Raw genomic sequence first — 1153433 nt, forward strand, 5'->3', positions numbered from 1 at the left:
TTCTTCAATACTGCAGTATTCATGCTTTTTGTGAATGTTCCCACAGAATAAGAGCCCTTTTTCCGCAAGCAAAACGGGACTGAACGTGGACTGAAAGTGGACTGTGATTAATTGTAAAGGAGGGAGGTGCAACATCCTTATTTCCTACTGGATCCCTGTCAAAAGTGATTGTTGATTTATGAGGCCCCAAAAAGTCTATCTACTTGTCTTGTTGTTACCATGTTCATTTTAGCTGTTCCTCTAAATATGGAACATCCCAACGCTTCCAATACTATCTTTTCAAACTCATAAATGTTTGTTCCTTTAAATTGACCTGTGTCATTGTCGTTCCAATTTTCATGAAATAGCGCTCTCAATGATGCATAACATGCAGTGCTAAGTGGTAAAGGCTGTACATACCAACCCATTCCTTTTCCACCGTGGTGGGGTTAATGGGAACAGACCCTACAGTTTGACCTGTTCAGGATTGCATGTGTAGTGTTCATAATCAATAGCAGAGTATTATTATCGAAACCTTTCTATATATTACTTCCTCTGAGGGGAGGGTGTAGGAGAGCACGTGTACTGTGCTGCTTGTAGCAGAAATATTATTAATAGGCATAAGAGACTTCAAAGGATGTACAGCTTCCAGATACCAGAATGTGAAGATCAGTGTAATCAAAACGCACAGGAGTATCATAATTATTAGCATACATTTTCCAAACCATGATTGTCTATGAACGGGCTCAGTCTCTATTTCTATAGTATCATCAGCATTGGTGCAGGAGGGAGCAGAGGTCAGTGTATGCATTGTCTATAGTGTTTATTTCAGTAAAAGTTTTCAATGTTCGTCACAGAAGAATTCTCCACCGCAACACACGTATCCAGCAAAGCATCCAAGTAGCAGAAAAGTGTTAAGGCCACTTCTGGCTAGCCTGCTGAATAAATGACAGCAACCCGGTGTGACGTTACACAGAGCTCCAAAGAGGCAGGAGCAAGCATCAATGTATGTCGGTACCATATGCCTCCCCTCTTGTCCGTACAGGCTCGCACTGGTCCTTCACTTTTCAAAGGTAGCACCGGGAAACCGCGTTTCAGAGCTTTCAATTTTGATGCAGATTGATACAGCTCATACGCTCCATTTCCCTAGGCCTCCGTTTCCCACTCCATCCATGTTGGATACAGAGGCAAAAACAAATGCGTAGATCACTTTTGATTTTGAGAACGTAGATTGTATTTTATGGCTCCAGGTACGACGTGATCAAGGAACAACGCACTCTCATTTCCAGATGCAGGGTCAGTGCCAGGTTGTAAGGCAATGAGTGATGATGCAGCAGCAGTCGAGCAAGGCTGAAGCACTTTTGTCCTCTCCATCTTTGTTGCAATCTCCCCAGGCCCTTTCTCGGGCTTAGGAACTACCTCTGGGAAGGCGTTGACAATTGTATCTTTAGAATCAAGTGCAGCTGTATTTCTTTCGGCGTCAGGATCAGGCAGCTCTTTCAAAGAAGACGAAATTTTCTTTGTATGCGTCGCGTGGATCTATGATTTGCGGCCCTCCACTCGGACTGCAGTCTGCGTGGCCAGAAGCACCTGATAAAGCCCCTTCCAATGCGGTGCAAGCAAAGACTTCCTTTCAAAGTTCTTTGTCAGTATCCTTTCGCCAGGCTGCAGACAATGGGCCTCATCACGACTTCGGCGGTAATGCAGCAGTTTTCCAGCCGGACGTAAATAGCGCTAACACCATGGCCCCCGGCGGACAATCCGCCAAATCACGAGTCATAGTGCACGCGCCCCGGTCTGTTAGGCAGAAACCTGTGCAGTTCCCTTAGGGACCACTGCAAAAGATTTAAGACTACAGGGGTTTGGCAGTAAACCCACTTGGTAGCAGTCTGTACCAGGGGTTTGGCAGTAAACCCACTTGGAAGCAGTCTGTACCACACAGATTCACTTGGTAGCTGTGGCTGAGCAGTCAGACTTCCCTCAAGAAGAGTTAGGCAGTATACAGAGCATACAAAATAGGTACAGAAATACAGTAGCACAAGCAAACACTGACCAGAGCTTGGGTGTAAAGAATATACTTATTTATTTAATACACTCTTATAAAACACACTAGCACTAAATTGGTAAGATAAGTTCTAAACACAATCACTATTATCATATGTACATCCCTGATTACTTGTTGGACAAGTCTTAGTTAACACCACTTATTTCCAGACAGAGGTGAGCGCTTAACATTCGATGGCACTCCAACAAGTTAAATAAAGAGGGAGGGAAAAGCAGAATTATGGAAGCATACACACTAAACACTTTTTAAAGACCCACAGCAAGTTTTAGGAAGGCACAGTCTACTGGTGTGCAAGGAAGTTTAGGCGCCAGGCCCACTTTCAAGGGAGCCGGGCGGAAGATGCCCAAGATCAGACAGTTACACAGAGTCTTCGAAGTTTGTGGAGGTAGTTCGAAAAAGGTTTAGTTCAATGCAGAAAAGTTAGCTAAGGTGTCCCAGGCTAACCCAGGTTTGAGAGACGAGGATTTAATACACCCCGTTCAAACGGTGGCAAGGGAAGCCAGGCGGAACACGGTACCTTAAATGGAGAGGATCCTCCAGTGGGGGCAGTTGTTCCTGGCAGCGGGTGCAAGTCACAGCGTCGTCCAGAGGAAGAGAAGATCTCGTCGTGGAGGAAGGATGAAGGTCGTTGCACTGCCAGGAAAGAAACCAGCCGCGGAGTTCTCCAGTACAAAGGTACTACCCTTTTGGTTCGAGGTAGTGGTGAAAACGTGGTATCTCGGTTGCCGGGGTGCTTGGCACAGGCAAGGCGGCCACAAGATGTTCCAGGAAGGCGAAAAGAAGGTAGACTGGTTATCCCCACCAGTCGAAGGAAGAAGACTCTCCGGGCTGGAGATTTCCTCTGTCGTTGGGAAAAGTGGTGAGACGGTTCAGCAGGGCTCCACCGGTGGTGTCGTCGTTGCAGGCCGGCTCAGCTTCTCCCTCCTCGGATTCTTAGGTCCTGTGGCGACTTCTGAAGTTCCAGTCCCCAAAGCCCTGCTTTTATGCAGCACACCCCCATTCACTCAGCCTAGCTGTCAATCAAACATGCTAAGCGGTGAGCCGGCCGGCTCACCACTTGGGCCAATCACACAAGAGTGCGACTTGAGTTACCAAGGTAACTCAGTCCAGGGTGCCTAAACCCCCTCCCACGCCCCATGTGGTACCCAGACAGAGTGGCACCACTTTTGGAGGCTTCTGTGGAGAAGCCCGCCAAAAAGTGGAACAAAGGGCTCGACTTGGGTTGGAGTCACAGAAGAGAACACAAACGCCATTTTAGAATCGAGTTCTGGCAGAAAATACCAACCGGCGAATTAATATTAAATAAATAAACCGGCGGTACGTTCGAGGCTATAAGAATTAAATAATTAACGTTGGTAGCCTCGAACAATGGGAAAATCCCATAGAGATATATTTGCGGTCGAATATAAAAAGTAGTATCCACTGCCACCAGCCAAAACTCGATCAGGGGGGATGGAGACGTGCCCCCTCGAACAACAGACCCCGGGGCAATCGAATTGCCCCGACCAGTACGTCCACAATATGATGGTTTGTACTGGTTTCTGTTCATAATTTGGGACTAGAAAAGCCAATGGTGACTTTACATGCCCTGGGAGAGAGTAGTCAGTCCCAGGGTATGGAGTCTATGTTGGGGGGTCGCTACGACACCCCTGTGTTACGGTACGGAGGGTGCTGTGTAACCCACATCAAAAAAACACATGAGACCCTATGGAGTAAAAGACCCCATAGCCCATAAAACACATGGAAAGTTAAAGGAACACCTCAAATCATGTCTAAGAGTGGGAGCAAAATAATCCCACTCTTAGCAGGAGAGAAAAAAATAAACCCCAAAAAGCCAGCAAAGTTGCTGGGGGACGCACTAGGTTTGGGGAATTAGCCTTACAGAGAATTCTCCCTAATACTCACCCCCCCGCCCCCAGACTAAGGGACAGGAGGTATTAATCCACTCCTGGATGAACCTCATACCTCTAGTCGATGATATACATCCTAGAGAGTCCATCAGCATTTTGATGGTGACACCCTGACCTGTGCTCAATGGTGAAATCAAACCCTTGTAGGCAGATTGACCCTCTCAATAGTTTTGGATTTTCTCCCTTCATTTGCATTAACCATCTCAAGGGTTGGTGGTCAGTCTGAATAACAAAAGTAGAACCATACAAGTATGGCCTAAACTTCTTCAGTGCCCACACAATAGCAAAGCATTCTCTTTCGATTGTTGCCCACCTTGTCTCAGGATCCTTCAGTTTTGGGGTGCTCCCTACCCTTCTCATCCAGTTGGCTAAGGACTGCACCTATACCTACATTTGAAGCATCTGTCTGCACAATGAAAGTTTGGTGGTAGTCAGGAGCTCTCAGTACTGGTGCTTGGCAAAGAGCCTTCTTCAGGTTTTCAAAGGCCTGATTGCATTCCTCATTCCATTTGACCTTCTTAGGGAATGTTGGGGAGGAGATCACATTCAGTGGAGAAGCTATGGTCCCATAGTTCTGAATGAAATTCCTGTAATACCCAATGAGGCCTAGGAAAGCTCTCACCTGGGTTTGAGTAGTAGGTGTTGTCCAATTTTGCATAGCTTCAATCTTACTGAGCAAAGGCCTTATTTCTCCACCTCCTACCTCATGCCCAAGGTAAACCACCTTACTCTGACCAATTTGGCATTTACTTGCCTTTATGGTCAGATTGGCCTGTCCAAGAGCCTGCAACACATATCCTAAGTGGTTCACATGTTCTTCCCAGGTTTGGCTGAATACTGCAATGTCATCCAAGTATGCCATGCAGAAGTCCTCCATCCCATTCAGAACCTGATTCACCATTCTTTGGAATGTAGCAGGTGCATTCTTCAATCCAAAAGGCATAACCTTAAATTGGTATAAGCCAACTGGGGTAGAAAATGCAGTCTTTTCCTTGGCATGGTCTATCAGGGCTATTTGCCAATAGCCTGACGTAAGGTCAAATGTGCTGAGGAACTTGGCTGAACCAAGTCTATCCACCAACTCATCTGTCCTTGGGCATCAGTCTTGGTGACTGCATTAAGAGCTCTATAGTCCACGCAGAATCTCAATTCTTTGGATCCTGCCTTTGGTACTAACACAACTGGGCTAGACCATAGGTTAGTAGAGGGCTCTATTACCCCGAGATCAAGCATCTTCTTGACCTCCCCTTTAATGTGGGTTCTTACATTTTCTGACATTCTATATCCTCTGCTTTTGACTGGCAGACAGTCACCAGTGAGTATATCATGCTGTCACCAAGGGGTCAAGCCTGGTGAAAGTGAGAACAGAGAGGCAAACTGATTTAACATGGCTTTGCACTCTTCTTGTTGCTCAGGTGTCAGATTTGAAGAGAGATTTACTCCTTCAATCTTTTCGTCTAAAGGTAAGCCTCTGAGGAGGTCAGGTAGAGCTTCGCTCTCTTCTTCCTCTTCTGTTGAAGCTAGAAGCAAGGCTCCTACTTCAGGTCTGGAGACATACGCCTTTAGTCGGTTGGTGTGGAAGACTCTAGGAGCCTCCTTGGGATTGCCCAAGTCCACCAGATATAGTTCACCTCTCCAAGTTTACCCACAACCTTGAAGGGTCCCATCCATTTATCTTGCAAGGCCCTCTGCCTTGTTGGGATCATAACTAGAACTAGCTGTTCTTGAGTGAACTCAACCATGTTAGTCTTCTGGTCGTGCCAATGTTTGACCAGGGCTTGTCCAGCTTTCAGGTTATCACTAGCTTCTGCCATCATTTGTGACATTCTCCTTCGGAGACCTATCACATAGTCAGTCACTCTGACTGGCTTGGGGGAAGGAGCACTCTCCAACCCCTCCTTAATCAGGGCCAATGGACCTCTGACTGGATGGCCATAGAGAAGTTCAGAGGGAGAATAACCTACTCCCTCCTGAGGGACTTCTCTATAAGCAAAGAGAAGGCATGGCAATAGAAGGTCCCAATTTCTCTTAAGGGGGTCCGCTAAAGCACCTATCATGCTCTTCATGGTTCTGTTGAACCTTTCTACCAGTCCATTTGTCTGAGGGTGGTAGGCGGTAGAGAACTTGTAAGTAACTCCACAGGTTTTCCACATAGCTTTCATGTAGTGGGACATAAAATTTGACCCCCTGTCAGCGATTACTTCCTTAGGAAACCCAACCCTGGTGAAAAAACCAAGGAGGGCCTTAGCCACAGCCTGAGCTGTAACAGTCCTCATAGGAATTGCCTCAGGGTACCTAGTAGCATGGTCTACTACAACAAGGATAAACCTGTTGCCTGAGGAGGTTGGGGGATCAAGGGGACCAACAATGTCAATCCCTACCCTCTCAAATGGGACTCCCACTACTGGGAGAGGCACTAAAGGTGCCACATTCTTGGACCCAACCTTACCAGAAGTCTGACAGGTATGGCAGCTCTTGCAAAACTTATCTACTTCAGCCCCCATTTTTGGCCAATAAAAGTAGAGTGAGAGCCTTTCCTTGGTCTTCTTGAAACCCAAGTGACCAGCCAAAGGAATCTCATGGGCCAGTTGCAAGAACTGTTGTCTGTTTTCTTGAGGTACTACAAGCCGCTTGTAGTCTCCAGGTGCAGACTCAGTTGGTTCACTGTAGAAGAGGCCATCTTCCCAGTGCAACCTATACTTCCCAGGCTCTTTCCCATCAGCCTGAGAAGCTGCCTGGTGGCGAAGACCTTCCAGAGTTGGAAATTCTCTCTGTCCCTTACTGAAGTCTGCCCTGTTGGGTCCACCTTCTGCCAGTAAAGACTGCAGCTCAGGATGGTCAACAGGATCCAGATCTCCAATGAGTTCCTGGCCTTCCACTAGCTCTTCTTCAGAGTCTAGTTCCACCATACAGGGTTGTACCTCCCTCTTAGCCTCAGCTGGAGGTGGAGTTACAGGTGTAACTTTGAACAACCTCGGGGAAGTGCTTGTTGGAAGCACTGGAGTGCTTGCTGTTGGCTGTTTCTTGAAAGTCTTGGGTTTCCCCTTTGCTTCTTTTTGTTCAGTGATAGCAAGTTGTAATTCCAGTGGTGTAGGAGTGATATCTTTCTTCATCATCTCCTGGGGAGTACCTCTCATGGTTCTCTCCCTTGCAGGTCTGGTGAGCTCCTGTAACCTTTTACTCGGCGGTCTGGGGGTATGTGACACTAGTCCAAGATTTTTCAGGTCATTACCCAACAGAACCCTTCCTGGCAGCTCACTTTGTATGCTGACAGGTATCTTTACAGTCATGTCATTACACTGGATGAGAACTGGTAATAGGGGAAGTATCTGCACAGGCCCTCCAGCTAACTTGGTGAGGCGTTTGGGTGCCTTAGCAACATCCTCAGCCTGAAAAAAAGATTTATCCACCACAGTTATGCTGGCCCCAGTGTCCCTAATGGCAGGAGTCTCCTGGCCATTCACCTGGACACTGTCCTTATAATACTCTTTAGTATTATCTGGGATAGAGTTATAGACATCTAAATTATGTTGTTCGCACAGACCCAGAGACATTAAAGAAACACTGGCTGAGACTCCAATGGGTTCATCAGCCAGCAGTAGAAAGTTTCCACTTGCCATTTGTACTTCCTCTTCTAGGGCGAAGGCTAAGGAGACAAGCTGGACCCCTGAAGGTTTACCCTTACATCTGGGATCTCCTTTCACATGGTCAGGCGAGCCACAAACAAAGCATTTACCAAATGCTTTCTGGAATGGTGGCTTGGTCTGACCTCCTTCTGGTTTACCACCAGAGGGTACACTACTCTGATTTGGGTTTCCTTGTGGTCTACCCTTATTGTTCTGTTTGGGGCCCTCTTTGGGATTGGAATTATTAGAATTCTCTTTGGAGTCCTTTTTTGGCTGCTTTCCCTCATCCCTTTTCTGAGTTACCCCAGAGTCCTTGTGAGTAGCCCTGTTGGCAACCCACAAGTCAGCAGCCTTAGCTAGTTTCCTGGAATCTAATTCCTTTGAATCAGCCAAGTGCTGTCTGAGCTCAGGAGAGCAGGCATCATAAATTGACTCCAACATCGCAAGATTCTTCATTCCCTCATAGGTGTTCACCTTGTAACCTTTAATCCATCCCTCTAAGTTCTTCAAACTTTCACTCACCCAGGTAGCCCAAGGGGTACCATCATGCTTTTTGAGGGTCCTAAACCTCTTAAGGTACTGGGAAGGGGTCTTCCCAAATCTAGCTATCAAAGCTAGTTTCACACATTCATAATCCATCTTATCCTCCTACCCCAACTCCATTACCACATCAGTTGCAACAGGGGGGAGCCTAGAGAACAACCAGGAAAGTAACTCATTTCCTGTAATGTTCGGGAGCCCATGATTTTATTCAAACCAACTCAACCAGTCCAACACATCCAATTTAGGTTCATACATACCCACCAACTCCTTAGGCATCCGGGGTCTTTTGGGACTGGAACTCCTAGAGGATTCTGAGAGAGAAGCACTTTCCACAGACAATTTTTTCATTTCTAGCTCGTGGTTGAGCTCCATTTCTCTGAGCCTTAGTTCTTGGTGCCGCTGTTCTGTTTGAGCATTAATTCTTTTGAATTCTAATTCAAGCTTCATTTTTTCTAGTTCCATATATTGAGGATTAAGTGTGGGACCTGGTAAGGGTCCAGTAGGCACAGCTGGCAGGGCAGGTAGAGGCCCAGGGGAGACAACTCTAACATCTTCCACCCCTTCTTCTGCTTCTGACTCTAAGTTATCAATACTAACATTCATATCAATATCATTGCTGTTATCTACAGTTGCTGGAGTGGTAGGTTCCTCTGAACCACCATCCAGACTTTGGTTTGCTAACAACCTTTCTATTAGCTCCATTTTCTTGCCTTAAGTCAGGAGATTCTTATGCTTACAGAGAACTCTTAAACAATCAGCAGTTTTTGTAGCAAGGGACTCTTGACTATAACTTTCCATAGTTGACAGGTTTTTAGAAAATACTTCTTTTAGTGCTAAGCTTTGTGGTTAGTTGCACTAAGGTATCTTTACACTGGAGGAGGTCCACCACCACCCCCACCCCCACCCAAACTCACACCTTGGGAGGAGAAAATGAGTGCCCTGATAGATGTTGGCACCATCGAGGACATAGGTGGAGTGGAGGCAGGCACTGGCATCGATCCAACTGCAGGTGAGTCCCACCCCCCGAATGCATGCAGCTGAAAGTACCACAAAGCAGACCCTGAGTGAATGAATGCAAAAAAATGTGTGTGAGGAACTGCATACACCCATAAGTGAGGCCTACATCCATTGAACCGTAGTGCTGCCTAGACGACCCTGCACGTGCAGTGCATGAATGACAGGGGCAGGGGATAGACATCCATAGCCATAGGACAGCTACGTAGAGTTTGAGTGTGCATGAATACACCCCTAAAACCCTGAGCGCAGTGCACCCCAACCAGGCATGCAATCTTGTCACTCCGACATTCCCATGCAGTGTACCTCCATACCCACTCACAACAAGCACCACATGGCGACTGAACAGAATGCAAGTTGAATGCGTGATTGATACTGTCTTCAATCACACTTGTTGGCATGAACTGCATCACACAAATATATGTAGCATTGAACTCAAACCACACCCTATGTACCCCACAGGCACACGTCGATCCCAATAGGACGAAGATGATGGGGAGGAGGCCACACCAACACAGCGCCCACGGCAGCGGGCCTCCACCAGCACCACCACCCCACAAAGAGGCCGCACAGAAGGGAGACGACCCAGGCCAACCCCCACTTCACCCCAACGCAGCCCTACCAGACAGCAGCAGCAGCCACATGCCCGCAGGGAGGCCACCACCAGCTTGCCCCAAGCCACCAGTCACAGCCCTAATGCTGAGGGACAGAGCTGTGGATCGGAGCCCGACGTGGAAGCAACACCTCCACGTGCTCATCATGCAGGAGGACAGCACTCTCCCGGAAGCAGTGAGGCCGAAGGGATGGTCACACCCCAGGGAAGCCCAAGGCCAGGCACACAGCATGCACAAAGTCCACATGTGCCTGTGCGTCGGGTCCGCACACCACAGCCAGACGAGGGCCAGACGAGGACACGCCATCATATGGCAGCCCAGAAGACCGGCACTCAGAGCCAGGCAGCCAAATCCAAGCTGTCGCCATGTCCCCATGCAGCCCCCCCCCCGACAGCGCACAAGTCGCAGGCCAGCACATGACACACCAGGGGTGCCCCTCGTCACAGGGGCAGCAGTGATGGGCCGACTAGACATCATTGAGGCCAAACAGGCCAGGGTGCAATCAATGGCCAAGGTGCAGAGCCGGCACATCAAGGCTGTCAGTGCATCTATACGGCATGGGTGCAAATACGTAGCGCTTGACAATGCGCGCACACGCAGAGTCGTCGAACAATGTACCGCTGCCCTGACAGGGTTTTGCCAACGAGTGAGGGAGTTGAGCGAGGCAGTCTCAGCACTTGCTGAGCAAACAAGGGAGGCTAACAACCTCATGCGACAGCACATGCTGGCCGCCGCTTCAGTCCCTTTGACATCAACCACACCCACGATGGGTTCCCTCGAGCCATCTCCTAGGCGCCGGTCTATGCGCCACCTGAGGGCACGCACACCAGAGGGCCCCGGAAAAGGAAAGCGCCCACGACCATCCTAGTGGTGCATGGCATTGTTGTTGGTGCCCTGATAAGACACATGCGCCTATCTGCACAGTTGAGGGTAGTTCACTGGGGGCAGGGGGGATTGTGTGCTGGGAGTTCACTGGGGGGAGGGGGGATTGTGTACTGGGAGTTCAGTGGGGGGAGGAGGGCCTCCACCAGCACCACCACCCCACAAAGAGGCCGCACAGAAGGGAGATGACCCAGGCCAACCCCCACTTCACCCCAACGCAGCCCTACCAGACAGCAGCAGCAGCCACATGCCCGCAGGGAGGCCACCACCAGCTCGCCCCAAGCCACCAGTCACAGCCCTGATGCTGAGGGACAGAGCTGTGGATCGGAGCCCGACGTGGAAGCAACACCTCCACGTGCTCATCATGCAGGAGGACAGCACTCTCCCGGAAGCAGTGAGGCCGAAGGGATGGTCACACCCCAGGGAAGCCCAAGGCCAGGCACACAGCATGCACAAAGTCCACATGTGCCTGTGCGTCGTGTCCGCACACCACAGCCAGACGAGGGCCAGACGAGGACACGCCACTATATGGCAGCCCAGAAGACCGGCACTCAGAGCCAGGCAGCCCAATCCAAGCTGTCGCCATGTCCCCATGCAGCCCCCCCGACAGCGCACAAATCGCAGGCCAGCACATGACACACCAGGGGTGCCCCTCGTCACAGGGGCAGCAGTGATGGGCCGACTAGACATCATTGAGGCCAAACAGGCCAGGGTGCAATCAATGGCCAAGGTGCAGAGCCGGCACATCAAGGCTGTCAGTGCATCTATACGGCATGGGTGCAAATACGTAACGCTTGACAATGCGCGCGCACGCAGAGTCGTCGAACAATGTACCGCTGCCCTGACAGGGTTTTGCCAACGAGTGAGGGAGTTGAGCGAGGCAGTCTCAGCACTTGCTGAGCAAACAAGGGAGGCTAACAACCTCATGCGACAGCACATGCTGGCCGCCGCTTCAGTCCCTTTGACATCAACCACACCCACGGAGGGTTCCCTCGAGCCATCTCCTAGGCGCAGGTCTATGCGCCACCTGAAGGCACGCACACCAGAGGGCCCCGGAAAAGGAAAGCGCCCACGACCATCCTAGTGGTGCATGGCATTGTTGTTGGTGCCCTGATAAGACACATGCGCCTATCTGCACAGTTGAGGGTAGTTCACTGGGGGCAGAGGGGATTGTGTGCTGGGAGTTCAGTGGGGGGAGGGGGGATTGTGTACTGGGAGTTCAGTGGGGGGAGGAGGGTTTGTTGGACTAAAAATAAATCACGTTTCAAAAATCACAAGGCATGGACAGTAGTGATTGTTTACAAATCCAATTTAATGTTGAAGTGACATCTGTTCAATTAACCCATATCCTGTGTTAGAAAAATGCATCAATCAATCCCTGTCTGGCCAACCTACCCTCCCTCAGCCCAACCCTTTGTGCACGTGCAACACCTTCAGGCACGTCATCACCCTCACTCCCATCCTCAGGTGGCTGCACATGAGCATCAAGGGGCAGTGGCACATTTCTGTGACAGCAGATGTTGTGCAGCATGGGACATGTCAGCACAATTTTGCCAACTTTTTCTGGTGCATACATCATTGCCCCTCCCGTGCGGTCGAGGCACCAGAAGCGTGCCTTCAGCAGTCCAAATGCCCTCTCGTCGCAGATCCGTGTACAAGCATGGGCAAGGTTGCATGCCCACTCCGCTGCCATGTGTGGATGACGCACAGGGGTCATGAGCCACGTGTACTGGGGATATCCAGAGTCACCTGCAGGGGAGAGAAAGCCGGTATGGGGCAAGCTAAGTCCAGTGGGTGTACAGAGCTCTGTCATCAGTGTCATTTTGCCATACTTTTCATTAGGTCTACAACATTGTTCTACGGGCACAATTGAATCAATGAGGTACTCCCAACTTGGTACACCGATGTTCTGGATGTAACAGTACTCATTCACTTGTCGCTGGGTAAGGGGGCCCTTCCATCTACTTCTGCATGACAGAAGTGGCTGCCTCATGTGTCATTGCAATTCCATTCGGTTGCAGTTGCATTTGCTGGTTGTCACTATTGTGTACTGTTCTCCATGCATTTGCTTGTCCATTCTGGGGACAGTGTTCGTCGGATGTACATTGCCATAACTTAGGCTATTCATGTGTGGTGCATTTGTGGATGTGCCAGTTTATGGGTTAGAATTTCATTACTGTCGGGTGGGCAGGGTGGGATTTCTGTACTGTGTCAGTGTTGGGAGCCATGGTGCTACTCACACAGGAGGCTTTATGGTGGTGGGGCTTCCACATGTCACTGTGCCGCCACATGTCTTTTACATCCTGCATGGGTGTGTTCTGCTGTGTTGGACATGTCCAAGGTTTGTCGTGCAAGCTGCTTGAATGTGAATGCTGCAGTAATGGTGCTGCCTATTGGGAATCATGGATTTCGTGACAGGCATCATCAGTTGTGGATTGACATGCATTATGGTATACATTTGTACTCACCCAGCAGCCATGTGTTTTGACCTCGGTGCCTTTCCATGTACGCCGGCAGGGTACTGTTGCGGAGGACCATGGAGTCGTGGGTGGATCCTGAGTAGCCAGCACAGTAGTGGCTGAAGGCGAGGTCAGGACCACATGTCATCTGCACATTGAGGGAATGGTACTGTTTCCGTTTTCTGTAGGCTGCCTCATGTGCCTGGTGTGGTACGAGTGCCACATGTGTGCAGTCCAGGGCTGCTATTACATTCGGTACTTGGGCAATGGCATGGAATTGACCCTTCAGCTGGTGCACCTGTGCCTGTGTGGCTGGCAATGCAATGTGCTCGTTCACATGATTCAACAGTGCATCGAGCACCTGTCCCAGCATGGCACTGAATGTGGACTGGGCCATTCCATGCATCATGGCAACCGTATGTTGGTAGCTGCCAGTCTCAAGGAATTGAAGCACAGACACGACCTTCACTAGGGGAGGTACTGCTGTGCTGATGGCTATGCGGCTGCCAATGTCGCCCTGGATTGTGTCCAGCAATTGGGTGATGGTTGCCCTGTCCAGCCGATATTCTGTCACCAACTGGCCGTCAGTCAGGGCCCAGGGTGTTGGCCTGACTCTGGGGATGGCTGGCTGCCTTGCTGGTGCTGCTCTCCTCCTCCTTCTCCTCATGCCCACTACCCCCTGCACTCCCAGGGCCCTGCCCTGGTTGGCTGGCCTCTGTAGCTCCAGGCGCAGCAGGTAGAAGTCAACATCAAGGCTCCCGGCTCCAAATGGCAGCATGGTGTTGGGGAGGGTGTGTTGTGCATGGGTGGGTCCTTTGTAGGCCTCTGATTTGCATTGGTTTCACCTGGGCCCTTATTGCTGTCTCCTCCCTGCTCCTGCTGGTGTAATGGTGTTGGGGAGGGTGTGTTGTGCATGGGTGGGTCCTTTGTAGGCCTCTGATTTGCATTGGTTCACCTGGGCCCTTATTGCTGTCTCCTCCCTGCTGGTGTAATAGTGTTGGGGAGGGTGTGTTGTGCATGGGTGGGTCCTTTGAAGGCCACTGATTTGCATTGGTTTCACCTGGGCCCTTATTGCTGTCTCCTCCCTGCTCCTGCTGGTGTAATGGTGTTGGGGAGGGTGTGTTGTGCATGGGTGGGTCCTTTGTAGGCCACTGATTTGCATTGGTTTCACCTGGGACCTTATTGCTGTGGCCTGTGTTGTGTTACCTCCAGCTTTTTGCTGGAGGTATTTTCGGCGGATTATCCGCCGCTTTTCTGACGCTAATTGCACCTACGCCAGACTCGTGATTGCTGATGTTTTAGCGCGAATGGTTACTGGCGCTTTTACAGCCGACGCTTGTAAGGCGGCTGTACTTGTGCCGGCTGTAATGGCGCTGGCGGTATTTGGACTTGTGATCCGACGGGCCCTTAAAATCTGCGCTGATAGCGTTACTGCCGATTTTAAGGGTTACCGCCAAAGTCGTGATGAGGCCCAATGTCCTGGGCCGGTATATCTGACAAGAAGAGCCTCCTGCGCCTGCTGATGAATCAAACGCAAGTTTTGAGTTAACTGTTTACAGTAACCAATGAGCAAAGGGTATTCAATGTCCCTAAGACGCTTCGGCTGCGGAGCGTTCCAAACATTCGCTGGCCTCCCCATTATAATTTCATAGGGGGAGAGTCCAGTCCTTGCCTGTGTAGAGGTCTGCATGCATAATAAAGCTATGGGCAATGCATCGGGCCATCTCCGATTATGTCCCTCACATATCTTGCTTATTTTATTCTTTAAAATACCGTTCTGGTGTTCCACCAGACCGGCACTCATCGGGTGTCTGGCCGAATGGAATCTCTTGTTTATTTGGAGACCTGCACAAATCTGTAGTATTACGGCTGCAATAAAATGCGGGCCGTTATCTGACCATAGGACACGGGGTAGGCCGAAACGGGAAAAGTACTCTTTTAACATGACTTTAGCTGTGGTCATAGCTGTACAATCTTTTAGGGGATAGGCTTCTACATACTTGCTAAACGCGCAGACTGCCACAAGCACATACTTATAATTCTGACACCTTTCCATTTCTATGAAATCAAAATGGATCACTTCAAATGGCATGGAGGGAGGGCCAAAACTTCCTATTGGTGTGGCTGTTCCTTTCCCAATGTTATGTTGTAAACAAGCCATGCAGTTTTGGACCAATCTGTCAGCAGTTGCTCTGATTTTGAGATTCTGCCATACTGTGTCTAGATGCTGAATCATTTTTCTAGCACATATGTGTTTAGGACTGTGGGCCATGGTGACCATCGCCAGTACATAGGCATTTGGCAACATCCATTTTTTATTCTTTTTGTCCACCCAACAACCTTCAACGTCTAATTCTGCTGGACCATCAGACCATGCTTCTGCTTGCATTTCCTTTACTGAGGCAATCCCATTTTCTATCATGCAGGGTACCTCTTTCATTGTCTCTACAAACATTTTTGTGTGTAAGTCAGTGGCAGTTTGTTACGCAATTTTGTTTCGCACTTTTGTCTGCAAATGCGTTTCCCTTTCCGACATTACATGTTACCCTTTTATGTGCTTCACATTTCATTATTGCTAATCGTTTGGGAAGCTCAAGTGCAGACAGCAGTCTCACTATCAAAGTGCCATGTTGGATTTTTGTCCTGTGCGATGTCAAAAAACCCCTCTCTGCCCATAATCAACCAAAATTGTGTACCAATCCAAATGCATACTGACTGTCAGTGTATATGTTTACATTCAGGTTTGCAGAGATTTCACATGCTCTAGTTAACGCTGTTATCTCTGCCGCTTGTGCTGATTTGTATGGGATTCTTTCGCTTTCTGCCAGAAGGAAGGTTTTGCTTTCTACAATGCTTTTCAGTGTAGTGATGGCATAAGCAGAATTTGATGTACCATCAGGCAATTTAAAACAAGAATCGTCACAGAACAATTCTCCATCTGGATCTTTCTGTGGTGTATCAGTTAGATCAACGCTCCCTTTTGTCTCCTGTTCAGTAACCATTATACAATCATGGAGGAATTCTTTCTCACCCCCTTTCTCATTAGGAGGGGGCATCAACTCGGCCGGATTTAAAGCGCAACACTTCGAAATTTGAATATGCGGAGCAAAAAGGACAATTTCGTACCTAGTTAATCTGGCTGATGTAAGGTGTTGCGTCTGCTTTCTATTTAAAAGAACGTCTACTGCATGGGGCACCATGACGGTTAAAGCGTGACCTAAAACCATACCCTCGGTTTGTTTTACTGACGCGGCAGTTGCAGCAACAGCTCGCAAGCAGCGCGACAAAGCACATGCGACAGGATCCAACGTGGAAGAGAAGTAGCCGCATGGTGTATTTCTCCCTCCTTGTTCCTGAGTCAAAACAGCCAAAGCACATCCACCACTCTCATGCACAAACAGCTTAAAACTCTTGTCATAATTTGGTGTGCCCAAAACTGGAGCTGAACATAATGCAGTTTTGAGCAGATAAAATGCTTCTTGACATTCCTTGTTTCATAGCAAAGGCAAGGTAATGTCTTTCCTTGTTAATGCCACAATTGGTTTCACAATCAACGAAAAGTTCGCGATCCACTGCCTACAATATGAAGCCATGCCAATTAAAGCCCTGACTTCCTTTTGCGTATTTGGAATAGGCATATCAGAGACGCTTCTTATCCTGTCTGGTGTCAATCTTCTACCCTCCTTCGAAAGGAGGTAGCCTAAAAAGGATACTTCCTTTCGACAATACTGGAATTTTTTTAGCGAAGCTTTGTGTCCATGCATTGCCAAATGCGTCAATAATGCAACTGTACCCTTTTTACAAATCTCTTCCGTATCTGCTGCTATTAGTAAGGGTGTCCAGTCAACTGGTCGACAACAAACTGGTCGACTGCAATTTGGTCGCACCATTTGGTCGAATGCCAAATGGTTGAATTATTTTTTTTTTTTATATATATGTGTTTTGTGGGTTTTCGTGTGGGGAAAAAAAACAAAAAAGAAAAAAAAGGGGGTTGGGGGGGGGACCCCCCCAAAAAAAACCAAAAAATGGGTAAAAAAAAAAAAGAAAATTCGACCATTTGGCATTCGACCAAATGGTGTCGACCAAATTGTCTGTCGACCAAATGTTTTCGACCATTTGACTGGTAACCATTAGTAAGTCATCAATGTACTGTAGTAAAACACAGCCTGCTGGTAGTTCCAGCATGTCTAGTTGTTCCTTTAAAGCTCGACTGTAAATGCTCAGACTTTCAGTGTACCCCTGTGGGATTTGTGTGAATGTAAATGAATGACCCCCTACGGAAAAAGCAAATAAATATCTGCTATCTGGATGTACTGGAATGCTGAAGAATGCATTCTTCAAATCTACAACACTAAAATACGATGCAGATGCTGGGATCATAGTCAAAATTGTAGTCACATCCGGGACTAATGGGAATTGCGATTCATCAATTTTATTTACCCCGCGCACAATTATAAACTGATACGGTATATCATTACCTCCTTTCTTGTAAACCGGGAGAATCGGACTATTGCAAGTGCTACCAGAAATTTCTTCAATTACGTTTCTCTTAATCAAATCTGACACAATGCATTTCAATGCATGCTCCCCTTCAGCCGAAATGTTATATTGCGGAATACGCGGCAAAGTAATTCCCTCCTTTAAAGCAATCTTTACTGGCTCTACTTTCAAACAACCAACATCGTTATCGTTAACCGCCCATATACAAGTCGGTACTTTACTCAATTCAGTTGGTAATGGTTTGGATAAAAATTGTGACACCAGAGTCTTTTGTGGTGATATCGTCAAATATACTCCATCGGGGGAACAATAAATAACTGCATTCAATTTCTTCAACAAATTCAATCCCAACAAATTTTCACCGCAATCTTTCATCAACAAAAATGGGCAAGACTCGGAAAATGGACCTAGTGTTATAGGGACGGATTGTGACACTGGACTAACTACTGGTGTACCTGAGAACCCTACTGAAACTTTGTCATGCCCTGACAGTGGTATATCTGGAACCTGTTGATGGTCAATCGAACATTTTTGTTCACCTGTGTCCACTAGAAAAATGTGCTCCCTATTCCCGACCTTCATTTCTACGTAGGGCCCTTTCTGGTCTATGGGAATAGATACTGGTTCCAACCGCTGCCCTGAGTTGACCTAGTAAAACAATACATCATCCAATGTAAAGTCACCAGTGTAATATGCATTGGCCTGATTGTCAAAAATATTTCAATCATTCGTACTGTTTCCCTGCTGCTGATTCTGATTCTGATTATTCTCAAATTGTGGCACTCTTTGGATTCTATTCTGTCCTTGTATACCCTGGCGACCTCTATTCTGTCTTCTCAGGAAAACCCTATTCAGATTCTGAATCTGCGGGCACTGTGCTCGCCAATGGCCCTCTTGCCTACAATAGGCGCATTGATTAATTCCCATTGGGCCTCCTTGCATGTTGGAAAATTGGCCTCTGGATTGTGCGTTCCCACCACCTCTATTATTATTCGCTACTTGTTGCATTAACAGTCTTGTTTTCAAATTCCCTTTGTCTCTTATTTCTTTGTCCTTCTCTGCATTCACTCTATTCTCATAGTATTGGGCCATGTGTAATACTTCACTTTGTGTCTTTACTTGCCATGCACTTTCAGATGTCATTATTAAGTTTTGAATTTTTGGTAACAACCCTTGCACAAACTTATCAACAAACAATCTTTTCCCGGGTTCAGTACTCAAGTCTTGACCACTAAAATCTGCAAATACTCCTTCAAATCGATTAAAATAATCAGTCGCTCCTTCATCCTTGCCCTGTAAACAAGCAGTTAATTTATCCCAGACTATTCTCTTTTCGGGTACGAAAGTTTTCAATTTCTGTACTATTTGCGCGGGTTAAGCCAACATAACCGGCGGCGGTTTCTCTCCAGCCTTTCTCTCGCTAGCAATTCTAGTCAAATTCTCCCATGTGTCACCTAATATTGCTGCATCATTTATATTTCTAACCTGTTTCCATATATCTACAGGAAGAATCACGGGAAACAATAAGTCGATGTCACTCAATGTAAAAACAGAGGAATTCAAAACTGATTCAATTTCTTTATAGAATCCTGACGCGTTTTTCCTAATATCGGGGATCGTCTGTCTGATATTATTTACCTCTTGTCTAGAAAAAGGGACATGTAAAAACTATGCGGTATAATGGGCTTCTATCGTGTGCGCTGCGATCGATCCAGCTGCAGAAACCTCCACTTTCGGGACAAACGTGGGAGGTACCTCTCTCATGGGCAATTGTAAACTAGGTGTTTCTTCATTCGTTCGTTTACTAAGCAACAAAGCTAAATCAAGAGAAAAAGCTGTCACCCCAGTTTCAGGTGAAAATGCTCTTTTGTAAATTGTCATTAAATCAGCGGGACAACATGTCATTTTTTTCATACATTCATCTTGTAAATACTCAACCATCACTTGTAATACCTTTCTCTGCATTTCTGGTGTATAGTGACTAAACGTATCATGCACTTCAATTAGGGAAATGGTGGCATCTGAAATCCATCTGAGCGCATCCCGCGTACAAATCCTCATCTCTTCACTAACAGGTTTCAACGGTGGACAAAACCGCTGGACATATGACATGCACTGTTTATCTTTCTTCCTCGTTTCCCTAAGCAATTGATCAAGTTCATATTTAAACTCAAACATATGGCCTACATGTTCTTGTACATTCGACGCATTATCCCGCAAACGAGAAAGAACAACCAAGTCACGCAGCCCTTGCAGCGCTAATGTGTCCGTTAAGTCACTCCATTTTTTCAAAAGATAATTCCCCATACATTCCAACAATGCCTGTTGTTCACCAAGGCCTCTATAATCAGATATGGAGCTTTGCACGGCTGCTTCATCACCTTCAATATACATTTCTGCTCAAGTCCTCAGCTCCTCTTTCCTGTCATTACTAACTGTACTGCGAGTCACTCTACCGCTTCCTTGCACAGGCCCCTTCTCTGAAGAACTGCCCATAATAGCGGTTAATTCATGCTCAGAAGGCGGTGGAGGAAATGGTGTCACAGGGGGAGGAGATGGGGCTGATGGAACTACGGGAATGGTTGGTACATATGGACGAGATGCAACTGGGTCAGTATTATTTTGAGATTCATTTCTTCGTTCACTCAAAATTTAGTTTATTACCTCATCTGATGTATGTAAATTGGATTGGTGGGATGTATGCAGTTCTTGTTGTGGATATATTTTCTGCATACTTAATTGGAAAGCCCTATCCATTCTCCTTATACCCTCTGGCTGTTGCTGTTGATCAAGCTCTAACGCTTTTTCTGCATTCGATTTATGTCTGCGCGCATGTTTCTCTCTACTTCTCAAACGAAGATTAGCTTCCTTCCTCCAATCTCTTATAACGTTGAATGCCGCTGGTTTGGCCTTCTTATGTAGCAATACTGATTCTAGGTGCTCTATACGTTCTAATTCAAAGATCCCATTATCAGGCCACTGCAAATCTTCTACATGTCTGGTTTGTCTATGCCAAATCGCATTAAACATTATTGCCCCTATACCATACTTCACATACATTTGAAATGCCGGCGTCCCCTCAGGTGGCGCGACCTGGCCAGTTTCCAAAGATTGTCTACAACAGTGGAAAAACCCCACTAGACAGGAAGACAATTTCCCAGGCATAATTAATCCTTTACCGTTCTTACCCTGGGCGTTTGATCTTGCAAGAGCAACACTCGATCAATATCAGGATGATTTAAGAATCGGGGCATGACTCACCTGATTATTCAATTCGTCACTTAGGACACAATTCGTCCGTTCACGGACGCAAGCAAGAATCGTCGTGACTGGGTGTCTGGCTCAATCTGCCTCGTTTCAGGATCCTTGCCTCGATGCTCTTTGGGTTCTGCTCGTCGATCAGGGATCGGCTGCGTACAGATCTGTAAAGGAGTCTCTCATCACTTCTACAGGGGCGCTGTAACGCTTACCTTAACTCTGCAGGAGCACACAAGGAACCAGTCCAGTACTCTTCTCTGATTGCGATGTTCCTCAATCTACACTTCTTCTGTGAGAGCCTTTTTCGAATAAAACACAAGCATTTCCAAAATTAGCAATAAACCTAAATGTAGTACTATCTCCACCAAGCTTGCCTTCCTCAGAGAATTATCTTACCAAATGTACTTTTGTAGTGGGCTCTCCATCCTGCATCTGTGCAGGGGCTCATGTCCTGAAGAATTCTCAGTGTGGAGGTGAGACAGAAAAGGAGCGTGAACTCTAGCCCCACTAAGTAGATGAGAGCATAGGCAGGAACAAAAGTATTAGCTTGAAAAGGTAAATTTCCCACACCTCTCCAGTGACTGGTGACCCGATAAGCTAGGAGAAACCTGCATTGTTGTGACTGGAAAATAACCCCAAGACGACGGGAAGGAGGGAAGGAAAAATGTGCTGCTAATGAAAAGGATGCAACACTAATGGTATCGCAATGTTAGCGAAACGTTTTTTTAACCATGACACAATATTAACAAAGGCACAAAACTTGACTAGTTATGTAAAGCAGAAAATGCAACAAGATCCGCTATTGTGTGCAATGTTCAAAACCCAACGCCAACGAGGCTACACATGAACTACTGCTGCACAACTCCTGAGGAAAAAAATGTACTTGCTGTGACCGCTGAAAGGCGAAGTTCGTCCAGAGCGCAGAGCGTTCCTCAACCGCACACACAACAGCTGTGACAGGAAAACGCAGAGAAATTAATGTGCAGCGATTAATTGAGGAACTGCTACAACGCGCGGAACTTCACAAGGCAACGCAGAAAAGGCTGCCGACAGACTAAATTCCAAACTTAAATGACAATAGGCACACACCGTGACAGGAAAGTATTTTTTCAAAAGAATTCCTCAGTGAACGAGGAAAGAACTGTGAAACATATGGCTACAATGTAACAGTGGACGAACTGGGAAAACTAAATATTCAAAGGATAAACGGAGAGCTGGACTGAGGTAAGCGTTAGTCTGAAAACCACGACGCAAAGCCCGGTTCACACGCTGAGAGGGGCTTAAGTATCTCAGGAGTGCAAAACACTAAACCTACACTGAACCACCCGGGAACAAACAGAGCAACCATGTTAAGGAGTCAGGAAGTGATTACTGCGACCTGTTCTCAACCCTGTAATGCTGACCCACCATCCAACTGTGATAGGCAAGTGTCCAATTCTTTTTTAGGGTAACTCTTGGATACTTTGCTGTGATCATGACAGTATTCCCCCCCAAGACCCCTCCTAGGTGGGAACTCCCCTTTCCAGGTTTGCTTGGGTAGTTCTGATGGAAGGCCCTTATTAATTTGGGTGCATGAATGTTCTCAACGGGTTCCCAAGATCTATCCTGTGGCCCATAACCCTTCCAATCCATCAAATAATGCAGCTTCTTTCGAACCACCTTGGAATCCAGTATAGCCCTAACCTCAAACTCAGGCTGATCATCTTCCACCAGAATTGGGGCCGGAGGCTTTTGGACTCAGGTATGAGGATTAACAGCCTTCAACAACGACACATGGAACACAGGGTGTATTTTCAGATTTTCTGAGAGAGTTAGCTTCATGGCCACTGGGTTGATGATTTTTTCGATCTTGTAAGGACCCAAAAATCTTGGAAGGAACTTACGAGCTCCTTTTAAAGCTAGATTCTTGGTTGCTAACCAAACTGCATCCCCCACCTTGTATTTTGGAGCTTCCATTCGTCTGCGATCTGCAAACATTTTCTGAGTGGTTTTTGCCAACAACAACTGATCTTTTGCTTTTTTGATTGCTGTGACTACATTATTATGCAAAGTCTCTACTGCTGGCATTTCCAAAGCTTCTGGTGGATCATAAACTGAGGTTCGAGGATGCCGGCCATAAGTGATGAAAAATGGACTCAAACCCGTGGAAGAATGAACAGAATTGTTGTAAGCATATTCCGCTATCCATACAATTTTAGACCAAGTATCTTCTGTTTGGTGAAGCATACACCTGAGGTACTGTTCTAACGTTTGATTTGTGCGCTCAATTTGTCCATCCATTTGGGGGTGGTAACTGGTGGATAAGCGCACATCAATCTTGGCCAATTTACAACATTTACTCCAGAATTTTGAAACAAACTGGCTTCCCCTTCAGAGATCACAACAGAAGGAAAGCCATGTAGCCGTACAATATTTTCCGAAAAGGTTTTTGCCAAGACTGTTGCTGATGGAACTCCTTTCAGGGCCACAAAATGCACCATCTTTGAAAAAAGATCGACCACCACCAATATGGTGTCAAATCCATTACTCTTGTGTTGACGCCATGTGATTTCTGCCCAGTGCTCTGAATGTGAAAGTGAAGAAATTCAATGGAGCGCGGGTAAACGGCGGGAGTAACTATGACTCTCTTAAGGTAGCCAAATGCCTCGTCATCTAATTAGTGACGTGCATGAATGGATGAACGAGATTCCCACTGTCCCTACCTACTATCTAGCGAAACCACAGCCAAGGGAACGGGCTTGACAGAATCAACGGGGAAAGAAGACCCAGTTGAGCTTGACTCCAGTCTGCCACTGTGAAGAGACATGAGAGGTGTACGATAAGTGGGAGGCCCTCGGGCCGCCGGTGAAATACCACTACTCTTATCGTTTTTTCACTTACCCGGTGAGGCGGGGGGCGAGCCCCGTGGGGCTCTCGCGAGCCATTGGCCATATGGCTTCGCCAGAGCACATCCTGGGTGGGATTCAGATGGCCAGAGGGTCACGAAGATCGGATATCCCTATACGCTGACGACCTCCTGATATACCTGGGAGACCCCACCCAAACCTGCCCCATAGTGACCCAGATTCTTGTCCAGTATGGGGAATTCAGCGGTCTAAGGATCAACTGGAGGAAATCTGTTTTCTTCCCGGTGAAGGGAGGGGGACAGCCCGACCCGAGGGAATGCCCATACCAAATAGAACAACTTGGCTTCCGATATCTCGGGATCTGGATAACGACAGACCTAACTAGTTATAGCAAGCATAATCTCCAACCAATCTTGGACCGATTCTCTAACGACGTACAACATTGGAAGCTTCTCCCCCTGACCCTTATGGGCAGAGCCGCTCTCTTCAAAATGTTGGCCCTCCCGCAATTCCTCTACGTCCTTCGGAGGACTGGCACGCATAGCACTGGCCACACTTCAGAGGTCTGTATGGGAGGGTGGGATCGGAGTGCCCCGCCTTCAAACCTACTATTGGGCCTCACAACTTGCAGTGATCAATGACCTACTACGCGGGGACCGGGAACTACCCCATATCAAAGCCGAAGTGGCTCCCATGCACGACACCGACCCAATACAGCTACTGTACCAAGCCCCCCCCAGACCATCCCCACCAACAACAAGAGCACAGATTACCACCATCTGGAAGAACGTACATAAGTTTGTGGTATGGGGAAACAAGATATCAGCGGTGCAGCCCCTATGGCGTAACGCCAACCTGAGAGAAATTGCGAGGTTTGAACCTTGGCCATCCTGGGTGAGAGCGGGGATTCAGAAAGTGGGGGATGTCCTGAAAGACGGGAATCTTGCCCCGTTTGCGGACCTACAACACAGATTTCGGCTCCCGGACACTGAAAGATACCATCACATGCAGATGTCCCACGCCCTAAGAGTCCACATAGCGACAGAAGACAACACCCCGCAGTACTCACCTATAGAACGCACCATTTTTCCCAAATTTATCCCCTCCAAATGCACATCCATCCTTTATAATGCCATCACATCTTTTGCGACCCCTGAATTGACCAATTCTTAAAGCCAAGTGGGAAACAGATGTAGGGGATATCGACCATGAGGGCTGGATACGGGTATTAATGCACCCACGGGAAACTGCCATATCCTCGAGACTCAGACTGGTGCAACTCAAAATACTGCACAGAGTGTACTACCCTAGAACTGCACTGTTTGGGTGGAAGAAAGCAACGAACCCGAACTGTCTCAGGTGTGGGGGCGAGGAGGGGACCTTCTTCCATATTCTGTGGTCCTGCCCCCGCATCCAAACTTTCTGGGAGGCCTGCTGTCGGGAATTGGCCCGGATACTTTCCAAAACATTTGTTCTTGACCCGATGGTCCTGCTCCTAGGAGTGCCAGGGGAGCACAAACTGAACAAATGGGAGGAACTGTTACTGCACACGGCGGTCGCCCTAATGAAGCGAAACATTGCACAGAAATGGGGTGTACCGGAGTCTCCGACAATGGAGCAGTGGGCGCTGGACATGGACACATGTGCTATGCTCGAAAGATGGATCTATAACGCAAGGGGCTGTCCTAACAAGGCCTCTAAAATATGGGCGGCATGGGAGGAAGGAGGGCCCTGAAAGACATTGAAAGGCATTGGGAGAAATTGACCTGGGGACGCTAATCAGAACATCTACATTGTGTATTGTAGTTCTGCTCCGTAAGAATGGTGATCTAAGACTTATTATTACTACTGCTTAACGGGCTGTGTCGGCCTCATTTGATGTTGCTGCCTCTTCTTTCTTTGTTCCTCTCCCTTGGTTTTGGTTGTCTTGACTATGTTATGACTAATTGATAAATAAAAAATGTCTTATCAAAAATGAAATCCATTACTCTTGGGTAGATCGGTGATGAAGTCCAAGGAGAGGGTGTGCCAAGGAAAGGGTGGCACTTCCAAAGGTTTGAGAAAACCAGCCGGATTTGTCTTCTGAGATTTGTTCTGAGCGCAAATTCCACAAGTCTTGATGAATTGAATAACATCTTTTCACCAGGTCGGCCACCAATAAGATCTCTTGACCTTCTCCAAGGTTTTGGTGACTCCAGGATGACCTTCCAACAAGGCACTATGATAACTTTCTATCACTTGTAATTTACAGGTTGGTAAATACAAACGTCCTTGATAAAATGGTAAACCATCCAACACCTCATCATACTTGCTTGCCGATTTCCATTCCTGCAATTCTGTTGGACTCATGCTTGCTTTGATTTCATTTCTAACTCCTTCAAACAACAGATCTGAGGTGTTCATGACTCCCAACACTCTCTCGCCAGCAATTATTTCCCCAGGGGTGGATGCAATGTAAGCTTCTTCTCCCTTGCCAATTCTGGACAAAGCATCAGCCTTACCATTACGAATTCCAGGGCGAAAGGTGATAACAAAGTCATACTCTGCAAAGAATAGGGCCCATCTTAGTTGTCGGGCAGATTGCGCCTTAGCAGAACGTAAATACTGCAAATTCCGATGGTCCGTGAAAATGGTGACTGTATGCCTGGCCCCAAGCAGATGGTGTCTCCATTCCTTCAATGCACATTTTATAGCCAACAGCTCCTTGTCAGTGACAGTATAATTGAGCTCTGCCAGAGAAAACTTTTTGGACCAGAAGGCCACAGGATGAAGCTCTTGAGAGGCTGGATCGCCCTGGGACAGAACCGCACCCATAGCCACACTTGATGCATCAGTTTCGACCACAAAAGGAAGATCAGGTCTAGGATGTTGTAAAACTGGAGCAGTAGTAAATCTCTCCTTCAATTTTCGGAATGCCTCTTCAGCCTCTATATTCCAAACAAAGGTTTTATTCTTTCGAAGCAAGGACGTGATGGGATGAACAAGTCGTGAAAAATCTGACACAAATCTTCGATAAAAGTTTGCGAATCCCAAAAAACTTTGAACTCCCTTGATTGATGTGGGAGCTGACCAAGACAGAATGGCATCAACCTTCCTATTGTCCATTTTTACACCTAGTGATGACAATACGAATCCCAAAAACTCGACCTCGGGAACATGGAACTGGCACTTCTCCAATTTTACATACAAGGAGTGTTCTTCAAGTATTTGAAGAACTGCCGACACATGATCCACATGCTCACGAGGGTTAGCTGAGAAGATCAAAATGTCATCAACATAGACCACCACACAAACATCCAAGAGTTCGCGGAAGATGTCATTCATGAAGGCTTGAAAGGCCGCTGGTGCATTACATAGCCCAAAGGGCATCACCTGGTATTCAAATAGTCCGTAGCGGGTGCGGAAGGCCGTCTTCCATTCATCTCCTTCTTTTATTCAGATGAGATGATACGCTCCTCGGAGATCAAGTTCAGTGAAAATGTGAGCTCTTTTCACTTGGTCCAGTAATGTGGAAATGAGAGGCAGAGGGTAACGGTTTTTGACTGTGATCTGATTCAAGGCCCGATAATCTATACATGTTCTCAATTTCCCTTCTTTTTTGGCACAAAGAACAGAGGTGAAGCTGCTAGAGACTTTGATGGTCTGATGAATCCATTTGCCAAATACTGATCAAGATAGGTTCTCAAATGAGAGTTCTCCTTTTCCGCATAAATACGATTGCAAGGAAGCTCCGCACCTGGAACTAAATCAATTTGGCAATCATAAGGTCTGTGCGGTGGTAAGATCTCTGCTTGCTTCTCTTCTTGAAAAACATTCTGAAACTTCCGATACTCAGGTGGCAGAGAACCAAGAAGCCCTAAGGTGACCTCAGTAGTGTTCTTAGGTATTTCCGAATTCACAGAATCCTGTAAAATTTTACAAGTCTGGTTGCACTCCGAACAGAACGTCAACTCGATAGCGGGATTGTGCTTCTCCAACCAAGGAATTCCCAAGATGATTTGAAACTGTGGTGCCTGAATAAGGTCAAAGGAACTCCCTTCCTCGTGTCCTCCCTGGCAGAGCATAATTAGATCGTTGGTGCACTGTGTTACAGGGCCTGACACTAAGGGAGTGCCATCCACCCCGGAAACATTCTCAGCTTCCAATTTCTTCGTTAAAGAAAATTCCAGCTTGCTCGCCAAGTGTAAATCCATGTAGTTGCCAATTGCTCCACTGTCTATATAAGCATTCAATGCAAATCGTTTCATGGGCAATTTCTGACTATACTGGACGATTGGAAACACGAAGTGTGAGGTCAGAGAAACCTTCTTCACGCTCGACAAGCTGACCTCTATGCTTGTCGGGCACTTGAGTTTTCCGGACTCTGATCTTTCTTTTCCTGTTTGATTCCTCCCAAAGGTCTTCTCGACGGCTTCACAGGACAGTCCTTCAAAAAGGGGCCAGCCTTCCCGCAGTATAAACACAGTTGCTGCTGGCGCCTCTTATCTCTTTCAGCCTGTGATATAGGTCCCCGAAAGCCCCCCAACTGCATGGGTTCAGGAAGAGCCTCTGACGACAATTTCCCCACCGATTCCCTGGGGCGAACAAAATATGCTCTTCCTTCAGGACGAGCACAATCAGTTCTTTTATCTTGCAGGCGATGATCTAGCTGTATGGTCAAGTCTATGAATTCAGTAATTCCCTCTGACGGATTCACCACCTGTGCTAAAACGTCCTTCAACTCACTCCTCAATCCACGATAAAGCAAGGTGGTTCTTTTTTTCGAAGGTCAATTGGTTTCAGCCAACAACCTATTAAAGGTAGCCACATAAGCCAGCAAATCTTGAGAGCCCTGTTGAAGAGATAGCAATTCATTATCAAAGGCTTGCCCTCTGGTGTGAAGAGCGAAAAGTTTTTCCAGTTCTCTTTGAAACTCCTGAAAATTTCTCAACACAGGATCATCTCGGTTAACAAGGGGTATGGACCAGTCAGCTACATATCCCCTCAGGTAAGATAACACAAATGCCACCTTGGATTGATCATTGGGAAAAACTCCTGGCCTACATAGAAAATGTAACCTGCATTGATTCAAAAACACTGCAAACCTTTTTGGGTCCCCCGTGAAACACTCTGGAGGGGCCAAGGGAATATTTCCTGGAACCACCACTTGAACAGGCACTGTAGGAGCAATGGGAGCTGATGCATGCGGATTACCCACGGGCAAGGGAACCTGCCCAGCCTGCGTTTGTAAAAGTTGTCGGGCTAATTCGTCTGTTCTTTCCCTATTCCCCACCAACTCTTTTCTCAGAACGGGCAGCATGAACCTCTGCTCTTAATTCCCCCAATAATTGAACCAACTAGTCCACCTCTGGAGTTCCCATGGTGCTCGGGCAGAGTATATTTCAGCACGGCTTTGCGTTCTGTAACGCTTACCTTAACTCTGCAGGAGCACACAAGGAACCAGTCTAGTACTCTTCTCTGATTGCGATGTTCCTCAAGCTACACTTCTTCTGTGAGAGCCTTTTTCTAATAAAACACAAGCATTTCCTAAATTAGCAATAAACCTAAATGTAGTACTATCTCCACCAAGCTTGCCTTCCTCAGAGAATTATCTTACCAAATGTACTTTTGTAGTGGGCTCTCCATCCTGCATCTGTGCAGGGGCTCATGTCCTGAAGAATTCTCAGTGTGGAGGTGAGACAGAAAAGGAGAGTGAACTCTAGCCCCACTAAGTAGATGAGAGCATAGGCAGGAACAAAATTATTAGCTTGAAAAGGTAAATTTCCCACACCTCCCCAGTGACTGGTGACCCGATAAGCTAGGAGAAACCTGCAGTGTTGTGACTGAAAAATAACCCTAAGACGACGGGAAGGAGGGAATGAAAAATGTGTTGCTAATGAAAAGGATGCAACGCTAATGGTATCGCAATGTTAGCAAAACGTTTTTTAACCATGACACAATATTAACAAAGGCACAAAATTTGACTAGTTATGTAAAGCAGAAAATGCAACAATATTCGCTATTGTGTGCAATGTTCAAAACCCAACGCCAACGAGGCTACACATGAACTACTGCTGCACAACTCCTGAGGAAAAAAATGTACTTGCTGTGACCGCTGAAAGGCGAAGTTCGTCCAGAGCGCAGAGCGTTCCTCAACCGCACACACAACAGCTGTGACAGGAAAACGCAGAGAAATTAATGTGCAGCGATTAATTGAGGAACTGCTACAACGCGCGGAACTTCACAAGGCAACGCAGAAAAGGCTGCCGACAGACTAAATTCCAAACCTAAATGACAATAGGCACACACCGTGACAGGAAAGTATTTTTTCAAAAGAATTCCTCAGCGAACGAGGAAAGAACTGTGAAACATATGGCTACAATGTAACAGTGGACGAACTGGGAAAACTAAATATTCAAAGGATAAACGGAGAACTGGACTGAGGTAAGCGTTAGTCTGAAAACCACGACGCAAAGCCCGGTTCACACGCTGGGAGGGGCTTAAGTATCTCAGGAGTGCAAAACACTAGACCTACACTGAACCCCCCGGGAACAAACAGAGCAACCATGTTAAGGAGTCAGGAAGTGATTACTGCGACCTGTTCTCAACCCTGTAATGCTGACCCACCATCCAACTGTGATAGGCAAGTGTCCAATTCCTTTTTAGGGTAACTTTAGGATACTTTGCTGTGATCATGACAGGCGCCCCGAACACCTTCCGATCCCGGCTCGATGGCTTTGTCCTCGACTCGTTTTTGCTTTCTTCAAACTTAACGTATACGACAGAGCAAAAAGGGGAGGGTCCCTGTTCGGGTGCCATATTTGCTAGGCCGTAAAGACCGCTCATATGGAAACTAAGGCACAATCACCATACGCAAGTGACATGACAGACACGAGGTTCGTTTTCCAAACAAGTCTGGTTTATTTCAAAGTATTCTCAGTCGGCCGAATGGGGTCTAACGTCTCGCAGCGTGTGATACCCAGACCTTGTGAGACGCAAGAGAGCGAGCAACGCTCTATCAACAATATTTATACATTACATACAATCTCTAGTAGGCAACTCAAACCGCCCATAATGTATCTTTCAGGCTAGAGTTCGATGACTGACAATTATGACACGTTATGACAAGTCCCTATTCAGTCTAAATATACTTATTCTAGCAACAGTTGCAGAGACAGTTCTTTGTTATGGAGAACATAGAGCTCTCAATACGGCAAGATATCATGTTCGTAGGAGAGAAACATTCTTTAGCACATTATCTGTACGTTTCTATTTATGCACCAAAGGTCAGACAGTTCTGGGGCAGCAAATCCCAAACTCCGTGGAGGAGCACCGCTAGAAGGAATATAATTCATGCTTTAACTGCTATTGCTACAGAGCTTGCGGGACAGGCCGGCACCTGGGCCGCAGATTAGTTGCAGTTTCAGCTCGCCTTCAAGGACGATGTGAGGGAGGAAAACAATGTATTTCTGTATCGTCTGACATTCCTGTCTGTATTGGCCTTTCAACATTCAGACAGTGGCCTCGCGCCGTGCATGAGCTTGAAGTGTAGAATGCATTTTAGCAAAGCAGTTTTATAGAAAAGAAAAAAGCAAATGATAGATAATTCATAAAATGGACGCTCTATGGTTATATTGATGATTTCATGTTGGCGATGTATGCTGTATGATGTGATTGGTTTCTGGCCAACATAATATACATATCGTACGTACTGTAGGGTCGTTTCTGGACTAACAGGTGCGCCCCCCTATTTGGCGCTGAGTTAGCACCTTTAGTACATTCCCCCTTCGATTGATCTTTTGATCGACACTTCTTTATCTTTCATTTCCTTAGCTTTCTACTTGTGCACCCACAACCGTGTGACCCTGTTTATGTCCCCCTCTTCTTCATACCCTTCTATATACTTTCCGAAAATGTGTATTTTTGTCCCATCAGATGAGCATTCTCCCCATAATGCTTCCTAGTTTCCTAAATCCTGCAGGGGTGCCATGAATATTAGTTCCTCATTACCATTATCACTCTCGTTCACACTGGGCAGGTCCTCACCTAAAACTTTGTCAAGCTCAAATGTATTCAGTGCCATTACATGGCGTCCCTTATACTGGTGGCATTTACACCAACCGATGACCCACCGGCCGACACAGGTGGCGATGATGATTGCGACAAGCAGAGGGACAGTTATTTTGAACATCGCTGCAAGCCAGTTGGGCACCCAAGCCAAAAGTGCATCCAGCCAGGTGCTTGAAGTAACTTCCTGTGTCTCTCTTTTCATCTTCTCGTGTATTGCTTTCATTTTTTTGTCAGCATCTGTGAGTGTTCCATTTGCTGCATCATTTGCTGGAATTGCCGTGCAGCAGGTGCTGCCAACTTTGTGCAGATGCCCCCTTCCATTGCAGTCATGAGGTCCAAAATATATCTGTTCCGGCGGGCCATTAAACGTAGTACCCGAAGCTCCTCCAGAACCGCATTTAATCCTCTCTCAGTTGCATTAGCCAATTGGAGCAACTCATACCTGGTTATCTGCAGCCATTTCACATTGACTGCAGTTTGCATTGCAGGTAGCAGGAGAGAGGTGAAGAACACGGATGCCTTGTAGAACAATCTCAGATGGGGCGGAATGTCCTCCAAGCTCTTTGTGGATTCTGCCGATACATAATTGCTGGACCTCTTCCACCTCATTATCTTTTGTTGTTGTTCTTTCTTTTCCTGCGCTGATGGTTTGTTGAATGGTATCAAATCTGCACGAGGCAAGACCAAAGCAGGGCTGTGGAGGGCCACCAATGCACATACACCTCTCCAGTCTGGTGGTAGCTAGGCATAAACATTTGTTCCACACGCCCACCACAAGTCCATCATCACTGCTGTTCCCTTCTGCAGCGCCGCAATGCCCATCATCCTTTTGCAGCTGGTGTTCATCCCCAGCACCAATGTCCCGTTTGCTCTGAAACACAAAAGAGTACCGTGTAAGTGATTTTATGTACACTGGGTGATTGTTTTCATCTATCCAAGTTAAAGCATGGACATTATCGTTCCATATCTTCCTACACCCTGCATCTAGCTTTTTCACCACATTCTGTTCAAACCTGACCAGCCACTCTGCACGACACTGTACCATCCCTCTTTCCCATCTACCATTGTACATCACTGAACCCTGGATTTGCATTAAAGGCCTGGTATGGTACCATGGCGCATCGTCTGGTGGAAGTCTTGCACTTTATCCTTTTATGGGTCACAAGCACCTGCTTTCCTTTTTGTGCTCCTTCAGTTTTATATTCCAGTACCGTGTGCTTGGTCTTTTCTCCCCGGGCCATGCTTTCCATCTGTATATAATTATCCACATACACCTCTCTCCCTTCATCTATCCATTTCACCTCCACTGTGTGCCCCTGGAACATTCCCCTGGTTTTGCACAAGGACATATGCATGAGACAACCTCCCTCCCCTATGATCACTTCTTGTGGTAGGAATTCTTTTGGTGTCCATGCTAGGTGTGGGATGAGTGAGCACACGTAGCATGTGCCATTGGTGCTCCCTCGCCCCACCTTCTTCATCTCTTTATACCAGACGTTTTCTGATGCCAGGTCCCCTCTCTCCCCAACTGCATTATAGTACTCTGCTATACTTGATATACTCCACCTGGTGCGTGTCTCCCTTCCACCGTCAGCGGTGTGCTTGTGTAGCTCTTATGTATCAAAAACCAGAAGAGAAGAAGAAGAGAGAAAAGAGAAACACAAAACAACCCAATCCCTATTATATTTACATCACTTTTTGTTCTTACCCCATTTCCCCTAATGTATTTGTGCCCCGCTCCTCTGTCATTTGCGGCCCTTCTAAAGAACCTTGCTGCAGTACATAATGTTAATGTAATTTCATAAATACTCCCCATCAGGTGACTCTTTCTGACATGTTGCTGGGGTCTCTCTGTACGTCTGAAAGGTGAATCATGTGCGTCGTTCTTTGATCTTCACTGCCATTGGGGTCAAGTAAACAGCCTCATAGGGGCAGCAGAACCTGGGCTCCTTCTACTTTCTCACTGTATTCCGAATCAATATTCTGAATCAAAATGTGATCACCAAGGTAAACTGGTTGTGCTTGCGGAAAGTCCTCCCCTTGATGGGTATGCACGCTCTTGTGAATGTTGGTCGGCTGACTTGTTGGTCGCTGAACCTGGCGGGAATCTTAATTAAGCACTCTTTCATTTCATTGCCGAGGATTTCTGAGCTCGGGTTAGTATCCGAAATTGAACGTGAAGGAGGGACAGGGGCATGCATCCTCCTACCCGTTACAATTTTGTGCAGTGATGATCTGTCACGACGTGTACCTTCACGGCGTGTAGACTCCGGTGTACCCTCCCTAGGCCCCTCCTCACCTCCTCCAGATGAGCATTGCCGGTCCTCGGAGGAAGATTTGTAGCGAGTCTTTCTTTGCTCCTTAGTCTTCCTGGGCTTCCTTTCCTTCTCGGTGTAAACGTAAGGTCTGGCTCCCCTGGAGACCACCCTGGCAGGATTTAGAGTTCAAGCCAAAGGGGAACCCTGCGGAGCCAACCCCAAACACAGGGAAAAAAGCTTGAAGCACCAAAAAAACCTTGCAGTTGTTGTAGTCCTGGGAAATGCCTTGAAAAGCTGGCGGTAAAGTCCACTCCTTATCAATGTCGGTCACGGACTCCGCAGGAGCGGGCGAAGGGATCCTTTGACAAGGTATATCCACGAGCCAAAAAGAGAAGGAACACGACGTCAAAAGGTAAGTATCAAAGGGCTGCAGATCATACATAGAACGAGGATGAGATAAATAGTATACATTGAAGGGAGAAAAGAAGTGAGGAAGAACATCAGAGTGGCTTTAGGATGTACAGAAGTACAGGAAAGGTGGAGAAAGGTAGAACAGCAACAGTCCAAACAAAAAAGAGGACCGCCGAAGACGGAACACTAGGAGACGGTATTGGAGAGAGTACTGATACAAAGTAATAAGAAGAATCAGAACGAGGGTCAGAATGGAAACAAGGAGGTATCACAGTTAGAGAGAGCAAAAGAGGAACTAAACACGGGGGAAGCAATTCAGAGGTAGGGAACCGCAAGGATACAGCAGCGGAATACCCGGAAGAGACGGATACAAAGCACCCCGTGTACCGAGTGAGGCGTTGTTATAGTGACGTCGGACGGCCATCTTGGGTGAGGGCTAGTCCGTTACAGTCACTTCTGGCACCATTGTAGATGCTCCATACCGTTCGATGTTGGAACTTCCATCGAGGCCACAAACACCACGGCTGGCGCATGATAGTATGACCTCCTCCTCTCGTTACCCCCCCCAGGCTTCCCCGGAAAATGCCTATGGTCCCTAAGCAGTAACTGGGGGGCATGGATATGACTTCTGGGTTCCCAAGTCTGTTCGGCTTCAGAGTAGCCCTTCCAATGAATCAGGTACTGCAGAACGCCTTTTCTTTACCTAGAGTCCACTCTCCGAGAGACCTCATATTCCCTGGGTTCAATGGGAGCCTTGGTCCGAAAAGTCTTTCTCTTCCTCTGGAATGGATCAGGTATGTATTCTTTCAGTAAAGAGGTATGAAAGACTGGATGGACTCTCTGAAAACTCTTGGGAAGTCGGAGCCTATAGGCCACTGGATTGATTCGTTCCACTCCAGGATAGGGACCAAGATACCTAGGAGAGAATTTTCCAGTATGAACCTTCCTAGGTAAGTATTTGGTAGCCAACCATACCAGAGTGCCAGGTCTCCAATCGGGATTAGTTCTCCTTTTGCGATCAGCCTGATCCTTGTATTCTCTTCTGCGCCCTTCCAGTGATTCTCTGGCATTCTTATGTGCTTCCTGTATGTTATGAAGCAACTGGTCTACTGAAGGAGTATTAGTAGCAGTTAAGTCCTTCCAAGGTAGATGTCGGGGGTTAAAGCCAAAGGTGCAATAGAATGGACTCATACGGATGGCTGAGTGGTATGTGTTGTTGTAAGAAAATTCTGCTAATGGCAGTAAGGTAGACCAGTCGTCTTGCTCCCGATTGCAGAAGCAACGTAAATACTGTTCAAGTGTAGCATTTAACCTCTCTGTCTGACCGTTGCTCTACGGGTGGAACCCAGAGGAGAGAGCTCTCTGCATCCCCAATTGGACATATAAGGCTGACCAGAATTTTGAAGTAAATTGCGGTCCTTTGTCAGAGAGGAGAGTCCTTGGTACACCATGCAAATGGACCACATCCTTCAGAAAGACCAAGACCATCTTGGGGGCCAATGGCACCCCCAATGCATGGCAGAAAAATGTGCCAATTTACTATAGGAATCAACCATTACCATAATTGCCCGATTACCATTAGAAAGCAGGAGATCTACCACAAAATCGGTTGAAACGTGTTCCCAGGCACCAAATGGTAAAGAAGGTTGTTGCAATTGTCCAATGAGATGACCCGTAGTGGTTTTACTGGAAGCGCAGACCAGACATGACCTGACATATTTTTTCACATCTCTGTTTACTGTAGGCCACCAGAAGGTCCGTTTGACCAGATCCAAAGTCCCCTTCTGCCCCTTGTGACCTGCTAAAGGAGACTCATGGCACCAAAAGAGGACAGTCTCTTGTAAGGGCCTGGTAGGTACGAACAGAGCCGAATCATGAAACAGCAGACCGTCTCTCTGGACTAAGTGAGAAGGATAGGTAGTCCTCTTCCGGTTCTCTTTCCAGACTTCCTGTAAAAAACTGGACACCAGGGCAATGAACTTCTTTCTCGGTATGAGTGGTTCATGGTACGATGGTAACTCGGACGTCAAACGTGGACTCCTAGAGAGAGCGTCTGCTACCTGGTTCTGAGATCCTGGGATATAAGTACATAGAAAGTCGTATTGGGAGAAATAGTACGCCCATCTGGCGTGTTGGGCTTTGGAACATTCCATTTGTTGCAGAACTCTAAGATTGCGATGGTCAGTTCTGATCAGAAAAGGCAAAACTGTGCCTTGCAGAAGATGTCGCCACTCTTCGCAAGCCTGCTTGATGGCCAATAGTTCCTTTTCGAGTACTGCGTAATACTGTTCACTGGCTGTAAGGGTTCTTGAGTAATATGCTATGGGTGTTCTTGCCCATCTGCTGCCTTTTGAAGAAGTACGGCTCCCAGCGCACCATCGGAGGCATCAGCCTCAAGAATAAACTGGCGGGTCTGGGTGGGTTGAGCAAGTATCGGTGTTGTGGTACACAGGGTCTTCAGATGTTGGAAAGCCTTGACAGCCTCTGATTCCATGTGAAACACCGCTCCCTTCTTGAGCTGAGCTTTTATAAGTAAGACGATCTCGGAAAATCGAGGAATGAATCGCCTATAAAAGTTCGCTAGACCCAAGGATCTCTGTATTTCCTTGACGCTCTGGGGTATAGGCCATCGTAAAATGGCGTCAACCTTGCTTGGGTCCATTTGATCTCCAGCCTCTGACAGGACATACCCCAAATATGATAAAGATGGCACATGAAACTGGCACTTCTCTGGTTTGGCAAAAAGTCTGTGGTAGTGAAGTCACCTCTACACCTCTGTGACATGTCCACAGTGCTCCTCTTCCGAGGAAGAGAAAATAAGTATATCATCTAGATATACCACTACAGATCCGAACAACAGATCTGAAAAGATCTTGTCAACAGATCTTTGAAATACAGCAGGTGCATTCACAAGTCCAAAAGGCATCATTTTGTATTCAAAGAGGCCCAGGGGGGTGCAAAAAGCCATCTTCCATTCATCCCCTTTCTTGATCCTCAGGAGATGGTAGGCTCCCCTAAGGTCAAGCTTGGTGAAGATTACGGCACCCTGAATGGCCTCCAGATATCCCGTACCAGGGACATGGGATATCTGTCTCGCTTGGTAATACGGTTGAGACCCCAGTGATCGATACAGGGCCTCAATTCTGTAGTACCCCACCTGGAAATAAAGAAGAGAGAAGCACCTCCCGGAGACTTAGATTCTCTTATTAAACCATTCTGCAGGTTGTCTTCAAGGTACTCACGGAGTGCCTTTCGCTCAGGTAAGGACAGAGGAAACATACGGCCAAAAGGTACTGCCACTCCATCGTGTAAATCAATAGAACAGTCCTCAGGTCTATGAGGAGGCAGTAATCTAGGCTTCCTGTCCTCAAACACTTCGGAATTCTTCTGGTATTGGGGAGGTATGGCAGATACCACTGGATGTGATACCGGAAGAGCCTGTCCCTCGTGTGTCTCTTCGGTTTCGAAGGGAAGTAAGCAGTGCTGATAACAATGAGAAAAGTCAAAACTGAGAATGTTCTTCCTCCAATCTATCCTAGGATTGTGTCTACGATGCCAAGGGATACGTAGGATTATCAGAAAGTGTGCAGCCCTTATGATGTCAAACTTCAATTCCTGATGTCTTCCCATCCGCAGCTGAAGAACCTCTGTTTCTTTGATTATGGGTCCCGAGGACAGTGGAGAGCCGTCCACGCCTTCTACAGGAATTGGCCTTAGTTTGTCAACTAAAGAGATACCTTGATCCTTTACCCAGTCCACATCAACAAAGTTCCATGCGGCTCCGCAGTCCAACATGGCTAAGACCTCTACTTCTTTTAGAGAGTTGCTCTGTAGGTGCACAGGAAACACCATCAGTCTTGTGTCTTCTTCTGGTCTGGTTGCCTGAGTGTGGTTGCAGGGGTTAGAATGTTTTCCCCCGATATATCCACTGCATAGGATTGAGGGCTGTAGTTTCCCTTCCTTCTGGGAGGGACTTACGGGCAGTTTCTCAATAGATCTTTAGCCGAGCCACAATACATACAGAGACCAGATTCTCTCCTCTGCCGTTCTTCTGGAGTCAAAGGTCCTTGAGTTATTCTGATCTGCATTGGTTCTTCCAAGGAACGATCAGGTGGCACTGCTTCCTTGATCGGAGGAGGACGACCAGTCTGAGGAGTGTAAGTATGGGTACTTCGCTTCTCTTGTTTCCGCTCGCTTAAACAGTATTCGATCTGCAGGGTCAGGGTAACAAGCTCCCGAAACGTAACAGGCCTGGCTACCCTGGCTAATTCGTCCTTTAATTCCTCATAGAGCCCGCTCTGGAATAATGTCTGCTGAGCGGTATCTAGCCATCCGGCTTCTGCTGCTAGCTTCTGAAAGCGCGAAATAAAAGTCTGTATATCTGAAGTACCTTGATGAAGGTCTAGCAGGGCTTCATAGGACGTGAAGAGGACCTCAGGTCTTTCAAATCTTGTTTGAAACAGTTGTAAGAATTGGGTGTAATCTTGTAAAGCCGGGTCATTGTTGGTGACCAACGGGGTAGCCCACGCTAGGGCGCTACCCGTGAGATTAGATACTAAGAATCCTATTCGAGATCGCGCTGTCTCAAAAGTCCTGGGGCGAAAGGTGAAGTACGCCTAACATGCGTCCATGAATTCTTTGATCATTCGTGGATTCCCATCATACTTCCCGTACGGCAGAGGGATATGAGGCAGGTCACCTCTAGCTTCATCCCTATTAGCAACCTGTTGCTTGAGTGCAGCGTTCTCTGCCCGTACATTCTGGACTTCAGGAGTGAAGCCTTGTATAGCCGCTACTAATTACTGGTAGTGTTCAAGAGACGCCATACTTGTTATTGGGCGCTGTATACTGTCACGACGTGTGCCTTCACGGCGTGTAGACTCTGGAGTACCCTCCCTAGACCCCTCCTCACCTCCTTCTCCAGATCAGCAATGCCGGTCCTCGGAGGGAGATATGTAGCAAGTCATTCTTTGCTCCTTAGTCTTCTTGGACTTCCTTACCTTCTTGGTGTAAAGGTAAGGTCTGGCTCCCACGTAGGCCCCCCTGGCAGGTTTTAGAGTCCAAGTCAAAGGGGAACCCCAGGGAGCCAACCCCAAACGCAGGGAACAAAGCTTGAAGCACCAAAAAAACCCTGCAGTTTTTGTAGTCCTAGGAAATGCCTTGAAAAGCTGGTGGTAAAGTCCACTCCTTATCAATGGCGGTCAGGGACTCCGCAGGAGCGGGCGAAGGGATCCTCCTTTGACAAGGGATATCCATGACCCAAAAAGAGAAGGACCAGGACGTCAAAAGGTAAGTATCAAAGGGCTGCAGATCGTACATAGAAAGAGGACGAGATAAATAGTATACATTGAAGGGAGAAAAGAAGTGAGGAAGAACACCAGAGTGGCTTTAGGATGTACAGAAGTACAGGAAAGGTGGAGAAAGGTAGAACAGCAACGGTCCAAACAAAAAAGCAGACTGCCGAAGACGGAACACGAGGAGATGGCATCAGAGAGAGTACCGATACAAAGTAATAAGAAGAACCAGAACGAGGGACAGATAGGAAACGAGGAGGTATCACAGAGAGAGAGAGCAAGGGAGGAACTAAAGGGGGAAGCAGTCCAGAGGCAGGGAACCGCAGGATGCAGCAGCGGAATACCCGGAAGAGACGAATACAGCGCACAGTGTGTACCGCGTGAGGCGTTGTTATAGTGACGTCGGACGGCCATCTTGGATGAGGGCTAGTCCGTTACAGTCACTTCTGGCACCATTGCAGATGCTCCGTACCGTTCGATGTTGGAACTTCCATCGAGGTCACAAACGCCATGGCTGGCGCATGACATGATCTGCACCGGGTGTGTTTCGTAGGGCAAAGAGAGCAAGAGGGAGGCAAGAAAGCCAGTTTTGACATAGGGTAGATGCCCTTTTAGTAATCCATTGAGCCTTTCGGCACACTGTGAAAAGCTTGTGCTTTATCCTTAGTTGCTGCGTTATTTCTTCAAAAAGGTCATTGGCAAAGTGCTGGCCATTGTCCGACCTTATCTTTTCGCACACCCCCACCTTGGGAACACTTTTATGTATTTATTTATTTATTTATTTATTTATATTTATATTTATATAGCGCACAAGCAGCCCCGGGGCATTGAGGCACTGTTACTTGCAAGAACTTAGTTACACAGGTACAGGCATGGTAGCGGTCGTTGACACATTGTGAATACTACAAAACATCATACTGTTGTTACAGATATTGCACATAGTCATTATATTACAACTTGTGCAACGGGTCATATGATAAGTATTCATGCTGATGTGTAGGGCCTTATGTGAAGAGGATGGTTTTCATGGCTTTGCGGAAGGTGGTGAGGGAGGCCTCACCTCGGATAGTGGGAGGTAGGGGATTTCAGTGAGTGGGTGCGAGAAAAGGGAAGCTGGATCCGCCCGCTCTGGCTCTTTTTACTAATGGCACAGAGAGCATGTTGGTATACGGTGATCTGATTGGCCTTGTAGTGGAGACGGGGTGGATCCTTTGTCAGAGGTAGGCAGGAGCAGTGAGGTACATGCACTTGTGGGTCAGTGTCAGGGCTTTGAAGACGATCCTTTCCTTTATTGGGAGCCAGTGGGCTAATTTTCTGGCCTCAGAGATGTGTTCTCTTTTAGCAATGCCTTGGGCTGCCCGGAGAGCATTGTTCTGTATGACTTGTAGTCTCTCTAGGTTTCTATTCCTAGAAAGAGTATATTGCAATAGTCTAGCCTAGAACCAGTGATGGCTCTGGCTATGTTGGTGCAATTCTCTTTGGAGAGAAAGGGTCTGACTGCGTTGATTAGTTTGGCATGATAGGCAGCTGCGGAGGCTATTGCGTTGACTTGTCTATCCATGGATAGGCTGGAATCCAGGTAGACTCCAAGAGTTTTGACAGAATCTGAGACAGGAATTTTGATGCTGTCAATGGTGAAGTGCAGAGTCGGACTGGGACAAGAAATAGGCCCGGACAACAAAAAAAAAAAGGCCCACCCCTCGCCTCAAAAAAGTGTTTCAGGCACGAAAGAAAAAGTGGCCCACAATTGCAAATGGCTTTTCATTCCTTTTGTGATACTGTTTGAATAGTACCCAGGCGGAGCTTTTTGATAAAGTGACATGCAAATTGTATCTTTTAAAGAATATTTATTCAGCAATCAACACTGGTCAAAACTACTAGTCGCAGTGTGAATTAACTCCTCAAACTGGCCCACATGGGGCAATAAGGGTCCCACTTTGGCCAAAAAAACGGTCCCACACCAGCATTTTGTGTTTCTGGTTGACCCTGGGCCTATTGTCCTACAGGCCAGTCCGAGGCTGCTCCCAGCTCAACGGACTTTTCAGTACTAACACTTTTTCCCTCATCTTTTCCCCCAGTTGTAACCCCTCCCCACAGAAAAAAAGTCATGTTTTACCATGGTCAGGGCCACAATCCATCTCTATCAAGGAAGCCTAAATGCTTTGAGAGCAATGTAGCAGCATGCAATACTCTTTACCTAACTATTCATGCCAATGAACAGGTACAGCCAGCTTCCAAAACGGATACAGTTACATTTCGCTCATGCCCACATTGCCCAACAAATACAACCAGCTCTGATGCCCAAGGGGCCGTACAGCATAACTGGTACAGCCTGCTCCCAGCTAAGCTAAAGCCAGCTCAAACACAATCGGCTCCTGATCATTCTCTGTGAACGTTGCTGCACCCATTTAGTAACAGGTAGAGGAGCGAATTCCCACATATGTCAGGCAATAGATAGCGCAAGGTAATGAAACGGGTATTTGTAAATCAAACCACATCTGGCAGGGATGTCATGTAGGGGTTGCCAGGGCTCTGCCTGGTGACCCCTGAAGCCTCCCTTGCTACCCCTGTGGTCTCCCTTGCTACCCCTAATTTAAAATTGGGGCTCCTGGGCTGTGGTCAGCAGCATTGATGTGGCTCTGTGTTTCTTAAGTGGCTAGTTTTCTGATAGCAATAGCCGGTAAGATAGCTCACTGGGTTCAGCGCTCACTGCTGCAATGTGCGTGTGCTCTGCAGGTTGCAGGTTCAGCTCCCAGAGAGGTCAACTCAGCCTTTTATCCTGCTGAGGTTGAGTGAGTACCAACACAGGTTGAGTGACTTTGTAGGTATATTTGGTCTATATGAAGCTCTTACAAGTAAGTGCTATATAATAACACAACATTATCATTTGGCCTTGGACATCTGCTTGCATTCACAGTAATTTGGTAAATTGGCCCATATGTGCTGATATACTGGTATGGAAACACGCTGCACCTACTAAGGCACGTAGGTGGATAACACACACCAGCAGATACCCAAACCAAATGCACACATACAGCAGACAAAGATTTGACACACACACACACAGGTGCCTCCATAATGCATATTAACAAGGGGGGACCTGGGAGTCCCTCTGCCAGACATTAGTCCTGGTTACGAGAGACTTACCCAGAGTCTTAGCTCACTATCTTTCACAGAGAAGAAATATCCAAAACATATCAGTCTTTGTCTTACCCTGGGGCAGTCCAGCACCGAAATGCTAGGCAATTCTCCTCTGAACAAGAGTACCAACAGAAACCCCAGACACGTTTTTCGGTCTGGTTGGACCTCATCATTAGGGTGGATCTGTGACTCTCTAAGAATAGTGATCACAAACAAATACTCAGAACACATACTCCGTCTCCGCACACCTACACCACGACATACCATCCACAACATAGATACACACGAAACACACACACACACATACACATTACACGCTTGATTGTTACACTAACAAAACACATGTTTGCATGTCGCATCTACATAAGCATAGACCAACTCACAGACACATCCAAGATACACATTCTCTGCAGAGACATACACAGGCAGACACACACACACACATATATACTGCGCCAACCAACCACATACAGACATGAGCAACATAAACTATATATTAACACATAATCACGCACAGTACATATGTGGTGCACCCAACACAATCATGAACGTCCAGTACCTCACACGCGATAGTTACTGCACGTCCACCACATATACCCTCTCAAACATATACAAGGTGAACTCGGGCAGCCAGATGCAAGAGACGCAACTAAACATACCCCCCCAAACCGCAGCACACAGCTCCGAGCCTATCAACATTGTAATGAAGTCCTCATGCGTTTAAATATTGACAGTATTTATTTTCACATTCCATTGAAATGCAGTTGAGATCAAATGGGGCATCATTTTTGTGTGGGGTGGCCGTGGAGGGGTCACAGGCGGGATATGGCCATTTTATAACTAAATATGAGTGTAAAACGCTGGCCCTGACTTGCAAAGGAAGGCGATTTCAAAGCTATGCATAGAATCACTTGCACACACTTCCATCGCTCCAGGACGTCATTATGGCGGGTGTAGGTGTGTGCAATGTAAATGTTTATAAATGTGTACATTTGTCACAGTGACCCCAGACGATCACAACAGAACGAACAGAGGGTAGACGGCACACTGATGATAATAAGTAGGAAAGTCACCAAGGAAATGAGTGCCATAAAGTTGTTCCTTTATAGTTAAGAGTTTTGCCGGGACTGTCCCGTAATCGGGTGCTCTGCTCTGTCCCCCTTTCTCAAGATTATTTTTTTCACTGCATTGTTCCCGGTTTTTGGTAGTAGGTCTTCTTAGCTAGCAGGCAGGAATGCACAATATCAAACAGTAGGAATGTGACATTTTACAAATTAAGATTGTGATTGTAATTATTTGTAAAGCGCTTAAATACAAGTGTAGTGCTTCAAAGCTAGTGGTAATTTGTGATAAAATAATTATAATATGTGTTTATTCCACCAATAACACTTGAACCTCCTTCTGCTCCAACCACTATTGAAATGTAGTGCCTTGACAGCCACTTTCATGCGCTATTCCTACTTTTATGTTAGTTGCCCTGTCCCGGTCTGTTACTTTTTAAATCTGGTCACCCTATTTATACTACCTATTATATGGAGAGAGAGAGAGTGAGAGAGAGAGAGAGATAAAAGGAGAGAGAGAGAGAGAGGGGGGGAGAGAGAAAAAAAAAGAGAGAGAGAGAGAGAGAGAGAAAGAGAGAGAGAGATAGAGAGAGAGAATGTGACTTCATCAAGGAGATTTGATCGACTCCAAATCCATCGAATATTTTGTTCTTTTAAGCCATGTTTCATGTTTCATGGCCCACCTTGCCCCCACCTCAATTATTACCCTTAACCCCTCTCCCCACATACGTTTACAGGCAGGTCACGGAGTCGTAAAAAAACGCACTCATTTTGAAATACTGCTGCGATGCTTTAACATTCAAATTTGGAAAAACCAAAAGGCGGTCCTAAGTCTCTATGTGCAGGTTACTGCCTTTTCTGGCTTACACATTTTCTGAATTTGACCTTTTGCAGCCAAGCAGAGAAGAAACGCGAAAAGCAGTACATTCTTGTAACGTAGTCCTCTCACTCTGACCGATCCATCATTACAGAAGGCGCGCCGCCCACATGTAATGCACACACGCGTCCTCTCCTACAAATGAGCCATTTGCCCTAGACATAACTTAAACCGTTCCCATCTGTAGACCACTGGGTTGCTTTTACCACCTAGCCACATTTCACCTCCTCGCTCCGGAAACGGCTAAAATCCCGGCTCATCCAGACCCTGCGCTCTTGTTCATAGTAGCGCCTAATGCTAGTTTTTGTGGTCTCTGCACCATCCAAGCACTTGAATATGTACTGTACATCTTAAACAAATAAATGCGTGGGCTTTTCTAAAATAAAACAAAGTGAAGGGTAAAGGGGTGGGTCAAGTCATTGAGACAAATAGGATGCAGGAATTAAGTGGTGCGATTCTGGGCTTGTCCCCCCCCCTTCATTCGTTTCCTGTAAAGTGTACTAGTAATGAATTCATTATGACTTGACCAGGTCATCTGCCCTGACAATATTCCATTCATGGATCCCAGCACTGCTGGTTTGTATGGCCAGTGTTCCACACTCCCTCTTTTCTGGAATTCGTATAGCCCCCATACTTCACATGGCAGGCAGTACAGCAGGTGCCTAGTGTCACTGGCGTTAAAACAAATCAAAACAAAAAAATCAACCCAAAAAAAACCACAGTGATGAATGAAGCGAAATGCTCAGGGAGCGGACCCGGCCATTTGCGGCCTAATCTGCGTGAAGGAATCGGCTACTGTCGACGAATGATGCCCTGCTCAAGAGAAATGGGAGGCGAAACGTGGGTTATGTCACTTATGTGAGATTCTGGCAGGAAAGTGGGAGGAAAAAAAGCAGCCGACGCAAAATGGCCATGGTTTAAAGTTGACAGCTTTACTCAACGCTGCCTGGAAGTATTTTTTTTTTGTTCTCATTTGAATTTCTGAAGATTTAATGCACTGCACAGCGGTACATGAGTTTTATGTACTCAGATGAAATGCTTGTTTCCGTGAAATGACTGTGAAATGGATTGTTCAACAAATTCATACAGCCGGTAAGATAGCTCAGTAGGTTGAGCTCTCGTTTGTGCAATCTGTTTGATTCACAGGTTCAAATCCCGGCAAGGTCGACTCGGGCTTTCTTCCTGAGTAACATCTTCTATTGGGTAATATAAATGTATGTAACATTTGTTCTATGTAAAGCGCTTTGGGTAAAAGCGCTATGTAAATAAAAAAAGTTATTATAATGTACTTGTCTCTCAGGTAGGTTTGCCGTCAGGTCAGAGGTTAGCCGTTGTGCTCTGTTCTGTTCTAATGATTTACACATGGTTCTTTTTATGTCAAAGCAGGTAGAGAGAGTTTTTTTTTCTGGAAACTTCTAGAAGCTTTGTATATCTAAAATAAAGAACTTGGGGACAAATTGTAAAATGTAAACATGAATAGAGGGGGAATTTACACCCAGTCTTAATAATTAGTACCCAGAACTGTTGAATCATTAGAACTTGCATTCCTCTACAGAACCCTGCAGCTCCCGTTCTGCAGCCTGTCAGGCTATTAAAAAGGGGGAAAAAACATGTGCCAACCAGGCTTTGTCTCGGGAGGATAGCTCAGGGGCAACGCGCTCACCTTGGAAGCAAGACGACACAGAGCAACACAAGTTCGATTCCCCCGGTCCGCGCTTAGAAACCTTCGGGTATGGAGAGCGTTATAAATAACCTATCATATCATATCAGGCTTGGCTCCACCCCAAAAAGGACGGGCCAGCTCAAACTGCAAGATCCCAGCCAAATTCAGTTGAAAAGATTCAATGGATTTGGCTTTGACCAAATCTCCTGCCAGTAAACCTTTGGCTGGCTGCTCGGATTTGGGTGAAGTATTCCAAACAAAAAGCTTCTAATGCCCCTCCAAAACTGGAAAGATTGGGAAAGATCCATTAAAAAATGTTAAAGTAGCACCTGCAGTGATATTAATGATACATATGGTGATCCATTCTTGTATCACTTCACACAGCAGACCTGCATGCAGCCCCCCTAACCCCTGCCCCACCCCAGGCAAACTCACATGGCATGGCATGGCATGGCATGGCAGGGAAAGCCCCTGAAAAGACAGTCCACTCCTTACCTCAGTTGGCTGGCTGTTGGCTGGGCTGCCTGCTGCTGTCTGTGTGGCCGGCACTGGCACTGGGCACTCCACTGTCTGCTGGCTGGCCGCCTCAGTGCTGCCTTGTGGTCCTCCTGTCCTGTATGGGCTGTGGGCACTGGCACTGTCGTCGCTCGTCGGTCTCGAGAGTCGAGGTCCACTGCAGACGGTGTGTGCTTCAGTGCTTGTGTTGTGGGGCACTGGGGCTCATACAGCAGCAGCCCAGCCACTCCAGCAGCATAATGTATGAATGCATTTGGCGGCAAATTGGGAAGGCATTCGTCCACGGCGCCGGCGGCCCCGGGGCCCAGCCCAGCCCCCAGGCACACAAGTTGAAGACAGTTGCTAACTTGCTTTCAACTTTGCAAAGAAGTGTTACTTCCTGCAGCAAAGTTGAAAGCAAGTGTGAAATCAATGTGGAGTGTCAGTCACTGTGTTTACAGTGCTGGGCTCAGCGCCTCAGCCCCAGCTCAGCGGAGCCCGCAGGCAGGCTGCACCCCCCAGGGTCAGGAGGTCTCGGATGGGGGGAGGAGGGAGGTAGGTGTTACAATTGCTTTGGTCGGTGTACCGTGTTTGCAATTGCTAAGGTCAGCCTGCCTCCCTCCCACAGTACAGATTCACAACTGTCGTTCTCTCTCTCTGTGGGCTGTGGCCGCCGCAGCCGCAGGCCAGAGGCTCGTGAGCTGACGGCAGGCGCACCGGCCCCCTGCAGTGGCACTGGCGGGCGTCCAGCAGGCCCACCGACGCGACACCGGCCCATGAATTATGCACATGCCTCTGCATCTGCATGCATCATAAATTATGATGCATGCATGATGCAGATACAATCATCAAAGCAAGGTAACATCTAGTGACTACTAGTGTTACCTTGCTATGGTGATTGTGCAGAGCAGCCGGCGCCGCCGGCGCGCGGCACCTCCCCCTCGCCTCTCCTGGCTGGCTCCCGCCTCCCGCCTCCATGCCCTGCTCCTCACTCACACCAGGGCACTGGCAGGCGAGGCGACTCCCTCCACCCCCCACCCCCCTCCGGCCATCCCCATCTGACTTGGCCGCGCGCGGGCGGTGTCGCCGCGAATACTCGCGGCTCGGCGCACTGTCTGGTGCGCACACACGCAAAAAAAAAAAGACATTATTTTTTTTTTTTTAAACCGGCCCAGAGGTGGCTGCCGGAAAACCGGCCCCAGGGGATCCCAAAGTCGTTCGGCCACGGGCCGAAAGACCGAAAGGGCCAGTCCGACCCTGGTGAAGTGACTGAATTGGGAGTCTAGATTTTTTAGCGTGTCGGGGGAACCTACCAGGAGGAGTTCAGTCTTGTCAGAGTTGAGGCATAGTCCATTGTCTGCCATCCAGGCTTGGATGGTGTTGTAGAGGTTTTTGAGGGTCAGGGAGTCAGTGTCATAGTTCCCAGTGAGGGTGAGGTGGATCTGAGTGTCATACGCGTAGTTGGTGTAGGAGATGCCCATAGCGTCGAGGATGAGGAAGAGGGGTCGTGTGAAGATGTTGTAGAGGGTGGGGGAGAGGCAGGAGCCTTGGGGCACCCCACAGAGTATGATGGTTGGTGAGGCGGAGGCTAGGTCAGAGAATACTTTCATGGTTCTGTCTTGTAAGAAGGAGGTGATCCATGCTGTGGCCTCTGGGGAGAATTTGGCAGTAGAGGAGAGGTGGTGGCATAGGACACCATGATCTACGAGGTCGAAGGCCGCAGATAGATCAAGGAGTAGGAGAAGTGCTGGTTTACCCATGTCTCTAGCATCATCCATCTGTTTTTTCAAGTCAAGTAGGGCGGTTTCGGTCCCGTGTCTGGGACGGAAACCAGATTGGCGGAGTCCAAGAATTTAGTTCTCTTCAATGAAGTGCTGATCCTGCAGGTAGGCTGCTTTGTCCAGTATTTTGAGGAGGAAAGGGACAGTGGTGATAGGTCTGTAGTTGTTGTGGGAGATGGGATTGAGAGTTGTTTTTTTAAAAGAGGGCAGACCCAGGCTTCCTTGAGGGAGGCGGGAACTTTCCCTGTGGCAAAGGATGCATTAGCAAAGGCTGTCAGGAAGGGAGCTAGCGTTTCAGTGCAGTGTTTGATAATGGAGGCTGGGCATGCATCACCTTTGCAGTTCGAGGGCTTGATGTTCCTCATTATGTTGTTGATGTCTTTTTCCTGAATGGGTTTGAAGGAGAAAGGTTGGGGGGCGTCCGGGGCATGTGGTGGGATAGGGATGAGCTTATTAGGAAGGGCTCGGTTAGTGGCTAGTATTTTGATTTTGAGGAGGCTTAGTTTGGTTTGCATGGCCGTTTGTATTTCATCACACCAGTCTTTGTCTTTGGGGAAATTCTGGGGGGCAGGAGTGGGTGTCTCGAGCTCCCTAAAAATGGCAAAGATTTCTTTTGTGCTAGATTGGGCTTCCGAGATTCTGGATTCAAAAGATTTGGCTTTTGCTTGGGTGATTGCATTTTTGTATTTAGTGGATTGGGCCTTAAAGATCATCTTATCATTGTCAGAGTGGGACGTTTGCCACTGTGTGAGTGCAGCCTTTTTCTCATTGCGGAGTATGAGGAGGTCAGGGGTGAACCATGAGTTAGAGTTGGTAGTGGGTTTGGATTTGCGGGGTTTGAGAGGGGCAATGGAGTTGATAGCTGCTTTGATGGCAGTATCATAGGCTGTTGCGAGAGTTTCTGGGTCTGTGGAGAAAGGTGGTCTGAAGGCTGGGCCTTGGAGGAAGGGCAGTATCCTTACCTTTGTGAGCTGGCGGGAGCTTCTGGCGAGGCAGGGTGGGAGCGGTTGCGGTGAGGGGGCAGCAGAGGAGCTAGTTGTGAGGATGTTAAAGGTGATGATGTGGTGGTCAGACCATGGGGTGGGAGTGTTTCCTATGATGATGAGTGGCCAGTTGTGCTGTGCGATCCAGTCGAGAGTTCTGCCCTGGGTGTGAGTTGGGCTGAGGATGGTGTTCTTGTAGCCTAGAGCCTTGAGAGCTGAGTCAAGGGATTTGGCTGCTAAGTCCTTACTATCCAGGAGACCTAGGTTGACATCCCCAAGGAGAATGGCTTTAGACTGTTTTTTGAGGTTGTCAGAGAGGAGGTGGATGAGAGAGGCTTGAAAGTCTCCTGGTGTGCCTGGAGGGCGGTAGACAGTGTGCACAGTAATGGTGCAGTGGGGAGAGAGGGTTATTTTGACTTGGAGGTAGTCGCTGTTGTTATGCAAGGATTTCTCTACCTTTCTGATAGAGAGGCAGTCTCTGGCAATAATTGCTACACCTCCACCTTTAGAGAGGCGATCTTGTCTAGTGATGGAATAGCCAGGGGGTAGGGTGAGGGAGAGCACAGGGCCGGGGGCCTCATGTAGCCAGGTTTCTGAGATCATGAACACATCGAGGTCATGGGTGGTTAGGAGGTCATGGATGTCTAGAGCGTGAGCATTAATGGACCTAGCGTTAATCATGGCGCATTTCAGATGGGGTTCAGTAGTGGCTGGGAGGGGGGTTCATGCAGAGAGAGGGCGAGGTGGAGGGGGTGGTTGCACTGTGGGAGTTGGGGGATTTGCAGATTACAGGTTTTACACTGGGGGGCTCATTTTCAGTGGTGGTGGACACATGTGGAGTAGCATTTTCAACAGTAGCATTCAAAATGGTGGTAGAAGAATTGCACATCACAGATTTTACACTGGGGGGCTCATTTTCAGTGGTGGTGGACACATGTGGAATAGCATTTGGCACAATAGCATTCAAAATGGTGGTAGAAGAATTGCACATCACAGATTTTACACTGGGGGGCTTATTTTCAGTGGGGGTGGACACATGTGGAGTAGCATTTGGCACAGTAGCATTCAAAATGGTGGTAGAAGAATTGCACATCACAGATTTTACACTGGGGGGCTCATTTTCAGTGGTGGTGGGCACATGTGGAATCACATTGATTATGGAGGCAGTACAATTGTATGAGGGGATAGATACTTCATTTGGCGCTACATTGGCAGTACTTGTAGCGGCTGTGGGCTTTGAAGTTGGGTGTTGGAGTCTGGCCCTGTTAGCAGACTGAAGGGGTTGCACGGTACGTGAACATAGCCGGGCATTACGGGTGCTCGTGGGGATGGGCTGTGATCTGACGGTGGCTTGCAGAGTACGGGCGCGCAATCTGATGCGTCTTGAGGTAGAGCATGGGTTAGTGAGAAGCTTGCAATGGATATGCTTCTTACCTTCCAGATGCGGCATAGTTTTGGGGCAAACGGCAGACGAGCAGCGAAGAGCTGCAAAGAGGAGTGCAGGCCTTGTCCTCTGGCCTTCTCCTAGCGGCTTTGCCTTGCGGCTCACTGCCTCTCCCTTTAAAGCGGGGGGAGGAGCCGGCAGTGCTGTTGGGCGCAGGAAGGCTGGTGATTTCGGCGGGAAGTTAATGCAGGGCTGATGCTGGCGTTCCTTGTAGCAACTGGGCCCTCCATGATGAGGGGCTCTGCTGTGTGCATGGAGCACGATGCGGCTGGGGCACCAAAAGAAATAGAATGTTGGGAGATCAGCTGTTGAAGCTGATCGGCCTGAGGCACTTGCAGCGGAGCTGCAAAGAGGCGTGCAGGCCTTGTCCTCTGGCCTTCTCCTAGCGGCTTCGCCTTGCGGCTCACTCCCTCTCCCTTTAAAGGGGGGGGGGAGAAGCCGGCCGTGCTGTCGGGCGCGGGAAGGCTGGTGATTTCGGCGGGAATTTTGAAAAATAATGCAGGGCTGATGCTGGCGTTCCTTGTAGCAGCTGGGCCCTCCATGATGAGGGGCTCTGCCGTGTGCATGGAGCACGATGTGGCTGGGGCACCGAAAGAAATAGAATGTTGGGAGATCAGCTGTTGAAGCTGATCAGCCTGAGGCACTCGCAGCGGAGCTGCAAAGAGGATGCAGGCCTTGCCCTCTGGCCTTCTCCTAGCACTTCCCTTACTAAAAATGTTGCGGCTGATTCTGCGTCATTCTTTGCACAGGGTCCCACCTCAAGCCAACGTGAGAATGGACAGACGACCACAATGAGTTACCTATAGGAGGCCCATCTTTCTTGCATGTTGACATAGTCGATATGCAAGTGCCACAAGTGCCCTTCTGACCGAGGTATGGTTCCCTTCAGTGTCTTCAATGTGTGATCGGACAAGAATTGCCGACAAACCATGCAATTTCCCATAAACTCAGCCACTCTTTCATGCAAGTTCAGCACATACCACCCTTCATCCAGTTCTGCTGCTATACTTTCTTTTGATGCGGGAGTTGGAAAGTGCAGCTGTTCCAATGCTACACTTAATAGTTTTCTGGGCATCACCGGTTTCCGTCTGCTATTTTGTCACCAAATCAGGTCGGTAGGAGAAAGTGAGCATCCCCTCCTTATCCATAGGTCCTTTTCCTCTTTTGGTACCTCTCCTTGTAATTCTGTTATTTAGACAATGGGGATGTTGTTAAAACTCTCCTCTCTTTCTTCTTCCCCACCCACTTTCCTTTCTGCTGACATAAGTGGTACCTTTTCCTCTTCCCCTGGATATCTTCTCATACTTCCCTTGGTTAAATATGCTGCTTCTGTTGCTGCCCTGTCAGCCACTTCGTCCCCCAGTGAAATTCTGTCTAACTTCCCTGCTTGGGTGGCGCATTTTATTATTGCCACTTCCATTGGTACTTTCAGTGCTTCAATCAATTGCTTGAGTAATTCTGCATGTTGCACAGGGGACCTATCACTTCTCTTGAACCCTCTCCTATCCCTTCGGGCCAATCCCAAATGTATTGTTAATGTGACATAGGCAGGGGGCCTGATTCTGAGGGGCATGCAAAAATAGAAAAGTGTCCTTCCTTGAAGTAGAGACACTTTTCAAACATTGCACCAGATTCATTTGCAATACAAAAGTGGCGGATTGCAACATTATCCATCACTTCTGTTCTCCAAGCCACGTCCTCACTTTATGGCTTGGCAACGGTGCTAGTGGCCACACCAAACGCTGAGCAGCAAGAGCATGTGTATTCTGCTCACCTAACACCAGATTTGCACTTAAAAATATAGGTGCTAAAGTACCGTTGGGATAGAAAAGAGGTGGCATCGATTCCAAAGTCTAACTGCAAGGACTTTGTAAAATATGTTTGCAATTCAATTAGTTAGCGCAACATTTCTACATTACAGAAAGTGTTGAGCAGATCTGCAGAACTCTCCGACACTTTCTGTACTGTAGAAACATGTCTTTGACGTTTGCATTTGGGTCATCTGTGCTCTGCGCACGTTAACCCTGCAACGCTTCATCCGCGCACTTTTAAAATCAATTTTCTTGCCTTCTGCCACGACAACTCTCCTCCACTTCTACCTCCACCTCAGAATGGAGGTGAAAGGATCTCGAGGAGGGAATGTCGCATTGAGCACCATATCAGAATAGGGCCCAGAGTCCGAAAAGATATTAGCTGCGTGACCTTCCATCATGTTCAGTGCTTTTATAATTGCCACTAGCTCTGCTGCCTGTGCTGAGTGGTGTGAAGGTATCCTTTGCTGAGATGCTATTACATATTTCCCATTTATGTAGCATGCTATTACTGCACCTGTATGTCTTCTTCCTGTATCTGGATCAATACTTGATGATCCATCAATGTAGACCATGCCAGCCCCTGCCATTTCCTCTTCCTTTACCTGTATGTTCCCTTCCATCCTGTTCCTGTGGGCAGCACAGTCGTGTGTGTAATCCCCTTCCTGTATAGGTTCTGATATATATGTGGCTCGGTTGACCACTCGGCACCTTACTACCTCTATCGCAGGGTTTGTTAGGGTCACCTCATATCCTGATGCCCTTTGTGTTCTCAATGTGCTTTTGGATTTCTCAAGGATGGTGAATAGTGAGTGCTCTACATACAATACTGTAATAGTTGCTGCTTTCTGTATTGCAAATGCGGCTGCTGCAAGCGCTTGTTTGCAAGGGAAGTGTCCCTGCATCACTGGGTCGAAAAGACCACTGTAATAGGCCAATGAATGATGTCCCTGTGGCATCTTTTGCATGAGGACAGCCGTCATCACTGAGCCATCTGAATGTCTCTGTAATTCGGGGGAGACAGCACTGGTTCGTGTGCCTATGCGTCTTGCAACTCTGTGAAACGCTCCTTCATTTCCGATGTCCATTTTAGGTCTCTCTTTTCCTTTTGTGCATCCTTAAGGCCCTGTAATAGGGGTGTGGTGTATGAGGAGTAATCAAATACTGATGTTCTGCAGTAATTGCATAGTCCCAGAAATGTCTGCATCTCTTTCACTGTGCGTGGGCCGGCTGTTGAGTGAATAGCCTGTACTCTTTCCGGTGCTATCCTGCGCCATCTATGGATATTAATTGTCTCAGGTATACAACTTCTTCCTGACAATACTGTAATTTTGCTTTGTCCACCTTGTATCCTTTTTCTGCTGGCAATGTCAAAATGTGTTCTGAATCTGCTGTACACTCTTCTTCTGTTTCACTGCATATCAACAAATCATCAACATACTGAGTCACCATACTTGATGTTTGTATGTTACACAAGTCCATCTGTATCACCCTGTTAAAGATGATGGGTGACTCGCAATACCATTGTGGTAAACGAGTGTCCTTGAACCTGGTACCGTAATACGTAAACGTGGTCAGGTATCTTGGTCTGGCTGCAGAGGTATGGAAAAGAAGGCGCTTTTCAAGTCAATTACTGTAAAGTACATTGTATTTGTCAGTATATTGCACAATATTGTGGCAGGGTTCGGAACTACAGGACATTCTGCCTCAACCACATCATTCAGTGGGCTTAAATCCTGAATAAAGCACCACGGCCCAGCCTTGGATTTCTTTATTGGGTATATTGCTGTATTGCATGGCAAAGTGGATGCCTGGATGATGCCCTGCTGCCATAATGCATGTAAAGTGGAGTATATCCCTTCATCTGCTTCTCTGGACAATGGATATTGCTTTGCTGGGGCAATAGTCCCCCCCAATTTTATTTTCATTGCCCGACCCCTTTCAATACCCCTACATCATGGGGCCCATTGGTCCATAAGTTCTTGGTACTTTTTTGAGATCCTCTTCTGTGTGTCTGTTTTCCCTTTTCACTACCTGTGTTAGAATTGCTAACAGTTTTTCCATTATCTGAACTGGGCAGGGTGTCTGTATCTGAAAGACCATCTCCCCTTCCTCGTCGGAGAACAGCTGTTCATCCAACACTCTGATTGTTAGTGTTGGGTCGATGCACAGCACCGTACACCATTCCATATTATCTTTGTCTGTCCCACACAATATCACCATGTCTTTACATATTACTACTTCTTCCAGGTGTAACACCTCTGTGGTTCCCTTCAAGTCATCTTTCTGACACTGTGGTCTGAACAGGAATTCTGAAGCCAATCGAAACACATTCCCCAGTATTCCCGGGACCGACCCTGGCAGGATTTCGAACCCGTACAGGAACATGCTCGGGTACAGTGGTTGTGCTTGCAGGGAGCTTTGAGCGTGCGCTGTCAAGAGGAGGGCGGCCACACACGCATAGTAAATGCCAGGCATAGTGCACACCATCCCCCTCTCTGTGAATGACATTGTGGAATTTAGTTTGCTGAGTAATCTCTTTCTAGAATATTGATAGGAGTATCTTTGGAATACAGTAATGGTGCTTCAAGGTGTTGTGTTCCTATTGTCAGTGGTAAATCTTTCATAACTAGAACCGTGACCACCGCCCCAGAGAAGCACTGCGTATCCATTAGCTTGCTGGATAATGGGAATCCCCCCTCTCTGATGCAGGATTTTGTTGCTCCTATGTCTATAAGAAAGGAGAATTCTCTTGGTCCTATTTTCACTGCCACCTCAGGTTCCTCTTCAGGGTCATCAGTTACTGCTAGAACTGTACATTCTCAGGATTTCTGTGGGCCACCCTATTGTTGCGGGTTGATTGGTGAGAAAGGGAATGGGTTTCCCCCTACAAAGCTGATCCCAGTGTAGTGGGTTACTATGTTTTGTCCCAATACCATGGCTCTTCCTGCTGCCACTGCCGATGGTTGGATCCCAGTGGGCACTGCTATCCCGCCGTCATCGGTCCCCCCTTGTATCGGCGTACCTCCCTGAGGGATGTCTGTACCTGTGGTGATTGCCCCGGCAGGTGCTGCATCTGCTGCCACTGGGGTTGTGTCGTACTGATCCCCTGTTGCTGTGCCGCTTGGATTGCTTGTGCCTGAGCTTGCTGTACAAATAGACAGGTTCGCACCAGATGTTCCATGTTTTGACATATGTAACATGGTCCGAAAACTCTATATCCGAATCCTCCATATCCCCCTTTCCACGCTGCGGGTACTCTCTTCCCACTGGCTAGAATCCCCATGGATGTAATTTCCCTGTGGAGCACTCCCCATTGTGGTATGTAGTGGGGCTCTATGTAACCTCCTTGCTGTGTTATGTTCCCTGTGGGAAATCCTCCTTGTGGTGCTGGTGCCACTGCAGCAGCATCTGGACAAGCATTGCCCCCTCCATTGTATGCTTTGCTAATTTCTGTTGCACCAATTTATTTTCCGCCTTGGCAGCATTTTCTGCTGCCTGTCTCTCACTTTCTTGTTTTCGCTTACAATAGTGTACTATTGTTGCCTGTATTTCGGGCCAGCCTTTTGCTTCAATGCCCACTTATTTGTTCAGAGATGCCTGTACTTTGGCCAGCAAACCTTTTATCAGAATGTGATAGAACAGGGGTATGCATTTGTGCCAAGGCCTTTGCATCTCTTGCATCCATAAGTCTTGTACTCATTTTATATGGTCTGCTGGGTCATCGTTGCTTTTCATTTTATGGGCCATTATTGTCTCCAAGTCTGGATACATACTACTCAGGACCTCCCACACATGTGCTCGGCAGATATTAAACAGAGCCCTGTCATGAGCATTTGTGTTTAATTTTACTCCTTTGTAACCTGCTTGATTCCATATTTTATCTGCCTGTACTCCTATGATTGCGGCTAATAAAAAGTTCATATCCCCAACCGCCAATCTCACCCCACCATCTTTTCTCAAGCGCCTGTATCCATTTACTGGCTCCAGCCATGAGGGAGGGCAGGCTGCATATTAGGTTGTCGCGGTCCATTGTTTGCCATGGTACATATTGCACACCACTTCTCCCTTTCTGTAGTAAGGGCATTACTTGTGTCTTGGGTCCCATTCCTCCCCCTAAAGTAGTCTGTTAATCCCATTGTCACTTTTCCCGCCCTGCTACGGAGAGAGGTGGCCCAGTCCCTGTCACTCCCGTCACTATCCTTCCTTTTCTGCTCTTTTCTCCTCCTTCTTTTTCTTTTGTCGGTTGTCAACTCGTCACTATCCCCATCACTCCATTCGTCCCCCAATAGTACTTCGCCAGAAGCTGCATCGTCCCCTTCCTCTGCTTTTTTCTGTTTTTCTTCTTCTCCCTCGTCATCTAGTTAAAATTGTATTCTCCCTGATAGTCAGTCCCCTTTATCGCCCTGCTCTTTCTCCTTACTTCCTCCTCTATCACACGTTCGGCCTCATTAAATAACGCATCCACTTGTTGGAGCATATTTTTTTCTATGTCTGCTAGATATTTCCATTCTCCTTTTATGTGTATTTCCCGTCTTTGGGCTTCTCTATCTTTTTCCCCTGTAATTTTTCCATGGTCTCCCCCAGGGTATCTCACTGGGGGTTAGTATAACCCACTGCGGGTCACAATGTGGGATATAGACCATAGGGTGGGGCAGACAGCTCGGACTGCTCCCTTCCGCTGTCTCCTCTTTTTCTTTTTTTCCTTATTAGTTTCCTCCTATAACTTCCAATGCCCCAATATGTTCTGTCTACTCTTTAACTTGGAGCTCTTGTATTTGGTTAACAAATATGAGAATGCATTTTCCATAATTTTACTGTCAAATGTACCTTCCCTTGGCCATGCATGGAAGCACTGATCTGCATATATGATATGATATATTTATAACGTGCCTGAACACAAGTGTTTCTGGGCCCCAGTCTCCTGAGCCCGTTGAAAATTGTATTCTAGTAATTTCTCGCGATACTGGGGCAGTTTTCGACACATGTGATCCAGGGGACTATCCATATAAGCCATTATTATTTACCTTTGTGTTCCTTTGCCCCCTATCACACACTCGCCCCTTTTTAATGTTCCCTCTGCCCTTCTCCGCAGGCCCAACCAGTCACTCTACTCGTCACACTAGCCCTCTCCACAAGCCCAACCACTCATTCAGTGTCAATATCCATAAGCCTCTCCACGTGCTCACCGTTCCCTATGTTAATGTAAGTCTGTGCACTGTATCTCCCTTGCACCGTCTGCACACACACATCGTCACTATAAATGCCAAGCGCCTTATTTACACTTGGTACCCCCTGGTGCGTACTCTTCCACCATGAGTCCACACCATAAGACAGCACACTACCGCACGCGTGTCCCTCTCTATACCCCCAATAGCAATAAAACACATCTCAACTCTTCCCCCAATGCCGCAACTATACAATCGTCGGATCTACACGCAACTCACATCAAACGATGTGCGCCACACACTATGCATTGTTCTAGCTCTAATGCAGAGACACTCACACCTGCGTCCACTCCCTAATGGGTGGCCCGCGCTAATTTCTACACTACTACGGCCGATCGTCCTCCCTCCTTGAGGATGCGTCCTAGACACCGTAAAAATCTATTCCTCCCCCTCTTGTGGGCATGCACCACTATACAGCGTGTTCTTACTCGGTTATGCTCACGTCCTAGAGACTCCACGAGTCCCCTCGGCACCGAGCCTTCAGCACGTGCTTGCCCCTCCCACTGAGCGCAGGGGGGTTGATCAGGTCTGCGTCGCTGGACCCACGCCTCGTCGGAGGGCAGCCTGGATACCCTCGGCCTGGATACATAACAGTGGAACAAGTCTGATTGAAATGAGCTGACATCGCAATGCACCATGGTCAGTAGTTTTATACCATAGAACACAATAGTCGGAAAAAATATGCAATTTGATATAATCTCATGCTCAACGTTTTCCAGGCATTTCATTGGCTGGTGTGCATCATATCCTTAGTGCTAAACGTACGTTAGTGTAATACAATTGGACCAAACAGTTTAATACTACCCCAACAAGTCGCCTCCCCATGTGGTGCGACATTGTTTTTCAGGCCCCCCGAACCAATTAGTAACTAGTAAAATAACATTTGTGCTGAGCGCCGGAACTTTAATACACTGCCATTGGTCAGCACCATTTAGGACGGGACACGGGACACCCTGCTTCTAGTGGAAAAGGAGACACTCACACAACACATGCTTGATGGCAACCTTCACAAGTACAGTGGTGGATATTCCAAAGGCTGGCCACCTCCTTGGAGCACAGTAACTTACCATCTGATTGGTTCTCCCAGGAACTCCACTATCTCCAGTGTCCTTTTCCCAGAGCCACCTGCCAATGGGCACGGGTGGACATGTGACTAGTACACTGGATCAGGTTCATTTACCGTGCACCCCATGTGACTGCTGGATTGACAGACCACGCTGTAATTATGTCACCTTATGCTTGTTCTAGCTGCTTCGATTCACCCGTAACGAGCAACTTGTGCTCCGTCTCCCTCCTCCCAGGCTCTTGGTGGGTGGGTCATGTGTCTGAGATCGATTTTTCCCTGGTTGGGCCCGCCCCGGTTTTTCCCCAACACTTGCATGTACTGACGATGTGATGTTTTCCTCATTCTTGTGCTATTTAAATAAAGTCCCTTGGGTTATGTGTACGCACGCTGCATATCTTTTTTTTTCTTTTTAATATTTTGTTTATTAGCATTTAGTAACATAAAAAACAAACACGCAGCACTTCGTGCTCACAAACCCCCCTGTAGCCCCTCCCCCAGCCTAGGTACACCCCCACTTTCTCCAGGATACATCACTGTCCATGTGTCCTTGCTTACATATATTCCATGTAATGATTTGCACCAATCTTGTGCTTTCAAGTGTAGACATCAGAGTTCTTCCTCTATCACAGCATAAATCCCAGCGCTACGCTGTAATGCATTGCTCGCTACATTTAACACCGGCATCCTGTGTAGACGACACTCCCACCATATCCTGAGGTTGTTGGATCAGGAAGTGCGTGTACGCATCCCAGATATCACCGACGTTGCCTCTATTTTTGTTCAAAGATCCCCAGCCATTTTCCATATCAACGCAATACATTATGGGGGTAATTCATAGATTCCAGCGCAGAGGCAGCGCCCGCGAGCAGCGCAGAGAGGGAACATGCGCCCGCGTGCGCCAGCTGTGTGCGCTAAAGGCATTCTGGCGCACTGCGTATTCATGGAATTCCCAAGGCAAAAAGAGCCCTGGCGCAGAGAACATCCCGCAGTGCCAGTTACGTCCCCAAGAACACCCCTCGCGCAAGGAAAAGCCATCAAAATTCCCAATCCAGCGCAAAGGGCTGCGCTAACCCTGGACCAGTTTACAGGGCCGCTACACAGCAAACGCCGAGCGGGGAACGTGTATTACTGAGGTACACAGGGAGTTTCACACACGGTAGGCCTTGTGCGAGCGGGGTACGTGTATTTGGGGTGTACGCGGGGACAATCACACGCGACAGTCCTTGGCCGAGCGGGGCACGTGTATTACTGGGGTTCGCGGGGAGTTTCACACGCGGTAGGCCCTGTGCGAGCGGGGTACGTGTATTACTGGGGTTCCTGGGGAGTTTCACACACGGTAGGCCCTGTGCGAGTGGGGTACATGTATTTGGGGTGTACGCGGGGACTATCACACGTGATAGCCCTTGGCCGAGCGGGGCACATGTATTACTGGGGTTCGCGGGGAGTTTCACACGCGGTAGGCCCTGTGCGAGCGGGGCACGTATATTACTGGGGTTCGCGGGGAGTTTCACACGCGGTAGGCCCTGTGCGAGCGGGGTATGTGTATTACTGGGGTTCGCGGGGAGTTTCACACGCGGTAGGCCCTGTGTAAGCGGGGTACGTGTATTACTGCGGTTCGCGGGGAGTTTCACATGCGGTAGGCCCTGTGCGAGCAGGCTACGTGTATTTGGGGTGTACACGGGGACTATCACACGCAATAGTCCTTGGCCGAACGGGGCACGTGTATTACTGGGGTTTGCAGGGAGTTTCACATGCGGTAGGCCTTGTGCGAGTGGGGTACGTGTATTAATGGGGTTCGCGGAGAGTTTCACACGCGGTAGGCCGTTTGCGAGCGGGGTATGTGTATTTGGGGTGTACACGGGGACTATCACACGTGATAGTCCTTGGCCGAGCGGGGCACGTGTATTACTGGGGTTCGCAGGGAGTTTCACACGTGGTAGGCCCTGTGCGAGCGGGGTACGTGTATTTGGGGTGTACGCGGGGAGTTTCACACCTGGTAGGCCCTGTGCGAGCGGGGTACATGTATTACTGGGGTTCGCAGGGACTATCACACGCGATAGTCCTTGGCCGAGCGGGGCACGTGTATTACTGGGGTTCGCGGAGACTATCACACGCGATAGTCCTTGGCCGAGCGGCGCACGTGTATTACTGGGGTTCGCAGGGAGTTACACATGTGAATTGGCAGTGTGGATCCTCCCAGGTGTGCCCACTACCCTCTCCACGTCTCCTGCAGGCAGCCCACTACCATGCACCCCTGGTCATGTTACACATGCAGCCCATCCACCATGGGCATGCCCCCCAGCAAGCCCACATGTCACCTTGCATCAATGATCACCAACTCATGTCCCCCAGCACCCCCAGCAGTGAGGGCCACCTGCCAGCAGGCCCCGACTCATGTCCCCCGGCACCCCTACCCCCAGCAGTGAGGGCCTCCTGCCAGCAGGCCCTGACTCATGTCCCCCGGCACCCCCACCCCCCAGCAGTGAGGGGCACCTGCCAGCAGGCCCCGACTCATGTCCCCCGGCACCCCCAACCCCCAGCAGTGACATGCCTATCTCATGACACAAACCAAAAGTCACCTATGTACATCAACACATGTCTGTCACACACACACACTGGGTGGCATTGATTGTGTAAACCCACATTTTGGCATGCATGAACCCAATGAGCAAATTCCACACATGGAAGTTAAATATCAAAATTTATTATTTAAAAAAAGAATGACATGAAATGAAAGCATGAAAAAAGTCAAACATGAAATGAAATGCATGTCCAAAACAAGATAAAATGAAATGTAGAAGAAATCCAAAGAAATCCAAACGAAAAATCTGCCAAACTCACCGTCCACCAAAATCCAATCCAAAGGAAACGTAAAATGAAAAATCCATTGCTCCATGGTGAATATAAAAAAATAAGTAGTCATCAATCCAATGTTCAACTATGTACAAAGTATTTTTCAAAGGGTCCATGAGCCCAACGAAAGAAATGAAACCTATCCAAAAAACTACCTAAGAAATAACTATATACAAAAGTGTGGGGCATAGTCCAACCACCCCAAAATAAAGGAAAATGAAAATGAAACCTAACACTAAAAACTATATACAATGGCGGCGGGCTAGTCCGACGGCTCACTTTTCGATTTTCCAGGCCAGGGCATCATCAAACTCCACCTCTATGTCCTGGAGGCGGTCCTCTTCCATGGCCCCGAGGTTTCGCAGGGAGGATTCCATGTTCAACTCCAACTCCCTGCGAATTGCCTCGAGGCACTCGGCCCGCCTCACCGCCCTCTGCATGGAGTTCTCCGCCCTGACCATTGTGAGCCGTGCCACTTCCGCCCGCCGCCTCTCCGTATCTATGGCATGGCCCAACCGCTGCCACACAGAAGACACTCCCAATCCTGGGTCCTCCTGCCCTTTGGCCGATGCCTGCCCCTCGGATGTTGACAGCCCCGAGCCATCATCGCTCCCACCTTGTGCCTGCTGCTGCTGTGCCTATGCCCTGCCTTGTGGTGCCTGCACGTCCTCCTCCTGCTGGTGTCCAGTTGTTGGGGTGGCCACCCCTGCTGGACCTCCGACTCCCGACTGTGGCAGGGATGTGTCCTCCACCAGCCCAGCCGCTGGCTCAGGGGCAGCTCCACAGGGTTGCCCGGTGACATTTGGGCCAGTAGATGGCACAGAGGACGACTGGCGCATAGAGGGTTCAGTTGAGGAGGGGATCGAGTGAACACCCAGCACACGGAGGAACACAGTGTCGGTGACCTGTCCCAATAGGTCGACATACTCATGGAGAGATGGGAATTGACTTGCATTCTCCTCACGAGAAGCCTGCAAGTCACTCCGCATCTCACGTTGAGTCAACGCCACCCCAGCTAGGACAGGCTCAAGCCGGTCACGGATTGCCACGTCCGCAGGGAGAGGAAGGCCAGTTGTTGTCTGCGGATCCCCTCCCTGAAAACGGGTCTGGACGTAGGCATCCCTGGTGGAGCAGGATGATGCAGTCACAGGATCGGGGACAGGATTACACACAGGCACCTCTGCGGTGGCCTGTGCTGCCTCCTGTCCCTGCCCCTGAACTGCACCACTTGCACCACTGGAATCCCCACCTCCAGGCCCCATGCGTGGGCCTTCCACGGCCTCCTCCTCAATCAAACCCTCCACCAACCTGGATGACTCTGTGCCATCTACCTCCATAGCCTCCTGTGGGGGCTCAGCTGCCCCTTCTGCTGCCGAGGAGTCCACCTCTGATGTCACCCTCTTGGACCTCCCCTCGGCAGTTGCGGCCCCGGCACCAGACTCCTCACTCCCGGTAGAGATGGTAACCTGGGAGGGGAGCTGGGCCCTGCGTTTCCGGCTGGCGGTGGGATCCCTGCCGCTTTGCTCCACAGCACCGTCTCCGCCCTCTTCTTCACTCGACGCTGCATAGAGGGAGACATAGAACACAAGCATCAGGGTACTGTACAATAGTCCCCTAGACAGGAAGCAACAACACATGAGTGGCACTGTGAAACGTCACTTCCATCCTGTCCCTCAACTACACATGGGTCAATGCAGGCAACACACATGCAGAAACAGGCACGGCGCATGCAATCAACATCATCATCCATGTACAAGGGCCTCTATTGACATACATGTTGGCTTCAAACTCACATGCATCATGGCTCATACTGATCCCATGCACACACATCACAGGAGGGTCATGCATCTGGGCTCCTACACCACAGACACAGTGGATACAAGGATGACTAGACTGCATAAGTGAATGAACACATCGTCACGGACATGTGTCATGCATCCATGGCGTTTCAAAGTCACACACACGCTTCTCAGACACACAGACATGTACACCATACATGTACATGAGAGCAGCACCCATCTCTCATACCCATCCATGTCCAACAACAGAGACAGGCATGCATTCATGTGTGCATTCCACATACTGCTCCCCATGATGCATTGTAACACATGCACCATCCATGTGGTTCACGCATGACTGGTCTCATATGCATTACCATGATGTCCCTTCACACACACATCCATACATGGACTATGTCACACATACAGGCAAGTAGCTGAGTAACAGCACACTGCAACATGCCCTGTTTCACACAGCAATGCATGGCCACTTACCGCTCGACTCCAGACAGACCTGCATCCTGAGGATCTGGTGGTGAAGCACTGGGCGAATGCTTCTCCCAGCACTTCTGGACGTGTTTGATGTTGCGGGGTGCCACCGCCTTCGCGTTGATGGCACCCACTATGTCCGTCTATATCCTCCTCTGTCCTTCCTAGTCGGCGCGTGATGGTGTGAAGAGGGCATCATAATGCCCCAGGACTTGCTCCACCAGGATACCAACTTCCTCATTGGTGAAGCTGGTAGCCCTCTGCCTCTCTGGCTGGGGGTTGCCAGTGGTGCCAGATGGTGTTGTGTCCGACATGGCAACCCCAGAGGCAGGTGCAGGTGGGCAACTGGGTCCTGGGGCTGGGCTGTGGACCAATGGAATACCAGTCGGGAGTCTTCTGTTACAGCAGGGGTGGTCAACATCTGGACCCCTGCAGATGGCTGATGTGCAGGCACCAAAAAGCAGGGCAGGTGTTTTGCAGGCAGGCAATTGGGAGCGTGCTCGGGGCTCTGGGGGGCAGGAAAATGGCCTTCAGGGCAGGAGCGTGGTCTTCCATGTATTTTCGCGTGGCCAGCTTGATACGGAGTGATTTGGCACGTGAAAAAAGTGCATGTCAGCGTGAAATCAGAGGAAAGGCCCTTAGCGCATAAGCGTGTCTGTGACGTTATGCGCGTGGGCGTTGCCCACAACACGGGCGCGTCTCTGATGTGACGCGCAAGGGCGTTTCCCTTAACACGGGTGCATCTTGATTGTACACGTGCAAGAACTGCACGTCCGAGTGTCAGCTCGTGTAATTGGAGGAAAGCCTTAGCGCGTACACGCGTAAGTGACGTTGTACGTGTGGGCCGGTTTAAAAGGTATGTGTAGGATGCCATTTTCTTGTACGTGCTTTTTGTGGAGAGCGAGTGGGTGAATTTTGTACTTCTTGTCGGTTCACACGCGATTACTTCACAGCGTTTCAAGTTCGTACTCCCTGTTACCCCTGACAGCGTTCTATTTTCTTTTTTGGGCCTGTTTCTTCAAACAGCGTTCACTTCTTCTTTTGTCCTGTTTCCTCAGACAGCGTACAATTCTTCTTTTGGCGGGGGTGTTGCCAACGCGCACACGTGCGTCTTTTTCACGTTCTTTTTCCAGGCAGACGGTGAGTTGCGCACATATTTACCAACTGTGCTTGCCCCGTGTGTCGCATACCCCTTCAGAGGTCATGGTAGGCTGCGTGTATTACGCGTACGCTTATTTTTGTGTTTCTGGGTGCCACAGCGTAGTGCGGGTTCATTTTTCCACGCACGTGGTCTACGAGGGGTTGCGTGCACGTTCATTTTTGTTTTCGGGGTGCCTGTGCATTGAGTGACCCGTCATCTCCCCCAGGGGTCACAGACAGCCTTGCTAGAGCACTAGGGTACGAATTACATCTAGTACCCTACCCCTTTCACCCCCAATTGCCCAGGACAATAGTTTACTGCTACTCCCATACGCACAAGAACACCAGTGCCATGGTTGGGAGGCAACCAAGCGGTAAAGGAGGCAAAGGTGGCCGACCTCCAAAAGGTGGGCGTGGTGGGTGCGGTAGGGGACGTGGCCAGGATTTGCAGGGTGCCCCTAGACCCCTGTGTGTGGAGGACCAATCAGGGACACCCATGCCCCCACCCCCTAGTTGTGGGAAACGTAGCTGACACCATCCCAGCTCAGCCCTTGTTGGACCAGCCCATTTTGGCACCTGAACCGGCACAGGATGACTCCCAGGCTGATTTCCAGGTCAGCAAGTCTAAGCCATGTGTGGCGGTGCAAGTTGCTGTCACCAGGCCACGTGGATCTGGGGCAGCAATGTCATCTGCTGCCCCAAGTAGGCAAGGTGGGGAGGCTGCAGGGGCAGCTGCAGCTCTATCCACCCCAGCTCTGAGTCTCCCAGCCGGGACAGTGTCGGTCCAGGTCCATCAAACCGACGTTGGCCCTGCCAACATCACCCTGCAGCCAATGCCTGTACCAAGACCTATGGTCATTGTGCATTCGCACACTCCTAGTACCCAGTTCACCAACGCTTCTGCCCCTACTGACCAGAGCGGCGTAAGCCACTCAGGATCCGCACCACCTTTGAAAAAGAAGAAGAAGGGTGCTCTTCCACTTCAGGCTGAAAACTCAGGCACGGCTACACAGTCCGGCACGTCAAGGAAGCCTAGCTTCAATGACACAGAACTAGATGCACTTGTGGGCTATATGTCGGGCCACAGTCGCAAAATGGTGGTGACTGCAGGCTGCAAGACTACGCCTGCTCAGCGTAGGGCCCACTGGCAGACCATTGCAGACCGCATTAGTGCCCTTGGATTTGTGAGACGCACAGCTGATGATTGCTACAAGCGGTGGAATGACCTGAAACGCAGAGCAAAGAACAAGCTGGCTTCCAATCATGCCTCTACTCTGGTGAGTCTGTTGCTGGAACCTTTGTCACAGAGGAACCGATCCAAGGCGTGGGAGAACTACCAGATTATGAAGCATTGTCCGGTGAGTGCCCATGCATGTGTGTAATCCATGTGTATTTTTGCTTAGGTGACGTGTTCAGATTGTGTGCCAGATGAGGGTGTGTACTCATGAGTGGTATGGGTCACCCATGTGCTTCCTCCAAACCATTCACTGGCCTTGAATTTGGTTATGACAGGATCACAGTAGCCAATTAGCAGCACATTACTCCAGTTGCCCTTGAACTGTCATCTTGCAACTACATTGTTCAGGGTTTTCAGTATTAATTCAGCGTGATTGTTTCAATCCTCCCATTTTTACTACGCATTTATCTGCCCTGATTCCACATATGTGACATGCTTCTGTCATAGATGACACCCCACAATGGGCCACATTCATTACCTTGTTATGGGAATGGTTTGTCCATTCAGGCTGAGAGAGTATTGGCCTGCTCACAGTGATTCTTGGGCCCTGTTTGTATGTGGAACATGACTGTTGTCTCCTGTCATGTTGCTGTGTCCAACCATTGATGTATCCATCTGCCTGCCATCACTGTTTCATTGAACAGTGGATGTGTTGCAGTGTGTGGCACATGCGTATTTTGTCACACCTTTTTGCGTTTTTCATCTCATCATGTCCATCTCATATGGATGGGTGACAGTACTCATTCACCAACAAGTGGCTGTAGTTTTGTAAAGTACCAGGCCTATGCTATGTGCCATCTATGTGCTGGCATGTGTCATGTATGTGTATTGGCCATGCCACTCACAGGCTGATGTGTGATGCCAGTGCTATCCAGCATGCAGCAAATATGTTGCTTTTCCATCTTGGAGTCCTCAGTATCTGCTTTTGACCTCCCCTTACAACTCATTTACAGTGCATGCATGCCAGGGTTATAGTCATGTGTGACATGTGTAATTCATGTTCTGGATCTCCTGCTTGTCAGGCCTATGTGTGTGCTATGGTGCTAATGCCTGTTTCCATTTGTTGACTTTCATGTTTTTGCAGGTGATGACGCACTTGATGCTGTTGAGGTGGAGGAGATGGTGCAGACCCAGGAGGAATCTCAGCCACAACCGGGCAGCAGTGGAGGATGTGGGGTGGTGGTGAGTGAAAACCCATTCCTCCTGCAGACCATACTGTCAACGGGTGTCTCTGGGTGCGGCTCCGCAGACCTCTATGAATCTGGTGCTGAATCGGACGATGAGACATATGTGGCGTCGCAGGTGAGTGTTTCTGGCAGGGATGCTGTTCTGGCCGACCCACCTGCACTTGGGGTAGACCCCTCTATGGGGATGTCAGTGTTGGTAACTCCGCCTTTGGCGGTTACGGATGCAGGGTCACACTCCACAACATCTGATCCTGTTCCTGGGCCAGCAGATCGGAGGGGGAATGCAGTCCTGCAGCCTCAGGCAGTCCCAGCACAGCAAGGTGCAGATAGCCTTGCCCCACACAGGTGTGGTGCCCGCCAACGCGGTGGCCGTCCACCACCAGGCAATACTGTATGGGAAAACTCCATTTACGGTATAGCAGCCCAACAGGGAGCATCGGTAGAAATGATGGCTCAGGCAATGGAGAGGCTGGCCACTTCCATTCTCTCCCCTGAAAGGCAGATGGAGCAACAACAGCAGGCAACAGACTCCATTTGCCAATCACATAGGGAAGACATGTTGGCGTCCAACAGGGACCGACGGGCGGCACTGGAGACTCTGCGCGAAGCCATCTCTGTAGAGTCACAGGGCCCCAGGGAAGCCCTGAGGGTAGAACTCCATAACTTTTGGTCAGAACAGCAGCTGTAGCAGCTCACACGTTCACTCTCAGCTGAGCTGCAGGCAACTCGGGAGGAGATCCGGGCATCACGCGAGGCCATGCGTGCAGAAATGCAGGCAACCCGTCAGGTGCTGCATGGGATCTCCGTACTATCATCCTCCAGAACAAGACCTACCACACCCGCATGCTTGCTGCCATGGAGGACCATACCAGGGCTTTGTGTGGGCTGCCTCCCATAGCACAGCCACCTCCTAATGTAGCGGCAGAGGGTGAAGAGAGCGACAGCAGCAATTCTCCCACATTAGCCTAGCCATGCAGGCCATGAGCCCATGGAGGTGTTTTCTTTTCGCAACATCCACACAGGTGGGTGTTGGTGTGCACCCTGTCCTCGGACCTCCTCGGTAGCCTACCCCCCACCTCCTGGCCCACACATGGCCATTTTCGATTTTTTTTTGCAGTGTGTTGCCTTGTGTGGCTCCCGTGGGCATCCACTGTGTATTCCGGCTGGGCACATGCAGGCTTGTCCTGTCTTTGGGTTAGATGCTTTGGTTCCTGACACACACACCCCTCCTGCTCCCCGTTTCATTGGGGTTGCAAAGGGGGTGACCAAGTGACAGTGACTTACACAGTGACATTGGGCTCCCATGAGCTGTGTGGGCAGTCTGTAGTCATAACTGTGTGGACATCCCTAGTGGGGTTTGTTATAGTATTGAACACTGCACGGTGTATTGATATGTGCTTGTGCATCCATGTCTTCCTCCTTATTGGCAGGTACCTTCTTCACGTCTTCACAAGGCCGCCTCCTTTGCAGATGAAGTTCATGTTGTATGCAGTACACTGACACATTTGCCTGACAGCAACACTCTGCAGTTGGAAGGGGTCGATGTGCTGGCTTATTCAGGTTGTAAGACTTGCACTACTTTGAGTTTGTACTGTCATATTTTGCCAATGTTTCATGCTGTGTTGCTGTATTGTGTTGCTGGTAAGTATTTGGTCATGTGTGCTGTTTGTTATTGATTACTGGGAGCATATTGTCTGTGGCCTCTTTCCATTTGGGACAGTGCACTTTGTGACACTTGTGTCATGTGTTGTGCATTCCTTTGTTTGCTTTCACATTGCATGACATACCATGGTGTGTTGGGTGGCGGAGATGGGGAGGGGTTGGGTGACATGGCGCTATTTTCATGTTGTATTTTGCAAGGGGGTAGTCATTCATGCAGCATAAATGTGTGTCTTTTTGTGACACAGCATTGGTTGTGTTACGGTAGGTAGGGATGCACACAAAGTGACTCTTCCAGGTGAACAATCCAAGGCTGGTATCGTTGTGACAGTTGACTGTCCCTTATGTCATCATCATTGTCAGCTGGTATGTGCCAGGGCTGTATGCACTCCACAGGGGTGTGATTTTAGGTGAAGTAATTAGCCACCAGCTGCGTACGGGCTGCCTCATCACGTGCCCTTTCCCCTCCCATGCGCAGCGGCCGTGCATGTGGTTGGGGATGTGGGGGCACCACCATGTCCACCGACAGGCCCCGGTGGGTTGCAACATTGTGCAGGACACATGCTGCCACTATGATTCTGCACACTACTGGGGGCGCGTATAGCAGCTGCCCACCAGAGCGGTCAAGGGAGCAAAAGCGTGACTTGAGCACTCCGAATGTGCGCTCCAATATGCCCCGAGTTGCAATATGGACTGTGTTGTATCTTACCTCGGGTGGTGCGGTGGGGTTCTGAATTGGCATCATCATGTGGGTGCTCAGAGGGTAGGCACTGTCCCCTGGGGAGGTGATGATGGGTATCATTAGTGGGGTTGTGACATTACTCAGTATCTGACATGCATGCATGTGCAAAGGCATTTATACTCACCAAGCAGCCATGTATCGCCATGCCACCCAGCTTCTAGGTCCTGGTTTAGGGTTGACATTCTGTAAATGAAACTGTCATAGGTGGACCCTGGATAGTTGGCATATACTTAGGTGATGATTCCCTTGGCATCACATACTACCTGCACGTTGATGGAATGCCAGTGCTTGCGGTTTCTATAGATGTACTCAGTTGCCCTGGGAGGTCATAGAGCCACATGGGTGCAATCAATGGCACCTAGCACTTTGCGGAAGTGTGCCACCCCGTAAAAATCCTGGACGGCAGCCTGCCTTTCTGCAGGTGTTCTGGGCAGGTATATGTGCCTGCGGACTGAGGGGCATGCAGTCATGATGGCCAACACCTGGTGCAGGCAGTGTGACTGCGTGGCCTGTGACACTTCCCCCACTATGGCACTTGTGCGCTGAAATGAACCAGTGGCCAAGAAGTGCAGCACATTGAGCACCTTTTCCAAGGGGCTGAGTGCTTGGGAGCACAGAGTGGGTGATGTGAGGTCATCCTCCCACTCACTCACCAACCTGTACCTCCCATACACCTGGTCATCACGCTTCCCAAAAAGGCTGGTCCTGGGTGTGAAAATTCTGGCCCTGACTATCCTCCTCCTCCTGCGGTGTCCCATGACGACTGCTGCGAGGAACGGTATTATTCATCGTAGCGTCTGAGCTTGTTTGTTGTTTGCGCGCACTTTTATGCTGCGCGGGTCCGCGTACGCCTGCTTCCTGCTGGCGTACGTGTTTCCGGATTAGCGTGTCTTTTTTGGCGCACGCGTTAGCCCTGTTCGATTCCATGAATATGTGTTGTCGGCGCCCGTGTGGCCATTCCGCGCATTCGCCTTCTGTACTTCCCCCGTAACGCCTACATTTTCACGCGTTGTTCCCCATTCCGCGTGTTACGCCCCATGTTACGCCTACTTTTGTTGTGTGCACCGCGCTATGTGCGCTTTCGCTGTGCGCGTAGCACACGCCGTTTGATGACTTGTGCGCCGGCGTGCGCCAGGCAGGATTTTAGCGTACATCCCATGATTTACACGTGCACGGACTTCCATGAATCAATGTGCACGGCTTTCGCAGGCTTGCACTGCGATTTTCGGCACTTGCGCTGCGATTTGCACACTTTCGCACGCTTGCGCAGAGATTTTCGGCGCACATTACTTCCATGAATCGGCCTGTATGTCTGACTTCCTTTGCGAATGAGTAGGGTCCCCCCCGCCCCCACTGCCTCCATTTGGCCAATATCAGTAGTAAACTGATCAATTTCCTGGTGTATTTGGGCATCTCTTTGGTGTAGCCCAGTACCTAATAATGGTTCTGGTCGCGTCATTTGGCCTGTAACTCCACTAACCATCTCAAATACCTCCTCTCAATATCGTTGAATAGTCGGACAATCCCAAGACACATGAAGAAAATCTGCCTGTTCAGTGTTATACCTGTTGCATCTCCCCGTTGCCTCTGGCAAATATTCTTTGAGTTTAGCCAGGGTATAATAAAACTGGATTTTGCGTTAATGGCCCCTTTTCTGATCCCTGTACAACAGTATGTCCATACATCATCCGGGATTTCCCTCCCCAAGGTTTTTTCCCAATTTGCTTTTGGTGATGATCGGTCCCGACCCTTTGTGTGCATGTACATAGTGTACAACCCAGATGTCACTTTACTACCTATTATACCCTGTAGTAGTTTGTCCAGTATGGGGGAGATCTGAGGTTGTTCAGGGAATGTCATAAATACCTGGTTCTGGCTCAGCCTTAAGCGGTAATATACGAATATGTCCAAAGCAGACATTGCCCCCTTCTCTTTCAGCTCCTCCAAAGTTATAAACTTCCCTTCAGGGAAAAGTTCCTCGAGATTTGAGACCCTCAGCCTCCTCATCAGAGCCACAAAGCCTAATTCTGCAGTGATTGCGATCCCTGGCACATGCAGCACAGGAATCCTGGGCGAGTAAATGACCTCCCCCTTCTTTTTATGTTCAAGGCGTGTCCATGCTTTGCAGGTCACCTCAACCAGGTTCTGTGTCAGATGCACTCTGCCTGGTGCTGTAAGAATGACTGATCTTAGGAGGTCTGGAGCCGCCACTGCTCTCTCCACTTCCACATGCCTCCTCTCTCCTTGAGCTTCATACCAGTGCCTAAGATAGCCCACCTGTGCTACAGTATATATGTTTTGAGGTCGAGTAGTGCCAGTCCCCCTTCAGGAATAGGTGCCACCAACTTATCCCACAATACTCTAGCAGGTTTCCTAGCCCACAAGAACTGCGAGATTGTTGTTTTCGCGTTATGAAAATATTCCCCGGGTATACCTATTGTGTGTTCAGAAATACATAGAGGAATCTGGGGAGTAGCATCATTTTGACAAGGGACACCCGACCATACAGGTTAAGAGGAAAATTCTTCCAGCGCATCATGGCCGCTCTACCTTGTTCTAGAACCCTCAGATAGTTGCTATGTTAAACCACTGTTTCGTCCCTGGCAACATTGATTCCCAAATAGCGAGTCTGAGTAATGTGCCACTGGAATCCCCACCTGTCATGGTATTGCTCAACCGTTTCCGTCAATGGGAAGAGTACCGACTTGGAGGCATTCACTTTTTAGCCCAGATATTTCCCCGAAGCTCTGGACATCCCTCATTATTGGGTCCAGGTTGACTTTGGGGTCCTTGACGAACAACACCATGTCGTGTGCGTATAGCAAAATTACTATTTTGTGGGTGTGTAACTGTAGCCCACGGTGCATATGTAGTTCTCGTATCCTTTCGGCAATGGCTCAATCGCTAAGGCGAAAAGCAGTGGCGTTAGCGGGCACCCATGTCGGGTTTCCCGCTCCAAGGCCATGGGCAGTGTCATCTGACTGTTCACTCTCACTTTGGCCACTGGCCGCGTGTACAGTAGCTTGACCATAGCGATATAGTTTCCCCTCAATCCCATCCGCCGTAGTACTGTGAACAAAAACGACCATTCGACGGAGTCAAACGCCTTAGTAGCGTCTAGTAGGCCCGCCACTATCGAGTCCCCAGGTGGTACTGCCCCAATCATCCAGAACATCCTCCGGAGACCATACGAGGTGGATCTCCCCGGTATGAACCCTGCCTGGTCCGCTCGTCCCATCGTTGGCATCATTGGCGATAGCCGTAATGCCAGGATTTTTGCCAAGATTTTATTGTCTATGTTCATTAGCGAAATCGGACGGTAAGAGGAACAATCGTTACTGGGTTTATACCCACTCTGCATATCTACCCTCGCCCTTCGCAGTGATGTCTTTTATTTGTGAGAGGATGGTTACTTTGTGTACCTGGTGCATTTGCTCCCACAAGGTGTCTCGTCACCCCCATCCCCTCTTCCTTACTCTCGAAGGGACTAGGTGCGCCACCCTATTTGTTGCTGAATTAGCACCTTTAGTACAAGGGCATAGTCAGAACGAAGGCTCAAATTTGTAACTGAGTGCGATTCCCAAAGCTGGATGCCAGAGTGGAAGCAATTGTGTTCTCAAGTCTCCTGTGCCAAGCAACAGGTGCACTGCAGAGACCTGAGCCAATCAAGTCAGGCCTGAGGGGCACCTCATGATGGGAAACAGCATTGATTTCTGCTCCATACAGGAAGGGACATATCTCCTCATGGCCATCGACGACTATTCACGCAGTGGTGATAATCTCATTCAACGGCAGTGGAAGCAGTGCTGCTGGCACTTGAGAAGATGTTTGCGACACATGGGCTACCCAAATCCATAAAAAGTGACAATGGGCCCCCGTTCCAGGGCAGAGAATTTGCAAAGTGCGTGGACGACTTCCACATACACCACCACCTCATCACACCTCAATGGCCCCAAGCAAACGGGGATGCCGAGCCGTTCATGACGACGATCAACAAGCTCCTCAGGATCGCAACGGCTCAAAATGCCCCATGGAAATCTGAACTATACCGTTTCCTCACCTGCATAGTACGACTCTGTGGGAGGGTGCCATCCCGCCCACCAGAGCTTGACCTGGTGGGCAGAATGGCACCCGCCCGCAGAGTTTCACGGAAGCACCGGCAACGTTATTAACGGTGCCGGTGCTTCCATGGTCCCCATTCCCATTGAGTCCAATGGGACTGAAATGGGAATGGGGACTTAAAATTACCGGCGCCTGACTTCCCGGAACGCCAGGGTTATAATCCCCTAGTGTTTCTGGCAAGCCTGGCGCCGGTAAATATTGCAAGTCCGGCATCAACCTGCCAGTTTTACCGGCATGGTTACTGCCAGACTTGTAATGAGGCCCTATGTGTGTTAATCTGGGGACTGTAATGTGAAAGACAGGAATAAGGGCTAATTTGTATATAGTTTGTCATGGGGAAAGAAGAGGGATGTTGTATCTACACCACATCACTGCGCACAGCGGCACATGGAATAAACGGCGTGATGTTGGGACTTCCTCACGGAAGCCGGCAGACATGCACCGACACTGAACCTGGCTGGGAGTCTTTCTTTCAGCGCTCCTGCAGCATGCGATCGCTCTTGGCCCCCACATGCACAGGTGCCGGAGCTACCAGGAACGAGAGAGTTCCAATAGAACAAGCACAGTACTCCTCAACCACCACAAAGTGTCAGTTCAATACCTCCTAACACATCATGGAAGGTTCTTCACGCCTCAGCAGGGGAGACGAGGTCGTATGTACTGTGATGAGGAATAGGACCTGGACTAATGAGGATTACCGATAAGTAACTGGGTCATTACATCTACATCCCTCTTCCTCATCCCAGTACTTACTTGTGAGGCATACCAAAGACAGCAATGAAAAAATGATCCATGAACAAAAAAACACACACCAAAAAGTGCAGTGCCAACACCAATCACTAATTTATTACCAAACACCATAACAGATCACCCTTGAATATGTGTACTAGCACTCAACGTCCCCTCTCCGGAGGCAGAAGAACCTTGCATATGCAAGTTGGGGCAACATCGTCTGGTGAACATATTTGGGGTTTCCCATGTTGCTGCCCTGTAGATGTCCTGAATCTGCATTCCCTCTGCCTCAGTCCAAGACGCCATCGTGCCTCTAGTAGAGCGATCCTAAACAGAAGCTGGCAAAGAAACCTGTGCCTCAGAATACGCGAAAGCAATTGCCTGCCAAATCTAACAGCTAATCGTAGGAACAGTCACCTTCATGCCAGGTTTAGGACCACCAATTGTCACAACTGTTCGACTGCCGAAAGGATGACGTTCTGTCCAGGTACGCTAAAACAGACTGCTTAATATACAATTTGTGCCACTGCTCCTTGTCTGGAGAGACAGGACTGGGCAAGAAGGATGGAAGCACAATATCCTGTGCCTGGTGAGATTTAGAAATTACTTGAGGAAGGAACTCCAGATGACACTGTTGAACCAGAAAATCAGAGAGAACACGCAGGAATGGAGCAGTACACAACAATGCTCCAATTTCCCCCAGCCTCCTACTTGAGATTATAGCCACAAGGAATATCACTTTCCATGGGAAACTGAATGTCGACCAACTCTACTGGTTCAAACGGAGAGCCCTGTAAAGCCTGCAAAACCAGGATAAGGTGCCAGGGAGGCACCCCAGCACACACCACGGGCTAGGTCAACAGGAAACTCCAACAGGTGTATGACCAATGGCTCACAGCCAGAACCGAGAACCTAGGGCTCCTGAAAATCCCAGATCACCGCCCACTGGGCCTCAAATGATGACACCGCCAGACCCATGTCCCAGCCGTCTTGCAAGAACTGAAAAATCATTGGCACAGAGTAGTCCACTGCGCACACAGATTTCCGTGCGCACCACAATGCAAAGTTCCTCCAATGCGCATCATAGACTTTCAGTCAAAGGCCGCCTGGACTTCTGCACAGTCATTGCCAACTGCAGAGTCAAGCTGTGTCTGCGCAACCCCTGCCTTTCAACTTGCAACCCCCCCCCCCCCAACTCCGAATCTGAGAGGCAGAAGAGCCCAGTCCCATCCTGAGAGGGCATGGAGATGAGGGCAGGAACCATCCTGAAGCACCTGCCAGGTCGAGCAGAAGAGAATACCAAGAGAGCCTTGGCCACACCACCACCATCAGAATCAACTCTGACCCTGCGTCCCAAATCTTCAGCAGGACCTCAGGAAGCAGAGGTATCAGAGGAAGTGCAAAGGAAGCTCCTTCAGCCAGTCCAGAGTCAAGGCATCCATTCCCCAAGGCCCCGGAGATGGGAATCTGGAGGAGAACCGGGGCAGTTGAGCATCTAGAGATTAGACAAACAAGTCCAGGACTGGCATTCTGAACCTCCGGCAGAGCAGACGAAACACAGGTCTGCGCAAGATTCAACAGGACGAAGGGAAAACTCTGCTCAGGCTGTCGGCTTGGACGTTGTCTACCCCCCTGACATGAATCGCGTGTAAGGACAGCAGGTTATGCTCCAGCCAGCATCCTAACTGGAATGCTAATTACTCTAGCTAATGTGACTTAGTACCACCCTAGCGATTCACATATTCCCTATGCATTGCCCATAAATCATTACATGGACATGGAACCAAATTCATCCAAGCAAAAAGCACCAGATAACAACCCAGAAGAGTCTTAAGATCTAGCACCGGCCTCCAAATAGAAACAAGACACTAAGAGAAAATAAAGTTCGGAGGATCCACCTTTTGTTATCTGATAGTCAAAATATGGAACTTAATCCCAGAAGAAATAAGAATGACAGAAAACCACCTAACTTTCAGGAAACAACAAAAAAACTGGCTATTTAACTCGCCGAGATAAACATAGAACAACTATGCAACAACCACCCTTACAAGCGGTCTGCTAAACCCATACAAAGACTGCTTCTACAAACCATAAACTGGAAACAAGGAAACAAATGATACATACAGAATAAAAACAATAACATAGCTACAAATACCCAGAGATCACCCAGAACCCACTAACCACTTCTGTCTTCCATAGAGCCCACACTCCCCACCGAGAACACATGCCCAGTGGGCTAGTAAATTACCTCACCACAACACACAAATCACAGATCACTCTCTAACCAATCTACAAACGCAACAACCACTGACAACAAACAACTCAAACACAGCCAGAAAACTCACACACACAGGACACCAGTTCCTTGTGGTTCTACATGCATCAACAGATGAGCACAACATCTATCATATCCCCCTCTCTGTCACAAACCAACCAATCCCACTTTTACTTAAAGGGCCACGTGATCATTAAAATGGCATTGGTGCGCAATATAAATAAAGTGAACATAACATGCCAATGCCAATGAGCTGTTCATCCGCACCATCACAGCCGACCCCCGGGTGGAGCTGGAAAATGTTTTCAGAGCCAGGAAGATCACTGAGAACTTCCCTGGCCGTAACCCAGTCCCTGTCCAGCAGACCCTCCCAAGAGACGCTGCAGGCAGACTGCCCAATCGATTGGCAGTCATACCGACCCATTCGTGGTCCAAAAATGTGCCCCTATGTACCGCAGATCCTGGGATGGCTCCAAACAAGATTTGTCCAAATTGAGCATGACCCCCAGAGATTTCAACACTTTGGGGGTGACTGCCACATGCTTTATCAACAGCACCCTTGAAGAAGCCTTGAGAGCAGCCAGTCTTCCAGGTAAGGAAATACCTTGGCATGAAGGAGTCCTATCACAGGAACCAACACCATTGTAAACACCATGGGAGCAGTCTTGAGGCGCAATGGAAGAGTCCAGAATTGAAATTGCCCATGAAGAGACAGATATTTCTGATGTAAGGGAGGCAAGATATCACAAGTATGACACGGACACAATGGATTCAATTTCAAAACCTTTATTCAAATTTAGGGGTTTGGAGAAACTCCTACTCTACCCTATAGCTAGGATGGGAGTAGTCTCCACCATCAAAATAATAAAGAAACACAGCCCTAGTCAGTCTCTATCAAATCAAAGATGCCCTATACTAACAAAACCTAATGCCTGCCCTATCTCTTATACAAAAAGTGTGTAAAGGGGAATATGTATGCAAAGGTAAATCAGTGTCGTAACATAAAGAATCAATGTGGCTCAGTCAGCTCTCCTTTCCACATTGGACAGCATGGAGTAAGGTGGGCCCCGTAAACAGCACAACACACTCTGGGCTCAGGTTCTCAAAACAAAGGCAGTTCCAAAAACGTGGATCAAGGCCCGCTTGGCCTTCCACGTTAAATCACTTATTCCAGCTTTTACCAGTTCTTTCACAGCAAAAGGTTCACGTAGTTTCATGATGCCTACCCCCGGGGACCCAGACCAAGTCCAGCAACCCCGGAAGCAGGCATCAAGTTATCCCAAGCAAGCCCAACAACCCCTGCTAGGGGCTATTTGGGTGCAGTCCTGGCGTCTATGGCGCCAGGCTCATATGGAGAGTCAGTCCTGGCGCCATAGGTGCCAGGCTCATAGATTAAAACTTACCTGATGTAGACCATGCTGCAAACTTACCTGATGCAGACCATGCTGCAAGAGCTCCAAGCCAAAAGAGGCTTGGAAGGGACTACTTTACCTAGGGACTATTTTTTACTCGGATGGGGCTGGGGAGGAATACTTACCTGGCACTACTTTGGAGGCTATTTAAACCTCACCCAAAGAGCAGCACACGCTTCGCGTTATTCTGCATCCAGCAGCGTAACGCTCACAGTGCCTGCAAGTCTGTATCCAGTCTTCTGCCACGCCCGCCTCGAGTCTGGACCTCCTAGAAAAAGGGAGAAAGAAGGAGAAAAGGTTAGAACAAGAGCAATACCTTTGATCCTTACCTGAATTCCTGATCCATCGCGCCTTTGAGCTGGAAGAAAGAAGTTATTTTATGCGCGTCGCCTCGCCTGCTGCAGCGCCGCGCTGAACTCACCGGCCTTCGCAGCATCTTCACATTCCACCGCATCCTCCTGCATATTCCCGCCGCACTCCGGCACCTAAGGGGAAGACAAGAACAGCAAGGTGAGCCAAGGGCATACACAGAGGCAATATTAGTTACCCCCCATAGACTTACCTGATTTACCACCGGGGGTACTATTCCTCTTCACGGGTCGGCGGGGCTTCCACTGCATCTTCGCCGAACCCCAGCCCCTAAGGGGAAACAAAAGGACAGCAAGGTGAAACAAAGGGACAAACAAGGGGAAACCTTCTCACCACAATAGACTTACCTGATTTTACCGCCGGAGGCATTATTCCCCGAGACTTCATACTTTCTCTCAGCGCCTGAATAAGGGAGAAAGCAACAGGTTACATATTGACATTATTTTATTGAACTGTGTTGGATAATACAAATTCTTACCTGAATATTACCGGTTGCCACGAGGAACTCTTCGCTAGGGTCAAGCTGCAACCTGCAAGGAATCGGATAAGAGTGAAAGTCAGACATTTGAACTCTTACGAACTACATACTTACGGCGTCTTGCCGGGAATCTCGGAGTCAATATTGTTCTGGAACTCACCAATTCCTTCGAGCCAGTGAAGCAACTGGTTTTCTACGCGCCCCTGCGCTCTATGCAGGATGGAGAGCTCATCTTTCCAAACCATCAGGTGAGAATATAAGAGGGGACACCAAAGGTGATCAGTGGGGAGAACAGCGGAGTGCGGGAGTGTTAACGCTCAACTCCACCGGTGGTTAATTCCCTTTCTCCATTTGCAGAAGAATATTCCTACTGGCCAAGCAAACAAAGCTAGGTGGGCCAGTCCAGTCCGTCATCTCGGCACTACGCGTCACATTGGTGGAGTCCGCAGCTGTCCAGTTCAAATCGACGCCCCTGTGGGAGCCAGGTGAGCGTAACACGTAGGTCACCCTTGATCGGACTCAGACCTTTTAATCACAGCACTTGTAGGGGTTCCCTTCCCCAAGTTTAATTCACATTTGTTAGGGGTTCCCTTCCCCTAACTTATCACACTTCCGGTCTGCCTCAGTCGGGCTCAGACCTTTTACTGATGTCAAAAGACTTTTGAATGTGCAAGGCTGTTGCTATAGACCTCCGCAGGACCACTTCGACTTTCCCGTTAGATCAGACTCTTGTGTTATCTGCCCCAGTGTTTCTTGGTCTGGGTAGTTCAGTATCAAAAGCACAGAAGTTCAACATTCACCTTGTCACTTCCCCTTTTGTCGGGATTATTCTTGATCATTACGTATTTTAGAGTTCATTCACTTTGTCGCTTTATAACAAACAATTCACCTTACGCTGAGACGTTCGAGTGGGCTACTTCCTTTTGCCGGACCACTCTGCTACTTTGTATTGCTGGCTTCACAGTTATCAGTAATGAACAGTTCTTCACAGGTCTGCCTTCCTTTGTGTCTCATCTACATGCATGCAACCTTCAATTGTGAGATATATTGCTGCACTTTCAATCTTTCTTAAACAGACACTGGCCTTTTCATGTCGCTCACCAACTCACTGGCTGTGTGCATGCCTTTTTTGTCTTTTTTGTTTCAATTCACGAGTCAAGCTTAATACCACAGGCTTGGACTCGGCTCCCAACTCCGTCGTTCACCCGGGAGGGTCGCTGGCGCCTTTGAAATACAGTGCAGTCTTTTTGTCTGGGATTTGGCCTTCTCCACCTATCTTTCGCGGCTCTTCAGAGGCAAAACCTCCTGTAGGGATCTCATGAGTCTCTCTACCCTTTGCTCTCGTCCCTCTGTCGGTCGTTCTGCTCCAGTAGGTTTGCATTGGCCCTGGAGTTTCTGCTCCTTCTCGTGTGCCACCTTGCTCAGAGTGTGTCTCTATGTTCCGCCTTTTATCTGTGTGGGGAGAGTTAATGGGTGTCAGATCTATGTAGTTAAAGTCAAATGCCTGACTTTGCCTGACCCGATTAGTGGGACATGTCCAATGTAATGTGTAAGGGTTAGCCTCTTTACTCTCAGTCGCCATCTACCTTGGCCCAGTGTTTGTATAGAAAAGGGGGGGAGTTGGGACATTGGAGGATCCTATAAAATAGGATGGTTCATGGGTAAGGGAAATGGGTAAATACTGCGTCTCACCATCGGTTGTCTCACCCCCATTCCCCAAAGGCCCCTCGCCCAGGTGATCCTCCCGCACTGGTCCACCCCCAGGGTCTGGATCCAAAGGCGATGGCTGTGCCCTGGCCACCTGAGAGAGAGATCCCCGGGGACTAGTAGGTGAGACACCCTTTGGTTTCTCACACTGATGAGAATGCTGAATGGGCACATGTATGTACCTTGAATATGTGTACTAGCACTCAACGTCCCCTCTCCGGAGGCAGAAGAACCTTGCATATGCAAGTTGGGGCAACATCGTCTGGTGAACATATTTGGGGTTTCCCATGTTGCTGCCCTGTAGATGTCCTGAATCTGCATTCCCTCTGCCTCAGTCCAAGACGCCATCGTGCCTCTAGTAGAGCGATCCTAAACAGAAGCTGGCAAAGAAACCTGTGCCTCAGAATACGCGAAAGCAATTGCCTGCCAAATCTAACAGCTAATCGTAGGAACAGTCACCTTCATGCCAGGTTTAGGACCACCAATTGTCACAACTGTTCGACTGCCGAAAGGATGACGTTCTGTCCAGGTACGCTAAAACAGACTGCTTAATATACAATTTGTGCCACTGCTCCTTGTCTGGAGAGACAGGACTGGGCAAGAAGGATGGAAGCACAATATCCTGTGCCTGGTGAGATTTAGAAATTACTTGAGGAAGGAACTCCAGATGACACTGTTGAACCAGAAAATCAGAGAGAACACGCAGGAATGGAGCAGTACACAACAATGCTCCAATTTCCCCCAGCCTCCTACTTGAGATTATAGCCACAAGGAATATCACTTTCCATGGGAAACTGAATGTCGACCAACTCTACTGGTTCAAACGGAGAGCCCTGTAAAGCCTGCAAAACCAGGATAAGGTGCCAGGGAGGCACCCCAGCACACACCACGGGCTAGGTCAACAGGAAACTCCAACAGGTGTATGACCAATGGCTCACAGCCAGAACCGAGAACCTAGGGCTCCTGAAAATCCCAGATCACCGCCCACTGGGCCTCAAATGATGACACCGCCAGACCCATGTCCCAGCCGTCTTGCAAGAACTGAAAAATCATTGGCACAGAGTAGTCCACTGCGCACACAGATTTCCGTGCGCACCACAATGCAAAGTTCCTCCAATGCGCATCATAGACTTTCAGTCAAAGGCCGCCTGGACTTCTGCACAGTCATTGCCAACTGCAGAGTCAAGCTGTGTCTGCGCAACCCCTGCCTTTCAACTTGCAACCCCCCCCCCCCAACTCCGAATCTGAGAGGCAGAAGAGCCCAGTCCCATCCTGAGAGGGCATGGAGATGAGGGCAGGAACCATCCTGAAGCACCTGCCAGGTCGAGCAGAAGAGAATACCAAGAGAGCCTTGGCCACACCACCACCATCAGAATCAACTCTGACCCTGCGTCCCAAATCTTCAGCAGGACCTCAGGAAGCAGAGGTATCAGAGGAAGTGCAAAGGAAGCTCCTTCAGCCAGTCCAGAGTCAAGGCATCCATTCCCCAAGGCCCCGGAGATGGGAATCTGGAGGAGAACCGGGGCAGTTGAGCATCTAGAGATTAGACAAACAAGTCCAGGACTGGCATTCTGAACCTCCGGCAGAGCAGACGAAACACAGGTCTGCGCAAGATTCAACAGGACGAAGGGAAAACTCTGCTCAGGCTGTCGGCTTGGACGTTGTCTACCCCCCTGACATGAATCGCGTGTAAGGACAACAGGTTATGCTCCAGCCAGCATCCTAACTGGAATGCTAATTACTCTAGCTAATGTGACTTAGTACCACCCTAGCGATTCACATATTCCCTATGCATTGCCCATAAATCATTACATGGACATGGAACCAAATTCATCCAAGCAAAAAGCACCAGATAACAACCCAGAAGAGTCTTAAGATCTAGCACCGGCCTCCAAATAGAAACAAGACACTAAGAGAAAATAAAGTTCGGAGGATCCACCTTTTGTTATCTGATAGTCAAAATATGGAACTTAATCCCAGAAGAAATAAGAATGACAGAAAACCACCTAACTTTCAGGAAACAACAAAAAAACTGGCTATTTAACTCGCCGAGATAAACATAGAACAACTATGCAACAACCACCCTTACAAGCGGTCTGCTAAACCCATACAAAGACTGCTTCTACAAACCATAAACTGGAAACAAGGAAACAAATGATACATACAGAATAAAAACAATAACATAGCTACAAATACCCAGAGATCACCCAGAACCCACTAACCACTTCTGTCTTCCATAGAGCCCACACTCCCCACCGAGAACACATGCCCAGTGGGCTAGTAAATTACCTCACCACAACACACAAATCACAGATCACTCTCTAACCAATCTACAAACGCAACAACCACTGACAACAAACAACTCAAACACAGCCAGAAAACTCACACACACAGGACACCAGTTCCTTGTGGTTCTACATGCATCAACAGATGAGCACAACATCTATCATATCCCCCTCTCTGTCACAAACCAACCAATCCCACTTTTACTTAAAGGGCCACGTGATCATTAAAATGGCATTGGTGCGCAATATAAATAAAGTGAACATAACATGCCAATGCCAATGAGCTGTTCATCCGCACCATCACAGCCGACCCCCGGGTGGAGCTGGAAAATGTTTTCAGAGCCAGGAAGATCACTGAGAACTTCCCTGGCCGTAACCCAGTCCCTGTCCAGCAGACCCTCCCAAGAGACGCTGCAGGCAGACTGCCCAATCGATTGGCAGTCATACCGACCCATTCGTGGTCCAAAAATGTGCCCCTATGTACCGCAGATCCTGGGATGGCTCCAAACAAGATTTGTCCAAATTGAGCATGACCCCCAGAGATTTCAACACTTTGGGGGTGACTGCCACATGCTTTATCAACAGCACCCTTGAAGAAGCCTTGAGAGCAGCCAGTCTTCCAGGTAAGGAAATACCTTGGCATGAAGGAGTCCTATCACAGGAACCAACACCATTGTAAACACCATGGGAGCAGTCTTGAGGCGCAATGGAAGAGTCCAGAATTGAAATTGCCCATGAAGAGACAGATATTTCTGATGTAAGGGAGGCAAGATATCACAAGTATGACACGGACACAATGGATTCAATTTCAAAACCTTTATTCAAATTTAGGGGTTTGGAGAAACTCCTACTCTACCCTATAGCTAGGATGGGAGTAGTCTCCACCATCAAAATAATAAAGAAACACAGCCCTAGTCAGTCTCTATCAAATCAAAGATGCCCTATACTAACAAAACCTAATGCCTGCCCTATCTCTTATACAAAAAGTGTGTAAAGGGGAATATGTATGCAAAGGTAAATCAGTGTCGTAACATAAAGAATCAATGTGGCTCAGTCAGCTCTCCTTTCCACATTGGACAGCATGGAGTAAGGTGGGCCCCGTAAACAGCACAACACACTCTGGGCTCAGGTTCTCAAAACAAAGGCAGTTCCAAAAACGTGGATCAAGGCCCGCTTGGCCTTCCACGTTAAATCACTTATTCCAGCTTTTACCAGTTCTTTCACAGCAAAAGGTTCACGTAGTTTCATGATGCCTACCCCCGGGGACCCAGACCAAGTCCAGCAACCCCGGAAGCAGGCATCAAGTTATCCCAAGCAAGCCCAACAACCCCTGCTAGGGGCTATTTGGGTGCAGTCCTGGCGTCTATGGCGCCAGGCTCATATGGAGAGTCAGTCCTGGCGCCATAGGTGCCAGGCTCATAGATTAAAACTTACCTGATGTAGACCATGCTGCAAACTTACCTGATGCAGACCATGCTGCAAGAGCTCCAAGCCAAAAGAGGCTTGGAAGGGACTACTTTACCTAGGGACTATTTTTTACTCGGATGGGGCTGGGGAGGAATACTTACCTGGCACTACTTTGGAGGCTATTTAAACCTCACCCAAAGAGCAGCACACGCTTCGCGTTATTCTGCATCCAGCAGCGTAACGCTCACAGTGCCTGCAAGTCTGTATCCAGTCTTCTGCCACGCCCGCCTCGAGTCTGGACCTCCTAGAAAAAGGGAGAAAGAAGGAGAAAAGGTTAGAACAAGAGCAATACCTTTGATCCTTACCTGAATTCCTGATCCATCGCGCCTTTGAGCTGGAAGAAAGAAGTTATTTTATGCGCGTCGCCTCGCCTGCTGCAGCGCCGCGCTGAACTCACCGGCCTTCGCAGCATCTTCACATTCCACCGCATCCTCCTGCATATTCCCGCCGCACTCCGGCACCTAAGGGGAAGACAAGAACAGCAAGGTGAGCCAAGGGCATACACAGAGGCAATATTAGTTACCCCCCATAGACTTACCTGATTTACCACCGGGGGTACTATTCCTCTTCACGGGTCGGCGGGGCTTCCACTGCATCTTCGCCGAACCCCAGCCCCTAAGGGGAAACAAAAGGACAGCAAGGTGAAACAAAGGGACAAACAAGGGGAAACCTTCTCACCACAATAGACTTACCTGATTTTACCGCCGGAGGCATTATTCCCCGAGACTTCATACTTTCTCTCAGCGCCTGAATAAGGGAGAAAGCAACAGGTTACATATTGACATTATTTTATTGAACTGTGTTGGATAATACAAATTCTTACCTGAATATTACCGGTTGCCACGAGGAACTCTTCGCTAGGGTCAAGCTGCAACCTGCAAGGAATCGGATAAGAGTGAAAGTCAGACATTTGAACTCTTACGAACTACATACTTACGGCGTCTTGCCGGGAATCTCGGAGTCAATATTGTTCTGGAACTCACCAATTCCTTCGAGCCAGTGAAGCAACTGGTTTTCTACGCGCCCCTGCGCTCTATGCAGGATGGAGAGCTCATCTTTCCAAACCATCAGGTGAGAATATAAGAGGGGACACCAAAGGTGATCAGTGGGGAGAACAGCGGAGTGCGGGAGTGTTAACGCTCAACTCCACCGGTGGTTAATTCCCTTTCTCCATTTGCAGAAGAATATTCCTACTGGCCAAGCAAACAAAGCTAGGTGGGCCAGTCCAGTCCGTCATCTCGGCACTACGCGTCACATTGGTGGAGTCCGCAGCTGTCCAGTTCAAATCGACGCCCCTGTGGGAGCCAGGTGAGCGTAACACGTAGGTCACCCTTGATCGGACTCAGACCTTTTAATCACAGCACTTGTAGGGGTTCCCTTCCCCAAGTTTAATTCACATTTGTTAGGGGTTCCCTTCCCCTAACTTATCACACTTCCGGTCTGCCTCAGTCGGGCTCAGACCTTTTACTGATGTCAAAAGACTTTTGAATGTGCAAGGCTGTTGCTATAGACCTCCGCAGGACCACTTCGACTTTCCCGTTAGATCAGACTCTTGTGTTATCTGCCCCAGTGTTTCTTGGTCTGGGTAGTTCAGTATCAAAAGCACAGAAGTTCAACATTCACCTTGTCACTTCCCCTTTTGTCGGGATTATTCTTGATCATTACGTATTTTAGAGTTCATTCACTTTGTCGCTTTATAACAAACAATTCACCTTACGCTGAGACGTTCGAGTGGGCTACTTCCTTTTGCCGGACCACTCTGCTACTTTGTATTGCTGGCTTCACAGTTATCAGTAATGAACAGTTCTTCACAGGTCTGCCTTCCTTTGTGTCTCATCTACATGCATGCAACCTTCAATTGTGAGATATATTGCTGCACTTTCAATCTTTCTTAAACAGACACTGGCCTTTTCATGTCGCTCACCAACTCACTGGCTGTGTGCATGCCTTTTTTGTCTTTTTTGTTTCAATTCACGAGTCAAGCTTAATACCACAGGCTTGGACTCGGCTCCCAACTCCGTCGTTCACCCGGGAGGGTCGCTGGCGCCTTTGAAATACAGTGCAGTCTTTTTGTCTGGGATTTGGCCTTCTCCACCTATCTTTCGCGGCTCTTCAGAGGCAAAACCTCCTGTAGGGATCTCATGAGTCTCTCTACCCTTTGCTCTCGTCCCTCTGTCGGTCGTTCTGCTCCAGTAGGTTTGCATTGGCCCTGGAGTTTCTGCTCCTTCTCGTGTGCCACCTTGCTCAGAGTGTGTCTCTATGTTCCGCCTTTTATCTGTGTGGGGAGAGTTAATGGGTGTCAGATCTATGTAGTTAAAGTCAAATGCCTGACTTTGCCTGACCCGATTAGTGGGACATGTCCAATGTAATGTGTAAGGGTTAGCCTCTTTACTCTCAGTCGCCATCTACCTTGGCCCAGTGTTTGTATAGAAAAGGGGGGGAGTTGGGACATTGGAGGATCCTATAAAATAGGATGGTTCATGGGTAAGGGAAATGGGTAAATACTGCGTCTCACCATCGGTTGTCTCACCCCCATTCCCCAAAGGCCCCTCGCCCAGGTGATCCTCCCGCACTGGTCCACCCCCAGGGTCTGGATCCAAAGGCGATGGCTGTGCCCTGGCCACCTGAGAGAGAGATCCCCGGGGACTAGTAGGTGAGACACCCTTTGGTTTCTCACACTGATGAGAATGCTGAATGGGCACATGTATGTATGCATGCTGGAGACCCAGGGACACCAAAATGTCCAGCTCCATAATCAACAGGATTATTCTCTTGTGAGGAGCCAGAAATGAGACATGGATACAGAGACTGCATAGTTTTGTCAATAGACTTTTATTTCAAATGAAAAAAGGGTTGGAAAATGCCTTGCTGTCCCTACTCTAAAAGGTATTTCCCTGCCTAAAGCAAAAACGAAGGGTCTGTCCAGTGCCAAGATGTCCAAAGCAAAATGCCCTGTGTCTAAACTACTATTCTGGCCCTCACATTATAAAATAATAAAGGTGAAAGGGGAAATGTCTTTAGCCTTGAAAGTGTACAGATGTTCAAAAAGGAAGGCATACCTACAACACAAAAGTTCCCAATGGATAAAGTTCACAGTTCTAGAGGAGGGCTCCCTTCCCCTGGGTTCCATGCACTTTAAACTCTTAAGGATATGAGTTTTCCCAGGGCCTCTCTGGTCAACAAAAATAACCTGTATGCAAAACAACTTGGCTATTAGTCTTAGATTTGTGGGATACCTGGTGTCTTCCAGGTTTCTTCTCCTTTTAATATAAACGCAACATAGTCTTTGGCTATACCTGATGTATCCTCATATCAGGACTTCCTCATGTGATTTACTTTACACACCGTCCAACTTGACTTTGCCTGGTATACTCTCCTGCCAGGGCTTTCTCATGCACTTTACTTGACACACTTGCAAACTTGAATCTGCCTGATATACTCTCCTGCCAGGGCTTTCTCATGTATTTCACTTGACACACTTGCAAACTTGAATCTGCCTGGTATACTCTCTTGACAATATCTGGTATACATTCTGTTATTTTTCTTTTGAAAATATCGAGTCTCACATTCTTTCTTATATGCTTCATTTATTCTTATTTGCCTTCGGTAGGGTTGCCAAAGTGCCCCGGTATCCCAGCTTCCCCATGGTGGACACACCGGCTCTCTGTGGCATGATTCAGTGCTCCTGCGGTAAGCGTACAGTGGCTTTTCGGTGTCCTATTCCTTCTCCCCGGGTTCGCCAATCTTGCTTTGTGTCTTCTGCGTCCCTCGCGGTTCCTGCTTGCCTGCGAGGTGCTTCTCTGTGCTCGAGTGGTGTGTGGGCTACTCTCTGGTACCCACGTACACCAGGAAGTCTTCCCTTCTCTTCCTCTCGTGGCGTCCTCTCGGCAGAACGGCTCCTGCAGTCTTTTCCCCTTGGCCTTCTCCATGAGCCTTTTGGCTCCCCGGTCTTCTCTGCAATACAGTGGTCCCTGGGTCAGCACAGAGAGGACAAGATTCTACCAGCCAGCGTCTGCCTCCTATTAGCTGGTTCTGTGTTTTAAACTTCCCGGCACCAATTTTGCGCTACTAGAGCGCACCATGTATTTCTGGTCTTCATTGATCTTCAATACACCCCTCAGCTCTCTCGTCACGGTACTTTTACATTCATGGGAAGGGAAGTCAGTTCTTGGTGACTTATATACAGAGCATGGGAAGGTATTATTTGTTGCTTCCATGGTGGGTGAAGGGAGTTATGACAATATGCCATAAGGGATTGGGGTATTATAGGGTTGTTATTAGTCTTGATAAAAAGAGGGCATTTTCATGCTTCATCTGGCAAGTCACCCATATCTCCATGAGAGTCATCCCCTTCTCCGTGATCCTCCCTCAAATAACTGCCTTACCCAGGCCACATTAGGGGGGCTCTGTGAGACAGGCATGGTATCATGAGAGATGACAACATATGTACAGTTTCAAACAAAACTTTATTAATAATCAGGATGATGTAATGCCTAACTTGCCCTATAAAGAAACTAAGGAAAGTCTGTTTTTGCAAGTGCAAAATAAGAATCTGTCTGTGTCAAGACCTATGCTTGTCCTCGGGAATCTTCTCAGAAAACTATAAGTGTTCTAAAGTAAAGGTTCAGCTACTTGCAGCTTGAGTTCTTCTTGAGTTCCCTATCTCAATACAGTTCGAATACAGGTTCACTTCAATAGAGTTTGGTCAAGTTCTGAAATTACCTTCTTCAAGTTCGAGTACATCACAATTCACACCAAACGAAGGTCCTGGGCTTCCCTTCCCCAAGTTCAAAGGTAGCACAGTTCACACAAAACGCTGAGGTCCTGGGATTCCCTTCCCCAAGATAACGTTTTCTGGTTGTTTGGCTCTCAGGGTTACTTCCCCAAGATTGTAACTGAGCATTCACATTGTTTCATCTGTTCACAGTTCACAAGAAAACACTGGGTCCCCTTGACCCACCTTCAGGTTGCTTCACCAATTGTTAAACACTTCTTTGCAGCTTGTTCACCATTCAGGGTGTCCTGGTCTAGGGGCAGTTATCAGACCACACGGTCCACCCATCAAAGGCCACGCAACCAGTAACCCTATACTTCATCTTTGGCTTGATTTTTGATGCTGGTAATTTTCATATTAGGAAACGTTCTGGTCTGGGCGCAGTTGTCATAGGCACGGTCCACCTAGCACAGGTCGTGCAACCATACATCTCCTCAAAGCTGTTGCCTGGCGATGCCTGCTGATGCTCCAAACAACTGTTCAATTTCATCATAAATCTTTAATTCTGTTCATATTGCGTTTTACTGTCAGTGTGTCACTTGATATGTCTATTTGACTTAAAGTGTTCATTCACCACTCAGCAGCACATTGTAGTTTAGTCAAATAGCAGCTTTCTTTCAGTTCAGTATTCAACATATGCAGCATTGACTTGTTCTCACAGTTAGCCCTCCTAGGACACCCCCGCAGGTAACCAAGAGAAATTTAAGGTTTCCAGATCCCAAACCCAGGGGTACATCTACAAGGGAGAATCACTTGGGCGGAAGGTCCTTAAAGAATAGGAGTGGAGTGCCTAAAGGTGAGACATGGTATCCCCCCTTTTCCAACACTGATTTACCCTACTCTCCCTCAGTTGTTATAGAATATTGTCATTCCTATCCTGTCCTACTCTCTGAAAATACACCTAGTACTGGCACGAGGAAGAAGCCTCAAAGAGTAATGCATAACTCCCTTAGGAAACACCAATATAGTAATGAGATGAGGAAGAGGGCTATGGAGGAATAGTATGACTCAAACCAAACATGTCCCATTAATAGGTTCAGGTAAAGTCAGGCAATTGAGTCTGAAACCTATTATTGATTGGCAGCTGTATAAAAGGAGAAAGCCCCAAGGGCAAAAAGAAGGCATTGGGAGAGGAGCAGAAAGGAAGCCAAGCCGAGCTGTCATGGAGTGGAAGAAACCAGAAAGCCAAGACACTGTAGTGAAGCAGAGAGAGGTAGTCTGCAGGAGCATGGCAAGTGAATTCAGTCTCCGGGCAGTTGACAGCATTAGTGAAAGAAGGCCGTGTGAGCAGGCGGTCCCTTACTGGCAGCTTCAGAGTGCTCGTCCCCCTGGGTGGAGAAGTGACCCATGCGTGCCTACGGGCAGAAACTGTGGAAGCAAAGCAGCAGCAAGAACCCACAGAGCGACCAGTGAGTTTCAGTTTGTTCAGAAACCCAGTGCGCGAGTGAATGCAAGTAACTGGATACAGTGTAGCGGAGTGGTCGCGTGCAGCCAGCACTGTGAAAAACCAGAGGGTGTTTCACAACCTAGTTCTCGGGAATCCTGTACTCGGGTGGCCAGGGAAAGGCCATTACTTTTTGATCCCGACCCTAGGGGCGAACAAGAGAGGGAGAATCACCTGGGTAGGGGGTCCTCAGGGAGTGGGGGAGCTGTGCCCTGTGGTAAGACATGGTATCTGTCATGCGCCGCCTCCGCACCTGGCGTCTTTGGCCCCGCTGCCGCTTAGGGACTTCCTGATTCCCGTCACGCTGACGCTACGTTCTCTCTATGCGGTCTAGTCTTCTCCGCCGTAGCGCTATTTAACCACTCCTCTCCCTGAGCACAGCGCGTTGCAACCTTCCACGGTCAGCTGCTTTTCCTTGCTGCCGCGGTCTTGCTACACGCTGTTTACCTTTTGCTCCTCGAGCATTTTTTCTCTTACTCTTTCCGTCCTTATTACCGGTCCTTCTCCGGTCCCAGTCTTTCGTTTCCTCTCTACCTCCATTCCTTAGTTCCAGCTCTTTGCCTTTACTTTGTTTTCTTTACCTTTTGGCGTTTTTCGCTGCATTATAATTCCACCTGGTTCCGGTTGCTGCCTTCTCCCATCATTCATCTGCATACACGTCCAGCGGCCATCAGGATACTTACCGGTCCAAGGGGTTTTTTGCCTACTCTGGCTTTTTTCCCCCTTCCTGTCTCTCCCGGGAGGGGGACACGGTCAGGGCGCATTTACACGCTCTCACTGTGGCTTCCTCTTGTGGGAGACACTCTCAACCTCGAAAAAAGGAAAAGGATTATACGGCGCATCGAGCACTCAGTCCAGCTGAAGAGGATTTCGACTCCACAGGTGAGGAGGTTGAAGAGAGAAAGAAGGGTATTACACCAGTGGTAGAATCGGAAGCTGACAGTTTGCAACGCCAACAAACACCAATCATGGCTACTCCTGAGCAAGTGCAGGAACTAATCGCTGCGGTACAAAGCCTTTCTCTAGAAATGCAGAATATGAAAACTGAAAACAATCTGTTAAAACAAATGGTGGCAGTAAGGGAGCCCCCCAACACAGACCTGCCCCCTATGCCTTTGTCTTGGTTCCCCCAAGACCCTAAAAGAATTTCTTGACGCTTGCAGGGTGTATTTTTCCTTCAGAACCCGCACCTACGCCTCAGATCATGCCAAGGTTGGATTCCTGGTGTCTAATATGACAGGGAACGCTCTAGCTTGGGCCACCCCTCTAGTCACCGGAAATGACCCTGTCCTTCAGAATTTCGATGCATTCATTGCTTTTGTTAAACAAACCTTTGAGAGACCCGAAGTCTCAATGGCAGCTGGTGAAGACTTGATGGACATTCGTCAAGGACAGTTTGATGTGCTGTCTTATATCTCCTCATTTAAGAGATTGGCCATGGAGACGGGTTGGTCTGAACAGTCTCAATTTATTTTGTTCCGCAGAGGACTTCGAGAAGAATTAAAAGATGAAATGGCTCACTTTCCTCGGCCTACTTCCCTGCAGGATCTTATGACGGCCGCCCTTCAGATGGAGTTCAGGATGCAAGAAAGGCGTCAAGAAAGAAGAAAAGCACGTACCTCCTTTTCAAGGACCTCCTCACCTCCTTCGGCAGCGCCCAAACCTCACGATGAGCCCATGCAAATCGGCACTACTCGCCGTTCTTTAACACCTGAAGAAAGAAGGAGGAGAAGGGAACAGGGCCTATGTGCCTACTGTGCCTCTGATCGCCACACGGTGCATAATTGTTCTGAACTAACCAAGAAACCGGCGGAAAACGCAAACCCTCGAACCTAGTGGGGACGGGTTATCGAGGGCAATCTTCCAGTCCCTACGTTACTATGTCTATTGATTCCTCGAACCCTTCTGAAGATTCCCGCCTGATGGTTATAACGGTCCAGGTTACTATCAATGGCAGCCCCGTAGAGACGCTGGCTCTCTTGGATTGCGGTGCCGCAGGAAACTTCGCTGACACCCTTTGGGTAGACAAAGTGGGTGCTTCACGGATAGACCGCAGCCACGGTCAGAAAGTAGAAGGAGTAGACGGCACACCTTTGAGTTCAGGACTCATTGTTCAGACAACCGAACCCCTTCCTCTGACTATATTTCAACATTCAGAAGTCATTACTTTTGACATCATTCGAGCAGCCCATTTTCCTCTTATCTTGGGGATTACCTGGTTGCGACAACATAATCCCCATGTCGACTGGAAGTCTAACACTTTGCAGTTTAATTCCAGCTTTTGCCAGACACACTGCTTTAAAGAAGCACATTACCAGGAGGTAAAGATATCTCCCACTGTTCTCCCCACGAGTATAGGGGTGCTTTCCATTGACTCGGTATTGGAAGAATACCCTATGGTGTTTGCTGAATCCGCTCCAATGGCATTACCACCTCACAGACCGGAGGACTGCTCTATCGAGCTAATACCTAATGCCCTGGTCCCATTTGGACGAATGTTTGCTTTATCCAAGACTGAAAAGGACGCTTTACGAAAATATCTGGATGACAACTTGTGCAACGGTCTCATCAGACCCTCTAAATCCCCGGCGGGTGCTCCCTTGTTTTTTATTCCAAAGAGGGATTCTAAGGACCTCAGACCATGCATCGATTACAGGGGACTCAATAAAGTCACTTGTAAGGATAGATATCCCATGCCCCTCATTCCTGACATTTTGGAATCTGTACAGGGAGCAACAGTCTTCTCTAAATTGGATCTGCGCAATGCATATCATTTACTCAGAGTGAGTCCAGGAGATGAATGGAAGACGGCTTTCAGGACACCATTCGGCCTATACGAATACTACGTTATGCCTTTCGGACTGGTCAATGCTCCCGCTATATTCCAAAGGTTCATAGACCGAATATTCTCTGATTTATTGTTTATTTCAGTTGTGGTTTACCTTGACGACATACTTGTTTTTTCACAGTCTATGTCAGAACATCTACTACATCTCACTGAGGTCCTGGAGCGCCTTAAAAAACATCATTTATTGGCCAAACGTGAAAAGTGTGTTTTTGGGGTATCCTCGATCCCTTACTTAGGGTTTATCCTCTCACCACAAGGAGTACAAATGGATCAAAAGAAGGTTGAGGCCATTCTCCATTGGCAGGCTCCTTCCTCAGTCAAAGAAGTTCAGAGATTCCTGGGCCTGGCTAATTTTTATAGGCGTTTCGTGCCAGGTTTTTCCAACACTGTCCTACCAATTACCAATTTGTTAAAGAAGACATCTGTGCCTTTCATTTGGAGCCCACAGGCTGAAGAAAGCTTTCAACTCTTGAAGAAGAGCTTCTGCAGCGCTCCCATCCTATGCCAGCCAGACCAAAGCAAACCTTTTATTGTTGAGACAGATGCCTCTGCCGCAGCAATAGGAGCAGTTCTACTACAAGAGCATGACAACGCGGAACACCCAATAGCATATCTATCAAAAACTCTCACTCCGAGTCAACGGAATTATTCAGTAATAGAACGTGAACTACTAGCCATGAAAAAAGCCTGTGAAGTCTGGAGACACCTCTTACAGGGGTGCAACCACCCTTTTGTAATCCGGACCGACCATAAGAATTTACAAGTTTTACAGTCAATGGATTGCATCAATTCCAGACAAGCCCGGTGGGCGCATTTTTTCTCACAATATGACTTTACCATCACATATATTCCTGGAAGCCAAAACACTTTGGCAGATGCTCTGTCCAGAAAGGCTTTCTCCTCCCATGTTGCCTCATCCTGCCCGGAAAAGTTGTTTCCCAGGAACCGCATTGTTGCCACTATCTCTTCCCTGTTTCAACGGATAAAAGAAGCTGTCTCCTTACATCCAGAACCTCGCGGCATGATCCAAAAGGATGGTTTGTTCCTGAAGAAACAGAGGATCTGGATACCATCCAAACCTCTTCAAAAAGACATAATGTCCTGGTGCCATGATCACAAGACAGCAGGCCATAGGGGACAAACCAGCACCTTGGACTTGATTAGTAGAGCTTTTTATTGGCCTAATATGTCTAAAGATGTTAAACATTATGTCAAGTCCTGCAGAGTCTGCTGTCAGAGTAAAAACAACACAAAGAAACCCATAGGTCTGCTACAACAAGATGCCATCCCGGAACGTCCGTGGAGTCATATATCTACAGATTTCATTGTGGACTTACCTTTGTCCCACGGATGTACATGCATAATGGTGTCCATCGACTCTCTCACCAAGATGGCTCATTTTTCTCCACTCCCTGGTATACCAACTGCCGATGGTATGGCATTAGTGTTCATTAAAGATGTGTTTCGACTCCATGGTCTCCCCGACAAGATTGTATCAGATCGAGGAAGCCAATTCGTCTCCAGATTCTGGAAGTCCTTATGCGCCGCTCTTAATATTCAGCGCGCTTTGTCATCAGGATATCATCCCCATACCAATGGGCAGACAGAGCGGTTAAACGCCACCTTGGAACAATATTTGCGCAGCTATACCAATATGGAACAAGACAACTGGGTGGATATGCTGCCGACAGCGGAGTTCGCATATAATAATGCCAGTCATTCCGCAAGCAAAATGTCTCCATTCTATTGTTCATATGGCTTTCATCCCCGAGCCATCATTCCACATTTTTTCTGCAAACCTGCACTTCCGGCGGTAGAAGAGACACTTATCCGAATAAAGGACATCCAAGACAAAGCCAAGTTGAATCTCAGAGATAGCCTCCAGGCTTACAAAAGGCAAGCTGACCGGCACCGGCAGGTTGTACCTGATTGGGAGGTTGGTTCCAAGGTATGGTTATCTACTAAATACCTTCCTAGATGGTCTCGCCCATCTAAACTGTCCCCCAGGTTTATCGGTCCCTATCCCATTTCTGCCAAGATCAATCCAGTGGCCTTCCGCCTTAAGCTGCCACATTCTCTTAGGCGGATTCACCCAGTGTTTCACGCATCTCTTTTGAAGAGTGCCGAACAGTCATTAAGGGCTCGTCCTTTCCCCACTCTTTCTCACTCACCTGATGCTCCTGATTATGAAGTGTCCGGGTTGCTGGACTCCAGATACCGCAAAGGGCGCCTGGAATACCTGGTGCATTGGAAAGGTTTTTCACATACTGAGGACTCTTGGGAACCAATTGCACACATCCACGCTCCTATCCTTCTCCGGAAGTTTCACCGTTTGCATCCCGGCAAACCGGGTGGCCTGGGCCTTGGCAGGGGGCATACTGTCATGCGCCGCCTCCGCACCTGGCGTCTTTGGCCCCGCTGCCGCTTAGGGACTTCCTGATTCCCGTCACGCTGACGCTACGTTCTCTCTATGCGGTCTAGTCTTCTCCGCCGTAGCGCTATTTAACCACTCCTCTCCCTGAGCACAGCGCGTTGCAACCTTCCACGGTCAGCTGCTTTTCCTTGCTGCCGCGGTCTTGCTACACGCTGTTTACCTTTTGCTCCTCGAGCATTTTTTCTCTTACTCTTTCCGTCCTTATTACCGGTCCTTCTCCGGTCCCAGTCTTTCGTTTCCTCTCTACCTCCATTCCTTAGTTCCAGCTCTTTGCCTTTACTTTGTTTTCTTTACCTTTTGGCGTTTTTCGCTGCATTATAATTCCACCTGGTTCCGGTTGCTGCCTTCTCCCATCATTCATCTGCATACACGTCCAGCGGCCATCAGGATACTTACCGGTCCAAGGGGTTTTTTGCCTACTCTGGCTTTTTTCCCCCTTCCTGTCTCTCCCGGGAGGGGGACACGGTCAGGGCGCATTTACACGCTCTCACTGTGGCTTCCTCTTGTGGGAGACACTCTCAACCTCGAAAAAAGGAAAAGGATTATACGGCGCATCGAGCACTCAGTCCAGCTGAAGAGGATTTCGACTCCACAGGTGAGGAGGTTGAAGAGAGAAAGAAGGGTATTACACCAGTGGTAGAATCGGAAGCTGACAGTATCCCCCTTTTTCCACAACGCATCTAACCCCTATCCCTGTTTATTTTATGGGCAACTAGAACTCCCAAAATTCCTCCCCACCTTGTCTTGACAAAAGTACTGCACCAAGGAAGATGAGGAATGAGGACAGAAGGATTACCTCCCCTGACTTGCACTGCCCTGTCCCCCCTGTAATGAGGCTAGGCAGAGTCAGGCACGCAGTTCTAAAAATGTACACCTGCCACTTTTTTAATACCACCTAAAAGGTGGCGTGCACAGACACACTGAACGGGGCTGGGTACGAGAAAGAACAGCCCTCTGAGGCTGATGCGAACCAGGCTGTGGGAGTTGGAAGGCCAACAGGCTGATCAGCAAGTGAGAGGATCGAGAGAAAGCCAGGCAAGATTTCCATGCTTTTGGGAAGCCGTGAGTGTTCGAGAAAGGCAAAGCCGAGCGAGCGGAGGAAAGAAACCTTCAAGGTGCTAGGAAGCGCCCCCGACCCTCGCGGGTGAACAGCGGAGTTGGGGAGGAGCAGAGGAGGCGTTGGTAACAGCCTTGAGCTGCGAGGAAAAGATGAAAGACATTCATTTAACACAACCAGTGGGTTATCGAGCACAACAAAAGTCTGGTTGATGTTAAAGGGAAAGTGACTGTGATTTGAAAGTTGAAGGTTGCGCGTGTGCCGATAACACGCAAACGAAAAGAGCTATTGTTAAGAGATGAAGAGTAGTAGAGTGATCCTGCGAGAGGAAGTCGCACATTCAAAAGTGAATTTGGAAAGATATTACAAGTGGAGATCAAAGGAAAGAAAGTTAAATAAGAGGAAAATGAAATATGTGAAATGTGAGACAAGCCAAGATGGCAAAAGTAAAATATAAGAACTTTGGAAAAGGCCCAGAAGGCAAGTGAAAGAGAATAAGAACCACAAGTACCAAGAAGCATTGGTGGGAAAGAAATAAAAAGAAGTATTGGTGTTGAATATGAACTTTGGAAAAGGCACAAAAGAGTAAGAACTACAAGTGCCAAGAGGCATTGGGAGAAAAGAAATACCAAGAGGTATAGGTTTTACACATGAATTTTTGAACAGGCCAAGAGGGCAGACTAAAGAGAGTGAGAATTAGGAGTACCAAGAAGTATTGGTGTCACAAGATGAGTATGGATTGTGAATTGAAGGAAGATTGAAAGAGAGGTTGAAGTGGTCATGCAGAGGTTCATGTTAAATTTTTGCAGTTTCAAAAGTCTTCGACAGTGAAAGATCTTAGATAAAACGTGGGGAAGAGTGTCAGGTTCAGGTTCAAACTCCCCCTTCTCCTCACCTGAGTCCTCAGAGGAACGATCCTTAAGTATGGTTTCAGGCTTCTTATTGTCCTTCTTCCTTGCCTTGGGTTGGTTATCCCTTAGTTTCCGACCTCTTCTTTCATGTAAATAAGGTCTGGCCCCTCCAGAGGCCACCGTGACAGAGATGAGAAACTGCCCAGGGAGGCCCCCAGGAGGGCCAGCCTCGCCCCAGGGAAAAAGCCGGAGGGCAGAAAAAACCCTGGTTCTGCAGCGGAACGTAAAAGTTGTTTCCAAAGACCAAAATCTAGTAATGAATCTCGTACTGCAAGATGTGAATGGCTCAATTACACAGAAGAATATTCTGAACTGAAATTCAGGGGAAAAGTACTGGAGCGGACAGGAAATGTAAATAAAGTATAAACTGTGGAAAAGAATCCCCTAATACCGAAAGAATACTAAGTTAAGTAGGACCGGCTAGTTGCCGGGAGCAAGTAAGAAAATTAAATGTAAGTCGCATGTTAAATAAAAGCGGCAGGGTTAGGATGGCAAGGCGCCGTGAATGCAAGCAGGGAGGATGAAAGAATAGCAACAGAAGGCAATCAGAAAATGGGTAGCAGTTAAGCAGGCAGGAGTCCGTACAAAGAGCAAAGAAGAAATAGAAAACACAGATACCAAAATAGATGGCCCCCCAGGAGGAGGGCCGGAATGCTATGGAGTAATCACAAGAAAAATGCACAAGAGTAGCACCGGAGTGCGAGCGAAGTAGCAAGAGGAAAACAGATACAACGCACCGGCAGAAGGGGAGGAGCCGGAAGTTATAGTGCAGACCGCCATGTTGGATGAGGACTAGAGCGCTACCCAGAATCGAATTAATGCCGCCAGTAATTCCACACTTTCCAGCCACCGATCCTGACAGTATACCCCCTTCTCCTCGGGGGTCCCCCTGGTTTGCCCGGGTGGAAGTGGTGAAATCTCTTAACCAATCGGGGAGCATGAATATGGCTCACTGGTTCCCAGGATCTCTCATCCAACGGATAACCCTTCCAATGCACTAGGTATTGTAACCTACCCCGGCGGTACCGGGAATCAACCAAATAGGCCACTTCATATTCTTCAGGTGTTGGTTTAACTTGAGCACGTACCCTGTGGACTGGTCTTTGGAAAGGATCTTCCTTGTATTCCTTGAGTAAGGAGACATGGAAGACCGGATGTACCTTCTTGAGGTAATCAGGGAGTTTGATCTTAAAAGCAACAGGATTAATCCGTTGGACAATGGGGAAAGGTCCGAGGAATCGGGGGGAAAATTTACCAGAATGGACCCACCGGGGCAGGAAACGGGTAGACAACCAGACCAATTGACCCACCTGCCAAGTAGGGTTAGGGCTTCTACTTTTGTCTGCCCATTTCTTTTGAGCCTGTTGACTGACCAGGTGTGCCCTTTGCGCAAGTACATGTACCTCCTGTAAGTCCTTCAGAACCCCGTCCACAGCAGGAATCTTGGTGGAAGGTGTACTGAACCAGGGCAAATGTTGGGGATTATACCCATAGGTACAAAAAAAAGGACTCATCTGGATGGACGTATGAATGGCATTGTTGTAGGCGAACTCTGCTTGTGGAAGGAAGCGATACCAATTCTCCTGCTGAGGACTACAAAAACATCTTAGATACTGTTCCAGACTGGCATTCAATCTCTCGGTTTGTCCGTTACTCTGAGGATGGTAACCCGAAGAAAGAGCTCTGTGAATTCCCAGTGACTGGCAAAGAGAAGCCCAAAATTTCAAAGTAAATTGAGGTCCTCGATCTGAAACCACAGTCCGAGGCAACCCATGTAAGCGGACTATATCCCGGAGGAATACAGCTGCTGTCTCTGAGGCTGATGGAACATGCTTGAAAGCGGAGAAGTGAGCCAACTTACTGAAGGAGTCGACTGTTACCATGATCACAGACATATCATCCGACGGAGGGAGATCCACGATAAAATCAGTGGAAATATGTTCCCAGGGACGTTCAGGTAAGGAGTCTTGCTGTAGTAGTCCTAGCGGTCTTCCTGTTCGATGTTTGTTGGAGGCACAAACCGAACAGGTAGAAACATATTGGCAAACGTCGTTCCGCAGAGTAGGCCACCAAAAGCCCCTGCATAGCAAGTTATAAGTCTTCCTGACTCCTGGGTGTCCTGTTAAAGGGGAGTCGTGGCACCAGGACAGGACTGGAGTCTGAAGCTTCTGGGTGGGAATGAACAAGGCATCACCATGATAATATAACCCATCCTTGCCTTGGATGACAGAGGATGGAGGATCCGAGCCTGTCTGATATTGAGGTATCAAATCTTGAAGAAAGGATAGAGTGGATGCAACAATCCTAAGCCCTGGGAAGACCAATTCGTGTCCCCTATAAGTTCCAGAGCCTTCCCCTAGACTACGAGACAAGGCATCCGCCTTCAAATTTTCTGTACCCGGAATGTAGGTGATGTTAAAATCATATTGCAGGAAGAAATAGGCCCACCTAGCATGGCGTGCATTGGTGCATTCCATTTGTTGTAAGACCCTAAGGTTACGATGGTCAGTTCTGATTTCAAAGCTGTGAGCGGCCCCTTGCAACAGATGACGCCACTCTTGACAGGCTAACTTGATTGCCAAAAGTTCCCTTTCCAGTACTGAATAGTTGCGCTCACTAGTCGTAAGGGTCTTAGAAAAATAGGCCACAGGATGTTCCACATCGTCCTCTGACTTCTGTAGTAGGATAGCCCCGACTGCACCTATGGAAGCATCCGTTTCCAAAATGTATGGTTTAGTTGGATCTGGCTGTATAAGTATAGGTGCCTTAGAAAAGCATTCCTTGAGTGTGATAAAGGCTCTTCTGGGTTGCTCATCAAAGATGAACCTTACACCCTTCTTCAACAGAGAGGTAAGCGGAAGCACAGTATTCGAAAAATTGGATATAAATCTCCGATAAAAGTTTGCTAAACCCAGGAAACTCTGTAGCTCCCTTATATTGGTAGGTTCCTTCCAGCCTTTGATAGCCTTGATCTTCATTGGGTCCATCTCTATACCCTCCTTAGATAGGATGAATCCTAAGTAGGATACTGATGTAGCTTCAAATTGGCACTTTTCCGGCTTGATAAGCAGCTGATGGAACTTAAGGCGCTGCAACACCTGTACAACTAGTCTTCTGTGTTCTGAAAGCGTCTTGGAAAATATCAAGATGTCATCCAGGTAAACCACCACTGTTATGAACAACATATCGGAAAACACCTTATCCATGTATCTTTGGAATATCGCTGGAGCATTTACAAGGCCAAATGGCATGACCCTATACTCATATAGACCAAATGGGGTGCGGAATGCCGTCTTCCACTCGTCTCCTTGTCTTATCCGCAATAGGTGATAAGCCCCTCTTAGGTCGAGCTTAGTGAAATAGACCGTTCCTTGTACGGCTTCTAATATATCCCTTATAAGTGGCATGGGATATCTGTCACGGATGGTAACCTTATTCAAGCCTCGATAGTCTATACAAGGACGTAACTCTACAGAATCCTTCTTAGGGATAAAGAATAACGAAGCCCCACAAGAAGACTTTGATTCTCGGATAAGGCCATTCTGTAGATTAGCATTCAAGTATTCCCTAAGTGCATTCCGTTCCAGAAGCGATAACGGATACATGCGTCCAAAGGGAACTATGGCTTCTGGTATCAAGTCGATGCAGCAGTCCTTAGCCCTATGAGGAGGCAGAATCTTGGGTATGGTATCCAGGAATACTTCGGAAAACGCCTGATATTGAAGAGGGACAGAAGAAATGATCATGGGATTGAGGGTAGATCTTCCTTCTTCCAATCTAGTATTGGTGGTTTGGGTAGTAGGCAGGTCCATACAGTTGGTCTTACAAAACAGTGAATCAAAGCTCACCTTATTGTCTGTCCAGTTAATGTGCGGGTTATGCCTTCTTAACCATGGGATCCCTATAACCACAGGAAAATGAGCGGCTCTGATCTGATCAAACACCAAGATCTCTTCATGGTGGACCATCTCCATCTTCAGCGGGAAAGTCTCTGAGGTGATGGGTTCAGATGATAAAGGCCTGCCGTCAACCCCTTCTACTGAAATAGGAGTTGACTTGAGTCTGGTCGCCACCTGGTGTTCCTTAGCCCATCTAATGTCCATGAAATTACCTGCTGCTCCGCAATCCAACATGGCTAATACCTGCGTGGGGGCAGAATTAGACAGCCACAGTTTCACCTTGAACACCATCAGACTGTTCTCTTCCGTGATATCTAGGGTTCTTGAGTTATTGCAAGGGTATTTGTCAAGTCCCCCGACACTTCCCTTGCAGCAGAGCGGGGGCTGAAGTTTCCCTTCCGTCGAGGAGGTACCTCCGGGCAGTCTCTCAGAAAATGTTTGGAAGATCCACAGTACATACACAATCCTATGTCCCGTCGTCTTCTTCGCTCGTCTGGAGTCAGGGGACCTCGAGTGGCTCCTATCTGCATGGGTTCTTCTGCCAAGGCTGAGGGTCTTGCTTGAGGAGAAGGGGAAGGGAGACTCATGGTCTGAGGAGTTCCTCTGGTTCGTCTTCTTTCTTGTCGTCTTTCCTGTAGGCGAAATTCTATCTGGAGAGACAATGATACTAAGTCTCGGAAGGATGCTGGTCTGGCAACTCTAGCAAGCTCATCCTTAATTTCGTCGTGAAGACCTCGTCTGAAAATGGTCTGTTGGGCTGAATCTGGCCAGTCAGCCTTAGCTGCTAATCTCTGGAAGCGGGAAACGTAGGTTTGAAGATCAGAGTTTCCTTGACAAACATCCAGAATGGCTTCCAAGGAGGAGTAGAAAACCTCCGGTCTGTCAAACCTTTCCTTGAATAGTTCAACAAAACGGTCAATCATTTAGGGACGGGTCATTATTAGTAACCAACGGTGTGACCCAGGATAATGCGTTTCCGGAAAGGTTTGCGATGATGAAACCGACCCTTGATCTGGCCGTTTCATAAGCATGGGTCCTGAAGGCAAAGTACACCTTACATGCATCTAGAAAGTCCTTAAGACCTCCAGGGTCCCCGTTGTACTTGCCGAAAGAGAGTGGCATAGAGGGCAAGTCACCATGATCATCCTGACGTAAAACTACCTGTTGTCGGAGTGCAATATTCTCCGTTCTCAGGGCCTGAACCTCCACAGTTAAATTCTGCATTGCAGCAAACAGTTCTTGGTATTGCTCCAATGATGCCATAGTGTGAGTTGGGCGTTGTATGCTGTCAGGTTCAGGTTCAAACTCCCCCTTCTCCTCACCTGAGTCCTCAGAGGAACGATCCTTAAGTACGGTTTCAGGCTTCTTATTGTCCTTCTTCCTTGCCTTGGGTTGGTTATCCCTTAGTTTCCGACCTCTTCTTTCGTGTAAATAAGGTCTGGCCCCTCCAGAGGCCACCGTGACAGAGATGAGAAACTGCCCAGGGAGGCCCCCAGGAGGGCCAGCCTCGCCCCAGGGAAAAAGCCGGAGGGCAGAAAAAACCCTGGTTCTGCAGAGGAACGTAAAAGTTGTTTCCAAAGACCAAAATCTAGTAATGAATCTCGTACTGCAAGATGTGAATGGCTCAATTACACAGAAGAATATTCTGAACTGAAATTCAGGGGAAAAGTACTGGAGCGGACAGGAAATGTAAATAAAGTATAAACTGTGGAAAAGAATCCCCTAATACCGAAAGAATACTAAGTTAAGTAGGACCGGCTAGTTGCCGGGAGCAAGTAAGAAAATGAAATGTAAGTCGCATGTTAAATAAAAGCGGCAGGGTTAGGATGGCAAGGCGCCGTGAATGCAAGCAGGGAGGATGAAAGAATAGCAACAGAAGGCAATCAGAAAATGGGTAGCAGTTAAACAGGCAGGAGTCCGTACAAAAAGCAAAGAAGAAATAGAAAACACAGATACCAAAATAGATGGCCCCCCAGGAGGAGGGCCGGAATGCTATGGAGTAATCACAAGAAAAATGCACAAGAGTAGCACCGGAGTGCGAGCGAAGTAGCAAGAGGAAAACAGATACATCGCACCGGCAGAAGGGGAGGAGCCGGAAGTTATAGTGCAGACCGCCATGTTGGATGAGGACTAGAGCGCTACCCAGAATCGAATTAATGCCGCCAGTAATTCCACACTTTCCAGCCACCGATCCTGACAAAGAGAACCCCCTGTAGAACAAGACAGGCTTGAGCCCGGCAGAGGGAAGCCTGTGCAGAATTGTGAGAAATTGAGAGCATATGAATTGAGTATTGATGACAAGGCGCATGAAGCCTAAGGAAGTGATAGAGTTCTCAGAAATTGAAAGCCCAAGATTGAACTGTTGAACTGTACCAGTAAGCCAAATTGTGCAAGACTGATAGAACTGTGCCATCCATCTATTCTTTGTTTATTAGGACACTCTCTAGACCCCGTGGGGTTGAACCTGGGGAAGGGGGTTGGTGCAGAAGCCATTCTGACATTTCTTCTTGACACTCTATTTTCCTTTTTTGTATTCCCTTAGCACATTTGTTATCTATAGAAGGAGGGTAAGGTTAGGTTTTCTTAGTATAGGCCTTTTTATTTTCACCAGACTGACTTGGACCTATTTGTTATTGTTCAATGGTCGAGATTACTCCCATTTTAGAGTTAGGGCCACATCCCAAGCAAATTCGTAAATAAAGGTTTTTGAAACTTGTATACATTGTGTCTGAGTCTACTGCTCAATACCATGCCTTCCTCACGGCACATTGTCGAAAGTCTCTGAATGAAGGCGGGAAGTTTTAACAAGAGGACCATTGAGTGTAGAAGCGAACAATGAACTGAATGATGTGAAGGAGCACAGGAAAGTTAAAGTGTGTGGAACATTGTATCAGAGTGACCACGTGTAAGCAAGGACACTTGTTTGAAGAGTTCTGAACAATGGGCAAACACTTGCAAGTATCATGGAAGGATATTGTGCAGCAGAAAAGGGGAACAGATTAAAGTGTGAGCAAAATAAGGAAAAGCAATGTAAAGGGGAGCCAAAGAAAGGCTATTGTTACAAAACAGAAAAAGAAATTAAGAAATACAGAGAACTGAGTAATTAGTGAGAAACATGAGTGAAACATGAGGAGAGCTTGAGAAGCTAAGGCATATGGTTGCGCGACCTGTAATGGTTAAACCGTGCGGTCTATCAACTGCACCTAGATCAGAGGACCCCAACCATCTATGAAAGTAATTAATGAGAAGAAGAAACCTGTGGTTGAATATTGTGACAATGTGCTTTATGAAAGTAATTAAGGAGAATCCAGCTGAACAGTGTGACAAGAGACTTTGAACTTTGGAAAGGAGAACCCAGAGTCCTGTTGAATACTGGAGAAAAGTTGTTGAACCTTGTTAATCAAAGTGCTTAAAGCTCAGGGAGATGAACGCTGAGAAACCCATTGAACATTGAAAACCAGAAACATGAGCTCCTTTGGAACATTGTGTTGTGAACCAGTGATTAAAACTTGGGGTAAGGGAACTCCAAGCTGTTTTGGAACATTGTTTTGTGAACCTGTGATTGAAGCTTGGGGAAGGGAATGCCAAGCTCCTTTTGAACATTGTTTTGTGAACCTGCGATTAAAGCTTGTGGAAGGGAACCCCAAGCTCTTTTGGAACATTGTGTGGTGAACCGGTGCTTGAAGCTTGGGGGAGGGAAGCCTGAGCTACTTGAGAGCATTGTCTTTGGAACCGATTTCCATTGTGAAGCCAATTCTCGGGTTGCAGGTGTTTACGGTAAACCCTTGGTGAACTTCCTTGATGTCACGGTGGAACATAAGTAAGACAGACCCACCAGAGGGGAAAAAGGAAGTTCATGGGAATAGAACCATAGAATCAATCAATGGAATAAGCTGCGCGCTGTGAGGGAGCTACATATGGGGACAGATCAGGTCAAGGAATCATAGAGATATATTCAATCAATCTTTAATAAACACATATATAATTGCCATACAATTAAAAACAGCTTAAAAACATATAATTGATACTAAACATATCTAGTTAAAGTGCATATTATTTTACTAAACATCCTAGGATGTAAGCAAAAGTGCAATGTGCCTAACTTAGTACAAAAGTGCATAAATTCCGTAGACAGTAAAGAGCCTCAATTGAACCCCAAATTGTATTTAGCCAGGGGGATATATTATAACTAATCTCTGTATATATGTAAGAGTTAGTTAGTGAGGCTTAAAGAGTTATGTAGGACACCAAAGTCACGCAGATCAACAATAAACAATATTTTCTGCGAGATGAAGAGGGTTGTACCTTAGTCCAGCCCAACATTTCTTTATAGAGAACAAACAGCAACCTGTGCTTGTCTCCAATCTGACCAAAATAGTCAACAACCGGTACCTAGTACAGCTCCCAAACGTATCGTGGGCTGTACTGGTATCTGAACATAGGTAGTTTTGACGATCAAATAACAATGTCTAAGCTGTCTATCTCTCGTCGTAGCAGGAGAGAGAAGGCTTGACAATCGTCTTCCTCAGGACAGGGCAGATTAGGTGATAAATTCTAAAATCTAAACATACAGATTCTCTACATTTGAATAATCAAGAACCGTCTGGGGCCACCTAGTACAAACAATAACTTTCTAGGGCCACATAGTACAGATAGTGTCTTTTGAATTTATTCCATATATCCGATCTTCTTCAGTTAGTTCTTCCTTAATGCACCCAGATGTTCAATAAATTCCCTTTTGTTGATGTTCGGAAGTAAGGGTTGCATTGAAGATGGATATATAAAAGACCAAGGGAGAGAAAAGAAAAAGGGAAAAGCAAATGTAAGGCAACACATAAATCAAAAAGTGTGTATACAAAAATGTATTTTGATTAAAACATTCCTTGACCCGATCTAGCAACCCCACATGTAGCATCCTCCATGCAGTTGAATAATCCTAGGTTCCTTAGTAATAATCCAGGATATGCCCCATACACTGTACGCAAATCAGACAAGGGGAACCCAATTAAATTAGTAAAAAGTAACAGGGGGGCTTGTAGTCCCTATGTCAAAGCCATGAATATACCAAAGAAATTTGTGTAATCCAACATGGCATGGGAGAGGGAAACCAGAGTCAATATGAGAATCCACTATCATCCCGGTGGCAATAAAGCTAAAATGCAGAGTGAGAGAATTCCCGGCAGTCCCATACATGTATAAATACCATTTCCATACCTTTGAAGGGAGAAATTCCCATTGGGTGTATTTCGAAAAATAGCCATCAGGGTAGAGAGAAGAAATAAAATTTCTCTTGATGACACTCCCCTGGGATCTTGTCCAGGTGCACAGTAGTTCAGGCTAAGTGGGGAGAAAACATCCCATCAACCGGTAATCCTGTGCAGATCCGAGCCTGCATAGAAGTAAGGAAAAGAGATGAGCATAGAATAAAATGGGAAGGAGTTATAGAAGGGAGCCATGAGAAAATCACATGCGCTCAAACATATCATTCCTTCCTAAAAATGGGCCCTCAGTCTCAACGGCATTAGTAATAGACATGATAAGTGCAATAGATACAATGCTGGAAAAGCCTCTAAATCTCATTCTCCTCAGGTAGGACAAATCTACTCCAGGCGATATTTCTGGACGCTGGATACTCCACTCAAGCAGTATGTCTCCTGTAGCTCCAGAAGTCATTATATAACGGGAAAGCCAGGAGGCAAGACGAGAGAAAAAGAAACGGAAAGAGATTAGAAAATGAAAAAAAATGAAAAAAAGGGAGGAAAAGAGAGAAATGGCACCCACAATGGAGTCTAGCCCCTTCCCTTATCTCTTCCTACATTGGTTAATACTAGGGAACAGGCAACAGAATCCGATAAATTCGGCACATAAGCAGCGACAGAAAAAGAAATACAGACCAAATAGAAGCGATCTTACCGTGTCGGCATATACGACGTAATACGAGCGGTCGCAGAGCTGTCTGGCAAACATATGAAACAAAAATCTTCCGAAAACCCACAGATGTGAAAAGTTGTCTGCATTATGCAAGCATCACCCAAAACATTTAAAAGACAATTTACTGTACAGTCAGCTGTTACGACTTAAAAGAATCACCTTTGAAACTGATACACTACAGGAAGAATACAATACCATGAAGAAAGGGTTTTTAGATACAGGATTTCCTCTGGAGACTATCGACAAAGTAATTAGACGTACTGAGACACACGACAGAAATGTTCTCTTACAGGGCAATCGCAAGACAGAAGATCAAAACCTGATACATACGCTCAAGTACTCGAGCCAAAGCTTCCAAATTAAAAAAATTATACTTAAAAATTGGGACCTAATCAAATCCGACGAAACCCTATCACATCTATTTCCAGATCCACCCATGATGGCTTATAAACGAGGAAAGAATTTCAGAGACCAATTGATAAGAGCAGAAAGGAGTAAACCAACAACCCAGAGGACCGTAAGCAAACCAAAAGTTGGCACTTTTGCCTGCCTACGATGTCAGCATCGCAACAACTTGATTAAAGGAGACCACATTCGCCACCCACACACCGGAAAAAAGGTCATGCTGAAAAACTTCGCAACATGCGCCACAAAGAATGTCATCTATGCCATACGTTGCCGGCAAAACTAACAGAAGGGCCAAAGATAGATGGACGGAACATAAATCATGTATCAGGACACAGAACATCAAATTACCCATCTTCAGACATTTCCGCGACATGAGACATAATGTCTCCCAAATGCGATTAGCAAAGTTGGAAGTCCTGCATCCATTTAGCAGGGGAGGAAACCTACCCAAACTATTGGCTCAGAGAGAACTGTTCTGGATTAACAGACTTGACGCAATGACCCCATTAGGCCTTAATGAGGACTACTACTTAGGTCCATTTTTATAGCCACAGAGTAATACACAAACCTAGATATTTTTTGACCTATGTCTAGTATCATGTGTATTAGCATCTAAGGTATAAATGTGTATAAAGTCTATCAAAATGTGCTGACAGTAGACTGTACACCCATCCGTTTTGGGGTAGACAAATTGTAAAGATGTTAATTCTTATGATCTTTATTGACATACGAAATACTAGCCTTATAGTAGGATGAGTGTTTTTGTGACATAACAATGTCTATCTGCACATATTCCGACCATTATCTGCTCAGAGCCATATCCATTACATGTAACAAGCATCCCTAGCCGCCAATATTCTTTATTTATTTTTAATTTTTAATTTTTTGAGTTAACATTTAATATTTTATTACTACTTTCCTGTGCTTCAACTTGGTAGTTCCTTTGCACAACTGACGAATTTTTAGCTTCATTACATTACGAGCACGCATCGATTTTTTTCTATGCCTGACACCAGGTCTCGAGTATTCTATCCGACGTAGATATGCATTATCCCTTGACCATTAAACATTCACCTTTATGCTATTTAAGAATGGCACTTCAGTCGATTACCTATTTTTTAGAAATGGCATGGATTCATTCACATGAGCTTTTGTTATCTGGTCACAGAAAGGCTCATTATCCTTAAGTGCGCACGCGCGGGAGTGACGTCACGCCACTCACGCATGCACACAACACAACATACTTACAAACTTCAGTCAGTGTTACATTGTATCACTATTTGTTCGGCACACTCATCTTATCTACAAACCGCTTCCTGTGGTTTGCTCTTTTTATTAGACCTCTTGTGCGTTCGTGAGTGACGTCATTTCCTATGACGCTGCCCACGCAAGCGCACAAGCCTTTATATCTCTGTACACCACAAAAACCCCTCCCCATGGTTTTCCTTACACTACGCTGCTCGCGAGTGCGCAAGTGATGTCATTGCTTATGACGCCGCTCACGCATGCGCAAATGACGTCACCACTCTAAAAATTAGCATATATAAACAGTCCGCGCGGATGCGGTCGGAGAGCACTGCTTCCTGACCACATCCCCACCGTGGACTGCCACATCTACATCATTTCCATGTAAGTCTGGCTTTAATTTTTGGGCAATCTTTGTGCCCATAGATACTTCAGTATATTCATGCTCTTATTCTCCCTTAGGAGAACGGAGCCAATCACCTTTCTACCCAACATGACAAAACTACCAGACCACATCATGTTGCATCAACATTAAGTTGTGAAGCCTTTAGTATTCCCTTTGGAAAATCGTCTTCTACAATCTGTTTTAGAAGAAGGGTGCGTTTGATTAGATTCTTCACATTACTCTTCCCCCTGTGTTTACAAACCACCTTACATAGGCATTGTTGTGTCTGAATGCACTATATCCCTTTAACTACCCGGATTTAAGGTCCAGATGTTCTTTTATTTTTCTGATTTTTCTATTTGTTACTTTAAAATACTGTGGAGTATGCAATAGAAGCAAGTGACTCATAAGTAATATATATCCTTTGTTGTAAATTTTTTTTTTTTAAATGTTGTACATTATAATATCAGGTTGAGAGTGACACTTGTAACAGGATAGCCATCCAAAAAGTTACTTAACTCTGTTATCTTATTTTCAATTATTGTTAACATGAGTAAATGTTTGATTGATTTCTGTTTCTATAGATCCATGTGAAAATTTCCTGTTGGAATCTATGCCCCTGATGAAGAGAATGTGAATCTCGAAACGCGTTGGGCCACCTCGAAAATATTAAAAAAGAGAAGACCTCTGTTTCTCTAACCAAAAGGAGTCATTGAATGTATTTTCTGAATGAACTTATTTACAGAGCACCTTTACTCGTTTAATTATCAAATTCCTGATGTCAAAAAGCTATTCAAACTAAACAAACTAGTCAAAATATATTTTATAGGCTTATTTCCCTATGGAAAGTGTGCAGGGGACGTAGCGTTCCATAACTTGGATTTCTCGTGAGGGCAAGCATAGGTTTTGACACTGACAGACTTTTGATTTGGATTTACGGACACAGACTTTCCTTAGTTTCTTTAGGTAGGGCAATCCCCACCATAGTTATACAGCAAGTAAGGCGTTACACCCATCCTGACATTTTAATAAAGGTTTTCAAAACTGTTACATCTGTTGTCTGTTCTTTCAGTTCAGAATTTAATATATGCAGCATTAACTGGTACTCCCTCAAATAGCACCTTTATTTCAGTTCGGTATTCATTACATGCAATATTTACTTGTGCTCACTCAAATAGCGACTTTCCCGAGGTTCGGTATTCAATAGATGCAGCATTCTCTTGTGCTCACTCAAACAGCAACTTTCTTTCAATTCAGCATTCAATAAATGCAGCGTTCACTTGCGTTTGTGGACCGTTACTTATTTTCGGTCTGTATGAGTGTTCCGGTCTCCCCAGGGTCTTCTGACACTTACCGGCTCTTCGCAGCTCCTCTCGGCGGCTCTCCCGAATAGGAAACCAAACCACCCGTTCACCGGGCACATTGCCACGCACACGCCGGCTTCTGTGCTCTGCTCCGACTCTGCTATACGCCAGCGCCTGCTGTCTGCCTTCCCAAACGAGGGTTCCTGGTCCTGCCCAGTCCCTCTGGCAGGTCTCCTGGGATTGTTGCTGGTGACTTGGCTTCCTGGTACTCCAGCACAGCAGATTCGTTCCTCTCTCTCCCTCCTGCTGCTCTCTGTATGCTTTTGGGCTTCATCTTTTATATTCTTTCTCATCCTTAAAAGGCTCCAGGCGAAGTGAGGTAAACTCAATTGCCTGCCCTTGTATAAGCCTGATCTTCATTATTGGATGCCTCCAGGCCCCTCTTCTTCGTCCCATCACTAGAGTGGTGTTTGCAATAGGAAGTGTGCACTACTCTTAGCTGTTTCTTCCCCTTCTCAGTACTTGGTGGGAAACTACAGGGAAGGATGGAATAAGATTGGCAATATCCCATGAAGACTGAGGTAGGTGTCATGACCCTTGCCCCTGGCCCTCACTGGCAAGTCAGCCTTCCAGTTAGGGCCAGGTCAAAGGCCTTAAAACCTCATCCAAGACTCTCTTGGAATCAGCCCTGGTGCCTTTGGCGCCAGGCTCATAACCATCATGAAGACCAACATTAGAACGGGACTATTTAACTTGGGGGGGGGGTTCAGCCAACATGGAGGCACACACATAGCTCAGTTACAAGGAACTGAGCTATGCGGTCTAGTCGTTTGGGTGTGGCATGCTTGGGACTACTTTACCTAGACTACTTTGGATGTGGCAGGCCTGGGACTATTTTACCTGGACTACTTTACCTGAGACTATTTAAACCACACCCAAACAGCAGAACATGCTTTGCGTTATTCTGCTGTGGGCAGCGTAACGCTCACCGTGTCCAGTACTTTGATGCCAGTTTACCTGAAACCAAGCACCTGCAGAGAGAGAAAGAACACTATGAAACTTACCTGGAACAGTATCCTGTCTTCAATCCATCGCCGACTTCAGTTCCACTCACCTGAAGGTACGAACTCCATCATCTGGAACCGCATGCGTCCTGGAATACCATAACCTGGAAAGAGGAGAAAGAAAGACAGCATTAGTAAGTGTTTACTCATGTTTCCTCCCGAATGAAGAAAGCCACACAATTCTTACCTGGGTAGTCATCTCCTGGTCAGTATCATTGCTGGAACATTACGGCGCTCGGCGAGGAACATTGCAACCTGCAAGGAGAGAAAGGACACAGGTTAGCAATATAAAAGGCGAAACAGCGCAGTGCATCGCGCATTACTCACCGGACAGCATCGCGCACACCGCGCTTTCGCCTACCGGCCCATGCTCATCTTCAAACTGCATGACAACACCAAAATACCTTTCCCTACCTAAAAGGAAAGAAGCAAGACATTATTATTCGAACTAAGTGGAACATAAGAACTGCATATAAAGACTGTAAAGCAGCAAATCTACGGAGATTCCCACAGGGGGGCATGCACCAGTGAAGTAACTTGGTCGCTGCTCGCCCCCACATCTACGCGCCCCTGCCACGAGGAGCAGGACGGAGAATCCACCTTTTACAATATTAAGGTGAGGAGAAGGCCCAAGGGGGAGGACGGAGTTGAGGCCAAGGGAGGTGGGAAAACAAAGACAATCTGGTATTGAATCCAGCTCTCCTATATTGCAGATCCATCTTTAACCAGAGGCCTTACAAAGAGACCAGGTTCGAGAGTGCAAATCATCCAACCACGGCTGGGTGGCGTCCCCGTGGATACCAGGTGAGTGTAACAGTAGGGTCAGGTAGGTCAGTGGTAGTGAAGGGGGGATACCATTGCTTGCCTTCAGGTACCCTCTGTCCAATCCCCAAGGACCCTCCACCCAGGTGATCCTCCTTCGTTTGTCCACTGCCAGGGTTGGGATCCAAAAGTGATGGCCCTTTCCATGCCACCTAAACAGAAGATCCCTGGGGAGTAGATGTGAGAGTACCTTCAGGTTTCTCACAGCTCCCCCCCATGGACACAGTGATGATTCATCACACTCTGCAGACTCTGATCTTGAAATACAGGGTCTGCACAAATACATTAGCTTGAGGTTCGTGACCAGCTTGAACTTGCCATTCGGTTTGGGCACCACAAATATGACAGAGTAAAATCTCAGAGCCCTCTCCTTCAGAGGAACTTCCCAGATCGCCACTTTCATCAACAATTCCAGCACACCCTGTGTCATTGCCAGAGCGTATTGTGGCCTCCTGGGAATAGCAGTAGCCAATGCCCTGAGAACGGGGGAGGCGAGGTAAACTCGATCTGGTACCCCCTCAGAACAATCTTGTTCACCCAAACATCAGAAGACACAGCCCTCCATGCAGGGCAGAGCTAGCAGAGCCTAGCCCCTATACATTGGCATCAGGACCTCTTTGATAATACCTGAACAAAGGGTTTTGCAGACTTTTGTGGCACTTCATCCTGCTCACCCAAACGTCAAAAGACACAACCCTCCATGCGGGGCAGAACCAGCAGAGCCTGGCCCCTATACATTGGCATCAGGACCTCTCTGTTAACACCTGAACAAAGGGTTTTGCAGACTTTTGTAGCACTTTATCCCGACTCCCACCAGAGGGCTTCCGATAACTCCCTTTGGACACAGTGTGACTCCGAAACATTTTATACCCACCAGATGTACCGGCCCAAGGTTTAACCTCAGAGTGCCTTTGTAGCTTGTCAGCCTTGAACACACGATGCACCATGTCCTTTAGTTAGTCACCAAACAACATCTTTTCTTCAAAAGGAATCTTCAGTGCAACCGCCTTCTGATGCCCATCAGAATTCCAATTCTCAGAGGTGCAAGTGATGGCGGGCCGGCACCACAGCCCCCATGGTCGCCGCCACAGCTCAGACACTAGCATATGCCAAATCCTACAGGAAATCCACCTGTGAGGACTGCATAACCTGCAGCAGAGGTGCACAGTCTGCCCCTTGCTGCACAAGCTCTGCCAAATTCCAAAAGCCACCCAACGCAGTCTCAGTCGTGCAGGAGGCTTATGGCGCAGCTTGAAAGGCAATGTGCTCCTCTTTCAAAGCCAAATCCACCTTTTTGTCTAGGATCATGGTCAGCCACCTCCACAACTGCAATCGACGAGTGACACACGAGGCTCGATAGGATAATATGCACCTGAAGTGTCTGTGGAAGCGCTCACTCCTCCCCATATAAGGGATAAAGCTTGGACATAATAAACGAGAAACCTCTACTTTTTCCCACTTTTGCCAGTCTCTAAGTACTTCATCCCTAATCTCTGGAAGCAACAGCAGATCCACCATGACTGTATGTTTAAACTGTTACAGAGGGGGCTGTGACCCATACGCCACACTAGCCGTGGCAGGCAGCTGCTGAAACCCCATGCAGTCCGCCATCTGCACCAAGACTGCAGCCAGAATCTCCTTGTCCAGATATTTCCCTTTAGGCTCCTCAACATCACCAGACTCTGCCTCAGAAGAGAAGATGAGGCCTCCCCCCTCAGAAGAAGAAGCAGAAGGCAGCACAAAGCTTTAGACCACCTGGACTTCTTTAGTACACTAACCACCTGTCTCAGGGCTTTCCGGTAAATGCAGACCAACTGCATATCTGGCACCTGTAAGGGTGCAGAAGAAAGAGGCTGACACAAAGGTGGCATATGTATGATGGTTCAGGAATGCGAGACGGACACAAAGGTAGTTTTCTCATACTAAAATACACAACAAAATTATACAAAGTTAGTTTGGCAGTCTTAAATCCCACAAAATAATTTACCAGTTCAAACGCAAAGATTGTGAGAAGGACTCCTTGTTTGTTTGTTTGTTTGTTTATTTAGTAATGAACACCAAACCCTTAGGTAGCCGGGTGCAGCAATATACACAAGAAGTCTTAAGCTTAGTTAGAGTACTTGGCACAAGTATATACAACACAGAGGCAAAAATACATAAAAGTGCAGGGCATAGCTTATCTATATAGACCTATATACAACCATATTTATAAATCAATCTCTTATATCTATGTAGCATATAGAACCTTATAAGTGGTCATGCATGCTCAGTTACCTAGAGTACAGTGTAGTTCACAGATGCAAAGGTTCGGTATGGGCCAGGTGTGGTAGGGGAGGTGTAAGTCAAGTTATGTATTGTTGGTGCGCAGCCATTTGAGTATCTTATGTCTAAATTTAGAGTAAGGTTGTTCAAGTCTGACGTCAAGTGGTAACTTATTCCAACATTGTGCAGCTTTAACAGGAAAGCTAGTTCCTCCCGCTGTTGATCGTTTGAACCTAGGAGTCTCTCTAGCTAGAAAGTGTTAGCAGTTCTCATAGGGCGGGTGGCTGTTTTCCTAGTGATTTATTCCACTAGATACGGGGGAGCTAGGTTGTTCAGGAATTTGGATGTAAGGGAAGCTGTTTTGAGGAGGATTCTATCCGTTATCTTCAGCCAGTTAACCTCTTTCCTGAATTTGGTAATATGCTCTCTATAAGGGATGTCCAATGCTGCTCTCAAGGCGTTATTCTGCAGTCTTTGAATTTTATCTGTGATGTATTTATTGGCTCCTGAGTACAGGGCATTGCAATAATCTAGTCTTGACATGATAAGAGCATTGGCTAGAGTGGTGCAGCTAGCACTAGAGAGGTACGGTCTGGATGCACGGATAAGTTTGCAAGTGTATGTGGTAGAGGAGGCAGGGGAGTTAACTTGCTTTTTAAGAGTGAGGGAGGGGTCCAGGTAGAATCCAAGAGTTATAACCACAGACATCACCTTGATAGGATTGTTATCAATGTTGAAAGATGTGTAGTATGGGCTTAGTGTTTGGATGTTGGCTTCAGAGCCTAAGATTAGTATCTCCGTTTTATCGTCATTCAGGCAGAGGCCATGGGATGCCATCCATGCCTGAATGAGGGTGTAGATCTTGTTCACCAAGGCTGAGTCTTCCTCGAAGATGCCCGAAAGGGGTATGAGGATCTGGGTGTCATCTGCATAGTTTGTGTAGGTGACACCCAGTCTGTCCAACTTGTCAAACAGAGGCTTGGTGAAAATGTTGTACATGGTAGGGGAGACACAAGGTCCCTGTGGGACACCGCAGGTTATTTTGATAGGGTCAGCAGAGGCGAAGGTGGAGAAGACTCGCATGGTGCGGTTGGCTAAGAAGGATTGGACCCAGGCTATAGCATCTCCAGTGAAGTTGGCGGCAGATCTGAGGTGGTTGCATAAGACTGCATGGTCCACCAAGTCAAAGGCTGCCGACAAATCCAGTAGGAGAAGCAAAGCTGTTTTTCCATTATCTTTTAGTTCCTCAATTTGTGTCTTAAGGTCTAGCAGAGCTGTTTCCGTGCCATGGAGGGGGCGGGAACCAGATTGCCTTGAGGCAAGCAGGTGGTTAGCTTCCAGGTAGTCCTGGATTTGTATGTAGGCAGCTTTATCTAGGATTTTAAGTAAGAATGGCACGGTGGTAATCGGTCTATAATTGGTAGGGATGGTGGGGTCTAGGGTTTGTTTTTTGAGTAATAGGAGGACCCAGGATTCTTTGAGAATGGCGGGTACCGTATTTGATTTAAAGGAGGAGTTTATAAGTTTGGAAATAAAGGGAGCTAGGTCCCTAGCTGCGTCCTTTATTATTTGTGCTGGGCAGGTGTCGCCCTTACAATTTGAAGGTTTGAGGGAGAGTATTATTTTTTCTGTGTCAATTATGGAGATAGTCTTGAATCTGAAGGGTGTGGTTGTCCTATTCTCCTGAGGTTGAGGTGTTTGTTGATCCGAGGATGACAATGTGGCCTTTTTGTTTGCAATTTTGCATTGGAGAGAGGAGATTTTGTTCGATAGGGCATTTTGTATGTTGGTGCACCATACTTTGTTTTTAGGGGCGTTGTCTATCGGTTGAATTGGGGATTCTAATTCACGGAGGATGGAGAATAGCTCTTTAGTATTAGAGTTAGCTTTCGCAATCCTGTCATTGAAGGTGTTCTACTTGGTTTTGATTATTTCTTTTTTGTAGAATTTGGCAAATTCAGTTAGGTTGTTTGTGTTGTTTTCAGAAGGGGTGTGACGCCAAATAGATTGGAACTTTCTTTTTTGTAATCTTAGAGATTTGAGATGGGGCATAAACCAGGCATTTAAATGGGCTTCCTGTTTAGCTTTGAGCAGTTTGGCAGGAGCAATTGCGTCCAGTGCATTAGTCATAGCATCATTAAAGGTGTTTACTAAGGTGTCAGGATTGTTACTTTCCGATCCAGAAATAGCAGGAAGGAGAAGAGGGATACGTTTTTCAACAGTTATATCCTTCTTACTTCTGGTCAGGAGAGGGGGTACCATATTGTTAGTCTTGGGGCTGAGAAGATCTAGTGTGGCGGAGAAGGTTATTAAATAATGGCCTGTCCATGTTTGTGGAGCAATATCGGTAATGTTGATGTTGCAGTTCAGTTCAGATACCCAGTCAAGGGTCCTTCCTTTAATGTGGGTAGAGGAGAGGACTTTCTGATCAAGACCGCGGTCATTTAGCAGGGCTGCAACTAACTCTGCATGTTTGTTATCAGTATCATTAAAGCCGAGATTAAAATCTGCCATCAGTAGAGTATGGGAGTGGTCTTTGGTGTTGTTGGCTATAAGGCTAGTTAGGTCGTCTTCAAAAGTGCCTAATGGTACAGGGGGTCTGTATATCAGGTGGATTGATAGCGTGCGGTTATTAGAGAGGGGCAATTTAGCTGGGAGTGTTTCACAGGATGATTAGGAAGCTGATGCAGCAAGTTTAATAGGATGGGTAGATTTGAAGATGATGGCTAGGCCGCCACCTCTGGCATTAGGCCGGCCAGCTCTAAGGATTTGATAGCTATCGGGCACTGCTAGCGTTAGAGTCGGTCCTGCCGCCTCGTGTAGCCAAGTCTCAGTTATGGCCAATAGGTCCAGGTTATCATTATTTAGGATGTCTGCAATTACCGTAGCATGGGCTACCACTGATCTAGCGTTGATGAGGGATCCTTTTAATGTTAAGGAGCTGTTAGGTTTAGCTGTTTGAAGGGTTTTAGGTGGTAAGGTATCTTGAGTTGTGTGAGTGTTGGTAAGGGTTTGAGCGCAGGTATGGGTAGACTGTTTTACTGTTAGAAGAGAGTTCTTAGGCTGGGTAATAGTGCGTCGGTTGGCATTATTAGGGTGGTTTCATATAGGTTCATAGATGCTAGGCAGTCTAGACCTGAGTCTCAGGTTTCTATCCTTAGGGGGGCTTATTTTGATAATAAGGGCCATCATAATAACCATAGCAAAGGTAAGTAGTAGGGTCTGAGCGACTTCAGTGGAACAGGCAGGGGACATTTTCTGCCTATGCTAGGAGCATGCTATGTGCTAGCATTTGGGTATTTCCAGTGTGGATAGCAAGGTAAATTTCTGTGCTATATCTGGGAGGTGCTATTTACTGGTATCTAGATTCAATTTTGGTACAGGGGGCCTGAAACACTGGTGACTAGAGTATACAGTGTGCTAACATTTAGTACATTTGTATTGTAAAAATGCAGAGAGAAAAATTCTAACATCTAGATTCGATTTACAGTGTGCTATCATCAGAATAGTAATATAATCTAGTCTGGATGGCAGGGAACACTCATACTATAAGCGGGTCATGTTGAGTACTGGTATCCAGCTACAGTCTAATGTAGGCAACGCTAAAGGAAGCAAATCTCCCTTCATATTGTGCCTAGAACATACATTTAGGACCGTGCACATGTAAGGGTAAAGCACTTTAAACAGACAACATTATGGGGCAATGCATACAGATAGGCAAAGAGCGTCAGGAGGTATGTTCTTAAGTGGGCGAATTTTGCAGGGGGCAGGACAGTTCACCACACTGTGCTAGTCGGCGCACTCTCTAGTGAGTAGTGCTCAGAAAGTACCTTGTGTTTTGTTCCGGCGAGCAGAGTAACCGGCTGACGGCTGGGAAGGCGTGGACAGGCTGGGGCATGTGATGGGACTGGAGCACTTTTGTTAAAATGCATCAAAAATTGAAATTTTTTGTCCCTCTCTTTTTACGCAGGGTAGCGCACGCGGCCGTAACTCCACCCTCCTGAGCTCCGCCACGTGCATCGCTCTTCAATCCTTTTCTCCTCGGGCTGCTGTCGGTACACATTACAGGGCAATTCAGTGTGACTGCAGACTCACTCAGCTGACAGACAGTGGCCAACTACGAGTGAGAACTGAACATGGAGGTTGTCTCCAACATCTTTCTGTAATAATTCTGTTCAGTTTCTTTCGTTTCCAGTTATAATTATGTTTCCCTATAAACATGCACCCACTGACCTGATCCTGTAGCCTGGACGGGTGGAATATGAGAAGCCCCCCCGGGGGAATCCCCTCCTATCCCGTGATAGTTTACACCAGGAAGGAGTGAACTCCCCAGGGAAACCCTCTGGGGAAGAAAACCCTGTCCGCCTCAGTTGTTGGAAGTCTTCTCTGTGAGCAGGTAAGGGCAAGTCTTTAACACATTTCCAGGGGACTGGATGCAGGTTCCATAAAGAAAAATAAGAAAGGCACAGATTAGAGATAGGTAAGTATGTGCTTAACACAGAGTAGGAGCGGATGTCAGTAGCCTAATAGTTACCAGTGTAAAGAGGATAGAAATCTATATTGCCTCAAGATTGTATCCGTTCGGATTTCATCTGTGAAACGTTGAGAGTGATGACTCGTGGATAACGCGATGTAACTTCGGGAGCCTAATATATATAAAAGGAAACGTGAGGAAACTAGAAGGGAGGAAGTGCGGGCAGGTAGTTCTAAATAACGAGAAGAGAAGGAGAGAAGGGTACCTGGCAGCAGATTTGAATCAAAGCAAAAACCTTATGAACAATGCGGCTGGGAGATGAGTGAACCAGCTGACTCGAATCAAGGTGTGTACACGGTTCAACCTGGTGTAAATGGAAGCGGTTGTCGAAGACAGGAGAGGGATCTGTATTGATCAGCACTGGAACCCGTAAATAGAGTTTAGGAAGCGGAATCTCTGTCTTTAGAGTGCAACAAGAAGGTTTGAAGCGCTGACTGGGAAGAGTAGCAACGCACTCGAGCGTTGTGCCTGCCGTAAGATATCCGGATCTCTGCTGAGGAGGAGGAGCCTCCACAGCCCGCAACTCTTGCAAGACTGGAACACCTCCCTCGGACGGCGCCGCCATCTTGGGAGAAAAAATGGCCGCCACCCGTGATTGGGCCCAACGGCGCCACAATGACCATCTTCTTCTATGGAATATGACAGTATGCCCCCTCCAAAGGGCTGACGTACCCGGTTTGCCTGGATGAGAACGATGAAAGCGGCGAACCAGTTGCGGAGCATGAACGGCAGAAGCCGGTTCCCAGGACCGTTCAGCCGGCGAATACCCCCGCCAATCCACCAAGTACTGAAGACGGCCCCGGTGGTAACGGGAATCGCAAATGCCGGCAACTTCAAACTCCGGCCCCGAAGGAGTCGAAACAGGAGGAGGATGAGCCAACCGACGACGGGAAAAGCGATCCGCCACGTCCTGTTTAAGCTGAGAAACATGAAATACCGGGTGAATCCTGGACCAAGAAGGAGGAAGACGTAGACGATAGGCTGTCTCCCCCAGACATTGAAGCACAGGAAACGGACCAAAATATTTAGGAGAAAGTTTAGAAGGCACCAGGTGTCGAGGAAGAAAACGAGAGGCCAACCACACCCTGTCCCCGGGTGCAAAAACCGGAGCTGGAGAGCGTCTGCGATCAGCAAAACGTTTGATTCGTTCCTGAGCGTTCTGAAGAGAAGTTAAAGCCTTCTGATGACCCTGCTGGATATCCTGCAGCAGACAGACTACATCCGGGAAAGAAGATGCAGACGACACCTCCACAGGGAAGCAGGTAGGATGGAATCCATAGGAACAGTGAAAAGGACTGGATCCCAAGGATGTGTGATGCGCATTATTATAAGCAAATTCGGCCAACGACAATAACTCCGTCCAATTGTCTTGAGATGCTGAAACATAGCATCTAAGGTAGCCCTCAAGGGTCTGATTCAATCGTTCCGTTTGTCCATTGGTTTGAGGATGGAAACCCGAGCTCAAGGCGCGGGTAACACCAAGCATTTTGCACAGTTGCTGCCAATATCTAGACGTGTACTGGGGACCTCTGTCCGAAACGATAGTATCCGGCAAGCCGTGAACAGAAAAGATATGTGTAATAAAGATCCTTGCCATCTGTGCTGCGGTAGGTACTCGAGGCAAGGCCACGAAGTGGGCCATTTTAGTGAAATAGTCAATAGTGACCATAATGGTCGTACATCCTGCTGAATTAGGAAGGTCCACTACAAAGTCCGTGGAAATGATCTGCCATGGACGAATCGGCACGGGCATTCTCGTGAGTAGACCTAAGGGGGAGCCTCGAGGTGCCTTTGATTGTAAACAGACGGTACAGGCAGCCACATATTGTTTAACATCTTCCACAAGACTAGGCCACCAAAAGTTGCGACGGACCAGTTCCACCGTATTGTTGACTCCTCGATGACCAGCTATGAGTGAGTCATGACACATTGTAAGAACAGATTTTTGGAGTTCAGCTGAGGGTAAAAACAGTTTCTGACGTCGGTAAGCACAGTCTTGAAATACCGTGAGTCCCAAGGCCCGAAAGAGGTCAGGGTTAGCCTGTTGGAAAACGTATGTAGCTCTTGCTACGGACTGAAGAAAACTGGATATCACATGCACAAAACGAGCATTGGGAAATAAAGGTTCGGGCCGGAAATGAGCCCACTCAGTAGATTCTTTCCTAGATAAGGCATCAGCCTTTAGATTACTTTTGCCAGGAATGAAAGTAAACACGATCTCATATGGAGAGAAAAAATGAGCCCAACGGGCCTGTCTGCTATTGCGAGTTTGTGCATTCTGAAGGGCTCGAAGTTTGTGATGGTCAGTCCGAACCTCAACCGGAAATTGGGCTCCTAGCAGTAAATGTCGCCATTCCTCAAAAGCCCGTTTGATGGCAAGTAACTCCTTCTCAAGGACCGTATAGTTCAGTTCTGAAGGAGAAAGGGTCTTGGACATATACGCCACGGGACACTCCACCCCCTGATCATCTTCTTGAAGAAGGATAGCTCCAAGGGCAAAGTGGGAGGCATCCGATTCTACAATAAATCGTTTTCCCTGATCCGGAGAGAGTAGAATAGGCCCGGTCATGAAACAGTCTTTCAGGGAGGTGAAAGCTTCTTCTGCTTGTTTGGACCAATGGAATGGAACCCCTTTCTTGAGGAGAGCCGTTAACGGTAAGATGATCTCAGAGAATCTGGGAATAAATCGCCGATAGAAGTTGGCAAACCCCAGGAAACGTTGGATATCCTTCACGCAATTTGGAGAAGCCCAGTCTCGGATAGCAGAAACTTTCCGGGGATCCATAGAAACCCCATGAGCGGATAGAATGAAGCCCAAATATGCCACACTGTCTCGATGAAACTCACACTTGTCCAGTTTACAGAACAAATGATTGTCTAGAAGGCGCTGGAGAACATCCGTAACATGACCAATGTGTTCAGTGGGAGTATTAGAAAAAACCAAAATATCATCGAGATATACAATAACAGAATGCAGGAGAATGTCAGAGAATAAATGGTCCATAAAGCGCTGAAAAACTGCCGGAGCATTGGACAATCCAAAGGGCTTCACGCGATACTCATAATGACCAAATGGCGTCCGAAAAGCCGTCTTCCATTCATCACCTGATTTGATGCGGATGAGATGGTAGGCTCCTCGCAGATCTAGCTTGGTAAAAATCTTGGCTCCTTTTATGGCTTCAAGGATGTCAGTTATTAGGGGCATTGGATAACGATCAGGAACCGTAATCCTGTTCAATCCGCGAAAATCTATGCAAGGTCGGAGTTCAGCAGAGTCTTTTTTGGGAATAAAAAACAAGGAAGCCCCCGCAGGGGAGGAGGATTCGGCAATGAGACCATTGTGCATGTTCTTGCGAAGATACTCTTTGGGAACCTCCTTTTCTCTTGCAGATAGTACGTACAAGCGACTGAATGGGATAGGGAGGTCCGGAAGTAGATCTATGGCACAATCATCCCTGCGATGAGGTGGCAGTTCAGCATATTCAGTATTAGAAAATACTTTATGGAAAGATTGATAAGGTTCAGGAATCCCCTGAATCTGATTTAGCACAGTGGTTCTTAATCCTTCCCCTTCGCGTGACGAGGCAGAAAGTAGTTCACCAGTACCACGAATAAAACAATGAGCTTGACAGTGAACAGAACCCAGAAAAAATGTTCCCGCTGACCAATTGATGTAGGGGTTGTGCACTCTTAGCCAAGGTAAACCCAATATCACCGGATAATGGGCAGTCCGGATAATGTCTAATGTGATGGTTTCCCTATGATTACCTATAGACATCTGTAAAGGAACTGTTTGCTCCTTAATGGGACCTGAGACCAACGGACTCCCATCAACTGATTCAACGGGAATAGCCATAGATTTGGAAGAACGGGGAATTCTAAATTGAGTCGCCCAAACGTCATCAATAAAGTTGCCTGCTGCCCCGCAGTCCACCAATGCGGGAACCTCAACCAAACCCAAAGAATCACAAGAAAAAGTAACCTTAAGAACCAACATAGAGGTGTCAGGGACGTCAGTACCATTGGATGAAATGGAGGAAGAAGGGGAACCGCTCACTGATTCCCTAACCGCGGTTCCCCTGACGGTCGGGTTCGAGCGTTTCCCTGCTTCCGGGAGAGAATTATCGGACAGTTTTGTAAAGAATGCTCCTTGGAACCACAGTACATACATAGCCCTAAGGTGCGACGTCGAAGCCGCTCCTCAGTGGACAAAGGACCCCGAGCAGCTCCTATTTGCATAGGTTCGTCAGATAAGTGTCCCTGAGGGGAGTTAACTGACCTTTCAGGTTGAGACCTAAAATGCTTTTGCCGTCTTCTTTCCTGACGTCTTTCCAAAATTCTATAGTCCATCTGCATAACCATGGATATTAATTCGGCCAAATTAGGGGGGCGAGGAACTCTAGAGACCTCATCCTTTAGTTCCTCATTCAAGCCCCGTCTAAAAAGCGTAATCAAGGCGTCATCTGCCCAAGCTGTGCCTGCCGCTAATTGTTTGAAACGGGTAATATACACCAAGAGATCCAAAGAACCCTGACGGAAGTCCAATAGTTGTTCTTGAGCTGATACTGTGACCTCCTGCCTCCCGAACATGGTCTTAAGACTATTCACAAAGGCGGGATATGAATCTAATATTGGATTATTTGAAGTGACTAAAGGGGTAGCCCAGGCTAGAGCGGGACCGGTAAGGTGAGCAATCATGTGTCCCACCTTATCCCTATCAGTGTGAAAGAATGCCGTCTTAAACGTAAACTGCACTGTGCAAGATTCTAAAAACTCTCTCAGCTTATGCGGGTCTCCATCAAAGCGTCCCCCTGGTAAAGGTCCAGGAGGTAGCTCGGAACAACTAGGAGACCTCCCCATGTGTTGCCGTAACACAGCATTCTCTTGTTTAAGTGCCTGGACTTCGGCCGTTAGTGACTGGACCGCCGCCAATAATTGCTGTTGTTGAGCCGGATCCATCTCAGTGTGAGCGTAAGGGGAAGAACAATTATGCCTGGAAACCGAATGGAAGTAAAAATGAAAAAAGAGACTAAGATAATCTCTATATATAATTAAGGCGTTGCTAACTGTAATAATTCTGTTCAGTTTCTTTCGTTTCCAGTTATAATTATGTTTCCCTATAAACATGCACCCACTGACCTGATCCTGTAGCCTGGACGGGTGGAATATGAGAAGCCCCCCCGGGGGAATCCCCTCCTATCCCGTGATAGTTTACACCAGGAAGGAGTGAGCTCCCCAGGGAAACCCTCTGGGGAAGAAAACCCTGTCCGCCTCAGTTGTTGGAAGTCTTCTCTGTGAGCAGGTAAGGGCAAGTCTTTAACACATTTCCAGGGGACTGGATGCAGGTTCCATAAAGAAAAATAAGAAAGGCACAGATTAGAGATAGGTAAGTATGTGCTTAACACAGAGTAGGAGCGGATGTCAGTAGCCTAATAGTTACCAGTGTAAAGAGGATAGAAATCTATATTGCCTCAAGATTGTATCCGTTCGGATTTCATCTGTGAAACGTTGAGAGTGATGACTCGTGGATAACGCGATGTAACTTCGGGAGCCTAATATATATAAAAGGAAACGTGAGGAAACTAGAAGGGAGGAAGTGCGGGCAGGTAGTTCTAAATAACGAGAAGAGAAGGAGAGAAGGGTACCTGGCAGCAGATTTGAATCAAAGCAAAAACCTTATGAACAATGCGGCTGGGAGATGAGTGAACCAGCTGACTAGAATCAAGGTGTGTACACGGTTCAACCTGGTGTAAATGGAAGCGGTTGTCGAAGACAGGAGAGGGATCTGTATTGATCAGCACTGGAACCCGTAAATAGAGTTTAGGAAGCGGAATCTCTGTCTTTAGAGTGCAACAAGAAGGTTTGAAGCGCTGACTGGGAAGAGTAGCAACGCACTCGAGCGTTGTGCCTGCCGTAAGATATCCGGATCTCTGCTGAGGAGGAGGAGCCTCCACAGCCCGCAACTCTTGCAAGACTGGAACACCTCCCTCGGACGGCGCCGCCATCTTGGGAGAAAAAATGGCCGCCACCCGTGATTGGGCCCAACGGCGCCACAATGACCATCTTCTTCTATGGAATATGACACTTTCGCCAATGGGGCAATCCAGAAGTGGACCTTTTTGCGACTGCCACAAACAGACGGATCCCTCTTTATGCATCCAGGAACAGTCTCGGGGATGCTCCCGAGATTCTGTGGCACAACATGAGGGCATATGCCTTCCTGTCTCTTCCTCTGATTCATCGGTCACTCTGCAAGCTAAAGAATGCATCAAATTGCACTCTCCTGCTCATAGCTCCTTGGTAGCCAGCCAGATTCTGGTTTTCGGAGCTTCAGCATCTGTCGATTTGTCCTCCGATCAGACTGACGTTGAATCCCAACCTGCTTCACCAGTGTGATCAGCAGATGTTGCACCCCTCTACATAATCATTCAGCTTGGCGGCCTGGTGACTGAATTCAAGTCCCTAGCCCAGTTTAACTTGTCCGAGGACAATATGCGCATTATCTAAGCGGCCAGTAAGCCTTCTTCGAGGTCTCAGTATAGGAGCAAGTGGCTCCGGTTTTGTCACTGGTGTTTGGCTAAGCAGCTAGACCCCAAACATGCTGTCCTTTCGTTTTTTTCTCATCCGGCCGCTTCGGGTATTCATGTTCTGTCTTGTAGGACTTACTTGTCGGCTATTGCCGCTTACCTGTCCACTGACAACTGTTCCTTTTCTTTGACCAATACAGTAATCAAAAGGGAGGTTTATTACATCTTTTTCCACCTGTACGCAATCCTCATCCAAAGTGGGATTTAAATGTGGTCCTGACCGCCTTATGCCATAAACCATTTGAACCCATGGCTACGACGGATCTGAAGTACCTTTCTTGTTTCTTGGAAGGTTGCCTTTTTGATCGCAGTGACTTCGGCAAGACGTGTAAGTGAGCTTCAAGCTCTGTCCATGGAACATCCATTCCTTACCTTCCATAAGGATAAGGTTATGCTCCGCACTCTTCCTTCTTTCCTTCCTGTCTGACTGATTTTCATTTGAATCAATCTATATCATTGCCTGTCTTTTTTCCAAACCCGGCCTCAGATGCCAAGAGAGTGTTACACAATTTAGATGTCAGACGAGCTCTGAAGTTTTATCTGGACAGAACATCTGAACTCAGAGGCTTCTCGCAACTCTTTGTTACGTTCGGAGAACCGAAAGGGAAACCTGCTTCAAGGGCTACTATCTCCCGATGGATTGCCTCCTGTATTTCAGAAGCGTATACCATTCAGGGCATTCAACCTCCGAAGGGCATTCATGCCCATCTTGTATGTGGCAAAGCAGCTGCTGTTGCCTTCCAAAAATATGTTCCCTGGGAAACCATTGCCAAGGCAGCTAAATAGGCTTCCCCATCAGCTTTCTGTAAGCATTACTGCTTGGACTTGAGCTCTAGGGCCGATGCTCAATTTGGCCAGGCTGTCCTTAAAAACCTTTTTCAGTAGGGGAGTTCCATCCACCTGTATTACCTGTAAGGAGTGCTTTGGAATCTCCCACAAGTATGGAGGAAAGGGGACGGGACGTAGGAGTATAACAAAGTTACTCACCGTAGTGACTACCTTACTCCTAGTCCATAGTCCCCTTTCCTCCATACGCTGCCCACCGTCCCCTCTAATAAGTATCCTTTATTATTGCTTAAATGGTCGCAGACCTGGCAATAGAAAAGGACTGAAGGGCGATGCGCGGGTGGAGCTCAGGAGGGCGGGGTTACTGCTGTGTGCGGTACCCCGCGTAAAAAGAGAAGAAGGACAACAATTTTCAATTTTTGATGCTTTTTAACAAAAGTTCTCCGGTCCCATCCCGAAGCATGGAATGTTCCACAAGTATGGAGGAAAGGGAGCTATGAACTAGTAGTAAGGTAGTCACTATGGTGAGTAACTTTGTTAGTCTCCCAATTGGCATCCCTTTTTAGGAGAGTTGTGCCCTGTTTGCCCTTGTATCACTCTTCTGCTGGTTTGGCAATGCGGGTTACAATTGTCCCCTAATTGATATCCATGATTAGGAGAGTTGTGCCCAGTTTGCCTAAATATCAATCTTCTTTGGCTTTGGCAATGCGGTTTACAATGGTCCCGTAATTGGTATCCCTTATTAGGAGAGTTGCACCCAGTTTGCCTTAATAACACTCTTCTTTGGCTTTGGTAATGTGGGTTTAAGTGGTCCCCTTTTGGTATCCCTTATTAGGAGAGTTGCGCCCAGTTCACATCAGTTCATTCATTCAGTATTCAAAATAGTTAATTTCGCCTAGCAGTCTCCTTCAGAGCGCCCCGGGGTCACCTGCTTAAGGTCAACTCACTGGTACGCCTTGGTGTCTCCTTCTGACTCACTGGTCCTTCCGCTGTTCTCTGCTGGGCCTTCTCTGCTTCTGCCAGCTCCGCTGTGACTGCCGCCGCGTGCACAGTTCCACAATGGAGCTCTGGCAGCTCTGTGTGATAGCCGGTGCGTCTCCCGTACCGGAGCAGTTCATGGCGTGTCAGGAGCTCCTCTCCCACACGGCGTGGCTGGCTTCAGAACTGCTTCTAGTTGCGCAGACTCTGCATGGCCACGCTTCACCAGCATCTACTGTGTCTTCCGCACAGTGTCCTGCTGCAGCCACGACCAAACCATCAACTTACCCTTGTCCTTGCACCCGATGTCCATTTACACTTTTAAAGACCCCGCTCATGTGCTTTCTCTCCAAATGACTAGACCGCTCATGATCTTTCAGCAACTCTGAGTCCCTCTTCCTCGTCCTAGTACTACGTGCATTATGGGACTTGGAGTCCATAATGGTTTTGTTAATTTTATAATCAGTTAACTTGATCTGATTAGTTAACAGAGTGTTCAAACTTATTAGAGGTTGTTAAAGGAGTTGGTATTTTAACCTTGGTTTTAGGATCTTGACAGAAGACAGAATCATAACAATTGGAAGTTGTGAAATTAACTTCCTGAACCCCCAATGCACCACTTTTAGGCTGGTTAAAAGAGTTTTAATGTTCTGTACTTTGGGTAGTTCTGTGAGAGGGAACTGTACATTGACAGTATGTCATTATGCATTTATGTATCAGGTGAAACTCATCCTCCTATCGAAGTCACCCCTTGCCCCTGACAGCAGTCTCCTCCCATGTAATCCTCCCTCGTTTTACCACCCCCAGGGTTAGGATCAGGTAGCAACTGCCTTCCCCAGGCCACATGGGAGGTGACATTAGGCTGGGGTTTAGTGATGACTCTGCAGGATTCATCACACGTGTTTGGGGCTAGAGACTTTTATTGAATAGGAAAGAAAAAGGAAATGTAACCATCCCTATTCCTAAGAGGGGTTTCCCTGCCTCAAGAGATAAGGTGACAATCAGGATGTCTGCCAACTCAAAAGTGTCCACCATCCTGTGTCAAGAAAAACCTTACTTCTGTTCCTTATGCTAGAAACTAAAGAAAAAGGCAGTACTGTCCTTGTCCCAGGAGAATGCCTCTCTTCTCCTGGGTTAAGGTTCCTGGTTTGGTGAAAACGATTCCCAAGTCTTAGAACAGTCTCATGTCTCCACACGTTGTCAGGGGGAATGACTCCCTTCCCCATATAGTAAAGTTCCAAACAATACTTCTAATCTTCTTCTGGACGGACCAGGAGAAGGTCTTACTTCTCCTGGCGCCTGGTCTCACATAGTCTGGGGAAATGACTCCCTTCCCCAGGCTTTTGGACATTACTTCCGGTCCGGGTCACCAGGAGAATGCTTCCCTTCTCCTGGTACCTTGTTATCAGTTCCTTACAACCAGGGGGAATGACTCCCTTCCCCTGGTCTTCTTTTCATTTGGCTTCACATCTACAACACTGAATTCTGAGTGTTAGGAGGGTCCATGACCCTGGCTTGTCTTCTTCTTTGATTTGACTCTGTTGGTTCACTACTTTGCCAAGCACTGCCACGAGGAAGATGACTCATATCACTTTCTTGCTTTGGGTCTCAGAACCTCTTTTGGCTGGCAATGAGCTTATCTCCGCCACTGTCGTGAGGGACACTGTTTCAAGTTCTCTTTTACGGTGCTTGGGGTCCTCGACCATTCACTAGTGGTCAACAGGTTTTGTTCTGCCACTGCAATGAGAAGGAGAAGGTTTGCAGGGTTTTTGCAATTGCAGTGCCACCCAAGCGTTATGATTGCAAAGGGGCCTAGCGACAACTGAATGTGCCCTCTTGTGAGCCACCCTGTTCCCCCTCCGGGTTTCCCCAGCCACCCATTAGCTTGTCGGGGGTTTCAGCACGTTGCTGGGGCTTCCTGGGATAGCAGGCATTCGGCACGGCTTCTCCGAGGTCTTAGTTTCCCTGAAACTGTGCAACAGCGTTTTCTGCTGCCATCAGCATTCCTTCCTCCTCTCGATAAGGCTGTGCACAAGTTCGCTTCTGCGGACTTTCCAATCATCAGATGCAGCGGACTGCCAGCGTCCTTGGAGCTCTCTCCCTTCTGATCAGCAAAACAGGTTTGAATCTCCCGCATTTGGTGCGCAGCACACCTGCAGTCTCCCGCGGCTGCCTGAGACCAAGTGTTTAGTCCATTGTTGATCTTTATACAATGTTACCAGCAGTGTCTGAGGACATTTTGTAAGTTATTTGGCTCTTACATAGGTTCTATCCTTATTGTGCCACGGGTCTGTTAGGCATCATGAAGCAAGACGCAGACAACAGATTCAAAGTTCAAACAAAAATGGTTATATCAAGATGGTTGAAGGCCTAACATGCCCTATAGTAAGGTGGTATTTCCCTACCTAAAGAAACTAAGGAAAGTCTGAGTCAGTAAGTTCAACTTAGAAGTCTGTCTGTGTCCAAAACCTATACTTGCCCTCACAACTAACGCTAAACAATGTGTAGGGATGCCAACAAAACAAGTAGTGTTTCAAATAAAGTTTGGAGCTTCTTCCAGCTCCTTGCTTAATTTCCAGCTCCCTCCTCCCCCCAAGTTCAACACAGTTCCACAAAATCTTGGCGTTCACTTCCCCAAGAATACTCTCTAAGTTCAGGACTTTTCTACAAAGTCTCGAGATTATCTTTCCGACAAAGATAAACAAACAAACAAAAAGACAACGCTGTTCAAAAGAAATCTCAGGTTTCCCTTCCCCAAGAAGACCACACAGTTCTCCGAAAAATGGCCACATGATTCCTTTGCTCACCATAGCAACAAAGTTCATAAAGTCTCAGGTTTCCCTTCCCCAAGACTTCAGCTTGCCCACTTGTACTTAGTCTCTGTCTTTCAATGTTCAAAACCAATATCAGGTCAACTTTACACTCCTTCTGGTTCCTTGACAATTCATACAAATTGCTTTTCTTCTGTTTCACTTCAGCAATCTCTTTCATACACTTGCGTTGATTCTCTGTATATTTCTGTAGCCTTCACAGATAGGGTATCCCTGGTCTAGGCGCAGTTGTTGGACCACATGGTCCACCCATTACACGTCACAGAACCGGTAACCCTAAGCTTTCTTGCCCACACATATTCTTCTGTACCTGTGTGCTGGTTCACATTCACTTGGCTTTCTTCTTGCCAGCCTTTTGGCTTTGACACAATGTGGTGTCCTTGTTGCCAGTCTCTTGAGTTTGCCACAATGTGTTTTCTCATACTGTTCACTTTGTGGTGCTCGTATTCCTTTCACAGCATTGCTTTCATACTCTTCAGCAATATGTCATACTTGCTTTTCACTGTAGTTCAAACAATTTGCTCTTTGCTTTCAATTCACTGTACGTGTAATTCACACAAACTTACCATCTATTCTTAGAGTTGTCACAAGCTTTCATTTAGCTTGGTATTCAATGATTTGGATCTTTTATTCTGTTGCTTATAGTTCATCTTGTCCATATTATTCCTCACAACCCGTTGCTTTGGGTTCCTTGCATCTTGTACATACTCTTTCATTCATTCGGCATTTAATTTGGCTTTCTAACAGCCCCAAGACTGCTCCAGTTCGAGTGCTCTATCTTTTCCACTCACCGGCCTTTGGCGTCTCCTCCGGGCAGCTGCTGCCTCTGCTTCTGCTTTTGCTCAGCCGCTACGGTTTCTTCGGATTGCAAGCCCCACTCGCACTGCGCCTTCTCTCAGTGGGTTGCCAGCAGCGCTGCTTGCTTCCCGCAGACACTGCCGGTAACTTGCAGCGTTCAGATCACTCCTGTGTCCGCAGCTCCTGCCCCTGACACCAGACCAATGAGGCTCACACCTCTGTGGTCCTCTTGCGGCCTGCCTGGGCCTCGGCTTCACAGCTCCTTGGGGTTCTTTTTCGGCATCCTGGCTGTCCAGCAGGACCCAACTCGGCTGCCTTCTTCTGTACAGCATTCTCTCTTTCTGCCTCGTTGGACCCACCTTTTATACACCTGCAAACATTTGATAGGTTGCAGGTGTAAGTCCCTAGGCCCAATTACCTGACCATAATTAGTGGAGTACTTTGGACATGCTTGGCCCTTACAACAGTCTGCATGGCTCTTCCTTGTCTCAGTACTAGAGTGGTGAAATGATATGTTAGTCAGCACTATTCCTAGTCTCCTCTTCCTCGTCCCAGTACTGTAATGGTTTGAATGAGGAGAAATGAAGGAAGATGGTTTACAACAGCCTATAAAGGCAAGGGGAGGGTGAAGTGGATTCTCACAAGGAAAAGGGGGTTACCATGTCTCGCCTGTGGACCACCTCTTCTTCTCCCTCTTCCTAGTGTTTTTATATCGATAATGTTTTCTGGGTTATCTCAGCCAGAGGAAAAAGGGTAGCATTATCCCATAAAGGCGTCAGCGACTGAGGGTTCATCATGGAATGGATATGGGGGATACCACGTCTCACCTAAGGACAGCCCCTATGATTGCCCATGTCTCCCCTATCCAGGTGATCCTCCCTCGCATCTCCACCCGCAGGGTCGAGATCCAAAAGCAATGGCCTTCTCCTGGCCACCTGAGCAGAGTATGTTGGTGAAAATGAAGTGAGGACACCGTCAGGTTCCTCACAGGTCCAACTCATTCCAGTATTTGGATTCGTAGGTTCCTGTTGTTCTTCTTCGTCTCAGTACTTTCAAGAACCTTGAGGTACTCTGCCTTATAACAGCACATAGGTTGACTGTCTACAAAGAGGCGAGTAGAAAAGGAGGGTGTTATGCTCACCTGGCTCCCACAGAGGCGTCGATCTGAACTGGACAGCTGCGGTCTCCACCAATGTGACGTATAGGGCCGAGATGACGGACTGGACTGGCCCACCTAGCTTCGTTTGCTTGGCCCTTAGGAATATTCTTCTGCAAATGGAGAAAGGGAATTAACCACCCGTGGAGTTGAGCGTAAATCCCCCCCACCCCCGCTGTTCTCCCCACAGATCACCTTTGATGTCCCCTCTTATAGTCTCACCTGATGGTTTGAAAAGATGAGCTCTCCATCCTGCATTGAGCGCAGGGGCGCGTTGATAACCAGTTGCTTCACTGGCTCGAAGGAATTGGTGAGTTCCAGAAGAATATTGACTCCGAAAAATATGTAGTTCTTAAGAGTTTACATGTCTGACTTTCACTCTTGTCCAATTCCTTGCAGTTTGCAGCTTGACCCCAGCGAAGAGTTCCTCGTGGTAGCTGACGAAGTTCAGCTAAGTATTTGGCTTATCCTACACAGTTCAATAAAATAAAGCCAGAATGTAAGCTACTTGTTCCCTTATTCAGGTGTGGCGAGAAAATATGAAGTTCGGAAAATTATGCCTCCGGCGGGAAAATTAGGTAAGTCTATTGCGGTGAGAAGAGTTCCCCTTATTTGTCCCGTTGTCTCACCTTGTCGTCATTTTGTTCCCCTTAGGGGCTGGGGTACGGCGAGGATGCAATGGAGACTGCACCGACCCGTGAAGAGGAATAGTACCCCCGGCGGTAATCAGGTAAGTCTATGGGGGTAGTTACTATTGCCTCTGTTTATTTTCTTGGCTCACCTTTGCTGTTCTTGTGTTCCCCTTAGGTGCCAGAATGCGGCGGCAACGTGCAGAAGGATGCGGTGGGTCGTGAGGATGCTGCGAAGGCCAGTGAGTTCAGCGCAACGCTGCAGCAGGCGAGGCGGCGCGTGTAAATGCTTCTTTCATCCAGCTCGAAGGTGCGGTGGATCCGGAATTCAGGTAAGGATCGAAGGTTTGCTCTTATTCTAACTTTTTCTCCTTCTGTTCCTCCCTTTTTCTTGGAGCTGCAGACTCGAGGCTGGCGTGGCAGAAGACTGGATGCAGGCTTGCAGACACGGTGAGCGTTACGCTGCTGGATGCAGAATAACGCGAAGCGTGTGCTGCTCTTCGGGCGTGGTTTAAATAGTCTCCAAAGTAGTCCCAGGTAAGTATTCTTCCCCAGCCCCACACGAGTAAAAAATAGTCCCTAGGTAAAATAGTCCCTTCCAAGCCTCATTTGGCTTGGAGCTCTGCAGCATGGTCTGCACCAGGTAAGCTTGCAGCATGGTCTGCATCAGGTAAGTTCTACTCTATGAGCCTTGGCGCCTATGGCGCCAGGACTGACTCTCCATATGAGCCTGGCACCATAGGCACCAGGACCGCACCCAACAGTCCCTAGCAGGGTTATTTGGGCTTGCTCAAAACAACTTGATGCCTGCTTCCGGGGTTGCTGGACCTGGTCTGGTTCCCCGGGGGTAGGCATCATGACAGAGGGGCTAGAGTATGCGGGGGTGTGATGTTCTCATAAGGGCTATATCCTAGATGGTCGTCCTTATCGCCAGAGGGGGAGTCCCTCCCCATGAGAGCCTCCCACATTGTACCACCACAAGGAGCACTATCGGGTAGCAGCCTCACCTGCCTGGCCTCATGGGAAAGGGTTGCCCATCAGGGAGAAGTGGCAACATCTAGTGAATCGTTGCATACTATTCCCCTAATGCTGCTGGCTTCCCCATCTCCTTTCATAGGAAAACAGGACAGATAATCCACATTCCACTGCTCTTTTCCCTTCCTATGTTCTACATAAAAAACAGAAGGGCTGTAGGTCCAAGAACCAGCGCATGATCCTAGGGTTGGTAGCCTTCCGAAGGCTAAGCCAAGTAAGGGGTGAATATTCAGTGATAAGCCTACATTTTCTACCTATTATATTTCAGATACCCTATGGCCCACATAATTGTTAAAGGATAGTTCCGGGACTTTTTTTTTATTGTTCCTATGGTTCGGCCATGTGTTTTTAAGCATAAATCGGTAGATCGTAGAAAACTTTCCTATGGACCTTACCCGACTTTTCGTCCATTAACGCACTCGAAAACATCCGCCATTTTATGATAATCCTCTCACTTGCCGCATCGCCCTGGCTCACCTGCTTTTGCGGCACTAAATCAAATCCCCCGCCCCTGAGCCTGACATCAGCAGACGCATACCGCCCATTTCCCGTTTCGTGTCAACAATCGCTGCGCCTCAGCTAATGAAGTGTCGCCATGGAAATGGCAGGACGCCTCTTTCCTCAATAAGTATAAACAGACCGTTTCACAACACACAGCAGCAGATTTTCGAATCCATTCCTCTCTCTGTGTTACTTTGAGTATTCTGTGACTCGTTTCTGTGCTCTGGTCAGCTACCTTCGTTGATTGTAGCCCGTGTGAACAGATACCAGTACCACCGCTATAAATTATTTTACTTTCTTTACCACATAATGGCTACAATAATGCCGTATATGTACGAGCCCGAGTACACCGAGGAAGAACTACTGGAAAGGCAAGCACGCGAAAACGACGGGGATTCGGACGGCAGTTGGGAGGACCAGTCAACGGATGAAGAGCCTGGACCATGTCGCATGGACGGCGTCTCCACCTGGTGCACGTGCAATCGGTGCGAGCTAATGCCAACTGAGGAGGAGAACTGCTGCTGCCGAGAAAACTCGGGATGCCTGGCCTACATTTCGGAAGGCGAGCAAAGTCTGCAGGAAGGCGAGCAAAGTCCGCAATGCATCACCGAGCTGCCAGAGTTCAGGGAAGCCTGCCTCTCACGGACCGTGTTGAGGATGATGATGGTGCTTATGCACGAACTTCGCGGCACTGTTCGTCCGCGTAATCCGAGTAACGAGTAAGTATACTCTGGTTGTGATGTCAGTGATGCCACTACTATGTCATGGTCGTCTCCCACATATAAAATTACATCTACATATCATTCGAATGCATGTAAATTGGTTCCATATTGTGCATTTTCTAGATAGAATTTTTTTCAAAGCAGAATGACATTTTTTACCTGAATCGATAGTGATAAAGTTTTGTCATTTTAATACAGTTTGCATCTTTCATTTTCACAGGTGGTACAGGCTGGTGGCCTATCGTTGCTTCACCTGGTGGCTTCACGGGAGGCTCGGACACCGCGTTCGGAGAGTAATACCTGCCTGTGCGGTACTTGCCATTAGACAACATTTCCCCAGCGACAGTGGACAATACCGCGGATTTTCCCTGGATGTGCTGCAACCGCAAATTTACAATGTGTAATGTTTATTATTTATGTTCAATTGAAATTAAGATCCAAAATAAAACCCAATATATATTTTAACAATGGTTGTTTTGATTTGTCCAAGCGTTGGCAATAAAAGGAAGGCCGTTGTATTTTATTGATACAAAACATGGTTATAGGTAAATATGGTTGATCATAATAAATCATCCTTTTGGTCACCGGGTACAGAGATGACCCCCTCTGGCCCGTGCCGCCTTGCCACCACAGGCCAGCCTGCTGCTGAGTAACTGCCTAGGCATCCAGGGTCTCCAGGGTGAACTGCACCCATATATTCTCCTGGGAGGGTGAGGTATTTATAAACTCACCCCCCTGCCTTCCATGTACTAGATCCTGCAGCCAGCCTCTTACATGCAGTTAGATGGCCTCTCCTTGGTGAGGCCCTGCGGCAAACGAGTCTTGTCTGCACGACCACCGCCCCAATCCACCCCCCGCCCTATCAAAGGCAGTTCGCACCGGGGTACTTGTGCAGGCAACTGGAGCAGTCAGGGAGCGATAAAGGCCAAGAGGTGCCAAAGACCATGTACACTTCAAAGTGGTCTATAGAGCATGGGTTGTTGTTCCCATGTCTACCTCCAGACCCCGTGTCTCCTGCCAAGCATCCCCCCTCACGCTGGACGGCCCCCTGCAATCCACATAAGTGTGTCTCCATTCACGAGTCTTCCTGTGTCTTGTCTGCACGACCACCGCCCCAATCCACCCCCCCGCCCTATCAAAGGCAGTTCGCACCGGGGTACTTGTGCTGGCAACTGGAGCAGTCAGGGAGCGATAAAGGCCAAGAGGTGCCAAAGACCATGTACACTTCAAAGTGGTCTATAGAGCATGGGTTGTTGTTCCCATGTCTACCTCCAGACCCCGTGTCTCCTGCCAAGCATCCCCCCTCACGCTGGACGGCCCCCTGCAATCCACATAAGTGTGTCTCCATTCACGAGTCTTCCTGTGTCTTGTCTGCACGACCACCGCCCCAATCCACCCCCCCGCCCTATCAAAGGCAGTTCGCACCGGGGTACTTGTGCTGGCAACTGGAGCAGTCAGGGAGCGATAAAGGCCAAGAGGTGCCAAAGACCATGTACACTTCAAAGTGGTCTATAGAGCATGGGTTGTTGTTCCCATGTCTACCTCCAGACCCCGTGTCTCCTGCCAAGCATCCCCCCTCACGCTGGACGGCCCCCTGCAATCCACATAAGTGTGTCTCCATTCACGAGTCTTCCTGTGTCTTGTCTGCACGACCACCGCCCCAATCCACCCCCCCGCCCTATCAAAGGCAGTTCGCACCGGGGTACTTGTGCAGGCAACTGGAGCAGTCAGGGAGCGATAAAGGCCAAGAGGTGCCAAAGACCATATACACTTCAAAGTGGTCTATAGAGCATGGGTTGTTGTTCCCATGTCTACCTCCAGACCCCGTGTCTCCTGCCAAGCATCCCCCCTCACGCTGGACGGCCCCCTGCAATCCACATAATGCCACGACATATACACGTCATTCATTCACAAACACACCCCTGTTTCGAATTCTTTATAACCCACTTCATATTTCTAATGAGCACTTCTTTGCGCTTTGCTAGTCAACCCGTGAAGGTGCTGGTTATCTGCTCTTCGTCTCTGTGAACTTCCGTGACCACTTCGAGGAAACTCGTCAGATTGCAACCTGTGAACTGCTCCCTGTTCTACGACAAGAAACTACTCTGATCCCTGCATCTAACTGTTTGTTCGTCAAGGTAAGGCCATGTACCATAATCATTTTGCGTCCAATTTCTTTTCGTTCAAGACAGTACATGCAAGGAACTAGTCACATGTTCTGAGTTTACATTGGTATTCATAGAGAATTGTTGATCTTTTCTTTTCAGAACTTTCCACAATACCTGCCTGTTCCATTGGCGGTTGTCCTTCGAAGACCCATAATAAATCAGAAGGTACTATAATGCATGTTTTCCCTAAGACAACAGATCAGATAAGAGAATGGGTCCGATATTGCGGATATCCACCGTCTGAGCTTGAAAGTAGAGTCCTAGAGGTCTTTGCGGACAAGAGGGGTGATCGATACCGCATCTGCAGCAGGCACTTTACCTCTGACATGTACTCCACATCATTGCTAATAAAGAAGAACACACCGCGAGCGAGGCGAAAATTGCTCTCAACCGCTATTCCCACTCTATTCGTCCACATCCCTACACTGGTGAGTCAAGTTTACGTATTTATCTCTTGGCCTTGCGGTAGTGTGTAGCATTAGCTAACAATAATTTCCCCATTTATGTATCCACTCAATATGTAGGCGGAAGATTCTCCATCCGTGTCATTATTGCAGTCATCAGCCACTTCAAGCGCCTATCGGGTAATCTTACTTGGCTATTCTGCCACTGACTTGTTTTAGGCATGTAAATCAATAGTTTTAATTTATCGTGTAATTATTTTACCTAATGGTACACCCTTGTACTCGTCCTCTAGTCTTTCTTTTCAGTTATAATTATTGTTATCCAAAATAATGCAAGTACGGTCTTTCAGGGAGATGCTGAGGAGTCCAACGTATTGACGAATACCGTTGATGTCACTCAGATGCTCGAGGTACGTTTCAGGACAGTTCCGTCGCCCTCCTATGTGTCTTCTTTTTTCAATTTTGTGTTCATTACTAATGAAAGTCCTATGTTTCAGGGAGTCGATGGAGCATTAGTCCAAGAAGAAGGGGGAGCATGCAGTTACGGGTCGGCGCAACAGCTTGCAGAAGTGTGCACCGCAGTTACATCGTCCCTTGATGTTCTTATGCATGTCGAGGTATGGATACTGACAGTTCGATCAAGCAAAATTATATGACGTGATTACATCCGCTATACTTCCTTCTTTATTAACGCTAGTACTATGTTTCAGGGAGATCACGGAGCTTCTTCTACAAGAACATCACCCCTAGTAGTTGATGCAGATCTCTGGGTGGTGACACTTCCAACGATCAAGCAAATCGAATCATATTTACATATCCATTATTTATTTTAGACAACTGATCATTTGTGCAGGTCTATTTTAGATGAGCCGTTCACGCCTGCACAAAGTTTCTGTTCTTTTTATCAAAATAGAAAACCATACTAATGCAATTACTGTGTTTCAGGGAGTCACTGAAGCATCATCTTCAATAATATCATCAATGGAAGTCTATGAGGAGCCCGAGGTATGGATCATGACAGTTCCATCTAACTAGATCAACAATGCGTGAATAATTGTCGTTTGAATGTTCTACACAAAGCGTTCATTCGTGTTTTGCTATTGAGATGTACGTGGGTATTGGTCCCCAAGTACATTTTGTGTTTTCAATATTATTATACATACTAATGAAAGTTCTATGTTTCAGGGAGTCGATGGAGCGTCAGTGCGTGATGGATGTGCTATCATGAAAATGTAGTCGTTGCAGCGCAAGAGGAAGTGGAGACATGCACACACGAGTCGGAGCAACAGCGTCCTGATGTTGAAGTTCGAGGCAAGAAAGTTTCAAAGAAAAGAAAGCAAAAGAAGGTTAGTGTCCTGGTCACTATATTATGTTGTTTTTCACTGTTAATAGTTCAATACTGTACGTTGAGTTTAAACTGAACATCCCTTTTCCAATCTGTCCTCTAGTTGCGAGTGGGTGTACGAACTAGATCTACACAGACAGTGAAGCGAACGAGAGATGTTGCTTGTCAAACCTTTTGGCAGGGACTTGAGACTGGAGATGCATCGTGCCAATGGGAAGAATATGAAGTGATTGACAACGGAGCTATACCACCACCAGCCATTGATAGTGAATGTCCTCCTGGTAGTTCGGATGCAGTTGTAGATAAATTCACAGAATCCACACCCGCAAAAACTAAGACCGCGAGAAAGTTGAAGAAATTGTCCTATTCACCCATTGCCGGAGAAGGAACAGATGTTGCAATGGAAGAGAATGAAGTGGACTACAATGAAACACCTTCAATATCACTGAACATAGCGGAAGACGATATCAGAGATTCTACCTTTCATGTGAGTGACATGTCCTCAACGTTACAGGCCGAACCAGCTGGGATGCAGAGTGACACTATAAGGAAAGAGGCCAAATTCATTGTATTCGATAGTTGTTTGATTGATATTATTATTCGGTTGAAATGTGGGCATTCGGTAGGTGGGGAAGTATGTGGGGAGCCATTGATTAATGTGACTCGTGCAATTCGAGGCACTAACCTTAAAATACATGCCACCTGTACAAAATATCATCATTTCTCATGGTCTGCACAACCCATGCTGGGACAACTGCCAGCAGGCAATCTACTTTGTGCAGCGGCTGCACTTTTTAGTGGTTCAAGTTTTAAAAAATTAGAGTCTTTCTTTCAGTTTGTGGGAATCCGTTTCATTGCGAAAACTCAGTTCTACAAATACCAAACCGATTATCTATTTCCAGCCATTAGCGAAGCTTGGAGAATGGAAAAAATGTCTATTGATAGTTCATTTGCGGGCAAACGGTTCAGGCTAGCCGGTGATGGACAGTGCGACAGCCCAGGATTTTCAGCCAAGTACTGCACCTACCACTTTCAGGACATGGAAAGTAAGAAAATTGTGAGTTCGGTGGTTGTGCAGGTGTCACAAAGTACATCCTCAGTGGCCATGGAGAAAGTTGGCTTTGTAGCATCATTGCAAGAACTACAATCGCGGGGAATGGTGATCGACCTGATAGCCACGGACAGACACGTTTCAATTGCCAAGACAATGAGAGAAGAGTACAAAAATATAAATCACCAATTTGACGTTTGGCATCTTGCAAAAACAATCAATAAAAAAATGTCTGCTGCAGGTAAAAAAAAAGAAACGCAAGGTATTTCACAGTGGTCCAAGTCAATCAGCAACCATCTTTGGTGGAGCTCAAAAACATGTGGAGGGTCGTTGGAAATTCTACTGGAAAAATGGCGGTCAGTAATGCCACACTGCACAAACGTTCATCGTTGGAACACAAACCGACATTTCCACAATTGTGAACATGGCCATTTGTCCACAGAGGAGGCACGGAAGAAGAAGTGGTTGATTCCTTCATCACCCACTCACAAAGCCATTGAAAAGATTGTATTTGATAAAACTATAACAAGAGATTTGAGGGGACTCACGGAATTCTGCCACACAGGAGATTTGGAGGTGTTCCACAATATGTGCCTAAAGTACAGGCCAAAACGATTGCATTTTGGCATGGAGGGCATGATAAATCGGACTCTTCTAGCGGTCTTGGCACATAACCATAACGTTGGACGTCAACAAAGTAGGACGACCGGAACTTTAGGGACGCTTCGCTACAATAAGGCCTTCACTAAAAGAAGTAAACAATGGGTGATCAAACCAGTGTTTGAGGATATGCAATATGAGTTTATTGAGAGACTTATTGTTGACGTCCTAGATAGGCACATAAATGGAGTTGTGAACGAACCTGTGCAGGTGACAACTGCATTGCCACCCAACATTGCCTCTGTTCCATGTCCACCTAAAGAAGAGCTCATTGAGAAATACACATCACGGTTTAAATGATTGTAATTTGATTGTCTGTTCTCTCGAGTCTCCTCATGTCGCAGGCCCATTGAATATGTTTATATATCCAACCTTGTTCATTTGCGCATTAAATTAAACCAAACAGTAATATAAATTATTTTTCCAAAAATATAGAATGTCTCCGTATTTATGGTTCTGTGGGGCAGCAAAGCAAGCAGACAAAATGCAAAGATGGAGTGTAAATTTCAAGTCCTGTAAAACGGCCGTACACTGAATTTAGCTAACTAGGAATGTGTGTTCGTTCAAAGTGAAGGTCAGCTGCTTTGATTTTTTCTCGAGTGCCAGAATGGCCCACGACTCAGTATAAGGTTCTATTGTTATTTGACCTTGACAGGCCGGGACCACGTAAGAAACGATAATGAATATAATTTCAGAAACGAAAGCCATTTCATGTTCGTTCATTAGAAGAAATAAAACGTCGGCATAGAAGGAGTGGTATTTCGGGGCTGCCCTACGCACAGACACAATGGAAAATGCAAATATAATGTAAGTAACTCTTTAGATGAGTTTATACCGCAATTTAATTACTATACAGTAGCTTTAAAGACGGGTTAAGTTGTACTTGTTCATTCTATGTGGCATATTGTTTTGTACCGCGCACTATCTTGGGGAGAACCGTCTCCTTTTACGGAAGCACCTCCAAACCTTCCTCTTTGCTTCTGCTTTCTCTCTCCCTCTCCCCTGCTACAACTTGTCCACTGTCTGCGACCTCGGTCCTGGGCCCTTCCACTCTCCACCTGCACTCCCTGTCAACCCCTGCACTGGGGGACTGTCTCAGTATCCTACAGCCCCCCTTGACGTATAAAACCCAGTTGCACTGTCCTAGCTATGAAATAATTTCCAGACCTAATATATAAAATGAATAATTTTAATAAAGATCTGATGGTGAGACTAATTTCCTTTTTTTATGTTTTTCAAATAGATACATCATGCATTACTGCATGTGTCACGAGTACCAGACACCGGCGGATGGGTTTTTCAACCGCCAGGTGCTTCTCCGCGTGAACAACGTTAGCACCCTGACCATTTTGTGCGACGATCGCCAAGTACAAGTATGCCCTTACGCGGTACTAGCGGCTAGATGCAACATACAGACCCTTGTGGTGCCCTAGTGCCTCGTTGTTGGAATAGCCATGCGATTATCAGTGCGACCGAAGAGCTTATTTTATCGTAAACCAACACCCTGTCTACTGCACACGAACATCGCTTGCCTCAAGACGAAATATTTTGGATCGAGAGCAAATAAAAATGCAAATCGCTGAATATTCTCAAAACATTTGATGTCAAATAAATGTACTTTGCCAAATGTACAATCTTGCCGTTTGCTTTTAAACCACCGTTTCATATTCCGAATTGTGGCGCTGTATTGTGAGATGATCTAAGACCCTGTGTACAGCAAAGGAACATCGTGTGCCTCGAAACAAACTTTTTGGAACGTGAGCAAATAAAAATGCAAATCGCTGAATATTCTCAAAACATTTGATGTCAAATAAATGTACTTTGCCAAATGTACAATCTTGCCGTTTGCTTTTAAACCACTGTTTCATATTCCGAATCGTGGCGCTGTATTGTGAGATGATCTAAGACCCTGTGTACAGCAAAGGAACATCGTGTGCCTCGAAACGAACTTTTTGGAACGTGAGCAAATAAAAATGCTAATCGCTGAATATTCTCAAAACATTTGATGTCAAATAAATGTACTTTACCAAATTTACAATCTTGCGGTTTAATTTAAAAGCACAGTTTCATATTCCCAATTGTGGCGCGCTGTGTTGTTTGAGCTCATCTGTGTTGATTTCCTGGTTCTGTGTGGAGTCGCGTAGAAGACGCCTGGGCGCGTTTGCCTACGCAGCTCAGTCACGTCACGGATAGAGGCGGGGAATATGAATGTTTTGATCAAGTCTGTTTCAGGGGCGGGGGATTTGATTTAGTGCCGCAAAAGCAGGTGAGCCAGGGCGATGCGGCAAGTGAGAGGATTATCATAAAATGGCGGATGTTTTCGAGTGCGTTAATGGACGAAAAGTCGGGTAAGGTCCATAGGAAAGTTTTCTACGATCTACCGATTTATGCTTAAAAACACATGGCCGAACCATAGGAACAATAAAAAAAAAGTCCCGGAACTATCCTTTAATGCCTCTAATTCGATGGTGGCATAATTTTTGTCTCTCAAGGAACTAACTTCTGGCAGATATATAGAACAGGATGTTCCACACCACCGTATTCCTGAGATGATAATGCACCTATCCCGACCTTAGAAGCGTCAGTTTGAAGGATGAACTCATTATTGCAACTGGGGACCTTTAAGACTGGTTTACTAAATAGGATTGATATCAAGGTGTCACAACTGGCTTGGTCTTCCTTCAGCTAACGCCGTTTGTGTGGCTCTGCATTCTTTAACTTATCGGTTAGGCAGGAGTTGATGGCGGAGTAATTGGGGAAAAAAACTCCTGTAATAACCGGTAAGTCCTAAGAAGGCCCTTCGGTCTTTTTTTGTTTTTTTTGAGCCGGTGTTTCCTGGGCAGCACAGACCTTTTCTAACTGGGGTTGAACCAATCAATTCCCCACAAAAAATCCCAAGTATTTCACCGCCGACTGGGCTAAGTGGCATTTTGTGGGGTTTGGCGGTTAGGCCGGCACGTCACAGGCCTCTAGTGATTTCATAAAGATGGAACATATGCTCTTTCCAGGACTGACTATGAATGATTATGTCATCCAGATAGGCGCCACAAAAGCTGGAATATGGTTGCAAAATCTGATTAGTCGCTGGAAAGTAGCAAGGGTGCCATGGAGTCCAAATGGGATGACTTTAAAATTAAATAGTCCTCCTAGAGTTGTGATGAATCTGATGATGTCACCACTCCTTTCCCAGCAGTAGCCTCTCCCCATGTGGCCAGGGGATGGCAGCCGCTACCTAATCCTGACCCTGGGGGTGGCTATATGAGGGAGGACCACATGGGGGAGGCAGCTCCAGGGGGAGTAACACAACATCATCAGATGAGACATGCTATCCCCCTTTTTCCTTTTAGGGATAGCCCCTACATTCCTTAAGCTTTGATGGCATATTGTGATGGCTCCCTTCAACAATCCATGGGGACTACTGTTGACACTTTTCAATGTTCTGTACAGAAAATATCAAGAACTGTCTGTTAATCCCATACATGTGAAAGTACTGGGACGAGGAGGCTCAATGGAACAATGAGGATCAGTCAGAACCAGAAACAAACACTGAACGTGCTCTAGTGGTTGCGACATATGATAGGTGCTGGGACATTTAAAACCGTGAGCAAGCATGAAGGAGGGAGACGCTGCCTGGGGAAGTTTCTCCCACTCTGTGCTGACTGAGGGACTGACAAGCTGCAGGGAGGATGGTGGAACCAGCCAGCTCAGGGACAAGGCCAAAGAAGGAGGACTGTAGGTGCCGGTATGCTGTGTGGAGACCGTGAGAGGAGGAGGTGGAGTGACTTTGCAACGGTCACGGGACCCGGAGAGCAGTATCTGCTCTGCCCGAACAAGACAAAGCATTTGGCAGGTAAGCGGGAACCGCAGAAGACGTGGAAGTCCATCAGCGAAGCCGGCGAGCCCGTAAAGTGGAATTGGGAATCCAAAGCGCTGCTTCCAGTTTACTGCAAGTGAGCTGAAACATACCACGGAAAACCGATGAATCCTCAGGAGGGATTCTGGTACACTGGGGCGTTTCGGCAACACAGATAAGAGCAAGTGGAGTGAATGAAAGGAAATATGAGACCCAATATTTCCAAAGGAAGAACAATAGAGTGAACTCAGCAAAGTCAAGTTTCCAAGTGTGTAAAGTGAATCTCATGAGAAAGCCTCGAGTTGGGCACTAAGCGGGCGCTATTTCTGCCGAGCGGAAATAGCGTTACCACCAGGGCCCCTGGCGCAAATAGCGCTGTATCACAAGTACACAAACACACGCATCGGGGTCTGGTGGTAATGCTAATTGCGGTGACGGAAACAGCACCGAAAGACTGCCACGGCTGAAAAATTCAGCACAATTAGCGGTACCGTCCTCTGGCGGCGCAATCAGGCAGGGCTATTAGCATATCACCGGTGGAATGGGAAGCACTGCAGCTGCCATTTTTAAAATCACAATCCATCAAAGATCAGAGCCCCCAGCAGCCATCCACTCTATCTAAACAGACACAATGTCCCAGGAGAGGATCAGGGGCACAGCTGCACAAGATCGGCTAAGAAAGCCAAAATGAACAGAGGGAGAGCTGGTGGATGCGGTTGTGGCCCACCATGAGGAGCTGTATGCTGTGAGGCAGCGTAACACCTCTGCCCAGTGCTGCACCAACATGTGGCAGTTGGTGAGCCAGAAGGTCACCGCATTTGCCCGCGTCCCCCGGGACATGGACGACAGCTGGCCCAGCACAGGCAGGATAACATGGCCACCGGTGGAGGGACAGTGCCACCACTTGCACTGACGCTTTGGGAGAAGAAGTGCAGCTTGGAGCTTGATATGGGGGCTGTTGGCAGTGCAGAGGTGGCTGAAGGCAGCCAGGAAGCAGAAGGTGAGTCAACCTCCCTCCGCAATCATAGTGTAGAGAAGGAGCTGAGTACCCCCACCTCAACCATCTCGCCCATATTGCCTATATGTTGGGAACCAGAGTGTGAGACATGTGCAGTACCAGTAAGAATACCGATACCAAGGAGAATCCTGGAATCAAGGTTCCCATTGAGAAACAATGAAAGAGCAGATTGGTGACGTCACACAGAGCCAGAATGACGTACATAAAAAAGATGCAGAGACAAGAGAATGTGAAGTGTTGGATGAGTGTTTCTGACCTGGGACCTGTGCATTACTCTGTTGCTGAGTAACTCTTTCATTGCCATTGTAGCTGCTGGAGGCTGGAGGCGGACCTTGCTTCAATAAAAGCTTCACTCCTGGCGTGGAGCGTCCGCAGAGTGTTGGATGACTGTTTCTGACCTGGGACCTGTGCATTACTCTGTTGCTAAGTAACTCTTTCATTGCCATTATAGCTGCTGGAGGCGGACCCTGCTCAAATAAAAGCTTCACTCCTGACATGGAGCGTCCGCGGAGTGTTGGCCTAGTGTTCGACGAGGGGGCGCAGAGGGGCTGCAGAGGGGTGCCATGGAGCCAAATGGAAATTCATTGGACTTGCCTAATTTACAAAACATACAAGCCCCTCGGACTCGGAGCCGAGCGAAAATGCCAGCTGCAGGTGATCCAATCGGAGTCCATGAGGAGGGAGTGGGGAGCTCAAGGAGCAGGCCCGCACTAAAACAGGCGTGTAAGATGGCCGCATGTGAACATCGAGCTTGCCGAGCAAGTCCTGTGGCCAACCAACAGCAACATGACTTAAGCTCCCCCTCCCCTCTCCTTCTCCGATGGGCGGACCCAAAGAACAAGGTACGTGTAAAGGCGCGATCATTGCACAGCCCGCCATGTGTATGGTCCTTAGAGACATTTCCTCCCCCCACGTATCTCCCCGCTTACCTGATATGCGTGCGTTGCTAGATACTGAGGCACACAGCGCGATTGATCGAGATTGCCTGCAGCAACCTCCGGTTGGCGTGACTGCCGAGGCGAGGGACTCGCGCATGCGCGTGAGGTACTGGCAGCGCCAAGGAGCAAGTCCGCTGAGAAAAACAAAGTAGCAAATGGAAATAACGGGCTAGACCCGACACCTTAGGAATTAGGGTCAGCGGCAGAAGGCGAAGAACCCTTCTGCTCACCTGGTGAAGAGGCTTTCTTTCATTTCAAACAAGGGACAATAAAGGCTTGAACAAAAACATCGAGATCAAGCCCCTATCGAGACAGTCTTGACTCCCCAGCCTATGAAGACGCTGTGGAGAGACCTCCCAGCCCAAAAAAGATTCAGATGACAAACCAAGGAACAAACAACTGCTTGGGAAATGGAAAAGGCGCAGTTGCAAAGCCACAAAACTCACCAAATACCATACAAAAAAGTAAGCCCAGTCCACAGAAGAATGAAAAAACAAAGGTCATGGAAAAGGGAAGTCAACAAACCCCCACATAGAAGACCATAAAAGTACTGTCACTAGACAAGCAAATGATTAAAAAAACTACGTGAACCACGGAGTTAACCTGCTACAGAAACAAATACCTACTCAAAAATACAGATCAAGAGCGAACTCGCTAACAGAAGCAAAATCAATAAGATGTCACTTCAAAAAGAGAGAGCCACTTGTTTCATTAAAACAAAATTTTGACATACGACAGGAAATAATGAAAAAGGGTTCTAAAATACAGTGAGCAGAATTTGAGGTGTTGGATCATGATCTTATTCTATCATCTGGGAGATGTGAGCTGACAGATTGTCACCATGAACTGACGGAGCTGGAGCAAAGCGACAACATAAACATCATAAAGGGCACAAATGTAAATATTTGCGGAATAACAAACGAAATGGCAACATTGAATACTGAAAACAGAATTGCCCTTTTAGTACACATTGGTAATCAAAACGAGAGTCAAAATCAAGCACCCCGTGAAACAAATACTGAGGAGGATGCACGGATGGACTTTAAACACCCAGCAAAAACATCCACGCCCCACACTGCGAGAGTGAAAAGAACCATTGGAGAAGTGGAAGCAAATAAATCCACACTGGAAATGGCCCCGGAAAAAAAAAAAAACCTGAGGAGAACAGCGCCATATACCTTGTAGAAAGTACAAACACTAGGAATAAGCCCTCAATCAAAATCACTTAAGCTTCCATAACCCAGCTACAAGTGTTGAAAAATTGCAAGAAGAGGATCTTGGCGTAACTACATTGGACTCACAAAGTGGGGAGGAAGAAGAAGGGAGCAAACAAAAACGGCTCCAACAAAAAGGCACGTTGAGGAGAACAGGCAAGAAGCAGCTGGCCCAGAACATCATAGGACCAACGTGGAATTCTGTGCCAACATGCAAGCGGCAGTCGGCTCAATGCTGACGATAACACTGGCCCCATTCCTCAAATTATACGAGGCCATCCATGAAAACTATAAAGATCAGTACACCTTATTGGCCCTCATGCAAAACAAATAAATATATGTAGAAAATGATATTGAGGCCACCAAAGAAAGTACGGCCCCAGAAAAGGACTCTGAAAACGTTATCTTCAAGACTCTTATATATTTAAAGGAAGACGCAAGTGATGACAAAAGAGCTTTTTTTCATTTTTTCAGTGATATCATTACCCTGCTTAAATCTGAACCTAGTAAACAAAAAGGTTTGACCCTGAACAAAAGCACATCAACGGAAAAAAAGATATAGGGCATAAAGACCCACAAGAACCAGAAAGAGAAAAGGTAGGCAACAACGAGCAAACAAATAAAAAAGAGGTTGATACCAGAAGAGTGACATCTAACATTGAAAGGCGAGACGAGATGGAACTCTCAAATGGATATGAGCAAAGACAGACAAACCAACTGGAGAGAACCAACCATGCAACAGGTCAGGACCAAGAAGCAGGCGCCCATAACCAAAATAAAGAATTGTTTCCTTTGTTCAACGTAGAAAGCACAACGGAATTAAAAGAGAAGGATATGGGAGCCAGGGCTAAACAGCCTTTAGAAAAACAAAATAAAAAGCAAAAAATGGCACCTGAAAATTCAAACAAAAATACAAAAAACCTGCCAAATCAAAAAGGTGCTACGAAGGATGGAACACGTAAGTTTATTCGCAATTTAAAATCCTTCGAAAATGTGTCAGCGACCATGGAACAAAAGGTCAACGTGGATAAAGACCAAGAAGGTGGGAATAAACAAAAGGGACAAGCGCGAGAATATATCAGAGGCTTAGACATAGGAATCATGGAAGAAAGTGACATAATTGACTGACGATCAAGAAGCATTGTTACTCTTATCAGTCCACGATGATGAGAGTCTACAAGAAATGGATGAACAGGAAATCAAAGTTAAACCGCATATGGAGAACAGCAAAACAATAGAAGAGCCCGAGTGTATAACAAGAAGCCCACCGACATTTGTAACATTACAAGAAAAAAAGAGATCAGGTAGAGGCAAAAAACACAATCTATATAAATACAAATGTAAATGTTCGTTTGTTCGAAATCTTAAATCTCTGGAAGTTCTTCACCGATTGCTTTGAAATTTTGACACAACATTGCATTCGAATAGGCGCATATTTTTATATACCTGCTATAGATAGATGTCACACCTGTGACAGGTAAAAACATGCTTTTTCTGAAAAACAGCACCATCTGTTGGATGTAAAAGCAACACACGCTATACTAAACATTTTACTGCAAAACAGCGCCATCTGTTGGACGTAAAAGCAACACACGCCATACTAAATATTTTACGATTCCATTTCAATGTTTCCGATTTAGAATGGCTCAAATACGTGCCGTAGCAGCAGAGCGACGTGCAGCCAGACTTCAGGATGCACGGTTGCGAGCACGGCGATCACGTTCTGCAGCTTCAAATCTGCTTTGTTCTCAACAGAATGAATGTGACAGGCTAAGAATGGCTGAAAGACGTCAAGGAGAAACAGCAGATCAGCGTCACACACGACTCCATGCTCAGCAATCATGCGATTACAATCGCCTTGCATTCCGGTACAACCCAGCTGATGATTATAGTTTGAGCCGGCATGTTCTCATCAGCACCATGACTGAAGTGTGTCCTTATTGCAAGGCTCTGAAATTTAATGGAGAAACTAAAGGAATGTGTTGCGCCACTGGGAAAATTAAACTGCCTCAACTTGGAGAACTGCCAGAGCCATTGTGAAATTAAACATATTAGAAATGTGCGCTTTCTCTTTTCTTTCTTTTCCATTTAACCAGACTGAGCCACAGCAACGCGTGGCCGGGGACAGCTAGTAGAAAATAAAAAACAAACTGTTAAAGGCAATGATAGATCAATCAATGCAAGATCGAGAAAGAAAGAGAACATACTCAAACACGAACAAACCACCAAAGGAAATACAGAAGCAAAGAGAAAGTAAGGAGACAACTAACGGTAAGGGGAGCCGTGGACAAATTGAAAATAAGTGTAATACATACAAGTTACTATTGGAGAGAGTATTGAAAGCAAATGATGGACTGATCCTAAACAGATCAAATCTCATGAAACTCTTGCATAATGTACCACAATTGCGAGTTATCGAACCAAAGGACATCAGAATTGTGGCCTTCCCCAAAGAAGAAGAAACGGATCGAATTTGTATTCATCTTATCTCAAAAGCGGTTATGAATCTAATATGGTCAGCAACGGATGAACTCAGTGTTCGATTTTGACATCAAGATGCATGGAACAAATCCTCTAGAACAAGAACCAAAAGTAGGCCCGAGAAAGACTGGTACTTAGATGAAAAGACAGACCAGAGGATATAAATCATATGCCAATAAGATTCTCTCCAACAGTGTTGCGGGGTCCAACCGCTCTTCGCATGAGAATAAAAGGATGCGACGATAACATGGCAGACGTGAAGAAGACCACCGCTCCACAAATGGAGACAAAAAGAAAATGCTAGACCGAAAGCCGAGTTACCCCAGAAATGATTTGCTTTGCCTCCTGGAATACACAGGGATTTCGCCATCTGTTTGAAAACATAAATGAAGAATTGTTGATGGCCGACATCATTTGCATCCAGGAATGTTGGTTGCAAGAGACCCCAAATATAAACGGGGCATCATGTCTATTGAACAAAGCATACAAAGGTCAAAAGGTTAGACCATCTGCAGGCCTTTTAACCATCATAAAGAACAACTATAGCGGAAACATAGTGTGCATATTACAACCATCTCTTATTCAAATAATTATAATACAGGAGGAAATAAACGAGAAAGAGGAACAAAAAGAACAAAAAACCCAAATCATTTTCAATCTGTATTGGAACATAAAGGCCAAAGATGGTGAAACGTTTCTGGAAACAGTCATTAAACACATAGATGCGTTAAGAGCGGAATATCAAAGTCCCGCTATTATAGTCCCGCTATTACCATATGCAGTGACTTGAACATAGACTGCATGAATAAAAAAAAAATCCCAAGGGGGCTTCACAAGCCAAAACCGGCAAAAACAGTCGAGAACACAAAAATGGCCAACGGAGATGAAAATTCGAGAGATTTTACAGGTAAATGGGAATGTAAGTTCAGATTTGGAAGGGAAGCCTACTTGGACATTTTATAACTCAAGTGCAACTTTAGACTATTTCTTTGCTGACCGTGAAAGTTTCAACAGAATATCCTCCTTAATAATCCTACCTACATCAAGCAGTGACCATGGAGTGCTGATCCTCTTCTGTTCTGTCCCAGTACTACATCATAAAGGTGATATGAAAACCAAAAAAACTTGGGAACACAAAATAAATGTGAACAACGGTTTAAACAGATTGAGATTATCAACAAAAATTACTCCAACGCTAGTAAAATCAATAAAAAATGGGAAGCAGCAACAGAAATAAGTGTAGAATACGAGGCTTGCCTTACAGTATTCAGAGAAACTAACGGTGTAAAGAGAGAGAATACAAAGATGAGGCTACATGAACACAATCCTGAAATAGCAGAGAAAAAACGACAACTAGCAATAGATTTGAAGAAGTTGCGAACAAACAGAATGTACAGTGTTTGAAAACCAAAAGGAAAGCCCTTAAAAGAGCATATCGAAATTGGGCTAAATCACACAGAGCACTCCTCTTCCAAAAGGATTCCGAGCAAATGATGATGGCAATCAGCAACAAACATGCCAAATTCTTGTGGTCCCTATTAAACCAAAAAAGAATTCCTCAGCCCTATTCATGAAGCAAAATGGATACAACATTTCCAAGACCTATATAGCCACGAGTCCATCAAGTGTGAACAAACACAAGAAAAACCGGCAGAAACTGGATGGAACGTAGAGTTCACGAAGAGCGAAATTCTATCACTAATCGGCAAAGCAAGTACATCGCATGCTCCAGGGCCCGACGGCCTAACCAACGCAATACTAAAGCAGGCCCCGGAAGTATGGGCAGATGTGTGTCTAGTGCTTTTTACAAGAATTGTTAATAAGAGAAAAATCCCTAATTCTTGGACCACAGCAATAACTATCCCTATACATAAAAAGGGAGATAGAGCACAACCAGATAACTACCGCCCTATATCTCTATTAGATGTGATTGGTAAACTCTTCGAGGTATATTCTCGAAAAGACTGAAAGAATGGATAAAAGCTTCAGGGAACTACAATCATAGGCAAGCTGGATTTGTTGAAAATGTAGACTGCAGCCTAAACCTGTTGACTTTCAACTTATTAAAAGCGAAAAACCATTCAAGAAAATCAAAAGCTGTTCCTTGCTTTCATAGATATGGCTGCAGCTTTTGACAGAGTAGACCGACAAATCTTGTGGACAAAGATGGAGCAGAAAGGTTGCCCGATAGATCTGATAGCAGCAATTAAAGCGCTCCCCACAGATACATCAATCCAAGTAAGATTGGACCAAAAGGGACACTTGACCCAAGCAATTCCTACGAAAAGAGGGCTAAAACAAGGCTGCCCACTGGTGTCAGTACCCTATAACTTCTATATCTTGGAAATAAAGGATTGGTTAGTACCCCCTAGAGCTTGCTCGCCGAAAATAGGCGAAAGCATGATAGGGCACCTGCTATATGCAGATGACCCGATTGTGCTGGATAAGACGCCCATAGGCCTGCAAAAAGAGTTGGAGGCTCTAAATGCATATGTTGAAGAAAACAAGCAGAAAATCAATCCAGAAAAATCGGAGATAATGGTAATCAAAAAGTCAAGAACAATAATGCAAAAAGCATTCATATGGCACATAAATAAGAAGGCCCTGCCAATAGTGAAGAGTACAAAATACATGGGCAACTATAAGTGCTGATTAGAGTGAACAGCCCTGTATTGACCATCTCCAGCATAAAACCAACCAACTAACAGCACAAGCACTGATATTGAAAAGAACATTTTGCAAATTTTCAATTCAACCCCCAATAGATTTCTACAATGCGAAAGTCATTCCTACAATAACATATGCAGGTGACACAGTGCTGAGAATCCCGTGGGAAACATGGGATAGGTTGGAAGCCAGGTTTTGGAGAAAGGTTTTGAGAATCCCGACCTGTGTACCGATGAGCACAATTCGACATGAACTGGGGCTGCACTCTATGCAGGTACAATTTGTGTGGAAAGCTCTAGCTACTTTTAGAAAGATAGCTTTGCCAAACTGTCCTCCTCAATACACAATCTTGAAAAGGGAAATCGAAAGAATACCATTCTGGCCGCTAATCGAGTGGAAGAAAAAATGCAATGAGATCTTGCAAAATTTGAGTGCATCAATAGAGGCTTTATGTAAACAGCCGAAGAAGGTCAAAATACTGCTGCTGTCAATTGACTGGGCGCAAACAGAAAGTGTGCGAATAGCCTCTAAATTCCACATTTTATCAACAAAGATCACCAGATTCCCAAAAAGCATGCCAGGGTACCTAGAAAAGAGTGCAAACCAAAATTATAGAGACCTAATCTTACGGTTCTGTCTCAACATCCTGAGAACTAAAACGAACTTGTTTAAATATGGTCTAGTGACTGAAAAAGAATGTCGGCTGTGCAAGCAGGACGAAGAAACTACATGACATTTGATCTTGTTTTGCCCCGACTCCGAGTTGAGAAGAGAAAGGGAAAAACTTTTACAGCCAATATTAATGCCAACATGTGACCTGGACCCCGAACAATGGCGGTCAGCCTTATATGATGAGCCAAACCAAAAAATAACAAGAGGGCTCGGAATATTCCTGGAAACCATGCTAAAGAGATTGGCACAGATTTAAAAACAGAGAACCAGGATAACAGAACCAACGCGACGCAGGGTTGGTCTGAAAGAAGTGAATCGCACTGCCAAACCTGAACAAAAAGGACAGAAAGGAGGTAGCTCTTAAAAAGAGCAAACAAGGAAAAAGATAATTGGGAGCGGTTTGGCTGTGTAGAGACTGCAAAAACAAACGTTATTTTAAAAGCAAAAGTTTGTATTTATTTACGCTGAATGCTTAAAAAAATATATTCTATAAGGCATCAAGAAAGTATCAAAGATAAGCGACATCTCGGGCTTGAGGTGTGGAAACTTCTGCTACAGAAACGATGAAGATATCAAGTCATTTTATATGTGGACAGATGCAAAGTAACGCAAGCAGACAAAGGGTCTCATTACGAGTCACCCGGTATGGAAATAACGGTGTCGTGAAACCCGCCGCCACCGTTGTTTCCATACCGAGTGATCTCGACTTCTGCAGGCGGGAGGTGTCCCGCCAGGTCTGACCTGATGGTGGCGGTGTTTCCACTTCCCGCTTCCCCATTCCCATTGAGTCCTTTGGGTCCTATGGGACTCAATGGGAATGGGTATTTACTGAATTCCACCTCCGGAATTCCCAGGTCACCGGGGTCGTAATGCCCCGGTAATTCCGGGAATCACGGAGGCGGAATGGTAATACGAGTCCGGCGGTAACCTGCCAGAATTTCAGGCACGGTTACCGCCGGACCCGTAATGAGGCCCAAAGTATTCTTGAGGCTAGCTATGTAGTGAATAGATTGCGGCAAGCGCCAACGCATACATATAGGAGCAAGTAGTGTGGATGCTTCCACTACGTATTGTAGCAGTGCTGGACAAGAAAAAGAAGGCCTTTTTCCAGTTTGTCGCAGTGAAAAACAAATCGAAATACAGAAGTGAATCTCTAAAGGGGAGGTTGGATCAACCCCAAGAAGCCAAGGTCGTATCGAGCTAAGATGAGCAGAAGTAGTTACAATCGTGTGAAAGACTGAAAGTCCTGTTCAGAAGACATGGACGAGAACAAGAAAGACGTCAGAGGTCTATTAAAAAATAGTATTTTAAATGCACCAGAGCTCAAATTTGTGGTCTTGTCACGTGGAAGGATAAAGTTGGGCAAACATGACGAACCACAGCTACGCAGGGAGGCAGAGAGTGCATCTACTTCCCTGGAATCTCCAGAGCAAAGAACATTTCCAAGGCCGAGTTCAAAGGCTTAATTGACAGCAGACCATTGAGGTGATGATAGATGATGTGCTAATTGGTGAGAAGCAATGGTTATGACCAGCTCACCAACACCTGGAAGTCCAGCCTGTGTGCTGCTAACGTAGGTGGAAAAGTACTGACGGGGGTAAGAGAGCCAACCAATTGTAGGGGGCCACGTAATTAAGGGTCCTATAGTTTGTGTAACCAATGGGAAGTCGTACATTTAGTGATGTTCATAGTGACATGTTTGAGGGGAGGGCTTAGTTGCCCCACCTGATGTTAAGGAGCCTATCACTGTCTTGGACTAGTATGGAACGTATACTTAGATGTTCCTTTAGACCCAATCACAATTGCCACTAGGTTTCTGTAGTTTGCCACGTAGGATGACGTTAGTAATACATAGGTTAACGTCATCAAGGACGAGTTTTCACTATAAATATGATGCTTTTTATGAAAATCATTGAGATGTCCGTAGATGTCTGTTGTACTCCCTGTTTTAGATAATAGACAATAAAACAGTCAGTTTTGGGAACTTCATGAGTCGTTTCGATTATTGATGTTTGAGTATCTTCTGCGTCCCCATTCACCTCATAGTATTGCTACCTTGTCTTAAAGGGCTGGGACGGGTGTCTCGGTTCACGTGGTAGCAGAGGATGGTTAAAAATCCATCGAGAAAGTAAGTTTTGGGTTCCCAGTAATATCGAACGTCCTCTGCCATTTAACTGAAAGGACATGAAGCTCCCTGTAGATAGCAGAACTAGTTTTTTAAGATCAGACTTGCAAGTGCAGGTTAAACAGGGTCCCTTGTTTTCAGGCAGAATACCCCTCCCATAGTCTACAGGAAGCTTAGCGGACAGAAAGTTGAAGCAGCCGATAAAGAGGCGACGATCTCGAGAGTCAGAAGTCGAAAAAGCGAATGGTGAGTAAAAAACTGAGCGAGTTGGCAAAATTGTGAATGGGCAATAAGTGAAAAGAGTGATAAGGGGAAAAGGAGGTTGGGGAATAAGTGATTTGAGACGATGAATGTTTTTTAATTGTCTTGAGGAGAGGAGCCAAGCAATTGAGAAACTGTGAGATGAGGAGCCTCACAGTAGAGTACACCCAGTATCCTGCGTCGTAAAGACGTAACAGAAGGAACCGTAACTAGGGTCCCATTAGCGGATGACATAGAAGACAGACTCGTTTAACCTCTTAAGTGCCAAGGACGAGAGAGCTCGTCCTTTTTGGCACTTTGTTTTGTGCGATCCCTGCAAAACAGGGATCGCACAAAACTAAAATCCAACCCCCAGGCTATGTGAGGAGCAGGTTCCTCCTCATAGCCTGGAGGTTGGATTTCTTTCAGTTTCACGTCGACGTGCGTAACGCACGCCAACATGAACCTAAAAGTAATGTTCACTGCGGCAGCCGAAATGGGCTGCCGTGGTGAAAATGAAAGGTGAGTTTTCACCTTTCTATTCCCCTCGATCTGCTGCACTATTGTGCCATTCAGATCGAGGAGGGTGTCGTTGGAAAGAGAAGACTCTCCCCTTTCCAACTACTTTCCAACTACACCTTTTTCTTTAAGCATTGCTGGGTGCGGATCGGGCGCAGAGTGCTCGATCCGCGCCCAGCAATGTCCACTAGACACCAGGGATCTGTGTTTGAAGTTGGGGGAGGGGCTGCTTTCTATGTAAGCAACCCTCCCCCCCCCCGGACCCCAAAGCATGGGGCCAATATCCTGAGGGCAGATGGGTGATCATTGGGGCAAACAAAAAAATAAATACAACAAAAAACAAAACAAAAAACAGGGTTTTGGGTGGGGACCAATAGGCCACCAGGAATTTTATGGGCAAATGAAAGGGGGGTGGCCCTCTCCCCCCGCACCCTAAGTGGATGGGGGGCAACTCATGTAGGCCTCGCTGGGGGCAGATTTCTGCCCCTCGGAAGGGGTACACGAGTTGCCCCCCATCCGTTTGGGATGGGGGTGGGGCCACCAGAAATATTGGTGCAGGCCCTCCCCAAGCCTTGGGAAGAACATCTGCCCATCTGCCCCGAGGGAAGGGGCAAAAAAATAAATAATACAATTTAGCCTTTTCCCTTTTGAACCCAGGTAGGTGCACCCACACATCTGAGGTACCGTTTTCGTCGGGACACCTATGGGAACGCGGGAAGGTAGGACATATGGTGTTGGCGGCGTGTTTCGGTGGGTGGCCAGAGTGAAATGTCTAAAAATTGTGGGGTTTTTTTGCCACATTTCAGACTTTGCCGGGAATTGTCGGTAATACATTCTGGGCCGATTTGCGCAAGTCAGACCTCTGTGGATTCCCACGGTGTCTTCTTTTTGGAAATGCATGGGGTTCCCTATTTTCCTTGGTTGCTTCGACACCCTAGGCCCAAATCTGGAGGTTGTCTACATGAGCAAAATCTGCTCTGCCGCAAGACTTGGCGCTACCAGTGGTTTAGCCTTTTCTCTTTGCGCTTAGGTAAGTGCATCCACACATGTGAGGTACCGTTTTGGTCGGGACACCTGTGGAAACGTGGGATGGTAGGACATGTGTTGTTGGCGGCGTGTTTCGGTGGGTGGCTAGAGTGAAATGTCTGAACATTGAGTTTTTGTTCAGTCATTTTCCCGATTTTTCCCCAAACTATGGAATTTGTCCCTACATTGTTGTTGTCTGACCTGTGCAAATCCCCCATTCCTTAACTTTCCTAACCTTCTCTTCCATTCCGTCCACGCATGTCCTATTGGACAAAAAAGGCCAAAATCGCCTACCTCTCACAAAACGGCTCGTAACCATATCAAAATATGTTTTTTTGGTTTTCACTCAACCTGTTCTTGAAAGCCTGGAAAATGGCAAATTCAGCACCGCAAACCATTTGTTCCTAGCTCTTACAAGGAAAAAAACCACAGGCTTCTTTGTACATAATTTTATTGGCATTTTCTGAAAAAACCCAACATGTTCACCCTTTTTGGTTATTTTCACTCACCCTCCCCCCCTACAGCAAACTAGGATTCCTTGATGGCGTTACGACCGCTTACATGTGGGATAAAAAGGGGCCACATTTGGCAAAGATATCTCTTGTAACAAAAAAGTTACAAGGGATTGAATGGAGACATACCAAAATCACCAAAAAAGGCCTTGGCACTGGGGGGAAAAACCCATGGCAGTTAAGTGGTTAAAGACTTGTCTAAAGAGAATGGTTCACATCTCAATAGGGATATTTTTAGGGGTAGGATAAGTCTCGAGGATCGTAGACTGAGATGTGTGGCCAGTCGAGTATGTTTGTTTGTCTGTTTTATGTGATAAAAAAAAATATATATATATATATATATATATATGGTGACGACATAATAGACCAATTAAGAGAGGTGAATAAGGAAATAACGAGATTTAAAGAGTTAATTATTCATTTGTTGAACTTGAATTGATGGTGTTTAAATGAACAAAGTAGATTGGAGTAAAAAACGTGATATAGAGGGTTTGGAGCTGCGACGATTGGTACACGCTCATATTGTTTTGTTTTTCTGAAACATATTTATTTGCTAAGAGTAAAGGTGAGTATTGACAGTCAAGTGTGACGAGTCAGAATGGAGCATATTACTCCACTTGCACATCTCTGCAGACAGCTGCCAAAACACACACCTAAGCTTAAACAGTATAGTGCAGAGTGGGTCAAAGGCACGTCAGATAAGATATTCATGCCGTGGCCATAAGGGGGATCAATTTGGAAGGCAATTCTGCAGCACATGATGACATATTTGCATGCAGCATACACGGGAAAAAAGTTAGATAAAAGGCTAGCAAGCTTAGAGCTCTGGAAGATGTACCAGGAGGTACCGGTAGAGCCGCCTCCTGAGGATTGGATACTTAACATATGCAAAGAGGGGGGTGAGGGACCCTCTGCTCCCCCCGCCATGCCTGAAATAAATGGCAATAGTAAGGAAAATGACAGAGTGTACCCATTAAGAGAGCATAAGGCTGCGACAGGGGACAGCAATCTAGCATATGATTCACCTCCACATAGCAGTGACGAGGGCCCAGAAAAAAATACTGATAGAGATAACAGCCTCGAAGGACAAAGAGAGAAGTGATCGACCAAGTACATCCTCAGCTATAGGAAGAGAAATAAAGAGATGGAAAGGAGAGAGAGATAAGGCTGATGAGGTAGCGCTCATACAGAACGACTGGATGGTTGGTCAGATTTTGCTCAAACTCGATGGTAAATCATTGAGGACGTAAGGCAAAGGGAAGATCGAGACGAACAGGACAAAAAGGACAGGGAATGAGAGGAACAATTGAAAGAAGATGGGGCAAAGAAGAAGGATAGATAAAGACGGGAACAGTTGTATCAAGACGAACAACTGAAAAAACAGGAGAGGGCAGAGGAGCAAAGAAAATATGATAGCAGACAGAGGGCAATCGAAGAAAGAGAAAATCTAGAAAGAAAGGAGGAGGAGGAAGAACAGAAGTTAAGGGATAAAAGAATACAAAGGCGAAGAGATAAAGAAATACGAATAGTAAATGAGAGAAAAGATATGAAAAGAAAGGAAGAAGAAAAGGTGAGAGATGAAGTGAGGAAGCAGAGAGAGTTTGATGATGAAATCGAACGAAAAAGGAGTCAAAGAGCACACGATCTTGAGCGTGTAGAAAAGCCTAATCCAGTAGTGGAATGAGAGGACATAGAAGAATTCTTCCCAGAGCACAAACCAATGCTAGGTCCGTGTAGAGCAAATCTAGAGGATGAGTTTGACTCTAGAAGCATTGGGGATGCGTTCGATAAAGTCTATCGTGCGATGAGGTCTAAGAAAGAACGCAGTTATACGACAGAAAGGGAGGCTTGTGTAGTTTTGAGCCCAAGGAGTTGTCTTTAGACAGGCTAACTCTGAATAGAGACGAAGAGGAGAGAAGCCATACAAGTTGGGGACAGGATATATTAGACGAAGACAGAGAAACCTTCCGGGGGGAGAAGGGAGGTAATGCATGTGGCCCGAAGGATATTCTTCGATGGACAAGGAAGTAAAATGGTCGGATCTAGACCTCCCTATATCTCGGGTGTCAGACCCTCTGATGCGGCTAGATCAACCTAAAGGCCGATCCCATGATGAGAGGGGGGACTCGCCACCTTATGTGAGCAGGTTAAGGTTGCTGCCAGGAAGAAAACTATGCAGAACCATTGTGCCTGCTATGGATGGACAGACGATGGGGGTGGATGTGAGTTTGGGATTTCACAGTTTCCTTTGTTAGAGAAAGGAGGAGCCAGACCACAATATATACCGCGGCCACAGATGGATAAGGTTCATTTAAGGTGTAAACTCCTGAGCTTAACTTCGGTCGCTGGGAAATGGGTACATGAGTTAGAAAAAATGACAGGAGGAAACACGTTAGCTATAGGGGACATTAAAGGTCTTCTAGTCACTATTCTTGGGCAGAGAGTTGATGACGTTTGGTCAAGGACTGGGTATTCAAGTGTCACTGCACACGGCTCATGATGGAGCACTGTTTAATAACTGTAGGGCGGCATTCTGGAAAGCGCTTAGAGTGCTGTATCTGGACACGTCATATATGGGAGCTATAATGATGAAAAAGATGCAGGAAGGGGATGATCCTCTTGTTTACATTCAGAATCTTCAGGAACAGTGGACCTTGGAGACTCAAGAGCCTTGGGGAAAATCTATACCTGTATTTTACCATATATTATGCCAAGGGCTGCCAGAGTCAGTGCAGAATCAGTTCAAGAGGTTAGTGGGCATGGAAGCGAAGCCATGGTCAGAGATTCAGTTGACCATTGCACATTATTGCAGACTATTGCAAGAGAAGAAGCGCAAGAAAGATGATGCTAGGAAAGGTGAAGAGGCTAAATTGGTGCAGAAAAAATTGTCAAAATACGCCATTGAAGGGGCGATGTTGACGGCGATGTTGACTAGCGGAGAAGGGCCGGGTTCGCAGCAAGCAGCAGGTATGCCACAGGTGAATAACCAAAGGCAGTATGATCAAGGTAAAAATTGGTTTGAGTCACGAGGTAGGGGAGGTTTTCGAGGAAGAGGCTTCCAGAATAATTAAGGGAGCTTTCAGAATAATCAGGGAAATTTACAGAATAACCAAGGTGGGTTTTCAAACATGCAGAATGATAGACAAGGCGTGCAAGATGGGCTAATAAGGAGGCCTCCTGTATGTTGAACATGTGGTATGTCAGGGCATCTTGCACGCACGTGTAGGAGTCAAGGGTTTGTAAAAAACTGGCAATTCTCAAGAGGGGGGGACACATACCGCCAGCAAACACTCAACAGAATGTAGATGGATTTGCTAAAAATCAGACAGTGCAGCAGACACAAGCGCCGAGAGTGCAGCAAGATTTACAAACACAACAGCCAGCAATGAATCCGCCGCAAGGGCTAATGACTCCTAGGATAAGGAGGTGTCACTGTTGATGGAGGGAATCCTTTCACAGGTACAGAGATGAGAATGTATCCACAACAGGACAGCTCGCTGGGAGACTTGATGTGTTCAATACTATCTGTAACACCTAATCCTCAAGATGAACGGAGGGTAGACGTCACTATAGGGGGCAAACGTTTTTCTTTTTTAGTAGACGCGGGTGCAACACTCTCATGCATACGAGAGAGGAAATGTACATTATCTCGGAATGCCATGAATACTCAAGGTTTCACAGGAGCTACAAGTAGAGTTCCTTTTACTGCAAAGTTGCAAGTCTCCATAGGAGAATGTGACATGTCTGTTCCATTTATGTATTTGAGGCAGACATCAGTTAATATACTAGGTCAAGATTTAATGACGAAATTAAACATGACAATCTCATTCACTGATGAAGGCATAGTGTGTTCAACACCAGGAATGCATTATTTAAACGTGAGTGACTTTATCATGGCGTTTTCAGGACAAGTGGCCATACGAGCAACACCATTAGAGCCAGTGGTCTTTCGCTATGGGGTACGCATTCTGTTAACATGGCTACCAGGTTTAGTGGGAAAAACCGTGAGGATCCCTGATGAATTTCTGTTTAGGCCAAGGATACCTATGGATGAGGAGGGGGGACAAATCTTACCCTTAGAATTACAAGCAGCCACAGTGCGAGGATAGATGGCTTGGCTTGAAGGAACCGATAATGAAGGTAGACAATGGTACACAGTGATCGCCATTGGGGAAGGTTACAGATTGACTGATGTCACTGATGAGGATATGTTTAGAGATCATCCATCAGATGATGACGGAGTATTCGAAATGAGTATTACTTATTGGGTAAAAGCAATTAAACGTGAGGTTCCTCAGAAAATGTTGCTAGCATTGAAGCATCCCGAGTTTTTTGATGAAGACATGCCGAAAGTGCCAGCTTCATTATGGACAACAGGCCCCTATGACATAGGCCTATTCAAAGAGGCTGGAGCTATTCTACCTCGTGGACGACCGTATCCCATGTCTCGAGAGGCAGATGAAGGTATTTTCAAGAGGATTTCCCCCATAATGGAACAACGTATCTTAGTGATATCAGAATCACTGTGTAATACGTCAGTGTACCGTATCAAGAAATCAAAGGGGAGGTTGTGGCGCTTAATTCAAGATTTACGCCTGATTAACCAGTTTGTAGAGTCCGAGTTTCCTCTAGTTCCTAATCCTGCGACAATTCTATGTAGGATCCCTGTTGAAGCATGATATTTCACGGTGATTGACTTGAAAAATGTGTTTTTCTCAATCCCATTGCATAAGGACTCTCAAGAACTGACGTCATTTACGTTCAGACAACAGAGGTTAAAAAGCACGAGATTGCCTCAAGGGTACTGTAAGTCTCCATCGATTTTCAAGACTTAAGCAATATTGATTTGCAAAGTGTTGTTTTGCAATACGTAGATGACATATTGGTCTGTAGCACCTCAGAGGAAGAGTGCAGATGTGATTCTGTTCAGCTGATGATTATTCCTGCTGAAAAAGGATATAAAGTAGATAAAGCGAAATTGCAGTATTGTCAAGAGGAAGTGCTGTATATGGGCCAGTTAATCTCGCATGAAGGAAAGAAGGTTACTCCAGAGAGAGCTGAGACTATTTTGAAAACAACAAAGCCACACACGATAAAGCATATGCAGACATTTTTGGGGCTATGTAATTATGTGAGAGCATGGGTCGTTGGCTGCAGTTCATATAGAAGGCCCCTGTTGCAAGCTCTGAAAAAAGCACAAGTAACTCAGGAAAAAATGGTCTGGACTGAAGAAATGGAGGAAGGGTTTGATGAGTTGAAAATGGCAATTTGCACAGCTCCTGTTTTAGGGATTCCTAAGTATGCTGAGGAATAATTTTTGTTTTCACATATGAATGGCACTGTCATGACAGCAGTACTCACGCAGAGAACTACATTGGGGTATAAGCCTGTAGCTTATTACAGTGGGATTTTTGGACCCAGTCATGAGGGGTCACTTTCCTTGTGAACAATCTTTGGCAGCCGCCGCGTTTGCAATTGAGAAGGCTGCAAGCATAGTAATGGGATGTCCTATGACGTTATTTGTTGAGCATGCTTTTTTTGCCATTTTGGAAAAACCAAAAGGTATGTTGACTTCTCAGAGGGCTTCTGCCTATGAGGTAGTCATATCGAATCCAGCGATTAAAACAGTTTGGTGCAGAATAGTCAACCCTGCCATGTTTATAGCTGAACCATTGGCAGAGGACGAGCATGCACATGACTGCTCGAACTATGAAGAATTCTATGAAATCACGAGGGTGAAAGAGAATGCATTAGCAGCTGGGGAAATTCTTTTTATTGACTGTTCTTCGAGAATCGATCACAATGATGGACAGAGATATACAGGTGCTGCTGTGGTAAAGCACATGGCCAAGGGGGAGTTTCAAGTATTGGTAAGTGCATGACTACCATTTTCAGCACAGGCTGCAGAATTAGTGGTGCTGACAGTCGCGCTCGAGAATCATGCAGATCAGGAAGTAACTGTGTGACGTTGATGGTACACGCAGGGCTAGCACGTTGGAAAAGGAGGGGCTACCTCAGAGCGGATGGCACTCCAGTGACCATGCCACCTTATTGGATAGGCTTATTAGGTCACTACAACTCCCAGTAGCCATCACAGTCGTTAAATGCGTATGTCACACTAAAAGGGCAGACGTTATCTCACTAGGAAATCAAACTGCCGACGAGGAAGCAAAACGTATTATTTATTCAGAAGCATTATGAAATTTGACATGCCTGATGTGAATGAAAGTATGGCGGTGATGATGAGTGTGTCTGAAAGTTAGAACAAACTGTCTAAGACTCAGTTAATGGAGATACAGGGGGAAGCACTGCAGGATGAGAAGGACCTGTGGGCGCAGAGATGGTGTTCTTTAAACCCTTCCGAAGCACTGTGGTGACAGGACAGCACTGGTAAACTGGCGATGCCTGTAGCCTTATTAAGGGAGGCGTTATAACAGCTACACTACCCTGCACATGTAACTAGAGCGAGCCTCACTGCAACTATTGCAGAGGAATGGTTTGTACCGAATTTGGTAGAACACGTTGCATTTTACATAGTAAACTGTATCATATGTAAAAATGTTACTGCTGGGCACAAACTGCGTACAGTTAGAGGAGTTATCCCGAGACCTAATGGTCCTTTTCAGCATTTACATATCGACTAGGTCGACATGCTGCAAGTCTGTAATGGATATAGATACATGATTGTAGCAGTATGTCCCTTTTCAAGGTGGGTTGAAGCTGGTCTGTGTACACACCCAGATTCCACCTGCACAGCGAAAGTTCTAGTACCAGAAGTGTTTCCTAGATGGGGAATATGTGAAGTATTGAGATCAGATAATGGCCCTCATTTTGTTAATGAAGTCTTTGAACAGATATGCTTGTTACTCAGTAGTTAGGAATTTTACTCGCAAGTGGCACGAGCCACGATTTAATGGCCCATTCATAGTGGAAGATGTGACACCGTCAGCAGTGAAAGTGATCGGAAGACGTGCTTGGATATTTCTTGGAGATGTAAAGATGTATGCTGGAGAGAGACCACTTCACCCCCACCACTGTAGGAAGCAAGCATCAGGGAAGAACCTCAGCATGTGCAGACTAGGTCCATGATGAGGAAGAAGGACGCAGAGACTGTCCAGTGAAACAAATAAAGAGTACTTTGGACTGTGGCTTGTTTCGGAACATTCGTTTAGCTACTAAAAAGGAGCTAAGGGAAGTTATTTGCTCTTGGGCCACATGAATAAGGAGAAGACGGAATGAATGATCATGGGTAATACTGTGATAATAGCCAAGCTGGATCCTGCTTACAGATCCTTTAGGCTGGGGGACGACAATATCACCCCCCTAGCCAAAATAAAAATTCTGAGGGTGATTCTTTATCAGACTTTGTCCATGAGGTCTCATGTTGCCAGCGTAGTCTCTGCGGCCATTTACTATGTTAAACTTCTGTCGCACTTGAGACCACTTATCTCACAAGCAAACGCAGAAACCATAGCCAGGGCCATTATCAGGGCAAAGATCGATTACTGCAGTAGTCTCTTGATCGGTCTTTGCAAGCGGGACTCAAACAGACTACAGATTGTTACAAAATGGGGCAGTCAGAGTGGTGGTTGGCTTGTCCCGCCGAGATCACGTTTCAGAGGCCATGCGCTCTCTGCATTGGCTAACGGTAGAGGCTCGTGCCAAGTTCAGACCATTGGTTATAACATTCAAATGTAGACTTGGCCTTATGCCATTATATTTGCAGACCCACATCATCGAGAACGTCAACGGCAGAGCACTTAGGTCCTGCTGTCAAAACTATCTGTTTGTTCCTCATAGTAGAACTAAGAAAGCAGAGAACAGGGCATTCTACCTGGCTGCCCCCAAGCTATGGAATCAGTTGCCTCCAGCTCTACGAACTCACTCCTCCTTGACGGCATTCAAGAAAGACCTAAAACACTGTTATTTTCTTAATTCACTGGTGCCGTCAACCTCACAGACTTTGCCCCATAGCGCTCCCCTGCGGACTGCGGTATTTCCCTTTTGTTTACTTGTCTGTCTTGTCAATTTTGTTCGTCCCCTAATGCACATGGGCTTAAGGTGCGCACTACAAGCGGCTTAAAGTAAAGTAAAGTAAAGGAGCTTGTTAACATTGGACTGAGGCATGCTTAAGCCTTGATCGAGAACGAAAGAATGCCAAATCTGGATTTCCTTTTTGACGAATGGAAGAGGGAACAGTTCCCTGATTCCTTTCTCAATGAGTTTCTTTTCGGAGGTGCCCATGGTGGTGCCCAATGGCAACGTTCATCGGATCATCCTTGCTGTGTTTGTCTACATTCTTTGTTTATGCCTTGCGTTAGTGTGGAGAACTTTTGCCGTTCACAATTTTCTGCAAGATCCTAAGTCTGGTCCGATCACGAGGAGACTGCTCACAGCCATAATAAAACAAGTACTCCAGCTTCCTGAGTACAGTGGTGAAAACACAAATGCCCCTATCAGATGCTCATGTGAAAAGACTAGTGGGTATGGTCTTTTACTACCTAATAGAAACATGCCTGCATCTTGTTGGAAGACAAACTAATGTTCAAACCTTTTTAAGAGACCCGAGGAATACAGTGCCGCTGAATGAACTTTTACCTGACATCATCGAGCAGGTCTATCTTTATTCTGAGAGAACACTGAGAACATCTTAAAGGAGACTTTTGAGTGCAGACATCGAGAACATACTTTCCTTTGTTTTCTATTATCTACTAGAGAAGCACCCATATTTCGTCTGGCGAAAGGACGATTCCTTTTTCTACTTAAAGAACCTGGTTAGTCGTCCTGCAATCAGTCAGCTGATCGAGGAGCTTGTGGAGAAAATTCAGCAGCTTCCCGAGTACTGCATGATGTTGCCCGAATAAAGATTATTTTTTCTCTCATTAAAAAAGATTAAGAATGGGCAGCGTCAATAGCAATAATATAGTGGCTAATAAGGAGAGACCTCCACGATGTGCAAGAAATTATTGTTTTAAGAAGTGGGCGTAAATATACATCATGTACATGTGTTTTTTGTTTATAGTGATACTTCTCTCACTTACAGTGCACACTGCATATTACATGGATCCAAATAGAGCAAGGATTCTTACGTATCTTCCTATACAGAAGGAGGGTACAGATGTGGCAACTACAAGGCAGCCGAGACCTTTTGTAAATGTTCCTACTTTGAAAGTACCTACTTCTGAGATAGATAAACCTAGGTTAAGTTTTGGAGGGAGGTCACGCATGGAGATTATAGCAGACTCCCTGTGGCCGTCATTCTCTGCTGCTAAGAAAAGGCCTCAGAATAGGAAGAGTCTTTTGGATCTTTCTCCTACACAGGTAGCACACGTAAACGCACCAAATTCACTGACAAATGTTTCTATGATTGGTCCAGTAAGAAGGAATTATGCTGACATACTTCATGAGATGATTATAGAGGCTCATAAGTAAAGAATGAGACCCAAGAGAAGTACTGGGGAGGATGATCATGAGTTAAAAGATTACTTGGACAGTACAGCACATTTAGGGAATAACATATGGTATCAGCATATGAAATAAGTGGGAAGGAGAACCTCAAAGGAGGAATGCTTTATATGTGCATTCCTGCCTTATAACATGGGGAAGTCTAAAATCTCCATAGCTATTGAAATAGACATCCAGACAGCACATTGTCTATCACACATAGCACTCTGCCGTACAAGGGGTCAGTTCTTGGGCCGAGATGCCTATCTCAAATGGGCAACTGAATGGACAGATGATTATGGGCAAGACTCGAAGACAAGAGACAGGACACACACCAAGAATCACGTGATCAGATACGAAAAGCCTGGAGTAAAAGGAGCTGGGATCAGATGGGAGGTAAACAGAAGATTTGAAAGTCCAGGAAAATCTGCAGATGATATTCGGAGATGGAAGAACAGAGGCCAAATGCAGATCTGGGGATCAGTGCTATCACCAGATGGATGGGAAGGAGGAGTGGTTATCTGCAGAGCTTGGGCAATAATTGGATTCCACGAACCAACAGTTAACCTTGTACAGAATGGATGCAAGCCTCTATGACCGAGACTTGCCAAGCTACGGACATGGGTGGAGGATAAAGGAGGACTTTTGCAGATAGTACCATTGAAGAGTGCAAAATTGTGCTTCAGAAACAATGGCACAAGGAGAGTTGGAGAGAATCATAACTGTGGTAGGATTTTTAACGTAACAGGAATGAAAATTGGAACAGCAGTGATAATGGATCACTACTGGGCTTGTGGATCCAGAGCTTACATGAAGCTACCAGAGAATTGGGGAGGACTTTGCTCAATAGTAAATGTCCATGTTCCAGCATTGGCGATTCCTAAAAGTAATTCGAACCTTCACAGTTTCCCGAAAGCAGATGCTCACCTGAGCAAGAAGAGATCTGTGGAGTTGATAAGTAGAATGAAAATAGAACTATTTCTCAGCAAAATCAATCGAAGCTTTTGATGCCATTCCACATGAGCACAGATTGTTCAGTCAGACTTCGTTGATATTCACGTTGATCTTTATGCAGAGTATTCAGATTGGAGCAAATACCAAATGGCTGCAGATTACCAGATGGGAATTGCTGGAGACGATCAACACTACCATAAAGGGATTCAATGCTATCTGAGAAGAACTGAGAGCCATAAGACTGATGATGTTACAGAATAGATATGTCCTAGACATGATCACATCTATGGATGGAGGTGTTTGTGCAAAAATCGGAGAATAATGTTGCACATTTATACCTTCTCATGATGACGAGCATTGCACCTTGACAGAGGCCATAGAGATGCTGAGGAAGATACACGTCAAATGGTAGACTAAGTGGACGATATTGCTGATGACAGTTGGTTTGGATCGCTCTTTACTGGATTCCACAATGGATGGCAGCATTTTCAAGTTCCTTGGAGCCCTGATAGTGATGATATTGCTTGGATTCTGTGTAATCAAGATAATGATCTCACAATGCAAGAAGACGGCAAAGAATGCAATAGGGATGAAGATCATGATTGATGTTGAATCAGGATGGAAAGCCAAGGATTTGACAGATGAAGAAATCAGAGATTTTTTGTGAAGATCAGTATCCATGCACCTGAGGGAACGAAGTTCCTGTATCCAAAGAACCATAAGTACATGGTACAATTTGTAATAACATTTAAAAGACGTTTGTTAAAGATCTGTCAGAGCCTTGGAAGATTTGAACCGGTCTGTTCTTTTCAGAAATGTTTCATCTTAATGGGAAGGTTCTCCAATGGTCTCAAGGTTTCAATAATTAATTCATCTTTTATAATGCGCTCAGGAGCAGCTTTTAATTCCAAATACTCCATCACTATATATATATATGTGACGCTCACCTGATTCCCACGGAGGCGCCGACCTGTTCTGGACTGCTATGACCTCTTCTAAGGTAATGCGCAGGACTCGGAAGACGGACTGGACCGGACCCCCAAACCTCGCCTGTCTGGGCCGTAGAAGAATCCTTCTGTAGATGGAAAAGGGGATTAACTGTCTGCTGGATAATGTGTCGGATTCCCCCCCTTCCCCTCTCACACTCCTTGAACCCCCTCTGCGATTCACCGTAGAGTCTCACCTTAGAGTCTGAAAGGACAAGCTCTCCATCCTGCTTCCGATGCAGGGGCGCGTTGATTTCCAGTTACTCCACTGGATCTCGGGTTTGGTGAGTATTCAACTTCGCTTGACTTTTCCGATATGAGGCCGTAAGTATTCAGTTGCAAAAGTTCAAGCCTTAATTGTCCATTGTCCTTTTCTCTATTTCAGATGCAGGATGAAGAATCCGCGTAGAGGAATGGATTCGCCGAAGGTAAACTCTGGTGAGTCTTTTTGATGGATGGTTCCCTTAGTGATCTTGCTTTCACCCACTAATGTGTGTGTCTTTTTTCCCCTTAGGGGCCGGGGTACGGAAGTGCCAAAGAAGCGGCGCCGACCCGAGGTGAGGAAAGATTGTCCCAACAATAATCAGGTAAGTCTTAAGGTGGAAGAATCAGGCCTTCCTCAATCTGTTCCTTCGCTCACCTTTGTTTTGTCTCTTTTTCTCCTTAGGCGCTGAAAGGCGATGGATGGTGCCAATGGTCGCTGAAGAGCCCGAGGGCGCCTCGTGAAGGTGAGTGGAATGCGGCGCTGCAGCGAGCGATGCGATGCGCTTCTAAAAATAATGTCTTTTCTCAGGATCGTCGGAGTGATGGTTCCGGACTCCGGATGGAGGTAGGTAAAGTTCAATTATTCACCTTTCTCTCCTTTCCTTCCTTTTCAGGTGTTCCAGGTTGCAGGCGGGCATGGCTGGAGCCAGGATGCAGGAGCAGACACGGTGAGCGTCCAGCTGCTAGATGCAGAACAACGCGAAGCGTGAGCTGCTGTCTGGGCGTGGTTTAAATAGCCCCCCAAAGTAGTTCCAGGTAAGTATTCTTCCTCAGCCATGCCCGAGTGGTAAAATAGTCCCATAGGTAAAATAGTCCCTTTCAGACCCCAAGGAGGTCTGGATCCGGCAGCATGGTCTGCATCAGGTAAGTCCATCCAAGCACTCCCATAATGAGCCTGGCGCCTATGGTGCCAGGACTGATGCCTTCTATGAGCCTGGCGCCAAAGGCGCCAGGACAATGTCCAAAGAGCCCCTATAAGGGGTTGCTGGGTCCCTCCCTGGGGACATGATGTCTGCTTTCGGGGACGCTGGGCCTGAACTGGCTTCCCAGGAGTAGGCATCATGACATATATATATATATTACAGGGCCCGCGGCAGCAGCCGTGTAGTTATGGTTAAGTTGCTAAACCCATAGGAAGACCACTTTTTGGGCGGCTTTATGGCTTTGCTCCCCGTGGACAAATTTTCTATATACTGAATGGGGAAAAACTTTGCGCACGGCTACAGGCCAAACGGATTTTCACCAAATGTGCAGCAGGAGCGGGGGCTTGGTTGAGAAAGTGTGCTTTTGTGGGTTTGGTGGAAATCCGACCAATACTTTTGTTGCAAAGAACTGAAATGTACGTCTCAAAAAATGAGTGATATCTGGCTCCGCTCCGCAGACCAATTTCCCTGTTCGCTCCGCGGACAGAAGTCTCATTGGCTTGCAGTACCGCCGTGATGTCGTCGAACATTGGATGCGACCGGTGGTTGGCTGGAGGGAAGCATGCTGTGTGTCAAAATATTTGGGAAATGCCGCCATGGTGAATCGGAGGATAGTGTTGTGGTGTGTGTGCCAAGCCCCTAAGGCATTGTGAGCATGGCTGGGGCTCTTCTACACAACAGTGTGCCCACTAAAATTTGTAATATCTGGCTCCGCTCCGGCGTCCCATTTCCCTGTTCGCTGCATGGTCAAAAGTTGAATTGCACTGCAGGGTGCAGTGACGTGATGTGCGTCATAAGTTTTGGATAACGCTGGCATGTTGTATCCGAGGACACTATGGCAGCAAAAGGGCCTGGAAAACATACTTTACGGCATCTGGTGGTGGGAAGAAGGGATGGAAAAGGTGGGGGAGTGAGAAGTGGTACATCTGATATATCTCATTAGAAGACGGTGGTGTGCCAGTGATATCCGTGTGTACTACGCAGATTTGTGGTTACCTGAACAGGCAACAACCTTGTGTGGTGATTGCAGGCAGCCTTTGTTATGGCATGTCAGCTCTAGCGGTGATCTCTTCCTGTGATGAGTGATAGCATGCTGAATTGCAGAAGGGGAGTGCATTCCACATGACATGAACATTTAAACATAGCGTGTAATATGGTGTGTTGTGTGTGGTAAGTCTGTAGCCCCTTTGATGCATGGCTGGAGCCCTTGCACAGAAAAGTATGTTCACTAGTTGAAATGGTATGTCCACTGGTTGCAGTTAGGTTTGACACTGTTGCTTTGTGTGTGTTTTGGCTGCATTGCATACATTTTTGTTTCCATGGGTGTGGTGATTGTTAGAACATCCTACAGTTGTCGGTGTATGGGTGGAGATGCTCCAGTGAGCAGTCTTGCAGTGTGTCCACTGGGTGCAGTGTTGGAAAAGTGTCCATATAGAAGAGGGTACAGTTGAACTGCTTCTTATATGTGCTTGGGTAGTCTGCATAGCGCAGATTAGTACGTGTTGTACTGCACTATGCAGTATTGGTTCTGTGCACTTACTGTGTTGGGAGTAATAGAATGCTTTGTGAATGGAAGTTGGTAGCAGTGCCAAACACTGTGGTATGTTTGTGGATTATGGTAACTGGAACATGTCTGCTTGCATCCCTGTATTATGGTGCGGCGGTTGGGTAGGAGTGCTGGTGCCTATGTTGCCTTTGTGAATTCTGGCACATGTTCGCCTGCAAGGCTCTGTTATGTTGTGGTGGGTGTGGGCAAGGCCTAGACTGTTGGGTGCATGGCCGAAGGCCGTAGGCCATGCACCCAAGAGCCTAGGCCTTCACCACAGCCACCACAACATAATGCACCATGCAGTTGTAACTCTGCATGTCTTCGAAGGTGGGACCTGTACACAATGGTTGTGGAGGACATAGTACACTTGGTGGAACAGCAGAAGTGAGCTGCTATGTGTACATTAGCATGTGGTGTAGGTCATTGCACGTGTTGCACATTAGGGAGTCCCATGTGACCATTTCTGTTTGCTAGGGTTTGCCCTTTATAAGACCCTTCCTATGTTGTGTTGGATGCATGGCTGGAGCCCTTGCACCAACAAGTATGTCCACTGGTTGCAAGTAGGTTTGACATTGTTGGTTTGTGTGTGTGGTTTGGCTGCATTGCATAGATTGTTGACTCCCTGGGTGTGGTGATTGTTAGAACATCTTACAGTTGTCGGTGCATGGCTGCAGATGCTGCAATGAGCAGTCCTGCAGCGTGTCCACTGGGTGCAGTGTTGGAATAGTGTCCATATAGAAGAGGGTATGGTTGAAGTGGATTTTATATGTGCTTGGTTAGTCTGCTTTGCGCAGATTAGTAGGTGTTGTACAGCACTCTGCAGTATTGCTTGTATGCAGTTACTAGAGTGTTGGGAGCAGAACCAATGGTGTCAAGACTTTGTGGTTTGATTGGCAGTAATACAATTTTATGTCAAAGGAAGTGGGTAGGGGTGCCAAACAGTGTGGTATGTTTGTGGATTATGGTAACTGGAACATGTTTGTATGAATTGCTGTATTATGGTGCGTTGGTTGGGTAGAAGTGCCGGTGCCTATGTTGCCTTTGTGATTTCTGGAACCTGGCTACATGTTCACCTGCATGGATTTGTTATGTTGTGGTGGGTGTGGGCAAGGCCTAGACTGTTGGGTGCATGCCCAAAGGGCGTAGGACGTAGGTCATGCAACCAAGAGCCTAGGCCTTCACTACAGCCACCACAACATAATGCAGGCATGCAGTTGTAACTATGCATGTATTTGAAATTGGTGACTTTTATGCAATGGTTGTGGAGGACGTTGTAGAATTGGTAGAACAGCAGAAGTGAGCTGCTATGCATACATTAGCATATGGTGTAGATCATTGCACCTGTTGCACATTAGGAAGCCACATGTGAATTTGCGTTTGCTATGGTTTGGCCCGTATAAGACCCTTTCTTTAGGAAGTGTTTTAAGATATTGCACCATGAAAGGAAGTGCTCAGCATCACACATGTAAAATATGGACAATGTACACAGCCACCTACATACCGTTCAGCACACCCAATGCAATGTCATGCAGCCATGCATGCAAATATCTGGCCAGGGTGAAACTGGCAGGCTCAATTGCACACGGGGAGTGCATTGTACAGGACATGAGCATTTAAACATAGGGTGTACCATGGTGTATTGTGAGGGTCTGGCACATTGGATGCATGGCTTGAGTGGAAAGGGAAGGAGGACTGTCCCTGCTTTACTGGGGCGCGGCCCTCGCTGTAGTGGGGATCACGTGGCACATCCTGCCCTTTTAAGCATGGTGGCCATGGAAATGGAACTCTGTGAATTAGCCAATCAGGTGTCGAGGGTGTGGCTCACATGAAGGGCCAGTACTATTTTCCCCCATTAGTCTGTGTAGTGAGGGTGGCAGGCAAAGATGGAGAGACCCAGAATGCTAATAGTGAGTGATACCGTTGTGCAAGATATGTACAGGTATGCTGCGCAAAGAGGCATGGCTGCTAGCTGCTAAATTTGCGTTGGAAGGAGTGGAGGCTTTCTGGGGCACTGTCTATGAGGGAAGTTTTGGCGGCATGCTTGATATTTGCAAATGTGTCGCCTCTGTCGGTACTGTTGATGTGGTCATGTTGCATTACGGAGCTGTACATTTGGGGTACATGTCGTGTGGACTTTTGCTCCGTCGCCTAAAGAAGTTGATGGAAGTGATGCAGATTTTTCCCAGTGCCAAGGTGGTTTTCTCAAGCATACCACCAAGATGAGCATGGGACCATGCCGGTGTAATTTGTCCCCAGCCAGAGGTCGGAAGGTGTTTCATAAACATATTTTGTGCAATCATTTTTCCTAACTTTGTAGTAAGTGGGATGCTGCGGAAAAAAATTCTGTGAAGGGTGCAATGTAAGTGGCAGGCATCCTGTTATGAATGCAATGTATTTTTCGCTCTGACCATAGAACCAATGGCGGAATTCATACGTCAGAACCACTCACACAGAGGTCTTAGGATGACCGCCCCCCCCTCAGATAATATCGCTTTACGCGGACGACACTTTACTATATGTCCGTGATCCCTAAGAAAATGTGCAACACATCATGTCGGACATACATGAATTCTCAGAATACTCGGGATATAGAATTAATGTACCGAAGTCAGAAATATTTCCCCTTACTGACGGCACGGAGACCTAGCTGAAATAGAGTGATTTAGACCTGCCCCCAACAAGGTACGCTACCTAGGGATAATGGTTGCCAGAGATAAAAACCTGCTATATACACACAATCATGGGGAACTGTTGTCAACCCTTTCGAGCAAATTTCAGATATGGGCTAGCCTTCCACTATCCCTGTATGGCAGAGTTGCGCTACTCAAAATGGTGGTCCTTCCCAAGCTCCTATATTACTTCAATAACATCCCAATTTGGCCTGGTAGACCCTTCTTCTCGAAACTTAAATCACTCGCCTCCTCGTTTATATGGAATGGGAAGACTGCCAGGATGGGTTGGGATAAGATGGTTGAGCCTTTTGTGCAGGGAGGCATCGCGGCACCAGACTTCGAGCTCTATTACCTATGTGCGCAAGCTCAATTTGCAAACATTGGTTTGACCCAGAGGAAACTGCCCCCCACATATTGATTGAAAAGCACTCTGTTTGCCCAAACGACATACGCTCAGTCCTTCTTAACCCAAGCTATGGGGACATATGCCCGTTCGATCCGGTATACAAGACCACTCATGCTTGGGCCAGAATTTACAAGAGACTAGGTCTGGAACCCCCCTACGACCCGGAAGTCCCCCTATGGGACTTCTCCAGCATTTCCCCCTCATTTGATCGAGCCCTCCAGCAGTCCTGGGACCCTAACAAACTTTTCACACTGCACGACATGTTCCCAGATGGTGAGTTCTGTGACCTCACAGGCTTTATTGAAGCAGTGGGGAGGGGCCAGCTTAAACGCCTTCAATACTACAGGATGAGGGCTGCTTTTTCGGCGAAGTGGCCAACATTTCCGCAAGAACCCCAGTCCCATGCATGCATTAGGTCAATAGTGTCTGTAGACAGCCACGGCAAGGGGGTCTCTATGCTATATTCATTGGTGCAGACCCATTCCCCATCGCGCAACACGATGAGAGAAGTCTGGGAGCGAGACGTGGGCACTCAGATAGATGAGGTCCGCTGGGCCCGGTATTGTCAACTTACTCGATCAGTGTCCATGAATGCTGGGCTCCGGCTGATTCAGTTCAAAGTTTTAAACCAACTACACTATTCCCCTGCCAGATTGGCTAAATTTGTGGAAAATTGCACAGGTGCCTGCCCCAAATGTAATGCCCCCACGATGCGGGGCCTTATCATATGTACTGGTCATGTCTGCTAATTGTGGAGTTCTGGAAGGAAGTCGCGAGGCTCCTTGAAGACATCACGGCCATTCCGGCGACTCTCTCCCCCCTGAAATACCTATTGGGTGATATAGGCAAGGTAAAGGAACTACGAAGCGATTATTTAACATCTCTTGCATTATTGGCAAACGCTGTATTCTTAAGTGTTGGAAGTCCTCCACCGCCCCAACCGGAGCCACTTTCTTGAAAGACCTTTGTATGGTGAATGACGATAAGAAACTATTTGAACTGTTGGTTCTGTCACCATGTCGCCCCAAGGATATTTGGTCATTGTTACACTTTTACCTGTGCGACCTGGACTCAGACTTTGATGCAACACCCGGGCCCTCGCCTTGATTTGCAATGTCTACTACTCTTGTACTGATTGCTCTCATGTGCGAAAACTATGGTATCTTCCTCTTCCCCTCCTTCCTTAATTTGAAAGCTGTAAGATAAGTTAAGCTATGCTTTGATATGTCTATGTTGTGTCATGCTGCTGACCTACTCTCTCAATAAAAATATGTTTAAACAAAAAAAAATGAATGCAATGTGTGTCTGATATGATGCGATATTGAATGATATGCCATTTATAGTGAGCATATACACAAGTTTTAGAAGGCGCCACGAGACAAGGAAGGGGGAACAGAGGGGAGACGGACACCGAACCTACTAGGCCAGGTGTCACTCAGATCGCCCAAGTGCATGGGGAAGGTGAGGAGAAAGTGCAGTACATGGGAAGAAGAAAAAATGACAAGTAAAATTACGGCCCGATGGTAGCAAGTGCAAGATAAGTGCAGACATTGGGGACTGTTTTCTGTGGCCTCACAATTTCACCACCACCTAATTGCAGGGTTTGCCAGAAAGGCAGTGCAGGGGTGCGACTGGTGGTGGGAGGTGGCCTGGGGCCAAGATCAGAGGGTGGCCAGGTAACCAGCGCAGAATCAGTTTCAGCCAGGAAGTCAGCAGGGGAGAGGAGAAGAAAAAGCAGAGGCAAAGAGAAAGATTTTGAGGTGCTTCTGGAACCGGCGATGGTTCTCCTCAAGTTTCAGGGAGGCAGGGAGGCTGTTGCAGAGGGAGGCCCCAGCCGAAGAAAGAGATCTACCACCAACTGGTTGCTTGCAGAAGCGAGTGACCGTGAGGGAGTTGGAGGAGGATGAGGGAAGAGCTCGAGCACGGACATATTTAGGAAGTGGGATTTGGAGGTATTGAAGCCCCAGGGCCCAGAAGGCCTTGTGCATAATGAAGAGGGTTTTCACCTTATTCCTCGCAGCTACTGGGAGCCAGTGCAGACATTTCATTCCTGGAGAGATACCATCCCTGGGCTTGAGGCCAAGGATTAGGTGTGCAGTCCTCTTCTGGATATGTTGCAGAGGGCAGAGAGTAAAAGCAGGCAAATTTAGAACGAGGCTGTTGCAATAGTCTAGCCTAGACAGAACCACAGCTGTGGAGACGGTGAGCTTTTTGGACCTTGCTTTAGGTTGGTAATATACATTCAGTGCTGGCTTGGTGCCATGTTCTTACGATTTATGTAGGAGATGGGTTATTGGGGAAAATAAATTGTAGTATTGTTGGAAGGAAAGAAGAGAGTTCCTGTTTCGATATTACAATGGGCGATATTGGTAAATGGAAACTTTGCAAGCATATACAATTGAAGTGTCACTTGATGGTAGTGGATGGTAGAAAAAAACAGTAACCTTTTTAAGAACGTAATGGACGCTCAGTGGCAGATACTGTGTGCACAGGCACTTATAACTGAGTTGTAAACATACTGCAGAAAAAATATTCATACCTCCGCTTTGTGGTGATGGGTGCTCATGTGGATGAATGTTGATGCACAAATCTTGCATTCTTTTACTGAACTTTCTACTGGACGTGCTTTCCAATGACACAACACTTGGAGGCTGAATGTGTAACGGTACATATGAAGCGTTGTACAGATGTGACAGTGTTAGATGCTAACATCTTGGATGCCATTGGTGGATGCGTGTGTGACTATTTAACAGTACCCAAGGAGGTAGTGATAGACACAAATTAGTGGAAAGGGAAGGACTGCTCCTGCTTTACTGGGGCGCGGCCCTCGTAGTACTTGGGGAAGCGCACATGCCATATTCTGTGCTTCTCACCATGCTGGCCAATGGAAAGGGGACTGTGGGGATTGTCCAATCAGTGTGTGTGCCACAGGAAAGGGCGGCAATATTTTTTTTCATTACTCTCTGTAGCGAGGCAGACAGAGTTGGAGAGACGCACTGTTTTCATCATGGGGGATGCCTTTGTGGAAGATCTGTTCCGGTATGCCGTCGAAAAAGGCTTTTATGGCAATTTCGATTTGGGGGGCATGGAGGCTTTGTGGTGCAGTGCGATGTGTGCAGTTTCGGCGTTGTGCTTGCAGAATGTCGACGAGTGGCCACTTTCGCAACTGTACATGTTGTGGTCGTGCACGATGGAGCCTTGCATTTGGGTTCCATGGCTTGTTCACATATGTACCGTCAACTGAAGAAGTTGATGAAAGCAGTGAAGCATATTTTTCCTACTGCAAAGGTGCTTTTCGCATGTATAACACCAAGAATAGTATGGGACTATTCCAATGAATGTTGTCGTCAGCCAGAGGTCGGAAGGGGTCTTATCAACAGAAGCATGTGTGACTTCTTGAGTGCTGCTGGGATGTTCTCCTGTGAGAATGACAACATTGGTTCTCGATATGTACACCTTTTCAATGCAAATGGCATTTCTTTGTCGATCAGTGGCAATGATATTTTGTTTTACAATCTATAGGCTGCACTGAAGACCCTATTGTAAGAATGTGAGGCGAACTACAAAAACACTTCTAAAAACCAGAAAAAAAAGGTGTTTCTATGGAAGTAACTTTAAAAAAAATAAACAAAAAAGGCTCTTTTCAGAGCCACCACTACAAACGAAATCGCCTACCCTGGTTGAAATGTATTCCCCCACACCCGCGCGCACGATAAGTCAGCGGACATCGCGTTAGTTGCACAGTTGCACGGTTGCACATGCCACATCTGGCCCTTTTGCCGGTGGCGGCCATGGAAATAGGCCTCTGAAGGTTACGGGATTGCTCAATAAGGTTTCTTGGTGTGGTTTGTACGCACAGCCTGTGGTACACAGTGTATTTGTCTACATAAATGCAGAAGGTGCAGTTATGGCTGTGTGTTTCACGAGCCGCAGCGTACGGTTTTTGGGGGAGTTCTGAATACATTGATTGAAAGCGAATGGAAAACACTGTGCAGTGGCTGCTCAATTTGGATTCTATTATGTGGATTTGTACTGGCATGGAGTACCTGCAATGAAGAGACTGATTTTGGTTTGTCTTTGTGAGACTTGCGCGATCATGCCGACATTATTGTTCTTCATGTGGAGGGAAAAGTTCACAACATGTTACCAGAGTTTCAGTGCCATTTGCGATGAAGGAGGCACTTGCCGAGGTCATGCGTATGTTTCTGATGTCCTGCATAATTTTGTATCGCATTACGCAGACACATATGTGGCTGTGTTATTTTTCATTTGGTCCGGAAATGGAGAAAGCACGGTACATTGTGAAGTCTATTTGTGCCTTTTTACGACATGTGACAATGTCGTACATTCGAAAATGGGAATATGACCTTTCACAGCACCAAGAGTTTTTCCCACAAATAGCGTTCATCTTACTATTCCTGCCATTCCGATTTTTGCACGACCTATCCAAAATGCCTTGCTGCCCTTCTTGGAAGTACAGGAAGAATTTGGTTAGTAGGTGTTGCGCACTTAAAAACTTCAAAACGCACTGCAAGCTGGAAAAAACCCTCTTTTTACAGCCAGCCCTTTCTACCAGATTCCACTACAGTGTTTTCCACAGAGCCACGCCTCTCTTTATTTAGTGCACATTCTGGGGCGTGTATTCGGTGCACGGCGCTCTGCATCCGTTCATTGGCAATTCCATTTTTCAACTATGAAAGGAGCTTTCTTTATTTAACTTTTTTCCTTTTCCAGTTGGTTTCTCTTTATTTTGGTCTTGTAACACATGGCACAGAAGGAAAGGAAGGCAAGGGCCGGTAGGGAAGGGGCAGCACCCACAGGCATAACATAGGGGAGGTGCAGAGAGAGGGAAATGTTGGGTGGCCCTCACCTAAATAGGCGGCAGTCATTGTCATGCTATGACTGCCATGCTCCTGGACCGGCCCTTCCCAAGCACTTCCAAGTAGCTTCCCTCTGGTTTGGTTTTTTATTTGTATAGCGCACACAGCCCTTGGGCATCTTGGCGCTTAACTTAGGCATGTGGTTACAATAAGTGCAGTACAGTAATTATATAATAGGCGAACATTAGGACTGGGTAGTGCAGGAGAATACATACATGGAAAAGCTTTGCAAATTCATGCAAAGAGCTACAACAGGTACATTTGAGGTCATGCAAAATGCAGCACAAAATATATGCTAGGGAAAGCTTGCCTCTTGTTATGGGGAACTACCTCCAGTATATATTAAGTCAAAGTAGGTACTGAGAATATGTCCAGGACAACTCAACTCAGGTTACAGGGAGCTGTAACATTAGGTACATATTTGGTAGTGAAAAGGGTGCTGCAAGGCATCATCATACAGATACAAATGTTAAAGAGGCGGTTTACCTGCATGGAGCCTACCCCATGTTACAGGGTGGAAGCATCACACAGATACAAATGTCAATTAGGCTGTTTACCTGCATGGAGCCCACCCCATGTTGCAGGGTGGCAGCATCACACAGATACAAATGTCAATTAGGCTGTTTACCTGCATGGGGCCTACCCCATGTTGCAGGGTGGCAGCATCACACAGGTACAAATGTCAGTTAGGCTGTTTACCCACATGGAGCCTACCCCATTTTGCAGGATGGCAGCATCACACAGATACAAATATCAATTAGGCTGTTTACCTGTATGGAGCCTACCCCATGTTGCAGGGTGGCAGCGTCACACAATTACAATGTCAGCATCAGCGGTTAAATAACACTAGATTTGGGTGTGCAAAACAAGATGAGGGTCCGGTCCACATTAATGGCACGATGTAAGTCATAGAGATTGTAACAAGGGTCGTTGCAAGAAGGACATATTGTGTAGAATGCAATCGTGATGATAGGCAGTTATGGAGTTGCAAAGCAGTGACTGAGTCATTAAGGTAAAAGTTCAGCTGTGGAGGATCAAGAAGGTACAAGTATAAGACGTGGTCGAATCAGCGATCCGATCATTGGTAACATCCAAAATATACCAGGCGGTATCAGGAGGGGCATGGAGAGGCGTAAATGGTGCAGAGTTTGCGCACTCACGGAAGAATGAAGAGGATAGTGGATGTATTTACATTATGTGATTTAGGTCGGGTTTGAGGCGGCGGTAGTGGTTGAATACACCTTACCTGGCGAGAGCATCAGGTACGCTTTAAGGCTCAGACGGGACGGGTGTTAGACGATGCAACTCCGGGCAACTCCCGGGCAAAGACACGGAAAAGAATGCTGGCCTTAAAAATCAGGCCTTTAAATACCGGGCCCAGCATCGTCTCACGGCTTGGCTGGGCCTTGAAATTTGATCTATGCAAGAATCCAATCAGGTTGCGGAATGTACCAGAGTGCTACTCCAGGCAAGGACAGGCAAGGCAGGCAGGTTGTAGATCAGGAAGAAGAAAGCGGCGGCCATCTTTCCGTTGTTCCGAGGTCAGCGTGCAGTAGATAAGACTGCAGGCTCAGTCCCTTGATGGTATGGGACATCCTTCGTGGCCGGGCGAACAGGGAAAAGACTGCTGGCCTTAAAAATCGGTCCTTTAAATACCAGGCCCGGCTTCGCCTCACGGCTTGGCTGGGCCTTGGTATTTGATGTATGCAGCATCCAATCAGGCTGCGGCATGTAGCAGAGTGCTACTCCAGGCAAGGACAGGCAGGTTGTAGATCAGGAAGAAGAAAGCGGCGGCCATCTTTCCATTGTTCCGAGGTTGGCGTGCAGTAGATAAGACTGCAGGCTCAGTCCCTTGATGGTATGGGACATCCTTTGTGGCCGGGCAGACAGCAACGAACAGGGTAGAGTAGAGTCTCTGTAGAGTAGCGCATCACAGTACATTCACAATACAATGCCCTTTGCCAGGTAAGGGTCAGCAATGCAGCTTATGGTCTGCAAGGATGTTTTAAAGATCCGCTGCCCTACAGGAGTGTCCCTGTTGTTGGCTGGAGCAGATGTGCAGAATGCAGTACATGAAATTACCCTACTGCATTGTTGGAAGGGCAGTACCATGCCCACTGGTGCCTTGTGCTTTGATTTCAGTTCTCATCACATGCAGTACGGACACTTAATGGTACGGCATTAGCCGTAGGACCAGCATTAACGGAGATGAATACATTCTGAAATACAAGAATGGTTACAACAAGGAGAAACGCAGCTTCATTACGTGGAGCAGGAAGATAATTATTCAGCAAGACCCATGCGGCTACAGTACTTTTCTAACCACCAGTGATATACTTTGCGCTCCGAAGAATCTGCTGTTTGCTTACTTCTCTTTACATGTGCGTGACCAAGCCCCACCAGGTTTGCCATTTTGCAGATTCACTACAAACGGTCACACCTGCAGTTAAATGTTTTCTCTAACTCCACGACCCACAGGCAAACTCTTGACAGTTTCCATCACAGTGCTCAGTGCAGAGACGGTGTGTCTGTTTCACGGGTCATGGAAAGGCAAGCAGCACATCAATCAAATTAATGCAACATTTAACGACACCCACCGTACACTGGAGGTTGCTGTTCCTTGTTTTCCAGTGGGCCTCATAGAGCCAGGCGTGCTGCAGCCATAAATTGGTAGGTTTGTACAGCAACCCACGTAGTCGCCAGAACTGCTTGAAATGCGGTAGCCTACCGTATGAATCTGTAGGGATGGCGACAGGGGTGGTGTTACCAGCAGACAGAGGATGCCCTACGCATGCGCATAGCTGTGCAACGGACAGACGTGCACTCCCACAACTAATTAAACGTGCATTAGAAGATGCGACCATGTGGCCAGTACTGTAGTCCTACGGATATCTGCATTGTGATTGCACATACGCTGACCAGGTGCAGTCTCCTTAGGAAACCTCCACATTGCTTACCTTCAGCCATCTCGGACAGTAATGTGCGCCACAGACTCACCATGAGGCCCACTGGAAAAGATGCGACCACGCACGTGAACAAACTGGTCGAATTTCTGGAGGGTTTCGGTTTTACTTGTAACCATAGTATGGATAGGTTGTTAGTGCAAAGTAACTAAAACGTCCCTGTAACAAAGTTTTTGCACTGAATTTGCTAGGTTGTTCTTAGGGCAACTGAAGCAGAACGTCCCTTTACCAACGTTTTTTCACTGAATTTGATAGGTTTTTAGTAGGGCACTGTAACATGAACTTTCCTTTAGCATCGTTTTTTCAATAAAGGGGATAGGGTTTTAGTAGCGCAACTTAACCATAATGTCCCTTTAACAATGTTTTTTTGTTATATTTATATGTATATATATATATCAATGAGGCTTTTCCCATGAACAACTTGTGGTTTTTATCCTCTGGATACATATATTTCAGCACAGTGGAATTTGTTATCCTATATTCAAGTGGGCAACTAAGTTCACCAGATTCTCTTCAATGTCCTGTTGAGATTGTGCAAGTTACCATTATCAGTCTCTGCCCTCACTTTGGGCATGCAGCCTCCTAGTGTTTGTTTTGATTGGCTAATGCATGTCCTTGGCTATCCATCAATCATTCCTCAAACTTCAATGTTTATCATATCATCCTAATATCCTAAAATGTTTAGTGCATGCATACTAGCCTTCATGACGTATAGGGAGAGGTGAAGTTGTACCCTGTAGGCTGTAGCTGCTTGGGATGTTTAGGGATTAACAAATGGATGCATAAACCCACCATTCCCAATACTGCTCTAGAACAGGTTCTTCTTTTTCCTCCAGAAAGGAGTACTTTTCTCTAGCCAAAGAACGGGTCAAACCCCAAAAGCTAATCCCCAATAATAGTCATGATAAAACATTGTACTCTAAGAAGGCTCTTTATGCAGAATTTCTCACGCTCCTCAGAGCTGTAATAAGAGATCCCTTCTCCCTTTTTCAATGTTTCTCGGACATCTCTTTCCTTTCAACTTTCACAACGTTTTAGGGAGTGCAGTTTCATTTGTACCATGCACGCTGTTAGGACTGATTTTCTATGCTCTGTCCTGGTGGACAGATCTATAGAAGGCCAACCTATATTATGACAGGTACAACTCTGGGGAGCTGTAGCCAAACCATTTCAAGGTAGCAGTGATGAGGGTCTAGGCTAAGTCTCAAGAGGTGGTGAGTTTGTAAAGGGTCTACAATGAGTACACCCAATGGGAATCACAGATTACACTTCGACAGTATGTATAAAAATACAGTTATTTATTTAGGGTCAAGCAACACTAAAAATGACTACTAACATTTAGCAACATCACACAACACTAATAATAAATTACATATATACAGTCACTGGTTTAGGGCATAATACAAATCAAACCCCTGTAAAAGAAAGTACAGATTAGATTATGCACCAATAGTCCACTGAGAGTTAACTCTAACTTCAACTGTCCTTCCCTAAATTGTCTGGGGCCTGATGCCAAAAAGTTCAGGAAAGTTCTGACAAAGTTTGTGAAGGTGGAAAAAATGAAGGTAGGGTCTGTAGAGTCCAGTGAACAGTTCCAAGGGTTAGAGGACAATGTATTCCAACTAATACAAGTGCCCCCAACTTTCGGAATGCTTGTATCAGCAAGCTATGGTAAAACCAAAGTATATTAAAAGTTTTTGTAAAAGTTAGGAAAACGTTTAAAGGGAGTATGGGGGCAGGTAAGAACAACTGTAACTTACCCCCTGTACTCCGATTCTTCCCCATACTTGGCAGGTCAATGGAAGAGGGTCAGAGGTTGCTTTAGCCGTCGTTAGTTGCAGTCCTCGATTCGCAGGGGGTTGCAGGTTCGAGCTGAACTCCGGTTTGTGTCTTTCACTGGTGCAAGGACTCTCGGATGAAGAATGCAGTAAAACTCGATGCAGGACCCCTGTCAGGACTGGACTCGGGTCAGGCAAGCGATTACAGACGGTGGTCAATGCAGCACGGCAACGCAAAGGGCCTCACTTGTCACGGTCAGACTTTCCCTCCTATCTAGTGTCCCCTTGATGCTAGGACGCCGAAATTTCACTGAGATGAGTCTTGTGGGACAGGCTGAGGATCCCACAAGTTACAGGTTGAAACTCGGAACGGCGGGGTACCGAGCAGATGTCAGGAATGGATGTTCTCTCCACTCCAAGGGTCGCAGCTCCCTCGCAGGACTGCTGAAGATCACGGGCAAGACAGGGCTCCACCAGGACAGCAGCAGAAGTTGATTGACCGACCTTCTTCAGTCAGGTCTCTGGTCTCTTCACAGGTCTCACAGCTGGACAGGAGTCTTGGCTCCATCAGGTTACTCCAGGATCTCTGAAGAATGGGTGCATGGGTCCTCTTCTTATCCAAAAAAGCCAGGTAGGAGCAGAAACTCCCACTAGCCATTAGCAGGACTAACCCACACACAAACCCCAGCAGTGGTCCAAACAGGACCACTGGCGGGAACACTCATGCATAACACTCACACACTGAAACCAGTTTGCAGATTGGGACCAGACAGTCCCAGCCCACATCCTGCCGGAAAACATACATAGCCCTCCAGTAGCCCGCCAAAAGCTTCTGCTTTCCTGGGCACTGGAAGTCCATATAAGGATTTTCTTGGCCTCACAGGCCAGGAAGAAGGCTAAAGAACAAGATGGCCAAAGGACAAGCGAAAACCCATGTGGCACGGCCATGTTTGGACGACACTAGCCACAGTTAGTAGCCAAACGTGGCAAACACAGTAAGGCTAAAACGAAAAGCACAAACAAATTGATAAAAAGTCACTGCTGCCACACGCTTGTCCAGTTAGAACACCTAGAGTAACCAAAAATCCTTTGTGTTAGTCTATGATAAACAAAAAGAGTACCCAATTGTACTGCATTTTAAGATGCTTTGTACAATGATAAAAGTTACCACTAGTTAAAACAAGTTACTAAAAGTAGTAACAAAGTCGCAAGACTAAGGGAAACAGTGTTTCCCAGTACTGACAGCCTGAAGGACATGTCAGTTTCCCCATAACAGATGAGCAAAAGACAATGTAGTGAAGCTTAAGGCTTCACTGCACTGTAAAAAGTACAGGTCAGGATAAAAAATGAAAGCAAAACGTTTGGGGGTCCATTAAATTGGAAGGAAATGTGCAGCAAAGAGAAATCTTTCCTAACACTCCCCCCATCCCCCGCACCCCCATATTAGGTACAGGGGGGGAAATAATCCACCCCTGGATGGGTACTCTGTTCAAGTCGGCTATCCCAGTTGGACAGCCCATCAAAATTGCTACATTTGGGATCTGGCCTATGCCCAATAGTGAAGTTCAAGTCCTGCAGACTCATGAATCACCTGAGCCACTTTGGATTCTCTCCCTTAATATCCACCAACCACCTCAAAGGCTTGGGGTGAGCATACACAGTGAATTGAGTCCCATGGCAGAAGGCCCTCAACTTCCTAAGGCACCATATAATGGAAAAACATCTTTTCTCCGCCTGGGGCCGCCTGAGTTCTCCACTCCTAAATTGGTAGCTGATGTGACATATATTGGTTCTACCTCACCTTTGTCATCAAGCTGTGAAAGTTTCGCAACTATCCCAGTGTCATAGGCAGCTGCCTGCACTAAGAACGGGCTCTTCCAATCAGGTGCCCTTAAATCAGCGGCCTGACCTAAGGATTCTTTCAGGCCAGTGCAGGCCTTCTCACACTCAAGCGTCCATAAGAATTATTTAGGTCCCCTATGAGCAGTGAGGGCAGTCAGAGGGGCAGCTATATTGCTATAGCCTTCTACTTTGCTCCTGTATTTCCCAGTGAGGGTCAGGAAGGTTCTAAATTGGGCTTGGGTAGTTGTGGTTGCTCAATTTTGTACATGAAGTACTTCACTGACAAGATGTTGCATCTTGTCCCCACATACACCAACTTTCATGTGCAAGGAAGGCCAATGGGTCCTGTTCAGTTTGACACTTGGTTGTCTCTCTGAACAAGTTGGCCTGATGAAGGCCCTGACACCCAGTCTCTCAAGTTATTCCCAGTTCCTTCCAAGTGGGGGTTGAATCTGCCATGTCATCCAGACATGTATTGCTGAGATCCATTTCCCCATTCAGAACAGGGGCTAAACTCATTTGACAGGTGTCAGTTGCAGCCACCAACCCAGATGTCCATACACTGAAGTAGGGATCTGAACAGGCCAAGACTGCGGTCTCCTCCTCAGCATAGACTGCAAGGGATATGTTGACATATCCGGCAGAGAGATCATAAAATCAACTGTACTTTTCAGTACAGAGTTTATTCACCAAGTTGTTATCACTTAGTGAAGAGTGTGTCTCTGTCTTGGGGACATAATACAGAGCTCTAGTGCCCATACAGAATCCCAAACTGGCTTTACCTGTATGTCCCTCCAGATCCACAGAACTGGACTCTGGACAGGTAGAGTGCTCAACCACTCCTTGTTCCAACACCGGGTGGATCTCACACCAACTGTCAGAACTTCTTGTTTGGTCTGAACCACCACAACACCCAATCCTGGTGGGTTCACCTGCTCCCAGAATACAGTCTGGTTTACACCAATCTGCTATAAAGGGTTGCAGTGACAACAAAGGGAGTGGGGGGTGGTGGGGTTGCCTCAGCAAAATCTCCAGCTCACCTTGCTGATTTGAGGTCAGGTGAGAGGACACTGGGTCATCCTCACTGAAGCCATAAGAAGGGCTGCTTTGGCACAGGGCAAGGAGACATACATATTTCTCGGACTCACTCTCTGTAGCCATAAGCAGGGCTCCTATTCTATCTCTCAAGATAGAATCCTCCATACTATTCATAGGAACATCATGGAAACCTGGACAGGTCCACCAAGGCCTTCTGAATAGTTTAGCGTGTCAAGTTGTGAAACATGACAAGGCCCAGACCACTCATATGGGTTCAGGGATTTAAATAAGTTTGACAGGAGAAGGTCCCACCTCCTTCTCTGGGGCTCACTGAGGGCTCCAATCAAACTTACGAGAGATCTGACAGATCTCTCTCTCAGGCCACCTTCCTGTGGATGACAATTCAGTGACACTTGACAGGTCTCTTCACTCTCCCTCCACTGGGTCTGACCACTACTGAACACAGCAGAGGAGCTACCTCTGGGCCTGTCATTCAGTATGGCATTAAAGACTGACTTGGTAGTCATTTTCTGTGGGTTGGCATTAAGGCATATAGTGTTGTGATAAGCAACCACCATTTTCAATTTACCGTCTGAGGTTTCCAAGGTCAAAGGGCACAACAAAGTAAGCCTGGCTTCTGGTACAAAGGAGTCCACTCCTATAAGTGAACTCTGGAGTATGTGAATACATGTTTTCACTCCTGTCAACCTGGTGACAGGGAGGGAGATTCCTGCAGTGGGTTTTTTCTGGGACCCCCATCATGGGCCAGTAAGGAAGTGTGTTAGACCTCTCCAGTGGTATCCTGACACTAGGATGAACCACTAGGGGACGGTCACACCCGAACTGTAGGAGGAAGGGCCTCCCCTCCTGAGAAACATCCAACCTCTCAAGGTTTTCTCTGGTGGGGTCCGTGGGCTTACTTTCCAGTAACCCACCTTACTTTTGTATTCTTTGCTTCACTGGAGGGGAACCCTCCCACCGGAAGCAGGCCTTTCTTCGTAGGCCTATATAGGATGGTTTCTTTCTGTGTTGGCCCATACTAACCGCTCTCCTCGGGATCTCCTCTACCAGCATGCTAAGTAGTTCAGGAGCCCTATAGGACACACACGATTTTCTGGTAGTCTTTCTTCCAAACCAGGAATAGGGACTCTACCAACTACCTCAACAGATGTTGTAGGTAGGACAGGGGAATATTCTCTTTCCCTCTGCCTCTTTTTCTGACTCCTCTGGCCATGGGTTTCCCCTTAGGCCTAGGCTTTCCCTTAGGCTTTGCTAAGGCAGTCTGATTCTGAGACTAAGTGCTTGAAGGGTCTGGTGAGTGTCTATCAGGACCTAGGTCTTGAAGACTAATCGCACCCAGAACTCTTCTAGAAACAGCTGTCCTAACCAGTTCACTATTCACAGCTCTGACAGGTGCTACTGGAACATTGAGAGAGGGCCTATCAGTCAACTGAGTATCCCTCACAGGACTTCTGGCAAGGCCCTCTGGGTTTACCATGGAGGAAGCTACTTGTCATGATCTCTGCTTCCAAAAAGTCAGGGTTTTCCCAACTCCCTTGGAAGCAGATCCATAACCCAGGTTCCGAGTGCCAACCAGTCCCAATTGGGACCTTTTGGACCCATTCCTGGTGCCAGTGGCACCAGGCTCATAAATATGCCCAGTCCCAGCGCTGGAAGCGCCGGGCTCATAATGCTTGGGTGGACTTACCTGCAGCAGACCATGCTGCTTACTTGCCTGCCAGTTGAGCCTCTGATCCTCTTCTGTTTGGAACTACTTTTCCTGTTGGGTGGGGCTGGAGCCACTCCCTAGATTTAGAACACTGGAACTCTTCTGGAAGGCAGGAACTCTTTTCTTACCAGGAACTCTTTTCTTACTTAGGCGTGGCTGTGGAAGGAGACACCTAAGCACTACAGGAGGCTATTTAAACCACACCCGGTGGATGAATCTTGCTTTGCGTTATTCTGCACCCTCTGCAGCAGGACGCTCATCGTGTCTTCTGCATCCAGTCCTGGGCCTAAGGAAAAAGGCTTACCATCCTGAATCCAGTCTTCAGCAACACCTATAAAGACAAGAAAGAACAGGTTAGCATTCCGGCATCTGAAAGGCAAAGGCTTACCATCCTGAATCCAGTCTTCAGCAACACCTATAAAGACAAGAAAGAACAGGTTAGCATTCCGGCATCGGAAAGGCAAAGGCTTACCATCCTGAATCCAGTCTTCAGCAACACCTATAAAGACAAGAAAGAACAGGTTAGCATTCCGGCATCGGAAAGGCAAAGGCTTACCTACTCTTCGTGCGCTCCGGAGGTCTTCATACTGCATTCCGGCATCTGAAAGACAAAAGCTTACCAACTCTTCGCACGCTCCGGAGGCCTTCGGCGCTGCATCCGCATCTGAAAGACAAAACAAGGTGCGTTTAAAGACATTGGGGAACTTTAATACTCACGTGCCATTACTCCTTTCCACATCTAATCCAGTGGGTATTCCGGCACCCTGCAGCCGCTCCGAACTCGTACCTGCAAAATAAAAAGACAGTTAGAGCGCATCGTGAAGCAGGCAACAAGCGCTTACTCACGTGCTTCCAGGCGCTTCTATTCATCACACGGGCTCCATCTTCAACTCACTTCAGCCCGTCATCCGCCATCGCCGGAACCCTGCAAAACAAGAGACATCATTACTAAAGACTTTAAAAAGACATTTGAATGACTCGAAACTTACCGTTCGTGCAGTAAACGACGGACAGCAGTCCTCTGAAGTCAAGAGGCCTGCGCTACCTATCCAGTGAAGAAACTGGCTACAGCACCCTGCCCCGAGGCAGATGGAGAGCTCGGCATTCACTTACCTAAGGTGAGAGCGTTAACCTTTGGGGTCTACAGGAGAGGAGAAGAGGAAAGAGATAGGGACACCCCAATAACCCCAGTTCATTAACCCCATATTTTCTATCTGCAGACATCTTACTCTACACGTCAGGCATACAGTGCACAGAGGTCCAGCCCAAAGAGCCAACCGGGTGCTACACATCACCTTTGAAGATACGGTAGTCGCCCAGTCAAGACCGGCGCCTCTGCGAGAATCAGGTGAGCGTTACAGAACGCAAAGCCAACCGCAAAACTCTCGCCCAGGCGCTATGGAAACCTCGGATACTGACCCCCTAGCCCGGTTACTTGGGGAACTAAGGGCAGAAGTGCATGCAACTCGTCAGGAAACGAATGCTCTAAGAAGGGAACTAATTATTTCCAAGGAGAGAACAGACAATCTTGCTAGACAAGTGCTACAGTCACAAGCCGGACAGACCCCGTTACCCGCATCAGGGGCAAATCTTCCTTCAACATCCTCTATGAATCCAGTGCAGATCAACCTACCTGGGAATGTACATCTGGCTCCGCCCGAGCGATTTTCTGGTGACCCAAAGAGGTTTGCAGTATTTATCAATCAGTGCCGGTTGCACTTCTTATGCCGGCCAGCAGCCTTTCCAACTGATCAAGCTAAAGTAGCTTTTGTACTTTCGTACCTTAGTGGCAATGCGGCAGACTGGTCGATCCCTCTAGTTCATCAAGATGATCCGGTTCTCCATGATTTTCAAGCCTTTCAGCTTAGTATGGAAAAACTGTTCGCAAGACATTCACAGGGACAGGCCTTGGACAATGAGCTTCTTTCGTTGCGACAGGGTAATCAAGACCTTTTGGCTTATATTGCATCTTTCAATAGACTAATAGTGGAAACTCAATGGCCTGAGGACAAAAGGATTACGCTGTTTTATAGAGGTCTACGTGGAGAGCTCAAAGACTTTTTAGCCCAAGTAGTGAATCCCCCACAAGACTGTTCGGATTACATAGACTTGGTCGTTCAAATAGATCACAGGCTGCAGAACAGGAAGGCCGATCGTTCCAAGTTTGATGCTCGAGTATTTTCCAAACCGCCAACTCCTTCCAAAGGAGTAGACTCCGGGGAATCCATGCAAATAGGGGGTCTGAAAGGTCCTCTAACACAACGGGAGCGGGAAAGGAGGAAACAGTTGCAATTATGCCTATATTGCGGAAACTCAGGGCACTTTCTTCGAGACTGTCCGGTGAAACCTGCCAAGAAGGCAGTAGGAGCTGCAGTTACCAAAGTTACAAACTCTGAGCAGGGAAACGACCTCGCCCGACAAGAATAGAGGTCCTCTTGCCGAGCGTAAAAACCAGTTCCGTGACCTCGCATTTCGTGATACCTATGGTCCTCATTAGCCCTGATAATCCGGATCGATTACATGCAATTGAAGCTTACGTCGACAGCGGTGCCATCGGCAATTATGTGGATCATGAAATGGTTTTGAGGATGAATCTAACTCTTTGTCCCAAGGCTGTAAAGGACGTCATTACTATGGTGGATGGTACGGAGATAGCCTCCGGGCCAGTAACGCATACCACTCAAGAAGTGACGCTAGTAAGTCAAGATGGACACCATGAGAAGATCGTGTTGGATGTGATCAAGGCCCCTCAGTTTCAGATTATTCTAGGAATACCTTGGTTAGAGAAACACAATCCTCTGATCGATTGGTGAGCAAGAACGGTCCAGTTTCCAGAATGTGTCTCTACTTGTCACCCTCCACCTGGTGTTGCACTGGCCGCAATTTCTTCAGAGACTCCCCAGTTACCTCCCGAATACCTAGAATACCAAGATGTTTTCCAGAAGGATCAGGCTAACTCTCTACCTCCTCATAGGTCTTATGACTGCCAGATCGACCTGATACCTGGATCTACTCCTCCTTGTAGTAGAATTTATGCCCTCACCGAGCCTGAGAACCTTCACCTTCGACAATACCTGGATCAATACCTGGCAAATGGGTTTATTCGTCCTTCCAAGTCCCCTGCTTCTTCAGCTTTGTTCTTCGTTCCAAAAAAGGAAGGAGACCTTAGAACTTGTATCGATTATCGCTCCCTGAACCAGATCACCGTTAAGAATAGATATCCGTTACCTTTGATCCCTGAACTCCTGGACCAAGTCAGAAAAGCATGCATATATACAAAGCTGGATCTTAGAGGAGCTTACCACTTGGTACGAGTAAAAGAGGGCGATGAATGGAAGACGGCCTTCCGCACCAAGTATGGGCTATTTGAATATCAGGTCATGCCCTTCGGACTTTGCAATGCCCCGGCCGCCTTTCAATATTTTATGAACGATGTCCTCAGAGAGCTCATAGATGTATGTGTTGTTGTTTACATTGACGACATCCTCGTTTATTCTTCATCGGAATCTGAACATCGGAAACACGTGAAAATGGTCCTCGAAAGATTGCGTCAACACAAACTTTTCGCTAAATTGGAAAAATGTGTTTTCAACGTGACTGAAGTTGAATTCTTGGGATTCATATTATCACCTGGCGGGGTGCGTATGGATTCAAAGAAGGTCGATGCAGTTCTCAAATGGCCATCACCATCCTCCGTAAAAGGTGTGCAAAGCATGTTAGGCTTCGCTAACTTTTACCGCAGGTTTATCCCCGAGTTCTCTCGAATAGTCCAGCCCATCACTGCCTTGTTAAAGAAAAACAAACGTTTTGAATGGTCTACCGAGGCGGAACAAGCTTTCCAGGATTTGAAGACTAAATTTATCTCTGCACCAATCTTAAAACACCCTCGCCCCGAACTCCCCTACATCGTGGAAACTGATGCTTCAAGCCTTGCCATGGGGGCAGTTCTATCACAAAAGGACCCGGTAACCAATCAGTTGCATCCCGTGGCATTTTGGTCCCGCAAATTCTCGCCTCCTGAAGTCAATTACACGATTACTGACAAGGAACTTCTGGCTATCAAGTCTGCCTTTAAGGCTTGGCGGCATTATCTGCTGGGGGCCCGACACACCATTACTGTGATTACGGATCACCGAAACCTGCAATATTTGAAAACCGCAAAAGCCCAATCCTCTAGACAACTCCGTTGGGCATTATTCTTTGCCGAGTTTGACTTCATAATTACCTATCGACCAGGTACAAAGAACGGTAAAGCCGATGCCCTTTCTCGGATGGGAGTGGAAGAACACTTGATCAACCCTAAACCTGTACCAATCATTCCCGAACAAAGTATTCTGGGTGTAATCGCCACAGAATCCATAGAGGAAGTTAAGGATAAAGCCAGGCAACTTGTAACTCCAGCAGATATACAGAATTGGCATCTGCAGGGAAAGGACTTTGCAGTAAAGGACAATTTATTGTATTTCCAAGAACGATTATACCTACCCAGCACAGATTTACAGAAAAAAGTAATCTCTTGTTATCACGACTCTTTAATGGAAGGTCATCCCGGTATAGCCAAGACCTCAGAAAAGATCAAGCGCTACTTCTGGTGGCCGTCTTGGAAAAAAGATATCAGAGACTTTATAATGTCCTGTGGAGTATGCGCCCAAAACAAGAGTCAAAAGGAAAGACCAGCAGGCCTCTTACGCCCTATTGACATCCCACCTCGCCCTTGGCATACGCTTTCTATGAAGTCATCACCGATCTACCTCCATGCTCCGGATACAATACGATTCTAGTAATCGTGGACTTATTCTCCAAGATGGCGCATTTCATTCCGCTCAAAGGCTTGCCAACAGCAGCAACTCTGGCCCGAGAATTTCTCGAAAACATCGTCCGACTGCACGGTTTTCCTTCGGTTCTAATTTCGGATCGAGGTAGTCAATTTATTTCTCATTTTTGGCGAAGTTGCTGTCGGTCGGCTCAAATTGATGTGAGACTATCGACCAGTCACCACCCTCAGACCGACGGACAAACCGAGAGGACCAATCAAACTCTGGAACAGTATTTACGCTGCATGCTGCAACAAACTGAAAAAACTTGGAAAGATACCCTTTGGATAGCCGAGTATGCCTACAATAACTCTGTCCACTCGGGAACTGGGAAAACCCCGTTTTTTCTTTTGTACGGCAGTCACCCTCGAACCTCGGAGTTGGATCCCCTCCAAGATCTTGAAACACCAGCAGTAGACTACCTGCATTCTACAATCACCCAAGCCTTTAAGGAAGCTGTTTCTCACCTTCAAAGGGCTAAAGAACAATACAAGAAAGGAGCAGATCAACATCGGAAGGAAGCCCCTCACTATCAAGTAGGGGATCAAGTCTGGTTATCCACCAAATATCTATCTCTAAAAGGGCCACGCACATTCAACCCAAGATACCTTGGTCCCTATTCCATCACTACCATAGTAAACCCAGTAGCGGTCAAGTTGGACTTGCCCCCGCACATGAAGATACATCCGGTCTTCCACGACTCTCTATTAAAACCCGTGCAACCTCAAACCCGACTAACCAAATCTCCAAAACCTATCCTAGTGGATGGAGAACTCGAGTTTGAAGTCAAAAGCATTCTGGACTCCAAGATCTCCAAATCTAAACTATTCTACCTAATTGACTGGAAAGGCTACGGCCCCCAAGAGAGATCCTGGGAACCTGCTGAATATGTCCACGCTCCTCGCCTAATCAAAAGATTTCACCGAACATTTCCTGACAAGCCAAAACCCCCGGAGAAGCCCGGTTTGGGAGGGGCCTTGAGGGGGGGTACTGTCATGATCTCTGCTTCCAAAAAGTCAGGGTTTTCCCAACTCCCTTGGAAGCAGATCCATAACCCAGGTTCCGAGTGCCAACCAGTCCCAATTGGGACCTTTTGGACCCAGTCCTGGCGCCAGTGGCACCAGGCTCATAAATATGCCCAGTCCCAGCGCTGGAAGCGCCGGGCTCATAATGCTTGGGTGGACTTACCTGCAGCAGACCATGCTGCTTACTTGCCTGCCAGTTGAGCCTCTGATCCTCTTCTGTTTGGAACTACTTTTCCTGTTGGGTGGGGCTGGAGCCACTCCCTAGATTTAGAACACTGGAACTCTTCTGGAAGGCAGGAACTCTTTTCTTACCAGGAACTCTTTTCTTACTTAGGCGTGGCTGTGGAAGGAGACACCTAAGCACTACAGGAGGCTATTTAAACCACACCCGGTGGATGAATCTAGCTTTGCGTTATTCTGCACCCTCTGCAGCAGGACGCTCATCGTGTCTTCTGCATCCAGTCCTGGGCCTAAGGAAAAAGGCTTACCATCCTGAATCCAGTCTTCAGCAACACCTATAAAGACAAGAAAGAACAGGTTAGCATTCCGGCATCTGAAAGGCAAAGGCTTACCATCCTGAATCCAGTCTTCAGCAACACCTATAAAGACAAGAAAGAACAGGTTAGCATTCCGGCATCGGAAAGGCAAAGGCTTACCTACTCTTCGTGCGCTCCGGAGGTCTTCATACTGCATTCCGGCATCTGAAAGACAAAAGCTTACCAACTCTTCGCACGCTCCGGAGGCCTTCGGCGCTGCATCCGCATCTGAAAGACAAAACAAGGTGCGGTTAAAGACATTGGGGAACTTTAATACTCACGTGCCATTACTCCTTTCCACATCTAATCCAGTGGGTATTCCGGCACCCTGCAGCCGCTCCGAACTCGTACCTGCAAAATAAAAAGACAGTTAGAGCGCATCGTGAAGCAGGCAACAAGCGCTTACTCACGTGCTTCCAGGGGCTTCTATTCATCACACGGGCTCCATCTTCAACTCACTTCAGCCCGTCATCCGCCATCGCCGGAACCCTGCAAAACAAGAGACATCATTACTAAAGACTTTAAAAAGACATTTGAATGACTCGAAACTTACCGTTCGTGCAGTAAACGACGGACAGCAGTCCTCTGAAGTCAAGAGGCCTGCGCTACCTATCCAGTGAAGAAACTGGCTACAGCACCCTGCCCCGAGGCAGATGGAGAGCTCGGCATTCACTTACCTAAGGTGAGAGCGTTAACCTTTGGGGTCTACAGGAGAGGAGAAGAGGAAAGAGATAGGGACACCCCAATAACCCCAGTTCATTAACCCCATATTTTCTATCTGCAGACATCTTACTCTACACGTCAGGCATACAGTGCACAGAGGTCCAGCCCAAAGAGCCAACCGGGTGCTACACATCACCTTTGAAGATACGGTAGTCGCCCAGTCAAGACCGGCGCCTCTGCGAGAATCAGGTGAGCGTTACACTACTTCAGTTAGACTGGGACCAGTGTTCCTAACAGTAGAGGTACTTACACCTTCTACCTGAACATTATCCTCAGAGAATACATGACTAAGGGGCAGTTCTGGGACGGGAGCACAAGCTCCAGCACTACTATATTCCAAGGGATCTACTCTATCTTCAGATTCTTCACCTGAGGGGAAGCAATCTAAAGGAAAGGACACCCCTGCAAAAACCTCTTCCTCATACTGAGAGAAGGCCAGACTTGCAGAGTGGACCCCAAGGTCTTACCCTTACACTTGGAGTACCCCTTCCTGTGGCACTGGCTCTACAAGTGTAACAAGTCCCACTGGATCTTGACACATATGGAGGCTTAGAGAAACCACTCATGCATAGGAGTATTAGTCCCACTACCCTGACTTGACTCTTGTGACTTCCCCTTATTAAACTTTTTGTGGGCCTTTTTGGACAAAGTTTCATCAGTACCCCCACCCTCTTTCTCTTGCTGCTTCTTTCCCTCCTCCTGCTTACCTGAAGTAGGCATGTCCTTATGGGGCACTCTATGTGAAACCCATAAATCGGCAGCAATGGCTAGTTTTTTTGGATTTAACTCCTTTGAGTCAGCCAAATGCTGCTTAAGCTCTGGGGAACAAGAGGCAAAAATATGCTCAAGCATGACCAAATGAATCATGCCCTCAAAGGTGGTTACCTGATGACCTTCTACCCAGCCACACAAGTATTTCAAAGAATCTGCAACAAAAGTAACATAAGTCATACATTCTTTCTTTTTATACTCTCTAAATCTCCTTAAGTATTGGGCAGGAGTCTTCTCAAATTTTTAAGATGAGAGTTTGCTTAGGTTTTGCAAAATCTTGCCTGTCAGCTTAAGCCATTTCCATTATGGCACTGCAGCCAGAATGGGGCATCCTGCTGAGCAACCATGCAATTCTATCAGCATCACCCACTCCTTGACTCCTTGTACTTCACATGCATACTCAAAAAGATACAAGCCATTCAATTATATCATTCTTATCCTGATAGATACTTAGAAGATCTTTTGGCAATCTAGGACGTGAAGAGGGCCCAGAACCATCTACAGATCCTCTGGAAAAACCTGGTGAAGCCTGAATCTTGGCAAGCTCTTGGTGATCTCTGTCCTTCTGCCTTTCAACTCTCTCAAACTCTAACCTGGCCATATTGAACTCACGCTCTTTTTCCTTGTGCCTGAGCTCCTTTTTCAGGTCAAATAATGCCTCAGCATCTGAGGTGGTGACAGACAAAAGTGCAGAAGCCTCACTTTCCTCCTCTTCCTCACCATTAGAAACTGCACTGGCAGCAACTCCATTACTGATGCTGGGTCCATCCCCACTACCAGTACCACTTCTCTCCTCATTTCTAGAGACTACAGAGTTCTTTGACCTTTCTCAATCTGGCTTTCGGCCAAACCGGGGCAGAGAGAGTGTCTTGGTGTCTGTCATGGATAATCTGACTGGGCTGGTCGATGCAGGTGGGGGCCTTGATTTTGCTTGACCTGTCTGAGGCTTTTGATACCGTCGACCACCCCCACTCTGCTGGCCCGCAATGCTCAAGCTGGTATATCCGGCCAAGTACTTGCCTGGTTTGCCTCATTTCTGGCAGAGAGAGGCCAAATTGTTCTACTGTCTCTTCTGTTTCTTTCACCCTCCTGCTCCCTTTCTTGTGGTGCTCCCCAAGGTTCCGTCTTGTCCCCTATACTTTTTAATATCTATATTCAGCCACTTGTGTCTCTCATCCGCTCCTTCGGCGTGAGATGCTACTCATATGCAGACGACACTCAGATCCTGGTTCGGCTAGATCTTGAGCAGGCTGAGATTTTGTCACGCCTTTTTCAGTGTCTCTCTGCCGTGGGAGATTGGATGAACCACAACTGGCTGAAATGTAATGGTGACAAGACCGAGGTGCTGGTGGTGCCCTCCCCGTCCTCTGGATCCTTCACTCTGGGCATCTTCTTTTTGGCCATTCTCCCTTGGCTCCCTTCCTGTTCCTGTTACCACCGTAAAGAATCTCGGGGTTGTTTTCTCTTCATTGCTTTCGTTGGAGCACCAGGTTTCGGCGGTGTGTAAAGCAGGTCACTTTCATTTGAGGCTCCTAAGGAAGGTTCTCCCTCTAATTCCCCCTAATCTTAGGACTCCAGTCATAGCCGCTCTAGTCCTGAGTCGGCTGGACTATTGTAATGCCCTTTATCTTGCTCAGCCAAAAGGTCTCATCCAGCAGCTTCAGCGCTCACAAAATCTTGCCGCTAGGCTGGCCACCGGATCCCCGTATGGAGGTTATATCACTCCAGTCTTGCGCATACTACATTGGCTACCCATTGCTCAGTGCATGAAGTTTAAATCTCTGTTTGGTTCACCAGGGCCCTGGCAGGCTTAGGAGCGGAATATCTCTGGGACAAATCCAGCCGCTATGTCCCTAATCTGTGTCTGCGCTCTGGGACTGCTGCCTTGCTCTGTGTACTGTCCTTCCGCCATTCTCGAGTGGGAGGACAGGCTTTCTCAGTGGCGGCAGCTCAGCTGTGGAATGACCTGCTGCTGGCACTTATAACTATCTCTAACCTTCTACATTTCAGGCAATCCCTGAAAACTATTCTTTTCTAGACTTCAGTGCTTAGCTACGTGTGTTCCCAGCGCCAAGATACCTCTGTGTGAAAGTGCGCTATATAAACTTTAATAACATAACATAAGAGGTACACATTTGCTTTTCTCAAAATCAAGAATTTTCACAATTAATTCTGCTTTAGTGCCAGAGACTGTTTAGCCCTTTTCACTACATAACATTAAATGATCCACTTTAGAAGAACTTAAAGTAGTAAAAGTAACGGTTTGCATGTTATCCATATCAGTAGATGACTATAAACTACTAAGCAATCAAAAATTACAGTGTACTGTGTAAGTATTATCTGGACACACCACCAGTGCACTACACTGAGGTACCTAATACTGATCCTTTTCACAAAACACCCAGATGTTAAGTGGAGAGGGTCTATCCCACCACTGTACACCAATTTGTTAGGACTGATTTTGTATACTCTGGCCTGGTGGACAGATGTATAGAAGGCCAACCTATATTGTGACAGAGACAACTCTGGGGAGTTGTAGCCAAACCAGTTCAAGGTAGCAGTGACAAGGGTCTAGGCTAAGGCCCTCATTACGACCCTGGCGGAAAGTAACTGACATGACCGCCATAGCGTAAATAGCGTTTCCGCCATTGCACGATGGAGCAAAGTGAGGCCAATTCCGACCCATCGGGCACGAGCACCACGCCATGGCGGAAGTGCAAAGTCCGCGATGGCGGAAATGACCCCAAAACGGCCCATTCCGCCGTCGTACGGCGCCCTAGGTGCAATTCCGCCACCCATCTTAGCGGTCACCGTAATGAGCGGTCAGCGCAAATTACGGTCACCGTAAATATACGGAAACGGAAGTAAAAACATGGGGCCGGAACGGGAAACAGGACGCCGTACACCTATAAATTCAGAATCCCAACACAACCATAAAAAACCGACCCTGAGACACATCCCAACCCGTTAGCCACCCCATAATAAAAAAGAAAAATGGGAAAAGTTGCTAAAAAAGCGTGCGATCGCAAGCGGCAGGTCCACTTCTCCCATGAGGAACTCACCGTGCTCACAGAGACCCTCCAGGAGAACGCTGCCGTCGTCTTCTCGACGCAAATGACCAGGACGGCACTTGCGAACAAGAGGGACATATGGGCCCTGGTGGCACAGCGGGTAAGTGCGGAGGGGACCGCACCCCGCAACCCACAGCAATGCAGGAAGCGATGGGACGACTTGCGGATACGCGTCCGGAGCATACTTTCAGCCAACCGCAACATTGCCACAGCTACCGGGGGAGGATCTGATTCACCCATCAAGTTGACCCCCTGGGAAGAAATCTGTGCCTCCACCATTGGAATGGAGAGCATAGAGGGAGTCGGAGGGATGGAGAAAGGAGTGCAGACATCCGAAGAATCAGGTAGGTGGGCCAAATTAAACAACGCTAAATCCACAAAGTCCAATCATGTGAAGCACCATGTGTCCCCATAGTGCAATAGAAACACATGTCCAGGAGAACGTCCACATACATTGCCATGATGGCGCCCTGTAAAAGTCAGATTAAATACATAAATAAGTAAAAATCCTAAAAACACCCTCTGCATGTGCAGCATGCACACCCTAACTGCAGGCTGCAAAATAACTGCACCCTCAATCCACACGAAAATGAGACCTCCCCCAAGGCCCTGACCCAAATCACCCTCAGGTACCACCCCAATGCATGTGATACATTGCCATTCCAATTACAACAGACCCATAAATAACGCTTGCCCTCCTTTACTCCACCACAGGGTCCGAATCAAACGACGAGCTTCAGGACACCCCTACCAGCACACCTGCAAAGAGGGCCAAGACCAACGGCCACAGACCCTCCACCTCAGCTGCACGGATCAAGACACGTCAGCAGCACGAATCGAGTGGCAGCACACTGGAGGGGACATCAACAGGCACCCCAGCAGCCAGCATGTCCACAACAGCAGCACCACAGGTCCCCCCCAATGGATGCCACAGAAGGCACTGCTTCTGGTGGCAGCAGCACCATAGGTGACACTGCTTTCATGCCAGCATGCTCCGACACAGAAAACGGTGCTGTAGATGTAGGATCCATCCATGACCTGTCCCAATCCCCCTGTATGTTTCATCCCGTACACCATGAGGACACCACGCAGGGGCACCCACAAGACGACGACTGGCCAAACCCCACAAGGCCTGTGGCAAGGCAACATGAGGTGATCAGCCCCTCTGTGACACCACCGCAAATGGGCATGGCCCAGCAGAGGCAACAGTCCCTCGAGCAGATGATAGTGCAACAGCAGCAACTGGCCACGCTCCTCAAGGAGCATGCTGATGAATGTGGGGGTTCTAAGGCAGCCATTGAAACATTTACTGAGACACTTAGGGCAGAAATGGAGCGAAGTACAGAGACACTAAGGGCACAAATTGAGGGAAGCACCGAGAGCCTGAGGGGACAAATGGAGAGAAGCACCGAGAGCCTGAGGGGGGAACTGCATGCGACGTCCAAAGATGTATGTGGTGAACTTGCCGCTGTGCGCCGTGTGCTCACTGAGCTCTCACAAACCCTTAGGGACATGCATGGACGTGAGCAGGCAGAGACATCATCCGTTGCAAGTTCCGTCCAGGGCAGCCCCCAACGCAGATCTGGGAGGAACCTGTGCTCCACAGGCAGGGGTGCCCCTGATACCCGGAGAGGGGGCTTGCAATAGCGTCTGACCAATGACAATGAGCATCTCTGGACACTGGTGTTCTGGGGGGAGGTAGGAGGGTGGAGGGGGTGTGTAGGGTTCTTCCGGGTGGCGGGTCGATTGGGTGTGTAATACCATTTCACATTTGCAATACATATATACACATTAATCCAATGAGATGTGTGGACATTGATCTTTGTGTACGAGGCCTTTCTTGGCGTACAGGCCACATTGTGCATGTTCCCGACACACACAGTGCCACAAGTCCCGTGTCCATGTAACAGCCACCAGGCGTGAGTACTAGAAGCATGCATCTATGATATTCTGACGAATCTCACGGGCCTCCTGTGCCTCGCGGACTCCTTGAGGTGCTGCCACATCCCCACCCTCATCATGACCATCTTCAGGTGCTTGCAGTTCTGCGTCAGGGGGCATGGCCACATTTCTACGTACGCACATGTTGTGTAGCATTACACATGCCATGACCATCTTTGCAACCTTCTCATGGCGGTACAGGAGTGCCCCGCCAGACCTGCTGAGGCATCGGAAACAAGCCTTCAGTAGGCCGAATGCCTGTTCTATGACTACATGGGTACGTGAGTGGGCATGGTTGTAGTCCTCCTCATGCTGGTTCTGTGGGTTCCGGATTGGTGTAAGGAGCCATCTCTTCAGTGGATACCCGGCATCACCTGTATGTGGACAAAGAAGGATGTTTGTGGAATAACATTGCTACGTACGCACCCCCCCCTTCCTGCCACGTCATTGACGCATCACCTACCCCACATTCACATGCATTAAATGAGACTCACCGAGTAGCCAGGATCGGTGCCCTGCGTGTCGCTCCATGTAGCGTGGTACTGTAGAGTTCCTCAAGACCATAGAGTCATGGGTTGATCCTGGAAATCGGGCACAACAATGTGTAAAGATCCTGTTGGAGTCACACACCATTTGTACATTGATGGAATGATATTGTTTCCGGTTGCGGTACTGGACCTCCATGGCATGTGGGACAACCAATTCCACATGGGTGCAGTCGATGGCACCAATGCAACCCGGTATGCCGCCAAGTGCATGGAATCCCACTTTTGCGTTTGTGAGCTCCTGCTCCGAGCGTGGTAAACAGATGTAGTTGTCTGCGTGCTTCAGGAGGGCATCAAGCACTTGGAATAGTGTCCGTGACAATAGTGGCTGTGAAATGCCATGCAACTGTCCGACTGTGTGCTGGTAGGTGCCTGTGGCCAGGAAGTGGAGTACAGACACCACCTTCAGTAGGGGTGGGATGGCGGTTGGGCTATCTATCATGCTGACAAGGTCAGCGTGTGTCATGTCGACAATGGCGGTTATGGTGTCCCGGTCCAAACGGTAGAGGGTGTGGATCTGCTCAGCAGTGAGGTTGAACGGATTGGCACGGAGGCGTGGGATTGCGGGCTGCCTGCGTGGTGGTAGTGGCTGTGCTGGTGGGCCTTGCTGCCCCTGCCTTGCCCTCCTCCTCCTCCTCCTCCTGCGTCTCCTCTGTGCGGCCGGTTGTTGCAGTCGTTGGTGTTCGTCTTCTTCTTGAGGTTGGAGTACTTGCAGTGCTATCAGGTCCCCCAGGCCCAACATCGCTAGTCCTGTCGGTAGCATTTGGGAGTGGGTGTGGTTGTGGGAGGGGTTTGGGTATGCAATTTATGTGTTTTCAGGCTGTATAGCCTCCACCTGTGGTGATTCATTTCACCTGTGCCAGCTGCAATTACTTTTGGGCGAGCACGTCCCGCACACAACGCTGCTATTTGACGCATGGCATCTTGCAATTACAATCATGTATGTGATCCCGATGGCAGTGAAATATTGGTTAATATGTTGATTCTGCTATGGTCCCATTGTTTCACATACTATTTTTGCAGTTGCGGACAAACTTGTGAAGGGTCAGTGGAATGTAGTACTCGATCAACGGTGGACCCTCATGCAGCACTGTACCGACGTTCACCGACGGGCGGGGAGTCCCATTAGTGATTGAAGCCAGTTGCCATTTTCACACACAGCCGCACTACATAGATGTATTTGTGAATCCAAGCGTTCACAGATGCCTTTTCGACGTGATGTTGCAAATGAGGAATTCGAAGGACAGCGCTTTTGGTTTTCAACTAGCGGAGAGGAGACGCCCACAGGTCTGACTGGAAATGTAACGTTCTATTGTTGAATGTCCTTGGGACAGGGCCCATGACGAGAATGCAATGATTGATGTGAATTGAATGGGATGCGCAATAGCGTAGTGGACGATGAGGCAGGACGTCCCCAAATACATGTTACTTCACTACACTAGTGAACCGGGCAGGAGCACAGTGGATTTTGCAGACTGCATTCCGCACAGACTCAATGGAAATTTCAAATGTAATGTGAGTAAATATTCAGGCGTTTCTATTCCGGGATGAGGGAATGATGAATGGATGCATGGACAGATGATTTAATCGAGAGTTTGTCATATGCATGGCTTTTTGATATCTATCCCCTTCCCCTGCGCTATGTGATGCAAAGCTGCCATAGTGGGTCCATCATCTGTCTGCCCTTGTTGAACCCTCCCTGTCTCGACGCGCCTTCAAACACTTGTGTCTGTGCACGTTACTAATCACATCTAATGGATTCTGTTTTGACAGACGCATGCACACATACACTCGTTAGTAATAGTGTATTGAGCTCGATTCATGTCGTTATGATTCGCAAGTGATTTTTTGGTGACATTAATCCTTTTGAGTGTGCTAGCATGCATATGGTTGTATATTTTGTGTGTTGAATGAACTGAGTAATTCATATGAAGTTCGGATGCCCATGCTATTATTTTTTTCTTTTGGGTGACAGGTATCTCCTCCCCTTTTGCCGCTGCCATCTGTACGCCACTCCGGCAGATGGCTTTTTCACTCGACACCTGCAGCTTCGAGTTAATCAGTGGAGCACCATTACGATCTTATGGGACGATCGCCAATGGGCCACATGCCCTTACGCAGTACTAGTGGCTAGGAGCAACATCTGTACCTTTCAGCTGGACTAGTGCCTACTTCATGGGACTGCCCTGCGGTTCTAGGCGCTTCCGTGTTGCCTTTTTGGTCGTAAATGTAGGCCCTGTGTACCATGAAGGAACAGGGCGTCACACAAGTAGAAGCTGGTCATTCATTGCGGATGCAGCCCACAGTGATGGAAATCATTTGGGAGTTAGTTTGCGAATAGCTGTATGGGCTTGGTGATTTGGATGTGCATCAAAATTATGTTCAGATATTGACCGTGTGGCCTTATTCTTTACTAGTGATGTTGCATATTCCGATTTGTGGCGCGATGTATTATGAGATGATCTGCATTGGGTTCCGGCTTCTGAGTGGAGTTGTGTGGTACTGTACTGGCCGCGTTTGCCTACGAGGAGTTGTGCAATGTGGGCAGGGAGTGGAGTACAGGCACTCAGTAGGGCCATGTACGGTTGGTTTGCGATGCCGTAATTCTCACCATGGCGGAAAGGTACTTTCCGCCATGCTTGATGGCGTGGAGTACATGTCCGCTAGGGTCAGAATTCGCGTACCGTTGCGCCATGGCGGAAATTACGGTTTTGCAAGGCGCGCGTGCGCGTGCTTGGTGCAGTTAGCGTTGGCGTTCACTACGGTGTCGCTAATGGCATCGTACTTTACGGTGACGGGTCATGATTGCAACGAGCGGTATTCGATGGCGGTATTTCATTTCCGCCTTCGTTTTTGGAATTCCGCCAGGGTCGTAATGAGGGCCTAAGTCTCAAGAGGTGGTGAGCTTGTAAAGGGTCCACAATGAGTACACACAATGGGAATCACAGTTTACACTTAGACTATATGCATAAAAATACATTTATTTATTTAGGGCAAACAACACTATGAAAAATGACTAACAAGTAGAATTATCACACAACACTAATAATAGATTACATATATACAGTCACTGGTTGAGGGCATAATACAAATCAAACCCCTGTAAAAGAAAGTACAGATTAGATTATGCACGTTCCGACAAAGTTTGTGAAGCTGCAAACAATGAAGGTAGGGTCTCTGGGGTCCAGTGAACAGTTCCAAGGGTTAGAAGACAACGTATTCTAACTAATAGAAGTGTCCCCAACTTTCGGAATGCTTGCGCTAGCAAGCTATGGTAAAACCAAAGTATATTAAATGTTTTGTAAAAGTTAGGAAAACTTTTAAAGGGAGTATTGGGGCAGGTAAGAATAACTGTGACTTACCCCCCTGTACTCTGATTCTTCCCCAGACTTGGCAGGTCAATGCAAAAGGGTCCGAGGTTGCTTTTCCCGCCGTTAGTCGCAGTCGTCGATTCGCAGGGGTTGCAGGTTCGAGCTGATCTCTGGTTGGTGTCTTTTGCTGTTGCAAGGACTCTCGGATGAAGAATGCAGCAAAATTCGATGCAGGACTCATCTAGGACAAGACTTCGGTCATGTAAGCAATTTCGGATGGTGGTCACCGCAGCACGGCGATGCAAAGGGCCTCACTTATCACAGTTAGACTTTCCCTCCTATATCGGGTCCCCTTGAAGCTAGGACACTGGATTATCGCTGAGGTGTGTCTTGTAGGATAAGATGAGGATCCTCCAAGTTTCAGGTCGAAACTCGGAACAGCCACATCGACAGCACGGTAGCCCAAACTCAGAGCTGGTCAGCCACAGGACGGTTCTGGGAAACTTCCGAAGACTCTTCTTTGCAGGGTACTGAGCCGATGTCATGAATGGATGTTCCCTCCCCTCTAAGGGTCGCAGCTTCCTCGCAGGACTGCTGAAGATCACAAGCAAGTCAGGGCTCCACCAGGACAGCAGCCGAAGTTGGTAGCCAGGCCTTCTTCAATCGGGTGTCTGGTCTCTTCACAGGTCTCACAGCTGGACAGGAGTTTTGGCTCCATCAGGTTACTCCAGGATCTTTGAAGAATGGGTGCAGGGGTCCTCTTCTTATCGTAAAAGCCAGTTAAGAGCCGAAACTCCCACTAGCCAATAGCAGAAGTATCCCACAAACACACTCCAGCAGTGGTCCAATCAGGACCACTTGCAGGAACATTCATGCATACTACTCAGACACACTGAAACCAATTTGTGGATTGGGACCAGACAGTACCAGCCCAAATCCTGCCAGCAAACACACATATACCTCCAATAGCCCACCAAAAGCTTCGGCTTTCCCAGGCACTGAAAGTCCACATAAGGATCTTCATGACCTCACAGGCAAGGAAGAAGGCTAAAGAACAAGATGGCCAAAGGACACGATTCCAGAATGCAGGCAGCAGAGGCAGCAGCATAATCCTGTAGCTCCTGGCCCTCTCCTTCTACTGATAATATTGGGATTATCAACTCAAAGAAAAAGATTGCTATTGCTGAAAATCCAATCCCTAAGAAGTCCAAGCCAGCTTCAGAGATGGGCGAGGTTCCTAGCACACAAGATATCTATTCCTTGCTTCTAAAAGTGGCTCAAGATCTGGGAAAACTGGCTCAAGATGTGGGGGATGTTAAATCCTACATGGATGATCTTTCCCTGCAGGTCTCCCAGCTAGACAGCCGAGTTTCTGTCTTAAAAAGTGTCTCAACCTCAATGACTAAAGAAATTGCAGGAAGTTTCAGGGCATATAACAGCCTGAAAGATGAGTTGCAGAAAGGAAGAGAGAAGAGCTTGGAGTTGGACTTAAAAATTAGAAGCAAGAACCTGAGACTGGTGGGGATTGAGGAAAATACCAATGAGGACTTGTTCCACTTGGTGATGGATATACTGAAGGATTGCTACAGTTGTGATCAAATTGTCCCAGGAGATATAGATAATGTGTACAGAGTGGGCAGGAAATCTGGCCCAAGGGCTAGACAGATTTTGATCTCTCATGAATACTAGGACAAAGGAGGACATCCTGAGGGCAGCAAGAAAAAAAGGCAGTGCCTGCTTGTTATTCTTGAACTAAAATGGCGCTGGTGCGCAGTGTATTCTGGGAGCGCTCAGAGCCATGATGGATATTTACTTCATGCCGCAGTGAAAAGCTGCACACATTTTGCTGAGTGTTAGATTCATTGTGCTGAGGAAAACATGCTTTCCCAAACCTGGTATGTGGTCAAGGACATTTCTGCTGGGAAAGCTAACTTTGTCATGGTTTGTTACTGTTCTCCGTGGAGCGTGTTTTTAGAGGAGGGAGGCCCTCTGCTCCTTGAGGGTAGCTCTCGATTGACCCAGCTGGCAACCGACGGCTGCTCATCAACTGCGCAAGTGCCATTTCCAGAAGGTTCGAGAACTGCCATCCCTTTGCGGAGTGTGTATGTATGCGGAAACCCGGAGGTGGTCAGGTGAGACTTCAGCCGGAGAAGGACGCTTACGTCCGGCACACCTGTGAGCTGTGGTGCTCTCGACCTGGCTGTTCCCGGGGTCTTCCAGCCGCTTCTGGGCGAGATGAGGAATCTTGTTACGCTCACAGCGATGTATTTCCTTTTGAATTCTTTGCTTCTTCTGTGATTTATGTCTATATTACTTCTATGAGTTATTTCTACGTTATAATTGGTTGCTTCTATGCTTTGAATAAATAGCCGTATAAGAGACGATTATCTTCTAAGAGTGTGTGGTTGTGAGTTATTGCATGTGTCTCCGTTCAAAGTATTTGCTCTGTAATGGCATTGGTGATTTATGTTTTTCCGTGCCCTCTGGGGAGAGCAATACACTGCTTCAGAGGTAATCAGATTTTCGTGTATCCTGACTATTCTAAGGAGATTCCTTTAAAGATGCCCAGGATTTATCAACACTTGTGGGTGTGAATGAATTTCTTAACAGAGCTAACTTGCTGACTCTAGCTCTGCCTGATGGTGAGAGGAGAACATCTGACCCTAAGGAAGCTATGAGATGGCTGCAGTCTTTGAAAGATGAGTGCAATTGAGACTTTAAATGTGCTGATTTAACATTATCCACACAAGATTAGAAGTCTGAGCCACACTGTTTGAAACTTTCTTTGATACAGATTGCATTTTATTTGATTAAAATGGCTCCGGCGCATGGAAACCGTTAAACAAACTCATTATAGTTCAAAGAACGCTTACCGAGTCAGTGGATTACTCGTCGTTGTTGAGCTGAGCGATTCTAGCAAAGAACCCTTCAGCGTGCCCATTGCGTGAGTCAGCTGACTTGAGGGAAGGGCTTAACAAGGAAGTGCTACTGACCCTAGATACTGGCGATGCCCTCAATCAATCCGCTTATGTGAAAAGTTAATGTGTCAGCTTATCGGCGTCTAGTTGTCTGGCGCCTTAACCGCGGACTGGATCGGTGTGTGACTGGCTAACCCGGTTAGATGATGATCTTGAGGACAGGCGCATTCTGCTAAGATGTGCGGTCCCGGATTTGCTGATATTGCGAGTCTTGGACTGCAAAATAGCTGATCACGGCTTTCAACGTTTCATTTCCAAGACTCCAGAAGGTGAGAGCCTACAGCTTGCAAGGAGCCCAGTTGAAGTTTTGAGACCATTTATTTATGTACTGACAATAGGCTTCTCCAATGTGCAATGGATGCAGATGAACTCTTAATACTGTATGGATGGACCTATCTATGAACCAGATTGCAAATGGGTTGGGCACTCGGGTGATTTATATTTTTACCCCACACTGGAACTTTTAAACACTGCGTCCAATTAAAGGTTCGAAGCCATCAAGATTGGGGAAACCATTTAGCTAGTGCACTTAATTCATATTTTGAACAGTGAACACTCGCATCGCCCTGATAATTTCAGAGTGAAAATCTTACGGGGAAGGAGATTGAGAGTTGGGCGATTGCTTCTGGGGGCCAAGTGACTGTTCTCTCTTGCTTACTCTAGAGTCTCCTATATGGTTAAGAAATATGGAGCGAGAGTTCTTACAAAGTCTTGTCACTATTGACTCCTATCTGTTGATTGCTATCCATGGGAGAATATTTACATACCATTCTCCATGTACGCTATGAATATGTTTACATTGGAACGTTGAGTATATTTGCAATGTTTTCTTATGTAATTATAATAAGTAACCAAGACAATGCTAGAAATATACCTTTTTGTGTGCACGGAAGATGAAATGGGTGTGTTGGAAGTACTGAAATAATAGGATATCTGGGGAATTGGAGAATAAGATGTAGTTTCTGGACTGGATAAATTGTTTAATGTGAATGATAGTGATTTAGGCTGCAACTGGCGCACTTATGATGATTTACTTATATCACCTACTTCTATTAATGCTTGGTCGGTGTGAAATGTAACGTCACTGTCTGGCCTTGGCCCAGTTATAATATATGTGTAAATGTCGATATTTTGGTTGGGATGAGTTAAGGATGCTTCATTAAAACGAGGGATGTATGTGGAACATTGATGTTGCGTCAGATTCTGACTTTAATGGTTGGTTACCCCCTATTACACTATCTCTTTATGGTGAGGAGATTGCGTTCACTATACCAAAGCGCTGCACTAGGAGTGGTCTGCCGTAGATTAATTCTGGGTGTGATGTGACATATGCTCCCTGCGCCAATTTTGTTTAGTCATTTACGAACGCTTCCAAATGCACATATTCTTTTAGACACCTAAGGTATCAGTCTGACTTGCTGCAGATGGATGATTCTTCCGGATGTTTGTGTGTGGATTCAAACCTATAAGTTGCTCTATCACTTCCCTGTAGAGATGTATGTTCCCATGTACCTGTTCAAAAACTTGAAATGTTGTGCAGACAATATATTTTTAGTGTCCTCTAGTCTAGGTGATCGTAAAATACAATTACTCTATATGTTATGGGGATTGGAAGGGATTTGATATAGTGTACAAATTAGTTTAGAAGCTTAAGAGGCAGGTAGGTGTTGATGGAAATCAGAGGAATGTAGAACTCAGAGGCTTAGGGGATAGAATATGATGTAGGCTGGGTCGAAAATATGGAACGTGAAGGGTAATGCGTACTGTAGCTTGCACTTATACTCGATTATGCAGAATCCACTACATTGTTTTATTTATGGCGCAGCATTTGTTGCGGATATGGGGAGAAGGTCTAGTGGTCTTTAAGGTACAGCTTAACTTGCAAAAGGGATATGGTGACTAGCGCTACACTAAACTGCTAGGATATTTATGAGAACATCTGTGGAGGATAAAAGCTGGGGTAATCTTTGTATAGGGGTTCGAGGTCTTAAATGAGGTGTGTACACGCTGAAAGCAGTGTGGGAGGGATCTGAGGCTAAACCGGATGAAGACCAACATATGGTAGATGTTGAAGAATGTAGAGAGCTAAGGGTTGAGTTAAATGTGATACACTAAAAGTGAGGGCAGCTGTAAACTCATTATACCCACACAGTACGATCATTTACGGTTTAGTTCAATTCAATGTCACTAATTGAATTCATAATGAGCAATGTCGCTGAGCTCGGGTGATTATTAGTGGAATGAGAATGGACCACAGTTTAATGCTTTGGGGTAGCTAGTGGAGGGATTGATGATGTTGGGGACAATGTATGAATCAGGTGTGGGTTTACAATAAACTATTGACTTATGCATAGGGAGATCTTACATATATAGGAGAGGTGTCCAGGGCACTGGACTGTTTGAAATGTTTTATTTAGTTTATAAAATACAGCTATTGTTGGTGACTTGCTTCTGTTTCAGAGGGGGAGGGTTTGTGTTCACATTTGTAAATCATTTGAGTTGTATTTGCATGCGCTGTTGGACATAACTGGAGTGGAAATGATGGGGGATGACTTGCGTGTGGTAACATGGAATGTTAATGGTCTAAATAATACGAATAAGAGGTTGAAGATTATGACCTACTTGAAGGAGCTAAAAAGTGATGTATGTTTCATTCAAGAAACACATCTTCTAAAAGAAGAAATTGAGAACTTGAAGAAAGGTTGGATTGGGAAGGTTTATGGTTCCTCATTTACTTCACGATCGAGAGGGGTTGCAATTCTGATTAGGAAAAATGCACCTGTGAAAGTATTAAAAAACATTTCAGACCGTGAAGGACGGATTGTTGCATTATTGGTCAACATTCAAGGTTATGAAGTTACATTATGAAATATTTATGCTCTGTCAGTGGACGATGGGTCTTTTTTCAGGAAAGTGGCACAGACTATACAAGATTTGGGATCGACCAGCATCATTCTAGGTGGAGATTTCAATGTTGTACTGGACAAGGGTTTGGACAGAAGTGTGTCTATGCAATGTAAACAAAATAATCGTCATTACCTAGCTTTGAAAGACCTACTTCATGAGTACAATTTAAAGGACTGCTGGAGGTTAGAGCACCCTTCTACTAGAGAATATCGTTTCTTTTCAGGAGCACATTCAGTTTATTCCAGACTTGATATGTTGTTAACAGCAGGAAAAGTGACCGAGAACTACAAGACAAGTGAAATTGGTAACATACTATTGACGGACCACGCTCACGTAATTAGGTACTTAAAATTAGATTATGTCATAGATAAACAATATACCTGGAGGCTGAAGAGCTCGATCCTACAAAGTGAGGATGTGTTGGAGAAGCTGAAAGCTGAAATTGAGTTTTTTGTGACGGAAAACCACAAGGAAGAATTAAGACCAGAGATTGTGTGGGAGGCTTTCAAGTGTACCATGCAGTGATATCTGATTAGTGTAGCATGCGGTCAAAAGAAAAAGTGTGATAAAAGACAACTAGAGCCTGAGAAGAAAATTAGTGACTTGTCACGAAGAACCATAGCAGATCCACAGAATTCAGATACTATTCCAGAGCTATTGAGACTAAAGAGAGAACTAAAAAATATAATTGAGGACCGAGCAGACCGGAAATACTATCACCGGAAATGTGCATATTTCGAGAAGGGGGGGAAATGTGACCAGTGGCTGGCATACAGACTGAGGAAGAGGGAGTCGAAACAATCTATTACGTCTATTCAAGGCAAAGATGGACATATTAGCTTTCACCCAAAATAAATCGATAATGTCTTTCGGAATTTCTACATGGAACGATACCAGAATTAATTGAACATCACCGGCAAAGGAAATCATTTCCTAGAAAGAACGAAGATTCTGAAAATTGCTGAGTGTGACTCACAACTACTTGAAGAGGATATAACGCTCGACGAAAACAAACAGGCAATTAGCAGACTGAACACAGGAAAGTCCCCGGGTCCGGACGGCTTTCTGGTGGAATTCTATAGATTGCTACCGAACTGGGCTCTAGAACTACTGAAAGACATGTTTATGGCCTCTATGATGAAAGGCCTACTACCAACAACTACGACACAGGCGATGATCTCTGTCTTTCCTAAGAAAGGGAAAGACGATACACTCCCTACGAGCTACAGACCAATCAGTCTGATTAATTCAGACAATAAGATCTTGGCTAAAGTTTTGGTATTAAGATTGGAGAATCTACTCCCGGCATTGATTCATGAGAACCAATCAGGTTTTGTGAAAGGAAGGAAGACCTCGAGTAACATTAGGAGGCTATGCCACACAATCTCGAAGGCGACTGACCCACTGGATGATACTGCTGTCCTTTTCCTCGATGCCGAGAAGGCTTTCGACCGGGTAAACTGGGATTTCCTCTTTTCGGTCCTTGAGAGAATGGGATTTGGGGAGAAATTTAGGTCATGGATTAAATTACTTTACACAGAGCCAACAGCTGATGTTAATACAAACGGCTTGCGTTCTGATCCCTTTGAGTTGAAAAGAGGAACAAGGCAGGGGTGCCCCCGCTCCTCTTTTTATTTATTATTGTGAAAGAACCTCTAGCTGCTGCACTTAGGCAAGACCCAAGAGTTCTGGGATCGTCATGTTGGGGTTTACAACAAAAACTGTGGCTATTTGCAAAGGACTTGCTTTTGGTGCTCAGAGATTTGGGACAATCTTTGCCGGCGCTAATGGACATCTTATCATTATTTCATTTATCCTCTGCTACAGAATAAATTGGACTAAGCAGAAGCGCTGCCCCTGGTTCCTTGTTGTGATAAACAGTTTATAACAAACTTGGGGTTCAGGTGGTATGCAGAAAAAATGTTATATTTAGGGATCTGGATTACTCCTAAAATCACTGATTTGGTGAAGGAAAATATGAAAATGATTTGTGCATACTTCAGAACTGATTTGGAAAGCTGGGGTTTATTACCCCTGTCGCTATGGGGAAAGGTAAATGCGCTGAAGATGGTCTCAACCCCTAAGATCAATTATGTCCTGAGCATGATCCCAATGAATATAGACTCAAAATACTGGGATGAGCTGGACAGGTTGCTTCAAGCTTTCGTTTGGGATAGGAAACCGCCAAGATTAAAATTATGGAAGCTGCAATTACCATTGGCGAAGGGCGGGCTAGGGGTCCTAATTTTAGGGCCTATCATCTCGCATTCATTTCTAACTTTATGGTTCAATTCCTTGCAGCATCACCGGATGAATGTGCGTTTGCAGAAACGAGCTACAATGGACCTCTGACGCCAAGAACGATATTAACCTCAGTATCAAGGTCGGGATGTGTAAAGGATCCTTTGATTGCTTGTCTGAGAAACTCTTGGAGGAAGTTGAGTGAACTGTTAAGGATGGATGCGTGTAAAGACCCTGGTGCTTCAGTATGGATGAATCCAACTATTAGAATAGAAGGTAAAGTTGCTTTTTGGCCTGAATGGCTTCTGGGTGGTGTCAGGTGGATTGATGATCTCTATAAGAATGGGAAATGGATGACTGCTAGAGAAGTACAGCATCAATTTAGTATTGAAAATGTCAGAGTCTCAGACTACAGGAAACTCAGAAGTGCTATTGGTGAGATTGATTTGAAGGCAAGATTGAATCTAGAATTGTTCACACGAAAGTCAATGGTTGGGGAAGACGGTTGTTAGGGAGAATTCTCTGTTTAGGCTGAATTTCCTAACCTAGTGAGTCCCCCAGCAGCTTTGCTGGGTTCTTGGGGTTTCTTCTTTTCTTTTTCTCCTGCCAAGAGTGAGACTCTTTTACCCTCACTCTTGGGCATGATTTGAGTGTGTTTCTTTGACTCTAGCTGTGTTTAATGGGCTATGGGGTCTTTTACTCCATAGGGCTTCATGTGGTTTTGTGATGTGTGTTACACAGCACCCTCAGTGCAGTAACACAGGGGTGTCATAGTGACCCCCCAATATAGACTCCATACCCTGGGACTGACTACTGTCTCCCAGGGCATGTAAAGTCACCATTGACTTTACTAGTCTCAAATTCTGAACAGGACCAGTACAAACCATTATATTGTGGATGTACTGGCCGGGGCAATTCGATTGCCCCGGGGTCTGTTAGTCGAGGGGGCACGTCTCCGTCCCCCCTGATCGAGTTTTGGCTGGTGGCAGTGGATACTACTTTTTATATTCGAGCGCAAATATATCCCTATGGGATTTCCCATTGTTCGAGGCTACCAACTTTAATTATCTAATTCCTATAGCCTCGAACATACCGCCGGTTTATTTATTTAATATTAATTCTCCGGTTGGTATTTTTTGCCAGAACTCGGTTCTAAAATGGCGTTTGTGTTCGCTTCTGTGACTCCAACCCAAGTTGAGCCCTTTATTCCACTTTTTGGCGGGCTTCTCCACAGAAGCCCTCCAAAGTGGTGCCACTCTGTCTGAGTTATTTAGGGGGGGTAGAGGAGGATTTAGGCACCCTGGACTGAGTTGCCTAGGCAACTCAAGTCGCACTCCGTCCTGATTGGCCCAAGTGGTGAGCCGGCCGGCTCACCACTTAGCATGTTTGAGTGACAGCTAGGCTGAGTGAATGGGGGTTTTCTGCATAAAAGCAGGGCTTTGGGGACTGGAACTTCAGAAGTCACCACAGGACCTAAGAATCCGATGAGGGAGAAGCTGAGCCGACATGCTACGACGACACCACCGGTGGAGCCCTGCTGAACCGTCTCACCACTTTTCCCAACGACAGAGGAGATCTCCAGCCCGGAGAGTCTTCTTCCTTCGACTGGTGGGGATAACCAGTCTGCTTTCTTTTTTCGCTTCCTGGAGCATCTCGTGGCCGCCTTGCCTGTGCCAAGTACCCTGGCAACCGGGATACCATGTTTTAACACTACCGCGAATCAAAGGGTAGTACCTTTAACCGGAAAACTCTGCAGCTGGTTTCTTCCCTGGCAGTGCAACAACCTTCATCTTTCCTCCACGTCAAGATCTTCTCTTCCTCTGGACGACGCCGCGACTTGCACCCGCTGCCAGGAACAACTGCCCCCGCTGGAGGATCCTTCCCACATAAGGTACCGTGTTCTGCCTGGCTTCCCTTGCAACCGACTGTACGGGGTAGATTTAGCCCCCGGCTTTCGAACCTGGGTTAGCCTGGGACACCCTGGCTAAACTTTTCTGAGCCCAACTAAAACATTTCTGAACTCCCTGCAAGACTTTGTAAGCCTGTTGTCATTGTGTGATCTTGGGTGCATTTGTGCCCTGCTCTCTCCAAGAGTGGGTCCGGCCTATGGACTTTGGCTTACAAGTAACTTTTGACTTTCCTGCCTTGCTTAAGAGTTCCTAAGTATTAGTTTGGTGTATTTTTCTACATTCTGCCTTTTTCCCTCCCTTTTTCGTTAACTTATTGGAGTGCCATCTATAGTTAAGCGCTCACCTCTGTCTGGAAATAGGTGGTGTTAACTAAGACTTGTCTGATAAGGAATAAGGGATGTATATATAATAATAGTAACTGTGTTGAGAGTGATTTACAATAATAGTGCTGGAGTGTTTCAATCAGTATGTTTTTAAAAAAATAATTATATAGCTTGATACCAAAGCTCTGGTCAGTGTTTGCTTGTGCTATTGTGTCTGAGTGCCTATTGTGTATACTTTGCATACTGCCTAACTCTTCTCGAGGGAAGTCTGACTGCTCAGCCACAGCTACCAGGTAATTCTGGGTGGTACAGGCTGCTACCAAGTGAGTTTACTGCTAACACCTGTGGTCCTAAATCTTTTGCAGTGTTCCCAAAGGGAACTGCACAGGTTTCTGCCTAACAATGGTTTACCCAGTCGAGTTTACAATTTGATTGCGGCGGAATATAAAGACAATGACTTGCTGAGAGAAGAGTGGAGTCGAAGGATTGGCTCTGACATTACAGTGGAGTTGTGGGGGCGAATGTGTGCGAATGTTCAATTATGCTCACTGGGATTGACTGAGAGATCACAACAAATTAAGATTCTGAATCGGATCTACTGGACCCCCGGAAGGTTGTGGAAGAAAGGTCTGATGGAAAACTCTGATTGTTGGTCATGTGTTCATGAATCTGGTACCCTTGAGCACATGCTGTGGGATTGTAGAAAGGTGCGAGGTTTTTGGATGGAAATGGGTGCGATTTGTGAGAGGGTGCTAGCGGAGAGGATTGTATTTGATTTCAAAACATTGAACCTGGGGAGTGATGAAATCTTGGAGGAACTCACTCAGTGTCAGAAAAAGTGCTTGTTCAGAGGTGCCATGATTGGGAAGAAAATAATACTAAGTAATTGGAAATCTGCTGTTACCTTGACAAAAGATGTATGGATCACGGATATGCAAACCCTGGCAGGTGTATTGTACAGAAAAGAAGGAAAAAATGCGCTGTTTGAAAAGATCTGGGGGAAATTTCTTTCAATGTACTAAACCGAATATATATAAGATGTGAAACATGAGGGTTGGGTTGGGGGCTTGGGAGTGAGGGCGTGGGGGGTTGGGAGGTGGTTGGAGTGGGAGGGAGTTGCGGTTGAAATTGAGAAGGGAGATGTTGACATGTACTTCCTAAAATATTTTCATAGTTATGCTGTTTATTTGTTAATTGTTTCTGAAATTGTTAAAAGATTTGTACAATTCTGAAGCTCACTGTTTTTTAAAATTGAAAATAAAGGTTAAAAAAAACAGATGGCCAAAGGACAAGCGAAAAACCATGTGGCCCGGCCATCTTTGTACACTAGCCACAGTTAGTAGCCTAATGCGTTAAACGCAGTAAGGCTAAAACGAAAAGCACCAGAAAAATTATAAAAAGTCACTGCTGCCACCAGCTTGTCCAGTTAACCAAAAATCCTTTGTGTTAGTCAGGGATAAAACAAAAAGTGTACCCCATTGTACTGCATTGTAAGATGCTTTGTACAATGATAAATGTTACCACTAGTGATAACAAGTTACTAAAAGTAGTAACAAAGTCGCAAGACTAAGGGAAACAATGTTTCCCAGTACTGACAGCCTGAAGGACATGTCAGTTTCCCCATAACCATGAGCAAAAGACAATGTAGTGAAGCTTAAGGCTTCACTGCACTGTAAAAAGTACAGGTCAAGATAAAAAATAAAAGCAAAACGTTAAGGGGTCCATTAAAATGGAGGGAAAGGTGCAGTAAAAAGAAATCTTTCCCAACACACCCACCTGTGGGTCTCCTTTCTAGAGGTCGAGAATATTCTGATGAGAGGTGGTATGGTTGGGTTCTAGCATTGAGAAAGAGAACAAAGGACTGACTGCACAAGCTTTTATGGGTTCGGACATTTATAATGGTTGGTTGTTCTGTGTTCATGACTCCGGGTTTAATAAGTAGCTCAGTTGTGTTCTTCTCAACACTGGTAATGATACGCATGCAGTTTTTTAAAAAGTGTATTTTCTTTGCTACTAGATGACCGAGTAAAGATGATAGTGCATAATGCTCGGCTACATGTCTTTAACATGATCTAAGCCCCCACTCACGACAGTCAGGGGTATTAGTCATAAATATGTATGCACACTGCAAAAGCTTCTCACTATAAAAAGAAAGATAGCTCTATTACTGATTTAAGTAGAAACTGACAAACGTATTGGTAGGTTGCATAGTTTAATTTTCAAAATAATAACAACTTGACCTTTTAGGAGAGGTAGAAGGAAGGAAGGGCTCAAGTAAAACAGTTCATTAAAAAAGCATAGGGCACATTTCGTACAAAACAAACGCCTTTCCCATGTCAAAATCTTCCATGTGTAGTCCAACTCCAGCAGTGGGTGCAGCTTGACATTTGAGTCAGGCCTATGCATGGATGATGGCCATTATAAAAGTCCACAGGCTGTCAGAACAGGTCTCCAGTAACATGGGATTTCAGTGGTTCCTAGTGTAGATCTTTCTTGTGGGAAAAGTAAAAATCCACCCCTCTGTTTTTGTGTTGCTTCGGGGTGTAGGGCTGTCCCCGTGTTCTCCTCCCAGTTGATCCTCGGTCATTCTGTCGTTAAAAGAAGGTAAAGTCGTTTAGTCTACTTAAGCAACAGTATCATTACTGGCTTTACAAACAAATACTTTCAATGTTATGGTGGTTAACAAATTAAAATAAATCCAAAGTTTGCAGTATAAAACACTCCCGTCCAACCGCGAAGACCCTTAACTAGATACTTCACCCCAGAGAGAAGGCACAGGAAGATTTGGCCATCATCATTTTACAGATGACCCACTGCAGTGATTTGGACATTATCTCACTTATTTATTGTGCTTTTATACATCAAGTAAATTGTGTTTTCAAGCGCCCAGAGGGAAAAGGAAGGGAACATGGGAATGAAACAAATAAAACAATGAGAGAAAGAGGCGCACCTGGTAGGCCTTGTGAGCATTCAGAATGCGCAAGTGCAGGGAGAGAGAGGGGAGTGGGGGTGGCAGTAAGTGCTAGTTGTATCAAAGGAGGGGGAACTGCTGGGAGTGAATAGCTCTAAGTGCATGGGTGGAGTGGTCAGCCGACAAATAAGTAAATGCAGGCCTGTGGTGACATAGGGCAGTGGGTGCCAAGGCAAAGTGCAGCGAGGCTGTAGGCGATTGGGTGTGGGAGGCCAGGACCCAGGAGGACACACAAGAACCCTGGTCACCAATCTCAGCAACTGTGGGAATTTAGCAGAGGAGGGAGGAAGGGAAGGAGGAGGTGAAAAGGAAAGTCTTGAGGAGCTTCTGGAATTTGAGGAGATCTGGCTCAAGACGAAGAAGAAGAGGGAGGCTGTTCCAAAGGAGGGAGGCTGTTCCAAAGGAGGGAGCCTGCTCAGGAAAGAGATCGGCCAGCAGTTTACAATTCAAGGACTACTTGTGAAAGGCTGTTTCCAATATTACCATCCAAAACATTTGAGGCCCTTTAAATAATTCATCTTCACTGTGTTTGGAAACTCTCATAAATGCACCTTTTTGCATTCTAGGGTCTTAGGCCAATGGTATCTCATACCCCCGGGAACACTTTTCCAAGAATAATTTAATCATGGTAATAACTCCTGGTGTATAGGAGGGTATTCGATATGAGAGTCAAGAGAACAGATGGCCTAGCATGTTACAATTTACAACCCTAAACTATTCGAAGCCGGCATTAAAATGGAGTCTCTCACCCCAGTTTTGGCCCCTTGTTACCAATTAAACTCCTGTTATTTCAGTTCCCCTTTCCTCACGTGGAAGTGAAAACTATATTATGTCAGGACACAAGGGAGTGAAGGTGAGCCATATGACTGAGGATCAAGAAAACAGGAGTACCTATGGTGAGCAATTTATACTTAATCTTACATACCACCTCTTCCGTCCTTGGAAGAGGAGGGTTAGCAGAGCTAAATGTTTACCACATGTGGTGAAATTCTGACCTTCAGAAATGATCTGGCCAAAAGTGTTCTTCAACTTGGCCTAACCAAACTGAGTGGCAACCCCGTTGCAAGCGTTCAGTACTAAGCATTTTCCAAAACATGCCTTAAGTAACAGACTGCCTTGGCTCTTGCAGCGCAAGCAATGGCAGCTGTGGAAGGAGGAACTTGAAGGTAGCAGCATCAATAATTCAGGGAACTAAACCATTAGCCATAGAAGAATTGTTTCTGTTCTAGTAGAGGATCCACTTTAGGTGACAATGGGCCTAGATCAGGAAAGAAGTCATTTGAGCTAAATCGTGTAGAACTCAATTAACATGCACGTTGTGTAGAATCCCGATTGGCTTCATATGGGACCTGTGAAAGTATGGAAAAGGCCAGGAAAAGTATTTCTGAAGTCTGCATCTGCTTCAGGCTCGCATATAATAAAAAGTTTGCCATCTAGAGAATGACAACTTGCTTATTAAGATTGAGTTTACGTGTTGGCAGGGGTGTTCCTGTAGCAGAAACCATGTTTGTGGTGTGCCCAATACCCACGATCCTCCTTTCATTCGACCCCCTCCTATCATCGTTTAATTATACCTGTGTGTATCGAATATGTGTGTGAAACGCATGTCTATATTTGTACATTGTACATATAATAGCGCCTCTAGTAAAACATGTTTATTATGCAAATGTTATCTCTATGTTTGAGAAAAATATATTTATATATTGTGATGAAATCCCCTTCTTGGTTTTGTGGACAACCAGGCTGGTGACTCAGAGGATTTGGTGCCACTGCGAGCCAGTGGATTTTGGGCCCAGAGGTGGTATGGAGAGGATCCCCTGGTCACTGTGGCTGATCACAGGTCGGTCTTGGGGGCCTGACCCTCCCCACCCCCGCCCCAGAAGAACAGTAGCGCAGGCCAGCCCTAAGAGCTTTAACCATGCCCAAACCCCTTGTGAGATGTTGCAAGGTAATACTAGTGCACCCCCTCCTCAAGGGAGAGAGCCGAAGCTCTTCCATTGACAAACCCAAAACAGCACAGGAAAAGAGAGCTTTCCCTTTAAAGTACATCACGTCTCTTCACTTGATGATGGTATGAATTGTTTTGATACTATTACTGCTTCACCCAGTACACCAAAAGAATAATTTCACAATGATTGGCGGACCCACAGTGCACCTCACGACTCTGCAAATAAAATGTTATCAATCTGTGAGTTCCCAAGATCTTGTCAGGTAAACAAAGTTACATAACCAATTTTGCCTGGCAAAAGGTTCCCTTGCCGAGGATTCAATGCTTCCGTTTCCTCGCATGCTCAACCTAAAAATAGAAAACAAAGTATTCTAAAAGCTTACCCAGTTTGTTTCCAGCCTCCAACACACATGCTGTAAACAATGAAGATTAGCACGGCATAGGCATCTCCACAGAGGGCCAGGGAAGAAAGATTATAATCCAAGATGGCTGTAGTCCAGTTATAGGCTTGGTCAAGGGCCTTGAACTAAAAGCAAGCCTGGGTACAGGCAGCCACAAGTGCAGACCCTAACTGAAAGGCCCATCCAGGGGGAGGAGGAAACGCAATATAAAGCACCCAGCCCCAGTTGCTCAGTGTGGATTGCAGGAGCGAGAGACCCAAGTTTGGAGAAGGCTGGATAGAAGAGAGCGTTGGAGGGAGCAGAGGTTTCCGAGATGGAAGAGTTGTGAGATGGCAGAAGTAGAGAGATGCAGGTGATGGTGAGAGCTGAGAGGGTTAAGGAGTAGATGGTAGCATCAGAGGCTCAGTGTAGAGAGGAGGAAGTGGTGCGAGTTAAGGTGCAGGAGGTGTGGGTAACAGAGAAAGAGAAATAGAGGAAAGGTGGAGGTGGTGAGGGTTAAGAGAGTGACAGAGGAGATTGTAGCATCAGAAGGAAAGTGACAGGATGAGATCAGGACCCAGATGGAAATCAATAAGAGATTTTAAGAATTAGGGTGCAGGAGGGGGTGGTGAAATCCAAGGAGGAGGAGGAGGTGATGGCATCAGAGGCCAGAAGTGACATCTGAGGCAATATCAGGAAGAGATAGTAATAGAGAGTAGGTGGGGGCAGGAGCACCACAAGGTGGAAGTAAAACTGATGGTGGTATGGAGTGGCAATAACCACAGTTAGAGAGACCAGAGCAGGCCAGACGGTACCATCCCAAGTGGTCGAAGGAGAGATAAGACCATCAGGAGGTGAAGGAAAGTGAGCTGGTTAGCTATCCAGAGCAGATTGCAGCAGGCTTCATTGGCTTAAGGCAGGACTAGAGAGTGAGATAAGAAATGAGTTGGGGACAGGGATATTCTAGTGAGCTCTTAGAGGTGGGGAACAAGAAATAAGGAGGAAGTCCAAGACAGGCTGCACCCCAGGATTCTCTTGCCAGCTTTCCCGGCTGGCCACGTCCACTGATCCGCCTGCTCATGAGATGTTACATCAGAGTGTCAACTGAGGAATGCAACCCTGCATCTAGTTCCGACCAAGTAAAAGGGTTCGGGTCACCCTAAAGCCTACAACCCTTGGAAGGGCTGAGCCAACCTATTTTTGAACTGTATTGACTGGGACACTTGCTTCAGAGACAACATATGTCCTCCAACTTGTGGAACTCTCCCGTCCCTTGCACACCTGTTTTTTGTTAAAAAACTACAAAGTAATAGTCTACTAGTTTTTAAGTAGAAATATATAATATATTTTAATGTTCACATTGAAATGATAATATCGCATATTTTCAATTGTTCATCTCGGTTACACAATGTTTCAGAGTACATAGGTATCAATATACAAGTTAATTCTTCAGTTCAACAGTTTGTTTTTCAGAAAAGGTCAAATAAATGAAAATTTCTCCATCAATTATTCACAATGAATTATGTTGACACATTCTTTAGATTCTATTATCTCATGGATTTGCTCAAAACTTTTCGGGAGATTGATCCCTTAATCAGGAGCTCTTTAGTTCCACATCTGTCTTTACCATCCACTATACCTAGAAAAAATTATATCAAAAATATAATCAGCAAATCATTCTTAATCGGATTTTTAAATGTTAAACATATTCCTGTCATGTTTTTTCAACATAATTCATTGTGAATAATTGATGGAGAAATTTTAATTTATTTGACCTTTTCTGAAAAACAAACTGTTGAAGAGAAGAATTAACTTGTATATTGATACGTATGTACTCACACATTTTGTAACCGAGATGAACAATTGAATATATGAGGAGATATCATTTCAATGTGAACATCAAAATATATTATATATTTTTACTTAAAAACTAGTAGACTATTACTTTGTAGTTTAACACAAAACGGGTGTGCGAGGGACGGGAGAGTTCCACAAGTTGGTGGATATCTGTTGTTTTTCAATTTGAACACCATCTAGTGTCAGGGTTGGTTAATCTCCCTTGCACGCCTCCAATCTAATTAATTATACAAGAATTTCCATAGAATTTTATGAGTGCTCCTATCCAACAGGAGTAGAACACTTGCTTCAGATGCCATGAAGATCTAAGAGCATGCATTCTGCAGAACTGACACTGGACAAATGGTGAGATTCTGAAGGCAACAGGGCCTGATCACTTGGAAGAGAACCACCCTGAACACTGTTTGTTTAGAAACATCCCATTTTCAGTTAAGTTGCCTGTAACAAATCGCCTGATAAAGACAGTAAACTACACCATTTGGTCCTGGTGTCCTTCTTGGTTCCAGGCATGTGACACATATGTTTACTTATTTGACATCTATAACAATTCTATTTTTCTTTTTTTGTTGTTCTTTCCTATGACATGCATTACTCACCGTAATAGCATTTCTGATGATTGTATCTGCTTAGATTCACATGCTGTGCATATAGTCCGACATCCAGTGGTAACTGCAGAGTATTGCAATTTGTCTTTCGAGGATCGAAAGGGGATGTCGACATGGGCGTGCCTGTAACACTATCCCTAACGTGACGTGTAGCGTACCCAAAATCCCTCACGCATCAAGGTCTCACCGATTGTATTTTTTCTGCCATGAGCAAACCTAATGACTATCGTGAGCGAGTATAAAAAAGAGAGAGAAGTAGTAAGACGTCTATGTTGCTTACACCCAAGTGGGGAGGAAGGGTGGGCGCAAGTGAATCTAAGCAGATACAATCATCAGAAATGCTATTACGGTGAGTAATGCATGTCTTCTGATGCTTGTTAATCTGCTTAGTATCACATGCTGTGCATAGACTAGCGAGCAGTACCTGGAGTTGGAGGTGGGTTGTGAAAAGGAACAATAGTTAAAAGATGTCTTGGTACTGCTTGTCCCACCTGAGAATCTGACCTAGAATGAGTGTCTAAGCAATAGTGTTTTGTAAAGGTGTGTACAGAACTCCAGGTTGCCGCTTTGCAAATGGATTTGAGGGGAACATTTGCAATGAATGCTATGGAAGCCCCAGAGCCCCGAGTAGAGTGTGCTCTAGGCTTGAAGGGCAGCCCTCTCTTAGCAAGAGAGAAACAGAGTGTAATGCAATTGACAATCCACCTCGAGATGGCTGATTTAGAGACAGGATCCCCTTTTCTACCAGCTGCCACTGAGACGAAAAATGTATTTGTTTTCCTTAGTGGTTTGGTTCTTTCCAGGTACTACATGACTGCCCTGCGCACATTTAGTGTGTGTAGGCTTCTTTCTGCCACGTTAGTGGGGTTCTGGAAGAAAGTAGGCAGTTGTATGGACTGGTTCACATGGAACTTGGAAATCAATTTAGGCGCAAACCTAGAGTGAGTGCGCAGAACCACCTTATCTCTGTGGACTGTAACGAAAGGGTCTAGAACTTAAAGGGCCTGTAGTTCACTAACTCTTCTTATAGAAGTGATAGCCACTAGGAAGGCTGTCTTATAAGTAAGATCCTTGAGACTTGCTTTATGCATAGGCTCAAAGGGAGACCCCATAAATCTAGTCAATACCACGTTAAGGTCCCATCCGGGAGCCGGGTTAGAAATGGGGGGATTCATTCTTTTAACCCGTCCATGAAAGCCTTAATAACTGCCATTTTCCACCACAACACCTTCTGTTGTGATGTAGCGTAGGCTGAGAGTGCAGCTAGATGAACCTTCAGGGAATTAAAGACCAGACCTGAATCCAGTAGGTGAGTCAGGTACAACACAATGTGTGTAGGAGAGCAACCAATGGGGTTGATGCTCTTGGAATTGCACCAGATGACAAAGCGCTTCCATTTACTGGAGTAGCCATATCGGCTATTAGGTTTTCTCGCTTCCCTAAGTATGTCCATGCATCTCTGAGGGAGTCGTAGGTGCCCGAACTCTATGACCTCAGGAGCCAGGCCGCTACGTTCAGTGTTTGCGGGCATGGGTGAAGTGCCTGTCATGATGCCTACCCCCGGGCATCCGGATCCAGCCCATCAGCCCCGGGAGCAGGCATCCAGACATTTACAAAAAGCCCAGCAGCCCCAGCTAGGGGCTGTCTGGGTTCGGTCCTGGCGCCGTAGGCACCAGGCTCATAGACATTACTTACCTCATGCAGACCATGCTGCAAATAAATTCAAGCCAATGTGAGGCCTGGATGGGGCTATTTTACTACAGGGACTATTTTTTACTCGGGTGTGGTCCTGGGGAACTTCTTTCCTGGGACTACTTTGGAGGCTATTTAAACCACGCCCGAACAGCAGCACATGCTTCGTGTTATTCTGCATCCAGCAGCGTGACTCTCACCGTGCCTGCAGCCAGCATCCAGTCTTCTGCCACGCCCGCGTGCCTACAGCCAGCATCCAGTCTTCTGCCACGCCCGCCTCAAATCCGGAGCTCCTAGAATAAAGAGGAAGAAAAGGACAAGGTTAGAAAACGAACTTATTTCAAATTCCTCACCTGATTCCGGATCCATTTCATCTCCAGACCTGGAAAGTACATCAGTCCTGCATGCGTCGCTTCGCCAGCTCCAGCACGGCGCCATACTCACCAGTTCTCACAGCATCTTTCGATCCGGCACTGTCTCCATCATTTCTTCGCCGTACTCCGGCACCTAGGGGCACAAGAATAACAAGGTGAGCCAAGGGAATCAACAAATACCTCTTACCACCATAGACTTACCTGATTTACCACCGGCAGTATTATTCCCCATATCTTCATATGCCGCATCTGTAAAGAGGGAGAAAAACGCATGCAATAGTTACCGGACAGCGTTGGGTAACACAGACTCTTACCTGAACGCCAGCAGCAGCTACGAGACCTTCTTCTCACAAACTCAGTTGGAACTTAAGGAAGGAAAGGGACAAGAGTGAACATCGGGCACATTGAACTCTTTGAACTTGATACTTACCAATCCCACCTGGGACTTCAGAGTCAATGCTTACCGGAACTCTCCCAACGCCTTCAAACCAGTGAAGTAACTGATATCTACGCGCCCCTGCAAGAAACGCAGGATGGAGAGCTCATCTTTTACAAACATAAGGTGAGGTTACTAAGGGGATATCGGAGGTGATTAGTGGGGGAGATCGAGAACAGTTGGGAGGCCATCACTAAAACCCACAGGTGGCTAATCCCTGTGTCCGATCGACACCCCTGTGGGGTCCAGGTGAGCGTAACAGTGCCTCCCCCTTGTCTTGAGATAACATGTTGTACGAGCAAGGCAGTTTCATTGGAGGAGATAGGGACATCTCCATTTGATGAGAGAACCAGGGTTGGCGGGCCCACATGGGGGCCACCAATATCATGGTGACTGGTTCCTGGTGCATCTTGTGCACTATCTTGTTGAGCAGGGGAGTTGGGGGAAAAGCGTGAACAAATTTCCCTGACCATGTTATCCACAGACCGTTCCCCTTGGATCGGTTCTGGGAGTACCAGGAGGCATAATCTTGGCATTGAGCGTTCTCCAGAGTTGCAAATAAGTCGAACACTGGGAAGCCCCATAGTGCGAAAACATTGGAGACAATGTCTTCCTGTAGTCGCCACTCATACTCTACGGGCAGTGGGAAATCTCTGCTGAGCACGTCTGCCAGAAGATTGAGTTCCCCTGGAACGTGTTGGGACAACAGGAACATCTTGTGTTTGAGAGCCCATTTCCAAATGTTCCGGGACAGCTTGGATAGCCATGGAGAGTGTGTGCCCCTTGCTGGTTTAGGTAGTACATGGCTGTGGTGCTGTCTGTGAGGATTTGAACTGTCTTCCCCTGTAATTGTGTCTGAAAGGCTTTCAGTGCTTTGAGCACGGCCAATTGCTCCAATAGATTTATGTGGTTTGACGCTACTTCTGGGGCCACATGCCGTGCACCATCTGCTGAAGAAGGTGAGCCCCCGACCCCGTGAGAGATGCGTCTGTCGTGAGAGTGGCTTCTACTGCGGGGTGGTGAAGGTCTTCCACCTCAAGAGGTTTTCCCTCGACCACCACTGCAGAGCGAGAACGAGGGCTGGCGAGACAACTACCAGATCTTCCCATAGTCTGCTGGCCTGACACCACTGGCTGTTGAGCCACTCTTGCATGGGACGCATGCGCAGATGCGCGCGAGGGGCTTAGTAAATGCAGGACACCATCATTCCTAACAGTCGCATGGCTTTGCGTACCATCACCTCTCAACCGGCTACATATTGAGGGATCTGAAAAAGCATGTTTTGGACCCTCTCGTTGGAGGGGAAGACAAGCCCGTTTTTTGTCCGAATCAGAGCCCCTAGAAATTTTTTGACTTGACTGGGGTCTAACCTGGATTTCTTCTCGTTGATGGAGAAGCCCAGGCTGAACAAGAGGTTTATCGTCTTTTGCATGTTTAACAGACATGTTTCGTAGGAATCCCGTTATGAGCCAGTCAGCGAGGTAAGGGTAAACCGGTACGGATTCTCTGCGCAGGTGCGCTGCTGCCACTGCCAGTAACTGCGTAAAGACCCTTTTCCTGCAGGATCTCAACCTCTTCCAGCAGGATTCGTAGGTGTTCCGGCGTCAGGCGTCTTGATTTTGGCGGTCTGAACTGAGGTGGTCAGAAAAATTCTATGCAGTACCCGTGGGTGATGGTCTTGAGTACCCGCTGGTCTGTCGGGATCCCCTCCCATGCATGAAGGAAGATGTTAAACGTCCCCCGACTGGGGTGGCATGGGAGGGGACTTGGATCTGAGGGTCATTTCTGACCTGCGACTGGAGAGCCTCTGGGAGTGGAGCCCCGGCCTCTACCCCTTCCCCGCTGCTGTCCTCTAGGTGGATAGGTGGTGGTGGTGTTAGATCCCTAACCAGAATAGTTGTTTCCCGAACCATACTGGTTTTGAGGAGCGGGATTGCCCACGAAAGGACCACCAAGTGCTGCCCCCTCTCTGTTGTGAAGGCTTTCAGGTAATCTGTTGTCAGGACTTGAGTCTCATGTTCTTTCTTGGCTGTCTCAAGTGCTTCGTCCACCGCTTTACCGAACAAGTTGGTTTCTTCAACTGGTTTGTTTATTAAGGCTGCCTGGGTGTCAGGTTTAAAACCAAAGTTTCGCAACCAGGCCTGCCACTTCAGTAAGGTACCCTGGGCCAAGGTTCTACCCGCTGTCTCAGCTGCGTCTTAAGTGTTCTTAAGAACATTATGATTGACTTGCTAGCCTTCCAAGACGATGGCAAGAAACTTAGCCCACATTGGTTCAGGTACCTCCTGAAGGCCTACTTGCAACAAGCTCCACTGAACGGCTGCATAGCTAGCTAACAAAGTGATGTTATTGGCTATTCGAGTGGAGAATGCAGCAGCAGTCATAATCCTCTTTCCCAGTGCATACAACCTTTTGGATTCTCTATCAGGCGGTGCTTCACCTGTAGACAGGGGTACCCCCACCCTTTTTCTAGTGGTGGTAACTGCCAGTGAATCTGGAGTGGCATGGCCCTTGATGTAAGTAGGGTCGGTAGGAGAAGGATGAAACAACTTCTCTACCCTGGGATTAACTGCTCTGGTCTGAGCTGGTGTCAACAATGAAGGTGCCAGTCTCCTTTTGATAGAGTTCAACAAAGGAATTTCCTGGCTGGCAGGGGGCTTTTCCTTCAGTATGTCCTCCACAAACTCAGAATCCGGTAAGGCCTCCTGTGTGACGATCTGAAAATGATCAGCCGCCTTTTTCAAGATGGCGTTAAACGCCATCTGATCATCCACAGGTGAGGCTTGGCGGACTGGAGGGGAGGAGGGGGGGAATCCATACCCAGGGCGTCAGGTTAGGGGGGCGGACGCCCAAGGTTGACAATCCAACTGATGGTTGTCATCACAATTCTCTATTGGATCTGCAGCATCATCAACAGGGTCTCCAAAGTCATCCTGCACATAGATGTCCATACGGACTTTGTTATCATTAGGGTCATAATATTTTTCTTGACGATCATTAAATGTCCTCTGAAATTTGGCCTCAGGAGTCTAAGGAAGGTCTTTACGAGTCCTTTTGGGAGCAAACCTCTCAAAAAATGATACAAACTTCTCTAGTCTGTCCATACAGCCATCAAACTTCTCCCTGGTCCAGGAAGATGAACCAGAGGAGTCCAGGGGAGGAAAGGGGTAATTTCGACTCACTTCCTCTATAGAGCGTCGAGATGTGTTCCTTAAATTACTAGACAGAGTAAAAGGGCTCTCAGAATAGTCCTTGCCAGGTTCTGGGCGTTTTGACGTATCTCTAGGCCTTTCCTTCTTTTTCGACATTTCCTTCGAATGTTCTTTATGTTTAACCGCTGTAGTTATCCTTGCGATAATTTCGGCGATGACCCGGTCAGTATGGAGGTGTGCGGTGTCAGCGCTTTCTTCTTTAGCGTCTCGACAGCCGCGTGTGTTTTGGTGCTAGCGCCCTTTACTTTAGAATGCCCAGTCGCAGGCTGCTGCAGCGGTTGCGGGGAAGGCTGCCAACCATAAAGATCAGCGGACTCCGATGGAGAATCCGACGGGTTCGTTAGTGCTCTAGAAGGCTTTGACTGTACCGCCGAAGCAGAACCCTCGGTTGTGTGTTTAGTGTGTGAACTATGTGCGTCCCTTTCGCCAGGTGTTTTCCCCATTGCGTGTCTCATGTCAGGCCTACCGGGGTCGGGGACGGACACTGTGGATCGAGGACTCTCCGCCGTCAGGTCAATGGCCTCCGAAACGGAGCCTTGGTCATCGCTAGTCCCTTCATCACAATCGGTGGTCGTGGGGGCGGGGGAATTACTTTCGGCCTGCGACATACCGTAGGCCGGCCACCGCTGCAAGCGGCACTCCTTAATCGTCTTCGGACAGAGGAGTTTACAGGCCGCTTCATTGTGGTTTAGGGGAAGGCAATTATTGCACCTACGGTGCTAGTCTTTCCACGGATATTTGGCCCTGCACGAGGGACGAAATCTAAATGGAGTCTTGTCCATAGCACAAGAAAAGTATAGCGATAACAAAACCCAGGGAACAAACGGAGGAGAAAAGGAAAGGCATACTTATAAAGAATATGACCACCCTGACCCCATTCTCCCTACTGTACAGGCCGGCCAGAAGGCACGGCCACGTGGTCGGCAGCGCCGTCAGTAACAACAGGCATTGAAATTCCGCAGCAGTCTTCTGCAGTGCACAGGATTCAACCGTCCAGGTGACTTAACAGGAATAAACGACCATGGGTCAGAAATATACAATAACGCAATCTCTTATGAAGAGCTCTGCATTAGGGTGACCAGATAACTGGGCGGAAAAAAACAATCTGAAGGACTTCGACGCAAGAGGGATTTTGGGTACACTACACGTAACGTTAGAGATAGTGTTACAGGCACGCCCATGTCGGCATCCCCTTTCGATCCTCGAAAGACAAGATGCAATACTATGAGGTTACCACTGGATGTCAGACTATATGAACAGCATGTGATTCTAAGCAGATTAACAAGCATCAGAAACCTCTTTTGAGAGAGGTTGGGTTGGGCGAATTTGACTCAAACTGATATAGGCTGCAACAATACTGTTCTTGGTAAGTAACATTTTCTTTCTGCAGTTTCTTAATCTCTTTCAGATTCACGTGCTGTGCATGGATTAGTGAGCAGTGTGTCCTTGTGGAGCAGGGTGTGCAAAAGAATAGTAGCAAGGACAATTCTTAATAATGCTTCTGCCACTTGAGCGTCTGCTGTTGGTTTTGAGTCCATGAAGTAAGGCTTGGTGAAAGTATCCACCAAACTCCATGCTTAGCTTTGCACATAGTAGAATAGTGACACTTTTGTGTCTCTAGTTGCCCTTGATTGTGAATGAATGTTGATGGTGCCTTTGTTGCATTTAACAGCAGTTTGTTTGCTAGCTGATAGCATTCTTGTATGCATTGTACAGACAAGGCCTAGTAGGACTGCCTCTATCTGTTTCATCATTGTTATTGTATTTGCCTTTTTTCCCCCGTTTCCTCCTCTTTGCCTTGTGGGCGCTTTGACAATGTCTTGCTGTACAAGTGACTTATAAATGCACAATAAATAAATAAATATTGATACCTCAGCTTTGATAACAGGATACACTTTTTGAAGGATGCTGAAAGCGGCAAAGAACTCGCAAATTTTCCTGACCATTTTGATTATGCCTACTCAAAACATAGCCTACATCAAGGGGCGTGGTCAGCGGGCGTAAGATGAGGACGTGATCCCTCGCCGCTCCCGGCCACCAGCCCAATCCTCCACTCATCCTGCTCTTAAAATACAACTGCGAAGTCCCAAAACTATTGCAGAGACGTCCGAAACTTTGCTGCTTCGATCCAGAACATCCCGGATCAGAATTGGTGCGAGCTGTGAGAGATACAGCCCGCGGAGATCACAGACAACAGATCGTGGTGGGTGACCAAGATGGCCGCCTGAGGACACGAGAGGCGGAGATCGCGAGGCCTGGAGCTGCATCAGGCCCAGGAGAGAACGAGCGACACGCAATCACCCACCCATCGGCTCCGGAAAGGGAATCAACTGCTTCGAGCCGGCGCTCGCCCGCCTCCCCAGCTGCGGGGCTACACCGACTATCTGGGGCGGTGTCGGGCGCTCACACGCGCGCGACTGCGAGGGGAGACCCTCCCGCCGCATCTGGGCGGCTGCCGGCGGACGTGCGGAACACACAGCCTGGTGCCCATCTCGTCGGAAGGAGCCTGAGGAGAATCGAGCTGTCACCCTATCGGGCGCGTGGGAAAGCGCAGGAGAGCCCCTCCCATCCCCCCTTCCCCGGAGGGGGCCAACGCGAGACGGAATCCGACGGCCCCTGTGCTGCGGATGTGGGCGCTCCGCTCCTCGTAGAGCGCCTGCACGTCCTCCCCGGCTGCCTAGCTGCAGACAATCCTATGCCGGTAAGGAGAGGGGAGGGAAGGAGAACTGATCCTTGTCCCCTGGCGGGTGGCATTGGACCAACTCGGCTCGAGGCGGACCCTGCTGTTTCCCACATAAGCCGCAGGAACCCCATCATTACTAGACACGTGGAGAGATCAGCACGGCAGTGAAGCTGCAAAACAACACGGGTGCCCCGTGCCGCGGGGAGCACCCCAACAGCTCCTACGCCCATCTCGCCGGCGTCCCTGGTGGCGCTGGGAGCATCGAGGACATGGGATAGAACCCGGTCATCCTGTGTGACACTGCCCAGACGTACATGAACAAAGACCATGTTCTGAATGGCATAAAAGCACTACTAGGCCACTAAACCAGCTCCCAGCCCCAAAAGCTACCAATCTAGCGCGTATTGCCAGCAAGCAACGGCGAGAAAGTCCAGGCTATCTTGACTATACACCAGAAGGAGTTCAACAAAACAACCACGCCGTTGCTGCGGGGCCCTGCGTGACGGCTACCCCTGTGCCTCCTCCTCCCTGTGCGCACTCATAGGGCTTCCATACACCATTGTGAGAGGTACTAGAAGCAACTCCCACGGAATCGCAGTGCGTAAAATTGTCCCCGACACGCACCCAGGAATTGTAAACATCCCTACTGCATAGAGTTGAAAGAGCGGACCTACCATACCGGAATCTCCCTCCCATTCAGCAATACTTGTCTCCCTGCCTTCCACCGGGCCCCCCCTTCCAGGTAGGCCTTGGACCTGCAAAGCCACTTCACCAAAATACCTGCAATGGGGAAAGATAAGCCCAGAAAGACCACCATACAAAGCAGGATTGAACAATATGCAACTACACCAATGTCTCGTTCCCCAGAAAGACCACTACAACAAGACTCGGATTGCATGGAAGAGAATATCTCCCTCAGAGACATTATGGGTGCCATTGCCAGCTCTAGAACTTCCATGGAGAAAAAGATGGACAGTATAGGTGCAGACGTATCCTTGCTAAGGCATGACCTCCAGAAGCTAACATCACGCAACGGGGAGGCGGAGATGCGGATCTCCGAAACTGAGGACAACCTCCGTGGAGTTAACCGTCAGATGGCTGGCATGATGGCACGAATAAAGCTCCTGGAAGCAAGAGCAGATGATAGTGAGGGCAGATCAAGGCGCAACAATGTCCGTATTATCGGCCTTCCAGAAAAGGCAGAAGGAGACTGTATGGAGCTCTTCCTGGAGGGGTGGCTTGCGGACATATATGACGCACAGTTCTTCTCCAAGTTCTTTTCCATTGAGCGTGCCCATCGTATTCCTACCGGCAAGATCACACCGGGAGAACCGCCTCGTACAATTATAGCAAGGTTCCTAAACTATAGAGATAGAGATACAGTACTGCAGCTGGCGAGGTCTAAAGGAACTATTATGTACAATGGATCAAGAATTGCTTTTTTCCCTGACTTCACCAGGGAAGTTCAGAAAGCGCGTCAATCCTTTGACCCCCTCAAAAAATGCCTCCAATCAATGGGAGTTAAATATGGGCTCATATTCCCCGCCCAACTTAAGATATTTCAGAAAAATACAACAGTACACTTCACTGATCCAAGGGAGGCGTGGAGGTGGGCTGAAAGGCATATAGAAGGCGACTGGAGTGCCGACGGAAGACGGAGAGGAGAACGGAATAGGCCTCGTCCTGAGCGACCACCTGAACATGAACCGCAACAACAACAACAGCAGATTGGAATCCCACAACAGGTGGAGGATTAGTAAACATTGCCAAGATCCTGGACACATCACTACAAATATACTGCAAAATGCTGCATCGCATACTGCAAAAGTGTCGACGTCGGCAACCCCGGCTGGCGGCCACCCAAACGGCGGTCCCTTCTCCCACCGGGCATAAAGCAAACTCGGAGCGCCCATAGCGGAGCTCCGCTGCCCTGCCCTGTGTTGCTCTCAGCGACACCTGGCACACCTGTGCTCTGGACTCGGATTGTCACAGGGCAGATTGATGTAGTTTACAGTTAAGTTGTTTAAAAGTTAAACAATGGGTCGACAGATGCTTCAGTTGTGGGTGGAGTATGGGGAGGGGGGAGTTGGATTTATTATATGTATTCAATGTTCAGCATACAGAGGCAAGATGGGTACGATATGCAGACTAAGCATGATGGATATAACGGGTATGCGACCGAGGAGATCCACCTGTGAAAACAAATCCCAGAATAACAATGGCAGCTGAGAACACTCCAAACCAGAGAAAACTCAAACTCCTGGTATGGAATGTGAACGGATTAGGTAATAGCATCAAAAGACGCCTGGTCCTCCAGCATCTAAACAGACACTCCCCAGATATAGCCATGTTGACCGAAACGCACCTAGCCGGAAACATATGCAAATTCTTCCAAAGATCAAACTACCGCACCGCGGTGCATGCTGGCTTCTCTATGGGCGCGAGGGGGGTCCTTATACTAGTTCACAAGTAGCTCCCTTTGGTAATCACGAACACAATGCAAGACACAGGAGGCCGATATGTGTACATTCAAGCAACGCTATGGAATGAAACACTGGCACTCATGGCAGTATACTCCCCGCCGGCTCTCCTTAAGGACCTGCTAAACGAAATTACCCCCATCGTGGCAACGGGACTTGCAGACACAATGGGGATTGGGGGTGACTTCAACGAGGTCATGGATTATACCCTGGACCGTACACACCTGAGGGCCAGAAACCCGGCCACCACGACTAGATTGGCTTCCTTTGTGTCAGCAATGGGCCTATGTGATGCGTGGAGAGCCCTTCATGCTCAGACACGACAGTACTCCTTCCATTCGGGGGCCCATGCCTCGATGTCTAGGATAGATTACTTCTTCCTCCCACATCAATCTATTCACAAACTAAGCAGTGCATCCTTCCTCCCTCGTGGAATCTCCGACCACTCCCCACTCCTGCTTGAATTGGAAACGGCAAGACCATGACTGCCACCCTCATGGCGGTTGAACTCCTACTACCTAGGATTCCCAGAATTTCAGGAGATGGTGGAGACAACTACCTCAGATTATTTCGAACTTAATGCAGATTCGGTGGATAATCCCAATACATTGTGGGAGGCGTATAAATCAGTTCTTCGCGGAGAAATTATATCATGGACGTCCCATAAAAAAAAGAAGCACCGTGAAAAAAATCATCGAGGCGGAGAGTGCGGTCGTATCCAAAGAGATGGAACACATAGCCAGTGACACCCCAGAGACGAATAGGGCCCTATTGTTGGCACGGAAAAAGCTGCACAATCTGTCTCTGGACTGTGCTAGGAAAGCACACGCTGCAATGAAGGCACGTGTATATGAGACAGGAGACAAGGCAGGCAAAATGCTTGCGTGGCTCGAAAAGCGAGACGAAGGACAACAGAAGGTGAATCATATTAGAACTTTTCAACGCAAACTTAGTTCACACTGATGCAGAGATTGCAGAACGCTTTGCCGAGTTCTATGAAGACCTATACAAACCCCCCATCATTGTCATAGATACTACTATACTAACCAATATTGCCCTCCCAACACTCACCACAGATCAAATCTCCGCTCTAGACAGCAAAATCACTACTACTGAAATATCAACTGCCATTGGGCAACTCCAAGCAGGCAAGACCCCTGGCCCGAACGGGTTTCCAGTTGACATCTGGAAAAAGCTAAACCATCTAGATATACCCGCTCACCTGCTCAATGTGTTTGAATACTCCCTAAAACATGGCGAGCTCCCAACAGATCTCCACAAGGCCACCATCATAGTAATTCCCAAAAAGGATAAGCCCCCAGAAGAATGCACCTCCTATCGACCAATATCACTCATTAATAGTGAAGCTAAAATACCAGCTAAAATACTAGCCAATAGATTACAAGTAGTCATTACATCTTTGATCCATCCGGACCAATGTGGCTTCATGCCCCAGAGGTCGACCAGAATGAACATTCGTAGATTGCATCTCGCACTGGAGAGAGCACCGGCCCTACAACAATCCCTGGCTCTGTTGGCCATAGACTTTGAAAAAGCATTTGATTCTGTTCATTGGGAGGCACTATGGGCCATAATGCACAAGATGCAATTCAGGGAACCGTTCATACGATGGGTACAACTCCTATATAATAACCCTCTGGCCGAAGTTAGAGTAAATGGGTGGCCGTCGCGCATCATCCGATTAGGCAAGGGAACCAGTCAAGGTTGCCCACTTTCGGCAATGCTATTTGCACTAATAATAGAACCATTAGCAGCCCTCCTGCGAGACACCAACACGTGGACTGGCTTCAGATGGGGCCCGAATTGGGAAGATAGAGTATCCCTCTATGCAGACGATCTCCTAATATACTTGGGCGACCCAGCGTTCTCCTGCTCTGTGGTCACACAACTCCTAATAGATTATGGAACCTTTAGCCGACTCAAAGTAAATTGGTCTAAATCCGTGTTGTTCCCAGTTAAAGGGGTAGACTGTATACCGACATCCGGCTCCCCATATAAGGTTGAAACCAATCAGTTCCGATACTTGGGCATTTTAATAACCAACGGGCTAGATAGCTACATAAAACAAAACCTACATCCAGTTATTAGAAGATATGAGCAAGACGTAGTCCACTGGCAGGCGCTACCACTGACACTGTTAGGAAGGGCGGCACTCTTCAAGATGTTGACCCTACCCCGCTTCTTATAGATTCTCCAGAACGCCCCCCTACATGTTCCCACTGCGGAATTCCACAGAATAGATACCACAACACGTATACTCCTGTGGGGTGGGAAACGCCCGAGAATTGCCCTCTCAACTCTCCAGCGCTCGGTATGGGAAAGGGGAATTGGACTCCCGAATATCCAGATCTATTATTGGGCGACTCAGATGGCAACAGTCAATGACATATTACACGGAGACCCGACCATCCCACACATAAGAGCAGAGCTAGCAGCGAGACACGGTATGTCCCCACTTGAGAGCCTCTACTGTAAACAAACCCGCCCGCCTGAATGCACAATAGCAGTACATACAGCCTTGGTATGGAAGGAAGTGCACAAACATTTAGGTTGGGACAACAAAATTACCCCAGTCCAACCCATATGGAACAATGCTCGGCTCCCAAATCTTGTCGTTCTCCCGAAATGGCCAAACTGGGCCGCAGCTGATATACAGACAATCCAACAGATAATCGTGAATGACCAACTAATACAGTTCCCTGAGCTCGCTATCGCATATGGCCTCCCAGAGACTGAACAATATCACTATGGGCAATTGCAGCACGCACTTGCTTTGCACAGGACCCAACTTGTGGACATGCCAGAATGCACGCCAATAGAAAGAAATATAGTTGTTGACAGTGTGAGTAACAAAGTTACATCTACCATGTACAATGCCATTTCTTCATTTGCCACAAAGGAACTACAGAATCTGAAGGTGAAATGGGAAATGGATATTGGCCCTATATTACCTGAAGACTGGATTGAAATCCTGATGTACCCTAGAGAATGCGCAATCTCAGCACGCATTAGATTAGTACAACTTAAGATACTCCACAGGATATACTATCCTCGAATAGCTCTGTTCAATTGGGGCAGAACATCCGATCCCAATTGCCTACGGTGCAAACAAAAAGAAGGATCCTTCTATCATATCCTCTGGCAATGCGCACGCATACAACGATTCTGGCACAAATGCAGCGCGAGACTCTCCAGGGCCATATGCCGCCCGATTCCAACGGAGCCCAAACTCCTTCTATTGGGCATCGCTGATACAGTAGAATTGTCACGATTTGAAAAATTACTTGTTTCAACAGCCACAGGAATTGCTAAAAGGAACATCGCACAATTGTGGGGATCAGAAAACACCCCAAAATATGGTCACTGGATAACTGACGTGGATTCAGCCATCCTGATGGAACGCCGAGTCTACCAAGCTAGAGGCTGCCCGGGCAAAGCAGATAAGATCTGGGGAAAGTGGGAACAGACTATGTAACTCTGTTATAATATCGTCAAATTGTATGGTTGTGAAAGTGTATAAGGCCTACACCCGCTAATACCATCCTCTCAGAGGTCTTGAACAGTACCATGACGCACAAACTGCCAACTATCTTACAGTCAAATGTATTTACACTACTGGTATTTCTACGGTTGCTTATATCTAAATATACTTATCCGTGCTACTCTGTCACCTGTATGCGAAGTCTTACAATTAAGGTTTGGTATTTTGTTGTTTTATTGCACAAAATGTAATAAAATGTGTTATCAAAAAAAAAAAACATAGCCTACATCTACTGTGTGTAGACTTCCTCTGCATTTGGATGCAACCGAAAAACATTGGCAATTTGATTGTTGTTCCGTTGACGAGGAATATAGAGATACATTTTGGTGAGAATCTGAACACCACCTGATCTTTATGTATCACCAGGTGCGTTTCAACAACTGATAGAGATTGCTCATCACTTATTATTGATATTGAGAATTTATTATGCTCATATCATTACGGAACCAAGCAGCAAACCTTGCATCTAGGCGCTGATGATAACTTGACTTGCTCAGGTAACTACCTTCAACTGTTCCAGATTCAATCAAGCAGGTACGTTTTCAACTTAGAACGAAAAAAAGCAAAATAAGTAATGTTTCGTAGAACAGCCAGAAGTACATTCCATAGACGAAGGCCCCTGATGGAAAAACAGCGGCCCCCCGGGTAGCATAGTGGGATGAGGGAACAAGTAACATGTTTTTACCAGATGATCGCAGGGTTCGGAGTGGCAGATGGGGTTGCATTTTTACCACTAAATACCTGGGTTCTAAGCCTTGGATACATTTATGTACCAGAAATTCGATCCTTCTCCTCACTGGACGGCAGTGCAATCTTCTTCGATGGACAGAAATGGGGGCTCTCTTAGGTAGATTTTAAAAATCAGACTGACGGCGGCATTCTGGGCTACATGGAGACTATGTATTTGAGTCTCCGGGGCTCCCAGAAGAACAGTACCGCCATAATCAAGCCTGGAGTTCACCATTGTCCCTACAACTCCTGCACGTTCAGTTCTGGGTATAAATGGCAAAATGGGTTTCAGAAGTTTAAGTTGAAAAAAGACCCCTTTCACTACTTCAGAGAACTGGGCTTTATAATCCAATGAGGTTTGCCATATGCAACCAAGATTTTTCACCTTACTAGAAAAAGGGGTATCTGTGTCAAATATTCTCAGACAAACATTAGAGTCAAGGTAATTATTGAGAAGGTGTTTTGGGCCAAGTACCACGACCTCAGTTTTTTTTGTTTGGATTAAGCTGAAGCTTGCTTTCAGTCATCAGGGTTTTAATCGCATTGGCACATGCAATAACTTGGTCAGTTGCTTTGGGCGCAGATTTTAGTCTAACATAAAATTGTGTGTCGTCAGCAAAGGAGTGATATTGCAAGTCAAACTTTGAAAACAATTCCGGTAAAGGTCGGAGATACACTTTAAATAATATTGGGGACAGGGATGACCCCTTGTGGTACTCTACATTGGACAGGGAGGTCATCAGAGTAACAATGACTGCTTAGGTCCTATGCTGTAGAAATGTGGACTACCATTTCAACGCACCTTCTGACACCCGAGCAACCTCCGACACTTTATTTAATAGTAGGTCAAAATCCACTGTGTCAAAGGCCGCTGACAGATCGAGCATGATCAACATGGTCAGATCACCATCATCAGTGGCCCGTAGAATATCATCCCACCGTCACCAGAGCGGATTCAGTCCCATGACTGGGTCTGAAACCGGATTGATATCTATCCAGAATAAAATGATCTTCTAGATGATCTTGTAAGTGTGTAGTAATCTTTTCCAGGATGTTCACAGTCCATGGTAAACCTGCAATAGGTTGATAGTTTTCCAGTGCATGGTGATCCAAATGGGTTTTTTTCCACGAAGGCGTAAGGACAGATTTTTTTAAATCACAGGGCACAATGCTCTGAGTCCGGGAGGCATTCACAAAATCAGTTAGAAACAATTTAAGAGATGATTCTGATTGCACCGCCAGATAGGCGGGGATGAAGTCCTAGTCAAAATTGGTTGGTTTCAGTTTCTGAATTAAAGTTTCAATATCTTCTGAGTTTATCAATGAAAAAGAAGGAACAAGTTACTTACCTGTAACTGTTGTTCTCCAGCATGGGTCTGGCATGGATTCACATGCTCATGAATATTCCCCGCGTCAGGCTGGGAATCCTCGGTAAAGAAAAAATCAGTATCAGTTTCGTTTCTGATCTTTCTTTCTTAGTAGTAACCAATCACTGGTCTCTGGGTCATACTGTCCCCAGCCAATGACTGCCCTCTCCCTAAGCCCCTCCCCTGGCAGCCATTCTCAGATTTGGTAGCACGTAAAGTGGCAGTATGACCAAGTGAACAGAGGGGGGTAGGAGGGAGGGTTCGCATGTGAATCCATGCCAGACCCATGCTGGAGAACAACAGTTACAGGTAAGTAACTTGTTCCTTCTCCAGCATGGGGTCTGGCATGGATTCACATGCTCGTGAATATAGGAATACATAGCATTACAGACATGCACAACCACAGGAGGTGGCAAGGCTCAACATCAAGCATTACATAAACTCAACATTAAGCAACTCTTACCTCCTCACCAGGCCCACCTTCAGGCGAACAGGTTGCGCAGCACTTCTTGGTCGACCCTGGACTTCTCCCTGGAATCCCGGTAGACGCAGTAGAACCTCGTGAAGGTGTGCGTCGACCTCCACGTAGCAGCCCTGCAGATGTGCAGCAGGGGCACACCAGACAAGAACGCCGTAGTGGCAGCGATCGCTCTGGTCGAATGGGCTCTCGGACGGCCGGGCAACGGTCGGTTTGCCAACCAGTGACAGTGCATGATGCAGCCGGAGAGCCATCTGGAAATGGACGCCTTCGATAGGGCCTTCCCTTGGTTCACAGGTCCAAAATTCACAAAAAGTTGTGACGTCTTCCGAAAACTCTTTGTGCGGTCCACGTAGAACTTCAGCGCTCTAGCCACATCCAGCGAGTGCAAAGTCCTCTCGGCCTGCGACGAAGGCGACGGGAAGAAAACTAGCAACACCAAGGGCTTGTTGAGGTGGAAGTCCGACGGCACCTTGGGCATGAAGGAGGGGTGCGTCCTCAGCACCACCCTCATCTCGTGGAAAGTCAAGTATGGAGGCTTACAGGATAGGGCCTGGATCTCTCCCACCCGTCGTGCGGAGGTAATGGCCACAAGGAACGCTGTTTTCCATGACAGGAACTTCAACGGAGCCTAACGCAGAGGCTCCAATGGCGGCCCCATGAGCCTGCTCAGCACCACGTTGAGCTCCCACGCAGGGGCCAGAGTCTTCACCGGCGGGAATGATCGGAACAGTCCCTTCATAAATTCCTTCACCAGGCGATGAGACCAAAGGGACGATCGTCCCGTAGTCCTGGTGTATCTGGAAATCGCTGCTAGATGTATCATGATAGAAGCATGAGCTAGCCCAGCCTTGGACAGCGACAGCAGGTACGGCAGCCCTTGAGGGGCTGTAATTCGCAGAGGGTTAATCTTCTGTGCTCGGCACCAGACAGAGAACCTCTTCCACTTGTATCCATAGCACCTGAGAGTTGAGGATGACCTGGTCTTTGCAAGCACCTCCTTGCAGTCCGCCGGGATATCATACCCTCCAAACTCTAGCGCTGCAGGAGCCAGGCCTGCAGGTTCAGCGACTCCGGGTCGTGATGGAGAATGGCGCCCCCTTCTCTGGAGAGAAGATCTGCATCCGTCGACAGCTTGACTGGGGGGGGGGGACGCTGACAAGTCCAGAAGGTCCGGGAGCCAGATCTGCCTCGGCCACGCCAGTGCGACGAGGATCATCCTGCACCAGGAACTCTCGAGTTGGTTGACGAGTCGCAGCGGCAACAGCAAAGGGGGGAACGCATACAGGAACAGGCCGTCCCAGGGGAACAAGAAAGCATCTCCCATGCTCCTCGGCTGGGGGAACCTGCTGGCGAACCTCTGGCACTTGGAGTTTGTCGCCGTCGCGAACAGGTCGATCTGCGGTTTGCCCCAACATTGAAAGAGATGATCCACTTGATGCTGATGCAGCTCCCACCCGTGGCACGAGCGCAGCTCCCTGCTGAGTGAGTCGGCGATGGTGTTCTTTATTCCTGTCAGATGGAAAGATACCAGAAACATCCCCTGGGCAACGGCCCAGTGCCACAGTTCTTGGGCCCCCTTGGATAGGGCTGGGGATCTGGTGCCTCCCTGCTTCCGGATGTAGAACATCGTGGTGGTGTTGTCGGTGAAGACCCTCACCACCTTGCCTTTGAGGGACGGGGGAACGACTTGAGTGCCCAGAACACGGGTCGGAGCTCCAGGATGTTGATGTGGAGACCCCTCTCCTCCGGGAGCCAAAGGCCTCTTGCGTGGAGATCTCCAGTGTGCGCACCCCAACCCTCCAGGGAGGCGTCCCTCATCACCGTCTTCTGATGTGCCGGGGTCTGAATGTCTGTGTCCGCCGTGAGGTGCACGCGGGTGCCCCACCACAAAATTGCTCGACGGAAGGCCTCGTTGAGCGGGATCCTGTCTTCGAAGCTGCCCGCCGCTTGTACCCAGCGGGCATCGAGGAACTCCTGTAGAGGGCACATCCGTAGCCTGCACAGGCGCACCAGGTAGATGCATGACGACATCATTCCGAGCAGGGACTTGATGGATCTCACCCTGGCCATGTCCGTGGACAGCAGGTGCTGTACCTTGCCCAAGATGGCCTTTGTCGTTTCCTCCGACGGAGAGGCCAATCGCGCCACTGTATCGAGCTTGGCTCCCAGAAACAGTGCGACCTGCGACGGAACCAGGTGGGATTTCGAGTAGTTGATGGAGAATCCCAGCTCCGTGAGTAGGTGGACGGTCTTCGCTGTGTGCTCGACGGCGAGTTCTCTTGTCCTTGCACGGATGAGCCAATCGTCCAGGTAGGGGTAGACGTGGATCCCCTGCAGGCGCAGCCGCGCCGCCACTGGTACTAGGCACTTGGTAAACACCCTGGGTGCCGAATGGCAGGGCTTTGAATTGGTAGTGCCGTCCTTGGACTACGAATCTGAGAAACTTTCGGTGTCTTTTTAGGATGGGGATGTGGAAATACGCATCCTCCAAATCCAACGACGATAGGAAGTCGCCTTCCTCCAGCTGTCCCAACACGTGCTGGAGGGTGACCATCCTGAACTTCTGGGCCTTCATGTATTTGTTTAACCGACGCAGGTCCAGGATGGGGCGCCAACCGCCTGTCTTCTTTCTGACGAGGAAGTATCTTGAGTACACTCCAGAGCCTCTTGGGAATGAGCTCGATGGCACCTTTCTTGAGCATCGCCCTTACTTCTAACAGCAGTTGAGGGACGTGACTTTCCTTCCTGGCCACGGGAGGAAAGCGGGGGCACTTCTTTAGAAATTCGAGAGTGTGCCAGTGGGCCAGGGCATCCAGCACCCAACGGTCTGTGGAGATGGACTCCCACACGCTGACGAACTTCGCCAGCCGGCCTCCCACCGGGGTGCTTCGGTGGGGGCCCGACGCTACGGCCGGTTCAGTCCTGCTTGGCGGCCGCCTTGCCGCCCTGGCCTCCTTGGCGACGGCGACGAGATCCTCCCGACTTGCCGTGTCCTCTGTAGGCCTCCTGCGATGAGGAGCGGGCTGCCTGGCGGTATTTAGAGGAGTCGCCGCCGGAACCCTTGGAGGCACCCTGTCTGCCTCCGAAGTTCCGAAAGGGCGGTCGTCGTCGTTGCAAAACTCCCAAGGCCTCAGCCTTGATGGTCTGAAGTGACTCATCCACTGTTTTTCCAAACAGGTTGTTCCCGTCGAAGGGCATGTCCAAAACTCTGGTTTGCACGCCCTGACGGAAGTCTGTCACCTTGAGCTATCCCCGCCGTCGAAGGCAAACGCCGTTGCCCAACTGGCGGAACCCGGTGTCAGCAATGTCCGTGGCCACCATTATGGCGGGGTCCGACACCACCTCACCTTCCTGCAGAATCTCCAGGGCCTCAGCCCTCTTATCGTCAGCAGGAAGTCCAGCAAGGGAGCGATCTTGTACCACAACTCCCTGTCGTATCGGGCCACAATCGCTAGGGCGTTGGCCGCCTTAATTGTCGTTGCCGCCGACGAGATGACTTGTCGTCCCATGGCGTCCAGTTTCTTTCCATCGCCCTTGGGCGGGGAGATAAAAGTTGAAGCCGTCGCCCCCGCCGCTTTCTTCTTGGGCGCCGCTGTGACAACCGAATCCGGGGTCGGCTGCGCCCCAAGGCACAAGGGGGCGGCATCAGGGACCTGGTACTTCTTCTCGTACCGATCCCTCTTGGCAGGCGTCGTGGACGGGTTCTTCGGGAGCGCAAGCCCCTCGTCCCAGATATCGTTGAGCAACGGTACCGCGAGGACTGTTTTTCTCTTAGCCTCACACCGTTGATAGAGGAAGCCTTCCTTCTTCTGTTCCTTGGGGCAGAGCTGGAAGAGCTCGAATGCCCTGGCAATCATGGCGTGGAAGGAGCCAATTTCGTCGGGCGGGGAAGCCCGAGGGGGTGGTGATGGAAGGTCCATCCCGTCGTCATCAGTCCCCATTGTCGTATCCGCCGCCCTGTCATCCCTGGGATCCGGGGAGGGAGATGAAGGCTCCACGGGCCGCAAGGGCTGGAAGGGTGGGGGGGGGAACTCTCCTCCGCTTGTTTGGAGGGCTTCCCGACGGGCCCAGTTCTGCTGGGTCATCCGCCAGGGTTAGTGGCAACCTCGTCCTCATCTCCGTGCTTAAGGTTTGGATTGTCATCAAAATGGCCGCCGAGTTGTCCTGAGGCTCGGGCACTGGTTGCGACGGGCGAGATGGTTGCTCCTTCACGCCTCATCAGCGCCACCATCGCTCACTTAGACCACCTCATCGGGATCTCTCCCATGGGATCGGACCTTCTCGAACCTCTTGCGGAGGCCCTTCACGGCTTCCAGCAGCTCCTCCTCAGAGGCTGTATCCGTGTCCATAATGGCCACCGGCCCCCCCCTCTTTTTCCACCAGGGTCTTCACAGGGGTATTGTCGATGGGCTGGAAAGAGGATTCCCTCTGCGGTGGCAGGGAAACTCTGGGCCCCGAGGTCGCCTCCACTAGTGTAGCCTCCACAGGCTTCGCCAGGGCCGCCGCGACTCCCTCGATAGAGGCCTTAGCCGGGTGAATCAAGGCCCTCACCACCTTGGGCGCGCTTGGGGCCTTCACCTTGGGGGGAGGGTCACCGCCTCGCTCCCCCTCGGCTGATCCCTTCGAGATCGACCGGGGCCTCTCCAGAAGCTTACCCGGGTTCTCGGATTTTCTCTTCCCCGAGCCAGAGCGTTGGCTCGTGGTTGATGGCGCCGATGAAGGTGCGCCCTGCCTGGCAGCCAAGGAGCCCGACCCTTCGGCGCTCCCGGTGCCCGCGGACTCACGGTGCTTTGCCTTCTGTTGGGCCCCCGTCGCCGGGGCGCCCTCAAAGGATATAGAAGACCGCTCGGACTTCTTCTCCCCTGCTGGGCCCTTCTCCAGCCAGCTGGCGAGGCAGATCCGACGATCCTTCATGCGTTTTGTCTTCATGAAGGCAGTAGAGACATCTCGAATGCTCATCCTCCTTGAAAACATTCTGTAATCCGCATCCAGGGCAGTTCCTGAACAGCTTGGATCCGTGCGTCGAGCTTCCCTTGTCCTGGGCCGGTATCAGGTAATATTTTCGCCAGCAAAAATATCGCTGTACATATGGTCGTCGGGAACGGCCATAGGCGATATTTTTGGTGGCGAAGATATTAGTTGCGGGGGTGTCCCCCGCACATAAAAAAATGATGCAGGGGTGTCCCCTGCAGGGTCCATGTGTTATTTTCGCTGCAAAAATATGGTGATATTTTTGCATCGCGATATTTTTGCGGCGAAAATAACACATGGAACCCCTGGGCCATGTCCATGAGGTAGGCCTCAGATCTTCTGGAATCCTCCAAGAAGCGTACTCGACGAAATGTTTGCCCTTGAGGGGTGTAGAAAATTCTGAAACGGGTCCTCGTTGATCGGAAGTAAAGACGGTGGAACTTGAGACTCGATTGACCGAAAAAAGGAGATGAAACTTTGAAAAATCGCAAAACGCAGAAAAAGCTCGAGAGCTATAGCACGAGGACTCCCAACACTTGAACGTGCGGTAAAAATCTGAGGATGGCTGCCAGGGGGGAGGGGTTTAGGGAGAGGGTAGTCATTGGCTGGGGACAGTATGACCCAGAGACCAGTGATTGGTTACTACTAAGAAAGACAGATCAGAAACAAAACTGATACTGATTTTTTCTTTACCGAGGATTCCCAGCCTGACGACGGGGAATATTCATGAGCATGTGAATCCATGTCAGACCCCATGCTGGAGAAAATTTGGGTAGCCTAGAGGTAGATGCAATCGCACAGTTTTGAGGTAAACAAATGGAGGTAGAGGAAGATTGTGAATCAATGTTTGTACGGACAGAATGAAACTCGTCATAAAAGTAAGCATTGAACTCATTTTCCAAGGTATAAAATGGACATAGTTTGAAATTAACACAAGATGGAGATGTGATATTTTTAATTATGGCAAATAGTTCTTTCGATTGATTTTTCAAAGAAGCAATTTGATGTTGAAAAAAAAGAGGTTTTTCCCTGCACAATACCTTTTTTTTAATAAATAACCAATGCTTCTTTGGCTACTTGACGCAGAAGGGATCATTTGATTTTTGCCCATTTCTTTCCTTTCTTCAGTAATTGTGTTTTAATACTCTTAATGAGTCTGAAAACCAGGCATTGTTTTTTGTTTTACTCCGTTTCTTTAATTTCAGAGGTGCCCTAGCATCGCAATAATTTTTCAGCGATGTTGTATTGACCTTATAATATCCTGAACTTGGCAGCAAATTTGTGGTCTATTGAGGTCCTGAAATTGTGCCCAGAGTCTGCGCGACAGGACATGATTTATCTGAAAACTTTTCTGAGAATCTGCATACTCTAAGAAGGTGGAAAAGGTCACTACCATGTACTCTGTGAGGAACTCATGGTGACAACAAGTAAGACACACAAGTGATCACAGTTCAAAGGTGTTTATTGAACAATGAATGCTGCATGCAGGATGGAAAAACGCCTAATTTAAACTTAAATCTAAGATGAGAGCAAGCATCAACCATCAAATGAAAAATAAGGCAGTCCTAGATAGCGTTGTGTCAAAATAAAAAAGGGCCTATACTAATAAACTTATTGCCAAACCTCACAACTAATACAAAAAGGGGTGTGGGATAGTTCTCAAGAAAAGAAAGAAGTGTTCTCAAATAATATGTCAGGATTCGGTATCCTGGGTCTCCCTTCCCCATGTTTTGGACACGGGGTAAAATGGGAGCTTGGAGCACAGTACAATCTCAGGCCTCTCCAGCACGAGACAACAGTTCCGATGGCAGTTCTCAGGACCATCGATGGACAAGTCTTTTTTCCTTAGAAAGTCTCTTGCCTGCGGGGCCCAATGTGTTCAACTAAAAAAAACAAAAGTTCCTTTAACCAAATAAATGTTTGCTAGGGTGATTCACCCCTGGGTCCCCTTCTTGGCACTGACCCTTCTCAACTGTAATCCACAGTTCAGATTGGATAATGATTTCACCCCTCGGTCTCCCTCTTCTAGGCGCTGACCCTTTATGTACAGTATTTCAAAATGTATCACAGTTCTTTTATGCATCAAATTTGGGTGACAGCTTCACCCCTGGATCTCCCTCGGTCGGATTTGGACACCTCGTCTCTTCATCTTCTTGGGTGATGGATTCACCCCTGGATCTCCCTCGGTCAGGCCCGGACCCCTCTTGACTTTAACGGGATTAAATTCCCTTGGTTTCTCAATGTTCACTTTTATTGTGGGATTCACTTCCCTTTCTCTCATTGTGCTTGTAGATCAAAATCTTTCGATTGTACAGGGATTTTGCTTGAACCTCTGTATGACCACCTTGACCTATTTCGCTGGCCCTCCTACGGCCTTCTGGTATTCGTAGTTTCTCTCATATGGGGCTTGACCAGAGTCTTTTTCTTTAGCACCCATGTGGTGCCGGTTTCCCTCTGCAGCTGGTCTCCCCTTCACACTTTTTACAGTTCATTCAAAAGTTCATCAGCTTTGGTTCAAAACTTGCCACTTTGTGATTCTCACTCAACACAGCCCGGTTATTATCGGATCTCCCCTCGACTCACTGGTTGTGATGAACCGCTTGGCTTCTGACTTCTCTGGAGTCAAGGCCGGTACCACAGGCGCAAGAGCTTCCCTCGCTCCCGCTTTTCAGCATAGACTTGCCCCGTGTACCATTGACATCTGCTGCAGGACACTTGTGCAATTGTTTGCGGTCTTAGGTTCCACAAAGGTTCACTGAACTGGGATGAAAAGGGCAAGGTTACTTCTCTCCTTGCCACCCTCTCAGTTCCTGCCGCCTTTCTCCTTCTCTTGAACTGCAGCGTGGTAGCCGTCTCATTGTGCTGTCTGCTGTACTCACCTTACTCGTCCTGCGCCCTCTTGCTCCACCTTTTATCCCTGTGGGGAAAAGGAAGGGCCGTCAGGTGTGTGTGGCTCAAGTCAATTGCCCGACTTTGCCTGACCCTTCTGTCAGGAGATGTCAGGTACACAGTTCTATTACAAGACCATAAACCAGTGTTCATGTCGGAAAAGGAAGGGGTTGGAGAATCGGAAAAAGCGGTTGGTAGAGTTTCCAAACATCCTACAGAGTCGGAAGGGAATTATAGCCTTCGTATTTGGGTTTGGGGTGCTCTCGGAAGGGTAGGTTTTGGAGGGTTTGTTAAATGGGCGAGAATGACCGGGATGGAGAACAGAACATAAGGGATTGTGAGAATGCTAGTATTCTGTCATAGTAGATTGGGATTTTGGAAGATGACAATCAGAGGGACGGGTTTGGTGGGGTTTGCGTGGAAAATGTGAATAGTAGGGGCCGTGAATAAACAAGAGGGATTGTGAGAATCGTAGTGTTTTGTCTGATCAGGCTGGGTATGGGGTAAATAATAATCAGAGGGATTGAAGGAAGAGGGATGGGGAGTATTCGATCACTTGGGGCATTCCTCTGAGCATAACCCTGTGCACTCCTATCCAGGGGATCCTCCCTCGCTCGTCCACCCCCAGGTTTGGGATCCGAGAGCGCCAGTCCTCCCCTGGCCACATGACTAAAGGTTTCCCGAGGTCTACTTGAGAGAACGCCCTCAGGTTTCTCACATATCTGACTAGCTTAGTAGAAAATGTGATTGATGACGCAGAGTCAACCCCATATATAAACCTATATCTAAACAATGACCTTGATTATGTGAAGCAGAAGAGTTTAACAATGTAATGTCATGTACAGTTAAAATTTCCCTTAATCAAGACCAATCCATATTATGAGGGTTGTTGCACCAAACATAAAAATCTCCAAGAATCAATCATTTTAAACTTTGAACTACCTCTGATGCAAGAAATAAATTAATTTGTTTGAAGAAAGGGCCGCTAGGGCAAGGTTGTCGGTAGCATTGGAGCAATCGCATAGATTTATTTGGAGAGGTGGATACTGCAAGGAAGGCATGGCATCAACAGTAAGGTAGACAAGTGACCACAGTTCAAGGGTGTTTATTGAACTTCAAACAGGGTATGATAAACGCCTATCTAAACCTAAATCTACAGATGGGAGCAAGCTACGACCACCAAATAATAACGCAGTCCTAGTGGTGTCTTGTCAAACAAGAGGGCCTGTACTAAAAAACGTATTGCCAATCCTTACCTCTAAATACAAAATAGTGAGGGAAATAATGTAATGAAAAAGAAAGTGTTCAAAAATGATGTGTCAGGCTTTCAGGTCATTGGCCTCCGTTCCCCACCTTTTTAGCACAGGATAAGGCGGTTCACTCGAGCATAGCAGTCTCTGGCTTCGTTAGCACGAGGTTACAGTTCACTCATCAGCATCAGGGCCTACAGAGCGTAAGTCTCCTTGCTTCTCTTCACTCAAAGGGCCTGATGCAACCAGATATACAACCAGTTTTTTCCCCCTTTCAGATTTTCACAAGTATTCACATTGTGTGATTCAATAACCACCAAGGTTTCCCCTGAACTTTTAGCATAATGTTCCGCACAGGCTTCCCTCAGCCGGGCTCGAGCCTGTTTCTTACTTTTCACTTTGCTCACAATGTTCGTAGATTCTTCCTTTTTCGGGTGACTCATGGTTCACCCCGGATCACCCTCTCCCGGGCTTGAGCCTGTCTTTCACTTTTCACTTTGCTCACAATGTTCGTAGGTTCTTCCTTTTTCAGGTGACTCACGGTTCACCCCGGATCTCCCTCTGCCGGGCTCAGATCCCTTCTACACCATTAGTATCCCTCAGCCGGGCTCGGCCCAATGTTAATTTTACAACAAATATCGAAGACTTTTGACTGTGCACAGGATTTGGCTTGACCCATTGCAGGACCATTTCAATTTCACAATTCACTTTCTTTTAACGTTCACACCCTTCCGGATGGATAACTAACAGAGACCTTCGAAAGAGCACCCATGTGATGCCGGACCACACAGTCTACAGTATCGTATTTTAGCTTCAAAGTTCATTCTCTCATCTGCTGTCTAAATAATCTTCTTCATACAATGTTGCTGCTTGCAACCTTGATTTCCACACAGACAGGTCTGGTATCCATCTCCCCAACTCACTGGCTGTGCTGCTTTGTTGTAGGAGCCAGTTACAGTACCACAGCAGCAATCGCCTCTCCTCGCCTTGACTATCGACGCGGGAGAGCCCGGGGTACCTCCGACACACAATGCAGGATTCTTTAGCTTCTATTCCAGGTCTTACGCTTTCTACTTTTGAAAAGCTCATGGAAGATGCGGTTTGTCGGTGAAAAGGCCAAGGGTTTTTCCCTCCTTGCAATCCTCTTCGGCTTTGTCGTCTTCCACCTTGTATCCTGGAACTGCTACTTCCTTGTGTGCTTTGCCTTGCTCAGAGTGTGATTTTGTGCTCTCCCTTTTATCTGTGTGGGGAGGTGTGACGGAAGTCAGGTGTGTGTAATGATCAGTAATTGCATGACCTTGCCTAACCATTGTATTGGGACATGTCAGGTATACTGCTCTGGTGTTAGTTTGTTTTTGCTCACGGTGAACTGTCAGTGAGAAAGTGTTTGTGTCGGGAAATGGGGTGCAGGACTTGAATTCCCAAGTATCCTACCGGGTACGAAGGGGTTAAGGTATGACAGGGAAGGGGATACCGCGCCTCACCGTCCGATGTCCCACTCCCACAAGACACCCCATTCAGGTGATCCTCCCGCACTGGTCACCAGGAACTGGACCTAAAAGCGATGGCCATGTCCTGGCCACCTGGATGACAGATCCCCGGGGACTAGTGGGTGAGACACCTCCAGGTTTCTCACAAACCCTTCCCCTATGTGATGTAGCCACATCTGTTTCACAAGGGAACCAAGAAAGGAAATCTACGTTCCCTTTATCTTTACCTTTTCATTGCTCCACAGTGAAACAGTGGGGTTGTAGGTCTAAGAACCATCGCATGACTCGAGGGTTAGAATCTTTCCGTTTACTGATCCAAACTAGTGGAGAGTGATCCATGACGAGTTTGAACCTTCATCCTAGGAGGTAATATCTAAGGTGAGCAATGGCCCACTTGATGGCAAGGGCCTTCAATTCCAGCATAGAGTAATTCTTTTCACGTAGAGTTATTAAAATAGGAAGTTCCCATCCGTCACAAATTTGCGACAAGACTGCTCCTAGCCCTGTAAGGGAGGCGTTTTCCTGTAATACAAACACTTTTGAGAAATCTACTACCTTTAGGATCGGATTCTGGCACACGGTTTGTTTTAGGTTGTTATAACACACATCGTCCTTGTCAGTCCAATGAATTTTGTGGGGATTGGCGTTCTTTAATTTGTCTGTCAGTTTATCTGTCCTGTCCGTGAAGTTGGGGATAAACCCACGGTAATAACCAATTAACTGTAAGAATGCTCTAAGGTCCTCTTGGTTATAGGCATTGGGGCATCTTGGGCAGCCTTCACTTTCTCGCGTTGAGGTTGGACACTACCATTCCCTACAAAGAAGCCAGGGTATTTCATGGCTGATTGGGCTAGCCTGGATTTGGATGGATTGGCAGTTAAGTCGGCTTCCCTGAGGGCTCTCATAATAGTAAAGAGGTGGAAAAGGTGGTCTTCCCAGGTTTTACTATAAATCACTATTGTCAATATGAGCTCCACAGTAATAAGAGTAGGGTTGTAATATTCTATCCATAAGTTGTTGGAAGGTGGCGGGGCCCTGTGTAAGCCAAAAGGGAGGACTTTAAACTGAAACAGCCCCAGGGGCATCAAGAAGGCGGTCTTCTCCTGATCAGGTCCATGTACTGGGACCTGCCAGTACCCCTTGGTTCGGTCTAGGGTGGATAGAAAGGTGGCGTTTTCCGGATTTATCAATCAAGTCGTTGATGCGTGGCAAGGGATAGGCATCGAAATTGGAGATGGCATTAACTTGGCGGAAATCTATGCAAAACCCCCAGGAATGGTCCGGTTTGGTGACAAATACTATAGGCGAGGACCAAGGGCTTGAAGAGGGTTCGATAATATTCACCCTTAACATTTTATTTACTTCCTCAACCACTATCTGTTTACGGGCTTCCAGGAGTCTACTTTTCCTTTAGGTGTTCTAATAGAACGATAGGTGCCCTTCACTCTTCCTGGTTTTTCTGAGAATACATCGGGGAATGATATAACTAAATCTTTTAAATCTTCTTGTTGATTAGATAACTCTTGGAGAATTAAGTCAAAGTTATCTATTTCTTCTGGCACAAAACAGGATAGTATCATGGCATTAGCAGCTGAAGGATTTTCCTTCCACTCTTTTAAGAGATTTGCGTGATATAGATGGGTCTTTTGTTTCCTGTCGGTTTGGACTACCTTATAAGTACTGTTTCCTGTTTTTTCCAAAATTTCATATGGCCCATGCCACTTACAGACAAGTTTCTTTTCCGAAGTGGGTAGGAGGCCCAAAACTCTTTGTCCTATGGAAAATTATCTCAGATTTACTTTTTTGTCTTAAGTAGACTTTTGTTGTGCTTGGGCTTTTTCTATATGAGTATCTACTAGATTCCAAACAAGTTTCATATGCTTTCGCAATCGGGTAGCGGTTTGCGAAAGGGGAATGGGTGCCTCTTGTCTTTCTTCCTAGGTCTCCCCGAGCATGTCCAGGACATCTCTGGGTTCTCTGCCATAGAGTAATTCAAAAGGAGAGACTCCAGTGGATGCCCAAGGGGTTCTCCTTACTGCAAATAGTGCCCAGGGGATCATACGGTCCCAGTCCTTCCCATCCTTATCTACCAACTTTCTCAGGATCATTTTGATTGTTTTATTGAATCTTTCTACCAATCTGTCTGTTTGGGGATGGTAAACTGAAGTCCTTAAAGTGGTGATATGGAGTAGATCCTGGACTTCACCCATCCGTCAGGATTTCCTTAAGAAAACCCACTCTAGAGAAATACGGTAATACAGGTTTTAAAATCTGCTGGGTGGTGGTGTTCCTCATAGGAAATGCCTCAGAATATCTAGTCGCATAATCGACAATCACGAGTACATATTTGTTACCTAATCTAGAGGTTTCCAAAGGACCAATGATATCAATCACAATCCTTGGGGAAAGGAATTTCTATTGTTGGTAAAGGGTTCTGAGGGGCAGGCAATGGAATATGAACACTGGCTTTCTGACATATTTCACATGTTTGAATAAAATGTGTTTATATCAGTATAGATACCTGGCCAGTAAAACATCCCACTGATATGAGCCTGGGTCTTAGATTGTCCTAAATGTGCCCCTGTCAGATGAGAATGTAGAATATCTAGTATGAGCTTCCGGTAGATTTTGGGTATTACTGAGTTTTACTTATGCATTCTGTGGATGTTTCCTTTCTATACAGTAAACCTTGTTTTAGGAAGGAAAAAGGCCTTTTCTTTTCTACTCCCTCTCCTTCCGCTTCTAGGAAAGCCTCAGCGAGAGCTGGATAATTTTGCTGAGTGAAGGCTAGATCGGGAAAGATGGTAAGCTCTTCTTCTGCAGTCGAAAAAGGTTCATCAGCTTCCCCAAAGCCTAAGGTACCTCTCTCAGTATCTTCAGGTTCACTTTCTTCAAAACGAGGAAATTAGCCTTCTCAAGAATTTCCTGTGCGGATTCCGGAATGGTGAGCGGTGAAGTAGCAGCCTAGTACAGCAGCTCCTGGACCTCTCCCTGAAGATATTTTTATGAGATTATGAACTCAAAGAAGAAGATGGAAGAGGGTGAGAATCCTGCTTCAAAAAAAACCCAAGCAGATTTTGGAAATGGGTGACAATCCTAACATTCAGGATGTCTATAAAGTTCTTCTACAAGTGGCCCAGGATATCAGTGATGTTAAACTCTCTTTGGCAGATCTTAACCTGAAAGCTTGCCAACTTGATGGCAGAGTGACAGTCCTGGAAAAATCCTCATTATCTATGAGCACAGAAATTGCGGGCAGCTTCCAGGCTTACAACAATTTGAAGTCTGATTTACAGAAAGAGAAAGAAATGCGCATGGATTTGGAAAAAACTAAGGGCGAAAAACCTCAGACTGGTTGGCGTGGAAGACATAGCTGATAATGAAGACTTGATTCCCCTGGTTGTTCACATTTTTAAGGAGAGTTTCAATTTTGGCTCCATTTCCTTGAGTGACACTGACAACACCTTTAGGATTGGGAAACACTTGGGGGCTAAGGCAAGACACATTCTGGTCAAAACACATTCTGGTGACTTTCATGAATCTCAAGACAAAAGAAAGCCTGGTGAACTCAGCCAGATTGAAAGGAAGGGCCTTCTTTAAAGGTAAACCAGTTTTTATTTACCCGGATTACCCCAAAGAAATCTTACTCTTGAGGAAATCGTTTAAGGGTGCTAAAGACTTGGCCAAACAGCTGAATCTGAAAGCATATTTGAACAAAAGTAATGTGTTAACTATTGTGATGCCCGATGGTGAGAAGAGTACTTCTGATCCTGTACAAGCCATGTGCTAGTTGCAACAACATAAAGGGGAAATGGCAGTCTCTACTTAAGTCAGTATGTGAAGACTTTTTGGATCCCTGATGGCCTCCCTGGTTTTATTCTATTTTCATCATTTTACACTGCGTGAGCTAAGAAGCCTCCTTGGACCGACTAATTACAGTAGGGAGTTCATTGAGGATTACGCAGAGATCACAAGACCCCTGATCCATCTGTTGAAGGGGGAGTGGGAGATCAAGTGGGAGTGGGGTCCAGAACAAGCCGAGGCAGTAAAGCAACTCAAAAGAAGCCTCTCACAAGCGCCTTGTCTATCTTACCCTGTCAAAATCAAGGAGTTCTTCTTGGAGACAGGGTTCTCGAATACATGCTTGACAGCAGTAATATATCAAAAGCATGACAAGGTCAATAAAGTCCTCTCCTATGCAAGCAAGACGTTATCCTCTGTGGAGGAAAAATTCAACGATTGTGAGAAGGCACTCCTGGCAACGGTGTGGGCATTGAAAAATTACCGCCCGTTCATCCAGGGAGAACACATCATAGTGGAGACTCCACACCAACCTTTGCAATACCTCCAAAGTGACAGAATCAGGGCCGGAAATGTGAGTAATTCCAGAATTACTTCCTGGAGTCTGTCAATGCAAGGCTTTCCTGTGAAGGTCAGATATGGCCAAAACAACACTTGCAAGATTGTGCCAGAGAAAACTGTCTTGAGGACGAAAGTCTTAAAACCCAGGACAACATGGAGGCGTACCTGAATTCCCTGCACAAAGTCTATGAAGAAGACAAGTGCGAGGGAATGCCCACAGTTTATGTGGACGGGTGCTCCTACCATGTTGATAACAGGGAAAAGGAACTGGTGGCCAGCGTTGGGAATGCCTGGGTAAATGATGCCCCGGAACCCTCTGCTGGGTACAAAATAGGTCCCCGTAGTAGTCAGGTGGCGGAGTTGATGGCGGTTCATCAAGCCATCCTCATTGCCGTGCAACACCAACTCCACGAACTGGTCATAATCACTGATTCAGATTATGTTCAGAACGGGTTCGTGGAGCACCTGGTTAATTGGAAAACCAGAGGCATGCTATGTGCTAATAACAAACCTCTCAAACATGGCAAGCTAATCCAAAATATTGATCTGGTCACCTCTAGTGGGATGACCATCTATTGGAAGAAGATCAAAGGTCATTCCCGAATAGAGGGGCCAGACAAAACTGGAAACAACCTAGCTGATCAGTTGGCCAAAACCGGAAGCATCCAGAGGGATCTTCATGAGATAGAGTCCCTGTTGGTGGAGATCCAGGTCACTGCTATCACTAGGTCCCAGACAAATGCTCACAATGAACTCTCAACTGCCCAATGGAGTAAGGAGACCCCAGATGCTGATTTAATTACGGCACAAAAAGGGGATCCGATTATTGGTAAATTTTATCAACACATTGAGGACCCTGAGAACTTTCCCCTGACGGATACCGATTACATTGGGAAAGAGGAACTCGGGGTGTTGATGAAATGTCTAAACATTTTCCAAATCCAAGACTGTTTGTTGGTAAGGAGATCTATATCTGGCTGTGACCAGTGGGTGGTCCCTACCGCATTCCGAAGCTAAGTCACGCCCATGACGCGGCCACAACCGGTCATCAGGGTTTTCACACTACTTTAGAAATCTTGGGAGAGGTTGCATACTGGCCACACTTGGGGCAGGACATCGACCAATACTTGAAGGGATGTCTTGTGTGTGCACAATTTCAGCCAACATCACTCACACAGAAGAGGGGGATGACACTGCCTTGGTCAGATTTACAAGTAGATTTCATCGGGCCCTGTGATTCGCTCCTCTAGGGGGAACAAGTACATGTTAACCGTAACATGCTTGTTTACCAAATGGGTGGAATGTCTCCCGGCTCTAAATTGCAAGGCAGAAACAGCAGCTGCCCTGATGATCAACCACATCTTCTCGCGTTTTGGCCTACCCCAAAGGATTAGTCAGACCGAGGTTTGTCACTTTACCAGCGAAGTGATGACAAAGATGTGGGAGATAATTGGGGTAAAAAGGAAACTTCACATTGCATACTGCCGCCCTCTAGTGGTGGAGTTGAGAGGTACAATAAAACCACTTTGAGCATTCTAAAAAAGTTTGTGGCAGACTCTGGATCAAGTTGGGACATCTGATTACCGCTTGTCTTGATGGCCATCAGATCTACATCTTCTTCTGCAACGAAGATGTCTCCATCAGAGCTGATGACTGGACGAAGGATGGTGTTACCTCAGCATTTGCTCTATAGAACACAGGAGCAGAACTGATAAATGCCTCCACAACTCATGAGTATGTTGAGAACCTAAGAAACACCTTCAACATGCTTTTGCGTACGCTCAACGGAATCTAGAAAGATCTGCAGAGGGCATGAAGACTCAATATGATCTAAAAACAACCAAAAAGGAATACCAAGTAGGAGACAGTGTCTACTTGTATCATTTCCAAAGGAACCAGACCAAAGAGTGTACATTTTTGCCTGGTTGGCACGGGCCTTTTGAAATTTTAGATCAAATTTCACCTGTCGCCTACAGAATCCGAATCCCCAAAGGAGAATTGACAGAAGAGAAATGGGTCCATATTAATCAGCTAAAAAAGTTGTCACCCTAGGCACCCTTTGCACCAAATTGAGGAGCCCAGAGAGAATCAAATAGAGGAGACATCTGAAACCTGAGAATAAGAAAAAGAAGAACCAGAAGGGAACAGATAGGATTTATAAATATAATTATGTAAGGGAGTATTTTTCTTCATTGTCAACTGTCAGTATTGAACGTATGCGTATCCCACTGCTGTCAACCCTATTGGAGGGCAGTTAGTGGGTAATTGTAGTAACCGGTTTGTGTTTCTTTCATAGATTTGTACTGGTTGCTCCTTCACTAACAAGGAGGACCTCCCCAGGGACCGGGAAAGACGAAACTAAAGGAAATCCGGGGGTGTCGCTCAACACCATAAAGGAAGACCACAGGGAAAGCTGTGGGTGTCGGTCCACATCCCAACCAGAGACAGCGAGAGGAGCGTGACGCACCGCTATCTGATGGAAGAAGGACTCATACCTGACTGATCCTGCTTTGCCCCATTGAGGAATCCCATTTGCCCGATTCTCCCTCAACTTGGAATCTCAGAAGAAGTCGGGGAGGAGGGGATATATTGATCCACTCAACAGTATTTCTCCACATCACCAAGCTGCAGTTGCGCAGATACAGCAAAATGGCGGCGCTGGCTCCTGTGAGTGCCAGGGCCTCAAAACTGCATTTTGCAGCAACAACAAAAAATGGCTGCACCGTCCTGCCAAGCACACATCAGGCAGGATGGAACCAGGGGACACACTGAAGGAGCGTGCCAGTGTGTTCTGACACATACAAACGGAATAAAGTGAAAAGGCAGCATTGCTTTGCTGAAACCCCAAAATCCCCATTGAAAAGGAAACTTTTTCACCTTTAAAAAATGCTGCTTTGATGCCAATTCCATCTGTTCTTCCTTAAACCACCGGGATTAATAAGGCCCTGCCATGCACATTCATATCCCCATTGTGCTTCAGCAAAACCAGCATGACCCCTGAATGACAGGCTCTGTTAAGTCAAATCTGAAAAAAAAGGCCCAAGAAACTTCACTTTCTGCCGTGCACGGGAAGCGCTTTATTTTGTGCTACAAAGTGTCAAAGGAATGAACCCTGAAAAAGAAATCATAGCTGTGTGCACATGTCCATTCCAGGAAACATTTGCCTTGTACAGACTTGTGTACAAGAAACTAACTATGGCTGCAAGACAATATTGGGAAGTCAGGTGGCAAAATCGAATTTAAAAGGAAATGCTAGCAGTTTTCACCACATGTGTAAAATGGCCTTTGCAAACCAAAGAAAAATAAAGGCCCGTTTTAAAGGAAAAGTAAATTGTTGAATGAAAGCTTGTCTGTGCCTAGCAATGAGAAGGGGTTGGCTGCTGGGAAACACATATGGGCTATTTTTATTCCACAGGCTTGTTTTTTTTTATTCAGGACCAAATAAAAGAAAATAAAGATTTTAAACTGATTTGGCTAGATTTTGCAAGCTTCCAAAACAAGTTATTCTAGTTGGCAGAGCTAAATCTTCCCCCAGAGAAGGGAGCCACCATAAACTTCCAGGACACGGAAGTGATAATTGCTAGGTTGGAAAACTGTGACTGACCAGGACAAAAACTTCACATACTAATCAGACTTCAGTTTGGGCAGGGGCCTCTTTCAATAGAAATTCTGGGACATCAAAGTGTGAAGTTGATAAGGGGCAATAAACCTTCAATCAAGCTGGAAAAACCCATCCTCCCTTTGGGGGAAATGGAAGTTGGTGGTAGCTGAAAAAGAAAATAAATGGTCCAGTGCAGGACAAAGGACTCATTTGCTTCCAAAGACTATTTTATAAATAAACTTTAAAGACTTTGATCTCTGTAGCAAGACTTTGTAAAAATGTAAAAATCTCGCAGTTTAAAAGTGATTTTGTGTTTTATAATTTGAGACATTGTAGAAGTCACTGACACCTTTGGAATAGAAAAGGCAAAGAATCAGGGATTACAAGGAAAGTATCCATGATGCCAATGCACATTTGTATACTTGCATCCCATATGATAAACCACACTTGTATAAAGACTCAAAATTACCAAAATGTATCAGAGGGGCGAAACAATGTCTCACAGAGTTCAGAGTTGGAGTGGAATGGTCTGCATAAAATAAAATATGCATAAAATATGTAACCTGCTCATGTCATTGGGTAATATGCCACAACTGTACAAATGTGTAAATTCTGTTATGACTGATTTTTGGCAAAAAGGTCTGTGGGAAGTCTTTTCACCTCATCAAAGTGCAACCCCTAAACTGAGTCACATCCTAGGAGAGGCAGCCAACATTGATTGCTGTTAGGCAGAATCTTGTGCAGTTCCCTTAGGGCGCTCTGCAAGAAGATTAAGACTACAGGTGTTGGCAGTAAACCCAATTGGTAGCAGCCTGCACCACCCAGATTTACCTGGTAGCTGTGGCTGAGCAGTCAGACTTCTCGCAAGATGAGTTAGGCAGTATATAGAGTATACACATTAGGTACAAAAATACAGTAGAACAAGCAAACACTGACCAGAGCTTTGGTAAAAAAAAGTATATCATTATTTATTTAAAACCCACTTTGTAAAATACACTGGCACTAATATGTCAAGCAAGTTCAAACACAGTCAGAGAAAGTATATACACCTCCCTAGATAACTTATTCGACAAGTCTAGGTTAAGACACCACTTATTAAAACAGAGGTGAGCGAGTAACCTTAGATGGCACTCCAATAATTTGGTTAAAAAGGGAGAGAAAAGGCAGAATATGGAAAAACACAATAACCACACTTTTTAAGGAACCACAGCAAGGCAGAAAAGGGAGGGTCGACTGTAGAGACAAAAAGGTCATAGGCCAGGCCCACTCTTAGAGAGAGCAAGGCTGAATGTGCCCAAGTTTACGCAGTAGAAATGCACTTTAAAGTCTTTGTAGAAAGTTCAAAAAGGAGTTGGATCAGTTCAGAAAAGTTAGTTAACAGGTCTGGAGGCCAACCCAGTTGGAAAGCCAAGGATTTACGGGACACCTTGGACAGTCCGTTGCAAGGGAGGCCAGGCGGGACACAGTACCTTAAAGTGGAGAGACAGCTCCAGCGGGGGTAGTTGTTCCTGGCAGCGGGTGCAAGTCGTGGTTTCGTGTAGAGGAAGAGAGGATCTCGACGTGGAAGAAAGCTGAAGATCATTGCACTGCCAGGGAAGAAACCAGCCGCGGAGTTCTCGATTAAAAGGTGCAACCCTTTTATTCCCGGTCAGTGGTGAACGTGGCTATCCGGTTGCCGGGGTGCTTGGCACAGGCAATTCGACCACGAGACGTCCTGGAAGGTGAAAAAGGTGAACTGGTTGTGCCCACCAGCTCGAAGGGAAGAAGACTCTCCTGGAAGAAGATCTCCTCTGATGTTGGGGAAGTGGTGAGTTGGTTACAGCAGGGCTCCACCGGTGGTGTCGTAGTTGTAGATGGCTCAGCTTCTCCCCTCTTCGGACTCTTTAGGTCATGTGGCGACTTCTGAAGTTCCAGTCCCTAAAGCCCTGCTTTTATGCAGAAAACCCCCATTCATCAGCCTAGGCTGTCACTCAAACATGCTGGGCCAGTCACACAAGAGTGCGACTTGAGTTGCTGAGGCAACTCAGTCCAGGGTGCCTAATCCCCCTCCCACACATCCTGTAGACCCCAGACAGAGTGGCACCATTTGGAGGGCTTCTGTGGAGAAGCCCGCCAAAATAGTGGAACAAAGGGCTCGACTTGGGTCAGAGTTACAGAGGCGAACACAAACACCATTTTAAAACCGAGTTCTGGCAAAAAGACCCAACCGTGAATTTATTAAATAAATAAAGCGGCGGTATCTTTAACATTGCACCAAAAATTGGTGTGTTTAAAATCAATGGGAAAATCCCATAGTAAATATTCCAAAGGAATATTTAGCGTGGTAACCACTGCCACCAGCCAGAAACTCAACAAGGGGGGACTGCACAGTGCCCCCTCGAAAAACAGACCCAGAGGCAACCTAATAACCCCTGTCCAGTACTTCCACAATATGATGGTTTGTACTGGTTCTGTTAATAATTTGAGACTAGTAAAGCCAATGGTGACTTTACATGCCCTGGGAGACAGTAGTCAGTCCCAGGGTATGGAGTCTATGTTTGGGAGTCACTATGACCTCCCTGTGTTACTGCACTGAGGGTGCTGTGTAACACACATACCAAAACACATGAAGCCCTATGGAGTAAAAGACCCCATAGCCCATAAAACACATTCAAAGTCAAAGGGCATTCTCAAATCATGCCTAAGAGTGAGATAAGAAGAGTCTCATTCTTAGCAGGAGAAAAAAATAAACCCCAAAAATCCAGCAAAGCTGCTGGGGGACTCACTAGGTTTGGGAAATTAGCTTTAACAGAGAATTCTCCCTAACAATTGCCCAATCACGTTGGTAGATGCGTGTTTAGCAGACCCTGCCCAGCCATATACTTCGATGATGTCACTATGCATTATAAATAAGAGTCCCTGACAAGACTCTAGACATACACTCTTCCTGAACTTCCTGCGCTGCGTTCCTGTTCCATTCATCATCCAGATTCCAGACCCCAACTACAAGGCCAAAGCATTGCTGACCCTACTCCAGGGCCCACTGCATAACCCAAGCAGTGCTGAACCTATTCCCAGCAAGGCCTCAAATCTGAAAGCCTACTAATCTCCCATTAAAAAGGGGAAAGCTGTGGTACCTTTTGCATCCTGAACCAGCTTGGCTTGCTGCCCACCAACTGCGTGCCCGCTGCCATCCAGCTGACCTTTAGTATCCAGTGACCAGAGTTGCCATTCCAGTCCTTGCCATCCGGTGACCAGAACTGCCCGGCTGTTTGCCAGGTGCCACCATGTAGTGACCAGACCCCATTGACGGTCCAAAAATCCCAAAACTAAAAGTGGACTGTGAGTATAAATCACCACCCCATAGAAACCCATAGTATACCTTGTCTTGCCTTTGTCCTTATCACACTCTCCAAGCCATCCTATCCTTATAACTTGTAAAACTGTCAGAATTATCCGTGCAACCCTGCCCTTGATTTCTAGTGCTAGCGCCATCTCTCTTTTCAATTTTGTCTTGTGTAATCCTATGCCATTAGTCATATTTCGATTGATCGGACTGGTTTCCACCAAGGTTGGGCACTGGTGTGATAGGGTTGAACTCGCGAATCAACCTTCGATCTTACTGTGTCCATCTTTGGTGGTCTAGCCTGAATACTCTAGTTTAAAGTAAAACTGTTCTTGTCACAACTGATTTCCTTTCCTATTTCACAGCCTCATTTTACTCAAAGCGCACCTTTTTATATCTTGTATAACTCCTCCAATTTACCAGCTAGAGACTTACTCTCACTTCTAGAATATCCCTGTGATACACCTCTATCCCTCAGCACTCCAAATCAGTGTATTTTACCTGTTTTTATTAGAAACCGTTAGGAAATTTAAGGCGGGAATTGAAAAATGCAACTTTTACACGTGTCATTTTGCTGCAATCTGTTTTAAACTTTCCACTGATTTTCGAACTGTATGCTTTTGGTAATCGATTCTTTGTGATTGTTAGTGTTTTTGCATTGTTGCTTTAGTGAGGAATTATATTTGCTTCAAGGTTTTTAACACACATTCATTATTTATTTGTCCCTTTCCGAGCATCATTTCATAACATTACAAGGGTTTTTTCTCTCTTATTTGGGGCGGGAAGGTCAGATTTGGATTCCGTCTCCTGTTTCTTATTCCTGATTACCTGCAGCTTCTGTTTATCCACTAAGAATTGATGATTTGTGGGTTGAGGGAACATTGCAGGGGGAAATCCTAACATGGGTGCTATATTTACTAAACCAAAAAGTGCTCCTATTCCGCTGTGCTGTGTATCGGTTCACTAGAAGGTTAAACCCAGTGAATTGCTCACATTCGCATTGTAATTATCACCCCATTGGTGATTGCTGCCCCATATTAAAAAGTGTATGATTTCTTTTGAATTTTAAAATAAATAAACTAAATATTGCATTTTACCAACCAGCCTGGTTCATGGTCCATTGTGACCCGTGTATTTGAAAAGGAGGTGTGATATGAGTGGTGTACCATCTCAAAATTGAATCTGCATCAAATAAGGAGAAAAGCATCTCAATTGTGCGTTACATACTAGGCCGAGACCAAGGTGTGTGTCGCTTAATTGAAATCCTTAACAGTGGTCCTAGTGGGTGCGGATGAATGGTACTTATCTGGTGGGGTGATGTGTGAACATTCAGTAATGACCATATGCTTCAAAGGTACTGAACTTCATCACTAGCTTACGATGGTTGAGGGGTGGTGTATTTCACTTCAATACTAATAACTTCGCTCATACTTTTGATAGGCAACGGAATGTAACCATTTGTATTTTTGAGCATGATTGGAGTTTGCTGACTGAGTAGCGTTAAATCTTTTTAATGTTTTGTACATGGGGTATGGAATGAATGACTGGTGGTGGTTAACCAGAAGGGATCTACAGGAAGTCAGTGGTCAAGCATACACTCCTTCAGTATTATGTTGAGGATAGGGAATATTATTGATTATTTACATTATAGCATGCATTGTTGGATGGGGTGGAAAGGTCACGGGGGTTCACCAAGTATACTTTACCATCTACTACTGACTTGTATTATTCTTTGAGTTCTATTGGGGAATCGGGAGAGGTCCTAGAGTTTGTTCCCTATTAATGTTTCGTTCGTTGTTGTCTACTTTGCATTGAATTCGCAGTTTCAACAATTTCTCTGAAGGGTGTTTTTTCTATTTTTGTTTTTTATTTTTTGTTTTACTTTTCTCTGGTGAACGTGAAGCGATGGCTGTGATGTCAATTGGTAAGAACAATGAAGATTTGTGTGTGGTGTCTTGGAATGTGACCGGAATTAACAATCGCCTTAACAAAAAGAACATTTTTACCGTCCTGGATGAAATGAGGGCAGACATTTGCTTTTTGCAAGAAACGCACATTTTAGCTGAAGAGATTAAAGGCTTGGAGAGATTGGGTTGGTTTTGCTTTTGGCTCCTCTTACTCAGCTAGATCTAGGGGGGTTGCTATAATGGTTCGTAAAAAGGTACCCATAAAAGTTTTGAAAGAATGTGCAGACAATGAAGGAAGAATGGCTGCTTTGTTGATTGAGAATCAGGGTGAGCTAATGATTTTATGCAATGTGTACGCTCCTTCCATGGATGACGGCTCATTTTTTAGAAAGGTTGCCCAGACACTTCAAGATTTGAACTTTTGAACTCACCAAATATCCTCCTTGGGGGTGATTTTAATACCATTTTAAATCCAGTAATTGATAGAAGCTTGTCTAGAAGAGCTGGTCGGTCAGACCCTCATCGTGCACTCATGGCACTTTTAGATGAACATAACTTAAGATAATTGCACCAAGAACACCCCGAAGGGCGTGAATATAATTTTTTCTCAGGAGCGCATGGATTGTATTCCAGGTTAGACATGCTTTTCACCAGTGGGGCTTTGACAGAGTTTCATTTCTTGTGATATTGGGAATATTTTGGTGAGCGACCATGCTCCCGATCACAATGCATCTAAAACTAAAATGTGAATGTTGTAGATCATTTTCATGGAAATTAAATACTTCAATTTTGTTGGATGACGAAATATTGGACAAAATTGTGTCTGAAGCCAATTACTTTGTTGAGGAGAATCGTACTAGTGACGTTAGTTTACAAAGTATTTGGGATGCTTTCAAATGTTCTATGCGAGGAATTTGTCTTGGATTGTCAAGTAGTAGACGGAAAAAGGAAGATAAGCGAGCAATGAACTTAATCAGAGAATTAGAGAAATCTCTCGGGATTTAATGCGTGACGCGACTGATTTTATAAAAGCTGGGATATTAAAGAAACTAAAACTAGAGATGGAGGACATCTTGTCGTTGAAGGCAGAACGTAGTCTATTCTATTCTCAGTGTGCTTACTTCGAAAGGGGTGAAAAATGCGACAGATGGCTCGCGTATAGATTGAGAAAGAAAAACTCTGAATCGGCTATCACTTCAATCACTGAATCTGATGGTAGGATCACATTTGACCCACAAACGGATAAATATGGTGTTCCGTCAATATTATATGGATTTATATCGTAACGAGTCAGGCATTTCTGGAAAAGGGAGGGATCCCAAAGATTTCAAATGCTGAGAGTTCGCTTCTAGGTGCAGATCTGTCAATTGATCTGTCAATTGATGAACTGAATACGGGTAAATCCACTGGCACGGACGGGCTTCCGGTTGAATTTTTATAAAATACTTCCAAATTCGGCTCTTGAACTACTGAAAGATATGTTTTTGGCGAGTAAAATAGAAAAACCGCTACCTGCGAGTACGAGTCATGCTTCAATCTCAGTTTTTTTTTAAAAGGGCAAAGACAGCCATCAACCATCTAGCTACCGCCCTATTAGCCTTATTAATACTGACAATAAAATCCTGTCTAAGGTTCTGGCATCGAGAATTGAAAAGTTTCAAATTGATTGGTGACGAGCAATCTGGTTTTATGAAACACAGGAGCACTTCCAGCAACATCCGCAAACTAAGGAAAAAGCAAATGATTGTGATATTGATGCTGCTGTCTTTTCCCTTGACGCCGAAAAGGCGTTTGATAGAGTAAACTGGGAATACCTATATACAGTTTTGAAGGAGATGAATATTGGTGATGAGTTCATCTCATGGATTGAGTTGTTGTATGCCAAACCAACGGCCGATGTGAAAACGAATGGAGTTATATCAGAATCCTTTCGTGCGTGGCACCAGACAGGGTTGTCCACTTTCACCACTTTTGTTTGTAGTGGCAATCGAGCCGTTGGCTATTACTCTCAAGTGTGAGCCTAGGATGTTTGGTGTCAGCTGTTGGGGAGTTATGCAGAAAGTTTGGTTTTATGCTGACAATCTTTTACTTGTCCTTCAAAATTTAGATGTTTCTCTCCCATGCCTGATGCAGACTCTGACTAACTTTCACGAAGCATCAGGTTACAGAGTTAATTGGCTTAAATCAGAGGTCTTGCCACTCACTCATAGATGTAATAAAGCTTTAGTTACTGGCTTGGGTTTTAGGTGGTGTGATGTCAGAATGCGCTATTTGGGTATCGGGTTGACGCCGTCTGTTTGTAATATGGTTGAGGAAAACCTGAGAGAGATTAGTAAAGACTTCAAAATGGATCTAGAAAGATGGTCACTCCTAAATCTGTCGCTCTGGGGCAAGGTCAACGCCCTTAAAAAGAATTTGGCTCCCAAAGTAAATTACATAACTGGCATGTTACCGTTGAAAATCAGTAATCAGTACTGGAAGGAACTGGAGCGCATGATGCAGGAATTTATTTGGGATAGGAAGCCTCCAAGGCTTAAAATTTTGAAATTACAGCTTCCTGTTGATCAAGGCGGATTGGGGGTTCCAAATTTTAGAGCGTATCACTTGGCCTTTTCGGCTCAGTCATTCATTCCTTTTTTGAGTGAGGTGCCATACCGATGGGCGATTGTGGAATCTAATGCCTATGGACCGCTTGGTCCGGAGGCTCTGTTAACTACTATTTCAAAAGAGCGTGGTAGTATATCAATTGTTACAGGATTTCTGCGCACTGCATGGTGCGATTTATTAGAGCTGTTGGGGACAGATGCTTTTAAGTCTCAGCAGGTATCAATCTGGATGAACCCAAAGATTAAAGACAATACTAGAACACCTTTCTGGCGTGAGTGGCTTCTATGCGGAATTAGAAGGATAAGTGATCTTGGAAAGGATGGTAGATGGCTTTCAGCGAATGAGGTGAGAGAGAAGTGGGACATTGGGGGCTTTTCAGAAACTACCTGCAGGCGTTTAAAGAAATCGGTTGGTAAGGTTGATTGGACTAATACTCTGGATCTGGATTTTTTTTTGGCAAAACCTAAAGAGGGAGAGGGTGGACTGGCTAGCAGAATATATAAAATGCTTGTGGCAAACTATCACGGTAATGACAGACTGCGAGAAGAAGGGAGTAGGAGGATTGATTTTGATATCTCACCTGAGATTTGACACAATATGTGTAGGAATGTACTTTTATGTTCGGTGAACCTAGGAGACAGATCTCGACAAATAAAAATACTGAACCGAGTTTATTGGTGTCCAGAAAGATTGAAAAAAAGAGGTCTGTCAAATACAGATGAATGTTGGGGCTGTGTACAGGATGTTGGCTCCATGGAACACATGGTGTGGAGTTGTGTACAAGTCTGTGGATTTTGGGCAGAGGTGTGTGAGGCTTGTGTTAAAATTCTGGGTGTGAGTCTAGATCTGGATTTCAAAACATTGATACTAGGAGATGATACAGAGTTAAATGAACTGAGTTCAGCTCAAAAGAAATGGCTGTTCAGGGACGCAATTGTAGGCAAGCGCCTGGTTCTTCGAGGATGGAAAACTAAGATAGCTCCATTACTAGACGAATGGGTTGAGGAAATGCACAAACTTTCAAAGGTGGAAAGGATGATCTATAAGCTGAAAAACAAACTGACCTCTTATGACATGATCTGGGGAAAATGTATTGATTTTTATTAGTACTCATTTTTTTTTGTTTGGGGTGGGTTGTGGTTGGGTATTATTTTATATGTATTTGCTGTTTCCTGTGTACATGTACATTATTTCTGTAACCCGACTGTGTTCTTGTTTTCAGAATTGTTAATGTTATGTATATAAAATGTAAATAAATAAAAAAAATGAGAAAAAAAAGAATTCTCTGTGCACTGCTACGCTCATCTGGTTCCTGTGGAGGCCTTGGGGCATGGTTGCAGCCCTCGCTGAACTTGAATCACCCCCTTCAGGCCCTCCCCCAGTAGAAAAGCTGTGAGCGGTGGTACGTGGTGATACTGCTCCTGCGTGGAGATAAGAGTGTGTGAGTGTGCCAATCTGTGATTGTTGTACCTCTCGAACCCTTCACCCCAAAGTACGGTTTCTGCGAGCATACGCCGGCCCATAAAGCTCACCTGTGAATTATGGAAGATAAGCTCTCTGCCCTGCTACTTCTGGCAGGGGCGCGTGGAATGGGATCTAGTTCCTTCACTGATCCCTGAAAAGGATTAGTCCAGTCCAGCAGCGACTATGCTTCTCCTTATGATTGGTAAGTCTTTCTTGAGCTCGTGTGATGCTGTTCGTTCTCTTTAATGTCTGTATATGTTGATCCTATTTATGCCCGCAATAATGTCTCTCTTCTATTTTCCTCCCTTAAATGGAAATGCGGCCTCAATGCAGCTGTGAGATGCGAGACGCAGCCGGATGGAAGATGGATGCAACCGCAATGCCCGACAGCAGGTAAGTGATGGTTTAAGGGAAAGCGCGAAGTATGGTGAAGCACAACCTTAAACTGACTGTTTTTTTCGATGTCTAACCTTGTCTTCTGTTTTTCCTTGCAGGTGCTGCTGTCGATGATGGAGCGTGTCGTGCTGCGGTGCCAAGATGAAGATTTCGGCGTTCCGGAAAGTGTAAAGATGAATACTTGGTTCGCCGAAGAGATGTACAGGTAAGAACAGCTTCCCCCAGTTGTTAAGTATGCTGGCAGGAAGCAGGATGTCCAGGAAGCAGGATCTTCAAAGGTAAGTCTGACCTCAGGCGACGTGAGCGTTACACTGCTTGCAAGAGCAGAATAACGCGAAGCGTCTGTCTGTGAGGATCGGGGCAGCTTATATAGCTGAGATCGTGGGCACGCCCATTAGGGCCGGCTTACCAGCCACACCCTGCCACTCCTAGAGAGTGAGCACATGCAAAGGCAATCCATTAGCAGCCACACCCAAGAATACACTTGGGGCTGCTTAATGGATGGAATGTTCAAGGTTAATCCATCCTGCTTAATGGAAGGAATATTCAATGTTAATGCATCTGAAGTGCTATGTCCATGATAAAAGTCTTTTGGTGTTAAATGGATGTTCTTGTTTACTTTTGTTCATGAGCCTGGCACCAAAGGCCCCTGCATGCCTGTGCCCCTGACTTCATGACCATGACATGCAATTTTGTCCCCACGATGTACCTGAAATGGAAATGTCACCATGGTTCTGTAAGAGAACCTTTATGTCTCCCCGGAAGTTGGGCTCTATGACACCCACTAGAAATTCTAGACCGAACTTGCAGGCTAGGCCAGATTTTGGGGCCAATCTAATAGAACACCCAAGAGGGGGTATCAAATCTGTCTGTGGGAATCACCTCTTTTACTGGGAGGGATAGTAGCTTCTCTGCTGCTACAGATATCAAAGCTTATTGATTCTTTCGTGGCAACGGATAGGTCCGAGGCTCTATGACTAAGCTTGTGGAATTTTGTGTTCCCCAATTTGTTTCAATTGAGACACATCCCACTTCTGACACCATATGTAAGGAAGGCATGGCATCAACAGTAGGACATACACAAGTAACCACAGTTCAAGGGTGTTTATTGAACTTAAACAGGGTATGATAAATGCTTATCTAAACCCAAATCTACAGATGGGAGCAAGCTACAACTATCAAATAATAATAACACAGTACCAGTGGTGTCTTGTCAAATAAAAGGGCCTATACTAAAAAACCTATTGCCAGTCCTTACCTCTAAATACAAAATAGTGTGGGAAATGTTATGAAACAGAAAGAAGTGTTCAAAAATGATATGTCAGGTTTTCAGGCCGTTGGCCTCCCTTCTCTGCGTTTTTAGTACAGGATACGGCGGTTCAAACGAGCATAGCACAGTCTCTGCCTTCTTTAGCACGAGGTTACAGTTCACTCATCAGCATCAGGGCCTACGGAGCGCAAGTCTCCTTGCTTCTGAAAGTCTCTTCACTCCAAGGGCCTGATGCAACCAGAATACAACCAGTTATTTTACCCTTTCAGATTTTCACAAGTATTCACATTGTGTGATTCAATATCCACCCCGGATACCCTTCAACCAGGCTCAGATCCTTTTAGCATAAAGTTCTGCAAAGGCTTCCCGCTGCCGGGCTCGAGTCCGTCTTTCACCTTTCACTTTGCTCACAATGTTCGTAGGTTCTTCCTTTTTCGGGTGACTCATGGTTCACCCCAGATCCCCCTCTGACGGGCTCAGATCCCTTCTACACCATTAGTCTCCCTACGCCAGGCTCAAACCAATGTCAATTTTACAACAAATATCGAAGACTTTCAAATGTGCTCAGGGTTTGGCTTGACCCGTTGCAGGACCACTTCGATTTCACAATTCACTTTCTTTTAACGTTCGCACCCTTACGGATGGATACCTAACAGAGACCTTCGAATGAGTACCCACATGATGCCGAACCACTGTCTATGGTATTGTATTTTAGCTTCAAAGTTCATTCACTCATCTGCTGTCTTAATAATCTTCTTCATACAATGTTGCCATACAGACCGGGTTGGTATCCATCTCCCCAACTCACTGGCTGTGCTGCTTTGTTATAGGAGCCAAGGACAGTACCACAGTGGCAATCGCCTCTCCTTGACTATCGATGCAGCAGAGCCCCGGGTACCTCCGACACACAATGCAGGATTCTTTAGCTTCTATTCTGGGTCTTACGCTTTCTACTTTTGAAGGCTCATGGAAGATGCGGTTAGTCAGGGAAAAGGTCAACTTCTTTTTGCCTCCTTCCAATGCTCTTCAGTCTTGTCGTCTTCCACCTTATATTAAACTGCCATCCTGGAACAGCTGCTTCCTGGTGTGCTTTGCCTTGCTCAGAGTGTGCTTTCGTGCTCTGCCTTTTATCTGTGTGGGGGAAGTGTGATGGAAGCCAGGTGTGTGTAAAAATCAGTAATTGCCTGACCATTGTATTGGGACATGTCAGGTATACGGCTCTGGTGTTAGTCCGTTTTCACTCACGGTGAACTGTCAGTGAGAAAGTGTTTGTGTCAGGAAGGGGTCGGGGTTGAGTTTCCAAGTATTCTACTGTGCAGGAGGGGGTAAAGGTGTGACAGGGAAGGGGATACCGCATCTCGCCATCCGGTGTTCCACTCTCTGAAGACCACACCCATCCAGGTGATCCTCCCGCACTGGACCACCCCCAGGAACTGGATCCAAAAGAGATGGCCGTGTCCTGGTCACCTGGATGACAGATCCCCGGGGACTAGCGGGTGAGACACCATCAGGTTTCTCACAATACTGTGCAAACGACAATCTGGGATTGATTATCCCATTTAAGTCCCTGAAATTTAAAGATTTCAAGTTATTGAAGTGATCCCTACTAAGTAGGAGACCTTGAAAGTGTAATGCTTTAACAAGTATTTTTATATCGTTTTAAATGTTAGAAATATTAGCCTGGGCTGAAACGTGCTCAGGTCCCAAGTTGGTGTTTGTCGATATAGAGGTGGATCTACACATTTGATTCATTCGATGAATCCCTTTACCACTGGGAACTTCCCCCATGTGACTTCATGTTGTGATATAGACACCTAGTGCTGGTAGAGGAACCTTGAGTGAATCATATGTCAATTCACTATCTAAAAAGTATTTAATAATGTATGTTTCATCGAAGTGGGTGAAACTGTTAGGCATACTCCTGCGACTTATTGAAGCAGCAGAACCTTTTACTTGTTGTGCGTGCTCCCATTCACTTTTGAGTTACGTTTAAATGAGTGAACTCTATGACCTCATAATCCTAGCTGCCAGGTTGAGTGGACACAGGTTGTGATGCGTTACCTCATGTTGTTCATGTGTGAGAAAACTTTGATGCTTATGCAGCTTGTTAGGTGCTGCTAGTGCCAAGCGCAACCGGCGTGGGGACCACACCAGTCCCACTCATGTTGGTGCAATGAGTAGGATTGCCATGTGTAACCGCTTCATTTTCTGGCTCGGTTTGGTATCCCAGGTGCTAGTGGAAAAGCATGTGCAAATATTCCTGACCAGCTAATCCATGCAGCCTTGTCGAGTGACCCTTGCTGTTGATACCTGGAGACGAAAGTATGGCATTTTGCATTAGTTCTTGTTGCGAATAAATCCATATCGGTTACCTCCCATGTGTGGACGATTCTTGAGGGTATTTTTAAGTCTAGCTCCCAGTTGTGGCCTTGCTGCTCTTAGTGACTGGAGCAATCTTCTAAGCAGTTCTCTATGACTGATAGAGTGTATGCAACTAAAGGTATCTTCATATGAAGACACAAGTGCAAAATAAAATCATTTGTGCTAATTGTGACACATTGCGAGAATGTGTTCCAGATGGGTTTTTGATGTAAAACATTGTTATGGAGTTGGCAGTTCTGACTAGTATGTGTTTTCCTCAAACGTGTTATGAAAACTGCAAAGAGCTAGAGCTATTACTAGTCTCAATATACATACATTTGCAGAGTCAGTATGTCTGTCCATTTCCCTTGTACTGTAACTGACAGTAGGCAAAGAATCCAACCTGTAATACATGCATCTATTAGGGTTCCTTGAAATGCTGTGGACGGACTGTGCAAGGTCATTCTCTAATGAGGTTCTTTTCATTCCCCCATCTTAGCGACTTCATGACCTTTGGTGACAACATTTTTCCAGTACAACTCCGCCTGTGACCATTGAGCACTGAGCCACTCTTGCATGTGTCCCATGTGTAGCTGCGCATTTGGTTACAAGTGGCTCCATGACATCATTCACAATAGTTTCATGAGAGTCTCAGTTAGAGGGGAATTGTTGCCTTAATGACATGCATCCTTTCTGGTGAACGAAAGGTCATCATCTGCTGGGCCTCTAGCATGGGTCCCAGACGCCTCTAGTTTTAGTTGGGCATTAGAATGGATTTCTTGACATTGATCATGAACACCAAATTATGTACGAGTTGCATTGTTGTTTTTGTTGTTGATTGCACTGAGTGGCTGTGTTCTCCGTTACAAGCCAGTAAATTGGGTGTGGGTACATATCTACTGATTGTCTGCGTAGATGTGCGACAACCCACAAGAAACACCTTTGTTTAGATTCGTGGAGCTTAGGTCACCCTCAACAGCAGTACTTTGAGCATTCACCATCAATCGAAGATATTTTCAATGTTTGGTATACATGGAAATATGACATTATTCATGTCCATCATGGCCATGTAGTCTCCCTTCATGAGAAGAAGTATTGCAACTTGGATTGCTGTACTGTGAAATTGTTGTCCTTGATGAACCTTTTTAGGGCCTTCGATTTAGGGATCAAAAGCACTCAACACAGAAGTGAAAGTTCAACACCAGCAATAACGTTGTCATGATGGGTTTGGAATAAACTCCTAAAAGGTTAGGGAGCATTTTCACAACAAAACAGTATTTCTCCTCGAAGATAAACTACACAAAACGGGGTGAGGATTGAGTAACTTAAAAGTGTCTCAAGGGTCTAACCAAGGGAATGCTACCCAAAATGTGCCTAAGATAATACACAGTTACAGGGTTATAGCATGCAGCAGGCTTCTTGCGTCTGTAACAGACTCAGAGTGGTAGCACCCCAGCCAATTCTTGACAGCCTTAGTCCTTGGGCAAGGTGTCTAATCTGGCCCCTGGACCAGCAGAGCAGACCATTGGATGAGCCAAAGGAAGTATCTTTGAGAACTCAAATGCTAATGCTATAAACCAGTAACAAGAATTAAGGAGTGAGTTCATAAGATCCTTCAGTAAATGCATTGGTTTTAATATTGTTTAAAAGACTATTACTGTGTCCACGCAATTTTGTTTTTCACTAGCATTCTGATTTTAGACAATGCAGGAGGTTCATCCTCCTTTAAACCAAGCATTGGCAAAGCCAATAGTTTTGGCATTTGTAGTTTGTTGCATTTAGCATGGAGGGAAGGAATGAGGAATGACAGCATAGGGAGGAAGAAATGACAGTCTGGGAGGGAGTGAAGGGCAGCGCTGGGGGGTGAAAGAAGCACTGTGGGCGGGGGGGGAAAAAGAAATGGTAAAACAAGGAAGAAAAGAAAAATCCAATGGATGAACGATAGGCCAGCAAAGGTACAAAGGAGAATTGCACAGCATTTGAAGGAAGGAGTGACAGTGCAAAGGTGGGCGAAGCGACACCGCTATAGGGGGAAGGCAGTGCAAGGGGGCAGGAGTTACAGCGCAAGGGGGCAGAGGAGTTACAGCACAGGGGACAGAGGAGTTACAGTGCAGGGGGCAGAGGAGTTACAGTGCAAGGGGGCGGAGGAGCAATAGCGCAAGGGAGAAGGAGTGACAATGCAACAAGGGGAAGGAGCGACAGCGCATGGGGAGGAGGGACAGTACAAGGGAGGAGGGACAGAGCAAGGGGGAGGAGAGACATCGTAAGGGGGAGGAGAGACATCGTAAGGGGGAGGAGAGACAGCATAAGGGGGAGGAGGGACAGTTCAAGGGGGAAGGAGGGAAATCGTAAGCCAGGAGGAGGCAAAGCACAAGGGGGAGGAGGGAAAGCACAAGGGTGGCAGCGCTGGGGGAAGAGGGACAGTGCAAGGGAGGAGTGACAGTGCAAGGCGGTAGAGGGGACAACACAAGGGGGAGGAGGGACGGCACAAGTAGTAGTAGTAGTCATTTATATATTGCATTTTCCCATTTGCATGTCCTCAACAGGCTTTGTGGTATGAATGCCCTTGGGTACTGAAGTTCAGGTATGGAAACATTCTCTGAAAAGACAGAGTGCGTGTGTGCATTTGGCCAAAATTAGACATTAGGTGTGCTGGCTAGGCTCCAGTAAGCAACCCAAGAGGTCAGGCATGTGCATGGGTATTGAGGGAGGTCATGACAGAGCGCTAGTGTAAGTCTCGATGTGTGACCAGCTAAACCGAATGTTGTCATGGGTTGTCGTTGTATCCTAAGGGCAGAGGTGTTGAGGCAAGTCTGATGTAAGGGGCACAGCCATTACGTGTCCCGCAAGACCGAATTTGTCATAGTCGTAGCTGCATTCTGAAGTGTGTGGATGGATATCCATGCCTGTGGCAGAAGTCCACCGAAGTGGTGTGTTTATACATACCTTAAGCTCAGATGGAGTTCATCTTTGATCTCGCATATGCTCTTTTGGGCACTATAGAGAGGCTACTCTCAAAGACCTCTAAGCGCAAATAGACTGGCTATCTTTTACCGTCTTCTAGCCGTGGCAGACTGCTTTAAGAACAAGGGTCATAGGATTTTCTAGCACAATGGACAGGCTATCTTTGTAGTCTTACTCTATATCTTCCAGGTTCCATAACAGGCTACCATCAGACATCATCTAGTGCAGTATCTAGGATACCCGCATATATCATTATGTGTTACAATGGCTAACTTATAGATATTCTAATTGCAATGGATAGGTTACCATCATATATCTTTGAGCACAATAGACAGGTTAAGATAAGAAGGTGCTGCCCAAAGTGTCCACCCACAGATCTATCTGGGTGTAGCACATTGCCCATTCTTCAATCCGTCTAACCTTCACAGATCTTCTAAGTGAAATACATGTGCTAACCATCACAATCTCTTCTAGACTGAGACCGTAAATAAAGAATTAGGACACATCTAGATATAATGGATCATAGATAATGGGCAACACGTTGTGTGCATCTAATGCAGAGGTTAGATTTGCAGTGTGCTGTGCACACACCCCAGGTTCCATAGTGATTGCTCCTGCCTATGGGGTGATACCCGACTCCCATCAGCTGGTTTTAGCTCCTGCTCATCAACTCTGAATTTCGAACCCAGTCAAAAACATTCCATTTAGGTGGCTGTGATAAGATTAACACTTGTGATTGCATGCAAAACCAACGATATCTGGCTGATGAATGTTAGGGAGAATTCTCTGTTGAGGCTAATTTCCCAAACCTAGTGAGTCCCCCAGCAGCTTTGCTGGATTTTGGGGGTTTATTTTTTTCTCCTGCTAAGAGTGAGACTCTTTTTCTTCCACTCTTAGACATGATTTGAGGTGTTCCTTTGACTTTGTATGTGTTTTATGGGCTATGGGGTCCTTTACCCCTTAGGGCTTCATATGTTTTTGGTATGTGGGTTACACAGCACCCTCCGTGCAGTAACCCAGGGGTGTCGTAGTGACCCCCAAACATAGACTCCATACCCTGGGACTGACTACTGTCTCCCAGGGCATGTAAAGTCACCATTGGCTTTTCTAGTCTTAAATTGTGAACAGAACCAGTACAAACCAGCATATTGTGGACGTACTGGTCGGGACAATTCGATTGCCCCGGGGTCTGTTGTTAGAGGGGGCACTGTCCAGTCCCCCCCGACCGAGTTTTGGCTGGTGGCAGTGGATACTACTTTTTATATTTGACAGCGAATATATTCCTTTGGGATTTTCCCATTGTTCGAGGCTACCACTTTTTAATATAGCCTCGAACATACTGCCGGTTTAATTAATATAAATTCACTGGTTGGTATTTTTTGCCAAAACTATGTTCCAGAATGGCGTTTGTGTTCGCTTCTGTGACTCCAACCCAAGTCGAGCCCTTTGTTCCACTTTTTGGCAGGCTTCTCCACAGAAGCCTCCAAAAGTGGTGCCACTATGTCTGGGTACCACAGGGGGTGTGGGAGGGGTTTAGGCACCCTGGACTGAGTTGCCTCGGCAACTCAAGTCACACTCTTGTGTGATTGGCCCAGTGGTGAGCCGCCCGGCTCACCACTTAGCATGTTTGAGTGACAGCTAGACTGATGAATGGGGGTTTTCTGCATAAAAGCAGGGCTTTGGGGACTGGGACTTCAGACATCACCACAGGACCAAAGAATCCGAAGAGGGAGAAGCTGAGCCGACCTGCAACAACGACACCACCGGTGGAGCCCTGCTGAACCGTCTCACCACTTTTCCCGACGACAGAGGAGATCTTCATTCCGAAGAGTCTTCATTTGACTGGTGGGGATAACCAGTTTGCCCGCCTTTTCGCCTTCCCGGATCATCTTGTGGCCGCCTTGCCTGTGCCAAGCACCCCGGCAACTGGGATACCACGTTTTCACCACTACCGCGAATAAAAGGGTAGTACCTTTTAACCGGAGAACTCCGCGGCTGGTTTCTTCCCTGGCAGTGCAACAACCTTCACCCTTCCTCCACGTCGAGATCACCTCTTCCTCTGGACAACGCCGCGACTTGCACCCGCTGCCAGGAACAACTGTCCCCGCTGGAGGATCCTCTCCACCTTAAAAGGTACTGTGTCCGCCTGGCCTCCCTCGCAACGGTCTGTGTGGGGTGACTCTTAAAGCCTCAACTTACCACTTGGGTTGGCCCTAGGCTGGCTAACTGAACTTTTCTAAACTGAACGGATTCCTTTCTGAACTCTCTGCAAGACTCTCCAAGCCTTTTAAACTGTGTGATCTTGGGCGCATTGGTGTTCTACTCTCTCCAAGAGGGAGCCTGGCCTCTGAACTTTTTGCTTACAAGTAGACTTTGACTGTCCTGCCTTGCTGAGTGCTTCTAAAGGATTGTGTTGTGTGCTGTTCCTAATTTCTGCTTTTTCCCTCCCTTTTTCTTAAACTTATTGGAGTGCCATCTTTAGTTAAGCGCTCACCTCTGTCTGGAAATAAGTGGTGTTAACTAAGACTTGTCTAGTAAGGAATAAGGGATGTATATATATTAATAGTGACTGTTTTTGAACTTGCTTATAATAATAGTGCTGGAGTATTTTCTAAGTGTGTATTTAAATAAATAATTATATACTTGATACCAAAGCTCTGGTCAGTGTTTGCTTGTGCTACTGTATTTTGGTACCTATCTTGTATACTCTATATACTGTCTCACTCTTCTTGAGAGAAGTCTGGCTGCTCCGCCACAAAAACCAGGTAAATCTGGGTGGTACAGACTGCTACCAATTGGGTTTACTGCCAACACCTGTAGTCTTAAGCCTTTTGCAGTGAACTGCACAGGTTTCTGCCCAACAATGAAAATTACCCTTTAGTGGGGAGGAGGGGACGCACAAGGGGGGAGGAGGGACAGCACAAGTGGGGGAGGAGGGACAGCACAGTGTGGCGGAGGTAGGGGAGGAGGGGCAGCACAAGTGGGGAGCGACATATGTTGGTCATATGTATAATTGCAGTCTTTGGCTGTAGTTGTCTTATATTGTAGTTTTGATCTCAGTGTGATTTCTTACAAGGACACCTATTTGTTGTCAGTAGTACTACACCTATCCAATGATCTACAACATGCAGATGTCCCCCCGACCTTTTTTATTGGAGAGGTGCAGTACCACTAACATACAGATGTCCTAATAAGAAATCACATTTGAGATTGGAGAGATGCAGTACCAGTGACCACATACAGATGTCCTGAACTTCCTATACATACATACAGATGAATCTGAGATTTCTTTTGAGGACATCTGTACATTGTCAGTGGGGTACTGCAACTCTCCCAAAAATAACTGCTTGTATGGTAACAGTATCCAGAAAGAGAACCCCAACTGTCGCCCAACGGGGCCAGGAGAGTAGCCCAAATATAGCCCAACTCCCCCTGACTGCGAAAGTGTAGACTCAGTGTATGGTTATGTGAAACATGTCCCACCTTCTTTTTCCTAACACCCATAAAGCCCCCTTTTCCTTAAAAATTATGTCTTGGAACATTGCAGGCCTGGAGAGGAGATTGAGTGATCCTGAGTTAATGGACTTTTTGAGTCAGCTTGATATTATTATGCTCCAAGAAAACTAGTCTGCTGCTCCCCCAGACCTAATGAATTATTTAGTGTTTCTTGTCAGTGCCACTCATAGTAGATGGGGGAGGAAGCGTGCGAGGTTGGCCATTTATATTTCAGCACGGTTGGGCAGTGTAAACATAAACGTTGTTTTCATCTGATGCCCTTTTGATTGTAGATATTACATTGCCTATTAAAAATTGAGTTTGTTCAACTTTTATAATGTAAAGGGAGGGAAAGACATGGGGGCCCGCTTGAGGAGTTACTTTACGAAGCGGAAGGGATGCCTATCAGTGATAATTCCTAAGGTAAACCCTCATACTGCATAAAATGGGACTTTAACTTAAAGATGGGAAATTCACTATGTGCGATGGCTTCACAAAGTGAAGAAGATACCGCCTTGCATCTCCCCACTCCGGTTTTGTCCGACCTAACCTCTGATGCTCCTGGTCGGGAATTCCTGCTAAAGTTGTACGAGTTGGGGCTACGTCCTGTAAATGGCAGATGCCCCTCTTATGTTCCAGCTAGGTGTACCTTTAGTAATTCCAAATATAGTTCTATTATTTACTATTTTATTATGGCTATATCTAGCTGGAACTTGATTTATGATTTTGAAGTGCTTCCTCATTTGGAAAGTGATCACGACCCTTTGATTTTGACTATTCAGTTTCTGTTGCCTCTGAATAGTAGACAATCTTGTTATAGGGAATTAGAAACTATTGTTAAAGACATTTGTAAACCATTCTTGTGGCCTCAATGTGATCATGAACATTTGATGTTGACATTTATTTGTAATGCCCTGCCTTGCCTTGAAGTGTGTCTGAATCCCCTTATCCACTCAAACAGGGTGCTAAATTAATGGGGCCTTATAATGAGGTTTGCAGGTGATGCCTTTGTGGGTCCCAAAAGGAAGCTAAGGTATAATAATAAACGGCTAGGCTGGTTTGGAAATGAGTGTAGGTCTGCTAAGCAGTCACTCCTCATAGCCTTGACGTGCCCAATTAGGTGCAGCAGAGAAATTACAGCCTTTAGGCAGCTATACAAAAATGCAATTATCAAGGGGAAAGCTGACTGCACAGACATGGTAGGAACTGGAAATGGCTGCTGTCTCCGGTGATCCCAAATTATATTGGAGAACGATTGCTGCGGGCTTAAACAACAATTCCAGCAAAGATCGAGTGGGAGCTGCGGAAATTTCAGCAAAGAGCTGGTTTGAACATCATTCAAGAACATACTATTACTGAGAGGTCTGTGTACATGGCTACCAGCAGATCTAGTAAGGAAGATGGCATGCCAAAGGATTTTAGATATGTCCACAGTTTACCACGATTTACGCAGTCGAAAGATGTGCTTAAGTCCATAAAGGCTACATCAGTGGGGACCCTATAGCCATGGGTGTATTTTCCCCAAGATAGGGGACAAGTTCAGGATTTGGTCAGCCGTCCCCACGCCTTTACAGAAACCATATTGGATATCTGATACAATAGCATTCTACTCTACCCAGTCCATGATTTTCCTGTGGAGTGTCTGGCCGAATCATTTAGCTGTTGTATCAATTAGGGAGATGGGACGATAGCAAGTTGGGTCTGCAATGTTCCCCTTCTTAAAGATCGGAAGAACGATAGCCTGGTTCCAACTGCAGGGGATGGTCTCATTCCGTGAAATAACGTTACACACTCTAGTGAATAATTGTAACCAAATCTCCCGTTCATTTTTAATCAAATTCTATTGGGACCAAATGTGGACCAGCAGCTTTCCCGTTAGATACGTTTTTAAGTGCATTACCTAGGTCCTTTATAGAAAAACTAAGATCATCATCTTGCACAGGGCTAGGAGCTGCTCCATTTGTTACACTTGGGGGACCTTAATACCGTGCTGGATGAATGATTGCTGAAATTATACATGTTAACGCATCAGGGGAAGTTATCAGACTCTATAAATTCAGCTTGTGGCGTTAGACAGGGATGCGCGATGGCCCCGTTGCTTTTTAATTTGTATATCGATTCATCGTCTGCCACTCTAGATGATCTCTCAAGTGATGTACCTAAGCTAGCTGGAAGGCGCCTGCCAGTATTAATGTTCGCTGATGATGCGTTGCTTATTGCTCTCCAGCAGTTACTGAAGGGCTTTTGTAATTACATGTCCGCAAGAGATCTGAAAATGAATGTTGCAAAATCAAAAGTAATGTGTATCAGGACCACAAAAAGTAAAACTTAGAACCATATTAGCTGAAGGGCATGCCATGCAATGGGTTAGCTCCTTCCCGCACTTGGGCGTGAAGATTTCAAAAGGCCTCGAGTGGCACTTGCATATTGAATCTCAGGCCGGTAAATGTGCCCAAATAAATGGCTCCATACTGCGCTATGGATACAGCATGGCGGGCTTCCCAGCTGATCCCGGCATACGTATTTATAAAGCAAAGTCTGTGCCGGTGGCCACGTATGGAGCAGCAGTCTGGGGGCATTAGGTGCCATTGTCAATCAGTTCCTTAAAGGAATTATGGGGGTTGAACCAGGGCTTTCTGGGTTTCATAGTACACCAGGAATGTAGCACAATGTTTGCTTTAGATCTTATTCTGCTCCAACCACTGTTGTACTGGCTGCGTCTCTGGGGTAATCCAGCTTTGTCGTTGACAAGGTCATTAATTCGGGACATTTTGGACAATACAAGTTAAATGGCTAAATTATATAAGCGTAACTCCTGAAAAGCTTGGTCTGGCGGACTATTTTCATGGTAAATCAGATAGGGAGGTGGGGTGGGGCAGCAGAAACTCTGACCAAGGTCTTTTTTAAACCATGTTTATTTTTGGTTCGAAGGCATATAAGCAATTACAACATAGCATTTGACAACATTAAACTCTTATGCTCTACATTTTACTCATGTTCATGTCTTACAAATCGTTATAATTCGCATTACCTCCAAAAATGTCCCAATTCTCTCCCTCCCTCTTCCCGCCTCCCCCATTCGCCCATTTCTTTTTATTAACCCCTCAACCTCTATAAGATCCTCTCCCCCCCAACTGTAAGTATTATTTTACATTTTAGATTCTAGACTTTTAAAGTTTTCTCCCCCTTCTTAACCTCAGCGTCTCATTATCTTTGTTTTTGAGGGAGTTCAAGTTACATGTGTGTTTTGGAGCAAGCAGGGTTTGAAGAAATGGGCTTCTCTGTCCCGTACATGTTCATGAAATGGATTCCATGTAGTTAGGAATCTTAGGTATTTACCAGTGCTGATGGCGCATATTTTCTCCATAGCCATCACCCACCAGATCTTAACCCACCAGCATGCTGAGATTGGGCCTTCTTTGTTTTTTCAATTTTGTGCAAGAATCATTCTGGCTGCTGATAGTAGATGGGTGATATGTTTGGCTGTCGCTCCTGACATTGCGTATTTCCCTTCTATAGGGACTCCTAAGAGAATTGTCTTTGGAGATCTCGGCAGATCCACCCCTGAGAGGTCTTTTATGTAGCTTAGTATTTCCTTCCAGTAGGCAACTGCTTTAGGACACGTCCACCACATGTGGAACAGGTCTCCCTTCTCACTGCAGTTCCGCCAACAGTTTGGTAAGACTTTGCAATTTTGTGAATGCGTTTCGGGGACATATACCATCTGAGGCACAATTTGTACACAGATTCCTTTATTGTGGTGCATCTGGAGGTGCTGTGTGCACGTGCCCATATTTGGTACCATTCCTCCTCCGTTAGTGACTCTTGCATATCTCTTTCCCAATACATTTTGTATGCGAGATGGTAAGTTTGCTGTTCATTGGGGAGGAGTTTGTAGAGTCTAGAGACCCTCTTTGCCGTGTTGCCTTCTTGAAGCGACAGTTCTAGGCCTGATGGCGTTCTCGTGCCCGCCTTCTTCACCGTTGGGTGGGTAATCCAGTGCCTGATTTGCGCATATTTATAGCGTTCATTTTCCCCTATATTGAATTTCAACTGGCAATCTGTGAAGAGCAATGGAGCGCCGTCTTTGTACATGTCTTTCAGGTGCGTCGTTTCTGCCCCTGACCAGCCCACCCAATATCCTCGTTGGAGACCCGGTGTGAAATCTGGGTTGCCCATCAGTGGCGTATATGGACCCATTCCACCAGGAATGCGTTTCATTTTCCGGGCTTTGTCCCAACTTAGTAGAGACCATTTCGTAATTTCTACTAAGGCTTCTCGGTTTCGGTTATCTTTGCTCAGGCTCAGAAGGGCTATTAGGGGGACGATGAGGCTGTTTGTTCGATTCTGCACCATCCTTTATGATCCTCTGGTTTCACCCATCTCAGCATTGGTGCTAATTGTGCCGCCAAAATATATCTGTCCATTTCTGGAACTCCCAGACCGCACAGAAGAGGGGAGCGCATTAGGATTTGTTTCTAGATTCTAGGTTTCTTATTATGCCATATGAATTTGAATACCGCGTCTTGCAGCTCTCGGATCTTGGCTGGTGGTATTGGTACTGGCAGTGAGCTTACTACATAAAGGAGGCGGTGGAGAATGGTCATTTTGACCGCTGTGATGCGGGCGAACCATGACAGCTCCTGGGAGTCCCATCTGCACATGTCTTCCTGTAATTGTTTCCACACCGGCGCTGTTTGACTGATATAGTTTGTGTGGATCGCTGGCAAGGTGAATCCCTAGTTATTCCAGTTTTCTTTCAACCCAGCACATCAGGAATGATCTCGCCAATGTCTCGATATCTTCTTTCCTTGCCGTTATGTTCATTGCTTTCGATTTGGAGAAATTTATGGAGAACCCCCAAGACCTGTCTGAATTCCTCCAACTGGGCCATAGCTCTGGGCATTGTATTTTTTGGGTCTCCCATGAAGAGCAGGATGTCATCTGCATATAGGGCTATTTTGTGGGTTTCCTGACCTATTGTAACTCCCTTGATACTGACGTCCTGGCGGATCTGCATTGCACATGGTTCCATTGCCATTGCAAACATTAGGGGGGGAGAGAGGGCAGCCCTGTCGTGTGCCCCTTCCGATCTCCATGAATTCTGTGCCCTGACCATTGATCCTGAAGCTTGTCGATGGATGCTGGTAGTTGGCGAGCACCATTTTCGTAAATTCTGGAGCGCAACCAAACCGCTCCAAAATCAAACTCAGATAGCCCCAGTCCATGCTGTCGAAGGCCCGGGTGGCATCCAGAACCGCTACAGCAATTGATTGTTGTGTACGTCGCCCAGCATCTATGACATCTACTGCCCTTCTGACGTGGTCTTGTGTGCGTCTATCGGCGATGAACCCTGCTTGGTGATCCTGTATTATGTTTAGAAGGATTTCCATTAGACGGGTTGCTAAAATTTTCGTGTAGATTTTTACATCTGTGTTCAGCAGTGCTGTAGGCCAATAGCTTGCACAGTTTTTGGGATCTTTGCCTGGCTTTAGCGGTAGTATAGTTATGGACTTTCCCATATCTTGCGTGACCTTCCCCTCTTCTCTAATTGTATTGAATAGTTTTGATAATGGACCTAGCAATTGTGTATGGAATGTCTTGTAATAGCCATTGCCAAAACCGTCTGGGCCTGGAGTCTTTTTGCTGATAGTGCTGTGATAGCGTCGCTGATTTCTTGGGCCGTAATTGGTGACCAAGGTCTTTTTAAGAGAGGCTTGTGAATCTCATAAAACAACATTGTGGGTTATCTTAGAAGGAGGAAAGATCTGGGACTGTCAAAATAAATGGGCAGTCTTCCTTCACTTGAGGTCCAACCTACTTTTTACAAAAGGCACTTTGCAGGATGTTAGGCAAAGTTTATATGCAGTACCCTTTGGGTGCACTACACACAACTCAGACTACAGGTATAGGAAACCCAACCTTTGGTACAAGCTTGTACTACACAGTTTTGGTAGCGTGTTGAGTAGCCAGGCTGATCTCAAGAGGGGTCAATGTGAGCTGTAGGGGAGTTACACAGAGATTCGCAGTGACAAGTTTCAAATATACACTTACACACACGATTTCTTGAATAAACAATTATTAATTTATTTATCAGTCAGTTAGAGTAAGCCTTCTTCAGAAGGGAGCAATATAACAGTAACTCGAATACACTTCAAAACACACACTATTAGCTTCTAAATCAGTAAAGTCCCTTTTGGGATGACCCCCAGACACAACCTACACCCTCAGGTGACTTCAATAGCTAGGGTGCTGGGGACATTAATATCTTACTGTTTGCATTAGAATACTGTTGAAGTTAGGAAAAGGTTTTTAGAACAACAAGAGACCACAAATATTCCTAAGCAGGCAAATACTTTTGGATCCCCTAAGCAGAGTCATTCAGTATAATAGGCTGGGCAAAAGTCTTACATAGGATGAAGCACTTCTGGTAAGTAGAAAAGTCTTTGCACAATGTTTTAGAAGTCTTTGAAGAAAGGAATAATCAAATGTAGGGCCACAAGCTGATTAGACTTATGAGTGGTGGAAGATGCAAGCAACTCTACAATGAGAGCTAAGTTCTCTCAGACTTTACCAGTACCTTTGTATTGAAGAAAAAGTGTAGATGACTTCTGATCCTGTGCAGCTCAGCAGATCTCACTGTTCCTGAGCCTCAGTCGAGGGGACAAGAGGGAGGACTTCGGGGGACTCCTGCTTTGCAATGGGACGGTCAATGCTCGGAACCAGCAATCTTTCCAAAAAGTGGAACTTTGGTGTTTCAGCTCCTCGTGACTACTGCAAATAGCAACACTGTGGTTCCTGGCTGTTGAGATGGCCTTTTCTTGCTTCTGGGGTCCCGCACTCTGTTGAGGGGGCTCAGGCTCGGTCAAGTCCTGCTTCTTGTGAGTCCCGAGGCTCTTCCTGGAGCTCTTGGCCAACTTAAAAGCAACACACACAATCTGGTGTTCCTCTTCCTGGCTATACGGTTTCCAGCAGCAACTCTGTGGAAATTCAACCAGCTCCGAGAAGGATGTCCAGGTGGCTTACTTTGGAGTCGATTGGTCCCACTAACTCAAGGGGAGAAGTCGTCCTTGAAGGGGCTTCTCTGTCGATACGAATTTGGAGTTTCAGCACAGCAGCAGGGCTTCACCGGGCAAACCAGCGGTCCAGGAGTTGCAGCAGGCGTTCTCTTCAAGTTCTTCTTCGGTTCCTTCGTCCAGTGGTCGACTCTGCCTTCCAAGCCAAAAGCCTCACCTTTTATTCAGTTCTCTCCCATTCATTCCAGCCTAGCTGTCAGTCACCCAGCAGGGTGGCTGTCCTTGCCAGACAGTCAGCCGGCCAATCACTACAGAGTGCATTTGGGTCTCCTAGGAGACTAAGCACAGGGGAGTTTCGGGCACCTCCCTCACTTCCTACCCCAAACACCCTGGAGCCAGAGGCGGGCTTCACTCGTTAATCCAGCCAAAGGCAAAGCGAACAATGGGACCAAACCTGGTTTGGCGCGCCGAGTAAATCTCAGGAAGGACCTTTCCACGAAGAAATGGCAAAAAAAGAAGACCGGGCCATTTTGACAAAACTGCATCCTTGGGTGCTTCACTGCAGCTGCGAACGCACCCCGCAGTAAATGCACACCACGATAGTTAAAACGAAACCACTGCCACCAGCCATTCAGTGAGGAAAGGGTAACAAAAATGTTACATGGGAAGTTAGACAAAAGGGGATACTAGGTAGCTCCTCCAGCACCCTATTGTAAGATAGTGTGTGCTGGGTCTAGAAAGTTACAAATGTAAGTAAAGTCAATTTCACTTTACTGCTCTGGGAAACAGTAGTTTATCGCAGAGAATGTATTTAAACCTTTAGGAAATCTGAAAGACTTCCCTGTGCCACTGCACTGAAGGTGCTGTGTGCCACAATGTAAAGATGATGCCTATGGAGTTTGTCAGACTCCACAACCAAAAGAAACACAAATTCCAGAAATCACATTAAAATACATGAGAGAGTGGGGAAAAAGGGTCTCACTCTCAAGTCCTCAAAATCCAGCAAAGTTGCTGGGGGTCTCTAAGGTGGATGTAATTAGCACATTTCTGAGAATTCTCCACAACACAGGACAGAAGAAGGAACGGTTTAAATAGATGCCTTTGTAATCGGCATGATGTGGATGATCTGTTGTATTGCTTGTTAATATGTCCTCTATATGCGAAAAAAGCTGGGCAAATTTCTCTGTCCATTGTTTAGTGCACGTATGTCGTTTAACATGATTTTATCTCCTCCGAGTATTATCTATGCACAAATAAGGTATACTTATGTTGAGTATGCGCTGGAATTGAGAGCGCTTTTACTGTAGTATATGTAATTTTATTGTGGTGTTTTATATTTTATAGCTATTGCATTGAGGCGTATACTATCTGTGTTGTGGGGCTCTAATGTACTTTTATGGGCATTGCACGAAATAAAGTTTTATCTATCATCTTTTTATAAATAAGAAGCAATGCCTTCAAAAAGGAAAAACATGTAAGCCACTGTGTACAAAGGCAGCATTTGGTTTTCTTTGAGTGTTTGAGTGGCCCACACCGGATGTATGACTAGAGCAGCAACAGGTTGCATATGCTGAATTTTTAAAATGCACGTGTGACACATTACACTCTATTTTTCTGTCTTTTCATACCAAGTGCTGACATATTCATTACAGCTCATTTCGCCAGAATGGGTAAGTGAAGAGATAACTTGTAGCCATCCATTACATGCCTTTATTTAGGGATGCTACTGTGAACGTGTAAGGGGACACTAGTGAGATCATACTTACCGGTTTCTGATTAATATGTCTGCCCCACTCTGGTGCTGTGATGATCGGTAGTGGGTAGGTCTCCCCAAGAGACACATTTGCTTTTGCTAAGGAAGCACTACTGAGTGCCCAGGGTGTGTGTGCATCTCCTCCACTCACACCTTGCAATTCCGGCACCCAAAGCCGGATGTATTCACCCTAAAACAAAGATGATGAAGGACGTTTTGGTTAATGGATTTTGCAATACAACTGAACACGGACTGTACACTAGATAGTTTACTTTGAATTCCCAACTGATCTGAAGCATGTGCATCAATACAGACCCCCCCATTGACTTTTCAATCAGACCGCCAGGCGCAGCACATAACACAGCCGGTACAGATTCTAGTTATGTTCACCTGTGTATTTTCAAGTAATTGTGCACCTGCAGCAAATAAGCATGACCATGTGTGCTATACAGCCAGAGAAGATGTTTTTAAAAATACAAAGCAATATGGCCACTGATGTTGCTATGGCTACTATTTCTATAAGCATTAAACATAACTTTATCTAATGCCCACTGAATGGTGAAACATTTTGTGGCGTGCAAAATAGGTGCTACTCAATGTTACATATTGTTATCAACAAAAGGATAAATCATTCTTCTGCTTTCTTGATCCAAACCTGTGATGTGCTGGTTCTGCAGAGATCTTTGCAGCGAGTGCTGAACCCATTGAAGTAGCTTAGAGGAACACGCATTTGCTGTGTCACCTCTAACACCAATCCTTGTACTTTGTATGGCAATAACCACCGAGCCGGCGGGCCATTACCGCCTAAGGTAATTCCCCCGGGGCCTTAACGGTGGCATTACCTTAGCCGGTAATGGCCCGTTGGCGAGGCAGTTGTTTCCATTAGTATTCGAGGGTCTGCAGTCTCGGGATACTAGATTCCCGGAGTTTGCAGCCCCAGAATACTAATGCACTGACGAAACCTTTTCAAGCGGCATTTCTTTTTCCGTTTGAAAGGATGTCGTCGCAGTACGCGTTAGTTCTATGAACAGTAGAACGCGCATACTGCTTCATTAGTACGGAGAGACAGGGCGCCATTATGGGCCAACTTGCTCCGTACTAATAAATGGGAGGCAACTGGCCACCTTGGAAAAGGGAGAAGGGACGTTCCATGGTCGCCAGAAAAAAAAGAAAAAAAGAAGAGAATGTACCCGGCGCATGATGCACGTAAGTGCGTCCACGGGATTAGACTGTGGTATGGCTCGGAAACGAGCCAATCCACATTAGGTGTATCCAGTGGATTCACTGCGCCGGGTACTAATTGGGCCTCATTACGACCCAGGCGGTAAGTTACCGCCTGGGCCGTGACTTTACCACCATGGCGTAAACTATGTTTACGCCATGGTGGTTGGCGGACTTACCGCCCCATTCCGAGGTCGGCGGGGCGGTAAGTCCCCAATCCCCATTTACCCTTCCCCATTCCCATTTTTGCCCCATAGGGCATAATGGGAGTGGGGAAGGCGTTAATTACGCCACCGTAAATTACGGTGGCGTAATTAACATCAAGTTCCCTTACCGCCATGGTTTTTTACACCCGCTAGAAGCAGGTGTAAAATCCGCCATGGCGGAAAGGGAACTCGTGATTGGCGGTAAGGGGTCGGCGCAGCTAACGCTGGCGCTAACCCCTTACCGCCAGGGTCGTAATGAGGCCCAATATCCCACTACAAACCTGCCCCTATTGATAGATTGCTCCTCTGGAGAAGCTGCTTTTTATGTGGTCCTTTGTAGAACATTAATAAATGCAAAAAAAAAATCATGTTACATGTTAAGAATGTGGCCTTCCATACAGACCCATGATCAAGTAACATTTTAAACGACAGACGACAGACAGACCTTCTGGCTGTGACAGATCACAAAAAAACAAATGCCACAGTAGCCTATTTCACTAACATCATGGCATTTCTAAGCATGTGTTTTGGGATAAACTCCTATGAGTAAAATGGCCCTTTTAACAACAAAAATAAATATTCTTCTTTTGTGGTGTGGGAATGACATAAGTGAGGACTGTTAGGGCGGGGTCAAATGTAAAGTTTCAGGATTCCTGATCTAATAGGTATATTGTTCCTCTTAGGTTCTCTCGTCTATCGGCCCAGCTCTGGGTATAGTACCTGGAAAGTGCCTTGTCTATAGTCCACGAACAAGGGTTAGGGGTGAACGCCTATAGCGTTTGGGGTTTGTCTAGAACATAAATGGGATTCCCTCCTTGGGGTTTATCTCCTTTCAACAATGCTGGGTGGGGTTAAACAATGCAGTGGTGAGGGTATGCCATGAGGGTACTGTTCTCCCCCAGTCTTCATTGCTAAAGCGCTCAGCTACTTCTTTCATTTAATTATAGTTTTAAGGTTTAAGCACCCAGCTTGCTTCTTTGCTTTACTCCATCTCAAGGTTATACCACTGGGCCTGCTTCTTGGACTCGTCTTCTAGCAAGTACTTTCACCCACTTGTTTTAGGGTACAGGTCAGGCTCGGATATTATCCCCCAGCCACAAATTGCCATCCTGGGCTGATGATACTAACAGCAATAATTTCTTAACCCTTGTTTAAGGTAAAGATTTGGGCACAGATATTATCCTCTAGATGCAGGTTTTGATCCTGGGCCGTTAATGATGGTTTTGGAGGACAGGAAGGAGGCCAAGAGGACCTCCCATCTTGTGCCAGCACTAATGGGTGAGGAGGAAAAAGGAGAGAGGGAACTGAGGCCATATGTAGGATTCCAAAGGTTGGGAGAGGGAACAATAAAGAGGACGTCAGTGATTGTCTGTCTGGAGGAAGCACTGATGTAGGTATCAGCGAGAGGAAGGCCTGGATTGAAGACCAGGATATCCTTCTTGAATTTCTTCCTTCCAGACTTAGTGGGAGGCAAAGGATAGGTGATAGAAAAGCAGTTAGAGAAGATAGCTGAGTAGAGAGCACCATAGAGGGGTGCAGGGAGAAAGTTTGGGAAGAGTGTGCGGGGAAGAGAGGAGAAGAAAACAGCATAGGGCTATGCCACAAAGCAAAAAACACAGATTCGACTTTCCTAGAAAGAGGGAAAAAGCCCCAAGGTTAATTACGACAGTTCACCTAATGCCAGATATGGATAACAAACAACTGTGACGTGTAGCAGATTGCAAAAAAACAGAAGTAATAAGAGAGGAGGGACAGTTAAATAGGGAGCAGTAATGGCTGTTCCCCCTGCCCCACCTTTCTTACCTTGACAGTCGCTGCTGGTTGACGGCTGCGCTGCATGCTCCCAACGCGAACACCAGCAAACGGATCCAAGTGATCCGACCACGGCTGATTTTGCCACGGTCGGAGCGTTTGCATGAGAAAGGTGCGAACTACCAAAGGTTTGCACCCTTCTCATGCGAACACACGTACATACTACGGGGGATGCAGGGGTTTCCCCAGCAAACCCTGCTCACTATACTGTAAAGTATAGTGAGCGGGGTGTTGGGGGACGCCCCCGTTTTTTTTCTTTTCTTTTTTCCTTTTTTACGGGTGTGCTGCAGGGGGGGATCCCCCTCAACACCACACTCACTATACCACACAGTATAGTGAGCGGGCTGTTGCGGGACACAACCATGCAGTCTTTTTTTTTTAAAACTTACCTGCAATGCTACCACCAAAGGTTCGAACTTTTGGTGTTCGAATCTTTGGGTGGTAGCATTTTTAGAACTTTTGGTCCTTGCAGACCTTTATTGACGGTAAAAAAGTACAATTCCCAGCAAACACCCGCTGGAACTGGAACTGTGGGCGCTGTCATTTGCCTCGGGGCACCTAGCCACAAGGGGCTTCAATGGGCAGTGGGGCTACCCTAATGGGTTCACATAAGGGGCAGAGCACCCAATTAGGGGTCAGGAGGGAACAAAGAAAGGAGGGGAAGAGGCACAAAGGAGCCGCGATGCGGCAAAGCCCCGGAAATTAAACTTTTTTTATCCACACTGCTACGTAGAGCGCACAGTTCAAAAATACACACTCACCCAGATGGAGGAAGCAAGGGAAAATTAGAATATAAGAATGCATTGGCACGCAAGGCCCGGTTTAAACTTCTAAAAGAGAAACAACCAGAGTGTTACAAAGAGCAGGCTGTAGGAGAGAGGTAAAAACGAACATAAGCTGGGTGGACCCTGCCAACAACCATATTTGAAGACCACATGAGACTTTTTTTTATAGTAGCCAGAGCCGACAAACTTCCTCTCCGCAGCAATCAAAAAAGACGTCATCCTACAAACAGTTGGGTTTAAACAAAAGCCAAGCATGTGAAGAAACCTTATCACACTTTGTTCAGGCAACAACCACCTAACAAGCAAACTTATTGACCCATATTTACGACGAGAAGACTTACGAAAAATGTGTAGCAGCATTAAGCCATTTCTTGGGGGGTGGGGGGAGGGCTTTGAGTAGACTATTACCAGGATGATGGCATCCGTTTTGGCTGCAGCCTGGAAACTACTGGAAAAGAGTGTGTACCAGTTTTCATATCTGGCCGTCATTCCACTCACCTAAACAAAAGATTATTTTCTGGAGGCTGCCAGGGGCTCCGAAGCTAACAATATATCCCTCCGATGTGGGTATACGTGTTTCCCTTTAACTCCCAATTTAATGAACTTGAGGGCTGCAAGGGAAATACAGTGCTCTGGGTACCTCTCCCTCTCGCTTTATCACGTTTTAGAATTCTTTATCTATATTATGTGCATGGTGGTGTTTGTTTTTTGATCTTGGACATGTTTTAAATTCATAGCGTATTTGTTTCTGTTAAGAAAGGCTCATGGAGCCGAAAGTGTTAATAAATACATTTTAAATTCTAAAACCAGACTGGGAGTTAGGCTTATTAGTTTAGAGTTCTTAGGGGGGGCTTCAAGAAGACAACGTAGAGGAGCAGATGATGTCATCGCTAGTGCCCGCCCCCTCACCTCCATCATACTGGAAGCAAAGCAGGAAGACTCTGTGCATGGCACCAGGTATCGTTCCAATACCACACCAAAGATATGAGAGACGGTATGCACTCAGACAACCATATCGAATGTACCCTCGCACTGAAGGTGGAAGGATGTCGGCATCCACCATTAGACATAGAAGAGCTTTTAGTGCGAAGACAGGAGGAAAGTAATGTCATAAAGGGAAGACACAATGACGTACAGAAACAATGAATACTTAAAGAATGAAGGTGTAATCCAAGTAACAAAGTAATAAAGTATAAAGAGATGAAGAAATCATCTTTACCAAGAAGACAAGTGAGATGAAGCTCAATGAATGTATATATGCAGAAACGCAAGGTAGATGCGTTACATAGAAGCTTGCTGCAGTAGAAATTATAACATGAGTAAAGCGGACATGATGGAAAGATGGACGTTGGATCGTGTCAAAATGACCCCAGAGACAAACAAGGGATGCAAATCAGAAATGCTGCAGAAAACAGCTTCCTGTGAGAAACAAAGAATATCTGTTTTACTGAGACTAAGGATGACACAGCAAGACATTTGATTTGATTTTTGATTTTATAATGCGCAAATCCCACAAGAGAACCTGGCAGCGAACTGCATCTAGGCACCGATGGATTTGTAATGAGCTAACGACTTTTGACTATGCCAACTGACTCCGAGAACTACACAAACAAGTGTGTTTTCAGATATTTCCGAAAGATAGTTAAAGAGTTTATTTGCCGTAGATGTAAAGGGAGGGAGTTCCAGGCTCGAGAACCTGCAACGGAGAACTGTCTATCGCCCCAGGTAATAGTTCTGGAGGGGGAACTGCCAACAGGCCTTTCTCCATACATTGTAATGTACGGGTAGGCCAGTGATTTACAATTCTAGATGTTAGATAACCAGGGGTGAGGCTGTGAATGCACTTAAAGACAAGGCACAACAACTTAAACTGTATTCCCTCCAGTACTGGAAGCCAGCGACGGTTCCTCCGGAACTCTGAGATCGACGTTTACTGTGGTAATGAAATTATTAATTGCACTGCAGAATTGTGTGACCTGAAGCCGTTGAAGTGGGTATGTGGGTATGCCAACCAACAGGGCATTACAATAGTCCAGCTTGGTGTTCGTAAGAGATCCCACCACGATTGGACGGTCCTTCTCAGAAATGATCGAGAGTTAAGGTTTTAGAAGTTTCATCTGGTAACAAAAGGCCTTGATGATCTGATTTACCTATGGATTACAACTCGTACTGGATTACCAGATAACAATTAGATTTTTTACTGTCTGTTTGTACAGGGTTGAACAGGGTACCAAGTCCATGTTGGTCAGTTTCTTTTTAGGACTAAGGACAATAATCTCTGTCTTAGAAGGATTTAGTTGGAGTTTATTGTTCAGCATCCAGATTTGGATTTTTTCGACGCATTTTAATATGCGCTCAACTACCTCCACTGGCTGGCTTAGTCGTACATATATCTGCGCATCATCTGCATATGAGTGGTAAAACAGATTAAATTGAGCAAACATATTGAGTAATGGGCAGAAGTATAAATTAAACAATATTGGGGACAGGAATGAACCCTGCGGGTCTCCACAAGTGACGGGCAGAGGTTCGGACAGGTATGAGCCAGCCCTATTGCACGCGATTGGACAGGAAAGATGTAAACCATTGAATGGCTAGATCGGACATCTGTGCCAGTGATGAGAGTCTAGTTTTGAGTATGCTAAAGTCCACAGTATTGAAGGCTGCCGACAAGTCAAGCATGACCAGCATGCTGATGTTACCTTTGTTGGTAGTCTCTAGAAGATCATCCCAGGCAGTAATGCGGTCTCGGTCCTGTGACCAGCTCTGAATCTAGATTGGTAGGGATCTAGAATGTCATTTTCCTCCAAAAAACTGTGTAATTGGGAGGGAACGACCTTCTCCAGGATTTTTGCCGGCCACAATGGGACGATAGTTAGCTAATAAGTTCTGATCTAAAGTGGGCTTTTTTAGCAGTGGAGTTAAGTACGATTTCTTTAGTTCAGCAGGAACAAAGCCTTGTGCAAGTGAGGCATTCACCAGGAACTGAATAGGTTTGCAAAGCGCACAAGCATGCTTCTTGCCCAAGTAGGTCGGAATGGGGTCATAATTATGGATAGTAGGTTTTAACTGATCGATCAGGGATTCAATGTTCTCAGCTGTAACTGGGGAAAAGGTAAATTTGTGTACATTTTCTTGTTTGTCAGAAGCTACATTCTCCATGGCATCCTCCGCACATGGTGTCGTTGCATGGGTATCAAAGTCATTTTGGATTAGGTTGATTTTTTCTGTGAAGAACATGTTAAAATCATTCACCATCTTTTGAGATGCCGGTAGACTGACTTGTGAACAAGTAGGGCAGGAGAAATTTCTGATAACTGAAAATTGTTCGCAAGGTCAATCTCTTTCTGGAGACACTGGGCCTTTAGCCAATAATACCTCCTCCTTATATAGTCTCAAAGCAACCTTATCCACAACATAGTTAGCATCAGTTCTGGCCCTGAGCCATTTCCTCTCAGCCTTCCACTATTGTCCTTTGAGCATTTTCAACTTTTCGTTAAACCAACGATTATTCTTCTTGCACGCTGGTGTAAACATTTTTAACGGAGCTATCCTGTCACAGGCTGTAATTGTTGCATCAATTTTGTATATGATACTGCACAAGTGGTATCAGTTTGAACCAAAATATTACTCAGAAGTTCATCATCCGGAATACGATCCAGATCTATTCTCCGGCGACGCAGTTCTGGGTTTATAAATGGCTTCGAGCTGCATAACTAGTGGTTAAGTGCCATGGCAAAGAATACCATAAAATGATCTGACCAGCTAATTGGCGCATTCTCTACATGCCATAATTTGAGACCTCTCGACAAAATAGGGTCCAAGCAATGCCCCCTCCTGTGAGTTGGCAATGTAGAAAGCATGCTTAGGTCATGAGATTCAAGAATATCGCTCAAATGTTTAAAATCAGCTTCCTTGGGCTCATTGCACCAGATGTTTAGGCCACCAAGGATAATCATCTAATCATTTTAGAATAACAGAGAGCTTCTGTCCCAAGATAAACATCCAGTGCATTCAAAAATCAAAAAAAGACTAGCTGACCCGGGGTGTCTGTAGCACAAGATAACATGACAAGTCATTGGGAAACAATAAGAATGTGCAGGCCAGGACCTGCGAGGTAGTATCCCAAATCTCGGTGCAGATGTTAAGTAGTGTAACAGTGTCTTTATACAGTATAGCTACCCTGCCTCCTTTACCATTCTCCTTATTGAGCGACTTAATCTGGTAGTTGGCAGGTACCAGAATGTGAAAGGAGGTAGTACTAGTGGAAGTAAACCAAGACTCAGTTATAAACAGTACATCCAAGTCAGTAGTTAAAATAAGGTCATATATAGCCGTGGCACCTTTAATAGCAGATCTGGCATTAACCAAAGCTATAGTTGGTTTGGAGTCCGTCTTAGGATCTGCATTAATCGTGTATTGGGCATTGAGAATCTCGAAGGACCTCATTTTATTCAAGACACGGAGTGACAAAGTTCCAAGTTGTAGGTCCCTGAAGGACAATAATATGTCCTGTAAGTAGCCCATTTGCCTGGCAATTGCTTTGTACTCGCCAATAGTTGGTGTGAATAGCCAGTGTCTGCAGGGAATATAGAGATTTTAATATCACCGAGTGGGTAAAAAGCCACAAGGAACCTTACCCTGCAAAGACCACAGGCTTGTCAGGAGCAGAGTCTTCTGTGTACATCTGTACGCCACGGATCGCCACAGAAGGGCTTGTCGGTGTCGCGCTGGTGCTGTCGCGCCTGTTGGACAAGAAGTACCGGCAAAGGACTACAATTCACTTGGGATTTGTAGTTTCTTGCTCGGGGAACGCATGTGGCAAAAGAGCTCCACGCTCTACCAAAGGTTATGCGCCGTCTGCAATTCGAATCTAGGCAGATTGTTGAAAACAGATGCAATGTTAACTACAAATTATTTTCAAGGCACAAAATACATGCACCCCACTTGATTTGTATGAGCTAAAATGACTTAGCACAGTATGCACACAGAGTTAAATAACAATTTAAAAAGCTTCTTAGCAGTACTCTAATTCAATGGCATTTAAGTATCACACCATGTGGTGCATTCGCTAATTGGAAAGTACAAAGGAAGTTAACCAGGATAAGCTATGAACGAAGGGCATATTTTTCTTAGATTAAGATTAAGCAGAAACATCTGCAAGTGTCAAGTATTGGACAATCAAGAGTGCAGAAAGCATAAGTAAGACGGAGCAACCAAGTCTCCATAGGCCAAGAGAAGTAATAGCATCCAGTATAATTAAATCAAATAGCAGTAAATAACAGGTCAAAATTGACACATTTGTGGTCTTTTGACCGTGGTGCAAGATTTTCGAAAACAAGGTCTATTCATTAAATCTCAGACGAAGAAAGTGGTGTACCCTGACTTCCTTAAAATTCCCAGAGAAGAAAACAGCCAGCAAGGTAAACTACAAAGGAGAAGTCTTAGCTCATTGATGAGAGATGGTAGGCTAATTGATCAATGTAGGCAGTGGTCTGATGTTGTTCTCTGCACCTGGGTTTGGTCCTGTTCACGTGCTTCTAGCAAGCCGAATGTCCAAGTTTGGGAGAGTATGCCAACCAATCATGAGTGGCTATGTTATGTTATGTTACTTGGCCTTTATATAGCGCTCTATATATCATTGCTATGATCTCAAAGCGTTGGTAGGTTGAACGCCCTCTGGAACTGCAGTTCTGGTCAGTAGAGGGAGATAGTGTCTTAGGGTGCGTGGGTGCACCAGATATGTGTGCAGCTGATGTAATTGCTGGATGGTAGCTCCATCCTAGCGTTAGGTGTGGTGCAGAAGATATCAGTACGATGTGTGCAGTCTGGTGGGTGGACACCCAGACTGGATTCTGGCTGTGTTAGGCCTGAAGGTCGCATTATGTGAGCAGCAAGGCCGGAATGACATCGGCTAGCTGCATTTTATTAGGGTGATGAGGGGTTCATGGGGTAGTATTCGTATGTGGACAGCTAGGCCGAATTTGTCAGGGGTATAGCTGTGTTCTAGTTGTGTGATGGTGTATAGTAGGGAGTAAGCGTAGTGATGTGATATGATGGTTATCTTTAAAGTGCCCAAGCCCAGGCACGTGAACAGGATGGCAGGGGACACCGCGACACACGGACACACAGTGACAGGGGGTTGGGATTACAGTGACAGGAGGGGGGCATACAGATATATAGCAACAGCATGGGGAACAGGAAAGCAGGGTACACAGTGACACACGTGTGAGGCATGCTAACATTTACATTCGCATTTCTATCTAGGTGCGATTCAGGCTAACGTTCACAACTCCACCCAAGTGAGGGACATGCTAACATTTGCATTTCTATCCAGATGCGACTCGGGCTAATGTTCGCAACTTCATCTAAGGGAGGCACATTAGTGGAGGCACATTTAACATGTAGCAACATTGTTAGGCAAGATTGTATGCAGTACCCTTTGGGTGCACTACAACAACCCGTACCTCCTGGCAATAGGAACCCAACCTTTGGTATAAGTCTGTAATACACAGGTTGGTCGCGTGTTGAGCAGCCGGGCTTATCTCAAGAGGGGTCAATGTGAGCTGTAGGGGAGTTACACAGAGATTTACGGTGACAAGTATTCAAATAAACTCTTACACACAAGGTTTCTTGATTAAACAATTATTCATTTATTTAACAGTCAGTTTGAGTAAGCCTTCTTCAGAATGGGGAATATAATAGTAACGCACAAATGCACTCCAAAATACACACTTTTAGTTTCTCTAAATCAGCAAGTACCAATTCCAGATGGCACACAGACACTGCCTACACCCTAGGGTGACTTAAATAGCTAGGACACTGTGGACATTAATATATTACTTTTGCATTTAGAACAATACTTAGGAGTATGTCAAAGAAAAAGATTATTAGGATAAAACAAGAGATCTCACAAATATTCTGAAGCAGGTAAGTACTTTTGGTTACCCCCAATGCAAAGTAAGTAAACCAATTCCTGGAAGGAGAGCTAAACACAGAGTCAGAGGGAAGAAGAGTTATTCAGGCAGCCAGGCCAGGCCAAAGCCAATTGGGCAAAAGTCTATGTGAGCTAAAGCACTTCTTGTAGGTAGGTAAAAGTCTTGCACAATGTTTTAGAAGTCTTTGTAAAAAGAAAAGAAATCAAAGTAGGGCCACAAGCTGATTAGGCTTGTGAGGTAAAGAAGCTGATAGCAACTCTACAGAAGCAACCAAGACAAGTCTCCACTGAGAACAAGTGAGGTTACACCACACGAGGTAAATTCTCTTAGACTGTACAGTACCTTTGGTTAGAATAAATGGTTCCAGCTGGCTTCTGTTCCTGTTCAGCTCTGCAGATCCTGTGTTCCTGGGCCTCAGTCGTGGGAACAAGAGGGAGGATGTCTGGAGGACTCCTTCACTGCAACGGGACGGTCAGCGACAGAAAAGGACCAACTTCTATTCAGTGGCACTTTGCAGTATCAGCTCCTCGTGTCGAAGCAAATAGCAGCACCGCAGATTCTTGCCTGTTGAGATGGGCTTTCCTTGCATCTGGGGTCCAGCACTCAGTTCAGGTGGCTCAGGCTCGATCAGTCCTGCTTCCTGGGAAGATTGGGAGGATCTTCCTGGAGCTCTTGGCCAACTTAAAAGCAACACACACAATCTGGTGTTCCTCTACCTGGTTCTTCGGTTCCAGCAGCAACTGCAGTGGAATACAACCAACTTCGAGAGGATGTCCAGGTGGCTTACTTTGGAGTTGAATGGTCCCACCAACTCAAGGGGAGAAGTCGTCCTTGCAGGGCTTCTCTAGTCGAGGCGAATTCGGAGCTTCAGCACAGCAGCAGGACTTCACCGGGCAAACCAACGGTCCAGGAGTTGCAGCAGGTGTCTCTTCCAAGTTCTTATTCGGATTCCTTCGTCCAGTGGTCAACTCTGCCTTCCAAGCCAAAAAGCCTCACCTTTTATGCAGGTTTCTCCCATTCATTCCAGCCAAGCTGACAATCACCTTTGGGTGCATTTCTGTAACCAAGGGGATTAAGCACAGGGAGTTTCGGGCACCTCCCTCGCTTCCTACCCCCGCCAGACATACTGGAGCCAGGAGCGGGCTTCACTCGTGAATCCCGCCAAAGACAAATCAAACAAAGGGACCAAACCTGGTTTGGCGCGTAGAGTAAATCTCAAGAAGGACCTTTCCACAAAGAAATGGCAAAAAAAGAACACCGGGCTATTTTGACATAAATGGCACCCTTGGGTGCTTTACTGCAGCAGCAAAAGCAGCTCGCAGTAAAAGCACATCACGGTAGTTCAATGTAAACCACTGCCACCAGCCATTCGAGGAAAGAGTAACATAAAAATGTTATATGAGAAACTAGAAAGTAACCCCTCCAGCACCCTATTGTAAGATAGTGTGTGCTGGGTCTAGAAAGTCAAAATGTAAGTAAAGTCAATTTCACTTCACTGCTCTTGGAAACAGTAGTTTATCCAAGAGAAGGTATTTAAACCTCTGGGAAATAGGAAAAACTTCCCTGTGCCACTGCACTGAAGGTGCTGTGTGGTACCATGTAAACGATTATGCCTATGAGTTTGTCAGACTCCACAACCAAAATAAAACAGTGCTCAAGTCATAGCAAAAATACATGAGAAGAAAAGGGTCTCACTCTCTCCAGGTAAACAATTAAAGTCCTCAAAATCCAGCAAAGTTGCTGGGGGCCTCTAAGGTAGAAAGGAATTAGCACATTTCTGAGAATTCTCACTAACAGACATGTTATACAATGTTGCAGAAGCCAATCCGCTGTAAATTATTTCATAAGATGTATTATACGTATTTCGAGGTGTGCCTACTAGATAAGGGACAGCCACTCAGGTCATTAATACATGCATACAATAGGTATATATGTTCCACTAACCAATCCCTCCCCTTGATAGGTTTTACTGTTTTCCACGTAGAATGACGTCATAGCTGACGTATTTCGAAGTATCAAGTCTTTGTGTAAGAGAAAAAGTAACCGAGAGTGTGTGAGCTGCATTTTGTATGGTCACTAGATTCCCCTGCTTTATTTAAGCTGACAATAAAGTAGTACTTTGCCATATTCTTTGAGTCTGTCCGGTTATTTGGGTCTGAGGTCATTTACTATGGTAATTGCATTCTGCACATGAGATATGCTCCAATGTGCTACTGCACAGCAAGGTGGCCATTTTGAATACATGCCATGTGCTTTTGATGTTCGTTTGCTAAGCAGCCCGTTTCTCTCACTCATGAGCTTGATGCTTTCTTTTGCGTGTACAAGACCTGCTGATGAAGAATGTAGGATGGTGGTATCTCCACTTTGCTGTTCTGGCTGAGTGAGGGGCATGTACTGTACACACCAGCATTTATAGCAGTTCCCCACTAGGACATAATAAAGGGTTCATTGTCCAAAGCTGCAGTATTCACTCACGTCCACCTTCCATACACAGGGCTTGAGCCGAGCATCTGGAAATAGACTGAATGAAGAATGCAACATTGTGGGTCACCATATGTCGGTGAACCAAACAAACTCAACCAGTGGGTAGGTGCAGACTATCATGGCTCCTTACTCTATTACAAAAATGAATTGGGGCTGGGAACCTACGACAACTGACTAGCTTCTGGGCCTTTCCTGTGATCTCTGATTGCTTCACCCTCTCCAAGAGTTACGCTATGGGGCTGGCTGCGGCTTATGGTAGCAGCCCCAGAGTGATTGCGTCTGTCTGCTTGGTCTTGTTACCATTAGCTCCATAGCACTCCCCACTCACTGGGGTGCTGCGAAACGGATTCAGGGATACCCCTCTACCACCTTATGCCCTGCTTGGGATTAAGAGCCTCTGCCTAGGTGGCCCTGCGCTACACTGCAGAGTGTGTGGCAGATTTTTTGGTATCTGTAAATCAACAAGTATTACAAACTTTGAGTTGCTAAAAATTGGGATATAAAGCAGAGTGACTGCTACCACTGATGAAGAAACCTGCCTGATTCGGGGGACCAGCACGGTGGTCACTCAGAGGGCCAGATGCCAACCTGTCACACCTATAATGTAGTTTCTGCTGACTTAGACGCCATCCGTCTTCCACTGGACCCTAGGAACCCCGGATGAACAACACACCATAGAGTTCCAGTGCCCAGTGGAGGCCGAGAAGACAAAACAAGGAAAGGTCAGGATCTGGCTGTGCCCTAGAGCCCCGGTAGAGGGCTTACGGACACAGTGCGGTGCCGACACTCACCTGAACCTACCAGTCTCCCGTAGTACAATGATATGGCAGGCAAATACCCTGGAGGTCCAGGGAAAAAACAGCTTAGAAATATACAGTATTGATAGCGGTATGCAGACACTCTAGAAAGAAGCTTACAGTGAGGTTATGGTGGGCCATCACTAATAGCGAAATGGAAGGAAAGGGGTGCTGGGGGCAGAGGTGCTTGATGGGCATCGCAGCTCGGTAGAGTCAGGTGAGCGTGGGAGGAGCCACAGGGACGGTTGGGAGACAGATGCGGGAAGGAGCATCATAATGGAGGGGGTAGTAGGACTTGCTGATCTTTGCGGAGGCAGAAATAAGAAGGGACATGAAGAGAGGGCAGAATTTAGAGGGGGCAAGGTGAAAGGGCAAGTGGAGCGATAGAGGGAAGAGTCAGAGAGGAAAAACAGGGTAAGACTTCGGCCTGGCAGAGGGGCGGCCTAGACTGTCAAACAAATCTAGATGTAAGTAGCGAAGTAATCCGTAGGGCGCTGAAATGGGACTGTGAGAAAGATCCACCGAAGAACATTGCCAAGCAATTCTCTAATGCCAATCCTATTATTTATAGTCCAGTCAAATCCCCATGCATGCTAGTCCTTTGTCTATGTTTCTGATATATGTCTAATCTGGCATCACCTTGGAATGGTGACTGAAGCACAAGAATACCTTCCTCAGAAGCTAATGGGAGTTGTTTACCCATTGGTCTCCTCACCTCATTTTTGCCCAATTTCCATCTAGGCCAGATTTTCTTTTTGTACTCCTTTTCCTTTAAACGTCCCCCTCTGCTTACTTCCTGTCCCTTGGATCCTGACACCATGATACAGTGGATGCTAGGCCTAGAGGAAGCAAAAATAGGATTGCCTGGTCATCCCATCTTCGTCCCCATCGCTGGCAGGGACAATGACATTGCCGAATCACAGGCCAGTCTTGGGGGTTCAGACCTTCCCCACCCTACTGTTCCAGTAGAGTAGCTCAGTGCTGAAAGCCCTCACACTGTCCAAACCCGTGTGAGACCTGTCAAGTTTACATTGGTGCACTCCGTCCCCAAGCCCAGCCTCTTGAGCCCAAAACAACCTCAGGTGCACTCAGTGAGTGTAGCCAATCACATCCCTTGCCAAATCATAAACCGCAGGTGCAGACCATCACTAAAAGACTGACAAAATGACTACTGCCCTGCAGGTGAACAGGGATGAGTAGTGGTTTCTAAACTCATACTCAGTCCCACACAACTAGTAGAGCAGCAGTAATGAAACGGGTACAACGTGAATGGTAACCTCCTTCCCCTCATAAGGTGGCATGGGCCCAGGACAGGCTGTGGTCTTCAAGAGGGTGTGAGCCAGCATGGTAGCCTCCAAAACGACAACAGTACAGTAGGTACCAAAATAAAAGAAATATCTGATTTAAGTTCTATACAAATAAGACTTTAAACTAAAAGGACAAAAACTATTAAAAATACCAACAACTCACCCAATGTAATAAGATACACAATGAAAGCACATTTTGGGAGAACGGGGTACTCTGGGTAATGAAGGACAGACATCTGCAGGTAAACAGGCTTGTAGAAAAGCCAAACAAAGTCATATATATGCATTCAAGGCATAAAATGAGGCCTTAAAAGTCTTGTAATTGGGCCAGGGGGACAGAACCACTGATGTATACCTTATTGTCTTCTTTCATGAGCTTGACAAGGTGGTTTTTGGGCATTTACGAGGGAGTCAAATCAGGTATTAGCTGTCGAGCTGGTTCAAAGAGATTTTTTTTTTTTTTTAAACTTTATTTTATTAACATTTTCATAATATAACAAACAGGCTGGAAGCATTACCATAGATTCAACATGTCATCAGCCCTCAAAGAGGAAGAGCCCCCCCCCCACCCCCCCAGAGAAGAAAAAGGAAGAAAAAAGGAAAAAACAAACCCTCCCCCCCATTAACTTGGATCCAGTAGAACCTCCTTTGCAGGGAGATGCGTTGCAAACTTTGTATGACCGGAGTTCGGGAAAAAAAGCAAGAAAATTCCAACTGCGTGATAGGCTGTATGTCGTCCATTCTCCCCCGGGACGTGGGTCCTCATTTCCATCCACATTCCCTCCTCGAGCCTCAGTGGACCTCCCATCCCCAGATCTGCTGTACTCCGTACCAGTTAGCCTGAAAGGAGTTCATGTCATTGTTCATCATCGCTGTTAGTTTGTCCATCAAGAACATGTTTTTAACCTTGTGTGTCCAATCCTCCTTTGTGGGCATCCCCCTGCTCTTCCATTTCTGGGCCAATGCCACCCTCCCGGCCCTCAGCATTGTTTCCCACATCCTCGGGTATCTGTGTACCTCCGTATCCTCTCGGGGGAGGCCCAGCAGTATTGTTAGGGGATTGTGGGGAAGCGATTCCTCCGTGACTTCGGCGATCCAGCCCCTTACCCTCTCCCAGTATGTTTGCGCTTTCGGACAGTGCCACCACATGTGGCCCCTCGTGCCTGGTTGGTCACATCCCCTCGGGCAGGCGGGGGAAATTCCCGTGAACATTTTTGACAGTTTGATGGGATCTCTGTGCCACCCCTGTAGAATTTTAAGATTGTGCTCCATGTCTGCAGTGAACAGGTTCCCGTGGAATGCTATTTTGAATATCCTCGACCAGGAATCCTCAGATATTTCTTCCGCGGCCAGCTCGTTCCAGAAAGTTCGGAACCCCCTCCTCTTCTCCAGGTCAACCGTGTTGAGGATTCTGTACATTGCAGATACCGCCCCCTTCCTGGAGGTTGCAGTATCGAGTAGTTTCTCGAAGGGGGTCATCTGCCTCTTTAGCCGCTGGCCCCATGCTTGATCGCACAGGATACCCTTCAATCGGAGATACTGGAATATGGAGATTGTCTCCGGGCCGAGGGCGGTCTGCAAATCCTCGTATGGCAGGAAATCTCCCTCTTTGAACAATTGTCCTGCCCATTCCAACCCTGAGTCCGACCAGGACTGTGCATTACGGAACCCCTTGTTTCCCAGTCTAAATGGGTGGCCCCAAAGGGAGGACATCGGGGACGGCCATGATGTCAGGTGTGCCGTTTGGGGGCCCTCCCTCCATATTGCCCAGAGAACTCCCAGTGTTGGGTGGGATTTGAGTCTGTTCGGGATGAATTTAGGTGGGGCCCATAAGAGGTCGCGTACCTTAAGTGGGTGCGCATCCATATCCTCCAGATACGACCAGTATGTGCCCATCCCTTCCCTCATGTGTTCCAAGAGGACGCGCAATTGAGCGGCGCGGAAATAGAGGTGAAAATCAGGGAGCCCGAACCCCCCCTCCTCTCTAGGTAGGGTAAGAACGGTCTTCGCGATTCTCGGGGTCCTACCCTGCCATACAAACTCGCGCACCGCGTTCTGGAGGACCCTGAATGTTTGGTCGGGGACGATGGCGGGGAGGGCGGTGAAAAGGTATAGTAGGCGCGGGAGTATATTCATCTTCACTGCCGTCATGCGGCCATACCAGGACAGGATCGTGGAGCCCCATCTCCTTAAATCGGCGGTGATCTGTGACATAACAGGGTCATAGTTGGCAGGGGCGAGTTTGTGCAGGTCCCTGGTCAGGAGGATCCCCAGGTATCGAATTGAGGTCTTCCCCACCGCTATTCCCCCCAGACTGTCCCGGGAGTCTAGTCCTGGGTCCTGAGTTCTCATAGGGAGGAGGACTGATTTAGATGTATTGATCTTTAGGCCTGAGAATCTCCCAAATGCGGACAACAGGGACAGGAGAGGTGGGAGTGAGGATCTTGGGTCCACCAGATAGGCCAGAATGTCATCTGCAAACAGGGAGAGCTTGAATTCTACATCGCCTCTCCTGATCCCCTTGATGTCTGGGTGTGATCTGATTGCTATTGCTAGGGGTTCCATAGTTAGGACATAAATCAATGGGGATAGTGGGCATCCCTGTCTTGTTCCTCGCGATAGAGGGAGTGGGGCCGTCAGTCTACCATTCACTTGGACTCTGGCCCTAGGGGCCCTGTACAGTGCGGCCACCCAGTCCCTAATGTGGGTCCCGAAGCCCATCTTCCGGAGAGTGAGCTCCATAAACCTCCACTCGACCCTGTCGAATGCCTTTTCTGAGTCCAGGGAGAGGACGCTCGCATCTAGGTCCGACACCTGGGCGTAATGAAACAGGTCTATGGACTTGCGAATGTTGTCCGAGCCCTGTCTCCCCCTAACAAACCCCACCTGGTCCCCATGGACCAGCTTCGGTAGGACCCCCTCCACCCGGCTCCCGATGACCTTGGCCAGGATCTTGACATCAATATTCAGCAGGGAGATCGGGCGGTAGGAGGAACACTCCGTGGGGTCTCTACCGTCCTTGGGGAGCACTACAATGATTGCCTCCATCATGGAGTCCGGGAGTGGACCACCCTCCAGGACCGCATTGAACACCCTGACCAGGTGGGGGGCGAGGGCCGACCGAAACCTTTTATAAAAGTACACTGAGTATCCATCTTCGCCCGGGGAAGTGCCCACCTTCATGCCGCTGATCGCATGTTCCACCTCCTCCTCAGTCACCGGACCCTCCAACCCCTCCGCCATCTCCCTAGTCAGAGACGGGACCTGTATGGAGTTTAGGAATTCCTCAATCTCCCCCCCGTCCCCTCTGTACTCAGACGAGTATAGCCTTTCGTAGTATCGGCGGAAGGCCTCTCCAATGTGAGGAGTGTCATGCCCCAGCTCCCCCACCTCGTTCTTTACTGCCTTCACCATTCTACTCTTCTGTACTTCCCTCAGCCTCCAAGCTAGAATCCTGTCCGCCCTGTCCCCCTTTTCATAGTACTTTTGTTTAATCAGGTGGAGGCTTCTCTCTGTTTTGTGGAGGAGAAGGTCTTTTAGTCGGAGCCTATAGTCGTCCAGGGCTGCCACCCGGTCCCGGTCTAAGGGCTCCGTGGGGGAGCCTCCCGGTTGAAGTTGGGCAATTTTTCCCCTCAGATGCCTCTCCTGGGCTTCCCTTTCTCTTTTCCTCCGGGTTCCCAGTCGGATCAGGACTCCCCGCAGGGTTGCTTTAAACGCGTCCCACAGGGTGTGTGTACGCACCTCACCGTTGTCATTGAATTCAAAAAATTCTGTAATGGCGTCAAGGACTTCCTGGGCTAGGACCTCGTCCTTCAGGAGGGCGTCGTTACACTTCCATCTTCCCCTGTGTTCATTAAAGCCCCCTCTCGCTATGGTGACTCGAACCAGGTCGTGGTCGGACCAGGGGACTGGGTCCACCCTATGGCCAGAGATAAATGGGTACAAGGTTTCATCCACCAGGACATAGTCTATCCGGGAAAATGATGTGTGTACGGATGAGTAGTAAGTGAATATGGGGGTGTCCGTTCTAGGGGACGGGACCGTGTCCACCAGGCCCAGCTCCGAGTTGACCCTCTGGAAGCCCCGTGCCATGATCTCATCGAGTGCCCTGGGGGCCTGGGGACCGACTCGTTTCCTGTCCCGTATTGGGTCCAGGACCATGTTGAAATCCCCCCCCACCACCACCGTCCCATGGACAAAGCCTTTAAGTTTATCCCTCACCTCTTCCCAAAACTGGATTTGGCCCTCATTTGGGCCGTAGACGACGGCTAGGGTGAGTGGGGCTCCCTGTAGGGTTCCCCGCACCATCAGGTAGCGCCCCTCAGGGTCCTTCAGCACTGCCTCTTTCTCAAGCCCCACGTTCCTCGCAACCAGGATGGCCACCCCTCTCTTTTTGTTTTTATGGGAGGCACTGAAGACCTCCCCGATACCTCCTCCCCGGATATTGGGTTCCTTCCCCCGTGGCCAGTGGGTTTCCTGCAAGAAGAGGATGTCGAGGTTGGCCCTTCTGAACTCTCTACAGACCAGGGATCTCTTTGTGGGCGTATTCAAGCCTCGTACATTGAGGGATCCCACTCCCAGGGCAGGTAGACTGTCAGCCATAGTCCCAGGTTCCCTCCCTCTCAGTCATTACCCACGTGTCTCTCTCCTTCGCATGCTCCCTTGGTTCTACTTTACGGATCTCACCCCCTCCCCCCCGGTGGGCCTGAAACTCCCCAACTGCCCACCGTGTCCCAACAGTGTCTGAACAACCCCTACTCCCGAATATGCCCCCACCCCCCTCCCCGGCGTCCAGCCAATTAGTTCTGCCATTGCTGGCTTTTGGCCGAACCACCAGCCTGCCCACCTCGGCCAGGCATTTCACCCATAAAGCTCATCCCCTCGAGCCCCTAACGGTCCCCCCCGGTCGTATCTCGACCATGTGACCCCTGTACTTGCTGTTCGTGGAGACGGTGGTAATGGTACACTCTCCGAATCTGCGCATGTCCGTCCCGGATTCAGTAGGTCACCCCCGTTCTCAGTCCTCGGAGTCGTGCCGTTCTCCCTCTTTTGCTGGAGATGGAGTGTTCATTTTCCGAAATTTCCTTGCGCCGGTGCGCCTTCTCCTCTCCCCGGATGGACCGGGGCTGTTCGTTCTGAGGTTTTCTGGTCCCACTGGACCTCTCCGGGGGTGCGGTTCTGCTGTATATTCTTGAATAGCGTTCCGGATGTCGTCTTCCGTGATCAGGGTTGAGCGTCGGCCCTTGTATTCAAAGCTCAGGGAGAAGGGGTAGCCCCATCTATAGCGCACGCCCTGCTCCTTGAATAGTAGTGTGAGGGGTCGGCATGATCTGCGCTTGGCCAGCGTGTAGGAGGAAAGATCCTGATATATTGAGACCTGGGCGTTGTTGTAGGTGATTTCTCTGGCCTTTCGGGCCTCCTCCAGCACCTTTGTCTTCTCGGAGTAATAGTGGAAGCGGACCAAAATAGACCGGGGGGCCCCCGCTCTGCCCCCCGCCCTATGCACCCTGTCGAATGTTGGCTCGGTTGTCATTGCCTCTGCGAATAGGAGGGTGATGATATCCTCCACTATTCGAATGACGTCCCTCTCCGTCTCCCCCTCCGCTTCAGGCACACCGAAAATTCTGAGGTTGTTCCGCCTCTCTCTGTTTTCAAAGTCGTCCATCTGTCGAGCCCTTTCCTCGTCCCTCTTCTCCAGGGCTTCCAGCCTCATACATAGTTGTATGTCCTGGGCTGCTGTCGATGATTGGTTGGCCTCCACTTGTAATAGTCTATCTTCGACCTTGTCCACCCTCTGGTCCATTTTTTCAAATTTCTGGGCTATATCTGAACGCATGTCCCTGATTTCCTGCAAGATCGAGGCAAAGCCTCTTTCCATTGCTGCCGACGAGGGGGCCGCATCTTCCTGTCGGGCCATGGTTTCCTTGGGGTCCGCGCTCATGTTGCCTCTGGGGGTCTCCTGGAAACGGTATCCCTGTAGGGCTTCCCGCCAGTTCATCTGATGTTCACCTGCACTTAGCAGTGTCGAGCCCCACCCGCTCCGGGTCAGTATCCGAACTCCCTCCGCGGTTCAGATGGGGGCTAGGCTCATTCCTGGGGGTTGGCCTTTGCCTAGGGGGGGCGGGCACACGCCCCACCCGTTCCTGGGTGGGGGCCTCACACCCCTCTCGATGTCGTTCCCCGTGCTCCGGGGCTTCTTCTGGCCCGTGCGGGTGGAATCGGTATGTCCCGGGGGTCCTCCCCGCGGCGTTCCGGGGGGGGGGGGCCTGGGCGGACCCCTCCGTGTTGCTGCTGCTCACTCTTCTCGCCCCCCTCCACCGGGACTCCGCGGTACGCTTCTTCTGGCCCGTGCGGCCTGGGCCCGTGGGCGCGGAGGGCTCCTCCGCCTCGGCGTTGCGCCCGAGGGATCTTGTGGTGTGTGGGGAGGTGGGGGCGGGCACACGCCCCACCAACGGCGGGCGGGGGCCTCTCACCCCGTCCGCCCTGAGTTCTTCCTTCCGCAGGGGGGGGGGGCAGGGCGGAGTCGATGCACCACGGGGGTCCTCCCCGCGGTGTTCTTGAGGCGCGGGTGGTTGTCCCCACTCGCGCCAGCGGGGGGGAGGGGGGCAGGTCTGGGCCCCTCCGCGTCGTTGTCGCTCACTCCCCTCGCCCCCCTCCTCCGGGACCCCGCGGTCCGCGGCAGCCCGATGGGGGCGGGGAAGGCCGAGCGCCGGACCTCTCCGCTCGAGCGGGGCCAGCCACGGGGGCTCCTGGCCGGTCGCTGTGCCTCCTTTCCTCTGTTCCGGGTGGTGGGGCGAGGGGGGAGCCCGTCTCCCAAGCCGCCGCCGGGCCTCCGGGCCTACGGCTACTCGTCGCGGCGAGGGGGCCTCAGACGCGGTGCTCGCTCGGACGCGTTCACGCGTCCGGGCCGCGTCCTCCTCCGCTGTGCCTTCCTCGGGAACCCCGGGGTCTGCGGGCTCCGTTCTTTTTCCCACGGGGGGCCCTGGGGGTTCACCCGCTCCGTCCGCCGTGTTGGTCCCGCCGGGGGGGTCTCGGGGGGGGCTCGAATCCCGCTGGACGCCTGGCTTCGGGGAGAGCAGCACGTTCAGGCAGCCATTGCCTGCGCGCCCCCTGGTGGCCTCTCCAAAGAGATTTATTAACAGTGCAACGCACAAAGTGGAAACAGCCCTAGGCTCGAAGATGATCAGGAGAGACAGGCAATATTTGGGTCTTCACAGCTGGAAAAGCACTTGAAATGGTTCAAAGTGTAGAGTGCCAAAGGCAGCTCTCTTGTGTCTTTGCAGTGGCTCAAAGGCGTACCAAGTGCTCACAGCAGCTCAAATTGGCTGGAAATGGCAGATAGGGCTAAAGGCATTTTATCTAGATCCATTGGGCACACAGGGGCGAGCCTTCATCTGGGGTCTGCGGAACGTCGAGTCCATCTTCTGCCACTTCCCAGCTAGGAAGGTTGTCAGGGACATTTGCAGGACTGTTACTTCAGCAGGCAGAATGCTGCGTACCAGTGCCCAGCAGGAGGCATGCTTTCCTCTAGCAGATTACTTTAATTGTTCCCCTGAAGTATTTAGGGGGAAGAGTCTACACTCTCCTTGTTGGGTGGGCAGATAATTGTATTCAGCCAATGGATGGGACTTTGAGCAGCCTTTACCCAAACAAGGTTCTTGTGAAATCTTCTTCAGAGAGGATTCGACTCCAGTAATTATCTCCCTGGTGTGACTTCCCTATTCTGTTGCAGAGGCTATTTTGAAGCTCCCAGCCCGCCACTAGAGGCTGTAAGTCCTGTTCTCCTTGTAGAGGTATCAAATCTTTCCAGAAGAGGAAAAAAGGAGCATCCTGGGCAAGGCTCATCACACGTTGTGGTTGAAACTTCTAGGTCAGACACAATTCTTCCTCGTCTGCTAATATATCAAACCTCGATATAACATCATAATTATCATTAGCCAAAGCTCTACCACCAGGCAAATGAGGTTATGCAGATAAAAGTATTTGCAATAACTGTTGGAATTAATCTGATTCTACCCGACTGTTTTGGGATGGCATATGTCATCCTGTAGCAGCCATGATGCCAAATCACATAGCAGCTGTTGGTGTGCCAGGAGGCAGGGCCCAGCAAAGTACAGTTGTGTTACCTGTACTTTTCAACATCGACATTTTGAAAGTGAGGTCTGTTTAGCAGAGCCCACTTTCAGAGAGAGTAAAACACCATTATTATGCATAGCAAAACTAAAAAAATGAATGATTACGTGGGTTGCAGGAGCCGCAGGGTGCATTTGGAGAAAGCTATATACTGGACAGTGTCAGAAGGAGAAGAGGCTGGAAAGTTGGAGGCGAGCAGAGAGGAGGCAGTGGTGAGCAGAAGTCGGAAGCGAGAGCTAAGTGTCAAGGAAGAGGCAGTGACATCTGATGGTAAGAGAACTAAGTTGGAGTCATGGTGCAGGTGGTAACAACAGAGCATTAGCGGGAGAGTAGGAGGTTGTGGTGAGAGTTAAGGGAATAGTAGAGGCGGTAGTAACATCAGGAGAAAGACTGTGGCAGGTGGAAGAAGTACCATCAGGACAGGATAGTGAAAGCCGAGAGGAGGTGGTGGAAACCGGGGTACAGAGGAAAAATGGTAATATCTGGGAGTGGAGGTGGCATCAAGGAAAGACACTGGTACAGCAGAGGTACAAGAAACATCATGTTGAGGTGGCAGAAAAGGTCGTAGTCAAGTGACACAGAGGTGACTGGGAAGATATCAGGAAGCGAAAGGAAGGATGAGATAAAAACATCAGGTGATAAGGATAGGACCAAGGAGGATCAAGACGATCAATACCCTCTAAGTAAGAGCATGCAGGTTCGGGCCTGGCAGCCCTAGGATGGACCAGATGATGGCAGGCGGTAATAAGCTCCAGACAAGCTGCTTACTGTGCGTCTAGAGAAGTGGGTAAGATAAACTAGAAGGAAGCCCAAGCCCAACCAGACTCCAGAGGTACCTCAAGCTCTGTCTGCCTGCTAAAGCCATCTGCTCACAAGACTTGATAACAGAATGAGACCTGGGATAGGACACCCAAAAAGCATTGCATCTAGCTCAGACCACGAAGTAAGGTTCGGTTCAACCCGAAAACCTGCAACACCTGAAAGCGGCAAGGTAACTCACTTTGGCCTGTACAAACTGGGAAACTTGCTTCTGAGGCCAGGAAGGCCCAGATATCTGCACCTTGCAGAAGAGACTTTGGGCAAGGGGAGGCATCTGAGGAAGAAGAGATCCAACCCCCATTGAGGAGAGAGCCACCCTAACTTGTATTTCGCAATCTTGCAACCACAACTCCAATAAGATAGGCACCTCTGACATATGTGAAAAACCTGAGGGCGGTAATGTTATTTAACTCCATTGCCATCCTGATATTATTTGACACACTCTTTTGTTTTGACATAGCCCCATGCACATTATCATTGTAGAATTAAGTGAGGGCAAGATTAGGTTTGACAATGAAACCTTTATTATTTTGACAGACTGACTACTCCCATTATAGAGATAGAGCCATATAGAAGTCTCCAACCCCTGGTAAAGATAAATAAAGGTTTTTGAAAATGTTAATTTGTGTCTGCCTTTGAAAACCATGCCTATCTCACATATACAGCTAGGTTGAATCCTGTGACAAAGAAGTCCAAAAGAGGTTGGAGAGTTCCAGAACATGCAGAATACCATGAATGCTTAGAGTCCTGAATGGCCAGAAACCTGTTAAGCCACAGCTGAGACAAGGAACACTGTGTGAGCGGACTGTAATGAAGGGACCAATAAAACAAACAAAAGAAATATGCAGTCCAACAACCTAATTGTTAAATACAAGCAGCGTTGCAAGATGTTCTGGAGGTCTAACTAAATTCAAAAAGGACAACTCTTAGGTGTGTTGTAGGAACTTAAAAGTAAGAGGCTCTGCCCTATCTTTCCTTGTTTTTAGGACAGTTTATTTAATAAAACAAACTATTATTAAAGCATTCAGAATGGAAAATGAATAGAGAAAGGTGCAATGACTTATCTAGGTACCCGTCATTCTTTCAGGAATCCCTGGTCAAAAGTACACTATATGGGATATAGCGCCTGTTCAGCTCAAAACTCACTGTTTCAGTGTTATACGCCCAGCTCGCTTCTTGACTTCACATTCCCACGGTTACTGTTAGGTGAGAATTTAATTTCTAGGGGTTGTGTTTTATAACTCAGAGGCCTCTCATCTTTGTGCTGTACTCATCTGGCTTGCAGGGCAGGGGTTAGCCTTAAGTACTCCATGTTGTCTCTTGTTGAGTCTTTACACTCAAAGTGTGTTGGGGACTAGGTTTATGGGAGCAACACATTGAATTTTTATCTACAACAGTCTATAGCCTTTCTACAGTGTCGGTTCTGTAACCAAATGGTCATACATGGTGGCAATTGGGCTACAAACGCATTGTAAAAATCGTACCTCCCAGCCATTGTGTTTTGTTGCCTTTCTTTGCTTCAAAAACCATGATGAATTGTCAAAATGCCAGTTTTGCCCACAGGGTCTTGGGAAAGAGCTACCCAGGCACCCCATGAGTGAATAGTATTCAGTTTAGACTTGTTAAGTGTGTTGTAGACACTGTGATGAATCCTGTGGTGTCGTCAATTCTCCTCGAGAGGGAGACCCTTTCCATGAGGCCAGGGAGGTGAGGTCGCTACCCAATAGTCCCCTTGGGGGTGGTACTCAGCGGGAGGATCTCATGGGGAGGGATTCCCCCTCTGGGATATAGTGAGGACATCAGGGACAGGTGTGATACCTTCCCCATTTCACACCTCCCTCCTTATCGCCCTCTACTCATACCAGTTTCCCTATGTACTTATGCCAGATCAATAGTACCTGTAGTACTGAGACGAGGAAGAACTGAGATGAGGGAGAGTAGGCTTGACTCCACTGAACTATCATCTCAATATACTGGGATGAGGAGGATGTGCAGAGTAAGGAACAATGCTCAAGAGAATTGGAATGAACATTCCAGTTGTTGCAATCCATTCAGAAACCGTAAAAGGAAAGAAGGACTTACAAGAGAGTTAGTACCTCCCCGGAGGCACTGTGTGCGAAGTCCCAATCCTGCGGGCGGTGAAGCTGAACCTGCAGTTGCTGACTGGGATGTGGCTGGAAATACAGCGTCCCTACCTGCTGCAGAGAAGGATGAAGAACCGAGGCGGGGGTTCCAGGCACGGAACAGCATTGTGGGAAATGGTCCAGCTAGGTATGCGCAGCCCGGCTCCCCCGAAGTGCTGAAAAGCCACGTACGGCAGCACGAAAACAGGAAGCAAGTCCGAAGAACCATTGGAAGACACGAAGAAGCCGGAGGTCGAGTTGAGCCAGCGGAAGTCCATATAGAAGGTATAGGGGCAGCCCAGGAACCTCGAGGGGGCGAGAGAAACCATATAAAAGGGGTGTGGGACCCGAAAAAGAGAAGCCAATATAAAGGGGTCTGGCACCCGAGAGCGAGAAGTCAATTTGAAAGGGTCTGGACTCGAGAACGAGAAACCAAGTTGAAGGGGTCTGGGACCCAAACAAGAGAAACCATATTGAAGGGGTCTGGGACCCAAACGAAAGAAGACAAGTTGAAGGGGTCTGGGACCAAAGGCAGTACACCTGGCAGGGCAGTGTACCAGGTCTGCCCGCCGAGCCATTGAAGCGACTCAAAGTACAAGAGAAGTTCTTTGAAGGGGTCTGGGACCCAAGGCAGTACCTGGAATGTGAGTAGTAAACCACTTTAGTTTGTTTTCAAGTGTAAGGGGATAGAAGTGGAAGTTTCCACACTGGACGGTGGACACTTCATGTTTCGGATATTCTGACATTTCCTTTAGAGATTAGCAGAGTCAGGGAGTCCCCTCTTATATTCAAATAAAAGTCTTTGCCCAAAAGCATGCCGCCAGTGTGTCAGTCTCCTTCTTCCACAACCTTACAACACCTTAATCCACATTGTGTGTATGTGTACCGAAGTGTATGGCTTTTGGCTGGCCAAACCCAATATGATGGATGGCAACATTTTAAATCATAAATGGTTTTGTTGGTGGGCAGGGATGGCCCTGCTTCTGGGTATACGTATATAACTTGGAAGATCGTGGGCCATTCAAGAGAGCCTTGCTGACTCTTACCTGTAAGAAGCTTGAAAGATGGTAGGTCTAAGGAGGACCTTGCTGCAGCGGTACTGGCCCAAGGTCGTCCTGCTGAGCCTCTCTGTGCTGGAGAATCACGAACACAAGCCTCCCCCTTGTAATCCAGACAGCCCTCTATATGGGATCCTCCATACCTGCTGCCTCTTGTGTACTCCTGAAGCCACCCAGTCCTTGTGTTGCTCAGGACCCGAGGTGAGGGCCCATGTTGCCGGTCTGGATCCGAGTGGCTTGCTGTTATTCTGCCACTTCCTCTGTTCTGTCATGGTCGTGGGACAATATGCCTTGCACTCATGCAGCTATTCTTCATTGGATGACAGTTCCTGCTGTCTTATCCTGAGAATCTTTTCTCACTGAAGCCATCTGTGATATGCCTTTGTGGGTCACCCTTGTGCCTCCATTCCCTGCTGCCATGCCTACCTCACTGCAGGCCATCTTGGAGATATCCCACTTCATGCTGGATCTTGTGGTCCTCGCTCTGGTCTCTGGAAACCGAACCATAGCTATGAACCACTGTTCAGCCAGAGCCAATCCCAACATCCTATAAGACCACATTACCTGTGCCTACTATTTGTTCCCAGCAGAACCCTAAGCCGCAGTCACCAGTCCTGGGTCTTCTGACCCCCAGCTGGTTGCTGGACTTGTTATTCAGGTTCCCTGGGCAGCGTGTGCAGTCCTTCGTCTGGTTCTCCATGTTCACCCCCACAATGCAAATGTAAACTGGATGGTTGCAGCCATTCCCCTACCTCTGACTTTCAAGTAAAACAAGCTTACTATTTCAATATAACCACTAGAGACTGTTTTGTCGGCCTAATATTAGTAATACTGGAGACTATTGCTATATGCACCATACTCTTTAATCATCCTAAATCAACTGTCCATTGTACATTCCATATCAGATTCCATCCTTCCAATTATGAAATGATGAAATTCCTCACACGCCCACACAGCAGCTAAACTCACTCTCTCTCTGCCTGCGAATATGCTTGTTCAATCTTGCTTAATGCTCTACTAGCATACATTATGACATGTCTTGCATCCTCATTCCCTGGTTCAATTTGTGCAATAATTGCTCCAAGTCCCACAGGACTAGCATCCACAATGACTTCCGTTTCCCATTCAGGGTTGTAATAAGCCAACTGTCGACCATTGACAAGTTCTTTCTTTATTAATTCAAAGCTGCTGTTGCAATTTTCATCCCACACAAATATTGTTTCTTTCTGCAACAGCCGCCGCAGAGGATCTGTTAATGTCGCAAATTCAGGCACATAACGAGCACAGTATCCTGTCATTCCCAGGAATGATCTTAATTCAGTCAAATCCCTTGGTGGTTTTAAACCAAGAATGGTGTTCACCTTGTTTGAATCTGCTCTTATTCCCTTTCCAGAGAATATGTGTCCAAAAAAACGCAATTCTTGTTTATTCCCTTACATTTAGATTAATTTAAAGTCAGTCCGCTATTTTGCAATGCCATACACACTTCCTCCAATGCCTCATCATGTTGTTTCTGAGTAATGCCATATACTAATATGTCATCACTTTAATTGAATGTATTTTTTACAGGAGCAATAACCTTCCTGATCGCCTCCTGAAATATTTCCGCCGCCGAAGATATTCCGAAGTGGAGTCTTTTACATCTATACAGACCCTCATGAGTTTTGAATGTAGTAATGTATCTAGATTCAGGATCAATTTCAAGTTGGTGATAACCTTGATTTAAGTCAAGTTTTGTGAATCTCGCTCTATTTAACCGAATAAGCATATCTTCAATGCTAGGTCCAGGATGTCTCTCCCTTTGTATAGCAACATTGGGGACCCTCATGTCCACGCGTAGGCGAATACGACCATCAGCTTTTGGAACCACTACTAATGGTGACGCCCATGGCGTCGGCCCACTTTCCACCTTTTCGATTATATCATTGTCAATTCATTGTTTTAGCTCATTGGACACTTTTTCTTGGAGATGCAACCCTATTCTTCTTGGATGTTGAGGAACTGGCTGAATCTGCGAGTCAATGTGAAGAAGTATTGCATCTCCCTTTAATTTCCCTACTCCTTTAAACAAGTTAGGACATTTTCCTTCCACTATTTCTATGCTCATTCTGTTTTCAGATATAGCTTGTATGTCATCCTGTTTTTGAGGAGGAGTACCCTTTATCATTTCCAATTTGTCGTAGTTCACATTGATGATCTTTAAGCTAGTTGCAGTTTTACAGCTAATGAGACACCTTCCTTCTATAGGGCTATATATAACAAACATTTCAACAGGCATGCGAGTATTCTTGTGTATTAGGTCACAAGTGAACTTTCCTCTTACAGTCAACGGTTTTACAGCTCCCCATTGAAATATGTTTGCTTTTGTTGTTTGCAACGGGTATAAATGTGCTATTTTTCCATATGCTTTGTTGCTCATTACATCTACCGTTGCTCTCGTGTCTACCAGGAATGGTATATCTTTATTTCCTAGACGTATTGTGATCTTTATGGCTCCGTTTCCCTCTGCCACATCATATATCAGTCTCACGTATTCTTTGTTATATATGTCGTAGTCCAGATATCCATTCTCTATGTCCTTTCTATCTTCAATTCGGGGATTTTCATAAGGATCATTGTATATTTTGTTCGTGCATTCTTGATCGTTATTTATTCGTGGCATGAGTGTTTGCTCAATTTCTTTTTGTTTGGTCTCATTCTCTTCTTGATTATCCATGCTTCTTACAAATCCTGGTCGGCGTTCTGATTGATTCAAGAAAGGTCTTCCATTGCCACTTGGTCGTTCAATGTTAGTTCTCACATCAAATTGTCTTTGGTTCTCATATCTTCGAGTTGGAAATGATTGAGTATTTGATTTTATCCGTGTCCAGGGTATTCTTTCCCTGCACATGTTTTGGAAATGGTTTTCTTGTCCACACCGAAGACACATATGCCCTAGTGCCGGACATTGACCTCTGTGTGGAAATTCGAAACCACATATGTAGCATTGATTTTCTGCACTACCACCAGTCCTGCGACTGTTATTCCAAAAGGGTTCATTCCTCCTTTGCCACTGTGTGCCTTGTCTTTGATTCATTATAGCAATGGTATCCAGGCTTTTGGGGTTTTCAATGTTGGCTGCCTGTGTATCTACTCTCTCATAAATTCGTGCTAGCTCAAGTACTTCTTTCAGCGGAAGGGACTTCTTTAGTAAGTGTTTTCTAAACTGTGATGATAGGCATCCTTTGATAATTCGTAGTCTGATTGCTTCAGCATCATTGAAATGTGAGAAATCACAATATATTGCTTTCCGTTGTAGATGCAATGCAAATTGCGCAATGATTTCACTTGGGCTTTGAGTGCACTGATTGAAAATATAACTTTCATAATCTCTATTTGATGGTACAACAATCCTTGTGTTTATTGCTGTTATCAACAGTGGGTATGTCGCCTTTTCATTTGGTGGTATTGTTTTAATAACACTTTTCATTTCTCTCCCTACCGGGTTCGTGAACATATCCAGTTTGTGAGTGGCATTTTGATTGCCTACTGCTCTCAGAAATTCTTCAAATTCATCCACCCATTCTTGCCATCTTTGCCCTTGGTCATCTTGGGGTTCCAAGTTAAAGGGCGTGGGTTTCCTTAAAAAATGTGTTCGGTCTATAGATATAACTGGGTTCATAGATGTGACTTGTGAAGAGGCACTTGTATCTCCACTTGCGTTATCTGACCACATTTTCTTTATTTTTTTGTACTGTATATTTTGTTCTTTGTTGTTCTTATTTATCCGTTTTCTTTATTTGTAATTTATTTATAATTGCCTTTATTTGCTTGTTATTATAAGTTACTGCTGCTTTGTTGTGTTGATTGAGCCTTATGATGCTTTGTTGTCTTTGTTTTGCAGCGTCCTGCTGCCTCTGTTACTATTTCTTCCCGTATGAAATGCTGGTATTAGGTTGCTATAGCAACGTTTCTCATTCACTGTAATATGTTTCTAAAATGGCGGCACGTTATGAGCACGTCGTTAGGTGCTCTTTTCTAATGTTTTTGTCTCACTGGAGGCACGTTTCAGCACGTTTTTCGGTGCCTTTTTTGTTTTTTTCACTCGTGCTCTGTAGATTTGCGTGCGCACCCTCGGTACTCACGCTCTATAGATTTGCTCGCGCACCCTCGGCTCCCCACTGCTCGCGCTCCTACTGTTACACCATGTGCGGGTGAGTCATTTGAATTGTTTCACTTGTGCGCTGCTTATTTCTTCATTTCTTTGTTTATTTCAATGCTGCTCGCTGCCTATATTGTTATAAGTGAAGTGTTCCTTACCCTGGATGTTTGTTCCTTGTTCCGCCTTAGCTCTCGATTCTCCGCTGTTTATGTTTGATACTTCTGTGAGTTCCGCCTTCCTCAGGTTCCGTCTCTTCTAAGCTCCGCTTTCTTTGGTCATCCTTTTCTTGTTTTGTTTATCCTCGTCGCCATTGTTTTGTCAGCCTAATATTAATAATACTGGAGACTATTGCTATATGCACCATACTCTTTAATCATCCTAAATCAACTGTCCATTGTACATTCCATATCAGATTCCATCCTTCTCCCTATGACCTAGTAGCATTCCAACATTCTAAAATCATTAACAATACAACAGAGACCTATTGGATTGGTCCCATATAACCCTAAGGACAAGCATTCATGAACACCTTTAAGTTAATATACTGGAAGCAATGCCTTACCTGTGAAACCTCAGTATGTCTGTTTCCCCATGTGGCCATGGATTTTGTAAAAACGTTTGTATTTTGAGTGCATTCTTTTATATAACCTATTGTTAGATAATGATTGAAATGCACTCTGTTAAAGCCTTTGTTTATTTATTTTAACAATGCTAATATTACACTTTTATTCAAAGTGCTGAACAAAATAAAAATGGACGGTACAATAATAATGCACAATGTTAAACAAGCCTGGTCCAAAGAAATAGTTCATATGATAAATGAGATAACCAAGTAACAATTTAGGAAAAGGCAGTCTGTAATAAATGAGATGTAAGTCGCTTTTTGAACTGAAATAAAGGAGGGCAGGAATGAATATCCAAAAAATAAACAGTTCCAAAGTTTCAGGACAAGAATTTGAAGTGAAAGAAAACTGGATATTGCACAAGGTGGACGAGGGTCAGACAGAAGATATTCAGAGGCTGAATGAAGCTCTCCGATAGAATGATAAAGGGACATCAAAGGGCAAAGACAGCCAGGATCCAACGCTGAATACGTTTGAAAAGTAACCAAGAAACTGAAATCACTGTTTGACCGGCAGCCAATGAAGGTGAGCTAGTTAAGTGGAAACATTAGAATGTTATGTTATGTTGAGTTATACCACGCACCGTAAAAATCTGCATGGTCTCCAGGCGCTCACATGGCTGGAAAGCAGGTTTGGTAGGTTAGTGAGGGAAGAGGGGAAAGGAGAGTGTTTGTGGTCTTCTGTTGGTGCTTGTAGAACCAGGAGAAACTGGCATCTGTGCGGGTTGGCTTTCTGTGTGTGTTTGGACAATGCGCACTGGGGTTAACGTGTCCGGAAGGGCAACATCCAGTGACTGGGTTGTTTATTTGCGTCAGTTGGTTCGTGTGTCAGATGTGTGGGTTGTGTTTGTGGGATTTGCCAGTGAGGTATGTGTGGAGTATGCTGGAGAGGTGCGAAGATCAGGGGTGGGTACTGTGAGAAACCTTGGGGTGTTCTCACATCTACTCCCCTGGGATCCTCTATGCAGGTGGCCACGGAAAGGACATCGCTTTTGGATCCTGCCCCGGGGGTGGACAAGCGAGGGAGGATCTCCAGGCTAGAGGTCCTCTGGTATTGGAGGTGGGATACCCTTAGGTGAGACACAGTAGTCCACATCCTATTTTCAGAAAGGAACCCCTATCCCAGTAGTAGCTATGGGATATTGTTCACCTTGTTCCCTCTGTTAGGCAGAATCCTGTGCTGTTCCCTTAGGGAGCACTGCAAAAAGATTAAGACTACAGGTGTTGGCAGTAAACCCAATTGGTAGCAGTCTGCACCACCCAGATTTACCTGGTAGCTGTGGCTGAGCAGTCAGACTTCTCTCAAGAAGAGTTAGGCAGTATATAGAGTATACACATCAAGTACAAAAATACAGTAGACAAGCAAACACTGACCAGAGCTTTGGTATAAAAATATATAATTATTTATTTAAAACACACTTTGTAAAAATACACTGGCACTAATATGTCAAGCAAGTTCAAACACAGTCATAGAAAGTATATACACCTCCCTAGATAAATTATTCGACAAGTCTAGGTTGAGACACCACTTATTGTCAAAACAGAGGTGAGCGTGTAACCTTACATGGCACTCCAATAATTTGTTTAAAAAGGGAGAGAAAAGGCAGAGTATGGAAAAACACAGTACCAACACTTTTGAAAGCACAGTAAAAGGCAGGGTTGACTGTAGAGTCACAAAGGTCATAGGCCAGGTCCACTCTTAGAGAGAGCAAGGCTGAATGTGCCCAGGATTACACAGTAGAAATGCACTTTAAAAGTCTTTGTAGAAAGTTCAAAAAGGAGTTGGATCAGTTCAGAAAAGTTAGTTAACAGGTCTGGAGGCCAACCCAGTTGGAAAGTCAAGGATTTACGGGACACCTTGGACAGTCCGTTGCAAGGGAGGCCAGGCGGGACACAGTACCTTAAAGTGGAGAGACAGCTCCAGCGGGGGCAGTTGTTCCTGGCAGTGGGTGCAAGTCGTGGCTTCATCTAGAGGAAGAGAGGATCTCGACATGGAGGAAAGCTGAAGATCGTTGCACTGCCAGGGAAGAAACCAGCCGCGGAGTTCTCGATTAAAAGGTGCGACCCTTTTATTTGCGGTCAATGGTGAACGTGGCTATCCGGTTGCCGGGGTGCTTGACACGGGCAATTCCACCACGAGACGTCCTGGAAGGTGAAAAAGGTGAACTGGTTGCGCCCACCAGCTCGAAGGGAAGATGACTCTCCTGGAAGAAGATCTCCTCTGTCGTTGGGAAGTGGTGAGTTGGTTACAGCAGGGCTCCACCGGTAGTGTTGTCGTTGTAGATGGCTCAGTTTCTCCCCTCTTCGGATTCTTTAGGTCCTGTGACGACTTCTGAAGTTCCAGTCCCCAAAGCCCTGCTTTTATGCAGAAAACCCCCATTCATCAGCCTAGACTGTCACTCAAACATGCTAAGTGGTGAGCCGGCCGGCTCACCACTGGGCCAATCACACACGAGTGCGACTTGAGTTGCCGAGGCAACTCAGTCCAGGGTGCCTAATCCCCCTCCCACACATCCTGTAGACCCCAGACAGAGTGGCACCATTTGGAGGGCTTCTGTGCAGAAGCCCGCCAAAAAGTGGAACAAAGGGCTCAACTTGGGTTAGAGTTTCAGAGGCGAACACAAACGCCATTTTAAAACCGAGTTCTGGCAAAAAGACCCAACCGTGAATTTAATATCAAATAAATAAAGCGGCGGTATCTTTAACATTGCACCAAAAAGAGGTGCGTTTAAAATCAATGGGAAAATCCCATAGAAAATATTCCGAAGGAATATTTAGCGTGGTAACCACTGCCACCAGCCAGAAACTCGACAAGGGGGGACTGCACAGTGCCCCCTCGAAGAACAGACCCAGGGACAATCTAATTACCCCTGTCCAGTACTTCCACAATATGATGGTTTGTACTGGTTCTGTTAATAATTTGAGACTAGTAAAGCCAATGGTGACCTTACATGCCCTGGGAGACAGTAGTCAGTCCCAGGGTATGGAGTCTATGTTTGGGAGTCACTATGACCTCCCTGTGTTACTGCACTGAGGGTGCTATGTAACACACATACCAAAAGCACATGAAGCCCTATGGAGTAAAAGACCCCATAGCGCATAAAACACATACAAAGTCAAAAGACATCCTCAAATCAAAATGGGATAAAAAGAGTCTCACTCTTAGCAGGAGAAAAAAAATAAACCCCAAAAATCCAGCAAAGCTGCTGGGGGACTCACTAGGTTTGGGAAATTAGCCTTAACAGAGAATTCTCCCTAACACCCTTGTCTCTGAGAAGGTTAGGAGATATCATCCCAGACCTGTTAAACAGAGGAGGAGAAAGATTGGGGATGAGGTACCGTGGGACAAAAACACAGTATCCCCTGGTCCTTGGGACAAACTGTCATGACCAAACGATGGAGCCTTTGGAGATGCTGGCGGCCGAGCTAAGGTTCCATCACGTTCTCATACCGAACAGACATCAGCGGTCTAGTGTTCGTCCAAGATGGCCGCCATGTGCATTTCCTTCGTTCCGTCCCTCGGAGCACTGCAACCCTCATTTTTCGGGTAAGAGGCTGCCGAGTTTTCGTTTGCTTCCTTTCTTGCTCATTGTGTCTACGCTTACTATTTTCCTGCCTCCGCTTGCTGGCTTCCGGCTTGCTGCTCCATTCTGTTTGTCTGCGCCTCCTTTCCTCCCTTGCTCGCTTTTCCATTTGCCTCTTGCTGTTTACCTTCGACCACGCTTCAATCTCTCCTTCCCGATTCACCGTACCAAGATCAAATTACGGAATTGCCTGTATTACGTTCCAGGGATTGTTGACTTCTTCTTCCTGGTCAGCTACAGCCACAGATCAGCTACAAGTCTATTACATCAGAAGCTACATCAGAGAGATCAGGGTTTTTTATGTCGCAAGGCTTTTTCCCTGTTTTGAGGGGTTGGCTCCACGGAGTCCCTACTTCCTGGCTTGTTGTACAACCATGTTTTATCAAAAAGGGCACCTGGTTGATGCCTTACTCCGCCCAGGCGGGTAACACGGTGAAAAGAACAAAATTGAGTAAGGACATAAGAGTCTTACTGCTGAGTACTTAAGATAAAAACACTCCTAAGGGAAAGCCACCTGTGAGTATTGGAGTTTCTTACTATAATGAATATTTGTAACAAATATTTTGATGAGATGATTCAGTGAGCTGCAATAGGGTTTTAATTAGATTGCAGCGGGTGTTTACAATACACGTAATCATGAGCACAAGATACATCAGCCAGTGTACATTTTTGAGGTCAATTAACCAGTTAGTCGGGTACAAATGCTGGATATTTGTAGTCTCAATCAGTTGCTTCTTTGTCCACTAAGGTGTCCTTGGGAAGGAGACCAGCGGACTTAGTGATGTGATAGCACATAAATAATCAGAACATTGTAGGGTTGAACAACAACAGCACACAAAAATACAGAAAGTCAACACAACAGTGTTTCGGCCAGGGAATGAGCTAGTTGAGCTCTGGTAGGACGGCCTTCATCAGGACAAGACGATTCCAAGGGCAGAGGTATCTTGAGAGGTCGGATCTTGAGAGCGCAGTGGCTCGGAAGGAAAACAGTGTCCAAATACACTGTGAGGGTTACGAGGTCTATTTGATCCTATAGGTAACCTGAGGCTGGGTGTTCCATCAGGCGGGCGTAGGGTGACGCTGTGTCAATCCTCCAAGGTGGATGACTCGAGGTTGGAGACAGAACGCCTGCAGCTAAGTGTCTGTAGACAAGCACGAGACCCATGGATGGCACACCGTGTCGGATCCGGTTTCCAATCACAAACATCTTGGGATGCAGGGCGGAGATCCCATTGAAGGGAAGGCGGGCAGCAGAGGCTGTTGGAGAGCGGAGGCGAATCAGCGCACGAGAGTGTGCCAAATGGAGCACCCGGCTAACAGGCTTTCTCGCGAAGGGAGAGAAGCCGGGAAAAGGAGCTGGCGAGTCCGGGTACGTGTCAGGGACACTTAAATCACTGGGGCACTCGAAGAAGACCACGAATGCAGTAGCGGTCAATAAAATAAGCAAAGTTACCTTTCTTTGAATACCGAAACTGAATGAAACAAGCAAAACAACGTTTATTGAACACTGAATTGAATGAAACAAACAGAACTACCTTTATTAAATACCGAAGTGAACGAAATAAGCAAAGTTTCTGTAAGAACGCACCTCCGCGCTTCTTCTTGTTCTTAATGTATGTTTATTAAATATCTTGCAGAGCAGACACCCAGCACTTCCAATCTCCAAGGCTAACAGCAACGACTATGGAGTGGAATCCGGTCAAAGCTAAACAATCCAAACATTCCAGTAAGCTCATTATTTACATACCAGGCTGACATCACCACAGCATTCTAATCTCTATTTCACAGCTCTAATATATAATAGTTACGTTTATTGAACACCAAACTGAATGAAACATGCAAAGTTGCCTTTATTGAATACCAAATTGAAAGAAAGACGCAAAGGTACACTTAAGTGAAAGCATTTATGGAAAACTGAACTGATTGACTGAATGAAATAAGATAAGCTGCATTTTGTTGAATAATGAACTGAAAGAAAATAGAAAGCCAAGTTTAATGAAAGACTGAATATAAAGTGGAATCTAGATTGAGAAACCACTCGTATGTTAAAGTTATGAAGCTCCTTTTGAGAAACTACTTGTTTGGCTGATTATTGAATTTTACAAGGAGACCTGGAAGTTCCTGGTTGCGTGACCTGTAATGGGTGGATTGTGTGGTCTGAAACTGCGCCAAGACCAGAGGGCTACTACCTGTTGAATAAAAAGATCTGTGGAAAGTGAATGCCAGGTCCCTGGTTGCGTGACCTGTAATGGGTGGACGGTATGGTCTGAAACTGCACCAAGACCAGAGACCCCCTATATGCCAACAAGGAAGTTTGCTGTGGTGAAAGAAGGAAAACAACTATCAGTGAATACCATACCTGGGGAAGGGAAACCTGAGTTGTACAGATTTGTGGAAATCAAGTGGAAAGACAAAGCTTCAAGTTACTTCTTTTATGTTATCCTTTTAATCTCAAACTTGGGGAAGGGTACCCTGAGACTTATTGCCCTGGAACTGTGTTGAACTTGGTGAAGGGCATGCTGACCTTCACAAAAGTCTGCAACTGTATTTCTACAAATCCAAACGTAGGTAAATTGAACACTGTGGTGAATCCAATTGACATTGGGGAAAAAGAAGCTAAAGAATAAGCCCGAGCTGGAAATAGCTCAGAACTGTTTGGAACACTGCTTTGGTTTATGGTTGATATCCCTACATATTGTTGTATCTTAGTTTTGAGGGTAAGTATAGGTTTTGCACACAGACAGACTTTTCTGTTGAACATACTGATACAGACTTTCCTTAGTTTCTTTAGCATAGGGAAAGTTAGGCCTTACTCCATCCTGACCTTTTTTTGAAATAAAAAACCTGTCGTTACCCATACAGGGGCTGATTCATGGAATTAATGTGCGCTGAAATTTTCAGCGCAAGCGTGCAAAAGCATGCGAAAGCATGCGAATCGCAGTGCCAGTGCGAAAATCGCAGCGAAACCCGCACACAGCGATTCATGGAAGTCCGTGCGCGTGTAAATCCCAGGATGTGCGCCAAAATTCTGCATGGCGCACACATCTCCAAACAGCGTGCACTACACGCACAGCGAAATCGCATATAGCGCGGCGCTCACAACTAAAGTAGGAGGAACAGAGGGCGTGACACACAGAATGGCGAACAACGCGTGAAAATGTGGGCGTCACGGGGGAAGTACAGGAGGCAAATGCGCGGAACATCCACACGCACGTTCAAAACACGTATTCATGGATTCGAACGGGGCTAACCCGTGTGCCAAAAAAGACGCACTAATTCGGGAACACGTACGCCAGCAGGAAGCAGGCGTACGTGGACCCGCGCAGCATAAATGTGTGCGCAAACAACAAACAAGCTCAGACATCAGTATGAATATACCGTTCCTAGCAGCAGTGGTCGTGGGATACCGCAAGAGGAGGAGGAGGATAGTCAGGCCCAGAATTTTCACACCCAGAACCAGCCTTTTTGGGATGCCCGATGACCAGGTGTATGGGAGGTACAGGTTTCCCCCTCACATAATACTCGACCTGATCAGTGAGTGGGAGGATGACCTCACATTACCCACCCTGTGCTCCCAAGCACTCAGCCCACTGGAGAAGGTCCTCAATGTACTGCACTTCTTGGCCACTGGATAATTTCAGCGGACAAGTGCTATAGTGGGGGGGGGTGGCACAGGCCATGCAGTCACGCTACCTACACCAGGTCTTGGCCATCATGACTGCACACCCATCCGTCTGCAGGCACATATACCTGCCCAGAACACCTGCAGAAAGGCAGGCTGCCGTCTAGGATTTCTACGGGGTGGCACAATTCCCCATTGATTGCATCCATGTGGCTCTACGTCCCCCCAGGGCATCAGAGCACATCTATAGAAACCGCAAGCACTGGCAAGCATGGCGAAACATGGCTGCTCAGTGAGTATAAATGCCACAGCACATGCATGCATGTCAGATACTGAGTAATATCACAACCCCACTAATGATACCCATCACAACCTCCCCAGGGGACAGTGCCTACCCTCTGAGCACCCACATGATGATGCCTATTCGGAACCCCACCACGTCACCCGAGGTAAGATACAACACAGCCCACATTGCAACCCGGGGCATAGTGGAGCGCACATTCGGAGTGCTCAAGTCACGCTTTCGCTCCCTTGACCGTTCTGGCGGGCAGCTGTTATACGCTCCCCCCAGTAGTGTGCAGGATCATAGTGGCAGCATGTGTCCTGTACAACGTTGCAACACGCCGGGGCCTGCCCGTGGACATGGTGGTGCCACCCGCTGCGCATGGGAGGGGAAAGGGCACGGGGTGAGGCAGCCCGTACGCAGCTGGTGGCTAATTACTTCACCTAAAATCACACCCCTGTGGAGTGCACACAGCCCTGGCACATACCATCTGACAATCAATGATGATGACATAAGGGACAGTCAACTGTCACAACCATACCAGCCTGAGATTGGTCACCTGGAAGTGTTACATTGTGTGCATCCCTAGCTACACAAACACCACCAATGCTGTGTCATCAAAAGACACACTTCTATGCTGCTAAATTCATTACCCCCTTGCAAAATACAACATGACAACAGTGCCATGTCACCCAACCCCTCCCCAGCACCGCCACCCAACACACCATGGCATGTCATGCTATGTGAGAGCAAACAAAGCAATCCCCAAAACATGACACAAGTGTCACAAAGTACAGTGTCCCTAATGGAAACTGGCCACACACAAAATGCTTCCAGTAATGTAGAACTAACACACATGACCAAATACTTACAAACAATACAATGCAGCCACACAACCTCAAACATAGCATAAACATGACAGTACTAAGTTAAAGTAGTGGTAGTCTTACAACCTGATTATGCCAGCACATCGACCACTTCCAACTGTACAGTGTTGCTGCCAAGCAATTGTGTAAGTGCACTGCTTACAACATGAACTCCATCTCCAAAGTAGACGGCCTTGTGAAGACATGAGGAATGAACCTGCAAATTAGGAGGAAGACATGGATGCACAAGCACATATCAATACACCATGCAGTGTACATTACAACAACAATATCCACTAGGGATGTATACACAGTATTGACTACAGACTGCCCACACAGCTCATGGGAGTCCAACGTCACTGTATAAGTCACTGTCACTTGGGCACACCCTTTGCAAGCCCATGGAAAGGGGAAGCAGTGGGGGTGTGTGTCTCACGAACCCAAGCATCTAACCCAAACTCAGGACAAGCCTGCATGTGCCCAGCCGGAATACAGCAGATGCCCACGGGAGCCACACAAGACAACACACTGTAAAAAAAAAAAATCAAAAATCAAAAATGGCCATGTCGGGGCCGGGGGGCCACCCAGGAGGTCCGAGGACAGGGTGTGCACCAACAGCCACCTGTGTTGATGTTGGGAAAAAAAAACACCTCCATGGGCTCATGGCCTGCACGGCTATGCCAATGTGGGAGAACTGCTGCTGTCGCTCTCATCACCCTCTGCTGCTGCCACAGGAGGTGGTGGTGCTATGGGAGGCAGCCCACGCAAAGCCCTGGTATGGTCCTCCATGGCAGCAAGCATGCGGGTGTGGAAGGTCTCGTTCTGGAGGATTATAGTGCGGCGATCCCCATGTACCACCTGACGTGATGCCCGGATCTCCTCCCGAGTTGCCTGCATCTCAGCTGAGAGCGAACGTGTGAGCCACTCCAGCTGCTGTTCTGTCCTCAAGTTAGTGGAAGCCTCAAGGTCAACAAGAGTCTCCCTGAGGTGATGGAGTTCTACCCTCAGGGCTTCCCTGTGGCCCTGGGACTCTATTGATATTGATTGGCGTAGAGTCTCCAGTGCCCCCCGTCTGTCCCTGTTGGACGGCAACATGTCCTCCCTGTGTGATTGGCAAATGGAGTCTGTTGCCTGCTGTAGTTGCTTCATCTGCCTTTCAGGGGGGACAATGGAAGTGGCCAACCTCTCCATTGCTTGAGCCATCATCTCAACTGATGCTGCCTGTTGGGTTGCCATACCGTACAGGGATTGTTCCCATGCGGTATTGCCTGGTGGCGTACAGCCACCGCGTCGGCAGGCACCACACCTGTTTGGGGCAAGGCGATCTGCGCCTTGCTGTGTCGGCACTGCCTGAGGCTGCAGGACTGCATTCCCCCTCTGATCTGCTGGCCCAGGAACAGGATCAGATGTTGTGGAGTGTGACCCTGCATCCGTAACCACCAAAGGCGGACTTACCAACACGGACATCCCCATAGAGGGTTCTACCCCTGGTGCAGGTGGGTTGGACAGAACAGAGTCCCTGCCAGAAACACTTACCTGCGACGGCACATAGGTCTCATCATCCGAATCAGCACCTGAATAGAGGTCTGGGGAGGTGCACCCAGAGGCACCCCTGGACAGAATGGTCTGCAGCAAGATTGGGTTCTCACCCACCACCACACCACGTCCCCCACTGGTGCCCGGTCGTGCCTGAGATCTCTGCTGGGTCTGCACCATCTCCTCAACCTCAACAGCATCAAGTGCGTCATCCCCTGCAAAAACATGAAATACAAAAAATGGAAACAGGCATTAGCACCATAGCACACAAATAGGCCTGACAAGCTACAGAACCAGTACATGATTTACACATGTCCCACATGACTATAACCCTCCCATGCATGCACTGTCACTGAGTTGGAAGGGGAGGCAAAAGGCAGACACTGAGGACACCAAGATGGAAGAGCAGCACATTTGCTGCATGCTGGGTAGTATTGCCATCACAAATTGGCCTGTGAGTGGCATGTCCAATACACATACATGACACATGCCATAACACAGATGGCATGTACCATAGCCATGGTACATTTCACAAGTACATCCATATGTCAGTGAATGAATACTGTCAGCCATCTATGTGAGATGGACATGATGAGATGAAAAATGCTACATAGTGTGACAAAATAGGCATGTGCCACACACTGCAACACATCCAGTGTACAAAAATACAGTGATTGCAGGCCGATGTACACATCAATGGTTGTGAACTTCAACATGACAGGAAACAACTATCATGTTCCACATTCAAACAGGCCCCAAACATGTATGTGATCAGGCCAATACACAATCAGCCTGAATGGTCAAATCATTCACCTACCTATCAAGCTAACACATGTGGGCCAATGTGGGGTTCATCAATGACAGAAGCATGTCACAAATGTGACAATAGGGCTAAGAAATGCGTAGCAAAAGTGGGATAATTGAAACAATCAGCCTGAACGAACACTGAAAAATACAAACAATGTTGTTGCAAGATGCCACTTCAAGGGCAACTGCCGTAATGTTGCGCTAAATTACTACTGTGGGCAGAAGGGATACTGTCACACCCAAATCCAAGGCCGCTTAATGTTTTGGATGAAGCACATGGGTGACCCATACCACTCAGGCACACACACCCTCACCTGGCACTCAATCAGAACCCGTCACCCAAACAACATACACATGCATTACACACACATGCATGGGCACTCACCGGACAATGCATCATAATCAGGTAGTTCTCCCACACCTTGGATCTGTTCCTCTGTGACGAAGGCCCCAGCAAGACTCATGTTCAGTGAGTTCGTTGTCCTCTTGTGGAGACCTACCGCCAGTCACCAGAGTAGCGGCATGATTTGAGGCCAGCTTGTTCTTTGCTCTGCGTTTCAGGTCATTCCACCGCTTGTAGCAATCATCAGCTGTGCGCCTCACAAATCCAAGGGCACTTATGCAGTCGGCGATGATCTGCCAGTGTGCCTTACGTTGACCAGTTGTGGTCTTGGACCCTGCAGTCACCAGCATTTCGTGGCTATGTGCCGACACATAGGCCACAAGTGCATCAAGTTCCGGATCATTAAAGCAAGGCTTCCTTGAGGTACCGGAGTGTGTAGCCGTGTCTGGGGTCTCAGCCTGTCGTGCCTGAGCACCCTTCTTCCTCTTCTTTAAAGGTGGAGCAGAGCCAGAGTGGCTTACGCCGCTCTGGTCAGTAGGGGCAGAATCACCGGTGGACTGGGTAGTAGGAGTGTGGGAATGCACAATGAGCATAGGTCTTGATGCAGGCATTGGTTGCAGGGTAATGTTGGCAGGGGGAGCGTCAGTTTGATGGACCTGTACTGACAGTGTCCTGGCTGGGAGAGTCAGAGCTGGGGCGGATGGAGCTGCAACTGCCCCTGCAGCCTCCCCACCCTGCATACTTGGGGCAGCAGATGACATAGCTGCCCCAGATCCAAGTGGCTTGGTGAAAACAACTTGCACCGCCATACGTGGCCTAGACTTGCTGACCTGGAAGTCAGCCAGGGAGTCATACTGTGCCAGGTCAGGTGCCACAATGGGCTGGTCCAACAGGGGCTGAGCTGGGATGGTGTCAGCCACGTTTCCCTCAACCATGGGGGGGGGGCATGGGTGTCCCTGATTGTTCCTCCACACATGGGGGTATAGGGGCACCCTGCAAATCCCAGCCACATCCCCTACCGCGCCCACCACGCCCATCTTTTGAAGGTCGGCCACCTTTGCCTCCCTTACCACTTGGTCGCCTCCCAACCATGGCACTGATGTTGTTGTGCGTATGGGAGTTGCAGTAAACTATTGTCCTGGGCAATTGGGGGTCAAAGGGGAAGGATACCAGATGGAATGCGTACCCTAGTGCTCTAACAAGGATGTCTGTGACCCCCTGGGGGAAGATGACGGGTCACGCAACGCACAGGCAGCCCAAAATCAAAAATGAACGTTCACGCAACCCCTCGTAGATCATGTGTGTGAAAAAATGAACCCGCACTACGCTGTGGCACCCAGAAACACAAAACTAAGCGTACGCGTAATGCACGCAGCCTACAATGACCTCTGAAGGGCAACGCGACACATGGGGCAAGCACAGTTGCCAAGTACGTGCGGAATTCACCGTCTGCCTGGAAAAAGAACGTGAAAAATACACGCGTGTGCGCATTGGCAATACCCCCGCCAAAAGAAGAATTGTACGCTGTCTGAGGAGACAGGACAAAAGGAGAAGTCAACTCTGTTTGACGAAACAGGCTCAACAAAAAATCAGAAAAGAGCGGTCAGAGGTAACAGGGAGTACGAACTAGAAACGCTGTTAAGTAATTGCGTGTGAACCGACAAGAAGTACAGATTTCACCCACTCGCTCTCCACGAAAAGCACGTACAAGGAAATGGCGTACTACACGTAGCTTTTAAACCGGCCCACACGTACACGTCAGATACGCGTGTACGCGGGCGCTTTCCTCCAATTACACGCAATGACACTCGGACGTGCAGTTTTTCCACGTGTGTTCTGTCATCACGTGCTATGAGGGAAATGCCCGCGCGCGTAATGTAACTTACACGCTAAGTGCCTTTGGTCCAATGGAATCGCGTGTGTGTGCTGATGCACTTACGCGCTAAGGCCCTTTCCTCGAATTACACACTAACGTGCACTTTTTTCACGTGCCAAATCACTCCGTATTCACGTGAAAACACACGGAAGACCACGCTCCTGCCCAGAAGGCTGAATTACTGCCCCCCAGAGACCTGAGCAAGCTCCCACCTGCCATCTGCTGCTGCCTGACTTCCTGCTGCCCACGTGCCCTGCCATTTGCTGCCTGCACGTCAGCCAGCGGTGTAGTTGCTGTGACCACCCCTGCTGGAACCGAAGAATCCGCCCTCTTCTTCAGTTGACGCTGCAGACAGGGAGAGATAAAACACAGGCATCAGGGTACTGTACAATGGACTGATACACACATGACAGTTGCACATGAGTGTCATTGTTTAACTACAGACACGGCATCACACTCCACGACACACATGTCATTTTAACTCACACACATGAAAATTTCTACAGCAATATTTCACCAGGCAGCACCATCCATACACATACAACAGCATGAACAGCCAAAGGTGAGCCTGACATCACATGAAACACAAGGAGTGCACTAGACATGCACACACGTCACCACACTTACATGCATGTCTACATCTCCTCCAACTGTTGCAGTGATGAGATCGCCATACATGTCACATCTGCCATTCAACCTTCTACATATCAGTGTCACGTGCATCCATGTTGCATCACAGTTGCACACTTGTCAGATAGACATACATTCACATGTACACAGTGCAGATACATGCATTATGAACCACCATCCATGCCACAACCATGCCAATGTACATACACAGAAATTCAAACATGTGTGCTCCCACACCTGCATTTGCCCAGCATGCTTACCAACACATACACCATCAATGTGTCTCACAACTGAGCTCACATGTGGCAGCCTCACGCCCATGTTCATACACATCCCTACATGGCCCTACATAAAAACATGTGCAACCTGCACACTACTGGCACACCACGACACGCACAGCATACTATCAACATGCATGTACACTTACCGCTCGACTCCAGACGGGTCTGCCTCTCAAGGATCTGGACGTAGAGCGCTGGGCATATGCGTTCCAGGTCCCTCATTTGATGGTTCGACAGCTGGCCCCGGTGCCCCTTGGCATCCGCTGCCTTAGTGAGGCGCCGGGCCTTGTTGAGGGTCCTGGACCTGAAGTCCTCCCAGCGCTTCTTGACATGATGTAAGTCACGGACTGCCACCCCCTCCGTGTTGATGGCAGTCACGATGTCCATCCAGATCCTGGTCCGTCCTTCATTGTCGGCGCGCGAACTTCCAAAGAGGGCATCATGCTGCCCCAGGACTTGCTCCACCAGGACACCAACTTCGGTGGAAGTGAAGCTGGTGGCCCTCTGCCTCTCTGGCTGGGGGTTGCCAGTGCTGCCAGATGGTCTTGTGCCGGACATGGCAACCCCAGAGGCAGGAGTGGGTGGGCAACTGGGTCCTGGGTCTGGGCTGTGGCGCGATGGTATCCCAGTCGGGAGTCTTCTGTTCCAGCAGGGGTGGACACAGCAACTGGACCCCTGCAGATGGCTGATGTGCAGGCACCAAATAGCAGGACACGTGGGCAGCAGACAGTCAGGCAGCAGCAGGTGGGAGCGTGCTTTTTCATTGCGCAAGGGCGTTCTTGGGGGCGTAACTGGCACTGCTGCAGGGTCGCTGCGCCACTCTGCGCCACGGCTGGTTTTGGAGGCTAAAATCCATGAATACGCTGTGCGCGGAAATCTCTTGTCTGGGTCTCCTTCCATGATGCCAATCTAACAGTACAGAGTTTTTAGTTTTATTGTTGGGTCCAGAATCCGTACTGTCATTGGATTGTCTCGGGTCTAGGAGATATTGCGGGCATTGCTTGTTTTATGCTAATCACTGAGTTGCATAGCCAGGTTTTCAGTTGTTTTCTGAAGGTCAGGTGGTCTTTGGTCATTCTCATCTCCTTCGGGATTGAGTTCCATATATTGGCAAGTAGACATGAGAATGTAGTTCCTCTGGATTTCCTTTTTTCGTAATGTTTTTCGTTTCAATTACGAGGTTGTCACTTGATCTTAGGTTTATTCCTGGTCGGTAACAGTTGATCTTGGCTTGGAGGAATTAGGCACCTTGTCCATATAGGGATTTGTGGGCAATGCAGCGGACTTTGAAGTTAATGTGTTTTTTTTATTGGGAGCCAGTGTAGGCTTCTCAGGGGTGGGGTCACGTGGTCACTTCTGTTTAGACTCAGGAGTATACTTGCTGCAGTGTTTTGGATGTGTTGGAGTTTTTTTAGTGAGCCGTTCCGGCGTTCCAAGGTAGGGGCTGTTCGCATTGTCTATTCTTGAGAATACGAAGAAGATGATTGTGAGGGCTCTTTGTGGGAAGAAGAGCTAGGGGAGGATCCCTCTAATTAGTCCCAGGAGGTAGAAGCATTTATTTGCTATTCTAGTGAGAGTCTGTTGCCCATGAGTATTCCCAGATTTTTTTTTAATCCTGTAAGAGGCTTGTGGTTGGGGTCTGTGAAGGCATCTTACATCTAAGATACAGATTCTGAATGAACAATAACAATTTATTAACTTAAAAGTCAGGATGGGAAAACGCCCATCTTGCCCTATCCGATGGTAGGATCTCCCTACCAAACCAAAACTAAGGAAAGTCGAAGTCCATAATGTAAGGACGGCATGGTATCAATAGTAGACACAGACACAATAGATGCAAGTTTCGAAAACCTTTATTTTGGTTGGGATGGTAGAATTCTTAACTGGCCCTAACTCTAGAATGGGAGTAGCCTCGACCATTAAACAACTTTAAAAAAAGTCCAAGTCAGTCTAGTCAAAATAAAAAGGCCTATACTAAAAAAAAAAAGAAAAAAAAGAAAACAAAAAACCTTGCCCTCCTTCTCAATTGACAAATGTGTTAAGGGAATACAAAAGGAAAAATAGTGTCTCAAAAGAAATGTCAGAATGGCTTATGTAACAACTCCCTACCCCACGTTCAGCGCAGCACAGGGTCTCGAGAGTTTCTTTAAAAGAATAGGTGGATGACAGTGCTATCAGTCTTGCACACTTTGGCTTCCTGGTACAATTACTGGGCTTCAAGCTTTTGACAGTGCAATCAGTTCCTTAGGCTTTGTCCAACCTTGTCATAAATACACACTTCTACTCTTGACTTTTACTTTGCCACAACTCAACACAGGCTTCCCTCCGCCGGGTTCCCTTCCCCACATTTTGTCTTTATATCTTTTTACTGTAGAAGATTTTCGAAACTGCAAGGATTTTACGTAGACCTCTGCATGATCACTTCGACCTCTCTTTAAACAATTCAACAATCAACAATCTTCCTCACCTCACAACACCAATGCCTCTTAGTACTTGTAGTTTATTGATCTCTTTACTTTGCACTTTTGGCATCTTTCAAAGTTCATATACTTTGCCCTCTTGGCATATTCAGAGTTCACATACTTTGCTTTTCACTTATTCAACTTTCGTTCGGGATCGCAGTTACTTTCTTGCCTTCGGTTCCCGTTTAAATATATTTCAACTAAGAACATTTCACAGAGACTTTCGCATGTGGGATACCGCCTGGCAGGACCACTCTGTTACTTTGTATATTTTCTTCACAATTCAGCAATTGTCCTTTCCATTATGTGTTTTATCGGCACAGCGCAACCCTTTAACGTTTGGTTACAGTTACTTTTGCTTGTAACACAAACCGGCTTTTGTTGCCTTTGATAACTCACCGGTCATGTTAATTGTGCTTTTTTCTTTTAACGCCTTTCATGTAACAGTTAAGGCTGTTACCAACGCCTGCTCTGCTCCTGCCCAACTCTGTCCTTCACCTGGGAGGGTAGACGGCTGCTTTGAAGCACCTTGAAGGTTTCCCCTTTCCACTCACTCGGTTTCAGTCTTGGAACGCTTACGGCCCCCGGAAAAGGGGGGAATTCTCACCTGGCTCTATCTCATTCCTCGTTACTGCAGATCAGCTCCTTGGCCTTCCAACTTGAATAGCCTGGTTCGCATCAGCCCCGAAAGAGCTGCTCCTTCTCGTACCCAGCCTCACTCAGAATGTGCCTGTGCGCGCCACCTTTTATCCTGACAGAGTGTTAACAAGTGGCAGGTGTGTATAGTTAGGAATACGTGCCTGACTCTGCCTGCTCTCATTAAAGGGACAGAGCCATTGCAAGTCAGTAGAGGTAATCTTCCTGGCCTCATTCCTCATCTTCCTCAGCTCAGTAGTGTTGTCAATGTGAAGTGGGGAGGAATTATGGGAGCTGTAGTTTCCCATAAAATAAGCAGGGATAGGGGTTAGAGGGGTTGTGGAAAAAGGGGGATACAATGTCCCACCATCAGGTGCTTCTCCCCCACTGTTAGGAAAGATTTCCTTAAGTGCAATTTTCCCTCCATATTATGGACCCCCCCCAAACCTTTTGCTTTTGTTTGACTGACCTAACCTGACTTTTTCCAGTAGAGCAAAGCCTTCAGCTGTACTCCCCTGGGCTTTTGCTCATTTGTTATGGAGAGCCTGACACTTCCTATGTTTCCCTTAGTCTTTGAATACGTTGCCCTTTCTTGGTAACATTTTATCTGTGCGCCAAGTACCTTACTGTACTGCGCACAGGGGTCTTCATTTTTATGGCCCTAGACAGCCTCAAGGAATTTTTTGGTGGTTATACAAGTGTGTCTAGGACAAACTAGTGGCAGCAGTTTACTTTACTGGTATGTTTACTTCTTTTTATTACACCATACCACGTTTATTGTGTTTGGTCCCTGGCAGTGGGCAGTGCTGAAAAAAGGCTGTGCCACAAAGTCTTTTGTTCTGTTCTTTGGCCATCTTGTCCGTAGACTTCACCCAGGTCGAGCTGACCCGGGACCTCCCTATTTGGGCATGCAGCCTCCCTCAAAAACCGCATCTTTTGCAGGCTCCGGTATGTCACGTGTGCTAGTGCCCAGGAAGAGGACTGACTGTGACTGCCTGGTCCCGATCCACACTACTAGTGCCAGGAAGACTGGTGTGCCTGAATGACAGATCACCATGGGCCATGATTGCCCCACGCCTGGCATTCATGCAAGAGAGCAGATCTTCCATTGGTTATCCCAGATTTGAGCGTGAAACGAATCTTTGATAGGGCACTGCATCCATTCCAGGTCGATCAACTGAAGTTCACTCCGAACTACAGAAGGATCCAAGTATCCTGAAACGCTGAAGCAGACCTGTGCAACCGCTGGAGACACACAAAGGTTTGGCACCCTGAGCCCGCTGCTGTCCCGTCGGATCCCTGCTTTTGGCATCGATCATGAAGGCCTGCAAGGGCGCTTCGACCCTTTGAAGTAGTGGGAACAACTACTCTTGGCACCTCCTGATTACCTGCCAAAAGAGCCTTCTCTGAGGTGTTCCTGAGCCGTCCAGTGAACTGACCAGCTCTACCCCAGGGGATAACGGTAGCGACAGCATAGGAGTACCGTCATCTCGAGTTGACACTCAAGACTTGGGGAATCGTTAGCCTGCGGTCCTCGGCCCTCTCCTGCCAAATTTCTTAGTCCTAGCTGCTCTGAGTCACGAACAAAGAGAGTGCACCACGCTGCAAGCCTTTGTGATTCCTACGTCACTACGTTGTGGTGGCGGTAGCTGTAGGTGCTTTGCCTATCTGCCCTCCTGTGTCCTGAAGCCTGCTGCATTGAAATTGACTTCCTCTCTTTTTTGTGAGCTGAGAAAAGGCTACTGTCCCGTCACTGACTATCGTCCTGCCCCGCAGCCGCCGAAAGCCGGATCGCTGAGAAATTGCAGAGCTCGAACCTACAAGCGACCTCGACTAAACTGGTAAAGTTTGGTCTGACCTGTGTGAGAAACCAGAGGGTATTCTCCCCAGCAGACCTCGAGAATCTCTTAATCAGGTGGCCAGGAAAGGGCTGACACTCAAATCCCAACCCTGAGGGTGGACGGACAAAGGAGGATCACCTGGATAGGGGAACCTGGGGTTATGCTCAGGGAAATACCCGAGGTGAGACGAGGTATGGCACCAGAGAGAAAGAAGGAAAGGATGACGAAATCCCTAAGATCTTTGTAGGCTGTACCTCATCTGCCTCCCTTCCTCCCATTGAATCTCTCTCACCCAAATCCACCAACCCCTCTGTATGTTACACATCCCCTAGGATCCCAAACCCTGTTGCATCCAAAAACTCTCTCTCCCAAAATCCTGGCTTTTCTGTGTCTTATCTGAATACTCCCAGTCCTTCCTTTCCTCGTCCCTCTGATCATTCATTCCGATAATTCATTCCTGAACACTGAGTTTACCTTGACAAAACACTTGCGTTCTCACAATCATCTCTGTTAATTTCACAATCCTGGTCATTCCCGTTTGCTTGACAAACCCTACCAATCCCATCCCTCTGACTATCATTGGCCAAACTCCCTGTCGAAGGTAACCAGCGACTACAGTTCCCACAAACCCTCCTACTCATTTCACAAACCTTACAAAACCTACCCTTCCGAGATCACTATAAACCCTAATACGAGGGTTATAATTCCACGTAATGACTCTTTCCCTTCCTACCCCACAGAATATTCAGAATCTCTACCTCTCCCTCTCCCCTTTCCCGACATGAGCACTTTCTCCCGATATAAAACACAAAGGTTTAACAATAAAACCGTTTACTTGACATGTCCCGACACAAGGGTCAGGCAGAGTCACGCAATTGACCAGAATCACATACACCGGACGGCCCTTTCCCACAGGGATAAAAGGTGGAGCACGAAAGCACAATACCAGCAAGGCAGACTGCACATCGACACAGCTATCCAGACCTGGCAGTTCAAGAGGAGGAGAAAGGCAGCAAATATCGAGAGGCTGACAAGGAGAGACACAAACTTGCCCTTTTTCGGCAAAACCTCAGCAGACAGAATCGTAAGACCGAGGACAATAGCCGAAGTGTGCTGCAACAGATGCCGACGGTACACATAGCGTGTCTATGCCGATAGGCAGGAGCGAGGGAGGTTCCTGCTGACGTGGTACCAGCCTTGACTCAAGATACAAGGAAAAGCCCAGCGGTTCATCACAGCCGGGGAGTTGAAGGGAGAGCCGATAAGAACAGGGCTGTGGTGAATGAAAGTGGCAAAGTGAGAGAAGTTCTAAGAACTGTAAAATTGTAAAGGGAGACCAGCTGCAGAAGGTGACTGGCACCACGTGGGTGCTGCTTCGAGAAACTCTGGTCGATCCCTGGTTGAGTGGAACTACAGATTCCAGAAGGCCATAGGAGAGCTGCCAACTTGGGTCAAAGTGGTCATACAGGAGGTCAAGCAAAATCCCCGTACAGTCGAAAGCCTTTGACATAAGAACTAAAGAGGAAGCAAGGGAAGTGAATCGCGCTTTGTGAGAAAGCAAGGGAAGTGAATCCCATAAACATTGAAAACAAATGTGAAGTTGGCAAGAGTGAATCCGGAAGAGGGACGCTGACGAAGAGGGGTAAAAGTCTAAAGTCCCAACAAACAGTGTGTTGACAAGAGTGAACCCGGCCGAGGGTTGTCCACTGGAAATGTTTAAAAAGACATCAAGATTTGTGAAGCAAGGAGTATTGCAAGACAAGGGGAAGGGAAGCACCCTCTTGTCATTTGGGATCCGAGCCTGGCTGAGGGAGATCCAGGGGTGGAAAGTTATCACCCAAAGTTCACTGAGAAGGGAACTGCCTTGTGAATTTCTTGAATACGATAGTGTGAAGGGTCTGCGCCTGTAAGAGGGGGGACCCAGGGGTGAAGTCATCACCCAAAGTCTACGTGAAGCAGAACTTTGTGTTTGTTTGTCGAATACATAAGGCCTAGAAGGAAAGAGACTTTTATTGAAAAGAGACTTTACCATCGAAGAACCTCATAGCTGGAACGGAACTGTCAGCTCGTGCCGGGAAGGCACGAGCGTGTGCTGTGCTCCAAAGTCCCACCCATGCTAAAAACATGGGGAAGGGAGACCTCAAGGCTCACATTGCGACTTATTATTTGAACACTGTTTCCTTTATTTCGATACCCTACACCACTCTCTTTCTGTAATTAGTAGCAAGGAATTGCTTAAAAACAACAAATTAATCAGGAAGAGAGAACATACACACTTTCACATTTGAATACCTACAAAAGATCAAATGAATTCCAAAATCTTTTTTTTGGGCGGTCAAAGAAGGAAGAAATCAATCTCAGCCCAGTAATTTTTATCAATATTTGTTTATCAAAGTAGAGGAAAAACCCATGGACACTTATCAATTCACTATTCTGGACAACATATAAATCGATACAGTCCAGTTTTTGGTAAAGATACAATTTAGCAAATAACATGTGAGCACAGAAACATGTTTGTAGTGAACAAATACGTGTTAGTGGTAGACACTGAGGAGGTCAAAAGGACAACCTTTTTACCTCTTCAGTGTCTACCACTAACACTGCTGTTCTCTCACCCCGATTAATTTGTTGTTTATAAGTGTATACCCACCTGGGCAAATCAGGGCCTAGCCAGGTGCCCTTTTATTACCTGTAGCAATGAATTGGCAATAGGTTTTTTCTTAGCATTGGACCTTTTATTTTTGACACAACGGCACTAGGACTGCCTTATTTTTCATTTGATGGTCGACGCTTGCTCGCATCTTAGATTTAGGTTTAGATTAGGCATTCGTCCAACCTGCAAACAGTTTAATAAACACCCTTGAACTGTGATCACTTGTGTCAGTCTTTACTGTTGCCACCATGAGTTCCTTACACCTGTGCCGAGCGGCGGTGAGTACTTGCTTCACTTACCGGTGGCCCCTGGCACAGCCCGATACATTTTTACGCACGAGAATCCCTTAAAAGATCCTCACTTGGCTAGGCTAGCCTGTGCCCCCTAGCTATTCCCGAACATCGAAAGTCGCTCTACCTGCAAGGGTTGACCCTCCTTGAATAAAGGGACCTTATTCCACATCACCTCAAGCCACTTCCTGAACTGCTACAGCCCCCTGAAGAGGTACTGTTTTCGCTCTTGCTCGCGCGTTGTAAACACACTGCTGTACCTTTGAGCGCAAGGCTCCCCACTTCGTAGGGTTGGACTGTTTAAGTTAGGATTTGGATTCTGAAGATCGCCCAATGCAATACTTGTGTTAGCCCCCCTTCCCTTAAGGTTGTGGATGTGTTTTCCCCCCATCTTGCATTAGGCTAAAAGCAATTGTATATATGTAACGTAGTGAGACGCTTGTGTGGTAATTGTTTCTTATTACTGTGGTTATTGGTGTTTGATTATAAGGTCTGCAATAAATGTATGACATGCATTACTTACCGTAAAAACATTTCTGATGATTGTATCTGCTTAGATTCACATGCTGTGCATATGGTCCGACATTCAGTGGTAACCGCGGAGTATTGCATCTCGTCTTTCGGGGGACCGAAAGAGGACGTCGGCATAGGCGTGTCTGAAACACTATCCCTATCGTGACTTGTGTAGTACCCAAAATCCCTCACGCGCCGAGGTCCCTCAGATTGTATTTTTTCTGCAATGAGGGAGCCCAAGGCTATATAGTGAGTGAGTACATGAAGAGAGAAAGTAGTAAGAAGTCTATGTTCCTTCCACCCCGAGCGGGGAGGCAGGGAGGGCGCATGTGAATCTAAGCAGATACAATCATCAGAAATGCTTTTACGGTAAGTAATGCATGTCTTCTGATGCTTGTTAGTCTGCTTAGAATCACATGCTGTGCATAGACTAGCGAGCAGTACCCGGAGTTGGAGGTGGGTTGTGAGAAGGAACAGTAGAAAAAAGAAGTCTTAGTACTGCTTGCCCCACCTGAGAATCAGACCTGGAATGAGTGTCTAGGCAATAGTGTTTTGTAAAGGTGTGTACAGAACTCCAGGTTGCCGCTTTGCAAATGGACTCTAGGGGAACATTTGCAATGAATGCTATGGATGCCCCAGTGCCTCGAGTAGAATGTGCTCTAGGCTTGAAGGGCAGTTCTCTCTTTGCAAGAGAGAAACATAGTGTGATGCATTTGACAATCCACCTTGATATTGCTGATTTAGAGACAGGGTCCCCTTCTCTACCAGCTGCCACTGAAACAAAAAAATGTTTAGTTTTCCTCAGGGGTTTAGTTCTATCCATGTAGAACATGACTGCCCTGCGCACATCTAGTGTGTGAAGGCTTCTTTTGGCCATGTTAGTAGGTCTCTGGAAGAACGTGGGTAGTTCGATTGACTGGTTCACATGGAACTTCGAAATACATTTCGGCGCAAATTTGGGATGAGTGCGCAGAACTACTTTATCTTTGTGGACTGTAACAAAGGGGTCCAAGACCGAGAGGGCCTGTAGTTCGCTAACTCTTCTGATAGAAGTGATAGCTACTAGAAAGGCTGTCTTGTAAGTCAGGTCTTTCAGACTAGCTTTATGCATAGGCTCAAAAGGGGGGTCCCATGAGCCTAGTTAAAACCACATTTAGATCCCACCCAGGGGCTGGGTGAGTGATGGGGGGATACATTCTTTTAACCCCTTCCATAAAGGCTTTAATCACAGGTATTTTCCAACACGACACCTTCTGCTGTGACGTGGTGTAGGCGGACAACGCCGCTAGGTGAACCTTTAAGGAATTGAAGACTAGTCCAACAGATGGGTTAGATATAACACAATGTGTGAAGGCGAACAATCGGAAGGATTGACGCCTTTGGAACTGCACCAAATGACAAAACGTTTCCATTTGCTGGTGTGTTAGGCTTTCTTGCCTCCCTCAGTATGTCCATACATCTTTGAGGGAGTTGCAGATGTCCAAACTCTATGACTTCAGGAGCCAGGCTGCTAAGTTCAGAGTTTGTGGGCATGGGTGCAGAGTCTCCCCCCTGTCCTGAAACAACATGTTGTACGGGCGGGGCAGCTTGACTGGTGGGGAGAGGGACATTTCCATCAGGTGCGCGAACCAGGGTTGGCGGGCCCACATGGGAGCCACCAGATTCATGGTGACTGGTTCCTGGTGTATCTTGTGCACTATCTTGTTCAGAAGGGAAGGGGGGGAAAGCGTGAACAAATTTCCCCGACCAAGTTATCCAGAGACCGTTCCCCTTGGATCGGTTCTGGGGGTACCTGGAGGTATAATCTGGGCATTGGGCGTTCTCCTGAGTAGCGAACAAGTCGATCTCTGGAAACCCCCATTCTGCGAAGACGTTGGATACAATGTCTTCGTGCAGACGCCATTTGTATTCTTCTGGCAGAGGAAAATCTCTGCTGAGTATGTCTGCCAGAAGATTGAGTTCCCCTGGAACATGCTGGGATATAAGGAACATCTTGTGTTTGAGAGCCCATATCCAGATGTTTTGGGACAGCTTGGATAGCCCTGGTGAGTGAGTGCCCCCCTGCTTGTTCAGATAATACATTGCTGTTGTGCTGTCGGTTAGGACCAGCACTGTCTTCCCTTGCAGTTGCTCCTGAAAGGCCTTCAATGCTTTGAACACTGCTAGTAGCTCCAGTAGGTTTATATGGTTGGACGCTACCTGAGGGGACCACACTCCGTGTGCTGTCTGTTGAAGCAGGTGAGCCCCCCACCCTGTGAGAGATGCGTCTGTCGTGAGAGTGGCTTCCACTGCAGGGGTGGTGAAGGTTTTTCCCCTTCAAGAGGTTCTCCCTCGACCACCACTGCAGAGAGAGAACGAGGGCTGGCGAGACAACTAACAGATCTTCCCATTTTCCGCTGGCCTGACACCAGGGGTGGACTGGCCCATAGGGAACTCTGGAGATTTCCCGGTGGGCCTCTGCACCCTGGGCCTCTGTGTGGTATTTCCAAATTTTCTCAGAGGAAAAGCATTGGGCTTCCTGAAAATGTTTCATATGGGGCCACTTTGAACTTTATTTCCAGGGCCTCTTTTGGTCCCCAGTAATTATTTCCAGGGCCTCTTTTAGTTCCCAGTCCAGCCCTGCCTGACACCACTGGCTGTTGAGCCATTCCTGAATGGGACGCATGCGCAGCCGCGCGTGGGGGACCAAGTATATGCATGACGCCATCATCCCTAGCAAACGCATAGCTTTGCGTACCGTCACCTTCCGACTGGCTACATACTGAGGAACTTGAGAGAGCATGTTCTGAACCCTCTCGCTGGAAGGGAAGACTAGACCGTCTTCCATGCAAATTAGAGCCCCCAGGAACTGTTTTACTTGGCTGGGGACTAAGCTGGATTTCTTTTCGTTGATAGAAAATCCTAGGCTGAACAGTAGGTCTACTGTCTTTTGGGTGTTCGAAAAACAAACGTCGAACGAGTCCCCCGTGATGAGCCAATCATCGAGGTAAGGGTAAACTGGAACTGAAAGTCTGCGCAGGTGTGCTGCTGCCACTGCCAGGACCTTGGTAAACATCCGTGGCGCCGAGGCTATGCCGAAGGGGAGTACTTTGAACTGGTAGTGTTTGTCCTGAATCACGAACCTTAAGAATTTTCTGTGCGCTGGCAGCATTGAAATATGAAAGTATGCATCTTTCATATCCAATGTTGTCATTAAGCCCCCTTGTTTTAGCAATGGGATCACCTTTTGAAGTGTTACCATGCAAAACTTCTGGGGCTTTATGAACTTTTTCGCTGGGCGCAGGTCTAGAACAGGACGCATGGTGAGATCCTTTTTGGGTACAAGGAAGTATATTGAATAAATACCCTTGTTTACCTGAAGAATCGGGGCGGCTTCTATGCGTCCTTTCCCAGCAGCGCCTCCACCTCTTGTACCAGGATCTGCAGATGTTCCGGTGAAAGTCGTCGATGTTTCGGCGGTCTGAACTGTGGGGGTCGGGCGAATTCCACGCAATAACCGTGGGCGACCGTCTTTAATACCCACTGGTCTGAAGTTATCCCCTCCCATGCCTTGAGGAAAGATGTTAATCGCCCCCCGACCGGGGAGGCATGGGAGGGGACCTGAACTTGGTGGTCATTTCTGACCCGAGGTTGACGCACCTCTGGAATTGGAGCCTCTTCCTCTATTCTTTCTGCGCTTCTGACCCCTCTGGGGGTAGTAAGTGGGGCTTGCAGCCGGTTGACTTGCGTTGAAGTTGCCCGTGCCGAAATTATTTTGAGCGGCGCGGGCTTGTCCTCGAAAGGACTGCCGAGAATTGCTGCCCCTCTGTGAAGAGGGTTTTTGGGAAATCTGGTGCAGCGACTTAATAGTCTCATGCTCCTTCTTGGCTGTCTCCAACGCATCGCCTACCGCCTTCCCGAAGAGGACTCCGGCCTGAAACCCGACGTGCGCAGCCACGCGTGTCTCTTTAGGAGAGTACCCTGTGCGAGAGACCTGCCTGCTGTCTCTGCGGAGTCCAGGGTATTCTTTACAACATTTTGATTGGCAAGTTTACCCTCCGAGACAATGGCGAGAAGCTTGGCTCTAGTTGGTTCCGGAACCTCCTGGAGGCCTTCCTTGAGTAGGTTCAATTGGGCGTCGACGTAGCTTGCCAGTAACCTTGTGTTATTGGCAATCCGGACGGTATAAGCAGCCGCCGACGTGACCCGTTTGCCCAAGGCATACAACCTATTGGACTCCTTGTCCGGGGGTGACTCTCCCGTGGCAAGGGGAACCCCTGCTCTCTTGCGAGTGTTGGTCACCACCAGCGAGTCTGGGATTGCGTGCCCTTTGATGTAAAGCGGGTCAGTGGGGGAGGGCCGGAAGAGTTTTTCGACCCTTGGGTTCACAGCCCTCGTCTGAGCGGGTGTGAGTAAAGAAGGGGCCAGCCGTCTCTTTACAGAGCTCAAGAGAGGGATAGACTGGCTAGCCGGAGGCTTGTCATTAATAATGTTTTCCACGAAATCCTGTTCAGACATTGCCTACATCGTGGCAATTTTAAATAATTCCGCTGCTTTTTTCAACGTGTTGTTGAAAGCCATTTGATCATCCACCGGGGGAGCCTGTCTAACCAGTGTGGATGGGGGAGAGTCGAGGCAAACGATATCAGAATTGTGATCGTCCTGCTGGGTGTCCTCCCAGTTGTCCGTTGCGCATTGATCTTCCCCACAATTGTCCAGAAAAGAAGTCTCCTCTTCTTCTGTATAGATGTCTCTATACGTGTCCTTCTGGACATCTTCTTGATAATCAACATAGTGTTGAACATCTAGGTGTTGGGCAACTTGTGTATGAGGGTTAGGGTCTACCCGAGCTTTTTTCGGCAGAGGTTGATCAGAAGCCCCAAAAATCTGCTGCAGCCGATCCATATACCCCTCAAATTGCTCCGTGGTCCACTTGGCGTTCAGAGGATCTCCTCAGGGTGCTTGAGAGGGGTACTTGGCTCTGTTCGCAAGAGTCCTCAGGATCGTCTTCCAAAACCGTGGAAAACCTTTCGGCGGATTGGCCCATAACTGTGGGCGAAACCGGTACTAGGCCCACCGCCGTAGCAATCCTGTTGATGCTCTTACTGATAGTTACCGACTCTTCGGGGGACATCGCCTCCGATGATGGCTTTCTGGGTAGAGGCCTAGTTAGAGGCCTACTCATAGTTTTCGGGCCTGCACGGGCCTTGAAAGTCGTTGAAGTTTCTTGTTCAGAAACTTCGGTGTGTGTAGTTTGGGGAGTAGCGCCTTTGTTAAGTTTATTAAGCCCAGTCGTCATGCGCTGCTGCGGATGCGGGGAAGGCTTCGGATCATATTGATCCGATGGCGCTTGCGCCTTCTTCGACGTTGTCGAGGAGGGCGCTTTGGTTGTGTGTTTTGTGTGGTGCGATTGTACGTCCCCGTCACCGGGTGTGGTCCCTGTAGCAAGACCGGAGTCGAGCCTGGAAGGGTCGGGGACGGGCGTGGCAGCTCTAGAATCGTCCGCCTCAAGGTCTACAACGTCCGCATTGGACGTTTGGTCATCCGATGTACCCCCGTCACTCTCGGCTGGTGTCGCGGCAGGGGAGAGAGGCTCCACGCGTGACATACCATATGCGGCCCACTGCTTCAACGGGTGCTCCTTAAGGGATTAGGTTTAGGAGTTTATACGCCGAACACTGCTTTAGTGCTCTAGGGGGAGACAAGCATACACGAAGTGTGCTCGTCTTTCCACGGATATCTGACCCTTCACAGAGGGCAGAATCTAAATGGAGTCCTTTCCATAGCAGAAGGGAAGGGTGACCATACCAAAAAGGAAAGAAGTGGAAAAGAGGAAAGACATCATAGCAGTATGGCAAACCCCGAGCCCACTCTCCCTACTGTGTAGGCCGGCCAGAAGGCCCGACCACGTGGAGGTCCGAACGCCGGATCTTAGGTGCCGGAATCCACATCCGTAGACGGTTCCCCCGTAGTCTTCGTCGAAGATGTTCTTGATAGACGAAGTGACTTAACAGGGATTAAACCGACAATTCTGTAAGATAAACAATGTCTCATGAAGAGCTCCGCTATAGGGCGACCAGTTATCTGGGTGGAAAAAAACAATCTGAGGGACCTCGACGCGTGAGGGATTTTGGGTACTACACACGTCACGATAGGGATAGTGTTTCAGACACACCTATGCCGACGTCCCCTTTCGGTCCCCCGAAAGACAAGATGCAATACTCTGCGGTTACCACTGGATGTCGTCATATGCACAGCATGTGATTCTAAGCAGATTAACAAGCATCAGAAATGTATTTTTGATATACACCTGTCTAAGAGTAACCTGTGGCTCGTTACTGTATGTGCTCATTGTGGGCTTCCGATCACTCTCACCCCTCTTGAGACTTAGTCTTGACCGCCACCAAGCTACCTTGATTGGTTTGGCTTGTCCAGAAGGTTCCCCTGTTCCACTAAACTGGAGGTGGCCTCCTAAACCTCTGGCCACCAGGTCAGAGTTTAGAAATCCATCTCAACACCCACTCCCCGAGGACCTCCTACCCAGGTGTTCCTCCCTCGCTTGTCCACCCCCAGGGTCGGGATCCAAAAGCTAAGGCCTTTCCCTGGCCACCCGAGTACGGGATCCCGGGGACTAGCTTGTGAAACACCCTCTCACAATAAGTTCAACTTAGGAATCCGTCTGTGTCCAAAGCCTATACTTGCCCTCACAACTAATCTATACAATGTGTAGGGATTTCAGCAACCAATAAGACGGTGATCGACAAAGTTTGGAGCTCTGTCCTGCTCACAGCTTTCTTTCAGCTCCCTTCCCCAAGTATAAATCAGTTCAAATAAATGTCTCAGGATTGCCTTCAGATATAAAGTTAACCAATACTCGGGGTTCCCTTCCCCAAGTTCCAAAACACAATACCAAGCACAAAAGCACATTAAACCTCAGTGTTCCCTTCCTCAAGATTTTCCTCCAAAAAAAAAAGACATTTTCCAGCTTTCTTAAAGGTCTGTGCAACACTTGCGCCCTCTGGTTGTGATTGGTCTTGGTATAACAATATAATTGGCAGAAAGTTGTCGTTCAAACATTGATTGGAGTTCATCTCCAAAGTTCCATTCACTTGGATCCTAAAGTATTATTGGTTCACTTGTATAAAATTCCTTTGCGATTGCTAAACTTCTGTTTAAAGTTCACTTGTGAGTACAAATTACAATTTCTATTTGAAAAGTTCATTTGGAAGTTGCATTCAGAAAAAGATATTTGGGTACGGTATTCATCTATGTCTGAACTTCATAGGTATTAAAGGTCTTCATTTAGTTTGCAATGATGTTATGTTTCATTGTAGAATGCTTTAAACAAAGTGCCCTGCACTCAGAGATGTTCGTAATAATTAGGAAAGGTTTCATCCATTTCATCTTGGGTTTTAAGTCTCTGTATGGTGCCTTTATCATGCGCCCCGCACTCAAAGGCCTTTGTTACAATTAAAGACAGTGTCATTCATTTAGTTTCTTTGTTAGAATCTTGTGAAAGTTACCTTTGTAACGTGCACAGCACTCTGAGGCTTTCGATAACGTCCCTTCTCATGCACATGACCACTCTGATATAAAGTATACTTATTAGTTCAAAGATTAATGCGTATTTCATTCGGAGACCTTCGACAGCACGACTTCTGCACGTAATCACTCTGATACATAGTAATCCTCCGCAGAACTCACTCGCACACCAGGTTTTCTTTTGCATAGAAACTCAACGTTTTCTTATTTTGATGTTTCCGCAGCACAAACGTCTCAGCCTTTGGTACGCAGCTTCAGGACTGTTTCAGCCCCTCAGGCACTGTTGGGTCACTGTCCGATTCCAGGAGAACTAGCACTGTGAACGCCTTGAAAAGGGGCAGCCTCCAGGCACGGCTCCCCTTTGATTGGCTTGGTCCCATGGAGCCGCAGCACCTGGGCTGTACTCCTGTGAACCCTTAACGTGCTGCATACACACAGCTTCCTGCTGCTTTCTCTGGTCTCTCCGCTGCTCCTCCCTCAACGCCACAGCTTCTCCTGGTTCACCCTCTCCTAGTGACCTACTGAGCCTCCTCCTGCAACTAGATGGGGCCTTTTATACACCTGCAACCCCCACCTCCCCAACAGGCTGCAGGTGCTGTTGTACAATTAGCCCTGCCTGAACATCATTAAGGGGACATGCCTTACCTGCACTACTCTCAGCAGGCCTCTTCCTCGTCCCAGTACCAGAGTGGTAAAAGCATGAGGAAGTCGGAGAAGTTGAGTCAAAATACTCCATAAAGGTGGTGGAAGGGTTGGGTTGATCAGTCATAGGAAAAGGGGGATACCCTGTCTCTCCTAAAGGTATTCCACTCCCATTCCTCACAGACTCTCCACCCAGGTGATCTTTAACCCTTTCTGCTCTTTTCCAAACATTTTGGACTGAGGATATCCCATTTTTCTCGGCCAATGGGACGTGGCTAACAATAGCCTATAATGTTCCTCAGAATAAGGGATTCTACTTGGATGGGGAATACCACATCTCCCCTGAGGGTGCCCCACTTCCAATTCCCAAGGTCCCTTCAGCCAAGTGATCCTCCCTCGATTGTCCGCCTCCAGGGTCAGGATCCACAAGCAATGGCCTCAGGTTTCTCACAGGTTTCTCACAGGTCCTATGCCCCGTGGCCAGTTCAGTTGTGTGTCTGTTGCATTTCCCTCTGAGGGTGAAGGGGGGTGAAATCATTATTTCTGTTTTGGTTGGATTCAGCTTGAGGTTGTTGGTCATCATCCAGGAGTATATGCCAGTGAGGCATTTGTTGAGGGTGTGGGTCTGCGTAGTTGTAGGCGGTGAGTCCATGGTTTCAAATGATTTTCATTAAGGGGACATGTATGTGGGGAGAGGCTAGAGACTTGTGGTATGTCACAGGAGATGTTTTTGACGTTAGAAGTAAATGGCGATAGCCAAGTTCTTTCAGTTCGGTTAGTGAGGACAGATTTTAGCCTTTGTAGAGCAGAGTCTTTTACGGCACATTCCTCCAGTCTCTTGATTAGTGTTGTGTGTCGGAATGTTATGAACACAGCTGATATATGCAAAAGTATGACTGCAAATTGTGTACTGTTGCCTAAATTTATTTTTAGGTGTTGCATTTGGATAAGAGTACTGATTCCGTTCCTGAAGTCGACTCGCGAGTTGTCGAGTATTTCGTTCGGTTCTACGTGGTTGAGTAGGATTTTGTAGACGTGGTCCTCCAATAGCTTCCTGGGTAGGATACATTTGATATAGGTCTGTAATTGGTGGGATCTTCTGCACTTCCCGTTTTTTTTTTTTAGGTGTGGCTTAATGTATGCCAATTGGAAAGATTTAGGTACTATTCCTGTGTTTAGGAATAGGCTCATCAGTAGCCAGAAGTAAGATGCTGGGGTGCTTTGGTTGAGGATTCCTTTGTAGATTCCACGGGGGCATGGATCAGTGGGGATCCGGCGAGGTTGGTGTCATTTATTAGTGTGGTGTGTGAATGAAAAGGTAAACCAAAGAGAATCCTTACTGCAGAATCTAAGATGTAGCGTATAGAATAGCGAGCTCAGTTAGGAAGGCCCACATATAGAGTGGAGTGGAGATAGGATAAGACAATAGTTCACAAAAAAGTTTTAGCAGAGGCAAAAGTCAGCAAGTGATCAATTTCTATATTAAAAAGTTGAAAACGGCAAACTACAGTAACAATCTGGCTTGCAGTGGAAAGTCAAAGATAAAATCAAGATTGTGTGATTGATCAGCAATGGGCAGCTGGAGTGGAGGAAATTAAATTCAAGTAGGCATAAAGATCGAAGAAGGAAAAACAACATTAAGACAAAGGAAACAGGAGGACATACCAGCGTTAACTGCTGAAAGACAAGAGCAGAATCACTGGTTAATAGAATCGGTAAAAGGAAAAGTAAGCAGAGTATGAGTATTATGGGCATAAAGATACACCTTGAAACCAGCATCTGAAATTAGAGATGTCAAGGAAGAAGTGCAGAATGTAATTAAGAGTGCAAGAGTGGAAAATCGAAGTGGATAGGATTGTGCCAATGTGATTCTTGTTTCCCTAGTTGTGGGTGTGAGTAGAGACCTTTCGGGGCCCCTTTTCTGTTTCTTAGCTATACCATTCCAAAACATACTTGCCTTTAAGGTATGCTCCTCATTACATGACTTTCTAATAAAAAGAGTACATATTTTTCAGTGTATACTATTAGGAGTATATTGTATTCCGCTTGCATTTGCACAATCTGAATGACACACGGCCTAGTATTATCTTTTGTTTATTTCCCCTTTGCCCCCCCCTTCCTTGTCTTGTCGCGCCTAGAAACACTCGTGCACAGGCGCATTATAAATGACTTATCATATCATATGCTTGTGTGAGAGTAACTGTAGCTTGATACATGCCATCTCCCCTCCGAAGAATGAAGCCAGATTTCTCGGTTACATTACCATTTGGAGTGTTTGGATAACCCGGTTGACACCCTGTTCAGACACTAAACGTTTGGTCCTCTTGAACCCCTCAACAAAGGGTTTCAGAAGAACCTCTGAAACAGCTATAGTACTAAAGCTCATTATATAACCTCTTCATCTCAGGGCTATAGCTTGATACACCTAACAGCAAGTGTTTCCCCCTTGCCTAAGGTTATTGTCATATTATATAATTTTAACCCAACAGTCTTGGGTCACCCTCCCGGACCAAGGTCTTAGCCCTCAACAGGCTTTTACTTCTCCTTCCTGGTCCGAGAAATAAGCCCCTATAGGCTTGCACCTTCAATCTGAAACTTTGGCACTCCCCTTGGCTTCTTCTCAGTGTCTGGTTCTCCCCTAGGAATGTCTCTAAAAAAATCTGGTTTGCTCCCTGGTTTTGACTTAATCCCACGGTCCCTTTTAACCATTTAAATGTTATAGTGCCGTGGTCTTTTGAGACACTCCAGGGTCTTTGCACCTCTGAATCTTTGCATGTCCTCATGTTTTTTAATTGGAACTGGTCTTGCCACTCTACAGTTCATTTCTGCTGCTTTTTCCTAAGGAAGAGCTTCCTTATTCTCCCTGGTACGGGTGGCTACCACCCCAACCCTGATTGACTGGGATGGTAAGGTGTTCCTTTCCTGCATTGATCTGACTGAGCGTGAGGCTTTATAGTTCAGAACTAATGGGGAGGGTATTTAAAAAGGGTGGTCATTTTGAATCATGCCATCAGCTTTTGTGCTCTTGGTGTCTGATTGTTAAGGAGCCTGTATAATTATTGCCACATGGAATGGTTGAGCACTTTTTGAGGGCAAATGAGATTTGGTAATATTTGCCATCTAACTATGAAGCCAAGTACAGTACTTTGACAGAAAATGCTGTGACGAATCTGGGCTATTCGTCCCTTCTCCACGGGGTGGAGGGCACCCTCTTTGAGGCTAGGGAGGTGAGCTTGCTAACCAAGACCCTCTCTAGGGGTTTGGGAAAGTGGGACCTCACTGAGAGTGACTTTCCTCTAGGGGACAAGGACCCCCATTCCTATAGGGAACTCCCTATCAAGCAGACACTGGGCCTCATTACGAGTCCGGCGGTAACCGCAGCGGTAAAACCGCCTGGTTACCGCCAGACTCGTATTATCATTCCGCCTCTGTGATTCCCGGAATTACCGGGGCATTACAACCCCGGTTTCCCGGGAATCACGGAGGCGGAATGGTGTTAATCCCCATTTCCATTGAGTCCTATGGGACTCAATGGGAATGGGGATCATGGAAACACCGGCAGCATCTCGTAATGCTGCCGGTGTTTCCTCGTCCGCCTGCAGGCAGGCAGTGTTAAACCCGCCAGGTCAGACCTGGCGGGAACATCACCTCCCGCCTGCAGGAGTTGTGATCGCCCGGCATGGAAACAACGGTGGCGACGGGTTTACCGCCACCGTTGTTTCCATACCGGGCGATTTGTAATGAGGCCCACTGTCTGCATTTATGGGGATAGAAAAGACTGATGTTACTTCTGTTTTGAATCTAACAAATAGTGACATTATGTCATGCCACGACCATGGACGCTCTGGCAAAGGTAGAAGTTCCAACACAGAGCGATCCAGTCTCTCCGTCAGAGGTTGCGCTCCAGTCCTCATCCCACATGGCTGCCGCAAGTATAACAACGTAACGTGCCGTTTCGCCGGTGCGTTGTATTCGTCTTTCTTTGGAGCTCACTGTTGTGCTACCACAGTTCCTCGTAGCTGTTTAGATAACTTTTTCTCCCTCACCGGTTCCCTGCCGGTCGCTTCCTGGACTCTTCCGCCTTGTTTCCAGTCCTCATTTTTCTATCCCTTTTCTCTTACTGCTCTTCGCGGTTATCTACTCCGGCCTCCGTTTTTGTCAGCTTTCACATCCGTGTCTCGCTTCACGGATGTGCCATCTCAGTTTTCAGCCCTTGGGCTGCTTTTCCTTTCTCTATTTTCATCTCCAAGTTCGATCAGTCCTTTCGACTGATCTTCTGTCGGTACTCAGTCTACTTTACTTTCTCGCTCCCTTGTGTACTGATTCTGCGAATCTTCGCTCTCACTCTTACCGGTCTTTAATTCTGCTTCCCTCCGTTCACACAGGAGAATTTCTTTCTTTCGTTTACCTGCTCCGGGCCTCTCTGTCTGCAGCAATCTGTCGGATTCCTTTCCGGTTGAAGCACTTTTAGCGCATTGGGTTCCAGGGTCATTGCGCTCCTCCCCAGGAGTTTGTCAAATGCTCCCATCATCTTCCCTGTTTGTGTGGAGTTAGTCAACTATCCAATTGAACACTGCCGTTTGTTTCAAGGACTTGTGAACATTCTGCCTATGCTTGAATCATGGAGGTTAAACAGCCTAACCTACAGTAGTGTGTCATCAGAGTATTACAGCGGAAGACCATTTGAAGACACTCCAGTTAATTCCTACCAGGGTTTTTTGGCGCTTAAGGGCTTATTCCCTGGCTCTGGGCTTGCTCCTCAGTTCTCTTTGGCTTGGGTTCCTTCCCCTGCCAAGGTGGACTCTGGGGGAGCTCGACCCTACATGCACGATAAAAAGATAAGAAGACCAAATAAAAGAAGACTAAGGAAGCAAAGAAGTCAAGAAGAATGGAGCAGCCAGAGACCCGAGACAGCTCATCTGAAGACAGAGATGAGGAGGCTCGGGAGGGTTCACCAAATCACAACACATTACTTCAACCTCTTTGGCTTCAGGTAATGCTGGATTGTCCTTGAACTCGCAGTCAATGAAGAACTACATGACCATTCAAACACAGCATTGAAAAAAAGAGAGACAAGGAACCTTCAGAGGAGGAGAGAGAATCCTACGGAGAGGCGAACCTCTGACCTGAGAATGTCCTGGAGGGGTGGAGCTGCACTGCAGAGACAGCGGTAGCCTAGCGAAAGAGAGAGCAAGGAAGAATGCCGGATGCCGACACAGAGCATGGCAAGCAACCCACGACGAGACAAGGATGGAAGTACCGCCTCTCCTGGTGGCGTGACCACGCTGCAGCCATGGTGATTCTGGGGCCTGCATAACGATGCCAAAACCAGGGTTACATGGGAGGAACAAATCCTCTTCTCCGAATACGAGGAAGGAGATTGCTGAGATGCAAAGAGTACAGAGAGCATGCACTGACATACCGGAGGAGCCAGCGAGGAGAAAAAAAGAAAAAAGAAAATCACCATGCTGAAATGCTATCCCGCTGGAGCAGACCAGACTGTAACAGAGGAACCACAGTTGCCCGGGACCGAGGGAGGCAAAGGGAAGGAAGAGACCAGGAAGATCTAATGGGTTTGCGGAGCACTTTAAACCGGAGGCTTGAACACTGACCATGGCCAAAGGGATCAACCAAGCTAGAAAATCAGGATAACTTTATTGAAAAAAGTGACACTGTACATTATCTTAGTAGAAGTGAACCTGGAGGGTTCGAACAAGCAAAACAAAAGCCAAGACGCAAACAACAAAACTGATGTAAAAGGGATGAAAGAAACATCCCTCCGTTAAAGGATACAAGACTTCGGATTTATATCACGAGTTGCAACTTTTCCTAAGGAAATTTAAGGGGGAGTTATGATATGTTTTTTCATTTATAACGCGCCTGTACACAAGTGTTTCTAGGTGCGACAAGACATAGGAGGAAAGACAGAGGGAGGACAAGAAAAATGATCCTACTCGGCCTTGTATCATTCAGATCGTGCAAGTGCGACAACGCAAAGTGCAGGGGTAAGGGAGAGAGGAGAAGTGTCAGGGAGAGGGAAGGGGGAAGTGCAATATGGGCAGCATTGCTCTGACTAAGTGCAGCCAGGGCAGCATGGCTCTGGGTAAGTGCAAGGAGGCAGAAGACTGTAGAGGTTATAGTTACAGCCCCTAAGTGAGTGGTAGGCCCAGAGGCAGTGCAGGGGAGCCTGATCATGGAGGAACCTGGTACCCAGTGAGACTCTGAGTAGCCAAGCACCCAGTCGGTGCCACAGACAGGTGATCAGCAGGGGAGGGAGAGAGAGAAAGCAGAGGAGAAAGGGAAGGTCTTGAGCTGCTTCCAGAACTTCAGGTGGTACGGCTCAAGTTTGAGAGGGACAGGGAGGCCATTCCAGAGGGTGGCACCTGCAGAGGAGAGAGATCTAACCCCGCTCTCTGCCTGGAGAAGCGTCTGACCCTCAGAGAGTTGGAGGTAGCTGAGTGAAGGACTTGAGAAGGAAGGTGTTTTGGAAGAGAGTTGGATGTAGTGCAAGCCCCAGCCCAGAATGCCTTGTGGACAATGCGTAGGGTTTTGAACCTGATCCTTCCAGCCACCGGGAGCCAGTGGAGAGATTTCAGGGCTGGAGAGATACAGTCCCTGGGCTTGAGGCCAAGCATAGGTGTCGCAATCCTGTTCTGTATTAGAAGGTTGGAGCTTGGAGAAAATTGGCGATTCAGGAAGGAAGTGGGTGAAAGAGTTTGGCGAGAAACTGGAAAGTGCAGACGAGCCTGGAGACCGAAGGGGGACAATAAGTAGAAACTGTATGTGGTAGGGGAGAGATAACAGTAGGTAGTAGAGGGAAGACAGCAGAAGATGGTTGAAAGGGGGAAGGCAGGGGATGGTGGCAGGAAAACATCAGGAGGTGACAGGAGGAAAACAAAAGGAGGTGGTTGCTGGAAGACAACAGGAGTTGGTAAGGGGAAGGCTGCAGAAGGCAGCAAGAAGAGGAAATCAGGAGGTGGTAGGGCAAAGAAACCAGGAGGAGGCTAGCAAACAAGAGGAAGCATTCAGTGCTTGTGCGGGGTTATATAGTGAGAGCAGGAAGGAATGAGAGGGCACACATTGCCCAAGGCAGGGGTTAAAGTTCAGATCCTATCAAGGATTTAAACTCACGGTGGGAGAAGGATCAAGCACATGGTGTGGCATTGAGGAAGTCAAGGAACAGAAGAGGCGTAAAGGGAAGATAAGAGGGCAGTGAGAAGTCTGGTACAGACAAACCAAGTTGGTTTTGTGTTCAAGTTAAGAAGAAACACACCTGCTTCTGGAAAAAATGTCTACAGGACCAGCGGGTGGAATGGAAATGACCCACCATCACCTTCAAACAAGCCGGAGCCCTCTTCAAAGGACCATAGATACTGTGATTAACTGGGAGGTGCCCTGACATCTGGTGATAACTTACAAAGAGACCTTCAACAGAGTGACCCTTGTTGAACAAGATCTTTGGAACCGATCAGAGGACTCTAGAGAAGAGTAATGAGAGAAAAACCCTGAAACGAACAAGCTTCTCACACAGTAGGGAAAGCGAAATCTTCCTGACCGTTCTAGGAAGAACTAATTCTTTGTTATTGTGAACTGGTAATCAGTTTGAAGAATCTGCGGAAAAAAGTGCCAACCTAAGAGGACTTTGGAGTAGGGAATTAGGTTGGAGACCCATCCAAGATTGTTATCACTACAGTGATGCATTGAAAAAAGCTCCTTATATCCTGAAACCAGGCTTGGCTTGTCTCTTTATCAATGCCCATGATATAACACTTCCCAAAGTACTAGTCATCTAAAATGCAGATATCGGAGTGATTGACACTTTAATGTCAAGCATTAGCAACTTCAATTTTGGGCATTCTCAAAAAAACTATTTCCCTTGGCATCTGAACGCTCAAACATCAGAATGTTTTACATATTGAGGCCACCTTTAGTGGCCAAAGTGACTCTCTATTCTTGCCTTGTGTAGCTTCCAGTGGAGATTGCAGTTATTGGAACCTGCTCCCAGACATGAACAAGGACACATGCTATTTATACAAGTTCAGAAAAAATCTCCAAAATCACCAAAATACCGCAAAAATGTATTTTGTAAACTGTTCATTTGGGTGGAAAAGTACAGTGAATTTCAGACTGGAGTCTTTTGATACTTACATTGCAATCATAATCCAGCCCCTGTTTGATCATGTTGAACTTCCTGTTCTCTCTTGGATCATTTCCAATCCCAGCACTGTAGAGCCAATTACCATAATTGCTACACACGTCATAGTCCACCTAAAGGCAAAAGATGTGTTTTTGAACTTGTAAACAAACCAGGCATAAAATACACTACTGGTGGAATATGGACTAACATTTAATTTAACATTATATGCCCAGAGAATAGGGCGAGATTTAGCCATGCTCAATGAAACGCTAACACAGGATAAAAAAGAGGCTGCAGACCAGTCTTACACTTACAATTTGTAACCAATCACACTGCCACTCTTGTTGTAAGGAGTATTTCTCAATTTTAGTTAGTGACAGGACATTAGGTGAAATCACATCTGATGAAAGGTACACATAATGTTCTTTTTTTGTTGAATTTAAAAAACTTGCAAATACTAAACAGTAATCCGACTAATATATATTACATTGCCATGAGAGGAGGGCTTTCTCTAATATCCCAGAAGACAAAGCAATTCATTAATTTACGGCAAGCTCCCCACATTTGCTCCAGAAATGTATCCATAGGTGCAGGGGTTACGTGTATATGTTAATGTCTATATGTTGGGGGTGTCCATTCTGTCCATTTCTTTAGTATGAAGTTGCAATCCTAGTAAAGAAATAAGACCGAACGCTGGAACGAGAGGCCAGCAGAAAAGGCAGAAATTAAAAACAAACAGAAAAAGAGGGGAGAAGTAAGAGGGACGTGAAAGGGAAGTTTTCACCACCAACCTGCCACCTATATACATTACTGTTCTGTAAAGTTTTTGGATGCATCTTCATAACCCTCCAGTTGATCCTCTTCGCACACTACTCTCTGCTCTAGAGCCACCAATTCAGATATATCAGAGCCATGTCGCCACAATCATGCATCCTTCTAATCCTCAACAACCTCAGGATACCTTTTTGCATAGGTTGTTTCCAGAGAAGTCACTTTCATTCATGGTTATGTCAAGTTTTTTTGTTGACGGTGTTCCCCACTAACAGTCTACAATCTGCCCACCCCCACCGGATCAGGTTAATTCCGTCTGAAACCTCTGTCCAAAATGGGACTTGTGGAAGTGGGAGGCAGGCCCAAATGGTGGAGGTCGTGTGGGAGACCCCAATCCGGGCCATAGATTTGAACCAGGGAGTCAACAGACCCGGTGGGGCTGCGTTGTGTGTGCAGACGGACTGGTTCCCCCCTATGGCAATAACAGGCAGGCTACAGTGAAAAGTGGGAACACAATGAAGGCACCAAAGTCTTTGTAGAAACCAGGAACAGATTTATTACAGGAAGAGAAGTAAATTAATTGCCATTATGATAAATTAGACACACTGGACACAGGTGATTGTCTGAACTGGTCTGCGGACACAAGGCGGGGCATTGATGGCAGGCACACTAGCTAGGCACACCCACTGGCATCGAACCCGTGGGCCCGGGAAGTACCCTTGGATGCATGACTAGAAGGGAAGGGTTGGAGAGGAAGTGGGAGAGGGGTTGGTAGAGACAGAGGGCTGAGAGAGGGAGGACAAAAGGAGAAAGGAAGGGAGCGAGTGCACCCAATGAGAAAAGGTGGCGCCAGTGAGAGAGAGGACACCCAGTGAGAGGGTGCACACAGGGGCACGAGGGAGAAAGAGAAGGAAAAAGACACACACACACACACACACACACACACACACACACACCGAAGGAGAAGTAGAACAGTTTTGGGAAGGGGGAGAAAATGAACGGTAGACTGGGGACAACGGTACGCTAGATAGGGGGCCTCTCTTCCCTCAACCCCCACGGTAAGCACACACCGCCAGCAGCCAAAAAAGAAGAGCCTCCTGTTCTCTCTCCACAGGTCTTATAAAAGGCTGTCGCTCTCACCCGGGAACACAACTTGTGGTTACCAGGGATACGTTTGTGTGGTTTACAGGGGAGTGGAGACCAGGCAACAGGCTTGTTTGGCTGTTGCAAGTTTTTTTGTGGTTTCCAGGGGAGTGGAGTTGGTCACACATTTTCTGGTAATTACAAGGTGGAGGAATTCTAGAGCCCACCCCCATCCATTCCCACAGTAAGGAAAGCTAGATTCTGCGTGAGAGTCAGTTTGACCCTAAGGTGGAATTAAATGCCAGTCTGAGGAATGGAGGAGGTTCACAGAAATGGATCATTACATGGTGTGTAGGACAAGTGGCTTTCCATTGCTCCCCGCCCACCCCCCCAACTATGATGACACAACAAGTGGACTAACAGGGTGTAAAAGGGCAGGTCAACTGTCACTGGGTAGTGGAGGGTCTCAGAGAAGGGGAGTAAAGATTGAGACGTAGGTGGCAGATTATACTGGGGCTGGTTCCTGTTTTAGGGAGGCTGCTGAACAGGTTTTCCGACAGGGGAGTTGGCCAGGCCTTTGGGAGGAATGTGATCCCTTTGTTACTGGCTGCGAGTGGAGTCCCCAGGGGAGCAATGTCCAGTGTGCCAGAAACAAGATTATGAAGGTACAAAATATAGTGATCAGGCAATGTTGGAACCAGCACAAGCCTTGTTAATGCAATAGTTAAATACAGGACAAAATACACAGACGGGAACATGCAAGAACTTGACAGAAATAAACAGCTAGCATAAACAATGCAGTGAATATACAGTCCTATACAGTGCAAGGTGGAAAATACATTGTGGAAACATGAAAGTCTCACACAGTCATTTTCCCCAGACAACTTGTGTCAGGTCTACAGCCTGTGCAGCATTTTTGTTTTAGGCATAGCACACAACTAGTACTTATCGGATTTAGCAATTTCTATCTTAAACATCTTGTCCTGTTTTCAGTATAATCAAAAAAGGGATTTTGTCCCCACAAGTCTGGTCTTTAATATCATATGAATGCTGCTCAATATTTTGTAGACTAGTTGTTCTTTCTCTGTTTACTATCCCTATCCCAAACTCTTTCTGCTCCTTTGCTCTCATGGGCGTGAGGCCTTCCTGACTCTGACCTTTTGGAAGGAGGTTTCCCTCTCCTGTAGTGATCTATAGGACTCCCTTGCCTCCACTTTGGAATATCACTCACTCGTTTCTCTATACAGTGAGTTCTCTGCCCATCAGGTTGTAGTTTGTGTGTATTACTGGCCAGCGCAAACCAAACGGGGAGGAGGGAGGTTCAAAAGCTATAAGGGATCTCAGGACCCTGCACCTCTAGAAAAGTAAACAGTGCCAAGTGACAGATTATTGGTGAAGACTTGCCTCTACATGGTGGTCATCCTGCAGGGTCATCGGGTTGAAGGTTCAAAGGTGACCATTGCTGTCATCTCTTGGTTTCACTGGAGACAATGGACAGTTGGGAGGGCACCCAAATTTGATTCCACGATGAATGGGAGACCCTCACAAATGACTTGGCTGATGCACGTCTGCATTGATCCTAGGAAGGGTCAGGAGGCTCTCAGCAGTTGGACTTTGGGCTCTCAACAGGCCCATTGCCTGATGAAGGTCACCACAGTGGGTTTCCAGCATCAGAGCAGAGCTGTGAAGATAGCCACAAAGAATCCCAGCTGTTAGGTCCAGACAGAAGCCCTTGCAACAAGATGCAGGTTGATCCAGGACTTTCAGAAGAAACGCAAAGATGCAAGCTCCAACGACCAAAAACATGTGATGAATCTGGATCAGAATATCTGACCGGTTGGTCACCCCAGTTAAAGAGAGGAAGGAACCATAAAACATCCACCCTGTTGATTAGAAGGTCAAGGTTCATGATGCAGGAGAGTTTACTGATCCAATGCCGGTTCCTGCAGCAGTCCTCTAAATTCCCATTGCCAGTTGAGGCAACCTCACACAGGGCCGGCTGGTAAAAGGATGAAGGACCACAGGAGTTCAGCGCCACCATGTTTGGTAGAGGTCAGCAGCAGCAAAGCAGCAAGGGCCCATGCTTACAACGAGGATGCACTGCAAGATTCATAGCAGCAGGTTGTCTGTTGATCCCAGCAACCAGAGACATACCGAATTTGGATGCTGTGGTCTAGAGACAGGACCATTGCTCCTTGGGGCTCCAGGAGGACGACAAGAGCTATCCAGTACTTGGAACTGGTTAGGCCCATCAGTTCCAGGTAGATCGACACAATGGAAGGTCTCCCCCGTGACTGACAAACAGAGCTTTGCCTTGCAATGGAGGGCTTGGACTGCAGTGGTAGACTAAAGAATGGCTACGGATCCTCTACGAATATCTAACCATATGCTGAAGAACAGGGAATCCTCTATATTCAAACTTCTTGGAGGCTATCATCCAGTCAAAGACAGAAAGCTCCGGTACGAACATGAACTTTAAGGTTTGCAACGTTTAGTAGGACTATATGCAGCCTCATACCCAGTCCAAAGCAGTTCCTTGCAATCAAAAAAGCGACTTCCCGGGTTCAAGCCTAAGCCTGTGAAGATGCCCATATATGACCACATCCTAATTGTGCCCAGGAAGAAAACAGTCAAAAAAGGACAGTGAAACACAAAGGCAGGGTTTCAAACAACATGGCCAGACATCTTGAGCACAGTAGTGAATAATCTGACGTCATGCTACAAAAATGAGCAGGCGCATGCAGCAAAAATTTCAAGATAAAAGGTAGCAATACCATCAGCGTGTCTGGCTTCACTTAATATGGCAAAACTCCCAAAAGAATGGGAAAACAATGATTCCCAGCACTAATGTCCTCGAAGGAAGGGGATAGTGGTGTGGCAATAGACAGACAGAGGACTGGTTCCCCTGCAATGGTAGGTTTAAGGACGGTCCAGTGCCCGAAAAATGAAATGAGTTGGGTCAGAGAGTAAGGTTTAAAAATACCTCACTCAAAAAATTAGGTTAGGGTCTCAAGACAATCAGCAGATATGTTGGGAGTCCCACTGAAGTGGATAGAATAGCTGTGAAAAAACGGTTTTCCCCAATGGGTAACCTCAGCATCTATTTGGCTATTGCTTCCAATCCAGGACCTCAACCCAGGTGCTTTAAAATTGTGCACACCGGATACACTTAGCCCCCTTCCAGCACCAGAACATTCTTCAGAATTTCAATCATTTTCTGGGGGTCGATAAATGGTGTTTTGTCACTCCTGCAACACGAGTGATGTATGCGACGGCTACTAATCCGCCCACCTTCGACCTTCCACCTTTGAACCTTCACTTGATGCCCCCATCAAATTTAGGTTTGCATTTTGCATTGACCATCCATCATAGTCTCCATTAACCTATGTTTATCTATTTTTATACATGAGCCTTCACTTAACCAACCACGAATGGGGCAGGTTCCAATTGGAGGTTTGTGTAGTTGAGAGGCGAACAGTAAGCTCATTTCAATTGTTTCCACACCTCCCACTAGGGAAGCTTACTAACAAAAGCCTAATGAACCCCCTCCTGAGAATTCCACTGATGCATTCCACCATTTATCACACTTCTTTACAGTAAAACATATTTTCAAGCGAAGCAGATTGCACCCCATTATCTGTGGTGACCTCTTCGGGAAATACAGAAGGCAGAAAAACGTCCTCTATGAAATCTAGAACTCCATTAGTCATCGCCTTTGACTATTTGAAACTAAAACCACATGGAGCCCATTCATACAATGCAATATAAACTCAGAGATCCAGACCAAAGAGCTAATGTCCCCTCAGTGCCTAGGTGGAGAGATCACAAACTGAGTTCTGGCCTCTCACATGATGCAAGTTCGAATCCTGCAGCATGGCTGACTGAGCCCTTCATACTTTTGAGGTTAATAAATGGAGGACAATAGAATTGGGTAATAAGAACACCTGAGGAATCCAGCCTGAAGAGCTATATAAAAACAAAAAAATTAACCGTTTAGCCCACAAAAATATGCATTCGATGCCTGTTCTTTCGTTGGAAAACCCTCGATGGAAATACCAATCATTGTAACTTGCACTGCTAGTTTTCTGCAGGGTTCAGCTGGCACAGCAACTGGTGACAAAGGTGCTCGTCAATGTGTGTCTTGTCCATGGATCTACGCTTAGGATACATCCTAACCATCCTCGCCACTGCACTGACCAGGATTGGCCATCCAAACCTTTGGCACACTTTTTTGGTAAATGTTCTGCCTAAGTATCTCTTGTGGCAAAGCTTTATTTGTACTCTCACCCCTTTAGGAAGCCCGATTTTGATGTTCCTGTTCACTGCACTCATGGATGTGTTGGGAGTCAAATCCAGAACATTATTTTATTTTTATTTTGCTTTTAGGCCTTACATTCACAATACATACTCTCTAATCATAAGGCGACCTCAGGATACCCCATCCTCTTCCGCATCTCTATACACTTTGGTCTAAGAAGACTGGTAACTCCGCAGATGCCACCACTGCTTTAAAATCTACCCCTCGTTGTTGTTCTTCTCAACGTTCATTGGCATTGAGATCGCCTGCAGCAGGATTCTTTCACCCCGGCAGAGAAGCCACGTCAAAATTGTAGCATTGCCACCCAAACATGTAATGCTGGGCACAGCCTCAATCCATCAAACTATCCACAGAAAAAAAAAAATGGCATATACATTTTTGATCCAAGCGAACAATACATGGATGCCAACCACAAGTATGATTTTGAGCATTTGGTATCCATGCTCACTGATAAAGCCTCCCTTTCAAGCACTGAATACCTGCACTCTACCCCTTTCAAGGCCTGTGAGGCAAATGCAGCAGTTTACTTCCCCATTTACAACCCGTGCCAACGTGGTTCGGTTCTTGCACCTATGCCACTAGCATCCAGTGTGAGGTAGTCCTGCCACCCGAACATAATCTGCCCACACTGGGCATATTCACTATATCCGTCATGACACTCATCAGTCCAAGTTTGCCCTGTTGCAAAAATACATTGAGCGTGTATGTTTCTTGCACTGCAGCAGTTTTTGCCCTAGTGGTAATACAGTGTAAATTTGCATATGCCATGGTGCAACTATTTTCCATTATGGCCCCATTGTTTTGTGCACTAGGGCAAACTGCGAATAGCATGTAAAATTGCACTTGCAACGGTTCAAAGTCCCTGTAATCTGGCCCAAGGTGAGCAGGAAGCAGCCAAAATAGACCAACTGGCATAAGAGAACAGTAAAGATCAGAGAGGATACGATGATCCCACACACTTAAGAGCAGACAGAACTCTGAAACAGAGCCAGATCACTGGTGGTGAATATGGGGAGTGGGACAAATAGAGAGATGTGGGAGCAGAAGCAGTGGAAAGACAGCTTTTGGGAATATTCTATCAAAGGAGGAGGACAATCAAGATTAGCCGGTAAGGAGACACTGTTGCAAGTTAAAATGCCATGTTGACTACATTAGCCTTGGTGGAAAAGCACTTTACAAGCAGGGGTGGACTGGGCTTCAGGGAACTCTGGAGATTTCCAAGCCTCTGCGTCCTGAGCCTCTTTTTTGTGGCAACTAATTTTATTTCCAAATGTTCTCATAGAAAATGATTGGGCTTGCTGAAAACGTGTAACATGGGGCCACGTTGTAAATGATTCCCAGGGCCTCTTTTGGTTCCCAGTAGTCCACCCTGTTTAAAAGTACTGGCGAACTACTTTACACACGGTGTTGTAGGACTCACGGCTGTGATACGTTCAGAGAAAGTGGTGAAAAGAAAGGGAATTATGAGGAAAGGTTAAGTGCGAAGGCCCTGTGCTTTAGATTGTGATGTCGATACCGCTTGCCAGTATGACTAAGAGGATTGCAAAGGAAGTGTTGACACTTTATTAAGACCTATGTGGTTTTGATACCACCGTGACAACCAGAACAATTTTATGTTGGAGTTGAATTGATGATAAACTATAAAGAGATTGAGAACCACAAACATTGCATACTGGGAGTTGTAGTTAAGAGCGATTGTGCACCAGAGTTCCGACCACCGACGAGGGCCACCAACAGCTGTGCACGAGTGGGAAGACAGGGTCCAGACTTCCACCGTCGTCAGTGAAGTAAACTGAGGCACGGTAATGGCGTTTACTGCTTTATTCTGGACCCAATAGCAGGTAAGCCGCCACCAGGCACCAAAACACCAACGAACTGGCCCGTGTGGAATGTTGATCCATGAATGCAGAACAACATTCCACACGTGCGATCGTACAAGATACAACACACAAGGAGAGTTCTAGTGAAGACAAACTACAAAGAGATTGAGAATCCTGGCACGCGCATGCTGAAAACCAACTACAATAATACTGACCATCCTAACTCTTACTGGTGAACTCAACTACAGGCACATTGATAATCATCACTCTTGCATAGGAATACATTGAGTGAAAACAAACGACAGACTGTCATGACAGCATCATAGATATGTTCTCTCTTGGCACCATGCAACTGGCCACCCTCTGTCCTCCGGGCCCAGGTACCTGCTCACCCTGCCACCCTCCCGCACTGCCTCCGGCCCACCCCTTGCACTGGGGTCTGTATCTGTATCCATACAACCTCCTGCCCCCCCTTTTTCTTCCTGCACTTATCAGACCTACCCTGTCTGCTGCCTTAAACCTAGCACTTGCAAATTGCTGGCTGCACTACCACTGTTTGTTGCCTTTATTATTTATTTATTGTTATTTATCTGTTTCTCCTCTGCTTCGCACTTTCCACTTCTCCCCCCTTCCATGCACTTTTCCCCTACCCCTCGCCCATGCACTTGCGCGTTCTCATTGTCACTGGGCCTAGTAAGATCGCTGTTTTGTTCTCCCCTGTTCCCCTCCCTTGTCTTGTGGCGCTCTGAAACACTTGTGTACGAGCGCGATAGAAATAATATATCAATAGCAATACATTAAAATTCCTTAGCATGCGTCATTCCATTCTTGTCCAATCCAGAACCTAACATGGCATCCTGGAAGAGCACGTCGTACACTTCCAAACTACATGTTGTAGAGTGCCGGTGCGGCATCCACATTGGGAAAAGGGCTGGCATTCGCAGCCAAAGTGCGTGAGTGGGAAATTCAATGCACAGGTGTGGCACTGCAAGTGCCACACTTGCCCAGAGTGATCTGGTTCTAGCACCCTTGCTTAAATTCCCATCCCAATGGTATGGAGAAAAGGCAAGCGATGTAGGAATACATAACCAAGTCCCCTTGTGATGTCAAAGTGTCAGAGTGTTGTTAAAAGATGGAACGTTTACCACACTGAACGGCACACCTTTTAAACCATCGTTGGCCTTCAAAGAGGCAGAGCTAAGCCTGCCTGGATTAAAGTAGGTTTAACAACAAAGAATAATCTAAACTTTAGGGCAAAGGCTAGCTAAACTGTCAACTAGAAAAAGTATTCCAGATGTGATAATGTTCTTTTAGATTTGTAAATGCCGTTCTAAAAAAAAAAAAACAATGTTTGAGCCAGGGTCTTCATCCTGGTTTAGAAGAGGGACCGAGAATGGACTACTGCCAAGTACCTGGATGGAGAGTACAGTTATATCTATATATAAAAAAAAGCTTTGAAGGCTTACGCAGGGAATTGTTGCATGAAAGGTTTGCTGGATATGACCAGTGAGGTCTTTGCCGTCTCATTGGTTCCACTATCTTATGGATTGGTTAGAAAGTAATAACATACTGCTGCGTGCCCAGAAGCGCTACAGGAAAGGCTTTTCTAAGAGTATCAATGTATTAGGGCTTCGAGCACTATCTGATCAAAGCGCTGTTAACCAGTCAACCACCACTTTACGTGGCGTTTATCGACTTTACAGAGGTGTTTGACCGGCCGTTGATAGAGCAAGCCAATGGTGTGAACTTTTGGCATGGGTAACTTTCAGCCTGGGGAATGCTCAAGGCCTTTTGAAGCCAATAATGGTCCTCACCACAAATACCAGTTCACGTGTTAGGATTGACATAATGGGGATGCAAGCTCAGCTGTAAACACAGAATGTGATTGTAAACAGAGGTGCATGTTGACACACCAGCTTTTCAATCAATAGTTCTAGATTTACCAACCCCTACGCAAAAACTATGCAACGAACTTGCCAACCACAAGAACAAAAAATCACTAGCATCCAGCAACTCATAAAAAACAAGCCAAAAAGCTCCAGTGACCACCTTAACCAGCCAACAGTGGAACCACTGACTAGACTAAACCACCTCCTGCTGACTGACAGATCCTTTCAATAGTCTGTTGAGTTAAAGCAACAGAGTGCCCAGTCCAGCAGACCTATGCCCACCCAACGTCTACAAGATCATCCTCACCAAGAGAACAACGGCAGAATACTACATCAATCTCTTCAACCATTCACTAGCAACAGGAACAATGACACAAACTTTCAAATCAGCTTACATCAAACCACTCCTCAAAGATACTTCCGGAAACACAGACCCTAACCAACTACAGACCAATTTCAAACATCCCATACCCGTCAAAACTACTAGAAAGCTACATCTATGAACAAATCTTGGAATATGTAGAAAGCAATAAGCTGTTGGATCAGGCACAACAGGCTTCAGACCCATGAGAGAAATGGAAAGTGCACTACTATCCTTATGGGACGATCTAAAGAACAACGTAGACTCCAACGTCAACTCAGCACTGATGCTACAGCCTTCGACACAGTCAACCACAGTCACACTCATCAAAAGACTAGAAGATATTGGGATTGGCAACACAGCTCTCCTCTGGCTAAAATCCTTGACAGAAAGAACAGAAACAACCTGGATAGCGCTATTGAAGTCAGGAGCTCGAAAAACAACATGCAGAGTCCCACAGGGCTCAGTGCTATCCCCATTACTCTTCAACACCTACATGAGCACCCTTATTCCTAGTCAAAATACATGGCCTCACCTGCTATAACTACATATATGACACTCAAATCATCTATAAAATCAACGACAGCGAAGAACTAAACCCAACACTCACCGACTGCCTCACTGACAAACTAGTGGATGAGCACCAACAGCCTTAAATTCAACCTCAACAAAACCGCAATCATGATCGCCCCAAACAATCTGTTGAACAACCATCAAATTCCATGGCCCACCGAGCTGGGAAACCCACCAGAACCATCCAAATCTGGTCACAAATCTTGGAATCCTAATGGACAACTAACACACAATAAAACCACAAGTCAAAAAAGTAGTTAAGATATGAGGCTTCCACCTACACACGACCAAGAAGATATTTCCCACTCCTCCACACACAGAACACTCCATCTCTCTCATCATGTCAAGAATACACTACGCCCTCAACAGTATCTACCTTGGAATGCCAGAATAACTCATGAGGAAGCTACAATGAATACAGATCGCAGCAGCAAGACTAATTCTTAGACTCACTAGAAGAGAATACATTACCCCAGCACAAAGAGCACTGCATTGGTTACCAGTCAAAAAACACATCTTCAAAATGTTCTGGATAACACACAGAGCGATCCATGGCTAAGGAGCGGAATTCATACAGGAAAATAAATCACCAATGTTAGGGAGATTTATCATTTTTGTGCTTCATCCTCTCTTCTAGTGAGAACGCCAGCACTTTTTGTTGTACTTTTGGACCTTTTTCTTTAAATCCTGAATGAGTGGAGCCTTTTTTTCCACTCATTCATTCTTGTGGGCTCTGTCTTTTGGAAACTCTATTCTTCGTATTCTTCCTGTACCATGGAGTCTGTCTGCTCCATAGCTCTTAAAGGCATCTGTATTTTACTACTGCAGCACACAGCTCCTTATGGGCGGTGTTGGTGGGGACCGCTAGGGTCCTCCTTTGAGATTATTTTTCTTATCCTCAAGTCAACTACAGTTCTTCAGGGTAGAGGGATACCTAGTATCTCTTCTAAAACTTTATATCCTGAGAGATTGCCACACACCACCTTATGTGGAGTGCCAAAGGGATACCTAGTATTCCCCTTATCTCTGCTCCTGTGACTTTTTAGTCACATAGACACTCTCCTAGTTATGGCTGGTGGCAGTGGACGCGTTCTACCAGCTATTGTGTCATTTGTGTACCGCAGGCTATGTACATAGTCTCTCTTGGGGCCCCTGCTTCTTTTTTCGCCTTTACTAGTGTGGTTGTTCTTTGTCAGTCCTTCTACCATTCTGGGATGGGAAGGCCTGTGTGTGTGTTTTGGTTTGGCGGGAACACTTGGGTGTCCCCACCTATGCTCCAGAGTGTCTGGACAGGCAGGAAGTGGGGGAGGAGTTTTCCACCCCCCCTGTCCTTTATCTGCCAGAGTGCCTGAGTAGGACAAGCTCGTACAGAGGTTCTTGGCTGTCCTATTTGGACAGCTAAATGCCCCTTTCTGTAACCTGCCGAGAGAGATTTCAGAGGAAAATGTTCTGTAACTGTATAAAAGGTGAGGCTTCTGGAGTGAAAAGCAAGTTGACCACTGGAAGCTGAAGTAACCAAAGAAGACGACGACCAGAGACACCTGCAGACCCTTTGTAAAACCGTTAAGCGACCACTGCTGTCCTGACCCCGTATTCTGTGCGACAGAGGAACTCTGAAGAGGATGACTCCTTCCCTTTGGTTGGCCGGACCAACCAGTCCCAAGACAAATTTTGAACTGAGCCATCTCCTGAGGTCCTAGGAGTTTCCAGAGCTGCAGAACCCCAATACCAGGAGACCTGCTGCCCATTTTGAAAGGCTGAATACGTCCAGATCTTTGATGAGCCCTCAAGGACACTCCAGAGACCAATCCAACTCACCCAAACCCCCTCATCAGAGCGTGGAAGTGAAGAAGATTGACCGGGCGATCCATGTTCTTTGATGGTGCTGCAGAAAAGGCGACAAAACCGCAGAGTGAACCAAGAAGTTGTTGAAAGTCGTGCTCTAGGTCCTCTCTCGAGACTGCTGCTGAAAGACCCCATCCAGTGTCCTGCCTTCAGTCATCAGACCAAGGAATCCGGAGGTCGGGTCCAGAGCTGCAACTTCACGGAGCATCCAGCACAGACACTTGCTTCTAACCTAAGGTACTGTGGGAGAAAAAGGTATTGCTTACCTGATTCCAGAAAGTCGCTCCAGAGCGTTGGAGTGCACGTAGAGCTGTCCAGGGCAACCCCCTCTTACCTCCGACTCAAGCTGCTGCTTGTGTCCATTCATCGAGTCCTAAATAGGGAACCCTCCATCATTAGTTATTAACTTCTGCTTCTAAAAGACTAGAGACTTGAAGAAATATACAGAAACTCTTCATATTCTGCTGCTTGTTAAGACTTTGAGCCCTCTCCGAACCGCCTTTAGCTAGGGTTGCGATTTTGGACTTACTTGCTGTGCAAAGAAACCTTCTCTAGCACCTTGAACTAGACCAGTTTACTCTATCAAACCATATCCCTTCCTTTAAGTTACTTTCTAGTATGTGTTTGCAGAGTAAATGTCTTACTGTAAATCTGCTAAGAACCGCTTGTGCGCGTAATTACCGATAATACAATAGCATTGTCTTTTCCCTTTCTAAAGTTTCAACAAATGTAACCGTGAACAAACACAAAAAGGAAAGTGGCCTTTGAAGTATATTCCAAAGTCTTCTGAAGTGTTCTAGTGTAAACGTATGAGGTATAGAAGATCACCTACAATTCAGGAAGCTATTAAAAAAATGTCTCTTTGCCGCACCAAGCTGAAGTAAAACACCGGAGAGAGAAACCCCACCGCAACGCAAGAAAATACTTTGAAACTGGATCACCCAAAGAAATATTAGACGCTAAACTGAAAAGGAATAAAGTTGAAGGGTTGACCCAATGTGAAACAACCCAGACAACCCCCGACTTGGCTGCTAAAAACTCAGGAACACTCTGCAAACCTGCAATTATGGGATAGTTTTACTATCAGTAGGACTTTAGGAGTAGGTGATCTCTTCTTTGGGAGCGAGTTCCACTGCTATGAATGAGGATGCAGAGCCCCCGAATTTTTGTTTTGTGCATTGTTTCGGTTCCAAGTGTATGTCGTTGCTTTTTAGGGGAGTTTTCCTAAAGTCCTACTGATAGTAAAACTTTAGTAAGCTATCCCAGTGGTTTGTAGATCCCCAACTCTTAGTATTAGTCTGTACTAACTCAGGACCTTGGTAGAGTGGCAGAGCAGTCAGCTTATTTTAAGAGGAAGATGTGAGCTGTAGGTAAGCATGCTGAACACAGTTAGACATGCACATCAAAGAAGCCCTCAAACTTATTCATATAAAATTATAGTTTTATTATATTTACACTAGAACCACTATACCTCAATTTTCTAAAGGCACAAGCTGACATACCTCTTTGCCTCTCACGCTGCTCCGCAACGCTTTGGACTTGTGCATCCTTCATTGCCACTGAACGTGTTTAAATAGCCGTTATACGGCTTGAACTGCTGAGGCCCCGCCCCTTTGGCCAACAAGCGGTTAAATTCAACAGGCAGCGCGCACCAGGCGAAGTACCTGAAGTATCTCTTTGCCTCTTCGCCGCTGCGTTGCGGCGGCGCGGCATTGAGGTACTTCGGGTGTCTCCGTCTCGTGCTTTTGGGGGGGTAATGCAAATGCGTTCCTCTAGGACGTGTGTGTGTGTTACAATCATATGCAAGCCCCCGTTTGGTTCGAGGGAGAGGCATGTCGGAGTCTACTGGGCTTTTATGCGCTGCCAGTCGCTTGTCTTCAACTCTGGATGCCCGCAGAGCCCGGAGACCGCTGAAACCAGCTGTCAAAGTCTTAAGGAACTCTGACATTCATGCCTTTTGTAAAGACAACACGGGGAGGCTCCCGGAAACCAGCAAAGCTGTGGAAAACACAGAACTTTCAAAAGTGGCATCGGTCCCTTTTAAGTCCACCTCTGCAAAATCATTGAAAACAAAGGCTCTCATAGACTCTAAAGGTGAGCCTTTAGAACGGGTGGAGATTAGTAAGTTGTCCCCTTCTCTTGCTTCTGTTGTGGGAAACATGGGTGAGTCTGATACTTCCAATGATGTTAAAATGGCACCTAAAAATAATTCTTCATTAAGTGACAGCATTATGTTAAAAGCTTTGCCTCCAAATGCCAAAGTAAATACAATTAAGGAATTGGCTGAAAAGTCTATACATGATGTACCGGTTATTGATCTTGATGACGATGGGTCTGGTTTCTCAGGGCACACTCTACCTGACAATTTGTCGGCGTCGCCTGTTCTCTTTGAAACACCCGGTTAATTACACCAGTTCTGCCATAAGTGTATCCTTCATGCATCCCACTCCAAGGAGACCTATATCTCCGTTAAGCAAAAGGAGTACAGTACAATCAGGCTTGCAAAATGAGCGGTTACTTGACGCGACATTGCAAGCTATGAATTTTGCCATTCAAACACTAGGGAAACTATTTGAGACACTTGAAATCAAACTAGCAAAACCGGCTGATCTGTTAGATCGCATGCATACATGGCAAGATACCATTGGGTTGGGGATTGGTTCTAAATTACATACGCCTTGTATGGTGAGAGTTAAGGAGACAGCAACGTTGTCAGTTGTTGTTCAAACGTCTGCAATAATATAGAACGTAGACTTTGTCATTCCCCACATTGATGGGATTATTGTTGAAACCTTCCCAAGTGTAGGAGCTTCTACGCAAATTGAACCGTTGAACATCACAAACTCGTTTGGCTGCTTTTACATTGACAAAAAAAAAGTGTACACTATATTTACCCCTGGTAGTGAAATCAAATAAAAAAATTCCCAGTGGTAGATTACCTAAAAATCACAGTGCACCTAAACTAGTGGCTAACTTGAGCTCCAAGCAATTTTTCAAGGCACTTACGCTTCCTAAAAAAAGCATGTTAGCGGCATCACAGGCTATAAAAAAAAATATAAACAGATGCATGCTAAAGCCATTGAGTGCAATCCCTCTCCGCGGACCACAGAGTTTGCCCCCTTAGATGCACTGGTAAACGAAGTGAACCAACACAATGCTCTAAATCAACAAAAATTAAGTGGTGAGGGTCCAACAGGGTCCGTTAATGCATCTAGATCCACTGTGACAGCCTTGAGCAACCAGGAAGCCCTTGAGGCACACAGACATGAAATAAGAATGGCAGTTGATGCCTACATGTCTGGCCACCGTTTGCAACTACCACTAAATCTGGGTGTTGAGTCTCCAACACTCCCATCCACAGCCAGTAAATCTTTGGCGCAGGATTTCAGTTTGGAGCCACACAAAAACTGTGCAAAAAACTTGGGGTCTCCCCAAAATAGAGTGGGTGGGACACAAAGGAACACACCCCAAGTTCCAGCTTTACTCTTACCTACTCCCTTGTCAGTAGGAGGTGGTAGAGAGCTAATGGCAGGCTCGCATAAGAAAACAGATTCTCTAGATTCTTTATGTCAAGGCTCGGATATGGCATCTGAAATGATGGATTTAGAGACTGCTCTAAGAAAAATACAGGCGAAAACAAAAACGGATTTATTAAGAGATAACAACAATGACAACCAGATGTCCAGGGCTGCCATGCCAAAGCCAGAAGGAAAAAAAAAGACCGCCACCTTAGTCCTTAATTTTGGCCTGTAGACCAGTAACTTGCAAGCAATATGACCTTAACAGAAGATCTGTTCTAGCAGTCTTCTCTGAAGTTGTCCAACGAGAAGACATCAACTCTGCTGACATGGAGTATGTGGAGTTTTTGAGGGACGATAGTCTTAATATTGTGAGATTGTGGCTTAACTCCCGGGTGGTGCAAAATCTCATTTGGTCAACAAAAGCCCATCTGCATGATCTAGGTTTTGACCTCATACTAGAATCACATATACCAGTTCGACTTTCTGATAGTTCCCAAGTACATCCATCTAAACAAACAGGGGGAACCTTTAAGCGGGAAGGAATTGTGGTCAAGGCAAATCTCAGTAAATGCCCGTGCAAATGCTCCCAGGAACAGCTTTAACTAGATCACCTACATAAGCAGGAGCGGAGTTCCTTGTTGAGCTGGAACACCAGAGGTTTTACTCACGTCCTCAACAATGACCCAAATCAGATTAGGTTTGACCTCATTTTATTGCAAGAGACCTGATTTATAGATCCTCAGGTGTGGAATGGATTTGATGTTCATCTCAATCCTGCATATAAGCCATCCTCTGGAAGACCATCCTCTGGCCCAATAACTGCCGTAAAAATCAGAAATGGAATGTCATCCGAATTTTGGGCTTGCCCAAATAATCATATGCTTTTAGTAAAGGTAATGGTTGAGGGAACTGAATATGCTGTATTTAACATATATTGGAATTCAGTGGCTATAATGGACAAGGTATTTTTTGAGGATCTAACAAACCTACTTGATTTGGTTGCCCTAGATAATACAGTCTCTCATCTAGTTTTAGCTGGAGATTTGAATATCAATGCCCTGAACAAAAATAATTTACCTACTGGGGGAAGAGCACATAGATGGAACATGTTCATTAAATCTCGTAATCTATATATGCTAAACGGTATGTTCAAAGAGGACATTCCCCCAAGGGCAACTTGGTGTAACGGGCAAAGGGAGTCAATCATAGATAACATTTATGTGAGTCACACCTTGCTGTCATTTGTCAATAATTTGTGATCATTGACGTCAATCAAAGCGATCACAATATTTTGGCAATTAAATGGTGGGATGGATATGTAAAAAAAAAAATAGGTGAGAACGTACATCGAGAAGGGTGTTTACTTGTTAATCCCGGGCTTAATAGTCTCGGATGGTCGGAGGATGCTTTACAACACTTTAATCAATATCTGGCAAACTCTATCAACCAAAAACCTACTGATGTGAGTAACATGGGTATTCAGTATGGTAACACAATGCAACTGTTTCAGAACCCAAGATCAAAAATGCGAAGTAAAGTTAAACATCGGCATCGTTTTGATCAGGTGATGAAAACAAGGAAAGCCGTGCATCGTGCTGAATTGAGGCAAGCTTCTAGGCATCCTCCTGATATCAGGGTCTTACTTGTGAGAAAAACCAAAACGAAGTATGCAAACTGAGTAAAAAGTCATCGCTCACAGTTGTATCAAAACGATGGTGCCATTATGTTGAGTACCTTGGCAACAAAGAACACTGCCAAAATGTGGAATATTATCAATCATGCCACTGGGTCCTCGCATATCGCTTCACAATCTAATGAGGTTACTGAACAATCTTGGAGACAGTACTTTTCCGACTTATACTCAGCTCCCCAAGGTTCCAAAAGTTTTGATATTTTGGAATTGGATGGTCACTTTCATCTTGATTTTGATCATGAAGATGTATTATTACTAATCAAAACAGCATCCAATTCCAAAGCTGCTGGACCAGGTGGTCTTTCAAACTACACTTTAAAAATATTTAAGAAGGGTGATCGGCAAGCTCCTAGTAGCTATCGACCGATTTCCCTCCCGGATGTGCCAGGAAAAATCTTTGGTAGATTGCTGTTAAAGGAATTTAATCTATGGACTATGCAAGAACAACTAAGAGATTGTCATCAATCTGGCTTTGTATCTGTGTTAGGGACAATACCAAATATACTATGTTTAAATTTGATCAAATTGCAATACGCTGGCCGTGGAGAGCCGCTTCACCTAGCGTTCATTGATTTTCGGGCAGCGTTCGATTCCATCGATCGAGCATTAATGTATAAGAAACTCAAAAAGCACAATTGTCCAAATTCATTATTAACTTTACTGATGCTATTTCATTCGGAGACAAAAATGCAGGTACGCCTAACTTTTGAGGGGATTCTTTGCAGCAATTGCTACTAAGAGGATTGAAACAGGGGTGTACGTTGGCCTCAAGCTTATTTAACTTTTGTATATTTGATATGGGAGAGATCTTTACTAACATCTGCTGTGACCCCCCACCCCAAAGTTGGGAAATAACAAAATCAAGTATTTACTTTATGCAGATAATTTAGTTCTGCGGTCCTAAACGCCATACGGCCTACAACAAATGTTAGATAAGCTGGAACAATACACTGTAGTTAATAACTTAAGAATAAATGGAACTAAATCTCAAATTGTAGTGTGCGACAACACTCTCAAGCGCAGGAAAAAGAGAGATTCTTGGACACTTCAGGACAAGGTACTTGGGTGGTGGAACAATATAAATACTTGGGTTTCATCTTTACGAATTCCATCACTCCAAAAGTCCAGAACTGGGAACTGAAGTCTAAACTACAAGCTCTTACTTCACAGGCCAAGATTCTTGCCTATAGATTCGGCAAATTTTCATTTAGGCATATATTATCTTTCTTTCAAATGAATGTAGTGCCAATAGTCCTCTATGGGGTTGAGGCCGGGAAGTCCACAAAAGCGAGAATTCTGGAATAAAAGAGTCTTAATTCTGGAGGCAAGTGTTACAACTACCTAACTGCACCCCGCTGCCCATGATACGTTTTGAGCTGGGCTCATTATCCCTGCACTCGCAGGCTTTGTGGAAAATGTGTGCGTTATTGCTGAAGTGTCTCTTGGGTCTAAATGCACCTAATGTATTAAGTACATTAGCACATTACTTGTTGTCAACACTAACTGGGTTCCCTAGTAAGTGGTGCACAGTCCTATTTAGTGCTATGGCCGATGCTGCCATAAGCATTGAGATGTTGGTGTCCAATCCAGAACTAGCAAAAAAAAAAGATCTATGAATATGACTGGATAGTAAATCTGGATGCTTGTCAAACATATAAGGATTTTGATGCCTCAGTATTTGGGACGAAAAGACACAGAGTGATGGCTGAATACTTAATTAAATGTCCCTCGTCGCATATTCAACAGCAATATATGCGGTTTCGTCTCAATTTATGGCCCACCCGAGAGGTTCTCCAGAGGAGAAATGCAATTATGCCAAAGCATCATTTTTGTCGATATTGTTTAAATATGCAACAAAAAGAATCTCTTCAACATCTGATAATGGTATGCCCTGGTCTAAGTTCGCTTCGTATGAAATTATTTCAAAATGTTTTCACTTTATATTCCGACTTGGATGAAATGGTAATTTGGAGATTGATGTTTACAAGCCCAAAATTGGCTGTAAAGGTTGCTATTGTGCATTTTCTTGAGGCAACTGTCCCTGATTTTGAGTCCATAAAAATTCATGAAAAGTAAAGCATCAAAATGGCAAAGAGGTCACTAATTACTGATGTCTTGATGTGACCTTCTGGGCGCATAACATACATTTCCTTTATGGTAGTTTTCAATTTTCACTCTTTTAATGTGTTGCTGTGTTAACTTTTGCCTATGGGGTAATTTGTTGACCCTTTATACATTGTATACTGTATATTTTAATTATGTATATGTCATTTTGTTTGTCTTTTTTGATATATGTGTAAATGCAAAAGATTTGAAAAGTTGTTTTTAACAACTAAAAAAAAAAAGTTTTCTAAACCCAAAAGGTATTACCAAACTCTTAGTTTGTAACAAGGCTGAGCAGTAAGGCTTGGACCTAGAAGATCACGGGTCTGGTGTGAAGTACAGTTACAAGTACAAGAGATTTGCCAGTATAAGAATGTTCACAAAGTTGTATTTACACAATATAGCACACTTGTATTACATGTAATAAACTACAAACTAAGTAAATCAATAGCTACACTTATATATTAGAGTGTGGTAACCATCAATGGGCTACAAATCACTTCAGCATTAACACGGTTTCATTGAAAAGAACACCAACTGTTCCTCAAGTGAAGACAACAATGTTAAACATAAATTCCAGGCATTCTAAGGTTATAAGGCACCACCAACCCACAGCAAAACTTAAGACGTTCTAACCCTATCGTACAACAGTGTATTCAGCAGTGTTACAGATAGGGAACCCTTGTTGCACGCTTTATTTAGGTTGAGGTCGACTAGAGAAAATCAATGGGCATGAAAGCAAGTCTTTAGAGTCAAGGTAAAATTCATATGATCTCAAATATAGGTTTCCTGCAAAAGACAGTTCAGACTACAAGCCCTATATGTTCAAGATGATCCCAGGCAGTTCTCTCATGACCAGACTCCACCATCTATGGCAAGGCAAGGATATATGCCAAGTGAACATCACATCATATGGGGGATGGTGGTGGCTCAAGGACATATAGACAACCCGGCACCCTGGACTCTGAGTGAAAGAACCAACAATCTCAGGCAACAGAGTATCATTTGAGAGAACTGTGATCACGGTTTGATCTGCTGCAGGAGGCTCACTGGTTGTGGGTGAAAGATGCCTTCCAACTATTTGGTCAGGAAGCAGCCGGTACCCCTGGATGCAGTGAAGACGGATCGTCCTGGATTCCTACAAATCAGAAGGAGCAGACGAAATGAGCAGTTCCAGTGTCTCCACAAATGGCCAGGAGGCCCTTAACTGCTGCTCTGTTGGTTCCAGGCTGGCCTTACTTCGTGTTAAAAGAATGCAGCAAAGGTACCATTGTGCAGAGAAGAGGCTTGCAAAGCTTTCAGCCCCCAGGATAGATGCTGCCCATACACCGTGGCCGTCAAGACGAAAGAGGACCAAAGAGGATGACGACAATTGAAGCCCCACTGACTCTTCCAAGCTCTAAGTGATGAGGACAGGAGAGCAGGCTTGCTGACTGGTTATGCTCACCAGTCCAACAAAGGAAGCACCATTTCCAGGACTCGCCAATCAATTAGAAGGCAGAGAGTCGCTAGGCGGTGGCTGGCTTTGTCAACATAGGTTGCAGCAGTAATCGTCCAATGTCCATCTATTGGTCCTTCAGCAACGGATACTTGGCTCCAAGGGTGGACATCTCGAATGGCACCAGAGCTGCTTCGTTTATCCAGAAATCCTGGGCTATGGAACTCCAGCTAATTTGAAGATGAATTTGCAACATTTAAACGATAGTGGCTGTCCAATGCTGGACAATCGGCTCCCCAAGCAACTGCCACCACATTCGGGCTGAAATATGTATCAGGACAAGAAAGCTCCTCTACCCAGTTTCAGCCATTTCAGATACATACTGTGCCTTCTCCGGGCATCTGCAAGACACCCACAAAATTCCATGATCATTTATGGTCATTTCCAACCTGAAAAGGGAAAAGGACAGCCAACAAAGACGATGCATCAAATATGGTATAAATCACAACGGTCAGTCATGTTGAGTATACGGCCACCCAAAAGGCATTACCACAGTCAAATTAATGGTGTTTCCCACTGAAGCAGACTCGCAGAGAGGAGGAAAATGTCATGGCCCACGGAGGGAAACTCACAAACAATAGTTGAAGTGACTGAATGAATTAACAAACAGTCGAGAGTCACAGGGTCAGATGGCAGTGAGCCAGCACTAGTGTCCAGAAAGAGACCGGCTCACTGAGCAGATGCTGAAGTGTGGGAAGAGATGCAGTGAGCCAATGCCAAAGTACTGAATGTGAGAGACCCAGTGAGAGCACACCATAGTGCTTTGCATGAGGGGGCAAAGCCTGGGAGACTTGATAAAGATAGTGAGAGACTTGAGAGGCGTAGTGAAGGAAAGCACTGGACCAAAGAAGTGAATATAGGGATCTGCCGTCCAGACACTCCTAAACTGCAGCACAAAAGGGCGAGCTAGAGTGCCAAGAGCGCCAAAAGCCAGACCAATGAAGTGCATGCTGGGAACTGCAGGTCGGGCACTCCCTAGTGCAGGGCAAGAGCCTCAGAAAAAAGAGAAACGTGCCCAATGCGCTATGAGGCTGACTAAATAAAGGTATGCTGGGAGTTGTAGTCCAGGCATTCCTCAACAGAATGTAAACGACACAAATAGGGAAAATGGACAAGTTATGCTAAAAGTTTGAAAATAAGTGTTTATTGGAATGTGTGGTTCTGGATCACCAGGCAAAGCTTGCGTCACTCAAAGGCCCCCATAGAACCAGAGGGTGCTGTTTGACACAATAGGTGCAGGGAAAGAGAAGAACAAACCAAAGAAGTACCTATTGGAAGAGTGGTTCTGGCATCCGTCAGGCAGAGCAGGTGGCCCAAAAAGGTCTCGAGAGAACCAAAGTTAACTCCTGGGTACAAGAAAGGCTGAGGACAGAGTGCACCCATGAAGACGTGTTTACTGGAAATTGTGGCTCTTACACTTGAAGGAGCTCTGAGAAAGCAAGAGTCAGTGTTCACAGAGGAGAGGCTTGTTAGACATTCCAAGAAAGACAATCTATGAATGGCAATTATAGACAAACTGTGGGGAATCTAGAAATACTGAATAAAGATGAACTATGGTACCCGCTAGATATAGCGAGAGCTAGTTGAGAGATAAAATACACAGAAAAGAACCTGAGACATTATCGGCATAGCAAGAGATAGCCAAGGGAGAAAATAGCTAACATTCGGAAAGAGGACCAGAGACTTTATGAAAATAACTATCGTTTTGGGTGTAAAATAAGGAAAATAACGTTTAAGAACTTTAGATGACTAATGATGTTATCACTAATGGCCATCCGCCACAGTAGAGAATATCAAGAAGAGGGTTGTAGGTCAAAGGTGTCCAGTCAATTGGTCGACAGCAAACTGGTCGACTGCAATTTGGTCGACACCATTTGGTTGAATGCCAAATTGTCGATTTTTTTTTTATATATATATATATATATGTGTTTTGTGGGTTTTCGTGTGGGTAAAAAAAAAAAAGAAAAGAAAAGGGGGTTGGGGGGGGACCCCCCCAAAAAAAAACAAAAAAAGGGGTAAAAAAAATAAAAAAAAAAATTCGACCATTTGGCATTCGACCAAATGGTGTCGACCAGTTGTCCTGTCGACCAAATGTTTTCGACCAATTGACTGGGAACCTAGGTCAAATGGTCGAAAACCTGTGACCTGCTAAGATCTTTATTACTGGGGGTGGGCGAATCTGCCCAAATTAACTCAAGCTGAGAAATTGTAATTCTGGACAAAAACAACCCAATTCACCAATTTCGGTGTGCAGCGAAATTATCCATTTAATTCATTTTCCTGCCCGAAATGTCATATTTTTTCCTGAAATTTAGCATTTTTAGACAAAGTTTTAGCCAATCAGGGGGCTACAAGAAGTATCAGCACCCTAACTATCAGAAATGTAGACAATGTTTTAGCCAATCAGGGGCTACAAGAAGTATCAGCACCCTAACTATCAGAAATGTAGACAATGTTTTAGCCAATCAGGGGCTACAAGAAGTATCAGCACCCTAACTATCAGAAATTTCATGCAAAAATCCCAACAAAAATCCCAAAATAAAAATCCACAAAAAGTAGCGAATTATGGAAACAAATGTGGTCTGGTGGTGAAGCGAAATTGGGGTGAATTTCACCAATTTCACTTCACCAGCTGTTATTGTACGCACCCCTATTCATGGCGATGGTTGTATGAGAGGTTTAACCCCTCTTTCTCTGAGGTTGGGCTCTTCTTGGGTGTCCGGTCAAATGGTCGAAAATAAAAGATCGAATGACCATTTGATCGAATCAAAATGGTCGAAAAAAAAAAAAGGTCGCATTTATTTATTTATATATATTTTTTAGTTTTGGTTGCTTAAAAAATATGTTTAATAAAGAAAAAGGGGGGTTGTGGGGGCAACCCCCCATAAAATAAAAAAATAAATTAAAAAAAAATTCGACCTTTTTTTTCGACCATTTTACTTCGATCAAATGGTAATTCGACTAGTTTTCTGCCTTGCAGGATCTGTCCATTCAGGCTCTAGGCTAGGGAGCAAGTGGGAAGATATTTACTCTCATTTCCCCTATGCATTGTGCAACACACCTAGACACCCTCTCACAGACATTGCATTTCAAAAGGCCTCAAACCCTCACTTACATCATATTATAGGCCTTTGAGTGGCAAGCATGTGAGGTTGTGCAAATCCATTAGTCTTTAAACAATGCTAGCACAAGACAGCCTGGGCAGGGCCACGCCATCCCAAACTTTACATACACCCATTCCTCTACGTCCCCACCAACATTTTTACAGTGTTTGCTCCCCTGACCTTTGACTTTGCCTTTCTCTTGATCTGGACTTTGCCTTGGTCTTCATCCATTGAATGATGTGGTGGCCTCAAGACCGCAGGCCCGGTCTTTTACCCGTCTTGCCCTATTGGTTTCTCCAGTGCGTTACCAGTGCAAATCTTGTAACTTGTCCTAGTGGTTTTTCTTTTCGTTTCGATTACACATTCTCCCCACTATCTGGGTACTTCACTGTATGATTTTCTACCCTCCTACCTGGTTTCTCAAAGATGGGTAAAATGCTTTGGTTGGGCTGGTAGATCCCACAGCTGGCTTCTCCCAAACTGCTGTTCTCAATGTGTGGCTCCTGCCAGACTTAGTCTGTTTTCTGCTGTGTTTTATTTGCCACAGCCACCTCGTGTTCAAGCTCCCTCAATCTAGTTGGCTTCTTTGGTTTTGCTAACACACGTTTTGTTTCTCTGCTGCTACTACTCCTCCTCCATTCACTGTAACCCAAATTCTCCGAACACAATTCTAACCAGAAAGCTCACTCATTCGGAAGGCTTCTATGTATGTAGTGACAGAGTAATTGCCCTAAGGAGTGTTCTGATTGGTGGGCCCATTTTCCTAGTGGTGACATTGTTCATGATAGGTATTTATCTGTTGATTTCACTTACTTCCAATGTGCTTGGGTCTGCGTTTCACTTAATTTCAGGTGTGGTGCCTCCATCAATGTTTCCTATCACCTGTGCCTTGATCCGAGTGGCCTATGAGCCATGTTGGAATCAAGCAGTGTGTAATGGCGGTTTGATGATCTCACTTTCCTGTTCCTCTCTATGCTAGTGCGTTTGTTTCTATGGTTCCAGTGCACTGGCACCTACTACGGATGCTCGTGCTGCCAGATTTCTCATGTTGCTGTAGGTTTTGCATCCAACTCTGTCCCACGCACCATGCCAGCGCTTGCAAACCTGAAATGTACTGCCCGATCCATGGATCGGGCATCAGGAGCTGAATGGCATGGCAAATCACTTACTAATGGCCAAGGCGCCCCACTGTACCCTATTTTACCTGTCCAATTAAGCATGTTTCTACTTGCAGAATAAAAGAGGCGAGTTTTGACATGGCCTGCTGTTGACTCTTGATGGCTTGGGCGAGGACTGGGGGCGCCCAGGTGGCTGGCCACCAAAATTCCCTAGACTCCCTCACTGGGCGACACACAGATGACAGTCCCAGTAACGAAACCAGTCTAATGTGTGCACAAGCCAATCTGTTTTTACTTAAGTCGCCGTCTGGATGAAAGCAAATTGATTAGAACTGAATCCAGACAAGGAGCCAATAATTGATTTTGAAGGACCCTGGATGTTGGGTCTGGGACAGTGCAAATTACCAATAATTAATGGTGCGTAACCCTACCCGTTACCCACGTGTTCATCCTCAGCGCCCTGTTTGATCATGGTCTTAATGTGGGTGCACAAGGTACACAGCAGAAAAGGCTGGGTAGGTTTATTTCAGGACAGTCAGAGGTTTGGGTCCCCTCCCATCATTGATTTTGGGTTGGTAGACAATGAGATTTTTCGTCTATATCTTCAGTACAGAAATGCACTATTTGAACAGCTCACTGTATGTGTAACACAGAAATGTCAGCTGGTACAGAGCCAGGTTGCTCGAATGGTGCTGTGTGCCTTGTTCTTTGAGCATACGGTTTTATCCTCCGTCTTTGGATTCTGCATTGGTTACTAGTGTTTTCCATGTGAAATATACACGGCCACTATATGTGGGCATATATCTACGGGCTAAAATCCTAAAGAGTCCCCTTCATTCAAAGGTGTCTAACCCAAAAGTGTGTCTTCTTGAGGCTGGCTCCAGTAGTTTGGAATACTCTGCCACTGCACGAAGATCCTCACCGACACAAATCTTGTTCTGGGCTTGTAAGGACAATTTTACCAATGGATCTTTCCACCTGGATGTAAACTGCATTGCATAATGTGTCTTCTATACAGTGTCCAGTTGCCCCTTTCAGTACGGGTGTTGCACATTAATGGAAGAAAAATGTTATGCTCTTACCAACAAGTATTCAAACCATTCAGCTCCCATCCGCCAGTCCAAGCCCAGGTCCTTGGTAAGGAAGCTTGCAACATTCTGCCGCCCTCTGTTCGACATAAAACCGGTCATGGCCAGCTCGCGCATGTTGGCATCCACAAATGGCACACCAGTTCGACCTTCTGAAAACGGATAGGATAAAAACAATCAATTGGAGGCAACAAGGATCTATAAAGCCACACAGAGCATGACATTATTTCTGATTTCAATGCAACTATAAAGAATGGAGTCTATAACAATTCACCAGTCTTCACTTCTAATCCTGCTGTCTGGAAAGAAACTTTCAGGCTCTTTACCTCCCTTAAAGGCCACCCTAAAATAGTTACATTATGTGGCCAGGCAGTACAGGGTCGAGTCCATTTTCTTTCATGAAACCAATTGCACATGACTTTACACATGCTTTGATCTGTTTTTGCCTGCAGAGTTATCATTTTTCTTACAATTGGGAACTTCCAAATTCTACAGGATTTCTTTCCCATACATTTGGCTAGAGCTACCCTTCTATTGGAAAAAGGGCACAAAAGATTTCCCATTAGAATAGATCTCTTCACATCCCATACAAGAGGACTGTCGAAAAAAATCACCAACAGAAGACTTTCATTAACCGGATGTTGTGTGGAAAAGTGAAAAAGTCCTAAGAACCTGCGAAGATTCATAAATGGAAAAAGCTAAACTGGAGAGGAAAAGAAGCTGAATGCTGCAGACCACAAACTAAGAGTGCCAATGCTCCGTTAGATCTGCTTGTGGATCAGATCCACATAACAGAACCTTCGTCTTGGAATAATATAGCAATCACCCCCGAGTCGGGGGGCATACATGGCCAGTAATGTCCTGCCAGCACGAGCCTATGCCGGCACGTGCAAAGCGAGGGCCTCGTGAGGGCTGTGGCCCATTACCGGCCATGTACACACCCTGACAAGGGGGGAAAGTGATTTGCACCCCAGGGTTTGCCGGGTGCAAATAGTTTTTTTCTTTTTCCTGGAGATGGGCTGCGTGTGTATTACGCAAAGCCAATCTCTCGAGAAAAAAACAACAAATGGCCACGGGCGGGAGAAGCCAGGACCGGAGCACAAAGCTCTGGTCCAGCAGGTAAGTGGGGAGGGTTGAGGTGGGCAAAGGGTATGTTTTGGGGTTTGGGAGAGGGTGGGTAAGTGGTAAGGCAACAGGCTCCCTGTTGCCTCCCCACAATCAAGATGGCTCAGTGTGTTCTCACCCGCTGTTTCAGCCACCCGAGTGGCTGAGCACCCTTTCCCTGGTTGCGAATTGACAACACTGGCTCAGGTTCGGAAGGAGCAAGAAGTCAGATCATCACTCTTTTCCAGTGTTGCAAGCATGGTTTCCAATTATTCTGGAACTTATCACGGATTTAACGATTCTCATTCCAGACTGCCCACATAAGTCTCACAGATCACAAAGGCAATCCACATCCGGTGGGACAAGATCTTTCCCTAGTGGCCTGGTGCATTCCATATATTGCTAGAGATAAACCAGATTTTTGACGAAGACTTTACTCATGGAAGATTCTTTGGCCCTCATGACAGCTAAAAGCTTTACAGTCGCTTGTGTGATAGGACTCTACTGGTGCGTGAAACCTGGTTTCAATTCAGTTTCAGCACATGCTGAATGCCCTTAATTTTCCAGCTACTCCGGGAGTAGAAAGGGCAAGTCATTCAGTATCTGCCTGGCACAAGGTCCTCCAAGTGCTAGTATTCTCTCAACAAGCACCCCTTAGTTCTTCATTACTTGGCCAATCCTCCAATATCTTTTAATGCCCTTTCAGGTAAGCTGGCTATGCTCCTTTATTGGATTTCTTCCTAAAGATTTTCAGATGCCAGGGTTTTGGATGTTTATTGTAGTATGTTCTTCACCTGCTTTTAATATGCCAAGAAAAAACAAGACTAATACAAAGTTTGTCTCTTAGGCGGTCTTTCCGGATTGTTCTAATTTATGTGAGGTTTGTTGACAGAAGGAGTACGAAAGGAGAACGATTTGTACTCTTCCTCTGGGGGTAAAGCAATGCCATGTAGAAGTCCCTTAAGACAGTTACTTTGCCACTTTGGCCAGAAAGGGGGAAAAGCATGATGGTACTAAAAGAAACAGGCATCTCAATTCTTTTGGTAGCATTATATCAGCAAATGTTGATAGCGATCTTGGGTATTTGCAGCGGGTGAACGTTTGGAAGACTTCATGGGGACTGAAGATTGGTGCCTCTGTGTCTTTTACAGAATCAGACTCCCTGTACTTATCAGCCTGCAAAGGCTTCCCAACACCGTCTGGTCTCTTGCCAGATGGATAAATATTATGTGGCATAACTATCATTAATCCTCTTTGTCGTGGATCTTTAACTAGTGCAGACTTGCACAGCTGATTGTGTTTCAGAAGTAACTGAAATCAAACTTGATGTGTATTGCTGTACGATCCCTCGAGAACCACAGACGCTCCCTTGCATGCAAGCACTCCCTCTGCTCTGAAGTGCGATTATGACATGTTGTGCATTACAACAGAACTGATAAAATGGACACTCTAATTGAGGATCCATTTAACAATTCCTCCCTCAAACCTCCTTTCAAAGGCTTTCCTTACTTGCTAAGCATGCAGAGAGATTCAACAAATCCCTCTTTTAAACTCATTCAGGAGTATTTTGTTACTGCTGAACAAAAGGGAGACAAAACCCAAACAGTGTTTACTACATTGCATTTTACTGTGCTGCTTCCTTTTTACTTCCTCCCTAATCTCTTATCTCAGCCGTAAGTTCCCCTTTGCTGAGCGCAGAAAATACAAGGCGCACACAACCTGTCCCCTGCCCCATGGTGTCCTTATCCCTCGAACACCTTCCGAAGTATTTTAGAAATCATTTAAGGCCAATGTACCGAGGAATCGCAGGATTCAGTCACTTCTCCCCAGACAGAAGCCTCTTCCTGTGAGGCTAGGGAGCTGAGCTCGCTACTGATTGGCAATAGAATAATTAATAAGTGGCATTTCCAGGGCAACATTACCAGTTCATACCAGGGTACTTGTGTTTGAGCATAAAAACAGGGCACGTTTTTGTTGCGCTTGCTAAACCACTAAAATCTCTTTTTCCAAACTCCTCTGCCAAACTACCCAATTAGAAGTGCCCTAACAATATCTGCTCCAATCAGCAGCTTTGAAAGAAGCAAGTTAGGTGCTGGGATTTTATATTGGTTTATTTTGTGTTTTTTCACAGACAATTGGGCTATTTCGGGCTACTTTTGATGACCAATCTGTTTTTTGTCCTCCTGAGTGTGCCTGTCTACATACCCACTAACCCACCCCACGCTCACTCAAAACTACCCCCCATGCCCACACCAACCCCACTCCTGAGCTCTACCCCGACTCGCCCATCCCACCCCTTTACGTGTTGTTTGGGTTTTGTTTGGGCTATTTTCGGCTACTTTAGACAAGTCCTTCGGAGGCTGCTTTATTCTTCATGTTTTGTGCCCACAACCAACTACCATCAACCCAAAGTCTCTCTACCCCCTCTCTAACCTCAGCCACCCAATCCCCATCCTCTCTATTTCTATTAATTTCTAATGCGCCGGTAACTCGCAAGTCTCGGGGCGCAGATACATGGACACAAAGTACTTAGAAAAATGAACGAGACAGGCAGAAAAGGAATGACTTGGCGATTTTAAGAAGACCGTTAGTTAAAGATATGCGTCTTCACCTGCTTACGAAAACTCAAGTAATTCGCCTCTTTTCTTATGTAAATGGGCAGGTTATTCCATAGACCTGCTGTAGCAGTCGGAAAGGATTTACCTAGACCTAGCTTATGTTTATGCTTTGCTACCGCAACCTTATTTTTATCTGCTGATCGTAGAGTGCAGGTAGGTACATGTGTGTATTTTTTTTTTCAAGTACCCTGGTGCCTTCCCATGGATACAACGATGTGCTATGGTGAGAGCCTTGAGAGAATTGAATTCTATTCTCAACTTTAAGCCAGTGCAGCTCTTTCCTGGAGTTGCTGATGATGTGGTCAAATTTAGGTATGCTCTTAATAATTCTGACTGCATTATTTTGTATGATCTGGTAAACTTGGAGACATTTGTTGTTTGCCCCTACCATCAGGGCATTACCATAGTCCAAACGAGATAAAATGGTTGCCCTAGAAACTGCGGCTCAGTTGTCCTCTGGTAGGTAAGGTCTAATAGCTTTAAATTGATATTGATATTTTATTTTTAACGTGCTCGTACACAAGTGTTTCAGAGCGCGACAAGGCAAGGGGGGGGGGAACAGGGGAGAACAAAACCGCGATCTTACTAGGCCCAGTGACATTGAGAACGCGCAAGTGCATGGGAGAGGGGGAGGGGGAAAAGTGCATGGATGGGGGGAGAAGTGGAAAGTGCGAAGCAGAGGAGAAACAGATAAATAACAATAAATAAATAATAAAGGCAACAAACAGTGGTAGTGCAGCCAGCAATTTGCAAGTGCTAGGTTTAAGGCAGCAGACAGGGTAGGTCTGATAAGTGCAGGAAGAAAAGGGGGAGCTGTATGGGTACAGATACAGACCCCTGTGCAAGGGGTGGGCCGGAGGCAGTGCGGGAGGGTGGTAGGGTGAGCAGGTAACTGGGCCCAGAAGACAGAGGGTGGCCAGGTGCACGGTGCCAAGAGAGAACAGATCAGCAGGGGAGAGGGGGAGCGAAGGCAGATGAAAAGAGGAAGGTCTTGAGGTGGTTCCGGAACCGGAGATGGTTCTCAAGTTTTAGAGTGGCAGGGAGGCTGTTCCAGAGGGAGGCCCCAGCCAAAGACAGATCTACCCCCAGCTCGTTTCTTTGAAAACCGACTGACCCTGAGGGAGTTGGAGGTAGAGGAGTGAAGAGCTCGAGAGGGGATGTATTTGCAGAGGGATAGGTAAAGGAGTCTAAGGTAATAAATACATTTTTTTAATATATATTGCGACTGTGCTTTGGCTCCTAATGATGCTTCCATCATCATGCCCAATGTTTTAACTTTGTCGAGGACCTTAATCTGTGCGTTTTCGATCTCTAATAATTGTATTCTGGGGAGAGGGAGTTTCTGGCCTGCTGGGAGCCAAAGACCATCAACTCGGTCTTCTTTCCATTTAAGCACATCCAGTTTGTGTCCATCCATTATTCTATGCTGGAATAGATTTTAAGTAGGTTGTCATTATCTTTTTTATGAGCACCACAGAGTTCCATCACTAGCTGAGTATCATCAGCGTAATTAGTAAAAAATATATTTAACTGATCCAGTACGTGGCAGAGGAATCTAAGATATAGGTTGAACAACAGAGGGGAAATGCTAGCTCCTTGTGGAACCCGCTGAGGATTTCTCTTTCTGACGAGAATTTGTCTCCCCAGTGAACCCGTGATGTCCTATTTTTTAGGAATGACATTATCCACCCTTTAGCTGCTGATGAGCAATTGACAGTTTTTTTCCAGAGCAACTTCAAGGAGATCATGATCAAGAAGGTCAAATGCAGCACTAAGATCCAGGAGGATGAGAAGGCCTGGTTTCCCCTTGTCCATGATCCTGAGCATCTTTGTCTGAAGATCTATCATAGACGTCAGGGCCGGTCTTTGCATAAGTCCGTGCAGGCGACTGCCTGACGTGCCAGCCTCTAGTGGGCGCCAAGAGGATTAATACACACACACACACTTTTACATCATTTAATTCCAAGAAATAGTACGTAGGGTAATGTTATCGATGTAAAACAAAAAAGTGCAACTGGAATTTGAAATCAGACTCAGTCTGAGAGTGAGAACACTGACTCACAGCATGATGCCTGGGTGCTGGCCTCTGCTGCTGTCCAGCAAAGCAGCCAGGCTAGCACCACATGCTTGTATAAATGAGTTCCTTCATACTTATCAACCTTTGCAAACTCCAACAGATCTTGGCTGGGTATTGCAGACTTTCTTTTACTTCAGCTGTTTAGAGTGAGTCTTTCTTTTGCTCCAGCTGTTTAGTGGGACATGACATATGCAAAGGAAAAGGAAGCCTCTGTGGCAAAGGGTTATCTTTTCCATTTTGTCTTTATCTTTAGAAATACAAATACCAGAAAGGCAAGGAAAAGAATTGATGGCTTCCTTGCCCATGAAACTAGTAAACTTGAGATCACTGGGCAAGTTGGTAAACACAGGTATTATTTAAGTTTTGTTTTTTAGTGTGTCAATCGTCAAGGTGGGCTCAGGGGCCTGTTTTCCCCGGTCTCACAATGGAAAGCAGTTGAAAGATGTCTTGAGAGCCAGGTGCACCAAAGCAGGCCTCAGCACCAACACACTCCCCTCTCACTGCCCTCGTAGGAAAGGAGGCCTGTTGCCAGTGCCGCCACCAGCCTCCGCCAGCACTGACTCCAAGTGGGCCGTGGCTGGTGACAGCAAATACAGAGCCATGAATAAGGTAAAATCAGCTGGTCTTTAGGAGGCCCAGCCGGCGTTGATTCCTTCTTTGCTCAGGGCAGTGGTTTTTGCCCTGCAGCAAACAAGCATGCAATTAGCAATTACATCATGGGCCTCATTACGAGTCCGGCGGTAAAACCGCCTGGGTACCGCTGGACTCGCATTACCATTCCGCCTCCGTGATTCCCGGAATTACCGGGGCATTACAACCCCGGTTTCCCTGGAATCATGGAGGTGGAATGGTGTTAATCCCCATTCCCATTGAGTTCTATGGGACTCAATGGAATGGGGATCATGGAAACACCGGCAGCATCTCGTAATGCTGCGGGTGTTTCCTCGTCCGCCTGCAGGCGGGCGATGTTAAACCTGCCAGGTCAGACCTGGCGGGAACATCACCTCCCGCCTGCAGAAGTCGGGATCAGGCGGTCCGGAAACAAAGGTGGCGGCGGGTTTACCGCCACCGTTATTTCCGGACCGCCTGATTTGTAATGAGGCCCCATGATTTTAACAAAAATTGATTCACAAAGCAGAATTATTTCCTCTTACTGGACACCACCAGTTCACATCTGTAGCCATGATGAGGACAACCTAGAAGTGGCACTTCTCGGAGCAAAGCCACTGTGGAGAGAGTCCCAGAGTACACTGCTGCAGGTGCAAATTCACTTGACAAAAGACACCAGGCGACACCTAGAGCAAAATCACACTGGAGCAAAACAGTGGCAGAAGGCATCCTGGAGCAGGTCACGTTGGACTGAAATAGAATTGGTGAACTTATTACGTACTACAATGTTTGGTAGACTAGGGGGCTTGCCTGGGGCGTGATCCTTGACTGTATAGGGAGTCTGCCAGCGTGCCTCCCTTACCCTAGGAGGTTACTGCATGAGGGCATTCCGAATGCAGCCAGGAACATGTGGCTGGTGAAGGTTTAGCGTTCATTGCTGAGGTGATCTTATTCTGAAGCAGCAGAAGTGGCAGAGTCAGTACATCGAACCCAACCTTGGTGCAGTCTCCATGGGTACACTGCATGCTCTGCATGCCTGGGGCGATTACAAGTCACCTTAAACGAGCTGTGTCATTGAACCTCTCCGGAGAGTGGAAAAGTGGTGCACTGCCTAGTGCCTTCCGTTAAGTGCCTGCCACAATGGTCACACACTGCAGCCCAAGCAACACTTTCAAACTCCACTTTCAGTGCCGTGGTTCATTAGGGAGGCCTCCTGTTGGAACTAAGCAATCTGCTCAGCTCAGGGTGCTAGTGTCTGTGACTTTACAATGCTGTTAGCCCTTTTTTTATTTCTCAGCAGGTGGTGGTGGTGATGAGGAGGATGGCTATTTTAGCATGCTGGTGGTTGATGGAGAGACATTGATGTATTAGCACTGAAATTACTTTTACATTCAGTGGATCCAAAATTAATAAAAATAACCTTTTTGAAGATGTTTAATTATAGATTTGGGACAAAAGTTACTTTTGTATGTTAAGATGTGCTCTGTCCTTGGAATCGGTTTACATTTTGTCTGCGGACACACATATAAGAGAAGACCCAGTATCTTTGTGTTCACAATTGTTTGACAGGGATGGTGTCAGGGCCTTTCATTTTTTTCAAATGAAGGGGGCCTCGAGCCTCAGGGGGCCCCCAGCAACTGCCCCCAGAGTTCCAGTCAGCAGTCTTTCAATATATTAATTTTTCTATTTTCGTTCTGGGACTTAAAATATGCTCTTTGCAGTGCTCGCATTACAAGCTTGTTTTCTCTTCCCACAGGATATACAGAAGTGTTATCACCTCATTGCCTTCTGACATTGGTTCCTCCACATCAACCATTTGCTGACAAAGAATTGTTTGGAGCTCTTCATTGGGCATTTTGGGTTTGAGCTTCCTGACGGCAAAGGGCAACATCAAGAAAAGTTACTTTTTGAACACATAATACAGGTAACATTCTAAAACTGACATGTAGTATCTAAATTATGCATTTTCTATTGCATTTGTATTTCCATCTAGTTTTTATCGAGTACCTTATTTACAACATTTGTAACATACATTTTTGTTGTCATTATTGGGGGGTGACAAGGATGCTTCCTGCCTGGGGTGCAATCTGGTGTAAAACCGGCCCTGATAGAAGTCTCCGTGCTATGAGCAGGTCTGAAGCCCGACTGTTGGGGATGAAGGGATTCCGACACTTCTACATGCGCCTGTAGTTGTGATGTAGCCATCCTATCCATGATTTTTAGTAGGAAGTTACAATTGGTAATGGGCCTGAGATTGCTGTGGTCTCTGGGGTTCAGAGACCTCTACCCTCATCCACCCACCCTACCGCCACCCTCTCTACCCAGTCAACCTACCCACACTCTCTACCACCACACACTCTAAATACAATCTCTACCACCACCCACCTAACCAGCACTCTGTACCCCACCCACCCTCCACACTTTCTACCTCCACCTACCATAACCCCACTTGATCTACCTACACCTGCCAACCCTAACCCCACTCTCTACCCCCACCCTATGCTCACCCTCTACAACTACACCCACCTACCCACAAAACCCCACTCCCTCTACAACCCACTAACACCCACCCTACACCCACTCTCTTTACCCCCACCCGCCCAACTCTCTCTGCAAATGACCTAGCACCACTCTCTACCCCCACTCATCCTTCCCCTCACAGCCTCGCTTTTTCTCTTACCCTATGTAAGGGGATGGAAGGAGGAGATGGATACACAGGTGGCATGATTTTTGCTAAATATTTTTTATTCTTGAGTAAATAAAAGGAAAAACCCTATCTAACCCCATTACTAACTCAATACTAAGGATGGCAGAATGTCTGTAACCAAAAGTCCACTGTGCTGCTCCTGAAACCTATTTCCTGCCCTTACACTTCTAACTAATCTAAAAGGTTGGTGACTCTTAATTCAGAAGAATGGCTGCCTTCTCCTGTGGATTATAGTGCTAGTTGTTTAAAGGGACTTTTTCCTGAGGGAATGGCTCCCTTCCCCAGGTTGGAGTTCTTTTCAAAAGCATCACACAAAGTTCCAGAATGAAAAGTCTCAGTTCACAAATAACTCGAAAACCTTGACGTCAAGAGAATTACTACCTTCTCTTCACCTTTCTCAGGCTTCCCAAAATGTTCACAAACAGCAGGGGGAATGTCTCCCTGCCCAAGGCCTCCTTTTTAATGAATATTACTGATTGTGGGTCCATGACCCAGGTTTCTCCTGTGGCTCGTCTGTGCAGAGCTGGTTCACTATCCTGCCAGGTACTGCCACTATTAGGATGGGAAGGGGAGGCTCTCCTCCACTTCACGTTGCGGGTTCCTGACCCGTTTCTCTCTCTACTGTGTCGTCTTTCCACGCTACTTGGGTCACTCTCCTATCAGGTATTATATTGAGCATTAGGGTCCCAGACTTTAGAGTTATATAGTGTATCTTTCTTGTATACCACAGCCTTGCTTCAGTCCATCTAATCATTTTATGTTCCAATGTCTTACAGATTGTCCGTGTTGACTAGAGTGCTGATCATGGTTCCGTGGGGAATTCTTTATGACTGTGTACCTCTTCTTCATCTCAGTATTGGTGTTCTCATCCTCAGCTGGGTTAGTTGTATTCTTCATCCCACTGTCCATATAGGACTCACCTAAGTAATCCCTACTCTTCCTCGTCTCAGTACTTTTTAGGGATGCCAGATCATCTACCCTACAGAAGTACATGGAAGTGTGTGGGGCAATGGGACTCTGTATAGGGTTGGAGGATGAGGCAGGTGGTGATATGTTTTGGGGGGTTCATCCAAAAAGGCTGATAAAATTGCCCAAATGCGTGATTTGGCCAATTTTCGGATGTTCCAAATTTCTGAATGGCCGAAAAAGTTCGATCAAATCACCCATTCGGTGCTGGGGCCTGAGGGGGTGTCCCCGGCACCCTTGCTCACTATATTGTGAGCGTGGGTTGCGGGGGTGTCCGCACCGGTTCCCGACCACAGAAGTGAAAGGGAACAGGCATCGCAGGGACCAGCATGTCAAAACCAAGGTAAGTAGGGGGGTAGGGTGGTGGTGTGTTGGGGGTGTGGGTAAGGGTGCGTTAGGGAGAATTCTCAGAAATGTGCTAATTCCCTCCACCTTAGAGACCCCCCCCCCCAGCAACGTTGCTGGATTTTGATGACTTGATTTTTTTTACATGGAGAGAGTGAGGCCCTTTTTCCAACTCTCTTGTGTATTTTAATGTGATTTTAAACACTGTCTTTCTTTTGGTTGTGGAGTCTGACAAACTCCTAGGAATATTTTACATTGGGTCACACAGCACCTTCAGTGCAGTGACACAGGGAAGTCTTTCAGATTTCCCAAAGGTTTAAATACCTTCTCTTGGATAAACTACTGTTTCCAAGGACAGTAAAGTGAAAATGACTTTACTTACATTTGTAACTTTCTAGACCTAGCACACACTATCTTACAATAGGGTGCTGGAGGGGTTACTTAGTATTCCCTTTGTCTAGCTTCTCATGTAACATTTTTATGTTACCCTTTCCTCGATGAATGGCTGGTGGCAGTGGTTTCATTTTAACTATCGTGGTGTCCGGCAAGGACAGCCACTGTTAGGCAAAGTTTGTATGCAGTACCCTCTGGGACCACTACACACAACTCTGACCACAGGTATAGGAAACCCAACCTTTGGTATAAGCTTGTACTACACAGTTTTGGTAGCGTGTTCAGCAGCCAGGCTTATCTCAAGAGGGGTCAATGTGAGCTGTAGTGCAGTTACACAGAGATTCACAGTAACAGGTATTAAAATAAACTCTTACACTCAAGGTTTCTTGCATAAACAATTATTAATGTATTTATCAGTCAGTTAGAATAAGCCTTCTTCATAAGGGAGCAATATAATAGTAACACACAAATACACTTCAATACTGTACACTCTTAGTTTTCTAAATCAGTAAAGACCCTTTTGGGATGGTCCACAGACACAACCTACACCCTCAGGTGACTTCAATAACTAGGTTACTGGGGACATTAATATCTTACTGTTGGCATTTAGAATACTCTTAAAAGTTGTTAAAAGGCAAAGGTTGTTAGGACAACAAGAGACCACAAATATTCTTAAGCAGGCAGATACTTTTAGATTTTCCTCGAAGAGTCATTCAGTTCATTAAGCTAGGCCAAAGTCAATGGGCAAAAGTCTTGTATACGATGAAGCACTTCTGGTAAGTAAATGGAAAAGTCTTTGCACAAGTTCTTAGGAGTCTTTGATGAATAGAAGAATCAAATACAACCCACAAGCCGATTAGACTTGTGGGTTGCAGAAATTGCAAGCACTCTAAAGTAAGTGGTAAGTTCTCTCAGACTTTTTACAGTACCTTAGAAATGAAGAAAAGAGGCAGCTGATAACTTCTGTTCCTCTGCATCTCTGCAGGTCTCATTTTTCCTGGGCCTCAGTCGTGGGGACAAGAGGAAGGACAGTCGTGGGGACAAGAGGAAGGACGTCGTGGGACTCCTGCAATGCACTGGGATGGTCACAACGTGCAACCGGCAAACTTCACTTTCAGTGGCTGTTCAGTGTTTCAGCGCCTCGCGTCTAGCGCAAATAGCAACACTGCGGTTCCTGGTTGTCGAGATGGACTTTCCTTGCTTCTGGGGTCCCACACTCTGTTGAGGGGGCTCAGGCTCGGTCAGTCCTGCTTCCTGAGAGTCCAAAGGATCTTCCTGAAGCACTAAGCCAGCTTAAAAGCAACACACACAATCTGGTGTTCCTCTCCCTGGCTATACGGTTTCCAGAAGCAACTCTGGAAATTCAACCAGCTCCGAGATGGATGTCCAGGTGGCTTACTTTGGAGTTGATTGGTCCCACCAATTCAAGGGGAGAAGTCTTCCGTGCAGTGGCTTCTCTGTCGATGAGAAGTTGGCATTTCGGCACTGCAGCAGGGCTTCACCGGGAAAACCAACTGTCCCGGAGTTGCATCAGGCGTCCTCTTCAAGTTCTTCTTCGGTTCCTTCGTACAGTGGTCGACTCTCCCTTCCAAGCCAAAAGAATTTTATTCAGTTCTCTCCCATTCATTCCATCCTAGCTGTCAGTCACCCAGCAGCGTGGCTGTTATGGAGAATTCTCAGAAACTCCCTCCACCTTAAAGACCCCCAGCAACTTTGCTGGATTTTGAGGACTTGATTTTTTTTAACCTTGAGAGAGTGTGACCCTTTTTCCCACTCTCTCATGTATTTTAATCTGATTTATACAATGTGTTTCTTTTGGTTGTGGAGTGTGACAAACTCCATAGGCATCATCTTTTACATTGTGTCACACAGCACCTTCAGTGCAGCGACACAGGGAAGTCTTCCAGATTTCCCAAAGGTTTAAATACCGTCGCTTGAATAAACTACTGTTTCCCAGAGCAGTGAAGTGAAATTGACTTTACTTACCATTGTAACCTGCTAGACCCAGCACACCCTATCTTCCAATAGAGTGCTGGAGGGGTTACCTAGTATCCCCTTTGTTTAGCTTCTCATGTAACATTTTTTATGTAACCTGAAGATTAGGAACACAAATAGAAAGTAGGGAAAAAGTTACTTACCTGTAACTTTTGTTCTCCAGCATGGGTCTGGCATGGATTCACATGCTCATGAATATTCCCCGTGCTCAGGCTGGGAATCCTCGGTAAAGAAAAAATCATTATCAGTTTCGTTTCTGATCTGTCTTTCTTAGTAGTAACCAATCACTGGTCTCTGGGTCATACTGCCCCCAGCCAATGACTGCCCTCTCCCTAAGCCCCTCCCCTGGCAGCCATCCTCAGATTTGGTAGCACGTAAAGTGGCAGTATAACCAAGTGAAGAGCCGCAGAGGGGAAGGAGGGAGGGTTCGCATGTGAATCCATGCCAGACCCATGCTGGAGAACAACAGTTATAGGTAAGTAACTTGTTCCTTCTCCAGCATGGGGTATGGCATGGATTCACATGCTCATGAATATAAGAATACATAGCAGTACACACATGCACAACCACGGGAGGTGGCAAGGCTCAACATTAAGCATTACATAAACTCAACATTAAGCATCTCTTACCTCCACACCAGGCCCACCTTAAGCGAACAGGTTGCGCAGCACTGCCTGGCCGACTCTGGACTCCTCCCTGGAATCCCGGTCGACGCAGTAGAATCTCGTATCTCGTGAAGGTGTGCGTCGACCTCCACTTAGCAGCCCTGCAGATGTCCAGCAGGGGCACACCAGACAAGAACGCCGTGGTAGCAGCGATCGCTATGGTCGAATGGGCTCTCGGACGACCGGGCAACGGTCGGTTTGCCAACCAATGACCGTGCATGATGCAGCCGGAGAGCCATCTGGAAATGGAAGCCTTTGAGAGAGCCTTCTTCTAGTTCACAGGTCCAAAGTTCACAAACAGCTGTGATGTCTTCCGAAAACTCTTTTTTCGGTCCACGTAGAACTTCAGCGCTCTAGCTACATCCAGCAAGTGCAAAGTCCTCTCGGCAGGCGACAAAGGCGATGGGAAAAAGACTGGTAACACCAAGGGCTCGTTGAGATGGAAGTACGACGGCACCTTGGGCATGAAGGAGGGGTGCGTCCTCAGCACCACCCTCGTCTCGTGGAAAGTCAAGTATGGATGCTTGCAGGATAGGGCCTGAATCTCTTCCACGCGTCGTGCAGAGGTGATGGCCACAAGGAACGCCGTCTTCCACGACAGGAACTTCAACGGAGCCCAATGCAAGGGCTCGAATGGCGGGCCCACGAGCCTGGTCAGCACCATGTTGAGCTCCCACGCCGCGGCTGGTTCTTCACCGGCGGGAACAATGGGAACAGTCCTTTCATAAACTCCTTCACCAGGCGATGAGACCACAGGGACGTCCGTCCTGCAGTTCTGGTGTATCAGGAAATCGCTGCCAGATGTATCTTGATGGAGGGATGAGCTAGTCCAGCTTTGGCCAGCGACAGTAAGTACGGTAGCACTCGAGGGGCTGTAATCCGTAGAGGGTTCATTTTCTGTGCATGGCACCAGACAGAGAACCTCTTCCACTTGTGTTCGTAGCACTTGAGAGTTGAGGATGCCCGGGTCTTTGCAAGAACCTCTCTGTAGTCAGCTGGGATATCGTACCCTCCAAACTCTAGTGTTGCAGGAGCCAGGCCTGCAAGTTCAGTGACTCCGGGTCGTGATGAAGAATGGCACCCCCTTCTCTGGAGAGAAGATCTGCGTCTGTCGACAGTTTTCCGAGAAGGGACTTGATGGACCTCACTCTGGCCACGTCTGTGGCCAGCAGACGCTGTACCTTGTCCAGGATGGCCTGCGTCCTTTCCTCTGACGGCGAGGCCAACTGCGCTACTGTATCGAGTTTGGCTCCCAGAAACAGTGCGACCTGCGACCGACCCAGGTGGAATTTAGGGAAGTTGATGGAGAATCCCAGGTCCGTGAGCAGCCGGACGGTCTTTGCTGTGTCTTCGACGGCGAGTTCCCTTGTCCCTGCTCGGATGAGCCAGTCGTCCAGGTAGGGGTAGACGTGGATCCCCTGCAGGCGCAGCCGCGCCGCCACTGGTGCTAGGCACTTGGTGAACACCCTGGGCGCCGACTTTAATGCGAATGGGAGGGCCTTGAACTGGTAGTGCTGCCCTTGGACTACGAACTTGAGGAACTTTCAATGTCCTATTAGGATGGGGATGTGAAAGTATGCATTCTCCAAATCCAACGACGATAGGAAGTCGCCTTCCTCCAGCTGGCCCAGCACGTGCTGGAGGGTGACCATCCAGAACTTCTGTGCCTTGATGTATGTGTTTAGCCGACACAAGTCCAGGATGGGACGCCAACCTCATGTCTTCTTTCTGACAAGGAAGTATCTTGAGTATACTCCGGAGCCCCGGAGCCTCTTTGGGACGAGCTCGATGGCTCCTTTCTTGAGCATCGCCCTTACCTCTAACAGCAGTTGAGGGACGTAGTTTTCCTTCGTGGCCACAGGAGGAATTCAGGGGCACTTCTTTAGGAATTCCAGAGTGTGCCCGTGGACCAGGGCATCCAGCACCCAATGGTCGGTGGAGATGGACTCCCACACGCTGACGAACCTCGCCAGCCAGCCTCCCACCGGGGTGCTGCGGTGGGGGCCCCGACGCGACAGCCGGTTCAGTCTTGCTTGCAAGCGGCCTTACTGCTTTGGCCTCCCTGGCGACGACGGCGAGATCCACCTGACTTGCCTCGTCCCCTGTAAGCTTCTTGCGACGAGGAGCGGGCCGCCTGATGGTACGTCGAGGAGCCGCCACCGAATCCTTTGGAGGCACCTTGTTTGCCTCCGGAGTTCCGAAAGGGCGGCCGCCAGTGCTGCAGAGCTCCCAGGGGCCGAGCCGTCTCTGTGTCGGTCTTGATAGTCTGCATTGACTCATCCACTGTCTTTCCGAACAGGTTGTTCCCGTCGAAGGGCATGTCCAAAACCTTGGCTTGCACGTCTTGGTGGAAATCCGTCGCCTTGTGCCACCCCGCCGTTGAAGGCAAACGCTGTTGCCCAACTGGCGGAAACCGGTGTCGGCAATGTCCGTGGCCACAGTTATTGCATCGTCCGACGCCACCTCACCACCCTCCTGTAGGATCGCCAGTGCCTCTGCCCTCTTGTCATCTGGGAGAAAGTCCAACAGGGGGGCGATCTTGTACCACAACTCCCTGTCGTAACAGGCCACAATAGCTAGGGCATTGGCCGCCATAATCGTCGTCCCATGGCATCTACTTTCTTTCCATCGCCGTCCGGCGTGGAAGTTGAAGCCAAAGCCCCCCCCACTTTCTTCTTGGACGCTGCCGAGACGACCGAGTCCGGGGTCGGTTGTACTCTAAGGCACAAAGGGGCACCGTCGGAGACCCGGTACTTCTTCTCATACCGGTCCCTTTTGGCAGGCGCCGTGGACGGGTTCTTCAGGAGAGCAAGACCCTCGTTCCAGATGTCATTCAGCAACGGCACCGCAAGGACCGTCTTCCTCTTGGACTCGCGCCGTTGGTAGAGGAAGCCTTCCTTCTTTTCTTCGGGGCAGAGCTTGTTAGGCAGAATCCTGTGCAGTTCCCTTAGGGAACACTGCAAAAAGATTAAGACTACAGGTGTTGGCAGTAAACCCACTTGGTAGCAGTCTGTACCACACAGATTTACCTGGTAGCTGTGGCTGAGCAGTCAGACTTCTCTCAAGAAGAGTTAGGCAGTATACAGAGCATACACATTCAGGTACCCAAAATACAGTAGTACAAGCAAACACTGACCAGAGCTTTGGTATAAAAGTATATAATTATTTATTTAAAGACACACTTGTAAAATACTCTAGCACTAATATGGCAAGCAAGTTCAAAACACAGTCACAATTACTATATTTACATCCCTGATCACTTATTGAACAAGTCTTAGTTAAAAAACCACTTACTTTCAGACAGAGGTGAGTGCTTAACTCAAGATGGCACTCCAATAAGTTAGTTAAAAAGGGAGGGAAAAGGCAGAATTAGAAAGCAAACAATACCAACACTCTTAGAAGAACCACAACAAGTCAGAAAAGGCAGAGTCTACTGCTGAGCAAGAAAGTTCAAGGCCAGGCCCACTCTTAGAGAGAGCAAGGCGGAATGTCTCCAAGATCACACGGTTGAATGCACTTTAAAAAGTCTTTGTAGATAGTTCAGAAAGGGTTGGATCAGCTCAGAAAAAGTTAGTTAACAGGCTAACCCAGGTTAGAGAGTCAAGGATTTACCGGTCACCTCGAACAGTCTGTAGCAAGGGAGGCCAGGCGGGATACAGTACCTGAAATGGTGAGAACGCTCCAGCAGGGGCAGTTGTTCCTGGCAGCAGGTGCAAGTCGGTGTTTCGTCCAGAGGAAGAGCAGGTCTCGACATGGGGGAAAGTTGGAGGTCGTTGCACTGCCAGGGAAGAAACCAGGCGCGGAGTCTCTCGGTTAAAAAGGTACTACCCTTTTATTCGTGGTAGTGGTAAGACGTGGTTATCCAGCCACCGGGGTGCTTGGCACAGGCGAGTCGACCACGAGATGGTCCAGGATGGCGAAAAAGAGGGCGAACTGGTTATCCCCACCAGCTCAGAGGAAGAAGACTCTCCGGGATGAAGATCTTCTCTGTCGTCGGGACGTGGTGAGACGGTTCAGCAGGTCTCCACTGGTGGTGTCGTTGTTGCAGGTCGGCTCAGCTTCTCCCTCTTCGGATTCTTTAGGTCCTGTGGCGACTTCTGAAGTTCCAGTCCCCAATGCCCTGCTTTTATGCATAAAACCCCCATTCATTCAGCCTAGCTGTCAATCAAACATGCTAAGTGGTGAGCCGTGCGGCTCACCACTGGACCAATCACACAAGATTGCGACTTGAGTTGCCAAGGAAACTCCGTCCAGGGTGCCTAAACCCCCCCCACCCCCACACATCCTGTAGACCCAGACAGAGTGGCACCACTTTGGAGGGCTTCTGTGGAGAAGCCCGCCAAAAAGTCGAACAAAGGGCTCGACTTGGGTTGGAGTTACAAAAGTAAACACATACGCCATTTTGGCACTGTGTTTTGGCAAAAAATCTGAACCGGTGAATTTATATTAATTTAATAAACCGGCGGTATGTTTGAGGCTATGTTAAAAAGTGGTAGCCTCGAACAATGGGGAAATCAAATAGGAATATATTTGTGGTCGAATATAAAAAGTAGTATCCACTGCCACCAGCCAAAACTCGATCAGCAGGGACGGAACAGTGCCCCCTCGATCAACAGACCCAGGGGCAATCGAATTGCCCCTTCCAGTACGTCCACAATATGATGGTTTGTACTGGTTCTGTTCACAATTTAAGACTAGTAAAGCCAATGGTGACTTTACATGCCCTGGGAGACAGTAGTCAGTCCCAGGGTATGGAGTCTATGTTTGGGGGTCACTATGACACCCCTATGTTAGTGCACGGAGGGTGCTGTGTAACACACATACCAAAAACACATTAAACCCTATGGAGTAAAAGACCCCATAGCCCATACACACAGACAGTCAAAGGAACACCTCAAATCATGTCTAAGAGTGGGAGTAAAAGAGTCTCACTCTTAGCAGGAGAAAAATAATAAACCCCAAAAATCCAGCAAAGATGCTGGGGGACTCACTAGGTTTGGGAAATCAGCCTTAACAGAGAATTCTCCCTAACAGAGCTGAAAAAGCTCAGATGCCCTGGCAATCATGGCGTGGAAGGAGCCAATTTCGTCGGGCGGAGACGCCCGAGGAATCAGAGACGGGAGGTCAGTCGCGTCGTCACCGCCATCGTCATCCGTCCCCATCGTGGCCGTGTCCGTTCCCGTGTCATCCCTCGGGGTCGGGGACAAAGGCTGAGCAGCCGGGGCTGGATGAGTCTTCCTCCTCTTGCTTGGAGGGCTTCCCAAGGGACACGGCGCTGTTGGGTCGTCCGTCGGGGCATGGGCAATCTGGTCCTTCTCTGTGCATAAGCCCTGGATTGCAGTCAAAATGGCCGCCGAGTTGTCCTGTGGCTCGGGCCGAGACGGGTGCGACGGTTGCTCCTCTTCCACGGGAACCTCGTCGTCGCCATCCTCATTCCCGTGTCATCCCTCGGGACCGGGGAAGGCGACAAGGGCTGAGAAGGCCCTGAGGGCTGAAGTGGTTGGAGGGGAGCCGGATGAATTTTGCCTCCTCTTGTTTGGAGGGCTTCCCGATGGACCCAATTCAGTTGGGTCGTCCGTCGGGGGTAGGGGCAGTCTCGTCCTCATCTCCGTGCATAAGGCTTGGATTGCCGTCAAAATGGCCACCGAGTTGTCTTGTGGCTCGGGCTTTGACAGGCGTGCCGGGAGTGACGGTTGTTCCTTCTCCACGGGAACCACGTTGTCGCCACCCTTGCTCTCGTCGTCCCCCTCATCGGGATCCCTCCTGTGGGACCAGGCCTCTTCCAAATTCTCGGTCAGTTCCTCCTCAGAGGTTGCGTCCTTGTCCATAACGGCCACCGGCCCCCCCTCTTTTTCCACCGGGGTCTTCACGGGGGTCTTCTCGATGGGCTTATAAGAGGATTCCCTCTGCGGAGGCAGGAAACTCTGGGCCCCGAGGTCGCCTCCACTGGGTTAGCATCCACAGGCTTTGCCAGGGCCGCAGCGACTCCCTCAATCGAGGCCTTGGCCGGGATCAAGGCCTTCACCACCTTGGGTGCGCTTGAGGCCTTCACCTTAGGGGGGAGGGTCACCGCCTCGCTCCCCTTTGGCCTGTTCCTTTGAGATCGACCGGGGCCTCTCCAGAAGCTTAGCCGGGTTCTCGGGTTTTCTCATCCCCGAGCCAGAGCGTTGGCTCGCGGTTGATGGCATCGGTGAAGGTGCGCCCTGCCTGGCAGCCGAGGAGCACGATCGTTCGGCACTCCCGGTGCCTGCAGACTCGCGGTGCGTTGCCTTCTGTTGGGCCCCCGTCGACGGGGCGCTTTCACAGGACTTAGAAGACCGCTCAGACTTCTTCTTTTCACCTGCTGGGCTCTTGCCTTCCAGCCAGTTGGAGAGACGGGTCCGACGATCCCTCATAGTCCGATCCGACACGTTCCTGCAAACCACACAGTCCTTCTCCACGTGCGTTTTGTCCTCGTGGAGGCAGTAAAGGCATTTTGAATGCTCGTCCTCCTTGAACACATTTTGTAGGTTGCATCCAGGGCAGATCCTGAACAGGTTGCCGGGAGTCAAGCTTCCCTTCTCCTGGGCCATGTTCTTCTCGTCCGCGATGTAGGCCTCAGCAACTTCTGGAATCCTCAAAACGTAACTCGACGAAAACTTCACGCTTGGGGGGCGTAGATAAAGCTGAAACGGGTCCCCGTTGATCGGAAGTAGAAACGGTGGAGCTTGAGGCTCGATTAAACCCAAAAATTAGATAAATCTCTATGAAAAAGTGCAAAATGCAGTAAAAGCTCGAGCGCTATAGCACGAGGACTCCCAACGCTTGAACGTGTGGTAAAAATCTGAGGATGGCTGCCAGGGGAGGAGCTTAGGAAGAGGGCAGTCATTGGCTGGGGCAGTATGACCCAGAGACCATTGATTGGTTACTGCTAAGAAAGACAGATCAGAAACAAAACTAATTTTTTGTTTACCGTGGATTCCCAGCCCGACGACGGGGAATATTCATGAGCAGGTGAATCCATGCCAGACCCCATGCTGGAGAATACAGCTTCACCCTTCTGATGAGGCCCAACCAGACCGAAACACGTGTCCGGGGTTTCTGTTGGTACTGTTTTTCAGAGGAGAATTGCCTCGCATTTCGGTGCTGGACGGCCCCAGGCTGATATGTTTTGGCTATTTCTCCCCTGTGAAAGATAGTGAGATAAATATTCTGGGTAAGGCGCTCGTAACCGGAACAAATGGCCCGCAGAGGGACTCACAGGACCCCCCCTGGCTTTGGTATATATGGGATACATTACTCACCGTAATCATATTTCTGATGCTTGTATCTGCTTAGATTCACATGCTTATGCATAGGCCGACATCTAGTGGAAGCTGCAGAGTATTAGAGTTTGTTTTTAGAAACTCGAAAAAGGGCGTCGAACTAGGGCGTGCCAGTAATACTATCCCTAGTGTGACATCCCATGTACCCATGATCCCTCAAGCGTGTAGGACCCTCAGATTGTATTTTTTCTGACATGAGGTTGCATGAGGAGTAGCGTGAGTACAGAGTATCCAAGCAGATAAGAAAGATAAGACTACAAGCATCCATTCGCCTTCTCTCAGAGGGGAGGAAGGGTGGGCGCATGTGAATCTAAGCAGATACAAGCATCAGAAATACAATTACGGTGAGTAATGTATCCCTTCTGAGGCTTGTGGAATCTGCTTGGATCACATGCTGTGCGTAGATTAGCGAGCAGTGTTAGAAGAAGGAGGTGGGATGTGAGAAGGTTCATGAGCAAATAAATGTCTTAGAACCGCTTGTCCCACTTGAGTATCTGTCTTGGAATGAGTGTCAATGCAGTAGTGCTGAGTAAAGGTGTGACTAGAGGTCCATGTAGCTGCTTTGCAAATGCTGTCAAGGGGTACATTTGCAATGAAAGCCAGAGTGGCTCCAGTACTTCTTGTAGAGTGGCCCTTGGTGCAAAATGCAGTGTTTTATCCGAGAGGGAATAGCACAGTTGGATACATCTGACTATCCATTTAGAGATGGCATTCTTTGAGACATGATCTCCTTATTTGCCTAGAGATATGGAGACAAACAGTTGATCTGTCTTTCTTAGCAGTCTGGTCTTGTCTACATAGTAGAGGACTGCTCTCCTCACATCTAGTGTGTGGGCTTTCACCCCAGCAGAGCTTTTGGGTTCTTGGAAGAAGGCCGGTAGCTCAATGGACTGGTTAACATGGAATTTGAAAATGAACTTAGGTGAAAACCTAGGGTGAGTGCGTAAAACCAGTTTATCCTTATGAACAGTAAAGAAAGGATCCTGCACTGACAGAGCTTGAATTTCACTGACCCTTCTTATAGATGTGATGGCAACTAAGAAGGCAGTTTTATAAGTCAAGTGTTTGAGACTAGATTTGTGCATGGGCTCAAAGGCGGGTCCTATGAGCTTAGCAAGTACCACATTAAGGTCCCAACCTGGTGGTGGGTTAGAAATTGGAGGGTGGAGTCTCTTTACCCCTTCCATAAATGCTTTGACAACTGGCACTTTCCATCATGACACCTTGTTATAGGAAATGGTGTAGGCTGATAAAGTTGCCAGGTGCACTTTAAGTGAGTTAAACACTAACCCTGCATCCAATAGTTGGAGCATATAGGTGACGACATTAGAAGGAGTACAATCAACTGGGTTGATGTGCTTAATCTGGCACCAAATAACAAATCGTTTTGATTTGTCATAGTGACAGTGTCTTGTGTTAGGTTTTCTTGATTCTTTCGAGATATCCATACATCTCTGGGGTAAATTGAGATGCCCGAACTCTAGGACCTCAGGAGCCATGCTGCCAAGTTCATTGAGTTGGGTTGAGGATGCACGGTTAGGCCCTTGTGCTGGGAGAGTAGGTTGAATCGGCACGGGAGCTTGATGGGGTTGCACACCGCTAATTTGCATAGGTGTGGGTACCACGGTTGTCTCGTCCACATAGGAGCAACTAGGATGAGCGTCATAGCTTCCTCATCAGAGGGGTTGGTGGAAAAGCATAGGCAAACATTCCTGACCAATTCATCCATCGGGCGTTCCCCTTGGAGCATGGCTGGGGGAATCTGGATGCGAAATCTGGGCATTACCTGTTTTCACTTGTGGCGAATAAGTCTATAGTGGGGAAACCCCAACGAGAAAAGAGGTCTCCTACAACTTCTCCGTGTAGTGTCCATTCGTGTTCTTCTGGAAGGGGATCCCTGCTCAGAGCATCTGCTAGCGAGTTGAGATTCCCTGGAACATGTTGGGATGACAGGTAAATCTTCCGTTTAAGTGCCCATTTCCAAATTTTCTGAGCAAGCTTGGACAGATTTGGTGAACGAGTGCCCCCTTGTAGGTTTCAGTAAAACATTGCCGTTGTGCTGTCTGTTAGGATCTGCACTGACAGGTTGGATAGGAGGGGTTCGAATGCACGAAGTGATCTGAAGACTGCCAGAAGTTCTAGCAGACTGATGTGGTATTGAGCCACTGTGTGAGACCAGAGACCCAGAGCTGTGTGGTGAAGGTAGTGGCTCCCCACCCTGCTAGGGAGGCGTCTGTTGTGACAACGGCCTGTATCTCTGGATCGTAGAAGGGATTCCCCTTCATAAGATTCTCTCTTGTCCACCAGCGAAAACTTTGTACTAGTGTTAGCGAAACTACCACTAGATTGTCCCAATGACCACTTGCTTGAGAACACTGTTTCGCCAACCATTCCTGCATGGTGGGGAACCAGGTAATGCAAGATGCCATCATGCCTAGCAAACGCATTGCTTTGCGCACCCTTATTTGGTGACCAGCCTGATATAGAGGAATTTGCAGCAGCAGATTCCGAATCATTTCCTCTGATGGAAAGGCCAACCCCTCTTGGGTGTTTAGGACAGCTCCTAGGAACTGTTTTGAGGTGCTTGGTACCAGGCTTCATTTTTTCTCATTGATTGAGAAGCCCAATTGGAAGAGGAGGTCAATTGTTCTTTGAATGTTTAGTCTGCAAATTACGGGGGTTTCCCCTGTGATGAGCCAGTTGTCCAGGTAAGGTTACACTGGGATTGCCTTCCTGTGTAGGTGCGCCGCCACCACCGCCAGTACCTTGGTGAATACCCTTGGAGCCGAGGCTATACCGAAGGACAGCACCTTGAACTGGTAATGCTGGTTGTCTATCTTGAAACGCAAGAATCTTCTGTGCGCTGGGGACATTGAAATATGAAAATAGGCATCTTTCATATCCAATGTTGCCATGTAATCCCCCTTTTTTAGTAGGGGGATTACCTCTTCGAGTGTAGTCATGCAGAATTTTTGTGGCTTGACATACTTGGGCGCAAATCTAATACTGGGCGCATTGTTAGATCTTTTTTTGGCACAACGAAGTAGGTCGAATAAATACCCCCATTTACCTGGTTGCTCGGGATGAGTTCTATGGCGTCCTTTGCAAGTAGAGTGGCGATCTCCTCGCAAAGGATTTTCTGGTGCTCCAACGAGTGTACCTTCTGCCTTGGAGGATGGTTGTGGGGGCACGCTAGTAATTCTATACAGTATCCTGAGGACACTGTGGACAGCACTCATCTGTCCGAAGTGATCCCCTCCCATGCGTGGGTGAAGGTGGAAATGAGCCCCCCTCCTGGGGGTGCATGGAAGGGGACCCGAAGCGGAACGTCACGGTTTACTATGTGGCGTAACACGTCTGGCGGGGCTGCTTCTACGCCTACTGCGGCCCCTGCGCTGGCCTCTGGTGAATCCCTGTTTATTTTGAAATGTTTTTCTCGGCATTTGTATAGTTACAATCACGCATCTTGGTTCATGTATCACATGCCTATGTTAATTAACAACAACAAACAACCATTAGCAAACAACTTCCTACATGTGCTTGTGCTGTGCTTGGTCTTGCTGGGTCGGGTGCTTCCGTGTCTGGGTCTGAGGTTACAGTTACAGTGCTTCTGTTGGGGGTGCGGTTTATCTGGTGAATCCCTGTGATGTTTGGAGCTGATTGTTGCCCCATGAGGTTCCTTGATTCTGGTAGTAGTTGGAACCCCTCTGGGAGCTTTGGCTGCGAAAGCGACGAAAACTATTATTTCCCCTTTGACTTGGGGGTTTATTTGTGAGTTGTCCGAGGGATTTTAGAGTCTCGTACTCATCTTTAGCTGTCTTTAGTGCCTCTTCCAGTGCCCTGCCGAATAGAACGTTCGGCTCCACCGGCATGTCTATAAGCGTGGCTTGGGTCTTGGGTTTGAACCACGACTGCCTTAGCCAAGCGTGGCGCTTCATTACTGTGCCTTCGGCTATTAATCTTCCAGAATTATCTGCTGCATCAAAATTTGTCTTAAGGATGCATCTAGATACGGACCTTCCGCCTGCTGCAATTTGGGCCAGCTGGCCTTTCAGTGGTTCAGGTGCAGAGGCTACTAGAGCAGCTACTTGTTCCCACTGATGGCAGTTATAGCTTGCTAAAAGAGTGATACTGTCAGCAATAGGTGCCCGATAGGCTGACGTGGAGGCAACTTTCCTACCCAGAGCATATATTCTTTTGCTCTCCTTATCAGGAGGAGCTTCTGGAGAAGCTAGTGGTGTACCTGCCCTCTTTTTGGTGGTTGTTATTACCAGGAAGTCGGGTTTTAATTGACCCTTTATGTACATGGGATCGGAGGGTGCGGGCCGGAATAATATTTCCACTCGTGGATTCATTGCACGAGTAAGATTTGGGGTTACCAGCGAGGGATCAATTCTATGCTGGATTGATTTTAATATTCGGATAGCCTGGGTAATGGCTCTCTTGTCCCCTAGGATTTCTTCTGCAAAATCGCCTTCTTCTTGGACACCCTGTGTGTCTATTTGAAAATGAGCTGCTTTAGAGCCAGTACCTCATTGAGGAGTGGCTGATTAGCAAATTGGTGAGTCATTCACCAGGGGGTCCCTAGGAATTGGGGAGTCAAGACTGTAGGCTTCCGCCTCATCCTCCTGTTCCTCTTCCTGGTCCTCGTCATACCCATAATAAGAAACCCCTGTCTGGTCTTCCAGCATATGTGTTTCTGTCTCCTCTACATATGACTCTCGATGGTAAGGTTCAATTAGCAAAGGGTCTGAAACCAATCCCTGAAGAGGAGTCTCAGAGCGGAGCCTTTTAGTAGGGGGTTGAGAGTCCTTGGACCCCGAAGGGGCAGAGGTAGGTGGTGTGTTGGCATAGCTATGGAAATAGTTAGGGTCTTTCTTATAGAAGTCTGCAAAAAAAGACATCCTTCTCATCATCCCATCACCCTATCAATGTCGGCTGAGTTCCATTCCTTGGAACTGGGAATAAACATCTCCTGTTCTGGTTCCTCATCCATGCCCATATTGTGAGGAGTGGGAGGGACAATTTCCAAGGCCCAAGGTCTGTGGTGTAGTTTTTGATGGCTGGTTCCCTCGATCTCCGCTGACGTCGATCTTCGGCGTAGGATGGAAGATAAAGGGGAAAGATTTTAACAATATTTAGATATAATTGGCAAATGCCAAGGGAACTCCGCAACATGCGTCCGACTATTATGGCGGAAAAAACAATCTGAGGGTCCTACACGCGTGAGGGATCATGGGTACATGAGACGTCACACTAGGGATAGTATTACTGGCACGCCATAGTTCAACGCCCCTTTTCGAGTTTCAAAAAACAAACTGTAATACTCTGCAGCTTCCGCTAGATGTTGGCCTATGCACAGCATGTGATCTAAGCAGATTCCACAAGCCTCAGAAATATATATACATGCAAGTGTAGAGCAGGGCCTGATGTTGGAGGCATTAGATTGAATAGAAAATAATAGTATGATGTGGTATGTTGGGCCCGGTTTTGGAATGGCTGAGGAGTGTTCGCATGTAGACATCTAGTTGGTATTGGGCAACTGCCGGAGAAATGAGATAAAAATATGGCAACCCAGGCCTTATGATAAGAGTTATATGAGTTGCCAGGAAGTGTAATTAGGGGTAGTGAAAAGACCTTTGTGTTGTAGCGGGTGTATAGTGGTCGGCCTTCTAGGTCACGTTGTATTTGGACATTTCATGGTTGATATTGCAACAGATTTAGGCATATACACAGAGACGAGTATCGAACCGGGCCTTGTGTAAAAATTGAGTGGAAGGTAATAGCAAGGGGTGAGCCCCATCCTGGAAGGTAGATGTGGGGTAGTCCTTCTGGAGGACGTATAGGTCTGGCAGTTACCAGGCATATGCAAAAAAATGGCATACGCAAGCCCCAGGTTGGCCTGGTACAGGTATGTGGGGGGAGGCTAGATTGGGTGAAAGCCTGGGCCGGTGTGCTGACACATGGTAACGTACGCCATGTTTGGAGAGCTGACTGTCTCTGAGAGTACTGTTAATGGTAGTTCAAAGGAAAACATTAAGTTCATGTTTATTATTCAAGCCAGTACTGACCCATCTGTATTTGCATATCAGTCTGGCTTCTCTTTGACACAGTCTTAACTCTCGGACTCCACAACTTGTGTCACATTTGACTATTAACAGACCGATGAATTGGGTGCTTTGTTTGTTCTCCAGTGGTGCTCGTCTTGCCAGTGTGCTGCCAATGGATATCTTGTGTCCTGGGAGCTTAGCAGGCTGCGAGGTTCACAGATTATTATCCAAAGCTCCCCATTGTTTAGCCTATGGCCTGAAAGTGTGAACACTGAAAACTGTTCTACCTGCAGCTGTAACTTACCTACTAAGACTATAGACAATAGCAGAGACGGAGGGTGGACTGTAAAGAACAGAACAAGGGTATAGCAGGTTGCTTGGAAGCCGTTGACTAGAGGTTACGCATGTGTCTATTTAATATGTGGACCATTTAGCAAAGGAATGCAAGCAATACAATAGAAAAGGGGCATAAAAGACAAGCTACCCATCGTTGGAAGAGATGTCCTTGCCAAATGGGCTATGCTGCTCTGTGCCAATCTCAATAACACTTATTTTACCCAATGATATTTGTTTTCAGCCCTCAAAACTCTGCACACTAACTCACTCACCTTTCCAGGCATCGAACAGCTGTATGTCCTTTTTCCAAGGCACCTCTTTATCTTGAAGACCTAGTATAATGATCATAGAGAAAAAGCATAATTGTAAGCACTTGTTCTGTTCAAGGAAACCTGTACAAAGCTAAGGTCACTCAGTGGGAATTGCAGGTATTCCACACGTTTTTGAAATGTAACTCCATATGAAAGTATGCGCGGAGCAGCTCCCACTCTCCCCTAACTTCACTGCCGACTTTGGCATTTGGGAAACCCAGAGAGGAGATGATACATTTTCAAAAACTTTGATCAAAGGAGACAGACACCCGCTACTATCTACCTAAGCAACATATTTCCTGTGTGATGTCTGTTAGGATAATTTTTCTGAAGTCCAACTAATGGCTTAGTAAAACCATTCAACTGAGGCAGTACAAGACTCACACTTAGTATAAGGCTGTACCACCCAAGTATAAGGTAGCATAGACAAAACAGCCAGGCTTATCTTAGGAGGGAGAGAGAGCTGTAAAATCAGTACAAAGAAATTGTAATACACATTTGGTCCAAAGAAACACAGACACACTATGTATTGTAAAAATAAATGGTTTATTTAAATACAAGTAGGCCCAGATAAATCTTGGGGGAAATAAGTACTATCACATTATATATAAACACAGTTATAAAAACACAACACTATGCTTGAATGTACACAGAACAAAGCATACAACCCTATTTGGAACACCCAACAGGAGTTCTAGGGAAGTCAAAACCATTAGTTACTTTTGGATTACTTTACAGTTATACAAGGGTAGTAGACCCTAACAGTTGTACAGTGACACTCAGCAAGAAATCACATAGTAAGTCAACTGGACAATGTACTTTTGTGAATAGTGACAGACATTCTAGGAACAGTCTAAACCTATAACTTCTTTTGGGATAACTCAGTTATTCTCAAGGTAAGTAACCCCTTTTGTGTAACATACCATTACAGCTACTTTTCAGCTCAGTGACACACTAACTCAAGGTAAGTTAAAATTCTATTCTTTTGTAAGGAGCTACCAGCAACCTAAAAGCTAAGTATAACCTAAGCAGTCTTATTCTGTACAGCCTAACAGCAAGTCAGGGGAAGGAAGGCCTAATTGGGGACACTCATACAATTATCCCAATAGGAATAAAAAGTGAAACCAACAGAATTACTTTTGGGAAGAGGGGAATTCACAGGTGAGTAACTTAACCATCAGTCTACTTTCAGTTAGAATGGCGCAACAGTTTCTAAGGAAAGCAAGATTTAGAGATGTCTTATTTAAGAAGGCACACAGCTTATTCAAGATAAGTAAATACTACATATATTTGTCAGCATGGCAGAACACAGATAAGATAGGTAATAACTAACTATTCATTCATAGAGTTTAAAGTTACCAACTAACTCATTTACAAGTAAGTACCCTTTTCAACACTTGTTTTACTTTAAGGCTGACAAATTATCTAGCCCTTCCCAATTCTAGTACATGAGTTCTCTCAGAGGCAGAAGAGGGACCCTAGTGGTCTGGGCGCCAGCAGTAGGCAGGGTGAGATAGGGCTCAGTTTCAGGCAAAGTCAAGGTTCCTGAGGAAGACTGGGCAAACAAGTAAGCAGTTCACTTTGAAAGTTAGTTAGGGTCCAGGGACTTCAGATAAGACAACCTAGTTGGAATCTAGCAGTGGGCCTGGGTGAACTGGACGAGAGACCTCCCAATCACAGTAGCACCCCAACGATATACAGGAATCACAAGAGACTGAAGGTAAGTAAATACCCTAGCCAACACAGTACCTCATCACAGAAGAAGTGTTGCAGCAGGAAGACTTCAGGCTATGCAGCCAAAAGCCTGGTCGATAGATTCCTTTGTCTACAAGATGGAAGACATTTGCAGCAGGGATCACGGAAGAAGGCTCCAGGCAGGATTTTCCTTGAAGCTGGATGCGGCTCTGTGGATCTGGTGCCTTTTCAGGAGCACAGAAGAAGAAAGGATTTTGCGTTGTCGGTTTCTCATTGTTTGCAAGGTCCAGAACTCTGATGAGGGGACTTTTTGGACTCGATTCGCATCTCTGGAGGTCCAGCAGGATGCCCACAAAGTTTCATCAAGATTCAGAATTATGAACAATGGCTCGAGCTGCCAGGGTATTGGGGTATTGTAGCCCTGCAAGGCTGCAGCACAACGTGGGATGGCTCACAATGCAGGTCTTCCAGAGTCTAGTGGGTCTCACTAGGCTCTGGGTCAGAGAAGTCTGTTTCGGGATCCCTAGGTCGATTAGAAGGAATAGCTACAGCAGGCTCCAGTTACAGAGCAGGCTCTCCGGTCTCTGTAAATCGTCTCAGCCGCGTTCGCTTCATCATCCGCTTCGGTTTTGTTTCCAGTGGTCGACTTGTCAGCAGCTTCCAAGTTCAGAGTTTTTATCAGGAACTACAGCACAACCTGTGCATTCTCTCCCCGCATTTTACAGAAAGGGGTGGTCTGGCTGTCCATTTTAGCCAGAGGTTGCCTTTCAGGCAATGTGGAAGAAGAAGGGCTGCAGAGTTTTGGACTCCTCCATCGCTTCCTGCGTTTCCAGGCACTCTGGCACCAGGGTGGGAAATCCACAGGATTCCCACCAAAGACAAAACAGCCACTGAGGTTGTGCTTGCCCAGAATGGCAGGGGGAAAACCTCAGAAACAGCAAGCACACAAGAAATGTCGAAAAAAGAAGACGCCCACCATTTTGAAGGAATTATGGCCCTTCGGTGCATTACCAAGACTGAATTAACAGCCTGCGAGTAATAAAGACTAAAAGTCATAAAGGTAAAACCACTGCCACCAGCCATTCATTTAAAACTCACAATTGTAACAAAATGTTATCAGGTAAGTAAGAAAGGGGATACATTGTATCTCCAGTGAGAAACCTGAAGGCTTCTCACCCACTAATCCCCGGGGATCGGTCATTCAGGTGGCCAGGACACGGCCATCGCTTTTTGATCCAGCTCCTGGGGGCGGACCAGTGCGGGAGGATCACCCGAATGAGGGGTCTTCGGGGAGTGGAAGTGAGACACCGGAGGGTAAGACGCGGTAGCCCCTTACTTGTAACACCTTTTCCCCTTACTACCAGGTAGGATACCTAGGAACTCAACCTACCCGCCTTTTCAGGCATAAACTTTCACCAGAGATGTGTATACCTGAAATGTCCCAACACTATGGTCAGGCAAGGTCGGGCAAATACGGATCATTACACACACCTGACTTCCATCACATTTCCCTGCACGGATAAAACGCGGAGCATGAAAGCACACTCACACGAGGAAACACTAGTTCCAAGGTGACAGTTCAATACAAGGAGAAAGATGGCGAGCCCAGAGAGGGTTGAAAGGAGGGAATTACCCCTGTGCTGCAAAGACCGTTACTTTTGTGAGCCTTGGAAAGTAAGAAACCGAAGACCAGGAAATAAGGCTGATCAAACCTTCACAGTGTGTCAGAGGCACCTGGGGCTCTCCTGTCTCGATAACCAAGGTGGGGAGGAGCAATTGCTGCTGTGGTACTATCCATTGCTACTGCAACAAAGCCGCATCAGAAAAGACAGCACAGCAGGTGAGTCAGAGAGACTCATACCAAACAAGCTTGTGTTTTGAACCTAGGTTGCAAGCAGCAACACTGTATAAAGAGAACAGTGTGTGAGGTGTTTGGGATGAGCAACGCAAATACAATTGGAAGCCAAAGAAAGTAGTTGAACTTTTTAATTGAACTTTGGGAGGCCAAGAAAAGATATCATACAGAGTGGTCCTGCGCCATGTGGGTGCTCATTTGAAAGTCTCTGTTAGGTATCCAACGGATGCTGTGTGAGAGAAAGAAATATTGAGATCGAAGTGGTCATGCATTGGGTTAAGCTAAACCCTGTGCACATTTGAATGTATTCTTTAGTGTAATGTACGTCACAATTGGTCCAAGCCCGGCTGAGAGACTAATTGAACGAAAAAAAGGCATCTGAGCCCGGCAGAGAGGGGTCCAGAGGGAACCGAGAGTCACCCGAAAAAGTATTCTCTGAACCTTGTTTTGAAAAGGATCCAAGCCCGGCTGAGGGGGAATCCAGGGTGAACACCCAAACTGAATACTGGCAAAAAGGAAAAAGAATGTTTGCGTGTTGTTTTTGGTACAGTAGGCCCTTGCGGGTCAAGAGACTTGCAAGAAGTAAAGAGACTTGGACACAGAAGATCCTGAACTGCAAAAATTGAACTGTATCCTTGTGCAGCAGAAGCCAGAGTGTGTGCTTTGCTCGAGTGACCCACCTTGCCCGCTGAAAATGTGGGAAGGGAGGCCAATGGCCCAAGCATCCTGACATTTTATTTTGAGAACACTTCTTTCTTTTTCATGAACATTACCCCACATTATTTGTAAATCAGTGGTAAGGATTGGCAATATGTCGTTTAGTATAGGCCCTTCTATTTTGACAACACTGCATTATTATTATTATTCAATGGTCGTAGCTTCATCCCATCCGAGGATTTAGGTTTAGATAGGCGTTTATCACACCCTTATGCAAGTTCAATAAACACCCTTGACCTGTGGTTACTTGTGTCTGTCTTACTGTTGATACCATGCCTTCCTTACATCCCCCAGCACTCCACATAAGGTGGGGTGCGCTGGCTCACTATATAAAATGTAAAGAGGGATTGAAATCCCTCTTTCCTACCTGCGAACTGTAGTTCACCCAAGTACATGAAAGAGAAATGAACACATAGGGGCAACCCAGCTTAAGCCCAAACGTTGTAGGAAACCATAACTTCAACCACTCACTATGGAGAGACATAAAAAGTCACCCATAAAAATAGTAAAAGACTAGGTGAGAGGGGAACAAGATTCCTCTTCAACTAGGGACAAGGTAAAATCGTCACCTAGCCAAAGCAAAAGGTTCTGGGGTTGACACAGGTCAGAAATATTTTTACTTGATATGAAAATCTTATCTAACAATGTCTCAAGTTAAGACAGCATAGAATTGCAAGAATCTGTCCCACATGTCCTTGTGACCCTCATGTGCAATAGCTGCTGCATAGTGACAAGCCCAATAATGGAGGAATGATGTCCGGATCAGAACTGTGTTACAGGAATAACACCAGTTGGCACTCAAAATTGAATTATGCAGGAAAATGCAAAAGTGTACAAAATAATTACAAAAAACCCAGTAGGAAAAGATCTGCTGCCACCAGCCCAACATGGACAAATTAAAAATATAACACAAACATTAGTAGAAGAAAAAGAAAAGGGGTTACACTTCAGCACTTCACTGTAAGGCGATGTGCAGTACATTAAAGCAACAAGGAATATCAAAAAGTATGAAAGATTCTCCCTGCGCTAGTATCCTTAGACGGACCATTGCCCCCAAAAGCGATGAGCTGAGCAAGGTAAGTAAAGCAAAAAGACTTTACTCACCTCCAAAAGTCAGGACAGGGTTAAAATCATAGCAACAAGTTAGTGGGCCCTTTGATGTCAATGGCGGGAAAGCTGCAAAAAAGAAAATCGTTCCTAATATTGTGTGATTAACCTTTATTTCTAGGGGAGTCAAAAGGTCCAAATATTTGGTACAGAAATGAGGACTAGTGCTTGGAGGCCAATATGCAGTTACAATGATACAATGGCATTGATAACAAATTTGCAAAAGTGTTTTTGAAAAGAGCGATAAATGGCGGTCTGCAGCAGGGTTAAGGGGAATTTGGAATTGAAATCTGGTGTGACTTGGTTATTTTAATTTGCACGATTGTGATTAAAACGGTGAAGTACTGGGGGAGCATGGTGGGGATAGCAGTCATTTAATTGTGGGTGAAGCAGGTTTCTGACATAGCCTGAAAGTCTATATAAATTCAGAAATAGAAGGTTGGCTGCAAGCTTGATGGCATCAAAGCGATTGCGGGAGCTGACGCAAATGTGCCAGGGTTCTTGAGAAGTGGGTCAGTGTCAGGAGGGGAGGGTGCAAGTTTACTAGAAAGGAGGGAAGAATAAGCAAGAGGGGACAGAGTAGGAGAAGAAGTGGTAGGGTCTGGGTCTGCCTTGGTGAGGCACGACATTGGAGGTGGAAGGGAATGCTGTAGTGATATGGGCTTTGAAGGGTGGCGGGGCTGATGGGGGCATCCCTTGGTCACGTTCAGAATGTGAGGAATGTGGAAGTCAAGTTTGCTGAATGTCGAGTGTTTGGCTCACAACATTATAGTGCCAGTGTTATGGTCATCTTACCTCTTCTAAAATCAGGAATGAGAGTCGTCCAGTGTGAAGCAGTGCTGTATTGGATTGATTTGTAACACGTTACTTACAGAACAAACTGTATCAAGGCGCAGAACTGAACCCTGGATTGCTGAAAACAGGAAAGAAAGAGTTAACAGAAAAGCCAATGGGTTTAAGGCTCTCTGAAATTTAGAGAACTAGTCTATGGATCTAACAGAGAAGGGAAGGCCATTTCGTAGATGCTGAGCAGCAACTGCAAATCTTTCTTTTACATTTGTTTGGAGGTACGAAGTGGCTGGCCCCTGAAGACATCTGAAAACCAGGCAAAGGACCTAGTTAATGGCTGTCTCTGGTTTATGTTTTGGCTCCAGAAGAACAACCTCTGGTTTATTTGGATCGAGTTGAAGGGCATTTTCCAGCATCCAATCCTCATTTTCTTCTACTCAATTAGTCATCTTACTGTAAGTGGTATCCAGGCTATTTGCATTAATAGATGTTTGAGTGTCACCTGCATTGGGAGATGGTTACAATTATTACAAAAATCTTGTTTATTAAATTAGATTCTGCACATTTGCCAAGTTATCCTCTTCCAACCATCCTTCCAGATGGTCAAGGAAGTTTTTGGCAGAATCTGGAGGCTGAGGAAAAAACATTGCTGTGAAAGTCCTTTGTTCGTCTAGCGTTTTCTTTTAGTAAAATACATTCTTCTGCATTATTGCAGTCTGTTTAAAAAATAGGTTTAACTTCAAAACAGATTAGTGCAATACCTGCTCCTGGAGCAGTCGAATATTGAGCTGGGAAAAAAGTATGAGACAAAGTTTTACAGTTATCTCCTAACGAGCATTCATTTAAAGAAAGGAGCACATCTAGTTTGTGGTCAACTAAGACGTAAACATCGGATGAATGGTTTATGAGCGATCTAGAGTTTATTTGAGGACATTTGAAATGTGAATCGATTTGTCCTTCATGACAGTAAGGATACTCTCCAGCTTTTTTGGAGAGTGTGAGGTCTTTTGCAATGTTGACAACATAGAAGAGTTAGTCTTAGAACACAGTATGTTAAGAATAGCTGTATAAGTGACAGAGCCCTTGCCATTATTGAGAAGATTTAGTTGATGTCATGGTAATGGCAGTTCGCTTTTAAGAGTCAGGTCAATTAGAATTCTTAAAGGAAATATGGGCAGCTAAGATGTAATAGATGTACCAATTCTAAATAGGGAAAGCTCAGCTGATTATTTTTTAAAACAAAAGTTACTTACAGGTTGACATCAATGAGGAAAGATCTCGAGCTGTACCATGCCGTCGACTGAACAGGCTTGGCATCAGCACTGTGTGCCAATGTGAGCCAATTAAGTCCGAGTGTCTCAGGAAAATGACAATACAAGAAGGAACCAACAGGGGAGCTGGCAAATGTAGCGTGTGTTAGCCGTGTAAGGAAAGAAAAAAAGTAAAATCCTTACTTTCTAACAAACAATCTGTGATGCGCGAATAAAGGTGTGCCTATGGGCTAGAAGACCCCACTGATCAAACTAGATGGGCGTTATATGAGAATACAAATTGATCAATTACAATTAATAAATAAGAGTGCTTCAGCACGAAGCAGCGTTGACATATGTGGATTGGGGAAAGTTGAAATAGGTGATTGGAATGCATGAGCAGGTTTAGTTTTTGTGTGAAAAGGCAAGGATGTCAGTGCAGAGTTCCATATAGCAGCTAGTTCTGTCGGTATATGCGAAAGAGCAGTCCGGTTTGGCAGCAATTGTAGCGGTTTCAAAATTCCTCTTGCCATTCTTCCCGGTGATGTGAGGAGGGACAATGACGTTAGGGCAATGTGATAATTCAGGGAGAGGGAACATTGTGGTAGTACGGAACAGTGACCTGGTTTGTTCAGAGCGTATGAAGAGGAAATCAGAAGAAAAAAGCCATGGTATAATAGGTGAAAACAGTAAACAAAAAATCTGGAGCCAGTTGTGCTTGAATGATGGTGTGTAGTGGAAGGAACACATGGTAGCAACAGTAAAGACAGACAAGTGATCACACTTCAAGGGTGTTTATTAAACTGTAAAATGCAGGGTGGACAAACGCCTAACCTAAATCTAAGATGGGAGCAAGCTTCGACCATGAAATGAAAAATAAGTTAGTCCTTGTGGCGTTTTGTCAAAGTAAAAAGGCCTATACTAAAGAAATGTTTGCCAAATCCTTACAACAAATTATAGAAAGAGTGTGGGATAGGGTTTTCAATAAAGAAATAAGTGTTCACAATAATAAGTTAGGATGTGATTGCCAGGGGTCTCCCTTCCCCACGTTTTGAGCAAGGGACAAGATGGATCTCCTGAGCACAGCACACACTCTAGCCTTTCCAGCAAGAGTCGACAGTTCCGTACCAGCTATCAGGTTCTTCGATGGTCAAGTCTCTTTCAAATAAAAGTCTCTTGCCTTTGAGGGCCTGATGTGTTCAATATAACAAACAAACAAAATGTTCCTCTTCAAAGGAATGTTGGGGTGATGCCTTTTCACCCACTGGATCTCCCACTGCCGGGCTAGGATCCTAATGTCAAGGGGGACAATCCACTTCCCCTGGTCTTTCAATCCTTTTTGCAATCTTTATTGTGAACATCCCTCCATCGGGTTCATTCCTGTCAACACACTGTTCATGGGACTACAGGCTTCGCCCCTTCTCGTTAGCATCCCTCCCCCGATTCACACTTGCCAACCTCTACGCCACACAGTTCATACGCTAGTTTCACCATGCGGGACTCATCGCCCTTCTTTTCACAATCGTCTGTCGGCCAAAGACTTTTGACGGTACAGAGGATTTTTACAAGACCCCTGTATGACCACTTTCACCTCTTCCCATGGTCTTCTGGTTATAGTAGTCTCTACCATCGGGTTATCGCCCAGAGTTTCCTGCGTGAGCACACACGTGGTGCCGGACGCCTCTGTTGCTGGTTTTCCCCCGCCTTCATCAATAGTTTCTTTAAACCTTTCAAAGTTCAAATTAGCTATTGCCTACTTTTCTTTCAACACAGTTCGGTTTCTTATCGACTCTTCCCTCGACTCACCGGCTGTGATGAACCGCTTGGCTTTCTCTCTCTTTATGTTGGTACCTCAGAGACAAGCATCTCTCCCCGGTTTGGTAATCAGCGGAGGAGGGTCTTGTGTACCGCTGACACCTGCTGCAACGCACGCTGGCTATTGTTTGCAGTCTTATGCTTCCGTCTGCAGAGGTTTCATGGGCCTTGATCGGAAAGGGCTAGATCGCTTCTCTGCTTGTCATCCTCGTGGTATTCGCTGTCTTTCGCCTCCTCTAACTGCCTTGCTGGGTTACCTCTCACGTCGTGCGATCTGCCTTGCTCGACCTGTGCGCTAATGCTTCACCTTTTATCCCTGTGGGAAAGGTAAAGGGCCGTCAGGTGTGTGTGATTCTGGTCAATTGCCTGACTCTGCCTGACCCTTGTATTGAGACATGTCAGGCAAGTGGCTCTGGTGTTAGTCCGTTGTCTTTCGTGTTGTGCGAAATTGCTTGTGTCAGAAAGGGGGGCAGTGTCTTGGAATATCTTACGTGGTAGGATGGGAAAAAAGGTGTTGAAAGAAGGGGGATACCGCGTCTCACCTGTCGGTGTCCCATTCCGCAAGGACCCCCCATCCAGGTGATCCTCCCTCACTGGTCCATCCCCAGGAACTGGATACAATAGAGAAGGCTGTGTCCTGGCCATCTGGATGACAGATTCCCAGGGACAAGCTAGGGAGACACCTACAGGTTTCTCACAGTAGGAAATAATTCTGAGAGTAGGCCTTCCACAAGTGACTAATCGATGCAAAGCGGCTAGATGGATGAGCATGGATAAAGGAGCATTTGCTAGCACCAATCAGTAATGGCAGATATGCAACATCTGCATCTTTAGAAAACAAGCAAATGCAATGTGGGAACACACAGGTTTAGATAATCAAAGTATGCAAGTGGATAGAATAGGAGTTCCTAAGTGGTGGCATGTAGACAAGTCAGGTAAGAAAGTTTAATCTTGGAGGACAGGATCCTAGGTGAAAGCAGAAATACAAGTGAATTAGCAAATGCACTAGAAGAGCACACATATTCCTTAGTGAGAGCAGATCCACAAGTTAATCAAGCACTAACGGTGTGAGAACATATGTTTCAGAGTGACAGCTGGACTACAAGATTACCAAGCTAATGCAATGTGGGAGAACACAAGTTCCCGGTCATATAAGTTGAGGCCATTTTGTTAATGCAGTATGGGAGAACAAAGGTGAAAATGATGAACAGGCAAGTACAATGTGGGAGCCCAGAAGTTCTTGCGTGCACTCAGATGTACAAGGTGAACAGGTGAATGTAATGTGGGAGAAAACAGGTACCATGCCTTTCCAAGGCGAGGTAATTCAAGGGGTCTGTAGTTGCTGGCTGTTGGGGCGAATTCTCAAAAATGTTCTAATTCCTCTCTACCTTAGAGACTCCCAGCACTTAGACCGTTTTCCCACTCGCTCATGTATTTTTCTGTGATTTGAACTCCGATTCTTTTGGTTTTTGGAGTCTGAAATTCCACAGGCATCTTTTTACATAATGACACACAGCACCTTCAGTGCAGTGGCACAGGGAAGTCTTTCAGATTTCCCAAAGGTTTAAATACCTTCTCTTGGATAAACTACTGTTTCCAAGAGCAGTAAAGTGAAATTGACTACTTACATTTGTAACTTTCTAGACCCAGCACACACTATCTTACAATAGGGTGCTGGAGGGGTTACTTAGTATCCCCTTAGTTTAGTTTCTCATGTAACCTTTTTATGTTCCCTTTCTACGATTAATGGCTAGTGCCAGTGGTTTACTTTTAACTATCGTGGTGTGTCTTTACCATGGGCTGCGTTCGCAGCTGCAGTAAAGCACCCTTCGGTGCCATTTATTTGTCAAAATGGCCCTGGTCTTCTTTTTTCGCCATTTCGTTGTGGAAAGGTCCTTCTTGAGATTTACTCTGCGTGCCAAACCAGGTTTGGACTCCTTTGTTCATTTTGTCTTTGGCAGGGTTCACAAGTGAAGCCTGCCTCTGGCTCCAGAGTGCCTGGCAGGGACAGGAAGTGAGGGAGGTGCCCGAAACTCTCTGTGCTGTATTCCCTTGGTTACAGGAATGCACCCAAAGGTGATTGGCCGGCTGGCTCTCTGGTAAGGACAGTCAGCCTGCTGGGTGATTGGCAGCTAGGCTGGAATGAATGGGAGAAACCTGCATAAAATGCGTGACTTTTTGGCTTGGAAGGCAGAGTCGACCACTGGACAAAGGAATCTGCAGAAGAACATGGAAGACATGCCTGCAGCAACTCCTGTACCGTTGGTTTGCCCGGTGAAGCACTGCTGCTGTGCTGAAACTCCGAATTCGCCTCGACTAGAGAAGCCCTGCAAGGACGACTTCTCCCTCAACTTCAAAGTAAGCCCGTCTGGACACCCTCTCGGAGCTGGCTGTATTTCCACTGCTGCTGCTGTTGGAACCGAAGTGTCAGGGAGAGGGACACCAGATTGTGTTTGTTGCTTTTAAGTCGGAACCAAGCTCCAGGAAGATCCTCCGGACTCCCAGGAAGCAGGACTGGCCAAGCCCGAGCCACCTCAACAGAGTGCTGGACCCCAGACGAGAGGAAAGTCTGAAGTGGTATCCGAGAACCGCGGTGGTGCTATTTGATTGAGACGCAAGGAGCTGAAACTGTGAAGTGCCACTGATTTGAAGATTGCTAGTTGCTGTCGTTGACCTTCCCATTGCAGTGCAGGAGTCCTCAGAAGTCCTCCCTCTTGTCCCCATGACTGAGGCACAGGAACAACAGGAGCTGCACGGGAACAGAAGTCAGCTGACACCATTTCTTCTAACCAAAGATACTGTACAGTCTAAGAGAACTTATCTCTTGCTGTGTAGCCTTACTTGTTTTCAGTTGAGACTTGTCTTTGTTGCTCTGTAGAGCTGCTTGCATATTATATTCTCACAAGCCTAAACAGGATGTGACCCTACATTCATTCTTCTTTTCTGCAAAGACTTCTAAAACATTGTGCAAGACTTACTTACCTGCAAGAAGTGCTTCAGCTCACCTAGACATTTGCCCAATTGACATTGGCTGGCCTGGCTCCCCGAATGACTCTTCTCCCTTCTGACATTGTATTGCACCCATCCTTCCAGGAAGGGGTTAACTTACTTTGCATTGGGGGGTTCAAAAAGTACTTACCTGCTTCAGAATATTTGTGTGATATCTTGTTTATTCTATTAACCCTTTTCTTTGACACTCATTTCAGTACTGCTTTAAATGTACCCATGATAAATTAATGTCCACAGTTTCCTAGCTAGTTAAGTCACCTGAGGGTGCAGGAAGTGTCTGTGTGCCATTGCCAATGGGTACTTGTTGATTTAGAGAAACTAAGAGTGCGTATTTTGAAGTGTATGTTTGTGTTACTGGTATATTGCTCCCTTCTGAAGAAGGCTTATTCAAACTATTAAATTAATAATTGTTAAATCAAGAAACCTTGAGTATATATGTTTATTTGGATGCTGGTCACTGTGAATCTCTGTTTAACCACTCTACTGCTCACATTGACCCCTCTTGAGATAAGCCTGGCTGCTCAACCACACTACCAACCTTTGTAGTACAGACTTATATCAAAGGTTGTGTTCCTATTACCAGGAGGCCATGGTTGTGGCAGTGCACCCAAAGGGTACTACCCCCAATCTTTACCAAACACTGGTGGCAGGCGGTGAGGATCTATTGTAGAGTTGTTACACTAAGTATTTGCTTTGCTTGTGTTCAACTAAAACCTTCACAAGGCTAAGCTCCACTAGAACAGCAATTGCAACATGCCAAATATGGATAACTTCAGTCAGGAAGCCCTGATCATTTTAACAGTAGATCAACTGAAAGAAATGTGTAAGGTCAGGAATCTCCCTGTTAAAGGAAAGAATGAATTGAATGCAAGATGGTTGAATCATCAAAGTCTGGGTAGTAGGCCTGTCGCACCTCCTAACCCAGGAAATTTGGAAACTGATAATTCCGAGTCTAACTCTAATGTCTTAGAAGAGTCAGAGGAGGGAGAGGAGTCCCAAGAAGGGAGGTAACCTTCTGGCATTTACTCTCTTGCCAGACAGCTGCGCACTTCTAAATTGATGATTGCAATTCTGTTTAAAGTAAGTATTAAACTTGAAATACTTAATGTTGCAACTTAATGCTCCTTATTGCTCGCGCCTGTTCCTACTGTTAAGCTTTGTGTTGTGTTTTCTGCTAGGAGAGCAAGAAGTCTCAGAAGTGAAAGTTGTGCTTTGTGTGCGTGAACTACATTACCCACAATTCTAGTGGATAAATAGGAAGTTCAGGCGCTTCAGCGCCAGCGCTTCTGGGACGTGCCGGTCTTCACCGGTCATCGCCGCAGCTTGCCGGCTTGCTGGCACCTACTCCCTGCTAGGCTTCCGTTTTCCCTCCAGAAAGCCAGATTGATCGTTGGACAAACGCACTAGAAAGTTCGCCACTCACTCACTCACTCTTAGTGGACGAAGTGAAAGGTGTTTACAAACTCAATCATGTGCTTAGACAAAACCGCGCGCATGAATGCTGAAACTGTCTCTAACATTGCGACGCTGCTAGTACGGTCTCTTTCCTTGCTCAACACTCGCTCTTTGTATAAGCATGGCGTTGAAATTGCAGACCATGTCAATGAATGTAATCCTGATTTTTTTGGTATCACTGAAACATTGCTTAATTCCAATCAGCCTACTCAAGCAACCCTTTGAACCCCAGATGAATACACTCTGTTTAGAGCAGATCTCTCCCAAGGCAAAGGAGGCGGAGTGGAACTCATGTGCAAATCCAGCCTCAATTGCCATGTAATACCACACAATTCACCCGATGGTTGTGAATCACTTTGGGTCAAAATTAAGACATCCCCTCACTCATCTTTTAATGTACTTACCATCTTTCGGCCACCCAAGGACATGCCCCTTTTTGAAGAACAACTTATTGATCTTATCACACATATCAGTAACAGTAAAAGCCTTTTCATCATCATGGGCGATCTTAACTATTGGGCCAACGACCAACTTGACAAAGCAGGACTTAGTCTAGAGGACTCAATCACCTTTTTCAGACTAACTCATGGTTTAAATCTCCCACACAAAAAAGTGGACACACACTTGATTGGCTTATCTCACAAAAAGCTACTATTTCTGACATTTTGGTTACACCATGTATATGGTCTGATCATTCTCTCAGTCAGGCAAAAATCTCACTACCAGGTTCTCCACCTAAACTCAACACCTATCCGCGCTTGCGGAAACTGACTCATAATTTGAAAAATATCACATCTTTTAAATTCTCATCCCTAGTAGCATCCCAGCTACACCCTATATCCAGTTTAGCAGACTCTTCCGCCCTAGTCAACCATTTGACTCACTATCAAACAAGCTGTGAATGAACTCGCACTCATGAAAATGAAATCTATCAAGTCTGAAGTTATCAAAAACACCTGGTTCTCAGATGATATCGTTAGGGCCAAACAAAACAAAAGGGCTCTTGAAAGATCCTGGGGAAAGAACCCTAACAACAACACACTAGATGCCTACAAAAATCCACACACGTATACAAAAAAAAAACTTATCATTAATGCCAAAGCCACACATTATAATAAAAGAATCACTAAAGCTCAATCCAGTGTCGGTGAACAGTTTAAAATCTTAAATGACTTTCAGGCTCAGCCTCCACCTTCCAATAACATAACCAAAGACTCTAAATGGCGCCAAGACAACCATGATGCTCTCCTCTCTAAAATCGACTCCCATAAGGAAAAAAATCAATCAAGCCCTCACCAATGTAACACAGCCACTACCCTCCAGAAATATCACACATCCCAATAAGACCCAAGGTGGAATACCCCAATTCGCCTTTTCCCACTATTCTGAAAAAGAAGTGCTTAAAGTTATACAAGATCTTAAAGCGATCACCTGCCCTGGTGACGACTGTCCAACAAACATCTTCAAAGAATCAACTGACTTGCTGATACCCTGGATCACTAAGTTGATAAACTTATCTTTTGAAGAAGGCGTGGTACCAGATGCTCTTAAATCCGCCTGGATAACACCCTTGCTGAAAAAAGAAAATCTAGACCCACCAACAAAGATAATTACAGGCCAATAACCAACGTACCTTTCAAATTGTAGATACTAGACAAGTTAGCATACAAACAACTTCAGGCTCATGTTGAAGAACACAAGATTCTCGGCACTCGACAGTCTGGATATAGGGCTCGGCATGGAACTGAAACAGCCATGCTCGACCTTAGGTCCACCCTGGCGGGCATTGCTGAAAAGAATCAAGCCACATTATTGATGCTACTTGACCTTTCTGCAGCTTTTGATCTGGTTGATCACAGCTTACTAGTGACAAGGCTCGGAGAGGTCGCAAATTGTTCCTCGATGGCATCAAAATGGATTGCCTCCGTCTTGGGCCCTCGCGTGATTAGGGTTAGTGTAGGTAGTCATCACTCCCATCTCTCAAAACTGTGGTGTCCCACAAGGCTCCTGCCTGTCACCATTACTTTTCAACATGTACATTCGACCTCTTCTAGACCTCTTGAATAAGGTAGGTGTTCAGTATACTAACTACGCAGACGACACACAGGCCGTCATCCAGTTAAGCGGTCAGTACAGAAATGATGTTGATGACATCAATAACATCTACAAAGCCATCCAGGATTGGATGGCTTGTAACTCAATAGCTTTATACAACAGCAAGACCAAACTAATGATAGTATCCTCCAAGAACACCCAGAGCAAACTAGATACTAACTACTCCCATTTCCCTATTGCAGACAACATCATTGCTGTCCAAAGGAAGGTAAAAACTCTGGGAGTTGTCTTAGACGACGAATTATCCATGAAACCGCATGTCTCTAACATCAGGTCCAGCTGCGGACTGATCAATAAGCGTATAAATTACACCCGGCCTTTTATAACTACTGAAAACTGCGCACTTCTGTCTACAGCACTTATAAACTCCAGAATAGACTATTGCAACAGCCTACTGTCTAGCACTACTGCCGCAAATATACAATCCTTACAAGTGGCACAGAACAATGCTGTACGGACCATTTTCAATCAATCTCGCCGTGCCCATATCTCCATCTTCAGGAAGAAGCTTCATTGGCTTCCTGTTAAACATCACATTACACACAAAATGCTCACTACGACACAAATGCCTCTCTTTCAGTAGCCCCATCTAACTGTCTGAACGCATTCACATCAAGAGCAATGGAAGAAATCTTCGCTCCTCCTCTGCTATTTTCCTTGCTCCCCCCAGTTTTAAGACTGCTACATTTGGTGGCACTACTCTTGAAGTTCAAAGCCCTTTACTCTGGAACGCCCTGTCGGCTGGGCTACGACAGATCCAAAACAACCTCCTATTAAAAAAAGCCATAAAAACTCACCTTTTTAACATGGAGTAATCTTTTATGACACCCTTTCAGCTCCTACTTGCTTCTTTGTTGTCCTGTCTTGTCTTGTCTTTTGTGCGCCCCGAGGCCCACGGGCATGCGGCACGTTATAATAATTAAAATAAATAACCCCTCTATGCCCCAGCCTGCCCTTTTGCCTGAACCTGTATCCACTGGGACCCCACAAGGTCCATCACTAAGTCCAGAATGTGTGCCTCTTGAAAAAATGCGACTTGAGTTGGAATTTAAAAGATTACATATCCACGCTGAAACCAAACATCAGGACATCCAACTCAGGGAGTTAGAAATGCAGCATGCTCTTGAAATTAAGAAATTGTCTCTTGAAAACATATCTCTCCCACAGTCCTCTAGGTCTTGCAGTCCAAAGAGGCCTCGCCTTCCCAAAGAAACAGCGAGTATGTATGATGTGAAACTTGATATTTTGGATTGGTTGGGTGCTTTTGAATATAATCATGGGATTCAGGGTCTCACAGGGAATCAGTTGATTCCTTGGATTTTGTCTAGGCTCCCCCAGGTTGCAGCTGATGCTGTAATGGAGGTGGGGGAACTTGAAAGATTGGAGTATGAGAATGTGAAGCTAGCGTTGATTGCTAGTATTTGGGAAAACTCCTTCCCAGTACCTTAAGAGGTTTAGGATCCTCAAAAAGACTGATGGTACCCCTTGGGCTACCTGGGTGTGTGAATGTTTGAAAAACGTAGATGGTTGGATTAAGGGTTACAGAGTGAACACCTTTGAGAGAATGAGAAATCTATTTTTGTTTGAATTTATTTTTGATGCCTGCTCTCCTGAGCTGAGACAGCACTTGGCTGACTCTAAAGAGATTGATCGCAAGTAGTGAGCAAAGGCTGCTTACTTGTGGGTTGCCAACAGGGCTACTCAACAAGGATTCTGGGGCCACTCACAAGAAGGATGAGGGGAAGCAGCACAGAAAAGATGAAATAATTCTAAAAGCTCCCATCCAAAAGGGGGCCACAAACATAAGAAGGGTAAGCCATATGGGAAACCAGGTCAGTCTAGTGAAACCTCTGGTGCTAAACCAGAGGGAGGTCAGCAGAAGCCCCCATTTGCCAGACCATTTGGTAAATGTTATGCTTGTGGGTCAACTGACCATGTGAAAGGGGATCCCAGAATCATGGGTAAACCTTCAGGGGTCCACACTGCCTCCTTAGCCTTCATCCCTGAGGGAGAAGTTCATATGGCAGGTGGAACCTTTCATCTATAGGCAAAAGACCCCATCTCAGCCAGTGTTTCTTTAGTATCCCTGGGTCTGTGGGAACAACAGAATTTAGATGTGTTAACTCTATTCCAGATAACACCAAGGAATATTACAAGGACAGTGTACTTGTGAATGGTCAGGAAACCCTTGCCACTAGAGACACTGGGGCCAGCATTAGAGTGGTGGATGAAACCTTTTGCAAACCAGAGGATGTTGCAAAGGCACCCAAAGGCCCCACTAAGCTTGCTGGAGGCCCTGTCCAGATGGTTTCAATACTACCCGCTCTCATCCAGTGCAATAATAGGACTGTTAGAAGACCGGTCGGTGTACAAAATGAGGTGCTTGGGAGAGTCCTGTTATGGAATGACTTAAAAGCTTTTGGAGTTGTATCAAGCACCCCGAGGCCTCCCAGTAAAAGGAAGCAGGAGCAAACTAGACTGGCCAGAGAGCAAACTTTGAGTCACTCTCAGTGGGAAGTTACAGAGATACCTATAACTCCCAGTCCACAGGAAGAAAACCTTCTGATTCCAGGAAGAAAGAGGCAAAGGAGAAACCCAAGGTCTCAGGAAAAAAGAAAAGTATCACACCTGTGCACAAAACCAGGACATCCCCGAGAGGACTGAACTGGATGGACCCCAGCAGGCCCATAGGACTGGGGGTCTCCACACAGCCCTTTAAGATGAGTAGCAGCACCCTGGAGATAGATGGGGATGCAGATTTGTACTCTCACATCAAATAATAATGACAACTAAACAGTTTGGCAAAAGGAGTCCGTTTAATGACAAGTACAGAAAACGGGGAGTTCAATGAACATCAGCAACCGCTCGATCTTCCTTCTCGCTTAAACTCCGATTAATTTCAGAAAACCTACAACATTTATACCAAAAACTCGTCATCAGTGACGTGTAACCTCAAAAAACCTAATATTCAACTTGATTGGTTTTAGTAAGGTAACTTTAACATAGGTACCATATCGGTCTATGGTAGCGGGGAGCGGGGATTGGATAATGTTAAGTGGGGCAACTAAGCCCTTCCTTCGAACTGGCTACTATGAACGTCACTAAAAGTACAACGTCCCATTGGTTTTACTCTCTATCGGATCCTAGATTATATGGTCCACTATGATTGGGTTGGCATTGATCCCACACATTATTTTCCGCTTGCGCTTAGCAGCATGCAGAATAATTAGCCAGGTGCAGGGAGTAAGCCTGCACCCCAGCTTCACCTCAATTTATGGTACAACTACTCATCACTTCAGTGGCCGAGTGTCAATTATTGCTTTGTAGTTTGGCCTTGAGGCTGCCTCTTGGCTTGAGAAAGTTTAAGGTGTATTGGAATGACAAGGCTCCATGCGTAGGTGTGAAAGTCGCATCCTTTTCTGCCGCCTTGCCACATGACTAGGACACCGTGAAATCGGCCTCTTCTTCATGCAATTTTGTGTATTTGATTTAGTCCTGTCAGTCGTATACCATCTGCGGCTTATCTCGACCTTGCTGAACAGGAGACTCTTATTCTTCTCTTTAACTGTAGGCATTGCTAGGCTGTTCCAGCCTGATACAACTTTGGCCTCTTTGCAGGGTTATCTTCAGCGGGGTTCTCTCTGTCTTTCCTTCTTGATTTGTGGCTGCGGCCCTTTCCTTTTGAGGCCTTTAGAAACCTCTATTCAATTCTGTTCATGTGCTCAGTGGATTTCCGCTCATCTAATCATGCTTTTTAAGGTAGATATGTATAGTTGGCGCTTGCCGCAATCTATTTTACTATTAATCATAAGCAAGCTGAACGATTTCTTTGTTTCTCGCTGTTTCTTGCGTATGTACATGTTTAAACTGGCTTAATGTCTTCATCATGCATGTGGCATAAGTTTCTTTATCTTGAAATCACCTGTTTCACCTTAGGCCCAAGATGTCACTTATCCATGGCGTTTCGTTTCTTTATCAGCATTCCTGGGTCATCATACATCCTCTCTGTGTGTCAGTCCGATCTCTAATGACGTCACCAGTCATCTTCTTTTAGTATCTTCTTGGCTTCTTCGGGTATTCCGTTCTGACAAACGTCCTTTTGTCGTATCTGGATATGGATTTCTCAGTGGGTACCTTGCTCTCCAGGTTTGCTTAAGTGTCGGTACTTCAATAGGTGCTGTTCTTCTGATAGGCACTGGGTAGCGCCCCTCTGGGGCTCTCTGCTATCTACGTCACATATTTTGGCATGAACGTTCCTGGCACTTCGAAGGGGGTGGCTGGGGTGCGGCTGATACTTGGCACTTCCTCTTCAGGACAGTCCAAGTTCACACCTGTGACCCCTCTACCAGTTGAGGCTGAGTGTGAGGACCAACCAGAGGATGATGAACCAGCTACTGATGACACAGAGCTAGAAGAAGCCCTTCCCCCTGTTGGAGATCTGGATCCTAAAGACCATTCTGAGAATCAGACTTTGCTTGCAGAAGGTGGCCCCTGTAGGGCAGACTTCAGCAAAGAGAGTGTCCTACTCTTGAAGGACTTCGCCAACAGCCAGCTTGCTAGCTGGCAGGGCAAGAGCCAGGGAAGCACAGGCTGTACTGGGAGGATGGCCTCATTTACAGTGAGCCTATAGAGTCTAGCCCAGGGGACTACAGAATACCTATAGTGCCTCAGGAGTTGAGATCCCAGTTTCTACAGATAGCCCATGAGATTCCTTTGGCTGGTCACTTAAGTATTAAGAAGACCATGGAAAGCATTTCTCTATATTTCTACCGGCCCAAGATGGCATCTGATGTAGATAAATACTGTAGAAGCTGTCACACTTGTCAGATTTCTGGCAAGAGTGGAGCCAAGAATGTGGCACCCTTGGTGCCTCTCCCAGTGGTGGGAGTTCCTTTTGAGACCATAGGGATTGACATTGTTGGCCCCTTAGACACTCCCCCCATCTTCAGGCAACCCATTTATATTGGTTGTGGTAGACCATGCTACCATGTATCCTGAAGCCATACCTATGAGGACTGTTACTGCTCAGGCAGTGGCTAAGGCCCTCCTTGGTATTTTTACCAGGGTTGGTTTTCCTAAAGAGGTTATCTCAGACAGGGGAACCAATTTTATGTCCCACTACATGCAAGCCATGTGGTAAAACTGTGGAGTGACCTACAAGTTCTCAGCAGCCTACCATCCCCAGACCAATGGGTTGGTGGAAAGGTTTAACAGAACTACGAAGAGCACGATAGGCACTTTAGATGAACCCCTGAGAAGAAAGTGGGACTTCTACTACCATGCCTTCTCTTTGCTTATAGAGAAAACCCTCAGGAAGAGCTTGGCTTCAGCCCCTTTGAGCTCCCCTATGGTCATCTGGTTCGAGGTCCATTGGCCCTAATCAAGGAAGGGTTATGGAGTGCTCCTTCCCTCAAGCCAGTGAGAGTCACTGACTATGTGTTAGGTCTCCGAAGGACAATGGCACACACAATGACAGAAGCTCCAGATAACTTGAAAGCAGGTCAGGCTCTGGTGAAGCATTGGCATGACCAGAAGGCCAGCATGGTTGAGTTTACTCAAGACCAGCTAGTTCTAGTTATGGTACCTACAAGGCAGAGGGCCTTACAGGACAAATGGATTGAACCCTTCAAGGTTGTGGGAAAACCTAGAGGGGTCAATTATTTGGTGGACTTGGGCAATCCCAAAGAGGCCCACAGGGTCTTTTACATCAACCGCCTAAAGGCATATATCTCTAGACCAGAACGGGGAGCTTTGCTTCTAGCCTCTGCTCGGGAGAGGGAGGAGAGGGAGCCTCTACCTGACCTCCTCAGGGGACAACCTTTAGATGGAAAGATCGAAGGAGTTAATCTATCTTCTTATCTGACTCTGGAACAACAAGAGGAGTGCAAAATTCTGTTACATCAGTTTGCCTCTCTGTTTTCATTGACGCCAGGCTTGACCCCTTGGGGCCAGCATGAGATACTTACTGGTGACTGTCTCCCTGTCAAAGGCAGGGTTACAGAATGTCAGACCATGTAAGAACCCACATAAAGGACGAGGTCAAGAAGATGCTTGATCTTGGGGTAATAGAGCAATCTACAAGTCCATAGACTAGTCCAGTAGTAGTGCCAAAGGCAGGATCCAAGGACTTGAGATTCTGTGTGGACTATAAGGCTCTTAATGCAGTCACCACGACTGATGCCCATCCTTTACCTAGGACAGATGAGCTGGTGGACAAGCTTGGTTCAGCCAAGTTCCTTAGTACATTTGACCTAACCTCAGGCTATTGGCAACTCACTCTGACTGACCATGCCAAGGAGAAAACTGCATTCTCCACTGCAGGCGGCCTCTACCAGTTTAAGGTTATGCCTTTTAGACTAAAGAATGAACCTGCTACATTACAAAGGATGGTAAATCATGTCCTGAATGGGATGCAGGACTTCTGCATGGCATACATGGATGCCATTGCAGTGTTAAGCCCTACTTGGAAAGAGCATATTGACCACTTAGTATATGTTTTGCAGGCTCTTGAGCAGGCCAATCTGACCATAAAGGCAAGTAAATGCCAAAATGGTCAGAGTAAAGTGGTCTACCTTGGACATGAGGTAGGAGGAGGTGAAATGGGGCCATTGCCCAGCAAAGTACAAGCTGTACAAGACTGTGCCACCCCTACTACTCAAACCCAAGTGAGTGCCTTTTTAGGTCTCGCAGGTTACTATAGGAATTTCATTGAGAACTATGGGACCATAGCGTCTCCCTTATATGTAATCTCCTTACCCACATTCCCCAAGAAGGTCATGTGGAATGAGGAGTGCTCTAAGGAATTTGAAGGACTTAAGAAAGCCCTTTGTCAAGCTCCAGTCTTAAGAGCTCCCCACTACAACCAATCCTTTATTGCACAAACAGATGCTTCCAAAACAGGTTTTGGTGCAGTTTTGAGTCAGCTGGATGAGAAAGGCAGGAAACACCCAATCTGCTTCATCAATAGGAAACCGAAGGACCCTGAAACAAGGTGGGCAACCATAGAACATGAATGTTTTGCCATTGTGTGGTCTTTGAAGAAGTTTAGACCATACTTGTATGGATCTACATTTGTAATTCAAACGGACCACCAACCCTTGAGATGGTGAATGCAGATGAAGGGGGAAAATCCTAAATTGTTAAAATGGTCTATCAGCCTTCAGGGGTTTGATTTTACCCTAGAACACATGTCAGGGTGTAATCACCAAAATGCTGACGGTCTCTCCAGTATTTTTCTGTGATTTGAACTCAGTGTTTCTGTTGGTTTTTGGAGTCTGACAACCCCCATAGGCATATTTGTACATTGTGACACACAGCACCTTCGTGCAGTGGCACAGGGAAGTTGTTCAGGTTTCCCAAAGGTTTAAATACCTTCTCTTTGATAAACTACTGTTTCCAAGGACAGTAAAGTGAAAATGACTTTACTTACATTTGTAACTTTCTAGACCCAGCAAACACTATTTTACAATAGGGTGCTGGAGGGGTTATTTAGTATCCCCTTTGTTTAGCTTCTCATGTAACCTTTTTATGCTACCCTTTCTACGATTAATGGCTGGTGGCAGTGGTTTACTTTTAACTACTGTGGTGTGTCTTTACCGCAGGCTGCGTTCGCTGCTGCAGTAAGGCACCCTTCGGTGCCATTTTGTCAAAATGGCCCTGGTCTTTTTTCATAATTTCTTTGTGGAAAGGTCCTTCTCGAGATTTGTTTGTTTTGTCTTGTCTTTGGCGGGATTCACGAGTGAAGCCCGCCTCTGGTTCCAGAGTGTCTGGCAGGGGATGGAAGTGAGGGAGGTGCCTGAAACTCCCTGTGCTTAATCCCCTTGGTTACAGGAATGCACCCAAAGGTGAATGGCTGGCTGGCTGTCCGGCAAGGACAGCCACCCTGCTGGGTTATTGGCAGCTAGGCTGGAATGAATGGGAGAAACCTGCATAAAAAGTAGAGGCTTTAGGGCTCGGAAGACAGAGTCGACCACTGGACTAAGGAATCCAAAGAAGAACTTGGAAGAGACACCTGCTGCAACTCCTGGACCATTGCTTTGCATCGTAAAGCTCTGCTGCTGTGCTGAAGCTCTGAATTTGCCTCGACTGGAGAAGTCCTGCAAGGACGACTTCTCTCTTTGAGTTGGTGGGACAAATCAACTCCAAAGTAAGCCCGTCTGGACACCCTCTCGGAGTTTGCTGTACTTCCACTGCTGCTGCTGTTGGAACCGAAGTGCCAGACAGAGGGACACCAGATTGTGTGCGTTGCTTTTAAGTCAGACCCAAGCTCCAGGAAAATCCTTCAGCACCGACCAAGCCTGAGCCATCTCAACAGAGTGCTGGACCCCTGATGCAAAGTCCAAAGTGGTATCCGACATCCGCAGTGGTGATATTTGCTTGAGACGCGAGGAGCTGAAACTGCGAAGTGACACTGATTTGAAGATTGCCGGTTGCTGTCGTTGACCGTCCCATTGCAGTGCAGGAGTCCCCAGAAGTCCTTCCTCTTGTCCCCACAACTGAGGCACAGGAATAACAGGATCTGCAGAGCTGCACAAGAACAGAAGCCAGCTGACACCATTTCTTCTAACCAAAGGTACTGTACAGTCTAAGAACTTACCTCGTGTTGTGTAGCCTTACTTGTTCTCAGTTGAGACTTGTCTTGGTTGCTCTGTAGAGTTGCTTGCATCTTCTACTCTCACAAGCCTAAACAGCCTGTGGCCCTTCATTGATTCTTCTTTTCTGCAAAGACTTCTAAAACATTGTGCAAGTCTTTTACTTACCTGCAAGAAGTGCTTTAGCTCACCTAGACTTTTGCCCAATTGACATTGGCTGGCCTGGCTCCCTGAATGACTCTTCTCCCTTCTTACATTGTATTGCATCTATCCTTCCAGGAAGGGGTTAACTCACTTTGCATTGGGGGGGGTTCAAAAAGTACTTACCTGCTTCAGAATATTTGTGTGATCTCTTGTTTATTCTAATAACCCTTTTCTGTGACACTCGTCTCAGTACTGCTCTAAATGTACCAGTGATATATTAATGTCCACAGTGTCCTAGTTAGTTCTTCTGTTAATATTTAATAAATTGGTTTATAGAAAAGAAAAAAAGAAAAAAGTCACCTGAGGGTGTAGGAAGTCTCTGTGTGCCATCCCCAATGGGTACTTGCTGATTTAGAGAAACTAAGAGTGTGTATTTTGAAGTGTATTTGTGGGTTACCAGTATTCTTCTCCCTTCTGAAGAAGGCTTATTCAAACTGACTGTTAAATTAATAATTGTTTAATCAAGAAACCTTGAGTATAAGTGTTTATTTGAATACTTGTCACAGTGAATCTCTGTGTAACTACTCTACTGCTCACATTGACCCCTCTTGAGAGAAGCCTGGCTGCTCAACCACACTACCAATCTGTGTAGTAAAGACTTATACCAAAGGTTGGGTTCCTAATACCAGGAGGCTAAGGTTGTTGTAGTGCACCCAAAGGGTAATACCCCAAATCTTTACCTACCACTGGCTTACATTTTTGGTAGGAGGGCAATGTGGGCATTTCTTCAAGGTATGGAAATGTGCAGTGTGACGATTCCTGGGAATTCGTCCCTTCTCGTCAAGGGGGAGCCACCCCCTTTGGGACTAGGAAGTAAAGAACGTTATGCTTAACATCCCCTATGGAACAGGGCAAGCGGGATCTCACTGGGAGAGACTCTCTCTTAAAGGACAGGGAATGCTCAAGCAGGGTTTTTACTAATCATCCCTCCCATATAGAACACCATTTGTTTGTTGATTATATGGGCATTGAGCAGGACAATGATCTACAAGGCTCAAAAAGTGGCTGATGTGGTTTCTGATCCTTTATTGTTGCCATCCTTGCCTAAAGAGCAGAACCAATGGGGAGCCCATGTCTTTGCAGGAACAACCATAGCAATTCAGTGAAACTGACAAAGTGGAGAAGCAAGAAAGGAAGAGGGACACAGGGGGCATTCCCCCCTATGAGAGAACGCCCACCTTCGAGCGAAGCCAGTAAGCAGCACCACACACAAGGCATTGAGAGCGGATGAGCGAGAAAGCCAATGGCACGCTGCTGCCTTTATCAAGGCTGGGGGCCAGACGAGCTAAGGGCCTGCCGAATGGAGAAGAGATGTGACCAGGCAGAAGCGGTCAACCAGTGCTTACCAGAGCAAATACCGAAATCTTGTCGCGCAGCGATCGGAGGAACCGATGCAAGCAAACTGACGAGAAGGACCAGAGGGAAATGGGAGTCACGGTTCTGCAGTGGCCAAGAAGACTGCCTCCTAAGGCGAATGCTGCCACAAAGCACAAAGCATGCAGTGGGACCCGGGAGCAGGGAGGAGCGCAGTAAGGCCGGACGATAGCCCAGTCCATAGCGAGCTACAAGATAACTAGAGACAGGCTTAGAAACCAGACAGCCAAAGGCAGGGTGAGGTACAAGCCAACCCAAAAAGGGGGGAGATACCTGACATTCCAAAAAAGGGTGAGATATCAGATACCGCAAGAAGAGGTGAGAAACCAGACAACTCTAGAAAGGATGAGAATCCAGAGTGCCCAAAAAGAGGCAAGATGCAAGGTACCCCAAGACAGGGTGGAAGGCAAGAGAGCGCAACACTAGGGGTGAGAGAGGAAACCATTTTACGGGCTAAGAAACAGGAGACCACAGGATGGGGTGTAAGGTCGAAGACCGTGACAGGGTGTAAAAAGCAGGACCCCAAGGCAATGTGCGAACAACAATCCTCCTAACAAGGGAGAAGAAAGAGAAACCCTAAAACAGGGTGAGAGACACAATAGTTCAAGGCTGGGTAATTACCGGGCGACACAAAGGAACATAGATTGCCACCCAAGGCAGAAAGAAAGGATACAGAGACACTGGGTAAACCTGAAGCTTGAAGTGTATGATGAGGCAGGTGGCCTGCGAGAAGGTAGAGAATGGGGTCCAGGATTCAGCACCACCAAGGAAAGAAGAAGACTTAAGCGATACTCTAAACTTTGTAATCAGCCACGTGGCCTGAGGGAGGCCAGAGAGACATTTGGTTGGGGGTCAGAAACCAGCCACCATTGAGAAGGTTGAGAGAAAATCCTTTATAGACATTAATGGTTGACCGTATGCTAATTATGTGTGTTAGTGGTAGGGACAGACCATTTGGTGAGATTAGTTTTTGGACGGAGGACTGAATTTTAGTTGTAAGAAATCCTAACAAGCACTCTTTATTATTTTCCTTAAATAGGGCAAAGCACTACCTTAGAAGTAGGGACAGGGTAAGCCATATTTACCTTGGTGCAATAAAACCCACGTTACAAATCATGACCTCTCGTCCATCGTCAGAGGCCGATTTACAACAGCGGGTGTTGCTAATCAATATGAACAATTGCACAGGATTACAAAGTCCAAGTAGTCTGAAGCTTGAGGAATTGAAGTTATATGCACAGAGCTGATGTCGACCAAATACAGAAATTGTTAGGTGCAGGGCCGGAGTGTACAGAATCCCTAAAGTTGAAAGGCGAAGAGGTAGTCACAGAGGCTGGCACATGCTGCCATTTGACAGTGGCCGTTGGCGTGCCGTTCTGAGATAAGCCAGTTCCAAGTGAGCAGCAAGCACTGTTGTAGATATTAGATGACCATTTTGATGTAAGGTCCAGAGGTATTGCAAGTCTTTGTAATACCATCATAATGTTGGGCTAAGGGGGTGGTGTCTATAGATGGGTGTAGCTCAGTGAGCTCTTAACAGATTAGGGATTCAAAATTGGAGCTATGGTAGACTTTCTTGCAAAGTGTTTTGTGAGGGAGGTTATGGGGGATTTGAAGTTGATTTTAAATAAAATTAACTTGTGGTCAGATTACGTATGTTCAATGTTGAGGTTAGCGTTAGTCGATAGTAACAGCATGTTCAGTCTAATGTATGCCCTTTGTTTTGCTTTGTGTGTTTTCTCAGTTGCTTCAGGATTAATGGCTAGTTGTGGCTTATTATGCGGTTTATGAAAGTAACTTGTAGCTGGTGAGGTTCAGGAAAGAGGTTAAAGTTTCTCATAACTGGTAGGTTGTTCATGAGAGCAGACAGGTGGAGTGGACAGTGCTTAATTTGTGGGGGTGTTTGCCAGGGCTCAGCTCCGGCACTTATTTCTGAGACCGGTTTGATGAATTTGTGATATTTTGGCAACTTTATTATTTTAATTGTCAGTTAGTCGTAGTAATACAACAAGCAACAACAGTGTGGCCTAGGTTGGCAGGTCATGGCTAATTATGAATTTTCATGAATAACAGTGATTTGAAAGGTGACAATGCTGGTCACTCATGCAAGCCATACCTGCACACTCCTCCACTCACCCTGCATGACATTGGTGAACATTCTCTACCTTAATCAGTGGCACTGCCATAGCAGGGTGGGTTCGCACCAACACGACGGCCACAAGATCAGTGAATAGGCCAATGTCGAAGAGGAGTGCCTGTCACGAGTGACAACCTATAAAAGAAGACCTTACTGCAGTGTTTGGCAGGAAATTTCATTAGCTCAGTAATAATTCTGCCAGTAGTTGCTCATCAATTCACCACAGGAGGAAAGCATGTTCGCTCTTTTGTCTGTGGTTAGATGATCAATATGTTCCACTTGCCACTAATAGAATTAGAGCAAAATAAAGGATGAAGTGTTTTAAAGAAACACAAACATTTATGTTATTTCGAGTCACAACTAATATGTTATGTCGACACTGCCAGAGTCACACTATTCGTCACCTTCAATGTACCAGTGGCAAATGCAGATTTACTACCAAATATGTTGACAGTACATGGAGCAGACGTGGGTGGTGTCCACCCCGGTGTGTCACAGGCATGCTAGAAAATATTTGGTCCCTTGCACTTATTTTCTTACAAATTAAGCACTGGGAGTGTAGGGCTACGAGCTGACTATGTGTGCTTAAAAGAAATGTGTATAGCAGTATCAGCTTGAATGGTGTGATGGAGTTGGTTGCAGCTTTGTTGCATTATGTTGAAATGATATGTATGTGGCAAAAGATAATGGGTGGGATGTACATTTCCTGACGTTGACTAGGCTTTCTCCAACACCTTGATGGCATTGATCTTCACATAGCATGTTGGAGCAAGTAGAGATAGTACAGATTATGTTAGCCCAGACAAGTCAACCTTCTGCATTGCGGTTTTGCAAAGAGAAACACAGAATTTAGAATGGTGCATATCCCTCCAAAACCTTACATGAGCAGGTCTACATGTGGATGGCCTGAGAAGAGCCAGTACTGCTGTTACCACAGTGCCTTCCCAGTGTGCCTCAGATTGCTCACCTAGCGGTAGGTCAGTGGAAAATTGATAAGGAAAATCAGGTCCTCTACTTATTAAAATATTGTTTGTTCAGGAAAAAGAACACAGTATGCAAAGTGGTGCCTAAGATTAAAGTGGTTGGTGTGTGGAGGTGGGCTCCCTAGCAACAACAACTGTAATCAGACCACCAAAACATCACACGCTGTACACTCCACAACTTCAACAATGGGTTTCGGCCATTGCCAACATGGACCTGTAAAACTGACAATTTTGCATATGAAGACTGTAGACTCCACCACAGCAACAAACTTTAATGCCCAATTATATAACAATTATGGTATTTATCTTATTTCCCACTTTTCGGCTGTAACAAGAGAGTCATGCCCATTAAGGAGCGCTAGAAAATTTGGAACACAGAGCTTTTGATCCTTTAGAAAAACAACCTACTATTGTTAATACTACATTTAAATATCTTTTGCTACTCCATCGCTTGTATGGATCACGTGTGTCACCTCGAATTATCCTGTGGATTACATCTCCACTGGTAAGTCCTCTCCTGTTTGCACCTCATGCTTTATTCTTCCCCAGCACCAGCGCACCACTGTGTTATATTTAGCTGCCTTTTGCGCATATACACAATCATATTTAGCTGCTTTTTGGGAATATCCACTGTGTAGAATTAAGCCTGACTTAAAACTCGCCCCATTCAAACCTAGCTGACTTTAGTACAGCCATTGGGTTATATGTAGCCATAATTTGTGTGTAGCCACTGTGTCATATTTAGCTGTTTTTTGAGTATAGCCTCTGGCTCATATTTAGCCACATTTTTAGAATATCCAGTTTCCCTTATTTAGCTGCATTTTTTAGTATAGCCACCGTCTACTCTTTAGCTGCATTTCCGAATATAGCCACTGTGTTATATCCATCCGTAATTGGAGTATAGCCACTTTGTCATTTAGCTGCTTTTTCAGTAAAGCCACTGTTATATCTAGCTGGATCTTTGGGTATAGCCACTGGGCTATAGCTGGCTGTAATTTGTGTATAGCCACTGGGTCATATTTAGCTGACTTTTTGGGACTAGACAACTCGTATTTAGCCGCCTTTTCGAGTAAGCCACTGTCTGATATTTAGCTGCATTTTTTAGTATAGCCACAGTCTCATATTTGGCTGCATTCTTCAGTAAAGCCTCTATTTTATTTAGCTGCATTCTTTGAGTATAGCACTGTGTAGCTTCACTTAAAACTCATCCCCATTTAAACCCAGCTGCTTTGAAGTATAGCCACTGTGTTATACTTTGCTGCATTTTCTCCAGTATTGCCACAGTGTGATATTTAACTGCATTTTTTAGTACAATCACTATTAAACTTGGCCATAATTTGAATATAGCCACTGTGTTATATTTAGCTGCCTTTTGAGTAAATCCACTATGTCATATTTTAGCTACTTTTCTGAGTATAACCACTGTGGAGAATTTAGCCCCGTTTAACCTAGCTGCCTTGGAGTATAGCCACAGTGTTAAACTACTCCCGTTAAGTATAGTCATTGTGTTATATTTAGCTGTTTTTGAGTACAGCTAGTGTTATATTTAGCTGTTTTTCGAGTATGACCCTGTGTTATACTTAGCTGCATTTTGAGTTTAGCCACTAGGTTATATTTAGCCACACTCTAAGTACAGCCTCTGTTATAATTAGCAACATTTACGAGTATATCCACAAAGTTTATTCAGCCGTATTTTGAATAGTGCCACTATGTAGAATTTAGCTGTGCTTTGAATTCACTCACTTTATATTTAGCTCGATCTTCGAAATCAAGAAACCAGCCAGGACACACAGGTAGAATTCACACTCCATGCTCATGGAAAATAGTGGAAGGCACGGCCACCCAACCGCACACATCTGTTATCATACCGTACTCCAAGACACATTGCATAAAATCTCTACCATAAGAATGAAACCATCCCCCACAACAAAAATCCCGTCTAGCTGCACACAATGATTCTCCTGCTCTCGTTTACTCTTCAAACTACCTCACAGCACCCATCCACATGCCAACTCAACATGGGTAGCTAACAGGGACTTGGCCAACCCTACATACCTTCGTATTGGCTAATATCCACACACGCATTCAAAACTTCCCTGACGAATTTCCCATACCTGAAATTCAGTCCCCCAAGGGCGTTCAACCTACAATGCTACGAGACCATACCATTGGGGAAATGCACTATACAAATGACAATTACATAACATTTTTTTTTAATTAAAAAAATCACTTCATCATTCAATTGTAAGACCTTTGTTTTGAGTGGTTGTGCTGTTAAGATTATTGTATTTGCGACAGAGTAGCTGTGTTTATCGAGTGAGAATAAGGACACAGTTCAATGTTAGTGAACAGAGTAACTGAAGTACGTCTATTATAAGGGGGCGTGATCACCTGGGAATTGCATGCTGAACTTGAGGGGCCTATGAAGAGAGGCATATATAAGTCATGTGGTATTGCCTCTGGGATTATGGAGGGACCTTTTTGATGTCTGTCCATGTATCTGAGAGCAATTTGTAATTGGTCTAATGGCCCATGTGGATACCTGCTCTCTGAATGAATAGTGAATCAGAGGCGAATCGACATGTGGTGGACTTCATCCAACGATGGTGGGAGAGAATGCTGATAAGAGTCAGAAAGACAGAAATGCCAGCCACCGTTAGGTGATTTTAAGAGCAGGTCCAAGGGGAAAACCCAAAGATAAATGTATCTGTAGGCCTCCAGAGAGTCTCCCTTCTACACCAAATAGTACCTAGAGGTCATCTTGTTAAGAGTTGGACACAGGAGATTTTTTCTGTCTAGGTCTATGCAACTGTTAAACTCTTTCACTAAGACAAGATCTGGAGTAGACAAGAAGAGGCTGTGGTGAAAGGGGGACACAACAAAGGTGAAAGGAAAACACTGCCTGCACTATGAGGGTGTGCTGCTCAGATGTGAAAGGTCATATCGCAACACTTGGTTTCCATTCGGGCAGAGTTACCAAAGCTGGGGTCCCAGACCATCATTAGCCCTGGTTTCGCTCAGAGAAGAAATAAAACGGGAATCGGTAGCATGTCGGCTACTGCAGCGAATGCTACACCAATATTGAAAATGTATCATGACAATGTCCGCACACCAGATCCACTGCAAATGATGAAACGATTTCATTTAAAGGCAGTCCCTCATTCATTCTGACATGCAAGACCCCCCTTCATTACTGAAGATCTTGTAGGTCAAACTCACCGTTCAAAAAGAAAATCTTCCTCCCGTACTTGAGAGCCACAAATCGGAAATAGTCTCTCCAAAGAAGTTCAAAAATGACCCTGAAATATAGATAAAAAAAGTTTAACTGAAAACTACGTTTATTCACATAGAGGAACGCATGTACATTTATAGGTCAAAATTAAACTTCATACTGAGATTTTATATTTGCTGTTTTGCTTCTCGATATGGATATTTAGAGTGAATCAATGTATTATTATTGATGAATACCATGGACGAGCGACAGGACGTGTTCTGTATTATACGGTCCTTGTGCTGGAGTCAAATGAACACATTGGCCAAATCAAGGAACATGGTGACAATCAATGAACACATGCCAACACTAGTTATAGGTTCTTATCTGCAGACCATGGTTGGGTTTGTCTCATTTGTACTCTCAGATTAGGTGAGCGGTCAGAGTATCATTTTCAGTAACCCAAATAAGACAGAACATCAGGGCAGCCACACCTAAAGCAGAGAGGGCGGTGGTGGACGCAGGGGAAGCGGAGCATTCAAACTCTGAAAAGAGGAGAAGCCTCTTCTCAGCCATCTCCATTTTTCTGGTGCTTTTTCAAGTGGCAGGAAGTAGCTATAGGACTACAGAGACAAGAAGTGGAAAGATAGTTTTGAAAACAAAAAAAATAAGTAATAATGTGTTTATTTTCAGTTTAAAGTTGAAACTGCTGAAGAGTAAATTAGTTTATTTTCAGTTTAAAGTTGAAACTGCTGAAGAGTAAATTAAAGAAGTTAAATCATAACGCTTGCCTGTGGTCTTCCCCTAGAATGGAGTGACTGCAGATTTTTGAAGAATGCATTGCCTTGGCTGATGGCGTGAGGGGCAAATAATGGGTGAATGTTTACACAAATATTAGCGAGGTTTAGTGTCAGAAGTTATTTCCAAATCTGTCTAGTGCAATACGCAATCAACTGCAAAGGCCCAATATACCGAACCCTGAAAATTCAAAACAACTATTTGCAGATTCCCATGATGACAGGATGAGGTCAAAAAACAACCGGAAATTTTGAAAGGGAACAATTTCTTCCTAAATAAGATTGCATTACGGAATACTATACTGGATGAATTGAGAATGAGGTGTAGGAGAACCATCCCGATTGCAGAAAAAAATAGGAACATGCTAATTCTTGCCTAGATTTGGCACTCTTTGCATTGAGTTTGGCTAGTTTACATACAGATTAGCACAATTAAGTCAGGCTTTCAGGGTGACAAAGAAAATAATTACATGCATGTTTTTCTCATACATATTCAATGTGGATAGCCTGAAATCCACAACTGGATAGTACAATTCACTGGGTGGTTGATCCCAGCCATGCCTAAATTCAGCTTTAAGGAAATTATGATGTAGCAACTCATATAGATTACAATTATTATATATCATAATCATTATTAAGGTATTTATTGAACACATCCTAGTTTCGAGAAGCAACGGAGCGCTTCACAGAGAATAGATATACAGCAATATCTGAAGCTCTCTCGGAGATGATTGGGACCCCGCTGGGCCTTGATCCCCTAGCTTTACTTTTCGGACTGTGGACTGGGGTAGAGGAAAAGAAGATGTCTACATTTCTAAATGTCAGTGTCATGGTCACTGGAGAAAGGACCAGAGAGCCCAGAACACTGCACGGAGCTCCAGAATGTTGATGTGCAGCGGCTTTTCCTGCGGGAGCCAAAGGCCTCTCGCGTGAAGATCTCCGGTGTGTGCTCCCCACCCCTCCAGGGAGGCATCGTAGTCACCGTCACCTGGTGAGCCGGGGTCTGAAAGTCTGTGCCTGCTGTCAGATGAGCGCGGGTGCCCCACCACCGGATCGCTTGCCGGAATGACTCATCGAGAAGGATCCTGTCCTCGAAACTGCCTGTCCCCCGGATCCAACGGGCATCGAGGAATTCCTGTAGAGGGCACATCCGAAAGCCTGCACAGGTGCACGCGTTATATGCAAGAGGACATCATCCCGTGGAGGGACTTGATGGACCTCACCCTGGCCACGTCCATGGCCAGCAGGTGCTGCACCCTGCCTAGGATGGCCTGCAGGCGCAGCCGCGCCACCAGGCACTTGGTGAACACCCTGGTGCCGACCTCAATCTGAACGGGGGGGCCTTGAACTGGTAGTGCCAGACCTGGACCACGAACCTGAGGAACTTTCTGTGTCCTTTTAGAATGGGGATGTGGAGGTATGTGTCCTTCAAATCCAACGACGACAGCAAGTCGCCTTCCTCCAGCTGTCCCAGCACGTGCTGGAGGGTGACCATCCGGAACTTCTGTGCTTTGATGTACTTGTTCAGTCGACGCAGGTCCAGGATGGGGCGCCATCCTCCTGTCTTCTTTTTTACGAGGAAGTATCTGGAGTAAACGCCGGAGCCCCGAAGCCTCTTTGGGACAAGCTCTACGGCACCTTTCTTGAGCATCGCCCTTACTTCCAGCAGAAGTTGAGGGACGTGGTTTTCCTTCCTGGCCACGGGTGGAATGCGGGGCACTTCTTCAGAAACTCGAGGGCGTGCCCCAGGCCAGGGCGTCCAGCACCCAACGGTCGGTGGAGATGGACTCCCACACACTGACGAACTGCGCCAGCCGGCCTCCCACTGGGGTGCTTTGGTGGGGGCCCTACCAAACGGCCGGTTTAGTCCTGCTTGGAGGCCGCCTTGGCCTCCCTGGCGATGACGGCGCGATCCTCCAGACTTGCCTCGCCCTCTGTAGGCTTCTTGCGACGAGGAGCGGGCCGCTTGCCAGTACGTTGAGGAGCCACCGCCAAATCCCTTGGAGGCACCTTGCTTGCCTCCGGAGTTCCGAAAGTACGGCCGTCGTTGCTGAAGAACTCCTAGGGCCAGAGCCGTCTCCGGGTCTGTCTTGATGGCCTGGAGGGACTCATCCACTGTTTTCCCAAAGAGATTATTCCCGTCGAAGGGCATGTCCAATACCTTGGCTTGTACGTCCTGGCGGAAATCCGTCGCCTTGAGCCACTCTCGCCGTCTAAGGCAAATGCTGTTGCCCAACTGGCGGAAACCGGTGTCAGCAATGTCCGTGGCCACCGTTATGGCGTGGTCCGACGCCACCTCACCTTCCTGCAAGATCTCCAGGGCCTCTGCCCTCTTGCCGTCCGGTAGGAAGTCCAACAGGGGGGCGATCTTGTACCACAACTCCCTGTAGGGAAACTCTGGGCCCCAAGGTCGCTTGCACTGGGGTAGCCTCCAACGGCTTCGCCAGGGCCGCAGCGACTCCATCAATAAAGGCCTTGACCACCTGGGGCGCGCTTGAGGCCTTCACCTTAGGGCGAGGGTCACTGCTTCACTCCCTTTCAGCCGGTTCTTTTGAAATCGACCGGTGCCCCTCCAGAAGCTTAGCCGGGTTCTCGGATTTCCACTTCCCCAAGCCAGAGCATTGGCTCCTGGTTGATGGGGTCTGTGAGGATGCGCCCTGCCTGGCAGCCAAGGAGCCCGACCGTTCGGTGTTCCCGGTGCCCGCAGACTCGCTGTGCTTTGCTTTCTGTTGGGCCCCTGTCGCCGGGGCACCCTCACAGGACTTAGAAGACCACTTGGACTTCTTCCTCTTCTTCTCACCTGACGGGCTCTTTCCTTCCAGCCAGTTGGAGAGACGAAGATGGCGATCCTTCATGATCCGTTCCGACATGTTCCCACAAAATGCGCAGTCCTTCTCCACATGCGTTTTGTCCTCATGAAGGCAGTAGAGGCATTTCGAATGCTCGTCGTCCTTGAACACATTCTGTAGCTGGTATCCAGGACAAATCCTGAACAGCTTCCTTTCTCCTGGGCCATGTCCACGAGTTAGGCCTCAGAAACTTCTGGACTCCTCCAAGAAGCATAGCTCGACGAAAACTCCACCCTTGAGGGGCGTAGAAAATCCGAAACGGGTCCCCGTTGATCGGATGAAGAAACGGTGGAGCTTGAGGCTCTATTTAACTGAAAAATGAGAAAATCTCTTTGAAAAAAGCACGAAAACGCAGCAAAAGCTCGAGAGCTAAGCATGAGGACTCCCAACACTTGAACGTGTGGTAAAAATCTGAAGATGGCTGCCAGGGGCGGGGCTTAGGGAGAGGGCAGTCATTGGCTGGTGGCAGTATCACCCAGATACCAGTGACTGGTTATTACTAGGAAAGACAGATCAGAAACGAAACTGATACTGATTTTTTTCTGTACAGAGGATTCCCAGCCTGACGACAGGGAATATTCATGAGCATGTGAATCCATGCCAGACCTCATGCTGGAGAAGCAATATTAAGCTTTCCAACAAGTTTGCTCCACTAATTGACACAGACAATGACCCAAACAACAATGTTGAGAAAATTAAATCTCGGTCAGTCAAAATGAGACCAATCACCAATCACGGGATTCCATCACTTCTGCCCACGGGGGAGGCTCTCCCTGTGAGGCTAGTTATGTTAGCCTGCTCTGCAATACCCTTCCTAGGGTTAGAGGCAAGCGGGACCTCACCGGGAGAGAGTCGCCTTCTGGGGACAAGGACTCCTGTTCTTATGAGGAACTCCCTACGCCACATATCACTAATGCACCTTCAAAATCGTTTTGTGAAAAATGATATAATAACAAACCAGAATCTGTTATTGTCAGCCAAACCCTCTGATAGTACCTGTGAAGGAATACTTATATTGTACTGAGACAAAGAAAACCACTTGGAGAATAAAGATTTGAATCAAACTGAGAAAGACTGAAACTACGCCAGGGAATTCCCATAGCAGTGTCATTAAATTTTGAGGCGGAGATCTTGAGAGAGAGAGAAACTGCAAGTTTTGAATGAGCTGGCAGGAGGAGGCTAAGGAAAACTTGGATGTGCAGCGTCCGAGGCTAGAGAGAAGCCCAAGTGCAGCTCCAACGAGGTGCGTTGGGAAGGAGAGGGGACGCGAAAGCCTGATTGAGAGAAAGGTGATGGTGTGACTGCAAACAAGTTGTGGTGGACCTGGAGGTCCATGAACAACATGGATACTGTAAGGGTACAGATAAACAAGCAAGTACCAGCTTTTTCCCCAGCACTCACCAGTACCGAGCAGGTGGAAAATGATACAAGCTGAGACAGCCTGTCAGGAATGCCTTCCTCTGTGTTTGTGGACTCACTCTCAAAATCCCCCTCCTCCTCCTCACATGATGTGCTGGGTTCTGGAGATGATATCTTCTTTCTTCTGGTCGGCATCTCCTATTTTATTTTTAAAGAAGATAGGGTCTGCCACAGGAGGAAGCCACTGTGACCGTGAGGTCTCAGCAGGCCAGTGGCCTTGCTTCCGGAGCAGCCGTGTTGTGGGGGAAAAAGCCTCTAGGCATAAAAAACCCTGGTAGATTCCAAGATGTGTATATCCCAGCTGGTAGCCACAGGTAACTTGTCAGAGGTGGATCTGCCCTGGGATACCCGGTAACTTGTCAGGAATATTGGCAACACAGCTGATAGACTGTCAGCAAGGAAGGTGTTGTGAGGAACCTGCAAAGGCCAGCAACGGCAGGTTGTGCAAAAAGCCCCAGGGGACCCAAAAAAGATACAGGTCCTATGGGAAGAGGAGAGAGACCTCTGAAGAGTCTCCGGTTGAAGCAAGCGCCGAGAAGGTAAACAGAGGTACAGACTCAGTGAGAGCTCGAAAGCGAGCGAAAGTGCCCAGTGAGCCACCCACGCGGAAGAGAGAAACAAAAACAGCTGAAAGGCAGAGGCAGCAAAGCGAGAGAAGGAAAGGAGCAAAGCAGGAAAGCGAGCCGGGAAGCACCCCAATAGAGAGCAAGAGGGAGATGATGGGCAAGAGGGAAAGGGAACGAGATCCACGAAAAGAGACGAAGTCGAGAAAACAGGAGAGCAAATAGTGGAAATCAGGGAAAGAAACAGCAGAGCACCGCACAAGAGAAATGATAACACAAAGCGTGACAACTAGCAGAGGAAAACCTAGTTTGTTGCAACGCGCCGGCCTCCGGGAGGGATAGGAATATGAACCTGCGGGCAGCGGCCATGTTGCAAAAGAACTAGACCGCGCGGAGACGTGCGGCCAGGAAACGTGATAGGAAAATCAATGGAGCCGGTGTCTCCAAAGACTCCAAAGTTGCCATCCCCCTGGATGCATGACCCAGCCTTACTCCATTCCAGAAACATAAAAGTGAAGAGAGCACATGCGCTAAAAGCAGAATCATTGACTTACACCTAAATAGGCAGCACATGTAAACTGCCATAAAGAAATAGTTAGCTTAAATGACATTCGTGTAGGAACTCAAATGAGATTAAAATAGAGCATAGTGTTGACACCATGATAGGGAGGAGCCAGGTACCAGCATTCAAAAGAGGGACTCACTACACTTCCGGGAGCAGATTAAAATGCATGCAGGGATAGATGCAGCATGCATTTACAGTTAAATCAGCTTATGGCAGAAAATGTATTAGATTACAGTAGAATACAGCAGTGAAATGCTAGCATGAAGAGTACATGTGATACAGTCATTGCCATGTTTAAAACATTGCAAATTGACAGCAAGACTGGCTTTACAAATTGAGCTAGGCCTCAAATGGGCCATGGAACAAATAAATCTCAGCAGCATGCGGGAGCCGCACAGCCGCTCGCTAGAAAAGAAAGTCAAGGTTGCAGGGAGGTTTTCACAGAAACAGAAAAGACAGAAAACCGAATGCAGCATGGTGAGTGTACGACCGTGCACACATGCTCAAGTAAAATAAAAATCCTGCTGACGTAATGATGAATGCCTCAAGAAGTCAGCCAGGCAAGTTGCGCATGTTTAAAGCTAGATACATCTGAATAAAATGTAAAGGTTTGAAAATTGAAACACGGTCCAGTAGCATGCGATTTAAAGCTGCTGTTATTTACAATGGGCCAATAATGAGATCATGCACCTGCAAGGGGGTGCCTCAAAGACAAACTTCCAGCGACAGGCTTGGATCTTCATAGACATTCCGCTGGGATAATGAGACATGTTGTTTAATTGGAAATAGTGGTACACTGATTGCTCTAACCCCATTATGCATCTCCATATTCATCACACTTTATCAATGCCCAAGGTTGGCCACACTATCTGCCAATGAAAGCCCATACTTACCCCAATTCAGTGCCAATGAATGAAGCTTATTAATGGTGATGTAGCACATGTGTTATCTGAAGTGGGTACCCCCCAGGGTGGAGATATTAGATAGGGGGCTTCCCATCATGACTGGTATACCTATATTAAATATACGCAGCCTAGTAGTGTGAACCAATGAATGTTAGAGATAGGTTTTGCAACTTGTTTGCCATCATGACATCAACAGTGACAAATCAGCACTTCAAAAACTGTTGTAATCTATTGGAAACTTGAACTTGAATGAGAGCTTATCTGTTAATCCGGTTTCCCCCCAGCTTTGTGTATTGGGAATAAAGGTCGGGTTTACATTGCATCCAGCATACTCCATCCTCTGTCGCCTCTTTTGTTGGCAAATACCTGATCAAGGGCTGTCTCACTTTTGGGTCCAGGTGAGCAATACAACTTTAATTAAGGTATTGCGGAACGAACAAGTCAAAGAAAGAACGGAGAAACTTTATGACAGTTCCAAAGAAATCAGAAGCCAACCTGATCGAAGGAGAGGGTCTAAGCCTGTTAGAAACCCTGGTGACATTATCCGTGAACAATCCAGGTAAAGGGAAAAGCAGGAGGCCCAGGAGGAGGACCAAAGATAATGACTGGAACGCTCATACTCGTCCCAGTCAATACAAAGCATCAAGAGTACATGCAGGGAGTGAGAATCATTACTGGAACACTCGTACTCGTCCCAGTCGAGATAAAGTACCAAGAGTAAATTAAGAGAGTGAGAATCATTATTGGAACGCTCACGCTCATCTCAGTCGTGAGATAGTATTAAGAGTGAATGAATGACAAAAGAATTAATACTAGAACCCTCAAGCTCATCCCAGTCAAGATAAAGAGTGGACATTGAAAATAGGGAAACCTTAAATCTGAATAAAGAGAAAGGAATAAACTTGGCCTGTGGACGGAATGGGATAAACCCAACTAGAGTAAGAGAAGAAGAGAAAAGGAAGGAAAGAAAGAGTCATTGAATGAAAGACGGTTGAGATCTTGAAGAACCCAGTATCAGAACTGTGTGATTTGTTAAGAACTACCTAAGGATTGTGACGATTCAGTAGATGACGAAACCTCTCCCTGAGGGGGAGCCCATTCCCATGAGGCCAGGGAGTTGAGGCCGTTACGCGATATTTCCAGGGGGTAGTATAATGTGTGGGGATCTCATGGCGAGGGCCCCACCTCAGGACAAGGACGACCATCCGGGGTACAACCCTTATGAAAACATCACAGCCACACATACTCTGGGCTCTCCCTCCTCTACATACCTCTTTTGTAGTGTGGAGAACCCTGTGGATCCCCCACTAAAACCCTGCATAAAGGTTCGTCCCAGGTGGCCAGGAGAGAGCAGACGCTTCCTGATCCACATCCTGGGGGTGGTGTACTGTGGGACGATTACCTAGGTGGAGACAAGGCCCAGGGTAGTGGGGAAATTGCACAAGGTGACGCACAGTATTTCTTCTTCAAGAGGAATACTCTTACCGCAGACTTAGTAGGAGGCCGAGAATTTATCAAAAGGGTAATAAGCTTATTCCTCCGCTAAGGATGGAAAGCTAAATTCTAATATAGTATTGAACAAAAGAACCAATCCCTTATAACACTAAATCCCCATATCCTCCACAATACCAAAGGTATGCCAACAGGAACGTTGAATATGTGCCTTTTACTGTACCATCTATCTCTATAAAGGTTCAACCCTATAACTCCTTTTTTTTTCAACATGTCTTTTTATTGGCATTTATAAATTACAAAAGCTTTATTGTGCTTTATGACATGCTGTTAAAGTGTAACATAACAATAGTCAACATCGCCTCAACTGAGGCGAATGTGAACACGGGGGCGGGGGGATGTTTTCTGGGGTGGTTAGGAGGGGGATGCAACCATCTCGTATCAGTGTTACAGGGCTTTAGTTCAATGAATGCGGTTGGTTAGACCGCTCTGTGGCCAGGCCGGGGGGCCATTCGTCTGTTAGTCCATTTTGGTCAGCCAACGGAGAGATTGTGGTTGTCTGGCCATGCCTGGGAATTTCAGCACAAAGTCGAAAAAAAGGTCCCAGGTGTTGTGAAACTTGTTACTGTTGCCCAGGTGGATGGCTGTTATTTTCTCGGCTGCAGCGATGTCCCAGCACTTTACCCACCACACCAGGATTGATGGGCCCTCCTGAAGTTTCCATAGCTTGGCGATTGAGATTTTAGGTGCATGCAGAGATTCGCCAAATTACCAGTCATCGGGAACTGTCCTTCTCCTGTGTCTCCCAGTAGAATAAGGCCTGGGTCCCACAGGAACCATAGGCCTGTGATCTGTCGGATCTGTTCCAGGACCTCCCTCCAGAACCTTTCCGCTTTTGGGCATGACCAGAGGAGGTGAAACAGCGTTCCGGTCTCTGCGTGGCCTCTCCAGCAGTTCAGCAGTATGGCGGGGTTGCATTTGTGTAGCCTTTCTGGTGTCATGTACCACCTGTAGCAAACCTTAATGGCTCCCTCTTTATTCGTCACACATTTGGAGGTCTGGTGGGTTCTTGTCCAGAATAACTCCTCTTTTAATAACACCAAAGGAGGAAAAATCATCTTCATGCCTTTTAAAGAAGTCGGACAAATGAGTTATTTTAATATGAATCCATCAGGGACTGTGACGAAGAAGAGGGTTGAAGAGGCATGTAGGAGCCAAGGCCAGGCAGGCAGGCCCAATAGCTATTGGCAAGGTCAGGCAATCAGCCCTAAGGGCCTGTACCTGAAGCCAATTAACCCATCTGAGGGGCATAAAAGATTGCAGCAGGAGGGAGCAGTACAAAGAAGCTGCAGCAGGAGCTGGAAGGTCAGCAGAAGCAGAAGAAGCAGAGCACGAGGATGGCAGTTCACTAGGAAGTGTGACCACAGACGGGACGCCGGAGCCCAGGATGAGCAGATTTCACCTGCAGGCTCCGAGTTGGTCCTGTGCTCACAAACCCTGTTTGGCTGTGCAAGCATTGGAAGAGACTGGGAGAAAGAGGCATTCTTTCCAGGTGCGCCTAATTTCTGTGAATGCAAAGCTCAAGTCGTGCATCCACCCGAGGCCCATGTGCAGGGGCAAGCCGAGGGAATTTGTCAAAGGGAAAACACTCCATTAATGAGGCCGGATCAGAGACACCCATGTTGCAGAGGGGTGTGGGTCCCAAGAGTGCCCGTTGCAGTAGCAGCAGAAGAAATGAAGTTCGAGAAGTGGAAGCAGCCTGCAGTCGATGTGATTGTGGAGTCGGTGAAGGAAGCTACATACTCGAATCATCAGGAATACCTTGCTGGTAACTGTAACCATCTTAATTCATACTTCCGTGCATAGTAAAGGGAGTAAAAGTTGTTTGCAGAGTGGAAAGTCATTCTAACAAGGGAATTGTATCACACGCTTATACCAACAAAGCTAAAGTACCCACGTTTAGAGAAAGCTGCTCTTTTCCCCATTGTTAGAGGTAAACTGTTGCTGAACAGTCACATGTCTCCTATTAAAGAGGAGAATGTTGTCAGTAAGCCTTACGAAGTAGAAGTCGACTTGTACGCAATGTTACAAGCCTACATAACATCAAAAAGAGGTCACACACATGAAACTGTTTCCCAAGTTCTTTTGAAGCATAACGCTGACAGAAAACAGGGAACACACATCTTTAAAGTGGTAGTTTATCATCTAACTGAAATGCATAATTTACTTTCTTCTGAGAAATGTATTGCTTGTAACATACTGAACAATTATGTAGCAGTTTTAGAAGTTGGTGAAGTCAAACGAAGAACAAGTATTACCTAAGCCAGTAGTCCAAACCCATTTAAAGTGAAACCAGCTCAATTAAGAACAGAATACCAGCGTTATAAAGTTGTTGAATCTGTTGAAAACCCGGAGTGTCCTGATACAAGGGTGACATGGTTATTCAAGGCAGGAATATTGGCAATACAGATTTGGGGTAACTATTGGAGACAAGAAGGTGTATATGAAGCTGGGGAAGGGAGCTGGGTAATTCTTAAAGAAACTCATTCTAAATCTGTAAAGCTGAGACTGTTTAAGCTAGGAAGAAGCAGATTGTGTGGTAGCTACAAGACAGAAAGGAAGGCAAAGAGGTTGCCCTTTCTTGCCATACAAGAGAGAGGAGTGTCTTGCCAACCTGCAGAGGTCGAGGAAGTCTTGTTGAAGTTGAAAACTTTAAGTTGCAGTAGAACTGTGGTTTTCTATACTTTTGCCAGAACATTATTATTTTGTAGTATAAGCAGAAGCACACTTTGGGACAAGGGAGTCTTCTCTCACAGTATCAGTGCAGAAGGGAATTGCTAGAGAGAGAGCAAACCCTGAGAAGAAGCATCCTGACAAACTGTATTTAAAGACACTGCAGATGTTACAAGAAGAGTGGTTGCTAAGCAGAAGTAGTACTTTTGTCTTAAACTTTACCCATTCTTTCCTGGAAGGAGGCTATCCAGGAACACCATTCATGCTGTTGTCTTCTTTGTGAAACTTGGAAAGGGGATCTTTTCATCAAGCGAAGAAGGAACTATTACTAGTGGATTTTTGTTTGTGTGAACTTTTGTTTCTCAGGAACTTTTCAAGACTTTATTCAAGATTTTCTTTTTCTTGGAGGAAATTGACTTTGGGACATTTCTGGGTGGTGGGGGTTGCAGGGTCTGCCCAGGACAAATAGAAGTCATCCAAGACACTGGTTATTTGGTAACCCTTTTTTAAATTTATGTTGTTTATATGTTATATTGAATGTTTCCATTTATTGTGAGGGTTAGTTTTGTGTATGCTAGGAGGTTTTCCCTTAGATCCTAGATTATGTATGGAATTCCCTGGTAGAGTAGATTTATTTAGGTTTTTTTTCTATTTTTGTAGATAGTAGATCTATGTACTGTTCTAAGTCAGAGTACCTCAGGGTTCTTGAAAGTACTGCGATGAAGAGGAACAGGAACCAAGGTGATCTCAGTACTGGGGCGAGTTGACCCCACAGAACAATGAAGATGAAACACGTGAAAGAGACAAAGGACTTATACAACGGGCCCAGACACTATTACATAAAAATGTACAATGGACTAAGCACTGTGTCTCGGGCAGCCGCGGAAGCCTGCAGGTGTGCTGCGCACCGAACGCAGGAGATACAAACCTGCATCACCGATCTGGAGAGAGAGAGAGCTCCAAGTACTTTGGCAGTGCTCTGCCTGTGATGATCGGAGTGTCTGCAGGAGCAGATTGGTGCACAGCAGCATTGAGAGGAGGAAGGAATGCAGAAGGCAGCTGCAGGGAAAGCAAGATGCCGAAGCAGCCTAATGGAACGGCCTCTATCCCGGGAAGACCCAGTGACATGCCAAAACTCTCAACAAGGCAAACAGTGGCACAGGAGGACTGGAGGGGACGCGGGCGGCTTACCAAGAGGGTGCATCCAGTTGTCCCTAGCCCCCTTTACAACCATAAAGCTTGGGTGGCACGGCAGGGGCAGAAGGCCTACAATCCTTTTTCTCTTCAAGGTAGGGGTGGAACAAAGCCTGTTGATCACCAGGTAGGGGGTTAAAGGCCCTAAGCACCATTAAGAGAACCTGAGAGGTAGTGTCCCGCAGGACAGTGGCAGGGATAAACTCACTAACAGAGAAACTAGGGCCTGGCATCCTAAAGAGAGAGTATGAGTCATCTTCCTCGTGGCAGTACTAGGCAGGAGAGAAAACAAAGTGGACCAGTGCAAAGGTTAAAGGTATTTATACCGCACACCATCAGGCGGATCTGTAGAACAAGAAGGCGGGCGGGTTAGGTAAGTCACGTGAAGAGGGAGTAGGAAGTAGGAACGTAAGAGAAGTGGTGTGCTGTTGGCAGCTTCAGTTCGGTTTTCACAGTGCACTGAGCTTTGGTGTGAGAATCGGACTGATGCGAGACCTTGTGTGCTGTTGGTGCGGTTTATGTGTTTGTTGTTGTTGTTGCAGTGTGGTGAGGTGCTTGCGGTTTTCTGGGCGAGAAACGGTTGTGTGGATTTTCGGTTTGGATTAGGTATGCTGCAATTTGAGCTTGGGTTAGTAGGTTATATATCCTAGTCCTTGCAGATCTATTTATCTAGCATTAATGTAGGTCAGCTTAATTGCCACTTTCCTTTCTCGTCCACCTAACTGTTGTGATTGACGGCATGGGGCGTTCTCAGCTCTGTTGTATTTGAACTTAGTGAAATGGGGTGGGGTGTGTCTAATCCCCCCTCAGTATTGGTGCTGTAGATTGGCAGTCCCCTACTCTCTTGCTATCTATTCCGTCAGTGGTCCGTTGGTGCTTGTGTGTAATTGGAGGCCAGGGTGCGATTGATGAATCATCCTTGTCCTTCCGTCCTGGTCTAGCTGTGTATTCAATCTTTAGTTTTGTCTTGTAGCTATTTCTCAGTTGGTAAGTTTGGTATGTCTTAGAAGGTCTTCCTTAGGTTCTGTTTGTAGTAGGTTGCAAAGAAGAAGAGAAACCAGGGTCTGGGACCCAAAGCATGAGAGTAATACGTGTTATCTTCCTCATGGCAGTACTTGGCAGGGAAGTATACTGAGTGGGCTGATTCAAGGAAGGAGAGAAACCAGGGTCTGGGACCCAAAGCAAGACAAGTCATCTTCCTCGTGGCTGTACTTGGCAGGGAATTGAACCAAGTGGGCCAGAACACAGGGTTGCGGATCCTCTTAACACTTAGCATTGGGTGTTGTAGGTGTGAAGCATAATGAAAAGACCACCAGGGGAAGGGACCTGGTTACAGGGAACTAAAAACAAGAGGTAAGAAGAAGGGAGTCTTTCTCCTGGTAATCTGGACTGGCAGTAAGGCACAAAAAGGCCTCGGGAAGGGAGTCATTCCCACGGGCTATCTGAGACTGGATGTCAGGAGACGGGAGGCATTCTCCTGGGCCACCAAGGAAGTATTAAATATTGTTTGGAACTTTACCATCAGGGGAAGGGAACTATACCCCCTGACCACATGTGAGACACAAGACTGTTATAACACTTGAGAATTGTGGCAACCATCTAGGAACCCCAACACATTCTCCTGGGACCAGAACTGCTTTATTCTTTAGTTTCTAGAGTAAGGCATAGAAGCAAGGTTTTCTTTGGCACAGGACGGTGGGCACTTTTGAATTGACAGACATCCTGACAGACACCTTATCTTTAGTTGAGGCATAGAAACCCCACGTAGGAATAGGGATAGATAGGTTTTCTCTCCCTTTTGTTTTAATAATAGTCGCTACCCCCAAACGTGCTACCTTTGTGTCAGTCTCCTTCTTCTGCACCCTTACAGGATACTTTATTGAAATGAATTTGCTGAAAAACCATCTCACAGAGAAGGGAACCATTCTCCTGCGCTTTTGTTGTTCTAATAGAGGTAGGGTTAGGATAGGTTAGTTTGGACAGTGGACTGATCTTGATTTGGACTGATGACTGGCGAGCACCGTAGTTTTGTTAGGTAGGGACATTCTCTGCATAGGGAAAGATGGGAGTTTCCACCTTAATTTAATAAACATCAGCAGTGAGATGGAAAATCAGTCTGTTCTTCTTCTGACCCGCCACAGACACCTAAGAGCACAGACCACCCACAGATGTTAACCACTCATTTTTATAATAATGAATCTCCCTCTGCTAACTGCCCTAACCCTTATCCTAGAGGTTAAAGGTCTGCATGTACTTATAGAAGATCTAACCAAAACTGTATGTTCCCTTACTCAGGAAATCTGTATTCCGAAGGTGGGAATCCCCTCACCCCAACTACAATATTGAATCCCCCAGAATTACTCACAGAGGAACCTGCAAATGGTAGTCCAGCTGCTAATCTGGGAAACCATTTCACCGCTAATCGAAGAGTCATTGGGGATTTTACCAGAAACCACCCACCACCATTAGGGAAGCAGAATGTAGAGCACAAGCCTTGCACTGGCCATGTCCACCAAGCAACCAGGCCCATTAGGGGGATGTAGCCAAGTGGGTGCAAGTTCCAGTAAATTGCCCTATGCGCCGTGCCAGTCTTCCAACTGAGACCCCAAACAGCCTGGAGGCCCACAAATGAGGATGCATCCTATATGGTAAATGCTCATAAATTAACAGAGAACCATAGAGAAGGGGCAGATTCACTAAAAAACAAATGCATCCACTGAATTAGAAGTAAGAAGGGCTTGTCATAGATGACACCAAGTAAGCGGGCCACTGCCAATATCTAGTGCATGCAGAGTTTGATTGTACAAAAATAAGTTTTTGTGAGGGACATGACCAAAAACATCTTAACCATTCATAATCGAACAGTCCCCCCACTTAGGCTGAACAACACTATCAGGAGGGAAACCCGCCCCCCGAACGCGCCCACCCTAATGACAGAAACCTGAGCATCGGTGAAATTGCCTAACACCCTGACCCCACACATGGTACTTCACACCCTTGGAAGTGCCCACATGCTCCCTGAAAATAAGCTGTCTGGGGATCGTAAGGTACTCTGTTGGAATATAGCTGGACGTTTGAAACACACAGATGAGATGTATTGGTCCAATTTTATTATTGCATATGACATAATTTGTTTCCCAGAGACATGGGCCAGCAGCGGGGTATGCCAACTTGGACATCCCCGGCACCTTTGGGTTTTGCTGCATGGATTCTGAAGTTGGCATACCCCGCCATATTCACAGGGCTGCAGGCCCATGTCTCTGGGAAACAAATTATGCCCGAGTATATGGGTGAAAACAGCATTGAATGCACAGGTTCAAGTCCTTGCCCATTTTAGTGCGCATCGAATGTGCCTCAACATCCACTGTTCCAACCAACAGGGCTTGTTTCTAGCTAATAGCCATAAGTCCTATGGTAGGAATTGTCTTCAGACTTTACATAGCATTAAAACCACATTGGCAGAATGGTTGCACACAAACACGAGCAAGGGCATTGCTCGGATAACGGGTGATTTCTAACTGTAATATGAACCACAGCAAGAACTATTCGATTTTCTTGGAGAAGAGGATGAAATGTGGGACATCCCCACTCTTGAGTTTTCTGAACCATGTAGATAATACAAATATGCCTTGGAAACAGCACAAATCCTGTTCAGAATGGGCATATGGGCATGTAATAGATGTGTGACTGGTGATGTGCCCCCTGAAGCTACTTATCACAAGGGGAAGATCAAGGTTCACATTGATTACATCCTCTTCGATATCCTGCATTGGGAAAATTGCCAGGGAAGTAAACGTCTTACCCAGAAATTAAAGTGACCATTTCCCTATTGCAATTTTAATCAATACAGTGGTCCCAAAGAGCAAGAAGGGACCTTTGTTAGAACTTTCTGCCCCTTTCTGTTCCAATAATAGAAAAAGATTGAAATGGGACATAGTAGATTTGGAGGTTACCATGCCCAGAATTTTCTATGACATACTGCCATGTTTGGAGATGGTACTTGCCCACGGATCTGCCAATGATGAGATGCTCTGGAAACTGAATAGTCAAACCTCAGTCATTCTAAATCATCATTTGACAAAACCTTGGAAAATCCTGAAGCTCAAGAGCACTCACAAAAAAACCCTGGTTGGTTCGAGGCAGAATGCAGAAATAAAAAGCGTGATTTACTATCAGCTCCAAAATGATCCAACTCTTCTGACCAGAGATGATCGCCCACTATCAGAAAGGAATATGAACTAGAAAATAAAAAAAAAGAAGCCAAGGCATTCACTAGATGGGAGAAATTGATCGCTGCCAAAAGGAAGAAAGACCAAAAAGCATTTTGGCAAATCGCCTTTTTAGGCGATTGTGATGAGGGCTCCCCTTTTGAGTTTGGCATCACTGAAGATGTTTGGCACAATCATTTCTTTCAACTATAGAGGACAGATTGGCCTACCTCGAACTAAGGGGAATAGACAACTCCTCGTTAGCACTTGGTGTCAGAGGAAGTTCATTTAGTATTTACGCTCAAGGAAGTGGCTGAGGCCGTAGCATCCCAATTTGGAGGGTGGGGAGAAGGACCCTCACCCTGATAAAATCACGGTATAGGTTTAGAAGCAGGAACCCAAAGGTATGGGTCCCCCATCTCCAGCTGGTGTGCAACCTTTTTGCAGGATAAAAAAATAAAAATGTTAAACAAAATTAAATAAAAGTCCCTCTAACTTGGACTCAGGCTGATATCGTCCCTGTCTACAAGAAGTGGGGCAGGGATGATCCAGGAAATGACCACCCTATTTTCCCGCTACAGGCCTCACGGACGATATTTAGTAAGCTAGTACTTAAAAGATTAGAGCAATGGGTAGAAGACTCCAACTGTATTAGCAACCTCCAACAGGCTTCAGGAGATGTCAGCAACACGGAATAGCCTTTAAGCCCGGTACCCAGATACAGAAATATGTTGCCCTGGGTTCTGGTATGCTGTACCTACTCTTTGTAGCTCTTAAGACAGCATTTGATGGCATTCCCCATTCTGAGCTCTGGAAGTCACTTAACAACAAGAATAGCCCTAGTCCCCCGCTTAGTGCCAGTTTATAGTTGTACACTGGAAACATGGCCACGGTTAGATGTGGGAGCAGTGGGGAGTGCACTAGATATTTCCCAGTAGAGAACAGAGTATGACAGATCTGTGTGCTGGCCCCCGCTTTCTTCTCTATCTAAGATATGGCATTGTTAACTATCTGGCAATAGATTTTGCTGATTCATCTCGGCTACGAGGGGAAAATCAACATCTTACTGTACACAGACAATGCCGTTCTCGTCTCTTGAATCCCCAGTGGCCTTACGAAACTAGTTGGTCAGCATGTCAAGTTTTGTGACAAGAAGGGTTTAGAGGTGAACAACAAAACAAAGGTTATGCATTGTGGCAAGAAGATGAAGAAACACAGCAGCACACCATTCATATTAAAAGGCAGCATGGTAGAGGAAGTCACTACATTTGATTATATGGGGTTTAGGCTGTTCAATAATGGCTAATGGGGCAAACGCATAAACAAGCAGACCTGGCATTGACACATAGATGCTCAGCAATTCTGAAATTCACCAAGATGTTGGTAACAATGTGGTCAATCCTGCCCTGGAAATGTATAGATATCAGGCTGTCTAGACAGCAGCTTATGGGGCAGAACTCGGCGGGGCCTTTGCAGACTTTCCTGCATAACTATCACAGAAAATCTTTTTCTTCAAAAGCACTCCTAAATTACTGTCACACCTTGAACTAGGATTGGACAGTATTAACAAACCAATAATCCTCAAATGTCTGCTATATTGGGTTAAGCTCTGGTCTGACTAAGAGTTGAAAAACTACTGTGATGCTTGCAAGGACCTGGTGAGATGTGAAGGTGCCAATAGCCTTCAAAGGCTAGCCCAAATCAGGTCAACACTTTTCCTTCTGAAGTTGTGGTATCTCTGGTCTGACTGAGACGTATCCTGGGGAATAGCAGTAGTTTGATCATGGATGTGTCTACAGAATGGGTGCGCTGTAAGAAGGCCTCTGACTGTCAGCTGTGTGGACGTACCTGGCAAATAAAACTAGTTGGAATTGTGAGAGTTATCTGATGGATATAAAATCTCCATATGTGCACTCCTTTATGGAATTCCGTTTTAATACTCTTCCACTTGCGCCTCTCATGATCCTCTAGTATAAAACAGAGAATGTTACTTGCATTATCTGCCAAGGTGTACTATCGAAAACCTCCAACATGTTTTGTTTACCTGCCCAGGATACACTAAAATCTGCTCAGGTAATTTGAGAACCAGTCTCAATAATCCCAGATTACGCACGTTGAACGGCACAGAGAGTTTGTGCAGGTGTTCTACCCTCCCCTATGTGGTATTTGCTGTATCACATTTTTTAGCCAGGGCTTGGAGAAGAAGAAAAGCTGAATTGATTAACTCTTTATCAATGGTTTGTGACAAATACGTTTTTAACCATGACAGTTGAGCTTAATGAATTTTTATTTCTCCAGCATGGGGTCTGGCATGGATTCACATGCTCATGAATATCCCCGTCGTCAGGCTGGGAATCCTCGGTAAAGAAAAAATCAGTTTCCGTTTTGTTTCTGAACTGTCTTTCTACTAGTAACCAATCACTGGTCTCTGGGTCATACTGCCCCCAGCCAATGACTGCCCTCTACCTAAGCCCCTCCTCTGGCAGCCATCTTCAGATTTTTACCGCACGTTCAAGTGTTGGGAGTCCTCGTGCTGTAGCTCTCGAGCTTTTACTGCATTTTGTATTTTTCCGAAGAGTTTACTCTTATATTTTTGGTCAATCTAGCCTCAAGTTCCACCGACTTTACTTCCGATCAACGGGGACCCGTTTTCGGAATTTTCTATGCCCCTTAAGGGCATCTTTTCGTCGTGTTTTCTGCTTCTTGGAGGATTCCAGAAGATCATTGAGGCCTACACAGTGTGGACATGGCCCAGGACAAGGGAAGCATGACGCCTGTTGGATCCAAGCTGTTCAGGAGCTGCCCTGGATGTGGACTTCAGAACGTCTTTAAGGAGGATGAGCACTCTCGGTGCCTCTACTGCCTTCACAATGACAAATTGCACGTGGAGAAGGACTGTGCATTTTGTAAGAACATGTCTGAATGGACAATGAAGGATCGTTGTATGCGACTCACCAACTGGCTGGAGGGGAAAAGCCCAGCAGCGGGTGAGAAGAGGAAGAAATCTGAGCGGTCTTCTAAGACCTTTGAGGGCGCTCCGGAGACTGGGGGCCCAACAAAAGGCAAAGCACTGCGAGTCTGCGTGCACCGAGAGCCCCGATCGATCGGGCTCCTCGGCTGCCAAGCAAGGCACACTATCACTGACGCCATCAACAACGAGCCAACGCTCTGGCTCGGTGAAGAGGAAGTCTGAGAACCCGGGTAAGCTACGAGAGAAGCCCCGGTCGATCCCGACGGAGACAGCCGAGGGGGAGCGAGGCGGTGACCCTCCCCCCAAGGTGAAGGCCTCAGGCATGCCCAAGGTCGTGAAGGCCCCAATTCACCCGGCTAAGGTCTCGATTGAGGGAGACTTCCCCAGTGAGGCTTCCCCAGTGAGGCGACTTCAAGGGCTAGAGTTTCCCTGCCACCGAGGAGGGAATCATATTTTCTGCCTATCGAAAAGACCCCCGTGAAACCCCAGCAGGAGAAAGAGGGGGGCACAATAGCCATAACGGACACGGATACCACCTCTGAGGATGAGTTGGCGAGCATCCAAAGGATCCTGGACAAGAAGTTTGAGGAATCCAGGGCCCACAGGAAGGATCCCGATGAGGCAGACGAGGAGAGCAACGGGGGGGCCGACGAGGAAGATAGAGCCATGGAGGACCCCACGCCCCAACCGTCGATCCCGTTGCAGCCGGTGCCCCTACCACAGGACAATTCAGGCGCTATCTTGATGGCTATACAGACCCTGTGTGAGGAGATAAGGACAAGGATGCCCCCCCCCACCGATGACCCAGTGGGGCCTACCCGTCAGGGAGCCCACCTAACAAGCAGAGACGAGTCCATCCTCCTCCCCCCTTCCAGCCTTCACCCCCATCCCCTCCTCTGAGGGATGAGACGGGAACGAGACGGCAACGACGGGGTCGGACGACAACGGTGGTGACAACGGAATGGACCTCCCCTCACCACCTCCTCGGGCCTCCCCCTTGATGAAATTGGCTCCTTCCACGCCATCATCGCCAGGGCATCTGAGCTCTTCCAGCTCTGCCCTGAAGCACAGAAGAAGGAAGATTTCCGCTACCAACGGCGGGAGGCCAAGAGGAAGGCTGTCCTCTCATTCCCGTTACTGGACGACATCTGGGAGGAGGGGCTAGCGCTCCTGAAGAACCCGTCCACGGCTCCTGCTAAGAGGGACCGGTACGAGAAGTAGTACCGGGTCCCGAACTCCGCCCCTATGTGCCTCAGGACAAAGCTGTCGCCGGATTCAGTGGTCTCCGTGGCAAAGAAAGCGACGGGAGCGACAGCTTCAACTTCAACATCCCAACCGGACGGCGAGGGGAAGAAGCTGGACGCCATGGGACGACGGGTCATCTCATCGGCGGCGACGATTAAAGCAGCCAACACCCTCGCGATCGTGGCAGGCTACGACAGGGATCTGTGGTTCAAGATCGCTCCCTTGCTGGACTTCCTCCTGGATGACAAGAAGGCTGTGGCCCTGGAAATCCTACTGGAAGGCGAAGTAGAGTCAGACCACGCCATTACGGTGGCCACGGACATCGCCGACACAGGCTTTCGTCAGATGGGCAACAGTGTTCGCCTTCGCCGGCGCGGTTGGCTCAGGGCCACCGACTTCTGCCAGGACGTGCAGACCAGGGTTCTGGACATGCCCTTAGACGGGAACAGTGGACGAGTCACTAGAGGCCATCAAGGCGGATACCGAGACGGCTTGGCCTTGGATGTTCTTTACCAACGACGGCCGTCCTTTCGGATCTCCGGAGGCAAGCAAGGTGCCTCCAAAGGATTCGGAGGCGGTTCCTCATCGTACCGCCAAGCGGCCCGCTCCTCGTCGCAGGAGGCCTACAGAGGACGCAGCTCGACAGGAGGATCCAGTCGTCGCCAAGGCGGCAAGGCACGACGAAAGAGGATTGAAACAGCCGTGGCGTCGGGCCCCCACCTGAGCGCCCTGGTGGGAGGCCAGCTGACAAAATTTGTCAGCGTGTGGGAGTCCATCTCCACCGACCGTTGGGTGCTGGATGCCCTGGCCCACGGGCACACCCTGAAATTTCAAAAGAGGTGTCCCCGTGTTTCCGCCCGTGGCCAGGAAGAAAAACCACGTCCCTCAACTGCTGCTGGAGGTATAGGCGATGCTAAGAAAGGGAGCTATCGAACTCTTCCCAAAGAGGCTCCGGGGCTCCGGAGTGTACTCGCGATACTTCCTCGTCCAGAAGAAGACCGGCGGTTAGTGACCCATCCTGGACCTTTGTTGTTTAAACAAGTACATCAAGTCCCAGAAGTTCCGGATGGTCACCCTCCAGCACGTGCTGCGACAGCTGGAGGAAGGCGACTTCCTATCGTCGCTGGACTTGGAGGATGCTTACTTCCACATCCCCATTCTAAAAAGGAAATAGAAAATTCCTGCGATTTGTGGTCCAAGGGCAACACTATCAGTTCAAAGCCCTTCCCTTCAGACTGAAGTCGGCGCCCAGGGTGTTCACCAAATGCCTAGCACCAGTGGCGGCGTGGCTGCGCCTGCAGGGGATCCACGTCTACCCCTACCTGGACGATTGGCTTATCCGAGCAAAGTCAAGAGAACTCGCTGTCGATCACACATCGAAGACCGTCCAACTGCTCACGGATCTGGGATTCTCGATCAACTTCGCCAACGCAAGTTGCCCTGTTCCTGGGAGCCAGGCTCCACACAGTGGCGCGACTGGCTTCGCCGTCGGAGGAAACGACGAAGGCCATCCTGGGCAAGGTACAACGGCTGTTGACCATGGATGTGGCCAGGGTGAGGTCCATCAAATCCCTACTCGGCATGATGTCATTGTGCATCTACCTCGTGTTCCTATGCAGGCTGCGGATGCAACCTCTGCAGGAGTTCCTCGACGCCTGTTGGATGCAAGCGGTGGGTAGCTTCGAATACAGGATCTCACTCAACGAGACTTTCCACCAAGCGATCCGGTGGTGGGGCACCCGCGTGCATCTGGCGGTGAGCATGGACTTCCAGACCCTGGCACATCAGGAAACGGTGACGACGGATTCCTCCCTGGAGGGATAGGGAGCGCACACCGGAGATCTCCACGGAAGGAGAGGTCACTACACATAAATGTCCTGGAGCTCCGAGCCATGTTCTGGGCTCTGAGGTCGTTCCTTCTGTCCCTCAAGGGCAAGGTGGTAAGGGTCTTCACCGACAACACCACCATAATATTCTACATCAGGAAGCAAGGGGGCACCAGATCCCCAGCCCTATCCAAGGAAGCGCAGGGCCTGTGGCACTGGTCCGTCGCCCAAGGGATGTTTCTGGTACCCTTCCATCTGGCAGGAATCAAGAACACCATCGCCGACTCACTCAGCAGGGAGCTGCGCTCGTGCCATGAGTGGGAGCTGCAGCAGGATCAAGTGGATCCCTTATTCCGACGATGGGGCGTTCCCCAGATCGACCTATTCGTGACAGCGACAAATGCCGAGTGCCGGAGGTTCACCAGCAGGTTTCCCCAGCTGGGGAGCATGCGCAATGCCTTTTCATTCCCCTGGGACAGCCTGTTCCTGTATGCGTTCCAACCGTTGGCGTTGCTGCTGCGACTCATCAGTGAACTCAGACGGTCCCGGTGCAGGATGATCCTCATCGTACCTGCGTGGCCGAGGCAGATTTGGTTCCGGGACCTTCTGGACATGTCAGCGTCCCCACCCCAGTCAAACTATCGACGGACGCGGATCTTCTCACCAGGGAAGGAGGTGCCATCCTCCACCACGACCCGGGTCGCTACACCTGCAGGCCTGGCTCCTGCAGCGCTAGAGTTCAGAGGATACGATATCCCGGCGGACTGCAAGGAGGTGCTTGAGATTAACCCTCTGTGGATTACAGCCCCTCAGGTGCTGCCATACTTGCTATCGCTGGCCAAGGCGGGGTTGGCACATGCCTCCATCAAGATCCATCTGGCGGCTTTCTCCCGCTACACCAGAACTCTAGGGCGGTCCTCCCTATGGTCTCATCGCCTGGTGAAGGAGTTCATGAAAGGACTGTTCTGATCGTCCTCGCCGGTGAAGGCTCCGGCCCAGGAGTCGGAGCTCAACGTGGTGCTGACCAGGCTCATGGGGCCACCATTCAAGCCTCTGCATTCGGCATCGTTGAAGTTCCTGTTGTGGAAGACAGCGTTTCTTGTGGCCATCCCCTCCGCACGACGAGTGGGAGAGATCCAGGCCCTCTACTGTAAACCTCCAAACCGACATTCCACGAGACGAGGGTGGTGCTGAGGACGCACCCCTCCTTCATGCCCAATGTGCTGGACTTCCACCTCAACAAGCCCTTGTTGTTACCCGTTTTCTTCCCATTGCCTTCGTCGCAGGGCTGAGAGGACTTTGCACTCGCTGGATGTGGCTAGAGCGCTGAAGTTCTATGTGGACCGCACGAAGAGTCTTCGGAAGACATCACAGCCGTTTGTGAACTTTGGACCTGTGAGCCAAGGGAAGGCCCTCTCGAAGGCTTCCATTTCCAGATGGCTCTCCGGCTGCATCATGCACTGTCACCGGTTGGCAAACCAACCCTTGCCCAGCCGTCCGAGAGCCCATTCGACCAGAGCGATCGCTGCTACTACGGCGTTCTTGTCTGGCATGCCTCTGTTGGACATCTGCAGGGCTGCTACGTGGAGGTTGACACACACTTTCAAGGGATTCTACTGCGTCAACCGGGATTCCAGAGAGGAGTCCAGAGTCGGCCAGGCAGTGCTGCGCAACCTGTTCGCCTGAAGGTGGACCTGGTGAGGATGTAAGAAGTGCTTAATGTTGAGCCTTGCCACCTCCCGTGGTTGTGCATGTGTGTACTGCTATGTATTCTTGTATTCATGAGCATGTGAACCCATGCCAGACCCCATGCTGGAGAAGGACCAAGTTACTTACCTGTAACTGTTGTTCTCCAGCATGGGTCTGGCATGGATTCACATGCGAACCCTCCCTCCTACCCCTCCGCGGTTCTTCTCTTGGTCCGACTGCCACTTTACGTGCTACCAAATCTGAAGATGGCTGCCAGAGGAGGGACTTAGGTAGAGGGCAGTCATTGGCTGGGGGCAGTATGACCCAGAGGCCAGTGGTTGGTTAAAAGTAGAAAGACAGTTCAGAAACTAAACTGATTTTTTCTTTACCGAGGATTCCCAGCCTGACGACGGGGAATATTCATGAGCATGTGAATCCATGCCAGACCCATGCTGGAGAACAACAGTTACAGGTAAGTATCTGGTTCCTTACGTGACCCAATTTAGTGTATATACTCGTAAGGGCCGTTTATGACTGCAATTTTATTTATGTCTGTCTTTATGGTATTTTATTGGAATAAAGTGTTTTTGATGGACTGATTATTATAGGTGCTTCAGTAACTAAGCAGTGATATGTAAGGGGGCATAAAACACAGGGGAACGACTCCCTATAGGAATGCTGTTCACGCCTCATGGCCCCACACATTTTAAACTGTCAAAGTAATTCTACTGTAATTCCGCAAAAAAAGCCCCATTGGGTCTAATGGAGCCAAAATAAATGGGGAATTCCACCGCCATCACCACTTGTAATCAGGCGATAACGGTAATTCCTCGGGGCAATTTTTTTGAGGATTTACCACCGAACTAGTAATGAGGCCCATTATGTTGCATTCTTAAATTGCAGTTGGTATAATGGAAGGAAAAGAAGGAAAGTCCTATGATCGTGTTTTGGAGACGATCAGTGCTAGAGTTACTTATATACATAGCATAATGAGCTCTGGGTAATATGCTATGTAATAAATTAGATGAAGCTTTTGTAAGGCAAAGCACAGGTCAAATCTCGATGCAATTCCAAAATGGCCACCGAAAACATGTCGGGCGCTCTCCGTCTGAAACATCCATCCGGAACTCACTTCAAAACACTTCCTAACCCTTGGGTGGCTACAACAAGGGTTACTTTATACCCCCGCCCCCACCACAGCGACATTAACATACAGCAGTGGAATACCGCTGAATAATCAAGCAACGAGGACTGACCACGCCCTTGGACGTAGGTCCCCGCAGCCTCACTACCAGCCAGAGATAGTCGTGGGCGCTCTGGCAGGACTCGGGAGGCACATGGGGATAGAAGCAACATCGCTCCACAAAGAGGGACGACTGCAGCCGAAAGCACTCACAGAGCGGGTATCCTGACTACAACAAGTTCCGAGAGCACTAAGCTTAGCAAAAGTCTCCCGTAGGCCGCATCAAACCGTCTTAAGAGTGGAGACCCCGCCCCAGGGATTTACTCCTAGGTGTACTGAGTACTCTCTGGGTATACAGAGGAAGGTGATTGAAGCGGCCAGCAACCTACACTAAAAGCAGAGGCTGGAAACCGCCATCACCTATTTGAATTGTTAGCTGACCTCTTCAAGCGATCTCTCATCGGAGATCCTGTGGTAACTGTACAATGCGAACAATCGCGCTGCTCATTCCAATCTGCAAAGGGAAGCGCTGACTTACCTGGACACGCGCAAGTTGCGGCACACAGAGCCTTGGCAACTCCATAGAGAATCGACTATCAGTAAGTAGCCGCATTCTTCAATACGCCCCATTAACAAGAAGAACTAGAATTTGCTTTAGTGGTGGTGCATCCTCAGCTTTTTACCAATTGGCTAATCCTCGCTACTGATCCCCTAATAACAAGTCTCCAGCCTGGGTCAAACATACAGCTGCACAATTTGCTACTGGGAATAAAGGTGCTGTGCACACGTGTCAAGGTGACAAGCTTCTGAAACAACTAGGTCCATAAGGGTCTCCCACAGTGGGTCTTGGGTTTATTGGTACATACCTTTTCTGGCACAAAGGCCTGCGAAATAAAACCTTGGGTGCAGCCAGGCAGTGCACCTGCAACCTAAACACCAGGAGAATTTTCCCAAGACTTCTACACCAGCTGATATTTGTCGGGAGCGGAGATAAACGTAGTCCAGCTGGGCAACTCCAACCTCAACAGATCACAAAAAACTTTGGGCAAGCAATAAAATCCTCCCTGGACCCACAGCCATGACAAAGCACCCTACCTCACCAATACAGCAAAAAGCACCCCCTGACATGGCGGCCTCTAGGGAAGACTTTACTATATATTTTCAAGAATTTCAGAATCGGTTCACCTGGAACTTTCTATCACAATTTACAGCATTTACGGATGATATGAGGAACTCACTTGCCGAAGTCAGTGAAGAAATTACATCCTTAGCTGAACGTGTCGATTTAAACGAACAAGCCATCCAAACTCTGGAAGCAGACTGCAAACAAACAGATGTAGTAATAGAAGACCTATCTAGAATAACTCATAACCTAGAACTTCAATATGAGGACTTGGAAAACTGATCACATCGATCCAACATCCGGATCAGCGATCTTCTGGAAACAATCTTATATTCGGATTGAAAAGAAGCCACAGTCCAGATATTTGCAAATCTCCTAGCCGGAGAGGAACCCATTGATATACCGCTTGACAGGGTCCACACGTTTGGACCGAAAAGAATCGAACCCGGCTCCTACCCCCGAGATGTTCTGGCAGCCTGTGCACTCTATCCTCAAAAAGAACTTATTCTCAAGGAGGCGAATGCCTCTGAGACGATATCATACAATGGAACTGAAATTCAATTATATCAAGATCTCTCAAGGATAAACCACCAAAAATGCAGACACATCCATGATGCGGTGCGAGTTCTTCAAATCCGGGGTGTAAGATACAGATGGACTTTTCCTTTCGGACTATAATTTAACCTGGATGCAGGCAGCAAAGAATAACGTCCAGGAAGGCAGGCCTGAACCTCTTATGTTATGTTAACAGAACTTGGGTAGTGCACATACACCCTAAGGCATCTTGGCGCTGGTAGCGTGAAATGACGTCTTAATGAAGGAGCTACATTTTTTGAAATAGAGTCGCTTTTAATATCCGTCGAAACGAGAGGTGATCAGCAGTGCCACGTAGCGCAAGAGGGAGGTCATTCCAAGCTTTTGCAGCTGGCATGGAAAAGCCATGTCCTCCTGTTCGAGCAAGTCGGTAGCGGGGAACAGCTACCAGGAGAGCTGAGTGGGAGCGCAAGGATCGAGTAGGCACATAGCGCGGAAATTTAGTTTGAAGGTATTCTGCTCCGATGCCGTAAAAGGCTTGGTGTACTATACACATGGACTTGAAAGAAATCCAGTCTGCTACAGGAAGCCAGTGCAGTTTCTTGAGCAAAGGAGATTTATGCGCTCCAAATGGAGGATGAAGAATAGCTCTGGCCGCTGCGTTCTGCAGTAGCTGTAGCCTCTTAATCGAGTAGCAGGGCTGAGCCAGGTAGAGCGAGTTGCAGTAGTCCAACACACTGAGGACCAGAGCTGCAAACACTGGGGCCTGGCAAGCTGCTGGGATAAAAGGGAGACCCTGATACAAATAGAAGAGTCCACAGGTGTGTCATCGGAAAGCACTCAAATTAACCCAGCAACAAAAAGGCACACAATCTAAGGCCGGGGAATGGCAAATCAGCACACAGCAATGAAAGAAGCGCAGGGACCTGCAAAAAGAGGAATGGCGTTCATGACTGAGGTACCCGATCCCTAAATAATCATCATCATCATCATAATGGCTACAACTGGCCGGACTCTATTGCGAATTTCCGCCGGATGGATCAATCCATGGATCCCCAATATGCAGCAAGATGGAGCGTGACTTACCTATTTGGAATCTTCTGTTCTTAGTAACAGATGAGGGAGCTAGGACTTCCTGCACTTTTTACACAGTTTAAAAGTGGATAGCAGCCGGGTGAGTTTATCCCGGAACACGTCAGGATCTGTGATTCACACCTGGGATCCCCTGGGTGGGGGTGGGATATAAGGGGTCGGGAAAAGGTTTTACCTGATAGCAGTTACATTGAAGGGCTATCAGGGGGTGGGGGTACTTAGTTGGGGTGTGTGTCGCACCTGCATTGCAAAAGTATGCTATTTATTGATATGCAATATCAGAAATATACCAATACCTATCAGCCCTATGTCGTATTTAAGACACAACCAAAATTCAGTGTCTGACATAGAATGTAAGGGGGTTTAATAGGCCACAGAAATGTAGGAAGGTGGAGTCTTTCTTGAGGCGGCACCAACCAGACTTGGTGGCGCTTCAAGAAACTCATACCTTTAAAACTGACAGAAGCAAACTCTGGCTACGCTACTACCCTACAATAATACAGACATGTGCTGTGAGCAAAACAGCAGGAGTTTTGATAGTGGTAAAGGAGCGATGTGGTGTTCAAATAATCTGCGCTAAAATACACAGAGAGGGCAGATATGGCTTTGCGGTCCTCAGTGTACCCTCTGTCAAATTAACAATAGCATCAATATATGTCCCTAATTCTGGGCAAGAAGGATCTATTTATGGATGGAGCGCTACTAATCTTTGGGGATTTTAACTTGAATTGGGATCCTGCACGGGACAGAAGCAGGTTAACTCGTTGGGCCACACCCTCCCCCTCGAGTGAGCTGCAATGTACACTCGCAGATTTATCCCTAATACATATTTGGCTCACACTGAAGGGGGAAGAGAAAGGGTAATCTTTTTATTCACATGTGCACAGGTCATTTTCCCATATAGATTACGCTTGGCCCTCCAGCCCACTGTTGGGATGTGTCGTAATTTGTGTTAGTTTTCCCATCACCGTCTCAGATCATGCCCCGATCACACTAACACTTGACATCACAACGGATAACTTGCAGCTCTGGTCTTGGAAATTTCTGCTTGCTTTATTGCAAGATCAAGTTATCACTGATGAAGTAGCCGCACACATTACTGAATACTTTGACCTGATTCCGACAGGGGGGACCCTACTAAATATTGCCTGGGACATGTTTAAAGCTACTATGAGAGGTGTCCTTATAGCTGCACAAGCTAAAAGACAAACAGATCATGGCCCTCGAATTAGAGCTAGAGGAGTTATTATCTCTTATGAAAAAAACCGGACTCAATTCGGGCCCAGGTATGCCGAAAGCATCTCAGGCTAAATCACTACCTAACAAAGCAGAAAAAGCCCTCTGATTACTCAGAGATACTATATCAAAGCTAACAAAATGGATCACCTGTTGGCAGCCAAGCCTCATCAAAGGGCGGCCTCTCGGGTCGTACAACGAATCAAGCTGTCCTCAGGGAGATGACCTCTGAAACCACAGGTATCCTTAAACAATTTCATACATTTTATTTCAATATATACAAATCTGATTTGCCGGATCCTACTACACAAACAAAGTATCTGGAGTCGGTGGAACTCCCCAGGCTCTCGTTGGCGAATGGTCACATTTTACAAAAACCTATCATGTCAGATGAGTTGTTACGGTTTAACCGGTAGCTCTCATTAAATAGGTCGCCTGGCCCAGATGAATTTCCGGGCAGGTTTTACAAAACATGGCAATATTTTAGCTCCTATCCTAAGTAAATTGTTCCATTCCTTTTCAAATGGGGGACAAATCTCGCCCTCCATGGAAGTAGCGAAAATAGTTTTGTTCCCTAAAAGGGGTAAAGACCCAACAAACTGCAGGTCCTATCGTCCAATTGCACTTAACATAGACACACACATGTTCACCAAGGTGTTGGCCAATCGGATTGTAAACCTTTTACCATCATTAATGCACACAGATCAGACAGGCTTCATTAAGTCAAGGCAATCACATGAAAATATACGTAGAGTATGCCACATTGTAATGTATTGTTATATTTTTTATTTATTAATAATGCACGCCGGGCCCGTGGCAGGGGTGCAGGGAAGGTTACATAGTTACATATGGCATGGACATCAGATATGAATATATACAGATAAAATAGGTGGCAGACATGGAAATAAATACAGTTAAATGCTGATACAAATTTTGTGGCAGCAATGTACATATATACAATAGAAAGTATTTCTCTGGGTACTGTTTCTTATTTAGTTATTGTAGCAGGAAGATGTACTGGATAGTTGACCGAGGGGTCACAGGTCTTGGGAGTGCAACCACTTCCTGACGCTATTGGATTGCGCTTTTCTGATAGGTCGTTCTGATGTGCGTTTGGTAAGTCTGTCACAGAGGTGTAGGGGAGCCTTGTTGGACAGGCATTTGCGAGTGAGGTTGAGTGATTTGAACTTGATTCTGTTTATCGCGAGCCAGCTGATGGCGCGTCTCACGTGCGATATATGCTGTGTTTTGGGTATGCATAGAGCTGCTCTAGGGGCATTGTTTTGGATTGTCTGGAGTTTGTTAGTGTTGCGTTTACTGGTGCCTAAGTAGAGGGCATTACAATAGTCTACTTTGGAAAGGATTGAGGCCCTTGCAATTGTAGTAAGGCTATCTGTGGACAATATCTTCTTCACAGGTCTTGGAGAAGAGATCTTACAGAAGATGGAGAAGAAACCTATCCCTGCAGTTCTGGTTTCTATAGACACCGAAAAGGCATTTGATCGAGTAGAATTCCTGTTCCGGACACTAGAAAAAAATGGGATTTGCACCAAACTATATATGATGGAACAGGGCAAACTACCAAAATCCTTCTGCAAGACTGTCAATAAAAGGCTCTTCTGTTATTTCCCTTCAGCAAGGTACTAAACAGGGGTGCCCTCTTTCCCCTATGTTATACACGTTACACTTGGAACTCTTACTGGGCAAAATTAGACAGAGAGAATAAAAGGTGTTCCGTTCGGCTGAGCTATGCACAAAATTATGGCTCAGGCAGACGATATGCTACTTATGGCAACAAATCCATCAAACTCGATACGGGAAGTGTCACACGCATTTGAAAAAGTCGGTGCCGTGGAGGGATTAAAAATAAATACGCACAAATCGGAGATCTTAAATCTATCATTATCTCCAGACCTGCAGGAAGGGACACAATGTGGATGGGCCAAAGATGGAATTACATTACATGGGGTAAGAATCACTCCATCCCTCAAAGATGTATATGTAGCTAACTATACTCCCCTACTAAAAGATATTCAATCTCAATTGAAAAATGTGACCCACTTACGATCTCATGGTTGGGTAGAATTAACTCTGTGAAAATGGTCTTTCTCCCTAGAGCACTCTACTTATTTCAAGTACTACCCACCAAGGTACCCCAATCCCTTTTTCCCTAAAATACATAGGGCAGTTTCTTCCTTTGTTTGGCAAAACAAAACCCTGTGGATAGCCTTAACTACGTTAATGCTGCCACCAGATAAAGGTGGGATGGGACTTCCTAATTTCCAGACATACTATAAAGCGGTGCAAATCCGGGTGATAAAGGAATGGTCCGCGGGCATGGATCTATGTGATTATTGCGACCCCCACAATTGCGACGGCCGAAAATGCAGACTTTTTTTTAGAACCCCCTTTACACCACATGTATATGTGGGGGGAGACCCCCCGCAGTACCCCATATTAATATTATATTATATACCCCCCCACATATATATGTGGTGTAAGGGGGGGTAAAAAAGTCCACATTTCGGCCTTCTTAATTGTGAGGGTGAAATTTTGGTACAATTCCGCAGGCACAATTGAGAAGTGCTGGGTACAGATGGAACTAGCTGTGGGGTGGGACCTAGACTAACTGACATACTGTGGTTACCGAAATCTGATCGCCCTCCCAACATACAAATGAGTGAAGTTATACACAAGGTGGAAAATACCTGGGATGAGGTAGTCATAAAGCATGGCATAACGACGTTTCCTTCTCCTTTCACATCCCTGTTTTTTAATCCCCAGTTTAGTCCGGGCCTACAACCCAATGCATTCACGGAAGGGAAGGCGGCTCGGTGTGTAAAGCGGAGTGATATGTGTTTGGGGGAAACAGTAAAACCATTTATACAATACAAACAGGAGTTGGGGCTACATGAGGAATCTAGGTTTCAATATTTCCAGGTGAGACACTGGATTGTAGCGCCTCTGACAAAGGTGGCAGCCACCAGGGAATTAACATTGTTTGAGCAATATCTCTATCTTATATAAAATATGAGGGCAAGGGACAAACAAAACTAAGATCAGTTATAAAAAAACGTTAGCTGGTTACAGTGGGGGAAGAAGTCACTGATCAGGCATGGGAGAAACTTTGGAAAACAATTCCCAAACTTGCCAGATCAATTCAAATTAAAGAATTCTGGCTCAAACTCATGGTCCAATGGCACTACACACTAGCCCGCCTTGCTCAAATGAAGCCTACCATATCTGACAAATGCTGACGGGAATGTGATCATGTGGGAAACTGGGAACATATATGGTTCAGCTGTCCGAGGCTGGCAAATTATTGGGGAGAGGTGAATTCAGATCTGTGTGAAATCTTTTCTATTCATACACCTCTCTACGTACTTTTGCTAGTCATGATGGATGATGACTTTAGACAACGGCTGAAAGCAATCCAGAAAGCTTTTGTGATACTCCTTAAAGCACTAAGTACTCTCAATACATCATTAATGGTTTAGGTACAATTCGGCAACATGCAGAGTTAAAGGTAAAAACCTAAAAAAATAATGAGAATGTTTAAGCACATACAGAAGTTTGCAGACTTTTTTTGCCTAAAGCTTAGACCACAGCAACAACCAACATGGGAATATAAGCATAGGTAGAGGGGAGCATGGGCTTAAAGGGGAGGAGTTGGTCATCATGGACTTAGACCCCCTGGTTAAAAGTGCTAAATAAAATTAAATAAATATAAATACGTTTTTGGGTGATCTCCCTTCATTTGCTAATATTCAAAAGAGCTGGTCTTTTACATAATCACGTAAACCCTTAAAGTTATCTTTCAAAAATAGGGCCCAGGTGCTGGATCTTTAATGACTAATTAGAATGTATTTATTTCATGGTCCTCTCATGGTCCTCATTCATTTGATAAGAAAAATGCCATTACAATGAGCACAACTATAAGAATCACCCAAATAAATAGATACAATCAAAATCGATTGATTAGAAATTTGTTATGCCATCCTCTCCACCAATAATTTTTTTCTATCTTTCCAAGCCCTCCAAATATATTGTTCCACTGCAAATACTTTGGTGCAGTACCCAATCAATTTATCAAAAATTATTCAGAGTGGTACATTTCACTGAAGACCATAATACCGAAAATATTAAATAAATATATAAAGGTAAGTGGGTTAAGGGGTTAAAATGAGTCGGGATGGGGTTGGGATGGCGCTATAAGGGTAGAAAATCAGGGGGTGTGGGGAGGACCGTCAAATAAAATAAAAAAAACAGTATTTTTCTGTATTTTGTCCGCAATGAAATGTACCACTCTGAATTTTCTGTCGGTAAATTAAATATAACTGCATGCAGGAAACTTTATTTTGTGCCCAAACCATGACCTTGTGAAGAAGTCTAATTTGTGCCTGCCTCAACAGTGGGTTCTGCCAAATAGACCTGGCCAACTTGTAAAAAGGAGAGAGACAGTCTCACAGTCTCACAGAATACTGGTTTCTCGATCTAGATTTGATGCTCCTGGGAAAAACGGTCATGGACCATTACTCCTGCAACTCTTTTTTTTGGATATGGGGGGGACACCCTCAGAACCCTCTAATGAGCTCCACCACACTTCCACCACCCAACTCCCCTATCACAGCAGAGAACACCCTGCAACCACTGGGCTCACGCTGGCACCCACCCTTCTGCCCCTGACTCCTTAAAACCCCTGCCTCGACCATCCTTGTGTATCCTTTCCCCACCCACACCCATACACTTGCTCCCCAACCCACCACTTCACTCACTCAACCCACCCACTGCTTACCTTTTTGCCCACAGCTGCCAACACTTCTGGGTCTGTGCAAGTTTGGTAATGCACTTTTCCCTACAGGCCGCCATTCCGGAAAGGTAGCTTCTCGGTTATTGGTTGGTTTTTGAGCATATTGGGTAATATACCCTTGAAAACAGCACCATAATCACACAAACATTCTGAAGAGTTTACATTCTTCAATCTCCCACCAATGCATCTAATAGAGAGAAAGAGCCAATACAGAATTTGATATAGAGTGAACACATTTCCATGATGGACATATTGTCCAGATTTTGCACACGACCCCTCTCCACCTTCAATGTAAGATACTGGGACTGCTTTGGCTGCAAGGGGACTTTCCCCAAGTAGAGTTCACTTTTCCATTCCCAACACCTATCCTTAAGATCTCTTAAATCGACTCTTTTCAGTGTGGCCCCACATACAGGCCAAATCTAAGATCAACATGCCTCACCGGATTGCTTCAATCCATCCCAGATCTCTGTATCCATGCTGGGCAAGCATATCTCTTAGATGGCACTTAGTAGACCATCAACTGTCCATATTGTAGCCCAAAACATCAGGGCCTTAGAACTAGGTTATTTGAAATCAATTTTGCTCCTATTCTTCATGGGTCAAAACTGATGAAGCAGATATTTACCAATAATTTTAATAAAACAATCTCAGCAATAAACCTCCTGGCATTGACTAAATCCCCACAGCTCAGCGCTATGTAATGCTGCTGCTACACCCTTGGCTTGACAGACCAGTAGGGCAGGAGTGATAAAGGGGCCCCCAAAACGATGGGAAAACAAAGTATCCCTCCACAATTTGTCGAAGTCTTGTGTTACCCTTTTTTTACCTGGGCTACCCATGAACAATTACAGACAATCAAAATGTGGGACTTGTTTAAGAGTTGACCTCCCCGCACTAATAAGTGGTTTTCTGAGCTTTTTTTGTCTAGCCAATTACCATAATGATGGTTTGAGGGTCATTGATCGAAAGGCTCGTTCTCTGAAAACATGCCTGAAAAGCCTGCAGCAAGGACCTCTGTCTGCGAGAGGATTAATGGGTCATCTGCCAAATGGCACACAACTTTCCCCCATTTTTGGTGGGACCCTGTCCCATCCCTGAAGTCAATCATCTAGATCATTGATAAACAAATTGAAAAGCTTTAAGGCGAGTACATACCCCTGCCTAACAACCCTAGAAATCTCATATTCCTTCGAAACTTCCCCTTGGTGGCCCATTCTTTACTCATCCCCAGGTACTCATGAAGGGCCTTAATCACATTTATCATAATATTTCCTTAGTCAAGGATTCCCAAAATAGGCTACCAGTGACTGAATCAAATGCCCCTTTAAGATCTACAAACCAATGTATGTATTGATTGTATTTGGGTTTATGTCAATATATGTATGTATGTATGGGGTTTACGAAGAGCAAACCTAGCTGTTAGAATCTACTAACTGTCTTGAGGATGCTTCAAAGTGCTTAAAAAGGGTGAGGATACATAGAGGAGGGTGAAAAAGTTTAAGGGTGTATAGTCGAGTAGGGCGCACAAAAACTCCAAATATGGTCTTCTAGTAAAACCCTATAATTTCACAAAAGAGCGTCTCTCCTGGGTCAAACTCAAAAACCGGTATCAGGACAGTCTCTTGTCAATAGTTCCAACAGTTCAAGAGCCTTAGTACGAAGTTCACAGTATTTCAAGATAGCTCCCGGCATTCATGGTCTCTAGGTTCTACCACTTAGCACTTACTGTAACTAGCGCTCTGATGCCGGAGGGTTTGGTGCGCGGCTATAAATGCAAAATAAATCCAATAAGTAAAACACTTCTGGTTGATTTCTGGTTGATGGTGGGATATGACCAACTCAAACACAGGGGAGACCAGAGGAAAAATGTATCTCGACCACCAACAACAACCCTCTTAATCCAACACGAAATCGTACAAAAACTATGTTCGAGGGGTCCCTTGCTTTTTTATGCTTGCACCTATATTGCTCTTGTAAGCAGTCCTACTAATTTGTTCTGTGATCCCACTTTTCAGGGGATTTTGTTTCCACCCATTCAATGGAGCTAAACCACTTCGTACAAATAAATATTTAATTTTATTTAGTACACATTATGAAATCACAAAAATACATGACCATCAAATGCATTTTACCTCTCTTGTTAATCAATATAGAGTTTTGTCATCACATGCTTCATTCAATTCTAAAAAGCAATATAACCAATCTGTATCCTCTGTACAACCATTTGTTTATACAATTTTCTTACAGTTAATTCTTCAGATCTTTCATCACTGAACAACCTCTTAATCAGGAACGCACAGGCCAGTCTTTTATTACTTCTAATTCTCGTGAAAATGACTCCTTGATCCACTTTTACAACATTCCACTCATACCCGACATATTTCATTCCTCATTCATACTACTCAACACACCATCTGGCAAAATCATCAACGGTGTACAGTATAAATGACTGATTTGTGATTAATCAATTCTGTTAACTTTGATCTAAGCATTTGGGGTAGTTGAACTCGTTTCTCTCTCCCCAGTCTTCTAGTTCTAAGTCAATATCGATGTCTGCCTCTATATGGAGTGTTTACTCCCTTGTGGTGGTCCTGTTATGTCTTTTGCGGCTACGGCTCGCTTTCCTGTCCTCTGTTTTTGCCGTATTGGCTGAAGGGTACTTGTAAGTCACAAACGTTAACCGCTGCAGCTTCCTTCGATATGACATTCATCTTCCTCTTGACTCGAGGTGGATTATAGCTCGGGCGCCTCGCCTTATTTCCCTCTCTCCGTTAGTCGGGAAGTGTTACGCTCTTAGTGTTAGAAGCATTGTTGGTCCGGTTGTATGGCCTCCAACGATTATCGAACGTCCTAACGGGCCGTGAGTCTCTGTTCAGCGTCTCTCTGGGTTTCCTCTCTCCCACGTACAGTTATGCATATGACCAACTACTCTCTTCCTTGTTTGTTTGTTTGTTTATTTATTGTGCGCACCGGACCCTGGGGTAGCAGGGCGCAAGAGAACAAGGAAGTTTACAGCTTGGTTACATACATTACAAGTTACAGGTTACAGAGCATGTAGAGTGGCCATTACTTGACTTTGCAAGGTAAAACAGACAATCAATCAAATCCATGGTGAGCGAGCAATATAGCAGGTCAGTGGCGAACGAGCAATATAGCAGGTCATTGCGTGTCAGGTGAAGTACATGTGGAAGTGCAAGGGTAGAGAGTCATTAAATCTCCTTCTCAGTAAGCCATTTTATGGTGTTCTTTCTGAAGTTGTTGAACGTTTGGTTAGATCTGAGTGCATGAGGTAGGGCGTTCCATAATTGCGCTGCCTTGACTGGGAAGCTGGATCCTCCAATAGTGGCTAGTTTAAATCTGGGCACTAGTAGGCAGTTTGGGCTGACTGTCCTTGTAAGTCTAGTGGGATTTTTTCTGTTGAAGCGTTCTGAGAGGTAGCGGGGGGCTTTGTTGTTTAAGCATTTGTGGATAAGGGAGGCAGATTTGAGGTTGATTTTTTCTTGGGTGGATAACCATTTGTGTTTACGTCTTATTTCTGAGATATGTACTCTTCTAGGGATACTTAGTGCCGCTCTAAGTGCATTGTTTTGGAGCACTTGGATTCTATTGATGATTTGTTTGGTTGTCCCTATGTAAAGGGCGTTGCAATAGTCTAATTTTGATAAGATGAGGGCTCTAGCTAGGATAAGACAGCTGTCATCTGATAGGAATTGTTTCCCAGCTCGTATTAGTTTGCATGTGTAAGCCGTGGATGAGGCCAATGCGTTCACCTGTTTGGTAAAAGATAGTGTCGCATCAAGGTAAAAACCTAGGGTTTTTACTTCTCTAGTGACTTTGATGGTGTTACCATCGATGATGAAGGCTGAGTAGTTTTGGTTGAGTTTGGAAATGCGGGCTGCCGTACCCAGGATGATGAGCTCTGTTTTGTCATCGTTCAAGCATAGGCCATGGTTGGCCATCCATGCTTGAACGATGCTATAGAGACTGTTCACCAAAGCCAGATCTTCAACGTAATCCCCAGTAAGTGGTAGGAGAATCTGGGTATCGTCTGCGTAGTTAGTATAGGTGATACCTAGATTATCAAGATCGTCGAAAAGTGGCTTGGTGAAGATATTATAGAGTGTCGGCGAGACACAGGATCCCTGGGGCACTCCGCAGGTGATGGGAATCGGGTCTGCTGCCGCTGCGAGGGAGTCTGCAGCTGTCTGCCAAGCCACAGACATAACAAGAGTTTCGCTTCCACTTTAAGGCAGCACCAACTGTGTTTGCCTGCCTCATTTTCCAAAGATGAGCTTAAGATAACCTGGTGACCACCCCTTCCTAGGGTCTTAGCGTCTGCTCTGTTCAAAGTCTCTCTAATCCAGCCCTGGTCCCGTTCCTTGGACACATTGCCACATACTTATTTCTACTCAGACTGTGGGACTAACCCCTTCCAATTGCGGTCTCACCACTACCCACTTCCTTTGGCTAAGTAAGACCCCTCTTTGTGTCCTGCTCTTGCAGGCTTCCACCTTACTAGCCAGAGTTCTGTCCCGATCTTCACTCGCTTCCAGATGTATTTTTCCCTCCACCTCCTGAGAGCTCTGTCTTCCAGTGGGAACCACAGTGAGCCTTGTGAATGCTTCCAAGTACTCAGCATAATTCCTAGGAGATTCGACCCTTTATGTCACAGAGTCAATCTTGGGAAGGGTATGCACTGCCACATGCAAGGTTCCAGCTCATCTAGCAAGTCCCTTAAAGGGCCAGTAATATTTTTGGGCAACTTGTGACTGACTCTGTCCCAGGTGCTGGAGCAAAGTGATAGTGACCAGGGGACCCGTGCCACAGCAAGCCCAGGGTCATTATCCAGTAGCTTGGGGAGGTTCTCAGGCCCTTTGGTGATCTCTCGAAATGTTCCCAGTTTTAGGCGAAGGATTTTGGCACTAGTGCTAGAGTACAATAACAAACGTCTGACTTAATGAAATCCTTAGAAAGATCACCAGCAAGCATTGACAACAGTTAGATGGGGAATGCCCAATAGGGTGGGCATCTGGGAATTACAGGGGAGGGACCAATCTCTGGAATCTGACTGGTCTGAGAATGAGCATGTGTCTAAGGTTGAATTATGTGACTGGCTTCAGGCTGCTTGCTGTACAGGGAGAAGAGTCTATATAAAATGGCAATATGCCATATAAAAATCTACATGCATCCAGTGGATGGCTGTTTACATCATGATTGTCACTCAGTGGTGCAATATGCAGCAGAAACAAAATGGCAGGATTGTTAAAATGATGTGAATTCGTGAATCTAACCCTTTCTGGCCATTAGGCTAAATCAGTCATACGTATTCCGCACATATACAAGAAAGAGGAATTCATCATTGAAGCGTAACTATTTCAACGTACCAGTATGTGCTCTGATTCGCCGTTCTTTCCTTTTCATACTTTTGGATTTGTTCATAAATGTATCTGGGCGAGATACAGCCTAACGCCAACCTGTAAAATACAAGGATGCCAAAAATTAACATTTAAAAAAGTACAAAAAAGTACAAATGCTTGTGCTACGATTTTTAACATTTGTGCAGAAAATCTTACGGCCTTGACATTTTTTTCTCCAATTATTCACGGTTTATAGGCATCGGGGTGCAAGGAGGATAGTTAAAAGTTCCAAAGGAGAATGTGATCAGGTGTCCAAGAGAATGAAAAGAAGGGGGATAAAGCAGGGGAGGAAATTATTGAAAGTGGGTGCCATCGATGATGAGCAAGAGGAAATGAGGGCGAAAGATTGAGTGAGAGGGTAAAGTGTGAGTGTGAGAGAAAGGATGAGAGGGGGTAGAGAGTGGGGTGGGATCTATAGAGAGTTGGGTTGGTCAAGGAATAGGAGTGGGAGTAGAGCAGGTGGGTGTTGGTAGAGAGTGGGGGTAGGATGGGTGGGCGTAGAGACAGTGGGAGTAGGGTGGGTTGATGGGCATGGAGAGTGGGGGATGGGTGGGGTAGAGAGTGTGGGGTAGTGAGAGTGGGGGTAGAATGGGTGGCAGGAGGGTAGAGAGGGTTGTCAAATTTAGCCTAAAATAGACCAAACAAAACCCAAACAGCTCACATAATTGGGATTGGGTGGGGCAGAAAAGTGGGTTAGAGAGAGTGGGCATTTGTAGAAAGGCAGCCTCAGGAGGAAAAAAAAACAAACACCTGCTGCAAAAAATTGCCCAAAAATATCCCAAATGTCAGCAAACAAAATCCCTAAATAGCCCAACATGAAATCAATGAGCAGCTGCGAAATGTATAGGCACTCGACTTGCTTCTTACAAAGATGCTGATTGGAGCAAATATTGTTAGGGAACTTCTCATTGGGAAGTACGGCAAAGGAGTTTGGAAAAAGATGTTAGTGATTTGGCATTGTCAAGCGATGGCATTGCCCATTGCTATGCCAACCAGATAGTCTCAGTCTAGAACCCCCATGCCCCCCCTCTCTTCTGTAACAATGGTTTCGGCAATTTTGTGGCACAAGTCCAACAAAAATGTGCCACAACCAAAAATCACCTAATCTATTCCTGCTTTGCATGCTCCGAGTTTGAACAGCCATTGGCCTGCAAAGCATGATGGAGAGCGCACTGAGACGAACAAGAGGACCTGGTTTCCAATACTGACAGGAACCAAGGTCACTTATGACTGTATTTATGTGTAAACAAATCAATAAAAACGGAAAACAGGGAGCTTAGGTACAATTTCTGTCACACCACCATAGGTCTCTATAGAGACAGATGGCAAGCAAATTTATGAAAAAATAATTGGTGCATCTTTTCACAGTTCGGGGCTACGGGGCGAGGATGAAAGACATCCACCACAATCAGAAATGGTTTTGGCCCTGTGTTAAATTGCCCAATATGTATGACAAGCTGCACAGACAGCGTTAATTGTCTTATTTCACTGCTGATGTGTGTTTAACTGTAGACATTGAAGGACGTCGTGTTTGCAATCGTCCTCTTTCTTTGTTTGAGGGGGCGGTTCTTTGCCTCTCCTCCATTTCCCTTTTGGCTTCATATGTGTTATACTTACCACCCGGGCAGCGGACGGGCGCAGCGGGCGCACCGTCAGCGCGCCAAAAACGTGCTTAAGGCAAGCCCGTCTGTGCTGAGGCAGGGCGGCAGGGGACCATACATTTCGCTCGCAACAATATTCTTGCGCTTGCCACTCCCAATACCCGGTTCCCGGTAGGTTGGCAGGCTTTTCCCGCAAGGTGCTTGTCTACTGATTTATTAACTCCTATTGCGCAAAGTCCAAAGACTTTTGATATCTCACTGTTGCTTTTTAACACCCGGTCATTGCCAGACTATGTGACTGACATCTACCAACTACTGACTGACTGTCAGCCGCAGCTGCTATTTTTGACTGAGACCTGGCTGCAGGAATCGTCAGCACTGGCCTTGGTTCAAGCCATTCCAGGTAAATATGGAATTATTCATGCTGATCGCCCCTCCACTCAAATGGGAGGTGGAGTTGCAGTGATCTTTAAATCTTCCCTAGCAATGACTAGGCTTGAATAGTCTCACTCACTGGCCATGGAGACGTTACTCCTCCGCTGTATTTTTACTTCTTTTGTATGTCATTTTTTGGTTATCTACCGCCCCCCTGGCTCTTATGCCGGGCTGCTCGAGCCCCTTATGGACATGGTATCTGATCTTTCTGCTTGCTTCACCCACCTTATATTATTGGGTGACCTCAACCTGAAATGTAACCATCCTCGTCCCCCTGCTCTTAACCTCTTTTTTGAGAGCCTAGACAACTTAGGACTCACTCAAGTAGCCTCTGGGCCTACCCATAAATTTGGTAACACCTTGGATCTGATCCTAGCAAATACACATCTTGTGTTTTCGTACCCTGCTGAACCAGTGATTTGGTCAGACTATTATTTAGTGCCATGTGTGCTAAAAAAATATTAAAATGCAGCAAAGGGTGGCCCTGCCTAAAAGATTGCAACGGTGTTGGCGTTCGGCTGATTTATCGGCCCTTGTCCAAATAGTTAAGGAGAGAGTACTGAAACTTCAACTACCCTATCTGGCCTTTCACAGTCCTTGCATCAGGCAGCCAATGATATGGCCCCTCTTAGACTCATTCAACCGCTGAGACTGCCTATGGAACCCTGGTTCTCTGAGACCCTTTAGGTGCACCATCTTTCACTGCGCCAGGCCGAACGAAAGTGGCGGCTAGCGTATTATCTGAATCTTAAACTTGTGTATAAAGCCTGCATCATTTCCCATTCAGCTGCTATTCTGGCAGCTAAGAGGGCTTTTTATGTCCAAAAAATTGAATCTGCACTTGGTCAGATTAAGACCCTTTTCTTGGTGGTAAGATCCCTCTCCTCGGAACGTAAACTCTCCCCTTCCGTCAGCCCGACACAAGATCTTTGTGACTCGCTGGCGCAATATTTCACTACTAAAATGGAGAAAATTTGCCCTGACATTGCACAGCCTACTATTTTAACATCTACCTCTGCTAGTGACAGGGTTGCCCCTATAAACCAGTCAGCAACGGGTGGCTGGTCATCCTTTCCCATCTTCAACGAAGATGCAGTTCTTACTGCCATGCAGAGCATTAAGTCGGGGGCCGCTTCTGACATAATCCATCTTGTGGTGATGAGAGATATATGTCCAGGGCTGCTATGTGAATCACACAGGCAATTAATAATTCTTGTCAATCAGGGATTATTCCTTCCGAGCTCAAGGCTGCCACTGTCATTCCTCTTCTTAAAAAGCCTTCACTTGACCCTTTGTTACCCTCCAATTACCCTCATATTTCACTGCTTCCTTTCTTTATGAAACTTCTTGAATCCTTGGTCTCTCCTCTGCTTTCTGCTTTCATGGAATCTACTGGTCTTTTTGATGTTGCTCAATCGGGGTTCAGGCCAGGACGGGGGACTGAGAGCATCCTGGTCTCTGTCCATGATAATACGGCTAGGCTGGTTGATGCTGGTGGGGTCAGGCCCCTGATTTTACTAGATCTTTCAGCGGCATTTGACACCGTAGACCACCCTATCCTGCTCACCCGCCTGACCCAAACTGGCATTTCAGACCAGGTGCTGACTTGGTTTGCCTCATTCCTGGCCAACAGAACCCAAACTATCTCTCCCTCCTTTTCTCTCTGGTTTATTCTCTCTATGCAGTGGTGTTCCCCAGGGATCTGCCTTGTCCTCAATTCTCTTCAATATCTACATCTGGCCTCTTGAGTGTCTCATCCGCTCCGTCGGCATCAGGTGCTATTCGTATGCCGACAACACACATAACCTAATCCGGTTAGATCAGGCTGAGGTGTCGTTGTGCCTGTCGCAGTGCCTGACTGCCGTGGGGGCTTGGATGAACCACAATTGGCTGAAGTTGAATGGAGACAAGACAGAGGTGCTGGTGGTGGGATCCCCTCCTGACCCTTCACTCTAGGTGTCTTCCTACTGGCCTCTCTCCCTTGGCTCCCTTCCAGTCCCTACTGAGAAGGTGAAGAATTTAGGCATTGTGATGACCGCCTCCGTGTCAATGGACTCACAAGTGGCAGCAGTCTGTCAGTGTGGCCACTATCACCTAACAATTCTAAAAAAGGTTTTGCCATTTATCCCTGCTCACCTTCGTCCGCCAGTAGTGGCAACCCTAGCACTAAGCTGACTGGACTACTGCAACTCACTGCATCTGGCCCAACCTAAGGGCTTAGTCCAGCGGCTTCAGCGCTTGCAGAACATGGCTGCCCGGGTGGCAACTGGCTTCTGTTATGGAGCTCACGTTTCCCCGGTCTTGCATTGACTCCATTGACTGGCTGTCAAACAGCCCATTGCTTTCAAGGCCTGTTGCTTGGTGCACTGCGCCCTGCATAATCAAGGGGCAGAATATCTTCGTGATAAGTTCACTCGCTACTGCCCTATACGACCTTAAGATCGGCAGGTGCTAGTTTGCTTGTAGTTCCATCTTTCCAGCACGCCCACATCGGAGATGGGGTTTTTTCAGGGACTTCGGCAGAGCTGTGGAAAAGTCTCCCGCTGGCCATGAAAACTCTCTCGAATCATTTGGCTTTTAGAAAAGTGCTTAAAACCTATCTGTTTGGTTAACTTATGCTTGGGTCCTGCCTCTTCCTCTCTCTAGCGCCACGATGCCTTCGGCGACCGTGCGCTCTAAAAGTGCTGCCAATAACATAACACACTATTTATGTCAAACCACACCTTCAACATACATCTCTTGCCAGCTGCGGACACTGGAGGCGACGCACAACAAACCACAGTTTTTTAATTTATTTTAAATGGCTGCCGGGATTGGTTTGGCCGTCATTGTAGGAAATGGAGCAAGTAACAGAGTTTACCACCACACAATTGCAAAAAACCTTGCAGTCAGTGTATGGTCCATTACTACTTGGATCACAACCACAGGCCCTCCAGTTACTGCATGGCCATTTCACAAGCGCAAAACTAATTAGAAAATGTCCACAGGTGCTGTCAAATTTAAAAAATGCCACTCAAAATTCACACATTTGCATATTTTACCCACCTATCACTAATTTAATTAGCCTGAAGGACAACTTACTTAAAAGGCAGTTTCCGATTTCCAGGCAGTTTCTGACATGCAAATGTTAGGAAAGATTTCCCTTGGGTGCAATTGTCCCTTCATTTTTGGACACCCAGCCCCCAAACATTTTGCTTTTGTTTGGCCAACGTAATCTGACTTCCTCCAGTGGATCTTCTGGGCTTTTGCTCATCTGTTATGGAGAAAGTGACACGTCCTTCAGACTGTCAGTACTGGGAAACTAGGTTTCCTTTAGTCTTTCACTATGTTGCCATTTCTTGGTAACTTTTTATCTCTGTGACAAGTACCTTACAGTACCGAGCATAGGGGTTCTTTTGTTTATGGCCCTAGACACCCTCCAAGGATTTTTGGGTTATTGTACAAGTGTGCCTAGGACAAACCGGTGGCAGCAGTTTACTTTTATAGTAGTTTTACTTCCTTTTTAATGAACCATATTGCGTTTGGTCCAAGACTGTGGCCAGTGCTGAAAATAGCCATTCTACCCATTGGCCATTTTGTCCCTTTGCCTTCCCCCATGTCAAGTAGACCCAGGAATTCCTTATTTGGGCATGCAGCCTCCTGCAAAAAACGTATATTTTGCGGGCTCCTGCAGGACACGTGTGCTAGTGCCCAGGATGAGGATTGGGACCGTCTGGCCCCAATCCACACTTCTGGTGCCAGTATGTCTGGCATGCCTGAATATCTGGGACCACCATGGGCCACGATTGGTCCATGTCTGGCGTGCATGCAAGAGAGCAGATCTTCCACTGGTTATCCCAGATTTGATACACAAAAAAAATCTAGGATAGGAGAAGGGGCTCTTCATCCATCCCAGAATGATCAACTGAAGTTCCCTCTGAACTACATAAGGAGCCAAGTATACTGAAATGCTAAATCAGACCTCTGAAACTGTGTAAGATGTGCTGGAAGGTTTGGCACCCTGGAGCCCGCTGTTGTCCCGTTGGACCCCGGTTTTTGCATTGATCACTGAAGGCCTGCAAGGGTGCTTCGACCCTTTGGAGTAGTCAGAACAACTACTCTCTGCACCTCCCGATTATCCTCCCGAGCCTCATCGAAGTGTTCCTAGGTCGTCCAGCGATCTGACCAGCTCGAACCCGGGGTATTGCATAGTATTGTCGCCGTCCCGAGTTGACACTCAAGATTTAGGAATTGCCAGATTGTGGTCCTGGACCCTTCCCACCAAATGCTGTAGTCCTAGCTCCTCTGGGTCGCGATTTAAGGGGTTTTGCCATGCTGCAAGCATTTGCGGTCCCTGTTTCGCCCTGCTGTGGTGACTGTCATTGTAGGAGCCTTGCCTGCATGCCCCCCTGTGCCCCGAGACGTGCTCCACTGGAACTGTCCTCTTTTCTTCATCGAGAGCTGAGAAAAGGCTACAGTCCCGCCAAGGACGATCATCCTGTCCGGCAGCCTCTCAGAGCTGGTGCGATGTTCAACTGCAGGGGTTGAACCTACAAGCAACTTGGCCTAGACTGGCAAAGTTTGGCCTGGAATGTGTTGAGGATCTGCGTGTACTTGCATCACTTACCGGTGGCCCCCTGGCACAGCCATTTTTCTTTACGCACAAGAATCCCTAAAAAGATATTCACATTAGCTGGGCAGCCTGCTCTCCCTAGCTATTCCCGAAACTCAAAATGTCGCTCTACCTGCAAGGGTAGACCCTCCTCAAATAGTAGGACACTGTTCTTCATCATCTCAAGCCACTTCCTGAACTGATACAGCCCCTTTAAGAGGACCCGCTTTCTCTCATTACGCATAACTGCACATGTTCAACGCAGTAATGTACTTTTGAGCAAATGGCTTCCCACTTCGTTGGGCTGGACGGCTTAAGTTAGGGATCGATTCTGAAGAACTGCCGAATGCTAGATTTGTGTTGCCCTACACTTCTTTAGCAGGTTGTGGCTGTGTTTTCCCTTTTACTGCGTTAGGAGAAACAGAACTGTATATATGTTAAATAGTGAAAGGCATGTGTGGTAACTGTTTCATATTACTGTGGTTTATTTGTGTTTAATTATTAAGGCCTATAATAAATGTATATGTATTTTTGATATACACTTGTCTACTCGTATTCTGTGGAGTGTCTCTGTGTGCTCATTGTGGGCTTCTGAGCACTCTCACCCGTCGTGAGACTTAGGCTTGAACGCCTGCTAATCTACTGTAATTGGTCTGGCTTGTCCAGAAGGTTCCCCTGTTCCACTAGGGTGGCCTCCTAAACTTCTGCTGACCAGGTCAGAGTTTAGAAATCCATCTCAACACCGAACACAGCTGCCCTAGTGTTCCCAGACCTCATACATCTGTATCATCTGCTTTTCAATGAGGATATCAGCAATGAACAGAGCCGTATCCAGGGTAAGGCAAATGAGGCAATGGCCTGGGGCACAGATGGGGGGAGAGGTGGTGCTGCAGGTACGGCCTGTTAAACCCTTCACAGGGCGGACAGAGAACATACTTTGCATTCTGTCAATGATAAACAGACGCAACACATGGACAGAGTCAGTAGCTGGCTCTGCCTGCATCCATCTACCGCCCACCCCTGTTTGCACTCAAAGGCTTACGTGCTCAGCTCAGAGTTCATTAGGAAGGCTCCCATATCCAAAGTTAGCATCTCTTTGTAAAGATAAACCTGTTTAAAACTGTGGCAAAACCTTGAACAGAGTGTGATAAATAGTATACAGGGATAAAGCGCTCTCTCACCACTTGGACAGCCTTGAAATCGCCTACACCAACTTTTCTGATGACATGAAAATTCTCCTCAAACTCACTGGTAATCACTACCTCGACTCAGCCAACATCAACCAGATTTACAGCATCATTCAGGCCACCTATGCCTGAATGACGACAAGACATAGCTCCTCATCATAGACTCGACCCCATCGTCTCAAACACCTAGACCCTGCCTTCACCTCTTTCTCCATTGATGGAAACATTACCCACATGTCCAAATCCCTGCGAATCCACCTAGACTCTGAACTCACCATGCTCAAACACATAAAAGCTGTTGCCTCCTCCGCCGCCTCCTCCACCAAACTTATCAACCACTCCAGAAAATTCCTCTCCCGGAACAGCTGCCTTACTCTGACGAGGACCATTATCGGCAGCAAATTGGATTGTAGCAATGCCATACTCGTTGGAACTGCCACCAAAAATCGTACTAAATTACAAGTGATCCAAAATAACGCCCTTCGAGCTGTCTGGGGCCTAAAAAGATATGACCACATCTCTCTAGTGAGACGTGAAGCTCACTGGCTGCCCATCAGGGCACTTATGGAGTTAAAAATCCTGTCAATCGCCCACTGCTGCATCCACAATACTGCACCCACTTAAATCACTGTGCGCATCTCCAAAAAGCACAATGCACGCAGCCTGAGATCCTCCTTTTTCTCCTCTCTTACAACGGCCAGATTCACTAGACTAAGAGTGGAAGGGAGCCAGCTTCAAATGTATTGCTCCCACTCTTTGGAATGCTTTCTCCCCATCTATCAATGACGAGCCTCGATAGCTGATCTTCCGTAAACAACTAAAAACCATTATGTTCAACAAATACGGCCAACTGTATCCTACTTACCATTAATGCTGCAACCATACTAATTATGTAACCCAGCAACTGTTCTATTTTCAACTGTCTTGTTCCAACCAATGTAACCTAGATTTGAGATACGTCCGGGTTTGGGCACCATCAACAAATGAAATAAATAAATAAGAACAATAATGGCATTCCAGAATCGGGGGCTTAGGGTGGGATTAAAAAGTCTTTCGTTTTTGTAGCTGGCTTCATCAAAAGACCCAGACACTGGGTGGAGGAGTAGGAGGAGCACATTTGCATGGATTTGAGGGCTTGTGGCAGAGGACTAGGCTCATCTTCCTGTGTGTTTGTAACTAGGCTGATCACGTGAATGACTCCATATCTTCTGGACACCAAAGGGGTTTCTTTTGAAAGTCATTGTTTTCCGATATGTTCATCCAATTGAAACCAAAAAAGGCTATAACTCTGAGAATGTCTTATTGTTGTGTTACATTAAAGCCCAGGACTGGCAAGCCCATCCCCTGGTGGCATGCAGTTAATTGGACAACCTCTGCAGTTTACTGGTTAGCAAAAAGAGCAATATCGTTACACAGTACACACTGTTTGTTGCTGCTCTTCATGTTTTAGGCCTAGGACCATGATTTTGAAAAATGGCAAAGCTTTACGGTAATGGTTTAGAGTAGAAGAAGGTTTGAAGGCTGAGGGGACTGCTCTTAAGGGGATCACGGCCATTGCTTAGTGTAATATGTGTCTATGTGCAATTTCTTGTGTGTGGATTATTTACTTTGACACGTGTATGTGTGCAAAGTTAGAAAACAAGCATCAACAAAGCGAATAGTTTGTGTGCAGTGAAAAGGTTTTATTTTTCGCTACTGTAGGTACAGAGACTGCACGCTCATGTACCTTCAAGACCTGCTTAGCGTGACAATCCCATGTCCAAGTTCACATCCTTTAACAGGCTTTGCCAGGATACGATCATATACTCGTATCATATTACATTACAGGTATTGTCATCACAGTCAGCATTTTCCATTAGACAGCAGCAACTCACAATTTACTGGGCGTTTCAAAAAGTTATACTTATTTAGAATAAAGGTATCCTTACATATAATAAAATGTTGGTAATTTGTATGGAGCTTCATGTAGGTGGACCATTTCAAAGAGCTGTAATAGTATCGTTGTCACCCACTCAGGGTACTCATTTATTAATCATTGAAGTATGAAGGACCTATGTTGGCAGGCGTGGCCCCGTTCTCGAACCGAGTACATTGCACTTGAGCTATCCATCCAGCATGCAGCAATCTGCCAAATCTTAGCATCGTAGCGCTATTTCCAGCGTGAACCGATATGCAGATATTAGCATCCTGTACTCAAATACTCGCACTGTCTGCCAGGTTATGCCACCGAATGCTCTTACACTCGCACCATGTGGCAGATGTTATAATTTGCCTTGGTACGCGCATTACATGGCAACATGTCCGTTTCACCTTACAGGCTACCTACTTAGCTTGTCTTCCTCCGTAGCACTTTTCAAATAGCTTCAAGGCACCTTTTGGTGCCAACACTTAAGCTAACCTTATTCAATATATTGTGGTAACTCCTTTTCCGGTCTTACCCACCCCCTCCTACCTTCGTCCCCCGAGAGAACGAGCAGTGCGTTTACTAAGCGAAGAGAGCCAGTGGCTCTCGCCAAACTTTACATTGACAGCAACATTGTTGGGAAAATAGATTTCAGCAGCAATAGACGCTTTTGCAGCAGCAACATCTAAGAGAGTGCCCTTCATTTAGACAATTACGAATATAAACCTGGGGTAATTAAAATGACAGCCCACATTGTCTACTTATTCATTTTAAATACAAGTCGATAAAATGTTATTTAAATTGCAATGATGTCGGAGAAGAGGTGCAGTCTGGGAGCCACTGTGGTCGGGTTGGCATCCTGGTGTTTAGCCCTGTGGCTGTGAGCGATATTGTCTAGACACTGGAATGCTACAGGTTTACTAGCTACCCATTCCACGGCAAAACGAACATAAATGGTGCCACAATAGTTCACTTTTCCTTGAGTCAATGCCACTGCATGCTGGGTCGCCGGAAACGTGGGAGGCAGTTCGGTTTCCCCGCAAAATGGCAAAGATGGCAGCTTGCACTTTCAACACCCTCACTTCGGGGGTACGCGACAAACCATCGCGTAATTCCAAGGACCACTTCAATACACAGAATACTCACCACGGTGCAAATTTAGTGGAGTAATCTAATCCTATTAATCCGTTCCGTGTGTCCTTGTACGATGCAACCAGGTTCTGTCAGGAACAAGAGAGGAAAGAAAGGTTTGAGAGGTAAAAAAAGTAATCTTTAGTGCAATAGTTCTCTCTGCTGGATAGAGCGTGGCATTACAAGCATTATTATAGCTATCTATACAGCCTTCAAAAACACAATTTATGTATTTCACTCACAGCTACATCTTCGTAGGCGTTGCTTGGAGTGCTTCCCTTAAATGGTGACGTGCGCCTTGCTCCAGGACTGCACACATTGACTAATCGGACAAGGTGCCGCTTTCCACTGCAGAACTCTGAAAGGCATTCCAGGCGGCCATTTCACAATGCACACATGAACTGGCCTGGTAAGGAGATCTTAATGTTCACCACCAATATTCCTCAGCTACTTGAGTAAGAAAATAATGTATGGGTGAAATGGGACCAGAGGCCAGCCCAGCCCAGGGACAGAGAGAGCTATGCTAATGATAAAAGGGTCTTGTACCGTGCACTGTTGCCACCTGCGTGGTCTCTTGGCACTCTGGCAGATTTGCAATGCAAGGAGGGTTGCAGGTTTGTTAGTGGGATTGAGCGGGAGAAGGAAAGATTAATGAGCCTAGTGATCCAGGGTGCTTAGACCTGAAGGGAGTCCTTAAAGATGTCCACAGGACAGCTATCTGCTGGGCAGGTGGTAGGTTTAAGGTCCTGGATGATTTTGGTAACTTGTTCTTCAGTATAATGTGAGAAATTGAAGCATGGTATATTATTAATGTAAGGAGGAGGGGCTTGTGGTCCAATAGGATTCTTCGTGGTCACAAGGTTATTAATGGTTTCCCTGTGAGTAGAAATGTTGGCCAAGAAGCCATCATAGATTGTTTGACAGCGTCCTTGGTAACAACATTAGTGGTGGGTGGTGTGGTGGCCCGCCTCCGGTCACCGGGGTGGGCCAATCCAGGCATCGGGACCGCCCTACTCGACTCCAAGGGCTGCGGTCACGCAGCCAGATGAATGCAGGGATCACCCCTTATGGTTCGGTCCACCGGACTAATGATCTATGCTGGGGGCACCCAGCACACTGGAGGCTCGGACCTGGGATCACCCAGGCTGCGCCAACACAAGTAGGCCACGATCACGTGGCAAACCCCGGCCCCCAAGAATCACACACAGACACAAGTTGCCGCTTCCTGGGGCTCTGCTGCACTGCCTTGTGCGTGCCAGCAGAGCCCCTTTTATTACAGAGGCGTCATCACGAGGTCATGATGCTCTCTGACACAAAGAATTAGACCAACACACCACATCCCTCCTTTATTATAGCCAAACAAAATCATCCCACTGCAAACGGAACCTTATACTGCATTACACTTGGTGCATTCTAGTCCGCGCACCCACTGTGCCCCTACATCATCACAGCAAACATTGGGTGAATTCCAGTCCGAGCACCACCTACTAGCTACCAACAACTTAAACAGTTAACATTGCAAATAAGTGGGTGTGTTCCAGTCCGCACCCCACGGTGCCCGATGACGGGCTCTTCGAGCTCAGAAGATCCCGGGATCAAACTGTCCACTGGCGCTGCTGCAGGACAAGAAGAATACATTTTCTCCATATTCCTCTTCTCCGATATCATACTGTGTTGCTCGGGGACCCTCTGCCATCTGGACCGCCGCCACTCTGGGGGTCTTTCTCCCCTTCGACTCGTTCCCCCCTGATGTCCCCGCCATGCTGGCTGGAGTTGGGACGAGGCACACCCCGTGCGAAGTAATCTCCTTTCCCGCACCTTCCACAGATGTGTCCTTTCGCCGGGCAGTCCTGCGGGTGTGAAAGATCCCACCCGCACTGATGACATATTGTGGCATTGGGGTCTCTCCTTGGCCAGTCTCCCCTCCTCATCAGTTTTCCTCCTTGGCACGGGCCGACAGCTGCCACCGCCTCGAGCTTAATTCGCTGCATGGGGGCCTCCAACTTGAGGTGGTGTCTGGAGGAGTCCATCACTGAGGCCCGCACCTCTGCCAGTTCCTGGGCCCGGCCGAGGTCTAGTATTCTATCGAGGGTGAGCGTCGGGTCCCTCAGAACTTGTTTTTGTAGCTTCTAGGAGCTGCAGCCGTAGATGATCTGCGCTCTGATCTCATCCCCTTTGAAGTTTCCCAGGTCGCAGGACAGTGCAATGCCATGCAGCTTCCCATGGAACGCATCAAGGCTCTCCCCTTCCTCCTGCCTTGCACACCTCATCCTGAACCGCTCATAGTCCCTGTTAACCATGGGTCGAAAGTATTTGTTCAGGGCTGCGATGGCTGCCCTGTATGACTGATCTCTGGGCCTTAATGTCTTAAATAGCCTCTGAACGGCCAGCCCGGCGGAGTACACGAGGGTCGGGCGTTCGCTGCATCCTTGATCTCCATCGCCTCAAAGTACAGCTCCAGGTTTTCCACCCAGGCTGTCCACTGGGGTCCCAAACTGGCAGGCGAGCCCATTGTATCAAAGGGGTGCAGTGGCGCGAGCTGTCCTCGTTGTCGTCCTCCGCCATAACAAATGCTGGGCCGGATACCTGTTGTGGCTACTGCGGTTGGATGATGTGGACTGGTCAGTGACAGCGCCGCCGGTGTACTGACTCCTGGTCCTCACTGGTATTGGGCTTCCGTGAGCCTCAATGATACCACCCACCCTGTCCCTCCCAGTGGGTGCAGGAGCACTCCGAATGGAGCCGCTACCCCTGGGGTGGAAAACCGATGCAGGCAACAGAATGGAGTATTTGGGACACCCTTCTGCCACCACTGTTGTCCTGTTGGCAGCTCTCCAGTTGTTCTGGGGCTCAGACCCCTGTTCATATGAGGAGCAGGCAGCCTGATTGCCCTCTCATCACTGCTGCGGCCCGGATCCGTTAGCCACGCCCCTTTTCTTTGTCTTTGTGGGCCAGGCCGACGCCAAGGCCACGCTACTTTCCTTCTGTTCGGGCCGCCGCTAGACCCAGTGGGCCATGCCCCTTTTCGCAGGCGGCCTTGCCGTGTATGGGAGTGGAGACACACCCTATTCCTTTCGAGGCCCCGGGTGTTGATGGCCACTCCCGTTCACTTTGGACCCCGGCAGGCCAGTCACCACTGCGGCTCGGGTACGGGATCACTTCACCCCTTCCAGGGGGCGAGGCGGAGACGCTCCGCCCCGCTTCCTTTGTCCCGGGCCTCGTTATACGGTCCTGCCAGCAGTTCCACCTTTTCGCGGGCACCGCCGCAGCTGCTATTATCCTCCTGAGCAGGTGGCGGCTAGCAGCACCAACACCAACCCCCGCTGCCGGATGGACCTCTTCCAGCCCCGCTTTCAGCGTGGGCCCGGCCGCAGGCTGCACTCACACGCAGCTTTGTGGCTCCGCCCCCATTTCTCCACAACCCGAACAAAGGAACACTCCACCTTCATGGGAGCTCGACGCCGCGGGCATGAGGGGGGCGAAACTCCTCGTCGCCAATCCAGGCGTCAGGACCGCCCGACGCGACTCCAAGGGCTGCGGGCACGCAGCCAGATGAATGCAGGGATCACCCCTTACAGTCCGGTCCACCAGACTAATGATCTATGCTGGGGGGACCCAGCACACTGGAGGCTCGGACCTGGGATCACCCAGGCTGCACCAACACAAGTAGGCCACGATCACGTGGCAAACCCCGGCCCCCAAGAATCACACAGACACGAGTTGCCGCTTCCTGGGGCTCTGCTGCACTGCCTTGTGCGTGCCAGCAGAGCCCCTTTTATTACAGAGGTGTCATGATGAGGTCATGACGCTCTCTGACACAAAGAAGTAGACCAAAACACCACAGGTGGGTCCTGAAAATCCTTCAGTGTCTTGAAAAGCTCACTGACATTAGAGCGAGCGTTATTAATCTGACTGTTGTAATAAAATGACTTGGAGGAAATGATTGCAGTCTTGAATTTCTTTACTGCTAGTTCATTTGTACTGAAGTAATGAGGTGGGGTGGGTTTTTTTACGCCATGCTCTTTCAGAGGCCCTTTTCGCTTGTCTGGCAGAGATGACATCATCAGAGAACCAGGTGTTATGATGCACCTCACTTGATGATTTTTTGCTTCAGGGGGGCCAGGTCATAAATGGCTTGTTTTAAGGAAGAGGCAAGGTGTTCCACTAGCGGGGAAGACAGAGAAACTAAACAGTGATTTATGGTTAGATGACAGATGAGTCGAAAGACTGATGTAACATTTTTAAGGTTACGAACAAGCTTGCTGATCCGAGGTAAAGCATTCACTTTAGCTATGGGTTTCGGAAGATAAAGTGTAGCCGGAATCAGTGAATGATCGGACCAGGCACAAGGTAATACCTGCAGGTGAGAGATGGGGAGATTTTGAGAGACCAGCCAATCCAAAGTGTGCCCCCTCCTAGAAGGGTTGCAGCATCTACCCACTGTCTAAGCCCTAAGGAGGAAAGGGAGTCAGAAAGGGCAAGGCCCTGTTTATGCAAGGTATCATTGGCCCAGTAATTAAAAATCACCGAAAATGATTAATGGATTTTTAGACTTGCGAATATGCGCGATTAGCTCCATAATTTGTTCCTCAAAATGTAACATGACTGGGGGCTCTATATAAAACGAGCACATTTAGTGATGAGTTCTCAGAGGTTTTAATTGTGACCCATAATGATTCACAGTCGTCAGGAATGTCATGTGAAATTACATGACAGTCAAGGTGCTCATTACATATTAGTGCTGCCCCCGCCCCCCCTCCTTAACTCCCTTTCTCGATCAGCACGAAAGACTGTATAGTTGGAGGGAAAGGATAGGGTAGCTTTGTTGGGAATGGTGGGGTTTAGCCAGGTTTCTGTAAGGTCAAACAAATCTGGCCCTCTTTCTAACAAGTGGTGGCTACTCCAATACCATGTTTGAGGAGCGACCTAGTATTGAGGAGGCTAAGCGTTAAATAAGAGTTAGGTACATTGTGTTTCTTCCATGGAGCATGAGTCTCGCGATTATTTTGTGTTACAGTAATCTCTGCATTGCTAAGAGTACAGGGTCCATCAGGACAGACCGGAGAAGCTATGGGGCACATGCTGCTGAGAGACACAGTCCAAAGACAGTTAAGCAATCACATGCAGATAGAGAGGAGCGGTAAGAACCTACCTCACTGTATTCCAGGCACACCGACATATCCGACTGCCGGCAGGCTCACTGGGAGGTTCAACAAGATTCCAGGCGGTGACGGCGATGTGCAGTGAGGACCGGCGAAGACCAGCTCCTCACTGCAGAAGCTTTGGCGCTGAAGCGTCTGAGGATCAACTATGTAGCGGGGATGTCTGGGAAGTGTAGTTCCCAGATTTGGGGTTGAATGACCGAAGCAGAAATGTTTGAGTGAGAAAAGGCGGAAGATTATTTTTTTGAAATCATAGTCTTTTCTCCCATGAACATTACCCACTTACCCAAACCCCTACCCACACCCCCACCCACATCCCAACACACCCCCCTACTTACCTTGCATTCCGTCTCGCTCTGTACCTGCAACGCCTGTTCCCGCAGGGTCCTTTCCTTTTTTTTGTCGGGTCCGCTGCGGGGGTGTTCCCCACAGCCTTTTTTCGGGGTGGGGACTGTAAGACAACTGCAGGGGACACCTCTGCGACCTCCGCTCACAGTATGGTGAGCGGGGGTCACAGGGAACACCCCCTGCAGACCTATACCGAATTGAAAAGACCTACCCAACCAAAAGTCAACCTTTTAGAAGGTCGAACATTTGGTAGTACCTTCTTTAGTACTTTTGGTTGGGTAGGTCTTTTCAACCTGGTCTTTTTGGCCAAAACCTAGTTCCCAGACATGCACGTGCAACCAGGCAATCGAACGCACACGTGAGAGTACTTTTCTGCTGTCTCACAACACAAGCAAACAACATTGCAGTAAGCAAACTAAGCAATGGACCTGGTGACAAGTTCGAATGGATGTGCAAAGTTGGTCAAACCATCAGATAATAAGTTGATCACTATAGGCTGAACAATGCAGTCAGCCCGTAATACACAAGAGGGAACGTTTGTAAAAATACACATTCCTCTGACGGCCAGAGCAACAGCTGAGCCAGGAACAAAGATGAAACAGAGTAAGTGCAGATTAACTACCGTGAGTGGCGGGACCAGTGAAGACCGGCTCCTTGCCGTTGAAGCGCCTGAGGATCAAATATAGTAGCGGGATGTCTGGAAAGGAACAAGTTACTTACCTGTAAATGTTGTTCTCCAGCATGGGTCTGGCATGGATTCACATGCTCATGAATATTCCCAGTCGTCAGGCTGGGAATCCTCGGTAAAGAAAAAATCAGTATCAGTTTCGTTTCTGATCTGTCTTTCGTAGTAGTAACCAATCACTGATCTCTGCGTCATACTGACCACAGCCAATGACTGCCCTCTACCTAAGCCCCGCCTCTGGCAGCCATCTTCAGATTTGGTAGCACGTGAAGTGGCAGTATGACCAAGTGAAGAGCCGCAGAGGGGTAGGCGGGAGGGTTCGCATGTGAATCCATGCCAGACCCATGCTGGAGAACAACAGTTACAGTTAAGTAACTTGTTCCTTCTCTAGCATGGGGTCTGGCATGGATTCACATGCTCATGAATAAAGAATACATAGCAGTACACACTTGCACAACCACGGGAGGTGGCAAAGGCTCAACATTAAGCATTACATCAAACTCAACATTAAGCAATTCTTACCTCCTCACCAGGCTCACCTTAGGCGAACAGGTTGCGCAGCACTGCTTGGCCGACCCTGGACTCCTCCCTGGAATCCCGATTGACGCAGTAGAATTTCGTGAAGGTGTGCGTCGACCTCCACGTAGCAGCCCTGCAGATGTCCAGCAAGGGCACACCAGATAGGAACGCCGTGGTAGCTGCGATTGCTCTGGTGGAATGGGCTCTCGAACGGCCAGGCAGCGGTCGGTTTGCCAACCGATGACAGTACATGATACAGCCGGAGAGCCATCTGGAAATGGAGGCCTTTGAGAGAGCCTTCCCCTGATTGACAGGTCCAAAGTTCACAAAAAGTTGTGACGTCTTCCGAAAACACTTCGTGCGGTCCACGTAAAACTTCAGCGCTCTAGCCACATCCAGCGAGTGCAAAGTCCTTTCGGCCGGCGACGAAGGCAACGGGAAGAAAACAGGCAACACCAAGGGTTCGTTGAGGTGGAAGTCTGACGGCACCTTGGGCATGAAGGAGGGGTGCGTCCTGAGCACTAAACTCGTGTCGTGAAAAGTCAAGTACGGGGGCTTGCAGGAAAGGGCCTGGATCTCTCCCACTATTCGTGCGGAGGTGATGGCCACAAGAAACGCTGTTTTCCACGACAAGAACTTCAACGGAGCCGAGTGCAGAGGCTCGAACGGAGGTCCCATGAGCTTGGTCAGCACCACGTTGAGCTCCCACGCCGGGGCCGGAGCCTTCACCGGCGGAACGATCTGAACAGTCCCTTCATGAATTCTTTCACCAGACGATGAGACCACAAAGACGTCCGCCCCGTGGTTCTGGTGTATCGGGAGATCGCAGCAAGATGAATCTTGATGGACGCGTGCGCCAGTCCAGCCTTGGGAAGCGTCAGAAGGTACGGCAGTACCTGGGGAGCCGTAATCCGTAGGAGGGTTAATCTTCTGTGCGTGGCACCAGACAGAGAACCTCTTCCATTTGTGTCCATAGCATTTAAGAGTCGAGGACGCCCTGGCCTTTGCGAGAACCTCTCTGCAGTCGGCCGGTATGTCGTATCCTCCAAACTCTAACGCTGCAGGAGCCAGGCCTGCAAGTTCAGCGACTTCGGGTCGTGATGGAGGATGGTGCCTCCTTCCCTGGAGAGAAGATCCGCGTCCACTGGCAGCTTGATTGACGGGGACGCTGACAAGTCCAGAAGGTCCGGGAACCATATCTGTCTCGGCCACGCAGGTGCGACGAGGATCATCCTGCACCATGACCTCTTGAGCTGGTTGATGAGCCGGATCAGCAATGGCAATGGAGGGAACGCGTATAGAAACAGGCCCTCCCAGGGGAACGAGAAAGCATCGCCCATGCTCCTCGGCTGGGGAAACCTGCTGGCGAACCTCTGGCACTTGGAGTTCATCGCCGTTGCGAACAGATCGATCTGGGGAGTGCCCCACCGTCGGAAGAGGCGGTCCACTAGATCCTGTCGTAGTTCCCACTCGTGGCACGAGCGCAGCTCTCTGCTGAGCGAGTCAGCAATGGTGTTTTTTATCCCTGCCAGATGAAACGGCACCAGAAACATCCCTTGGCCGACGGCCCAATGCCACAGATCCTGCGCCTCCTTGGACAGGGCTGGGGATCTGGTACCGCCCTGCTTCCTGATGTAGAACATGGTGGTGGTGTTGTCGGTGAAGATCCTCACCACCTTGCCCTTGAGGGACGGAAGAAAGGACCTGAGGGCCCAAAACACTGCACGGAGCTCCAGGACGTTGATATGGAGGGACTTCTCCGTCGGAAGCCAAAGGCCTCTCGCGTGCAGATTTTCGGTGTGCGCTCCCCACCCTTCCAGGGAGGCATCCGTGGTCACTGTCTCCTGGTGGCCGGGGGTCTGGAAGTCCATGCCCGCCGTCAGATGCGTGCGGGTGCCCCACCACCGGATCGCTCGTCGGAAACTCTCGTTGAGTGTGATCCTCTCCTCGAAGCTGCCCATCGTCTGGATCCAACGCACGTCCAGGAACTCCTGCAACGGGCACATCCGGAGCCTGCACAGGCGGATGAGATAAATGCAAGACATCATTCCGAGGAGGGACTTGATGGACCTCACCCTGGCCGCATCCGCAGCCAGCATCCGCTGCACCTTGCCCAAGATGGCCCTCGTCCTTTCCACCGACGGAGAGGCCAGAAGCGACACTGTGTCGAGCTTCGCTCCCAGAAACAGTGCGTCTTGCGCGGGCACCAGGTGGGACTTGGCGTAGTTTATGGAGAATCCCAGGTCCGTGAGTAGTTGGACGGTCCTTGCCGTGTGCTCCACGGCGAGCTCCTTAGTCTTTGCTCAGATGAGCCAGTCGTCCAGGTAGGGGTAGACGTGGATCCCCTCTCGGTGCAGCTGCGCCGCCACCGGTGCAAGGCACTTGGTGAACACCCTGGGTGCCGACCTCAATCCGAAGGGAAGGGCTTTGAACTGGTAGTGACGCCCTTGGACCACGAACCTGAGAAACTTTCGGTGTCCCTTTAGGATGGGAATATGGAAGTAGGCATCCTCCAAATCCAACGACAACAGGAAATCGCCCTCCTCCAGTTGGCCCAGGACGTGTTGGAGGGTGACCATCTGGAACTTCTGTGCCTTGATGAATTTGTTCAGTCGTCGTAGGTCCAGGATGGGACGCCATCCTCCCGTCTTCTTCTTCACGAGGAAGTATCTTGAGTAAACTCCAGAGCCCCAAAGCCTCTTTGGGACGAGCTTGATGGCGCCCTTCTTGAGCATCGCCTTTACCTCCAAGAGAAGTTGAGGGACGTGATGTTCTTTCCTGGCCACAGGGGGGACGCGCGGGCACCTCTTTAGAAACTCGAGCGCGTGACCCTGAGCTAGGGCGTCCAGCACCCAACGGTCGGTGGAGATGGACTCCCACACGCTGACGAAGCTCGCCAGCCGGCCGGTTCAGTCCTGCTTCGACGAGGCTTTGCCACCTTGTCCTCCTTGGCGACGACGGTGGGGTCCGCCTGACTTGCCTCGTCCCCTGTAACCTTCCTGTGACGACGAACGGGCCGCTTGACGGTAGGTGGAAAATCCGCCGCTGGAACCTTTGGAGGCACCCTGTTTGCCTCCGCCGCTCCGAAAGGGCGGCCGCCGTTGCTGGAGAACCCCAAGAGCCCGGGCCGTCTCCGTGTCCGCCTTGATGGCTTGAAGGGAATCGTCCACTGTTTTCCCAAACAGGTTGTTTCCGTCGAACGGCATGTCCAAGACTCTGGTCTGCACGTCCTGACGGAAGTCAGTAGCCTTGAGCCATCCACGCCGCCTAAGGCACACGCCGTTGCCCAACTGGCGAAATCCAGAGTCAGCGATGTCCGTCGCAATCGTAATGGCGTGGTCCGACGCCACCTCTCCTTCCTGCAAGATCTCTAGGGCTTCCACCCTCTTGTCGTCTGGTAGGAAGTCCAGCAGGGGGGCCAGTTTGTACCACAACTCCCTGTCGTAGCGGGCTACGATAGCCAAGGCGTTGGCCGCCTTAATCGTCGTCGCTGCCGACGAGATGACTCTGCGTCCCATCGTGTCTAATTTCTTTCCCTCGCCGTCCGGCGGGGAGGTCGACGTAGAGGCCGCACCCCCCGATTTCTTCCTGGCCGCCGCAGAGACGACCGAGTCCGGGGTCGGCTGTGCCCGAAGGCACAAGGGGGCCGCGTCCGGGACCCGGTACTTCTTCTCGTACCGATCCCTTCTAGCCGGCGTCGTGGATGGGTTCTTGAGGAGGGCGAGGCCCTCATCCCAAATATCGTCCAGTAGAGGTACAGCAAGGACCGTCTTCCTCCTGGCCTCGCGCCGTTGATAAAGGAAACCTTCCTTCTTCTCTTCCGGGCAGAGCTGGAAAAGCTCGGATGCCCTGGCGATCATGGAGTGAAACGATCCAATCTCGTCGGGCGGGGAAGCCCGGGTGGGAGGTGACGACGGGAGATCCTCGTCGTAAACCTCGTCGTATGTACCCGTCGCGGCCGTGTCAGTCCCCGTATCATCCCCACGTGTCGTGGACGGGGAGGAGGGCTGAACAGGGCGCGATGGCTGAAAAGGAGGTGGAGGATGAATCCTTCTTCTCTTAGGGGGAGGGCTCCCAGAAGGGCCTGGCTCCGGGTCCCCCGTCGGGAGCGGTTCCTCCGTTGGTGGTAACGGCAGTCTCGTCCTTATCTCCGAGCATAAGGACTGTATAGCCAACAAAATGGCCACCGCGTTGTCTTGCGGCACTGGTTGAGGGGAGTCCGACGGGCGGTCAGGAGCCCCGTCGGCACCCTCGACGTTCTCGTCGTCTCCTACGTCGGGGTCCCTCCCGACGGGCTGGTTTTCTTCCACGCCAACGCCGTGGCTTAAGACTTCGATCAGCTCTTCCTCAGAGGTTGAGGCCGAATCCACGACAACCTCCTGCCCCCCCTTTTTCTTCTCCGTCGGAGGTTTCACGGGGGTCCTGTCGATGGGCATGAAAGAGGACTCCCTCCGCGGTGGCAGGGAGACTCAGGGCCCCGAGGTTGCCACCACTGGTGTAGCCTCCACAGGCTGAGCCAGGGCCGCCGCGACTGTCTCGATAGAGGCCTTGGCCGGATGGATTAAGGCTTTCACCACCTTAGGTGCACTCACCGCCATCTCCTTGGGGGGAGGGTCACCGCGCTCGACCGGGGTCTCTCCAGGAGCTTCGCCGGGTGCTCGGCCTTCCTCTTTCCCGAGCCAGAGCATTGGCTCGTGGTTGATGGCGCCGGGGAGGATGCGCCCTGCCTGGCGCCCGTAGAGCCCAACCGTTCGGCGCTCCCGGTGCCAGCGGACTCGCAGTGCTTGGCCTTCTGTTGGACCCCCGTCGCCGGGGCGCCCTCAAAGGTCTTAGAAGACCGCTCTGACTTCTTCTTCTTCTTCTCGCCCGACGGGCTCTTTCCTTCCAGCCAGTTGGCGAGACGTTGATGGTGGTCCTTCATGGTCCGCTCCGACATATTGCCGCAAAACGCACAGTCCTTCTCCACGTGCGTCTTGTCCTCATGTAGGCAGTAAAGGCAAAGGGAGTGTTCGTCCTCAAAGACATTCTGAAGCTGGCATCCAGGGCAGACCCTGAACAGCTTTCCGGGCGCCGAGCTTCCCTTCTCCTGGGCCATGTCCGAGATGGGCCTGAGAAACTTCTGGAGTCCTCCAAAAGCGTGGCTCGACGAAATCTTCACCCTTGAGGGGCGTAGACGAATCCGACATGGGTCCCCGTTAATCGGATGAAGAAACGGTGGAGCTTGAGGCTCTTTTGACCGAAAAAAAAGAGACATTTTTCTGAGAAAAAACGTGAAAAAAGCACTAACGCTCGAGAGCAATAGCACGAGGATCCCAACACTTGAACGTGCGGTAAAAATCTGAAGATGGCTGCCAGAGGCGGGGCTTAGGTAGAGGGCAGTCATTGGCTGTGGTCAGTATGACACAGAGATCAGTGATTGTTTACTACTACGAAAGACAGATCAGAAACGAAACTGATACTGATTTTTTCTTTACCGAGGATTCCCAGCCTGACGACGGGGAATATTCATGAGCATGTGAATCCATGCCAGACCCCATGCTGGAGAAGTGTAGTTCCCAGACATGTGCCTGCTAACAGGCAATCGCACGCACAGGTGAGACTACATTTACTCACTGTCTCACAACACAAGCAAACAACGTTCCAGTGAGCAAGCTAAGCAACAGACCTGGTGACAAGTTCAGATAAATGTGCAAAGTTGGTCAACAATCAGATAATAAGTTGATCACTATAGTGCAGTGAAGAATTAAGCTTCACCACACTGTCTTTTGCACATCTGTTACTGGGAAACTGACATGTCTTCAGGCTGTCAGTACCAGGAAACAGTTTCCCTTAGTCTTGGTACTTTGTTATAATTTTAGTAACTTGTTATCACTTGTGGTAACTTTTTATATATCATTGTAGAATGCATCTTACAATGCAGTACAATGGGGTACACTTTTGTTTTTGCTCTAGACGAACACTCGGAGGATTTTTGGTTCTCCAGCATGGGGTCTGGCATGGATTCACATGCTCATGAATAGTCCCAGCCGTCGGGCTGGGAATCCTCGGTAAAAGAAAAAACAGTTACACTTTCACTTGCAAACTGTCTTTCTCCTATAAACCAATCACTGAGCTCTGGGTCATACTGCCACCAATCAATTACAGCCCTAAGACCCTCCTCTGGCAGCCATCTTCCGATTTTTACCGCACATTCAAGTTTTGGGAGTCCTTGTGTTTTGCTCAGAGAGCTTTTCTACGTTTTCACACTTTTTTCGTTAAAAAGTTTCTATTTCTGTCAAATAGAGCCTGTATGCTCTTTCGTTTCTTTTACCACCAAGCAGGGATCCGTTTGTCGGCTCCTTTCAATGCTCCTCAAGGGCAAGAATCGTCAAAATTGTCATGGAAGATTCCAGAAGGCCATCGGGCCTACACCGCATGCCAGACCATGTCGGAGGAAAAGAGGGACGGAAGTTCCCTCTTCAAGCTCTGTTCCAGCTACAGATTGAGGAATGCGTTTGTGGAGGACAAACACTCCCAAGTGCCTCTACTGTTTACATCCAGATCACAAGGAAGCGTATTGTGAGATCTGCCTTGGTTTCACCAAGCGCACCGTCAAGGATCGGCACAGTAGATTGGCGCTGTGGCTCAACGCCAAGGCCTCTACCCCGTGTGGCAAACAGGAGCATGCCTCACCCAGGACCAGCCGGTCCGAGGAGCAGGCTTGAAAAGTCCTTTGAAGGCGCTCCATCCATGGGGGCCCAAGACATGGCCAAGCACTGCAAGTCAGTTTCCGATGCGGTCGCCACGCAAGCGGATCACGCGACGAGCCGGGTTCAAAGCAATCATCTTCACTGTCTGCCTCCATCTCAAGTCATCACTCTAGCTCGTCCTCGAAGAGGAAATCGGATTACCCGGGGAAGCTGCGGGAAAAGTCGGAGAAGACCAAGGCGCAGGGTAAGGTGTCCGACCTGCCCTTGAAGGCCCGGGCAAAGTCATCTGCGACTATGAAGCAGGTGGCTGCCGCCCTCTCGAAGTCGAAAGGGGTTGACCCGGTGCAGGAGACCCCGACAGCTCCCAGAGTGGCCCGCCCTCCCTCCCAGGCAGAAGGCATCAGCCAAACCTCTGGAGAAAATGCTAGAGAAGAGGATGCCATCCCTGAGCCCGAGGCTGGCCCCTCAGGATGCAAAAAAGGAGGGGGCGTGGAGGCCTCTACTGTGCTACAGGGCACAGATATTTCTTTTTCAGACGAAGAGGATCTGCTATCTGTTCACACGGTCCTGGAGGACGTGGGGAACGATGACGCTGATGGCGGAAACACAGAGGACGATGATGGCGGAAACGCTGACGGGGTCGGCAACGATGGAAATGCCGATGACGAAGACGTGGCTGCTGGGCCCAGCAGGCCTACCCCCCGGCCCTTCCCAGGGACATATTGCTGGACATCCTTTCAACTCCCCACACGCTGGTGTTGGAGATTCAGAAGAGGATGCTGATGGCCACTGTTGCCTCACCGGCGAAGAAGAGAAAGCGCCTCATCAACCGCAGCACATGCCCTCCCGGGGATGAACACGCGACGACTGACACAGAGAGGTCTTCTCCTCCGGACGAAGTGGGATAGTTCCATGCCATGGTCGCCCGCACCTCTGAGCTCTTCCAGCTGATGCCAGAAGAAGAAAGAAGGTTTCCTTTATTAATGCCGGGAGGCCAAGAGGAAGACCATTCTGACGGTGCCCCTCCTGGATGACGTTTGGGATGAGGGCCTAGCGCTGATGAGGAACCCTGCCTCAGCCCCGGTGACAAGCTGGAAAAGAAGTACCGGGTGCCGGAGTCTGCACCCAGCCCTCACCGGACTCTGTGGTCTTGGCGGCTGCGAGGAAGAAATCTTCTAATCCCTCATCCTCAGCCTCTGTTCCTGCAGGCAGCGAGGGGAAGAAATTGGATGGCGTGGGCAAAAAGGTGATCTACTCTGCAGCAAACGTGCTTGCAATCCAGGCCAGATACGACAGGGAGCTGTGGTATAAGATGGCCCCGGATCATGCCATCACCATGGCCCTGGACATCGCAGACTGTCAGGGACTCAGGTAGGCAGAGACAAGGACAGGCTAGGCGTAGGGGTGTTGTGGGTACTGTTTTGGGCACTGGAGGGGAGAGACAAACAAAGATGCAACCATACAAAAGGCTGCTTTGCCCCATGTGCAGGAGAAAGGGACTAAAGACTGCGTTTCCCAGCAGCCGGCGCCAAAGGACTACAATCCCCAGCATGCCCAGGGACGTTTTGGGCCAATCAGGAACCAGGAAGGGCGCGGCCGCCCCATCGCGCATGCGCAGAGCCCCGAGCACGGGGCTTGCGCTTGAGACTCCATGCCGACAAGACGTGTGGACCGGAGCTCCAGCAAAACTACACGCGAGGGGCCCAGCCCCACCCGAGCAGCAGCCCGGCCCCTCGCCCACACGAGATAAGTACTCCTCTTTGCTCAGGGCCCAAAGGGATCGAGGGGGAAGTGCAGGGGGCGAATGCTTGCCACCCCAGAGCCCCTGCACAGCTACGAAAAGCTAAGTGTTTAGAACTTCGGCGCTCAATGTGCCGGCGGCATTCTTTTGGGATACATTGACCTGTGCACGGGCGTTTAGTCATTTGGGGTGTTTCCGCCTCTTGGAGACCATAGCATATCCGTGAGGCGAAAAAACAGCACCGGAGACACCTGCCACAGTTTTAGGGCACAAATCGATCACGAGGGTCTGCAGGAAGATTGCTTGTGCATTTGAACATGTTTGCAGGGATCAGCAAGGAGATCGCTTGCGTAGCATAGTGCAATAGCACTATACAGGTCTTGAGGGGGGCATTAGAGAGTGTGTCTGTGTGAGTGAGTCTGCATGAGGTGAATGCAGACAATAACAGAGGGCATGTTCTAATGCTTGTTAATTTCTTTTAGCTTGGACCTTTTGAAAACAACCCTTCAGACGTGCCAAGGACGTGACTGCTCTTCATGGACAGGACACAGAAGACCAGAGCTAAGTTGCATGCTAACTCCTGTACTGTTCTGATGACTTAGGGTTAGGCAGAGTTAAACTGTTCTTATGTGCAAATTGGTGCTTATGTACAAGTAGCTAGTAAGGGCTGAGAACACCAGAACAAAAGTGAGCAGCAACCAAACTTTCCCTGTAGAACTCCCCATTCCCACCCATAACCTCTACCTCACCCTCAATCCGGTTTACCTAATTCCCCCTACCTATCCAATCATCGAGACCCTAACCCTCCTTCCCTGCTCTGGTCCAGGAAACCCGTGTAAGCTCTGACTTGCGGGCTCCACGACCAAAGTGGGGGTGGTTGGTACTGCGTCGCTCCTGCGCCTTGGATTCTGGACTTCGTGACACAGACACAGGGTTCCAACAGATGGGGAACGGTGTCTGCCTCAGTCATGGTGGCTGGTTGAAAGCCACCAACTTTCGGCAAGAAGTTCAGACAAGTGTCCTGGACATGCCTTTCAACAGGGACAATCTCTTTGGGAATTCCGTCGACAAATCGTTCCAAGCCATCAAGAACGTTACAGAGACTACCCGCGCCCTCGGCATGCTTCAGCAACATCGTACTTCCTTTCGTGCCTCAGGAGGAAAATCCAGCAGGTCATTGAAAGGTTTCGGCAGGGGTTCGCCCTCGTACTGGCAGCCCTCCCGTTCCCCTACAGGGGTCATTCCAAGGCTTTCTGGGGTAGCTGCCCTCGCTCCCAAGGGGGCACACAGGCCCAAAAGCGGGAATGAAATGGCCAGGACGTTGGGCCTCCACCCATGCACCCTGATGGGAGGCCAGCTGGCGGGCTTCGTCAGCGAGTGGGAAAAGATCTACACCGACCGATTGGTGCTGGACGCTCTCGCCCACGGACACACTCTAGAATTCCAGCAGAAGTGTCCGCGGATGCCACCAGTGGCCCGGCAGGAGCAGCACATCCTCCAGCTCCTGCAGGAAGTACGGGCCATGTTAAAAAAAAAAAATAAAGGGCGATAGAACTGGTTCCAAAGCGACTCCGGGGCTCCAGAGTCTACTCCAGATACTTCTTCATAAAAAAGAAGACCAGAGGCTGGAGGCCCATTCTCGACCTGCTGCGTCTCAACCAGTACCTCAAGTCCCAAAAATACAGGATGGTCACGTTGCAGCACGTGGTCAGCCAACTGGAGGAAGGAGACTTCCTGACGTCGCTGGATCTGGAGGACACATACTTCCACGTCCCCATTCACGAGAAGCATCGGAAGTTCCTGCGCTTCATCATACAGGGAAAGCACTAGCAATTCAAGGCCCTTCCCTTCGGACTGAAGTCAGTACCCAGGATGTTTACCAAGTGCCTCGCACCAGTGGCGGCCCATTTGCGTCTACAAGGGCGACATGTGTACCTGTACCTCGACGACTGGCTCATCCGTGCCAAGTCAAGGGAATTCGCTGTCAAACACACGGAAAGGACCACCGGGCTGCTGACGGATCTGGGATTCTCTGAACTATCCAAAGTCCTGCTTGATTCCATCGCAGAACGAGCTGTTCCTGGGGTCCAGGCTCAACATGGTCTCCTGCCTGGCAGCCCCCTTAGAGGAGAGGATAGCAGTCATTCTGGGCAAAGTGCAATGGCTGGTGGCACTGAATGCTGCCACGGTACGGACCATCAAGTTGCTACTCGGCATGATGCCATTGTGTATTTAACTGATCAGACTCCGCAAGTTGTGGATGCGACCCCCATCAAGAATTCCTGGATGCTCTTTGGGGCCAGTTATCTGGAAGCTTTGCAGACAAGTTTGCTCTCGACAAGTTCCATCGAGCGATAAGGTGGTAGGGCGTGCGCTCCAACATCTCGGGGGGCATGGATTTCCAGAGCCCTTCATACCAGGAGATGGTCACCAAGGACACTTCCCTGGAGGGCTCGGGAGCCTACAAGTGGAAACGTTTCGCAACATGGTGCCGGACGCAGAAGATGAACCCTCCGAGGGTCACGGCCCTGCTGATTCTTCCATAATTGTTGCCCTTGGCCAAGGTGGAGCTGGCGCAAGCCTCCATCAAGGTGCATCTGGCGGCTATCTCCTGCTACACCGGATCTCCAGGATGGTCTTCTCTTTGGTCCCAACGTCTCAAAGAGTTCCTCAAAGGACTATTTTGATCGTTCCTGCTGGTGAAGGCTCCTGCCCCGGCATGGAAACTCAACGTGGTACCGACGAGGCTCATGGGGCCCCCCTTTGAGCCTATGCATCAGGCCCCTCGCAAGTTGGTATCGCGGAAAACAGCTTTCCTCATGGCCATCACCTATGCCAGGAGGGTAGGTGAGATCCAGGCCCTTTCCTGCAAACAGCCTTATCTGACTTTTCACAAAACGAGGGTGGTGCTGCGGATGCACCCCTCCTTCATGACAAAGGTTCAGTCAGAAATTCAACCTCAACAAGACTTTAGTGTTGCCTGTGTTTTTTCAAAAATCTCCGTCGCCGGCTGAAAGGACTTTGCACTCACTTTATGTGGCTTGTGTGCTGAAGTTCTATGTGGTACGCACGGAGAGTTTCCGGAAGACATCTAAACTATTCGTGAACTTTGGTCCTGTGAACCATGGGAAGGTCTTGTCCAAGGTTTCCATTTCCAGGTGGCTCTCCGGCTGCATCACACACGGTCACCGGCTGGCAAACCGACCGCTGCCTGAGAGCCCATTCCACCAGAGCGATCGCTGCGACAACGGAGTTCCCGTCTGGTGTGCCCCTGCTGGACATCTGCAGGGCTGCTATGTGGAGGCCCACACACACCTTCACAAGATTCGACTGCGTCGACAGGGATTCCAGAGAGGAATCCAGGGTCGGCCAAGCAGTGCTACGCAACCTGTTCGCTTGAAGGGGAGCCTGTTCCAAAGGTAAGAATACTTGCTTCTGTTGAGCCTTTCCCACCTCCCGTGGTTGTGTATTGCTGTACTGCTATGTATTCTTTCTTCATGAGCATGTGAATCCATGCCAGACCCCATGCTGGAGAAGGAACACGTTACTTAGCTGTAACTATTGTTCTCCAGCATGGGTCTGCCATGGATTCGTATGCGAACCCTCCCTCCTGCCCCTCTGCGGCTCTTCTTGCTCATACTGCCACTTTACGTGCTACCAAATCTGAAGATGGCTGCCAGTGGAGGGGATTAGGGAGAGGGCCGTCATTGGCTGGGGGCAGTATGACCCATATCTCAGTGACTGGTTTATAGGAGAAAGACAGTTTGTAAGTGAAAGTGAAACTGTTTTTTCTTTTACCAAAGATTTCCGGCCTGATTACGGGGAACATTCATGAGCATGTGACTACATGCCAGACTCAAGCTGGAGAACAATAGTTACAGGTAAGTAACTTTTTCCTTACTCTAGGTGTGCTAAATGGACAACCTAGTGGTAGCAGGGACTTGCAACAATTTTTTGGTGCTTTTCATTTTAGCCTTACCGTGTTTTCCGCATTTGGCTACTAACTGTGGCTAGTGACCGAACATGGTATACTGAAAAATGTGTCCAGAGGTTTATTTTATTTTATAAAGGCATCAACTTTTATTTACTAATATACATTATTTTTTCAATGAATTAATCATCTATTAATATACACATTAAATTACATAAATGTTGCAGGAGAGCATGGTACACCAGATTCTAAAACAACCTAACACAACCAACATTCTTCAACAGTCAAACCATCATTTGTACCTCAAATCAATCAACCTCATTCATTCACAATAAAAATGTGGACCAAACAATTGGTGCAATATATATGTGTAGTAGCACTTCATTGATTAGCCCCACATAATCTTTGACATTTCATTTCATCCACATTCAGTGTGTATTAGCACAATAATTGTCCAAAATGTGCTCTATTCCACAGAGTGGGTGCATTCAACAAAAAATGACAGATCCCATCCCCGGATGTTCTTCTACCGGTTTCGACGTTTGAGGATAATTAAACCAACGTCTTCATCAGGAAAACCAATTATTGCAATATAACAACTGAAAAAAACAAAACAAAAATACAACAATTATATGCAATTGCCTAAACTAGCTGGCTCAAACTGACAACATACAATTCTTCAATTGCACTTTTAGAATTTTTAACTAGAGTCACCAAGAAGTGATCAGTCCCAAGGTGTCTCTTATTGTTCCAGAGTATAAGAAAGAAGGGGGGGGGGTTTGTGAAGCGCTAGCACCAAGAAAGACACTGTGTCTAAAGTGAAATTACACCAACACCATGGAGAACCAGAACACCGAGACACAATGGCCGACACAGCCATGCTAACCTGATTTCCAGTGTCAAATGCTCTCAATGGTTGGAGCCCCAAATATGGCTCAAAACGAGTTCAGAAGGATTCCAGATCTAAGAAATGTATGTAAACCATAATAAGTTAAAGAGTATTTAATTCAACTGCATGTCAGTTGTGTATGGCCAGGAGCACCATAGTTGGACCAACCACTCACCCTGGGCCAGATGTCGGAGATATTCCAGTACTGTGCCTACAAGTGCCACGTATGCCATCGAAGTAGATAAAACTTCAACTTGCACGGATCAAAATTTCATTGTTATCTGTGCAAAAAAGGGAGGGGGGAGAATAAATATTTTTAAATTAATTATAGAGCCTGATATTTAGCAGTCAGTCATAATGGCTGTATTTAAACGGTTGTGTTGAAATAGAAACACATACGGTTTACAAAAACGAACAGGCTTTCCGTTTTGCGGCTGTTAAATTTTAAATTGAACGGGAGCTGGAAGAGATAACATTCGTACCGCATATGGCGTGGAAATAAAATTCAATTACTTACCACTACCGAACGCTGGACAAAGCCTCGCCTACTACAGAAGAATACTTCCAATTTGGACTCGTTTCCGATGTCTGCGGCTCTGGATCTCATACAAAAATACTGATTGCGTGCAGTCGTGGGGGCGTGGTGTTGAACGGGTCTCCTTGACATGGTCATGTGATTACTACAGTAATGCGTGACATCGGAAACGAGTCCAAATTGGAAGTATTCTTCTGTAGTAGGCGAGGCTTTGTCCAGCGTTCGGTAGTGGTAAGTAATTGAATTTTATTTCCACGCCTATGCGGTACGAATGTTATCTCTTCCAGCTCCCGTTCAATTTAAAATTTAACAGCCGCAAAACGGAAAGCCTGTTCGTTTTTGTAAACCGTATGTGTTTCTATTTCAACACAACCGTTTAAATACAGCCATTATGACTGACTGCTAAATATCAGGCTCTATAATTAATTTAAAAATATTTATTCTCTCCCCTCCCTTTTTTGCACAGATAACAATGAAATTATGATCCGTGCAAGTTGAATTTTTATCTACTTCGATGGCATACGTGGCACTTGTAGGCACAGTACTGGAATATCTCCGACATCTGGCCCGGGGTGAGTGGTTGGTCCAACTATGGTGCTCCTGGCCATACACAACTGACATGCAGTTCAATTAAATACTCTTTAACTTATTATGGTTTACATACATTTCTTAGATCTGGAATCCTTCTGAACTCGTTTTGAGCCATATTTGGGGCTCCAACCATTGAGAGCATTTGACACTGGAAATCAGGTTAGCATGGCTGTGTCGGCCATTGTGTCTCGGTGTTCTGGTTCTCCATGGTGTTGGTGTAATTTCACTTTAGACACAGTGTCTTTCTTGGTGCTAGGGCTTCACAACCTCCCCCCCCTTCTTTCTTATACTCTGGAACAATAAGAGACACCTTGGGACTGATCACTTCTTGGTGACTCTAGTTAAAAATTCTAAAAGTGCAATTGAAGAATTGTATGCTGTCAGTTTGAGCCAGCTAGTTTAGGCAAATGCATATAATTGTTGTATTTTTTTTTTCCAGTTGTTATATTGCAATAATTGGTTTTCCTGATGAAGACGTTGGTTTAATTATCCTCAAACGTCGAAACCGGTAGAAGAACATCCGGGGATGGGATCTGTCATTTTTTGTTGAATGCACCCACTCCGCGGAATAGAGCACATTTTGGACAATTATTGTGCTAATACACACTGAATGTGGATGAAATGAAATGTCAAAGATTATGTGGGGCTAATCAATGAAGTGCTACTACACATATATATTGCACCAATTGTTTGGTCCAAATTTTTATTGTGAATGAATGAGGTTGATTGATTTGAGGTACAAATGATGGTTTGACTGTTGAAGAATGTTGGTTGTGTTAGGTTGTTTTAGAATCTGGTGTACCATGCTCTCCTGCAACATTTATGTAATTTAATGTGTATATTAATAGATGATTAATTAATTGAAAAAATAATGTATCTTAGTAAATAAAATTTGATACCTTTATAAAATAAAAAAAACCTCTGGACAAATTTTTCAGTATACCCTGTTACCTAACACCCTGGTCCAGGGTGTGGGGCGTTCCTGCGCCTTTCAGTACGCATAGTGACCGAACATGGCCATGCCACAAGGTTTTTCCCTCGTCTTTTGGCCCTCATGTCTTAACCTTCTTCCTGGCCTCTGAGGCCAGGCAAATCCTTATATGGACTCCCAGTGCCTGGGAAAGCAGAGGCTTTTGGCGGGCTATGTGTGTTTGCTGGCAGGATGTAGGCTGGGACTGTCTTGTCCCAATCCACACACTGGTTTCAGTGTGTCTGAGTGTTATGCATGAGTGTTCCGGCCAGTGGTCCTGATTGGACCACTGCTGGGGTGTGTGTGGGGCTAGTTCTGCTATTGGGAGCTTCTGCTCTTGCCTGGCTTTTGGTAAAAGAAGAGGACCCCTGCACCCACTCTGGAGGGATCCTGGAGAAACCCTAAGGAGCCAAGACTCCTGTTCAGCTGTGAGACCCGTAAGGAGACTGGAGACCCGTCTGAACGAGGCCTGGTGACTAACTTCTGCTGCTGTCCTGGAAGAGTCCTGCCTGGCTGTCGATCTTCAGCAGTCCTGCGAGGGAGTGGCGACCCGTCGAGTGGTGGGAACAGCCATTCCTGACGTCTGCTCAGTACCCTGCAAAGAAGAGTCTTCGGCAGTGCCCCGGGACTGCCCTGTGGCAGACACCTCAGAGTTTGGGCTATGGTGCTGCCGACGTCACCATTCCGCATTGAGACAAATGAGTCCCTTTGCACCGCTCTGCTCTGGGTACCATCGTCCGAAACAGTTTACCTTAGTCGAGTCCAGTCCTGAAAGGGTCTGCATCGTGTTTTTCTGCATTCTGCCACCGAGAGTCCTTGCACCAGCCAAAGACACCGAACCGACATCTGCTCGAACCTGCAACCCATGCGAATCAAGGACTGAGGCTGACAGCGGGAAAAGTGAGCTCTGACCTTCTTCCATGACCTGCCAAGTCCTGTGAAGAATCGGAGTACGGCAGTGAGTTACAGTGGTTCTTACCTGCCCCTAAACTCCCTTTAAAAGTTTTGCTAACTTTTCTAAAACTTTTACTATACATTGGCTTTGCCATTGTTTGATCGTGCAAGCATTGCGAAAGTTGGGGACACTTTGGTTAGTTAGAATAACTTGTCCTCTGACACTTGGAATCATTCACTGGACCCCAGAGACCCTACTTTCATTTCTTCCAGCGTTACAAACTGTGTCAGAACTTTTCCTGAACTTTTGGGCATAAAGCCCCAGACAATTTAGCAATGTACATTTGAAGTTAGGGCTAATTCTCTGTGGACCTGCAGTGCATAAACTAATCTACACTTTCCTTTGTAGGGGTTTGATCTGTAGCATGTCCTACTCTAGTGACTGTATATAGGTATTCTATTTTAAGTGTTGTGTTATACTTCTACCGGTTAGTAGTAATTTTTCATAGTGTTGCATGGCCATAAATCAATAACTGTATTTTTATACATACTTTCTAAGTGAAATTTGTGACTCCCATTGTGTGTACTCATTATGGACCCTTTACAAGCTCACCACCTCTTGAGACTTAGCCTAGACCACTCGTCCCTGCTACCTTGAACTGGTTTGGCTACAGCTCCCAGAGTTGTCCCTGTCACAATATAGGTTGGCTTCTATACATCTGGCCCCCAGGCCAGAGTATAGAAAATCAGTCCTAACAGTGGCTAATTTACACAATTAGCTCACCTGCAGGATAAAACCGGCCTATGCAGGTAGGCTAAATTTCTCCATGGGCATCCTTTAATTTCCATAAATGTATACGGTAAAAACTGAAAGCGTCCCACATCATTTCTAATCTGATTGTGGTCTCTAAATGCATTGCTTTTAGCCTGGTACGCTTAGAACGTGGCAAGTAAGTGTTTGCCAGCAGGGGCGGACTTAGAGGCAGCAGCACCCTGGGCAGAATTGGTGCCCTGCCCACGTGCCCCCAGTTAACCGGGGGTGGGCAGGAGCACCACATTGTTTTAACTCCCTGATACGACGCCTGACAGTTAATCACTGGAATAGGGCGCTCATGCTAATGCATGAGCTCCCTATTCCAATGAGAACCGCCTCGCTCCCTCATCGGAGCAGGGAGGTAATCCTCTGATCACTGCGCCGCCCATACCCACTTACCTTTTCGGTGGCCCACTTCTGCGTGTGCCGCTGTCTGTCCTGTATCCCTGCAGCGTCAGTTCTCACCCAACATGGGTCGGAACTTGCGCTGCAGGGTCCTTTTTCTTTTTTTTTTTTAAACACGTTTGCATTTATCGTCTCCCGCTACCATCTAATGGAAGAGGGGGTCACCTCTGGACCCCCGACCCTCATATCTCCAACTAAAGGGAGCGGGAGACACCCCCACAACCCCTGGTCCCATTAGTCGGAGTAATGAGTGGGGGCGGGGGGAGATTTTAGTACTGCGCTAAGATGCCGTATTCGGTATAGGCGAATTCTTTTTTTTCACAGTGCGTTTCCTTCAAAGGCTGTTCGTAACAAGCTAGTGGAAGAGTTCGGACGGAGCTGGAGTGTGCATGGGAGGGGGTATAGCTGGTGTAATTTTCAATGTGTGAGTAGCTTGTCGTATGTACTATAAGGTGGCAATTAGAATGTTCAACAGGTTAGTGAAGGGGCACAAACAATCAATAAGCCACATGGCATGGAACTGACTAACCCTACTAAAAATTCAACTTTCTGCATACACCTTCTCAAACTCTGAACTAAACACAACCATGCATGCCTCTACAGCACAGCAAACCGCACGCACTTCAACTAAACAAACCACACATAGTCTCGCCCAACATCACATGGCGCCTACCAACCGAAAGACACACCTATGCTCAGTGAATGGTGTCATCAAACTGAAGCTGCCAACAGCACATCACAGAGCTCTTGCTCTTTTTTCCCCTTCTCAGACCTACTTACCCACCTCCCTATTTGCTTTACAGATATGCCACAGTGCCAAGAGACCATGCAGGTGGCAACAGTGCACAGTACAAGAATCTTTAACATAAGATATCATAACATGGCATAGCAAGGCATAAAAACGCCTAACAATGCAAAACAGTCTCTTCCCCTCACACCAACCACTGTACTCTGCAGGCAGCTCCCACTTCACTGCCACATTTTGGAATGTCTTCTTTCTCCACCCCTCCCTTTCATGCATCGTACACAGTGTGTAACAAGGATTGTAGAGTTGGTAGACGATGGGCGTGGGCTGATGGGGAAACTCATCTCATTACTCCACACAAGTGTTAAGGTTTATGGGATGCAAGAACTTTCTGGTTCTGAAATAGAGCCGTTTGGGACATAAAAATCTGGGGCGCTCATTTCCCTTCTCCTAAGATGCTGGCTGGTAAACCGAGAGTCATCTTAAACCTTACAAACTAGATGCAAAGACAACCACTTCAAAGTACTAGAAGGGGAGGAGAAGGTTGAGAGGGCAATGTAGTAGACTACCAAATTAAGGCAGGCACCTGATGGGGAGGTGGGGGCGAGGGACGTTCACTCCATTCCCAATAAGCATGGTGGCTGCAAGACAGAGGTAATTGGGTACAAGACTGGACTGGAGATGCCAGTTCCTTTTAACTCTGTGCTGTGGTTCAGAGAGAGTAACAGGATTTGGAGAGCAAGTATTGAGAAGGTTCTGTCGCCGGGTGGAGTTTAGACATACAAGTGGGAAGTTCCAATGAGCTTGACTATTCATCATCCGATCATCAGGTTGGTCACAGTAAGTCAGTCTAGGTCCCCAAGCTTAGGAGACTTTCAGTTCTTTCCTGAAGTTCGGGGCGATCCTATCAAGGCAAGTAGTCTGATGCCCGACCCCCGTAGCACTTTAGTTTTAGGCACCCAGTGCAGACCTGTGTTTGTGGATCAGGGGTTTATACAGGTTATGTCACTTTCTGTCAGGCAGTCTATAGCTTTGTGCAGATCACCGGGTGAATCCTGCACAGGGGTTTTAATTCAACTCTCATCTCCAGGGAGAATCAGTGGGGTTCTTTCAGGCACAATTAGAGTGTAACCCTACAATAACCTTCATGGTCATCCCAGCTGCCACATTGCAGGTTAAACAACCCAAGTGGTGTAAGAGCCCCTCCACCACAGAGAACCTGTTCTATGGGTTGGCGCCACTCTCAAGTGCCCACTTGGCCATAAGAGAAAACCCGAAAGCCACGTTTTAACAATGTGGAGCAGACACTATTTACAGACAGGGGAAAGCATACACTGCAGACAATGGAAGTATCGAAAGGATGCCTTGCATAACCCACGTTGCAGTGTCAGTGAGGGAGGGAGGAAGGAAGAAGACTAGGCCAGTCAGAGGGGGCAGAGCAAGTAAGAACAGAAGAGGGGCCCGTGTGACTGAGGGGCTGGAAAAGAAGGAAAGTGGGAAGTAGGTGGAAGGGATTGGGAGTTGCGGGGTGAAGGGATGTGCCTTGCAGAAAGGATGACCAGGAGTCAGGTGACAAGGCAAGTCCTTTACTTGTACGCGAGACAAATCAGGGACCATAGGGATTGCAAGTAGGGAGGTACATTAAGGAAACATCCAACAGCCCCCATCTCTCTTCAGTCTCTCTCTGTCAACTGACACTCATGGAATCTCTGGACCACAGCATTCTCACTGTCTCAGGCGCACACCACATTCCAGACACACAGCTATTCAGGGGAAGCAGGAACCAGTGACAACACCAGCAGACCAAGACACAACTCGTGGGTTCTCGCTCACGTTGACAGGAAGGGTATCGAGGGTGAGGGAGGGAAGGAACGAGGGAGTAGAGGGGTCTCCTCTCATGCAGGAAAAAGTGTAGGGGAAGTGCAGGAAAGGGAGTGTGGAAAGCATAGATAGAATTGTGAAGGTTAGCCATGCGTCACATTTAGATAGAATTGTGAAGGTTAGTCATGCACCACATTTAGATATAAACGTGAAGATTAGCCACCTAGAAGAACTTTGAGAGTACCCAATGCACTAACCACCCCTCTCCTCCTCCCCTCCTAGACAGCTCCCTTGTAACATACACACCTCGGCGGGCCAAACTGCACAAACAAACAACCAACATAACTAACACTTGCATACAACAACCCCAGACACTGGACCATATGCTTATGGACACAACAAGCCAGTGCACACAACCACAACCTTAAATACCAGCCAATTTGGCCATAAAACAAACACCCTACATAACAGACATTCACTTACAACAAACACCCCAGGTATTGGGCCCCACCCTTAAGCCAGTGCATGCAATCAACCCATTTGCAACCCAACACACACAGACAACAGTTTCCGATGGTTCTGGACCTATCCTACCCCTCTACCCTCACTAACCCCTGTCCTCTTTCTTGCAGAGCCACGTGAGTGCCTAGAGACTGCCCCTGGCTAGTTGTGGTGTGCTTTATAAACAACATAACATAGCGGGGCATTTCAGGAGCTAAATCAGTGCACAAACTGTGGTGAAAAGGGAGCACTCTGGGGAAAAGGGCAGTGGGAAAACAAACGGACGAGGTAGCAACAGGATGGGTGTAAAAGGAAGGCATAACCATGACATCTGAAAAGCGTGACATAAAAGACGGTTTCTTTAAGTGACACACAGGAGAAGGTTATAGCACCGCCCATTCAGGCGGGTCTACAATCCTGTTTTAGCTCATTGTGCCTTACCAGAAGCGAAATTACCATTTGCATATCGGTTTGGTCCCGCCCACAAAGTTAGTCCAGTGCGAAAATGCTAGGCAGTTTTTACTGAACAAGAGTACTATAACCAAATGGAAGACACTTTTCTCCCTTACTGTGCATCAGTGAAGTGTGGCTGTGCTTTGCCTCTATAGGGTTCATGTCTAGATTACCACTATTAACTTAGAGTGACTAACTTAATTCTGGACTAACTGTAGGTGTTTCAATAGGTGTTTGAGCACCCTCAACCAGAGGCAGTTACAACAGTCCAGTCAGGATAGGAGGGGTGTGTTCACAACCTCCACTTTGAGTTGTGGCGTGGAGGCATACCAGCCGATTGCCACCTGGAACCATCCCTCTTTTTCTGCTGTACAGCCCTCCCTGGCTAGGTTTGCACTTTAAGAAATGATTGTAACAAGTTGAAATAAATAAAATAAAGGATGATCACCCATTCTCTGCTCAAAGCGGTGTAAGCATAGGTTGTGGTTCAGGCAGATCAGTGTGTCAGGGTGGTTGCAGTCCAAGGCTTTGAGGGCTTCTTCCCTGATGGTCAGTAAAGTCATTTCAGTTCCTCTGGCTGGTCTGAAACCAGACTAGAAATAATTGGAAAGTGTTTGCCGCGCTGCATTGTTGTACCTTGGTTGATTTATGAACATCTTGTTTGAGGATTTTTACAAAGAACAGCAAGTTAGAGATGGGGCCAAGTTGGTCCTGACCCTTTGGGCGGCACTCGGTTTCAAGAGAAGAGGGATAACCATGGCCTTACAGGAGGTGGATAGGAAGTGCATTTAAGTAAAACCAAGAGGTGATGGCTGGAAGGTTTCAAATGAATCCTAACCATGGGCAGGGCTCTGGGCAGCCCTCCAGACCATTGTTTTTCAGCCTGCCAATCCATTACGGAAGGGGAAAGGCCATATGCCAATCAGGCTTGATGAGGCCCAACAAGGCCGAAACATGTTTGGGGATGCTTGTGGTCTCGTCTCGTGCAGAAGGGATGTGACCAATCAGTTTGGGCTGAACTGCCTCTTTTGGGGTGGGGCCAAGCCTGATTTGCATATGATCCTTCCCCTTTTGTAATGGCTTGGCAGGTGAAGAACGATGGCCTGGAGGTTTGCCCAGAGCAATGCCAGAGGTTAAAATTAATTCTAAACCTTCCAGCCATCACCCCTTTTGTTTCAGTTAGGGAGTGCACTACAGATGGCCAGTGTTTTTCAAGACAACCACAGGACATGAGTCGGGTTGCAAAGAAAAGTCTAAGTTTGGATGGCACTTTTCATAGACTTTCGATTGTTACTGCAGAGCAAGCCAAAAAGGATGTCTACCAAGTCGCATTGGGGAGGCCCCCTACATGCCACTCAAGGTTCAGCAAGATCAGTCAGGGTATCTCACTCAGGGTCATGGTGAGATGAGAGCAGCCCAGATTGGCAATGTCAAGGAGTCGTCAGTAGAGGAGCGGAGGAGTGTTGTAGGTCTCTTGGGCATGTTCTCCTGATGGACCCCCTTGCTGGAGGAACCCTGTGATTGGGTCAGTTTGCTTCCCATGCAGAAAGCGAGAGGCGATTTAAAGGCACCTTGAAGCTGCCACTGTGGCAGCCATGGGCTGCTTTCATACAGATAAACAAGGACTGGGTGGAGGAACAGCATATTAGTTCCGGGATCCCCGATAGTGCACCCCTACAACAAAGAGCAGGGGGACAGCCACCCTGTTAATTTCCTGGAAGGTGCTCTCTGGGAATCCAGCAGAGGGTGACATGGTGCAGAGGTAGGGTTAAGCCAGGGCACCAGTAGTAGAAGGATTACTCAGGCTGCATCTCCTACCCCAGTCATGATTGTGTAACTCAACGAAATCTCCAGGGCCATGAAAAGAACAATGCCAAGCTCGGAAGCCCACTGGTTTTCTAGATTATATCGTGCCCTGGTGGAGCTTTAATTCACATAATACGAGGTTGCCATGGAAGACCCACTCTATGCTTCAAGATTAGTTAAAAAGTAAAGAGTTTATAGTAGACAACAGTTCTATATCTAAAAGGAATCCTTCTAGAAACCTAACCCATCCACGCCTCCTTCACCCACCTGTGCCTCCGCCTTGCACTGAACATCTCCTGCTACACTTCACCTTCCTCTTATCACATTTTACCACCCTCAAAGCGAATCTGCACCAGATCATTTTCCTGTCCCTCAATACTCCATCAGCCAGATACGCCCTTACCCCCACAAAGCCCCCCCCCCCCATCTAAAACCTCTTCCTGGAGAATGTTGAAAGAGCCTCCCAAAAACCATGTCCTCAAACTCCAGGTCTGTGCAGTGATTGCTTGAGGAGGGAATACAGCAGAATTCAAAACACACAAGCAAACAATCAAATCCTTATTTACCGTGTCCCAGAAATAATGTTGTAATCTCGAGCGTGCCTGTGTTTCACCACCACTGCAGGGGAATGCAGATCTAGGATCAGCCAAAGGACCTGCCAGTGAAAAAGTAAGCAAATTAGTGGCAGAAAGACAGGCAATTCAAACTTAATCTGGTAGATTGGATGGCCATTAATTATATTAGCTTCCAAATTACCTTTCACACAGAAGCAATACATAAAACCACGCCCTGGGGGTAAGTGGGTAATGATGGATCACCAAAGTTGCTTATTCACACATTGTTAATCCTCTGTCTGATGATCATGGACTATAGTGCCCCATACAATGGTAAATAAATAGAAGCACCCTTTGGCTCACCTATGGTAGCGTAGGCCAAGCTCAACATCACAACTCCACCAGAGGTGCTGGAGTATGCAGAAATCGGGGGGGGGGGGGTGAATAAATGCAATTGTGATAAAGGATCAAAGAACAAGTAGTAGTATTTATTTATTGACTTTGCACTGCCACACTTTAGGATTACAACAAACTATTCAGAAACAGTGGAAGGTTTGTTAACCGCTGGATAGTGTTTTTTAATGCAGGCATCCGTCATTTCCACTGAAAAAGGGGAGCATCTTGGCACTGAGAGGGGAGACCGTGGGGGAAGGACCAAACTAGTTTGGGAAGAGGTAGGTGTTTAGAAGATGGGAAAAGGAGAGATGATTGGGTTCTGATCTTAGATAGAACAGAAGCGAATGTCAAAAGTGATGAGGCTAGGAATGAGAAGGAGTGATTTCTTTTCTCGGGATATGGTGTGAAGGAACTGTAATAATGCTGAGGAAGATCGTAAGGCATGTGTCGGACAGTAGGGAATCTGTTTATCTTTGATAAACTGTGGTTCAGCGCTGTACAGTGAGTGAACAACAATACAAGGAGCTCTGACAGAGGTTTGCTTATCAATGGTAACCCACTGAAGGGTAGAAAGCAAGGATTTAGTATTAGAGCAATGATTTCCATTCAGTACAAGTCTGGCAGCACATTTCTGGATGATTTAGAGGGGATTACCAAGGAATAGAGTGCCTGGGTAGAGGCCATTTCCATAATACAGACGCCGATGCACCAGATTCGAGACCATAGAGGGCTTACATTTGGTGGGAATAAATGGGATGATTTCCTTTGGATTGATTTGGGCAGAAAATGATCCATCAGAATCTAGTTTGAAACCAAGATTCCGATCAGTGAGATCTGTGCTAGGTTTAGGCAACTATTCGCTAGGTCAGTATTCCGAGTTCCGCCTGTTGGAATTACTGCTGAGCAATAATACTTCAGTTACTCAGGAGTTAAGTTTCAGAAAGTGCCTAGACATACATCGCTCGATGACTCGAAGACATTCTATAAACGTGGTTGCATAGGCAACTTTACTCCGCTTCACACTTCCTGCTGTCTGTTCCTCAACCACTTGCACCTTCTCACGCTTTTGCTCTTTTCAGCTTCTCCATCCCACGCTATATATAGAACTCCTTACCTCTAGATATCCGTTCTTGTTCCGCTCATGTCCAGTTTTGAAAAAAGCCTTAAAATGTATGTATTACAGCTAGATTTTCCCTTGAACCGTCGCATGAACTAAGACTCTGGAGCATGCTGCCCTTTTCCTCATTTTGATGTACCAGGATTGTTTTTTATAAAAACAAATTGTTAACAGCCCTGTGCATCAAGCTGCTATAGAAGCACTGTTAATATACAAACACACAATTTACACATCGTAGGAAGTCGAGACAGTTAGAGACAATTAGAAAAGATTGCTGGATCAAGCAAGGGTTTCTTTAGAACGAGAAGAAGTGCTCTTTTCTGTCCTTTAGGGATATGGTTTTGATTAGGAGAGCCAGTGCTAGAGTCAAATACTCAGATACGTTCCAGATTAAAATTCTGAAAAACGAAGTTATCAAGTGGGAGTACAGTTGGATTCAAGAGAGGATACTAGTGATGTCGTGCTTGGTCACTGTTGGAAGAAACACTAGTTGTTAGTGGTAAGAGACTAGTTTGTGTGGAGTACTGGAGGCAGTTCACCAAGCCTCATGCAGGACTCCATGGGCGTCATTGCGTGCTCCAGCAGTACAGCTGCAATGCCCACCAAGCCCCCAATGGGCTATCAGGGCGCATACATGCACCATGTCTACGGGTTGACTCATATTGGGCAGGTCCATGTGCGACTTGGGCGGGATTTTGCCCACAAAACATGGGCATGCACAAGTTAGCCATGGATATCACACTCCTTAACCCAGGTGCACCAGAGTAGGCTGCTTTGTCAACACAAGGCTGAGACACCGACTCTTCACACAATGGCAAGCAAGCCGTGTCCCATTGTGGAGTTGTGGCCTTTGGAATGTTCCTATCAGATGATGGGCTGTGCACACTAAGTTAAAGCTCTTTAAGCAGTAACCATTAAGGTAACAGTATCGGCTGCAAGAGTCCGATAGGCTGGTAGCCATGCTTTCTCATCTTAATTCTGAACCATTGTGGGAATATTTGGAGTTTTGTACCACTATATTTGCTTCAACCTGTTACAAACAGTTGAAATCATTGCCCCTAAATGCTACGGCCTCCTAGTTTCATATACACCCTCACGACTAAGAGGGCAAAAAATGTGTGAATTGGCCCAACTGATGACTTCAGTCAGGACTGCCAGTGTCTGGCCAGTGTCTGGACAGAGACCACAGGTAGGAGGTATGGGCAGCAGTTCCTTCAATTCATCGAACAGCATTACAGAGTAGCCTCTTTGTAATAGCAAAGGTAGCTTACCTTCTTGCCCAAAATCGCTGGCTGTTGGGATGGTTCCCTCTTCCAAGCCGGAAGGCAGGGGCGGCACCTTCTGTGGCATCTGCAGGGTGGGCCGCACTGTGCCCTGAGATTCCACTCCTTTTCTGAACTGGGTGTATACATCAGGTAACCTGTGCACGGTCGAAAACATTCACTTTTTTAATAAAAAACTGTTTATTGAAGTCGTGGAGAGTACATAAGTAGTAATGACTGAAGTTGCAGTGTCAGAAACACTGCAAAGTATAGGCATTTTACAAGGGCTTAACATTAGAAAAACAAAATACAACTCAACAGTGCTGAAAAAGAGGTAGAGCACTATTCTGAGATGCATCAAAATCTGTACGAAATGCCATCTGAAGACCATTAGATCGAAGCGGTAACCAAGTAGCTCTGGGGACGTAACCGCAGTGCGACCGGACACAGTTTGGTTGCACCATGCGACCGGACACAGTTCGGTTGCGCCACACTTGCTGCTCCATAAAAGATCTGCAAACCATTTTGTCGGGTTTCAGGGTGCTTTCACATTCCAAATCATTGAAATACATGTTTTCGCCAAAGCACCACTAAATCAAATGTGTACATGTCTTTAGACAAGCCTTTGTATCCTCCCAATAGACAACTCCACGGGATCAAATGGGAAGCAAACCCTGGCGATCAAATGTAATTGTGGTAAATCCAAGGCCCAAAACTGAGCCACCAATAGGTACAGAGCAAACGGTGTGCGATTATTGAGAGCACCTCCGGTATATCTTAAAGGAGAAGGATACACTTCATTAAACATTTTGTTCTGCACGATGTTATGCCAAGAGTTCCCTCATTGAGCACCTGCATCCTGTGCCCATTTACTCTAAACCCAATTCGTGGCTGAAATTCTCCTGCAGCCTCAGGAATCCACAATATAGTTTATCAAGTAGATGAAGGTTCATCTCAGCAACTCCCTCCACAACCACTAAATGCAGTACTTAATTTGTGGGTGTGTTTGCCAGGGCTCAGCCCAGGCACCTATTGTCTCAGACTCACTTTAATTATGAAGTGGTGGTAGGCAGTGCATCCATCATCTACAATGAGCAGGTGCGAGCTGTAGTGTAACCCCAAATATATCGACACAGTGTGCAGCAGCTATCGATGGTGGCAGCAGTGGTGCCCACCCGCAGTGTCACAGGAGTGCTAGAAAACACTTGGACCATATTGTTCGAAAATATTGGAAAATTAAGGAGTTACCTGAACCTTTCTGAGGGAGAAGAATTTGCCATCCAAAACATGTCTTTCTATTTAAGAATGCCAAGACGATACTATATCTCCCAAGTTCACCAGTGTCCCATGAGTCTATCCCCTGAGCAACACATGGTGACATATCGTGGACTATGCCCGATTGTACATTTAACAGGGTTACACCCTTCACTAATTTTGCCTCAACAGAAGAATGACCAGAGGGAATTGGGATATACTCTGCCCCTATCCATATCCGCAGGAGAAAGAAAGGACCAGGCAAACAACCCCATTGAGTGGAAATCTGAACAGGAGCTGCTAAAAATTCTAATCGAGAGCCACCATCCCACCTTGAAGAACTTAACCAAGGCTTTCCATTTTATACAAGGTTGGTTGGATCCCCATGTTAATTGAATCAGGAGTGACTGAAAAAAAGAAAACTAAAATGTCATGAGAAGGCCATATGAGGGATGTTCTGAATTGAAATGTATCAATGTCGGGACTACTAGGTTTTTTATAAGTGATACCCTAACATAACACATACAGAGAACTTGCCCAAATGTTAGTTTTGGGAATTTCCAGATATGCCAAGTTGATAGCGTGCAGCATCTTAGACACATCCCTGAAAACCCTTCCCCCCAAATAGATAACCATGTCTTTTAGCCATCTAAATCATGAAGTCCGAGTCACTTTTTGGTCAAGGGTAAAAGTTTGGATTTGGTCCCACTGACCTTGAATCCTGAGAAGAATGCAAACCCAGTCACTTCATTCATCATCAGGGAAAAATGAACAGTCAGGTCTCTAACATAAGAAAGATCATCACCAGAGTACTGAGATAGGACAGCTATTTGCCCATCAGGGCGTGCTTTTCGGTATGAAACTGGCGTAGTATACTGCCAATACATTTCACAAAGATTTGTATTGCCATATTAATTAAGGTTATCAGCATAGCCACAGAGTTTGGGTCTTTTGGGAGGTTAAGAAGTAGTACGATTATGGCTTTGCTCATTGTAGGTGGGAAATGACCGACCTTGAAGGCTTCCTTGTAAAAATCAAACAGCTTAGGAGCAGAGGGGCAAACTCTTTATAAAACCCAGGCTGGAAGTAAATCCATCAGTGACAGGGAGGGGGGGGGCTTTGAAATTGGTAAACGCCTCCATCGGCCACATTAGGTCCTACACAATTCTCTTTCCATCTAGATCCTGCACTGCAAAGTTCAGTAGGTCCTTGAAGAGAATACTCTCAGAATACGTCACCATTTCAACCTCAGACGTTTTGTCCTGCAAAGCGTATAACTGTGTATAAAACTCCCAGGGAAAAAACGTGCATGACCCTGGAGGAGGAATGAAGAGCCCAACAGCAACAGCCGTAAAAGAAAATAGTTCCACGTATCCTTCTGTGTCACGTGCACAAGCAGCCTGCCCATCATCCTATCAACCACATCAGAGTAATAGTGCAGCTTCTGGCCTGCCTTTGAACTCAGTCTGGCATCCAAGTGATCAATGGGAGAGTGAAACTCTAGGCATTGGCTCTGATGGGGAGACTGAAAGGTAACCTGTATCTGCCTTTGAGGCTTTCGAAGAGATGAAGTTGTATAATAATAATAAATACATTTCTTATATAGCACTACACACCCATGGGTCTCAGGGTGCTGAAATAACAGATATAAAGCTCATTGTAACCTAGGTGCCATGTCTCATGGAAATAACCTCTGATACAAGAAATATGCTATAGATCAATGCACCCGGGCCCACAGAATCAGAAAATCAGGCTGGCTTACGAAAGCCCAGGGACAATGTGAAGGTCGAATCTAATAACTGTAAAGAGGTTAAGTTGAAATATGAGTGAGGTGCCCAGTAATGTAATCTTCATTGGGTGTGGCACATCGTGTCTGATCCCATTGATTAAAAAGGTGGACCCATTAATACATCTTTTCAGTAGAATCCGATCTCAAGCTCTACACTTTTTCGTTTAGTTTAGTTAATTAATTTGTATTGCGCACCTGGCCCGGAGGCATCTGGGCGCATTATTTGCAAGGTAGGGTTACAACATACTGATGAAGGCCTACCACACGCGAGCTCCATCAGATAGCTCCACTTCTTAGGCCGAAACACAACTGTGTCGACGACCCCCTTTCTGTTATCTTCAGTGTCTACCACTAACACTGTTATTTGTTCTCTGCAACCATGTATATATGCTCACATGTTATTTGTTCCACTACTTATCCAGTCAACGTGACTGGACTGTACTGATTCGTGTGATGTACGAATTTGTGAATTGACAAGTGTCCATGGGTTTTTCCCCACTATGACAAACAAATGTTTATGAAATATCACTTGGTTACAATAAACCTGATTTTTGACCTTTGAAAATATCTAGAAATTCTTTTACATTGTGTAGGGGTTTAAAAATGAAAGTGTGTGTAATATCTCACCCTGATTAGTTTGCAGGTTTAGGAGTATATACCCACCTGGGTTAAATCAGGGCCGAGCCAGGTGCCCTTCTATTACCAGGCTGTCATAGCTAACATTTTTATTACAACTGAATAGACTAGGTTCCCTTTACATATAGATTCTCCAAAGCCTTCAGCTTGGCCTCCATTCTTTACAAGTTGCACTATAACTATAGGCATTTCAGCACCACATTTCCAATTGTGATACAAATACCCAAGACATAAGCTTCAAACACTTCCCACGGGATGAGGCTTGGGCAGCAGAGACTACGTTAAGATCAAAGCACAGTTTCATTTTACACAGACCTCTCTGGCGAATGTCACACCCAAGTGGATCAGGGATTTAAATCTCCGTAAAGGGAGGGATAGCCCACCCGTGTTGTAGGCACAGATCAACTCTTACTAGGTTAGGACCTGCGAAAGAAGGTGCCAGGATGAACTTTGCCTTACTGCATGACAAGGATGTACCAACAGGAAAACTAGCTAGAGCCTTCAGTGTATGTCACAGAATCGTCTATATCTGCGCCTTATTAATGTGAAACTGTTTCGAATTTCTGTGTTAGCCAAAACGTCCTGGATATCCCCCCACCCCCCCCCCCGATTCCTGTCCCCTTAACCCAGTGGTCTTCAAACTTTTTTGGCCAGGGCCCCCCTGAGCAAAATTTGGGCAGGTCGGGACCCCCCAGAAATGCCAAATGGACAGTATATATTGCGCGCCGTCACCTGCTCCCATCAAAGTCGCTGGGCTCCCTCATCCCACTCCTACCCAGTCGCTGGTCTCTCCCCACCCCATCACACACCCAGGGCTCTCCCCACTCTGCTCCCATCACTATCCCATGGTTCCCGCCCATTGTGCTCCCACCATAGTCCCTCGGTTCCCCCATCCCGTTCCCAACACAGTCTGAGGGCCAGTGGCGGCTGGTGAATCTTTTTTAAGTGGAGGGGCATTAAGGGGAGGTTCGGGGGGGTTTCCCCCTGTGAATTTTTTTTTAAATAATAGGTTAAAATGTTGCATTGTAGAGCATACTTTTAACAAAAAATGGGTAAATAGCCAAACAGTTTGCAATTGTTGCTGGGAGTCCAGGGGGCAGGCATTGATATTTTATTTCTATCGCGCTCGTACACAAGTGTTTCAGAGCGTGACAAGGCAAGGGAGGGGAACAGAGGAGAATAAAACAGCGATCTTACTAGGCCCAGTGACATTGAGAACGCGCAAGTGTGAGGGGAAAAGTGCATGGAAGGGGGGAGAAGTGGAAAGTGCGAAGCAGAGGAGAAACAGATAAATAACAATAAATAAATAATAAAGGCAACAAACAGTGGTAGTGCAGCCAGCAATTTGCAAGTGCTACGTTTAAGGCAGCAGACAGGGTAGGTCTGATAAGTGCAGGAAGAAAGATGGTTCTCCTCAAGTTTTAGAGTGGCAGGGCGCTGTTCCAGAGGGAGGCCCCAGCCGAAGACGGAGATCTACCCCCAGCTCGTTTCTTTGATGACCCCAGCTTCGTTTCTTTGATGACCCCAGCTGCTCTGTCCGTATGTGCGAGGAGGCGCAGGAGCTCCCCCTCGGACATACAGACATGCAGTGCCCCAGCCAGCATTTCCAATGAGCTATGCAATGCTGGCGAAGCAAAACGCCCCAGCACTTGCATGGCTCAGTGAGCATGTGCGGCTGGGGAACTAAACTGAACTGTCAAAGGGAAACAGTGTTTCCCTTTGACAGTTCAGCCAGCCCAGGAGCACTCCATTAGCTGGATAAAGCAGCTGAGGGAGTGCTCACTGTTTCACTGGGCTGGCTCCTTAGCTCCTCCATAATGGGTGAGGGGCCACTGGGTGGGCGCCTCTTGCCATTATGGATGAGCCGCCAGGCTCGGACAGGCCTATAGGGCAATGCCTGTACCAAAAATGTAAAATGCTAGTTTGGGCCAATCAAAATGGGCCACCATTTTGGCCAATGTGGACCATTTTGATGAGTTACTTAACTATGCAGTTAGTAATGTTGACCATTGTTGCTGAATATATCACAATTTACTTACATTTTAACACAAAGCACCCCTTTGGGTACTATTGAAACAGTGGGCTTCATAACTACTCTGGCGGTAGCTGTGCCGGTAAAACCCGCGAATGGGCAATTACTAGGTCATGCCGAGTTAGGCGGACATGATAATTGCCCTTTCGAAGGTGCCGGTAGATCCCCATTCCCATTTGAGCCCCATATGGCTCAAATGGGAATGGGGAGCTCGGATGCACCGGCACCGTTAATAACGGTGCCGGTGCATCCGACGAGCTGAGGTCAGACCTGGCGGGGGCTGTCAAGCACCCACGAGCACAACTCTTACTATGGCGGAACGGTAGCAACGGTGCCGGTAGCTTACCAGCACCGTTGTTACTGGTCCGCCATAGTAGTAATGAGGCCCAGTCTGTGACTAAAGGAATGAATATCCATTTACAACTGTGGGCCACTTTTTCATTGTTGCCTGAGACAGTTTCATGCTTCAGCCCGCCCATGTGGGCCACCCCTGCCCATTTCTTCCAATCTAAAAAAAATAAAAAAATCTTTTTTCATGCTGAGCTCTCAGGGCCCCCCTGGGATGCACCCGCGGACCCATAGGGGGTCGCGACCCACAGTTTGAATACCACTGCCTTAACCCTTTTAAAAATATGTCACACTCTCTCTCTCTGGTATGTGCGTTACAGCTGCCTATCAGGAAAATCTTCTTGAAAGAAACAGTCATGGGTTGAGTGCATCCGTAGGGAATAGGAAGGTATTGTCTAGCACTCTATCCATTAGTATTTGGTGTTTACAGTGAGCCATTCGCTCAGAAAATGCCCCAGGAAGTAGAAACCATTCCCTTACTAGGGAGATGGGAAATAAAAGGAAAACTGCATTGTACAGCAACATTGTATTCCGACGTGTCGGCCAATTTGTGTTTCGGTCTCTGGATAAAGTTCGGACGCTACCAACACCCAGGCTCAGACTTTAGTGTTTACTGACCACCAAGAAATTGGTCCTGCCTGTTAATCAATGATAACACGAACTTAAAATATCCAGGTGGCACCTCATGCCAGGAAGGCTCAAAACAAAATGCTGCACGAATGCCCACATTGCAGTTATGAAGGGGCCGCTGCAATACATAGGTTTCAGAATACCTCTGCTTTAGGGAGTACTGGATGGCTGTTTTCGATAGGGTATCAGCAATGATGCAAGAGGGACTCGATCTTTCAGTAAATGGGATTATGTTTGTCCAGCATTTCAATTGGGAAAGTGAGATCTGCAGCTGCTGTGTGGCCATGCTATTTATTTCGAGGTATAATGCTTGCTCAACTGAGAATAACCAGGCTCTGGCAAGAGTTTCTTGAGGTATATTACACCTAACACATAAGGTCTCTTTTCAAGTCTGCTGGTCCGGTAAAAATGCTGGCGATTCCGGGGTCCGGCATTTTTACCGGACTGGCAGACTTCCCAATGGGGGGCCACGGATCCTGAGGCAGGTCTGACCTGCCAGGAGTTCAGGCCCCTACCAGCAAACAAATACCTGAATCACCAGCAATGTTGCTAACAGTGCTTGTGTTTCAAGAAATCCCATCCCAGGGAGACCTCTGGGACTGCATGGGAATGGGAACCTACCGGCACTTCACCGACCGTAATATCCCGGTAATAGCGGGATATCGGGCGGCGGGGACGGTAAGTACAGTTTTCCGGTATCCCACCAGTAATATTGGCGGGATACAGGCACATTTATAATCAGGGCCATAGTCTAGAGTCCTCAGGGATGAGAGGGGAAAAGGCCCTTTGAACATTAAAAGCATCATACTACTCATGCTAGCTCCATGCATGAATTATTGATAACTAAATGCATAGCATAACATTTGTTATATGGTCACTTTATACATCTAATACTTTCCCAAATAATAACTTTCCTTTTCCTGCACTGATCGAAAAACAATAATAATTCCCTGAAAGAAAACAAAAAGTTGACCAACCACTACGATTACGATACAAAATATAAAAACACTGCAGGGCCACTTCCAAGGTGCGTACAAAAGTGGGAAAGTGCTCTTCCATGAAGGAGGAACACTTACCTTACAAACAACATATTCTGATAAAGAAGGAATGTGGTGCTGGGACATGAAAGCTTCAGCTTTGACAACAGCCCTAGCAGCCATCAGGAATGCAGGGCAGCCACATGGAGGGGATTCTCCTCCCAGCAGCAATGGTTCAGCACAAGGGACTTACAATACAGCACCTGTGAGGTGCCGTTACACTCCATGACACACTTTTTCCTTCTATAAATATAGCAATTCTTAGAATGCAGCACCACTTTTCCAGTTTAATGAAAGTAAAAGAGATGCTTGCATTGCCACTGGAGCACGTTTCACCCGCAAAAAGAGGTTTTAGCAGCTGTTGCTGCTGGAAAGCACATCTCCTCTCCAATACTTCCACCCACTTCGGAATGGTGGTGCTGGAAACTGGAGGAGAGAATGTTGTATTTCCACACTCTTTATCATGAGTTCAGAATCAGCCCCATAGAATTACCAGTTACTATCCGCTTAGCAACTATACTTCCCATACACCGAGCATTGCTCATGATTTTACGTGTGACCTAAGAAATATTATCAAGTAATTCATTATATAGGACATCAGCAAAAGCATTATAAATTCTACCCCAAGCCTTTTTACTTGTACTGTTCAACGCACATGCAGCGCATGACCACCGAGGGTCTCCACTTACCCTGAACCCCTAGAAAGTGGTGCACACAGTTCACAGTCCTGGGCTATGTCATGTGCATAGTGTTTGGCCTTCAGGCACATACAGGGCACGACCACAGGCCATGTCTTGTGTGCGCAAAACCCCAGTTAGAGCACAAAGGAGGATGTGGATGAAGGCTGTGCCCTGTGCGACACACATACAAGGCATGGAAACGGTGAATTGATGGTGTCAAATGTGATGTCACCACTGATATCATCAATGGTGTAATTTGGGTTGTCGTGTCTGAGTAGTGGTAGAAGGGGAGAGAGCAGTGCTCCTCTACTTTTTTTGGTAAATGTTTTACTGTTCCTATTTGTCTAAAAAAAATAAACCAAAAAAAAAAAAGTCCCAGATGGCTTAGTTTTAAAATAAAAGTGTAGGAAGAAGTTGAATCTTGCACTTTACTGAATGTTCCCTTAACCAGCAGGCACATGTGTTTGGGGAGTTGTATTGTGCGTGGGAGAGGGCGTGGCGATGGGGTTTGCAAGGGCAGGCTGGTAGAGTACACAGTTCCACTACTTCTTTTTGTACACTTCGACCACTGTGTGTGAGGGAAAGTGCCAGGCAGGGCTGGAGGGATCTCCGTGATTTGCTAGGAGTACTTTGCTATAAAACACTGGCACATGTTAGTGTTTTTCAATTGCGACACCCTCACTAGTGAGATTTCTGCAGTGAATGTGTAAAGGGTTTTGTCCATGTAGGTTATCATGCGTTCTCAGCAATTAACACACGTTTTATCAGTGAACATAAAACGCGAGGACCAAGCTCAGACTGCGGCTCCGCGGGTGGGGCACCTTTTTCCCCCAATCTATAGAAAGAGCATGTAGGGAGCAGATGAGATACTGGTGATGTTCCGCAATGCCCTGGTACAGGAGATGGGGTACAGTTGAAAATAGCTTGGATCAGGGGGATCTTATGCAGTAATGGCAACACATACCTGGAAATGTGGCGGAACGGAAGGTCATCTCGATGATACAGCGTTGACCCCCAAAATGTTTGGATTTTTATACCAGGACCCAAACACACCTGCTTCACTGCTGCTTCCACATCAAGCTCCTCTTTTGTAACCTATGAAAAACACACAGTATATTGACAATGCAATATTAACATACAGTGGATGTTAATGCTCTCCCTCTGAGCCAATCAACTTCATAGAACCTCATTCAAGAGCTACCTGGTCTCCTATCTCGTTCCATGAACCCCTTTATGGAAACTACTTGTTTTCTTCATTGTTCCTAATTTACCTGAATGGCTCTGCAAGCAGTTAATTTAGCCCCATAATATAATCATGTATTGGAATGCAATTGTAACACCTCTCCTCTACCTCTGAGGTTTTTACAGTGAATATGTAAGGGTTTTTATCAATGTCGCTTAGTATGTGATCGAAAAAGTACACATATCAGTGTTTTCTTAGGTCTGGATTGCAATCGTATCACCCCACCCACTGAATTTCACAATTTCTATTCGTACAGTCGAATTTATTCAATCATCACTTCAAACGAACACACTTGATTTACCATTTCAGGCTCCCTTTTTCCCCAGTGATAGGTCATATGAAAAATGTGGTCTGTGACACTGACGCTGCATCCCCCTAAGGCAGTGCTTTGCAACCTTTGGTCCTGCAGATACTTTAGACTCCTTCTCACATCAGCCCTTGTTGCATAGTCAATGGTGAGGGATCGCAGGAGTCATAGTCCAAAACATTGGAGGAGGCACAAGTTGCAGACCCCTGCTTTAAGAGGTCGACTGAATGAGTGTAGGAGCATTACGTAATGGTGGCAGTGCCTCCAGCTACAGTGAATGGGCTAGCCCCAGGAACCCCTTATCATGGTATGGGCCAATAATAACTGAAAAACAACACAGAAACAGATAACAGGATTAACTTACTTTATCAATTGGTATATATTGTTTAAAGGGTGATTAAAAACCCTCATAGTAACAAAATAAACCTATTCCTGTACCAACCCATCCAGTGAAAATCTGGACTTGAAAGCACAAAAGTGTGGGAAACCAAAGAGGTGCTAGGTAAAAAACCTTCCTAACTTCATTCATAGAGCCAGAAAGCTGCAGTCTGCGTTTGAACCAAAAATAGTCAAAGTGAGCAGACTAAAAAACAAATAACCTTTGGGCAGCATAGACATTTGGAAAAGGATCCTCCTCGATTCTCAAGTCAATGATGGGAGTCTTCTAAGATCGGCAGAATGGAGTGCAGATTATGTGCTTAGAGTCAGGGTCTCCATCAGTCTTTCTCACTCTCTTGCCTCTGGGATGTGCATGGCTCACTTGTTCAAGATTTTTGCTGCACGGGCAGAATGCCTGACACGTAATAGCTTGTTAGTGCTCCAGGCTGTCAGAGGTCTGCTGATAGTTTGGCACTCCCTCGAACATGCTCACCTTACTCACAGGAATCTTGCAATCCTACTGTAAGGGTGTTGTGTTGGGTCAGAAGGACACATATTTGACATGAAATAAGGATAATTAGAAAAGTGTGGATTCGATATAGAGACAATGTGTGCTAATGACCACTCCTGTATTTGGATATCATGGAAATCAATATTCAAACAAACTGGCAGCGACCACACTTGACCCTCCAGCCCATCCAGTAGAGCTGGAATTAGAAGTCTACAAGTCAAACAGCTGTTTGTACTTGAGAATAAAACTTCACTGTCAACTATTTTGGGTTTTGGAAAGAATTTGTAGCAGATTTTTTCAATTGGGACATTCAGAGACTTATCTCTAACTTGAGTGCGACACACCTTCTCCTTTCCTCATTGTACACAGATTTGACATGTCTCAAAGTGTTTTACTAAAGGGAAAAGGTAAACGCCGGTCTTCCCTATTTCTATGGGGTATTCCCTACCTAACAAAACTAAAGTGCTCGTCAGTCATCAGTGAAATGTCTTTAAAGAATCTGTCCACAGTCCCAAACTAACTCCAACTGACCCTACCACTATTGATAATAACTAAGGACAGGAGAATGGCTCCTTCTCCTAAGTCCCTGCTTCTCGCAAGTTGTGTTCAATAAAATCTTCAAATAGTTAAGTGTGACCTCTTTAATTAGTTCACACAGTTCTTTTAGTACTTTACTGTTCTTCTCGTCCTTCTCGATATGTAACTGTCCTGATTGGAAACGGATATCTCTCCTCCCATCAGTGTCTGTTCTTGGTTTATTACTTTTCCCTTTGATTCCATTTCCAATATTTGTTCTTCCCTTTTCGCAAGATAAGGTTATCCAACCTTTCTGTGATTCTCTGTTGCTTTCTGTGCTGTGACTGTAACAAGTCTGATTACAGAGGAATTTACCTCAAACTCTTCATCTTTCTTGTTTAAGCTTTTAATATCTTTATTGGGACGAGTAGGAATGCTTTCATAATGATTCCCCATTTCCTTTCTTGTTCTCACCACTGGCTTTTCGTTATCTGCACTGTGACGAGTAGGTGTACTCTGATAACTAACTTCTCCTCCTCCTATTCTCCAGGCTATTTCCTGGTTATGTTGACTTGTTTGAATTGCAATACTTTTATCATGAGTCTGATTAACTTCTCTTACTGAGGTATTCCTATTACAGGCACTGGGTCGAGTATGAATGTTCATATACTGATGTTCACTCAGGTCTCTTCTTCTCAATAGTTTATTTTCAATCTTCTTCTCAATAGTTTATTTTCAATAAAGTGACTGGGACGAGTATGAGTGACTATATAACGAATTATCGTCTCCTCCCCGGGTCTCTCGATTTCCCCGTTACATGGAAAACGTCACCAGGTTTCGGTTTTGTTTGGGTTTCTCCTTCACTCGGCCACAGCCCATTTATCTTGTGTTCTCTCCTTCTCTTTCTTTCCGACAGGTGCTCAATATCTCTGTGCCTGGTATGCTTTGTGGTCCACCGACATAGCAGTTTCGTCGTGTTTGACAGGACCTCCTGTCCTCCACTGGCTCCTTGTGGACACGCCACCACTTACTGCTTCTCTCTCTCACCACTTCTAAAGATCAGTCTTTGCACCATTATCACTGTCCGACTGTCCAAGGGCACTAAACTACTAAGTCACCAGCAAGAGGGTGTTGCAGAGGTGAATGGCAGCCTAGAATTGGATGAGGAGCGTTGCAGGTGGTGGTGCTGCTGGAAACAGGAGAGCAACAGATGTAGGCGACAGAGGTGGTCCTCCAGAAGATGTCTTAGATGGAGGAGGTGACTAAGGCCTCGGCATCTGTACCTCACCTGGCAGAGGTGCAAAGCAGGCACATGCATCCCTTCTCAAGTTTGAAGTGGGGCAGAGGACACCCCAACCCCTGTTTCCAGATAATGCTAATCTCATCAAGGGCTTCCGAATACATTAGCTTGCCGCAGGTGAAGACTGTGGGGGAAGGTAGGCACCATGCAACCTATGCACAATGCCAGTGAAGTGGGTGCACAAAAAAGGGTTGCTCTTTGGGAACCACAGCAATGCCAAGAACATGAAATAGAGGCATGATCTGATTAGTCTTAATGCATGCAAGTCAGCTTCTAGTAAGCCCTGCCCTAACTTTGGGGACTGCAGTGAGAGCGTCTGAGAGTTCCTCACAGGAGGACACAACTGCTTGCGGCTGGATAAACCAACCTTAGTAGCCCTCATTTCCACCACACTGGGCTTGCCCAAGCACCACTACCCTTTATGCATACTGCACCAGTGGCAACAACCACGCAGGAACTTGCTCTCACCAGCAGCACTATCACCCAAGCTTATTGCCAGTGGTGTTGCCAGTCCTGAGACTGTGCTGCTATATGGAAGGAAACAGAGGAACCAAATGATAGGTCATGTTGGCATGCATTGCCTGCATTACCACCTGACTATCAGTCAGGGGAGCTGAATCACATGCCAGTGTAGCACGAGTTCTGGCACCATCCTACCCTCTTGTAAGCAACTGATTGGACATTGGGCAACAGGGTAGGGAAAATGGCAGGTGGGCTGACTGCTCTCTGAGCCAGAGGAATTGTCCCCAAATATTGCATGAGCTGCACCCCGAATGTGCAAGAGGGCTACAGCAAGTCGTAGCAGCTACTTAATTGCACCACCCAGGCCTCACAAACTCTTAAAAATACCACTATAAATACAGGTTGAGATCCTTAGGTTCCAGACTCTACCTAAGAGCACTCGCCCGTGGTTACTGTGACAAAATAATTACAAGTGCTTTCTTGAATTGGTGCATGTCAGCAGAAGCACACTTCCTTTTGGAGCAATGCTGCCACCCAAAGGCTACCCACACACTGTGAAACCTTTATTTGACATTGACATGTACTGCTAACAACGCTTATTTGCATTAAATCTCCAACAAAAGTTTTAACTATCCCCGTACTTGCCAGCCAGGTAGAGTACCATGCAAATGGTACTCGGCCTTCTTAAATCTCGACTATGCAAGTCAGGAGATGTTGTGAGCCCACAAATTGTCTGTAGAAATGAAAAGGGTTGATACGGGTGTTAAGGAGTTACAGAACAAATACAGACTAGATTGAAATTAATGGACCAACTGTTCGATCATGATTGCACATGCTTGCAATTTGAACACGGTCATAAAATCACCTGTGGCAGAAATCCAAATAATAGTATTCGACCTGTTTATACTGTATATCATTTCAGTTTTCATCCACTGCATGCAAAACACTGTCTGGTAAGAATGGGCTCCTTGCATTATTTCATATGTTCCTAAATGGCTATGTTGTTGTATGTTTTATGGAATTTGCTTTGATGGCATGAATGCCGAATAAAGCTTACATCAAATCATTGTTTGCTCTTCTGTCGTGTATGGAAAAATAAAACAGTGTATTTGACGTGGCGGAGACTTGCAGAAAATGCATGAAACCACGAGTGAATTCAATGGCAATATAAACTGTGCCTTGTAAAGTAGAAACCAAAAATGTAAGTCTGTAGAGTATGGGATACGATATTATACAACAGATGGACTGATAAGACTGCTTGCACATCATACTTCCTTAAATCTTCAACAGTGCCAGATTGTTCCACTGAGGCATACATATTGTGTCTTCTAAAGCAACTGTTTAGATGTTTGACATTTTGGAAAATCACAAGAAAGCAGTGGATTCTGCACAACATGAAAATTAACCACAGCAAATTATTGCAGTTGAAACAAATGTGCTTCTGCCCATGTTCTTGTGTATCATGGACTGGAGTAGTGAAAAAGTGCACATGTTTGCAGCTTTCATTTCATAAGCAGATTTGAAGAAATTGCCAATTTTACTTGTTGGACGATAGCTCTCCATCAAGGACTGGTTGTAATACAGCAGGAGCAGGACTCAAGAACAGAACATTAGTAACATCAAAACTAATGGCCTATCTATAACTAGTCAGTTCCTTTCACCGCTCTGGCACAACACTAGCAACCTTTTTTAGGGTGATGGTATGGACTGGGGGGAGTATGGCGACTGGCTACTGGTGAAGCGGCAGCAGTAGAGGCTCAAACCATTTCTGAGCATAATGCGGTTTCTTATGACACCACAAAGACATGGTACTCAACTTGGTCCAAGCCTTCCCCCAGCACACAAGTTTATTGCACAGAATGAAGGTGTGATGCTGTTGTTCTTTCTCCAGTAATATGACAAACTTCCACACTTTATTGCTGGAGAAAAAAAAAAAAAAGACATGTCCTCATAAGTTCTTCGGGCCACAAAGGTGCTGGTGGCAGAGTTGGTGCTGTGGTTGCCACTTGTCGTTATTTTGCATTTTCATATCTGATAGCCTGTCTTTGAAAGTCTCTAGAGAAAATGTGAAAAAGAAGCTCGTTCCTTCCACAGCAGCCTTTGAAACCGTCTCCCCCCATCTCTTTGTATCACTGGTTCTCTAAAATCCTGTGTTGAGGCTTAGACTCGTATGGGTCAACACTTCTAGCTTGGTTGTCGGCCTCATCAATATGGTATCCTCACACTCATCAGGGGATGATGGTAGTGATGTTGGAGAACAGAAACAGCACATGTCCTGCACCTCTGCACTGTGTGTTGTTCCCTCAGTTTAGCAGCAGATACAATCTGTAACTTCTCCCTTCCTCCCCCTGCACACAGACACTGGGCAGAACCTCCACTGCATACCCCTCTCTCTCGGCCAGCTACAATGTGGGCCTCAGGACATGTTTGCACTCCAAACGGTCCCTCCTCCATACCCAAAAGGAGAGAGGACAGACACCGAATGCACTCCCATGCTTAAAAATAAATCCTAATATTTGTAATGTGCCCCTTTGCAAGAAACAAGTGTTTTCTCGCACCACAAAAAGATGGCACACTGACTTGCAGCCTCTCAATGTAATCTCCTCTTCTCTCTAAATAATCTTAAAATTTTCAAAAACAATTATTTTGTGTGGCGACGAAAAGAAGACGCTTGCAGGCACTGAACGCAATCCCTTGCATAAAAAGGATGACGGAATGACTTGCCTAAAAAGAATCACTTGGCAACCGTAATGAGGACTGCGTTCACAAAGTAAGGAATGAGACAGGGGTGCAAAAAGGGAGGTAATACAAGTCATAGTGACTGAGCACTAAGTGCGTGTGTGCTGAAAAAGTACAGCCCCCTTGGGCTATTCCAGAAAGGGGCCAAGCAACCATTGCCACAAATAATTAATAATGTCACGGGCACTAGCTAGAAAGGTGTTGTCTGGTTATTAGACAACAGATGAAGCAGTACATTATAGTAATGTCAAAGTCACTGTTCAAGTCAATCTCTTTGTGACTTAGCACAGTGGGTGGAGCTCCTACTCCAGAGATATGTGCATCATTTGCAAGTCACAGATTCAAACACTGGCATGGCAAACCCAGATTGTGCACTGAGTTGGGTAATAAAAACAGTGATTATTTAATTGCCAAGAGATAATCCAGTTCGTGGCGTTTGGTAAATAAATGGGCAGCATTATTGATCATTATTGCCATCACACTGACCTCATTGTGGAATGCCACTGCGCTTACAGAGCCCAGCTGTTTGAGAAGTTCTTGAATCACATCTTCTGGCTTCCCCTTCCGCACCAGCAAATTGCTAGGAAAATAAATTAATAAATTAAGAGGTGTCCTGCTGGTGAGGCTCTGAAGAAGCTAGGGAAGCGGGTCAGCATTAATCACCATACATTCCTAGTAAGTTATCCAGGTGACCTTTTGTTTTCTTAAATTCGCAAATGCAGACAGACAACAGAACAATATCAATAAGTGGGACTTACATGATGGCAGAGTCATACAACCACAAGTTACTGCTACATAACAGACCTACCAACTATCGCCTGCCTTAACTGCTTTCCTATACAACAATGTCCTTAGACAACCTGCAAGGAAACATTGAACCCAGATATATGGAAGCTTGAGACGAGGGGCAAATACAGGATCAAGTCAAAGGACAGAGAGAAAAAACGTCTCAGTTTGTACCCTCGGGCCGTTTGCTTGCAAATGACCATAGGGCTGAACTCTCGATCCAATCCTCCACAGTGGGTTTACGGTTTAGTTTCCATAAATTGAGGGTTACACACCACTACTTCGCGGCATCCAAATGAACTATGGAATCAATGTGACCTACTAAGATTGAACATCATTGTTGTGAAGTAGTGTTAGTTGAAGTTTAACTTGTGGTGTGAGGGAACAGCTTTATGTGTAAAAAAACCTACTTTTTAATAAATGTGCGTAGTGTGTTTACTTCTATTTCAAACGAACCGTACGTACATACGGTCATTCTAAGCATATTCTATAACAAGACTGGAGGTGAGCATTATGCTTCAAGTTCTTTTATTCTCTCTTCAGCAGTTTCAAATATAAACATGAGAAAAAACAAACTGAAAAAGATAACTTTATTTTCAGCACTTTTTTTCTTGTTTAAAACTACAAGTTCCATGCTTTCTGTAGTCCCTTTATCATTAGCTCTTGCTATGACCACACCCTCCCCTTAAGCTCCTCCTCTTCAAGCAGATAAGTACACTTCCATAACTACTCTGTTAAAACCCAAGGGTTGGGCTAGACACTTTCAGATCTAAGAGTAGAGATATGTATGTAGATCTTGACTAGCATTCTCAGGCATGCGTAGGCAATGTAGGTCAGATGCGTCGCCATCTAGACCGCTCGTGTGGTAGGAGTACTGAATAATGGCTAATCCCCCACACTAATGTGAGATGGGGGTTTAGATTCTATTAAAGACAAGGAGGCGATTATTATGCATACAATCTTTACTCTGAAACCATAGCAGCAAAGAAAAAAGTTTTACAAACAAAAAAGTTGTAAAGAACAGAACTAAATAGAGTTAAATGTCAATGTAAGGGAGCTCCCCAATCCATCATGGAGGACAGGTCATGCCCTTCAGGGGACCAATGAGCAGGGACCCTTCCTTATATAAGTCCATTACTCTAATCCCAATTCCTCTTTCTGCAGCTGTCTTGAACCAGACGTCCACTGCAGCGATCAGAAGATAAACGATGAATGCAAATCCAGCGAAGCTCTCGTACCACACACTCCATAACTTGTAACGGCGAGCCACACTCCTGATCAGAACCTCTCAACTCGTAGCTTTAAGAACAACAAGCAAGAAGGGTGGGTGGATGGGAAGAACACCAAACCAAAGAATGTTCTCTCTTGAACCACCTGTGTACATACGTGTCATAACTGTCATATCATATTCAGGGTGGGTGGGTGTTATAATAATCGCCTCCTTGTCTTTAATAGAATCTAAACCCCCATCTCACGTTAGTGTGGGGGATTAGCCATTCTTCGACAAAAAGGAGGCTCATATTATGCAAGTTCAAAGCCCTTGCATCCCATTAGTACAACATGATCAATACAATAGAGACAATATAATAAATAATATAACAAAATAATAGGAAAGAAAATGTTTTAAATGCTTTCATTAAATCAGTCAGCTGACCACAAGAGAATTGCCCAAGACTAGGCTGCCCGAATAACTGTCTTATAAGGCATAGACAAATCCACTGCAAGAAAAAACAACAGGAAGATGTGCCAACATCAGCGTTCCCTACAGGCCACCAAAACCAACTGGTTAAAAGAGGGGGAAAACATTGAACAAAGTGTTCCTATACTAATAGGTTAGGAAAAACCCCATCTGAAATAAACGGCTCTGTTGTCCAATCAAACATTAAAAAACACTTACATTTATACCCTCTTTGTGAACCTAGATAGCAAACCAAAGAAAATAAGCACCCAGCTCTCCCGGAGATAAAGAAAAGTACCCATGGGGTGAAAGTTTTGTAGGCTCCATCCTATGCGTTAAAGGACGATATCGTATTAGAAACAGAGCATGTCACATAACTACACTGGGGAACCCAGTGGGAAAGACAAATCTTCATAAAAGGTAAAATGGGAGTAAAAGGACGACCCATCCTGAGCGGAGCAGAAAAGCAATAGACTTAAGCCACAATGGTCTTCAGACATACGTGTATACTAAAGAAGGATGTCTTCTGGAGGCAGAAGCAGAATGGAAGAGAGGGGCCCTGCCTGAGAAGCTAAACCTGTCAAACCGCCAACACAGAGACCTTCAGACCTCCCTAGCTCTTGAGGAAGGACTCTGCTACCATGACAAAAGGCAGATATTTACAAACCGGATCCTTAGGAGGCCAAACTTGGCAAGGAGAAAAAGTGTATTTTACAACCAATCGTTACCATTATAGTGATATGTAAACCCCTTTGTAGATATGCCCGGTGCTTGCACCTTGTTCCCTTCTCCCTGGTTGATAAAACCCCCAGAGGATCAAAAAACTAACCGAAGGAGGACTCCTAAATTCCAAAGTCTTAGCAAGACTCTAAACTGCAAAGAACTGATCACTAAACAGTTAAACTGAAGTTGCCCACCAGAAGAGGTCTAACCTCTATTTCAGCTAATTTGAAGATCCTTGAAGCTCACAGCACCCTGAGCTGGCACCTTATTGCAGAAACAAACTCTTGTGGAAACCCAAAAGGTCCACCTGCCATGCAGGCGACTAGGAGAATCAAGTCATTAACTAAATAAATATATCCCAGCCCTCTGAGAATCGCACTGGCAGACACCTTCTGATAGTTATGTAGGGACGCTGGAACACATTGTGATAGAGGGTCGTAATAACTTGGATGGGAGATTAGTATCACTCCCAGACACCTCTACCCCACCAAGGGATATTGAGCCTTCCCAAAGGAGGAGAACCCTCCCCCACTTATCCAAGGGAAAAACCTTGCAACCCAGAAGAAGGCTACCCGGAGGACCACATTAAAGCCCCACTTTACACCGTTAAGAGAAATAAATACACTTGTGCACTTCAAACCAATCCCATGACCGTGGACGGGCTCCGCTTAACTTATTTAAATACCAGGAATTAGCGCAAAGGAAAGTAACTGACAGGAGGGAAATGCTCAGCGCTAGTCTGCACTGGTCACGAGCCGGAACTCCTGTAAAAAGGAAACGGAAACCATCGGGAGTTATTCCAAGAGGTGTATATCATGATGCAATCTCCCCCAGGGATGGCGGGAAAGGGAATGAGGGGGGGAAAGGACTCTGGGATAATTATCAATGCCCCGTAAATGAAAGCTTGTGAAAGAAATCTGGGACCACTGTCCCCTCAAACCCTGAGGTCCGAGTCTCTGTATTCGTGTGAGGCTGACTGGCCACTAAGGGAATCAGGGGAAGGAAAAATTAAGCACATTGTCCATAGCAAAACAGCACTTATATAGTACTACGACCCTCAGGTATACGAGTGGTGCTTATCACTACTACGAACGGTGTGTGGTGAGAGGTGTTCACTTATCGATCTTAGCAGGATAAAAGACTGATTTAGACCTTTCCAAATTAGGAACCTGTATCAGTAGGGTCAGTATGGATGTGAAAACCAGCACTCTATTCACTGCACTGTAAGCAAAATATATATATATATATACACACATACACACACACAACGAAAGAGGTTAAGCAACGCTCTTGAGGGTACAGAAGCCTGCTTGAACTCCTCGAGCAAAGGAGAAATTGCAACACACTGTTAGACGGTTAGCTGAACCACGGGCCAAGCTTTGGGAGGAAAACCATGGGGCAGGCGCCATAACGTTATTATTTGGCAACTCGTCTATCTGATAGCATCAAGTGTTTCCAAACACTTCCTCCAAGTAGAACATGGTTGCTCAACTTGCCATGCAACAAAACTGAATAGTTACTCTCGAGCTGACCCTGTCTCCACCAATAGTCCAAAAGAATAATGCACTGAGCAAGTGTGCCTCCAACTGCTCGCCTGAGCAGGGCGTGATAACCAGCAGTACACGAGGGTATCCTCGCATTAGAACTCAAGCAGTACCTGAAACAGAGCAGGTTATGGCACACAACCAGTTAAGGAAATCACCAACGCCATATGCAGCACACCAACAAAGTTGCCGACTTTAAGCGAGGAATACACTGAGCAAGTGTACCTCAAACAGCTCACCCTAGCAGGGTGTGGAACCATCAGTATATGAGGAGTCACCTCGCAGAAAACCACAGGCAACGTTTGCCACCGAGCCGGTGACGGCACCCTTCCAGGGAAGATAATGACATCTGCTAATAGCAGCATCAAAACCAAGTTTAAGGGAAAAATACACTGAACAAGTGTACCTCAAACTGTTCACCCCAGCAGGGTCTGGTAACCAGCAGTACCTGAGGGGTTAACCTCGCATTAAAACTCAGGCAGAGCCTGAAACGAACAGGTTGTGGCACCTACAGTGAAGGCAAATCACCTATGCCCTGCACAGCCCTTAAATAAATGAATAAATGAATAGAGAAATAAAGTTTTAAATATATATAAATACATATACATAAATATATACCCACATACACATCCATATATGCACTCTGCCAATGGCGGGAAGCGAACCCAGGTCCCTCTGCATGGTAAACCTGCAGCTGCCTTATGGAGCCATCTTGCCTCTGTGCAGAAACAGAAGCCTTCCTTATACTTCCCCACGATTAAGGGCCAAGTTAAAGCAGAAACAATATATATAAATAAAGAAAACAGAGGCTTTCCAATATAAAAGAAGGGTACAGCTGCACGCTGTACTATGTTCACTTGAAAGAGTCATACCAACAAAAAGAGAGGGCCGTGCGCCTCAGTTAAAATTATAATTTAATTATAATTTAATTTCATAACACTTTCCCAAAAATATTTTTTTATGTATGAGGATTGGCTCGAACCGCCAACCTTTCAGGTACAAGTCACACTGCGTATTGGCTGCGCCACAGACATTGAGATGGTAAGATATCAAGAAAAATAAAGAAATGAAATGCGCTGTAAATACACTCCATTTACATAACAGGAGTGCGAGGAAATGAGAGGGCGGGCCAACCACCAACACCAAGACAACCACGTGGCTTGGAGCAGAAGGGCTGCTCGGCCCGAAATGTAAAACAAAACCCAGCCGCACGCACAGACTGGAACGCTAAGCCTCTCCGAGGGAATGGAGCGAGCGGGCCACTCGGCGCCGCCCTCCAAACCCTCGTTACTTTGCCGGAGACCCACGCGCGTCAGCCTGAAGCTAAAGCTCCTGACAGGCCCGCGCGCGTTGGGTAAAACATCAAAGAAACAATATAAACTTAATGTTTAGAAAGTGAAACCCAGCTATATATATATATATATATATATATATATATATATATATATATATAAGTAGACCAGTAAACTACACCATATAAACATATTAAATTAACAGTTTGATAATTATTCACCAGCATGCAAAGCGCTACAAAAGGTGTGACTTAGCTGTGGTGTCAGCAGCAAAGAAAGAGGAATTGGGATTAGAGTAATGGACTTATATAAAGAAGGGTCCCTGCTCATTGGTCCCGTGCAGGGCATGACCTGTCCTCCATGATGGATTGGGGAGCTCCCTTACATTGACATTGAACTCCATTTAGTTCTGTTCTTTACAACTTTTTTGTTTGTAAAAGTTGTTTCTTTGCTGCTGTGGTTTCAGAGTAAAGATTGTATGCATAATATGAGCCTCCTGTCATAGAATCATCATGCGGCCGTCATTCAGACCGCTGGACTAGTAGGACTACTTATAAGCACAACGCGCGAGCGCAGCAAATATGGCCTCAATACCTTCTCGAGGCAGCCGAGTGTTCGACTTTAGGATGGCAGAGGGAGGCGAGGCCAGTGTTGCATTTCCAACACGCCCGGGGGCTCGCCCTCCCTGTTTTCCTGTACGCGGCAGCCCCCACCTTTGCGGGGGCAGAGCTAAAAAAGGAGAGCAGCGCGGTGGCCCCCTCCAACAGGGAGGCGGAGCCTCAGAGCCGCGTTACACTCCTTCAGCGTTCATCTCACACAACGGAGCCCGGCACCGTTATCTGAATCACACGAGTGCAGGATATTAGTTTTATAACGCTTCACGAAGCGAGAGAGGACATTTTGAACGCCCTCGCATCAGGAGGGCCAACGTTCACGACCATGCTATGATATTCAAACGAAGCAGAGACTCCGCATGAGTGACAGCAACACACGTGGGCAGCAGGGCAAAATCTCGGCGGATTGAAGCTGCGCCCAGTGCCAGGGAGCACAGTATAGCAGCATAATACATGTGCAAGACACGGGGCAAAAAAAAAAAAGAAAGAGTTGCAATATATTCTGGGGGCAATGGAAAGTCTAACACTGCAAGGTTAGACAAGCGACTATCCTGCCCATACACAGAGCCAACATAGCAGTGGGCGTGCATTTGACAGCGTAGAGGTATAAGGCACACAGCACTGTCAACATGTCCAAGTTTGAATGGAGCGAGGAGGAGCAGTCCCTAGAGCTTGCTGCCAGCTTCAAACAAGTGCTGGGGAGCTTGTTGGCTGACGCAGTAGCGCAAGGGGTGAAACCCCTACACGAGAGGCTGGAGACTCTGCTGAGCCAACCCAGAGAAAGCGCAGATAATATGAACAGCACGCCCCCAGGGCCTAAGGGGAGTAAACAGACCCGTATGAGGAAGGCCTCTTATGATCACCCCTGGTCGTCCATACAGGGTACATAACAAGGATCCAGAGGCCGCCAACGCATTCTCCAAGCTTGAAGAAGCTTTTATACACCGATCGGCTGTGCCAGGCCTCAAGACCTCCATCCCAGGGGAAGAAAATATGGGCACTGAGGACCGAGGCTCAGAAGAAGAGCCAGCAGAGGATGAGCAGTCCTCACTAGAACAAGATGAGAAGGAGGAGGTAGAATGGGTGAAACCCAGCGGCTAAAGGACCCGCAAAGAAAAACACCTGGACGGAACCTGCAAAGAAAAACACCTGGACGAGGAGCCAGATGAAGATTCCGACATGTTCGACCCCGACAACATCCGGAACCCGAAAGCCTCCGATTGGCAACCATCTCCAAGAGTGACAAAATATATGACCGCCAGGCTGAGAAAGGCACTGGACAAGGAGGTGAGGCAACGCCTTCGGGCGGAATGTCCGTGCCCGGATCTACGAGGAAAAGTAGCAGAAACGCCGGACCTGGACCCGAAGATGCTGGCCTTTGTCGCTAAGACAAGCAAAGATCCAGGGAAGGGAATTGATAGATCTTGGCAGAGCTGCCAGGAGAAGTTCCTGGATATTGCAGGACCTCTGGTGAAAATGATGGATCTGGCCGAGAGGGCCAGAGGCACGGGAGAAGAGATTGACCCTGAGGCACTCACAAACTGGTCCCAGAGGGCAGTATGTCTTCTTCGGAATGGCAATTGCGCCATCTCGTCCGAGAGAAGGCGAGGTCTCTTACTCAAGATTGACCCCAAATTAAGCTACCTATGAAGCAGGAGAGTCAGCCCAAGGACTCCTATTCAGAGATACCTTTGGAATAGAAATGGGCAGGTTTGTCACCACATACACCTCCTTAGAAAAAGCCCAGGCGTCTATTCGCAGAATATTCCCGGGCAGAGTTTTTGCCAGAACCGGCCGTCATCGGGGGCGATCGGCCAGTAGCCGCCAAGGAGGAAGAAGACCTCATAACCCAAGGGTGCAATATTGGGAGTCCAAGCAACAGGACACCTTCTTCCCAAGGAGAGGTCGTAGAGGAAGAGGAGCCGGCCGTGGACAGAACTTTACACCAGGTGAGAGAAGAAACAAACAGTAAGAGCTACAATTAGATTTCATACAGGAGCCAGTGCAGGCGACCCAGGCCCCAGAGATTCACTTGCAACAAGCAGACCTAGCCAAGCTGCATCACGAGCTCCATCAGCTCCAGCTGAAAGGAGCCACTGAAATATGCAGAGCAAGGCCAAGCTTCATCAGTCCTATGTTCCTGGTTCACAGGAAAGAGAAGGTGCGACCTTTTATAAATTTAAAGGAACTGAACAGCTCCCTGAGAGAGGGAGACTGGCTAACCAGAATAGACTTGACGGACGCCCACCTCACGGTACCAGTACAGGCAGAGTTCAGGAACTTTCTAGCATTCCGTTGGAATGGGCAACTGTGGCATTTCAGCACAATGCCCTTCGGGCTAACCTCAGTGCCTTGGGCTTTCATCAAGCTGATAATGCCAGTAGCAGCAGCGATCCGGGAGAAAGGGAATCCGGATGATCATATACCTGGACGACCTATTACTCCTAGCGCAGGATCGGCAGACCCTGGTGTACAAGAACTCCTGGGTGCAGGAGCTCCTGCAGTCACTGGGTTTCCTAGTGAACAGAGAAAAGTCACAGACAAAACCAGTGCAAAGACTGGACTTTCTAGGATTCATTCTAGACACCAGAAAACCAACACCAGAACTGCAGAGCAGAAAGATCAAAGATATCAAGAAGGAGATCAGAGGCTGCCTGAAAGATCAGGAGATCTTGATCAGGAGACTAGCGAGGATAATGGGGATGCTAGCCACCTCAATCCAAGCTATATTTCCAGGACCCCTACATTACCGGGCCCTGCAGAAACTGAAGATCAGACACCTGCAGCAGGGTCTGAGATATCACCAGAGAGGGCCCCTGGACCAGGATTCTATCACAGAACTCGAGTGGTGTTTGAAGAATATGGACACCTGGAATGGGCGTGCCATCTTTGGAGACCGACCAGATCTAGTGATAGAGTCGGACACAAGCCGACAAGGTTGGGGAGCGAGCTGCAGGTCTCTAGAGAACAGAGGGAAGTGGAGTGAAGAACAACTCCAGCTTCACATAAACTGCCTGGAGCTTCTGGCAGGGTCATTTGCCATCAAAGCATTCACCAGAGAGAGGGTGGGCTCCTGCGTACTTCTCAAAATGGACAGGATATCAGCCGTGAGATGCATAAATCACTTGGGCGGTACAAGGTCCAAACTGCTAGGAGAACTGGCAAAGGACTTCTGGCATTACTGCCTCTAGTCGAGGAGAACAAGTTACTCGCTTACCTGGTAACGTTCTTTCGATGGGATGGTCCGACGACGCATTCCATATCTATGACAGTGATCACCACAGCTGTGCTGCTTTGGAAATGCTTTCGGCATCTGTGTCCTGCGTTGATGACGTCGATTCGCCGCCCTCGAGGACCTCCTCCGACGGCCGACATCACCGGATGTTATAAGTAGGACGCACGACGCCCGTAGCCTCAGTTGTAGTTTTTTCCCAGAACGTGAGGGACCAATCTTCTGCCAGTCTGACCACACGAAGCCTTGCGGAAACGTAAGCTGCAATCGCATAAGAAATTCTGTAGCGGGGAAGGCAGGGAGGGAGCGATATGGAATACGTCGTCGGGCCATCCCATCGAAAGAATGTTACCAGGTAAGAGAGTAACTTGTTCTTCAAGGGGATTGGGTCCTCCGACGTATTCCATATCTATGATAGACTCCCAAAGCAGTACCAATGCAAGGAGGTGGGAAAAGAATTTAAAATACAGAAATTTAGAATGCCCAATCAATTTGCATAGTAAAGGACCGCCTTGCCAAAGGCCAGATCCTGCTCCCGGATAGAATCGAGGGAGTAGTGACGTACGAAAGTATGGACCGAAGCCCAGGTGGCTGCATTACAGATGTTACGAATAGGAACACCCCCCTGCAGAGCAGTAGTGGCAGCCATACCCTTGGTAGAATGGGCCCGTAAGCCTACCGGAGGGTCCTTACCCGCCAAGCGGTAACATTCGGAAATTGCCAAGATGATCCATCGAAACAAAGTCTGTTTAGTAACAGCTTGTCCCAAACGCCTTCCAGCATAACCAATAACGAGTTGATCATCCACTCTGACCCGGGACATGCGTGAAATGTAGAAGCTCAAAGCTCTCCTAGGATCCAGCCTATGGAGCCTCTCCTCTTCCTTACCAGGATGTGGAGGATAAAATGCCGGAAGAATAACCTTCTGGCTTAAATGAAATTCCGACACCAGCTTCGGAAGAAAGGAAGGACGAACTCTAAGGACAACCCTGTCCTTATGAAAGACAGTGAAGGGTGACTTAACTGAAAGTGCCTGTAACTCACTCACTCTGCGAGCGGAAGTGACTGCAACTAAAAACACAGTTTTAAGGGTTAGCAGTCTCAAAGGACAAGAATGTAAAGGCTCAAATGGAACACCCATTAGGAATTTTAGAACAAGGTTCAAATCCCAACCGGGCATCTGGAAAGGTGACGGAGGAAATACATTAGTGAGCCCTTTGAGAAACTGAGAAATTAAAAGAATCTTGAAATAAGAACACTCTTCAGACGAGCGCTTAAATATGGACAGCACCGCCAGGTAACCTTTAATGGTACCCACTTGCAGGCCCTTGTGGGCTAACAAATGCAAAAAAGACAGAACCACAGGAATGTCACATGAAAAAGGATCCACATTCTTAACCCTGCACCAGACGCAGAACTTTCTCCAACGGCAACGGTACAGGGACTTCGTTGCAGGCCATCTGGCCGAAAGCAACACCTCCATCACGTCTTCAGGGAGGTCTCAATCCTTATACCTCAACCTTTCAGAAGCCAAGCGTGAAGGTTGAGGGATCTGACCTCTGGACGGAGAACCTGACCCCCCTCCCGTGAGAGCAGATCGTCTCGGTAGGGAAGACGACGTGGAGGGCAGATGGACAAGTCTAGAAGGTCCCTGTACCACGTTCTCTGGGCCCTTGCGTGAGCAGTGAGGATGATCCAGGAACCGAACCTCCGTAACCTCCGCAGCACTTGCGGGATGACGGGGACTGGAGGAAACGCATACAGCAGTGGGAAGGACCACTTCACCACGAATGCATCTCCTAAGGCCCCTTTTGGGGGAAATTCCCACGAGCAGAACCTTTCGCACTTCCGGTTGACACTGGAGGCAAAGAGATCCACTTGAGGGGTCCCCAAAGGGCGAAGATCTCCAGGAGAATCTCGTGAGCCAGCTCCCAATCGTGAGAAATCGTGCTCTGCCTGCTCAGAGCGTCCGCCGTCTTGTTTTCGTCTCCGGCCAGATGAACTGCCAAGATCGAAATTTCCTGCTGGATGGCCCAGAACCAGAGCTGAATCGCCTCCCTGCACAGAGGAAGTGAACCTGCCCCCCCCTTTTGTTGAGGTAGTGCATGGCCACTGTGTAGTCCGTCAGAATCAGGACATTCTTTCCTCGCACAGTCGGCAGAAAAGCCTTCAGGGCAAGCCTGACGGCCCTCAGCTCCCACAGATTGATATGGAGTCTGGACTCCGACGGAGACCAACGACCGCTGACTGTCAACTCGTTGGCATGAGCTCCCCATCCTGTGAGGGATGCGTCCGTCACGATAGTCAACTCCGGCCAGGGTAGCCAAAATGGAGCCCCCTTCATCAGATTGCCTTTGACGGCCCACCACAGAAGGTCCTGTGCGACCGAGGGCGGCACCTGAACAGGGTCCGACATCCTGCCGGAGGACTGAGACCACCGGAGCTTGAGTGCCCGTTGCAAAGATCTCATCCGCAACCTGGCCTCTGGCACCAAAAGAATGCAGGATGCCAGGAGGCCGAGCAACCTCAAGAACTCGAACGCAGGGAGACTCTGGGCATGTTGGAACTTGTGCACCATCTGTTGAATGTGATGAGCCCTCACCTGGGGAGGAAAACACTGCCCCAGGGACGTGTCGAGCACTGCTCCGATGTACTGGAGCCTCTGAGTTGGCGTCAAGTGGGACTTCTTTAAGTTGAGGGAGAAGCCCAGCCTGTGGAGGGAGTGGCAAGTGATGGACAGATGATCCAGGACTTGCTCAGGAGAGCACGCCCTGATCAACCAATCGTCCAGGTAGGGGTAGACATGAATCTCCCCTTTCCTGAGATACGCTGCCACCACCACCATGAGCTTGGTGAAAACCCTTGGGGCAGAGGTCAATCCGAATGGCAGGACCCAAAACTGAAAGTACAAGTCGCCAACCGCAAACCTCATATACTTCTTGTGCTTGGGATGGATCGGCACATGAAAATAAGCGTCCTTGAGGTCGAGAGACACCAACCAGTCCTGAAATTGAAGGGCCTGGAGGACTTGAGAGAGAGTAACCATCTTGAACTTGTCCTTCCTGAGGAGTTTGTTCAAACCACACAAGTCAATGATGGGTCTCCAATCCGTCTTTCTTCTAAATCAAAAAATAAGGGGAATACCATCCCTTGTTCCTCTCCGCTGCAGGCACCAGTTCTATGGCGCCTTTCTCCAGCAGGGATTGAATTTCCTGCGCAAGGAGCAGATCCGGACTCTTCAAAGAGAGATTCCCTGGTGGATTGTCGTGAGGCCTCTGCCGGAAAGGAAGACAGTAGCCGTGGGCTATGATCCCCAGAATCCACACATCTGAAGTAATGGCACGCCACTCTACAAAATGCTTCACCAGCCTTCCCCCAACCGGCGAACCATGGGACATGGCCTCATGACTGAGCTGAAGCGGCTGCGGCGTTGCCCGACGGCAAAGAGGCAACTGCCGAGCGGCCTTGGCACCTCGAGTACTCTGCTTTCCACCTCTGGCACTCCTACGGTGGCCCCTTTGACTGGCAGCTCCTCTCGCTTTACCAAAGGATGAGTAATAATGAAAGAAACCTCCCCTCCATTGCTGTTCCCTAGGACGAAAAGGCGGAGGTTGGCGAACTGTAGCGCCCAACGACTTCGCTGCAGCTTTGGAGGTCTGCAACCTCTCAAGGCTCTCGTCAGCCTTGCTGCCAAAAAGATGTTCACCGTCAAAGGGCATGTTGAGGAGCCAGGCCTGCACATCAGGAGCAAACCCCGAATGCCACAACCACGCAAACCTGCATATTACGTTGCTCGCCGCCATGGACCGGCTGACACAATCTCCAATGTCCAAACCCGACTGAACGGCCTCACACATGGCACCCTTGCCATCCTGGACCATAGCAAGAAAACCATCCCGTTCGTCCCCTTCGGGAATATGTTCAGCCGCTAAGGAAACAGTTCCACAGAGTGTGCGTGAAACGTGACAAGGCACATATGGAGTTGGCCGCCTGAAGAGCCACACCCCCTGAAGAAAACACTTTCTTCACCCAACCATCAAAACGCTTGTCGTCCCTATCAGGAGGGATGGTAGGATACGACGCCTGCTTTGCTGGGGCCGTAGCCGCCTGCACCACCAAACTCTCCGGAGTGGGGTGCTTGGTCAAGTAGCAGGGGTCGCTACTGGCTGGGTGGTATTTTCGTGGCAAAGACTTGCCCACTGCCGGGAGACTCTCTGGAACAGTCCAAGCTGCCGCCACCCTCCTCTGTAGAGCCATATGGAACGGCAGTACCGGGTCAGTTGGTGGACCTTGGGCAGGATATCCGTGAGGTCATCCTGAAGGAAATACCCTGGGGGAGCAGACAACCCCAAGTACTCTGTGACCCTAGACATAAGGCGCCGGTACGAGGAGTCGGCATGGGTGCCAGGCTCAGGCCTACAAAACTCCTACCTACGGAGAGGTGTCCAGACCACTGGCATCGTGCAGGGACTGACGCAGGTCCTCAATCTGGCTATGGCCCAAGAGAATCTCATCTGACACCGTATCAGGAACCATGCCATCATCAGAGCCCTCATCCACCTCCGAAATGTACTCAAGCCGGCGGAAAGTGGGAACGGAATGGGGAACAAAGCCATGCTTGACCTTGGCCAGAGCCTTTCTAGGGGGTACCGAATGCCCCGGGGCACCTCCGACACCACAGCCTCGAAAGGCGTTGAGGGCGTTGAGTGAAACTGTGTCGAGTGAATCTGCGTCGACGCCAAACGCGGCGCCGACAGCATCAACGGCGTCAACACAGACCTCGAGGGCGGAACCCCCGAGCGTGTCCCTCGACATCCTGTGCGCCGATGGCTTCGATGACTTCCTCAGAGGCGGAGCCTCGAGAGAGTTCCTAGACGACCTCGGCGCCACAGGCGTCGACGTCTTCCTTGAAGACATCACAGGCTCACACGTCTCGAACCCTTCGAGGACCGGGACCTTGAAAGGGGATTACTAGAATGATTCCCCTTGTCCGAGCGAGACCGCTCCCGCGAATCGTTCCAACCACCCGAGCCCGAAGGCATACGAGCGGTGTCTCTAGTCCGATCACGACTGACCCCACTCGGAGGCGCGGATAGACCAGTGCCCTGCGATTCGAGAATTGCTAGCATTTTCTTACCGAAGGAAGCCCATTCCTCCGGCGTCGCATGCTTGGTCGGATAAGCGACCCGCCGATGGGCGGAGTCCTCGGTTGAGGACGGGGAAGGCGACTGATGACGGCATTCCGGGAGTGCCTCGAAGAGGCAGAGGAGTGGCGGGACCCACTCCGGGACCGAGACCCACTGGACTTCCTACAACGATGCAGAGAGTCGCCCCTCGAATCGTCCGTCGAAAGCCCCGCGGACCTCTACTTCCGGGGCTTGGACACCTTACCGACCGACAGTTTCTTCTTGCGCTACCGCAAGGTTTGGACATAAGCGACTGGCAGTCAACACAATCATCCGTGTCATGGGCCTCCCCGAGGCACCAGAGGCAGGCATCGTGCAAGTCCGTCACCGACATCTTGGACCTGCAGTCCCCGCACTTCTTGAAGCCCGGACGCGGGGTGGAAGAAGAGGTAGACATCACGAAGGACTATAACAACGAACAGGTTCGAAAAACCAAAACTAACAGAAACGCCAAAGAGTCGAGGCGTGCCGAGATCTCCGAAGCAAACACGTTCGTGGAAAAAACAGAACTGAGGCTATGGGCGTCGTTCGTCCTACTTATAACATCCGGTGACGTCGGCGGACGTCCTCGAGGGCGGCGTATCGACGTCATCGACGGAGGACGCAGACGCCAAAAGATTTTCCGAAGCAGCACAGCTGTGGTGATTACGGTCATGGATATGGAATACGTCGGAGGGGCCCAATCCCCGCGAATGTCAGTCACAGCAGAATACCTACCGGGAGAACTCCATGTGAGAGCCGATTGGAACTCCCGCTATCTGACAGATTCCAGCAACTGGAAACTGGACTCAGATACGTTCCGACAGTTGAATCTGAAGTGGGGCCTAGCACACTTCGATCTCTTCACGTCGCGTCTCAATACACAGGCGAACAGCTTTTTCAGCTGGAGGCTGGAGCCAGCCGCACAGGGCACAGACACATTCCTACAGTCATGGGCAGGGCGGATACCTTACGCTTTTCCACCCGTTGCAATGCTGAGCAGAGTTCTAGCGAAGTGCCGTCGGGAGAGGGTAGAGTTAATCCTCATAGCCCCGATGTGGAAATCCCAAGTGTGGTTCCCGACATTGATTGAGATGATCACAGACACCACTGCTGCTCCCGGAAGGGCAGCACCTACTCACGGATCCAGCTGGATCGTTTCACCCTCTGAGAGTGGGGGGGTCGCTGCCTCTGATGGCTTGCAGAGTATCAGGAAATGCTGGGAGTTGCCAGGCATTTCGACACAAGCTGCGGAGCTTATTGCAGAATCTTGGGCCCCCTCTACTAGGAGGAGCTACGACGCGGCTTGGGCCAAATGGTCAAGATGGTGCAGAGGGAGAAATGTTCATCTTGTTTCAGCACCTATAGTAGCGATTCTAAATTTTCTGCCACATCTTTTGCTGGATGGCAGGGCCTTCAGGACGATCGGAGTCTACAGGTCAGCCATCTCCGCAGGTCACTTGCCAGTAAGGGGATGCCAGCGGGGGAACACCCAGCAGTGGCCAGGCTCATAAAGGGAGCACGATACAAAGCGCCTCCCGAGCCGAGATATATACAGCTGTGGGACGTGACAGTAGAGCTCAGATTGTTAGACAGTTGGCCGTCAGACAGATTCTTATTGTTGAAACAACTGTCAGGCAAACTAGCGATTGTGTTTAGTATCCTGTAAAAGAGTAGCAGATGACAGAGCCTTAGAGATTCATCGAAAGGTTCTCGGACCATTCCAGGCAGTGGCTACCGCCACTATAGCTAGATGGGTGCGCGAAGTGATGCAACTAGCAGGCATCAATCTTAGAGAACATGGGGCACATTCAGTGAGAGGGACCATGGTGTCCAAAGCATTCGCAGCGGGGGTAACCCTGCAGGATATTATGCAAGCAGCGGATTGGGCTAGCGACTGTACATTTAAAGAATTTTATTTTTAAACAATTAGAGGCATAGCAGTTACGTTGCCAGAGAAGCTTTAAACAAGCATAATGCTCGCCTCCAGTCTTGCTATAGAATACAGATTACCCCTGCTAACTGCACAGCGAGTATTAATTCTATTAAAGACTAGGAGTTGAGCATTAATTTCCCACCCACATTCGTACTGTATGAATGTATGCATTATGGTATTGTTATGTAACACAGTATGGGAACACCACCCTGATATTTCTGTTTATATGCTCCTCTGGGGAAGACCAAAAGAACAATTGAAAATGAGATGGTCGAGTGATCAAGCAAGGAGAAGTTTTCTCGGCAAGCAGCGAGATTCGCAGCATGAGCAACCATCGGTTGGAAAAGTTCAACACATTTGATGGACCGTTTCTTATTCCAAGTTCGAAGGATGCAGTTCAGAGCATGTTAGGGAGAATTCTCTGTTTAGGCTGAATTTCCTAACCTAGTGAGTCCCCCAGCAGCTTTGCTGGATTTTTGGGGTTTATTTTTTTCTCCTACCAAGAGTGAGACTCTTTCACCCTCACTCTTGGGCATGACTTGAGAGTGTTTCTGTGACTTGCTATGTGCTTATGGGCTACGGGGTATTTTTTCCCCATAGGCTATCATTGGTTTTTGAATGTGTGTTACACAGCACCCTCAGTGCAGTAACACAGGGGTGTCATAGAGACCCCCAAACAGACTCCACACCCTGGGACTGACTACTGTCTCCCTGGGTCTGTAAAGTCACCATTGACTTTACTAGTCTTCACTTAGGAACTTAACCAGTACAAAGCATCATACTGTGGAAGTACTGGTAGGGGCAATTAGATTGCCCCTGGGTTTGTTGTCGAGGGGGTACTGTCCCGCCCCCCCCTCGTCGAGTTTCTGGCTGATGGCAGTGGATACCACGGAAATATTCCACCGGAATATTTCCCAATGGGATTTCCCATTGATTTTAATGCACCACTTTTTGGTGCAATGTTAAAGATACCGCCGGTTTATTTATTTAATATAAATTCACCGGTTGGGATTTTTTGCCAGAACTCGCCGCCAAAATGGCGTCTAGGTTCACTTCAGTAACCCTGAACCCGAGTCGAGCCTTTGTTCCACTTTTGGCGGGCTTCTGCACAGAAGCCCTCCAAAGTGGTGCCATTCTGTCTGGGTACCACAGTGGGTGTGGGAGGGGGTTTAGGCACCCTGGACTGAGTTGCCTTGCCAACTCATGTCGCACTCTGGTGTGATTGGCCCAAGTGGTGAGCCACCCCGCTCACCACTTAGCATGTTTGAGTGACAGCTAGGCTGTATGAATGGGGGTTTGCTGCATAAAAGCAGGGTTTTTGGGACTGGTTCTTCAGAAGTCGCCACAGGACCTAAGAAACCAAAGAGGGAGAAGCCGAGCCGACCTGCCAAGACGACACCACCGGTGGAGCCCTGCGGAACCGTCTCACCACTTTTCCCGACGACAGAGGAGATCTCCCGCCGGAGAGTCTTCTTCCCTTGACTGGTGGGGACAACCAGTTTCTGCCTTCTTTTCGCCGCCCTGAAGCACCTCGTGGCCGCCTTGCCTGTGCCAAGCACCCCGGCAACCGGGAAACCACTTTTTACCTCAACCGCGAAAGAGGGGTAACATCCTTTTAACCGGAAACACTCCACGGCTGGTTTCTTCCCTGGTAGTGCAATGACCTTCAACTTTCCTCCATGACGAGATCTTCTCCTCCTCTGGACGACGCTGCGACTTGCACCCACTACCAGGAACAACTGCCCCCGCTGGAGGATCCTTTCCATTTTAAAGGTACTGTGTTCCGCCCGTCTTCCCTTGCCACCGATTGTACGGGGTAGATTTAGCCCTCGGCTCTCGACCCTGGGTAAGCCTGGGACACCCTAACTAAACTTTTCTTAACTGGGAAAAACCTTTTCTACTCACCTGTAAAGACTTGTGACATTGTGTGATCTTGGGCATCTTTTTGCCTGGCTTTCCCTGGAGTGGGCCTGGCAACCGAACTTCCTTGCTCCTCAATAGACTGCCTTTCTACACTCACTGTGAATCTCTGAAAGTGTTTTGCCTTGCTGTTTTCACTTCTTTTGCCTTTTCCCTCCCTTTTAACTAACTTGTTGGAGTGCCATCTAACATTAAGAGCTCACCCCTGTTTGGAAATAAGTGGTGTTAACTTAGACTTGTCCAACAAATAACTAGGGATGTACATATGAGTAATAGTGACTGTGTTTTGACTTACTTACCTTTTCTGTGCTAGTGTAATTTATGAGTGTGTCTTTTAAATAAATAATTATATACTTTTACACCTAGCTCTGGTCAGTGTTTGCTTGTACTATTGTGCCTCTGTACCTATTATGTATGCTCTGTATACTGCCTAACTCTTCTTGAGGGAAGTCTGACTGCTCAGCCACAGCTACCAAGTAAACCTGGGTGGTACAGACTGCTACCAAGTGAGTTTACTGCCAAACACCTGTAGTCTTAAATCTTTTGCAGTGGTCCCAGAGGGAACTGCACAGGTTTCTGTCTAACAGAGCATCAAAAGAAGAGGAGCAGCTTAAGGAGAGGATGTAGTCATAGCAAGAGACAATGCTAGAGGGACTACAGAAACCATGGAACTTGTACGTTTTAAACAAGAAAAAAAAATGCTGAAAAGAAAGTTACCTTTTCAGTTTGTTTTTTCTCATGTTTATTATATTTGAAACTGCTGAAGAGAGAATAAAAGAAGTTGAAGCATAATGCTTGCCTCCTAGTCTTTAATAGAATTAATACTCCTTGTGCAGTTAGCAGGGGTAATCTGTATTGTCAGCAGGCTTTGTCTGTGCACAATATGCATACCTCAAAGCATATTGTATGTAAATGCATTCATTCTGAGTAGAGTGTTGCCAGGGATCATGTGGGTTTCAGTGCACATGTGTAATCCACAAAAGCACATATTTAAGTATGAAGCATAGATCATTATTTTATAGTTTTAAAAAGAGAATATGTCGAGTTTGGCTAGGGCTCAAGTCGATTGAGTCCACCCATTCTTTTCAGACGGTGGACACAGTTGGTTTTGTGTTGATTTCATGAAGGGCAAACGCCATTCGTCCTGTGCAATTTGGGCGATTATGCAAAGCCAATTTAATTAAATGTGCATATTTCACATCGAAATGCGAATTTCTGGCAAAGTCACATCCCAGTGGGTTTGTTGATGAGCCCCCCCACTTTTATAGATAGGACTTGACCCCGGAGTTTGGCTCATATATTTTTGCAGTGTTAACCGGTTCCAACTCTCAGCTAAGAGTGTTCACTGAAGGTCTGAAAAATCAGTGCAGGTATTCCAGAGATGCCTCCCGAAAGGGCGTTTTATTTGGCTCTCTGAAAATCTAATGCAAAAAACACCTCGTTTTTAACATTCTTTTGTTACATGAAAACGTCAAAGTAAAGTCCCCACGTTTGGGATGCGTATTGGGAAGTGGCCGGGTCAGCTGCATGTCGGATTTGGCGTTTAGTTTACTCACAAGGATTTTTACAAAAAAAGCAAACCAATCAAGAAGTGCATCTTGCATCTATTTACCCATGAATGTGAACAGGGCAGGCTTTCCTTTCTCACCTCAGAATTATTCATTAATTTTCTATAGGAACTTTGCAGAATAATATAAAGTATTCCTTTAGCACCCAAAGTCTCTTTCAACCACCAGCAAATACCTGTGATTACCTGCATTAGGTGTGGGGTGACAGGTTAAAGAATACGGACTGACCAATCGAAATAGAATGCTTTTTCCCAGCAAGCAACGGAGCATGCAGCCTTGCTGTCAGTCCAGGACTTAACAATAAACAGTCAAAGAAAAGTGGCGATTCAAAATGGCATCCTGGCAGACGATGCAATTTAAAGAGTGCAGTCCTCCTCTCAGCATAATCAATCGTCTAAAGGCATGGACAAATGTCAGCGACCCCACCGGGGAGACAGCCAGGTGTATGCTTTACAATTTTGTGAACCCTAGCCGTGGGAATGTATTCAGAGCAGCAGGACACCGTCCAAGAAGTTCGTCACACTGGAGCATTAGGACAGCACCACAATGCAGTAACATTGAGCCAATCAGCAACTAGTGCACAAATACCTGTTCATGGCTGTTTTCATACAATCCTCCTCCAATGACAAAGAATGGCAGTGGACACACGACCACTGCTTACAATGCCGTAGTACTATACAAAGAATACTTGCATAGCGCAGATTTAGGCCCTTATTCACAGAGCGTTTTCCAATGGGGGTTTGCCATTATAAAACGCTTCTGTGAATTAGGCCCCAAGTGTACTCTTACATCTGATTCAAAAGAGACATGTAAAAGTAACTACATGCTCCTCATGTATGTTAATTCTCCATACACCACACTCTGACAATAAAAAAAATAGTGGTGCGCTTGATCTTCGGTGCCCAAAAATCTTCGGCCTGGGTTTCCTACATCCGCATATACTGGAGCCTTGGACTTCTTTTCAGGCAGTTCGTTTCCATTGTGGGCCAATTCTGTATCTCTGGTTATGCAAAATTATGGCTTTGCCATGGTTGGTCCTTTGGGATATTTAAATCGGGAGTCTTCTGAACGCTGCTTCAATGCCACTTTACACCAGTCTTGCCTTTGACTTTGGTGTAGCTTCTCTTCAATTGGTTTATATTTTGGACCTGATGTATGCATTTCCTTTTAACTTCTATTATTTTTTTCAGCCTCCGTGTTGTGTATTGATGTAGGCCATTGGTTATGGAAGTTCTCTTTTTTCTGAAGCGTGTAAACAGTTTCTGCATGACCTGGCCTTCCTACAGTCACTATTCTGTTCCTTTTGTGCGCAAGGCCTTGCAATGGCTGTGGGCTGCTCGAGAATAGGCGAGGGAGATGGTAGCCCAGTGGTCAATTCTGGAGAGAGGACGGAAGGGGTAGCCTTTCAGGCAGGCTTTGGAGTGTAGTGAGAATAAAAATTGGTGCCACCTGTCTGGGAGTGCACAATGCTTGAGGCGCCTGCTTACAGGCCATGGAGCCACATACCCTAAAACCTTCCTGTGGATGTGTCACTATTGTGTGATAAACTGGCCAAGCTAACATCTCTCTGTCATAGGTCATGCCCTCCTGACATTTTGTAGCCCGTATCCTTTATGCTGATCATTTTGGCAGTGGAGAACACTCCATCTCCAAAGTCAAACCTTGACGTTGCCTCCCAAACTTTAGTAAATTCTCCAGCATTTTGTAAAGGATGTCACCAATTTGAAGGCATGGAAAAATATGGTTTCCATCATTCCGGTATTTCAGGAAACTGACTTTGTGCTTGTAAAGTCATTGTGGACCCGGACTATTTTAATTAACTATAGCCTGACCCAACCAAATCCACTTTGGTGCAAAGGGCTTGCACAGCCCAGAGAGTGGGTACCCTGGCCGTGCTGGAGTGAGTGATGTAGCCCCCTGCTTCAGCGGATGAAGTCTGGCTTGGCCAAATGGCATCATTAAGGAAAGCTCATAGATCTAGAAAGTGGACTAGGCTCAGCTGAATGTGTCACTGGTGTCAGCTGTGTGTAGCTACAGCATTGATCTTACCAGCGAGTGTGAGGGCACTTTCAACAACTAGTCAGAGTCACATGTAAACCTTTGGTAATCCAAGTTGACAGATACAGGGAATCTGACCATCTTGGGGAGCAGCAACCAGTCTCAACCTGACAAAGACTTAAAGTCGAGAGTGAACCAAGCACTGGCGCAAAATCTAGGTGAGGGGTGAGGGGTGGAGGGGCTCAGAAGAAGCCTGGGCCTAGAAGCAGGTGAAAGAAAATAACCAGACTTATTTCATGGTTTACCCCATAACTCTCAAACTAGTGATCAATGGTTAAACCCACACCTTCACTTGCCCTAACACAGTGGGACATTCATCCGAGTTAATATATGGAGTGATGGTGCTGCCCTGCAGTCGACAATTGCCACTGCCGTGCCTTTCCCAAATTCCTGGTGAACAAACAGATCACTGGTCAATTTACATTTATGATAAAAAAGCTTGATTCAGTAACATTGAATGTTTGTGGATGCAAGAGTGTGAGATGCTGAGCTTTCACAGGGCAAGCGGCTTAGGGTGCCTAGACTAGTAGTTAATTTTGTAGGCCGATTTGACACTGAGCCACCTTGGCCTCATTGCAAGCGTGGCGACCTGAGTCCTATGCACACCATGACAGCAGTACTATGCAACATCTTCTCTGGCACCATGGTGGGCAGGAGTTGGAAAGTTCTCTGCTCAGTTTTCTCTTGCTCCAGCAGTGAGCTGCGTCAGCCTGCAACAAAATATGCTCGACCAGGGGCCAGACCTGTCTGCCTACAAGGGCGAGTAGCATAATCACCTGGACTCAGCACCCGCTGAAAGTCTCGTGATTCATTTGAGGATGTGCAGGAAAATGTCCTGCTCTCCACACCACTTTGAAGTCCAGGAATTTAATTGGTCAATTTGCTAGCTGGCACAGGGGGAACATGGTCTCTGCAACACTCTTGGCAGCTAATGGCACTCATTTATTTTATGTAATGGCTTAGCCACACTGTACATCCCCACCCTAATGAGGGTGCGGAGGATCCCTGGGTGCTTCGGAATAGGAGCGCTCCCAGAGGCGGTGCCATGATGGCCTGGAACCAGCATCCCCTTTATGAATCATGTTTGCGTCCCTGGTATCCTAGTGTGACACATAACGTTCTAGTGTTGGTCGGCAAGTCCATGGGAATCCAAGGTAGGATGCAGACCTCAATTTGTTCTTGGTTTTTGCTTGGGAAAGGGGCAGAGGGGTACATTGATTCCAGGGTGTGTGGTGGGTTTACGAATGCTGTTATTTTCCTTACAATTAGTCTGTGTGTATAGCGTTAGTATAGATTGCTTTTCACCATACAATTAAATGTTTCTTTGATAGGTTTTAATATGTTTAATACGTTCCGACTGAACGCTGAGCTGAAGAGAGCTTTGGCTAGCACAAAATGACTTATGGCAATGGGCATGGGTTGACGTGTCATGTACGATCTCCAATACATGCATGCTCACAGCATTGCAGACAGCAGGGTTGAACGAGGAATCACGCTTGCCTGCATTGCCCCACCCAAAGCCTGGGGCATTCCAGCATGTATGCAGTGACTCCAAGGTCACTGCGTGGGCTGCAGAGAGCATGTATGAATGAGATTTGTAAAGCGCAAACCTAGCTGAGGAAAAATGGAGCACTGTAAAAAGTGGACGAACCTTGGAGGGGCTCAGATAGAAGAGGAGCAGGGTTGTGTAGAGATACCACAGGGGGAGAAACAGGGTTGAGTGTCCAGAATAATTCAACTGCCAGAAAGATACTATTTGGTCGGTACCCCAGGAACACTTCTGATCAGTATGCGTGAGGGAGTGTTTTAAAGGTTGAAGTATCTCGTTTGAAGAAACCTGGAGACCTTCAGTAAGAAGATCACCCTCATTACTGGCAATGTTTGACCAAAATATTATCCTAGATTTGTCACTGCATCTTGTTTGCTAAAAGGAACTCTGAGCACTCAATACATTTCAGTCCCCAAACCTACATATACACCTCTTCTTATTCTTTCGTGTTCTTTCAAGTGGGACAAACCTTGAAGGCATTGGATCATCCTAAATAGAACAGTGCTATTTCTGATCAAGTACAAGTCATGTATTTAAGCTGATGTGGGAAGGAGAAAAAATCCACATGAATAATGGCACACAACTGAAATGTTAGTGGATGGAAGAAATAGGGGCCAGTCCGGGTCTAGGCGTGAAGTCCCAGACCAGCCAATCGCAGAAGTTGAAGACAAGGGTCTTGTGTTTTTGTGACTACGAAAGACAGTCATGAAAAGTTTCCATGTGGACCCGCACAGAAAGACCTGGCCTTACATTCAATATAGGCTAGCTTTAGGATTGCATTTTTTATAGTAGGCTGTGTGTCTATGGGTTCACTCGTGGGAGGCATTCTGCATTGCAGCAGAGGCACATGATTATTTGGTGGAGATAAGCTTTGTAAGGAGGAAGAGATCAGGATGGGATTTAGCTATTTATGCAACGGAGGTACTCGCACAGCCAAAAACATTCCACTGAGAGTCGTTTCAAGGTTTGTGGACAAAGGGCAAGGAAAAGAATAGGGAGGGCAAAATACACAATTAATTGGTGGGTCAAAGCAACGTGTAAAGTTGTAATGGTTGGCTGTGGATATCATCTTTTCTGATATTTTGTTCTAAAAGATGCATACAAAGAACTGAGGTAGAGTCAGATCTAATGCAGAAGAGATCTGAACGCAAGGAGCTGGAAGCCGATTTTTGTTTACCTTTGGGTTGGACAGAAATTGCTACTTGTGCTTTGCGAAAATAGGCCAGACTGGTATTTTTCTAAGAGGTAAATTTGAACTGGGGAACCACAGGAGCAATTCTCATTGAAGCCAGAAGTAATCCTTTCTGGGGTTGTCGAGAGGCAGATTAATAGGTCATTCCTCAAGTCTGGCCCTTCCCTGCCTCCATACCATAGACAAGAGAGAAGTATGTCCTCACGTCAGCCCCCTCCTGCCTAAATATCACAAGCACGAGAGACGTTACTCTCTAAGACAACCCTACCAACCTTATCCTGTAACCATCTATGAAAAGATGAATTTGCAAGCTCTAGAAGACATGAATATGCTGTAACCGAACATGACAAAAGCAAATGACATCATTGCTAGGCTAACAAATGGACGCACGTGACAACACAGATATGCTGCACTCACCATGAAGATACACAGACACTAGGTTAAACTCGCATTTAGACATGAAGAATGTTACCTGCATTCAATAGACACTAGAAACATATAAACAATGCATACCCTGATGAAATGCAAGACGCATAAGAATACATATAAAGTTTGGTTAGCACAGAAGTGCAACACTCATGAGTGGCCATTTAGTAGTCAATGGACAGCACAGTCACGCTAGAGTGAATGGAGAATCCAAGAACGCCTCGGAGCGGCAGAGAAATTCGGTTTGCTAAATTAGCTGAAATACAGACCTACACAAACCAGACAGACCAAGCAGACCCTTTCAAGGTTATTGCAGAAAAGGGAGGGCCGACTACTTATAAACCAGAACATGAGATAACAATTCCCAAGCACAGATCATATTTCTCTTAGATTAAGTAAAAGAACAAACAACTTTCGAATGCCAGGTGCTGGCTAATTGGAATCTTACAATTGCATAAGAGTAGCTCAGCCAAGTATCTAGAGGCTGAAGAGATAATAGCACCCATAGTAATTAGAGCTAAATTCAGTGTAAAAGTCGAGCAGTGTAATTCAAAATGTGGTCTCCTCACATGTGGCTCCCAACCAGAGAACAGTGTCCATTCATTAATGCCAGAGACAGATATGCACCTGCCTCAACTCCCAAAAGGTTCTCAGAATGAAGACGCCGGACAAAGCCAAGTTCAAAGTCCTGGCTCGTGGCCGACAAAATCAGGGATGGTATCTCAGTTAATTGGAAGAAGTAGCTACTTGTTGTATAACCCCCTATCACTATTTTTGCTCATCTGCTGATGACCTGCCAAATGTGCAAGGTTGGTGAAGTCGGTGCCGACCAATCATTGCTCTTCGATAATGCTGTCTTGCAACTGTGGCAGGAGCCAATTAATTATTATTAAAATAATGTCTTTTTTAACTTATCACTTTATGGGTGGTCAGAGGTGGGCCACCAAAGTTCTATATCGAATGAAAACACTGACCAGTATATGTTCCACATATAGCGAAATCCCTTACAAAAACCTATGGTAAGGTGGGATTGGCTAACTGCAATGTCAATTATGATTTTTTTTTTTAGATATAAGCTGTATAATGTAAGAATTATGAGAGCATGGAGCCTTTGGTGTTTGCTGTTGTCCCTGTTTTATGATGTTATTAATAAAACAGGCCTTTGTCGATTACCTTGACTCTTCCGTTATTGGGCATGGGTTTTCCCGGCCTGTCTGTTTTGCTCATGACCGAGGATTTCCACCCCTCCCTGACATATGGTGGCAAAGAATGGTTGGCCAGTGCCCTTGGAATTGTTGAATCTTCCTGCTGCAGGCCTGAGGACTGCGAGGTGACCTTTGGAGACCGCAAAATCACGTGTGAACTTAGACAGTCATCAGGAGCCACCTTGGAGGAAATACTGCCTGATCCGGTAGGCGCCTCCCAGGGCAAAGGCAGAGTGGTCGATTAAGGGAGGATCGATACCGAAGGTCTCAGCCGATTAAAGGATGCAAGGATAGAGCATTAAATTGACAAACTAAGCTGGGAGGGATTTGTCTGCATAATTAATATTGGGGAAGAGGGATAAAGGATTTATTTATGAGAGAATACCTGTAACCAGGGTTATGGAAGGTAGAGCAATACACCTCGAGACAGGGTATCAAGTTATTAAAAGTAATGAGATTTCCTGCAACAATGTCAAGGAAGAGGGCGCCAGGCCCCATTTGGGGTCATTTTAAGAGATAAGAGGATACCTTGTCAGGAACGGCAGGCATAGGGGTTTTCTTGTGTTTTGATATATTGAGGGTGCACCCATATGTGTAGTGATTGCTGGTGCCAGTGGGAGAGTGAGAAGTTGTTAAAGTTGTAAAAGAACAAATTACTCCCTTACCTGGTAACGTTCTTTCGATGGGATGGTCCGACGACGTAATCCATATCTATAACAGTAATCACCACAGCTGTGCTGCTTTGGAAAATCTTTCGGCGTCTGCGTCAAGGACGTCGATACGCTGTCCTTGAGGGCCTCCGTCGAGCTGACGTCACCGGATGTTATAAGTAGGACACCCGACGCGCGTAGCCTCAGTTGTCATTTTTTACTCAGAACGTGTGGCACCAATCTTCTGCAGAATTACTACAGAAAACCTTGCGGAAACGTAAGCTGCAATCGCATAAGAAATTCTGTAGTGGGGCAGGTAGCGAGGGAGCAATATGGAATAAGTCATCGGACCATCCCATCGAAAGAACCAGGTAATAGAGTAACTTGTTCTTCGAGGGGATTGGGTCCTCCGACGTATTCCATATCTATGACAGACTCCCAAAGCAGTACCAACGTATGGAGGAGGGAAAAGAATTTAGAATATAGAAATTTAGAATGCCCAATCAAATTGCAGAGTAAAGGACCGCCTTGCCAAAGGCCAGATCCTGCCCATGGATAGAGTCTAGAGAGTAGTGTCGTACAAAAGTATGGACCGAAGCCCAAGTGGCTGCTTCACAGATGTTACAAATAGGAACACCCCTCTGCAGGGCAGTAGAGGCAGCCATACCGCTAGTAGAATGAGCCCGTAGGCCTACCGGAGGGTCCTTACCCGCCAAGCGGTAACATTCAGAAATTGCCAAGATAATTCATCTAGACAAAGTCTGCTTAGTAACAGCTTGTCCCAAATGCCTTCCAGCATAACCTATAAAGAGCTGATAGTCCACTCTGACCTGGGGCATGCGTGAAATGTAGAAACTTAAAGCTCTCCTAGGATCCAACCTATGGAGCCTCTCCTCTTCCTTACCAGGATGCGGAGGAGGATAAAATGCCGGAAGAAGGACCTTCTGGCTTAAATGAAATTCCGAGACAATTTTCGGAAGAAAGGAAGGACGAACGCTGTCCTTATGAAACAACGTGAAGGGTGGCTTAACAGAAAGTGCCTGCAACTCACTCACTCTGCGAGCGGAAGTGACTGCAACTAAAAACACAGTTTTAAGGGTTAACAGTCTCAAAGGACAAGAATGTAAAGGCTCAAATGGAACACCCATTAGGAATTTTAGAACAAGGTTCAAATCCCAACCGGGCACCTGGAAAGGTGACGGAGGAAATACATTAGTGAGCCCTTTGAGAAAATGAGAAATTAAAAGAATCTTGAAATAAGAACACTCTTCAGACGAGCGCTTAAATATGGACAGCACCGCTAGGTAACCTTTAATGGTACCCACTTGCAGGCCCTTGTGGGCTAACGAATGCAAAAAAGACAGAACCACAGGAATGTCACATGAAAAAGGATCCACATTCTTAACCCTGCACCAGTTGCAGAACTTTCTCCAACGGCAACGGTACAGGGACTTGGTTGCAGGCCATCTGGCCGAAAGCAACACCTCCATCACGTCTTCAGGGAGGTCTCAATCCTTATACCTCAACCTTTCAGAAGCCAAGCGTGAAGGTTGAGGGATCTGACCTCTGGACGGAGAACCTGACCCCCCCTCCCGTGAGAGCAGATCGTCTCGGTAGGGAAGACGACGTGGAGGGCAGATGGACAAGTCTAGAAGGTTCCGGTACCACGTTCTCTGGGCCCATGCGTGAGCAGTGAGGATTATCCAGGAACCGAACCTCCGTAGCACTTGAAGGATGACAGGGACTGGAGGAAACGCATACAGCAGTGGGAAGGACCACTTCACCACGAACGCATCTCCTAAGGCCCCTTTTGGGGGAAATTCCCACGAGCAGAACCTTCGCACTTCCGGTTGACACTGGAGGTGAAGAGATCCACTTGAGGGGTCCCCCAACGGGCGAAGATCTCCATGAGAATCTCCTGAGCCAGCTCCCACTCGTGAGAGATCACACTCTGCCTGCTCAGAGCGTCCGCCGTCTCGTTTTCGTCTCCGGCCAGATGAACTGCCGAGATAGAAACTTCCTGCTGGATGGCCCAGAACCAGAGCTGCATCGCCACCCTGCACAGAGGAAGTGACCCTGCCCCCCCCCCTTTTGTTGAGGTAGTGCCTGGCCACTGTGTTGTCCGTCAGAATCAGGACATTCTTCCCTCACACAGTCGGCAGAAAAGCCTTCAGGTCAAGCCTGACGGCCCTCAGCTCCAACAGATTGATATGGAGTCTGGACTCCAACGGAAACCAACGACCACTGACTGTCAACTCGTTGGCATGAGCTCCCCATCCCGTGAGGGACGCGATCGTCACCTCCAAACAGGGCAGCCAAAATGGAGCCCCCCCTCATCAGATTGCCTTCGACGGCCCACCACAGAAGGTCCTGGGCGACCGAGGGCGGCACCTGAATGGGGTCCAACATCCTGCCGGAGGACTGTGACCACTGCATCTTAAGAGCCCATTGCAGAGATCTCATCTGCACCCTGGCCTCTGGCACCAGAAGAATGCAGGATGCCATGAGGCCGAGCAACCTCAAGAACTCGAACGCTGGGAGACTCTGGGCATGCTGAAACTTGTGCACCATCTGCTGAATGTGATGAGCCCTCACCTGGGGAGGAAAACATTGCCGCAGGGACGTGTCGAGCACTGCTCCGATGTACTGCCGCTGAGTTGGCGTCAAGTGGGACTTCTTTAAGTTGAGGGAGAAGCCCAGCTTGTGAAGGGAGTGGCAGGTGACGGACAGATGATCCAGGACTTGCTCGGGAAAGCGCGCCCTGATCAACCAATCGTCCAGGTAGGGGTAGACGTGAATCCCCCCTTTCCTGAGATACGCTGCCACCACCACCATGAGCTTGGTGAAGACCCTCAGGGCAGAGGTCAATCCGAACGGCAGGACCCGAAACTGAAAGTGCGAGTCGCCAACCGCGAACCTCAGGTACTTCTTGTGCTTGGGATGGATCGGCATATAAAACTAAGTGTCCTTGAGGTCGAGAGACACCAACCAGTCCTAGAGCTGAAGGGCCTGGAGGACTTGTGAAAGAGTAACCATCGTGAACTTGTCCTTCCTGAGAAGTTTGTTCAAACCGCGCAAGTCCATGATGGGTCTCAATCCCCCGTCTTTCTTCGAAATAAAAAAATAAGGGGAATACCATAGCTTGTTCCTCTCCGCTACAGGCACCAGTTCTATGGCGCCTTTCTCCAGCAGGGATTTGATTTCCTGCGCAAGGAGCGGATCCAGACTCTTCAAAGAGATTTCCTGGTGGATTGCCGTGTGGCCTCTGCCGGAAAGGAAGACAGTAGCCGTGGGCTATGATCACCAGAACCCACACATCTGAAGTAATGGCACACCACTCTACAAGATGCTGCGCCAGCCTTCCCCCAACCGGCGAACCATGGGACATGGCCTCATGACTGAGCTGAAGCGGCTGCGGCAGTGCCTGAAGGCAAAGAGGCAACTGCCCGAGCGGCTTTGGCACCTCGAGTACCCTGTTTTCCACCTCTGGTACTCCTACGGTGACCCCTTTGACTTGCAGCTCCCCTCGATTTACTAAAGGAGGAGTAATATCAAAAGCAACCTCCCCTCCATTGCTGTCCCCTAGGACGAAAAGGCGGAGGTTGGCGAACTGCAGCGCTCAACGACTTCGCTGCAGCTTTGGAGGTCTGCAACCTCTCAAGGCTCTCGTCAGCCTTGCTGCCAAAAAGATGTTCACCATCAAAGGGCATGTTGAGGAGCCGGGCTTGCACATCCGGAGCAAACCCCGACTTCCGCAACCACGCAAACTTGCATATTACGGTGCTCGCCGCCATGGACCGGCTGACACAATCTGCCATGTCCAGACCCGACTGAACAGACTCACACATGGCATCCTTGCCATCCTGCACAATAGCAAGAAAACCATCCCGTTCCTCCCCTTCGGGAATATGATCAGCCGCTAATGAAATAAAGTTCCACAGTGTGCGTGAAATTTGACAAGGCACACACGGAGTTGGCTGCCTGTAAAGCCATACCCCCTGAAGAAAACACTTTCTCTGCCCAGCCATCAAAACACTTGTCGTCCCTATCAGGAGGGATGGTAGGGTATGACGCTTGCTTTGCTGGGGCCGTAGCCGCCTGCACCACCAAACTCTCCGGAGTGGGGTGCGTGGTCAAGTAGCAGGGGTAGCTACTGACTGGGCGGTATTTTCGCAGCAAAGATTTGCTCACTGCCGGGAGACTCTCCGGAGCAGTCCAAGCTGCTGCCACCCTTCTCTGCAAGGCCATATGGAACGGCAGTAACGGGTCAGTTGGTGGACCTTGGTCGAGGATATCCGCAAGGTCATCCTGCAGAAAATCCACTGGTGGCGCAGACCACCCCAAGTATTCCGTGTCCCTTGACATACGGCGACGGTACGAGGACTCGCCATGGGTGCCAGGCTCAGGCCTACAGAACTCCACCTCCGGAGAGGTGTCCAGACCAATGGCATCATGCAACGACTGCCGCAGGTCTTCAATCTGGCTATGACCAGACAAAAACTTGTCAGGTACCTCCTCAGGAACCATACCTTCCTCAGACCCTTCATCCACCTGAGAAATATAAGCCAGAGGCTGGAATGAGGGCACAGAAAAAGGGACAAAGACATTTGTAGCCTTGGCCAGAGCCTTTCTAGCGGGTTTCCTGGTGCCACGGGGTACCTCCGACAAAGCAGCCTCGAAAGGCGTCGATGGAATCGGCGTCGACGTCGAGCGTGGTACCGAGGGCTTCGACACAGTCCTCGAGGGCAGAGCCCCGAGCGTGTCCTTCGACAGCCTGGGCGCCAAAGGCGTCGACGGCTTCCTCGGAGGCAGAGCCTCGAGAAAGTCCCTCGACGACCTTGGCGCCGATGTCTTCTTTGAAGACCTCACAGGCTCCGACGGTCTCGAGGGCGTCGAGGACTGGGACCTGGAGCGTGCATGTCTAGAGCGACCATCCTTGTCTGACCGGGACCTCGAAGGTGCCCGGTGATTGCAAAGACCACTCGAGCTCGAAGGCGTACGAGTGGTGTCTCTAGCACAGTCACGGCCGGCGTCTTTCGACGGCGCGGACGGAACAGAGCCCTGCGACTGAAAAATCGCCAACATCTCCTGCCAGAATGAATTCCATTCCGCAGGAGTGGAGCGCTTGTTGGGACAAGCCACTCGCCGACAGGCGGAGTCCTCGGACGAGGAAGGCGACCGATGCCGGTGCTTCCGTGAGTGCCTCAAAGAGGCAGAGGAATGGTGGGACCTACTCCTGGACCGAGACCCCCCGGATTTACGCCGACGATGCGGAGAGTCGCCCCTCCAATCGTCAGTCAAAAGCCCAGTGGATCTCGACTTCCGAGGCTTGGCCACCTTACCTACAGAAAGCTTTTCCTTACATTCCCGCAAGGCCTTTGATGTAAGCGATTGGCAGTCTACACAGTCATCCGTGTCGTGGTCCTCACCGAGGCACCAGAGGCAGGCGTTGTGCGAATCAGTCAATGACATCCTGGACCCGCAGTCCCGACACTTCTTAAAACCAAGCCGTGGGGTGGAAGAAGACGAAGACATCATGGAAATCTTCACAATGAACAGGTTCGAAGAACTGAAAGAACAGAACTCAGAAGAACCGAGGCGCGCCGAGATCTCCGAAGCGAACACGTTCATGGAAAAAACGGAACTGAGGCTACGGGCGTCGGGCGTCCTACTTCTAACATCCAGTGACGTCGGCTTGACGGAAGCCCTCGAGGACAGCATATCGACGTCACTGACGCAGAAAGATTTTCCGAAAGCAGCACAGCTGTGGTGATTACTGTCATAGATATGGAATACGTCAGAGGACCCAATCCCCTCAAAACAAGGCTTTGTGGATATTGGTTTACATTGTAGAGCATGTGAAGCTTTGGACTCAAAGGGTGGCGTCCCGAGCGTGGGCAGCGTTTGTGGTGCTTGCCTAAACAGTTGGTGTTGTAGCCAAAAGGCTGAGAAAGAGTCGTAGAAATTGTTGGGAATAGAGGAATAGAGCAAAGTATTGTTGATAATAGACTAAAGGAGGAGTGAACGGATATTGGATTTAAAGGGTTTTTATATATATATATATATATATTCAGTAAAAGAACTTTGTTAAAGGGACCTTATGGTTCCAAGTAAAACTGAAAAACCCCTGAAAGTCGCCAGTTATGGCAAGCTATGCAACCATAACTCGCACCAACACTGTGCACTTCTAAGACTAACACCCAGGACAAAGATGACATCACAAATGTCATTGATGACATCACATGTCTGGCTCCCTCTTTTTTCCTTTACTGACATATCTAGACCAGTAACAGTCGCCAACTAAAAATTCAAAAAGTACTATATTTGTAGACTTACTTCAAATATGTTCCTACAGTAATTCACTTGGGGTTCACTCACAGCATATGAAACATATACATAGGGGAAACACAGACTTGGAAGACAGCAATGCTTTCTATGTATGAAGATCATCAGTAAGGTTATGAACACTTTCTTATAGTTCTGCTGTTTTTTTATTACTGTACTTTCCCTGGATATGCTCATATTTTAATACATTGTACTCACACTACTTTCCTTAGGGTCCAGTCACATTATGTGATACTTGTACAAAGGGAAGTAGTAGCTTTAAAGCAGAGCAATCATTTCTGTGCATGAAGATAATCAGTTAGGTTTTGAAGATTGGTAAAATACTGTTTTTTTTGTTTACTTCATTGTCCCTGTATATGCTCATATTTGTATGTGTTGTTGTCTGTTTCGTTTGCAATAATGCAATTATGTCTTAAGTGGGTTTTATTAGCTACTTATTAAATGCTTCACAGTACGCAAACCGATAATAAGAAAGCATTTATCATTTTACTATTGAACATGTCAAGATTATTAATATTGCACCTCCATCATGTATGCTCCACACAATGCCTATGTTTCTACATTAGTATCTTAGTATATTAAAGAACTTCAGAGTGGGTCATATACTTTTTTTACAAAGTTTGGTGAAGATTCGTCCAGGGGGAGCAAAGTTATAAGCCGCCCAAAAAGTGTTTTTCCTATGGGTTTAGCAACTTAACCATAACTATACGACCACTACTGTGGGCCGTGTTTTTTTAATTATATATATATATATATATATATATATATATATATATATATATATATATGGGATACATTACTCACCGTAATCGTATTTCTGATGCTTGTATCTGCTTAGATTCACATGCTGTGCATAGACCGACATCTAGTGGAAGCTGCGGAGTATTACAGTTTGTTTTTCGAAACTCGAAAATGGGCGTCGGCACGGGCGTGCCAGTAATACTATCCCTAGTGTGACGTCCACTGTACCCAAGATCCCTCACGCGTCTAGGATCCTCAGATTGTATTTTTTCTGACATGAGGAAGCATGAGGAGTAGCGTGAGTACAGATAATCCAAGCAGATAGACAGAAAGGTAAGACTACAAGCAATCATGCGCCTTCTCTCGGAGGGGAGGAAGGGTGGGTCGCATGTGAATCTAAGCAGATACAAGCATCAGAAATACGATTACGGTGAGTAATGTATCCCTTCTGAGGCTTGTGGAATCTGCTTAGATCACATGCTGTGCATAGATTAGCGAGCAGTACCAGAAGAAGGAGGTGGGATGTGAGAAGGGTCATGAGCAAACAGGTGTCTTAGAACCGCTTGTCCCACTTGTGTATCTGTCTTGGAATGAGTGTCAATGCAGTAATGCTGAGTAAAAGTGTGAATAGAGCTCCAAGTATCTGCTTTGCAAATGGTGACGAGGGGAACATTTGCAATGAAAGCCAGAGTGGCCCCAATGCCTCTAGTAGAGTGGGCTCTTGGCGTAAAAGGCAGAGTTTTTTCAGAAAGAGAGTAACACAGCTGTATACAGTTGATAATCCACTTCGAGATAGCGCCTTTAGAGACGCGATCTCCCTCTCTGCCTGTAGCTATGGAGACAAACAGTTGATCTGTTTTCCTTAGCGGTCTGGTTTTATTTACATAGTAGAGGACCGCCCTACGCACATCTAGGGTGTGTAGTTTCACCTCAGCCGAGCTTTGCGGGTTCTGGAAGAAAGCCGGAAGCTCGATGGACTGGTTTACATGGAACTTTGATATAAATTTAGGTGAGAACCTAGGATGTGTGCGTAAAACCAGTTTGTCCTTGTGGATAGTAAAGAAAGGATCCTGCACTGACAGAGCCTGAATTTCACTGACCCTTCTTATAGCGGTAATGGCTACTAAGAAGGCCGTTTTATAAGTCAGGTGTTTGAGACTACTTTTATGCATGGGTTCGAAAGGGGGGCCCATGAGCTTAGCTAGCACCACATTAAGGTCCCATCCTGGCGGTGGGTTCGAAATAGGAGGGTGAAGTCTCTTTACTCCTTCCATGAAGGCTTTAACTACTGGTACTTTCCACCACAACACCTTGTTATGGGATGTGGTGTAAGCCGAGAGGGCTGCCAGGTGTACTTTCAGAGAGTTAAAAACCAATCCTGCATCCAGTAGGTGGAGCATGTATGTCACAACGTTGGAAGGAGTGCAATCAACTGGGTTGATTTGTTTATTCTGGCACCAAATAACAAATCTCTTCCACTTGTCAAAATAACAGTGCCTTGTGTTTGGTTTCCTGGATTCTTTTAGGATGTCCATACACCTTTGTGGTAAATTGAGATGGCCAAACTCTATGACCTCAGGAGCCATGCTGCCAGGTTTATTGAGTTGGGTTCCTGGTGCACTGTTTGACCTTGTTGCTGGGACAGTAGGTTGTACCAGGCTGGGAGTTTGATGGGCTCGCACACCGCCATCCTGCGTAGGTGTGGGAACCATGGTTGTCTCGCCCACATGGGAGCAACTAGGATGAGCGTCATCGATTCCTTGTTCATCTTGTACACCACCTTCCTGATGAGAGGAGTTGGTGGAAAAGCGTACGCAAACATCCCTGACCAGTTCATCCGCAGGGCGTTCCCTTGGGAGTCTGGCTGGGGGAACCTGGATGCAAATCGTGGGCATTGTTTGTTTTCGCTTGTGGCGAATAGGTCTATAGTGGGGAAACCCCACTGAGAGAAGAGATCTTTTACGATATCTCTGTGAAGGACCCATTTGTGTTCCTCTGGGAGGGAGTCTCTGCTTAGGGCATCCGCTAGGGAATTGAGCTCCCCTGGAACATGTTGTGATGACAGGAAGATGTTCCGTCTGAGTGCCCATATCCAGATTTTCTGGGCAAGCTTGGACAGATTTGGCGAACGAGTCCCTCCTTGTTTGTTCAAATAGAACATGGCTGTCGTGCTGTCCGTCCGGATCTGCACCGACAAGTTTAGCAGATGGGGCTCGAACGCCCGAAGCGCTCGGAATACTGCCAGAAGCTCTAGCAGGTTGATGTGGTTCTTGGCTACTGAGTGAGACCAGAGACCCTGAGCTGTGTGGTGGAGATGGTGAGCTCCCCACCCAGTCAGGCATGCATCTGTAGTCACCACTGCCTGTACTTTGGGATCGTAAAAGGGTTTTCCCCTTGCGAGATTCTCTCTCGTCCACCAGTGTAAGCTCTGTACGAGTGTTGGCGAAACGACCACTAGATCGTCCCACTGACCACTTGCCTGAGACCACTGTTTCGCCAACCATTCCTGCATGGGACGCATGCGCAGACGCGCGTGGGGGACCAGGTAAATGCAAGACGCCATCATGCCCAGTAACCGCATTGCTTTGCGTACCGTTATTTGTTGACCTGACTGATAATGTGGAATTTGCAGTAGTATATTCCGAATTCTCTCTTCCGAAGGGAAGGTCAACCCTTTATGAGAATCTAGGATTGCTCCTAGGAACTGTTTTGAGGTGCTTGGCACCAGACTTGACTTCTTCTCGTTGATAGAGAAGCCTAATTCGTGGAGGAGGTCGATAGTCCTCTGAATGTTTGACCTGCAAATTCCTGGGGTTTCCCCCGTTATGAGCCAGTCGTCCAGATAAGGGTACACTGGGATTGCCTCCCTGCGTAGGTGTGCAGCAGCCACCGCCAGTACCTTGGTGAACACCCTTGGTGCTGAAGCTATCCCGAAGGGCAGTACCTTGAATTGGTAGTGGCGACTGTCCACCTTGAAGCGCAAGTATTTTCTGTGGGCTGGGAGCATGGAGATATGAAAATAAGCATCTTTCATATCCAAGGTTGCCATGTAATCCCCCTTTTTTAGGAGGGGGATTACCTCTTGTAGCGTGGTCATACGGAATTTTTGGGGCTTGACATACTTGTTGGCAGGCCGTAAGTCCAATACTGGGCGCATTGTTAAATCTTTCTTTGGCACAAGGAAGTAAGTTGAATAGATACCCTTGTTTACCTGGTGTCCTGGGACGAGTTCTATCGCGTCCTTTTCTAGCAGAATGGCGATCTCCTCGAGAAGGATCTTCTGATGTTCTAAGGAGTGTACTCTTTGTCGTGGAGGGTGGTTCCGGGGACGCTGCAGTATTTCTATACAATATCCTGTGGACACTGTTGACAGCACCCATCTGTCTGAGGTGATCCCTTCCCAAGCCTGGGTGAAGTTGGAAATGCGTCCCCCTACTGGGGTTGCGTGAGAAGGGACCCTGAACTGAGCGTCACTGCTTTGGTGGAGGCGTGCCACCTCCCTTGTTGGGGCTGCCTCTGCCTCTTCCACGACCTCTCTTGTTACCCCTGCCGTAACCTTGGGTAGACTGCTGGTTGTTGTTCCATTGTGTACCCTGTCCTTGGGCATAGTTGCCTCTTTGTGAATTTTGGCCGCGTGGGCGACGAAAATTACTGTTCCCCCTCTGATTAGGGGGTTTGTTGGTAAGCTGGCCAAGGGATTTGAGAGTCTCGTACTCGTCCTTGGCCTTCTTAAGTGCGTCTTCGACCGCTTTCCCAAACAATAGATCGGGTTCCACCGGCTTGTCTATTAATGAAGCCTGTGTTTCTGTTTTGAACCCCGACTGCCGTAACCACGCATGTCTCTTGATAACAGTACCTTCTGCTATCAATCTTCCTGCGTTGTCCGCGGCGTCGAAAGTTGCTTTTAATATGCAACCAGACACGGCTCTTCCTTCTGCCGAGATCCGAGCCAACTGGCCCTTTAACGGTTCAGGAGCAGAGGCTATGAGTGCCGCGACCTCTTCCCATTGATGGCAGTTGTAACTTGCCAATAGGGTGGTGGAGTTTGCAATCCTTGCTTGGTAGGCGGACGTTGAGGCTACCTTCCTGCCAAACCCGTATAGTCTTTTGCTCTCCTTGTCGGGAGGAGCTTCTGATGACGATAAGGGTGTCCCAGCCCTCTTCCGAGTGTTGGTAACCACTAGGGAGTCTGGTTTAAGCTGTCCTCTTATATAAAGAGGGTCAGACTGGGCTGCCCGAAAAAGTTTTTCGACTCTGGGGTTGACGGCTCTGGTGAGGTTTGGATTCACCAGGGATGGATCTATTCTACGTTGGATGGATTTAAGGATAGGGATGGTTTGAGCGACCGGCCTCCTTTCTCCCACCAACTCTTCTGCGAAGTCCCTTTCCTCCTGTACACCGTGGGTGTCGATGTGAAAATGTTCTGCCGCGCGAGCGAGAACTTCATTAAGGAGGGGCTGGTTATCAACTGGCGAGTCGGTAACTGGGGCTTCGCTTTCTACCGGGGAATCTACTCTGTAAATTTCCTGCTCGTCTTCTACCTCCTCCAGGTCCTCATCATCCGCATAGTATTCAGTCCCGGTTTGTTCCTCCATAATTGAAAACTCCTGGTCCCCTTCAGGGAAAGGCTGTCCTTGGTATCTGGGGTGTGGAGTAGAGTATGGAGTAGAGTAAGGCTGCACCTCGAAGGGTTCAGATCTTTCGAACCGGGCCTTTTTACTTAGGGGGATAGGATCAGAGGAGCCTGAGGGTGTGGCCCCTTGAGGGTCATACGAAAGGAAATGTTCTGGGTTCTTGTCATAAAAATCAGCTAAGGAAGACATCCTTGACATGACCCTGTCTATGTCTTCACTGGACCATTCTTTGGAACAGGGTATGGCTTTAGTAGGCAACTTAGAGGATTTATCAAGGGTAGCCTTGCTGGATGTTGATGTCCCAGTAGATTTATGTTTGACTGTCTGCTTAGGGTGGAAGGATGGTCTTACAGGAGTGGAAGGCTGTGCTTTCCGCTGTTTCCCCCCCTCCCCGTGCGTGGAAAAATGTTTTCCCTGCCCCTTGGAGGCCTCAGAGACTTTCGACGCTTGGCGTCGAGGGTCGGGAGAGGTACCTTGTTTTGAGCGTGGGGCCTCGCTGGTGTTAACTGCGGCCTCGGTCTCCTGGAGCGCGGCCTGGGGGTGGAAGTCGTCTTCGTCTTCCGACGATCGAACTTCCGTTAATCTAGGGAGCGAGGCACTCTTGGCAAGAGTGGATGATTGCCTTGCGTCATGCGGCGATCTCGATCGAGAGCGCCCAGAGGACACCGAGTCGGACCGTTCTATCTGTGCCTCTTTCCGAGAAGTCGACGTCGTCGAGGTTCGGTTGGACTTAGTGTGCTTAGTGTGTGTAGGGTGTGTAGCGCTTGCGTCGCCGGGGGTCTTCCCCATAGCCGCCCTGCCGGACAACCTTCCGAGGTCGGGGACCTGCGCTCGGCAGTCTTTCGACGCCGTAATGCCCTCGCCATCCGAAAGTACGGCGTCGCTGCCATCGCTGAAGGCGCCCTCCGCTGCCATGGCTGCCTGCCTGGCGTGGTGGGCCCAACGCTTTGTCGAACGGTCCTTAAGTGTCTTAGGCTTAAACCTACTACACGCTCTGCAGTTCGCTTCGGGGTGGTCCCTCGGCAAGCAGAGATTGCACGTGGCGTGCCTGTCGACCCAAGGGTATTTGCGGTTGCACTTGGGGCAGAATTGGAAAGGGGTACCCTCCATACGCACCTTGAGGCAGCGGGCTGGTAAGTGTAGGAAATATATAAGGTGTACCTATATACTAAGAGTGAAGAGTATGTACCACCCCCCACTCTCCCTACTTGCAGGGCCGAGGCCAGCGGCCTACTAGGCCCGGGCCGAGGCCAGCGGCCTTCCGAGGCCCAGATCCGTCGTGCAGCAGCCGACGGTCGATGTCTTCTCCAGCCGTCGTCGAGTGTCGAGGGTCGACGTTGGGGTGGGGAAGGATGTCAATAAATAATTTTACTTCAATAATTAGCAAAAGTATGGCTAAGGCCAGGGAACTCCGCAAGATGCTTCCGACCAGTATGGCGGAAAAAAATAATCTGAGGATCCTAGACGCGTGAGGGATCTTGGATACAGTGGACGTCACACTAGGGATAGTATTACTGGCACGCCCGTGTCGACGCCCATTTTCGAGTTTCGAAAAACAAACTAATACTCCGCAGCTTCCACTAGATGTCGGCCTATGCACAGCATGTGATCTAAGCAGATTCCACAAGCCTCAGAAATATATATACACACACATACATCGGCGTTTCGCCTGCAGTCTATTCACTACGTAGCCAGCCTCATGATTACTTCATCTACTTGCGTTGCTGTGTCTGTACAATTGTAAAATGACTTTGCATTTTCTTCAGTGCTCCTTCGCACATGCAATCTCATTTCGATCCCGAAATGTTGCTTACTTGGATACTTCGTCATCAGATTCTCCATAAGGCCTATATTCTTTCTTCATTGACATCTCTTCTGGGTGTGTCATTTCTGCCTCGTGTACGCCACCAATCTTTTCTCTCATTCATTTTCACACGTCTTCGGGACTTCCTTAAGATTACCGTTATTTCTTCGTGAATGCATGTAGGGTTTCTCAATGGATACCTTATTTCAAGGATTCTTTGCGGTACAGTTACCCTCACTGGTATTGCGCATATCGCAATTTCTGGTTCCCAACATATAGGCAACATGGGGGCAGGGCTTCCAGTGGAGGTACTCGTCAACTCCTTTACAATTTGTAAATAACACTCAGAGTGGGTTTGTGTCACAATGGGTGAAAGGTTCTTGCATTGGCCCCAGGAGGGTACACTTTCAAAATCAGTGCTGCAACACATGACGACATATTTACATGCTGTGTTTAAAGGTAAACATTTATGGAAGAGATTGTCCATTTTAGAGCTTTGGAAAATGTTCAGGGATGAGGTGGAAGAGCCATCCCTGAGGGAGTGGATGTGTCATCATAAGAATCATAAAGGGGAGGGCCCAGTGCCCTCGGCTCCTCCTCCTCAGAGCATCGATCCGCCAGACAAAGGGCAGGGATTCTACCCATTAAAAGAATTAAAAGCAGCAGAAAGATACACCAACCCGTATATGCGCCTCCCAGCTTACAGTAGTGAAGACGCAATAAGTGGAGCAGAATTGAACGAACCCAAGCCAGCGTCTATGCAAGATGAATATAGCAAGCGCTGTATATTGCAAGCAAAACTGACAGAGGCGAAGAAGAGATGCAGAGACAGAGGCAGGCAGATCAATAAGGAAGAGACAGCTATCACTACAAATGAGTAGGTGGGAGGACAGACATTACTTAAAAAGGACGGGAAGAATATGGACGAGTCTAAAGACAAAGAAAGGGAAGTTAAAGAAAGACAGGGCAAAGATGAAGAGCAAAGAAAACAGGAGGAAAAGATATGACAGAGAAACAGGATGAGGAAGAAAGAGAGTGGGACAGGATAATCGAGGAAGAGGGGGAAAGCGGCAGTGTGAACCAGATAGAGAGGAGAGGAAACAAAGAAGAAAAAAGAGAAGAGAATTAGAGGAAGGAGAAATAAAGGAGGGAGAAAAGAATCGAACACAGGAAGAAACGCAGCAAGACAGAAAAAGGGTTAAGAGCAAAGTGACAAAGGGAAGAGAGAAAGGATGAAGCAGCGCAGAAAGAGAAAGACAAAGGAAAATGGAAGAAGAAAGGGAGGAGGAAGTAGAGAGAGAAATGGAGTTAAGCCGAGAGAAACGGCAAAAAGAAGCTGATAAGAACGCCAGAGAATGCATGCCCTAGAAAAGGCAGAGAAAAAAGGAGCAGGAAAGAGATGATAATTTGGAGAGATACGATAGGGAAGTAGAGGAGATATTAAGAGACTACATACTCCTCCAAATGAAGAGGAAGGAGCAGCAATAGGACAAAGGTTTGGTGATTTGTACTGAAGCAGGATGGATACTGGTGCAGTCAAAAAGATAGAGGGGCATAGTGGGATTACCAGAGAAAAGAGAAGGGAGTTTACTAGAGTGAGCATTGAAGGGATTGTATGCAACGAGCCCCCTGATACAATTAAACCAAGATAGCAAAGATGAAGGAAGTGATGAAAGTTGTGGGACAATGTGTTCGGATGTGGAAAGGCAGGAAAGTGATAATGAGGAAGGGAAGTGGCCACACTAGGCCTTTCCACAAGTTCAAGACAAGAGAAAGAGATAACGTGGTCTGACTTGGAAAAAACTGAAGGGAGAAGGCCAGAACCTGTAGCATACCCCAAACATCCAAAGGGGCGATCACATAGTTTGTGTCATGCCCCACATTCCTGCATACAGACGTCCGGGGGCGTCTGTCTTCATGTGGAAGCTGCCCTGGCGACTGCACTCTGTTCGCGAGATATGCAGCATTACAATTTCCGGCAATCCGTCTGCTCGCGGTCACGTGAAGCACACGTAATATGTCCTGCGTCTTCGAGTGCTTCCGGTACTTAGTTCGGCGAATACCAACAACGGGTGCTCCTAAAACTAAGCAATTAGTTTGAGTGCCCGACTTTTTGATAGTCTGATTCCTGTATTCTCCCGGACCCGGCTCGTGCATCAAAGGATTATTCTTTCGCTTTCCCCTCTACGATTTCTGGCGCTAAATTCCCTCGGCTGTTTCCCTCGATTATTGAACATACGTCTATCAAATTGGACTGCCCTCATTTTGCCCTTATTTGTTGTGATGCTTGCTAAGTTCATTAATCCCGCGTCCAGCGCAGCCTACATTAGGAAACTTTGAGCTGGACTCCTGTGCTCTAGTTTCTTTTCTCCGCACTGGCTACTGTTTCCACTAGCTGCTTGGTACCGCCACCTCTCACAAGATCACAGAACACTCCACTTTCCGGATCTACCAAAGACACTGTTTTGTTTATCACAAGGAACTTTGTTCTACACACCGCAGTGACTACTCGGACGCTTTCCTGATTTGAAGGTCACAACTTGGATTGGTCATTTTCATTTCGGGATGCTTTGCTGATTTCATTAGGCACTATCCTTGGACTATTTAGTTGCACCCTCGTGCCGTCCGGCTTAGTTGGTTTGCACAGACTTTCAACTGGGACTTCCTTTCCTTCTACTCTTCATCACCATTTTGCTGATTCCCAGTAGGTTACTGGAATTCTCCTTGGCTACGCAGGTAAGAAGGGGTACTTGTGGGTGGTGATTGCTGCATTTTGGCATACCTGGCTGCTCTCCTGAACTGCTATATTTTGCTTTGTTCCCTTAGCTCTGGTGTCGCTGCTCCTGCCTTTTCACTCAAGCCCCTAGCCTGTTAGTCATATTACATTTCTACAGGCTGCGCTCTTGGGGGGAAAGTCTTGTTAACGTTGCGTTCAAGACCTCTCAGAGTGAAGGGTTTCCATAGAGTGGATGCTTATTTTGTATCCTTTTTGAAGTCTGTATCTGTTTCAAGGTGTGCTACAAACCCTGCAAAAGGGGTGTTTACTTGTGTGCTTTTGAAAGTGTGACAGTTTGGAAGAAACAACCTCATATGTAAATAGGTTTAAATCTCTACCAGGCCGAAAGAAAGCTAGCATGACAGATGCTGCAGCAAAAACAAATGGTGGAACTGGATTTGATTGAAGTGCATAATTGATCCAATTCCCATTGCTAAAAAAGGGGGTGGGGCGGCCTCAGTATATACCATGGCCACAAATGGACAAGGATAAGTTGAGATGTAAATTGCTAACTTTAACATCGGGAACGCGCAAATGGATTTAGGAATTGGAGAGACTGACAGCAGGAATGTAGTTAATGGTGGTTGACATGAAAAGCTTGCATGCTGCCACCATTGGAGAGAGAGCAGACGACATTTGGAAACGAGGGGGATCACAGGGTGACAGCGCAGAATACAGGCCATGATGGAGCACCCTATAAATTGCAGAGCAGATGTGTAGAGAGCGCTCCAAGTGCAATACCCAGATACATCAGACAAAAGTGCAATAATGATACGCAATGACGAAGATTCCACTGCTTTTATTCAAGAGATTCAAGAACGATGGCATCTCAAGACGAGGGATTTTTTTCTATCATATATTATGTCAGGGGTCACCCGAGCCAGTGCAAAGGCAACTGAAGAAATAGTTGGGAATGGAAGCGAAACCATGGCCAGAGATTCAATTAATTATAGTTCATGACTGTAGATTAATGCAAGAGAATGCCAGGATGAAACCTCAAGGAAAGAAAGCTGGAAGAAGCAAAGTTATTTCAGAAACAACTATGAAATCTTTCAATGAAATTGGCCACGCTTGTTACACATATCGGCCGATGGTCTCTTTGGTCCCGTAACCGCTTATGCAGTATGCTTAGAAATGGTACTTCCAAGATGGAAGCTTGTTGTGTTACCTGGGCGGAGAGCAGCGGTTCAGTCTCTGCACGTCCGCAAGAGACGCCAAGGATCACTCACGTGATCCCTTATACGGAACAGAGACCGAACACCCTTTGCGCCGCTTCTGTTGTTGCAGGCGCTCCGTGAGTTTGCTTCTAGGTGTTCTCTTACTTTGCTTTCCCTCTAAGACCCAATACTTACCTAGTGTTTCTAACTCTGTTCTTCTACTCCTTTCAGATCGCATCAGCGGAATCTCTCCTTTGCTCAATTGTCTCGAGCTCTTACCTCTGCCTTCCGAGCACCTTTTTCCCCTTCTAGTCCCAGATCGCCATTTCGAGCATTGCTTCCTTCTCTACAGCTTTTAAGAGTGAGTTCATTCTATTGACCGATAGCCTTTCATTCATTTTTCCCAACTCGCCATCACTTACCCTTCTGCCTGTTATAGGTATCCTGTCTCCCGTCTACCACGGATCCAGTCTGCAAGTTCTTGCCTCGAATTCTTTATTAGTTCCACGTGATCAGGTGAGGGAATCTCTCCCCTACCTCTCCTCTGTTCAAATCATAATTTCCTTCTTCCTTCAGAATCCTCCTCTCAACTCCTTTGTTTCTTTGTTCATTAGAAGAAGCCTTCCCGCCTCCAGTCCATTACCAGCTGTCGGTGAACCCCCGCTACACAGCCATCCAGCTTCACCGGTTCCCAGATTCATCCAGGGTTTTCTTCCCCAGAGGGTTTCCCCGACAGTCGTGTCCTTTCCCTCGGTTTATTATTTTCCGGGCCGGGAAGGACAGGTCGGTCGGGGGAGTTTTCACCTTCAGCATTGGCTCTTTCAATTTGGGATTCTACTGTCTGCCAAGGTGAGATCTTAATAGTAGCTATTTTGTACCTTCACCATCGTGTTCATATTAAAGTGGTAATAGTAAGCGACACCATTGTTGACAGACAGTTACCTAATGGAACAGCAAATGCAACAGCTCATGGCTGCGATGCAATCAATGTCATTAGAGATGCAGTTACTTAAACAGGACAATGCCCAACTGCGACAACAGGTCGCCCGTGCATTTTCAGATACCCCACCCATCTACATTACATACTAGCACGTTTGACGGTGACCTGCACAAACTCAAGGAATTTCTTGACAGCTGCACAGTTCAGTTTACCTTCAAGTCCCGCTTTTTTCCTACTGACAAGGATAAAGTGGGCTTTGTGATATCTCATCTATCCGGTCCAGCTTTAGCCTGGGCTACTCCATTAGTAACATCGAACAATGTAATTCTAGATTCTTACCCAGCCTTTACTAATAGTTTAAAAACAATGTTTAGCAGACAAGACATTTCTGTAGCTACTCAAGAGAGGCTCCTTAACCTTAAACAGGGCAGTAAGGATCTTTTGGTGTATATTACACAGTTCAAGCAGTTGTCTTCCGAGACAGGTTGGCCAGATGATGTTCTCCTCACCCTGTTCAGAAGAGGATTATCTGACGAACTGAAAGACGAAGTGTCTAAAGTCCCTCGTCCTGCGAATCTAGCAGATATGATCACCCTTACCATGCAAATAGAATATCGCTTACAAGAACGCTCTCATGAAAAAAGGAAGAATAAAGGGATTTGACCACATATCGAATACCCTCCTGTAACCAGTAAACAAGTCCCAACCAAAGGGTCTATGCAGATAGGAGCTGTGAGAGGACCTCTATCTGCTAGCGAGAGAGAGAGACGAAAGACACTTGGGCTGTGCATGTACTGTGGGTCCTCCTCGCACATATTACGAGATTGCCATATTGTTCCTCCACGTCGAACTCCAGTTTCAAGTTCGGAAAACTCCAAAACCCTACCGCAAGGGGAAAAACGGTAGGGGTTCATACATCAGCTTCTCCAAATAGAATGAGTCTGAACCTAGAAACTTCTTCAACCAATCAGACCATGGTAGTGGTGTCTTTGTCCATGGTATTACCCGAGCAAGTCATACAAGGTATTCCCGCGTTAATTGATTGCGGAACGCAGGAAATTTCCTGGACGGTAAATAGGCCTCGGATCATGGTATAGTCCACATACCAAAGACATTCATTACTCCCATCCAAGGAGTAGACAGAAGTCCTTTAAGTTCTGGCCCAATACGAGAACAGACTGATTCGATCACATGCACGATTGCAACTCATAAGGAGACCTTAGTTTTTGACCTTATCAAGGCGGCCCACTTTCCTGTCATTCTGGGTCTTCCTTGGTTAAGGCTCCATAACCCTTTTATAAGCTGGACAACAGGGACTCTTTTTCTCGGGTCTGACTATTGTGTACATCACTGTCCCACCCATGAGTCGGTTGGCATTCATATACCTACGGAAGTTTCCAATCTCCCAACTGTATCCACCATTAACCAGCTAGAGATTATCCCTGAATGCCATCAGAAATTCCAATCGGTATTCGCTAATCCTGAATTTCCTACCCTACCCCCTCATAGGAGAGGCGACTGCCACATTGATCTACTTCCGGATCGACCTATTCCTTTTGGAAGAATGTATGTACTTTCTCAACGTGAAAAGGCTGTTCTAAAGGAATACCTCCAATCCAACCTGCGAAATGGGCTTATTGCAGAATCGGTTTCCCCAGCGGGTGCTTCTCTTTTTTTTTATTCCTAAAAAAGACTCTGAAGAACTCAGACCATGCATCAATTATCGGGGCCTTAATAAAATCACCATCGCAGACAAGTATCCCATGCCTTTAATACCCGATATCATTGAAGCGGTCCGGGGAGCCTCCCTCTACACGAAACTTGACCTCCGAGGGGCATATCTCATTCGTATCACTCCGGGGGACGAGTGGAAAACAATCTTTCGGACACCTTTCGGACATTACGAATACCAAGTTATGCCGTTTGGACTAGTCAATGCACCCGCAGTTTTCCAACGGTTTATGGACCATCTGTTTGCTGACATCCTGTTTCATTTTGTCATCATATATTTAGACAATATTCTAGTATATTCTACTAACAGAGAAGACCACATTAATCATGTAAACACTGTTCTTGAACGTCTTCAGTCCAATCACCTATATTGCAAGGCAACAAAGTGTGAATTTCATCAGGAGCAAGTTACTTATCTAGGTTTTGTTTTGTCGGCTCAGGACATATCTATGGATCCTAAAAAAGTGCTGGCAGTATTAAATTAGCCTACCCCATCCAGTATCAAAGAAATCCAACGGTTTTTAGGGTTTGCGAACTCTTATAGGAAATGTATTCCCCGTTTCTCTGAGATCATTTTGCCCATTACCCATTTTTTGAAAAAAGGGATCTCATTCTCCTGGGATGAATCAGCACAAACCGCCTTCAACACCTTGAAGATGATGTTTACTTCTGCACCTATCTTGACCACTCCCAATTAGAACAAGCAATTTATTGTAGAGACAGATGCACCCCAATATGCCTTAGGCGCAGTGTTACTACAACTCACGGATCAGGAGGTAGAAAGACCAGAGGCTTATCTTTCAAAAACTTTCAATGCTTCGGAACAGAATTATTCGGTGCTTGAGAAGGAGCCTTTAGCTATAAAGAGAGCCTTCAAAGAATGGAGGCATTTATTGCTGGGATCTCCATTCTCAGTGGAGGTCCGCACCGACCATCAAAATCTCAGGGTGTTACAGAAGGCTCATACTTACAAGAGTAGACAGGCCCGCTGGGCATATTTCTTCCTTCCATTCCAAATAGAATTCACCTTTCTCCCAGGTAAACACAATTTAAGGGCGGATGCCCTTTCCCGTAAGGATTCCCCTACATCTAGATTCTGTTCGGAAAGACTGTTTCCCAAGGCAAGGTTTATCGCTGTTCTTACTGATTTTCTTCAAGAGCTGAAAGTCATTATGTGAAAGTATCGCTTCTACCCATCATCTCTCTGAAGAAAACGATTACTTTTTTCACGGATCTCAAGTCCTGGTTCCAACTCCGTTGCTACAGCAAGAAGTTTTGCAAATGTGCCATGACTCGCGAGCAGCGGGTAATCGGGGCATTCAATCCACGTTGGATTTAATTCAACCTCATTTTTGGTGGCCAGATATGAGATCTGCTGTCCAAGATTATTTAGCTGCATGTACCATTTGCTCTCAATCCAAGAATCCACGAGTGCCACCTTTGGGATTGTTATTAAGAATGCCTATTCCAGATAGACCGTGGCAAATTATCTCTACAGATTTTATAGTAGAACTTCCTCCTTCAGATAAAAAAACCACCATCATGGTCAGTATAGACTATTTCACGAAATTAGCGCATTTTACACCATTAATCAAACTGCCTGGAGCTGGACAGATGGCTAATATATTTCTCTCTGAAATATTTTCCCGGCATGGTCTCCCAGATACTGTTGTATCAGACCGAGGTCCCCAATACACTTCACTTTTCTGGCAAAAGGCCTGTCATGCTTTGGGAAATAAACGGGCCCTCAGTTCGGGATATCATCCCCGAACCAACGGGCAAACCGAACGCTTAAATCAAACTTTGGAAGGTTATTTGCGATGCTTTGTATGGGCGGCCCAGGATAATTGGGTAGAACTACTTCCATTTGCAGAATTTGCATATAATAATGCCAGACACTCTGTCCTTCACACCAGTCCTTTCCATTGTTCTTATGGTTATCACCCTTCATTTGTTCCTTCAGTGACCACTACTTCTTCCAGCTGTCCTGGAGTGGATAGCCTTATCTCAGACATTCACGAAGGTCAGACTTGCCAAACTGTCTCTGCAAATGGCTTAAGACCGGGCGAAAAGGAACGCAGATCGTCATCGCCGAGACGCCCTGACACTTAACATAGGAGATTCAATCTGGTTGGCATCTCGGTTCCTACCCAGTCATCTAGTTCCATCTAAACTTTCTCCCCGATTCTTCAGACCCTTTAAAGTGGCGTCTTTGGTGGGTTAGGCTGCAGTCAAACTAGCACTTCCATCATCATGGTCTTGGATACACCCTGTGTTTCATTTGTCACGGATTAAATTGGCCGTGCACGATCGTTTTAATCGGTTGAGTATGATTCCACCACCCCCTGTCTCCACTGATACTGGTCCTGAATTCGAGGTGGCCAGCATCTGTGATTCCTGATATCGAAGGGGACAATTGCAGTTTCTTGTGGATTGGAAGGGGTATTCGCTCGCAGAGAGGACATGGTAACCTGCTTCTGGGGTTCACGCACCCCGACTGGTCTGGCGGTTTTTCCAGCTACATCCAGTAAACCAGGGTCGCCCCCCCCCAGGAGGAGGGGGCATACTGTTACACATATCGGCCAATGGTCTCTTTGGTCCTGTAACCGCTTATGCAGTATGCTTAGAAATGGTACTTCCAAGATGGAGGCTTGTTGTGTTACCTGGGCGGAGAGCAGCGGTTCAGTCTCTGCAGGTCCGCAAGAGACGCAGAGGATCGCTCACGTGATCCCTTATACGGAACAGAGACCGAACACCCTTTGCGTCGCTTCTGTTGCTGCACGCGCTCCGCGAGTTCGCTTCTAGGTGTTCTCTTACTTTGCTTTCCCTCCAAGACCCAATACTTACCGAGTATTTCTAACTCGGTTCTTCTGCTCCTTTCAGATTGCATCAGCGGAATCTCTCCTTTGCTCAATTGTCCCGAGCTCTTATGTCAGCCTTCCGAGCACCTTTTTCCCCCTTCTATTCCCAGATCGCCATTTCGAGCATTGCTTCCTTCTCTACAGCTTTTAAGAGTGAGTTCATTCTATTGACCGATAGCCTTTCATTCATTCCTCCCAACTCACCATCACTTACCCTTCTGCCCGTTATAGGTATCCTGTCTCCCGTCTACCTCAGATCCAGTCTGCAAGTCATTGCCTCAAATTCTTTATTAGTTCCACGTTATCAGGTGAAGGAATCTCTCCGCTACCTCTCCTCTGTTCAAATTCTAATTTCCTTCTTCCTTCAGAATCCTCCTCTCAACTCCTTTGTTTCTCTGTCCATTCGAAGAAGCCTTCCCGCCTCCAGTCCATTACCAGCTGTAGGTGAACCCCCGCTACACAGCCATCCAGCTTCACCGGTTCCCAGATTCATCCAGGGTTTTCTTCCCCAGAGGGTTTCCCCGACAGTCGTGTCCTTTCCCTGGGTTTATTTCTTTCCGGGTCGGGAAGGACAGGTCGGTCGGGGGAGCTTTCACCTTCAGCATTGGCTCTTCCAATTTGGGATTCTACTGTAACCCTGACGAGTGGGGAAGGTGTGGTTGCAACAAACGCACAGCAAGCGCAGCCAATGGCTGTGGGGAATTTTGCAGGGAGGGAAGAATAAAATTACTGGCCATGAGGGAGTTTCCACCAAGAGGAAGAGGGGGGGGTTTAACAGAGGACAGCCCAGGCCTGTAGGATCATCTCAGCAGTGTTAGACGTGTGGGGAAATGGGACACAGTCTCCAGAGCATGAAGAAGAATGGGAGGAATGCTACAGAAATGGAAAGATCCAAGTGGGGGGAGGTCATATCCTCCACCATACAGTGCAGAACCACTATGCCCAAGATCACACACAGTATCAGACACATGCACCGCAAATACAATAGACACTGATGCAAGTGGAGCAAGTCCCTATGCAGACACAACAAACACTGATGCAACTGCAAGCGCCGTCACAACTGAACACCGTGGCGACATGGAATGCAAATACAGGAGCCCAGACACCTAAACCCAGGACAGGGAGGGTTTCCGTTGTGGGAGGAAACCCTTTAACTGTGACAGGGATGAATCTATACCCACAATAGCACAGCCCACATAGTGACTTGATGTATTTAATCCTATCCATTAAAACCAGACCCACAAGAGGAACCATGAGTTGGAGTGCCCATAGGTGACAAAACACTTTCTTTCCTTGTAGATACAAGGGCGACAAGGTCCTGTGTTAGGGAGGGGAAGTAACCAATGTCAGGCATTGCCATGAATGCACAGAGTTTCTTTGAGGCCACACGTTAGGTTTCATTTACTGCCGGTCTACCCATAACTATAGGAGAACATGACCTTCCCATGCCATTATTATATTCACACAAGTCACCAGTTAATATAATAAGACAGGACATGATGAGCAAACTCAACATGACCATATCTTCACTGACCAGGTAATAGTGTGCTCCACTCCAAGGATCTATTACATGAATGCACAAGAGTTCATATCAGCATTTATTGGTCAGAAAGTCCAGCGAGGAATACCATTACACCAAGAAGTGTTTCATTACATAGTGCACCTTTTGCTAGCATGGCTACCTGGGATTAGGGGGAAGACATTGCGAATACCCATTGAATGTATATTCAGGCCAGACGTACCTATGGATGAGGAGGAATGAGCGAGTCCCATGGAAATAGAGGAAGTCATAGTGAGAGAAGAGAGGGTGATTCTTCATGGGACTGATGATCAGGGAAACGCATGGCGGGAAGTGATACCTCTCAAAGAAGGACAGACTGACTGATTTGATGGTTGTGGAACTATTCAAAGATGATGATGATTCGGATGATGAGATAGTGTTCTTTATAAGCCTTACTTATTGGATAAAAATTGAGAACAGGGAAGTAACGCAGAGAATGGCATTGATAAAAAAAAGACACCATCCTTTTTCCGAGAGGACTTGGCACAGGTATCAAGTATACTTTGGACCAACAGTCCATATGATGTTGGCCTACTGAAAAGAGTGGGTGCAGTCAGAATCAAACTGAAACCAGGGCAATTCTACCACAAGTGACACAGTACCCAATGTTAAATGAAGGCATTTATGACACAATCTCCACTTTAGTGCAACAGGGAACACTAGTGTCATCAGAGTCTCCATGTAACACGGTAGTGTACCCAGTGAAATATCATTGATGGGGAGGTGGGGGACAGGGGATTGTGGAGATTTATCCAGGACTTACACCCCCTAAACAATATTGTTAAAGCGGAAGTCTAATTGGTCCCAAACCCAACTACGATATTGTGCAATATCCCATCTAGAATTCTTTTCATTCTTTTCAATCCCCTCCACAAAGAGTCACAAGATTTAACTTTGTTTTGTATAAAAACCAGAAGTGGAAACAAACTGGTTTACCCCAGGGGTACTTCGAGTCCCCATCAATATTCAACAGAGTCCTTCAGATGGATTTAGGAAATGTACATGTTGCCAGTGTAGTAATTCAGTACGTAGATGACATTCTGGTGTGCAGTGAGCCAGAAGAACATTCCAGAAAAGACTCAGTACAATCGCTGATAGTCTTGGCAGAAAAGGTGTACAAAGTGGACTAGGAAAAACTACAAGATTGTCAGGAAGAGGTCTTGTATATAGGGCAGCAATATCCCAAGAAGGCAGAAATGTTACTGTTGAGAGAGCAGAAGCGATTATGAAAACAGCCAAACCAAAGACAGTGAGGTAAATGCAACCATTTGATGGCCTTTGCAACTACTGCAGGGCATGGGTCTTTGATTACAGTATATAATTTAGACCACTCTAGAAGTGCTCCAAAAGAAGCTCAGAAAGATGATAGTGCCATAGCTTGGACAGGTGAAATGACAGAAGCTTTTGATGAACTAAAAGAGGCAATGTGTACAGCACCCGTTCTAGAGATTCTGGATTGCAGTGCAGAGTTCTTCCTATTCTCGCATTCAAACGGAGCAAAAATGACAGCAGTGCTCATACAAAGTACTATCTTGGGACAAAGACCACTAGCATATTACAGCAGGATCTTAGATCCAGTCATGAGAGGCCATTATCCTTGTGATCAATCACTGGACGCAGCAGCTTTTGCAACTGAGAAGTCTACCCAAGATGTGGAGTGTGCGAAGTCCTTCGGTCTGATAATGGACTGCATTTTGTAAATGAAGTCTTTGAGCACATCAAAATCTGACTGGGTATTGTGAGGGGTCAAAAATGTGATGCAGACAACTTTGTGAAGTTTTTTCAAAAATGCTGTTTTATTATCTCAAGGTTGGATAAACGCCTCACTAGCCCTACCCTGGCGAGCATGTTCCTACATAAAATAAACTAAAGAAAATACTCTAATAAAGGATATTTGCCCTTCACACTTATACATAAAGTTTTGTTTGTTTGTTTTATTCACTTATAATGCACACCAAACCCAAAGGTAGCTGGACGAAGTAACTCAACAAGGTAATGCATGACAGTTCAAAGTCAACACATATATAACAGTTAAGTTCATAATATGAAAACAATTTCTCCTTATGATCTGGGCGAATTCTCCTTCCTCATGTTCAAGCAGGATTCTACTCCACAGTTCCAAAAAAATTAAGGAAATCCTGGTTTGTATCAAATGTTCGAACAATTCTTTGTGATGCCAACTTGACAACAAAATGCTCCAACACTCCAGTGGTTCAACAAAGTCTCTAGTGGTTCAACAACGGTTCTTTGTCTTCTTCTTGTGATAGGAAGACCCAAATGAATCTTCTCCTCATAGACAAAAGAATATTTTCTTAGTTTGTTATTATCAACATCAGTTGTCTTTGTCAGGATGATTTGCAACAACTTATTTTTTCTGAAGATGTATAACACCAGTGCAGCAGTCTTATACAGCTCTTTCTTCAACAATGACAGTTTGTCAGGATAATTTGTTAACACCACTTCACAGCACTTCATCAACTTCTACCTGGTTTACTTCCATGCCAGGCCTACTAATTCAAGGGCACTATTCGGGTATTCTCCCCTGCCCAAACAGTAATTTACAAACAAGTGCCTCTGTGGTTTAGATCAGCTTACAACAGCTTTGCAGTGTTCATTACTTTAAAACAGACATTAATCAACTCTTCACGAAAGACAAGATTCACATTGGTGCTCTTTAGTACTCTTTTGTACTCTCCAATACCTCTGCAAGTTATGCTCCTCTCCTTCTGAACAATCTTTTTCAGAAGGGCAGCTTCTTGCCACTCTCGTTTCACCACTGTGCTATTAAACAAACACTGGCAAGGATAGGACTTACTTCTGCTTCTTCCTCGGCTTTGGTAATGTGGGTTTATATATTCATTTTGTTATATGCTTCTTCAAATACGGGCAATAAGCAGCCTTTGGAACTTTCCTTTGTCCCCTACTGACTTGCAAGATCTATTGGTTTTGGATTGCCTTGTTTTTGCTTTCTATTGGCTTGGATAATGGTTGTCTGCTTTAGGTTCTAAGATTATTGCCGCATCCTGTTGCTGGGTTCTACATAAACTCACAGGCTTAAAGACAGTCCTTTTTTCTGGTTTCTAATAGCTATGTATTCAAAATTGCCTTTGGTATTAGTTTCATACATCATGCGAGCGGTCTCAGAGGGCCTCAGTGTCATTATCAGCTGTAAACTCACCTAGTAAGGCGGGTGCATCCGATTACCTCGCTGCTCACAGGTACTTCGCTTCAGTGGCTCCTCGTAACCCGTCAATCTGCTATTTTCTGGGCTGCTGCCGCTGCCTGCACCACTTGTAGATAGAGCTTCCTTTGCTTCAGAGGCTATCTGGCTCTTGTCAGGCACCCAAGACAGCCGTGTTGGGAAGAAAGCTTTCCACACTTCGCTTGCTTCTGCAAACCAGGTCTTTAGAGCGCAAGCTTCCCCCTCTCACGCTTCTCTCTGCACAACCTATGCAATCAAGGTTTCTTGAAGCAAAGACACTCTCAGGACAAGCTACTGCTCTGCCCATCAGTGGTCCTGGCATCGTCTTCTCCAGTTTCTGCTTCTGCTGCTTACACTGCTCACACTGCTCTCCCTGCTCACTAATGGCTTGCACCTGAGGGGGGGGGGCTTTGAAACTACCTAGTCTCCCTCAGGTGTGGGTTATTCTCATTAACAAGCTGCATTTTGCAGTTTTGTTCTTCATCAGCCCTTCTCTTCGTCCCAGTACTTTAGGGATTATGGGACTTGAAGTCCCTAAGACAAACAACAGTTTTTCTAACTTCTTCCATTTTACAAATAGCCTTTAGCTGTTGGGGTCTCTGGGAAAGTTGAATAAGGGGTTTCCCCCCATTTCTCCAGATAGCTCCCTCCCTAATGTGATACTCCCGCAGAACAACACCCCGAAGCTCAGGATCAGAAAGCGTCTACCTTTACCTGGCCACATGAGAATGAGAAGGGTTCCAGGCCAGGTTTTCTGGGGGGGGGATCCTCACTGATTCATCAAAGTATTAAGCATACGTTCTCCTCTGCTTATCACCCGCAGGCAAACAGACTTTGTGAGTGCCTCAATGGCCTTCCCAAAGAATGAATTGCTAAGCTAAAAATGACCCTGAAGAAAGGCTGGCTCCACTGTCTACCCTTAGCCCTATGATGCATTATGCAATCAGCCCGGCACGCACCATCACCCAACTCCTCATGAGCTGGTGACGGGACGCCATGTGCCTAGACCTCTTGCTCCTCCCACTCGAACGCAAACTGATGCCCATAAGACTGCTGGCTACGACGGCAAGTGTCTCTTTTATGTCTCAACAACTTCAGGACTGGCAGGCGAGGTCAAAGAAAAATGAGAAAGACGGCGAACAACTTAATCCCAAGGATTTACTTCAGCGCTGTCATGATTCCTGCCCCTCATGTCCCCAGCCCTCCAAGATGAGGTCAGGCTGGAGCCAGGCCACAATCACCTAAATGGCCCTCAAGGGCCTCTCCATCCCTCCAAAGACCCACTTGGAGTCAGACTTGGCGCTTGTGGCACCAGACTCACTCACTCCCATAGGATAACATTGGGGACTGGACTTGTAGTGCATTGATGGGGACAAGACGGATGCCCCCACATATTTCGGTTCCCAGAACTACATGTGCAGTCTAGTCTTTTGGGTGTGGTTCAGCCCAGAGACACCTGGGATACCCAGAGACTATTTAAGCCATGCCCTGAGAAACATGCTTTGTGTTTTCTGCACCTGCAGCGTGACACTCATCGTGTTCGGATCGGTCTCCAGTAGGCCTGCATCTTTCTTCTGCACTCAGCTCCTGCAAGAACAAGAACACCGTTAGGAACAGCCTTACCTTGCGGCGCTTCTGCCCATCACTCATCACTTCTTCTGTTCTGCGGGCATCTTCGGCGGTGTCATTCCCATCCCGGCACGCCGCTTCCTAAGGAAAAGGGAAAAGAACAGAAAAAAGGCATTAGCAAGCATTCAGAAAATCTGCTTATTTTTAAAGACTGTACGAGCTTCAACCGCTTACCTGAATCCCAGCCGCTCTGGGGGAACTGTGTCTCCGGAACTTCTCATCCATCTGCAAGAGGGAAAAGACACTCCAGGTTAGCGTGGAAACATCTAGAGGCGCCGCATACCGCGCTTACTCACCGCATTTCTTCTTCATAACCGGCATCCATGCTGAAAACGTCGCGGCACCTAAAAGACATAGAAAAAGAACTCAGTTCAATACAAATACGAAAGGGTCACATCGCGCTCTCACTCACCTTCAGTGCTACTCATCTCAGCAGCACGTAGCCATCCCCTGACGCCGGCCATCATCTCAGGAAGGAAAGGAACGAAGTTAGAGAACTGTTCAAAAGACACATTATACTTACCTGTCGGACTCTTGCCAGTGAAGTAACTAGGCAGCAACGAGCCCCCATCAATCAACGTGCCCCTGCGCTGAAAGCAGGACGGAGAGCACACTTTCCAAGAAAACAAGGTGAGCTGTGGATCAAAGGGAAGGGTTGGACCCCGGGGAAGAAGGGGTTCAAGCACCGAGAGACAATAGGCAGTTAAACTCTACCAATCCTGTGCTTCAGGCCCAGTCTCCAGTCGAGTAGACTCCAGGGAAGGGTTCGAGGTCGTAAGAGGTCAGAACAGGCTGAGTGACGTCCCCGTGGATACCAGGTGAGCGTTACAGCCCCCCGAATTATACCCTCGTTATTCTGTTCTTATAAAAATGTAGTGCGCTGTTGGTACAAACCCCGATTTGAAGGCCCCTATCTGGTCGAGGCAGTCTCACTCACTGCAGTTCAGGTGCAGGTGAGGCGCGCCTGGATCTTCCTCTGTAATGTCATACTATACAAAGGGGAGACCCCCCTGCCGTAACTCCCTGAATCTGAAGGTGAAGAAGAGGTGATGCAGATGCAGACACGATCAGCCACCAGAAGCAAACTGCAGACAGAAACTATGAACTGACTATCCCTAACCAATGAAAGAGAACAAATAAAACATTTTCCCTGAAGATTTTACCTGCACGAATAAAAGCAACTGCACTTGTTCAAACAGATAACCAATGTTGCCCCATCAAACACTGCTTTTTGCAATTTTCTCCTATACGTGTATACTCCTATTGTGCTCTGCGATCCTGAAGTGTTACTCTTGACACTCTTTTTTGTAACCTGAAGACTTACTTCATCCTCTAAAGTGTTCTTATTGCCATCATTACAGAAACTTACTGAGAAGAATAAAATAGGCCTTTTTAATTTTGTGAAGTACACGCTTCTGGCACGAAGGTCGCCGAATGTACATGGGCCTTTGAAACATGTGGATACATTAGCAGTTACGCTCGATGTTACATTCTGCTGTGTTTATTTTTTCATTCTTTTGACATTATGAGAAGCGGTCCTTTATTGTATGTAGACTGTGCCCAATAATGAAACTCCTGTTACTATCGCAAGTGAATTAGCAAATCATGACTTCTCTGCCGTCACTAAGCAGATGAAGAGTAAAAAGGAGTGCAAACGATGATTTCCAGCATATAGATGCGTACATCACTGATTCTGCCAAGGTGAATAATATGTGGTACCAGCACATGAGCCGGGTGGGGAGAGGGACATCTGATGAGAGTTGCTATGTGTGTTCCCTCATTCCCTAGGCTATGGGCGCTGTGAGAAACCTGAAGGTGTTTCACTCGCTAGTCCCCAGAGATCTGTCATCCAGGTGGCCAGGACACAGCCATCGCTATTGGATCCAGTTCCTGGGGGTGGACCAGTGGGGGAGGATCACCAGGGAGTGGAAGTGGGACACCGAAGGGTGAGACGCTGTACCCCCTTCCTTATAACACCCTTTCCCCATTCTACCCTGTGTATCCTGAGAATAGCTATAAGCCAATGCAAGAAAAAGGCTAAAAAGGCGGTGGGGATGAAAATAGTAATAAACCTGAATGCTAAATTCCACAAATGCACACTCACTGATGGATCTACCTCATATGGACACAAGTCCTACCATCCCTCCAAGTTCTAAATTCTATTATCCTGAGACGCGCGTAATTACGTGGGATATTGGGTATTCTGCAAAACGGATGGGGAGTGCTGCTATATAACCTGGAGTATGGATGAGCACATCAAACATTCAGGTGACCTGGGGAGGCATCTAACATATGGACCCCCAAGATACCTTATCCAGGGCAGGGCCCTGGAAGAGATGTGGTCAAGAACTCGACCAGTGGGGGGATTGTAGAGAGGCAGATCAATATGCTATTCACCGCGTCTGCCCCTCCCCTGCCTCCATACCATAGAAACAAGATGAGTATGCCATACTCACTAAGTCAACTCTACTGACCTTATCCTGAAACCATTGAGGAAGAGATGAATTTGCAAACTCTAGAGGACATGAACATGCTGTAACTGAAGATGACAAAACCAAGTGACCTCATTGCTAGGCTAACACACGTAGACGTGCGAGAAACAAAGCAGATATGCACTGACCATGAAGGTTTAACTCGCATTTAGACATGACGAATGTTTCCTGTATTTAATAGACACCAAAAACAGATCAATATATATGCTGAAACACGAGACACATAAGAATACATATAAAACTCAGAAGTGCAAGAGTAATGAGTGGCCATTTTGGAGAAAATGAATAGCGCTGCCACGTTAGAATGAGTAGAGAATATCCAAGGATGCCTCAAAGCTGCAGATAAATTCGGTTTGCTGAATTAGCTGAAATACACACATGCACAAACCAGACAGGGACTATGCGGCCCCCTTCCAAGTTTATTACAGAAAAGGGAGGGTTGCTAGCTATAAAGCAGAACAGAAGATACAATTTGCAAGCGCAAGACATATTTCTCTTAGATGAAGTAAAAGAACAAACAACCTTCGAATGCCAGCTGCCGTCTAATTTGAAGCTTACAACTGCATGAAAAGTAGCTCGGACACGTCTCTAGAGTGCGAAGAGATTAATAGCACCATATCAATAAATGCTAGATTCATAGTAAAAGTTTATCAGAATAATTCAGAACATGGTCTCCTCACACGTGACTCGTAACCAGAGAACAGTGTCCATTCTTTAATGCCAGACTCTGATATGCACCTGCCTCAAGTCCCCAAAAGTTCTCAGAACGAAGACACCGGATAAGGCCAAGTTCAAATTTAGAAGCCCTGGATCCTGGCCTAGGAAATCAGGGATGGTATTACATTTAATTGGAAGAAGCAGCTCCTTGTTGTTTCTCCCCCTACCACTATTTTTGTGCACGTGCCAATGACCTGCGAAATGTCCAAGGTTGATTAAGTGAGTGCCTACCAATCATTGCTCTCCGATAATGAGGTCTTGCAACTGTGGCAGGAGCCAATTATTACGACAATGTATTTCTTATAACCAAAGTTCTATATTGAATGAAAACACCTACCAGTATATATTCCATATGTAGACAAATCCCTTAACCAATCCAGCCTTCCCGTATGTTTTTGTAAATGCAACGTCAATTATGAAATGTTTTAGATAAGCTGTTATTTGATGTAAAAAGTTGGAGCGCGTGAAGACTTTTGTTGTTGGCTGATGCCCCCGTTATATGCAGTCATTAATAAAACAGGACTTTGTCAATTACCTTGACGGTTCCATTATTGGGCACAGGATTTCCCGGCCTGTCCGGTACGCTCAGGACTGGGGTTTTCCACCCCAGCATTACAGGGAAGATCAGAATCGAGCAGCCACAGAGCCAGCAAGAGAACAGGAAGGCAGACTGAGGAGGAATTGGTCATATTAACATGAGCTGTGAAGTTGTAGAATAATGTGAGGGGCTAGCGAAACCAGAGGTGGAATGGGGTAAAGAAAATATGGATGACCCAGTGTGGTGGCATAAAAAGAAATATAACAGGGGTATATGGGTGTGCACCTGTTCATGGATGGGGTCAGGGTACTGCACGCTGCCTCCCCAAAGAAGAAACAGGACGTAGAGGCACTCCTTAACTAGGCCAGCAATGGGATCTTCCAGAAGATGGCATGTCAGCAACACAGAAGGGCCCCGAGCAAAATCAATTTGTTATACAAGAAATAAGGAAAACAATCAATCGCAAGAACATACGATTGCAGATTTGTAAATGTAAAAGAACAAAAAGGTGGACAATGGTCTGATTAATTGGATACAAAGGAAAGAGGGAGAGACACAGAGGGTACACAATAAAATGAAGGAGAGTGGTTAGGGATTTATACAGATGGGCCTCAAATCCTGGTACGGGACAAGAAGGATTGGCATATTAAATACAGTTACTGAATATCTGCAAGATGGCATGAATTCCAGATGACATGTATTTATACTGTAGAATTATCAGCAATGTTATTACCTGTTGGAAAGTATAAGTGAATTAAATAGAAAGACAAACATTGTATATTCTGACTCAATAAGCACATTGCATTCATTTCAAAGTGCCAAAGGGGATTGTGGTGAGATGGAGTAAGGAGGCCGACGAGGTGGAACCATTTTGGCTATAGACTTTTATTCAAATAAAGAAAAGAACCTGCCTTTCCCCATTTCTAGAAGGGTCTTCCCTACCTCAACACAGAATAACTCGAGTGCTCGTCAGGATGCAAGTCAAAAACAAATATAACTTCCTTCTGTCCAAACCAACTACTCTATCCATACCACTAAAAAATAAATCAAAAAGGGTTCAATGAATTTAAGCCACCAGGAAAATAGCTCCCTTCTCCTGTTGAAACAATCCAGTCTTAGGCCGACTTAACAGCAGTCTCTTACAATAGGGTCTGATTTACCAAATATGCTTAGACCAAGAGAATGACTCCCATCTCCTGATCCATCTGGAAGAGTTTTGAAGGCCGTTCTTGGGTAGTCCTTTGTACAACTCTTTAAGAGTCTATCTACTTCTGCCAAGGTTTAACACTTAATCAACTGTTCTTTTTAGTGCTGGCACCTTGTCAGGCCTTTTTATATCTTGACTACTGGGGAGATTGCTCCCTAACAGTTCTTCTTGCACATGTTTTGGGTTTCCCGCTGTGACGAGGGAGATCACTTTCGAGGAATAGTTGACTCTTGGTCCTCTGGGTATCACTACTGTGACGAGGGAGATCACTCCTGAGAAATACTTGACTCTTTGGGCTCCTCCCTGGAGCCCACCCGGCTTTCCCGCAAATCCTGTTACATGTGTCTTCCCTGGGGAGCACTACGGGTTCTTACCGGCGTCTCAGGTCGCTATTGGTTCTGCACTCATTCAGTGCGTATTCCTGTTTTCCTCCTCTTTGGTTTGTGCGGCTCCAAGGAGCCATTGTTGCAGCAGTCTCAGTGTGATTTAGGGACCACTGGATCCACCTCAGAGAGGCCACGGAACTACTGGATTCTTCCTGCTTCTACAGCAAATCGGGTTTACTCCGGCTCACATGATTTATTTTGTCGTCTTCTTCGGAGACCAACTGTCTCTCGATGCTTCGGACAGCGTGGGTTTGAATATCTCAGGCCCTACAGCATGGATACCAGCTTCCCACGCTGATCTTCTGCTCCCAAACAACTCTAGTCCTTCCTCTGTCTTTATTTTGCTGGGATTGCCCCAGAGTAGCATTGCGGTTTGTAGTCAATGCCTCAAACATTATCTTCATGCCTCCTGTTGGCCACCTCGTCACAGTACTTTGTTAATCCGCTCTACTGCTCTGTATGCTTCTTTAGTACTTCCTCGGCTCAGTTATATGTGGTCTTACAGGTGAGATAGTAGAGACTTCACAATAACACACAGTAGTAGGGAGGTTGACTGAGTCAATGGGGCCATGGCTTCTCAGCACAAGGGTTTAGAGAGGTCTTTCCCATGATGAGAGCCCTTATCCCCATCAGGGGAGTATCTCCCTACGAGGGCCTCCCTTTTTTTTACCACCCCTAGGAGGGACAATTGGGTAGAGGCCTCACCTCCATTGCCTAATAGGGAAGGGTTCCCCTTGTCACAGGATATGCATCACCTTAGACATTATACAGTGATATGACATTTATGGAATAAATAGAATGGAAAGGGTACCTGGTCACTCAGTGATAGAAGGAAATTACCATGCCGCAAAGGCGGGGATGGAAAGAGATCGTATTGACATACAAATTCCACTGAGAGAATGTGAAACGAGACCTATAATCAGTGTAAAGATAATGAAAGATACGGGAAGAACAATGTGACAAAGACCAAGGGGAGGCAATATTATAATCGTTTTTCCCTTTACAGATTTTTGCACATAAATACAGATGGAAATTAATTGCTTTCCGGTCTGTATTTATGTTTAAAATGCATAAGCATATGTTCATATGCTGTCAGTCAGGCCTGACTGGCAAGGCCGCGCAGATGATTGGCAACTTGGAAAATGGAATGAAAGAAAGTGATTTTCTTTTGTAGGCAGAGGTGTATTCTGTGCAGGGCCTGTTGATGCCCTGGCACATACCTTTAGTCCACTTTGATTTCTACACTGGTTTGTGACATGCAGCCCTTTCATCTGCAGATCAGCAGTGATTTGGTGAATGAATGGTTGAAGTGACCATTGTCAATCTGCAGGTTGATAAAGATTTGCGCTTTCAGGACTTTTAGCACTAAATTAGCAACTGAAAGCCAACTATTGATGCACTTCAGTTGCTTAATCTATGACTCACCCAGAGGCAACGTTAAATGTGAATCACAAAGTAAAGCCTGTAACCATGTTATTCTCCATGGGGATTTCATGTGTAAAGAGTAGGCAGTTGTTTCTCGGCATTACCTCCATAATGGGATTCAGCAGTTTACTTTGCATTCTCCTGTACATGCTAAATTTGAAAATTAATCTTTAAAGTTAAAGAGCTCATGTCAACATTTGATTTGAAGAAAATGTGGAAAAATACTAGTAAAAAATGTCAGTAAAGAAAAATATTAAATGCGGATACCTACAGATCAGATGACCAAAAAATAACGATGGATAAATACAGACGGAAATGCCAAAGAAAGACATTCCATAAAACTGTGAGACTTAATTATAAAATACACCCACTTATTTACAGGCCATGATGCAATGATAAATTGCACAGACATCAGGAAACATTAGTGTAAACACTGCAAATAGGTCAGATGGGACCAATTGGTATGCTAAAAATAATTGGGCGTAATGAGGACAGAAAGTGCTTATATTGTAAAAAGGAATAATCAGTATGACACTACCTGTTACAATGCGAACAACAGGGAACACAAGGAAAGGTTATTAGAAGCCCTAAAAGAACTGGGAATTACTGTAATAAATACATTTGACATGCTGAAATTGGAAAGAAAGCAAGCGTGTCAGGAACAAAAAAAAGGATCAAATGACCTTGAGATGCATTATGGACACCAACAAAGACTGATGAATTGTACGTGTTACAACTGAGAGGGGACACAAATCGTCATATGTGATCAAAATGGAGCTCCCAAAAAATTAAAAGAATTAAAACCATTTTTTTTAAATCACTAACAAGAAGGGCACTGGCAAGAAGCAGACACTCAACAAAGGGGAACTGTTGCTGCCCTGATATGAGGCAATATAGGCAGATGAATGGTTGAAGAGCAACCGAGAGGAGAAAGGGGGCAGTGGGAACACAATGACCTGTGGGAATCCTGAATGCTAAAACAGATCCGATGTCTTTAGACCTGCAAGTACATAACCCCATATTGACTGAAGAGGACCTCGGCTTGAGGTGCCCAACAGCCAAGTGCTCTTTACCTCTACATTGCAGCACCATTCTACTCCTCCTGCGCCATACTAAGTACCTCTGAATAAGGAGGCACACAATGCATTATTGTAAGATGGCATGTTGTATAGCATGTCCAACAATATGCCACATCCCTTCCAATCCTCACACTCCTGGAGAATCTGTTGTGTCACCAATGTCTGCTTGCTGCAGTGGCTGCACTTTCACTAGACTTGCTCTTATTCTTTGACGTGGACTGTGTTTGGCATTCACAAAGAAAGACCCAAGATTGCCTACTGGAACAGTCAGCATTGCCTGGTTCATGTCTGGGATTTTGACGTTTTTACCAGGGGAGTAGCTCTTGGTGAACAGACGGAGAAACACCCAGATGCAATCAATGTGTACATGGGTAAGTTTGTGTACCCTAGTATTAAAAGTTGTCTTCTGGCAGATGTCTTGCATTTTCTTCACAGAATGTCATATTGCAAGCCCAATGCTAGTGAATGTGAAATGGGTCAATTTCTCCAGCATCCACAGCTGCAATGTGCAGTAATACAGCATGATCTCTGGCAGGTGTTCAGAATTGGGCACCTGTGCTCTAGTCTACCCAATACCACAATCACTGACATTGCCCTATTCAGCTACAAAAGGTACCAGTGCTTGGACACCCCAGCATCTATCTGTCCAATATCTTCTGGATCCCAATGTTGCTTCTGATAACATCAGAAGCACAACGAACATGAACTTACCAAAATGTGGCCTGAAAATAGGACCACTAGGACCTGCAGTCTTGATGTTCTCCTCTTTGGATGTTTTTTGTCCCCTATGACTGGGCAACTCAGAGTTCCAGCTGCTACAATGGGTGAATCGCTAACCTGGCTACTGGAAATGAATGCAACAACTATCATTTAAGCAAGGTGTAGGCTCCTCACAAGTTCAGTTCCTGCTTGCTGAATTTTGGAAGGATTTGTGAGTAGTGTCTCATCAGGGCACATAGAAAAACAGGGGGAGAAGGAGTTCATTTTCCATATAGAGGGACATGCTGTGGCCACATCTCTGGGTGCGTTTGTTGATGCAGCTACCTCTTCAAGCAATACCAGAAGTTAATCTGGAACATGTGAAACGTTGTTGCCCCCTGCTCCCCCTGCCCCCCCCCCCCCCCCTGAGACTGGTTAGATGCTTCCTCTGAAAAGCTGTATTGGTGGAGTGACTATCTGTTCAACTCTTGGAGCCAAAGTTAGTGTTGATTGAGGAGATATGCTTCCAATTGGCCTTACGTCATATATTAATATTGTTACTGGAATATTGCCAGTGCTAGAGGCAGGTAACAAGTCATCAGGGATCTACGGGTTGGCTCGGTATTAATGAATGTATTCTATGTGTCACTTTTGCTTTTAAGGACCTATAGACAAAGAAGTGTACTGCTTTTTCTGTGCAGGTGGCATACTGATGCTTTGGGGATTCTTGGGCAACAGGAGGATAACCACTTCTAACTCTTAATTCAATGCACGCAGTCAATTCCTTACCTCATTATCTTCAACCAGCAATAGTGAAGGAAGGAGTGAGTGTCTAATTTCAACAGTTTGTCCTTGATCCAATGATCACTACAGACAATTTTAGCCATAAAAACACTTTACAAGAACCCATTCTACCACTTCTAAAGAAGAACCCCTAGCTCTTCTGCCTCCTCCATCCCTGCTCCATACAATTATATCTTGCCCCTCACATCTCCAGAAACCTCTTTGCTTTCAATGTCTTCATTAAAAAGCATTTGAACTAGAGGGAATCCCCTGGATCTTGACGGAGAACCTAATAAGCCTAAAACCCAGAAAAGTAAAATACACAACAGCTAGCCTCTCCAACAACACACCTAGTCTATCCTACCTGCATGGTAGGAATGCAGGTATGGAAGCACTGAAGTAGGAGCAAGTGCCTGAACAAGGCACAAATGCAAATTCCCACTCCTGCAGAAGAACACTCCTGTAAAACAGATGATTCTAATCAGTGTGGAGCTCTTAATTCAACGCAAATTCCACTCCTTAACAGGGGGGTCAATAGGGAAGAGGAGTGTGTTCACAATTTAGTTGATATGTTGGATATGCTGACCAGAATAGGATCAGAAACAATATTGGAAAAGTTATCAGAACACCAAAAAGACGGCCATGAGGCAACTGTTGGAGATAGGCAGATCGATATTTAAGATGTTTGCTTCTCTGACAAGATGATTCACAATCAGACAGTGCCCATCACAATCTCCAATACCCATTCTTCTTGGGAAAGGGGTTTCCTGCAATCTGGGCAATTTTCACTCGATTGACTCTTGAGGTGCATAATATCCTGCCAAATGGGAATATATATTTCTCTCATCTACACATATCTGTTGCTTGGTTTAAACTTTTAAATCTTATTGTGTTATTATTGTCTTAGTTACACCTCACATAGTGTAGTAAAAACACCTTTTAAATCATTCATTCATTGAGTTAATTCCAAAGCCAATAACCAACTTCATAGATGTTAACGTACATAGGGCCCCAGTTTTTAAACTTTCATTTACTAGTTACTAGTTCTAGAAGCGGGACAGCGCAGGTTGACAAATCTAGGGAAAGGATTACTAGGATAGCTCTTGGCATGGCCCATTCTTTCTCTTCCCAGCAATGCATGTAAAACAGTGTAAGCAGACTTTTGTATTGCGAAAAATTAGCACTGTACAGGCATAATGCATGCAGTATTGCAGCCGCATACTTCCCTGGATAAAAGAAGAGCGGCTAAGAACCACACTCATAATTCTAACGATAGAGGTGGCCATATATGTTTGTGTCTAGCTTCAGGAGATAAAGTCCTTATCAATTTACTAACATCTTTTTATATAGTAAAGGGTTTCATCAATGGCGAAGCAGAGATTACAACAGTAGCTCTGCTTCCCAATAACTAAACAAGGAAAGATGGCATACTACTTGTTGCGTGCAAGCTGTTTAGAGGTACGCTGGGTCTGGTTCTTCTTTTGGTCATTAGAGAAGCAGTGGACAATAGCCTCATATTATCAACATGTGGCCGAGCCAATATGCCAACTGCCCCTTAGAAGAAAATAAAAACATTTAGCATGTCCCTGTATCAACCAATTTCTATTCTCAAAGTAAACTGTAAAGCCTATTCAAAATCCTTTGAACTTTCGCCTGAATGGTGCAGCTTTGTACTAGGCCCCAACATCACAGCCTCCTCATCAGTTTAGTAGTTACATGGGTCCAGATGCAGCTACTGACAATTATTTTGAATTGTGTGGAGAAGGCCATTGAAAGAGAGATTGGTGAGAATTCCTGTAGAGTGTTCCTAAACAATATGCCTTCCCAATATATTTTTTCTCAGCCAACAAGAGTCTTATGTGCCAAGAGCATCAGTTTTATGATATAAGTCATTTATAACGCGCCTGTACACAAGTGTTTCTAGGCGCGACAAGACAAGGAGGGGGAAAACAGAAAGATGACAAACAACGATCTTACTAGGCCTTGTGTCATTCAGATCGCGCAAGAGCTGGGGAAGAGGGGAGAAGTGCCAAGGGAGGATGAGGGTTGCAGGTGACTCAATAAGTGCTGCCAGAGGTTGGATCTTAAGTGCAAAGAAAAGGGACTGTAGGTTTACAGATACAGACTCTTAAGTGCGAAGGGAGCCCTGAGTCAGTACAAGGGCAACTGGACATGCAGGACCATTTGCCCGAGTTCAGGGGTGGCCAGGTGACCAGTGTGTGGAGCCATCGGGGACATTAGCAAGGGAGATGAAGAGAGAAAGCGGAAGCAAAAGTGAAGGTCTTGAGTTGCTTCCGGAACAGGAGGTGGTTCTGCTCAAATTTGAGAGAGGCAGGGAGGCGATTCCAGAGGGAGGTCCCAGCCGAGAAAACAGATCTGCCCCCCATTCTCTGCTTGAAAAGGCCTCTGACCCTCAGAGAATTGGAGGTGGATGAGCGTAGAGCTCAAGAAGGAAGGGTCTTGAATTTGATCCTTGCAGCCGCAGGGAGCCAGTGCTGAGATTTTGGAGCTGGAGAGATATGATCCCTGGGCTTGAGACCACAGACATGTCTTGCAGTCCTGTTCTGGATGAGTTGTAAAGGTCGAAGAGTAGAGACAGTCAGATTTAGAAAGAAGCTGTTGCAATAGTCCAGCCTGGAGAGGACCAGGGCTCTAGAGACAGTGAGCTTCTGGGGGAAAGTGAGAAAAGGCATAAGACCTCTGAGAAGGTGCAACTGAAAGTGTGACTTCTTGAAGAGGTTGGGAGATATGAGGAGAGAAGGAGAGGGTGAAGTCGAAGATGACACCAAGGTTCCTAGCCTCACAAAAATGAGCAGGAAGAAGGCCCAGTGTGGGCGGCCAGAGAGAGACAAGAAAGGAGGGAGCAGGTGTCCCGATAAGGTGGAGCTCAGCCTTACTCGCATTAAGGCAGAGATCATAGATAGTACCTCATTCCTGAATTATGGCCAGACAGTCTGTTATGAGTGAGGGAGCAGAGGTGGCTGAGGGGAGCTTGGAGGAGAGCTGGCTGTTATCTGCAGAACACTGAACGTTAAAACGGAATGTAGCGATGCGGTGGGCCAGAGGTGCCAGGTAGTGGTTGAATAGCCAGGGAGAAAGGTTAGACCCCTGGGGAACACAAGCAGAGAGAGAGAGATAGGAGAGAGGAAAGACCCCAGTTGAACCTTGGAGGGTCGGTCAGTGAAAAAGGAGGTCAACCAGGACAGGGCTTGACCAATTTTAGCTATGTTGTCACAGAGGTGATTGAGCAGGATGGCACGGTCGACTGTGTCAAAAGCAGAGGCCAGATCGAGGTGAATGAGGACAGAAGGAAGATTACAGTCAAGATTAGAGAACAAGTCTTCACAGGTGTTCAGGAGAGCAGTTTCCGTGCTTCTGGCAGCTCTGAAGCCAGACTGGTGGTCGTAGAGACAACCAACAGATTCAGTATGCAGATTAAGCTGGGAGATGGGCAGTTTTTCCAGGGGTTTGCCCAGGAAAGGAGTGATGGAGACTGGCAGTAGTTAGCTGGAGAGGAAGGATTGACAGAGGGCTTCTTAAGAAGGAGGTGCACAAGGGGGTGCTTAAGGAGGGAGGGGAAGGTTCCATGGTATGATGTTTGTAATTATGATTTACATTCTAAACAGGATACTATTTCTCTCACTTACTTTTTAGGGTAATTAAGACCTTTCTGGGCTGTGGATGACCTTGTATCGGATTCTAAACAATCTGATGATGACATTGTGTGTCACAGATAATTTTTAAAAAAATCCCAGACTTCAAAAAGTGGTTCAATTGTGCTTTTTTCCAAATTTGTAAAAATGATGGGGGTCATTACGAGTTGGGCGGTAAGGGTTAACGGCCACCGGTAAGGAGACCGGTGCCGTTAAACCCTTACCGCCTTTTTCCGAGGTCCCTCCAGGGGACCAGCCGTTCTTTACGGGACCCGTTAAGGGACCTATGCGGGCTCAAATGGGAATGGGGAATGGCATTTGTAATGGGGACTTACCGGGTCCGCCTAGGTCGGAATGACCCGGTAAGTCCCCATTCCACCAGACCAGACCCGGGTTTGGAGGCAGCCATGGCGCTGCGCCATGGCTGCCTCCAAACTCGTAATGAGGCCCCATGTTTTTTATTCTAGTCAGGATGTAGGCTGAGTCTACTACTGGGCTCTCCTCACTTAATCTGCAGTGGGTTCCCTCCATCCTAACCCAGGCATCCCTAAACCCCAGGCTTTCCAAATAGTGATCAGTTACACCTAGCATCATAGGCTAGCTATCCGTGAGGCAAAAGGCCTCATCTATCTGGCTCCCTCTGGGGATTTTCTAGGGGTGCAATCACCTAAGAGTCCCCATGGTATCTCAATGGGAAAATGAGGAGGGAATGTTACTAGTGTGCCAATGTTATAAACTCTGGTTCAGGCACTCCCTCAGTCCCTCCCTTTGTCTCCTTTCCCTGAACTCACTGCTACCTTGGTTCTACTCTCTCGCTCCGTCTCACTACCTCCCTCCCTCCAGTTGTCTTCCGACTCGCTCTCTTCTGTCCAGCCACTGTTCACTCTCTCTTCTTACTTCTTTCCTCACCTTTCGCCTCGCAATACTCTACTATACACTACTCTCCTCGCCCCCTCTCTAGTCTGCTCTTTTCTGTCTAACCTACTCTCCCCTCTCGTTTCACTCAGTCACTCCTCTTGTTTTCACTCAAAATTATCTACTACTCTATATCTGGCCCCTCTCAGTCTACAATACACTTACTAATTAATCACCACATTCACCCAATCAATCTCTCACTACCAACACCACACCTACAAAAAACTCCAGCACAATCTCTGCAACTCTCCGCTCCACCTTCCTTCCACCTGGTCTCTTGGTCTGCTCCCACTCCACCTGACCTCACCCGAACACCCTTGACTCTTTTTGGTTCTTGTAGAGTTTTTATATCCCCTGCATTTTCTTTGCCTTTCTTTACCTTTTCCTCTCCATTCCGTTGGCTGCTTTGTTCATCTGGCTTCCTGTGCCAATCTGGGTTTACTCGTTCCCCCACTGTTAGGCCGCAGTATCTAGAGGCTTCAAACCCCCAATCCATGTCTGCCCCCTTTCTATGCATAATGGTTGAAGGAGTCTCTCTGTTGTGGGACCGAGCTGCCATCTCTGATATGAGTCTTTTATAATGCGCCAGCACACAAGTGTTTCTAGGCGCAACAAGACAAGGTAGGGAGACATGGGGAGGATGAAAACAAATGATCTTACTAGGCCCTGCATCATTCAGACGTGCAAGTGCAAGGGGGAACTGTAAGGGGGAGAAGGAAGAAGGGTAGTGCGGTCAGGGAGCAATTGCTCTGTGTAAGTGCAGCCGGGGGAGCCAGCTAGGGAAATGTAAAAGGGGGATGGGGAGGAACTGTAGGGTTACAGATACAGCCCCTAAGTGTGCGGAAGCCTGGAGGGAGACAGTGCAGGTTCTTGCAGGTCGTGGAGGAAGGATGGTGCCCATCAGGTTCAGAGGGTAGCCAGGCAACCATCTAGCACGGCAGAGGTCAGCAAGGGAGAGAAAGCAGTATCGACAAGGAAGGCCTTGGCTGCTTCAGGATCCTAAGGTTGTGCTACTTGAGTTTGAGAGGGGCAGGGAGGCCATTCCAGAGGGAGGCCCCTGCAGTTGGCCAGTTCTTTTATTACTTAATTACTTGTTAATCCAGGGGATTCAGCCTGCAGGGGGCAATGACTTTAGTTGTTGTATGGGCTTCTGGGACTGGTAGTCCTGCAACAGAACAAAAGGAATTCTGGCCGGAATGGTGTTTAGCGGGAACTGGGATGGATATCATGAAGTACGGGCTAAGCTACCTTCTCTTGCAGGCGTGGCCACTCGCACTCTGGATATGCGAACAGGCAAGGATGTGAATGTCAATGCCAGCAGAAGCAAGGTTACTACCTGCGTGTCCTCTACATTCCACGTGCTGCCTTGCATTACACTCCTTAACTGAGGGGAGCCTTCTCCAGACACAGGCATCTCGAGCCATCATTTCCTAAAATGGTCTAAGTGGGCAGTACACTTGATAGGCCACCTAGGTTTTGGATATGAAAGGCCCTTTCACAGACCCACATGTGCATGCTGACCTAGCTTGCTGGGCTTGTGCTGCCCTTTTAGTTAAATGTGCCCCTATAGAAATAGATATTGTGCAGTGACATAGGCAGCTTTGCAATGATTCTTTTCTGCAGAGAGCGAGGCCAGGAAATGGGGTCCCAGGGATAACACATGTGTGAAAAGACAAGAACGGGAGAGATCTGGGACAGAAACACTCCTTCCTAGATCTTAATGGGTGTGATGCTGAAATTAAGTGGATATTAAACCACTGACCTTCTGACTCCCATCCCTGCAGATAAGGAGGATCTGGGGCGTCAGTCAGCCCACGTTCTGTTGATGGTCACCCCATTCAACCAAGGAATGCAACAGGGATTCAGTGTTTCCCCTGTACTGTTTGTATTCTATTTCAAGCTCTTGGTTAAAAACATTTTTTTTTTTAAATCAGTCTTATTAACCCTTTCAGTGCTTGGCCATTCACCTACAGTTTATACCAATTTCACTACAGCTTAAGGATCACGCAGCTCATCCAGTTCAACACACCCATTTAGGAAATTATTTGTATGTATCGTAAGGGCATTTAAGGGGTGGGCATCAAATGGTAGGTTTAAAATCTTTTGGTTTGCATATGATCTAATGATTTGTTTTTCTAACACCTCAATTATTTTTCAATAGTTAACACTTAAGATACGATTATGGCACAGATTTGTTATATCTGCTCACAGCAACAGGTGATGTCATGAAGAAGAGAATTTTGCGATTAGAACATTTCAAAACGTTCTCATCTACTTTTCATCAATGATCTCGAGGCCAGCAGGTCAGTTTACATGAAGCTCTAGAAAGGCCTACCAAGAAAATCCTGAGTTTCAGAACAAGAGGGACCAGGACACTGAAGTCTACGTGGGACAAGATTAGTATGTGCCTGTGGGATGCAGACTCCAATTACAGTACTCCTGGAAAGAATGATTATCAGTAACAGCTACTTGCACTTAGCATCCCTAAGTTTACCTTGCACGAGGGAACAATACAGTGATGGGGCCATTTGCATTTGCTCAGGTACACTAGGAACTCAACCCCCTTGCCCCCCAAGTTTAAGTGGAAGGCGATACTAGCATCAGGAACTCTAGAGTCTGGAAAAGGAGATTAATTGTTATGAACTTTTCTTTTTGCCTTGCTACAGGTTTTATAAACATCTAGAGAGAAAAACCTGGAATTTGTTATTCTGTCTTATTCCCCTGGGTGGGGTTTCAGAACTCCCTGAGATCATCTACGGTAGGCGACACAGCCTTAAAGGTGGTCTGTGTGGTCTAGCAGTGACTTCTGTGGAATTCAGCTCTCTCTGACCTGTCAATCTCCCATAGCTATAAAGGGAATGGGATGAAATTTAGGAGTAAGAACAAGTTACTCGCCATAGTAACTATTGTACTTCTAGTCTGGAGTCCACTTTCCTCCATCCGGCCGTCGCTGCCATTCATGATCCAGTCTTTAGTTTGCTTATAAAAAGAAGTGGCGGTTGGAGCCAGGAGCATGTGCAAGGGAGGTGCAGCGTGGAAGGCTACACATGCGCATTGGCAGTAGCTAAAGCTTTTTCAATTAAAGAAATGCGGCTCTGCATTATGCATCATGCTCTGGTTCCCTCCCCTACCTAGTGTAGACATCCCATAAGTATAGAGGAAAGGAAACTCTGGAAAAAGAGTACAATAGACACTACAGTGACGAACTTGTAATTGTTCTCGCATTCTTCTATCTCTTCATTGGTCAATGAATCTCTGTTTCTCAGACCTGTTGATACTGACCGTGGTGCACATCTTTTTCCGACCCATTTCCGCAAACTGCACAGCCTAGGAGGTAGCTGTGTCCTACATGTTCCCCCTAAAACCATGAACTTAGCAGCATGGTTCCTGAGGAGTAGACCTTAGGGCACCGGGTGTTGCCACAGAGCAACATGGAGACCCGACAGACAGGGAGGAAGATTCTCACGAGAATACAATACCATTCCACGTGGATCATATTTCCAACTGGTGCTTGTACAAGCAGTTGAATCCTCTCAAACATTTGCCGGATCTCTGGATGAGGTATTATCCTTCATTGCTGGTTTGGCCAAGTGGAATCTTGCCAGACGTAGTTGGCAGATTTGGCTGCATGCTGTATTTCACAGGGTTTTCTCTATCGTTATCTAACCCTTGTGTAAAGAAGCACTTCAGAGACTGCAGCACCTCTTCACTCCAGTTAAACCACCTTATTCATCGTAGGATTGGAATGCAGTGCTACATCTGTTGCCTCCAAGTCCATGGAGATAATGGGAGGTTTTGCTGCAATACCTTTTGCCGAAGTAGAATTTGTCCAGTTTTTCGCAATGGATTTTGCTGCATGTATATGTGGGCGGTGGGTTTAGGGAAATAATTAATGTAAGGGGGTGGGGGGTCTTCCCCCGTATACATATGCAGCAAAATCAACCTGTAAAAGAAAATCGATGAATTCTCCTTTGAGGAAATGTACTGCCCATGGACTCTAGACTTGAGCCTGGTTTCTTGGAAGATCCCTTTCCTTGTCATCATTACCTCGGCCTGGAGGGTCCATGAATTGCAAGCACGTTCTGATAAGGAACCCTTCACAGAGTTCCACAAGGGTAAGGTAGTTTTAAGAATTTTCTAGAATTCCTGCAAAAAATCGTTTGTTTCTCATATAAATCAGGAAATTTGCCTACCTTCATTTTTCAAAATCTTTTTTCCGAAGCAGTGAGGGTCCTCCACTGGCTTTGTTGAGATGGCTCTAAAGGTTTTTATTTTGATAGGCTTAGTCAATCATCAATTCTTACAGTCATTTGATCACTTACTGTCAGTCCAACCGGGACAAACAAGTTTCCAAGCCTACCATAGGCAATGCGTGTCGTAAATTGCTTCATTGGATCATACAATTGTAAAGGCAAAGTTCCTCTTACAGGACTTCACATGCAGTCGTCAGGGCAAAGGCAGTTTTAGGTGGCCTTCCAGAGGGACAGTACTATAGAGGCCATTTGTAAAGGGGCTACATAGGAAAACGGATTATGGACTAGGAGCATAGAAGTCAGTGACTACGCCGACAGCCCCCGAGAAAGGAGGGAAATCTGATTTGTGTTGTAAAATGTTGCCATAAAGGCTATCGGAGGACTATGACGATAATGGGTAAATAAACCATGAAACCATGATATGGGAGGAGTCCGCGAATAGTATTCTATACCTACAGTTTTTTTTAATTATGTTTGCACCAAGAGGTTTGTTCTTTTTTTCCTTTTAAATAGACATTGGAAAGGGATAACCCCCACCTATATGATGTTGGTGATGCTTGCACCGGGAGGTTCTGCTAAAACGCACATGCACTAAAGGACTGTCGAGGCAACGTTTTTGGAATATCTCAAGTGCACTGAGTGAAGACCACCTGTACCTCCATCTTGGATTGTACTGGCTTACACAATGGGGCACTATTCTCAACCAGATGGGCATCAGGAGGCATGAGCCCCACACCCCTCACCAGAGGACGATGATACAAGGTATCTTCAGGATCGAGCGACTGACCAGGAAGTAAAGAACCATGCAGTCTCAGAAGAATAGACAGAAACCAAAGACGGACTAAAATTGTATGCAATATGCCTCATATTCCTTTGACAATGAAGTCATCAGGCAATACATGAAAAACATTGTGTTGCATAAAAATCATATTCCATTATTACAACAGTACCACTATTAAAATTCATCTTCTTATTTCGACCTAAATAACTATTGTCCTGTGAATACACATACAGGAATAAAGACATCATTATTCACAATAAAATTGAACATTAAAACCTTATTTCCAGTTCACCATAGCTAGCAATTAAAAGACCTCAGTAACATTACATAAGAATTGTTAAACATTGTCCGATTGTGAAATTTTAAGATAGAGGTAGGTAACATTTTAAGATAGAGGTAGATAACATTATCTGTAACATTACATAAGAAAATTATAAAACATAGGACTGTAGCGATCTTAAAGTAAAGATAAATAATAAGAAGTAACTAGTGTGGCGCCCTTAAAGTGCTAGTAATGAACGTTTCCTTAACCAGGCTCGATGAATGTATTTAGCTACACAATCAACTACTACAAAATCAAATTTTCTAACACATTGAATAGCCTTGCTTAAAGTGTGAATGTCGTGCAATACAAGCAGTGGTTTGAGATATTTGATCCTTAGGTCTTTGAACCCTTCAAATATAAACAAAGTGAGTAATGTCTTCCTTAATTCCACCGCATAGTAGGCAGTTGCTCCCCATTGAGTATTTCCCATTTCTTTGTTTATTCCAGTACCCTCAAATAACCAGTTCTAAATTCTATAGACAGGGTCTGGCTGTAATTTGGGGAAATCACGTCTAAATAAGGTTCATACCCAGGGCTCTGTTTAAAAACCAAGTAATCCTGACCCCGAGACAAAGACAAACATCCTACTCTCATATTGTTGGTCCTCAAGGTTACCCAAGCTTTATCATCTCCAGTTTCGGAGATTTGGTAATCAAATCGGGAATCAACCAATAATGTGTTAGATCTAGGGCTACCAAAGAGTTTATGCCATGGGGAAACCAAGGAATACTTCTACCGCGTTCCAACTTCCATCGCCTGCATGAGAGCCTCACAAAATTTACCCATGTACCATTGTTATGAAAGGGAGGTGGGGATAACTAAACAGATGTATGACCAATGTAAGGGGACAACCAGTGAGGGGATATAATGAAAGGCGAACTGGAGGTGGGTTGGCTTATTAGTTTGAGTGGTGGTTGCAACTGGCTAATAAATGTAGACTTGCTTTGTCCATTTGCAATTCGACTCCCAAGTCCTTTTGTCTGATTTTACGTTCATAGATGGTGCCCGCGACTCAGACCTGTCGCGCAACACTAAAAACCACCTGATCCGGAGGGCCTCCATCCAGACACCCCCATGAGCGCGCAACACAAAAAGGTAGAAGACCCACTTAAAAATCTTCATAGGGGGCTTCCAGAGGAGGATATCGGGGCTAGTGAGAGTGCATGCAAAGCCGCACAGCAAACCGAGGGTCCCCCCTTGGGACCAGGGAATGGACAACGTGGGATGGGATGTATTTAGGGGATATGCCGAAATGGGATGGAGATTCATGGCGGGTTATGGAGCATTGTTAGTAGTGTTTGCATGTGTTATAACTGAGTATTTTGGTGTTATCCATGTTTTACCCAGAGATTCACGTTACAAAATATCAAGGTTAGGAACGAAGCCCAGGACAACGCATGGGTATTGGTTAAAGTAACGGATATGGGGAAAGGGAAAAGCCCATCAATAAATAAGGGCAGGTGAACGAGTGCATGGTGAGAGCCCATTAGGGCCAATTTACGGTGTCTTCAGTTATTGATCCGTTTCCCCTCTCTGATCCGTGAATGAGTGGAGTCAAAGAACTAACGGGGCAAGTGAGGTACGGTGGGTAAATAATATTCAAAAAAGGCAGAGGAACCCCCCAAAGGGGTCGCTCGCCCTTTATATGTTTAGACGGTTTAATAGTTTGTCTTGTGATTTATTTGGACTCATGGCATTATTTGACACGACGAAACAGAAAGACTGTTTCCGAATGAGGGAATGTTTAACTTGGATAAACTAGGAGCCCTAAGACAGGCATTGGAAAATGAATGTACGAAAATATCAGCAGTACAATGGGGAGCGTTTGCTATGTGGTTGGAAGAGGCCACAGCTAGAAGAGATGACTGGAAAGTGAATTAGAGAGAGTAATGCATAAAATAAGCAGTGTGCATAGCAATTTGCTATGCAATTCTTTAGGTTTACTAATTAAATGGACACTTAAATAGCACAGCTAGCTATTTAAATGATCTTGTTCAATGACAGCCCAGCTCACCCGTCATTTCTTTCTTGCCCTTGGGGCTCCCTCTTACCTGTTCACTACAAGTTCAAAAAGGCTAATGGGAGATGGTGGAGGAGAGGATTACTGCTGCCCTATTTAAATTGCCAAAGCCCTGTGTGGGAGTGCTAGACAAGCATCCTCTCTTTTTCAAATAATTGTAAACCAGAAGCAAACAGGATGATACTTTTATCAGGTTAACTATATCCTGTCTGGCAAAGACAGCATGCGTTAACTTTTTTTTTTTTAATACAGTGCTGCAATTTCCTTCCTAATAATGTAAGTTGATTCATAGTGCATAATTACAGTATTGCTACTGTAAAACACTGGATTGTCTCTATTTTTTAGTAAAGTTTAAGTTAGCGTATCTGACTCTCATAGTGTAAACTAAATTTCATTTTTTGGTGGAAAGCGTATAATATTGACGGGTGAACACTTTTGAAAAGGTACATGATCACACAGCCAAATGTTTTTGACGGTGAACCTAGTTCTGTGACCTGATGCCAAACTCCCTTGACAATCTATCTCATCATCCGATTGATTTATATCAGCTCTCCTGAAAATGAGATGGAACAAGTTACTTACCTGTAACTGTTGTTCTCCAGCATGGGTCTGGCATGGATTCACATGCTCATGAATATTCCCCGTCGTCAGGCCGGGAATCCTCAGTAAAGAAAAAATCAGTATCAGTTTTGTTTCTGATCTGTCTTTCTGAGTAGTAACGAATCACTGGTCTCTGGGTCATACTGCCCCCAGCCAATGACTGCCCTCTCCCTAAGCCCCGCCTCTGGCAGCCATCTTCAGATTTGGTAGCACGCAAAGTGGCAGTATGACCAAGTGAAGAGCCGCAGAGGGGTAGGAGGGAGGGTTCGCATGTGAATCCATGCCAGACCCATGCTGGAGAACAACAGTTACAGGTAAGTAACTTGTTCCTTCTCCAGCATGGGGTCTGGCATGGATTCACATGCTCCTGAATATAAGAATACATAGCAGTACACACATGCACAACCAACGGGAGGTGGCAAAGGCTCAACATTAAGCATTACATCAAAAACTCAACATTAAGCAATTCTTACCTCCTCACCAGGCTTACCTTAGGCGAACAGGTTGCGCAGCACCGCTTGGCCGACCCTGGACTCCTCCCTGGAATCCTGGTCGATGCAGTAGAATCTCGTGAAGGTGTGCGTCGACCTCCACATAGCAGCCCTGCAGATGTCCAGCAGGGGCACACCAGACAAGAACGCTGTGGTAGCAGCGATCACTCTGGTCGAATGGGCTCTCGGACGGCCGGCCAACGGTTGGTTTGCCAACCGGTGACAGTGCATGATGCAGCCGGAGAGCCATCTGGAAATGGAAGCCTTCGAGAGAGCCTTCCCTTGGTTCACAGGTCCAAAGTTCACGAATAGCTGTGACGTCTTCCGAAAACTCTTTGTGCGGTCCACGTAGAACTTCAGCGCTCTAGCTACATCCAGCGAGTGCAAAGTCCTCTCGGCCGGTGACTAGGCGACGGGAAGAAAACAGGTAACACCAAGGGCTCGTTGAGGTGGAAGTCCGACGGCACCTTGGGCATAAAAGAGGGGTGTGTCCTCAGCACCACCCTTGTGTCGTGAAAAGTCAAGTATGGAGGCTTGCAGGATAGGGCCTGGATCTCTCCCACTCATCGTGCGGAGGTGATGGCCACAAGAAACGCAGTCTTCCACGACAGGAACTTCAACTGTGCCGAATGAAGGGCTTGAATGGTGCCCCCATGAGCCTGGAAAGCACCACGTTGAGCTCCCACGCCGGGGCAGGGGCCTTCACCGGTGGGAACGATCGGAACAGTCCCTTCATAAATTCCTTCACCAGGCGATGGGACCACAAGGACGCCCGTCCCGTGGGTCTGGTGTATCGGGAGATCGCAGCGAGATGCATCTTGATGGAGGCGTGAGCCAGTCCAGCCTTGGCCAGCGACAGTAGGTACGGCAGCACTTGAGGGGCCGTAATCCGTAGAGGGTTCATCTTCTGTGCACAGCACCAGACAGAGAACCTCTTCCACTTATGTCCGTAGCACTTGAGAGTTGAGGACGCCCTGGCCTTTGTAAGGACCTCTCTGCAGTCAGCCGGGATACCGTACCCTCCAAACTCTAGTGCTGCAGGAGCCAGGCCTCGGGGTCGTGATGAAGTATGGCGCCTCCTTCTCTGGAGAGAAGATCCGCGTCCGTCGGCAGCTTGACTGGTGGTGACGCTGACAAGTCCAGAAGGTCCGGGAACCAGATCTGCCTCGGCCACACCAGTGCGACGAGGATCATCCTGCACTGGGACCTCTTGAGCTGGTTGACGAGTCGGAGCAGCAAAGGCAACGGAGGGAACGCATAAAGGAACAGGCCATCCCAGGGGAACGAGAAAGCATCGCCCATGCTCCTTGGCTGGGGAACCTCTGGCACTTGGAGTTCGTCGCCGTCGCAAACAGGTCGATCTGCGGTTTTCCCCATCGTCTGAAGAGTCGATCCACTTGATCCTGACGTAGTTCCCACTCGTGGCACGAGCGCAGCTCCCTGCTGAGTGGGTCGGCGATGGTGTTCTTTATCCCTGCCAGATGAAAAGGCACCAGCAACATCCCTTGGGCGACGGCCCAACGCCACAGATCCTGGGCTTCCTTGGATAGGGCTGGGGGGATCTGGTTCCTCCCTGCTTCCGGATGTAGAACATCGTGGTGGTGTTGTCGGTGAAGATTCTCACCACCTTGCCCTTGAGAGACGGGAGAAAGGACCTGAGGGCCCAGAACACTGCACGGACTCCAGGATGTTGATGTGGAGCGTCTTCTCCTCTGGGAGCCAAAAGGCCTCTCGCCTGAAGTTCTCCGGTGTGTGCTCCCCACCCTTCCAGGGAGGCATCTGTCGTCACCGTTATCTGGTGGGATGGGGTCTGATAATCTGTGCCCGCCGCCAGATGAGCGCGGGTGCCCCACCACCGGACCGCTCGTCGGAAGGTCTCGTTGAGCGGGATCCTGTCCTCGAAGCTGTCCGTCGCTTGGATCCAGCGGGCGTCGAGGAACTCTTGCAGAGGGCCCATCCGAAGCCTGCACAGGCGCACGAGATATATGCAGGAGGACATCATGCCGAGGGGGGACTTGATGGACCTCACCCTGGCCACGTCTGCGGCCAGCAGACGCTGCACCTTGCCCAGGATGGCCTTCGTCCTTTCCTCCGACGGGGAGGCCAGACGCGCCACTGTGTCAAGCTTGGCTCCCAGAAACAGTGCGACTTGCGACGGGACCAGGTGGGATTTGGGAAAGTTGATGGAGAATCCCAGGTCCGTGAGCAGCTGGAGGGTCTTCGCTGTGTGATCTACGGCGAGCTCCCTCGTCCTTGCTCGGATGAGCCAGTCGTCCAGGTAGGGGTAGACGTGGATCCCCTGCAGGCGCAGCCGCATCGCCACCGGTGCGAGGCACTTGGTGAACACCCTGGGTGCCGACTTCAATCCGAACGGGAGGGCCTTGAACTGGTAGTGCCGTCCTTGGACCACGAACCTGAGGAACTTTCGGGGTCCTTTTAGAATGGGGATGTGGAAGTACGCATCCTCCAAATCTGACGACGACAGGAAATCGCCCTCCTCCAGCTGTCCCAGCACGTGCTGGAGGGTGACCATCCAGAACTTATGTGCCTTGATGTACTTGTTCAGTCGTCGCAGGTCCAGGATGGGGCACCATCCTCCTGTCTTCTTTTTTACGAGAAAGTAACTGGAGTATACTCCGGAGCCCCGGAGCCTCTTCGGGACAAGCTCGATGGCACCTTTTTTGAGCATCACCCTTACCTCCAATAGCACTTGAGGGATCTGATTTTCCTTCCTGGCCACGGGTGGAATGTGGGGGCACTTTTTTAGAAATTCGAGGGCGTGCTCCTGGGCCAGGGCGTCCAGCACCCAACGGTCGGTGGAGATGGACTCCGACACGCTGACGAACTTCGCCAGCCAGCCTCCCACCGGGATGCTTCGGTGGGGGCCTGACACCGCTGTCGGTTCAATCTTGCTTGGAGGACGTCTTGCCGCCTTGGCCTCCCTGGCGACGACGGCGGGGTCCACCCGACTTGCCTCATCCTCTATAGGCTTCCTGCGACGAGGAGCGGGCCCCTTGGCAGTACGTAGAGGAGCCACCGCCGAATCCCTTGGAGGCACCCTGCTTGCCTCCAGAGCTCCGAAAGGACGGCCTTTGTTGCCGGAGAACGCCTAGGGCCTTAGCTCTCTCCGTGTCCGCCTTGATGGCTTGGAGGGACTCATCCACTATTTTCCCAAACAGATTGTTCCCGTCGAACGGCAGGTCCAAAACCTTGGTTTGTACGTCTTGGCGGAAATCCGTCGCCTTGAGCCACCCTCGTCGTCTAAGGCAAACGCCGTTGCCTCGCTGGCGGAAACCGGTGTCGGCAATGTCCGTTGCCACTGTAATGGTGTGGTCCGACGCCACTTTGCCTTCTTGCAAGATCTCCAGGGCCTTGCCCCTCTTGTCATCCGGTAGGAAGTCTTGTACCATAACTCCCTGTCGTAGCGGGCCACGATCGTGAGGGCGTTGGCCGCCTTAATCGTTGTTGCCACCGACGAGATAATCGTCCCATTGCGTCCAGCTTCTTTCCTTCGCCGTCCGGCGGGGAAGTTGACGTTGAGGCCGATGCCCCCCCCGCTTTCTTCTTGGCCGCCGCTGAGACGACCGAGTCAGGGTTCGGTTGTGCCCTAAGGCACAAAGGGGCCGCGCCGTAGACGGGTTCTTAAGACGGGTGAAATCCTCGTCCCAGATGTCATCCAGTAGAGACACGGCGAGGACTGACTTCCTCTTGGCCTTGCACCGTTGGTAAAGGAAACCTTCCTTCTCTTCGGGGCAGAGCTGAAAAAGCTCGGATGCCCTGGCGATCATTGCATGGAAAGATCCGATCTCGTTGGGCGGGGAGGCCTGGGCTGGGTGTGATGGGGGCTCCGTCGCGTCGTCACCGCCGTCGTCGTCAGTACCCGTTGTTGCCGTGTCCGTTCCCCTGTCATCCCCAGGGACGGGGGATGTGGGTAAAGGCTGAGCAGGCCGCAAGGGCTGAAAAGGCGGGGCTGGATGGATCCATCTTCTCTTGTTCGGGGGGCTTCCCGCCGGGCCTGGCTCCGACTCTGGCTCCTCCGTCGAGCCTGGTTCCGGATCCTCCGTCGGTGGTAAGGGCAATCTCGTCCTCATCTCCAAACATAAGGATTGTATCACCAACAAAATGGCCACCGAGTTATCTTGCGGCTCTGGAAGCGACGGGTGACTAGGACCCTCGCCGGTGCCGCCGTCACTCTCGTCGTTACCTTCGTCGGGATCCCTCCCGTGGGGACGGGCCTCTTCGACGCCCTCGTCGAGGCCCTCTAAGACTTCTACCAGCTCTTCCTCGGATGCTGTGTCCATGTCCACAATGGCCACCGGCCCTCCCCCCTCTTTTTCCGCCGGGATCTTCATGGGGGTCTTTTCGATGGGTCTGAAAGAGGCTTCCCTCCGCGGAGGCAGGGAGACTCTGGGCCCCGAGGTCGCCTCCACTGGTATAGCCTGCACAGGCTGCGCCAGGGCCGCCGCGACTTCCTCGATAGAGGCCTTGGCCGGGTGAATCAAGGCCTTCACCACCTTGGGCGTGCTTGAGGCCTTCACCTTGAGGGAGGGTCACCGCCTCGCTCCCCCTCAGCTGAATCCTTCGAGATCGACCGGGGCCTCTCCAGAAGCTTACCCGGGTTCTCGGATTTCCTCTTCCCCGAACCAGAGCGTTGGCTCACGGTTGATGGTGCCGGGGAAGGCGCGCCCTGCCTGGCAGCCGAAGAGCCCGACCGTTCAGCGCCCCCAGTGCCCGCGGACTCACGGTGCTTTGCCTTCTGTTGGGCCCCCGTCGCCGGGGCGCCCTCACAGGACTTAGAAGACCGCTCTGACTTCTTCTTCTTCTTCTCACCCGACGGGCTCTTTCCTTCCAGCCAGTTGGAGAGACAAAGGTGTCGGTCCCTGATGGTCCGTTCCGACATGTTCCTGCAAAACGCACAGTCCTTCTCCACGTGCATTTTGTCCTCATGAAGGCAGTAGAGACATTTCGAGTGCTCGTCCTCCTTGAACACATTCTGCAGCTGGCATCCAGGGCAAACCCTGAACAGCTTTCTGGGCGTCGAGCTTCCTTTCTCCTGGGCCATGTTCAGGTAGGCCGCAGAAACTTCTGGAATCCTCCAAGAAGCGTAACTCGACGAAATCTTCACCCTTGAGGGGCGTAGAAAAATCCGACACGGATCCCCGTTAATCGGATGTAGAGATGGTGGAGCTTGAGGCTCTATTTGACCAAAAAATGAGAAATTCTCAAAGCTTGAGAGCTAAACACGAGGACTCCCAATACTTGAGCGTGCGGTAAAAATCTGAAGATGGCTGCCAGAGGCGGGGCTTAGGGAGAGGGCAGTTATGACCCAGAGACCAGTGATTGGTTACTACTGAGAAAGACAGATCAGAAACGAAACGGATACTGATTTTTTCTTTACCGAGGATTCCCGGCCTGACGACGGGGAATATTCATGAGCATGTGAATCCATGCCAGACCCCATGATGGAGAAGGTCACAAAACTACCCTATTCCACCTAGTTTGTATACTAGACCATTCACTCAGCATAGTCGCTTACTTTCTTTCCGCGTACATAATGAATACACAAATCTAATGCGAAGTTTGCGCAAAGTAGTGATCAATAGTTTCATCCTGTCTGTACATCTACAAATCTACTACAATATTGTGCACTGTAGTTAGCCTCCGGAGATTATGATTGCTATATATATTAGCACAGAGAGAGCTGGCCAATCTGGAGGCTAGTAACAATCAGAATCTGCAAGTAGCTGCCCACATTTCATGTCTGCCCGCTGCGCTTGTGCCCAACCTTTACCAGGTCCTTGGAGGCGGTGCCTCGGGCCAAGTCTCCACTGGAGTGCTCGACCCCCCCCCCCCACCCCCTGTCTGCTCACCTGCATACCTCCTTGCTTACATACAGGTCTTGGAAATAATGATTTCCAATTGCAGACATATGGGTAATTTCGTTTGAAAGGCGGCATGAATTGTGCAAAGCCTAGTTCCCTTAAAAACAAACCAAAAAATGATCAGAGCCTCATATGGCAGCTCTAAGTGCTAATAGTGATGAATATCGCTTTCATGGAAGCGCAGGGATGGAATGCTGTGCTTGTGCTTTCCCGACTCTGGCTTGAGGACCAGTGGTGGTCCTGCTCTCCCCAAAAAGTGGTAATTAAAGCTATATTCAAAATAGTTGATCTCAATACCAGGCAAGGGCCATCTTGTCCAGTTGAAGTTGACAATTACCCTGCCTGCTGCAAAACCATACTACGTACTTCAGGCTATGACTTTCCTTGAACTTTTTGCATTTATGAAACTTCTGAACTTCTTACACAGCAAATGTTGGGTCAAGCTTACAATATAAAGGGCACTGCCCTGTGTGACACTGATTGCAGCCAGCACAGAGCCTTGCACTGAAAAATGTTTTCAGAGCCTTTTTATCATAGCTATCCATTTGTGTCCATTCATGCACCTAACCTTTTACATACATTCCTCTCACTAATGTCTTACTTCAAAAATGCTATATTGTTGCTAATTATATGTCTTCGGTACAAATAATGTTTGGTGGCATTTAAAATATTATTACAAAATTGCTAATCAAATACATGTGTTTGGCAATCAAGAAAATGTTAATTAGCAAATTCTGCTGATCAATTTTTGAAAACGAATTTATGCCTTGGAGAGTAATGACCAGTTGAAAAGTCAAATAATACTTTTAAGGGGTAGGAGAGCATTAGACTGGGGCTGGATGTGTTCACAGATATTACACAAGGGGAGGATCGTGAAGGATGACAAAGAAGAGGATCAGGATAGTGAGACACCAGAAGATATACTTGACTTTTTCGCCAACCTTGAGAGACAACAACTATGGGAACTGCCAATTGTAGAGGAAAATTCCCCAACAGTACCCACATCACCTGTAACACCGGGGCCGGGTGGACTGGAACCCAGTGGAGCACCATCGTGCATGGGACCTCCACTAGTGTACGATCCCTCGTTAAGGAGTGGGACAATATAAGGAAGGGATTCACATACATTTGAAGGTCCACTCCTTTTGTCTGATTTTACATTCATAATGGTGATTAACCTTTCCAATTCCTCAAGGATGATGGACCCATCAACACCACTGACTCCAGCAGTACATACCTTCCTTGTGTATTCATGATGACCTGTCCAAGAGAGTAGGCACAGGTCCTTATGGAACAGCATTGGAGTGGTACAAAGGAAACTTAAACAATGGGTAAGAAATTGTAATGCGCTGAGGCCTGCTCAGACATTAGCGGCCCTTCACAAATCCATGCGTGAAGTTGCTGGTGCGCTCAGACAGGATTCAGCAGTTTGTGGAAACCTCATGCAAGCCCCTGCTGCAGACTGCCTGAACATTGCCAGCAACTCTCGCTCTATGAGCCAATCTTCCACAAAGAAAGTGGGAGAGGTTCAACCACTTACCCCATACTTACAAGCATTTCCAAATGCTGGCATCAACAAAGCAACATACCACAGCTGCATTAGCTCCAGACAAACCACAGACATGACATGTATGAAATCCAACATGGCGGACCATTTAAGGACGTGTTCCACCTCTCCATTTAATAAGTGGGCCCAGCTAAACAATCCCAATCCCTTACTAATTTGCCATCTCAGATGCAGACCCCTACAGAGACCCCAGACTCTGTCAGACAGCGTGGGTGTTTGGAGAAGAAGCTAGTGGCTAGAGGTTCTAGATGGATGGAGAGACGTAGGTCCGAGAGGGAGAGAGGAGACAGAAAGGAGAATGCTTGGAAAGTAGGAGATGGTTGGGGCAAAATAGAAGTTGGAAAAGACAATTGAATTCTAGAGTGTAAGAAGGATTTTTGTCAATTTAAGGAGGTCAAAGGAGGAATTGAGAAAGAGTTGGAAGGGGAACTGAGGAGGAGGTCTTGGAAGGAGGCATTCATGACGTGGCTTTGGAAGGAGAAATTGGAGTGGAGGTTTTAGAAGGTGTAATTGAGGAGGATATTGGGGCACCTCAAAGTGCTGCTAGAGAAAATTAAGGGGGCAGCTGGTGCAGAACAGGTGGAAGAGGAAGGGGAAAATTAGGAGGTGTGCCTCCACATCAGGAGCAGGTGACAGAGGAAAGGACAGAGAAGGTTGATGAATATCAGGCAGGGGAATGTGACAAGAGGGGGATAGGGAGAAAGTTTATGGAGACCAGAAGGAGGTTTGAAAATTGAAGGTGCAAGTAGAGAGATGGCTTAGCAAAGTTCAAAGAAGCCAGTTTGGCCCACGACAAAGGGTAGTGGATAGGATCAACTTGAAGGGATCAGACACATGCTGGATGGAGGCATGAGAGCAAGCAGAGTGTAGAGGAGGGTCCGAACAAGATTTGAGTGGCGTTCAAGATGGGGGACTCAGAGTGTTGAAAATCAGAAAACCTTTCTGGGGTTCCAAGGATAGAAGAGGCTAGTCCAGGCTCATTGGAATACAATGAGCCCTACAGATTCGATAGAGCTTAAAGGCAACACCCTGTTTCCTACGAGAATACTTGAGCATCGAAGACCGAACCAGGAATTAAAGCAAAGGATGTGGGGGAGAGGGTGCGAGAAACCCCCATGGCAGAGACTGTTTGCGGGAAGAATGGGTGTGGGAAAAGCTTAGGATGAAAAGACTGGGAGCTAGAAGGGTACAGGAAATCCTCAAGAAAGAGAGCAGCAAGGGCGGCTGAAACCTTGAAATCCAAGACTAGGTAAAAGAAGAAGCATGTAGGGAACCTTAAAGCTGAGCCTTCATCTGCCAAGGAGACCTTTAAATAATATCAGAGTAAAGGACAAAAATCCCACCCCACTTAACCCAAATACAGTGATATTCTGGTGCAGTGTTGGAGGTTCTGAGTCGGATTTCCCGAACCTTTAACCCATATTGTTATTTTGGACATTCTGTGTTGAATCCCTAAATAAAGAGTTTAGTTCCGACAGATCGAGTCTTGCTCTTGGTTCTGATCCCTTTTGCCCTCATGACAAAAAGGCATCAATTACAGAAGACAACTCCACTTGACCACCACCCAGGGGCGAGTACCGAGATCCTGGGAAACGTCTTCCCTTTCAAACACTTCTTGTAATCGCACACACCCATTGCAAGGCCACAAGACAAAACAAATAGACAAGAGGAACAATAGAAAGATCATAAACACATTAACGAGGGCACATTCGTTAGACCATCCTAGAGCTAGCTTACTACATTTTTACAAGCAAAATAACTTTTCCATAACCCAGACTAAGGGAAGAGATCTGCGGGCCCCATGTGGGTTGCATGAAGAAACCTCTGTGCAAAGATTAGCATTGAATCTCAATGTAGTAAACATATAAAAACATATCAAAGGGAGCATTTAATTGTATGGTGCAAAGTAATCTATACTAGCGCTTCAAGAGGACACAGAACAATTGCAAGGAAACAAATCGCATTCGTAAACACACCATATACCCTGGAATAAATGCCCCTGCCCCCCTTTCCTAAACCAAAACCAAGAACAAATGGAAGTCTGCATCTTACCTTGGATTCCCATGGACTTGCCGACCAACACTAGAACGTTGTGACTCACTACGATACCAGGGGTACTAAAATGATGCATAAAGGGGCTGTTGGTTCCAAGCCATCATGGCACCGCTTCCTGTAGTGCTCCTCTTGCAAAGCACCCAGGGATCCCCAACACCCTCATTAGGATGGGGATTTACAGTGTGGATAAGCCATTGCATAAAATAAAGGATAGTGCCATTGGCTGGGTGCAGAGTCCAGGTGTTCCCCCTGTGCCAGTTAGCAAATTGACCAATTGAATTCCTAGGCTTCCAAGTGGTGTGGAGGGCAGGCAATTTTCCTACACATCCTCAAATCAATCACCAGATGTTCAGCAGGGTGCAGAGTCCAGGCGATTCCCCTACGCACACTTAGGCCAGCCTGACTCTGCACTTCCTGATCAAGCATCTTTTCCTGGAGAAAGAGAAGACTGAGCAGAGAGCTTTCCAACTCCTGCCAGCCCTGCTGCTAGAGAAGATGCCGCGTAGTACTGCTGCTGTCATGGTTCGCATAGGGCTCTGGCTTCAGAACTCTTCATTTTTTTTTTATAAAAAAAAAGGAAATTTGCATTGAGGCCCAAGTGGCTAAGTGCCAGCTCGGTCTTCAAAATGAACTACTAATCTGGGCACTGTAAGTCACGCCGCACGCGCCCTATTAATGACTAGCATCTGACATGCGCAGCAAAATCAGAGGCAAACCGCCAAATTACATTGAGGATTTCAGCATGCACTGTCACTGTTCTAGGCAGTGTATGCACTTATGTACAGTGGCTATGCATGTTGTATAGACAACGCCATTTGATATGGACATTTTAAGTGCTGGAAATTGAAAACATTTTACTGGGGGATCCCTCTGCTCCTCGTAGGAGCAGGGCCATGTGGAGGAGTTTACGAGCAGAGGGGCGTGGCGCCAGGCCAGGTCATGCAACACTGAATCACTGATAAAAGCAAAGGGCATTACGAATACACACCATTTTGAATTGGAAAAATGCCAGTGATTCAGTAAGAAACCCTTTTGAGTGAATAATATAAGTTGGACTTTGCGGTTTAGGTTGGCCACAATACCCACCCTACCAAAACAACGCCTGGAAATTGCAGGACATATATACCAGTTTGGACAGCTGCAACACAGTATGTGTGAGGCTTTGGCAGTTTCTGCATTCAGTTTGTGGAGTCTTCTGAAAGCAGTCTGCTCGTTGCAACGTGGCTGGCTCGTGTGTATGAGAACTCGGCTTCAGAACAGATCGGAGAGTGTCTTCCCATCGGATTCTGTTTCCCTATTAGCTTTGGCCTATCACTATCATTTTGTATCTTAGGTTGGCCTTTCTCCTGACGATTTCCCAGATCCTGGGCACTTTTGTGATCATGCCATTATAGTAGCAGTCTGTTTTGGTTCCACCGTACCTTGGCACATCAAAATGTTAAAAATATCCATTTGTGTCCCCCATCCCCATCAATACTTCTCTGGCTCTTTTCTTTTTTCAAGCGTTTGTGGCTCTGGTGATAGCATCAATATCTCAACAGACCTAACAAAAATATCCTGCCTCAGGCTGAGGAAAGTAGAGATTTTGCGAAGCCATTAGAGGAAAAACAGAATATGAATTATTGTTAGTTGATAATAAGCCGAGACTGATAGTGTCCTAAAACCAATTCTGAGAATAAAAAGCACACTTCTATTATCATCTAGTTTTAAAAATGGGATATTTAACATGTTCCTGTTACCTTCCTTTCTTCTTCAGAGTTTCCCTGAGATCCTTCACACTTTCCAACAAGAACTTGAGCCTGTGTGGACCAGTCTTTGGAAAATTGTAATTATGCGTTCCAACGTAGTGTCTAGGATCAAAGCAGTAGAGGGGCACAATCCGCTCCGCATTCTTCAGAGCCCACAGCAACACCTAAAATGGCACAGAAACACACGTTACTATTGAAAGACTCGAAATGCTACAAATCCTGAAGTAAATCGGAAAAGCCAAAGGTGTGTTTGGTCAGTAAAAGAAGGCTAAAAAAGTCCATCCCTTTGGGCTATATTAACTATTAGTCCCCAATCAGTCAAATCAGATTGTTTGGAATACTGGATTTACCTACCAATATCACCCTGCAGTCCAAGCGATCTCATAGCTGCTCTTGCCCAACTTCCACCTCCTGCCCGCACCTCCCAATACCTCATCAGTGCCTCATTCAACTCTGCCCCGAATTTCCTTTTCATCAGAGCTTGCACAAATCCCTCCCTCTGACGACCCCCCACTGCACTTTTGTCTGCCGCCATGGAAATATACTAAGGGCTACGGGAAGGAGACCCTGACCGCCATCTTAAGAGTTTTGTGAGAAAACACTGGCTGTATGCTAATCAAGGCCCTGTTTTTCCCACAGTGAAACGGCCCTTTATCCCCCCTGACATTAGCCTGGGATGATAATAGCATTAATGCAGAGATTGGCTGGCTGTACACAGTGGTAAGAGCCCTTTACTTTAGTTAAAAACCCTGGCCATCCTCGAGCCCATTACCTTGGGCAGCGGGCCATTACCACTCAGTAGAGCCGGTCAATGTAGGCTTTATTGCTAAATATTTGAGAAAAACACTTTCCATCAGTGTTTGGTTTGCATATTATATTCACCCCGAGACGACAGAGGGAGGGTAAAGGGGATTTAGACCTTTGGAGATGGATCCATTCATCTAACATGAGATAGACGTGTGCAAGTTGAGGACTTCCTCAGAGCTCAGAAAGACTAGACGAGTGTGGCCAGAGCTAGAGCGCAGCCAAGGTACCAGGGCTAGTGCAGTTGACAGCCTTTTGGATAACATTGGTAGAAACACCTAAAGATTCAAAGAAAGGGAATAGCTAAAAGTAAGGGATTGGCTAGGCAGAAACCACAGTCCCGGGACTAGGGGGCTAAAAAAAGCTAAGTAGTACAATGCACAGTGGTAATAAGCAATTTGGATTAAGTCTTTTCAGTTTGGTTTTGTTATATATTTGTTATATATTGGACAGTTTCCGTATAACGTTTTACAAAGAATGGACAGAAGCCTAAAAAAGTGACCCTGGAATTTACAGGGAGCCAATGAAGTCTTCCCGGAATGGAAGATCTGTGCCTTTTTGTGAGATATTACTGACTGCGGGTGCCGCTGTGCTTTACAGAATTTGAAGTATTTTTTATCAGATGTTTGGAGGTGCTTGCAGATAATGTATAGCAATAGTCAATTTTGGAGCCAATAATAGCTTGGGCAATGGGTGTGCAATGTCCTTCAGAAAGTAACAGGCATAGTTGTCTCAGCAGCATAAGATAGTAATTTGACGAACTGAGTATAGCATTTGTCTGAGGTTGCAATGAAAGGGTTGAGTCAAATAGGACTTGCATAGTTTTTAACCTTTGATTGGCGATGTATTTTAATACCTGCCAAAGTGACATCTGGAAGTTTATGAGAGACCATATTAAGATTAAGGTATTACATGAGGATACAAGCAATAGATCTGTCTCATCAGAATGTAGGCGTAACTAGCTGTTTGCCATCCACGTTTCAATCTATTTGAAGATGTATTCAGTTTGCTGTGCGTTAAGTTCTGGAGTCTTTACAAAGACTAAAATCTATCTGTATATCATCTACATAGTTTTGAAGGATCACTCCTAGATCTGACAACAGATGGTGGAGGAGTTCGGATATATGTTTTTATAGCTGTAGCCAGGGTTCTCAAGCAGTCACCCCAATTATCGGCAGAGAACACCTGTGCCCATCAAAGACTCCACGCCACAAGAACGGAAGATAGCCATGGGGCAAAGTTACGGTCTTATTAGCAAAGCAAAAATGACAGGGATCACACCAGATATACGGGTATCCTTCGGAGCTTTCATCTTCCAAGCATGTGTCAACAGATTTTACCCCGGTGGGACTTCACAAATTCAGGGTTGATCCCAGAAACCCATCAGCCATTTACATTGGACAGTTTACGTGAGCTACATATAGAAGCTATATGGGTTAGTTATACAACTCGATAGTCATATCTAGTGGCTTCTCCTAGGACCAACCCTAGTATTATTGATCTACAATGTTGCAGGGTAGCAGAGAGACCATTGGCCCTTGCAACAAATTATATCCCCATGTGAAGGGTGAATGTGGATTGGGTAAGATGTCTGCTCCCATTCCTCGCACCCTACACGTTTCTCGGACTGAGTGTACCTTTTCAAGGCAATGAGAAAGAACTTGGAAATGCAAAGTGTTCCCTAATGTCATCTCTGATCACTCAAGCCTGTGAGAGTGCATTCAGTTAGCTGTCCAGAGGCAACACTTAACTTCTTTTCCCCTGGTTCGATGGAAACGGCCCTCCCCATCTAGCTCGGTTAAATGGGAATTGTTTCATTCAGCTGGGTCACGTATGCCGAGACCACGAAATGAAGCTGTCCTGCTTGTAATTATAAGGATTTTATCCTGATTTTCTGCAGGTGGCATATCGCCTTGGCAACTGGAATTTCCCCATCTCCACTAATCTTTGGCTGGGTGCAGAATCTCTGCTTGCCTCTTGCTGCGGTGAGCATGCCAGTTTTTCCATGTTCCCCAAGCTTGTCTCTCCTCCTTCCTTCACGTTGGAGGCCTATAGCTTCCATGGTATTCCGTATGGCTTCTCCATGTTAGTGGCAGTCAAGCATGTGCAAGCTAAATATATGAATGCTTTGCATCTTGTGGTTTCAGCTTTGGCAAAGATATAAACAGAGATTCGTATATGTGTCCGACCTAGCATGTACTTTGTGCCTATATGCAATAAACTAGTGCATGTCCGTGTAAATTCATGAATGGGTGAATGTGAACTTCATGTATAAACGCGTCTATGTTGTGTATGACGTCCTTGATTTCTGGCTTTGCAGTCAGTCAACTTGTTCGATTGATGTCATTCCCATATCATCCAAATCATCGATTGGGTATGGCCTGAATGGTTGTCTGAGACAATAGCATTTCTCACACCTGCAATAAATCGATGACTGTGGTGATGGGCCTAAGAGTGAGGCACATTTGTTGTTTCTCAACCTTTGTGTTGAGTCGTGTGGGGGCCGTGAGGGTTAACGAACGAGTGACGTGCAGAAGCCAAGAGGTATTCCTGAGAAGGCATTCCCTAGCTTGACCCTGGAGGATATATTAAATAGAAATAAAAAAGGTCCAGGAGATAGCTTTATCAGAAGCCCCCAGAACCTTTTCCATACATTGGAATAAAAGAACAGGATCTAAAGTATCAAAGTATCAAACGTGGAGGAAAGATCCAGTAACATAACTAGTCAGTTGAAGTATAAGTTGCCCTTCATATTCATCAAGGCGAGTTAAGTGCCACCCGGGGTGGAGTCAGACTGTCAATCGCCCAGGATATTATCTGCATTATATATGGGAGAACATTTCTACATACTGATTTGTGTTTATTGCAGGTTAGTGCATATATTTTACAAACTAGCTGGTGGGGGAGGGCTGCGTGTTGGTCACTTTTGTTGAAGAAACTTCAAAGCAGCATTGGATAATACACACAACAGACTTTCATGCTGTGTAAATTAAAAGTGGACGCTCTGTAGAGAATGCAGGTTAGGTGCTGGTCCGTGAAATTGTAACAAGAAGAAGGCTGCAGGAAATCTAGCAGATACTCTTCATTGGGATTGTTGGGAATTGTCTTCAGTAGCAGATCTGCTACAGTAGGCATTGACAAACCCAAAGTGTCTGGCTTTACAAATATAAAATATTAGCCTTTTCTTCTCAAATTGTGTTCAAATGCAGAGATAAAATGGGCAAAGGCTTGCATGTAAGAGCAAGCCTCCGTTAGGGAGAGGACAATATGTAAGAAAGCTGAATTTTGGCACAGAAATTGCAATTTATTAACCATATAAAAATTCACCCAAAAACGGGAGTGAAAAAGGAGTAAGTGAATTTGAATGTAATGTGCTAGAGTTGGGAGTCAACTCTGGTTTTGACAGTGTTCCATTAAAATGAAGAGAAAAAAAGTGTACATTTGTGAATCACATTTTTTAGGGATCAGCATACATCCACTGCTTGATCAAGAGGCAATTAATATTTTACTGGTATAAAGTAATTTAATCTGTGCACCTATCTCTGACCACTGCCAATTCATCTCCACCTCAGCCCTGTATTCCCCAGCACTCATAGAGAAGTGGATACTGCAACTATCACCAGCCCAATCTTCTTTTGTATTTACAGCCCAATCTTCTTTTGTATTTACATTTTTATTAGGTTTTTAAACACCATAAAGAAACATATGTAACACAAATCAAATAATATATACAAACATCAAACAATGTAAAACAAACATCAAAGCATCTTAGGAGGCATCACACTAAGAGGTTATAAAAGATACTCTTAGATTAATAATTCCATGAATCTTCCCCCAAATCTGGACATATAAGCACATTTTCTTGTCTCTGAAAAGGATTAGTCTCTCCATTCTGGCCACTTGCCTTAGATCTGATATCCATTCTTCTAACGTGGGACTTTCCACATCTTTCCACTTCCCCAAAATGACTTTTTTTGCTGAGTTAGAAGCCCCTAAGAACCAACATCTTTGGTATGTGAGATCTGCCACTAAATCATCCTCGCCCATAATTACACTTGAATAGTCAAACTTCACATCAAGCATGAGAATCTCATTAATTTTCAGCGATACCCTTCCTCCAGAATCTCCTCAGTGCAAACCAATCCCATATCATGTGTTCAAATGTTCTTTTGGCATGTCTGCATTTCCAACATGCCTCTGAGTCAAGGAGGCCCCTAGCGTGCAGTCTCTCCAGCGTCTCGAAGACCCTGTTTAGTATCTTGATCCGACGACTTCTCTTCCCAAGATTTAGTGATGTTAGAGCCACGTTCTTGCAAATGTTTAACCATCTGTTCTCACACATCTGCCTAGAGTCTTTGAGAATTTGTTTAATAATTCTGTGTTTGGTTCCCTGTAATTACTAAGCTTCTTGTATACTTTAGATGCCTTATGGCCTTCATATGTATATACTTTCAGCCAGACATGCCAGCCTTTGTCAACTTCTGGAACATTGTGCTTCAGTGCTTTAATTTCTTATATTCCCCCAGAGTACATTCCAGGAGACCCTTACTCGTAGACAATTGTTTAAAATTGAGCCATTTTTGCCCCTCCACTAAATCTTCTAGATACTGGACACCTCCTAGCAGCCAGTTCGGCCAGAGTATGGGATTCCCATCCAATTTGATTTCAGGATTTAGCCAAATTGAAGTGATGGATTTGTTCACCACATTTTGTTTGCATTTCTTCTCAAGAGCTTTCCAGCATACCCTTAGAAAGCTTGTTGGCGGAAAGGATTTGCAGCCAGCCCCGTCCACAGACATCAAAATGACTCTAGGGGAGAGAGGGGAGGATCTACTGGTCTCTACTTGCGTCCAAACATCATCCGAGTTTTCAATGAATGGGACCAAGTGTCTAGCACCAAACGCCAAATGGTAGTTGTCAAAGTCCGGAACACCCAGGACACCACTTCCCTGAGCTGGCTGCAGTTTCCACAATTTCACCAGCCCAATCTAAACTCTAGGCACTCCCTGAGCTGCTTGCATGGTCATAATTTCCATGTAGGATAGTACTTTTCCGACATCAGTAGCTCAGATTCAGAATAGTCATGATAGATACCCCTCTTATGTTACAAAGACTACCCGATAACTTTGAGCTTTCAGAAGCATTGCACCACTGGAACATATATCTAAGCTGTTTTAAGCACCTGCACAGAAGATCAATACATTAGCCTGCACGTTACAGTTGCCAGTTTTGGTCAAATTGCTTGGTAGGTTATTTTGCCTGCTTTAGAGATATGGGTTAACAGTATAACGCATTGTTGAATACCTGTTGAATTGAATTAGGTTTCCACTTCTAAACAGGTCTGAAATACCTTCAGTGGAACTGTGCTGACAATTCAGCAGGAATGATGTAGTTCATAAGGGACAGTCTCCATCTTCCTTAACCGGATTGCTATAATTTATTCAAGAAAAGGGTCTTGTTATGTTGGCTTTCACTGTACTTTCAATTGTCAGAAGAGCTGAAACCATTTTACTGTAACTAAAACAATCCCTACAGCAGTAGTCCTCAGCTCCTTCCATGAGACAATGCAGCATTTTTCATGTGGGCCGCTTTAGTATTATATATATATATATATATATATATATATATATATATATATATATATATATATATATATATCAAGGAACATTCGTAACCATTTACACCCCTGCAACAATGCACATTACAAACTGCAGCATTACTGTATTGTGTTGGGAGGCCTCAGTTAAGGCACAGACTTATACGTATATGCTGCTGCTGAGTTATGCAATAGTTTGTTGATGCCTGTATGAACCAAGCATGCGATTGTTAAAATGCATACCACTATATAATGCATGTATGACATGCTTTTTGTTAAGCAATGTCCAACCATGGTCCTGTGAAAATAAAGGTTAGTCCACTACTGCATCCTGCCACAGCCCCAGTGCTACATGGCAATTCGACCTGATGTTCATTGTGGGTTGAAGAAGAGTGGATTGTGAAGGCCACCAGGGTCGGTTCGGCAGTCAGTACCAGGGCGAATATGCTGGTGACTGGAGGCACAGTTCGAGATGGGCAGTTCGATGAGGCCACCACAGTCTGGTTGAATGTTGATGAAGATACTGGTGGTTGGATGGCCGCAGGTGCAGCAATGAGATTCAAGTTCGAGTCGGGCAACAACGCGCACAGCTGGTGCAGTGCAACAGCAAACTGATTTGAGAGTGTAGAACAGCAGCAACAAGATCAGTCAAGTGCCAAAGGCAGAACCAGAGGGTCCAGTTGGTACGACTGGGTCAAAGAAGCCGAACCACAGTTCAAATCAGTTTAACTGTGAAAACAAAGGGATCCCGGTTGTCTTGACTCTCAGATTGCTGTGAATCTCACTCCTGGGATTCAAGGAACACCACAGGGAAGGCTGGTAGAGGCAGCCGGGGTCCTGCAGCACAGTGAAGTCCTGGGAACCAGTGTGGCTGGCAGAGATAAAAGCCTTGCTCCAGAAACATGCCACCTCCACTGTGCCCTGGAAATTGTTAGGGAGCAGAGCTTGCCTCTGCTTTGGGCATTCGTCTTCACCTCTGGCAGAGGGCTTTGGAAAGGTCAACAAAAGGTCAAGTCTCCCCACAGAGGTACAAATGAATTGTTCCTTAGGTGTTTGTTCCAAGTAAATCAAAGAAGGAGTGAGAGACCCCTTTAAAAGACCCCTTCATTTATAGGAAAAAAGTCTACATGTGATCGGACAAAAGCAAGCCTGCTTTAAGGGTCCAATCCCTATTCTTGAAATAAGTGGAATTTGCTTTCTGACATCACACCCAAAGTGTTTTGTGCTACAGGAAGAGGAGGGGCAGGAAGGAAAGGTAGAGGTAGTGAGAAACAAGATGGTGGAACCTTCCTCCAGCTGTAAGGAGCTCCCTCTGACTACACTACCTATGTCCCCTTATAGAATCAAATTCCCTTTTGGTATTGTAATGAATCATGGGATTCAGTCACTTTTCCCCGGGGAAGCCTTTCCCTGTGAGGCTAGGGAGGTGAGCCATCTATTCCATATTCTCTGTCGGGCTAGAGGCAAGCGGGACCTCACCATGATAGACTCTCCCTTTGGGGACATGGACTCCAGGTTCAAACAAACTCCCTAAGTCACTCACCCACAACTTCTATTCAAAGAAATAGAACCAATTAATGTAGGTTACTGTGGTACAACAACCTTAAATTCATGTGATAAGGAAAATTAATTCAATACTGTGAAGATTTCCCTGAGTAATGCACAGTACTCCGACAGCAGAGAGAAAGGACTTAGATGCTTCGCCGGGGAAGGCCCATGTATGTACCATAAATGCAGGACTTTTCCTCCTATCAGAGCAGGAAGCCTGGGAGATTCAAATCAGATGGGTGCGAGAAGCAGAACTGGACCGGGACACGCATTTAACTCAATTTTCCTTATGGAGAGTGGGACGTTATATGGGAACATTCATAAGAAAGAAAGAAGTGTACAAGACGAAGAGAATCAATATTAGCACCCTCATACTCGTTCTAGTAATATTAAAGAGGTGAAGAGAAGTGAGAATCATTACTGGTATCCTCATACTAGTCCCAGCAAAGCTAAAGATGTAGAAGTAGAAGGAAATTGTTATTGGAACATGCATACATGTCCTTAACTGTCGAGTGAAAGAGAAAATTAAGAGTTTATTTGAGAATCTTTCAAACTGACTGAGGGGTCAGAAATGAAAGCCGGACAACAAAGTTGTCATTCTCAAGATCAGGCATTTTATGAAACAATAATGGGTTAGGAAAACACCTCTCTGGCCCCATCCTAAAGACACTTTGCTGCCTAGAAACTAAAAACTAAGGATCTATCTGTGTCAGGATGTCAGTAACTGTAAAAGCAGTCCTTGTGTCCAAAAATGCCCTAACCGGACCCTCACACTACAAACAAAGCAATACAGGGTGCAATGAAAAGTCTTGATGTTGGCAAAATAATTCAAAACCAAAAAGTATAATGACGACTCCAATGAAAATGTTCTCCAAGGTAAAGACCCTTGGATCCAGAGGGTGTTCCCCTTCCCCTGGATTCTTAAATGGATTGAAAACAAATGTCTCTTTAGCTACAGTTCCTTTGCATCTTCAATGGTCGCACAAAGTTCTTGTTTAAGCAATAAGCTCTGTAACAATCTTTCTGTAGGACTTCTTGTAGCTTTGCGGCCTGCCTGGTGTACCCCCCTGCCAAGAATCCTTGTACAATTTCATCTGCCTGGTTTACCTGCATGCTAGGACTTCTCATGCATTTCACTGTTCTTTGGCTATACCATAGTTGCATATACCATGAGCCGTTTGGTATATCAGTCTATGGTAACCTGTGCTCCAACTTTCCCCCACACTGGAAGCTTGTGCATCAGTACTTAATGGAGGTGTCTGCATTCAAACATGCTTCTTATTGGGCATTTTCTTTATCGGCACTCTTGTACCATTCAACAGCCAATATATTTATATATCGCTGCCCTACACTTAAATTGAGTCAGACACCCATGAGAAACCCTTAAAATTCTATGGTCAAAAACGTTTCATTCGAGTAACGGATTTGACTGAAATTTCAAAAGAATTAGGTACTCGCAGGCCCCACAACGCAGAGTTTTGTAAATATCTGTTAAAAAATAAAAAGGTTGTTAGGAAGACAAAACAAATATTTTTTCTAAAGTTGCGGCCTACTTCCTATTCATTTTTCCATAGACAAACAGGGTCAATTTTTGCCAAAGCGCACAACCCAAACCACTGGATGGATTTGGACTAGGTCCGAAACAACTTCAGCACAAAGCATTGACTCGTGATCCATGTGTGGTTTGGGGTTATTCCATGCAGTAGTTATTTAATTATTTGATGGAGACGGGAGTGTCCCCCTCTCAAAAGCTATATCTCTGGGATTTACCCAAAACTGTGTGTTTTTAGAAATGAAACAGACGCCATCTTGTTTTTCTTTCGATGTGAGATATTCAAGGGTGTAGCTGAGATTATGGGAAAATGAAACATACAGAAAAGCCATTTGCAGGTCAAAAAGATGCAAATGCCATCAGGCTAGAGGTGGGGGTGGCTAGAAGGTACCAAGTGAAATTTCGGAGTCGGAGGGGTCTAAGCACCGAGTTTGCAGCACAAAGCATTCTGAAGCCTCGGATATAGCCGCAAATAGCCAATATCTAAAAGCAAACTGTCACAGAAACAGCGCGTTTTGTGGAGGGGAAGGGACATGGGAGGTGAGGAGGCCTTCTGGGGAGTGGGGAGGGGCTAGCACAGATGAGGGGGGTACTTGGTGAGGGCCAGGGGTGCAGGAAAGCATTTTTTTAGCCGTTTTTCCGAATTTTCACGGCTATAAAAGACTACGGCTAGCTGAAGGTATGTGTTGTTCAGTACGGGCAGTGACAGTTTATTTTTTTGTGAAAGATATTCATACAGCTATAGTGACATCAGGGGTGAAAAATCACTGGGCATGGCCAGTGACACGACTGCCATCCAGATCTCCCATCCATGCAGTAACCAGGACAGGCCCTGCTTAGCTTCAAAGTGGAAGGGGCTAACCTCCTCAGGCCATGTTGCCTGATAAATGAGTCAAAGACCACTTAGAGAAACGGGCCCTTTCCTTGCTTTGAAGCCAAGCAGGGTCAATCCCACTATGAAGCTAAGCAGGGTCAGTCCCGGTTACTGCATGGATGGGTGACCAAATAGTCTTCCAAATTATTATTTTTTGTTTAAACCGTGCCTCTGTCAGTTCTTGCTTGAAGGTTTTGCACTCAAGAGAGCATTTTTTGTATTTTGCTGAATTGCATTCTGGAATTTGTAATCTCCAGTCAATAACAAAAAAAATAGATATTTTTACAGCAACAGTGGTTTTTCCATCCATGCAATAACTGACGAACCCGACTTAGCTTCAAAGGAAGGAATGGGTCAGGCCCCTAAGGCCATGTTGCCTAATAAATCAGCCCACCTTACAAGACCACTTAGAGAAACATGGCCTAAGGGGGCTGGATCCTTCCTCGCTTTGAAACTAAGCAGGGTCGGTCCTGGTTACTGCACGGATGGGACAGTGTCCACAGTCCAGAATGCTGTGTTTTCTTTCTTCATTTTAAATATCTCATAACAGACTAAAAAAAAAACACATGGCACCTGCTTTTTTCTTTTTTTCTTTTTTAACCATGCTTTCAGTCAATGAAAGTATTGCACTCAGACGATTTTTTTGCCTTTTGCTGAACTGCATTCTAGTATTTGTAGTCTGCCAGTCAACAGGGGGAAGGGGAGGGGGGAAATACTAACAGAATTGTACACTTTTTGCCTAACGTAGTTCAATAAGAATGTATATATTTGAGTGACACTCTGAAATGAGTACTTTACAAGTTACCTTTATAAAGCAGAGTATTGTTGAAAGCCAGACAGGAGGGTGAAGAGGGGAAATTATGAGAGGGCAAGTGAGTTATGAGTATTTGCCCACAATGTAGCAAGAGAGTTTGTTATCCAAGAAACTGGTGCATTTATTCTCCCCTGATTGTAAGGGACCCATGTGAGTGAAGAACGCAACTTTTTTTCTGAGGGCGGATGCAACACATGTTTTTTTTTTTAGGATGGCAAGCTTGCCTAAGTATTTGGCTACCAGGATGTTCCTCAGGTTATCATGTTCCCAGTGCAGATGCTTACCCACAAGACCACACACACTTTTTTCGTATTGGGATCTTGTTTACCAGGGAATATTTCACTACAGATTGCTGGGTTGAAAAGGTGAGCACCTTTTATACTTTGCCAACATTTTTATAGGAACATTTCCTTTCTCAGGTTATTTATCTAGTGTTCATTACTTTTTTTTAGAAGTCCAAAGCTATTTTTTCTTCTGCACTTTCTTCTAAGGGGAAGGTCAAATAAACTACATTTGTATATTTTACTTTAAGATATATGTTCACTTACTGTGTGTATATTCATGGGTGCCAGCTTTTGATTTTCGCTATGGGTGCAGAAAGTTCCTGGGCTTATGTTATTCATGCAGCCAGTCATTTCCTTCCCATTTCCGTGCTGCTTCAATGTGGTTGGTTGGGGTCACAACAGGACAAAATCAGTTTGTGATTGATGAACATCTTTGAGCAATGGGTTCCAAGTGTTTTAAAATATGAAGTGGCCGTGCCCACTGGCCATGGCCAAAGGCCATGGCTAGTGGTTTGGTAGTGTTCGGAAGTGCCGACCAGCCATGGCTATGGGTCTGGAAGCATTTTAAAATGGACAGTGGGCACGGCCAAAGGCCCTGCCCACTGATCATGGCCAAAGACCATGCTCGTGGTCTTGAAGCGTTGAATTCAAGGAAAACAACTTTAGTTGCAGGATTGTTAAGGTGAGAACTTAACGCATCAAAACCCTCTGAAATTCAGCTAAAGTTCATATGCATATGACCACAATGATGACAGCAGAGATCACATTACTGATGACAACACAAACTACATTGTATATAACTCAGTACATCAATAATGGAATTAGACAGATCATTTATAACTTAGTTCATGAAAATTGTGATTTCCTTAATAACAATTTAGGCTGTGGACTTGGCCATGAGGGTCAAGGCTGGGGTCAATGGCCAGCACCAAAGGCCATAGCTAACGGTGGGTTAGTGTTCAAAAATACCATTGTGCATGGTTAAAAGCCATGCCTAGTAGCCCCTCTCTGTATTTAAAATATACAGTGGGCAAAGTTGAAAGCTGTAGTCAGTGGCCATGGTTAAAGGCCATAGCTGTGGCTACTTGCTAGTATTGTGTTGAAGACCATGGGTAGTGGCTGGTTAGTGTATATAATATACAGCGTGTACGGTCAAAGTCCATAGATCGTGGCCGTTAGTGTTGTGTAATACACAGTGGGCATGGCTCAACCCATCAGCTGAACCCATACTCCTGGACATTCCATCTTAACACCGTGCTTTATACCAGCTACCCTGAAAGGGAGATGGCCACAAACTCCAATTTTCCGCCTAGTTTGCCCAGTTCTCCCTCTGCTACACCAGCCAGTCTGCCTAGTCTCTTACTTTCCTTCCTCTTACATAATGCATACACAAAACAAACTAGATATGTATGCAAAGTAGTGATCAATAGTTCCATCCAGTCTGTACATCTACAGATCTGCTGCAATGCCTCCCTTGCTCACTTTGCTCTACGATTATCTCTATGATTATAATTTCCTTGTTACTTATGATTGCCTTGTATAATAGCACAAACATGAGAGAAGTGGCCAAACTGTTTTCAGAGCCTTTTTATCATATCCATTTGTGTCCATTCATGCAGCTACCCTTTTGCAGACACTCATCCAGGGCATGGAAAGTCTTCTCGCCCCCTCACATAGTAGAGTGGGTTTTATGAAGGGCTAGTACCATTTGCAGGTGACGTTTGAAACTTGCATTTAATATTTACTTTTCTTGCAGTAAATGCCAAATGAAATCACTGTGCATGGCTAGCCTCCGGGTGGAAGCACCGTACCAAACATAGTGGGTCTTTGGTGACATGCACCATTTTACAGAAAGCGCATTTCCATTTTTGGTGCCAGGGATTGAGTGCATATCTCTTAGGTCGAGTAGGTAAACTAAGTTCCTAGACCTGCAGGTCTAGTGGAATTTGCAAGGCCCAACTCTTTTTCTCTAATCTCTCAATACAGCGGTACACACAAATGCTGTATTGTTGCTCATTTTATGTCTTGGGTACAAACAACCTCTGGTGCTATTCAAAATATTAGTATACCATTGCTTATCAGATGGGTTTGTTTGCTAATCAAGAACATTTTAAATTAGAAAACTCAGCTAATCCATTTTTTGAAAACTAACTTATGCCTTTGAAGGCCTTGACAGTACCCATTCATGTGTTAAAATATATTTGTCAATGCACACTGACCAGTTACTGTTGTAATGTAATTAGTGAGGTCATCAGTGGTGTGATCTGAAATGTCATAATTGTGGTCATAGGCTGCACAACAGGAGGCGCAAAGTTAAGGTGGATTTAGCTGAATTTCAGGGGGTTTTGTTGCGTTAAGTTTTCACCTTAACATCCCTGCAACTAAAGTTTTTTCTATACACAAGGAAAAAACTTTAGTCACGTGACCAAGCACTCAGTTGAGCGTGAAACGCGTTGTGTGCAGGTCATGGCCACGGGCGTTGCTGCTGCCTTTCCGGTCGTGTTTTATCTGTCATTTTTTTGTACTAACTATTAAATTCATGACCACTCCTTTTCGGTGAGCTGCGCTATTTTTTCCACATTGGTTTTTCCATTAGGCCCGCGGAGAGTGCGGTCCCCCTTCTCCTCTTTTTCTTATCGATATAGATATATATATTCAGTGAAAGTACTTTGTAAAAGGGATGTTATGGTTAAGTTACAATAATAAAAACATCAAATTCGGTGAAAAAAAGTTGTTAAATAGACATTATGGTTACAAGTAAAACCGAAAACCCCCAGAAATTCACCAGTTATGGTAAGCTAAGCAACCATAACTCGTGCCACCACTGTGCACTGCTAAGACAAACACCCAGGACATCAAAGATGACATCACAAATGATTACATCACTGATGACATCACATATCTAGGCCACTTGTTTTTGTCCAATGACATATCTAGGCCAGGTGTTCTTGTTCACTGACAGTCAAAATATGAAAATTCAAAAAGGTGCTATATATCTAAACCAGAGGTCTTCAATCTGTGGGGCGCGCCCCCCATGCCTGGGGGTGCGGGGGGCGCGTGATGCCTTCAAAAACGAGTAATTAGTTGTTTTCTTTCTTTCTTTTTTTTCCTGCTGCACTGAACTGAGCATGTGCAATGGGGAGCCACAGGCGTGTCCATCCAGGATGCGTTGTGGTGTCCTGTGTTCCCTGCTGCTGCTGCCTGTGAGAGGTAAGTCACCCCTTTGTTTATTTATAACGTAGCTCCCCCGTGGCAATCTGCCACGGGGGAGCCGCGTTAATACAGCACCGGTCCCCTCTCCCCCCCTCCCTCCCTCTGCGACCCCCATATTAGGGGTCATGGAGGAGAGGAGGCAAGCGGGGGAACCAAAACTGCTCTGCCGGTGTTGGGTTCATAACACGGCTCCCCGTGGCAGATTGCTGGGCTCCAGCAATCTGCCACGGGGGAGCCGCGTTATGAATACAGCACCGGGCCCCTCTCCCTCTGCGTCCCCCACATTGGGAGACATGGAGGAGAGGAGGCGAGTGGGGGACCGAAACTGCTTTGCCGGTGCTGTATTCATAACATGGCTCCCCCGCTGCAAATTGCTGCGCTCCAGCAATCTGCCACGGGGGAGCCGCGTTATGAATACAGCACCGGTCCCCCCTGCGCCATACTTGCCTACATCTTCCAAAAAGATGTAGGATTTTTACATTTCAAAAATGATAAATTGCATAACAATAACATCACAGGAAAATAAAAAACATGCATTGATGGAACCATTGAAGCATTCTAAAATACACAACCCATCAAACAGCACAACATGGAAAGATGTTCAAATGTTATAAAGTACAAATCTGAATGGCAAGTTAACGCCAAATTCAATTACCTAACTTCACAGAAGGTAATCGAGCTGGTAGGCAATGTTTGCTACTGCTCTCTTGCAGCAGCCTAGTCAGTACATATGTATTCCTGCAGTGCAAGTTGAACACTGAATGACATGGAGACTGATGCCCCATTCAGTCTGAGAGGCAAATGCTGCGTGATGGTGTTACGCTCTGCCACTTGCCTTCACCGGTGGTTCACCGGGTTGTATCAGCAAGAATGCAGGACAGAGTCACGTAGTTCTCAGGTCTAAATGTGTTGTGAAATGTGTTTGCACCTGGAGTTGGATCCAACCCCCACTTTCCTCTGTGTATTTTTGTCCTGTAGCAAAAATCAAAGAATCTGCTTCTGCCCCATAACGAAAGTCAAAAGTTGGCACCAATGCATAGCTGCTCTTCAATCTGCCAATTGTAGCGCCTGTCATCCCATGCATGTATACACGGTACAATATGCATGCCAACGTGGCTTACTCCATTTAGTCTTTAACAGTGATGCCTCCCCACCTCTGCTCTAACACCTCCCCCCCACCCCGAGACCTGCAGAACTTGTGCCAGAAGACCTTCGCCTTCCCGTACTTTGACGGGTCTTTCCTGCCCGTCATCCGTTCTTCGTATTTCCCTGGTAGGTGCCAGTGCTGTTTGAGAGTAGGTAGGAAGGGCTTCTGGGGCAGACCCATGTATCCTCGACTAACTGTTCTGTTTTCATTGCAGCAGCATTGCTCCAAGCGTCAGTTTATCAACCAAACCACCTGTGTTCCAGCAAGAAAAACCCAGTGAAGCACTTGCCCCAGTCACGCAGGTAAGGATTTATTTTCCCTGTAAAGAGCCAATTCAGAAAATTGTCTTTGGGTGGATTTTGGCAACATGTGTCTGCAGAGTTTCCAACTTTATCGAAATGTGCAGTCAATGTACTGTTACCTTTCAGCACCTCATACCTGTTCGAGATTGGGTTCTCTGCACCGGCAGCCCTAAAGACAAAATATCGGTCAAAGCTGGAGGTGGAAGAAAACCTGTGGTTGGCTATTGCAAAAATAGAACCAAATATTGACAGGCTGGCTGGTGAAAGGCAGGCCCACCCATCACACTAGTTCTCCAGTATGCCACTGTCCAACTTGCATGTGACAGCATTGACAGTACGTTGTTGTACTTGAGAAACAAATTGTTACAGCACTTGCATAGCAGATGTTACTGCAGGACAGCAATATTGGCTGTTTTCGCTTGTGAAATAAATATCCAGCACTATTTTTAGTCGAGTCCTCTGTATTATAGCAAAATAATCTGAATGCTTTGTTCAAAAATATTTGTCCTCTAATCTGATTTGAATCATTGCAAGCAATGATTTTGAAACAATGTGGTGTTTGGCATTCACTCCTTCGTTAGGGGCACCATTCTACTCCAGCGTGCGATAACCGTTCGCAACTGAGTACAATTTGAGTCCATGTGTATGGGGGGGCCTGGGCCGGAGACATTTTTCTTAGAGCGGGCTCGGGGTCAAAACGTTTGAAGACCACTGATCTAAACAATAACTTTGTGATATGTTCTTAAAGTATTTCCTTAGGGTTTGGTCTCAGCTCATGGTGCACATACATGGGTCAATAAGCCGGCCTCAAGCACACAATTCATTTGTATGCATGAAGAACTTTAATGTTTAATTTTGGCGACGAGGAAGCACATTCCCAACGGCCTACTGCAAGTGGCTGCTCCAGTTGAGGGGCGACGGCCAGCTGTCTTCCTGTTGGTGTGAAGGAGTCCCAGAGGAGGCAGACACTGCCCAGGAACCCGCAGCGGCCTACGGGGCCCAAGGAGAGCACTCTGTTGCCACAGGGCAAAGCATCGGGCCCCGGTGTGAAGAAGCGCGAGAGCACACTCTACAACACAGACGTAATTCAGTCACGGATAAGAGGAAAGGACCCGAAAGCATGAGTCAACGGGGCAGGCATTTTGGTTGCCGAAACAACTCATAACTGCAGGCTGATCATCATTCCTCCACACCACTCTTCCTCATCTCAGTGGTGGAAAATAAGGATTCCTGCTGCAACGGGCTGGAAATTAAGCAACAAAGGCATTGTATTGTGCAATTTGATAACAAGAGGACAGAGACACATTAGAGTTGAGACATTTCACTCAGACAAGAAGGCAGGGTCATACAGGTGTTGAGGCATTCCACAATAATGTCGGTCACAGTAATTTCTCTTGAAGCCTTTTTATCTAACCCCGGCATGCCAGTTACACCTTGGAACGGGTGGAAACATTATTGGAGTAACTACTTGGTGGTTGAATATGGAGGAATATCAGCCACAAAAAAGAAGTTACTGCAACAATGTTGTTACTGCACCCTCTGGGGAAGGAGGCTCAAAAGGAAATATAGAAAATGACTGCCTTTGATTGATGCTCAAGGGGCGGGTGATCTAGATCTACATCAAGAGGCTCTCCTTCAGTTGGACGTTCACTATGCCCCCAAGACGAACATATTGATCTATCGTACAACTTCTATACCCGAAAGCAGGAGTACAGCGAATTGGTGGAAGAGTACGTCAGCGCCTTGAGGACTCTAGCAAGCTTGTACGAGTTCACGGCTAGGATGGGGACGGATACACTTATTAAAGACCAAATCATCCTACACATGAACAATCCAATTGTGCAAGAGAGGCTATGGATGTGTGGGAATCCGACCCTCGAAGAGGTCATAGCAATTGCAAAAAAGGTGGAACACACACAATTGTGCTCTCGGACAATAATAGAAAAAAAGAGGAACAGCATGCCGATTACTGCTCGAAGAATCCCAAGAAGGAACAGGTTCAGGTGAATCTAGTTACCCAGAGGGGCAGGAAGGGAAGGAACTGGATGCCTACAGTGACAGGGAAAATGTTGTAGCTACCACAGAGTGAGAGAGAGGAAAGGGCTACAGATGTGCTCGTGTGGGCCATTTTGCCAGCTCTAAGCTCTGCCCGGACATCAACCAAAACTACTCCAACTGTGGGCTCAAAGGTCATTTCTCGGCCACGTGCCACAGGAAAAAGAAGGTGTGTCCAAGATGGAGAAGGAGAAGTGAGCTTGGATGAGGATGTAGCGATGGTGCAGAAGAGCACAGAGGACTATTCTCGTATGAAGTGTCCCAGCTGCAAGGTCAGGGACGAGGGTTTCCCTCTGAAAGTGATAGTGGACAGTTCACCTTACTCAATTTTAACCAAAAGCAGGTGGAGGAAACTGCAGGATGCAGGGTTGAACGTTCCCCTCAAGCGCTCCAACATCAAGGATCGCAGAGGATATGAAGGTTCCTGGATTGCCATCATTGGAATGTTTCAAAGTGTGGTTACATACAAAGGGAGCTTAGAAGTAATGAACGTTTATGTGGCAAAGAAAGGAGTGGATATTCTGGGCTAGAGGGATCAAGTGGCTCTTCGATTAGACTGGATCCCAGGAGCGCTGAGTCTGTGCTGTTGGTTTGAGGAAGCACCACTGACAAGGAGCGATTTCCTGAGGCGTTTACTGAGGAGGTAGGGAGTCTGCGTAGATTTTCCCACAGGATTGTGGCGAAGCCTGGGTCTAAGTCTGTAAATCACAAACTAAGACATATCCCAATGTCAATCATGGGTGAGGTTAAGTCTGAACTGGAGAGGCTTCTGGAGAAGGGTATAATCAAGAGAGTTGAAGCTGAAGAACGGGTCAGCCCCATAGTGGTGGTGCGTAAAAAAGAACGGAATGATGATCAGGAAGTGTATTGATATTAGGGAGGTCAATAAGAACATTGTAGTGGACAAGTATCCTTTACCCTTGATACCGGACATATTGAACAGTGTCTGAGAAGCTACGAAGTTTATGAGTTTGGACCGGTCGGCGGCGTACCATCAGATACCACTCACGGAAGATTGCCAGTTGCCGACTACGCTCATCACACCTTTTGGCCTGCTTTGCTTTCGCTGTATGCAGTTTGGCTTAGCCTCGGCTGCAGCGTTTTTTCAGCATGTGTTGAACAGGATTCTTAGAGGCGTGGAGGGTACACGTTTGCACCAAGAGGACATTCTGAGTTATGGTAAAACGATGCTGGAAAATGACAAAAGATTGCATGAAGTTTTGAGCAAATTTAAAGAAAAGGGTTTGACAATTGAGCGTAAGTGTCGCTTTAGAGTGAGTGAGGTAGAATATTTTGGGCATGTGGTGAGCAGCAAAGGGTATCGTCCCAAGGAGATGCAAAAAACCTGGGGAGTTTCAAGTTGGAAGAGGAGTGCATTATCAGAGTGGACGAGAGGGTGAAAGGGTTGGGTGCTGTGCTCTCGCAAGGCGTTGGGAAGGAAGAGAGTGCAATGTGTCACACGTTCCGGCTATTACGGAATGCGAGGACAGGTACTCAGTTATCGAAAGGGAGTTACTAGCTTGTGTGTGGGGAATTGACATTTCAGAAGGTATGTGTGGGGTTGATGGTTAGTCATCAGAACAGTTCATAAGCCCTTAGAGGAAGTGCTCACAGTTAAGGGAATGACGAGGGCTACTCCCAGGATTGCCCGCATGAGTCTGAGGGTGCAGGAGTATGATTTCAGGGTGGAGTATGTGCCTGGAGTGCTCAATCGTGTTGCTGATTTTTTGTCAAGGGTGCCTTTAGAAGTGGAGGACACTGGTAATGAGGAGCCGGTCGATGGAGAAGAGGAAATGGTAGTTTTTCTGGAGGAAGTGTGTGTGGACAAATATGTGATTGTTAAGAAGTAGGATTGGAAGAGAGGCATAGAGGAGGCTCGTACCCTCAGCAAAGTGGTACAGTGGACAAAGTCTTGATGGTCGGCCAAGGGGGGAGATGGATGAGTTCAAGGGTCTCTGGGATGTTAGGGACCGGTTTACGCTGGAAGATGGTCTCCAATTGTGGGGAGAGGCAGTGGTAGCGCTGAGGTGCTTAAGGGAGAAGTTGATTAACAAGGCTGACTCAGGTGTTACATGCACCAAAAGGAAGCTGAGAGAGAGGCGCCGGTGGCTTTCTATAGACTGAATGGTTGAGAGAATAGTTAGAGAATGTTTTCAGTCTCTGAATTTTGACAAGGCATTGAAGACACACAGGCAGGAGTTGTCACCTGTGCCGTTACCTTTGAGCGCTTGGTCCCGGGTTGCGGTGGACGTCCTAGGGCCATATGAGATTTTGGGTAAAGAGAGCATGCTCTTGATTGTATTGGTTGACTATTATTCAAAGCGGCCGGAGGTGAAGTGGGTCAGGAATGTCACAAGCAATCAGATGAACTCATTTTTGGAACAAGTTTTTAGGAGAGAGGGTTATCCGTTGGAGGTGATAAGTGACAATGTCACACAATTCAGGAGTGTGGAGATAACCGATTACACTGAAAAAAGGAGATTCAAGTGGAAATTCAGGCCCTTATACCGGCCAGAGTCGAATGGACTTGTGGAGCGTTTTAACAGAGTGCTAGTAGGGGTCGTGGAGCAGGCAGTGAGAAATGGTGTAGATACGGTGGATGCAGTCAAGAAGATGCTTTGGAATGTGCGTGCGTCTCCTAATGGAGTCACTGAAGTAGCACCTTTCGGAGCCATGAGGTAGGGTAGCCAACACAGGGCTCAATCCCGCATGAGTGAGTGTCATAGCTGGTACCGATAAGATAATGAGGAAGTGATATAGAACCTTAGGAGAAGCACTATAAGGGCGCAGGAAAAGTACAGAAGGGTTTAGAACACCAGGTTAGGGAAGAAGACCAAACCACTTGTTGATGTGGTGGTAGGGTCATAGGAGAGAGTCAGGCATGGTGTATATTTGACCAAGGGGAAATCACAGTTTTCTGAGCCTAAGAGAGTTATCAAATTGTTAGCCAATGCAGTAAGAGTGGAAGATGGTGCCATTTGGAACTTGGACAGGGTGGGTGCCTTTGAATGAGCAGGTGTGGAGGGCTCGGTTTACCCAGTGTTGAGGGATCTCTATGGTGAGTTTGATGGGAGTTGGGCAAGGTATTGGTGCAAGGGATGGTGTCCCAAGGAGCACAAGTGTGGAGGAGGCTATGGATAGATCAGGTGGTGGTGGTGGTATGAGCCAGTATGGATGAGGTATTATGTCAGGTAGTGCACCCGTCAGGGGAAGCCGTGTTCTGGCTCTGGATCTTCACTTAGCTCTGTTTAACTTTGTTCTATTCATGTTTTATTCATGTCTTCAATTGTGCATTCTTCTCATGTTATTTCTTGGCCATGTCCTTGCCCATTGTTTCTGATTGATCAGTTCATGCCCTTGTTCTCTTCCCAGTTCTCCCTTCCCCTCCCATTTGTTTTCTTTTTCCATTGTTCCTTTTCTTGTTCTTGTTGTGAGGAAGGGGTGGGTGTAGTGGGCATGCTGTCCGAGCCTTCCCTGGTTTCCAAAGCGAGGATGGAATTGGAACCCGGGAGGACGGATCGGCAGTTGGAGCTGGGAGAGAGAGCTGCAGGACGTTGTGTGGGGCTGTGGGGTCCATTTCAATAAAAACCTGCCTGGGAACTTACCGGTCGATTGACGTCCACCTCAATTACTTATTGACATTTTTTGGTGATGTTATTTGTTTCTTCTTTACTTTAGTTCCCCTTATGTGCTTCGGATTTGTATGCATTGTGGATCTTCATTTGTATTGTTTGTACTAACACATGTCTGTAGTAAGTCTTCAATTGTTAGCTATTTATTCCATGTTTAACATTACTCAAAACTCTGATGAGGTAGCATTTAATGTTTTACTATCCAAAATCACCATATTAAAAATATTGTACTTCTATAGTGCATGCTGGAGCCATTGCCTATGTGTATATATGATTAGGTTCCTGTATTAACAACAACAATACTCCAATATATTGTTTTGTTTTGATGAGTACATTCTTTAATACATTAAGTAGTTCATGATAGGTCTCCCGATCACCCCTGACATCTTGTTACCAACATTATAAACACAACCCCTTTTAGGGACTTTCATCAAAATTTATTTCAATGTGATGTCATCACTGATGTCATCAATGACATTTGTGATGTCATCTTTGATGTCCTGGGTGTTAGTCTTAGCAGTGCACAGTGGTGGCGTGAGTTATGGTTGCTTAGCTTACCATAACTGGTGAATTTATGGGGTTTTCGGTTTTACTTGTAACCATAATGTCCCTTTAACAATGTTTTTTCTGTGAAGTTCATAGGTTTTTATGAGTGCAAATGTTTCGTGATGTTACATCACTGTATATAAGTTATTAATAATTATTCTTTTAACATATGAAGGAACTGTAAACCTCCTTTAACAAACATATTTTTTGCAATGCATAATTATCAGCAACACATGCTGGGGATGCAAGTCATGGTTGAATTGCCTAGGGCATGAGGCTCGACCATGACCCAAGCCCCACCAAAGCATCCCCCTTATCCACTGCACTGAAGTAACGGGGCAATCAATGAGGGAAAATGATCTATATATTTATTCTTGTATAATTATCAGTAACAACAACTGTTTTACTGAGATATAAGTAAAGGTAAGGGGACATGAACTAGGAGCGTCTTCTCTCTCCTTCTTCCTTCCAACCGTCTGTTTCTCTCCCGTATTCCAAACTGGAATCTTTCCTTCTACAGCCTCGCTTCTGCATCACCTGCTATTGTACACTGTCCTCTCGCATGCTATATACAGTGCAGTGAAGACACTGTCCTCTCGCATGCTATATACAGTGCAGTGAAGACACTACACATCCCCCTTCCTTATAGAACACTAATAAATCACACTAGTTCATATAGTCCAAAAGATATCTCGGTCGTCTGTAATTTCTTCCAGCTCTAGATTTCCTCCTGGATTCTTCCGGATGGATATCTGAACAATTTGCCAGGGAAGTACAATAAGAAAACCTGGCCATACCCTGTCTTCTACCATCTTTACTCCATTCACCACCACTGTGTCCGATTCCTTCTCCATACTCATCACCTCTCTTCTTCCTCACATCTATCATTTCAGAGGTATTGCTTTCCCAGCATTCATCTCCTAGGACCATCACTCTCTTGTTATTCCATACCCTGCCATCATTGGTTTTTACAGCGTACGAGTACACCTCCACCACTCTGACCGGTTTTGACCAGTGACATCCATTTTGCCTCAAAGGTGTAGGAAGCTTAATCCTCACTGAACAACCAACTTGTGGTTCCAATCTTTTCCTGAAACTTCTGTTATCATGCATTTATTTGGTTACTCAATTGCCTCTGCATAACGCTCTCTTTCACTCCTTCCAGATTCACCCCATTCCCAGTAACCTCATTCATCCACCCAGGGAAAGGTTTGATATTAGCCTTTCTCCCCCTGCTAAGTTCAAAGGGGGGAAACTCCTGTGGTGCTGTGAGGGGTAAATCTGTGAGCTAACAGTGTCTCTTTAACTACTACTTTCCAATCTTTCCCATTAGCCCACGCTAACTTGATGGCATCTTTAATTACTCTATTGTAACGTTCCACAATGCCGTTGGATTGTGGATGATATATTGCACAACACTTATGGATTATGGACCTTTCACTTAAATATCTCTCCATTACTTTGGATTTAAACTGTGAACCGTTGTCTGTTAGTATTTCTTGGGGATACCCTTCTCGTTCACACAGTTCTTCCATGAGCTCAATAACTTTCTGGGTGGCAACCTGTGGCACAAAAGCAATTTCTACCCACCTGGTTAGCATATCGATGACCACTAAAAAGAAAGTGGAACATCCACCACTCCATATTCGGCCAATCATATCCATTGCAATCTTACTCCACGGACTTTCAGGAACCTCTCTCAAAACCATAGGATAACTAGCCCCCATGCATACTTTATCACTTCTCGAGCAAAGGATACACTTCCTGATCCGTTCCTCTACTTGACGATCACATCCGGGCCACCAGCATGTGTTTCTAATCCTCCTCTTCGTCTTCACTACGCCCTGGTGACCTTCATGGCCCAGCTGCATTATCTTCTGTCACAGTTTAGACAAACTTTATAAAGGATACAGTCGTGTAAAGGATACAGTCAGCATCCACTCTCGGGAAGCCCTTTCCGCTCTGGGGTAGCTTGAACGTGCAGTGAACCAGATTCTTCCGGGACACCTTGCGCGTGATGCTAAACAAGACTTCCCCCCCAAGAGCATAGCCTGTAGGAATTTAATAATAACTAACAGGCCAGGGGCTTGAGTGAAAAGGCAGGAGCAGCGACAACAGAGCTAAGGGAGCAAACAAAACAATGATTCAATAGGATGAACTAGGTTTATCCAAAATGCAGCGACCAGCCACCCACAATTACCCTCTCTTACCTGCTTAGCCAGAAAGATATCCCACAACCTTATGTGAGTCCAAACACACCACGAAAACCAGGTGATGCAGGAAGAAGGTCCCAGTTGGTCGAAGTTAGTGTAGAGGTTCACCTAACCCAAACGGCACGAGGGCGCCGCTAATGTCCAAAAAGAAATCCCTTGTTCAATTCAGCAAAGCGTCCCTGAAGTGATGGTAAGCAATCCAGGTAGCGACCAGTAGAATCAGGAAAGCGTCCATATAGTCACGTTGATGCGTAGAGTGATGTGTCTTATGACGAAATGAAAAGTACCATTAAACAATCCAGAATGCGTAGAATATTGAAGGGGAATTAGGAAGTCCGTGGAGATAGCAGCCAGAGATAAACAAAGCTTAATGTGAAGTTCAGTGATGAGGAAGTAAATCCGAAAACGTCACAACAAACAGGAGCAGGAGAGAGCAATCCGTATACAAAGCCAGGGGTCCGATTACCAAAGGGAAAACAGTCGAGGGTTTTAGCGCCAGAAATGGTAAGGGAGGAGACGTATGGAATAGTCCGTAAAGCAAGAGCCGGGTCCAGGAGATTTCAGAAAACAGGATAACCAGAATCGGGCACTTCAACTAACTGCTTAGTTTTAGGAGCACCCGTGGCATGGACAATCTGAGTTAAATACGAGTCTCTTTCCCAGGACGTGAGACGCGTTGTTGGCGTGTCATGTGACCGCAAAAAGGGGGAATGCTGGGAAATGTAGTGCGGCGTGTCCCGCGGCTTGGAAATAGTCGCCAAGGCAACTTCCACATGGAAACGGATGACCCCAGTCGTCCGTGTGCAGGAACGCGGGGCATGACATCTTCCCTCTGAGATTAGGAGGAGGTATCATCTTATCGCCCTTCATGAGATATCCACTTTGCAAATATAGGTCATCTCTGACATCCCAGAACGCCTTGACACCGGTGCGAGTCATCTCATTTCTTTTCCATTTTCCTTCTTCAACATTCTTCATAACTTCCTTCAGTGTCTCATCTTTCTCCATCTCTTCATTCCACTCCTGTTCAAATATGGCCTGGTCCGATACTACACAGTTTCTTGTTCCTCTGTATCATCATCTACCTCATCGAGACCAGTCATGCATGACAGACAGTCCGCTGTAACGTTCTTTGATTCAGGAATATGTATTACTCTGAAGTTGAACTCTTGGAGTCTAGATACCCATCTCCTGATCCTACTGGAGACCTTATCAAGACATTTGGTGTTGAATATTTATACTAGTGGCTTGTGCTCTGTGTGTATGCTGAACTGTACTCCCCACACAAAACTGCTAAACTTTTCTGTGGCCCATTTTATTGCTAGAGCCTCCTTCTCGATTGTGGCATAATTCTTTTCCGCTCCTTTTAATAGTCTGGACGCAAAGGCAATCACAAATTCTTGTCCATCACGGTATTGTGATAAAGGTGCAGCAAGCCCCACTTCACTCGCATCTGTCGTAATTACAGTTTTCCTTCCTCTCACAAAACTTTGGAGCTCTGGAGCCCTAGCCAGAGCTTCTTTAATGAAACAGTACTCCTTTTCACTTTCCTCGTTCCACACAAATATCCTATTCATTTTCAACAAATTCCTCAGTTCCACCGTGTGGTCATAATAGTTTTCTATGAACTTGGCATAGTATTCTGCAATGCCAAGGAAAGTTCTGAGCTTCTCCTTATTATTTGGGACAATCATCAATCTGATAGAGTCAGCTATATCCTTCTTCGGTCCGATTCCTTCTCCAGAAATCACGTGCCCCAAATCCTCGATCTCTCTTCGGTCTATTTTAGATTTGACTTTACTTAGTACCATTCCCGCGTTGTGTAGTTTCTTGAGTATTCTGTCCAGTCTCAAATTATGTTCATTCTGATCATTGGCATTGACCAATACATCATCTTGAAAAAAATATGACCCCTTCTTCTCCTAGGATCCTCTGCATCACTCTCTGAAAAGCTGAGGCAGCTGAGATTAGGCCAAAAGGCATACTTTGAAATTGATAAAGACCCTCCGGTGTAATAAAGGCCGTCAGATGTTTAGAGTCATCATGTAGTTTTACTTGGTGGTAAGCGGCCGTGAGGTCCAAAGTAGAGAAGACCCTCGCAGGCCGTAGCGTCGATATTAGTTCCTGTATGTTAGGCAAAGGGTGCCTATCTGGGATCACGCACTTGTTCAATTCTCTCGTGTCGACACACAATCTTACTTTCCCTGTCGGTTTTCTTACTATGACCATCGGCGAAACCCACTCTGCAGCATAAATCCTCTCGATTTTTTCTTGACTCTCCAACTTCTAGAATTCCTCCTTGACTTCACCCCTGAGAGCCAGAGGCACGTTCCTGAGTTTTTGGGCTATAGACCTGGAGCTTGACTTGAGTAATATGCAATCCTTTTAAACAACCAATTACATCATCTTTGAATATTTCATCCTTAACATTTCGTATATTCTCTACACTTGTCCCATCAACTTAATATACTGTGTCATCGGCATTAGGGTCCTATCGTACTTTAAGTAGCTTCTGATGGGTCCAACTAAGCAAGGCAGTCTCCCCTTTCTTTGAGACATAGATACGACCAGTTGCCTGTCTGTCCTTAAATTCTATTTTGGCCATAAACCGTCCAATTAAGTCTATCCTGGCTCCACCATAAGCTTTAGGCCTCACGTCCACTTCACGTAGGTATTCTGGTCCACATTTTCTCCACATCTCTTCTGGAATAAGGGTGTATTTGGCACCCGAATCCACCATCATCACTACAGGAAAACCATTCAGGGAAATCTTTGCTCTGGGACTTTCAACTTGTGCGCCTTCATCGGAGACCATGAATACACATTCCTCTTCCCCATCGTTGTCGCCAATCCAGTTAGAGGTATGACCAGCACTTTGGCTGCTCCTACAACACTTGGCTAGGTGTCCTTTACCACCACACCTCCTGCAGATAATCTTCAGAGCTGGACACATTCTACTGTTCACCCAGTGAGATGGACTGCCGCACCTATAACATCCTCTTTGTCTGGTTCTCCCCCTTCCACTTCGGGAAACTTGTCCTTTGTTTTGATGTTCTCCACTAGACATAGACGCTCTGTTTGTCTCGAGTCTATCAGGTTTCCCATTTTCTAGTCTATCAGGTCTCTTCACCGCTGTACGATTCCTGTACAATTCTGATATTCCAGGACTCTTGCGCCGAGAATTGTTGGGATTTGTCGTCAATTTCTTTCTTCCATCTCTTATCACTCCCATTTCTTCATCTTGATCAGACTGTACAGAACCGATTGACGGCTTGACTGACATGTCCTTCACCCTGCTCTCCAAGCACAGTACACATGTTGCTGTGTGCTCAACTTCTTTGGCTAATCTTAAAACTATATCAAGTGAGGGATCGTCTTCGGACCATAGTCTCTCTCCGACTTTACTACTCCTACATTCAAGCATAAATTGATCCCTGATTCGCTCTTCGAGCTGTTGATTGAATTTGCAGTTACGGGGGCCAGCTTCCTCAAGGCAGTGACATATTGTTCCACGGTTTCATCCTGCTCCTGGACCCCCTTGCCAAACTTATATCTTTCAAGTAGGGTACTGACTTTCTTGTCATAGTGCTTATTGAGTTTAGTGATGGCCACTTCGTATTCATTCATATCCCCTATTTCATCATCTAAAAGATCTGGAAGGTCTTCATATTTCTCTTGCCCAGCAGGACCCAAGCAGTGCAGTAACAAAGATTTCTTCCTTTCAATGGTGTAAATTGCCCCACAAACAACATGTGCATAATGTTCAAATGCCTTAAGCCAACATTTCCATGGAAGAATTGGTTCTCCTACTTCTGGTAGGAACATGTGCGGAGGTTGAACTCCCTGCATCGCCATGTCAATTATTTAATGTGTCAAATTTGTTCTGACAATGATTTCAACCGAACTGAGAATTGAAAAGTTGCAACAGTCTTTATAGATTCACTGGGAAGAGGATGAGTATGACGAGTTATGAGGATTATCCGTTCGGCAGTGAATAGGAAAACAGTAGATGTCTTTATTTATTCACTGGGAAGAGGCTGAGTGAGGAGCTATGAGGATTGTTACTGGGAGATATGTGCGTAGTGAAGTAACGAAGGTCGTGGCAGTAACGAAAAACAGAACAGTGGCCCGTTTTGTATTTTATTTATAGGAGGTACACGACTATCTTGCACTCGTTTATGTGCAGTGCGGTGCGGTGTACAATTCCCTCTGTTGTCAACATTCGGTGTGCAGCGCTTCGGCAGCAGCTGTTCCTTTCATCCGCATCAAACGGGTGTATGATTTGTTGGCTAATCACACCTTCTCAAGTGTCATTCATTCTCCGTGTCCATTGAGGAATCTCGACGTACGTGGGAGTCCAGGAGTTAGGTTGTACCTGCCGGGCTTTGCCAATGGGAGACCTTGAAAGAGGCACACCCCTGTTCTTATAGTAGGTAGGCGTGTGGTTTGCTAGTGAGGCCCGCCTCCACTATTTCTTTTTGTCAGCCAACGGGAAAGCTCGACATATGTCAGTGACAGCTCAAACGTTGGGTTGCACAGCTTGTAAATGCTGGTAGCGCGAAATCTGGAAGTGGTTTGCAGCAGGCACAAGCGAACAGAAGATGTGGCGAACGGCAGGGGTAACGCGCCTACCTCTTTCACGGCCGGAGATCCTTCTCAACGGCCATAATGGATTTGGTGACCTTCGTCGCCATTGAAGTAACGGGGCAATCAATGAGGGAAAATGATATATATATTTATTCTTGTATAATTATCAGTAACAACAACTGTTTTACTAAGATATAAGTAAATATAAGGGGACATGAACTAGGAGCGTCTTGTCTTCTCTCTCCTTCTTCCTTCCAACTGTCTCTTTTCTCTCCCGTATTCCAAACTGGAATCTTTCCTTCTACAGCCTCGCTCCTGCATCACGTGCTATTGTACACTGTCCTCTCGCATGCTATATACAGTGCAGTGAAGACACTGTCCTCTCGCATGCTATATACAGTGCAGTGAAGACACTATATGCACCTACCCTGCATCCTAGTTCATGTCCACTTTACCCTCATAATGTGACTAATGCCCAGTGCTGACTTGCAGCCTTGGCCAATCTCCACAAACCATGGGGCATGGGCTTCGGCCATGCCACATTCCCCAATAAGCAAATCAGAGTTGACATTTGTCCTTGCCGAGGGCCAGACCCGCTGCCCAAGCAGCAGAGCTATAGCACTATTTTGTGTACTTACTTTTGACACTTTCAAAAAAGTAAAACACAGGACAGACTTGCAAAAGCATGCTTTCAGGTCTTTGCTGATGCTCCTTGCGAATGTTTGCTGCAGTCCTGTCCAGCACATTGGGCTGTAGCCACGAGCAGAATTTGTTCCCATTCAAACCTATCCCGATTTCGAAAAACTTTACCACAAAGCCAGGCCCTGGGGGCATGCCCACTTTTTTTGGAGGGGTGAGAACTTACTTTATTGGTATTTTTCAACACATACAATACATTCGTGCTGGCACACATTTAACATTAAAAGAAAAAGAAACAGCACAGTGTAGAGAGTGCACCTTTCCCAATCTAGATATGTCTATGCATTAGAGTCAGAAATACAGTACTACATCGTAATATATCTCAAGAAGGTGATGCAGCTTCATATCAACCTGCCATTTCTGTGGTTTTTCCCACCTCACACTTCAAGTAGTCCTATGTAGCATTTCAACCCTCAGTTTATATATTCAGAGAGGCTAGATCAAGTTCTTTCTTACAACGTTTGTGATCGGGCAATCGGGTAGTGGATACAGTGCTCCAGATAAGATTTTGAGGTGAGAGCATTTTACTCTCTATTTTTTTACTTTGAGAGTAGATGTGATTTTAAGAGAGTAAAATGACTTTTCTCCTTTGCAAGAGTAAAATGTATGTGACATCCAGCCGACATGTGCAAAAACTGTATGGAAATCATTACTATGTGGCAGCTTTCTGCATTGTGACAGAATAAACCTTTCATTATTTCTCTAAGGTCTGGCCATTTGATCTTTCCTGTATATATTTAAATGTTGAAAACACAAAAACATAGCCAATTACATGGTATAGCAATGAGTTGTATTGTGCATTTTGAGGTTCGATAACAGAACTGTCTTTTGAGGTTTAATGAAAGTCCTAATTTCCTGGAGCTATAATGGTATGCCAATGTAATTATACAACAGTACAGAGAGGCAAGGACTCCATGCTAAATTCTATAGCTAATCTCATGGTCAAATGGTCATTTATATAGCGCTTTTGACAAAGCGCTGTACATGGAAACTGTTTATCACAATTATTACAAAACCGAAGTCGGTTCTTCTTTATTGACCTTGAAAGGATGAAAGGCTGAGTTGGCCTTGCCAGGATTCGAACATGCACCCTACAGCTCATGCACAGATCGCAGCAACAAGAGTTCAACTGGCTGAACTATCTTATTGGCTAATATCCTTCAGAGGTCGGTAAACTGAGCATCGGCTGAGGTATAATAATCACAGTGCCTAGATGTTGGACAAACCATTTATGAAGCGCTATATAAAAGTTAAATACCCATCTGGATTATCACAGGGACAAGTTTTATAGAGTTTCTATTTCAATTACAAAAATGTAACTTTCATTTGTTTGCTTTTGAACAGTGCTTGCACTTCCTGGAGAGTCAGGTTTTGGATGTTTTAATTGTAGTAAACACCTGTGATTGGTGCAATGACAATCGCTCATCCTTGAACAAAGACTCTGCTGCCACTGACCGTTTATAGTAATGTACCCCATTGGCTGCAAGGTTGAATGGATGTAAACTAGACCATATATGGTCATTAATTTACACACTGTTTTTATAATTGGAGTGTAAATTAAAATATAAGTGTAAAAATGATCTGCCTCTGCATGATTATGCACACAGCACAGGAACTCTGAAAAATACAATTGTGCAATACTGGTTTGCTTTCACTGGAAAAAAGCATAATGTGTTACATTTTAATTCTCAATTGCAACTTAGTTTTCCATTTTTATTAATTTTACAATCCTAAAAATCTAGGAAAATAAATATGCACAGTGCTTCCATTTGCTCCATGAGCAGCAAGACAGCAGAAGCTGAATGGAAATAAACCATTCCTTTTATCAGTGTGCAGTTTCTTTCGTTGAAAGGCTACAGAGAAATACATTCCGTTTCAGAGGCTTTTATCCATGGCTTGCAATTACAACCATGTAGATAAAAATCAAAAGAAGCCTTCTCGTTTCTGTCAAGTAACCGGACCATTGCACTGCCCTCTGCTCTAAACTTGTGGGCAAACATACACAGGAAAATAATAAAGCCGTGGTATTTACAAGATTTTCATGCGTAAAAAGGCCTAGTAAGCACCTTATCTGGAGGCCTTAGTGGATATATGGCCCCCATATATCTCTAGGTTTAGTCTGGAGGTGCGTCAATCGGCTACATTCTGTCTCCATATCATTGCAGGACAAGATATCCGCCAGTCATTGCTCCAGCCTGGGAGACTGGGTCCCTCCCCATACCATTGCCACTCTTCTCTTGGCCAGGAGCAAGAGCAACCCAGTTTGTTTCTACACACTCTTGGGGATATGCTTGGTGTAGCCCAATAATGCAGTTAAAGGCTTTGGTTCTAATCTCACTCACACTATTTCACTAAGTATCTCGAAAATTCCTTCACAAAGGAGAAAATCACTGGGCAACCCCATGCCAAATGTAAAAAATAATGGGCTGACGTGGTACCGCATCTCACACATCTCTAAAAGACTTCTGGAAAGAATCTATACAGTGAAGCTTGTGTGTAATAGAATTGGTATAAATATTCGAAGTGGATCAATTTAAATCTTATATTGAGTGCCACACGCTTAATCTCACCACAGCAATAGTGCCATGTCTGCTCTGATATCATACATCCCAATGAGGCTTCCCGGGAGGTTTACGAAAAACTGAAAAGAGCAGGAAAACTCTAGCCTCTGGACCAGAGTATTACAATGACATCAATAAACAGCAAACATGTGTCCAGTGAAAAATATATTTCTAATGGTGTATCAAAATGTATTTAAAGTGATACAAAAAATTTGAAAATTGGTCAATAAATCACAAATAACTAAACACTAATCATTTAAACATAGCAAAACAGCAACAATAATATGCCTAAAAGCGGCTAAAAAATCATCACACATACTTGCCATTCATGGTGCAACATTCAAACACAACTCATCATACTGTGACATACATCCAAAATGCTAAAAGACAAGAAAACCATACTAGAAATACATGGGGAAAAGGAATTCATAACTGTTCCCCAAAATAACAAACATTATTATTGTGTTCACAAACAATAGAATCAATTAACAACCATCTATTGTCAGGGTGGATCAAATAAAGGATAAGTACAAAGATCGCATCCCTGTAAAATTTATCTCGACCGGTTTCGACGTGTAGTGGTGGTTAACACAAAGTCTTCCTCAGGAGGTGGATGTTACCATTCTGGTAAATACCAAGCTGCTGTAAAGACCAATACCAAGTAGTGAAGTCAGCCTCTCTGGAGGTTTAAAGACTAAATCCTGAAAACCGCCCTCTAGGGCATAGAGAAATCCAGAGCTGCATATGTTGAAAGTAAAAAGAGCAGCAAAACTTTGCCAGAGGGATCAAAGCATCTGTTCATACTGCATGAAACGATTGCCGTGTCTGACAGTGCACAAGTTCAGAGAAACTGTCTCTTCATCCCGCAGTGCATTTAAAATCGGAAACGCTGTGCATGCGTGTAGAGAGCCTAGACGGGAAGGCTGGCTTTCACTTTTACTTTAAGGCACATACCATAGATAACAAAGACCACTCCATCATTATGGGTGCCTTGAAGCATTTGATCAAGTATCGGGCCACTTCCGGTTCCCTTGGGAAGGTCAAGAATACCCGTTTCATGGAGTTTCATACCCTAAAATATACATATATATTCAAGGGTGTGTGTTCCCCCCTATTCCGCATCTCTTCCAGCGTTATAAACTGACCATTCAGGAAGAGGTCGCAAAAGCAAGTCACATTCACTCGTTTCATATATGTAACATAGCTTTTTTCACTAGTCAATGTGATTCCCGGTATATAAATGAGTCTTATTTCTGTGGAGTAAATGACCTCACCTTTAGATTCATGTTCTATTCGGGTACACACGTTGCAGGTCAGTTCTACCATATTCTTTACTTTGGATGTCTTTATCAGGTGCTGTCAAAATAACTGACCGCAGAAGGAATGGCGCCACCAGTGCTCTCTCCAGCTCCACATGTCTTCTATCTATTTGATCCCCATACCAATGGAGGAGGAACCCTGCTTGAGCCACTTCGTAATAAGTTTCAAAGTCTGGTAGCGCCGACCCCCCTTCATTTAATGGCGCAATCAACTTCTCCCCATGAGATTCTAGCCTACTTCCCTGCCCAAATGAACTGCATTTTAACATATGGCAGATCTCAAAGATATTCACTGGGTAACGCCAGAGGGACATTAAGAAACATAAAAACGTGGTAGCAGTACCATTTTTACTAAGGAAATCCTCCCATTGAGGTTAAGTGGTAAATCCATCCACCTATCCATCGTTAGTTTAGGCTGTTCCATTACTCTCCGATAATACAAATCTACTGAAACCTGGGCAACATTTATACCCAGCTATCGAGTGAAGTCCCCCTGCCACTGGAACCCCAACCTGCCTGCATAGCGATTGGTGCCATTCATTAATGGGAACAGGACCGATTTCATAGCATTAATTCTTAGCCCAGAGAAGTCCCCAAATGTCAATACATCTCGCATGATCGGTCAAGGTTACACTTGGGATCAGTAACAAAGAATACCATTTGTCCGCATAAAGGGCGAAAACCACTCTATGCTTACAAAGTTGTATTCCTCTGTGTGACTGGCGATCATCAACTCAGCTAACAGCTCTATCGCCAACGCGAATAGCAGTGGGGATAAAGCGGATCCCTGCCGGGTGCCTCTTTCCAGCATTATGACAGGGGTAAACTGACTGACCCTGACCCTGGTGTTGGGCAATGCATACAACAAGAAGACTAAAGATATAAATTGGTCCCCCATCCACATCCAGCCCAGTATTGCAAATAAAAAGGGCCATTCTACTGAGTCAAACGCCTTAGTTGCGTCCAGCAATGCAGCCACAACCAGGTCATCCTGCTGCACCGCTGACATCAATCCAAACATCCTGCGTAATCCATATGAAGTGGAGCGCCCTGGAATGAACCCTGACTGATCAGCTTTCACTGACCTAAGCATCAGTGGTGCCAACCTAGACGCCAATATTTTGGCCAGAATTTTGTTAAGGTTGATAAGGGATATGGGTCGGTAGGAAGAGAAATCATCTGCCGCTTTGCCTGGTTTTAACTGCACCAGCACCACCGCTTCCCTCATGGAATCCAGTAATCGGCTCGCCCTTCAGGCTTCGGTGGTATGCCCGTAGTAGGTGCGGAAACAATTTCCCGGTAAAGGGTTTATAAAATTCAGCTGTATAGCCATCCGGCCCAGGGGATTTCCCAGACGGGAGAGATTTAATAGACAACAGCACCTCCTTCACTGACAAGGGACGGCCCAACCACTCCCTTTCCTCATCTGTGCACCAATATAATGCTACTTGGTCTAAGCAGTTATTCACCTACAACTGGGAAACCTGCATATGGGAAGAGTACAGTTGACTATAAAGCCAGCAAAATTCATGCATCTCAGAGTCCACAAATCTCTCTTCCCCTCATTCATTCCTTATTCATAAAATCACATCCTTGGGCCCATCTAATCTTGCGGCTCCTGCCAATAGTCTAGCCAGGCGCTGTCCCTCCCTGTATTGTCGCACTGCTGCTTCCCCTAGGATAAATTTCACTTCTCTGTGTGCCAGTTCGATGAACTTCTGTAGGTGCCTTTTAACCTCTACGTGCTCTGTCAGTGTTGGTCTGGCTACCCCAGTTTGCAACCTTTGTAAGTGGGCCTCAGTGTCTGTTAGTTGGCTACGAATTAGCTCCAGCATCCCCGCTTCTTTTGAAATGCACTCCCCTCCGATCACACATTCAAAACTCTCCCATAATGTCACATGCACCTCCACCGACACAACATTTAATTAAAAAAGGGGTCTATGGCCTTGGCTAGCTCCTCACTAAACATCCCAATTGATAACCCCCTCACTCTTAAATACCCAGGGTATCCTTTCCTTTCCACGACCAGACAGCTGTGTGGCCATCAACACTAGAGTGCCATCTGATAGCGCTCATGCCTGAATAGATACCTCGGTTACCTTACTTACGAGTGTGTGGGAGACCAGAAAATAGTCCAGCTGGGATGCAAAATTATGGACAGAGAAGTAAAACCTGTATTCCGCTTTGCCTGCATTTCTAATCCACCGGACATATGCAACCTCCCAGATCCAACACATCTTGGAATTTGCATGTCCCCTGAACCTCTGTAGTGCGATCCCAGTTGGGTTCCATAACCACATTAAAATCCCCCACCCACATGATTTCCCCAGGTAGTGACCCTTCAAGTTGGTGGCTAATCCACTAGTGTTTCCACCGAATCCTGATTAGGACCATAGTAATTGATCAATGTGTACAACCGGCCCTGTATGGTTCCCCTCACTGGTAGTCCCCTTCCCTCTTGATGTTTAGCCATGGTGATTAGGCGGAACCCTACAGAGTTATGTAAAAGGATACACACCCCTCTGGAGTATGAGGAGCAGGATGAGAAGTAACAATGACATCCCCAGTTTTTCCCAAATTTCGTTCTCCACCAGGAGTTAAAAGCATCACTTGAAGGAACGCTACTTCTACGTGATGTCCATGCGTATATAAGGGGACCTTTCTTCACTTGGATGGACAGTTCATGTCCCTTTCCCCGAGCCGCCTTTTGAGATTGATGAACATTTTCCTGAAAGACTGTACTTTGTCCAAGAAGTCGGGGAAAAGTCGGATCTGTGCACCTTGATTTGTCAAAGGGCCTTTTTCCCTAGCTTTGCGTAAAGCCAGGTCCCTGTCCCGGTAATTGAGCAGCCTGGCAATCGATGGTTGAGCGGGTGCTTCCTGCCCCTCGGGATCTGATTAGCCCTTTCCGCAAAAAACACTGCCACAAATTCTTGGTTGCCCAGGGCTTCTCTCAGTAGGCCTTCCACCATAGCTTCCATATTTCGCGGATCCTCCCCTCGGCCCCCCAAAATTTGCAAGTTATTGCACCTGGAGTGAGATTCTAGGTCATCCTGCTCGTCTGTTAGTTCCTTCAGGGCTTGCTTGATGAGAGCTAGTTCTCTCCTGGTGGTGTTGGACTTGTCCTCAGCCATGGACACTAGACCCTCGACTTCATTCAGTCGGCCTCCGTGTTTGTCCAGGCACACCTGCATATGGTCTCCTTTACATGTCAAAGTGTCCGTTTTACCATCCAGTGAAAATGTCAATAAGTAATTGAGGTGGACGTCAATCGACCGGTTAGTTCCCAGGCAGGTTTTTATTGAAATGGACCCCACAGCCCCACACAACGTCCTGCAGCCCTCTCTCCCAGCTCCAACTGCCGATCTGTCCTACCGGGTTCCAATTCCATCCTCGCTTTGGAACCCAGGGAAGGCTCGGACAGCAAGCCCACTACACCCACCCCTTCCTCACAACAAGAGCAAGAAAAGGAACAATGGAAAAATAAAACAAATGGGAGGGGAAGGGAGAACTGGGAAGAGAACAAGGGCATGAACCGATCAATCAGAAACAATGGGCAAGGGCATGGCCAAGAAATAACATGAGAACAATGCACAATTGAAGACATGAATAGAACAAAAAACAGAGCTAAGTGATGATCCAGAGCCAGAACACGGCTTCCCCTGATGGGTGCACTACCTGACATAATACCTCATCCATACTGGCTCATACCTCCAGCACCACCTGATCTATCCATAGCCTCCTCCACACTTGTGCCCCGTGGGACACCATCCCTTGCACCAATACCTTTTGCGGGGCTTCCGCTACACTATGTCCAACTCCCATCAAACTCACCATAGAGATCCCTCAACACTGGGTAAACCAAGCCCTCACACTTGCTCATTCAAAGGCACCCACCCTGTCCAAGTTCCAAATGGCACCATCTTCCACTCTTACTGCATTGGCTAACAATTCGATGACTCTCTTAGGCTCAGAAAACTGATTTCCCCTTGGCCACATATACACCACGCCTGACTCTCTCCTACGACTCATAAACAAGTGGTTTGGTCTTATTGCCTAACCTGGCGTTATAAACCCTTCTGTACTTTTCCTGCACCCTTATAGTCCTTCTCCTAAGGTTCTCTATCACTTCCTCATTATCTTTATCCATACAGCTATGACATTCACTCATGCGGGATTGAGCCCTGTGTTGGCTACCCTACCTCATGGCTCTGAAAGGTGCTACTCCAGTGACTCCATTAGGAGCACATTCCAAAGCATCTTCTTGACTGCATCCATCGCATCTACACCATTTCTCACCGTCTGCTCCACGGCCCGTACTAGCACTCTGTTAAAACGCTCCACAAGTCCATTCGACTGTGGCCTGTATAAGGACCTGAACTTCCACTTGAATCTCCTTTTCTCAGTGTAATCAGTAATCTGCACACTCCTGAATTGTGTGCCATTGTCACTTATCACCTCCAACGGACAATCCTCTCTTCTAAAAACTTGTTCCAAAAATCTTCAGACAGTGGTGGTTTGGCCGGGGTTCTCAAAGTGCAGCTTAGTCTGTTGCTTGTCCGATTTTGACATAAGTTTGTTTCTCTATCACGCCAAAACCTCACTGCGGACGGTTAGTGCCCTCCTGAGATTTCACCACAAACCGAGGCTCATCCTTCTTTCACACAGATCCTGCTGTAGTGGGCCTGCGGATGACTGGGACCCTTTCCGCTCTCCACTGTACCTCACACCATGAATGAATAGCAGGACTGCAAAGAATGAAACCTCAGCCAGCACCCCTCACCCACTGACTGCGCTGAGCTGCACTATACTCTTGGGTCGCCTGATGGTATTCCTTCAGTTAAGCACGCTTTATGTCCCCCAAGGAGTTGGTTTGTGTTGGTGGGGATGGAGCGTCCCGTTTCTCAGCACACTGAGGCTCTGCAGGTTTGTTCCCCCGGCTAGGGCTCCGCTACTCCCAATTGTGCAGCTCTATGTCCAGAACACTCAGTGAGGCCCCAGACAGTGCCAGGGGTGTCCTCACCATCCCTCACCTTTGATCAGGGTCCCTCCAGGCTGCACCCGTGTTCGCAATTACTCCTTTCTCAGGCTCACACTGACGTTTAATCTGTAAGGTAGGAGCAGGCCCCCCACTTCTTACCACCGCCGCACCATGCAGCCAGAGGCCGGGCAATTCGCTGAAGTTGACCACCTGTTATACAGCTCGCGGACGCCACTCACCATGGCAAGTGTGTTGTCCCCATGGTGGTACGGGACTCCTGGAGTTACGTCGTCACCTTACCCAGCTCGTCCTCAAGCAAGTCCCAATCCTTGCGACGTTAGCAGAGTCATGCTCGAGTTTGAGAGAGTGTCTCTTCAATCCAACTGGTGCCGGCTTCCTCGTATCACCCACACAGCCTGCCAGTAGCACTCGTCACAGAACAGAAACATCCATACCTCCCGCTTTGGGCACCGTCACAGACTGCATGCGCCAACGGCTACCCTCAGCAGGGGAGCTCCGCCTCCTCACCCCGTCGATTGTACAAGCCTCGCTATATCTGAGTTGATCCGGATTGCACACAAGACAGTTCTTTTTCAAATGGATTGCAGCAAAACGAGATGGCAGTTCGGCCAACAGGATAAGGGTCCGGATTTTATGGAATCGGCCAGGAGCTCACAGCCATCTTGACTGGGCTCTCTAGCGCCCCACGGCCATGCCCACTTTAACCCCATTGCCGGTCCCTCATGGTCATGGTCAGTAGCCTGATGGGCCCTGACCTCTGCCATGACCTGGCTAATCTGGCCACAGGCTATACCTCAGTCACCAAAAGTATATCACTAATATTTTTACCCACATTAGGACACTTTTCAAAAAATAAAACACGAACACATTTGCAAAACCATGCTTTTGGGTCCTTGTCAATGCTCCTTGCACGAGTTTGCTACAAGTCCGTTCATGTTTGATTTTTTTAAAAGTGTCAAAATTTACATACAAAAACGAGTGATAACAAACCCCACTTGACAAAATCCATTCAGACTTTGCACAAACATTCGAGGTTGGGTCTATAATCTATCTAAAAACTTGTGTGCAGATTTGTCAAACGGCACCAAATTTAGTAGCCGCAAAAGTATTTTGGGACCCCCGGCCTCCAATTTTGCCCCCTCTTGGCGAAACAGCACCAACTTGTGCAGAACCATTCAGATTCAGGTCTAAAATGATATTGCAATATTTCATGCAGTTTCATTGAGTGGCCCCAAAAGTTATAAGCCATCCAAAAACTGCTTTTCACTGACCCTGTAATGCAGAAATATGCATACATGCCCCTGAATATCGGAGAAGAAAAAAACCCTGATTTTTGGCTATTTATGGCCATATCCCACCGAATCCTCATCACCCCTCACCTCCTCAGCGATAGTTTAATTTGTTTGACAAGTGCAATGTTGTATTTTATAATATGTTTTTACCGTGATGTCCGCGGACTACGGGCGATGTTCGCGAATCCAATATGGCGGCCGTTTCAAAAGTTTTGATGCACCTCATGTTTTTAACCAACCAATCAGCGGACGTGTATGATGTCCACGAACATCACACTGCTCTCCGATGGACTGGACACAGATATCACAAATTTTTTTTACCTACTTTTTGCCTAATTTTTTAAAAAAACTACTCGCCAGATTTACACCAAATCTGGGACCAAGCCGCCGCTCCTGGTGCAAATTTGGTGAAAATCTGTCACGTGGTTTGGGCTGTAGGTGCAAGCAACACTTTTTTTCCATTGCATTTCCACAAATGTAGGGACCCCGCCTGTAACTTTGCCTCCCCCCCCCTGCACCTGACAAAACTGCACCAAACTTCACAAAATCATTCAGAGGGGGCCATATACTTTTTTTACAATGCTTGCTCAGGATTCGTCCAGTGGGTCAAGGTTATAAGTCACCTCAAAAGTGGTCTATGAGTTTTGCTACTTAACCATAACTACAGGGCTGCTACCGCAGGCCGTGTAATATGATTACGGGTTTCTTGAGCTTCCCCTTCTTTGCTCAACTTCAGTCTTCTTGAATTCTACATTGCATAGTTCTTTTATAGACAACAGGGTTTTTGGTTCCTCCCCTTATGTCCTTTTCGAATCCTCATACACTTTTCCCTGGCTCCCAACCCTTTTCTTATGGGCTTCCTGGTTAGGTTTTTGATTTCTGGCTTCTCAGAGTTTCTTCTGGTGCCTCAAAGTACCTGTGTTTGGCTAACCGGGTATATGGTGCTTTCAAGGCTTTCTTGCGCCCTTTTGGAGTACTCAAGATCTCCAGCGGGGTAGCGTCTCTCTGCGGATGTGTTGCTGCAGCGCTGCACTTCCAGATTCCCTTATCGGTTCTCCCTTCTCCGGCCTCAGAGCCTGCATCAGTTCAGCGTCTATCTGGAGCTGCGTTGTGGTAGCGCTGTGTCTCCAACTTTGCTTTTCTGTTTTTTGCACCTGCATCGGGTTCCTCTTTGGACTCCCTTTCCTTGGTCCTCGTGGGAACTTATTGTGGGCATTTGCTTCTTTTGGAGATGGCACAGCGTCCACTCTGCGTTTCTGACTCCTCATTACAGCTGGGGCAGAATGCTTTCTGCACGTCATCTCTCTGCGTCTCCACAACCATTTCTCTGTTTCCACAACAGCTGTAGCCAGTTTTAAATGTTCAGCTTCGAACACTGAACAACAACAACACTGAACTAGCCTGCACATTGAACTTCATTGAACTTCAAGCTCCTGTCAGTTTGTACAAACTTCCTGGCCCACCTTCTCTTCTCAGTAACCTAGTGGCTATGGGAGTTGGAGTCCATAGATGTCTTTGGACTTTTAACTCTCAAATGGTTTTGCTCAGGGATTTCACATAAAGGCAAGGTGTTGTGTGAGTCATAGATGGGGGTCCGACCAGAGTAATGTAGGGAAGAGGTTTCTTGGCTTCCTCTACAAGGGAGAACCGTTAGCCGACAATATGCTCTTAAGGTTTTAGGTCTTAGAGGGTCCTCATGGGAAAGGGTAAAATACCATGTCTCATCCAATGACCTCACGGTATGTCCTCTGAGTTTTCCCCCCTCCCCAGTGGTCCTCCCTCATACGGCCACCCCCAGGGTCAGGATCAGGTAGCGGCTGCCGTCCCCAGGCCACATGGAAGGAGGTTACCACAGAGAAAACAGTGAGGAGTTATCACACTGGCCATGCCAGGAGAGAAAGAGGACATTCTCTATAGAAGACGCATCAGGTGTGTTGAACACAGAGCAAGAGAGGAATAACTTCAGAAAGGGAAAGCAAGGTGTCATTGACACAAGAGAGAAACTGAATAGCCCTATTTCTGAACTGGTTAAAATAGTTGCCAAGAACTATCTGTGATTAAGTTATTAACATGACTGTGCTGAAAAGTAAATCACAGAAGGGAGTCATTCTCCTTTGCCCAAGTTGTTTTTGATAGTGGTAGGGACAGAGGACAGACCTTCCTTTTGGACTCACCGATGAATGAAAAGCATCCTAGTTGATTTGTGTTAAGTTTAGGGATAGTCACAAGTTTTATTTCCTTTTAATTTGTTGAACAGATCCATATCCGTCCGTCCTTCTTCTGACCCACCACAGGATGCAGCAGTCTAGTGTGAGGTTACTCCTTTTGTGAATGGGTGTGCCCTTTGATTCCCGTTTCCAGGACTTGGCTGTCTCACCGGGGAGGGTGCTACCCATGCTAACACATGCGATATCAAATTGACATGGCATGAATAATAATGAGAGATGCTAGCAACCAAACCTTAAACTCAGGTATTGCTTACATGTACAGTTTAACATGCCATTTCCATGATATTCTCATAGTTTTGTAGTTTTTGGAACAGTGGGGCATATCTTAAATGCAGCCCCTGTGCTGTAGAGACTTGGCTGTCACTGCAGCTATACAATGGGCCCCTGTGACTTCTGAACCCGCTCTGTGCCACTGGAGAGCAGGTGCTGCAGATCAGGGTTATTGATGCAGCAGAGCACATGTGTATACTATGCTTTTGGCATGGAACTTATGAAAGGGAAATCTGATTAGCAGATTTCCCTTGCTGACATGGAATTACCCATGTCATTTTATAAATGTAATACAAATCAAAAAGTCAGGACTTCTACACCCTGGCCAGATGGCAATCCATCACAATAACAGTTTTAGCATGGGCCAAGGATGAAGAGGCATTACCTTTGCATGTCCTTCCCTCCTGAACATGTATGATGCACAGTGGCATGGTCTACACACTACTCATTTTTCGGCCTCTCCCCTCTCGTGAGCTGCCCTATCTGCTCTGGTCTATTTAAGAAATACTCCTCATGTTACAGCGCAGAGCTGCTAGTTCCCGGTTATCGTGTATCTGTGCTCAGGAGGAGAGAACTATGGTTTGACAAGTATGTCAAATACTTATTCAAGGTTTGTTCTCTCTTTGAGATCATGCGCCTGATACGGAACAAGAAGTGATGATGCATGGGTCTCCCGGTCAAGTCTCAGTTTCCTGCAGACGTTCAATCCCTGTAAAACACTGCATATTTACAAGCATCATTTAGAGAATATGCAGTTTGCAAAGCTGACATCATTTCATTTTGAGAGGCCCTGGATATAGATGAGCCATAAGAAGAGAAAGACCACACTCATGGTTGTGAGGTTGACGTGGTAACTCAGCCAGGTTTTGGGCAGTGACGTGGTTAGAAGTCTGAATAGTTGGCACACCGATAGCAACCCATAAGGTTGAGCGGGTACGAGGTTAGCTTGTTACCAGGGCCAAGGAACGCCCAGTGATACTTTAAACATCAGCAATGAAGGTGTGTTTTACTGCTCGAGAACTGGAACATCGATGAAATAGGTGCTGGCTGCCAGATCACCCATCATTATGTCTAATGGAAAGCTCTGCTGAACCTGGTGGTCTGTACCACGTGGGTAGGCCCAGTCCAATGGTACTCATCTAGTATGATGTTGTAAGGCCGTGGCCCCCAAAATCAGAGGGTGTTCATTTAGGAAGTACTTCTTATCTAATCAAATAAACTTATCTTTTTGACTTTTCTGTATGAAGCTCTTTGAGTAAAACACTTTCAAAACCTTGAGGTTGATAGCTGGTATTGCCTAAAAATAAGTACTGGGACAACGAAGAGGGACATGGAGAAATGCCTGCATTACTTACTGGTAATATCGGTAATCTCCATTATTCTTAGTTGTACGATTCCTTATCCCAGTAATTGCGACCCACATCTCCCTCCCGGTGTGGGGTTGTAGGGATGGTTTAGGTGGCTTCCTACACGGGATTCCCGGCACAGGAGCCTGTACTGCCAGGAGACAGGCAGGCACACCTTAAAAGCGGGTCTTCCACTAATGACTGAGGTGAAAGATGAGGTCTTGCGTGAGCAGAGGGATCCAGAGACGGCTTGTATTCACAGATTCATGTCCAAGCTGTATGCACTCTATGTTGAGAAATTGTTGCATCAGACCATTATGGTGAAAACTATAAATTCCCAGTCTGGTGGGCAAATGCTCTGCCTCGGAGCATACCCTGGAGGACGGCACCGATTATGCTCCCATTTTGCAGGACTTACAGGGGCAGATCGAATTCCTGTTAGACCTGGCTTACGACAGGGTGAAGACAGCCGCCATCCCCATGGGGGCAGCTGTGGCGGGTCATCGACACGTGCACGTCCAAAACCTCCATACAGAGTCCCATCAGAAATCTACAGCCACCAAGATGCCCTTTGAGGGGAAAAAGTTGTTAGTGGAGGACAAAGTCAACAGGATCGTCAAGACCGAAAAGCATGCGGTCAAGCTGTGCCATAAGTATGCGCATAAGGCGTATCCTTCTGGAGATGGAAAGGAGTTCTGGCAGAAACCAGCATTTCCAGCGCAGCTGGGGTAGAGGGAAGCCACAGTCCTTCAGGAGGTCCGGGAAGGCGCCTTCTCCTGTGAGTCCAAACTTCAGGCCGTTGGCCGCTAGGTTCTGGTTATTCTACAGGCCATGGTTGGCCCTGCCGTCGATGCTTGGATGGGCCGGGTGGTGCAGATGGAATGCCGCCTGAAATTTGTGACTCCTCCTCCTGCCTCTGGGTTGGTCGTCACTCGCGTACCTTGGAATGGGTCAAGCATCATAAGCAGCAAAATCCAGGGTTTGCTATCCATGAATGCGATCCAGCGAGGTTGCAGGAGTTTGGCTTTTATTCCATCGTCTTCCTAGTGCCAAACACCTCAGGAGAATTCTGGCTCATCCTGGACCAGAAGTTTAAGATGGAGACTCTGCAGAGAATTATTCACCAGATCCAGATGGGGGCAATTTCCTTGCCTCCTTGTATATAAAAGATGCTTAGTATCATGTTCCCATTTTTAATCGGCCCACCAGAGGTTCCTAAGGCGACACTATCAGTTCTGAGCTCTTTTCTTCGGGTTGAAGTTGCCCTCACAGGTTTTCACGAAGGTCCTGGGTCTGGTGGTGGTGGCTCTTCATGCTCAGGGGATACAGATGTTCCCCTACCTGGATGACTGGCTGGTATGGGCTGCCTCCCAAGCACCAGGTGCCCAAGGTGGCTGTTGTCTGAAGGACTCTGGAATCCATGGGGTTCCTCTTGAACAAATTGAAGTCTCTCTTGCAGCCATCCAAGGAACTCCAGTTCACTGCTGCTTGGTTCTGGACGGCCAGGCGTATGGTGCTACTGCTGGAGGACAGGGTGGGCAAGCTTCAGGGACTGGTTCAGACCTTGGTGGGTCTAAAGCAGGTCTCGTGCGGTTTTTTTGTGGATCTAGGGGCATACGGCCTTGTGTGTTCTTAGTTCCGTGGGCCTGGCTGCACATGCGGCCCATGCTGTCTCACCTTCACAGACCCTGTGTGGTGGGCTCACAGGACTTTGAGGTCGTCCTTCCAGTGCCAGAAGCCTTGAAGTTTCAGCTCCAGTGGTGGTTGCAGCCCCTGAACCTACTGCAGGGGTTTCCGCTGCGTCAGCCTTGTCCGATCACACTTACTACCAACGCCAGCAAACTGGGGTGGGGTGCCACGGTAAAAGGGCTCTCACATCCTGACATGTGTGGGGTCTCTGGAGACATCCCGCTCCTCCAATTGGAGGGAGCTGATGACGGCGGCAGGGAGGGCCCTCCAGGTGTTTGGACCAGTTCTCCAGAGGAAGGCTGTAGTGATCAGAACAGACAACTCAACCGCCATGGCTTACATAAGCCAACAGGGGGTACCATGTCCCAGGGGCTGGAGACGTTGTCCCGTTCCTTGGGGGCGTGGGACACAATGAACCAGTTGTCTTTGAAGGCGGTGTACATCAGAGGGGTAGACAATGTGACAGTGGACCGCCTGAGCAAGGTTTTTCCGTCTGCGGATTGGGAACTGATGGTCGAGGTGTTCAGAATGGTTTGTCAGCGGTTTGGGACACGGATTCTGGATCTGCTTGTCCCCTCAATGCCAAGGCGGCCTAGTTTTTGCTCCCGGTTTCCCTGTGCGGAGGCGTCGGTGGTGGACGCGTTGAATAGTCCCTGACCTCTGGGTCCGTTGTATGCCTTCCTGTTAGGGAGAGTTCTCATAAATGTGCCAATTCCCTTCACCATAGAAGCCCCCAGCAGCTTTGCTGGAATTGGAGGACTCGATTTTTTACCTGGAAAGAGTGTGAGCCTTTTTCCCCCACTCTTTCATGTATTTTGATGTGCATTTTACTCTTGTGTTCTTTGATTTTGGAGTTTTAGATGACTCCATAGGCATCATCTTTTCATGTGTGTCACACAGCACCTTCAGTGCAGTGACACAGGGATGTCTTTTATACTTCCCAGAGCTTTAAATACCTTCTCTGAGATAAACTACTGTTTCCCAGAGAATGTAAGGTTAAATTGTCTTTACTAGTCTTCTTAAACTCCTAGACCCAGCACACACTATCTTCCTATAGAGTGCTGGAGGGGTTACCTAGTATCCACTGTGTCTAAAGACACATGTAGCAGTCAAATGCTACCCTTTTCTATCGAAATGGCTGGTGGCAGTGGTTTTACAATGAACTACCATGAATTTTTCCGACCGCGAACACTGGTAGCTAAAAATCGTGGGAGCCATGTTTTCCAAGATGGCGCCTTAAGCCCCTTTTTTTAAACAGGTCCCGGTCTTCTTTTTTTGCCTTTTCTTTTTGGAAAGCTCCTTCTAGTGTTTTTACCTGCGCGCCAAACTAGGTTTGTTCCCTTTGTTTCTATGCCTTTGGCGGGCTTCAGGAATGAAGACTGCGTGTCTGGGGTGGACAGGAAGTTAGGGAGGTGCCCGAAACTCCCTGTGCTTAGTCTCCTAGGAGACCCAAATGCACTCTGGCTTGATTGGCTGGCTGACTGTCTGGCAAGGACAGCCACCCTGCTGGGCGAGTGGCAGCCAAGCTGTAATGAAAGGGAGAAAACTGTTTAAAAGGCAAGTCTCTTGGAATGGAAAGCAGAGTCAACCACTGGAACAAAAGAACCGAAGACGAGCTAGAAGAGGACGGCTGCTGCAACTCCTGGACCGTTGGTTTGCCCAGTGAAGCCCCGCTGCAGGTCTGAATTGCCAAGTTCATCTCGACAGAGAAGCCCCTTCAAGGGCGACTTCTTCCTTTGAGTTGGTGGGACCAATCAACTCATAAGCCACCTGGATAACATTCTCAAAGCTGTTTAGGATTAACCAGGGAGAGGGACACCAGCTTGTGTGCTTGAATTACAGCTATTGGAACTGAAGTTACTCCATTTTGTCTGCGTTTTTCGACGATCCCGTGCAGGAGTCCCCCGACGTCCTCCCTCTTGTCCCCACGACTGAGGCCCAGGAACAGTGAGATCTGTGCAGGAACCAACGTCGTCTGCTGCATCCTGTTCTTCAAATTAAGGTAGTGTGCCAACCTGATTGAAAGAACTTACCTCTCGCGGTGAAAGTTTGTGGAACTTTCCCAACTTGCAGGCCTAATCAGCTTGTGACCCAACATATGATTCTTTTTCGTACAAACTACTTCTGAGGACTTTGGCAAAGACTTTACCGTTTACTTCAAGAGCTGCTCTTTCCTATCCAAGACACTAGTCCATTGACTTTGGCCTAGGCCTATTGGACTGAATAGAGCACTTTTGTGACCTAAAACTATTTGCACTGCCTAAGAACGTATTTGTGATCTATTCTGCTAACTTGTGCCTTTGTTCTCTTATTTAAAGTGACTGAAATGCCATTTTGCTCCTTTTCAGGGGAGCCTAATTTACTTAGAAACGTATTGGTTTGGTAATGAAGTGTATGATGTTAAGTTGCCTCCTTCTATTGAATGTTTTCTAAATGACTGTGTAATAAAGTGCTTTACCAAGAAATCTTAGGTGTAAGTGTCTATTTGAACCACTGTGATTGTAAGACCTCTGTTTAAGCTCTTTTACTGCTCACATTCCCTCTTGAGATAAGCCTGGTTGCTCAGCTCACTACCACAAAACGGTGTAGTACAGACTTATACCAAAGGTTTGTTTTGCTTACACCTGTGGTCCTAATTGTATGTGGTGGTCCCAGAGGGTATTTCCCTCCTCTCCAGTTGATGCTGAAGATCAGGGACTCAGCGATTCTCCTGGCGCCCTTTTGGCCGAGGATATCATGGTTTATGCTGGTGTTGGAGCTGGCTGTGGCTCCAGTGTTCTTTTTAATCGACCTTCCGATGCCCTCTGGTTCTGGGGCTAGGGGGTTCCGGGTTGAGGGTGCTTCGCTTGGGGGCCTGGAGACAGAGGGGAGGCTTGCAGCGTCTAGGCCGATCTGCTTCTTTGGCAGTGAAAGTACAGTGTTTGCAGAGGCAAGCGGCATTGAAGGTGTATGAGCGACATCAGGGGTCATTTTTCATCTTGGTGCGCTCAGTTGGGAGTCTCGGCTCTGCAGTGTCCTACTCCGGCTATTTTGCAGTACTTGGCTGAGGGGTTTGATTTGGGTCTTGCTGTCGCCACCCTGCGGTCCTATTAGGCAGCGATTAAGGCTGTGTGGGAGCCTTGGGAGGGGGTGGCGCAGCATGAGCACTTGGTGAACCGGTTGTTGAAAGGGTTCTCACATTCCCGGCCTTGCTTGGTGTCTGGCCTGTCTCGTTGGGACTTGCCATTGGTTTCGAGGGCCTTGCAGGTTGTCTCCGTTGGCCATTTCGGAGGTCGACCTAATGTTTGTTATTCTGAAGGTTGTGTTTGTGGTGGCCATAACATCAGCTCAGCGTTTGGAGAAGATTAGGGCACTTAAATATAGGGCTCTCAATTTGGAAGTTCTCCAGAGGCACTGCATTTACATTGTGATCCGACTTTTAGGCCTAAAGTGTCTTCGAAGTTTCATTTGACACAGGAAGTTGTTTTAGCCTTTGTTCTTTCCTGATCTCTGTTCTCCGGAGAAGGCTCTTTGGCACACTCTGGATGTCCATAGGGCTATTCTGGTGTATTTGTACACAACTGCGGCCACGCGGCAGTCCAACAGTCTGTTACGTTTGGGGTCCCCATCCAGGTGGGAAGGCTATGGTCCCTACTCTCAATTGGTGGATCAGGGAGGTGATCAAATTGTCCTACGAGGGTTCCTGCCATACTCTTCCCTCAGGGGTACAGGGCCGGTCTACAAGGGTCTGGCGAGCTCTTGGGCAGAAGCTCGATGGATGGCCTTGCAGGACATTTGTCAAGCTGCCACATGGGCTGATCCCAACACATTCACGAGACACTACTGCTTGAACTCGCACTCAGAGGGGACCTGCTACTTTGGCCGGAGGGGGGTTCTGAGAGCGGTCACTTCCTAGGTTTGTAGGTTTTTTATTGTGTGGTTTTGCCCTAAATGGTGGGGGCGCATGTGCTCCCGCACTACTTCTGTCTGGTGTCTGCTTTCTCGTCCCGTCCTTGGGATTTTGGTATACCTCATAAGTAAGTACTGGACGAGGAACAGGAACGCGGAGGTGATGCTCCGATTATGTACAGGTAATCATCATTACTCCTAGTCCTGCTCTTCCTCCTCGCTGTACTTACACCTCGCTTGTACCTCCCGGTTGAGGTTTGGAATGGGTCACGGCCGTCTGGAGTACGAAGGACGAAACTTAGGCTCACTGTGACACAGGGTGTTTTATACTCCTGGGGATAGGAAGGGCAGGAAAAAGTAAAACTAGAAAAGGGGTTAATCATAGCGGCTACTGCTGCATAACTAAATACTGTGATGAGGAGGAGCAGGACTAGGAGTAATCAGAACATTTACATTGCCATGTAATATTTGGTATCCCATACTGATCCGTTATCCCCTTTCTTCAGCTATCTTCGCAGACCAAAGTAGGAGAGTTCCGAGCCTGCTCTGGTAAACTTTGTTTAAAACAACCATAGGCTCTGATGCATTAAGCCTCCCGATACAAGCTTTTATAGTAATACAATGGAACGTATCAAGCATTTCACACTGCAGTGTGTTTATAAGACTTCATGAAGCATATGGACAATAAAGCGCTATGTTTTGAAAACCTGCATGTGGACCATAAAGCACTTTGTTTTGGGAAAAACTATGGGGGGGTGTCTCTTTCCAGTGAGCATTGGGCTGCAGAAGCTCCTGTTACGCATGAGAGGAGGATCCAGGGGCGGAGTGCTGCTCAGTGCGAACATAGCGCTTGGGCTGGGCTGAGTGCTGCTTTTTCCGAGTGATGTTCCTTCAGAGTTCTATCTCACAGGGACCGATTTGTGCTGCTCGGTGTCTTAGTACTTCACTGGCCCTCCCAGCTCCCCTTTGGGGTGTCTCTGTGTGAGTATTTGCTGAGTGCTGCTCTTAAAGTTGTCTGACTCTTGCCTTTTGTGAATGGCAGCCAATGTCAGTGCAGTTACTTCTTTGTGTTGCTGTGCAAGCTTCCCTTTGTAGTTCTCTTCAGTGGGAGTGATTTATCAGAGTGAGATCTGTTAGTGCTACTAATTGGGTGTGCTGTTTAGTGCGAGTGCTGTCTCTGGGTGCCTGCCAGTGTGTGTTCTGTCTGATAGAATGTTCTGTTCCTAAGTGGGGTGAGAGTACAGCTCAGTGGGTGTATGGTCTGTCAGTGTTGCTTAATGTGAGTGATTGCCATTGTAGTGCTGTTTCTGAGTGCTACTCCGCGTTCGTGCTGCCTCTAGATGATGCTCGGTGCGAGTTCTGTTATGTTCAAGTGTTGTCTCTCGGAGAGCTACTCTGTGTGAGTGTTCTGCTACTAAGTGGGGAATGGTACAGAGCCCAGTGGGACTAGTCTGTGAGAGCTATTCAGTGCGAGTGCTCTGCTGCTCAGAGGTGAGTACAGCCCAGTGTGAGTATTTGTGGCATTTCCCTTTTAATAACATGTATTGCCCATTTAATGATGTGTCATAGCTACCTCATGACTGACTGGAAAAAGAAGGGGCCTCTTCACGCACGTGCAATACAATGGCGGCAGCCTAAATGTAATGGCACTGTGTCTCTGCGTCTCATTGTGTTGGGCCTGCTGGCCTACCCCATGTGATCACAGGCCTGTGTCCCTGCTGGTCTGAGTACCCCCAGACCAGCATGTGTAACCTGCGTGCCCCCAGGCCACTGGCCCACTGTGTGATCGCAGAGCAGCTGCTGGTCCGGGAGCCCACAGCAGCTGAGGTCTTGTCGTATGACCACGCCCATCAGGGTGATCCCTGCCACAAGAATTGTGTGGTGGGTGCCCCGAGCACCTCTTGGGCTCGCCGGGAATCACAGGGAACACTAATGATGCACTCTCCTCCCCAATACAAGGGATAGTTCAAGCAGTGTTTTGTTAAATGTTAATCAAGGGGATACCAAATATTCTGACACTATGGGCCTGATTCATGGAAGTGTTATATAATGGTGCAATCCCGTAGGAAAACGTTCCATGAATCAAGCCCTTTATCAACTATTGTATTTGGTATCCCAACAAAAATGGATGGGAGGACTCCAAGTTCGACAATCTAATACAAACACATACTCAACTCCCCTTTCTAATTCAGTGTCAATTCAAGTGATATCATATTACATAATAGGCCTCAAAATCAAGGGATACCCAAATATTACAACACTATATCAGCTGTTATATTTGGTATCCCGCCCAAAAAAGGATGGGATGATGTCCAGAAGGAGTCACGGTTTAGACTTATGATGTACTCACCTCCATAATAGAAGGGATATTTTAAGTAGTGTTTTGTTAAATTTTAACCCTAAAAAAGGGGGATACCAAATATTAAGAGGCTATATCATCTGTTATATTTGGTACCCCCAGATAAAAAAGATGGGATATCTTCCAGAAGGAGTCACAGTGTTGGTGTATGATGTACTCCCCTACCCAATACAAGGGATAGGTCAAGCAGCGTTTTGTTAAACGGTAAGCCTCAAAATCAAGGGATACCAAATATTGCAACATTAAATTAGATATTGTATTTGGTATCCCTAGAAATAAGGCTGGGAGGACTTACAGAAGGAGTCATTCTATAGACAAACAATGTACTCACTGCCCCGATAAAAAGGGATAGTTCAACCAGTGCTTTCTTAAATATTAGCCCTCAAAATCAAGGGGATACCAAAATGTACAACACTAAATTAGCTAATATATTTGGTATCCCGAGAAAAAGGGATGGGGGTACTTAAAGAAGAAGTCAAAGTATAGACTTCTAATGTATTCAACTCCCAATACAAGGGATAGGTCAAGCAGTGCTTTGCTAAATGTTAACCCTCAATAATAAGGGGATACCAAATATCACAACACTAAATCAGCTATTATATCTGGTATCTCCAGACAAAAAAGGATGGGAGTACTTAAAGAAGTAGTTATTGTGTACACAATCAATGTTCTCACTGCCCAGATACAACGGATAGTTCAAGCAGTGCTTTGTTAAATGTCACCCCTCAATCAAGGGGATACCAAATATTACAACAATATATGAGCGGTTATATTTGGTATCCCCCTTGAAAAAAGGACGGGATGACTTCCAGAAGGAGTCGCAGTGTAGGCTTATGATGTACTCGCCTCCCCAATACAAGGGATAGTTCAAGCAGTGCTTTGTTAAATGTTACCCCTTGCAATCAGGGGGATACCAAATATTACAACACTACATTAGCTGTTCTATTTGGTATCCCCTTGAAAAAAGGATGGGATGGCTTCTAGAAGGAGTCACAGTGTAGGCTTAGGATGTACTCCCCTCGCCAATACAAGAGATAGTTTAAGCAGTGCTTTGCTATGTTACCCCTCAAAATCAAGGGGATACCAAATATTACAAGACTATATGAGCTGTTCTATTTGGTATCCACTTGAAAAAAGGATGGGGTGGGTTCCAGAAGAAGTCACAGTGATGTGCTCCCCTCCCCAATACAAGGGATAGTTCAAGCAGCGCTTTGCTATAGGTTATCCCTCAAAATCAAGGGGATACCAAATATTACAACACTTTATCAGCTGTTATATTTGGTATCCCCTTGGAAAAAAAAGGATGGAAAAAAAAAGGATGGGGTATATTCCAGAAGTCACGGTGTAGGTTTATGATGTACTTGGCTACCCCAATACATGGGATAGTTCAAGCAGTGCTTTGTTAAATGTTAACCCTCAATAATAAGGGGATATATATTACAACACTAAATCAGACATTATATTTGGCATCCCCAGAAAAAAGGAAAGGAGTACTTAAAGAAGTAGTTATTGTGTGCACAAACAATTGTTCTCACCGCCCTAATACAAGGGATAGTACAATCAGTGCTTTGTTAAATGCAACGCCTCAAAAATCAAGGGGATACCAAATATTACAACACTATATCAGCTGTTATATTTGGTATCCAGAAGGAGTCACAAAGGAGGCTTATGATGTATGCCACTCCCCAATACAAAGGATAGTTCAAGCAGTGCTTTGTTAAATGTTACCCTCAATAATAAGGGGATAAGAGCCTTGGTGAGCTCCCTCAAGTATGAAGTGAATTCATCTCCAAGTATTTTATCAGAGCTGCTAGCATCCGAAAATGTACGTGCAGAGTAAGAGGCACATGCATTCCCCTGCCAGTAACAATTTTGTGCGGAGTCAAATGGTGAATCGGGTCAGATGAATTGTGCAAAGCAAATAAAGCGATTGGCAAGCAATACAGCCAATTTTTGCCGAGTCCCGACGACCTCTTGGCCAAGCACTTTAAGATATCCATTTCAATGTTCATCTAATCCGTTGGCTTGAGTGTGGTACACCAAGCATAGTCGGTGCTTTATCCCTTGGAAGGTTGTGGGACCTCAATTCATCACATACACCCCTCCTCTGGAATACCCCTCGAACTAAGAATTTGGACACAGATTTTGCATCACTTTGGGCACAGGGTACTTCATCAAGCCAATGTGAAAAGGGACATGCCACCACTATCATGTACTTATAAGAGGCACACCTATCTTGCATGTTGACATAGTCAATATGCAAGTGCCGGAAAGGCCCCTCTGTGCGCGGCAAGTTTGCCTTGACAGTTTTTAAGGTGTTTCCTGCCAAACATATTTGTGAGCTTGGAAACAAACCATTCCTTATTAATGTCTTGGGCCCCTGTTTCTTTCCTGGGGGAGGACAGCCATCATCACTGTTCTATTGGAATGTGATAACAACCTCCCCTTTCCACTGCGCAAAGTGGCCGGGACAATTCCCTGCTCTCTTCACTACCAGCCTCCTTTTCCCTTTGTCTCTGTCCCCTCTCCTTCTCCTGATCCACATCCCAGGGCTTGTCGTCCCACCTTTTTCCGGTCCTCATGCCTGTCCCCATCTGAGGCAACAAAGTCCTCTTCACGCCTGTCCGACACGTCCTCCCCCTCGTCAGAGGGTTCTTTGTGTAGTTTAAATATTACCTTCTCCGATGTCGACCCATTTTGACCCCGTACTGACCCCTGCTCCTTTTCCTGTCTCTGCACCTCAATTTCTATCACCCTTTCTGCTTCCTGGAACAGTGTGCAACTGTTGATGCGTGCGGTTTATAGTCATTTGGTCGAAAAGAAAAACGTCGAGAAAAAAAAAACTCGAATTTTTTTTTCAATACTTTTTTTTTCGAAATGGGGGGGTTCCTCCAACCCCCTTTTTTTATACTTTACCCATTTTTATACTTTCCAAACCCAAAAAATACATATAAATAAAAAAATAATATATTTGACTTTTTTTTTGACATTTTTTTTCCGACATTTTTGTCATTCAACATTTTTTTTTCGACATTATGACTGCACACCGATGCGTGCCCTCTTTATGTCAGCTAAATACTTCCTATTACTCTTCTCTTTTTGCTCCCTATTGCTGCCCCCCTCAAGTTTTCCTGTCCCCGTTCTAGTGCCCCCTAGACTTAGGGGCAGGCACTGTGGGTTGGTGAACCCCGTGGCAGATTTCAGTGTCATATAGAATCCTTAGGGAGGGGGCGGTGAAGTAGGCAATACCAGCGCGTCACTGTCCTGCCCGCCCCCCTTTTCAGGCCCCTCCATTTTATCTTCATATAGCTTCCAGAGCCCAAAGATATTTTACCTTTTTTTCCATTTAGATACCTTATATGTTGCCATTAACTGCGAAAAACATGCTTTCTATTAGTCCACTATCGAACTTTACCTCTACTTGGCATTTACAGAAGCACTGTTGGGGCATCTTATTACATGAATGAATGAACGAACATTTAGTGTGTGCAAATCCAAGCAAAAAAATGCATCTGGGAGCAGTTGGTATTTAAGGGAGTGTAATCAGCATTGATAGCAGACATTACTGACAGAGATGAGTTTTGAGCTTTTTTCTAAACCGCTCCAAAGATTCCATTCTCCTTAATTGAAATGGGAGGTTATTCCAGAGCTGTGGAGCCACACATGAGATGCACCTGTTCCCTAAAGTGACTGATTTTGAGAATGGGGCCATTGAAAGGCGTCCCTCTGATGACATCAGAGATAAGCCTGGTTGATAACAGACGATGTTGCCTGAAAGATAGGCTGACGCCAGGCCATGAATACATTAAAAAACAAGACACAGAGTTTTCAACAAGATTCACTGCTGCACTGGGAGCTAGTGAATACTCCTACGAAAATGGGAGATGGATGCCTTATAAGGCAGTGAGAAAATAAGTCTTAATGCAGAGTTTTGGGCAACCTGCAGTTGCTGAATCCGATATGTAGGAATACTCAGCAGAAGGGAGTTACAATAAGCGAGCATCAAATTTATAAGGGCTTCAACCACTGCACACTGATCTTTTTCCTAAATGAGAGGCATTAAAGGCTTCAGCAATTTAATTTGGTAAAAGAATGTTTGAATAGTCTGGTTAATCGGCCTATTGCAGTTCACATTTGCCTGCCAGAGGCAGCCAAGGTTCTTAACCTTTTGTGAATAGTTTATCTGGACATTGACTAGAGAAGAACAGGGAGGTGGCATGAGGTTTCCTAGTCTATTTTGAGAGCCAAATGCAATGATATCCATTTTAGATGGATTTGACTACTACTTATTTTCCAACATCCAGGTTTTTATAGCCTTAGCACACCGTAAGGCATGGGCAGTTGCGTTTACATTTCTTATTAGCCACACAGATTACTGTGTCATCCACATAAGAATGATATTCTAAATTAAATTATAAGAGATACAGAAGTAGGCAGAGATGAACCGCCCATTTCACAATACCAAAACTTCTGCAATGTGTCATTGACTTTCGCTTGAACAAGGGATTTGGCTTGACCCTTGTAAAGGCTGGAGGGGGGGGGGGGGGTTCTGTACTGCTGTCCTCTATATGGCAGAGTAGAATCACATAGGACTCCAGTCAAGATTCTCTATTTGGTATACGTGGATGAGCAATCAAGGCTTAAGCTCTCAGGAGGTGATGCGGGCTGGTTCTGAAGTACATTGTAGTTTTCGATGAAACCCACAAAGGAATGTCAACACACTATGTTAGATAACTCAGCTCTTTATTAGGTTCAAGTTATATACATACACAATAACACACTATGTGCTCAGGCAATTCTATAATGATAAATATATACAATATCTCTGTGGTACCACAATTCACTTTTTACTCCTTTAAAATTCACCAACTGACGACAGTTGCGATAACATACAAGTCTAATAATAATGCGAACCAACACCAGACGTAGGAGAGAAACAAGTAGCTAAACAGTTGGCAGAATTCAAGTTTGCTAGCCTCCCCCCCCTCCCACGACACCGTTCTGCGTGAGGATCTCCCCACCTGGGCAACCTGTAAATAAGATATACTGACAAGTCAAGTCCATATATTGTTTAGCAGAGTCTTGTTCTCCTCTGAATGTTCTACTACCCCAATGTACCTGGTTTAGCAGAGTTATTGGATGAGTCATTGAAAGATCCTTCTCGAGTGAACTGCCTTTAAGGCAGGAGCCACGGATCGCCGGGATTCCTTGAAGAAGAGGTGGACAATGTTGTTGAGGCAGCAGCTTTGGTCCTTGCGGTGCTCGTTGACGATCGGTCAAACTCATCCTGGATCTGTGAGGCGTGCGGTGCACCTCAATGACAAGTGTTTGTTGCCGCAAAGGGAAGACAATGAAGAACTGTAGGCCCAGCAACGGCGTCGGGTCGTCAGCGAACAGGGCTCGACCACGCTGGCTTCCGGATCTTCATTGGCGTCTTTAAGGTCTTCGGGTGGCGGGAAACCCACTGGCGGATTCTCCTTGGTCGTCAACAAAATTGACTTTCTCCGGCAGGACAAAAAACGGTCGACGCTGATGAGCAAGGGAGTCCTTGATTCAAAGTGTCTTAGGCAATGGAGCGTTGCTGCTCCGGTCGACAAGGTTACAGCATTACCTCCGAATCTGGGTCAGCAGTCATGTACTTCAATGTCCGGGCGCTTCACTTCAGAGTCCTCGGCGGTCCCCGCCTCCGGTCGGCAGCCTTTCAAGGACTGACTTCCAGGGAGCCTTGGTGAAGGTTAGCTGGTGCACAATGGTCCCTTGTAGCTCGGGAAGAGGTCTCCTAGCCAGGTCCTCTCTTGGAGGCATAACAGCTTTCAGGTTACAGAGAAGGAACGCAGCAGCAGGACCTTCTTCTAGCTGGGCTTCAAGGTAAGCATCAAGTTTCGACTTCAGCTTCCAAATTATTTCCATCAGTGAGAGGTCCCCAGATATACTGTTGGTTTCTCATTCACTCTACTGGGTCACACTCGGGAACCAATCATTCAGAAGGGCATTCAGGCAGGCAGCCAATCAGGCTCACAGTGCATTCAGGCCATTCTTCTCCATCCAGACACTCACAACACGGAATGTGGCTTCGGACAAGCACCCAGCCATTCAGAACTCCACACTGCATTCATAACAGTTTCGGGCAGAGCCGTCTCAGTCATTGTGTCACTCACAAAGATAACAGACACCCATAACATGAAATGCATATTCGTCACACACTCCATTCACCCAGGTCCCACCCCATAGACGTACCCACAACATAATGTCATTGGGAAGGCTCCAGCCAGTCTGGCCTGGCCTTCCGCACAACACCATATATGGAACTTCCACCCAAAAGCCAGTCAGGGAGAGGGACACAGTCAGGGCTTCCCGGGACTTCGGGAAAACAAGGTAACAGGTGATGGAAACCCCCGATTCCTATGGCAGGGCCTGGGTATCCCAAAATGGAGGATACTCAGAGCACCTGTCAATTTCAGCATGGAGCTGCCTCCAGCCCATACCCTGCTCTGTGGGCCACACAGGGTTGTACTCCCACCCATGGGTGCCATAAGTGTATCCCAAGGGTCTGTTCACCAAACCACAAAAAGAGTAAGAGCCGCACCGCCAGGACTCCCACATGAACTCCTGCATGGAAAATAACACAGAATAAATGGAATAAAGGACAAGGATATGGAGGCCCTGTCCCTCCAATGCATTTCCAGCATCACACCCTTGTATGACCATCTTAACACCTTATACCGGCCTTCCCTATGGCCTCTTGGTACTTTCAGTTTTGCTACTCACAATGTTCAACACAGTCTCTTTGTTCAGGAGAGGGGTACCAGCCAGAGACCTTCGACTCAATGCCCATGTGGCGCCGGACCACTCTAACTCTGGTACCAAGTTTTTGCACAAAAGACCTCTTGTCTATTTATCTTCTTAACGTTGCCACTGCAACTTTGAGCCTAACACAGTCTGGTCGACTATCAGGTTCTTCCGATTTACCGGCTCTGCTGAACTCGATGGCAGTTCCTTTGCCACTGGAGCCAAGGACGGTACCACGATGGCAACCAAGTCTCCTTGCCCTGGCTCTCAGTGCGGGAGGGTGCCATGTACCGCTGACATCCGTTACACCATCTGCCAGCTGTCCTTCCCGGTCTTATGTTTTTGTTTATTGTAGGCTTTGCAGGTCTGGGTTGAAAAGGGCAAGGGCAACTCCCTCCTTGACGTCCTTTCCAGTCTCACCGCCTTTCTCCTCCGTTTGAACTGCCGTCCTGGAATGACTGCTTCCTCATGCATTTGGCCTTGCTCGGAGTGTGCTCGTGCTCTGCCTTTTATCCCTATGGGGAAGCGAAAGGGTAGTCAGGTGTGTGTATTTGTCAGTAATTGCTCGACTCTGCCTGACCATTGTGTTGGGACATGTCAGGTAAGTGTCTCGAGTATTAGTCCGTTGTTGTTCACAGTGTGAGAAAGTGTTTGTGTTGGAAAAGGGGGTGGGGGCAGAGTTTCTACTGGGCAGTATGTGGAAAAGGTGTAATAGGGAAGGGGATACTGCGTCTCAACCTTCGGTGTCCCACTTCCATTCCCCGAAAGACCCTTCATCCAGGTGATACTCCCGCACTGGTCCACCCCCAGGAACTGGATCCAATAGCGATGGCCATGTCCTGGCCACCTGGATGACAGATTCTCCAGTCTGGATGACAGACCAGGAAGACAGACCCTTGCCCTGCTGTACTCTCCTGACAGGACAAAAAGAAACTACCAACACTACTACAATGCTTGATAGAACCTAGAAAGTCTTTTGACTTTCCACAACCTCAGTTTTGACTACTTTTGGGCACGGTCGAACTGGACCATGCAATTGTCTTGGGCACCAATGAAAAAGTGTCCCACAGTTGCAAATGGCTATTCATTCCTTTTGTAACACACTTTGAATAGTAACCAAGGAGAAGTTTATTGATTAAGTGTGATGTAAATTGTGCATTTTGAATAATATTTATTCAGCAACACTGGTCAAAACGACGAGCCGCAGAGTGAATTTACTCATCAAACTGGCCCAAATTGGCCAAAACGTGCCCCACTTTCACCAGACTGGCCCACACCTGCATTTTGTGTGCTTTTGGTTCGGCCATGGGCCTAATGCCCTATACGCAACTCCGAGCCAGCTTCTCAGAAAACGGTTGACATATTCGTGCAGTTTGTTCAACACTTTTGATTGCCACATGCAGTACATGTTATCATCCTCAATTCCTGAAGACATTCTGTCAGACAGCCTGTCATTATTGTTTTGGGTTGCTCATTGGGGACGAGTACTAACTTGTTCAGGTCTCTTACTACGTATTACACATGTTTGTTGTATTTGGTGACAGCTCATTCACCTCTGCCCATTTGCTGCTGGAGGTCAAGTTCATTGTACGTGGAGTTCCTTTCTGGTTCACTGATGTTTAGGTGTTCCTTTGGCACTTGCTTGTCAATGTGGATGTGCCCATGCTTCTTTAACTGGTGTGGGTATTTTGATTTGTGGATGTTGAAGAGGGATGTGGCCTCACTGTGGATTAGTGGGCTGCACCCATCACTTGTGCACTCAATGGTAGATAGCTGTTTCCCTCCCAAGGTACAGCCACCCACCCCCACACACACATATATATGCAATCACCCGCTGCCAGATCGGACATCACCCCTGCCACTAGAATGCAGCGAAGTCCCAGGATAAAATCTTTGGTCTCGCTGGACCCATAATCAGTCTCCTTGAATCACATACTCTCCGACAGCCTTCGACAGCCTTCACATCACCCAAACACAAGCCTGTTCTACTTGTGTCACTAGCTACCTTCTTACGGGCTAAAATGCAGACATGCATTGTACATCACTGGGACCAATCTGTGATACCTCAGACTCCTCTTCGGCCCGGGAAGCCCCACAAACGCCACCAGGCCAATTGTCATTCCTAGCTGGCCCCCAGGTGGGCCGACACCCACCACATCAATGGGGCAGCTGACCTACCCCATCCAAGCAGCCAGCTCACTCTTTGGGAGCTCCCTCATGCGACATCTGGTGCTTCACGGTCCCTTTGCCTTGGGGGACTACTCGAGGCTGCAGCCCCTCAGGTAGTTATTTTCTTTTTGTGCCCCTTTTTCTTCTGCATTCTTTTTCAATTATCTTTTTCTTAATCCCGACTTGATTCTTTTCTCCCTTGTCCAGTACATTTTTGGGCAGGGGATTTTTGTTTCATTGTTCTCGGCTTGCTTTACTTTTTTCTGAACATTCCATCCAGCCTCATGGTGGCTGGATGGTTTAACCCAAAACATTACAGGCACAGAAAAAAAGAAACACACCATTTAATGAAATACATATATTAACCCTGGTGTATGTGTCTTCATTTCTAGGGTCCCTTAGGGGACAAGCATGTTGCAGGTCTCTCGGGGCCCCGGGCTACATAAGTGTTCTTATAGTCACACCTTGTACGTATCTCACACACATGAATACTATCTCTAGGGTGTCACTAAGAACCTAAGCCAATGCCTCCCTCACCTGCCAATGCCTCCCTCACCTGCTCCAAAACGCTCCTCCACAATCCGCCGCGCTCTCCTTTCTTCTGCTGGCATTTTGATCGCCGTCCACCTCCTCCTCTGACCTCACCCGATTCCCCAACATTTCCCCATTTCCTGTCCCCTACTTATGTATCCCTGCCTTGCTATGGGTTGGTCATATGTCCCTATTCAAGTCATATTGCTTCCTTCCCCTCCAGGGCGGGTCTGTGAGAGAAAAGGCTTTAAAACGGCTCTTAGCCCACTGACATTCTCTGCATGGACTTGCCACCGGGAGATCTGGCGGTGCTGTAAAATGGATTGCAAAGTTCGTTTTCAGGGACCCTACCATTAAGTCTCGGGACCTTTGCCCTTCCAAGTCCATGGTGATCTAGTGGATCGGGTCTACCAGCAAGCTCAAGCCACTGCAAGGCTGAGCTGTGCTTCTGCTCTGCGTCTCTGAAGGGTGGGAGCTAGAGTTTCTCTGTCTCTCATCGCTCCACTGCAGTGATCAGGTCACTGCAGTGATCAGGTCACAGACGCTAGAGCGTTGGAATTGTAGGCAGTCGCTTCTGATCTTCCTGCCTTTTCTCCACTTGTCTCTGTGTTCACTGGCTGTTCTTCTCTTATTGTGGACTCTGCATCTGAAATGGAACGAGAAGACTGGCAAGCATATGCATGCAGAGGCCCAGCTTGAAACATGGCTATGCAGAGACACAAGTGGGCACAAGAAGGAGGGGAAGGAATTGGGTCCCTCTCTGCTGCCACCATCCACCTCAGGGGTAGGACTGGCTCTGGCGACAACCCTGGTATTTGTATTTTATTCCATTTTTAAAGTGCCTTACACCAAAGCGCTGCACAAGGGGCCAAAACGATACAATAAATAATAAATGCAAGCAATCTGGGAAAGGTAATCAGGATCAAAGAGACACTCCTTGAGGCGAACTTTAAACTAAGGAAAGTTAGAGATAGAACGGAGAGAGAAGAAGAGCATTCCAAAACAGTGGAGCAAGTAAGGAAAAGGAACGGAATCTGGAGTGCGCACATGGGGGGCAAAGAATGACAAGAGAAATTGAGACTAAGATCTAAGTGTGCAAGTAGGAGCATATAGTGAGATTAAAGAAGATAAGGAGGCCCAAGATCATTGAGGCATTTAAAAAGTATACAGTGGATATGATATAGTAGCCAAGAGTAAGGAGACCCGGTGTAGGTGGGACGAATGTAGTCCCGGGGAGAAAGAGAGAAGATGTATAGAAGAATTAAAGATTGAGCAAAGAGGGGCAAGTTTGATGCAGGAAGTCCAAAGAGAACAGATGAGCAAAAGAAAAGTCAAGAGAATACCAGAGAAGAAAGCAGGATCTTAGTAGCAGGAGTTGTGATAAAAGGGCGAGACTTGCGGATGTTGTACAGTTGATAATGGCAGGAGCGAGATACATGTGTGGGGAAAAAGATAGATGAGAGTCAAAAATTACACCCAAGTCCTGGCAGTAGGAGATAGAGCAATAGAAGGGGGTGGGAAATAGAAGAAGGGGGTGGGTGAAGCAGGGAAGAAGATAACCACGATTTTAGAAGGATTCAGATGAAAATAATGGGATGCCATCCAAGATTGAATGGCAAGAAGACAGGCAGAGAGTTTGAACTGTAGGTCTGAAGAAGATGAAAGGAAGATTTGAGAGTCATCTGCATAGAGATGGTGGGAGTCTCCAAAGGAGGAAATAATGGAAACTAGAGGCCTCGTATATAAGGAGAAAAGAAAAGGGCCTAGGGCAGAACACCCTAAATAAGTGGAAAGGAAGGGGAGAGTTGGCGAGGCAGGAAACAGAGAAGGTACAAAGGTGAAAGTAAAGACGAATAGAAGTGGTCCACAGTGTTGAAAGCAGCAGAGAGCTGGAAGAGGACAAGAGGAATAGAAAGCTTAGAGTAACACGCAGTAACGTGAAAGTTGGAGACTACAAGAAGAGCTGTTTCCATGGAATACAGAGGTCATAAGCGTGATTGATGAGGGGAGAGAAGTGCATTAGAAATGATCTGAGGAGAGATCTGGGAGTAAACTATGCGCTCCAGGTGTTTAGAGAGAAAACGCAGAAGTGAGATAGGGCAGAGGTTAGCTGGAGAGGAAGGGTGCAAGGAAGGAGGATAGCTAAAATAGAAGATTAAAGGAAGAAGGAAATACAGCATTTGAGACGGAAGAGTTGAAAAGAGACATATGAAACGGAATGAGAAGGGGATCAACCGAAGGAACAAGAGAGGAAAGTAATGGGCTGGTAGAGTGGTTACTGACCACCTTTTGATAAGGGCCAATTATTGGCCTTGTCACACTAGTTAAACTCTAGGAAACATTTAATGAGTACACAATGGGTATTATACAGTGCTGTTGAAGGAAGAATTCTCAAAATGGTCAAGCATGAATTGTCCTCCTTTTGGACCCTTGATAATGAGCATGCCAGAACAGAGACCCTACTCTCGCACATTCTCTAAAACCAAACCTGGACTATATCTGGTCTGTGGCAGATCAAAAGGATGAAATTCCTTTGTTAACCTGGTTTGGCAAGAAGATTTTTTGAGGACTCTGGCATGGCTTCTTCATGAAGACCAAGGGTTCTCCCATCATGGATATCCACAACATGCAGCGTATGCTGCGTATATAGCTGATAAAGAGATCAAAAGGGTTTTCAAGTCCTTTCATAGAGAGATATATACGCTAACAGGGATTTGGTATCTGGTGATATTATTATCTCATAAAGTATACCCTGAAAGTCTCTCCGTTTGCCATGTCGTGAAGAGCTGAATACTCCTTTCACTGTACATTGACATCCTTCCAAGAACCAAGATTTACCGGTGTGATGGAGGTCTCTAGGATGTGCACCCCATGCTATCGCTGTACCACCTGTGGTTGTGGGGGAGGTTACTCAGATTTGTGTACTTCCTGATGGCTTGAGTGAGACGATAATCGTACTGCTAGTAAAGTTGAACTGTGACCCGCCCCCCCCCTTCCTCCCAAGGCATGTATGTGGTCCTTAGAAACCCTGATCGATGATCAATGTAGATGCAAACGTTTCTCCCAATATTCTTGTGGAGAAGGCTGATGATATATGCTGCCATTCCTGCACACCGAGACAAGGTAAAGGTTTATACCTGGCAGATCTAGCACCATTAATTTTCTCTGTCTATTCTACATCCTCATTCAAACCCCATCCTGCAGGGTTGCTGCATTTGTTGACTCACAGAAAGCATTTGATTCTGTGTCCTGAGGGTACATGCTCACTGTCATGGGTAAAATGTGGAACTGAGGGTTACTTCTCAGACTCCATGTTCTTTTTTTACTACTGCCCTAGACAAAGGATATTTGGTGCTGGGCATTCTTGTGCACGTTTCCCATTGTGATCAGTACCAAGCAGGGAATACCACCTCTAGCTGCTCCTCTTTACCTCACACATGGGATTGAGGCTAGTAGGTCACAAATAAATAATTTCCTTTTATACAGATGATATCTTAACATAGGTGAAGAACGCCTCTCCTAACCTAGCCCCAATTAAACAGGTGATGGCAAGATTTGGGGACTATTTCAGCCTGAAAATGAACTGCTCCAAATCACATTTAATTCCCTTGACCAGCTCCATAGATGCCCTGCTGAGTTGGAGCCTTACAGGTAGACTGGGCCTCTATTACCTGCTTAGGGATTTTGGTTTGTACTGGAGCCATCACGCATCACCGCTGGGACCATGGGGCCATGCCTGGTGTCCGTCTCTCCCCTACAAGCGGATGGCGAGCTGTGGGTGGCTACGATCGACATAGTGGTTAACCTCAGTAGTACTACCCCACTCCGCTAATTTCTTTGAAGTTGAGATCCATCAGGAGGTTCCTCTGGAGACATATGGTTGTGCAGATTGGATTTAGGAGAGAGGAAAGGTGGATGGTATCTAACAGTTACGCTCCATATGGTTTAAAACTAGCAGGTGAATCTAAGTTTGGTTTGCTTTGAGGATCCTGTGGCGAGTCAGAAGAAGGAGTGAGACAATTCAGGCATTTTAATGACTTATTTTTAAATTAAAAGGAAAGTAAAATAACTCCTCGTTAGCCCTTAGCTAGGTGTTGCGTCAGGTGTTATGTCTACCTAACAGAAACTAACTAAGGTGTTGGTCTGTTGTTGAGTCGCCAAAAATAATCACTGTCCTCTCTCGAATTCTAATCTGCTCTGACCCTATCACTATTCCAAACTGAGGGTACAGGAGAATGATTCCCTTATCCTGTACTATGCTCTTAGCTAAAGTCACTTCAATGGTTAATCGGTAAGTAGTGTCTACTCACTACTTTGATCAGGTCATAAAGTTTGACTTTAACACTGACTTTAGCACTGGGCTTTTCATTCCTGAAATGCCTTTCCTCTTCCTCTAATATATTCTTTATGCCCTGGGATAAAGTGCCCAATTCCTTTCCTGGCTGGGTCAGCCAATAACACTCTTGACCACCTTCTCAGTATCTTGCCACTCACTCTTATCACAAAGTCTGTTTCTTCCAACACACATAATCACTTGGTTTATACTTCCTGCTGTCACTGGGACGAGTATGATTATGCGAATGATGATTCTTACTCAATTCTTCTCCATTAAGACACCCAAGCTTATCCTCACGGATGAGGCCCAACAAGGCCAAAACATGTTTGGGGTTGGACCAAGCCTGATTTGCATATGGTCTTTCCCCTTTTGTAATGGCTTGGCAGGTGAAGAATGATAGTCTGGAGGGTTGCCCAGAGCAATGCCAGAGGTTAAGATTAATTCTAAACCTTCCAGCCATCATCTTTTGTTTTGCGTTCTGAACGGGGGCCTAAAAACATAGCGGCCATTCTGAACGATGAAGGGACACTCATGTGAGATCTGAGTGACATAGTTAATATGTTTCATACTTATTGCAAGACACTGCATAAGAATACACAATTCCCTATGGAATTCAAACCAAACCTAGGCGATATAAAAATGTGCGTGTTAAATGAGAGCACCCTATACTCCTAAATGCCCCAATCACAGCAACAGATATAATGAATGCCATTGCAGCGCTTCCCACCTCAAATGTCCTGGTATCGGATGATCTAACCGCTGTATTTTTTAACGGATTTGGTCCTAAAGTGTCCCTGCACTGGTTGAAAGTCTGGCAAGAAGCTTTGCAGCAAGGCTCCCTCCCTCCTAGTATGGTGAAGCCATGATTACGCTAATCCTGAAGCCCAGGAAATAACCCACTAATTGTGCCTCCTATAGACCCATAGCGCTATTACCTACGCATGGTGGCACATATCAAGTTGGCAGATATTAACTGTTCTGTGGATGAGGGGGCAGATGGAAAAAGGGGAGGGTGGGTAAACAGGCATAGGGTGCAACCTTTAACCGCCCACTGAGTGACTACCGTATGCTTTTTATATTGTAGGGAAAGTGTGAAAGGGAATTGTATCTGGGCAATCACAAAAAATTGAGGTTCTGCTAAAACTAGGGTGAGTTGGCAGTTATACAGAAGAGAGAGGGGCGCCTGCTACCTTTTTTGTATTTTTGCAAGGCACTTGGGCTTGGTCACCCTAAGTTACCTGGGGGTACCCAGCCATGGACCCCTTTCTCACTGTGCTCAGAGATGCACGGCTCCACCTCACTGATGAGGGCCAACAAGGCTGAAACACGTGTCTGGGGTTGCTGTTGGTACTCTTGTTCAAAGGAGGTTTGCCTGGCATTTCGGTGCTGGACTGCCTTTGTGGGCGGGACAAAGACTGATATGCAAATGGGTATTCCTCCTTTGTGAAAAGTACAGCAAGCAAAAAGCCATGGCTGCAGACTCTCAAAGTGGGAAAAACCCACAGAGCAGGTTATGATGCCATGTTCTTTCTAGATAGGGGAGCCTGCTACCTTTTTTGTACCTTTTTTGAGTTGGCAGTTAGTTGACAAGTTGTCCCACTGAGCTTGATCATAACCCTGGGGAGTGGCTTCCTCCAAGTGTTTGACAGCTGAGAATTAGGTCTGCCTCCTGTCACAGTCTTCAGCTACATCCTACAACCTAGGATGCCTTGCTGATTGTTTAAATGTGTCTCTCTTCAGCACACAAGTGAAGCTGCTGCATTCCCCATGCACAGCCTCCACTCACTCGTACAAATACTAGAGCAGTGTCTTCTGATTCTGGAACAGGACTCTAAAATACAGGCAAGTCCCAGTTTGGTCCTGAACCTTGCAACGTGCCACCTCAGCAATCTCTACCGCATGAGGCAGACGGGTGGCTGTAAGCCTGGTCTGCCGCAGGGCGTCCCTCTGTATCTGGTGGGTGATAGGGCACCGCTGCCACACCAGCTCAGGGAAGCCTTTCAAAAGCTACCCCATTCTGGTGTAGCAGCAGCGCCCTATTTAAATGAAAAAAAGTCCCGCTCCCGTACTGGAGCACCCAGTGTCAGCACGAGCGTGGGTGTTTTTCATTTAAATAGGGCGCCTTAACCCTGCCAGCTTGGGGGAGCCCTTGAAAGACTCCCCAGAGCTGGTGTGGCATCTGTGACCTTTGAAAGGCTACTCTGCCACGCTGGGAAGCAGCAGCGCCCAACTTAAGTGGGACGCTGCTGCCGCCCAGAACAGTGGAGCCTTTTATTTTACATGAGTTGCATCGGCCTCTGCCACCGCAGCACAAAGGAGCTTTTTAAAGGTCCCTACATGCTGGTGTGGCAGAGGCTAGGGGGCCCCATGTAAATTATGTTAATGTGGCATCCCAGGCAAACGCCCAGGTCGCCTATGGCTAAGGCCAGCACTTCCTTAATACTCAGAGGTACAGAAATATAAAAGTAATCCGATTTTGTTACATGTTAACAGTGAAATGGTTTCATCAGAGTGCTGCTAGAAAGAACCACCTTTTTTGTTGAAACGAGCAACCCGCCTTTCTAAGAAGGCAGCTTTGTTTTTATGAGGAGCAAATAGTAATATATTTTTCAGTTTTTCGGGGGTCGGCTGCAGGGGTCCCAGCTCTTCCATTGTTTAGAATGGTAGGCATGTACAGTGAGACAAATCAGAGCAGGCATATTAACCCTTTGTGCAATCTAACTGGGAATGGAAACTTCTGACCCGTAGGATACAAGTATATCTCTGCAACAGAGACATTCACACCCTTGGCTATATTACAGGGACTCAAATTTACTTTTATCTCTTATTTGTTTCGTTTTTTATTTGACTTTTTATTTTAGTAGAATTGTTGGAGTACTGATTAAATGTTGAATTTAAGTTTTGGGTCCACAAGGTGGTGGTTTAGTTACCCTCTGCATGTGAGCCAAGATGAATGCCCTAAATTATGACTAGGAGATAAGGGTTGGCAGAGGCAGATATAGAGTCTGGCTTTTGTTTGGCTGAACTGTCTTTTGTTTTGGTTATCTGCAGTGAAAAGGTTTTGCATTTGGCATTTTTCATATTAGCAAAAGTTTTTTTAGGATCAGACAGCAGGCGACCATTGCCAAACACAGTCAGCCATTGCTGACTTTCGCCAATGTCCAAACTAACCACGGTTGCCAATCCCCAAGCCAATCGTTGCCAACCATGGCCCACCATCCGCAATCATAGCCAACCATTGGCAAGCATCCCTATTCATGGTCAAGTCTTGCCGATCATGGACGGAGATTGTGGACCATGGCCGACTATAGCCATGTGTTGAGCCACTAAGGTTGCTCCGTGGGTTGAGTCTCCACCAGAGAGATCTGAGGATCACCTCCAGACTGAGCCTATTGTACTTTCAGGATCTATCAAAGACCTTGAAATTATATGAGTTTAATGGTCAAGGTGTATTATTGAACTGGCAAGAGTACATTTAGTTTATGGAGGGTGTTTTGTCAAAGATATGAGAGAGACAGGTAGAGAGAGATAAAGACAAACACTTACCATTCCAGCACCCAATGTGGTATACTGAAAATCATCAGGTTTCGGGTAATATTGTCCCTGTATATAATGTCGCCATACATATAGTCGCCGGAAAACGGCATAGGTGACATTATATATGGGGACCATATATGGGGTAAATGGGAGCGGGTGTTGAGGGGGAGTCACCCGCTCGCTTAGAAGAAAAAAAGTGTCAGGGATTGCAGGGGTGTCCTCTGCATGAGCCTTATGATAATGTCTTCGCAAAAAAAAAGGCATCATTCTTGCATGGTAAAAATTTTGCGCTGACATTATCACATGGAACCAATCATCATGGAAGGGATAAACACATGTTATAAGTATAATCGCCTCCTCTGGAATACCACCAATCACTGGGGCACCTTTGAACTGCAATAATATGCATGAAAATGAATCTGTTTTTACATAATGCCTGTGCCTGTTGCATGCATCTCCTTAACAAATGTATGATATACACAGCCTATAAACTAACTAGACTGGTAATATTGATGATGAGAGGATTAATATGCTTGCTACAGTGATCTGCATGTGAGCAGGAGTAGGTAACATTTTTATTTTATTTATTTCAAATATTTACATGGTGAAACATATTCTAATGAGGCCTCACAGCGTTGAAAACATTGACAGCTTCCATGGCCGAAATAGGAACTGTTCCATTTTTTTTAAGAGTATCATTTAGTATGGCAGCCTTTGATAAACCAAGGGATTACACCAAGAACTGCACTAGAAGCAGCTAACATTCCTTAACAAGCTTGTGGCCGTGGGGCTTCGAAGGGAAGGCTGTATCAATCCTACTCACTGACAAATAATCCGGCAAGGCTTCTGTATTGAGCTGTACAAAAGAGGAATACATCAGTACAGTACTAAACTCATGCACATCTTCTGAACTAAGGATGTAAAACCAAAGGACATGCAGGAGAGAAGAGGTGGCACTTTACAGCAGCACAACATCTCACTTATCTCCCGACTCAGGGTCTGTGAGCCTAGGCAATTGTAAAAGGGAGGCAACATAATGCGTGTCAGCTGCATCCATGCACCAAAGCAGTAGCTCACTCGTGTTCTGAATTGAGCACATCTTACCTACAGATGTTGTAAGGGGTGAGAAGCATAACACATATGCCTGCTGTGTCCATGTTTCTGCACAGCATATTGTAGTGCTACGCTCTGTGTTGCCCGCATCGCTCCGTCCCACGCCACGAGGGCATGCTGCTTGTGGTGCGGGGAGGAGTGTGGTGGTGTTGCAGGGCGCTGCACAGAAAAGCGTGGAGCAGCATGCAGACAGGTTGCTCCCATGGGGCTCTCCTGCATGTGGAGCAAACTACACTATTCACACCAGCTGGTTGTCTTAACACCATAGATACTTTATGAAGAATAATACAGTATCTTGTTAACAATAACAAGACTATATGCTTTCTTTAAAAAAGTCAACTATATGTGTAGAAATGCTCATTTCTACACATATCTCTCAGGGACATTACCTCCAAGTTCCTCTTCCTTGTCCCTGTACCTACTTTTAAGGTATCAGCCTCTTTGACAGAAACCCTTTAGGTGTTGGCATATGAGGAGGGCCACACAGCTTGTAGACCTAATTGGTGCTGTAAACACGCTACTGTTGCAATAAAAATGCCAAAGCCAGGGCTGCTTTCAGCCATTTGATTTATAAGCACTCTGTGTTTCTTTCATTGAAGTCTTATTAAGAACAAGCATTGGCAAAGCCAACAGTTTTGGCTTGTGTATAATATTAGGCACTTGCCGGGCACTGCTTAGATGCCCAGGTACTCGCACCATTTTGCACCTGCAACTATCTATGGCCAGTTAAATACAATATGACTGTGCCTGGCAAGTGCCTTTCCCATGCCTACACAAAAGCCCAAACTGTTGACATTGCTAATGCTTGTTGTATCAGTGTGCTCTATCTTGTCGATGTTCCTGTTGCTGTCTATCACAGACACACCTTGTACCCACCGACTTTCCTTAAGTATGTAGTTGTTTCTATTTGTGCCTCTTTGATAAAAAACTGTATTTGAAAGGTTGCATTTCTTGATTTATGTAAGGAATCTGCGGCTGTATATGAAGAGGATGTATCACTTTGTTGACATTACTGTTCACGCTCTTTCTTAAATATAGCATTTTGACAAAAAAAGTGTCGAACCTAATGGTGGACGTCTTATGTGGTGTGTTAAAGCCCCTCAATCAGGAAGATGGGAGAAATGCACAAGGGTGGTTCATAAACTCATAGATGTGGCACCAGGGAATGTGATGCTTCATATCTTGACCTGCTGGAGAACAAATGGACAAAGTGGCATACCGAGCAGGGGTGGTGGGGGCAAGCTGCCCCAGGCTCTTTTGAGAGCCTGACTGGGTCTTTTGTCAGTGGGCCCCCTATCCCGTTCAGCACCTCAATGAGGGGGTCCAACGGGAAAGGTGTCCCTCTGGCAGGACAATGTGTGCTGAGCAATTCCTGCTCAGCACAGTCATTGTCCTGGCAGTAGGACACCTTACCCTTTGGACCCCCTCATTGTGGTGCTGAACAGGAGAGGGGGCCCACTGACAAAAGGTAATGTTCACAATTCTAAGTGTGCCACATGCCAACATTCAAGTTTCATCTAAGCGTGGGCATGTTGTCCTTCAATCAAGATCCGATCTAAATGCAGAGCAGGCCAATGTTCACAACTCCAAGTGTGCCACGTGCCAGTCTCCAGGTTTCACCTAGGTGCGGACATGCTAACATTCAAAGTCCTATCTAGATGCGACGCAGGCCAATATTCACAATTCTAAGTGCGGGCATGCTAACATTCGGGTTTCACCTAAGTGCGGGCATGCTAACTTCCAAAGTCCCATCCAGATGCCACACAGGCCAACATTCACAGTTCCATCCAAGTGTGGACATGCTGATATTCACAATTCTATCTAAGAGCGGGCATGCTAACATTTACAATTCCATCTAAATGTGAGCGTGGTAACATTCACAATGCCATCCACGTGTGGACATGCCGACATTCACAATTCCATCCAAGTGTGGACATGCTGACATTCACAATTGCAACTTGTCATTACCACAATAGAGCGCAGCTCGACATTTCATGAACTGTAACTAGTCATTGATGGCTTCATCAGTCGAATCCTCGTATTTTAAATGACAAGTTATAGTTTATGAAATGCCGAGCAGCGTTCAATTGTGGGTATGGATTAATCACTGTTTATTATTCTGAGAGAAAGCTTTAAACAGTGTTTATCAATACAACGGAGACAGCGAGACAGCGGCAGCGGACACGGGGCTCTGCTGCTTTTCTGTGACAGCAGTCTAAGAGGGACCGATGCTCAGGCTCAAGGAGGCGGTGCTAAGGCTTAATGCAGCCAATCAGCGACGAGCCGAATATCAGGGCATATCGGATTGCTATGGGATACCAAATATTATATAACAACGTTACAGTGCAAAACATGCTCCTGCAGAAACTTTCAAACAATTAAACGTAAACAAGAAGAGCGCGATTTACAAAAGAGGTCTTGACATTTGCAAAACCTTTACTTTTGACTTGTAAAAACGTAGACGCTGGTGATGTCATTTTCTTTGGATTTTCCGAATAATAACCATACACAATGCTATAGCTATAGAAAAACGTCACTGTCAATTTATATTTGAAATTTCGAAGAAAAAAAACGATCAACACAGTTTAAGATGGCCGCCCCATTTACAGACATTCATAGTCCACACTCGTCTTGGTGCCAAACCAGGTTTATGCAATCCACGAGCTGAGTTACATAAACAGACATGCTATTGATTTAGCCGAAACAAATTGTCCTTTTTAACAATCCAACAGTGGCAACGTGCACTTTTCCTAGACTGTAAAGTGTATTGAACATGATTGTCCCGAGGTTTACACAAACAAGGTCTCGACTTTTCATTCAGTGGAATGATGTACATGACTTGCAGCCACAGCTCGCCCTCTCTGAATCAACTTTTCTCGCTACATAATTTAAACGAGATACAAGCTGCTAGTGTTCTGACACGACGTGCCACATTTACGCTAATAAGGAACACAAGCAGATATGCTGTACTTCTTGACCCACACAATATTAAGAAAATACGATATAGTACCTCGTTGTCATGAAACCTAAGATCATTTCTCAGGAGGCAAATTATTGTTCGTGCTTGGACCGACATGACACGAAGCTGTTCAGAGATGTGCAATGTGTATCGGTAGCATACAGCAGACCGGTTTTGTTGCGGGTTCGTTCAAGTGACGAACTTGTGGTGTGCCGTTTCGTTGACGATTTCAATCCCTGTCTCCCTCTGCTGCCTAAAGTTATCTCTGCACCCCAGCTCCTCCCATTGACACATTTGATTCAAACATAACGAGCCCCATTATTATTAAGGACAGACTGAAGAGTGCGTTTGATTTTGGAAAGAAAATTGAAGGTTTTCTTCTTTATGCTTTACTGTGCATGTGGTGCACGATACCAGTAGAAACGTTGAGACAATATTTTCAGTGGTCTGGGTATCAAGAGCTTTAGTTCCCTGAGAACAGCTCTAGTTGTTTTGGACTACGACTCCCATGATCCCTCATCGGTTACTATGCTGGTGAAACCTGGTGGAACTTTGAGTCCAAAATATTGCAAGAGCCAAAGGTTGCAGATCCCTTATATAGAGGGGACCCTGTTGTCAGCGCGGGTGAGTTGGGAGCTATGCTCATTGTCATGTAATTAAGTTTACATGACACTGAGCTGGAGGCAGGGTCTGCCCCAGCGCCTATTAAAGAATTGTGCAGCCTTTAACACGCACTTGACACGAACAGCAGGGGGGTAAATTCTGTTGTTCGACTGATACTTTTTCTTCAAGAATTTAGCCCCCTGCTGTTCTGCAATTGGGGGGGGGGGGGGGCGCACACATCTCGCACAGGGACCTCGGACTGTCACAGTCTTCCTGTTGTCAATCAGATGCTCTTTGAGGCAGAAAGAGTGTATCATGCTGAGTGCTCATGGTCTAGTCTAGTGGCACAAACTACGTGGGAGCTGTTTTTTTTTTTTTTAGAACACCTTAAAAATATCTGGCAATGGATGAGGGGGTAATTTAATGCAATGTAAAGTGGTCTTATATACCGCCCTTCTGCCAATAATGTTCTGATTACTTACCGGTAATCTTCATTACTCCTAGTCCTACTCTTCCTCGTCACAGTACTTACCTCATGAGGCACCCGCCTCCGACACAGGACCTTCTTCTATTTCTTCTTATTTCTATAACTCCTCCCCCACACCCACGTCACTTAGTTTCATATTACCAAGCCGTAGCATGGGACCTTCCCCGCAGGGAGGGTGAGGAGGGTCGTCAGTACTGTGACGAGGAAGAGTAGGACTAGGAGTAATGAAGATTACCGGTAAGTAATCAGAACATTACCTCCACGTCCACTCTTCCTCGTCCCAGTACTTACCTCATGAGGTATACCAAAGCAACAAACGGGGAAAAAGGTCCCAATGAGACAAGAGTCAAAACAGTGCAGAAACACACACCTTTAATAACTCCAATATTACATCCCCACAGACAAAACTCCAACCCCGAAGGAACCAACCCCCGAGTGGGAGACATTCAACCTATAGTGGTTGATGAAGGTGCTCTGATCAGCCCAAGTGGCAGCTCTACATATCTCCTGTAGAGAAACCCCCCTAGCATCGGCCCAAGAGGCCGCCAAACCTCTGGTGGACCGCCCCTGAACGTGCGCAGGCACAGGCAGGCCCGAAGCCACATAGGCCATGGAGACCACAAGACGGATCCATCGGCTAATGGACACTACAGATGCCTTACGCCCAGCCCCAGCCGGGCCAAAAGTAATCAGAAGACTGTCAGAGCGGCGGAAAGGGGCAGTTCTAGCCAAGTACTCCAACACCGCCCGTCGCACATCAATGCTATGCCAAGCCACTTCTTCTGGCGTTTGCGGATTTTGAAAAAAGGCAGGGAGAACCAGATCCTGAGAGGTGTGAAAACGAGAAACAACTTTAGGGAGAAACTTCGCATCACACCTCAGCACCACCGAGTCTGGCAGAACCCTCAGGAAAGGGGGGTGACATAACAGAGCCCCAATCTCCCCAAGCCTACGGGCAGAAGTTATGGCAATCAGAAAAGCAGTCTTCAGCGTCAGATGTTTCATATCAATTTCGGAAATGGGCTCAAAAGGAGGCCCTTGAAGAAACTTTAAGACAAGAGGGAGATCCCAAGGAGGAAGCCCCTTATAAGTACAAGGACGGGAAGAAGAAAAACCCCTGAGCAACTTCCCCACCAACACCTCCCCATCCAAGTGCCCATCAGAGTCCCCCAAAAGGAATTTTATGGAGGCCCACTGAGAGCGAAGCGTGGAAACCGCCAGGCCCTTGTCAAACCCATCCCTGAGGAATTGAAGGATAGCGGGGAGGCCAGAACGCAGGGGTGGAATCCCAGACCGCCCACACCAGTCCCGGAAATGGCTCCAATGTCTGCCGTAAGCCTTCAGAGTGGAAGGTCTAAGAGCATTCATTATGGAATCCACCACAGGACCAGAAAACCCCTGAGATATCAGCCTAGCCCGTGCAATATCCACACTGCCCATTGTATCTGGCGGACCCCCAACCGTAGCTCCCCCAGAAGGGGACAAGGCCACTTCGGAACCAGCCAAGGCTCCTGGCACCGAAGCTCCAACAGAGAGGGGAACCAACTCCGGCGGGGCCAGTACGGAGCGAACAACAATACAGTCACCCTGGATATTCTGATGCGCTGAACCACCCGAGGCAGAAGAGGAATAGGTGGAAAAGCATAAAGGAGACCCTGAGGCCACTGCACAGAGAGGGCGTCCACCCCCCACGCACCCTCTGTCTGAAAACGAGAGCAGAAGAGGGGAACTTTTGCTGAGGCTGGAGACGCAAACAGGTCCAGAATAGGGGTCCCGAACCTGACACAGATCTCTGCAAAAACCTGGGTCGAGAGGACCAGTTCCACCGAGGAGGGAAACCGGCGGCTGAGTAGATCCGCCCGAACATTGTCCACCCCCCTGATATGTGAAGCCACCAGGGACACCAGATGTGATTCCCCCCAAGCACCTATCTGAGCTGCCAGGGCATTCAAGGAGCGGCCGGAACCCCCTTGGCGGTTGACGTAAGCCAAAGCTGTCGTATTGTCCGTCCGGACCAAAACTGCCCGGCCCATCAGCAACCTCCTGAAGTACACCAGAGCCCGGAGAATGGCACACAACTCTCGCCAATTGGATGTCCGATGGCTCTCTTCCGGATCCCACAACCCCTGAGCAGAGAGAACTCCCAACGTAGCTCCCCAGCCCCTTCCACTGGCGTCGGTAGTAAGTGTGGTCACCGGAGGAATGATCAGGGACACCCCAGCCCGTAGATTCGGAACCCTCAACCACCACTGCAGGGAGACCCGCAGCGCCAGAGACACCGGAATCAAAGCCTCGAAAGCTTGAGATGAAGGGAGCCAGTGGGAGAGAAGGTAGGACACCAGGGGGCGTAGATGAAGACGGGCCCAGGGAACTAGAAACACGCAAGAAGCCATGTGCCCCTGCAATTTCAGCAATAGGCGGGCCGGGACATACTGCCTCCCGAGAACCCTGCCCAGAACAGTCAGCAAGCGACGGACCCTCTCCAGGGACAGGAACACCTTCCCCATCCTGGTGCAAACCTGTGCACCAATGAAAACTAGATCCTGAGAAGCCTCCAGTTGGGATTTCTGCCAGTTGACCAGGAAACCCCAGTCCTGTAATGCCTGGCAGACCAATCGGAGATGAGAAATGACAGTCTGCCGGCAGGACGCTTTGACCAACCAATCGTCCAGGTAGGGAAATATCTGAATGCCCCGCAGATGTAAGTGCGCCACCAGGGGAGCCACCAACTTGGTGAAAACTCTGGGGGCAGATCGCAGTCCGAACGGGAGCACCCTGAACTGAAAATGTCGGGATCCCACTGCAAAGCGGAAGAACTGCATGTGCCAGGGACGGAGAGCCACATGGTAATAAGCGTCCTGGAGATCCAGAGATGTCATCCAATCCCCCTTTATTAACATCGGAAGAATGTTCTGTAAAGTCTCCATCTTGAAGTGTTCCTTTTGGACGAAGCAGTTCAGGGCTTTGAGGTCCAGAATTAGACGGTACTTCCCCGAAGGTTTGGGGACCAGGAACACCCGTGAGTAGAACCCCTGACCCTGCACAGGGAGAGGAACGGGCATGATGGCCGCCTTCAACATTAATTCGGAGAGCGCGGCGTCCATGGCCAACCTCTTGAGCCGAGACCTGGGAACCACAGTCCGAACCATGCAATGCTGGATAGGAGGAGACAGGAAATGCACTCGATACCCCCATTGTACTGTGTCCAGAACCCATGAGTCGGAACACCACCTTTCCCATACTGGAAAAAACTGCCGGAGCCGCCCGCCCACCGGCAATTCCAAACCGTCAGGACTTAGGTGCCGGGCCAGGACGTGAAGAGCGTGGAGGACCCCGACCCCCCCTAGCCCTCCGAAAAGAATGTGATGAGGAGCCAGGAAAAGACCTGCTGGTCACTGGACCAGCCCCAGAGGAAGATTTCTTGGCCGTTGAAGGAGGCTTGCGTCGAAGTTTGTCAGCATGTTTGTCCGCCCTAAAAACTTTGTGCACCTTATCCTCAAGGCAATCACCAAAAAGCCTGGACCCAGTGAAAGGAAGTTTCAGGGCAGCCGCCTTCTGAGACCCATCAGTCTTCCAGTCCCTTAGGTGCAAATGCCTCCGGGCAGATATACCAGCCCCCATGGCCATGGCTGAACCACGCACCCCATCAAAAGCCAGATCAGCCAAAAACTCAACCTGTCTCTGCATGTCTGTAAGCAAAGGGGCACAATCAGAGCCTTCATTGACAGCCTTTTTCAACTCCCTGAAACCATTCAACACTGTTTCAGCTGTGTAGGAACCATAGATATTTGCTCGAAGGGCCAGATGCGCCCCTGCATGAACCTTCTTAAGGCCGGAATTAACTCGGCGGTCCACTGGATCCCGGACGGCCGCCTCCTCGGCCGACATAGAGGAGCGACCCACCAGGCTGGCGAGGATAACGTCGACCTCAACTGGATCAGACAGCAAAGTCTCGCCCTTCAAAGGGTAAAATTTGGACATGAAGCGGGGCATTGCAATCTTCTCCGGGTCATGCCATTCCCGGAGGATTTTTTCCCGGATATCGGAAACCAAAGGCAACCCCTTCCTAGGTGTATGCCTATACTGGCGAATAGAAGGGTCGGCCGCCTCCACCGGCACCAGGGGCTCTGAAAATCCCATGCAATCTCCAACTTGAGCCAGCACCTCCTCCACTCCCTCTCTGTCCAGATACTTCCCTTCAGCATCAGCCAAAGAGGAACAAGAAGAGGCCGAAGACTCAGCGCCAGAAGAAGAGGAGGATGAGGAAGACAGACGCCTGCGCTTGTGTCCATGAGCGTGTGTGCGACTCCCTCTACGATGCTTAAGCAGCTTCTTCAAATCCTTTCTGGTCAGGGAAAAACGCTTAGCCTTCTTCTTTCTCTTTCTGTGTAAATCAGGAGAAGAGGAAGACGAAGAAGAAGAAGACAGGACCAGATGCCTGCTCTTTGCAGAATGTTTTCCCATGTTGAGTAAGCCAAAAAACAGTGACCAAGGAAGCCTGCTTCACCAAAGACCCCTGCACACTGAACCAAGGCTCCACATACAAACAATTGCTAACGTGCCTCTCATTCAAATAGAGGCCAGAAAGAACAATAACCAATAGGAACAACATCAATTAATTCCTATGGCAACATGCCTGCAGCATCAGAGGAGGAGCCCACCCTCCTCCTGAGCACCAAACAAGAAAAAGGAGCCGCCAATCCGTGCACAGCCGCCCATGCCGCATGGCCATGCAACAGGAAAAACATGCCCCCCTTCTCCTTACCTGAACCCGGGTCTGTTCTCCCAGAACCCGGGCCACGATGCCCTGCGCTGGCCAAAGCCCAGCAGAAACCAGGCAAGGCAGCCTGACTCAACCGGGTCCCAAGCCCCGCAGGGAACCCAGGAGTCTTGCCACACCTGAAGGAGCCGAAGGCCCCGCCACACAGCCCCACCAGGGGGCCAGCATTCGGAGCTCCCCAGCGCCCCGCGCCGGGAAGAAAAAACAAGCCCAACCTGCCGGAGGCAGGAAAAATTAAACTAAGTGACGTGGGTGTGGGGGAGGAGTTATAGAAATAAGAAGAAATAGAAGAAGGTCCTGTGTCGGAGGCGGGTGCCTCATGAGGTAAGTACTGGGACGAGGAAGAGTGGACGTGGAGGTAATGTTGGCTTCACTGCGCACTGACTCTGTAAGTAAAGGGCAGGGTGTGTTAGCCGGAGAGCGGGAAGTCAGATGGATAAACCTTTGGTGTTGATGAATGCAGGTCGTACGTACCCGATACCTGTGTGTCCATATGAAAATCTGTGTTGTTTGTGGCCGGTACAAACTGGCAGGTTAGCCATATGGGCAGCCCCCAGATTGTGGGGTGCAATCGATTAAGTACAATAGACCTAGGAAGTCATCTGTAGGAGTGAGGGAGCTCTAAGGATGCAATATTTGAGTATTGAGGAGGTAGTTGAGGAAGAGGGGGTTGATGGTGAGGGTGTTGTCACTTCATGGCTTGTAGTGGAGATTGGTAGATTTCACTGAGATTAAAGGTGAGGACCAGTGCCACGCAAAAGAGGTTTCATGAGTGAGCTTGGTTTCCCGCAGATAGTAGTGCCAAGAGTTTTGAAAAATGCTTGTAGAAAATTAGCCCAAGTTTCTGGTGCACAGTACTTAGTCGGTTTCTATTATTTATCTTTTCTTTCAAAGTGGTTCGTATCAGATTGTTGCCCCGCCATTCATTATGGCTACGCTGGCGGCGCAAAATGCCCATTCCAAATATGGCCACCGACTTGCATGTTGCGTGCTGGTGCGCTGCGTCATTCCAGGCGTCCCATCTTCAGTAAACACTACTTAGCAGGTGCAGCTCTGGTAAGCAAATGGGTCGGAAATGCCAGTTTCCTTTCTTTCCGTTTTCTCCTTCCTTGCCTCGTTCGCCCCTTTGCTTTCTTTGCCTCCTGCGCGCTCCTCTTGGTCTGCTATTCTTACCCGTGTTCCACTGCGTGGCGAGTCTAGGAACCTTCCTGTTTCTTCATTTGATTTCCAGCTGTCCTGGGACTTACCTTGCTCGCCTCTTCTCAGCACTGTGTTGGGATGGACTCCTGAGTATGCCAGAGTATGGCTGTGCGTCGGCTGACTTTGAGGGCCCAACACCCTCCCCAGAACAGAGGACTTAGCCAACAGCAAGTAATACTTTGGTTTATTGCAAATAAAACCGACAGGGCTGAATACAAGAAAAAAGGAAATTCTCTGGTACATCTCAGCTCTCCATGGTGTGCGGCATAGTTTTGTGCTAGTATGTCGTCATCACTTGGGCCCTTCCCCAGAAACCTATCGGCATGATGGATTGGGTATCTAGAGTACTATTACGTATAGGAGAACCCTTTAGGTGTTATTATACTGATCCTCTGATCTCAGGTGGCTGGCCAGTCACATCCCTAAGAAACTGTCTATTAAATTGTTGCAAAGTAGTGGGCTTACCATTGTGAAATATTGCCCAATTTACAGGGGTACCCCTTAAGTATATGGGTACCCCTAATCACACTCACACCAGATTAAAGTTCACCCCTCTACGGAATTACGGCCAAGAATCTTTATCTTACAAGGATAACAAGTTTAATCTCTAAAGAAATGAGGATGGGGGGAGGGGGAGAACTCTGCTCCCCGACAAGCATTCTGTCCCTCTTCCATGGCTGGCTCCTGCAGACTGGTGCCAAGGAGGAGCCTTATATACTGTTTAACTTGGATACTGGATACTGGCATGGCTCATTCAAAACTGTCCTTCTTCCCTTACAAGGGATGCTGCATTCTTCCTTCCTGTATGGCCGGGTTTCAATTTAGGACAAACTACTTAGCATACTGCTAACTATGCAAGAATACATTGTAGCTCCTGTTTATCATAATTTTGCTATATTATAAACATTTATATATAAAGACATGTTTCTGTCATGCTCTCCATACTTCACTCAATATACTCATATTTTATCTGGTCCAGTAATTCCCCTTAAAACCTTACTTTCCCATACTTTTACATTGTGTACATGAGCCCCAGCTTGCCTGGGTTTTTTGATGGACAGGAAACAGCTGCTAAGTCACGTGCTCGCCTGCCACCGCTAGCAGAGCACTACGGCAATGTCTGCACAGGCTGCATTTCTTTTGGCACAGAGCATTCTGCTCTTTACCGTGCTTTGAGAAAAACTAAATACAATGTAACATTTTTACAAATTCATTCAGCAAATAGTTATTTACTCCTTATATTTAAATACTATCTTCATTTAGTGCCTGGCCTCGTCTGTGTCTGTTAGGGAGAATTCTCTGTTTAGGCTGAATTTCCTAACCTAGTGAGTCCCCCAGCAGCTTTGCTGGATTTCTGGAGTTTGTTTTTTCCATCCTGCCAAGAGTGACACTCTTTTTCTCCCACTCTTGGACATGAATGTGTGTAATTCCTTTGAATGTCCATGTGTTCTATGGGCTATGGGGTCTTTTACTCCATAGGGTCTCATATGTTTTTCTATGTGTGTTACACCGCACCCTACGTGCCGTAACACTGGGGCGTCCTAGCGGACCTCCCCAATAGACTCCATACTCGGGGACTGACTACTGTCTCCCCGGGCATGTAAAGTCACCATTGGCTTTACTAGACCTAAATTTACTAACAGAACTAGTACACACCATCTTATTGTGGACGTGCTAGTAGGGGTAATTCGATTACTCCTAGGTCTGTTACTCGAGGGGGCACTGTCCCGTCCCTCCTCGTCGAGTTTTGGCTGGTGGCAGTGGAAACTACTTGTTATGTTCGACCCCGAACATAACCCTATGGGATTCTTCCCATTGTTGGAGATTGATACTTTTCCTCGTTAATCTCTAACATACCACCGGTTTACTTATCTTAAATAAGTTTATCGGATGGTATTTTCTGCCAGAACTCGGTTTTTAAAATGGCGTCTGTGTTCGTCTCTGTGACTCCTAAACCAAAGGTTGAGCCCTTTGTTCCACTTTTGGCGGGCTTATGTACAGAGACCCTCCAAAGTGGTGCCATTCTGTCTGGGTTACCACAGGGATGTGGGAGGGGGTTTAGGCACCCTTGACCGAGTTGCCTTGCCAACTCCGGTCGCACTCTGGTGTGATTGGCCCAAGTGGTGAGCCTCCCTGCTCACCACTTAGCGTGTGTTGATTGACAGCTAGGCTGAATGAATGGGGGTTTTCTGCATAAAAGCAGGGCTTTTGGGACTGGATCTTCAGAAGTCGCTACAGGACCTAAGAATCCGACGAGGGTAACGCTGAGCCGACCTGCAACGACGACACCTCCGGTGGAGCCCTGCGGAACCGACTCACCACTTCCCGACGACAGAGGAGATCTCCCTGCCGGAGAGTCTCTTCCCCTGACTGGTGGGAACAACCAGTCCCCTTTGCTTTTTCTTCGCTCCAGGAAGCAGTGGTCGAATTGCCCGTGCAGAGCACCTCGGCAACCGGATAGCCACTACCCCTGTACCGTGACCAAAAGGTGGTGCCTTGTGACGGAGCACTCCGCGGCTGGTCTCTTCCCTGGTGGTGCACCGGACTTCACTTTTCTTCGACGACGAGATCATCTCTACTCTTGGCAAAGACCCGACGTGCATCCACCACCAGGTACAACTGCCCCCGCCGGAGCTCTCTCTCCACAAACAAGGTACCGTGTCCGCCTGGCTTCCCTTTCTGCCGGATCGAGTGAGGTGTCTTAATCCTCGCCTTTCCATTGGGTCACCTCCAAGCTTTCTTTAACGTGTGGTTCTGAACTGGTTCCAAACTTTCCATAACACTTTGCGATAAAGACTCGAAGCGCATTTCCACTGAGACACTTTTTGGACATATCACCTTGCCTCTCTCCGAGTGGGCCTGGCCTCTGAACTTTGTGATCTGCAGTAGACCCTGCCTTACTTGCCTTGCATTTGTCCGTAAAGTATTGGTACCGAGTTGACTTCATAACCTGCCTTATTTTTTTCTCTCCCTAGCTAACGAATAGTAGAGTGCCATCTAGGTTAAAGCATACACCTCTGTCTGCAAATAAGTGATGCCGGTAAACCTAGGCTTGTCGAACTATTGTTAGGGGGATTGATCTTTTTCTTCGTATAGTATTGTGATTGAAGTTGTTTGCCGTATTAGTGCCAGAGTGTTTTCTATGGATGTGTCGTTATAAATAAATACCTTTATATCTTTACGCCGAAGCCTTGTTCCGTGTTTGCTTGTTCTACTGTGTAGATTGCCCTATAATGTATACTCCACATACTGCCTAACTCTTCTTGAGGGAAGTCTGACTGCTCAGCCACAGCTACCAAGTGAATCTGTGTGGTACAGACTGCTACCAAGTGGGTTTACTGCCAAACACCTGTAGCCCTAAATCTTTTGCAGTGGTCCCAGAGGGAACTGCACAGGTTTCCGCCTAACAGTGTCTGATTATTTTTGCATGAAAAAAGCTTTCTCAGTGCTCTAGTGCTTAGAGAAGTCTTGCCTAATTGTGAAGCGCTTGGGGGGGTGCAGGAAGGCGCTAGCTCCTTCCCAACAATTGATCCATGCCCCTTGCCATCCACCCCTAGGTTTCTATGCTGTCATTGGTTAGAGCTGATCTCCCCAGGACTGGTATCAGAATCGGTTGTCAGCTCGTAGTGCACCTCTTCAAGGTGATGTGAACGATTATGTGTCTGCATTGTAACTTGTGTGTACCAATTTTGCCTACGAGAATGTGCTCCTCACGGGGCAACACTTGTTGCAGTCTGTGTCTGGCTTGCTGGGATCGGCTCCCCTTTCCCACCATGGATGCCTGTCCATTGTCACGTTTAGCTGCACTGTCATGATCTCTGCTTCCAAAAGGTCAGGGATTTCCCAACTCCCTTGGAAGCAGATCCATAACCCAGGTTCCGAGTGCCAACCAGTCCCAATTGGGACCTTTTGGACCCAGTCCTGGCGCCAGTGGCACCAGGCTCATAAATATGCCCAGTCCCAGCGCTGGAAGCGCCGGGCTCATAATGCTTGGGTAGACTTACCTTCAGCAGACCATGCTGCTTACTTTCCTGCCAGTTGAGCCTCTGATCCTCTTCTGTTTGGAACTACTTTTCCTGTTGGGTGGGGCTGGAGCCACTCCCTAGATTCAGATTACTGGAACTCTTCTGGAAGGCAGGAACTCTTTTCTTACCAGGAACTCTTTTCTTACTTAGGCGTGGCTGTGGAAGGAGACACCTAAGCACTACAGGAAGCTATTTAAACCACACCCGGTGGATGAATCTTGCTTTGCGTTATTCTGCAACCTCTGCAGCAGAACGCTCATCGTGTCTTCTGCATCCGGTCCTGGGCCTAAGGAAAAAGGCTTACCATCCTGAATCCAGTCTTCAGCAACACCTATAAAGACAAGAAAGAACAGGTTAGCATTCCGGCATCTGAAAGGCAAAGGCTTACCATCCTGAATCCAGTCTTCAGCAACACCTATAAAGACAAGAAAGAACAGGTTAGCATTCCGGCATCTGAAAGGCAAAATCTTACCTACTCTTCGTGCGCTCCGGAGGTCTTCACACTGCATTCCGGCATCTGAAAGACAAAAGCTTACCAACTCTTCGCACGCTCCGGAGGCCTTCGGCGCTGCATCCCGCATCTGAAAGACAAAACAAGGTGCGTTTAAAGACATTGGGGAACTTTAATACTCACGTGCCATTACTCCTTTCCACATCTAATCCAGTGGGTATTCCGGCACCCTGCAGCCGCTCCAAACTCGTACCTGCAAAATAAAAAGACAGTTAGAGCGCATCGTGAAGCAGGCAACAAGCGCTTACTTACGTGCTTCCAGGCGCTTCTATTCATCACACGGGCTCCATCTTCAACTCACTTCAGCCTGTCATCCGCCATCGCCGGAACCCTGCAAAACAAGAGACATCATTACTAAAGACTTTAAAGACATTTGAATGACTCGAAACTTACCGTTCGTGCAGTAAACGACGGACAGCAGTCCTCTGAAGTCAAGAGGCCTGCGCTACCTATCCAGTGAAGAAACTGGTTACAGCACCCTGCCCCGAGGCAGATGGAGAGCTCGGCATTCACTTACCTAAGGTGAGAGCGTTAACCTTTGGGAGTCTACAGGAGAGGAGAAGAGGAAAGAGATAGGGACACCCCAATAACCCCAGTTCATTAACCCCATATTTTCTATCTGCAGACATCTTACTCTACACGTCAGGCATACAGTGCACAGAGGTCCAGCCCAAAGAGCCAACCGGGTGCTACACATCACCTTTGAAGATACGGTAGTCGCCCAGTCAAGACCGGCGCCTCTGCGAGAATCAGGTGAGCGTTACAGAACGCAAAGCCTACCGCAAAACTCTCGCCCAGGCACTATGGAAACCTCGGATACTGACCCCCTAGCCCGGTTACTTGGGGAATTAAGGGCAGAAGTGCATGCAGCTCATCAGGAAACAAATGCTCTAAGAAGGGAACTAATTATTTCCAAGGAGAGAACAGACAATCTTGCTAGACAAGTGCTACAGTCACAAGCCGGACAGACCCCGTTACCCGCATCAGGGGCAAATCTTCCTTCAACATCCTCTATGAATCCAGTGCAGATCAACCTACCTGGGAATGTACCTCTGGCTCCGCCCGAACGATTTTCTGGTGACCCAAAGAGGTTTGCAGTATTTATCAATCAGTGCCGGTTGCACTTCTTATGCCGGCCAGCAGCCTTTCCAACTGATCAAGCAAAAGTAGCTTTTGTACTTTCGTACCTTAGTGGCAATGCGCCAGACTGGTCGATCCCTCTAGTTAATCAAGATGATCCGGTTCTCCATGATTTTCAAGCCTTTCAGCTTAGTATGGAAAAACTGTTCGCAAGACATTCACAGGGGCAGGCCTTGGACAATGAGCTTCTTTCGTTGCGACAGGGTAATCAAGACCTTTTGGCTTATATTGCATCATTCAATAGACTAATAGTGGAAACTCAATGGCCTGAGGACAAAAGGATTATGCTGTTTTATAGAGGTCTACGTGGAGAGCTCAAAGACGTTTTAGCCCAAGTAGTGAATCCCCCACAAGACTGTTCGGATTATATAGACTTGGTCGTTCAAATAGATCACAGGCTGCAGAACAGGAAGGCCGATCGTTCCAAGTTTGATGCTCGAGTATTTTCCAAACCGCCAACTCCTTCCAAAGGAGTAGACTCCGGGGAACCCATGCAAATAGGGGGTCTGAAAGGTCCTCTAACACAAAGGGAGCGGGAAAGGAGGAAACAGTTGCAATTATGCCTATATTGCGGAAACTCAGGGCACTTTCTTCGAGACTGTCCGGTGAAACCTGCCAAGAAGGCAGTAGGAGCTGCAGTTACCCAAGTTACAAACTCTGAGCAGGGAAACGACCTCGCCCGACAAGAATAGAGGTCCTCTTGCCGAGCGTGAAAACCAGTTCCGTGACCTCGCATTTCGTGATACCTATGGTCCTCATCAGCCCTGATAATCCGGATCGATTACATGCAATTGAAGCTTACGTCGACAGCGGTGCCATCGGCAATTATGTGGATCATGAAATGGTTTTGAGGATGAATCTAACTCTTTGTCCCAAGGCTGTAAAGGACGTCATTACTACGGTGGATGGTACGGAGATAGCCTCCGGGCCAGTAACGCATACCACTCAAGAGGTGACGCTAGTAAGTCAAGATGGACACCATGAGAAGATCGTGTTCGATGTGATCAAGGCCCCTCAGTTTCAGATTATTCTAGGAATACCTTGGTTAGAGAAACACAATCCTCTGATCGATTGGCGAGCAAGAACGGTCCAGTTTCCAGAATGTGTCTCTACTTGTCACCCTCCACCTGGTGTTGCACTGGCCGCAATTTCTTCAGAGACTCCCCAGTTACCTCCCGAATACCTAGAATACCAAGATGTTTTCCGGAAGGATCAGGCTAACTCTCTACCTCCTCATAGGTCTTATGACTGCCAGATAGACCTGATACCTGGATCTACTCCTCCTTGTAGTAGAATTTATGCCCTCACCGAGCCTGAGAACCTTCACCTTCGACAATACCTGGATCAATACCTGGCAAATGGGTTTATTCGTCCTTCCAAGTCCCCTGCTTCTTCAGCTTTGTTCTTCGTTCCAAAAAAGGAAGGAGACCTTAGAACTTGTATCGATTATCGCTCCCTGAACCAGATCACCGTTAAGAATAGATATCCGTTACCTTTGATCCCTGAACTCCTGGACCAAGTCAGAAAAGCATGCATATATACAAAGCTGGATCTTAGAGGAGCTTACCACTTGGTACGAGTAAAAGAGGGCGATGAATGGAAGACGGCCTTCTGCACCAAGTATGGGCTATTTGAATATCAGGTCATGCCCTTCGGACTTTGCAATGCCCCGGCCGCCTTTCAATATTTTATGAACGATGTCCTCAGAGAGCTCATAGATGTATGTGTTGTTGTTTACATCGACGACATCGTCGTTTATTCTTCATCGGAATCTGAACATCGGAAACACGTGAAAATGGTCCTCGAAAGATTGCGTCAACACAAACTTTTCGCTAAGTTGGAAAAATGTGTTTTCAACGTGACTGAAGTTGAATTCTTGGGATTCATATTATCACCTGGCGGAGTGCGTATGGATTCAAAGAAGGTCGATGCAGTTCTCAAATGGCCATCACCATCCTCCGTAAAAGGTGTGCAAAGCATGTTAGGCTTCGCTAACTTTTACCGCAGGTTTATCCCCGAATTCTCCCGAATAGTCCAGCCCATCACTGCCTTGTTAAAGAAAAACAAATGTTTTGAATGGTCTACCGAGGCGGAACAAGCTTTCCAGGATTTGAAGACTAAATTTATCTCTGCACCAATCTTAAAACACCCTCGCCCCGAACTCCCCTACATCGTGGAAACTGATGCTTCAAGCCTTGCCATGGGGGCAGTTCTATCACAAAAGGACCCGGTAACCAATCAGTTGCATCCCGTGGCATTTTGGTCCCGCAAATTCTCGCCTCCTGAAATCAATTACACGATTACTGACAAGGAACTTCTGTCTATCAAGTCTGCCTTTAAGGCTTGGCGGCATTATCTGCTGGGGGCCCGACACACCGTTACTGTGATTACGGATCACCGAAACCTGCAATATTTGAAGACCGCAAAAGCCCAATCCTCTAGACAACTCCGTTGGGCATTATTCTTTGCCGAGTTTGACTTCATAATTACCTATCGACCTGGTACAAAGAACGGTAAAGCCGATGCCCTTTCTCGGATGGGAGTGGAAGAACACTTGGTCAACCCTAAACCTGTACCAATCATTCCCGAACAAAGAATTCTGGGTGTAATCGCCACAGAATCCATAGAGGAAGTTAAGGATAAAGCCAGGCAACTTGTAACTCCAGCAGACATACAGAATTGGCATCTGCAGGGAAAGGACTTTGCAGTAAAGGACAACTTATTGTATTTCCAAGAACGATTTTACCTACCCAGCACAGATTTACAGAAAAAAGTAATCTCTTGTTATCACGACTCTTTAATGGAAGGTCATCCCGGTATAGCCAAGACCTCAGAAAAAATCAAGCGCTACTTCTGGTGGCCGTCTTGGAAAAAAGATATCAGAGACTTTATAATGTCCTGTGGAGTATGCGCCCAAAACAAGAGTCAAAAGGAAAGATCAGCAGGCCTCTTACGCCCTATTGACATCCCACCTAGCCCTTGGCATACGCTTTCTATGGACTTCATCACCGATCTACCTCCATGCTCCGGATACAATACGATTCTAGTAATCGTGGACTTATTCTCCAAGATGGCGCATTTCATTCCGCTCAAAGGCTTGCCAACAGCAGAAACTCTGGCCCGAGAATTTCTCGAAAACATCGTCCGACTGCACGGTTTTCCTTCGGTTCTAATTTCGGATCGAGGTAGTCAATTTATTTCTCATTTTTGGCGAAGTTGCTGTCGGTCGGCTCAAATTGATGTGAGACTATCGACCAGTCACCACCCTCAGACCGACGGACAAACCGAGAGGACCAATCAAACTCTGGAACAGTATTTACGCTGCATGCTGCAACAAACTGAAAAAACTTGGAAAGATATCCTTTGGATAGCCGAGTATGCCTACAATAACTCTGTCCATTCGGGAACTGGGAAAACCCCGTTTTTTCTTTTGTACGGCAGTCACCCTCGAACCTCGGAGTTGGATCCCCTCCAAGATCTTGAAACACCAGCAGTAGACTACCTGCATTCTACAATCACCCAAGCCTTTAAGGAAGCTGTTTTTCACCTTCAAAGGGCTAAAGAACAATACAAGAAAGGAGCAGATCAACATCGGAAGGAAGCCCCTCACTATCAAGTAGGGGATCAAGTCTGGTTATCCACCAAATATCTATCTCTAAAAGGGCCACGCACATTCAACCCAAGATACCTTGGTCCCTATTCCATCACTACCATAGTAAACCCAGTAGCGGTCAAGTTGGACTTGCCCCCGCACATGAAGATACATCCGGTCTTCCACGTCTCTCTATTAAAACCCGTGCAACCTCAAACCCGACTAACCAAATCTCCAAAACCTATCCTAGTGGATGGAGAACTCGAGTTTGAAGTCAAAAGCATTCTGGACTCCAAGATCTCCAAATCTAAACTATTCTACCTAATTGACTGGAAAGGCTACGGCCCCCAAGAGAGATCCTGGGAACCTGCTGAATATGTCCACGCTCCTCGCCTAATAAAAAGATTTCACCGAACATTTCCTGACAAGCCAAAACCCCCGGAGAAGCCCGGTTTGGGAGGGGCCTTGAGGGAGGGTACTGTCATGATCTCTGCTTCCAAAAGGTCAGGGATTTCCCAACTCCCTTGGAAGCAGATCCATAACCCAGGTTCCGAGTGCCAACCAGTCCCAATTGGGACCTTTTGGACCCAGTCCTGGCGCCAGTGGCACCAGGCTCATAAATATGCCCAGTCCCAGCGCTGGAAGCGCCGGGCTCATAATGCTTGGGTGGACTTACCTTCAGCAGACCATGCTGCTTACTTGCCTGCCAGTTGAGCCTCTGATCCTCTTCTGTTTGGAACTACTTTTCCTGTTGGGTGGGGCTGGAGCCACTCCCTAGATTCAGAACACTGGAACTCTTCTGGAAGGCAGGAACTCTTTTCTTACCAGGAACTCTTTTCTTACTTAGGCGTGGCTGTGGAAGGAGACACCTAAGCACTACAGGAAGCTATTTAAACCACACCCGGTGGATGAATCTTGCTTTGCGTTATTCTGCAACCTCTGCAGCAGAACGCTCATCGTGTCTTCTGCATCCGGTCCTGGGCCTAAGGAAAAAGGCTTACCATCCTGAATCCAGTCTTCAGCAACACCTATAAAGACAAGAAAGAACAGGTTAGCATTCCGGCATCTGAAAGGCAAAGGCTTACCATCCTGAATCCAGTCTTCAGCAATACCTATAAAGACAAGAAAGAACAGGTTAGCATTCCGGCATCTGAAAGGCAAAATCTTACCTACTCTTCGTGCGCTCCGGAGGTCTTCACACTGCATTCCGGCATCTGAAAGACAAAAGCTTACCAACTCTTCGCACGCTCCGGAGGCCTTCGGCGCTGCATCCCGCATCTGAAAGACAAAACAAGGTGCGTTTAAAGACATTGGGGAACTTTAATACTCACGTGCCATTACTCCTTTCCACATCTAATCCAGTGGGTATTCCGGCACCCTGCAGCCGCTCCAAACACGTACCTGCAAAATAAAAAGACAGTTAGAGCGCATCGTGAAGCAGGCAACAAGCGCTTACTTACGTGCTTCCAGGCGCTTCTATTCATCACACGGGCTCCATCTTCAACTCACTTCAGCCTGTCATCCGCCATCGCCGGAACCCTGCAAAACAAGAGACATCATTACTAAAGACTTTAAAGACATTTGAATGACTCGAAACTTACCGTTCGTGCAGTAAACGACGGACAGCAGTCCTCTGAAGTCAAGAGGCCTGCGCTACCTATCCAGTGAAGAAACTGGTTACAGCACCCTGCCCCGAGGCAGATGGAGAGCTCGGCATTCACTTACCTAAGGTGAGAGCGTTAACCTTTGGGGGTCTACAGGAGAGGAGAAGAGGAAAGAGATAGGGACACCCCAATAACCCCAGTTCATTAACCCCATATTTTCTATCTGCAGACATCTTACTCTACACGTCAGGCATACAGTGCACAGAGGTCCAGCCCAAAGAGCCAACCGGGTGCTACACATCACCTTTGAAGATACGGTAGTCGCCCAGTCAAGACCGGCGCCTCTGCGAGAATCAGGTGAGCGTTACATGCACCACGTGTTTAGGGACCACAAAATCCAGCTCTTCAGCTTGCAATTGGGAGGATTTATTCAGTGTCTCTGCAGATGTTCCCATTGTCTCCTGAGAGTGGATTGTGTCTGTGTATCTGTGACCTTGGTTGTGAGCCTGTTTCTTGTTCCATGCAGCCTGTATCAGCTTTGCTCGTCTCATGCTCAGTGGCTTGAGGCCTGCTGTAATGTTCCTAACGTTTATAATGCGTTTCTACATCGTCCATGTTATGCTCGGTTCTCTATATGTTAGTCACACAGGGGCCTACCAGGTTCCATATATATCCCTGTAGTTCCTTAAGGTTGTTTGTGTTAGGCATCTGCAAGCTTGCTCAGGATCTCTTGTGCCTTGCGGCTCTGCGTTACTGCATTTTTTCTAGTGCAAACCTAATAAAAGCATTGACTGTATGTATATGTATCTGTCCCCTAGTTATAGAACTGTGTAAACATGTTCTTCATGTATACGAGTGTATGTTTGTGTAATGTAGTGCAGGGCTGCAAGTGTGTTTCATGTCTAACGCTGCTACGTCATGGTGTCACTAATGACATCATCATCATGGCTTCATGGTGCCTACTCTACACTGTCCATATGGGTGGTTCAGTCCACGATCTCTGGGTCTTCTCCTATGCTTGTGAAGATATGGAATTTGGTCGGTATGGCTGGCTGAGAGGGTACATTTCTGTGTATTTGTCAATCATTGGTGCACTCGGGATTCATCCGAAATGAGATAGGTGGCTACGAGCATTTCTGGCTCTTCGTCTCGACATAAATCTGGGGGTGACGAGCGGCATCTTCGGGACTCTCTCTTCAGTCCCCCCTCTGGTCGCCATGGCGACCACATACTTATATTTTATACCTTTAGCTCTCAGTTGCCATATTTTCGTAATCCCTCTGAGGTGTCATTAATAATTTACATGATCGTCAAAGGTCCAATACATATAACTGCACACTCCTTTCGGTTGCACCACACCCATTTCCCTTCATAGAACTTAAAATTGAATGGATTAACTAGCTTCATGGCTTCCAGTGGAAATATTTCACTGTTTGTTATTCTTTCTCTCAGCTTGTCTCTTTCCTCCGCTAGTTTGTCCTTTGCTCCTCCAATGTTCACATCCATCAGAACCTTCACTCTGATTGTTTTCTCTGATGTCTTCTTGCACTGAGTGATACAAATCTTCACTACTCATAGTTTCACTAGTGCTAGTATTAGTGCTCCTGCAATTACCTTCAGTCCGCCTGATAGCCACAATGGCATCCATGACCACAGGTATGCTATCCAACTCTGGTCCTATCAAGTCCCCCTGGCTTCTTTTTCCATCTTGGTATGCATCTGAGATAGCTGGGTTACCGCTTCAGTCTGTGTGCCGTTATCTTCATCGTTGGCAAGTGTGAATGTGCAACAGGAACTCCCAATTTGTGCGCAAACTCCTCCTTCCATTGCAGTGAGTATATCCAGAACATATCTATTCCGGAGCGCCATCAACCTTCCTGCTCCTTGGTGATGTTGAACCCATTGTTATGACCACTAGCCAGTTGCAGGCACCCACCATAAGCAAGGCTGGACCCTGAGGGTGGCTGGCTGGCGTAGGTTGCAGTTTGCTCATTCTGGCCACCAAAGAACTACTTCTGCCACCACTAAAATGGCCCCCAGAAGTGGATGTCAGATGGGAAGCAAGATGGCCTGCGGAAAATCTGTGTTGTAATAATCCCTGGTGCTCTAGTGGTGCTGGGTGCAGCTCAGGGCTATATAAGCCATGTCCTGAGCCACACCCAGCGCTTAGCATTTCCTTCGGCTGCAAGATGCAGGCAGCGTAATGCTTTCCTACCTGCTTAGTGATCCACGTGCGACCGCCAGCTTATTTGACCCCGTGGTCCTCTGTGAATTCACTGCCGTCACACAAGCTCCTTCCTGGGTGTTTTCACTGACCTGTTTCCAGCGCCACATCACCGGTCCTGAAAGAAAGAAAAAAAGAAAGAACACAGCAGGTTAGCCTTCACTACTTGAGCTCCGCTCCAACTCTTCATTTGAATACTTACTTTTGGTTTTCACCCGACATCCTGGACACTCCTCTTCGGTTTTCCGTGACCTAGAATACCGCATTACTGTGAACCCTGCAAGACAGAAGAAAATACATTTTACTAGAACGCAACTTGCACACATTTGGAACAATTGTTTATAAAGCACGTAGCATTTAAACAACGCGCTTGGCAGCCGGAAAGCGGAAGAAGCAGGAAATCCTGCAAAGCAGGCTTGTAAGACGCAGAGAAAGACATTGAAAGACGCGCAGGAGAATAGCAGACAACAAAGACAATTGTGCTTACCTTAAGGCATCACGTGTGCCACAGCTGGCCTGGGTACAACCCATTGAAGAAACTGGAGAAGCAGAGCCTTACTGATTAAGCCTCCAGCACAGAAGTTATTTCAATTTCAATTTATTAAGGTGAGGAGGGATTCGCCGTGCCAGCCAGCACACTATAGGGGAGGCTATTCATCGCACTCTCAGTCCACATTCGGAACCAAAGACTAGGTACTCGCTTCCTTAACCACAAAGTCACCAGCAAATCCAAAAACCCTCATCTCAACACCAGTAGCACTATAGCTCGTCCCCTCCTTCAGAACCACACCCCACAACCCATAATCCTCGCTCCCCCAAAGACCCTAGCTCCCTGCCACCTTCCCCCAATATCAAAGGATCCCTCATCACGCACACTACCTTATGGCTCATGCCCCAGAGATTGCCGACCTCATTATCTCAAATAGCCTAGACTTCCTGGCTGTTACAGAAACCTGGCTTCACCATGCAGCAGGTCCTGCACTCTCTCTAGCCTTACCGGAAGGATATACCATTATCAGAGTGGATAGAACCTCGGGCAAAGGTGGTGGAGTGGCCTTCATTGCCACCGAGCTCTTAGAGCCATGCCCCACACATACTTCCCCTCTGCAGAGCTCTTATCGGTGAAACTAACTCTGGGGCGCGGCCTGAGCTCATGGCCTGAGGCTGCGTACGTCCTGAGCTCCTGCCGAGATCCTTCAAAGATCCTGCATAACTAATGAAAAAAGATGGCCTGAGCAGAAACAAGCACACTGGCGGACGTAGCAACCGATTTCGTGACCCCAGAGCGAAGAAGCAGGAAAAATCGGAAAGTGGCAGCGAGCTCAGGCAACGGTGAAGTGGACCCCCTGCAAATCCATGATGGCGGACACGGCGCCCCGGCGGTGAGAAGGAAGAAGTTGAGGCCAGGCGGAGACATGAGATAACGTGGGGAGCCACGACGCAGTGGTCCAACGGTGGCTGGAGGCAAGGCTGTGCAAACGAGTCGGACACGACAGCAGCAAAACACCCAGCGTACTGGGCCCAGCACTGCAGCTGTCGGGTTGCCCCCCAATCCAGAAGAAGGAGCAGCGTCAGAGAAGCGGGTGGACAGACGCGCAGAACCGGAGCCACGCACGGCATAACCAGGAAGATTGGAAGGCGAGGGAAGCGGCACAGATTACCGGGTGGCCCCAATGAGTGGCAAGCTCTTAAGAGCAGAGAGGTGCAGGCTACGACGCGACATCACAAGAAACAAGCACCCTGTGGAAAACGAACAAGAGGAGCGGGACCGTCAGAGAAGCAAGGAGTCGAAGGCAAGCAGGGTGATGGAAGCGCTAGCCTGAAATACACAACCACCACAACAAGGACCCAGAGGGCGGCCCGGAATTCACAGAAGGCATAACGTGACACAGAGAAGGAGTACGAGTCGGTGAGCTAACAGAGGAGGCTACACACAGGCTGCAACGAACTGCGCCAGAGGAGGCACCGAAGGGACACGAGCAGGTGGGCGGCAGAGGAAGATACCCACGGTATGTGCCAGGCCGGGCCAAAGACACAAAGCTGGGCCACAACACCAGGCGAGCGACAACCCTCCCAAGACCTGCAGGACAGCAGTGGCGAGAGCGGCAGATCCAGGTACAGCGGGGGGCTGGGACAACGAGATAGGAAAGCAGACCACAGTGTTGAATGCTAGAGGCAGCAACAACAGTACACTGGGACTGGGTCCCCACTGCAAAGGCACATCCCGGTCCAGTGAAGAGTTGGGCTCTTACAGTGGCGCTGACTGGGGCAGGGAAAGGGAACCAAGGCCCACAGCGCTGCAGCAACTGTAACGGAACAATAGCATGGTGCTGAATGGGACACACACAGCGCTTACAAAACGTGCTGTGACCACACACAGAAGAGCTGAGACCCCCATAACTTGCGGCCAGAAACAAGGGAACACAGACCCAAGGACGCTCAAACAAGAAACCTGGCAGCAAGGCGCTAAATAGATCTGAGGGAACCCCACACGGGAGGGACAACAACACAGAATCAGAGGCGCACCCTCCGCCAGTACCGCACTCGCTGTATAACCAGGCACCAGTGAAGATACGCCTTCAACAAGAAACAGAAAGGACCCAACGATCATGGAATCCTTTAATGCCGCCAAACAGAAGGGGCAGCCGCACAATGCCCCAGAAACGCAAACAGCACAGCCAGACAAAGAAGCCACTGCTAAAGAGGACCAAGTACTGGAAGCAATTGCAGCCCTAAGATCCTTCATAGACAAAAAGATAGAGGAGATCAAATCCGATGTGCAGTTGATGAGGCAAGATGTCCTCAACCTTACAGAAAGGGTCACTACGGCTGAAACAGAGCTAAAAGAGACGACAGAAACCACGATAGAACTAGAAAAGCGGCTGACAGAGCTAGAAAGGAAAAATGCGGCACTAGAAGCCCGGGCGTAGGATGCAGAAGGATGCGCCCGGCACAACAACGTACGCCTGCTGCGAGTCCCGGAAGGGATGGAAGGATCAAACCCGATGGACTTCGTGGAAAACTTGATACTACAGGAAATTGGGGCAGAAACAATGTCACAGGGGTTTGTAGTAGAGAGGGCACACAGATCCTTGCAAAAGAGACCACAGCCGGCTCGAACCCCCACCCCATGATAGCAAAGATTCTGAACTTTCGCGACATGGAGACCATCTTGAAATTTTCTAGAGAGGGAGGGGAGATGTGTCGAGATAATGCCAACATAGCTATATACCCGGACTACACACCTGCAGTGCAAAGGGCAAGGAACTCATTCTTGCCAATTAAACTTAAACTCAGAAAACTGAACCTCAAGTATATGTTGATGTATCTGTCCAGGCTCAAGGTACTCTACAAAGGACTAGCTGTTTTCTTGGAAACACCGGCGGCGGCCACAATGTGGTTGGAACATAATAATTTGGATGATGGGCAGGAGGCGAAGACATGGAGAGAGGCCGGCCCAGAAAAGGAATGGGGTGCGGGAAGGACACGTGAACAGCAAACCTGCAGGTGAGCGACACGGAACAATGGAGTACTTTGTATTGTCAAAACGGCAAGAGCAAGGTGGGAACCTCGAACAGAGCGAACAGACAAACCCCACAAACTGGTAGGCATCTGCCAGTTGCTCCTGCATCATAGCCCACACGCTGAAGCCCGGGTGGGCCAAGCAGATGCGGGGGAGCCCGAGCGCTACGGTTGGAAAGTGGCATCTGAGTGCAGTTTTTTAGTTCAGGTTTGGTGCGAAGTTTGTAATGGTTTGAATCCTACGCAGAGCAAGGCATGTGCCAGGAAATGTATGAATGTGGTTCTGCACGATTGGGTGGGGGCGGGGGTTACCTGGGGAGTAAAACAATTGGAAAGGCTTAAAAAAGAAACTGTGCAGAAATCGGGTGAAATCCTTTCTCAACAGGAAAAAGGTGGCTATTGCGCTGCTGCAGGAGACCCACCTGACCCAGCAGACTATGGCCGCGGTAGCGGAACACTGGGATGGGCAATGCTATGGTGCCCCCTACTCAAAATATGCCAGGGTGGTGCTTATCTGGATAAGTCCGGCAATTCCATTCAAACTACTGAGCTGGGAGGCAGATCCGGAAGGCTGGTACCTAATAGTAAAAGGATGTATTGAGTTGGTGGAAGTCTGCATAATAAACTCGTATTTCCCCAACCATGGGATCCCGAAACACCTAGACACACTGGGGGCCATACTAGCCCAATGTCGAGAGAGCTTTTTCATATGGGGAGGTGATCTCAATTTTGTTAGGGATTGGGAGCTGGACAGGTCTAAACCGATAGCAACCAGAAACGACGCCGCAACAGGGGCGCTAAACGCACTAGTAGAAGCCCTGGACCTGGTAGATGTGTGGAGGGAGCTACATCCCACAGACAAGGGTTACTCCTACTTCTCATTGCCACACTCTCTGCACATGAGAATTGACTACTTATTCGTGGCCAAAAGCCATCAAACACAAATAGAATCGGCACAGTATTTAGGTAGGTCAATATCAGACCACTCACCACTGCTGATGACTTGGAAAACACAGGGGCCTAGACCGCCCATAACGCTGTGGCGCATGGCACCAGACGCCCTAACAGATCAGGCCTTTACGGAAGAGCTGCGAGATAAAATAGACTAATATGTGGCAAAGAACATAGGTAGCGTTGAAAGATGGGGAACAGTTTGGGAGGCAAGGAAGGTAGTGGTGAGGGGCGAGGCCATTGCAGGAGCAGGCGGCATACGGAAAACACCGAGAGCTGAACTGGAGAAATTGGAAGAGGAGATAATACGCAAAGAGTCAGACACACAGGCGACATTGGAGGAGGAGATGGAGCTAGCACGGTTAGGAGGGAACTGCCAGGAAGCATGGGGACGGCTCTCCAAGTTTGACTACTCAGTGACAACCGCAAAAGCACACGCCGAGGGCGATAAGCCAGACAGACTGTTAGCCTGGCTATTTAGGAGAGAACACCCACTATCTCAAACCATGGAGATTAAAGACACAACAGGCACAACACATAAGAAACAGCAGGAAATCAATGATACATTCCGAGATTTCTACTCCCAGCTCTACAGCCATTACCACCAGGTGCCACAAACTGACATACTAAACACACTGGACGAAATAGGCCTTCCCAAAATAGACTCATCACAACGGGAAACCTTGGAGGCAGAAATAACAGGGGACGATATTGCGGAGTCAATAAGGTCACTAGCCTCTAGTAAAACACCAGGAAGCAACGGACTCCCCCCGGAGTTCTATAAAACATACGAAGCGGTTTTCCGGGAGGCATACACCAAAGGGGGGAGCTGCCGGAATCCCAGGAAACCAAAGGACGAATGCGACTCTTACTGCCCGCGAGCTATGCTGAACTATGACGTCAAGATTCTGACCACGATATTGGCCAGGCACCGGAATAGGATAATGGGGCACCTGATACATAGTGATCAAAATGGTTTTATACCAGGGCGCAGCACTGCGCTGAACTTATGCAGATTACAACACATTCTTGCGAAAACAGCGGAATCCCAAGAATAATATGCCATACTCTTCCTGGATGCCACAAAGGCGTTCGACTCAATATACTGGGAATGGCTGGTGGCGACATTAAGGGAATTTGGATTTGGTGAGGGATTCATCCGATGGGTGCGAATACTATACACAAACCCAAAGGCTAGGGTCAAAACAGGGAGGTTAGTGTCAGCAATTTGGGACATAAAGAGAGGGACGAGACAGGGATGCCCATTATCCCCGATGCTATATGTGCTGGGCCACGAACCAATAGCAATATATCTCAGGAAGCAACACCTAGATGCTGGCATCTGGGTTGGAGGAATAGGACACCTGCTATCGCTCTACGCAGACGACGTGCTGCTGTATGTGAGAGATCCGCACCTGAATGTCCGAATGATCCTGGAAATACTTGATAACTATGCTAAAGTGTCCGGGGTCCATTTTAGTAAGGCCAAATCCTACATATTCCCAATAGCGGGGCTAAGGGGGAGGAGTATCAACAAACTGCCAGCGGTGGGACTCAACTGGGAGGTGGACTCGTTCAAATACCTGGGGGTGAGCATTAGACATACACCGGAACAAATGCATGAACATAACGCGGCAAAGGTGGTGCAGGGCTTGAGGAAGTCCATGAAATTCTGGTCTAAACTGCCACTATCACTGTTAGGTAGGGTAGCCATCACCAAAATTATTATTCTCCTGAGATTCTTGTACCTCTTCAACAATGTGCACTGCTATGTTAGGTCGTCCTTTTTACGTTCCTTGGAGGTGCTGCTCCGAGAATTTCTGTGGGGCGCTAACCACCATAGACTCTCACTAGCAACATTATATCTACCATATGACAAAGGAGAGGTGAAATTGGCAAACCCCCGAGAGGTACTACCTGGCAGCCCAGCTCAGCCAAGTAATTAAATGGCTGGCAGATTAATCTACCTCCGAAACAGACTTACTGCAACACCTGGCGGCTCCCATCAAACAAAAAGAAATATTGTGGGTACCACAAGATGGCCTGAAACACATCCCACTGATGGTGACACTGGGTTAGAAGGTATGGAGGAGAGCAAAAACCTTGCTGAAACTAGTAAACCCCTACTCACCGGAGGTGCCGATAGCGGCAGACACATGCAAAGACAGCACGAACATGGCAGTGGTGAGAAAATGGGAGGGAAAAGGGATATACACATGGGGAGATGTATACGAAGACAGAGTCTTCAGGGAATTGGACTCAATGCAAGAAAAAGGGGAGCTGCCGAGCAGGCAATTTCTCTGGTATCACAGAGTCCAGGAAGTGGCTAAAGAAAGTTGGGAAGGCTGGCCCGAGGAACCACAGGCGGACCCACTGCTGACCCTGATGTACAATTTAAACGACGGCTGGAGGCCGATTTTTCGGCTGTACAGCATCCTGATAGACACACCTAACCCTAAGGGTACAGCACTGAAAGAGCAATGGGAGAAAGACCTGGGTGCAGACATAACGGAGAAAGAATGGGAAAGAATACAGAGCTTTCCTAAAGCAGTATTGTGGAACCAGCGCTTCAAACTAATACAACTGAATGTGCTGTATCGTACATACATGACCCTGCACAGGATAACTACGTTTAACAAAGAAGTGAGTTCACAATGCTTGTGGTGCAAAGGCGAGGATGCTGACCTGCTACACATGTTCTGGGGGGGTGTGCGTGTGAGAAGGTTCTGGGCACACATAGAGCGAGCTCGCAGGGAGGCTGGAGTAAAAAGGTATGGGTGTTCACTGAAAGAATGCCTGCTTGGTGCCTACCCCAGAATCAGCAAACACAAACGTGTGGTTAGGTTTATGGATCTGGCATGCATACTAGCCAAGAGAACTATCGTCATGTCCTGGAAACTTCTTCGGGGCCACAATATGGAAAATGGCTTAAGGAATTTGAAAGGTGTGCAGAGGTGGAGACCAAGGTGTGGGTGGAGGGAGTGAACAGATCGGAACCTTACAGTAATGATGAGTTTGTATCATGGAAAGCGTTGATCTGGGACATGTTCCACCTGCCTGACGACAAACCCCCATGAGTGCACCAATTAAGGCAGGAGTCACCCATTATGTACCCAGTTAATCATTCCGTAGCACCCAATTGACAATGGCCAACCAGAGGACATGAAGAGTACCAAAAGAGTTGAGCCCCAGACATTGAGGCGTTTGCCCCCAACCAATGTTATAAATCGACACATAGCATGTGTAGGAAGTTGTTTGTTAGTTGTTATTTGTTGTTATTAATCTAAATGTAGGCATGAAAAAGTGAACGTTGAATTGCACGACTATACCTAAACAAATGCCAATAAAAACATGTAAAAATAAAATCGGTGAAACTAACTCTGACACCCTCCCACACAATACTCTTGCATCTTGTCTACCGGCCCCCCTGCCCCTCGCGCTCCTTCGAGGATGACATCTTGGACCTCCTCGCCACTCACACCAAACATGGATCCAAAACTATCCTGTTAGGAGACCTAAACCTTGGCCTCCAGGACCCCAACGACCATCTTGCCCTAGCCGTGACAACACCATCTCCAACCTAGGCTTTCTACATAGAACTACATCACCCACCCATTCCAAAGGCAGAACGCTGGACTGGGTTTCTGACCTTAACTGCTCCATTTCCATCACCCAAAACATACCTGTTGCCTGGTCAGATCATCATCTTATCCTGTTCTCCATCCCTGGACCCTCTCCAGCTAAAGCTACTCTAGCACCCCCCTAGCTATCCAGAAATTGTTGTGATATCACCATAGACTGCCTTCAGCCCCTCATTAGCAACATCCTTAATGAGATCAAATTCAATAACCTCGACCCTCCTCATTTGGTAGACCTCTACAACAACACTCTTAAATCTGCTCTAGATATTGCGGCCCCTCTCAAACTCAGGAAAGCCAAACAAGTGGTTCACCTCTGAACTAAAAAGTCTCAGAAACACAAAAAGAGCTGCAGAATCTACCTGCCGTAAAGCACCCTCCATCTCTAACAAAACTGCATTTACGTCAGCATCCACTATCTACAAAACGGCCAACCTTGCTGCTAAAAAGACACCTATGATTCCAGAATCCAGAATGCCAAAACCAGTACAAAGGAACTGTTCAGCATACTAAAAGAGCTTGCATCCCCGGCACCTCCCGCACAAGACTGCATCAAAAACGCAGATTGCTGCACCAAATTCCACCAAGCTCTTGCAGATAAAATCACTTTACTCCAAAACAAGATCAAAGCTGAAAAGGCAAGACTCACGGGCTCCCAGCCCATCCATCCTAACCCAGATAAAAAACCTCACCCCTTTCTCCTTCTGACAAGTAACTCCTAAGGAAGTTGAAAACATCATAAAAAGCCTAAAACCATCCTGTTGCCAAGGCGATATCTGCCCTGCCACTATCATCAAGGATGGAGCAAAAAGCCTAGCCCCTTTCAAAACCACCTTGATAAACTCTTTATTCTCCTCCAATCAGGTACCCAACAACCTCAAGGAAGCCTGGGTTATGCCTCTGCTAAAAAAAAAAAACAACCTCGACCCGAATGTTCCCACTAATTATAGGTCCATCACCACCGTCCCATTCCTTATAAAAATTCTGGATCGTGTTGCATACCTGCAAATCCAGAAACATTGAGAGGAGAACAACCTCTTAGGACTCAGACAATCTGGTTTCAGACCCAGACATGGAACTGAAACAGCCCTCCTAGACCTAAAGATCCAAATGGACGAGGCAAAGGACAAAGCAAGCTATCAATCCTCTTACTTCTTGACCTAATGGCAGCCTTCAACCTCGTCGACCACCACATTCTCACCGAACACCTCTTCACAGCTGCAGCATTCTCCACTGATGCATCCGATTGGGATAAATCGTTCTTATCTGACTGGACCACCAGAGTCTTCTCTCCGTCGGTCTCAGCAGACCCGACTCCAATACTGTGTGGTGTCCCTCAGGGATCCTGTGTGTCACCCACACTATATAATATTTTCACGAAGCTCCTCTGGCCATCATGCACAAATGCCTTACAAACTCTGCCCCGAAATACCTGGCAGGGCCATCATAAACCCTGTGGCAGTTAAGCTAGACCTACCTCCCACACTTCGCATACAACCAGTTTTCCACATATCATTACTGAAACCAATGAACCCAGGTACTCAGAGTCCACAAAAAACCCCTCCAGTTGACATTCAGGGAGAAGAATCTGAATACGAGGTTAAGGACATTCTAGACTCTAAGTGTTACGCTCACCTGGTCTCTGCGAAGGCGTTGGGGCACGGTTGTAGCCCTCTCGGGGTGAGGTCGCTCGGGTCCGACTTCGCCCTCTGCGCTTATGTGGTGACTGGTGGTAATAGGTGATGCTGCTCGGGACTACTCCTGCGTGGAGAATAGGGGGCGTGAGTATGCCAGCTTGTGCGCCTGATCCCCTTCCAGACCCCTTCTCCCAAACCGTGGTACCCGTGGGATGCACTGTCCCTGGAAAGCTCACCTGTTGATTAGTTTTGGCAAGCACTTCATCCTGCTGCTTCTGGCAGGGGCGCTTGTATGATCTGGACTGAGTTCCTTCACTGGTCCCTTGCACGTGGTAGTCCAGTCCTGCTGTGACTAAGCCACTATACTTCAGGTAAGTGTTCCTGTTTGCCTTTGTATTTCCTCGTCTGTTTTTGTTGTATTGTAAAGTTTGTTGTCTTGTTTTGCTGTCCGTTCCACTTTTGATGTTTGCTCCTTTGCTTTCTTCCCTTACAGGTGATGTTGCTGGCCCGGCAGAAGCTGCAGAGCTCTAGGCGACAGGCGCTGGGAATGAGGAACAAAGCTGCAGCAGTACAGTAGCTGGTAAGTTGTTAACTATCGGGCGTGCAGGGTTCAAATGCGGCGCGGCCCTAGGACGGATGTTCTAACCTTGTCTTTCTTCTTCACAGGGTCCGAGTTAGCGGATGCGGAGTGTGGTGCTCCGGCGTTGGGATCAAGATCACTGGATGTCAGGAGATGAGTCTGCAGATGAAGCGATGAAGCACCAGTTTCCTGGAGGTGAGTATGCAGGAGAATGTCTGGTTTCAAAGGTAAGTAAACTGGTCCAAGTGGCGGTGAGCGTCACGTTGCACGCGAGTGCACAGTAACGCGAAGCACCGGCCTTAGGGATGGAGCAGCTTATATAGCTGAGCTTCTGAAGCCACACCCAACAGGTTTAGCCTGCCTGCCACACCCTCTCAAACCCGATGAGTCAGCACATGAAGACCAGGCCTAGGGAGCCACACCCGATGAGTCAGCACATGAGGATGTTCTCTGGAATAAAGGCTTTCAGCTCCTGGAAAGTTCTTGTAAAATAAAAGCACTCCTGCACTGAAATAAACTAAAAGCACTCCTGCACTGAAATAAAATGTTCCTGCTCACATCTCTATATGAGCCTGGTGCCAAAGGCGCCAGGACTGAGTCCAGCCAGGGCCCCTGTGTTTATAGGTCTCAAAGGGACATAAGTGAATCAAGTGACCCATTGCCCCCATCACTAGATGGTGTGGTTTTTGTGTTCTGGGGCCTGTGACCATGACACTAAGTTGGTACGACGAGAACTCTACTATCTTGTTGACTGGAAAGGCTGTAGCAGGGTCGGATTGGCCCCTCTGCCTTTCGGCCCATGGCCGGGCCGAGATCGTCCCTGGGGAGTGGGGGCCGGTTTCTGGCCATGCCTGGGCCGGTTTGGAAGAGAAAAAAAAAAGTTTCCAAAAAATATTTTTTTTCCATTTTTGTTCTTTTTTTTCAAAAAGCCTTTCATCCTTCTTAGGTCGATAAATGAGTACCAACACAGGTTGGGTGATATTGTATGCATATTTGTTCTATACAAAAAGAGCTTAATCGTAAGTGCTGTACAATAACATTATCATTTGGCCTTGGATGTCTGCTTGGATTCACAGTAATTTAGTGTACTTAGGACCAATGCTATTTGATGACACTTCCTGTTTTGTCACTTTGGGGTCACTTTGGGGTCACTTTGTGGTGGGGTCGAATGACATCACATCTGGTGATGTCATCAGAGGTCAAGAGTCGTGATGCGAGGGATGGGCCACTTTTTTGAGGCGAGGGGTGGGCCACTTTCTTTTGGGTGACCGGGCCAATTTCTTGTCCCAGTCCGACCCTGGGCTGTAGCGCTTTAGATCAAACCTGGGAGCCAGTAGAAAACATAGATGATCCATGTATTTTACCACTACCAATTGCAGGCACACACCATAGGTCATGCCTGGACCCTGAGGGTGGCTGGCGTAGGTTGCAGTGTGTTCATTCTGCCCACCAAAGAACTACTTCTGCCACCACTAAAATGGCCCCCAGAAGTGGATGTCAGATGGGAAGCAAGATGGCCTCCGGAAAATCTGTGTTATAATGATCCCTGGTGCTCTAGTGGTGCTGGGTGCAGCTCAGGGCTATATAAGCCATGTCCTGAGCCATATCCAGTGCTTAGCGTTTCCTTCGGCTGCAATATGCAGGCAGTGTAACGCTTTCCTACCCCCTTAGTGATCTACGTGCGACCGTCAGCTGATTTGACCCCGCGGTCCTCTGTGAATTCACCGCCGTTGCACCACCTCCTTCCTCTATGTTTTCACGGAACCGTTTCCAGCGCCGCACCTCCGGTCCTGACATAAAGAAAGAAAGAACACAGCATAGCCTTCACTGCTTGAGCTCCGCTCCAACTCTTCATTTGAATACTTAGTTTCGGTTTTCACCCGACGTCCTGGACACTCCTCCTCGATCCTCCACGACCTAGCATACCGCATTACTGTGAACCCTGCAAGACAGAAGAAAATGCATTTTTATTAGAACGCAACTTGCACACATTTGGAACAATTGTTTATAAAGCACGTAGCATTTAAACAACGCGCTTGACAGCCGGATTGTGAAAGAAGCAGGAAATCCTGTAAAGCAGGCTTGTAAAATGCAGAGAAAGACATTCAAAGACATGCAGGAGAATAGCAGACAGCAAAGACAATAACTAATCCCCCACACTAACGTGAGATGGGGGTTTAGATTCTATTAAAGACAAGGAGGCGATTATTATGCATTACAATCTTTACTCTGAAACCACAGCAGCAAAGAAAATACTTTTACAAACAAAAAAGTTTCCACAACAGAACTAGATAGAGTTCAATGTCAATGTATGGGGAACTCCCCAAACCATCATGGAGGACAGGTCATGCCCTGCAGGGGACCAATGAGCAGGGACCCTCCTCTACATATGTCCATTACTCTAACCCCAACCCCTCTTTCTGCAGCTGTCTTGCACCAGAAGTCCAATGAAACGGTTGAACTGCGTAGCGCGGAGAAAGGATCCATCGAAACTGGAGATCTCCACCTTCCCGCAGCCTGAATCTATGCCGAAGTTCTTCTGGAGAGGACTTAATCACGCACTCCACAACTTGTAACTGCGAGCCACACTGCTGATCAGAACCTCAACTCGTAGCTGTAAGAACAAGCAAGAAGGGTGGGTGGTTGGGAAGAACAACAAACCAATGAATGTTCTTACTTGAACCACCTGTGTACATGCTATCACAATTGACATATATCATATCATATACAGGGTGGGAGGGTGGGATAATAATCGCCTCCTTGTCTTTAATAGAATCTAAACCCCCATCTCACGTTAGTGTGGGGGATTAGTTATTCTATGACAAGACAGGAGGCTCATATTATGCAAGTTCAAAGCCCTTGCATCTCATTAGTACAACATGATCCATACAATAGAGCCAATAATAAATAAAATAACTAATAGGAAAAGCCTTTATTAAATTAATCAGCTGACCGCAAGAGGATTGCCTAAGACTAGGCTGCCCGAAAAACTGTCTTATAAGGCAGTCAAATCCTGCAAGAAAACAAGAAAAGTGCCAATTCCAGCGTTCCTTACAGGGCACCAAAACCAACTGGTTAAAAGAGGGGAAAAAAACATTGAACAAAGTTCTCCTATACTAATAGGTTAGGACAAAACTCATCTGAAATAAACGCCTCCTTTGTCCAGTCAAACATTTAAAACACTTAAATTCATACCATCTTTGGGAACCTGGATAGTGTACCGAAGAAAAAATAATAAGCACCTAACACTTCTAGAGATAAAGAAAAGTACCCCATAGGGGTGAAAGACTTGTAGGATCCATCCCATGCATTAAAGGAAGATATCGCATTGGAAACAGGGCATGTCACATCACTACACTGGGGAACCAAGTGGGAAAGACAAATCTTCAAAAGGTAAAATGAGAGTAAAAAGACATTTTGTTAACTTGTAATAGGTCAACCCATCCTGAGCGGAGCTGAAAAGCAATAGACTTAACCCACAATTGTCTTCAGACATATGTGTATACTAAGGAGGGATGACTCCTGGAGCAGAATGGAAGAGAGGGGCCCACCTGGGAAGCTAAAGCTGTCAAAACGCCAACACGGAGACCTACCGACCTCCCGAACTCTTGAAGGAGGACCTAGCTAGCATGACAAAAGGCAAATATTTACAAACCTGATCCTTAAGAGGCCAAACTTGGCAAGGAGAAAAAAATGTATCTTACATCCAATCGCCACCATTATAGTGATATCTAAACCCCTTTGTAGATATACCCGGTGCTTGAACCTTGTTCTCCCTCCCTGGGTGAAAAAATCCCCATAGGATCAAAAACTAACCGAAGGAGGACACCTAAATGCCAAAGTCTTACCCAGACTCTAAACTGTAAAGCTCTGAGCACTAAACAGTTAAACTGAAGTTGCCCACCAGAAGAAGTCTAACCTCTATATCAGCCAATTTTGAAGATCCATGAAGCTCACAGCACCCTGAGCTGGCACCTTATTGCAAAAACAAACTCTTGTGAAAAAAGCAGGTGACTAGGAGAACCAAGTCACTAAGTAAACATACATATCCCAGCCCTTTGAGAATCGTACTGGCAGACACCTTCTGATAGTTAATGTAGAGACGCTGGAACGCATTGTGATAGAGGGTCTTAATAACTTGGATGGGAGATTAGTATCACTCCCAGACCCCTGTATCCCACCAAGGGATATTAAGCCTTCACAAATGAGGAGAACCCTCCACTCACTTATCCAAGGGAAAACCTTGCAACCTAGAAGAAGGCTATCCTGAGGACCATTAAGGCCCCACTTTACATCCTTAAGAGAAATAAATACATTCTAACCCCTCTAACCAATCCCCTGACCGTGGACAGGCTCCGCTTAACTTATTGAAATACCAGGAATTTGCGCAAAGGAAAAGAACTGGCGAGAGGGAAATGCACAGTGCGAGTTTGCACAGGTCACGAGCCAGAACTCCTGTAAAAAGGAAACAGAAACCATCGGGAGCAACAAGAGGTGTATATCATGATGCAATCTCCCCCAGGGATGGCGAGAAGGGGAATGAGGGGGAAAAAAGACTCCTGCATGATTATTAATGCCCCGCAAATGTAGGGCTGTGAAAGAAAATCAGGGACACTGTCCCCACAAACCCTGAGGTCTGAGTTGCTGTATTCGTGTGAGGGTGACTGGCCACTAAGGGAATCAGGTGAAGGAAAAAATTAAACACATTGTCCATAGCAAAACAGTACATATATAGTACTACGAACCCACAGGTATACGAGTGGTGTTTATCACTACTATGAACGGTGTGGAGAGAGGTGTTCACTTATCGATCTCAGCAGGATAAAGGCTTATTCAAACCTTTCCAAAATTAGGAATCTGTATCAGTAGGGTCAGCACTAATATGAAAAACAGCACTCTATTCGCTGCACTGTAGAAAATTATATATATATAAATATATATATATATACACCGAAAGAGGTCAAGCAACGCTCTAGAGGGTACAGAAATCTGCTTAAACTCCTCGAGCAGAGGAGAAATTGCAACACACTGTTAGACGGTTAGCTGAACCATAGGCCAAGCTTTGGGAGGAAACATGGGCAGGTGCCATAAAGTTATTATTTGGCCATTCGGCTATCCAAAACCATCAAGTGTTTCCAAACACTTCCTCCAAGTAGAACATGGTTGCTCAAGTTGCCATGCAACAAACTGAACAGTTACCCTCGAGCTGACCCTGTCTCCACCAATAGTCCAATAGAATAATGAATGTCCATGGGACACATAGTAAGGGAAACACGTCCCCACTAAAGAGAGCCTCGAGCCCTGCAGACCTCAATAGAGGCAAATCGCATCATCTTTTCATCCTTATGTTGGGCGAAAAATACTGCAGCTTAACCAGCCCCGGTATTGGGTGGAGCAATTGATATCGGGGAAAGCAAACCTAAGGAAAGGACTGAGTTGTCCTGCAACTAACTAAGGTAAAGGGCGACAGAATTTTAACTAAAAGACGAAGGTTAACACCAGAGTGATGGCTAGAGAGGAAGGTAAGACCCCCCATTATGGGTCTGTGTACAACAACCTTTATACACTCTTTTCTTTAAAGTACTCAATAAATAATATAAAATATATATATAAGATATCCAAAGAAGAGGGGTTACGCCCTCACAGGGGTCCAGACCCCCGGCCTTTATAGAAGCCGATACCTACTGAGCTATGCAGGCTACAGACCTTTCTGAAGATGCCAATGTGTTCCAGTCATCACTTAAACATATTGTTTATCAAAGTACACTGAGTTAGTGCATCTCAACTGCTCACCCTAGCAGGGTGTGGCAACGAGCAGTACACGAGGGGGCACCTCGCAGTAAAACTCAGGCAAAACCTGAAACCGAGCAGGTTATGGTATGTTTACAGAAAAAACAATGACATCCGCCATATGCAGCACTTAAACAAAGTTGCCAACCTTAAGGGAGGAAAAACACTGAACAAGTGCACCTCCAACTGCTCGCCCGAGCAGGGCGTGATAACCAGCAGTACACGAGGGGTAACCTCGCGTTAGAACTCAGGCAAAACCTGAACTCGAGCAGGGTATGGCACATACCAGTTACTGTAATCATCAAAGTTGCCAACTTTAAGGGAGGAAACACTGAGAAGCGTACCGCAAACTGCTCACCCTAGCAGGGTGTGGAACCAGGCGTATTCTAGGGGCCACCTCGCAGCAAAAAACACAGGCAAGACCCGCCCCCGAGCAGGTGACGGTACTTAACCTGGGAGAAAAAGACATCTGCCACCAGCCGCCCTTAAACAAAACTGCCAAGTTTAAGGGAGGAATACACTGAGCCAATTTACCTGAAACTGCTCACCCCAGCAGGGTGTGGAAATCAGCAGCAGACGAGGGGTTAACCTCGCAATAGAACTCGGGCAGAACCTGAAACCGAAACAGGGTATGGCACCTACAGTGAAGGCAAATCACCCATGCCGTGAGCCGCACTTAAATAAATAAATAAATAAAACCAGCAGAATGGCAGCGTATGAGGCTCTTCCGTAGGCGAACTGGTGTAAATATAAACTGAAAATATCAAATTAAAACATGACATAAAATATCCACTTTTAAATATATATATATATATATATATATATATAAACACATGTAACTACATATACATATAAATACACATCCATATGTGTACACTTGCAATGGCGGTCAGCGAACCCAGCTCCCTCAGTATGGTAAACCGGCAACCTTCCCCTTGAGCTATGTCGCTTGTGTGCTGAAACAGAAGCCTTCATATATATATATATATATATATACTAAGGAATATACCAACGAAATGAGGGCCTAGCGAACTGCCTCCCAGCCGGGTCTCAAGAATATACCTGACCTGTGTGCATTTGGTTTCAAACGCGAGCAGCGTATAAAAGAAAACCACACACACACACACACACACACACACGCGACGCGTGTGAAGAGAAATGAAACTACACGGAGCTGTATTGCCACCGTGACAAACATATGGGCAATGCTGGGCAATGCGCACTCGACTTGCCATGTTATTATTACACACAAGTTAAACACCGAAGGTAGGATACGAACCTGTGTAACAGGCCATGTTATTACCCCAAGCTGGATCCTAGTGCAGTGAGCTATGCGAGAGAACCCACACTTCCCCTGAGGGGAAAGAATGTTAAAACACACGTGGGCAGGGCGCGCTGGCTCCGGAGACTGGAGGCAGCCGTGCTAAAATAAACAAACCTCCCCTGAAGGAAAAGAATCCCACGTGTCGCCGCCTGAGATTTATGAGGCAGGTGACTATGATTACACTGAACACGGCGAAAACGCTGCTGACTGCACTCAGCCAATTGCTCATAGTACAAGAAAATACAACACTCTTTCACTGGTACAGTGCAATAAATCACTTTCAATATACATAAATAACAGAAAATAACACTCTAAACTCCATAAATTCAACACGAAGTCAAGAACTAGGAGGAGTGACTTAGCTTGTGGATTTCAGCAGCAAAGAAAGAGGGGTTGGGGTTAGAGTAATGGACATATGTAGAGGAGGGTCCCTGCTCATTGGTCCCCTGCAGGGCATGACCTGTCCTCCATGATGGTTTGGGGAGTTCCCCATACATTGACATTGAACTCTATCTAGTTCTGTTGTGGAAACTCTTTTGTTTGTAAAAGTATTTTCTTTGCTGCTGTGGTTTCAGAGTAAAGATTGTAATGCATAATATGAGCCTCCTGTCTTGTCATAGAATTGTGCTTATCTTAAGGCAACACGTGTACCACAGCTGGCCTGGGCACAACCCAGTGAAGAAACTGGAGAGGCAGAGCCTTATTGATTAAGCCTCCAGCACAGAAGTTATTAAGGTGAGCAGGGATTTGCTGTGCCAGCCAGCACACTATAGCGGAGGCCACACAGGAGGTGCTGGGAAACAGTGCTATACAGTGGTTTACCCCTTTCATTTGTCCTTAGGTTCACTCATCACCCAGAGGGCTCCATACCAACCCCTGAATTCTACCAAATCTTTCCCGACCATACTGACCGCTGGGCAGTTGATCCTTCAGCGTCTCAGCGGTTGGAGAGTGTTTTGGGCAAACAGCACATCACCAGTCCAAGTACTACACATCTACAATCCGGACCAGGCACTCCTGCAGGGCACCAGGGGTAAGCGTTACACCCATTCACTGTGGAGTTTACTGTCATCATCAGCTCCCAACGGGTAATCTGCAGCCACTTCGCATTCATATATTTCTGGAGTGATGGAACTACTGATGCAAAGAAAATGTGCATTCTGCTAAACAGTCTGCTTCTGCTGGCACCTCATCCAGAGCTGCTTCTGATTTTAGTGAGAAATAGTTGCCCCTCTTTACTCTACTTATTTTCACCGGCCTTTCCCTTTTGCCTGTGTGTTCTTCTTCCACAGACCTTTTCTTCCTCCTGTTAGTTTCCATATTTGGGAAGTCATCAAGTTTTATATCCTTCCGTGGCATGACAAGTGATGGCATTTTAAAATGTGCCAACAAGCAAACTCCTCTCCGGTTGGGTGGCAGCTTCTTGTATGCCTTGGATCTGCACGCCCAGTAGTGATCCATCAGTACTGCAGTGCCTGTCTTCATCGCTGCATGCTTTTCTATGTTTTGACATCCTGTATTTTCCCCAACTTCCACCTCACCGTCATTTTGGTAAAAGAGTGCTGGTGTTTTCAGGGGTATTATAGGCATTGGTCCGGCTTCCCACCCAAGTGAGCAACTTTGCACTTGCATTCCACTCCTTTAGGAACTTGTCAATTTCTTCTTGTACCTTATTCAATGGTGATTGTGCTAGGGTGAGAACCCTGCTTTCTACCACTCCATCCTCCATCCATCCTCCGTGTATACTTGACCATACACAAGCATTTGTGGTCTTTCCCAGCACCCAGGTTCTCCTCCTATCTCCTTCACCCTTGTCCATGGGCAGGGCAATGTTTTCAATGTTATAGTTTTTTTTTTTAAATATGTTTATTTTTGAACAAGGCAGGAAACATTACATACATTTGTAATCGACATTTAGCATGCATTAATACACAAGAGTATTGCTTCCCCTTCCCCTCTCAGAGTTCATTTAGTGGATCAGTCTCCCTCCTCTTGTTCTCGCTCCTGCGGGGCGGGCCAGCTCTCCAACACCCTCCTGGCCAGTTGGGGTTTATATGTTAAGGCTGGAAAGTCCCAGCCGAACTCGAGGATCGGGTTCCAAATGTTCTGGAAGCGATGGAGAACGCCCGCCCTGGCCGCAGTCACTTTCTCCACAATGAGCACATCCCACAGTTTCATCCACCATAGGGGCAGGAGCGGGCCCTCCACCGACTTCCATGTACGGGCCACCATTATTCTGCCCGCCAGCAAGCAGTGCAATAGGAGTCTAGCTTTGGGGCCCTTGCGCGGGTAACTCCCCGGAATCGGGGCGCCTAAGAGGATAGGTTCAGGTTCTAGTGGGAGTGTGATGTGTGTCATTGCTGCAATGGCCGCCAGGCATTCTTTCCAGAAAGTTTGGGCCTTGGGGCAGGTCCACCACATGTGGAAGAAGGATCCTACCTGGCCGCATCGTCTCCAGCAGGCCGGCTCCAACGCTTGATTCATGTGGTGCAATCTCAAGCAGGGATAGTACCATCTCAGTAGGAGTTTGTGGGCGCATTCCCTATTTGTAACACAGGAGGAGGCTGATTGGGTACAGGTCCAAATGTCCACCCAGGACTGGTCCTCTATGGGGTGTCCCAAGTCTGCCTCCCAATGTGCCATGGCCCTGGACTTGAAGGTGAGAAAGTCCTTTTAGAGGAGCTTGTATAGTGTTGAGATCTTACCTCGGAGTGGAAGGTCGTTGAGAGTGAGTTCTATGGGTGTGGGCGGGTGTGTTGCTGCTTGACGAATCTGTGGGTGGGAGCACCAGTGACGCAGTTGGAGGTAAGTGAATCTGTCAGTTTCTTGAAGGTGGAAGTTATCCTTACATTGTTCGTAAGAGCGCAGTTGTCCTCCCTCAAAGTTGTCCTATGGTCTCCAGGCCACCCGTAATCCAGTTTTTGAAGTTCCTGGGGGCCAAGCCCGGGGAAAAGGCAGGATTCATAAAAACCGGGGATGAGGGGCTGAGTCCCCTGCGGACTTTCTTCTGCTTCAGCGTCCTATCCCAAATGGCCACAGTATGTCTGGTGGACAGCAATAGCTCCTGCCACTGCCGTCTGGTCGCCAGTGAGATGTGGGGAAGAAAGCGTAGGGGTAGAGCTAGACGTGACTGTTCCAGGTCCACCCACCTAGGACGATTTGTTATTGTTTGCCATGCCTGGGTGCACGCTAATTGGGCCGCCACCTGGTATTTCTGAAGGTCTGGGACTCCCAGGCCACCAAGTTTCGCGTTCCCCATCATTGAGTCCTTTGGTATTCTGGCTTTTTCCCCCTCCAGATAAAGTGCAGCATCTTCCTCTGTAGGTTCTGGAGTGCTGGGGTCGGGATCAACACCGGGAGGGCTGAGCATGCATGCAAAAATCTTGGAAGCAGGTTCATCTTACATGCAGTGATCCTTCCCATTAGGGAGATCTCCTGGGAGGCCCAGCGCTTCAAATACGTCTCCAGTTCTTGAAAGAGCGGGGGAAAATTCACTCAGTAGACCTCCGTTGGTTTGGCAGGGATCTGGACCCCCAGGTAGTTGATAGCCTTCGTCTTCCATTGGATCGGGCATATTGGTATCAACTCTTCTCGCTCTCTCGGTGAGAATCCGACCCCCAGCGCTGTTGTTTTATTAAAGTTGATAGAAAAGCCTGTGACCTTTCCATAGTCGTTCAGTTCGGCCAGGGCGTGGGTTAACGATCTGCGGGGGTCGGTGATCGTTAGCAAGACATTGTCCGCGTAGAGGGCCAGTTTATGGTGCGAAGTCCCTACTTGGAGACCCTTGATTGCGTGGTTCAGCCTAATTCGTTGAGCGAAGGGTTCCATGATCGGGGCAAATAGGAGTGGGGACAGCGGGCATCCCTGTCCCGTTCCGCTGGTCAGCGAGATGGGGGTCGAGAGATTGCCGTTGATTCAGAGTAGGGTTCTGGGGGATTCATAATTGGCTAGAATCATCGTGCGGAATTCCGGGCCAAAACCAAACGACTCCAGGGTGAGCCTCATAAATGTCCAGTCCACTTTGTCTAATGCCTTGGTTGCGTCTAGCGCTATAAGCGCCATCTTTTTGTCTCCACGTGTGGCTATTTACACCAAATTCAGAGCTCTACGGATGTTGTCTGCCGTAGATCGGTTCTTCAGGAAGCCTCATTGGTCGGGCTGAATTATGTCTGGGAGGATGCGGGCTAGACGAGTCACCAGGATCTTGGAGTAAATATTGGCATCAATGTTGAGGAGAGCGATGGGCCTATACGAGGCTGGGAATCTTGGGTCGCCTCCGGGTTTGGGAAGCAGGATGGTGATGGACTCTTGCATAGATGGAGTTATCACACCAGTCTCTCTAAAGGAATTGAATAGCTGTACTAGCGGGGCTAGAAGCTGGAGCTTGAAGACTCTGTAGAACCTGGTTGTGTAGCCATCCGGGCCTGGTGCACGGGCTTTCAGTGATTTTATAGCCTCATCCACCTCCTCCGAGGAGATTGGTGCCTCTAGGAGGTCCCGCGTAGCGTCCGGGATACGGGGGAGTGCTGCTTCATGAAGGTATTCCCTTTGTTCTTTCAGATCCTGTGGTGGAGCGGTCATTATCTGTGTCAGGTGTTCCGCTGCCAGGCGTTGTTTGTCCTGCTCTGCATAGTGGATTCGGCCTTGTGTGTCCCGGAGCCCAACGATTGTATTGTTTCGTTTTGCTTTGGCTAGTTTGGCCACCAGTAGCCTGTTAGCTTTATTGTTTTTGGCGTAATAAAATTGCTTCGCTTTGGCCAATTGATGTGCTGTATGTTCGGCGTAGTGGGTCTCAATCTTGTGCCGTGCCGTGCGGAGGGCTCGTTGGGTCTTCGGGGACCATCCTTTTTCTTTGTGGGTCCGCTCTGCTTTCCGGAGGTCCTCCTCGAGGGTCAAGCGGGTCTGACGTCTAGTTTTATGGAAGGCAACACCTCGTGCTATCAGCTCCTCCCTTACAACCGCCTTCATCATGTCCCATGTGTTGGCGGGCGATGTGTCTGTTACAGGGTTCTCCAGAAAAAAGTTCTTGATTGTGGTGGCGATCGAGTCCCTAAGCGGCATATCGTTGAGAATAGGATCATAGAGTGTCCATCTGCGTCTGGCCGGGTGAGGAGGGACCTGAGCTCGGATTTCCAAGGACACTGGCCCATGATCCGACAGAATCCGTGGGCCTATGGAGACCTCGTTGGTGAACTAAAGCAGTTGGGGAGAAACCAGAAGGAGGTCGATCCTCGAAAATGTTCTGTGGACGTGGGAATAGAATGAGTAGTCTCTTTCAGAGGGGTGTAAGACCCTCCATGCATCCACCACTTCCAGGGTTCTGAAAAAGCGTAGCAGCGCCAGGGCCAAGGTGAGGTCCCCGGATGATGGGTGATGGGACTTGTCAGCTGTAGGATCCGGCACACCATTGAAGTCGCCACCGATAATGACTTGGCCTTCCAGGAAGGCGGGGAGAGTGGTGCATAGGGCCTCGTAGAAGGCGGCTTGAGCTGAGTTGGGGGCATATATCGACACAAAGGAGTATAGTTCCCCAAGCAGCAGGCACTTGACGGCAACAAACCGGCCCTCCGGACAAAGCTTTGTGTCAAGAATCTGAGGATCCACCCCTTCCCTGAAGAGAATAGCTGTACCACCTTTTTTGGCATTTCCTGATGCGCCAAATTGTTTTGGGAAGAGACGGGAGCGTAGACGTCCGAAGACGGCCGGCAGTAGGTGTGTTTCCTGCAGCATGGCCACCGTGGCCCCATCATTGTGAAGTTTCTGTAATATAGATTTGCGTTTAGCTGGGGAATTTAGGCCTCTGACATTCATTGAGATGAAATTCAAAGTGGAATGGTCTGAGCCGCTGGGTGCGGGGGTTGGCACTACTTGTGGGGGAATGGGGAAAGGGGTTGTGTCAGCCAACATCTCTTGTATCTTGCATCTGCGTGTTTCCATGCCATTGAGTTTTTTGCTCCAACCTCCATCGGGGAGGTGGTGAATTAACTGGAGGGGGGGCAGGTTTGTGTGTCCAGCACCCCCTCTTGGCCAACGTGGCCATGTATCTGTCCGTAGCCAACATGGCTAAACTTGTGGGTATCGTCTTCCAAGGACGCAGATGGATTAGTCCTCAGAAGCGGGCATGGGCCGTGGGGTGGGGCCCGTTGCCACGATCAATGGGGTCATTTTATTCCTTAAAGATGGTAGGATTCTTTGTGTAGCTATTTCCTCTTTCTGAATCTCGGGACTCTGGACCATGAGTTTACTTTGGTGGTGGGCGATTTCGGGAGGTCTGGGTCGGAAGCCCTCTCTATGTTCACGGGTGATCGCGCTTCAGCAGGGGTCGGGTTCATGATCTGCTCAGCATCCTCCAAGTGGCTGATTCTTCTCTGGGTGCCTTTGTAGGCAAACTGGAGAGCTGTGGGGAAGAGCCACCGGTAGCGAATTTGTTGATCTTGTAGGAAGGCTGCTAAAGGTCGGAGAGCTTGTTGCCTCTGGAGCGTGAGAACGGACAAGTCTTGATAAATTTGGATTGGGGTGCCTTGGAAAGTTATTAGATCACGGGATCGGCTGATTGCGGAGATAGCTTCCTTCGTCGTGAAGAAATGAACCTTGGTACATCGGGTGGGGGGTCTGTATCCACTCCCCGGCGAGGGCGCATCCTATGAGTGCAGTCCAGAAGGAGCTGTGACTTCTCGAAGTCCGGGAGAAGAGCTTGAAAGAGGTCCCCCATGTATTCTGCCAGGTTTTTATCTGGGATAGAGGTTGGGACCCCTCGAATGCGGGGGTTATTACGTCGGGCCCTGTTTTCTAGGTCCTCCTGTTTAAATTCCATTGTTTCACATTTGTCCTGGAGGAATCTGATTGAGCGTTGGATCTCCGTCAGGGTAGATGCTTGATCCTGGGTCCGGTCTTCCACATCTCCGAGCCTCTGTTCAGCAGTTGTCACCCTTTGGTCGATGTTCTCTAGTTTGGTAGAAAGCTCCAGCATGCATGATCTGAATTCCGATTTAATGTCCGCCATGAAAGCTTTGATGTCATTTTTTGTGGCGAGGGAGCCCTTGTCTTCTGGAGTCCCCATGGAGGGAGATCAGGGGGGTCTTGTATTTTGGGCTTCTCAGACACCAACAGCATCGTTGCAATATCTGCGTTTTTGCCGGCTTTGGGTTGTCTGGACATGTTGTTCCCCCGGGCAAAGCAGGGGATCAATGTGCTCCGGAGCCGAGAGGGAGGAATGTTGCAGCGTTAGCACAGCAGGCAGAGGGGGGGGGCTGGAGAGGGTGGGCCGGGGCGTCCCAGGAAGATCTTCTTGTGTGTCCGGTGAACAGGGAAGGGGCAAGTGGACCCAGCTGGGACCTCCAAGTTGTTGAGGGGGGAGGCCTCGATGATCCGGCAAACGGAGGCACCCGGTCGGCGCCGTCAAAGCTCCACCTCCTCCCCCGGCTCACCTCCATCCTGGGCTGGGGGCTCTTCACTCGTCGGCAGCACTGTGCGTAGTCCCCACCACTGCCTCTGGTCGTCCACGGTGCGTGCGTGGCTGCAGATAAGGTCGCTGGGATGTCCATGGGAGCTCCCCCTCGCCAGCTCCCAATGCTACTCCACCGGTCGCGGCTGGGATCGGAGGGGCCGTTATGTCGCGGCTTCCACGCTGGCCATAGGGATCGGGAGGAGGGAGCTGCGAGTGCGCTGGAGAGAAGACTCTCGGTGGGCTCCCAAGGGTAGGAGCTCCTCCCCCTCCTCTACGCCAGGCCGCGGCTTCTGTTGTTTCCTAGGCCCTCGTCCGCCATCTTGGAGGGAGGAGTGGGCGGGGAACTCAAAGACTCGTAACTTCGCGACAAATCCCTGGAAAGCTCCCGGAGCGCGGCCACCACTGCCGCAGGCTTTCATCGAGCCCTTGTTAGAGCGGGGTCCATCGTCTTAGCCTATACGTGGCCCCAAAATGTCACGGCAACAGGCACCCCACGGAGGCCATCAAGGGAGCGACTGCATTGCCGGCGCTCCAGGCCACGACTCTCAACGTTATAGTTTTGTGTCTCCCTTCTGTGGCCCATCAGTTATATATGCATGGCTTCGTCTAGCTGCCAGTAATTGTTCATCATGTTGAGAGTCTTTATGTAATTGTCCTCATGGGAATGTCGCTTGAGACCTCCATCTCAATGTTGCTGTTTTCCCTTGAAATCTTCCTCGAGTTGTTACCATCGACAGGTACATCAGGCATTGAGTTCTTGCTGCTGGTATTTCAGTTGCTATGAATGTTCTGGAGGCACTCATGGCATAGGGGATTAATAAGCAGACATGACAGCTCTCCCCAGTGGTTTCCTTACCTACGTTAGTCATGTGCTTATACCACATGTTATTAGACGGTTATAGGTCAAAGTATCGACTCAAAAGGGTCGAATGACAAAAGGGTTGAGTCAATTCGACCAAAAAAGAGGATCGACATTTTCTTTTTTTGAGGGGGGGGGGCTTTGCCCCCCCCTCCCAAATCCCCGTTTTTGGTGTAAAAACACAATTTCTTAGCTAAACTATAGCAAAACTACTGTGCTTACATCTTCTTACCGTGATTGCAGTGCTCTCCTGTCCACGTGACATGGTCGTTCCACCTGCTGGGGTCAGGGTAATGTTAGTAGAGGATACAGCAGTAGCGCTAGCAACCAATGAAATTCTCCAAAATATGAATGTAAATGCGACTCTTGGAATAAAGGGACACAACATAATAATCACATTTTTTATTATTTCACTCATCTTTACCTGTGCCGCTGGATACCTGTTCAGTCTTTGATGGTATAGATACCCACCTGAAATGGGCAGAAATGAGTGCTAATTTGTTAGTGTGACGTTAATATTTTAAGCTCTGTGAATCATATAGTCGTTGATGGCAAATATAAATAGCTGCTCCCACAGGTCTCTAATTCCAGATTCCCTCAGTATGGAAAGGACAGAAGGATTTCCTTGTCCATGTTGTGGGAATACTTGGGCCAGAAATAATATAAAGGCGAGACAGTGTACTGTAGGTGAACTGGCCCAGAATATGCTGAGTCTTCTCACATTGTGGACACATTGGTTAGAGAAAGTATCAGGGTGGTAGTCAGCAGTTAACATAAACAATCATCAATTGTTATGTATGTTGAGAATAAAATAACAAACAGACAGTGGGCCTCATTCCGAGATTGGAGGCAGCCATGGCGCTATTTGCGCCGTGGCTGCCTCCAATACCGGGACCGGCATCGGTCTTGTTCAATGAGGACTTACCGGTGCAGTCCGTCCCTTGCGGGACAGGTAAGTCCCCATTGAACAAACCATTCCCCATTCCCACTTGAGCCCCCATAGGGCTCAATGGGAATGGCGAGGGCGCTAATAACGTGCTTGCGACTTGCAAGCCCGTTATTAGCACCCTGGTCCCTTAGCGGGACCCGTAAGGGACGTGTGGTCAGACCACACATTCCTTACGGTCCGCGCCAAGGGACCTTGGAGTAGGGCGGTAAGGGATTACTGGCACCGGTCTCCTTACCGGTGCCCGGTATCCCGTACCGCCCAAGTCGTAATGACCCCTAGTGTATTCTCTCTCTAAGTAGGTAGGTAGTCCATTCCCTAGCTCTGCTGCCTTTGAGTGAGTAACCATTGGGTGTCCTCCACTCTGCAGGGTAAGCTACAAAACCATTATATTAAAAAAAGACAGTCACAAGGGGGCACGGATGGGGTGGTGTTCAAACACAGTTAGGATGCATGCTGAGCAGTCGAAAAGCAGAGCTTCAGGGTATATGGGTATGGACCACTTGGATTCTTCATTTGGTAATGGTTTAATGTGCTCAGAGTTGCTAAAGCTAGACACCCTAGTGCAAGTCATCTTCCGTGTCATCAAATACACAACGTTTCAATGGCTTTCAAACTATAGGGCTCTTTGCTACGTGGCCCTCTATAATTGGTTGGCACGCTTGTACCCTTCTGGAATATTTCACTGCCTAGCAGCATGCAAGCTGGTACCCCAGGTGCTTCTGGGTTGGCTTGGTCATGCCTTCCCACCCAATTAACCCATCATCCATCATCACTCCTACTGTTTGCCATTCAATTAGTCCTTTGAACTCAGCCTTGCAAAGGATCACTCTGCCTGAGAATGGAAGGGAGTGTGAGCATGGCCTTATCTTCTGGTCTCGGTGTAGCTTACCCAAAGTCTATTTTCAACTGACCATGTGACAGGAGACCGTGTTTTGAGATCCTTCTTCGCATTTAACACTAGTAAATTAATAAAACCTGGCACTTCTAGTGTTTTTCCATTACACCTCAACAGGAGCTTATCTCGCTTCTCACGTATATAGTATCTTCTTGAATAGATAACCAGGTTCTTGGCAGCCCCAACTCTTGACACTGAGCCAGACACGCCTTCTCGAATCTTCCTTCGGTGTCAGCTGTTTTCTTCAACTGCGCCACACTTTCAGCACTTCTATTGATGGGGTCATAGTTTGCTAAAATGCATTGTGGAACATCCAGATTCTATACACACTTATATATATATATTGGCGCACAGCCTGCTGTCTATTCACTATGTATAGTCAGCATCATGATTACTTAGTCTACTTGCATTTCAGCATCTGTACAATTATAAAAATGGCTCGCATTTTCTTCAATGCTCTCCGCACGTGGAATCTTCATTTTGCTCATAAAATGTTACTCGACTCTTTACTTCATCATCAGGATCTATAATTCATTGGCATCTCTTCTGGGTGCATCATTTCTGCTTCATATGATGTCACCATTCTTCTCATTCATTCTTCTTCAAACTTCTTCCGGAACTTCATTCAGAAGACCGTCATTTCTCTGCGGACACATCATATAGGGTTTTCTCAATGGATACCTTGTTTCAAGGACTCTTCGCGGTATAGGTCCCATCACTGGCTTTGCGCATGTCGCAATTTCCAGTTTCCAACGTATAGGAAAAATGGGGGCGGGACTTCTGGTAGAGGCACTTGGCTCCTCCTCTATACTCCCTCCTCTGGTTAATTCATCGACCACTCTCCAATCAATCTTCACATCTAGACATCCTCGTCTGAAAAAGTGCTTCTTTGGAGTCCGTATCTTCATTACTCCTTTCAGAGATCCTGCGGATTTCACATGCTCATCAATACAACTACATTGTCCATTCTGGCTGCTGTAGATCCATCTTCCTACATATTTCTTGTTGTTCTTCGGATACAGGAACTTTGTTCCTTCAGGTGTGAAGATACTGGCCTATGATTTCTTAATTTGTCAGCACTTTGGGCCCAAACCCTGACTCGACATCGATCATGATCTTCATTCCTACTGCTTTCTTTGCTGTCTTCTTGCACTGTGTGATTATTATCTTAATCACACAGAATACAAAACATGATCATCACCATCAATGCTCCAAGGAACTTGAAGATATTCCCCATCCACTGTGGAACCCATAAGAAGATCGACGCAACCAGCTGTCATCTGCAATATCTTCTACTTCATCTTCCATCTTGATGTGCAAGTTCGTTAGCATCGTTATGGCCTCTGTCAAGGTCCCATTCTCTTCATCATGAAAAGGTATGAATGTGCAACATGATTCTCCGATTTGGTCACAAACACCTCCATCCATGGCTGTAATCATGTCCAAGACATGTTTATTCTGAAGTGTCATCAATCTTATGGCTCTCAATTCTTCCTTGATACCGTTGAATCCCTTTATGGTAGTGTTGGTCGTCTGCAGGATCTCCCACCTGGTAATCTGTAACCATTTGGCATTCACCATCGTCTGGATCCATGGCATGAAGATGGTCGCACATACAGCTGAAGTCTGACTGAACAATCTGTGTTCATATGGAACAGCGTTGAAAGCTTCTATCGATTTAGCTGAGAAGTAGTTCTCCCTCTTGGTTCGATTAAGAAATTCAACTGATCTCCTCTTTCTTAGGTGAGCATCTGCTTTTGGAAACTCTCCAATGGCAAAGGTCACTCTTTGGAATCACTAATGCTGGAACATGAACAATCACTATGGAACACAGCCCTCCCTCGTCGTTTGGAAACTTCATGTATGCTCTGGATCCACAGGCCCAGTAGTGATCCATTATCACTACTGTTCCATCCTTCATTCCTGGTACATCGAAGATTCGACCGCACTGCTGATTCTTTCCAACTTTTCTTGTGCCATCATTTCTGAAGCATAGCTCTGCACTAGCCAGAGGCACTATCTGCAACAGGCCTCCTTTGTCATGGACCCATGTCAGCAACTTTGCAAGCTTTGGCCAAGAGGTTTGCATCCCTTCTCCACACGATCTATGACTGGCTCATAGGGCCTCATTACGAGTCCGGCGGTAACCGAGCCGGAAAACCCTACTTTAACAGCTGGTGTAGACCGCGTAATCAGGCGCTAATGGATTAATGGGTTAGCACCAGGGTCGTAATGAGGCCCAATATCTTAGAATTCCCCATAGCATAAGGTAAGAGAACACAAACATAGCAACTCTCCTTAGAGGGCCTTTTTCCCACTTCTTTCATGTGCTGATACCACATGTTATTCCCCAAATGTGCTGTGCTGTCTAGATAATTATTTAACTCATAATCATCTTCCCTTGTGCTTCTCTTAGGTCTCCTTCTTGCAAGGAGGGTGAATGCATAATGCTCATGTAGTACATCAATAAGAGTCCTTCCTACATCGGAACACTTGTCAGAGAAATAGGTGACCTTACATGCATCACTGGTTTAGGGATAATCACATATGGCCTTGTTCTTTCTGCAACAGATATTTCTGTATATTCACTGGAGTGGGAAGAATCAAAGGGACTTCTATCTTACTTGGACCAATGAAATAGACAGTATGGATTAGCAAAATCAGAAAAACAATGATAAATGATGAGTACGAATATATTATGCACCAATACATGAGACCCCACCATTTGCGATTCTCTACACGTCGTTGGGTTTGTTCATTTTCCAGAACTGCATCATTCTCGACAGTCCACATTGTGCTTGTTTACTACTTTAAGGAAGGAAAAAACCTTCTTAATCAGGCAGCTTTGTTAAATGCTCTGGAAGCTGCAGGACCGGTTCAATTATTGCCATAAGTAACCTCCTAATTTAAGGGCCATTTTTAGGATCTTGTAAAAATGCACGTATGTTAGTATTACGCCCAACAGCAATAGAAGGATAATCGCTGAGTATGTATACAAAGATAGCGAGAAGTAGTCTATGGGCATCGACATTTGACAGAACTATGGGGTTTAACCAAAGAGCAACTCAGTGAGGAATGAATCGGGAGACTGCTCCCTTTTCCAGTCGTCAAATTCTAGATCTGGCATATTGAGCACATCGACACTTTCTAAAGTCCAATTCAAAGATTCCTGCAACTCGAGAACTTTGCCTAGCACTCCTGCTAAAATATCTTTAAAGAATGTCCAGGGTGAGCCACAGTCCAAATGCACACTTGCATTTATTTAATCAGCAATCTTAGCGTCCTTCTTCCTCCTCATCGATCGAGTCTGCACGTGCTGAACTTCTTCTTCTTGTCTTGCTTTCGAATCAACGGTTGGGGGTGCATCAGTCTCACCAGCATATAGTTTCACGTCACCCAAATGTATCCACTGCTGAGGGAGTAACATTTTCGACGATATATAGACCACTAAGACAGGGCTTGTGCCACTTTCTTGTGAAGTTGCACACTAGGACTGAATCTCCCACAAACAATTTAGGTACAGGTAATAGTTTTTGCAGTCTGGTTGCTGAATGGTCTTCATCTGTGCCCTGATACCGACACCCCTTGCGCTTGAGTTGTCAAAGATACTAGCGGTCATACATGTCAAATACACATGTAGCTAGTTTCCTAACATTTCTGCAGTTATCTGGGCATCACTTCTGCTCCTCGATGAAGGAGACAAGGGCGTTCTCATTCACTTCTCTGTCACTAGCTCGTGGGTTGTGAAGTGGTGGTCCAACTAAGGCTGATTCATTAATGCTTATAATGCAAGGGGCAAGCAATACAGCCATTCCTTCTTCATGTCAATTTGAGTTTAGCAATTATCTCTCTGAGAAGGATGTTGAGTCCCTCACATATCATGTTCGTCTGCATGAGTATAGCAGAAGAAAATGTGTGTTTTATACTAACAAATATTCTAATCTGTTCATATACTTAATTAACAAAATGGGCCCATTGTCGGAGCTCAGCACCTCACATACTCCCCATCTGGGAAATACTTTTCAAACTAAAAACTTTGCTGTGCAAGTGGCATCAGTGTGTGTACGTGGACCTGCTTCAATCCATCTCGAGAAAGGACACACCACCACTATCATAAAAAACGCATTTTCTGCACATTTCACTCGGCTCACCCATCGAAACACGCAGCCAACAACACATGGCCTACCGTCCCGCGTTCCCACAAGTGTCCCGATGAAAACGGTACCTCACATTTGTGGGTGCACCTACCTGGGCGCCAAGGGGAAAGCCTAAAACACAGGTAACCCCAAGTCTGTTTTGACACGTTAATTTCACACTTTCTGCAGACGGGCAGTCCATACAGATATGGGCCTCGGGTGTCCAAGCTACCAAGGAAAACAGGGAACCCCATGCATTTCCAAAAAGAGGACACACGTGAGAATCTGCAGAGGTATGATTTGCGCAAATCGGCTCAGAATGTATTACTCAGACACCCCAGCAAAGTCCAAAATGTGGGAAAAAACGCATTTTACGCACATTTCTCTCGGCTCACTCATCAAAACACGCCGCCAACAACACATGGCCTACCGTCCCGCGTTGCCACTGGTGTCCCGATGAAAACGGTACCTCACATTTGTGGGTGCACCTACCTGGGCGCCAAGGGGAAAGCCTAAAACACAGGTAACCCCAAGTCTGTTTTGACACGTGAATTTCACACTTTCTGCAGAGGGGCAGTCCATACAGATATGAGCCTCGGGTGTCCAAGCCACCAACGAAAACAGGAAACCCCATGCATTTCCGAAACGAGAACACCCGTGGGAATCCGTAGAGGTATGATTTGCGCAAATCGGCCCAGAATGTATTACTCAGACACCCCAGCAAAGTCCGAAATGTGGGAAAAAAATGCATTTTCGACACATTTCACTCGGCTCTCCCATCGAAACACGCCGCCAACAACACATGGCCTACCATCCCGCGTTCCCACAGGTGTCCCGATGAAAACGGTACCTCACATGTGTGGGTGCACGTACCTGGGCGCCAAGGGGAAAGCCTAAAACACAGGTAACCCCAAGTCTGTTTTGACACCTGAATTTCACACTTTCTGCAGATGGGCACACCATACAGATATGGGCCTTGAGTGTCCAAGCCACCAAGAAAAACAGGGAACCCCATGAATTTCCAAATAGAGGTAACCTGTGGGAATCCGCAGAGGTCTGATTTGCGCAAATCGGCCCAGAATTTATTACCCAGACACCCCCGCAAAGTCTGAAATGTGGAGAAAAAAACTCATTTTCCGCACATTTCACTCGGCTCACCCATCGAAACACACTGCAAACAACACATGGCCTACCGTCCCACGTTCCCACAGGTGTCCCGATGAAAACGGTACCTCATATGTGTGGGTGCACCTACCTGGGCACCAAGGGGAAAGCCTAAAACACAGGTAACCCCAAGTCTGTTTTGACACCTGAATTTCACACTTTCTGCAGAAGGGCACACAATACAGATAGGGGCCTCGGGTGTCCAAGCCACCAAGGAAAACAGGGAACCCCATGCATTTCCGAAAAGAGAACACCTGTGGGAATCCATAGAGGTATGATTTGTGTAAATCGGCCCAGAATGTATTACTCAGACACCCCTGCAAAGTCCGAAATGTGGGAAAAAAAATGCATTTTCTGCACATTTCACTCGGCTCTCCCATCGAAACACGTCGCCAACAACACATGGCCTACCATCCCGCGTTCCCACAGGTGTCCCGATGAAAACGGTACCTCACATGTGTGGGTGCACGTACCTGGGCGCCAATGGGAAAGCCTAAAACACAGGTAACCCCAAGTCTGTTTTGACACCTGAATTTCACACTTTCTGCAGATGGGCACACCATACAGATATGGGCCTCAGGTGTTCAAGCCACCAAGAGAAACACGGAACCCCATGCATTTCCGAAAAGAGGACACCCGTGGGAATCCGCAGAGGTATTATTTGCGCAAATCGGCCCAGAATTTATTACCCCGACACCACTGCAAAGCCCGAAATGTGGGAAAAAAAATGCATTTCCTGCACATTTCACTCGACTCACCCATCGGAACACACCGCCAACAACACATGGCCTACTGTCCTGCGTTCCCACAGGTGTCCCGATGAAAACGGTAACTCACATGTGTGGGTGCACCTACCTGGGTGCCAAGGGGAAAGCCTAAAACACAGGTAACCCCAAGTCTGTTTTGACACCTTGTTAGGGAGAATTCTCTGTTTAGGCTGAATTTCCTAACCTAGTGAGTCCCCCAGCAGCTTTGCTGGATTTCTTGGGTTTATTTTTTTCTCCTGCCAAGAGTGAGACTCTTTTACCCTCACTCTTGGACATGATTTGAGTGTGTTTCCTTGACTCTAGATGTGTTTGATGGGCTATGGGGTCTTTTACGCCATAGGGCTTCATATGTTTTTGTGATATGTGTTACACAGCACCCTCAGTGCCGTAACACAGGGGTGTCCTAGAGACCCCCAAACATAGACTCGATACCATGGGACTGACTACTGTCTCCCAGGGCATGTAAAGTCACCATTGACTTTACTAGTCTTAAATTCTCAACAGAACCAGTACAAAGCATCTTATTGTGGACGTACTGATCGGGGCAATTCGATTGCCCCGGGGTCTGTTGTTCGAGGGGGCACGTCTCCGTCCCCCCTGATCGAGTTTCGGCTGGTGGCAGTGGATACTACTTGTTATATTCGACCGCAAATATTTCTCTATGGGATTTTCCCATTGTTCGAGGCTAATACTTTTTACCCTAGCCTCGGACATTCCGCCGGTTTATTTAATTAATATTAATTCTCCGGTTGGTAGTTTTTGCCGAAACTCGGTTCTAAAATGGCGTATGTGTTCACTTCTGTGACTCTAACCCAAAGTTGAGCCCTTTGTTCCACTTTTGGCGGGCTTCTACACAGAAGCCCTCCAAAGTGGTGCCATTCCGTCTGGGTACCACAGGGGGCGTAGGAGGGGGTTTTAAGCACCCAGGACTGAGTTGCCTTGCCAACTCATGTCGCACTTTGGTGTGATTGGCCCAAGTGGTGAGCCGCCCCGCTCACCACTTAGCATGTTTGAGTGGCAGCTAAGCTGAATGAATGGGTGTTTGCTGCATAAAAGCAGGGTCTTTGGGACTGGTTCTTCAGAAGTCGCCACAGGACCTAAGAATCTGACGAGGGAGCTGCTGAGCCGACCTGCAATGACGACACCACCGGTGGAGCCCTGCTGAACCGACTCTTCACTCCCAATGACAGAGGAGATCTCCATTCCGGAGAGTCTTCTTCCTTTGACTGGTGGGGATAACCAGTTTTTCTTCCTTTTTTGCTCCCTGGAACATCTCGTGGCCGTCCTGTGCCCAGCACTCTTGGTAGCCGGAATACCACGTTTCTACCGCAACCGCGAACAAACGGTTGTACCCTGTGGCTGGGTAACTCCACGGCTGGCCTCATCCCTGGCAGTGCAACGACCTTCATCGTTCCTCTTCGTTGAGACCTTCTCTTCCTCGAGACAACGCTGTGACTTGCACCCACTGCCAGGAACATCTGCCCCCGCTGGAGGATCCTTTCCACTTAAGGTACTGTGTTCCGCCCAGCTTCCCTTGCAACCGATTGTACGAGGTAGTTTTAGCCTCGGCTCTCGATTCTGGTTAGCCTGGGACACCCTAACTAATCTTTTCTAAAAGTTCACTTCCTTCTTTAAGAACTATTTGCAAGACCTTTTGACTCTGTCTAACCGTGTGATCCTGGACACATTTGTGCCTATCTCTCTCTAAGAGCGGGCCCGGCCTTTGGACTTTGGCCCACTGATACACTCTGCCTTTCTTGCCTTGCTCTAAACATTCTAAAGTCTGTGTGTTGTGTGCTTTCCAAAACCTCTGCCCTTTCCCTCCCAATTCGTTAACTTATCAGAGTGCCATCTTTAGTTATGCGCTCACCTCTGTCTGGAAATAAGTGGTGTTAACTAAGACTTGTCTGATAGGGAATTTGTGGAGTACATAGTAATAGTAACAGTGTTTTTGAAGTGGGTTACAATATTAGTGCTGGAGTGTTTCTATAAGTGTGTCTTTTTAAATAAATAATTATATACCTTTTGATACCAAAGCTCTTGTCCGTGTTTGCTTGTGCTATTGTATCTGAGTGCCTATTGTGTATACTTTACATACTGCCTAACTCTTCTTGAGGGAAGTCTGACTGCTCAGCCACAGCTACCAACAGTGAATCTGTGTGGTGCAGACTGCTACCAAGTGGGTTTACTGCCAACACCTGTAGTCCTAAATCTTTTGCAGTGTTCCCAAAGGGAACTGCACAGGTTTCTGCCTAACACTGGTGTACAGCGGTGGGATTTGTATTGAGTATACATTTTAGTGTGCTTTAAGATACCTTAGTGCAACTAACCGCAAAGCTTAGCAGTGAAAAAGTAATCTTCTAACCTGTTAACTATGTAAAGTTATAGTCAAGAGTCCCTTGCTACAAAAACTGCGGATTGTTTAAGAGTTCTCTGTAAGCATAAGAATCTCCTGACTACGGGCACAAAAATGGAGTTAATAGAAAGGTTGTTAGCTAACAAAAGTCTGGATGGTGGTTCAGAGGAATCTACCACCCCAGCAAATGTAGATCACAGTGAAGAAATTGATATTGACCAAAGTATTGATAATCTTGAGTCAGAACCAGAAGGGGAGGAGAATAATGAAGTTGTCTCTCCAGGGCTCCTGTCTGCCCTGCCTGCTGTACCTACTGGGCCTTTGCCAGGTCCCACACTTAGTCCTCAATACTTTGAACTGGAAAAAATGAAGCTAGAATTAGAGTATAAAAGGGTGAATGCTCAAACAGAACAAAAGCAACAAGAACTGAGGCTAAGGGAAATGGAGCTCAAGCATGAGCTAGAAATGAAGAAACTGTCTGTCTAATATTCTTCTCTCTCTGGCTCCTCTAGAAGTTCCAGTCCTAAAAGACCCCGGATGCCAAAGGAGTTGATTGGTATGTATGATCCTAAATTGGATGTGTTGGATTGGTGGTCTCAGTTTGAATATAATCATGGGCTCCAGAACATCACAGGCAATGCTTTACTTACCTGGTTGTTCTCTAGGCTTCCCCCTGTTGCAACTGATGTGGTAATGGAATTGGGGGAGTAGGATAAGCAAGAGTATGAAAGTGTGAAACTAGCTTTAATAGCTAGGTTTGGGAAGACCCCTTCCCAGTATGTTAAGAGGTTTAGAACCCTCAAAAAGCATGATGGTCCCCCTTGGGATACCTGGGTGAGTGAAGGGTTCAAAAACTTAGAGGGATGGATTAAGGTTTACAAAGTGAACACTTATGAGGGTATGAGAAATCTGTTTATGTTGGAGTCAATTTATGATGCCTGCTCTCCTGAGCTCAGACAGCACTTGGCTGATTCAAGGGAACTAGATTCCAGAAAGCTAGCTAAGGCTGCTGACTTGTGGGTTGCCAACAGGGCTACTCACAAGGATTCTGGGGTAACTCAGAAAAAGGATGGGGAGAAACAGCCTAAAAAGGACTCCAAAGAGAAGTCTAATACTGCAAATTCCAAAGAGGGCCCCAAACAAAACCATAAGGGTAAGCCGCAGGGAAAACCGAATCAGGCTAGTGTACCTTCTGGTCCAAGACCAGAAGGAGGTCAGAAGAAGCCTCCATTCCAGCGAGCCTTTGGCTCATGCTATGTTTGTAAGTCCACTGACCATGTGAAAGGAGATCCCAGATGTAAGGGTAAACCTTCAGGGGTCCAACTTGTCTCCTTAGCCTTCGCTCAAGAAGAGGAAGTCCAAATGGCAAGTGGAAACTTTCTATTACTGGCTGATGAACCCATTGGAGTCTCAGCCAGTGTTTCTTTAGTCTCTCTGGGGTTGTGGGAACAACAGAATTTAGATGTGTATAATTCTATCCCAGATAATACCAAAGAGTATTATAAGGACAGTGTCCAGGTGAATGGTCAGGAGACTCCTGCCATTAGGGACACTGGATCCAGCATAACTGTGGTGGATGAATCATTTTTCAAGGCAGAGGATGTTGCTAAGGCACCCAAATGCCTCACCAAGTTAGCTGGTGGGCCTGTGCAGATGTGTCCCCAGTTACCAGTTTTCATCCAGTGCAATGATATGACTGTCAAAATACCTGTCAGTGTACAACGTGAGGTGCCAGGGAGGGTACTTTTGGGTAATGACTTGAAAGCTCTTGGAGTTGTGTCACATACCCCCAGACTCCCTAGTAAACGGTTAAGGGAGTTAACTCAAACTGCAAGGGAGAAAACCTTAAGAGGTTGTTCTGAGGAGATGATGAAGAGAGATATCGCTCCTTCTCCACTGGAGAAAACTACTGCAGTCATAACCAGATCAGGAGCCAAGGGGCAACCCAAGACTCCAAGCAATCAGCCAGCAGCAAGCACTCCAGTGCGCCCAATAAGGACTTCCCCTAGGTTGTCCAAAGTTACACCAGTAACTCCCCTCCAGCTGAGGCTGAAAGGGTGGTCCAACCCTGTGTGGTTGAACTGGACTCTGAAGAAGAGCTAGTAGGAGGCCCAGACCTTATTGGAGATTTGGATCCAGCTGACCATCCTGAGCTGCAGCCTTTACTGGCAGAAGGTGGACCCAGCAGATCAGCTTTTCGTAAGGGCCAAAGAGAATGTCCAACTCTAGAGGGTCTCCGCCACCAGGCAGCTTCTCAGGCTGATGGGCAAGAGCCTGGGAAGTACAGGTTGCACTGGGAAGATGGCCTCTTCTACAGTGAACCAACTGAGTCTGAACCTGGAGACTACAAGCGCCTTGTAGTACCTTAAGAAAACAGACAACAGTTCTTACAACTAGCCCATGAGATACCTTTGGCTGGTCACTTAAGTTTTAAGAAGACCAAGGAAAGGCTCTCTCTCTACTTTGATTGGCCAAAGATGGGGGCTGAAGTAGATAAGTATTGTAAGAGCTGCCATACCTGCCAGACTTCTGGTAAGGTTGGTTCCAAGAATGTGGCACCTTTAGTGCCTCTCCCAGTTGTGGGAGTCCCATTTGAGAGGGTAGGGATTGATATTGTTGGTCTGGTCCCCTTGATCCCCCAACTTCCTTAGGCAACAGGGTTATACTTGTTGTAGTAGACCATGCTACTAGATACCCTGAGGCAATCCCTATGAGGACTGTCACAGCCCCGGCTGTGGCTAAGGCCCTCCTTGGTATTTTTACCATGGTTGGGTTTCCTAAGGAAGTAATCTCCGACAGAGGATCTAACTTTATGTCCAACTACATGAAAGCCATGTGGAAAACCTGTGGAGTTACTTACAAGTTCTCGACTGCTTACCCCCCTCAAACCAATGGGTTGGTTGAAAGGTTCAACAGAACCATGAAGAGCATGATAGGTGCTTTAGAAGAACCCCTTAAAAGAAAGTGGGACCTTCTACTGCCATGCCTTCTCTTTGCTTATAGAGAAGTCCCTCAGGAGGGAGTAGGTTATTCTCCCTTTGAACTTCTCGATGGTCACCCGGTCAGAGGTCCATTGGCGCTGATCAAGGAGGGGTTGGAGAGTGTTCCTTCCCCCAAGCCAGTCAGAGTGACTGACTATGTGATAGGTCTCCGGAGGAGAATGTCACACGTGATGGCAGAAGTAAGTGACAACTTGAAAGCTGGACAAGCCCTGGTCAAACATTGGCATGATCAGAAGGCTAACATGGTTGAGTTTACTCAGGACCAGCTAGTTCTAGTTATGCTTCCAACAAGGCAGAGGGCCTTGCAAGATAAATGGATGGGACCCTTCAAGGTTGGGGGAAAACTTGGAGAGGTCAACTATCTGATGGATCTGGGCAAACCCAGGGAAGCTCCCAGAGTCTTCCACACCAACCGCCTCAAAGCCTATGTCTCTAGACCTGAAGTAGGAGCCTTGCTTCTAGCTTCATCAGAAGAGGAGAAGGAGAGTGAAGCTCTACCTGACCTCCTTAGAGGCTTACCTTTGGATGAAAAGGTTGAAGGAATTAATCTCTCTTCAGATCTGACCCCTGAGCAACAGGAGGAGTGCAAATCTATGTTAAATCAGTTTGCCCCCCTGTTCTCACTTTCACCAGGCTTGACCCCTTGGGGACAGCATGATATTCTCACTGGTGACTGTCTGCCAGTCAAAAGCAGAGGGTACAGGATGTCAGAACATGTCAGAACCCACATCAAAGGTGAGGTCAAGAAGATGCTTGATCTCGGGGTAATACAGCCCTCTACTAATCCATGCTCTAGCCCAGTTGTGCAAGTACCAAAGGCAGGATCCAAATAGTTGAGATTCTGTGTGGACTATAGAGCTCTTAATGTAGTCACTAAGACTGATGCCCACCCTTTGCCAAGGACAGATGAGCTGGTGGATAGACTTGGCTCAGCCAAGTACCTCTGCACATTTGACCTTACATAAGGCTATTGGCAAATAGCCCTGACAGACCATGCCAAGGAGAAAACTGCATTTTCTACCCCAGTTGGCTTATACCAATTCAAGGTTATGCCTTTTGGACTGAAGAATGCACCTGCTACATTTCAGAGGATGGTAAACCAAGTTCTAGCTGGGATGGAGGACTTCTGCATGGCATACTTGGATGACATTGCAGTCTTCAGCCACTCCTGGGAGGAACATGTGAACCGCCTTGGACATGTTTTGCAGACTCTTGAACAGGCCCATCTGACCATAAAGGCTAGTAAATGCCAGATTGGACAGAGTAAAGTGGTCTACCTTGGGCATGAGGTAGGAGGTGGAGAAATAAGGCCTCTGCTCAGCAAGATAGAAGCTGTGCAGAATTGGACAACACCTACTACTCAAACTCAAGTGAGAGCCTTCCTAGGTCTCACTGGGTACTATAGGAATTTCATAGAGAACTATGGGACCATAGCTTCTCCACTGAATGTCATCTCCTCTCCTAAATTACCCAAAAAGGTAAAATGGAATGAGGAGTGCAATCAGGCATTTGAAAACCTAAAGAAAGCTCTGTGCCAAGCACCAGTACTGAGAGCTCCTGACTACCACCAAACTTTCATTGTACCAACTGATGCTTCCAATGTAGGTATAGGGGCAGTCCTTAGCCAACTGGATGAGAAAGGTAGGGAGCACCCCATTTGCTTCATCAGCAGAAAGCTGAAGGATCCTGAGACAAGGTGGGCAACAATCGAAAGAGAATGCTTTGCTATTGTGTGGGCTCTGAAGAAGTTTAGGCCATACTTGTATGGTTCTACTTTTGTCATTCAGACAGACCACCAACCCTTGATATGGTTAATGCAAATGAAAGGGGAAAATCCAAAACTATTGAGATGGTCAATCTGCCTGCAAGGGTTTGATTTCACCATTGAGCACAGGTCAGGGTGTCACCACCAAAATGCTGATGGTCTCTCTAGGATGTATGTCATCGACTAGAGGTATGAGATTCATCCAGGAGTGGATTAAATCCTCCTGTCCCTTAGTCTGGGGGTGGCGAGTGTTAGGGAGAATTCTCTGTTTAGGCTGAATTTCCTAACCTAGTGAGTCCCCCAGCAGCTTTGCTGGATTTCTTGGGTTTATTTTTTTCTCCTGCCAAGAGTGAGACTCTTTTACCCTCACTCTTGGACATGATTTGAGTGTGTTTCCTTGACTCTAGATGTGTTTAATGGGCTATGGGGTCTTTTACTCCATAGGGCTTCATATGTTTTTGTGATATGTGTTACACAGCACCCTCAGTGCCGTAACACAGGGGTGCCCTAGAGACCTCCAAACATAGACTCCATACCCTGGGACTGACTACTGTCTCCCAGGGCATGTAAAGTCACCATTGACTTTCCTAGTCTTAAATTCTCAACAGAACCAGTACAAACCATCTTATTGTGGATGTACTGATCGGGGCAATTCGATTGCCCCGGGGTCTGTTGTTCGAGGGGGCACGTCTCCGTCCCCCCTGATCGAGTTTCGGCTGGTGGCAGTGGAAACTACTTGTTATATTCGACCGCGAATATTTCTCTATGGGATTTTCCCATTGTTCGAGGCTAATACTTTTTACCCTAGCCGCGGACATACCACCGGTTTATTTAATTAATATTAATTCTCCGGTTGGTAGTTTTTGCCGAAACTCGGTTCTAAAATGGCGTATGTGTTCACTTCTGTGACTCTAACCCAAAGTTGAGCCCTTTGTTCGACGTTTGGCGGGCTTCTACACAGAAGCCCTCCAAAGTGGTGCCATTCCGTCTGGGTACCACAGGGGGTGTGGGAGGGGGTTTTAGGCACCCTGGACTGAGTTGCCTTGCCAACTCATGTCGCACTCTGGTGTGATTGGCCCAAGTGGTGAGCCGCCCCGCTCACCACTTAGCATGTTTGAGTGGCAGCTAGGCTGAATGAATGGGGGTTTGCTGCATAAAAGCAGGGTCTTTGGGACTGGTTCTTCAGAAGTCGCCACAGGACCTAAGAATCCGACGAGGGAGCTGCTGAGCAGACCTGCAACGACGACACCACCGGTGGAGCCCTGCTGAACCGACTCTTCACTCTCAACGACAGAGATCTCCATTCCGGAGAGTCTCCTTCCTTTGACTGGTGGGGATAACCAGTTTTTCTTCCTTTTTCGCTCCCTGGAACATCTCGTGGCCGTCCTACCTGTGCCCAGCACTCTTGGTAGCCGGAATACCACGTTTCTACCGCAACCGCAAACAAAGGGTTGTACCCTGTGGCTGGGTAACTCCACGGCTGGCCTCATCCCTGGCAGTGCAATGACCTTCATCGTTCCTCTTCGTTGAGACCTTCTCTTCCTCGAGACGACGCTGTGACTTGCACCCACTGCCAGGAACATCTGCCCCCGCTGGAGGATCCTTTCCACTTAAGGTACTGTGTTCCGCCCGGCTTCCCTTGCAACCGATTGTACGAGGTAGTTTTAGCCTCGGCTCTCGATCCTGGTTAGCCTGGGACACCCTAACTAATCTTTTCTAAAAGTTCACTTCCTTCTTTAAGAACTATTTGCAAGACTTTTTGACTCTGTCTAACCCTGTGATCCTGGACACATTTGTGCCTATCTCTCTCTAAGAGCTGGCCCGGCCTTTGGACATTGGCCCACTGATAGACTCTGCCTTTCTTGCCTTGCTCTAAACATTCTAAAGTCTGTGTGTTGTGTGCTTTCCAAAACCTTTGCCTTTTCCCTCCCAATTCTTTAACTTATCAGAGTGCCATCGTTAGTTAAGCGCTCACCTCTGTCTGGAAATAAGTGGTGTTAACTAAGACTTGTCTGATAGGGAATTTGTGGATTACATAGTAATAGTAACAGTGTTTTTGAAGTGGGTTACAATATTAGTGCTGGAGTGTTTCTATAAGTGTGTCTTTTTAAATAAATAATTATATACCTTTTGATACCAAAGCTCTTGTCCGTGTTTGCTTGTTCTATTGTATCTGAGTGCCTATTGTGCATACTTTACATACTGCCTAACTCTTCTTGAGGGAAGTTTGACTGCTCAGCCACAGCTACCAACAGTGAATCTGTGTGGTGCAGACTGCTACCAAGTGGGTTTACTGCCAACACCTGTAGTCCTAAATCTTTTGCAGTGTTCCCAAAGGGAACTGCACAGGTTTCTGCCGAACACACCTGAATTTCACACTTTCTGCAGACGGGCACACCATACAGATAGGGGCCTCGGGTGTCCAAGCCACCAAGGAAAACAGGGAACCCCATGCATTTCCGAAAAGAGAACAACCGTGGGAATCCGTAGAGGTATGATTTGCGCAAATCGGCCCAGAATGTATTACTCAGACCCCCTGCAAAGTCTGAAATGTGGAGGAAAAACACTCATTTTCCGCACATTTCACTCGGCTCACCCATCGAAACACACTGCAAAATACACATGGCCTACCGTCCACCGTTCCCACAGGTGTCCCGATGAAAACACTACCTCATATGTATGGGTGCACCTACCTGGGCGCCAAGGGGAAAGCCAAAAACACAGGTAACCCCAAGTCTGTTTTGACACCTGAATTTCACACTTTTTGCAGACGGGCACACCATACACATAGGGGCCTCGGGTGTCCAAGCCACCAAGGAAAACAGGGAACCCCATGCATTTCTGAAAAGAGAACAACCGTGGGAATCCGTAGAGGTATGATTTGCGCAAATCGGCCCAGAATGTATTACTCAGACACTCCAGCAAAGTCCGAAATGTGGGAAAAAATGCATTTTCCACACATTTCACTCGGCTCACCCATCGAAACACGCCTCCAACAACATATGGCCTACCGTTCCGCGTTCCCACAGGTGTCCCGATGAAAACGATACCTCACATGTGTGGGTGCACCTACCTGGGCGCCAAGGGTAAAGCCTAGAACACAGGTAACCCCAAGTCTGTTTCGACACCTGAATTTCACACTTTCTGCAGACAGGCACACCATACATATATGGGCCTTGGGTGTCCAAGCCACCAAGAAAAACAGGGAACCCCATGCATTTCCAAAAACAGGACACCCGTGGGAATCCGCAGAGGTATTATTTGCGCAAATCGGCCCAGAATTTATTACCCCGACCCCCCTGCAAAGTCCGAAATGTGGGAACAAAATGCATTTTCTGCACATTTCACTCGACTCACCCATCGAAAACACCGCCAACAACACATGGCCCACTGTCCTGCGTTCCCACAGGTGTCCCGATGAAAACGGTAACCCACATGTGTGGGTGCACCTACCTGGGTGCCAAGGAGAAAGCCAAAAACACAGGTAACCCCAAGTCTGTTTTGACACCTGAATTTCACACTTTCTGCAGACGGGCACACCATACAGATAGGGGCCTCGGGTGTCCAAGCCACCAAGGAAAACATGGAACCCCATGCATTTCCGAAAAGAGAACAACCGTGGGAATCCGTAGAGGTATGATTTGCGCAAATCGGCCCAGAATTTATCACCCAGACCCCCCCGCAAAGTCTGAAATGTGGAGAAAAAAACTCATTTTCCGCACATTTCACTCGGCTCACCCATCGAAACACACTGCAAAATACACATGGCCTACCGTCCACCGTTCCCACAGGTGTCCCGATGAAAACACTACCTCATATGTGTGGGTGCACCTACCTGGGCGCCAAGGGGAAAGCCAAAAACATAGGTAACCCCAAGTCTGTTTTGACACCTGAATTTCACACTTTCTGCAGACGGGCACACCATACACATAGGGGCCTCGGGTGTCCAAGCCACCAAGGAAAACAGGGAACCCCATGCATTTCTGAAAAGAGAACAACCGTGGGAATCCGTAGAGGTATGATTTGCGCAAATCGGCCCAGAATGTATTACTCAGACACTCCAGCAAAGTCCGAAATGTGGGAAAAAATGCATTTTCCACACATTTCACTCGGCTCACCCATCGAAACACGCGGCCAACAACACATGCCCTACCGTCCCGCGTTCCCACAAGTGTCCCGATGAAAACGGTACCTCACATTTGTGGGTGCACCTACCTGGGCTCCAAGGGGAAAGCCGAAAACACGGGTAACCCCAAGTCTGTTTTGACACGTGAATTTCACACTTTCTGCAGACGGGCAGTCCATACAGATATGGGCCTCGGGTGTCCAAGCCACCAATGAAAACAGGGAACCCCATGCATTTCCGAAAAGAGGACACCCGTGGGAATCTGCAGAAGTATGATTTGCACAAATCGGTCCATAATTTATTACCCAGACACCCCCGCAAAGTCCAAAATGTGGGAGAAAAAAACGCATTTTCCGCACATTTCACTCGGCTCTCCCATCGAAACACGCCGCCAACAACACATGGCCTACCGTCCCGCCTTCCCACAGGTGTCCCGATGAAAACGGTACCTCACATGTGTGGGTGCACGTACCTGGGCGCCAAGGGGAAAGCCTAAAACACAGGTAACCCCAAGTCTGTTTTGACACCTGCATTTCACACTTTCTGCAGACTGACACACCATACAGATATGGGCCTCGGGTGTCCAAGCCACCAAGGAAAACATGGAACCCCATGCATTTCCGAAGAGAGGACACCCCTGGGAATCTGCAGAGGTATGATTTGCACAAATCGGTCCATAATTTATTACCCAGACACCCCCGAAAAGTCCAAAATGTGGGAGAAAAAAACGCATTTTCCGCACATTTCACTCGGCTCTCCCATCGAAACATGCTGCCAACAACACATGGCCTACCGTCCCGCGTTCCCACAGGTGTCCCGATGAAAACGGTACCTCGCATGTGTGGGTGCACGTACCTTGCCGCCAAGGGGAAAGCCTAAAACACAGGTAACCCCAAGTCTGTTTTGACACCTGAATTTCACACTTTCTGCAGACTGACACACCATACAGATATGGGCCTCGGGTGTCCAAGCCACAAAGGAAAACATGGAACCCCATGCACTTCCGAAGAGAGGACACCCGTGGGAATCTGCAGACGTATGATTTGCGCAAATCGGTCCATAATTTATTACTCAGACACCCCTGCAAAGTCCAAAATGTGGGAGAAAAAACGCATTTTCCGCACATTTCACTCGGCTCACCCATCGAAACACACTGCAAACAACACATGGCCTACCGTCCACCGTTCCCACAGGTGTCCCGATGAAAACGCTACCTCATATGTGTGGGTGCACCTACCTGGGCGCCAAGGGGAAAGCCTAAAACACAGGTAAGCCCAAGTCTGTTTTGACACCTGAATTTCACACTTTCTGCAGATGGGCACACCATACAGATATGGGCCTCAGGTGTTCAAGCCACCAAGAAAAACAAGGAACCCCATGCATTTCCAAAAAGAGGACACCCGTGGGAATCCGCAGAGGTATTATTTGCGCAAATCGGCACAGAATTTATTACCCCGACACCCCTGCAAAGTTCGAAATGTGGGAAAAAAATGCATTTTCTGCACATTTCACTCGACTCACCCATCGAAACACACCGCCAACAACACATGGCCTACTGTCCTGCGTTCCCACAGATGTCCCGATGAAAACGGTAACCCACATGTGTGGGTGCACCTACCTGGGTGCCAAGGGGAAAGCCAAAAACACAGGTAACCCCAAGTCTGTTTTGACACCTGAATTTCACACTTTCTGCAGACGGGCACACCATACAGATAGGGGCCTCGGGTGTCCAAGCCACCAAGGAAAACAGGGAACCCCATGCATTTCCGAAAAGAGAACACCCGTGGGAATCCGTAGAGGTATGATTTGCGCAAATCGGCCCAGAATGTATTACTCAGACACTACAGAAAATTCCGAAATGTGGGAAAAAACGCATTTTCCACCCATTTCACTCGGCTCGCCCATCGAAACATGCGGCCAACAACACATGCCCTACCGTCCCGCGTTCCCACAAGTGTCCCGATGAAAACGGTACCTCACATTTGTGGGTGCACCTACCTGGGCTCCAAGGGGAAAGCCTAAAACACGGGTAACCCCAAGTCTGTTTTGACACGTGAATTTCACACTTTCTGCAGACGGGCAGTCCATACAGATATGGGCCTCGGGTGTCCAAGCCACCAATGAAAACGGGGAACCCCATGCATTTCCGAAAAGAGGACACCCGTGGGAATCTGCAGAAGTATGATTTGCACAAATCGGTCCATAATTTATTACCCAGGCACCCCCGCAAAGTCCAAAATGTGGGAGAAAAAAACGCATTTTCCGCACATTTCACTCGGCTCTCCCATCGAAACACGCCGCCAACAACACATGGCCTACCATCCCGCGTTCCCACAGGTATCCCGATGAAAACGGTACCTCACATGTGTGGGTGCACGTACCTTGGCGCCAAGGGGAAAGCCTAAAACACAGGTAACCCCAAGTCTGTTTTGACACCTGAATTTCACACTTTCTGCAGACGGGCACACCATACAGATATGGGCCTCGGGTGTCCAAGCCACCAAGAAAAACAGGGAACCCCATGAATTTCCGAAAAGAGGAAACCTGTGGGAATCCGCAGAGGTATGATTTGCGCAAATCGGCCCAGAATTTATTACCCAGACACCCCCGCAAAGTCTGAAATGTGGAGAAAAAAATGTTTCCGCACATTTCACTCGCCTCACGCATCGAAACACACCGCAAACAACACATGGCCTACCGTCCCACGTTCCCACAGGTGTCCCAATGAAAACGGCACCTCATATATGTGGGTGCACCTACCTGGGCGCCAAGGGGAAATCCTAAAACACAGGTAAGCCCAAGTTTGTTTTGACACCTGAATGTCACACTTTCTGCAGATGGGAACACCATACAGATATGGGCTTCAGATGTTCAAGCCACCAAGAAAAACAGGGAACCTCATGCATTTCTAAAAAGAGGACACCCGTGGGAATCCGCAGAGGTATTATTTGCGCAAATCGGCACAGAATTTATTACCCCGACACCCCTGCAAAGTCCGAAATGTGGGAAAAAAAATGCATTTTCTGCACATTTCACTCGACTCACCCATCGAAACACGCCGCTAACAACACCTGGACTACTGTCCTGCGTTCCCACAGGTGTCCCGATGAAAGCGGTACCTCACATGTGTGGGTGCACCTACCTGGGTGCCAAGGGGAAAGCCTAAAACACAGGTAACCCCAAGTCTGTTTTGACACCTGAATTTCACACTTTCTGCAGACGGGCACACCATACAGATAGGGGCCTCGGGTGTCCAAGCCACCAAGGAAAACAGGGAACCCCATGCATTTCCGAAAAGAGAACACGCGTGGGAATCCGCAGAGGTATGATTTGCGCAAATCGGCGCAGAATTTATTACCCAGACACCCCAGCAAATTCCGAAATGTGGGAAAAAAACGCATTTTCCGCACATTTCACCCGGCTCACCCACCGAAACACACTGCCAACAACACATGGCCTACCGTCCCGCGTTCCCACAGGTGTCCCGATGAAAACGGTACCTCACATTTGTGGGTGCACCTACTTGGGCGCCAAGGGGAAAGCCTAAAACACAGGTAATCCCAAGTCTGTTTTGACACTTGAATTTCACACTTTCTGCAGACGGGCAGTCCATACAGATATAGGCCTCGGGTGTCCAAGCCACCAAGGAAAACAGGGAACCCCATGCATTTCTGAAAAGAGGGCACCCGTGGGAATCCGCAGAGGTATGATTTGTGCAAATCGGCACCGAATTTATTATCCAGACACCCCCACAAAGTCCGAAATGTGGGAAAAAAATGCATTTTCCGCACATTTCACTCGGCTCACCCATCGAAACACGCCTCCAACAACATATGGCCTACCGTCCCGCGTTCCCACAGGTGTCCCGATGAAAACGGTACCTCACATGTATGGTTGCACCTACCTGGGCGCCAAGGGTAAAGCCTAGAACACAGGTAACCCCAAGTCTGTTTCGACACCTGAATTTCACACTTTCTGCAGACGGGCACACCATACAGATATGGGCCTTGGGTGTCCAAACCATCAAGAAAAACAGGGAACCCCATTCATTTTCGAAAAGAGGACACCCGTGGGAATCCGCAGAGGTATGATTTGCGCCAATCGGCCAAATCTGTAGGTTGCCCACATGAACAAAATGTGCTGTGGCGAAAGGCTTGGGGTTACCAGTCGGTTACCATTTTCCTTTTGCGCCCCCGGTAGGTGCACCCACACATGTGAGGTACCGTTTTTGTCGGGACACCTGGGGGAACGTAAGAAGGTATGACATCTGTTGTTGGCGACGTGTTTCGGTGAGTGGACACAGGGAAATATCTCTGAAATTGGCTGGAAATGAAGACAATTCTCTAACATTTCGATCTGGCCACACACCGAAACACACTGCCAACAACACATGGCCTACCTTCCTTCGTCCCCACACATGTCCCGATGAATACGGAACCTCACATGTGTGGTTTCACCTACCGGGGGCACAAAAGGAAAAGGGTAACCCACTGGTAACCCCAAGCCTTTCGGCACAGTCCATTTTGTTCATGTGGGCAACCTAGTATTTAGTATAAGTATTTCCTAGATGGGGAATATGTGAGGTATTCAGATCAGATAATGGCCTTCATTTTGTTAACGTAGTCTTTGAGCAAATAAGCTTGTTGCTTAGTATAAAGCACAAGTTCTCAGCGTATCACCCACAAGCGAACAGTATCCGTGAGAGACTGTATGGCTTGCTTAAAGAAAGAATATCCAAATTGAAACTTACCCTGACGAAAGGATGGTTGCATTGTCTACCAATGGCATTGTATGCATTGAGAAATCAACCAGGTTCCGACCACCATCATAGGCCACACGAAATAGTGACAGGGAGGCGAATGAGGACACCTCTTATACCTCTATCTAGAACTAAAAGTGATGCCCAGGCGACTGCAGAACTGTTAGGAGAGGAGTTACGTGATTACTTAACCTGTATGACCTCAAGTATCTCTGTCATTTCAGAACTTCTCAAACACAAGGGGTGTGGGACACAGAACACAGAAGGAGATGCCACAACAGCAGGAACTGAAAACTTACGTCTTCCCAAACTTTTCCCTGGTGACCAAATATTGATCAGGAACTTTACCTGTCGATGGCATGAGCCACGCTTTTACGGTCCATTTATCTTGGAGGATGTAACGCCATCAGCAGTGAAGGTAATTGGAAGATGAGCCTGCATATTCCTTGGTGACGTGAAGATTTATGCTGGAGAACCCTCTTCACCTGCACCCCTATCGAAAGCAAGCATCGGGGAAGAACCACAGCAGGTGCAGACTAGGTCTATGACGAGGAAGAAGGATGCAGAAGCTGTTGAATAACCAATTAAGTAATATATTGGACTGTGGCTTGTTTCAGAACACTCTTTTCAGTCATTTAAAAGGAGTTAAGGGAAGCTATCTGTTCTCGAGCCACATGAGTTTGTTGACAATGGTCTGAGATATGTTTAAGTCTTTATCGAGAAGGAAAGCATGCCAAATTTGGAGTTCCTTTCCGACGACTAGAAGAGGGAATAATACCCTGATTCTTTTCTCACTGAGTTTCTTTTTGGAAGCGTCTATGGTGGTGCCTAATGACAACGTTCATCGGATCGTCTTTGCTGTTTTTCTCTACATTCTTCGTGCATACCCTGCGTTGGTGGGGAGAACTATTGACATTCATCATTTCCTGCAAGATCCTAAGAATGGTCCAATCGTGAGGAGATTGCTCGCAGCTGTTATCGAGCAAATCCTTCAGTTTCCTGAGCACAGTGGGGAAAACACAAATGCCCCTGTCAGCAGATACAGCACATACATTGGCTAGCTTGGTGTTTTACTGTCTATTTGAGGAATGCCCAAGTCTTGTTGCGAGACAAATTGATGTCTGATCATTCCTGAGGGATCAGAGGAATAATGCAGCCCTTAATAAAACTTTAAGAGACATAATCACGCAGGTGAACCTTTATTCTGAGAGAACATTGAGAACTGAATGAGACTATAGAAGGAGAAGATTCAAAAATCGACTGATTAAAGTACTTTGCTTCATGTTGGAGGAGAATTGTCATGTCTTCCGGTAAAAGGCCAATTTCGATGTCTTCATGGGGAGCTTTTGTTCACCTTTGGATAAACAGCCATTTGAAGCTGGTCAAGGAATTTGTGAAGGAAGATCAGCAGCTTTCAGAGTATTGCATGATGTTTCCCGATTAAAAAGTTGGGTTTTCCTTCCTTAAAAAAGAGAATGGGCAGCGTCAATAGCAACAACATGTTAGCAGATAACGAAAGACGCTCACATTATGCAACAAGTTACTACTGTAAAAAATGGTGTTACCTATATATCATCTACACATGTATTTTGTTTATAGTGATACTTCTTTCACTTAGAGTACACACAGTTTACTATGTCAACCTAAACAGAGAAACGAGTTCTGTGTATCTTCCTATGCAAAAGGAAGTTACAGATGTGGCAACTACAAGGCAGCCGAGACCTTATGTAATTGTTCCTACACTAGAGGTACATTCAAAGACATCTAATCCTGAAATAGATAAAGCAGGGCTTCCTTTTGGAGGAAGGTCACACATGGAGATAATAGCAGACTCTCTATGGCCGTCATTTTCTGCTGCTAACAAAAGGCATCAGGATAGGATGAGGCTTTAAGACCATTCTCCTGCACAGGTAGCACACGTAAAAGCACAGAGTGCACTGACAAATGTTTCTATGATTGGTCCAGTAAGAAGGAATTATGCTGATATACTTCATGAGAAGCTCAAGGAAAAAGGATGAGGCCTAAACGAAGTACTAAGGAGGATGATCACGAGTTAAATGATTACCTGGAAAGTACAGCACATTGGGGAATAAGATATGGTATCAGCATATGAGGGAAGTGGGAATGAGGACCTCGAAGGAGGAATGTTTTGTATGTGCACTCCTACCTTATAACATGGTGAAGTCCAAAATCTTCATAGCTATTGAAATAGACGTCCAGACAGCACATTGTCTATCACACATAGTGCTCTGCTTGACAAGAGGCCAGATCATGGGTCGAGATGCCTATCTCAAATGGGCAACTGAATGGACAGATATAGATGAAGATGATTATATTCAAGACACAAAGACAAGAAACAGGCTGCATACTAAGAATCACGTGATCAGATATGAAAAGCCTGGAGTAAAAGGAGGTGAAATCAAATGGCAAGTAAACAGGAGACTTGAAAGTCCTGGAAAATCTACAGAAGAAATTTGGAGATGGAAAAACAGAGGCCAGATGCAGATTTGGGGATCAGTGCTTTCACCAGATGGATGGGAAGAAGGAGTGGTCATCTGCAGGGCCTGGGTGGTTGGTTGTTATAAACCAACCATTGACATAGTGCAAAGTGGATGCAAGCCTCTATGACTGAGACTCGCTAAACTACTGACTTGGGTCGGTGACAAAGGAGGTCCCTTGCAGATAGTGCCTCTGGAAAGTGCAAATTGTGCTTCAGAAACAATGGCACAAGAAAAGTTGGAGAGAACCAGAACTGTGGTCGAATCTTTGATGTGCCAGGAATGAAACTTGGAACAGCAGTAATTATGGATCATTATTGGGCACGAAGATCCAGAGCCTATATGAGATTGCCCAAGGACTGGGGAGGGAAGTGTTCATTGGTGAATGTTCATGTTCCAGCGTTGGTGATTCCGAAAAGTGACTTCAGTCTTGACACCTTTCCAAAAGCAGATGCTTACCTGAGGAAGAATCATCTGTGGAGCTGATAAATTGAATGAACGCCATCCCTTTTGAGCACAGACTGTTCAGTCACACTTCATCAGTGTTCACGCTGATCTTTATGCCGAGTGTCCAAGTTGGAGCAAATAACAAATGGCTGCAGATTACCAGATTACCAGATGGGAATTGCTACAGACAATCAACACGACTATGAAGAGATTCAGTGCTATCAGAGAAGAGCTGAGAGCCATACGACTGATGACTCTTCAGAACAGATGCCTCCTGGACATGATTACAAAAATCGGAGAATCATGTTGCACGTTCATACCTTCTGATGATGATGAAAATGGCACCTTGACAGAGGCCATAGAGATGCTGACAAAGCTACACGTCCAGATGATAGACAAAGTACGAGACGTTGCTGATGATAGCTGGTTTGGATCACTCTTTTCTTGGGTTCCACAATGGATGGCAGACATCTTCAAGTTTCTTGGAGCCCTGATTGTGATGGTGTTGCTTGGGTTTTGTGTGATTAGGATAATCATTGCCCAATGCAAGAAGACAGCAAAGAAAGCCATAGGGATGAAGATAATGATCGATGTTGAATCAGGATGGATGGCTAGAGACCTGACAGATGAAGAAATCAGAGAGTTTGTAAAGGCCAGTATCCATGCCCCTGAAGGAACGAAGTTCTTGTACCCAAAGAATCATAAGAAATATGTGTGAAAATGGATATATTGCAGTCCAAGTGGACAGTGCACGCTCATGACATGGAGCAAAGATGAACATGTGAAATCAGCCGGATGCCTGAAAGGAGTTGTAAAGATATGGGTTCTGAAAAAGTATTTCTTCAGGCAAGGATGTTTGGATGTAAAGGTGGATGGGAGTGTGATTGATGAATTGCCCAGAGGGTGGAGTGTCGAGGAGGAGCCAAGTACCCCCACTGCAACCATCTTGCCCACATTGCCTATATGTTGGGTACCAGAATGCGAGGCACGTGCAGTACCATTGAAGATACCAATACCAAGGAGAATCTTGGAGGAGAGATTCCCATTAAGAAAGCCATACCTGCATATAAGACAGTATGATGGCAACTTGAATGAAATCCCGGAGGAAGCAGAACCAATGAGTGAAAGAGCAGACTGGTGACACCACAAATAAAGCTTAACCAACAAATATGGAAGAGATGCAGAGACAAGAGAATGAGAACATTCTATAAGGCATCAAGAAAGTATCAAAGATAAGTGACATCTTGGGCTCAAGATGCTGAAAATGATGCTACAAGAAACGCTAAAGATATTGGGCCTCATTCCAAGTCCGGCAGTAACCGTGCCGGTAAAAAACAGCCGGTTGCCGCCGGACCTGGAATGAATTACCAGCTCCGGACTTGCCAAAATTACTGGGGCATTACAGCCCCGGTGAACCGGTAATTCCGGAGCCGGAATTCTGTAATTCCCCATTCCCGTGGAGTCCAATAGGACTCCACGGGAATGGGGAAGTGGAAACACCGGCACCATGCTGTAATGGTGCCAGTGTTTCCGCGTCCGTCTGCAGGTGGGTGGCGTTACTCCTGCCAGGTCAGACCTGGTGGGCGTAACGCCACCGCCTGCAGAACTCGTAGTTTGCCGGTCTGGAAACAACGGTGGTGGCGGGTTTACCGCCACCGTTGATTCCGGACCGGCAAACTCTGAATGAGGCTCATTGAGTCATTTTATATGTGTAAATATGCAAACGAAACGCAAGCAGATGAAGTATTCTTAAGGCTGGCTACGTAGTGAATAGATTGCGGCAAGCACCAACATATACATATAGGAATCAAGTGAAGTACGGATGTTTTCCGTGGCATGTTATAGCAGAGCTGGAAGTAAAAGAGTGAAGGCCTCTTTTTCCACTGTGTCGCAGCTGAAAAAGCAATTGAATTAACAGAAGCAGATCTCAGCAAGGCTAGTTTGGATGAAGACCAAGAAGCCAAGGTCTTATCAGGCGTGGATGAGCAGAAAGTAGCTACAAACTGTGTGAAAGAATGAAACTCCTGTACAGAAGGCACAGACAAAACAATTAAAACGTCAGAGGGCTATTAAAAAATAGTATTTTAAATGCACTAGAGCTCGATTTTGTGGTCTTCAGTCACATGAATGGATAAATTTGGACGAACACGACGGTCACACCTACGCATGAGGCCAGAGTGTGCCTTCACTCCCCTGTATTCTCCAGAGCAAAGAACATTTCCAAGGCCAAGTTCAAAGCCTTAATTGACAGCAGACCACTGAGGTGATGATGGATGATATGCTAATTTGGTGGGAAGCTATGGATATGACCAGCTCACCAGCACCTGGAAGTCCAGCCTGCGTGCTGCTAACGTGGGTGGAAAAATACTGACAAAAGCAAGAGTGCCAAACAATTGTAGGGGACCGCATGATTAAGAGCCCTATAGTTGTATATCCAATTGGACGTTGTGTATTTAGTGATGTTCGTAGTGACCAGTTTTAGGGTGAGGCTTCCTTGCCCACATAATCTTATATATCCAATCACATCCCTGTATCAGATAGAAAGTATATGTAGATGTTCCCTTTAAGCCTATCACATTTGCCACTAGGTTTTAGAAGTTTGCCATGTAGCATGACGTTAGTAGATACGTACGTTCATGTCATTAATGACGAGTTTTTGCTATTTACCCTTTTTTTTTCTAAATTAAATTGAGAGATTGTTGTGTGATGTCAGAGGATGTCCGTTGTAACTACCTGTTTTAGATAATTGTTATTAAAAGAGTTAACTTTTTTGCCAACTACCTGAGTCATTTCGATCATTGATGTTGAGTAAAATCCTGCATCCCCATTCATCTCACTGTAGTGCTACCTTGTCTTAAAGGGCTGAAGCAACTCTTTCAGTTCAGGGTGGAGGACCCTTACCCTTGGTGCCCAAACGTACCTGTCACCAGAGTGTGCGGCTCGTAACATTATTCTGTGTATGTCAGTGGCAGAGGCAGCTTTTAGTGCTGCAGGGGTCAGACTGTAGGTATAAGCTGCACTGCTCGCACTGGATGCGTAGGTTTTTGGTGCCCACCCAGTTCGGTTTTGACGCTGACCGTGAAGAAAGGGCGCCGGCCAGCTGTCGGATGAGGAAGGTGCCTGCGGGCTGGCTGCACAGTAGCCGGTGGGCCTGGCCGCCCGTGGCCGTGCCCCAGTAGAAGCTGGTACTTGCTCCTGGAGGCGAAGGTCTTGAGGCGCATGGTGCAGTCCAGCGGGAGGCTCATCCCCAGGAACTTGCTGTGCGTCACAATGGTGCTGGGGGCCAGCGTGGGCCCCATAGTGGCGGCGCTGGGCAGCCGAATACAGGTGATGGATGGATGGTCTTCAGGCGACTGCAAGAAAGTGGCAAAGTGTTAGATTTCACATTCCTTCTCCCCTCTATCTCACTCTATCCCGCCAAGTTACTAACCCGGGTTATCCAGTGCAGAGAGGCCAACCACAACACTCAAATCACACGATTCCAGGCGCAGCCACCTCACAAACCCCAGCCAGAGCCCCTGAACCACACATATTACACACACTAGAACATAGGTCCTAATCCCAAGGGATGCATGTTGGCATTGTGACAGGCTGACAGCAGGTATAGGGCCTGGTAACCAACACACAAGGAGCCCCTTAATATGCACCTTTGCCAATGCGTTTTCAGGAATGTGTACATCCAATGTTTAGCATATACGCCCTTTTGCCTGCCATTTGGCGCATGGCATGTGTTTTTTCAACCCGGGTTTTAAGGTGCTTCCTGCAAGAGGGGGCTGGGCCCTTTGAGGGGATGTGAGGTTTATTGGAGTCCCGTCATTTCTGGCTTTTTGAGGTGCTGAATCCACACCTCTGATTTTAAGTGTTAAGCTTAAAGTTTTGAGGTTGTAACGTTATACTGAGCAAGTGTGGCAGCACCACTCACACCTGTTGCAGCAAATACAAATGGCTATATGACAATGTCGTGCAGCCAGTCATCCTTTCTGTGGCTAGTAAACACCGCCCCTTGTGCATGCAGTAGAGCTCTGTGTGTGATGTAGTGGTTGCCTGGCATGCAGCCTGTGAGGGGTTCTGTGGGTGGTTGATGTTGAATATACACACAGTGCAGGCGGGCAGCATTCAAATCAGGACACGGAGCCGAGATAACATACAACTCGTCTTTATTCATACAACGTGGCAACTGCCGGAAACCCCTGCCCGCCCCTCCCTAACCCCAACATCATGTCCTCTCTTCTTCGGCGCGCGTGGGCCTCAAATAGGCCCTGCCCACATAACGATGTGACTTGCGGACATCTCCCCCCTTTTTAGCACCAATGTCCTTACCCCATTTCTTCTATGAGACGGAGTGGCTTCATGCGGCTCCTTTGCGGACGCCTTGGCCTTGAGCTTCTGGCAGTTGTCCACTCATTTGTAGGGTGTTCAGTGTCCCGCTCTCCTTCGGACTCTTCTCCGTCTCCTTGGTATGGGTCGTCCCGCATTCTTTCTTCTTCACTTTCACTGTTCATTTCCATTGTCACTCTTGGATTGCGGGCCACCCGTTTGAAGTATGATATGTTTCTCGTTACTGACGAGCAGTCATTTCCTTGTGCGGTAATCATTGTGCCTTTCTTGTGGGCCACTATGAGTGGGGTAGGCGCAAAGGTGGCGTCTTCTTTTCTCATCTTCGGTTGCCAAAGCCACACTTCATCTCCCAACTGTGCGGGTGCCTCTCGAGCTCGTCTCTTGCGGTCTGCAGCCTCTTTCATCTTTGCCTTGGCTGTTTCGTCATTATTTTTGGCTTCTTGTTCCAGCGTTGCCCTTTCTGGTGTCCTGGGATCTTCTGGTAGTCTCGTCTTAACTGGTCTTCGAAACACTTAGTCCGCGGGGCATATCCCTGTTGTGCTGTGGGGTGTGTGTCGGTATTCTCTGAGCAGTTGGTTGATGGCCTGCTCGAAAGATTTGTTCTGTATGCTTGCTAACTGGAGGGTTCTTTTGATGCTGGTCATGAATCTTTCGACTATGCCATTTGCCTGCGGCCATCTTGGGGTGATCTTGCGGTGTTGGAATCCCATGTATTTGGGGAAGTTGTGAAATTCGTGACTTGCGAATGTGGGGCCATTGTCCGATTTTATGATTTTGGGTATCCTGTATGCCGACAGCATTCGGTCCAGGGCCGGGATGACACTGGCAGTTGCGCTGCTCTCCACTATCTGTGCATCCGGGAAACGTGAATGTTCATCCATGAGAACTACCACATGGGTGCCATCTTTGAGGGGCCCAAAGAGGTCCACTGCAAGTTCCTCCCATACCCGCTTGCGTAGCGGTGACATTTGTAGGGGGTTAGGATGTGGGGGTGGCGCTACTTGTGCGCAGATGTGGCATTCCTCCACAATGTTGTCTACCAGCTTGTCGAGCTGCGAGAACCAGACTTTTTGTTGGAGGAGACGCTTGGTGGCTACCACTCCTCTGTGACCCTTGTGTGCCAGGTGCACTGTCCGTTCACGGAGTTCTTCGGAATCACTACTTTACATCCTTTGAGTACTATGTGATCCTCGACCATCCCGCACCTGATTGAGCCATTTGACATCCTCGCGCACCGCTTCAGCTTCGAGCCTGGCTTGTTGTCTCATGGGTGTTTCTTGTTAGATTGTAGGCAGTGCCTCACGATTCGGAGAGCCAGATCTTGTTCCGAGTGCATGTTCAGCTCCGGCCACCCTCCCGGCAGGGGCTGCAAGTGATGTATTATGTAGTTTATGCATGCGTCCGCTATTGAAGGTTGTGATTCTGCGGGCCCCGTGGGGGTTTCGGGATAGGTAGTTTGTGGTAGTTCGTGGTGTTTCGTCCTTTCCTGGGTGGTGTACCACCGTGAATTTATAGTCCTGTAAGCGTAGGCCCCATCTGGCTATCCTCAGGGGCATTTGTGCTCTCGGATCACCATAAATAGTCAATAGTGCCTGATGGTCTGTTACTATTGTGAATTTCTTGCCGAATAGGAACAAGTGGAAATACTCGCACGCCCACACTACTGCCAAGCTCTCCTTTTCTGCCTGAGAGTATGCCTGTTCTGTGGCGGTGAGGCTCCGGCTGGCGTAGGCCACGATGTAAACGTTGGGCAGGTCCATGAGGTCTTTCTGGGTGAGTATGGCACTGAGTCCTACCGGGCTGGCATCGACGATTATTTCGGTATCCCTCTGGGCGTCGAAGTACGCCATGTCTTCCGCATGTGAGATGGCATTCCTGATGTTCTCGAATGCCTTTTGACACTCCTTGGACCAGGTGAAAGAAGCGTCTTTGCAGGCGAGCAGCCATAGCGGATTGCTTATGTTAGCGTAGTCCTTCAGGTATCTGGAGAAATAACTGGCTAGCCCTAGAAATGAGCATAGCTCCGACGTGTTTTTGGGGGGTGGGGCTGAGTTCAGAGCTGTGACTTTGTCCGGGTCTGGGCGCATCCCTTTTTCTGAAAAGATGTGCCCGAAGAATCTCAACGCTCCTTTGGAAAATTCGCACTTTGCTTTGTTTACCGTGAGTCCTGCTTCTTCTAAGGCCTGGAACACCCTGTGTAGTGCTCTGTCGTGTTCCTCTTGTGTCTTGCCGTATACGAGTACATCGTCAGAATAGTTCAGACAATTGGGGACGTGTCTGATCACCCTGTGTATCTCCTCCTGAAATATGTCAGCCACAGACGAGATGCCAAAACTGAATCGTTTATACTGGAATAGGCCGAGGTGGGTCAAGAATGTGGTGATGTACCTGGATTCTGGGGCTATTTCTATCTGGTGGTATCCTTTCGTTAAATCCAGTTTCGAGAAGATTTTTGCCCCGTGTAGGAGGTGGATCATGTCCGTTATTCGGGGTGATTGGTGTCTTTCTCTTTCAATGGCTGTGTTGGCTCTGCGCATGTCGACACACAGACGTATGGAACCACGAAGGAATTTCTTTGGGACAGGGACGATGGGTGATACCCAGGGTGTGGGGCCCGAAACGGGCTCAATGACGTTCATTTTAATGAGTTTGTCCAGCTCCTCCTCCACTTATCTTTGAATGTTAATTGGTATTCCCCGATAGTGTTGTGCTACTGGTTCAATTTGCGGGTTGATGTGCAAGTGCACCTTTCTGTTTTTCAGTTTGCTGAGACCTCTGAACAACTTGGGGAACGTTTGCTCAATGGCTTCCGGCTTGGCAAAGTACTTATGAGCCATCAGTTGGTATAGTATATGTACTAGTCCCATCTCTACTGTGGTGCGGAAACTCAGGATGCACCCGCTGTTGGCTTCAGTTTTTAGGATGTGCAAGGGAATTTTTGCCGCATGGTCCTTGTGTGCGCACCAAGCCGTGATCATGCCCTTGCATGGTAGGGGCGTTGTCGCTCCATAAGGGTAGATGTCTGCTGTGGTCTGCTTGATTTTCGGTGGTGGGGTGAGCGACTCGTATGCTTGTTCACTTACGATATTGACTGTTGCTCCCGTGTCAATCAGGAATTTTAGCAGGGTGTTGTTGACGTGCAACGTGAGGATTGGGCTGTGTTGGGTGGCCGTGCTGTTGTTGAGTGCCCATAAATACCTCTTCTTTCTCTGGTCATCTTCCGACGACGGTGTGTCGCTGCTGGTGGGGGAGCTCATCTCGATGTACCGGACGAAACATCTCCTTGGAGTGCGTCTGGACCCTTCATGTGATCGCCTGTCCTCGCGGATAGGTGGATCCATGCGGTCTCTGTCCTCTCTTCAGGGTGTAGTTTGCTCCTCCTCCCTCCTTGTTGTAGGCGGGCTTCGTCGTGCTGTTCTTCGTCTATCTTGGGTGCGTTGTCTGTTCGTGGCAGGGCCCTGTGTGTTTTTGCACATTGCTCAATAGTGGTCCATGCCCCTGCACGAGGCACAATGCTGTTCCATGGCGGGACATTCACACATGTGTGGATATTTATACCTGCATCTGTAACAGGTGGCTTCCGGGCGCTTGGCTCCTTGGCTAGGGGCTGCGTATAGTTTGTTGATGATGTCGGGACCGCTTGCGGGTTGTTGAATGGTGACTTTGCCCAGGTTGTCTAGTTGTGATTCTACGGCCGCTTCCATGCGGGCGAGTGCCAGAATCTCGTCCAGGGATCTTTGTTTTTGTAGGAGTTGTTTGCGGAAAGGTTGTGACAGACATCCTGCAATGACCTGTGATCTCAGAGCTTCCTCATTCGAGTATCTGTGAAATTCACAGTGTTTTAGTTTAGTGCGGAGTCGCATGACGAAATTGTCCATAGATTCGCTTTTCTCTTGTCTTGTGGTATGGAATATGTGGCGTTCATAGTCTATGTTGGTACGAGGTGCGAAGTATTGTGAGAGTTTGTCATGAAGGTCTCCATAAACTACCGTTTCAACATTGAGCAATTCGCCCACAATGTCCTTCACCGCTGGCCCCACTGCCATGAATAGCATGTTTTTGAGCCTCTCATCGTCTTTCAATCTATGGCCCCGGCATAGAACTTAAAGTCTCGCAGCCATGTGGTCCAGCGGGGTCCTAGATTTGATGTGTATCTTATTTCAAATGGGCTTGGCATGTGCATGACTTGTGCTGTGCCACCTGTCGCCTGTGTTGGTTGCCCGTCTCCTTGTGCGTTTTCTGCGCTTCTTGAAGAGGACGCAGTGGCTTGTGCTGTGACTGACATGGTTGTTTAATGCTTTGCCCTGTGTTATGTACTTGCTAAATTTCTTACTGTAAGTGAGGATCTTCAGTGAACGTGGTCCTTGTGTTTTCTCTATTTCTCTCTCTTCAGGTGTTCTCCTTGATCCTGGTGTCTGTGACGTTCTTCCTGGGGTGGTTATTCTCCAGCCTTTCCTTGATTGCCTTCTTATGAGGCTGTCTTGGTCATATCTCTCTTGCAGGGAGTAGCGCGCGTGCAATAGCAGCTGGGCGTGGCAGAGTAATGTGTTTTTCCTCCGCTTTATCTTCGTGGGAGTTCCTCTCCTTTGTAGGGGCCCCCCATGCAGGTGCTGGCTTCTCTGTAGCTGTGCTGGTGAGGGTGTTGAGATGGCCACGTTTTGTGGCTGCGGTGGGCGCTCTGCTGATTATATGCGTATTCCGCGTATCTGCGTAGCAGGCCTGGTCTCCGCTGGAAACCGTTGTGTTCGGGAGGCGCGCCGATGCGCTACACTGCCTGCCGGCAGGCCTCTCTGCTAGGCACGAGCGGGTTGGGCACCACTCGTCGCCATTGTTGAATACACACACAGTGCAGGCGGGCAGCATTCAAATCAGGACATGGAGCCGAGATAACAAACGACTCGTCTTTATTCATACAACGCGGCAACTGCCGGAAACCCCGGCCCGCCCCTCCCTAACCCCAACATCATGTCCTCTCTTCTTCCGCGCGCGTGGGCCTCAACTAGGCCCCGCCCACATAACGATGTGACTCACAGGCAGTTAAGGGTATGGGAATGGTTTGCAGTCAGAATGCTGCGAATAAAAGGCCGTCATTGTGTAATCCAGATGGAGAAGGCTGCAACTGGACGTTCTGGCTTCTGTTCCCGCCCTGCCTCCCAGTACTTTTCGGGAGATACCCCCAAGGCCCTCTGCACTGCATTTTAGTGGATGCCTCTCATGTAGCGGATGCCCCCTTGTGGGGGGTAGGGGTCTGTGGGAGGTTGAGACTACTGGGTTCCATTCCTCATATACCAAAACGTGCTCTGTGTGGGAGGTGAAAGCTGTCACTCAAGGACTGAGCAGAGCACTGCGTGGGTTGTAGTGTCTGCCTCTCATGCAGACTGTGGGGTGGTTCGCAAGGTGGTTGGGATTATGGGGGCTGGCGAGGGTTCCATCCCTCATATTTAAAATCTAGCTTGCTGTGCATGGGTTGTGAAAGTGTCGCCTCATGGAGTGAACAGCCTGTGTCCTGAAGCTAAATACCCTAGGCCCATCCTGTATGCCCAACTTCCTGCTTAAAAGGACCCTAGCCCCATCCACCCTGCTGATCTTCCTGCAGGTAAAGACCCCATGGCCAGCCAGCATGCTTATTTTCCAGGTGATAAAGACCCCAGGCCCATTCACCCTGCTCATCCCCGTGCAGGTAAAGACTTCATGGCCAGCCGGCATCACAACCAACCGTATAATTCCAGTCACGCCGGCGACCGTCCATCGTAATGTGTGCATTGTAGGAGGGCGGGGGACAGTAGGCGAGAGACTCCTCTCACAATCATTCTGACACTGCCTTTTACATGGTATGGCATTGGTATAGTATTTTTTATTTATAAAACGCCTACACACAAGCAAGTGTTTAAAAGCGCTCAATGAGTGGAAACTGAGATAAAACAGACCCTGACATGTCAACTGCACCCGCCCTCTTCATGTGGGGCAAGGACCACCAACAATAACAGGAAAAGAACTACAAGTCCCACCATGCAAAATATTGATTGTTTGAAGGAAAAAAAAAGACAGAAGAGAGAGACGTGACAGGGCCAGTGAAATGGGAACTGTTAAATAAATCACAATGCTTTTAGAACAGAGTAACACTTAAATAGTTTATTTTTAGTATTGTCGCGGGGGAACTTTTAAATACACCTAACACAACTAAACTCGGAAAATTATAGCGCCTACTGATGTTTCATGTGGCAAGTGCCCTCCACGTCCGAGTGATGCTCTTGGGCAAAGGGGGCAGCTCTGCTGGGAATTCTGGCCATAGCAAGGGATCAGTGAAATCCTCAGCCTCATTTCATTGCATTCAGGCACCAGAAGGGCTCACAAGGAGGTCGTCTGGATTCTGGAGCCGCCAAAGCCGTCACCGTCACTATTGGTAAGTGGTAAGCACTTTTCTTTTAATTCAGTTTTACTGTTCTTTTCCTATGCTTTTATTTTAAAAAGAAACCGCTCCAAAATGGTTTCGTTTTAAAATAAAAGTGTAGGAAGAAGTTGAAACCTGCACTTTCAGTGCACTGCGCTGGATGTTTCCCGAAACAGCAGGCACATGTTTTTTTCCATATTGTGCGTGGGAGGGTGGGGTGGTGATGGGGTTTGCCGGGAGCGGTGCAGGCCAGTAGGGAACATAGTTCCACTGCTTCTTTTCGTACACTTCTACCACTGATTGCTGGATGTTTTAAGTTCTGACAATACAAATAATGTTAGCCCAGCATTCCGACTGGAAGCAATAAAAGGAGCACTATTGAGTAGTTTGGTTTATTAACTTCTGCTAAACTTTCAGTAAACAATTTTGATAAAACATCTCATTCATAGAGAAATAGTTTTCTGTCTTCCCAGGTATTGTCATCAAATGCCCAGGTGCTCACAGCACACGAGATATGGACAGTGTATGCTATGCTAAGTACTCAAATCATAAGGCCTGCCCCTCTCTGCCACGCACACACAACCACACTCTCTCTCTGGTGGATCAGGCTGCTGGGGCAACACCCATTTGCCTCAGGTTCCCCCTGGAGTTGTGGTGAGCCCGAGACCGGAGGGCACAGGCATTAATGCCCCCTTCTATGTATTACACACCCATGGACACACTATGGTAAAAAAGACCAAAAACAGACCTGAAACGGCCAGGCCTAAAATACATGTGACATACAAGAATGGCCAAGCCTATAAAATAATGTGCAGTGATCAGTCAATGGTAGACTGCTCTGCACCCAGAGAGGACAGGACATTTAAACATCACAACAGTCATATGTAAACAAAAGTATCCATATGTTAGTGCGAACAAATGGCGCTGTATAAAATCTTGCGCTCTACAAACCATTTCTGAGCCTCCGCGCGTAAAGTGTCCTGCAAAGCTATTTTGAAAAGTTGGCCACCCTATTGCAAAGGGCAATTTATCCAGGTGTGAGTTTTTGGGATGGCATTTTCTGTAAAGTGGTGAATTGATGCAATTCACGGATTATGGTTTGACGGCCACTTTTTTGAGGCGAGGGGTGGGCCACTTTTTTGAGGCGAGGAGTGGGCCACTTTTTTTTGGTGTCCGGGCCTATTATTTGTCCCAGTGCGACCCTGAATACATATGAATGTATATTTATATTCAGTAAAAAAAACTTTGTTAAAGGGACGTTATGGTTAAGTTGCGCTACTAAAAACCTATGAAATTTAGTAAAAAATCTTTGTTAAAGGGACGTTATGGTTCCAAATAAAACCGAAAAACCCTCGAAATTCGCCAGTTATGGTAAGCTAAGCAACCATAACTCGCACCACCACTGTGCACTGCTAAGACTAACACCCAGGACATAAAAGATGACATCACAAATGTCATTGATGACATCACATTTCTGGCTCCTTCTTTTTTACTTTACTGACATATCTAGGGCATTAAGAGTCAGGAACTAATAAATCATAAACTCATTATTTATATTCAAGTACTGTATTTGTAGAGTTATACTTCAAATATGTTCCTACAGTAATTCACTTGGGTTTCACTCACAGCATATAAAACATATACATAGGGGAAAACACAGATTTGGAATACAGCAATGGTTTGTGTGTATGAAGATAATCAGTAAGGGTATGACCACTTTTTTATAGTTCTGCCTTTTTTTAATTACGGTACTTTCCTGGATATGCTCATATTTGGATACATTGTATGCACACCACTCTCCTTAGGGTCCAGTCACATTACATGATGTTTATACATAGCGAATTAGTACGTTTGAAGCACAGCGATCATTTCTGTGTATAATGTTAATCAGTTGGGGTATGAAGAATGGCTGCTAGTACTGTTGTTTACTTCATTTTCCCTGTATATGCTCACATTTCTATGTGTTGTTGTTATTTGTGTTTCGTTTGGAATAATGCAATTGTGTAGTAAGTGGGTTTTATTAGCTAGTTATTAATTGTAGCCCAGTAGACAAAACTGTAATAAGAAGCATGTATCATCTTACTATTCAACATGGTAAGATTATTAATATTGCACATCCAACATATATGTTCCACACAAAGCCTGTGTTTCTACATGAGTAGCTTAGTATACTGGAAAGATCTTGGTAATAGAAAGAAATTAGTATCAATGCATTACTTAATGCACTACGTACCTTATGAAATGTATTCCTATAACCCTTCACACTTTTTGATGAACATTACTATGAGAATCCCTTGTACAGACTTTTTATGAAAATAAATGTACATGTGATGTCATCAGTGACGTCATCAATGACATTTGTGATGCCATCTTTTATGTCCTGCGTGTTAGTCTTAGCAGTGCACAGTGGTGGTGCGAGTTATGGTTGCTTAGTTTACCATAACTGGTGAATTTCAAGAATTTTTCGGTTTTACTTGGAACCATTACATCCCTTTAACAATTTTTTTTTAACTACATTTCATAGGTTTTTAGTAGCGCAACGTAACCATAACGTCCCTTTAACAAATATTTTTTTTACTGAATTTCATAGGTTTTTAGTAGCGCATCTTAACCATAACGTCCCTTTAACAAAGTTTTTTTTACTGAATTTCATAGGTTTCTAGTAGTGGCACGTAACCATAATGTAAACAAACATTTGACTTCATTGCACACCTTCCAGAGAATGCCACATGACCATATGCTGGCGCACAGCACAGTGACGTGTCTGAGAATCTGTACACACTTAACAGTAAGATCTATGCCTCGTGGAGAGTGTGGACCTACATTTTTTACTGATGTAAGCACTTCAACTTCAACATTTCCCTTGCACAGCTCCACCACCTATTCATACTCAGCCATTAACAATGTAGTACACAATACATACTTTTAGCAAAAGTAATAGCAAACGTACTATTTATCTGAAAACGACATGAGCTAAGACCATGCCTCCCCCCCAAGAAACAGCACCACTGCTGTAATGAAGGAGCATGAGAAACACTGCCCCTACCTTACAAATAACACACGCACAACATTTTCCCCCGTCCACCTAGCCCTCCATATTACTGTTTGGGGCCTCTTTGATCATTTCCATCTGCAACTTTCCTTCTTGGCTCTCCTTCCAAAAAAAAAAAATCAGTAAAAAAATTAAATGTTCCTTTAAGAACCACCTTTCACAGTTTAAAAATATAAATAAAAAAATCGCATAGACTCCATCTACTTTGTATTTCTCAGTAAAGCACATAGACGCAATAAGTTTTTCCAACATTTCCTTTTGCAGTTTATGTTATGCTAATGGGAATGTTGAAGCATTCATCCTCCGTTCCAGGGACTGGAGCGGTAAATAAAGAGCCAGAAGGCCAAGTTATCAGCCCAATCGAAGCGAGAGTGCATTACGCGATCTCTGGATCATTACCCCCCCTTCCACTCCCAAAATGAGGGATGAATGCCATTAACAATCTAGATTTCCAAAGCAGTAACCCGTTCTACTAAAAAAGAGGATTTTTCGTTCTAACCCGGGCCGCCTGTGGTGTCCTGGATTAAAAAACAAAATCCTTTTCCAAGATGGCCACCATAGAAAGGGAAGGCGGGTGTTCCATATAGGGCCCCTCTTCACTTTCCATGGCAGCCTGCAAAAAGCGAAAACAAAACCCTATTAACATATTACCACGCGCACTTTTTCCTTCCCTTTCAAATGGATCCTAATGTCGAACAACTTTACCACAAAGGTGCACATGGCCACTTCAATCATATCTTTTCGCCCTTCTGGTCATGGCCAGTAGCCACATTGTGCAGATCATTACCTCATACCATAATCCCGACATTCTGCCCACACCCCATGGCTACAGCCTACCCCTCAGTCAGTAAAGGTGTACCGCTATTTTTTTTAACTACATTATGACACTTGTGAAATACGAAAACACTCCCACATCTCCTCACATAGCCAACCCTAATAATATTGTACACCTTTTTTGGATAACATTCCTCTCCAGCGTAGCCAAATGCGCCCATAAGCACCTACCTGCCGTGACGCAGAACCTAAAAATGAACACACAGTGACCTACAACGTAGCACGTTACATTTTGAACTAATAAACTGGTTTTTAAAAGAAAACAATAACATTTTAGAATTTGTAAAGTACTTTTATTTCACAATAAACCATCCAAGACCATCGGACTAATCCCATTTTCAATCAAATAGTAACTTTGTATCTTCGGTGATCATTAAAAATGTTAATCGTGAGGCACATGTTTTTCTTTTCGAATACACAAAGTTTTCGTTTTCGATAAAGCAACCGCTTTGGTCGCACAATGATTTTCAAGACGTCGGCATGAACCTCGGCCTACACCACCATAAAAGATGTTATGTTACTCCTAATGGCCACTGCAGCGTACGGACAAATTGGTCCTGCCCGGTTGTCCCACAACACAGTGACGGTTAGGCAGCCGGTCACGAGTACGTGCATCGGCGTGCAAAAAAGCCATCACTTGGCATCTGGAATTCATGGCAATCACAGTAAGGCAGGATGTAGCTGCTCGGAAAATGTTACAGAAAATATGTCCAACCTTTGTCAAAAAAGGTAGCAGACGCTCCTCTCCAGAAAGAACATGGCATGATAACCTGTTCTGAGATGAGAGTTTGCAGCACACGCCTTTACCAAACAATTTCAAAAAAGACAAAAAGAACGTGGAAACTGATACACAAATCGATGTGGTCATACATGACATTTTAAAGAAATATTAGTGTTCAAAATGGGTGAATCTAGTGATAGCCTACAAACGCTGAGAATCTACACTCTCCATAACTAAAAAAAAGGACACCTACACAGAAAGATACTACTTATGTTCTCATAATAAAAAAATTAAAACTCGTTCCGGTGTAGAGTCGTCAAAAGTAAACTTACACAATATATACCATCTCCATTGTCTTCGTTAATCTCAGACAGCAATGTACTTGCACCAAAGAATCTTCTTGAACTGATATTACATGTGTCTTACAACCGTTTTGAATACATAATCTTATCAAATGGTATTTTTTGCAAACTTTCACTCCTTGCATTCTTACTCAATTTTCCCTTTCGCTCAAGCCCAAAAAACAATTGACCCTTATGGGTTCAGCCAGATGCGTGGGCCTACTGAGCTCGCAACCAAAAAAACAACGCAAGTGACCTTCACTCAGAATGCAAATACATTCTGACTTTGCAACAACATATCTGAATGCATTCATGAGAACTGCTACATACACTTGCAGACCCGCTGTTTCCATCAAACAGTGCAGGTGGCTGCCTCAGATTTCAAACTCTAGGACGCCAGTCTGACTGCAATATTATTTTAAATACATTGTAACACAGACACAGTCAATCTTTGCCTGTACTTAATGGACACTATATTGAGCAGCAACTTCCAATGTACTGTATAACTTTGGTGACAAGAAAACACCACTTTTTGACTTCCTGCTGCCACATCCCATCCCAGCCTCATTAACCCTCACCTTCCAAAACAGTATTTCATAAGTTTTACAAGTGCAATGGTGTCTTGTTTTATATGTGTTAGCGGCGATGTCCGCGTACACCAAAACACAAATGAAAGATGGCGGGCGCAGTGAAAGAATCTGACGCACTTCACACTGTTCAACATCCAATCAGTGAGCGTGTCACATGTCCGCGGACATGACGCTACGGATTAGTCAATCGGTATCTTGTTCGCGGAGCGAACAGGGAAGTGTGACCGTGGAGCGGACATAGATATCACTAATTTCTTGAGACATACTTTTTGGCCGTTTTAAAGAAAACTATTGGACAGATTGGCACCAAATTTACAAAAGCACGCTTTCGGGACCAAGCTCCTGCCGCAAATTTGGTGAAAATCCGTCCAGCGGTTTGGGCTGTAGGCGTGCGCAAAGTTTTTCCCCCATTCAGTCTATGGGAAAAAAAAGACGTTTTGGGACCCCCCCTATAACTTTCCCCCCCCTGGACCAAACATCACCAAACTTGCAAAAACATTCACAGTGGCCCGTATATGTTTTTTGCAAAGTTTGGTGTGGATTCGTCGAGGAGGAGCAGAGTTGTAAGCCGCCCAAAAAGTGCTCTTCGTATGGAAACAGCAACTTAACCATAACTACACAGCCACTAGTGTGGCTGTGTATGTAGTCAATTCAACCAAAATTGCATGACTTAACTGTAGACATTCAAACTAAAGGGCCTCATTACAAGTTGGGCAGTAAGTGGTGTTAGGCATGAATTGATGTAGTAACCCTGTCAGAGACTACACTTGTCCTGTTGGTATTAGGTAACCCACCTTTTGGTATAGGTCTGTACTACACACGTTGGTAGTGTGACTGAGCAGCCAGGCATATCTCAAGAGGGGTACATGTGAGCTGTAGAGCTGCAGCAATGAACTCCACAAATACAAGTAGCCAAGTAACACACTCAAAGTTTTAGTTATAAATGAGTTATTTATTTATTTAACATCAATTTTGAAATAAGCATTTTTTTAAAAGGGCAATAAATGTAACAATCAAATATACTTTAAAAATACTTTTCCAGAATCAGCACAAAGCTAGTAGATACTCTTTTGAGATGCTTTTTACACACTTCATATACCCGGAGTGACTTCACTAACAAGGGCAGTAATGGTATTTATATATCACTAGTACACTGTGTAGATTATGAGGTTGGCAGAACGGAAAGGTTAGAAGAAGGAAAAACGTTAAACAGGTTCAAATGGACTAGAAAAGTCTGCAGGGATCCAGGACAGCCATAGTAAATTGGAGAACAGTCTATGGAGCTAAGGTACTTCTTAGATGACAAAGTCTTGCACTAAGTTAGAACGTTTTTGAAGAAAAATCACTGTAGGGTTACAAGCTGTTACACTTGTGGAAAGTAGAGTTGAAATCAACTCCAACAAAAGTAACTACTGCAAGTCTCAAATGAGAAGAGCAGAGCTAAAGACACTGAGGTAAGTACTCCAAGTCTGAACAGTACCTTTGGTTAGAAGAAGAGTGGTCCAGCTGGCTTCTGTCTGTTTGCAGCAATGTAAATCCTGGGTTCCTGAACCTCAGTCATGGGGACAAGAGGGAGAACCTCTGGAGGACTTCTGCGGCAGCAATTTGGAGGTCGGCAGCAGCTATGGGCTCAATTTGGATCAGCAGCACTTGCCGGTTTCAGCACGTGGTAAACAGCACCACCGTGGATCTTGGATACCGGTTGGGCTTCCTTCACTCCTTGAGCCCTACACTCTGGTGAGGGGACGCAAGCTCTGGTCTTTCTGCTTCTGGAGGGTCCTTAGGAGACTACTGGAACTTCTGGCCAGATTGCAGACATTGCACTTGACTATGGATTTCTCGACCCCTGGCACTCGGTTCCTGCAGCAACAAAGAAGTACAGCCAGTCGGGGAAGATGGTCCAGTGGAGTTTGTCTCGGGCTTAGTTAGTCCCACTAACCCAAGAGAAGTAGTAGTCCCTTCCGGAGCTTCTCTTGTCAATCAGAAAATGGAGTTTCAGTACAGCAGCAGGCCTTCACCGGGCAATTCATACGTCTAGTAGGATGCAGCAAACTTCATTCACGATTTCTTCGTTGGGTGTTCTTCCCTGTGGTCGACTCTGCCTCTAGTCCCAAAACCCTTGCCTTTTAAGCAGGTTTCTCTCATTCATGCACAGCCTAGGCTGTCACTCGCCAATCAGGGCTAAAGACAAGGGACTTGCTTCCTGCCCTTCCAGGCACACTGGATCCAGAGGCAGGATTCAGTACTGAAGCCTCCAAAAGACAAAATGAACAGAGGGCTCAAACCTGGCTTTGCGCGCAGAGTAAAACCCAAGAAAGACCTCACAAACTGAAAATGGCAAAAAAAGAGGCCCGGGTCATTTTGACAAAATCATCACCCATGGGTGCTATGCTGCAGCTGAGGCTTCAGCGCTACGGTTGAAAAGCACAATGGTAGGAAAATTAAACCACTGCCACCAGCCTTTTAATGTAGTGAGGGTAACATAAAAAGTAATATGAGTAGGTGGGAAGAGGGGCTACTAATTAACCCCCAGCACTCCACATAAGATGGTGTGTGCTGGACCCACAAAGAGAAAAGGTAAGTAAAGTCAATTTCACTTTACTATTCTTGGGAACAGTAGTTCACACAAGAAATGTATTCAAACCTTATGAGAAATCTAAAGGATTTATCTGTGACACTGCACTGAATGTGTTGTGTGTTAGCATACAAAATGTAGATGCCTATGGTGTTTGTCAGACTCCAAAAACAAAGGAAACACATAATCCAAATCAGGTAAAAATACATGACTGAGTGAGAGAAAAGGTCCAGTGAAAGAGCTGGGGGTCTCTAAGGTTGCACTGTCACTTTTACCACTTCACCGAATTAAGGTTTAATGAAAACGGATGCTAATTCTGCCGGCAGAATTACCCCCATTGGAAATACCACCAGTGGAATCTCACTAAAAACCGCCAGAATAATCCCCAGAGATAATTCCACCTTTGGAATTAACACCATGAATACAAATATTATTTTCACTGTGCTACAAGTGAAAATACCACCAAATTACTCCCCAAAGTGAGCGGTAATTCCACCAATAACACGGGGCCGTTCCTCCACCCAAAATGTAGAGGTAAATACAAACAGGTGATGGCACTGAAGGCACAGGTGAACCCAGTGGATGTTTTGAGTAGCAGTCTGCTTTCCGTGTCTATTGCATACCTGGAGAGGGGCAGGACTCCTAATCCCCTCCTGGCATGGATCGCGCGGTGTGCGCAGTGTGTTTGCCGTGTTTCCCGTGAGGACCGTGAACCACTTGCCACTCGCCACAGGTATTGTGCTGATTTTTGACAATCTGCACATGGATGTATTGGCCCATTGAATCCCTGAATCATTCCTGAGAATAATCTTCTGAGAACCTTGCCTGCACCTGGGACTGCATACTTATTACGTTTACTGCCTGACATTGGGTTTGAAAGTGTGGCGTTACCGTTAGAGGGAGTGTGGCAGAGGCAGTCTCCCATAGCGTTTCGACGGGTCCTGCTGTCCCCAAATTACAGACCTAAACTTTTTCTCTCATTCACTGGTTGTCTGACGGCGGGTCTGAACTATTAACCCTTGATTTAGGGGCCCCCGCAGGCCCGGCAGTGTGGGGGGCCCTGCCTAGGGTCTTCCATGTCATAGGGTAGGGGGGCCCTCGGACTTCCAAAAGAAACTTTCTTTTGAAATTCACTCTGCATTCATAAAGAACATTTCTGTAACAGAAATCATTTCTTTATGAAGGCAGAGTGACTACAAAAAGAAACTTTCTTTTGGAAGTCCGAGGGCCCCCCTACCCTATGACATGGAAGACCCTAGGCTGGAGGCCTCCATGTCATGGGGGGGGGTGGAGCCCTATGACTTCAAAAAGAAATAGTTTGTTTTTGAAGTCACTCAGCCTTCATAAAGAAATTATTTTGGTTATGGTTCGGTCCTTAACTGAAATCATTCTTAATGAAGTTATAGTGACTTAAAAAAGAAACAATGGGGCTCATTGTGACCATGCCGGTCTGGAAACAACGGTGTTGGTAAGCTTAAAGGCACTGTTGTTTCCGGACCGGCATATTACAGGTCTGTCTGCTAGGGCTGCCGTTCCCGACAGGTCTGACCCTGCCAGGCACAGCAGCCACGGTAGGCAGACCCGTCACAGAAGCACCGCCATCGTTAACAAAGGTGCCAGTGCTTCCGTGTCCCCATTCCCGTGGAGTCTGGGGATTAACGAAATTACCGGCGCTTGATTTCCCAGCCGCCGGACTTGAAATAGCACAGTGGCACCGGGAAGTCAGGCGCTAGTAATTTTTTATGGGTCCGGCGGCGACCCACGGTAGCATCGGCACGTTTAACGCTGGACCCGTAATGAGACCCAATTTCTTTTTGAAGTAATAGGGCTCCCCTCAACTCCATGACGTGTGCGTTTGTGAGTATGGTGAAAGGGTGCACACTCAAATGTATAAGTGGCTGCCTGTGTGTGTATGGTGAAAGGGTGCACACTTAAATGTATGGATGACTTTCTGGGTGTGCCTTCATGGTGAAAGGGTGCACACTTGAATGTATAGGTGGCTGCCTGTGTGACTGTATGGCGAAAGGGTGCACACTTAAATGTACGGGTGGCTGCCTGAGTGCGACTGTATGGTGAAATAATGCACACTTAAAGGCATGGTCTAGTAAAAATGTTTATTGTCCCTACGGGTCGGCCATGTCTTTTTAAGCCTAAGTGGCTCGATTTTAGAAAACTTTCCCATGGACCTTACCCGAGTTTTCGTCCATTAAACGCACGTGAAAACAGGCACCAGGGAGCCGCCATTTTGTGATAATCCTATCACTTGCCGCATCGCCCTGGCTGACCTGCTTCTGCGGCACTAAATCAATTCCCCCGCCCCTGAGCCTGTCATCAGCGGACTCGTATCGCCCATTTCCCAAAGCCAAAGCACGTCTTGTGTCAACATTCGCTGCACTTCAGCTAATGACGTGTCGCCATGGAAATGGCAGGACGCCTCTTTCCTCAATAAGTTTAAACAGACCGTTTCACAACACACAGCAGCAGATTTTAGATTCCATTCCTCTCTCTGTGTTACTTAGAGTATTTTGTGACTTGTTTCTGTGCTCTGGTCAGCTACCTTCGCCGCTTGTAGCCCGTGTGAACACCTGTACCATCTCGGTAAATTATTTTACTTTGTTTACCACACAATGGCTACAATAATGCCCTAAATGTACGAGCCCGAGTATACCGAGGAGGAACTACTGGAAAGGGAAGCACGCGAAAACGATGGGGATTCGGATGGCAGTTGGCAGGACGAATCAACAGATGAAGAGCCTGGGCCTAGTCGCATGGACGGTGTCTCCACCTGGTGCACATGCAATCAGTGCAAGCTAATGCCAACCGAGGAGGAGAACTGCTGCTGCGGAGAAAACTCGGGATGCCTGGCCTACATTTCGGAAGGCGAGCCACGACCGCAATGCATCACCGACCTGCCAGACTTCAGGGCAGCCTGCCTCACACGGGCCGTGTTGAGAATAATGATGGTGCTTATGCACGAACTTCGCGCAACTGTTCGTCCTCGTAATCCGAGTAACGAGTAAGTATACTCTGCTTGTCATGCCACTCCTATTTCATGTTCTTCTACTATATCCAAAATTACATCTACATATCATTGTAACGCATGTAAGTCGTTCAATAGTGTGCATTGTCTAGATAGCATTTGTCCGTGCAGAATGCCATTAGTTACAAGAATTGTCATTGACAACAAACGTTTATTAAACTTATCTTGGTCATTTAAAAACAGTTTGTTTCATTCCTTTTCACAGGTGGTACAGGCTGGTGGCCTATCGTTCCTTTACATGGTGGCTCCACGGGAGGCTTGGACACCACGTTCGAAGAGTGATACCCGCCTGTGCCGTTCGTGCCATAAGAGAAACGTTCCCGAGTGACTGCGGTCAGTACAGGGGATTTTCTCTCGCTATGCTGCAACCTGACTTGTATAATCTTTAAAGTCTTGTATTTTTGTGTCATGAAAATAAGATACAAAATAAAACACCACATATATTTTAACAACGGTTGTTTTGATTTTTTTAAATGAATCAAGTGTGTCTCCATTCAAGGATGGACGTCAGACATCTGTGCTCCGAATGGGTGAAGGTCTGGTCGCTGTGAAGCAGGGTGGTCACTATCTAAGCTAACATAAAATATTCTCGATAATGCATGCACTAAATAACACTTGTTCAAAGTCTTTCAGTAGGTTATGTCTCTATAAAAGTCACACATATGTCTATACTAACAATTAACATTGGATTATACAGGCCTTAGGTTAAGGGTCTTGACCACTGTAATACAACGGTTGAAGTGTGGGTCTGTGCTCACAAGAATCTCTGGTATGTGACATTTGTTATTGATAAGCAACGATATACTGCAGTAGGGGGTCTAATGTTAATTCAGGATCTGCTAGGTGGGCATCATGTCGTGGTCAGTGGTCTGGCACTTGAAGAGAATACCTTGCAGGTACACAGGGTCACAATGGCAGTAAGTTTCCACTGGCGAGGGTGTGTGGGCAAGGACACGTTTATGGAGATGAACGAGCGATGTGCTTAGTTCAGGCTGGTTCACATGCAGGACAGTGATCTCAGAGGAAGAGTCATGTTCAGTGGTCCCATCTACGTGATTGTCAACCAAAGTTATCACATAAGGGCAAGGGGTGAACCCACTACTGGAGGCACTTGGTCCGAGTTTCTACTGAGAAGTAAAGCATGAGAGGGGCCATCGAGAGGGGCCTGATGGCCCCTCGTTCCCACACACTTATCTGCACGCCCACCGGCCCATCCATCCACCCCCCCTATCAAAGGCAGTTCGCACCCGTGGATGAGCGCTGGCATGTGGGGCTGTCTGGGGCGCGAACGGCCAAGGTGCCAAACAACATGTACACTTCAAAAGGTATCTTACGCCCAGGGGCCATCATTCACATGGTCTCCTCAGACCCCGTGTCTCCAGGCAGGCCTCCCCCGAGGCAGGCCGCCCCCCCTTCAATCCACATAAGTGTGTCTCCATTCAGCAGTCTTCCTGTGCCTTATCTGCACGCCTCAGGCCCATCCAGCCCACCCCCCTCTATCAAAGGCGGTTCGCGCCAGTGGATGCGCGCTGTCAGGGGCGCAAAAGGTCAAGGTGCCAAACTACATGTACACTTCAAAAGGTATCCCACGCCAAGGGGCCATCGGTCACATGGCCTCCTCAGACCCCGTGTCTCCAGGCAGGCCTCCCCTGAGGCAGGCCGCCCCCCTGCAATCCACATAAGTGTGTCTCCATTCAGCAGTCTTCCTGTGCCTTATCTGCACGCCCCAGGCCCATTCAGCCCACCCCCCTCTATCAAAGGCGGTTCGCGCCAGTGGATGCGCGCTGTCAGGGGCGCGAAAGGCCAAGGTGCCAAACAACATGTACACTTCAAAAGGTATCTTACGCCCAGGGGCCATCGGTCATATGGCCTCCTCAGACCCTGTGCCTCCAGCCAGGCCTCCCCTTGAAGCAGGCCTCTCCCCTAATACCACGACATACATACGTCATTCAGTCACAATCACACCCCTGTTTCTAATACTTTATAAACCACTTGATATGTCTCATGAGAACATCTTTGTGCTTTGCAAGTCAACTCCTGAACGTGCTACCTGGCAACCAGTGAGATCTACGCTAATCTACTCGTCGTCGTGCTATCCGTGAACTTCTGTGACCGCTTAGGGCAAACCCATCAGTGTGCTACCTGTGGCCACCCACCTATTCTCCTGCAACATACTGCTCTGCTTGCTGAATCCAACTGTTTGTTGGTCAAGGTAAGGCCATGTATCTTAGTCAAATTTTGCAGATTTTTAAATTTCTATCTATTTGCGAGTAGAGTACACAATAGTGCTATGTTCATTGGTCTCATTGCTATTGAGTTGAGTTTCCATTGCTATGCTATCAATAGATCTATTTATTTTCATCTTTGTCTATTGTCATCAAATTGCATCCTTCGGGGGTCCAGTCTATAATGTAAGCATGTTTCCTTCTCGTGCAAGACAGAACATCCAAGGGACGAGTCACATGTTCAGATTTTAGTCGCATTATTTATACATTTCTGCAATTTATGCAAATACTTAGCCGCACATAATGAACTGGTATAGTTCCTGCGACCAAAACAAACCTTGCATTGATCATTGTATGATTCATTTACTTTTGTATCAAATCTTTATTCATGAAGATTGTATAATAATGTCGATATTTACTTTTCAGATTTATCAACAATTCCTGCCTGTTCGATTAGCGGTTGCCCTTCGAAGACCCATGCGAAATCTGAAGGCACTACAATGCATGTATTCCCAAAAACTGTTGATCGAATAAGAGAATGGGTCAGACATTGCGGATATCCACTGGATGAGCTGGAAAGTAGAGTCCAACAAGTCTTACAGGACAAGAGGGGTGATCGATACCGCATCTGCAGCCGGCACTTTTCCTTGGACATGTACACAACATCTTGGGTAACAAAGAAGAATAAACGGCGAACGACACAGAACTTGATTGAAAACGCTATTCCCACTCTATTCGTCCACATTCCGCCACTGGTGAATCAAGTGTCCGGATTTAGCTTTAGGCCTTGCGGTAGTGTGTAGGTAGCCGAATGGATTAATTGACATTGTAGGTGCTCTATCCCTTGTAATAATTTCGATATTGATATGAGTGTATAGTTTTTTGAATAATGACATTTATCATATATTCTTTTTCGATTTCATAACCCACAAACACAATGTATATATATATATATGGGAACAGGGAACTATGCTGTATTGAGCATTTTTCAAGTATTCTGTCGCCTTACATGGCTATTTTTAATATTGGCATTTCATTATCAATCATTAATTTACCCTTACAACTTCTTGACTATCCCTTGAATCTGAAGCAAGAACATTCTACATCCTTGACGTGGTCGCAGTTATCAACCACTTCTAGCGCGTATCAGGTAATCTTACTAGGCTAATCCGCTACATACTTGTTTTATGCATGTCAAGTAATAGTTTCATTCTATCGTGTAATTATTTTACCGAATGTTTGGTTAGTGCTTTCCAATTGATATACACCTTAGTTATCGTCCACTGGTGTTTGTTTTCAGTTATAATTAGTGTTATCCATACTAATGCAAGTACTGTCTTTCAGGGAGATGCTGAAACGTCTGTCACATCTACAACATTTCTAGATGTTCTTCACCAGCAGGAGGTATGGATACTGACAGCTCCATCGAGCGTCATCATCAGAGCTGCAATTCTTGTCGTTTGATTGTTCTACACAATGTTTCATTCGTGGTTAGCCGTTGATATGTACCTGTGCTGTCGACCCCAGGTGTGTGTTATGTTTTCACTATTGTAATCCTCACTAATGCAAGTACTATGTTTCAGGCAGTTGATGGAGCGTCAACCCCTGCACTTGATGCAGAGCCTGACATTCAAGTAATTCCAGGGGAAGTGGAAGCGGGACCATGCGTATACGAATTGGCACAACAGCTTTCGGAAGTGCGCACTACATTTGCAACATCCATAGATATTCTTCAGCAGCACGAGGTATGGATACTGACAGCTCCATCATGCGTGATCATATAACGTGATTCCATTTGCTATACTTTCTTCCCTATTAACGCAAGTGCTGTGTTTCAGGGAGACGACAAAGCTTCCACTACAATCACAACATCCAATTTAGATGATGCAGATGTAAATAAATCGGAGAAATAAGTCGATGAAATGTGATCATATTTAGATTTTCCTTGATTCTTTTTGACAATGCATCATTTGTGGTTATCTCTTTATATGTACCTGTGCGTTCGACCCCAAGTGTGTGTTATGTTTCCAATATTGAAAACCATACTAATGCAAGTACTGTTTTTCAGGGAGATGCGGATGCCTCCTCTCCAATACAACCATTCATGGCAGTCCATGCAGAGCCAGAGGTATGGATACTGACAGCTCCATTGAAATAGATCATCACTGGTTGAATACTTGTCGTTTGATTGTTGCACACAATGTTTAAATAGTGTTTGGCTATTGAGATGTACCTGTGTGTTCGTCCTCACGTGTGTTTTATGCTAACAATATTTTGATACATAGTAATGAAAGTACTATGTTTCAGGGAGACGATGGAGCCTCATTCCGTGCTGTCTATGCGGATACAGAAAATATAGTCGTTGCAGCGCAAGAGGAAGGGAGGACATGCAGAAACAAATCGGAGCTACAGTGTGCAGATGTTGAAGGTCGAGTCAAAAAAGTTGCAAAGAAAAAAAACCAAAAAAAAGGTTAGTTACAAACAGTTCATAATTTTAATAAATTGTTTGTGCTGGGGACTATTTTATGTTTTTTTCCAGTCAATTGGACTACACTTTATCTTGTGTTTAAACTGAACATCCCTTTTCCAATCTCTCCTCCAGTTACCCGTGGGTGTCAGAACTATACATACACAGACAGTGAAGCGAATGAGAGATGTTGCTTGCCAGACCATGTACACTATGGAGGAACTATTAATTGAGGCGAGGCGTGTTCAGACTCGAGATGCTCATGTCCAATGGCCAGAACATGAATTAACTGTGTTTGGAGAATACAGCAAAGTTGCATTGGACCATTGCTACAGTGCGACAGCACCACCACAAGAAGATGTTATTGAATGTATTGAAGATAGCTCTGAAGTAGTTGCAGATCAATTCACACAATCTACACCCGCCAAAAATTTGCCACCCAAAAACCTGTCGACATTGTTGTGTTCTCCCATCAATGTTGAAGTAATAGATGTCGAAATGACAGAGAATGAACCAGCCGCAGCATCCATAGACGCATCAGAACTTGATATCAGCGTTATTACTTTCCAATGGTTTGAAATCTCCACAACGTCACAGGCCGAAACAACGTTGACGCAGGATGACAGTCTAATGAAAGAGAGCAAATACATAGTATTCAACAGTTGTTTGATGGAAATTATAAGTATGCTGAAATGTGTGCATTCCATTAGAGGGAAAGTATGTGGGAAGCCATTGATTAATGTGACTCGTCAAATAAAAGGCAGTAACGTCAAAATAAATGCCGCCTGTAGATTAAATCATAGGTTCTCATGGTCTGCACAACCGATGCTGGGGAAACGGCCAGCAGGCAATCTACTGTGTGCAGCTGCATCACTTTTTAGTGGCTCCAGTTTTAGAAAGTTAGAGGCTTTCTTTCAGTTTGTGGGACTCCATTTCATTTCTAAAGCGCTGTACTACATATACAAACGTGATTATCTGTTTCCGGCCATTAGTGATGCTTGGAAAATTGAACAATTGTCTCTAGCAAGTACATTCGAAGGCAAACGATTTAGGCTAGCCGGCGATGGACAGTGCGACAGCCCTGGATTTTCTGCCAAGTACTGCACCTACCACTTTCAGGACATGGATAGTAAGAAAATTGTGAGTTCGGTGGTCGTGCAGGTAACACAATGTACATCGTCAGTGGCCATGGAGAAACTAGGATTTATAACATCAGTGGAATATCTACAATCAAGGGGAATGCACATCGACCTCATAGCCACGGACAGACACGTTTCAATTGCCAAGACAATGAGAGAGCAGTTCCCACACATTAATCATCAATTTGACGTATGGCATCTTGCTAAATCAATCAATAAGAAAATCTCGCCTGCAGGAAAAAAAAAAGGTTTTGAAAGTATTTTGCAGTGGTCCCATTCTATCACCAACCATCTTTGGTGGAGCTCAAAAACTTGTGAAGGGTCAGTGGAAATACTACTTGAAAAATGGCGGTCACTGATGCACCACTGTACCAACGTTCACCGCTGGACCGCAAATCAACATTTCCACCAATGTGAACATGGCCCTTTGTCCCCAGAGGAGGCACGGAAGAAGAAGTGGTTGATTCCATCTTCACCGACACACAAAGCCATTGAGAAGATTGTTTTCGACAAAACTCTATCAAGAGATTTGAGAGGACTGATAGAATTCTGTCACACAGGAGATTTGGAGGTGTTCCACAATATGTGCCTAAAGTACAGGCCAAAGCGCTTGCATTTTAGCTTTCGGGGCATGAAACATCGCACTCTACTAGCGGTCTTGGCCCATAACAACAATGTCGGACGTGAACAATCTAGGACTAGGGGTAAAGTAAGGATGCCTCGCTACACTAAGGTGTTTTCAAATCGAAGTAAGCAATGGGTGATCAAACCAGTCTATGATGAAATGCAGTTCGACTTTGTGAAAGGCCTTATTGTTGCTGTGTTAGAGAAGCACAGATATAGAATTTTGGACGTTTCTGTGCAGAGCAGTGATCCATTGCCACCGAACATTGCGACTGTGCCATGCCCACCCGAAGCACAGCTGGTTGTAAAGTACAAATCCCGGTTTAAATAATTGCAATACAATTTTCTTTTTGTAAATAAATGTTATTGTACAGTGTACCTGTAACCCTAACCCCTACCTTCACCATCATGGGTGGCGAACAAGCTGGGTGTCATCTTTGAATTCTCTCTATTCACCTCATATATGTGTATGCATATATTTTTCTCATGTCTCATCTCATGTAAATGTAAATGCTGCACACTGTTGCGCACTGTTAACGGAGGGGAGGCTTGCGTATTGCAAATAATAAAACAAACAAACAAACAATAAATCTCACTTTTAACTCAACTCCTGTGGTACTTTATGCTTTCCCTGACCTTCCGCCAAAAATTAAATGTCTCAATTTGGGCTGCAAAGCTCGCAGACAACGGGGACAAAATTGGGGCACTTAGAACGCGCCAAGCGGGCCGTGGCATTTGGGAGAGAAGCCAGTTTGCATTTGCACATTGAGGCGCACTACATAGAGGGATTCTAAACTTCAAGTTCTCACAGATGCCTTTACTATGTGATGTTGCAAATAAAGAATGCGAAGGACAGTAGCTTTGATTGTCAGCTCGCGCCCAGATGAGGCCCACTGGAAGTATAAGGGTCTATTGTTTTTTGACCTTGAGACAGCGACCATGCCGAAAGAACTACATTTGAAGGGGGTGCGCAATAACGTTAGAGACGATAAGGCAGAAAATTCAGAAACTAGACCGAGTTTCATTTTAGTTCAGTATACGAAAAATCGATGTCAAGAGCATGGTCCGTTTTACAGACTGCATTACGAAGAGACACAATGGAAATTTCAAATATAATGTGAGTAAATCTTTACATGCTTTTATACCGGAATGAAGATTTAATGAATGGATGCATGAATAAATGAATGAATGAAGAGCTAGGAAAAGCAAGGAAAACATGTTCGTAGTGGGCACATGGGCATGCAGGTCCACTGGTCTCACCGATCTCGGTCCTTGGCCCAGCCACTTTTCCCTGCACTGCCTACCTGCACTACGGGACTGTCTCTGTATCATTCAGCCCCTTCTCCCGGCATTTACCTTGTACTTGCCACCAGCTGGCCCTATTATTTAATTTGTATTCAACTAACCATGTACAGCACTTTTACCCCACCTCCCCCTTCCCCATGCGCGATCAGAAAGACACCTGGCCTAGTAGGATCGTTATCTGTCTGCCCTTGTTCCCCACCTGCCTCGTCGCGCCTTGAAACACTTGAGTATAGGTGCGTTACAAATGCCATATCATATATCATATCATTCCTCACGCATGTAGACTAACTGTCGTTTATCATTGTGTGTTGGCCTCGATTTATTTCGTTACTTTTCGCATTGATTTTAGAGCCGAACATACTCCATTGAACTATCCTTGCAAGCAAATAGTTTCTGAATGGCTGTGATAAATAAAATGAGTAATATTAATGAAGATCGGCTGGCGAGACTAATTATAATTTTTTTGTTTTCATAACAGGTATTTGCTCCCCTTCTGCTACTGCCATCGGTTTGAGACACCAGCAGACGGTTTCTTCGTGAGACACCTGCAGCTTCATGTGAACAACTGGAGCACACTGACAATTTTATGGGACGATCGCCAAGGGCCCACATGCCCTTACGCTGTACTAGTGGCTAGAAGCAACATATCAACCTTTACAATGGACTAGTGCCTAGTTGATGGAACAGCCTTGCGGTTCACAGTGCTTCCAAAGTGCTTCTTTTAACGAAAAGCAACACCCTGTGTACCATTGCAGATACAGATAAAAGAAAATAAATGGCTTTCGGAGTTCATATGGCAATTGCTGAATATTCTCTAAACATTTAATGTCAAATAAATGTACTTTACCAAATGTACCGTGTTGCTGTTTGATTTTAAAGTACAGTTTCATATTCCGAATCGTGGCGCGCTGTGTTGTGAGATGGTCTGTGTTGGTTTCCGGGTTCTGTGTGAAGTCGCGTAGAAGACGACTAGGCGCGTTTGCCTACGCAGCACAGTAACGTCATGGAGAGAGGCGGGGAATATGAATGTTTGGATAATGACAGGCTCAGGGGCGGGAGAATTGATTTAGTGCCGCAGAAGCAGGTCAGCCAGGGCAATGCGGCAAGTGATAGGATTATCACAAAATGGCGGCTCCCTGGTGCCTGTTTTCGCGTGCATTTAATGGACGAAAACTCGGGTAAGGTCCATAGGAAAGTTTTCTAAAATCGAGCCACTTAGGCTTAAAAAACCATGGCCGACCCGTAGGGACAATAAGAATTTTTACTAGACCATGCCTTTAAATGTATGGATGGCTGGGTGTGTATATGGTGAATGGTGTGTGTACTTTTGTACAGGGGGACAACAAAACCTTCATTTTGGGGGGCTAACGGCCTTCAAATGTTGGAAGAGGCGCTAACTTCACAGGCGGTGGGGAGAGGAAAACCTATTTGTGTGGGGGCATACAACTTATTTACACATTTTAATGAGACTATTCTAGTGCAGATTCAATGTTACAAGTAGTTAACTCTCTCCTTTAAGTCTCCTGTTCCCTCTCTACCCTTCCAATCACTTCCCTGGCATGCAAGTTCTAAACCCACATCACAATTTCAATTGCCTAAACAATGTAGCATTTGAATGCAGGTATTAACAGTGAAATGCTTTACATTGGTAATTGCTGGGTTCTTGTTAACAGCAAAAACCAGGTGTCGTTTAACATCTGTGTCCTGTTCAGTCCGGCAACTGCTCTAAAGGTTAGCCAGGTTGAGTCAATATTGCCCAAAATTTAAGGGGGGGTAGTGCTGAAGCCCAGTCAACTCAATGGTGTTGCGCCACTACTTGTGTTTAATGCCTTGTTTACTACTAGCGCTATTCTTCCTCGTCCCAGTACTTATGTATGAGGCAGTACTTGTCTGTGAGGCACTCTGCCTCATACACAAGCACTGGGAAGAGGTAACGGTACATGGAGGTAATGCCTGATTTAGCTACCTGTAATCTTCATCACTTCTAGTCCCACTGTTCCTCATCCCAGTACTTACCTATGAGACAAGGAGCCTCATACATAAGCTCTGGGACAAGGAAGAGGGATGTGGAGGTAATTCTGGGCCAAGGAGCTGATTGTAGAGGTTGGGGTGGGGTGTGGTAGGGAGAGCGGATGTGTGGTGGGGTGCGATTGTGTGATAAATCATAATGGTTGTCCATGTCCAGGCTAAGCAGGCATGATATGCGGTATTAGTGGCTAGTGAGGCATTTTGGTGCAGCCAGTCTAGTCATTCCTCAGTTTGGTATGACTTTCTTTTAACTGGACATTTCTGATAAAGCAGTCCCGCTAACTTTAATTACCTGGCTAGATTGGCATTTGGGCGCTGCCAGTCTAGCCATTCCTTACTGTGGCATTGTATATTTTTCTGCGCATCTGTGATAAAATGACATAATATGATATGATACTAGTCATTTATAACGCGACTGTACACAAGTGTCGACAATGGAGGGAAGATAGATGGAGGTCAAGCAAAAACGATCTCACTAGGCCTTGTGTCATTGCGAGAACAAGAAGTGCAAGGGCAAAGGGAGGGGGGAAGTGCAAATGAGACAGGAGGGGAAAACAGGGCAGAGCGGCTATTGGTTGTGCAAGGCGAACAAGGGACTGCAGGGTTACAGTTACAGCCCCTAAGTGCATGGTAGGCCCAGAGGCAGTGCAAGGGTGACCAATCAAGAAAGAGCCCGGACTCAGAGAGACTCTGATGGTAGCCAAGCAGCCAGTCGGTACAGCAGACAGGTAGGTCAGCAGGGGAGGGAGATAGAGAGAAAGCAGCGGAGAAGAGGAACGTTTTGAGCTGCTTCCGAAACTTCCGGTTGTCCGGCTCAAGTTTGAGAGGGGCAGGGAGGCCATTTCAGAGGGAGGCACCAGCAGAGGAGAGAGGTCTACCCCCACTCTGTGCCTGGAGAAAAGTCTAAGCCTTAGAGAGTTGGAGGTAGCTGAGTGAAGGGCTAGAGAAAGAAGGTATTTTGGAAGAGAGCATTGGATTTAGTGTGGGCCCCGGCCCCAGAAAGCCTTGTGGACAATGCAATGGTTCTTGAACTTGATCCTTGCAGCCACCGGGATCCAGTGGAGAGATTTCAGGGCTGGAGAAATACGATTCCAGGGCTTGAGGACAAGGGTAAGTCTTGCTGTCCTGTTCTGGATTAGTTGCAGATGAGAGACTAGAGGAAGGCAGATTGAGAAAGTGGCTGTTGCAGTAGTCCAGCCTAGAGAGAACCAGGGCTCTGGAGACAGTGAGCTTCTGGTGGAAAGTGAGAAAGGGCAGAGTCCCTTTGAGGAGGAGCAGCTGGTAGTGGCACTTCTTGGTGATGTCCGAGCTGTGAGGAGAGAAAGAGAGTGTGGCGTTGAAGATGAAACCAAGGTTTATTGCCTCACAGGAAGGCAAAGGAAGAGGGCCCAAGGCGGTCTGCTATAGTGAGAGAGGAAACGCAGAGGCAAGGGTCCCAATGAGAAGGGTCTCCGCCTTACTGGCATTAAGACAGAGATCGTTGGAGGCGCACCAATCCTGAATCGTGGATAGACAGTCAGGAATGAGCAAGACAGGAGAGGAGGCTGAGGGGAGCCTGGAGGAAAGCTGAGTCATCTGCATAACACTGAAAGTTAGAGGAGAAGGTAGAGATCAGTGAGGCCAAAGTGGCCAAGTAGAGGTTGAAAAACCAGGGTGAGAGGATAGAGCCCTGGGGAACGCCACAGGTAGATAGAGGTGGTGGAGAGAATAGAACCAAGATGGACCTGGGAGCAGAGGGGCGGTACAAGTGGAAGGAGGCCAGTCACTCTAGGGTTTGATCCGTGATGCCCAGGTTCTCAGAGTCAATTGATCAGGATGGCGACGTTGACCCTGTCGAAAGCAGAAGAAAGATGAAGGATGAGAACAGAAGGAATGCTGGAATCAAAGTTAGAGAGCAGATCTTCACAGGTGTTAAGGAGAGCAGTTTCCATGCCTCTGGCAGCTCTGAAGCCAAACTGATGGTCATGGAGACGACCAACAGATGCAGTGTGGAGAGTAAGCTGGGAGATGGCAAGCTTTTTCCAAGAGTTTGCTCAGGAAAGGGGTGATGGAGATTGAGCGATAGTTTGCCGGGCAGGTAGGATCAGCATACGGCTTCTTGAGGAGTGGGTGCACACGGGAGTGCTTAAAGGGAGAGGGGAATGTTGCAGTGGCGAAAGAGTGATTGCAGAAATCAGCCAAGGCTGGAGCGAGGGTGTCAATATGGTCTTTGATGGTTCTGGAGGAGCAGCGGAGCACCTGCTTGGACGACACTTTCATAGATCAGACTTGTCTAGAAACCTTGTCAGGTGTTGTCAGAGAGAAAGAGGAAAAAGGAGGAGGAGAGGCAGAGATGGCCAAAGGGGGCAGAGAGAGGAAGAGGAGATAGAGGACAGGATGTCCTGAGAATTAGCAGAGAAGTGCGATGCCATAGCTGTACAGAGGGCCTTGGAGGGAGCAGGAGTGTTATAGACCACAACAGGATTGACCAGTTCCTTGCAGATTTTAAAGAGTTTGGCTGTGTTGTTAGAGGCCTCGGAGACACACGCTTTAATGTGTGCTCTCTTCTTGATGAGTGTTATTGCTTCGACTGGCATTTTGGTGCAATCAGTCTAGATATGTCTAAATGTCGCCTGGCATGCTTTACTATAATGTTATTACATGTTTACACTGGTCCACATTGTGCAGCCAGTTGGACATGTTTTCATTGTGGCATGGCATTTTTAATAGCAAAGCATTAATGTTCCTGTGCACTGTTGGTGACTTGCATGTATTGGATTGTGTTACCCTACAAAACAATTGCAAACACTCTGGCTTTATAGCCAATTTATCTCAGAAAGTGTGCTGTATATTGCATTAAAACACATATTTATATCTTTCTTCTAGTGCAGTGTGTGGCATACCCCTTCAGCAGCATATGCAATCTAGTTACTTCACTGACGCTGGCCCGTTTGATGTCTTTCAGGTAGGTCTTATTGCTGTTTTCGTTTTGTGTTGTTATTACTGCATGCCTTTCTTGGTTAATAATATCTCTTTCTCTTCCTTACATATGCAGAGGTTCAGCGTGGCGCATTGGCTGAGTTGGGCCTCGCCAATAAAGGGTGGCGTGAGACGAGTGCTACGATGCGGTAAGCAATCGCTATGCGCAGCGCTGTGATGTCTTGCCTTTGCTACCCTGTTCTCTCTTCTTTTCTCAAAGGTCTCCCAGTGTGTGGAATTCCTAGGTGATGCCAGCCGAGGGGCGACCTGCCAGGTAAGCCTTTTTCGGAGCAGTTTGTAATATTATGATATCTCTAATACCTTGTTCTTTCCTTTTTTCAGATCCTTCGGTCCGGAAGATCCGCTGATCCAAGGAAGCTGTTTGCAAGAGCTGTGGCTGGTTAAAGATGAAGATTGCAGGTAAGATGCTGCTGTTAATGATGTTCCTTTTATCTCCATGCAGGTTCTGCTTCTCCGAGGTTCGCAGGTGTAGCTGGACACGGTGAGCCTCATGTTGCAAGATTGCAAAGTAACGCGAAGCGTGTTATCCAATTCGGGTGTGGTTTAAATAGTTTCAAGAAAGTAGTCCAGGTAAAGTAGTCCCTAGGCTACCACACCCAAAACACTATACCGCATAGCTTGGTTCCTAGGAGCCAAGCTATGTGGATGCCTCCATGTTGGTTGGCAGCTTCAAAATAAAGTAGTCCCCCATGCACATGTCTGTTTACTGTGTAGGAGCCTGGCGCCATAGGCGCCAGGACTGGCTCCAATAGGGCCTAGGAAGTGGATGCCAAGGCTTATTAGAAACCCGAGCCCAGACCTCTTTTGGCCCATGGGCTTGCCAGAGGGGTTTTTGGATGTGGGTCGTGACAGCACCCCCCCCCCCAAGGCGCCTCCCATGGGGTTTCTTCTGCCCGGCCCAGGCTTAGTTGGGACGTTTCAGTGATATTTCCTGATCAGACGTGGTGCATGAATGTTCTCACAGGGTTCCCAGGATCTATCTTGGGGTCCAAATCCCTTCCAATTGACTAGATAGTACAGCTTGCCCCTAGAGTACTTAGAATCCAGGATACCTTTGGCTTCGAATTCTGGTTCTCCGTTAATAAGTACGGGCTTTGGTGGTGTCCCAATCTGTGTACCGGGCTGCATTGGTTTTAAAGGGGACACATGAAATACCGGATGGATTTGCAGGTTAGATGGTAAATCTAGTTTGACGGCTGATGGGTTGATAATTGCCATGATGGTATAAGGCCCTAAGTACCTGGGTTGGACGTTCCGGGTTCCCTTGATGGGTACGAATTTAGCAGCCAACCAAACCTTGTCTTCTACCTGATAGTCAGGGGCTTTCTTCCGGTGTTGGTCGGCAAATTTCTTTTTCTTTTCCTTGGCAAGAATAAGATGTTCTTTGACCTTTTTGAAAGCCTGAGTGATGGTGGTGTGAAGAGTTTTCAATGCTGGCATTTCCAAGCTGGCTGGGAGATCTAGTTCAGAGGTGCGTGGGTGGCTACCATAAAGGATATAAAAGGGTGTTTGTCCCGTACTGAAATGCAAGGAATTGTTGTATGCATACTCGGCTATCCATAGTAAGTCTTTCCAGTGTTTTTGTTCATTGTGCAGCATGCACCGTAAATACTGCTCGAGAGTCTGATTGGTCCTCTCGGTTTGACCGTCCGTTTGGGGATGATGACTGGAAGATAGCCGGATGTCAATCTGCACCATTGCACAACACTTTCTCCAGAAGTTGGATACGAACTGGCTACCTCGATTGGAGACCAGCACTGATGGGAAGCCATGTAGTTTCACAATACCTTCCAGGAACACTTTGGCTAAAGTGGGTGCGTCTGGGAGGCCTTTGAGTGGAATAAAGTGTGCCACCTTTGAGAATAAGTCCACGACTACAAGAATGGTGTTAAACCCTTGACTGGGAGGTAGGTCAGTGATGAAGTCGAGGGAAAGAGTGTGCCATGGAGTGGGAGGAATGTCTAATGGTTGTAGGAGACCAAATGGTTTTTGTTTTTGCAACTTATTTTGTGGGAAGACATCGCAGGACTGAATATATTGGATGACGTCTTTACGCCAGGCAGGCCACCATAAGTTCTGTTTCACCTTAGCTAGAGTCTTGGCGATCCCAGGATGCCCTTCGATCAGTGAATCGTGATAACCTGAAATAATGTGTTGTTGTAACTCCTTTGTGGGTTCATACAGACGATCCCTAAAAAAGGGTAAGTGGTCTTTGATGGAATATTATTCTCCTTGTGCTTGCCATGCACAGAAAGTATCAGGATTCATGGTCTGTTGAATCTCGTTTCTTAGTTCTGCTTGAGTTAAGGCTGTCATGATACCCTAGAGTTTGTCTTCAGGTATAATGGGTACTGGGTCTGGAGTTGTATATGCTATGTCATCAGTGCCCATACGAGATAACGCATCAGCTTTTCCATTCTTGACTCCTGGTCGAAACATGATGACATAATCATATTTGGCGAAGAAAAGGGCCCACCGCAATTGGTGCGAGGACTGGGCTTTGGCTATTTTAAGATATTGCAGGTTTTGGTGGTCCGTGATAACTGTAATGGTGTGTCTGGCCCCCAGAAGGTAGTGCCGCCAGGCCTTAAAGGCGGACTTGATAGCCATGAGTTCTTTGTTAGTGATGGTGTAATTAATCTCCGGAGGTGAGAATGTTTTTGACCAGAAGGCCACTGGGTGTAGCTGTCCGGTTTCTGGGTCTCTCTGTGAGAGGACAGCCCCCATAGCCATACTGGAAGCATCAGTTTCCACGATATAAGGGAGATCTGGACGAGGATGTCGCAGGATTGGCGCAGAGGTAAACCTATTCTTGAGTTCCTGAAAAGCTTTTTCTGCTTCTTCGGTCCAAGCAAACTTTTTATTGTTTTTTCGTAACAATACTGTGATCGGGTGTACAACCTGAGAGAAGTCTGGTATGAACTGGCGATAGAAGTTCGCAAAGCCCAACATGCTTTGTACCCCTTTCAATGACGATGGTGATGGCCATTTCAAAATAGCGTCTACTTTGTGCATGTCCATCCTGATGCCTCCTGGAGTAAGGATAAAGCCAAGAAACTCAACTTCGGTGACGTGAAAAAAACATTTTTCAAGCTTGGCATATAAACGGTGTTGGCGGAGCTTGGTAAGGACTGAACGAACATGCTTGATATGATCTTGTTTCGAGGCTGAGTACACTAAGATGTCGTCTATGTACACTAAGGCGCAAACATCAATTAATTCTCTCAAGACGTCATTCATGAAATATTGAAACGCTGCAGGAGCGTTGCACAAGCCGAAAGGCATGACCTGATATTCATACAAGCCATATTTGGTACGAAAAGCGGTTTTCCACTCATCTCTGCTTCTGACTCGGACCAGGTGGTACGCTCCTCAATTTGGTATAAATCTGGGCATCTTTGACTTGGTACAGCATTTCAGGGATAAGCGGCAAGGGGTAGCGGTTCTTCACGGTGATCTGGTTTATTGCACGGTACAGGTCGCCAGGTCCCCTTCATTCTTCGGTACGAAGAACAAAGGGCTGGCTGCCGGGGACTTCGATGGGCGGATAAAACGGCTTGCAAGGTACTGGTCTAAATAGGATTTTAAATGCAGGTTTTCTGGTTCGGTGAGAGCGTAGATCCTGCCGCAAGGGATTTGTGCACCAGGAACAAGGTCAATCTGACAGTCATAAGGCCTGTGCGACGGCGGCAATGTGTTAGCCTGGTCCTTTTGGAATACGTCCTGAAAATCGCGGTACTCATATGGCAAGGTAGTAGTTACTCCTAGGGTAGATACTGCTGTTCTGGGAATCTTGGAGATACAGAAGTCAGGTTCCAGTTATGGATAATAGCAGGTCAGGGAACAGTCCCCGGGGAAGGTTAATTTATGTGCCCGCCAGTCTATCAGAGGGTTGTGAGCAACTAACCATGGCATCCCTAGTATTAACCGGAACTGAGGTGCCTTAATGAGATCGAACGAAATACACTCCCGATGTCCATCCTGGCACAGCAAGGTTACTCCGGCTGTGCACTGGGTTACGGGTCCGGAAGCAATTTCTGTCCCATCCACAGTGGTTACCTTGTCCATGGTCGGCTTGGAACATAAGGGAAGCCCCATCTCTGCTGCCAGGTCTTGATCTATATAATTTCCAACTGCTCCGCTGTCGATGTATGCTTCAACGGCATGCATTCTTGATGACCGTTGGTTGTTAATTAAGATCACTGGTATTGAAAAGTGCGAGGTCAGTGACTCCTTCCTCTCACTCGACAAACTGACCTCTTTGTTTGCCGAGCTTGGTAGTTTTCCGATTCCGATTCCTTAACTTCATCTTTTTCTGTGGCCCCGACGATCCTCCTTGGGGGTTTAACTGGGCAGTTGTTGTTGTCTTCTTTTATCCCGCTCTTGTTTTGTTAATGGAGGTCGTATCCCTCCAATCTGCATGGGTTCCACAGTGTTTTCTTCACTCGAGATGCGTTGTCTCTTGGTCGAACATACACAGCCCTAGGGTCCGTTTTGGAACGGTCTGCTTTTCGGCCTTGCAACTGGTGGTCTAGCTGCACGACCAAATTTATAAATTCGGAACAGTCTCTGGGAGGATCAACCACCTGGGCTAGAACGTCTTTTAATTTGCCTCGTAAGCCCTGATGAAACAAAGTGGTTCTTTTGTTTTCAGGCCACCTAGCTTCGGCAACCAGTCTGTTGAAGGTAGCAATGTACGTTAACAAGTCTTGATTCCCCTGTCGGAGGGAAAGGAGTTCATTGTCTACTGCTTGTTCTCGGGTATGGCGAGCAAAACGTTTTTCCATTTCTCTCTGGAACCCCCCAAAGTCATGTAACAAAGGATCATCATGGGTAACCAACGGCACCGACCAATCCGCTGCACTACCACTCGGGTATGATAAAACAAAGGCTACCCGAGCTTGGTCATTTGGGAATGCTCCAGGCCTACAAAGAAAGTGAAGGTGACACTGATTCATGAATGCTGCGTACTTCCGAGGGTCGCCTGCAAACCTCTCCGGTGGTGCCAAAGGAACTGTTCCAGGTAACATGAACTGTACCGGAGTGGAGGTAGTGGATGATATGGTGGGGTTTTGCATCATTGGATTGCTTCCAGGTAGAGGCGTCTGTCCTGCCTGTGATTGCAAGTATTGCCTGCTAATTCTCTCGGTGCGCTCTTTGGTCACTATTAGGTCTCTCCGGAGGGCATTAGTCTCTTGTCAGGCAGAGTGAACCTCGGCACGAAGTTCCCCTAACAATTGGGCCAACTGATCCAGTTCTGATGTCTCCATGGCACCCAGGTGGATTGGTTTTGGGAGGCTTTGCGTTCTGTTACGCTCACCTGGTATCCACTGGGACGCCACCCAGCCGAATTGGACGCTGGTATCCTCCTCAGTGGTTCCCAGATGTGGCGTGTGGGGGAGGTTCTGCCTGAAAATACAGGAGGCTATGTTCAAGACTGGCCAACTGAGGTAATTAGCCTCCCACCACCCCGTATGACTTCAGCCCCTCTGGGCCCTCTCCTCAACTTACTGTTGGATTAGGTGTGCTCTCCGTCCTGCCTTCTTGGCAGGGGCGCGTTGTTCTTCGTGGGTGAATGCGATCTAGTTACTTCACTGACGCTGGCCCGTTTGATGTCTTTCAGGTAGGTCTTATTGCTGTTTTCGTTTTGTGTTGTTATTCCTGCATGCCTTTCTTGGTTAATAATGTCTCTTTCTCTTCCTTAGATATGTGGAGGTTCAGCGTGGCGCATTGGCTGAGTTGGGCCTCGCCAATAAATGGTGGCGCGTGACGAGCGCTACGATGCGGTAAGCAAGTGCTATGCGCAGCGCTGTGATGTCTTGCCTTTGCTAACCTGTTCTCTCTTCTTTTCTCATAGGTCGCGGTGTTCTCCCAGCGTTGGAATTCCTAGGTGATGCCGGCCGAGGGGTGACCTGCCAGGTAAGTCTTTCGGAGCAGTTCGTAATATTATGATATCTCTAATACCTTGCTTCTTTCCTTTTTTTAAGATCCTTCGGTCCGGAAGATGCGCTGATCCAAGGAAGCTGTTCGCAAGAGCTGTGGCCGGTTAAAGATTAAGATTGCAGGTAAAATGCTGATGTTAATGATGTTCATTTTATCTCCATGCAGGTTCTGCTTCTCCGAGGTTCGCAGGTATAGCTGGACATGGTGAGCGTCACGTTGCAAGATTGCAAAGTAACGCGAAGTGTGTTATCCAATTCGGGTGTGGTTTAAATAGTTTCAAGATAGTAGTCCAGGTAAAGTAGTCCCTAGGCTACCACACCCAAAACACTATACCGCATAGCTTGGTTCCTAGGAGCCAAGCTATGTGGATGCCTCCATGTTGGCTGGCAGCTTCAAAATAAAGTAGTCCCCTAAGTACATGTCTGTTTACTGTGTATGACCCTGGCGCCACAGGCGCCAGGACTGGCTCCAAGAGGACCTAGGAAGTGGATGCCAAAGCTTATTAGAAACCCGAGACCAGACCTCTTCTGGCCCATGGGCTTGCCAGAGGCGTTTTTGGATGTGGTTCGTGACAGGGCTTCATGGTGGTCCAGGCGCTATGGGGTAAAAACCCTGAGGCAATCGAAAGTTGGATTTGCACTTAAAACAAGGCCTGTCTCAAAACAAACATGTCCCGGGGATAACATGGAAGGCGGGGGGACTCAATTCCTTTGACATTAATATCCGTGACCATGAACGTGATGTGCGTAGGGCCATTAGAGCCCTTAGAACAGCTGATGAGACTGCTGTGGGTCTCTGTCAGACTGCTGCCAATATAAAAGATATCAAGCGGGAATACCGCTTGTGGATGCGCTCTTATCGCCAGACCCTGCTAAGAGGGAAGTGGCAGCGGTTTGTTGAGACTATGTGCAGCAAAAATAGTCAGAGAATGTAGCACCTGCTCTCACATGGAGGAGGTGAGCAGAACCTGAGAATCCTGAACCCTATCCCTGGGGCTCAATGGATCACCTATATTACGGATACATTCTACAGGAAAATCCCTTGTAGCCCCTGACAGTATGAGTGGGTGGAGCCCTGGCTGTTTCCCCTGAGCCATAAAATAGTTAAACAGGGCATTTTGAAACTCAAGTCTTCCATCGCTCCTGGTCCAAATGGTCTGGCCAACTCAGTATTAAAAAAGGATACGACCAACTGGGCTCCTGTGTTGCTTACCCTATTCTCCCGAGTTTGCAGGTCCTGCTCTATATCTTCGACGTGGCGACAGTCACAAAAAGGGAGACCGGTGTAGTACGTCTAATTACCGGCTGCTGTCCATGTTGGACGTTACAAGCAAGATCTTCACAACCCCTGTTCTTAGGGAACTGGAGACTTGGGTACTGAGTTTTGCCCAGACAGGATTCAGACTTGGTTCGAGCTCAACCCATAACATCAGGGTGCCCGATCAGATAATGAATACTACTCTGAGCAGTAAAGAGGCAACACTCTACATTGCCTTTGTAGATTTCTACAGCGCTTTAGATCAAGTGCTGAGGGATATTCTTTGGTCCAGGTTGATGGCGCTGAAATGCCCCACTTGAATCCTGGATATACTCATTGCCTTACATAGTGGTAATACCACTAGGGTTAGATTAAACAATGAGGGCCGTGTGTCTGACCCTATCCACATTAACCTGGGAGTCAAACAGGGGTGTGTGGCAGCCCCTATGCTATACAATCTTTATATTTCCGATTTGCTTCCTTGTATGGCATTAAAATCTAACTGTCCTCCGAGGCTAGGTGACACCCCCATTGTGGGCATTCTTTATGCCGACGATCTGATATTATTTGATCATACGCTATCAGGCATAAAGGACATGCTAAACAAGCTATCTGCTTATGCATCACAGTTGGGTCTAACTATCAATTGGGATAAGACCAAGATTGTTGCCATTGCTAGAAACGGGCCCAGTCGCTTGGGGATCGACACTGCTATGGACACGATAGCCGTTACACATGCCTGCCCTTATCTGGGCTTGGAATTCTATGCATTGCCTAAAAACGAACATATAATCACCCACAAAAAGTGGCGGGCTAAACTACTTACTCTCCAAGTTGGTAAATTTGCCAAGGGAACTGCTGGTTATAGTATGGCTGGTATTATAAAGCTATACCAGCAATGTTTCGTACCATCTATCCTTCATGGCATGGAAGCCTTGGCCATACAGGGCTTGGCATGGTTGAATATCTTGAAGGGTCATTATTGGCGCACTGTTTTGGGTATGGGCCCTTCGTGCTCAATGCAGTGTCTCTGCTTAGAACTGGGCCTCATTTCATTGAGGGGCATGGCATTGCGTGAACGTGGCATATTTTACCTGAAAGCATGCACCGCCCCTTCCTGCAAATTGCTTGCTTTGGCTGGACGCAGCTTCGATTCTGAGAAGCACCCTCGAGGGCTTAATTTTAAACAGCTAAATGAATCTCTTTTTGAAGAGATCGGTTGGTCTTATGCTAAAATGAAAGAAAGGCCATTTATGCATTTGAAAAAGGCTTTTGAGCATAAATGTAACAGATGGGATTGGTGTGCAAACTGCTATCACCTAGCTAAACTAAAAGGATATGAGGCAATCTCTCATGTGGTCCATAGATTCCGTAAAACCTTATCTGCTGCTATGCCCGGCTCCCCTGAAGTTAGGCATTTCTTATTAAGGTTGCAAGCAAACCAATTACCGGTACTCAATGTCATGGGGCCTCGGATGGGGGTGGCTCGGGAAATCAGGATTTGTCGAATCTGTAACTGCCATGGTCTTAAAGAATCTTCCAGACATGTTCACACCCAATGTTCTAAATTGGGGCCAGTATATATGTGCTTGTATTGTAAGCTGGTACATAGATATGAGGCAATTATTGGAACTCGTTCTGGGACTATTGTCTCAATACCACAACCTTGGCAGCACAGCTGGCTCTATACAGGGTTTGGACTCATGTTAAGCCTATTATATCAGATTAAAGTAATCATTGCTCCGTTCTGATCATGGTAACATGGGATGTTTACCCCCCTTTAATTCTTAAACACACTGATTAGTATTGTGTGGTACTAGTAATTCTACAATGTATTAGGATTTATTAGGATTAATGAATTGATGATTGCATGTTCTTTTTAGGTTTTATGCTTTATGCTTTATGATTCATGTGTAATGTATTATTAATTGTTCTTACCATGACAATTTGCTATGTTTCATGTTCTTTGTGTCTTACGTTTTATGTGCTATACGCCTTATGTCTTATGTTTTTGTGTAAAGTCCACATTTTGGACTATATCACAATAAAAGTATTATTATTATAAACAAAATAAATGTTCCTTTGGTAATCTTTGATGTTGTGCGATTGCTCTTCGCCCCTTGGCTCCCCCTCAGCCGTGCTCGATCCTAATTGCAACGTTAGCCTTCTTCAATCGGGTTCACTACGGCCTTTCACTCAGAAACGTATCATTCAACAGTCTCAATGTCTTTTTAACCAACTATCCATTGTGGACATCCCTCAGCCGGGTTCACAGTTGTTGTCACAACGTTCACGGGTATATCACTATTTTACACTCAACTCGCAGGCATCCCTCTGTCCGGTTCACATTTGCCAGTTTCCAAGTTCAATCAGTTTTCTTCAATGTGTCAAAGACTTTCAAATGCACAAGGGGTTTTGCTTGACCTTTGAAGGACCACTTTGACATTTTGCACTAGCCTCTCCTAAGGCCTCTTGGTTTTCGTACTCTCAACAAAACAACACAACCCAAAAAAGGCTTCAGTCAGAGTCCTTTGAATGAGCGTCCCGGCAACATCTGACCACTCTGCTTCTGGACCTCTTACTAGGGTTCTTTTAAAGTTCAATTACACAAGTTCTTTGTTCAACAAGGTTGCCTCCTGCAACCTTGGGCACAGCACAGTTTGGTTTTACTATCTGTCTTGTCCGACTCACTGGCTGTGCTGAACTGTTGGAGTTTACTGTCTCGGGAGTCAAGGACGGCACCACAGTACCAAGTGCTTCTCCCCGCTTTGACTATCAGTGTGGGAGGGCCCTGTGTGCCGCTGACACCTGTCACACCACACACCAGCTGGACTTCCCGGTCTCATGCTTTCCCTTTCGGAGGCTTTGCAGATCTGAGTTGTAAAGGGCAAGGGCAATATCCTGTTCGTAATCCCACCAGGTTTCTCTGCCATCTCCTCCACTTGAACTGCTGGTCAGGAATAGTTGCTTCCGTTTGTGTTCGGCTTTGCCCGAAGTGTGCTTTTGTGCTCCATGTAAAGAAAGGAGGGGGGTTTCTGTACTCTTGCCCTCTATATGGCAGAGTAGAAGCACAGAGCACCCTAGTCAAGATTCTCTATATGATGAGGCCCAACAAGGCTGAAACACGTGTATGGTGTTGCTTTTGGTACTCTTGTTCAGAGAGGAATTGCCATAGCATTTCGGTGCTGGACTGCCCATGCGGGCGGGACAAAGACTGATATGCAAATGGATATTTTCCATCTGTGAAAGGCACAGTGAGCAAAAAGCGTGTGCTGCAAACTCTCACCTCAGAACAGGTTATCATGCTATGTTCTTTCTGGAGAGGAGCGCCAGCTACCTTTTTTGAAATATTTGTAAGGAACTTGGGGTTGGTCACATTGAGTTACCTGGGGGCAACCAGACGTGGACTCCCTGCTCACTGTGCTCAGAGAGGCAAAGCTTCACCTCACTGATGAGGCCCAACAAGGCTGAAACACCTGTATGGGGTTGCGTTTGGTACTCTTGTTCAGAGAGGAATTGCCATAGCATTTCGGTGCTGTTCTGCCCATGTGGGCGGGACAAAGACTGATATGCAAATGGGTATTTCCCATCTGTGAAAGGCACAGTGAGCAAAAAGCGTGTGCTGCAAACTCTCACCTCAGAACAGGTTATCATGCCATGTTCTTTTTGGAGAGGAGTGCCAGCTACCTTTTTTGAAATATTTGTAAGGAATTTGGGGTTGGTCACCTTGAGTTACCTGGGGGCAACCAGTCGTGGACTCCCTGCTCACTGTGCTCAGAGAGGCAAAGCTTCACCTCACTGATGAGGCCCAACAAGGCTGAAACACGTGTATGGGGTTGCGTTTGGTACTCTTGTACAGAGAGGAATTGCCATAGCATTTCGGTGCTGGACTGCCCATGTGGGCGAGACTAAGACTGATATGCAAATGGATATTTCCCATCTGTGAAAGGCACAGTGAGCCAAAGGCGTGTGCTGAAAACTCTCACCTCATAGCAGGTTACCATGCCATGTTCTTTCTGGAGAGGAGCGCCAGCTACCTTTTTTGAAATATTTGTAAGGAATTTGGGGTTGGTCACCCTGAGTTACCTGGGGGCAACCAGATGTGGACTCCACTGTGCTCAGAGAGGCAAAGCTTCACCTCACTGATGAGGCCCAACAAGGCTGAAACACGTGTATGGGGTTGCTTTTGGTACTCTTATTCAGAGAGGAATTGCCATAGCATTTCGGTGCTGGACTGCCCATGTGGGCGGGACAAAGACTGATATGCAAATGGATATTTCCCATCTGTGAAAGGCACAGTGAGCAAAAAGCGTGTGCTGCAAACTCTCACCTCAGAACAGGTTATCATGCCATGGTCTTTCCGGAGAGGAGCACCAGCTACCTTTTTTGAAATATTTGTAAGGAACTTGGGGTTGGTCACCCTGAGCTACCTGGGGGCAACCAGACGTGGACTCCCTGCTCACTGTGCTTAGAGAGGCACAGCTTCACCTCACTGATGAGGCCCAACAAGGCTGAAACACGTGTATGGGGTTGCTTTTGATACTCTTGTTCAGAGAGGAATTGCCATAGCATTTCGGTGCTGGACTGCCCATGTGGGCGGGACAAAGACTGATATGCAAATGGTTATTTCCCATCTGTGAAAGGCACAGTGAGCAAAAAGCATGTGCTGCAAACTCTCAGAACAGGTTATCATGCCATGTTCTTTCTGGTGAGGAGCGCCAGCTACCTTTTTTGAAATATTTGTAAGGAACTTGGGGTTGGTCACCCTGAGTTACCTGGGGGCAACCAGACGACTCCCTGCTCACTGTGCTTAGAGAGGCAAAGCTTCACCTCACTGATGAGGCCCAACATGGCTGAAACACGTGTATGGGGTTGCTTTTGGTACTCTTGTTCAGAGAGGAATTGCCATAGCATTTCGGTGCATTACTGCCCATGTGGGCGGGACAAAGACTGATATGCAAATGGATATTTCTCATCTGTGAAAGGCACAGTGAGAAAAAAGTGTGTGCTGCAAACTCTCACCTCAGAACAGGTTATCATGCCATGTTCTTTTTGGAGAGGAGCGCCAGCTACCTTTTTTGAAATTCTTGCAGGATCGGCCTACAGTGGTTGCCATTTCAGGGGCCACATCACTTCCTTGCAGGATTGGCCTGACGTAATTTTCACCTCAAGATGATGTGAAGTGCCTTTTACCGAAAAAGATTAACATGGCTTATCCTCCCGATGGATTGGTACCATTTACTTTAACTGGCGAACAGTGGAGTTGTTGCCACCTCCTAGTAAAATAGAACATTCTATCAGTGGGAATGAAGATGATTGTCTCTTCCTGAAAGTGTACTGCCATCATATGCATGAAAACTGCTAGGTGGGTGTAGTCTTAAGATTTATAACCTCAGGGGTCGACCTCATACTCACCACCCTAATTCAAACCCCATACATGGGTCCTTCTTTTGCTCCACACCATACCACTCTGCTGTGTTTTATTAAAGTACTATCAAGACGGATGAAAATAAAATGATGAAAAATGCATTTAAATGACTACCATCAGTATGTCACTGTCCCCCACAGCATGTTTCTTCAAGTAGCCTCCCCCTTCCAATCACCACACACCATTCACACCTCTTAAGGAAACTGGCCAGGCCTATAGACACACACACAGCTGCACATTACTTATGGAGACACTCTGCAGCATACCATGCTTAATTGCAGAAGAGGTTCACTGCTGAACAGAGCTTTGTGGAGACTCTGCAATGGAGTTATATCCCAAGAAATCTATAAAAATAAACAAAGGAAGCCCAACACTTACAAGATAGCCTAGCATGACCTGAGACCCTGAAGTGGTACCAGCAGAGATCTGGTTCGAATCCCCATTAGGTTAGAAGTAAAAGAAGGGGGAAAAAGCGCCCTTTCCACAGTCACCCTGTAATTGTTGGTGCTTCGTGTCACACAGCATTGGTGTCATCCCACTTTGACCTCTGTACCTCCTTCTTCCAGTGAACACCTTGTGTACTCCAGCGAACTCACCACACACCATTTCAAGCCACTCTTGCAAGCACAAATCTACAGAGCTGTCAACTGACCACAACTCAAGGTTCTGGCCCGCAATAAAAGACCAAACCCTCGAAGCTGAAAACTGTGTCAGGAAACCCGCGAGCAGGGAAGGCTGAGAAAAAGGTCACTTATTAAAACGATGATTCTTTTACATGCAAAGCAAGACTTTTATCTCGTAGAATGGCTTAACTGAGGTCTGTTTCCGCCAATGACAGAGCTGTGACCTCCTAATAGTTGCAGATTTCACAGACCAGAAGTGTGTGTATGCATCCTTGCTGTCACATCTCTGGAAAAAAACGATTTAAGTCTTGGCTTCAGTCCTTTAAAAAACAAGCATTGGCAAAGCCAATAGATTTGGTGCTTACTGCTGTTCTTTGCATTTTGCATTTATAGGCACCAGGGTGCAAGGAGAAGAGTGCAAAGTTTCAAAGGAGGATGTGATAAGGTTTGTGGGTGTGCAAGAGAAGGAAGGAGAATAGAGCAAGGGAAGAAACGATTGGGAGAGGGTGCCATCAATGGTAAGCAAGACTAAATATGAGCAAGGAGGTTTGAGAGCGAGAGGGTAAGAAATAAAGCGAGAGTGGGAGAGGAAGGATGAGGGGGTAAAGAGTGGGGTGTGGTGGAAGGGTATTGGTAGAGAGAGTGAGGGTGGGTTGTGTAAGGGAGGCATGGCATCACAAGTTTAACACTGACACAAAGGTTACACGTTTCAAAAGCTTTATTAGATTCTTGGGGTTTGGAAAAACTCCTACGTTGCCCTATAGCTATGATGGGAGTAGCCTCTACCATCAAATAATTAAGAAAATGGTCTATACTAACAAAACCTAATGCCTGTCCAGTCTCTTACACAAAAAGTGTGTAATGGGGAATGTGTATGCAAAGGAATGTCTGTGTTATAACATAAAGGATCAAGCTGGCTGAGTCAGCTCTCGTCCCCACTCTGGCTTCCACGTTAAAGTCACTTGTTCCAGCTTTCCAAAAGTTCTTTCACAGTTCAACAAATGTTCACATAGGTCTTCCTCTGTTGGGCTCTGACCTTTCAACCAAAAATCACCTGATTCAATGTAGATCTCCTTCTGTCGGGCTCGGATCTCATAATCACAGCACTTGCAGGGGTTCCCTTCCACAAGCTATATTCACACTCGTTAGGGGTTCCCATCCCCTAACTTATTTCATATTCTAGGTCTCCCTCAGTCAAGCTCAGACCTTTCAGTGATGTCGAAGACTTTCGAATGTGCAATGCTTTTACCATAGACCTACACAGGACCACTTTGACTTTCAATTCATGTCGTGATGCCTGCCCCCGGGTATCCGGATCAAGCCCATCAGCCCCGGGAGCAGGCATCCAGGTATTTAATAAAACCCCAGCAGCCACAGCTGTGGGCTGTCTGGGTTCAGTCCTGGCGCCTTAGGTGCCAGGCTCATAATAGAAATCAGTCCTGGCGCCATAGGCGCCAGGCTCATAGACTTTACTTACCTCATGCAGACCATGCTGCAAATGAATCCAAGCCAACGTGAGGACTGGATGGGACTATTTTACTACAGGGACTATTTTTTTACTCTGGTGTGGTTCTAGGGACTTCTTACCTGTAACTACTTTGGAGGCTATTTAAACCACGCCCGAACAGCAGCACATGCTTCGCGTTATTCTGCATCCAGCAGCGTAACGCTCACCGTGCCTACTATCAGCATCCAGTCTTCAGCAGCGTCGGACTGGGACAAGAAATAGGCCCGGACACCCAAAAGAAAGTGGCCCACTCCTCGCCTCAAAAAGTGGCCCACCCCTCACCTCAAAAAAAGTGGCCCTCAAACCATCCTCTGAGATTCGCGTCAATTCACGACTTTACAGAAAATGCTACTTATGGAGGGTTCATGTGTCTGTTACATTACAACACAACTAAAATAACATAACTTTGCATACAGTTCTGTGACAAGGTCCACAGCTCCGAGGTGCAGGAGTGGCACGAACCAACCACCCCCACTGCGGTTTTGGGACCTGCTGCAAGTCGATGGTTATACAGGGCTCCACAACCCCAGCAGGGAAGGAGGGCCAGGGTGACGATGGTTGGATAGGAAGGGGGGGGAGTAGGGAAACCGGAGTGAGGAATGATAACGTGGTCCTCTATTCCTGAATATTGCTGCCTCCAGGGATGCCTTGCTTAGATACATCCAAGCCTTTAATGTGTGTATGTGTTGTTATAAACCAACTAAATGCATTTGCTGTGAAAGCATCCACCTTAACACTAACTGCAGTGATTTGAATCTTAACCAAGATCTTATGGTAGGGTGTGTTTTAAAAATTCACCCACAGCAAATTATAATAAATAAAAATGAGATCATGTACAAAATAATCCAACAAAATTCAAACAAACCCTTGATTATCACTCAAGTGGGAATCTGTGAATGTATCCACCAGTGCTGCATCAATTGGGTATTTTTCCAGAACAAGACATCACATGTATTTTAAGAATAACCCTCAAGCATGTTTCCGACTGCTACAAACAATCAAAGCCCCACACCACAAGCAATTCCCCTACCAAACACATTCAGTGCAACGCAAGAGTTCAACCTGCATTGGGAAAACCTGCAGTTTGGAGTTTCATGTTGGCACGTGATAGATATTTGCCAGGCAATGCCATAACAGTACTACGGGCATATAAAATGGTAGCAGCTGGGAAATTGTGTAATTAGCAGTACATGGCAAATACCTATTGAACACCTACACGCAAGCCACAGATGTTGGCTTTGTCATGCTTGTTTTTATCAGGACTTCAGTACAAGGACAGATAGAAACCAAGTGGCTGAAGGCACACCTGGTTAAAACATTGTTTTTATACCATGAGCTCATTTACAGTTGCAATTATGCCATTATCTCTCAACAGACTGCTTAGAAATAACACTGGCAGGTCAAAGTTAGATGTTGCTATCTGACAGAGCTAGTTTGAAGAGATCCCAGTAGGATGTGTTTTGTGCGGGGAGGGGCTGGTAATGGGTGGAAATGACCATAGGAATTAGCATGGCCATGGGCAGCGAATAGGTAGGCAAATAACCAAACACACACAAACTGTTTATTACTCCTAGCTGTCTATGGTTTGTCATATATCACATGTATGTGCACAGTCATACATTCCATAAAAAATGTTGAATACAGTACACAACGTGTATCCATTGCTATGTGTGGATGCCTAGGCACAGCATGCATGTTTGTCCTTGGTAGTGGGGTTTGGAAATTTGAAAGAGAATATTGTACATAAAATCCCCAACAAAAACACGGTTTAATGTAAAATTACACAATTCTAACACAAGGCTATGTTACACCTCCCAGTTCTTCACATGTTCATTTCCCACTGATGAAAAATACGACCATATATTCCCCAGTGTTGTTACACCGTCCCACAAGGGATCCCTGGAGAAGACGGCACCCTTCCATGAAATGAATTGCGCACTACCTTACCATGGGACGCTTAATCATCATAGAAAAAACAGGAATGGACTACATCCCGAGAAGGGGTCTGCGCCAATAAGTGAAGCAGTGAAAAGATGTCTTGCTGAGGTCGGAAAAAATAAACTCTCTTCCCTTTTCGGCTGTCCAGCAGGAGGGCATTCCAGATTATTAAGGAATGCATTCCCTGGCTCTGTTGTAGGCTTTTAGGAAATACTCCCCTTATAGGTAAACTGCCTCCAGCAGGATTAATACACATATCCAGATTAAAACAACATTTCATTGTTGTCTTTCCCAAAACACATTTTACAATGCACCCCACTCGCTGATGCTACTGAACGTAATATTTGAAACCTTGCCATGGTCCTATTATGTGGCACCAGGCGGACATGTGTTTCACTGAAGAAACATAGCATGTCACAATAGGGCTGATGTGAGGGAGCGTGCGTTTGTGTCTCAAAATGTTCACTTGCTTTTTAGCCATTGCTGCTCTGTAATTCACGGTTGGCGAGTAAGCAATGCTACGCTCTGCGCCCAGGGAGAACTGGCGAGTGACTCTTGTCCATCTGCTATGTATTTTCTAAACGGGTAACAACTCCATCAAAAAACACACACACACACACACACACACACACACACACACACACACACACACACACACACACACACACACACACACACACACACACACACACACACACACACACACACACACACACACACACACACACACACACACACACACACACACACACACACACACACACACACACACACACACACACACACACACACACACACACACACACACACACACACACACACACACACACACACACACACACACACACACACACACACACACACACACACACACACACACACACACACACACACACACACACACACACACACACACCCCCCGCCCCCCCACTCCCCAGCACCACGTCACCTGTAAAGTACAAATGCTACTGGCACACTAAACACTGTGCTGAAATATCGCTTTTTGGCAGACAGGTCAGGGCATGACCCTAAAACAAGCAGGTAATCCTAACAAAGGCATGACACCCATGTCCCACCTTCCACGGGATTTGAACAGTGTCAGCACATTGTTCTTGAAACAATTAACAGTAAGAACGAATTTCAATTCAAGCCACACAAAGACTACCTTCAGCTCCAGGCTCCCTGCTCCCATAAGAAACCGCTCTGCACTGAACCAGAACCTGCCTGGCATCTCGCGAACAGTGGCGCAAGGCTCCTTCCTCCCATTGCTCAGAATACTTAACCCTTGCACGCCTGGTGTGAATGAGACGCGGGGCTCATAGGCAGGTAGCAGGTGCCTTCACTGCGTAAGCTTGACGTCGGTCTACCACACAGCAGTGGGAGGCGCAGGTGCCGGCTTTGGGCTACATGAAACGAAAGGTGCCCCAGGCCAAGTGAGGAATTGAAGCAATTTGCAAGTTGCAAATTGCAACTTTCAAATGCGGACAGCCCGCCCGGGACTCATATTACAATGCACTGGGAGCAGGCTGGGCTGAGGCGGCCGCGCCCACCCCCGCTGCTACCAGTGTTTTCGTTAAAAAAAAAGTAACACTTGTATGCCTAAGTAAGTTCACCTGGCGGCTGGCGCCATGGTGTCTCTCTCTGCAGAGCAAATGAGCAATGCAACACAAACAAAGCGGCTCTCTGCAGACCGGCCCAGGAGTGCTTCAGAAACCGGCCCCTCGCGTCTCCCAAGTCATTTTGTATCGGCCACGGGCCGATGGGCCCAGTCCGACTCTGGTCTTCAGCCACGCCCGTCTCGAATCCAGAGCTCCTAGCAATAGAAGAAAGAAGAAGGAAAGGTTAGAAAACAGATATTATTTCAATCCTTACCTGAATTCTGGATCCATCACGTCTTCGAACTTGAAAAGGACATTATTCTACTCGTGTCACATCACCAGCTGCAGCACCGCGCCATACTCACCAGTCCTCACAGCATTTTTCGATCCGGCGCAGCCTCCATCATTTTCTCTGCCGAATTCCACCATCTAGGGGACAAAAGAAACATAAGGTGAGCCGAGAGAGCCAACTAATCCAACCTCTCCACCATAGACTTACCTGATTAACAACCGCAGGCATTATTCTGTAACAAACCGCAACTTCTTTTTCCGCACCTGTAAGGAGAGAGAAACCAGCAATTTAAACACACACATTTTTGCCGGGCAGTGTTGGGTAATACAGACTCTTACCTGAACACCATCAGCTGCCACAAGACAATCTTCCCTTGGACCCAGCTGCAACACATGAAAGGAATGTACAAGAGTGAACATCGGACATATTGAACTCTTTGAACTTTATTCATACGGGTTCTCGCCTGGAAACCTCGGAGTCAATATTCATCCGGAACTCTTCCAACGCCCTCAAACCAGTGAAGTAACTGGTATCTACGCACCCCTGCATTCCACGCAGGATGGAGAGCTCATCATTTACAAATATAAGGAGAATATTTCTACGGGTCAAGCAGATGAGATTAGGCGGTCCAGTCCAGTCTGTCATCTCTGCACTACGCTTCACGTTGGAGGAGGTCGCAGCTGTCTGGGTCCGATCGACGCCCCTGTGGGAGCCAGGTGAGCGTAACAATTCAGTTATCTCTTGATGCTATTTGCCCCAATGTCTTTGGTACTGGTAGCCCCATATCACAATCAGAAAAGTTCAAAGAATTCCTTCTCTTCAAGCAATCACCTTTTAACTTCTCCTTTCGTCTGGGTTACTCTTGAACATTGTGCTTTTTAGAGTTTGTTCACATTGCAGCTTTATAACGAGACATCATTCCTTTCGTGGAGACTTTCCAGTGAGCTATTTCCTTTCGCCGGACCACTCCGCTACTCTGTATCACTGGCTTCGCAGTTATCGGTAACTTAAAAGTTCATTACTGGTTTGCTTTCTTTCGCGCCTCATCAGCATGTGCGCAACCTTCAATTGTGAGATACACTGTTGCTGCTTCAATCTTTCTTTGACACAAACCAGCCTTTCATGTCTTTCACTAACTCACCAATTGTGTGCATTCCTTTCTTGTTTCTGGGAGAGTTGCTGGCGTCTTTGAAACACGATGCAGACTTCTTCGTGTCTAAGATTTGGCTTTCTCCGTGTCTCCTTCACGGTTTCCTGGAGGCAACAACTACCTGCAGGGAACTTCAGGGTTTCCCTTCCCTTCGTTCTGGTCCCTAGGACGGTCATCCTGATCCAGTGGGTTCGCCTTCGCCCCAGAAGATCTGCTCCTTCTCGTGTCTCACCTTGCTCAGGGTGTGTCTCTATGTTCCACCTTTTATCCATATGGGGGGAGCTAGTGCGTATCAGATGTATGTGATTAAGGTCAAGTGCCTGACTTTGCCTGACCTGATTAGTGGGACATGTCCAATGAGATATGTAAGTGTTACCCTTTTTACTCTCAGTCGCCCTCTTCCTCAGCCCAGTGTTTGTGTAGAAAGGAGGGGAGTTGGAATGTGGTATGAGCATGGGAAAGGAGGGGATACCACATCTCACCATCGGCTGCCGCCCTCACCCCCACTCCCTAAAGATACCCCACCCAGCTGACCCTCCCGCACTGGTCCACCCCCAGGGTCTGGATCCAAAGTTGATGTCCGTTCCCTGGCCACCTTAGAGAGAGATCCTCTGGGACTAGAAAGCAAGACAACCTTTGGTTTCTCACAGTGGGTCGAGGTAGAGAGAGTAGAGGTAGGGTGAGTGGGTGGAGGTAAAGTGAGTGGCGGCAGGGTGGGTTGATAGGGGTAAAGAGAGTGGAGGTAGGTTGGGTGGTTTGGGGTAGAGAGAGTAGTGGTAGGGTTGGTGGGGTAGAGTGGGTGGGGTAGAGAGTGTGGGGTAGGGTGGGTTATATAGAGAGAGTGGAGGTAGGGTGAGTGGGGGTACGATGGGTGGGGCAGAGAGAGTGAAGATAGGGTGGGTGGATTTGGGTAGAGAGTGTGGCAGTAGAGTGGTGGCGGTACAGATTTGAGGTAGAAAGAGTGGGGTAGGGTGAGTGGGGTATAGAGTGAGAGGTATGGTGGGTACGACAGAGAGAGTGGGGTTAGAGTTGATAGGGTAGAGAGATTGGAGGTAGGGTGAGTGGTTTTGGGTAGAGAGTGGAGGTTGAGTGAGTGCAGTAGAGAGAAAGGAGGTATGGTGGATGGGTGGGTGTGTGGGGTAGAGGGTGTGGAGGCATGGTGGGCCAGTCGGGGCAGAGAGAATGGTGTTAGGGTTAGAGAAAGTGATGGTAGGGTGGGTGGGTGGTGAGGAGAGAGTGAGGGTAGGGTGTGTGGGTGGGGGTACAGAGAGTGGGGGAAGGGTGGGTGGTGTAGAGAGATTGGGGTTAGGTTGGGTTGGTGGGGCTAGAGATAGTGGGGGTAGGGAGGGTAGGTGCTGGTCGAAAGATTGGGGGTAGGGTGAATGGGTGGGGTACAGAGAGAGTGAGGGGCTAGGGTGGGCAGGAGTAGACAGAGTGGGAATAAGGTTGGTTGGGGTAGAGAGAGTAGGGGTAGGGTATAGAGTGTGGGTGTAGGTGGGTGTAGAAAGACAGCATCAGGGGGACAAAAAAGATCTTTTGCAAAAATAGCCCAATGGTATGTGGGGAAAAATAGCCCAAAATAGCCCAATTTGAAATTGCAAAAAACCTGGGTAATGGAAAGACCAGCACCCGACTTGTTTCTTACGAAGCTGCTGATAGGAGCAAATACTGCTAGGGAACATCTTATTGTATAGAACGGCGGAGGGGTTTGGAAAAAGAGATTTGAGGATTTGGCAGTTTCAAGCCCTGGCAATGCCCATTACTATGCCAACCAGATATTCTCAGTTCAGAACCCCCATCCCCTCTCTCTTTCTCTTCTGTAACAGTGGTTTCTGCAATTTTGGGCCACAAGCGCCACAAAAAATCACCAAGACCAAAAAACAAGAGGTATTTCAATGCTGCCTGTTTTTAATTCCTCATTTTTGTGCAGGATGATGACAGGTGGATTGTGATTGGCATATTAGCAATACAAAAGGAGATGGATCTACAATTCATGGCATTTGCACAGAGGCCATTCTGTCTACACTTGGTATGCTGCAGCTTCTATGAAAGAGAAGAGATCAACAACCCGGGACACCCTGAAGACTGTGATGCAACAAACATCGTTCTCTAGAGGAAACTTTGGATCCAATACCTCGCTTTGGACATCATGTAGGAGACTTTGAGAGATGCAACCCTGAATATAAGGAAAGACATAAAGGGAGGAGACTATCACACCCCACTACCTATCCACCTTCTGCCCTTTATATAAAAGGAATACATAGAAGAAGGCTACAAGCTAATTTACAAACCTTCCAAGCAGGTATCGGCACCTAAGGATCAAAAGCAATGACTGCCCAGCTTCAAAGGAACCAAGGAATCTGGGGAGTGGATCAGAGTTATGAGGAGATGGTACCTGGCCAATGATAACCAAGATAGCATAACTCTCATAACACCTCACCTAACATTAACTCCGAACAACATTACCTAGACATTGTTGAAGGTAATGATGTAAGTTATTCCTAAAAATCATCTAGCTATAATTATAGAATCACACACTTTCCTAAACTGATTAAATACCCTCTGTGACGCATTGTGCCCCTTTGGTCCATCAGCTGGTCATATACACGCAAGAGAAATGTAAAGAGTATATCTTTACATTTAGTAGGAAATACATATTTCTAAATCTGATCAAATCACCTTGCAACAGACTCCTCCTGTGGACGCTCAACCTATTTAAGGATATAGGTGGCTCTGATTTACAAAGCAATTTTCAATGGGATTGCACCATTGGAAAACGATATAGATACAGCAGACCACGTTATTTACAGTTTTTTTTGCAAGGTCTATTTTTTTATGTGCATTTCAAAATTCTTTTAGCAACTTATTACCTGCATCATTGTCACTTAAATCATGTGTTAGCCTCTAAGTTTGCCCCGCCCACTTTCTGAAATGACGCCTCCCATCACCAGTTATCCCCCTCCCCCGAAATGTAGGTTTCGATGCACCCCTGTCTGTGATATCTGTAGCTTGTGTAAACACTTTCCATTTCAGAACTCATAAAGCATATTGTTTTATTGTACAATGGAAACTGCGAGCCCCAGAATAGAATGCTGTCAACATAAAAACCAGCAGCGGCTGAAGGTATTGCACATAGCATGGGTCACTTGAAATAAACACCTGGCTTTACCCATATCGACTCACCCAGGACTAAAGAACTGCTCCTACGGCTGGATGAGCAAAATGCTCGATCCTGGATTAAAAATGGAGCCGGCACTATGTTCAGATGTCTGGGCCTTATTCCATGACCAGTTTAAGAGCCCGCTAATAGAAACATTGCACCTTTACTGCAGAATTCCATGTAGCTTTTTAAGTGAACAATTAATTTAGTGCCATTAGAAAGATGTTTGGGAGGGGCACGGGGAGAGCAATGTCAAAGGCACCATTTTAACTAAATAAGAGCACTTGCTAAATGCGATGTTAGCTGTACCCCCCGCGGCCGCATTATCCTCTGCAACTTCCATAACGATACCATCAGAGTAATCGGTATATTATTTTTTTTGCCAAAAATGGAGTTGGAACATGCATTATTTCAGAAGTATCTTTTTCGGGAAAATTCGTTTTTTTCAGTCTAAAAAATACATTTAAAGGAGCATACACCTGCTCTAATGGTTTCACATAACTACGTATCATTGAACTGAATCTAAAATTGTTGTTTATAGTTTTTTTTAAAAAATCAGGATGTTGTTTCTTTCTGGGTTGGCATCAGGCAGTCGTTGTTTAGGTCAAATACAGGCTTGTTTCTTCCTACAAAATGACAAGGCATCATGTTGAACACTGCACTCATACATAGTGTGTTCTTGGCCATCATGAAGTAATCACCTGCTGACTTGAATTCCATTGTTACGTCATCATGGATAATTACTATCATTATTATATGGAGGTAACGACAACAACACCTGCAAAAGGGAGGTTGTAAAAAGCCTCATGTTTGACATTGTATTCACTTTCGTTTGTGAGTATACACTATCTGTGCATGGCACTTGCAATTGTGTTTTTTAGGATCCTCCTTCGGTTGTATTTCCAGTAACAAGTGTTAAAGGATAGGCTTGTGCATACTGGTTTGCTCCTCAGAGCCGTCAGAACCTGCGTGCCTCCAAAGGTCCTGCCCGTTAGGAGTCCAGGTGTTCTCAAGTCATGAATTTAAAACATAACACTTAAGAAACAAAGCCTGTGTTTTCCATCCACGCGCCCTGTCCCCCCAAACCCCTCACAGGGCTAGGACGAGCGCCAATCCAGGAACTGCCTTCTCAAAAACGAAGGCGGCGGGTGCCAGCTCATGTCACCCTGATAATGGCGGATTCAAGTCTGCCATGGCCAGCACAGCTCTGAAAAGACAAAAAGCGCTCACACAGCACAAATGTTGTCTTCTCAGACTCCATTCCTAGTGGTCATTCTGCCAAGAGTGAAACAAACAGTGACCAGGCATTCCAGACCTCTCAAGGGAACCCAGGTCATGGGTGGATGGATTAGCTAGTCATGGTTTAGTGTGCTGCCTGCTTATCGCATTTCACCTATTTTTGCAAGAACCTGACACAGAACAGTGACTGTGGGAGCCATGATTCACCACGGAGCACATTAGCATTGCCCATTTTATAAATAAATACAAAATAAACATCCTTACCTCTCCCCATTCTAATGCTGAAAGAAAACGGCTGCATCGGGAAACAAACACAGACTGGAGACCCAATTACATCATATTGACATCACAAGACACTCGAGCACCACCCACAAATTAGTAAATTGACATTTTCAGACATTTTAAAACCAAATATAACTATAACAGTAACTTAAAGGCTGTAGTAAATATGTTTTAAAGCATCAATCAAGTCAAATAACTTTTTTATTAACATTAAAATATGGTGCCTGCCATTTTGAAAGTAAAAATGGCCACCAGGCTCAGCACACAATGCGATTTGACTTAGAGATGGGCTTTGAATGGGTGGGACACATAGCCAAACAACACACATCCATCCTCATATGTCATCTGTATTGAAAAGCATTACAGCCACTCATTCAAAGCCCCTATTTGAAGCTCTGATGTTAAAGCTCCTGTTTTAATGACAATAGATTTGGCTTAAAGGTAATGCTCTCAGCGCCACCTTATAGGCAAAACTAACAATGGGACGCTCTAATTGGAACATGACGTCACAAGAGCTAAACAAATCCTAAAATTAAATATGCTAATTATATTCAAGTTGTCTTTCACAACTGAAGAAATTGCATAGACCGAATACGCTTTTGACAAGAAAACCTGATTTGTTATTACATTGCTGACTAATTATGAAACTTAAGCACTTTTAAAATCTAATACACTTTCACAAAACACGTCCTGTATTGCAGGATGTCAATATAAAACATTTTAGGGGCCAGTGGTGAGCTTTTCATGTGGTCTTCTTGTAGCGAAGTGTCGCACCTCCCAGATGCATGACCGGTGTTCGGTTCCTGGGCACAGGACTACTTGCGGCAAGTGCGTGTATCAAAATGTTATATATTTTTTAAATCATTAAACAAACAAGTGGGTGGACATCATCCACGCATGTGGTCCCTCAACCTGTGGCCCAATTTAAGTGCTTTGGGGGTCAGGCACATAAGTAATTGGTGGGGCTTGGTGGAAAAAATGCTAATTTCTGAAATTCCAGCTGCCGTGTCCACCGCGGGGGCGTGGCAGCCCCTCAGCCAATGAGGAGGCTTGCAATGGGGACATCCACGCTTCGCGCCTCCCCACGGCTGAGAAGCTGCCTTCGCCCCACGCCGGGGACTCAAGTACGTTTTTTTAAATGTTGTCCTTCCCCTTTCCTCCCACCTCCCTGCCCTTCCCACCCCACTTGCCTGCTGCCTCCTTTGTCCACGGCGGGTTGCGTGGCAGCCTCCAGCCGTGTGGTTGCTCGAAGCGGGGCCATCGCCGCTCCGTGCCTCCAACGGCTAGAGGATACCATCGTCCTCCGCCGGGGGATTCTGTTGCGTCTTTTTTTCCTTCCCCCGCCCCCCAACCCCACTTACCTTCTTCTCTGTCATCTTTCGGGAGTGGACGCGCTGTGAACACTACTGTTTCCAGCATGTCTCCTCCCGATGGCCTCTATGGAAAGGGAAAACGGACTCCGTTTTCCCTTTCCAAGCAGCCATTTTCTTGGTCGTTTTTTTGTGTGTCCCGAAACGCTGTGCCCCGGTCACGCAGATCTTTGTTACTAATAGCATTATTCCCCGAGCGGCGGGGGCATTACCGAGTCAGGTTATGCCCTGGGGCCTATAACTATGGGACATTTCAATGACATTTGTGATGTCATCTTTGATGTCCTGGGTGTTAGTCTTAGCAGTGCACTGTGGTGGCGCAAGTCACGGTTGCTTAGCTTACCATAACTGGTGAATTTCAGGGGGTTTTCAGTTTTACTTGGAACTATAACGTCCGTTTAAAAAAGTTTTTTCACTGAATTTTATAGGTTTTTAGTAGAGCAACTTAACCATAACGTCCCTTTAACAAAGTTTTTTCATTGATTTTCCTAGGTTTTTATTAGTGCAACTTAACCATAACATCCCTTTGACAAAGTTTTTTCTTTCAATTTCATAGGTTTTTATTAGTGCAACTTAACCATAACGTCCCCTTAACAAAGTTTTTAAATTGAATTTCATAGGTTTTTATTAGTGCAACTTAATCATAATGTACCCTTAACAAAGTTTTTTCATTGAATTTCATAGGTTTTTATTAGTGCAACTTAACCATAACGCCCCTTTAACAAAGGTTTTTTCAGTGAATTTCATGGGTTTTTACCAGTGCATGCTATTTACCTACAACTTAGTAAAATCATACTTACCCAATATAGCAATATTTGTGTCCCATTTACAAAGTGTCACCTTAAAACTCTGCCATTTCCCACATTCCAGAATCATTTTTAACACTTTTTGCAACTAATTCAACTAGTTTTGCATTCGTAAACGTCTACGAACATCTGACTTCATAGCGGACCTTCCGGACAGTGCCACATGACCATACTCTAGCGCGCGGCATGATGATGTGTCCGAGTCCCATCCGCACTTCACGATAAGATCTCTGCTTCCCGGACAATTCAGAACTGCTTTTTCTACTGATCTAGGAACTTTCAACTTCAAAATTTCCCTTGCACAGCTCCAACACCTATTCCTACTCATTATCCATTAACAATCTAGTACACAGTACATACTTTTAGCAAAACTGCTATTTATCTTAAAATGGCATCAGCTAATGCCATCCCTCCTCCCCAAGAGCCACCACCACTGCTGTAATCAAGGAGCATGAGAAACACTGCCCCTACCTTAGAAATAACACACGCGCAACATTTTCCCTTGTCCACCTACCCCTTCATATTAGTGTTTGGTTCCTCTTCCCTCATTTCCCTCCCCACCTTTCGTTCTCAGCTCTCCTGCCAAAAAAAATACATCCAAAAACAACAAAAGACATATTCCTTTAGGAACCACCTTTCACAGTCAAAAAATAGAAGTAAAAAGAAACATGTATAGACTCCATCTACTTTACATTTCTCAGTAAAGTACATCGACTCAATAAGATTTTCCAACATTTCCATTTGCATTTTGTGTTATGCTAATGGGAATATTGTGGCGTTCATCCTCCGTTCCAGGGACTGGATTGGTGGATACCGGCCCAGCAGCCCAAGTTATCAGCCCAAGCGAATCGAGGGTGGATAACGAGGTCTTTGGACCATTATCCCCCCATTCCAGCCCCTGAAACGGGGATGAAGGACATTAGCACCCTAGGTTCCCAAAGCGGGAACCCGGGGTGCTAAAAAAGAGGATTTTTCTTCCTACACCGGGACGCCTGCAGCGTCCCGATGTAGGAAAGAAAATCCTTTTCCAAGATGTCGACCATGGAAAGGGAAGGCGAGGGTTCCATACAGGCCCCTCTTCGCTTTCCATTGCAGCCTGCAGAAGGCAAAAAGAGAACCCTATCACCATATTACCACAAGCACATTGTTCTTCCCTTTCAGATCTATCCTAATTTTGAATAACTTTACCACAAAGCCAGTCCCAGGTGGACATGGCCACTTGAATCCTATGTTCTGTCCCTTGTGGTCATGGCCAGTAGCCAGATTGTCTGGCTCATGACCTTATTCCATGACCCGGACAATCTGGCCACTGCCCATGGCCAAAGCCTACCCCTCAGTCACTACAGGTATACTTCTATTTTTTGTAGCTACATTATGGCACTTGACAATTAATAAAACACTGGCACATTTGCAAAACCATGCTTGTAGGTCCTTGCCAATGCTCCTTACGCAAGTTTGTTGGAAATCCACCCATGTTTTATTTTTTCAAAAGTGTCAAATGTTTGCACATACAATCTTCATATAACCTAGCCCCCACTTGACAAAATCCATTCAGACTTTACGGAAACATTTATATCTAGATCTACAATCGTTTTGCAAACCTTTGTGTAGATTTGTCAAATAACACCACATTTATAAGCCTTTACAATATTTTGTGACCCCCCCTCTAATTTTGCTCCCTCTTGACAGAATCCCACCAAACCTTGCAAAAACATGTATATCAAGATTTATTATCAGTTTGCCAAATGTAGTATAGATTCGTCAAATGTCATCTCATTTATAAACCTTTACATTACTTTGGGACCCCCCCTCTAATTCGCCCCCTCTTCACAAAATCCCACCAAACTTCGCAAAAACAATCATATCTAAATATATGATCAATTTCCCAAATTAAGTGTAGATTTGTCAAAAGGCACCTCATTTATAAGCTTTTACATTATTTTGGGACTCCCCCTCTAATTTTGCTCCCTCATGACAGAATCCCACCAATCTTTGCATACTCACTCAGAATCAGGTCAGGACTATACATGCAAAATTTCAGGCAGTTCCATTAAGTAGCGCCAAAGTTACAAGCCATCCAAGAACTGCATTTCACCAACCCTGTAATGCTGAGGTGTCCGCGAAATTTCACAGGACTGTTCGCGAACATCAGGACTGTTCGTGGACTTTCGCTGCAAAAAACACCTTTTTTTTTCTTCTTGCAGCCATATCCCATCCCATCCTCATCACCCCTCACCTCCCCAGAGATTATTTCATAAGTTTGACAACTGCAATGTTGTGTCTTTTAACATGTTTTTACCGCGATGTCCGCGGACAGCGGCGAAGTCCGCAAATCCAAGATGGCGGACGTTTCCAAAAATCGGACGCACTTCACGCTCTTCACCATCCAATCAGCGAACACATTGCATGTCCACGGACATGACGTAAGCTGATTAGCCAATCAGGACACTGTCCGCGGACCGAACAGGGAAGTGTGTCCGCGGACCGATCATAGATATCGCTAATTTTTTGTGACCTACTTTTTGGTAATTTAAAAAAAAACTACTGGACGGATTTTCACCAAATTTGCAAAAGCACGCTTTTGGGACTAAGCTGCTGCTACTGGTCCAAATGTGGTGGAAATCTGTCGAGCGGTTCGGGCTGTAGGCGTTTTTTCCCCATTCAGTCTATGGGAAAAAAAGAAGTTTTGGCACCCCCCCTATAACTTTGCCCCACCTGGACCAAACCTCACCAAACTTTGCAAAAAAATTCAGAGTGGCCAAGTTTGCAAAGTTTGGTGTGGATTCGTCCATGGGGAGCGAAGTTATAAGCCGCATATCATGCTTTGCCCACATTTTCTGTCATGGTGAATATTCTGACAGATGAAATGACCATATACAAAGTGTGCAATGCATGCTCAGAAGAAATGCACGTTTGAATTAGTATCACAGACATGTTTGATAAATCGGTGGTAATTCTTATGTTCCCAAAATGAACTTTGTTTTTAAACAAAACAGCCAACATTTGATATTAATGGCACCCACATTCAACACCTACCTCTGCCCATGGATAACACCCACACCATTGACAACCTGCACCCCCACCTTCTACCCTCTTTCCCGTGCACAAAGGGAAGGGGTGGGGCACTCACCCATTACATTGTGTCTATTTCCAGCACTGTGTCAAAGGGTAACTGAAAAGTACAATGCAGAATGATGCTAATAAGATGAAGTGCTGGTCAGTCAAACTAAGCACAAGTCAACTACAGAACCATCAACAATATTGAGGCAAATACACTTATGTATGCGATTAAACAATAATACAAAACATTAAATTAAAGGGAACTCTGCCTTTTTATAATGGCAATTGTCATCTCCTCAAGATGTTATATTATGGTGTATGTCATTTGTATAGCACCTACTGCCATTGCTATGGCCTCAAAGAACTGTTGAGATGAACGTCCTTCGGAAGACCATAGATAGAGATGTGAGAGGTGAAGAAAGGATTTCTAAAATGCATTTGTGCATTTGTAGCAAGTACGAAGGTAGGAGGAGAGTGGTTAAGTCCCTAATAGTAGCCCATGGTTATCAGGTGAGGGAATGGGTGTCGTGACAAAATGTGAAACAGCTGGACCGAATTTTTCGTGGGACTCAGCTGTATTCGATTGTAGGTGGTGATGTGGGTTCGGGAGGGTGTGGTCGAGTAATGTTTATTGCAGATGAGTGCAGGTAGGTGGGTTGTGCCCCGGGCGGGGAACAGCTGCGATCCATTGTAGTGGAGTTCTTGATTTTCTAGTGATTAAAGGCTAATACCTAGGCAGATGAAGTCTGTCTTGTGATGCTTATCATAAGGCCTGATTGAGATGGATGCATAGGGGGGCTATGTCCCACATTGTCGACTCCTCTGGTGCCTCTGCATTCCTGTTACGATATGGTCTAACAAGTGTTCCCAAAATATGAGAGTTGCCCAAGGGAAGTAAAGCAAAACAACTTAACTTGCCACCAAATATCGGTACAGGGTTTAAACCATTGCCAATACCTGCCGGTTCCACTGGAGTCAATGGAAGGAATATTTTCAAGATCTTTCCTAACAGTTTGGGGGATCCCGGATCACCAACTGTGTAAAACGTGTGTGTTTTGGTGATAACTGCTTAACTTACTTTATTTGCTTAGAATTAAAGGCTTATAGATTAGTGCATGTGTGTACTTCTGCATTGACTATTCTATTTGATGACAGTTAACTGTAATATTAGACCACTCACATCTCCTGCAGTCTGCTTTACCTTGATAGAGGAGTTTGGCTAGACCTAGGTGTCAATTACTTCGTCATTAACTCCGAACACTCCAACTTTGTTGGTTCTGAAAATCCATGTGAACAGTAGGGCACTTCTAGGAGTGCACCTGTCTGGTTGTCAGTGTGTGTTATGTAATTTGTGTGTAGTATTGGTGGACTAGGAGAATTAATCTGATATGGTCATATACAGGACTGTGGTCTTTATGGATGCTGGGTCTTCTTTCTATCCTTTTTCTTTGGCAGTTTGCCGAAACCTTAAAACGTTTTGTGGAATTGTTTCAGGTACTGTCATCGCTTGATCGTGCCGCAGTCAGATTTTTGCCACTAAAAATGTGTAATTTACTGAAGAACAGTTTTATTCTGTGCTTTGAGATTGCATTACATAAAGTATGTTCATCTCTTAGCAGAAGTTACTTTTCCTGAGATTTGGTGCACAAACAGTACATTTATACTTAAATCCAGCCAAAAAATATGGAGTTGTCAAGGGTGAGGCATTTAGATTGTCTGGGATTGGGAAATGTTACCTTAAAGTTTAGAAAAGCTGCAACCATGACTGGCGAATGGAGCACTAAAGTAATCAATTCATTCCTTTAAAGGGTTATGATTTGTGATTTGGAAGGAATCACACCGTCTTGTGCAAAAAATCAAGGCTCAGAGTTTGACGACAGGCCTCATTTTGCTATTTAAGAAGCTTAGATGTAACCTGCTTGAATTTGTAAGCTTGCATAGCATGCAGATTGTACAGCGTGGTCTGGTGAGCTGCTGCCATCTAAAGGTAACACAAGTTGGATATTAAAATTAATTCTTTAGAAGTGCCGGCATGTCACAGATGCAGTGCACAGTTATTGAAATTGTATCACTTCAACATTGTTTTTGAAACTGGATGTAAGCAGAACCAGACCAGAGGGGTAATTTCAGAACTCATGGTAGGGGGCGGAACAAATATTGTGTAACTTTCCATTGGGCATGTGAAAAATGTGGCCAATTCATACACCAGTATTTTTCGTGTGTGCAGATGGCTAAAATGAAAGCTATTTTTGCCAATAGAGCGCTTCAAATATTCCATCCCCTTACGTTGCTGAAATGTTCATGCGCCTAAAGTCAACATTCGCAAAATGGGTAACATTTTTGCACAACCGTCCTCCCAGAGCAAAAAAAAAGTTTTACCAAGGAGAGAACTGAAGAAGGGGCCTGTGGGTTCTAACAATCGGCCATTCATTTTCATTTGACAGAAATGTTGACTTTTGCCCACCCTGATGGACTGCTGCAGGATAGCGCTGCTGCTTAAAACAAGCTCAATACTGCGTAAACATTGCAAGTTAAGCATCTCAGTAATATCAAGTTTTGTAAAAATAAGTTTATGCTGTATTCCTCACACTTATATGTGCTGTATTAGCAGTTATTGCCTAATTTAAAGGCACCTTTATATTCCCTGCTTTGTCACATGACCATGGCCATAAGCCCACAAACATAGCTCACACTGAAATATGGTGAGTTCAACGCACATTTGTCCTTTTAGTGCGGTGGCGGGAGCTATGCACATTTTTTGAGTGTGGCAACACATAACTGACCCTCGAGCCCACTGTGAAAAGTTGGTATCTATGCAGTATGTATCCTTAAGGATAGGTATTGCATAGCTGCCAACTTACAGTCAGTCACCCATGCACACATTCACTCACACATATTTGTACATACTACACTAACTCTTCTAACAGAATACACACTGCGCTACAGTCCCTCAGTCACTCAACGTTCACATACACATATCAGGCACTCCACACATAACATAACCTACACACAAACACGCACGCACGGGCATGCCCCGCAGGCATATACTACATACAGACAGTATTACTAACGCTCGGCTCGCTGTGCTGTTTACCTTCAGAAGAGTCTTCTTCGTCCCTGCAGCACAGCAGCCTAGAGCACAGAGCAGGGCCAGAGAGCAGCATGCATGCACGCGGGGCTGCGGTCGCAGAGGAATCCAAGCACTGGCACAACTCGAAAGGGATGGGCCTGAACTGCTCTACAGCCGTGGTTGGCCCAAAATGTAGTTGCCTAACAACTAGCGCGTCTGGAGTGCACTCCAACTTTTAAAGAAAGTGAGCGTATCTCCTTTTCCCAGCAATGTGGAGTGGAGGGAGGCAGGGCAACAACAAAAAAAAAAACAAATCACTGCACTGCCGACGCGGAGAGCAACACAGGCATGTGGTTTTTTTGGTTGGGCCTTGCCCACTAAGGCCCTACCCTGTCTACGCCTCTGGATACAAGCCATATTCCTGGGCCTGCTGCGTTACAGAGCTCTCCATAGACTGAAAGCACTCCACTTAAGGAGGAACATCTCCTACGCTAAGCAAGTCTCACTATCTTTAGAAGCGAGAGTAGAGATTCTATTGTGGTGGAACCACATGAAAGCGTGGACCGGCAATGCCATTTTTGGGTCAACTCCAGTCCTAGTGATAGAGTCAGACACCAGTGGATAGAGTTGGGGAACCAGATGCAGAGACCTCGCCACAGGAGGGAAATGGTCAGGGCAGGAACTCTGCTTAGAGTTCTTCGCAGGCTCCTTCGTAGTGAGGCCTTTTGCCAAGGACAAAGTTCGTTTTCGTATCTTTCTAAAGATGGAGAACATAACTGCACTGCGGGACAACAACCACCTGGAGGGTACAAGAACGAGACTACTTTCAAAGATGGCCAAGGACCTTTGACTCTACTGCCTAGACAGATGAATATCATTACTAGTAGAGTACCTCCCAGGGCTATCCAGTGTGGTAGCCACTGGACTTTGTCAGGTGTATCGACCCTCGCTCAAGTTATTATGCTGCAACATTTGGTGCTGTGGGCTTAGAAAATCCAAGATGGCAGAAAAGCCCACATTTGCGCCAGAATCCAGGGAAACCGCGCAGTTTTTGCGCACACCAACATGGTCGCCTGACCTGCCACCCACCAGTGCGAGCGTGATGGGCCAGAAGCACCATCAGCAAAATCTGTGCAAAGGAATATGGTGCTGTTCAAAATCTGTTTTAATTAATGTCAAAAATTGCTAAAATCATGGGCACAAAACCACCAGACAAAAAATCCAACTTCTGGTTGGGTGTTCTACATTATTCTACTGCAGAATCCACATCAATACAATGTTAGCAAGGATCATATGCCATCAAGTAAAATCCCTTTTTTTAAATGTATTAATTCAAGACAGCTCCCAAAAATGGGTGCAGTTCCGGTGCTTGACACTAACCGGCGCTAGTGATCTAAACTCTGACAGGAGACCTGTATTTCAGGAGCTGTGCAGCATCCTAAACTAGCTGAGACTTCAAAGTCTTGCTTGTTCGTGGGAAGTCTTCACACTTAGCCTTCCCAGCAACAGCCCAGGAGATCACATGGTCGTGTTAACCAGATGCAGAGTGGCACCCTGGTCTGCTGACTTCAGTCAACAAAATAGACTCTTTCAATTGAACAGAATATGCTGATTTTGGGTGTTTACTGTCAACACTGTTCTGGGGGGAAGGCAAGACATTTGATCTCTGAGGCAAGCCAAGCTTGGAGGCGGGGACGAACAAGGAATTCCCCCATGTGCTTTGGGACCTAACCACGGCCATCTGGGCCAGAGCATACATTTAAAAAGATGGATAATTCATAGTACGAAATTGTCAAAATTATATAAATAAGAGGTGTTGGGATTCTGTGTGATGTTCTGAGACCGAACCCCACAATTTATTAATGCTGCAGACACTGTACCTACACTAGAGAATTGAAAACCTATTGTAATGTGCCCAGAGAGGGGGTGTACCTCCGGGGAAGATTTGATGAAAAACCAATATGGCGAAACCTACTAAAAAGCACAAAATGTTGTCATTTCTTATCCCAAGCTCTTAGAAATACCAGGGTTGATCAGAGACCTGTCTTAATTCATCTATCATGTGAACATGTATTATGAACAACTTGTGTATCTGGGAAGCATGTTTTGTTATGGAAAAATCATTTTCTAAGTAAAACCAAAGGGGAGTGTTCTTTCCGTATGCCATAAAAATGATGTCTCATGACACGGGATGACTCACAGCTCAGTTCCCCAGTGAGAGCACAGAAAATCCTTTAACCTATCAGGATCCTCAGTGGGTTGGGCATAGAAAGTCAGCCTTCCCACCCACTTTCAAAAGTCAGAAAAACACCTACTGAGACCCAGATAGGGACTGCTCTTTCCACTTTCTTGCGAAGCACTTTGACGGATGACTTCAAATCCAGAACTTAGAATTCAGACTCCAGAACTTGAAGCAGAGAGGCCAATCCACAAGCTGAATCCTTTTCAGCAGGCCTCAACATCTTTTGAAACCTGATTCCCAACAGCCAGGCGAGCTGTTTGATTAAGGCTAGAACCCTGTGCCAGAACCCAGAAAGCAGTGCTGTATCCAGAGAGACCCAGACCAGACCGCTGTGCAGTGACCAGACCAGAACCAGAGATCCAGACCAGCAGAGCAGAGCTGACCCAGATAGCTGTGACTTCAGAACCAGTACCAGAGACCGTCCGTGGCGAGTGAAGCCCAAACCTGACCAGATCTTGACGGCCTATTTCAAATTTATAGTGTGAGTACCCAGCCAATACTGTGCAGAACCAATCTCTTAGTTTAAAACAATCTAATTCAAACCAATTTAACCTGCCTAGAACTGCATTAGAAATCGTGTGTTCATTCTGTGAAAGTGTCATTTGTCATTCTGAGCTTTACTTTAATTTTGAGAATCTACCTCCACTAAATCGTCGTATCTTTTGAACCACCTGTCAAAAATAGCTGACCTTTTGTTTGCAACTGCTAAATTCGTTTTCAACCTGATAATCATTCATGAATCACTGGTAGTGTGATATGAACCAATCTTAAGTAGCTATCACCTACCCTGAATCTCCTAAAGGGAATTAAAATCACTTTTAGCATATTTTTCACTTCATTGCAAATCGCATTTAAAAGTATTTCTGCCTATTTTAAAAGCATACCGGTGGCTCTAAGCTTGCTAGGGGGGAACTGGAATTTGTATTGCATTTGATTATATTCCTGAAAACTGTGTGCTCTTCTTCCATCTCTTTATATTGCATAGGGGGGGGGAGTGAATTGCCACAAGGGGAAAAGTGATTATATTATCTCTTGTTGAAACCATATCCGTTTATTTCTGTGCTGCATTCTTTTCCCATCATTGCTTTGCCTTGAAACAATAAAAGTATTCTCAGCTACCTTATCCTTTCTATTCCAACTCCTCACTGATTGAAAAGAGCGTGCAATTGTAATATTATCCATTGTTGATCACTGTCATTTTCATAAGTGTGCTATCAAATATTAATTTATTCATAAAAGTGTGATATATATATATATATTGTTTAATCTTTCAAATAAATCTTTTAATTTGCAAAGCAAACCTACTTCTTGGCTCAGTGAGGTCAGGGGGATTCAAAGAGAGGGGTGTTATATAAGGGTTTATCATCCAGATTTATGAACTTGTCATAAAAATATATAAATAAGGGCTTCCCTTGGGCATCTCAGACCAGGCATTGACTTAGTTGGATTGCTTTATTGAAGTCATTTACAGAGTGGGGGCTCGTCCGGGAAGTCTGGATTAGACCTACCACTTGTGCAGCTTAATACAGTGTGCTAACCGATAGGATACATAAATCCTGTTGGATCACCACGCTGTGTTACACTGTAAAAGCACCCCAAATCACTGCAACAGGGTCTGACAAATGGAGAGATCAGGGTCCATTACATGTGGCCCTGAGTGAACTATATATGGCCCCTAAAGCCAAAGATGAGCACGACAAGATTGCCAGGATAGCGGCATACTTATATTTATATATGGGAGCCATACAGGACAAATGTGCTGAAAACCAAGATCTGGCAAATAGGCAACAGATGGCATTAGAGAGGGCCCAATCTGACCTGGTCTCTTCTGAGCAGAGGCTGCACAGGAGCCAGGAGTCAGAAAATGAGAGTAGACAGTATCTCATTAAAATCAAAGAGGACATGGATATACTGCAACAGGAAAAGTCTGGCCAGGATACCAGATTTCTGGCCTTGCAGAAGGAGTACCAAGAAGGTTTGGACTCCCTACTGCAAAGCCAGAAAAAACTGGAGCAACAACTAGACTTCAACAGGGCATGCACACAGCAGGTAGCCACCCTGCAAAGTCATCTAGATAGAGTGAAGGCAGAGAGCAACAAACTGATTCTGAAAGACCTGGATACCCAGACAGAATTTGAGGAAGAGCGCCAGAAATCTGGTGCCCTTCAAAGTCAGAGGGACGACCTGGCGGCATAGATGCAGGCTCTTAGTCAGGAAAGGGACACCTTAGGCCAGGAAGTCTGCCAATTAAAAGAAAGAATTGAAGAAAATCACCTGGCCCTCCAGGGATTGGGTGACCTCCGAAAAGAGCATCAGAACTTGTTACAGCACACCAGGAGGGTGGAAGATGCTCTGGCAAGAAAGGAGCAGGCCAGTAGGGTTGGGACTCAGGAGGTAACCCTCCTGCAGCAAAGACTGGCCCAGTAATCCAAGACTAACCAGGAAGCACAGAGAGAGAATGAGGCTCTCTGCCAGCACAATGATAGGCTCCAGCAACAGGTAGCCATGCAGGAGAGACTGATAGAGTCTACTAAGGCCTTGATTGAGGAACTGAAAGCACAGGCTCTTGCATGGCAACAGGGAGCAGAGGTTGATAGAGGTGAGGTTCGCTGGGAAAGGGAAACACCTGAGCATAACCTTAGGAGCCCTAGTACCAGAGGCCTTCATCTCTCCCAGTCCCTGGACTCTGCCACCCCGTGTCCCCTGGCGCACATGAGCACAGGGCCACAGGGATGGCAGATTACTATCCAGCTAAAAGTATGGGGCTCATAGTCAGAGGATGAATGGACCAGGGTTACCGGAACCAAAAAGGCCAATAAGGCAAAACGGGCCTTGCTTAAGGACCCCTTAAAACAGATTAAGGCAATAAGGAGTGTCATCACCCACCCCTTATCACAAGAATGCCAAGTATTCTGTTTGGGAACACTTGGAGCTTTATGATCAAATGATGGAGATTTTCCATTTGAAGGACAGCAGTAGCTGCATTCAGTATGTAAAATGGACATTCTCCCCAGAATACTCCAGTTTATTTGCGGGGCTGGAGGACCAAAACCATTCAAGATGGTGCACATATAGGGCGGCCATCTTGAAACATTTTTCTGTTCACAGAAATCCCCAAGAGGCTCGCAAGGCAGCCTACAATTTGCAATGTGGGGAGGATCAGGCCCCACAAGAATTTGTGCAGGAATTGAAGCGTGCCTTTGCGCAGACTACCAGAAGGGTGCACATGGACAGCAAAGAATTTATTAACACTTTTTTCTATGCCTTACCCAAATACATAATGACCCAGCTAGTGAGAGATTTTCACGAGAAAAGGTCACTAGACTGGGTCATTGAACAGGCTACCCGGATCTATGAGGTGCAGAAGCCAACAGAAAATAAAAATAACGCCCATAAAAGCCCCAAATCAACCAGCACCCCTGCTGCTGCTAAGGTGGCAGAGGTAAAGGTTGCCCCCATATTAGATTTGGAGATGGGGGGGGCCTAAAAACCTGCCTGCACCGAATAATTCTAAGCCCAGAAGGCCCTCGGGCCAGTCACAAACAGGGAGTCAAGGAGGTAGTCCCACAAATGGGATCCCTCACTCCCCTGATTATGTAAGTCCCCGTTACAAGGGAAACCGACCCATCCTGGGTTATGTGTGGACTCCTCCAGCTCAAGGGGGGGATCCAGCCAAGCACCTAACCCAGGGAACTTCCCTCCTAACTTCCCACAGGAGGGCAGAAATTCCCCAAATACTGGGCAGAACTTTTTTTCCCAGGTATCCACCCAACTTCCAACCCCAAAATCATCCATCCTTCTTTCACCAATTCCCTGAGCCCAGACAACCTAATCCGGGAGAGGGGAGGCCAAGGGTGGAGGGGTACCCAAATCTTCCTAACCTGGGGTACTACCAGAGAAGGGATAGCTACCCTTCCCGGGATCAGCCCAGGGGAGAAAACAGAACCCTGTATCAGCCTGAGTGGGTTTCACAGTTAGAGCGCCAGGTCCAAAATATGGCACGGGATCTGGGTCACATGCTGAGGGCTCAACAGAACCCTCAGATGAGCATGCTGGCGCAGAATGCCCCAAACTCTGGGCCTGGTGCTCCAGAACAATGATGGGGGCAGCACCCCGATAACCCACCGGTCCCCAGGGAGGAGGCACAAGGGGAAGGGGGGTGTAAAGCCTTGGAGGAAGCTTCCTTCCCCACTTGTAAACAGCCCCTGGAAACCCAGGAACTGGAAACAAAATCTCCTACCCCTGAAAGTCTGCCACCCAAGGAGCAGAGAGGAGGTGGGAGAAACAAAGGACCCAAACAGACCCATTTTGTGGAGGAGGTACAGATCTTCCAATTTGAGGGAGAGGGATCCTCAGAGGATCCTGGGAAAAGGATCTTCTCCTTCAGAGATGGGGGAACTCCACCCCAGGAAAAATGGCTCCCAAGGGATCCAAATCCAGATTGGGTAGATGTTGCGACTGAGCTAGCACCGCCCATCATCTCATCCCAGAACCAACAGCATCAAAATCCCCTGGTTCAAACCCATCCTGGTGACTGCCTCCAAAAAGGGGGGGACGGCCCAGAACCAGGGGAACGCACAATTCCTCTCATTTCCAGTTGCAAACTTTTTCTTTCAGATTCCCATGACTCTCCACAGAATTCTGCCCAAATCTCTTCTCTCGCAATGTCCAAAACTAAAAAATTGGCCCACCAGTTGTCCAAAAATGTGCATTATCTGTGCCCCCTTGAGGAGAAGGAGGGAAGATACTATGCCCCGGTACAAGTACAGGGGCAGGGTACAATTTTGGCACTGGTGGACACTGGATCCCAAGCTACCCTTCTGTCCAGAAGGGCCTTTGATGAACAGGTAGGGGGGAGAAGTACCAAATTCCTCTCACCTCTCTTCCTGGACAACTTCAGAACTTTCACAGGAAGGAAATTCCCGTCGAGGCGACTGCAGATTTGGACATTAAAATTGGGCGACACAAGGTGAAACACCCGGTCATAGTAGTGACTGTAGAGGGCACCCCTTGTTTACTAGGGAATGACCTCCTGAGAAGGTTGTCACCCCTAATAGATTGCGTAAACAAGGTCCTCTGGACCCAGACTAGCCGACCAATAAAATTAAAACAGAGTGTCAACCATGTTAGTTTAAACGGCGCATGCCACATGGTTGAACAAAAATCTGACCAAGTAGAATTTCACTTCCAGAACAACCAAATTCCAGACGTGACAGTAATAGCAGTAGGACAACATACTGGTGATGGGGGGTCCTCTCTGTTTCTGAAAATCAACCTTCCTTCCAGTTTAAGGTGGTATTCCACACTGCAAGGAAACACTCTGAAATTCTTTACTAATCCACAATCAGACTTTCCCACTCCAATAGTCCAGAAAGATGTGAAATTAGCTCACAGCCTGGCTGATGTTCAGCAAATTGGAGAGCAGTTGTTCATCCCTGTTCAGTTAAATGATGGGAAGGACTCTGTTCTCGCCCGAGTGTGTGTGAACAACGGTAAGAGCTTCATCAGCGGAGCCATGTTCCGCCAACTCCCAAAAGCTCCAGCCATTCCCACATTCAAACTGATAGACAAATGGGAAATGGATCTGGAAACACCCAATTCCAAACATCTCCGGCCATGCAGGTGTATGCTCAAAATCTCCATTGGCCACAAGAGCATAGTCCATAATTGTTGGGTCGTGCAAGATGTCACTGCCGCCTTTTACTTAGGCAGTGATATTCTCAATCGCTTTGCCATTAGTTTGGACCTAATAAACTTCAAAGCTTGGTCACGATTAGCGGATAATCCCATGGGCTTTGATGATCCAGAAAAAGAATTTAGGTCAGCTCAATTGCTACCTTATGCAGTTAAAATTCAGATTAAAGGGGAAGTCACCATCCCAGAAAGGACCCGACAATTTTCCATGGAAGTGAAAGTTAAAAGAGGACAAAAATTGAAAAACCCTGATGCTTATATTCATCTAAATGCTTCTCTCCAACAGCAAGGGTTGGGGGTAAACCCAACACCATTAGTCAACATAGAAAATGACACCATTCCAATAGAGGTGGATAACAGCGACTTAAAGAGTATTACTCTAGCCGCAGGCACCATTATTGGAATGGCGGTTGATGACTGACATTTCTCCATTGATTTAGGAAATTAACTGTTAGGACCAATCCCCAAGGACTGTTTTGACAGTGACAGTGATAACAACACAACACCAGACAGGATCCTTACCCGGCATGGGGGGAACTTCCTGGTGTACACTTCCTGCCCTTATGGTAAGGAAGATGTGACTTGTGACTTCAGGAGGGATGAGGTGATTTTCCAGGTCCATGAGGGCTGCCTTTCCCACCTGAAGCCTCCAGTCCAAATCAGCACTCTGACCAGGGACTTCTCCACCCAGCTGGAGGAGGCTGCTGAGATAGTGAACGCAGAAGTCTTTCCAGGCTTCAGGCAGAAGGTGCAAGAGAGAGTCAACTTAGCTGCTTCCTGTGTGACTTTGGAACAGAAGCAAAAGTTGAAACAAGTTTTCTTGGATTTTCAGGATCTCTTTGCGGTAGACTCATATGACTGTCAAGGAGTTCCCCCCTTCTCACCTGGATCCGTTCCTTGTTGGGGTCCTTGGTCGCTGTCTTCTTGTGGATGGACCTGGCTTTCACTAAGGCTGCTTGAGTCTCCTCCGACTCCAGGTTGCGTTCACTTCCGGGATCGTGGAATCCAGGAATCCAGGAGTCTCGAATGGAACCAAGTTGCACGGGAATCCGGGAAACAGGAAAAAAGGAAAGGGCTAGGAAGAGGTAAGGAACGAGGACAAGGGAACAAGCCGCGAACTAGGTGCACACGTCTGGTAGCAACTTGCGATAGCATTGTGACGTGTAGAGCCGTGGAAGGCATGGTCTATAAATAGAATAGGCTACATCCAGCGCATGGAGCTGACAGAGGAGTTTTCGCTGGACGGCCATGTTGGGAGTACTATGGAGTGCAAGCCCCGTTGAGACAGGGACCAGGAATTCCAAAAGGGGCGTGCTCTGACAATGACTGTGGTCGCACTGACATCCACACAACAACAATTCCCACGGACCCTGGCATGACTCCAGTGTTTGTGAAGCAATATCGCTTGCCTCTCGCATCCATGGAGTCCCTTACTGAAATAATTAAGAACCTTGAGTCCCGGGGAATAATCCGTCCAGTACACAGCACCTTCAATAACCCGGTGCTGGGAATATTGAAGCCATACGGCCAGTGGAGACTCTGCGCCGACCTTAGGGAGCTCAACAAACGGGTCCACACTTTCCGATGGCCTCTTCCCTACATTGACCAAGGGCTGGCCCAGATCCAGGGGTCACAGGTATTCACTGCAATAGACCTGACCAATGGATACTGGACTGTGCCTTTCAGTAGGGAGGACCAATACAAACTGGCTTTTACCTTTGGGGGCCAGCAGTACACATGGACCCGGACTCCCTTCGGATACCTCAACTGCGGCAATGAATTCAACATTTTCCTACATAAGACCACGCCCGACCTGGGTGCGAGGGGTAACCTGGCTTATGTAGATGATGTCCTCATCAAAAGTTCATCTGTGGAGGAACACATAGCGGAGTTGAGGGCCAATGGGGCAAAACTTTACTTTCAGAAAGCAGAGTGGTGTAGAACCCGTGTTAATTTCTTGGGGCATGAGATTACTCCTCAGGGTCTCTGTCCCCAGGAAAAGAAAGTGGAAGCACTTCAGAAACTGAAAGACCCCACAACTCTGCGGGAACTAAGGAGCCTCCTTGGACTGACTAATTACAGCAGAAAGTTCATTGAGGGCTACGCAGAGATCACCAGACCCTGATTCATCTCTTGAAGGGTGGGGTCAAGTGGGAATGGGGTCCAGAACAATCCGAGGCAGTAAGACAGCTCAAAAGAAGCCTCTCACAAGCACCTTGCCTAGCTTACCCTGACAGAAACAAGGAGTTTTTCTTGCAGTCAGGGTTCTCTAATACATGTTTGACTGCAGTATTATATCAAAAGCATGACAAGGTCAATAAAGTAATTTCCTATGTGAGCAAAATTTTATACTCTTTGGAGGAAAAATTCAACGATTGTGAGAAGGCACTCCTGGCAACGGTGTGGGCATTGAAAAATTACTGCCCGTTTATCCAGGGGGAACACATCATAGTGGAGACTCCACACCAGCCTCTGCAATATCTCCAAAGTGACAGAATTCAGGCCGGAAATGTGAGTAATTCCCGAATAACTTCCTGGATTCTGTCAATGCAAGGCTTTCCTGTGGAGGTCCGATATGGCCAAAACAAGAAGAGTCCCCTCGCGCAAGGTCTGGCTGACTTGCATGATTGTGCCAGAGAAAACTGTCTCAAGGACAGAAGTCTAAAAATCAAGGACAACATGGAGGCATAGCTTAATTCCCCACACACAATCTTTGAAGAAGACAAGTGTGAGGGAATGCCCACTGTCTATGTGGATGGATGCTCTTACCATGTTGAAAACAACGGGGAAAAATGGTTTCACAATGGTTCGGTTGTAACGTTCTACTGCACCAGAAGAGGCTGGCCGGTAAGCAATATGTAGCTTCCTTTTAACCCCCAGTATCTCCCACATCTTTGTCATTACTTCGCTGGTGAAATGGCTACCTCTGTCTGACTCAATCCTTTGGGGTAGACCAAAACGTGAAAAGATGTGGTTGACCATCAGGGCAGCTGCTGTTTCTGCCTTGCAGTTTGGGGCCGGGAGACATTCCACCCATTTAGTAAATAAGCATGTCATTGTCAACATGTACTTATTCCACCTAGAGGAGCGAATCACGGGCCCTATGTAGTCGACTTGCAAATCTGACCATGGGAGTGTCATCCCCCTCTTTTGGAGAGGCGCACAGTGTGTGAGGGATGTTGGCTGAAATTGTGCTTACACAAGACACCCCTTCAAGTATTGGTCGAGGTCCTGCCCCATGTGTGGCCAGTATGCAACCTCTCTTAAGATTTCAAGTGTTGTATGAAACCCCCTATGACCGGCGGTGGCCGCATCATGGCTGTGACTTAACATCAGGCTTCGGAATGCAGTAGGATCTACCCACTGATCATGGCCAGCTTGGGATTTCCTTACCAACAAACCGTCTTGGATTCGGAACATTTTTGGACAATTCATCAACATTAATAATGGTGGGTAAATGTCTACAAATATGTTTCTGCCGCTTTGCTTTGTCATCCTAGGAGAGATAAACCATGGAGACTGACCAAGGAGGACGACCCGGGGACCGGGACTAAAGATCCGAGGGGCCCGAGGTACTGCCCGAAACTCCCATGAGGACCGGCGAGGAGAACCGACCAATCCACCCTGATGAAGGAAAAGATGCTGAACTGTGCCATCTGTGGAATCGGAAGAAGATGATGCGGACATCCCAGCGTGTGGATCAAAACATCCTTTGCACCCGACTTCCCCTCGACTCGAAATTAAAGTGCAGTCAGGCGGGGGGGCTTGTCAGGTGTATCGACCCACGTTCAAGTTATTATGCTGCAACATTTGGTGCTGTTGGCTTAGAAAATCCAAGATGGCCGAAAAACCCACATTTGTGCCAGAATCCAGGGAAACCGTGCAGTTTTTGCGCACACCAAAATGGTCGCCTGCCCTGCCACCCACCAGTGCGAGCGTGAGGGGCCAGAAGCGCCATGAGCGAAATCAGTGCAAAGGAATATGGTGCTGTTCAAAATCCGTTTTAATTAATGTCAAAAATTGCTAAAATCATGGGCACAAAACCACCAGACAAAAATCCAACTTCTGGTTGGGTGTTCTACATTACTGTACTGCAGAATCCACATCAATACAATGTTAGAAAGGATCATATGCTATCAAGTAAAATCCCTTTTTTTTTAAATGTATTAATTCAAGACAGCTCCCAAAAATGGGTGCAATACCGGTGCTTGACACTAACCGGCGCTAGCGATCTAAACTCTGACAGGAGACCTGTATTTCAGGAGCTGAACAGCATCCTAAGCTAGCTGAGACTTCAAAGCCTTGCTTGTTCGTGGGAAGTCTTCACACTTAGCCTTCCCAGCAACAGCCCAGGAGATCACATGGTCGTGTTAACCAGATGCAGAGTGGCACCCTGGTCTGCTGACCTCAGTCAACACAATAGACTCTTTCAATTGATAATTCATAGTACAAAATTGTCAAAATTATATAAATAATATCACTATTCCTGTTATTTTTCTGTGCACATTTTAAGAGGTGTTAGGATTCTGTGTGATGTTCTGAGACCGAACCCCGTAATTTATTAATGCTGCAGACACTGTACTTACACTAGAGAATTGAAAACTTATTGTAATGTGCCCAGAGAGGGGGTGTACCTCCGGGGAAGATTTGATGAAAAACCAATATGGCAAAACCTACAAAAAAGCGCAAAATGTTGTCATTTCTGAACCAAAGCTCTTAGAAAGACCAGGGTTGATCAGAGACCTGTCTTAATTCATCTATCATGTGTACATGTATTATGAACAACTTGTGTATCTGGGAAGCATGTTTTGTTATGGAAAATTAATGTTCTAAATAAAACCAAAGGGCGGTGTTCTTTCTGTATGCCATAAAAATGATGTCTCATGACACGGGATGACTCACAGCTCAGTTCCCCAGTGAGAGCACAGAAAATCCTTTAACCTATCAGGATCCTCAGTGGGTTGGGCATAGAAAGTCAGCCTTCCCACCCACTTTCAAAAGACATAAACAGACCCACTGAGACCCAGATAGGGACTGCTCTTTCCACTTTCTTGCGAAGCACTTTGACGGACGACTTCAAATCCAGAACTTAGAATTCAGACTCGAGAACTTGAAGCAGAGAGGCCAATCCACAAGCTGAATCCTTTTCAGCAGGCCTCAATATCTTTTGCAACCTGATTCCCAACAGCCGGGCGAGCTGTTTGATTCTGGCTAGAACTCTGTGCCAGAACCCAGAAAGCAGTGCTGTATCCAGAGAGACCCAGACCAGACCGCTGTGCAGTGACCAGAACCAGAGATCCAGACCAGCAGAGCAGCGCTGACCCAGATAGCTCTGACTTCAGAACCAGTACCAGAGACCGTCCGTGGCGAATGAAGCCCAAATCTGACCAGATCTTGATGGCCTATTTCAAATTTATAGTTTGAGTACCCAGCCAGAACTGTGCAGAACCAATCTCTTAGTTTAAAATAATCTAATTCAAACCAATTCAACCTGCCTAGAACTGCATTAGAAATCGTGTGTTCATTCTGTGATTTCAAAGCTGTGAAAGTGTCATTTGTCATTCTGAGCTTTACTTTAATTTTGAGAATCTACCTCCACTAAATCGTCCGTACCTTTTGAACCGCATGTGCGTAGTCGCGATCGACGCACTCAGAAAAAGTGCAGCGAATTGCAATTTGACTCAATTTCTCCACCTGTCAAAAATAGCTGTCCTTTTGTTTGCAACTGCTAAATTCGTTTTCAACCTGATAATCATTCATGAATCACTGGTAGTGTGACCTGAACCAATCTTAAGTAGCTATCACCTACCCTGAATCTCCTATAGGGAATTAAAATCACTTTTAGCATATTTTTCACTTCATTGCAAATCGCATTTAAACGTATTTCTGCCTGTTTTAAAAGCATACCGGTTGCTCTAAGCTTGCTCTCCTTCCATCTCCTTATATTGCATAGGGGGGAGTGAATTGCCACAAGGGGAAAAGTGATTATATTATCTCTTGTTGAAACCATATCCATTCATTTCTGTGCTTGCCTTGAAACCATAAAAGTATTCTCAGCTACCTTATCCTTTCTATACCAACTCCTCACTGATTGAAAAGAGCGTACAATTGTAATATTATCCATTGTTGATCACTGTCATATTCATAAGTGTGCTATCAAATATGAATTTATTCATAAAAGTGTGATATATATATATTGTTTAGTTTTCAAATAAATATTTTAATTTGCAAAACAAACCTCCTTCTTGGCTCAGTGAGGTCAGGGGGATTCAAATAGAGGGGCGTTATATGAGGGTTTATCATCCAGATTTATGAACTTGTCATAAAAATATATAAATAAGGGCTTCCCTTGGGCATCCCAGACCAGGCATTGACTTAGTTGGATTTCTTTATTGAAGTCACTTCCAACTTCGAGATACCTTATGGATAACAGGGACTGGAAGATGCACAAGGACGTTTTCTCGAATCTTAATCAGTCAAGGGGTCCTTTACGTACGCACCTCTTTGCATTACGACTCAATGCAGAGCTACCCAGATTCTTCAGCTGGATACCGAATCCAGAGGCGGTGGCTTTGGATACGTTCCTTCATATCTGGACAAATTGCGCGTCCCAGCCCTTCATTCTGATAGCCAAGGCACTGGCGAAAGTCCTGCAGGAACCAGCAGAAGTGCTGCTGGTAGCCCTGTTTTGGACCTCTCAAGTTTGGTTTCCGGTGCTTCTGGAAATGTCCTTGTTTTTTCAATCCTTCCCAAAGTTTCCCTAACTTATGAAGAATCCCAGAGAGGAGTATCACCCTCTGATTCCAGAGAGCAGGATTTTAGGGCATGATGGGTAGTGCCAGGACTTTTTGAAAGGGCTTCCGACTTCATCAGAACCAGATGGGCCCCTTCTACTGCCAGGTGTTATGCAGAGTCCTGGGGAGTGTGGAGTAGCTAGTATCTGCAATGGCAGCTATATCACCTTTCAGCACATATAGTGGAAATAGTGAATTTATTAACATCACTAGCAGCAGAAGGGAAGGTGTACAGGAGAGTGAATGTGTACAGCTCTAAGATATCAATGAGTCACAACCTAGCAAGTGGTTCGCCAGCGGGAGGCACCCTATAATTTTTCAGATGCTTAAAGGCATTTCATTAGGGATTCCCCTCTGGCACGTTACGAGGTACTTTTGGACATCAACGGAGTGCTGGGGTTTCTCCGTAAATGGTCAGAGAACAAAGAACTTTCATCCATGGCCTTATCTGGTGGAGAATAGACTTGAAACATTTTAACTTTGTGTCTGTTAGGAACATCCCCACTGTATATTTCTTGCATTAGTCCTCCAGTTTCTAACGGCAGGGGCCTCCCTTCAGTTATACCCTTATCTGGTAAGCTGACAACATTGTTGTGTCTAATATTATGTAAAAGGGTCTCAGACGTCTCAGCCTTGGATCTAGGAGACAGGTCGTACTCCCCAGACAGAGCCGGCTTCTGAATTTCAAGGCGTACTAAGATGCAAATTAGAGAAGTCATGTATTCCTACTTTCCTGATCATCCTAAATTATGTGCAGTTATATGCCTGAGAGCATATGAGGAGGCCCACAAGAGTGATCAGGGCAGACCCTAGAGGCCAACTGATGATAGCAATCAGGAACCACATAAACCAGCCTCTTTGCCCACCGTGGCGCGATGGGTGCGCTGAACTTTAGTGCAAGCATGTATGTCATTTCAGAGCGCACTGAGCAAGAGGAGCGATGCATCTAAAGCCTTTCACGTGAGAGTGTGCCTGGAGGATATTAGAGATTTTTTTTTCTCAAACCGTCCTGACATAGAATGAAGATTTTCAAGAGATCTTGATATAAAGTGTTCATTCTATTAAAGACATGGAGGCAAGCATTATCCCACCCTTTTGCACAACTATGTACTGTGTAAGAAAGGTTATATGATGCTAGTCAGCTGTGCAGAACAGCAACCTAGTGAAGTAATGCAGGAAATACTGAACATAGAAACAAGCATCTTAGTAATTAAACAAGGCTTGTAGCTTGCTATGTAGTGAGAGTTAATTAATAGAGAGTGTACAATGTATTTCTTATGTCTTACATCCACCTAGGTTTAAGAATAATGCAGAGTGTTGTGTTGGTTTAGGAACTGAAGGGAAGCCGGCATAGAAGAAAAAGAGGTTGACCTTCAAGTTACAGCAAGGTGGAGAGTGAATAACGGAAGAAGAGGTGCAGCTTGGCATCGAAGAAAGAGGAAGGGACAAAGAGAGTGGAGCAGGTCTAGCCGGGAGGAGGCCCTGATTAGAGGACTTGGTCACATGTTATGGAATGGACTACATGTTCTTTTCCCTAGTTTCATGGGAAATGCAGTAGAAGAACATTTTGTTTGTTTAATGATTGCGCTTGAGTTAATATTAAAGAAAGAGAAGCATAATGCTCGCCTCTGTGCCTTTAATAGAATCAAGACTTTCCATCACGCTCAATTGGAAAATCTTCATTATCCTTTAGTAATCCAATTATGTGTCAGCTGCATTGTAGTTTTGGCAAGTACCACAGTTATGATGACCTGTTATGAGATGTCGAGACTTCTGACCTGCAGCTAGGGTGCACTTCACTGACTAGCTGTCGGGCAGTTATAAGCCTTGTGAAGGTGGTACAGTCATACCAAAAACTGGACTTCCACATGGTGTTGGGAGCTGCTAACTAGAACAAATTGAACTAAATCTGTATCCAAACATAGCAAAGTTAGTCTAAAGAATGGTAAAGGAAGGGGGCGGAACATTGAGATGTGGCCCCTGTGAGCTCTGTTACACCGGAGGGCCAAAAGCCTGTTAGCACCGCTACATGCATGATATTACACTGTTCACCCTAACCCCCTTACCATCCCAACAGGAGGGACAGCTGGTGGCATTCCTTCGTATCTTTTCCTATTGCCCCTGTGAATGCCACCGAGCTGTCGCCGGCTCAGCGGCTCCATTTCAAAATGGCACTAGGAGCCTGCTCGGAGCGCTCACCGGGTGTGTGGGTGGCTCGCCTCCTTTGAGGCAGGGACTGGATTGTGTATCGGAAAGCACAGACCAACAGGATACACCCATAGTAAAGACAGCACAGGTGAGCTGGATTTTTGGCCAAAATTGGTCAGCCTCCATTCAGGACCTAAGCGGCCATGTGCCTTGTGCAAGGGGCGAGGGTGCGGGTGCGCACAATGGGTGCTGAATGCCCTGGGCTTCCCGGACACAATAACGGAATACCAGTTGGCCTCTCACCATTCATGTATGGTGCTGCACTGGGGTCAGAGTGACCGTAGTAGCAAATATGCAAGTACTCGTTTAACATGACACCATTCCAATCATTTCAGGAGCTTAGATGTTTGCTGCAGTAGTGAATTCTTCTTCTTCGCTTTTAGGAATATTAATACACTCTCTTCTGGACTGAAAATCTTGACACGCTGAGCCTGTACTCATTCATAGGGGCATTGTAACTTTCTCTGCCGCAGCAGCTGTAATTGACCGATTGCAAATTCATACAGGTCTCTTGAAGTTGATCATACGAACTTTCAGGCCACAAAATATGACTTGCAATCAATGCTAGGAGAGCTGAAGCAAGAGATTAAGGGTAACGCTGAAAACGTTTCCAAGTCAATTGCGGAGCTAGAATAACATATATTGGCAACAGAAAAAAGATTGGATGGTGTAGAAAACACTCTTGGTGACCAGGTCTTGTATCAAATTGCGTTTGCATGGAGAATGGATAACTTAGAAGAACAGATGGAAGTACTAATAATAAAACAGGAAGACGCAGAAAAGCACTTTTTAATTTTTGATTTTATTGTGCATTTGTTAGGCGCATATATATACATATAAATTGTGTTTCAACGTGCCCACATGCCAACAGGAAAGGAACTTGGGAGTGAAAACAATATAAACACTGGAGGATAAAGACAAACCTACTAGGCCATATGAGTATTCAGAACGTGCAAGTGCAGAGAGAGAGAGGGGAAAAGGGAGTGGGGGGGTAAGTGCTGAAGTGTCCGTGCTCATGTGTGAGCAGTAGAAGTGAGTGCCAAGTATACTAAGTGCTAGGGGGCTTAAAGCTGCAGTGAGTAGGTAAATGCAGGCCTACAAGGCATAGGCCAGTGGGTGCAGAGGCAAGTGCTGTGTGCATGTAGAGGCTCAAGCGATTAGGTGTGTGGATGCCAGGGCCCAGAGGGCACATAAGGGCCCTAGTCACCAATCACAGCTACTGTGAGATTAACAGAGGATGTAAGAAGGGAAGGAGGAAGTGAAAAGGAAAGTCTTGAGGAGCTTCCAGAATTTGAGGAGGTCCTGCTCAAGACAAAGAGGAAGGGGGAGGCTGTTCTATAAGAGGGAGCTAGATGATGCAAGAGATTGGCCACAGGCTCCCTGTTTAACGCAACACTTTACACACATAGAGTTGGTACCAGAGGAACGTAAAGCTCTAGAGAGAGAGTATTTAGTAATAGCAAGTTGCAGATAGAGTGGACCCGGCCCCAGACAGCCTTGTGGATGATGCAGAGGGATTTGAATTCAATGCGAGCTGCAAACAGGAGCCAGTGAAGAGTTTTTAGGGCAGGGGAGATGCGATCCTTGGGCTTGAGGCCAAGGATAAATCTTGCCGCCCTATTCTGGATTAGCTGGAGGGGTCGTTGAGAGGAAGAGGGTAGATTCAAGAGAAGGCTATTACTGTACTCAATCCTAGAGAGAACCAGGGCTCGACTAACAGTAAGCTTCTAGGGGAAAGTGAGAAAAGGGAGAATTACTTTCAGAAGAAAGAGTTCAAAGTGGGACTTCTTGGCAATGTCCTGAATGTGAGGGAGGAAGGAGAGGAGTCGGTGATGACTCCAAGGTTTCTGACTTCAGATAAAGGAGAAGGGGGAGAGCCCATAGAAGATGACCAGAGTGAGGGGAATAAAGTGGAAACAGGTGTCCCAATCAGTCTTGCTGGCATTGAGGTAGAGTTCATTGAAAGTGGGACTGAATGGCAGATAGGCTGTTCGGGATGATGGAAGAAGTAAGAGGGTCAGCAGGGAGTTTGGAGAAAAGTTGTGTGTCATCTGCGTAATACTGGAAGTTAAGCGAGAAGGTAGAAAAGAGGAGTGCCAGTGGACCAAGGTACGTGTTAAATAGCCATGGGGAGAGGTGGGAGCCATGAAGGACACCACAAGTGGAGAAAGAGATAGGGGAGGAGAAGGTGCCTAGAATAACCTGGGATGGACGGTCAGTTAGGAAGGAGGTCAGCCAGTCCAGTTCCTGCTCCGAGATACCCAGCGTATCATGGAACCGTTTTATGAGGTCGGCATGGTTGACCGTGTCAAAGGTAGAGGAGAGATGGAATAGAATAAGGATAGCTGGAGAGGTAGAGTCCAGAGATGCAAGCAGTTCTTCACAGGTGTTCAGAAGAGAAGTTTCTGTGCCTCTGGATGCACGGAATCTTGATTGATGGTCGTGGATATCACCAGCAAGTTCAGTATGAGAAGTAAGTTGGGGGAGGCCAGTTGCTTCTCCAGGAGTTCCCCAAGGAAAGTGGTGATAAAGATAGGGTGGTAGTTGGCTGGGCAGGTGGGCTCTGCTGAAGGTTTTTTCAGGAGAGGGCACACAAGAAAGTGCTTGAGGGAGGAGGGGAAAGACTCAGTGACAAAGAAGTGGTTGCAGAAATCAGTGAATGCAGGGGCAAGAAAGACAATGTTGTCCTTAATAGTTCTGGAGGAGCAAGGGGAAACCTTCATGGAGCGGACAACTCTGCTGACCTCATGATATGATATGATATGATATGATATGGCATTTGTAACGTGCCTATACACAAGTGTTTCAAGGTGCGACGAGGCAGGGAGCGGGGAACAAGGGGAGACAGACAACGATCCTACTACGCCAGGTGTCATTCAGATCGCGCAAGTGCATGGGTAGAGGGGAAGGGAAAAGTGCAAGGGGGAAAGGGAGAGGGGAAAGTGCAGTACAGGATTAGTAAATACAAGATAAATAATAAGGGCCAGCTGGTGGCAAGTGCAAGATAAGTGCAGACAAGTGCTGGGAAGGGGGGCTGTAGGGATACAGAGACAGTCCCGTAGTGCAGGGGTTGCCAGGGAGGCAGTGCAGGGGAGAGAGGCTGGGCCACGGACCGAGTTTGGTGAGTGGCCCAGTTGCAGATTCTGTGCAGTTTCAGTGATTTAGCAGGGGAGAGCAGGAGAGAAAGCAGAAGCAAAGAGGAAGGTTTTGAGGTGCTTCCGGAACCGCAGATGGTTCTCCTCAAGTTTCAGGGAGGCAGGAAGGCTGTTCCAGAGGGAGGCCCCTGCCGCGGAGAGAGATCTCCCCCCATCTCGTTGCTTGGAGAAGCGGCTGACCCTGAGGGAGTTGGAGCGGATGAGCAAAGAGCTCGAGAAGGAAGATATTTGGGAAGAGAGAGTTGAAGGTATTTTGGCCCCAGGCCCCAAAAGGCCTTGTGGACAATGCATCAGGTGTGATAGGGGTACCAAGGAGGAGAGAGAGAAAGAGGGAGAGTGGGAGACCACATGAGGCAAAGGGGTAGAGGAGGGGTCGGGGGGAGGGAAGCAAGGGTGCCTTTGTAGTGAAGGGAGTGGCCAGTGCATTGCAGAGGGCCTGGGAGGGGAGGGGTGAGGAGGAGACTGCAGATGGGTTGGCCAGTTCCCTGCAGATTTTAAAGAGTTCAGCCGAGTTGTTGGATGCACCAGAGAGCCATGCCTGGATGTAGGCCCTTTTCTCTGCGCTGATGGAAAGTCTGTATTGTCTTTGAAGCAGGCAGCATTCCAGTTTATCAGAAGGTCTGCTATTTCTGTTTCTGCAGATTTGCACTTGCATTTCAGGACTGCTAGTTCAGGGTCGTAAGAAGTGTTGGCAAGAATGTCAAGGGTGTCCAGGGTGTTGGTAATGGCCAAATGGAGGTTGCTGAGAGCAGAGTCAGTCATGGAGTCTGGGCTGCGGGGGGTAGGATGAAGGTGGATGTGAAGGCAGAAGTTTTGTGAATGAGGCTGGCAGGGCTTGGGAGGTGTGGTCAGAGGGCCGAGGGGACCCAGGTGAGCGTAGAAGAGAGAATGGCCTGCGTAGGTTAGTGGGGTGACCAGTGCGGGGGGGAGAGGGATCAGAGTGGATGAAGGCGTCCAGAGTGTCTGCAGCCGAGTGGGTTGGACCAGAAGGGAGAATGGAGAGAGATAGCGATGTTCAGAGGTCATGAAAGAGAGTGGATGCCGTGATAGAGGAGTCCAGATGGATTTTGAAATCACACATTCGGAGGAGTTTAGAGGAGGTTGAGAGGAGAGAGGATCAGAAATCAGCCCATTAGAGAGGAACAGGGTGGTAGAGCCAAGGGGGCCTGTAGCATAACATTCAACAATAACATAAGACTGAGGGGGTACAACAGTATATATAGGACCAAAACCTTGAGGAATTCATGCATGGCCTCTTCTGATATTTTTTAACTGAAATGCCTGATGATACAGAAATGATTTTGGACAGAACACACAGACTGCACTTGTTGTTCCAGCAAAATAAAGGCCTCCTCCATGATGCATTGACTAGAGTAAACAAAAAATCCATTTGAAATAGCAGATTATGTGAGCGGCAAGGTCATCCAAAACTGTACAATTATGAGATGCAGATACTGTCATATTGTAAGATTTATGCTGTTAACTCTCCTCAAAACGAAGAAGAATAAAAATGTATACAAGCTGGCTGCGCGATCACAATGCCAATTACAGATGGTCTTTTTCTCGTAAACTGGACCATTAGACAGCAGCAAATTAACAGGAAAGGCAACAAAGGTCGAGGACTGGGTTTTGGGAGACTCCTACTAAAAATATTTAGAGAGGAATCTAAGTTGATTAAAATATGTTAAAAAAAATCAAGCTCCGCTCAGAAGGACATTACTGCTCCCATGATACTTTCCCATGATGATGTAACGTAGTCCATTGCAAAGCAGACACACAATTACTCTCCAGGTCCAATAGAGTCCTAGATGATCTCTTCCAATACCTCATTAAACTATTGCCTTTAACATATATTAGCATTTGTTAAGATTCCCCCTTCCTGGAAGCTTGCTCTTATTCACCCAATTTTTTTTAAAAGGTTATGGACCCAGCCTGATGGCCTATTTCCCATTCTTTTACTGGATACCGGATTTTATATATTCGGTAGGGCCCTGCTCAAAATGTTAACCCTATGGGTTGGGAAAAAGAATATTTTGGAGATGCTGAGTTTCTCAGTGATGTAGCTTGGGGACTCCAGGGTGACAGCCTTGTAGATGATGTAGCAGGGTTTGAAGATGATATGAACTTGCAGCGGGAACCAGTGCAGTCCGATGAGGTTCGGGGTGATGTGGTCTAATTTCTGGAGTCCTTTGATGAATCTTGTTACATTGTGCAGGAAATATCTCAGGGGTGCCATGGTATATACCAGAAGGCCTTCCAAATGGGCATTGCCACCATCAAAGTCAGTGAGGACGAAGGCTTGGACAGCAGATCTGAAGTTGTTTGCTGGAAGGAAGGTCTTGATTTTCTGAAGGAGAGGAAGATAGTATCATGACATTGGTGTTTCCTTTCCAAGTGCTGTTTTCAAGTGAGGTGTCTGTCAATGTTGGACCCAAGGGACTTGGCACAGGTGGCCAGCTGGGTTGTTATGCCCTCAAGGGTTATAGCAGAGAGCCAGGTATGGATGTCAAGGTGTTCCGTGTTGTTGGTCAGCAATAGGAATTCAATCTTGATGGGGTTTTAGCCTAATGTCAGCACTGGACATCCAGGACTGGATCTTCAATGGAAGATATCTTGATGTATATAATTATAATTGTTTTTTTTTATAACATGGTTAATACCGAAGAGGTTTTTAATCGCAGACCCAGGATTCAAACCTGTGTTTCTTTGCATCGTCTTGCTTCCAAGACAAACAAGTTGCCACTGAGCTATACTACCCATGCCAATCTGTGTGTTATTTGCACATTGGTGGATGTGGATGTTGTGTGGAGCAAGGAGGGTTCTGAGCGGTTCCATGTAAAGAATGAAAATCACGGGAGACAGGGTGGATCCTTGCAGGACTCCACAGGTGATGGGTAGATTTAGTGATCTGGAAGAATCCATTTGTATGAAATGTTGGTGATTAGCAAGGCAGAATTTGAACCAGCTGAGGACAATCCTGCTGATCTCCATGCAGTGATTTATATTACCTCTGAGTGTCTGGTTGTCTACTGTGTCAAATGCTGCTGAGAGTTCAAGGAGAACTAGGAGGCAAGGATGGCCATCATCGAGGATTTTGGCATCATTGATTACATAAATGGTAGCTATTTCTGTGCTGCAGGTGGGTCTGAAGCCAGATTTGTAGGGCAGAAGGAGGCTATTGTGTTTGAGGTGTTGGAGGAGCTGCGTGGCTACTGCTTCATCCAGGATCTTAACTAGGACAGGAAGATGGGTGATGGGGTGGTAGTTGCTGAGATCATCAGGGTCCAGTGTTGGCTTCTTAAGAAGCGGGGCGATTAGACCGTCCATGAGGGTTGAGGGGTAGCTGTTGATGATTGTCCGGTAACGGAGGAATGCTTCAGTTAGAAGGTTCTTGAGTATGCAGGGTGGATGTCGCCCGGATACAATTTAGATTTGAGGGATGCTAAGGTAGCAGTGAAGTGAGTTCTTCCATAGGTAACAGAGAAAGCAAGGACCTTTTTAAAAACTTTTCATTGTAGATTAATTATGTTTGCAACTAACAGGATTCAGGATGACCTTTAACGTAGTGAACAATTAAATGACAGGTGTTTAATTTCAAAAGTGCATTTTAATTGTATTCAATTAAGAGCAACAACTGCATTATGTTCCGCATTCAAGCTGACCAAAATTGTTTACTTTGATCTGCACCAGGTGTCGACGTGTTACATTTTATATTTTTTTGCCCTATTTGCATGTTAGGAAAAGAACAATTTTAATGGCCTTAATATGCACTAGACTGTTACAGTGTCGGCCAGCTTTATGCGTTTTATTGAGTCAATTCTTGTTTTATTGATTTAGAACTTCTTACGTGTCTTTGATAAGTGCTAAAAAATAGGAATATGTCACTGTAGCTGTGTTAATCATAATTGACTTGGTTTTTTTTATATGTTTCATTCTATAATGCAGGTTTATGACTTGCATTGCACATATATTCAAACATGATAAAAAGAACAATGAAAATCGCTGGATGATTTTAAAGTAAAAACATCACATTTCTATAAAACAATTATAAATCATTCACATGTTCCAACACCTCTATTCTAATTGGCAGTGCTTCCTGTGAAATGTACATGTTAAAAAGATTAAAACATTTGTTAAGGAGTGATAACAAGCCACGTTACAATGGCGAAATATATTTTCGTTAAAATAGGAGTCATATTTGTAGCCCTTCCTTTTCCTATTCTGCACTTGTTTGTATTGAAAAGGGTAATTTTCCTCACTGATTCATTAAATCAATGTTACAGAATGTTCAAAGACATACCGTTAATTAAAATGATAGGAATAATTATTGTAATAATAATAATAATAATAATAACACAGAACATGAATATAGAGCACACTGCAAACTGCAAATTTGTCCAATCTTAGAAGGATTAAATATTGAGTGGGGTTCTCTGCAGTTTGCACTCAGTCTTCAGCTGAATGACTGTAAGCAAGAAAACCAGACTGACAGCGCCCCATTTAACTGGGGTCTGCAACCTGCAGGTCATACTTTGGAGATTGAGTGTCATGATTCCTCACTATGGACTATGCTATATAGGACTGATGAGAGTTTTTGGTCAAAACATTTGGAGGGTCAAATGTTGCAGAACCTGGCTAACTATGTATATATTCACTGAAAAAACCTTAGTTAGGGTGCAGTTAAGTTGTGCAGATTTAACGCAACATAATTCTTGAAATTCAGCCGATGTGGGAAGTCATAACCAGCTTAACACGCCTCGCTCCGGTAATTGCTTTGCACATCTGCTGAATTTCAAGGGTATTTGTTGCGTTAAATCTGCACAAGTTAACTGCCCCTTAACTAAGGTTTTTCTCAGTGATTTTCAAGGGTTTTGTTACACCATCGTTTTTTACAGGCCACTAGCCATTTTACTAGGCCACTCTACATGTCTTTCCGGCCCACTAGCCGAGGCCTTTGGCCCTAGCAAGTGAGCACAGCCAGAGGCCGTGCTCACTGTATCTTTTAAAACACTACCTTTATTTCCCCCGCTCACAAGGCATGGCCTTAGCCCATAACCATTGGCCCTGGCCTTGGGCCGTGGCCCCTTTACATGTTGCCCCAATTTCTTTCTTTGTGTCCCACTAGTCATGGCCTTTCGACATGGTCATTGCCCATGGCCGTTGGCCGTGGCAACTCTACATCTTGCTCCAATAGGTTTCCTAAATGGGCCCACTAGCCCTGGACTTCTGCCGTGGCCACACCACTAGGTTTCTTTTGGGCACATTAGCCATGGCTGAAGGCTATGGCCAGTGGCCACGTCCTTTTTCTTTGCTCTCTTCACATACTGTCCACATCCATTACCCCACACCTCACTGTAGCTGTAACATTCAACTTCTTTGTATTAATCACATTTCTTTAACTCTCTTTTTTTAAAAAACGTTTCCCAATAACCGCGGTTAGTATAACCCTGACAATAGTAATGTACTATAAATAGCCATGGTATTCATAAATAACCCTGGTTATTCATAAAACCATCCCAGTGATTCATGTGGCGCACTTTCATTCCCGATCCCGTTTCTACTTGCACCCAGGTTATGAGAAAATAACCCCAGTTTTGAGAAAATGTTCAAGCTCACAACTTGGCCTCTAGTCCACCCACCCAAACTCCCGATTTCACATGGGTTCCTCTTTCCCCTGTCCCCTCCTCATGCCTGATGCCATTCATTCTTTTTCCTCCTCCAAATGGCAGTTATTCCAAATATCAGCCAAACTTGTCATGCAAGTCAAGTGTTATTAGCAATTCAATTTTCGGACTTCCTATGGAAGTTGATACTCAATTTAACTATAGTGCAGTGTCCACTGCACTTTAATAATTCTCTTCTGATGCTTGTGCATTGGGAACTGGATATTTCCACAGCTATCCTTACCTTCAGACTCTGCTAAAAGTTTTATTGGAAAGGAAGGTTTACCTATGATTGATCACTGGAGACCAAAGATATCACAGTAATTTCATAATCCAAACATTGAATTGGTCTTAATCAGCATTATGCTTACATGTCACGAACAGTTTATTCAGAGGGTTAGTGCGGGGAAAAACTACTTGAGCACCATGCAAAATGGGCATTATGGTGTTAGTATTTCAAGCATACAACCCTTTTATCAGAGACATGTTTGTCAGATATGGCTCTAGAAAATGCGCATCTGGCAAGTGATTCTGACCCACATAGAAAGCGACATAGACAAAGATAGAGAGAGAGTGTAAGGGAGAGAGAGCACTAGGGAGAGGGGGAGAGAAAGCACTAGATCTGCGTCCAATACACTGGGTACAGCTTGTTTCTTTATTCGTATATGGCTTTATTTCGGCCATAAAAGCAAAGATAGAAAATACAATATGCCGAAAAGTCAATACAAAGACAAGATGATCCGTAAAATTATTCAAGGGATAAAAACAGCATATCAAATTTCATTACTTCACAAAATACACATACTTTATAAAAAATATTGCAGCATTTAAATACAGAAATAATGTATCCTAAAATCTCAATATTAAAAGCTTTTATATAGGGTGTTGTACATTTAGAGTATCTATACCCTGTTCAACTCTCTGAGATGTTATTCGGAAATACAAGGCATTTTCCAGAAATAATAAAAATGTATTGCAATTTATCACAATTCATTCTCATTTTGCATTATTTTTAAGTGATGAAGTACGTCATTTGTAAATCTTGTATTATGATTATTAAAATTTGCTGATAAAACTTTGTAAAAGAGCTATAGTGTGGACATAGAAGTAAAACATGTAAAAGATCCACTTTCCAGATATCACAAAATTCACAGTTTTTCGATACATCCTTATTTCTTCTAGCAACATAATTTTTCAGTGCTAGGGTATGAAAACGCATCTTCGAAATCAATGTTTTGGTAGCCCTTTGAATTCGGAATAGGTACTCTTTTGAAAGACTTTAATTTTGAAAAGAGGCGTATATCTTCCTTATAAACCACTGCTCGAATGCCTCTTTTACCACAGATTTATAGTGCGTTCCGTATCCACAGGGAACCATTCTGTCTAGAGTTCCTTTCATATAGGCAAACCACGAGAGTTGTGGAGTTCCTTGCAATGCTACCACCTTTTTTTTAATTTTTTTTATTTGATTGGCTGAAGAAATTCAACCTTACAAAAAGAAACTTTGTTACAACATAATTTAGATAATGTCAAAAGGAAAATAACATATTGTTTACAGATTTACATCAATTGCATACAAGCATACAAAAATTCAAAAATTCAAAAACCCCACTATTATTATTATTATTATTATTATTATTATTATTATTATTATTATTATTATTATCATTAAAAAAACACAAAAAAAGAAAGACAGAAGAAATAAAAAGATTGTTTAAAACTAAGATTTCAGTATAAACCGATGTATGTGAATTTCATAAAAAAGGTTAACAAAGCACTTTGCATTTAGTAAAATACCTATTAAAAGGAGCCTAAACCGAAAAATGTATGGGGTTATCTTGCGGCAAGAAATCATGTGGCAGAATTGTTTTTATAAATTGCGTTAATGCAATGTGAATCGCAGTTCGATTGCTCGTGATTAAAATCGTCCATATTTAAAAAGACGATCGATCGCAAAATAGTTGTAATAAATTGGGAAAGTAATGATCTCGGAGCCCAGAGAGTGCAAAACATTCAACTACTAAATGAGATAGTGTTTCCACTTGTTTGCAGTTTTTACAAAATCGGCAAAAATGATGATTTTTTGGAATTAATCCACACCTAGCTAAGATCTGGTTTGTTGGATGAAGATTCAACCGTAATCTTAGCATTTCTGCACGGACATAAGGTGATGGACACTTTATAAGGTAATGGGCCATTTGTTTGAACTTATTAGGGGGAAATAGGTTTAAATCAAAATCTACATAACTTGTACACAGTTGATGCGTCAAAACCCAATCATGCCAATAGATTTTTTTCTTAGCTTTGTCGGGATTAGTAATTAACAAATCAATTGAAATATCCGCATCAACTAACGAACTCAAGATGACTTTTACCCACTGTTTAGGAAATGCATCATGAGATGAACAGAGATACATAGCTAGTGATCGCAAAATGTTCGTGTTATTAATTCCTAGCAAACATTTGCGGTAAAAATTACACATCTTCCACAAGACCAAAGCAGAGAGTGAGATCAAACCCAATTCGTACCTTAATAAACAAATCGGAGTACACAACGGTAAGCAGAACACTGCTTTCCAAAATGTACCTTCTAGGTGATCCCAAAGAGTTCTGGGCTGTGGTATAAAGGTCTCTGCTCCGTATGAAAGAATAGGGACAACTTTTTGGTTGTAAAAGGTGACAACATGAGTAGATGTGAATTTTCCATATTTATACAGTATTATCCTTGCTTGCGATGTTAAAGTCGTAGTTTTCGCCCTTAATGTATCTGCATAAATTTGATTTTTTACAGAGCCTGAAAATGGAAGACCTAAATATTTGTAATTAGTTACAATTTTTAGAGGTAATTTCTGCAAGGACCATTGAAAATTAGACATTGTTGTGTTCTTTCTTTTTTGACAGATAACTATCTGCATTTTACTCACGTTGATGGTCAGATTGTTATTACCAACATACTCATCTAATTTGTTTAATAGTTCTTGCAGTCCTTTTGGGGTTTGCGAAATTAAGACTAAATCGTCGGCATACAGAAGCCATGTGATTTTTTGGGACCCTAACTTGGGTGCATCAGAGAGTGCTTCCTCAAAGGAAATTCCTATATCTAATAGGAAAAGATTAAATAATGTTGACGCTAAAATGCACCCTTGTTTTAGGACTCTCAATGTCTCAATTTTCGCAGATAATAAACCCTCAAGAGATAATCTGACTTGCATAGTTGTGTTTGAATGAAGCTTTTTGATTATGGTTAGCACTGATGATGGGCAGCCATAATTTTGCAATTTCTGAAAAAGCAACATTCTATCCACCGAATCAAAGCTAAACGAAACTCTACAAATGCCATATGTAGTGGTTGATTAATCTTGGCATATTTCGACTTTAACATGTTTAGCGTGATTAAGTTTATCGAGGTCCCTAAACCCGCCACAAAACCAGATTGAAACGGGTCTCGTTTAAGATCAGCTAAAGTCCATCTGTTCAGTTCTTGTAATATGATGCGGCAATATAATTTTCCAGGGGCATCTAATAAGGCGATGGGTCTGTAGTTCTGAGGTAGACTCCGGTCACCTTTTTTGTGGATAGGGACAATTAGGGAGTGTTTCCACGAGACAGGAATCTCTTGCGTGTCATTTATATGCTCAAAAATGTGATACAAAATCGATGTCCACAACTCAGGATGCTGTTTGAAAATTTTGTTGGATAGGCCATCAGGACCCGGAGCTCTGGAATGACTTATTTTGTTAATAAAATATAATATATCGGACTTAGAGATGTCAATATGAAATGGTTTATAAGGGAGTATCCTAGAATATTGCACAGAGTTAGGTGGAAGAGCATACATTTCGGAAAAGTGATTGACCCATCTCACTTCCGGGACACTCTGAATTTGGGACATCGCCTGCACCGGAGATATAGCATCTGTTAAAACTTTCCAAATTTGAGCCGAGTTCCTATCTTGAGTGATTTTTAACATCAACCCGCCATCACGCTGGAAAAGTTTACTACGGTGGTGTCGCCGCCAATTTCTGTATGCAGTTTTAACTTTGTTTAGTGTTTCATATCTAATGCTCAATGGGAGCTTTCACGCATTCCTTTTTTGAAGTCGAAATTCTGTTTTTTTATTTTGCGCTTTTATGTCAAACCGAAGAGTGCGCCTAGGGGCCAGTGTTTTATGAGCCCTGTTGTCTGGAAAATATTGCATAAGATCATAGTAGGGAGTATCTATGGATGATGGAGCATTCCACGAGTGGCAAAAGGCAACTTGCAAAGAGTTGTCGAAGTTACTAAGACTGGTTTCATTCCAATGTAGGCGATTCAACTGGTTTGAAACGGACATTTGACTGGAGATCGCCATAGAGTTACACTTGGTATGGGAAGCAGTAGACAACCATTTGATAGAGAGAATGCAATGGTCGCTGTTTGCATTTGAGTCAATGTTAAAGGCTTGGATTTTAGAGAACAACCTATCATATGTGTAAATATAATCAATTGTGGCTTTTAAGGAGCTCTGTTGCCACGTATGATCAAGCTCACCAATGTCTAGTCTGCTCCCATTCAGCATACAAAACCCTCTATTGACATAAGTTTTCCCACATTCTTTGTCTCGAATTTTCCAACACATACTTTTCTTGTAGGCAGTGCAGATTGAGATCACCGGCAACAATAGTGTGCTGAATATTCGGAACTAGTACAATAAAGTCCAGCATAGTGGACAAATCAATCAAAAACCTCAGATTTTCAATGCCTTTGGGATTCCAGTATGTTTACTATCATGTACAAGATTTCCTCAATTGCTATGACTGTTAATTGGCAAAAGAATTTGGAGAGTATGTAAATATTATGCTGGTGTTAGAGGTCAATTTGGAACCCGTGAAGAGACCAGACATCGGCAGACCTTTCTCTCCCTTCATTGCTGGCAAGAAATGTATGCTGTGATTTTCCCAGGAGGGAACAGACATAAGCCAGGTTTATTGTAAAAGAATCACATCATAGTTAATGAAGGGATCTTGCGTGTTATTGAGTAGATGGCGAAACCCCCGCGTATTCCATGAGGCAAGACTGACGGACCGTTCATTTTTAACCTTGTACGGAAGTTAACTTCTGGAGACACAATTACAATGGCATTTGGAGGGAACATTAGTCACTGTTTTAGCTTCTCTGGCACTCATAGGGTTCATGATCTCCTTCAAGGCCGATTCAATCCAGGCATCTGCACTACGGGGTCCCTCAGATGGATTTGTAGGACCCAATAAAAGAATGAAACTTAGCGCTAGTAGTTGATCTTTGGCTTCCCATATTAGATTCCTAATAACTTGGGATGTCAGCCATATACACGCCGTGCTTAATGAACTCCACTTGAGCTATGTCTGCTGACCCAATGTCTTGTAAGAGTGGTATATCAGAAAACACCTCTAAAATGCTATGACGATTTAATACATATTGAGGATGCGGCGCTGGCCGACAACCTAGCACTAAGGAAATATGATTCTCTTTACTCGCTTTTGTTTTCAAGATGGACTTTGTAGCAGGATTCTTAGGAGGAACTAAGACCAAAGAGGACTCGGAATTAAGTGGCACTGGGCGTATCGATTTGAACAAGGTGGCAATTTCTGCATTGTGATTTGGCGATGAAGGTGAAGAAACTACCGGTTTCTTGTCATGGCTACTCTTAAAAGTAACCGAGCGTCTGGGCATAAGAGACTGGATTGTAGAAGTTTTACACTTGACTAAATCAAGTGTTGGGGCTTTGAGTGTCGGTTGGGATACAAAGGCACTCATATAAGCATCAACTTCCTTTCTGATTTCTGATCTTCGGATCGCCAGCATATCTTGCTCATAATCATCAGATGTATTGGATTAGGAAGTTGACGCTAGACTCATTTTGGAGCTCTTGGAAGTTCGATTAACAGTTTCTCTCAGGGCAATCTTCTGCGGTTTAATACTGACCACCCGCCCGGACAACTGAGTCTCTGTACAAGCTTTCTGCATTCCAATATTTTTATAATCTTGGGCTGCTTGAACTAAAAGGTCTAAAGGAGCATAGGGAGTAGCTGCTGTAAGATTTTTGTTAGCGCAGTTAAGCTTCAGTTTCCGCATTTGGTTCAACTGAATGTACTTTTTTGTGATTGTACTGGAAGTTAACTGGCTGTGCTTTTTAGGGAGGGTGAGCATGTCAAAAAAGGGTTTGGTGCTTGCCGGAGCAATTATTTCCGATTTCTTAACATTTTGGGATTTTTTACAAGCAACCACTGCCTTTTTTTTTGTTTTGAGTTCCCACCAGAGTCAGGTTTGGTTTCTACCAAAGCGGGATTTTTACAGAATATTGTATAGGGCACTTGAGTAGGAGCATTGTTGGTCGTACCAACTGGACACTGGTTATTATCTGGCATAATTGCTCTAATAATTTGACCAATATACGGAAGGGAGCACAAAATGCCTGAGTTATGTACAGTAATTGGTGACATTTGACTCTCAGCATGTTGGTGCAAGATTGAATTTTCGACCGCTATTGGCAGTACATTAGCAAGAGCAGGATTCGGAGCCAAAGTTAAGTCGACCACAGGTGCAAGTTTGATAGGTGATACGCACTGATCGATGGTCGTCTTTGAAGGTATAGGTATTTGATTTGTAAGAGACAGAAGCTTTGCCCAAAGTATTTCTTGCTTCGCCTGCCAGGCTAAAACAGATAATAATTGGGCACTTTGAACGTCCAGTTTAGTATTCAACGTATTAAACAAAGTAGTAATTGTTTGCATAATTAAGTTCATTGCTTACAACGTTAATTCAACTACCTTAGAAACATTTTGTGGCAGCTGCGGTTTCTCTACCGGAGAGCATTTACGCGGAGTCGGATGTAAAAAAGAAGATGTTAAATTAGATTTTGTGCAACCTCCATTTGAGTACAGCAAAAGGACAGATTGCCAAGAGTTTGTTGCAACATAAAATCAGAATCAGAAGAAGGCAAATCAATCACCGCTACATCTTCAGGAATTCTCACTGACGATGAGCTGTGTTTGTTTTCAGAGTTTGGAGCCATTGAGTCCCCTCTTAACACTGTGCTGTCAGATAATGATACATGGACCGTCGTACAACACTCTTGATCACTTATAGCTATAGGCAGAGCAACCTGAGAACTGTCTTTAGGAATCTGCACAGTTGGATTTTGTGTCACACAATCTGGGTAAAAAAACATATATCCTGTGTACTTACAGATGGTTTCTTAAGGTCAGTAGCGTGAGATGTAATATGCTTTTTTAATTTCAAGGTGGGCTGAGCTTTAGCTCCTAAGCCTACCGCACGAGGAGTCGATACACAGGGAACTGCCTTCACTTGCATGTTGCTTGAGTTCAAATTCATATTCGTAGTGAACAAAGAAGGCATTCCAGTGCGTAAAGTGTATACATTTCGTTTCATGATGTCTCAAAGGAGCGAAAGTCGCAGACACTTGACCAGTGAAGGTCAAATCCTGGAGACTTTGTCACGACTACCACTGCGAAGCACCAGGATCTCAAGGTTTCTAACCAAATGAATGGGTAAACAAGAAAGCACAACTAGCGGTTTTTCCCAGAAACTCGCTTTGCTCGCGCCGCCGCGGCGAAGCGGCAAAGCGGGACTTCACGGGACTTCGCCGGTGCGCGCGCGCGGTGCACGCGCAAGTACTCTTAAATAGGCACGCCCACAGAGGGAAGTACAAAGCCTACAAGTAAGTAAACACAGAGTTAATATATATATAATAAATATAGTCTCTTAAATGCTGGGTGTTGAATCTTCAAAGTGCTTCACCTTGTGGATGTTTGAGTCCGTAATAGTCCGTAGTAAAATCGGAGATCAGATGCAAACGTCAGTTGCAAAAAGTAGCACAGAGCAGCGGGCAAAGCGGGACTTCACGGGATTTCGCCGGTGCGCGTGCACGGTGCGCGCGCAAGTCCTCTTAAATAGGCACACCCACAGAGGGAAGTACAAAGCCTTGTGGATGTTTGAGTCCGTAATAGTCCGTAGTAAAATCGGAGATCAGATGCAAACGTCAGTTGCAAAAAGCAGCACAGAGCAGCGGGCAAAGCGGGACTTCACGGGACTACCACCACAAAGAGTGCTTCCAGACATAGTTTTAACACAGTTGGGTGGTCCAGAAATAACAGTGGTGGTAAACCCAGGTCTGACCTGGCGGGTTTAACACCGCCCACCTGCAGGCGGACGTGGAAACACCAGCACCATCACGAGATGGTGCCGGTGTTTCCACTTCCCCTATCGGACTCAATGGGAATGGGGATTTACCGAATTCCGCCTCCGGAATTCCCAGGACACCAGGTCGTAATGCCCTGGTTATTCCGGGAGTCACGGAGGCGGAATGGTAATACGAGTCCGGCGGTAACCGAGCCGGAAAAACCGTCTGGTTGCCGCCGGACTCGTAATGAGGCCCATTGTCTCTTAGGTTGGAAAACAAGCCAAGAGGTTAGAATTTGTACAGGTACAAAGTGTACTGAAGAGCTCGGTATCAGTATTCGAGAGCAGAAAATACTAGTGATTGTAATGATTAAAATGTAAATAAAGTTTCACCGCCACCATTTCCTCTCTTCATATCTTACAGATTAGCAAATGATGAATGCAGTGACAGCTGCGTGTTAAAAACAGTATGATATATTATTGGGTTAGTGCAACTGCCTATTGTGGAAAGCTGCGCTAAGCCTAAAGCCTGGAAGTTAGAATCATTGAAATGAAAAATGCTTTGGAGAATGTTGTAACATGTTACTTAATGCTTGAGAAAAAGAAGCAATAGAGGTAAGAAGCTCACTGTGTTAGGTGTTTGCTGAAGCATGATCTGCCACTACCTTGCTAGCCAAATGGTTGGCTCTTGGTGTGGCTAGCTTTCCTCCTTTTAATTTTGGTACAAAGAGTTCAATTGAGAAGTGTTATATTCACATATTTCAAATGAATGCTAAGAGGGAGAGTCAAAGACTTTTCAGTGTGTACTATATACACAGTCATTTAATGCACTGGTGTGGACTACATTGCATGATGTGGCTCTAAATACTTATGACTATTATCTGCAGACATTTCTTAGTTCAACTTCCTGCTTACCCTCGGGAGGAAGCCTGTCAAAAGCCGACGAGGGGAACATATTGTCAAGTTTTCGGAACTCATGAAATAATTCTTCTGAAATAATTCTGTCAATTTCCTTGGCCTTTTCTCTGATTCCTGCTTGCTTGGCTGACTCATTTCCAAACAATGTAAGATAGCTAGCACGAAAAATAATGTTGAAGCTGAACTGAAAAAGTTCCCTCTGTTGTCAGGACCTGCTAATTTTCTCAGAATTAACATCATGCAGCATCACATTTTTAAAATGATCACTCATTGCCTGGGTTATGTCCACAAGACCACTGCCCATTAGGTGGGTCTTGGTAGATTTATGCAGAGGTTCAAGACTTGATGTATTATCATAGCCAAAGAGTTTAACTAACCATTTGTACTTCATTGCGTTACCGCCCATCTTAGATGACATTTCTTTGACCAGTGATTGAAAAGATAGAGGGTCCATTAGAAAAGTGTAATAGGCCCCACCAACCTCCACTGTGAAAATATCCCCATGTTTCTTCTGCATCTTAAGTAAAAATGCGGGCGAGTTTTTTCTCAAATCCAGTCCATGACCCAGCCATGGAATAGTGCCTTTATCCAAAGAGGGTTCATTTGGTCTTTGCAGGGGGAATAGTCCAAGACGGTATAAACCACGCAGCATAGTGACTTACAGAGTTAAAATGAGTGTCAGAAAACAAGCAATCACTGCAAGCACATATCGTTTCCGATGTTGCTGTGCCTAAAGGTAAAATTGAATATATATTGAGATTCTATGAAAAACTCAAATAGCAAGTAACAGTTGAAACAGTAGTACTCTGCTTTAATATTTTCGACACAATATTTGCAGTTAGGAAACAATGAAAATAACAGATGTTAGAATTGCTCAGTTTAATGGTAACCGATATATCAACTTTGAAGGTTCAAAGACTCATTTGGCTGTGCCAGGATTAACAAACCTGTGATGAACAAAAAGCTACACAAGGATTTAACTCATTGAATACTCTGCCCAGCTACTTCACAGGTCTTTCCTTTGACTTGTCTTTGCTTGTTCCATGTAGTTGTCGAAGGTGTGATTGCTTTTAAATGCAAGTCAAATGACATTACCCCCGTCTCTCTTCCTCATCCCCGTACTTATGTCATGAAGTCCAGTCTCCCCAACAGGAACAAAACAAATCAAAATCTACATAACTTGTACACAGTTGATGCGTCAAAACCCAATCATGCCAATAGATGTTTTTCTTAGCTTTGTCGGGATTAGTAATTAACAAATCAATTGAAATATCAGCATCAACTAACAAACTCAAGATGACTTTTACCCACTGTTTAGGAAATGCATCGTGAGATGAACAGAGATACATAGCTAGTGATCGCAAAATGTTTGTGTTATTAATTCCTAGCAAACATTTGCGGTAAAAGTTACACATCTTCCACAAGACCAAAGCAGAGAGTGAGATCAAACCCAATTCGTACCTTAATAAACAAATCGGAGTACACAACGGTAAGCAGAACACTGCTTTCCAAAATTTACCTTCTAGGTGATCCCAAAGAGTTCTGGGCTGTGGTATAAAGGTCTCTGCTCCGTATGAAAGAATAGGGACAACTTTTTGGTTGTAAAAGGTGACAACATGAGTAGATGTGAATTTTCCATATTTATGCGGTATTATCCTTGCTTGCGATGTTAAAGTCATAGTTTTTGCCCTTAATGTATCTGCATAAATTTGATTTTTTACAGAGCCTGAAAAGGGAAGACCTAAATATTTGTAATTAGTTACAATTTTTAGAGGTAATTTCTGCAAGGACCATTGAAAATTAGACATTGTTGTGTTCTTTCTTTTTTGACAGATAACTATCTGCGTTTTACTCACGTTGATGGTCAGATTGTTATTATCAACATAATCATCTAATTTGTTTAATAGTTCTTGCAGTCCTTTTGGGGTTTGCGAAATTAAGACTAAATCGTCGGCAAACAGAAGCCATGTGATTTTTTGGGACCTTAACTTGGGTGCATCAGAGAGTGCTTCCTCAAAAGAAATTCCTATATCTAATAGGAAAAGATTAAATAATGTTGACGCTAAAATGCACCCTTGTTTTAGGCCTCTCAATGTCTCAATTTTCGCAGATAATAAACCCTCAAGAGATAATCTGACTTGCATAGTTGTGTTTGAATGAAGCTTTTTGATTATGGTTAGTACTGATGATGGGCAGCCATAATTTTGCAATTTCTGAAAAAGCAACATTCTATCCACCGAATCAAAAGCTAAACGAAAGTCTACAAATGCCATATATAGTGGTTGATTAATCTTGGCATATTTCGACTTTAACATGTTTAGCTTGATTAAGTTTATCGAGGTCCCTAAACCCGCCACAAAACCAGATTGAAACGGGTCTCGTTTAAGATCAGCTAAAGTCCATCTGTTCAGTTCTTGTAATATGATGCAGCAATATAATTTTCCAGGGGCATCTAATAAGGCGATGGGTCTGTAGTTCTCAGGTAGACTCCGGTTACCTTTTTTGTGGATAGGGACAATTAGGGAGTGTTTCCACGAGACAGGAATCTCTTGCGTGTCATTTATATGCTCAAAAATTTGATACAAAATTGATGTCCACAACTCAGGATGCTGTTTGAAAATTTTGTTGGATAGGCCATCAGGACCCGGAGCTCTGGAATGACTTATTTTGTTAATAAAATATAATATATCGGACTTAGAGATGTCAATATGAAATGGTTTATAAGGGAGTGTCCTAGAATATTGCACAGAGTTAGGTTGAAGAGCATACATTTCGGAAAAGTGATTGACCCATCTCACTTCCGGGACACTCTGAATTTGGGACATCGCCTGCACCGGAGATATAGCATCTGTTAAGAAATTTGAGCCGAGTTCCTATCTCGAGTGATTTTTAACATCAACTCGCCATCACGCTGGAAAAGTTTACTACGGTGGTGTCGCCGCCAATTTCTGTATGCAGTTTTAACTTTGTTTAGTGTTTCATATCTAATGCTCAATGCGAGCTTTAATGCATTCCTTTTCTGAAGTCGAAATTCTGTTTTTTTATTTTGCGCTTCTATGTCAAACCGATGAGTGCCCCTAGAGGCCAGTGTTTTATGAGCCCTGTTGTCTGGAAAATATTGCATAAGATCATAGTGGGGAGTATCTATGGATGATGGAGCATTCGGCGAGTGGCAAAAGGCAACTCGCAAAGAGTTGTCGAAGTTACTAAGACTGGTTTCATTCCAATGTAGGCGATTCAACTGGTTTGAAACGGACATTTGACTGGAGATCGCCATAGAGTTACACTTGGTATGGGAAGCAGTAGACAACCATTTGATAGAGAGAATGCAATGGTCGCTGTTTGCATTTGAGTCAATGTTAAAGGCTTGGATTTTAGAGAACAACCTATCATCTGTGTAAATATAATCAATTGTGGCTTTTAAGGAGCTCTGTTGCCACGTATGATCAAGCTCACCAATGTCTAGTCTGCTCCCATTCAGCATACAAATTCCTCTATTGACATACGTTTTTCCCACATTCTTTGTCTCGAATTTTCCAACACATACTTTTCTTGTAGGCAGTGCAGATTGAGATCACCGGCAACAATAGTGTGCTGGATATTCGGAACTAGTACAATAAAGTCCAGCATAGTGGACAAATCAATCAAAAACCTCAGATTTTCAATGCCTTTGGGATTCCAGTATAAGTTTACTATCGCGTACAAGATTTCCTCAATTGCTATGACTGTTAATTGGGCAAAAGAATTTGGAGAGTATGTAAATATTATGCTGGTGTTAGAGGTCAATTTGGAACCCGTCAAGAGGCCAGACATCGGCCGACCTTTCTCTCCCTTCATTGCTGGCAAGAAATGTATGCTGTGATTTTCCCAGGAGGGAACAGACATAAGCCAGGTTTCTTGTAAAAGAATCACATCATAGTTAATGAAGGGATCTTGCGTGTTATTGAGTAGATGGCGAAACCCCCGCGTATTCCATGAGGCAAGACTGACGGACCTTTAATTTTTAACCTTGTACGGAAGTTAACTTCTGGAGTCACAATTACAATGGCATTTGGAGGGAACATTAGTCACTGTTTTAGCTTCTCTGACACTCATAGGGTTCATGATCTCCTTCAAGGCCGATTCAATCCAGGCATCTGCACTATGGGGTCCCTCAGATGGGTTTGTAGGGCACAATAAAAGAATGAAACCTAGCACTAGTAGTTGATCTTTGGCTTCCCATATTAGATTCCTAATAATTGGGGATGTCAGCCATATACACGCCGTGCTCACTAGGTTATCATTAAAGAACTCCACTTGAGCTATGTCTGAGGGATGGAGAGGCCCTTGAGGGCCATGTAGGTGATTGTGGCCTGGCTCCAGCCTGACATCTTGGAGGGCTGGGGACATGATGGGCAGGAATCATGACACCTGGTCCCAAATCCATCCCGGAAATTCAGGTTGATCCTGGGCCTGAATTACCTAAATATCTTTATCAGAGGGGAGTGTCTCAAGATGGAATTCCTTGATATCCAGAGTGGACTGGCTGTTGTCCCTGAACTTGCAGAATTCCTATTACCATATAGCCATACGTCCTGCTCAGCAGAAATATCTCTGGTTGGCAGTGGGGGGATAGCATTATCAATTATAGGTTCTCCCCTTTGGATTAAAAACAACCCTTAGGGACTTTACCAAGATCGGTGCCCCCTTGGTGGCCCAACGTCATCTCCAAGGTATTAATGTCTTCCCATAGCTGGATGACTGGCTTATCAGGGCTGCTGATATGGAGTTGCAGTCGGTGTGCAAATCACTGGAGGAATGGGGTTTCCTGGTGAAGTGGGAAAAATCTCAACTACTGACCTTTCAAGATCTGACCTTCATAGGGGCTTGGTTTTGCACCAGAGAGGTGAAGGTGTTCCTCCCCAAGGGGAGAGCATTTCACCTCCAGGCTGCACTGTCCCGGGTTGTACTGAAAGAGTGGGCTTTGGCTTCATCTCAGGCTACTGGTCTCCCACCTTCTCGATCATTGGCTTCCGGCTTCCCAATCCTATGAGTCTCACATTCCTGTGACGCAGGAGTTGACGGGGGCTCTGGAATGATGATTGCAGCTGGGCCATCTCAGGGAGGGGATAGGTCTTGACACACCCTCGAGGATCATTCTTACCACAGATGCCACAGGTGTGGGTTGGGGGGCCACCCTGGGGTCAAGAACCGTACGGGGGAATTGGCCCTCACAGGAGAGCCTCAGCCCCTGAAACGTGAGGGAATTGTCTGCAATTGGCAGTGCCCTGAGGGGGTTTACTGGGGGTGATGAGGAAGAGAAATGTAGAGTAAACACTCTGATTACTTACATGTAATTGTCATAAATCCTGCTCCTACTCTTCATCTTCACAGTACTGACTTGACTCCCCGCCCTCCAATGGTGTCGATGGTCCCATGATCCAACTTGGTAAAACTAACAAAGGTTTGTGGGTCTTGTGGGAGGTAATAGACCTCTAGAAAAATAAAGGATTGGGGAGGCTGGGCCTCATGACGTTAGTATAGTGCTGAGGAAGAGTAGGATTAGGAGTAGCACAGATTACTGCTAAGTAATCAAGGCATTACAGAAGGTTCATAGTAAAAGTAGAAATGACCACCCACAATATAGAAAGAATTAACACCAAGTTTATTAAATACCTCTGACCTGCTAATTCTTGGAGTAACTTTGATACAGCATTGAATAGATTATCATCTTTATGGTCTCGGGTTACACCGAGGGTGAAAGGGTTTTCCTTCTTTTCTTGAAGTCCTCTCCATTTCTTTAGTTTTTCCTTATTAACTGACTATATTCCTACCCTAAATGTGACGTGCAGTGGAGAATATGTGCTACCTGCCAAGGTCAATAGATCTCCATGCTTCTTTTCAACTTTTGATAGAGATAGATCTGAACATGCCACCTCTTCTAACAGCATAGCCCACCCCCATCCAAGGGGGGATACCCTCAACACATCTCGTACCACTTCTCCAAAATCCTCACAAACCCAGGGGCCATCACTCCTCAGTCAAATCCTGACTTCTCCCACCCTTTCAGCGCCTCATCGATCATTATCCAACCCCGGCAGGCTTTCAATCCAGCTCTCTCCCTCCCACCTGGTCCACCCTGTCATAAACCACCCGCCTCACTTCAACTAACAATACCCTCTGAACTGCAACGTGGCCAGCTGAATTAGCCTTGCATCACTAAATACCTTGGGAGCAGTTCTGGGATCCACCCCTCCACTTGGCTGACTCACCTACTCTTTTCACACACCCCAAGCACCCTAAAAAAACAGAAGAAACAAACACCTCGCTTCCCTGGCTATTCCAATTGAGCCAAGCTCCCCCGACCTCCCTCCATAACATAATGAAAGGACACACACCTACACCCTCTAACCCTCCACCACACCTCAAAACCCAGTGAAATCCCTCCTCAAACTGCTACACAGCCCCCAAAGCCTGCAAGCCAAGCACTTCACCGACCGCACCAAGAGGATATTGTCCCCTGAGTTCCCACACCCAATTGGATCTTCAGCTCCAAAACAGAGACCAACAGCTTCTAATCATCCCACTAACATCACAGACTCTCTCTCTACAGACATACAGCATTACAGCAACCGGCACACATTCACTTCCTCCCTCGCACACACCTTCAACACTCCAAACCACATTACCAATCAACCTCTCAGCCTCTCCGGACATTCTATCCTTCCCCACACAACCACCAAGACCGCATCTTCTACTTGCTTCCTCCCCCTCTGCCTCAAGCCAACTGCTTCCCTCTGTAGACAACCCACCTCCACACCAAGCTCCCCCTTAGCACCTAATCGCCCAAAACGCCAAGCCACTCTACCAATTAACCTCCTGACCTCTCCACTCGCCCTAGCATTTTTCACACAACCTACAACACCATCTCAGCCTTCTCCTTCCTTCATCCCCCTCCACCTTGAGCCATCCCCCTCCCTCTACGATAATCCCTCCTCCACACCAATCTCCTACCCAATACCTAACCTCACCATACTTAAACAATCAATTAAAAAGGCACCTGAAATGTATTCTCATCAATGTCAGATCGGTCTTAAAAAAGCATCATAATATATACTAACTAATCTTAACAGAATGTCCAACATACTCTTCATCACTGAAACCTGGTTCTCCCAAGATTTCCTCCTGATTGCATATAAAGCCTTCCTACTGGGCTACAAACAAATTGTCCACAACTGGGCCACCAGGGCAGACGGCATTGACATCCTCCACAAAGCCTGTCTCGGTGCGTCACACATTGACAACTGGCCCCTTAACCCAGGTTGTAAATCTTTCTTGGTCGAATTCCTACTCTTCCCCCTCATCTGCACACAACTTCTTGAGTATGTACTGACCCCAGGGATACAAAAGAAGCTTTGTGGAAACCCTAAGCAATTCTGTCACGGCCATCATGGCCTCACACCCCCACATAACCTTCAACATTCAGTTTGATATGCCCCTTACCCCAATGACCCAGATCACTAATGGACAACCTGGAAACTTTGCAGCTAACACTGCTAATCTCAGTCCCAACCAACTCTGCTGGTCACACCCTAGATGCAATCTTCGGATCCCCCAACCACCTTACCACAATACCACTCCACCCGCTTGTATGGTTAGACCATTCCCTCATCTTCTTTGTCTACCCTCAGGGGACTTCCCCCCTCATTTGGCAGCCTCGGACCACTAACCCAATCCCACCTCTGGAAGGAAATCAAAGTGACCCTGCATCACACAGAGATACTACTTACCTCACAGACTACCCTTTCTCTTTCCCAAGTAAGGTTGTTGGGCCTCATCACGAGTTGGGAGGTATCCCGGTGGTAAATCTATTAGCGCTGGATCACAAGTTGCAGTGATGCAGTAACTCCCAATTTTTGTTGAGTTCATGGTACTCAATGGGGCATTTCCTGTGCAATTACTGCAGAGCTAATACCGCTGTAGTATTTGCACTGAAAATGGGGGGAAAGTCGGCTGATTTACCCCACAACTCATAGTTGGATGGAGCAGTAATGCAGCGGTAATAGAGTTACCTCTGCAATTTCACTGCTGTGCCCAAATCTTGATGAGGCCCCCCATCTCTAACTTTGATTTTTTGGCTGCCTGAAGCACTGAACTCCATATCACCCTTCAGATCCTTCTCAAAAAGAAAATGCCATTCACCCAGATGGTTCACTCCAACCCACTAAAAACGGAAAATCTTGAAGCATTTCCTGGAGCGTAGATGGTGTACATACCCATCCTCAGCCAACAGACTTGCCTGTGCCTCCCAACTCAAACTCTACTGTTTGTTTGTTTTGAAATACCAAAAATCCTATTACAGGAACAGAATTCCCAGAGCCCCACACCCAACCAGGGAGTTCTTTAAGCTCATTGCTGAATTCAATGCCCAGGCATGCTTCACAACTCAATCCCTTTGTGACTCACTCTCAGACCACTTCCACAGCAAAGGCTTAGAGTTTTATCCTTTCAAAAATCTCAACCCCCCCCCACTCCACCCTGACCAAATTAACAGTACTGCCTTCTACCCTTCCACCTTTCTCCTCGTTTTCATTGCTCCCACACCAGAATTCCTAAAATTTTTATTACTTAGCTGGCCATCAGGCCCCTCAGAAGACTCCTGCCCCCACTTCCTCCTAAAATAAATCTTGACATCCACCTCTGCTGGCAATCTTGCACAAACCATAATCAATGCATCACTCCCTTCCGGCATCTTCCCAACAGAATTTAAGACTTCCTTATCAAGCCCCTCTTTAAAAAGGCCTCCCTCGACTCTTTTGACCGACCAACTACAGATCCATCTCGAATAACCGATATATAGCCAAATTAGCTGACCAAGCGGCTTACTCACAACTGCGCCTCTTCTCATAATCCTACAAGATCCTAGACGCTGCTCAATCAGGCTTCAGACCACTGTGAGGACAATCTAAAAAGACACACCGACTCAGATGGGTGCGCTGCCCTAATTCTGCTCAACCTTTCAGCTCAGCAGCGTTCAACACAATAGACCACCACATCCTCACCAAGAGACTACACGCTCTAGGCATCAGGGATATTGCTCTGAAATGGATCTCCTCTTTCCTCACCAACAGATCTCAAATGATTAATTTGCCTCCAATCTCCTCGGCACCCCTCCCTGTTCTCCCTGGGGTGCTGCAGGTTTCGCCTCTCTCCCATCTCCTCTTTAACCTCTACCCGAGCCCACTGTTGGTCCTGATTCGGGCTCATGGTTTTCTTGCTATAACTATGAAAACAACAACAAACTCATCTTCAAAATCTCAAATAGCCCTTCCTCTACCTCTCCCGATCTCGCAACCTGCCTCTCCAAGATCGAACGTTGTATGAAGGCCAATCATCTCCTACTCAACCCAGGCAAACAGAGATCATGCTTTGTGGGAAAACTGCCCTCTTCCCTCAACCCCTTCTATAGCCCACCCCCACCAACACAGTAAAGGATCTTGGGTGCTTGGTGCATTATGGACTTAGACCTGACTCTGTCACATCAACTCAGTGGTAAAAAGCTGTTTCCTCCACATGCGCATCCTTTGCTGCATTTTTCCTTTCCTGACCTTACCATACAGAGTCACTGCTATTGTCACAATGGTATCAGGTAATATTATCCCCACCAAAAATATCGCTATGTATATGGTTGTCGGGAACGGCCATAGCAGATATTTTTAGTGGGGCTAATATTAGGGTTTTTAGTGAGCGAGGGTTGCAGGGGTGTCCCCCTTTCCTTTTAAAATAATACAGGGGTTGCGGGGGTATTCCCCACAGGTTCCATGCCTTAATATGACTGCAAAAATATGACAATATTTTTGTATGGCGATATTTGTGCGTGGATATTAACACATTGAACCGTCGCAATCATCCTTGCATGCCTATACTATGCCAACGCACTATACAGAGGTGAGAATTCTCCGAGTGCAAAAACTGCAGTGAGAGTCCTCCTAGCTTTAGGTCCTAGAGATCACATGACCCCAACCCTCCGAGTTCTCCACTGGCTTCCAGTCAGTCAGCAAGCTTCCTTCAATGTGATGTGTATCCCTCTTCGAGCCTTCTACAACAAAGGACCTGCATACCTGCAGCAAAAATGTACTCTCTCTAGGCCAATCAGAAACCTCAGATCTGGCTCAGCACTTCTACCCGTAATTCCAGTGACCAAATCAACCTGTATGGGGGGTACCTCCTTCTCAGTACAAGCACCCACAATCTGAAACACTTTCCTGGTAACCATCCACCACATAGAGGACCACCTCTGTCCTCATCCTCCTTGACCTCTCCTCTGCATTCGACATGGTCAATCATAGCACCATGATCAACTGACTCTGGATGAACTTGAGCATTATGCATCAGACCTTGGTGTGGCTGACTTCCTTCCTCCTGTCCCATCCCTTCCAGGTCCAACTTGGGTCCTTTCTCTCCCCCACCTCCCTTTCCACATGCCGTGTCACCCAGGGCTCTATCCTCTGACCCAGGCTCTTCAATGTCTACCTGGCCCCTTTGGCCCTCCTGTTCTCCACCTTCTCGTCTAACTTTCAGTGTTATGTGTATGACACTTAGCTCTCTTTCAGGCTTCTCTCAGCCTCCTCTCTTCCCTCGCTCATTCCTGACTGTCTATCACGATTCAGGATTGGTGCACCTTAAACAATTTTTGTCTGAATGCCAGCAAGACAGAGATCCTTCTCATTGGGACCCCGGTTCCTGCTTTCCCTTTCTCACTCTGGCCAACCTCCATGGGCCCTCCACCCTCGCCTTCCTATGAGGCAAAAGAATTCGGCGTCATCTTTGACTCCACTCTCTCCTTCTCTCCTCACATCACAGACCTTGCCAAAAAGGCCCACTTTCAGCTGCACCTCCTCAGAGGTATGCCACCTTTTCTCACTTTTCTCCAGAAGCTCACTGGCTCTAGAGCCCTGGTTCTCTACAAGCTGTACTACTGCAACAGCCTCTTTCTCAGTCTGCCTACCTCTACTCTTTGTACACTGCATCTAATCCAGAACAGGACATCGAGACTTATTCTTGGCCTCAAGCCCAGGGACCGTATCTCTGCATCGCTGAAATCTCTCCACTGGCTCCTGGTGGCTGCAAGGACTAAGTTTAGGACCCTTTGTATCATCCACACAGATATCTGGGTCAGGGCCTCACTACATCCAACTCTCTTTTCCGAAATATCATCCTGCTTGAGCCCTTTGCTCTGCTACATCCAACTCTCTGAGGGTTTAATTCTCCTCCGGCGGCGAGTGGGGGTAGATCTCTCTCCTTTGCAAGTGCCTCCCTCTGGAACGGCCTGCTTGCCTGCCCCTCTCAGACTTGAGCCGGACCAACTTTAGTTCCGGAAGCAGCTCAAGACCCTCCTTTTCTCCTCTTCCTTCTCTCTTGCACTCCCTTTCTAACATACCTGGCTGTGGTTCCAACTGGTTTGCTTGGTTCCCTCAGAGTCTCACTGGGTACGAGGCTGCTCATGACCAGACCTTGTTTGCACTGTCTCCTGGCATATCGTGCACTTAGGGGCCATAACTGTAACCTATATAGCCCGCCTGCCTCCTTGCACTTACCCGGAGCCGAACTGTCCTGGCTGCACTTACTCAGAGCCATGCTGCTCTGATCGCACTTCCCCCTTTCCTCTCCTTTGCACTACCCCTTCTCACTATCCTTGCACTTCTAGTGTCGCACTTGCACAATCCGAATGACAGAAGGCCTAGTAGAATTGTTCGTCTTGTTCTCCCGATGTCTTCCGTTCATTGTCTTGCCGTGCCTTGAAACACTTGTGTACAGCCGCATTATAAATATCATACCATATATCACCTTGCCTCCAGATAGCTCCATCAAATGATTGGGTACTCAGTCCACTGCAAGGGATTGCCATCAAATGACCATGCAGTTTCCCCATTCCAGGCACTAGAATCTAATACCCAAGTGCCAAGTATTGCCATCTAATACCTAGGTACTCACCCATTAACAGAGATTGCATCAAATGAACAGATACTTTCCCCATGCCAGGCACTAGAATCTAGCGCCCAAGTGCCAAGGATTACCAGCTAATGCCCAGGTACTCATCCAATTGCCAGAGATTGCATCAAATGACCAGGTCGTTGTCCCATGCCAGGTACTAGAATATAATATCCAAGTGCCAAAGATAACCATCTAATGTCCTGCCCTAGGACTGATCCCATTGCCATTGATTTTCAACAAATACAGAGGTATGCATCCTGTTGTTCATGAATGCCATCAGATGCCCATGTAATCAACTTTTTGTAATAGATTTCCATCAAATGCTAGGCACACACCTCATTATGAGGGGTTGGCATGGAATTACCAGGTACTCGCCTAACAAATGTCAAGGAGTGGTCAAATTAAAAGTTACTCATTTCAAGTTAGCCATTGGCATCAAATGTAGAGGTAGGCACTCCATTGCCAGTGGAAACTTTGCAAAGGTAACCAAAAAGTTCCCAAACTAAAAGACAGCCAGGCGCAGGTGACTGCAGTCCTTGGGATCGAGATGATGTGTAGCCGGACTATGCAGTTTGTCATTCCAGACATGCAGAATACAATGGATGTCCGCACAGGAACCAGAGGACTCCCAGGATGGCTGTGATGCTATTTGATTATTTTGTAAATGTGGAACAAACAGGGAGGGAATTCTCCCAAATAGACCATACAAAGTAAGACTGCACATAGATTCAAATATCTTCCTGGGATATACGTACAATAAACCATTCTAAAACTCTGACATTTAGTTATGATTTCCCCAGCCAATGCGAAGGGCCAGATGGAGTATCAACGTCCCAGAAGAACTATAGGATGGGGGAAAGGTAGAGAAAAAGTGAAAAGCAATTTGGAAGGCAGTCTGTTACCAAACAGGAGCCCATGCCTTGGATGACATGCAGCAGACACACAGGAAAGGGCTACCTCAGCGTACGTAAAGACGAGAGAACAGCTAGCTGGAAGGGATGTAGACCTAGTGTATGGTCCTGTGACAGGCACAAGGTAGCATAGAGGTGTAGTGCTTCCAAGAGAAAAGTCACCAGCTGCAATAGGATAATATAATACTGTATGCCTGAAAAGCATCCTGAATATGGGGGAGAAATAACAATTGAAGTGGAAGCTGTGAAACGCAATGTTTGAGAGACCCCTAACCTTAATTTTGTAAACCCATGGTCTGAGAGACACCTAACCTTAATGTTGTGAACCCAAGGTTTGGGAGAGACCTTTCCTGAATTCTGTGAAGCAAAGGTGTAGGGGGGACTTAGCCAGAATGCTCTGAAATTCCTAGAAGAGACCTAAAACTCTGGAAGGATGGTTGCGTTACACACAATAAGAACTAAAGAAACCCTAACACTGAGGAAAGAATGGTAGTACCTGGCAACTGGGAGAGGTCTTGAGAGCAGGAAAACTGAGGCCAAGTTTAGACTGTTAGTACACCTTGGGAGCGCCTTCTGTGGACAAGCTCTCTGTTTTGTGTTGTTAGCATAGGGTTAGGCATTTATGATTAGACCTGTTTTTTGACCAAATATTGGAACATTTGTCTTTATGCTTCAGATAACATGGAGACTAAAAGACTTGCTAAGATAAGGGTTTTGAACAGTCTTTGTGTGACATTATTTGGACATCCCTTTTTATAAAAGGGTGTTCCAAGGAGGGGCAATTACTTATTAAGCGTAGGGTAAGAAGGATATGATTTCCACACTTATTCATGAAGGTGTTGGACATGGAAAGAAAACCCCAGATTCTGTTCACCCTATGGTTTACAGCTTTTACCCCAATTCCCATAGCCATTTTTCCAGTCCCTTCCTTAACTAATCGAGTCATTTCTTTAACTATATTTAGAGTGTGTCATGTGTGCCCTTCCTCAGGCTAATGGCCACTGTCAGTACCTTAGTGTATACCATATTAACACAGAAGAATTCCATACATGAAAATATTAAAAGCCGGATCTTTTGCTGAACATGTTTCATAAAGGGGCCTATTGTGGCTTTCTTGGGGTGAGCCCAACCCGGGGGAAAGCTACAGGGGGCTTCCAGGGGTACAATACATCCCACATTTAAAAAAAAGAAATGCTATTCAGGTGTGACCACTGGGGGGATTCAATGGCCCCTAAGGGCCATACGCCATCTCAAGGTCCATGGGGAAGATCTGTGTCTCAGATCCAGAGTGCCACCAATGGCATGCAGACCCATTTGGATGTCTGCTGCTGAGTACTAGGGCCAATATGGCCCCAAATTGGGCCAGTGGACTGTGGTTCCCCAGAAAGGACCTTAGGCCAAAGTAGACAATAGTGAGCTCAAAAAGTTCTATGTGGGTATATGGATTGTATAAAGGGGCTCAAATACACTTAATCAATTTTTAGCGACTTCTATGCAGGTTTTTATTTTCTTTTTAAAAACCTATTGCGATTTTCTCCAAATTTAGAAAGACTCAATTTTGGGAGAAGAAACCCACATCCTGCAAAGTTTTGGCACAAATTGGTTCAGTGGTTCAGTGTGCAGGTGACAGGAAACATATCTGTGGAAAATTAATGGGAAAATTAAGCATTCAGCCCTGCCCTTTTAACTTTGCCAACCTCAGAGCTAATCAGCACGGTACACACAATTCCAGTCTGGCATAATGGGGCAATCTGGCAGATTGCCACTACGTAGTCCTTTCTGCAACTTGAGGACTGTATGAATCTCTCCCTCCTTCAAACCTCTACCACTGACTTACTCCACAGAGTTTTCTGATCCTGTGTGTCCCTGGAATGCTGCCTTAATGCCATGGCCTTTACCTCTCAAATCCTTGCCAATGATCTCGCCTCCCTCTTTCAAAACACACCCTCAGGCTGATTGCATTGTAGCCCAGATCAACCCAACCTGCCTTTATGAAAAGATTGTGCAAAATCTCTCACCACATTCAACACAATTTGGCCTGGTAACTTCATCAAGTGGCTTACAAAATGAAGGCATCCTCTCAACAGTCCCACCCCTACCCAGCCAGGACAATCCACGAAAATATTAACACTGTGGCTCCTGCTCTTACCATGCTGCTCAAGGGTGTCCTAACCTACTGAGTTCAATGCCTTTATCATCGCTCCACTTGTGAAAATACCTTCAGCAGATGCTGGTGCCCTTTTCCACTTCTGTCTAATCACTAACATTATGTTCATAGGGAAGTTGCTAGAAGGTCTGGCCTATAAACATTACATGTAAGCCCATTTGCTTTTCCAGCCTAGCTGGTCTTGTGTCTGCCCTGGCCACAGCACATAATCCACCTTTCTCCACATGAAAGTGTCACTGACCAGTGTGATTTGACTTATCTACAGCACTTATACTGTTCAGCAGCAAATTCTATTGCAGAGATGTCAACACTCATTAAGCATCACTGGAATGGTGCTGAACTCTCTCACCAACTTCCTTTATAACAGATGCTTCTATTTTGGAGAAGGGATCCACCAAGCCTCCCATTTCTTCTCATGGCTTTCTTTATTAGTTTGTAGAATTTAATTTTTATTCAATCTCAGATTACAAATTAATAATCTCAATGGCAATGAGAGACCAATACATAATATAACATTTAAAATACATTCCATAATATGATACCTAGATAATAGTAAACAATCAGAATATATGTCAATTTAGATTGCTATTGTAAGGATTAGTATGTAGAAACGAAATCACTGGGCCTCATTACAAATTTCCCGGGCCGGAAACAACGGTGCCGGTAAGCTTATCAGCATCGCTGTTTATGGAACGGCAAACTACGGGTCTGTTTCACCCGCCAGGTCTGACCCTGGCGGGCAGAGCGGCACCCGCCAGCAGACTTTGAAGGAAGCGCCGGCACTGTTCCTTCCTCCCCTTTACCATTGAGTCCTATCGAACTCGAATGGGAATGGGGAGTAACAATTGCCGCCTCTTGACTTACCGGACCGCCGGGGCTGTAATGCCCCAGTTATTCCAGCATGTCAGGCAATGGTAATTCATCTCGAGTCCGGCGGCAGCCTGCCAGTTTTACCGGCACGGCTACTGCTGGACTCGTAATGAGGCCCACTGTCAAGATATCTAAGAAACAGACATTTCATCTGGTAAAGGGGAGAGAAAGGAGGGGTAAAAGGGTGGTGTATGTATAAAGTACATCAAATTAATCATGAAGAAAAGCAATAGCAATAGAGTAACTGCTATTCATGAAAACAATGTTATGAATAAATGACTGGGTTAAACATTTGTATCATTTAAATTATTAACAAAGTGTTGCCATTTCTTGTCATGTTTGAAAGAAAGAGAAGGTGAATTGGCAATACATTTCTGCATCTATGTACATCAAAGATATTATTCCACCAACCTTTAAAACACATTTTAGTAAAATCTTTCCAATTAGATGTAATTGAGAAGATTGCAAAGAGTATAAATAGGTCCAAACTAATAAAAGTTGTTTTAATTTTCCCTGCATTAAATGCTAAACTTCCAGGCAAGATGTTAAAGGAATAGACATTTGTAAAATGTGTTCAAGGAAAATCCAAACTTGGTTCCAAAAACCATTCACCAAAGAACATTAAAAAAACATATGACTGAAGGACCCAGTGGCTGAATGACAGGAGAAACATACATCATCATTGGACATCTTTGACATAAAGAGTTTCTTAAGCGGAATAAATGTTATATGTGTGAAGAAATACATAGTATGGGTTAGATTTGCAGAGACAGATACCATCTTAATCTTAGTCCAAATCATAGACAACATTTCATCATCAAAGTGTGTTCCACAGTCCTCTTCTACTTCCTCAGTTGTTACTGGGGAGGAGTAAAAAGGGTGACACAGTGGGGGCTGAAAGTCAGGGAATTTGCTTAAATTGGTGGTCATAGAAAGGCTTCTCTTTTTTCTCTCTATTTTGGATTGTAGCAAGGCTGTTTTGTCTAATAAGGCTTTTTGGATATTAGCACACCAGGCAGCATCTTTAATGCAGGCTTCCGTGGGTGGTGTTGGTGTCTCCAACTCCCTCATTATAGTAAAGAGCTCTTTAGTTCCTGATTTAGCGTTTTTAATTCTGACGTTGTAGGTAGCTCTTTTGATATTGAGAATAGCTGCTTTGTAATTGGTTGCAGCAGTGGTGAACTTCTCATTGTTAAGGGTAGAAGGTGTTTTTCTCCAAGTGGATTAGGTAGTTATTTTGGATTTCCAGAGGGTTTTTAAATTTGTGGTGAACCATTTGTTTAGGTGGGCGGTTGTACAGGTCTACAACAGTAGATGGGTCCTTGTCGAAGTTTGTTGATGGGTTAGTAATGGGCTATAGCAGGGGTATGAGGTTGTCTAGGGTAATGATGCGATTATTTCTGGATAAGATCTGGGGGGCAATGGAGGAGCTGGCATTGAGGCAGGCGCTATCCTGTAAGGTAAAGGTAATGCAATGGTGGTCTGACCAGGCACACAGTACGTTGTTGAGGATTGTGGTGGTACAATTTAAGTTTGTCAGCCAATCCAAAGTTCTGCCTCTGTTGTGCGTGGGGTCATGGATTCGATGTTTAAAGCCAAGTTGTGAGATGCAATTCTCAATGTTTGTGGCATTAGTGTCGATCCGGTCATGAAGGCCTAAATTAAGATCTCCCATGAGTACAATTTGAGAGCCTGGTTTGGTGTTTCGAGTGAGGAGGAGGGTGATGTCTTCTTCAAAAAAGGAGATTGGGCCAGGTGGTCGGGAAATTATATGTAGTAGGAGGGTATGGGCCGCTGACAGAGGGAGTTTAACCGACAAGAATTCACCTGAAGGGAAGCATTCTTTTGAGAATTCTCTGAGGCCCAAATGAGTTTTGGGTATGAAAGCCACTCCCCTGTCTTTGTCGGTGACTCTGTCTGCTCTGATGATGGTATAGTTAGCTGGGAGGTGTCAGAATAAATCGTATAATTGCTGTCAGAAAACCCAGCAACATCAAATACGTATTAAGAAAATGATTGAATCACAATCCTTAGTAGAGGATATTGATACTATATGGTTAGATGGCCTCACCCAGAGCACAAACTTCTTCTCATTTACTAAAGTATCTTTACAGGAGGTCATAGAAAAGCTCTTCCCCACCACTCAATCTGAGGAATTTGCAGGCACACTAACTCCATGGATTACAGAGCTTGTTAATCGCTCTTTATCTGACGCACAGGTCCCGGTTGCTATCAAAGAAGCATGGATTACACCACTGTTAAAAAAGGATAACCTAGACCCCTTGTTACCCGAAAATTACCGCCCTATTACAAATGTGCAATTCATATTAAAAATTCTCAACAAAATAGCGTACTCACAATTTCAAGCATTTGTTGAGACAAATAACTTTTTTTACGAACGAACAATCTGGCTTTCGAACAAACCATGGGACTGAAACGGCACTGTTGGATATGAAAACTAATTTATTTATTTATTTATTTATTTAGTTGATTTAATCAATTCAATAATTTTTACAAAACATTGTAGAAGTAGAGAGAAAACTGAAAACTTAACAATGATGTGGGTAGAAGTTGATTTCGAAGGAGAGAAGGAAAAGAAGGAAGAGAAGAGAGCTGAGACAAGCAGAAGAAGAAAGCAGAGGTAGAAAAGTAGAAAGCAGAGAAACGGTGAGGATAAACGTGAAAGATGAGGAAGAAGAAGTAGAAGTGAGGGAGAAGCATTTTTGTAAAGAAACGTTAATGTGAAGAGACATTTCTATACTTGAGTTATTATTTAGCAGCTAGCTCTATTGGGTTTTGAGTAGCTGACTCTGCTGGCCATTTTGACAGAATTGCCTTAAGAGTTTGTGTAGTGGCAATTGTCCAGGTTGTTCTTTCTCTACTCATCAGGCGGCTCGCCATACCTCCTCTTCCTTCGTGTAGGACGCCGAGAGGTGTGCTGACAAAAATTTTTCGCGTATTTCTTTTGTACGCGGGCAATTTAGTGGCAAATGGCGTATAGTTTCCACCTCTGCTTCGTTTTCACAGAAATGACATGAGTCTGAGGTGCTTTGACCTCTCAGCTTTAAAATCTCATTTGTTGGCAACACGTTTAATCGTGCTCTCAAAAACAAGTTTCTGGCTGGTTTGCTAGGGAACTTGGTCAGGTAGTTTAGGACCGAGTTCAGTTTGGTTTGATATGCGGAAGGTGGCTGACTGATTTCGCATTTCTAGCAGTGTCCGAGGTTTTAATCCAGTCGAGCTCGGCCATTCTCCTTTTTATTTTTTTCGGGTACCGGACAAGGTCATCCTCTGAGAACTGGATTTCAAGCAGTTTTGCTTTGCACACTGCTTCCCAAGAGTTTAGCACGTTGCAGCGTGCGGCTGTTATTTCCGCTCGTATTGTGGCTAGTAAGTGCGGACAATCTGGGAGCAACGTTTTCCTGTATAATGACATTGCTTTGATCTCTTTAGATCTCTGTATATCTCTGTAGTCCCTCCCAGAGAGAGAAGACCTAGCTCTCTTATGATTAAAGGCATAGATGTGGACTTTGGGAGGCCTATTTGGGAAACTAATAATACAGAGATCATCGAAGAAGAAAGTTCTGCATTCCTGCTCTTGCTGGACTTGTCTTCAGCTTTCCACTTGGTTGACCATGAATGCTGGGAGATAGACTACAAAAAGTAGGTTTATGCTCTCCAGAAGCAGTATCCTGGTTAAAATCCTTTCTTGTTCCTAGAACAGCATGTGTTGCTAAGGGAACATCACAGTCTCAGAAAGTACCTGTAACATGTTGTGTCCCCCAGGGGTCATTTCTATCCCCGTTGCTATTTAATATATATATTAAATGTCTGTGTGACCTCCTTAAATCTCTTGGCGTAAAGTTCACCAACTATGACGACGACACCCAGATAGTTTTTAAACTATCTGGGATCTATGAGGACGATCTATCTAATATCAATAAGATATTTGGGGCAATCCAGAAATGGATGGCCCTAAACTCCTTAGCTCTCAATGATAAAAAGACAGAGTTGCTTATTGTCAGTACTCCTCACAGACTGAAGAACCTAGATGTATGATACAAGGCTTTTGTCATAAATGGAAATCTTATTCCTGTATCTGAATCTGTTAAGACACTAGGAGTGTTTTTTGATGCTCATCTTTCATTCCAAAGGCATGTATCCTATCTCAAATCATCCTGTGCATATTTTAAACATCTCTTGTGGCAAATTCGGCCCAGCTGTCAGAACACGATAGAGCTTTGATTGTGGCAGCTATAGTCAACATCAAGTTAGACTACTGCAGCAGTCTCCTTGGGTAATAGTGTATATAAATATGTGCTCTGTAAAGCGCTTTGGATTAAGGCGCTGTATAAATAACACATCATTATCATTAAAGGTAATATTAGGAGACTTCAGGTCATACAAACAGTGCAGTCCAAGCAGAATGCAGGCTTAGCTGTCAGACTCACATTACTGAATACTGGATGAAATTACACTGGCTCTCTATAGACCAACAAATCAATTTCAAAGGTTCAGTCATTGTATTCAAATGCCTCATGGGAGATGCACCTGAATATCTTGCATCGAGAATTTAATAAGTCATGTCAAAGTGGACTTTGTGCTTAAATGACCAGATGCTACTGACCCAACCACACATGGCTTTGAGGAAGCTGGTAGGTGCAAGCTTCAATGCATGGGCCCAATACATCTAGAACTTAATTCCCTTGCAAATAAAACAATGTGCCACCCTACAGCAGTTCAAGAAATGTCTCAAAACACGTCTCTTTGACGCATAACTGAACAGTAAACATATCTATTGACACTGTAGAATGACTGACTTACTCAGTATATACAGTTGTTTTACTTCTCTTCTTATTTCTTTCCTTCTTTCCCTTCTGTGTTTTTTGTTTTGTCCTCATTGTGTGAGCATCCTGAGACCCTTGGGTTATAGTTGCGCTATACAAGAATTTATTTAGTTAGATAGTTAGTCAGAGAAAAAGCATTAGCAGGTTTATTAATTTGATGAAAGAGGAAATCCTTCAAATAATAATTAGTAAGATATATTGTTTTGGGAAAACCCATCATGTATCCATTAAAAAGATAAATGATGTCCTTGATGTAAAATGGTAAAACTAAGAACCTTTCAGCAGTTTACCAAGTAGGTACATTTGTTATTGTAAATAGTATAGAATCACAGGTGTGAACCTAATTTTGACGGCCTCTAATCTTCCCGACTATGATGAGTATAAGGCGACCATAAGTTTACTGATTCACTTAATTTAAATTGCTAATTTTGTACATTTATCTTAATCTTTATCTTAATCATTTGAGCAAGTGAAGAGGCAATTGAAATGCCCAGATATTTAATAGACATTGTACTCCAACCTAGACCAAATGAGTAAAATCTTCCTTTATACAATAAGCATTAAGTGAACACATTTCAGATTTATCTTTATTTAACTTATACGCCGAGAAATGAGAGAACAAGTCAATCATAGCTAGTAAATGAGGAAGTGTTGTGCTCGGATTTTTAAGAAAGATTAGTATGTCGTCAGCATATGCAGCATGTTTAAACTCAGAATTACCACAGCTTATACCTACAATATGTTTATTAATTCATATTAATTCAAATAGATTTTCCATGGCCAAGACAATTAAAATAGGGGACAGGGCACATCTTTTGCTTGTAACTCTTTGAGGGGGAATCAGGGAGAAAATTGACCATTGATTAACATTGATGCTTTTGGATCAGAATATAGAAATGTAACCAATTGAATATAGCCATCTCTGAGACGATGCTACTTTAAGGCTTGAAACAAAAAATCCCACTCAACACGGTCAAATGCTTTGTCGGAATCAAGTGCTCCTGCATGTAGGGGTTTGTTGGATGATTCGGTCTATTTATACAGTGAAGAAAGTTCATAAAATGTATAGTGTAAGCTGAAATATTCCTTGGGTAATTTATTGTCTTTGTTATTGTTGGGAGAGGGGATCAAAAGAGCTTCACAAAGGAACCTGATGATTTACTGATCTTTGAAGAGAACTTGAATAAAGATTATAGTTTTGGTGAGAGGGTAAGAGAAAAAGGCCCAAAAAAGTTCATAGAAAATCCATCTGGCCCAGGAGTCCTGCCTTTTTTAAGGTCTTTAATAGCTTTGATGATTTTATTAACATGAATAGGGCTCTTAAGGCTACTTAAATCAATGTTCAATGGATGATTATGTTTTAAACAGTCAAATAAATAATTGAAGCCGATATTAGAGTGTATGTAGTCATAGGAATATAACATTTTTAACAGCAGATATTCTATATATTTCTTTTTGATTTTGAAATATGAGGCTAGAGTTTTGCCTGCTTTGTTAGATGGTTGATATATTTTGGATTTAAACTTTAGCACAACAGCACAAGCTTGTTCCATCAGTTTTTTATTAATTGAGAAGCGAAGAGCAAGAATCTGTCTAAGCAGAGCACCATTCACTTTAGTATTGTATTTTTTCTCTAAAACCCGCAATTGACCATGAAGAGCATCTAAATACTTTTTTGCCTCCTTCTTTCTCTTGGCTACATATGACATAATATGCCCCCGGAGGGCAGCTTTAAATTCATCCCAATTATTTGCCAGCGAGGTGTCATCATCTTTATTTATTCGAAAGAAAAAATTGTGAAAGCCAAGAAAAGATCAAAATTAATGTCTTGAAGTAATGAGTTGTTAAATCTCTACTTGCTTATGCCATTTCTAACACATCCCAATTCTATTATAGTTATTACAGGAGAATGATGTGATATAACAAAACATTCAATAGTGTAGTCAATTATTGCATTTACTAAGGATTTGACAACACAAATGTAATCAATACGAGAAGGCGATTTATGTGGGAGGGGTGAAATGTGAAGTCCAAATCTGTAGGGTGCGAAAACCTCCATGAGTCAACACCATCAATTTCTGCTGACCATTTTGTAAATTCACTGTTTGATTTGCTATTTTTAAATTGAGAGGGGGTTTTTCTACCTAGAAAAGAATCAATAATGTTATAAATGTCCCCACACAGTACCAGATTAGGGAGATCAGATTGTAAAGTTAATTGTTTCAAATCACACCATAAACTGGGGCGGGATTAGTGGGCCCCTAGATATTGAGAATCAAAGAAATGTGAGAGTCAATTGTTGTGGCGGCTGTTCACTTTGTTTTCCATAAGGGCGTACATATATTTCACTAGTTAGCTTGAACAGAGGAGTGTAGTGAAGTATCACAGAATCATCAAGCTGTCTTCGGGAGGTAGAGGCTCCCTCATAAAAAAAGTTTAAAAGATGGATTAAAGTAGTGCTTTTTCAGTAGATTTTCTATGAAAAATTGGGTAAAAGGTTGCACAACTTACAATCTGTTTTGTAGGGTAACACACTAGGCACCACTCCTCCAGTGAATTCCTCAGTGTTCCTGTTGCCAGGGCAGCGTGATGTTTGGGCCCCACCCCGCGCATTGGCCAATCCAACTACTGGACTCGTTACATCAATTCCTGCCTGGGCAAAGCCCAGGCGAAATCAGGCAAAGTCTCTGCTGTCTGCTGCAGCATGGAATCACGGCTTCTTGTGACTTGAGAGTTTCGAGAGACCTTTACTGTCTACACCCAGTTGTGAGGGCTGTGCACGTGTACTACAGCTGACTGCAATGTTGTGCAGTTTATAATCTGCCGGTTCACTCCTCCAGTGAATTCTTCAGTGTTCCTGTTGCTAGGGCAGTGTGACGTTGTGGGCCCTGCCCCCCGCATTGTCAAAACGAACTGCTGGACTTGTTACATCCCTTCCAGCATGGTCAAAGCCCAAGTGAAGTCAGCAAAGTCTCTGCTGTCTGCGGCAGCACAGAATCACAGCTTCTGGTGACTTGAGAGCTTCAAGGGACCTTTACTATCAACTCCCGGTTGTGAGGGCTGTGCACGTGTACTACAGCTGACTGCAATGTTGTGCAGCTTATAATCTGCCAGCCCACTCCACCGGTGAATTCCTCAGCGTCCCTGTTACCAGGGCAGCGTGACGTTGTGGGCCCTGCCCCTTGCATTGGCCAATCCAACTGCTGGACTCGTTACATCACTTCCTGCATGGGCAAAGCCCAGGTGAAGTCAGGCAAAGTCCCTGCTGTCTGCGACTCTCCACGGTGGGCAGCGCCTCTATCTTCATGTGGCTTTCCTCTTCAGACCACGATACCATGCAGCCTATGACTTTGCAAGTACTTTCTACTTTACCTGATTGTGTGTTACCGACATGCCCTTTATAGCCATCTAAGGGCCACATTGGCATTTCATCTTTGACCGTGGTTTCAAACACCATTTTCTTAATATTGTTGGTTGCCTCATATTTGCGTTATTTATACCACCTTTTACTGCAGATGTAAGGCATCCTTTTACGACGAGCAACATTGCTACCCTGACTTATCCTGCTTATACTCCTAAATCTACCGCTCTGCACTTTGGGTTATAGAATGCTATATCTATAGGTAATAAATCAACCACGGTACTTGATATGTTTCTACGCTTGAAACTACAATTCTTATGTATTACTGAAACTTGGATTACAGCTACCAACACTGTTATACCTGCATCATTCTGTTACATCTTTTTGCCACACCCCTTGTATTTATTCCTAGGGAGATATCATCATTCAATATCATCATCATCATTTGATATCCTTCATCCTTTTCTCTTTTTCTGTATAATCTTATTCTCCCTTCTTTTTCTATATTTGAATTTTCATACTTTATTTTTTCTGCTGCTTCTTCTCTAGCCTCAATTTCACTTTTGGTTTATTGTCCTCCGGGTCCTGAATCCTCGTTTTGTGAAGACATTGATGTATTGTAGTCTTTTTTGCTTCTCACCACTTTTCCTCTTATAGTTCTTGGTGATTTTAATCTTCATCTTTTGACTTCTCATTCTACTCTTCCATTTCTTTTTATTCTTGACTCTCACTATCTTAAGCCTCTCTGCACTCCTCCTTCTCATATCGCTGGCTCTAGCTTAGATCTTGTATTTACTTCTATTTCTACAGATTCTGTGTCCTCACTTTCGGTCTACTTATCTGACCATCACTTTCTTCTATTTTCAATTCTTCTTGTTCCACCATCTAGTATTCTTAGTTCTGAAACCTCTCCTTCGTACACATGTCGTGATTTACGTAAGTTTAATAACACACTTTTTATCTCTACTAGCACCTCTAAATTGGTGTCTCAAGCATCGTTCTCCAATTTTACAGCTGACGATGCTGCTCCTTGTCTTTCTTCTTCCCTTTCTGCATCTCTTAATTCACTTTATCCTTCTTCTTTTTACCCATCTCATAAACCTCTTCAGGTGTGGCTTTCCGCCCATCTTCGCTCAATGCGACGCATCATTTGGCACCTAGAAAGGAGCTGGCTAAAATTGAAAACATCTGGGAATTACTGTTCTTATGTATCTTATCATGCTCTTTATAATAACTGTCTTCTCTCAGCTAAACAGACGTATTTCTCTGATTTACTTCAATCACACTTCTCTCATCCAAAGCAGCTCTTTCAAATTTGTCTCGATTACTTTCCCCTATTCCTGATCCTTCAACTAATTCTACTCTAACTGCTACATATATTGTTCTCTAATTTACTTCTAAAGTTTCTTTTTTTCGCTCAGCTATTGAATCCTGTTCTTTGTCTCCTGTTTCATCTTTGTTACCTCCCAAAGAAATATTCTCTGGATTTACTCCTATTTCTAATGAAGACACTCTTGTTCTTCTTGCTCGTACTCATCCTACATCTTCTCCTTCTGATCCGCTACCATCTGTGCTTGTATCTAAAATCTATCCTTTGCTCGTTTCTTATCTTACTATTTTATTTAGTCCTTCTCTTTCCTCCTCTGTTTTTCCATTATCATTTAAGCATGCTACTATTATTCCAATTTTGAAAAAAGCCTTCTGTTAACGTATCTTCTGCTTCTAACTTTAGTCCTATATCTCTTTTGCCTTATCTTTTAAAAATTCTCTAACGCATAGTTTACACTCAGGTTTCTCCTTTCATTTTTCGCAATTCTATTCTTCCTCATTTCCAATCTGGGTTTCGTCCAGGATACTCTACTGAGACAGCTCTTCTGTCTGTCCTGGATTCTTTGCACTCTGCACATCATCCTAAACAGTCTTCTCTTCTTATACTTTTGGAACTTTCTGCTGGGTTCGATACTGTTGATCACACTCTTCTATTTTCTGCTCTTTCTTCTTTAGGGTTCTCCCTTCTACCTTAGCTTGGTTTGAATCTTCTGTATACCAGAGAACTTTCTCGCTTTCCTGGGCGGGGGTTTCTTCTGAAATACAATCACTCAATTGTGGTGTTCCCCAAGGATCATTTCTTGGCCCTTTCATTTTTTCTCTCTATACTTCTTCACTAGCAGGGGTTATTTCTTCTTTTGAGTTTTTGCATCACTTTTACGCTGATGATGCACAGCTCTTTCTTTCCTTTCCTCTCTTTACAGATGATATTCACCTTAAACTTAGCGCTTGTCTGTTGGCTATTCAATAATGGATGTCCGATCACTTTTTAGTTCTTAATGCTACAAAGACTGAGGTCATCTTTTTTCCTGCATCTAATATTTCTTCTTCTATCTCACCCTCTTTTATATCCTTTCCTCCAGCTCAGTTAACCATCTGATCAGTGGCTCGTAACTTAGGTCTTTTCCTTGATTCTGATCTTTCCTTTGTACACCATATCTCATTATTTGCCTGTTCTAGTCGATTTCATCTTCATAACATTTGCAAAGCTTGTTCCTTTAAGACATTCAATGCCACAAAGCCACTGGTGTCTACTCTAATTTTTTTCACAGCTTTTTTATTGTTCTTCTGGACTATTTGCACTTCCTATTTCTCGTTTGGACCCACGAAAATAAGTTTTCAATGCTTATATTCGCACTCTTTGTCTGCTCGCTCCTTGTGATTCTATTTAAATTTCTCTCACCAATCTTGGGTGGCTTTCCTTTCATCACTGTCTAAAATCTAATTTCCAATGTTTAGTTTTTAAAGCTCTTCATGCTCTTGCTCCTCCCTATCTTTCTTCGCTTGTTTCTTTTTATCTTCCCCCCGTTCACTTCCTTCAGCATTATCTTCACATAGTCCCAGATCCTCCTTGTACTCAATCTTGCTTCAGTTCTTTTTCTCTCTTAGCACCTCTAAATTGGAACTTGCTCCCCTTTTCTCTTCCCTCTATTTCTGTTTATTCACCTTTCCGGGTCGCGCTAAGATCCCTTCTTTTGTCATTTGATTAATGAAGGTTGTTGTACTTGTTGTACTATTTCTGTTTTAAGCATTTTACTGTACCGTGTTTACTCCTATGTTCAGTGCTTTGGATTAAGGCGCTATAAAAATCTAAATAAAATGCAAAAATATGAATAAAAAAACAATCAAAAAATGCCATGTTACCAATATTGCACATGAGTATTTTCCAAATCATTTTCAGGATGTAGGTGCACACAATATATGCCAGCATTTTCACTGTCAGAGAGCATTTGGGTTGACTTTGCCTATTTATACCTGAAACAATGGCATTGTCCAATAAGCCTAAGGCCGTTACTGCCAGTCACTGTAAGAATACAACTTTGTTGGCTTTCCCCAATAATGCTAGTACTGTAACTGTAAGATCACTCTTGTCTTTGCTTGATCCCCCACATAGAGACACACTCATACTTTTCCCATGATGCAATAATAATACGAATGTATCAACGTATATCCATGCTGGCTGTGCCAGTATATACCAGTATCCCTGTGTCAGAACCTGCTTATATTACATTTGGCCATAATGCACTAATACCTGTGTAAATAGCACTTACGAATATGCATCCCATCACTGCCAAATCAAAGGAGGCTATAAAACAGGCTGAACATTGTAGGACCTGAAGATCATGATGTAGCAAAGCGGTGCACTACCTGCCTAGAAGTACTGCTTACATGTTTACCAATAACAATTACAAAAACCTGCTACTCACACACAAGGCACTTTCCCCCATAACTACTAGTTAAATGGGTGTTCATGCATAATATTAAAATGTCAGATACGTTCATGTGCTTACTGAACCTCTGTGGACACTCTAGGGAGGTTACAATGAGAGAAAGATTTTTAAAGGCAAAATGTGCGCACAATCATACTGATTATGGCATAAACATCAACATGGCAACTTTATTGTAGAGGTAAGCTCTGCAGGGGATGCAATGAGCAGTGCTTCACATCTATGTAAACGTTTGAACATTATTTATTTAGCTATATGCGTACTGACACAAATATTCATGTATACACATGCAGCCACACAGAAGCCTGAACTCTGTCCTCCTTTGTTGCTCGTTTGTTAAAACAGTTGCGAGTGAAAGAGGGCAAGGTGGCAGCCAATGATTCCAGCTCCCTTCCCATGGTCCAGAGCTGCCAGCAGTCAGCACTGCTGGTGGTGAAAACACAGTGAGTCTGTCTGGGAGCTCCATTCCACCCAGGCAGGGTGCGGTTCCACATGTGTCTCTCCAGAATTAAGTAAGAATCATTTTAGATAGGGAGCCCCTGCTTTATGCTTTGCTAACCCTTGCGAGGTTTCACGTTTTCCCAGGGAAGGTACAGTAATTTTCACTTGCATGTGCCTGGTAGCCTTGTTCTGCATATGGCTCCGCAATTGCACCTCATTCTTGAAATGAATCAATACCACTTTGCCAGTGTGAAACATCAGCCAATCATCATGGACTGCCATGCAAAATCCTCTATCTAATGTATTCCTAAAGGTATAATGTTCTTGGGAGATTAATAATGAACCCAAACAGCGTGCAAACATTGCCCTGCTTGGATTGGGCTGACACGTTTTCTCTTCCAGAAGCCAGCTTCGCCTCAACCACTAACAATCTCAACCACTAACCATCTTAACTGTGTTAATGGGCTACTAGTTTACCAACTACCCAACAGCTGTTGCGATTTCGCCAATGCACCAGAGTGCTTCTATGCTTGAAATCACGTTACAGAGCTTAACTCAGAACAAGTCTCCCACTGAACTTCATAAAATTCTTGTTTTATGTTAGTGAGTCCAAACATATACATTACATTTATTTTATTAAATTTCAGCTACGTCATGCCAAAGCCTAGTTTCTCAGGCTACGTGAGAAGGGGATTGGCGAGGAGCTTTGAAAGAACAAGAGAGTTCATTTGCACGTGTCTAAGCTTATGTTCTTGCATCAAAAGGGCTGGGTGGATTAGATGCCACAACCAGAACTGCAACTCATTTCCTTAATTAATTGCATACTTGTGAAGGAAATGGCTTTCGCTTTACAGCCCGAATGAAAGCCGTGTTACACCAATGAATAACACCTTCCAGGCTCTGCTGCAGTGACAACGTGAGGCTACGCAGTCCCATGGGCAGGATGCTAAAGAAAGTTAAACCTCAAAGACCATAAGAGACACAAACCAGGACTGAGAATAATGAAATACTTTATCCCCCAGGTCATCTGTCAGTGGCTGACCTGTTACGTCAGTGCCCCTTCTGGTGGCTAGGCACTGGGACCTGGCAGCCGCTGCAGTTGAGCCCTCACCTGCGCCTAGAAGTTCCTTTTCTTTTAAGGCAGCCCTCATGTGCCTTCTAGAAGCCGACAAACAAGGGAAGACGTGTCACACTGCAAGCAGCTCCACCCCAGCAACACACATTCAATTTCAATTGGCTCAAAAAATAGTCAATGCATATTGAATGTGTGGATAACTGACAGCAGACAATGCTGTCAGTCACACACAGCAGGACCACAATGTTGCAACTTGTACTGTTTGAGCATAGCTTTTAGCGGCAGCTGGACCTGATAGCTGGCAGTGGCACCCCACTAGCCTCTAAATGGAAAGCCCTAAGACATATGTGCAGATTCCTTTGAGCTCTGTGCAGAACATATAAAGAAAGCATTTGTAGCGTGGGAAGCACCCCAAAGGCTGGTTCTTGCAGCAGTCGTACTCACAGTGACTCAAGCCTTGATTCCTGGCATGAGTCTTGAGTGCATGTGCAAGCATACTATTAAATTGATATTAACTGCCTGTGCTGCTGCCTCGCTAGGTGGAAGATCTGGATTTTAATCAAAACGTACATCTTTCACTTAACGTCAAAAAGAAAGGAGGGCGGTGCCCCTGCGCCAGCACATACCAGCCAACATTGATTGCAACATCTGAGAAAAGGGTGTTCCAAAGCAAAAACTTGTAACATCATGATGTTCAAGATAGTCACACCCAAAATGTATGAGAAAGTGAGATAGAACAACAAAAACAAGCTGAAAGTAAGAATTGCAACGTGTTAGGGAGAATTCTCATTTCTGTGCTAATTCCCTTCAACCTTAGAGACCCCCAGCTCTTTGGCTGGACCTTAGGACTTTTTAATTTTAGCCCTGAAGTGAGTGAGCCCTTTTTCTCACTTTTGTGTGTTTTAACCTGTTTTGGATCATGTGTTTCCTTTGTTTTTGGAGTCTGACAAACTCCATAGGCATCTACATTTTGTATGGTAACACACAGCACCTTTAGTGCAATGTCACAGAGAAATCCTTTAGATTTCTCTTGAGATTTAAATACCTTTTCTTGTGTGAACTACTGTTCCCAAGAATAGTAAAGTGAAATTGACTTTACTTACCTGTTCTCTTTGTGGGTCCAGCACACACCATCCTATGTGGAGTGCTAGGGGTTACTTGATAGCCCCTTATCCTCCCTACTCATGTAACATTTTTTATGTTACCCTCAATACTTTAAATATCTGGTGGCAGTATTTTAATTTTCCTACCATTGTGCTTTTCTACCGTAGGCTGAATCCCAAGCTGCAGTATAGCACCCATGGGTGATAATCTTTGTCAAAATGGCCAAGTCTTCTTTTTTCGGCATTTTCTGTTTGTGAGGTCTTTCTTGGGTTTTACTCTGCACACCAAGCCAGGTTTGAGTTCTTTGTTCATTTTGCCTTTGGCAGGCTTCAGTACTGAATCCCGCCTCTGGCTCCAGTGTGTCTGGAAGGGCAGGAAGTGAGGGAGGTTGCAGAAACTCCCCTGTCCTTTGTCTTTAGGAATGCCGGAATGTACCCAGTCCTTTCAGGACAGCCACCCTGCTGTTTGAGTGACAGCTAGGCTCTACATGAATGGGAGAAACCTGCTTAAAAGGTGAGGGTTTTGGGACTGAAGGCAGAGTCGACCACCAAAAACAAGAACCCGACAAAGAAACCGTGAACGAAGCTTGCTGCATCCTCCTGCACCTTTGAATTGGCCAGTGTAGCCCTGCTGCTGTGCTGAGACTCCTTTTTCTAATCGGTAAGAGAAGCTCCGGAAGGGACGACTTCTTCCCTTGGGTTAGTGGGATCAACTAACCCCGCGACGAACTCCACTGGACGACCTTCCCTGATTGGCTGTACTTCTTTGCTGCTGCACGAACCGAGTCCCAGGGGTCGAGAAATCTGTAGTCGAGTGCAACATCTGTAAGCTGGCCAGAAGCTCCAGGAGTCTCCCCAGGACCCTACAGAAGCAACACGACCAGAGCTTGAGTCCCCTCACCAGAGTGCAGGACTCAAGGGGTGAAGGAAGCCCAACCGGTCTCCAAGATCCGCGCTGGTGATGTTTACTGATTGCTGAAACCGCAAACTGCCGCTGGCATGAAAAGAGCCCTTAGCTGCCGCCGACATTCAAATTGTTGCCGCAGGAGTCCTCCAGACGTCCTCCCTCTTGTCTCCATGATTGAAAAGAGCCTTTAGCTGCCGCCGACATTCAAATTGTTGCCGCAGGAGTCCTCCAGACGTCCTCCCTCTTGTCTCCATGACTGAGGCCCAGGAACCCAGGCTCTGCATCACTGCAACCAGACAGAAGCCAGCTGGACCACTCTTCTTATAACCAAAGGTAGTGTTCTGACTTGGGGTACTTACCTCAATGTCTGTAGCTTTGCTCTTCTCAGTGGAGACTTGCAGTAGCTGCTTTGCTAGAGTTGATTTCAGCTCTACCCTTCACTGGTGTCACAGCTTGGCACTCTACACTGATTTTTCTTCAACAAAACTGTCTACCTTTGTGCAAGACTCTGTTATCTAATTGACTTTGGCCATCCTGGCTCCCTGCAGACTCTTCTAGTCCATTTGACCTCGATACTTACTGTCCCTCTTAGTTGATAGCTTGGTTTTTAACTAATATTGCTGGGAAAGGTTTTTATGTAGACTTCATTAGAAGATTTAAGTGCTCACATGCTCTGAAAACCTGTTTAAACTTTGTCCTTCCGTTAACCTTTCGTTTCTATCAATCTCAGAATTTACAAAGTGTACTAGTAAAATATAAATGCCACTACGTCCTAGTTAGTGAAGTCACCTCAGGGTGTAGGAAGTATGTAAGAAGCATCTCTAAAGAGTATCTACTAGCTTTGTGTTGATTCTGGAAAAGTTTTTTAAAGTATATTTGATTGTTACATAAATTGCCCTTTTTAAAGAAGCTAAGTAAGCAGAGGCGGGGTTGTATTCCACTGCGCTATCCAACCTAGTGTTCTATTTAAGCACTCAATTCAATGGATTGACACTGATAAGCTGCAAAACAAATGGGAAGGAGATAGCTTCGGGCCCTATGAAGCTACAAAAAGTATACTTAAGTACGCTTGTCTTCATTATATGCTTGTCATAAGATTGTGTAGGCTAAGCCCTAGCCTACGCAATCTTATGACAAGCCTATAGTAAAGACAATTAGAGAAATGTCAACTACTTTTAGATACTGGCACAACTGGGAAAGCTTACTTAAGTACCCTTTTTAAAGAATGCTTATTTAAAAACTGCTGTTCAGCTGTTAAATAAGAAAATAATTATTTTAACAAAAACCTTGATTGTAAATATTACTTGGCTACTTGTATTGGTGGATTTCATTGCTACAGCTCTACAGCTCACATTTACCCCTCTTGAGATAAGCCTCGCTGCTCAGTCACACTATCAACTTGTGAAAAGGTGGGTTACATAATACCAAGAGGACAAGTGTTGTGTAGTCTCCCACAGGGTTACTACCTACATCAATTCTTGCCTAACACAACGCCAAGTGCCAAAAGGGAATGTAGGCGCATCCCATAAAAGATGAAGAAACAAGCAAAACAAGAAGCTTGCCCACTTCAAGTAGTTATTAAATTTGACAGTTCCAGAGGAGTAATTATTTCTGAGAAATCTCTTATTGAAATGGATCATGAGATGGACACAAAAAAGAGAAGGGGGTAGATTGTATGTGACTGCTGGTACCAGTATCCATTGCCTCCATCTTTTGTAGTATATAAAGTTCTTTAAATCATCTGAATCCTCAAATGAAGAAGTGTTGCCATGATTTTAAAAGTGCATTGGTGGATCAGGCCATATCTTGCATTTATTTGCCTCAAGGCAGGACGGTAGGAAAGTAGCTTTTTCTCCGCTGGCCTGGAGTCTTGGACATGTCGTTTGAGTTAAAAATCCTGTGACCATTCAAAACCAGATGCTCAATTCGTTTAGCCTTCTGCAAGATCAACTGACGTTGTGTATATTCAAGAAGCAAAAAGATTATTGGCGTTGGCACATTTTTCTTCTGTGACTCTTCTTTTTTAAACCCTACTCTGTGTTATTAGAAGAGCTTTTAGCTTGGCCTTTTAGTGAAGCCATAGTGAGAGGCAAATCAGAGCAACTAGGGTAGGGAATATTTATGTTACACTGAGAGCCCCCCACAACTTTCCATAATTGCTGTGGCTCAATGCTTGAAGGAACAGCATATGACCAATAAAATGATTGAAAGAAGAGGTACACCAGTTATGAGATCTCTATTAAGCCAGCTCCTCTTGGAAGTAACAGTGAATTATGCCAGAGTGTCCAAATAAAAGTTATCCTTTCCACCAATATTTTCACTTATTGTTTGGCAGCCTCCAAATAAGAGAATAATATTTAAAAAAGACAGTATTGTCTTAAATATTCATCTCTCATCGAGAGATAAAATGCCAAAACCACCTTTGCAGAAACATGACAGTGAAAGTTCCTGAAAGCAGACTTTAAAATGAGCTAAAGGTACCTTTATGCCATGTTTCAATTGAAAGAAACTAATTTCAATGTGGCTGCTGGTGTTGTGGTCGAAACAATGTCCCAGGAAAAAGGGCCACTCCAAACGTCTGGCGCAACCCAACATTGCTGACAGGACATGTCATGTCAGTCACGACATGAATATGCAGTGTTGGGCCTCCTCGCCACTACAGCAGAGGTCACTAAGTGGAGTTGGAAAAACGCTCTTCTGCTCATCGCAGGGTCCAGATGCGAGGGAAGGCAGAAAAACTGTAAATAAACATAATAGGGCCCCCTAGAATTGATATAAAAATAAAAAGTGTAGGAGACCGATTTAACCTGCCATTTCGTGTAGCATGTAGCCACACCCCCTCCGATGGATTTTTATACTGTTATGTGAAACCCCTAGGAGACACCCTGAAATCATTCACCTCCCTTATCTAGCTTGAACCGGATGACAAGCAAATCACATTCAGGTTTCCTAACAATCCCAGACCATGTGGCTTTGCAGGATTTGATGATTAATACCCACCTGCTTGTAATAATCTTTGTAAGATCAAACTGCCCCTCTCTTCTACACTTCCACCATGGCCGTCCCCCCCACAACACCTGTTAATTATCTGAGGTGGCATAGTCCAATTAAAATGAAGCCCTTTATCGAACTGTTTGAGTTTGAACCTCATCAGGGATTTCTCAGCAGAAGCAAGAGTTATGGAAAAAGAGGGGGGTTCCTTGTCCGCCACCGATTTAATTTGGCATCAGAACATCTCATGGAAACCCATCATGCATGTAGATTTACTCATGATGACCCTTGAACAGCTGCACCACCCAGCACACATGTCGCAAAAAGCATTACAACAGATTTCCAGATAGAGTGGTCCATCCTAAGCTTGCATGAGAATGTTAGACAAGTTAATTGTCAATTGTGTGACATTCCAGTGTTTTACAGCAGAGCACACACTGAAAACGATTACAGCAACTTTACCTTACCCATCAGGGCCTTTCCGCCATTAGTATATTGATTACATTCATATGCAAAATATGTGCACCAACTATCGCTATGTCATAATTGTGGCTTGTACATTCTCCCGTTGGCTTGAGGCAGGACTGTGGGTCCACTATGATGCAAAGTTTTCCCCCGCTGTAGTGTGTGTGTGTGTGAATCATTAAGATCTGACAATGGCCCACACTTCTCCAATGAGCTCTTTAAGGAAATGACCTCCCCATTAGGCATCTCTAATGCACACAGTTGAGCTGACATTCTGGGGGAGGAGTTTAGGGGATACTTTAGGGTGCTTACTCGATCACTCAGATTTATTTCCCTAAAGACTGGGCCCGACAACACCAACTGGCACCACGATTACCTGAGGCATCACCAGAGAAAGAGCAACATGGCCATGTGGTTGGCTCAGATTTTGAAGGTATTGGGCCCTGTCCCTGTCCTCATCGTGGTGCTCCTTGCTCTTTGTGCCACCCAACTAGCATTGGGTTTTTGTGCACGGACTGGGGTGAAATGTGGGAACAAAGTAGGAAGGAGATTAGAATGCCCATACTGTTGCCAAATTGTCAACTAATGCATGTTATTTTTCTGAACATTCGAGTAAAGTTCGCCCACACTCCCATGAGAATATCGGACATTCGCAAACTAGGAGTACCATTCAAGGACTATTAAATGTTAGGAACATCCACATCCTAGGCAACTTCTCAATAACTTTTGGAATTATAGCTCTGCTGGTGCAAGAATGGGGAAGAAGAAGACATTTTCCGCAATGTGAGTAAAAGTAGGAGAAGGAGAGTTAACACATCTCATAAATCATCAGGATTGTTGCATGAGATTCCAACTGAGTTTAGATTGTTTTCTTCATCAGCAAAGTGTTTTGCATCTCTTTTAGCACCAGGTTTTCAGGCAGTTGTGAATGCTAAATGGCTCCAGATAACACACTGGGAGCTATAGGAGCTAGCCAATGCAACAGAGAGGTGTTTAAATTTGATATGAGAGAAGCTTAGGGTGGTGAGATTGATGACCCTGCAAAACACATACATTGTAGACCTGTTGACAGCTACGGAAGGGGGGGGGAGTTGTGCAAAGATTGGCGCAAGCTGCTGCATCCTGAAACCAGCCGACAATTAACAAAATAGTAGCTTGATCTCCGTCATAAATGCTTTACACAAGTTTAACACGAAGATGGAGGAAGAATCTAGCAGGGTCATCAAAAAAGATTAGTATGATGCAATTTTGTCATGGCTGTCATGACCACCGTCAGGGGCCACAAGCTGTGCCACACGAAAGCTCCCACAATTACTCTAAGGGCCTCAAGAATTCAGCAAAAAGGCTTCTGGAGCCAGTCCTGGCGCATCTGGCACCAGGCTCATATACTGTAAGGTGATACTTACCATGGTTACTTTCAATTGACTACATGGGTCTTTAAATCCAACTTGAAGCACCCACACAACCTTGTTCTAAGAACAAAGCCATGCAGTGTAGTGTTTAGGGTGTGGAAGTCCTGGAACTACTTTCCCTGGTACTACTTTACATGGGCTATATAAACCACACCCTGACTGCAGAACACGCTTAGCGTTATTCTGCAACCAGCAGCGTGACGCTCACTGTGTCCAGCTCCTGGTCTTCAGCATCTTCCTGTAGTCCTGCAAGAACAAGAACAAGATTATTCTGTTTTACCTGAGAAAACACCATCCAGCACTCAGCATCTCAACTGGGCTGCAATCTGTGGAAACCGAGAGAAGAAGAAACATCACTCACCTGTGAGTACTAGCTTAAGGACTTCCGGCAAACCGCTACCACAGCTGCAGCTCGAACATCGTGACCTGCAATAACGAGAAAAGGAAAAACAATATTAGAACACGTGCACTTCCAAAACATCGAATTCGATCAGTCTTACCTGAATTCCATCACACTACGCCGTGCTTCCAAACCCGGAGCACCACAGCAACATCTGCATAGGTAAAAGAGACCTATTCAGGTTCGCATTAAATATTAAACAAGCGCAGAGCGCAGTACTTACCTTAATGGATTCCTGGGCCTGTTTTTCATTGCGCTCTCATCCACTCTCAGTACCACAGCGGCCTGTGAGGAGAAGAAGAAGAAAACACAGGTTAGCTTAAAAGACAATAAAGGCGCCGTGCTTCGCGCTTTCTCTTACCTAGAAACGTACCTCTCCATCCGGCACGCCAGCATCAAGACCTTGGCACCTGAAAAGAAGGAGATAAAGACATTAACAAATTCCCACCATAAACAGAACAAAGACTTACAATTAACAAACCTACCTGTCAACCAGCAGATTCGGGGTACAGCAGGCCTGGGCCCAAGGAAGGCGTACTGCACCAGTTAAGCAAACCTCGGACAGCTCGCCAACAAACGTCAAGTGCCCCTGCACAAGAAACGCACGACAGATCGCTCACCCTACAAATAACTAAGGTGTGAGAGTTACCCAGTGGGAAGGGAAAAGTTGCTGTTTCCCCAGAGGTACAATTTTCAGAACCTCCAGATTGTGAGATATATGATATGTACTGTGTGAGTTGGTTTGGGGTATGAGATTGTATTATCCTTCCGTGGACCCCAGAGGAATGTGCAAGGAAGGGTACAGGATGTTCGTAAGATGTGGCTGAAGAAAAAGGAGGGGAAAGGTTGGAAAGGGGAGGAGATGTTTGTTACTGATGTAACAAAAGGGGGGAGTATTCAGATGCAGGTTCACCACACACACAACTTGAGCACAGTGTGACGAATCCTTAGATGTCGTCCCTTCTCCCATAGTGTGGGACCCTTCCCATGGGGACAGTCCAATAGTCCCCCTGGGGGTGGTGCATTGTGGGTGGATCACATTTGTAGGGGAACCCCTTAGGAGACAGAGGAAGACATTTTAGGGAGTATGCTGTATCAATCCACCTCTTTACCACCTCCCTCACCCTCTTACCTTGTGATGGGGATCACAGTCCCACATACCACCATCAATCTCTTCAAGGTAGACCATTCCACCCCATTGCCTTATACTGAGATGAGGAAGAGTAGGCACTACCCATGGAAATTCCATTGCAAAACTCGGACGAGGAAGAACATCTGTAACCAAGCAGAGAATGATCATACTTGTACTGAGATGAGATGAGGAAGAGGCACAGAGTACTGAGGCGCACCCCGCAGAACCAAAGTTACCCTGATCAGACGATCAGAGACAGCTGACTCCAAATATTAAATGAAAAGGGAAGAAGGACTTTGTATTGGAGTTACTCCTCCCTGGAGGAACTGGAGAAGCAAGTTCTTGCACACGAGATAAAGAGAGAGGGGATGGCGAGCTGGTGGACGAAGCCTCGAGGCAGTCCTGAAGCCTGGGCAATGTGACTGCTACCAGGAGTAAGATTGGTGCTGTGCATCCACTGCAGACCAAACGAAGCTCATGGGAGCAGCATGATCTCACGGCTGACTGCAGATGCTGGGAGGAAGCCGGAGCCGGACCACAAAGCAAGGTACGCGAGTGGGCTGAAAGGTGCCATGGAACAGAGGAGGTGGTGACAAGCAGAAAGGGGCGAAAGCAGCCCACAGTAGAGGTTCTGGTACTCTAAAACTAATTTTGAAGAGACTTTCATGCCCATTGCGATACATGGTAGTTCTTGGCAGGGGACTGATCCAAGTCTACCAGGAAGGAGCGCCACCTAAGAAGGAAATGCAACTGTGAAGAGACTTTCACACTCATTGAGATATATGGTAATACTTGGCAAGAGAGTGAAACAAGTCTACCAGGAAGGAGAGCTACCTGAGCAGAAGAAGAAAAGATAGTTTGCCAAACCCAAGAGATAGCTTGGGGAAGGAAACCATTACCCCTGATACAGTGTTGTGGACATTGATCTTCATAGTCACAGTACCTGTCCAAGTGGTGATCCAGGTTGGAGGTAAAACCAAGCTAAGAAGAACCAGGGTAAGGGCTTCATCCCCTTTGGTGTTTGCAGACACTGTGAAAAGTGTAACGCTTACCTGGACTCCTCTGGAGCAAAATACCTCCCAAGCCTGTGGACCTGATACCTTGGAGCCTTAAGGATTCTTTTTCTTTTTCAACAAACAAATGACAACAATAGAAATGCTATAACATCTATTAACTGAGATAATACTACATGAGATGTGTATTGCCTTAAATCACTCCCTTCTAACTCTACGACTGAATTCCCTTCTCACCTGTGTTTTATTTTTGTGGAGCTCTCCATCCTGCTTTTCTACAGGGGCACATTGAGATGGAGAAACAAATGTAACTTGGGTTGCTGATGAACTTTAAAGCTTCTTGTCTTGAAATATCTATTCTTTTAAGAATGAGTCTTTAGGTAAGTAAGCAGGTGAAGATACTGTAAACTTAAAGGGCTTGAATTGATTCCTATGTTGGAGAGATCTCTCTATCAAATTACTTTTGTCTTTTTTCTCTTTTTCGCAGGTTCTAGGAATTCGGGAACTGAATTAGGACTGCGGAGTTACTCAGGATGAGAAAACGTTTCTAAAACGTAAGTCTGTCAATACGGTGTAACTGCAGGTTTCAAAGTGGAGTGCGGTAACAACTGTGAGGTGAAAACCTAAATTACCTTCTGGTATGTAAACGATTATAAAATGTCTTCTCAGTTTAACTGTTAAGTTAGTTTTTTACTTAAATATCTCTTGTGTTGTCTGCAGGTTTTCCGAAAGCTGAAGAAAAAACCTTCGGAAGATGTGGTGGCTGCGGAAGAAACTTCTTACTGAAGATGCTGCGGCTGTGAGCGAAAAACTGCTGACTGAAGATAAGATGCTGCGGCTGTGAGTGAAACTTCTGATGGAAGATGCTACGACTCCGAGCGAATAAATGTTCTTACTGAATATAACAGCGTCAGAGATCATTTCTGTCAGGTAAGTCTCTTCTGTGAACTATGGTACTCTGTAGCTATTCGTAAAACTAATGTCTCTGTTATCTCCTTTGTTCTGTGAGGAGAAAAGCTGGTAGTGTTACCCGCTGTCAGCGGAGCAGAGGCGAAGCGCGCATTCCAGCAGAGGCGGGGCTTAAGTAGCTCCCTTCGCAAATACGAATAGAACAGTGCTGCTACTTGTAAATGGGTTTAGCGGTGGCCATGTTAAGTGTATGAAATTACTGTTGAACATCACAGGAGTCTCTGGAAGTAGATGCTGTGGATGGTGTGAGTGCCATATGTGCCAGGCTAACACCCACCTTTGACCTGCTGATTGACATAATGTTCCCTGTCTAGCGTGAATGCCTGAATGAGGACTATGCTCACTGACTGGGATCATGACAAAAAGACAAGAAAGGGAGTCATTTTCTTGGCATTGTGAGAAGCCTGAGAAGAACCAGGGGGAAGCACGCCATTCCCCCTGTGTTTGTGGACACTTTGAAAAGCCAAGAGAAGAGAGTGATTCTCTTGGCATTGTAAGAAGCCTAAGAAGGCCAGGGGAATTCCCCCTGGTATTAGTGAACATTAGAAAGTGCCTGACGAAGACCAAGAGAAAGGAGTCATTCTCTTGATGTCATGGTTTTCAAGTTGGAACTCTAGAGTATGGAACATATTGGAACTTTGTTTTACACAACTTAGTTTTCCCTAAGAGGAGGATCGTGATCTGAGGAAAGGAGACATTGCCCCTATTTTATGGAACTGTATATACAAGCCCGAAAAAGGACTGGGGAAGGGAGACATTCTCCCTACTTGTAAACTGTGTTCATGCAGAAGAAGGGAGTAATTCTTCAGGACTCAGAAGAGAATGATTCAGTTTAGTTAATTTATAAATATAAGGAATAGAAGTAGGATTAGGACACAGGACGGTGGACTTCTTACTCTTAATTCTGCACCCTTAATTATTGTGTCAGAAGTGCGATATGATCTAATTGATACAGACTTGGGGACCCTTGAATTAACCAAGTTAAGCGGGAGAGCTTAGAGCCAAACGGTGGATACTACAGAATCAATAGGGTTCAATTGTTCCAGTAGCTATGACATCATTATTGAACCCAGGCAGAGACAGCTTGTACCTACTGATGTAATATTAATTGCCCCTAAAGGTACATACAGCAGACTTGCTTCAAAGTCTGGAGTAGCATGGAAATATGGGATAGATGTCATGTCTGGCGTGATCAACCCAGACATCCAAGGCGATGTTAAGATCCTACTACAGAACAATGGTCAATTCCCATAGTTCGTATAAGCAGCAGAAACAATTGCCCATGGAATTCTTGAAAATGCTTTACTCCCAAACTTCCAAAAAGTGGAAGATACAGAACGCACAGATAGAGGAAGTAAAGGCTATGGAGAAGCTAACCTAGAGCCCAAAGCCATAGGTGAGGTACCCATGCCTGATAAGGGAGGGGAGACTGCAGAACTGATACCGGACTTAGTGTTCGCTCAATGCAACAATCCGATCCTCGCTGAAGCTTTTCTTAAGGTTATACCTGATTAGGAGGCCAGTGACAGGGAGACATTTCCCTTACTTGTAAACTGTGTTCATCCAGAAGATGAGTCATTCTTCTGGACTCGGAAGACACTGATCCAGTTCAGTTATTTTATAAGTGTTAGGGATAGAAGTACGATTTGGACACAGGACGATGGACTTTTTATTTACGGACATCCTGAAAGCTCATAATTTTTTGTTGAGGCCGGGAAACCCCTCATAGAGTTAGGGATTATTAGTTTGTATTCTTTGGTTGGTAATAATAAAAGTGTGTAGCAATGAACATTCCACCTTTGTGTCGATCTCTTCCGCACCTTTACAGCAGGTATGATCTGAGAAAGATCTTCTAAGAGGGCATCAGGACCCCAGCAGTGATGTAATTGCCATGTGCTGAAAACCTTAGGTTAGTAGCTAACATGTGGCTCAATATAGCTCATAGTAGTACATTTTTTGTTTTTACATAACACAGGCAATTGTGGCACTGTAGCTTTGTGTTAGGAAAGATTCCTCTTTACTGCACCTTGCCTTCCATCTTTAACTTTTATTTTAACTTGCACAGACATTACATTCTATGTCACATATAGTCACATTACTGAATAATAGAATCGTACAAAGAGATACACATTCCACATTTACCATATACACTTTATAATACTTCCTCTTGATCGCTCTCATTTGCACCCTTCACAAATAGGTATCACCTGAAATTGCCCCAGATATCTTTCGGTCTATTTATGATTGGCAGCAGGCTGCAGTATACCTCTTCATTATCGGTGGCCCAAGTCATGGCTTCTATCCATATATTAACCCCAAAACCTTTTGCTTTTATTTTTGAATCTGACTTGTACTTTTTGCAGTACAGTGAAGCCTTAAGCTTCACTGCTCTGGCTTTTGCTCATATGTCATGGGGAAACTGATATGTCCTTCAGGCTGTCATTACTGGGAAACATTGTTTCCCTTATTTGTGTTACTGTGATACTAATTTTGGTTACTTTTGTATCACTTGTGGTAACTTTGTATCATTGTGCACAGCAGCTTACACTGCAGTAAGTAACGGGGTGCATTTTTGTTTTGCTCTAGACCAACACTCAGAACATTTTTGGTTACTCTAGGTGTGCTACAAGGATAAGCTGGTGGTAGCAGTGACTTTTTCCCACTTTTTGGGAATTCTCGTTTTAGCCTTACTGCATTTAACGCATTTGGCTACTAACTGTGGTTACTGGTCAAACATGGCTGTGCCACAAGATTTTTTGCTTGTCCTTTTGCTATCTTGTTCTTTAACCTTCTTCCTGGCCTGAGAGACGAGGAAAATCCTTATAAGGACTTCAAGTGTCCAGGAAACCAGAAGCTTTTGGCGTCCTAGCGTCGAGGGGACCCAAAATAGGAGGGACAGTCCGACCATGTCTGCTGTGTCCTTTTGCGCTGCCATGCTGCGGTGACCACTGTCTGAAATAGCTTACCTGACCTGAGTCCAGTCCTGAGAGCGGTCTTGCATTGAGTTTTGCTGCATTCTTCAATCAAGAGTCCTTGCAACAGTGAAACACACTAACCAGAGATCAGCTCGAACCTACAACTGCTGGAAATCAAGAACTGTTTTGTTGGGAAAATTAACCTCAGATCCTCTTCCTTTATCTTTCCAAGTCTGGGGAAGAATCGGAGTATGGGGGATAAATTACAGAGCTTCGAACCTACCCCTATACTCCCATTATAAGTCAATGGGTTTATAATGAAACCTTAATGCTAACAATATTGGCTTTGCCATTGCTTTGCCAATGCTTGCTTGCAAAACACATTTGAATGTTGGGGCTACTTTTGGGCATTAGTCTAACTTCAACCTTAACCCTAAAAACCCTTCACTGGAAACCAGAGACCATGCCTGCATTTTTTCCTGCTTCATAATTTCTGTGGAACTTTTACCTGAACAATTGGGCAAAAGGCTCCAGACAACTTAGGGCTAGACAATTTTAGTTAAGGATCATCTCTGTAGACCTTGAGTGCCTATTCTAACCTTTCCTTTACATGAGTTTCTGATGTGTGTTATGCCCTATGTAACAAAGTGAATGCATATATGTATTTAGTTTAATAGTCTTGTGTGATAACTGTACTTGCTAGTAGTAATTTTTTATTGTGTATTTTTGGCCATAAATAAATAACTGTATTTTTATACATCCTGGCTAAGTGCAATTTGTGATTCCCACTGTGCGATCTCACTGTGGACTCCTTACAAGCTCACCACCGCTGAAGAACTTAGCCTAGACCACCTGTCACTGCAGTCCTGTGAAGGAGCTGCAACCCTTGGAATGGAGGGACCATCCATTCCTGAGGTCTGCTTGGTTTCCTGCCAAAGGAAGCCATTGGAAGTGCCCTAGAACTGTCCTGTGGCTGACCAGCTTTGATTTTGGCCTACCGTGCTGCCAGTGTCACCGTTCCAAGTTTCAGCCTGAAAGCTGCGGGATCCTCACCGGCCCTACGAGGCTAACCTCTGCAAAAGTTTGGCGTCCTAGCGTCGAGGGGACCCGAAATAGGAGAGACAGTCCGACCATGGCTGCTGTGTCCTTTTGTGCCGCCATGCTGCGGTGACCACTGTCTGAAATAGCTTACCTGACCTGAGTCGAGTCCTGAGAGCGGTCTTGCATTGAGTTTTGCTGCATTCTTCAATCAAGAGTCCTTGCAACAGTGAAAGACACTAACCGGAGATCAGCTCGAACCTACAACCCCTGGAAATCAAGGACTGTTTTGTTTGGAAAATTAACCTCAGATCCTCTTCCTTTATCTTGCCAAGTCTGGGGAAGAATCAGAGTATGGAGGATAAGTTACAGAGCTTCCAACCTACCCCTACACTCCCATTATAAGTCAATGGTCTTATAATGAAACCTTAATGCTAACAATATTGGCTTTGCCATTGCTTTGCCATTGCTTGCTTGCAAAACACATTTGAATGTTGGGGCTACTTTTGGGCATTAGTCTAACTTCGCCCTAACCCTAAAAACCCTTCACTGGACACCAGACACCATGCCTGCATTTTTTTCTGCTTCATAATTTCTGTGGAACGTTTACCTGAACAATTGGGCAAAAGGCTCCAGACAATTTAGGGCTAAACAATTTTAGTTAGGGATCATCTCTGTGGACCTTGAGTGCCTATTCTAAACTTTCCTTTACATGAGTTTCTGATATGTGTTATGCCCTATGTAACAGAGTGAATGCATATATGTATTTAGTTTAATTGTCTTGTGTGATAACTCTACTTGCTAGTAGTATTTTTTTATAGTGTATTTTTGGCAATAAATAAATAACTGTATTTTTATACATCCTGGCTAAGTGTAATTTGTGATTCCCACTGTGCGACCTCACTGTGGACTCCTTACAAGCTCACCACCACTGAAGAACTTAGCCTAGACCACATGTCACTGCTACTTTAACTGGTTTGGCTACAGCTCCCCAGAGATCTGTCACAATATAGGTTGGCCTTCTATACATCTGTCCACCAGGCCAGAGTATAGACAATCAGCCCTAACACTTTGGTTGCACTGTAGCTTTGCTTTTTGCCAGCATTGTGGCACATAACATTGTATTGCATGCATCCACTGCACCTCACAAAGAGGATGCAGCACATTATTCTTTATGCAACACTTTGCCCCACTTCTGAGCATCACACGCTGCACACTGCAGGGCACCATACTTACTACACTTTGCCTGCACAACATGATGGCAGGAAATATATGTAGCACACCTGCCCACAATCAAGCTTGTGGCACTACATTTTAGAGTTACATATTTGAGGTACATGGCAACTGGACAGAAGATGCATACCACATACAATAACACTTTTGCAATCTGGCGCAGCACGCACACACACACACCGCGCCACGTTATATTTTTTTGCATGACAAGCATGTGCGCCTTTTGTTTTTGTTCGTTTTTAGAACACCTAGTGTGGAGCACACAGTACTGCATTATTGTGTCTTGTGCCTGTAAGGGTGCTAGGTGCAAGAGCTTCGCCATTCGGAGTAGGCATTGGTTAGAGGTATTAAGCTGCTATTTTAGTGTATTAGGCCATGGCTGTTAGTTGGGAGCACTTGACTGAATTTTGTCTTTTCCTGCAAACAGGCTGAAAGCTCAAGGGCAGATGGTAAGGGATGTGAGATAGTTGCCAGCTTCTTCTTGCAAGGGAAGCGTTTTTTAAGGGATGAATGTCCGGTCTTAGACAGCAAATACTGCCTCATCAGATAGGGAAAGAATACATAAGGTTTGTGAAGGCTGAGGTTCAGGGTAGGACCAGTTCTCATGCAGCCACAATGTGAAATGTGCTGAATAATGTTGAGAAATTAGCAGAATTTATGGTCCAGGAGCAGTATTCAGCTCTGGACCAGTCATGTTTATTCTAGAAGCCCATTCATTGCAGGGAGGTTACTGGAAGATGGTGTACCAGGACTGGAAACATGTATCGAGACTTTAGTGAGCAAGTGCAGACAGTGGGAAGGAGAAATTAATAGAGAAAGTGTGTGTCAGTGGTATGTGGTGGCCCCAATTGTCTGAGGTGGCATGGTCCAATTAAAATGAAGCCCTTTATCAAACTGTTTTCCCGAGATGGGACTGGTGCATTTTTTGCTGACCAACGGGGTTGAGATCATCATGCTAATGTTTTGTTTGTGACTTTGAATTGTTCATCCTGCAACGGGCGTGTTGAAGTTGGCTATGTTCAGTTCATCTCCCCGGACGTGATGTACAAATACATTTTTTGTTTTGCCCTTCAAGTAGTGCACTCCATTTTGAGTTTTTGTGGATTGCTTTTTCCTGCTTTTGGAACGGTGTTGGGAGCACCCCTAGCTCAAAAACTGGATGAACATTTTAAAAAGAAAAGTCCTTCAATATTGAGGCAATGCTCAGTCAGCGGCATTGAGGCTGCCAATGATAGATACACTGGTTTGGTGCAGTACAGAAACACAAATGTCTTCAAGATCAGGATATAGACACATATTTCTTTTCATATAAATGACTAATATAGATTCCATAGAGTAATTTTACTTGGCTGGTGCCCTAGGGACAATTACAAAACATACAGTCGAGCTGAATTAACATTAAGGTAAATGATATTTTTCAGGCAGAAATTAACTACTTTTGTGGAAAAATAGTAGGAAATGAGTAAAAATGTCACCAACACATTATTGAATACCGCAACTTTGGATGGTAGCTCAAAAATCTACACTGCATCTGTATACAGAAACTGCTTCTAGGTGCTTAACTACACATCTCAGTGATGAACGGGAGAGACATTACACATGTTTATGATTTAAAGAGCAAGTTTTGAGGAATTTTAAGGGCTTCTGCACTCTGTGTGTCGTGTGGTTCAGTGCAGGATTCCCACATGGACGAGGGGAACAGCCTCCCATTGGGATGAAGAATTCCCTATCTGGGGCACCAGGGAAGTCGGGCTGCAACATGTGCTAGATACCACTAACCCTGATGTGCCCCTGGCTTTGCATAGGGGCATAACTCAGGAGAGTTCTGATAACACGTGTTACAGCACTTTGAATAACACATTCTGGTATCAGAGGAGTACATTTATTCTTATGGTTATTGAAATACAGTTTAAGAATACAACAAGTAAACAAAAAGTCTCTAATTTATCTAGGAGGCCATGAATCCCATCCTGTTAGTGTGGTTGTCACGGTAGTCTTTCCACCAAGTCATTGAAAGTATGTGTGCTGAACTGTTGGCAAAATCCATCCCTGGAACCACTTGGATGTTTTCAGTCACAGTACCCACCTAACAGAGGTTGGAAAATGACAAGATATCAAAAGGCATGTTCCCTTCTCTCTACCCCATCTTGGTTTCTATTGTCAGTGCACCGCATGGAGTCACAGTCTTATATCTGTAGATTGCATGACAATTCTACATGCATCACGGCAGGATTTTTGGACCATAAGTAAACTAATGATAATGATATAGAGCAAATTGTAAAATTACATAGGTTTCGCTATTTATTCTTTAAAGTCATCCCACTCTTTAATTTCAATATTATTTACAGCACAGAAATTGGCTGCAACTAGAAGTGCACCACCTTTTCAGTTACTTCTGACTTAACTGTAAACATACAACTTGCAAAGAAATTGAAGTCACGTTAGTAGAAATCTTAAAATCACCTTATCTTTCCCATTTAAAAGCTGAGTATAGAACATCTCATACAGTGAGTGAGGATGATTTCCCCATGAACCTTCATAACCTTCACTCCTCCAGGAAAAGTTGTCATAACTTACAAAGCAATACATAGGTATATTTTCATATCAAAGCAACTATCCTATGTGTTACCTGTCATAAGATATAAAAGAATCTCACCAGCATCATTGAAAGGGGATTTGGATTGTATTGTATCAGCAGAAATGTTAATGCCAACATGACGGCAGGAAAAGCAATAAGCAGAATCCATTTTCTTAGAGTACTCTAGCCATTTACTGTTGCTTCTTGGAAGGACCTGGATTTTCCACCTATCGCTGTGGCTGGAAACTTTATCCATTGGTGAAATGGTTGCTCAAACATGGACCACAAATCATCAAGAAACTAACTGCTGATGCACTTTCAATCACACACGGACTTCTAATAACTTCACAGTCTACATCTGATAGAAGTAGTAAACATTCAGGCAGTTTCGTACTGCAAATAGGTATATCGTCTTGATTAGGACTGTGGTGATCATCACCAGAAACAGACAAATGCAGATCTCCAGCGACTTGGTCAAGTTAACAAATCAGCAAGCTTCTTCTGTCACTTCATGTCTGAAACCCAATCACTTACCGGGCAACACAAATATATAATTAATGTCCTAATTAGGATTTATATTACAAAAATAGCAATGAACAGATAGAAAGTTATAGAAGAAAGTCAGTATAAAAGCACATTTCATTCCAGTGTAAAAACAGAAATATTATATTGCACTTTGAAAATATACAAAAAATAAAAAGGGTATGAAACATTCTCTGGTGCCAGGCCATATTTTTGAAGTTCAAATATATTTCCCACAATATATTCTTCCAGTATAGCGCAAGCATAGTGAGAGAGTTAATGTAGAGGATTTCAAATCTGTTCATTTTTATAATCCCAATCAAAATGTTCTTTGATTATATGGAAAGTACCAATTAACTTACATTGGTACAATTTGTTTTCCTCTTCTTTCTCACAGGTCCCCTTATGAGTAATTTCAGGGCCGGCTTAAGATGCATTGATGCTCCTGGTGGACATTGTAAGGAACTCATGGTGGCAACAGTAAAGACAGACACAAGTGATCACAGTTCAAGGGTGTTTATTAAACTGTATAAATGGGTTGGAAAAACACCTAGTCTAAACCTAAATTTAGGATGGGAGCAAGCTGCGACTCTCAAATAATAATAAGGCAGTCCTAGTGGCATCTTGTCAAATAAAAGGGGCATATACTAAAAAACATATTGTCAATGATAACAGCTAATTTAAAAAAAAGAGTGTGGGATAATGTTCACAAGAAAAGAAAGAAGTGTTCACAATGATAAATCAGGATATTATAGGCAGGGGTCTCCCTTCCCCACGTTTTTCGCATGGGACAAGGCAGGACCTTTGAGCGCAGCACATTCCTGAGCCTCGCCAACACGAGGTTACAGTTTCTTTCCTCAATGTCAGGACCATCTGGGGCCAAGTCTCTTTCCAGCAAAGTCTCTTGCCTTAGAAGGCCTGCTGAACCATAAACAATAAACAAAACAAATGTTCCTTTGGTAATCTTTCACATTGGGCGATTCCTCTTTGCCCCTTGGGTCCCCATCAGCCAGGCTCTGATCCTAATTGCAACGTTAGCCTCCCTCAATTGGGTTCACTACTGCCTTTCACTCAGAAATGTATCATTGAACAGTCTCAAAGGGCCCCATTACGAGTTTGCCGGTACAGTGACAACGGTACCGGTGAGCTTTCCAGTACCATTGTTACCCTACCAGCAAACTACGAGTTCTGCTTGTGGGTGTCTTTGCAGCCACCAGTTCTGACTTGGTGGCCGTACCGGCACCCGCAAGCAGAACATGATGGTAGCACAGGTACCATTATTAACAGTAACGGTGCTACCACCTTCCCCATTACCATTGAGCCCTATAGGGATCAAATGGGAATGGGGAAGAATTTTTTCCGGCACCCAGAAAACGGCAATTATCGGGTCCGGCAATGTCGTAATGACCTGGTAATTGCCCTTTTCTTGGCGCCGGAAAAAATGAATACCGGCGGCAGTCGTGTCTGTACTACCGCCAGCGTCGTAATGAGGCCCAAAGTATTTTTAGCCAACTATCCATTGTGGACATCCCTCAGCTGGGTTCACACTTGTCGTCACAATGTTCACGGGTATATTACTATTTTACCCTCAACTCACAGGATTCCCTCTGTGGGATTCACATTTGCCAGTTTCCCAGTTCAATCAGTTTTCTCCAATGTGTCAAAGTCTTTCGAGTGTACTAGGGGTTTTGCTTGACCCTCGTAGGACCACTTTCACACTTCACACTAGCCTCTCCTAAGGCCTCTTGGTTTTTGTAGTCTCAGCAAAACAAAACAACCCAAAAAAGGCTTCAGTCAGAGTCCTTCGACTGAGCGTCCCCGCAACGCCTGACTACTCTGCTTCTGAACCTCTTAATAGGGTTCCTTTAAAGTTCAATTACACAAGTTCTTTGTTCAACAAGGTTGCTGAAGGCACAGTTCAGTTTAACTCTCTGTCTTCTCTGACTCGCCAGCTGTGCTGAACTGTTGGAGTTTATTGTCTCGGGAGTCAAGGACAGCACCACGGTGGCAAGCGCTTCTCCCCGCTTTGACTACCAGCGTGGGAGGACACTGTGTGCCGCTGCCACCTGTCACACCACACACCAGCTGGACTTCCCGGTCTTATGCTTTCCCTTTCAGAGGCTTCGCAGATCTGAGTTTTAAAGGGCAAGGGCAATTCCTTCTATGTCATCCCTCCAGGTTTCTCCGCCTTTCTCCTCTGCTTGAACTGCCGGTCTGGAATAGCTGCTTCCTCATGTGTTCGGCCTTGCCCGAAGTGTGCTTTCGTGCTCCACCTTTTATCCCAGAGGGGAAGGGAAAGGGCTCTTAGGTGTGCATAGTTATTGTTAATTGCCTGACTCTGCCAGACCCTTTTGTTGGGACATGTGAGGTAAATGTCCCTGGTGTTGTCTCGGTGAAGGAAAGTGTTCGTGTTCGAAAAGGGGGGTACAACTTGTGAGTATTCTACGAGGTAGGATGGGGAAAAGGTGTTATAAGAAAGGGGGTACCATGTCTCACCCGTCGGTGTCCCACTTCCACTTCCACTCCCTGAGGACCCCTCATCCAGGTGATCCTCCTGCACTAGCCCAGCCCCTGGAACTGGATCCAATAGCGATGGCCGTCTCCTGGCCACCTGGATGACAATTCCCCGGGCAAGTGAAACACTGTCAGGTTTCTCACAACACCCTTTCCCCAGTCTTCTTCCCATGCCCCCCCATTGCAAAGCCACCAACAGTGAACATGTTGTCTTTTTTGAACTATCCCTCCCCTTTCCATCCCCCAATCCACATAGCCAGCCTTCTGCCCCATCCGCTCTGCACCTGTAAATACACCCAGCGAGTGAGGTGCAGGGTTAAGTTTCAACTGGACAGTTTTAAGCTGCTCCGAAGACAAGTACTTAGGTGTCATTGCCCTGTCTCCCCCAGCTGATGCTAGGGTTTCATGCAGATATCACTTTAGTTGGTTATCTCTGCAGGATTCAAACAATAGCTTCTTACAGGATCGGCCTACAGTGGTTGCTATTTCAGGGGACACAGCACCTCCTTGCATGATTGGCCTGCTGTAATTCTCACCTCAAGGTGATGTGTAGTGCCTTATTACTGCAACAGATTCACATGGCTTATCCTCCAGATGGCCTGGTACCATTTAACTGTCGAACAGTGGAGTTTTTGCCAATTCCTAGTAAAATAGAACATTCTATCAGTGGGAATGAAGATGATTGTCTCCTCCTGAAAGTGTAGTGCCGTCATATGCATGAAAACTGCTAAGTGGGTGTAGTCTTAAGATTCATAACCTCAGAGGTCGACCTCATACTCAAAACCCTAATTCAAACCCCATACATGGGTCCTTCTTTTCCTCCACACCATACCACGCTGCTGTGTTTTATAAAAGGTTTATGAAGGCGGACGAAAACAAAATGATGAAAAATGCATTTAATTGACTACCATCAGTTTGTCGCGGTCCCCCACAGTATGCACCTTTACGTAGCCCCCCCTTCCAATCATGCACCATTCACACCTCTTAAGGAACCTGGCCAGGACTATAGACACACGCACACCGGCACATTACTTATGCAGACACTCTGCAGCATACCATGCTTAATTCCAGAAGATGATCACTGCCGAACAGAGCTTTGGGGAGACTGTGCAATGGCGTTATATCCCAAGAAATCTATAAAAATAAACAAAGGAAGCCCAGCACATACAAAATAGCGTAGCGGCAGAGATCTGGTTCGAATCCCTGGTAGGGGAGAAGGAAAAGAAGGAAAAAAATGCCCTTATCCCTGTCATCCTGGAATGGTTGGTGCTTCCTGTCACAAAGCTTTGGTGTCATCATGTGGCTGCGGCCCACTTTGACCTCTGCACCTCCTTCTTCCAGTGAACACCTTGTGTACTGCAGCAAACCCACCCCACACCATTTCAAACCACTCTTGCAAGCACAAATCTACAGAGCTATCAACTGACCACCACTCAAGGTTCTGGTCCGCAATACAAGACTAAACCCTCGAGGCTGCAAGCCATGTCAGGAAACCCGCGAGCACGGAAGGCTGAGAAAAAAGGTCACTTACTAAAACGATGATCCTTTTACATCTAAAGGGAGCCTTTCATCTCGTACAATGGCTTAACTGGGGTCTGCTTCTGCCAATGAAAGAGCTTTGACCTACTGTGACCTCCTGATGGTTGCAGATTTCAGAGACCAGAAGTTTGTGAATGCAGCCTTGCTGTCACATCTCTGGGAAAAAACGATATAAGTCAGGGATTCAGTCCTTTAAAAAAAGAAGCATTGGCAAAGCGAATAGCTTTGGTGTTTGCTGCTGTTCTTTGCCTTTTGCATTTATAGGCACAAGGGTGCAAGGAGAAGAGTGCAAAGTTTCAAAGGAGGATTTGATAAGATTCGTGGGTGTGCAAGAGAATGAGAAGGAAGGAGAATAGAGAAGGGGAAGAAACAATTGGGAGAGGGTGCCATCAATGGTGAGCAAGAGTAAATATGAGCAAGAAAGGTTGAGAGTGAGAGGTTAAGAAATAAAGCGAGAGTGGGAGAGGAAGGATGTTGGGGTAAAGAGTGAGGGGGGCGTGGAAGGGTATTGGTAGAGAGAGTGAGGGTGGGTGGTGTAAGGGAGGCATGGTATCACAAGTATGACACTGACACAAAAGTTACAAGTTTCAAAAGCTTTATTAGATTCTTGTAAAATTTGAAAAATGTGGGGTAAACCGCTGATAATATCCAATAAAACCTAGGAATGCCCTGGGATCTCTTAATCTTGGGTGTAGAAGCATCTAGGTTGGCTTTCACTTTTACTTGCTGGGGCTGTGCACTGCCATTCCCTACAAAGAAGCCTAGGTATTTTACTGCTGTCTGAGCCAGCTTATATTTGTGGGGTTGGCACTTAAGCCGGCCTCTTGGATGGTTCTCATAATAGCAGAAAGATGGAAAAGATGGTCTTCCCAAGTTTTACTATAAATTACTATGGGCCTCATTACGAGATTGGAGTTAGCCATGGTGCTACTAGCACCATGGCTGCCTCCAAACCCGTGTCCGGGTCTGGGTAGTCGGATTGGGGATTTACCGGGTCATTCCAACCTTGGAGGATCCGGTAAGTCCCCATTCTGAAAACCATTCCCCATTCCCATTCATGCCCCCATAGGGCTCAATGGGAATTGGTAAGGAGCTAATAACGGGCCTGCAAATAGCAAGGCGCGTTATTAGCTCCCTGGTCCCTTAGCGGCTCCCGCTAAGGGCGGCTGGTAAAACCAGCCGGCCTTCGCGGGGACCCGCTAAGGAACCTCCAAAAGCAGCGGTAGGGGGTTAACGGCACCAGCATGCTTACCGGTGCCATTAACCCCCTACCGCCGTACTCGTAATGAGGCCCTATCTCGTCAATATAGGCCCAACAGAAATTGGAATAAGGCTGCAATATCCTGTCCATGAGTCATTGGAAAGTTGCTGGGCCCCCAAGCAATCCAAAGAAAGGACATTGAATTGGAATAGCTCTATTGGCGTTGAGAAAGCAGTTTTTTCCTTATCAGGCCAAGCCTAGGGACCGGCCAATATCCTTTGGTTAAATCTAGGTTTGACAAGAATGTGGCATTTCCTATTTTATCTATCAAATCATCGATGCATGGCATATGATAGGCATCGAATGCAGAGATGGCATTGACTTGCCTAAAGTGTATGCAAAACCTCCAACAGTTATTGGATTTAGTCAACAACACAATAAGGAAGGACCATGGGCTTGAAGAGAGCTCAATGATATTTGCCTTTAACATTTTTTTAACCTTGTCAATCACTACCTGCTTTCATGCTTCTGGGAGTCTATATCGCTTCAAATGCGCCACTTTCCCTTTCGGAGTTCTAATATAGTGGTAAGTACCAGGCACTCTCCCTGGGTTCTCACAAAATACATTGGGGTATGCAGTAATATGGTCGTCCAAATCCCTTTGCTTATCTTTAGGTAGTACTTGGGGGAATAAGTTCTAAGTTGTCAATCTCCTCGGGTACCTAACAGGATAATATAGAGGAGGTAGTAGTAGAAGGATTTTCTTTCCACTCTTTCAGGAGATTTAGACGGTAGAAGTGGGTCTGTTGCCTTCTAGCGGGTTGGGCTAATTTATAGGTACAGGTACCTGTTTGCTCTAGTACCTCATAGGGCCCGTGCCACTTTGAAACAAGTTTATTTTCAGAGGTAGGTAAAAGGACTAACACTTCTGAAAATTACCTTAGATTTACCTTCTTGTCATAGGTACGTTTTTGTTGAGCTTGAGCTTTCTCCATATGAGTGTGGACTAGACTTCGGACGAGTTTCATATGATCTCACAATCACGTAGCTGTCTGTGATTCACAGAGAGGTATTGGTGCCTCTTCTCTTTCTTCCCAGGTCTCCCTGAGCATGTCTAAGACATCTCTTGGTTCTCTAACGTAGGGTAACTCGAAAGGAAAGAAACCAGTGGATGCCTGAGAGGTTTTTCTCACTGCAAACAGGACCCAAAGGATCATACGATCCCACTCCATCCCATCCATGTGTACTAATTTTCTCAGAATCATTTTGAGGGTCTTATTAAATATCTCCAATAATCTGTCCATTTGGGGTGGCAAATAATGTCCTTCCCGATTCTAGAGAGCGGAACTTCTATTATCGGTAGTGAGTTTAGAGGGGCAGGTAGGGGAATATGTGAGCAGTTTATTTGGCACATGTCTGAGTGAAGTTCATTATGTCAGCATGTATACCCGGACAATAGAATTTCCTGCTGATGTGAGCTTGGGTTTTAGACTGTCCCAGGTCTCCCCCTGTCACGTTAGACTGTGCAATCTCTAGCACGATCTTACGATGGGTTTTGGGTATTACTAATTGAGTTTTATATAGGCCTTCCCTGGAGGTTTCCCTTCTATATAGGAATCCCTATTTCAGGAGGAAAAAGGGACTTCCCTTTTCTTGTCCTTCTCCCTCAGGAATCACTGGCAAGAAAGCATCTGAGAGTACTGGATAATTTCGCTGGGTGAAGCCTAGGTCGGGAAGGATGGTAGTTTCATCTTCCCCTCTTGCTCCGGTGGTACGTATCTCATCGGCCTCTCCAAAGCCTAAGATACCTCTCTCAGTTTCCTCGGGTTCAGTTTCTTCCTCAAATCAGTGAAATAGAGATTTCTCAAGAATTCCTTGTGCAATTTTGGCCCCTGGATGTATTTCAAACGGGTTCTCGCCATGGTTCTGTAAAAGAACTTTTATGTCTATATGGAAGTCTGGATCTATAACGCCTGCCTCTTTCTAAATCTACCTGCCTCCACTGTCCGCCCTTTACAACTAATCCAGAACAGGACTGGAAGACTTGTCCTTGGCCTCAAGCCCTAGTATCGTATCTCTCCAGCTCCGAAATCCCTTCATTGGCTCCCTGTGGTTGCAAGGATTACATTTAAAACCCTTTGCATTGTCCACAAGACTTTCTGGGGCCAGGGTCCTAATTACCTTCAACTATCCCTCTGTAAATACCTCCCTTCTAGAGCCCTTCGCTCCTCTACGTCCAACTCCCTCAGGTTCAGTGGTTTTTCAAAGAAACAAGCTGGTGGTAGAGCTTTGTCTTCTGCGGGGGCCCCCCTCTGGAACTGCCTACCTTCCACACTTGAGGAGAACCATCTACGGTTCCAGATGCTCCTCAAAACCTTCCTCTTCACCTCTGCCTTTGCCCCTCTTCTCCCCTGCTTTCTCTCTCACCAGTGCCGCACCTGGCCAACCTCTGCCATCGGGCCCAGGTACCTGCTCACCCTGCCACCCTCCTGCACTGCCACCTGGCCACCCCTTGCACTGGCGCCTGTATCTGTACCCATACAGCCCCCCCACCCACCCACACTTTGTCTACACTGATCAGATACTCCCTATCTGACTAACTTTGCACTTGGCCCTCACAGGCTGCACTACCACTGTTATGGATCACTGTATTTATTTATTTACTTAGAATTTATCTTGTCCTCTCTTATGCTCTGCACTTTCCAATTTCTCCCTCCTCCCATGCACTTTACCTCTTTTCCCTACCCCATGCACTTGCACGTTCTCAATGTCACTGGGCCTAGTAAGATCATTGTGTTTGTTTCTCTCCCCTGTTCTCCTCCCTTTGCCTGATCGCGCTCTGAAACACCTGTGTATAAGTGCGATATAAATAAAATATCATATCATATCATGCTAGGATATCCAGACCACATTTTCAGGCCAGACATTGGTGCCAGTCTTATATAGCAACCTGCAGGGGGGTATGAGAACTAAGTCAGTGGGAATCAGCCCTCTTTTCCCAGGATGGATAGTGGCCTCTCTACTGCTACATATAGCAATGCCTATGTATTCTTTTGTGGCATTAGAGCGGTCTGAGGCTCTGTGGCTACGTTTCTGGAATTTTAGGGTCCCCCAATTTGTCTCAATTTAGTCGTATCACCCCACCCCTGACACCATATGTAAGGGAGGCATGGCATCACAAGTATGACAGTGACACAAAAGTAACACGTTTCAAAACCTTTATTAGATTCTTGGGGTTTGGAAATGCTGCTACTTTGTCCTATAGCTAAGATGGGAGTAGCCTCTACCATCAAATAATAAAGAAAACACAGTCGTAGTCAGTCTTTGTCAAATCAAAATAGCCTATACTAACAAAACCGAATGCCTGCCCTATCTCTTATACAAAAAGTGTGTAAAGGGGAATTTGTATGCAAAGGAAAGTATTAGAGTTGCCTAAGAAAAGTAAAGCGAAACTTAACTTGACACCAAAAATAGGTACAGGGTTTAAACCATTGCCAATACCTGCTGGTTCCACTGAAGTCTATGGACGGAATATTTTCAAGATCTTTTCTTAACAGTTTGGGTGATCCCACTTCGAGATCACCAACTATGTAAAATGTGTGTGTTTTGGTGATAACTGCTTAACTTACTTTATTTGCTTAGAATTAAAGGCCTATAGATTAGTAAATGTTTATACTTCTGTATTGACTATTCTATTTAATGACATGTAATATTAGACCCCTCATATCTCCTCCAGTCTGCTTTACCTTGATAGAGGAGTTTGGCTAGACCTAGGTGTCAATTACTTTTTCATTAACTCCGAACACTCCAACTTGTTTGGTTCTGAAAATCCATGTGAACAGTAGCGCACTTCGAGGAGTGCAACCATCTGGTTGTCAGTGTGTGTTCTGTAATTTGTGTGTAGTGTTGGTGGACTAGGAGAATTAATCTGATATGGTCATATATAGGATTGTGGTCTTCATGGATGCTGGTTCTGCTTCCTATTCTTTTTCTTTGGCAGTTTGCCAAAACCTTAAAACGTTTTGTGAGATTGTTTCAGGTACTGCCATGGCTTGGTCGTGGTGCAGTCAGATTTTTGTCACTAAAAAAGTTGAATTTACTGAAGAACAGTTTTATTCTGTGCTTTGAGATTGCATTACATAAAGTATGTTCATCTCTTAGCAGAAGTGACTTTTCCTGACATTTGGTGCACAAACAGTACATTTATGCTTAAATCCAGCCAAAAAGAAGCTATGTACCACATTGGAAGAGGCACTACAGGCAGGAATCTGGAGTTGTCAAGGATGAGGTAGTTAGATTGTCTGGAATTGGGAAATGTTACCTTAAAGTTTAGAAAAGCTGCAACCCTGACTGGTGAATGGGGCACTAAAGTCATCAATTAATTCCTTTGAAGGTTTATGATTTGTGATTTGGAAGGAATCGCAGCATCTTGTGCAAAAAAAGCAGGCTCACAGTTTGATGACAGGCCTCATTCTGCTAGTTAAAACGCTTAGATGAAACCTGCTTGAATTTGTTCCATTGTTGAAAGCTCGCATAGCATGCAGATTGTACAGTGTGGTCTGGTGAGCTGCTACCATCTAAAGGCAACACAAGTTGCATATTAAAATGAATTCTTTAGAAATGGTATCACTTCAACATTGTTTTTGAAACTGGATATAAACAAAACCAGACGAGAGGGTCAGATGCTAGTTCAATAGGCAGATTGCACCCATAATTCCAGAACTCATGCTAGGGGCGGAACAAATATTTTGTAACTTTCCATTGGGCATGTGAAAAATGTGGCCAATTCATACACCAGTATTTTTCATGTGTGCAGATGGCTAAAATGAAAGCCATTTTTGCCAATCAGAGCGCTTGAAATAATCCATACCCTTACGTTGCTGAAATGTTCATGCGCCTAAAGTCAACACTCGCAAAATGGGTGACATTTTTGCACAACCGTCCTACAGAGAGCAAAAAAAAAAAGTTTTACCAAGGAGAGAATTGAAGAAGGGGCCTGTGAGTTCTACCAATCGGGCATTCATTTTCATGTGATAGAAATGTTGAATTTTGCCTGTTTTGATGGACTGCTGCAGGACAGCGCTGTTGCTTAAAACAAGCACCATACTGCGTAAACATTGCAAGTTGAGCACATCAGTAATATCAAGTTTTGTAAAAGAAGTTCATGCTGTATTCCTCACACTTAGATGTGCTGTATTAGCAGTTATTGCCTAATTTAAAGGCCCCTTATATTGCCTGCTTTGTCACATGACCCTGGCCTTAAGCCCGCAAACATAACCCATACCGAAATATGGTGAGTTCACCGCACATTTGTCCTTTTAGTGTGGTGGGGGGAGCTATGCACATTTTTGGAGTGTGGCAACACATAACTGACCCTTGAGCCCACTTTGAAAAGCGGCTATCTAAGCATTATGCATTCTTATTTAATGATAGGTACTGCATAGATGCCAATTTACAGTCAGTCACCCGTGCACACATTCACTCACACATATTTGTTCACTCTACACTAACTCTGCTAACAGCAGACACACCACAGCTACAGTCTCTCAGTCACTCACTTTCACATAAACATATCAGATACTCCACACATAACATAACCTACACACAAACACGCACGCACCGGCATGCCCCATGACCAATAGGCATATACTACATACAAAGAGTATTACTAACGCTCGGCTCGCTGTGCTGCTTACCTTCAGAAGAGTCTAGAGCACGGAACAGGGTCAGGCAGCAACAGGCAGGCACACAGGGCTGTGGTCGCAAAGGAATCCAAGGCACTGGCACACCTCGGAAGGGGTGATCCTGATCTGCTGTACAGCCGTGGTTGGCTCAAAAAGTAGTTGCCTAACAATTTACGCACCAGGAGGGCACTCCAACTTTTTAAAAAAGTGAGTGTACCTCCTTCGCCGAGCAACGTGGAGTGGAGTGAGGAGGGGCAACAACAAAAAAAAACAAATCACTGCACTGCCGACGCCGAGAGCAACGCGGGCATGTGGCATTTTTGTGTGGGCCTTGCCCACTAAGGCCCTACCCTGTCTACGCCTCTAGATACAATCCATATTCCCGGGCCTGCTGCGTTACAGAGCTCTCCCTAGACTGAAAGCAACCCACCTAAGGAGGAACATCTCCTACACTAAGTAAGTCTCACTATCTGTAGAAGCGAGAGTAGAGCTTCTATTGTGGTGGAACCACATGAAAGCGTGGAACGGCAGTGCCATTTTCGGGTCAGCTCCAGACCTAGTGATAGAGTCAGACACCAGCAGATAGGTTTGGGGAACCAGATGCAGAGACCTCGCCACAGGAGGGAAATGGTCAGGGCAGGAACTCAGCCTGCATATGAACTGCTTAGAGCTCTTGGCAGGCTCCTTCGCAGTGAGGCCATTTGCCAAGGACAAAGAGAGTTTTTGTATCTTGCTAAAGATGGTGAACATAACGGCACTGCGGGACATCAACCACCTGGGGGGTACAAGATCGAGACTACTTTCAAAGATGGCCAAGGACTTTTGGCTCTGCTGCCTAGATAGATAAATATCATTAATAGCAGAGTAACTCCCAGGGCTATCCAATGTGGTAGCCAACTGGACTTCGAGACAGTGCTTATTTTTTTTGTGCCAGTGTTTGCCGGTGGGCATCACCGGCACTCTTTTTTGGGCACCAGAACATCAGGGGGCCAGGGCACGTGCAATTTAAATTGTTTTGTTCTTCGTTCTGCACCTCGCTTCCATCATAAATCATTGCAGGCCATGGACTTTTCCCGAAATCAATTTGGCTTCAAATGGGCCATTTTATCTCCTAATGTGTATGGGCCGATTTTCCTCCAGCTGCCTTTCATTAAAGTTTTACTTTTGTTAATTTCTTGCTGAGCTGGACCTATGTGTCTGCTCTGCAAGAAACATGGTGCCATTTAAGAGTTCAAGAAGTGATACAGTCCTGCTGCAGCCCAGTTTGCATTAATCAAATTCCCGGGCCCTCACATGTGATTCCTGTCACAGGCACGGCCTGCCACTCTCCAAACCCTGAAACTGAAGGTAGGAAAACCTTAAAAGGTGTAAGAGTTTATATACACGTAAGAATTTTTTTTAACTTGTATAAGCTCTACAAACAGCTGCTCTATGCTTAGATGCAGCCGATGCATGCATTATTGTTACTCTAGGCAACTTGCAATGAAGGGTTAAAATGCTAGTCTCTCTCCACCTTTCAGCTGTCTTTTGAACTAGAAAAAGGACGTTTGTTTTATTTCAACAATTCCCGTCGTCTAGCTGCATTTTGCATTTTCAAATAGTGCTTATGACAGCTGCTGTAATGTGAAGTGTTGAAGAGAAATGGATTCCATTTTCAACCATGTATTTTCACGTCCCAGGATTGCTTGAAAGATTTGCCTTTTTGTTTGTTTATTCTTCTCACTTATAAGCCCTGGGATAATCAGTTGTAACATGGACCAAAGTTATGGAAATAGTATCTAGCCAGTAAAGTGGATGATAATAACCTATCAAATTGGGTATTCAGTTGATTAACTTTCCATTTTGAAGTGCACTTTTAGGGTTCAGACTGTGGCCATCCATCAGTTTGGTGGTATAAAATGACTCCAAAGTCTACGCACACCATTTCCCAGTCCTGGGCTTTCATGAAATAATAACGTATTGTGGGAGCTGTAGTGTTTTAACTTCAATTAGACATAAGTAGCCGATTCATGTGATTTGCAAAAAAGGAAGTGCAGGACTGGAAAGTGGTGACCTGTTGTCATGAATCTTTCCCGGAAACTTTATCCTCAGTACTTTGTTAGCATGTCTTCTTGAGGGCCTCTGGACCTCTTGGGAAATGTGGGACACTTTTATTTTTGGTGCCCGGGTAGATTTTTTTGTTCCAGTCCGACCCTGTATGTTGGTGTTTGTTTGTGTCAATGCTGTTTGGTTTTATGTATGCATGCATGCAAGGAGTTTTGTGACTGGTGGATGAATGCATAGGTAAAAATGTTGTATGTGAGTGTGTGTGCCAGCCCCAACCCCTACATTTATTGGCCAACAGGCCACTAAATTTAGGAGTGGGGACATGGCATCAGGGTTGCACCTAGGATACAATTTCAGGGGGAGGAGCTAAAACGTAAATGTTGGGAGAGGTGCTAACTTCACAGGCTATGGGGCAGAGGCTAACTTACTTGTCTGGGAGCATCTAACGAAATTGCGCATTCGAATTAGACTATTCTGGTGATGCTTCAATGTTACAAGCAGTAAACCCTCTCCTTCATTTCTGAAATGTCACACTTATGGACTGGTGTGAGAATGAGCTTTCTTATGTCCCATGTTCCCACTTGCCTTCTTATCACTCCCCTGGCATGCAAGTGCTAACCCCACATCATGATTTCAATTGCCTAAAAATGTATGCATATGAATACAGGCGCTAACAGTGAAATGTTTTATTAATTGAAAGGCCTTTGTGTTGTATTGTGCCTGTCTGAGGTGAGGTAGCTTGCGATGTCATGTGGAATGTTTATGTGTGGATGATAGAATATTCTGAGTGAGTGTTCTGTGTAGAGGCGGTTACAGCTGGCTGGCCTTGGGTGATGGGAGCCGGTGTTCTCACAGCTTACATCCTTTATGTCTTCATGTGGATATGTAACTAAGAACTTGGAAATAAACTTACCTGAAGAAATCTTAAAGAGCCTGGAACCTGCTTTTTAACAATGGCGACGAGTCGGTCTTTGGTAACCTACGTGCCACAAGCTGATGGACTGAGGACCCTGCTGAGGGGGGTGCAGGAAGGACAAGCTTCTGGAGAAGGACAACAGCGCCCCCAAAAACTGTACGTCCCATCACTCAGGGAGCAGGGGGAGCCGGAGGATTAAAGCCCCATCTTTGGTGGGACTGGAGCACATAAGTAGTGGGCAAGCTGGGCCCCAGGGAGTCTTCAGGGAGAAGCCCTGACATGGCTCCCCAGAGCGCAGGGGCAGGAACAGGAATTGGGCCCCATTGCAGAGGGATCAGCTCCAGGAGCAGGAAGGAGGACTGCGTCCCAGGGTTCAGGGGAAGTCCAAGAAAGAGGCCCCTTTTTGGATGGGCAGCTCCTAAGTAGGAGGCAGAGCCCAGTTTCAGGGTTGGGCAGGTCCTGGGGTGAGAGCCCAGTTGCTTGTTTGTGGCAGGAACAGGCAGAAGGATGACAGTATTTTTGTTATTGGTACATGGAATGTAGTTTGTCAGGGTGTGATGTTTTGATGGTTGGGTTTGGCCGTGGAAGTGTCTGTCTGCCAGTTGAGTGTTACGTGTGCGTATATCTTGGAAGGTGGTAGTTGTGTTGTTCTGGTATGTGACTTGTTCTGTGCATGTATGGTTTAGTAAAGGAGGGAGGTGTGTTGTATTGTGCCTGTCTGAGGTGAGGTAGCTTGAGATGTCATGTGGAATGTTTATGTGTGGATGATGGAATATTCTGAGTGAGTGTTCTGTGTAGAGGCGGTTACAGCTGGCTGGCCTTGGGTGATGGGAGCCGGTGTTGTCACAGCTTATGTCCTTTATGTCTTCATGTGGATATGTAACTAAGAACTTGGAAATAAACTTACCTGAAGAAATCTTAAAGAGCTTGAAACCTGCTTTTTAACACTTTGTTAACAGCAAAGCCCAGGTCCTGTCAAAGTTTCAAAAACATAGTTTCGAAATACAATCATTTCGAAACAAAAGCATCTAAAAAAAAAAATGTGAACGCATTTTTTGGAATGTAAATGTTTTTTTTTTTTTGGTTCCTATAGTAAAATGATCTGATCCTTTTGTGTCGAAGCTTTTGTATTTCAACACTATGGGCCTCATCACGAGTCCGGCGGTAACCCTTAAATGCGGCGGTAGCGCTTTTACCGCCGCATTTAAGGGTCCGCCAGATCATGGCTTTGGCGGATTTCCCCCCAGCTCTGAGCTGGGGGGAAATCCGCAGCAAAATTGCCGATTTTCACCGCGATTACCGCCAGCGGGAAATCCACCGGTGGTAATAACGTGAATTTTCCCCATTGGGCCCAATGGGGAATGGGCAATAACCCTTCCGCCAAACCCATGATCCGGTGCTAATAGCGCCGGGGGTTTGGCGGTAGGGCTAGCGCCGGCGTTACCGCCCAACTCATGATGAGGCCCTATGACTGTTGAAAAAGTGACTATAAAGCCCATTTAACATCTGTGTCCTGTTCCATCCGCTATAGCTCTGTACATCAGCCAGGCAGGGGCGCAGCCAGCCTCAACATTTTGGGGGGGCTAGATGACAGTTTTGAAAGCGGCTAGTGAGTGGGGTCAATAAACTCATTGCGCTGTTGGACTCTTCACTGAGGGAAGGTGTCTGGGTCTTTGAGCTTTTACAGTTGAAAGGGTCTCTCAAGCAGCTGTCCCATATTGGCGGTCTTATGACACAGAAACATATTGATAGTCTGCAGCTTTTAACCACCTTTCTGCATTCTTTTGATTTCATTATTGATTTAAGCACTCCATAGGTGCCTTGGCCTATTTTCCCAAATGATAAGGCAAGGGGTGCCCCCCCAACATCAAGACAAAATGGGCCCCCACCAGCCCTGACACATCTTCATCTAGTCCTGCTCCCACTTCCCTCCCAATTCCCTGAGCCCTGTTAGGAAGCTGAATAGCAGTTTCGTGTTCCCTTTGGCCATTAGTCGTACCACCCCAATTCAGTGGCTATTTAATTTCATAATGCCATGCTAATCACTGGAGGTGTGGGCCATCTAAAAGCTGAACCAAGAGGTTAAGACATGACCAAAGCAAACATAAGTGTTACTACGGGGCTAAACTGGACCACATTGAATTTAGGCAAGTCTAGCCATTAATAACACTTATGGTGCGCAGCCACCTGGACATGCTTTCTGTGGCATGGCATTTTTACTGGCTGGGAGTCCTTGTATGGTAATACTGGCATATATTGGTGCAGCCTGCATGCACATATATTGGAACAACCAGCATGAATATATTTTTATACTGGCATATGTTGTGGTCAAAGGTTGATGACTTGCAACTATTAGGTTGTTCCATGTGCTACCATACAAAATCAATTGCAAACTATATGATATGCTATGATATGCTATGGCATTTATAACGCTCCTATACACTAGTGTTTCAAGGCGCGACGAGGCAAGGGGGGGAACAGAGTGGGAAGACAAACAACGATGCTACTAGGGCAAGTGTCTTTCAGATCGCGCAAGTGCATGGGAAGGGAAAGGAGGAGAAGTGCGGGGGGGAGCGGGAGAGGATAATGCAGTGCATGGGATATAAATAAATAATAAATAACAGTAAAGGTAAGGCCAGCAGGTGACAAGTGCAATGGTAAAGGCAGACAACAGGTGTCAAGTGCTGGTAGTGGGACTGTAGGGATACAGAAACAGTCCCCAAGTGTGGGGGTGGCCAGGAAGGCAGTGGAGGAGTGCGACTGGCGGGGGAGGGGACCTGGGCCCGAGATCAGAGGGTCGCCAGGTAACCAGTGCAGTTTCAGTGTCAGCCAGGAGGTCAGCAAGGGTGAGCTTCCTACCCAATTTTGCAAAGAAATTGCTGTAAAATGCATCATTTCAACCCAAGTTTCAAAAATGTTCGTGGAAATGAGAAACCCCCTCAAGCACCCCTTGGTTGGTTTGTTTTCCCTTACTGTGCTCTGTCGATCCTACATAATTGGTGCACACATTTAAGCCTCTTCAGTTCAGAAATTCACCAGCCTCTACTGTACCTTATCTGTCACTGTGTATGATGTGTGTTTTATGCGCACACATTGGCAGGGTTCCCCTCACGCACCACATGCTGTCATGCCATCCTACATATATTTATGCATATGATACAAAAGTTAGTCTGACATAAACCTCTCTTCAGTAGCGAAATCTAACTTTGCTGTAGTTGATTTGAATTGTAGTAATAAAGCATATCTGTGTCCCCCACACAAACTCAAAGGGAGATTTCTCGCATCTCCTGTTTGCAGCAGTGCCTCGGCTGGCCCAGTACAAAAAATTGTAAGGGGCCTCACCAAATGTTTTGCCCCGGGCCTCACCAACCCTTGTGACATCCCTGGGGACCAGCAATAGCAATGCACCAAACTGTTGCAAACAGCCAATTAAAACTACCATTCTGTTTTTACTATGCAGTATTTTGATAAATTCTGTATAGTAACCAGAATGTGCAGTTTTCATTGGCTGCTCTGACTGACATGGTGACGCGTTGTTGTTGCCACTGGAGGCAGCGCGGGGCCACCTTTATTTCACGAGTTACTGTGAACTGAAGGTATCTAGGCGTGGTGTTGGTCTTCGAGAGAGCCTGCTGCACTGCTTTGTTGTGTGCAGCCTAGTTGCTGGGGGTTGGGCCCTGCTTTTTCACTCACACTAGTGCCTACCAGTGTGCCACTGCCCCCCCCCCACCAAGGCCCGACAGGAGACAGAGAGTCCCCGCCAGCAGCCGATTCCAAAATCAGGTAAGTGGACACTGTCTCACCGTATAACTTAAGCAGGTGAAGATTCCAAGGTCCGAGCCGGGCCGGCGGCGTGATCCCTTGGTGGTGTCCACACTCCTCCTGGGGCCTGGCTGAGCCTGGGCCCTTGCCAGGACCGAGGACCCAGAGCCAGGACTTAGGAGTCACTGAGTCAGGAGGACACCAGGAGACCGTGCCGCCGCCTGGGCCCGGCTGTCTTGTGTTCACGCTTCTAGTTACGGAGGTAGCCCCCCCACCACATACAAAGGCAGATGCCTGTGTTGAACCCTGAAGTGACTTTATACATTTCTAATCCATTGGTTTTTTTTACCAGGTGTTTGCTGCCAGTACTGTGTGGCTCTTGCCCCCCAATGCGCAGTTTCCCCCTTGGGAATTCAGGACGGTGTAGGTATGAGGCCAGTATTGTGCCCTCCAAGAGTGCTGTTTTCAGTGCTGTTATGTTGATTTTTACTGTGCACAGCACTTGCTCTTCCAGTTCCTAAATGTTTTTCTGTCGTCAAAGTGAGTATCCCAGATGTGTTCAGACTATATTATGATATGGTACCGTGGAACTCGTGTTTGTTTATCAGGCTGTTCGGGGGTGCTCCGCCTTCGCAGGTGTTTCCCGAACCTTTATCTTCCTGAATACAATGCTCGCATGGGTTTTGAATGCGCTGCCTATGGTGTGAGGCGCTCCAATCTTTGCTCCGATGTGCGTGCTATGTATTCTTTAGTCTTTGCTAGTCTTTATAGTATGGGCCCAGGGATTGGGATAGCACAGCGTCACCCGTCACGTAGTACCGTTATATGTAACCAAAGGGTCCCTCGCCGCTACTTGGGGGGCTCATTACGTTTTCCTCGGTTTCCCTTCCATCTGTGTCCCAGGGAATTCAGGCTGCATGGATTGGGCGTCCAGCTGTATGTGTTTCAAAAAACAATTACCACGTTTTGGACCCACAATGAGTTTGGATGTTGTTTGGGTCGGGTGACCAGTACTGCGCACATTGGTTGGTGTGTGCTGGGGATGGAACTCATTTGTACTTGCTGGAGGCCACAATACTCTGAATACACATTTGCCAACATGATCCATTCCACTGTGTCTATGTGGGTGATTGCAGTCCATGTTTCTTCTTTGAATTTCGGGGACTTGTAGTCTGAGTTTTATAAAGAGATTTCCTTCCCAACCATTTGCAACCCTACAGAAGTAATACAATGCTGGGGTGCACCAGGTCAATTAGAAGGACCAGGCCATGTAGTCTTGATAATCACACAGGACCTCATAATTCAGAGTCTGGTGTTACCGGTAATACACTGTGTCATTTCCATAGCCCCATGCAGTACTTTTCTATGTACCCCAGGCAGGAAATATCACTTTTGACCCCAACTCATAATTTAGGTCTTATTTAAAAAACAGGCGGTATTTACAATCACTTTTTTTTTACCATTACCACCATACACATAATGTTGCCCACGGAGTAAAACATACGTACAAGGCTGACACTGGGCATGAGCAGGCAGCTCGAGAAATCATAACGTAGGGCCTGCAGATATTCCTGAGCGGCAAGCCAGCATAGGGATGGCCATTTTATTTATTTATGTATTGTTCGCCTAACAAGCAAACAATAAATAAATAAAATGGTAAGCCATCTTGACGTGATTGTTGCTTGGCATGCTTGCATTGCAGCGCACAAGTACAAGTACATAACACCCATAGCAGTTTATTAACATTTGTCAGCGATCCAAAATTGCACATACGTGTGGTGTGGCCAGATTCTTGGTGTCCCCATGGCAGCAGGTTGGGACACAGAGTTCAGTGTCACAGCGGCGGCCGCCCTGTAATAATATTATCTAATAACATATTGGGCCTCATTCCCAGATTGGTGGTAGTGATGGCGCTATTTGCGCCATGACTGCCACCAATAACGGGTCTGGCACCGCTGTAGTTCAATGGGGACATACCGGTCTAGTCTGACCCTGGCGGGACTGGTAAGTCCCCATTGAACATGCCATTCCCCATTCGAGCCCCCATAGGGCTCAATGGGTATGGGGAGGGCGCTAATAACGGGCTTGCGACGTGCAAGCCTGTTATTAGCGCCCTGGTCCCTTAGCAGGACCCGTAAGGGACGTGTGGTCTGACCACACGTTCCTTACGGTCCCCGCCAAGGGACCTCGGAATAGGGCTGTAGGGGATTACTGGCACTGGTCTCCTTACCGGTGCCCGGTGTCCCTTACCGCCCTACTCGTAATGAGGCCTGTAGTCTTATATAGCGCTACAAACCTTCAGGTATCTAAGTTGATATTATTATCCCACTGCGTGGTACTCCATTTTTCGACCTCACAAGGATAATGGACTGAGTTGGCCCTGACAGGATTTGAACCGGCATCAGCAAGCTGTGCACAGATGTCAGAATGAGCATTCAACTTGCTGTGCTATCTGACAAGCTAGTGCAGCTCTTTGAAGTTAAGAAAATAATTCAGTAGATTGCTAACAAGTGTATTGTTCACATCATAGCAAACATTCCATAACGTCACCTAGCAATAGCATTGCATAGCGAAACATAACATGACCCAGCACAGCATGCCATAGTGTAATAAAAGAAGCATAGCGTAGAGTACCATAGCACAGTATACTTACATAGTACAGCACAAGGCTAATGAACATACTATAATACATTTCATAAAATAACACAACTAAGTATAGCAATAAATCATAGCATAACTGCGCATAAGGGTGTGTCATGAACATGTGTCACTTCTTTTAACAGTGATCGAATGCATGCGACAAGTGTTTCTCTAGGCCATGCTGCAAGGTGGTATGGGTTATTGAAGTACAACTATGCAAGTGCTGTGTGTGTTACTTGCATATCTCAGAACGTTGCTGCTTAACACTCATTGGCTGCCGAAACACCCTTTACAGCTGGACGATTGGGCTTGTGACTGAGTTCTTTGGCCTTCACGGACCTGGGAATGATCTCCACCTTCCTGTATCACACGGCTGCCCATGATATTATGGAATCCATCATGTACTCAGACTGAAGGCCACTGTAGTGCAGGGGTCTGCATCCTGTGCCTCAGCTGTTGCTTTCCCCATACATCCCACTACAAGCCTGTACCAGCAGTTGCTGCTGCACCAAATATGTGACATGGAGCAGCAGCAGTGTGATTGGCTGGTGGTGGACTGAACTGGCCCGGGCCGTGGCACCCGCACTGCAGGACGTGCCCCCACCGGCCCCGTGGCCGGCATTATTGGGCCAAGATCTTTTGGGCCCTGGCACTTATTATTTTTACAAATTAAGCACTACTTCGATATACCTTATGGACCACAGCGACTGGAAGTTGCACAAGGACGTTTTCTCGAGTCTTAATCAGCGAAGGGGTCCTTTACAGACGGATCTCTTTGCACCATGACTCAATGTGCAGCTACCCAGATTCTTCAGATGGATGTCTAATCCAGAGGTGGTAAATTTGAATGCGTTCCTCCATCCCTGTACTCCAGGGACGAATTGCGCGTCCCAGCCCTTCATTCTGATAGCCAAGGTACTGGCGAAAGTCCACAGGAAATGGCAGAAAAGGTGCTGGTAGCCTCGTTTTGGACCTCTCAATTTTGGTTTTCCAGTGCTTCTGGAAATGTCCTCGTTTTTTTTCAATCCTTCCCCAAGCTTCCCTGCCTTCTGAAGAATCCCACAGAGGAGTGTCACCCTCTGGTTCCATAGAGCAGGATTTTAGGGCATGATGGGTAGTGCCAGGACCTTTTGGAAGGGCTTCCGGCTTCATCAGAAGCAGATGGGTCCCTTCTACTGCCAGGTGTTATGCAGAGTCCTGGGGTGTGTGGAGTAGCTAGTATCTGCAATGCCAACTATATCCCTTTTGAGCACCTATAGTAGAAATAGTGAATTTTTAACATCACTAGCAGTGAAGGGAAGGCTTACAGGAGAGCGAATGTGTATGGCTGTACGATATCAGTGAGCCACAACCTAGCAAGTGATTTGCCAGCGGGGTGGCACCCTCTAATTTTCCGGATGCTTAAAGGCATATGATTAGGGATTCCCCCTCTGGCACATTATGAGGTACTTTTGGACATCAACATAGTGCTGGATTTTCTCCGTAAATTGCCAGAGAACAAAGAACTTTCATACATGCCCTTATCTGGTGGAGAATAGACTTGAATCGTTTTAACTTTGTGTCTGTTAGGAACATCCCCATTGTATATTTCTTGCACTAGTCCTCCAGTTCCAAACGGTAGGAGCCTCCCTTCAGTAAAACCCTTATCTGGTAAGCTGACAACATTGTTGTGTCTAATATCATGTAAAAGGGTCTCAGACACCTCAGCCTTGGATCTAGGAGACAGGTCGTACTCCCCAGACAGAACCGTCCTCCGAATTTCAAGGCGTACTAAGATGCAAATCAGAGAAGTAGTGTACTCATACTTTCCTGATCATCCTAAACTATGTGCAGTTATATGCCTGAGAGCATATGAAGAGGCCCACGAGAGTGATCAGGGCAGACCCTAGAGGCCAACTGATGATAGCAATCAGGAACCACATAAACCAGTCTCTTTGCCCACCCTGGCACGATGGGTACGCTGAACTTTAGTGCAAGCATGTATAAGTCATTTCAGAGCTCACTGAGCAAGAGGAGCGGTGCATCTGAAGCCTTTCATGTGAGAGTGCGCCTGGAAGATATTAGAGATTTTTTTCATCTCAAACTGTCCTGACATAGAATGAAGATTTTCAAGAGATCTTGATGTTAAGTGTTCATTGTATTAAAGACATGGAGGCAAGCATTATCCTGCCCTTTTGCGCAACTCTGTACTGTGTAAGAAAGGTTGTATGATGCTAGTCAGCTGTGCAGAAGAGCGAACTAGTGAAGTAATGCACGAAATACTGAACACAGAAACAAGCATCTTAGTAATTGAACAAGGCTTGTAGCTTGTTATGTAGTGAGAGTTAATTGATAGACAGTGTACAATGTATTTGTTGTGTCTTAGGTTTAAGAATAATGCAGAGTGTTGTTTTGGTTTAGGAACTAAAGGGAAGCCGGCATAGAAGAAGAAGAGGTTGACCTTCAAGTTACAGCAAGGTGGAGAGTGAATAGCAGAAGAAGAGGTGCAGCTTGGCATCGAAGAACGAGTAAGGGACAAAGAGAGTGGAGCAGGTCTAGCCGGGAGGAGGCCCTGATTAGAGGACTTGGTCACGTGTTATGGAACTGACTAGATGTTTTTTCCCTAGTTTCATGGGAATGCAGTAGAAGAACGTTTTGTTTGTTTGTTTAACGTTCGCACTTGAGTTAATATTAAAGAAAGGGAAGCATAATGCTCGCCAACGTGCCTTTAATAGAATCAAGACTTTCCATCACGCTAAATTGGAAAATCTTCATTATCTTTTAGTAATCCAATTATGTGTGAGCCTGCATTGTAGTTTTGGCAAGTACCACAGTTATGAGGACCTATTATGAGATGGGGAGACTTCTGCCCTGTCGCTAGGGGGTACTTCACTGACTCGCTGTCGGGCAGTTATAAGCCCTGTGAAGGTGGTACAGTCATTGCAAGACCTACCAAAAACTGGACTTCCACAGGGTGTTGGGAGCTGTTAACTAGAACAAATGGAACTAAATTTGTATCCAAACATAGCAAAGTTAGTCTAAAGAATGGTAAAGGAAGTGGGCGGAACATTGAGATGTGGCCCCTGTGAGCTCTGTTACACTGGAGGGCCAAAAGCCTGTTAGCACTGCTACATGCATGATATTACACTGTTCACCCTAACACCCTTAACATCCCAACAGGAGGGAAAGCTGGTGGCATTCCTTTGGATCTCTTCCTAGTGCCCCAGTGAATGGCACAGAGCTGTCGCCGGCTCACGTGCTCCATTTCAAAATGGCACTGCGCGCCTGCTCGGAGCACTCACTTGGGGTGTGGGTGGCTCGCCTCCTTTGAGGCAGGGACTGGATTATGTATCAGAGAGCACAGACCAACAGGACACACCCACAGTGAAGACAGCACAGGTGAGCTGGATATTTGCCCAAAAGGGGTGAGGGTGCGCCCAATGGGTGCTGGATGCCCTGGGCATCTCGAACACAATAGGGGAATACCAGTTGGCCTCTCAACGTTTACGCAAGGTGCTGCACTGGAATCAGAGTGACCCAGGTAGCAAATAAGCAAGTACTCGATGGACATGACACCATTCTAATCATTCTAGTAGCTTAGATGTTTGCTGCAGTAGTGAATTCCTCTTCTGCACTTTTAGTAATATTAATACACTCTCTTTTGGACTGAAAATCTTGACACGCTGAGCCTGCACTCATTTATAGGTGCATTGTAACTTTCTCTGGCGCTTAAATGCAGGCATTCCGCTAATTTCACCTCACCTCGGTTCACTTAGGACTTGAACCTACCATGTCGAAACCCTCATCTAAAACAAAATCAAAATGCTCTGACATAAAGATATTATTGCAAACAAAAGAATTGTCTGAGAAGCAGCTCTTCTGAGTGAGTGAGTGAGAATTGACTGAGAGTAAATTCACACATGTCTATTGAAGTTGATCATGTGACCTCCCAGGCCACAAAATATGACTTGCAATCAATGCCAGGAGAGCTGAAGCAAGACAGTAGCATTGCAAACTTTTCTAAGTCAATGGCGGGGCTTGATAAACATGTATGGGCAACAGAAAAAAGATTGGAGGGTGTTGAAAACACTCTTTGTGAACAGGTCTTGTATTAAGCTGTGTTTGCATGGAGAATTGATAATTTAGAAGAACAGATGGAAGTACTAATATTAAAACAGGAAGACGCAGAAAAGCACTTTTTAATTTTTTATTTTATTGTGCATTTGTTAGGCGCATATATGTACATATATTGTGTTTCAAAACGCCCACATGGCAACAGGGAAGGAACATGGGATTGAAAACAATATAAACACTGGAGGATAAAGACAAACCTACTAGGCCATGTGAGTATTCAGAACGTGCAATTGCAGAGAGAGAGGAAGGGAAGAGGGAGTGGGGGTAAGTGCTGAAGTGTCCATGCTCGTGGGTGAGCAGCAGAAGTGAGTGGCAAGTATAGTAAGTGCTAGGGGGGCTAACGCTGCAGTAAGTAGGTAAGTGCAGGCCTACAAGGCATAGTCCGTGGGTGCCGGGGCAAGTGCTGTGTATAGGCAGAGGCTGAGGCGATTGGGTGTGGGGGTCCAGGGCCCCAGGACACATAAGGGCCCTAGTCACCAATCACAGCGACTGTGAGATTAGCAGAGGAGGGAAGAAGGGAAGGAGGAAGTGAAAAGGAAAGTCTTGAGGAGCTTCCGGAATTTGAGGAGGTCCTGCTCAAGACAAAGAGGAAGGGGAGGCTGTTCCATAAGAGGGAGCCTGCTGATGCAAGAGATTGGCCACCGGCCCTCAGTTTAGCCAAACGCTTTACACACAGAGAGTTGGTACCAGAGGAACGTAAATGTCTAGAGGAAGAGTATTTAGTACCAGCTAGTTGCAGATAGCGTGGTCCCGGCCCCAGACAGCCTTGTGAATGATGCAAAAGGATTTGAATTTGATCCTTGCAGCAACCGGGAGCCAGTGAAGAGTTTTTAGGGCAGGAGAGATGCAGTCCCTGGGCTTGAGGCCAAGGATAAATCTTGCTGCCCTATTCTGGATTAGCAGGAGGGGTCGTTGAAAGGAACAGGGTAGATTCAAGAGAAGGCTATTACTGTACTCAAGCCTAGAGAGAACCAGGGCTCAGGTAACAGCAAGATTCTGGGGGAAAGTGAGAAAAGGGAGAATTCCTTTGAAAAGGAAGAGTTGAAAGTGGGACTTCTTGGCAATGTCCTGAATGTGAGGGAAGAAGGAGGGAGAGGAGTTGAAGATGACTCCAAGGTGTCTGACTTCAGATGAAGGAGAACAGGGAGAGCCCATAGAGGATGGCCAGAGTGAGGGGAACGAAGACAAAACAGGTGTCCCAATAGGAAGCATCTCAGTCTTACTGGCATTGAGGCAGAGATCATTGGAAGTGCAACAGGACTGGATTGCAGATAGGCAGGCCGGGATGATGGAAGAAGTAAAAGGGTCAGCGGGGAGTTTGAAGAAAAGTTGTGTGTCATCTGCGTAACACTGGAAGTTAAGCAAAAAGGTGGAAATGAGGAGTGCCAGTGGACCAAGGAACGTGTTAAAGAGCCACGGGGAGAGGTTGGAGCCATGAAGGACACCTCAAGTGGAGAAAGAGATATGGGAGGAGAAGGTGCCCAGAATAACCTGTGATGGACAGTCAGTTAGGAAGGAGGTCAGCCAGTCCAGCTCCCGCTCTGAGATACCCAGGGTATCACGGAGCCGTTTTATGAGGTTGGCATGGTTGACCATGTCAAAGACAGAGGAGAGATTGAGTAGAATCAGGACAGCTGGAGAGTTAGCAAGCAGTTTTTCATGGGTGTTCAGAAGAGCAGTTTCTGTGCCTCTGGATTCTCGGAATCCAGATTGATGGTCGTGGAGACCGCCAACAAGTTCAGTATGAGAAGTAAGTTGGGGGAAGGCCAGTTTCTCCAGGAGTTTCCCAAGGAAGGTGGTGATAGAGATAGGGCGGTAGTTGGCTGGGCAGGGTGGTCTGCTGATGGTTTTTTCAGGAGAAGGCGCACAAGGGAGTGCTTGAGGGAGGAGGGGAAAGATACAGTGACAAAGGAGTGGTTGCAGAAATCAGTGAGTGCAGGTGCCAATGTTGTCCTTAATGGTTCAGGAGAAGCAAGGGGAAACCTTCATGGAGCGGACAACTCTGGTGACCTCATCAGGAGTAGAGAGAGGAAGATGGAGTCTGGGAGACTACAGGAGGCAAGGGGGTAGAGGAGGGGTTAGGGGAGAGGGAAGCAAGGGTGATCAGGATGCCCTGAGATTGTGCAGTGAAGTGAGTGGCCAGTGCATTGCAGAGGGCTTGGTAGAGGTGGGGGGAGGAGGAGACTGTGAATGGGTTGGCTAGTTCCCTGCAGATTTTAAAGAGTTCAGCCGAGTTGTTGGATGCACCAGAGATCCGCGCCTGGATGTAGGCCCTTTTCTTGGCGCGAATGGAAAGTCTGTATTGTCTTTGAAGCAGGCAGCATTCCAGTTTGTCATAAGGTGAGCCTGAGGTCTGCCACTTCCATTTCCGCAGCTCTGTACTTGCGTTTCAGGGCTGCTATTTCAAAGTCGTACCAAGTGTTACGCTAAGAGGCAGGCTTCAGGTGGATCCTCATGACTGTGGGAAGAATGTCCAGGGTGTTGGTAATGGCCAGATGGAGGTTGCTGAGAGCAGATTCAGTGGTGGAGTCTGGACTGGGGGGTAGGATGAATGTGGATGTGAAGGCAGAAGCTGACACTCGTTTCATCGGATGGATTTTCGTGAATGAGGTTGGCAGGGCTTGCAGAGGTGCGGTCAGATTGCTGATGGGACCCAGTTGAGAGGAGAAGAGAGAATAGCCTGACCAGGATAGTGGGGTCACCAGTGTGGATGAGGGCGTCCAGAGTGAGTTGGACCGGAAGGGAGATGGGGAAGGAATATCGATGTGCATAGGTCATGGAAGAGAGTGGATGCCATGAGAGGAGTCATGATGGATGTTGAAATCACCCATGAGGAGTTTAGAGGAGGTTGAGAGGAGAGAGGAGCAGAAATCAGCCTATTCGGATAGGAAGTGGTAGATGTTGATAACATCCCACAATAATATAAGACTGATGGGGTACAATAGTATATAAAGGACCAAAACCTGGAGGAATTCATGCAAGGCCTATTCTGATATTTGCTGAAATGACTGATGATACAGAAGTGATTTTGGACAGAACACACAGACTGCACTCATTGTTCCAACAAAATAAAGGCCTCCTCCCATATGTATTGAATAGAGTAACATTTTTTGTCCAATTGAAAAGGTCATCCAAAACTGTACAATTATGAGATGCAGATAATGTCATATTGCAAGATGCATTGCCATTAATTCTCCTCAAAGTGAAGAAGAATAAACATTGATACAAGCTGGCTGCTGGATCACAATGCCAATTACAGATGGTCTTTTTCTCATAAACTGGACCATTAGACAGGAGAAAGACAGCAGAAAATTAACAGGAAAGGCAACAAATGTCGAGGACCGAGTTTTGGGAGACTCCTACTCAGCACTCTATATGGATGTGGAGAAAATATTTAGGGAGGAATCTAAGTTGATTAAAATATGTAAGAAAACGACAAGATCAGCTCAGAAGGACACAACTGCTCCCATAATATTTTCCCTTGATGACGTTACTTAGTCCATTGCAAAGCAGACCCACAATCAATCTCCAGCTCCGATGAAGTCCCAGATGATCTCTACCAACACCTCATTGAATTATTGCCTTTAACACATATTAGCATTTGGTAAGATTCCACCTTTTTGGAAGCTTGCTCTTATTCACTCAATTTTTAAAAAAGTTTATGGAGCCAGCCTCATGGCCTACTGCCCATTTTCTTCCTGGATACCGAATTTAATATAATATATAATATAGAGCCCTGTTCAAAATGTTAAACCGTTGGGTTGTGAAAAGGGGTGTTTTGGAGATGCTGAGTTTCTCAGCGATGTAGCTTGGGGACTTCAGTGTGACAGCCTTGTAGATTATGCAGCAAGGTTTGAAGATGATATGGGCTTGCAGCGGGAACCAGTGCAGTTCGATGAGGGTCGAGGTAGTGTGGTAGATTTTCTGGAATCCTTTGATGAGTCTTGTTGCAGCGTGCAGGAAATATCTCAGGGGTGCCATGGTAATCGCTAGAAGGCCTTCCAAAGGGCATTACCACCATCAAGGTCAGAGAGGATGAAGGCTTGGAGAGCAGACCTGAAGTTGTTTGCTGGAAGGAAGGTCTTGGTTTTCTGCAGGAGAGGAAGATACTACTAAGACGTTGGTGTTTTCCTTTCCATGTGCTATTTGTAAGTGAGGTGTCTGTCAATGTTAGATCCAAGGGACTTGGCACAGATGGGCAGCTGGGGTGTTAAGCCCTCAAGGGTCATAGCAGAGAGCCAGGTATGGATGTCAAGGTGTTCGTTGTTGTTGGTCAGCAGAAGAAATTCAATCTTGATGGGGTTGAGCCTAATGTCAGCACTGGACATCCAGGACGGGATCAATGGGAGGGAGGCCTTGAGCCTGCGGATGTCATGAAAGGAAGATATCTTGACGTATATAATTATAATTGTTTTTATATAACACACTTAATACTGAAGAGGTTCCTAATCGCAGACCCAGGATTTGAACCTGTGTTGCTCTGCGTCGTCTTGCTGCCAAGGCGAGTGCGTTGCCACTGAGCTATTCTACCCATGCCAATATGTGTGTTACTTGCATATTGGTGGATGTGGATATTGTGTGGAGCAAGGTGGGTTGTGAGCGGTTCCATATAAAGAACAAATCATGGGGGACAGGATGGGTCCTTGCAGGACTCCACAGGTGATGGGTAGATGTATTGATCTGGAAGAATCCATTTGTATGAAATGTTGACGATTAGCAAGGCAGAATTTGAATCAGCTGAGGACAATCTTGCTGATCTCTGTGCAGTGATTTACATTACCTGTGAGTGTCTGGTTGTCAAATGCTGCTGAGAGTTCAAGGAGAACTCGGAGGCAAGGATGGCCATTTCAAGGATTTTAAGGGCATCGTTGATGACATAAATGGTAGCCATTTCCGTGCTGCATATGGGTCAGAAGCCAGATTTGTAGGGCAGAAGGAGGGTATTGTGTTTGATGTGTTGGAGGAGCTGCGTGGCTACTGCTTCCTCAAGGATCTTAACTAGAACAGGAAGATGGGTGGTAGCTGCTGAGATCGTCAGGGTCCAGTGTTGGCTTCTTAAGAAGCGGGGTGATTAGACCGGAACTGAGGGTTGAGGGGTAAATGCTTTGAGTGAGGGAGCTGTTGATGATTGTCAGGTAACGGAGGTGTGCATCAGTCAGAAGGGTCTTGAGGATGTCGTCCGGATACGATTTGGCCTTGAGGGATGCTAAGGTAGCAGTGAGGTCTTCCATAGATAACAGAGAGAGCAAGGACCTTTTAAAACATGTTCATTGTAGACTGATTGTATTTGCAACTAACAGGATTCAGGATGACCTTTTACACAGTGAAAAATTCAATGACAGGTGTTTCGAGGGCTCATTTTAATTGTATTCAAGTAAGTTCAACAACTGCAGTATGGTTGGCATTCAAGCTGACCAAAATTGTTTACTTTGATCTGCATGCGGTGTCGACGTGTTACATTTCATTTTATTTAGCCCGCCCAATTTGCATGTTAGGAAAAGAACGATTGTTACAGTGTTGCCCAGCTTTATGCTTTTTATTGTGTCAATTCTTGTTTTCTTGATTTAGAACTGCTTTTGTATCTTTGATAAATGCTAAAAATTAGGAAACAGTATCTGTCACTGTAGCTGTGTTAATCATAATTGACTTGGCTTTTTATATGTTTCATTGTATTAAGCTGGTTTATGACTTGCATTGCACATATATTCGAACATGATAAAAAGAACAATAAAAAAATCACTGCCTGATTTTAAAGATAAACAACACATTTTTATAAAACAATCATAAATTATTCACATGTTGCAAGTAAGTAGTGTAAGTGCCAGTGCTTCCCGTGAAAGGTACTCATAAAACTGATTACAAAAATTGTTAACAAGTGCTAGTAAGCTACTTTACAATGGCAAAATATGTTTTTGTTAAAATAGGAGTCATGTTTGTAGCCCTTCCTTTTCCTATTCTGCATTTGTTTGGATTGGAAAAGGGCATTTTCCTCACTGTTTCATTGAATCAATGTTCCAGAATGTTCAAAAAATAACATTAATTAAAATGATATGAATAACTATTGTAATAATAATGATATTAATAATAATAACACAGAACATGAATATAGAGCATACTGCAAACTGCACATTTTTCCAATCTTAGAACGATGAAATATTGAGTGGGGTTCTCTGCAGTTTGCGCTCAGTCCTCAGGTGCTGTCAATCTGGTTTTCGTGCTTACAGTCATTCAGTAAGCACCAACACCAGATTGACAGCACCCCACGGAACTGGGGTCTGCAACCTGCAGGTCATACTTTGAGGAATGAGTGCCCTGATTCCTCACCATGGACTACACTATTTAGGACTGATGAGAGTTTTAGGTCAAAACATTTGGAGACATGCTAACTATGTATATATTTACTGAAAAAACCTTAGTTAGGGTTCAGTTAAATTGTGCAGATTTAATGCAACATAATTCTTGAAATTCAGCGGATTTGGGAAGTCATAACCATCTTAACTCGTCATGCTCAGGTTGATGTCCCCTAAAATGCCATTTTGTATGTCATTGTGAATGCCTTCTCTTATAATATGTATGTGCTCATGGACTTTGCAACAGGAACGCGCCGACTAAAGCTGGTAATGACTTCTTACATCTGCTGAATTTCAAGGGTATTTGTTGCGTTAAATCTGCACCTTAATTCTTCCCGTGAATTTCAAGGGTTTTATTACACCATTGTTTTTTTACAGGCCACTTGCCATTTTACTAGGCCACTCTACATGTCTTTTGGGCCCACAATCCAAGGCATTTGCCCCTTGCCATTGAGCACAGCAGTGTATCTTTTAAAACACTACCTTTCTTTCCCACTCACTAGCCATGGCCTTAGTGTCACACCGCGGCCGTGGAAACTCTGGGCAAGATGGAGGTGATATTGAGCCTCTCTACCGGTCCGTTTGACGCTCTAGTCGTCTTGGACCGGCAGGTATAAGAGGAGACCACGCCCCCTGCAACTCGCGTTGCAACTCGCATTCGTCGGTCTATTGACTTTCGCTTTGCTGCAGTGCCTCACTTACGAGTTTTTCCCTTGAATTTGCCTGTGCCTTCCCTGGTCATCCCCTCTCGTTCAGACCCCTTTTTCTCCTGTCCAGCCTCTTTCACGAGTTTCTCTTACCTTCGGTCTGCCTTTCCGCGGCTGTTTGTTCCCGACTTAGGCTCACTTTTCGAGTGCGCCTTCCGATTTCTGTTCCCTTAATTTCTACCTCGGGGTCTAGTGGGCTCTGTTTACCATCCGCTGTGTTTCTCGGGTCAGTCACATTCTTTTCTGTGTTTCACCTACCTTCTATTCTCTCTCGCTATCTCTCTCTCTCGCTCGCTCTCTCTCTCGCTCTCTCTCTCTCTCTCTCTCTCTCTCGCTCTCTCTCTCTCTCTCGCGCTCTCTCTCTCTCGCTCTCTCTTTCTCTCACTCTCTTTCTCCCTGGATTTCTCGGGTACTCTCACCTGCTTGTTATCTTCATCTCTTCTTGTTTTCTCCAGATTCCTATTGTGGCTATCCTTACCTCTTTAGCCTCCTGTATCCTTTTCCATTTGCCTCCTGTTTGGAATAGTTCCTTGCTTCCAGCGAGCTGCCGACCCCCATTCTCTCACAGAGCATCGCTTGGAGCGAACCCTTATCCAGGAGGATCAGGCCTTCGTTTAACTTGCTGTTTCACCTGATACGGGACTACACCAGCCTCTCCAGTCTTCCCATCGGATCGACCAATCCCATCGACTAACACACAGGGTTTTTTCTGCTATCAGGCTTTTTCCCTGTTTGAGGAACGGACTCCCCTGGGTTCACCTGACTGCCAGATCCATAGGCGGGCAAGGTGGCCTCGGGGGGAGAACGTCCCTATCTCTTCGAACGCAAGAAGGGAAGAAGGACTATCAAGTCAAGTGACGAAAGAGAGAGTCCCCAGACGGAAAGAAGAAGGAGACCGAGGCCATCAAACCCCACTGAAGACCCAGGTGAGGAGTCTCAGGGGAAAGGAACTTCAGCATATTCTGACACTTAGCCCATAACCGTTGGCCCTGGCCTTCGGCCATGGCCCCTTTAGATGCTGCCCCAATTGCTTTCTTCCAGTCCCTCTAGTCATGGTCTTTGACCATGGTCATTGTCCATGGCCTTTGGCATATTGCTCCAATAGGTTTCCTAAATGGGTCCACTATCCCTGGACTTCTGCGGTGGCCACACTACTAGGTTTCTTTTGATATGATATGATTGTAACGCTCACCTGATTCCCGCAGAGGCGCCGGTCTTGACTGGGTGAATGCCGTATCTTCAAAGGTGATGTGTAACACACGGTTGGCTCTTTGGGCTGGACCTCTGTGCACTGTATGTCTAACTCGAAGAGTAAGATGTCTGCAGATAGAAAATATGGGATTAATGAACTGGGGTTATTGGGTGCCTCTCTCCTCTTCCCTTTCTCTTCTCCTGTAGAACCCCAAAGGTTAACGCCCTCACCTTAGGTAAGTGAACGCCGAGCTCTCCATCTGCCTCGGGGCAGGGTGCCGTAACCAGTTTCTTCACTGGATAAGGGTGCAGGCCTCTTGACCTCAGAGGACAGCTGTCCGTCGTTAACTGCACGAACGGTAAGTTCTGGGCACTTCAAATGTCTTAAAAGTCTTTTGTAATGATATCTCTTGTTTTGCAGGGTTCCGGCGATGGCGGATGGCGGGCTGATGAGAGTTGAGGATCGAACCCGCGTGAGGAATAGAAGCGCCTGGAAGCACGTAAGTAAGCGTTTGTAGCCTGCTTCACGATGCGCACTAACTGTCCCTTTTATCTTGCAGGTACAAGTTCGGAGCTTTAGAGAAGCAAAAGGGTGCTGGAATACCCACTGGATTCGGCGTGGGAAGGAGTAATGGTACGTGAGTAATAAAGTTGCCCAATGTCTTTAAACGCACCTTCTTTTGTCTTTCAGATGCGGGATGCAGCGCCGAAGGCCTCCGGAGCGTGCGAAGAGCTGGTAAGCTTTTGTCTTTCAGATGCCGGAATGCAGTGCGAAGACCTCCGGAGCATGCGAAGAGTAGGTAAGCCTTTGTCTTTCAGATGCCAGAATGCAGCGCGAGGCGTTGGTGACAGCCGATGGACCAGGTAAGAGATGCGCTGCCACTGAAGACCGTAGTGCTAACCTGTTCTTCTTTCTTTGTCTTTACAGGTGCTGCTGAAGACTGGATTCCAGGATGGTAAGCCTTTGTTCCCTTAGGCCTAGGATCAGAAGCAGAAGACACGATGAGCGTTCTGCTGCAGAGAATGCAGAATAACACAAAGCAAGATTCATCCATCGGGTGTGGTTTAAATAGCCTCCTGTAGTGCTTAGGTGTCTCCTTCCACAGCCACGCCTAGGTAACAAAAGAGTTCCTGCTTTCCAGAAGAGTTCCAGTGTTCTGAACCTAGGGAGTGGCTCCTGCCCCACCCAACAGGAAAAGTAGTCCCAAACAGAAGAGGATCAGGGGTTCAACTGGCAGGTAAGTAAGCAGCATGGTCTGCTGCAGGTAAGTCCACCCAAGCATTATGAGCCCGGCGCTTCCAGCGCTGGGGCTGGGCATCTTTATGAGCCTGGTGCCACTGGCGCCAGGACAGGGTCCAAAAAGTCCCAATTGGGACTGGCTGGCACTCGGAACCGGGGTTATGGGTCTGCTTCCAAGGGAGTCGGGCAAGTCCTGATCTTTTGGAAGCAGAGATCATGACAATGATATGATATGGCATTTATAACGTGCCTATACACAAGTGTTTCAAGGCGTGTGTTTTGGGCACATTAGCCATGGCTGAAGGCTATGGCCAGTGGCCACGTCCTTTTTCTTTGGTCTCTTCACATATTGTCCCAATAGGTTTCTTTTTGGCCCACTAGCCATGGCTTTCTGCCGTGCCCACTTTCCATATTGCACCATTCAGTTCCTTAAAGTAACCTAGTTGCCATAGACATCTGCCGCATCCATTACCTGACACCTCACTGTAGCTGTAACATTTAAATTTTAACTTCTTTGTATTAATCACATTTCTTTGACTCTCTTTTTTTTAAAAACGTTCCCCATAACCGTGGTTAGTATAACCCTGATAATAGTGATGTACTACAAATAACCCAGGTATTCATAAAATTACCCTGGTTATTTGTAAAAATACCCCAGTTATTTATGTGACGCACTTTCATTCCCGATCCCAATTTCTACTTGCACCCTGGTTAATGCGAAAATAACCATCGTTTTGAGAAAATGTTCAAGGTATGAACTTGGTCCTCAGTCCCCCCACCCAAACACCCAATTTCACGTGGGTTCCTCTTTCCCCGGGCCCCACCTCATGCCTGATGCCATTTCATTATTTTTCCTCCTTCAAATGGCAGTTTTTCCACTTTTAATGGGTGGGCTTGACAACGTTTTTGTTTGCCAAATATCAGCCAAATCTTTCATGCAATTCAAATGTTATTAGCAATGAAATTTTTTGGATTTCCTATGGAAGTTGATACTCAATTTTACTGTAGTGCAGTGTTCGCCGCACTATAATAATTCTCTTCTGATGCTTGTTCATTGCGAACTGGGCATTTACACAGCTATCATTACCTTGAGACTCTGCTAAAGTTTTATTGGAAAGGAAAGTTTACCTATGGTTGATCACTGGAGACCAAAGATATCACAGTAATTTCTTAATCCAAACATTTAATTGGTCTTAATCAGTAATTATGCTTACATGCTTTGAACAGTTTATTCAGAGGGCTAGAACGGGGAAAAACGAATTGAGCACCATGCACAATGGACCTTATGGTGTATTTGTATTTTATTACATTTTATATAGCGCTTTTTACCAAAGCGCTTCACAATGAACAATCAGCAGTACAATAAAATCAGCATAAACAATTGTGTTCAAGGTCAGCCAGTAAAAATCAGACAGGTGACTGAAGTAAGTGACTTTTAAGGAAGAGCGAAATAGAGAGTAGGAGGTTATAGAGCAGAGAGCTAGAGGAAGGGGATTCCAGTGAAGAGGGGCAAGCAGTTGAAAAGATCGAAAGTGAGATTGTGCACAGGGGGCACGAGGAAGAGTAAGTAGGAAGAGTCCAGCAGAACGGAGAGGTCGAGGAGGAGAAAAGAATGAGAGAAGAGAAGCAAGGTAATCAGGAGCAAGACCATAAAGAGATTTGAATACTAGTCAGAGGAAATTGAATTTGGGCTGAGAATGAAAGGAAAGCCACCCAAGAGAGTCAAGAGAAGAGGAGATTGAGTCACAATAGGAAAGTAAACAAAGTGAGCGAATGACGGAATGATAGATTTTTCTAAGTGGGGCTAGGTGAGTGCGACGAAGACCAAAAAGTAGAACAGGGCAGTAGAAAAGCCAATAAATGTTTAGTGAAGAAACCAGGAGCTTAGTGGCATGAAAAGTAAGAAAAGGGCAAATTTGACCAATATTGTAAAGGTGAAAACGACAGGCGCAAGAGGTGAGTAAGATATGATAGGTGAAAGAAAAATTAGAGTCAAGGTTAAGACCGAGATTGAGGGCAGCAGGAGAAATCAACAGATTTAAAGGAGGAAAGAGGATAGAAGGAGGAGGAGACAGAGGTGGAAGAACATTGGCAGGAAAGAAAAGAACTTCTGTCTTTCCGGTGTTTAAGATGAGAAAATGAGAAGTCATCCATGACTTAATAGCAGTGCGGCAGGAAGAAAGAGTGGAATGGATGTCAGGTGTAAAAGTTGAGAAAGAGAGAAAGAGCTGAGTGTCATCTGCATAGAAGTGGTCTGACACTCTGAAGGACGAGATAACAGGGGCAAACAAGGAGGTGTATAAAGAAAAAAGAAAAGGACCAAGAATAGACCCTTGTGCGACTCCGTGATCGAGAGGGAGGGGACGAGAGATATTGCCGCCCCATGATAGGGCAAACGTTCGGTTAGATAGATAAGAAGAAAACCAGGATAGAACAGTACCACAAAAACCAAATGAGGAAAGAGAGTCAAGAAGCAAAGAGTGGTCCACCATGTTGAAAGCAGCACAGAGGTCAAGAAGAATAAGAACAGAAGAGTGTTTCGAGTAGCAAGAAGTCACAAGAGAGTTGATTACAGGGGTCAAGGTGGCTTCAGTGGAGTGGCGGGGGCGGAAATCAGATTGAGTGGGGGAAAGAGAGATAGGTCAGAAACAAAACATGACATTTGTGAATAGACAATACGTTTGAGCTTACATAGGAAGGGTAGGAGAGAAATAGGACAAAAGTTAGAGGCAAGCGAAGGATTTACTGTGGGTTTCTTGAGAATAGGTATGATGGTTGCATGTTTAAAAGCCGATGGAAAAGTTGAATTAGCGAGACAGATATTAAAGAAGTAGGTGAGGAAAGATACCAGAAGTGGATAGACTTTGGGAATAAGTAATGAGGGAAGAGGGTCGCTGGGAGCAGCAGTAGGGTGAGTTTTACCCCAAAGAAGGGCCATGCCAGAGTCAGATACAAGGGTGAAATTATAGACAGTGGTAAAGGTTACTGGGAAGAATAGGGAAGAAGGTGTTAGTGTTTCAAGGATACAACCCTTTTATCACAGACATGTTTGTCAAATATATACATCTTTAATCCTTCTTATGTTCCTAAAATGATCTTTGATTTCACACAAACCACACTGGAACTCTCTCTGGTGCATTATGGAATGCTAACTTTCTATGAGAGGATATTCTAGGATTTGATCACATGCTTTGTTCAAAATGACAAGTGTAATGTTCTTATTATGACCACATTATATACTTGACATGATCATTAGAAATAAACATGTTCACATTTAAAAACTCTGTTTACAATGTAAATACAATTAACTCATTTGCCTATCTTGCTTTTTAATAGCTGCTTTGACAAAGAATACAGACCCCCCCCCCCACAAGATGCCTGTCTCCCCTTAAGATATGTTTTCTTCTTTGGTCCCATAGCTGCCAGCAGCAACTTGGGTGGCTCTAGAAAGTGTGGCTCTAGAAAATGTGCATCTGGCAAGTGACTCTGACCCACATAGAAAGCGATATAGACAAAGATAGAGAGAGAGCGTATGGTACAGGGAGCACTAGGGAGAGTGGCAGAAAAAGCACTAGATCTGATTTTATTTTATTTTATTTTATTTATAAAGCGCAAAAAACCAGGCCCAGGGGCAACCGGGCGCATATTCTTAAACATGTTACAAAAAGCAGTAGTTACAGTGAGTTACAAAAATATACAGCATATATACAGGTACTGAAGGGTACCATTAACAGCGTATAATACAGGGACAGAGCAGAGAGAAAATGTATATTCAGTCCTGTACCCCACATGGAGTCTGGACTGTGTCAAGGTCCCATGAGTCTTGGGAGAGCAGCCATGTTTTAGCATTGTTCTTGAAGGAGTGGAATGATGGTTCAATTCTGATAGGTGTGGGCAAGGTGTTCCAGAGTTTAGAGGCTAGGATGGGGAAGCTCACCCCACCAGCTTTTTGGAGTTTGCATCTAGGCACGATGAGGCTGTGAGTTTGGGCTGCTCTGGTAGGTCGAGTGGAGGTGTGGCGTGAGAAGCGAGCGAACAGGTAAGGTGGGGCGTTGTTGCTCAGACATTTGTGAGTCAAAGCTAGGGTTTTCAGGGCAATTCTCTGTTTTACCGGGAGCCAGCGTAAATCCGATCTGACGGAGGAGATATGAGAGCGTCTCGGGATGTTTAAGGCTGCCCTTAAGGCATTATTTTGTACAGTTTGCAATTTGTTAAGGTTAGACTGAGTGGTCCCTAGGTAGAGAGCACTACAGTAGTCGATTTTGGCCATAACAAGAGTTCTGGCGAGTGTGATACAGTTGGTGGAGTTTAGGAAGGGTCTACAGGCAGTGATAAGTTTGCAGGTATAGGCCGAAGCTAACCTAACTGCATTTATTTGTCTGTTCAGAGAAAGCGAGGAGTCAAGATAGACCCCTAGCGTCTTAGTATCTTTGGAGACTTTAATGTCATTGCCGTCAATAATGAAGGACTTGTAGGTTTGGTCTAGTTTGTTGAGCCGATGATTTGATCCTAAAAGTAAGAGCTCAGTCTTATCATCGTTAAGGCAAAGTTTGTGCTGTGCCATCCAGGCCTGGATGACCGAGTAAACATTGTTAAGGGCTTTGGTGTCAGCTGTGTAGTCTCCTGTGATAGGGATGAGTATCTGGGTGTCGTCCGCGTAGTTAGTGTAGGAGACACCCAGATAGTCAAGCACATCGAAGAGGGGCTTGGTGAATACGTTATACAACGTAGGGGATACACACGAGCCTTGAGGAACGCCACAGTGAATAGGGGAGGGATCCGCTGATGCCAGCGGTGAGAAGACCCTCATGGATCTATTGCTCAGGAATGAGTGGATCCAGGCATTGGCAGAGTCGGAGAAGTGGGCTGCGGATTTGAGATGCTGGCAGAGTATTTGGTGGTTGACCAGATCAAAAGCCGCGGAGAGATCGAGGAGAAGGAGAAGAGCTAGCTTCCCATTGTCCTTCAGTGACTCTATCTGAGTTTTCAAGGCGATCAGAGCTGACTCCGTGCCATGTTTAGGGCGGAACCCTGATTGTCTTAAGCCCAGGAGATTGTTTAGTTTGAGGTAATCCTGAATCTGCAGGTAGGCTGCGCGGTCCAGGATCTTGAGCAGGAAAGGAACTGTAGTGATAGGTCTGAAGTTAGTTGGGATATTAGGGTCAAGGGAGGGTTTTTTGAGGAGTGGGACAACCCATGCAACGTTTAGGTTGTCGGGAACAATACCCGTCTTGAAAGAAGCATTTATGAATGCTGTAATGAACGGGGCTAGCTCATGAGATGCTTCCTTGATAATAGGTGCTGGGCAGGGGTCGCCTTGGCAATTGGAAGGTTTTAAATTGTTTATTTTGTTTTCTACTTCGAGAGTAGTGAGTGGGGAGAAGGAGAAAGGTTTACGCGGATAGGTTAAATGTGTATTAAGTGTAGGTGTGGTTGGTGGTTGGTCAAGCTGTAGGGATTTCTGTTTGTCCCAGATTTTAGATTGGAGGGTAGCAATTTTACCCAGGAGTGCTGACTGAATATTGGTGCACCAAGTGTTGTCTTTGGAGCAAGAGTCGGGGGGTTGCAGGTGTCTCGAGTTCCTTAAGGATATTAAAGAGTTCCTTAGTATTGGACTGGGCTGACATAATGCGGTTATTATAAGAATCTTTTTTTGCCTGGAGTACAGCTTCTTTATAGTTAAGGGTGGCTATCAGAAGACTGTCCTTGTGGGCGTCGGAGTGGTGACTTCTCCAGCGTGACTCTATTGTGCGTTTCTCTTTGCGTAACACTCTAAGCTGGGGAGTAAACCACGAGTTAAGGTGTGCTCATTGTTTGGGTTTCCTCAGTTTGAGCGGGGCGATAGAGATGATGGCTGCAAGCAGTGACTGGTTATACATGTCGGCTAGGTTGGTGGGGTCCGAGCAAGTGTCAGGAGCGTTATTTAGTGTGGGAAGGATAAGGGGGAGTAGTTTTTCTGTCGTAATGTTCTTTTTATTTCTAGTGAGGGTGGCTGGGGCGACCAAAGGCCTGGGTGGTGGGGCGGCTTCGATGCTGAAAGTGATGACATGGTGGTCGGACCACAAGCAAGGGGCGTTGGAGATTATGCTAATATTGCAATTGGTGTCACTAAGCCAGTCAAGGGACCGCCCTTTAATGTGGGTGGGTTCCTGTATGTGGTGAGTGAAACCTAAATCTGTTAAGGTATTAGCTAGGTCGAGGGCCGCAGGATCATTAGGGTCTTGGTGTCCTAGATTGAGGTTGCCAAGAATGATGGTTTGGGAGTTGGATTTAGCATTGTTGAGTACTAACGTAGAGATATCATCCACAAAGGATGTGGGTGGACCAGGGGGTCTGTATATTAGGTGGATGGTAGCCGTTTGGTTAGCTGAGAGTCCGGGCTTGACAGACAGTAACTCTGCAGTTTCCACCTTAGTGCTTGGGATGGTTCTAAGTCCTAATGAGTTTCTAGCGATGAAAGCAATTCCTCCACCTCTCGAGGTGCCATCACATCTGATGATGGAGTAATCAGTGGGGATGGCCAATGAGAGTGCCGGGCCAGAAGCCGCGTGCAGCCAGGTCTCGGAGATGGCGATGAAGTCGAATTCCTGAGTTTTGATAAGATCAGCAATGTCCAGAGCGTGCGCAGCTAGGGATCTTGCGTTAATCAGGGCAGCTTTAATTAAACCAACGTTGCTTGATGAAGCTGTGATGGTGTGAGGGGGATGGGGCGTGGGTGAGGTGGCCGTTTGTGGAGGCGGGCTGTGCGTAGGAGTTTTGAGGTATGGGGTCAGGTACATGGGGTGTCCCTTCTTACCTATAAGTCTAGATCCTAATCTTAGGTTTCTAAGAGTGATAGGACATGGTTGGTTGGGTGAGGGTTTTTTGGCGAAATGGTCAAGCCATAGGGCCGGATCGTTGAGGTAGATGTTGTGGTATTGAGGTGCAGTACTTTGGTAGGTATCAGGAGATCTGTGAGAGGTGGCCATGGATGAGGTGTGTGAGGAGCTAGGTGCAGCTAAGTTGGGAGGTGGTAGGTGTGACGACCTGGTAATAGACCACACTGAGAGTAGTGCTTGTAATGAGGAGAGCAGTGACCTTAGGGAGGGCCAACGTGGTAGCATGTTACCGAGATTAGAGAGGAAGGGCCACCGGGTCTGTGAGGCAGTTATAGGTAAGCGTTACAGGCACTATTTGGCTAGGCAGTGCGTGCTCTGTACGAGCAATGCAGGCTAATGAGTTTAAGACAGGTTAGGTCTACTTATTCAGAGTCAAGCAATGGGGGTGCATCAGATCAGGGTACGCAGGCAAAGCAAATACCAAAGCTTGCATATACATTAGCATGTTAGGCAGGGAACAATGCAGAATGAAAGAAGCGTGATCTAATTGTAACGGTGCAACAATTCAGGCAGAGAAGACATTCTACTGTTGGTAGCAAGTATTGGCAGATCAGGTAAATGTCAAGTTGAAGGCACGGCAGAGTAAGGCAGGTACCCTGGAGTTGGCTTAGATCATGTGGACATGTTTTATGCGGAGCGGTGCAACATATGCAGGCATAGATCAAGGTGTGGTGCAGCAAATTAGGGAAAACACAATGAGCGTATCAGGCAGGCAGAATAGCATATATCATGGAGCTAACAAGTGGGTCCACGTTGCGGTTCTGAGAAAGAGCTCAATCATTTCAAAAGCGAGCATGGGGTTGGCAGCATAGTAATTTCAAGGCAAGCACAGGCGAACAAAGCCGCAAATGAAAGAAGTGCCGTGGTCATGCAATGGGAAGGTATGGGCTGGGCGGCAATGAGAACAGACATAGGCAATGCAAGCAAATAAGGCACTGAAATGGTGCGATCACTTGGTGGTAAGCAGCCGCGAATAGGTAGCGACTAGGGGTTCAAATATGCATTCGGCTCAGTTGATTAAAGTCAGGACGCTCGTAATAGATGTGCAGGCTTAGTACAGAGGTGTGCATGGAGCACGTTGCTACGTTGCTACAGCTTGTCAAGTGGTGTATGTGATTATATTAGCATAGTAAAGGCATTATCAACATCAGGATAGATAGTATGTGAGCTAGGTCAACAGGCAAGATAAATGCTTGTAGGGCAGTAGGCACAGAGCGGACAACTTATATAGCTATACTAGGTAGCAAGCTCGTGGGAATAAGCATAGCATTCGGAAGCGCTGAAATAGTTGATAACGTTACTAGTCTTACTTTCAGGATGATGAGAGCGGTAGTCCATAGGTTCACGAGGAGGAGAGTCAGCTGTGTAACCACAAGCAGGGATTAGTGCGAGGAGAACAAGGGCATAGTGTCCAGGCGAACGGCGAGTAAGGCTGGGACAGGAGTCAGCCTTGTTTCACTGGGCCTTGGTGAGAGTGGGGCGGCTTCGCTGGCAGGCTCCCGATAGGTAACTGAAGAAGGGTCACCAGCCAAACGTGACTCAGCAGCGTCTGCCTCAAATGGGTGGCGGGCGGCCATCTTTGAATGTGCTGGGCTCCACATGGTGAGCAATGGTGGAAGCATGCACACGGTTGCAATTTCGGCCGGAAACACAGCGCCAAAGCAGATTTCAGTTGCAGGGACAGCAAGGGCATCTGGGCATCGTAGCTGGGATATTGTGTTGCAGAGAATCCGTTTTGCACAATTTGGAGGTGCGCTTACCGGAAAAGGTTGTAAAATTCGGGGTGCCTTCCCTTTGGTAGACCACTGCTCCTGCAGGGTCACGGGAGCTCGTGCTCCACTGAAGAGGAAGGGGGAAATGGGGTAGCGGCTGGGACAGGCTAGGACAGGAGTCAGCCTTGTTTCACTGGGCCTTGGTGAGAGTGGGCCGGCTTCGCCTGCCGGCTCCCGATAGGTAGCTGAAGAAGGGTCACCAGCCAATCGGGACTCAGCAGCGTCTGCTGGGTGAATTAGGCAATGGATGCTTCAAATGGGTGGCGGGCGGCCCTCTTTGAGTGTGCTGGGCTCCACATGGTGGAATCATGCACACGGTCGCAATTTCAGCTGGAAACACAGGCTCACCACTTAGCATGTTTGATTGACAGCTAGGCTGAGTGAATGGGGGTATGCTGCATAAAAGCAGGGCTTTGGGGACTGGAACTTCAGAAGTCGCCACAGGACCTGAGAATCCGACGAGGGAGAAGCTGAGCCGACCTACCATGACGACACCACCGGTGGAGCCCTGCGGAACCGATTCACCACTTCCCGACGACAGAGAAGATCTCCCGGCTGGAGAGGCTTCTTCCCCTGACTGGTGGGCACAACCAGTTTACCTTTCTTTCTTCCCACCCCAGACCGGTTTGTGGTCGAACTGCCCGTGCCAAGCACCCCGGCGGCCGGATAGTCACTCACCACTGAACCGCGAATCAACGTATCGCTCCTTGTACCTGAGAAACTCCGCGGCTGGTTTCTTCCCTGGCAGTGCAACAGACTCCTGTCTTCCTCCACGACGAGATCCTCTCCTCCCCCGTACGAAGCACTGACTTGTATCCGCTGCCAGCAACAACTGCCCCCGCTGGAGTGTTCTCACCACTTTAAGGTACCGTGTCCGCCAGGCCTCCCTTTCTGAAGATTGCTACAAGGTAATAATAACGCCTTAACCTTCTGGACTAGGCTGGCTGCCTTGACCCTCTAACTGGTCCCTTTCTTTGGACCAAATCCTTTTTGAACCATTACAAGACTTTTGTGCACTGCAACCGTGTGACCTTGGACACATTTCGTTTCGATCCTCTTAAAGCGGATCCAGCCTACTGACACGGTTTTACTTTGCCTTCCTCTCTTGTTATGTTCTTGTAAAAGTGTTGGGATCTGTTTCAATTTGTTCTTTGCTTTTCTCTCCCTTTTTAAAACGAACTATTAGAGTGCCATCTACGTTAAGCGGTCACCGCTGTCTGAAAATAAGTGGGGCTTTACTTAAGACTTGTCTAATATTCTTTTTAGGGAGTGTATATCTTTTAGTGACCGTGTTTTTGAATTGCTTACTATTAGTGCCTGTTTGTTTTTCTAGATGCGGTTTTAAATAAATAATTATATCTCTTTTACACCAAGCCCTGGTCAGTGTTTACTTGTTCTATTGTGTGCTCTTGACCTATTGTGAATACTCTGTATACTGCCTAACTCTTCTTGAGGGAAGTCTGACTGCTCAGCCACAGCTAACAAGTGAATCTGTGTGGTACAGACTGCTACCAAGTGGGTTTACTGCCAAACACCTGTAGTCTTACATCTTTTGCAGTGGTCCCAGAGGGAACTGCACAGGTTTCTGCCTAACAAAGAGGAAGGGGGGAATGGTGTAGCGGCTGGGACAGGCTAGGACAGGAGTCAGCCTTGTTTCACTAGGCCTTGGTGAGAGTGGGCCGGCTTCGCCTGCCGGATCCCGATAGGTAGCTGAAGAAGGGTCACCAGCCAATCGGGACTCAGCAGCATCTGCTGGGTGGATTAGGCAGTGGATGCCTCAAATGGGTGGCGGGCGGCCATCTTTGAGTGTGCTGGGCTCCACATGGTGAGCAATGGTGGAAGCATGCACACGGTCGCAATTTCGGCCGGAAACACAGCGCCAAAGCAGATTTCAGTTGCAGGGACAGCAAGGGCATCTGGGCATCGTAGCTGGGATATTGTGATGCAGAGAATCCGTTTTGCACAATTTGGAGGTGCGCTTACCGGAAAAGGTTGTAAAATTCGGGGTGCCTTCCCTTTGGTAGACCACTGCTCCTGCAGGGTCACGGGAGCTCCTGCTCCACTGAAGAGGAAGGGGGGAATGGTGTAGCGGCTGGGACAGGCTAGGACAGGAGTCAGCCTTGTTTCACTGGGCCTTGGTGAGAGTGGGCCGGCTTTGCCTGCCGGCTCCCGATAGGTAGCTGAAGAAGGGTCACCAGCCAATCGGGACTCAGCAGCGTGTGCTGGTTGGATTAGGCAGTGGATGCCTTAAATGGGTGGCGGGCGGCCATCTTTGAGTGTGCTGGGCTCCACATGGTGAGCAATGGTGGAAGCATGCACACGGTCGCAATTTCGGCGGGAAACACAGCGCCAAAGCAGATTTCAGTCACAGAGACTGCAAGGGCATCTGGGCATCGTAGCTGGGATATTGTGATGCGGAGAATCCGTTTTGCACAATTTGGAGGTGCGCTTACCAGAAAAGGTTGTAAAATTCGGGGTGCCTTCCCTTTGGTAGACCACTGCTCCTGCAGGGTCACGGGAGCTCCTGCTCCACTGAAGAAGAAGGGGGGAATGGTGTAGCGGCTGGGACAGGCTAGGACAGGAGTCAGCCTTGTTTCACTGGGCCTTGGTGAGAGTGAGCCGGCTTCGCCTGCCAGCTCCCGATAGGTAGTTTAAGAAGGGTCACCAGCCAATCGGGACTTAGCAGCGTCTGCTGGGTGGATTAGGCAGTGGATGCCTCAAATGGGTGGTGAGCGGCCATCTTTGAGTCTGCTGGGCTCCACATGGTGAGCAATGGTGGAAGCATGCACACGGTCGCAATTTCGGCCGGTAACACAGCGCCAAAGCAGATTTCAGTTGCAGTGACAGCAAGGGCATATGGGCATCATTGCTGTGATATTGTGATGCAGAGAATCCGTTTTGCACAATTTGGAGGTGCGCTTACCGGAAAAGGTTGTAAAATTCGGGGTGCCTTCCCTTTGGTAGACCACTGCTCCTGCAGGGTCACGGGAGCTCCTGCTCCACTGAAGAGGAAGGAGGGAATGGTGTAGCGGCTGGGAGAGGCTAGGACAGGAGTCAGCCTTGTTTCACTGGGCCTTGGTGAGAGTGGGCCGGCTTTGCCTGCCGGCTCCCGATAGGTAGTTTAAGAAGGGTCACCAGCCAATCGGGACTTAGCAGCGTCTGCTGGGTGGATTAGGCAGTGGATGCCTCAAATGGGTGGTGAGCGGCCATCTTTGAGTCTGCTGGGCTCCACATGGTGAGCAATGGTGGAAGCATGCACACGGTCGCAATTTCGGCCGGTAACACAGCGCCAAAGCAGATTTCAGTTGCAGTGACAGCAAGGGCATATGGGCATCATTGCTGTGATATTGTGATGCAGAGAATCCGTTTTGCACAATTTGGAGGTGCGCTTACCGGAAAAGGTTGTAAAATTCGGGGTGCCTTCCCTTTGGTAGACCACTGCTCCTGCAGGGTCACGGGAGCTCCTGCTCCACTGAAGAGGAAGGAGGGAATGGTGTAGCGGCTGGGAGAGGCTAGGACAGGAGTCAGCCTTGTTTCACTGGGCCTTGGTGAGAGTGGGCCGGCTTTGCCTGCCGGCTCCCGATAGGTAGCTGAAGAAGGGTCACCAGCCAATCGGGACTCAGCAGCGTCTGCTGGGTGGATTAGGCAGTGGATGCCTCAAATGGGTGGCGGGCGGCCATCTTTGAGTGTGCTGGGCTCCACATGATGAGCAATGGTGGAAGCATGCACACGGTCGCAATTTCGGTCGGAAACACAGCGCCAAAGCAGATTTCAGTTGCAGGGACAGCAAGGGCATCTGGGCATCATAGCTGGGATATTGTGATGCAGAGAATCCGTTTTGCACAATTTGGAGGTGCGCTTACCGGAAAAGGTTGTAAAATTCTGGGTGCCTTCCCTTTGGTAGACCCCTGCTCCTGCAGGGTCACGGGAGCTCCTGCTCCACTGAAGAAGAAGGGGGGAATGGTGTAGCGGCTGGGACAGGCTAGGACAGGAGTCAGCCTTGTTTCACTGTGTTAGGGAGAATTCTCTCTTTAGGCTGAATTTCCTAACCTAGTGAGTCCCCCAGCAGCTTTGCTGGATTTCTGGAGTTTGTTTTTTTCTCCTGCCAAGAGTGAGACTCTTTTTCTCCCACTCTTGGACATGATTTATGGTGTTCCTTTGACTGTTAATGGGTTTTATGGGCTATGGGGTCCTTTACTCCATAGGGTCTCATGTGTTTTTTACGATGTGTGTTACACAGCACCCTCCGTGCAGTAACACAGGGGTGTTATAGTGACACCCCACAGTAGATTCCATACCCTGGGACTGACTACTGTCTCCCAGGGCATGTAAAGTCACCATTGGCTTTACTAGTCCCAAATTATTAACAGAAACCAGTACAAACCATCATATTGTGGACGTACTGGTCGGGGCAAATCGATTGCCCCCGGGTCTGTTAGTCGAGGGGGCATGTCTCCGTCCCCCCTGATCGAGTTTTGGCTGGTGGCAGTGGAAACTACTTTTTATATTCGACCGCAAATATTTCCCTATGGGATTTTCCCATTGTTCGAGGCTACCAACTTTAATTATTTAATTTTCATAGCCTCCAACATACCGCCGGTTTATTTATTTAATATTAATTCGCCGGTTGGTATTTTTTGCCAGGACTCGATTCTAAAATGGCATTTGTGTTCTCTTCTGTGACTCCAACCCAAGTCGAGCCCTTTGTTCCACTTTTTGGCGGGCTTCTCCACAGAAGCCTCCCAAAGTGGTGCCACTCTGTCTGGGTACCACAGGGGTTGTGGGAGGGGGTTTAGGCACCCTGGACTGAGTTACCTTGGTAACTCAAGTCGGACTCTTGTGTGATTGGCCGGCCGGCTCACCACTTAGCATGTTTGATTGACAGCTAGGCTGAGTGAATGGGGGTATGCTGCATAAAAGCAGGGCTTTGGGGACTGGAACTTCAGAAGTCACCACAGGACCTGAGAATCCGACGAGGGAGAAGCTGAGCCGACCTACCACGACGACACCACCGGTGGAGCCCTGCAGAACCGACTCACCACTTCCCGACGACAGAGAAGATCTCCTGGCTGGAGAGGCTTCTTCCCCTGACTGGTGGGCACAACCAGTTTACCTTCTTCTCTTCGCACCCCAGACCGGTTTGTGGTCGAATTGCCCGTGCCAAGCACCCCGGCAACCGGATAGCCACTTACCACTGCACTGCGAATCCACGGACCACTCCTTGTACCTGAGAAACTCTGCGGCTGGTTTCTTTCCTGGCAGTGCAACGGACTCCTGTCTTCCTCCTTGATGAGATCTTCTCTTCCCCCGGACGAAGCACCGACTTGCATCCGCTGCCAGGAACAACTGCCCCCGCTGGAGTATTCTCACCGCTTTAAGGTATCGTTTCCACCAGGCCTCCCTTTCTAAAGATTGCTACAAGGTAATAATAACCCCTTAACCTTCTGCGCTGGGCTGGCAGCCTTGACCCTCTAACTGGTCTCTTTCTTTGATCCAACTCTTTTTGAACCTTTTCAAGACTTTTGTGCACTGCAACCGTGTGACCTTGGACACATTTCGTTTTGATCCCCTTAAAGCGGATCCGGCCTACTGACTCTAAAACTCACGGTGTTACTTTGCCTTCCTCTCTTGTTATATTCTTGAAAAAGTGTTGGGATCTGTTTCAATGTATTCTCTGCTTTTCTCTCCCTTTTTAAAACTAATTATTAGAGTGCCATCTACGTTAAGCCCTCACCGCTGTCTGAAAATAAGTGGGGGCTTTACTTAAGACTTGTCTAATATTCTTTTAAGGGAGTGTATATCTTTTAGTGACCGTGTTTTTGGATTGCTTACTATTAGTGACTGTGTGTTTTTCTAGATGTGGTTTTAAATAAATAATTATATCTATTTTACACCAAGCCCTGGTCAGTGTTTACTTGTTCTATTGTGTTCTCTTGACCTATCGTGAATACTCTGTATACTGCCTAACTCTTCTTGAGGGAAGTCTGACTGCTCAGCCACAGCTAACAAGTGAATCTGTGTGGTACAGACTGCTACCAAGTGGGTTTACTGCCAAACACCTGTAGTCCTAAATCTTTTGCAGTGCTCCCAAAGGGAACTGCACAGGTTTCTGCCTACCTGTCTGGGTGGTACAGCGGAATCTACTCCCCCAGCAAATGTAGAAAACGGTGATGGTATTGATCTGAATCAAAGTCTTGATAATGAGTCAGAAGAGGAAAGTGAATCTAATGAAGTTAGCCACTCTGAGCCTCTGTCTGCCTTACCTACTGTTCCTACTGGGCCTATACCAGGTCCTACATGTAATCCTGCTTATTTTGAACTTGAAAAAATGACGCTTGAATTAGAGTACACACGTTTTATTGCTCAATCTGAAAGAAACCAAGAGCTAGAGTTCAGAAGAATGAATGCCCAGGCTGAGCAGAAGCAAGCTGAGTTAAGACTCAGGAAATAGAGCTTAATCATGAACTAGAAATGAAAAAGTTGTCTGTGGAAAATGCTTCTCTCTCCTCTGGTTCATCTAGGAGTTCCAGTCCCAAAAGACCCCGGATGCCTAAGGAATTAGTGGGTATGTATGAACCTAGGTTGGATATGTTGGATTGGTTAAAAATGTTTGAGTATAATAATGGGCTCCAGGACATCATAGGGAATGAGTTACATCCCTGGTTGTTCTCTAGGCTTCCCCCTGTTGCAATTGATGTGGTAATGGAGTTGGGGAGGTGGATAAGAAGGATTATGAATGTGTGAAACTAGCTTTGATAGCTAGATTTGGGAAGACCCCTTCCCAGTACCTTAAGAGGTTTAGGACCCTCAAAAAGCATGATGGTACCCCTTAGGCTACCTGGGTGAGTGAAAGTTTGAAACACTTAGAGGGATGGATTAAGGGTTACAGAGTTAACACTTATGAAGGAATGAAGAATCTTGTAATGTTGGATTCAATTTATGATGCCTGCTCTCCTGAGCTCATACAGCACTTGGCTGATTCAAAGGAATTAGATTCCAGTAAGTTAGCTAAGGCTGCTGACTTTTGGGTTGCCAACAGGGCCACTCACGAGGATTCTGGGGCTACTCAGAAAAAGGATGAGGGAAAACAGCCAAAGAAGGACTCCAAAGAGAATTCTAATAATTCCAATTCCAGAGAGGGCCACAAACAGAACCAAAAGGGTAAGCCACAAGGGAAACCAAATCAGGCTAGTGTACCTCCTGGTGGCAAACCAGAAGGAGGTCAGAACCAGCCACCATTCCAGAAAGCATTTGGTAAACGCTTTGTTTGTGGCTCTACTGACCACGTGAAAGGAGATCCCAGATGTAAGGGTAAACCTTCAGGGGTCCAGCTTGTCTCCTTAGCCTTCGCTCCAGAGGAGGAAGTACAAATGTCAAGAGGAAACTTTCTATTACTGGCTGATGAACCCATTGGAGTCTCAGCCAGTGTTTCTTTAGTGTCTCTGGGTTTGTGGGAACAACAGAACTCAGATGTCTATAATTCTATCCCAGATAACACTAAAGAGTATTATAAGGACAGTGTCCAGGTGAATGGTCAGCGGACTCCTGCCATCAGGGACACTGGGGCCAGCATAACTGTGGTGGACAAATCGTTTTTTTCAGGCTGAGGATGTTGCTAAGGCACTCAAACGCCTCACCAAGTTACCTGGAGGGCCTGTGCAGATGCTTCCCCAATTACCAGTTCTCATCCAGTGTAATGACATGAATGTGAAGATACCTGTCAGCATACAAAGTGAGGTGCCAGGAAGGGTTCTGCTGGGTAAAGATTTGAAAACACTTGGAGTAGTGTCACATACCCCCAGACCTCCTAGTAAAGGGTTACAGGGGCTCACCTGACCTGCAAGGGAGAGAACCATGAGAGGAACTCCCAAGGAGATGATGAAGAAAGAGATCACTCCTGCTCCACTGGAGATGTCAGCTGCTATCTCTAAGAAACTAGAAGAAACAGGGAAATCTAAAACTTCTAAGAAGAACCTCACAACCAGCACTCTGGTGCAGCCAACAAGGACTTCCCCTAGGTTGTCCAAAGTTACACCAGTAACTCCCCCTCCAGCTGAGGCTGAGAGGGAGTTACAACCCTGTGTGGTTGAACTAGACTCTGAAGAAGAGCTAGTGGAAGGCCAGGAACTCGTTGGAGATCTGGATCCTGTTGACCATCCTGTGCTGCAGTCTTTACTGGCAGAAGGTGGACCCAAGAGGGCAGACTTCAGTAAGGGATAGAGAGAATGTCCAACTCTGGAAGGTCTTTACCACCAGGCAGATGCTCAGGCTGAAGGGCAAGAGCCTGGGAAATATAGTTTACACTGGGAAGACGGCCTCTTCTACAGTGAACCAACCGAGTCTGCACCTGAGGATAACAAACGACTTGTGGTACCCCAAGAGAACAGACCACAGTTCTTGCAGTTAGCCCATGAGATTCCTTTGGCTGGTCACTTGAGTTTCAAGAAGACTAAGGAAAGGATCTCACTCTACTTCTATTGGACAAAGATGGGGGCTGAAGTAGATAAATACTGCAGGAGCTGCCACACCTGCCAGACTTCTGGTAAGGTTGGCTCCAAGAATGTGGCACCTTTAGTGCCTCTCCCAGTTGTGGGAGTCCCATTTGAGAGAGTAGGGAATGACATTGTTGGTCCCCTTGATCCTCCAAACTCCTCAGGCAACAGGTTTATACATGTTGTAGTAGACCATGCTACTAGGTACCCTGCGCCAATTCTATGAGGACTGTTACAGCTCTGGCTGTGGCTAAGGCCCTCCTTGGTATTTTTACCAGGGTTGGGTTTCCTAAGGAAGTAATCTCTGACAGGGGGTCAAATTTTATGTCCCACTACATGAAAGCCATGTGGAAAACCTGCGGAGTTACTTACAAGTTCTCAACTGCATACCACCCTCAGACAAATGGGCTGGTTGAAAGGTTCAACAGAACCATGAAGAGCATGATAGGTGCTTTAGAGGACCCCCTTATAAGAAAGTGGGACCTTCTACTGCCATGCCTTCTCTTTGCTTATATAGAAGTCCTTCAGGAGGGAGTAGGTTATTCTCCCTTTGAACTTCTTTATGGTCATCCGGTCAGAGGTCCGTTGGCCCTGATCAAGGAGGGGTTGTAGAGTGCTCGTTCCCCCAAGCCAGTCAGAGTGACTGACTACGTGATAGGTCTCCGTAGGAGAATGTCACAAATGATGGCAGAAGCAAGTGATAACTTGAAAGCTGGACAAGCATTGGTCAAGCACTGGCATGACCAAAAGGCTAACATGGTTGAGTTTACTCAAGACCAGCTAGTTCTCGTTATGATTCCAACAAGGCAGAGGGCCTTGCAAGACAAATGGATGGGACCCTTCAAAGTTGTGGGTAAACTTGGAGAGGTCAACTATCTGGTGGACTTGGGCAACCCCAAGGAGGCTCCAACAGTCTTCCACACCAACAGACTAAAAGCGTATGTCTCCAGACCTGATGTAGGAGCTTTGCTTCTCACATCATCAGAGGAAGAAGAGAGTGAAGCTCTTCCTGATCTCCTCAGAGGCTTACCTTTAGACGAAAAGATTGAAGGAGTAAATCTCTCTTCAAATCTGACACCTGAGCAACAGGAAGAGTGCAAATCTATGTTGAATCAGTTTGCCTCTCTGTTCTCACTTTCACCAGGCTTGACCCCTTAGGGACAGCATGACATACTCACTGGTGACTGTCTGCCAGTCAAAAGCAGAGGATATCGAATGTCAGAAAATGTAAGAACCCACATCAAAGGTGAGGTCAACAAGATGCTTGATCTCGGGGTAATAGAGCCCTCTACTAGTCCATGGTCTTGCCCAGTTGTGTTAGTACCAAAGGCAGGATCTAGAGAACTTAGATTCTGTGTGGATTACAGAGCTCTTAATGCAGTCACTAAGACTGATGCCCACCCTTTGCCAAGGACAGATGAGTTGGTGGATAGACTTGGTGCAGCCAAGTTCCTCAGCACATTTGACTTGGCATCAGGCTATTGGCATATAGCCCTGACAGACAATGCGAAGGAGAAAACTGCATTTTCTACCCTAGTTGGCTTATACCAGTTTAAGGTTATGCCTTTTGGATTGAAAAATGCACCTACTACAATTCAAAGGATGGTAAACCAGGGTCTGAATGGGATGGAGGACTTCTGCATGGCATACTTGGATGACATAGCAGTGTTCAGCAATTCCTGGGAAGAACATGTGGACCACCTGAGATATGTTTTGCAGGCTCTTGGAAAGGCCAATCTGACCATAAAGGCAAGTAAATGCCAGATTGGACAGAGTAAAGTGGTCTACCGTGAACATGAAGTAGGAGGTGGAGAAATAAGGCCTTTGCCCAGTAAGATTGAAGCTATGCAAAATTGGACCTACTACTCAGACCCAGGTGAGAGCCTTCTTAGGTCTCACTGGGTATTACAGGAATTTCATTGAGAACTATGGGTCCATAGCTTCTCCACTGAATGTCATCTCCTCTCCTAAATTCCCTAAAAAGGTTAGGTGGAATGAGGAATGCAATCAGGCCTTTGAAACCCTGAAAAAGGCTCTTTGCCAAGCCCCAGTACTCAGAGCTCCTGACTACCACCAAACTTCCATTGTGCAAACAGATGCTTCAAATGCAGGAATAGGTGCAGTCCTCAGTCAACTGGATGGGAAAGGTAGGGAGCACCCCATTTGCTTCACCAGTAGAAAACTGAAGGATCCTGAAACAAGGTGAGCAACCCTTGAATGAGAGTGTTTTGCTATTGTGTGGGCTCTGAAGAAGTTTAGGCCATACTTGTATGGTTCTACTTTTGTCATTCAGACTGACCACCAACCCTTGAGATGGTTAATGCAAATGAAAGGGGAAAACCCAAAACTATTGAGATGGTCAATCTGCCTGCAAGGGTTTGATTTCACCATTGAGCACAGGTCAGGGTGTCACCACCAAAATGCTGATGGTCTCTCTAGGATGTATGTCATCGACTAGAGGTATGAGATTCATCCAGGAGTGGATTAAATCCTCCTGTCCCTTAGTCTGGGGGGGGCGAGTGTTAGGGAGAATTCTCTCTTTAGGCTGAATTTCTTAACCTAGTGAGTCCCCCAGCAGCTTTGCTGGATTTCTGGAGTTTGTTTTTTTCTCCTGCCAAGAGTGAGACTCTTTTTCTCCCCCTCTTGGACATGATTTATGGTGTTCCTTTGACTGTTAATGTGTTTTATGGGCTATGGGGTCCTTTACTCCATAGGGTCTCATGTGTTTTTTATGATGTGTGTTACACAGCACCTTCTGTGCAGTAACACAGGAGTGTCATAGTGACACCCCACCATAGACTCCATACCCTGGGACTGACTACTGTCTCCCAGGGCATGTAAAGTCACCATTGGCTTTACTAGTCCTAAATTATCAACAGAAACCAGTACAAACCATCATATTGTGGACGCACTGGTCGGGGCAATTCGATTGCCCTGGGGTCTGTCAGTCGAGGGGGCATGTCTCCGTCCCCCCTGATCGAGTTTTGGCTGGTGGCAGTGGAAACTACTTTTTATATTCGACCGCAAATATTTCCCTATGGGATTTTCCCATTGTTCAAGGCTACCAACTTTAATTATTTAATTCTCATAGCCTCGAACATACCGCCGGTTTATTTATTTAATATTAATTCGCCGGTTGGTATTTTTTGCCAGGACTCGATTCTAAAATGGCGTTTGTGTTCTCTTCTGTGACTCCAACCCAAGTCGAGCCCTTTGTTCCACTTTTTGGCGGGCTTCTCCACAGAAGCCTCCCAAAGTGGTGCCACTCTGTCTGGGTACCACAGTGGGTGTGGGAGGGGGTTTAGGCACCCTGGACTGAGTTACTTTGGTAACTGAAGTCGCACTCTTGTGTGATTGGCCCAAGTGGTGAGCCGGCCGGCTCACCACTTAGCATGTTTGATTGACAGCTAGGCTGAGTGAATGGGGGTATGGTGCATAAAAGCAGGGCTTTGGGGACTGGAACTTCAGAAGTCGCCACAGGACCTGAGAATCCGATGAGGGAGAAGCTGAGCCGACCTACAATGGGAAAATCCCATAGGGATATATTTGCGATCGAATATAAAAAGTAGTATTCACTGCCACCAGCCAAAACTCGATCAGGGGGGACGGAGACGTGCCCCCTCGACTAACAGACCCCGGGGCAATCGAATTGCCCCGACCAGTACATCCACAATATGATGGTTTGTACTGGTTTCTGTTAATAATTTGGGACTAGTAAAGCCAATGGTGACTTTACATGCCCTGGGAGACAGTAGTTAGTCTCAGGGTATGGAGTCTATGGTGGGGTGTCACTATGACACCCCTGTGTCACTGCAAGGAGGGTGCTGTGTAATACACATAGTAAAAACACATGAGACCCTATGGAGTAAAGGACCCCATAGCTCATAAAACACATTAACAGTCAAAGGAACACCATAAATCATGTCCAAGAGTGGGAGAAAAAGAGTCTCACTCTTGGCAGGAGTAAAAAAAAAAAACTCCAGAAATCCAGCAAAGCTGCTGGGGGACTCACTAGGTTAGGAAATTCAGCCTAAAGAGAGAATTCTCCCTAACAGACAGGAGTCAGCCTTGTTTCACTGGGCCTTGGTGAGAGTGGGCCGGCTTTGCCGACCGGCTCCCGATAGGTAGCTGAAGAAGGGTCACCAGCCAATCGGGACTCAGCAGCGTCTTCTGGGTGGATTAGGCAGTGGATGCCTCAAATGGGTGGCGGGCGGCCATCTTTGAATGTGCTGGGCTCCACATGGTGAGCAATGGTAGAAGCATGCACACGGTCGCAATTTCGGTCGGAAACACAGCGCCAAAGCAGATTTCGGTTGTAGGGACAGCAAGGGCATCTGGGCATCGTAGCTGGGATATTGTGATGCGGAGAATCCGTTTTGCACAATTTGGAGATGCGCTTACCGGAAAAGGTTGTAAAATTCCAGGTGCCTTCCCTTTGGTAGACCACTGCTCCTGCAGGGTCACAGGAGTTCCTGCTCCACTGAAGAGGAAGGGGGAAATGGTGTAGCGGCTGGGACCGGCTAGGACAGGAGTCAGCCTTGTTTCACTGGGCCTTGGTGAGAGTGGGCCGGCTTCGCCTGCCGGCTCACGATAGGTAGCTGAAGAAGGGTCACCAGCCAATCGGGACTCAGCAGCGTCTACTGGGTGGATTAGGCAGTGGATGCCTCAAATGGGTGGCGGGCGGCCATCTTTGAGTGTGCTGGGCTCCACATGGTGAGCAATGGTGGAAGCATGCACACGGTCGCAATTTTGGCCGGAAACACAGCGCCAAAGCAGATTTCAGTTCCAGGGACAGCAAGGGCATCTGGGCATCGTAGCTGGGATATTGTGATGCAGAGAATCCGTTTTGCACAATTTGGAGGTGCGCTTAGCGGAAAAGGTTGTAAAATTCGGGGTGCCTTCCCTTTGGTAGACCACTGCTCCTGCAGGGTCACGGGAGCTCCTGCTCCACTGAAGAGGAAGGGGGGAATGGTGTAGCGCCTGCGACAGGCTAGGACAGGAGTCAGCCTTGTTTCACTGGGCCTCGGTGAGAGTGGGCCGGCTTCGCCTGCCAGCTCCCGATAGGTAGCTGAAGAAGGGTCACCGGCCAATCGGGACTCAGCAGCGTCTGCTGGGTGGATTAGGCAGTGGATGCCTCAAATGGGTGGCGGGCGGCCATCTTTGAGTGTGCTGGTCTCCACATGATGAGCAATGGTGGAAGCATGCACACGGTCTCAATTTTGGCCGGAAACACAGCGCCAAAGCAGATTTCAGTTGCAGGGACAGCAAGGGCATCTGGGCATCGTAGCTGGGATATTGTGATGCGGAGAATCCGTTTTGCACAATTTGGAGGTGCGCTTACTTGAAAAGGTTGTAAAATTCAGGGTGCCTTCCCTTTGGTAGACCACTGCTCCTGCAGGGTCACGGGAGCTCCTGCTCCACTGAAGAGGAAGGGGGGAATGGTGTAGCGGCTGGGACAAGCTAGGATAGGAGTCAGCCTTGTTTCACTGGGCCTTGGTGAGAGTTGGCCGGCTTCGCCTGCCGGCTCCCGATAGGTAGCTGAAGAAGGGTCACCAGCCAATAGGGACTCAGCAGCGTCTGCTGGGTGGATTAGGCAGTGAATGCCTCAAATGGGTGGCGGGCGGCCATCTTTGAGTGTTCTGGCTCCACATGGTGAGCAATGGTGGAAGCCTGCACACGGTCGCAATTTCGGCCAGAAACACAGCGCCAAGCAGATTTCAGTTGCAGGGACAGCAAGGGCATCTGGGCATCGTAGCTGGGATATTGTGATGCGGAGAATCCGTTTTGAACAATTTGGAGGAGCGCTTACCAGAAAAGGTTGTAAAATTCGGGGTGCCTTCCCTTTGGTAGACCACTGCTCCTGCAGGGTCACGGGAGCTCCTGCTCCACTGAAGAGGAAGCGGGGAATGGTGTAGCGGCTGGGACAGGCTAGGACAGGAGTCAGCCTTGTTTCACTGGGCCTTGGTGAGAATGGGCCGGCTTTGCCTGCCAGCTCCCGATAGGTAGCTGAAGAAGGGTCACCGGCCAATCGGGACTCAGCAGCGTCTGCTGGGTGGATTAGGCAGTGGATGCCTCAAATGGGTGGCGGGCGGCCATCTTTGAGTGTGCTGGGCTCCACATGGTGAGCAATGGTGGAAGCATGCACACGGTCGCAATTTTGGCCGGAAACACAGCGCCAAAGCAGATTTCAGTTGCAGGGACAGCAAGGGCATCTGGGCATCGTAGCTGGGATATTGTGATGCGGAGAATCCGTTTTGCACAATTTGGAGGTGCGCTTAGCGGAAAAGGTTGTAAAATTCGGGGTGCCTTCCCTTTGGTAGACCACTGCGCCTGCAGGGTCACGGGAGCTCCTGCTCCACTGAAGAGGAAGCGGGGAATGGTGTAGCGGCTGGGACAGGCTAGGACAGGAGTCAGCCTTGTTTCACTGGGCTTTGGTGAGAATGGGCCGGCTTCGCCTGCCGGCTCCCGATAGGTAGCTGAAGAAGGGTCACCGGCCAATCGGGACTCAGCAGCGTCTACTGGCTGGATTAGGCAGTGGATGCCTCAAATGGGTGGCGGTGGCCATATTTGAGTGTGCTGGGCTCCACATGGTGAGCAATGGTGGAAGCATGCACACGGTCGCAATTTCGGCCGGAAATACAGCGCCAAAGCAGATTTCAGTTGCAGCGACAGCAAGGGCATCTGGGCATCGTAGCTGGGATATTGAGATGCGGAGAATCCGTTTTGCACAATTTGGAGGTGCGCTTACCGGAAAAGGTTGTAGAATTCGGGGTGCCTTCCCTTTGGTAGACCACTGCTCCTGCAGAGTCACGGGAGCTCCTGCTCCACTGAAGAGGAAGGGGGGAATGGTGTAGCGGCTGGGACAGGCTAGGACAGGAGTCAGCCTTGTTTCACTGGGCCTTGGTGAGAGTGGGCCGGCTTCGCCTGCCAGCTCCCGATAGGTAGCTGAAGAAGGGTCACCAGCCAAACGGGACTCAGCAGCGTCTGCTGGGTGGATTATGCAGTGAATGCCTCAAATGGGTGGCGGGCGGCCATCTTTGAGTGTGCTGGGCTCCACATGGTGAGCAATGGTGGAATCATACGCACGGTCGTAATTTCGGCTGGAAACACAACGCCAAAGCAGATTTCAGTTGCAGGGACAGCAAGGGCATCTGGACATCGTAGCTGGGATATTGTGATGCAGAGAATCCGTTTTGCACAATTTGGAGGTGCGCTTACTTGAAAAGGTTGTAAAATTCGGGGTGCCCTCCCTTTGGTAGACCACTGCTCCTGCAGGGTCACGGGAGCTCCTGCTCCACTGAAGAGGAAGGTGGGAATGGTGTAGCGGCTGGGACAAGCTAGGATAGGAGTCAGTCTTGTTTCACTGGGCCTTGGTGAGAGTTGGCCAGCTTCGCCTGCCGGCTCCCGATAGGTAGCTGAAGAAGGGTCACCAGCCAATAGGGACTCAGCAGCGTCTGCTGGGTGGATTAGGCAGTGAATGCCTCAAATGGGTGGCGGGCAGCCATCTTTGAGTGTTCTGGGCTCCACATGGTGAGCAATGGTGGAAGCATGCACATGGTCGCAATTTCGGCCGGAAACACAGCGCCAAGCAGATTTCAGTTGCAGGGACAGCAAGGGCATCTGGGCATCGTAGCTGGGATATTGTAATGCAGAGAATCCGTTTTGCACAATTTGGAGGTGCGCTTACCGGAAAAGGTTGTAAAATTCGGGGTGCCTTCCCTTTGGTAGACCACTGCTCCTGCAGGGTCACGGGAGCTCCTGCTCCACTGAAGAGGAAGCGGGGAATGGTGTAGCGGCTGGGACATGCTAGGACAGAAGTCAGCCTTGTTTCACTGGGCCTTGGTGAGAATGGGCCGGCTTCGCCTGCCGGCTCCCGATAGGTAGCTGAAGAAGGGTCACCAGCCAATCGGGACTCTCAGCGTCTGCTGGGTGGATTAGGCAGTGGATGCCTCAAATGGGTGGCAGGCGGCCATCTTTGAGTGTGCTGGGCTCCACATGGTGAGCAATGGTGGAAGCATGCACACGGTCGCAATTTTGGCCGGAAACACAGCGCCAAAGCAGATTTCAGTTGCAGGGACAGCAAGGGCATCTGGGCATCGTAGCTGGGATATTGTGATGCGGAGAATCCGTTTTGCACAATTTGGAGGTGCGCTTAGCGGAAAAGGTTGTAAAATTCGGGGTGCCTTCCCTTTGGTAGACCACTGCTCCTGCAGGGTCACGGGAGCTCCTGCTCCACTGAAGAGGAAGCGGGGAATGGTGTAGCGGCTGGGACAGGCTAGGACAGGAGTCAGCCTTGTTTCACTGGGCTTTGGTGAGAATGGGCCGGCTTCGCCTGCCGGCTCCCGATAGGTAGCTGAAGAAGGGTCACTGGCCAATCGGGACTCAGCAGCGTCTACTGGGTGGATTAGGCAGTGGATGCCTCAAATGGGTGGCGGTGGCCATATTTGAGTGTGCTGGGCTCCACATGGTGAGCAATGGTGGAAGCATGCACACGGTCGCAATTTCGGCCGGAAATACAGCGCCAAAGCAGATTTCAGTTGCAGCGACAGCAAGGGCATCTGGGCATCGTAGCTGGGATATTGAGATGCGGAGAATCCGTTTTGCACAATTTGGAGGTGCGCTTACCGGAAAAGGTTGTAAAATTCGGGGTGCCTTCCCTTTGGTAGACCACTGCTCCTGCAGAGTCACGGGAGCTCCTGCTCCACTGAAGAGGAAGGGGGGAATGGTGTAGCGGCTGGGACAGGCTAGGACAGGAGTCAGCCTTGTTTCACTGGGCCTTGGTGAGAGTGGGCCGGCTTCGCCTGCCAGCTCCCGATAGGTAGCTGAAGAAGGGTCACCAGCCAATAGGGACTCAGCAGCGTCTGCTGGGTGGATTAGGCAGTGAATGCCTCAAATGGGTGGCGGGCGGCCATCTTTGAGTGTGCTGGGCTCCCCATGGTGAGCAATGGTGGAAGCATGCACATGGTCGCAATTTCGGCCGGAAACACAGCGCCAAGCAGATTTCAGTTGCAGGGACAGCAAGGGCATCTGGGCATCGTAGCTGGGATATTGTGATGCGGAGAATCCGTTTTGCACAATTTGGAGGTGCGCTTACCTCAAAAGGTTGTAAAATTCGGGGTGCCTTCCCTTTGGTAGACCACTGCTCCTGCAGGGTCACGGGAGCTCCTGCTCCACTGAAGAGGACGCGGGGAATGGTGTAGCAGCTGGGACATGCTAGGACAGGAGTCAGCCTTGTTTCACTGGGCCTTGGTGAGAATGGGCCGGCTTCGCCTGCCGGCTCCCGATAGGTAGCTGAAGAAGGGTCACCGGCCAATCGTGACTCAGCAGAGTCTGCTGGGTGGATTAGGCAGTGGATGCCTCAAATTGGTGGCGGGCGGCCATCTTTGAGTGTGCTGGGATCCACATGGTGAGCAATGGTGGAAGCATGCACACGGTCGCAATTCCGGCCAGAAACAGAGCGCCAAAGCAGATTTCAGTTGCAGGGACAGCAAGGGCATCTGGGCATCGTAGCTGGGATATTGTGGTGCAGAGAATCCGTTTTGCACAATTTGGAGGTGCGCTTACCGGAAAAGGTTGTAAAATTCGGGGTGCCTTCCCTTTGGTAGACCATTGCTCTGGCAGGGTCACGGGAGCTCCTGCTCCACTGAAGAGGAAGCGGGGAATGGTGTAGCGGCTGGGACAGGCTAGGACAGGAGTCAGCCTTGTTTCACTGGGCCTTGGTGAGAATGGGCCGGCTTCGCCTGCCGGCTCCCGATAGGTAGCTGAAGAAGGGTCACCGGCCAATCGGGACTCAGCAGCGTCTACTGGGTGGATTAGGCAGTGGATGCCTCAAATTGGTGGCGGGCGTCCATCTTTGAGTGTGCTGGGCTCCACATGGTGAGCAATGGTGGAAGCATGCACACGGTCGCAATTCTGTCTGGAAACAGAGCGCCAAAGCAGATTTCAGTTGCAGGGACAGCAAGGGCATCTGGGCATCGTAGCTGGGATATTGTGATGCAGAGAATCCGTTTTGCATAATTTGGAAGTGCGCTTACCGGAAAAGGTTGTAAAATTCGGGGTGCCTTCCCTTTGGTAGACCATTGCTCCTGCAGGGTCACGGGAGCTCCTGCTCCACTGAAGAGGAACGGGGAATGGTGTTGCGACTGGGACAGGCTAGGACAGAAGTCAGCCTTGTTTCACTGGGCCTTGGTGAGAGTGGGCCGGCTTCGCCTACCGGCTCCCGATAGGTAGCTGAAGAAGGGTCACCAGCAAATCGGGACTCAGCAGCGTCTGCTGGGTGGATTACGCAGTGGATGCCTCAAATGGGTGGCGGGCGGCCATCTTTGCGTGTGCTGGGCTCCACATGGTGAGCAATGGTGGAAGCATGCACACGGTCTCAATTTCGGCTGGAAACACAGCGCCAAAGCAGATTTCAGTTGCAGGGACAGCAAGGGCATCTGGGCATCGTAGCTGGGATATTGTGATGCGGAGAATCCGTTTTGCACAATTTGGAGGTGCGCTTACCGCAAAAGGTTGTAAAATTCAGGGTGCCTTCCCTTTGGTAGACCACTGCTCCTGCAGGGTCACGGGAGCTCCAGCTCCACTGAAGAGGAAGGGGGAAATGGTGTAGCGGCTGGGACAGGCTAGGACAGGAGTCAGCCTTGTTTCACTGGGCCTTGGTGAGAGTGGGCCGGCTTCGCCTGCCAGCTCCCGATAGGTAGCTGAAGAAGGGTCACCAGCCAATCGGGACTCAGCAGCGTCTGCTGGGTGGATTAGGCAGTGGATGCCTCAAATGGGTGGCAGGCGGCCATCTTTGAGTGTGCTGGGCTCCACATGGTGAGCAATGGTGGAAGCATGCACACAGTCTCAATTTCGGCCGGAAATACAGCGCCAAGCAGATTTCAGTTGCAGGGACAGCAAGGGCATCTGGGCATCATAGCTGGGATATTGTGATGCGGAGAATACGTTTTGCACAATTTGGAGGTGCGCTTACCGGAAAAGGTTGTAAAATTCGAGGTGCCTTCCCTTTGGTAGACCACTGCTCCTGCAGGGTCACGGGAGCTCCTGCTCCACTGAGGAGGAAGCGGGGAATGGTGTATGCGGCTGGGACAGGCTAGGACAGGAGTCAGCCTTGTTTCACTGGGCCTTGGTGAGAATGGGCCGGCTTCGCCTGCCGGTTCCCGATAGGTAGCTGAAGAAGGGTCTCCGGCCAATCGGGACTCAGCAGCGTCTACTGGGTGGATTAGGCAGTGGATGCCTCAAATGGGTGGCGTGCGGCCATCTTTGAGTGTGCTGGGCTCCACATGGTGAGCAATGGTGGAAGCATGCACACGGTCGCAATTTCGGCCGGAAATACAGCGCCAAAGCAGATTTCAGTTGCAGGGACAGCAAGGGCATCTGGGCATCGTAGCTGGTATATTGAGATGCGGAGAATCCGTTTTGCACAATTTGGAGGTGCGCTTACCGCAAAAGGTTGTAAAATTCGGGGTGCCTTCCCTTTGGTCGACCACTGCTCCTGCAGAGTCACGGGAGCTCCTGCTCCACTGAAGAGGAAGGGGGAATGGTGTAGCGGCTGGGACAGGCTAGGACAGGAGTCAGCCTTGTTTCACTGGGCCTTGGTGAGAGTGGGCCAGCTTCGCCTGCCAGCTCCCGATAGGTAGCTGAAGAAGGGTCACCAGCCAAACGGGACTCAGCAGCGTCTGCTGGGTGGATTATGCAGTGGATGCCTCAAATGGGTGGCGGGCGGCCATCTTTGAGTGTGCTGGGCTCCACATGGTGAGCAATGGTGGAAGCATGCACACGGTCTCAATTTCGGCTGGAAACACAACGCCAAAGCAGATTTCAGTTGCAGGGACAGCAAGGGCATCTGGGCATCGTAGCTGGGATATTGTGATGCGGAGAATCTGTTTTGCACAATTTGGAGGTGCGCTTACCGGAAAAGGTTGTAAAATTCGGGGTGCCTTCCCTTTGGTAGACCACTGCTCCTGCAGGGTCACGGGAACTCCTGCTCCACGGAAGAGGAAGGGGGGAATGGTGTAGCGGCTGGGACAGGCTAGGACAGGAGTCAGCCTTGTTTCACTGGGCCTTGGTGAGAGTGGGCCGGCTTCGCCGGCCGGCTCCCGATAGGTAGCTGAAGAAGGGTCACCAGCCAATCGGGACTCAGCAGCGTCTGCTGGGTGGATTACGCAGTGGATGCCTCAAATGGGTGGCGGGCGGCCATCTTTGAGTGTGCTGGGCTCCACATGGTGAGCAATGGTGGAAGCATGCACACGGTCTCAATTTCGGCTGGAAACACAGCGCCAAAGCAGATTTCAGTTGCAGGGACAGCAAGGGCATCTGGGCATCGTAGCTGGGATATTGTGATGCAGAGAATCTGTTTTGCACAATTTGGAGGTGCGCTTACCGCAAAAGGTTGTAAAATTCAGGGTGCCTTCCCTTTGGTAGACCACTGCTCCTGCAGGGTCACGGGAGCTCCTGCTCCACTGAAGAGGAAGGGGGGAATGGTGTAGCGGCTGGGACAGGCTAGGACAGGAGTCAGCCTTGTTTCACTGGGCCTTGGTGAGAGTGGGCCGGCTTCGCCTGCCAGCTCCCGATAGGTAGGTGAAGAAGGGTCACCAGCCAATCGGGACTCAGCAGCGTCTGCTGGGTGGATTAGGCAGTGGATGCCTCAAATGGGTGGCAGGCGGCCATCTTTGAGTGTGCTGGGCTCCACATGGTGAGCAATGGTGGAAGCATGCACACGGTCTCAATTTCGGCCGGAAACACAGCGCCAAAGCAGATTTCAGTTGCAGGGACAGCAAGGGCATCTGGGCATCGTAGCTGGGATATTGTGATGCGGAGAATCCGTTTTGCACAATTTGGAGGTGCGCTTACCGGAAAAGGTTGCAAAATTCGGGGTGCCTTCCCTTTGGTAGACCACTGCTCCTGCAGGGTCACGGGAGCTCCTGCTCCACTGAAGTGGAAGGGGGAATGGTGTAGCAGCTGGTACAGGCTAGGACAGGAGTCAGCCTTGTTTCACTGGCCTTGGTGAGAGTGGGCCGGCTTCGCCTGCCGGCTCCCGATAGGTAGCTGAAGAAGGGTCACCAGCCAATCGGGATTCAGCAGCGTCTGCTGGGTGGATTAGGCAGTGAATGCCTCAAATGGGTGGCAGGTGGCCTTCTTTGAGTGTGCTGGGCTCCACATGGTATGCAATGGTGGAAGCATGCACACAGTCGCAATTTCGGCCGGAAACACAGCACCAAAGCAGATTTCAGTTGCAGGGACAGCAAGGGCATCTGGGCATCGTAGCTAGGATATTGTGATGCAGGGAATCCGTTTTGCACAATTTGGAGGTGCGCTTACCGGAAAAGGTTGTAAAATTCGGGGTGCCTTCCCTTTGGTAGACCACTGCTCCTGCAGGGTCACGGGAGCTCCTGCTCCACTGAAGAGGAAGAGGGGAATGGTGTAGCGGCTGGGACAGGCTAGGACAGGAGTCAGCCTTGTTTCACTGGGCCTTGGTGAGAGTGAGCCGGCTTCGCCTGCCAGCTCACAATAGGTAGTTGAAGAAGGGTCACCAGCCAATCGGGACTCAGCAGCGTCTGCTGGGTGGATTAGGCAGTGGATGCCTCAAATGGGTGGCAGGCGGCCATCTTTGAGTGTGCTGGGCTCCACATGGTGAGCAATGGTGGAAGCATGCACACGGTCTCAATTTCGGCCGGAAACACAGCGCCAAAGCAGATTTCAGTTGCAGGGACAGCAAGGGCATCTGGGCATCGTAGCTGGGATATTGTGATGCGGAGAATCCGTTTTGCACAATTTGGAGGTGCGCTTACCGGAAAAGGTTGTAAAATTCGGGGTGCCTTCCCTTTGGTAGACCACTGCTCCTGCAGGGTCACGGAAGCTCTTGCTCCACTGAAGAGGAAGGGGGGAATGGTGTAGCGCCTGCGACAGGCTAGGACAGGAGTCAGCCTTGTTTCACTGAGCGTTGGTGAGAGTGGGCCGGCTCCGCCTGCCAGCTCCGCCTGCCAGCTCCCGATAGGTAGCTGAAGAAGGGTCACCAGCCAATCGGGACTCAGCAGCGTCTGCTGGGTGGATTAGGCAGTGGATGCCTCAAATGGGTGGCAGGCGGCCATCTTTGAGTGTGCTGGGCTCCACATGGTGAGCAATGGTGGAAGCATGCACACGGTCTCAATTTCGGCCGGAAACACAGCGCCAAAGCAGATTTCAGTTGCAGGGACAGCAAGGGCATCTGGGCATCGTAGCTGGGATATTGTGATGCAGAGAATCCGTTTTGCACAATTTGGAGGTGCGCTTACCGGAAAAGGTTATAAAATTCGGGGTGCCCTCCCTTTGGTAGACCACTGCTCCTGCAGGGTCACGGGAGCTCCTGCTCCACTGAAGAGGAAGGGGGAATGGTGTAGCGGCTGGGACAGGCTAGGACAGGAGTCAGCCTTGTTTCACTGGGCCTTGGTGAGAGTGGGCCGGCTTCGCCTGCCGGCTCCAGATAGGTGGCTGAAGAAGGGTCACCAGCCAATCGGGACTCAGCAGCGTCTGCTGGGTGGATTAGGCAGTGGATGCCTCAAATGGGTGGCGGGCGGTCATCTTTGAGTGTGCTGGGCTCCACATGGTGAGCAATGGTGGAAGCATGCACACGGTCGCAATATCGGCTGGAAACACAGCGCCAAAGCAGATTTCAGTTGCAGGGACAGCAAGGGCATATGGGCATCGTAGCTGGGATATTGTGATGCGGAGAATCCGTTTTGCCCAATTTGGAGGTGCGCTTACCGGGAAAGGTTGTAAAATTCGGGGTGCCTTCCCTTTGGTAGACCCCTGCTCCTGCAGGGTCACGGGAGCTCCTGCTCCACTGAAGAGCAAGGGGGAATGTGAATCTGCGTGTACAGCTCATTTCTTTATTCGTAGATAGCTTTATTTTGGCAACATGCCATACCAAAACGCATCTTATTCATCCTTGTTTTTGTAGCCTTTCAGCGTGGTAGATTCAAGTACTTTTGTATATGTGGAACAGGATTTAAAATGCGGTACTCTTTTGACAGACTTTTATTTTCAAGAGAGGCTCATATCTCCTGAATAAACCACTGCTCGAATGCCTCTTTTACCACAGATTTATAGTGCGTTCTATAGCCACAGGAAACCATTCTGTCTAGAGTTCTTTTTATATAGGCAAACCACAAGAGTTGTGGAGTTTCCTGCAATGCTAGCACCACACAGAGTGCTTCCAGATATAGTTTTAACACAGGAACATTCCACAATGTTAACCAGTACAGGAGTGGTTTCAGTTTTGCCACATATGTTAACCTAGCTCATGTTTTTTAGCACCCGAGGGAGCGTTAGATGGAAGCAAAGAGATTAGAATGTGTACAGGGACAAAGTGCACTGAAGAGCTTGGTATCAGCATTCGAGAGTAGAGAATACTAGTCTGTGTAATGAATAAATGTAAATAAAGTTTCACCACCACCATTTCCTCTCTTCATATCTTGCAGATTAGCAAACGATGAATGTGGTGACAGCTGCATGTTAAAAACAGTATGATATATTATTGGGGTACTGCAACTGCCTACTCTAGAAAGCTGTGCTAAGCCTAAAGCCTGGAAGTTAGAATCATTGAAATGAAAATTGCTTTGGTGAATGTTGGAACATGTTACTTAATGCTTGATACAGGGAAGAAACTCACTGTGTTAGGTCTTTGCTGAAGCATGATCTGCCACTACCTTGCTAGTCAAATGGTTGGCTCTTGGTGTGGCTAGCTTTCCTCCTTTTAATTTCGGTACAAAGAGTTCAATTGAGAAGTGTTATATTCACATTTGTCAAATGAATGATAAGAGGGAGGGTCAAAGACATTTCAGTGTGAACTATATACACAGTCATTTAATGCACTGATGTGGACTACATTGCATGATGTGGCTCTAAATTCTTATGGTTATTATCTTCAGACATTTCTTTACCTGGAAATTCTGGTGAGGAAATATACCTCAGGAGCAACGCATCTGTCTTGGAAGCAGGACAACGTACTGTGCCACTTGCTGGTATTAAGCACATTATATAACAACAATTATAATTAATAATTATAATTAATTATCACTGAAGTAAGTGTACATTGCTGATGATGACCCTGATTATCTAGAAACACAGTACCAACTAAATAATCCTTAACATTAAACGTAACACACTGTACAATTTTTGGATCCAGGAATGATATCTTGTAGAGAGAAAACCTGATGTTGTTTGCAACTTTGCAGAACAAAACAAAAAAAGTGCATGGGGAAATATAACTAAAATACCTTCATGATTTTTAGCACCCGAGGGAGCGTTAAATGGAAGTATTGTATTTTCCTTCTTCTCTAAAGATGTTACATTGCAATGGGCCCAAAGGCCACTACCATAGGATGCAGCATTAATTGCCTGCATTTTGATATCTCCAAGTCGTTCGTCCCTCATATTGTGTCAGAAAATGTGTCACCACATTTCCCCTTTTTGATAACGACAAAGCACTTTTATCTATCTGGGCAACCCATTTGGCAGTTTTGCATATAGAAAATTCACAGGTAGCCATACCTGTCAACATCTTCAATGTCGATATTATTGATAGCATAAGTTCTACGAAAGCATCTAGGAAGAGGTTCATCAGATGGTGCCATTGTATTTGTTTTTGAGATGTGAACATTCAATCCCCTTTCTTTGCATATTAATGCAAGGCTATCAAGTAGCCGCTGCAACCTCACAAGGTTTTGAATATTAAAATCGCATTATCCGCAAACAGAAAAATTGGCCAGATTTCAATCTAAAATGTAAAGGCATACCCATTCGGCTCATTCATTTTAATTGCACTATCATTATAGAGAAAATAGGCAGGGGGCCAACACGCACCCCTGCCTAACTCCTATAGTGATATTGAATGGCTCAGTGGATTCTCTGTGTACTACCCAGCATACTACTACAAATTGATTTGAGTAGAGCAAATGGATTGCGTCAATTATTCAAGGAGGGACAGCTTGCTCTTTTACAAGATGATTTCTCAGCACCAAATCAAAGGCCATTTGGAAATCTATAAATGCGACACATTGAGGCACGTTCTTTATAGAGACATATTTACTAATGTACATAATTAGTCTAAATATTTGGTTTGTGGAGGATATAGCTTTCCGAAAGCCAGTCTGGATAGAAGCTCAAATTTGATTTGTCTCGCACCATTCGTCCAATCTAGCTAACAGGACCGCTGCATACAGCTTGGATAACAAGTCCAAAAGAGTAATGGGGGCAATAATGTTGGGGGTCGCCCCATTTCCATTTTTGTAAATTGAAACCATTATTGCTCCTTGACAACTTCTTGGGATTGCATTTAAAGATGTTAGTTCATTCTTTATATTTTCATTTGGGTGTTGGTGGCTGGTTTGGGGGCCACCTTGTTCCTGTTTGAAGTTGAACATTGTCTCTTAGGTTGGAAAACAGGGCAAAGGGGTTAGAATTTGTACCGGTACAAAGTGCACTGAAGAGCTTGGTATCAGCATTCGAGAGTAGAGAATACTAGTCTGTCTAATGAATAAATGTAAATAAAGTTTCACCACCACCATTTCCTCTCTTCATATCTTGCAGATTAGCAAACGATGAATGCCGTGACAGCTGCATGTTAAAAACAGTATGATATATTATTGGGGTACTTCAACTGCCTGTTCTAGAAAGCTGTGCTAAGCCTAAAGCCTGGAAGTTAGAATCATTGAAATGAGAAATGCTTTGGTGAATGTTGGAACATGTTACTTAATGCTTGATACAGGGAAGAAGCTCACTGTGTTAGGTGTTTGCTGAAGCATGATCTGCCACTACCTTGCTAGTCAAATGGTTGGATCTTGGTGTGGCTAGCTTTCCTCCTTTTAATTTCGGTACAAAGAGTTCAATTGAGAAGTGTTATATTCACATTTGTCAAATGAATGATAAGAGGGAGAGTCAAAGACATTTCAGTGTGTACTATATACACAGTCATTTAATGCACTGGTGTGGACTACATTGCATGATGTGGCTCTAAATTCTTATGGTTATTATCTTCAGACATTTCTTTACCTGGAAATTCTGGTGAGGAAAGATACCTCAGGAGCAACGCATCTGTCTTGGAAGCAGGACAAAGCACTGCGCCACTTGCTGGTATTAAGCGCATTATAAAACAACAATTATAATTAATAATTATAATTAATTATCACTGAAGTAAGTGTACATTGCTGATGATGACCCTGATTATCTAGAAACACAGTACCAGCTAAATAATCCTTAACATTAAACGCAACACACTGTACAATTTTTGGATCCAGGAATTATATCTAGTAGAGAGAAAACCTGATGTTGTTTGCAACTTTGCAGAACAAAACAAAAAAGTGCATGGGGAAATATAACTAAAATACCTTCACTATTTAATAGTACCTTAAAGCAAGGTACAGTCAGATTTTAGTAAATGGATAGTTTTATTAGCATTTCCTTATAGCATTAAATCAGCCTTGCACCATTAATTCAAATCTCAGGATTTTCAATTTGAACCCTTATTTTTAAAAATGTAAATGATTCCAATTTATAAAATAAGTCGGTATCTGAACAGGATGTCATGATTTGGTGGCATGACGCCAAATCCTGCCCGCTTGTGATCCATCAAAGGAATGTCCTCTTTTGGATTAACTAACTCCAACTCAAAGTAGGTCAACATAAGGAATACTAGTTGCTTCAGTACATTGACAGCAAAGGAACGACCTGAACAAATTGTGTCACCTGCACCGAAGGGCATAGTGAAATATTTCAATCTTTTCCCATTCTTGCAGAAATCTACTTTTCTGGTGCCATCAGCATTCAGGAATCTGTTGTATTTGAAAAGATGGGGCTCTGGGTGGACTTCTGGATCCATATGCACAGCAATGTAGGGGAACATGGCAACTCTGTCCCCTTTACGGATAGCATACTCCCGACCATCTGCCATCTTGAGAGTCATGTCCTCCAGCACAACTTTAACAATCAATGGAGCAGCTGCTAGTCGCAGAGCTTCTTCCATTGCACTGTTAAGAACAGGCGTCTTCAACATCATGTGCCTAGTGATGCTCAGTAGCGGACCATTTGGTTTTACCTCTTGCTCAGATGCTTTAATGACTTGCTTAATTTCTTCTTTTACAGCCTTTAAGGCTTCTGGATTCTTCATCAAGAACAGGAGAATCCAGAAGCCGGCAGGCCCAGTATTTGTTTCAGATATCCACAGTTTCAGAAACAAGCTCCTTTCCAACATATAGCTTGGCACCCTGTTTTTTGTGAAAAACGTTTGCTGATCAGTGACCCACCGACTGATATTATCTTTATTCATCTGGTTCTTCATAGATAGTTTAGTCCAGAAGTATTTTTTCAGTCGTTCAAGTTCTTGCTTACCCTCAGGAGGAAGCCTGTCAAAAGCCGACGAGGGGAACATATTGTCAAATTTTCGGAACTCATGAAATAATTCTTCTGAAATAATTCTGTCAATTTCCTTGGCCTTTTCTCTGCTTCCTGCTTGCTTGGCTGACTCATTTCCAAACAGCGTAAGATAGCTAGCACGAAAAATAATGTTGAAGCTGAACTGAAAAAGTTCACTCTGTTGCCAGGACCTGCTCATTTTCTCAGAATTAACATCATGTAGCATCACATTTTTAAAATTATCACTCATTGCCTGGGTTATGTCCACAAGACCACTGCCCATTAGGTGGGTCTTGGTAGATTTATGCAGAGGTTCAAGGCTTGATGTATTATCATAGCCGAAGAGTTTAACTAACCATTTGTACTTCATTGCGTTACCATCCATCTTAGATGAAAATTCTTTGACCACTGATTGAAAAGATAGAGGGTCCATTAGAAAAGTGTAATAGGCACCTCCAACCTGCACTGTGAAAATATCCCCATGTTTCTTCTGCATCTTAAGTAAAAATGCGGGCAAGTTTTTTCTCAAATCCAGACCATGACCCAGCCATGGAATACTGCCTTTGTCCAAAGGGGGTTCATTGGGTCTTTGCAGGCGGAATAGTCCATGACGGTATACACCACGTAGCATAGTGCAGAGTTAAAAGCAGTGGCAGAAAGCAAGCAATCACTGCAAGCACATATGGTTTTCTATGTTGATGTACCTAAAGGTAAAAGAAAATATATATTAAGATTCTATGAAAACTCAAATAGCAAGTTAGAGTTAAAACAGTAGTACTTAGTGTTGCTATATACGACACAATGTTTGCTGTTTGGAAACAATGCAAATAACAGATGTTTGAATTGCTCAGTTTAATGGTAACCAATATATCAACTTTGAAGGTTCAAAGGCTCATTTGGCTGTACCAGGATTAACAAACCTGTGATGCACATAAATCTGCACACGGATTTAACCCATTGAATACTCATTCAATTTGCTTCTTCCATGTAGTTGTGGATGGTGTGATTGCATTTAAATCAAGCCAAATGACATTGCCCACGTCTCTCTTCCTCGTCCCAGTACTTACGTCATGAAGCTCAGCCTCCTCAACAGGACCCATTTTTCTTCTTCTTTTTTCTGGAGATATATTACCTTGCTCATGACCCACAATCCTTTGATAACATTTTTCCTGTCCTCTGCACAGGACCCAGGAGATCTTCCTGGAGCAGGGTTCTGAAGAGCAACGTAGCAGGCCTCCAGTGGGGTGCAGGTGGGCATATGAGACAACAGGCTCTTGGGCCCCTGCAGGTTAAGGGGGCCCAAGTGAGCAGGAATTCCCCTGTGGATGGGAGAAGGTTCTCAGGCATCCAGCAGGGAGAGGGGGCCAGATGGAGTTGCAATAGGACCTGGGTGTCGAGACCGGGGCTGCGGTAAGGAGATCTGGGCCTGGAACGTACTTTCTTTGATGCACCCATGTGGCACCGGCTGTTAGCGCTGGGTGCAGGCGCTGTCTGTGCATGGACAGGGAATCGGGGCCTCCAGAGTCGGCCCCCATGTTGACGCACTATGCTGTGGTTGGTATTGTGCAGCGCGTATAAGCAGGACGCAGGAACCTGCTAGTTGCTAGGTTACCACGTTACTGTGTCCTCCAGGCTCTGTGAGACGCTTCTGGGAGTCACAATTTGTAGTGGTTTCTGCTCCCTGTTGTTGGTCGAGGCTCCTGATGGGAAAAGGAAGGAGAAAAAGCGACACGGGCAGGACTCCTCTTCTGGTTCCTCTAGTCCTGAAAGGGTGTTCTGGAAAAAAGGGGAACAGCTAAAAAGAAGTTGTAGCTGAAGTATTCGTTATTCCAGAAAGAGATTAGGGGCATTATGATCCAGGCCATTAAAGAACACGAGGGCAGAAGGAACAGAAAACTGTCCCCTTCTTCCTCTTCCTCCTCCTCCATGGCAGGCGCCTCAGGTTCTGAAGAAGAGGAAACCAAAGGGAAATATTTATACCAGGAGTAGGTAGAGGCGGTTTTGACTCAAGTATGGGACAGCATGTGGTTTTCCGATCCCGTGGCCCTGGGAGGTTCTGCTCTCGCAGTAGCACAAGCTCACGCCGAAGATAGGGCCCCTCCTCATTTCTCATGTCAAGAACAAGATTCTTGCTGAGTGGAAGTACCCTGAGCATATATCTGTGCCACGTTTTATGATGAAATTGTAACCCTTAAGAGAATTGAGTCCTTCCTTCCTGATGTAAAATGTTGTTGTGGATGACATCCTGACCAGCCTGGTTGGCAGATCCACCATGGCAGCAGAGGAAGTTGCGGTATGGGATCCTGTGAACAAGAAATGAAATGCAGCAATGAAGAAGGTTCACATGGCGGACATCTGGCAAATCAGGGTTAATGTCTATGGAACTTAAACAGCAGAAAATCATGGAACCTTTTGTCTGACATAGCGTATGACGTTGTGAGAGGGTCCGCTATGGCCCTGGGGACAGGTAATGAAACCAGATGACACATCCACATCTGACACATCCACATCCGAGATTGGAAGTCAAAGGGTTCTCAGAAAGTCATGGCTCTGAAGATCCCTTTTGAAAGCACCAAGTTATTCAATGACACCTTGTAGGACAAAGTGCATAAGGTGTTGCACGCTGAATGCAGACAAATTGAGAAAGAAGAATTCGTCCACCTCCTCCAAATACAGAGGGTCGGGATGCAGGACCTGCAACTTTTCATCGGGCAGTAAGGATAAACCCATTCAGAGACAGGCTGCATTTAGTACCCACCCTGGAAAAGTGAAATTGCCTGTTCAGATACTAAAGTTCTGAGAACCACAGAAGGGTTCCAGTTGGTGTAAGAGTCTGGCTCTTTTACAAGATTTTGAACTGGTGCTCTGCAGATGCTTGGGCACATCAGTCAGTTCTAAGGGGGTACCTACTAGACTTTACAACCCCTCCTGTGCAATCAGCCATGATCACAACTCCTACGCCGAAAGGCAGTCAGAAATGGAAGGCCATGTTGCATGCCATTGAGGAGCTTTTACAAAGGGGGGCTATTGTTAGGGTTCCCTGGGCATAGCAGGGTATGGGTTCTACTCCATTGCCTTCCTGGTTCCAAATCCATCCAGGAAATTCAGGTTGATCCTGGGCCTGAATGATCTGAATATGTTTATCAGAGGGGAGTGTTTCAAGATGGAATCCTTTGATATCCAGAGGGGACTGGCTGTTGTCCCTGGACCTGCAGAATGCCTATTACCATATAGACATCAGTCCTGCTCAGCAGAAATATCTCCGGTTGGCAGTGGGGGATGGCATTATCAATTCTGAGTTCTCCCCTTTGGATTGAATCCCTCCCTACGGATTTTACCGAGATTGTTGCCCCCTTGGTGGTACAACTTCATCTCCAAGGTATTCATGTCTTCCCAGAGCTGGATGACTGGCTTATCTGGGCTGCCGATAGGGAGTTGCAGTCATTGTGCAGATCACTTGAGGAATGGGGTTTCCTGGTGAATTTGGAAAAATATCAACTACTTTGCTTTCAAGAGCTGACCTTCATAGGGGCTCTCTTTTGTACCAGATAGGGGAAGGTGTTCCTCCCCAAGGAGAGAGCCTTTCACCTCCAGGAGGCTCAGTCCAGGGTTTTACTGAAAGAGTGGGCTTTGTCTTCATATCAGGCTACTGGTTTCTCACCTTCTCGATCATTGGCTTCCGGCTTCCCAATCCTATGAGTCTCTCATTCCTGTGATGCAGGAGTTGAGAGAAGCGCTGGAATCGTGGTTGTAGCTGGTCTCAGGAAGGGGATAACTCTTGACACACCCTCAAGGATCATTCTTACCACAGATGCCAGCGGTGTGGGTTGGGGGGCCACCCTGGGGTCCAGAACCGTATGGGGGAAGTGGACCTTGGGGGAGAGCCTCAGGTCCTGGAACTTGAGGGAATTGTCTGCGATTGGCAGTGCCCTGAGGGGTTTTGCTGGGGGTGGTGAGGAAGAGAAATGTACAGTTAACTCTCTGATTACTTACATGTGACTGTCATAACTCCTACTCCTACTCTTCCTCATCAAAGTACTGACTGCCCTCCCCACCCTCCAATCGTTTCAAAGGTCCCATGATCCAACTTGGTAAAACTAACAAAGGTTTGTGGGTCATGAGGGAGGTAATAGAACTCTAGAAAAAAAAGGGTTGGGGAGGCTGGGCCTCATGACGTTAGTATTGTGACGAGGATGAGTAGGACTAGGAGTAACAAAGATTACTGGTAAGTAATCAAGACATCAAAAAAGGTTCTAAGTAAAAGTAGAAATGACCACCCACAATATTGAAAGAATTGACACCAAGTTTATTAAATACCTCTGACCTGCTAAATCTTGGAGCAACATGGATACAGCATTGAATAGAGTATCATCTTTCTGGTCTCTGGTTACACTTAGGGTGAAAGGGCTTTCCTTCTTTTGTTAAACTCCACTACGTTTATTTAGTTTTTCCTTCTTAGCTGACTATTTCCCTACCCTAAATGTGATGGGAAGTGGAGAATATGTGCTATTAGATTTTCATGCTTCTTTTCAACTTTTGATAGAGATACATCTGTACATGCCACCTCTTATAACAGCATACCCCAAACCCATCCAAGGAGGATCCCCTCAACACATCTCGTACAACTTCTCCAAAATCCTCACAAACCCACAGGCTGTCACTCCTCAGTCAAATCCTGACTTCTCCCACCCTTTCAGCGCCTCATCGATCATTATCCAACCACGTAGGCTTTCAATCCAGCGCTCTCCCTCCCACTTGGTTCCCCTTATCATAAACCACCCCGTCACTTCAAGTAGCATTACCCTCTGAACTGCAACATGGCCAGCTGAATCAGACTCGTGCCTTGAATCACTAAATACCTTGCAAGCAGTTCTGGCCTCCATCCCCCACTTGGCCGACCCACCTACTCTTTTCACACACTCTAAGCACCCTAATAAAACAGAAGAAATAAACACCTTGCTTCCTTTGCTATTCCTATGCAGCCAACCTACCCTAACCTCCTTCCATGACATAATGAAAACACACACACCTACATCCTCTCGCACCCTATTACACCTCAAAACCCAGTGAAATCCCTCCTCAACCTGTTAAACATCCACCAAAGCCTTCAAGCCAAGCACTTCACCTACCGCAACAAGAGGATAGTGTCCCCTGAGTCACCACACCCAATTGGATCTTCAGCTCCAAAACAGAGACCAACAGCCTCAAATCCTCCCAGTAACATTACAGACTCTTCTTCTACAGACCTACAGAATTACAGCAACTGGTACACATTCACTCCCTCCCTCGCATACACCTTCAAACCTCCAAGCCACTTTCCCAATCAACACAACCACCAAGACCGTGTCTTCCAAACGTTTCCTCCCCCTCTGCCTCAAGCCAACCACTTCCCTCTTTGGACAACCCTCCTGCACACCAAGCTCCCACTTAGCACCTAATCCCCCAAAACTCAAAGCCACTCTACCAATCAACCTGCCGACCTCTCCACCCACCCTTGCATTTCCCACACAAACATCCAACACCCTCTCAGCCTTCTCCTCCATCCCCCTCCACCTCCAGCCACCCCCCTTCCTCTGGTATAATGGCTCCTCCACAACAATCTCCTACCCAGTACCTAACCTGCCCGCCTCAATCAATTAAAAAGTCACCTGAAATGTATTCTCATCAATGTCAGATAGGCCTAAAAAAAACCTCATAATATATAGAACTAATCTTAACAGAATGCCCAACATACTCTTCATCACTGAAACCTGGTTCTCCCAAGATTGCTTCCTGATTGCATATAAAGCCTTCCCACTGGGCTACAAACTAATTGTCCACAACTGGGCCAGCAGGGCAGGCGGCATTGACATCCTCCACAAAGCCTGTCTCGCCACGTTGCACTTTGACAACTGGCCCCCTAACCCAGGATGCAAATCTTTCTTGGTCAAATTCCTACTCTTCCCCCTCATCTGCACACAGCTTATTGAGCATGTACCGGCCCCAGGGATACAAAAGAAGCTTTGTAGAAACCCTAAGCAATTCCGTCACAGCCATCATGGCCTCACACCCCTACCTAAGCTTCAGCATTTAGGGCCTCATCACGAGTTTGGCGGTAACCCTTAAATGCGGCAGTAGCGGTATTACCGCTGCATTTAAGGGTCCGCCACATCACGGGTTTGGCAGATTTCCCCCCAGCTCTGAGCTGGGGGGAAATCCACCGAAGTTTCACGCTCTTACCGCCGGCGGGAAATCCGCCGGCGGTAAGCGCGCGAAAATTCCCCATTGAGCCCAATGGCGAATGGGGAATTCCCGAATGGGATCAGTGGGGAATGGGCAATACCCGTTCTGCCAAACCCGTGATCCGGCGCTATTAGCGCCGGGGGGTTTGGCGGTAGGGCTATTAACGCCGGCGCTAACAGCGCCGGTGCTACCGCCCAACTCGTGATGAGGCCCTTAGTATGTTATTCCCCTTAACACAATGACTCTGATCATTTCTGGACAAACTGGAAACTTTGCAGCTAACACAGATAATCTCAGTCCTAACCCACTCTGCTGGTCACACCCTAAATACAATCTTGGGATCCCCCAAACACCTCACCACAATACCACCACACCTGCTCGTATGGTCAGACCATTCCCTCATCTTCTTTGTCCTATCCTCAGGGTACTTCCCCCCCCCCTCCTTTGGCAGCCCCCGGCCCACTAACCAGATCCCACCTCTGGAAGGAAAACAAAGTGACCCCGGATCTCACAGAGAGACTACATACCTCACAGACGACCCTTTCTCTTTCCCAAGTAAGGTTGGTGGGCCTCATCACGAGTTGGCCGGTATCCCGGTGTGAAATCTATTAGCGCCGGATCAACAGTTGCGGTGGTGCAGTAACTCCCCATTTTGTGGCGTCCACAGGACTCAATGGGGCATTTTCTGTGCAATTACAGCAGTGCTAATACCGCTGTATTATTTGCACTGAAAATGGGGGGAAAGTCGGACGATTTACCCCCGAGATCAGAGCTTGAGGTGAGTCCTCTGACTTTCCGTCCAACTCATAGTTGGGCGGAGCAGTAACGCGGCGGTAATAGCATTAACCTCTGCAATTTCACTGCTCTGCCCAAATCGTGATGAGGGCCCCCATCTCTAACTTAGATTTTTGGCTTCTTGAAGAACTTAACTCCATATCACCCATCAGATCCTTCTCAAACAGAAAATGCCATTCACCCAGATGGTTTACTCCAGCCTGCAAAAAACTGAAAATCTTGAAGGATTTCCTGGAGCGCAGATGGTGTGCATACCCATCCTCATCTAACAGACCTTCCTATGCCTCCCAACTCAAACTCTACCATTCGGAGGTCCACAAATCTTAAATAAATCCTATTACAAGAACAGACTATCCAGAGCCCTGCACCCAACCAGGGAGCTCTCTAAGCTCGTTGTTGAATGTAATGCCCCGGCATGCTTCCCAACTCATCCCGCCACACTCAATCCCTTTGTGACTCACTCTCAGACCACTTCCACAGCAAAGCCCTAGAGTTTTATCCTCTCGAAAATCTCAACCCCCCACTCCACCACGAGCAAATTAACAGCACCGCCTTCTACCCTTCCACTTTTCTCTTCCTTCTTATCGCTCCCACACCAGAATTCCTAAAACTACTATTACTTAGCCAGCCATTAGACTCCTCAGAAGATTCCTGCCCCTACTTCCTCCTAAAAGAAATCTTGCCATCCACCTGTGCTGGCAATCTTGCACAATCCATAATCAACACATCACTCACTTATGGCATCTTCCCAAAAGAATTTAAGACCTCCTTCATCAAGCCCCTCTTTAAAAAGGCCTCCCTCGATGCTCTTGACCAGACCAACTACAGACCCATCTTGAATAACCGATATATAGCCAAATTAGTTGACCAAGCGGCTTACTCACAACTACGCCTCTTCTCATAATCCAACAAGATCCTAGACGCTGCTCAATCAGGCTTCAGACCACTGTGAGGACAATCTACAAAGGCACACTGACTCAGATGGATGCACTGCCCTAATTCTGCTCGTCCTTTCAGCTCAGAAGCGTTTAACACAACAGACCACTCCATCCTCACCAAGAGACTACACGCTCTAGGCATCAGGGATATTGCTCGGAAATGGATCTCCTGCTTCCGCGCCAACAGATCTCAAATCATACATTTGTTTCCAATCTCCTCGGCACCCCTCCCAGTCCGCCCTGGGGTGCCCCAAGTGTCGTCTCTCTCCCCTCTCCTCTTTAACCTCAACCTGAGCCTGCTGCCCGTCTTCATTCGGGCTCATGGTTTTCATGCTACAACTATAACAACAACAACAAACACATCTTCAAAATCTCAAAAAGCCCTTCTTCTACCTCTCCCCATCTCGCAACCTGCCTCTCCGAGATCGAATGCTGGATGAAGGTCAATCACCTCCTACTCAACCCAGGAAAACAGAGATCATGCTTTGTGGGAAAACTGCCTTCTTACCTCAACCCCTTCTATGGCCCACCCCCACCAACACAGTAAAGAATCTTGGGTACATGGTGTATTATGGACTCAGACCTGACCCTGCCACATCAACTCAGTGGTAAAAAGCTATTTCCTTCCATCCTTCGCCACATTTATCCTTTCCTGACCTTACAATACAGGGTCACTGCTATTGTCACAATCATCCTTTCATGCCTATACTATGCCAAGGCCGATTCATGGAATTAATGTGCTCTGAAATTTTCGGCGCAAGCATGCAAAAGCGTGCAAATCGCAGTGCCAGTGCAAAAATCACAGCGAAACCCGCGCACAGCGATTCATGGAAATCCGTGCACATGTAAATCCCAGGATGTGCGCCAAAATTCTGCATGGCGCACGCTGGCGCACATGTCTCCAAACAGCGTGCGCTATGCGCACAGCGAAATCACACATAGCGCAGCGCACACAACAAAAGTAGGAGGAACAGGGGGCGTGACACGCAGAATGGGGAACAACACGTGAAAATGTGGGCGTCACGGGGGAAGTACAGGTGGCAAATACGCGGAACGCCCACACGCACGTTCAAAACACATTTTCATGGATTCGAACGGGGCTAACGCGTGCGCCAAAAAAGACACGCTAATCCGGAAACACGTACGCCAGCAGGAAGCAGTCGTACGCGGACCCGCGCAGCATAAAAATGCGCGCAAACAACAAACAAGCTCAGACGCCAGGATTAATATACCGTTCCTAGCAGCAGTGGTCGTGGGATACCGCAGGAGGAGGAGGAGGATAGTCAGGCCCAGAATTTTCACACCCAGAAACAGCCTTTTTGGGATGCCTGATGACCAGGTGTATGGGAGGTAGAGGTTTCCACCACACATAATACTCGACCTGGTGAGTGAGTGGGAGGATGACCTCACATCACCCACCCTGTGCTCCCAAGAGCTCAGCCCCCTGGAGAAGGTCCTCAATGTACTGCACTTCCTGGCCACTGGATCATTTCAGCGGACAAGTGCTATAGTGGGGGGGGGGGTTTCACAGGCCTACACCAGGTCTTGGCCATCATGACTGCACACCCATCAGTCCGCAGGCACATTTACCTGTCCAGAACACCTGCAGAAAGGCACAATTCCCCAAAGTCCTAGGTGCCATTGATTGTACCTATGTGCCTCTACGTCCCCCCAGGGCATCAGAGCACATCTATAGAAACCACAAGCACTGGCATTCCATCAACGTGCAGGTAGTATGTGATGCCAAGGGAATCATCACCTCAGTATATGCCAACTATCCAGGGTCCACCCACGACAGTTTTATTTAAAGAATGTCAACCCTAAACCGGGACCTAGAAGCTGGGCAGCATGGCGATACATGGCTGCTCAGTGAGTATAAATGCCACAGCACATGCATGGATGTCAGATACTGAGTAATGTCACAACCCCACTAATGATACCCAGCACCACCTCCCAGGGGACAGTGCCTACCCTCTGAGCACCCACATGATGACGCCAATTCGGAACCCCACCCGAGGTAAGATACAACACAGCCCACAATGCAACCCGGGGCATAGTGGAGCGCACATTCGGAGTGCTCAAGTCACGCTTTTGCTCCCTTGACCGTTCTGGCGGGCAGCTGTTATACCCTCCCCCAGTAGTGCGCAGGATCATAGTGGAGGCATTTGTCCTGCACAACGTTGCAACACGCCAGTGCCTGCACGTGGACATGGTGGTGCCCCCACATCCCCAACCACATGCACGGCCGCTGCGCATGGGAGGCGAAAGGGCACGGGGTGAGGCAGCCCGTATGCAGCTGGTGGCTAATTACTTCACCTAAAATCACACCCCTGTGGAGTGCACACAGCCCTGGCACATACCAGCTGACAATCAATGATGATGACATAAGGGACAGTCAACTGTCATAACCATAACAGCCTGAGATTGGTCACCTGGAAGTGTTACATTGTGTGCATCCCTACCTACACAAACACCACCAATGCTGTGTCATCAAAAGACACACTTCTATGCTGCTAAATTCATTACCCCCTTGCAAAATACAACATGACAACAGTGCTATGTCACCCAACCCCTCCCCAGCACCGCCACCCAACACACCATGGCATGTCATGCTATATGAGAGCAAACAAAGCAATCCCCAAAACCTGACACAAGTGTCACAAAGTACAGTGTCCCTAATGGAAACTGGCCACACACAATATGCTCCCAGCAATGTAGAACTAACAACACACATGACCAAATACTTACCAACAATACAATGCAGCTACACAACCTCAAACATAGCAAAAACATGACAGTACTAATTTAAAGTAGTGGTAGTCTTACAACCTGATTATGCCAGCAATCGACCCCTTCCAACTGTACAGTGTTGATGCCACGTAAATGTGTAAGTGCACTGCTTACAACATGAACTCCATCTCCAAAGTAGACGGCCTTGTGAAGACATGAGGAATGAACCTGCAAATTAGGAGGAAGACATGGATGTACAAGCACATGTCAATACACCATGCAGTGTACAATACAACAACAATATCCACTAGGAATGTATACACAGTATTGACTACAGACTGCCCACACAGCTCATGGCAGTACAACGTCACTGTGTAATTCACTGTCACTTGGGCACAGCCTTTGCAAGCCCATGGAAACGGGAAGCAGGAGGGGTGTGTGTCTCACGAACCCAAGCATCTAACCCAAACTCAGGACAAGCCTGCATGTGCCCAGCCGGAATACAGTGGATGCCCACGGGAGCCTCACAAGGCAACACACTGTAAAAAAAAATCAAAAATCAAAAATCAAAAATGGCCATGTGGGGGTTGGGGGGGAGAGGTCACCCAGGATGTCCGAGGACAGGGTGTGCACCAACAGCCACCTGTGTGGATGTTGGGAAAAAAACACCTCCATGGGCTCATGGCCTGCACGGCTATGCCAATGTGGGAGAACTGCTGCTGTCGCTCTCATCACCCTCTGCTGCTGCCACAGGAGGTGGTGGTGCTATGGGAGGCAGCACACGCAAAGCCCTGGTATGGTCCTCCATGGCAGCAAGCATACGGGTGTGGAAGGTCTCGTTCTGGAGGATTATAGTGCGGAGATCCCCATGCAGCACCTGACGTGATGCCTGGATCTCCTCCCGAGTTTCCTGCTTCTCAGCTGAGATGAACGTGTGAGCCGCTCCAGCTGCTGTTCTGTCCTCAAGTTAGTGGAAGCCTCAAGGTCAACAAGAGTCTCCCTGAGGTGATGGAGTTCTACCCTCAGGGCTTCCCTGTGGCCCTGGGACTCGATATCGATTGGCGTAGAATCTCCAGTGCCGCCCGTCGGTCCCTGTTGGATGCCAACATGTCTTCCCTGTGTGATTGGCAAATGGAGTCTGTTGCTTGCTGTAGTTGCTCCATCTGCCTTTGAGGGGGGACAATGTGGCATGAGCCATCATCTCAACTGATGCTGCCTGTTGGGTTGCCATACCGTACATGTATTGTTCACATACGGTATTGCCTGGTGGCGTACGGCCACCGCGTCGGCGGGCACCACACCTGTTTGGGGCAAGGCGATCAGCGCCTCGCTGTGCTGGCACTGCCTGAGACTGCAGGACTGCATTCCCCCTCTGATCTGCTGGCCCAGGAACAGGATCAGATGTTGTGGAGTGTGACCCTGCATCCGTAAACCGCCAAAGGCGGATTTACCAACACTGACATCCCCATTGAGGGTTCTACCCCTGGTGCAGGTGGGTTGGACAGAACAGAATCCCTGCCAGAAACACTTACCTGCGACGGCACATAGGTCTCCTCATCCGAATCATCAGGTCTGGGGAGGTGCACCCAGAGACACCCCTGGACAGAATGGTCTGCAGCAAGATTGGGTTCTCACCCACCACCACACCACGTCCCCCACTGGTGCCCGGTCGTGCCTGAGATTCCTCCACGGTCTGCACCATCTCCTCAACCTAACAGCATCAAGTGCGTCATCCCCTGCAAAAACATGAAAGACAAAAAATGGAAACAGGCATTAGCACCATAGCACACAAATAGGCCTAACAATCTACAGAACCAGTACATGATTTACACATGTCCCACATGACTATAACCCTCCCATGCATGCACTGTCACTGAGTTGGAAGGGGAGGCAAAAGGCAGACACTGATGACACCAAGATGAAAGAGCAACACATTTGCTGCATGCTGGGTAGCACTGCCATCACACATTGGCCTGTGAGTGGCATGTCCAATACACATACATGACACATGCCATCACACAGATGGCATGTACCATAGCCATGATGCATTCCACAAGTACATCCATATGTCAGTGAATGAGTACTGTCAGCCATCCATGTGAGATAGACATGATGAGATGAAAAATGCTACATAGTGTGACAAAATACGCATATGCCACACACTGCAACACATCCAGTGTACAAAAATACAGTGATTGCAGGCCAATGTACGCATCAATGGTTGTGCACTTCAACATGACAGGAAACAACTATCATGTTCCACATTCAAACAGGCCCCAAAAATTAATTTGATCAGGCCAATACTCAATCAGCCTGAATGTCAAATCATTCACCTAACAAGGTAACACATGTGGGCCAATGTGGGGTTCATCAATGACAGAAGCATGTCACAAATGTGACAATAGGGCTGAGGAATGCGTAGAAAAAGTGGGAGAATTGAAACAATCAGCCTGAACCAACACTGAAAAATACAAACAATGTTGTTGCAAGATGCCACTTCAAGGGCAACTGCCGTAATGTTGCGCTAAATTACCACTGTGGGCAGAAGGGATACTGTCACACCCAAATCCAAGGCCGCTGAATGTTTTGGATGAAGCACATGGGTGACCCATACCACTCAGGCACACACACCCTCACCTGGCACTCAATCGGAACCCGTCACCCAAACAACATACACATGCATTACACACACATGCATGGGCACTCACCGGACAATGCATCATAATCAGGTAGTTCTCTAGATCTGTTCCTCTGTGACGAAAGCCCCAGCAACAGACTCATGTTCAGTGAGTTTGTTGTCCTCTTGTGGAGACCCACCGCCAGTCACCAGAGTGGCGGCATGATTTGAGGCCAACTTTTTCTTTGCTCTGCGTTTCAGGTCATTCGACCGCTTGTAGCAATCATCAGCTGTGAGCCTCACAAATCCAAGGGTACTTATGGGGTCGGCGATGGTCTGCCAGTGTGCCCTACGTTGACCAGGTGTGGTCTTGCACCCTGCAGTCACCAACATTTCGCGACTATGTGCCGACACATAGGACACAAGTGCATCAAGTTCTGTGTCATCAAAGCAAGGCTTCCTTGACGTGCCGGAGTGTGTAGCCGTGTCTGGGGTCTCAGCCTGTCGTGCCAGAGCACCCTTCTTCCTCTTCTTTAAAGGTGGAGCGGAGCCAGAGTGGCTTACGGCGCTCTGGTCAGTAGGGGCGGAATCACCGGTGGACTGGGTAGTAGGAGTGTGGGAATGCACAATGACCATAGGTCTTGATGCAAGCATTGGTTGCAGGGTAATGTTGGCAGGGGGAACGTCAGTTTGATAGACCTGGACTGACACTGTCCTGGCTGGGAGAGTCAGAGCTGGGGCGGATGGAGCTGCAGCTGCCCCTGCAGCCTCCCCACCCTGCATACTTGGGGCAGCAGATGACATAGCTGCCCCAGATCCACGTGGCTTGGTGACAACAACTTGCACCACCACACGTGGCCTAGACTTGCTGACCTGGAAGTCAGCCTGGGAGTCATCCTGTGCAAGGTCAGGTGCCACAATGGGCTGGTCCAACAGGGGCTGAGCTGGGATGGTGTCAGCCATGTTTCCCTCAACCATGGGGGCGGTGGGGCATGGGTGTCCCTGATTGTTCCTCCACACATGGGGGTATAGGGGCACCCTGCAAATCCCGGCCACGTCCCCTACCGTGCCCACCATGCCCACCTTTTGAAGGTCGGCCACCTTTGCCTCCCTTACCGCTTGGTCGCCTCCCAACCATGGCACTGATGTTGTTGTGCGTATGGGAGTTGCAGTAAACTATTGTCCTGGGCAATTGAGGGTCAAAGGGGTAGGATACTAGATGGAATTCGTACCCTAGTGCTCTAACAAGGCTGTCTGTGACCCCTGGGGGAAGATGACGGGTCACGAAACGCACAGGCAACCCAAAATCAAAAATGAACGTGCAGGCAACCCCTCATAGACCACGTGCATGAAAAAATGAACCCGCACTACGCTGTGGCACCCAGAAACACAAAAATAAGTGTACGCGTAATACACGCAGCCTACAATGACCTCTGAAGGGGAACGCGACACACGGGGCAAGCACAGTTGCTATGTACGTGCGGAACTCACCATCTGGCTGGAAAAAGAACGTGAAAAATATGCGCGTGTGCATGTTGGCAACACCCACGCCAAAAGAAGAATTGTACGCTGTCTGAGGAGACAAGACAAAAGGAGAAGTGAACTCTGTTTGAGGAAACAGGCCCAACAAAAAAATCAGAAAAGAGCAGTCAGAGGTAACAGAGAGTACGAACTACAAACGCTGTGAAGTAATCGCATGTGAACCGACAAGAAGTACAGATTTTACCCACTCGCTCTCCACGAAAAGCACGTACAAGGAAATGGCGTCCTACACGTAGCTTTTAAACTGGACCACATGCGGGCCCTTTCCTCCAATTACACGTGATGACACTAGGACGTGCAGTTTTTCCACGTGTGCTCTGTCATCACGTGCTATGAAGGAAACGGCCGTGCGCGTAATGTAACTTACGCGCTTACACGCTAAGGGCCTTTGGTCCAATGAAATCGCGTGCGTGTGCTGACGCGCTTACGCGCTAAGGCCCTTTCCTCGAATTACATGCTGACGTGCAATTTTTTCACATGCCAAATCACTCCGTATAAAGCTGGCCACGCGAAAACACACGGAAGACCACGCTCCTGCCCTGAAGGCCGAATTACTGGCCCCCAGAGCCCCGAGCATGCTCCCACCTGCCGTCTGCTGCTGCCTGACTGTCTGCTGCCCACGTGCCCTGCTATTTGGTGCCTGCACATCAGCCATCTGCAGGGGTCCAGTTGCTGTGTCCACCCCTGCTGGAACAGAAGACTCCCGACTGGGATACCATCGCTACCAGCCCAGCCCCAGGACCCAGTTGCCCACCCACTCCTGCCTCTGGGGTTGCCATGTTGGGCACATCTCCATCTGGCACCACTGCCAACCCCCAGCCAGAGAGGCAGAGGGCCACCAGCTTCACTGCCACCGAAGTTGGTGTCCTGGTGGAGCATTTTCCTGGGGCATTATGATGCCCTCTTCGGAACATCACGTGCCAACAAGCAAGGACGGGAGAGGATCTGGGACGACATAGTGGTTGCCATCAACGCAAAGGGGGTGGGAACCTGCGACATCAAGCATGTCAAGAAGCGCTGGGAGGACTTCAGGTCCAGGACCATCCACAACGCCCCGCGCCTCACGGAGGGGGGCCGGGCACGCATGAGTAACATCCAGATGAGGGTCCTGGAACACTTAGGCCCAGCGCTCCACACCCAGATCCTTCGGAGGCAGACCCGTCTGGAGTTGAGCGGTAAGTGGCCAAGCATTGCTGTGTGAGACAGGGCATGCTGCAGTGTGCTGGTAGTGTGATGCTTGCCTGTATGTGTGACATAGGCCATGTATGGATGTGTGTGTGCAGGGACATAATGGTCATGCATGTGAGACCAGTTATGTGTGAACCACATGGTTGGTGCATGTGTTTTAATGCAACATGGGTAGCTCTATGCGGAATGCACACATGAAAGCATGGCTGTCTCTGTTCCTGGACATGGAGGGGGGTGAGGAATGGGTGCTGATGTCATGTACATGTATGGTGCACATGTGTGTGTGTGTGCCTGAGAAGTGCGTGTGTGACTTTGAAACGCCATGGATGCATGTGACTTTGAAGGCAACATCTTGGTTTACAGGGGCCCTTCTACATGGATGTTGATGTTGATTGCAGGCGCCGGGACTGTTTCTGCATGTGTGTTGTGTGAATTCACCCATGTGTTGTGGAATGACAGGAAGGAAGTGACATTTGGCAGTGCCACTCATGTGTTATTGCTTCCTGTCTAGGGTATTTTGTACTGTACCCTGATGCTTGTGTTCTATGTCTCCCTCTACGCAGCGTCAAGTGAAGAAGAGGGAGGAGACGGCGCTGTGGAGCCAAGCGGCGGGGATGCGTCCACTGGGCGGCGACGTAAGGCCCAGCCACCCTCCGAGGAATTACCATCATCTGGGAGTGAGGGGGCTGGTGCTGCGTCTGCCACAACGGCTGTGGCGGAAGGGCCAGGTGAGCCCCCACAGGGACTTCCAATGGCGGAAGACGGTGTGGAGACATCCAGGTTGGTGGTCTCCACAGAGGAGGAGGAGCCCGCTACTGAGCCGCACATGGGGGCTGGTGGGTGTAGTACCTCTGGTGCAAGTGGTGCAATCCAGGGTCAGGAGGCAGCACAGCGGAGGGGCCTGTGCATGTCGCTGTCCCTGACCCTGTGTCTGCACCACCATGCACCAGCAGGGAGGCCCCGTCCCAGGCCCGTCTGCAGGTAGGGGAGAGTGCCATGTCATCTGCCTCTCCACTACCTGCGGACGAGGGGTCCCACAAACGTATGGGCTCCGTCCTGGTTGGTGTTGCGTTGCGCACGCGTGTCATTCGTGATGACGTGCGTTCTTCCTCGGCGGAGAAGTTGGAACAGGCCATGAGTGCCTCCCTGCGAGACCTCGGGGCCAGGACAGAGGCCCGCCTCCAGCAAATAGACAAGGAGTTTGATGATGCCCTGGCCCGGGACACCACAGAGTGAGCCGCTGGACTTGCCCGCCGCCATTGTATATAGTTAGATAGTGTTAGGTTTCCTTTAGTTTTTTCTTTATTTTGGTGGCGCTTGGACAATGCACCACGTTTTTGTATATAGTTTTTATTTAGGTAGTATTTTTGATTGGTTTCATTTCATCAGTTGGGCTCATGGACCCTGGATTGTTCATCTGTACATAGTTCACCATTGGATTATTCTCTTTTTTTTTATTTTCACCATGGAGCAATGGTTTTCACTTTCTTTTTTCCCTTGGATTTGCTTTGTTGGACTGTGACTTTGGACACCATTTCTTTTGGATTTCTTTGGATTATGATTTCTTGTTTTTTATTCTTTTATGGACATGCAGCTTTTCTTTTATAATTCCCATTGTTGTGTGCTGGATTTTAATTGCATTCATGTTGTGTTTAATATATTTTTTTCTTCATACTTCGATGTGTGGTATTATCTCATTGGTTTCATGCATGTCATTATATGGGTTTTCACATTCACTTGCACCCATTGGGCCTCATTACGACCCAGGCGGTAAGTTACCACCTGGGCCGTACCTTTACCACCATGGCGTAAACTACGTTTACGCCATGGTGGTTGGCAGACTTACCGCCCCATTCCGAGGTTGGCGGGGCGGTAAGTCCCCATTAACCCATTTACCCTTCCCCATTCCCATTTTTGCCCCATAGGGCATAATGGGAGTGGGGAAGGTGTTAATTACGCCACCGTAAATTACGGTGGCGTAATTAACAACAAGGTCCCTTAGCGCCATGGATTTTAACACCTGCTAAAAGCAGGTGTTAAATCCTCCATGGCGCTAAGGGACCTCGGAATCAGGCGGTAAGGGTCGGCGCTGTTTACGCCGCCGTAAACCCCTTACCGCCTGGGTCCTAATGAGGCCCATTGTGTGTGTGTGACGGACATGTGTTCATTTACATACTTGCCATTGGAGTTGTATCATGTAATTGCCTTTTCTATGTGGGTGGATGCAATACTTGGTTGGGTCTTTGGGCTGGGGAAGCTGCCCATAAGGGCCATGATTGAGGATCCTCATGACCTGGGGGCAGGGGGACATGAGTGGGAAATGAGTGGGGGCCTGCTGGCAGGTGCCCTGCACTGCTGGGGGGTAGCGGTGCAGGGGGACATGAGTGGGGGCCTGCTGGGAGGGGCCCCTGACTGCTGGGGGGTGGGGGGGCAGTGGGACATGAGAGGGGGCCTACTGGCAGGTGCTCTGCACTGCTGGGGGGTGGGGGTACAGGGGGACATGAGTGGGGGCCTGCTGGCAGGTGCCCTGCACTGCTGGGGGGTGGGGGTGCATGGGGACATGAGTGGGGACCTGCTGGCAGGTGCCCCTGACTGTTGGGGGTGGGGGTGCAAAGGGACATGAGTGGGGGCCTGCTGGCAGGTGCCCTGCACTGCTGGGGGTGGGGGTGCAGGGGGACATGAGTGGGGGCCTGCTGGAAGGTGCCCTGCACTGCTGGGGGGTGGGGGTGCAGGGGGGCATGAGTGGGACATGTTGGGGGCCTGCTGGCAGGTGCTCCTGACTGCTGGGGGGTGGGGGTGCCGGGGGACATGAGTGGGGGCCTGCTGGCAGGTGCCCCTGACTGCTGGGGGGTGGGGGTGCAGGGGGACATGAGTGGGACATGAGTGGGGTCCTGCTGGCAGGTGCCCCTGGCTGCTGGGGGGTGGGGGTGCAGGGGGACATGAGGGGGCTTGCTGGAAGGTGCTCCTGACTGCTGGGGGGTGAGGGTGCAGGCGGACATGAGTGGGGGCCTGCTGGCAGGTGCCCCTGACTGGTGGTGGGTGGGGTGCAGGGGGACATGAGTGGGGGCATGCTGGCAGGTGCCCCTGACTGCTGGGGGGTGGGGGTGCAGGGGGACATGAGTGGGGGCCTGCTGGCAGGTGCCCCTGACTGCTGGGGGGGTGGGGGTGCAGGGGGACATGAGTGGGACATGAGTGGGGGCCTGCTGGCAGGTGCCCCTGACTGCTGGGGGGGTGGGGGTGCAGGGGGCCATGAGTGGGGGCCTGCTGGCAGTTGCTCCTGACTGCTGGGGGGTGGGGGTGCAGGGGGATATGAGTGGGGGCCTGCTGGCAGGTGTCCCTGACTGCTGGGGGGTGGGGGTGCAGGGGGAAATGAGTGGGACATGAGTGGGGGCCTGCTGGCAGGTGCCCCTGACTGCTGGGGGGTGGGGGTGCAAAGGGACATGAGTGGGGGCCGGCTGGCAGGTGCCCCTGACTGCTGGGGGTTGGGGGTGCAAAGGGACATGAGTGGGGGCCTGCTGGCAGGTGCCCCTGACTGCTGGGGGGTGGGGGTGCAGGGGGACATGAGTGGGGGCCTGCTGGCAGGTGCCCCTGACTGCTGGGAGGTGGGGGTGCAAAGGGACATGAGTGGGGGCCTGCTGGCAGGTGCCCCTGACTGCTGGGGGGCGGGGGTGCAGGGGGACATGAGTGGGGGCCTGCTGGCAGGTGCCCCTGACTGCTGGGGGGTGGGGGTGCAAAGGGACATGAGTGGGACATGAGTAGGGGCCTGCTGGCAGGTGCCCTTGACTGCTGGGGGGTGGGGGTGCAGGGGGACATGAGTGGGTGATCAGTAGTGCAAGCTGACATGTGGCTTGGCTGGGGGGCAGGCCCATGGTAGATGGTCTGCCTGCGGGACAAGACCAGGGGTGCAGGGTAGTCCCCTGTGGTGTGGGCTGCCTGCAGGGGCCGTGGAGGGTGTAGAGGGAACACCTGGGAGAACCCACACTGCCAATTCACTTGTAGGACTCCCAGTGCACACCCGAAATTCAGTACACCACTCTGACAGCAAAATCGCATGTGAAACTTCCCGCGCACCCCAGGAATACATGTACCCTGTTCCAATCGTGTGTGAAACTTCCCGCGAACCCCAGTATTACATGTACCCCACTCGCACAGGGCCAATCGCGTGTGAAACTTCCCGCGAACTCCAGTTATACATGTACCCCACTCGCATAGGCCCTTTCGCTTGTGAAACTTCACACGAACCCCAGTAATACACGTACCCCACTCGCACAGGCCCTTTCGCGTGTGGAACTTGCCGCAAACCCCAGTAAAACATGTACCCTGCTCCAATCGCGTGTGAAATTTCCCGCGAACCCCAGTTATACACCTACCCCACTCGCACAGGCCCTTTCGCGTGTGAAACTTCTCGCACACCCCCGAAATACACGTACCCGGATCCAATCGCGTCTGAGACTTCACGCGAACCACAGTTATACACGTACCCCGCTCGCACAGGGCCTATCGCGTGTGAAACTTCACGCGAACTCCAGTAATACACGTTCCCCGCTTGCCGTTTGCTGTTTGGCAGCCCTGTAAACTATATGTAGGAGCTCCTGCCTTGCAGCTGGGAAATCTCCAACAAGTGCAAAAATTGCAGTGAGAGTCCTCCTAGCTTTAGGTCCTAGAGAACACATGTCCCCCACCCTCCGAGTTCTCCACTGGCTTCCAATCAGTCGGCGAGCTTCCATCAAGGTGATTTGTAGCAGTATTCCAGCCTTCTAAAACAAAGGACCTGAATACCTGCAGCAAAAATGTACTCTCTCTAGGCCAATCAGAAACCTCAGATCTGGCTCAGCACTTCTACTCGTAATTCCAGTGATCAAATGAACCTGTATGGGGTGTTGTAGAATGAATATTGCTGACACATATATATATATATATATATATATATATATATATATATATATATATATATATATACTTGTATATTTATTTGATTGATACAAGTATGAGGTCTCCGGGTGGTTGCAACCACATTCCGTGCTTTCCCCTCACCGTATGATTCTGCAATTCATGGATTCCAGAATCATACTGCATCATAAGCGTGCTTTGAAATAAACATAACTATGTATTACATAACATCTCCCCTTCCACAATTCAACAATACCAAATAGTTAAAACAGTGATGAAACAAAAAACAAAAAATGAAATAATTTAAAATAACACTTTGAAAAGGATATATATATATTGGTGTCCACTTCTTGCATCTCATTGTGGATGTGGAATGCAGATTTAATGTGCATATTAGTAATACATAAAATCTTTTTTAAAGTTTTGTATGATCCTTCTGTTTTTTGATGACATGTAACTCCTTCCATCATTGTCTCTGAATTCTTCCATCACATGCTCTTCTTGCAAAGGAATTCTTGCTCTCGATAAAACTACATCATCACAAGACCACTTCTTACCATCATCGAGGATCACATACTTCTTTGAACATTTCTCTGCTCTTTGTGGAACTCTGTATTTTGATTTTCATTTTAATATTTTCTCCTTCCTTGATAATGCTGTCTTTCACATGTTTATAATCATCATAATACTTTTTGTCTTCAGCCTGTCTCTTCTTCACTCTTCATATAATCTCTTCCATATTAATCTCTTTACTTTTCTTTAACATGAGCCAGGCAGGTCGTAATATATTTGAAGCTGTACTGCCCCTCATTAGCGTGAAAGGCTCCTCTTCCGTAAATTAGTGCAGGGTAACTCTATAAGTATTCAGTGCCTCCTTTAAAGTTTCTTTCCAAAACAAGTTATTGAAAAACGCTAATTGGATTATACTCTTTATGAATCCATTCATTCTTTCGACTAGTCCATTTGCCATTGGATGATATAAAGCAGTTGTTCTATGTTCAGTGGCTCTTTGTCTCATGAATTTCTGTACCTCTAAAGACATGAATTGGGCTCCCTTGTATGATATCATTTCTTGAGGATCACCTTCTCTATTGAAAATCCCTTCTGAAAATGTCACCACTTTAGCAGCAATAACACTCTCCTCCACTACACCCCCTCTACCCATTTCGATGTGTAATCCATCAAAGCTATAATATACACTTTCTGTGTCCTCAAATTTTCAAAAGGTCCTGTTATATCAATAGCTAATTTGGTCCATATAGTTTTGGGAACTTCAATAGGTTGAAGTGGTGTAGGCCGTGTTTTCTTTCCTTTATCACTGCTGGCACATGCTGTGCACTCTTTTATCAGTTGTTCCATTTGGTTCCACATATCAGGCCACCAATACACTTCTCTTACTCTCCTTTTTGTAAGGCTCCTGCCTACATGTCCTTCATGAGCAATGTTCATTATTTTATCTCTCAATGAAAAAGGAGGAATAATGTGATCTCCTCTGTATATACATGTATCATCACAAAAGATTTCATCTTTTATCTTGACCCGCATTTCCATACTCTGATCAACATCCCTCTAATCACTTTTGATAGCTTCTTTCAAATGTCTTTGTTCAATATCTTCATTTATTGCTTTGGCCCATTCTCCTTTTGAAAAACTTGGATTGATGTGTGCTATTACGGACTCTGTGGATTGCTCCCTCAGAGGTTCATCACTTTGTACGTACTCTTAATCACAATCCCAAGGTAGCCTGAAAGGCAGTCTGCCACAACATTGGATTTTACTGGCGTGTACTTTAGTATAACATTATATTGCATAATCCCTAAAATCCACCTGATGATGTGTGGTGATGTTAGTTGTGTGCTCTTAGAACTCAACACGTGAATTAATGGCTTATGATCAGTTCTCAATTCAATTGGTGCACCCCAAATCAGATCTTTAAAATGCTCTAAAATCCACCTCACTCCCAATGCTTCTTTCTCAATGGTGGAATATTTTTTTTCCGCACCTCTCAACATTCTGGAGGCAAAAGCGATAGGTACAACAATGCCCTCTTGTATCTGTTCAAGGACACCACCTAACCCTATGCTGCTGGCATCTACAGATATAATGATTTTGGCACCACAGTCAAACATTTTGAGTGTTGGAGCTGTGTTAATAAATTCCTTCAAATTTTCAAATTCTTTTTTACATTCTTCTTACCATATGAATTTCAGGCCTTTGCCCATCAATTCTCTAATGTTTCTTGATTTATCAGAAAAAGTATGTACACATTTTGAATAATCTTCCATCAATCCTAGAAAACTGCGAAGTTGATCTTTGTTTGTAGGTTCTGGAATACCTAGAATTGTGTTAATCAGAGTTTTTTTGTGGTTTAATTCCATCCGCATTTATGGAGTGGCCCAAATAAGTTACTTCTTTCTTTATTTTACACTTTTCTATTGTGAGTGTGAGACCCCTTTCTTGGATGACTTGTAAAACTCCTAGCAATTTTGCGTTATGATCTTCCTCAGTCATTGCTGATATCAGTATATCATCCTGAAAATAATAAACTCCTTGGAGGCCATCAAACAACTGGTGCATTAATCTCTGAAATACAGCTGCTGCCGATGAGAAGCCGAAAAGGCATTCTCTAATATATGAATGCTCCTAATGGGGTAATGAAAGATGTGAGGTGCTTCGACTCCTCATCTAATACCACCTGATGATAGGCTGATGATAAATCTAATGTTGTAAAAAACGTTGCCGGCTTCATCGTTGTTAACATTTCACCTATATTAGTAATCGATGTCTATCCACCCAAATATTTGCGTTCACATCTCTTAGATCTATACACATCCTTATTAATCCATCTGGTTTGCGTACCATGACAATTGGCGAAAGCCATTCTGAACTTTCTATTGGTTCTATAATAACTTGTTCACATAACCTTACTAATTCCTTCTGTAAAGCTTCTCTTGTGCCAACTGGAATGTTTCTCACTCTATTAACTACCGGCTTGGCATTCCTTTTTAGCACAATCCTATGTTTAAATCCTTTCAATGTACCAATAGTCTCATTGAAGACTTTTGGGAAACATTTTGCCAAGTTTTCACTAGTTTCACAACTCACTTCTGTAATGCCTAAAATTGGTATATTCTCTCCGGGATGTATTTTAATTCATAAGGAAGCTTGTTCCCACCATCGTACAATTGAGAATCCATTTTCAACCACATATAGTTTGCAATATGTCTTTTTTCTTTAAAACTTAAATGTACCCATGTATATCCAATTATATTGATGGGTGTTTTTCCGTACCTAGTGGCTCTCACTCTTGTATCTCTTAAATCTTCCTTTCTTCCTTGTAGTTCCTTCTCAAATGTTTCTATATCCACCATGGTGTATGGTGAACCAGTATCATCCATAACTCTCAGAGATACACCATTCACCAACATAGACACCCATGACCCTACACCTCCTTCAGATGGTGTCAATGTCAGGATCTGTACTTGTTCTTCCATCTCATTGATGATGGACATTACAGTGCTTGGCCCAGGAATACCTTATATTGCTTTTATGTTTGACACACTATTTTTTGTGGATTGATTGCTATCTCTTTGCATCCTAGTCATGGAGAATGTCCCTGCTCTCCCTCTTCCTCTAATGTTGCGACATACTTTTACAAAATGGCCTATATATCCACATTTATAACATTCTGCAGAATATGCTGGGCATTCTTTTTCAATATTGTTGTGTCTATACCTGCCACATTTGTAGCACTTGCCTTGTGTTCTATTGGTTTCTCCCTTCATGTTGTTGCTATAATTGTCTCTCGACATCTTCCTAAACATTGCAATTACATTTTCTTCTTCTCTATCTGAAATTCCTTCATGGATATCTGGGACACATCTTACTTCACCACTGTGTATTTTGTCTTGCATTTCCTTCATGCACTTATCCCCTAATTCCATTGATCTGGCTATTTCTACGCTTACCCTAGGCGTTGTTGTATGCGAGGATCTGCAACCTGAAGTACTAACTGATCTCTTAAATACTCATCTGCTACTCCCGTAAACTTACACATTGATATCAAACCTCTTAGGGCAGCCATATATGTGTCAACATTCTCTCCTTTATTTTGTCTTCTTGAGAAAAAGTGGTATCTTTCCAGTACTCTGTTGATTTTATTTCCAAAATGTGTGGTCAATTGTTACGTTCAACTGGTCTCTGCGGGGACGTTGGTGCACGGTTGGAGCCCTCCCAGGACTTGGCTCCCTTGGATCTACTCTCACCCCCTGCTGCTGCGAAATTGAAGGCTCTGGATGCTGGTACTGCCCCTGAGGGAAGATGAGAAGCAATGAGAATGGCGTGGTGGTGTCGTGATTACTCTCGACCCTTTCGTGCCAGAATGAAGTGAGCAAGAGTTTGCCCATGCAAGTTCCCCTGTTTTACTGTAAGGATGAGCTCTCTGTCCTGCTTTCTCTGAGCAGGGGCGCCGTGGATGGACCTAGTTGCGTCATTGGTCCTTTGCGTTGTGGCCCAGACCGGCTGCGCCCAATCCCACCTTGAAGGTAGGTGTTTTACAACAATGATTATTGTCCGTATTCGTGATGATGATTTCCCCAATGATTATTGTCTGTAACGTTATATTGTCCTTTCCTCTCCCTCCAGGTATGAAGATGGCCCCACAAGTACAAGGTGATGGAAGAGAGTTCAATCCAGAAATCCTACAAAAGGTAAGTTGGATTTCCGGACGATGCGCATAGTTTGCGAGTTGCGCTGCCCATCGTTTAAAGTTTATGCAATTGCTAACCTTGTGCCTTCTGTCTCTTTTGCAGATGCAGCCCGTCGGTGTTTGATAGCGAGCGGTACTCCGAATTCCTGCCGGCTGCCAGATGGAAGGATCCGCGAGGATGCTGCGGCGGAAGATGACTGTGTGTTGATGGGCGTTCGGGTCAGGTAAGGATGCAAGGAGCTGCAGGAGGTGGATTTGAGGAGACAGGTAAGAGGTGTGCGGTAGCTGTAGAGTTGGAAGCTGTAGTACTGCTTCAAGCGATGGCGTGGCTTGCCTTAGGTAAGATGCATGCAGTGACTGCAGAGTTGGAAGCGGGTAGCAGTGCTTCCAGCGATGGCGTAGCTCATTCCAGGTAAGATGCAGGATGGACTCCGGAGACTATGATGCTCGTGCTGAACTGGAACAGGTAAGGATCTGTAGACGGCGGTAAGCGTTACGCTGCTTCAGCAGACTAACGCAAAGCGCCAGCATGCGAGTGGGTCTGGCTTATACAGCCTGGCCCAGCCACTCCCTTTAGGCCCCGCCTTGTGGTCCCATCTTGCCACTACCCCTGTCTTCTGCACGTGCTTCCAATGCCTATGTATGGCCACACCCGGCCTAGATGCACATGCTTTAAGCATACTACGTGCTGAGCACACATTGAAATGAGCTTGGCGCCAGAGGCGCCAGGACTGGGTCCATTGGGACCCTGCAGGGAACACAGTTAATGGCCTTTGACTAGTGGCCATGACAGCACTCCCCCTCAAGGCCCCTCTCACGGTTGTCCTTCCTCCTGGTCCAGGTTTGGTGGATTGTTCCAGTGAAATTGTTTGATGAGTCGTGGAGCATGGACAAATTCAGCTGATTCCCAAGTATGATCCTGGGGCCCGTAGCCCTCCCAATTGATTAAATAGTAAAGTTTTGAGTGCACTTTCTTGGAGTCCAGGATACTTTTCACCTCATACTCAAGTTCACCTGCAATGATCTCTCGTTCTGGTGGTGTTGAAATTTGAGTGTCCGGTTTCACTGGTTTTAGAAGAGAGACATGAAAAACTGGGTGGATTCTCATGTTGGCTGGTAAATCCAATTTCATGGCTGCAGGGTTCACAATAGCTTTAATTAGGTATGGTCCTAGGTATCTTGGCCGAAAGGCACTAGGTCCCTTTAATGCAGTGGTATTCAAACTGTGGGTCGTGACCCCCCCAGGGGTCCACGGGTGCATCCCTGGGGGGCCCTGAGAGCTCAGGATGAAATATAAAAAAAAAAATTTTTTTTTTTATTTCAGATTGGAAGAAATGGGCAGGGGTGCCTCACATCGTCAGGCTGAAGCATGAAACTGTCTCAGGGAACAATGAAAAAGTGTCCCGCAGTTGTAAATGGATATTCATTCCTTTAGTCACAGACTAGGCCTCATTACAACTATGGCGGTACGGTAACAACGGTGCCTGTATGCTACCTGTATGCCATAGTACGAGTTGTGCTCGTGGGTACCCGACAGCCCGCCAGTTCAGACCTGGCAGGCCGTGCGGCACCCGCGAGCTCAGCTTCTTGGATGCACCGGCACCATTATTAACGGTGCTGGTGCATCCGAGCTCCCCATTCCCATTGAGCACTATGGGGCTCAGTGGGAATAGGGATCTACCGGTACCGGCACCCGCGAAAGGGCAATTATCAGGTCTGCCTAACTCGGCATTGACCATTCGCGGGTGCCGGACCCGGATGCAACTCCGGCGGCAGCCGTGCCGGTTTTACCGGCACAGCTACCGCCAGGGTTGTATTGAGGCCTACTGTTTCAATAGTACCCAAGTGCTTTGTGTTAAAATGTAAGTAAATTGTGATATATTTAGCAACAATGGTCAAAATTACTAACTGCATAGTTAAGTAACTCATCAAACTGGTCCACATTGGCCAAAATGGTGGCCCATTTTGACTGGCCCACACTAGCATTTTACATTTTTGGTACAGGCATTGCCCTATAGGCCAGTCCGAGCCTGGCGGCTCATCCATAATGGCAAGGGGGCGCCCACCCAGTGGCCCCTCACCTTTTATGGAGGAGCTAAGGAGCCAGCCCAGTGAAACAGTGTGCACTCCCTCAGCTGCTTTTTCCAGCTGATGGAGTGCTCCTGGGCTGGCTGAACTGTCAACGGGAAACCCGGTTTCCCTTTGACAGTTCAGTTTAGTTCCCCAGCCGCACATGCTCACTGAGCCATGCAAGTGCTGGGGCGTTTTGCTTCGCCAGCATTGCATAGCTCGTTGGAAATGCTGGCTGGGGCACTGCATGTCTGTATGTCCGAGGGGGAGCTCCTCCGCCTCCTCACACATACAGACAGAGCTGCCTGGAGCAGGGAGTTTCAGCACCCACATGCAGGCCAATGCAGAAGTTACGTTTATGTTCTTTGGTTTTATTTAAACATGTGTATGCTTATGTAATGAGTGACTGTATGGTGATGGATGATAGAGTGATTGCTGTATGAATGTGCAGCGCCTTGCATACACACATAATCATGTTGATTGTGTTAGGCCCAGTGGGTCCCAGGGGACAGGGATGGTATCTTTCTACTGGACATCCATCATAGATGTGCAGTAAAAAAATGTCATGCCTATCCCCTGGGACCCCCAGCACCAATTACAAACTGTTTGGCTATTTACCAATTTTACCAATTTTTGTTAAAAGTATGTTCTACAATGCAACATTTTAACCCATTATTTAAAAACAATTCCCAGGGCGAACCCCCCCCCCCCCCGGGACCCTCCTTTATTGGTTTGGGCTCCCTCAATATGCTCGGTTGCTATGGCATTTTTGGGGGAAATAGTTATGCCCCTCCTCTTAAAAAAATCACCAGCCGCCACTGGCCTTCAGACTGTGATGGGAACAGGATGGGGGGACCCAGGGACTATGGTGGGAGCACAATGGGCGGGAACCATGGGATAGTGGTGGGAGCAGAGTGGGGAGAGCCCAGGGTGTGTGATGGGGTGGGTAGAGACCAGGGACTCGGTAGGAGTGGGATGAGGGAGCCCAGTGACTGTGATGGGAGCAGGTGACAGCGCGCAATACATACTGTCCATTTGGCATTTCTGGGGGTCCCAACCTGCCCAAATTTTGCTCAGGGGGGCCCCGGCCAAAAAAGTTTGAAGACCACTGCTTTAATGGAATGTTTTTGGATGCCAACCATACTTTATCCCCGATGTGAGATTGCGGGGCTTCTCTTCTATGTCGGTCTGCAAATTTCTTTTGCTGTTCCTTAGCTCAGTTTAAGTTTTCATTAGCTTCTTTAAGAGACTGAGTAATCATTTTATGCAATGATGTGATCGCTGGCATCTCCAATTTGTCAAGTGGATCAAACGAAGATGTTCTCGGATGCTGACCATACATTGTGTAAAATGGGGTTTATCCAGTGCTGATATAAATAGAGTTGTTGTACGCGAATTCACTTAACCAGAGGATATTTTTCCAGGACCTTTCTGTTTGCTGTAGCATACATCTCAGGTATTGTTCCAGCGTCTGGTTTGTCCTCTCCGTTTGACCATCGGTTTGGGGATGGTGACTTGTGGATAGACGAAGGTCGATTTGGGCTAGTTTACAACACCTTCTCCAAAAGGCTGAAACTAATTGAGTTTCCCGGTCAGAAACCCATACAGATGGGAAACCTTGTAATCTGATGATTTGTTCCAGGAATACTGTGGCCAGAATAGCAGCAGTGGGGAGCCCCTTCAGCGGAATAAAATTTGCCATTTTGGAAAATAGGTCTACCACAACCAGTATTGTATTAAACCCATCACAGGGTGGCAGGTCGGTAATGAAGTCCATAGATAATGTATGCCATGGTCTTGGTGGTATTCTTAATGGTCTCAACAACCATACAGGGCTTAATTTTTGGGATTTATTTCTCCAAGAGGGCCACCAATATTTTTTATGGATCGTGGCTCTAGTCTTTGTGATTCCCGGATGTCCTTCCACCAATGACTCGTGATAATTTGCTATTATCTTGGTTTGCATTTCCTTGTCTTGAATATACAGTCTTCCTTGAAAGTATGGTAGATTATCTTTGATGGAGTATTGGTCCCCCTTACTCAACCATTCTTTTTGGGCTGTCTGATCCATCTGTACTTGGAGATCAGTCTTCAAGTCTTCCCAGCAGGTAGTTGCAGCAATCTGATGTTGAATCCGTTCTTCAGAAATAATGGCTATCGGTTCTGATGGATTAAAGGCGTCTTTGTCCTTTCCCATACGCGATAGGGCGTCTGCCTTTCCGTTACGCACTCCAGGTCTGTAGGTTATTACAAAATCATACTCGGCAAAGAATAAAGCCGAGCGGAGTTGACGTGAAGATTGAGCCTTAGCTGTTTTTAAATATTGCAGGTTGCGGTGATCTGTGATAACAGTGACTGTGTGTCTTGCCCCTAAAAGATAGTGTCTCCAGGTTTTGAAGGCTCCTTTGATTGCCAGGAGCTCTTTTGTCGGTAATTTCGTAATTCTTTTCAGGTGCAGAAAACCTACGGGACTAGAATGCTATGGGATGAAGTTGCTCCGTCTCTGGGTCTTTTGTGATAAAACGGCTGCCATGGCAATACTCGAGACGTCCGTTTCAACCACATATGGTAGGTCAGGCCGAGGATGTCGAAGTATAGGTGCTGAGTTGAAAGCTTGTTTTAATTCCTGAAAGGCATTCTCTGCCTCGGCGGACCAAAATAATTTCTTATTTTTCTTTAGAAGAGATGTGATTGGATGGACGATCTGTGAAAATCGTGGGATAAATCGTCTGAAGAAATTAACAAATCTGAGTACACTCTGCACCCCTTTGGTAGATGTTGGAGATGGCCACTGAAGGATAGCCTCAACTTTACGTGTGTCCATATGAACCCCTTGTGGAGTAAGCATGAAGCCCAAAAATTCGTCCTCCGTGACATGGAAGGAGCATTTTTCTAACTAGGCAAATAGTCGATGCTGACAAAGCTTTTCCAACACCGGCCTTACATGGCCAACATGATCTTCCTTGGACTGTGAATAGATCAGAATATCGTCGATGTAAACGAGGACGCAGACATCCAACATTTTGTGGAGTACATCATTCATAAAGAACTGGAATGCTGCCGGTGCATTGCATAACCCGAAGGGGATCACCTGATTCTCGAAAGAAAAGTTTGTATTTGGTCCGAAATGCTTGTTTTCCACTCATCGCCTCTTTTAACACGTATGAGGTGATAGGCCCCCTAGAGGTCTAGTTTTGTGTAGATTCGAGCGCTCTTCACCTGATCAAGTAATTCGGGGATGAGCGGTAGAGGGTATCTGTTCTTATCTGTGATTTGATTCAATGCCGTGTAATCGATGCACATTCTGAGGTCGCCTTCCTTCTTGGGTACGAAGAAGAGAGCTGAGGAAGAAGGAGACTTAGATGGGCGGATGAATCTGTTAGTTAGGTACTGTTCTAAGTAGGCTGTTAGGTGTTGATTTTCTTGCTCCGTTAAAGCGTATATTCGGCTGCACGGGTTTTGAGCCCCGGGTACCAGGTCGATCTGGCAGTCGTAAGGTCTATGTGGAGGCAAGGTGTTTGCTTTTTCTTTTTGGAACACGTCTTGATAGTCCAAATACTCTGGGAGTAAGGCACCGGTAAGACCCAGAAGCATTTTTGCCGTGATTTTGTGGTTCTGCTGGTCCTTATGGTAACAAGTTTTGGTGCATTTTTGCGGAAAGGTCAGCACTCGCGTGTTCCAGTCTGTTCTGGGATAATGGGTTTCTAGCCACGGCATTCCTAGGATCATCTGGAACTGTGGTGTCCCAATAAGATCAAAGGAGATGTCTTCCCAATGGCTGTCCTGACACATCAGCATAACCTTATCAGTGTGTTGCGTTACTGGCCCAGATGACATTTGAGAGCCATCGACTGCAGTTACATTTTCCACTTTTAGTTTCTAACGATGAGGGAGGCCTTGTGTGGCTAGATCCTGATCAATATAGTTACCCACAGCTCCACTGTCAATATACGCTTCCAAAGCGTGTACCCTTGATGGCTGCTGGTTGTGGACTATGAGTACCGGAATGACTAGGTGTGAGGTCTGAACTACTTTCTTCATTTCGCTCCACAAGTGGACCCCTACACTTGTCGGGCGCTGGAGTTTTCCGGGGTCTGGTCTTGTTCGTCATTGCTGTTCTCCGTTGCACCTACTATATTCTTGGGAGGGTTTGTTGGGCAATCCTGAAGAAAATGTCCTGCCTTGATGCAATATAAACAAAGTTGTTGTTGCCTCCTTGTTTCTCTCTCTGCCTTGCATATAGGGGCCCGTAACCCCCCAATCTGCATGGGCTCGGTTGTTTCATGGGTCTTGGCTTGATTGTCCCTGGGTCGCATATAAACTGACCTCCTTCAGTTCTCGTGCAGTCCATCTTTCAGTCTTTTAACCCATGGTCCAGTTGTACCGTCAGATTAATATATTCTGCACAACACTCAGGGGGTTGACCACTTGGGCTAGGATGTCCTTTAATTCCCCATGTAGTCCTTGATAGAATAATGTGGTTCTCTTTTCTTCGGGCCAGTTGGTTTGTGCAATGAGGCGATTAAAGGAGGCTATGTACGTCAGCAGATTGTGGTTTCCCTGTCTTAGGGTTTGTCTCGCAAACAACTTTTCTAATTCCCATTGGAATTCTCCAAAATTGTGGAGTACTGGATCATCCTGGTGAACTAGTCGCATTGACCAGTCTGCTGTGCTGCCTCCCAAATATGAAATTACGAAAGCAACTCTGGCACTATCGTTAGAGAAGGCCGCAGGACGGCACAAAAAGTGAAGGTGACACTGATTCATAAATATGGCATATTTGTTGGGGTCACTGGTGAACCGTTCAGGTGGGGCCAAAAGTACAGCCCCCAGGAGCACCACTTGAACTGGTGGTGTTGGCTGTGGCAAAGGGGTTGGTGCGATTCCAGGTAAAGGGACTTGCCCTGCATGAGTTTGAAGCACCTGTCTTGCAAGTTCATCCACTCGTTCTCGAGCAACAATTAGATGTCTTCTTAAAGCATTTGTCTCTTGTCTGGATGCATGCACTTCAGCCCGTAGTTCCCCCAGCAATTGGGCCAACTGGTCAGTCTCTGAGGAATTCATAACGTCCAGGCAGAGATTCACAGAGGCTTTGCGTTCTGTTACGCTCATCTTGTCTCTGCGGGGACGTTGGGGCACGGTTGGAGCTCTCCCAGGACTTGGCTCCCTTGGATCGACTCTCACGTCCAGCTGTTGCAAAATTGAAGGCTCTGGATGCTGGTACTGCCCTTGAGGGAAGATGAGAGGCAATGAGAATGGCGTGGTGGTGTTGTGATTCCCTTGACCCCTTTGTGCCAGAATGAAGTGAGCAAGAGTTTTCCCATGCAAGCTCACATGTTTTAGTGTAAGGATGAGCTCTCTGTCCTGCTTTCTCTTAGCAGGGGCGCTGTGAATGGACCTAGTTGCGTCACTGTTCCTTTGCGTGGTGGCCCAGACCAGCTGCGACCAATCGTGCCTTGAAGGTAGGTGTTTTATAACAATGATTATTGTCCGTATTTGTGATGATGATTTCCCCAATGATTATTGTCCGTAACGTTATATTGTCCTTTCCTCTCCCTCCAGTTATGAAGATGGCCCCACAAGTACGAGGTGATAGAAGAGAGTTCAATCCGGAAAACCTACAAGAGGTAAGTTGGATTTCCGGATGATGCACAAAGTTTGCGAGTTGCACTGCCCGGCGTTTAAAGTTTATGCAATTGCAAACCTTGTGCCTTCTGTCTCTTTTGCAGGTGCAGCCTGTCGGTGTTTGATGGCGAGCGGTACTCCGAATTCCTGCCGGCTGCCAGATGGAAGGATCCGCGAGGATGCTGCGCCGGAAGATGACTGTGTGTTGATGGGCGTTCGGGTGAGGTAAGGATGCAAGGAGCTGAAGGAGGTGGATTCGAGGAGACAGGTAAGAGGCGCGCAGTAGCTGTAGAGTTGGAAGTGGTAGTACTGCTTCAAGCGATGGCGTGGCTTGCCTTAGGTAAGATGTGCGTGGTGACTGCAGAGTTGCAAGCGGGTAGCAGTGCTTCCAGCTATGGCTAGGCTGGTTCCAGGTAAGTTGCAGGATGGACTCCGGAGACTACGATGATCGTGTTGAACTGGAACAGGTAAGGATCTGTAGACAGCGGTAAGCGTTACACTGCTTCAGCAGACTAACGCGAAGTGCCAGCATGCGGGTGGTTCTGGCTTATATAGCCTGGCCCCAGCCACTCCCTTTAGGCCCTGCCTTGTGGTCCCACCTTGCCACTACCCCTGTCTTCTGCACATGCTTCCAATGCCTCTGTATGGCCACACCCGGCCTAGATGCACATGCTTTAAGCATACTTTGTGCTGTGCACACTTTGAAATGAGCTTGGCGCCAGAGACACGAGGACTGGGTCCTTTGGGACTTGTGGATAGATGAAGGTCGATTTGGGCTAGTTTACAACACCTTCTCCAAAAGGCTGAAACTAATTGAGTTCCCCGGTCAGAAACCAATACAGATGGGAAACCTTGTAATCTGACGATTTGTTCCGCACTTACCGACAAAAGGCAACATTACCTCTGTTCCAGAGGGAGGCCCCAGCCGAAGAGAGAGATCTACCACCAACTCGTTGCTTGGAGAAGCGACTGACCCTGAGGAAATTGGAAGCAGATGAGTGAAGAGCTCGAGAAGTTAGGTATTTAGGAAGAGAGAGTTGAAGGTATTGAGGCCCCAGGCCCCAGAAGGCCTTTGTCAAGATTCCTGCACCTAGCCATATGGCATACCAGACTGGAGCCAGGTCACGGTCACCTACTTGGCCCCTAAGGGCCTCTCCATCGCCCCAGAGACCTACTTGGACTCAAACTTGGTGCCTGTGGCACCAATCTCACACACAGCCCTAAGATCCACTTAGCATTGGTCCTGCAATGTATTATGGGTTAATAGATGCCCCCATTTGATTCAGTTCCTTGAACTGAATGGGCAGTCTAGCCTTTTGGGTGTGGTTTAGCCCAGGGATACCTGGGATACCTTCAGACTATTTAAATCACGCCCGGCACGAGAAACACGCTTTGCGTTTCTCTGCACCTGCCGTGTGACACTCACCGTGCTCGGATCCCTCTCAAAGAGGCTTGTTTCTTTCTTCTTCCTCAGCGCTCCTGCAAGAACAAGAACATCATTAATAATACTCACCTTTAAGAGCATCCCGCTTCTGCCCAGCTCTCCACCAGCCTTGCAGGTTCCTACGGCGTGGTCATCTCCATCTCGGCACGTCCCGCCCTACGAAAGGAGAGAAGAACCGAAGAAGAGAGTTAGTAAGCTTTCTGCAATACCTTAGCTCTCTCTCGAAAACAGCAAGGAGAGTTAGACTCTTACCTGAATTCCCCAGATCGGACAACTTCGGTTCCGGGACATTCCGCCGATCTGAAAAGGGGAAAAGGGACATCAGGTTAGCGCAAATACACTTAAGAGGCGCCGCTCATCACGCTTACTTACCGCAGCTAACCTCCTTACCTCGCTTCCACGCAGAGTTATTGCGGCACCTAAAAGGATATAGAAAAGATGAACATTGGTTAGAAAGAAAGAAACCAACTAGCATCGCGCTCCGCACTTCTACTCACCTCAGCAGCGCGTCGCCATCCTCAAGATCTTCACCACCTAAGGAAGGAAAGACACATAATTAAAGAGACTAGAGCCATCAGGACCTTTTGCAAGGCTCTTCCATTTACCGGTCGGGCTGAAGTCACAGCAAGCCCTGTCCGCCGGGACCGTGCCAGTGAAGCAACTAGGCACCTTCCAGACCACATCACCCAATGCACCCCTGCTCCGAAGGCAGGACGGAGAGCGCCCAACATCAGAAAACAAGGTGAGGAGAGAGCCTGGGGGGGGAAGGTTGGGACCCACGGAAGAAGGGGGGTCGGCAAGCAAAACCAAGAGGGAGTTGACCTCTGGCAACCCTGTGTTTCCGACCCAGAGTTTGCTGAACAGATTCCAAGGAGGGGTTTGAGGTGGTCGGAAGCCCAGACAGGCTGAGTGATGTCCCCGTGGATACCAGGGGAGCATTACAGCCTTGTGGACGATGCAGAGGGTTTTGAACGTAATCCTCGCAGCCACTGGGAGCCAGTGCAGAGATTTCAGTCCTGGAGAGATACGATCCCTAGGCTTGAGGCCAAGGCCAAGTCTCGCAGTTCTGTTCTGGATAATTTGCAGAGGGCGGAGAGTAGAAGCAGGCAGATTTAGAAAGAGGCTGTTGCAATAGTCCAGCATGGAGAGAACCAGAGCTCTGGAGACAGTGAGCTTTTGGGGGAAGGAGAGGAAAGGAAGAATACCTCTGAGGATGTGCAGCTGGTAGTGTGACTTCTTAGAGACGTCAGAGATGTGAGGAGAGAAGGAGAGTGTAGAGTCGAAGATGACCCCGAGATTTTTAGCCTTGTAGGTTGGAGCAGGAAGGGGGCCAAGATAGGCCGGCCAGAGAGATACAGGAAAGGAGGGAGCGGGTGTGCCGATGAGGAGAATCTCAGTCTTACTGGCATTATGTTTGCCATTACATTGGTTTAATGATCATTTTATATTGTTTTTCCATTCACTGTAATTCGTTAGCTTGTCCGTTTCTGTGCCATTACGACATGCGACGTCGAAATCACATAATGTTTACATTGCCATAGTAACTTCTCGGTCACAAAATGGCCGGCTCACGTTTTTTTACGTTCTCTAAGGTCCTTTTTTCTTTCACGCTTCAACTTAAATGATGCATCCGTGTTCGCTGTTACTTTTAAGCATTTCCTTTACTTGATATGTCCTTATAAATGTTTAACTCAGTGCGCCCTTATTCGTCTGGCTTCGCCTGCGCTTCAACTAGCTGCAACATTGCTTGCGCTCTGCTCGTCGTGCAGTTTCGTCTCTTCAATGGGCAGTTGTAGGCTTGCGCGTCCGAATTTACTTTTTCATTGCCAGAGACCTCAATTCAACAAGTACGTTCCTCGCTGCCAATTGTTGTAGAATGATTATCACTGATGCATAGATATATATATACACTTGTATATTTATTTGATTGATACAAGTATGAGGTCTCCGGGTGGTTGCAACCTCACTCCGTGCTTTCTCATCAGCGTATGATTCTGGAATATGTGGATTCCAGAATCATACTGCATCATAAGCATGCTTTGAAACAAACAAGACTATGTATAACATGGGGACACCTCCTTCTCAGTACAAGCACCCTAAATCTGAAACACTTTCCTGGTAACCATCCACCACATAGAGGACCATCTCTGTCCTCATCCTCCTTGACCTCTCCTCTGCATTCAACACAGTCAATCACACCACCCTGATCAACCGACGCCGGATGAACTTGGGAGTCACACATCAGGCCCTGGTATGGCTGACTTCATCCTGTCCCATCCCTCCCAGGTCCAACTTGGGTTCTTTCACTCCTCCACCTCACCTCTCTTTATGCGGTATCCCCCAGGGCTCTATCCTCTGACCCTGGCTCTTCAATGTTTACATGGCCCCTTTGGCCCTCCTGATCGCCACCTTCTCTTCTAACTTTTAGTCTTACACGTATGACACTCAGCTCTCTTTCAGGCTTCCCTCAGCCTCCTCTCCTCCCTTGCTCTTTCCTTACTGTCTATCCGCGATTGAGGATTGGTGCACCTCCACCGATCTTTGCCTTAATGCCACTGAGTTGGAGATCCTTCTCATTGGGATCCCAGTTCCTGCTTCCCCTTTCTCACTCTGGCCAACCTCCTTGGGCCCTCCACCCTCACCTTCCTATGAGGCAAAAAACTTCCAAATGGAACTCTAGAGCAACTAAATGGTCGGGGGATTCACATGAAGGTCACTCCACGGCCATGAGTGCTGAGGTCAATGGGGTCAACAGCGACAATTCATCTATCTCTCTTCTGCCAGAGATTGTGTCCCAGGTTCTCCTTAAATTGGGTGTAAGGACCCAGCACCTTTAGACATAAGGAGTTTAGATTAATCAGCTGGAACACGTGGGGTCCCAACACATTCACATCGCAAAAAATGAAGGAGTTCCTCTTTAAACTGGGGGACATTGTAATGCTCCAAGGAACATGGTTGGTTAACACAATTGAAATCGAAGGATATAAAGTCATCTCCCAAGCTGCCACCCAAAAAGGGAAAGGGGGACCATCGGGTGGGTTGCTTTTGGCAAATCAGATATATTCTAATGAGGGACTCCTTATCAATCTTAAAAAATGATGGTGGGATCCAAATTTGCCGGGTATCCTTGAAATGTCAGATAATCATGTCAGAGATGATATTTGTGAATGTATATTGGAACCCTGCATGTGCCAATCTGGAAGCCTTTTTGAGGATTTAGTGGTTTTGTTGGTGAAAATCAAGCTCCACTATGGGGGAGCTCATATAATATTGTGGGGTGACCTAAACTCTCACTGCCTGCGCCCGATAAAGGAAGGCCAGGGCACTCAGGGGAAGAAACCCTCAGAGAAGGGTAGATCTTGGGTAGAGTTCCTGGAAGGATGGGGTTTGAAAATGGACAATGGGTCCCTCCTGGGGGACATACTAGCAATGCCAACAAGATCTCAGGGCAAAATTAGCTCAATTATTGGCTACTTTTTCCTGTCCTCTGACCTCTTTGCTCAGAATGTTTCATTGATCATTGAAAAGGGAGGGGGGAGCGATCATTCTAGGTTGGTACTGACTTTTTCAGATACGGTTTTTGAAGGGCAATGTAGACCAAGACAGGTGGGTGAAAGTAGAAAAGGCAGAATACGCCTCCAAAAATACAAACGGGATGGGAAGACATTGAATAATCGTCTGAGTGAAACCCCAGATCATGTACTAAGGGTCAACTGTACTCTGGACAGTTTTTCCAAATTTATTTGGACCACCTGTGTGCCGATTATAGGGAGAGGGGGTAAAAGGCAAGTAGATCATCATGCTTTTGATGAAGATTCCATGTTGAAGAAAAAACGTCTGAATCAAGAGCTGAGGATGTTAAAAAATCTGAACATCGGAAAGGACGAATTGGGAAAGAAATACAAAGCACTTCGCAGGACATTTAGACAATTGTCGGTGGGAAGGAAGGCCATACATCTTCAGCATGATAGTGAACTTAAGCTGAAGTTGGTGGCAAACAGGGATTCAGGTAATTTTTGGAAGGTGATAAATGCAATGGAGGGTAGCTCAAAAAGCTCACTTTGCAACCTGGTCCCATAAAAGGTCTGGGTGGAATATCTTTTGCTCACCTTTGGCTCCTGTAGAACACCCACCTATTCAGCCATGGAGAGTGTGAAATGGGTTCTTCCGTTAGATGTACAGACCCTGGAGGATCTGATCAGGACGAGCACATCCTCCAAGGTGGCAGGCCCAAATGGGCTAACGTACTTAGTGCTAAAAGAGAATCCAACACTATGGGCTAAATTGTTACTTTAGTTATTTGGGGAGATTCTGCTCAGGATATTGCTGCCTTCCTCTTGGAAGTTGGTTATAATTATTCCACTCTTCAATGGGGGGATCGGACGGTACCAATAAATTACCACCCGATCGCCCTCTTGGATATTGATGGAAAGATCTTTATGAAAATCCTTTTGGGTGAAGTGGAAAAATGGGCAAAGGAATTTAAGATTCTCTCAAAGTATCAAACTGGTTTTCGGAACTGCCTCTCAACAGCCTTAAATGGGGTCGCTCTCAATGTGATGTCAGAGAAGACGGGGAAGCAAGGAGGAAATTTGCTGTATGGGGCTTGGGTGGACTTCTCCAGAGCTTACAATCAGGTGGACAGGAGCCGATTGTGGACAAAGTTAAGAGCTTGAGGTATTCCCGAGGGGTTGCTTGCCATGCTGGTCGAGTTCCATAAAGATAATACCATAAGAATTCAATTAGACGAGGAAGGGAACTTGTCAAAGTCTATCAGAGTGGAAAAGGGGGTCCGGCAGGGCTGTCTGGGTGTACCGTTATTCTTTAACCTGTATTTGGCGGATGCAGGAGTATGTTTGAAACCCTTTGCGTCGGCCGGTCCCGTGATCGGTAGATCAAGGGTTCACTGGCTGGCTTACGCTGATGATGTGGTTCTTTTAGACTGTACACCTGTAGGATTGCACAGATTGCTTAACAGACTCGATAGCTATGCCAGCTAAAATGGCTTAGCCCTCAATCCGAAAAAATCTAAGATTCTGGTGTTATTTGTAAGGTTGAGAAGGATCTGCAAAACAAAATTTTACAACTATCAGCCCAGATGAAAAAAATCTCATTAAAATATTGCAGATTCTCATTATTACCACTGATCAGATTCTACAAGGCTAAGGTGATCCTGGTAATACTCTACGGGCTGGAAACCAAACCCATTTTTGTGGTGCACAGATTGGCAGGAATGGGAGGGATTGGTCTGGAAGAAAGTCCTCAACCTCCCCATGTGCCTCTCAATGGGGCACCTCAGATATGAATTAGGGTTAAGCTCTTTAAAAACCCTAGCAGGCTGGAAATTAATCTCCCTTTTTAGGCTTATTACTGTTGCACAAGAGGACTCTCTGTATGGGGATATCAGAAAGCATCTCGAGATGGATGGCTCTGAGGTATTCAGAAAATTGGAAGGGTGGGTCCTCTGTGAATTATCTAAGGCAAATACTGACCTGGAAACTCTAATACAAAACCCCCGTAAGGCTAAAAAAGATCTGGATGTAATGGATTGTATTGAAACAATAGAAACTATACGTGTTGAAGGAAGAACAAATCAGTTAATGGCAGAGGAAAAGAATCTAGGTTACATCCCAAGATACTTAGTAAAATTTCTGGATTGGAAATCTAGGAATAACTTCCTTAGAGTTTGGCTCAATGTAGCAAGAACCAGAGAGGTTCTGGCACAGAGAGGTCAAGGTGATCTAGCGGCAAAGTTATGTGATGGGTGTTCTAATCCGAAAGATCAAACTTTAAGACAATGGACTGTCTAGGAACCTGATAAATCCAGATCTCGATTGTTCACTAGATTTGGTTTCAATAGTGATAACTTTATACCAGAAATGTTCTGGGATTGGCTAATTGCAGGTGACCACAATTCCTTGACAATCGCAGTGGTGCAGGTGCTCGCAAGTTGTAATATTGTCAATTAAACACTTTTCATTTTTTGTGTCAAGTTTGTGTAAGATTCTCGTCCTTCCTCAAAACTTGAATTTAGTGATGTCGGTTTCTTGCAAGAAGTACAAGAGCAAGGTTATAATCTTCTGTAATCTGTGTTATGAATACGGAAATTTTATAGAATTTTAGACTTTCATATTGCTTCTCATTTCTATTTTTTTTTATTTCTGCTTTGGATTGTTTTATATTTTGTAATCAGAGAATTTTCGTATTATGTGATTGTTGAATGAAATATGTTGCGGTTCTTTTTTGTAAAAGGTTGTTTCAACCAAATACAAAAAAAAAGCTTCTTTTGTAAATGTGGAACCAACAGGTGAGGGAAATCTCCCAAATAGACCATACAAAGTGAGACTGCACATGGATTCAAATATCTTCCAGGGGATATACGAACAATAAACCATTCGAAAACTCTGACGTTAAGCAATGACATTCCCAGCTAATGCAAAGGGCTAGATGGAGTATCAACAGCCCAGAAGAACTAAGGTGGAGGGAAAGGTGGAGAAAAAGGGAAAAGCAATTTGGAAGGCAGTCTGTCACCAAACAAGAGCCCATGCCTTGGATGACCTGCAGCAGACACTCAGGAAAGGACTACCTCAGCGTACCTAAACACAAGAGAACAGCCAGCTGGAAGGGAGGTGGACCTAGTGTATGGTCCTGAGTCAGGCAGAAGGTAGCATAGCGGTTTAGTGCTTCCAAGAGAAAAGTCACCCATGGCAATAGAGTAATATAATATTGTCTGCCAGAAAAGGATCCTGAATATGGGGGAGAAACAACCATTGAAGTGGAAGCTGTGAAACACAACGTTTGAGAGACACCTAACCTTAATTTAGTAAACCCAAGGTCTGAGAGACACCTAACTTTAATCTTGTGAACCCAAGATTTGGGAGAGACCTTTCCTGAATGCTGTGAAGCAAAGGTGTAGTGGAGACTTAGCCAGAATGCTGTGAAACTCCAAGGTCTAGAAGAGACCTAAACCTCTGGAAGGATGGTTGCGTAAAACACCCAATAAGAACCAAAGAAACCCTAATACTGAGGAAAGAATGGAAGTACCTGGCAACTGGGAGAGGTCTTGAGGGAGACGGTGTAGGGCAGGAAAACTGAAAATGTTTAGACTGTTAGTACATCTTGGCAGAGCCTTCTGAGGACAAGCTCTCTGTTTTGTGTTGTTAGCATAGGGCTAGGCATTTTATGATTAGACCTTTATTTGGCCAAATCTTGGAACATTTGTCTTTATGCTTCCGATAACCTGGAGACTAAAAGAGTTGCTAAGATGAGGGTTTTGGAACTGTCTTTGTGTGACATTATTTGGACATCCCTTTTTTTATAAAAGGGTGTTCCAAGGAGGGAACATGACTTATTAAGAGTAGGTTGAGAAGGATATGATTTCCACTATCCATGAAGATGTTGGACATGGGAAGAAAGCCCCAGATTCTGTTCAACCTATGGTTTACAGCTTTTACCCCAATTCCCATAGACATTTGGCAACCCCCTCCTTAACTAATCGGGTCATTTATTTAACTATATTTAGAGTGTGTCATGTGTGTCTTTCCTCAGCCTAATGGCCACTTTCAGTTCCTTAGTGTATACCATTAAAAAACAGAAGAATTCCATACAAGAAGATATTAAAAGCTGGACCTTGTGCTGAAAATTTCAAAAAGGGGCCTATTGTGTCTTTCTTGATGTGGGCGCAACCTGGGGGAAGGCTAGAGGGTGCTTCAAGGGCTACAATATGTCACACATTTAAAAAAACAAATAATAATGCTATTCAGCAGTGACCACTGGGTGAATTCAAGGGCCCCTAGTGGCCACAAGCCACCTCAACGTCCATGAGGCTGATCTGTGTCTCAGATCCAGAGTGCCACCAGTGGCATGCAGACCCATTTGGATGTTTGCTGGTGAGTACTAGGGCCAATGTGGCCCCATATTGGGTCAGTAGACTGTGATTCCCCAGAAAGGATCTTTTCATGGATTTAGGCCAAAGTAGACAATGGTGAGCTCAAAAGGTTCTATGTTGGTATTTGAATTGTATCAGGAGGGCTCAAATATATTTAATCAATTTTTAGTGACTTTTGGGCATGCTTTTATTTTCTTTTTAAAAACCTATTAAGACTTTCACCAAATTTAGAAAGACTCACTTTTGGGAGAAGAATCCCACCTCCTGCAAAGTTGTGGTATCCATCAGTTCAGTGGTTCAGTGTGCAGGTAACAGGAAACATTTCTATGGAAAATGAATGTGAAAATTAAACATTCAGCCCTCCCGTTTTAACTTTACAACCTCAGAGCTAATCAGCACTGTGCACACAGCTCCAGTCTGGCATAAAGGGGCAATCTGGCAGATTGCCACTACATAGTCCTTTCTGCAAATTGAGGAATGTATGAACCTCTCCCTCCTTCAAACCTCTAACACTGTCTTAAGGGAGAAATGGCTGCATGCCATGGCGGGATGCCATGCTTTTCCAAAATCTTATCTGTTCAGTTGTCGAATTAACTCCTCTCTTCTGGTCCGACCTCCTCCATATTTCAGTGATAATACCCAGAATTTGCCCTACACTTATCCCCTCCTAGTAAATCTTCTGCCTTAGTTAGAACGATGAGGAGGTTAATTCCGACTTAATCCATAGAGTTTTCTGATCCTGTGTGTCCCTGGAATGCTGCTTTCACGACATTGCCTGTACCCTGACCAGTAATAGTGTTAAAGTTCTATTCACATTGGCTCTTGATATCAGGAAAGCACTGAAATCTACTGCAAAATCTATCAACAGGGAGATCAATGTTAAGTCAGCCCAGCGGAAAATAAACTGGCAAATGCTGGACAGAAAATGGCATAAAGCAAAGGCAAGTATAACAAATATTACATCATCAGAGAAAAACATACTTGCAAAGGGGCATTGAGCTGGCTAACAATACGTCAGTGGAAATCTTCCAGAGATCTAAAAAAATCCAAGCTCCACTGTATGCCCTTCAGTCTCTCCCCCCTATCAAATCCTTACCAATGATCTCACCCCCTTCTTTCAAAACACACTCTCAGGCTGATTGCATTGTAGCCCAGATCAGCCCAACCTGCTTGTATGAAACGATTGTGCAAAATCTCTCACTACATTCAACCCAATTATGCCTGGTAACTTCGTCAAGTGGCTTACAAAATGAAGGCATCCTCTCAACAGTCCCATACCTACCCAGCCAGGACAATCCACGAAAATATTATCACTGTGGCTGCTGCTCTTACCATGCTGGTCAACAGTTTCCTAACCTACTGGGTTCAAGACCTTTATTATCTCACCACTTCTGAAAAGACCTTCAGCAGATACTGATACCCTTTTCCTCTTGCGTCTAATTACTAACATTACGTTCGTAAGTTGCTAGAAGATCTGGCACCAAACATTACATATAAGCACATTTTCTTTTCCAGCCTAGCTAGTCTTGTGTCTTCCCTGGCCACAGCACATAATCCACCTTGCTCTGATCTTGTTCGACTTATCTACAACTTTTTATATTGTTGAGCAGCAAATTCTATTGCAGAGATGTCAACACTCTTTCAGCACTCTTTCAACACTCTGTTAGCATTACTGGAATGGTGTTCAACTCTCTCCCCAACTTCCTTTATGACAGATGCTTCTCTGGCAAATCAGACATCTTCTGCTCAACACCCTTCCATTTTGCAGATGGGATCCCTTAAACCTCCCATTTCTTCCCATGGCTTTCCTTTTTAGTTTATAGAATTGTATTCAAATTCAGATTACAAATCAATAATCTCAATGGCAATTAGAGACCAATACATAATACAACATTTAAAATGCATTCCATAATATGATATCTAGACAATAGTAAACAATCAGAATATAAGTCAATTTAGATTGATATTGTAAGGATTATTATGTAAAAAGAAAAAGACTGTCTAGTTTTGTAAGAGATTGACATTTTATCTAGTAAAAGGTAGAGAAAGGAGGGGGAAAAAGGGTGGTGTATGTATAAAGTACATCAAATTAAACTCAAAGAAAAGCAATAGCAATAGAGTAACTACTATTAATTAATGTAAACAATGTTATCTATAAAATAAATGACTGGGTTAAACATTTGTATCATTTAAATTATTAACAAAGTGTTGCCATTTCTTGTCATGTTTGAAAGAAAGAGAAGGTGAATTGGTGATACATTTCTCCATTCTATGTACATCACAGATATTATTCCACCAACCTTTAAAACACATTTTAGTAAAATCTTTCCAATTAGATGTAATTGAGAAGATTGCAAGGAGTATAAATAGGTCCAAAAGAATAAAAGTTGTTTTCATTTTCCCTGCATTAAATGCTAAGCTTCCAGGCAAGATGTTAAAGGATAGACATTTGTAAAATGTGTTCAAGGAAAATCCAAACTTGGTTCCAAAAAGTATTCACCAAAGAAAATTAAAAACATATGACTGAAGGACCCAGTGGCTGAATGACAGGACCAACATACATCATCATTGGACATCTTGGACATAAAGAGTTTCTTAGGAGAAATAAAGGTTATATGTGTGAAGAAAATCATAGTATGGGTTATATTTGCAGAGACAGATACAATCTTAATCTTAGTCCAAATCATAGACAACATTTCATCACCAAAGTGTGTTCAACAGTCCTCTTCCCACTGCAGTTCAGATAGCCACTTAGTATTAGGAGGTCTTTCTCCCTTTAATATTTTGTAGATGTTAGAGGCTTTGATGACATTAAGGGATTCCATGATGCGTAATCTAATAGGATCAAAAGTCAATTCATTGGATTAATTTCTGCTCAAGCCATCCAAACATGCATTAATAGGATATTGACTAAGAGGAAATCCTGGTAATAAAAATGTGGTTTTAAATTCTTCTGCAGTAAGGATATCGCCTCCTGTAATTATTTGATTACTACATGTAACACCTTTATTAATCCACGCTTTCTGGGAAATAGGTCTGTCATTTATTATGATGTTTTTATGACAGCATATTAAAGGAGGAAAAAGCATTAGCGGGTTTATTAATTTGATAATAATTAGTAAGATTTATTGTTTTGATAAAATCAATCATGGATCCATTACAAGGATAAATGATGTCCTTTATGTCAAATGGTAAAAGTAGGAACCTTTCAACAGTCTACCAAGTAGGTAAATTAATTATTGTAAATAGTATAGAATCACAGGTGTGAACATAACTTTGACGGCCTGTAATCTTCCCGACTACGATAAGTATAAGGGGAAGATGCGGTTACTGATTCACTTAATTTGAATTGCAAATGTTGTACATTTATCTTAATCTTTATCTTAATCATTTGAGCAAGTGAAGAGGCAATTGAAGTACCCAGATATTTAATAGAGACTGAACTCCAACTTAGACCAAATGAGTAAAGCCTTCCTTTATACAATAAAAATTAAGTGGAAGCATTTCTGATTTATCTTTATCTAAGTTATACCCCGAGACATAAGAGAACAAGACAATCATAGCTAATACATGAGGAAGTGTTGTGCTCAGATTTTCAAGAAAGATTAGCATGTCATCAGCATATGCAGCATATTTAAACTCAGAATTACCACAGAGAATACCTATAATATCTTTATTAATTTGTATTAATTGTAATAGAGGTTCAAGGGCCAAGACAAATAATATAAGGGGGATGGGACAGCTTTTTCTTGTACATCTATGAAGGGAGAACCAGGGAAAAAATTGACCATTGATAAAAATGGATGCTTTTGGATCAGAATATAGAAATGTAACCAATTGAATATAGCCATCACCGAGACCATGCTACTTTAAGGCTTGAAACAAAAAATCCCACTCAACACAGTCAAGTGCTTTTTCGGCATCAAGTGCTACTGCCGTGTAGGGATTTGCTGGATGATTCTTTCTATTTATACAGTGAAGATTCATAAAAGGTCTAGTGTTAGCTTCCCTTAACAAATCCTACGTAATCAGGTTTCATTAATTTATACATGAAGGATTGTATTCTATTGGCTAAAATCTTTGCAAAAATCTTACAATCAGAGTTGATTAAAAGACCTATTGTTCTTGGGTAATTCATTGTCTTTGTTATGTTTGGGAAAGGGAATCAAAAGAGCTTCAGTAACGATCTTCTAAAAGAACTTATATAAATATTCTAGTTTTGGTGAGAGGGTAGGAGAAAAAGGCACAAAAAAGTCCATAGAAAATCTATCGGGCCCAGGAGTCCTGCCTTTCTTAAGATCTTTAATGACTTTGATGGTTTCATTAACAAGAATAGGGCTATTAAGGGTGCTTAAATCAATGTTCACTGGATGATTATGTTTTAAATGGTCAAACAAATCATTGAAGTCGATATTAGAGTGTATGTGATCTGAGGAATATCATTTCTCATAGATATTGGTAAAATTATTTGGAATATCTGCCAAACTCATTTTTAACAGCAGATATTCTAGATCTTTCTTTTTTGATTTTGAGATATGAGGCTAGAGTTTTGCCTGCTTTGTTAGATGGTTGATATATTTTGGATTTAAACTTTAGCACAACAGCACAAGCTTCTTCCGAAAAACTTTTTATTAATTGAGAAGCGAAGAGCAAGAATCTGTCCAAGCAGAGCACCATTCACTTTAGTGTTGTATTTTTTCTCTAAAACCCACAATTGACCATGAAGAATATCTAAATCCTTTTTTGCCTTGTTCTTTCTCTTGGCTGCATATGACATAATATGCCCCCGCAGGGCTGATTATATGCATCCCAATTATTCACTGGGGATGTATCATCATCTTTATTGATTTGAAAGAAAAAATTATGAAAGTCAAGAAAAGATCAAAATTAATGTATTGAAGTAATGAGTCGTTAAATCTCTACCTGCTTATGCCATTTCAAACATATCCAAATTCTAATGTAGTTATTACATTAGAATGATCTGATATAACTGAACATTCAATAGTGGAGTCAATTATTGCATGTACTAAGGATTTGGCAACACAAATGTAATCAGTACGAGAAAGTGAGTTATTTGGGAAGGAGGGAAAGGTGAAGTCCAAATCTATAGGGTGTGAAAACTTCCATGAGCCAACAACATCAATTTCCGCTGAACATTTTGTAAATTCAGTGTGTGATTTGCTATTTTGTAAGTTGACAAGAGGATCTTCTATGTAGAAAAGGATCAATAATGTTATAAAAGCCCTGACACAGTACCCGATTAGGGAGGTCAGATTGTAAAGTCATTTGTTTCAAATCACACCAGAAACTGGGGTCGGGATTAATGGCTCCATAGATATTAAGAATCAAAGAAATGTGAGAGTGAATTGATGTGGTGTCTGTTCACTTTTTTTCAATAGGGGGGGCGTACATATATTCCACTAATTAGCTTGAACAGAGGAGTGTAGTGAAGTAGCACAAAACCATCAAGCTGTCTTCAGGGGGGCTCCCTCATAAAAAAAAGTTTAAATAATGGATTAAAATAGTGCATTTCCAGTAGATTTTCTATGGAAAATTGGGTAAAAGGTTGGACAGTTTACAATCTGTTTTGTAGGGTAACACATTAAAAAGAATCAAAAAGATGGCAAGTTACCAACATTGCACGTCAGCATTTTCAGGATGTAGGTGCCCACAATGTATGCCAGCATTTTCACTGTCAGACTGCATTTGGGTTGACTTTGCCTATTTATGCCAGAAACATCACCATAATTGCTTTGCCCAATAAGCCTAAGGACAGTACTGCCAGCCGCTGTAAGAATACAACTTTCTTGGCTTTGCCCAATAATGCTAGTATTGTAACCATAAGAACACTCTTGTCTTTGCTTTATCCCCCTTATACGAAACACAATCTTATTGGCTTTGCCCATGAAGCAGTAACAATACGAATGTAACAAAATATATCCATGCTGGCTTTGCCGGTATATACCAGTATCCCTGTGTCAGAACCTGCTTATATTAGAGTTCCCCATAATGAAATAATACCTGTGTAATAGCACGTATGAATATGCATTCCATCACTTCCAAACCAAAAGACGCTATAAAACAAACTGAAAATTGCAAGACCTGAAGACCATGATGTAGGAAAGCAGTGCACTCACTGCCTAGTAGTACTGCTTACATGTTTACCAATAACAATTCCATTTCCATTGGGAAGAGGTGAGCTGCAGTCCACTTAGCGACCCCCCTGGGCCACGCTGTACTCGTTTTTTAAGGCCTCCATGTGCCCCAGTGCCTGTGTGCAGCCCATCTCCCAGCCCCCTCCCCTGCCTCCATTTCCCTGTTCGTGTGCTTCTTCCCGCCTCCCCAACCCTCCCACCTCCCCTGATTGGACCATCTGCGGACCAGTTCCTGGGACCTACACGGCGTGAGCACCGTGCTGGCGCCCATTTCCATTGGGAAGAGGTGAGCTGCAGTCCATTTAGCGACCCTCCTGGGCCACGCTGTACTCGTTTTTTAAGGCCTCCATGTGCCCCAGTGCCTGTGTGCAGCCCATCTCCCAGCCCCCTCCCCTGCCTCCATTTCCCTGTTCGTGTGCTTCTTCCCGCCTCCCCAACCCTCTCACCTCTCCTGATTGGACCATCTGAGGACCAGTTCCTGGGACCTACACGGCGCGAGCACCATGCTGGCGCCCATTTCCATTGGGAAGAGGTGAGCTGCAGTCCATTTAGCGACCCTCCTGGGCCACGCTGTACTCGTTTTTAAGGCCTCCATGTGCCCCAGTGCCTGTGTGCAGCCCATCTCCCAGCCCCCTCCCCTGCCTCCATTTCCCTGTTCGTGTGCTTCTTCCCGCCTCCACAACCCTCCCACCTCCCCTGATTGGACCATCTGAGGACCAGTTCCTGGGACCTACACGGCGCGAGCACCGTGCTGGCGTCCATTTCCATTGGGAAGAGGTGAGCTGCAGTCCATTAGGCGACCCTCCTGGGCCACGCTGTACTCGTTTTTTAAGGCCTCCATGTGCCCCAGTGCCTGTGTGCAGCCCATCTCCCAGCCCCCTCCCCTGCCTCCATTTCCCTGTTCGTGTGCTTCTTCCCGCCTCCCCAACCCTCCCACCTCCCCTGATTGGACCATCTGAGGACCAGTTCCTGGGACCTACACGGCGCGAGCACCGTGCTGGCGCCCATTTCCATTGGGAAGAGGTGAGCTGCAGTCCATTTAGCGACCCTCCTGGGCCACGCTGTACTCGTTTTTTAAGGCCTCCATGTGCCCCAGTGCCTGTGTGCAGCCCATCTCCCAGCCCCCTCCCCTGCCTCCATTTCCCTGTTCGTGTGCTTCTTCCCGCCTCCACAACCCTCCCACTTCCCCTGATTGGACCATCTGAGAACCAGTTCCTGGGACCTACACGGCGCGAGCACCGTGCTGGAGCCCATTTCCATTGGGAAGAGGTGAGCTGCAGTCCATTTAGCGACCCTCCTGGGCCACGCTGTACTCGTTTTTTAAGGCCTCCATGTGCCCCAGTGCCTGTGTGCAGCCCATCTCCCAGCCCCCTCCCCTGCCTCCATTTCCTTGTTTGTGTGCTTCTTCCCGCCTCCCCAACCCTCCCACCTCCCCTGATTGGACCATCTGAGGACCAGTTCCTGGGACCTACAGGGCGCGAGCACCGTGCTGGCGCCCATTTCCATTGGGAAGAGGTGAGCTGCAGTCCATTTAGCGACCCTCCTGGGCCACGCTGTACTCGTTTTTTAAGGCCTCCATGTGCCCCAGTGCCTGTGTGCAGCCCATCTCCCAGCCCCCTCCCCTGCCTCCATTTCCCAGTTTGTGTGCTTCTTCCCGCCTCCCCAACCCTCCCACCTCCCCTGATTGGACCATCTGGCTGTCATAAGCGGCCTTTCCAGGGCAGCCCCCTGCCCGGCAGCCCCCGCGGCTAAGGGCCCCAAGGCCAAGGGCGGCTCCAACAGAGGCGGCTCCAGGAAGTGTCAGCAGGTGTCCGCAGGGGAAGCCACGGAAGCCAGCAGACACCAACAAAACTGTGAGTGTTGCATGGGTGGGGTGTAGAGCAATTACTCTGCTCCAGAAAGTCCCTGTCACCCTACCTTACCTTCCATAGCGTAGACTGCCATAGACTTAAACAATACATACTTAGGAAGACTTTTGACCACTGTAAATGGACTGCAAATGTTGCCTTCGTGAGGCATATGCTAGTGCCACACATCTAGGGAACTGAACTTTAGCTTGCACTGCATCTAGATCGAAATGGGATTGTTAGCATGTGCCACACTCGTATGGAATTCTGAACTTTGGCTCCGTCGTGTCCAGATAGAAATGTGATTCTTAACATGCACCACACTTAGATTCTGAACCCTAGCTTGCGTCGCTTTTTCAGAGCCCCCAGAGCACCGGGAGACCACCTTGGCGGTGATTGTGCACGTTACAAATGTCCTTTAAAATTAACTGTGTCTAATTTCCTCTCGGTGTAAAATTAAATTTAGAAGTGTGCCTATTAACATGCCCTGGTCGGCTTTAGAAGTGTGCCTAATTTCCTCTCTGTGCAATGTTGAATTTAGAAATGTGCCTATGAGCGTGCCTTGGTTGAATTTTGAAGTGCGCCTAATATCCTCCCTGTGCAAAGTGGAATTTGGAAGTGTGCCTATTAACGTGCCCCGGTTGACTTTAGAAGTGTGCCTAATATCCTCTCTGCACAAAGTTGAATTTAGAAGTATGCCTATTAACATGCCATGGTCGTCTTTAGAAATGTGCCTATAAACATGCCCTGGCTGTCTCTAGAAATGTGCCTATTAACGTGCCCTGGTTGACCTTAGAAGTGGGCCAAAAAGCATGCCCTCGCTGAATTTTGAAGCATGCCTAATATCCTCTCTGTGCAAAGTTGAATCTAGAAATGTGCCTAAAATCCTCTCTGTGCAAAGTTGAATCTAGAAATGTGCTTATTATCCTCTCGGTGCAAAGTTGAATCTAGAAATGTGCCTATTATCCTCTCTGTGCAAAGCTGAACTTGGAAGTGTGCCTATTATCCTCTCTGTGCAAAGTTGAATCTAGAAATGTGCCTAAAATCCTCTCTGTGCAAAGTTGAATCTAGAAATGTGCCTATTATCCTCTCTGTGCAAAGTTGAATCTACAAATGTGCCTATTATCCTCTCTGTGCAAAGTTGAATCTAGAAATGTGCCTAAAATCCTCTCTGTGCAAAGTTGAATCTAGAAATGTGCCTATTATCCTCTCTGTGCAAAGTTGAACTTAGAAGTGCGCCTATTATCCTCTCTGGGCAAAGTTGAATTTAGCAGTGTGCCTATTAGCGCGCCTTGGCTGAATTTAGAAGTATGCATAATATCCTCTCTGTACACAGTTAAATTTAGAAGTGTGCCTAATAACATGCCCTGGTCGACTCTAGAAATGTACCTATTAACGTGCCCCGGTTGACTTTGAAAGTGTGCCTAATAGCGTTCCCTCGTTGAATTTTGAAGTGCGCCTAATACGCTCTCTGTGCAAAGCTGAATTTAGAAGTGTGCCTATTAGCACGCCTTGGCTGAATTTAGAAGTGTGCAAAATTAAAGCGCCCTGGTTGAATTTAGAAGTGCACCTAATATCCTCTCTGTGCAAAGTTGAATTTAGAAGTGTGCCTAATAACGTGCCTTGCCTGATTTTAGAAGTGTGCAAAATTAAAGCGCCCTGGTTGAATTTAGAAGTGTGCCTGATATCTCCTCTGTGCAGAGTTGAATTGGGTTGCCTAATATCCTCTCTGTCCAAAGTTGAATTTGGGAATGTACCTATCGGCGCGCCTAGGTTGAATTTAGAAGTGCCCCTAAAATCCTCTCCTTGCAAAGCGGAATTTTAGAAGGGTGCCTAATATCGTGCCCTGGTTGAATTTAGAAGTGTGCCTGATAGCGTGCCCTTGGTTTACCTAGAAGTGTGCCCATTAGTACGCCTTAGTTGTATATCCTCACTATGCAAATTTAAATTTGGTTGCCTAATATCATCCCCACTGCAAAACTGTTTTCGCTGCCTATTATCGTATTTCTGCAAAGTTGAGCTTAGAAGTGTGCCTAATAGCGTGCCTTGGTGGAATTTAGAATTGTACCTGATAGCGTGCCCTGGTTGTACCTAGAAGTGTGCCTATTAACGAGCCTTGGCTGATTTTAGAAGTGTGCCTAATTTCCTCTCGGTACAAAGTTGATTCTAGAAGTGTATATAACAACACCACTCTGGCATAGCGGGATTTGACAGTGCCCCTAATAACGTCACTGTACCAAAGTCTTGAAAGTCTACCCTATATAGGGTGAACGGGTGAAGTGGAAGCCCTATATCGGGTGAAGTATGGGGATGGAAAGGGTGAAGTATGGGGATGGAAAGGGTGAAGTATGGGGATGGAATGGGCAAAGCATGGGGATGGAACGGGCAAAGCATTGGGTTGGAACGGATGAAGGGTGTGGATGGAACGGATGAAGGGTGTGGATGGAACCGATGAACTGACGTAGAATGGGTGAAGTAGGTGGAACGGGTGAAATGGTAGAACGGATGAAGTAGGTGAATGAACGGGTGATGTGCTTGGAACCAGCGAAGTGGGGGGAACTAGTGGAGTGGGTGGAACGAGGGAAGTGGTACAAATAGTTAAGTGAATGGAACGTGTGAAGATGACGTATGTGGATGGATGATGCATGGAGTAAGGATAACATGGGTAGAACGAATGAAAGGATCAGTACGAAGATGACTTATGTGTATGGATAATGCATGGACAAAGGATAACGTGGCTAGAACGAATGACGGGAGTAGTGCATAAAATGGTGGAGGGCATAAAATGGTTGAAGTGCATGGAACGGATGGGAGTGCATGGAACGGATGGGAGTGCATGGAACGGGTTGGAGTGCACAGAATGGCGGGACGTACATGAAATGGTTTGGAGGGCATGGAATGTCTGAAAGAACACTGAAAGGAATGGTCTGAGTGCTTGAAACGGTCGTAATGCATGGAACAGTTGGAGTACATGGAACGGATGAAGATCATGGAAGTATTGGAGTGGGCGCGATCTCAAGCACCTACAGTAAACCACCATACTCACATCTCCACGCTTACTCTCTTCTTTACACCACCACTCAAATAGAACACAGCGATACTATGACACCATTCGGTATAGCTGTTCTCATATCAACATCTGCCTCATACTCCCCATCACTCTAACTAAACACTGCTGGTTACACACCCCCCGGCCAGGCGTTCTCCTCAGGCGTAACGCAGCCATGATCGGTCTGGATAATTCTCGCCAGAACGAACACATACTATTGACCTCCCAACCACCACACCTACCGTTAAGATAAGAAGCAGCTATGACACGAATGCCACACCAGCTGCACACATATCCGGTGCCCACACGCACCTTTGACTCTCTCTACTCTCTCTACTGACTTGAACTTCGGTTCCCAAGGGCGTTCAACCTACCAGCGCCTTCAGACCATACCAATGGTATATGAGGCGCTATATAAATGCAAAGTAACATAACATAACATAACAACATCCTGCTACTCACACACAAGGCACTTTTCCCTATGATTACTAGTTAAATGGGCGTTCATGCATAATATTATATTGCCAGAAACGTTCACGTGCTTCCTTACCTCTGTGGACGCCCCAGGGGGGTTGCAATGAGAGAAAGATTTGTAAAGGCAAAATGTGTACACAATCATACTGATTATGACATAAACATCAACATGGCAACATTCAAAACATGTACAAGGTAAAACTTAAAGAAGTGCATAGTAAACAACTTTCAGAGTATATCCAGTAAAAGAACATAAAAGTGTTCCAGTTCAAAGTGCAACTTTATTGTATATTTAAGCTGTGCAGGGGATGCAATGAGCAGTGCTTCACATCTATGTAAACGTGTGAACATTCGTTGTTTTGCTAAACGCGTACTGACACAAATAGTCATTTATACACATGCAGCCACACATTAGCCGTGAACTGTCCTCCTTGGTTGCTCATCGTTTGTTAAAATAGTTGCCAGTGAAAGAGTCCAAGGTGGCAGCCAACGATTCCAGCTCTCTACCCATGGTCCAGAGCTGCCAGCAGTCAGCACTGCTCGAGGTGAAAACACAGTGAGTCTGTCTGAGAGCCCCATCCCACCCAGGCAGGGTGCGGTTACACATGTGTCTCTCCAGAATTAAGTAAGCCACTTTCTAGATAAGGACCCCCTGCTTTATGCTTTGCTAACCCTTGCCAAGTTCCATGTTTTCCCAGGGAAGGTACAGTAATTTTCACTTGCAGGTGCCTGATAGCCTGGATCTGATTTTATAGCTCTGCAAATGCACCTCATTCTTGAAATGAATCAATACCACTTTGCCAGTGTGAATTATCAGCCAATCGTCATGGACTGCCATACGAAATCCACTATCTAATGTATTCCTAAAGGTATAATGTTCTTGGGAGACTAATAATGAACCCAAACAGCGTGCAAACATTGCCCTGCTTGGATTGGGCTGACACGTTTTCTCTTCCAGAAGCCAGCTTCGCCTCAACCACTAACAATCTCAACCACTAACCATCTTAACTGTGTTAATGGGCTACTAGTTTATCAACTACCCAACAGCTGTTGCGATTTCGCCAATGCACCAGAGTGCTTCTATGCTTGAAATCACGTTACAGAGCTTAACTCAGAACATGTCTCCCACGGAACTTCTTAAACTTCTTGTTTTATGTTAAGGAGCCCAAACATATATATTACATTTATTTTATTAAATTTCAGCTTTGTCTTACCAAAGCCTAGTTTCTCAGGCTATGTGAGAAGGGGATTGGCGAGGAGCTTTGAAAGAACAAAAGAGTTAATTGCAGCGTGTCTAAGCATATGTCCTTGCGTCAAACGGGCTGGGTGGTTTAGATGCCACAACCAGAACTGCAACTCATTTCCTTACTTAATTGCATATTTGGTAAGGAAATGGCTTTCGCTTTACAGCCTGAATGAAAGCTGCTCTACACCAATGAATAACACCTTTCAGAATCTGCTACAGTGACAACGTGAGCCTATGCAGTCCTACCGGCAGGATGCTAAAGAAAGTTAAACCTCAAAGACTCATAAGAGACACAAACGGGGACTGAGAATAATGAAATACTTTGTCCCCCCAGTCATCTGGCAATGGCTCACCTGTTACATCAGCCCCCTTCTGGTGGCTGGGACCTGGCAGCCTCTGCGGTTGAGTCCTCTCCTGGGCCTAGAAGTTCCTTTTCATTTAAGGCAGTCCTCATGTGCCTTCTAGAAGCTGACAAACAAGTGAAGATGTGTTACACTGCCAGCAGCTCCACCCCAGCATCACACCTTCAATTTCCATTGGCTCAAAAAACAGCCTATGCATATAGAATGTGTGGATAACTGAGGCAGACAATGGGTTCAGATTGGTCCAGGTCTGCTGTCAGTCACGCACACCAGGACCACAATGTTGCAACTTGCACTTTTTGCGCATAGCTTCTAGATGCAGCTGGACCTGATCACTGACACCCCACTAGCCTCTAGATGGAAAGCCCTAAGACATATGTGTAGATCCCTTTGAGCTCTGTACAGAACATATAAAGAAAGCATTTGTAGCGTGGGAAGCGCCCCACGGCTGGTTCTTGCAGCAGTCATACTGACAGTGACTCAAGCCTTGATTCCTGGCGTGAGTCCTGAGTGCATGTCAAGCATGCTATTAAATTTATATTAACTGCCTTTGCTGCTGCCTCGCTAGGTGGAAGATCTGGATTTTAATAAAAATGTCCATCTTTCACTTAATGGCAAAAAGAAAGGATGGCAGTGCCCCTCTGCCAAAAACCAGCCGCCATTGTTTGCAAAAAACCTGTAACATCATGATGTTCAAGTCATTCACACCCAAATTGAATGAGAAAGTGAGATGGAACAAAAATAAAAAGCTTGAAAGTAAGAATTGCAACGTGTTAAGGAAAATTCACATTTCTGTGCTAACTTCCTTCAACCTTAGAGACCCCCAGCTCTTTTGCTGCACTTTAGGACTTTATAATTTTAATCCTGAAGTGAGTCAGCCCTTTTTCTCACTCTCTCATGTGTTTAAACCTGATTTGTATTATGTGTTTCCTTTGTTTTTGGAGTCTGACAAACTTCATAGTCATCTACTCTTTGTATGGTGACACACAGCACCTTCAGTGCAGTGTCACAGAGAAATCCTTTAGATTTCTCTTGAGGTTTAAATACCTTTTCTTGTATGATCTACTGTTCCCAAGAATAGTAAAGTGAAATTGACTTTACTTACCTGTTCTCTTTGTGGGTCCAGCACACACTATCCTATGTCGCGTGCTGAGGGGTTACGTAGTAGCTCCATATCCTCCCTACTCATGTAACATTTTTTATGTTACCCTCACTGCTTTAAATATCTGGTGGCAGTGGTTTGATGTTCCTACCATTGTGCTTTTCTACCACAAGCTGAATCCTCAGCTGCAGTGTAGCACCCGTGGGAGACACATTTTTCTCAATGGCCCTGGTCTTCTTTTTTCACCATTTTCTGTTTATGAGGTCTTTCTTGAGTTTTACTCTGTGCATCAAGCCAGGTTTGATCCCTTTGTTCTTTTTGCCTTTGGAGGGCTTCAGCAATGAAACCCGCCTCTGGCTCCAGTGTGTCTGGAGGGCAGAAAGTGAGGGAGGTTCCTGAAACTCCCCTGTCCTTTGTCTTTAGGAATGCCCGAATGTACCCAGTCCTTTCAGGACAGCCACCCTGCTGTTTGAGTGACAGCTAGGCTCTACATGAATGGGAGAAACCTGCTTAAAAGGCAAGGGTTTTGGGACTGAAGGCAGAGTCGACCACCAAAAAGAAGAACCCGACAAAGAAACCGTGAACGAAGCTTGCTGCATCCTCCTGCACCTTTGAATTGGCCAGTGTAGCCCTGCTGCTGTGCTGAGACTCCTTTTCTAATTGACAAGAGAAGCTCCGGGAGGGACGACTTCTTCCCTTGGGTTAGTGAGACCAACTTACCCCGAGATGAACTCCACTGGACGACCTTCCCTGATTGGCTGTACTTCTTTGCTGCTGCAGGAACCGCGAGCCAGGGGTCGAGAAATCCATAGTCGAGTGCAAAGTCTTTAAGCCGGCAAGAAGCTCCAGGAATCTGCTCAGGACCCTCCAGAAGCAACACGACCAGAGCTTGAGTCTCCTCACCAGAGTGCAGAACTCAAGGGGTGAAGGAAGCCCAACCGTGTCCAAGATCTGCGGTGGTGCTGTTTACTGAGCGCTGAAATCGCTAAGTGCCGCTGACCTGAAAAGAGCCTGTAGCTGCCGCCGACCTCCAAATTGCTGCTGCACAAGTCCTCCAGACGTCCTCCCTCTTGTCTCCATGACTGAGGCCCAGGAACCCAGGCTCTGCATCACTGCAACCAGACAGAAGCCAGCTGGACCACTCTTCTTCTAACCAAAGGTACTGTTCTGACTTGGGGTACTTACCTCAGTGTCTGTAGCTTTGCTCTTCTCAGTGGAGACTTGCAGTAGCTGCTTTGCTAGAGTTGATTTCAGCTCTACCCTTCACCATTGTCACAGCTTCGGACTCTACACTGATTTTAATTCAACAAAACTGTCTACCTTTGTGCAAGACTCTGTTATCTAAGAAGTCCCTCAGCTACATAGACTGTGTTCCAATTGACTTTAGCCGTCCTGGCTCACTGCAGACTCTTCTAGTCCATTTGACTTCGATACTTACTGTCCCTCTTAGTTGATAACTTGGTTTTTAACTAATATTGCTGGGAAAGGTTTTTATGTAGACTTCATTAGAAGATTTAGGTGCTCACATGCTCTGAGAACCTGTTTAAACTTTTTCCTTCCCTTAACTTTCCTTTCTATCAATCTCAGAATTTACAAAGTGTACTAGTGATATATAAATGCCATTACTGTCCTAGTAAGTGAAGTCACCTCAGGGTGTAGGAAGTGTGTAAGAAGCATCTCTAAAGAGTATCTACTAGCTTTGTGTTGATTCTGGAAAAGTATTTTAAAATATATTTGATTGTTACATATATTGCTCTTTTTAATGAAACTAAGTAAGCAGAGGCGGGGTTGTATTTACACTGTGCTATCCAACCTAATGTTCTATTTAAGCACTCAATTCACTGGGTTGACACTGATAAGCTGCAAAACAAATGGGAAGGAGATAGCTTCGGGCCCTATGAAGCTACAAAAATTATACTTAAGTAAGCGTGTCTTCATTATATGCTTGTCATAAGATTGTGTAGGCTAAGCCCTAGCCTATGCAATCTTATGACAAGCATATAATAAAGACAATTAGTAATTGTTTAAGTGTTTTCCTAAATTGTGTAACTAGAGAAATGTCAACTAGGATTAGGCACTGGCGCAACTGGAAAAGCTCACTTAAGTACCCTTTTTAAAGAATGCTTATTTTTAAACTACTGTTAAATAAATGAATACATTATTATTTTAACTAACACCTTCATTGTAAGTATTACTTGGCTACTTGTATTGGTGGATTTCATTGCTACAGCTCAAATTTACCACTCTTGAGATAAGCCTCGCTGCTCAGTCACACTATCAACTTGTGTAGTACAGGCCTATACGAAAAGGTGGGTTACCTAATACCAAGAGGACAAGTGTTGTGTAGTCTCCCACAGGGTTACTACCTACATCTATTCTTGCCTAACGCAACGCCAAGTACCAAAAGGGAATGTAGGTGCATCCCATAAAAGATGAAAAAACAAGTAAAACAAGAAAGCTTGCCCACTCCAAGTAGTTATTAAATTTGACAGTTCCAGAGGAGTAATTATTTCAGAGAAATGTCTTATTGAAATGGATCATGAGATGGACACAAAAAAGAGACAGAGGTAGATTATATGTGACTGCTGGTACAGGTATCCATTGACTCCATCTTTTGTAGTCTTATGAAGTTCTTTAAATCATCTGACTCCTCAAATGAAGAAGTGTTGCCATTAATGGTGATTTTAAAAGTGCATTGGTGGATCAGGCCTATCTAGCATTCATTTGCTTGAGGGCAGGATGGTAGGAAAGTAGGTTTTTCTCCGCTGGGCTGTAGTCTTGGACACGTCCTTCGAGTTAAAAATCCTGTGACTATTCTAAACCAGATGCTCAATTTGTTTAGCCTTCCGCAAGATCAGCTGACGTTGTGTATATTCAAGAAGCAAAATGATTATTGGCCTTGGCACATTTTTCTTGTGTGACACTTCCTTTTTGAAACCCTACTCTGTTTGCCCGTTGTATGTTAAGAACAATGGACGATTGTAGATTCAGGAAGTTAGGCAGGTTTTTTTGTTTTTTAAAAAAAGCAAGCAACATCATCCCCTTCCACTCCCTCTGGAAAACCAAAAACACTGATGTTATTTCTACGCTTTCTATTTTCCAAAGCTCCATTTTCTTTCTGAAGAGTATATATGGATTTTTCCATATGAGAATATTGAGTGGCAATGTCTTCAGCCACACTAATTTTTCTCTCAGCCTCTGCAATTCTGTTTTCAAAATGTGCCTAGCGCTCATCCTTTTGTTGGTGTTTAATGCTAGTAGTTTTCATGAAGGGTTTGAGTGCTCTTATTTCCAATAAAATAGTCTCCATACTAGACTCTAATATTGTTTAAGCAGGAAGAGCGGAGTCACTTTTTGGCCTTTTTATGGTGGCTGCCACTGGCACTGATGTTTCTTTATTAGAAGAGCTTTTAGCTTGGCCTTTTAGTGAAGCCGTAGTGAGAGGCAAATTAGAGCAACTAAGGTAGGAGATTTTTATGTTACACTGAGTGGCCCCCACAACTTTCCACTATTGTTGTGGCTCAATGCTTGAAGGAACAGCGTAGGACCAATGCAATGCTTGAAAGAAGAGGTACAACAGTTATGAGATATCTCTATTAAGCCAGCACCTATTATGCCAGAGTGTCAAAATAAAAGTTATCTTTTCCACCAGTATTTTCACTTATTGTTTGGCAGCCTCCAAATAACAGAATAATATTTAAAAAAGGCAGTATTCTCTTAAATATTCATCTCTCATTGAGAGATAAAATGCCAAAACCACCTTTGCAGAAACATGACAGTGAAAGTTCCTGAAAGCAGCCTGTAAAATGAGCTAAAAGTACCTTTATGCCATGTTCCAATTGAAAGAAACTGATTTCAATGTGGCTGCTGGTGTTGTGGTTGAAACAATGTTTCCAGGAAAAAGGGCCACTCAAAACGTCTGGCGCAACCCAACTTTGCTGACAGGAAATGCCATGTCAGTCACTACTCAAATATGCAGTGTCAGGCCTCCTCGCCGGTACAGCAGAGGTAACGAAGTGGAGCTGGAAAAACACTCTATTGCTAGTCGCAGGGTCCAGATGCGAGGGAAGGCAGAAAAAAAAGAAATAAACCTGATTCGGCCCCTCTGGAATTGATGTAAAAACAAAAGGAGTAGGAGACCGTTTTAGCCTGCCATTTCGTGTAGCATGTAGCCACACTCCCTCCAATGGCTTTTTATACTGTTATGTGAAACCCCTAGGAGACACCCTGAAATCCTTCACCTCCCTTTTCCAGCTTGAACCGGATGACAAGCAAATCACATTCAGGTTTCCTAACAAAGATAGAAAAATCCCAGACCATGTGGCTTTGCAAGATTTGATGATTAATATCCACCTGCTTGTAATAATCTTTGTAAGATCAAACTGCCCCTTTCTTCTACCCTTCCACCATGGTCGCCCCCCACATCACCTGTTAATTGTCTGAGGTAGCATAGTCCAATTAAAATGAAGCCCTTTATCGAACTGTTTGAGTTTGAACCTCATCAGGGCTTTCCCAGCAGAAGCAAGAGTTATGGAAAAAGAGGGGCCTTCCTTGTCCGGCAACAATTTATTTTGGCACCAAAACATCTCAGGGAAAACCATCATGCATGTAGATTTAGTTATGGTGACCCTTGAACAGCTGCACCACCCACCACACATGTCGAAAAAAAGCATTGCAGCAGATCTTCAGGCAGAGTGGTTTATTCCAAGCTTGCATGAGCATGTGGCCGAGTTAATTGCCGATTGTGTGACATTCCAGTGTTTTACAACAGAGCACACACTGAAAATGATTACAGCAACTTTACCTCACCCATCAGGGCCTTTCTTTAATTTGTATATTAATTACATTCATATGCAAAATACGTGCGCCAACTATCGCTACGTCATAGTTGTGACTTGTCCATTCTCCCATTAGCTTGATGCAGGACAGTGTGTCCGCTATGATGCAAAGTTTTCCCCTGTTGGAGTGTGTGTGAATCATTAAGATCTGACAATGGCCCACACTTCTCCAATGAGCTCTTTAAGGAAATTACCTCCCTATTAGGTATCTCTAATGCACACAGTTCAGCTGACATTTTGGGTGTGGAGTTTAGGGGATACCTTAGGGTGCTTACTCGATCACTCAGATTCATTTCCCTAAAGACTGGACTGACAACACCAGCCGGCACCACGATTACCTGAGGTATCACCAGAGAAAGAGGAACAGGACTTACCACCCCCACCACAACTGAACACGGGGGGCAGAGTGTTGATTCAGAACTTCACCAGGAAAAAGTGGAGTGAGGCCTGCTTTCTGGGACCATACACGGCCACTCACGTGACTCCCACGGCGATCAAGGTTGAGGGACGTTGTCAATGGATCCATCCAACAGATGCCCAACAGGACAAAAGCTGTGCCCCCCCTGCTGGAGAATAAGGGGGAAGACGGGTCAGCCGACAAAAGGGGAGTGGCTGCCATTTAAGCATTTCCTTTTGGTCTTACTTTTCCAGCTTCAGAAGGTCGGTCTATCTTCCCTGGTGGTTTCAACAGAAAGGGGTGAAAATGTTGAAACGTGATGTATTGCTTTGTTTTCATCTCCCTTTTTTCACTTCTCTTTCTTTCTTCACTTCTCCTTATTTTAATTGTCTGAACTGGGTTTTTTGTATATGGCAGGAGGGAGGGATATTATGCACCCTCAGCCACTGTCCATAACGTGGCAAGAGTTAATGCACCCCCAGCCACAGTCCATACTGTGTCAAGAGCTAAGAGGGACGTTTCACACTCTGATCTGTTTCTAGGCCAAGTAGGGTACCGACCTCATAGCGACTCCGGTAACATGGTACAATCTCATGGCAGAACTGGGGAGAGAGAGGGTTAATGGAACATGTTATGTGTGCTCCCTGATTACGCATGCAATGGGAGCACTCAGAACATTTAATCCAAGGGAGGTGCAGGCGCAAAAGGCGCAGTGTTTATTTCATATGGCATTGTGTGAAGTTACAGATATTTTCCAGAGACGGACCGTAACAATGCAACGGGTGGAGGAAGGGGAGATAGTACATGATGACACCTATATAAAGATTAAAAAGATGTCAGAAGATTCCAACAGAAGGCACATAGTCTACATTATGAGAGGTGGGCACAGAGGAGGAGGTTACGTTCACAACACATCACATACTTACATGACTGAACGAAACAGGACACTCCATACCTTGGTGTAGGACAAGGCCACAAATGCATGTGGAGTGAGTGGTTTTCTTAAGGGATGAATGGGTGGAAGGGCTGATGAGCTGCAAGGGGCAAAGGGTTTGGCGGGGTTTGGGTATGAAGTAGTGACCTACATTAACACATCCTGTTCGAAAACATCAGAGAGAAATGTGCATGCCCTCACTTGGATAACTGACAACAAAACACCTGTGGTGATACAACCACTCACACATCCTTCTCTGTGTTTCAGGTCACTAGACACCATTAACATAGGGGAGAATGTGGACTGCACCAAGACGATGGAGCAACACAGTATGCGAGATGGATCCTCTGCCATCATGGACTTCTGGTGGGCTTGTTGGCCCAGCGCCTACCTACATTTGCTACCACATTGGGCCGGCTCATGCTCCCTCATCGCACTGCACACACCAGCCTTGGTTGTTCCCCAAAGAGAAGTTGCCCCTTTTAATGCCCACACTGTTGCCAAATTTTCAAGTGATGCCGTTATTTTTCTGAACATTCGAGAAAGCTTGACCACACTCCCATGAGAATAACTTTTGAAATTATAGCTCTGCTGGTGCAAGAATGGGGTAGAAGAAGACGTTTTCGCCAATGTGAGTAAAAGAGGGAGAAGGAGAGTTAATACATCTCATAAATCATCAGAATTGTTGCGTAAGATTCCAACTGAGTTTAGATTATTTTCTTCAGCAGCAAAATGTTTTGCATCTCATTTAGCACCAAGTTTTCCGGCAGTTGTGAATGCTAAATGAATCCAGATAACTCACTGAGAGCTATTGCAGCTAGCCAATGCAACAGAGAGGTGTTTAAATTCAATATGAGAGGAGCTAAGGGCGGTAAGATTGATGGCCCTGCAAAACACATATGTCCTAGACCTGTTGACAGCTATGGAAGGGGGGGGGGGTTTACACAAAGATTGGCACAAGTTGCTGCATCCTGAAACCAGCAGACAATGAACAAAATGGTAGTTTGACTGCAGTCATAAATGCTTTACACAAGGTTAACATGAAATTGGAAGAAGAATCTAGCATGGTCATTAAAAAAGATTAGTGTGATGCCATTTTTTCATGGCTGCTCATGTGGTTGGCTCAGATCCTGAAGGTATTGGTCCCTGTCCTCATCGTGGTGCTCATTGTTCTTTGCGCCACCCAAGTAGCATTGGGTTTTTGTGCTTGGACTGGGGTGAAATGTGGGAACAAAGTAGGGAGGAGATTAGGGAAAAAGAAGGGAAGGATATTTTCTCTCCAGATAACGGGACCGGGATACAGGGTGGTGAAGGAAGATGGAAATAGGGGTCAAAAGAAAGGAATAATAGCAGGAGTGGGAAAGTTGCTATTTTCCCACAGGTACAATATTCAGAACCTGCGTATCTTGAGATATATCATAAGTACTGGGTGAGTTGGTTTGGGTAGAAGATTGTATTATCTTTCTGAGGACCCCAGAGGAATGCGCAGAGGAAGGGTGCAGGATGCTCATAAAATGTGGGTGAAGAAAAAGGAGGGGAAAGGTGGGAAAGGGAAGGAGATGTTTGTTACTGATGTAACAAAAGGGGGGAGCATTCAGATGCAGGTGCACCACACACAACTTGAGTACAATGTGACGAAGCCTTAGATGTCATCCCTTCTCCCATGGTTGAGGACCCTTCCCATGGGGCCAGGGCAGTGTAGATAAAGTTCAATAGTCCCTCTAGGGGTGGTGCATTGTGGGAAGATCACAAGGGTAGGGAAACCCCTTATGAGACAGAGCAAGACATCTTGGGGAGTATGCTGTATCAATCCACCTCTTTACCACCTCCCTCACCCACTTACCCTGTGATGGTAGCACAGTCCCACATATCACCATCCCTCTCTTCAAGGTAGACCATTGCACCCCATTGCCTTATACTGAGATGAGGAAGAGTAGGGACTATCCATGTGAATTCCATTGCCAAACTGGGACGAGGAAGAACATCTGTAACCGAGCAGAGAACGATCATACTTGTACTGAGATGAGATGAGTAAGAGGCACGGAGTACTGAGGAGAACCTTGCAGAACCAAAGTTACCCAGATCAGACAATCTTGGACAGCCGACTCTAAATATTAAATAAAAAAGGAAGAAGGACTTTGTATTGGAGTTACTCATCCCTGGAGGAACTGGAAGAGCAAGTTCTTGAGCACAAGAGAAAGAGAGAAGGGACTGTGGGCTGGTGGACGAAGCCCTTAAAACTGGGCAGCAGACCGCTACCAGGAGAAAGATTGGTGCTGTGGGCCCGCCGCAGACCAAACGATGCTCATGGGAGTAGCACAAATCACGCGCCTGACTGCAGATGCTGGGAAGGGCCCAAACCCGACCACAAAACCAGGTATGCGAGTAGGCCAAAAGGCGCTGTGGAACAGAGGAGGTGGTGGCAAGCAGAAAGGGGTGAGAGCAGCCCTGAGTAGAGGTGCTGGTACTCTAAAACTAATTGTCAAGAGACTTTCATGCCCATTGAGATACATGGTAGTACTTGGCAGGGAACTGAACCAAGTCTACCAGGAAGGAGCGCCACTTAAGAAAGAAATGCAGCTGTGAAGAGACTTTTACGCCCATTGAAATATATGGTAGTACTTGGCAGGAGAGTGAACCAAGTCTACCAGGATGGCGAGCTACCTGAGAAAGGCAAGTCTGGCACTCACACCCACAAGAAGAAAAGATAGTTTGCCAATTCCTATAGTCACAGTACCTGGCAGAGAAGTGGGCCAGATTGGCTGTGAGCCCAAGAGATAGCCTGGGGAAGGTAAGGATTACACCGGATACAGTGTTGTGGAAATTGATCTTCATAGTCACAGTACCTGGCCAAGTGGTGAACCAGGTTGGAGGTGATACCAAGCTTAAAAGAACCAGGGTAAGGTTTTCATCCCCTTGGTGTTTGTGGACACTCTGAAAAGCCAAGAGAAGGGAGTCATTCTCTTGGCATTGTGAGAAGCCTGAGAATAACCAGGGGGAAGGAAGCCATTCCCCTTGTGTTTGTGGACACTTGGAAAAGCCAAGAGAAGAGAGCAATTCTCTTGGCATTTTAAGAATGCTAAGAAGGCCAGTGGATTGCCTCTCGTATTTGTGAACATTACAAAGAGCCTGAGGAAGACCAAGAGAAAGGAGTCATTCTCTTGATATCAAGTTCAAGTTGGAACTCTGGGGTACAACATTGGAACTTTCTTTCACACAACTTGGGTTTCCCTAAGAAGAGGATTGTGAGCTGAGGAAGGGAGGCATTCCCCCTATTTAGTGGAACTTCATTTACAAGCCTGAGAAAGGCCAGGGCAAGGGAGACATTGCCCCTAGTTGTAAACTGTGTTCGTACAGTCGAAGGGAGTCATTCTTCTAGACTCAGAAGAGACTGATCCTGTTTAGTTCATTTATAAGTCTAAAGCATAGAAGTAGTATTTGGACACAGGACGGTGGACTTTTTACTCTTAATTTTGCACCATTATCTATGGTGTTAGAAGTGGGATATGACCTAATTGATACAAACTTGGGTAACCTTGAATTCACCAAGTTAAGCGAAAGAGCTTTGAGCCCATTGGTAGCTATTACAGAATCAATAGGGTTCAATTGTTCCAGTAGCCATGACATCATTATAGAACCCGGGCAGAGATAGGTTGTACCTACTGATCTAATATTAATTACTGTCAAGACTTGATAGTCGTGTAGATTATAAAGGCCTCTGTCCCCAAGTACCACACAGGGAGATAAAATATAATACTCTGTGCAATCTTTGAGGCCATAGGTGATAGGTACTGGAACGCCGGAACCACTGAACACTGGAAACCCCAAGGCCGCTGTAAGGCAAACAATTGTTTAGCACAAACACCAATAATAACAGCCTGTTATGGGCAGCTGACAATATCAGAGAAATGGCTTACCTAAGTGTGGAAGGAGTGTCAACTCTACCCAAAATGGGATCTTGGGAGCAAAGCATGTGGTGGGCGTGGGTGTTAGCACCCTCAGTGAATGGTATGAGTGACCGCAGAAGGACAGCAACAGGTAGGTGACCGCTTTGTGCTCTATGTACCACTCACTGGAAATACCTGTAGATGGAATGTCACTCGATGCTTCACTGGATGAAGAAACAAGAAGCGTTCCAGCAAGAGGAACACCACAAGAAATCCGAGCTGTCTCATAAATCCAGGTAAGTTCACAGAAAACAACAAATCCAAGGGCTGAAGCAGAGGGAGTCCAGTTGAACAGTCCGAGGATCTGTTCGAGAGGTGCCAAAACAGAAGGGAACGACAAAATAAAATCTGTAATTCATAGTCCATGATTAGAATATGCCAGGAATCAAAGTCGTGAAGAACGCCAAACAGTGCCTGTTCGGAACAGCTGTGAAGCACTGTTTGAGCGCGGAGACCCGGCCTTTATCCTGTTGCTATGGAAGCCCTGTCACGTGAGTGGCCCTTCCGTGTCATGTGACCCGTGGATGAATCACGTGAGCGGCCCTTTCCCGGCACGTGACCTGGAAGCGAGCGTGACTGCCGGGTATCAGGACGCCTGACTCTGCCTGACCCAATGTGCCAAGGAAGCTGCCAATACAGGAATGGATGCAATCGTCCCAAATGGTATTTCCTCATGTGGTGATTGGCACAAGTTCCCGCACGGGGGAAGCGGACCTCAGGCTGTCGCTGTCCTGTATGCGAGCCGGAGGTGAAGGTGGGTGTACGTGCTGTAGGGGCACTAGCAGCAGTAGGGACGTGATGCATGACAATTACCCGCAAAGGTACATACAGCAGACTCGCTTCAAAGTATGGAGTAGCATGGAAAAATGGGCTAGAAGTCATGGCTGGCGTGATCAACCCAGACTTCCAAGGCGATGTTAAGATCCTACTACAGAACAATGGTCAATTCCCAAAGTCCGTAAAAGCAGCAAAAACAATTGCCCTGTGAATTCTTGAAAATGCATTATTCCCAAAGTTCCAACAAGTGGCAGATACAGAAAACACAGAGAGAGGAAATAAAGGCTGTGGAGAAGCTGACACAGAGCCCAAAGTCATAGCTGAGGTACCCATGCAAGATAAGGGAGCAGAAACTTGACAATTGATACCAGACTTACTGTTCGCTCAATGCAATGATCCGATCCTCGCTGAAGCTTTCCTTAAGGTTATACCTGAATAGGAGGCCAGTGGAAGGGAGACTATTCCCTTACTTGTAAACTGTGTTTGTCAGAAGAGGGAGACATTCTTCAGGACTCAGAAGACACTGATCCAGTTCAGTTCATTTATAAATGTAAGGGATAGCAGTACGATTTGGACACAGGACGGTGGACTTTTTAGTTACGGACATTCTGAAAGCTCCTCAGTTTTTTTTGAGGCAGGGAAATCCCTCTTAGAGTTAGGGATAGTTAGCTTTTATTCTTCGGTTGGTGATAATAAAAGTGTGTAGCAATCAACATGCCACCTTTGTGTCACTCTCTTCCACACCCTTACAGCAGGTATCATTTGAGAAAGATCTTCTAACAGGGCATCAGGACCCCAGCAGTGACGTAATGGCCATGTGCAGAAAATTTTAGGTTAGTAGCTAAGATGTAGCTCAATATAGCTCATAGTAGTACATTTTTGTTTTTACATAAAATAGGCAATTGTTGCACTGTAGCTTTGTGTTAGGAAAGATTCCTCTTTACTGCACCTGTCCTTCCATCTTTATGGAACCACCAAACTGTTTGCTTTTATTTTTTAATCTGACCTGTATATTTTGGAGTACAGTGAACCATTAAGCTTCGTGCACTGGCTTTTGCGCATATGTCACAGGGAAACTGACAGTACTGGGAAACATTGGGCCTCATTACAAGTGCTCCGGTCCGGAATTAACGCTGCCGGTATAACCATACCGGCACCCTTTCCGCGTTCGCCCAATCATGACCCGCGGCCCTGGAAATAGCACCTCCCCCAACCGCCACCGTGGAGTTAAGGGTCCCGCAAAGTCCACCTCCACGGAAACCCCTCTGTTACCGGCAATACGAAACTCCGCGAGCATCACAACTAGCGCGGACACGGAAACACCACCAGAAAAATGGTGTTAAAACCGTGATCACGGTGGCGGTACCGCCGCCAATGCGAACATGACGTTAAACAGTGCCTGCTGAACTGAATCAGGGCACAGGTGCACCAAATCAGCCCAGCTGGACCCAGCAGCACACTGGGAGCCTACAAAAGGGCCACACCCAGGCCAACACAACACAAAACCATGCAGGCAGCAGCTCTAGTAGGACTTGGACTGTGCCTACTCAACCAACAGGCAGCACTGCACATGATGGCAGTAATGGTACAGAGGAGGAGGCGGAGGCGAAGGAGGCTCATGCGTCAACCAGCCAACCCTGCACCTATGGCAAACCCCATTGTCCAGCCGGCACAACCCCGCAGGCAGCCTGCAATACCACGCATCAGGGCCTCACCCTGAAACCTTACCCCAGGACAGATCCACACACTATACCGGCTGGAACGTCCAACAATCCTGTACATCACTACCATGATTGAGGACAACATCAGCAGCCACATAGACACCCCTACCGCCATCCCCCGCCTCCTGAAGGTTGTGTCTGTGCTGCATTTCTTTGGCACTGGCACCTATCAACACACGGTCGGTGAGCTGCATGGCATATCACAACCCTGTTTTTCAAAAATCCTCGTACAGGTACTGGATGCCCTGTTGCGCCATGTGTCGGAACGCATAGCCCTACCCCGTACCCTCCCCGAGGTCATTGTCACCAAGGTGGCCTTCCATGCCATAGCAGGCATGCCAAATTGCATAGGTGCAGTCGACTGCGCCCACATTGAGCTGACAGTACCACGTGCAATTGAGATGGTGTTCCGCAATAGGAAACAGTATCACTCGTTGAATGTACAGATGGTATGTGATGCCACACTACTGATTACACACTGCTGTGCACGTTTCCCAGGCTCAATCCATGACTCAATGGTACTGCGGAATTCCACGTTGCCACGATACATGGAACGCTATGCTGGACAAAACACATGGCTATTAGGTGAGTACAGCTGAGAATGCTCCGACCCTGTTGAAGTGGAGTGTGTGTCTCCAGGCCAATGAGCAATGTGAGTGTGCCGCTGTGAACGTGCATGCATCACCCCCCCTGCCATCAACAAAATAGACAGCGGATCCCAAACATCACAAAGGAACACATGACAGGTCAACACAGTGTGCCCGTACACACCCTGCCACATGACACACACAGCCGATACTGTCACTGTCCCATACACCTTGTGCCACTGCAAACACCCACCCACTAATGGAACACTGCCCTCCCAATGTACATGATGCCTGTAAATGAGACGTCCTGCATTAACTACTTCATTACAGTGGAGTGACTCTGCCATGTGTGCACATCACTGCACTATGCCATACTCACAATCAAATGTCATCTGCAGGGCAGAGTACACATGCACGTAAATGTGTAGGTCAATATCCATGTGGCTACATCCACTGTGATGGCCGATAAACACTTCCAACCACTGCATGGCACACATGCATGAATGAACAATAATACAAAATAGCACAGCATCAGATGAAGACATGATACAACAAACACTGACATGTCCCCCCATCTACATCCCATGTAGGTGATGCTGGATATGCACTCACGCCATGGATGATGACACCTGTACGGAGACCAAGGAACAGGCATGAAGAGGCGTACAATAGGGCACATGTCCGCACACGTAGACTGATTGAGAGGACATTCGGACTGCTGAAGGCCCGGGTCCGCTGTTTGAGCAGATCTGGCGGATCACTGCTGTACAACCCAGTGAAGACGGGTAAAATCACGCTCGTATGTGTCATGATGCACAATCTCTGCCTGCGCAGGAACATCCCAATGCCCCCAGACGCAGATGAAGAAGATGGGGATGGAGAAGGGGATGGCCAAAGAGCACGGGATGAACTGATTCGCATTTACTTTTGAGACACAGCACATTCACAGCAATGCATGGACATGGTGACAATACATGATTTGTTGTACTGCAAATGAAATGATAGATGTCCACACATGTATGTTTTGATTTCAAATGATGATATATTGATGAATTAACAACAGGGAAGGAGGTGCAATGGTTAGGGAAGCTGTACACCCGTGCCCACCCACCACCCAAACGTACCCACCCCCACCCAGGCCCCAATGTTCAAACACACAAAACAACCTCCCCCACCACCCAAACGTACCCACCCCTCACACCCTTCAAGTCCACATGTGTCCTGCAGTGCCCCAAACACATGCCATCACTTCCGTGTGCGCTTCTGTGCCTGTGCATCCTTGCCCGAGAGCCCTGTTAGCCGACTTAAGCGCCTCCTTGGACTGGCAGTAGTGGAGCTGGATGGGGTGGTGGTATTTGATGGTACAGAATCAGGTATAGATGGCAAACGTGCAATATTTGCCTGTTGCCCAATCAACAGGGACTCTATGAGCCTGGAGGTGTTGTCATTACCCTCCCGCACATGGCGTGCCAGGGTGACAATAGTGCTGGCAAAGCGTCCAATGGACCTTGATAGGCGACGCACTGACGTGCTGTAGCACTCCCTCTGCAGCCTAGATTCCTCGAGCTGCCTCTCCACCAGCTGGGTGAGGGTAGCCTGCTGCTCCTCCATCCGCTGCATGCGGGAATTATACTCTGCCATAGATGGGGTGGGTGACCTCATGGAACTTCGGAGTGATGTTGGACTAAACTCCAGCTGATGGAAGGATCCCAGGTCATCAAATGTGGGCATCTCCCCCTGTGGCCCAGTATCAGGGTGCTCTGCCGGGGCACTGTTGTCACTACAGGCCGCCTCCTCGGCAGTGCAGCTGCCTTCTGTGTTGGTTTGGGTGGGCACGATGGGTTCCCGTGGCATCTGTGTTAACTCAGGCAGCGTGGAGACGCTTGGGATGTTGGTGGTGGTGGCTGGCCCATTTGTTGTAGTTGGTACTGGGGGCAGAGATGCCGAACTGCTGGCAGCATCCTCTTGTGCAGGGGCGGTGGCTTGGACACGTGCCGGTGCAGATTGCCTGGCCTGTTGTGCAGTATCACTGTCACTTGACACGGATGTGGGGGCACAGAGGACATGCAATTAGTGTTGTGGTGGTGGCTGATGGGTGCATCACATGCATCATATAGGTTGATCATTCAATAGTGTTAGTTACATGCATCTGATTGTTGGGGGTATGCATTGTTGTGATATTGGTTGCCATACGGATGATGACAGGTCCTTTGGCCCAGTCATGCACTGCTTGGGGGCGGGGGTTGTTAATGGGTCCTTTGGCCCAGTCATGCACTGCTTGGGGGTTGAGGGGGATTGTTAATGGGTCCTTTGGCCCAGTCATGCACTGCTGGGGGGCGGGGCGGTTGTTAATGGGTCCTTTGGCCCAGTCATGCCATCAAAATATTCTCATGTGGCATTCATGTTTCACCACTTACCAGCATCTGCAGGTGGGCTCACTCCTGCCTCAGCCTCCCCGATCCCATGGATGCCCTCAAGGTGGAGGACACTGCTGCAACGCTCCTACCATGCTTGCAGCCTCAGTGGGGAAGGGGGACCTCCACCTGTCCCACTGCTGCGTTGGCGGTGAGTGGAGATCAGGTTCCGAACCCTCAGCCTGAGGTCGTCCCACCGCTTGTGGCAGTCCTTTACGCTCCTCACAGTCACGCCCACAGCAGTGCACTTGCGTGCTGCTTCTGCCCACACTTCCTTCCTCCGCTGCTGTGTGGCACGCCGTTGATCGGCACTGAACAGCATCTCTGCATGCTCCACTATATGCTCCACCAGAACAGTTAGCTGCGCCTCACTAAAGCGCTGTTTGCGCTGCCTCTGAGCTGGAATCCTGGCAGACATGCTGGTGGTCCCTTTTGCCTTCTCACAGTGTGGATTCTGCTTGTGCTGACTCTGGATGGCAATGGATTGTGCTTTATATGATGGCCGCCTCTCTGTTTCCTGTTTTGGCGATCATGGTATTTCCGGTTCCGTGTCCGTGGCGACGGAGGCGGACACGGTTTTTGCACTACTTGTGGCATCGCTATGCCCATTTCCGTGGCTTTTTACGTGATGGTGGTGACAACGTTTCCTCATCTGTGTGGTGCGCGTGACCGACAGCACGTAATCGGATGGTCTTTCCGCAACCTTGCGGACACGGAAACTTTGTTACCGCCGTCACGGAATCACCGCGGTCCAAACCTGACAGGTTGTAATGAGGCCCACTGTTTATCTTAGTCGTGTTACTGGCCCTCATTACGAGGTATGCCGGTAAGGGGAAAATGATGCCAGTATGTAAATACCGGCATCATTTACCGTTCCGTAGCATTCCGACCGCAAACCCGGTATTAGCGGCATACCAAACAACGGTGCCGCTAATAGCGGCATAGGCGCGTACACGCGTACCTTCAGGGAGCAAATACTGGCATGCCGGTAATAGGGGGTAATTCCAACCCACGCATACATGCAAATACCGGCATCGCAAAGCCGGTAATCACGGCCTGCACGATGCCGGCCAAACAGGCATCCCAGACCACCCGCAAACAGCAAGCAAGATACAATGCAGCTGCCACAGGTGCATACAATCCCCACAGGTGGCGTCAAAGGAGGCTGTGCCAGTATAAACTGAGCACACCCACACACCACAACCCCCCCCACAGGTGTAGGCAATGTAGAGTGGCCCAGTACAAAAGGAGCACACCTACACACCACACCCCTTCCTACACCAAAATGCTAACACTAGCAGTTGCAATCATGGCACTGGAGGACATGCCTATACTGCTACAACTGCAGCAACAACAGCAACAACTACAACAACTACAGCAGCAACAACAACATCTACAGAAACAACAACAGGCAGCACAGAGGAGACGCAGGAGGAGAAGGAGGGTGAGACAGGGCCAGCAATTAACACCAGCGCAGCCATCAGTGCCTCATAGGCAGCCACCAATCCCTCGCACCAGACCCAGCCCATTCAACCTAACCCCTGAGCAGATCCACACCCTGTACCGGTTGGACCGTGACACCATCACCACCATAGTGGACATGATACAGAACGACATTGCCAGCCACATAGGAATACGCACTGCCATCCCCCCACTACTAAAGGTAGTGTGTGTGCTACACTTCCTAGCCACAGGCACCTACCAACACACAATGGGCCAGCTGCATGGCATTTCACAATCACTATTTTCACGCATGCTGAACCAAGTGCTGGATGCCCTCCTGAAGCACGCAGCACCCATATATCCCTATCACAGACTGCCCAGGAGATAGCCGAAACCAAAGTAGGCTTCCATGCACTGGCAGGCATGCCCAATTGTGTCGGTGCCATCGACTGCACCCATATGGAATGGGTAGCCCCCCTGCCATAGAGGAGGTGTACCGCAATCGCAAGCAATACCACTCCATCAATGTGCAAATGGTATGTGACTCCAGGAAGATCATCACCCATTTCTGCACCCGATTTCCTGGATCAACACATGATGCCATGTTACTGGGCAATTCCACGCTACCCCATCACATGGAGCGACATTCCGGACCACGTGCCTGGCTGCTTGGTGAGTTGCACAACCGTCCCATGGGAGTGCTTTGGGGTACTGATGTGTGGGGATGCATAAGGGGGGGGGGGATACTGCACCTGGATGGGAATAGCCGGTGATTGGAGAATGCATGCAGAGGCAAAGACTCCTGACCTGAACCAGTCAAACGGTATATGACACTTCACTGGGCCAAGATATCACAAATAATGCATATCGATGAGAACAAGTAAGAGGCACAACCAGGCCACCATGGTGATGGCAAACAATGCATGAATGAACAGGATGGCAAGTGTGGCAATGTGGGCAGGGCGACCATACATAGTAAATAATGAACAGCATGAATTGGAGTCAAAACATTGTTGCACTACCACAGCATATCTGCCTCAGCATGCATGATTACACCCTGCATCATCTATTGAACGCCATCCAGACTACCACACCTCATGACATTATAGATTGCACCTAGATAACATTTTTTCATGCTTACAGGGACATGTGCATGGCCACACCAAATAGCTGCCGCCATGACTGTGCTCCCTGAATGTGGCAGTTCAGAGTGACACACACCTATTTTAATCTGCTTGCAGGTGATGGAGGATATCCCTTCAGGCCGTGGCTACTCACCCCTGTGCGTAACCCGCAGAACAGCAATGAGGAGGAGTACAATCGTGTGCACACCCGTACCCGTGTTGTGATTGAGCAGACCTTTGGCCTGGTGAAGGGGCGGTTCCGCTGCCTCAGCAGGTCTGGTGGGGCACTCCTATGTAGGCCTGAGAAGGTGGCAAAGATCACCATGGCCTGTGTCATGCTGCACAACATGTGCGTCCGGAGAAATGTACCACTGCCACCTGACATTGACATGCATGGGCTGGGTGAGGATGATGAGGATGGAGACGGAGGTGAAGTAGCCCCCCTGCCAGTACGTGATGCACGGGATGGCCATGCTGTACGCCAAGCACTAATTCACAAATACTTCTGAAACACAGGGACTATGAAAGACTTGTGTCAGTCAGACACTGGGCCAATGTGAACATGCACACAGGGAATGTTGGGAGTTGGGCATTGAACACCGTACCACATTAAATGGACGCACACAAAAATAACAATGTCCTGGCATGGATTTTTCTTATCACAACGTGTGTATTATTTACAACAGCAAAAATGTGCCCACTCCCCCCTCCCAGACTCCCCCAACAAAGTGTCTGACCCCCTCCAACAAACTCCCTGACCCCCCCAACAAACACCAACACCCCCAATAGACTTCACAAGATGCACTCCTTCACCCCCAACCTTGTGTCCCACTACCATTGTCCCCCCACACTACTTCCGGGACTTCTTCCTGTCCAGAGGCGGCATTTCAGTGTGCCTTGCACTCCTACGTGTGTGGCGCACTGGGCTGGTGGGGACAGATAAAGCTGGTGTGGAGGTAGTAGGTGATTCGCTGGCAGGTTCCACACCTCCTGCAAGCCGTGGCCGCTGCATATGAAGCAGCATTGAGGTCCGCACCTGTGTCACTGCCCCCAGGCAGTCCCTCATTAGCCGAGCCGATGCATTGACAGCGGCTGTGTTTGATTTGATGGCCGCTGTGGTCCCTGCAATTGCTGTGGCAGTTCCCCGCCTGGTTTCCTCCCCGTCCGCTATGTACTGGCGGAGTAGGTCTAACATGGCCTCCTGTTGGGCCTCCACCATCGACAATCGTGTCTCCAGGGTTCTGGAGGGGGCTGGAGTGGTGGGTTGTGCAGTCACGTGGATGGCATTTTCGGGACTGGACTCCTCAGAGGTGGGTAGGTCACAGTCACGGAGGCAGGGATCAACTTCACTGCAAGTGGGTGACTGCAGGTGTTGGGGCGAGGGGGTGGGCACGTGGCTCGGGGTGGCCGGGCATGTCACCTCGGTGTCTCCCTCAGGCTCCACACTGGCATCAAGTTCTTCCCCAGTGGAGGCGGGTGCTTCCAGGGACTCCCCTTGGACAGGTGTGGGTGTGACCTGCTTGTCTCCAGCGGAGGTGGTGGTGGTGGTTGCCCTCTTCTTACGGTGTGAGGTGGATGCCCTCGCAGTTGTCTCCTGGGTTGCTTCTTCCTCATCAGTGCCTGGGGGGTAGAAGAGATGCAGGGCATCAGTGATGGTGTGACATGGCAGTGGTGGTGCTGTTCATTATTCATTTGATCATGCTTTCATGTCTTACAGGTGTGTCACGCAGGGTATTCAGCGAGGGCATGTAAGCATTCACTGCATGGCAGGTGGCATGCCGTTGATTTTGGGTTTGTGTGAAGTATCACATGGGCAAGCGCCAGGTGTATTGGCTGTGTGTTGGTTAAGGGATGGCCTCTCAGCATGCATTTCAGTGTGGCAGCGTTTGGCCCGCCATCTGTATTTGGGTATGGTCATGTGGGTGTTGGGACATGCATTGTCTTGCATAGACTCTCTACCACTTCACTTGTGCTACTTCATGGTCTCCGTTACAGGGATCTGCAGGGTCACTCACCTCCTTCCGCGGTTGATGCCGCACCCGTCTCCATCTTGCATAATCCCTCAATGGACTCAGGACTGATGAATCTGCTGGCCGTCTCCTCCCAGGGCATCAATTTGGCAGGGGGGTGGGCATCCCCGCCTGTGGCCCTGGCCTCCCTCCGATTGGTGACCATGATATTGCGTACCCTCAACCAGAGGTCATCCCACCGCTTCCTGCAGTCCCTCACACTGTGGGGGGTGGGACCTACGGCTGATACCCTGCGGGCTACCTCCTGCCAGATTTGACTCTTTTGTTGCTGCACCTCCAGCTTCTTGTCGTGGGATTGTATTGTGTCTGCATGTGCAGCTAGAGTGTCCGCTAATATGGTAAGCTCTGCGTCTGAGTAGCGCTGTTTACGCAGCCGGGGGGTGGTCTTCTTGGTAGCCTTTGACATCCTCTATTGATTTCCACTGTGCTCTCCGAGTATCGGCTGCTGGTTATGGAGGATGGCAATGGATTGTGTTTTTAAAGATGGCCGCCGGCCCATTTCCCGTTCCTGCGCGATGACGTAATTTCCGGGTCTGTTTTTTTACGAACACGGTATTACCAAGCCGGTATTACCATGCCGGTATTTAGGGGTTGGTATGAGGCGGTACCGCTATGGGCGGGTCCCGCGATGCCGATATAGGGGAGTTAAAGGCCCTTTAGCGGCATGACGGTATTGCCACTGCCGGCATGGGGGGACGCGCGTGCTCGCGCACTCTTAATCACCCGCTATTAGCGGGTTCATACGAGCACGGACCCGCTCATTCCGGCATGCCGGTAATGAACCCGGTTTTACCGGGCAACTCGTAATGAGGCCCACTGTGTTACTACTTTTGGTTACTTTTGTATCACTTGTGGTAACTTTGTATCATTGTGCACAGCAGCTTATACGGCAGTGGAATCGGGTGCATTTTTGTTGTGCTCTAGACTAAAGGATCTAAAAGGATAAGCTGGTGGTAGCAGTGACTTTTCCCCACTTTTTGGGAATTTTTGATTTAGCCTTACCGCATTTACCTCCTTTACCGCATTTGGCTACTAACTGTAGCTACTGGTCAAACATGGCTCTGCCACAAAATTTGTCGTTTGTCCTTTTGCTATCTTGTTCTTTAGCCTTCTTCGTGGCCTGAGAGACCAGGAAAATCCTTAGAAGGATTTCCAGTGCCCGGCAAAGAAGAAGCTTTTGGCGGGCTACTGGAGGGCTGTGTGTGTTTGCTGGTAGGATGTGGGCTGGGACTGTGTGGTGCCAATCCACAAACTGGTTTCAGTGTGTCTGAGTGGTATGAATGAATGTTCCCGCCAGTGGTCCTGATTGGACTACTGCGGGGGTGTGTGTGGGCTAGTCCTGCTATTGGCTAGTGAGGGCATCAGCTCTTCCCTAGATTTTAGCATAAGAAGAAGACCCTTGCACCCATTCTTGAGAGATCCTGGAGAAACCTGAAGGAGCCAAGTATACTGTCCAGCTGTGAGAGCAGCAAAGAAACCTGAGACCTGACTGGAGGAAGCCTGGAAACCAACGTCTGCTGCTGTCCTGGAGGAGCCTGTCTTGCTTGTGATCTTTAGCAGTCCTGCGAAGGAGCTGTGACCCTTGTAATGGAGGAATGATCCATTCCTGATGTCTGCTTGGTGCCCTGTCAAAGGAAGACTTTGGAAGTGCCCTGGAGCTGTCCGGTGGCTGACCAGCTTCGAATGTGGCTTACCATGCTGCCAGTGTCACCATTCCGAGTTTCGACCTGAAACCTAAGGGATCCTCAACGGCTCCTACGAGGCTAACCTCTGCAAAATGTTGGCGTCCTATCATCTAGGGGACCCCAGATAGGAGGGGCAATCTGACCATGGCTGCTGACTCCTTTTGCATTATTGTGCTTTGGTGACCACTTTCCAAAATCGCTTACCTGACCTGAGTCCAGTACTCAGAGAGGTCCTGCATTGAGTTTTGCTGCATTCTTCAATCGAGAGTCCTTGCAACAGTGAATGACACTAACAGGAGGTCAGCTCAAACCTGCAACCCCTGGTAATCAAGGTCTGCGACTTTTGAAAGGAAAATTAACCTCACATCCTCTTCCTTTGTCCTGCTAAGTCTAGGGAAGAATTGGAGTACAGGGAATACGTTACAGAGCTTCTAACCTACCCCTATACTCCCATTATAAGTCAATGGCCTTCTGTTAAACCTTAATATTGGCTATGCCATTGCTTGCTTGTGCAAGACATCTGAACGTTGAGGCTACTTTTGGGCATTAGTTGAACTTGAACCCTAACCCTAAGAACCCTTCACCGGACCCCAGAGACCATACTTGCATTTTTTCCTGCTTCATAATTTCTGCGGTGTTCCAGAAAACTTAGGGTTGGGCAATTTTATTTAGGGATAATCTCTATGGACCTTGAGTGCCTATTCTAACCTTTCCTTTGCAGGAGTTTCTGATATGTATTATGCCCTATAACAAATTGAATGTATATATGTTAGTTTAATAGTCTTGTCTGATAACTCTACTGCTAGTAGTAATTTTTCACAGTGTATTTTTGGCCATAAATAAATAACTGTATTTTTATGCATCCTGTCTAAGTGTAATTTGTGATTCCCATTGTGCGACCTCATTGTGGACGCCTTACAAGCTCACCACCGCTGAAGAACTTAGCCTAGACCGCCTGTCACTGCTACCTGAACTGGTTTGGCCACAGCTCCCCAGAGTTATCCCTGTCACAATATAGGTTGGCCTACTATACATCTGTCCACCAGGCCAGAGTATAAAAAATCAGTCCTAACACTTTGGTTGCACTGTAGCTTTGCTTTTTGCCAGTATTGTGGCACATAACGTTGTATTGCTTGCATGCACTGCACCCCACAAAGAGGATGCAGCAGATTATTCTTTGTGCAGCACATTGCCCCACTTTTGAGTACGACACGCAGCACACTGCAGGGCACCATACTTACTACACTTTGCCTGCATAACAAGATGTCCAGAAACATATGGTGCACGTCACCACATTCCCACATGATTCACACTCCATTGAAAACACACAGCACATTGTGTAACACACCTGCCCACACTCAAGATCATGGCACTACATTTTAGAGTTACATATTTGAGGTACATGGCAGCTGGACAGAAGATGCATAGCACCTACAATAACACTTTCACCATCTGGTGCAGCACACACACACACACCTCGCCACGTTATATTTTTTCGCATGACAACCATGTGCGCCTTTTGTTTTTGATAGTTTTTAGAACACCTTGTGTGGAGCAAACAGCACTGCATTATAATGTCTTGTGCCTGTAAGAGTGCTAGGTGCTATGAGCAAAAGCTTTGTCTATGAGCAGCTCCTGCCCGGCTAACTATCGCCCAATCTCCATCACTCCCTTCCTGGGCAATCTCCTGGAGAAACGGCCCATCTTCCAGCTCAACCTCCACACTGAATCTGTTGGTTGTCTTCATGACCATCAGTTTGGCTTCAGAGCTGCCAGAAGCACGGAAACTGCTCTCCTGAACATTCGTGAAGACCTGCTCACCAACCTCGACTCTAACACCCCTTGCGTTCTTATCTTGCTTGATCTCTCTTCTGCCTTTGACACTGTCAACCATGCCATCCTTCTCAACCGTCTCCGTGATAACCTGGGTATCACTGCTCAGGATCTGGCGTGGCTGACTTCTTTCCTATCCGACTGACCCTCCCAGGTCCAACTTGGGTCCTTCCTCCCTGACATCTTTTTCTCTACCTGTGGTGTCCCCAGGGATCTAACCTCTCTCCCTGGCTGTTCAACCAATACCTGGCAATTCTTGCCCACCGCATCGCCGCTCTCTGTCCCAACTTTCAGTGCTATGCGGATGATACCCAACTCATTTTCAGGCTACCCTTTGTCTCCTCCTCCTCTCCTTCCCTCATCTCTGACTGTCTGTCTGCCATCCAGGAATGGTGTGCCACCAACGACCTCTGCCTTAATGCGAGTAAGACTGAGATTCTACTCATCGGCATAGCCACTCCCTCCTTCCCTGCAGCTCTCTGGCCGGCCTCTCTTGGCACTCCTCCCACTCCCACTTGTGTACAAGCGCGATAGAAATAAAATATCAATCAATCAATCAAAAGGCTAAAAACCTCAGGGTCATCTTCAACCCTGCACTCTCCTTCTCCCCTCACATCTATGACGTATCTAAGAGGTCACACTACCAGCTGCACCTCCTTAGAGGTATTCTTCCTTTCCTCTCCTTCCCCCAGAAGCTCACTGTCTCCAGAGCCCTGGTCGTTTCTAAGCTGGACTACTGCAACAGCCTCTATCTAAATCTGCCTGCCTCCACTCTCCGCCCTCTGCAACTTATCCAGAACAGGACTGCGAGTCTTGTCCTTGGCCTCAAGCCCAGGGATCGTATCTCTCCAGGACTGAAATCTCTGCACTGGGTCCCAGTGGCTGCGAGGATTAAATTCAAAATCCTCTGCATTGTACACAAGGCCTTCTGGGTCTGGGGCCGCAATACCTTCAAATCTCTCTTCCTAAATATCTTCCTTCTCGAGCTCTTCACTCATCTGCCTCCAACTCCCTCAGGGTCAGTCGCTTCTCCAAGCAACGAGTTGGTGGCAGATCACTCTCTTCGGCAGGGGCCTCTCTCTGGAACAGCCTTCCTGCCTCCCTAAAACTCGTGGAGAACCATCTCTGGTTCCAGAAACACCTCAAAACCTTCCTCTTTGCTTCTGCTTTCTCTCCTCCCCTCCCCAGCTGAATTCCTGACTGAAATTGCACTGGTTACCTGGCCACCCATTCTGATCTCTGGCCCAGGCCCCGTCAATTGCCCACCTGCACTGCCTCTCTGGCAACGCTTGCACTTGGGGACCGTTTTTTCTGTATCCCTTCAGTCCCCCTACCAGCACTTATGTCTGCACTTCCTTGCACTTGCCACCAGCTGGCTGTTTTATTTGTCTTATTTATCTTATTTATTCCACTTTCCCATGAACTGCACTTTCCCCTCTCCCTTCCCCCGTGCACTTTTCCTTTCCCCCCTTCCCATGCACTTGCGCGATCTGAATGACACCTGGCCTAGTAGGATCGTTTGTCTGCCCTCCCTTTGTTCCCCCCTTGCCTCGTCGCGCCTTGAAACGCTTGTGCATAGGCGTGTAATAAATGCCATATCATATCATATCATATTCTGAGAAGGCCTTGGTTAGAGGTATTAAGTTACTATTATAGTGTATTGGGCCATGGCTGTTAGTTGGGAGCACTTGACTGAATTTCATCTTTTCCTGCAAACAGACTGAAAGCTCAAGGGCAGATGGTAAGGGGTATGAGATAGTTTCCAGCTTCTTATTGCAAAGGAAGTGTTTTTTAAGGGATGAATGCTCCGTCTCAGACAGCAAATTCTGCCTCATCAGATTGGGAAAGAAAACGTACTGTGTGTGAAGGCTGCAGTGCTGGGTAGGACCAGTTCTCGGGCAGCCACAATGTGAAATGCTCTGAATAATATTGACAAATTAGCAGAAACAACATGTAACAAAACATTCATGAGCAAGTGAGCAAGTGCAGACAGTCGGAAGGGTAAATTAATAGAGAAAGTGTGTGCCATGTTGGTTCGTTGCTCATTGGTCCATCTCAGTGAGACGCGTTGGCCCCAATTGTCTGAGGGTGCCATGGTCCAATTAAAATGAAGCCCTCTATCAAACTGTTTTCCCGAGATGGGACTGGTGCATTTTTTTGCTGACCCAGGGGGTTGAGATCGTGTTGTGTTGCTGGTGTTCTTTTTTTGTGACGAGATGGTAACTGCCAATAGTTTTTGAACAATGTATAGGATTGTTTAGGGGACTGGTGATGACCAGCCAATGATAATGTTAGAATTATATTTTTGCTACATTTCTTCTGTAATATGCTAATCTTTTGTTTGTGGCTTTGAATTGTTCATCCTGCAAGGGGCGTGTTGAAGTTGGCTATGTTCAGTACATCTACATTTTTTTGTTTTTACCTGCAAGTAGTGCACTCCATTTTGAGTTTTTGTGGATTTCTTTTTCCAGCTTTTTGATTCGTTGTTGGGAGCACCCCTAGCTCAAAAACTGAATGACATTTGTTAATAACAAATCCTTCAATATTGAGGCAATGCTCAGTCAGAGGCATTGAGCCTACCAATGATAGATACACAGGTTAGGTGCTGTACAGAAACACACGTCTTCAATGGTAGAGGCACCTATTTCTTTTCATATAAATGACTAATATAGATTCCATAGAGTAATTTTAGTTGGCTGGTGCCCTGGGGACAATAAAAAAATATACAGTAGAACTGAATGAACATTTTCTATTTTATTGTAATTTGCATTTAGGTAAATGATATTTTCAGGCAGAAATTAACTACTTTTGTGGAAAGATAGTAGGAAATGAGTATAAATGTCACCAACACATTATTGAATACCGCAACTTGGATGGTAGCTCAGAAATATGCACTGCATCTGTATACAGAAATAGTTTCGAGGTGCTTAACTACACATCTCATTGATGAACGGGAGAGTCATCACACATGTTTATGATTTAAAGAGCAACTTTTGAGGATTTTTCTGAAGGGCCTTCTGCATACTCTGTGTGTGTCGTGAGGTTCAGAGCAGGATTCCCACATGGACGAGGGGAACAGCTTCCCACTGGGATGAAGAATTCCCTATCTGGGGTGCCAGGGAGGTTGGGCTGCAACATGTGCTAGATACCATTAACCCTGATGTGCCCGTGGCTTTGCATAGGGGCATAACTCAGGAGAATTCTGACAACACTTGGTACAGCACTTTGAATGACACATTCTGGTATCAGAGGAGTACATTTCTTCTTATGGTTATTGAAATACAGTTTAAGAATACAAAGGGTAAACACAATGTCCATAATTTATCTATGAGGCCATGAATCCCATCCTGTTAGTGTGGTTGTCACGGTAGTCTTTCCACCAAGTCATTGAATGTATGTGTGCTGAACTGTTGGCATGTGTCAGGAACGGTGAATGGAAGGTTTGGAAGCGCTGGAAGCATTGACTGCGAGCACTCTAGTCCTCACTCAATATGGTGTCTGTGCGTTTAATTTCTGGCTCCTCCCCCAAACCGGTGCGTTGTATCTGTACACATCGCTCCGGTTCGTGTGGAACTTCGTTCTTGAATATTTCCTCCTTGCCGATCTTCATTTGCAGCTACCCATTGCCTTCCCTGTGCCTACCTTCTGTGCTTAACTTAATTTCCTCCCGGGTTTCCTGTCTCCTGGGTCTTGCTACTTCATCTAGTGTTTCTTTTCCTCTCCTCGTCTGTTCTACGGCTCCGCCTCGCCTGAGCTACTGCCTCTATACCTCTTGTTTTCCGCCGAAGCATTTTAGTTTAATTGTTCAGCGTTTTCTGCCTTTCGACTTCTCTGCATTCTGCTTTCTCGTTTGCAAACTTACTGCGCTCTGCAGGCATATTATTACTTTTCTGTTTATTGTTTTACTTGCACACTATTTCTATACTTACTCTTTTCGACAATCTTATCACTGTTAATTACGGGCAGTTCAATCTGTCCTTTCTTTCCTTAAGATTTATTTATTGGTTTATTTGGGTTCCTGTTTCTTTCCTCTGTGTGCCTCTTCCTACTGTCACCGCAGAGCTTAACTGGCTCTCTCCACTGGAGTTGGAGGTCAACTTCCTTAGCCTTCAGCTGCAGCCAAACTTCCATTACTTGTGAAAGGATGCACAACTCCTTATTAGAACCCATCTGGAAACAGGGTTTTTTCTGGCTTCGTGATGAAATCAAGGATAAACTGGCCCGAGTGGCTAGACCTGCATCTTTTCAAGATCTGGTTACATTATCTCTTCAGATTGAGTTCCGTCTACAAGAGAGACGATCAGAAAGAAGATGAACCAGAGGCGTTCCACAACCAACCAGCCTCCCCTCTCCTGTTCCTCCCACCAGAACTACCCATCCTCCTGAAGAACCTATGCAGATAGGGGCTGCCCGAGGACCTCTAACTCAAGAAGAAAGAAGAAGAAGAAGAAGAGAGGCTGGATTGTGTATGTATTGTGGCTCCTCGAAGCACTTATTGAGAGACTGTCCTGAGGTGCCACCTCGAAGACAGGGAAACTTCAACCCGCGATCTACAGCAAGGGAGGTTTCGGGGGAAGTAACAAGCACCCTTGCAACTACACAAGAGCAGTAAGCACTCCGGCTGATAGCAGTCTAATAGTGTTTTGAGTTGACTTGTGGCTGTCTGATGCAGGTCCCACAGAGGTACTCGCCATGCTTGACTGTGGAGCAGCAGGGAATTTCATCGACTCCAAGTGGGCTGCGGAACATCTTGTTCCCACAATATCCAAGGCCTCTCCCATTCCGGTGGAAGGGGTGGACGGGAAGCCCTTATCTTCCGGACCTATTACCAAGGAGACCACTCTGTTGAGAATGAGGTTAGGCCATCACGAGGAGTTCCTGGTATTTGACCAGATCAGAGCAGCACATTTTCCGTTGGTCATTGGCATTCCTTGGTTAAGGAGGCACAACCCTCAAATTGATTGGACGGCTAAGAAGGTAGTCTTCAATTCTGCATTTTGTAGATCTCACTGCATGAGCTTGTCCTCAACTTCCAACACCCTAGCCTATGACCAAAACAGTAATCCAGATCCAATCACAGTGGCCTCAGTTCCCATCCCTTATCAATAATTCTCAGAGGTGTTCCTGGATGCCGTGCCCCGTCAACTCCCGCCTCATAGAACCGAGGATTGCGGTATAGACCTGATACCTGAGGCGGTGGTTCCTTTTGGGAGGATGTACCCTTTGTCTCTACCAGAGAGGAAGGCTCTGAGAGAATACCTCAACGCAAATCTTCAAAACGGACTCATCCAAGAGTCCAGATCCGCTTGTGGGGCTTCCTTGTTCTTCATTCCTAAAAAGGACTCAGCAGAGCTCCGCCCTTGTATAGACTACAGGGGGCTCAACAAGGTTACCATTCGGGATAGGTATCCTATGCCTTTGATCCGGGACATCTTGGAGGCAGTACATGGGGCGGTGTTCTTTACCAAGCTTGACTTGAGAGGGGCTTATCACCTCTTGAGAATCAGGCAAGGGGACGAGTGGAAGACAGCGTTCCGTACCCCTTTTGGACTCTTTGAATACCGAGTGATGCCCTTTGGTCTTGTGAACGCACCGGCCATTTTCCAGAGGTATATAGACAAGGTTTTCGCAGATATGCTGTTTGTGTCGGTGGTAGTGTATCTGGACGACATCCTCATTTTTTCCAAGACTCTATCGGAGCACAGGTCACTGGTCAGACTAGTCTTACAGCGTCTGCAATTCCATCAACTACTGGTAAAGCCGGAGAAATGCTCATTTGAAGCTACGTCCGTGTCCTACCTAGATTATATCTTATCCATGGAAGGTATCGAGATGGACTCCAGTAAAGTAAGGGCGATCAGAGAATGGAGAAATCCTGTCAATGTCAAAGAACTCCAGAGCTTCCCAGGATTGGCAGATTTTTATTGGAGGTTCATTCCCAACTTTTCTAACAAGGTACTTCAACTGACCTCTCTATTGAAGAAAGGAGTCAAGTTCGTATTTGATGAAGGGGCCCAAAGAGCCTTCTGTTTTCTAAAAGAATGTTTTTCCACAGCCCCCATCCCGGTCCAACCGGATCAGAACCGACCCTACATTCTGGAAACAGACGCTTCTACAGGGGCGGTGGGAGCAGTTTTGCTTCAAAAGTCAGAAGACGACTATGAACATCCGGTAGCTTATTACTCCAAAACACTTACCTGTAGTGAACGCAACTACTCGGTTATAGAAAAGGAGCTATTGGCTATCAAACTGGCCTGGCAAGAGTGGGGACATCTTTTACAGGGAGCTACTCATCCGTTTACTATTAGAACAGACCATCGTAACCTTCGGGTTTTACCACAGTTGGAATGTTCCAATGCCAGGCATGCCAGATGGGCATATTTTTTTTTACAATATGATTTTGTAATTACATACTTACCTGGTACAGAGAACATGAAGGCTGACGCCTTGTCAAGAAGTCTTGGGGATACTTCTGGCTCCTACACGGGACACAATTTGGTTTTCCCTAATCTCACGGTGTTGGCTTCAAATGTTTCATTTCTTCAAGACCTAATTCCACAGTATCAGATGGGCACCGAGCTTCCGTCAACTGTCATTCAGGATAAGGACGGATTGTATTATCATGAAGGAGCTCTCTATGTTCCCACTAAGAAGCTACAGAATCAAATACTTTCTTGGTGTCATGACACCCCTTTAACTGGACATTCCGGAATCAGGAAGACACTGGATCTGCTACGGAGGGGTTTCTGATGGCCGACCTTAAGAAGAGACGTAAGCCAGTACGTTTCCACTTGTTCGGTTTGTGCTTCTAACAAACACCGAACGGGAAGACCTCTGGGGCTACTGCAGCAAGACTCCTTACTGGACCATCCTTGGGAACACATCTCTACCGATTTTATAGTAGACCTCCCTCCGTCATATGGCATGACAACGATAATGGTGACAGTTGACTCATTTAGCAAGCTCGCCCATTTTTCGGCCTTCAAACAGGTTCCTTCAGCCTCCGGAATGGCCGCAACCTTTCTTCAGGACATAGTCCGTCTACATGGTTTGCCCAGGACCATAGTGTCGGACAGAGGACCCCAATTCACCTCCAAGTTCTGGGCTTCTCTCTGCCAAGTTCTAGGGATTCACAAGGCTTTCTCTTCTGGATACCACCCGCAGAGCAATGGCCAAACTGAAAGATTAAATGCCAGCCTAGAACAGTACCTCAGGTGTTTTTGCAGTCCGCAACAAGAAGAATGGTATCGTTTCCTCCCACAGGCAGAATTTGCCTACAATAACTCTCTCCATACCTCGATCCAGATGAGTCCTTTCTATTGTACTTACGGATATCATCCTCAACATTTACCCTGGCTCAATCCTCCTTCTACCAAAATTCCGGCGTTGGATGGGGTTCTACAGGACCTACAGGAGGTACACAGACTCGCTAAGGAAGCACACCAAGCGAGTCAACTTACAAACAAGAAATGGGCAGACAAGGGTCGTACTGCCCATCCGAGCTGGAAGATAGGGCAGCTAGTCTGGTTGTCTACCAGATTTCTACCCAGATGGGTTCATAAGGGAAAGTTCTCCTCTCGTTTCCTTGGACCATTTCCCATTCTTCAACAGATCAACCCTGTAGCATATAAGATCAAGCTACCAGAATATCTCAGAAAGGTACATCCAGTCTCCCATGTCTCCCTTCTCAAAGAACATAAGGAGGACCCTTTTAAGAGACCTGTGTTCAGAACGCGTGCTCAAGTGAGCCCTACACCTGAAGAATATGAGGTGTCTCATCTTGTTGATTCTAGATACCGCAAGGGGCGGTTGCACTATTTGGTTCATTGGAAGGGTTATCCAGTGGAAGAGAGGACATGGGAACCTGTGAGTCATATACATGCCAAACACCTAGTGCAGAGACTCCATCGGCTTCATCCGGGCAAACCGGGGAGTCCCCCGAGAAGACGGGGGTATACTGTCAGGAACGGTGAATGGAAGGTTTGGAAGTGCTGGAAGCATTGACTTGCGAGCGCTCTAGTTCACACTCAATATGGTGGCCGTGCCTTTAAATTCTGGCTCCTCCCCCAAACCGGAGCGTTGTATCTGTACACATCGCTCCGGTTCGTGTGGAACTTCGTTCTTGAATATTTCCTCCTTGCCGATCTTCATTTGCAGCTACCCATTGCCTTCCCTGTGACTACCTTCTGTGCTTAACTTAATTTCCTCCCGGGTTTCCTGTCTCCTGGGTCTTGCTACTTCATCTAGTGTTTCTTTTCCTCTCCTCGTCTGTTCTACGGCTCCGCCTCGCCTGAGCTACTGCCTCTATACCTCTTGTTTTCCGCCGAAGCATTTTAGTTTAATTGTTCAGCGTTTTCTGCCTTTCGACTTCTCTGCATTCTGCTTTCTCGTTTGCAAACTTACTGCGCTCTGCAGGCATATTATTACTTTTCTGTTTATTGTTTTACTTGCACACTATTTCTATACTTACTCTTTTCGACAATCTTATCACTGTTAATTACGGGCAGTTCAATCTGTTCTTTCTTTCCTTAAGATTTATTTATTGGTTTATTTGGGTTCCTGTTTCTTTCCTCTGTGTGCCTCTTCCTACTGTCACCGCAGAGCTTAACTGGCTCTTTCCACCGGAGTTGGAGGTCAACTTCCTTAGCCTTCAGCTGCAGCCAGACTTCCATTACTTGTGAAAGGATTCACAACTCCATCTTAGAACCCATCTGGAAACAGGGTTTTTTCTGCCTTCGTGCTTTTTCCCTGAACTAGGACTGGCCCCCTGGGTGTCCCTGCGGACATGGTTCCATCTCTGCCACGGTGGCCTCTGGAGGGCCCCAACCCTATTTACACGAAAAGAAAGCCAAGACACCAAAGGACAAGACTCCTATAAGGAGGAAGGACCGTAAGAAGACAGAGTGGAATCCAAAGGAATCCGCCACAGAAGATTCAGGTGAGGAGAAAGGGGATAAGGCCTCCAGTCTTGACAGCATGCCTGCGAAATCCACCCCTGGAACCACTTGCATGTTTTCAGTCACAGTACCCACCTAACAGAGGTTGTAATATGACAAGATATTAAAAGACATTATTCCCTTCTCTCCACCCCATCTTTGTTTCTCTTGTCAGTGCACAGCATGGAGTCACAGTCTTATATCTGTAGATTGCATAACAATTCTACATGCATCACAGCAGTATTTTTGGACCATAACAATGATAATGATAAAGAACAAATTGGAAAATTACATAGGATTCGCTATTTTCTTCTTTAAAGTCATCCCACTCTTTAATTTCAATATTATTTACCGCACAGCAATTGACTGCAACTTCAAGTGCAAAACATTTTCAGTTACTTCTTTATGGCTGCGTGACTGCTGACTTAACTGTAAATATACAACTTGCCAAGAAATTGAATGCACGTTAATATAAATCTAAAATCACCTTATCTTTCCCATTTAAAAGCTGAGTATAGACCGGTCACCGGCTGGTCATCTCGAACAGTGAGTGAGGATAATTTCTACATGAACCTTTGTAACCTTCTGCCCTCCAGGAAAAGATGTCATAACTTACAAAGCAATACGTAGGTATAGTTTCATATCAAAGCAACTATCCTGTGTGTTACCTAACTGTCATAACATATAAACAAGCTCACCAGCATCATTGAAAGGGGATTTGGATTGTATTGTATCAGCAGAAATGTTACTGCCAATATGATGTCAGGAAAAGAAATAAGCAGAATCCATTTTCTTAGAGTACTCTAGCCAGTTACTGTTGCTGCATCATGCTTCTTGGAAGGACCTGGATTTTAAACATATCGCTGTGACGAGAAACTCTATCCGTTGGTGAAATTGTTGCTCAGACATGGACCACAAATCATGAGGAAACTAACTTCACAGTCTACATCTAATAAAAGTAGTAAACATTCAGCCAGTTCCGTACTGCAACTAGGTCTGTCGTGTTGATTAGGGCTGTGGTGATCCTCACTAGAAACAGACAAATGCAGATCTCCAGCATCTTTGATGGTAACTGAACTAGAGTTTGGTCTAGTTAAGAAATCAGTGAGCTTCCTCTGTCACTTCATGTCTGAAACCTAATCACTAACTGGGCAACACAAATATATAATTAATGACCTAATTAGGATTTATATTACTAAAATAGCAATGCACAGGTCGTAACTCATATAAGAAAGTCAGTATAAAAGCACATTTAATTCCAGTGCAAACATAGAAATATTAAATTGCACATGAAAATATACAACAAATAAAACTAGTGTGAAACATTCTCTTAAGTGGTGCCAGGCCATATATTTGCAGTGCCTCCATATTTCCCACAATATATTCTACCAATAAAGCGCAAGCGTATCGAGAGAGCTAATGTAGAGGATTTCAAATCTCTTCATTTTTATAATCCCAACCAAAATGTTCTTTGATGATATGCAAAGTACCAGTTAGCTTACATTGGTCCAATTTGTTGTCCTCTTCTTTCTCACAGGCCCCCTCATGAGTAATTTCAGGGCTGGCCTAAGATGCATTGAGGATCCTGGTGGACACTGTAAGGAACTCATGGTGGCAACAGTAAACAAAGACACAAGTGATCACAGTTCAAGGGTGTTTATTAAACTGTATAAATGGGTTGGAAAAATGCCTAATCTAAACCTAAATCTAAGATGGGAGGAAGCTACAACCTTCAAATAATAACAAGGCAGTCCTACTGGCATCTTGCAAAATAAAAGGGGCCTATACTAAAAAAAAACTTGCCAATCATAACGGCTAATTTCAAAAAGAGAGTGTGGGATAATGTTCACAATAAAAGAAAGAAGTGTTCAAAAATGATAAAACAGGATATTATAGCTGGGGGTGTTCCTTCCCCACGTTTTTAGCATGGGACAAGGCAGGATCTCTGAGCACAGCACATTCCTGGGCCTCGCCAACACAATGTTGCAGTTTCTTTCAACAATGTCAGGACCTTCTGGGGCCAAGTCTCTTTCCAGCAAAGTCTATTGCCTTAGAAGGTCTGCTGAACCATAAACAATAAACAAAACAAATGTTCCTTTGGTAATCTTTAACGTTGGCCGATTGCTCTTTGCCCCTTGGCTCCCCCCCAGTCGTGCTCCAATCCTAATTGCAATGTTTACCTTCTTCAATCAGGTTCACTACGGCCTTTTATTCAGAAACATATCATTCCACAGTCTCAATGTCTTTTTGGCCAACTATCCATTGTGGACATCCCTCAGCCGGGTTCACACTTGTCGTCACAATGTTCACGGGTATATAACTATTTTACACTCAACTCGCAGGTATCCCTCTGTCGGGTTCACATTTGCCAGTTTCCCAGTTCTATCAGTTTTCTCCAATGTGTCAAAGACTTTCAAGTGTACGAGGGGTTTTGTTTGACCTTCGTAGGACCACTTTGACACTTCACACTAGCCTCTCCAAAGGCCTTTCGTAGTATCGACACAACCCAAAAAGGCTTCAGTCAGAGTCCTTTGAATGAGCGTCCTCGCAACTCATGAGCACTCTGCTTCTAGAACTCTTACTAGGGTTCATTTAAAGTTCAATTACACAAGTTCTTTGTTCAACAAGGTTTCCGCCTGCAACCTTGGGCCCAGCACAGTTCGGTTTTACTATCTGTCTTAACTGACTAACGGGCTGTGCTGAACTGTTGGAGTGTATTGTCTCGGGAGTCAAGGATGGCACCACAGCACCAAGCGCTTCTCCCTGCTTTGATTATCAGCGTGGGAGGGCCCTGTGTGCTGCTGACACCTGTCACACCACACACCAGCTGGACTTCCCGGTATTATGGCCAGTCCATATATGTTTAAGATTGGTTTGTTTCCTGCTAAAATGCTCTACTGCCCCAATGTACCTGAGTTTAGCACAATTCTTTCGATGGTCAGTCAACAGGCCCTTCTTGAGTGGACTCCCTTTAAAGCAGGAGCCACGGGTCGTTGAGATTCCTATGAAGAAATGTGAACACTGTTGTCAAGGGAGCAGCTTCGATCTCCGATCTTCGCTGTGATTGTTGACGAATGGTCGTGGATTTCCTGAGAAAATGAGGCATGCGGTGCACCTTGATGACAAGAGGTTGTTGCCGCAAAGCAGATTGATGAAGAACGTAGGTCTAGCAAGGGTGTCGGGACGTCCGCGTTGGCGTCGATGATCAGGACTGGACCACTGCTGGCGTTCGGATCATCGTCAGCGTTTTTGTGGACTTCGGGTGGCGGGAAACTCACCGGCAGATTCTCCTCGGTCGTCGACAACCTTGACTTTCTCCGGCAGGACAAAGCAGTCGACAGTTATGACAAGGGAGTCCTTTGTTTCAAATGTCTTAGGCAAAGGTGGAGCGTTGTGGCTCCAGTCGTCGAGCAGCACAGCGTGAAGCTGTCCCCGTTTCTGGGCAACACGACTCGACGGGTTTCCAGCGGTCACGGTAGTCCTCTGGATCCTGCTCGACAACGATGGACTTCGATGTCTGGGTGCTACACTTCAGGTTCTTGGCAGACCCTTTCTCCGGTCGGCAGCCTTTCGAGGACTGACTTCCAGGGTGCTTTGAAGAAGATTAGCTGGTGTACGCTGTTCCCTCGTAGTTCGGGAAGAGGTCTCCTAGCAAGGCCCTATCTTGGATCAGTTCTTGGAGACACAACAGCTTTCAGATTGGGGAAGGACAGCCACAGCAATTCTTTTCTTCCAGCTGGGCTTCAAGGTTAAGCATCAAGTTTCGACTTCAGCTTCTAGTCAGTGAGATATCCCAGATATACTGTTCTGTCTCTCATTCACACTGCTGAGCCAGGTTCAGGCAGTCAATCATTCAGAAGGGCATGCAGCAGGCAGGTAGCCAATCAGGCTCACAGTGCATTCAGGCCATTGTTCTCCATCCAGACACTCACAACAAGGAATGCGGTTTTAGGCAAGCACCCAGCCTTTCAGCACACAACACTGCATTCATACCAGTTTCAGGCAGGGCTGTTTCATTCTTGTGTCACACTCCTGAAACCAAACACACATAACATGAAATGTATATTGGTCAAACACTCCATTCACCCAGGTCATACCGCGAGGGTGTACCCACAACATACAGTAATTGGGAAGGCTCCAGCCAGTCTGGCCTGGACTTCCCCACAATACCATATATGGAACTTCCACCCAACAGCCAGTCAGGGGAAGGGACAGAGTCAGGGATTCCCAGGACTTTGGGAAAACAAGGTAGTAGGCAATAGAAAGCAAGAGGACAAAGAGGCCATCTTGTCTCCTATCAGGAATCGACTGATTCCAATGGCAGGGCCTGGGTATCCCAAAATGGTGTCATCCGCCGCCGCCAAGACTGGCAGATACTTCTGCGTTGCCTCTTGCAGTATGGGTTTAGAGGGTGGTAGTCCTTCCTCATCTTTTTGTGGCACGGGTTGCTGTTCTAGCTTCTCAGCGCAGAGCCCGCCGGGAGTACTTATTCTTCCTCCTCCCGGCAGACACTGCGTTGCAACCCCACTGGATTGTTTCTCAGCTTCCGGGTTTACGCTTGCTCCTGACACTCTGCTCGGATTGTCAGTGCTTCCTATTCTCCTTCTGTCTTCGCTTCCCAACGAAGCTTCCTAAACTCGCAGCTTTGCTGCTTCTTACCTGTTCCATGATTTTCTCCTGGCTCGCGTCTCCTTCCTTTAAGGCACGAGTCTGGTCTTCTCTCCGCCTTCGTTCCTTTCCTCCTCTCCTCCTGGTTTCCTCCTTCCGCCGGTGCCCCGGTTTCTTCCTCTTTTACTCCACCTACCTGGGGTCCGTGTTTCTTGTGTTCTGTCCTGTGTTCTGGACTTCAGCCACACCTACCTGCTCAACTTTTGCTGCTGATCCCCATCGCCATTCTGGTCAGTGACTCTCTCCGCTGCAGTATTCTTCCTCGGCTGCTACGCCACATGAGAGGTTCTTCCAAGGAGTCGGAGAGAGAGCATCGTTGGGCCACAAAAGGAGGGTTTTTTTGCCGCTGGGCTTTTTCCCTTGAATTTCAGCTTGCTTCCGGAAAAGGAGCCACATGCTTGCTGTTTCATCAGCATTCACTGTGGCTTCCTTCCATGACAGGCTTTTACCATCTAAAAAGGAGGATTACCTCGCCAGACGAAACCTGTCATCTATAAGCTTCAAGTCCAGCAGTTCAGGTGAGGAGAGTGTGGAAACAAGGGGTGAAGAGGGAGTTAAAAGGTCACATAAAGGGCAGATTGCAACGCCTAAACATTACAAGATGTCTGCCGAAGAACAGGTTCAAGAACTTTGGAAAGCCTTTCAAGCTATGTCCTTAGAGCTACAGGGTGTGAAGGCAGAGAATGCCCTTCTCAAACAAGTGGTGTCAGTTAGAGAACATCCTCCGATGGAATTACCACCCATGGCACTCTCCTCAGGAAAGTTTGACGGCCCTCCCAAACAGGTGAAAGAGTTTCTGGAGGCTTGTACAGTGTATTTCACTTTTAGACTTTTATGCCCCGCACTTTCGCTACTGACCAAGCCAAGGTTGTATTCTTAATATCAAATATGACCGGAAACGCATTGGCTTGGGCAACTCCATTGGTAACAAGTGCTAATGCGATACTTCAGGATTTTTCTGGCTTCCAGAATCTGCTTAAACAGACCTTCGAAAGACCTGAGCTATCTTTTACAGCTTGTGAGGACTTGTTGGATGTAAGACAAGGTTCTTTAGACGTCCTATCCTACATTTCTTCCTTTAAGACCTTGGCAGCAGGAGCAGGTTGGCCAGAAACCTGCTCAATACGCAATTTTTCGGAGGGGCTTAAAGGAGGAGATAAAAGACGAGCTGGCCAGATCTCCTCGTTCACCAACTTTCTCTGATCTACTCTCTGCCGCTCTTCACATAGAGTTTAGACTTCAGGAAAGAAGATTAGAGCGTCGCAAACAACGAACTTCAGGATCCTCGCCGGACCCCTTCCCACATCCTTCCTCTTCTCACTCTCCAATCAAGACTCCAGATGAGCCTATGCAGATTGCGGCTACAAGAGAACCCCTGTCATCTGCTGAAAGACGAAGACAGAGAGAAAAAGGATTGTGTGCATACTGTGGTTCGGATCAACATCTTCTGAAGGACTGCTTAGAGGTACCCAGCAAGAGATCGGGAAACGACTACCCTCAGCGCCAGTAGGGACACGCTTCCGAGGGTCATCAAGTGCTTTTTCACGTCCCTATGTTTCTCTCTCAGTCTCTGCTCCGGATTCTAAAGAGGATTCTAGACTCATGGGTCTGTCCGTGGTCCTCAAACTGAACGGTAAGCAAGTCGAGTCCTTAGCTTTGTTGGACTGCGGAGCAGCGGGCAACTTCGTACATACTCTGTGGGCAGACAGAGTGGGTCTGTGCAGGATCGCCGGCCAAGAGGGCCAGAAGGTCGAAGGTGTGGCAGCTCTCCTTTGTCTTCCGGTCTTATAACACATACTACAGAGGAGCTAATCAGAGCCATCAATCATCACACCGAAGTGCTGAAGTTTGACATCATAAGAGCAGCCCAGTTTCCCATTATTCTGGGGATCCCTTGGCTCCGGAGACACAATCCCCGTATTGATTGGATTAACAACCAGTTCAGCTTCTGTTCCACCTACTGTACCACAAATTGTCTTCCCTTGGATGATCGGTGCGATCTTCAGTCGGTAACGATCATTCCGGATGCCCACCTTTGTATTTATGAACTACCCCAGTACTGCTCCTCCTTTGAAGAAGTGTTTCAAGAGAATCATCATGCCAAACTGCCCCCGCACCGACCAGAGGACTGTACCATCGATCTAGAGACTAACGCTCTAGTGCCGTTTGGTAGGATGTTCTCCCTTACACAGTCAGAAAAGCAGGTGCTACGATGTTATCTGGATACCAACTTGGAGAACGGCCTCACCCAGACCTCTAAATCCCCCGCAGGGGCTTCTTTGTTCTTCATTAAGAAAAGAGGTACCAATGAACTTAGGCCTTGTATAGATTATAGGGGCCTCAATAAGGTCACTATTAGGGATCGTTACCCGATGCCACTTATCACGGACATCATTGAGGCAGTACAGGGGGCCAAGGTGTTTACTAAACTCGACCTTAGGAATGCATACCACCTGCTCCACATAGCCAAGGGCGAGGAGTGGAAGACCGCCTTTCGCACTCCATTCAGTTTATATGAATACAAGGTAATGCCATTTGGACTGGTGAACGCGCCGCAGTATTCCAACGGTTTATGGATCGGATGTTTTCTGACATGCTCACAGTTTCTGTGATAATCTACCTTGACGATATCCTAATCTTTTCCTCCAACATGGAAGAACATATTCCTCATGTCACTCAAGTTTTGGATCGTCTTTAAAGGAATCAATTATTGGTCAAGGCCGAGAAGTGCATTTTTGCTGTTCCTTCTGTACAATATCTAGGGTACATTTTATCGGAGGATGAGATTGCCATGGATCGAGACAAGGTTCAAGCCATTCTTGAATGGCCTGCCCCTACTTCAGTCCGAGAGGTACAAAGATTTCTAGGACTATCTAATTTCTACAGACGATTCATACCAAACTTTTCTGAGGTGGTGTACCCCATCACTTGTCTTCTCAAGAAGAATGCCCTCCGTTTTCAATGGTCAGCCGAAGCTGAAAAAAGTTTTTCCCTTCTCAAGGAACTCTTCTGTTCAGCCCCGATACTAGGGCATCCGGATCAGACGCTACCTTTTATCTTGGAGACAGATGCCTCTGCCGTTGCTATTGGGGCAGTTTTACTACAGACAGTGAGGGGAGTAGAACATCCAGTAGCATATTTGTCTAAAACCCTCTCTCCCAGCCAACTTAACTACTCAGTTCTTGAAAAAGAATTATTGGTGATGAAGCTAGCGTGTGAAGAGTGGCATCACCTTCTTATGGGGGCTCGACATCGGTTTACCATTCGGACAGATCACAACAACCTGAAGGTACTGCAAGACATGGAATGTTCAAATTCTAGACAGGCCCGGTGGGTTTACCTATTTTCACAATATGATTTCCAAATCACCTACATTCCCGGAACATTGAATTGCTTGGCAAACGCATTGTCCGCAAGGATTTGAGTAGAGAGAAGACATCGGATCGTATTGAGCCACTGTTCCAGAGAAACCAGATCATGGTCTTAGTTAGCTCTTTTCTTCAAGAGGTGAAGGCAGCGGTCATTCCGGACATATCTCGATTGCCATTTCACCCCAACTCTCTCTATCAAGAGAAAGATGGCTGGGTATTCTACAAAAATCGGCTATACATCCCAACAGGTCCCTTACGACAGAAGATAATGGGCCTCATTCCGAGTATGGCGGTAAGGGATAGCGGCCACCGGTAACGAGACCGGTGGCGGTGATCCCTTACCGCCATACTCCGAGTTCCCTTTGCGCCCTCGCCCTTAACGCCTGCTTTGAGCAGGTGTTAAAGTCGAGGGCGCAAAGGGGCCTCCAAGCCAATAACGGTGACCGTAATGAACGGTCACCGTTATTTGCATCTTCCCCATTCCCATTGAGCTGCCGGTCCGGGTACGGCGTCAACCAAGGCGTTAATAGCGCCATTGGTTAGCGCCGTACTCGGAATGAGGCCCAATGAGTTGGTGCCACCATCAACGCACTGCAGGCCACAGAGGCCCGGGAAGTACCATGGATCTGATCTCTAGAACGTTCCTCTGGCCCAATTTGAGAAGAGAGACATTGGAATACATACGAGCATGTCTTATCCGCGCCAGAGCCAAAAATCACATGGGCAGACCCCTGGGACTACTTACTCAAGCGGAACTACCCACTCGACCCTGGGGGCTCATATCTACGGATTTCATAGTGGATCTTCCTGTGTCCGACTCATGTACGTGTATTATGGTCACGGTGGATGCATTTTCAAAAATGGCACATTTCTCTCCTCTCCCGGGTCTCCCTACTGCCGCTAAAATGGCTGATGTCTTTGCTAGAGACATCTTCAGATTACATGGAATTCCAGATAAGATCATCTCGGATCGAGGGAGCCAGTATGTCTCCAAATTCTGGAAAGCTCTTTGTATACGGCTAGGTATTGAAAGGGCTCTCTCCTCGGGATTTCATCCTCAAACTAACGGCCAGACCGAACGCCTGAACGCTACTCTGGAGCAGTATTTAAGATGTTATATCAATCGACACCAAGACAATTGGGTTTGCCTGCTTCCTACAGTGGAGTTTACCTACAACAACACCATGCACTCTGCTATTGGCCATTCCCCTTTCTACTGCACCTATGGAGTTCACCCAAAGGCTTTCATGCTTAGTGTTCCCAGTCTCACCAACTCCCCAGCAGCTGAGGAGGTTCTACAGAACATTACAGTCGCTCATGCCACCGCGTTGCAAAGTCTGGAGGCCGGCAGATGACACAACAAGGGTCAGGCCGAAAAACGTCACATGGAGTGCCCAGAGTGGAAGGCAGGCAATAAGGTGTGGTTGTCCACCAGGTTCTTACCCAGATGGGTACATCCTTCTAAACTATCACCTCGTTTCTTGGGTCCTTTCCTCATCCTCTCCCAGATCCATCCTGTCACTTATAGGATTCAGCTCCCTCCTACCCTCAGTCGCATCCATCTGGTTTTTCATTCTTCCCTTCTGAAACCATTCATTCCTGACCCATACCGTAGAACAGTTCCCCGTCAGGTTCTCTTCCCTAAGAGGGACAAGGATGAATATGAGGTGTCCTCTATATGGGACTCTAGGTATTATAGAGGCCGTTTGGAATACTTCCTGTCCTGGAAGGGCTATCCTGAGTCGGAGGACTCTTGTGAACCCGCTTCGCAGGTACACGCCCCTCGGTTGCTTTCCACATTCCATCGCTTACATCCAGGTAAGCCGGGAGTTCTACGCACTGTGGGGGGCATACTATCATCCGCCGCCTCTGAGACTGGTGGATACTTCTGCGTTGCCTCTTGCGGTATGGGTTTAAAGGGTGGTAGTCCTTCCTCTATTTTTGTGGCTCGGGTTACCGTTCTAGCTTCTCAGTGCGGAGCACGCCGGGAGTACTTATTCCTCCTCCTCCCAGCGGACGCTGCGTTGCAACCCCACTGGATTGTTTCTCAGTTTACGGGTTTACGCTTGCTCCTGACACTCCGCTCGGATCGTCAGTGCTTCCTATTCTCCTTCTGTCTTCGCCTTGCGAGCAAAGCTTCCTAAGCTTGCAGCTTTGCTGCTTCTTACCTGTTCCCTGATTTTCTCCTGGCTCGCGTCTCCTTCCTTCGAGGCACGAGTCCGGTCTTCTCTCCGCCTTCGTTCCTTTCCTCCTCTCCTCCTGGTTTCTTCCTTCCGCCAGTGCCCCGGTTTCTTCCTCTTTTACTCCACCTACCTCGGGTCCGTGTTTCTTGTGTTCCTTCCGGTGTTCTGGACTTCAGCCACACCTACCTGCTCAACTTTTGCTGCTGATCCCGAACGCCATTCTGGTCAGTGACTCTCTCCGCTGCAGTATTCTTCCTCGCCTGCTACGCCACATGAAAGGTTCTTCCAAGGAGTCGGAGAGAGTGCATGGTTGTGCCACAAAAGGGTTTTTTCTGCCGCTGGGCTTTTTCCCTTGAATTTCGGCTTGCTTCCGGAAAAGGAGTCACAGGCTTGCTGTCTCATCAGCATTCACTGTGGCTTCCTTCAGTGACAGGCATTTACCATCTAAAAAGGAGAAGGATTACCTCGCCAGGCGAAACCTGTCATCTGAAAGCTTCGGGTCCAGCAGTTCAGGTGAGGAGAGTGTGGAAACAAGGGGTGAAGAGGGAGTTAAAGGGTCACAGAATGGACAAATGGAGGATACTCAGAGCACCTGTCAAATTCGGCATGGAGCTGCCACCAGCCAATACCCTGCTCTGCGGGCCACACACAGGTGTCCAAATCCTACACTAGGGGTACAGGGTTTTACCCATGGGTGCCATAAGGGTATCCCAAGGGTCTGTTCACCACAACCAAAAAGAGGAAGAGCTGCACTGTCAGGAGTCCCACATGCACTCTTGTGCAGAAAACACAGAACACACATGATAAGGGAGTGCAGTACAAGGACATGGAGGCCCTGTCCCTCCAATGCATTTCCAGCATCACACTCCGCCTTTTATCCCAGTGGGGCAGGGAAAGGGCTGTCAGGTGTGCATAGTTATTTTTAATTGCCTAACTCTGCCTGACCCTTGTGTTGGGACATGTCAGGTAAACGCCATGGTGTTGGTTCGTTATCTGTCTCGGTGTAGGAAAGTATTCGTATTGGAAAAGGGGGGGTAGAACTTGTGAGTATCCTATGCAGTAGGATTGGGAAAAGGTGTTATGAGAAAGGGGGTCTCTGTCACATCCGTCAGTGTCCCACTTCCACTCCCTGAGGACCCCTCATCCAGGTGATCCTCCTGCACTGGTCCATCCCCAGGAACAGGATCCAATAGCAATGGCCGTGTCCTGGCCACCTGGATGACAGATCCCCGGGGACTAGCAAGTGAGACACCGTCAGGTTTCTCACAGCACACTTTCCCCAGTCTTCTTCCCGGGCCACCCCCCCATTGTAAAGCCACCAACAGCGAACATGTTGTCTTTTTCGAACTACCCCTTCCCTTTCATCCCCCAAACAACAGAGCCAGCACTCCGCCCATCGGCTCTGCACCTGCAAATACACCCAGCGAGTGAGGTGCAGGGTTAAGTTTCAACTGGACAGTTTTAAGCTGCTTCGAAGACAAGTACTTAAGTGTCCTTGCCTTGTCTTCCCCAACTGATGCTAGGGTTCCTTGCAGGTATCACTTTACTTGGTTATCTCTGCAGGATTCAAACAATAGCTACTTGCAGTATCGGCCTACAGCGGTTGTCATTTCAGGGGACGCAGCACCTCCTTGCAGGATTGGCCTGAGTTAATTTTCATCTCAAGGTGATGTGTAGTGCCTTTTTACTACAACAGATTAACATGGCTCATCCTCCAGATGGATTGGTACCATTTAACTTTAACTGGCGAACAGTGGAGTTGTTGCCACTTCCTAGTAAAATAGAACATTCAATCAGTGGGAATGAAGATGATTGTCTCCTCCTGAAAGTGTAGTGTCGGCATATGCATGAAAACTGCTAGGTGGGTGTAGTCTTAAGATTCATAACCTCAGGGGTCGACCTCATACTTACCACCCCAATTCAAACCCCAAACATGGGTCCTTCTTTTCCTCCACACCATCCCATGCTGCTGTGTTTTATAAAAGGACTATCAAGACGGACAAAAATAAAATGATGAAAAATGCATTTAAATGACTACCATCAGTTTGTCACTGTCCCCCACAGTATGCACCTTTAAGTAGCCTCCCTATTCCAATCACCACGCACAATTCACAATTCCAGTTGGCTTCTCTTAAGGAACCTGGCCAGGATTATAGAAACACACACACCCGCACATTACTTATGCAGACACTCTGCATCATACCATGCTTAATTGCAGAAGATGATCACTGCTGAACAGAGCTTTGTGGAGACTCTGCAATGGAGTTATATCCCAAGAAATCTATACAAATAAACAAAGGAAGCCCAACACTTAAAAGATAGCCTAGCATGACTGAGACCCTGAAGTGGTAGCAGCAGAGATTTGGTTCGAATCCCCAGTAGGGGAGAACTAAAAGAAGGGAAAAAAGCACCCTTTTCCCTGTCATCTTGGAAAGCTTTGGTGTCGTGTTGAGGTTGCGGCCCACTTTGACCTCTGCACCACCTTCTTCCAGTGAACACCTTGTGTACTCCAGCGAACCCACCCACACCATTTCAAACCACTCTTGCAAGCACAAATCTACACAGCTGTCCCCTCACCCACAGCTGATCCTTCTTATCCAGCTAACTATCGCCCAATTTCCATTACTCCCTTTCTTGGCAAACTCCTGGAAAAGTTGGCCATCTCTCAGCTTACCCTTCATTCCAATTCTGTTGGCTGTCTCCATGACCATCAGTCTGGCTTCAGAGCTGCCAGAAGCACGGAAGCTGCTCTCCTAAACATCCGTGAAGATCTGCTCACCAACCTTGACTCTAACATTCCCTCTGTCCTCATCCTCCTCGATATCTCTTCTGCCTTCGACACAGTCAACCATACCATCCTGCTCAACCGTCTCCGTGAAAATCTGGGTATCACTGATCAGACTCGGGCCTGGCTGACCTCTTTCCTCTAAGATTGTTACGGCTATCCATTGGGGTCTCGCTACTTCACTTTCCCGTGTGCCAATGCCCGCGGTTTTGCCCAGAATCGGGACTCGTAACATGGAGAAGCCCGAAACTGTAAGCAGCACACTAGTGTTTCTCGCTCCTCAGACCGAGCGATTAGCCCTGCCCCCGACTTCCGGAATTATATATCTAGCTACTGGAACTTTGGTACTACGCGTTGCTTCTCTATTCAGAGTCGCGCTGCGCACCGTAAGTTTGTTACTTTTTCTATTCTACAGTTGCTCACTTCACCTCCGTCATTTATTTCTCTTCCCATTTCTCGTTCTGAACATTAGAATTCTCAATCCTTTTCTATGCTCTGTGAATCAACAGGAAGCATCTCCTAGTTTCAACAACCGCTCCTGCTGCCGTTGGTTTGCAGCTTACGTCTGTTTAGCTAGACAGAGTTCGTTATTCTCACGGGGATTCCTCACGTCTAATCTTGTTGTTATTTACAATCTATATTAGGAACTAGACTTAGACATCCTTTTCAGCCTTCTATTCCTTCAAGTTCAAGACCTGTAATCTGCTCTTTGCTATTCATCCCTGGGGCAACTGTTTGTGGGTAAGATCCCAATCTCTTACTGCATTTCTCATTTCGCACAATTGGACATATCCTTACTCCTTATATGTTCTATTAGGCGCCTTGCCAACATTAACCATTATATTGAGATACAAAGACCTTGTAGGGAATAGGCTTGTCAGGCTAAGCTCCTTTCTATACCCTCTACAATTTCACTAGACTTGGGAAACTATATTCTTACTTACCTGAATTTCTACTCTGTTTGAATTAGAATCCTTCCTGACAAGAATCCGGACGACATTAAAACCAGCGTGAGCCTTCACCAGCTGCTTGCAGGAACCCACGCACCCCAGCAGCGCATCACAGGTTATTTTCCCCTTTTGGGGTTTTCCCTGGAGATTCCACTTCTACCTAGCCTTTTCGCTGGGTTTAAGAGGGGTTTTTAGGTAATTCTCTCCTTCATCGATTACGAGACTATTGACCATCACAGAGGTAGGTGTTATTTACAACTGCCGAGAGACATATTTGGTTTCAAGTGCTTTATTATTATAAAGTTATTACAGTAAGCAACGTCTAATTGACTTAGATATTTTCTTTCTTCGGCCTTTGTAAAGAACTACTTTTGTTATGGATCAACAGATTCAGCAATTTATAGCTGCTATGCAATCTCTGACTTCAGAGGTACAAAACCTGAAGCAAGAGAATGCTAATCTTCGACAGGCTCAACAACAGTCTCAGCAACAAACTGCCCAGTTGGCTTCTCAACAGGCAACAGCTAGCAGAGTTCCACATTGCTCAGAGGTTCCTCCTCGGCCTCTACCAGGGGGTCAATTCGATGGCAATCCCCATAAGATAAAAGAATTTTTGGATGCCTGTGCAGTGCAATTTGCTTTTAAGCCAGCTTTCTTTCATACTGATCGCGACAGAGTAGGGTATATGATTTCACAGATGGTGGGACCTGCTCTAGCCTGGGCAACTCCTTTGGTCACAACCAATAATGCGATATTAGACTCCCATTCTGCCTTCTGTAATAGCATTAGATCCATGTTAAGAAGGCAGGAAATTCGGATAGCGACCCAGGAACAATTACTTGACCTCAGACAAGGCAATCAAGACATCTTAACCTATATTACTAGATTCATACAGATTGCCAGCAAATCTACTTGGTCTGACGATGCACAAGTTACTCTATTCCGGAGAGGCTTGTCTGAGGATCTAAAAGATGAAGTATCTATGGTTCCATGTCCCACTTCATTGACAGAATTTATAGCACTAGTCATGCAGATTGACTATAGGATGAAAGAAAGAAGTAGTGAAAGGCGCAAAGGGAAACTCACTACTCGTACATTTGCTGCTTCTCCTGCCACACAAAGAGGAAGCTCTACTGAGGAACCTATGTAATTGGGATCAACTAACCGAGGGCCTTTATCCCCTGAGGAAAGAGCACGCGGAAGGACTCAGGGATTGTTCATGTATTGTAGCTCAAATACCCACACGGTCCAGGAGTGCCCCTTCACTCCCCCGAGATGGTCGGGAAATGGCAACGCCCGGTCGTAGGAGGAACCGCGTTCCGGGATTCAAAAGTATCTTTAGGTTCCTCTTTGAATATGCCTGTCTCACAAGGAAACCTTCATTCTCACACTTTAATGTTGGTTTTACACATCACTCTCACATTTGGTAACCAGAAGATGACCGAGATTCCGGCACTAGTGGACAGTGGTGCTGCCGGTAATTTTATTGATGAGACAACACGATCTACCTCTGTTCTCCAAGGGTGGAGTCATCCCAGTTGAGAGTGTAGACGGTAGCCCTCTGATTTCAGGACCAATTGTGAATCAAACCTGCCCTTTATTCCTGACAATAGCTACACATGAGGAAGTCATTACTATGGCTGTGATACAAGCTGCCCATTACCCTGTTATTTTAGGACTGCCTTGGCTTCGAAGGCATAATCCTTATATTAATTGGGAAGCAGGTTCACTTTTCTTGGGATCAGAGTTTTGTCTGAATAATTGTCTAGGTAAGACTGGCAAGATATGTTGTCCAAAACAAGATGAGAGCAGACAGGTTACATTAATCGGTTCTGTCATCGGACTTCCATCTGAGTATCAAGAATTTGCAGAGGTCTTTTCCTCCTCAGAGTACTCTTTGCTTCCCCCTCATCGCAGAGATGATTGTGTAATTGACTTAATCCCAAACCAGCCATTACCTTTTGGAAGGATGTACATCCTTTCCTCATCCGAGAAGGTTGCCCTTAGGGAATATCTAGATCTCAACCTACGAAACGGGCTTATTACTGAATCCACATCCCCGACTGCTGCTTCATTATTCTTCGTTCCCAAGGAGAATTCTTCTGAACTTCGACCATGTATAGATTTCAGGGGATTAAACAAAATCACCATCCCAGACAGGTACCCGATGCCTTTAATTCCAGATATCCTAGAGGCCGTCAAGGGAGCTCTCATCTATACAAAGCTGGATCTAAAGGTGCTTACCACCTTATCAGGATCAGAAAGGGAGACGAATGGAAGACGGCTTTCAGGACACTGTTTGGCCATTTTCAATATCAAGTTATGCCATTCGGATTGTCCAATGCCCTGGCCGTTTTCCAGCGATTTATGGACCATGTATTTTCTGATTTACTGCTACACACCGTCATCGTGTACCTGGATGACATTCTGATCTTCTCTAAAGACATCTCTGAGCATGAATCTCATGTCAGAGAGGTATTATACAGACTTCAGAGCAATCATTTATTCTGCAATCTGGAGAAATGCTTCTTTCATCAGCCTCATGTGACATACCTGGGATATATTCTTTCGGCACAAGACATTGCGATGTATCCAGATAAGGTCATGGCCATTCAGAACTGGACTAATCCTCGATCAATCAAGGAAATTCAATGTTTTGTAGGATTTTCAAACTTCTATCGCCGGTTTATCCCCAACTTCTCAGACCTTACTCAGCCTTTAACCAACCTTTTGAAAAAAGGAGTTCTTTATATCTGGAACGAGGAAACACAAAAGGCTTTCGATACCTTAAAGAAGAGATTCACGTCCGCACCCATACTAATGACTCCAGATCAGTCACGCCGTTTCATTCTCGAAACCGATGCCTCTCAGTACGCTTTGGGTGCAGTTCTTCTACAAGAGGATGATCAAGGATTGGAACGTCCCATTGCATATCTATCCAAGACTCTTTCATCGGCGGAATTGAATTATACAGTTCTCGAGAAGGAGCTATTGGCAATCAAGAGGGCCTTTGAGGAGTGGAGACACTTGCTACTGGGAGCACAGTTTCCAGTAGAGGTCCGTACTGACTATCAAAACTTAAGGATTCTCCAATATGCCCAAACATGTAACAGTCGACAGGCCAGATGGGCTCATTTTTTCTCCCCCTTCAGGATCATATTTTCGTTCATACCCGGAAGATGTAATTTACAAGCGGATGCTTTATCGCGTAAAGAGATCACTCATCAACTTCCAGTCAAACCAGAACTCCCAGCTGTATTCTGAGCATTGAGAAAAGCTACAAATCTACGGATTTTCTTAAACGTCTGGAACTAAGTTCAGTGCCCTCCGTTCTGAGGAGGCTAACCAGGAAGGAGTTGAGTCATTTGTCTAAAAAGGAAGGGTGTTATTTCCGTGGTAAACAGGCCTATGTACCCAGTAAATCCTTACAGAAGGAAGTTCTAAGTATGTGCCACGACTCTAAAGCTGCAGGACATAGAGGTAATGTTAACACCCGTGAATTGATCTCCCGATATTTTTGGTGGCCATTTATGCGGAATGACATTCTTTCATACGTTAAGTCTTGGCCAGTCTGTCTGCAAAATAAAAGCCCTAGACATTCTCCCTTCGGAGCTCTGGTCAGAATGCCTTTACCTACACAACCTTGGCAGATTATTTCAACAGACTTTATTGTGGACCTTCCTATTTCCGAAGGATGCTCAACGATTATGGTAGTTATTGATTCATTTACCAAACTGGCTCATTTTCTACCACAAGCCAGTCTTCCATCAGCGGCTCAAATGGCACGAACTTTCATCTCCCAAATGTTTTCTCTTCACGGTCTACCAGAGACCATAATCTCTGATAGAGGCTCCCAATACACTTCAAGATATTGGAAAGAAGTCTGTCAAATTTTGGGTATCACCCGGGCTTTAAGTTCCGGGTTCCATCTGCAAACCAATGGTCAGACTGAGAGACTATATCAGACTCTGGAAGGATATCTACGGAGTTACATCTCAGCAGCACAAGACAACTGGCTAGGTTTACTCCCTATCGCTAAATACGCTTATAACAATGCGTATCATTCAGCAATTAAGACCTCTCCTTTCTTTTGTTCCTATGGGTTTCACCCTGCTCATTCCCAGACAAAAGACTTTTGGATGACAAATGTCCTGACGTAAAGTCCCTTCTGGAAAGGATACATTGGGGTCAACAAGCAGCCTCTCAGGCACTTAGGACTACTCAGGAAAGAACAAAGAAGATGGCTGACCGTCTCCGATCTACAGCTCCTGTTATACGACCTGGAGACCTGGTCTGGTTATCTTCCCGATTCTTACCCAGACATCTTAAGCCTTCCAAATTTTCTCCTAGATTCATGCGCACTTTCCGGTTGATCTCGGCTATAGGAGCAGCAGCTTTCAAGCTGAAACTACCCAAGACATGGGCACCGATACATCCGGTGTTCCATGTTTCTCAGCTGAAACCAGATATTCAAAGTGTTTACCATCCTGTGGTCTCCTCTCGTCCACCACCAGTTCTGCTCCATACTGATGCTGAGTACGAGGTCGCAGAATTATGTGATTCGCGTATTCATTGTGGAAAACTACAGTACTTGGTGGATTGGAAGGGGTACACCCCTGCTGATCGAACATGGGAATCAGAATCCAGCATCCATGCTCCACAACTAATCAGACTATTTCACAAAAAGCACCCCGATAAACCAGGGGGTAGTGACTTTAGGAGAGGGCATACTGTTACGGCTGTCCATTGGGGTCTCGCTACTTCACTTTCCCGTGTGCAAATGCCTGCGGTTTTGCCCAGAATCAGGACTCGTAACATGGAGAAGCCCGAAACTGTAAGCAGCACACTAGTGTTTCTCGCTCCTTAGACCGAGCGATTAGCCCCGCCCCTGACTTCCGGAATTGTATATCCAGCTACTGGAACTTCAGTACTATGCGTTGCTTCTCTATTCAGAGTCGCACTGCGCACCATAAATGTGTTACTTTTTCTATTCTACAATTGCTATCTAGAGTTGCTCACTTCACCTCCGTCATTTATTTCTCTTCCCATTTCTCATTCTGAACATTAGAATTCTCGATCCTTTTCTATGCTCTTTGAATGAACAGGAAGCCATCTCCTAGTTTCAACAACCGCTCTTGCTGCCGTTGGTTTGTAGTTTACGTCTGTTTAGTTAGATAGAGTTAGTTATTCTCACGGGGATTCCTCACGTCTAATCTTGTTGTTATTTACAATCTACATTAGGAACCAGCCTTAGACATCCTTTTTAGCCTTCTATTCCTACGAGTTCAAGACCTTTAATCTGCTCTTTGCTATTCATCCCTGGGGCAACTGTTTGTGGGTAAGATCCCAATCTCTTACTGCAATTCTCATTTCGCACAATTGGACATATCCTTACTCCTTATATGTTCTATTAGGCGCCCTGCCAACATTAACCATCATATTGAGATACAAAGACCTAGTAGGGAATAGGCTTGTCAGGGTAAGCTCCTTTCTATACCCTCTACAATTTCACTAGACTTGGGAAACTATATTCTTACTTACCTGCATTTCTACTCTGTTTTAATTAGAATCCTTCCTGACAAGAATCCGGACCACATTAAAACTAGCGTAAGCCTTCACCAGCTGCTTGCAGGAACCCACGCACCCCAGCAGCGCATCACAGGGTTTTTTCCCCTTTTGGGGTTTTCCCTGGAGATTCCACTTCTACCTAGCCTTTTGGCTGGGTTTAAGAGGGGTTTTTAGGTAATTCTCTCCTTCATCCATTACGAGACTATTGACCATCACAGAGGTAGGTGTTATATACAACTGCTGAGAGACATATTTGGTTTCAAGTGCTTTATTATTATAAAGTTATTACCAGATCGACCCTCCAAGGTCCAACTTGGGTCTCTACCTGTGGTGTTCCCCAGGGGTCTAACCTCTCGCCTTGGCTTTTCAACCAATACCTGGCAACTCTCGCCCACTGCATTGCCATTTTCTGCTCAAATTTCCAGTGCTACGCTGACGACACTCAACTCATTTTCAGGCTGCCCTCTGCCACCTCCTCTCCCTCTCTTTCATCTCTGATTGCCTAACTGCCATTCAAGATTGGTGTGCCACCAATGATCTTTGTCTGAATGCCAGCAAGACGGAGATCCTCCTCATCGGCACACCTTCACCATCCTTTCCCCTCACTCTCTGGCCGGCCTCCCTTGGCCCTACTCCTACCCCCACCTGCGAGGCTAAGAACCACGGGGTCATCTTTGACTCCACCCTTTCCTTCTCCGCCCACATCTCTGAGGTCTCTAAAAAGTCAAATTTCTGACTGCACCTCCTCAGAGGTACTCTGCCTTTCCTCTCCTTCCCCCAGAAGCTCATGGTATCTCAAGCTCTGGTTCTCTCTAGCTTGGACTATTTTAACAGCCTCTTTCTAAATCTACCTGCCTCTACTCTCCGCCCTCTGCAACTAATCCAGAACAGGACTGCGAGAATTGTCCTTGGCCTCAAGCCCTGCGATCGTATCTCTCCAGCTCTGAAATCTCTTCACTGGCTCCCAGTGGATGCAAGGATTAAATTCGAAACCCTCTGCATTGTCCACAAGGCTTTCTGGGGCCTGGGTCCAAAATACCTTCAGCTATCCCTCCGCAAATACCTCCCCTCTCGAGCTCTTCGCTCCTCTACATCCAACTCACTCAGGGTCAGTCGTTTCTCTAAGAAACGAGCTGGGGGTAGATCTCTGTCTTCGGCTGGGGCCTCCCTCTGGAACAGCCTCCCTGCCACTCTAAAACTTGAGGAGAACAATCTCCGGTTCCGGAAGCACATCAAGACCTTCCTCTTTTCTTCTGCCTTCGCGCCCTCTCTCCCCTGCTGATCTGTTCTCTCTTGGCACCATGCACCTGGCCACCCTCTGTCTTTTGGGCCCAGGTACCTGCTCATCCTGTCACCCTCCTGCACTGCCTCTGGGCCACCCCTTGCACTGGGGTCTGTATCTGTACCCATACAGCCCCCCCTTTTTCTTCCTGCACTTATCAGACCTACCCTGTCTGCTGCCTTAAACCTACCACTTGCAAATTGCTGGCTGCATTACCACTGTTTGTTGCCTTTATTATTTATTTATTGTTATTTATCTGTTTCTCCTCTGCTTCGCACTTTCCACCTCTCCCCCCTTCCATGCACTTTTCCCCTCCCCCCTCTCCCATGCACTTGCGCGTTCTCAATGTCACTGGGCCTAGTAAGATCGCTGTTTTGTTCTCCCCTGTTCCCCTCCCTTGCCCTGTCGCGCTCTGAAACACTTGTGTACGAGCGCGATAGAAATAAAATATCAATCAATATCAATCAAAACTCAAGGTTCTGGCCCACAATAAAATAGCAAACCCTCGAGGCTGCAAACCGCGTCAGGAAACCCGCGAGTAGGAAAGGCTGAGAAAAAAGGTCACTTACTAAAACGATGATTCTTTTTCATGCAAAGCAAGACCTTCATCTCGTACAATGGCTTAACTGAGGTATGTTTCTGCCAATGACAGCCTTCTGACCACCTGTGACCTCATAATGGTTGCAGATGTCATAGACCAGAAGTGTGTGTATGCAGCCTTGCTGTCACATCTCTGAGAAAAAACGATTTAGGTCAGGGCTTCAGTCCTTTAAAACACAAGCATTGGCAAACCCAATAGCTTTGGTGTTTACTGCTGTTCTTTGCATTTTGCATGTATAGGCACCAGAGTGCAAGGAGAAGAGTGCAAAGTTTCAAAGGAGGATGTGATAAGATTCGTGGGTGTGCAAGAGAATGAGAAGGAAGGAGAATAGAGAAAAGGAAGAAACGATTGGGAGAGGATGCCAATAATGGTGAGCAAGACTTAATATGAGCAAGAAGGTTTGAGATCGAGAGGGTTAGAAATAAAGCGAGAGTGGGAGAGGAAGGATAAGGGGGTAAAGAGTGAGGGTGGTGTCAAAGGGTATTGGTAGAGAGAGTGAGGGTGGGTGGTGTAAGGGAGGCATGGTATCACAAGTATGCCACTGTCACAAAAGTTACAAGTTTCAAAAGCTTTATTAGATTCTTGGGGTTTGGAAAAACTCCTACGTTGCCCTATAGCTGTGATGGGAGTAGCCTCTACCATCAAATAATAAAGAGAATGATCTATGCTAACAAAACCTAATGCCTGCCTTGTCTTTTACACAAAGTGTGTAAAGGGGAATGTGTATGCAAAGGAAGGTATGTGTTATAACATAAAGGATCAAGGTGGCTGAGCCAGCTCTCGTCCCCACTCTGGCTTCCACGTTAAAGTCACTTATTTCAGCTTTCCAAAAGTTCTTTCACAGTTCAACAAATGTTCACATAGGTCTCCCCCTGTTGGGCTCTGACCTTTCAACCAAAAAGCACCTGATTCAATGTAGATCTCCCTCTGTCGGGCTCTGAGCTCATAATCACAGCACTTGCAGGGGTTGCCTTCCACAATCTTTATTCACACTCTTTAGGGGTTCTCATCCCCTAACTTATTTCATATTCTAGGTCTCCCTCAGTTGGGCTCAGACCTTTCAGTAATGTTGAAGACTTTCAAATGTGCAATGCTTTTACTATAGACCTACGCAGGACCACTTCGACTTTCACTTCAGCTCTCCCTTGATGCTATTTGCCTCAATGTCTCTTGGAACTGGTAGCCCCATAGCACAATCAGAAACGTTCAAAGAAATCTTTCTCTTCAAGCAATCACCTTTTAACTTTCCCTTTCGTCGTGGTTAATCTTGAAAATTGTGCATTTCAGAGTTCGTTCACTTTGCAGCTTCATAACGAGACATCATACCTTTCGTGGAGACTTTCCAGTTGAATATTTCCTTTCGCCAGACCACTCCGCTACTCTGTATCACTGGCTTCACAGTTATTGGTAACTTAAAAGTTAATTACTGGTTTGCTTTCTTTTGTGCCTCATCAACATGTGCGCAACCTTCAATTGTGAGATACACTGTTGCTGCTTCAATCTTTCTTTGACACAAACCGGCCTTTCATGTCTTTCACTAACTCACCGGTTGTGTGCATTCCTTTCTTGTTTCTGCGGCTTTTATTCACAAGTCAAGGTTCATACCACAGACTTGGCCTCGCCTCCCCAACTCTGTAGTTCACCCGCGAGGGTCACTGGCGTTCTTGAAACACGATGCAGACTTCTTCTTATCTAAGATTTTGCTTTCTCTGTGCCTCCTTCACGATTTCCTGGAGGCAACAACCACCTGCAGGGAACTTCAGGGTTTCCCTTCCCATCGCTCTTGTCCCTAGATCGGTCATCCTGATCCAGTGGGTTTGCCTTCGCCCCAGAAGATCTGCTCCTTCTTGTGTCTCACCTTGCTCAGAGTGTGTCTCTATGTTCCACCTTTTATCCGTATGGGGGGAGCTAGAGGGTATCAAATGTATGCGATTAACGTCAAGTGCCTGACGTTCCCTGACCTGATTAGCGGGACATGTCCAATGAGATATGTAAGTGTTAGACTTTTTACTCTCAGTCACCCTCTTCCTCGGCCCATTGTTTGTGTAGAAAGGGGGGGAGTTGGAATGGGGTATGAGCATGGGAAAGGGGGGGTGTACCACGTCTCACCATCGGCTGCTACCCTCAACCCCACTCCCTGAAGATCCCCCACCCAGGTGATCCTCCCACATGGGTCCAACCCCAGGGTCTGGATCCAAAGTTGATGTCTGCGCCTTGGCCACCTGAGAGAGAGATCCCGGGACTAGAAAGCAAGACACCCTTTGGTTTCTCACAGTGGGTGGAGGTAGAGAGAGTAGGGGTAGGGTGAGTGGGTGCAGGTAGCGTGAGTGGCGGTAGGGTGGGTTGAGAGTGGTAGAGAGAGTGGAGGTAGATTGAGTGGTTTGGGGTAGAGAGAAAAGCAGTAGGATTGGTGGGGTAGAGCGAGTGGGGTAGGGTTGTTTGGGTAGAGAGCGTGGGTTAGGGTGTGTGATATAGAGAGAGTGGAGGTAGGGTGGGTGGGGGTAGGATGAGTGAGGCAGGGGGAGTGAAGATAAGGTGGGTGGATTTGTGTAGAGAGAGTGGAGGTAGGGTGGGTTGAGGTAGAGAGTTGAGGTAGGGTAGCTGGGGTAGAAAGAGTGAGGTAGGGTGAGTGGGGTGTAGAGTGAGAGGTAGGGTGGGTATGATAGAGAGAGTGGGGTTAGAGTTGGTAGGATAGAGAGTGTGGAGGTAGGATGGGTGGATTTGGGTAGAGAGAGTGGAGGTAGGGTTGGTGGGTGCAGTAGAGAGAAAGGAGGTATTCGGGTGGGTTAGAGGGTGTGGAGGTATGGTGGGCCGGTCGGGGCAGAGAGAATGGTGTAAGAGTGGGTGGGGCTAGAGAATGTGATGCTAGGGTGGGTGGGTGGTGAGGAGAGAGTGAGGTTAGGTTGTGTGGGTGGGGGTACAGAGAGTGGGGGAAGGGTGGGTGGTTTAGAGAGAGTGGGGTTAGGTTGGTTGGCAGGGGTAGAGAGAGTGAGTGTAGGGAGGGTAGGTGCTGGTCGAAAAAGTGGGGGTATGGTGGATGGGTGAGGTAGAGAGAGAGGGGCTAGGGTAGACAGAGTGGGAGCGGGGTTGGTTGGGGTAGAGAGAGTGGGGGTGGGGGTATAGAGTGTAGGTGTAGGTGGGTGTAGAAATACAACATCAGGGGGACAAAACGATCTTTTGCAAAAATACCCCAATGGTATGCGGGGTGGAAATAGCCCAAAATAGCCCGATTTGAAATCGCAAAGCACCTTTGAAATGGAAAGCCCAGCACCCGACTTGTTTCTTACGAAGCTGCTGATTGGAGCAAATACTGCTAGGGAACAAATGGGCCTCATTACGACCCTGACGCTAAGTGAAAAACGATGGCGGTAAATGGTTACCGCCATCGTTTTCCGCCAGGTCCGATCATGACCCGTGACCGTTAACTACGATGCCAATAGCGGCATTGTAGTTAACGCTGCCGCTAACTGCGCTAAGGGTGCGCACACGCGACCACCCACACCGTACTTAGCGCCATGGCGGAAAGGTACGCAAATGCCGACCCAAGCGGACATGCACCTAACGCCATCACCCAGGCCGTTAAGTACCTTACCGCCATGGTGCAAATAACGCCATCGCGAACCAACCGTAAAGGGCCATGTTAAGTGAATGCAGCTGCCACAGGTGCACAGAAACAGCACAGGTGAAGGCAATACAGACTCAGGGGAGTACAAAAAGAGCACACCCCACCCCTTCCCACACCCAGTCACACTCCACAATGATACCAATACGACTAGCAATGTTGGGGCTGGAGGACCTGATAGCAATGCATGTGCTACAACAGCAACAACAACAACAGGCAGCACAGAGGAGACGCAGGAGGAGAAGGAGGGCAAGGCAGGCCCAGCAAGCCCCACCAGCACAGCCAGTGCCACCACGCAGGCAGCCCCCAATCCCACGCATCAGAGCCAATCCATACAACCTCACTGCTGAGCAGATCCACATCCTGTACCGTTTGGACCGGGACACCATCACCGCCATCGTAGACATGACACACAACGACATCGTCAGCATGATAGAAAGTCCAACCGCCATCCCCCCCCTACTGAAGGTAGTGGCCGTACTCCACTTCCTGGCCACAGGCACCTACCAGCACACAGTGGGGCACCTGCATGGCATCTCACAACCATTATTCTCACGAACACTCAACCAAGTGCTCGATGCCCTCCTCAAGCACACAGACGACCACATCTCATTACCACGGACTGCCCAGGAGATTGCAAACACCAAAGTGGGTTTCCATGCACTAGCCAGCATACCCGGTTGCATTGGTGCCATCGACTGCACCCATGTGGAATTGGTGGTTCCACGTGCCATGGAGGTACCGTACCGCAACCGGAAACAGTTCCACTCAATCAACGTGCAAATGGTCTGTGACTCCAACAAGATCATCACACATTGTTGTGCCCGATTCCCCGGATCAACCCATGATTCCATGGTCCTGAGGAACTCCACAATACCACGCTACATGGAGCGACATGCAGGGCCAAGATCCTGGCTACTCGGTGAGTGCAATGTCATGGAAGTGGGCAGGTGAATGACGTACCAATGCATACTCCACCTGGCAGAAAGGGGGGGGGGGTGATGCATACTCCACCTGGCAGAAAGGGGGGGGGTGATGCATACTCCACCTGGCAGAAAGGGGGGGGGGTGATGCATACTCCACCTGGCAGAAAGGGGGGGGGATGATGCATACTCCACCTGGCAGAAAGGGGGGGATGATGCATACTCCACCTGGCAGAAAGGGGGGGGGATGATGCATACTCCACCTGGCTGTGAGTAACACAGAGAACGGAGACAGAGGAAGGGCACTCACAATGCACACAACCCCTCTGCATACATTGGGTGATGGCATGCAAAACAGGCCATGGGAGCCATGAGCACATACTGGTTGCATTGTGTAAATCAATTAGTGCATGTAGAAGTGAGCCAAAGTAACAGTTGGATGCGAGCCATGGTGGAACATCATGTTCCTGATCAGACAACATGACTGACACATACATTCTCGCCTACATACAGGTGATGCAGCCTATCCCCTGAAGAGGTGGCTCCTCACACCAGTCCGGAACCTGCAGAACCAGCACGAGGAGGACTTCAACCGTGCACATACACGTACTCGTGTGGTCATAGAGCAGACATTCGGCCTCTTGAAGGCACGGTTCCGAAGCCTCAGCAGGTCTGGTGGGGCACTCCTGTATGGCCATGAGAAGGTGGCAAAGATCGTCATGGCATGTGTCATGCTACACAATATGTGCGTCAGACGGAATGTGCCCCTGCCCCCTGACGCAGAACTGCAACCACCTGACGATGAGGATGAGGAGGGTGCAGATGGGGCGGCACCCCATGGAGGAGGCGAAGCACAGGAGGGGCGTGCCATGGGCCAAAGTATCATCGACCACTGCTTCTAGCACACACGGCTGGTGTTTATCGCATGGAGACTGCACTTGGGGCACTGTGTGTCCCTGGGACATGCACACTGTGGACTGTACACCAATAAAGCACACATACGCAATGAAAATGTCCACACATTTCTTTTTTGGAAAGAAAAAAGTGTATTGAAACTATGAACTGTCGTGTCACACCCCCTCCCACCTCCCCCCTGCACACCCCAACACACCCCCTCCCACCTCCCCCCTGCACACCCCAACACAACCCCTCCCACCTCCCCCCTGCACACCCCAACACACCCCCTCCCACCTCCCCCCTGCACACCCCAACACACCCCATGCAGGTGTCAACAGATGCCTGTGACAGTGGCCACAGGCCATCACAAGCCCCCTCTCCCGGCCCCCGGGGCACCCCTGGCTGTGGAGCGCAGGTTACGACCGGAACGTCGCACGGGGCTGCTCTGCGCAGAACTGGCAGTGGAGGATGTCCCTGGCTGCCCCTGTGCATGCACGTCCTGTCGTGTGTGGGTGAGGCCAGTGACCGCACGACGCAAGGCTGCAAGTTCTGCACAGATGTCCCTGGACATGGCCTGCATGGCATCCCTCAGGGTGGCAGTGCTCTGCGCCACTTCGGCCCTTAGGGTCTCCGTGGCCTGTTCAATGCTAGACCTAGCCCCCACACATTCCGCGGCATGCTCATCCAGCATTGCGGACAGTTGATGCTGCCGTTGAGTGATGTCCTGGAGGGACTGCTGGCCGTGCTGGCCCATGGCCAGTGCTAGTGGAGTGATGGAGGGGCTGCTCCCCTCCTGTGGAGTGTGGACAGGGCATGGGGTGGATGGCCACTCCTCTACCTCTGTGTGCCCCTGTGTGTGACCCTCATGGGGGCTGGCGTCTGAGAAACAGGGGGAATGTAGTAGGTCAGTGGGGCTTCTGACCTCGTGCTCCATGTCTGAGTCTGAACATGCAGCTGTTGCAGCTGTCTCCCCAATGTTGCTGCTGGCCGCTGACCCCCTGCCTCCTGTGGCAGGCAATGTCGGTGGAGGTGGAGCAGCTGCTGCTGGCCTGCTGCCAACAGGGGTGCTTGCCGGTGAGACCTCCGGTATGCCTGCAGTGGGACCTGCTTGTTGTGGGGTCTGCCTCACTGCAGCTGAGGTTGAGGGTGCAGGGACGTTGTTGATGGCCTTCTTGGCTCTCTTTGGCGCAGGGGTGTCCTGGTCCTCTGGGTGTGAATCTGTGCCTGTGGTGGAGCAAAGGAGGGAGGGCGTTATTGATGGGTCTGCGGACTTTGGAATGAAATGTTTGACATTATTGTGGTCAGTGGATGAGGAAGATTTCAGGCAGTGCCATGCAGGTTGTCTCCTTTTAGTGTGGAATGTGGATGCAGGTATGCGGGTGCCAGCAGTGTATGCAGGTTGGTGCTCGCATGTGGCTATGGGCAGTGTTGATATGTGTTGCATTTACACTCTAGGGCAACCTTGTGCTACACATGATTGGACTGCTGTGACTATGGCATGTCTTGTTTGAGGCACCTACCTTCATCGCCTGATGTCGGAGCTCCCCTTTCCATCCCTCCGACGCCTTCAATGGATTCCATGCCAATCGTGGTTGCACAGATCTCCTCCCACGGTTGGAGTTTCAGGGGGGATTCCGACCCTCCACCGGTACCCAGGGCAAGGTTGCGGTTTGCTGAGATGACGGCTCTGACCCGTATGCGTAGGTCATCCCAGCGCTTCCTGCACTGCTGTGGGGTGCGGGGTACGGTCCCCACCGCGCTGATGCGCTCAGCCACCAGGGCCCAGATGGCCTTCTTTTTCCCGATCGCTGTCCTGGTCATGTCCGGGGAGAAAACGACACCTGCGTTGTCTTGCAGGGTCTCCGCAAGCATGCAGAGTTCCTCCCGGCTGAATCTCTCCTGGCGCTGGCGGTCACATGCCTTTTTCACAGATTTAGGCATTTTCGGGTACTTGGATGGGTGGGTGATTGGTTGGGACAGGTGTCAGGGTTGGGTCTGGTGTTGTTTGGTAGGATGGCGATGGATTGTGTTTTTCAAGATGGCCGACGGGCTGTTTCCCGTTCCGGCGCGATGACGCTATTTCCAGTTCGACTTTTTACGGCCGCCGCTAATTACGGCGGCCGCTAATTACGGCGGCCGCTACTTACGGTGGCCGCTACTTACTTACTTACTTACTTACTTAATACCCTCTGTAACGCATTGTGCCCTTCGGTCCATCAGCTGGTCATATACACGCAAGAGAAATGTAAAGAGTATATCTTTACATTTAGTAGGAAATACATATTTCAAAATCTGTTCAAATCGCCTTGCAACAGACTCCTCCTGTGGACGATCAACCTATTTAAGGATATAGGTGGCTCTGATTTACAAAGCAATTTTCAATGGGATTTCGCCATTGTAAAACGCTTTTGTAAATCAAGCCGACGTATATCTTTACTGAGATTTCGAAGATACAGCAGTTTTTTTGCAAGGTCTAGTTTTTTATGTGCAATTCAAAATTAATTTAGCAACTTATTACCTGCATCATTGTCACTTAAATCATGTGTTAGCCTCCAGGTTTGACCCACCCAGTTTCTGAAATGACGCCTCCTATGACCAGTTAGCCCCCTCCCCCGAAATGTAGGTTTCGTTGCACCCCTGTGTGTGATATCTGTAGCTTGTGCAAACACTTTGCATTTCAAAACTCATAAAGCATATTGTTTCATTATACAATGTAAACTGCAATCCCCAGAACAGAGAGGGTTGTCAGCTAAATATCCAGCAGTGGCTGAAGGTATTGCACATAGCATGGGGCACTTGAAAAGAACACCTAGTTTTACCCGTATCGACTTACCCAGGACTAAACAACTGCTCCTAAGGCTGGATGAGCAAAATGCTCGAGTCTGGATTAAAGATGGAGCCGGCACTATGTTCCAATGTCTGGGCCTTATTCAATACCCAGTTTAAGAGCCCGCTAAAAGCAACATTGCACGTTTCCTGCTAAATTCCATGTAGCTTTTTAAGTGAGCAATTCCTTTAGTGCCTTTAGAAAGATGTTTGGGAGGGACCAGGGGAGAGCAATGTGAAAGGCACCATTTTAACTAAATAAGAGCACTTGCTAATAGCAATATTAGCTCTACCCCACCGGCCGCATCATCCTCAGCAACTTCCACAATACCATCAGAGCAATCGCTATATTATTTCTTTTGCCAAAAATGTACTGAAAATTCATTATTTCAGAAGTATCTTTTTCGGGAAAATGCGCTTTTTTCAGTCTAAAAAATATGATTTCCTCAATACCCATAACCATTACATTTAAAGGAGCATATACCTGCTCTAATGGTTTCACATGACTATGTATTATTGAACTGAATCTAAAATTGTTGTTTATATATTTTTTTTAAATCAGGATGTTGCTTCTTTCTGGGTTGGCATCAGTCTGTCGTTCAGATCAAATACAGGTTTGTTTCTTCCTACAAAATGACAAGGCATCATGTTGAACACTGCACTCGTGCATAGTGCGTTCTTGGCCATCATGAAGTAATCACCTGCTGACTTGAATTTAATTGTTATGTCATTATGGATAATTACTATCATTATTATATGGAGGTATCGACAACAACACCTGCAAGAGGGAGGTTGTAAAAAGCCTCACGTTTGACAGTGTATTCACTTTTGTTTGTGAGTATACACTCTCTGTGCATGGTACTTGCAATTGTGTTTTTTAGGATCCTCCTTAGGTTGTATTTTCAGTAACAAGTTAAAGGATAGGCTTGTGCACACTGGTTTGCTCCTCAGAGCCGTCAGAACCTGCGTTCCTGCAAAGGTCCTTCCCGTTAGGAGTCCAGGTGTTCTCAATTCATAAAGTTAAAACATAACACTTAAGAAACAAAGCCTGTGTTTTCCGTCCACGCGCTCCGTCCCCCCTCTCCCTGAAGCATATTAATTTAATCTCCCTGTAAATAGTCTAATGTGTTCAAGGTCAAGTGGGTAGGAGGAAGCTCCCTTTTCCCTCTCTTGGCACCACGTGCTGGGCTAGGACAAGCGCCAATCCAGGCACTGGCTTCTCAAAAACGAAGGTGGCGTGTGCCAGCTCATGTCAGCCTGTCAATGGTGGATTCAAGTGTGCCGTGGCCAGCACAGCTCTGAAAAGACAAAAAGCGCTCACATGGCACACATTTTGTTTTCTCAGACTCTATTCCTAGTGGTCATTCCGCCCAGAGTGAAACAAACAGTGACAAGGCATTCCAGAACTCTCAATGGAACCCAGGTCATGGGTGGATGGATTAGCTAGTCATGGTTTAGTGTGCTGCCTGCTTATAGCATTTCCATTATTTTTGCAAGAACCTGACACAGAACAGTGACCGTGGGAGCCATGATTCACCACTGAGCACATTAGCATTGCACATTTTATAAATAAATACAAAATAAACATCCTTACCTCTCCCCATTCTAATGCTGAAAGAAAATAGCTGCATCGGGAAACAAACACAGACTGGAGACCCAATTACATCATATTGACATCACAAGACACTCGAGCACCACCCACAAATTAGTAAGTTGACATTTTCAGAGACCTTTTAAAACCAAACTTATCTATAACAGTAACTTGTTTATTTTTAAATCAAAATACAATAAAATATGTAACATAACTCAAAGACTATAGTAAATGTGTTTTAAAACATCAATCAAGTCAAATAACTTTTTATTAACATTAAAATATGGTGCCTGCTATTTTGGAAGTAAAAATGGCCACCAGATTCAGCACATAATACAAATGCAGATAAAGAGTGCAAAGAGGGTGTGGTTTTGGGTTTAGATGGGTGGGAATGGGCAGAAAATTATATAGATTTGACTTAGAAATGGGCTTTGAATGTGTGGGACGCATAGCCAAACAACACAAATCCATCCTCATATTTCATCTGCATTGAAAAGCATTACAGACGCCCATTCAAAGCCCCTATTTGAACGTCTGATGTTAAAGCTCCTATTTTAATGACAATAGCTTTGGCTGAAATGTAGCGCTTTCAGCGCCACATTATAGGCAAAACTAATGATGTGGCGCTCTGATTGGGACATGATGTCACAAGTGCTAAACAAATCCTAAACAAATGCTAATTATATTCAAGTTGTCTTTCACCACTGAAGAAATTGCATAGACCGAATACACATTTGACAAGAAAAACTGATTTATTACATTGCTGACTAATTATGAAACATATGCACTTTTAAAATCTAATACAATTTCACAAAACACGTCCTGTATTGCAGGATAATATAAAACATTTTAGAGGCAAGTGGTGAGCTTTTCATGTGGTCTTCTTGTAGCAAAGTGTCTCACCTCCCAGATGCATAACCAGTGTTCGGTTTCTGGGCGCAGGACTGCTTGCGGCAAGTGTGTGTATCAAAATGTTATATATGTTTTAAATCTTTAAACAAAAAAGTGGGCGGACACCATCCACCCACGTGGTCCCTTGACCACGTGGGAGTGCAGATTGTCAGCCTTCTAGTATTTTATGAACGATGTCCTTCGTGAACTCATTGACGTCTGTGTTGTCGTATACATAGACGATATTCTAGTGTACTCCTCATCAGAATCAGACCATGTTAAGCACGTTCGTGCAGTCCTTGAGAAACTACGCCAGCGCAAGTTATATGCAAAATCGGAAAAATGTGTTTTTCATGCTACAGAAATTGAATTCCTTGGATTTATCCTGACTCCAAAAGGAGTCCGAATGGACTCTCGAAAGGTGGATGCAATTCTCAAGTGGCCATCACCCAGTTCAGTTAAAGGGGTGCAAAGCATGCTTGGATTTGCTAATTTCTACCGCAGATTTATTTCTGACTTCTGATATGTTGTACACAGCACTTTTGCGAAAAAACAAACGCTTCATGTGGACCGAAGAGGCTGAAAAAGCCTTCCAAGAACTGAAATTGAAATTCACGTCGGCACCTGTCTTAAAGCATCCACGCCCCGAGCTCCCATACATAGTTGAAACCGATGCATCCAGTTTAGCCATGGGGGCTGTCCTGTCCCAGAAGGATCCGGAAACTGGTCAACTTCATCCAGTAGCATTTTGGTCCAGAAAATTCTCGGCCCTCGAATTAAACTATGCAGTACCGATAAAGAGTTGTTAGCCATCAAATCCGCCTTCAAGGCTTGGCGGCATTATCTTCTCGGTGCCAGGTATACCATTACTGTAATCACCGATCACAGAAACTTGCAATATTTAAAAACAGCCAAGGCCCAATCATCGCGTCAACTTCGATGGGCCTTATTCCTTGCTGAATTCGATTTCGTGATCACTTATCGACCAGGTTGTAAGAATGGTAAGGCAGACGCTTTATCCCGAATTGGGATGGGAGAAGCATATTCAAACCCGGAACCGGTACCTATAATTCCTGAACAAAGAATTCTTGGTTTAACTACTCTACAGACCTTAGAAGATATTCATTTAAAGATCTAACAACTTTTCGATTCAGCAACCCTGCAGGACTGGGTTAAAAAGGAGTTGTCTTTTACAACCTTTAGATATTCCACCCACACCATGTCACACTTTGTCTTTAGTCTTTATTACAGATCTACAGCCATGTAATGGATTCAACACCATTCTAGTTATTGTGGATCTTTTTTCCAAGATGGCCCACTTTATTCCTTTTAAAGGATTACCTTCTGCTTCAATCTTGGCCAAGGAATTTCTTGAAAATATTGTTCAAATACATGGATTTCCTTCCGTATTGATCTCTGACCGAGGTAGTCAGTTCATTTCGCAATTTTGGCAGAAGTGTTGTCAATTGGCACAAATCGGCGTAAGGTTATCAACCAGTCACCATCCCCAAACCGATGGTCAGACGGAGAGAACCAACCAGACTCTTGAACAATACCTACGTTGTATGCCCCACCAAACCAAAAGTAATTGGAAGGACATTTTATGGATTTCTGAATACACATACAATAACTCTTTACATTCAGGAACCGGACAAAGCCCCTTTTACTCACCAGTCCACCGCATCTTTCGACTCGGCGCTGCCTACATCATTTTCTTCGTCGAAACGCAGCACCTGGGGGGAAAACAAAAGGAATAACAAGGTGAGCCGAGAAAACCGACAAAGACAATCTCTTGCCACCATAGGCTTACCTGCTTTACCACCGGAGGTATTATCCTTTACTTCGCCGCATCTTCCTATTCTGCACCTATAAAGGGAGAGAAAACAGCAAGTTAAACTCATGCAACTTTTACCGGACAGTGTTTGGTAATACAGACTCTTACCTGAACGCCATCAGCTGCCTCCAGGCAATATTCTTTTGGGCCGGGCTGCAACATAACGAGGGAATGGAACAAGAGTGAACATCGGACATATTGAACTCTTTGAACTTTATAGACACTGGAGTCAATATTCCTCCTGAACTCCTCCAGTACCTTCAAACCAGTGAAGTAACTGGTATCTACGCGCCCCTGCATGCCATGCAGGATGGAGAGCTCATCATTTAAAAACAAGGTGAGGTTACCAAGAGGGGATATCGGAGTTGATTAGTGGGGAGAACGAGAACAGTTGGGGGGCCATCACTAAAGTCCACGGGTGGCTAAATCCCTTTCTCCACTTGCAGGAGAATACTTCTACGAGTCCAGCAGACAAGATTAGGCGGGCCAGTCCAGACTGTCATCTCTGCACTACGCATCACGTTGGTGGAGACCGCAGCTGTCCGGGTCCGATCGACGCCCCTGTGGGAACCAGGTGAGCGTAAGAACCTGCTGGTTCCACTGAAGGCAATGGAAGGAATATTTTCAAGATCGTTCCTAACAGTTTGGGTGATCACCAACTGTGTAAAATGTGTGTGTTTTGGTGATAACTGCTTAACTTACTTTATTTGCTTAGAATTAAAGGCTTATAAATTAGTAAATGTGTGTACTTCTGTATTGACTATTCTATTTTATGACAGGTAACTGTAATATTAGACCACTCATATCTCCTACAGTCTGCTTTACCTTGATAAAGGAGTTTGGCTAGACCTAGGTGTCAATTACTTTTTCATTAACTCCGAACACTACAACTTGGTTGGTTCTGAAAATCCATGTGAACAGTAGGGCACTTCTAGGAGTGCACCCGTCTGGTTGTCAGTGTGTGTTCTGTAATTTGTGTGCAGTGTTGGTGGACTAGGATAATTAATCTGATATGGTCATATATAGGATTGTGGTCTTTATGGATGCTGGTTCTTCTTCCTATCCTTTTTCTTTGGCAGTTTGCCGAAACCCTGAAACATTTTGTGGGATTGTTTCAGGTAATGCCATGGCTTGTTTGTGCGTGCCCCAGTCAGACTTCTGTCACTAAAAACGTGTAATTTACTGAAGAACCGTTTTATTCTGTGCTTTGAGATTGCATTACATAAAGTATGTTCATCTCTTAGCAGAAGTGACTTTTCCTGAGATTTGGTCTACAAACTACATTTATACTTAAATCCCGCCAAGAAGAAGCTCTGTACCACATTGGATGAGGCGCTACAGGCATAAATCTGGAGTTGTCAAGTGTGAGGCAGTTAGATTGTCTGGAATTGGGAAATGTTAGCTTAAAGTTTAGAAAAGCTGCAACCATAACTGGCGAATGGGGCACTAAAGTCATCAATTAATCCCTTTGAATGTTTATGATTTGTGACTTGGAAGGAAATCCACCGTCTTATGCAAAAAAACAAAGCTCATAGTTTGATGACAGGCCTCAATTTTGCTATTTAAGAACTTAAGAACTTATTTTTGCTTGGATGCAACCTGCTTGAATTTGTTCCATTGGTGAAAGCTCGCATAGCATGCAGATAGTACAGTGTGGCCTGGTGAGCTGCTGCCATGTAAAGGCAACACAAGTTTGATATTAAAATTCATTCTTTAGCAATGCCGGCATGTCGCAGATGCAGTGCAGAGTTATTGCAATGGTATCACTTCAACATTGTTTTTGAAACTGGATATAAACAAAACCAAACCAGAGGTTCAGATGCTAGTTCAATAGGCAGATTGCACCCATAATTCCAGATCTCATGGTAGGGGCGGAACAATTATTGTGTACTTTCCATTGGGCATGTGAAAAAATGTGGCCAATTAATACACCAGTATTTTTCATATGTGCAGATGACTAAAATGAAAGCCATTTTTGCCAATCAGAGCGCCTCAAATATTCTATCCTCTTACGTTGCTGAAAGGTTAATGCGCCGAACGTCAAGATTTGCAAAATGGGTGCCATTTATGCACAACCGTTCTCCCCAGAGCAAAAAATAAACGTTTTACCAACGAGAGAATTGAAGGCCAAGGGGGCTGTGGGTTCTACCAATCAGCCATTCATTTTCATGTGACAGCAATGTTGAATTTTGCCCTCACGGATGGACTGCTGCAAGACAGCGCTGCTGCTTAAAACAAGCTCAATACTGCGTAAACAATGCAAGTTGAGCACACCATTAATATCACGTTTTGTAAAAGAGGTTCATGCTGTATGCCTCACACTTACATGTGCTGTATTAGCAGTTATTGCCTAATTTAAAGGCACCCGTATACTCCCTCCTTTGCCACATGACCATGGCGGTAAGCCCGCAAACATAACTCACAATGAAATATGGTGAGTTCACCGTACATTTGTCCATTTAGAGTGGTGGGGGGGGAGCTATGCACATTTCTGGAGTGTGGCAACACATAACTGACCCTCGAGCCCACTGTGAAAAGTTGGTATCTATGCAATATGTATCCTTATGGATAGGTAGTGCATAGATGCCAATTTACAGTCAGTCACATGTGCATACATTCACTCACACATATTTGTACACAGTACACTAACTCTGCTAACAGCACACACTGGAGTTACAGCTAGAGTTACAGCTACAGTCCCTCAGTCACTAAACGTTCACATACACATATCAGACATTCCACACATAACATAACCTGCACACAAACACGCACGCACCGGCATGCCCCGTGACCCGCAGGCATATACTAAATACAGAGAGTATTATTAACGCTCGGCTTGCTGTGCTGCTTACCTTCAGAAGAGTCTTCTTCGGTCAGTGCAGCGCAGCAGCTTAGAGCACAGAGCAGAGCCAGGGAGCAGCAGGGAGGCAGGTGGGGCTGCCAACGCAAAGGATTCCAAGGCATTGGCACACCACGGAGGGGAAAGGCCTGAGCTGCTGTATAACCGTGGTTGGCTCAAAAAAGTAGTTGCCTAACAACTAGCGCAGCAGGAGTGCACTCCAACTTTTAAAAAAAGTGAACGTACCTCCTTCGCCGAGCAATGTGGAGTAGAGGCAGGAGGGGCATCAACAAAAAAAACAAATCACTGCACTGCCGACGCCGAGAGCAACGTGGGCATGAGGCTTTTTTGGGTGGGCCTTGCCCACTAAGTCCCTACCCTTTCTACGCCTCTGGATACAAGCCATATTCCCAGGTCTACTGCATTACAGAGCTCTCCGTAGACTGAAAGCAACCCACCTATGGAGGAACATCTCCTACACTACGCAAGTCTCACTATCTGTAGAAGCGAGAGTAGAGCTTCTATTGTGGTAGAACCACATGAAAGCGTGGAACGCAATGCCATTTACGGGTCAGCTCCAGACCTAGTGATAAAGTCAGACACCAGCAGATAGAGTTGGGGAACCAGATGCAGAGACCTCACCACAGGAGGGAAATGGTCAGGGCAGGAACTCAGCCTGCATATAAACTGCTTGAAGCTCTTGGCAGTCTCCTTCGCAGTGAGGCCTGTTGCCAAGGACAAAGTGGGTTTTTGTATCTTGCTGAAGATGGAGAACATAACGGCATGGCGGGACATCAACCACCTGGGGGGGTACAAGATCGAGACTACTTTCAAAGATTTTGAATTTTGGCTCTACTGCCTAGATAGATAAATATCATTAACAGCAGAGTATCTCCAAGGGCTATCCAATGTGGTCTCCAACTGGACTTCTTCAAGATACCTTATGGACAACAGCGACTGGAAGTTGCACAAGGACATTTTCTCGAGTCTTAATCAGCGAAGGGGTCCTTTACGGACGGATCTCTTTGCATCACGACTCTATGCACAGGTGCCCGATTCTTCAGCTGGATACCTGATCCAGAGGCGGTGGCTTTGGATACGTTCCTTCATCCCTGGACTCCAGGGACGAATTGCGTGTCCCAGCCATTCATTCTGATAGCCAAGGCACTGGCGAAGGTCCCACACAGGAACCGGCAGAAGTGGTGCTGGTAGCCCCGTTTTGGACCTCTCAAGTTTGGTTTCCAGTGCTTCTGGAAATGTCCTCGTTTTTTTCAATCCTTCCCCAAGTTTCCCTCCCTTCTGAAGAATCCCAGAAAGGAGTGTCACCCTTTGATTCCAGAGAGCAGGATTTTAGGGCATGATGGGTAGTGCCAGGACTTTTTGAAAGGGCTTAAGATCTGACTTTATCAGGAGCAGATGGGTTCCTTCTACTGCCAGGTTTTATGCAGAGTCCTGGGGAGTGTGGAGTAGCTATTATCTGCAATGGCAGCTATATCCTTTTTCAGCACCTATAGTGGAAATAGTGAATTTATTAACATCACTAGCAGCAGAAGGGAAGGCTTACAGGAGAGTGAATGTGTATGGCTCTACGATATCAGTGAGTCACAACCTAGCAAGTGGTTCACCAGCGGGAGGCACCCTCTAATTTTCCAGATGCTTAAAGGCATTCGATTAGGGATTCCCCCTCTGGAACGTTACAAGGTACTTTTGGACATCAACGTAGTACTGGATTTTCTCCAAAAATGGCCTGAGAATAAAGACCTTTCATTCATGGCCTTATCTGGTGGAGAATAGACTTGAATCGTTGTAACTTTGTGTCTGTTAGGAACATCCCCATTGTATATTTCTTGCACTAGTCCTCCAGTTCCTAACGGTAGGGGCCCCCCTTCAGTTATACCCTTATCTGGTAAGCTCACCACATTGTTGTGTCTAATATCATGTAAAAGGGTCTCAGACATCTCAGCCTTGGATCTAGGATATAGGTCCTACTCCCCAGAAAGAGCTGTCCTCCGAATTTCAAGGCGTACTAAAATGCAAATTAGAGAAGTAGTGCACTCCTACTTTCCTGATCATCCTAAACTATGTGCAGTTATATACTGAGAGCATATGTGGAGGCCCACGAGAGTGATCAGGGCAGACACTAGAGGCCAACTGATGATAGCAATCAGGAACCATGTAAACCAGTCTCTTTGCCCACCCTGGCACGATGGGTAAGCTGAACTTTAGTGCAAGCATGTATAAGTAATTTCAGAGCGCACTCAGCAAGAGGAGCTATGAATCTAAACCTTCCATGTGAGAGTACACCTGGAGGATATTAGAGATTTTCTTTTATCTCAAACCTTCCTGACATAGAATGAAGATTTTCCAAGAGATCTTGAAGTAAAGTGCTCATTCTATTAAAGACATGGAGTTAAGCATTATCCTGCCCTTTTGCACAACTATGTACTGTGTAAGAAAGGTTGTATGATGCTAGTCAGCTGTGCAGAAGAGCGAACTAGTGAAGTAATGCAGGAAATACTGAACATAAAAACAAGCATCTTAGTAATTAAACAAAGCGTGTATCTTATTATGTAGTGAGAGTTAATTGATAGACAGTGTACAATGTATTTGTTGTGTCTTACATCCGCCTAGGTTTAAGAATAAAGCAGAGTGTTGTTTTGGTTTAGGAACTAAAGGGAAGCCGGCATAGAAGAAGAAGAGGTTGACCTTCAAGTTACAGCAAGGGGGAGAGTGAATAGCGGAAGAAGAGGTGCAGCTTGGCATCAAAGAACGAGTAAGGGACAAAAAGAGTGGAGCAGGTCTAGCCGGGAGGAGGCCCTGATTAGAGGACTTGGTCACTTGTTATGGAACAGACTACATGTGTTTTCCCTAGTGTCATGGTAAATGCAGTAGAAGAACGTGTTGTTAGTTTTTTTAATGTGTTTAACGGTAGGTGGGTTGTGCCCCAGGCGGAGAAAAGCTGTGATCCATTGTGGTGGAGTTCTTGATTTTCCAGTGTGTAAAGCCTAATACCTAGGCAGATGAGGTCTGTCTTGCGATGCTTATCATAAGGCCTGATTGAGATGTATGCATAGAGGGCCTATGTCCCACATTGTCGACTCCTCCGGTGCCTCTGCATTCCTGTTACGATATGGGCTAACAAGTGTTCCCAAAATATTAGAGCTGCCTAAGGGAAGTAAAGCGAAACAGATTAACTTGCCACCAAAAATCGGTACCGGGTTTAAACCATTGCCAATACCTGCTGGTTCCACTGAAGTCAATGGAAGGAATATTTTCAAGATCTTTTCTAATAGTTTGGGTGATCCCACTTCAAGTCACCAACTGTGTAAAATGTGTGCGTTTTGGTGATAACTGCTTAACTTGCTTTATTTGCTTAGAATTAAAGGCTTATAGATTAGTAAATGTGTGTACTTCTGTATTGACTATTCTATTTGATGACAGGTGTAATATTAGACCACTCATATCTCCTACAGTCTGCTTTACCTTGATAGAGGAGTTTGGCTAGACCTAGGTGTCAATTACTTTGTCATTAACTCCGAACACTACAACTTGGTTGGTTCTGAAAATTCATGTGAACAGTAGGGCACAGTAGTAGCTTAGATGTTTGCTGCAGTAGTGAATTCTTCTTCTGCACTTTTAGGAATATTAATACACTCTCTTTTGGACTCAAAATCTTGACACGCTGAGTCTGTACTCATTCATAGGTGTATTGTAACTTTCTCTGCTTCTTAAATGCCTGCATTCCTCTAATTTCACCTCAGTTCTCTTAGGACTTGAACCTACCATGTCAAAACCTTCATCTAAATCAAAATGTTCTGACATAAAGATGTTATTGCAAACAAAATAATTGGCTGAGAAGCAGCTCTAATTGACTGAGTGCAAATTCACACATGTCTGTTTTGCGGCATGGCTACCCCCATTCCGGGTACTGGTCCGGGTTCCCTGAATGGGAAAATACCGGGCCATTTCAACCTTGGAGGACCCGGTATTTCCCCATTCAATGGACCCAGACCCGGTAGATCCGATTCCGATTTGAGCCCCCGAAGGGCTCAATGGGAATGGGGATGATGCTATCAGTGGGCCCGTTAATGACGGGCCCACTGTTAGCATCCTGGTCTGCTTGCGGGACCCGTTAAGGACGCCTGGTTTTACCAGGCGTCCTTAGCGGGTCCCTCGAGCAGACCTCGTAATAAGACGGTAGGGGGTTAACGGGGCCAGCATCTCTACCGGCTCGTTAACCCCCTATCACCAGGGTTGTAATGAGGCCCAAGGTCTTGCATCAAGCTGCATTTGCATGGAGAGTGGATAACTTAGAAGAACAGATGTCAGTACTAATAGTAAAACAGGAATATGCAGAAAAGCACTTTTTATTTTTTTATTTTATTGTGCATTTGTTAGGCGCTTCCATAAATCGTGTTTCAAAGCGCCCACAGGGCAACAGGGAAGGAACATGGGATTGAAAACAATATAAACACTGGAGGATAAAGACAAACCTACTAGGCCATGTGAGTATTAGGAACGTGCAAGTGCAGAGAGAGATGAGGGGAAGATGGAGTGGGAGGGTAAGTGCTGAAGTGTCCGCGCTCGTGGGTGAGCAGCAGAAGTGAGTGCTAAGTATGGTAAGTGCTAGGGGGCGTAAAGCTGCAGTAAATAGGTAAATGCAGGCCTACAAAGCATAGGCCAGTGGGTGCTGAGGCAAGTGCTGTGTGTAGGCAGAGGCTGAGGCGATTCGATGTGGGGAGGCCAGGGCCCTGAGGACACATAAGGCGCCTAGTCACCAATCACAGCGACTGTGAGATTAGCAGATGAGGGTAGAAGGGAAGGATGAAGTGGAAAGGAAAGTCTTGAGGAGCTTCTGGAATTTGAGGAGGTCCTGCTCAAGAGAAAGAGGAAGGGGGAGGCTATTCCATAAGAGGGAACCAGCTGATGCAAGAGATTAGCCACCGGTCCCTTGTTTAACAAAACACTTTACACACAGAGAGTTGGTACCAGAGGAACGTGAAGGTCAAGAGTAAAATCAAGTTGCAGATAGCGTGGTCCCCAGCCCCAGACAGCCTTGTGGATGATGCAGAGGGATTTTAATTTAATGCGTGCAGCAACGAGGAGCCATTAAAGCGTTTTTAGGACAGGAGAGATGTGATCCCTGGGCTTGAGGCCCAAGATAAATCTTGCCACCCTATTATGGATTAGCTGGAGGGGTCGTTGAGAGGAAGAGGGTAGATTCAAGAGAAAGCTATTACTGTACTCAAGCCTAGAGAGAGCCAGGGCTCTGGTAATATTAAGCTTCTGGGGGAAAGGGAGAACAGGGAGAATTCCTTTCAGAAGGAAGAGTTGAAAGTGGGACTTCTTGGCAATGTCCTGAATGTGAGGGACATTGTGAGGAGAGAAAGGAGTTGAGGATGACTCCAAGGTTTCTGACTTCAGATGAAGGAGAAGGGGGAGAGCCCATAGAGGATGGCCAGAGTGAGGGGATGAAAGAGGAAACAGGTGTCCCAATAGGAAGGATCTCAGTCTTGCTGGCATTGAGGCAGAGATCATTGGAGGTGCATCAGGACTGGATGGCAGATAGGCAGTCCACGATGATGGAAGAATTAAGAGGGTCATCAGGAAGTTTGGAGAAAAGTTGTGTGTCATCTGTGTAACACTGGAAGTTAAGCGAGAAGGTGGAAATGAGGAGTGCCAGTGGACCAAGGTATGTGCTAAAGAGCCGGGGAGAGGTTAGAGCCATGAAGGACACCACAGGTGGAGAAAGAGATAGGGGAGGGGAAGGTCCATTTGGAAGTTGGTCAGCTAGTCCAGTTTCCGCTCTGAGATACCCAGCATATCATGGAGCCTTTTTATGAGGTTGGCATGGTTGACTGTGTAAAAAGCAGAGGAGAGATTGAGTAGAATGAGGATAGCTGGAGAGTTAGAGTCCAGACATGCGAGCAGTTGTTCACGGGTGTTCAGAAGAGCAGTTTCTGTGCCTTTGGATGTGTGGAATCCAGATTGATGGTTGTGGAGACTGCCAACAAGTTCAGTATGAGAAGTAAGTTGGGGGAAGGCCAGTTTCTTCAGGAGTTTCCCAAGGAAGGTGGTGATAAAGATAGGGTGGTAGTTGGCTGGGCAGGTGGGGTCTGCTGAAGATTTTTTCATGAGAGGGCACTCAAGGGAATGCTTGAGTGAGGAGGGGAAAGATCCAGTGACAAAGGAGCAGTTGCAGAAATCAGCAAGTGCAGGGCCTAGAGAGCCAATGCTGTCCGTTATGGTTCTGGAGGAGCAAGGGGAAACCTTCATGGAGCGGACAACTCTGCTGACCTCATCAGGTGGGACAGGGGTGCGAAGGAGGAGTGAGAGAGGAAAAGGGAGGGCGTTAGACCACAGGAGGCAAGGGGGGTAGAGGAAGGGTTGGGGAGAGGGAAGCAATGGTGGTCAGGATGCCCCAGGTTTTTGTAGTGAAGTGAGATTGCAGTGGGCTTAGGAGGGGAGGGGTGAGGCGGAGACTGCGGATGGGTTGGCTAGTTCCCTGCAGATGTAAAATAGTTCAGCCGAGTTGTTGGATGCACCAGAGACCCGCGCCTGGATGTGGTCCCTTTTCTTGCCGTGGATGGAATGTCTGTATTGTCTTTGAAGCAGGCTGCATTCCAGTTTGTCAGAGGTAAGCCTGAGGTCTGCCACTTCCGTCTCTGCAGCTTTGCACTTGTGTTTCAGGGCTTCTAGTCGTACCAAGTGTTACGCTAAGAGGTAGGTTTCCACATGACTGGGGCAAGAATGTCCAGGGTGTTGGTAATGGCCAAATGTGGGTTGCTGAGAGCAGAGTCAGTGGTGGCATCTGGGCTGGCGGGGGGCTAGGAAGAAGTTGGATTTGAAGGCAGAAGCTGACACTCGTTTCATTGGATGGATTTTTGTGAATGAGGTTGACAGGGCTTGGGTGGTGCGGTCAGAGTGCCGAGGGAACCCAGATGAGAGGAGAAGAGATAATGAGGGCAACCAGAGTGTGTCCAGCCGAGTGGGTTGGACCAGAAGGGAGAATGGAGAGGGATAGTGATGTGCAGAGGTCATGAAAGAGTGGATGCCGCGATAGAGGAATCCAGAAGGATGTTGAAATCACAGATGAGGAGTTTAGAGGAGGTTGAGAGGAGAGATGAGCAAAAATCAGCCCATTCAGAGAGGAACATAGTGGTAGAGCCAGGGGGCCTGTAGATAATATCCCACAATAACATAAGACTGAGGGGGTACAACAGTATATAAAGGACCAAAACCTGGAGAAATTATTGCAAGGCCTATTCTGATATTTGCTTAAATGCCTGATGATACAGAAGTGATTTTAGACCGAACACACAGACTGCACTCGTTGTTGCACTGCAAAATAAAGGCCTCCTCCCTGAGTATTGTCTAGAGTAAAAAAAATATTCCAATAGAAAGAGACGATTATGTCAGTGGCAAAGTCATCCAAAACTGTACAATTATGAGATGCAGATACTGTCATATTGCAGGATGTATTACAGTGAACTCTCCTCACAACGAAGAAGAATAAACATTGATAGAAGCTGGCTGCGCAATCACAATGCCAATTACAGATGGTCTTTTTCTCGTAAACTGGACCATTAGACAGCAGCAAATTAACAGGAAAGGCACCAAATGTCGAGGACCGGGTTTTGGGAGACTCCTACTCAGCACTCTATATGGATGTGGAGAAAATATTTAGGGAGGGATCTAAGTTGATTAAAATATGTAAGAAAACCCCAAGCTCGGCTCAGAAGGACATTACTGCTCCCATAATATTTTCCCATGATGACGTAACGTAGTCCATTGCAAAGCACACACACAATCGCTCTCCAGCTCGGATGGAGTCCCAGAGGATCTCTTCCAATACCTCATTGAACTATTGCCTTTAACATATATTAGCATTTGGTAAGATTCCACCTTCTTGGAAGCTTTCTCTTATTCACCCAATTTTTTAAAAAAGGTTATGGAGCCAGCCTGATGGCCTACTGCCCTTTTTCTTACTGGATACCAGATTTAATATATTCGGTAGGGCCCTGCTCAAAGTGTTAAACCTCTGGGTTTGGTAAACAAGGTATTTTGGAGATGCTGAGTTTCTAAGTGATGTAGCTTCGGGACTTCAGGGTGACAGCCTCGTAGATGATGTAGCAGGGTTTGAAGATTATATGGGCTTGCATTGGGAACCAGTGGAGTTCGATGAAGGTCAGGGTGATGTGGTCGAATTTTATGTGGTTGAATTTGTGGAGTCCTTTGATGAGTCTTGTTGCAGGATGCAGGAAATATTTCAGGGGTCCTATGGTAATCACCAGAAAGCCTTTCAAAAGGGCATTGCCACCATCAAGGTCAGAGAGGACGAAGGCTTGGACAGCAGATCTGAAGTTGTTTGCAGGAAGAAAGGTCTTGATTTTCTGAAGGAGACCAAGACGTTGGTGTTTTCCTCTACATGTGCTGTTTGTAAGTGATGTGTCTGTCAATGGTGGACCCAAGGGACTTGGCACAGGTGGCCATCTGGGGTGTTAAGCCCTCAAGGGTCATAGCAGAGAGCCAGGTATGGATGTCAAGGTGTTGTGTGTTGTTGGTCAGCAGTAGGAATTCAATCTTGATGGGGTTGAGCCTAATGTCAGCACTGGACATGCAGGATTGGATCATTGTGAGGGAGGCCTTGAGCATGCGGAATGCCTCAATGGAAGATATCTTGACGTATATAATTATAATAGTTTTTTTGATAACACATGTAATACCAGAGGCGTTGCTAGGGGGGGGCTAAGGGGGCTATAGCCCCTGGTCTTTTGGTTGTAGTCCTGGATAGAATCTCAGGAGCTACAACCAAAAGGCTGGCTAGCCCCCAGTCCCGACAGTTCCAACATCAGCGTAGCCCCGGGTCTTTTCCAGACCTAGCAACACCCCTACTTAATAATGAAGAGATTTCTAATGGCCGACCCAGTATTCGAACCTGTGTTGCTCTGCGTCGTCTTGCTTCCAAGATGAGTGTGTTGCCACTGAGCTATACTACCCATGCCAATCTGTGTGTTATTTGCATATTGGGGGATGTGGATGTTGTGTAGAGCAAGGAGGGTTCTGAGCGGTTCCATGTAAAGAATGAAAATCATGGGGGACAGGGTGGATCATTGCAGGACTCCACAGGGGATGATTACATTTATTGATCTGGAAGAATCCATTTGTATGAAATGTTGGCGATTAGCAAGGCAGAATTTGAACAAGCTGAGGACAATCTTGCTGATCTCCATGCAGTGATTTACATTACCTGTGAGTGTCTGGTTGTCTACTGTGTCAAATGCTGCTGAGAGTTCAATGAGAACTAGGAGGCAAGGATGGCCATCATCGAGGATTTTAAGGGCATCGTCGATGACATAAATGGTAGCCATTTCTGTGCTGCATCTGGGTCTGAAGCCAGATCTGTAGGGCAGCAGTAGGCTATTGGGTTTGATGTGTTGGACGAGCTGCATGTCTACTGCTTCCACAAGGATCTTAACTAGGAAAGGAAGATGGGTGATGGGGTGGTAGTTGCTGAGATCGTCAGGGTCCAGTGTTGCCTTCTTAAGAAGTGGGGCGATTAGACCGGACTTGAGTTTTTTTTTTAAAATGTTATTGATTTTATTCAACCAAACAAAAAAATACAAAACAAACACACAGTGCATATATCAACAGTTCAATTGTTCATTATTTAATATCGGTCACTGCTCCCCCATCCCACCCTCCTTTATGAGCCTATGTATTACACACACTCTGTATCTGCCGCAGATTCTGTCAGCTCTTGTATTGTTCCAAACAATTCCGCTATTAATGATTTCCATGCCATCAGGGTTCCCGCCTCCTCTTCTCTCCCTACATTGCTTGCCTCTTGCCATACCATGGTTTCGGACTCTGCCCATTTCTGCAACTCTTTCCACCACACCTCCACCCGTGGCCTGTGACATTTCTTCCATCCCATGGCAATCCTTCTTTTTGCGAGCACATATGCTAGATCTTTCCATTTACCAACATGCGATCTGGGGAACTACCCCCAGCAGGCAGGCCCAGGCTGTGTCTATGATGATCGTGACCCCCTTTTCCACCAGTTTCTGTGCCACTTCACCCCAGAAACGCTCAATTACTGGGCATGACCAAAACATGTGTACCATGTCAGCCTTTTCTTCGTCACATTTGGGACATGCTTGTCATCCAGCATTTTCAAACCTGGCTATCCTCTGAGGTGTCATATATGCCCTGTGCGTAACATACAGTTGTATCTGTTTTAGCCTCACATTCCTTGACACCTTCTTGTGGTACCCCAGGGCACGTTCCCAATCCCATCCTCTATCGGGGCTCCTACTTCCACTTCCCAATCCATTCTCAACTGTGTTAAATCCTTCCCGACCTTTGACATCACCATCTCGTACAGTCTAGAGATCTCATGCCCCCCTCCGATATATCATATATTGCATCTATAATAGCATCTGGTTCATCTTCCAATACTGTTTCGTGCCATGTTTTCCTGATTCTCTGCACCATTCTGTGATATGTGATATACTGGCCCGTGTGTAACCCCGTTTCCTCCCCCAGCACTTCGAAATCTGTAATAGTCCCCTCTCGCCAGATATCTCCTAACGTTATCAGCCCCACCAATTCCCAGTGGTTCCTGATTATCATCCTCAGCTGCTTATCTCTCCCTGCCAGTGCAACTAGTGGTATCTGTGGGGAGCATGGGAATGGGTTCCCCATCATCCGGCATGCCCGGCGCCACATCTTCCACTCAAGCATCATCATTCTAGGGCGCTCTTTCAATTCTGTCTTGGGTAGCCAGATCATCTCTTTTAAATAAAATGGGGCGCAATCATGTCCAAACAGCCTGGATTCGGGGGTCGCTTCACCTGAGAGCCATTTGGCAATATATTGCAGCTGGCTTGCTACATAATAAACCTCATAATTAGGCAGTTTTATCCCCCCTTTTTCATAAAAGTTCTGCAGATTCCATAGCGCCACTCTATTCCGGGTACCATGCCACAGGAAATCCCCATACATGCTGTTCAGTAGTAAAGAACTTATTGGGTATCATGTATGGAATATTCCCAAAATAATGCAGGAGCCTAGGTAGGACCACCATCTTCAGCATTGCACCTCGTCCCATCATTGCTAGGGGCAACTTCACCCAGAAATTCATATACTTCTCGATTGTCACAATAGCTACCTCGGTATTGTGCCTATGTTCCTCTTCGACCGTGTGGTACGTGTCTATCCCAAGGTACCGGAAAGTACTAACCGCCCATGGTATTTGTAACACCGGTAGCCGTCTCACAGGGGTTCCCTTATAACTGCCTAATGGGAAGATACAGGATTATTGTGGATTCACCGCTATCCCAGACAGCCCAGCATATCTCTCCATCACCTCCAGGATGTACTGGAGATTTTTCTCCGGGTGCCTTAAGTACAGCAACAAATCATCCACATATAAGGAGATCAAGTGTTGTTGCCCTCCCACCTCGATACCTATAGTATCGTATTGTTGTCTAAGGTATATTGCTAGGGGCTCCAGGGCTAGTATATAAAGCAGTGGGGACCATGGGCACCCCTGTCTGGTGCCTCTCCTAAGTTGCCATCTCTCGGATATCACTGATCCTGGTCTAACTCTAGCCAGCGGTTCACTATATAGCATCTTCGCCCACCTTATGTATCCAGGCCCCATTCCGTACCCCGCCAGGGTCGCCAGCAGCCACGGCCACTTGACCGAATCGAAGGCCTTTACCGCGTCCAAGGACACAATCGCCACTTCGCCCTCATTCTTACTTCCCCATTCAATAACCCGATGGAGTCGTCTATGATTATGAGTTCTATTTCTATTTGGGACATAGCCTGTCTGGTCGGGGTGTATAAGTTTGCCAATAACTCTTCGCAATCTGTTTGCCAAGACAGCCGTCAATATCTTGCTGTCTTGGTTCAACATCGACAAAGGTCAGTAAGAACCACAACTATGCCCAGGCTTGTTGGGTTTGGGAAGCGGTATTATGATCGCTTCTCTAAGTGACTCCGGCAACCGTTGTTAGGCAGAAACCTGTGCAGTTCCCTCTGGGAGCACTGCAAAAGATTTAAGACTACAGGTGTTTGGCAGTAAACCCACTTGGTAGGAGTCTGTACCACACAGATTCACTTGGTAGCTGTGGCTGAGCAGTCAGACTTCCCTCAAGAAGAGTTAGGGAGTATACAGAGTATTCAAAATAGGTCAAAAGAACATAGTAGAACAAGTAAACACTGACCAGAGCTTGGTGTAAAAGAGATATAATTATTTATTTAAAACCACATCTAGTAAAACACACAGGCACTAATATTAAGCAGTTCAAAAACACGGTCACTAAAAGATATACACTCCCTTAAAAGAATATTAGACAATTCTTAAGTAAAGTCCCACTTATTTTCAGACAGCGGTGAGCGCTTAACGCAGATGGCACTCTAATAATTCGTTTTAAAAAGGGAGAGAAAAGCAGAGTATAAATTGAAACCGATCCCAACACTTTCACAAGAACACAACAAGAGAGGAAGGCAAAGTAAAACCGTGAAGTTAGAGTTCAGAAGGCCGGATCCACTTTAAGAGGATCAGAATGAAATGTGTCCAAGGTCACACGGTTGAAGTGCACAAAAAGTCTTGAAAAGGTTCAGAAAGAGTTGGACCAAAGAAAGGGACCAGTTAGATGGTCAAGGCGGCCAGCCCAGTCCAGAAGGTTAAGGGATTATTATTACCTTGTAGCAATCTTTAGAAAGGGAGGCCTGATGGACACAGTACCTTAAAGTGGTGAGAATACTCCAGCGGGGGCAGTTGTTCCTGGCAGCGGATTCAGGTCGGTGCTTCATCCGGGGGAAGAGAGGATCTCGTTGGGGAGGAAGACAGGAGTCCGTTGCACTGCCAGGGAAGAAACAAGCCGCGGAGTTCTCAGGTAAAAGGAGCGGTCCTTTTATTCGCGGTCTAGTGGTAAGTGGCTATCCGGTTGCCGGGGTGCTTGGCACGGGCAATTCGACCACAAGAAGTCCTGGGATGTGAGGAAAAGAAGGTAAACTGGTTGTGCCCACCAGTCAGGGGAAGAAGCCTCTCCAGCGGGGAGATCTTCTCTGTCGTCGGGAAGTGGTGAGTCGGTTCCGCAGGGCTCCACCGGTGGTGTCGTCGTGGTAGGTCGGCTCAGCTTCTCCCACGTCGGATTCTCAGGTCCTGTTGCGACTTCTGAAGTTCCAGTCCCCAAAGCCCTGCTTTTATGCAGCATACCCCCATTCACTCAGCCTAGCTGTCAATCAAACATGCTAAGTGGTGAGCCGGCCGGCTCACCACTTGGGCCAATCACACAAGAGTGCGAATTGAGGAGAGGGCGCTAGAGAGCCGTCCAAGATGGCGGCCTCCCTGTGAGCTCCACGGAGCTCCCTCAGAAATCCTGACGAATCGAGGCATCTGCGCTGGGCATTGTGTATGCAGCCACCCCCAGTTTGTAGCCAAAGCGATTCTGAACAAAACGTAGTACTTCTTTCGTCGTAATTCGGATGCTGGGTCCAGATTCCTCAGCGACGAGAAACCCTCCCCCTCCCCGGTCCGAGTGGAGCGCCGGCGCGGGCTAGACGCGAGGCAGTCGGAGACAGAGCGGGCCCGGAGGGGGACGGCCTGAGCGGCCGAAAGCGGTGGGACATCCGGCAGAATCTCGGAGGAGCCGTCCTGAACGAACCCCGAAGATCAGGTACGCGCGCCCCCGTGCGCCCCCGTCCATACTCCCCGGGGTGAATTTCAGCCTGTGTGAAGGCGCGGGGCGCGGGAAACCGCAAGCCGGGGTCCGCGTGAACCCCCAACGTACGGGCCACCCAGCCGAGAACCAGCAGTAGATAGCGCTTGGACCCGGCGTCACTCCCGCTTCCACTATACCCTATCACAAAGGGAAACATCAGGAGGGACCTACCTCCGGTGCCCTGTAGGACCCCCGCTACACAAGCGCCGATGGCGGCCTCAAAGAAAATGGACAGAGCTCAAAAGAAGCTAAACTTTGAGGGCAGCTCCGTGACCAAACCAACCACCTCAAATGGCAGAGCGCTATCTCCCATCCAAGACGAGGAGGAGGCCCACGGGTTCGACATCAGGGAAATTCTCCTAGAACTGAAAGCCGGAATTGGCGGTCTTGGGAGCAAACTCGACACCCTCTCCTCTAAGGTTGATCTGCTCCAGCACCGGTTAGACAAACACGCCGATAGACTTGACACAGTCGAGCAGAGGGTGTCGGACCTCGACGACGGAGCAGCGGCCCTGACTTCCAGAGTGGCCTCCCTAGAAGTGCAAATGAAAGCGGTAAACGCAAAGAATGAAGACTTGGAGGGCCGCTCCCGACGCAACAACATCAGGATCATTGGAGCTAGGGAACAACAACTCAACATAAAGATGGAGGACTACATTGAGAAGTTATGCGTGGACCTTTTCGGCACAGACATCCTGTCCAAACTGTTTGTTGTGGAGAGAGCCCACCGAATTCCCAACACCAGACCGATCCCGGGGGCTAATCCTCGCCCAATCATAGCGAGAGTGCTCAACTACAAAGACCGGGACGCCATCCTACGGGCGGCCAGGGAGAAAGGCGATCTTCAGTACGACGGTGATAAAATCCAATTTTTCCCGGATTTCTCCCAGGCGGTCCAAGCGCAAAGAAGATCGTACACGGCAGTAAAGCGCAGGCTTCAAGAGAACCAGATACAATACGCCATGCTCTACCCTGCCAAACTCCGAATCCAACATGAGGGGACGACCCAGTTTTTCAACTCTCCGGAAGAGACGAGCGATTATCTGGACCGCTCGGGCTGCAGACCCGCCTCCTCCAACGGAAGGCCTCAAAGGGGAGAGAGACCGAGAAGAAATCCACCATAAATTTTGCCTACAAGGTACCTAATGGGAGGGCTAGTGTCTGCATGGCTGACAAGGAGAGACCACCGCAGACCACTATTGTATCCGGGGAAGGGAGCTAGCCCTCTCTTGGAGGGCCACTTGCGCCCCGAGCACAGCAATGCAAGTTGTTTCGTTACTATGGGACTGTTTACCACGGGCCTGTTGGGGGTTGCCCGTACATGGGAGGGAAGTTAATTCAGTAATACCGCCTCAACCCACATACCCCCGATCCACGACAGCCACGCGAGGAACTATGTACCTACCAATCGCCAAGTCTTCCTGGCTCCTTCTCCGAAAGCGACTCCAGCTAACTCCGCGGGCCCCGGCCCGACAGGATTACACTGATCCGTTCAGATGGCAGCGACAACGTTGAGAATCGCCACCTGGAATATACGCGGCGGCAACCAGCCTACGAAAATGAGGAGAATCCTTCAATATCTGCGGAGACACAAAATCAACATAGCGATACTCCAGGAGACTCACCTACTACCCTCGTCGGAACAGCGCTGGGCCAGATCATGGGGATGCCACCGGTACTTCTCGTCCTACTCATCGTTCGCCAGAGGCGTGGCGATCCTGATCGATAAGAGGACCAATTTCAGCCTCATCGAGTCAAAGAAGGACACCGAAGGAAGGGCCCTACTGGTGAAAGGAATAATCGCTGGAAAGGAAGTGGTGGTGGTCAATTCTTACGCTCCAAACACAGACGGACACGATAACTTTAACTGGATAATGTCCCATCTAGCCACGACCGACGCGTCGACTGTGGTGTGGGGGGGCGACCTCAACACCGCGCTCGACCCCAGGCTCGACAGGTCCCACAACACTTCAGGAAACCCGTCCAAAGCAAGTACTCAGGTTCGAGAGATTTGTCAGGCCTTCAATCTTTCCGACATGTGGAGAAGACACAACCGAGACAGGAGAGACTATACCTTCCGATCAGCTGTGCACAACACCAGTTCTAGAATCGATTATATCCTGGCGTCCTCCCACAGCCCTTTCAGTTGGGACGCGTGCCAGATCCTACCAAGGTCCTATTCCGACCATTCGATGGTGGTATTGGAGGCCACCCTAGCGGGCACAGCAGTGCCAGGCCTCAACTGGAGGTTTAAACCCGGTTCACTCACAGACACAGTGTTTGCAGCAGAACTGCGGCAAGAAATACTCTCCTTCATAGACACCAACCAAAACTCGGTTGACTCCGCAGGCACCATTTGGGAAACATTCAAGTGCTTTGTCAGAGGAATCTGCCTGACCAAAGAAAACGGGACACTAAAAATGATCCGAAGGGAACTGTCCAACATAGAGGACCGTTTAAAGGAATTGGAACAGAATCTCCTCAACACCCCCGATCCATGCACGCAAGCCAAGCTTAAGCAAGAACTCTTGAAATTTAAGGAGACAGCGGACCGCGAACTGAAGTTCATGGGTCGTAGACAGCAGATCAGGCAGTACGGTGAGGGGCAAAAACCAGGTGCATTGCTGGCCCGACTACTATCGATAGACAGAGTCCCACCTCATATTGAATGTGTCACAGATGCGCAAGGACAGATAGTCTACACGGAGGAGGGGATCTCCAACACCTTCCGGGAATTCTATCAAGACCTGTACAGCTCAAAAGGAACATCAGACCCCGAAGCGATACAAGAATACCTGAATGACACAGAACTGTATTGGGTAAGCCAAGACTTGCGCGAACCCCTGAACGCGCCCATCTCACTGGAAGAAATCCGGATGGCAATCAAATCCCTACCTAATATCAAAGCACCCGGCCCCGATGGGCTCAACGGCGAGTTCTACAAGGCGCACATGGACATAGTGGCCCCCCTCCTCTTGCAGGTCTACGAAGAGGCGGTGGGTCGAGGAGCACTTCCCCCCACGACGCGTGAAGCCAACGTGATGATGCTGCATAAACCCGGAAAACCTACAGAGAGCTGCGCCTCGTATAGACCGATCTCTCTGATCAACCTGGACAACAAAATCCTGGCCAAAATCCTGGCGGCCAGACTGCTCCCTCTGATGCCAGCACTAGTGCTGGGTGACCAGGCCGGGTTCATCCCGGGGCGTAGCACAACGTTCGGCATAAGGAGGCTGTTTGGCGTCATCGAGGCCCTAGACTCGACACAGCAGGCGATAGCAGTACTGCTGGACGCCGAGAAGGCGTTTGACTCTGTAGAGTGGCCTTTCATGTTCGCGACACTGAAGCAGATGGGTCTGGGCAACTTCTTCCTGAAGCTAGTAGCTCTGCTTTACAATAAACCACGCTCGTACATCACACTCGGGAACACTAAATCATCGGGGATCACATTGGAACGCGGGACGAGACAGGGTTGCCCTCTTTCGGCCCTTATCTTCGCCCTGGTGATGGAACCCCTAGCCTCGAGGCTACGGGCCGAGCAGTTAGAGCGAGGGTTAAAACTGGGTCCTCACAGGCTAATCGTCTCCCTCTACGCGGACGATGTCATGCTGTTCATTAGCGACCCCCAAGTCAACCTCAACCCCGTAATGCGAGAGGTGATAAGATTCGGGTTAATGTCAGGGCTCAAAACCAACCACTCCAAATCGATAGTATTCCCCCTGACTCCGTGCACCTCAGAGTTCGCCGACGACCATGGGTTCCAATGGGAAACCTCGAAAGTGCGCTACTTGGGGATCAAGATGTCACGTAACCATCACGAGATATTTAGAGATAATTACGGAACCGCACTGCAGCTATTACTTGAACGTATTCAGAGATGGAAATCACTCCCATTGACACTGTGGGGCAGGACCTCACTGACGAAAATGGTTATTCTCCCCAAACTCTTATATCTCTTCACAAATATCCCGCTACTTCTCCCCAAGTCCTTTCTGTCAAAGATCAAGAGCACGATCCTAGAGTTAATATGGGCGGGGAAACCGGCTCGGGTGGCTTACGACACACTCACTTTACCTATAGCGAAGGGAGGTCTGGCGCTCCCAGATATAGAGAAATATTACTGGGCGGCTCAGGCCCAATTCCTGAGCCACTGGTACTCAATCCACTATGTAAGACCACATGTGCAAGTGGAAAGAGCCCTGGCCTCCCCCGATTTACTATCCGCAGTCATAATCAGCCACATCCCCGTGCCGCATAAGACACTGAACACGGTCCTGTCTACATATGCGATATGGAAGAAGATCGCCAGTGCGTGTGGAGTGGCTGTACGATTCTCCCCCATACTACCTATAAAATTTATCCCCGGTATCCCTCTCACGAACGAAAAGGTATTCCTGCTATGGGTAGACAAAATAGGAGTAAAAACGCTAGGAGACCTCTTCCCAGAGGGCACCTTTCTGACCACCCAAATGGCCAAGGACAAGGGAGGGAACACATCCTTGGACGTCTTTCTCTATTTCAGACTCCGTCACGCCCTGCAGGAGCTATTCCCCTCATTCCCTAAACAACCCCCCACGTGGGAGCTGCTACATAACACAATATTAGCACAGGGAGAGGGCAGACTGGTGTCAACTCTGTACAAAACCCTGGTGAGTGACACGAGGAAGCTCCTACCTAAAGTGCAACACAGGTGGGAATCGGTTTTGCAGGAACCAATCAGTGAGGAAGACTGGGCCTACATTCTGCGACAAACTCAAAAAGTGGCGCTAAATTCTCGCTACAAACTGATCCATTTCAATTTTGTACACCAAACATATTACACACCCGCCAAAAAACACAGGCACCACCCAGAGGCGTCGGCCCAGTGTGAGAGATGCGTTTGTCCCAACGCCGACTTTCTTCATCTGGCATGGGTCTGCCCCGGTATCCAGCAATTCTGGTCCACCGTTATACAAACAACATCCGAGATTATAGGAGAGCAGATGACCCCCCTGCCGCTGGGCCCGCTTCTTGGCCTCACAAGACATCTGCAGCCATCGTCACGCAAGCTGGCGGCACTCCTCATGGTGCTAGCACGAAGGAGAATAGCCATGTCGTGGGGCAGGGGCCCACTCCCTAGGGTAGCTGACTGGGAAAAGGATATAACTTATTGCCAAGATATGGACACTGAATTTATTCGTACACTACCTTTACACGCACGCCCTCCTGATATCTGGGGACCATATATCACCTACCTGATGAACAAATCTGTTACTTCGGACTCTGATAATCCAAACACCCAGAACTCAGGTCCGTAAGAGGGAGGAGCGGGAAGACAAGGAGAGAAAACGTCCATGCGACTAAGGCAATGAGTAGAAACTCTCAAAGATACTGTGGAAACGGGAGATGGGGGGCGGTGGGGCGGGGGAATTGTTGTGGGATATTGCATTCAGCAGCTCCCTGTTGGAGCCATGCCTACCGGTTATTGTAAAATATAAATAAAGTTTGGAAAAAAAAAAAAAAAGAGTGCGAATTGAGTTACCAAGGTAACTCAGTCCAGGGTGCCTAAACCCCCTCCCACACCCCCTGTGGTACCCAGACAGAGTGCACCACTTTTGGAGGCTTCTGTGGAGAACCCCGCCAAAAAGTGGAACAAAGGGCTCGACTTGGGTTGGAGTCACAGAAGAGAAAACAAACGCCATTTTAGAATCGAGTCCTGGCAAAAAATACCAACCGGAGAATTAATAGTAAATAAATAAACCGGCGGTATGTTCGAGGCTATGAGAATTAAATAATTAAAGTTGGTAGCCTCGAACAATGGGAAAATCCCATAGGGATATATTCGCGGTCGAATATAAAAAGTAGTATCCACTGCCACCAGTCAAAACTCGATCAGGGGGGACGGAGACGTGCCTCCTCGACTAACAGACCCCGGGGCAATCGAATTGCCCCGACCAGTACGTCCACAATATGATGGTTTGTACCGGTTTCTATTAATAATTTGGGACTAGTAAAGCCAATGGTGACTTTACATGCCCTGGGAGACAGTAGTCAGTCCCAGGGTATGGAGTCTATGGTGGGGTGTCACTATGACACCCCTGTGTCACTGCACGGAGGGTGCTGTGTAACACACATAATAAAAACACATGAGACCCTATGGAGTAAAGGACCCCATAGCCCATAAAACACGTTAACAGTCAAAGGAACACCATAAATCATGTCCAAGAGTGGGAGAAAAAGAGTCTCACTCTTGGCAGGAGAAAAAAACAAACTCCAGAAATCCAGCAAAGCTGCTGGGGGACTCACTAGGTTAGGAAATTCAGCCTAAAGAGAGAATTCTCCCTAACACTCGCCCCCCCCAGACTAAGGGACAGGAGGATTTAATCCACTGCTGGGTGAATCTCATACCTCTAGTCGATGACATACATCCTAGAGAGACCATCAGCATTTTGGTGGTGACACCCTGACTTGTGCTCAATGGTGAAATCAAACCCTTGCAGGCAGATTGACCATCTCAATAGTTTTGGGTTTTCCCCTTTCATTTGCATTAACCATCTCAAGGGTTGGTGGTCAGTCTGAATGACAAAAGTAGAACCATACAAGTATGGCCTAAACTTCTTCAGAGCCCACACAATAGCAAAACACTCTTGTTCAATGGTTGCCCACCTTGTTTCAGGATCCTTCAGTTTTCTACTGATGAAGCAAATGGGGTGCTGCCTACCTTTCCCATCCAGTTGACTGAGGACTGCACCTATTCCTACATTTGAAGCATCTGTTTGCACAATGAAAGTTTGGTGGTAGTCAGGAGCTCTGAGTACTGGGGCTTGGCAAAGAGCCCTTTTCAGGGTTTCAAAGGCCTGATTGCATTCCTCATTCCACCTAACCTTTTTACGGAATTTAGGAGAGGAGATGACATTCAGTGGAGAAGCTATGGACCCATAGTTCTCAATGAAATTCCTGTAATACCCAGTGAGGCCTAAGAAGGCTCTCATCTGAGTCTGAGTAGTAGGTGTTGTCCAATTTTGCACAGCTTCAATCTTACTGGGCAAACGCCTTATTTCTCCACCTCCTACCTCATGTCCAAGGTAGACCACTTTACTCTGTCCAATCTGGCATTTACTCGCCTTTGTGGTCAGATTGGCCTTTCCAAGAGCCTGCAAAACATATCTTAGGTGGTCCACATGTTCTTCCCATGAATTGCTGAACACTGCTATGTCATCCAAGTATGCCATGCAGAAGTCCTCCATACCATTCAGAACCTGGTTTACCATCCTTTGAAATGTAGCAGGTGCATTTTTCAATCCAAAAGGCATAACCTTAAACTGGTATAAGCCAACTGTGGTAGAAAATGCAGTTTTCTCCTTGGCATGGTCTGTCAGGGCTATTTGCCAATAGCCTGACGTCAAGTCAAATGTGCTGAGGAACTTGGCTGCACCAAGTCTATCCACCAACTCATCTGTCCTTGGCAAAGGGTGGGCATCAGTCTCAGTGACTGCATTAAGAGCTCTGTAATCCACACAGAATCTAAGTTCTTTAGATCCTGCCTTTGGTACTAACACAACTGGGTTAGACCATGGACCAGTAGAGGGCTCTATTACCCCGAGATCAAGCATCTTGCTGACCTCACCTTTGATGTGGGTTCTTACATTTTCTGACATTCGATATCCTCTGCTTTTGACTGGCAGACAGTCACCAGTGAGTATGTCATGCTGTCCCCAAGGGGTCAAGCCTGGTGAAAGTGAGAACAGGGAGGCAAACTGATTCAACATGGATTTGCACTCTTCCTGTTGCTCAGGTGTCAGATTTAAAAAGAGATTTACTTCTTCAATCTTTTCGTCTAAAGGTAAGCCTCTGAGGAGATCAGGAAGAGCTTCACTCTCTTCTTCTTCTTCTGATGATGCTAGAAGCAAAGCTCCTACATCAGGTCTGGAGACATGCGCTTTTAGTCTGTTGTTGTGGAAGACTGTTGGAGCCTCCTTGGGATTGTCCAAGTCCACCAGATAGTTGACCTCTCCAAGTTTACCCACAACATTGAAGGGTCCCATCCATTTGCCTTGCAAGGCCCTCTGCCTTGTTGGAATCATAACGAGAACTAGCTGGTCCTGAGTAAACTCAACCATGTTAGCCTTTTGGTCATGCCAGTGCTTGACCAATGCTTGTCCAGCTTTCAAGTTATCACTTGATTCTGCCATCATTTGTGACATTCTCCTTCGGAGACCTATCACATAGTCAGCCACTCTGACTAGCTTGGGGGAAGGAACACTCACCAACCCTTCCTTGATCAGGGCCAATGGACCTCTGACTGGATGACCATAAAGAAGTTCAAAGGGAGAATAACCTACTCCCTCCTGAGGGACTTCTCTATAAGCAAAGAGAAGGTATGGCAGTAGAAGGTTCCACTTTCTTTTAAGGGGGTCCTCTAAAACACCTATCATGCTCTTCATGGTTCTGTTGAACCTTTCAACCAGTCCATTTGTCTGTGGGTGGTATGCAGTTGAGAACTTGTAAGTAACTGCGCAGGTGTAAAAACATGGCTTTCATGTAGTGTGACATAAAATTCGACCCCCTGTCAGAGATTACTTCCTTAGGAAACCCAACCCTGGTAAAAATACCAAGGAGGGCCTTAGCCACAGCCGGAGCTGTAACAGTCCTCATAGGAATTGCCTCAGGGTACCTAGTAGCATGGTCTACTACAACAAGTATAAACCTGTTGCCTGAGGAGGTTGGAGGATCAAGGGGACCAACAATGTCAATCCCTACTCTCTCAAATGGGACTCCCACTTCAGGGAGAGGCACTAAAGGTGCCACATTCTTGGAGCCAACCTTACCAGAAGTCTGGCAGGTGTGGCAGCTCCTGCAGTACTTATCTACTTCAGCCCCCATCTTTGGCCAATAAAAGTAGAGTGAGAGCCTTTCCTTAGTCTTCTTGAAACTCAAGTGACTGTCATGATCTCTGCTTCCAAAAGGTCAGGGTTTTCCCAACTCCCTTGGAAGCAGATCCATAACCCAGGTTCCGAGTGCCAACCAGTCCCAATTGGGACCTTTTGGACCCAGTCCTGGCGCCAGTGGCACCAGGCTCATAAATATGCCCAGTCCCAGCGCTGGAAGCGCCGGGCTCATAATGCTTGGGTGGATTTATCTGCAGCAGACCATGCTGCTTACTTGCCTGCCAGTTGAGCCTCTGATCCTCTTCTGTTTGGAACTACTTTTCCTGTTGGGTGGGGCAGGAGCCACTCCCTAGACTCAGAACACTGGAACTCTTCTGGAAAGCAGGAAC

General features: G+C 46.7%; 2 protein-coding genes and 1 pseudogene across 2 annotated transcripts; all 3 read right to left on the reverse strand.

Annotated features, from left to right (window-relative positions):
- Positions 1 to 220147: 220147 nt before the first annotated feature.
- Positions 220148 to 710773, reverse strand: LOC138569624 (cryptochrome DASH-like). The gene is made up of 14 exons (XM_069647757.1): positions 710584 to 710773; positions 637270 to 637442; positions 547230 to 547323; positions 540252 to 540382; positions 530891 to 531039; positions 528119 to 528207; positions 498069 to 498142; positions 487173 to 487262; positions 447400 to 447479; positions 415046 to 415105; positions 387599 to 387756; positions 360831 to 360950; positions 289864 to 290040; positions 220148 to 220540 (listed from the first exon to the last, which is right to left on the reverse strand). The coding sequence occupies exons 1-14, from the start codon at positions 710647 to 710649 to the stop codon at positions 220430 to 220432; spliced, it is 1572 nt and encodes a 523-aa protein (XP_069503858.1). The 5' UTR covers positions 710650 to 710773; the 3' UTR covers positions 220148 to 220429.
- A 174702-nt stretch (positions 710774 to 885475) lies between these two features.
- Positions 885476 to 923404, reverse strand: LOC138568786 (5-beta-cholestane-3-alpha,7-alpha-diol 12-alpha-hydroxylase-like; annotated as a pseudogene).
- A 79785-nt stretch (positions 923405 to 1003189) lies between these two features.
- On the reverse strand, positions 1003190 to 1009790 carry LOC138568994 (7-alpha-hydroxycholest-4-en-3-one 12-alpha-hydroxylase-like). Its single transcript, XM_069646729.1, has 2 exons — positions 1009751 to 1009790; positions 1003190 to 1004682 (listed from the first exon to the last, which is right to left on the reverse strand). Exons 1-2 carry the CDS (start codon positions 1009788 to 1009790, stop codon positions 1003190 to 1003192), a joined length of 1533 nt encoding a protein of 510 aa, XP_069502830.1.
- Positions 1009791 to 1153433: the final 143643 nt, after the last annotated feature.

This window comes from Ambystoma mexicanum, chromosome 2q (genome assembly GCF_040938575.1).
Source record: "Ambystoma mexicanum isolate Mex_15411 chromosome 2q, UKY_AmexF1_1, whole genome shotgun sequence".
Classification (NCBI taxonomy): Eukaryota; Metazoa; Chordata; class Amphibia; order Caudata; family Ambystomatidae; genus Ambystoma; species Ambystoma mexicanum.

Coding starts and splice junctions, on each gene's coding strand:
- LOC138569624 (XM_069647757.1), bottom strand. CDS start 710,649: ATGTCGGTCCAAGCACGAACAATAATTTGCCTCCTGAGAAATGATCTT. Junction 387,757..415,045: donor GCTGTTCGATGCCTGGAAAG/GTGAGTGAGTTA, acceptor ATCCGTTTTCAG/AAGGTCGAACTGGTGTGCCA. Junction 290,041..360,830: donor GGCTGGATTATGATTGCAAT/GTAAGTATCAAA, acceptor TCTTTGTTTTAG/GGTGAATACATCCGGCTTTG.
- LOC138568994 (XM_069646729.1), bottom strand. CDS start 1,009,790: ATGAAGAGTATGTTGGGCATTCTGTTAAGATTAGTTCTAT. Junction 1,004,683..1,009,750: donor TCTGTTAAGATTAGTTCTAT/ATATTATGAGGT, acceptor TTTAACTCTGCA/CTATGCTACGTGGTGTATAC.